Source organism: Schistocerca cancellata, chromosome 9 (assembly GCF_023864275.1).
Source record: "Schistocerca cancellata isolate TAMUIC-IGC-003103 chromosome 9, iqSchCanc2.1, whole genome shotgun sequence".
Classification (NCBI taxonomy): Eukaryota; Metazoa; Arthropoda; class Insecta; order Orthoptera; family Acrididae; genus Schistocerca; species Schistocerca cancellata.
Window position 1 is genome coordinate 337,324,812 of NC_064634.1, and position 1,153,433 is coordinate 338,478,244.

At 43.2% G+C, this 1,153,433-nt stretch overlaps 2 protein-coding genes, 1 long non-coding RNA gene, 1 other non-coding gene and 1 pseudogene across 4 annotated transcripts; 2 read left to right on the forward strand and 3 right to left on the reverse strand.

Moving 5' to 3' along the window:
• Positions 1–58,793: 58,793 nt before the first annotated feature.
• On the forward strand, positions 58,794–145,106 carry LOC126100911 (protein HGH1 homolog). The gene is made up of 7 exons (XM_049911577.1): positions 58,794–58,967; positions 59,059–59,243; positions 73,392–73,660; positions 79,261–79,382; positions 94,486–94,676; positions 106,425–106,558; positions 144,809–145,106. The coding sequence occupies exons 1-7, from the start codon at positions 58,871–58,873 to the stop codon at positions 144,909–144,911; spliced, it is 1,101 nt and encodes a 366-aa protein (XP_049767534.1). The 5' UTR covers positions 58,794–58,870; the 3' UTR covers positions 144,912–145,106.
• Positions 145,107–185,547: 40,441 nt separating this feature from the next.
• On the reverse strand, positions 185,548–270,005 carry LOC126101400 (uncharacterized; the record flags this gene model as incomplete). The annotated part of the gene is made up of 11 exons (XM_049912064.1): positions 185,548–186,691; positions 191,131–191,376; positions 201,589–201,971; positions 207,067–207,223; positions 220,696–221,152; positions 226,735–227,162; positions 229,914–230,021; positions 230,109–230,341; positions 243,790–244,013; positions 260,825–261,117; positions 269,814–270,005. Coding segments are annotated over 11 exons (3,057 nt in total), but the record flags the coding sequence as incomplete, so codon positions are not given.
• A 7-nt stretch (positions 270,006–270,012) lies between these two features.
• Positions 270,013–946,429, reverse strand: LOC126101030 (uncharacterized). The gene is made up of 7 exons (XR_007522246.1): positions 946,010–946,429; positions 752,575–752,622; positions 584,600–584,653; positions 479,793–479,837; positions 442,401–442,434; positions 288,961–289,040; positions 270,013–270,122 (listed from the first exon to the last, which is right to left on the reverse strand). It is a non-coding gene; the product is annotated as an uncharacterized LOC126101030 (long non-coding RNA).
• Trnaa-ugc (transfer RNA alanine (anticodon UGC)) lies at positions 333,600–333,674 on the forward strand. Its single transcript has one exon. It is a non-coding gene; the product is annotated as a tRNA-Ala (tRNA).
• On the reverse strand, positions 335,124–335,241 carry LOC126102289 (5S ribosomal RNA; annotated as a pseudogene).
• Positions 946,430–1,153,433: the final 207,004 nt, after the last annotated feature.

Here is a 1,153,433-nt window from a genome sequence, read left to right on the forward strand (position 1 = left end):
GTGGACAGAGTTCACATGGTCAAGAAGTAACTCATCGTTCCTGTGAGGCCATACCACATACGCGATTCCACATACCTCCAAAGGACTTTTGGTTTTTAGACCTGCCGAGTCCAAAGCCTTGTCCACGCAATCTTCAGCAAACAAATTAGCTACCAGAGGGAAAAGAGGACTTCTCATAAAAATTCCATCAAACTGCTCATAAAATTCATCAATAAACTGAAAATAAGATGACAGGAGTACACGCTCAAATAAGGCTGTGATATTTTTGTCGAAATGTTAGCCAATAAGAGAAAAAGAATTTTTTAAAGTTGGCGCCTTGGTATATAATGACACCACGTCAAAACTCACCAGCACATCTGTACTATTTAGCCTGAGGCTGCTAAGTCTCTGAAAAGAAAAAATCCATAGAATTATGAATGTGGTGACTACTTTTTCATACCAATGGTTTCAGTAATGTTTGGGAGAAAGAAACGTTAGTGAACCAATAATGCTCGTTATTGGCCTCATTGACAATTCCTCTAGACACTCATCCTTTCCCATTTTATGAACTTTAGGAAGCTCATGAAATCTCGTGGTACCGCGCCTCGCACTTTTAAACCTCTTACAACTTCCTTCGGTGACGATAAAGCGTTCAGTTAGGCAGTAGTCCCTATTGTCACCACGATGGTAGGATCTTTGTTAATCTACCAGTATGCACCAGAGCTTAGTGAACCATATGTGTTTTCTTATGGACTTTCTCAGGCAATAGAATAGTAGTGCTACCTTTATCAGCACGCGATGTCAGTTCCCCCACGCAAATTTGGTACTGCGAAACTGCCTTCCTTAGAAATACTACTTCTTTGTGGACGATGTTTCGTTATTGCTCGTCACTTTTTACGTCTGATTTCTTCATCTGAATCCTGTAATAGTGGCTAGACAGCTTCCTCAATGGCACAAATGAAAGATGATATAGGCAAGGTCTTTGAAGTGGGGGCAAAATTTAACTCTTTACTTACGACAGAAAATGTAGCTTCATCCAGATCCTTACCCGTCAAATTTATAACAAGACATCGAACAATGGAGTCCACCGGAGGAAGTCTAACAGGCTGTACTTGGCAACCTGTCTTGTTGTAGCCACTCATTTCATGCCATCAATCCACTTCCATGAGCCAAGAGGTAAACCAGCTGCTATCTTCCAAAGCAAACGATACAAGTGTTCAGAAACACTTCCGAGGAGTAAAACGAATCCTTCCTTTAACAATAGCAGAGCCAGCCCTATGTAGCGATGTCGACAAAGTGATCCAACCTTGCGAATTTTGGAACAATTCCGTGAACCTGGTAGTTCAATAAGAAACTCGAGGAGCTCAATAGTCTTGCTCTCTGGTGTCGTAATTGATCCAAACTGTGGTCTCATGAAACCATCTCCTCCCCTAAGAGGTACTTGATGAATTATTCATTACATCATGAGAAACTGAAAATCCAGAAACGGAGAATTATTGGAACTCATGGCACTTCATAAGCCACATATGTTATCGACAAGTTAGCTTCTAATTATGGGCATAGCTTCATAAGACTACCATTCTATCATTGCCATTTTAATGCCTTTGAACGTATTTGGCTGCAAGTGAAAGGGTACATTGCTTGTGAAAATAAAAAGCTCACAGTGAGTGAAGTGGAGACATTGATTATTCAGTCCCTGGAAAAGTCACCGAAATGGACTGGAGGGCAGTTGTGATACTTTTGAAGTGCGTAATTAACGAAGCATGGAATAATAAAGGTCTTCTCGAATGTTACCGCTATTATTATTGCATCCACTGGACTTTGAAATTAGTGGTAGCTATCATCTTTCAGACAAAACAGCTGCAAGCACGTAGCAGTCTGTGGAGTTATGTACACAAAAAGTTCCCTTACTTTTAAATAGTACAAGGTGCTCCATTTATCTGATGACCGCCTGCACAGAGTATTGCAGGCCAGCCACAGAAGCCATAACTGCCGGTGGAATGGGCCCCGTGGGACCGCACTATTCCCCTCTTTTCCTTTGTGGGTTTTAGCCTGGAAGCTTTACAGACATACGTGCCTTGTCAGCCATCTCATTCCTGCAATGAAACAGGGGCATCATGAGTGTAACACCGAAGTTTCCGAACGCAACAGTGGCAAGAGCTAATTATTCAATTCCACAATGAGTTTTTGTTTACGATTTGCATGTGCCCACAGATCCTTCACGTACTGTCTGGAGATTGTTTGAACAGAAGTTTCCAGTTGTTCAGGTTCCAAGTCATGATGCAGTTCAAAAATTAGTTAATAAATTTCTTGAAACAGGAAGTGTTCACGACGAGAAGTGTAAATGATGCTGTACAGTGTTCACAGAAGCTCATCTCGATGACATTGCATACCGTCTGGAAAATTCTCCTGAAAGATCTCTTAGACGTCTTTCACAGCAAACACAAATAACATACACCTCTGTACAAAGAGGTGCTAAGCTTTCTGGGCTAAGTAAGTCCCTATAAAGAATCATTAGTATAAGAACTCGACCTGGTGATCCTGTGCACAGCGTTAAGTTTTGCCAACAGGTTTTGAAACATGTCCATGGCTGTGAAATGGATCCTTACCTCATTTTGTTTTCGGATGAGGCTTGGTTCCATTTACACAAGTATGTTAATTCCCAGAACTGTAGACACTGGAGCGCAGATAGACCTGTTGTGCTCCATGAGAAACCCCTTCATGATCAAAAGATAGGGATGTGGTATGCAGTTAGTGGTGACAGAACAAAAGGCTCAATATTTTTGATCTCACAGTTACAAGTGAAAGACATGTGCAAAACATTTTGTGATCGTGTTTTAATTAACTGAGTGAAAGAGAAGGAAGCTTTGCATTTCTTCCAACAGGATTTGGCAAGGGCTCATACAGCCAATGTTTCTTTGCACGCAGTTCATGATGTGTTTGATGAAGAGTGATTAGTAACAACATAGGCCCCCTAAAAGTCCTGATTTAGCTCCGTGTGATTTTTATTTGTGGGGTACACTGTAGGACAAAGTGTACACAACAAAAGGGCGGTGTGGCCCCACTCTGCATTGTTGCCAAATTTATTCAAGATGGTGGCAGTAGATATGGCAATGTTGCAACTACATTATGGCAGGAAGTTCAAATTTTGGTGGAAAAAGGTCACTTGGGCTATCTCCACTAACCTAAGAAAATGGCGAGAGAAATGGTCACTTGGGCTATCTTCACTAACATAAGTCATCCGACCGCCACCTCTTCCTAGCAATTGGCGGGGAAAGGACTCAGCCTGTGCTGGGTTGTTGGATAGGATGGATGTAAGTCTTTATTTCGCATGCAGTGCTTATTTAAACAATTTCAGGCAGTAGCTCCACCTAGTGTGTCCACCATGAGATCCCGAGTCCAACTGACCTAGTACACAGTACTGCCACCAGAGGGCACTATCTTCCCATGACGGTCTGTAGGGAGAAAATAGTGGGAAAAGGACTCAGCCTGTTCTGGGCTGCTGCATAGGAGGGACTGTACTTTATTTATTTTGGAACACTTTATTTAGGGATGGATTTGAAATAATATATGAGGGTTGGAACTCAAAGAGTGGCAACTATTTATTTACAGCTCGTACAAAATGGATACATGTTTCAAAATTTTACTGATCTTCAAAGTAGTCACCAGCATTGTGTATAGCCCATTGCCAGCGATGTGGTATCTCTAAGCTGATTGTAGGTTGTGTTCCAAAACTGAACAGCATAGAGACAGAAGTGATGACACCTTCTGCAGGACCTGACCATCAATTTGCAGGACAATGCTCAAGCACGTATAGTGCAAGCTGTTACTGATTTGTTTGACTGATGAGGCTGCTAAGTGCTATACCACCTACTGCAATCCCCTGACTTAAGCCCTCGTGAGTTCAAATCGATTTCCAAACTGAAGGAAACTCAGAACTGCTAGAAATTTGTTGGGTAATAGACCGTACCACTCGAACTGTCAACACAACTGGCACTGCTAAGAGTATCCTATGACTTCCAAATAGCCGGCAGTGGGTTGTACACAATGCTGGTGACTACTTGCAGGATCAGTATGACTTTGAAACACGTATCTCTTTTGTACAGGTTGTAAATAAATAGTTGCCACTATTAAAGTTCCTACGCATGTATTTATTAAACTGTTACAAAGCACTCACTCTGGCATGCTTGGGGTCACAATACACAGCCTACAGACCTGTAAACTACTCGTAAATCATCGAAATACTGCAGTACACTGATGTACAGACATGCAAACATCTCGTAAATTACCTAAATAATTCATTGCACACCCTACAGACCTCCAAACTACCCGTAAATCATTGAAACAATGCAGTACACTGATGTACAGACACGCAAACTACTCGTAAACTATCAAAAAATAATGCCTGTAAAATGATCTGCAAACACGCTCAGAACGCTTCACCAGCCGAAAATAATGCAGTGTACAAACACTCACTGCACATAAAAAACGCTTTCAAACTACTGTCAGCCACAGCGTATCAGCGACTACAGTGCGTGCACGCACCAACGCCACTGTGATCCACCGCCAGACAGACGAATGTAGGAGCGTGAGCCTTCGGACTCAGGCCGCTGTCACCTACAGCCAGCAGGTGAAAGTTGCGTCTATTTTTGGGTATACAGTTAGAAGTCTGCAAGTGTTATACCGACGCCACATGTCGATGTAAATAAGAGGCAAGTCCCCCTCTGGACGCGTATGTGTTTACCATTGCTAGTGTGATACCTCTCTACCTGTGGTCCACTGAAGACTTAACTGCCAAGCGACTCACCCTCACAGATGCAGCTAAAAGGTTCTCAATGTTATACTGACGTCACAGGTCTATGTAAATAAGATCCAAGTCACCCCTCTGAAAGCGCTATAGAAATCTGTTGCAGTGCTTCCCAGAACAGCATAGGGTGCATTCTGCCCAGAGATCCTAATTGGGACATGTGAGATACCTCTGGCCGCACACATTTTTACTGTGGCTGATGCATAGCTTCGAAATGTTCGCATAATGACTCACCATCGCAGGCGCAACTAAAAGGCTCTTAATGTTGTACTGATGTCTAATGTCTATGTAAATAGCAGCTAAGTCTATCTCTCTGAAATCGTAAAGTGACATAGAAATAGTTAACGGTCGCTTTTGTAGGAGCTTTCGTGATGTCTCAGCTTGTCTGCATGGAAATTCTTGTCCTAAAAGAGCCTATTTACGAAAATAGCCCAGATTAACGCCGACTGCATTCCTCCTGATGGTCCTGACGTGGCACTCTGTCCATCATGTGCTACCAAACATCTCCAAAACACAAACGTTCTCACCACTATGCAGAAGCTCCTATGTCCCAGCACAAAAGATGTCTTGCGAACGAATGGAGCATTCTGATCGGCTCTTACTGAATTTACCCGCCCAATTACTGATGCTGCCAGTGTAGAAGCTCTGCCCATCTTTTTCTTTCTACAGACGAGACTTTCAATGGCAAAACTGTTTTGTACAGATCGCCATATTGCACTGACAGTTAAACCCTGGAAAAGTGGCCTACAGATCGTCAAATATGGAAAGACTCTTGCTCAATTATACTCCTCTGCCACTGAGGACAGAATCTTGAATATTGCAGCTTAAAACTGATCCCCAACCCGGCAACATATCACCGCATACCGTTTCGATGTAGTAAACATACAATTCGTATTCTGCGGCATACAAAATCGCCCCTTTTGCATCATGCATATAGATATCGACCACCAGACACTCGTACATGTACCGCGAAGACGGACATCATAAGCACATGCACCATTGGTATACTCCTCGCAGCACTAGCTATTTCGCGTGAGATCAGGTGGTCATCCACTGCAGCCAACGGTCACAAGTCATCTGCCCCAATGCATGACCAGAGCACCCTCAGCGGACCAGTCTCCCAACTGTTGTACATAGTCGGGATTGGTTCCCCTTGGTACAAAGGCGTTACTGTTTCTGGCCCCGACCTGCTTGCTTGCTTTCTTTCTACACCCATCTCCTGACTCTGGGATTACAAGAACATATGTAATTTCACATGGTTTGCAGTACATTATACCATTTACGCAATACTTCTCGATGTCAAGCACAGTAATATCGCTTGTATAGCAGTATCGCTCACACAGTATAATTCCAAAGATATAATCTCGACATTATTTCTCTAGAAACTCTAAATTTTATCTAGGTAAACTATATTGAGTAACTAGAAACGTATTCCATCTGCAAAGACATTTACGTCAAAACTCGAAAAAAATAGAGGAATAGATAATACCGATGTTGGTGATGTAACAGATTCCAAATCAGTCCTATAATTACAAAGTCAACTAAGATGTTCCTCATGTCTAGACGATGATGACGTTATTTGGTTTGTGGGGAGCTCAACTGTGCAGTTATCAGCACCCGTACAAATTCCGAACCTTTGATCAGTCCAATCTCGCCACTTTCATGAAACATGATGAACTGATGAGGTCAATACAAACACCCAGTCATCTCGAGGCAGGCGAAAATCCCTGACACCCCCAGGAATCGAACCTGGGACCCCATGCTCGGGAAGCGAGAACGTGACCGTGAGACAACGAGCTGCATTCTCATATTTAGAGAACCAGCAACTGTGTCCTCCACCCATCTGTCGCCTGCTAGATTCACACACCACAATCGATGTCCACTCAACTAAATAAAGGCGCGAAATGTGTAGAAGCACTCAACTGGACAATTTACATGGGGGGGGGGGGGGGGGGGAATAATGGTCCAGCACAAACACACATCTATATCCAATGCTCTCAAATTTCCACGCCATAACGAAAGCTATCCAACACATACTAAGTATTAGTTCGCTATTCGGCCGTCAGCTAAATTCCTGCATCCCAACAGGCCTCTCCATTCGGACAGCTCCTACTGTTAGCCAGAAACAAGACTCACTCCCGCCATAGGCCACCGGCGCAGACAGAATCATCCTAGAAAACTGGCCACATATTTACCACTGTACTTACAATTAAATATTACGATCGTGGTCTCTAGACGACATTCGACAATGAGTCAAGTATCAGAAATACACCCTGTTGACGGCTGTGGCCCTGGAAATGTTAATATCTGTACCATTCTTATGCCTTGAAATACTTTCCGCTTTGCTATCACAGTATTCGACATCAAATCCATACCCTCCATACGACTGGACATAATTGTCCCCTTTGAACACGTTCAAGGTGAACTTATCACACATCCCCTACTACTTGGTATAATACTCCGCCAATAACTGATTGCTAGCGATACGAAATAATACTGACCGAATATCAACGATGGGTGGACATGTCTCAAAAGTTTTTCTTGCGAGTGGTAGCACTGTGTCTTAGAAAGAGAGGCATAATCATCTTACAAACCGTCAGATGTTATAAAACGCAACCATATTACTATCACAAGCTCTCTTGGTTCTACAAGTGCACACAAGTATCCATGTTAAAAGCTATATCGGCTTTGTAAATCAAGGTATGGCATTACGTCCGAATGAAGTGTTTTTTTTCCAGAAAAGTACCGCAACACTGAATATAGACCGTGATTGCCGGAGTGTACATTATCAGACCAACAGTGTGGTTACACGTCGCCGACAGTACAACCTCTTAATAAAAGTACCGAATTTTAAAGTGATTCGGCTAAGGAACATGATATGAAACCGGTATTTGCAACTGCCTCACGCCACCGCTAGCCATTATTTGTAACACATTCTGTCTCGATGCCACGTCAGAGGTTCGGTGATATATCGACTGGGTTATAGGTGACTGATGATTCAATAGGATCAGAAACAGTAGGTAAGGATCTTTTAGTTCTTCCTAATGATAAAGGTGGTGTCACTGTTCTTTTCTCTTGTGAAGTTTATTTGGCGAAAATGGCCTGTTTATTGGATGATTCTACTTGCCATAAACTTCGGAGCGATCCTACAGACTGGATAAAGTGGAAGATCATTTCACTTATCAAGAAGAGCTCCCTACTAAAACACACATCAAAAAACTTCATCCAGGGGCGGCAGTACCATCCAGGTTGTATGGTTTAACGAAGCTGCATAAACCTGGAGCTCCTCTTCGTCCTATCAGTGGCAATTTGGGCGCTCCTACTTATAATTCAGCTAAATATCTTGCTTCTGTCCTCAGCCCTCACTGGGGAATGTAAACATCGTTTATCCAACTCGACTGATTTTATTCAACAGTTTAATTTTTTAAGCCATGAAATATCTGACCTTTTAGTTAGCTTTAATGTGGTTTCTATTTTCACCCAGGTACCTTTGGAAGGTCCTTGTTGTTAACTGGCCAACTTCCAGATGATGAAACTACTGAGTTGTGTCGGCATGTGTTAACATCGACATATTTTTTATTCAATGATGTATTTTTTTGAAAGAACTAACTATGGCTATGAGAAGTCCTCTTTTCCCTATTGTCGCCAATCTTTTTATGGAATATTTTGAAGATATCGCACTCAGGACTTCTTCTCTTCAATTTACATGTTTTTGGAGATTCATAGATGATATTTTCATTGTTTGGTCACATGGAATGGAAGCTCTTGATCGGTTTTTAGATCATTTTAACTGTCTTCATCCACACATCAAATTTTCGATGGAAATTGAAAAAGATGGCAATTATCCTTTTTGGATGTTCTAGTACACAAAAAAGGAAATGGTACTTCGGGACATGGTGTATCCCATAAACCCACACATACAGACCACTATCTTCATTCCATGAGTTGTCGTCCACCACATCAGCACATGGGAGTTCTACATAAATTGGTCAAGAGAGCTTATGCCATTTCTGATTATGAAAATTTGACACAGGAACTGGATCATCTTAAGGCTGTCTTCAAGCTCAATGGATATACCAATCATCAGATGATTCATACTTTTCAGTTTGGACCATCAAGTAAACCAACGCCAGACATTGGTAAATCAGTTGCTTTTCTACCCTTTCCTGGAAGAATTTCTTCAAAAATTTCTGGAATACTCAGGGAATTTGATATTAAAAGTGTTCTTTTGCCTTTGGCCAATCCTAGAATCCTGTTTGGATCAGGTAGAGATGATTTGGGATTGAGAAAGCCTGGAGTTTACAAAATTCCCTGTCATTGTGGAAAGACCTATATTGAACAGACTATTCGCTCTGTTCATGATCGATGTGTGGAACATCAGCATCACACACGTTTGCTCCAGCTCAAAAAATCTGCTGTTGCCGACCATTGTCTCAATGAAGGGCAGAAAATGTCGTTCAAAGAGACACAAATTATTGCTTTGGCTTCTCATTACTGAGATTGTGTGCTCAAGGAACCCATCGAAATACGATTTTCTGATGATGTTATTAATAGAGATAAAGGCTTTCCTTTAAACAAGATATGTAACCCTGTTTTATCTGTTATAAAACAACAATGGTCTGGTTTTCGACCCACTATATCTTAATTTGCGATTTATCACTTTCGCCAGTTTCTACTGCTGGCGGCACTGCAATTCTTCGCTTCACAGGGGGCAGCTCTTCCGCTTCTCATGGAGGCATAGTGGCCTGTACCTGGGGTATAAAGGAGCCGCACTTTCTGACGTTCATTCACTTCCTGCATGAGTGTGTACTCAGTGATGGTACTGAAGATGGGGGCCAGATGGATCGCCGAAATATCGTGTAGTTAAGACGATCATACCCAGCAGCATACCCATGAAGAGCATAAACAGATATATGTTATTATTCTCCTAACTGCAAAAAAAAATATTGTGTGCAGATGATGATCAATTGTGTGCAAACACAAAACCTGTGACAGTCTAAAAGTGCTTTGGAACAGTGCAACCAATGGAATAGTGAAGTGTTTCATTGAAAACCATCTAAATGTAAATGTTTCAAAGACTGCAACAGTGGAATTTAACACAAGGAAACAAATAGAATTTGGGATGAAGTTATCCATAGGAAATCACATAGTAAAAAAGGAAAAATGGATAAAATTCTTGGGAACTTCAATGCAGGATACCTCAGTTGGGTCATCCATGTATATTCCTTACCCTGTAAGATATCAAAGAATGTATTTGTCATAAACTTGATTAGGAAATATTATAAGGATATATGTGTACTAAAAACTGAGTATCACACATTATTCTCACCAAATTTAAACTACGATGTAGAAATATGGGGTGCAACAGCATCAGCCAACCTGAGCACATTATTAACATTATAGAGAAGTTATCAGAATTATTTGTGGCGCCAAACCTAGAGAATCATATTGGAACCTGTCCCAAAATTAGATGTGTTTGCCATTATAGATATTGAAAGTTATATTGCTCATGAAAACAACAAATCCAACTTTCAACTGTGACCTGCACCAGCATGATACAAGACCAAATATCAGACAACATGTAAATGGCCACAGAACAATTTTATATGAAAAAAATGCACTTCACACTGGGCTGCAGGTAGCCAGTACCCTACCAAAAAGTTTCACAGCCCTTCATATTCACAAATTAAAAGACCAGCAAATACGATTTCTAATTGAAAACCCTTTTTATTACCTAGATGATTACTTCATCTTTATGAAAAGTTCTTTGTAAGAGTGCCAAGTGCAAAGTTTTAAGTAACTCACAACTGATATAATGTTGGTAACAACAATGTTATTTGATTATTGTTGTTGTTGTTGTGGTCTTCAGTCCTGAGACTGGTTTGATGCAGCTCTCCATGCTACTCTATCCTGTGCAAGCTTCTTCATCTCCCAGTATCTACTGCAACCTACATCCTTCTGAATCTGCTTAGTGTATTCATCTCTTGGTCTCCCTCTACGATTTTTACCCTCCACACTGCCCTCCAATGCTAAATTTGTGATCCCTTGATGCCTCAAAACATGTCCTACCAACCGATCCCTTCTTCTAGTCAAGTTGTGCCACAAACTTCTCTTCTCCCCAATCCTATTCAATACCTCCTCATTAGTTACGTGATCTACCCACCTTATCTTCAGCATTCTTCTGTAGCACCACATTTCGAAAGCTTCTATTCTCTTCTTGTCCAAACTAGTTATCGTCCATGTTTCACTTCCATACATGGCTACACTCCATACAAATACTTTCAGAAACGACTTCCTGACACTTAAATCTATACTCGATGTTAACAAATTCCTCTTCTTGAGAAACGCTTTCCTTGCCATTGCCAGTCTACATTTTATATCCTCTCTACTTCGACCATCATCGGTTATTTTACTCCCTAAATAGCAAAACTCCTTTACTACTTTAAGTGTCTCATTTCCTAATCTAATTCCCTAAGCATCACCCGACTTAATTTGACTACATTCCATTATCCTCGTTTTGCTTTTGTTGATGTTCATCTTATACCCTCCTTTCAAGACACTGTTCATTCCGTTCAACTGCTCTTCCAAGTCCTTTGCTGTCTCTGACAGAATTACAATGTCATCGGCGAACCTCAAAGTTTTTACTTCTTCTCCATGAATTTTAATACCTACTCCGAATTTGTCTTTTGTTTCCTTTACTGCTTGCTCAATATACAGATTGAATAACATCGGGGAGAGGCTACAACCCTGTCTTACTCCTTTCCCAACCACTGCTTCCCTTTCATGCCCCTTGACTCTTATAACTGCCATCTGGTTTCTGTACAAACTGTAAATAGCCTTTCGCTCCCTGTATTTTACCCCTGCCACCTTCAGAATTTGAAAGAGAGTATTCCAGTTAACATTGTCAAAAGCTTTCTCTAAGTCTACAAATGCTAGAAACGTAGGTTTGCCTTTCCTTAATCTTTCTTCTAAGATAAGTCGTAAGGTCAGTATTGCCTCACGTGTTCCAACATTTCTACGGAATCCAAACTGATCTTCCCCGAGGTCGGCTTCTACCAGTTTTTCCATTCGTCTGTAAAGAATTCGCGTTAGTATTTTGCAGCTGTGACTTATTAAACTGATAGTTCGGTAATTTTCACATCTGTCAACACCTGCTTTCTTTGGGATTGGAATTATTATATTCTTCTTGAAGTCTGAGGGTATTTCGCCTGTCTCATACATCGTGCTCACCAGATGGTAGAGTTTTGTCATGACTGGCTCTCCCGAGGCCATCAGTAGTTCAAATGGAATGTTGTCTACTCCCGGGGCCTTGTTTCGACTCAGGTCTTTCAGTGCTCTGTCAAACTCTTCACGCAGTATCTTATCTCCCATTTCGTCTTCATCTACATCCTCTTCCATTTCCATAATATTGTCCTCAAGTACATCGCCCTTGTATAAACCCTCTATATACTCCTTCCACCTTTCTGCCTTCCCTTCTTTGCTTAGAACTGGGTTGCCATCTGAGCTCTTGATATTCATACAAGTGGTTCTCTTCTCTCCAAAGGTCTCTTTAATTTTCCTGTAGGCAGTATCTATCTTACCCCTAGTGAGACAAGCCTCTACATCCTTACATTTGTCCTCTAGCCATCCCTGCTTAGCCATTTTGCACTTCCTGTCGATATCATTTTTGAGACGTCTGTATTCCTTTTTGCCTGCTTCATTTACTGCATTTTTGTATTTTCTCCTTTCATCAATTAAATTCAATATTTCTTCTGTTACCCAAGGATTTCTATTAGCCCTCATCTTTTTACCTACTTGATCCTCTGCTGCCTTCACTACTTCATCCCTCAGAGCTACCCATTCTTCTTCTACTGTATTTCTTTCCCCCATTCCTGTCAATTGTTCCCTTATGCTCTCCCTGAAACTCTCTACAACCTCTGGTTCTTTCAGTTTATCCAGGTCCCATCTCCTTAAATTCCCACCTTTTTGCAGTTTCTTCAGTTTCAATCTACAGTTCATAACCAATAGATTGTGGTCAGAATCCACATCTGCCCCAGGAAATGTCTTACAATTTAAAACCTGGTTCCTAAATCTCTGTCTTACCATTATATAATCTATCTGATACCTACTAGTATCTCCAGGATTCTTTCAGGTATACAACCTTCTTTTATGATTCTTGAACCAAGTGTTGGCTATGATTAAGTTATGCTCTGTGCAAAATTCTACAAGGCGGCTTCCTCTTTCATTCCTTCCCCCCAATCCATATTCACCTACTATGTTTCCTTCTCTCCCTTTTCCTACTGACGAATTCCAGTCACCCATGACTATTTGATTATTACCATATGTAAAATGCATCAAAATGTACAATTTATTAATACAAACATATCTTTAGTTTGTAACTTATAAATTGACATATTCGGAAGAATAATCTGTATGATGTCCTGAAACTGTGTTATTTCTAAGGATTGTATTTGATTATTCGATGTTGAATAAATTTTATTGTTATTACATTTTGCTTTTAGCGCTGGTTTCTGTCTTGAGATTTTTTTGTAAAGGTCAGCTTTAATCACCATCAAGCGAATGTGATGAATAGTCTTGCCACAGGTCGATGACCACCATTTTCTTGGATACACTGCACTTTACGAGGTTGCAGTTAGGTAAATAGTGCAGTAATTACGGTCAGTTGTACAAAACTGGTTAGCAGCCAGTAAGCGCTATTCTCGAAATAGCGTGAGAAACGCGTTGTACGAACCCAGAATAACGCCTAACTGAACAATAAACTCGAGATAACTTAACCGACGATTTCAGTCTGGTTAGCAAGCTTAACAGGGAAATAATTTTTCAAGATGGCAGGAATAGTGACAGATGAAAAGAGCGATGACGATATTTTGGCTGAACTGCTCATGAGACTGAGGAAGAAGAAGAAACTGAGACGACACTGATTCCGAATTCATATCCAAATTTCGCTTATCAAAGGAAGCCGTGGTTCATCTTTTCAGTCTTGTACATGATAAACTGGAGCATCTGGTGGACATGTGAGTCTATTTCTCTGTTTTCTTAAATAATATTGTTTATTTGTAGTAATGTGCATTTGAGTTCAGTACTTCATGATTCCGTCGTGTTACTTGTGTAAATCTGGCAAATTAAAATGACGATTCATGCAAAAATAGTCTTGTTTATCTGGTGTGTGTTACAACTGCTGTGGTAGTGCAAGGGACTGTTCCTTTTTATTTAGCAGATAGCACCATAATAGACTTAACCAAATCGAAAAACCACATTGGTTATGTGTACTATTTGTTTTAATGCCTGTTTCTGTTTTAGACAAATCATCGATTTTTCATTCAGCCACATTACGTCAATGGCAGAAAATATTGTTCCACTCTGTTTTCTATAGGGAATTCCCCTTTTTGTAAACACCACAGCAGTGTCAGAAAAACTTTCCTCCTTTTAGTGGAAATATTGGGATATCAGGCCCATCAATACTTCAGATCAACAACACTGTTTCCTACCTATCAAATTTTCACTGAAGTCTGTGAGCCATTTGTGCTTACTCAAACTGAGTTTAACAAAGTAAGATTAAGAGGAAAGATAGCTTTATAAAGAAAATAGTGATGCTTCCCCAGCTATAGAACGTAGCTTTGCGTTTCTCTGTTATTAGTATTATCCACATAAGCCCACCTATATTTATTTACTCATTTATTTTTTATCCTTGAATAATAGCTATATATATGTATCATAAGAGCAGAGCAGGAATCTAGTTATTCAGCTTGCATAGATGTAGCATGTAGAAGGAGTGCGTGGAATGCAATTTTTTTAACTTTCCTTAAATGTGAGGTTATTGTCAATGTTCTCCTTTATGTCAAATTGCAGTTAGTTGAAGGTAACTGTAATTGAAATGTCTTATATTGTGACTGTGTGAAGTACCATTTTTCTGAAATTGATGGCTTGTTGTGGTGGTTTAACATAACAAAATGTTTGATAGTACAATAATGTCTCCAGTTCACTCAGCCACATCTGTAGCAGAAAATACTGTTCACTCCCATTGAGACAACTTTCCATCTTTCAGTGAATACTTCAGAGCAACAAACTTGTACACCACCTAGCATTATTCCTATAAACATACACATTATTTTTGCTGACTCAAGCTAAGTTTAACACAGTAAAATTAGCAGGAAAGTAAATTTTTTAAGAAAGCTATAGCAAGTAGCTGTGATACGTATTTCTCATTTATTAGCGTTATCGGCATAAATACATCCATATTTATCATAAAGTAATTGCTGTCTTTGTGTTACAAGAAAATAGATACTTGTCATTCACCTAATAGGAATTTTTAGATATTGAATCTACATAATCATTACCGTTCCGGCATAACATCAAGCACCTTCACGTCGGCCTGGTGCCATACAGCAGAGAAGGCTTTGAGATGGTGTCAGCCAATAAAACACTAACTAGGATGACACCACGACAGGAGCGGCATCTAAACAAAGAGAATATAAACGCCGCTCCAGCTAGCCTCGGCCACACTAGAAGAGCCACACTAGAAGATAAGCTGTGGTATTAACTCTATAGCAGTGACTTATGAAGATGTGTTATTTGCTTGCATGAAAATTATGTATGTCGAAGGACATTGATTATTTGCATATAGCCCTTTGCTAGCGAACCATCTTTATAGAAACGTAGAGTTAAGAATTGTCAATTTAACTTATTCTAACAAACTCCATTAATAAGAATTGCTTGAATTGTTGTCTAACTATACAAGAATACAAATTCAAACAACACCCTGTCAAAGGGCGCATTAACATTGGAAGCAAACACAAAAGGAAGTGAGGAAGACAAGGTCCTCCACTATAGCGACTATAATCATTTGTTTCAACAGACATTAGTTCATATTTGAGAGTTACAAATCACTTTTACGTAACTTTTAGTACATTATGTCGTTCCATCTGTGAATCAGTAGGTTGCCCACCTGATTTAGCTATAGAGATATTATACAGCCCCTTGAATGGGCCTGACATAGTTTATTGCTTAACTTGGTGATGCCATTCAACAATTAGAGAGGTGGTTGTTGTCAGCTGTCTGTTACCCTGTTAAGCATTTCTCATTAACACATATTCACACTAATAATTCAATAACTTACTTTACAACTCATTGTACAGTTTTGACTTTACATATGTGTGAATTCATAAATCATAAACGTTTGTTTTATTTACATAGGTATTGTCTCTGCTCACTTTGGAGCGGTAATGACGTATTCTTTTGAGTTCACCATTCTCAACACACTTATTTTCTGAAGATATTTGATGTTACATAGTCATTTCACACTAACAAAAAGATGAGTTTATATAAGCAATGAAGATTGGAGTTTAGATTCTTCGCTGTTCTGTATCACAATATATGATATTCCTAGGTGTAGAACCAGTGTCGATATAGAGACGATGTGTAATAGATGACAACAGATGATTATGAGTGGTATCAGCGAAGGGACTTGGAACCAAGCAAGGAGTCGTCTGTCTGGACTGGCATATGGCGTTGTAGGATGACCAGGATGTCATTTAGGTAGGCCTCAGGTGTTCAACAGGTTCAGGAATCATGCAACAAGGATCAGTAATGCCTCAGCACAATGCCCAATGGTTGTGCTGATAGCAAAACATTATACATAAAAATACAAAATAGTCGTTCTTGACATCAAGTACAAGAATATAAAGTTAAATATTTTTGTTTATCTTCGAGATCTGTTGAGTTTTCTGCCAAGAGACATGACATTTCTTAAAGCTTTTTGATCTTATCTTGTCTACTACTTTTGGTCGCCGTGCAAATACGCAAGTTCTGCAGTACAACACAGCACATTCTTTATCATCTCAGTTCACTGTAAATGTTTAACTATGTATTAATGTCCACATTAACCCATCTCCTTACGTTCATTGGCACTTTATGCCACTTGTAATTCTGTGATGTCGCTATTTGCGCTGCAGTAAGCTCGACAATCAAGTCTGTGATATGTAGTTAGGATTGTCACAGTGCATACCATGGGGATCTAGCAGTCAGTTGAGTGCAGCCTGTTAGTGTTTAAAGTTTTTCCATGTGAGAAGTGCAAAGATGATGCCGCTATGAAGAGTCTATACCACCCAGCACCTCAAGCCATAAGCCATAGATAATCAACTGCTCATAGGAAATAGTTCATGTAAGCAAAAGGTTTGTCCTTTGAGTGTCGGCGACATATTTCGTTTGCAGGGGTCAACTTATACCAAAATCAAGACAATATGCATGTTTAAATCTTTGCTCTCACAGAGGCATCACAGCAGACACACCTTAGATCCCATGTAGTATTTTCAATTTAGGCCAGTTATAATTTTTTTACATGACACAGTAACAGTTCAAATTTGTCCCTGTGAATCTTGGCAAGAAATAGGTTTATTTATCCTGTACATTCTAATAAGAAAAATTAACATGTTTCTTCTGCGTATTTGTGTCTAGACTTGTCCTTTGCAAAAGGGTTTAATTTGTATCTCATTCCATCATGTAACGTGAGTAAATAGCAGATAGGCCAGTCTGGTTTTCCAAGTTCTCAATACAATACCAGCACTACACCTATGTCAAATTAGACATAATACATACCCTGCATCACGCAGAAAATATCTGCATGTTGCAAAGCAAGAAAAAACCGAAAACGTACTAAAATCACTTGTTAGCTAAATCAGAACAATGAAAAGCTCAAAAATGGAGCATCTCTGGACAGTGTACATGCAATCAACTTCACTAAAACGTTCGTCCACTAGGCTCTACTAGTTTTTTACTCTATATAAAGTTATCAGAATAATGCTTTACATATGCTTTGAAATTTTAATGTGTGTGAAATCTTATGGTACTTAACTGCCAAGGTCACCAGTCCCCAAGCTTACACACTACTTAACCTAAATTATCCTAAAGACAAACACACACACCCGTGCCCGAGGGAGGACTCGAACTTCCGCTGGAATCAGCCGCACAGTCCATGACTGCAGCGCCTTAGACTTTGAAACTTCCTTGCGTAAACTGCCATAAGAACAAAATAAGTACATTTAGTGTACTGATCAATGTAAAACATTTACACAAAGAAAATTTCTTAGGTCCTTGCCATAACAGCTCATGACTTGTGCAGTCATGAACATACAGCAGTTTAGGCAGCATTACGCTGCATAGCAAAACTTATAAACTAGTATGTACAACCAAATTCATATTACTCTTCAACAGGGGTGGTTCCTGAGCTAGTGCTGCTTTGCCATGGCACCACTTGTTTAAAAAGAAAAGAAAGAGAACTCCATGTGAACTGCGCATAAAACATTGGTTTGGAGTATGTACTTTCTGATTTGAAGAAGCACGTTTCGCCACGCACTCTTGTAGTAGTTTTCTGAAGCTTGGAGCCAACTGCATATTGGCACCGTCTAACCCTCATAAGGGCTGTGTGAAAGGCTCTGCCGTTGGTTTCTACGCACATCTTATGACAGAGGTAGAGTTACAGCTAGTCTGGCTCAAAGGTTCACGTTCTTTGCGCCAGAAAGCGGTAAAGTGCAGGACCTGTAGAAGCAAGATCTACCATCTAGCGATCATATTAGAATACATCGGGGCACAGATTTCTTGTAATCCAGTTTTACAATCTTAATGCAAGTTAATACTAATGCATTCCTAAACGCTAATTAATGCTTAATTAAATCGAATACAAAACTAATGCACTTAAATGCCGCTATAAATAGCTATATGTAACCTCAATATATTTATTCCCTTAGATTTTGAAACTAAGAGCCATTATTTCAGTATTGATATATTTTACAACAGCAGGCCTACTGTTATAGAAAAAAAAACTTAACGTATTCACCACTGGTTGAGCATCTGTTCTCCAAACAAAGGTGTAGTATTTCTGTTTATACTTGTTACGTTTGTGTATTACAGTTCTGTGCTAACACATTGTAGTTATTTCAAGGTCAGGTAACTGACCGTATATAGCTGTCTGCAGAATGTTATCTGTAAGGGAAAATAGCAAACAAGAACAAAGTAAATGAGTTATTAAAAACGCCATTCAGCGATAGGAGTCAGATAATAAACACTAGGTAGGCCACTCCTGAAATTGAATCTGTAACAACAGACAAAAAATCATTGCCTAAAGTTCAGTCCAGAAATTTACTAAAAGAAGAAATGGATTTGTGGCTGTGTAGAAAGCAATGCTGTTTTTTGTTTTCCCTGAATAACTAATATTGGGCTTATATGGTCTAAAATAAAAGTTCATGAAATGTCAAAGCGACACATGAATAATGTGCTTAGTCTTTCATTTCTAGATAAAACCAACATTCAGCCAAAGTTAGCTGGGCAATACAGACAAACAATTGACGGCCACAACAAACGCATAGAAAAGAATAGATATATATTGAATTTAATTATAAACTGTATTCGGTTCTGTGGTGCTTAGGAACTGGCTCTCAGTGGCCATGATAAATCTGATGCCTCTCAAAATAAGGTTGTTTTCTGTGGAACTGGATAAATATCTGCAAGTTCATCTCAGTCAAGCAGAGGTGTTCAAAGGCATTTCTAAGACTGTTCAGAAAAAAGTACTGCAATGCACATTGGAAGTGTATCATGATAATATTCGTAAATAAATAAAATGTGACGGTTATGTTGCAATAATTGCTGATGAAAGAACAGATGTGTCTTGCGAATTTCAACTCGTTATTGTTTTGCATTATGTTGTTCAGGGAAAACCTGGTGAAAGATTTTGGGAACTTTGTTAATCCAGAGAGTCAGGATGCTCATTATATAACTGAGAGTATTCTGAAAGAAATTGAACTATTAATTGACGATGATCAAGCATAACTAATAATTGAGAGTTACGATGGTGCAAACATTATGAGTGGCAAGTCGAACGGGGTTCAGAAATTAAAGACAAATATCCAAATGCAAAGTACGTCCATTGTTATGCATGTCAGTTTTAACCTTGTGTCTATGGCATACCTTTCAGGTAATTCTTCTTTCTTTTCTAACTCGCCACAGAGATCAAAAGTGTTTCATAGCATTATTTCAAAAAGCTTGCCCCGTTTGTGTGACGAGATAGAATTCGCGAGTAGTAAAAGATGAACTTCATGGCACATTCGACGACAAGACTGTTAAAGTTCTGAAACTGCTAATCACGTCGCCTATCTCGACATCAGAAGCTGAGCGGTGCATTTCAATGCTCAAGAGAATTAACCCTTTAACGGGCGCATTTTTTGTGGCGACTCAGCGAAGCTAATTTTTTTTGCACCGAATTAGAATTGTGATCAATTTATTGTACTTTATTATTTGATAATTTTATTTTTGTGATTTAGGTCTAAAAATTATGGTGGTAAATATATCACCACAGCACTTTTTTAAAACTTAAATTTTCGGTGGTAAACTGATTTCCCACTTGCGAGCTTTACACTTAGGTGGGAAGAAGATATCCCATTTCCATTTTATAAGTTGTAACATGTTGGCATTACATGCAAAAAATTTTTAAGAAGACGATGATTTCTTTTTATTTTACTTCATTTCAAAAACATTTACATCACAAATTTACAAGCAATAATTCTTTTTCAACAAAATGTTCAAACGATTGATTTACAAGTAATAATTCTTTTTTATAAAATGTTCAAATGATTGATACATTTTCGTTTTATTTTACATGAAACTGACAGAAGCATGGTTCGGTACACAGGGGTACGTTGCAGGAGCAGCATACATATTTTGTTCTCATGCCACGAGCTTTAGTTGAACACTTTCGGCACCGTCTGTAGGTTATTTCTAAAACAGGCATATGATCGCCTACTTTTTCCAGTCGAACATGACCAGGTACGGTGTTCTTCTTGGTTGGAATGGTTATTGGGCGTCCTTTTTTTTTGCAGGATGTAAAGCCATCTATCAATTGTTTTGCGAGTCGTAATCGAAAGTTCAATTGATCATCATATCCCTCTAGTCCTTTATTAGTTTTGTACATTATAAAGGCATTTACAACTGCCATGTCTAATAGGAAATAGAGAATCCGATGCCACCACTTATGAGAACGTCGACCTATTGCGTAACGTTCTCTAAGCTGATCAAAGTGATCTACACCTCTCATTATGGTATTGTATGTTGGCACAGCTGTGGGACACGTAACCATGCTGGTTGTGCCACCCCTATTCTTTCTTGAGACAAGTGTGGTATCTCTAGGATTGTCTGAAGTTGTCAAAACAGCGACAGTTTTGTTGTCCATCCATTTTATAACTGCAGTGCCACGTTTAAATTGAAACTGAAATTCTCCTCTTTTCAAGGTACATTTATCTTTCATCATTGAAGGAAGCCATTTCCAGTTTACTCTGACAGTCCCTATAGAGTATATTCCACTGTTCAAAATCATTTGCATTAGATTCACTTTGGTGACGAAGTTGTCAAACGCTACTAAACTGTTACTATATTTCAGGTCTTGGGTGAGGCTAATGACTACATGCTCTCCCAGATAATTTTCTGTACATCCGTCATTTGATTTTCCTGTGTAAATATCAAATTTGATGACATAGCCAGTCTTTGAATCTGCTAAATACTATACCTTGTATCCTCGTTTTACTGGCTTGAGAGGCATATACTGCTTGTGCGAAGACCGTCCCTTGAAAGGTATCGTGCTTTCATCCACAGCCAATACCTTACTAGCAGTGTATGGCTTACGAATTTTGTTGTTCAGAAAGGTTATAAGAGGTCTGACCTTGTGAAGTTTATCGTGGTTTGGATGCCTTCTTGAAGGATTCAGCCTGTTGTCATTTATGTGAATAGTTTCACATATCTTTTTGAAACGTATGCATGTCATATGTTTCGATGTGTAAGGCAGACCTAAGGCAGGTTCTGAACTCCAGTAGTGCACTAAACTTGGCAACACAACCACACCCATCAAGATATTCATTCCAATCCAGGCCTGTAACTCCTCTAGAGATAAATTTGACCAGTTATTTGTTGACTCACAGTCTGACCAGATTGCCGTTTTTGTTTCTGTTGCTCTGAATACAGATTTGTCTGCTGAACCACATACTCCAGCATCTCATTGGTAAATAAAGAAAGGAAGTAGTCTCTCTCTGAGCTGTGTTTTGTCAATGGGTGGTTGACAACTGGTTCTCCTTTTGTATCAACGCGAAGAAAGTCGAAAACAGCAGTGTCATCAGACCATCCCTCTTCTACCAATGGCTCTTCTGCACTTATGGTACTGTCACTAGAAATATCGACGTCCGTGGAGCAAGAATTGTTTGCACTGTTATTGATATTAGGTTGTGGAACCCAACACAGATCAATGTCTGAAACAAGTTCATCTTCTGATGCTTCATCACTTTCTATTTCAGAATCATCAGGATCGCTAGGGAGTGAAAATAGCAACTCCAATGTTTCTTCTGGCGTGTATTTCTTAGTATAGGCGTGCTTCTTTGACATTTTTGCTACAAAAAGCAAAGAAAGATTGTGAGGCGAACAATAAGTGATAATATGTTATTCCAATTATATTTGCCACCAATATTAAAATTTACTTACCACAATGTGAAAACAAGTGACACAGACATACTTCAGAAGCGAAGCAAACTCTTCCGAATACAGTAGTGATCCCGCTATACACACAAACTTATTGTTGTAGCAGTTTTCATACACCTGGTACAGTGTACTACCACAAGATGTCAGACAAATACAATGGTGGTAGGACGTATTCCCAGAAGCATTGGGGTACCTCGACGTTTGTGGCAAGTATGCTTCCCAAGGACCACAAAAGTCATTGTGGTATATATATTCCCCGAGCCCCTTTCAGAAACGACTTTTGGTGGTAAGCATACTTCCCAAGAACCCTGGAACAACATTATTTGGTGGGATATATACTTCCCACAGCCCTAAAAGCTATGTATAGCAACAAAAAGAAACCAGAGCTAGTGCAGTCGACTACCACTAGGGGCCAGGAGCGTACGGAAGCGGGAACACGTATTTCGACGAATGCAGTAAAGGAATACCATTAGTGGGAAGTATATCTCCCACAACCCACGAAAGGGTTAAAACGTTCCTACGAAACGCCATGAAAAAAGAGTAAGTGTTTAGGGATGCTATACTGTGAAGAGTCCTTCGTGTGTAAAATTGAACATTTGAATCTGAAATGACTGATTTATTGCCAACAAGAAGGAGAGACGAATCGATTTACAATATTGTTCCTACTAATTATTTTGAACCTATCTTCCTAAAGTCATGGAGTTGCTGCTTTTGGTGAGTACAATGCTTTTAGTTTTAAATGTTGGTAATTTGATTAAATTTGCTTCGCAAAATCCAGATTACAAGTTCGAATAATTTATAAATGCTCTATTATTTCTCGTACTGGCACGCATGTTGTTGTGGACACTTTCCTGGTAGTCGGTCACGAACGTCCTGGAGTGGGAGGAAAAGCCACACCTAACTCTCACATGGCTTGCAGCCAACGTCCGTATTCTGTGCTCCTGGGAAGGCAGAACTGATGTAATAATGTACATAAGGATCGATGATTCCAGCTGGTGTTATGAGAGTCATATTGGAACCCTGTGACAGAGCGAGATTGCTCTCTGCACTCATTTCAAAATAAGAAAAGGAAACAACCAGCAAGCACAACTCAAAGCAAGGCGGAGCACATAAACCATTCGATAACGGCTAGAGCGCAGTTGTTAGCTGAGGTTGGTGGTGTGGTTGCTTGGTAGTTCAGGCCCGATCTTCACCTATATCTTAAACAACTGTACATCAAAACATCCCCTGCTTACGACTGCCACTTTAAAGTAACCGAACATACCCTGTGAGGTGCAAAGAATTACGCTGTTGATATGTGTGCGCGTATGTGCATTTGTGTCTGAGAGTCAGTGTTACGTTTTATATCTCATGCAGACATGCAAAAAAGATAGCTAAAGCCAACTTCTGTCTCTCTCTCTCTTATACATACTTGATATCATGTTCTATAGCAATATATCGATCTCCTACGTGCATAAGAAGGGCGCTGTTGTAATAAGTGTTTATTTTTGTTTCTCTATACGTTTTGTTTGATATAATATCTTGTGAAATATATGAATTATGGACAAAATTCCGTAATACATTCTATGCTACCAAACTAAGTTTTTCTTGGCACCACCAATGGAATGACTCAGCGGCTGCCACTGCTCTTCAACTAAAGTCATAGTAGCCATTAAAGATAGTGTAGCTCATACCTTTTAATTTTTCATGGAGCACAGTGCTCACCTATTACTGAGGTAAATTGATTGTCTTGGTCAAACTGCTCACAGTGGTTACACATTCGTATCACGCATACAATATGAGATTCCTTGGAACTGGTGTTGTGTGGTAGGATACTGGGCCATAATTTAGTTAACAAATTTAATAAAAAATAAACCACTTTATTGACACGTCGAAAAGATCCAAACAATCTCAGCAACAACGACGTTGTCCAGAAAGTAATGCACCGCATTTTTTTTCTTCAACAACTCTTTCTTGAATATAATGAGAATTACACACCGAAAGAATGGTGTTTTATCTACACACCCTATTTTTCCACGTAATCTTCATCATGAAAAGTAAATCTCCATCCCGTTCTATGGCCTTTCTCTGGTGTGAAACAAAGGCGTATATGCCCTGTCGGTACCAATCCTTGTCCTGGTGGCGGAGCCAGTGCCTCACTGTGTGAATCATCTCCTCATCGTCCTCAAAATGTCTTCCACAAATGGTGTCCTTTAATGGCCCAAACATGTGGAAGTCCGACGGGGCTGAGTCAGGGCTGTTGAATGGATGTGGTAACACTGTCGAGCCCTGCTTTGCAATGTGTTCAGCTATTCTCAGACTTGTGTGCCGCTGAGCGTTATCATGTTGCAGCAAAACATCTGGGTTGCTGTGGCGCCGAAGTCGCCAGAAGCCTTTCTTGAGTTTTGTCAGTGTGTTGACATATGTTTCTGAATTAATAGTACCGCATCTTGGCATCACATCAATGAGAATCACACCTTCATAGTCCCAGAACACAGTGATCATGACCTTACCGGCGGAAGAAGTTGCTTTGAACTTTTTTCTTCTGTGTTGGGTGTGAATGGCGCCATTTCATCGTCTGTCACTTTGTTTCGGGCTCAAAATGGTGAATTGGTGAATCCAGGTTTCATCACCTATCACAATCCGGGACAAGAAGGCCTCCTCCCCTCAGCTTCAAAACGTTGCAACAAATCAAGACAAATGCTTTCTTTGTGTGGTATATGATCCACCGTTAGACACCGCGGGACCCATCTTGCACACACTATTGAATATCCAAGAATGCAGATAATTGCATCCGCACTTTCTTTGCTGATTGACAGATGCAGCACCAACTTCCGAGACGTAATGCGTCTGTCCTCGCGAATGACAACATCAGCTCGCTGCAACATGTCAGGTGCGACAGCCGTGGATGATCTCCCCGACTGCTGCAAAGCGTGGAACTCCGCCGAATAGCCTTCTGATGACCTCACCCTCCGTACCCGGCGACTAACTGTACTTCTGTCGACAGCAGATGCTCCATAGACTTTACACAAGCGTTTCTGAATATTCCCCACAGTTTCATTCTCTGCAGTGAGAAATGCAATGACACCACGTTACTTGTAACGTACATCACCTACAGACGCCACTTTGAAAGTGTCCCGCAGCTACGTTATGTGTCGGAAGTGACGGAAACTTGGCGTGCTGATTCAGGAGGCTCCAAATAATACATACGTAACGTTTTGCATTCGCAGCATTGTATTTGGCTGAGAAAAAATTGCGGTGCATTACTTTCTGGCCAATCCTCGTGCCACCAGAATTTAATTTACTAGTGATTTTTCTTTTTGGAGCAAGACAACTCGTGGAACAATTTACAAAACCTCTAAAATAACATTTTTATAAAAATTTTAAGAAAAGAATCTTAGGACAAATTTTCTGAAATGTTGACGTTAAAAACAAGTTTTAACATAGGTGTTCAACAAGATCAACAATGTGGCATTTAACGACATCTACATCTACATCTACATGGATACTCTGCAAATCACAATTAAGTGTCTATGAGATGATTCAGCGAACCACCTTCACAGTTCTCTATTATTCCAATCTCGTATAGCGCGCAGAAAGAACGAACACCTATATCTTCCCTTACGAGCTCTTATTTCCCTTATTTCATCATGGTGATAGTTTCTCCCTATGTAGGTCGGCGCCTTTGTTTTAATGGTGTCCATCCCAAATCTTGTATCATTTCAGTGACACTCTCTCCCATAATTGGCGATAATACAAGACGTGCTGACCTTTGACCTTTTTCGATGTACTCCGTCAGTCCTGGCTGGTAAGGACCCCACACTGCGCAGCAGTGTTCAAAACGTGGACGGACAAGTGTAGTGTGTAAAGTGTCGTTAGTAGATCTGTTACATTTTCTATGTGTCCTGCCAATAAAACGCAGTCTTTGGTTAGCCTTCCCCACGTTTTCTAAGTGTTCCTTCCAATTTTATCTGTTCGTAATTCCATATTTAATATTTAGGAACCTACAGAAATTATTAACAGGCAATTAACATCTGGCATCGACTGTCAACTAAAACAGATTGCTTGTTGTTGTTGTTGTTGTGGTCTTCAGTCCTGAGACTGGTTTGATGCAGCTCTCCATGCTACTCTATCCTGTGCAAGCTTCTTCATCTCCCAGTATCTACTGCAACCAACATCCTTCTGAATCTGCTTAGTGTATTCATCTCTTGGTCTCCCTCTATGATTTTTACCCTCCACACTGCCCTCCAATGCTAAATTTGTAATCCCTTGATGCCTCAAAACATGTCCTACCAACTGATCCCTTCTTCTGGTCAAGTTGTGCCACAAACGTCTCTTCTCCCCAATCCTATTCAATACCTCCTCATTAGTTACGTGATCTACCCACCTTATCTTCAGCATTCTTCTGTAGCACCACATTTCGAAAGCTTCTATTCTCTTCTTGTCCAAACTAGTTATCGTCCATGTTTCACTTTCATACATGGCTACACTCCATACAAATACTTTCAGAAACGACTTCCTGACACTTAAATCTATACTCGATGTTAACAAATTCCTCTTCTTGAGAAACGCTTTCCTTGCCATTGCCAGTCTACATTTTATATCCTCTCTACTTCGACCATCATCGGTTATTTTACTCCCAAAATAGCAAAACCCCTTTACTACTTTAAGTGTCTCATTTCCTAATCTAATTCCCTCAGCATCACCCGACTTAATTTGACTACATTCCATTATCCTCGTTTTGCTTTTGTTGATGTTCATCTTATATCCTCCTTTCATAATAGAAAAAAACATGCACATCCAAGTAAATTGGCTGACTATAAGTTTGCACAAAATGCAGTCGATGGTTCAGGCAGACAAGGTGCCTGTGTAGGGCCAAAACAACTTCTTTCTTTTGTTTATGAACGGTACTCAACCTGGTAGGCCAGCTGAGTTCTTAGGCTCTCGCTTTAGTACGGTTAACAGACAGATCAACCACTGTTGGACTATCCATTACTCTTACTCAAGACTCTGTCCGCCCCTGCTAGCTGAGTCGTCAGCGCTATGGAATGTCATACCTAATGGCCCGGGTTCGATTCCCGGCTGGGAGATTTTCTCTGCTCAGGGACTGGGTGTTGTGTTGTACTTACCATCATCATTTCATCCCCATCGACACGCAAGTCACCGAAGTGGCGTCAACTCGAAAGACTTGCACCAGTCGAACGGGCTACCCGCAGGAGGCGCTAGCCACACTGCATTTCCATTACTCAAGACACTTTTAGCGTTACACATAATATAAACCATATCTGTATTTAAGCTATACTGTAACATATAAAGTTTAGAAAAATTACAACACCAAAAGATACTGGAGGAATATTGGGAAAAAGCGAGCCATGCCCTGAAATCACGTTATACATTGCTTCATTTAAGTAATGTGAGCCAAAGCCAGGCAAGAGGCTTCCACACTGTCACTTTAACAGTAAGAATATACAGTGAATGAGATCACTTCAGAGATTTACAAAAACTGCTTAATAGATGACGCTCAATAACCAAGATTGCAAGTAAGAGAATATCTTCTTCACACGTCAACTTTAACGGTTGAGACTGTAACTGAATCCTCATCATAATTTCCAGGAAGTAGAACATAAGTCAACAACTGACTGATCAGTGTCTGCAAATGGTTGAGCATATCCATCAATCGCCCACTGTTCAATCCTCTGGAACTGGCCCACAGGAAACCAATCTGGCACCACAGTTGACACAGGCTTCTTCAGAATGATCAAAATCCAAGTACACGTGGGCGTCCAAGCAACACATCTACACTACTGGGGATTAAAATTGCTACACCACGAAGACGACGTGCTACAGACGCGAAATTTAACAGACAGGAAGAAGATGCTGTGATATGCAAATGATTACCTTTTCAGAGCATTCATACAAGGTTGGCGCCGGTTGCGACACCTACAACGTGCTGACATGAGGAAAGTTTCCAACCGATTTCTCGTACACAAACAGCAGTTGACCGGCGTTGCCTGGTGAAACGTTTTGTGATGCCTCGTGTAAGGAGGAGAAATGCGTACCATCACGTTTCCGACTTTGATAAAGGCCGGATTGTAGCCCCTCGCGATTGCGGTTTATCGTATCGCGACATTGCTGCTCGCGGTGGTCGAGATCCAATGACTGTTAGCAGAATATGAAATCGGTGGGTCCTGGAGGGTAATACGGAACGCCGTGCTGGATACCAACGGCCTCGTATCACTAGCAGTCGAGATGACAGGCATCTTATCCGCATGGCTGTAACGGATCGTGCAGCCACGTCTCGATCCCTGAGTCAGCACATGGGGACGTTTGCAAGACAACAACCATCTGCACGAACAGTTCGACGACTTTTGCAGCAGCATGGACGATCAGCTCCGAGACCATGGCTGCGGTTACCCTTGACGCTGCATCTCAGACAGGAGCGCCTGCGATGGTGTACTCAACGTCGAACCTAGGTGCACGAATTGCAAAACGTCATTTTTTCCGATGAATCCAGGTTCTGTTTACAGCATCATGATGGTCGCAGCCATGTTTGGTGACATCGCGGTGAACGCACATTGGAAGCGTGTATTCGTCATCGCCATACTGACGTATCACCCGACGTGATGGTATTGGTTACACGTCTCGGTCATCTCTTGTTCGCACTGACGGCACTTTGAACAATGGACGTTACAGTTCAGATGTGTTACCACCCGTGGCTCTACCCTTCATTCGATCCCTGCGAAACCCTTCAGAAGGATAATGCACGACCGCATGTTACAGGTCCTGTACGGGCCTTTCTGTATACAGAAAATGTTCGACTGCTGCCCTGGCCAGCACATTCTCCAAATCTCTCACCAATTGAAAACGTCTGGTCAGTGGTGGCCGAGCAACTGGCTCTTCACAATACGCCAGTCACTACTCTTGATGAACTGTGGTATCGTGTTGGAGCTGCATGGGCAGCTGTACCTGTGCACGCCATCCAAGCTCTGTTTGACTCAATGCCCAGGTGTAATAGGGCCTTTATTACGGCCAGAGGTGGTTGTTTTGGGTACTGATTTCTCAGGATCTATGCACCCAAATTGCGTGAAAATGTAATCAGATGTCAGTTATAGTATAATATATTTGTCCAATGAATACCCGTTTATCATTTGCATTTCTTCTTGGTGTAGCAATTTTAATGGTCAGTAGTGTATTTCGATGTAGATACTAATGGTAGAATATCTGATGGTACAGTTTTTAATAAACGTAAACTATCCGAATGTTTGGAGATTAGTACTTTGAATTTACCATTTTCTCGAACTTTAATGGATAGAACTGTTCAGACATCTTACTTTATTGTTGCTGATGACACATTTTCTTGTTTGTGCAACCAGGTGTTAGCTGCCTGAATAACCATAATTGCATGTTCGAAGTACTCAACCAACAGTACGAAATATGAACTCCAGTGTACCAGAAACGAACAAACATTTATTAATGAATAAACACAGAAAAACGTACTTGGTTGGATCTGAGACTAGATAGCACACACAGAAAGAAACAGACACTCAGCGCCTCTGGCTGGAGCGCGAACTATTTGACAGCTCACGTAAACACAGCGGCCAACGATAACTTATCATCTTGTCCGCTACATGAGCCCCCTCGCGAGAAGCGAAGCGTCATCAAAAAATCTTCGTGCGAAGTGCACTCGACATCTGAAGTGTAGTCTGCGTTCAAGAAGCGAATCTGCTTTGGGTGGATGCGATTGTGCTTGAGGGTGGCCGCGCAGGATTAGCCGAGCGGTCTAGGGCGCTGCAGTCATGTACTGTACGGCTGGTCCCGGCGGAGGTTCGAGTCCTCCCTCGGGCATGGGTGTGTGTGTTTGTCCTTAGGATACTTTAGGTTAAGTAGTGTGTAAGCTTAGGGACTGATGACATTAGCAGTTAAGTCCCATAAGATTTCACACACATTTGAACATTTTTTTTGCTTGAGGGTGGGGCTGAGCCAGTACTGTGGTAACTATGTTGGTTGCACTTCTGGAAACATGAGCTGATTTGACCCTGTCAGTCGAGAATGTGATAGTTTTGCCGTTCATTAGAATGTCCAGAGTTCGTGCTGGTCTTTTGGCAATACAGTGCAGGCTTCTGTGAGGATGATTTGACACTGTCTGGCATAACGTGACATATGTGCATATTTGTAAATCGCAATGAACATAGGTTGGTATAGTAAAATGCCTAGATGTTTAACGAGGGCGAATGCGAGCAATATGTTCCTTCGGGCAACCAATGAAGTCTGTCTGGTCCTGGTCAGGAAGCTGCACAGAGAGCCCTAGTCCTTCGCTGTACATGAGCTCTGCTGACGAAGAATACAAGTCCGAAACTTTCCAGCAGATTAAAACTGTGTGCCGGACAGAGACTCGAACTCAGGACCTTTGCCTTTTCACGGACCAGCTCTCGGCCGACTGAGCTGCCCGAGCACGACTCACGACCCGTCCCCACAGCTTCAATTCTGCGAGTACCTCGTCTCCTACCATCCAGACTTCACCGAAGCTCTTCTGTGGACCTTGCAGAACTAGCACTCCTGGAAGAAAGGACACTGCAGAGACATGATTTCCCCACAGCCTGGGGGATGTTTCCAGAATGAGATTTTCACTCTGCAGCAGAGTGTGCGCTGATATGAAACTTCCTGCCAGATTAAAACTGTATGACGGACCGAGAGTCGAACTCGGGACCTTTGCCTTTTTGTGGGCAAGTGCTGTACCGACTGAGTTATCCAAGCACGACGCACGACCCGTTCCCACAACTTCAGTTCTGCCAGTACCCTGTCTCCTACCATCCAGACTCCACCGAAGCTCTTCTGTGGACCTTGCAGAACTAGCACTCCTGGAAGAAAGAATACTGCAGAGACATGACTTAGCCACCGTCTGCGGGATGTTGCCAGAATAAGATTTTCACTCTGCAGTGTAGTGTGCGCTGTTGTGAAGTTTGGAAGTTAAGAGATGAGGTACTCCCAGAAATGAAGCCGTGGGGACGGGTTGTGAGTTGTGCTTAGATAGCTCGGTCGGTAGAGCACTTGTCCTCGAAAGGCAGAGGTCCTGAGTTCGAGTCTCGGTCCAATACACAGTTTTAATCTGTTAGGAAGTTTCATATCAGTTTACACTCCGCCGTAGTGTGAAAATCTCATTCTGGAATCCAAGTCAGGTTTATAGGTGTTGCAAAGAGCAAGCAGGACCATGGATAAAACTTTTGTCAAACTAGTGTCATGTCACATCATCGCAGCCTTCAAGGAATAGTGCCAACATTCAATCGCGCCATTGTTCACTGGATAGCTTGTTGTCTTATGATGAATAGTGACACAGAAGCTGCTAAGCTGAATAAATAGCTCTTATTCGAAGTGTCACCCTCGGTCTGTGGTGATGTGCACCGGACAACCGAAATGTTTACTCCAATTCGACACAAAGGCGTAGCTAGAGTTTCTGCCGAAACTTTGTTGACTGCTATTTCCTCTGGCCACCGAGTGCGACGATCGATTGCAGCTAACAAATAGTGCTGACTAATTGACGGAGCTAGCGGACCTACACATGCATAAATCGTGTCTATGCGTCTGGAAAATCTCACAGTGGTGCATGCACATGGTGCGATATCTTGCTGTGATGACAAAGAATGCACTCGCGAGTCCACTCGTGGTAATCCTTTTGCATGACAGGCTGTACAAAACGTTTTGAAACCAGGCACGCCGATGTAACACCAGGGTGTTACAGGTTGTGCAGCCCGTCAAAAGAACATCTGCAGAATGTGGGTGTCAAGAAAGTTTGGGCCCTTTCTCTAGAAATATCGCAATATAACGTCAACGAGTTGTAACTATAGTGTTGTTGATGCATCTTTCAGTACATTCTGTAGTTCCTGGTCGGATTCTTGTGCCTCTACAAGTTGTGAAAAATCAATAGCATCTGTTACACTGCGATCTGGAGACAGAGAATCTGCTACCACCTTAACAATGCCTGAAATATGACGGATGTCAGTGCTGAATTGGACAATGGACTCTAAACGATTTTACTGATGTGGTGAACCTTTGTTGTTGTTCTGTCTAAAAGCGCAATCAGCTTGTGATCGGTGAAACTTGTGAATTCTCTGGCTTCCAAATAGGACCAAAAGTACCTGGTAGATTCATAAACAGCAAACAGTTCACAATCGTAAGCACACCATTTTTGCTGCGAAGGTGAAAGCTTGTGCGAAAAGAAGGCGAGTGGTCACCCAGCACCATCGAGTAGCTGTTGCCATGCTTCACTGATAGCAATCTGACTAGCATCTACCACCAAAGCAACGGGTGTGTCCAACGCAAAGTGCGCCAGGAGCGCGACATTTGCTGTCCTTCGCTTCACTGCTTCAAAGGAATGGCTCATCGTGCCTATTTGTTGGACTGGAGAATTTCCATTAGTTTTCGGTCCAGAAAGTGTTGCAGTCAGTGGTTCTTGCAACTCGATCGAGTGGGGCAGATGATGCCAGAAAAAATCAAACATTCCCGGGAAACGACGCAGTTCCCTGGCGGCTTTGGGTCTCGAAAGCTTCATTATGACTTTTACTTTCTTAGGATACGGTAGTGACCCTGCTGATGAAATCAGATGTTGCAAGAAGATAATCTGTGGTTAGCCAAGCATATACCCAGCAGTGTTCAATATCGCATGGTGTTTCTCGAAATGTTGATGAGGTTGTCACCTAGGCAGGCATTGTCATTCGACAATCCTTGCAGCAGTGAGTCAATAAACCTTTGTCAAGACTGTGCAGCGAACTAGCCAAATGGCATGATAATGGCTGTTTTCAGGAGGTCCTCACTTGCCACAGCAATTTGTGTAAAGGCCTTTGCGCAGTGTGGCACACTACACACAGTCAAACCATACAGAGCATAGTTATAATCTCTTAACATGGGTACTGGTTATCTATCTTGCATGGTCCTTGCATTAAGTACATGATAATCACCACACAGACTGCAAGTGCCACATTTCTTGCGTGTTAGGTGTAGAGGCGATGACAACGGACTGCTAGAAGAGTGAATAATACATTCTTTCGGCATAGAATTGAATTCCGCCTTTGCTGTCAGGAGCGAATCGCCTATATCTACATAAACCTAGTGGACCATTGGTTTGTTTTAATGTAATGGACGGTATTGTGACATACCTGTCTCGAAGTCCCTGGAGGTAGCACTATAGGTGGAAACTGCTCAAGTAGCTCGGCCATTCTAATAAGTGGCATGCTGACTTTAGTTTTGTAGACTCAGCTGTCATTAAATACCATGCCTTGGACATAAAATTTATCAGGAAGTATTCGCCGTTGAATCTTAAGAGGCATCTCTCCTGCCACCACTATTAGCACATTCGTAGGTGTCGATCACTTAGCTCCAAGACATACAAATGGGTCTGAACTGTAGAGCGTCTAGACTAGCTAGACGCTGTGTATAGCTGCAGTATGCCGGAATCTAACAATTGCAGGCCCTGTGACGCTGTTGACGAATCCCACATTCATCACAATGCGCCAGGAAGTTTGCCCCAGTTACGGGTTCTGTACCGTCAACGATGGTGAAATTACAGGGATGGCACAGCGTAAGCCCAACTCAATTAACTGTGTGGCATAATTCGCTGCGAATGAATTGTTTGCTGTGGAGAGGCAGAGCAAAGTCGGTGGCTGGCAGGTGTAAAGTAAGGTACAAGTCTGAACCAGTGTACACGAGACATTTTTGTCCCTTCTTCCGAGCGCTGATGAAGAGACGCTGAGACTGCAATTGGCAATTGGATGCGCCTCTGTCTGACTGCTGTTGGCATTTGGGTAAGCACTAGGTGATGTGTACTTGTGCGGCTGATCTCCAAACTTTCTGTGATATCAGCAAACATAAGGGGGCTGCTCTGCGCCCCTCAGAGGCAAGGAGTTCGGGAGGAACGACTACGCATCTTTTACAATAGCATCTCCTGTTGTTACTAGAGTTGCGACAGGACAACGGCCCACTCATCTGTTTAGCCAGGGCGTCGATCTGATCAGCAGGGCAATTGTAAGCTGTGTGTGTCACCGCTAATGGTGAAGCACTGTTGCATGGCACTCTCACTGCATTCATAGATGCCAGCCTCACTGTGTCTTGCATAGTTCTATTGCCCAGGTCCATGACGGTGTCTAAAGGCACTTATATCGGAGACGATATTATAGCTTTCACTTGGGCTGTAAGACGGCTACTCCACTGCATACGTAGTAAGATATCAGGTACAGTGCCACTGCCGACTTTATAAGTGCCTGAGAAATTGTGACGGTATTGTGTCACCGATATCTTCTTGGACATTATCTGGGTCTTGAGTTTATCTTAGGAGGTGCAGTTATTCCATTTTTTACTTTAGCCATGTAATGATGATCGAGCAGACTAATGACTAAGGCAACTTTGGTTGAATACATAATTATTCTGCGAGATTGGAAACTTGTTTCTACCTGTGCAAACCAGAATACAAAATTATGAGAATAGTGTGGAGGCAATCACACAGCGAGTCACTATACTGGGGGTACTTCAGTGGCTTCTGTGTTTTACATTCGTAAAAATTCTTTATTCACTCTTCCTGCTTCTTCTGGTTACATAGACTGAAAACATAAGGTGAGGTCATGCAGATGTTCAATGTGGGTGCAACTAGATGTTAGCAGCCTGAACAACTATAAACTCACATTCGAAATACTCAGCCAATTGTACGGAATATAAACGCCAATGTAACATGAACAAATAAACGTTTACTAACAAATAAACACGGAAAAAGCTAGTCGATTGGACCTGAGACTATTGTTCGCGGCATGTAGGATGGTGGCCCTATTTTCAGCTATTCTGCGCATCCCTCACCACTAACTGCTAGCAGCCATCAAGATTTATTCCCTTTCTGAGCGGATGGCCTCGAGTTACAAATTAGACTGCAAGAATCCTTCTCCCACATTCTGCACTGTTGCCATATTTCGCGACGATAAAGTTTCATTCACAGAGCGAACGAATTATTCATTCAGATGTCGATGTTGCTTTCTTGCAACAGAGTAGCTGTGAATGTGTATCTGTAAACGTTTCAGTGTGATTTCCAATTTAATATGTCAGGTGATGGCAATAATCGCGAAGTCCCTCACAGGCAACTTTATTACGTGCCTATGGAGTATCGTCTTAGTTAAGCGACTGGATTCGTGATTTCCTGTCAGGAAGGTCACAATAAGCAGTAATCGACGGAAAATCATCGACTAAAACAGAAGTCATATCTGGCATTTGAAAGGAAGTGTTATAGATGCTCCTCTGTTTCTGATCTAAAAGCGATTTAGGAGACAATCTGAGCAGCCCCCTTAGACTGTTTGCAGATGATTCTGTGCTTTACCCTCTTATACAGTCAGCAGATGATTAAAACAAATTACAAAAGGACTTAGACAAGATATCTATATCTAAAGGAATCCGCTAAATTTCGGTTTACAGGACAAAATGCACAAATCTAAAGGCTGTAAATTCAACTAAATTCTTAGAGATTACAATTACGAATAACTTAAGTTGCAATGATCACATGGATAACATTGTGTGGAAAGCAAATCAGAGATTGCGATTTATTGATAGAACACTTAGATAATGCAACAGCTGTACTAAAGAAACTACTTGTACCACGTTTTTCTGCCACCTTCTGGAGTATTGCTGTCCAGTGTGGGATCAACAGCAGATAGGATTGCCCCAAAATGGACAGCTCGTTTTGTATTATAGCGAATTAGGGTAGAGCGTGCCACCGATCCGATACGCAAACTGGAGTGGCAGTCGTTGAAACAAAGACGTTTTTCGTTTTGGCAGGATCTTCTCATGAAAATTCAGTCGCCAACTTTCTCCTCAGAGTGTGAAAATACTTTTTTGGCGCCCACCTACATAGGGAGGAATTATCGTCTCAAGAAAATAAGAGAAATTAGAGCTCACACGAGAAGATTAAAGTGTTAGTATTTCCCGCGCGCTACTAGAGAGTGGAACAGTAGAGAAATAGCTTGAAAGAGGTTCGATGAACACTCTGACAGGTACTTACTTGTGAACTGCAGAGTAATCATGTCAATGCGGATGTAGATGTAGATGCTTCACAAGCAGTCGAAGACGTTTGTGTCCCGCCTTTATAACTTTTTCAAATGTGAATCTGAAAGTGATACTTCTATTTTTGACATTTTGAAAACTCAAGAACGAACTGCAGAAGCACGTGTCATTAAGATGAATCTAGAGAGAATAGTGAAGAAAAGTGTCGGAACTGTAGAAACCGCAGGAAAATTTGTTTTCGTGTCGCCTGGAAACCATCGAAATCGCAAGAAACGTGTAACACAAATAGATGGCTTTGACAAAGTGTTCCGTGTTTGAAATGTATATAAGAAGGGAATACCTAACATCACAAAAACTTGTTACAATTATGCCTAAGTAAGTTGGCTTCAAAAGTGGCACTTCGTCAATGCAAAGAATTTTAAAAGACACTGGTTTCAAATATGTTAAGAAGAGAGATTTTAATTGAAAGAAGTGACATAGAAGCAGCACTAGCCACGATAGAAGAGGAGGCGGTAGTTCTACTGTGTATTATCTTGATGAAACATGGGTGAATCAGTATCATTCCATGAACACCTGCTGGCAATTGAGTGATGGTACTGGCGGTTTTAAAGTTCCCATAGGAAAAGGTTCTCAGACACTTATTCTGGCTCTTCTTCTGATTTGGTTCCTGAAAGTAAACTCGCATTTAGGTGCAAGAAAAACAGAAGTGGCTGCCATTCGAAAATGAACGCTGTCACTTTCAAGAAGTGGTTCACTGAACAATTTTTACCATGAACCCTCTGCCAGGCACTTAAATATGATTTGCAGAGTATCCATGTAGATGTAGACCTTGCTTCGAAGTCGGTCATTGTAATTACCATGCCAGTTATCGTTCAGCTGGTGCAGAGAAATGACCAAGTACGAGCACAAGGAAAGGGGATATAGTGGTCTGGCTGAAAAATAAAAATATGCTGGACAATATGAGCCAGACTTGTGCTGAACTCCTACAGCTCATTAATTTATAAAAGTCACGAGACGGAATGTACAAACTTGACTTCCTTGTGTATGTCACACAGTTTTGCATTTATCCACATTTATTGTCAGTACAATCCGAGAGAATTCATTTTCTCACAGGTTACGTGCTACGTGAAAAAAAAAAATCAAGATAACAGAAACTGAAACCCTTGCACATGAAGCAATAGACAGCATCTCCTTTCAGAGGACCACACAGTGTGTAGCATGCTGGAAAGTTTCAGAAATAAGGCGTTGACAGGGAGGTGAAGATGGATAAAAGCCTTGAGCCTATCGTACTAAATTTACAATCAGATTGTTCGGTCTCGGATAGCAGATGCTATAATGATGTAGACATTGAAACAAAGTGAAGTAAAGATTTTCTTTGATTTTAAAGACCCATGGTTTAAAAACGTTTTTGTTAAAATATCAACTGCATACATTGTATACGAGAATTTCATAGTTTTTATTCAATGGGAATATGTAGCCTATGAAGTATTCAAGACTATAGGGTTCAACACATTGCCCAAGGAGTAGCTAAGCTTTTCCCAGTGTGTTGTATGCTTTAATTAGTCGCGAAAATGCGGCCGGATAAATTCGTCAAAGACTCCAATATACACTCCTGGAAGTGGAAAAAAGAACACATTGACACCGGTGTGTCAGACCCACCATACTTGCTCCGGACACTGCGAGAGGGCTGTACAAGCAATGATCACACGCACGGCACAGCGGACACACCAGGAACCGCGGTGTTGGCCGTCGAATGGCGCTAGCTGCGCAGCATTTGTGCGCCGCCGCCGTCAGTGTCAGCCAGTTTGCCGTGGCATACGGAGCTCCATCGCAGTCTTTAACACTGGTAGCATGCCGCGACAGCGTGGACGTGAACCGTATGTGCAGTTGATGGACTTTGAGCGAGGGCGTATAGTGGGCATGCGGGAGGCCGGGTGGACGTACCGCCGAATTGCTCAACACGTGGGGCGTGAGGTCTCCACAGTACATCGATGTTGTCGCCAGTGGTCGGCGGAAGGTGCACGTGCCCGTCGACATGGGACCGGACCGCAGCGACGCACGGATGCACGCCAAGACCGTAGGATCCTACGCAGTGCCGTAGGGGACCGCACCGCCACTTCCCAGCAAATTAGGGACACTGTTGCTCCTGGGGTATCGGCGAGGACCATTCGCAACCGTCTCCATGAAGCTGGGCTACGGTCCCGCACACCGTTAGGCCGTCTTCCGCTCACGCCCCAACATCGTGCAGCCCGCCTCCAGTGGTGTCGCGACAGGCGTGAATGGAGGGACGAATGGAGACGTGTCGTCTTCAGCGATGAGAGTCGCTTCTGCCTTGGTGCCAATGATGGTCGTATGCGTGTTTGGCGCCGTGCAGGTGAACGCCACAATCAGGACTGCATACGACCGAGGCACACAGGGCCAACACTCGGCATCATGGTGTGGGGAGCGATCTCCTACACTGGCCGTACACCACTGGTGATCGTCGAGGGGACACTGAATAGTGCACGGTACATCCAAACCGTCATCGAACCCATCGTTCTACCATTCCTAGACCGGCAAGGGAACTTGCTGTTCCAACAGGACAATGCACGTCCGCATGTATCCCGTGCCACCCAACGTGCTCTAGAAGGTGTAAGTCAACTACCCTGGCCAGCAAGATCTCCGGATCTGTCCCCCATTGAGCATGTTTGGGACTGGATGAAGCGTCGTCTCACGTGGTCTGCACGTCCAGCACGAACGCTGGTCCAACTGAGGCGCCAGGTGGAAATGGCATGGCAAGCCGTTCCACAGGACTACATCCAGCATCTCTACGATCGTCTCCATGGGAGAATAGCAGCCTGCATTGCTGCGAATGGTGAATATACACTGTACTAGTGCCGACATTGTGCATGCTCTGTTGCCTGTGTCTATGTGCCTGTGGTTCTGTCAGTGTGATCATGTGATGTATCTGACCCCAGGAATGTGTCAATAAAGTTTCCCCTTCCTGGGACAATTAATTCACGGTGTTCTTATTTCAATTTCCAGGAGTGTATGATAACATACCGGCAATTTTTACGATAGTATTTTGCACTAGTCTTTCCTACCAGTAATTCTTTTTTACGCATAGTGATTCACATCGAGTTGCAGTGAAACACGCAGACATGCGCATTATACATATTTAAAAAGTTATATGGAATAGAAGCAGTTGTCAAACAAATATATTGATTTCGGTTTGAGTTTCAAGTTTATTTTGTTGTGTATTACATTTGTATTATAATATAGTCCAAATCGAAATAAATGGCAATTACTGCAACCATTTTCGATGATTTTGTCATTAGACAATAGGTGCATTGAAAAAAATTGTACTTGTCGTCTTCACAAAGTTGCATTAGCTGTTCTCGCCTACCGACCAAGCCCCTACCACGTCGTAGCGGAGAAGCGAGGCAAGTGTCCTCCAATTGAAGCAGCTGATCGCCGCCATTTGCAGGGATGAATCCTTGTACTGGGGTTGTGATTTGAAGTATATTAGACGCAACAAGAGCAAATTGAAGCACAAATTGAACACATGTTTGTTTAAAAAAATACTGAGTATTCGAATCTATTTTAAAAGTATACTTAAATGAATCAGGTTTCCTAATTTCCGAAATACATCTGCATAGGGACGCGAAATTTAAGAATGTAAGGCTCTTTCCAGACAAGGTGGAGCGAGTTTACATCGAGTTATTTGTATTAGATAATTACATGAAACTTTTAAAGTAGCAGACAGTACGATTATATTTGCCCCTAACTCCTTTGCCATTGCAATATTAGTGGAAAGTCCATCACAAGTAACAGCTAACACACTGACATTTACATCATACAACGTTGTAATCGCCATCTCCAATAACATGTCACTGTGAGTAGCGTTAATAAGCGAGATTACTTTATCGTTTACTAAGTTTTTAGCTTTTAGTCCTTCTAAAATATTTGCTAATTTGCAAATCTACTGCGTCTGTCTTTTGCACATTTTGTTCACTGTATTTAACTTAGTCTTATATTGCCCAATTTTTCCTTTCTTCAATTTTTTCGAACTTTTCCTTCAGATTACTTGAACTTGATGGAAATGAATAATTGTGGTCTCCAGTGTAACCAGAAACGTGCACATCCACACACACGTTTTCTGCTGTCTCAATATTTCTTGGCTTTGGCTTTGGAGGTTTCCTTGCCTTGGTAATCTGGAAAAGGAACGTTCAAAATTATACACACTGACAGTATTTCCACACTATTTAACCTAGGCCCATATTGCACGATTTTCAGGACACTATACCTTTTTCAAATGAGTTGCAAATCAAAATACTGTCGGTATAGCATCGTCCTTCAGTCGACGTCTATTTACATAATTTTCCATGTAACAATTCTCTTCAAAATGAAGAGAGCACAGCAAATGATTTGCTGTCGGTTGGAAGTTCTCTCTCTGAGTAGCAGCTATCCAATTCCGATTTATAAAATCATTTGTAAGGGGAAACCTAAACAAAAGAAACTGCTCATGTGGTATTATTTCTCCATGAAAATACTAGGCTATATAAAAGTAATAGAAAGTAACAAACCAGAAATGACTGACCTGTGAAATGTAATATTGTTTCCGTCTTCATCTTTGCTTCCGTTCTTACTGTTACATAAAAGCAGCACACGGACAAACCATGTTTACGCACTGTTTCCCTGCAAATGGCGGCTTGTACCACATTCAATGTGAGGACGCGACACTAGCGCCAATGCACGGTCTAGTTTTTATTTAGTAAGTCTATGCTACCGACACAGGAAACGTTAGCGACAGCCCCGGACATTTGCACAAGCCCCGCCCATTTACCCCTCTCCACACCTTCGCCCCCCCCCCCCCCCCCCCGCCACACCAACCAAGAGCGCATCAACATGATCTTTGGTAGTCCTCGTCGCTGTCGTGATTTTGTTCGTCGCTTTTTGTTTTACCGCGGTTGTTCATACTAGCAGTGTTGTGCTGTTAGTACTTCTTAGCAGTTTGTATAATACTGTCAAAATGAAAAATAGATATGCACTCTCAATAAAGTTATCATACACAACGTACCTAATCTTGTCTGTTGTGGCCAACTGCTGTCAAAACTGATATCTAACAGACATTAAAGTATGATAAGATGTGTTGGAATGACACTGACGAAATTTAACAATAGGCAGCTCTAAAGCTCTCAAACACTGAAGAAGAACTCAAAGTAATCTTGTGTCTGCTATAAGCAGGCAGTCATAAGAGTTCACAAGTAAAAATTCACCCATTACACAGTCAAATATTAATGAAGAATGTCACTGTATAAATATCTGCCTGCTTTCATTACGCATTTCTACATTATCCCACTCTATATTCTTTAGTCTTAATGAGTTAATCAGAAACAAACCAAGACATCGACTTTGCCTTGTTTATGCACAACATTAACTTTAGACAATCGAGATAATGGACAGCATCCTTGGCGATACTACCAATTAATATTTCCCAACAGAATTTCTTACACTACGCGACGTGACGGAAATTTGCGCTCACAGCAGTTAACAAATATCAGATTTTTTGATATAGTGCAGACGAAAGCTCATGAAATAAATAAGACAGGGTAGATACCAATTATTTTCTTTCTTATTGATGATTTTTCAACTCGCATATTAATGAACATATTTCTATTTCTTTTCACAATGGTATCGGAAAAACTGTATTTCGTACTAACTACTGATTTTCTCCCTTGTTATGACTGGCATATCTGTGATACGAACAACTTTGATGTTGGAACATGCGACAGACCATGGGCGGAGCTTAGGATATGGATTGGTGTGGAGGGGTGTGATTGGGCGGGACGTGTGCACCGTCCGGGGCTGTCGCTAACGTTACGTTACCGACACTACACAGACAATTGCTGTGGAGCAGTGGACACAACCTCAAGATTTCTTTCATGTAGACTGCTGTGTCCTCCGAACAAGACAAAATCTGGGCAAAAGCACCACAGGCGCAAAGATGCACAGGCACAAAGATGCTAGTTGGTGCCAGTGACACAGAGACTCGCCACTTGCGCGGGTTCCACGAGCGCCACGGGCGGCGCTGAGGATGAAAATACCGACTTCGCCTCGGCCAATTGCCAGCCAAGTACAATCCGTCGATGACCGGGTGACAACAGACAGAAGCCTGTTCGGAAGAGAGAAGAGCAGCGCTCTCCCACTTCATTATAGATCATCGTCCAGGGCTGATTTAGACAGGGAACGTCGTTTAGTGAAGTCTTAAAAGTGAACAGACATTTGTTGTAAACTACATTTGCTATGTACTGTGCTATGCACTTAGTCATTGAGGGCCTTTCTTGTGTTATATTACATGCAGTATTGCAGACTTCGCTATTAGACAAGTCACAAAGATAAGTAAACCTTTTTAACTCATTTGAGTGGCTTTGTTGCTAATTTTTTTGGAGTCTTGTAGAACTTTCGTTCTCCTATCCTGTTGCCTGGCCCTGGGGCATAGTTGTGTAAAAGCGGCAGGGAGAAATTGTCTTAGCGGTGCACTGCACCAGAAGCCATTTCACGAACTCACAAACTCAGCCTACTGTTACAACAGTGGCAACTCAGCCTCCGCAGCAGTAGCAATGAGGCTTTTACAGAACAGGCGACGAGGGTTTACAAAATAGACGACAGATCGAAATCCGTTTTAAAATGTATTATTCCCTCAAAGATTTGAATGTATAATGCGATGTACTGAGGCCAAATGAAATTGATTGTTGTCCGCATGTTACGGTACATCACATAAATGGACATTTGGAGAAAGGTAAAAGAAGTTTTTGTTATGCGACATGTGAACCATAAATTATGTAAAGACTAAGTATGTCTGCGAGATGTGTAACAAATAGTAAAGAATGTAAATTATTATCATCAAATATCGATGTAATTAACAATGAACCGCTTTTTGTATCATCTCTGTGTAACATAGGTCATGAAGATCAGAGACATTGCTTTGATTGAACTCTCCCTCCTGTTTTTGTTTCATCTAGAGGTAGGCCACCATTGCAGTGCTGTCTGATAATTAATGTAAGTTTTTTCTGTATTTTAGCAAAATATAAGAGAAATTGATATTAGAAAGTGTGTATTATTGACTTAGTTGTCACCTCTCATGGTCACAACCATTAATTTATCATTAACCAAGTTTTTCCAGAAGTTCGAATTGCCAGGAGCTCTTCTTCCCTAGCAGCATTTGGTCGGCCATTATGCTGATGTGTCATGTTATTAAATGTAAATGCGAGAGACTTCTCAGTTTTGATCTTTCATTAATTTCAAAGTTAAAAAGAGTAGTGATAGATTTCATTTACTAAAATTCACAGCACTGAATGAGTTCAGTATGTTCCATTTTGGCCGCTTAACGGCAGATGAGATTCTCTCCAACTTTGCCTTGCAAATAATGAACAAGAAATATTGAAAATCATTCCATTCAATAAGTTCCGCAATATCTCAGTCAATCTTTATGAAATTTGGTACATAAATAACCAGTAGCCCTGAGACCCATATTAATAATTACAGTTTGTGTAAGAATACATATATTTTATTTTCTAAATGGCAGCGCTCACGCAAACCATCTATTAGAAGGCGGTGAGTCGTGCATTGTGTTTAAGAAATATTATATCGTACGTACTTCGGGGCAGCCGATGTCCGTGCGAGTGTTATCGTGGTGTATGTTAATTAATAGTCTCATGCTAGCCCACAATATTTAAAGACACCCCAACCAAAATCATAAAATATAATTATAAAAATAAAAATATATAATTACCCCATGATAAGTGGCCACATATATATATTTTTACCGTAATACGCAGCAACACAGTTCGGCAACATGGACTGTCTATGTTCGCCTACTGTCTATGTGACGTGGGCTATAGTTAGCGCTAGTGAAGAGCTTGACAAGACTGCCTATCACTGCTAAGAAATTATCGTCCTATGGGCCGGTTATAGAGTCTCAGTTTAGCAGCCGATTATGCTCTATTCATAGTTCTACCTATAGAGGACATCATTGCCAACACCGAAGCAGCCATTCGGACCCTTCCTTGTGAAAGGGCAGAGGAAATACACACGGAAACAGCCAGGATACTGCGCCGAGCAAAACCACCAGCTTGCAACCTGAACAAAGAAGAGGTACAAGCCATTAAGAATCTCAACGCCGACAAGAGTATATTGGTATTGCCTGCCGACAAGGGGAATGCGACCGTCGTAATGAAGACCGAAGATTATGAGCAAAAGATCCGAGACCTATTAGATCCGACGACCTACCGAAAACTAAGCGCAGATCCGACGCAGCGTATCACTCGGAATCCGAATCGATTAATCAAGGCGTCTTCTCTGCCGGCGAACATACAGAGAATCCTGCGCAACACGGAAGCCCTACCACCTCGGCTGTATGGATTACCCAAGATCCATAAGAACAACGTTCCACTGAGACCGATCGTTAGCGCTCCTGGCTCACCAACGTATAAACTGGCAAAACACTTGGCCTCTCTGCTCCAGCCACACGCGGGGAAGACCGACACATACATTAAGGACTCAGGACATTTCATTGAGAAGGTGAAGAAACTGAAACTTGCACCAAACGACATCCTGGTCAGCTTTGATGTTGTTTCGTTATTTAAGAAAGTGCCACTCAGTGACGCTCTGGAGCACATCGGTTCCATGTTCCCGCAAGACATCAAAAAGCTCTTCCATGCATGTCTCACCACGAGCTATTCCATGTGGAATGGCGATTTCTACGAACAGCTGGAAGGCGTCGCCATGGGTAGTCCTCTCAGTCCAGTGGTGGCCAACTTCTTCATGGAACAATTCGAAGCACAGGCACTGGACTCGGCGACTTGCAAACCTAAGGTGTGGAACAGGTACGTCGATGATACTTTCGTGGTGTGGAGCCATGGTGAAGAACAGCTCGGTGACTTCCTAAGACACTTGAACAGCCTCCATGCCAACATAACATTTACCATGGAAGTAGAAAAGGACAAAAAACTGTCATTTCTAGATGTGCTGGTCACAAGGGAAGGCGAAAACCTGGGACGCAGCGTGTATCGAAAACCGACACACACGGACCGATACCTGCACAAACTGTCAAACCACCACCCGAGCCAGAAAAGAGGCATGATTAGTACGCTCGTAACGCAAGCAGGACGAATATGTGAGCCGCAACACCTCAAACGAGAAATGCAACACCTGGAAACTGTTCTGAGGAGCAATGGGTACTCCACAAATTACATTAGAAGTGTAACAGAGCCAAACACTCGGCGAAGTAAGGAACCAGAAAAAGAAATGTCGGGTACGGCCTTTCTGCCATACATGCCCAGAGTGACGGACAGAATCGGCCGTATATTGCGCAAACATGACGTAAAGACGATTTTCAAACCGACAAGGAAGATCAAAGAGTGTCTTAGATCGGCGAAGGAGAAAAGAGACCCACTTGCAATGTCGGGAATATACCGTATACCATGCACATACGGAAAAGTTTATGTCGGAATGACTGGACGATCAATTAACACCAGGATCAAAGAGCATAAGCGACATTGCAGGTTGGGGCAGGTGGAGAAATCGGCCGTGGCAGAGCACGCACTGAATGAGACCGACCACGTAATAAAATTCGCCGACACGGAAGTTCTGGCTGTAGAGAAGCACTATCACACGCGCTTGTTCAGAGAAGCTGTAGAAATACAAAAACACGTGAACATTTTCAACAAGAAAGAGGAAAGCCTTAAGGTAAACGGATCCTGGCTTCCCGTACTGCAGCGAACGACCGTCGCAGGTAGCAAGAGGAGAACCGCACCGGAAATGGCCGCGGTGAAGCCCTCGGACGTTGGCGCGCCAGGTACATATAATCTGCGGCCGCGAGCTCGGCTCCAGTTCACCACCGGCAATGGAGGGTGAAGCTTTGACAATGCCAGCCACTCGTGCTGGCGAAACGTCACAAAAATCATTAGATGAACGTCAGCCGAAGAACCCGAGACAGAAGCCAATAGGCAGTTTGTTCACTCAGTGACATCAATAGCCGAAAGCATTGTTCACTCTTATCTCCCATTGGGACAACAACTTCCCATCTTTTAGTGATCGCTTAAGAGCAAAGAATATATATATATATATATACCACCTAGAATTATTCCTAGATCATATAAATTATTTGTGGTTGTTCAAGCTAATTTTAACAAAGTAAAGTTAACAGGAAAGTCAATCTTTTTAAGAAAGTTATAGGATATGACTGTTGTGTTTCTTGGTTATTAGTATTATCCACAAACCACATCCACATTTCTCATAAAATATGTTACCTCTGTGTCATAAGAAAATAGGTACTTGTCATTCAGCTAACAAGGAATCTTTAGATATTCAATTCATTAAATTTCTCTTGAATTGCCAACAAACTGTCTCATGCCATTCTTTTTCTTTCTTTCAGAAAGTTACACCAATGAAGCAGCTACTACTGGCACTCAAATATTTTGCCCTGGTGACTATTTCTGTCCATTGGAGACTTCATTGGTATTGGCAATGGGACAACCAGCAGAATTATTGAAAGGATTTGTATGGAACTGGCCAACATGTACAAGATAATTTTGTTAATTATTTTAGTTCTCTGATGTAATTAAGTGAAAATGCAATAAACACATATATATGCAATAATATACTTTTATTTTCAAATCATTTCTTTAGTTTGTATTTTCTTATCCCAATTTTGAACTTTATGCTCTTTTTTTAATCAGTACAGTTCTTCTTCCCTTCTCTGCTTCGTGTCACACTACTTTTGAAGCAGCACCATTTGCAGCACTGTTTATTCTTCCACATTTGAGAACATGTATTTTTATTCTGGGAATAAAACTGACAGGTGTAAGCTGAGATGACCATAGGAAAGGAAGAATGCAATGAAGGTGTCATGCCTTCAGTTACTTCCCCTTCCCTCAAAGATTACATACAGCTGCTTAAGATGATTGCAGAAGCCAAATTTACATATGAAATTGTCTTCCTCAAAAATTTATAGTGAGATACGATAACAGCCTCCAGACTGGATATGTACTGTAGGTACGTGTCTACCCCAGGATTATAAGAAAGATGTCGTTGTTTATTGCAAATTTTGGCATCTTATTCTTAATATATATGTCCGATATAATTATTAACAATCACATCATAGGAACAAGATTTATACATGCTTAATAACTGCAAAAGTGAATGCACAATGTCCAGCAATTCAGCAAAAGTATTTTCTTTAGAAACCCTTTTCTGCTGTCATGAATTAATCATTCTAAGACATAAATACAACAACAAGGTGGCTGGTAACACCTCTCAGGAATGTCAGTCAAATCAATCTCAACTAACTCTGTTTTTTCACACTTGGAGACTCGGAAAAGACCAACTGTTTCACAAAACAGACCACATTTCACAGTTGCTTTTATAGTATGTCCCTACTTGGACTGTGGCGTCCTTATCTTGACAACTTTATCAAGTTGTAAATTTCGTTGGATGCAACTTGGAACTTACATTCCATGTATGGTGTGCCACCGATCTGTAGCCTCTGTTGCCTTTACTAGGCTAATAGTTACTTTTTTTCTTGAAGGGGGGGGGGGGGGAGGGGACGTATGCCTGTTGTAGTTGCTCTATCGATCTGTGTGAAGTTGTTAATGAATGGAAACTGTTGCATATTTTTCCCATACTTTATTCGGAAATGTAGAGAGATCTCTTATTGGTCAAACAACAAACTTTTAAATCGTTATATTGTTATAGATGCAAGTACCCTACAAACTTAGTTCAACGTTTGAACTAATATTTCCACTGAATGAGGCCACAGAAGTTTTAGTGTTTCTTACAACACCCTTGAACTCGTCTACAGTATCTACCAGCCTCAAAATATCTTCACGCGAACAATTTTGCGATCTGGAACGCTTATCGCTCATGCTAGACATGCTATTTCTGTGGACAATGCCTAAAGTAAATATGAAATGACGTCCGTGCAAATACTCTTAAGTAGTTGCCAACTTAATTGGATGGGAACGCTATTGGGGGAACAACTAACTGGGGAATAAAATGATGTCTTACAACACATGCTCCAATACCCCATGGTTTGCCTTTTACTTGGTTAGCTATCCCTAGATTTAACCTGAGATTGTACAACTGGCCCTATGTAACATTCATGGAAGGTTTCACTGCACACAAAGAATAAACCAAAAACCCAGTTCCTTTGGCGGCTGGAAAGCAAACTGACAACTCACATAAACACAGCAGCCAATGGTAACTGAGGCTCTTGTTCACCACATGCTATAAAAAATATATTATGAAGCCTTGCCCTCTAGGGGAAGAAACGTGTCTGAAAACTTTTTTGGACTAATATGTGCACGTTTTGCAGTATTATGAACGAAAATTCTTCTGAACCCAAAAAAATCGAGGTAAATTGCCAAGCGTTTTGCGCTCTCCACAGTCTTTTAGTAACAGAGCTGTGTAGAAGTTCCATTTATGCCTCACCTGCCATATTTGATTATCTAGATTTACAAACTCAAGGGGAAAGGTGAAAAGATACATAAACAGAAACAAATATACCACTGGAACTCATAAACATACAAAATTGGCCAGTAGGCCCCTTGGCCATGCGAAATGAAATTACAGATTACTTTGTTCCACCAGATGGGGAAGTAGAATGGCAATACAGATCCCTTTAAATTTCAGGCGATTTCTTATGTTCGTATAAACATAAATACACTCCTGGAAATGGAAAAAAGAACACATTGACACCGGTGTGTCAGACCCACCATACTTGCTCCGGACACTGCGAGAGGGCTGTACAAGCAATGATCACACGCACGGCACAGCAGACACACCAGGAACTGCGGTGTTGGCCGTCGAATGGCGCTAGCTGCGCAGCATTTGTGCACCGCCGCCGTCAGTGTCAGCCAGTTTGCCGTGGCATACGGAGCTCCATCACAGTCTTTAACACTGGTAGCATGCCGCGACAGCGTGGACGTGAACCGTATGTGCAGTTGACGGACTTTGAGCGAGGGTGTATAGTGGGCATGCGGGAGGCCGGGTGGACGTACCGCCGAATTGCTCAACACGTGGGGCGTGAGGTCTCCACAGTACATCGATGTTGTCGCCAGTGGTCGGCGGAAGGTGCACGTGCCCGTCGACCTGGGATCGGACCGCAGCGACGCACGGATGCACGCCAAGACTGTAGGATCCTACGCAGTGCCGTAGGGGACCGCACCGCCGCTTCCCAGCAAATTAGGGACACTGTTGCTCCTGGGGTATCGGCGAGGACCATTCGCAACCGTCTCCATGAAGCTGGGCTACGGTCCCGCACACCGTTAGGCCGTCTTCCGCTCACGCCCCAACATCGTGCAGCCCGCCTCCAGTGGTGTCGCGACAGGCGTGAATGGAGGGACGAATGGAGACGTGTCGTCTTCAGCGATGAGAGTCGCTTCTGCCTTGGTGCCAATGATGGTCGTATGCGTGTTTGGCGCCGTGCAGGTGAGCGCCACAATCAGGACTGCATACGACCGAGGCACACAGGGCCAACACCCGGCATCATGGTGTGGGGAGCGATCTCCTACACTGGCCGTACACCACTGGTGATCGTCGAGGGGACACTGAATAGTGCACGGTACATCCAAACCGTCATCGAACCCATCGTTCTACCATTCCTAGACCGGCAAGGGAACTTGCTGTTCCAACAGGACAATGCACGTCCGCATGTATCCCGTGCCACCCAACGTGCTCTAGAAGGTGTAAGTCAACTACCCTGGCCAGCAAGATCTCCGGATCTGTCCCCCATTGAGCATGTTTGGGACTGGATGAAGCGTCGTCTCACGCGGTCTGCACGTCCAGCACGAACGCTGGTCCAACTGAGGCGCCAGGTGGAAATGGCATGGCAAGCCGTTCCACAGGACTACATCCAGCATCTCTACGATCGTCTCCATGGGAGAATAGCAGCCTGCATTGCTGCGAAAGGTGGATATACACTGTACTAGTGCCGACATTGTGCATGCTCTGTTGCCTGTGTCTATGTGCCTGTGGTTCTGTCAGTGTGATCATGTGATGTATCTGACCCCAGGAATGTGTCAATAAAGTTTCCCCTTCCTGGGACAATGAATTCACGGTGTTCTTATTTCAATTTCCAGGAGTGTATGTTTGTAAGAAAGTAACAAATGCTATTTGGAGAATATTAAATTTGTTTCACTTACCAAATTATCGTCTGCTTTCTCTGCTGTGTAGAAGCGAAACATGAATTTCATAGGTTGGAACAAGTTCCATTTTCCTTTGTACGAGGGTTGTACCAAAAATAAGGTTCCCAATGAGCTACAGCATCGACGGAATGTGCTAGGCTAAATCCGACAATAGTGCCATATGTAGTGGTTCCCCCATTCTCGAGCCTGCCCGTCTGCAGTTCACTATGTCGCTCAGTGTTGGCTTGGCAGCCGTCAGGGAGGGAAGTCTTGATCGCCTTTCCTGCAAAGTGCGAGGTCGAGCAGTACTCCGGTTTCTCCATGCAAGGAAGTTACTACCCATGGAGATTCATCAGAAACTGACTGAGGTTTATGGTGAAGAGTGCACGTCCATTCAGCATATACGGATTTGTAGTAGAGATAGGAAGATACTGGAACAGGAGGGGAAAATTGCCGCCCTTCAGGCTGAGTTAGACAAGGCCAGGGGAGATCTTGACAGGTTAAGGAGGGAGAAAGGTAAAGAGAGGTGGGAAGTGGCAACAGGCAACAGGAGGAACAGGCCTAGAACTTTGTCTGACAGCTTTATGGTGAATGTGGAAAATAGATTTGACCTGTTGCTTCAGTTAGAAGCTGGTGAGCCTCAAGCAGTTGCAGGTGTAGACAGGGCACAACAAACTTTCAGCAGCAAATTGAAAAGTAAGAATGTAGGGAAATCAGTAAAGAGAAAGAAAGTGTTGTTGTTAGGTAGTTCCCATGGAAGAGGTGTTGGCCAACTTTTGCAGGATGAACTAGGATCAGAATACCAGGTCACTAATTTTTTTAAACCTAGTGCTGATCTGGAGCAGGTGACAGAGGATTTGGGATCACTTTGCAAAGATTTCACTAAAGAAGACACCGTGGTTATAGTGGGTGGGGCAGGTAACAGTATTGACAGAGATCCTGGGTACAGTATAGAGTGTGACCTGGCGAAGATTGCATCAGCATCGAAGCATACTAGTGTTAAGTTTGTATCTGTTCTTGGGCGCCATGACCGACCTCATTTGAACTCTTCTGTCAAGAGAGTTAATTTGGAGCTGGAACGGCTGCTCATGTCGGGTGCGGGGTCACACATTGGTGTGGTTCATGTTGATTCTCTCAGTAGGTGGGATTATACTAGGCATGGCCTTCACCTCAACAGGAAGGGAAGGGTAAATTGGCTGGGGAAATAGCAGGAAAGTTAAAGGGGGGAGGCACTGTCATGAGTGGTAAAATGCCAGTGGTTATAGGATTCAGAAAAGACCCTTTTTTAGGGTAGGGAGGACAGAAAGAAAGCAAATTTTAAGAGAGGTTAGAACTGAGACAAACCTTCAGTTTGAGAAAGAAATCAAAAAACAAAATTCCAGCTTATTACATCAGCATAAACAGCCATTGGCTAAGAATTTTCAACTGTCAGCAGATATTTTAACTCCACCCAATTTTAACTCAGTCAATGTGAAATGTCAGCTATCTTTATTGCATCAAAATATTCGAGGACTGAGAAATAAAATTAATGAATTAACTATCTGCATAGATGAATTAGAGTCTTCAAACCCAGCTGACATAATCTGCCTCTCTGAACATCATGTGACCACTGGTATAGAACTTTTAAGTGTTACAGGGTTTAGGTTAGCATCTCACTTTTGTAGATCAGAAATGGAGAAAGGAGGAGTTGCCACATTCATCAGGATCTGTCATAAATTTAAGAACATAGACATTCATAAATTTTGCCTAGAACAGCATATGGAAGCATGTGCAACAGAATTAGATTTTCACAAAAAATCTTTCATAATATTAAGTGTATATCGAGCACCTGGAGGTAACTTTAATCTGTTTGTAAACCACCTTGAAGCTGTACTGGCCCATTTAACAACCAAAAACAAAGAAATAGTGGTTGCTGGTGATTTCAATGTAGATTTCCTTAAAGACTCCCCCAATAAGAACTTATTTGAGTTAGTAACACTATCATTCAACTTAATTCCCACAGTAAAGTTCCCCACTAGGATAGCCACTTGCTCACAAACAGCCATTGATAATATCTTTATAGAAAAGTCAAATGAACAAAATTATATTACAAAACCAATAGTCAATGGCCTCTCAGACCATGACATGCAGTTCCTTCTGTTAAATGTTAATGCTGAACAGGATATAAAATCTGTTAAATCTGAGCTCAAGAGGGTAATCAATAAGCCAAAAATTGATTATTTTATGACACTCCTCAGAGACATTCACTCGACTGATGTTTACAGTGCTCATGGCATGAATGAAAAATATAACATTTTTGCTAATAAAGTGCTTACCTTATTCGAACACTGCTTTCCCCCAAAACTTACCAAGGTTAGAGCAAAGTCTACAAAGAAGCCATGGATTACTCGAGGAATAGGGGTATCTTGTAAAACAAAAAGAAAACTGTATCTGTCAATCCGAAACATTTCCAATGTTGATGCTATAGCACATTATAAGAAATACTGCAAAATATTAAAGACTGTAATACGGATGTCAAAGCAAATATATTACAAGGAAAAGATAGTCATATCAGATAACAAAATAAAGACAATATAGGATATAGTGAAGGAGGAGACCGGTAGAACCAGACATGAAGAGGAACAAATAGCATTAAGAGTAAATGATACATTGGTGACAGATGTGTATAGTGTTGCAGAACTTTTTAACAAACATTTTATAACTGTTACTGAAAAGATGGGGTTGTCAGGTACAGTAGATGCTGCTATGGATTATAGCAAATTCAAACAAACGCAGTCGGCAGGAAAGGTTATGGCGACTGTGTTTTGGGATCAGAAGGGGGTACTCCTTATCTATTTCATGCAAGCTAGGACGACAATAAACTCAGACAGATACTGTGAAACATTGACCGAACTCCAGCGAGCAATCCAGAATCGCCAGAGAGGACGATTGACAGAGGGAGTAGTGCTTCTTCACGACAACGCTCGACCCCACGTCGCTGGTCAACCACAAGAGCTTTTGAAGAAATTTGGGTGGACTGTTATGCCCCATCCCCCGTACAGTTCGGACTTAGCCCCCAGCGATCATCACCTCTTACCCAAGCCAAAGGAACACTTAGGTGGCAAACGCTTCAAGAGCGACGATGAAGTCAATCACAGGCCACATGCTTTCTCAATGGGTTGGCGGGAGACTTCTTCGACTTAGGAATACAAAAGCTAGAGCACCGTCTTCAAAAGCATGTCAAAAAATGGAGACTATGTTAAAAAGCAGACAAAAGTGTAAGCTCCTCAATTATATATAAATTTAAAAAATATGGGAACCTTACTTTTGGTACAACCCCTGTACAAGTTATCTACACTTTGACTGCTCTTTCATTTCTTAGCCTTATTGACTTTTTGACTATACCGAGTCTGCAAACTGCGATTTTTTAAAAATATTTCAACCTGTGTGATTTCAAACTCTGCTGTATTCTCCAAAGCATCCTGTTTTTAAGCCTGTTTTTGAAATCCGCAACGTATGAGAGCTCTCGCCTTTATGAATTTACACAGTGTTTTTTTTTTTTCACTGGTCCACCTGAATTTCAATACTGAAATTTCGTATTGTACACACAAAACGTCTACAATTTTACAAAAACTTGCAGGAATTGGCAAATTTGGCAAGTAATTGTAGCAAATTTCAATGAACCATTTACAGTAACTTGGGGAAGCTACCTCTGCAATTTGATGAAACTTGCGGGGACTTGCAGAAGTCAGTTTTTTAATTATTTATTTATTTTGTCATTAGAGAATGTTCTCTATTTAGCCATCAAATACAGAATTTTTGTAGGAGAATATAACAATATCGATACAGCATAAACTGTAAAGGATCATATCAGTAATATAAACCAAAGTTCACTTCAACCTACCCCATAGATTTATTCCAATCTTCTTAACGAAATTACCAGTTACTTTATACAGATGAGGGTCTTTAGAAGATAGCAGCTTAGTAGCTGCTGGGTGGAAGCAGATAACCTGATGACTATATCGATTTAATAAAATCCTTTCATTCATTGTCATATTTGGCACAAGAAAACAAGATGTGATTGTCTTAGAGTTGCACTCACATGCAGGAGAACTGTAAAAGATAATTCAGTGTGAATGAAGTGGGAAGAAATCATGGTTGGAACGAAGATGAATTAAGGTTGATGTAATCAAATGGTTCAATTAAGCCCTCTTGATCTGCAGTAGGAAGATTACTTGAGCTTAAGCACTGCACAATAACAACTTTTCTGTTGTTTTAATTCATTCCACTTCTCTTGCCATTGGAGTAGAACAAAATATTTGATGTTATGCATGCAATTCATATATGTTGTTTTGTAGTCAAGAATATTGCTTGTTGACATCGCTTACTTAGCTAAGATGTCCAGTTCCTCATTGAAGTTTATACCCACTGAAGATAAATAATTTGGCCATTTTATGACAGCAATTAATTTCCTTAATAACATCCAGAATATATCGGTTAGTTGAATTATTCCAACTCCTATTCTTGATGTTTTTGAGGACGCTCTGGAAATCTGATACAATTAAAATCCTACAGAGTGAAGTTGAAAATACAGTATAAATTTAAGGGCCTCTAAAACAGACACTGCGTCCACTTTGAATATAGAAACTGTCTTTGGAAATGTGTATAACTTCCAGACTAGAAGTCAGTGACAAACATGAGCGTATCTAGTGTATTTCTCTTGAGAACTTTTTGATCAATCAGTAGAAAAGTAGGTGAAATCTGGTCACTTTTGTGTAACATAGATGTAGAAGTTGAATTTATGAAATGTATTGCCCCAAGTGATCTGTAAAAAGTAATATATCGGTACTTGAAAGCTGAGTACATATAGATTGTACAGCAACATAAGTAATAGACTGGAACACTTAATGTCTCAAGTTAGAGGATACTCTGTGCTGAATGTAGAACACAGGGATTTTTAATTCTTCTGTTAGAAGCTGTCCTAGTAAGTTAAATGCTGTCTTTATTTTTATAGGCAGAGCTGTCCTTAACTGTCATGTCTTGAATATAAAATTTTATCAGGAAGTATTTGTCACTGAATGTTAAGAGGATCTCCACCGCCTCCACTAATAGTTCATTTGTAGGTGTAGATCGCTTCGCTCCAAGGCAGGTTCAAATAGCCCTGGACTGTAGAGTGTTTAATTTAGCAAGGGGTACCTGTGCAGCAGAGTGATATAATAGGAGGCAGTTCCACATCCAAAGAACTTGCAGAAGTAGCTCCTCTAAGCGATTTGTGCAAATTTACTTTCTAAAGCTGGGTTTTCAAGGGCATGAATTTCCTACACATGCATACCCCAACACCACTCGCGCAAGTCAGACTTACACCTAGAATCACCTAACTTGCACACTGTCATGCAAACTTATGGATAAGTTACAAAAGCCGAAAGTCATTCTTTCTTGCACGATGTTGCTTCCCTCACCATCGCCTACAAGCTTCATCAGCGCTTGTTTGGTGATTTGATCTTATTCTAGTCTGGTTCATTGGACATCACAGATCTAGAATCATGTGAAAAGTTAGTGGCATGCCAGAATAATAAGTTTAGTCTTCAACTACATAAATAAAGACTTTCTAAAGTGGCAATTCGTTCTTGAAGTGTGACAGGAACAACTTTTTAGCATTCAGTAACTCTTTATAATCACTTATTTGTAATCGATAAACACAACATCATTCAAAGTGACTAAATGAAATAAAATGTACTGTAACTGAGAGTGAGACCTCGCTGAGGTTCTTATTACTGCAGGACAGTCAGTACTGTCGTTTTGGATGCATGTGTAAGAAATTTATGCCTGTGGAAATCCAGCTTAAAGCCGAGTTCACACACACACAACAAAAGTGTCGTCACAGCTTGTTGCAATGCAGTTTCATGTGTAAGCTGCCAGTTTTTAGTGGCTTAACTTATGAGATGCAACTTCTGTCATGCCACAAAAAGTTCAATTTAGCTGTACTGCGTTGCGTCAGTTTCCTTCGATGACTAATCCCTGCTGGCAGTATTTTGAAACATGAGCATTCTGTCGCAGCTGTCGGAGTATTTGCTGCCCTACTCCATTTGGTTTCAGTGTGTTGTCATTTTACTACTAAAAAATATGAAACAGTGGTCAGCAGGTACACTTTTGCAATTTCTGGAACTACAAGAATGGTAACCTATGTTTGATTTTCTGCAGCAGTGTGTGTGTGTGAGTGGGGCGGTGGAGAGGGGCGGGGGATGCAATATTTGTAAACCAGTGACTTATCCCACTGTCTTAAAAGATTTGTGGATGAATAAATAAGTACACGTAATATACATTGATCTGCAAGAACGTTATTAACACCTACCCAATAGCTGGTATGTCCACCTTTGGCACAGATAATAGTGAGGACGTGTCATGGCATAAAAGCAATGAGGCCTTAGTAGGTCGCTGGAGCGAGTTGGCACCTCATCTGTGCACGCAAGTCTCGTAATCCCCATAAATTTCGCGAAGAGGACGATGAGCTCTGACACCATGTCCAGTCACATCCCAGATATGTAATTGCATTCAGGTCTGGCGAGTTGGGGGCCAGCACATCAACTGAAACTCACCACAGTGTTCCTTGTACCACAATATCACACTTCTGGCCTGGTGATATGGAACATTATCTTGCTGAAAAATGCCACTGCTGTTGCGCAACAAGATTGTCATGAAAGGGTGTACATGGTCTACAACCTGTGCACGATACTCCTTGGCCATCATGGTGCCTTGCACAATCTCCGCTGGATCCATGGATACCCACGTGAATGTTCCTTGAGCATAATGGAGCCCCCGCCAGCTTGTTTCGTCCTGAAGTACAGGTGGCATGGAACTGTTCGCCTGGAAGACGACAGATTACTGCCCCCCCACTGGCATGATGAAAAAGGTATTGGGATTCATCAGACCATGCAACAGTCTGCTACTGTGCCAATGTCTAGTGTTGATGGTCATGTGCCCATTTCTGTCGTAGTTGCTGATGTTATGGCGTTAATATTGGCACAAGCATTGGTCGTCGGCTGTGGAGGCCCTTCGTTAGGAGTATTTGGTGCACTGTGTGGTTAGTCACACTTGAACTCTACCCAGAATTAAACGCTGATGTTAGTTTCACCACAGTTCGCCACCTGTCCTGTGTTACCAGTATGCCCAGCCTATGAGGTCTGACATCTGCATTCAGGGGTGGCCGCTCAACCCCACGACATCCGGATGCGGTTTCACCTAGGTTTCAGCACATGTTGAAGATACTCGCCACAGTACTCCTCGAAGACCCGACAACTGGTGCGTTTCCGAAATTCTCGCGCCGATCCTCCAGCGTATCAGAATCTGCTCACGGTCAAACTCAGATGGTCTATCACCTTCCCCATTCAACACACAGACAGCATACTCACTGATACTACATGCACCACACCTGTGTCTGACTAGCAGTCATTCCTCACCAGGTGATGGTGTTATCGCCTGGACAAGTTTATATCGACAGTAGATCAGTGGTCATAATGTTCTGGCTGCTTAGTGTATGCAACCAGAAAAGCGAGTCGTCTAAACTTCGTCGTATGTAAGACCAAGCATTTTATAAATTGTGGATTATATACAGAAAATAGCTCCCAAGTGTGATGTGGCGGCTGCTAAACTAAAAATTAGTTATTCAAAATTGGAGGAGTGGTGTGTCTGCAGATGATATTTACATGGGAGCTGTTGATTTGTTCGCCATTGCAGACAATATTTTCATTTCCGAATTTCTTTTATAAATGTGTTTGAGGCCTCTGATTTACCCCTGTGCGAAATCTACTTTCGGATCCAACATTTGGATTTCGTCTTCCTTGTATTTAACTCTTGTCACAGTTCTAACGACATAACCTGCACTATAACGTTCCTACCCGGTCATAGGATTTTAACTGACGCCGTATTGAAAGCTGTGCAACTACGTAGAATTTGTGGCGTCCTTTGTTAATCGTAGCTCACGATGCCACTACAGAAAGCAAGAAGCTATGGCGTCACATTAGTTTTTTGTGTGAACCTGGCTGGACACTCGCCTTTTATCATGGGAATCGAAAGAGATAGCGCTGTGGTTAGCACACTGGATTCGTATTCGTGAAGACGGTTCAAACCCGCGTCCGGGATTTAGGTTTCCCGTGAGTCTCTAAATTACTTCAAACAAATGCCGGGGTGGTTCCTTTGGAGGACACGGCCGGTTTCCCTCCCCATCCTTCCCTAACCCGATGGGACCGATGATCTCGCTGTTTGGTCCTTTCCCCCAAATCAAACACCCAATCTTTAATATGGGCCTTGCACTACAAGTGTTCTGTGGAATATCTGCAGTCATGTGTGAATATCTTTGCGCGAATACATTGTGTGGGTAGAAAAAAATGTGTGTTTTGTAAACATAACCAATAGAAAATTGTTCAGTATGGGCAGTAATGTAAAGGAGCTAAATGAGGTAGCAATATTTTTACGGAGTGACTCGCGCATAGATGTGAAGAAAATTTCGCTGCAATATGTATTAGGTGAGATTTGTTCTGTACGAAGCCAAAATTCTTGAAATTAATGGACATGTACAACGGTGTTAACTTGTCTTTTTTTTTTTTTTAACTTTAGGTCTTACCGGCACTGATGAAGGCCGAAAAGCTCTGATTGCGGTGCCAGAAATAATTGGCTCTTTGCTCAAGTTGACCGCAAGTGATAACACAAGCGTTGCGAAAGACGCATGTTTAGCGTTAATTAATCTGTCAGCAGACGAGTCATGTTCAAAAACCTTGTTGAATTTTAAGTGCCCTGACAAGGTAGTCATTTTATTTGTTATGTGCTGTGCCTATTTTTGTTTCAATTTCAAGAATGTGATTACTCATACACTGTTTACAAAGCGGAATTTCGACGTTAGAGGTAGATGTTTCAGTGATCAATGCATGAGGCTAAATCTGGACGGAGAAAAGCTGTAACATACTCTGTCGTGAAAACAACGATTAAGAACAGTTGCATGTAAAGCCTCTACGCAGTTCTTGCGAGAAAGAGCAGCTGTAAAATAAATTGTTTGGCTGTTACGATCGTTCTTGCTTCCGCTTCAGAACTTTTGGATGTCATGTTCAACATATAATTATCACTGTATTTTAGTATGTATTGTAAGTTAGCAGGCGAATGAAGCTTCTACAACCATCTTGACCAAGATTTAAAATTATTTTAGCTGGTGGCCTCATGTCTTCTATGTTAAGTGCTTACTTCCATCACGTTGTTTTTGTCACCAGTGTTCTCTTCACCACCTCACATTTAACAGATGATGAGACTGTTAACGTCTACCCCAGATTTAAATTGCTCTCAACTTATTACTACTTTGCATTCCAGACACATTCTTTTGGTATTTTCTTATACAGGGCAGTTATATTTAAACTTTTGCTACCAGTACTTGAACCATTGTATGTGGAAAACAAGTTAATGTATGGGTACCCGACTTTATAGGAATGATTTGCATTGTTAGTAGTGTTAGTGTCAAGATTTGCTGTTAGATGCTGGTACGGTGTGGCAACATAGGGCTGAAACACAAGTGTCAGATGCATTACACTTGCAGACTGTCTGCACTGTTCTGCACAATGCGAGCATTGCTTTACAGTATTCATAAAGCTGTTTTATCGAAAGAGCAATAGTAGGCCTACTGCTGCTCTTTGGAAGTATCATCATATTGGAGGAATACAGAGATGTCCTCTTTCAACAGGTTCAACAACATGATTTAGACGTTTGAATTAACTGGTAATTTGGGAATTGCTCCTGGTGGCAGATGGTCATTTGCACCGCAGATTGTTGAAGTTAGTGTTGCCATGGCTGAGAATGCTGGATGCAATCTGTAAGCAGTGCACGAGCTGTGTTGTGACAGCTGAACATTCCATGGTATACCATTCGAAAAGTAAATCAAATAGTTGTGAATTGGTATACGTATGAACTTCGTATTACTAACCAACTTTTGATGCATCATGCGGATATTTGAGTAGACTTTGCTCTTATGTTTCTTGCAAAAGTTGAAGTTGATGACATGTGGTCTTGGAATTTTGTGGAGTGATGAAGTACACTTTACACTGACTGGGGGACAGTGAACTCCCACAGCTGTTGCATTTGGGGATCATCGCCATTAATAATGTTCATGCAATTCCTCTTCCTGGTGAACGCGTCCCTGTGTGGTGTGGCTTCACAGCACAGTTCATGGTTGGTCCGTTTTCTTTGAGGAACTCAGTTGCCAAGGAAATGCAACATGAACGGCACGTTACTGTGATCTGCTTTGCCAACATGTGATCCCTGGTACTTTGGACTCAACAGGCAACATCCCACCAGATGTTTTGGGTCATAACAGTGCAACCCTAGTGTGGTTCCAGGCTGTTATGACTGAAAATGGTCATCACAATTAGCAACATGGAATGTTAACATGGTATGCAGTTAACAAATGCTAACCTCTCATGAGTAAATTAAAATGTGTTTCTTTCAATGGTTTATTCATTATTTCTCTTCCAGATGTCATTACAAGTGTTTCCACAAAGTTTCATTATTCTACATTCATGTGTTTTTTCATGGGTTCCTGTCGGGAAGCAAAAGTTTAATTATAACCACCCCGTGTGTTAGTGAGACATGAACATGTTGTACAGTGCAACAGAGAAGGGGATAGGTTACTCTTGTTTGCAAAAACATTAAGAAAATAGATGCACAGGATTGTATTTCATTCATCATGTTCTGTTGATTCAATCAATAAGGTGAACCTTCAGGGATGCAGAACGAGTCAGGATATACATTAACAGGCAAATCGTAGAAACTTAATCTTTATACTTATTGTCAAGAAAATATCACTGTGCAACTTAATGATGTTCATGCTTAAGAAATACCAATGCATTGAATATGAGGAGTCAAATATTTTACCCATTATATCGTCAAAATGTTGGTCATAATCAACTTTTCTAAACCAATTATTTGGTCATTTTTACTGTGACATTGGCTGAGAGAGTCCGTGAGGACAGTAGATTTCACTGTTAAGTTTATTTCAGACAATGTTCACAAATAAGTTCAGTGGCTGTACTGGTTTTCCTCTGTCTAGACGTTATCAACAGCCTATAAACATTGCTTAGCCAATCGCTGTGCCAAAACCACAGAAGGAGCTTCATCTAGTACAATCCTCAAGAAAATCATGACTCCTACCATGTTTTGATGCAGCCATCAACCAAGAGATATTTGTAGGCTATTGGCAATGCATAGACAGATGAAACTAGCACAACCTCTAAACAATTTTGTGAGCATTGACTGACACAACATCTACAGTAGGTTCAGTGATAGGAACCCTGTCACCACTCAGTGAACTATCACAACACTTAATATAGACCCATTCAAATTGTCTAGAAGCCAATGTGTAAGTAAAGGAATACCCCTAGGAAACTGAGTGAAGTGGCACATTGGTTAGAACACTGGACTCGCTTTGGGATGATGGCGGTTCAAACGAATGCCTGGCGATCCTGAATTAGGTTTTCCGTGACTTCCCTAAATTTTTTTCAGGCAAGTGCCAGGATGGTTCCTTTGAAAGGGCATGACTGACTTCCTTCCCCATCCTTCCATAATTTGATGGGACCAATGACTTCACTGTTTGGTCCTGTCCCCCAAATCAATCAACCAACTCATAGGAATTTGTTTTTGTTGTGGTGGAGAAACAAATTGGACACTCTCTCCTGCATCCGCTCCAATATGAATCAAATCCCACAGTGTAACTACATTTACAGATTGTCCTGCTTTGAATACTGTATATTTTAACTCTCTGTTCAAAACTTCCTCTTCCTGTTCCTCTGGCTTGAGCTGGTTGTTTGAGAACTTGCACACAGTGGAAATATTTTAGACCTTCTAGCTACAAACAGACCTTACCTTATCAACAATGTCACTGTAGATATGAGTGATCATGATGTCATCATAGTGACGATGATCACTAAAGCTAATAAAGCCAGCAAGAAGGAAGAAGACATTCACACAGGAGGACTGTACAGACATATAATTGTTACTGTTACACAGACAGAGAACATAGTAATAGCCATCCCAGGTGTAGAGCAACTTAAATAGTTGGAAACAGATGTTATCAGGATTGGATAGAATCCCAATTCAGTTTTACAGAAAGTACTCTGCGGCATTCACTTCTTCCTTGTATTGCATTTATCATGAATCTCTCCCCCAGCGCAAAGTGCCAAATACAGGAGATGACTCCTGTATGTAAAAAGGGTAAAAGAATGGGCCCGCGAAATTACAGACTCAAATCCTTAACATCAGTATGCTACAGGATTTTTGAATGTATTCTAAGTTCGAATATAATACATTTTCTTGAGGCAGAAAAGCTTCTGTCAATAATCAGCACAAATTTAGAAAGCAATGCTTGTGCAATATTCAGCTTGCCATTTTCTCACATGATATCCTGCAAACCATGCTTTCGGAAAGCATATGACACAACATCCCTCTGCAAACTGTTAACGAAGGAAGGGTATTGAATATATACCCAGATATGTGAGTGATTTGAAGACTTCTTAAGTTACAGAACCCAGTATGTTGTTCTTGACAGCGAGTGTTAGTCAGAGAGAAAGGTATCGTAAGGAGTTCCCCAGGGTAGTGTAATAGGACTGTTCTTGTTCTCTCTATATATAAATGATCTCACAGATAGGACAAGCAGCAATCTGTAAATGTTTACTGATGACACTGTAGTATATGGAAAAGTATCATTATTGAATGACTAAAGGAAGATACAGGATGACTCTCACAGAATTTCTATTTTGTATGATGAATGTCTGCTTGATCTACATGTGGAAGAATGTAAGTTAATGCAGTTGAGTAGGAAAACCAGTCCTGTAATGTTCAACACAGGTTTGTAGGAGAAAGAAACCCATAATGTTCGCATGCAGCATTAGTTGTGTTGTGTTTAACCCAGTCACGTCAATTAAGTATCCAGGCATAATTTTGCAAAGTGATATGAAGTGGAATTAACATGCAAGGATGGTAGTAGGGAGGGTGAGTGGTTGACAGGTTTATTGGGAGAGGTTTGAGAAGGTATAGCTCATCGAGAAGGTGTAGTTCATCTACAAATGCATGTCAACCCATTCTTGAGTACTGCTTGAATGTTTGTTGTCCCCATCAGATCATATTAAAGTAAGACATTGAAGCAATTCAGAGACGCGCCGTTAGATTTGTTAGCAGTAGGTTAGATTTACATGTGGGTGTTAATGAAGTTGCTTTGTGAAGTTGAATAAGAATCACTGGAGGGACGACAAGAGTAATTTTGCAAAAAATATTGAGAAAATGTAGAGAAAGTGCATTTGTAGGCAACTGCAGAGTGATTCTACAGTCGCTGATGTACATTTCATTAAAAGATCGCGAAGACAAGACAAGAGAATTTAGGGCTCGTATGGAAGCATATAGGCAGCCATTTTTCCCTTACGCCATTTGCGAGTGGGACAGGAAAGGAAGTGACTAGTGGTGGTACAGAATACCCTCCACCATACACCACACTGTGGAGTATGTATGTAGGTTGTATACCAGTTCATGTCATTACAGCTCTACCTCTACTGAACTGAAATTAATTGTGCCAAAGGGCACTACCTGACTCTCATCAACCTCTTACACATACAATACATTACAGCACACAAAGCATTGCATCTTGTCCAGTTCCTTATTGTTTGGTAAAGGTGCCACTGCACTCAAGGTATTGGCTTGAAAATCTGCTCCTGTGTTTTCCCAGACTAGTTTTGTTCTACTTTATGCTACTATGTCCTATGAGATGGTTCTAAGGGACTGGACATGCAATTTGAGTGGCCTACGCTGGCCTATCATTGTGTCTGCGAGCAATTCCATATTTTCAGCAGTAGTAATTAAATGGAATGATTTCAGTCAAGCTTTGCTGTATCGCATTTCAGATCAGTTTCAGCAGTATACATCATAGCTGCTGCTATCTCAAGGAAGTAATTCCTCACAAGCATGGAAATCTTTCACTTCTGTGTTTAAGTTCACTGATGCCAAACTGAGTGTGTGCCCATTACCTCCATGTGCTTCACCACAGTCTACAATGACATGTGTCTGAATTTCATACTCAAAAGTACATCTTGACTTGCCACAGATACCCGTAACCCCCTGTTCAACAGAAACATGCCTATTCCTCCTCTTACAGAGCCAATCATTCAATAATCTGCCATTGATTCCTCAAAGGTTTCCTGTGCTTACAGTCAAGGATAATACAGCATAGTTGTTGCAATTTTTCTGTTGTTGTTTAACAGCTGTGTATGAAATCCACATTTTGTCCACCTACCTTCCTCACACACAAAAATCTGAGTCTCTCATTTTATCTGATCACTGTCTCTATTTGTGCCTAGACCTTTGCAGTTGTGACAGCTTCATGCAATGATTTCAGAAACTTTGGTCATACCTTAAAGGAAACTTTAGCAGGCAAAGCTCTATTGAAATGTGTTGGCCACTCTTTGTTCTGCTTCATGTTGAAGGGCTTGTTAACTGTATCATTGTCTGTAAGTTCATAAGTATTGATAGTAGTTTTAGTAATTACGTCCACAGAATTTTCTATGGACTCCTTGTCTCTGAGGTATACTATTCAACTTTTCTCAATAGTACCGTGGGTGTATTTTATCTCCGATAGCATTCCAGTAATCGTTCTTGCATATCCTGGAAGGAATGATCTTCTCATAACTTTTCACAGCACATAAGATTTGGCTTTGCATCCTGTATTAAGCCCAATGCAATAATTGCTCATCATTCCATCCTCCTGATTTTGTGTGTGTATGTAGGCTGTCTACAAATGCCAAAACATCATCATGGGATGATGTTTCGGCATTCCTTATCTAAAAAAGAAGTCACTAATGGGGCATTGGTACCATGTAGGATGGGTAAGGAAATACTAGGCAAACATCATTCCCAGCTCTCTTCCCACAGCCTCTCTAACTCCTGATGCAAGTCAATATTATCTGCTTGCAGTTGAGCTACCTTATCAAGCTAGTGCTGGATTTCCTCCTGGGTAATCACCTTCTCCCCCATAATGTGTGTCCATGCTTTGCTTACCTCTATCAGCCCACACAGTATTCCCAATTGAGAGTTACTTGCACCCTTGATGAGCACTGCCATTGAACTTGGGATAATAACACCCAGAATGAACACTATTTTCGTTATAGGATTGGTGATATTCTGTCGGATATCTTGTAATAAAAGAAATCATTTTGGATAGATTTTAATGATTCTTGGTGTCTTTTAAATTAGTCAAACTTTACATTAGTGATAGCTGTCTGAATTTTAATTTTAATAAGCTGATTAGATTTTTGGATCTTAAGTTCCATGATAAATTGATATGACTACCACATATCATGGAGTTACATCAGAAAGAAGTGTGTAAGCAAATGAGTTTAGGGAACTAATAAGTTTTACAAGACCTTTATTCAGATCTGATTTGAATATATTTGCACACTGTATGGATTTGGAAGGCAGACATATTGAACTACTCTATGCTGTTCACCATGATCAGGCTGATAAGTGGTGTCTGTCAAACCATCCTGAGACCCATTGTATCCACTGAGACAGGTGACATGCCACTCTCAATGAGATGTCCTTTTCTCATGATGAAATAATGAAGTATGCACTGAGGATCTTATCACTGTTACAGCCATTGACATACAAGAAAATTACTGAATGCTTTGGAAGCAGCTATTTAAAATCAGACAGGTGTCAAGACTGTGCAATATCGAAGCACAATAATGTCTAATGAGATTAGCAGTGACAGAATTTAGTATTGCCAATCAGGGCTTTATTAAGTCACTGTTATCGTTAAATAAAAGGCTCAAATTGATTTTTATAAATGACAAAACACAATAAAAATTATATTTTCAATTACATTTTCACTTTTTAAAAATTGTATTTCAATTGTCCATAGTGTATTTACAGTTTGGAATGGTGATATACCCAAACAGGTATCCATTCTAGAACCCACTGTCATTTTTCCGACTGACAGAGCGTAGCAGCAGGGGCATTGTTGCCATAATGCAGCCAGTCACATTTGATAAGGTTCTGAACAAACCTAAAAAATAAGCATATGAAAGAACTATGGTTGGCTGGCCCCTCACTAATGAAATGCCAATCACAAAGTTAATCTAACTGAAGTTTAATAATTGCAGTGTACATGGCACACAGCTTTACACTATCTAAAGCGGCCCATAAATGATCGAACCTGCGTGGCAAGTATCACATGAATGATGAGAAATGGGACAGGGATTCATGAGATTTTACCCCCGTCATGCATGCTACGGTTGTACATTGACCGACATGCTTGATGGCTGCGATTGGCTGTTTGCCCTCTAGCTAACTAATTGACAATGACTGCATGTGTTTATTGATGTTAATGTCAGTGTTTCTTCTTTTTGAAAATGCGTAGTGAATAGTGCAGTTTCTGAAATGTGATTTGTGACTGAGAAGGAATATACAGGGTTATTACAAATGATTGAAGCGATTTCACAGCTCTACAATAACTTTATTATTTGAGATATTTTCACATTGCTTTGCACACACATATAAAAACTCAAAAAGTTTTTTTAGGCATTCACAAATGTTTGATATGTGCCCCTTTAGTGATTCGGCAGACATCAAGCCGATAATCAAGTTCCTCCCACACTCGGCGCAGCATGTCCCCATCAATGAGTTCGAAAGCATCGTTGATGCGAGCTCGCAGTTCTGGCACGTTTCTTGGTAGAGGAGGTTTAAACACTGAATCTTTCACATAACCCCACAGAAAGAAATCGCATGGGGTTAAGTCGGGAGAGCGTGGAGGCCATGACATGATTTGCTGATCATGATCTCCACCACGACCGATCCATCGGTTTTCCAATCTCCTGTTTAAGAAATGCCTAACATCATGATGGAAGTGCGGTGGAGCACCATCCTGTTGAAAGATGAAGTCGGCGCTGTCGGTCTCCAGTTCTGGCATGAGCCAATTTTCCGCGGGCTACGCGTGAAACTTGCCCGCATGCATTCAACCGTTTCTTCGTTCACTGCAGGCTGACCCGTTGATTTCCCCTTACAGAGGCATCCAGAAGCTTTAAACTGAGCATACCATCGCCGAATGGAGTTAGCAGTTGGTGGATCTTTGTTGAACTTCATCCTGAAGTGTCGTTGCACTGTTATGACTGACTGATGTGAGTGCATTTCAAGCACGACATACGCTTTCTCGTCTCCTGTCACCATTTTGTCTCTCAGCGCTCTCGAGCGCTCTGACGGCAGAAACCTGAAGTGCGGCTTCAGCTGAACAAAACTTTATGAGTTTTTCTACGTATCTGTAGTGTGTCGTGACCATATGTCAATGAATGGAGCTACAGTGAATTTATGAAATCGCTTCAATCATTTGTAATAGCCCTGTACCTTACAATTTATTTCTCTGTACAGAGAATTTTTGGAGCCGTGGAAAATACACAGCAATGAATACATGCACAAAAGTAAAAGATCTCCTGCTGTCAGAAAAATGACAGAAACAGAAGTGTTACAGAGTAGAGCGTAAAAAAGAAAATCAATATTTTGCATGTGTGTCCTAAATGTGAAAGTAGGAAAATATGGAAGAGCAGAGTGCCAGGTTCTTCCATAGATAAATTTTATGCACCAGTTCTGTAGTATTACTATGAACTTAAATTTTTGGAAGACAGATTGGAGGAGGAAGCAGGAATAAGTACCAGAGAGAGGGGTGGGGGGGGGGGGGGGGAGGAGAGAGGGAGAGAGGGAGAGAGAGAGAGAGAGAGAGAGAGAGAGAGAGAGAGAGAGAGAGGGAGGGAGGGGAAGGTTGTACATCATATGTTTATTTAGTGCTTCATGTATTGTTACATAAGTGTGATTTGCAAATGATATAAGGCTTACATTACATTTACTGAAATCATTTTTCTTTCCAAGCATCTGCTACTCCTGTATTGTAGTATTCACAGAAATTGTCTCTATTTCCTTTGCTTGTAATATTGCATTTCCTGTTGCACTTCTGTGAAGCTCTACTAGTTCACTGTGCTCATTCAACTAGTTTCCTGGTTTTATAGTATCTGTACTGGAATCTTCAAAATCTACCTCTCCAAGCCGAGTACCATTATCCTGTCATATAATAAGTTGCTGTATATGAATGGCAACAAGCCAGTACAACAGTTTTTGTTTCCTCTGGCGACAGAGTAATAGGTGATCTGAAAATTTTTAATCTTTACTTTAGAATGCCAAACACATTTTCCACACTGCAACTTGCACTGGACAAACAATACTCGTACACTTGATTTTCATCATTTAGTATGTTTTGGTTATATGGTTTCAGGAGATGGGGTTGTAGCTAAAAAGCTTCATATCCCACAAAAACAAACTGAAATTTTTTTGTTTGTGTTGGGCAGTTTTATTGGCATATGTAACTCGTTTAGCATCCAAAAAGGGGTACTTTTCAATACTGTCCTATCAGTGATTCTTCCATTTGTCCCAACATCCCCCATAACCAGCCTGTAGTTTGCATTGGCTGCAACCGTGAGCACGCTGCTGTAAGTCCTCTGACCCAGAATGTTTAGCTTTCTTTATAGTTACATGCTTTCCATCAACACCACCAATACATTTATTAAAATTCATCTGACTTCAAAATCTCTGGCAATTTTTTCCAACAGTCTTGTGTATTGGTCAGCTAAAAAAATAATGATGTGTTCATAATGACTTATATACAAGAATGCAATCTGATTATTTTTATGTTAGGAATCAATTTCACCTCAGCCCACCTCTTCAGACAACAACAAATTCATGGCTGTTACAAACAAAAAGGAAAAAAGAAGACATCTAACATGTGTTGCAGAAGTTAGCTCATAAACACCTGCAAAATGAAGAAACAGAAAGTGAAACTGTCACAAAATCCAGACTTTGAAACTGCAATACCTGATTTGCATAACTGTCCCACTTAATGTCCTAGGTGCAGTACAGAACTGAAATTTTAGGTCCTCAGTCAGCACTCGGAGTAATACTTAAATTTTGAGTTGCTGGAATGGACTTTTGCATAACTGTGCCCTTCTTCTCAATACCCGGGTGAAGTAATTCCAGCAAGTCATTAAAGTCTGACTGTCCATTTGTAGCAAGTTCCTACAATCATCATGTTCTGTGGGTAACATTTCAGGCAGCAGATTTCCATGGGTATACTTCTTTCACAATTTCAGCCATTCCTTGGTCCATTGACATCTCCTTTTTTTTTCCACATACAGTGTTAAAGCCAGTGCAGTATAACCTTTATCTGTATCAGTAAGAATTTTCTACATACAAAAGCATTTGTCATCAGTAAACTTGCATTTAAAGTGAAGCCTTTTGTTAACTTTCAATTGTTTGCTCTATTGTGGGTCTGTCTGTATATACATGAGAGAAACAAGAGTTATGGCCATACAGCCAATACCAGCTATTTAGCTCTCCATGCCTGGGAAACTGTTTGTGGGTTAGGCTCAACTGTTTGCTTTAACATCTACGCACATGCTTGTCAAGCACTTGCTCCATGAACAACAAATTTGTCAAGCATGTCTGATCATTTATGGGCCGCTTTAAGAGCAGTTGAGTGGATGACGAGCTGCTCTAGTCAGAAATTTCTCATTTGGTCAGGCTATTAGGTCCTCCAGTCAATACAAGAACTGTACCCAACACAGAAAATAATGTAGACACCATGGCACTATTCTGAACATAAAAAATCAAGGAAAGGTCTTCCTGTTGGGTAGAGGCATATAGAAATCAGCCACTATGATATTGTGGACACAGCAATGAAACACAACTGAATAGATTGGTCTGTGCAGGGCACTTCCCTGTATGCTGTCATTTCATTGATGATCAGGAAACTTGTGAGCCTGTAAGGAGGGGAGGGGGAGGGGAATTTTGCAAATAACAGACAAACAGGGACCACCAGCAACCACTCACAATGTTTAGGATCAAAGTCTTCATGTATTTTTCACAAATGTTTAATATGCTCTCCATCAGAATCACGGCAGACATTCTGACAAAACACAACAATTGTGAGACCTGCTCCTCACAATAGTCCGCATGACCCACAGTTACTGTCTAAGATTAGACCACTCACCAATTTGTAATAGTTGTGATTGCATCCTCCACGACAATACTCATCCACATGTTGCTGTCAACTGATCACTCTACTGCAAAAGTGTGAATGGAATATCATCACCCACACACCCTGTTGTCTGACCTTCGCATATAGTGACTACTACTTGTTCCCTAAGTTGAAAAAAAATTTGACCAGAAGGCTATTCAGCTCCAATAATGAGGTGATAGATGATGATCAGCACTTTCTTGAGGACATGGTGATGGTGAGGAGTTGGTACGGCATGGGCATACAAAAACTGTCACTGTGTCTACAAAAACACATCAAGTGAAATGGCGATTACGTAGAAAAATAGATATTCAACCTTCGAAATAATGCAAATATCATAGTAAAAAGTTCATTTTTGTATTTCTTAAAAGATAGGGTACCTTACTTTTAGGATAACAGTCATAACTGACATGCTATGGTGTGATGGTAGTCTGGAAGTTTATTACTGTTTGCTTAGACTTTAGTCACATATCAGTGTGTTACAGTTAATTTTCATTTTGTGGCAGATCGCTAATATGGGGTGTTTCAAAAAAGCTTACCTAATGTCACAAGACTATTTCTTTTACATGAATCAAGATAGGAACTTGGTGTGAATTTTAACCTATGCATAATTTTTGGTTTCATAAGAACCATCTGATTTCAGAAGGGTATTTCCTTTACATGCATGCATATCCAACAATTTGGTACCTTTCCCATTTATGTTTAGAGTGAAAGTCTTCATGTATTTTTCACAAATGTTTAATATGCTCTCCATCAGAATCATGGCAGACACTCAGAGAAGAGCCAAACTTGTTCCATACTCTTGTGAACAGGTCTGAGATTACTGCATTTGCTGCTGTTGCTGTGTGACATCAGAGTTCACCCAAAGTTGTTTGAAGGGATATAGGACATCTCGGCTGTCATTCAACCCCCCACTCCCATAAAAAAAGAAAAAAATAGAGGGGGGGGGGTAAGGGAGGGGAGGAGGAGGAGAAGAAGAAGGGAGATGTGAGATTAGAGTACCTTGGTGGCCCCTTACAGCTGATCCATCATGGAGGCAACTGATTATCAAGAAGTGCTGTTACTTACAGGTACCAATGCAGTGGTGTTCTACCCTGTTGAAAAATGAAATTTTTGGCATTTTATTGTAACTGTGGTAAAACACAGATCGCCAACAAATCCAGGTATGTATTTTCTGTAATGGAGTGTGCTAGCTGTATCATGGTGATTCCTAATGGCAACCATGTGAACAGACGATCTACAACTGTCATCAAGGTAAACTTTTGGTTTTGATGCACAAGTTAAAATTTATTCCAAGTTTCTGTCTTCAGTCATATGGAAGATAATGTTTTGTGAAATGTAGGAATCGTTTTGAAACACCCTGTATAATACAGTGTATAGGATTAGGCAGTATGAAATAATTGGCACTTGTTTATTATGTCAGGATTTAGTCCACTTACAATAAGGTACATACACTATGTGATCAAAAGTATCCGGACACCTGGCTGAAAATGACTTAAAAGTTCATGGCGCCTGCCATCGGTAATGCTGGAATTCAGTATTGTGTTGGTCCACCCTTAGTCTTGATGACAGCTTCCACTCTCACAGGCAGACATTCAGTCAGATGCTGGAAGGTTTCTTGGGGAATGGTAGCCCATTCTTCATGGGGTGCTGCACTAAGAAGAGGTATTGATGTCAGTTGGTGAGGCGTGACATGAAGTCGGCATTCCAAAGCATTCCAAAGATGTTCTGTAGGATTCAGGTCAGGATTCTGTGCAGGCTAGTCCATTACAGGGATGTTATTGTTGTGTAACCACTCCGCCACAGGCTGTGCATTGTGAACAGGTGTTCGATCTTGTTGAAAGATACAATCGCCATCCCCGAATTGCTCTTCAACAATGGGAAGCAAGAAGGTGCTTAAAACATCAATGTAGGCCTGTGCTGTGATAGTACCATGCAAAATAACAAGGCGTGCAAGCACCCTCCACGAAAAACATGACCACCCCATAATACTACCGCCTCCGAATTTTACTGTTGGCACTACGCACGCTGGCAGTTGCCGTTCACTTGGCATTTGCCCTACCCACACCCTGCCATCGGATCTCCACATTGTGCACCGTGATTCATCACTCAATACAATGTTTTTTAACTTTTCAGTCGTCCAATGTTTACTCTCCTTACACCAAGCAAGGTGTTGTTTGGCATTTACTGGCGTGATGTGTGGCTTATGAGCAGCCGCTCAATGATGAGTTTTCTCACCTCCAACCTAACTGTCAAAGTACTTGCAGTGGATCCTGATGCAGTTTGGAATTCCTATGTGATGTTCTGGATAGATGTCTGCCTATTACACATTATGACCCTCTTCAACTGTTGGCTGTCTCTTTCAGTCAACAGACGAAGTCGGCCTGTATGCTTTTGTGCTGTACGCATCTGTTTGCATTTCCACTTCACTATCACATTGAAAACAGTGGACCTAGGGATCTTTAGGAGTGTGGAAATCTTGCATACAGATATATGACACAATTGACACTCAATCACCTGACCACGTTCGAAGTCTGTGATTTCCGTGGAGCACCTCTTCTGCTCTCTCACAATGTCTAATGACTGCTGAGGTCACTGATATGGAGTACCTGGCAGTAGGTGGCAGTGCAATGCACCTAATGTGAAAAATGTATGATTTTGGGAGTGTCCGGATACTTTTGATCACATAGTGTACAATAAATTATAGTACTTTGTGATGTTTGTGTGTTTAGGAGTCACATGTTGGAAACTACCAGTGAAGTGCGTTTTTGTTTGTATGGTATGGCTTTTGCTGACTAAGATCAATTTTTCCTTCAAGGAAGGCCCGAGTGACATCATAGTAGCTGTATTGTCACAAATACTTGACGCAGAATCGGCAGTTGCAGATCCATCATGCATTATCCTTTCAAATTTGACACGATATCGGGCAAATGTCGAACAAGTTGTACAGCTTATGGAGACATCTGGAGTGCCTGTTGATCGTATTGTTACTGTCTTTACAAACCAGACATACAACAAAAAAGGTGCAAATCTACATTACTTGGGACCAGTCTTCTCAAATCTGAGCCAGTCACCTACTGTTCGCAGGTAAGTGATTGTTTCCAGTGACTTGTCAAATATAGTTACTGATGATTATTCTGTATCTTTCATGCCCATTCGGTATAATGAATTGAAAATCAGAATTCCAGGACCAGCTGTTTACAGAGACCCAACACTGCGATAAACAAGGTGCTGCAATGTGAACTTTAAAACTCAGTTTATCATAAGCCTACTCAAACTAATTTGTATTTGCAAGTTTCAAGTTATCATCACCCACTGCTAACTGTGAGTGTGATTGAAACACTTGTACATAGAAACTCACACTGTCTCAAATCTAGATGGTTTGTCGAAAGAGCTCGCCCACACAAAGGCATTGTTTAGAAAAAATTGGATATTCCATGTGGCAGATTAGCAGGGCATTGTTAAAAACCAAGAATCAGGAAGAAAATAAAGAGAAGTACACACACAAGCAAAGTCTTTATCTTTTCTTCCTTTCGTGAGAAACATTTCATTTAAAATAGCAAGAATCCTCCATAAATTTCAGGTGAAACTGATTTTCTGTCCATCTCTAAGGTTTGCAAACCTTTTTGCGGTCAGTGAAGGGCAACATGTTATTGTGGAAGGCTGGAATTCACAAAATATCTTGCCAATGTGGTATGGCTTATATAGGACAGACTATATGAACTGTGAAAGAATGCTGCACTGAACATCAGTGTTGCTCTCACTTTTTGCAACCAAGCAAGTCCATTATTGCTGAACGCTGTATTTTCACTGGACATTCAGTGTAGTATGATAAAACTTTGATTCTGGTCTCAGCAACTCCATTATTAAAGAATCCCTAGAAATACACTGGCAGAAAAGCTGATGCAGCGTGATAGCAGGTACTAGTTGAACAGTATGAGGAACCCCATCATCTCCATGATTTGTTCTGATTGAAGACGATAGAGTACACCAGTGGTTACAGTGCGTAATAATGCAGAGGACATCTGAGTTCTGCAGTAGCAAGTGCGCTGCTGCCAGGAAGTTGTCTGTCAGTTTGATTTTGATGCATGTGCGGAGAGCAAGTCTTCATCAGTCGGTGACATCAGTCGGTGCCCAGGTGAAATATTGTGCAATTTATTAAATGATGCCTGGCTGCAAGCCCAAAGTTCGTTTGAATGAGGTACTGTAATGGCAAATTTTGATGTGTGGGCTGTTCGCAAGATTATGAGAGTGTGTTATTTCTTACATGGGTCCAGAGCCTTCTCAAACTTATTACAAGAAGCCTCTTAAACTGCCAGTAGGTTGAAAGAAAGTACTTTATTACAATTGGCTTCTTTTGCTCACATAATCATGTTCAAGTGTCTTTGTACTTGTGTTAGTGCATATGGCGTTGGCAGAAAAGTACATGGCATGAATGAAGTAGCAGTTTATTGTGGTGTGTATTCTTGTATGAGGGCATGCTGAAAAGTAATGTCTTCAAATTTTTTATTCCATTCTCAAGATAAAATAATAATGTCGTGGGACGAGGGCCTCCCGTCCGTTAGACCGCTCACCTGGTGCAAGTCTTTCAATTTGACAACACTTCGGCGACTTGCACGTCGATGAGGACAAAATGATGATGAGAAGGACAACACAAGGGAATCGAACCCGGGCCCTTAGGATTGACAGTCTGTCGTGCTGACCACTCAGCTACCGGGGGCGAACCGTTCTCAAGATTGGGTGAGGTAATACATGCCATGCACATTACTTGATCGACTTTCCTAATTCATTAATGCATGTTGCAACCCTCTGCTGCTAGAGGGTTCCAGATTGGGCTTGTAACATGGTGATGTGTTATGTAACTGTTGAGGAGTACAGCGAGACTCTCAGAAAACTGAAATGATGCATTCAAAGAGTTTGTTCTCACATGGACACTTTTTCTGCGTGACAATACAAGACCATGCATGAGTGCTGCAACATTTGCAACAATGTGACACATTGGGTTCACTGTCATTGAATATTCTCTGTACATTCATGTCTTGGCCCCATCTGATTTTCATCTGATTCCTGAGCTTAAAGAACACCTTTGTGGACCCCACGTTGTTGGTGAAGAAGTGATGTAAGCAGAGGTGAGGTTGTGGCTGTTTTAACAAAATCAGATTTTCTCCAGTGATGGTATCAACAAACTGGTCTCTTGTTGAGAGAAATGTGTTCGTTGCCAGAGTGACTATGTTGAGAAATAATTATGTAGACATGAAGTATAACCTAGTGAGGCGGTGCAGTGGTTAGTGCACTGGACTCGCATTTGAGAGGACGGCAGTTCAAATCCTTGTCTGGTCATCCTGATTTAGGTTTTCTGTGATTTCCCTAAATCCCTTTGGGAAAATGCCAGGACAGTTCCTTTGAAAGGGCATGGCCGACTTCCTTCCCTGTCCTTCCGTAGTTCTATGGGCCTGATGACCCTGCAGTTTGGTCCCTACCCCCAAACCAACCAACCAACCAACCATAAAGAATAAAGAGATAGTGTATTAATAATGTGTGTTTTATTTTAAAAAGCCTTAGGAGCTTTCACATAAAAGATTTGGAGGCATTACATTTCAGCATGCCCTTATATGTGTCTTCCTGACTCTGTATGTGTTCTGTCGATACCACATGCACTACTGCACTTTCATGCAAACTTGAAAACAATTTTTTGAGCCAAAACTGGCTGACTGTGATAAGGACTAAAATATTTTATTTCGAGCAACAGGCAGCCTATTTGGAAACGTGACTTCTTATTATAAATTTTGAAGAAAGTAATGCAAATTTCTGCTTCCCAGAACATTTACCTTAATTATTTTCAAACTGAATTCTTTCTATTTGTATTTTCCTGTTCTGCCTTTCGAACTCTTTAATGAGGATTTCACAGTCTTGCCTTGACATCAAGATTGCAACAACTGGATCAGGGCACAATAAAAAATTCTAAAACTCCCTACCACAGAGAAATTGTTTCACTTGTGCTGCATAGTATTGAAAAAGGTGAGAAGGCGAACATAATAGTTTTGATTGCTTTAACTTTGATAAGGCCTGGATAAATGTCAGCCCTACCATTTTTTGTAACTGCTTCATAATATGCATGTTTTTAATGCAAAGAGAAAACATGAAACGGCCATCAGAGTAGTGAGAATTAATGAATTCCGGCCCGCCAGACTCTGGGTGGAACATGACCTTTGAGGATTTTGTTCGTGTTGATTGTAACATGGTGCCCATGGCGTTCTAACTGATGCTAAGCTGTCGGCCTGTCAGGCTGAGGATGAGAAAGATAGTGAACAACTGCCAACTCCAGTCAACTTGTGCAAGACAAAGTCATCCATGTATACCCTACATTCTTACACCTCTCAGTATGGAAACAGGTGATAAGTTTTTTCTCAGCTCAAATCAGCATTGAAAATTCTCTGGACAGTGCTAGGTGGAAGTAACTCTTTCAAAAGAAAATCACTGACAATTTTTCAAAAGAATAAGAAACATTTTCTTTGATACATTTTTCACATACTATATGTATGTACGTATGTGTGTATGTATGTAATAGAGGGAAACATTCCACGTGGGAAAAATATATATAGAAAACAAAGATTCTGTAACTTACCAAACGAGAAAGTGCTGGTACACAGACACAATAAAAAACACACAAACATGTATGTATGTATGTACCGTATGAATATAAGTCTGTGTTATTTGGCACATTATTAAAATAAATGTGAATGTACATATTATGTACTACAGTTTATTTTCAATTGAACTCTTGTGTATTTGAATTTTTTCCTCCATCTCTCAGTTAGTTGAACCCTGTTATTCTGAACTTTCACTAATTTGAACTTTTCCCCTGGTCCCTTGAGTTTCTAATTATTGAGAGTTGACTAAGTATCAGAAATTAAAAGATTTGTCAGCTGATAAGGGCTGTACAGTAATTTCAGTGTACCTTGCTGTAGAAGGGTGTATAGAAGGATTTGGCAGGTAAGATGACAGTTAATTGGCATTGTCTGCTACAAGAAACAGTTCTTGGAAATTAGAATGTAATGAGGATTTCTGTTTGTTCTCTTAACAATCTTTGGTTGCAGACGAAGCCACCATTCACACAGTTGTAGCACATCATTTTGTAGTGTTGTAGATCAGAGATATTTGATTACTTCAGTCTTTTACCAACATTCTGCTAAGGTATATAAAGAATATTAACTTTCCAGAGGTTTGTGCAGATTGAAGCAATATCTGTGATTGAAAAAACAACACTTACATATGCGCTGACAGAAAAAGAAATCGCAACACTAAAAATAATTAATGTAGAGTAAATAAATTTTGAGAATATGTTTCTGTAGGTAACATATTTAAGAGAGTAACATTGCAAGATCAGAGGCTAATGTAAGTGCGAGCTAAGGCTTTGAAAATGAGAAATACTGGTACATTAATAACTGGCTTAACTGCCAGACTGTTAAATGCAAGTATGCAAACCTACATGCGTTGTGTTGTACTGGTGCCAGATGTCAGTTTGTGGGTTGGAGTTCCATGTCTGTTGTACTTGGCCAGTCAATACAGGGACAATTAATACTGTTTGTGGATGATGATGCAGTTGCCATCCGATGATGTCCCATATATGCTTGATTGGAGAAACATCTGGTAAGTTGACACACTGTAGAGTATGTTGGGTAGGAATGGCAGTATGTGGGCAAATGTTTTCCTGTTGGGAAACACCCCAAGCAATGCTGTTCATGAATGGAAGCACAACTGGCTGAATCACGACATTGAGATGCAGTTTTGCAGTCAGGGTGCATAGGATAGCCACGAGAGTGTGCCTGCTTCATAATGAAACCTCACCCCATACCATAACTCCAGCTGTAGGACCAGTGTGTCTAGGATGCACATAGATTGGTTGCAGGCTCAGGCCTCCTCCCAGCCAACACATGGTCATCATTGGCACCAAGGCAGAACCAGTTTTCATCATAAAAAACAACAGATATTCATCCTACCCTCCAGTGAACTCTCACCTGACACTACTGAAATTGCGAATGACAGTGTTTTGGTTGGAGCTGTCCTTGAAGTAACTGATTTGTAACAGTTTGTCACCGTGGTGCCAACTGCTACTGAAATTGCTGCTGCAGATGCAGTACGATGCACCAGAGCCATACACTTAACATGATGGTCATTCGTCTCTGTAGTACCATATGACCATCCGGAGCATGGTCTTCTTGTGACTGTACATTCTCGTGACCACTGCTGCCAGAAAACATGTACAGTCGTTTCATACCTGCCAAGTCTTTCTGCACTATTGCAGAAGGAATGTACAGCTTCTTGTAGCCCTGTTACATGACGGTGTTCAAACTCGATGAGGTCTTGATAATGGCATCTTTGCTGCATTCTTGACTAACATCAACTCATCATGTTTAATCTCAAAAGTAACTGACACTCATGACCATTACGGCGTGTATTTAAAGCAAACCTGATCTGCACCCTCATAGTGGCACTACTAGCAACTGATGCAAAATTTGAATAGAAGCATCTTTCAGGTGTAGAAACATGCCACCAACTTTAATTTATGTCGCACAAATCCATCTTGGTGTTGCGATTTTTTTCCCCATCAGGGTATATTTGTCTTCATGCATGAATCAAAGTTGACTGATGTAGTCTGAAGGATTGGGATTGTAAATTATTTTCAGGTACCTACTTGATCGTGAGCGTTGTGTTATACAACGTTTCCTGCCATTCACTGAGTATGAAGCTTCAGTCGTTCGAAGAGGTGGCATAGTTGGTGCTCTTCGAAACTGTTGTTTTGATGTGGGTATGTAATAAATTTTTAATATGCTATTGGTGGTGCAGGTGCAGTTATTAGTATGACTTGTGAAAATTCGTTTATATTTTTTCATTGATATTTACGTTATTATCTACATAATAGTTGACTGAGTTTTCCAGTTTTTATTCACGATTGTCTTATGGCAAAATATCATGGGTAATCTTGTAACTGAGGAAGAAAGTGTTTTTTGCACAGGAGCAAGGATAATGTGTGGTGCTCACTCCAAAACCTCTTGTAGGCAGCTCATTAAACAGTTGGGCATGCCGACAACCACTTCTCAGAACATTTAGTCCCTTATGCAGTTTTTCAGCAGTCAATAACAGTTTGAAACAACAGCAACATTCATAATACTAGAAGAAGGGATGACTCACATTGGCCTTTACTCAGACTAAGTATGGTACAGAAGGAAGTGAAAATTCAACTGTGAAAACTGTTGACCACATACCTAATTATGTAAATAATTTTATAAATAATAAAATTAACTTCAAACACAAACTGAAATCATAACTGTTTTTCACTTCCTTCTACTTCATAGACAATTTCTGAATTAATTTTTCACTGAGAAAGTGAGCAACTAGCGTGAAACAAACTTCCTGGCCTATTAAAACTGTGTGCTGGACTGAGATTCAAACTTATCTTTCGTGGGCAAATCCTCTACTGACTGAGTTTCCCAAGCATGACTCACCACCTGTCCTCACAGCTCTACTTCCGCTAGCATCTTGTCTGCTACCTTGAAAACTTCACTGAAGTTCTCCTACAAAACTTGCAGGATGAGGGACTGGCAGAAGTAAAGCTGTCACGATGGATCATGAGTCATGAGGCAAAGGTTCTGAGTTCTAGTCTTGGTCCAGCACACAGTTTCAATCTGCGAGGAAGTTTCATATCAGTGCACACTCCACTGCAGTGTAAAAATTTCATTCTAGTGTAAAACTGACTCATTCCACATCATAATGATAGGTCACAATTATGATCCATGGAATATGAAGATAACTAAACTGAACTGAACAGTTATGTTCTGTTACATTTCTCATGGCAACTTATTTGATGCTGGTTCTCAATGCAAGGAGAAAAATCACTATTTCAGGAGTCCAATGTGAAAATAAAAATACTGCAGGAATACAGGAGACCACTCACTGAGTTGCATGAAAGATGGCAGCAAGAAATCCAGCATGCTGTGATGTAGTTCCTATCCATGGGATGGTAACAATTACTGAAATTTTTTTGCAAATTGAAATAGTTTACAGTGAAGGTATTATGAACAGGGCAAGTGTGGTTAAATGTTGTAGGGAATTTAGTAGAGGCAGAACAAATGTTTGTGATGAACAGAGGAGAAGAAGTCCTCCCATTTTGTCTGATTGGTGGAAAATAAAAAAGAGGAAATTGTTTGTGAAGACCTGCAATTGATGGTGGATGAAACTGCGATTTTCCACAACTCTCCGGAACCCTCGTTAAAGAGAGACACATAGGAATACTGGCATATCAGAAACTGTGTGCACAGAGGATCCAAAACAGCTGACAGGACCACAAGAAAAATTGGATCACTAGTGCCGATGAGTTTCTTGAATAATTTGCATTGGAAGGTGAAGATTTTCTGAGGTCTGTTTTGGCTGGAGCTGAAACATGGGTGGCTCACAAAAAGACAGTTGTCACAGTGATGTCACACCAATTATCCATCAGCCAAAACATTCAAAACCACAATTTCGGGCAAAAAATCATGTCCTCAGTGTTTTGGCATCATTTTGGTCAAATTTCTCCCTCAGGGCAAGACCGTCAATGGACAATGATATTGTGAGACCCTAAAAAACTCAAAATGAACATTCAAAACAAAAGGAGACAAATGCCAATGAGAGGAGTGTGTGTGTTACACAACAGTGCCCGTTCTCATACAGCCTTAGCCACCAAGGTGCTCTTGGACCGATTTGATTGGGATGTTTTGAATCCCCTCCCCCATATTCTCCTGACTTGGCTTCAACAGATTATCATCTCTTCAAAACACACATGAATGGAATTAAATTTTAGCTGATGAGCAGGTGCAGAAAGAGGTTCTGAAGTGGAGGAAGGAGCTGACGGGAAAGTTCTTCAAGGAGGGCATAAAGAAGCTTGTGCCATGGCCCACCACATGCATTAAATGGGTTGGTGATTATGTGAAAAAGTAGCCAACAAGTGTATCAACAGTATCCTGTGATTTTCAAATACACTTTTTCTAAGAAACATTTAATAATGCGGTACACTTACTTTCTGAACATGCCCCGTAAGAGGTTGAAAACAGTCAGCGTGAGACGTATAATTCCAGAGTGGTCCACACAGTATGTAAAGTTGGAAATTAGTCACTTTTAATGTAACTTTTGGAATATTAATGCTTTATGGCCAATTTAGGGTACATAATTCTCTTTTTCATGCAAGCAAAGGAATATTACATACTGCAACTGATTACAGTTCTTTCTACCCAGCTTAGTGCAGTAGAACTACTTGTGACAAAATAATTATCAGTTGTTTGGTGTGGAAAAAGGACAATCAACATAACAGTCCCAAGATTTACCACTGCGTCGGGTGGCAGCATAATTTCACCGAGGTAGCACACTATCAGGTTGAACAAAAAGCACCACAACTAAACAAACTTGCATGGTGAAAGTATGTTAACACTAATTAACACTGTCTGTTGCTGCATTTGATTGTTATTGTAGCATTACACCACTGTCAAAGTTGAGCAGTCATCAAACTCGAAAGCAGATTCACAGTGTGAAGTAATTGCAAGATATTGTGATTGAGTTAATGACATGACAGGGCATGAGATCCATCTCGAATGCTGTACATTTTATGAGCTGTTATAATTGTGGTGCGGGGTGTTGTACTCGGTAGAGCAGTTGCCACGCTGCGATCTTTGAGACTCAGCCCTAGCTTGGGGGATATATGCCCCCCCCCCCCCCCCCCCCCGCCCCCCATGAACCATGACCTTGCTAATGGTGAGGTGCCTTGGGTGCCTCAACGATACAGATAGCCGTACCGTAGGTGCAACCACAACGGAGGGGTATCTGTTGAGAGGCCAGACAAACGTGTGGTTCCTGAAGAGGGGCAGCAGCCTTTTCAGTAGTTGCAGGGGCAACAGTCTGGATGATTGACTGATCTGGCCTTGTAACACTAACCAAAATGGCCTTGCTGTTGTGATATTGCAAACAGCTGAAAGCAAGGGGAAACTACAGCCGTAATTTTTCCCGAGGGCATGCAGCTTTACTGTATGATTAAATGATGATGGCATCCTCTTGGGTAAAATATTCCGGAGGTAAAATAGTCCCCCATTCGGATCTCCGGGCGGGGACTACTCAAGAGGGCGTTGTTATCAGGAGAAAGAAAATTGGCGTTCTACGGATCAGAGTGTGGAATGTCGATCCCTTAATCGGGCAGGTAGGTTGGAAAATTTAAAAAGGGAAATGGATAGGTTAAAGTTAGATATAGTGGGAATTAGTGAAGTTCGGTGGCAGGAGGAACAATACTTTTGGTCTGGTGAATACAGGGTTATTAGTACAAAATCAGATAGGAGTAATGCAGGAGTAGGTTTAATAACGAATAAAAAAAATAGGAGTACGGCTAAGCTACTACAAACAGCATTGTGAATGCATTATTGTGGCCAAGATAGACACGAAGCCCATGCCTACTACAGTAGTACAAGTTTATATGCCAACTAGCTCTGCAGATGACGAAGAAATTGATGAAATGTATGATGAATTAAAAGAAATTATTCAGGTAGTGAAGAAGACGAAAATTTAATGGTCATAGGTGACTGGAATTCAAGAGTAGGAAAAGGGAGAGAAGGAAACATAGTACGTGAATATGGATTGGGGCTAAGAAATGAAAGAGGAAGCCACCTGGTAGAATTTTGCGCAGAGCATAACATAATCATAGCTAACGCTTGGTTTAAGAATCATGAAAGAAGGTTGTATACATGGAAGAACCCTGGAGATACTAAAAGGTATCAGATAGATTATATAATGGTAAGACAGAGATTTAGAAACCAGGTTTTAAATTGTAAGACTTTTCCAGGGGCAGATGTAGACTCTGACCACAATCTATTGGTTATGAACAGTAGATTAAAACTGAAGAAACTGAAAAAAGGTGGGAATTTAAGGAGATGGGACCTGGATAAACTGACTAAACCAGAGGTTGTACAGAGTTTCAGGGAGAGCATAAGGGAACAATTGACAGGAATGGGGGAAAGAAATACAGTAGAAGAAAAGTGGGTAGCTCTGAGGGATGAAGTAGTGAAGGAAGCAGAGGATCAAGTAGGTAAAAAGACAAGGGCTGGTAGAAACCCTTGGGTAACAGAAGAAATATTGAATTTAATTGATGAAAGGAGAAAAAAAAAAAAAATATATATATATATATATATATATATATATATATATATATATATATATATAAAAAAAAACAAAGATGATGTGACTTACCAAATGAAAGTGCTGGCAGGTCGACAGACACACAAACGAACACAAACATACACACAAAATTCAAGCTTTCGCAACATATTTAAATATGTCTGCTTGTGTCTGTATATGTGTGGATGGATATGTGTGTGTGTGCGCGAGTGTATACCTGTCCTTTTTTCCCCATAAGGTAAGTCTTTCCGCTCCCGGGACTGGAATGACTCCTTACCCTCTCCCTTAAAACCCACATCCTTTCGTCTTTCCCTCTCCTTCCCTCTTTCCTGATGAGGCAACAGTTTGTTGCGAAAGCTTGAATTTTGTGTGTATGTTTGTGTTCGTTTGTGTGTCTGTCGACCTGCCAGCACTTTCATTTGGTAAGTCACATCATCTTTGTTTTTAGGTATATTTTTCCTTCAGGGAATGTTTCCTTCTATTATATATATATATATATATATATATATATATACACACACACTCCTGGAAATGGAAAAAAGAACACATTGACACCGGTGTGTCAGACCCACCATACTTGCTCCGGACACTGCGAGAGGGCTGTACAAGCAATGATCACACGCACGGCACAGCAGACACACCAGGAACCGCGGTGTTGGCCGTCGAATGGCGCTAGCTGCGCAGCATTTGTGCACCGCCGCCGTCAGTGTCAGCCAGTTTGCCGTGGCATACGGAGCTCCATCGCAGTCTTTAACACTGGTAGCATGCCGCGACAGCGTGGACGTGAACCGTATGTGCAGTTGACGGACTTTGAGCGAGGGCGTATAGTGGGCATGCGGGAGGCCGGGTGGACGTACCGCCGAATTGCTCAGCACGTGGGACGTGAGGTCTCCACAGTACATCGATGTTGTCGCCAGAGGTCGGCGGAAGGTGCACGTGCCCGTCGACCTGGGACCGGACCGCAGCGACGCACGGATGCACGCCAAGACCGTAGGATCCTACGCAGTGTCGTAGGGGACCGCACCGCCACTTCCCAGCAAATTAGGGACACTGTTGCTCCTGGGGTATCGGCGAGGACCATTCGCAACCGTCTCCATGAAGCTGGGCTACGGTCCCGCACACCGTTAGGCCGTCTTCCGCTCACGCTCCAACATCATGCAGCCCGCCTCCAGTGGTGTCGCGACAGGCGTGAATGGAGGGACGAATGGAGACGTGTCGTCTTCAGCGATGAGAGTCGCTTCTGCCTTGGTGCCAATGATGGTCGTATGCGTGTTTGGCGCCGTGCAGGTGAGCGCCACAATCAGGACTGCATACGACCGAGGCACACAGGGCCAACACCCGGCATCATGGTGTGGGGAGCGATCTCCTACACTGGCCGTACACCACTGGTGACCGTCGAGGGGACACTGAATAGTGCACGGTACATCCAAACCGTCATCGAACCCATCGTTCCACCATTTCTAGACCGGCAAGGGAACTTGCTGTTCCAACAGGACAATGCACGTCCGCATGTATCCCGTGCCACCCAACGTGCTCTAGAAGGTGTAAGTCAACTACCCTGGCCAGCAAGATCTCCGGATCTGTCCCCCATTGAGCATGTTTGGGACTGGATGAAGCGTCGTCTCACGCGGTCTGCACGTCCAGCACGAACGCTGGTCCAACTGAGGCGCCAGGTGGAAATGGCATGGCAAGCCGTTCCACAGGACTACATCCAGCATCTCTACGATCGTCTCCATGGGAGAATAGCAGCCTGCATTGCTGCGAAAGGTGGATATACACTGTACTAGTGCCGACATTGTGCATGCTCTGTTGCCTGTGTCTATGTGCCTGTGGTTCTGTCAGTGTGATCATGTGATGTATCTGACCCCAGGAATGTGTCAATAAAGTTTCCCCTTCCTGGGACAATGAATTCACGGTGTTCTTATTTCAATTTCCAGGAGTGTATATATATATATAAAACAGTAAGTGAAGCAGGGAAAAAAGGAATACAAACGTCTCAAAAATGAGATTGACAGGAAGTGCAAAATGGCTAAGCAGGGATGGCTAGAGGACAAATGTTAGGATGTAGAGGCTTATCTCACTAGGGGTAAGATAGATACTGGCTACAGGAAAATTAAAGAGGCATTTGGAGAAAAGAGAACCACTTGTATGAGCATCAAGAGCTTTGATGGAAACCCAGTTCTAAGCAAAGAAGGGAAAGCAGAAAGGTGGAAGGTGTATATAGAGGGTCTGTACAAGGGTGATGTACTTGAGGACAATATTATGGAAATGGAAGAGGATGTAGATGAAGATGAAATGGGAGATATGATACTGCGTGAAGAGTTTGACAGAGCACTGAAGGACCTGAGTCGAAACAAGGCCCCCAGAGTAGACGACAGTCCATTAGAACTACTGACATCCTTGGGAGAGCCAGTCCTGACAAAACTCTACCATCTGGTGAACAAGATGCATGAGACAGGCGAAATACCATCAGACTTCAAGAAGAATATAATAATTCCAATCCCGAAGAAAGCAGGTGTTGACAGATGTGAAAATTACCTAACTATCAGTTTAATAAGTCACAGCTGCAAAATACTAACGCAAATTCTTTACAGATGATTGGAAAAACTGATAGAAGCCAACCTCGGGAAAGATCAGTTTGGTTTCCATAGAAATGTTGGAACACATGAGGCAATACTGACCCTACGACTTATCTTAGAAGAAAGATTAAGGAAAGGCAAACCTATGTTTCTAGCATTTGTAGACTTAGAGAAAGTTTTTGACAATGTTGACTGGAATACTCTCTTTCAAATTTTGAAGGTGGCAGGTGTAAAATACAGGGGGCGAAAGGCTATTCACAGTTTGTACAGAAACCAGATGGCAATTACAAGAGTCGAGGGACATGTAAGGGAAGCAGTGGTTGGGAAGGGAGTGAGACAGGGTTTTAGCCTATCCCCGATGTTATTCAATCTGTATATTGAGCAAGCACTAAAGGAAACAAAAGAAAAGTTCGGAGTAGGTATTAAAATCCATGGAGAAGAAATAAAAACTTTGAGGTTCGCCAATGACATTGTAATTCTGTCAGAAACAGCAAAGGACTTGGAAGAGCAGTTGAACAGAATGGACAGTGTCTTGAAGGTAGAGTATAAGATGAACATCAACAAAAGCAAAATGAGGATAATGGAATGTAGTCGAATTAAGTCGGGTGATGCTGAGGGAATTAGATTAGGAAATGAGACACTTAAAGTAGTAAAGGAGTTTTGCTATTTGGGGAGCAAAATACCTGATGATGGTTGAAGTAGAGAGGATATAAAATGTAGACTGGCAATGGCAAGGAAAGCGTTTCTGAAGAAGAGAAATTTGTTAACATTGAGTATTGATTTAAGTGTTAGGAAGTCGTTCCTGAAAGTATTTGTATGGAGTGTAGCCATGTATGGAAGTGAAACGTGGACGATAAATAGTTTAGACAAGAAGAGAATAGAAGCTTTTAAAATGTGGTGCTACAGAAGAATGCTGAAGATTAGATGGGTAGATCACATAACTAATGAGGAGGTATTGAATACAATTGGGGAGAAGAGTAGTTTGTGGCACAATTTGACTAGAAGAAGGGATCGGTTGGTAGGACATGTTCTGAGGCATCAAGGGCTCACCAATTTAGTACTGGAGGGCAGCGTGTTGGGTAAAAATCGTAGAGGGAGACCAAGAGATGAATACACCAAGCAGATTCAGAAGGATGTAGGCTGCAGTAGGTACTGGGAGATGAAGAAGCTTGCACAGGATAGAGTAGCATGGAGAGCTGCATCAAACCAGTCTCAGGGCTTAAGACAACAACAACAACAACAACAACAACAACAACATGATTCTCCTTATCTTGAATATGATGCACTTGAAAGTGATTCCAAAGCTGCAAAAATAGGAAAAAATGAACATAGTATGATCATAGTGGATGATCAGCAAATGAAAGTGTGTGGTATAGCTGATGCCATAGGCATATCCAAGGAGAGAGGATGTTATGTTTTATATGAAGAATTAATTATGAGAAAGCTTTTTGCATGGTGGAAGAAAGTGTCCAACTGATTTTGGGTACCAATTTGCTGCTGTGACCAAGTCAGGATTCACTGTTTCCTAGACCAGGTGGATGAAAAATGTGAGAGAGGAGACCTTCATTGTGAAAGACCTCATCTTTTTTCATCAGACAAATGCACCAACCTACAAAGGCACTTTGGCAGTGGGAAAGTGGAGGGATTTGAAATACGCGTTGGTGGAATTTCCACTCTTTCCATCAGGTTTGGTACCATCTGTCTTCCACCTCTTTTTTATTCCAAATGTGTGGCTGAAAAATAATTTGAGTTGAATTAAGAGACTATGACAGACCCTCCAAACAACCATAAAGGGTTGGAATCTACTCACTGAAAGAAAATATTTAAATACTTGCATTGACATAAGAAAATCAAAACCTGTTGACTGTGCACATTTAAGGAATTTCACTTGCAATGAATAGGGGTTCGAAAGTGGGCTGCAGTTTAAAGTTTCGATAATTATTGGTCTAATTTAAGTGGTGAAAGAAAATGGAAGTAGTCAGTTTTTCTTGGAGATTGTCTGGAGGACAATAGCAAAATGGTCATGTAATTACTTTGGGAAGGAGATAGGTACACCACAAAAATGTTACATGGATTGGGTTGTATACAACTTTGTACACAACAATAAGGAGAGGGGAGCAACTGTCATCGTAGGAAGTCTCGACAGGAGCAGAAATGACTAATGAGCAAGATAACACACCAAACAGAAGGTTTACTTAACTTGTATGAGGGTAATCTCAAAAGTAAGGTGTCCTATTTTTTTTATAAGTACATGGACCTGTTTATTTCGGTAATGGTGTACATCAGTTCACAGCTGGAACATTTAGCTATTTTTCGACATAATCACCAATTCTGTCGATGCATTTTTGTAGACGCCGTGGCAGTTTTTGTATGCCCATGTCATACCAGCTCGCCGCCATGCTGTTCAGAAAGTTATGAACCTCTTCCTTCACCTCATCGTCGGAGCTGAATCGCTTTCTGGCCAAGTGTTCCTTTAACCTAGGGAACAGGTGACAGTCATTGGGCGGCAAGTCAGAGCTATAGTGTGGGTGGGTGATAATGTTCCACTGAAACTGTTGCAGGAGAGCAACGGTTTTCCAAGTGATGTGTGTGTGTGCATTGTCATGGAGAATGTGCACGCCCTTGCTCAACATTTCTCCAGCTCTGAATTGCCCATTTGAGTTTTTTCAGAGTCTCACAGTACGTGTCAGCGTTAATTGTGGTCCCAGTGCACATAAAGTCGACCAACAATACCCCTTTCCGATCCCAAAAAAATGGTTGTCATGACTTTACCAACAGACTGTGTTTGTTTGAATTTCCGCAGCTTTGGCGAAGAAGGATGCTGCCACTGGCGTGATTGTTGCTTTGTCTCAAGTGGAAAGTGGTATGCCCAGGTTTCGTCACCCGTGACAATTGAGTCCAGAAAGTTGTCCTGTTCGGATGCGAGGTGGTGAAGAAATGCGCAGGAAGCATCAACTCATTGCCGCATGTGGTCCTCAGTCAGCATGCGTGGCACTCATCTTGCGCACACCTTCCTGTAGTTCAATGTTTACGTTAAAATTCTGTGAGCGGTGCTTCGGGAAACCTGAGGAACCAACGTGCAAAGATCATCCAGGGTGATCCGCCGATCTTCATGCATGCTTTGCTCGACCTTCGACTCTGTCTCCTTAGAAAGTGACTGTCTCCTGCTCCTTTGTTCGTCGTGAATTTTGGTCCAACCAGCTGTACCCTCTCTGCACCACTTATGAACATATTTGACATCCATGCATGACTCACCATACACTTCCGTCAGTTGGTGATGGATTTAAATCATTGCAGTGCCCTTTGTATTTAAAAACCGAATAACTGCACGTAATTCACACTTGGTGGTAACATCCAACAGGAGCTCCATTCTCAACAGCTGCCAAGCCAAGACTGAGCACCTCAGTGTGGCGTGCACATGTTTACACACAGTGCATGAAGCACTCTTCATAACAGTGTGACAAAGTGCCACACAAACAGAGTTCTGTACTTATAAATAAATAGGAGACCTTAATTTTGCGATTACCCTCGTATTTCTTCACACTCAGGAAGACTCATTGTAAAAAATGCAGCAAGAAACAGAGTCCAGCTGTCAGAATGTCAACTAGGAAGAAACTTGCTGTATTGAAGCACAATTGATGATGTCAATGCCGTGACTAAGCGGTGTGCGCATTTTATCCCATGGTGAAGTGGTTCCGAGTGCAAGTGGGCATGTCGCTGCTGCCATCTGTCATGTATCGTGGCACCAGAGGGCCCTTGTGGTGCCAAATCACTGGAGTTTGGCTCAGTGGGCATGCATCATTGGGCACACCAGATCCCTCTCAACGGCTATCAGCATCAGATGGAAACTTGCTGTTCTGTTTATATGACACCTGTGAGGTGGTATCAATATGTGATACCACAGATTGGGTAGATGATAAAAAATTACATCAGTGGAACAGTTAGAATGCTTTGTATTATGGCTATGATCTCTATATATATCTTAAAAACCGTAATCCAAATGCAGAAGCTGGTTAACAGATAATAAAACACTATGATGCTGCAGCGAGAGTAAACCTCCTACATGTAGAATTAGACCGTCTGCTGTCACTAAAAGGGATCACAAACCTAAGTATTATATGAATTAACATTCCAGTATCGAGGAGAAGAATGACCTCATATATCAAAGGCTCATTCTAACAAAATTAGGCATCAAAACTAGGTTGCACAGAGAGAACAGCTGTCTGCTCTAAGGCTTGTTTCATATTGTCATGAAGAAATGCTCAGTACTGCGTAACATTCCTGTGGAGGTTCACAACCTGATTGACTAGATTATAGCCTAACAGAAAAGTTTGAAAAAACTTTCATCAGCAGCAGAATTCAGAAGATTCTTGTATTTGGGAAATGGAGGACAGGAAAACCTTTGGAAAGGGGACAGCTACAGTCCCATGTGAGAAGAGAGTTGATTCAACTTTAAATATTTTAGGAAGTAAAGAGATTCCACACATCAGTGATACTGGGTGAGGAGTATCTTATAAAGCACGTGTGAAGGATTTTTGAAATGGTTTTCAGTCTTATTCTGAGAATAAAAACTTTACTCACAAAATGAAGAATGGTAACCTTATGACTCAGACACTGTTTATCAGAGCTGAATCAGTCCATTGGTGTATCCACTTTTCACACAGTCAATAATAATTGCGGTGTGTTTTCTTGCACTGTTGCCACTGGAAGCAATCACCATGGATAACACTTAGGTTTCACAGAGAGCCACATTTTAAGTCATCAGCATTACAAACCTGTCAGTGAGACTGACATTTTTAGCTGTACAAAAATATGTAATGTGAAACTCTTACATCTTCAAGAACAGTTTGTGAAAGGCAAAAAATACACATGCTTCATACAAGAGAAGTCACATTTGTTTATGAGAATCATGTTATTAACAACTATCTTAACTTAAATAGTAAGAATTTGTGGTACTGTACTCATTGCATGAAACAAATCAGGAGAGGACTCCATTATCAATGCTGCTACCAGTTTTCTGCCGGTCAAGGGTAATTAGGCAGTTACTTTAGATCATTCATAACCAAGTCAGTAGGTGTGTAAATACTTAAGATGAGAGCAGAACTTTATGAAATGAATTCAGTGGATGAAGCACTGGCCAAGGTTGTACAGACACATTATATTTTAGTGTGAAAGTGAAACTGTTACATAATCAAACCCGCCCTCAATCTCCTTTTCCTCATTGCATACCTGGACTTCTAATAACAATTAAAAAAAACAAACTAATGTATGTAACCTGATCTAGGGAATAAAAGAAATGGCGTACATCAAATGTGATGTCCATAAAGTCTGATATTTTGTGCTCTTTTGATTGCAACCTAAATAAGTTATCTCTCAGAGACATTAAAGGACTTTTCAATCACCGTAAGTGAAAGAGGGGTTAGACTTTAAAACATTAACAAAGAGTGTATTAGAGACAAAACACCTACTCTGACTGGACAAAAACAAGGAAGGAAATCAACAACATCCTTTTCGAAGGAATCACCCTGGAATTTGCATCAGTGATTGAGCTAAACAGTGAAAACACAAATTTTAATGAGTGGATAGATATTTGTTTCCTGGTACCTCCCAAAAATCAGTTCTAGTTTATGACATGAACTTGCTGCTAAAATCAGCTGTACCAGTCACAGTTAAGCAACAGCCAAATAGAAACTTTTATTGTGCTTAATAGTTCTTACTTCTTACATATAAACATAAAAAAAAGTTTTGTGTCACCCTGGTTCCCAGAACTGCTGAAGATAGATGTTGACTGTGGATATTGTATCACAGACATAGTCCCTTTGACTATTCAGAGAGGTCACTAAACCCGCGCAAAAATGTAAACAACCATGCATGAGCAGTGCCTATTAGACGGAGACGGTCTGACAGCCGATCAGTTCCAGTCATTCCACCAGGAAGAGGAGGTACATGCCTCGTGTTGTCTGTAGTTCAACCATGCCTAGATGGAATGTACTGTGGTCCAATTGCATCTGCATTGTTACTTTGTGCCAGGAAGGGCTCTCAACAGGGGAAGTGTACAGGTGTCTCAGAGTGAACCAAAGCGATGTTGTTCGGATATGGAGAAGATACAGAGAGACAGGAACTGTTGATGACATGCCTTGCTCAGGCCGCCCAAGGGCTACCACTGCAGTAGATGACTGCTTCCTATGGATTATGGCTCGGAGTAACCCTAGCAGCAGCACCACCCCCTGTTGAATAATGCTTTTCGTGCAGCCACAGGACATCGTGTTAAGACTCAAACTGTGCGCAATAAGCTGCATGATGCGCAACTTCACTCCTGATGTCCATGGGCGAGGTCCATCTTTGCAACCACGATTCCATGCAGTGCAGAACAGATGAGCCCAACAACATGCCGAATGGACCTCTCAAGGTTGCCATCATGGTCTCTTCACTGATGAGTGTCACACATGCCTTCAACCAGACAATCGTTGGAGACATGTTTGGAGGCAACCTGGTCAGGCGGAATGCCTTAGACACACTGTCCAGCGAGTGCAACAAGGTGGAAGTTCCCTGTTGTTTTGGGGTGGCATTATGCGGGCCCGACGTATGCTGTTGGTGGTCATGGAAGGCACCATAACGGCTGTACGATATGTGAATGCCATCTTCTGACTGATAGTCCAACCATATTGGCAGCATATTGGTGAGGCATTTGTCTTCATGGATGACAGTTCGTGCCCCCATCATGCACATCATGTGAATGACTTCCTTCAGGATAATGACATCTCTCGAATAGAGCGGCCAGCAGGTTTTGCCCTGTTGAACATGCCTGGGATAGATTGAAAAGGGCTGTTTATGGACGACGTGACCCACCAACCGCTCTGAGGGATCTGCGCTGAATCACCGTTGAGGAATGTGGGGCAATCTGGACCAACAGTGCCTTGATTAACTTGTGAATAGTATGCCATGATGAAGACAGGCATGCATCAATGCAAGAGAAAGTGCGCTACTGTGTATTAGAGGTAGTGGTGTGTACATCAATCTGGACCACCATCTCTGAAGGTCTCGCTGTATGGTGGTACAACATGGTTTTCATGAGCAATAATAAGGGCAGAAATGATGTTTATGTTGATCTCTCTTCCAATTTTCTGTACATGTTCTGGAACTCTCAGAACCGAGGTGAGGAAAAACTTTTTTTGATGTTTATATTATATTTTTCCTCTGTATTCCTTGAACCACGCGTTGTTACGAAAACTGTCCTCCGGTGACTGTCTTAACCTTTTCATTTGTGTCCCCTTTTCCAACTTATTGTGTTACTTCTGATTTAGTGTTTATTCATCTGTGATTTATTGCTTCCCATGATTTCATATACCACTGTCATATTCAGTTGGACATTTTTGTATTCCATTTTGCAGTCTCTTATTAACATGCCATCTGTGTCAATTAGTGTGATTAACTTACTTGTCTTGGGGTGATGGTTAATTTGTGTTCTAAGTCATGCCTGCTTAAGTCATAGTTTGCCATTAAAGTGAATGTTTGGAAACTGTAACAACTTTTTTGTGTCATTTTCAGTTCAGTAATAACTAGCATTCTACTTGTAGTTTCTAGCTTAAGTTCCTATCTCTTTTTTTCTTTTGTTACTTTATTGTGTATGTGTAGGATAACTTACCAGACTGATATAAGAGAAGATCCTGAAAACTTCATGAGAAAGAATTATTTCCGAAGAAATTGAAGAATTTTCCTCATTGTTCTCCTTTTCTGGGTGTTCACGGAGTGTATAACAAGATATTTATTTACTTGTTATCTGCTTCAGTGCCTCTGATTTCACATTCTGGGCCTCTTTTCCTCATTTCTGCGTGTATTTATGTTTTTCATCTCTTCTATAATATTCATTTGCTTTGACATCACCTGCTATTCTTCATTTACTTCTGTCTTCATGGATTTTCATATAACCATATGTTTTTGTTTTAGAATTTTGCAGGATCTTGTTCATGGTTTTTCACTTCATTTTTCATTGAAACAATTCTTTTCCTTTCGCATAATATATTTTTCCAATGGCACCTGTCTTTTTTGGAAATTTTATTTCAACATACGTATTTATCAGATATTTTCAAGTGTTACTTGTACAGTTTAAAACAAAAAATCATTTTTTATTTGCTCTGACAGACAGTCATGAATGGCTGCTGAGTCCAACAGTGGATATCCTGCCACACCTACTCCTTCCTCTGGCAGGACCCGAGGAGTTTCCAGATGATGAGATGGAAAAACTTCCACCAGATCTGCAGTATCTGCCTGAATCTAAAGCACGGGAAGTTGATGCAGACATACGATGCATGCTGCTTGAGGCATTAACACAGGTTTGCACTATTTTTATTCAGGTATATACAGATTTCTGAGCAAGCACATTCAGCTTGTTTCCAGGCAGTGTGATTTTTCTAAAATGGTGCTGGTGAAACTTTGAAAGCTGTCATGTTTTCATCATTACAATTTTTTTTAATTTCTAATCCAGTGTTTTTAGACCACTGTTTTTTATTATTATTTTATTGTAAATTGTAGTAAAAGTCACAAATTTAACTTTTTCATGCATAATCCTTACAATGCAGTGCTGTTACAAATGTGTCTGAAAAGGCTGTGCTTAGAACTGTGGTTTGGTGTACTTAGTGCTCGATTCCTATTTGAGCTAGGAACATGGGATAAAAAGTTTTTGGTGTAACCTGGATCAGCTGCCATTTGTATAGCTGTTTGAACACCTGTCTTACTTTTTTAACGAGCACGCCACCGTCTGACTGTCTCATTGTTTATTTAATTATGACCCAGGTTTTGGCCTTTTATGCCAGTTTCAAGTGACTGAGTTTATGTCATTAATGTATTTTGCAGGACATCAATTTGTTAATAATATAAACTCAATAATTTGAAAATGGCATAAGGCTGAGACCGGGATCGAAATTAAAAAAAACAATAATACAATCACATGGCGGTGTGTTCACTTAAAAATTATTATATGACTGACTCCTCAGCAACATCAAAAACTGTTTATCTGTCTTACTGTTGCTAAGTTACAGTATATTAAGCAAGGTTTGAACAATGAACCAGAGCTGGTGCCCAGGCAAATTGTGCAAATCAATTAATTTCTTTCGCTAAAGATTTTAATTGGGCTGAAATTAAAGCTTGACTAATAGCTCCATTTGTATGTGCACTGTTCAGATTTCATGTGAAAAAAAATGCATAAAGACATGTTTTTCTGGGAGGTTTTTGAAGTATGCTATTTCTATACCTTAAATTTGTAAAAAACAGTTCAAACTTTACATGAAGGTAGATAAATGGGTAAAGTCAAAATAAAATACAGTGGTTTAAAGTTGAGCTAAATGTTGCGCATAAAATTTGTTCTTGCATGAACTGAATGCACGGAAATGGTTTAAAGTGAATCAAATAAATAAAAAATACATTCTTGCAATAAAATTGCTTTCAAAAATCTATCTCCATTCAGATTTTACATGCAAAAAACACTTTTCTTGTGAGTTTTTTTTTTATGCACACCACTTCTGTGTTGGAACTGGTTCAAAATTTGTAAGAAGTTAGAAAAATACATGTCGCTAATGGCTGTCCTGTGAAAGATTTGTATGTTACACAGCCTAGTGGACTAAAATTCACTATGCTGTGTATTAAAATTTATTTTCTGACAAAGCAAGCTAAGTTAATCAATTTTCATATGGAATTGAAAAGTTCATGCAGACATTGTTTCACAGTTCTGCTTACTTAAGCAAATAATATGCATACTTAATTCATACTGATTGTTGCAACATTTTGCGGTAGAGTAACATTTGGGAACCGGTTTGAAAAATGCTGCTATCGTAGCACAAAAGAAGGTGAATGTACCCTGAGCAGAGTTAGGATATAAAAGAAGGAAATTAGCTTTTTGACTTATCTGGCAGCTTCACAGACATTTAGATCAAAACATCTTGACATAGTTATACTTTTCTTCATGTTAACCATATTTCCCCAGCTCAGTGAACACTCTTAGCTGCAAGGTGCTGGCATACCTGCATCTTGCAATTTATAAGCTATAGTCCCTGATACTGTGCCAAAATTCAGAATGTTCACTAGCCACAGTATAAGAAGCTGAAGAGCATACATGTAATAGCTAAAAAAAGTTGTTCTGTTTTGATAAAATTTCTGGGGGTGGATTTGTTCAAGGTAGGAAGCTAAAACAGTTTTTTTGATTTCTAAGTGAGGGTGGTTGATTTTACACTGAGGAGACCATTTCTCCTCCAAACCCAACTCCTGTTGCATGTGTGCTGAGGGATGTAGGAATAAACAGACACAAAATTTATGTGCTGCTAGGGACTGGCAGGCATCTGCAATAGGAAGTATCCAGAGTATCTGAGAGTGACAACACTGTACTTTATCTCCTGAGCTGGTCATGAATTTGAAGTTTGTAAATGCCACGTAGTGATAATTATTGTATGAATAGCTGGCTATGATGACAAAGAATAAACAACTGCATTGTGTTGCAATATATTCCATGGACATTAGAGGTTCTATGTCTGAACTTTCAATTCTTTTGTCTTCTTCTGTTCTTGGACTCGAAGAGGAAAGAACAATTGTCTGAGGTTCATCTCTACTGTAACAGTCTATGCAAGTTGTAAACTCAGTGTATGTGGAGACTGTCTCCTCACATATTGTGCTGTCAGTATCCTCATTGGCCTTCTAACTTTCTGTTCTATTTACAGATGGCAAGTGAACCTTGTTTCTATATGGGCCATTGTTATGAAAAAAGCATTTTAAAATTCCCAGTATTTAATTGCCATTGCTGAACATCACAATTCACATAAATTCTCTCTCTGTTCTAATACTGAGTAACAATTCAATTTTTGAGTTGCCACATCTGTCGTATCAAGTTTTGACAGCACTTGCTGCTTGGAATGTGCTTGTGCTTCTTTTCTTTATCCAGCCTACATTTCGTTCAAGTTAAAGCAGACTTCATAAACACGGTTGTAATTTGACTCACCTGTGATTTACATATAGCCTTCGATAGCTTGTCGCTGAGTATCTATTGTCTGTAATCTAATTTTCTGCCAATTTTTGAAATTTTGTACACTACACAACATCAGTTAATGTGATACAGCTTTACATTTATTGTCAGTCATAATCACTCAATGATCAGCGTGTTTAAAATGTCCCATACTGAATATTAATCACAGGTAAGCACATCCACTGAATTTGTAACTATTTTGACAGTGGCAATATTTTATAGCGCTCATTCACAAGTGAGTGCTGACTTCACTGACACATTTAAGAAAGTAAATACACAATACCGACGAAGTGAATTACTTCTGCAGACTCGGAAAGCTTTTACGAAGACATTTGCACTGATGTATACTGTAGATGTTAACATACTGGTGACAAACTGTGGACTCTGACAAAGATAATTAAGCTTTGGTTATCGGAAGCTGACTGACTGCCTGAACAATGGACTCTCTCAATTACGTATAGACATGCGTAAGAATACTTATTAAACTTTGTTATTACATGTTAGTTTATTAGTTTATAATAAGATCTATGTTGAAAGTAGCGATGACATTGCAGAAAAACAAGTAATAATTTGATTTTGCAATATGATGGATTACTCCAAAAATAATAAAGTTAGCTGGATTATTTAGTTAACATTATGTACACCTCAACTGGGATTTACCAGTCTTTACGCAATATTCATAGATTCATAATTTTCTCAGTTTTCTTAATTTTTAAATTAAAATGTATTCTTTTAACTAAATGTGTTATGAAGTTCAAAAAACTTATGGCAACAAAATTATTACATCATTTCTCAGAATTACACAATCTTAATCATCAAAATAGCTCAATTACCTAATGGGAGTTTGCAATGATAATAACAAATACCTTTTCAGTAGTCAGAGTTTGGAAAACTTGAAATGCTTATTAAAAATATAACTCAAGGGCTTTTAACTGAGGCACATTATTTTACCAATTATGAGCTGTATGCTCACAGGAAATCTTAACTAGTCATGTGTTGTTAAGGAATCTGGTATGTGTAGTAATTCTTCAAAGTACTACCAATATCTTTGCAGTTAAATATCATGATGGTACTTGAACTGTAACATTTTATGAATAAGTCATTGAATAAGAAATTAATCATTTTGCAAGAATATAGCATATGTATTATGTACATAATGAAAAAAATTGTGTGTTTAAGGAGTAAAATTGTAGCAAGTGGAGCCAAACCCCACCTTACTACATTTCATGGTGACTAGGGCCCAGTTAAGTCCCATAAGATTTCACACACATTTTTTGACTAGGGTCCCTTCTGTAGCAAAGGTGAAGTATCTATTCACCCTCACTGGAGAGTTAGGTCCCCCAACTACTGCTGGAAAAGAATCTTGTCCAGCTGACACATTCGTTTGGGCCTAGTGAGCATACTAAAACTGTCTTACAGCCCTGCATCAGTCAGTTGTTGATGGAGGTACAGGCTACAGGCTGCAGAACAGTTTGCTCACCTTACCTTCTGGATACCCCCAATAGGAAACAATTCTCCTTCAGGAGAATAAGGATAAAAAGGAGAAAGAAGGCAAGAAAAAACGAAAGATGTTAGTGAACCCAGCAACCCCAACTGCACTAGACCTGTCCCTCCGGCTTTAACCATCGGTAGTTGAAATTACACATGTAGACATCCTATTTGACTGGTGAGCCATGCAGAGGTCTCCCTCCCACCACCACAGATAAACCTGTAGTTGTCAACAGTGGAACTATAATCTTATTTTTACCACCTAGCAGAACACGAATAACTACTGCTATCATTTTGTCCAGCAATATGTATTGCTCTTCAGAAAACTCGATTCTGCAGAACATGTGCCCCCTACCTTTTGCTTTAAAAATAGAGTTGGCCCTAAAAGTAACTGGTGGTATCTGTACACTGGTGCTTGCTGACATTTTTAGTGATCAACTACCACTATGATTATTTGTGTATTGAAAACTAAGGATGTTACTCTCTGTAGTATCTATCTCCCTCAAGATAGGGAACTGATGTCATGAAATAGCTAACCTGATTTTTTAGCAGCCTCTGCCTTTCCACTGGGGAGATTTCAAAGCCTGCAGCCCATTAAGTGACAGAACATCTGACTGAGGCAATCTAAATGATGTAATTACAGATCTTGATTTATGTTTATTGGACAGCAGCACTCCATCTCATTTTAGAGTGGCTCATGGAACATATTCATTAATTGCTCTCTCAATCTGTTGCTTCAGCCTTCTCCCCTCTATCCAGTGGATGGTCATGAGCTCCACAAGAAAGTATCATTTTCCATTTGTCACGTCCATTACACCCTCAAGGAAGCTGACTAGGATGCTTTCAACACTGCCTTACCATCCATAGCCACTCTGCAAGGGAATTTCAGTGACATATTACAGCAGGAGAATAACAGTCCCCCTTATGGGATTCTAGCTTGTGGATCAGTGGACCCATTGGCATTATGGCTACTGGACCTGGTACCCAAGTGTGGGATTTGACTTGTGACAGTCACTTTTTGGACAAGGTCTGGGCTGGGATCACTTCTTTACAGATGAGATGCTATGTATTTATGAGGGTTATTCATAAATTAACCTCCAATTGGATATTTAAAAAAGGAAAAGGTAGATAACTTTTTTTGTATGCAATCTATTTTTACATGATGACATTACTTCTCCATGTAGTTGATACCGAAATTCAAACACTTATTGTACCAAAACATTACTTCATCAAGGAATGGTGCCACATGGCACCTCAGCCAGTTAATGACAGCATCCTAGAGCTCATCGTTGGTTATGAAATGCTGAGTAGACAGGAAAGCCTTCATCTTGTGGAAGAGATGAAAGTCACTTGGTGCCAAGTTTTTACTGTTTGCAGTATAGTGTTGTGTATCGTCGTGAAGAAGAATGACTCCTTTGATAATCATTCCATGCCATTTGTTTTGGACTGACCTTTGGAAGTCCATAAAAGCCTCACACTAAAACAGTGATCTCACACTATTTTCATGCGTTACTCTTCTGAAATCTGAGATGAAAATTTCTTTGCCATCCCAGAAAACTGTAACCATCATTTTGCAATTTGGCAGTGTCTGCTCGAATTTTTGGGTTCATTGGGAGACTGAGTGTGCCTCCACTGTTCGGACTGTTCCTTAGTTTGAGTTCACATACTATTCCCATGTCATGCCCCAGTCACAATTCTGTCCACAAATTCCTCCCCTTCCTCATGGCAGTTTTGTGAACATCGGTTGTAGATTGTGGTACCCACTGTGGACAAAACTTATGGTAACCTAACCTCTGTGTGATGATGTGAAAGAGGGTTGTCCTTGAAATTTGAGGCACGTGTTCAGAAAATTCTCACATGGACATTTATGTCATGTTACACAAGTTCATCAGTCATATCTGAAATGTCTTTTTAAACCGCTTTCATCGTGCATATCTATGTGACCAGTCTTGATTTTTGTCATCAGCCACTCACAGTCTCATCTCCATACACATGGCACAATCAGTGATGAACCTTGTCAGCATTGAACCTTTTCTGCTTGCATACCTTGCGATTGGCGGGAGACACAATAAAACTGTCCATTTCAATCAATTATACCTCTCATGTTAATAAGCAAAACAGAGAGCTGACTGATGCAACATTAGCTTCAGTGTCTCCTTTCTCAACCACACAAGAGGAATGAAGCCAAGAGCATTTGTTCACTTTTAATAGGCAGTCAAATGTTAATTTATGAGTAGCTTCATACTGCTGAACTATGCAATACATGTCAGAACACCTGAATCATATCCTTTTTCTCCACAGGCGTATTCACGTCCCACAAAGGCAACCCAGGTCTGGTGTTCCAGTTGGAATTTGTGGAGAGTCTCTTCACCCTTGAGTTCACCTTCATCCTTTGAACCCTCTTGTCAACTTATCTTCACAATTACAAGGACACTGTGCAGACCAGTCTTACCTCCTCCATGTCATGGAGACGAGAAGAAAAAAGAAGTAATATAGTCCAGATCTCTTCATTTGTTCCTAAACAAGCTTATTGATGTTTTTCTAAATGTCTCTGAAAAAATATTATTAGTGCAGCTGATGGCCACCCACATATGTCTTTGACAAATATAATGAAAGTTACTAATAACTTCTCATTACCATTCTTTATATTTCAGGTGAAACTGCTTAAGATTGGATTGGCTGTATAGCTGGCCTTGAACAGCTGGCTGGCCTTGAACAAGACTTTTTTAATATCTTTAGGTTTTTGTACTTGTCTGGGACTGATGATATCACTGTTTAGTCCCTTTCAGTACCACTTCTTAGTCAATCAACCTTTGTGTCTGTGGATTTAGTGCTACTGAAAACATTTTCTATTCATGTGAATACAATATGATTTCTTTCCCTCTTTTATTCACCAGACATTATTATGTCAACAATACTGCCATATAGGAAAGCGCTGGTATGTTGATAGACACAATAAAATAAAAAACACACAAACACACACACACAAATATTCAAGCTTTATCAACCCATGGTTGATTCATCAGGAAAGATGGAAAGACAAAAGGATGTGGGTATTAAGGGAGAGGGTAAGGAGTCACTTCAATCCCGGGAGCGGAAAGACTTACCTTAGGGGGATAAAAGGACAGGTGTACACTTGCGAGCGCGCTCCCACACACACACACACACACACACACACACACACACACACACACACACACACACACATATACAGACACAGGCAGACATATGTAAATGCAAAGAGGTTGGGCAGAGATGTCAGTTTAGGCAGAAGTACAGAGGCAAAGATGTTGTTGAATGACAGGTGAGGTACGAGGGGCGGCAACTTGAAATTAGTGGAGGTTGAGGCCTGGTGGGTAACAGGAAGAGAGAATATATTGAAGGGCACGTTCCCATCTCCGGAGTTCTGATAGGTTGGTGTCAGTGGGAAGTATCCAGATAACCCGGACGGTGAAACACTGTGCCAAGGTGTGCTGGCCGTGCACCAAGGCATGTTTAGCCACAGGGTGATCCTCATTACCAACAAACACTGTCTGCCTGTGTCCGTTCATGCAAGTGGACAGTTTGTTGCTGGTCATTCCCACATAGAAGGCTTCACAGTGTAGGCATGTCAGTTAGTAAATCACGTGGGTGCTTTCACACGTGGCTCTGCCTTTGATCGTGTACACCTTCCAGGTTACAGGACTTGAGTAGGTGGCGGTGGGAGGGTGCATGGGACAGGTTTTACACTGGGGGCAGTTACGAGGGTAGGAGCCATATGTCTGCCTGTGTCTGTATATGTGCGGATGGATGTGTATGTGTGCGAATGTATACCTGTCCTTTTTTCCCCCTAAGGTAAGTCTTTCCGCTCCCGGGATTGGAGTGACTCCTTACCCTCTCCCTTAAAACCCACATCCTTTCGTCTTTCCCTCTCCTTCCCGCTTTCCTGATGAAGCAACCATGAGTTGCGAAAGCTTGAATATTTGTGTGTGTGTCTACATCTACATCTACATGATTACTCTGCAATTCACATTTAAGTGCTTGGCAGAGGGTTCATCGAACCACAATCATACTATCTCTCTACCATTCCACTCCCGAACAGCACGCGGGAAAAACAAACACCTAAACCTTTCTGTTCGAGCTCTGATTTCTCTTATTTTATTTTTATGATCATTCCTACCTATGTAGGTTGGGCTCAACAAAATATTTTCGCATTCGGAAGAGAAAGTTGGTGACTGAAATTTCGTAAATAGATCTCGCCGCGACGAAAAAGTCTTTGCTTTAATGACTTCCATCCCAACTCGCATATCATATCTGCCACACTCTCCTATTTATCGAGTAATCAAATTCCAATGGATTTCTTTTGGAACTCATGTGGATCACCTCACACTTTTCGTTATTTAGCATCAACTGCCACCTGCCACACCATACAGCAATCTTTTCTAAATCACTTTGCAACTGATACTGGTCTTCGGATGACCTTACTAGATGGTAAATTACAGCATCATCTGCGAACAACCTAAGAGAACTGCTCAGATTGTCACCCAGGTCATTTATATATATCAAGAACGGCAGAGGTCCCAGGACGCTTCCCTGGGGAACACCTGATATCACTTCAATTTTACTCAATGATTTGCCGTCTATTACTATGAACTGTAACCTTCCTGAGAGGAAATCACGAATCCAGTCGCACAGCTGAGACGATACCCCATAGACCCGCAGCTTGATTAGAAGTCACTTGTGAGGAACGGTGTCAAAAGCTTTCCGGAAATCTAGAAATACGGAATCAACTTGAGATCCCCTGTCGATAGCGGCCATTACTTCGTGCGAATAAAGAGCTAGCTGTGTTGCACAAGAACAATGTTTTCTGAAACCATGCTGATTACGTATCAATAGATCGTTCCCTTCGAGGTGATTCATAATGTTTGAATACAATATATGCTCAAAAACCCTACTGCAAACCGACGTCAATGATATAGGTCTGTAGTTTGATGGATTGCTCTTACTACCCTTCTTAAACACTGGTGCGACCTGCGCAATTTTCCAATCTGTAGGTACAGATCTATCGGTGAGTGAGCGGTTGTATATAATTGCTCAGTAGGGAGCTATTGTATCAGCGTAATCTGAAAGGAACCTAATCGGTGTAGAATCTGGACCTGAAGACTTGCCCGTATCAAGCGATTTGAGTTGCTTCGCAACCCCTAAGGTATCTACTTCTAGGAAACTTATGCTAGCAGTTGTTCGTGTTTCAAATTCTAGAATATTCCATTCGTCTTCCCTGGTGAAGGAATTTCGGAAAACTGCGTTCAATAACTCCACTTTAGTGGCATAGTCGTTGGTAACAGTACCATCGGCACTGTGCAGCGAAGGTATTGACTGCGTCTTGCCGCTTGTGTACTTTACATACGACCAGAATTTCTTCAGATTTTCTACCAAATTTCGAGACAATGTTTTTATTTTATCCATGTTTTTATCCATGTTTTTATTTTATACAATTTTATCCAATCTTCGGGATTTCGCGTTCTTCTGAATTTCGCATGCTTTTTCCATTGCCTCTGCAACAGCGTTTGGACCTGTTTTGTGTACCATGGGGGATCAGTTCCATCTCTTACCAATTTATGAGGTATGAATCTCTCAATTGCTGTTGCTACTATATCTTTGAATTTGAGCCACATCTCGTCTACATTTGCATAGTTAGTTTGGAAGGAATGGAGATTGTCTGTAGGAAGGCTTCTAGTGACACTTTATCCACTTTTATAAATAAAATTATTTTGCGTTTGTTTTTGGTGGATTTGGAAGAAACGGTATTGAGCCTAGCTACAATGACCTTGTGATCACTAATCCCTGTATCAGTCATGATGCTCTCTATTAGCTCTGGATTGTTTGTGGCTAAGAGGTCAAGTGTGTTTTCGCAACAATTTACAATTTGCGTGGGTTCGTGGACTAACCGATCAAAATAATTTTTGGAGAAAGCATTTAGGACAATCTCGGAAGATGTTGTCTGCCTCCCACCGGTTTTGAACAAGTATTTTTGCCAACATATCGAGGGAAGGTTGAAGTCCCCACCAACTAAAACCGTATGAGTGGGGTATTTATTTGTTACAAGACTCAAATTTGTGTGTTTTTTATTTTATTGTGTCTATCAACATATCAGCACTTTCTCGTTTGGTAAGTTAAAGCATCTTTGTTTTTTTATATATATTTTTCCCACGTGGAATGTTTCCCTCTATTATATTCATACTGCCATATGGTGTTGATATTTTGTATCCAAGTGTTTAGAAGTTGTGATTCTGAGACTGCTGCAACTTATCATAAAAAATCATTCAGTTTTCCGTAAGTACTACCTGATTTTCTTCTTGTGGAAAAGGTATTATTAGATGGCTTCCTGCTGTTGCACTGTAGGAATGTCTTTTGCTAGACTGTGTGACAGATACATTATATAATTCTAGACTTGCTGTGTGAGCTGGATATGTTAATATGCTGTAGTTCCCCACACTATGATGGCATACTCCTGGAATGTTCAGAGCAGTGATTTGTACAAGGTGACACCGAGGTTTGAAGGTAATGTTGATGACTGGTTAAGTGTGGGGTATAGGTGTATGTGGTGACCCAGCATGTTCGCCCACAGTTCCTGGACACTCTGATACCATGTTAACCGAGGTTGTGAATGGACTGTAAGTTAGTCAGACTGCTGTGCCAGCCGATAATGGTAACTTTTAGGTCCAAGAGGTTATACAATCTTTTGGTGAGTAGCTGGGTGGTCATTCTCTGTCCAAGACCATGATGTCATAGGTATACACTGTGGCCACATACATTCTGTGACTGGAACATTAATGGTGAAAAGAGTGCAGGGTATTGGTCTCAGCACTGACCCCCACGACATATCATTATTCATGTAGCCAACAAAGTTCATCTCCAACAACTGTATATGAAAGAGTAAGTACGCAAACATTATTTGAGCACAAAATTATGTTTTTCATACATGTCTAACCACTTCGTATTTGAATTACCATGTTCATAACATCTGCACAAATGTTAGGAAACCAATTTACCACAGTATACAGATTCGTATTATAACAGCAACTAATAGAATGAACTGGAGAGAGAAACCCACAAATCATAACATACCAGGAGGTAATGCCCCTATGTTTCAGTGGCCAGTTCTACACTATTTATTAGTGTTTCTAAAGTGACACTGTATGTCAATATGCGCTATTTGATTTTTGTGTTGATTACAGAAATTATAAATTTGTCTTGATGGTAGTGAGTGATGTAGTGCAGTGGTAAGATGCTGAACTCTCATTCAGGATGATGGTGGTTTAAATCTTGGTCCAGCTCTCCAGATTTGGATTCTTGTGGTTTCCTAAATGACTTAAGGCAAGTGCTGACACGATAATGACCTGATCGTTGACAGGACATTAAACTCATCTTCTTGCTTCCTTTTCCTTTTGAAGGGCAAACATGCACTCATATATACACAGCAAAATGGTTTCTTGCATATTGACAATATTATCAATGGTTTATATTCAGCATTTTGCTTATGAAATGTATCACTTGCTTAATGTGATTCTCTGAATTTATAGATTTTTAAAAAATTTCTTCACAGCTTTGTGCAACGAGAGCTGCACGTGAAATTATGCGTAACAGTGGTGTCTACCTGATACTCAGAGAATATCACAAGTGGGAAACTGACCGAAAAGCACTTCTAGTATGTGAAGACATTGTTAACATCCTCATCAGGTAAGTCTTATTAGTAGTTAGTATAGTCTTATATTGTGAAATATGTAATGAATGGCATGGTGAACAGTTCTTAGATGTGTGCTGTTTAAGACTTTTCTGACGTAATAACTGCTTCATTGGTTCATGGGCGTTGTGTCAGATGATGATGTGGAAGCTGCACAATATTTCAACAAGACAGCTGCTTGTCTTCTTCAGGTGCTTACTGGTGTGTTGCTGCAATGGCTCACCAATGTATAAGCTGACTCACTAGAAAAGCGCAGGAGCCAAGATTTGGTGCCATAACGTCATCGCAGACGAGTCATAGAGCCTGGTGACATCCAGTGCCCCCTGCCAGACAAATGGGCCATGGCTTCTCATTCGCTATGTGGCAAAAGCACGGCTACAAATAGCAGCGCAGTGCACTTGCAGCTTCCACAACATTATCCGACGCGATACCAGTGAAGCAGTTAATATGTTGGGAAAGCCTTAAACAGCACATCTGGTACCTCTACGGGGAGAAGATGGTCAACAGGGTACGTGAGTTCGATAAACTCCACAAGAAGAGAAACAACTGTTGTGCTCCCTCATATTTTTACTGGAATGTCAGGATCAGCAAACTATACCGATATTCACCAAGTTCACTCATTAGATAGACTCTGCAGCCACCAAGAGGATTAAAAAATGATCCAGCATGGCATTGGTGAGAGAAAGAATCCTTTTACCAGATGAGAATTAGACAGAGTTTCCAGGAGCTTGCTTTCACTACATCTGAATATCTTGTTGCATCTGTCAATGGATTCCTGGGAGTGGGTGAACAGTGCTGTTTGGTCGCTTTTGGACTGGATGCAGCAGCAGGCCATGGTGTGTCAAACTCTGAAGTTCAATCGCCTTACACGCCAGTCATTGGAAGAACGTAAACAATGTAGATGTACTGTGTTTAATTTCACAGATAGAAAACTGAGTGATGCTGCAATATTGGTGATAGAAAACTGAGTGATGCTGCAATATTGGTGTCGCCCACTCCAAAGACCTTGCCTATCAAGGATTTCATCGGTGTTGTTGATCAAGATGTCTTGAAACTTCAGAGTGAGACTGCTGAAGAAGTAATGGGAGAGGCTTGCAGAGCCATAACCAAGGCACCTACACCGAAGCAGAACATCAGCACCGAAGAAAGAAACACTTTCCGGTCTTTAAGAGAAGACACACAAATAGTGATTTTATCTGCTGACAAGAGAAACACTGCTGTTCTTTTGTCTGCAACACCTTATTTCGGCAAGATGACAGATTTACTACAGGACTTAGTGTATTGCTGTCTCCAGAAGGATCCAACTGATGCAGTACAACGGAAGACATTCACACTCCTCAAATCCGGCTCGTTTCCTGAACATCTTAAAAAGAGCTCAAGAGTACAAGTGTCAGTTCCATCACGACTTTATGGGCTGCATAAGATCTGTAAGGATGTGTTTCGCTTCGCCCCATTGAGAGGAATATAGGAGCCCCTACATATTACCTGGCAAAACATCTGGGCTGATCTTCTAAGCCCTCTGGTAGGAAAATGTGAACATCACATTCAAAACTCAGAAAATTTTATACAATGACTGAAGACTTTGTGTCTTGAATCAGTTGATGTATTAGTGAGTTTTGATGTGGCCTCTTTGTTCACTTAAGTACCTGTGGTGGATTCATTACAGCTTATAGGAACTAAGTTGGAGGAACACATCTTACATCTGTTCAAGCATGTGCTTACCTCGACTTACTTTTTATTTAATGAACAATATTTTGAGCAGACTGACGGAGTTACTATGGGTAGCCTTTTTCTCCCATAGTTGCTAACTTTCTTATGGAAGACTTCAAGGTAAAAGCACTTCAGTCAGCGGTGTTGAAACCTAAATGTTTCTGGAAATATGTGGACAACACTTTTGTAGTTTGGACACAGAGCAGCAATGCTCCTTGCATTTCTGGAACACCTTAACTTCCTCCATCCCTGCTTCACCATGGAGGTGGAGAAAAGAAGACCTCCCATTTCTTGATGTCTTGGTCCGCAGACAAGAAGATGGTTGCTTGGATCACAGTGTGTTTCGCAAACCAATTCACAATGACCTATTTCTACGACCTACAAGCTGCCATCACCCATTTCAGTGCAGTGACATGTTAAGGACTCTCATTCATAGGGCTAGAATCATCTCAGATGCAGGGAGCTTATCAGCATAGCTTAGCCATCTTCACTTTTTATTTGTACAAAATCGGTACTCTGATAAACAGATCCGTAATGCATTTAAACCTGCACTAAAGCTCAGGAAAAGCCAGAAGAAACAGAGAACTCGATGAGGATACTTTCTTTTACCATATGTTGGTGGCATGTCCATTAAGATGAACAGGCTGTTCAAAAAACATAGAATAAAATGTGTCTTCTGCCCTCCAGCACAAGTGCAAACTATGCTCAGTTCAGTTAAAGATGACCAGGCTAAGGAGACCGGGATATATAAAATCCTGTGCCAGTGTGGGGAAATCATACATTGGTCAGATGTGTCACACTATTAAGGATAGATGTGCCGAACATAGATGTCACACCAGACTTGGTCAGCCAGAAAGGTCTGCTGTGGCGGAACACTGTCTTGACAGTGGACACAACATGAACTACAGAGAGACAGAAATCCTTTCATGCTTCCACGTACTGGAACTCCATCATTAAAGAAGCAGTCGAAATTCATGTAAGTCCCAGGATTTCAATTCAGCAAGGCATGGGAACCAACACTGGCAGTACTAAGGCATTGTCGGCCACAGATGAATGAATTTGAGCCAACACACATGGAGAATCAAAGTCCACAAACTAAAACTGGGCCCATTCTGCCCGTGTGCATGCTGGGCCGCTATTTGCTGCTGTGCTTTTTCTATGCCATGAATGAGAAGCCAGTGGCTCATTTGGCAGCGAGCACTGGATGTTGCGGTGCTCGGTGATTCATCTATGATGATGTTATACCCTCAACCCTTGGTGCCTGTGCTTTTCTAGCGAGTCAGCATGTATATTGGTGAGCCATTGCAGCAAAACGTCAATAAGAACCTGAAGATGACGAGCAGCTGTCTCGTCAAAATATTGTGCAGCTTCCACATTATCCAACATGAAACAATGAAGCAGTTCTTAGACTTGTATAATTTATGTGTTGGCTCATAGTTAATCACTAAGAAAACCCCTTTTGAATCCCAGAATGCTGTGGTCATAACCAGTCTGGTAGATGAAACTTTAGTTGCCTTTTATGGTGTAGAGTCTATAGTTTACACCCATTGCTTTGATTGCTTCTTCATTGCTGTGTTGCAGTGGTGCTCTTCAGCCTGTACATCAGTGACATGCCAGACATTGTTACCAAAGAGTTTTGATACGCTGATGACTTTGCCATAACCATACAAATCAGCACACTTCAGGGAGGAGAAAATACGTTGACTATAGACTTATAAACTCGCAACACATATTACAAAGCTTGGAGACTCAGACCAAATGCAGCCAGAATACAAGTTTGCACATTCCACCTAAGCAACAGAATTGTAAACAGACAGCACAATGTGTCTTTTGTCAATAGGGGATTAGACACGATTTACAGCCTAAATACCTTGGTGCCACACTAGATTGGTCTTTAATGTGCAAAAGACACCTGTAAAACACTAGCCAAAAGTTGAAGACCCGGAATAACATAACAAAGAAACTGGCTGGCACAGCCTGCGGTCTTCTCCCATTCCTCCACCAGACAGTATTTGATGACATGTATGAAAGTCACCATTTTACGATCTTCCTGTCCCTCCCTCAGCATCACACCTAAGGATACCTGCCCAGATGGGCTCTCAGGAGTGGACTGGGATGCTTTCACCTCTGCTGTCATTCTTGGCTTACTGCCACAAGGAGATATCAATGAGGTGGTCCAGAATACAACTATGGCCATTTCTTTGGCAGCTGATTTGGCGACCCTTTTTCCCCTGGACTGCCCCGATGGAAGACAGTACCTTGGTGGTCACCAGAAATCAAAGAAGCCATTAGAGTTCATAAGTGAGCTTTCCGATGCAATAAGACACACCCATTGATGGAACACTTCATTACCGTTAATCAGCTGTATGCCTAGTTATGTCATGTAATAAAATAACAGAAGCAAGAATGCTGGGAACAATATGTTTCAACCATTGAACCATGTACCTCTCATTTGCAGATTTGGACAAAGATCAGATGTCTCTATGGATATCAAACATCTGCAGGTGAACCTGGTATTACTTCAAATGGCTGCCTATACTGACCAAGACACCATTGCCAAACATTCTGTTCTACATTATATTCTGTGTTTTAGAATTATCAACCTGCCTTTTGTGTTCTAAAATGGTGGGTGGAGCAAGAGAAATTACTGTTCCTACACACAACTTGAAGACATATAATGCTTCATTCAGCAAATGGGAATTTGTCAGTGTCCTGGCCCACTGCCCTGATAGAGCCCCAGGGCCAGATTGCGTCCAAAACCAAATGCTCAAGCATCTGTCGGTGGACTGACAGTGTCATAGCCTTGCCATCTTTAAATGCATCTGTAGCAAGGATGAGTTCATATCACAATGGCTAGAAAGCATCATCATCCCAGTACTGGAACTGGGTAATCACCCTCTAGAGAAACAATCATCACCCAATTAGTCTCACCAATGATTTCTGTAAGCTGCTCGAATGCCTAGTTAGCCATCGGTTGTGTCGGCTCCTTGAGTCTCAGGGTCTTCTGACTCTGTCCAGGGTGGTTTTCGTCAAGGCTGTTCCGCTACTGGTAGTCTGTTTTTCCTTTAGTCTGCCATCCAAATAGCTTTCTCTTGACATTGACACCTTATAGCTCCCTTCTTCAACCTGGAAAAGACTTATGACACCACGTGGTGACACCACATCCTTGCTACCTTACACGAGCGAGGTCCCTGGGGTCTGCTCCTGATTTTCATCCAGAACTTCTTGTCTCATTGTATTTTCCAGGTTCAAGTTGGTGCCTCCCACAGTTCTTCCCATATCCAAGATAATGAGGTCCCACACGACTCTGTACTATGTGTCCCTCCCTTTCTAGTAACCATCAATGGTCTAGCAAGAGCCCTGGGGTCCTCAGTTTTATTTTTTATTTATTTATTTATTGTTCCGTGGGACCAAATTAAGGAGAAGTCTCCATGGTCATGGAACGAGTCAATACATGAAATTATAACACGATATTAGAAACAGATAAAATGAAATATAAAAGAAACATATTCAGGTGGCAAGTCGTAAGTTTAAATGAAGACAATCAACAATGTAACACTGGAATTTGCTTAATTTTTTAGCTCTTCCAGGAGCTCCTCGACAGAATAGAAGGAGTGAGCCATGAGGAAACTCCTCAGTTTAGACTTAAAAGAGTTTGGGCTACTGCTAAGATTTTTGAGTTCTTGTGGTAGCTTATTGAAAATGGATGCAGCAGAATACTGCACTCCTTTCTGTACAAGAGTCAAGGAAGTGCATTCTACATGCAGATTTGATTTCTGCCTAGTATTAACTGAGTGAAAGCTGCTAACTCTTGGGAATAGGCTAATATTGCTAACAACAAACGACATTAAAGAAAATATATACTGTGAGGGCAATGTCAGAATTCCCAGATTTTTGAATAGGGGTCGACAAGAGGTTCTCGAACTTACACCATATATAGCTCGAACAGCCCGTTTTTGAGCCAAAAATACCCTTTTTGAATCAGAAGAATTACCCCAAAAAATAATACCATACGACATAAGCGTATGAAAATATGTGAAGTAGACTACTTTTCATGTTGAAGTGTCACTTATTTCAGATACTGTTCTAATGGTAAATAAAGCAGCATTTAGCTTCTGAACAAGATCCTGGACATGGGCTTTCCACAACAGCTTACTATCTATCCGAACACCTAGGAATTTGAACTGTTCCGTCTCGCTTATAATATGCCCATTCTGTCTGATCAGAATATTGGTTCTTGTTTAATTGTGAGTTAGAAACTGTAAAAACTGAGTCTTACTGTGATTTAGCATCAAATTATTTTCCACAAGCCACGAACTTATTTCATTAACTACATTATTTGTTACTGTTTCAATATTACACACAAGATCCTTCACTATCAAGCTGGTGTCATCAGCAAACAGAAATATTCTTGAATCACCTGTAATACTAGAAGGCATATCATTTATATAAATAAGAAACAGCAGTGGCCCCAGCACCGACCCTTGGGGAACGCCCCACTTAACAGTGCCCCATTGGGACTGAACATCACTACCACTCCCAATATTGCGGAGAATTACCCTCTGCTTTCTGTTCTTAAAGAAAGAGGCGAACCAATTGTAAGCTACTCCCCTTACTCCATAATGGTCCAACTTCTGCAGTAATATTTTGTGATCAACACAGTCAAAAGCCTTCGTTAAATCAAAGAAAACACCTAGCGTTCGCAACCTTTTATTTAATCCGTCCAAAACCTCACAGAGAAAAGAGAATATAGCATTTTCAGTTGTTAAACCATTTCTAAAACCAAACTGAACATTTGACAGCAAATTATGTGAATTTAAATGCTCCAGTAACTTTGTATATACAACCTTCTCGATAACTTTAGCAAACACCGATGGCATAGAAATAGGTCTAAAATTGTCAACATTATCAATGTCTCCCTTTTTATAAAGTGGCTTCACTACCGAGTATTTTAATCGGTCAGGAAACCGACCACTCCTAAAGGAAAAATTACAGATATGGCTAAGTACTGGGCTAACATACATAGAACAATACTTCAGTATTCTGCTAGATACCCCGTCATATCCATGAGAGTTCTTGGTCTTTAGTGATTTAATTATTAACTCAATCTACCTCCTGTCAGTATCATGGAGGAGCATTTCAGGTAACAGTCTCGGAACACTTTTTTCTAAGAGCGCTATATGATTCCCTGTTGAGACTAGGTTTCTATTTAGTTCACCTGCTATATTCAGAAAGTGATTATTAAATACTGTACATATATGCGACTTATCAGTAACACGGACATTCCCACTACGCACTGATTCTATATCCTCGACCTGTTTCTGCAGACCAGCAACTTCCTTTACGACTGACCATATGGTTTTAATTTTATCCTGAGACTTAGCTATTCTATCTGCATACCACATACTTTTTGCCTTCCTAATAACATTTTTAAGCACCTTACAATACTGTTTGTAATGGGCTGCTGCATTTAGATTTTGACTGTTTCTAACGTTTTGATATAATTGCCACTTTGTTCTACAAGATATTCTTATCCTTCTAGTCAGCAACACAGGCTGCCTGTTTGTGCTAGTGCCCTGTTTTAAATGTTCTAACAGAAAGCAACTTTCAAAGAGCATGAGAAAAGTCTTGAGAAAAGCATTATATTTATCGTCTACTGTATCAGCGCTATAAACATCTTGCCACTCTTGTTCCTTTATAAGGTTTACAAAGGTCTCTACAGCAACCGGATCAGCTTTCCTGAACAGCTGATGACTATATTTAACACATGTTGCAGCATAAAAATCTTTTAAAGTTAAAATTTGCGCATCATGATGTGAAAGGCCATTCACCTTTTTGCTAACAGAATGCCCTTCTAGTAATGAGGAATGAACAAAAATGTTGTCTATGGTTGTTCTACTGTTCCCTTGCACTCTCGTTGGAAAGAATACGGTTTGCATAAGATTATATGAATTAAAGAGGTCTACCAGCATCCTCTTCCTTGCACAATCATTTATACAATTAATATTGAAGTCACCACATATAACTAACTTTTTGTATTTCATATAAAGTGAACCAAGAACCTCCTCTAGCTTTAGCAAAAATGCTGTGAAATCGGAGTCTGGGGATCTATAAATAACAACAGTTACAAGTTTAGCTCTGTTAAATTTAACCACACCTGCACAACATTCAAACACCTTTTCAGTGCAGTACTTTGAAACATCAATTGACTCAAATGCGATGCCGTTTTTCACATACATGGCTACTCTCCCACACCGCAAAGAGCTCCTCGAAAAGCAGCCAGCCAACCTGTATCCTGGTAAAGGAAGCCTCTGAATTATCTCCTTCCTCAGTATCACCCTCCTTACATGCTGATGACTTTTGCCTCTACTATTGCTCCTCTAGCGTGGGTGTCAAGTGAATCTCAACTGGAAGGCGCCATACAAAAGGCGCAGGCATGGACCCTCATCCATGGCTTTCGATTTTCAGCTGCCAAGACTTGCATCATACACTTCTGTCGACATTGTACTGTTTATCGAAACTAGACATGACTGTCTTAATGGGATTTCCGCGATCGTTCATTAAATAAAAATATGGCTTTTCAGTCTTCGATTGCTATTTTTTATTTTCAATGACCGATTTTAGGCTAGCTGCCCATCTTCAGATCATATATTGCCGTTACAGAGTACTGACAAGTTACTCTGTAACTGCAATATATGATCTGAAGATGGGCAGCTAGCTTGAAACAGATCATTGAAAATAAAAAATAGTGATCAAAGTCTGAAATACCATATTTTAATTGTTGTACTGTTGATCCACAGCCTTGATAACCAACTACTCCATGTGGTGGCGACTTATCACTTTTTAGGACTGGTCTTCAATGCTCGGTTCATGTGGATTCCCCATCTCCACCAGCTTTAGCGAAAGTGCTGGCTGCACCTTAATATACTTATGTGAGTAACACCAGCTGGGGTGCAGATCGCACTACCCTTCTGCAGCGTTACCAAGCCCCAATGCCATCCTGTCGTGATTATGGGAGTCTGGCATATGGTGTGGCATCGCCCTCAGCACTGCTGATACCAGATGCAATACACTGCTGTGGGGTTCAACTTGTGTCAGGAGCCTTTTGAACTAGGCCTGTGACACCTTACTCGTGGTGGCTGGGTCAGGCACCAACAATAAATTGTCAGTTATGCTACACATGTTTGTTGCTCCCCTAAGCACCCAAACTACTGTCTCCTCTTTCCAAACACAGAAATTCATCTCTCACAACAACAGCCCACATTGGGAATTACAATTTCAATCAGTCTCCGATCCCTCTGAACTCCAGTTGTTTCTTATACCTCCTTTCCTCTGGGCCCACCTCTATGGTGGATTTGTTGGCCATAGTTTCATCTTGACCTGTCACAAGATCCAAAAGACTCACTTCATCCTGAGGCCCTCAGCCACCGATTTTTCTCCATCGTTCACCCGTCGCAGGGTTCGGAAGTAGTCTCTACTGATGGCTCGATAGTTGCTGGTCCTGTAGGCATTGCTCACATTCATGTGAGACATGTTGAACTGCTCTCCTTGCTGGATGGCTGTAGACAGTAGTATTTTCACTGCAAAGTTCATAGCCAACTCTCATGCTCTTGAGCATATCCACTCCTGCACCAGTGAGTCCTTTCTGCAGCAACTCCTTGAGTAATATGCAAGCTCTCGACCAGTGTTACCCTTGCCACCCCTCGGTCATGGCTATCAAGCTTCTCTTTATGCCCTTGAATAATGTGGACACCTTCGCCTGGATCCCAGGCCATGGGATCCCTGGAAACAAACTTTCTGATAGTCTGGTCAAACTGGCTACTGGTAAACTGACTCTCTAGATAGGTATTCTGGAAATGGTATTATGCTGTCAAGTTTTAGGGACTTCATCAAACAAACTATAAAAGTGCCTGCTTCTTCAGGTAGAAGGGTTGAAGGGGAAGGAACAGGGGTGATGAAAATTGGCTGGAGAGGTTTAGGAAAAGGGATAGATTTCGGAAAAGTCACCTAGAACTGCGGGTCAGGGGAGACTTACTGGACGGGATGAAAAGGAAAGACTGATTGTTGGGGACCACATCGGACGAGATTTGAAAACCGGAGAGCTTAAAGGTAGAAGACAGGGTAATATGCAAGACAGAGATTACTGCTAAAACATTGTGCACAAGTTAATAAGAATGAAAAGCTAAGTGCATTGTACGTAACAGAGCTGGAAGGGGTCGACAGAAAATAGACAGGTAAGAAAACGAAAGGTGCAGAAAACTAAAACAGAGTGAAGAAAGGAGCATTACTGTGAAGAGATGCTGAAACAGAAGAAATTAACATAAATGAAGGCCATGTGGGTGGTAAGAACCAAGGACATGGTGTAGTGCTAGTTCCCACCTGTGGAGTTCTGACAAACTGGTGTCTCAGGGAAGAATCCAGATGGCACTGTGTGGTGAAATAGGCACTGAGGTCGTGATTGTCATGTTGTAGAGCATGCTGTGCAAATGGATGTTGTGTGTTGCTAGTATACACCCTCTTCCTCTGCCCATTCATACTAACTGGTAATTTGGTTGTAATCATGTGGATGTAAAAGGCCAGACAGTGTTTACATAACATCTGGTATAGGATATGTTGTTTCGAGGTGGCCCTCCCTTTATTAGTATATTTTTTGCCAGTTACAGGGCTGCCATAGGTGGTGGTAGAAGGGTGTATAGGACAAGTTTTGCAGTGGGAATGATCACAGGGGTAGGAGCCATAGGGTAGGGAGATGGCTGCAGGAGCAGCATAGGGTCTGACAAGAATATTGTGGAGATTGGGATGGCAATGAAAAGTGTGGGCAAAATCTCAGACAGAATGGGTTTCTTGTCGTGGTATGATTTTAGGCAGACATGGCCTTGTAAAAGCAGCTGATTAATACATTCTAGACCAGCATAATACTGAGTGACCAGTGGTGTGCTCCGAGGTTGTTTCTTGGAGGGATCAGCAGTTCCAGGATTGGATGTAATGGCCTGGAAAATATGCTTTTTATCTAGACTATATAGGTATTTAGGGTCCCAGGTATAGGAAAGAGCCATTCTGGTTCCCAAAGCTGTACCTCTGATCTGTTCACATGTCTGCACCCCCCCCCCCCTCCTGCCCCCCTTCCCCAAAGGTGAAGCAGTTGTTAGTAACAGGAAAGATGTCATAGGTTTGGAATCAGGTGGGTGCTGACTGAGGCAATGTTCAAATGTTCAGCAGCGGACTGATCATGTACTTGGGGGTGTTGGTATAGAGGGATGTGGCATCAGTGGTGACAAGCAAGGTGTGTGGCAGGAGTGGGATGGGCACGGATTTGAGATGATCTAGGAAATGGTCGACATTTTTGTTATAAGAGGGAAGTCTTTGCACTATGGGTTGAAGGTGCTGGTCAACTAAGGCAGATATATGTTCGGTGGGTGCTTTGAAGCCAGCAACTATAGGCTGCCCAGGATGATTTTATTTGTGGATTTTAGGAAGAAGGTAAAAGGTGGGGGTGCATGGTTTGGGTGGGGTGAGAAGTTCTATGAATTGAGGTGTCAGTCCTTGTGAGGGGCCCCAAAGTTTTTAAAGTGGGACTGCAGGTTAGTTTGAATCACAGGGATGGAATCTTGATGCTAGATCCTATATGCAGAGATGTCAGACAGCTGGTGTAGACCTTCGCGAACATACTCCTTTCAGTCAAGTACCACAGTGGTAGATCTTTTGTCTGGTGGGAGAATAATGATTTAATCATCAGCTTTTAGGGAATGTAGAGGCTGGAATTCTGCAGAGGACGGATTAGGGTTGTGAAGCAATGCTGGATGTGAGGAATTCATGGAAGGCTTGTGAGGGATGATTTTGAGATAGCGATTATGGATCAAGTTGGGATCGTGGCCAGAACTGTTCAAGGCAGAATTCAATGTTGGGTTTGCTGTTGGAAAGGTTTTGGGATTGGGTTGCAGAGTGATATTTCCAGTTGACATTATGTGTGAAGGAAAGTACAGCTCTCAGCAAACCAGCATGATCAAAATGCAGGTTTAGAGCTGAAAGTGAGATACTTGGATAATACGGATAATTAAGGAGGGGAGATTGTTATAGGCAAAAAGTTGAGGGGAACTGTACTGTTGTGACTGGTTTTTGTGATTATGAGTTATCATTGGTCTGGGAGGCAGTGGTGAAGGCTGCAGGACGTTAAGGAGGTTGGCCAAGCCCAGTTTGTGGGAGAGGAATGGTGGTTGATGGTGTGGCTATTTAGGGAGCTGCTGAGGGACAGGAAGGGAAACAGCACTGTTCAGGTAGTTTAGGAGAAGGTGGGATAGCTTTTTGAGGTGAAGTCTGGCATGTTGTTGCAGTTTGAAAGTTGGCTTGGTGGATGATGCAATCCAAAGAAATATGAGGGGCGGAGAACTGCAGGATTTTGTAGGAGGAGAGGAGTCTGATGGAGTGGAAATTGGCCGATAAGGCATATAGGTCACAGATTAGCCCTTTTAGGGGGAAGAGATTGCTGTATTTGAAACTGCAAAAGAGCCTGATGCAGAATAGGATTACATCCAGGGCCTTTTAGAGTATCTCCAAGGGACAAGCAGGTTTCAAGAAACAGAACGTGAGACCTAGGATTGATAGTGCAAAAGCATGTTTTCGAAAGGAACGGATGTAATATGTGATGTGATTCATCATGGCAAGAGAGGATAGTTTGGAGTCTTAGAAATTGTGGTAGTGGCAAAAAATATAAGCAGATAGAAAAATGGAAGAAAAGCAAGGGAAAATTTCAGAACAATGTGCACGTAAAGCATGAGAACATGCAATGGTTATCAAGAGACAATGAGTGGGTGAGAATTTCTCCCCAGAAAAGTGGTCTATGTGATGCAAAAAATTATTGCAAAACAAAAAAAACAAAAAAAATGGTTGGGAAAGTCATGAAAACAGACAAAATTTTAAAAACTGGGTGAACAGAAAAGAAAGTCAGAAGAGAACATGTAAGCTACTTAGCTTGGCAATTAAAGTAATGTGAGAGATGGCAGTAAAAGTTGATCAGAAAGATTTGGTAAAACACAAACGCACAAAAACGTGAAATAATTATGTATACACAACATAAGTGGAGAGTGGGAAAGAAAATAGCTGTCAAATTTGCAAATAAATCTGTGAAAGATGATTGGGAGAAGGCCTGGCAGTGTAGTGAACTGTAAATTGTTATAGGTAAATTCATAAGTAACAGTGGAATTATTATGTGCAAATTTGTAAATAAAATTGGCCCCCATGTACATACACGGAAATCAGTACCAGAAAAGGTGTAGGGGCAAAGTGTTGATTAATCTTGGTGATACAGATAAATAAATGAACAGATTAGACATAAGGTAGAAAACAGATGACAGTCTGAACAAGACAGATGACAACAAAGACTGGCAAGAGTGTTACATAACAAGGAGCGATGACCACATGGGCTAATATAACAACAAAAACAATCAATTTTTGATAATACAGGGTGATTCAAAAAGAATACCACAACTTTAGGAATTTAAAACTCTGCAACGACAAAAGGCAGAGCTAAGCACTATCTGTCGGCGAATTAAGGGAGCTATAAACTTTCATTTAGTTGTACATTTGTTTGCTTGAGGCGCTGTTGACTAGGCGTCAGCGTCAGTTGATGCTAAGATGGTGACCGCTCAACAGAAAGCTTTTTGTGTTATTGAGTACGGCATAAGTGAATCGATGACAGTTGTTCAGCGTGCATTTCGAACGAAGTATGGTGTTAAACCTCCTCATAGGTGGTGTATTAAACGTTGGTATAAACAGTTTACAGAGAATGGGTGTTTGTGCAAAGGGAAAAGTACTGGACGGCCGAGAACGAGTGATGAAAATGTAGCACGCATCCAGCAAGCATTTGTTCGCAGCCCAGGAAAATCGACTCGCAGAGCTAGCAGAGAGCTGCATATTCCACAATCAACTGTGTGGAGAGTCCTATGAAAAAGGTTAGTTATGAAACCTTATCGTCTGAAATTGGTTCAAGCACTGTCTGCAGCTGATAAGATTAAAAGAATCGATTTCTGTGATTTTATCCTTGCTCAAATGGAAACAGATGAATCTTTCGTTTCAAAGATTGTGTTTAGTGATGAAGCAACTTTCCACACTAACGGGAAAGTCAACCGTCACAATGTCTGTATATGGGGCACTGAGAATCCGCGGGAAACAACTCAGTATGAACGTGACTCGCCTAAGGTGAACGTTTTCTGTGCCATTTCAGCCAATAAAGTTTTTGGTCCCTTTTTCTTCGAAGGTGCTACTGTGACTGGACTACAGTATCTGGAGATGTTAGAGAATTGGCTGTTCCCTCAGCTCGAACAAGAAGCACAACAATTCATATTTCAGCAGGATGGAGCGCCACCACGTTGGCACTTATCTATCCGTAACTACCTGAACGCCAACTACCCGAGGCGATGGATCGGCCGCCAGGCAGCCCGTGACAGAACACTTCATCACTGGCCTCCAAGAAGCCCTGATCTTACCCCCTGCGATTTTTTCTTATGGGGGTATGTTAAGGATATGGTGTTTCGGCCACCTCTCCCAGTCACCATTGATGATTTGAAACGAGAAATAACAGCAGCTATCCAAACTGTTACGCCTGATATGCTACAGAGAGTGTGGAACGAGTTGGAGTATCGGGTTGATATTGCTCGAGTGTCTGGAGGGGGCCATATTGAACATCTCTGAACTTGTTTTTGAGTGAAAAAAAACCTTTTTAAATACTCTTTGTAATGATGTATAACAGGAGGTTATATTATGTTTCTTTCATTAAATACACATTTTTAAAGTTGTGGTATTCTTTTTGAATCACCCTGTATAATGTAACTGGATACGCGAAAAATCTTCTCATCAAGTGGCAGCAGAACACACACATAGGAGGAGGCTATAATTAGGCTAGCTTTCGGAGTCAGTGGCTCCTTCTTCAGGCAGAAGTGTTGAAGGAGAAGGAAGAGGGCTGAAGGAAAAGGACTGGAGAGGTCTAGGAAAATGGGTAGATTTCGGAAAAGTCACCCAGAACTGTGGGTCACAGGATTTATTGAATTGGATGAGAAGGGAACTGCACTGGATGAGATTTGAAAACCGGAGAGCTTAAAGATGGAAGACAGGATAATATACAAGACAGATTACTGCTAAAACATTGTGTATGAGTTAATGAGAGTAAAAAGCTAAATGCATTGTACGTAACAGAGGTTAGAGGGGAACAGCGAAAAATAGACAGTACGAAAATGAAAGATGTAGAAAACTAAAAGGAGTGAAGGAAGGAGTGGTTAATGTGAAGGGATGCTGAGAAAGAAGAAATTAATGTAAATTAAGGCCAGATGGCTTTGTTGACTTTTGTTAGACCTTGGGGTTTTCTTCCCCTGAGTTTTGTATGGTAGGCCATCTCTGGTGTACAGTCATGTAGACCTATTTGTTCAAGGAAAAAGGGACTGATGCCCTAGTAGTTTGGTCCCTTTTATCATCCATTCAACCAACAATGTGGGGTGCTGAAGTATCTGCTCTACACACTTCAGCTTTGGCATTAGTATACCCAGTAGCTGATTACTGTGCTCCAGTATGGCAACACAGTGCTCATACAAGGAAACTGGACATCCATCTGAATGAATCAGTTGGAATTGTTACAGGTATACTAAAATCCACAATGATCCCTTGGTTGCACACTGTCGGTAACATTCCACCAACTGAATTTTGATACCAAGAAGCAACCAACTGAGAACTGAAGGAGCTGAGTCATCCTCACTACCCAAAAGACCTATCAGTTCCTACAGTTCCTTAATGGGCCTCCTTCAGACCATGTAGTAACACACATTTCAGTGGGGCATAATGGAAGAAACGAGATGACGTTTGACATTAATGATGAGTGATGCAAGAGATGGAAAGGTGCAACAATAAAAACTCAAGGTGTTAAAGATCCTTCTGCCAGCCTGCCAGAATTTGATCTGAAGAGAAGTGAGTGTACAAGGAGGAGGAGGAGGATATTAGTGTTTAACGTCCCGTCGACAACGAGGTCATTAGAGACGGAGCGCAAGCTCGGATGAGGGAAGGATGGGGAAGGAAATCGGCTGTGCCCTTTCAAAGGAACCATCCCGGCATTTGCCTGAAGCGATTTAGGGAAATCATGGAAAACCTAAATCAGGATGGCCGGAGACAGGATTGAACCGCCATCCTCCCGAATGCGAGTCCAGTGTGCTAACCACTGCGCCACCTCGTTCGGTGAGTGTACAAGGCTGAACAGGATAAGAACTGGTCATGCCAGGTGCAATGCTACGATGAACAAATGGGGACTCCAGAACTCCCCAGCCTGTAGTTGTGCAGCCCAAGAACAAACCGTTAAGCATATTACCTTTGTGTCTATATCTTTAAATGTAGAATTGCAAATTATATGTTTCTTAACATTTGCTGTTGTCATTGTAGAATAAATAAATAATGCACTCGTGTCTCATTCACAATAAAAATCAACATACAGTATCAATTTCATTCCCTAAATATGTCTGGGAAATTCATTTTCATATTTACATTGCAGTCAACTTTCAACAAATGCAGGACTTTCTCATAGTTGATTCCTTGCATAAAATAACTGGTATGTTTGATGGGGCAATGGTGTCAGCTATTTTACACATGTTAAGTGATGATAAACCAAGATAATGTATTTTCATCTGTGGAAGGAGTTTTTGGGGTGTTGTGCAGATGGATCATCTTCAAGGGAAGTATGACTTTGTTACATTTTAGTTGTCAACTTCTTAATTATTGAAAATGAAGGAGCAGACTCTTTATAAACCTTTGCCTATATTGGGTAATTTTTCAGTGGCAGTAGACTGTCCAAAATGAAGAATTAAATAATGACATTGTTTTCAAGTTTATGAATCTGTGTCCAGTGCAAACAACTGCATTAAAAAGCTCTGTAAACAAAACTAATCCATAAGTAAGGTTGGGACCTGACAGACATTATTGCATAAAAGTATCAACTTGACCAAAATGAAATTTTGTTCAGATGAGGGTGGTCAGAAAAATTCTTGGCTATAGTAACTTTACACACAAGTAAGAATGTGCACAAGTTTGAACAGTTTTAATGAGAACACAAATCTGCAGTTCGATGTAAGTTCCAGAGTACAATCAATCCAGCACACACAATACAATGCACTATTTTTTTCCTGAGAGCTGAGTCAAGTAACTATGATGATTGTACAATAGTGAATGATAGAGGAAGTTCTTTGTTCTGGGTTTGCATGTCAGTGAGCCATGGTGGCACTGATCGTAAACAGTGCAGATGACGGAGAGTCAGTGTGAACCAGACATCCATCCCCCACACTATGTGCTGTTTCAAGGTATGTAGGAAGCCGATGTCCACGGCCTCAGGCATTGGAGCTCTCCAGGTGTGACACGGACAAAAGCTCTCTGTTGGCAGTACCTGGAAAGTAGTGCTGGAGTGGCCTGACGATGATGACTCTGCCAGGGGCAGGCACTGGGAGTAAATGGTAACACCGTGCCAGAGAACAGGCCAGAGAGGGAGGATGTGTCTTGAGAGGTGAAGAAGGGGATGGAACACCAAGATACAACAGGTGGAGGGGTTTGGGGATTGGTTTCCCTACCTGCAGTTGAAGTTGGTTGCAATGGTGAGCCACTAGCCTGTTACCTGTCTGCGTAGTGAAGACACACCAACCCAGCTGCCTATGGACAACTGCTGGAATCCAGGGTTCCTGATGACCAAAAGCGGGAGCCCAGACACGTCCCAGGCACATAGCACATGGCAACAGTGGTGCAAGAGCCTGGTTAAGGTTCAGCAACAGGAGCAGCAGCAAGGTGTGTGGCTGAAGCCCAAGAAGCAATTTCACTGGGCTCTTCTCGTCAATAGAAATGTACCTGTAAGAACTAAGAAAATGTGTGAATGCTTCTTTTACCAGAATACCTCCGATCTACTTCTTCATTTGTGTTTTAAAGATCTGCATAAGACGTTCTTCCTCTCTGTTGGACTATGGATGAAATGGGAGTGCCATGACATGGTGAATGTCGTGCTGTTCACAAAATTATTGAAAGTTCGGAGGTGAAATGTGTGCCATTATCCATCACCAGAGTACAAGGATGACCTTCAAAGGAAAGGATCCAGGAGAGGACACGAAAAGTAGAGGCAATTGACATTGTTTGGGGTATGGAAGTACACATCAGCAACAGACAACTAAAATGAGTCCAAGAAGGGGCCCGCGAAATCCAGAAGGATGTGTCCCTGAGGTTTTGTTGGTGCCAGCTATGGCAAATAACATTGCTGCAGAGTGGCTTGGTGACCTGTACACTTGGGTTCAGTTTCCTGGTGGTCACATGACCATAGACATAATGAAGAGCTAGTATCTTTGTCTGTGACACCCCCTGTGGGTGTGATGCAACGGCTGAAGCATGTGACACCAGAGGAATACAGGATTGACCACCCATGGCATAGCATGCTCTGTCATCAACAATATCATGCCTTCAGTGAGAATCAATCTGTGGTGCAGCATAAAATAATTATGGATAGGGTCCAAAGCTCAGGCTGCTAGTTGTTCTGTCCATCCCTACCAGATATTCTGAGGCACCTGGCATAGAACATGATCCCCACTGATGACATCAGATACATATGAGCTCATAATAGGGAAGCTATCCACTGACTGCTGAGCTTCTTCATTGAGAATAAACAGTTTCCTCCTGCTCGAAGCAGGTCTCGGAACCCACAGACCGATGCGAGGGGGCATCCATGTTGGATGCTGAGCTGTTGGATGGAAGTGAATCTCATAATTGTAATGGCTGAGGGACAGAGCCTACTGTTACAGTCTGTGGGCCATCTCATGTGGTAGATGTGCAGAGGGGCTAAAGAGGGAGGCAGGTGGCTTGTGGTCTGTGATGAAGTGAAACTTCACAATGTATTAGAAAAAATTATGGACCATGTAAATGATGGCAAGGGCCTCATTCTAAATTGTGAATAATTCTTCTGCACCACATTTAGCATCTAGGAGTTGAATGCTATTGACTACTCTGTACTCCCAGAATTTCAAGGAACTAGAACAGTTCCGAGCTCAAAATGTGATGCTTCAGAGCCAAGACAACTTGCTTACCTGGCTGAAATGTGGGTAGGCAAGAGGATGAACAAAGAATATCTTTAAACATTATGAATGCTGCGTCACATGCAGTTGTTCAGACAAACAAAATACACTTTTTCAGTACTGTATTTTATGGACAATAAGGCACATCTTAATTTTTAAACTTTGTTTTTTTAAACTACCATTTTTTTTCCATTTTTGTTATTAGATTACAAAGCTAGATTTAAAAAAAAAATCTTAGTTTATAAAACTGAACTGGCCTGTAAAAACTTGAAAGTCGTCATATGAACAGTGTTCTGGGCTTGTGATGGTGGAACGGGAAGGACACCTTAACAAGCTTATGAATCCCCGTATTGTCAGATAGAGATAGGTTTCCTGCAGCATTGAATATATGGCCATTTTTAAGACTGGCAGGAGTTTAAAATTGAACACTGGACATTTTTATATTAATTTTGAGTATAAGGTGCACCTGAATTTTAGAGGCAAGTTTTTGAAGAAAAAAATGAATCTTATAGTCCATAAAATATGGCACTGATTTAGAGGATACACAATGGTAGTACCTCATGGAATGAATTTATGATAATAAGCACTTTGCCCAGAAAAGCTATGAGTCATTTCGGGTTTTTGGACTGTCTAAGAGCATCAGTGGCAGCGATGTGACTGTGTGTCTACTGAATCCCCTGACGGAAAATGACATGTCCAAGATACTCAACAGAGAGATGAAAGAATTGTGATTTATTCAGACTCAGTTAATACCCCTACCCTGAGTGTCTGAAAAAGAAACTGAAGGTTGCGAAGATGTCATCCGTGGAGGGACCACTGACCACAGTATCGTTCAGACATCTGATACAACAAGTAATACATTTGCGAGCTGCTCCAAGAAATGGTGAAAAGTGTAGGAGCCCTCCCTGTGCCAAAACCCAGCTGTTTGTATTTGTATAGTCCATAGGGTGTGATGACCCTAGGGACTTCTGAGATGTGTCACCAAGTGGAAGCTGCAGATATGTCTCTGGATGATCCACTTTTGATAAATACTTATCCCCCACCCCACCAGCTTCACCACCAATTCGTCTTGATGTGGGATGGGGTAAATATTGATCACTGCCTGTGCATTTTCACTATAAAATCGTTGTATTGCATTTACAGAGCTTACTGGATGGTCTCTTGATGATCCCTAGCAGCATAGCTAATTGGCTCGACGAGTCAGTCACATCAAAACCATGAGCCTGCCAATAGTTCTTACTTGACTTGTTTCTGAAGTGCTAGCAGCATAGGCCATGCCTGAAGAAACAAGGCTGCTAAGTGGTTTTAAAGGTGATATAAGTAGTAAAATCCGTAGTTGTGCTGAGCCCAGGCAAAAAATATCTGGAAATCTGTTGCAATGTTCATAAAGTTCTTGGTACAGCATTTGCTTGGAAACCTGATGGACCAGTTCAGAGACTGTAAATCCAAAGGCTGTGAAAGCATCCAAGTCACCCAAATGTTTCTTGTAGCAGGTTAATGGACAGACCAAATTCTTGTACATCATGTCCACCTTAAATTGGTCCACTATGGAGATTTGTTGCCTGTTGTAACTTGCAAGACAGTGTGTAGTGGGTGACAATAATGGTACACCAAGCTGCAGATATGTATGAGAATTAATGAGAGAAGCCACAGTGCCAATGTCACTCGCAACTGAAGTGACTTCCTGTTGATACACATATTAATAAATAACTTGTTGAATGCTGCTAGATGGATATCAGACCCTGGACTGAGGACATTGACATTCTCAGGTTGGAAACCCAAGCTGCAGCACAAGCGGACGGAGCATTGTGGGGATTAGCCCACCATGAATGTGTTTGTGTGGATTGTAGCTTAAGTGAGTACTGCACTGCCACAGTTTCTTTGTGGACCAATTGTTGGGATCAATCTAATGACAGCATCCCTGGCCATTATATTAGCATAAGACTTTATACTGAGTGGTAACAAATTGGCACTTCTGACTGACACCCTGTAATTCTGCTGCACAAGCATGCTGCACAGTCACAAGCATGGCCGCGAGTGTAGAAGTGTGTAACTCTAGTACTAGAAAAAGTTACAGTTATGTGCTAAAAAAGGGAGTGTGCGAGAATTGTAACGTCGAAATAACAAATTTAAGAGAACGAGTTTCAGGTCTACAATTCTTAGTCAACACTTTAAGAAGCGAAATCACCACACTCAAGAATGAAAATCGGGAACTACGGTCGAAGAACAAATCAAGCGAAGTGGTACCTGACGAAAGGCACAAATCGTCCGAGTGGACAGAAGTGAGACACAAAGTTAGGACTTTAGCTGGAAAAACAAAAACGAACTTTGCAACAGCGGTTACATTTACAGATAAAAACAAATACGATGTTCTGCAGTCCAGTGATGGTGTTAAAGACAGTGTAAATGATCCAGACCATTCAAAAGACAAAGTACTGAAAACGAATAATCACTCTGGGAAAAATGTTGATAAACGGGGAACAACAGGCAAAAAGAACAGTGTGCTTTTTCTAACAGACAGCCATGGCAGGAATTTATCAAGTATGTTTTGAAAAATAAATCGAGACTTAGCAGTGACCAGTGTTGTTAAACCTGGAGCGGGAACTAAACATGTTTTAGACCCTTGCATTCAAACAAAATCCACACAAGAAAATGACTTTGTCGTATGCATAACGGGATCAAGTGATGTTGTGAAAAATGAAGCAGATGTCTGCGTAAAAGTGCTTAAGAGCTTTCTAGAAAAAATAAATCAAGGAATACAGTTGTTCCTACAGTGCCTCATATGCACGATCTAATCTATAGTTCGTGCGTTAATAAAGAAATTCGAAGAACGAATATTAAAATAAAGAAACTGTGCTCTGAATACGCAAATTGTGCTGTGGTTGATATAAGTAAACTGCAGCATAACCTTCACACCACCTAAACTATGAAGGGAAAAAGTTTGTGTGCGAACGTGTCAATGAAATAATTAAAGAAAGACTCACACGGAATAAAACAATCTACGAAAGTAGCGGTTTGAGTAACACCTGGAATGTACATCATTTTTTAGTATAAAAGTCTGTGAATTGGCAGGTAATAAACCTCCTGTACTTGAACTAGGTGCTAAAAGCGACATTCGAATGAGAGAGTGTTCACAGACAATAAACAATAAAGATAAATCTGTTACTGTGATGCAAACGAACATTCGCTGCATTAGGAACAAAGTATTACAATTAGAACATTTTTGCAGTATTGAAAATGTTGATGTTGTTTGTATCTCAGAACATTGGCTGACAGAAGATCAAGTACAATATTTTGTTTCTCAAGGGTATGCTGTTGGAGACATTATGTGTAGAAGTGCAAGAAAGAATGGAGGTGTCCTAATATTTGTTAAAGATAATATAATGTTTACTAAAATAGATTTTAGCTCTTACTGTGCAGAACTAGATGGAGAATTTAGCTGTATAAGACTAAACGTAGAGAATACTATAATTGTTAGCTTATATAGATCACCAGGAGGAGATCTAAATACATTTTTCGAAAGATTTGAGCTGCTTATGAGGAAAATACTAAAATCTAACATAAAACTAATTATCTGTGGCGATTTCAACATTGAAATGGCCAACAATGATGAACATGTTACTAGAACGTTTTTTAATATCTTAAGATCACTAAATTTACAATGTACAAATTACACACCAACACGGATAAGGTGTGCTTAGATAATATTATAGTAAATTTTTCTAGAGATATGTATGACGTCAGACTTGCCAGTGGAGCCCTAGCTGATCATGAACCATTGATTTTAACATTCTCCTGTGATCAGTTGCCTAAATCAGACAAATCAGTCAGAATCAAGCCTAATGCCACATGGGTAAGAGGGCAGAAAGATGAATATATTAATTTATTTATTGACAGAATATCAGATGTTAACTGGGACTTTGTATACAACACACAACCTGGGAAGGGTGCTGGTGAATGGTGTTTAACAACTTCCTGGAAATACTCATAGAGTTATGGTACTCTTGCTCACCATTAATCAAAAGTAGCCCTAAGCATAAACAGAAAAACAAACAGCTAAAATGGTATACAGATGAGCTAGCTCTCACTAGGGAGGAGATGCTCAGACTGTACAGAATATATAAAAATTCTTGTAAACAAGGACTTGAGCTTGATAATACTTCTTATAGAGCTTATCTAAAATGTAAAAAAATCTACAAAGACAAACTGTCCTTGGCCAAAAAACAAGCATGTGAACATTACATTGAAAGTGCTCCCAACAAATGTAAAGCAGCATGGGATATCATAAACCAATATAATTCGAAAACCCATACACAAGATGCAATGCTGGTCCCAGAAGAAGTAAATAATTACTTCCTAACCTCAGTGAGCGAGCTGAAAAACAAAATCAAGCAAAATGGCACTTGTGCACTAGATCATCTTGGTGCTGTGCCCCATAGGATGTATACTTTCCACTGGAATGTTGTCACCCCAGAGGATATTGTAAAAGCTGTGGCAAGGTTCACCAACTCCAAAAGTATGGACTGTTATGGGTTTTCTAACTATGTAATGAAAAAAATAATACACCTTATCTGCCAACCTCTTTCTTTCATTTTTAATATGTGTTTAGAATCTGGAGTTTTCCCAGATGCACTCAAAACTGTCTTTAAAAAGGGAGATAAGCATCTGCCCCAAAACTATCGACCAGTTTCTATTGTCCCAATTTTCCCTAAAGTTTTTGAATATGTAATGTACAGTCAACTAAATAACTATTTTGACAAGCATGATCTCCTCTCCAACAGACAGTTTGCATACCAACATGGTAAAAATACCACTACTGCTGTCACTGAAGTTGTTAACCAGGTGTTAACTGCATTCGAAAATAAGGATCTAGTATCAGTCGTACTCTGTGATCTTAGCAAAGCCTTTGACTGCATACCATCGAACACCCTACTTGCAAAACTGGAATTTTATGGCATACACAAACCATCTTTGGATGTAATCGAATCATACTTAAGTAACAGGAGACAGTTTGTATCAATTAAAAATAGATGCTCCTCACTGAAGGAAGTTCAGACTGGAGTGCCTAAGGGCTCGGTCCTAGGTCCTTTTCTGTTCATCATTGCAATTAATGACTTACCTTACAATGTAGGAGCAAATTCAATTGTGTATTATGCAGATGATACAACATTGCTCAATACACACCATGACACAACAGAACTGCATCAGGCAACACAGGAAAAACTAGAACTAGTAATGGATTGGTTTTCTTCTAATGAACTCCTGTGTAATCCTGATAAAACACAAGAACTAATTCTGGGTTTAACTACAGCTGTTGAAAGCAAATCAATAAAATTGTTAGGATTCCACATTGATTCAAAATTAAACTGGGAGGAACACATTAGCCATATCTGCAAGAGAATAGCAAGAGTGTGTTATCTCATCTGGAGACTGACAGATGTAGTCATTGATGAGTATCTAAAGGTGGTATATTTTGGCCTCTTTCAGTCACACATTTCCTACGGCATATTGTTATGGGGACATTCTTGCTTTGTCAGTGAAATCCTGAAAATTAAAAAAAAAAGTAATCAGAATAATGAGCAAAGCTAAGCCCAAGGAACACTGCCGCCCCCTCTTTATCAAGCACATGATATTAACTGTTGTGAATCTGTACATCTACACAGCACTGCTTTATGTCAAAAGCAACTTAAATGAGTTCGAGACTAGAGAGAACATACACCCCAACAACACCAGAGGCAAACTGGACTTTGACATACCAAGACACAGACTCACAAAGACTGCAAACTCACACAAAATAATGAGTTTAAAACTCTTCAATAAACTTCCAGCATCTGCTCGGTCACTGACCAGTAATATTTTCAAATGTAAGGTTTATGACTCAAACACCCATTTTATAAGATAACAGAATATTTTGAAATAATCATTGACATTAGTATATAAGAATATTTCTAAAAGAAAAGGAATTAAATTGTAAAAACTTTACTGTAAAGTTATTGCTAATTGTATATTTAATGTTCAGACCTATTCCACTGTAAGTGGTCAATGGTGAATAAACTACTGAATACACTTTGTCTGCTGAGGTTACTTCCTACCTTGGTAGAACATAGTATATGAAAATCACAACTTGTGGCATAACCTGTATCACTTGTACATTAAATTCTATACCAGCATTTTGGAGTAGTTGTACATGCTCTAGTGGGACTACACCTGAGTTGAGGCTCTCATCACTGTTCATTAGAGACTACTGTGTAATGAAGGTAGGCTTTGCAGAGAATAATATCGGTTGGCTGTGTGGTGCCCTGTATGTGACCTATGTAATACATAAAGCAGTTATGGTCTCTAACAAAATTTAAAATTTGCATAAGAATAAAGTAAAATAAAATTAAATAATTACTTATTGCTCCTGCATATGTCTTTTAGAGGCACGGGATTGTGCTGTATGCACTTCATTATTGACACTTCCAAATAATGCGATAGGCATAAGTATGTACCATTTTTCTCTCTTTTAATTTTTAAAAATATGTTTTAAACTTTGTGTCCCTAATTGTAATATTCTTATCTGACTTCTACTAATTTATGTTGTTGAAGAAGGCACTAACTGCCTGAAACTGGTCTAGAAATTAAATTTCTTTTATGTAGCTGGTTGCTTATTATTTCATTATATAATAAAGTAAAATAAAATTCAAGTAAAATTACAGACTTTGCTGTACTGACTTACTGCCATATTTAGTAGTTAACATTAGAATATATAAAAATGTCAGGTTCACTCCTTGTGAGCTAATTAATTTGTTAATCTTTAAAAGCATAACTAAAATCAGTTTCATAAAATTTTTCATAGAAGTTACTATAGGTAGGAGGAACACGATGTATGCTGTGATTTTGAATTGATTTGAATATTGTTCTTTTATACATATCGTCGCTAGGCAATGAAAACCTTGTAACTCAAATTGGTCAAATTTTACAGGAGAAACAAAAAATTAATTATAGAAATCACATGGGGACCTGATTAGTCAAATGTAGTGGTGTCTGTTACACAATATGGATCGGGTCATGGGTACATAAGACTTTATTATGCACTTCAAATTGTCTGCCGGTTTTCGGAGTTATGAGGTTATCACAGTTATTTTTTTTTTGTAGTGATGGAGATAAGAGGCATGTAATGAGTGTACGGTTAAGAATTGAAATGAATTAATGTTTAATTTGTTTAAAAAATACTTACTTAAACTTTGCATTATTTGTGTATTATGAAACATCTATAATGATACATTGTTACAGATATAAAGTAGAATGAATAATTTCACATTGATCAAAATATTGGAATCTGGATGTTAATAAATTACAGTGTTTAAAAAACATGGAAACAATGTTGTTAGCTTTAATTAAAATTTTATTATGTAAACATTTGTACAGTTTATTAACATTTATTATTATTACCATTACTGCTACTATCACAATCACAGTCAAAGGTGGCTGTAAATAACGTGTGGCCCAAATAATTGACAACATAAGGTCTAGGACTTTGTCTTGCGGTAGTACGAACTTCTACACATCCAGCAGGAGTATAAATGTGTCTGGTTTTAACTTCCTTTCTATAGTTGCTTGCTTTGAATCACACTCCATTTGAGTGTGACCTTTCTCCAGAAATTTTTGCACTATTGTAATGCCTTTCTGATTGGCGAGATGAGCCAGTGCATTACTCATGACCGAGTTTCGATACTAGTACGTGCATCCATCACTATAGAAAATAGTTTCTGAATCATTTTGGACGTACGTTTCTATAAAATGCACGAGTGTACTGGCAAATTCCGAAGCTGTTAGTCCACCTTCACTCTCGTGCCAAAGGCAACAATAACCATCATTACTTTTTAAATCGTAGATGGTAAAGTTGTGGATCTTTAGTTTGCTTTTATAGTACAGTGCAGATGCTTTTAGTCTGGGTGAAAGCAGAAGTGCTTGAAGGTCCATAGTAAACACTCTAGCTGGTCCTAATTTATCACTATTTTTCGCTTCCTTTGCCTCAGTTTTTCGGGCCATATGCAATGAGTATTCATTGTCTGAGATATTGACTGTCTGGTGAGAACAACAAAGATCGCGCTGGTCCTTTTTAGGTGAAAATAAGTTAAGATTATTTTCATCGAATACCTCGCAGAACTGTTTGTAAGCAGATAGGATTTGTCCTCTTTTCTTGCAAAATTCTATATGTTTCCTATGTGGTTCTGATTTACTCTGCCAGTTAGGCTCCAAGTAGGGTTTTGTGGAAGAATGACGGCAGTAATGCGATTCCAGTTTCGGCAACTCTGCAATAAAATCTGATGCTGATTGTCGTCCACCTGAAATTTTCGTTGGTCTCTCCTGTATATAAGGCCCTTCTGCAAGTGTTCTTCCTGATGCACTATATGCCCATGTTCTGACACTCCATCCGCCTAAGCACAAAGCATTCAGAAACATAGTCTTGCAGACAGTTTTTCTCTGTGCTATTACAAAATTGTAATATAGTGTGTTAGAACGGTGAGATTTATTAGATTCTGAATTATTTCTGCGTCTTTTAACTAGAACGTAGTAGACATGGCTTCTAACAAAAAAATTTTCTTTCACCCCAAGACATATCCTGCCAGAAATGATTAAATATTAGCTGTCTCTGCTCTTCTGTAATATCCTTGCAATTCCTGTTCCAATTTAAGGAAGAATGTTTACAAGTACATCGTGGTTTTATTTCCCTCCTACTTCTGCTCATTGTTGGCCTCTTTTTGCCAAACTCATCTTTTTGCATTCCTAAATAATCCTGTCCCCTCATACATTTTTCTTTCTGCAAACTTTGAAGTGATTGATTGCTTTTCCTTTTACGGCACCGCTTAGTAGATTTTACTCCCACATCACCTTCGTCATCGTCGTATTCTGTGCTGTTGTTACTGCTATGGTCAATTTTGTTTTTATCTGGATCATACACATCACTACTGCCACTGGAGATATTATCCTCGCTGCTTTGTTCGAAAAGACTTTCAAACTCAGAAGTAGAATTTGCCTCTGTATTGGCTTCTTTTTCTGCATTATCCGTAGTGTAAACAATAATGTCGTCAATAATATTTAAATAATTTAATCACCTCAACTTTCAAACAAGGATCTTACTCGAAGTTACAACAATATAAACTACGGTTTACCTTCATTTTGTGGGTGTACTCTTTGTTTTGGTGCAGGACAAGGAGGAACCTAACTAGAATCTTTTTCCGGTGATTTTATACGATATGACCCGTTGTCGGCTTGTTTCACAAGGTAAAGAGTGATTTTAGTGTTTTTACCCATAGCTGAAAACAAAGTTGTTACTGTAGAATGTATAGGATACTGTTAAGTTCTAAAATTAAAACCTGGTATGTACCGAGTGCAGTCTGCCTTACGCACGATGAAAAACTCGTAAATCAACATTGTACTTAATGAGGCTATTATTAATTCTGTATATTAAAATACAATACATAAATACCTAGAAATACTAACACGTACCTGTAGCAATAAAGCAGTGTCGGATCTGTCAGTCCAAAAGGTTACTATCACATCAAAAAACGTTTTAATCTCGGAGCATGTGTTCGCCCTGCACACTAACAATGGCGATTACCGGAGATGCGAGGTTTACAGCACAAACTACATATCGCTGGAGATGTGAGTTTTTCATTATTGCCGTTAGATGGCGACACTGTACAACTCGAAGAAGGAAAATTTCAACAGGCTATGTGGCATAATTGTCTACATTTGGTAATGGAGTTACGTGGATTTCATTGTCAGATGGAGTTACGAGGTTTTCATTGCCTAGCAACGATATGTTAATAATAGTGATGAGGTATGTGGCTTCTATTACATATTGAAGTTCATAGATCATGCCAAATATCACCAAGCTAGATCATTATTCATTGGTATGATTTGCCCCCCCCCCCCCCCCTCCCCCCATGAACCATGGACCTTGCCGTTGGTGGGGAAGCTTGCATGCCTCAGCGATACAGGTAGCCGTACCGTAAGTGCAACCACAACGGAAGGGTATCTGTTGAGAGGCCAGACAAATGTGTGGTTCCTGAAGAGGGGCAGCAGCCTTTTCAGTAGTTGCAGGGGCAACAGTCTGGATGATTGACTGGTCTGGCCATGTAACACTAACCAAAACGGCCTTGCTGTGCTGGTACTGAGAATGATTGAAAGCAAGGGGAAACTACAGCCGTAATTTTTCCCAAGGGCATGCAGCTCTACTGTATGGTTAATGATGATAGCGTCCTCACGGGTAAAATATTTCGGAGGTAAAATAGTCCCCCATTCGGATCTTCGGGCGGGGACTACTCAAGAGGACGTTGTTATCAGGCGAAAGAAAACTGGCGTTCTACGGATCGGAGCGTGGAATGTCAGATCCCTTAATCGGGCAGGTAGGTTAGAAAATTTAAAAAGGGAAATGGATAGGTTAAAGTTAGATATAGTGGGAATTAGTGAAGTTCGGTGGCAGGAGGAACAAGACTTTTGGTCAGGTGAATACAGGGTTATAAATACAAAGTCAAATAGGGGTAAGGTTTAATAATGAATAAAGAAGTAGGAGTGAGGGTAAGCTACAACAAACAGCATAGTGAACGCATTATTGTGGCCAAGATAAGACACGAAGCCCACGGCTACTACAGTAGTACAAGTTTATATGCCAACTAGCTCTGCAGATGACGAAGAAATTGAAGAAATGTATGATGAAATAAAAGAAATTATTCAGATAGTGAAGGGAGACGAAAATTTAATAGTCATGGGTGATTGGAATTCGGTAGTAGGAAAAGGGAGAGAAGGAAACGTAGTAGGTGAATATGGATTGGGGCTAAGAAATGAAAGACGAAGCCGCCTAGTAGAATTTTGCACAGAGCACAACTTACAAGGGAACATCCCCATCGCACCCCCCTCAGATTTAGTTATAAGTTGGCACAATGGATAGGCCTTGAAAAACTGAACACAGATCAATTGAGAAAACAGGAAGAAGTTGTGTGGAACTATGAAAAAATAAGCAAGATATACAAACTGGGTCGTCCGTGCGTAAGATAGGCAATATTAAGGGCAATGTGAGGCGAGGAGCACCGTGGTTAGCATGAACAGCTGCGGAACGAGAGGTCCTTGGTTCAAATCTGCCCTCCACTGAAAATTTTGCTTTCTTTATTTTCGCAAAGTTATGATCTGTCCGTTCGTTCATTGACGTCTCTGTTCACTGTAATAAATTTAGTGTCTGTGTTTTGCGACCGCACCGCAAAACCGTGTGATTAGTTGACGAAAGGACGTGCCTCTCCAATGGGAACCAAAAACATTTGATCGCAAGGTCATAGGTCAACCGATTCCTCCACAGGAAAACACGTCTGATATTTTGTATACGACACGACAGCATGTGCGTCACATGACAGGAATATGTTGTCGACCTACCTAACTAGTACACTTGGCGAATGGGTGAAAAGTTTCTTCTACCTTGCCCGATTTAGGTTTTCTTGTGGATGTAATAATCACTCCAAAAAAAGTGATGAAAACATAAGAGTTTTTCACATCAACTGAAAATAAAAAGTTAAAATTTTCGGTCGAGGGAAGATTTGAACCAAGGACCTCTTGTTTCGCAGCTGTTCACGCTAACCACAGGACCACGGAGCTCCTCGCCTCACATTGCCCTAAATATTGCCTATCTTACGCATGGACGACCCAGTTTGTATATTTTGCTTATTTTTTCATAGTTCCACACAACTTCTTCCTGTTTTCTCGATCGATCTGTGTTAAGTTTTTCAAGGCCTATCCATTGTGCCAACTTATAACTAAATCTGAGGGGGGTGCGATGGGGATGTTCCCTTGTTAGTCACAGCTAACACTTGGTTCAAGAATCATAAAAGAAGGTTGTATACATGGAAGAAGCCTGGAGATACTGACAGGTTTCAGATAGATTATATAATGGTAAGACAGAGATTTAGGAACCAGGTTTTAAATTGTAAGACATTTCCAGGGGCAGATGTGGACTCTGACCACAATCTGTTGGTTATGAACTGTAGATTAAAACTGAAGAAACTGCAAAAAGGTGGGAATTTAAGGAGATGGGACCTGGATAAACTGGCCACACCAGAGGTTGTACAGAGTTTCAGGGAGAGCATAAGGGAACAATTGACAGGAATGGGGGAAAGAAATACAGTAGACGAAGAATGGGTAGCTTTGAGGGATGAAGTAGAGAAGGCAGCAGAGGATCAAGTAGGTAAAAAGACGAGGGCTAGTAGAAATCCTTGGGTAACAGAAGAAATATTGAATTTAATGGATGAAAGGAGAAAATATAAAAATGCAGTAAATGAAGCAGGCAAAAAGGAATACAAAACGTCTCAAAAATGCAATTGACAGGAAGTGTAAAATGGCTAAGCAAGGATGGCTAGAGGACAAATGTAAGGATGTAGAGGCTTATCTCGCTAGGGGTAAGATAGATACTGCCTACAGGAAAATTAAAGAGACCTTTGGAGAAAAGAGAACCACTTGTATGAATATCAAGAGGTCATATGGAAACCCAGATCTAAGCAAAGAAGGGAAAGCAGAAAGGTGGAAGGAGTATATAGTGGGTCTATACAAGGGCGATGTATTTGAGGACAATATTATGGAAATGGAAGAGGATGTAGATGAAGATGAAATGGGAGATGTGATACTGCGTGAAGAGTTTGACAGAGCACTGAAAGACCTGAGTCGAAACGAGGCCCCAGGAGTAGATAACATTCCATTAGAACTACTGACAGCCTTGGGAGAGCCAGTCCTGACAAAACTCTACAATCTGGTGAGCAAGATGTATGAGACAGGCGAAATTCCCTCAGACTTCAAGAAGAATATAATAATTCCACTCCCAAAGAAAGCAGGTGTTGACAGATGTGAAAATTACCTAACTATCAGTTTAATAAGTCACAGCTGCAAAATACTAACGCAAATTCTTTACAGACGAATGGAAAAACTAGTAGAAGCCGACCTCGGGGAAGATCAGTTTGGAGTCCGTAGAAATGTTGGAACACGTGAGGCAATACTGACCCTACGACTTATCTTGGAAGCTAGATTAAGGAACAGCAAACCTACATTTCTAGTATTTGTAGACTTAGAGAAAGCTTTTGACAATGTTGAGTGGAATACTGTCCTTAAGATTCTGAAGGTGGCAGAGGTAAAATACAGGGAACAAAAGGCTATTTACAATTTGTACAGAAACCAAATGGCAGTTATAAGAGTTGAGGGGCATGAAAGGGAAGCAGTGGTTGGGAAGGGAGTGAGACAGGGTTGTAGGCTCTCCCCGATGTTATTCAATCTGTATATTGAGCAACCAGTAAAGGAAACAAAAGAAAAATTCGGAGTAGGTATCAAAATCCATGGAGAAGAAATAAAAACCTTGAGGTTCGCCGATGACATTGTAATTCTGTCAGAGACAGCAAAGGACTTGGAAGATCAGTTGAACGGAATGGATAGCGTCTTGAAAGGAGGATATAAGATGAACATCAACAAAAGCAAAACGAGGATAATGGAATGTAGTCGAATTAAGTTGGGAGATGCTGAGGGTATTAGATTAGGAAATGAGACACTTAAAGTAATAAAGGAGTTTTGCTATTTGGGAAGCAAAAAAACTGATGATGGTTGAAGTAGAGAGGATATAAAATGTAGACTGGCAATGGCAAGGAAAGCGTTTCTGAAGAAGAGAAATTTGTTAACATCGAGTATAGATTTAAGTGTCAGGAAGTCATTTTTGAAAGTATTTGTATGGAGTGTAGCCATGTATGGAAGTGAAACATGGACAATAAATAGTTTGGACAAGAAGAGAATAGAAGCTTTCGAAATGTGGTGCTACAGAAGAATGCTGAAGATTAGATGGGTAGATCACATAACTAATGAGGAGGTATTGAATAGGATTGTGGAGAAGAGAAGTTTGTGGCACAACTTGACTAGAAGAAGGGGTTGATTGGTAGGACATGTTCTGGGGCATCAAGGGATCACCAATTTAGCATTGGAGGTCAGCGTGGAGGGTAAAAATCGTAGAGGGAGACCAAGAGATGAATGCACCAAGCAGATTCAGAAGGATGCAGGTTGCAGTAGGTACTGGAAGATGAAGAAGCTTGCACAGGATAGAGTAGCATGGAGAGCTGCATCAAACCAGTCTCAAGGTTGAAGACCACAACAACACAAATGATTTGCCAGTGTGTAACATATGTGGAAAGTATTGATCTCTGTTCCCCTCCATGCAGATTTTTAATTATAAGTTCAATAAAAATAAGATACTGAATTGCTGTTATTAATGTACAGGCATCTAAACCAATACTGCTTGCAAAAAATTACTTAGGTTGAATATTATAACCATCATACTCATACAGTATTATGCCAATGGCTGCTACATATTGGCAAGATCTGCTACATTTCACAAAAAGAAAACTGTAGTCATTCACGCAATACACATGCACCCACAGTGAGAGATGTTGTGGTGTAATTACATTACAGGCCCGTGATTATTGAGGGTGATGAGTGAGGACATCTTCTCAAAGTGAACGATACTTATTTGTTTCTCTCATTTCTCAGTTTTGTGACCACAGTAGGTCAACACGGCAGTTACATATTTACAGCTTCACCAAGATGGTAGAGCCTGCCACACTGCTGTCAAAATCATCACTCTTACATGAAAGATTGCAGACTGTTTCATTTCACCTCTTGGTGACCAAAACTGGCCAGTTTGACCCTGCAGCTTATCAACATTTTTTTAAATCAAAAGTTTATTTTTCATTTTTGGAAAAGCATGGTTTAGCACACAGCTGTGTTACAATTAATTAAACAACTAGTTTTGGTTAGAAATGGATTCCTAGATATAATGTGACATCATTACTCAGATGCATGACAGATCACAACTGCTAACCAGCATTGTACCAAAAACCAACAGGTGAAATCCACCTATAACACCGGTGTGCATGTGGCACACAGTAGGTAATTCTACACATTCTAGGTTACAAAATATGCACATTAATATTGATGTTATGAATACAACAAAAAATATGTGTTTTGCTTGCAGCTATTGTCTTTTGATCTTTTGCATCAGTCCTTATTCATTATACTTCAGGCATCTGAAACTATGTATGTTTTTATATTTCACCCTTCCTGTATTTTGAGAAGTCAGTTTTACTAATTCTTGTGATTTTGTTTGATTTCTGAACTGAATTTGATTATGATACTGGGTGTTTTAAAGAATGGTTTATACAAAATAACTTTAGGTAACTTTCAGAAAGGGTCCTTTGATAAGATGGAAAAGCCTGTACATTTTCCCTTTTTATCTTGGCCAACTGCTTTGCCCCTGATTAATTCAGTGAAAATGGGACATTTATGTGTAACTTCCCTTTTGTTTATTCTCTTTCAGTTTCATTTTTGTAAATATTTCAGTCATCCTTATGCAATAAATTTCGGCGAATTTGCTTATATTTGTAGGAACACAATGTTTGTGTAATGCTGGTGTTCATGGTAGGTGTTTGCTGCCTTGGGGACATCTAGTGTGTGTGATTTTAACTATGATGTAAGGCATATTTTTATGTCTAATATTTTGTGTCCTGCTGTGGCAGGCATCCTAAGGGACTGTACGAACAAACAGTTAGGTAGGTTCTCTAACATTTACTTGACCAAAAAGTGAATACTTGAGGCACTTTGCTGGCCGCGGTGGTCTAGCGGTTCTGGCGCTTCAGTCCGGAACTGCGGGACTGCTACGGTCGCAGGTTCGAATCCTGCCTCGGGCATGGGTGTGTGTGATGTCCTTAGGTTAGTTAGGTTTAAGTAGTTCTAAGTTCTAGGGGACTTATGACCTAAGATGTTGAGTCCCATAGTGCTCAGAGCCATTTGAACCATTTTTTGAGGCACTTTGCTGCTACAGATAGTTCAGAGAGCTGAAATTTTGTTTATAGCCTTTCAATTCTTGTGTTCGCAATGGAACACTCAAAGTTTGCTGTGCGAGAGCAAAGTGGGTGCTGGAGCTTATTCACCACTTGATTTAGAACTGTTGATTTTACTTAATTCTAAAGCCAACACCTTGTCCAATTTAAGTCCTAATTATTTTCTTTTAAAGGCAATCTCTTCTTTATGAATTGTCCCAGTGGATAATGCAATCTGCTGATTCATATGCATTTGCCAGACAAAAGTTGCTCACAGGTTCTTTGAGTTGGGTGTTAATATTGGTTTAGTTGGTTTTGGTAGCATATTGAAGGAATAAATGTTGTTGAACCTAATCCACTGTTCCTGCAGCCTCTGCAGGTGTCTCCTGCAGCAGGAGACAAATCATTAGACAGAAAATATGCCGTAGACCACAACTAAAGTCCCAAAAACCAGTGACACCAAAGAAATAACAATGATGTCCATAATGAAGTAAAGCATATCAAGGAAAATGTTTAGCTGTTATGCATGAACTTTCTAACCTCACTGTTATGTTATTGTAATTTGTCATCCAGTGCGAGCTTTAGTTTTGTTTGACTTGTTACACATAAAAAACAACTTCTTTAATGTCCATGGTATTTGCAAAATCTTTCATGCTATAATATTTCCAGTCATTTTAGTGTGAGTGTAATAAGGAGACTCTTCTACTGAAATTACTGTTTCATATCACCTAAACTTTCTTTTGGTTACTTTATTAAAATATGACAAAATTTCAGAATACAAAACATTTGTCTGTTACTAAACATCATTTACACATTTTTACCATGAAGGAAAATGTGCAGCAGTGCATCTTAAAACAGAACTACACCCTTATTCATGTATTCTGTTGTACATGCTGTGAGATCCACTTCTGTCAAACTCTTCTGATGCAGTAAAAGTTGGTGGACTCAGACAGATTCTCCTTAATTACTCATTACAGTAATTATTAGTAACTCTAATGCAACAACTTATGGACAATTATCTTCACTGTTTATTCAACAACTCACACTCATTGCTTGTTACAAGCAAGCTTTTAACATGAACATACAAAAGAGCCTTAATGCAGTTGACATTCTCGTCCTTCAGACATATGTCTCATCAGTATTTCTTGGAGCAATGTACGGTGTAGACGTCGGTTTGCTTCAATTGTGGGTGACGTCAGGTGCAGCTCGACTAAACTCAGTGCTGCACAAAAGCCCAAAAGGAATATCTCAAACAGGCAAACAACAATGACATCAACAGCACAAGAAAAAATAATCTAAAGAAACTATGATCCCAACTAGGCATAACTTTAATCCTCAAGCTCCTCTTCTCACTAACTCAAAACTTGTCACACTTTTTCATTTATATGTTGCTACAGTACGTGATTTTCCCACCAGACCACTACCTCCATCAGAATTATTACTTATAAAATCATCGTAAATCTTGTACCCTCACAAATGTGTTGTTATCCTATGTGTAAAGAACAAAGAATTCTTTAACTGTAGCGCTTTTTATAAAAATATCAAAATGCCACTATTAATAATATTGAAGTTCATATGTTATTTAAGATGTACAGTTAGTTTTTAAGATATAAAGCTTAATCTAGTATTAAGTTGTGTGCTTCATATGAGATGACTGAAACTGTTGCATTAAGTCCTGAATCATTGTGTTAAAAGAGGACAGAGGGATTTGATTTACTTCCAATGTATAATGTATCCTTCAAGCCTCCATGATCTAGTGCTTAGTGTTGCCACCTAGTAAGGCCTAGGTTCTGTGTTCTATTCAAGATGACCACCATTGATAAGTGAAGAATAAGAGTGTATCTTGAAACATATAAAACAACAGAATAAATCTAGTGTTGAGTTGAGTTTTCATGGTTTGTTTTCTGTGCACTTTATGCCAGTGCAGAATATGACAGATAATTGCATTTTGTCATCATATCACAAGCGAACATAAGATAAATGTGATTTCTCGTGATGAATAACTGCATAATTTGTATCCTGAGCACAGTTATGTATCTCTGATGGCACTGAGTCGATACAAAGAGCCTTAATGCTGTTGGGGCACAGGTAGAGGTAGCTTGTGTAAGTATAAATTAAATGCAGTGAAATTACGGAAATGAAAAGTTGAAATGGACTTACCATTTATTTATAATGAAAAATTCGTGACCCCCTGCAACATCAATACACAGCTGTGCACATCTAAGCATATTCAGATACACTTGATGTCAAGTTTGGGTATTGTTGGCTGTAACTTCACGTTTGATGTTGTCTTTCATTTTCTGGATTGTGTGTGGATTTGTTTCATAGACCTTGCTCTTCAAGTGTCCCCACAGGAAGAAATCACATTGTTAGATCTGGTGAATGTGGTGGCCATAAATGTTTGCTGACAGTTCATTCCCCAGTGAAGACATTGTGGACTTGTTCCCACAGGAAGAAATCACATTGTTAGATCTGGTGAATGTGGTGGCCATAAATGTTTGCTGACAGTTTGTTCCCCAGTGAAGACATTGTGGACTTGTTCCATGGTTACATTAGATGCAGGCGTGTTGCTGGAAGAAGCAGTATTGTCTTTCATATTCAATAAGCTGAGCACAAAAGTATCGAAAATTTCCATGCATGCAATTGTGTTGAGGATAGACTCAGAAAATATCGGTCCAAATGATGCACATTTCTGTTACATCATACCAAACTTTGATTTTTTGAACATAGAGTGATTGCTGACACACAGTGGTAGGATTCTCCATTGCCTAGTACCTCGGGTTCTGTGAATTAGAGACTGGAAAGATGAAACCATTCTTTGTCACTCATGATGTAATGGAAAAGTCTAACAGACATCATTGATGATATTAAAACATGATACACAGTAATCTACATGTTTCTGACTGTCCTCCTGCAACTGCTAAAGAACTGTCACACGATATGGCTTCAAATTAAGACTTTTCCATATCTGTTGGAAACTACTCCTAATTACATGCACCTGTTGGGACAGTTTATGTGTAGACTTCTTTGGGCTCTAAGTAATCCTTCTGTGAATGTCTGCAATATTTTCTGTGAAGGAATTCTTTGTCATTTTACATTTTGCACAGATCCATAGGTGCTCCAATTTTTATACAGGCTCTGTATTGCTTGCTTTGCTGGTAGTCCCCCTATCTGGGTATTTGACCTCGAAAATTTTGTCAGTTTCCTTAATTGAATTTGTTTTCCCATTTGGTTCCACAGTTTCAATTCTCTATTCTATTGAGAGTGTCACTTTGCAGACCACAAAGAGAAATGTCTAACTTCATTGATGAAATAAACTGAAATGCTGACTGAAGAATGTTAATAATCAATTATTACATTAAACTCTCCACTGTTGTAACTATTTACTCTATTTCAGAAATCAAAATATTGCATTCACATTCAAAGGGGAGGTGGGCTACTTTTAATTGCACTGCCCTGTAGTGTAGAATGCTTGATTAACTTTATAACTATAATTCTCTTCAAAGTCAAGTATATCAATGTGCATATTTTATGTTCTTAGATGTTGATTAACATGAATAACATTTATGTTGTGAATTCTTCATTCTAGGACTGAAGATGAAATTGGAGAAGACAACTTGAAAAATGTTGAGGTTCCACCAGACCTGAGTGAAAAGTTTCAGAAGATGGATGAAGATTTTATTAAAGATTGATTTCATTTGATGAAATGTGTTGGACTTTGCTTCAGTCCTCTGAGGTGATTGGGTTGCATGTGCACTGAAGTGCACTCTGCAGTGAGATGTGCTGTAACAACACCACTAATCATTCATAATGAAAGAACAGTTTTAAACAAATTTTATTTTGTATTGAGTTGTGAAATTGTGATACAATAAAATTTATTTACATGTTTTAATAAAGTCTTTATTTTTTGAAACTTATTGTACTCTTTTTGTCACCATTTCTGCTATTTATTGAAATATCAGGGATTTGATAGAGGGCGTTATAGACATTGCTGGAGGTATAGTGCTTGCAATGTGTTGATTTTATAGGCTTCATTTGTTGATAACCATAAAAAAGTGATTTTCTGTATATTTATCTGAGCTTATGATTTATGTTTCATACAGATTAATGAAGAGACTCCCACGATGAAAAACAAGCAGCAAAGAGCTTAGCAGTGTGCTTTCTGAGAAGATGGATGTCACCTTATTTTGTTAACGTCTATTGCACACAGTCATACTCATCTTATGTTAGGCTTTTAATAGTGTTAGGTGTTGGAAATGGGCTATGAATAAGAGATGATTTTAGAGAGAGAGAGAGAGAGAGAGAGAGAGAGAGAGAGAGAGAGGGGGGGGGGGGGGGTGCACAGGTATTGTGATATGAATATCCTTTCACAAAGATCATCATTTGTGGAAGATTAGAATTTTTGGTACCTCTGCTTATCATCAGCAATAAAAAGGACATGAAAAATTAGTGTGAATTTTTCAGCAAAAACACTTTTTTTTAAACAACAGGTCTGTGATAGTGCCAACTATTTATATATTTTTCGTCATGAAATCAGATACGTCATCTTAATCTTTGGATTGATTTCTCACTGCTCTAGAATTTTCAAATGTGGATATTTACCAAAATTTCATGTAATTCTGTCAAAATAACTATCACCTGAAACATATCAAGGTGGAATAGTTCCACTGGCTTTAAATATGTGTCACGCACAAAGCCACAGTCAGTCTGTGGTGAGTACTGAGTCAGTACAGTTAGTACAATCACAGTCAATCAGTTTCTTCACTCAGTCAGGACATGAATGTTCAATACATGAACTTTTATGTCAGTCAGTTGACAGCTAACAGTCAATGAGTACAATTACCATGTCACAATGAGTACAGTCAGTATACACAGACAAGCATTAACTACGAACAGCCCCCTGTTAAATTTTGTTAGGGTCCTCAGAGTGTATATTGGTAGATATCCTGTATTGTGAGATTTGTACACTTCAGTACAATTAACTAAGCATTTACCTGATCAAAGCATTCAAGAACAATAAAATGGAATGAAGTGAAAATTAAACTCAACTGTATCATCATGTACAATACTTTAATAAACAATATTGTGAGAAGAATACAGGGTGTTACAAAAAGGTATGGCCAAACTTTCAGGAAACATTCCTCACACACAAATAAAGAAAAGACGTTACGTGGACATGTGTCCAGAAACGCTTAATTTCCATGTTAGAGCTCATTTTAGTTTCTTCCACCTACACTCAATGGAGCACGTTATCATGATTTCATACGGGTTACTCTACTTGTGCTGCTAGAACATGTGCCTTTACAAGTACGACACAACATGTGGTTCATGCACGATGGAGCTCCTGCACATTTCAGTCGAAGTGTTAGTACGCTTCTCAACAACAGATTCGGTGACCGATGGATTGGTAGAGGCGGACCAATTCCATGGCCTCCACGCTCTCCTGACCTCAGCCCTCTTGACTTTCATTTACGGGGGCATTTGAAAGCGCTTGTCTACGCAACCCCGGTACCAAATGTAGAGACTCTTCGTGCTCATATTGTGGATGGCTGTGATACAATAGGCCTTTCTCCAGGGCTGCATCAGCGCATCAGGGATTCCATGCGATGCATGTATCCTCGGTAACTGAGCACATTTTGAACATTTCCTGTAACAAAGTGTTTGAAGTCATGCTGGTACGTTCTGTTGCTGTGTGTTTCCATTCCATGATTAATGTGGTTTGAAGAGATGTAATAAAATGAGATCTAACATGGAAAGTAAGCATTTCCGGACACATGTCCACATAACATATTTTCTTTCTTTGTGTGTGAGGAATGTTTCCTGAAAGTTTGGCCGTACCTTTTTGTAACACCCTGTATATTGCTACTTGCTGCTAAGATGACACAGTGAATGTTCGACACACACACACACACACACACACACACACACACACACACAGACACACACACACGCACGCACGCACGATCGCTTTCTCCAGCCATTCTGGCTGGAGCGGCTTTTGTGAATATGTGTGTGCTTTCCATTCTGAAGAAGGCTTTGTGTGAAAGTTCAAATGTGTAACAGCCTTTTTGTTGTGCATGTATGCAACTCAACATATCATCATTATGAGTAGCAGTCTAGCCTTTTAATAATACTGTTCATATTCCAACCTGGACTTTCCATTTTTTGTATTTTAATAAACACATGGTAATCGTGAAGAAAATATATGGGGCACCAAAACAGGTTAGTAATTTCCCATATTATTGAATTTATAATTTTGTAGCATGGATTTTCACATTCAGTCTTTCACAAACTCAAACTTACAATTTGTCAATTTACATCACTGTGGCTTAGACAGAGCTAAACTGTCAGTTTCCATATTGGCTATGGAATATCTGTCATTACAACTGTTGAATTTTACAAATCAGAAATCTGATGAAATGCAAGTACTCGACTACAGCAAGCATGCTCTGAAGCATTCTCTCTCTCTCTCTCTCTCTCTCTCTCTCCCCCTCCCCCTCCCCCCCCCCCCTCCCCTATATAGAGGATATAGGGGTGATGTCAGTATGGGCCTAAATTTATTTGTGGTCCACTTTTTCATCTTTTGGTTGCATTTTTTGCTTTGCTTAGCATCTAAAATATTGACTGTTTACTTTAGGTAATAAAATTTGATTTAGTATAGATAGAAATATTATCATTTTGTCTTGATGCCAAGACCTGCAAAATTTGGTCTTGACCTTATTAAGTCCATGAACCAAATAAAAATGTGGTTCAACGACTTTCCTAAATAAAATTGTTATATAAGTTTTGTTTTGAATAAAATATTTATTAACTTCAAGTCTTGTAAATAAACTGAATATAAGAGTGTAGCCAGTTGCAGCAAGACTTTCTACTGTTAATGCTACTACTCAAATTTTGTAGTCTTAGAGATCTGTTGTAAATGAATGAAAATTGCATGTCAAATATGTGAGATAGTAGTTTATAAACATCTGATTTTGCTTCTCAAAGAAGAAGCACCCCAGATTTTTGTTTGCCTGAAGAGACAAAGTAGAGGCATAGGTCCATGGAAGGAATTGGTACTCTATCTCAACAGAACTAAGAACAGAACTAAGAATATTACTTTTTGTTTCACAGTGAAAAAGTTTACAGAATATGAGCATAAAGTAAATTGGAGGCTGAGTCTGTGTGCACTCATTGTGGTATTGCCTGTATCAGTCCTGATGAATTCTCCTGTAGTATTCACTTTTTTTTTTACCCTTTTTCCAAGTACTGACTCATTATAGAATGTGTGTTATACTTACAGAAATTAGTTATTTGTGGTTGATGCAATCTAGATTCAAAGACTGAAGCATGGAGTTCCTGTAATGTTATGCTTTGGGTTCGGTTTATTATGTATAGTAAAATTACTCTTTATTACAAGGCTGCCAAGAACAGTGCTTGAGAGGACTACTGCTATTTGGAATAGTGCTATCTGCTGCTAATGGGAACAGTGAGCCAGTGCTTTCTCTCAGCAGCCTAAACTGTGGAGACTGAGAAAATAATTTTGCAGAACATTACCTTGTAGCAGCAGCCTCTTATATAAAGTGCGATTTCTGGCAAACCAAAGTGAAGCACCCAAAAGGGGAGGAGGAAACAAAACGTGACAGGTGGGGGAGGTTAGATGATTTTGGTGCAGTAATTACAAAATTGAATCAAATTTATAAAGAACTTAGCAGTATGAGCCAAATTTATGGCAAGTTGAAAAAGAGAGAGGGCGATATATATGTGCATATGACAAACCCCTTTCCTCAAAAATATCTTTCCTTCATACCTCCTCTGTGTTACCACAGATAATGTGTCACTGACCTCATTGTACTAAGCCAGGAGTACACATGAGGTACCTATTTGCTTTCGCCACCTTGAGTGGAATGCACAAGTTCTAACAAATGTTCACCAAACTGCAGTCTTCTATAGTTGTCATCCCCAGTGCAGAAAACAGCACATAGATCACGAATCCATTATCTTGAGCCTGTAATAAACTCTTAGTGGGGAACAAATATTTTATAAATGATTAAATTTCCAATTAGTTTGTTTATACAGGATGCCACTTGCCTTTTATTAGCAGAACCTGAGAAACTACACAATTACATTCCACTTTGGAGTGACAAATAATTTCCATTCTTCAACAAAATAATAAACTGCGTATTTCCATAATTAATATCATAATATTCTCAGCTACATGTCCAAATAACCATAAGTTGCTCACAAAGTGTTAACCTAATGCCGACCGCACTAGACAATGTGTCTATCCAGACAATGTATCTGCCCTCTGAGACTGTCAGTCCAGCTCTCACTTTTACAAACTAGACATCACAAATCAAGTCTTAACTGATACCACGGCAGACAACACGTCTATCCTCCGAGACTGCTGAACCAGCTCTGGTCTTACCGCCGAACTACTTTGCCCACCACCTAAGTTAGGTGCGATCTGAAATGCTTCATCTGCCTTTTTGTTTAGCAGTTGTTTATTATGCTGCTGGTTATTAATAGTTGTGAAGTAATGGGATGATAGCACACTGTTGAGAGATGCTTTAATATGAAATGGAAGTAAATAGGTTGTTTAGATTTTGTAATATTAATAACAGAAGATTATCATTTTGGTGTGCAACTTTTGAAAGCAGCAGCCAATCACAGAAAAGGACCACAATTTACGTGGTCTTTCTCACAGTACTCATACCGAATAAACTGCCTTATGCTACATTGTGTCAGCTTCCCACTGCTGCCTCCTCAACTGCTCTCAGATTAGCTTCTTGAACCTGAATATGATGGCTGCAAAGCCAGAAATATTACAACTTATCAGTACGACATTGCACTGTCTCGCCTCGAAGCAAGCTCTGGTTTGGTGGGAAAGGGCTTCATAAAGCTGTTGCATCTTTTTCTGGTCTGATGGTCCAAATTGTTGTAACTGGTACTTGATAACTTGAATACTGGCACTGGGATGGAGTTGATATCTGAGCTAAGCCCACATGTATTCTGTTCCAGGCTAATATGGGGAACATGCTGGCCACTGGAGTACCTCAACATCACGCAAACAGATCACAGAGACATATGCCGTTTGCGGATGAACATTGCCTGTTAGAAAATGGCACCATAATACTATCACATCTGAGAGGTAACATGTGAAGATGCAGGATATATGAGATGTACCATTCTACTATAAGTGTTCCCTCAATCACTACCAAAACATGAGAAGAATGGACCCCCCCCCCCCCCCCCCATGATCACTGCCATACTTGCTATACTGTTGGTCATCTGAGGTAGTGCAGAACAGTGATTTGTTGCTAAACATAATGCAATGCCATTCATCAGCGTCCATGTTTCTGAGTCATGGCACCATGGGATGGTAATTCTCATGTCTGGCTGCTGCTATTCTCCGACCAATGGTGCGGAATGTCACAGCACATTGCAAGGAGTCCACTACTTATTTTTGATGGCAGGTGCAGATGTGAAGGTCTTACAATGTGCTTGGTGCACAACATGGTATTCCTCCTTTGGGGTCATCAGACATGGTTGACAGGTAGCTTGATGACGAGTATGCTCCTGCTCTCAAGTTCTCACTGATGGCATGTACGTGTACAAAGTTATACTGACATTCAAACATGTCTTATGGATGCTTCATTTATTTGCCAGGTAGTGTGCTTTCAGTTGACAGTTACCCAATAGAACAATTTATGGTGTAGTTAGAACGTTATTGATGAGGAGAATACTGGCTGCTACCACTGTTTGTTAAGTGAGAATACGAAGTGCACTATATTTGTACTTTATAATTGGCTGTACAGTCATCAGGTTATGAACAGTAATGACTGAAACAATATACCCATTGCCTAAATCAGAAAGAAGGGAAATTAATGCAAGAACTTTTATTGTGTGGAAGGCTGGAGGGTGGTGGGGGGGGGGGGGGGGGGGGGAGGGGGAGGATCAGTGGTTAGTAAAATTAAATATACTGTGCAGCGTCATATTTATGTGCTTATGCATTACTTAATGCTTCCTCTGTGTGATGATTGATTGTTTTTATTTGTTCTACATTTGTGTTTTGTCATGAATTTCCAAATATTATTGAACAGGCAAAAGCTCAATGAAGTACTTTCTAATAGGCACTTGTCAATCTATGTCTCACAAGTTATAAAAATTACATGCACATTGAAACCCATAATAATAAATCAAGCGATTTTGGACAAGGCTCCAGTGTGTCATTAAGATTGATCACCTTGTACATTGACAAAATGTTTCGAGTTTGGAAAGCAGAGGCACCTGCTGTCAGCTAAGTCAGCAGAAGACAGTGAATACCCTCTTATTCACAGGTGTACAAGCAGTTTTAGCAATCTTAGAAGATGACCTCCGAAAGTCAGTTTATTTGCCAACCGAAATTTCTGAAAGATAATTGCAAGATCTCACCATCAAAAAACTGAGATTATGGCATTTCAGTTGAAAGATTCCTTTTAACCAAAAATCAGCGCCTTTAGTGTAATATTATAACAAGTCATACACTTGAAATAATTTGAGTACACAGTTTATCCACGACAAGCTCAGGCTGATGGGGGTAGCTGTTGGCAGCAGCAGGAGGTGTCTCTTGCCTCTGCATTAGGGCTGAGCAGTGAGGGGTTGGCAGTGCCAGCTGCTTCCCACAATGCCGGCACCATTAATCTTAGAAAATGTACAGTTGTATACTGATCATCCAGAACATTATGTCCACTAGTCTAATAGCCGAGATGTCTACCTTTGGCCCAGATAACAGTGGTGATGCACCATGGATTGAAAGCAATGTGGCCTTGGTAGATCACTGGATGGAGTTGGCAGCACATCTGCACACACAAGTCACCTAATTCCCGTAAAATCTAGGGAGGGGCAGTAAGCTCTGGTGCCATGTTCAATCACATCCCAGATGTGTTCAGTCGTGTTCAGATCTGGCGAGCTACGGTGGCCACCACATCTATTAGAGCTTGGTGCTGTGTTCCTGGAAACACTCCCTTACACTCCTGGTCTTGTGACGTGGCACACTATCCCGGTGAAATATGCCACTGCCTTCAGGAAACCTGATCGTCATGAAGGGGAGTACATGTCCTGCGACCAGAGTATGATACTTCTTGGCCATCATGGTGCCTTGCACGGGCTACACTGGGCCCCTGAATGTGGAGGTGAATGTTCCCCAGAGGATAATGGAGCCACCTGCAGCTTGTCTCCATCTGGCATTACAGGTTTCAAGGAGCTGTTCTCTTGGAAGACGATAGATTCACACCCTCCCACCGGCATGATAAAAAAGGTGTTGGGATTCATCAGAACATGGAACTCTCTGCCTCTGTGCTAACATCTAGTGCCAATGGTCATTTGCCCATTTCAGTCATAGGTGCTGATGTGGTGTTAACATTGGCATGAACATGGGTTGTTGGCTGCAGAGGCCAATCATTAAGAGTGTTTGGTGCAGTGTGTGTTCAGACACACTTGTACTCTGCCCAGCATTAAAGTCTGATGTTAGTTTCACTACAGTTCGCCACCTGTCCTGTTTTACCACCCCATCCAGCCTACGATGTCTGACATCTGTAATGAGGAATGGCCATTAACCCCACAAAGTGTGGACATGGTTTTGCCTTTGTTTCACCAAGTATTGAAGACACTCACCACAATGTACTCGCAATAGTAGTTGCTTAGTCGTGTCGACTGAAAAATTACCTGTGCATGCCTAGCCGTAAGATTCTACAGAACAACAGCAGGCTCAGCTAGTATAGAAGTTAGACATGGGATGTAACGTGCAGAGATGAATCTCAGATCAAAGTAGCAGAAATTGGAACTCTAATTGCAGATAAGGGTGATTGTAGAATACATTATGTATGTAATGAGAATACCGTAAAAGAATTAAATAGCTATTCTGTAAGTGCTAAAATTAATGAACATAGAAGTTTGAAACATGGTGAGAATGAACAATAATCATGTCAAAATCAGCTCTATGTTGCACCTTTACAGGAAGGCACAGAGTGAGATACCCCAGAAAGTGGTGGACTGTTAAACTGGAATTGGCCAGATGAACTAGTCTGTGAAGAAGAAGAAGAAGAAGAAGAAGAAGAAGAAGAGGATCAGGGTCTATAGTTAAAAAAAATCCTTTGTTTGAAAAATTCGATAATTACAGCAACTGATTAGTGTGGGAGGAGGACCTGTTGGCTTTTTCAAGGTACTTTTCTCCTAACATAGTCAGTTACATGTTCTGTAGATCACTTGTACAGTTCTTTTAGCAAAGTGATGTGAAACAAATCAATTTACAGGATATGTGTACGTGATTGGTGTTAACATCAATGATTACTTTATTACGATAGTCCGACTCATTTAACCACACATAAAAATAAGATATTTTTTCCTCTGACTACCAGTTTTTAAGTACAAATTTGTTAGTGGGATTGCTGCATATTGAACTCTTTCCTGACCCACCAACTTCTTTAGTAATGGTAATAAAGGTCATTTTCCCTCTAATGTTGTAGGTACGGACTGTTCTTTTCAAATTGTGATGGATTATTTGTGAAGAATTTCATTAGCGAATATATGTGTTTTGACGGTGCAAGTAGAATACCTAGCTCCTTGAAGAGGTACCTACATGACATCTGTGAGTGAACACCACATATTATTCTCACTTTTGTGGCCTATATCAATCCTTTCATGCTAAGTAAGTGATGAGGTATCCCAGAAAATTATCCCATTAGACATTATTGTGTAGAAATATGCAAAATGTTTCAGGAGGTTGATTCATTTGTTTCTGAGATTAGCAATGATGCAAAGGGTGAATACTACTGCTGAACTTAAGTAGTATGAGGAGCTCAGTAATATGCTTCTTCCAGTTCAGGTTTTCATCAATATGTTAGGGCCTACAGCTAAAAATTTAGAGCATTCTACCCCATTTAGTGACTACTGTTCTTGTGCTACATCAAGCATTTGTGTAAGTATTTGTTGTATGGAATTGAATATAGTGTTTTTTTTTCTAAATTTAGGGAGAGTTCATTTTCTGTGAACCATCTTATAATTCTTTGGAAAATATCATTTACCGTCTTTCTGTTGCTGTCTCTCTAGAGGGGTTTATTGAAACTCTAGTGTTATCTGCAAAAAGTTCAAACTATGCTTGTCGAATGCTGTGTGACAGGTCATTAACATATACGAGGAGTGTGAGAAAATGACATTTTTTATCTGCTAAAGTTTTTATTTTTTTCAAACAACAATACTCTCCCTTTCAAAATTGCTTCTTTCGACAGCTATATACCAGTGGAGTTGATGTTCCAAATCTCAGTAGCAGCACTGAAAGGTTTCACCTGGTAGGGCCATTAACATGTCAGCCACATTCTTTTGAGTGTTCTCCAGAATCCCAAAATGAAATTGTTTTAATACATTTTTGAATTTCGAGAAAAGAAAAAATTCACAAGGACTCAGATCAGGCAAATAGGGGGTTTTAGAACAACAGGAATGCCATTTGGGATCAAACATACCGTTATAGAAGTGGCCGTGTGACAAGAGGCATTGTCAGGATGCAGTCTCCACTTGTTTGCAATGTCCAGTCTCATTACACCCACCCATTTCCTGAGCCTTTAAAGGACATCTTTGTAAAACATTTGTAGACAGTTTGTCCTGGAAGAACAAATTATTTATGCATAATGCCCCTACTGCAAATGAGGATCGTTTTGATATTGGATTTGGTCTCTGAGTGAGGTTCATTTTCAGTGTGTTCTCTGCCTTCCAGAAATGATTTATGCCAGCAAAAGACTTATTCTCTTGATAATGAATGTTGCCCATAGATTTGTTTGAACTTTTCAAATGTCATACTCGCTGATTCTTCAAGTTTAACACAAAACTTGATGCATAACATTGCTCTAAATTCAGCTGTTCCATTTTTGTAACACAAAACAAAAACACAATGTCACTGATGACACACTCAAAAATTATGTGATGGTTGTACAGAGCTTAACCTTGGACTGAGCCTTTGAAGGGAATGAGTACACTGATCTACACAAGTAGAACGACCCAGCATTGCCAGATCACTCACAGTGTTGTTGGTCTCATCATTTTTCTTACACACCTCATATAAGGAATAGGAGTGAACCCAAAATTGAACCCTGTGGGGTCATCCTTTCGGTTCTTTTTTTTTCCAGTCATTAAAATTTTCTACCCTTTCGACATTGTTTGAGTTATTCAGCGCATTCCGTTTGTTAAGAATGATTCGAAACAAACTATATACAAGCCATCAGTTCTACAAAACTTGAGTTTTTGTAATAGAAACGTGATGTATGCAATCAAATGCCTTGGAAAGTTCACAAAAAACAGCGACTGGAGATATTTTGTTATTTAAGGATTGTACTATTTCCTTAGTGAATTTATAAATAGCATTCTCGGTCAAACAACCCTTCTAGAATTCAACTGTGGTAAGGTAAATAAATTGTTTCCATTTCAGTGTATGACTACTCTTGAGTACATTACTTTTTTGAATGTTTAGGGAAAAGATGTCAGTAAGGAAATTGAACAATAATTATTTAAGCCTGTCTCTCCTCCTTTCTTATGAAGAGGTTTAATTATTCCATATTTTAACCTGTCATGAAAAATTCCATATGCCACTGATGCTTTGCAAATATCTCTAAAGACGTTACTTATTAAGTTGGAACAACTTTTTCGAATTCTATTCGAAATTCCATCAACATAACCTGAGCTTATATATTTTTTTAGAATTTTTGTAATTCTATTAATTGCAATGAAGGATGTTGATGCTACTTCTAGTTACTTAAAGTTATGTGGAATGACATTTTTAATACAGTGTCTTGCTTCTGAAACTGAAATTTTTAATCCTATTTCTGCTGCTACAATTAGAAAGTGATTGTTAAAAGTACTTGCAACTTGCAAATTATCAGTCACAACATTGTCATTTAGTTTAATTGTTGTTGTATCTTGTACACTGACTGGCTGTCCTGTCTCCCATTCGACATTATTCCATATAGTTGAAATTTTATCATCAGCATTATTTATTTTTATCAGGACATGCATGTCTCAACATTTTAATGATTTTCCTTAAAATACTACAGTATTTTTTGTAGAATGCAAGTAATGATGGATCTTGACTTATTCAGGGCTTTATATAAATTCCCCTCCTCCTCTTACGTAAGATTTTAATTCCTGTAGTAATTCACGATTTTTTTTTAGTGGGTCTTGTGGATAACTTTTTAGAAAGCAACTTTCAAATGTTGACACAAATTTACTAAAAAGACGGAAGTATCTGCCTCCATTTGAACAGCAAAATGGCCAATAGAGAACTACATGTATATCTAGATGGGAAATTACTAAATCACAACAAACACCCAAAGTACCTTGGGGTTACCCTAGATAGGACACTAACATTCAAAGAACACCTGACGAAAACTGCAGTGAAACTTAAAACACGCAACAACATATTGCAAAAGCTCTGTGGCACCACTTGGGGCTCCACAGCATCTACCTTAAGAACATCCGCACTTGGCTTGGTGTATCCAGTGGCAGAATACTGTGTCCCAGTGTGGCTCAACAGCAAACACACACACATGGTAGATAGCCAACTTAATGCAACAATGCGCATTATATCAGGCCAACTCCTACAGTGTGGCTGCCAGTTCTCAGTAACATAGCCCCTCCTAATCTGCGCCGAGAACACGCTCTGGTTAGAGAATTTCAAAAAATGATGACCAACCCTCAATTACAAATCCATGAAGATACTCACGACATCCGAGGAAACCGACTCCGGTCTAGGCATCCTCCACTAAAGACCGCACAGGCTCTGCACCAAACCAACTTTAAAATAAATGACTGATGTAAAGAGGAATGGGAGAGCAGAACAGCAGTAAACTGCCACAGTGTGCCATGCATCTTTAGTAAACCGAAAGGATTTGATTGCCCTCGCAAAGTTCGGTCAACTCTTAATCGCATCAGAACCAACTGTGGGAGATGCGCCGACTCCTTACACAGATGGGGTAAACTTCCTTCGGCCGCTTGTGACTGTGGCACTGAGAGACAGATGGTCAAACACATTGTGTAGGAATGCCCACTAAGGGCATATGAGGGCGACCCACAGGATTTCCTAATGGCGACCCAAGAGGCAATCAACTATATATTATCTAAGCTGGACGTCTGCTTGTGATTGCTCTTCTGTGAGTGTAAATTTGTAATTGGTGGTGTCCTTATATACAAACTGTTATTTATTGTTCCGTTTATACATATGTGATTTTTTTTAAATCGTGTTGTTTCTGTAAGTTTTACTGTGATGTTATGAGCCATACGCTAAATAAAATAAATAAATACTACAGAATAAATTCACTGTGATATTGAGATCTCTTTCTATACTGTATATACCTCATCCCATACCACCTTTGTAACATACTCGTATAACATTGTATTCTGTTCTCATTAATAAGCCTCACTGCTTTGTATGAACCTGCCACAGGGTTGTAGTTGTTGTGCATCATGACCAGAGAGACCATTAGAAATTGGGTACACATTAGTTGTGTCAGTCTGAGCACTCTCTACAAAGTGTTATTAATCAGTAGTATACTATCTTACTGCAAAGGAATTGGAAAATCTATTACTGACATTAGACCTAAAACACCAAACTGATGATTCTAGTTAATTTTTCCTGTATGTATCTTTTAAGAAAACTACATTGAAAACTCCATAAAGTAGTAATTTTTTTTTTGTCTGGCAAGTAGCTCAATAATGTATTTAGATTTCTCATAAACAGCTGAACATTTCTTAGTGGGGATTAGTAAACTGTTACAATTATCAGAGAAATATTATGTAGCAACTACCGACAAGCACATGCTTCTAGGTTGTGACCAATGCAAAAACAATTGGTTTAATTATTTTTGACTTTGTGTCCAACTTTTATGTACATTACAAATTCTCCTTTTTCTATGTTAACTCTGTACAAAAATGAAGCAAGACTATAATCCCTGATAAAACTTCTCTATCCTTGTGGCTACGTTGCGTTCAGTGAGGTACAGAACATCTAAAACTTCAGAACTTTCCACATCATCTAGACAGACAAGAAGCTCATCTGTCTTGTTTTTCAACCCTCTAATGTTCTTAGAAAACAAATTAATTTTATTTTTGTGCAGACTGGTGCAAATACACTATGAGACACTCCTGGAATCACATTGACTGGACTATAATTATCTTCAGCAATGAATTCAGCTTCATGTCTTTTTATAGCAGGAGTCCTTTGGTTGTCATCTACCGCAGCCCAGCAGTACATTGGCGATATTCTATGCTCCATTTTGTTGCCCTTCATGGCAAGCCATCCAGGGTTTACGTTTCAGCAAGATATTGCAAACCCACACATGGCTAGAGTTTCTACTTCATGTCTTCATGCTTGCTGAACCCTGCCTTGGCCAGCAAGGTCACCGGCTCTCTCCCCAACTGGAGCATCATTGGCAGGGCCCTCCAACCAGGTCAGAATTATGATGTGATGTGTCGATTGGACAGAATTTGGCACAGTATCCCTCAGGAGGATGTCCAACAACTCTATGAATCAATACCAAGCCGAATAACTATTTACATGAAGACCAGAAGTAAACCAACACATTATTGACTCGCTCAGTTTGTGAAGCTATTCCTCTTGAATAAATCATCCAATTTTTATGTAATTGTAATCATTTGTTTATCTGTACATATGAATCACATCTAGCAAGTTTCATCCCATTCATATAATTTATTTGTTGTGCCCCAATTTTTTTCTTGGAGTGTGTTAGTGTCCTGTTCTGCTCTAATTTCTTCCAGTATTGTGTGTTTGTAACCAGCTTCTAACCTAAAAAATGTGCCCCACTGATTCCATTAATCACAGAGATTTTACCTTTTGTGCTTGTAGTCCCCATTACGCTTTCTGCAAGATGCTCAACTAATCTTTCCTCTCCCCTCCTATTCAGCCTATGATCTGTCTCTCCTCAGTTTGCCATTGGAATTTGTTGAGCATCTGCATGATGCTCACGTACAAGCTAAACAGTCTTATGATGAAACATGTGCGTTTTCATTGGAGTCTCTCCCTCTCCCTCACTTGCCCCCCCCTCTCCCTCACTCGCCCCCCATCTCTCCCCCCTTCCCCCACCCCTTCTCTCCTCCCTCTCCCATTCTCTCTCTGCCTCTCTTTCTTGCCCCCTTCTCTCTCTCTCTCTCTCTCTCTCTCTCTCTCTCTCTCTACCCCCTGTCCATCCCCTGCCTGAACGCTTGCTTCCCTCTCTCTACCACCCCTCTGCCCTCCTCTCTCTCTCCCTCCCTCCCCCCTGTCCCCTCTCCCGGCCCCCTCTTTCTCTCTTCTCCCCTACCCCTGCCCCCTCTCTCTTTTCTCTTCTCTCCCCTTCCCCCTCCCCCTCTCTCCCCCCTCCTCCCTGACACCCCACCTTCTCTCTCTCTCTCTCTCTCTCTCCCCTCTCCCCCACCCTCTCTCTCTCTCTCCCCCCCTCCTTCCCTCCCTCTTCCTGCCCCCCCTCTCCCTCACTTGCCCCCCCTCTCCCTCACTCGCCCCCCATCTCTCCCCCCTTCCCCCACCCCTTCTCTCCTCCCTCTCCCATTCTCTCTCTGCCTCTCTTTCTTGCCCCCTTCTCTCTCTCTCTCTCTCTCTCTCTCTCTCAAATCGGTGTGATTTATTTTGTGAATGAATTACATTTACAGAAGTTTCTTCCAATTAATCTCAGCCTGGCTTCTGCTTTTATTGTAATTCATTTTATGTGGTCAGTCCACTTCTGTATTGTAACTCCAAGGTATCTTATGGCAGATACTGTTTCTGTTGATTTGGCGCAAGAAGATTAATTATAGGGTTGTGGATTTCTTCATCTATATAGAGTGAATCACCTAAAACTTGCACTGCAAATAGTGCAGAAATGGAAAGTGCTATTGACATGTGTTTTTCACAGAATGGATTGGTAGTCCAAGGCTCATATTGTTAAGCAAACAACAAGTTGTAATAATACTTAGAAAGTGTATTTTTTGTGCAAATATACATTTTCTAAATGGAACAATGCCCATTGACATAAAGAAACTAAAAGTAGGGAAAATTAGAATTTCAGTATTGTTTGTTGTAGGATTCTAGTGCACTTCGTTTGTGAGATATCATACATTGATAAGTTGTTACACAAACACTTATAGAATACCAGTGGTAGCACACTCTAGAGAACAATGCAACTGCATTCACTAGGTACATGAATTTTGACATAACAAGAAAACTGCCAATCACAGGTTGTGTTCAAAATGACCACCGGCGTTGGCAATACAAGCTTCTGGCCTGATGTGGAACAGCTGCTGTGCACATGCTAGCATTTCAGCTGAGTTGTCTGAGCAGGCTGCAGTAATATGTTGTTGCATATCGTTGGGTGTAGTTGGTATGTCCTTGTAGATAACGTTTTTCAGTCTTCAGGCATCAAACACAGGGAATGGGCCTAGCAGGGTACAGGTCCTCTATGTCCAATCCTATGGCATGGAAACAATTAATGAAGACATGTAGTACTTCGTGCACTATGGGTTGGACTGCCATCATGTGCTACCACCGACTCATTCCAGTCTGTAGAGGAATATCATCTAGCATCTGTGGAAGACAGTCTGTTAGGAGGCTGCAATACTTGTGCACGTTCAGTGTTCTATGTATGAAAAAGGGACCTATGAGTTGATGATTCGCTATCCAATACCAAACGTTTACATCCCATGGACTCTGACATTCCACATGATGAAGGCAATGGATTTGTCAATGGAATATCCTATCGCATTGCCCATGTACAGAAGTTAACATGATTCTCATTTCCTTGCAACTCTTGATAGAGAGAGATGGGACAGGGATGGAACCTATATCGATGGAGAATATATAGGACACTTGCCTGACTTACACCACTTTCTTGCGTAACTGCGTGAGAGCTAACATGTGAATCAACTGCGACGACAGCAAGAACATTAATTATTTTCCTCGTCTGTCATCGCTTTGTTTTCTTCTGTTACATTGTCTATGTGTTGCACCACCACTTTCACGTGAGATGGTTGATGTTTATAGGAATATCTTGCCAGATACATTGTACAAGAAGAATGAACTGCATTTTTCCGACACTCTCCATACACCATAAGCATGTCGGCTTTTCCTGCATTGGTAAATCCCATCGTCCACTAACGACCTTTTAATTGAACTATCACCCACTAACTGATTAACAAGTCGCAGTGCACACAAAGAACACACAAGCACACTGTAAGCAAACACAACATCATACCTAGCACTATGCAGGTTGAATGGTACTAACACATGTTGGTGTGGAAACTTTTCAAAATACGATATCTCATAAATGACTTATACAAGAATCGTGTAATAGAAACCACTGACATTCTCATTTACCCAACTAGGACTGTCACAAATTAACTGACTAGCAAATGACAATGCAATTACAGAATACACATACACAGTGTAAGTAAACATAACAACATCGTACCTAGCGCCTATTCAGGCTGAACGGCACAAACAACTGTCGCTATGCAAACTTTGCACAATATGATATCTCGTAAACGACTTGCACTACAATCCTGCAACAAACACCATTGGCATTCTAATTTACCCTACTTTCAGTCTGTTCCATTAAAAAAGTGTATGCTTGCACAAAAAATCACTTCCTAAGTATTTTAAAATCTGCTGATTGGCTAACAATACAGTCCCCCGGCCATCAATGCATTCTGTGAAAACTGCGCGTCAAATAGCACTTTTTATTTCCGCAATATTTGCAGGGCAAGTTTTAGGTTATTCACCCTGTATAATAATACAAAGTTCCGTTCTCTACAGTTCACAGCAATGCAGAAAGCAATAAAACCCGTGTGGCATGCAGTACCCACATTATTTGACGTACCAAATAAGCCAGTCCAACTCTGTGTGAAGATGGAAAGTGCCACAAAGGTGCAAAAGTCTGACAAAAACAATAAATCGTTCATGCGGCCCAGTAGCGGCCAGTTCTCCAACTCTCCCTATATCAGTGCCGGAAACATCAGAATCTTCAACACAAATTTACTTTTGACATTAAGTGGTTAAATTAAGTGAAATTATTAGTGTCTCTCAAAAGTCAGCCCAGATATGTCTTCCAATTTGTAACATGCTGAGCCATAACGGCGTATTGTGCGCAGGTATAAGTCGCGCCTGCTCAGCGAGTGCGGACAGAATTCGTGCCACAGGCCAGCTGGTGGTTGAGTGCCTGGGAGACATTGGTCAGCACCTCGCTTCCAATAGGGGCAGCGTGGCTCAACGTGGGTTTCCTGTGGGTCGGTCGTGATGTCAGCTCCCGGTAGCTCTTAAAGCTTTAAAATTGCATTGTACTCATTTGAGCAAGTGCAGCGCAAATCTTACTGAGCACAGGAAAGCATGAGGCATCAAATGAAAGAGAATTTGATTAGGAATCCCGTGATATTAAGATGATATCTGAAAATGATATACACACATCAAAAAAGTTTTGCATCAGCTCAGTTCCGAGAGTTCCAGAACCTGTACAGAAAATTGGAATAGAGATCAACATAAACATCATTTCCATCCTTTTTATTGCTCATGAAAACCACACATTGCATGTTGTACCACCATACAGTGAGACCTTCAGTGGTGGTGGTCCAGATTGCTGTACACACCGGTACCTCTAATAGCCAGTAGCATGCCCTCTTGCATTGATGCATGCCTGTATTCATCGTGGCATACTATCAACAAGTTCATCAAGGTACTGTTGATCCAGATTGTCCCACTCCTCAACAGTGATTCAGCGTAGATCCCTCAGAGTGGTTGGTGGGTGACGTTGTCCATAATCAGCCCTTTTCAATCTATCCCAGGCATGTTCGATAGGGTTCATGTCTGGAGAACTTGCTGGCCACTCTAGTTGACAATGTTGTTATCCTGAAGAAAGTCATTCACAAGACGTGCACAATGGGGGCGCAAATTGTCGTCCATGAAGATGAATGCCTCGCCAATTTGCTGCCGACTGGTTGCACTGTCAGTCGGAGGATGGCATTCCTTCCATGAACACCAACGGCTTACGTCGGCCCTGCATAATGCCTCCACAAAACAGCAGGGAACCTCCATCTTGCTGCACTCCACTGGACAGTGTTTCTAAGGCGTTCAGCCTGACCAGGTTGACTCCAAACACATCTCTGATGATTGTCTGGTTGAAGGCATACGTGACACTCAGTGGTGAAGAGAACGTGGTGCCACTCCTGAGCAGTCCATTCGGCATGTTGTTGGGCCCATCAGTACCCCACTGCATGGTGTCGTGGTTGCAAAGATGGACCTCACCATGGACGTCGGAATTGAAGTTGCTTGCACATCATGCAGCCTGTTGTGCACAGTTGAGTCGCAACATGACGTCCTGTGGCTGCACGAAAAGCATTATTCAAAATGGGTTCCTCCGAGCTATAATCCATAGGTAGCGGTCATCCACTCCAGTAATAGCCCTTAGGCAGCCCGAGTGAGGCATGTCATTGACAGCTCCTGTCTCTCTGTATCTCCTCCATGTCTGAACAACATAACTTTGGACACTTCCCTTGTTGAGAGTCCTTCCTGGCACAAAGTAACAATGCGGATGCAATCAAACTGCAGTATTGACCGTCTAGGTGTGGTTTAACTACAGACAACACAAACCGTGTACCTCCTTCCTCATGGAATGACCGGAACTGATCAGTTGTCAGACCCCCTCTGTCTAATAGGCGCTGTTCATGTATGGTTGTTAACATCTTTGGGCGGGTTTAGTGTCATCTCTGAACAGTCAACGGGACTGTGCCTGTGATACAATATCCACAGTCAACGTCTATCTTTTTTGATGGCTGTATAAGAGAAGATAAAGAGACAGATACACTGACGAAAAAACAAATTGAAGCACCAGAAAGTAATTAAAGTATATTAATAAAATTGTGGCAATTCGTTCGTCTAGGTAACTTATTTATGTGATTAAATCAGAGGTTAATGTAAGTGAGAGATAAGCTATTGTAAATGTGAATTCTGAAACATTGATAACCGGTGTAACTGTCCGATTGTTGAATGCAAACGAGCATGCGTTGTGTTGTACAAGTGCCGGATGTCAGTTTGTGGGATGGAGTGCCTGTTGCACTTGGTAGATCTATACAGGGACAGTTAATTCTGTTTGTGGATGACACCGGAGTTGTCATCCGATGATGTCCTATATGTGCTCGATTCGAGACAGATCTGGTGATGGAACAGGCAAGGCAATATGTCGATACTCCGTACAGCATGCTGGGTTACAACAATGGTATGTGGGCGAGCGTTGTAATGTTGGAAGACACCCCTAGAATGCTGTTCATGAATGGCAGCGCAACAGGTCGAATAACGATATTGATGTATAATTTTGCAGTCAGAGTGTGTGAGAGAACCGCTGAGGATAGCTCCTGCTGCCATGTGAAAATGCACACCAGATCATAACACTCCTAGTGTGTCTAGCATGCAGACAGGTTAGCTGCAGGCCTGAAACTGATCTCCTTCTAACCAACACACATCCATCACTGGCACCAAGGCAGAACCAGCTTTCATCAGAAAACACAACAGACCTCCAGCCAGTCCTCCAGTGAGCTCTCGCGTGACACCACTAAAGTCGCAAATGGCGGCGCTTTGGAGTCAGTGTGACTCACCGTATGGAATGCCCCCTACAAGAAGTCTGGATCGGAGCTGTCCTTGAAGTAACCAATTTGTAACAGTTCATTGTGTCGCTGTGGTACCAACTGCTGCTCTAATAGCTGCTGCAGAAGCAGTACACACTGGACTCACATTCAGGAAGATGAGAGTTCAAACCCACCTATGGCCATCCTGATTTAGGTTTTCTGCGATTTCCCTAAATCGCTTCAGGTAAATGTGGGGATGGTTCCTTTGAAAGGGCGCGGCTGACTTTCTTCCCCATTCTTCTGTAATCTGATGGGACCGATGAAGTCGTCGTTTGGTCCGTACCCCGAAATCAACCAACCAACCAACCAAACAGAAGCAGTTCGACGGGACAGAGCCATACGCCGAATGTGATGGTCTTCGCTCTCGGTTGAGTGTGATCAGCAATCATGTCCAGTGGCTACATTCCTGCCAAATCATTCTGCAGTATTGCAAAAGAAACATCCAGCTTCTCGTAGCCCCATTACTTGACCTCGTTCAAACTCGTTATGTCGTTCTTGGTTGCTGTGTGGTCCTTTAGTGCATACGGGAGCGAGGCACACATGCCATTCATGAACAGAGAACTGAGATATTAATTTATTGTACATCTAATATGAAATACTAAAACGAATACATCACTTTGTTACTGTAGTGACAGCGACAGCTGCTAACCGTAGATATGATTGTAGAAATATACACAGACACAAAAGATTTATAAATTGGTCACTCTTCAATACATTGTCTATTCAGATGATGTCAAGACGTCAAGACATGGCCACTATGAAAGTCTGTAAATGTTATTCAGCTGACAAGAACTCAAAATGGGTTGAGTGGATGAGTGGTCGAACTTAGGTACACTCGCCGCTGGAGCTCTGGAGAGGTTATTCTTGTATCTCATTGGCAATAGCGTAATCGTTTGTGGCAGCGCCCTCGTGCAGCGGTGGCGACTGTATGAAATGGGGTGGAGCGACTGGCGGCGCGCAATTTGAAAATGTGGCAGACCGAATAGTGGCAGACACCGAAAAACTCAGTGAGGTGTTGATTTTGGCGTCTTTATAGTCCTAAAGGCATTATTCACTAACGCCTACTCACCATGTCCAATTCCAAAGATAATTGACGCACACAACCGTTACAGCATGTATTTAAAGCAAACCTGATTGCATCCTCATAGTGGCGCCACTAGCGCTACTCTTTGTGAACGGCGCGAAATTTAAACAGGCTTTATCTCTCAGCTGCAGGAACATGGCAACCGACTTTCGTTTGTGTCGCAAAATTCCTTCTTGGTGCTGAGATGTTTTTTCTGTCTGTGTAGATTTTAATGTAACTAACGCACGGAATAATTTACAACTTTTAAGATATTCATCCCACCAAAGAGATCGAGCACTCAATTTGTAGGTCTTGATAACATGCATCGTTGGAGCTACTTACATGATCATTAAATTTAATAATTAAGCTGTGAAGGACATTTTAATTGGAAAATTTAATAAAACCAGTGTATCTTATGAATGAAGATAGATATTCTGTCAGCATGGAAGCACATGTTGGTAGCAAGTACTGTTCACCACACAGACCATTTAGATGTTAAGATTCATTATTTTTATTATCCTTTTCGTTGTTTTATATTAAATTTACATAGTTTGCCTATGATTTAAATTTTAGCAAAGGTACATGAACTGAGATGACAGCAGTGGAAAGAGGAGACAAAGTACCACGAAATCGATGTATCATTCATATTTGTACTATGAGTAGTAAAAGTACTACGAGAAAAAACAGTTCACATTATTGCAACCACAAGTTGTAAATATTCAAGCTTTGATTTGATGGCAAATTATGGAACTAAGGAATTTTTATTATATATGTTTAAGATGTGAAATTTTAGCACGCAGATAATGGCACAAACAGCACTTTGATCAAATTTATGTATAAAAAGTTGTACAAAAGGCTGGTGATCACATGAAGCCCTTATGTGACGTCAACTGGCGCGATTTTCGCGGGTGGGGCTGCCGACGGTAGGAGGCCAACCGTTTGCTGGAGGGGGTGTTTAGGTTGCTCAGGGTCTTTTGGCAGCAGTGGGGCAGATGGTCAGTCTTCAGTTGGTGATTCGGTACGATCAGAGTTCGAGTGAGTCGCATGAGTGGTGGTCCAGCTGCAATCATTAGGTGTTTGACATATTTCACGTTCTGTGGGACATTGGAATATTCTGACTCTGTACGGATTCTGATTATTCTGCACAATGTGTCACAGGCAGAGTCGTGGGAACTTCAACTAAATTTCTTAACTGATCACTGTTTAGGACACTGAATCGTTGTGTTGATTGGTCAGTTTATTGGTGTTGGTATTTCCGTGAATTTATAGCTGTGAAAATCTCCAGTTTTCCAGATAATTTATTAAATTTATGGTGTTATGTTATCCACTACTGAGGGCTCGAGCCATTCTGTTAATTCAACGTAATAACTTTTTCTGATCACCAGTCAACACTTCGGTGAATGATTAATTGGACAATAAAGTACACTCTCAAACTTAAATCATCTGTAATTGGTTACGTAATTTATGGCAGCACCTACTTTCAGCCTAGCAGATACTGGAGTTGTAACTAGTTGTCAGTAATTATTTAACAGATTTATTTAAGTTTAAAGCATAGCAATTTAGGGACAAGAAGTCTGCCGCTAGACTACACACACACACACACACACACACACACACACACACTCACACACACACAGAGAGAGAGAGAGAGAGAGAGAGAGAGAGAGACACGTTTCACTGTTATAAATGTAATGTTAATAGAAAATTGCGCCACAATTTCAAACGATTAAGGTTATTCACTAAGTTTTTTTTGTGTATTTGACCTTTGTCCATCTCTCTTCAGTCTGAAATTTAAGTGTTCTCCTTTAGCCTTTCACTTTTCTAAAAAAAACACCGCATATTTCTGTATTCTGCAGTGTGTTTTTACTTCATATGGACCTAGCATTCACGGTCATATGTAGCTCTAATGAAAGCCGTCTTCTTACACAAGTTATTTAATGTCCCCTAAACTAAACTCCGTCCGAACAGGTCTTGGAAGGCTCAACGGTACCGACCGGCCGCCGTGTCATCCTCACCCTACAGGCGTCACCGGATGCGGACATGGAGGGGTATGTGGTCAGCACACCGCTCTTCCGGCCGTAGGTCAGTTTACGAGACCTACTTGTGCTTTTTTTCTCAATTTCTGTTAGTTATTCATCGCTGTGCAGGCTTGTCCACAATCAAGAGCAAGCTTGCATCTTCGTTTGCAAGGCAGAGTGAAATTGCTTAGTACCGGCAATTAGTGAACCGGAGTAGCCAGATGAGGTACGAGGCACAAGTTGAACGTGCACTGAAACACGTATGTGTTCAGTGTATTCAGTACAGCGATGGTGAGGCATGACAGAATCTCTGACCAGAGAGTTATTTATCGTTGCTAGTCTGCGCTTGACCGCGCGAGAGTTCTGTTAGAGAGCAGTAGTTGTAGCGAGTGGACGGTTGTACTGAGCGGGCGTCGCCATGGGTTGGCGGCGTGCTCTCCCTCCATCTCTGGTCACGATTCAGGACGAGGTATATTGTTAAATAAGATAATGAAGCAGCGTTGCTCTCAGCTAATAACGTATGGTTATTGTAATTAATTTGTTCAAGAAATGCTCCAATAATAATTTCGTTTTCAAAGCAATCGTTTTTAAGAAAAGAATCATTACAATTGAAACAATATTTCCTATGCTTTTCCTCCCTGAATCAATTTTATCAGATTAAATATTGCACAGGGCCTAAGGTCAGCGCAGCTGGCCTTATAAAATCTATCAGGTTCACTGTAACGTTATTTTTGTGGGGACTTAACATTTTTACACATTTTTATTATCATTGAGTTTTATTACTGTGGGAAGCTAACATTTGGCACTATTTGCAATTTAATTCCATTCTTTTCATTTTCATATTTTTACGGGGAGGTTACTCTTGGTTCCATTTATATTTAATTATTTTCTTTCATTTTTGTGGGGAGGTTACAGCACTAGACGGGAATTGTTGAACCACACGGCTGTAAAGAACTCGGCTCTGCTGCTAAATAAACCAAGACCAACGATATCCACTGAACCAACACCAATGGTGTCGCTCTCCATGTTTATGTCGTTCAAATGGTTCAAATGACACTGAGTACTATGGGACTTAACTGCTGAGGTCATCAGTCCCCTAGAACTACTTAAACCTAGCTAACCTAAGGAAATCACACACATCCATGCCCGAGGCAGGATTCGAACCTGCGACCGCAGCGGTCGCGCTGTTCCAGACTGTATTGCCTAGAACCGCTCGGCCACTCCGGCCGGCGTTTATGTCGTCCCTTCACGAAGTTTCAGTCAGCGTTCTCGATGAATTATTGCGGCTTTGAACTTTAGGAACTGTTCTGAGACATCAAGTAGGTGACCTATCCAGAGTTACTCACAAATATTTTGGAGTGACGGTGCACTTAAATTTATTAATGCTGAATACTATCTACCAGTAGTTTATCGTACAACACTGGAGCGACGAAGGTCAGCTAGCAACTGAAAAAAATGTGCACTTATTGCCGTTTTCAAGAAGGTTTCTCAGACAGACACGCAGAAGCGCCAATGCCGCTGATGCCAATTTGTTGTAGAATTATAAACCAATTTTTATGTTCACTTATTATGATGGTTTTGGAGAAAGAAAACTCTTCTATTAAAAAATCAGTATTGATTCTGCAAACATAGTTCTTGCGAAACGCAGCTCACTCTGTTCGTTTGTAAGATCCAGACTGCCGTAGATGAAGGTGCTCAGGTTCATACTGTGTTCCTTGACTTCTGAAAGCCAGTCTGTACAACTCCATACTTTCGTTTACTGAACAATTTACGAGCTTGAGGAGTGTCGAACCTGATATGTGATTCGATATTTCGTTGCTGATAGAACTCAACATGTCGTTCTTAACGGAACCAAATCGACAGTTATAATTTCTGTAATACCCCAAGGGAGCGTTACAGTGTCGCTACTACACTGAGGGAAAAAGATCGCAACACCGAGAAGGAATTGTGCAATATAAACGAAAGTTGGTACGCTTGTTTCTACATCCGAAAGATGATGTCTATTCCAATTTGGTTGTCAGCCGCATAAGAGTGGCGCAGGTAGCACCATTATGGTGATGCAAATCAGGTTTGCTTTAAATACACGCTGTAATGGGCTTGAGCGTTAGTTACCTTCGAGATTGGACGTTGTTAGTTGATGTCAGTCAAGATTGCCTTTAGAGAGACAAAGACGCAATGATCAACACCTGACTGAGTTTGAGCAAGGACGTGTAACAGGGCTACGAGACGCTGGATATTCCTTCTGCGATATTGAATTTAGACTTGGTAGGGATGTAGCTACTGTACAAGACTGCTTGCAGCTGTGGTCACGGAAATGTATGGTCACAAAATGACCGGGCTCAAGACCGCCACGTGGTACTGCCGAGAGGGAAGACCACTGTGTTCGACGTATGACTCTGGCACATCATACTGCATCGGGAACAGCATTCTGAGCAACATTTGGCATCACAGTGACACAACAAACTGTTATAAATCAATTACTTCAAGAACAGCTCCGAGCCTGGCGCCCTATAGCGTGCGTTCCACTGGCCCCAAATCAACACCATTTGCTACTTCAGTTGTGTCGAGTGGGAGCTGATTGGAGGGCAGGGTGAGGTCTGTTGTGTTTTCTGGCGAAATTTTGCTTTGTGTCAGTGTCAGTGATGCACGTGTGTCGGTTAGAAAGAGGCCAATTGATTTCCTGTGCTCAATCTGCGTGCTAGATACACTGGATGTACAACTAGATTTATGGTCAGGGGTGCGGTTTCGTATGTCAGCAGGAGAAATCTCGTGGTTATCCCATGCACCCCGACTACAAATTTGTACTTGAGTCTGCTGATTCGCTCTGTTGTGCTACCATCCATGAAGAGGGTGTGTTTTCCAACAGGAAACGCTGGCTTGCATATCACTGTTGTCAGCCAACATACTCTACAGTGTGTCGAACTGTTGCCATGCCCTGCTCAATCACCACATCTGTCTCCAATCGAGCACATGAGATACCATCGCAGCACAACTCCAGCGTCAGCCAAAACCAGCATTAATTGTCGCTGTATTTATCGATCAAATGGGTCTGAGCACTATGAGACTTATGATCTGAGGTCATCAGTTACGCCATCGCTAAGGTAGCCCCTGCGGGCCGGCAACACATCTAACACGACATAGGATCGAGATTGCCTATGCCCAAAGGCGTAAGAAATGGTAAACATAGGCTGTTTTGGAAACAGATATTCCGCGTACCACTTCCTGCAGAGGGAGTTCGAGATGTCCCGCAGGAAGTATTACTACACCAACATCTGACTGGCTGACCAATACTATTTAAAGGCTAGGACCAGCACTGGATGTCAGTTCACGCCGAATACCGACCTCAAGGACGTCTCCACGGAAGACTACGTCTTCGCCATCAGAATAGGACCTGGAACTAAGTGTATGTGCGTTACAACCGACTCTTGTGGGAAACTTAGAAGTTATCGTTTGGTGGCCTCTAGTAGGAAATTATTGCTGGCCCGTGTGGCCGAGCAGTTCTAGGCGCTTCAGTCTGGAACCGCGCTACCGCTACGGTCACAGGGTCGAATCCTGCCTCGGGCATGGATGTGTGTGATGTCCTTAGGTTAGTTAGGTTTAATTAGTTCTAAGTTCTAGGAGACTGATGTCCTCGGAAGCTAAGTCCCATAGTGCTCAGAGCCATTTGAACCATTTTTTTAGGAAATTATTATTGGCTTTGTGATTGTGACTTTTCGTTGTTATTCAGTCATTTTCATGTAGACTCACGTAAATAAAAGTTGTGTTGTAAAAAAAAAAAAAAATTCGGATTGTCAGTTACAACATCACCAATCGCCTAGAACTTAGAACTACTTAAACCTAACTAACCTAAGGACATCACACACATCTATGCCCGAGGCAGGATTCGAACCTGCGATCGTAGCAGTCGCGTGGTTCCAGACGGAAGCGCCGAGAACTGCTGGGCCACCGCGGCTGGCCATTGATCGATCAAGCGCAATACAGAATCCCACAAACTGACATCCAGCAACTGTACATCGCAATACATGCATGTTTGAACGCTTGTATTCAACATTCCGCCTGTTACACTGATTATTAATGTACAAGCATTTCACTTTTACAATGGCTTATCTCGCGCTTACATTAACCTGTGATCTTGGAATGTTGATCGTTTAAATGTGCTATGTATTCCCAAAATTCATTGCTCTACATTAATTATTTTTTGTATTGTGATCTTTTTCGTCAGTGTAGTGGGAAAAATAGATGCTAGACTAAGATTCATGGGGATAATCATAGGAAATTAATTCATCCACTTTCACTGACTGTTAATCATTAGTGAGGGACCATTGAGGTAGAATCAACGGGACAAAGAAGGTCCAGAGAAGGGCGGCGTTTCGCCACGGGATCGTTTACTCGGCGCGAGAACATTTGGAAAATGCTCACAGGTCTCCGGTGGCAGGCGCTAGAAGAGTGCCACTGTCCATCATGTAGAAGTTTACTTTTGAAATTTAGAGATCGTATGTTCCAAGAAGAGCTGGGCAATGTTATTATGAGAACATGCTGAAAAGTAATGCCTCAGAGTTTTTACGAGAAAACTTTTAAAGATTTTTAAATAAAACATCACTTATTGACATTCTACATCTTTATTCTTCATGACTTGCATATTTATTTCTCAAGAAAGGCACCCTGGTAACGGATACACGTCTCCCAACGAGACACCAGTTTGTTGATATTGTCACTGTACAATGTTTGACTTTGTTGACGGAGCCACAACCTCACCTCTGCATGAAGCGCTGCATTACTGTCAAAGTGAAGTCCAGAAGGTGGTGTTTTAAGTTTCGGAAACAAATCAAAATCGAATAGCGCGAATTTGGGATGGTGTGGAGGATCATCGATGACAGCGAACCAAAGGCGTTGTATTATTGCAGATGCCGAAGCGCTCATGTGTGTTCTGGCGTTTTCATGCTGAAAGAGAGGGTGCTCCATGTGTGAATGAACTCGTCGAATTTGAAACTTGATTACAACACGTTGTCTCTCTCACACCGACGTAGTCACATTACACACCGCCATGTTAAATGCTGCAATTTGTAGCCCTCTAGCGGCAGATGGCTGCAAATACGTAGACGTAAAGGATACAGATGTAAATGTGAATGAAGTTTGTTTTATTGAAAAAGCTTTAAGAGTTTTCTACGTAAAAAATTCGGAGACATTACTTTTCAGCATGCCTTCGTACCTCCTGTCACATATATTGAAAGATTGAGAGCTTATATGTCATATAGACCTTTATCAACAGTCATTCTTCCCAAGTGCCATTCGTGTATGAATTGAGTAGGAAATGGAGGAAAGAAGATCCGTATCCTCTGTCCTTTCCCTGGGCTCCCACTTAGCCCCCTTCCATCCTCTTTTCTCCTCGCCTCCCTTCTCCCCCCCCCCCCCCCCCCCGAGTCCTTTTGTATTCCTCTCCTCTGCCTTTCCCCACTCCCTGTCGTGTCTGCCCAGCACCCCCCCCCCCTCCCTCCTCTTATGGGTCCTCGTCCTCCATCGGCTCCTTTACCCCCTCCCTCCTTCGTTTTTCCTCCCCTTCCCTCTTTTCTTTCCCATCATCTGTCCAGTTCCCCCCCCCCTCCCCCCCTGTCTACCCATTGTTGTGGTAGGTCATATTTGTGCCAACTTTTTAGTGCAGTGTTCAAGTGAATGTTCAGTGTTGTTCGTCTTTCCAAAGTTGCGAACAGAAATCATGCTGTCGCTGAGTGTGAATTTTATATCTCTTGCGAAAAGAAACCAGACTGTCGCCGTGTTTTTTTAACTGTCTGTCTATTATTTTACCTGTCTGCTTCATATGTATTTTATTAGCATCATCAACCCTTTGTTCTATGTTTTATGTTCCACGATTTTCAGCCATGTTACCATTTAAGTCTCCGATTTTATCACCTGTTTTTACTAGTTATTATCTTCATCTTTTTAAAACAAATTCTGTAGGTTGAAGAGCGGCATACTAAGCTGCTGCCAGCCCGTCCCCTTCGGGGGGTGGGAATCGAAACTCAATAATAATAAAAAAAAAAATACCATCTGCTTCACAATGCAAAGTGGTTTGTGGTGCACAGACGTAGTTGTAATGTAGATCTGCGGACAGTAGTTTGCAAATTCTGTTTTCAGATCGTATACTGCAATTTATATCCTTAGCGAGTTTGAACTCTATCCCTTTGCAAAACTAATATGCACTGGCTCTCGTGCTGTAATTTCTTATGCCTTCGAGAGAGGAATTTATGACAGATTACCTGTGTGCATTGGGTAAGTGGTTCAGGAACTGTAAGAACCAACAAGCCCCACTGTAGGTACTCGTTTACATCTACATCTACATCTGTACCCTGCTTGCCACCTTGCGGTGCGTGGCGGAGGATACTTGTGTACTATTGTCACTACTCCCCTTCCCTCTTTCCGTGGCGAACAGTGTGGAACAACGATTGCCGGTAAGCCTCATTGTGGGCTCGAATGTGTCTATTTTTAACGGCATGATCTTATTGCGAGATATACATAGTAGGAAGAAACGTGTTTGATGACTCGTCTGGGAACGTCGATCTCGGAACTTAAACAACACATTGAGGTGACAAAGTCATGGTATAGCGATATTCACATGTACAGATGGCGATAGTATCGCGTACACAAGATATAAAAGGGTAGTTTATTAGTGGAGCTGTCGTTTGTACTCAGGTGATTCATGAGAAAAGGTTTCCGACGTGATTATGGCGGCACAATGGCAATTAACAGACTTTGAACACGTTATGGTAGTTGGAACTGAACGCATGGGACATTCCATTTCGGAAATAGTTAGGGCATTCAGTATTCCGAGACCCACAGTATCAAGAGAGGCCAAGAATACCAAATACCTTTCACCATGGAGAACCCAGTGGCCGATGGTCTTCACTTAATGACTGAGAGTAGCGGCATTTGCATAGAGTTGTCAGTGCTACGAGACAAGCAACATTGCGTGAAATAACGGCAGAAATCAATGTGGGATGTACGACGAATGTATCCGTTAGGACGATGCGGCGCAATTTGGCGTTAATGGGCTATGGCAGCAAACGATCAATGCGAGTGCTTTTGCTAACAGCACAATATCGCCCGCTCCCCATTCCAAAATCCCAAAGAGAAAGTGTGGGATACGTTGGGAGGACGTATTGCAGCACATCCGTATGAACCAGTTTTCATCCAGCAGTTGTCATCCTGGCTAGTTGTGGAAAGAAATGGAACGCTATAACACGACAATTCCTTGCATCCTCGCAGCCAGCATGCGAGCACATTGCAGAGCATGCATTGCTGTCCATTGTGATTATACACCCTATTAACAACCGTGTTCCACCTTTTGTAAAGTCCAAGGGGCCACCATGAACTGCGGTGACTATAATGCAATTATTACCTTTGAATAATAGTGTCATTTCTGTTTGTCTCATTGCGTATTTCTTTCAGTTAACTTCTGTATTATACTGTAGAAGTTTTTTTCAATTTAGAGAGATCCGCTTCAGTTGTACTAATTATTTATTCAAACCATGAACAGTTTCGGACGTTTAAAAGCCCATCTTCAGTTGTATGAAACTGTAACATGCAAAGGAGAGGAGGGAAGAAATATAATGCAACATATGTGTAAAAACCAAAACAGCAGACTGCCCAAACAGGGTGGTTTACTTATTGAATTTATTAACACATAACATGCGCCCGGGTCGTCAGTGCAAGAGCTGCAAATCGCTGCATGTTGGCAGGACTAGAAGAAAGGGGAGGGTCCAGTAATCAAACTGACCTGGGCGGGTGGGACGAAGTGAACAAAAGCCGAGAACAGACACAGTACTCACACCCCCCCCCTCGAGTACACATCTTGCAATATGCCGATGACACCGCATTCCTCGCCCTCGCTCCTACCCTCCAACGTTCCCAACGCCTTCTTCAGAATCACCTTGACCTTTTTGCCGCTTGGTGTAACCAGTGGCTGCTGAAAATCAATCCTTCCAAGACCCAGGCAATCATTGTAGGTCGTACCACTCGCTCCTTCCGGCTCCTGGATTTCTCCCTTACCGTCCGTGCCCGTCATGTCTGCCTCACCCCCATGCTCACCTACCTTGGCCTCACCATTCACCGTCATCTCACCTGGATCCCTCATCTCCGCTCCATCCAATCCAAAGCCCACAACCGCCTCCGACTCCTCAAACTCCTCTCTGGCTGGACATGGGGGTTGCACCTCTCTACCATTCTCCACACCTACAAATCCTTAATCCATCCCATCCTCTGTTATGCCAGTCCCGCCTGGATATCTGCCCCCTCCCCCCCAAATTCTATAAGTCCCTCCAGATCCTCGAGCGTCATGCACTCCGCCTCGCCTTCTGTATACGCCTCCCCCACGCGGATCCTCTATGACCTCATTCCTTTCCCCCATCTGCTCCTATTCCTCGAACATATCCGCATACTCTACACCTCCCGCTGCCTTGATCCCCCTCACCCTCTGATTGCTCCTCTCCTCTCCCATCCCCCCCCCCCCTGCCACGTCTTCACTGTTGTGTCCCCCCTACCCTCCATCTCTACATCTCTACATGCTTCATCTCCTTTCCCAAGGTGGCTTCCATCAACTCCCCCTCCTGGATGATGCCCTCTCTCCCTCCATTTATCCCTCCTATCAAATCTGATCCTCACACCCCCTCCTTTCCTCTGTCCTTTTCCCGGGCTCCCTCCCCCCCTTCCATCCTCTTTTTTTCCCTACCTCAGCTCTCTCTGCCCCCTTCTCTCCCCTGAGTCCTTTTGCATTTCCCTCCTCTGCCTTTTCCCATTCCCTCTCGTGTCTGCCCTGCCCCTCTCCCCCCTTATGAGTCCTCTCGTTCCTCTCCTCCCTCCTTGTTTTCCCCCTCCTCTAGGTCCCCCCCCCCCCCCCCAATCTGCCCTTGACTAGGGAATGTCATCTTTGTGCCGACATTTCATGCAGTGTTAGTGTTTTACAGTGAGTGTTCCGTGTTGTGTGTCTTTTGGGAAGTGTTGTGAACGGCCATCATACTGTCGCTGGGTGTGCTCTTTATCTTTTGCGAACAGAAACCAGACTGTCGCCATGTTTTTTTTTTTAAATTGTGTGTCTACTATGTTACTTGTCTGATTCCTGTGTATTTTATTAACATTGCCAACCCCTTGCTTTCTGTTTTAACTTTCCACAATTTTCCGCCATTTTTCACTTTAAGTCACCGTTTTATCGCCTGTTTTTCTTGTTTCTTTTCTTCTTTCGTTTTCAACAAAAGTCTGTAGGATGTAGGGCAGCGTACTAAGCTGCTGCCAGCCCGCCCCCTTCGGGGGGGGGGGGGGGAATTGAAATTCAATAAAGGAAAAAAAAGAACAGTACTCAGGTAGTCCGCCACCGGGCAGCCGCACGGCAGGAACGCCAACCACTGCTGTGTGGAGGGCCACGCCAGAGGTCTGGAAGCGCGGTGCGGCGCGGGTGCCAACGGTGTGCAAGCAACTACATTTAGGACACACGCACCTCTCTCATATATTTAACAATTAAATATTACGAGTTTAGATTAACAAATTCGGAGGTAGGAAATCACGGGAACAACTGAAATAGCGCATCGCTTCATTGCAATTTGCATTTATTGTAACACTTGATAACAGACCGAGAAAATTTCGCGTGCTACACTTGACAGATAATAGCACTAGAATAATAATAAACACCTGATTCAGTTTTCTGCACTTTAGTTAAAGCTCATCAGGGGAACACACTTTAAGTTCTCCCATAAATATAAATATGCTCGTAGGCGCGTTATAGAACTGGTTATGGAACAGTCACTTGTAACATCAAGGCAGGCACACTCCATGTAAAGAGAAAATAATTAGCAAGTTTACACATTGACTAGAACATTAAAATGAATAACAGGAAAGTGCACCGTCCACAACACCTTACGGCGGCAATTAACCTTCAATAATTTCCTTTCTTTACAATATGACATTAAGTACAGCTCAATAGTAATAAAAAAATTTAGATTCCACACACACACACACACACACACACACACACACACACACACACACACACACACACACACACATATATATATATATATATATATATATATATATATATATATATATATATATATATATATATATATATCAGCACAATTAAAAACTGGTGTGAAAACAATAAATTGGAAATTGACAAATCTATACTCAAAGGAGCCGCACTCCATGTAAACACCCCAAAAACGGCAACTTAATGGCTACCTACAGTAACAAATTAAGAATACCATGCTTATATGGTTCAAATGGTTCTGAGCACTGTGGGACTTATCAGCTGAGGTCATCAGTCCCCTAGAACTTAGAACTACTTAAACCTAACTAACCTAAGGACATCACACACATCCATGCCCGAGGCAGGTTTCGAACCTGCGACCGTAGCGGTCGCGCGGTTCCAGACTGAAGCGCCTAGAACAGCTCGGCCACTCTGGCCGGCTACCATGCTTATAGATTAAAGGAATAAATATAGATTAAAGGAATAAATAACACATACACGGCTTCTGACGGCCTACAAAGTGTGTTGGGCTATTGAGCACTGATTAATTTAAAATAGCCACAACATACGCTAACCAGGTTAGCGGCGTATTTAAAAACAAGCGTCGAGCAAGGACCCTGGTCAGAAGGCAATCAAAACCAGCAGGATTCCCTTAGACGACGACCACTCACACAGAAGATGCCACGATATTATAGGAGGAGAAGGCGTACGTGCCTTACAGTTTATAAAGCAGTAGACAATATTGCTGTTAATACTGAGAACTATGTAGGTACACAAGTCGTCCTGCATGGTCCATCAGTGTTCTGCGGTGCAATTCTGAACTTTACTATTGGCAACAGTGATACCTTGCAGCATGGTAACGGCTGGGTAACACATACGCTCATACCCCACAATCAACTAGAGCAACATAAATAATTGACACAATTCAGATAATATTTTAAAACTACATATTTAAATACCTTTGTTTACCACAAGTCTTAATTAGATAACAGGTTAGGCTCTGTTATTGATGCCACGCAAATGAGGTAGCAAGTTAAGGTCTACGATTCTACCTTGCCATTTAACACGCGTTGTGACGAGGAAAGGAAGAATCCAGCTAATTAACTGAAAGTCACTACTTGGATTCGGTATTTGACGATGCGCTCAAAATCAACAGACAAAGGTGGCTTTACACTCGCAAACAGCACACGCAGAACACGAGCATAAGGTGAACATTAAATAAACTGCTCCTTGTTCAGTCATTTACACACCTACGAAACAAATAATCTTCGCAGAATTACTGTAGACGCCGGAATCCCCAGTTGCTTGCAAACAACGCAAAATAATGGTCAAAACGTTTTACTTTAAAATGGCCCTGAGCACTATGGGACTTAACAGCTGTGGTCATCAGTCCCCTAGAACTTAGAACTACTTAAACCTAACTAACCTAAGGACATCACACACATCCATGCCCGAGGCAGGATCGAACCTGCGACCGTAGCGGTCGCGCGTTTCCGGACTGCGCGCCTAGAACCGCGAGACCACCGCGGCCGGCTTTACTTTAAGTCCGATGGCATCCGCAGGATAGGAGTTTCAATGGACAACCAGGCCTCATCCTCTTTGATCCATCTGCGACCAAGACAGTAACATTGGCTTCTATCACGGTGTTAACGATGCATCACACCTGACACGAGTCACGCCAAACATCAACAAAACGGCGTGGCCTCCACACGTGTGCAATTGGAGTCGCTCCCCCAGACCGACGCTCTCTCGCAAACAAGGCAGTTAGCCGGCCGCAGCAACGCCACAGCGCCCTCTGGCTAGGGTAAGGAACCAGCAGAGCTCGAAGCGGGAATTTCAAAAGGAACGCGCTACAGACAAGGAGGAAACGCAAACCAACCGTGACATTTCGTCACAGTTCAACACTGACGTTGTCAGCGAAGGCACAGAGAATCTGGACTGACCGGTCCTAGCATTTATAATACTTCATTTAAGAACACAATAGAATATGAACGAGCTGTGGTACGCCGATATGCTGAATGATTGTCAAGCATGTGACAATATGCGGCGTCTTTAGGCTACAAGGGACAAAAAGAGCGGCAACAGTGGCAAAAATTAATGGTAACACAGACCACGTTAAGCAAATCGTCACATTATGGGCTCGAGCGATGAAAGACATATTAAAACAGTCACAAATCTAAAATGTGGGTGCAGTAATGCAAGCATCGAAATAACAAACAAAAATGATCAGGCTGAGAGCCATACATTATACAAAGTAATAACGGTATGGAAGGATGACTAAGAGGGCCGAGCGGTTCTAGGCGCTTCAGTCTGGAACCGCGCGACCGCTACGGTCGCAGGTTCAAATCCTGCCTCGGGCATGGATGTGTGTGATGTACTTAGGTTAGGTGGGTTTAGGTAGTTCTAAGGGACTGATGACCTCAGATGTTAATTAGTACAACTGAAGCGGGTTATTCTTCTTCTTTTGTCTTTCTTAGTTAAAGTTCAAGGTTCACTTCCATATATTAGAACAGTCTAAGATGTGTGAGACTGGTTCTGATCTCTCTTCCTACCACAGTTGAGCAATGACACTCTGTGAGTGTTTTAGGAATTTCGTGCTGAACCTATGGCCTGCAAGGCAGGAAGACACCATCTCACGCGTGCAGGGTTCAGAAGAGTGCAGCAGTACAGACAGTGATGTAATCAGACAATGATCTCAATGTCGGTTCCACTACAATCCCAGTAAAGGGAACGTTAACGCTAACAGTAATTAGTGTACGGGTTCTGGCGTAACTATATGTTAACATCTTAGATTTTCGTTATTGAGGTTTATTTTTACTCTAAGTATGACTTCATGACATAGCAATGTTAGCAAATGTGCGTACAGGATGGTAAAATATTGATATTGGGCGTTCAAAACTGTGAAGCGAAATTACTAACTATTATAAGGTTCTTAAATCATAAGATGGTTGATTACCATGTCTGGTCATCGATAAAAATACAAACAAATTAAATACATTTGGGGCCAGAGATATGAAAATACCCAAAATTGAATGAGGGTCGGTAAAGAGCAATCAAAAAGAAGTACATCTGCTTCCATTAAACCCGACAATCGTGAATATGTAACTACAGGTCATGGCTGCATGTACAAAACTTAGCAGAGACAAAGACGTCCGCATTTCTGAGTGTCAACTGAATATCACTTGCTGGCGTAGCGTGAGCGCGCGTTTTTACCTTCGGCGGCGGCGGCAGTGGCGGCTGTCGGCGCGAGCTGTGAACCTCATACATTTCCTACGTCTTCGGTGAAGCAAAGACTCTTAGTTGTTCCCTAGCTAAGCTAATTGGCACAGTACACGCTATATTGCTGGAATAGTGCGTACGTCGTTGTCCTCAAATCGCTCGCAAACGTTAACTGTCAGTGTTCAGTGCGATTCTCTGTACTAGGAGACTTTGCAGTTTAACTCCTTACGAGTTAAGACGTACCTGTGCCTGTCCGGGGGACACCCCCTTGAAGAAGCACTGTCTGTGCGGGTGGGGAGACTTGTGTCTTTGCGTGAAGCTGATAGCTATGACGGCTGTCGGAACCTACAGTTGGTAAGGTCTTGGCTGATGGACCAGACGAAGTGTGTACCACAATGACCTGTCATTCCACATCCGGGAGACCTCACTGAGTAATTAGACTTGCACCTTGGTTTTCCGTGGTGTGGACCAATTAGATCCCCAACACTCGTGGGGCCAAAATGGACCAGCAATACTGAAGGGTAAGTTGAGTCCTCAGACACCCAAACATCAGGGCTGGAACCAGTGGAAAACATCCCCTCTGCTGAATAGGTGGACAAATCTGTTCAAGAAGTGGGAATGGTTGCTAAGAAATTGGACCAGATTAAGATCAAAGACTTGTCTGGGGCTCAGAGGAGAAAACTTCTTAGAGAACAAAAGCTAGGGGAAGGAAAAGAGTGGCTTCCTAAATAAAAGTGGAGGGAACTAAAAGGAATTGAGCTCCAGACTTCCAAGAAAAGACTGTCCCAGGGTGAAGGGGGTGTAAAAACCTCTTCATCGTCAAGGTCAGGCAGTAAGAGAACAAGGGAAGAATCTAAGACTCCTACTTCTCAGAATAAGCGTATCCAGAAAAAGCCCAGGCAATAAATAGAGAAACAGACCAAAAGTACTGCAGTCTCTGTTTTTAGGATGGCGGTTATCCAGCAAGGCTATCACATGTCAAGATCACATTGCAGCAGGAGGAGCTCGTACAAATGGCTCTCTTTGAGAACAATGGTATGGGGGGGGGGGGGGGGGGGGGGGACGCTGGTCCAAAACCCAAATTCAGGAGAGTCTATCTGGATCACGGTGCTCTTATCTTTGTCTGCGAGGGGGTGGTTACAGTGGACTCGCTCAAGGAAAGGGTGCTCCTAGTATCACCGTGGTAGGACGCAAAGCTGCTGGTGAAGACAGCAGCTGAGCTCTTCAAGAGCGCAAAGATATTATGAGTGCCAAAACTCCTTAAGGACACCTCTCCAGAGACTCTGATAGAGAAAATAGGGTCTCCAAACCCGAAAGTCTCGTCAGAGGATTAAAAGTAATCAACCTGAAGGTTGCACCAAACGGCGAAAGCCTTATGGTGGGAGTCGGAGAGAAGTCCCTGAAGGCAATGCAGGAACAGGACCTGGGTTCTTACAGTTTGCAGTCAGGGTAATCAAAGACATCAGAAGCGACAATTGTGGCAAGGTGGAGACTGAATGTGCTCCACAAAAACTTGCAACACAGTGCAGGGGCCACTGCTGCCCTGAGTCGTCTTCTCGGAAGACAAGAAGTGGATGTGGCCCTGATTCAGGAACCCTGTCTATATAAAGGGGGTGTTTCAGGCCTCTGCAGCACTAGAGGGAAGCCAAAAATATAAGAAACTTCAGAACGTGCATTTATTTAAAACATGGAATCCCCTTCATGCCCATGGAGGACTTTTGCTCTAGGGACTTAGTGACCATTAGGATGTAGCATCATGAGGAAGGTTTCACAAGGGACTTTCTAATGGCCTTGGCATACCTTCCTTAAGAGGACTGTGCTCCTCCTTCTCAGGAGGTGAGGAGACTGACAGAAGCCTGTGCACAACAGGGCAACCAACTATTGGTTGGATTTGATGCTGATGTCCACACCTTAGTGAGGGGCAGCAGTGACACCAACAGTAGAGGTGAGAACCTTCTAGAATTTCTTCTAGTTAATAACTTAGAAATCCTCAATTGGGGCAAGGAACCTACATTTAGGAATATAAGAAGGGAAGGGGTAATTGACATAACCTTTGATTCCACTTTGATGGGTACTTACGTCAAACAATGGCATGTGGCTTTAGAGCCATCCTCATCAGACCACGTGTACATTAAGTTCGAGGTTCAAATGGGCATTTAGACAGACCATGTCCTATAGGAAGCCCAGGAAAACGGACTGGGAGGTGTATAGGAGGGACCTTGACTCAAGCCTGTCAAGGATGAGCAGAATATCAGGAGGCCCTTGTCAAATACAATCTTGCAATTAAGCAAGCAAAGCTGGCGTCTTGGAAGGTATTCTGTGAGGAGGTAGAGGGTACGGCTGTTCAGGACACACTTCACAAAATCCTCGCCAGGATACCAATCCAGGAGGAACTTTAAGGAAAGAGGATGGGATTATACAAGAACAGCACCTGAAATGCTGGAACTACTCCTCAAGACTCATTTTCCTCAATGTACTCTGACAGGCAACACAGACACGATGAGAACCCCATGAGATGTCGGTTTTCAGGTATTTGAAGGGAGAAGTGGGAATCTGCCAGAGAATGTGTTGACCATAGTAAAATACAATGGGTGGTGGGAACATTCCAACCGTTGAAGTCACCTGGCCCAGATGGAATTTTTCCAGCGCTCTTGCAACAAGCAGGAATGAACAAGATTCCTATGCAGGTTATTTAGGGTTAGCCTATCAGCAGAATCATTACTAATGTCTGGAGGGCAGTGAAGGTTGTTTTCGTTCCTAAGCCAGGGAGAATTGATCATACCAAGGCCAAGAATATGAGACCAATCAGTGTGGCCATCTTTCTTCTTAAAACATGAGAAAAACTGGTCAACGTCCATGTTTGAGAAAGGAGGTTAACTAGGGTCACTCTACACATAAACCAACATGCATACCAACCAGGAAAATCGTGTGAAACTGAACTCCACCATCTTGTTGAGATGGTGAAGAAAGCACTACACTTTCAGAAAATAGCCCTCTGCATCTTCTTGGACATTGAAGGGGCTTTTAGCAACATGATCTTCGAATCCATGGTTAAGATAGCAGAGGTGCATGGCTTGGAGACCACCATTTGCAGGTGGATTAGAGCCATGCTTAGTGGTAGAAAGGTAGAAGCCACCATGATGCAAGAAAAAATGGTAATCAACACCACTAGAGGCTGTCCACAAGGAGGGGTCCTGTCCCCTCTACATACTGGCTCCCATCACCTTTCTTGTCACAGCCTATCTGATCCGGATTGGTGTGACAGTGCCATGGCTGTCCTACAGTCCTGACCTGACCCAGACTTTTTTGTTTTGTTTTCGCTGGAAAGGGCTCCAAAGGAAAGCATCCTGAGTCGCTGGACAACATGACGGCTTCCCTGAAGAGCATCTCAATTCAGTGGAAATTGCACTGATAAAAATGTTTTGATTTGGTAGAGTCATAATTCAAAGAATTTTAAGTTGTTTAGCTTATCTGATCAATAAATTAAAAAGAAAAATAATACAATGCATTACTTTGCGGCAAATCCTCTTGGCGTTATACAGGCTGACATGGTCTCTGAACCATGGTGCAACCTGACATTTTCAACATACGTAAATTATTCATAGAGCTTCAAGAACTGAGAAGTGGAAGAAAAAATTGAAGTACAAATTAAAAATTCAACTCTTTGTATTTTTAGTCTGACACTTGGTCACCAAACTCCACCAAATTGCTCAATTTATTTCAATAATTCTTCACAGCCCGTGTTTCTCACAAGGAAAAGAAAACACTTTTTTACTAAGTAATTTGGATCTTGCAGCAGCTTTGTATTAATGAAACATTATCTGCCCACTTTGTTAGGAACAATATTGGTCAGCTCATGCTCATTACTGTATCAATGTGGCATAAACAGATGAGCAACATTTTCCACCGCCTACCTCACAGCACATATTACACTGGTACAGGTGAAACTTATAAACAACCTATAGTTATTTCCCTTACTCAGAAGGAGTGATGTCCAAACCCCTGTCAAACCATTCTGTTTTACACTCTTGACAGTTTCTCCCTGTCATTTCAGATAACAGTGGGAGCAGTCCTCCTCTCATCTTTCTCCAAATGAATTAGCAGTCCATTTGAAATGACTTTGCTCTCAATGAGACTTCTATTCCATGAAGTTGGTTAAAATTGTCTTCAGGTGACATCAGATTATGGTAGAAATTTGAGTATGTGGACATTTGAATTGAGCTTCATATACATTTTAAAGGATTATTAAAAAAAAGAACAGATGATACTAAATTAGTGTATTTACAGCTTTCAGCTTACTTGTTACAATAATTCTGTCTTTTTTTATATCACAGAAATAACAAATGTCGGGAAAATAATGAAAGCAATTTGTATTCACACATTTGTCTGTATATTTATGTACACAAGTTTTTTATATAAATAAAAGGTTAAGAATATTGCACATTTTTTCATATCAGTTATATTGCACATTTTCCCCCCTTATTGGTTATCATCACACTTTATGACACTGATCACATCTGAACTTGCCATGTTATTGAATTCTTGGTTGCTTTCTGAGTTATATCGTTTACAGGACATTGTGACTCATACATAGAAACTATGAGGTAACACATCATGACAAGCTTTTCATACAACATTTAGGGTAGGTCCTCCGTGAACATGTCTTGGTTATCCTGTCTGTAATACAGGATAACTCCTGTCCAGAAGAAAGTACTTGCAAGACGTTGGCAGCAACTTTTCCACAGTTCATTCATTAACACAATATTCAATGAATCTGAATGTATTAGACAGCTTTTAATTAGATTTTAAGCAGTAATATTAACACATCACACACTATAACAATAGCAAGTTGAGGTCAAAACTTAGCAGTCCTCACCCATGAAAAACTAAAGTTACTTCTTTTGCTCACTGAGTAAACTATGAAGGTACCAGACATGCAATCTCATCACTATTTAACTTTCACTTTTCACAGCTTTGTATTTTAGTTTTATTTTAGCTCACATTATTTTATAACATTAATGTATACTTTGTTATTGTTGTTGGAGGAGGAGGAGGAGGATAAGGAGGAGGAGGATATTTAGTATAGCTGCTTCCCAAACAAAGGCAATCAAAACTGTTTGTACGCATGAGCAGAAAGATGTGCAGCTGTTCTTAATGACACTCCTATGGTAGATATCCAAGTGAGTTCTCTAAGTTGCTTGCCATATAATTTGATGCAGTCTTGGGTCCTCTTGCTGTCAAATAATAGTCTGGTGGCTCGAGTGTGTTGTAAAATACTTCATCATTAGGAGCTGAAAGAGCTTGTTTCGAGAAAAGTGCTGCAATTTCAGCGGATTTCTTCACTGAGAGTGCTTCAGATCCCGCTGAGTTTCCAGGCCTCGGTGGTGCCCTAGCTTTGTGTGAGCGTCGCTGTGAATCACTGCTCGAACTGGCTCGGCAGGATGCAGGGCCAACATACAGCAGGCGGCCTCGTGGGTCACGAGCAGACACAACTAGTACCTGGACAGAATTGGAAACAAAAATGCTGTATTACATCTTCTCAATGCTCAGATTGTTGCAGTACTCATTGGGTAAATAACAGTGGATGGTAGCCCAATACAGAAACACTTATAATGAACTGAAGTAAAGAAACTGATACTGTTTACACTGATGAGCCAAACATTATGACCACTGCCTATCATGATACGGAGTGCTGTCCGATGAGACTGCAGGCACTTGTCATGGCAAGAAAAGTGTGTAAGCAGAGAAAGTATGGATGTGTAATCATTCTAGCAAGTGTATGGGTGACAAATGGGGAAATTCACTGACATTAATGACTTTGATGAGGGCAGATCATTGGGAACAGCGAAGATGTTCAGCTATTTGCTTGCTGCTGTCATAAGCGTCTACAGAACTATTTAATGATGGTGAAGTCATGAGCTGGTGACAAAGAGTTGGGTGTCCATGCATCATCACAGAATGTGGAGGTTGGAGGATTGCTCATTCTATGAAGCAGGATAGGCAGCAATCTGTTGATCTTAGGACAGATCACAATGCTAATGGAGGCACAAATGTTTTGGAGCACATCATTCAGCTCTGCAGCAGATGCCTCCCTATGTTTCTGCGTAGATCCAAGACATTGTCAGTTAAGATTGCAGTAGGTATGGAACTAGTGGAAATATGTCGTCTGGCCAGATGACTGACATTTCTTCTTACAACATATCGATGGTTGTATCTGGATACACTGTCATCCAGATGAATGGCTGCTCAAAACATGTACAATGCCATGGATGCAGGCTGGTGGAAGAAGTATTGTCCTGTAGGGGACATTCATCTGAGCTTCCATGAGATCTGTGGTAGTAACTGAAGGCACCATGTCAACCATAAACTAAGGTAATATTGTTATGGACCACGTGCATCCCTTCATTCTTGATGTCTTCTTGGACAGAGACTGCTCCTTCCAGCAGGATGACTGTCGATGTCACAACACCAGATTCATTCTACAGTGCTTTAAAGAGAATGGCAGGGAATTCACACTGATGTCTTGGTCACCAGATTCATCTGATTGGAAGCTGACGAAGCACATCTGGGATGCTAGCAAGTATCAGTTCCATTCTCATAAACCATTGGCCTATAATTTATGGAACTGTATGATCTGTGCATAGGCATCTAGAACCACATACCTCTGGAATCCTACCAAGAACTTATCTGTTTCATGCCATGCAGAATCCCTGCTGCACTGCATTTCAGAGTTGGAGCGAATGCTGTCGAGCATGTGATCATAATATTTTTGCTCATCAGTGTTTAAAATAATAGATGTATACCATCATAATAAAAAGTGCTATGTAGTATCTGGTTATCCATACAGGGTGAACCACCTAAGTTTTTCATCTAACATATTTTGGCCTGTTGAAGATAGCTGTAATTGCTTTTCACTTAGGTGAATAGTTATCAGGGGCTCATGAAACAAACACAATACATTTTTGCAACTTCATTAATCACTGAGATACAGATATCATCTTTGGTTCTACTTTAAATATGGGGAGCTTTGTACTGTTGATCAGTCACTTGAACAGAATGCCACATGGAAGCTTAAGCCACCCTCCATGACATATCGCATTGGCAGGTCACACTTTAACATTGGATTAAAAAAATGTTTAAATATTGTTTGTATCAAAAGAATGTTATATCAGTGATCTACATAGAAAGTAGTTCACTGATCACATTAGAAACAACGCTGGTTTATGTCTAGAGTGGCATGCACATCATATAAACTTGCCTCCAGCATCACTAGTTTCTGTGCAATGGAGTAAACTTGAAGGTAGTATGGCAGTCAAACAGTGGCAGTAGCACCATAATAATCTCCACACTGTCTTTTCACTCCATAATTTGTCAAACCTACAAAAGTATTTCATCCCTGAATTTGTTTTCTACATATCTGCTATCATGGGTCAAAAAAATACCATAGTCCCATAAAAAAGAATTCAATAACTGTATGCCATTGATTATCAAAGCTGTAACAAATGTTTGTCTGCGTTTCATGAGTCTTCAATCAATATACATCTAGGTGAAAAGAAGTTATAAATAACTGTAATCCGTCAAAAGTTCTTTGGGCTGAAAAGTTAAGCATCTGAACCTATTTTGAACAATGGAAAGTCCGGGATGGAAACAAAGTGATACCATATCCAATTGTGCCAATTGTTAGACAGTTGAGTAGTGTTTAACAGTTGAAAGCAATTTAGATGTGTCCATCATCAAGCTCTTTCTGATGTTTATTTCTATCAACTGTAGAGTTAAAGTGGAAAACTTCAAAGTTTGTTAAGGTCAGATATGTTCATCAGATGACTGCTATTTGTTTATTCTTCCTCTTGTTTGGTCAAAGTTTTTGACCATTTGCACTGATTTAGTTACACTGTACATTCTCTGGACATGTAACAACGATTGTACTGAAGAAAATACATTTCCTGTTCACAGAAAAGAATGCCTACTGCATCTGCCAGTAAATTCACCCCCCTCAGATTTAGTTATAAGTTGGCACAGTGGATAGGCCTTGAAAAACTGAACACAGATTATTTGAGAAAACAGGAAGAAGTTATGTGGAACTATGAAAAAACTAAGCAAAATATACAAACTGAGTAGTCCATACGCAAGATAGGCAACATCAAGGGTAATCTGAGCTCAGGAGTGCCGCGGTCCTGTAGTTAGCGTAGGCAGGTGTGGAACAAGAAGTCCTTGGTTCAAGTCTTCACTTGAGTGAAAAGTTTAATTTTTTATTTTCAGTTTATGTGACAAACTCTTATGTTTTCATCACTTTTCTGGGAGTGATTATCACATCCACAAGAAAACCTAAATCGGACAAGGTAGAAGAATCTTTTTACCCATTCGCCAAGTGTACAAGTTAGGTGGGTCAACAACATATTCCTGTCATGTGACGCACATGCCGTCACCGGTGTTTTCCTGTGGAGGAATCGGTTGACCAATGACCTTGCGATCAAATGTTTTCAGTTCCCATTGGAGAAGCACATCCTTTCGTCTACTAATCACACGGTTTTGCGGTACAGTCGCAAAACACAGACACTAAACTTATTACAATGAACAGAGACGTCAATGAACGAACGGACAGATCATAACTTTGGGAAAATAAATAAAGTAAACTTTTCACTCAAGGGAAGACTTGAACCAAGGACATCTCTTTCCACAGCTGCTCACGCTAACCATGGAACCACGGCGCTACTGAGCTCACACAATCCTTGCTGTTGCATATGTTGCCCATGGACTACGCAGTTTGTATATTTTGCTTATTTTTTTCATAGTTCCACACATCTTCTTCCTGTTTTCTTGATTGATCTGTGTTCAGTTTTTCAAGGCCTATCCACTGTTCCAAATCCATGAAATCTGAGGGGGTGCGATGGGGAGGTTCCCTTGTCAGCAAGATGGAGTCCTGGTTGAAAAAGGACTTTTATTCAGAAAAATTCATATTAAATCACTGTTGTGATTTAGGTTTTCTATTAATTTTCAAAATTACTTCAGTTTAATATCAGAACAGTTCCATCAGTGAGGACTAACTGATTGCTTTCCCTACAATTGTCTAATTTATAATGGTACTGATGCTATTAGAATGTTTGCCATGCTTCTCTCCTCTCTTTCTTCCATTGATGGTTAAATGTTGGTAATTATAGTGTCATAAATGATACCAGAATATACATTTTTGAATGTTTACCAGGTTCTTTATATTTTTAAGACATCAACACCAACTATCAAACTTAACATAGCTGTCTTCAATGTTATATCACGTTTAGATCAGTTGGTGAGCATCATAGCTGACAAGACCAGCTTAAATTTTTCTGCTATTGACATGACAATACTGATTTTATCACTTAAAAATATTCATAAGTGTGCCATTAGAACAGAAACATATGCACTGAACAATGCTATTTGTCACACAGTTAATAGTAATCTTCAATTCTTGAATAAGAGTATTCTAAAAATTTGTAGAATTGGCTAATAAAGTGTGCTTTCATTTATTTATTTTAACTCATAGAGATCCCCATTTTCTTGTTTTGTTTGATAGGTAGCTTGTTGAAGGACTTTGCATCAGAATACTCAACCTCACTTAAACTCTATATGAAGCCACAAAATCCATATGTAAATTATGTTTCCAGGTTTTGTTTGTCTAAATCTTAATTTAACTAAAGCTGACTTTTATTATTAGAAACAAATATAATTAAGGATCAATTGCTATGAGTCTACTACCAATCTTGGCAAGATCTGAAAAAGTGAACTTGAACAAGTCTAAGTAGCCATTTATTTGGCCTCTGCTTCCCTTCCTTCTGTCCTGATAAATATGTAACATGACCCATATTTCACACAGCCATTTCCCAAGACAGTATGGAATTGGTCCTAATGCTATGAGTCTACTGCCATACTTTTTAAAATACTGTCGGCAACAGCCGGCTTACCTTACGATCTTCACAGACACTGTTTCTGTCTGACTTGGCGACTGTGAAGAGCTCATAGTCAAGTGCGAGATCTGAAGTGCTGCTGAAGTCACGGAAATCACTGGGCAGGTGGTACTGTGGACGGACTGCCACATCACTGTACACATCCATTCTCTTGCGTGCTGCTGTCTGTTGCTGCAGAGCAGCACGGGTTCTGCGCTCGTTGCGTTTCCAAGCAGTGTCGGGAGATTCCATTTGTTTTGAAACCTGCACATAGGCAATAAACCATAAGGATCATATTTATATTGTTCAGGAACAATTAACATTACACAGCTGTGTCCCTAGGTGTTCAGGTGAGTTATTCAGCTGAAGAATCTTGAGGTAATGCAATCATATAAAAATCAGATTCAACTGGAAAGTGAAAGAAAGTTGTAGAAATAATTCAAAAGCCAAGATTGCTTAAATACTGTTTACTGGATCATCGGTTTCAGCACACTAAGGCACCATCATCGGATCTGTGAAGATGTAACATGACAGGTTTGAGGGAGGGCTTACATGACTTATGCTATACATGGTGGTCCGTTGATAGTGACTGGGCCAAATATATCACGAAATAAGCGTCAAACAAAGAAACTACAAAGAACGAAACTCATCTAGCTTGAAGGGGGAAACCAGATGGTGCTACGGTTGGCCCATTAGATGGTGCTGCCATAGGTCAAAGGGATATCAACTGCGTTTTTTAAAAATAGGAATCTCCATTTTTTATTACATATTCGTGTAGTACGTAAAGAAATATGAATGTTTTAGTTGGACCGCTTTTTTCGCTTTGTGATAGATGGTGCTGTAATAGTCACAAACATATGGCTCACAATTTTTGACGAACCGTTGGTAACAGACAGGTTTTTAAAATTAAAATACAGATTGTAGCTACGTTTGAACATTTTATTTCGGTTGTTCCAATGTGATACATGTACCTTTGTGAACTTATCATTTCTGAGAACACATGCTGTTACAGTATGATTACCTGTAAATACCACATTAATGCAATAAATGCTCAAAATTGTGTCTTTCAACCTCAATGCATTTGGCAATAAGTGTAACGACATTCCTCTCAACAGCGAGTAGCTCACCTTCCTTAATGTTAGCACATGCATTGACAATGCGCTGATGCATGTTGACAGGCATTGGAAACTGTGACCTTTTAATCTGTAGACTTGTACATAACCATTGAACCATCTCGTTTTAATCTGGAGACAAAGTTAAAAAAGAAAAGGAGTGTGACAATGCCACAACTAAATCAGTGCTCTACTCCTTGCAAAGTGAAACGGGCTAACTTTGGCTACCTGTGTTGATTTCAGCCAATAGGCTGCCAAATCTAATTTTTTGGTGCTGCCATCTGTTGCATTCATGGTTTATCTTTTGCAAAACTCATAATGTAATGGATAGAAGTCTGTGACATCCTTACAGTATCACTTGATTTTGCACGCAAAAGTGATCTTTGATCTCCAGTCAGTGTTGTATAACACAGTGCTGAAGTGTGAAATCAAACTTCTGCATGACTGAAACTTGATTTCGTAAATCATTATCTCTTTTAACGGATTTTCTCTGTATATATGTATTAATATATACACATAAGAAGTATACTTAAACAACAATTAGCATTTGGTTGAGTTAGTTTTAAGATCGCCAGTGTGAATTTTCAGGGTAACTTCTGCTATGCCAAAAGTATATAAGAAAAGTAGGAGGGTGTGCCTATTGTAATTACTACCAAGTTGATTTACAAAATGCATTAGAAGAGACTCGGAAAGAAAAAATATCATTATGCCAGGCCTCTGAAATATGCGCCGTACCTTGAGCAACACTACAGGACAAAGTGAAAGAAATTTATACAGGAAAAATGGGGCATTCTTGTGTCCTTTCTGTGGAGGTCTGTTCATTTTCACATTATTCTGCTTATTTAGAAATTTATATTCTGAAATGCCTAAATTTCTTCACATCTCTCTTCAAGAATGTAAAAGATAGTGGACATATTTTGAAATATCGTATTGATGGGTATATACATTCATATTCTTAAGTTGTAATGTTAACAGTGTGAACTGAAAGTCCTACTATAAAAAGAATACTTAAGCTGTAATCTACAATATTGTTCCAACTTACTTTTCAATACACTTAGTAGTAAAATTATTTGTATATTAATTCCCTAATACAGCATTAAGTCCAAGACAATTACGGGAAGTTACCGTGACCTTATAGCATTTGTTTTAAGTGGCCGATGCTAACGCAGGCGGGGTGTAGCTGCGTATTTCCATAATATTTCATTGCTAGCTGGGATTACTCGGGAAGGTACCCCATTTCCTTTGGCAACTTCGGCCACAACTAATAATTTTATGCATCCTGACCGTTACCTTTCCACGTGACTGTGCGTAATATACCATGGGGAATGGTCTATAATTTAATAACAATGTTTAGTTTTTATATTCACATTAAAAATCATAGAAAACCTTAAGAAGTATCCCATTTTATGGTATATCACAAGATGGGTGACAGAAGTGATATTAAATAAATAAAAACTGTAACCCCATTTGCCTCCTCTTCATACTCTGCTAGGTATCTGCTACAGTACAAATATGCCGGACTGTAATTGAGAAAAGGAATAATCTGGCTTTAGTAGTGGGTATAACACAATGGACCACCAGCAAATTGTAATAGAAATTGTAGAATGGAGTAATTCTATAATGTGAATCGCAACTTGGTTCAGGAATCACAGATGTTGTTTCAGCTGTAACAAAATCTGTGCTAATTGCCATGAGAAACAAGGCACTGATTTAATCTATGTTACTGTACTAAAGAGTGTACATGCCACTGCTACAGTTTCTGTTAGACCTCAACAAGATATTGGAAAAAATTGGGAAACTCAGAATTGGGAGAGGAGGTCGGTAAGGAAATTTCATAACACCCAAATTATTCTCAGCAACCTTATAGAAAATGGAGAAGGAATGCTTGTTAATGGAACATATTTGAATGGCTTTTGTATGCAGATAAGAGTGTACTGTTTGCCTTTAATGAAGATAAACTTTAACAACAAAGCCTGGAAGCCTGAAAACAGACCTAAAAATCAGTTATAATAGGACTTAAATAACGTATGCTGAAGAGTAAACATATAATCTCTATCTGATGCAAGACCGTATGCTACAACTTCACTGTATCCACATTGCGACTGTTATCAGTGACCATAAGGATATCGTAGCAACAATGAATACCAAATTTAAAAAAATAGGCTTAGCAAGTAGAAGGATTTGAATACTCAGCAAACTAGATACAGAGGCACTAGTATTGTATCTCACTAAGAAATTCAAAACATTTAGTTCCAGAGAGGACCATGCAGAAGAACTGTGGCACCATGGATCCCTCAAACAAGAATTTATGCCCAGTAGCTGAAAGAAATCACAGGTTACACCTGTCTATAAGAAGGATAGTAGAAGTGATCTGCAAAACTACTGACCAGTATCCTTAACATGGATTTGTTGTGGAATCTTAGAATGTCCTCTGATCTCAAATGTAACTAGATATCTTAAATGGAATGAACTTCTCCATGACAATCAGCACAGATTCTGAAACCCAGCTCACACTTTTCTCTCATGACATTCTGAAAGTCAGTCAGGTAGATGCAGTTTTTCTTATATTTCTAAAAAAGCATTTGACTCAGTGCCAAATCTACATTTGTTACCTAAAGTATGATTGTATGGGATAACATGTGAAATATGTGACATAACTGAGAATTTCTTGGTACAAATGATGTAGCATTTTATCTCAGATGAAGAGTGTGATGTAATAGACTGAGGTGAACTACTGAAGAATGGAATACACACCTTTAGTAAAGATGCCAATACACCATGTACTACATATACAAATGTTCACTATTACAGAATCTGTTTTAGACTAACGCTGATTGCTATTCAAAAAATGGTTCAAATTGCTCTAAGCACTATGGGACTTAATATCTGAGGCCATCAGTCCCCTAGACTTAGAAGTACATAATCCTAACTAAACTAAGGACACCACACACATGCATGCCCAAGGCAGGATTCGAACCTTCGACTGTAACAGCAGTGCGGTTCTGAACTGAAGCGCCTAGAACCGCTCGGCCACAGCAGCCAGCTGATTGCTATTCATTACATTATTTGCTTGTATGATAAACATCACTATTTCTTAATAATGTGAAAGATATTTTGTTTGCCATACAAATAGTGTTATATTACTAGCATTTTTGTGATTGCAAGGAGAAGAAGAAACACAAAATGACAATACACATTTTAAAGTTCAGATACAAATATTAATAATATGTTTGATATAGTAATTATATGATTAGTTACAATCTGACAATTACAATTGTTAAAAAACACATACATTGTAAATTGAAGCCAAAATTCTATATATCACTTGCGCTGGTAGATAGACACAATAAAAAATACACAAACACACACACAAATATCAAGCTTTCGCAACCAAAGGTTGCTTCATCAGGAAAGAGGGAAGGAGAGGGAAAGACAAAAGGATGTGGGTTTTAAGGGAGAGAGTAAGGAGTCATTCCAATCCCGGGAGCGGAAAGACTTACCTTAGGGGGAAAAAGGGACAGGTATACACTCGCACACACACACATATCCATCCGCACATATACAGACATGTCTGCTTGTGTCTGTATATGTGCGGATGGATATGCGTGTGTGTGCCAGTGTATACCTGTCCCTAAGGTAAGTCTTTCTGCTCCCGGGATTGGAATGACTCCTTACTCTCTCCCTTAAAACCCACATCCTTTCGTCTTTCCCTCTCCTTCCCTCTTTCCTGATGAAGCAACCTTTGGTTGCAAAAACTTGATATTTGTGTGTGTGTTTGTGTATTTTTTATTGTGTCTATCTACCAGTGCTTTCCCTTTTGGTATATATTACTACAAGCAGATACAATTAATTATAATCTTCCAGAAATAGTCATGCGAGTTACGTAATTCAAAAGGTGCTGTTTCATAATTTTGTAGGAGCTTATGGGATTCAGTCGCAAATTTTTATTAATTGATTACAGTATAGGATGTCACAAGTCATTGACAGATGTAGACGTAGCTTCAGTGGTGTCCCTGGAAAGTGTGCTGGGACCCTTGCTGTTCATGTTGTATATTAATGATCTTGTAGAAAATATAATTATAGCCTTAGACTTTTCTCAGATGATGCAGTTATCAATAATGAAGTATTCTCTAAAAAAGCTGCACAAATGTTCAGTCTGACATTCATAAGATCAGAAAGCGGTGTGAAGTTGGAAACTTTTTTTAAGTGTTCAGAAATTCAAAATTACGAACTTTACAAAATGATGAAATGTAGTACCTTATGTCTGCAATGTCAATCTAATGGATGATACCGAATGTATACAGAGGACAGCATGAATGACCACATCTTTGGTTGGTCCATGGGAGATGCTACAGAAACTGAACTGGCGGGCTCTTGAAGATAGACACAAACCATGACAGAAAGCCTGTTTACAAAGTTGTAATTATGAATCTAGGGATATACTACAACCTGAGTAGGGATCATGAGGACAAGATTAGACTAGTAACAATGCACATAGAGGTGTTTAAACACTCATTCTTCCCATGCTCCATACTTGAATGGAACTGAAAGAAATCCAAGTAACTTGTACAATGGGACATACCATCTGTCATGCAGTTCACATTGGTTTGCAGCGTACAGGCATAAATGTAGATGTCAATGGTGGGAAAGAAGACATCTGGCACAATGAAGAAAGTATATAAGTGAAACAGAGACGAATGGGAAATTGTTTTAGTGAAATTGGCTGATGCCACAACCTCTGTGCTTTCCATGCTGTGTAGCCGCGCGGTCAGGGGTGCGTTTTCACGGCGTCCGCAGCTTCTCCTGTCGGAGGTTCGAGTCCTCCCTCAGGCAAGGGTGTGTGTGTGTGTTGTCCTTAGCATAAATTAGTTAAAGTTAGATTAAGTATGGTGTAAGCCTGGGGACTGATGACCTCAGCAGTTTGGTCCCATAGTCCTTACCACAAAGCTCCAATTTACTCTGTGCCTGTTGCATTCCTATACAGCTATTTGAGAACCACAAAATGCAGTACATACCGGTAGTTTCTTTTATGGACTTTCTTTTTATTTAAGATGTGAAAGAGGAAGGCCTATGGTATTGAACATAATTGTGACTGGTGATGAGACAGGAGTTTCAAGTGCTAATGTGGAGACAAAACAGCAATAATAGTGTAGATTTGTAGCAATTCATTCAACAAAAATAGCATGCCAAACTCTGCCAGCATGAAAGAGATAGTCATTACAATGGCAACACCATGAAATAGTAAAATTGTTAAAGTTGCATGAAATGTAGCCTATAATACGTTTGGATGTGAAAATAATCAGAAGCTTCAGTAAAACCATTCTCTGTAGGTAGGAGTAACATTATCTACACTCTGTATGTAAGGAAAGATAGTACAACAGTTTTCTCATTCAAATATATTATTCAAATGTTGGTTGTTTATGGGAAGGTCATGTTATGTCTCATGCAAGGAGAAACATCTACAAGCAAATTTTGAATTGAACAGCAACAGGATCGTGACCTATCACCTGAGTGCAATTTATTGTTCCATATTACTGCTACTTGCTTTGGTCAAGACCATGGAATGTATGTGTTCACGAGGGCCAATGCCATGCTGGATTTCAGTGGCTCCATGTGACTAGCACCTGAAGAGACACATGCATTGTTCAATCATCCATGCAGGATCATCAGCTGCATCACATATCTTGAGTTAGGAAATGGGCTTGTTGTTGGCAGCAAGACAAGTATTCATACAAATCATGCAATGATGTTTGGAGGATTATGAAATGTCAGGAAGGCAGTGACTATTCTTTTGGGTGGAAGAATAGACAGACACATCAACAGTGATGTGTCCAGTGATGACTCTGGACAAAGGAATGACACCATACATCATTTTAGACATTTCCCAGTTCTATGTACAGCTTCGCAAATGTATATATGCCTGTGTGGAATCTCTGAAGAGAAAACTGTTGCCAGACTGCAGAAATCATTGTTGTATAGGCCCAACAGCTGGTTTTATGGTATTGGTAACAATGGCCTCTCATTCGTTTATTCAGTTATTTGTCCATCCATCCATCCATCTATCATATTCCAGAGATCTTGCACAATTCACCACCAATCCCGGGTGTACAGGGACTAATTTATTAATAGTTTGAATATTTTTATTAACAGTTAGTACTTTGGTACTTCCTCCCACATCCTAAATGCCAGTTTCAGCCATTGTTTAAGCCTGAAAGCAGTTTGATCTAGTTTGGAATTCTGAGAGGCAAAGATATCCCTTGTAGCAGATGTAGTAGGCAATAAGATGAGTTGTGGGGAGGGTTTTTTAATGCTATTTACATTTGTGCCATCTAAATCTAATTGAGACAATTAGTAAGAAGCCGTAACTTTTAAAAAAGCTCCCACATTTGCATTTCACCATCTTGCCACTACTCATATGCTGTTAGTAGCCCAACATTTACTTGCTCATAGTGGTATTTTTCAAAGACTACAACTTTGTACAACTGGAAATGCAGAATCCCACACACATCACTACCTGTCACACAGTTCCACAACAAACACTGATACTTGCCATTTAACTAACAGAACCCTTCAATCCCTGAATATAGACAGTCAAATAATTTGCAGAAAGAGTAGGCAATGAGGCATGTTTCCAAATTTTCCCCTCTCTTTCACATAACCAGTAATTTGACTATCAGGAGTTTCCTTTCTGATTTGTTACAGTTGGTTGGCTGTGCCCAAGAGTGTCCACAGAAATTTTTCCAGAAGGAACAAAGGGGTGGGGGTGAGGAGATGGTGGTGGAAAAGATGCAAGACTGTAAAACTGCCACTTTTTAATATAAATGAGGTAGTCAGTTTCGAAACATGTCATGCCATAAGAACTAAATTTTATACACGGCAAATAAAAACTTACGACAGTCATTCAATATATGAATTAAAATTTTCTACTCATCAAGATAATGAGAGACCACATGTTACCACTGCTATCCTGATCTAACTTGATGCAGGGAGTGTTATCCTGCCCAGCGTCTGCATCAGATTTCTCACTGACTGAAAACATCTAAGCATCGGTTGTCGAGTGGCTCACACAACTCACCAACCACTACGATAGATGAACTCTTCCACAGATCAACAGCAGCATGGAATGACATGCTTGTACCTGTCATACAAGTTCTGTGTGACTCGATACCCAGGAAGGCTAGAGCCACTGTTGCTCTCTTAGGTAGAAGCTCAGTGTACTCAGGAAAATTGAATTGACTGGAAAAGTGAGGGAAGTCTTGGGGAATTTTAAAAGATACAGAAATTCTGAGAGATTCTATGGGTAGTTTAACCATTCATCAACACAAAGAAATGTTTTGACTCATTTTGCTACAAATCATCATAAGACTAGAAACAATTGGTAGTGGGATCACATTTAGAAATGTTAAAAAATGCACTGAACTGTTGCAATGTTTGTTACTCGAGCAGAGCTACTGCTGGTGCGCTCTCCAACCTCAGGAATCTTCATGACTGAGATTTGTTCTTGGGCTCCAGGTCCATCTCCCATTGCACAATTGTGAATCCAATGGAGTGTTACGTGTGCACAAGAATTTATCACGTACCTGTAAATTCATCATTCATACAAAACGAGAGGTGTTTTTAATTGGAAAAAATATGAATATGAATCCATATTTGAAGATCCATGTTTTGCAGATCAGCATTGAATATTCAGGTTTAGGTTCCTTTTTGCTCATTTCAATGCAAAGTAGGTCCTCATGGCTTTTTCACATTGTCACGCTTTAAATTAACAGTGACCTTAGTGTGAAGAACCATCCAGCTTTGAACACATTCTACCCGTTGTTGCTATCAAAGTTTATTCACACTGCAATCCAGTGACATGTAATTGTGATGGATGACTATAATAAAGGAATTTCCAAAGGCAATAAAACCATATAACTATTAAAATTTGTTGATACAACTCTAAATCCCAATTGCAGTTCAACTAATCACTAATGGGAGATGTGTCAGCTCAAAGAAATTTCAGCTACAGCCATGAAAACAAATAAAATAAAACTTTCTCTCACATACAACAGAACTGCTGATAGAACTTCAGAATTTCAACATCGAAAAACTTGGAAATCCCATGGCAATCATTGGAAGAAACGAAGTCACCACCATGCTACTAAATTTTGCTATCCTCCATACACACAGTAAGGAAAATTTTGTTACTTTTTTATCCTCTCTGATGTTTTAGTTTTAATGAACAGCAGCATACAAAGATGTAGTTTTAAAATTATTCTAATTAAACATTACTCCAGGTTTTTTTCCTAATGAAGGCTACTTTGCAAGTAGCTTGTACCTTTACCCAATTTTTGGTGGTATATTTATCTGTATTTGTCTTTACTTGTCACATACATCTACATACATATTTCAGAAAACACTGAAACTCATGGTGGAGAGTAATTACCACAGTACCACAGGTTTGCTTGCTCGTCAAATGGCATAGGGAGCAAAGGGAAAATGGATTCTTAAAGGTCTCTGGATGTGTGCTGAAATTAGTATAATTAAACCTTAAGGTTATCACAGAATTGACAAAATGTAGGGGGATGAAGAATCTCTCTAGACTCTTAACACTAGTTGCTGAAATTTTGTGTGTAGGTTTTTTGTAGGATAATTTATGTCTGTATTCAAGAATCTGCCAATTCAGGTGTTTTCAGAAGTTCTGTCATACTTTCATGTGAGTCAAACAACTTCATCATTATTCATACCACCCTTCTTTGTATACGTGAAATATCTTCTATTAGTCCTATCTGGTATGGGTCCCACCCATTTGAGCAATACTCTGAGATGAGATGCACAAGTGATTAGTTGGCAGTCACCTTTGTAGACTGATTGCATTTTCCCAGTTTTCTACCAATGAACTGAAGACAGCTACAACTTAGCCAGTGTGATCATTCCATTTCTTATCCTTACAAATGGGTTGACAGAATCTAATTGCGTATCGCTGATGATGTATTGATACGATACTACATTTCTTTGTTTTGTTAGCTGCATAATTTTACATTTCTGTACATTTAAAACAAGTTGTCAATTTTGGCACCACATTCAAATCTTATTAAGATCTGAATGACTATTTCTACAGCTTATTTCAGACAGTACTTCTTGACAGGTAACTGCATCATCTGCAAAAAATCTGAGACTGCTGTCAATATTGAATGCCAAGTTGTTAATCTACAACGTGAATAACAAGGGTTCAGACAAACTTGCATGTGGTATGCCTGAAGTTACTTCTACATCTGTTGGTGCTTCCTCATCCAAGATACCATGCTGCCTGCCAAGAACACCAACAAGCTGATCACATACAGTGTCATACTTTTGTGGGGTTTTCATAGTGGAGGTTACTAACCTGTCTATAGGGCATTGATGGCCTGGGGACGCCACATGTGCAGCAACGACCAGCGCCGCAGCTCTCTGAGTCACATGATGTTGTTCCAGAGGTGATGGGGGCGTGCTTGTGACCTCTCGCCAATGGCACTTTGCCACCGCCACCACCTCCAAGAGAGCAGTAGCACTTGTCTGCAGATGTGCAGGTGCAGGACTCGCTGTCATAGCTGCACTCACTGCATGAGAAGTAGCCACTGGACGAGCGGTTGTTGGCCATGTTACCAGCAGCAGTTGCAGGCGCAGGGCTGCGAATGGCACGAGTAGGTAGCCTCACGTCCGTGCCACACATGAAGTCGCTATCCTCGGACGTGCTCACCGTTGGACGCCTCTTCAAAGGAGGTGCACCTGTGCCAGCATAAATCAATAAATGAAATGGAGGGGTCTAAATTCTTAACTGTATGTTAAATACTAAAATACACAGTAGTATGTTTCAGAATGATATGTGTTTCATATTTTTCATCTATAGTCAACATTAGCTGCAGCAGAACGCAGATTCACTCAGAAGTCGGAAACAAGATGGCTCTAATACGGACAGCAAAAGGGGTGTCACTGCCATGGAATCTCAGATAGAATTATAATCAAGTGGATATGCAATATTTTCCAGACAATACCCTTCTTTATTCAGATGTGGCCTCAGTGTAATGGCGATTTGTATATTGCAAACTGAATCAATAATTCTGTGAATTTATTTAACATACAGACCAATCACACTGTTCAAGCTCTGATGAAGTGCAGTTACTTTTTATTTGCTGCAATTACATCTTCTAGTCTGTATTTAAGACATTTTCTTGGAATGAAGGAACGAACCAACTAAATAACACTTTTGGGTTTGAAAGAATAACCTTACTCAAGAATTATAATTTCTGAAGTGGAAATATAATATATAAACTCCAAACTGTTTTTCCTATGATATTGTACTTTATCCAGTCCATCCAATTGTATCTCTGAAACCCACTACCAAACAGTTTTAAATCAACCTTTTGTTTTAAACCAGTCTTACTGAATCATTGTACACCACCATACATCATACTCCGTATTCCACACAAATAACAAGAAAAATCCTACTTGCACATTTTCCCAACACCAATTCTTTTGTGGAATAAGTTTATGAAGTTAAGAACCCTGGACAGAACTCAAGATTTCATGATACACTGGATTGGACTATGGCACATACTAAAATGTTGCAACACATGATTTAGAAGCAACTGCAGCTTCACCTTCAGGCACCTTAGCAATGTGATCGATGTGATGTACTTCCGTAAGAATCATAGCCATACATAAACTGTGAGATTAAGAGAAATAAATTTTCAGTCAGGTGGTTGTGATCAGCTTCTGTATGGTCGCAGGTGTCTGCAGTAGAGGCAAGATTCGAAAACTGCCATTTTTGAAACTACTGATTTGGTGAGTTTGAGGATGTATCGTGACTAAGGACTCATTTTGACAGGAAGTTAACAAAACTTATTTTATGAGGTGGTATCAAGAAGTTACCAAATATATGGATTAAAATAATTACATCCTGTGATAAAATGTTCTTAGGCGATCTTGTTGTGACAAGATGACGCGACCGTATGGCTGATAACCTAAAAGAAATTTACCACCGGAATATTTCGAGAAAAACTGAAATCATGTAAATTAATTCTTACTGCGACTTTTTTCATCACCATTACCTTCAAAATCATAGCCAGTTATTCATGTTGCACATCACATGGGCCCTGGAGCATATTTTCTGGAGCTATATGTTTTTCTTTTTTTTTGGCCGGGAAGGGGGGGGGGGGATTAACTGTTGGGAGTTCTGAGTGGAAAATAATGATATTGTTTGGGATTATGTGTACCTGATAAATAATATTCTTAAAGCACTGGAAATAATAGATCACTGACATGATTTGTTCGAAGAATATAATCATCGTTAAACTATAGTTTACATGTTACAAATTGGCACTGGGATTTTATTTACATGTTGTATTCTACATTGGTCTGCTGTATCTTACTATGAAGTTGAACATCAGTAATGTTGACAAAGATCATTGCGTTTACATTTTCAACAAAGCTCTGTCAAAACTCTTTTGGTGATATACTGTCACCTAACGACACAGGCTGTTAAGTGTAAAAGTGCGACAACCAGAATACTCTTGATGTCTGGAAAATATTTATTTGAAATAATCTGTAACTAGTATGGTAGGGCCATGCAGACTGCAGAGAATTTTGGTCTTGTCTAGTATGAATATCTGTGGCACTGTAGTGCTGCAGATCTCAGAACCTTTCACATTATGTGCTCTGAGCAGTTGAACAGAGTGGTTGAGTCTACAGCAGGTAATTATGTGATCATTAACCAATTTTTCTTCCAGCTGGGGGTCACACTGACACCATCATACCCTGTATGAGATTTTTCTTTTGACGTATTTTCCTCTAGTGGAAACAGAATGGTGTTACTTTCCCATAATGAAATGAAAGAAAGTGAAGTTAAGCTCTGTGGATGGGTGCAGACAATCCTTGATGAGGTAGAGAGTGAGTTCAGCTGTAACAAACGATTCAGAACTTAATACAGATTACACAAGAAAACATAACAGTGAAAATGGTTCAAATGGCTCTGAACACTGTGGGACTTAACATCTGAGGTCATCAGTCACGTAGAACTTAGAACTACTTAAACCTAACTAACCTAAGGACATCACACACATCCATGCCCGAGGCAGGATTCGAACCTGCGACCGAAGCAGTCGCGTGGTTCCACACTGAAGGGCGTAGAACGGCTCGGCCACCCCGGCTGGCTTATGTTCCATTGGATGAATAATTTAATGTGCAGCTAGGATACATTAGCTACCCATCCACTTGCCTTTCTTATTAATTGTCATCAACAATTAACTTTATTTTTTCATAGAATGTTGATGTCAATAATTTTTAATTCGTTAATACAATAAATAATCGGTTTACGTTTCACTTGCATTTTCTCTGAAGGAGCACGTAGTTCCCTTCTGTTCACTGATTTATTCTATTGATTGAAAGGATATATATATATATATATATATATATATATATATATATATATATATATATATATATATATATATATATATAAAACGTTTGCAGTTAATTATAATTAACATTTTTAATCATTTTGACCTAAATTATTGATAACGATTGAGATTAAATTGATTATAAGAGTTTATTTTGCCTTCATTACCCTAATTGTGAAATGTGACTTCATGATACCAGTAGTGCAACAAAAACTTAACCATACTACACTGGTGGGCAAAACTTGATGAAAGTATTTTTTGCATGATGTGGCACTGGAAAGTGATATATCTCGATGAAAGTTAGACCATACATAGAAAGAACTGGTACAGTATAGCACAGACGGCAAATAAAAACTATGCAAGGAGATGAAATGACACTTTTATTGAAAATCCTTGAAGTCACTGCAATTTATGGAGGCGTTCTGGTCATTAAAAAAGGCGGGATGCTGTTCTTAATAGTGTGTGTGATTACTGCAGACAGCAGAGCATGCTCTGCTACTCCCCTGCTGTCCCAAAGGTTTGTAATGAGCTCTCGTGGCAAGGCATTCCATTCCTCTACCAATGTGTTTGACAACTGCTGGATGGTCATTCGTGACACGAACATGGGGTATGTATCCTCGATTTATCCCACTCATGAAACTTCCTGGCAGATTAAAACTGTGTGCCACACCAGGACTCAAAACTGTGGTTCTTTACCTCTTTCAGGCAAGAGGTCTAGCTACTGAGCACCTCAAGCAGTACTCATGACCTGTCCTCACAGTTCTACTTCCCTCATTACTTCGTTTCCTACCTTCCAGACTTCACAGAAGTCCTCTTGCATAACTTTCCGGACTAGCACTTTTGGATGAAAGGATAATGCTGAAATATCACTTAGCCAGGGGATGGTTTCCTCCTTGGCGTCCCACACATGCTCAATGGGATTTATGTAGTGTGGGCATTAGCAGGCCAGTCCACTCGCCAAATATCTTCTCATTCCAAGAGCTCTTCCACCTGTGATGCTGTCGTGCATTGTCATTCATAAAAATGAAGTCAGAGCCCATTGCACATTGGAAAAGAGTACAGTGTCATAAGAATTGACTGAGGTACTCTATCCTCTGTAAGCCTCTTCATCTCCTAATAACTACTGCAACCTAAATCCACTTGAACCTGCTTACTGTGTTATTTGTTGGTCTCCCTCTACAATTTTTACTCCCCCCTTTTCTTCCACTTTCTCTTTCTCTCTCTCTCTCCCTTCTAATACTAAATTGATGATTCCTTGATATCTCAGAACGAGTCCTTTTAGTCAGGCAGTCAAGTTATGCCACAAATTTCTTTTCTCCCCAGTCCTATTCAGCACTTTCTCATTAGTTACACGATCGACTCATCTAATCCTCTGCATTATCCTTTAGCACAACATTTCAAAAGCTTCTGTTCTCTTCTTCTCTGAACTGCTTATTGTATGCACTGCTGTACATGGTTACACTTCGTACAAATACTTTTGAAAAGGCCTCCTAACACTTAAATTTATTTTTGATTTTAGCAAATTTCTTACCATTGGTAGTGTACATTTTATACTCTCTTTAGCTCAGTCATTGTTAGTTATTTTGCTACTCAAATTGCAAAACTCATCTGCTTATTTTAGTGTCTCATTTTCTAATGTAATTTTCTCAGCATCAATTGATTTAATTCAAATACATTCAATTACCCTTCTTTCACTTCTCTTCTAATCTCTTTTCAAGACACTATCCTTTCCATTCAGCTGCTCTTCCAAGTTAATTTCTATCTCTGAAGGAATTACAGTATCGTCACCAAACCTGAAAGTTTTTATTTTTTCCCTTTGGACTTTAATTTCTTCTCCAAATTTTTCTTCTGTTCTCTTTATTGCCTTTCAATGTACAGCTTGAATAACACTGGGGACAGGTTACAACCCTGCCACACTCCGTTCTCATCCAGTGCTTCCCTTCCATGCTCTTCAACTCTTATAACTGCCGTCTGGGTTTTATACAAGTTATGAAGAAGCTTTTTCTCCCTTTATTTTTCCTCTGATACCTCTCTCTAAGTCTATAAATGCTGTAAACATGTGGTTTCCCTTCTTTAACCTATCTTCTGATCCATAGGGTCAGTATTACCTCGTGTGTTCCTACATTTTCCGGGACCAAAATTAATACTTGCTGAAATTGGCTTCTACCACATTTTTCATTCTTTTGTAAATAATTCGTACCAGTTTTTTTGCAACTAACACTTCCTAATCTTAAAACTCAATGATGTTTACTTCTGTCAGCCCCTGCGTTGTTTAGAATGTATAATATATGGAATTTATAACAAACTGGAAACACTAGGTAATTAGCTGGTAATGATACAACAATCTCTACCATGTATTTGACAGAAAATTGCAGAGAATCCAGGAAGATGTAGCTATACACAGGCAACATGGCATGGGTTCTTACCTGCCCGTCTTCGGCTACTGAGCCGCCTCGGCAAACGATTTGTTCCCGTACGCAGCTTGTGGCTGCGAGACGAGAACGTTGACGACGTGCTGGAAGAACACTTGCCGGTAACCAATGTCGGCTTCTTGCACTTCTTGGACGCTCGAGCTGGCCTCGGCTGGAAGAAGACAAAGTAGTAAGTGCATTTGACTATCATCAAATCAGTACCATTAGTGGAATATCAGTACAATGCGATTATAAATATCGAACAATTTCAGCAGGCTATGTTTGATAACAGAGGTCATATAAAATGAGTAAGAAAAAAGTTATTGGAAAAACTTTCAGGAAGCATTCCTTACACATAGGAAAAGAAAGTACACTATATACCTTGTCAGTCCAAAAAGCTTGGAGACTGGATTAATTAAAAAATAGAGAAAAGTTAAGATGGTGATGTAATGCTTTAGCTGTTTTACAGCGTGTTCCACCACTTGACTACAGTGCACTGAACATTTATACAACAATGTGAAATTGTCAGAAAACTCCTTCTTTTGGATGTTGTTCGACTTGCTTGTCACACTGGCTTGAATTTCGGGTGGATTGCCAAAGCATTGATCTTTGTGTGAATTTATACTTTTTATCATTTTGTGGTAGGTTCATATTGATAACACCTAGCCTGGTCATGCGTGACGATGTTTCCTGTAACAGAACTGTCCGTGTGTCTATCAAGCTACGGCAGGGGTCGATGCATCACTGCTTTTGTTCGTAGATCAAGATTTGCGGAATAAACTTTGCACGCCCATTTCCCTTGTTCAGACATCCTGGAAAACGTCTTTAATAATTTATTTAGAGACATTACTTCATTGCGGTATCTGAAAGAACAACGTATATACACTATGGTCGAAGTTCTACTATTAAAGACTCATTGCTCACAACTAATTGGTCAAATGCACAAATGGTATAACTGGAATAGGATTTATTATGAACAGAAAGGCAGCCTAGAGCGTGAGTTACTGTGAACAGTTCAGTGATAGAATTCTTCTCATGAAAACAGACAGCAAACCAACGCCGACAACAATGGTTCAGGTATACATGCCGGCAGCGCAAGCAGGAAATGAAGAGGTAGAGGAAGTATATGAGGCTACTGAAGGGGCGATTCAGTACGTAAAGGGGGTTGAAAATCTTAGTCATGGGTGATTGGAATGCGGTTGTAGGCAAAAGAATACAAGGAAGGGTTAGGAGAGAATATGAGTCTCTTATTAGGAATGAGAAAGAAGAAAGAATAATTGAGTTCAGCAACAAATTCCAACTAGTTATAGCGAATATTCTGTTCAAGAATCACATGAGAAGGAGATACACTTGGAAAAGGCCAGGTGATATGGAAGGTTTCAGTTAGATAACATCATGATCATGCAGAAATTCCGAAATCAGATACTGGATTGTAAGGCATACCGAGGAACAGATACAGACTCATACCATAATTAGTGGTAATGAAGAGTTGGCTGAAGTCCAAGACACTAGTCTGGAAGAATCCATGCACAAAGAAGTGTGATACGTAAGTAAAGTACTAAGGAACTAAGAAATACACTTAAAGCGCTCTGAGGCTACAGATACTGCAATGATGAATAGCTCAGCAGACAGTTCAGCTGAAGAAGAATGGACATCTCTAAAAAGTGCAATCACAGAAGCTTGAAAGAAAAACACAGATACAAAGAACGTAACTGTTTGAAGACCAAGAACCAAATGCTCGGATTAAGAAGGGCATAAGTCCAGGTGCAGTCTTCGAGTCTACTGTTCAATTTATACACCGAGGAAACAATGGCGGAAATAAAATAAAGGTTCAAGAGTAAAAAAAAAATGGCTCTAAGCACTATGGGACTTAACATCTGAGCCGGCCTGTGTGGCCGAGCGGTTCTAGGCGCTTCAGTCTTGAACCACACGACCGCTGCGGTCGCAGATTCGAATCCTGCCTCGGGCATGGGTGTGTGTGTGATGTCCTTAGGTTAGTTAGGTTTAAGTAGTTCTAAGTTCTAGGGGACTGATGACCATAGATGTTAAGTCCCATAGTGCTCAGAGCCATTTGAACCATTTTTGAACTATTTGAACTTAACATCTGAGGTCATCAGTCCCCTAGACTTAGAACTACTTAAACCTAAGTAACCTAAGGGCATCACACACATCCATGCCCGAGGCAGGATTCAAGATTGGCATTAAAATTCAGGATGAAAGGGTATCATTGATAAGATTCACGAATGAGATTGCTATCCTCAGCGAAAGTGAAGAAGAATTACAGGATCTGTTGAATGGAATGGACAATCTAGTGAGAACAGACTATGGATTGAGAGTAAATGGAAGAAAGACGAAAGTAATCAGAAGTAGCAGATACGAGAACAGCGAGAAACTTAACAGCAGGAGTGGTGATCACAAAGTATATGAAGTTAAGGAATTCTGCTAACTAGGGAGCAAAATAACCGATGATGGACGGAGCAAGAAGGTCATAAAAACAGACTAACATTAACAAAATGGCATTTCGGGCCAAGAGAACTCTGCAAGTTTAGGCCATAATTTCTAAAAGAAATTTCTGAGAATATACGTTTGGAGCACAGAATTGTATGGTAGTGAAACATGGACTGTGGAGAAACAGGAAAAGAGGAGAATGGAAGCATTCGAGATATGATGCTATAGAGGATTGTGGAAAATTTGATGGACTGATAGAATATGCAATGAGAGGGTCTCCACAGAATCGGCGAAGAAGGGAATGTAAAGAAAACACTGAGAAGAAGGGACAGAATGGTAGGACATGCGTTACGACATCACGGAATAGCGCCCATGGTACTTAAGGGAGTCGTAGAGGGTAAAAATTGTAGAGGGAGACAGAGATTGGGATACATCCAGTAGGTAACTGAGGACGTAGCTCGCAAGAGCTACTCGGAGATGAGGAGATTGGTACAGGAGAGGAATTCGTGGCAGGGCGCATCAAACCAGACAGAAGACTGACGAATAAAAAAACCCTGCATTGCACCTTGTACATCGAGAGACGATACGCGCAGCGTGACAGTTGTTACATTTACGTTGTGTGTAATCAATACTTATCTCCAATAAAATTTAAACAACGGAAGAGCAAATGGTCAACTGTCGAGCCCCTCTGGTAGTCTGGAATTAGTTTGATACTGCATTGCTGTATCCACAAATAAGGCACTAACTGCATTGATGTAGATTATTGAGGCACTACTGTTCCCCATGCCCAGCCACTATGTATTTAGTGGGCGTGAGTCATATACCTTTTTATAGATACACATGTGTTAAACTGACTATTTACACTCTTTAAATACATTTTTCTGGTTGTGGTAATTTTTTTAACACCAGAATTCGAACCACCTATGTCCTTGTTGTTTTCCACTGTACTAGCGTAGGTCAGAGACCTTTGCTAGAAGGGGGTTCCCTTAAGTGATGTGAGAAATCTGTTTTGTCCACTCTTCCATCAAGCATGGACCCAAAACGCAGGAGCACTGTAGTAACCATTGACGTGAAATGTTCTTTGTATTAGAACATTTCATACGTTTTATTGTTATTATTACTATTAAAATTCTAGGCGTCTGTGGCACATTAAATTTGGGAGTGACAGTAAATTAAATACTACAAGGTGTACAACTTTGCTTCCGCCGACTTTTCCCCAACATTTGAGGCTTTAATGAAACAAATTGGTTACGCATGTATCATTCAAAGTATTTTCCATCGCTGGCCACATATTTCGGGCAGTGTTCGTACCCCGCGTCGAAAAAATTGTTCAACTTTTGAAGCGATCCACGAATCGATCCAATTTGTGACTTCTTCATGAGATCGGAAGTGTTAGTCAGCCAGGCCACGCGCCGTTGATCTATACAGGCGATAGAGGGAGCAATGTCTGGAGAATACGGCGGGTGGGGTATGACTTCCCATTTTAACGTTTCCAAGTACGTTTTTACCTCTTTTGCAACGTGGGGTCGAGCGTTGTTCTGCAAAATCACTTTATCGTGCCTCTCGCTGTATTGCGGCCGTTTGCCTTTTAATGCTTTGCTCAGACGCATTAGTTGCGTTCGATAACGAGCACCTGTGATTGTTTCACTTGGTTTTGAACACCTCATAGTTCACGACGCCGAGCTGGTCCCGCCAAATGCAGAGCATGGTCTTGGAGCCGTGAATATTCGGTTTGGCAGTCGATGTGGAAGCGTGGCCGGGATATCCCCATGATTTTTTGCGTTTAGTGATATCGTAATGAACCCATTTTTCGGCCCGGTCACAATGCGATGCAGAAATCCCTTCAGTTTTTGCCTCTGAAGCAACTATTCACAAACACATAAACGCTGTTCAACGCCGGCCGCGGTGGTCTATCTAGCGCTTCTAGGCGCTCAGTCCAGAACCGGGCGACTGCTACGGTCGCAGGTTCGAATCCTGCCTCGGGCATGGATGTGTGTGATGTCCTTAGGTTAGTTAGGTTTAAGTAGTTCTAAGTTCTAGGGGACTGATGACCACAGATGTTAAGTCCCATAGTGCTCAGAGCCATCAGCTGTTCAACGTGTCTTGGTTTCAGCTCACACAGCACCCAAGTTCCTTCTTTCTGAATCATGACCATAGGCTTGAGACGTTTTGAAATGGCTTGCTGTGTCACTCTCACTATTCGTGCCAATTCTTCTTGAGTTTGACACGAGTCTTCACTCAGCAATGTCTCCAACTCTGCATCTTCGAGAACATTCACTCTTCCACCACTACATCTGTCTACGACGTTAAAATCACCGCTCTTGAAGCGTTGAAACCACTCACGACACGTTCTTTCACTAACACCGTCCTTACCATATTTACTAGAGCATTCGATGAGACTCAGCTGCTGTTTTCTTCATATTGAAACAAAACAGTAGCACCTCCCGCAAATGATGAGAATGTCTCGTAAACTGACATTTTCAATCAAGAACAATTTTATGATGCAGACACAATCGACTAATGTTTGAATGAGGTTATGTTGACCTAGGTCCAAGCTAACTGCCTGACGTCTGCGACGTGTTTCTTTCGACCGCTGCCTACCGTTGTCGCCAGCTATCGGTAAACGGCGGAAGCAAAGTTGTACACTTTATATTAGCGAGGGCGGAGGCGGGGATGGAGGGGGAGTGATACAGTGAAGTACTGTGACTACCACAGCCAAACCCTGGATCCATGCCTGTATTACGTAGTACTTTTAAGTTCTAGGGGACTGATGACCATAGATGTTAAGTCCCATAGTGCTCAGAGCCATTTGAACGTAGTACTTTTGCATGACAATATCACGATTTGTGGCACCAGATGCCCGGGCATTAGTCTTTTTGGCTCATTTATACACAGTCCAGTGACGTTAATGTGACCATCGCCTATCTTTGACGTCAACGTACAATAACCACTCACAGCCGGCACCACTAGCAGTGGAATCTATATAAAACGTGTCGAGGGGACACACAAACAGTCAGTCGTTTTGCCGTAATGAGCAAACAGAGCGATTTACATAACGTCCAAAAGGGCACAATGATTGGCTTTCGGGGTAAGGGTGGAAGCCTTTCCGATCGGCTAAGTTCTTAACCCTTTGGCTGCTGCAGCCATGCATCCATCTAGCAGGGTCGAGCGCGCCGTTGAGGCCGCCTAATCCTGGTACCTGCGCTAATGGCTTTCCCCAGGTTAGGAGCACACAGGTGCCACTAAGGCGGTGCGCGTGAACACGTTCAGAGTACCAGGTAGAAGGACTGGTGGCGCGCGTAAATACGTTCAGAGCACAAAGGAACAGGTACAAAGGCGCGCGTTAACACGTCCAGAGCAGTTAAAGGTTCAAATGGTTCAAATGGCTCTGAGCACTATGGGACTTAAGCTCTGAGATCATCAGTCTCCTAGAACTTACAACTACTTAAACCTAACTAACCTAAGGACATCAAACACATCCATGCCCGAGGCAGGATTCGAACCTGCGACCGTAGCGGTCGCGCGGTTCCAGACTGAAGCGCCTAGAACCGCTCGGTCACAGCGGCCGGCAGCAGTTAAAGGGTTAAACTGTTCGCCTTCATGGCAAAATGGCGCTATCCAAAACTGCTGCCGAGGCAACTGTGGCGCACCACGGGCCATAGATGACAGAGGTGAATGACGGCTGCAGAGGTATGTACGGGGGAATAGACATGCAACTGTTGAGCAACTGACAGCCCAAATGAACCAGGGGGCTATCGACAGTGTCTTCTCAATGACCGTTCAGCAAATGCTGCTGCATATAGGTCTCCACAGCATGCGCCTGGTTCTGCACCCACGCCGACCGCTGTTCGTTGGTCACGAAGGCCGGAAATCGCAGGACAATATTGCAACTAGACAGCCACTGAGTGGCGAAAGTAACCTTTTTAGGTTTATCGCTTTTTAAACTCCATTGGAGCAAACATCCTGCAACAATAGTTGGAAGATCGAGGCTGGAGGATTGAGCGTTATTGTCTAGGGAATGGTTTCTTTGTGGCGTTCCCTAGGTGATCTCGTCACTCTGGATGGCACAGTGAGTCAACACAAGTATTCGTCTATCCTTGGGGACCATGTTCATCTCTGTATGCAGTTTGTCTTCCCTCGGTACGATGGCACCTACCAGCAGGACAATGCAACACGTCAAGCAACTCGCAGTGCACGTGCGTGGTTTGCAGAGCACCAGGATGAGTTTATCGTACTACTCTAGTCACCGATCTCCCCGGATTAAAACCCAATCGAGAATCTGTGTGACCACCTCATCGGGCTATACACATCATCAGATCCTCAACTGAGAAACCTAGTGCAGCTGGCCACAGGACTGGTATCAGCATGCCTTCATATCCCTGTCGGTACTTTCCAGGACTTCACTCACACTCTTCCTGCACGCGGATTATGCATGATTTTGACATCAATGTGAATGGACAGTGTATCAGTAGACGGCTAACCCGGTTCGCGGCACCCATTCCAGTTGTAGGTTGCCTGTCAGACGGATTCCTGGGAAACAAAAATTTGATTTTCAACTTTTCACATAATTACAGACTGAATTTAAAACTTTTACTGTTGTCGCCACAATCTACTCATTAAGAGGTACAAGTGGTGGACAAAAATAGAGATTTACCTAAAACGCGATACCACGCCATGCCAAATAAGGTGTAGATAAGCCAATGCAATTCAAACCAGCTGCGAATCGTCTCGGAATGGATAAAAACAGATCCTTCACGTTTATCAAGGATATCATTTTTATCTTTGACAAGGTGGTAATCGATAGTCAACCTTATCTTTGCTATGGATTATCACTGCTCATCACGTGTCACCTGAACCACGCCTCCCTTTCTCACAATATAAGTCGCTCTCAGACACCCGACCAGTCAGTCGGCAAGACTCAGCGGAGCAGCGCCTGTGAGGAAGTCCTGCGCATTTCTGGACGAAACGTAAGGAGCAGAAAAGTTCTTGGACCACGACCTCACATCCCGGAAAGTATATCAACAGCCGATATCGTATACCATTCTTCGAGCAAAATAGTGCAACACACATCAAGGCGATGGAAGTGGTGAGCGATCGCGCACCCTTCTCTCCAAAGCAGAACACAGAGGTTCACTAATGTTAAAATCTGGTATCTGGTGACTCTGATGGCAGTGGGAATGCGACTATTCGTCCTCGGACTCACCAAACCAGTCCTAGACGCTAGAGCTGCGTGAACAGCAGCCCTATAGTCTTGGAACACACTATTATACCATGCGACGGAGACATAAGTACGTATATTGTGTTGTTGCATAACTTCGTAGCATGTTTCCATAAAACAAAAGACACGTAACAGAGACATCGATCATCAATAATATATTCTCCTTCACTATTTACAACAATGGCCATCGCTAGGGCAACTTTTCCATTCCACGACAGTTCAAATCAAGTGGTTTTGCGGCGAAGAACTAGTGAAGCCATGAAACTTCCTGGCAGATTAAAACTGTGTGCCGGACCGAGACTCGAACTCGGGAACTTTGCCTTTCGCAGACAAGTGCTCTACCAACTGGGACACCCAAGCACGTCTCACGCCCCGTCCTCCCAGCTTTACTTCTGCCATTACCTCGTCTCCTACCTTCCAAACTTTACAGAAGCTCTCCTGCGAACCTTGAGAACTAGCACTCCTGAAAGAAAGGATATTGCGGAGACATGGCTTTAGCCACAGCCTGAGGGATGCTTCCAGAATGAGATTTTCACTCTGCAGCGGAGTGTGAGCTGATATGAAACTTCCTGGCAGATTAAAACTGTGTGCCGGACCGAGACTCGAACTCGGGACCTTTCCCTTTCGCGGGCAAGTGCTCTACCAACTGAGCTAACCAAGCACAACTCACACGCCGTCCTCACAGCTTTACTTCTGCCAGGACCTCGTCTCCTACCTTCTAGTTCTGCAAGGTTCGCAGGAGAGCTTCTGTAAAGTTTGGAAGGTAGGAGACGAGATACTGGCAGAAGTAAAGCTGTGAGGACGGGGCGTGAGTCGTGCTTGGGTAGCTCAGTTGGTAGAGCACTTGCGCGCGAAAGGCAAAGGTCCCGAGTTCGAGTCTCGGTTCGCCACACAGTTTTAATCTGCCAGGAAGTTTCATATCAGCGCACACTCCGCTGCAGAGTGAAAATCTCATTCTAGTGAAGCCATGTTCGGAGCTCATTCTCAGCGGGAAAGGAAGTTTCGTGAAGGTTGTTCGGTAGAAAGCGGAAAACGTGAAAAGATCCGTGGAATAAGGTGGATGCAGAAGGACTTCCCAATCCAACTCCTGAATAGAGAATTACGGATTATATCAGTCTAGCAGAATGCGGGCGGGCGTTATCGTGGAGTAACATTACTTCACGCAGTCCTCCTGGTCGTTATTCTTGGACTGCGTCAGCAAGACGTCTCAGTTGTTGAGAATAAATATCAGCAGTGATGGTTACACCTCCGGGGTGCATGACATTATCTTTTGTGGAAGAGCGCAGGTCTTTGAGTGAGGAGTTCCTTTTCCTCATGTTAGCAGAAAGACACCATTTCTCGTCACCAGTAACGATACATGACAGTAGCATATTGATGACGAACAAGCACAAATGCACATAAGCCCACTCTTTGATTTATGTGATTTTCACTTAGAGCATGCGATACCCATACATTCGATTTTTTGATCTTACTGACTACAGCATGTAACAGTGGAATGATCACAGTTCATCACATTTGCCACTTCTCGAGTAGAGTGACGTGGATCATTGTGGATTAATGCGTTTAAACGATCTTCATCAAACCCCGACGATCTTCCTGAGCGTGAAGAGTCACTAATGTCGAGGCGATTTTTCTTGAAACGAAATAAACATTTCCTTGCCGTGCTCTGAGCAATGAAATTATCTCCGGGCACGGCGCAAATGTTTCAAATGTTTTTGGCTGCTTCCGCTGCCATCACTCTCTAATGAACTCAAACAGCAGGCTATATCGGAAATGCTCCCATTTATCCACTTGGTCCACAGCTCCAGTCACTATCTCCAAATGACGAAATGACAATATGTTAACTCAAATAGAAACAGAGAACTACAAATAAAAAAAACAATCAACAAAAACAACCCAAAGTGACCGGAATACCGACATGCAAAACAAGAACGCTACGAAGTTACGCACAAACCTAGTATAAGTCTCTAGACAGCGTGGCTAACTGAGAGCATATACGAAGTTTGTACCCATCCAGTATTTGAGAATAAGAGCACTTAGTGACTTACACGGTTTACACATAATTTTAAAACTTTATGAATTTTTTTCTCGCCGACATCTTCCACGAAATAATGAGAAGAAAAAATGTGTATCGCTTACTACATTTTCGCTGTCCCTGCAGTAAAAGTTCCGCATCAGGGATGACGTTTTAATTTATTACTGCTTTACCGTCAATTATTGTTACAAATTTTTCAGACGTTACATTACGTAATTTGTGTGGTGCACTTTCCGTGTTACCGAACAGAATGACACGACGTTATCGTCTGTTGACAGAAGAAGAGCTGCTGAGACTTCTAAATTAAAGGAGTTATTCATAGCTACCCCAGCTGATTAAGGTCGGACAGACAGTTATGCAGATGAGCCTGTAGGTGGATCCGTCACCACAAATATTCAAAATATTAGTGAACCAGCAAGCGCCGAACCAATAATTGCCGATCCAGATTTTAAGGTTACCATCACTTCTTCCTCCGATTCCCAAGAAGAGCCTGACCATCTGCTAAAATACACAAAAGAGATAATTTTAGAGGGAAAGACTCTGATTTAGACCTCAGAGTGTATAATTTAGATAAGTCATTCCGGTTACAAAACCGTCAATTTAGATGCTTTATCTACTGTGTATGACTGCTTTTAAGTTCTGTTTAGCCAAAAAAATTGTAAACTACATAGCTGAGCAATATAATTTATATTACGAGCCCGCGACGATGCCAGTGAAAAATCAAGACTAAGATGTTGGAAAGACACAAACATTGATGAAATTTAGCGCTTCCTTGCCCTAAGTTTTGTGATAGCTCAAGTGAGCAAAACTGAAATAAACAGTTATTGGATCAAACGATCCGTTACTGTCTACTACAATATTTTCGTACATCATGGCAAGAGATATGTACCTTCTGTTACTAAGTATGTTACACTTTGCTGATAACAATGAGAACCTTGGAGATGACAAAATGTGTAAAATTAGGCGAACTGTGGATCATCTAAGAAAAGTATTTCCAGATGCTTTCCATCCTTTTAAAAAATTGTGCAGTGGCCATAGTTTAGTTCTCTACAAACGACGTGTCTTCTGCGAACAGTACATTCCATTTAAACGCCAGAATTTGGGCATAATTTTTTTTGTTGCATGCTTTATGTAACACTCAGGCGGGAAGAAACATTTCAGTATCTGATTTTCAGCAGAAAATCATCAAGGAGATCACAGAAATTCGCCACAGATCGCACACAGAAGGCTGTCGTGGAATGAGATCGGTTGATGGTGATGATCCCTTAAGCCTAACCGAGTGTCACTATCTCACTAATGCCAGGAATATCAAAGAAAAAGACAGCACAGTGAAAGCGTATTGTGTGTGCAAAACATGACACACGAAGTGACAGTATATAGATTTGTATAAAATGTAATGGACCTTGAATTTTTGTTTCGAAGGACACCATACTTTGAAATTTTACTAAATTCATAACTTTTAAATGTTTTCCTCCTAATAAAATAGATTTTTTAAAAAGAAAGTATTTCTCTATAAACATTAAAAGCTAAACAGTTTAATATGACAAGACTGCATTTTGTATTTGAATTTTTTCTGAAAAATGATGATAGACTGCTACAATTGTACGAGGGTTATTCGGAAAGTAAGGAACGATCGGTCGCGAAATGGAAAATACAGTGAAAATCTGACGAAGCTTTGTACAGATGCGTTGGGCACTGTGTCTAGTACGCCCGTCAATAGCATCATGTTGCTCTTTTCAGTTCTGAGCTCACGGTGAGACCGTAAAGATGGCTAGAAATTTGCGTATGAGGGCCTGGCGAAAGATTTCGCCTGAAGCTATGCAATCCATGCCTAACTGTCATGCTGTTCGTTCTACATGACAATTCTCGGCCGCACTCTGCAGGGGCAATGAAGATGCTCCTGCAGCGTTTTCGATGGGAAGTGTTTGATCACCCACAATACGGCCCATAATTGGCTATCCCTGAGATTCATTTCTGCTCACATGAACTACTGGCTATGAAGACGATATTTTGACACAGTCAACGAGCTGCAATCCAGAGTAGAAAATTGTCGAAAAGCACTGGCGGCTGTCTTCTATAACGAGGGAATTGAAAAGTTGGTACAACGCTACGACAGATGTCTGAGTGGCGACTGTGTAGAGAAGTAGCTGGAAGGTGTGGCTAACCGTTGCAAATGAAACAGTTTTGATTCTCACTGTGGTTTCCATTTCGCGACCTACCGTTCCTTAATTTCCAAATAGTTCTCGTGTATATAAGCACCACTTGAAACTGGTGCGCTCATGGAAGGCAGTCGCTCAGACTATGCACTGCTCAGCCAGAACATTCACCAACCTACTGTCGATATAAGCCCTACCAGGCGACAGCAGCGTCAGCTGCCGAGGAATGGCTGTTAGCCAGTCACACGCACAGTGCTTCTAGTAACAGTAATCGTGTTGTTCGTGAGTAGATTGAGGAAGGCGCTCGATCTATCTGAGTTTGACCGACGGCAGATTATGATGGCTCAGAGCCTCGGCACGAGCATTTCGGAAACTGCACCACTTGTCGGACGTTCGAGGAATTCTGTGGGGAGTGCCTTCAAAACATGGCGAAACCAAGGTGAAACCACGTCCAAACGTCGTGGGGTTGGGCGGCCATCCCTCATTATAGATACCGGACGTTGCAGGCTGGGCAGACTGGTAAAACAAAACAGATGGTTAATTGTGATGGAACTAACATCAGATTTTAATGCTGGGTAGAGTGTCTGAACACACAGTGCACAGAACACTCCAACAGATGGACCTCCGCAGCTGACGACCCACACATGTGCCAATATTACCATCACGACATCGGCGACTACGACTGAAATGGGCAAGTGACCATCAGCACTGGACATTGGCGCAGTGGCAGAGCGTTGCATTGTCTGGTGAATCCCGATACTTTCTTCATGGTGCCGATTGGAGGGCGCGAATCCGCTGTCTTCCAGGGGAACAGCTCCTGTACTGTGGGACGGAGACAAGCTGGTGGCAGCTCCATTATGCACTGGAGAACTTTCACGTTAGCATCCAACGATCTAGTGGAACTCGTGCAAGACACTATGACGAGCCACGAGTATTGTACACTGGTTGCACATCATGTACACCCCTTCATGACGATCAAGATAATGTGCCATGCCACAAGGCCAGGTGTCTGACGGAATGGTTCGAGGAACACAGTTGGGATTTCCAAATGCAGTGGTGACCCGCCAACTCGACAGATCTGAACCCCATCGAATACATCTGGGATGTGATTGAACGTGATGTCAGAGCTCATCGCTCCCCTCCCCAAAATTGCAGGAGTTAGGTGACTTGTGTGTGAGCGGATGTGATACCTACTCCATCTAGAGACCTAGCAAGACCTCACTGCTTCCATGCCACGACGCGTTGCTGCTGCTACCCGTGCCAAAGGTGGACATACCGGCTATTATGTGGTCATAATGTTCTGGCTGATTTATTAAATACGTAGAGGAAAGGTTAAGAAAATTTCCTAGCAGATTAAAACTCGAACTCGGGACTTTTGTCTTTCGCGGGAAAGTGCTCTACCATCTGAGCTACCCAAGCACGACTCGCGCCCAGTCCTCACAGCTTTACTTCTGGAAACATCCCCCAGGTTGTGGCAAAGCCATGCTTCCGCAATATCCTTTCTTCCAGGAGTGCTAGTTCTGCAAGTTTCGCAGGAGAGCTTCTGTGAAGTTTGGAAGGTAGGAGACGAGGTACTGGCGAAAGTAAAGCTGTGAGGACGGGGCATGAGTCGTGCTTGGGTAGCTCAGATGGTAGAGCACTTGCCCGCGAAAGGCAAAGGTCCCGAGTTCGAATCTCGGTCCGGCACACAGTTTTAATCTGCCAGGAAGTTTCATATGAGCGCAAACTCAGCTGCAGAGCGAAAATTTCATTCAGGGTTAATAATAATTTGTGAAAAAAAGACTTACTTGGAAGAGTACAGAGGTGAACTCGAAGCTGCCCGGCCTGGGCTTCAGCTTGGAGACGGAGCGGCGAAAGGCGCGCTTGAGGCCGCCCCCAGCGCCCCCGGGGGCGTACAGGCCCTTGCGGTGTTTCTGCTGCTTCTTGCGCTGGCGCCGCATGATGCTCTTGCTGCGCTGGTACAGCTCGTCGCGCGTCAGCGTGAACGCCAGCTTGAGGAGGAACTCTTTGTAGATGGGCTTGAGGTCGTTGAAGGACATGCCCTCGGCGTCGATGATGGCGTCCAGGATGTCGTCGGTGGAGTGCAGCCCCTCGTGCACGCGGAACTCGGTGAACAGCTCGTTGAAGCCGAGCGGGCTGCTGCCGCCGTCGCTGCTGTGCAGGGTGCCACCCCCGCCGCCCCCGACGCCTCTGGCAGCGCAGTCGCCCACGCCGACGCCGCCCGCCCCACCGCGTCCACTGTACCTGCACGAGTGTTGAGTAATCCTTATTCTAAAAGGGTCAATCAAAAGGTAATGCCTGCTAGTTTGTCCCCCTTCAATGCAGTTTGTTAAGCGCAAAATTTCAGTTTGGCGCAATTCCGCAAAGCTTTGTCTCCAATCCAATACAGTAGTAGTTTGTGCGTCAACAGATGCCAGTACCAAAGTCGCTTGCAAAATGACATAAAGCTATGTTGTACTAGACAGCGCCATTCACGTCAACGAAAGACTGAAACCTGAGCCAAAACATTACGAATACCTGCTTAATAGCTTGTTTGTCCGTCTTCGGAACGAAATGGGTTCTGCGTATAAGGGATTCGAGAGTTTGCTGGTAGGTTTGCGGAGGTATCTGGCATTAGATGTCTACGCACGGGTCATGTAATTCGCGTAAATAATGGGCCGCTGATTTGTGTACAGGTGATGGCACCCGATAAAGACCCAGATGGGTTCCATAGGATTTACATCAGGCGAATTTGGTCGTCGAGACCTCAACCTGAGTCCACTATAATGCTCCTCAAATCACTGTTCAAAAATGGATCTAAGCACTATGGGACTTAATATCTAAGGTCATCAGCCCCTAGACTTAGAACTACTTAAACCTAACTAACCTAAGGACATCACACACATCCATGCCCGAGTCAGGATTCGAACCTGCGACCGTAGCAGCAGCGCAGTTCCGGACTGAAGCGCCTAGAACCGCTCGGTCACAGCGGCCGGCTCAAATCACTGTATAACGGTTCTGATTCCGAGACACGCACAGTTAACTGCTGAAACATGACATCGTCTTCGGGAAAGACATCAAGTTTGAAGAAATGCTGGTCGTTCCGAGCTGTCAACGTGTCTTCGATTACAACCACTAGTCTCACGCAACCGCAGGGTTATGTCTCCCGCACCATCATATTGTTCCCACCAGCCTGCGTGCGTGGTACGCTGCACGTTCCGAACCGCCATTCATCTCGATGACGGCGTTTGTGGAGACGACGCACAAGCAACCACAAGTTTTTCGGAGCACACGTTCATCGTACATTGTTCCGCAGCAGACCATCCCTCCGTGTATACATGTTCACCCAAAGACATAGTCAATTACGATTGCAGTGGGCACGGAACCATCGTGATTCGACCGTTGATCAGTGTAAACGTGTCGGCTCTTGTGGCGAATCAAATTTTTGGTACACTAGGTCAATACCGTTGGCTGACGAAACATGGAGCGGCAGGCCAGTGACTTCAGTAATTCCACATAACATTCCGCGAATCGATGACATCATTTGTGATCACCACCGGATGGCTGCAATTGATTTGAGTTCCACTGCCTCCCTACACCCAAAAGCAGTGTCATGACTATCATTCAACGGTAATTTTTGAGAACATTTCTTGTGGACAACAGTGGTCTGGCTAAAAGAGCTTTAAAATGGGACCCTAACAGTCTCGACAGCAAAAACATTTGTTTAGGTAAGTTTTTACCATCCTGAGACCTCCTCATTCCATGATGGGAGGTGGTGGCGGTGAATAGGGCGGATGTTGTAAGCAGTTATTTAATAACTGGGATACTCAAACGTTTGTGCAACTTGAATACCAGGAATGTTACGCGTCAGAATAAAGGGACAAGAAAAACAATTGTGTCCCAACTCTTCCAGCCCTTCCGTTTGGAGGGAGAGGAGTTTCTAGAAAAAAGTTGTCACCAGGGACGAAACACGGGTTCATTTTTTTGAGTCAATAACGAAGAGAGTGGCATCACAGAAATTCATCAAAGAAGAAAAAATTCAAAAGTATGCTATCGGCTACACGATTCTGAGATAAATAGGGAGTTGTTATTATTTTTTTCTGGAGCAAGGATGCATAATAAATTCTTTCCAATAAGTCAGAACCAGCTAACACCTTAAATCACGTCTTAGGTAGGATGAAAGCGCAAGACCACAGATCAGTCGACACACTACTGAAGAGATTGTGAAAACTGGATGGGAAATCTTTCCTCATCCCCCATACGGTCCTGATCTGGCACTGTCAGAACTTCTATCTGTTCTGGCATTTAGGAGAAGCTCATTGTGAGATTACCTTTGAAGATGAGAAGGCCATAAAACGTTCGTCCGTCACTCGCTTTGGAAGCAGGCCTGTGCGTTTTCCCACACTGGAATATATGCTTTTGTTAAAAGATGGACCAAAACTGAGGAAATGGAAGGGGATTATACTGAAACGTCAGAAATTAATCGTCAATTTTGTCATTTTCAATCTACGTAGCTGCGTTTGAAATTGTTGACAAATAAAAAAAAGGAGGCCTCACTTTTTGACGGACTGTCTTAACAAGTAGGCAGCTGAGAATAATGTCTGTGGGTGGTGAGGAGGGGAGTGGGGGAAAACAGCCTTTCCCCCCTCGCTCCCTTCTGCTCCGCACTTCCTTGTCAGTCCTGCTGTGTTTCATTATTCGCCTTTTACGGTCCCACTGTTCCTTTTGCCTGTTTATTTAAAGCAACAGAGCCAACGAGGAAAATTTTAGTGAAAAGTGAATATAAAACATGCAGACATCACATCCACATTAAAAACAATAAAGGGAAGGAAAGATCCTGCCATTTGTGTTGTTCTAATTCAATAAAACGAAAAGTATATCGTGACGAAAAAACGCGTTTGAGTAGTGGCACGCACAGTGGAAGTATTAATACCATATTTCTGAACTTGCTTGCACAATACCATACACACTCAATTAGAGAATTTGACTGATATTGTTTTGAAAGTATCAATGCACTGTAGGAGTTACACGATTTAATATGTTCATGTCACCCCAAACTCTTCAAGTCTCGCAAAGCTACTATGTTGCGGTAAGTATCGACAGATTCAAGTTAGATATAGTGGGAATTAGTGAAGTATGCTGACACGAAGAACAGGACTTTTGGTCAGCTCAGTACATGGTCGTCATACAAAAGCAAATAGAGACAATGCAGTAGTTGGTCTAATTTATATAAATAAACATGTAAATGTTCGTTTGTTCAAAGTCATAAATCTACGAAAGTTTTCCACCGATTGCTTTGAAATTTTACCACAACATTGAATTCGAATATGCGTGTTTTTATATATGTACTGGAGCCCCATAAGGTAGATAAATGGATATATTCTATACTTAATAAATGTAAATTGGCAATATTCTTTTTATGAGTATATCAAACAGATTTTATTACCAGTTTTTTCTCATATTTTTGAAAACACAGAAAGGTGTATTTTTTATTTGGTAGCATACTGTTTGTTAAACAGCGTGTCATTGTAATCTTCACTTTGAACAAATAGCTTCTAGAACATTTTGGGAAAACAGTAGTGGGTTATATAGAACTGAATGCGTGTGAAATCAGTCTGGAATAAAACGATCTGCGATCCGTATCTGTCTTTGTATGAACCTGTACTGCACGCATAGCATGTCTTTTGTTCCAAGAAGTGTTGTGCAACAAGCTCTCTTCTCTATAACAAATTGTATACTGTGTTTTTGTCAACCAAACTTCTTGTAAACAACCGTGTGATGAGAAATCGTCGAAATAAATATGCCAAATTTGAACTTCTACTGAAATGCTCCAGTCTCGTACAAGTAAGAACCCGGATGATGCTCATTATAATGATGACTTATCTGAAATCATCCCCTAGACGCTGAAGCCAAATGGAGATAAGTATTGATATACATCTTCTCTTAGTGCATCGAATAGTAAGTGCAATATTAGTGATACTTCACGGTAAATGATGACAGCCAAAACAGTTGCAGCATAAAGATTTATTAAAATTATTGACCACGGTTTCGGTATATATAAAGATACCTTCATCAGAAGTAAAATACCTAAAATTCCATCCTGCAATGGAGATTAATAAAAAAATTGCCTTTGGCACAATTGTTTTATTAATCTCCATTGCAGGATGTAATTTTAGATATTTTACTTCTGATGAAGGTATATTTATATATACCGAAACCGTGGTCAAGAATTTTAATAAATCTTCATCCTGCAACTGTTTTGGCTGTCATCATTTACCGTGAAGAATTTCAACAGTTGCTGTTTCAGCCATGTTTAAAATCTTGAAATTGGTGATACTCACTAGAAGTGCATGTATGAAATATTCGTAGTTTATCCAAGAGCGGATTGTTGTTTAGGAACTGGCACCATAGTGAATACTGGTCCGTCTCAATTACTTTGCAAGCGAACACATCGAAGAAAAATGCACGGAAAGCATATTTCGAATCGGGTACCTTGAAAAAAACCATTATCTGATGTTCGTGATAGCATAGAAACCTCTACCAATGATATAATTTTAAAAGTTTCTCACTCTCCTTCGAAACAGGCGCCGGATGGCCCAACGGTACTGAAGGATCGCAGTATCATCCTCAGCTGGTGGGCATCACTGGACGCAGATATGGAGAGGCATGTGGTCAGTACACCGTTCCATTTGTCGTTGTCAATTTTCGTGGCTGGAGCCGCTACTTCTCAGTCAAGTATCATTTTAACTGGCCTCAAACGGGCTGGGTGCACCCCACTTGCCAACAGCGCTCGGCAGACTCGGAATGTTACGCATCCAAGTGCTAGCCAAGCCTGATAACGCTTAACTCCGGGGATCTGACGAGAACCGGTGTTAACCACTGCGGCAAGGTCGTTTATCTAATGGTTTGGGACACCATCTGTTTCATTTCCTGTTCCTACAGTATATTTGAAGGAGAGGAGATGGTTCTTAAAATACGTCGCTCATTATGGGCAAATGAAGGAGAATAATGCACTCTTGGTGGAATTGTTTACTTGCTTCAACAAGGACGGATCCAATTATGATTGATAACTTAGAAGAGCAGCTGAACGGAATGAATAGTGTCTTGAAAGGAGGATATAAGATGAACATCAACAAAAGCAAAACGAGGATAATGGAATGCAGTCGAATTAAGTCGGGTGACGCTGAGGGAATTAGATTAGAAAACGAGGCACTTAAAGTAGTAAAGGAGTTTTGCTATTTGGGGAGCAAAATAACTGATGATGGTCGAAGTAGAGAGGATATAAAATGTAGAATGGCTATGGCAAGGAAAGCGTTTCTGAAGAAGAGAAATTTGTTAACATCGAGTATAGATTTAAGTGTCAGGAAGTCGTTTCTGAAAGTATTTGTATGGAGCGTAGCCATGTATGGAAGTGAAACATGGACGATAACTAGTCTGGACAAGAAGAGAATAAAAGCTTTCGAAATATGGTGCTATAGAAGAATGCTGAAGATTAGATGGGTAGATCATATAACTAATGAGGAGGTATTGAATAGGATTGTGGAGAAGAGAAGTTTGTGGCACAACTTGACTAGAAGAAGGGATCGGCTGGTAGTACATGTTCTGAGGCATCAAGGGATCACCAGTTTAGTATTGGAGGGAAGCGTAGAGGGTAAAAATCGTAGAGGGAGACCAAGAGATGAATACACTATACAGATTCAGAAGGATGTAGGTTGCAGTAGGTACTGGGAGATGAAGAAGCTTGCACAGGATAGAGTAGCGTGGAGAGCTGCATCAAACCAGTCTCAGGACTGAAGACCACAACAACAACAACTAATATCTTGTTCGCTTCTCGTCGTGGTACAGACCTGGACAAGGGTCCTCCGGCATTGAGGAAGCTGCTGCTGCGTGGAATGGCGACCTTGGTGAGGATGTCGCCGCCAGGGGCGGGCCTGTGCTGACGCCGGACGTCGTGGTAGTCTGGTCCCGGGCCCGCACTCCTCCTGGGGTCGCTGCTGGCTGCAGGCTGTTGCTGCTGCGGTGACTGGTGCCTCTGTTGCTGATGCTCTTGCTGCTGCAGCTGGTGCTGTGGTAACTGGTGCCTCTGGTTCTGCTGATGCGCCTGTGGTAACTGTGGCTTCTGCTGGTGCTTTTGTTGCTGCTCATCCTGTTGCTGCTGCTGATGCGGTGGTGTTGGTGCTGGTAACTTACGAGTTTGCTCCTGTTGCGTCTTCGACTGTGACTGTTGTTTCTTTCCGGACTTCTGCGGCGGTGGTATCTCCTCTGAGGACAGGACCTGAAACACATTTATTAAACCTAAAGTGTCCCGTTTCTTCAAATGTACAGGGTGTAGGGAGAAACAACCCCTTATAGGCTGCCTCGAACCTGAAATGGATACGCATAGCCTACCTATTCTGTGCCGTGAAAAAGCCCCGCACGAAGACGACCCTTTGTAAAGTTTAGGTGATACAAAAACAATCAACATGCATCTATCGTCTAAAGTCCGTTTTAAGCGACCATCTTCCTTGTCTCAGTCGACTGTTCATGGCGCCCCTGGCGCCTTATTCCTTCTAAAATATGGCCCTTACAAAGCTTTTTCGTGCTCAGTTCACACCAATCTTGAATATGGTACATTTGTATCCTCAAACACCCATTATCATCGTAGTGTGCTGGATTCGTGATCACCTTCCGCACTGTATAGTTCAAGCATGTCGCTTCTAACCATTTTCGAATGAAAACAGAATTTGAGTCGGAAATTATAATAACTTCGTCATTAGTTTGGTGCAAAAACTTGAGGAGTTTATCAACACCGGCCGTTACGGGTATCTTTTTAAGCGCTTCTTCGATAGTTTCCGGTTTAATTCCGTCCTCATGCAATAAAAAATAGATTTTTTGCATGTAAGCTGTCCAACCAACCTGTTACGAGTGGCCGTTTTTGGTTCCACATCAGCAACAGAACTACATGTGCTGTCTGCTTTGCAGTTTGGCACCTGAACGGTAGAAAATTATGAAGAACTATTAGTTTTGCGAAAGATTGGAATATAGTAACAGAATACTTCGATTGTGGAGTTTATTAATGACTAAAGCAAAATTAACAGTGAATGCTCTTGACGAAGGTCATATGGTAAATTGTACACACACATGAGAACTGAAAGAAGGGGAGACGTGTGTTCCAAATATTTAAAAATACATGCATCAATGTTTGTGACTATTACAGCGCCATCTATCACAAAGCGAAAAAAGTGATCCAACTAAAAGATTCACATTTCTTTACATACTACACGAATATGTAATAATAAATGGGGGTTCCTATTTAAAAAAAGCGCAGTTGATATCCGTTTGACCTATAGCAGCGCCATCTAGCGGGCGAACCATAGCGCCGTGTGGTTTCCCTCTTCAAGGTAGAAGAGTTTCGTTCTTTGTAATTTTTTCGTTTCACTCTTATTTCGTGAGATATTTGGCCCGGTCACTATCAATGGACCACCCTGTATATAAGTGTAATGCAGCTATCATTTAGACTGAGAAAGAGTACAAAAGATCTCCATGAGGCCCTACCTCCATGTCGTGCTGCACGAGAAACAGTGTCTGCCGCCTTACTGCACAGCATGAGAGCTGGGCGGTGCAGGACGATAATTCCGGCTAAGGGGACTGAGTGGAGCCGGACAATCCAAGCCAAGGCACGCTCCCAGCTCCGTCTCCTCAAGCTCCTTTATGGCCGCACATGGGGTCTGGACACCTCCACCATCCTCCACACCTATAAATCCCTCATCCGCCCTATACTCTGCTACGCCCATCCTGCCTGGATCTCCGCCCCTCCTACCTTTTACAAATGCCTTCAAATCCTTGAACCCCATGCTCTCCGCCTCGCCTATCGTATCCGTCTCCCCTCCCCCACGCGGCTCCTGTACGATCTTATTCCGTTCCCCCACCTCCTCCTCTTCCTCGAACGGATACGGATCCTATACACCTCCCGTACACTATACACCTCCCTCACGCGCTTGTCTCTCCCATCCTCTCCCACCCTCGTCCGCTGCCGCGCCTATATTTCCAAGTCCCACCTGATCTCCATCTCTCCACCCTCCTTACCCTCTCCCAAGGTGACTTCCACCAGCTCCCCCTCCCTGATGATGCCCTCCTCCCCTCCATTTACCCCTCCTATCAACTTTGATCCTCCCCTTGCACTTCCTGTGTCCTTTCCTTAGGGCCCCTTCTCTCTCCTTGCCTCCATCCTCCCTTCCTCCCCCTCCCCCAGGCTTCCCCAACCCCCTCCTACCTTCATTCCTCCCCTCATCTCCACTGCCATTGGCATCTCTGCTCTTCCCTCCCCATCCTCCACCACCTTCCTCCCCGACCGAGCGAGGTGGCGCAGTGGTTAGCACACTGGACTCGCATTCGGGAGGACGACGGTTCAATCCCGTCTCCGGCCATCCTGATTTAGGTTTTCCGTGATTTCCCTAATTCGCTTCAGGCAAGTGCCGGGATGGTTCCTTTGAAAGGGCACGGCCGATTTCCTTCCCCATCCTTCCCTCAACCGAGCTTGCGCTCCGTCTCTAATGACCTCGTTGTCGACGGGACGTTAAACACTAATCTCCTCCTCCTCCTCCCTCCTCCCCTCTTGGCAGGTCCCCGGACTCCCACACACTAAGTGGACATTCGCGCGCCAGGGATCTTCGCCATCAGTTTAGTGTCTGTGGCATCGTGATTGTGATTTAGTGTTTTTCACCGCCACGCTCCTCGTTCACTTGTACCGTCTGATTCGTCAATGTTTGTGTGCAGTGCCGACAGTTTTTCGTGTGTTTTCGTCGAGTGTGAACGGCTTCATGTTTTTATTTATGGTATCTCCTGTTTTTTAACCACCGATTTGTTACTTTTCTCTCTCCTTTTTCTCTATTACTGTAATTCTTGTGGCTGAAGAGCGGAGTAGATGTATCCGCTGCCAGCCCGCCTTTGTATAAGGTGAACACATGACAATAAAGAAAAAAAAAAAAACTGAGTGGAGCACTATGGGCCCCAGTAGCATGGGAAGAAATACACAGCGACGGTGTACCTTGATGGCGTCTTCGCCGTCCTCGCTGGCGGAAGAGACGGAGGACCTCTTCTTGCGGGGCGGGCGGACGGGCGCCGGCAGCGGCGGCGCGGTGGTGCCCTGTGCGGGCGGCGGCGGCTCGCGGCCGGCGGCGGGGTCCGCGGGCTCCGAGGCGGCGGAGAGCGCGGAGGGCGCGGCCTCGCTGCTGCCGGCGACGCTGGAGGCGGCGGGCGCGTAGCTGACGCCGTCGAGCCGGCTGGTGGGCTGCCGCTCGCGGCCCGCGCCCTCGCGCTGCAGGTGCGCCACCAGCGCCTGGTACAGCGCCGCCGCCACCACCACCGCGTCCTCGGCGCGCTCGCACACGAAGCCGTGGCAGTCCAGCTGCCGCCGGCCGCCGCGCATCACCACCGCCAGCACGGGCGAGTGGCCCAGCCGCTCTGCGTACGCCCCTGCGGCAGACGCCACGCTGCTGCACTCGAGTACCAGGAAAGCTACCCACCAATACCACCACACTGCGATCCCGGTCATCCAACCCCCAAAACTATTTCAGGAGAAGTGTTTATTTAAAAATTTATATACACTACTGCCCATTAAAATTACTTCACCAAGAAGAAATGCAGATGATAAACGGGTATTCATTGGACAAATATATTATACTAGAACTGACATGTCATTACATTTTCACGCAATTTGGGTGCATAGATCCTGAGAAATCAGTAACAAGAACAACCACCTCTGGCAGTAATAACGGCCTTGACACGCCTGGGCATTGAGTCAAACAGAGCTTGGATGGCGTGTACAGGTACAGCTGCCCATGCAGCTTCAACGCGATACCACAGTTCATCAAGAGTACTGACTGCCGTATTGTGACGAGCCAGTTGCTCGGCCACCATTGACCAGACGTTTTCAGTTGGTGAGAGATCTGGAGAATGTGCTGGCCAGGGCAGCAGTCGAACATTTTCTCTATCCAGAAAGGCCCGTACAGGACCTGCAACATGCGGTCGTGCATTATCCTGCTGAAATGTAGGGTTTCGCAGGGATTGAATGAAGGGTACAGCCACGGGTCGTAACACACCTGAAATGTAACGTCCACTGTACAAAGTGCCGTCAGTGCGAACAAGAGGTGACCGAGACGTGTAACCAATGGCACCCCATACCATCACGCATGGTGACATGCCAGTATGGCAATGACGAATACACGCTTTCAATGTGCGTTCACCGCGATGTCACCAAACGCGAATGCGACCAACGTGATGCTGTAAGCAGAACCTGGATTCATCCGAAAACTTTACGGTTTGCCATTCGTGCACCCAGGTTCGTCGTTGAGTACACCATCGCAGGCGCTCCTGTCTGTGATGCAGCGTCAAGGGTAACCGCAGCCCTGGTCTCCGAGCTGATAGTCCATGCTGCTGCAAACGTCGTCGAACTGTTCGTGCAGATGGTTGTTGTCTTGCAAACGTCCCCATCTGTTGACATTCCAACCCTTGAACAGCGCGGTTGTGTGTTTTTTATATGAGATGGCGTACCTCCGCACACTGCATAGAAGCGACTGCTACAGAGGCATTTCTGAAATGTTAGAACCGTCAGCTGCTATTTCCCTAAAGCCTGACAGTTCATATCATCTGATCTTAATCTGTGTGACTTCTGGCTGGGGTGTTATTCGAAAGATGTTGTGTTCAGTGCTCCAATTCGAACGTAGTTGAACTGAAAGCATGCAATCCGCAAAACATCCTGAACGTGACTCCTGAGACGCTCCAATCTGTTGTGGAACATGCTGTTTCTCGATTTCAGCTTGTGTCAGAAAAGGGTGGACAGTATATTGAACATATCTCACACCAGCCTTACGACAATTAGAAAGTGGTGTCATTTTGTTTTCAAGAGGTTTTTGGCCCCAGGACAATTAAATATGATGTAACTTTGCTTTTTATGCCGTTTTTTGGCCTCAGGACACTCAAAAACCGACTTTTCCCGTCCGACAAGGTTGACTACCGAACTTGCGCAGTCGTGTATATTGAGCAGTACTGATGGTGCTACGTGTAACTCAAACCATAGCCGTTGTATAGCGATTCATCTATCACATGTAGCCCACTCCATACACGTTAAGATCATCATTTATTGGTAAATTTCGTTAATTATTTTGTTCCGTGACGTTTTCCATTGCGACAATAATACGCTGTTCAAATTTGAGGTCATTCCGAACAGTCGTTCTCTATCTACAGCATTTTGAAACTGGAATTTTAACTGTGGACACCCTGTATGTATACTGCCTGACAAAAACGTGAACCATCTAAGGGGGGGGGGGGGAGGAGGAGAAGGAAGTGCAGTGGAGCTTCACGGGTTGACAGGCGTGAGATGTTATTTCAAATATCGAGTCAAATTTACAAAGAACTTCGCACTATGAACACACTTGTCAATGTGATGTTGCATTCCCTCTGGCCTGGATGGGTGAACTGATTCGATAGCGAAGGGTGTCACAGCCTTTGCATTCACCTCTGAGGCAAGCTGGCCCACGGCTGTTGTAAGTGGTCCTTGATATCCTGAATACTGGTACTGGGATTGAGTTACCCCACTGGTTCCAGTCAAGTTTTATCGGGATGGCCGAAGGAGTACCTCAGCATCACACAGACAATTAATAGAGATACACGCCATGTGTGGACGAGCATTGTCCTCTTGAAAATGGTGCCACCAGACTGTCTATATTACGCTTATCTGTGCTATTCTGCAGTAGTGCTGCATTTTATGCGATACTTATCGGATAGGACTGAAGGAGAACAGCGAAAAAAGTCAAAGAAGTGACTGCTCATTTTCTACACACAACAAAAATAGTTTTGCATAACCTCGGTTAAGAGAGATCCGGAACCTGTAAAGAAAATTTGAATAGAGGTCAACATAAGCATCATTTCCGCCCTTTTTATTGCTCATGAAAACCACACATTGCGTGTTGTACCACCATACAGCGAGACCTTCAGAGGTGGTGGTCCAGATTGCTATACACACCGGGACCTCTAATACCCAATAGCACATTCTCTTGCATTGATACATGCCTGTATTCGTCGTGGTATACGTCCACAAGTTCATCAAGGCACTGTTGGTCCAGATTGTCCTCAACGGCGATTCGGCGTAGATCCCTCAGTGTGGTTCGTGGGTCCATGAACAACCCTTTTCAATCTATTCCAGGCATGTGCGATAGGGTATATGTCTGGAGAACATGCTGGCCACTCTAGTCGGGCGACGTCGTTATACTGAAGGAAGTCATTCACAAGATGTCCAAGATGGGGGCGCGAATTTTCGTCCATGGAGACGAATGCCTCGCCAATATGCTGCCGATATGCTTGCACTATCGGTCGGAGGATGGCATTTGCGTATGTACAGCCGTTACGACGCTTTCCATGACCACCAGCGGTGTACGTTGGCCGCACATAATGCCACTCCCAAACATTAGGGAACCTCTATTTGCTGCACTCGCTGGACAGTGTGTCTAAGACGTTCAGCCTGACCAGGTTGCCTCGAAACAAGTCTCCGACGATCGTCTGGTTGAAGGCATATGCGACACTCATCGGTGAAAAGAACGTGATGCCAAGCCTGAGCGATCCATTAGGCATGTTGCTGGGACCATCTTTACCGCGCTGCATGGTGTCCTAGTTGGAAAGCTGGTACTCGCCATGGACGTCGGGAGTGAAGTTCTGCATCATGCAACCTATTGCGCACAGTTTGAGTCGTACCACGACTTCCTGTGGTTGCACGAAAAAGCATTATTCAACATGGTGGCGTTGCTGTCAGGGTTCCTCCGAGCTATAATCCGTAGGAAGCGGTCATCCACTGCAGTAGTAGCCCTTGGGCGGCCTGAGTAAGGCATGTCATCGACAGATCCTGTCTCTCTGTATCTCCTCCATGTCCGAACAACATCGCTTTGGTTCACTCCGAGACGCCTGGAGACTTCCCTTGTTTAGAGTCCTTCCTGGCACAAAGTAACAATGCGGGTGCGATCGAACCGCGGTATTGATCGTCTAGGCATGGTCGAACTACAGACGACACGAGCCGTGTACCTCCTTCCTGGTGGAATGACTGGAACAGATCCGTTGTCGGACTCCCTCCGTCTAACAGGCGCTGCTCATGCACGGTTGTTTACATCTTTGGGCTGGTTTAGCGACATCTCTGAACAATCCAAGGGGCTGTGTCTGTGATACAACATCAACAGTCAACGTCTGTTTTCAGGAGTTCTGGGAAGCGGGGTGATGGAAAGCTTTTTTTGATGTGTGTACGATGGCGAGAGAGTGTCACGGGTACGACAAATGTCTCTTCTGAATGCGAAAATATTTTTTCCTCCATCTTACATAGGGGGAAATGACCATCGTAAAAGATAAAGACTAATCGGAGCTCACGCGGTAAGATTTATGTGTTCGTTTTTTCCTTGTGCGTATGGAGAGTGCGGCGATAGAGAAACAGTTTGCAAGTGGTTCGATGAACTCTCTGCTAAGTGTGAATTGCAGACTAGTGATGTAGATGTAAGAGGTCTACCTTACGTAACGTGAGAGGCAATGTCTGGACTATCACATTAACGCACTGTCGATCGCTTGGTTGAAGCACGACAAGCAGTGAGTACAGGCACCATGACAAATTTTCTTTCCGGGACTCATAGTTTTCACACAGCTTTATTCAACTGTGAAATTTGGAAATTTATATATGTCAAAGTATAAACGCTTTCACTATTAGCCGACATGTGGGTCCAGGGAGAATTCAGTAAGTGTTAACATCTAAAAAGTTTTATATCGTTTATTTTTCTCTCTCAGTTGCACACTTTTTTACGATGTAACTAGTTTCGATCACACTTGACCATCATTAGATTATGTCGTTGCGTAAGCAACGCGTCGTGTCCACACAGGAATTTCGCATCGGGATAGTCTCATTCTTGTGTGTTCTGATACTACAGTTAATAGAGTATGCTAATGGTTCGTTCGTGCATAGACAGGACGAGCTGAAGCACATAGAAGATATTTTCGGATGTCAATGTAAGTTCATAAACATATATACCATTGGCGGTAAATGATTAGAGTTGCAATTCTCTGTGACAGGTGGAACGGCCACCAGACTGTATTAGTGCTAGCCGTGTTTAGTGTTCTTACCAGGCCTGGTAGGGTAAACGAAATCTATTCCAAAAATCTCAGAACTTTCTCCACAAAACGTGTCTACGCTTACCTTTTACGTATTGTGCATGTCTCCTTCGAAATACTCTCCTCCACAATGGATACACCACTCCCAACGCCGCTTCCACTTCCGGAAGCAGTCTTGGTACGCCTCTTGCTGGATCGCGCGAAGTGCTGCCTTCGAATTTTCTTTTATCTCGTCTGTCGTTGCAAATCTTCGTCCTTTGAACGGGGTTTCAAACCTTGGTCTCCAGGGGACGGGTATGGAGAGTCGGCGGATGAGACAGTCCTGTGATTTCTTTTTTTGTGCAACAGTCACGCCCTAACAGGGATGAATGTGCGGCTGCGTTATCATGATGCAAGAGCCATGAACAGTTTCGCCACGTTTCAGACCATTTCCTTCTCACATTTTTACGCAGGGCCGGCCGGAGTGGAAGAGCGGTTCTAGGCGCTTCAGTCTGGTACCGCGCGACCACTGCAGTCGCAGGTTCGAATCCTGCTTCGGGTATGGATGTGTGTGATGTCCTTAGGTTAGTTAGGTTTAAGTAGTTCTAACTTCTAGCGGACTGATGTTAAGTCCCCTGTGGCACTAATTCACGATGAACCAATTCTTTAAATTCAAAGAAAACTATCAGCATGGCTTTGACATTTGACCTGGCCTGACGAGCCATTGTAAAGATTTACCCTTGGATCAACATCATAACCGTAGACCACCGTCTGGTCACCAGTTATGATTCTCTTAAGGGATATCTCGTTCTCATTTACGCGATCCAAAAACTCTTGACATATTGGGAGGTGAAGATTTTTCATAAACTGCGTGACGAACTTGGCGACAGTCTGATGCATTCCAAGATGTTGTGTCATGATGTCATGACGTGATCCAACTGAGATGTTACATTCTTTTGCAATCTCTTGGACTGTCAGCCTTCGATTGGCACTGACAATTTTTGACTTTCCTGTCATGAGCGTCATCGGTAGACGTCAAAGGGCGTCCGGAACGAGGTCATCATTAACTTCCGTCCGGCCATTTTTAAACCGTGTGAACCATTCGTAACACTGAGCACGGCTTAATCACTCATCACCGTAGGCTTCCTTCATCATCTGACGTGGCTCTGTAAAAGTTTTCTTGAGCTTCACGCAAAATTTAATGCAGCGCGTTGCTCCTCTAACTATGCCCTCTTGAAATTCCACAATGTTCTACTCAATACAGCACTGAACAGTAACTGACACACATACAACAATGAAACTTACACATTGAACGTAAGCGTGTGCAGGGATGCCAACCGTATTTCGCTCCAACACACCATTGGCGCGAAATTACGAATGTTCCGGAATTTTTTGAACAGAACTCGTATGAGAGGAGTGAACGGCGTCAGATGTTGAGTGATTACCACGAATGATACGGAGAAGCCGCGTGCTCGTGTGCTACAGCGTTACCGCCGTGCTAAAGAGTTTGAAAAGGGCCTCATTGTGAGTCTCAATTAGGGCGAATGGTCGAATCGTACAATATCGAACTTTTTGGGGCATTAGGATGAGAGCGAGTGACCGATGTTCGACTGCACTGGAACTTGAGGGAAGATTCTGGTTGACCATACAGCACTGAACAGAAGGGAGTATCGCCGTACTGTGCACCGAGCACATCATAACGTCTTCACGTCTGCCCCTGCCATCCGAGAACGTGTAATACACCCCTTAAAAGGTTTTGCATTATTCGATACCACTGGAGACTAGCAGCAGGCAGACTATTTTGCGTCTGCGATTCGTGGATTTGGCTACTGCTCATAAAATCCTGTATTCGTCATGATGCATTCTGTTTACTCAAGATTATTTCTTGCGAAGAGGCCAACCATTTACGCTTCGAGTGGGCTCCTGCAATGATTTTCGAAGAAAGCACTTAGTACAATTTCGGACGATGTTTTATGCCTACCGTCGAGTTTAAACATGCGCAGTGCGGGGCAGAATTCACGAAAGTGTTATAAGTGTGAATAACTTTTTAATTTATTTTCTTCTCCTTTCCTGTGTTTCATATTCTGACAGAGGAAGGCTTCGCAGTTATAGCACCTTCGTGACTTTTTACCTACGCTATTTCTTCGCCAACACATCGAGAGCATATTGAAGTTACCACCAACTATAGTTGTTTGTGTAGTGTACCTTTTCTAAATGAGACTTTTACGTAATCTGGCGTATCAGAAATTAAAAATTAATGGTAGTTCTGAATAGCAGTATTCTACACGAGTACTATTTTGTAATCTTTCTGTTGATCTACTTATGTTAATTCCGAATATAGTTGCTCGGGTTATAATCATTCTTTCTCAAATGAGAGGGTCTTAAGTCTTGATATTGCTAAAACTCTGTGAAGAGGACTGTTGTTAGTGCAACGTTGCGCCGGTTGGCGACACTGCTTTTTACCGTGAGGATCTCTGGCTCTGTGCAGTGGCACCACATGCCGTTATTCCTGTGAAGAATACCCTGAGCGGCAGTCTGTTGTGACCGACGACCAGGAAGATACCGGCAGTACTCGTAAACTGTCGGCTGCGGTTAGATGAAGGAACTACGGGAAGTGTGCCCAGTACTGGTCTGACTCTTGGCCACGATTTCTGCAGCTCGTAGTTGGGTTGCATTTGTACCGGAATCCGGATTTTCACCTAGCAGTGTATGAACTGCGATTATCTACGATCTTGGAATATTACACTACAGCTGAACTTCCAGGTTGGGAAAATCTTTTGTGAATGAATACACGGCATTTGTAGGAATGTAAAATACTTCTTCTGTTACCTAAAATTGCTTGTTTAATCTAGGATGAGTTGAAGTGTATTCCCTCTCCGAGATTGTGGATTTCATGCTGACTGTTTTGACATATCGTTTCCGATCTCGTGTGGTTCATCTTAAATAAGGAAAATTTTTCAGAGCTCGCAGACGGCGCTTTCGATTTGGTAGTGGCTGACGTAACTAGCTAGCCGCTGGAGCTTGTATTTACGAAGTTGTTACCACTGAGGGTCTCTGGTGTTGGCGCTGTGCGCCCTAATTGCAAGAATTAGTATCCTGACATAAGTTTTAGCCTGGTGCTTGTTGTAATAAACTGATTTAATATTATGGGCCACAGTGTTCGCCACGGGTATGATGTGGTTATTAGCTCGGTCTTAAACAGGGCGTTTCAAAAATGACCGGTATATTTGAAACGGCAATAAAAACTAAACGAGCAGCGATAGAAATACACCGTTTGTTGCAATATGCTTGGGAAACAGTACATTTTCAGGCGGACAAACTTTCGAAATTACAGTAGTTACAATTTTCAACAACAGATGGCGCTGCAAGTGATGTGAAAGATATAGAAGACAACGCAGTCTGTGGGTGCACCATTCTGTACGTCGTCTTTCTGCTGTAAGCGTGTGCTGTTCACAACGTGCAAGTGTGCTGTAGACAACATGGTTTATCCCTTAGAACAGAGGATTTTTCTGGTGTTGGAATTCCACCGCCTAGAACACAGTGTTGTTGCAACAAGATGAAGTTTTCAACGGAGGTTTAATGTAACCAAAGGACCGAAAAGCGATACAATAAAGGATCTGTTTGAAAAATTTCAACGGACTGGGAACGTGACAGATGAACGTGCTGGAAAGGTAGGGCGACCGCGTACGGCAACCACAGAGGGCAACGCACAGCTAGTGCAGCAGGTGATCCGACAGCGGCCTCGGGTTTCCGTTCGCCGTATTACAGCTGCGGGCCAAATGACGCCAACGTCCACGTATCGTCTCATGCGCCAGAGTTTACACCTCTATCCATACAAAATTCAAACGCGGCAACCCCTCAGCGCCGCTACCATTGCTGCACGAGAGACATTCGCTAACGATATAGTGCACAGGATTGATGACGGCGATATGCATGTGGGCAGCATTTGGTTTACTGACGAAGCTTATTTTTACCTGGATGGCTTCGTCAATAAACAGAACTGGCGCATATGGGGAATCGAAAAGCCCCATGTTGCAGTCCCATCGTCCCTGCATCCTCAAAAAGTACTGGTCTGGGCCGCCATTTCTTCCAAAGGAATCATTGGCCCATTTTTCAGACCCGAAACGATTACTGCATCACGCTATCTGGACATTCTTCGTGAATTTGTGGCGGTACAAACTGCCTTAGACGACACTGCGAACACCTCGTGGTTTATGCAAGATGGTGCCCGGCCACATCGCACGGCCGACGTCTTTAATTTCCTGAATGAATATTTCGATGGTCGTGTGATTGCTTTGGGCTATCCGAAACATACAGGAGGCGGCGTGGATTGGCCTCCCTATTCGCCAGACATGAACCCCTGTGACTTCTTTCTGTGGGGACACTTGAAAGACCAGGTGTACCGCCAGAATCCAGAAACAATTGAACAGCCGAAGCAGTACATCTCATCTGCATGTGAAGCCATTCCGCCAGACACGTTGTCAAAGGTTTCGGGTAATTTCATTCAGAGACTACGCCATATTATTGCTACGCATGGTGGATAAGTGGAAAATATCGTACTATAGAGTTTCCCAGACCGCAGCACCATCTGTTGTTGAAAATTGTAACTACTGTAATTTCGAAAGTTTGTCTGCCTGAAAATGTACTGTTGTCCCAAGCATATTGCAACAAACGGTGTATTTCTATCGCTGCTCGTTTAGTTTTTATTGCCGTTTCAAATATACCGGTCATTTTTGAAACACCCTGTAAGTTATTTCATATCTAAGGAATTGTCTTGGGGTTTCAGAATGTAAGAGGGCAGCTGATGATATTAATCTAACGAGGTGGATTTTTAAATATTTTATTGATATGCAAGTTAAATGGTGAGCCTCGATATGAGTGAGTTTCGTTCTAAAACATATTCCCATGTATATGATAATTAATTTACTGAGTGTGGTTTTTAGATTTCTTAATGTATTTTGAAGAGTTTAATTCGAATTGGGACTGGGTTATAATACTGATATCTGAGGTGGAGCTGGAAAGAAACGAACAGCCACAGGGGCAAGTTAGTTGGATAAAAATTGTAACCTTCTGTTTTGGCCGTTGCTAATATTGTTTATATCTCAGGTGACCACAATCATTTTCTTATGTAATTGTAACTGTAATCAATTATTCAAAATGACAGTCACGATCGCATTATTTATTTTGCCGCCACCTGGTTTCAACCCGCGATGGGGTCATCTTCAGGGCAATTTGCACCATTTGGTCCCTAGCTGGAGTCGTCATCCTGCCTGTGCACTGTTGGTAACTACCAACCGTGCATAGGCGATTGTGACTGTCATTTTGAATAATTGATTATAAGTAAACTAATCGCTGCTATCTCCACACAACTATGTTGTCTAAAAAAATTGTAACTGTGTTGCTAGTATGGAACTTAAGTATTGACAACATCTGGGCCTATCCTGTGGACGTGCTCTCCGTGTAAGTAACTACCAGTGCTACTCATTGTTTTGTTGTTTGCCTATCTTTCGGCTTCGCCTTTGATGCAGCCAATCCACACCGAAGCTATACTTAACAGGTTATCATCAGCTCAGCCCCAGCATTCGGGCTGGTGCCCATAATATCCGGGTCTGCCTCCAGAGAGCCTCCCAGTAACCAGCCGAGAGTGCAGAAGATTGTAGCAGTGGTCGATCCAGACATACACCTCTTGCTGCATCCGCCGCAACTACGAAACCAGTAGGAAAATTGTAACATTCCCTGGTGCAGAGTCACCTAGAGCCAGTTCCGTTTTCGACAGCCAGCGACTGATGTGCCATCACCATTTGGATACCACGTCGGTTCGGCCGCTGCCTTCTCCAACCGGATGGCTGCGCTCCTGCGACCTGTGATCTGAGCCTTGGTGTTCTGTGACGTGGGCAAGTCCTGCTGCTCGTGAGACAGAACTCTGAATACGAACTTTTGACTGGTCAAGAGAACGTAGTTTACGCTCTCAAGAATCTATTTTCGTTTTGTTGAAAAACAATTGGTTCGTGACGAACTTCTCCATCACATTACTAAGAAGAATCTCTGGACAACGTTTATTTTCTTCTGTTGTACTGCATCGGAAAAGCAGACTATTTGCATTTGAACTTTACTTATTCAAATAAACACAGTTTAATTACACCTAATTTTGATCTTGGGGAAGTATTCCGACTAAGGAATAACTCAGTTACATTTATGTAAAATGTTTTACTCTATTCATGGCGTATAAGCTTTGCTTCTTAAAAGATTTTATTAACGAACTATATGTGTTTAATTATTAATTGTTTGAATTGTCATTCTGCACTTTAATAACCCAGATCTCGCTTCATTACACGCTATGATAGTCCGCGCAGGTTATGGTGGCCGGTATGCAGTGATGAATTTTCTCCCAAATTGCTGGACGAGTTTATTCGTATATTTGGAAAGGGAGGCCTACATTGCTTGCCCTCTTTTAGCCAGTTGGCGATGCGCTCTCCTTACAGAACTGAGACACACGGTCTGCAGTTTTACCTCAAATGACCTCAAACGATTTCATGGAGCCTATTCGGTAAAAAAATGTTCATTTTTGCGTTACTTATAGCTTTATACGTCAGCTTCATGATGAAGTGACCATCATTTTATTAATAGTCATACTTAATGCGGCATTCGCATTTCAGTAAGGCACTGAGCAAAATTCTAAAAAGTATGCAGTGAAAATTAGAGGTCGTTATGATTTTGTGTTTTGTGCATATTCCATCATATTTTGGTACGTATGAAATGTCTTTAGACTTGCGTGGAGGTCTGTATCTTCACGAATCTCGGGAAAACTGATTTTATGCAGCATACTCATTTGTGAGTCGCGTATCAGCGATAAAGCTAGAACAAAATATCCATAACATTTCTCATATCTCGCCAGCGATTCGAGATGCCGAAACGATATTTTGGCAAATGATGAAATGGCTCAAATGGCTCTGAGCACTATGGGACTTAACTTCTGAGGTCATCAGTCCCCTAGGACTTAGAACTACTTAAAGCTAACTAACCTAAGGACATCACACACATCCATGCCCGAGGCAGGATTCGAACCTGCGACCGTAGCGGTTGTGCGGTTCCAGACTGAAGCGCCTAGATCCGCTCGGCCACAGCGGCAGGTGGCAAATGATAGCACACCATTCGGCTGATATGCAAAACTTCATTGTCTATCGTGTTATTCTGCTACTTCGATACTTTTTCGTTGAAACAATGTAATTTTCAAGGGCCATCGATATCTGGAACAATGTAAGTGAAGACATTACACGTTCCGAGGGTGTGCGTTTTCATAAGTTATTTACCTTACTTGTCCTCAGTTCCTCACTTGATAAGCCATTGTTTCAGGATTCTGTTGCACAACATCTAAGTGAGGTGAAATTGTGTAAACTCCGCTGTGTTTTGGCAAAAGAAGCAAATTTTAACACAGCAACAAGAGAAATGTAGGTTTTTATTCAAAATTCGCAACTTCTCTGAAAATTATAAATGGTTAACAAGTCAGACGAAAACAAACCGCTACTTTTGTTGAATTTTATTGGAATTCTTTCAGATACTAACCAAAGCATATGTGTCGATAGATCTTTTTGGATGGTCACCATACAACCGCACGTGTTGAGGGACTTCCTCTTGATATTCGCAAAAAATATGAGCGTAGTCTTCAGTTTAGAATGGCAATTCGACTCCAGCACTCGCCATTTTCCCCACAGTGCATTGACGGTCCGCCTGCAACCACCACCACTACACCCCCCCCCCCCTCCTCACTTTCCCAACCGACAGCGCATCTAGTGGTCACGTTATCTTGCGTGCACTTTAAAGCCGGATGATGTTCTTTCTGAGGAAAGCGGTCATGGAATAGATATGTATCAATACAGATGCGTCTGTCCCCGGTAGCTGAGTGGTCAGCGCGACAGAATGTCAATCCTAAGGGCCCGGGTTCGATTCCCGGCTGGGTTGGAGATTTTCTCCGCTCAAGGACTGGGTGTTGTGTTGTCCTAATCATCATCATCATTTCATCCCCATCGACTCGCGATCGCCGAAGTGGCGTCAAATCGAAACACTTGCACCCGGCGAACGGTGCACCCGACGGGAGGCCCTAGTCACACGACATTTACATTTTAATACAGCTGTGGTGGTTACGTATAAACAGCAATTAGCTGCGGACGACAAAATGATCAAGCCTATTTCCCACATTACTGATAGGTAGGTACATCTACATCTACATCTATACTCCGCAAGCCACCTGACGGTGTGTGGCGGAGGGTACCTTGAGTACCTCTATCGGTTGTCCCTTCTATTCCAGTCTCGAATTGTTCGTGGAAAGAAGGATTGTCGGTATGCCTCTGTGTGGGCTCTAATCTCTCTAATTTTATCCTCATAGTCTCTTCGCGAAATAACTGTAGGAGGGAGCAATAAACTGATTGACTCCTCGTTGAAGGTATGTTCTCGAAACTTCAACAAAACCCGTACCGAGCTACTGAGCGTCTCTCCTGCAGAGTCTTCCACTGGAGTTTATGTATCATCTCCGTAACGCTTTCGCGATTACTAAACGATCCTGTAACGAAGCGCGCTGCTCTCCGTTGGATCTTCTCTATCTCTTCTATCAACCCTATCTGGTACGGATCCCACACTGCTGAGCAGTATTCAAGCAGTGGGCGAACAACCTGGACTGCAGCCAATGGTAAATGACTAGCAGCGGAAGCCTTTCGACGTGTACCGACTTCTACCGAGGCCGGTGTAAGGCGCCGATCGGCCAACTTACAGTTGGCGCACCGCAGTTTCGGGAGGTGTATTGTAGTACTCACCGGCGGAGGCAGGCAGCGGCCGGAAGAGCGCGTCCTTGTCGACGGCGTCCGGGTCGGCGATGAGCGGCAGGAAGGCGAACTGGGCGTCGGCGCCGCGGCGCCTGCGCACGAACTTGACGGCGGCCCAGACGGCGATGCTGGGGAAGGCGGTCAGCCAGTGGCGGCCGCGCGCCTCCACACGCAGGCCGCCGGCGCAGATTTCCAGCCAGCCGGCGCCGCCCGCCCTGCGGCAAGCACACGCGTTGCAGACGTCACGCGTCACCCAAGTCACGCATCACCTTTCACACCATCGCGGCGCCGCACTGTACTGGACACTGCGACCGTCAACGTTGCTGCTTTTAAGAGGAAGCTAACAAGGGAAATTCTCCACGTCCAACAACTAAAGCCGAAGAAAAGTGATAGAATGCAATTTTCACAAGCTGCGACATCGTCGCGAAAAAAAAAAACACAGTGACCCGTATATGTAATAAGTTTCCCTTAATTTACGTCTATGGTCACAATCTCTTCTGTTTAACAGATTACCGGTTTCGGTCTTTAATGACCATCATCAGATCTGCAGCAAAAATGGGAAAAATATAAATACACTCGCAAACTGTATACAACTTAAGAACAATACATAGAGCATATTGAAAAGTAGTACTGACAGCCAGCTCCCCCTCCCTGATGATTTCCTCCTCCCCTCCATCTACCCCTCCTATCAGCTTTGATCCGCCCCCCCCCCACTTCCTGTGTCTTTTCTTTTAGGCACCCTCCCTTCTCTCTCCTTTTCCCCCCATCCCCCTTCCTCCACCACTCTTCTCCTGGGCTTTCCCTCCCCCTTCCTCCCTCCCCCCTATCTCCCCTGCCCGTGGCATCTCTGCTCTCCCCTCTCCCACCCCCCCTCCTCCTCTCTTGGCAGGTCCCCGGACTCGTACACGCATAGTGAACATTCGCGCGCCGGAGATCAACTCGTGTTTCTGTGTGTGTCATCGTTTTGTGTTTAAGTGATTCAGTGTTATTCGTTTTGTGAACCTACGTTCGCGTGTGACCATTTTCGTCTATGTATGTGTCCAAGTGTCTGAACAAATTTTATCTTGGACTCTCCGCCCGTGAACGGCTCCATGTATTTTAAAAAGTGTTTGTCTCCGTTTATATGTCCACCATGTTTTTCTCTAATTGTCTTCATTTGTCTCTTTTGTGTTTCTCTATGGCCAAAGAGCGGCGTAGTATGCTGCTGCTGGCCTGCCTGTAAACAGTTTTAAAAATAACAATAAAGAAAAAAAAAAACAGCAGTGAAGACGGTCAGCTCCTGACGATGGCCGCGCGCGATTAACCGAGCGGTCTGAGGCGCTGCAGTCATGGACTGTGCGGCTGATCCCGCCGGAGGTTCGAATCCTCCCTCGGGCATCGGTGTGTGTGTTTGTCCTTAGGATAATTTAGGTTAAGTAGTGTGTAAGCTTAGTGACTGATGACCTTAGCAGTTAAGTCCCATAAGATTTCACACCCATTTGAACATTTTTTTCCTGACGATGACGATGGAGGTAATCGTCGAAAGCTCGAGATTTTATCCAGAACTGACGCGGCAAGAATACCGAGAATGTTTTATATACACTTGGGGGATGGTTGCATATGCAAAGGAAAGAACGCTGGTCGTCCACGCACGTCTAATGAGAATGTCGGGTGTATGCGAGATGCGTTCACACGGAGCCCTTGGAAGTCCACAAGACGGGCAGCTCAGGGACATCAACTTTGAACAACAGTGTGGCGTGCTATGAAACGACGCTTGCATATGAACTTTACAATTGCAGTTACTGCAACAATTGTGCCCCCGACCAGAACAGAAGGTAGTAATTTTGCCACAGTCAATAAAATTCTTCTGGGTTTGAGGCCGCATTGTCGTCTGTAAAATTCCGACGTTTCGGCGACTGTTGCAAGGCGCCTTCCTCAGAGTGTATTGCTAACTGCTGTTAGCCTTGCAACAGTCGCAGAAACGCCGCAGTTTTACGGATGACAATGCGGCCTCAAACCCAGAAGAATTTTATTGACTAGTAATTTTGTATTTGAGTTCTCCAGGATATGACAGAGCGACTCATCTTTTCGCACGAATCGACGTTTCAATTATCGGGTGAAGTAAACTACCATACTGTAAGAATTTAGGGGTAACAAAATCCTGGCGTCGAACATGAAATAGACTCACCGAAACTGAATGTGTTTTGTGTCGTTTCTGTTCACAAGGTTTATGGACCTTTCTTTTTTGCGGAGAAAACTGTGGCAGTCGTGTTACACCTGGACATGCAGCAAAACTGGTTGTTTCTTCAACTTCGAAGATTCCGATGATTTAATTTTTATGCATGACAGGACCCCGCTTCACTGTCAGCTTGAGGTGTGGCGTTATATTAACAACACCATCCCACAACGTCGGACTGGAATAGGTGGACAACAAGATATTGTTCGTTGTTTTTAATCTTTCAGGTCCCCAGACCCGACACCTTTCGATATTTGTCCCACATATGGTAGCTACACTTCATGATCGGAGGAATAGAACTGTTGAAACGGTTGATTAAAAAAACAGAGACTTACGAATGTTGAATCAAACGGACTACTCGCTTCATCTCGAGGAACACATGGGGCTCTTATTGAATGTGTGGCATAGTGTCTGTGCTAACCTAAACTTCTGAACCTTCCTGTACACAGTGAAATACGCAATGTGCATCTGTCTTTCACAGTTTATCTGTAACAAGCAACTGAAATCTATTCTTTCTTTTTGAATTTCCCTTTACTACCTAAACCGACGTATAAAAAATTGTGTCACATCGGGAATCGAACCCGGATTTTTCACTCATCGCGAGATGTCGCCTTAGCACGTAGGCTATCCCAGCACGTTCCCCAGACTGACCCAAACTTCCACATGTCACACACCCAGATATTTCTTCTAACAGATTATTAACTGAGTTAAGTTGAATTTCAGGAATAAATTCCAAAATTTGAAACTGTAGTTCATCATCGAATACAAACATATATAAGGTGAAGACGGGCCTGTGACGAAAATGACAACTGTAGTCCAGGACTTCCCGTCGTCTTGGTTCTAAAACCTGTACTGGACACGAGATGTGCGATTGTGTGTAAATGAGTTAATAAACTATATGAAGAAATAGATAGGTGTGTGACATATGGAAATTTTGGTCTGTTCGGGGAGCGTGATCGGATCACGTAAATGGTAAGGCGGCCGCTTGCTATGATCGGATTCGAGTCCTGGTCTGGCACAGATTTTCATATGTCGCTTTAGGTAGCAAATCAATACCTATTACAGTTACGTTGAATTTCTGGACTAAATTTAAATATTTGAAACTGTAGTTCGTCATCAAACAAAAAAACAAATAAAAATTATTTTAAAATTTGGAGATGTTATATTGGAAATAAAACAATCACGGTTTTCAATGTAACCATGGAAAGCGACTGCTGTATCAATCAGCCAACGATGGGTTGGAATGAATAATACAGAGATGAGTCCTTTCTTCCACCCATCGCGGCCATCTTTCTGCTAAGCTCTACACTTGGGTACAATTGTTGTTTCAAAGATAACGAATGTAAAGAACACAGCACAAGGTACTTAGCAAATAATGCCTTGTGACAGACATAATCACCAGCAGATTAGCAACAACCATAAAAAAGGCATAAATTGGTCAAAGAATAAACTTCTGTGTGAAATAATATACACTATCTGGTCAAAAGTATCCAGATACTCCTATGTAAAGCGGGTTTCACCACGGATGTCACGAGAGATGGTCCCGAAAATGTAAAAGGACGCGGAGACCGTTGTGAACACAGAAACAGTGACAGCAGAATGGGTCGGTCAAGAAGCTTAGTATATGTCTATCCTCCTACAGGCCACGTTCAAATGCTTCGATGCCCTTGCTTTTCAGGTTTTCTATAGTTCACTACCACGCCGTGCTGTGCTCCAAATGTACATACACGAAAAAAAAGTTTTGTATCACCTCGGTTCCCAGAACTCCTAAAGATACACGTTGACTGTGGATATTGTAACATAGACGCAGTAAACAACCATGCATGAGCAGAGCCTGTTAGACGGATGGGGTCCGACAGTCGATCAGTTCCAGCCATTCCACCAGGAAGGAGGTATACGGCTCGTGTTGTCTGTAGTTCAACCATGTCCAAGGTCAATACCGCGGTTCGATCGCGTCCGCATTGTTACTTTGTGCCAGGAAGAGCTCTCAACAAGGGAACTGTCCAGGCGTCTCCGAGTGAACTAAAGCGATGTTGTTAGGACGCGCAGGGGATACAGAGGAAATGTCATGATATGCCTCGCTCAGGCTGCCCAAGGGCTACTACTGCAGTGGATGATCGCTACCTACGGATTATGGCTCGGAGGAACCCTGACAGCAACGCCACCATGTTGAATAATGCTTTCCGTGCAGCCACAGGAAGCGTGATACTACTTTAACTGTGCGCAGTAGGCTGAATGATGCGCAGATTCACTCCCGACGTCCAAGGCGAGGTTCATCTTTGCAACTACGATACCATGCAGCGTGGTACAGATGGGAAAGAACATGCCAAATGGACCGCTCAGGATTGGCATCACATTCTCTTCACCGATGAGTGTCGCATATGCCTTCAACCAGACAATCGTCGCAGACGTGTTTGGAGGCAACCCGGTGAGACTGAACGCCTTAGACACATTGTCCAGCGAGTGCAGTAAGGTGGAGTTTCCCTGCTGTTTTGGGGTGGCATTATGTGGGACCGACGTACGCCGCTGATGGTCATGGAAGGTGCCGTAGCGGTTGTACGATACGTGAATGCCATCCTCCGACCGATAGAGCAACCATATCGGCAGCATATAGGCGAGGCATTCGTCTTCATGGACGACAATTCGCGCCCCCATCGTGCACATCTTGTGAATGACTTCCTTCAGGATAACGACATCGCTCGACTATAGTGGCCAGCATGTTCTCCAGACATGAACCCTGTCGAACATGCCTGGGATAGATTGAAAAAGGGCTGTTTATGCACGACATGACCCATCAGCCACTCTGAGGGATCTACTCGAAATCGCCGTTAAGAAGTGGGACAATCTGGACCAACACTGCCTTGATGAACTTGTGACTAGTATGCCACGACGAATGCAGGCATGTATCAATGCAAGAGAACGTGCTACTGGGTATTAGACGTACCGGCGTGTACTGCAATCTGGACCACCACCTCTGTAAATCCCGCTGCATGGTGGTACAACATGCAATGTGTGGTTTTGATGCAGTAAAAAGGGCGGAAATGATGTTTATGTTGATCTCTATTCCAATTTTCTGTACAGGTTCCGGAACTCTCGGAACCTAGGTGCTGCAATTTTTTTTTTATATATGTAAATTCTTCGAAATTTCTTCCTGAGATTCATTTCAATGCTTGGTACTATAAAAGTCAAATTAAAACGAGACAGCTGGAAAAAAGATGGTAACTGATCATTTTTTTAAAATGTATTGGTCGTAACTGTTAATACATTTATTCTAATGTGGGACAAAACGGTCAATTCCTTCGTGGAAAAATGTTTCATGATTGTACCCAGGCGTGTACCTCTTCGTCCGAAGCAAATCGATCGCCACGAATGCCTTTCTTCAAGGCTCCCAAAATGTGGAAATCGCATGGGAAGAGATCGGGACTGTATGGAGTATGTGTAAGGGCCTCCCAGCGGAATATCTGCAGGGCGGTCGAAACAATCTTGGCGACATGTGGCCCTGCCCATGTCCTTCATACAGACCCGATCTCTCACCTTGCGATTTCCATACATTTGGAGCTCTGAAAAAAAGTTCGTGGTCTCTGATTCGCTTTGGAAGAAGAGTTGCACTCCTGAATACAATAATAGTACCGCAGGCAACCAGAACCATTTTCCCATGAAGGCACTGACCGTCTTTTCTCAGTGGGATAAAGGTATTAACAGTTATATTACTTTTGAAATAAGAAACAGTTTACTCTTTTTTCCATCTCTCTCATTTTCATTTCACTGCCCCTTATAGTAAACTATTTTTCTTCCAAGCTATCATAATTCTATCGTTTCGTCTATTTTGTTGTTCCCAAACTTGATGTTATCTTCATCGCTAATATCATTTCACTATAAGTATGTCTTGTAATTCTTCCTCGCTTTCACTAAGGATAGCAAAGTAATTGGCGAATCTTTCCATTGATGTCCTTTCATCTTGAATTTTAAGCCGATTTCCATCACTGCTTATTCGATGTAAAGCATGATCGGCAGGGGAGAAAGACTGCATCCCTGCCCTGCGCCCTGGTCCTTCAAAGAGACGAGTATACTGTTTTAAGGAGGAGAGTAATATTATGACTGGTGGGGTTATTCGTTTAACTGTTATTTATAAAAATGAAATGAATAAAAAGCTGCGTGTTCTGGCACAGACAGGGCAATCGAGGCCGACCGACCGCCGTGTCATCCTCTGCCAATAGCGTCATTCGGATGATTCAGTATGGAGGGGCATGGGGTCAACATACCGTTCACCTGGTTGTTCTCGGATTTCTAGACCTTGGAGTCCCTGCTTCTCATTCAAGCAGTTCGTCAACTGATACCACGCGTGCAGCCCATGCCAGACCTCCCAACAAGGAAAAATCGCCGGCAGTGTCGGCAACCCAACCCACATAGCAGCGAGACACGCTAACCACCGACAAGGGGACGGTACGGACCCTCACCGATCTGATTTATATTGCCGGGGTGTGTAGGGCACGAGTAGGACGTCAACATATATAAACAAGAAGACGCAACTCTGTTTTCGAGAAATTCGAGTTACTGAGCGAGGTGGCGCAGTGGTTAGCAAACTGGACTCGAATACGGGAGGAAGATGGTTCAAACCCGCGTCCAGAATCCGAATTTAGGTTTTCACTGATTTACCTAAATCGCTTGAGGCAAACGTTGGGATGGTTCCTTTGAAAGGGGTAGGCCGACTTCCTTTCCCAGCTTTCTCTAATCCGATGGGACCAAAGACTTCACTGTTTGGTCTCCACACCCCCCCCCCCCCCCCCAAATCAGACAACCAATTTCGAGGTTGACCATTTTTGGCACGCTTATATACTTTACAGCTCCTCTAGTATTCAGGAATGCTCAGCCAAGCGAGTAAGCGCTTAGTTTCATAAGCACGAGGACTCTAGATCGAATCTCACTTTTGATACCAGTTTTTTATCCCCACGTAATTATAACAACAGATTTGTTGCACATGTTGCCTTCTTTATTTTTCAGCCTCTTTTTTCAGCACTTGCAGATAAAAAGTACAAGTTATAAAGGTTAAATGCCACCTTTTGCAACTGTAATAAAGTGTTATTAAGACCAAGTAAGTTTTGCTTTATTATGAAGCATCTTCAGTGGTCATTGTACCAATTTTTTTCTCTCTTACAATTTTCTTTGTTAGTATCATGAATAGCTAGCATGCTTTACTTACTAGTATAAACTGTTAATTTTTATCGTTACTCACTGTTTTTTGTTGTTTGCATCCTTCTTCCTATTCTTCTACATGAATTTTAGCACACAGAGCTTTCACGTTTCCGTGTTTAGAAGAATCACTGTCATCTCGCCATTTCGTGTGCTTTGTTTTGATATTGCGAGATGCGTTCGTCTTTTGTTTGTTTTGGTAGTGGTGGGGGCATCTGCTGTTGCACTCTGTGTGTGTGTGTGTGTGTGTGTGTGTGTGTGGGTGGGTGTGTGTTTATGTACGTGTGCGTATCTACGTTTGTAAAGGGAGCTCACATGTCGTGACTACTGCGTGTATAAATTATTGCTTTACTGTGGTACAGTAGTGGCCGATCTAGTGGCGGATATTGCCCAGTTTGTGATATTATTTTGTGGGGAAGTTCTCTTGCAAGTTTAGGAGATATTTCTTGATACTGAATTTGAGTATTTGCATGTCCTTTTCTATTGTGGCATGATGGTGGTTTTCATGCCGGAGGTATTTTGTAAATATTGAATGACTGGTATCATCTTTCCATGCTCTTTTGTGTTCCTTAGACATTATTTTATTATGACTGTACAGATATTCAGTATTCAATGGTTCATTTGTTAGTTTTCTAATCTGTATTGTGAAAGGAAACGGGAAAAAACTTCATTAACCCTGGATTACTAAAAGCTCGTAAAATTTACGATTGCAATTGGTACCAAATCGCGGTTCCCGGTAATGTGGTACTGTGAGTATAAGGTGTAAAACAGGACATAATCTACACATTTTGTATGTGACATGCCTTACAACTGTAATTAACTAATGCGCACCCCTCCCTTTAGTGTTCTAGGGTTAAAAAATGGTTCAAATGGCTCTGAGCACTCTATGGTCATCAGTCCCCTAGAACTTAGAACTACTTAAACCTAACTAACCTAAAGACAGCACACAACACCCAGCCATCACGAGGCAGAGAAAATCCCTGACCCCGCCGGGAATCGAACCCGGGAACCCGGGCGTGGGAAGCGAGAACGCTACCGCACGACCACGAGAGGCGGGCGTTCTAGGGTTAAAGAGATATACGAGTATAAACAGATAAAGGATACACTGGTTCTTTCAAATCAAAACGGCGTTTCTGCATCTCCTAGTGATTTTTTTGTGAACTCACTGTAATACGCCGGCACCGGTGATTTAAAATAGTACATATGTATTAAATCGTATCGTAACAATAATTTGCAGCTACGCCAGAAAGGCAGAATTGTACGTGACTCCGACGAGGCAGGAATGTATTATCATCACTCATCACTAAATGCTTTATTAATTAATACCGAAAAACTGCAGTGCAACTGTTTGAACGTTGCGACTGATAGCAATTGAAAGCACGACGTCATAGTCACGGAGACTATCGATTTGCGCGACATGTATCGAGCAGAACTAGAGAGCAAAGTGACACCGCTACGGGGACAGATGATATCAATAGTTTCTATTACATGTTATGGTTTTATTGTTTTGATTATAAGAAATTATGTTTCAAAAACTTGAATTTCAGAATAGTATTCTGTAAAAAGTGATTTGTCATTCTAAGCTTTCAAAAGTCGAAATTGTGATGATGGCGAGAGACGGAGGGTACGATTTGTGGTTGTTGAAGAGGTATGTTCTGACGCCTAAAATTTTAGAAATTAAGCACTGAGTATAGTAATTTTATTTATATTATTGTATTTACATTTCAATATAATCTGAATAATTGGCAGCATCGGTCGTAAAGATTGAAATCATGTACTGTACAGATTGACTTCGTTCATTGTTGACCACAGTTAGTGCAGACTATTGACACTTGTGACAAATACACTGCACAACACACCGAGCGAGGTGGCGCAGTGGTTAGACACTGTAATCGCATTCGGGAGGACGACGGTTCAATCCCGCGTCCGGCCATCCTGATTTAGGTTTTCCGTGATTTCCCTAAATCACTCCAGGCCAATGCCGGGATGGTTCCTCTGAAAGGGCACGGCCGACTTCCTTCCCCATCCTTCCCTAATCCGATGAGACCGATGACCACGCTGTCTGGTCTTCTTCCCCAAACCAACCAACCAACCACTGCACAACAAAATTAAAGAATCACTTCTCCGAAACACCGTTGTTGTCTCCCATTGGCTCAAAAGTAGCTACAACATTCATCTGTAATGGTGAAAAATCGCGGCGGCCTGCGAAACCCTTCCTCGGGATTGACGACGCTTCAAACAAGATGTCGACACACGCGAAAAAGGCCAGTATTCAGAAGTTCATGTGTCGTGTAAACTGGTTTAATGATGTCCCATTGACCCCAAATTTCGCCACAATTCTGTCCATCTCCGCCGTGGACGTACCACACGAAGTAAAGGTCGTCACATCACTCTCTTACCACATTTCATCCCCTAGTTTGACGGCTCTGCGATGGAGATAAGAACCGCAATGCCTAGCGTTGAAAACACGCAGCTTTGGCCGATGAAAACATTCAGTCAGACCGCCTATCAGAATCGACACGAAAAGGCTTCAGGAGGGGGGGGGGGATGATATAAAGAACGTCAATGAAACTACCGCTGTCCTTGGGACGCTGATTGCCATACACATTTCGCGGTCAGAAACGGTATTTTTAGGGTGAATGATTCAAATGGCTCTGAGCACTATGGGAATCAACATCTGAGGTCATCAGTCCCCTAGAACGTAGAACTACTTAACCCTAACTAACATAAGGACATCACACACATCCATGCCCGAGGCAGGATTCCAGCCTGCGACCGTAGCAGCAGCGCGGTTCCGGACTGAAGCGCCTAGAACCGCTCGGCCACAGCGGCCGGCCTTTTGAGGGTATGTACAACAAGAAGACGTTCTTGACAGTTTTGATACTAAATGATGACTAACTGAAACCCTCAGCTGCCGACAGGTGTTGTTGATATACCTCGGGAAGCGTGCAAGGGGTAAGTCCCTGCAGTCGCGTTATTCATCTGTGTCCTCGGTGGCTCAGATAGATAGAGCGTCTGCCATGTAAGTAGGAGATCCCGGGTTCGAGTCCCGGTCGGGGCACCCATTTTCAGCTGTCCACATCGAGGTATATCAACAACACCTGTCGGCAGCTGAGGGTTTCAGTTTTTTTTTTTTTTTTTTGTTGTCATCAGTCTACTGACTGATTTGATGCGGCCCGCCACGAATTCCTTTCCTGTGCTAACCTCTTCATCTCAGAGTAGCACTTGCAACCTGCGTCCTCAATTATTTGCTTGACGTATTCCAATACAGTTTTTGCTCTCTACAGCTCCCTCTAGCACCATGGAAGTCATTCCCTCATGTCTTAGCAGATGTCCTATCACCCTGTCCCTCCTCCTTATCAGTGTTTTCCTCTCCGATTCTGTGTAGAACCTCCTCATTCCGTACCTTATCAGTCCACCCAATTTTCAACATTCGTCTATAGCACCACATCTCAAATGCTTCGATTCTCTTCTGTTCCGGTTTTCCCACAGTCCATGTTTCACTATCAAACAATGCTATACTCCAGACGTACATCCTCAGAAATTTCTTCCTCAAATTAAGGCCGGTATTTGATATTAATAGACTTCTCTTGGCCAGAAATGCCTTTTTTGCCATAGCGAGTCTGCTTTTGATCTCCTTGCTCCGTCCGTCATTGGTTATTTTACTGCCTAGGTAGCAGAATTCCTTAACTTCATTGACTTCGTGACCGTCAATCCTGATGTTAAGTTTCTTGCTGTTCTCATTTCTACTACTTCTCATTACCTTCGTCTTTTCCGATTTACTCTCAAACCATACTGTGTACTCATTAGACTGTTCATTCCGTTCAGCAGATCATTTAATTCTTCTTCACTTTCACTCAGGATAGCAATGTCATTAGCGAATCGTATCATTGATATCCTTTCACCATGTATTTTAATTCTACTCCTGAACCTTTCTTTTATTTCCATCATTGCTTCGTCGATGTACAGATTGAAGAGTAGGGGCGAAAGGCTACAGCCTTGTCTTCCACACTTCTTAATACGAGCACTTCGTTCTTGATCGTCCCTCTTGGTTGTTGTACATATTGTATATGACCCGTCTCTCCCTATAGCTTACCCCTACTTTTTTCAGAATCTCCAACAGCTTGCACCATTTTATATTGTCGATCGCTTTTTCCAGGTCGACAAATCCTATGAAAGTGTCTTGATTTTTCTTTAGCCTTGCTTCCATTATTAGCCGTAACGTCAGAATTGCCTCTCTCGTCCCTTTACTTTTCATAAAGCCAAACTGATCGTCACCTAGCGCATTCTCAATTTTCTTTTCCATTCTTCTGTAAATTATTCTTGTAAGCAGCTTCGATGCATGAGCTGTTAAGCTGATTGTGCGATAATTCTCGCACTTGTCAGCTCTTGCCGTCTTCGGAATTGTGTGGATGATGGTTTTTCGAAAGTCAGATGGTATATCGCCAGACTCATATATTCTACACACCAACGTGAATAGTCTTTTGTTGCCACTTCCCCCAATGATTTTAGAAATTCTGGTGGAATGTTATCTATCCCTTCTGCCTTATTTGACCGTAAGTCCTCCAAAGCTCTTTTAAATTCCGATTCTAATACTGGATCCCCTATCTCTTCTAAATCGACTCCTGTTTCTTCTTCTATCACATCAGACAAATCTTAACCCTCATAGAGGCTTTCAATGTATTCTTTTCACCTATCTGCTCTCTCCTCTGCATTTAACAGTGGAATTCCCGTTGCACTCTTAATGTTACCACCGTTGCTTTTAATGTCACCAAAGGTTGTTTTGGCTTTCCTGTATGCTGAATCTGTCCTTCCGATAATCATATCTTTTTCGATGTCTTCACATTTTTCCTGCAGCCATGTCGTCTTAGCTTCCCTGCACTTCCCATTTATTTCATTCCTCAGCGACTTGTATTTCTGCATTCCTGATTTTCCCGGAACATGTTTGTACTTCCTCCTTTCATCAATCAACTGAAGTATTTCTTCTGTTACCCATGGTTTCTTCGCCGCTACCTTCTTTGTACCTATGTTTTCCTTCCCAACTTCTGTGATGGTCCTTTTTAGAGATGTCCATTCCTCTTCAACTGTACTGCCTACCGCGCTATTCCTTATTGCTGTATCTATAGCGTTAGAGAACTTCAAACGTATCTCGTCATTCCTTAGTACTTCCGTATCCCACTTCTTTGCGTATTGATTCTTCCTGACTAATGTCTTGAACTTCAGCCTATTCTTCATCACTACTATATTGTGATCTGAGTCTATATCTGCTCCTGGGTACGCCTTACAATCCAGTATCTGATTTCGGAATCTCTGTCTGACCATGATGTAATCTAATTGAAATCTTCCCTTATCTCGCGGCCTTCTCCAAGTATACCTCCTCCTCTTGTGATTCTTGAACAGGGTATTCGCTATTACTAGCTGAAACTTGTTACAGAACTCAATTAGTCTTTCTCCTCTTTCATTTCTTGTCCCAAGCCCATATTCTCCTGTAACCTTTTCTTCTACTCCTTCCCCTACAACTGCATTCCAGTCGCCCATGACTATTAGATTTTCGTCCCCCTTTACATACTGCATTACCCTTTCAATATCCTCATACACTTTCTCTATCTGTTCATCTTCAGCTTGCGACGTCGGCATGTATACCTGAACTATCGTTGTCGGTGTTGGTCTGCTGTCGATTCTGATTAGAACAACCCGGTCACTGAACTGTTCACAGTAACACACCCTCTGCCCTACCTTCCTATTCATAACGAATCCTACACCTGTTACACTATTTTCTGCTGCTGTTGATATTACCCGATACTCATCTGACCAGAAATCCTTGTCTTCCTTCCGCTTCATTTCACTGACCCCTAGTATATCTAGATTGAGCCTTTGCATTTCCCTTTTCAGATTTTCTAGTTTCCCTACCACGTTTAAGTTTCTGACATTCCACGCCCTGACTCGTAGAACGTTACCTTTCGTAGATTATTCAATCTTTTTCTCATGGTAACCTCCCCCTTGGCAGTCCCCTCCCGGAGATCCGAATGGGGGACTATTCCGGAATCTTTTGCCAATAGAGAGATCATCATGACACTTCTTCAATTACAGGCCACATGTCCTGTGGATACACGTTACGTGTCTTTAATGCAGTGGTTTCCATTGCCTTCTGCATCCTCATGTCGTTGATCATTGCTGATTCTTCCGCCTTTAGGGGCAATTTCCCACCCCTAGGACAAGAGAGTGCCCTGAACCTCTATCCGCTCCTCCGCCCTCTTTGACAAGGCCGTTGGCAGAATGAGGCTGACTTCTTATGCCGTAAGTCTTCGGCCGCCAATGCTGATTATTTATCAAAATTTACGCAGTGGCGGAGATCGAACCAGGGACCGAAGACGTTTTGATTATGAATCAAAGACGCTACCCCTAGACCACGGGTTTCAGTTAGTCATCATTGTTTCCAGGGTAAAGCCGCACGGTCAACAACAGTAATCTGTTCTTTCGAGAACAGTTACTGTCTTCATATATATAGTTTTGATACTGCTGGCATCTCAGTAGTAAGAAGGTACATTGCGTGCAATCGGGATGTTTTTAAAAGTAAAATCTATTTTTTTTCAAAGATTTAACTAGTTTTTGATTTGTTTAATCTAAAGTACCCGTTTACTATTCATCTCCCTGACCCTTCAACCCTTTTCTAAGCACATCGTGGAACGTAATCTCACTCCTTAGGAGTCCAATGCGTTCGCAATTTTTGCTCTAATGTACAGGATGCAACCACTAGGGACCGTTTAAAACTATTAGATGAAATCTGAATGTGATTCGTAGCGGCAGAGGGTTTTTATGCCTTTTCAGTACTCTCGTTTCACTCCCTGGCGCGATCACAGATGGGTGCGACATTGCGACAAGGATAATAAAACGGCAAAGGATAGCTATAATGCCTCGCAGTTCGGCAATAATCTCCGTGAGACGCCACCTTCCTCCCCAATTATCTGAGAATTTTAAAAATGTGCCTTTTTGAAGAAAATTTTCCAAATAGTGATGGCGCTTGATACCCCAGCGAGTGCCGTTGCTTTTCTGCAGGCGCCTAGAACTATTGCGAAGGTTTTCTCTCTAGAGGTACATTTCTAAAGATCTCAATAAATATGGGGGTGCCACCGAGGTTATTGCCGAAATGGGGATCTTAGAGGAATCCTTTGGCGTTTTATTCACGCAAGTGCAATGTCGCAGCCCTCTGTGATCACGCTACAGGAGGGTGTGAAACACAAGCACTGAAAAAGGATAAGAATCCTGTGCTACATCAAATTTCCTCGAATGATTTTGAACGGTCCCTAGTAGTTCCACCTGTACACCGGAGCAAAAACTGCGGACGCACTGCACTCCAAAGGGATGAGATCTCGTTCGATATGGTTGCTAGCCCACGATGTCCTTAGAGAAGGGTTGAAGGGTCAGGGAGATACCAGCAGTATCAAAGATTGCCACGAACTCCTCCCTGTTGCTTGGCTCATTGCAAACTGTCATTCCCGCCTGGAAATATGTGGGAATCAACGTCCCAAGGAAAGGTGTTTGTTTTTCATTGACACCATCTGCGTCACTCACTAAGGCCTTTTCGTGTCGATTCTGACCAGCGGTGTGTCTCAAATGTTTTCATCGCATACTCATAAGGAAGCTGTGTGATTTCAACGCTGGCCATCTCATCTATCGCAGGGCTGTCAAACGAAGCATGAAATATGGGTAGGAGGGTCTGTGGCGCCCTTCCTATCGTGTGACACCTGCAAGGATGCGTTGGTCAGAATTTTAGTGAAATCTGGTGTCAATGGGGCATCACTAAACACTTTCCAGATCACGTGAACATCTGAACTCTGACCCTATGTTTCGCATGTGTCGACACGTTGCTGTTTGGAGCGTTGTTAAGCCAGGAGTGACGTCGAAGGTGGCCACGCTTTTACATCGTTACAAAGAAAGGTTGTAGCGACTTTTGAGCCAAATTTCAATCTTATGTGTCGGAACGGGAGACGATTGTGGGATTTAGAAAAACTGATCCTTCAATTTCGTTGCGTAGTGTACGCTAAATAACCTGTCAAGTACTGCACTAATCAGGATGATACTCATCGCAGAAACACGGAAAACAATAATTATTGCGATATTCAGCACAAGTAATGAACGCCGAATTTCTCCTTGTGCATGGTTTTTCTGTGTGTCTATTTCGAAACAAACTGGGTTTACATTCATGAACGGTGTTTAGGGATCGACTAACAAGGGAATCTTGTTCACAGAAAAGAATGCCTGCTGCATCTGCCAGTAAATTCACTCACAAGGGAACCTCCCCATCGCACCCCCCTCAGATTTAGTTATAAGTTGGCACAGTAGATAGGCCTTGAAAAACTGAACACAGATCAATCAAGAAAACAGGAAGAAGTTGTGTGGGACTATGAAAAAATAAGCAAAATATACAAACTTAGTAGTCCATGCGCAAGATAGGCAACATCAAGGATAATCTGAGCTCAGGAGCGCTGTGGTCCCGTGGTTAGCGTGAGCAGCTGCGGAATGAGAGGTCCTTGGTTCAAGTCTTCCCTCGAGTGAAAAGTTTAGTTTTTTATTTTCAGACAATTATCAAAGTTCAGGCACTCACGCATAATCAACTTCGCTCTCCAAAATTCCAGGACATGTTCAGATTTGCTTGGACGTATGCAGGATTTGAGACACGGAAAAATTTGAAAACGTCAAAAACATATGTTTTGACAGAGCACAGGGAAAACTGTGCGACTGTGAAAGTGTTGCATTCATTTGTTGCAGTTTACGTGACAAACTCTTATGTTTTTATCACTTTTTGGGACTGATTATCACATCCACAAGAAAACCTAAATCGGGCAAGGTAGAAGAATCTTTTTACCCATTCGCCAAGTGTACGAGTTAGGTGGGTCGACAATATATTCCTGCCATGTAACGCACATGCCGTCAGTCGTGCCGTATAGAATATATCAGACGTGTTTTCCTGTGGAGGAATCGGTTGATCTACGACGTTGCGATCAAATGTTTTCGGTTCCCATTGGAGAGGCACGTCCTTTCGTCTAGTAATCGCGCGGTTTTGCGATGCGGTCGCAAAACACAGACACTAAACTTATTACAGTGAACAGAGACGTCAATGAACGAACGGACAGATCATTACTTTGCGAAAATAAAGAAAGTAAAATTTTCACTCCAGGAAAGACTTGAACTAAGGACCTCTCGTTTCACAGCTGCTCACGCTAACCACGGGACCACGGCGCGCCTGAGTGCTGATTATCCTTGATGTTGCTTATCTTGCAGATGGACTATTCAGTTTGTATATTTTGCTTATTTTTTTCATAGTTCCACACAACTTCTTCCTCTTTTCTCGATTGATCTGTGTTCAGTTTTTCAAGGCCTATCCACTGTGCCAACTTATAACTAAATCTGCGGGGGGGGGGGGGGGGGGCGATGGGGAGGTTCCCTTGTTAGTCGATCCCTGAAGACCCCGTCAATATTAATCAAATAGGCGAAGGAAGCTTGTAATATGAGCAACTAGGTGGACACTTATTCATTATGGCTAGCATAGAAAGAAAGTACAGATTGCAGAAGGTCGGGTGACTGCGTGTAGCAGCAGTAGAGAGAAGTGTAGCGACTGACCCGTCGCGGTGGTGCCTGCCCAGGTAGAGGTCTGCCAGCGGCTGCTGCAGGCCGTTCAGCGTGGTGACCTTGTCCCGCAGCGGCACGGCGCCCAGGTACTCCACGGGGAAGCGGCCCGACCCCGCCCCCGCAGGAGGCGGAGGACCCGCCGTGGACGCCGCAGCAGCCGCCGCCGCCGCCCCCGAGGCCTCGGCCATGTCGGCGAACATCTTCTCGATGCGCGCCTGCACGCTGTTGCTGATGCGCGGACGTCGGCTGCCGCCTTCCTCACGTCGTTGCCGTCGCCGCTCCTCCTGTGTCACAGCCAGAGGGGAATCACTCCGTGTTACAGTACGGCTGGCCGGCCGAAGTGGCCGTGCGGTTAAAGGCGCTGGAACCGCAAGACCGCTACGGTCGCAGGTTCGAATCCTGCCTCGGGCATGGATGTTTGTGATGTCCTTAGGTTAGTTAGGTTTAACTAGTTCTAAGTTCTAGGGGTCTAATGACCTCAGCAGTTGAGTCCCATAGTGCTCAGAGCCATTTGAGCCACAGTACGGCTGGATCATCACAGCCAGCTGCAGAAGTGTAGCCTATGGATATGCTGCTTTTAATTGAAACAGAAATAGACTGAAGGGAGAGGGTGAACTGCAAGTGTATTACGTTAAAAAGAGTGAAATGGCTGAAAAATTATCACACGTCATATACCGGGTGATCAAAAAGTCAGTATAAATTTGAAAACTTAATAAACCACGGAATAGTGTAGGTAGAGAGGTAAAAATTGACACACATGCTTCGAATGACACGGGGTTTTATTAGAACAAAAAAAAAAACAAAGTTCACAAAATGTCCGACAGATGGCGCTGGACAGCAAAACTGCTACCGTGACGGGTGAGAGGTACGCCGATATGTTACAGAATCGCATCATCCCCAGCCTGGCTGATAAACACCTGCTGGAACGTATGATGTGTATGCAGGATGGCGCTCCACCCCATATTGCTAGACGCGTGAAATATCTCTTGCGCGCGTCGTTTGGTGATGATCGTGTGCTCAGCCGCGATTTTCGTCATGCTTGGCCTCCCAGGTCTCCAGACCTCAGTCCGTGCGATTATTGGCTTTGGGGTCACCTGAAGTCACAAGTGTATCGTTATCGACCGACATCTCTAGGGATGCTGAAAGACAATATTCGACGCCAATGCCTCACCATAACTCCGGATATGCTTTACAGTGCTGTTCACAACAACTACAGCTATTGTTGAGGAATTTTGGTGGACATATTGAGCATTTCCTGTAAAGAACATCATCTTTGCTTTGTCTTACTTTGTTATGATAGTTATTGCTATTCTGATCAGATGAAGCGCCATCTGTAGGATATTTTTTGAACTTTTGTGTTTCTTTGGTTCTAATAAAACCGCATGTCATTCCAAGCATGTGTGTCAACTTGTACCTCTATATCTACATTACTCCGTGATTTATTCAGTTTTCAAATTTATACTGACTTTTTGATCACCCAGTACTTATCACCAATGTACAATGATGAGCCAAAATCACTATGACCATCTGCTTGATTTGGTGATGGTTCAAAATGGGACGCGATACATATAAATATAACTTTTTACAGTTATTCATCTGAATTTAAAGTTTTTTACTAATTTCTCCTATCCATAGTCATGCCGATTATCGTAAAGAAAATCAATTGTTTTTCATACATAACAAAATCTAGTGGCCAGCACTGCACTGGGCTGTGCCAGAAAAATTTCTTATACGGGCAGATATACAGGGTGTTACAAAAAGGTACGGCCAAACTTTCAGGAATCATTCCTCACACACAAATAAAGAAAAGATGTTTTCAGTTTATTCAGAATGATTTTTTAGGGCCATGACGCAGCACTCTTGACGTCCAGATTTACCAGTTTAGATTCACACTCAGTTAATTATTGGAAGGTTACATTACGAGATTACTATTGAAGGGTTATATATGTCACATTTTTATTGAGAGGTTAGTCACCTTTTTATTGCGAGGTTGCGGTTTTTATCTGTTGGGAGGTTACACCAGCGTAGCACGATTCTGTCCGTGTCATCCTGCTGGGAGATGCTGTCGCTGTCGGGGAAAATATGAAGCATGAAGGAACGCAAGTGGTCCGCAATAACGCCCAGGTAGTCCTGTTGTGGTGTCTTCGAGCACTGTCAGAGGCCCCCTGGAAGCCTAAGTGCACGTTACCCACAGTAACCCCCATAGGCCACCTTCCGTGGCTCTGTGTATATCTAAAGCAGTATGTCTCCTGGATGAAGGCGTATCCAGTTACGACTACCAACCTGCTATAACAAGAAACGTGGTTCATCCTACCGGGCGACACGTTTCCAGTGGTGCACAGTCCAGTAGCGATGATCCCGTGCAGGCAGACCCAAACTTCTGTATGTCACCATATTTTCTACATCTTATTCTCGCACGGATACTATGAATCTAGTAAAGGGAGAGCCGTATGATTATAAGTCGCGGCCTTGTTTTTAGGCATGAAATACCATGTTGCAGGGCCTGTGTTGTGACGATGTACTCTGCAGCGTCCTTAAGGGGAACATGCTCAGACAGTCGAAACGGTAAGGACGACCGCTCGCATAAAGCGGGAAAACCGGGTTCGAGTTTCGGTTGAGTATAAACTTCCATTTTCACCAGTAAATTGTGCAAGTTGAACATGATTCTTACGTTTCATACAGCTGACGATCGCAGCAGTGCATGTGTGAAGTACACTGCAGAGTACACAGAGACAACACAGGCAATGCAATATGGTAACTGACGATTTTCATGGGTCAGCATGCGAACATGCACGCACCGTTTGCAGCAGAACCTCATATTCATCAATGTGCATCTATGTGCGCTAAGCAGTCTGCACCGAAAAACTTTTGTCAGCACTAGTACTGTACTCTGCCGACAGATCTACTACCGATCGTCCGCTTGCTTAGCTGGGTGGTAACGTGCTCGCCTCCTAAGCAAGTGGGCCCGGGTTCGATTCCCGGTCGGGTTGGGGATTTTTTCCACTCGGGGACTGGGTGTTGTTCTCATCATCATTTCATCCTCATCACCGGCGCGCAAGTTGCCCGATGTGGCGTCTTCTGAAATAAGACTTGCATGTGGCGGCCAAACTTCCTCGGATGGGGCCTCCTCGCCAACGAAGCAATTCTACATTTCAAAATTGCCATTAGCTTGAAATTGGCCAATAACAGTGAATAAATAATAATCAGCCTCTGTGATGACAGTGGACCCAATCATAAGGGGTAACTTTAATGAGTCAAATGATCTACTGAGTGCAACAGTTTATACACATGTCAGGATGAAAAGAATTTATACTTTATGGTTAGTGGTTTCACCAAAAACTCACCACTTTTATTCTGAATTCCCATGTGTCACAATGGTCACTTGTTGGTAAACTTTTATTACTGGTTTCTAACTGAAAAGGATCAGAAAATCTGTACAACCCTTCCCACGTGAAATATATTTTTTAAGACCGATTAACCGCTTTATGGGATGCATGCCACGAAGCTGTGTATACGTCCTTTATTATCACTACTAGTTTCGGTTAATAACCATCATCACAATATATGTATACAGCAGGGAAGTTTGAAACAACCTGAATTGCAAAGATGATGATCAAGTATAGTCTACATTACGTGGTATAACCTAATACTTATAAAAGTGTATATATTGTATTTACGTAACATAACATGTTATATCAGTATGTCATTATTCCATATTTCAGTTTTGTGTGCCTGCTTTACCTAGCAATTGTATTCCAGACTTGATATGATCAGTCACCAGCATATGTGCGTATACACAGGGTGTTTCAAAACTACTTTTATAAACTTGGTGTGCCGGTTCCTTACGTCAAAACAAGAAAATAACATCTGGTAAACATGGGCTCTAAAATACATAGCTGAAGGGTTGTGAGCACTTGTTCATCTTCAATACTGTGAAACACGTCTACTCTATAGAAAGCTACTTTCGGAGGAAATAGGATGGACCAAAACAAGAAAAAAATGACGAGTAAACATCGTCTGTAAAATGCATACCTTAAGAGCTGTGAGAACTTACTCATATTTGACACTGTGAAACACATCTCTTCTACTGAAAAAGTGCTCATAGCTATTAGGATATGCGTTTTAGAGACCTATATACTGAATATGTTTTCGTGTCTTGGTCCATACAACGTCCTCCCAAAATGTGGAAAATAAAGAGCTTGCAGCAGCAGAGATTTGTTTCACAGTATCAAAGATGAAGACGGACTCATAGTTATTAATGTATGCATTTTAAATCACATGCTTACTGGACTTTTTTCCTTGTTTTGGTATAAGCAACACGACCCCAAAGTTTGAAACAGTATTTTTGAAACATCCTGTATAATAATACAATTTTGTTATCAACATATAATGTTACTACTCACGCCTTATTTACGAGGGCAAGTCAAAAAGTAAAGGGACGTTTGAAAAAAAAAGAATAGTTATGCTAACGATAGGAAACTGAAACATGCATTATTTTCTACATAACTCCCTGCACTTCAATGCACTTCGTACAACGTTTCACAAGTTTTTTGACTCCACCGGAAAAAGGTTTTTTGGTTGCATATGTAACCAATTTTGCACCGCATCAATGACTTCTGTATCGGTTGCAAATCTTCTTCCCCTAAGCCCTTCCTTCAATGGTCCAGACATATGGAAATCGCTTGGAGCCAGGTCTGGACTGTAAGGCGGGTTTTCCAGCAGTTTGAATCCCAACTCCTTTATTGTTTCGACCTGCCGTTTGGCAGAACGTAGCCTCAGAATGACACCTTTCCACAGTTTTCCGCAACGTTTGGATCTGATTGAAGGCTTCAGTTTAGTTCACAACACATAAAAATAATTCTCACTGTTCGAAGTTTCACCTATTGGGGTGAAACGAACGGCTACCACACCTTTCATGTCCCAGAATAGTGTTAGTATAATCTTACCAGCTGATGGTTGACGTTTAAATTTCGTAACTTCTGGTGATGATGGGTGTTTCCAGACCATCCGGTTCGACATGACACGCCCCAATTTCGTCTACAGTAACGATTTGCTGTAAAAATCGGTCTCCATCGCGACGATAATGAGCCAGACGTTTACGAGAGATGTCCATCCTTTGAACCTGCGCTGACAATTTTTTCGGTACACACCTTGCCCACACTTCCCAAAAATGTGGCCTTTCGTGTAAGATGGAATACGCTGAACCATAACTGATATGTAAAGTATTAGCGATTTCGTCCACTGTGATTCGTCTGTTTTCCATCACCGTATCCTCAACGACATCCAAGTTCAATTATTGAAGTCGATGACCTGCTCGATTTTTCCTAGTCGCATAGAAAAATTCTTCCCTGTTTGAAGTTCTCTGTCCATGTAGATGTTGCTTAGCATTAGACAGGTGTCACCATACTGCTTTTGCATTTGACGAACAATTTCCGCAGGTTTAACAGCATACACAAACGAAAAGCGAATCACTGCCCTCATTTTCTCCTTGGTGCAGCTCGACAATGGAGCTGCCATGTTTCACGGTCTGCTACAATAGGACTTCTTCTCCTTCTTTTGCTTGTGCCTTTGTCCCGCTATTTCGCAGGTTCGGTATGGTTAGGGTCGGATTTGGCAAGATTAAAATAAGGGGTGGCTGGATGCCCTTCCTGTTGCCACCCCACTACCTCCGAGAATGGAATTAGTGTAACCCAGCTGTCAGCGTCTAGTGTCATCCATGGAATAGTGCGAACGCGTTCAGATGTCTGTAGGCAGTGGAACTGAGGCGGGATATGGGGACCAGACCGGTATTCAACTAGGGGGATGTGGAAAACTGCCTAAAAATCACATATAGGCTGGCTGGCTGGCTGGCTGGCACACCGGCCTTCGTCAGTAATCCGCTGGGCAGATTCGATCCTGGGCCCGCGCGCCTACCCGAGCCCAGGAAGCAGCACATTAGCGGGCCCAGAAAGCAGGTAATGCGCTCTTTCTTTTTTTTTTTCTTTACGCTCTCGGATAACCTGGCGGGTGGTCTGCTACAATACGAGTAAAGCGAGAACAAGAGTGACACATTGATTGTATAGAACTGTTGCACACGACAATACTTCAGTGCTGGATACTAGCAGTGATACCAAGCCCTATGGCAAGAAATTTCAAATGTCCCTTTACGTTTTGGCTTCCCTTTGTATTTTCACTATCTGCACTTACAACGTCTGATCAAAAGTATCCGCACAACCCTAAATAATGCGCAAATTGTCACTAGATGTAGATGTCATGGAAGGTGGACCCGCCTTTATAATAGATTCTGGGGGGGGGGGGGGGTTGTTGTCAGTAGAAAAGCAGTAACAGCAGAATGGATCGGCAAAAAGAACTCAGCGACTTCGAAGGTGGACTAGACATTGGGGTCACCAGAGTAACAGATCCATCAGGGACATTTCAATCCTTCTAAAGCTGCCCATATCGACTGTTGGTGAAGTGATTGTGATGTGGAGCAGCCACATCCAAAACAAAAACTGTTGAGCATTGTGGAGGGTGGGTGAAAAAAACAGCTAGAAATCAGTGGAAGAAATAACTCTTTAGTTCCAAATGCTAATAGCAGTCCACAGTCCAGCCAACACAGTGACTGCTGCGAGGTGAGTAAAAAAGAGTGGTGTAGAATGGTCGAGCAGCTCCTCGAAAGCCTCACATGTCTGTAGCCAGAGCTAAGCAACGCTTGAGGTGATGTACGAGGTGCATTCAAGTTCTAAGGCCTCCGATTTTTTTTCTAATTAACTACTCACCCGAAATCGATGAAACTGGCGTTACTTCTCGACGTAATCGCCCTGCAGACGTACACATTTTTCACAACGCTGACGCCATGATTCCATGGCAGCGGCGAAGGCTTCTTTAGGAGTCTGTTTTGACCACTGGAAAATCGCTGAGGCAATAGCTGCACGGCTGGTGAATGTGCGGCCACGGAGAGTGTCTTTCATTGTTGGAAAAAGCCAAAAGTCACTAGGAGCCAGGTCAGGAGAGTAGGGAGCATGAGGAATCACTTCAAAGTTGTTATCACGAAGAAACTGTTGCGTAACGTTAGCTCGATGTGCGGGTGCGTTGTCTTGGTGAAACAGCACACGCACAGCCCTTCCCGGACGTTTTTGTTGCAGTGCAGGAAGGAATTTGTTCTTCAAAACATTTTCGTAGGATGCACCTGTTACCGTAGTGCCCTTTGGAACGCAATGGGTAAGGCTGTCCCAGCACTGGCGGTTACCCGAAACTTTTTTGGTGGCGGTGAATCTGTGTGCTTCCATTGAGCTGACTGGCGCTTTGTTTCTGGATTGAAAAATGCCATCCACGTCTCATCCATTGTCATAACCGACGAAAAGGAAGTCCCATTCATGCTGTCGTTGGGCGTCAACATTGCTTGGCAACATGCCACACGGGCAGCCATGCGGTCATCTGTCAGCATTCGTGGCACCCACCTGGATGACACTTTTCGCATTTTCAGGTCGTCATGCGGGATTGTGTGCACAGAACCCACAGAAATGCAAACTCTGGAGGCGATCTGTTCAACAGCCATTCGCCGATCCCCCAAAACAATTCTCTCCACTTTCTCGATCATGTCGTCAGACCGGCTTGTGCGAGCCCGAGGTTGTTTCGGTTTGTTGTCACATGATGTTCTGCCTTCATTAAACTGTCGCACCCACGAACGCACTTTCGACACATCCATAACTCCATCACCACATGTCTCCTTCAACTGTCGATGAATTTAAATTGTTTTCACACCACGCAAATTCAGAAAACGAATGATTGCACGCTGTTCAAGTAAGGAAAACGTCGCCATTTTAAGTATTTAAAACAGTTCTCATTCTCGCCGCTGGCGATAAAATTCCTTCTGCCGTACGGTGTTGCCATCTCTGTGAAGTATTGACAATGAACGCGGCCTCATTTTAAAACAATGCGCATGTTTCTATCTTTTTCTAGTCTGAAGAAAAAAAATTGGAGGCCTTAGAACTTGAATGCACCTCGTAAAGAGCTATTGGACAGCAGATGAGTGGAAGCGAGTGGTTTGCAGTCCTTCGGCAATCCGGTGGAAGTCTTTGGGTTTCTCGGGATGCCTCGGGAATGTTGCCTGACATCATCCAATGAGGAAGCATGGAGTTACAGGTGTTACGGTATGGCGGTATTTATTGTCGCTAGCGTGTGGTTCCCTTACTGTGTCTCAAGAAAACGTTAGATGCGGACGGATATGAACATAGTTTTAGAGGATTATGTACAGGAGAGGAAACATTGGGAGACAATCCAGAATGAGATTTTCACTCTGCAGTGGAGTGTGCGCTGATATGAAACTCCCTGGCAGATTAAAACTGTGTGCCCGACCGAGACTCGAACTCGGGACCTTTGCCTTTTGCGGGCAAGTGCTCTACCACCTGAGCTACCATGGCACGACTCACGCCCGGTCCTCACAGCTTTACTTCTGCCAGTATCTCGTCTCCTACCTTCCAAACTTTACAGAAGCTCTCTCAGATGGTAGAGCACTTGCCCGCGAAAGGCAAAGGTCCCGAGTTCGAGTCTTGGTCGGGCACACAGTTGTAATCTGCCAGGAAGTTTCATTGGGATACAATGATTGTATCGGCGTGACAATGAACGCTGTCATGAAGGAATGTCTGTGGGTTAATGGTTTGTGGATAATAACATTCCTAAAATAGACCTACCTGTCCAGAGTCCCGACCTGAACACAGTCCAAATGCTTTGGGATGCGTTAGAACGCCTGCTTCGGTCCAGATCATAAAGTCCAAAATCACTACCTTCTCTGGTTTTCTTGGCTCTTTAGGAAAAATGGGTTGCTGGGCTCCAGATCCCTCATTGAACGTGTCCCCAGCATGTTATAAAGGCGAAGAGTAGACACACCCAACATGCGTAGAGATACATTTGATCAGATACTTTGTAAAAAGACCCGTCTCGTGTGTTTCGAAAACTTATTCCCTGAGTTTTGGGTAAAATGGGAGTATCATGTACCAACCTGTTGGCAGCAGCTGTAGGAGGTGGTGGTTCGGCAGACTGACGAGGACATCTGGGAGCGCGTCTCGTCGAACATCTGGTCGATGCGCTGCTTGTAGATGGAGTAGACGCTGGTGGAGGCGGCGCTGTCGCGGTCCCTGTCGGGCGCCTCCTCCTGCAGCCGGAAGCAGTAGGTGGGCTCCTGGTCCGCGCAGCCGCCCACGCCGACGGCGGGCGCCGCCTTGCTGGTCGCCGCCATGGCCGCTGCCTTGGGCGGCGGCACCAGCAGCGGCTCGTCGCCGCACTTCACCATCCTGCGGCGGTCAGGCCTCTGGGAAACCGACAACCAAAGGCTGCACACATCAGCGATCTTTCATAATTGTGGCCTCAGCCGGGAAAAGGTGGTCACCTGCACGCCGAAGTTAAAGTGGGCCAAGCTGGGAGCAACAGCTGGGGAGTTGCTCTTGTGGTACAAGAGCGTTGTTAGCAAGCTACTAAGGAAATCTTGAACATGGCAGCAAACAAAGATCATAAATTTAAGTGAAGTCGCAGTTGACAAACAGAAACTGAACAAAAACAAAATGAGCGTAAGTAGAGTGGTGCGAGAAGCATTCAACGAATTACACTGAGGAGCCAAAGAAACTGATACACCTGTCTAATACCGTGTAGAGCCCTCGCGCCCACACAGAAATGCCGCAACACTACATGGCATGATCTAGACTAATGTCTGAAGTAGTGCTGGAGGGAAATGACAGTATGAATCCTGCAGGGCTGCCCATAAATCCGTAAGTGTACGAGAGGGTGGAAATCTCTTCTGAACAGCACGTTGCAAGGCATCCCAGATATGCTCAATAATGTTCATGTCTGGGGCGTTTGGTGACCAGCGGAAGTATTTAAACTTAGAACAGTGTTCCCGGAGCCACCCTGTAGCAATTCTGGACATGTGGCGTGTCGCAACGTGTTACCTGTCAGAGTCGTAGCTGGACGTATCAGTGTTCAAAATGCTTCAAATGACTCTAAGCACTATGGGACTTAACATCTGAAGTCATAAACCTAACTAACCTAAGGACATCACACACATCCATGCCCGAGGCAGGATACGAACCTACGACCGTAGCAGCAGCACAGTTCCGGACTGAAGCACCTAGAACCGCTCGGTCACAGCGGCCGGCCATATCAGGGGCCCCATATCACTCCAACTGTACATGCCCCGCACCATTACGAAGCCTCCATCAGCTGAAACAGCCCCCTAGCCGAGCGATCTAGGCGCTCTAATCATGGACGGTGCGGCTGGTCTTGGCGGAGGTTCGAGTCCTCCCTCGGGCATGGATGTGTGTGTTTGTCCTTAGGATAATTTAGGTTAAGTAGTGTGACTGATGACCTTAGCAGTTAAGTCCCATAAGATTTCACACACATTTGTACATTTTTTTGATACAGCCCCTACTGACATATAGGGTCCATGGATTCGTGATGTTGTCTCCATATCCGTACACGTCCATGCGCTCGATACAGTTTGAAACTAGACACATCCGACCAGGCGACATGTTTACACTCATCAACAACCCAATGTCGGTGTTTAAGGGCCCAAGCGAGGCGTAAAGCTTTGTGTCGTGCAGTCATCAGGAGAACACGAGTGGGCCTTCGGCTCCGAAAGCACATATTGATGATGTTTCGTTGAATGTTTCGCACCCTGACAGTTGTTGATGGCCCAGCATTGAAACCTGAAGCAATTTGCGGAAGGGTTGCACTTCTGTCACGTTGAACGATTCTCTTCAGTTGTCGTTGGTCCCGTTCTTGCAGGATCTTTTTCCGGCCGCAGTGATGTCGAACATTTGTTTTACAGTTTTCCTGATATTCATGGTACACTCCTGGAATGCTCGTACGGAAAGATCCCACTTCATCGCTACCTCGAAGATACTGTGTCGCGTCGCTCGTGCGCCGGCTATAACACCACGTTCGAACTCACTTAAATCTTGACGGTAACCTGGCATTGTAGCAGCAGTAACACATCTAACAATTGCGCCAGACACTTGTGTTATATAGGCGTTGCCGACCGCAGCGCCATATTCTGTCCGTTTACATACCTCTGTATTCGAACACGCATGCCTAAACCCGTTTCTTTGGCGCATCAGTGTTGAAAGCTTAACATCGGTTTGCAGCTGAATTTCACAACATACTGTGACGTCTAAAACAACTAATTTCCTAGAGACCGAAAGGCTTATGTCCACCTGTCAGCATGGTTTTAGAAAGTGTCACTCATACGAAATTCAGCTTGCCCTTTTCTCACGTTATATACTACGAACTATAATAAAGGACAACACGCAGATTCTATATTTATAGATTTCCGGAAAGCATTTGACACTGTGCCACAGTGCAGACAATTAACTAAGATATTAAGTATGGAATAGGTTCCCAGATGTGAGTGGCTAAAAGACTTCTTAAGTAATAGAACCCAGTATGATGTTCTCGACGGCGGGTCTTCATCAAAGGCAAGGGTATCATCAGGAGAGTCCCACGGAAGCGTGATAGGACTACTGTTATTTTCTATATACACATATAACCTGCCGGATAGCGTGGGCAGCGATCTGTGGTTGTTTGCTGATGATACTGTGATTACGGAATGGTGTCGACGTTGAGTGATTGTTGGAGGATACAAGGTGATTTAGACAAAATTTCTAGTTGGTGTGATGAATGGCAGCTAGCTCTAAATGTAGAAAAATGTGAGTTAATGCGGATTAATAGGAAAACGAACCAGTAATGTTCGATACGGCATCAATAGTCTCCTAATTTACACAATCACGTCGTTTTAATTTCTGGTCGTAACGATGCAATGCGATATGAAATGGAACGAGAATGTGACGATTGTGGTAGGGAAGGCGAATGGTCGATATCGGTTTACAGGGAGAATTTTAGGAAACTGTGATTCATCTGTAAAGGAAACTGCATATAGAACGCTAGTGCGACCTATTCTTGAGTACTGCTCGAGTGTTTGGGATCCGCTCAAGGTCGGATTAATGATAGACAACGAAGTGTATCAGAGTCGGGCTGCTATCGGGCTGCTAGATTTGTTACCGATGGCTTCGAATAATACTCGAGTATTATGCAGATGCCCGCCCGGTTAGCCGAGCGGTCTAACGCACGGTTTTCCGGAGCGGGAAGGAGCACCTGGTCCACCGCACGAATACACCCGGCGGACTTGTGTCGAGGTCCGGTGAGCCGGCCAGTCTGTGGATGGTTTTTAGGCGGTTTTCCAGCTGCCTCGGAGAATGCAGGCTGGTTCCCCTTATTCTGCCTCAGAGCAATATTGCCGTCATTGCGGGGCTTGTGTGCCTCAATGATACAAATAGCTATTCCGTACACCGTTTTGGCGTGTAAGAAACATCAGCGCGGTAACTAAAGTGGCAGCTGGAACTAATAACCAAAAACAATATATGTGCACTCCACCAGTCAGTTACGACATAGCAAAGTAGTGCACGTACCGCCTTAGTGTGTCAACGTTGATGCACAACAAATCGCAATGGTGTAACATCTCTAAACTATGTGGTTTTTTATTTCATTTACACGTCAAATTCCGTAGGACCAAATTGAGGAGCAAATATCCAAGGTCATGGAATGTGTCAGTACATGAAATTACAACATAAAAGTAATAACAGATAAAAATAAAACGCTTATGAACCCGAAAAAAGTCAATCCCTAAGTTTATGTACACCCAATCAACAATACAACAGGAATCAGCTTAATTTTTCAAGGAACTCCAAGACAGACTAGATGGAGTGAACCATGAAGAAACTCTTCAGTTGCGATTTGAAAGCGCGTGGATTACTGCTAAAATTTTTGAATTCAAGTGGTAGCTTATTGAAAATGGATGCAACAATATACTGCACATCTTTCTGCACAAAAGTTAAGGAAGTCCGATCCAAATGCAGCTTGGATTTCTGCCGAGTATTAACTGAGTGTAATCTGCTTATTCTTGGGAATAAGCTAATATTGTTAACAAGAAACGACAGCAACGAATTATATATATATATATATATATATATATATACTCCTGGAAATGGAAAAAAGAACACATTGACACCGGTGTGTCAGACCCACCATACTTGCTCCGGACACTGCGAGAGGGCTGTACAAGCAATGATCACACGCACGGCACAGCGGACACACCAGGAACCGCGGTGTTGGCCGTCAAATGGCGCTAGCTGCGCAGCATTTGTGCACCGCCACCGTCAGTGTCAGCCAGTTTGCCGTGGCATACGGAGCTCCATCGCAGTCTTTAACACTGGTAGCATGCCGCGACAGCGTGGACGTGAACCGTATGTGCAGTTGACGGACTTTGAGCGAGGGCGTATAGTGGACATGCGGGAGGCCGGGTGGACGTACCGCCGAATTGCTCAACACGTGGGGCGTGAGGTCTCCACAGTACATCGATGTTGTCGCCAGTGGTCGGCGGAAGGTGCACGTGCCCGTCGACCTGGGACCGGACCGCAGCGACGCACGGATGCACGCCAAGACCGTAGGATCCTACGCAGTGCCGTAGGGGACCGCAGCGCCACTTCCCAGCAAATTAGGGACACTGTTGCTCCTGGGGTATCGGCGAGGACCATTCGCAACCGTCTCCATGAAGCTGGGCTACGGTCCCGCACACCGTTAGGCCGTCTTCCGCTCACGCCCCGACATCGTGCAGCCCGCCTCCAGTGGTGTCGCGACAGGCGTGAATGGAGGGACGAATGGAGACGTGTCGTCTTCAGCGATGAGAGTCGCTTCTGCCTTGGTGCCAATGATGGTCGTATGCGTGTTTGGCGCCGTGCAGGTGAGCGCCACTATCAGGACTGCATACGACCGAGGCACACAGGGCCAACACCCGGCATCATGGTGTGGGGAGCGATCTCCTACAGTGGCCGTACACCACTGGTGATCGTCGAGGGGACACTGAATAGTGCACGGTACATCCAAACCGTCATCGAACCCACCGTTCTACCATTCCTAGACCGGCAAGGGAACTTGCTGTTCCAACAGGACAATGCACGTCCGCATGTATCCCGTGCCACCCAACGTGCTCTAGAAGGTGTAAGTCAACTACCCTGGCCAGCAAGATCTCCGTATCTGTCCCCCATTGAGCATGTTTGGGACTAGATGAAGCGTCGTCTCACGCGGTCTGCACGTCCAGCATGAACGCTGGTCCAACTGAGGCGCCAGGTAGAAATGGCATGGCAAGCCGTTCCACAGGACTACATCCAGCATCTCTACGATCGTCTCCATGGGAGAATACCAGCCTGCAATGCTGCGAAAGGTGGATATACACTGTACTAGTGCCGACATTGTGCATGCTCTGTTGCCTGTGTCTATGTGCCTGTGGTTCTGTCAGTGTGATCATGTGATGTATCTGAGCCCAGGAATGTGTCAATAAAGTTTCCCCTTCCTGGGACAATGAATTCACGGTGTTCTTATTTCAATTTCCAGGGACTATATATATATATATATACTCCTGGAAATTATATATATATATATATATATATATATATATATATATATATATACACACACTCCTGGAAATTGAAATAAGAACACCGTGAATTCATTGTCCCAGGAAGGGGAAACTTTATTGACACATTCCTGGGGTCAGATACATCACATGATCACACTGACAGAACCACAGGCAACAGAGCATGCACAATGTCGGCACTAGTACAGTGTATATCCACCTTTCGCAGCAATGCAGGCTGGTATTCTCCCATGGAGATGATCGTAGAGATGCTGGATGTAGTCCTGTGGAACGGCTTGCCATGCCATTTCCACCTGGCGCCTCAGTTGGACCAGCGTTCGTGCTGGACGTGCAGACTGCGTGAGACGACGCTTCATCCAGTCCCAAACATGCTCAATGGGGGACAGATCCTTCTAGAGCACGTTGGGTGGCACGGGATACATGCGGACGTGCATTGTCCTGTTGGAACAGCAAGTTCCCTTGCCGGTCTAGGAATGGTAGAACGATGGGTTCGGTGACGGTTTGGATGTACCGTGCACTATTCAGTGTCCCCTCGACGATCACCAGTGGTGTACGGCCAGTGTAGGAGATCGCTCCCCACACCATGACGCCGGGTGTTGGCCCTGTGTGCCTCGGTCGTATGCAGTCCTGATTGTGGCGCTCACCTGCACGGCGCCAAGCACGCATACGACCATCATTGGCACCAAGGCAGAAGCGACTCTCATCGCTGAAGACGACACGTCTCCATTCGTCCCTCCATTCACGCCTGTCGCGACACCACTAGAGGCGGGCTGCACGATGTTGGGGCGTGAGCGGAAGACGGCCTAACGGTGTGCGGGACCGTAGCCCAGCTTCATGGAGACGGTTGCGAATGGTCCTCGCCGATACCCCAGGAGCAACAGTGTCCCTAATTTGCTGGGAAGTGGCGCTGCGGTCCCCTACGGCACTGCGTAGGATCCTACGGTCTTGGCGTGCATCCGTGCGTCGCTGCGGTCCGGTCCCAGGTCGACAGGCACGTGCACCTTCCGCCGACCACTGGCGACAACATCGATGTACTGTGGAGACCTCAAGCCCCACGTGTTGAGCAATTCGGCGGTACGTCCACCCGGCCTCCCGCATGCCCACTATACGCCCTCGCTCAAAGTCCGTCAACTGCACATACGGTTCACGTCCACGCTGTCGCGGCATGCAACCAGTGTTAAAGACTGCGATGGAGCTCCGTATGCCACGGCAAACTGGCTGACACTGACGGCGGTGGTGCACAAATGCTGCGCAGCTAGCGCCATTCGACGGCCAACACCGCGGTTCCTGGTGTGTCCGCTGTGCCGTGCGTGTGATCATTGCTTGTACAGCCCTCTCGCAGTGTCCGGAGCAAGTATGGTGGGTCTGACACACCGGTGTCAATGTGTTCTTTTTTCCATTTCCAGGAGTATATATATATATATATATATATATATATATATATATATATATATATATATATATATATATATATGCCAATGTCAAAATACCCAGACTCGTGAACAGGGGTCGACAAGAGGTTCGTGAACATACACCACTTATTGCCCGAATCGCCCGTTTCTGAGCCAAAAATATGTTTTTAGAATGGGAAGAGTTACCCCAAAATACAGGGTGTTACAAAAAGGTACGGCCAAACTTTCAGGAAACATTCCTTACACACAAATAAAGAAAAGATGTTATGTGGACATGTGTCCGGAAACGCTTAATTTCCATGTTAGAGCTCATTTTAGTTTCGTCAGTATGTACTGTACCTCCTCGATTCCATGACCTCCACGCTCTCCTGACCTCAACCCTCTTGACTTTCATTTATGGGGGCATTTGAAAGCTCTTGTCTACGCAACCCCGGTACCAAATGTAGAGACTCTTCGTGCTCGTATTGTGGACGGCTGTGATACAATACGCCATTCTCCACGGCTGCATCAGCCCATCAGGGATTCCATGCGACGGAGGGTGGATGCATGTATCCTCGCTAACGGAGGACATTTTGAACATTTCGTGTAACAAAGTGTTTGAAGTCACGCTGGTACGTTGTGTTGCTGTGTGTTTCCATTCCATGATTAATGTGATTTGAAGAGAAGTAATAAAATGAGCTCTAACATGGAAAGTAAGCGTTTCCGGACACATGTCCACATAACATATTTTCCTTCTTTGTGTGTGAGGAATGTTTCCTGAAAGTTTGGCCGTACCTTTTTGTAACACCCTGTATAATACCATACGACATAAACGAATGAAAATAAGCACAGTACACTAATTTTCATGTCGAACGATCACTCACTTCAGATACCTTTCGAATAGTAAAAATGGCAGCATTAAGGCTTTGAACAAGATGCCGAACGTGGGCTTTCCATGACAGTTTACTATCTATCTGAACACCTAGAAATTTGAACTGTTCAGTTTCACTAATCATATGTCCATTCTGCGTCGTTAAAACGTCAGATTTTGTTGAATTGTGTGTTAGAAACTGTAGGAACTGAGTCTTACTGTGATTTAGCGTTAGTGTATTTTCTACAAGCCATGAACTTATGTCTTGAACTGCACTGTTTGAAACCGAGGCAATGTTGCACACAACATCCTTTACTTCCAAGCTAGTCACCAACAAACAGAAATATTTAGGAGTTACCCATAATACTAGAGGGCATATCACACATATAAATTGGGAAGAGGAGTGGCCCCAACACTGATCCTTGTGCACCCCCCATTTGACGTACCTCACTCAGACCCCACATCACAGCCATTCTCAGCACTCTGAATAATGACCTTTTGCTGTCTGTCGTTAAAGTAAGAGGTGGACCAGTTCTGGGCTACTCACCGTATTCCGTAATGGTCAAACTTCTGGAGCACAATCAAACACCTTAGTTAAATAAAAAAAATATGCCTAGCGTTCGAAACCTTTTGTTTAACCCATCCAGTACCTCACAGAGAAAAGAGAATATAGCATTTTCAGTTGTTAATCGACTTCTAAAGCCGAACTGTACATTTGATAGCAAATCGTGTGATACTAAATGATCAGTTATCCTTACATACACAGCCTTTTTAATATCTTTAGCAAACACTGACGGCATGGAAATAGGTCTAAAAATGTCTACATTATCCCTTTCTCCCTTTTTATAAAGTGGTTTTACTAATGAGTACTTTAATCGTTCAGGAAACCGACCATTCCTAAAGGAAAGATTACAAATATGGCTAAATACAGGGCTAACATGTGCAGCACAGTACTTTAATATTCTGATAGGCACTCCATCATAGCCATGAGAGTCCTTAGTCTTCAGTGATTTAATTATTGACTCAATCTCCCACTTGTCACAGAGGAGTATTTCAGACATCAACCTCGGAAAGGTATTTTCCAAGAGAATTATATGATACCCTCTAGAAGCTAAATTTACATTTAATTCACCAGCAATGCTCAGAAAGTGATTGTTAAATACTGTACATGTATCTGATTTATCGGTAACAGAAATATTTTACTGTGAATTGACTTTATATCGTCGACCTTGTGCTGCTGAGCAGACACTTCCTTCACAACTGACCATATGGTTATGGTTTTCATTTTATCCTGTGAATTAGCTATTCTATTTGCATACCATATATTCTTTGCCTTCCTAATAATGTTTTTAAGCACCTTACAATACTGTTTGTAATGGGCTACTGCAGCTTGATTGTGACTATTCCTAACATTTTGATATAATTTCCGCTTTGTTCTACATGATATCCTTATCCCACTAGTCTGCCACACGGGCTGCCTATTACGTTAGTACACCGTTTAGAACGTTATAATGGAAATCAACTCTCAAAGAGCATGAGAAATGTGTTAAGGAAAGCATTATATTTATCATCTATGTTATCGGCACGGTAAACATCCTGCTAATCTTGTTCTTTGCAAAGGTTTAAAAACTCTCTATTGCTGTTGGATTAACTTTTCTACATAGTTTGTAATTACATGTGACATTTATTTGAGAACAAAAGCCTGTCAGTGTCAAAATTTGTGTATTATGGTCTGAAAGGCCTTTCACGCTTTTACTAACTGAATGCCCAACTAGTAATGATGAATGAATAAAAACCCCATCTTCTGGTGGAGAATGGAACTACGGCTGTTCAATGATCAATAAAAACAATACCAATCGCCATTATATAGGTTTATTTCTAAGCAGCCAGTTTCGACGTTACACTACGTCATTTTCAGGCCAAAACTGCTCCAATCCAGTAAAATTGTGTTACAAATATAGCAGTGCCTTTAACTGGTCTCGTAATAGCTAATACGGGCATACGTGCTCGTTGGACAACGGTCAGCAACCAACGAGCACGTATGCCCGTAATTTTATGTATTTTTATTGTATTTCACCATATATAAATATATATAAGGTAATTCTATGTATTTTTATAATACATACATTTTCATAATAATAAAAATACATAAAATTACAATGATCTATTTAATTATTACAATTCGTCCAGTAATTATGTTAAAACAAATGAAGAATCAACTTGTAGATGGTGCAGATTAAAAAACTAAGAAGACTTGTTTTTATAAAAGCTAAAACCAATTCTAAAATTACAAAATAACTTATACATTGTGAATATATATATACAGGTTGGTCCATTGATAGTGACCGGGCCACATATCTCACGAAATAAGCATCAAACGAAAAAACTACAAAGAACGAAACTCGTCTAGCTTGAAAGGGGAAACCAGATGGCGCTAAGGTTGGCCCGTTAGATGGCGCTGCCATAGGTCAAAAGGATATCAACTGCGTTTTTTAAAAATAGTAACCCTCATTTATTATTACATACTCGTGTAGTACGTAAAGAAATATGAATGTTTTAGTTGGACCACTTTTTTCGCTTTGTGATACATGGCGCTGTAATAGTCACAAACGTATAAGTACGTGGTATCACGTAATATTCCGCCAGTGCAGACGGTATTTGCTTCGTGATACATTACCCGTGTGAAAATCGCCCGTTTACCAATTGCGGAAAAGGTCGATATCGTGTTGATGTATGGCTATTGTAATCAAAATGCCCAATGGGCGTGTCCTATCCATGCTGCTCGGTATCCTGGATGACATTATCCAAGTGTCCGGACCGTTCGCCGGACAGTTACGTTATTTAAGGAAACAGGAAGTGTTCAGCCACATGTGAAACGTCAACCACGACCTGCAACAAATAATGATGCCCAAGTAGGTGTTTTAGCTGCTGTCGCGGCTAATCCGCACATCAGTAGCAGACAAATTGCGTGAGAATCAGGAATCTCAAAAACGTCTGTGTTGAGAATGCTACATCAACATCGATTGCACCTGTACCATATTTCTATGTACCAGGAATTGCATGGCGGCGACTGTGAACGTCGTGTACAATTCTGCCACTGGGATCCAGCATGGCGTTCCGTATTACCCTCCTGAACCCACCGATTCCATATTCTGCTAACAGTCATTGGATCCCGACCAACGCGAGCAGCAATGTCGCGATACGATAAACCGCAATCGCGATAGGCTACAATCCGACCTTTATCAAAGTCGGAAATGTGATGGTGCGCATTTATCCTCCTTACACGAGCCATCACAACAACGTTTCACCAGGCAACGCCGGTCAACTGCTGTTTGTGTATGAGAAATGGATTGGAAACTTTCCTCATGTCAGCACCTTGTAGGTGTCCCCACAGGCGCCAACCTTGTGAGAATGCTCTGAAAAGCTAATCATTTGCATATCACGGCATCTTCTTCCTGTGGGTTAAATTTCGCGTCTGTAGTACGTCATCTTCGTGGTGTAGCAATTTTAATGGCCAGTAGTACATATATTGCACGTTGAGTGCATATTCATCTCGTGCAAATTGGGTTACATTATGGAAGTAACTTAAGAGGTTGTCAAGTTAACGGTGTTACGATCTCAAGGAAATTGCAATGTACAAAATGGTTCATAAAATCTTATCTCTGTTCTTATATATATAGAAACTAACGTAATTCGGTTTGGTGGTAACAGAAATGCATATTTTGCACATCACGGCATCTTCTTCCTGTGGGTTAAATTTCGCGTCTGTAGTACGTCATCTTCGTGGTGTAGCAATTTTAATGGCCAGTAGTACATATATTGCACGTTGAGTGCATATTCATCTCGTGCAAATTGGGTTACATTATGGAAGTAACTTAAGAGGTTGTCAAGTTAACGGTGTTACGATCTCAGGGAAATTGCAATGTACAAAATGGTTCATAAAATCTTATCTCTGTTCTTATATATATAGAAACTAACGTAATTCGGTTTGGTGGTAACAGAAATGCAGAAGCAATCACTAGCATTGGCTACTGGGAAATCGGCTTGGTTCACGAGCTATGAATTTTGTCCTCACATTATGATCTGTCGGCTAGCACTGCATAATGACTTGCATATAATGGCACGTAAATTTACGTCGTCATCTCCGGCGGTACACCGAAAGGTTACCGCCCTTCGATAGTGCACCTTCGCGCTAATCGAAGTGTTAGGGGTTACAGGTGCCAGCCAGCCAGCCAGCCAGCCAGCCAGCCAGCCAGCCAGCCAGCCAGCAGCAGCAGCAGTTCGCGGTACCGGCTTGCAGCAGTGGTCAGCCAGCCAGCCAGCCAGCCAGCCAGCCAGCCAGCCAGCCAGCCAGCCAGCCAGCCTGCCAGCCCTCCGGTGGCAGCCGCAGTCCAACCAGCAGCAGTCCAGCCAACCAGCAGCAGCAGCAGCAGCAGCAGCCGCCGCCGCCGCCCCGGCCCCGTCCGCGGCAGCAGCGTCCCTGCCTGTCGCCGTCGCCGTCGCCGTCGCCGTCGCCGTCGCCGTCGCCGTCGCCGCCGCCCCGCCGTCGACGTCCGTCCGCCGTCCGTCCGTCGTCCGTCCGCCGTCCGTCGTCTCCCGGTGTGTGTCCTGTCCTTTTAGTGTTGTGTTTTTTCTTTCTTCTTCTTGCCATCATGTCCGCCCCCACCACCACCGTCACTACTACCACCACCGCCATCGTGTATACGTCCCCATCCGCCGCCTCCACCACAATCACTTGGTGTGCCCAGTCCCACCCCCCTCCTTCCATCCCTCCCCTCCTCTCTATCCCTTCGCCCTCGCTCTTTGTCGCCCCCTCTCCCGCTTCCTCCTCTCGTTCTGATCCCTTCCCCCCACTCCCCCAGCCTGTCACTGCGGCTCCGGCTAGGGTGGTGGCCCGTCGGGCCACTGCCCACGCCCAGCTCTCCCCGTCGCCGTCGCCATCGCCATCGCCACCGCCGTCATCATCATCATCGTCGCCATCGCCATCACTGCCACATTCGCCTGCACCGTCACAGTCACTTCCTCCGGCGCCGACTGCTGCGTCCGTGCCGGGACCTGTCCCTTCCCACCACCTCCCCATCGTTCCCGTCCCTCCTGTCACCACCCGCCCATCTGCCGCTGTCAAACGCCCTAGTGGCGCCTCCACTTCCTCTACTCCTAAAAAGGCTCCACCCCGCCCCCCATCCCCACCCCAAAATGCCATGGACGTCTCCCCACCAGGCCCCGCTCCCTCTTCCTCCTCCTCCTCCCCCCCCGGTCTCTACAAATATCTCCTGTCCCGTCCCGATCCTTCTTTCCTCGAGGCCCGGAATCTCTCCCTCCTCCTCCGCCAACATTTCCCAGGCGCCCCCATCTCTCTCCTTACTCCCAGACGGGATTCTGTTCTTATCTCCTCCCCCAGCCCGACCCTCCATACTGACATCCTCTCCCGCCTCCCCATCACCCGTTTTGGTCCTCACGCCTCCCTCACCCCTGCTCCCTCCCCATCTCCTACCCGCCAACCCCAACCCCCGCGTCGCCCGCCGACCCTCACCGCCGTGATCACTCGGCTTAGCCCGTCGATCACGGAGGAGGAGGTGCTGGCGGAGCTGAAGGCCCATCCCACCCTGGAGGTGCGGGCAGTCCGCCGCATCTTCAACGCGACCGGCCCCACCCGCCTTATGCGGGTTTTCTCAGAGGACGCCCCCTCCATTGACCGTCTCCTGAAGGAGGGTGCCCTCCTCTTCAATCAGCGGTACAAAGTCGACCCCTCCCGTTCCCCCCCTCAATCCCTGCGCTGCCAGAGATGTCTGCGCTACAATGCACACACAACAGCCGAGTGCCGCGAGGCCCCCACATGCCCGCATTGTCGCCAAGCGCACTTCCTCCGGCAGTGCCCCAACCTCCAATCCCCTCCCTCCTGTAATACCTGCAGCCTCCCCCACCCTACCTACTCCCAAAAGTGTAAAGCCCGGCCCCCTCCCACCACCCCTGAACTCACCGTCCCTGTCCGTCCCCTGGACGCCCCCACCCCTCCTGGCAATTCCCTTCGTCCCCCCCCCACTGCTGAGGACATCATCAGGTTCCTCACCATTGTCCTCCAAAACGTCCATCCCTTTCAGCGCCCCCACACCCTCCAACAGATCTCCCTCGCCGCCCGTTCCATATTCCACCTTAAAATGTACGCCACCTATTCCAATAACCAGGCCCATTTCACCTTCTCCCGCCTTGACACCCTCGTCTAAATCCTTATCATGGCGCGACAGCATCGTATCCTTTTCAACAATATCCGCTCCCTTCCCGCCAACAAGAACCTCTTCCTGCACACCCTTGCTACCCACCGTGTGGATGCCTTCCTTCTCAATGAAACCTTCCTCCAACCCCACCACTCCATCCACACCTCCCCCTATCTCCTCCACCGCTCCGATAATCCCCTCCCAGTTGCGCGTGGCGGAGTTGCCATTGGCCACCACCGCCAGATCCCCGTTCGGCTCCAACCTCTCCTTCCCGACCCCACCGAACACCTGATCCTTAGTCTCTTCTTCCCCGGCCTTACCGTTACCTGTGCCACCATCTATGTCCGCCCCAACGCCCCTCTTCCTTTCGACTTCCTCTCCCACATCGACCGTACCTTCTCCTCCTATGTGATCGCCGCCGACCTCAACATCCATAGTCGCTCCGCTGCCCAGCTACGGCGGTGGCATCGGTTCCTCTCCTCCCTTCAAGGCGACCTCATCCCCATCCCCCAGCACACCCGTCCCGAATCCAACTCTACTCCCGATGTTATTCTCTCCTCCCCCAACCTCCTTGGTCGCATTACGGTGGATGTCCTGGAGCCTATTGGTAGCGACCATCTCCCTGTCCTCCTCACCGTTTCAGACGGCCGTCACCCCCGCCCCGACCCTCGTCATGACCCTCCCCCTAAGTACATCCATGACTATTCCCGTGCCGACTGGAATGCCTACCGGGATACCCTCTCCGCTCAGGTCGATAGCCACCCTCTCGCCTACCGCCGTCCCGATGATGTCACCCATGCCGCCTCCTTTCTCCAGCAGACCTTGTCTGAGGCCGTGGAGGCCCACGTCCCTACTGTTGCAATCCACCCTCACCGTCCTACCTTACCACCACAGGCCGTCCTCCTCCTCCGTGAATCCCGTCGTCTCTACCGTGCCTTCCTCCGCACGCGTGACCCGGACACCCTACGACGCCACCGGCAACTACAGCGACACATTCGAAATTTGCTCGCGGCTAAGAAACGCCGGGACTGGCGACAGACATGCACCCGTTTAAATGCTACCCTCCCTGTAAACTCGTCCCAGTTCTGGACCGCCTTCCGTCGCCTTACCGGAACCAAACCCTCCCCCTACTATCCTCTTCTCCACGATGATCACCCCTTCCCTGACGCCCTTAGTAAGGCCAATCACTTTGCCTCCTACCTGTCCGATGTGTTTTCCATCCCTGATGATCCCCAGTTCGATTACTCCCTCTTCCCAGATATCCGCGATCGAACTGACACCTCTGTCCCTCCCCTCGCTCCTGGTTTCCAGTACTTGGACAACATTCCACACACGGAATTTAACGCCCCCATCACTACACAGGATCTCATTACTACACTCCGCACCAAACGCAACACCGCTCCTGGTCACGATCGTGTCACCTACCGTCACCTTCGTGAAGCTCCTGTCTCTTTTCTCTCCACCCTGGCCAGGCTCTACAATGTAGTCCTGTCCACTGGTTACTACCCCGACCTGTGGAAAACCTCCCGTATCCTCATGTTCCTCAAACCTGGCAAACCGCCGTCCGCCGTTTCCTCCTACCGTCCCATCAGCCTTACCTCGGTCTTCAGCAAGGTCCTGGAATCTATCCTCACCCGCCGCATCCACCAGCATCTCCGCCAGCACCGCCTCCTCCCCGTTACCCAGTGTGGCTTTCGGCCGTCCTTCTCTTCCGACGATCTTCTCCTTCACCTCACTCATCTCCTTTCCGAACAGCTCAATTCCCGTCGCTCCGCAATCTTCCTCTCTCTTGACCTCGAACGCGCATATGACCGCGTATGGCATTCCGGTCTCCTCTTCAAGCTCCAAACCTTCGCCCTTCCCATTAACTACGTTCGTCTGATCGGTTCCTTTCTCTCCCGCCGTCCTTCCCATGTCACCATCCATAACGCTGATTCCTACACCTTTTTCCCCTCCGCCGGTGTGCCCCAAGGCTCCGTCCTCTCCCCCCTTCTGTACTTGTTGTACACGGCGGACATGCCGCCGCCGTCACCCCCCGTCCACCTTCTCCAGTTTGCCGATGACACCGCCTTCCTTGCCCTTGCCCCCACCCTGCGACGCTCCCAACACCTTCTCCAATCCCATCTTGACCGGTTCACCGCTTGGTGCAACCAGTGGTTGCTCAAGGTCAATCCTTCCAAAACCCAGGCGATCATTGTAGGCAAAACCACTCCCTCCTTCCGCCTCCTTGATTTCTATCTCACCGTTTATGGCCGTCCCATCGCTCTCACCCCCACCCTTAAGTACCTTGGCGTCACCCTCGACCGTCGCCTCTCCTGGACTCCCCATCTCCAGACAATCCAAGCCAAGGCACGTTCCCGACTCCGTCTCCTCAAGCTCCTTTCCGGCCGAACGTGGGGTCTGGACCCCTCCACCATCCTCCACACCTATAAGTCCCTCATCCGCCCTATCCTCTGTTACGCCCATCCCGCCTGGATCTCCGCCCCCCCTTCCTTTTATAAATCCCTCCAAATCCTTGAACGCCATGCTCTCCGCCTTGCCTATCGCATCCGTCTCCCTTCCCCCACGCGGATCCTGTATGACCTTATCCCCTTCCCCCACCTCCTCCTCTTCCTCGAAAGGCTACGAATCCTATACACCTCCCGTAAACTCGATCCTCCTCACCCGCTCGTCTCCCCGATCCTCTCCCACCCCCGCCCGCTGCCGCGCCTGTACTCCCATGTCCCGCCTGGTCTCCATCTCTCCACCCTCCATACCCTCTCCCAAGGTGGCTTCCGCCAGCTCCCCCTCCCTGATGATGTCCTCCTCCCCTGCATCTACCCCTCCTATCAACTTTGATCCTTCCCCCCCCTCCTGTGTCCTTTCCTTTCGGCACCCTCCCTCCCCCCCTTTCCCTTCCCTTCTCTTTCCTTTCCCCCTCCCTCCTGCCCTCTCCTCCGGGCTTCCCCTCCCCCTTCCTCCCTCCCCCTCTCTCCTTTGCCCATGGCATCTCTGCTCTCCCCTCTCCCATCTCCCCTTCCTCCTCCTCCACCCCCCTCTTGGCAGGTCCCCGGACTCGTACACGCTCAGTGAACATTCGCGCGCCGGAGACCATCGCCACCAGTGTTTAGTGTGTGTGCATCGTTTTGTGTTTCGTGCAGTCCCGACTCAACTGTTCACGTGTGGCGTCGCCGTTCTCCGTGTTTTGTGCGCCATGTTTCCCAGTGTTAGTGTTTTTTCGTCCAACGTGAACGGCTTCTTGTCTCTTGTTTTTTTGTATCTCCATGTTTTTGCCCGCCGTCTTTTTTGTATATCACATCTCTATCATGTTTATTGTCCAACTAAAGGCTGAAGAGCAGCGAACTATGCTGCTGCCAGCCCACCTGTATAGGTGTTTAAATTACAATAAAGGAAAAAAAAAAAAAAAAATACGTCGTACATGCTGAATACAACTGTGATACGGTTTTCATCTATATTTAAACGCCTGATTGTCAATATATTACCGGCGGGGTGGCCGAGCGGTTCTAGGCGCTACAGTCTGGAACCGCGCGACCGCTAATGTCGCAGGTTCGAATCCTGCCTCGGGCATCGATGTGTTTGATGTCCTTAGGTTAGTTAGGTTCTAAGTTCTAGGGGACTGATCACCTCAGAAGTTAATTCCAATAGTGCTCAGAGCCATTTGAACCATTTGTCATTATATTCTTCTATTCATGTAGCATTGAATATAACTACACAGCAGATAAAATCGGTCTGCAATAAACAGATTAAAAATTCACGACTGGTGCTGCCCTTCCTCCTATCGTGAAACGAAGATTCCATATCTCGTACACCTTCCAAGTTATTATTTTTTGAAATGACAGCTGGACTTCATGGACACGCTATACTTTTGTTAATAAGCTTGGACGTGGTGCCGAGTCAATTTTTTCCCGAAGTCGAGAAGTATTTTGGTCCATGGCTTTGAGGATATCCTGTAAGAAGAGGGCAAGGAAAGTGTGAAATGACCGATAGCTTCGGAATCCACGGTAGCTGGTGCGAAGGAGACAATTCTGTTCGAGATACATTACATCTGTGCTAGCGATTCAAGTGAAACTTTTTTATATGGAGGTTTCATAGTCAGAACTCTTTACCTTCCAGGGACGAAAAGGTACGTTATAACTTTGAATAAATTTTAATACTTTTAGTTTGACCACATTTTCAATAAATACCAAGGAATTGAAAATCCATGAAACACGTACACTACGGAAGCTCTCCGAAGCAGGAGAGAAACGGTTGAAATGTTTGCACCTCGTCGCTGAAGTGTAACCATAGACCTTAAATATTTAGTCTAGCAACAGAATACAGGCATTTCAATGGACAAACTGCTGGGTATGATAAGTCAAAATAAAGCAATGAGTCTCCGAGTGTGTAGTAGGCATTATACACTCTAAGAGGGGGAGAAAAAGAGACACATCACAGAGAAGCAAATGGCCTCAATTTAAGAAAAACTGCGTGATTTATTCAGGAGAAAGAGTTTCACAAATTAAGCAAGCTAATAATACGTTGGTCCATCTCTGGCCTTTATGCAAGCAGTTATTCGGCTTGGCACTGATTGAAAGAGTTGTTGGATGTCCTATTGAGGAATATAGTGCCAAATTTTGTCCAAATGGCGAGATAGATCGTCAAAATTGAGAGCTGCTTGGAGAACCCTGCCCATAACACTTCAAACGTTACTTCATATCATAGCAGGGCCTCTTTGGTTGTCGACCGCGGAACCTCACAGCACCGCGGTACGACGACAGCATTGGACGCCCAGATCCATTTCAACAAGATAATGCCCACCCGCACACGGGGAGAGTTTCTACTGATTGCTTTCGTACTTGACGAAGCCTACCTTGGCCAACAAGGTCGCCGGATCTTTCCCCAGTTGAGAATGTTTGGAGCGTAACGGACAGGGCTTTCCAACCAGCTCGGAATTTTGACTATCTAACGCGCCAATTGGACAGAACCTGGCACGGCATACCGAAGATTTGACATCTGTCGCAAGAGTCTTTCATGAGGTATTTTTTCAAGAAGGCCACTTGAAAAGAAGATGGTCTGTGTAACAATGTGGTTTCTTATCTGTAAATGTGTTATTGTGTAGCTGTTCATGATCGAGTGATCATACTGAAGTGGTGTGTGTGTTCTCAGAGAGGCATCAAAAGATTTGACTGCATAATTCCTGTGGCCCTTACCTGTAATGTGTGACGTCCTCTTCGTCGCGTTGGCGCGGTGTCTCGGCGCCAATGTCCGCCTCAGCATCCCGGTCCGTCACCTGCACACACGTAACGCAAACATTTACTTCAAACTTTCCGCGAAGACTTTCTCAGGTGAATGACGTAGCTGTAAGCGGAAACAAACCCGCATATTTGCTTCTGCAGCACTCGGTCTCACTGTGTAAGAATTGTTTGCGCGAAGTAAGAGTGGATATGGGGCTACCGGTTACAAAGCTAGAGAAGCGCTTTTTAGGAAGTCTTGCATTTCTCACCTACCAACATGGGCACCTAAGAGGTGCAAGATTCTAAAATTTCCACTTTTATATAAACGATTTGGCGAGTTTGAGAACATGTTGCACATCAAATCTGTATCTGACAGCAAGTGCAGAAAACACGTTGCATTTCGGATGTTTGATAATTTAGTCAATATTTTATTCATATAAAGTACTCATGATCATCATCCTCCTCTTCCTCCTCATCCTCCTTTCTTCTCCTCTACATCATGGAACCTGTTCTGGCTTCAGTTCTAAAAAGGTCCATCGTTTTTCTTGGTCAACTTGCGTCACTTACCCCTATGAGTATATATAGCAAATCTTTTTTGAAATATCTTCAGTTTACTTTTTCCTTCCATTTCCACTTGGTTGCGTAGATTTCCTCCGTTATTGCAAATATTTTAAGCTTATTTTTAATATCTTCTAGTATACATCCTCTAACTGGTTTGGGACATATCAATTCTGACGTCACAGTTCTATTGATCTACGCCTCAGATCAGTTGCGTTTCTTCAGTTGTCCCTGTCTTTAATGTTCTTTTTATAGTTCCTCCGACACCGTGAAATTTTGCTGCTTTATTCTTTACGTCTTTATCATAATTAATCGCTGCCCAGGTAGTTAAAATGACTTACTTGCCCGATTGATTTGTTTTCTATCACTACTTTTGATCTCAACTGTTATTTCTCCCGGAATATTATTAACCTCGTCTTTTCTACAGATATTTTGAAATTACTGTTCTAACCAACTTGGTTTCATGTAACGTGACATACTGTGATTCCTGGAAGGTAAACATGTTTTGACAACATATATAAAATACATCTCTTTCTGTTATTATGTACACGTATTCCACTTCTTCGATTTAACGATCTGAAATTATGGGCCCATATGATTAAATCCAGCGTATCCAACAAGTTGGGAAATAGAGCTAGAAAATGTTCACAAAATAAATTTTTATTCATAAACCAGTAACGTCCGGTTTTCACCGAAAATTAAAAACGCAGAAACAGAAAAAAATTCAGAACAGCTTGGTTACTAAATAACATAAAAAGCTTTGCTGGTTGAGACAGATGGAGAAACCATAGGCACTGGCGGAGCAAGTGCTGCATAAGACCGACCACATAATAAAATTAGCCGACCTGCAAGTTGTCTCTGTGGAGAAGAGCTACCACGCCCGCTTGATTAGAGAAGCTACTGAAAATCGTTAACATGAAAACAGTTTTAACAAGAAATACGAAGGTCACGAGATAAGCGTATCTGTGATTCCTGTGCTGCAACGAATGATTCTTGCAACTCACAATGTTAAGCTACAGCGGTAAAGCGGCAATTTACAGAGAAAGCCCAGTATTGGTGAGCGACGGGATGCCAGTCAGTGCCCCCATTGTCACCCGTGGATGCTACACCACGTACCAATATGGGTGTTTCAGCATAGGTCGATACCTCGTACCTCAGAATCGCTTGTGCTATTGATCTATAATGTAATCATTTCATGTACTCCATATGCACTGTTGCAACGACAGTGCCTTGGAAACCTCTAAAAGGCTATACTAATTTTTTCCGGTAGTGTATATTTTCCCATACCTAAAAATGAAAAACTCAGTTATACTTTACCTGAAATTGTGTTAACATTACCTCACTGTTTTAAAAAACAAATAACCTTCACTGTTTGAGTTCGCAACAACTGCGCTGATAAGTACATATTACAGCTAACAACAACCATCCAACAATAACGAATTATCATCTACATCTACATCTGCATGGATACTCTGAAAATTACATTTAAGTGCCTGGCAGAGGGTTCATCGAACCACCTACACAATTCTCTATTATTCCAATCTCGTACAGCGCGCGGAAAGAATGAACACCTATATCTTTCCGTACGAGCTCTGATTTCCCTCATTTTATCGTGGTGATCATTTCTCCATATGTAGGTCGGTGTCAACAAATATTTTCGCATTCGGAGGAGAAAGTTGGTGATTGGAATTTCGTGAGAAGATTCCGTTCCAACGAAAAACGCCTTTCTTTTAATGATTTCCAGCCCAAATCCTATATCATTTCTGTGACACTCTCTCCCATATTTCGTGATAATACAAAACGCGCCGCCTTGCTTTGAACTTTTTCTATGTACTCCGTCAGTCCTATCTGGTAAGGATCCTACACCGCGCAGCAGCATTCTAAAAGAGGACGGACAAGCGTAGTGTAGGCAGTCTCCTTTGTAGGTCTGTTACATTTTCTGCCAATAAAACTGAGTCTTTGGTTGGCCTTCCTCACAACATTTTCTATGTGTTCTTTCCAATTTAAGTTGTTCGTAATTGTAATACCTAGGTATTTAGTTGAATTAACGGCTTTTAGATTAGACTGATTTATCGTGTAACCCAAGTTTAACGAGTTCCTTTTAGCACTCATGTGGATGACCTCACTTTTCGTTATTTAGGGTCAATTGTCACTTTTCGCACCATTCAGATATTTTTTCTAAATCGTTTTGCAGTTTGTTTTGTTCTTAAAACTGAGAAATTTAGAAACAAGTTATAATGTTTTCTCAGATCATTATAGAAAACTTCGAACACTGCCTTACTTCTTTGTTCTTGCAGCTTATTCTCGTTTCCCTGGCCTCACTGTTCTGGGCAGTCGCATGAACTACGTAATACTATTTCATCCTTTGCATCCATATCATTGCACAACGAGAGCTCAGAGCTCATATTGATTTCTCCCCCGGAACTACAGTGTGGTAGTGGTAGAGACTGGTCGACAGTTTTTTAATTTAAATTTAATCGTATGGCTAGGGTCCCCCGTCGGGCAGACAGTTCGCCGGGTGCCTGTCTTTCAATGTGACGCCACTGCGGCGGCCTGCAGTCGATGAGGATGATAGGATGATGATGAGGACAGCACAACACCCAGTCCCTGTGCGGAGAAAATTCCCCGACCCAGCCGGGAATCGAACCCGGGCCCAGAGGATTGACAATCCGTAACGCTGACCATTCAGCTACCGGGGGCGGACACTGGTCGACAGTGCATAAAAGAGAGCTAAACGAGTCTAAGCTTCCGGCTTAACTATCTTTCACAAAATTCATAACACAAAGCTGTAGTTGGGTCTTTTTTTGTACTACCGGTTTCGGTTACAAACCATCTTCTGGTGCCTGTATCATCGTAACTGGAGTGTGAGTCACAAAAGTAATTACAATAAAAAAATAAAATGTAAATGACAAAGGTAATACACTATAGTATTTACAAAAGTCTAACAAAAACACCTTGCATATTATGAAAAACCAAACACAGGAATGCAGCTATTGACAGATTCATTGGCAAAAATATGTCTGTCAGGTGAAAACCGAAAAACAGAATTAGAGGGAATCAGAAATCGACAAGAAGACTTACATACACATAGGTGATGTAAAAACAGCTCAACTGCATGGTAGTGTGAGCAATGCACACGGAATACGAAGAACAAAGATCACCTAGTGGAATACAGAGTTCGAAACTAACAAGACATTTAAACCAGGCTACACTACAAAACAATTCCACCACAGCGATTCTGACTTGTTCATCGCTCTGTTTGACCAGTTTTGTACTGTGCTCAGGTTGAAATGTTAGCTTCGATCTCTGTATTCCATTAGTTGTTCTTTGTACTCCCTGTGCTTTGCTCACACTACTATGTAGTTGACCTGTTTATACATCACCTATGCCGTGTTTAACAATTCATGTTACACATTTTTGAGGTTGTAGAGGAGACTTAGTAGATCGAGTTTTACGTAGGAAGCCGTGTTCGGAAACTTTATCCAAAGACGCTACAGAAACGTTATAGGAGCCGGCGTCTGGAAGTGTGCGTATATATGATTATTCCATGATGATGAACGAACATTCAAGGATGGTGGAGAAGGATAAATGTATCACTCTGACGTAAGGGTGCCTGTAACGGAATCGAAAGAGTCGAAAGTTATAGGCGAAAACCGATTTGATACCTTTGACAGTGGAATACGTGTACTGGTACTGCTGTTGTTACAGGGACCCTTACCTCAAATTGATACATTTATCCTTCTCCATCATCGTAGATAATTTGTACATCTTCACGAAATTACTCTGTATATACACGCATCAAAAAAAGTTTTGCATCACCCCGGTTCCCGGAACTCCTGAAGATAGACGTTGACTGTGGATATTGTATCACAGACACAGTCCCTTTGACTGTTCAGAGATGTTACTAAACATGCATGAAGATGTAAACAACCATGCGTGAGCAGCTCCTATTAGACGGAGGGGGTCAGACTGCCGATCAAAATGGTTCAAATGGCTCTGAGGACTAAGCGACTTAACTTCTGATGTCATCAGTCGCCTATAACTTAGAACTAATTACACCTAACTAACCTAAGGACATCACACACATCCATACCCGAGACAGGATTCGAACCTGCGACCGGAGAGGTCGCTCGGCTCCAGACTGTAGCGCCTAGAACCGCACGGCCACTCCGGCCGGCAGACTGCCGATCAGTTCCAGTCATTCCACCAGGAAGGAGGTACACGGCTTGTGTTGTCTGTAGTTCAACCCAGCCTAGAAGGTCAATACCGCAGTTCAATAGCGTCCGCATTTTTAGTTTGAGCCAGAAAGAGCTCTCAATAAGGGGAGTGTCCAGGCGTCTCTGAGTGAACCAAAGCGATGTTGTTCGGACATGGAGGAGATACAGAGAGACATGAACTGTCGATGACGTGCCTTGCTCAGGCCGCCCAAGGGCTATTACTGGATGACCGCTACCTACGGATTATGGCTCAGAGGAACGCTTACAGGAACGCCAAAAGACGTCGTGTTACGACTCAAACTGTACGCAGTAGGCTGCTTGATGCACAACTTCACTCCCGACGTCCATGGCGAGGTCCATCTTTGCAACCACGACACCATGCAGCGCGGTACAGATGGGCCCAACAACATGCCGAATGGAGCGCTCAGGATTGGCTCTGAGCGCTATGGGACTTAACATCTGAGGTCATCAGTCCCCTAGAACTTAGAACTACTTAAACCTAACTAACCTAAGGACATCACACACATCCATGCCTGAGGCAGGATTCGAACCAGCGACCGTAGCTGTCGCGCGGTTCCACACTGTAGCGCGTAGAACCGCTCGGCCACTGCGTCCGGCTCAGGATTGGCATCACGTTCTCTTCACCAATGAGTGTCGCATATGCCTTCAACCAGGCAATCGTCGGAGAGGTTTTTGGAGGCAACCCGGTCAGGCTGAACCCCGTAGACACACTGTCCAGAGAGTGCATAAAGGTGGAGGTTTCCTGCTGTTTTGCGGTGGCATAATGTGGGGCCTACGTACGCCGCTGGTGGTCATGGAAGGCGCCGTAACGGCTGTACGATACGTGAATGCCATCCTCCGACCGATAGTACAACCATATCGGCAGCATATTGGCGAGGCATTCGTCTTCATGGACGACGATTCGGGCCCCCATCGTACACATCTTGTGAATGACTTCCTTCAGGCTAACGATATCGCTCGACTGGAGTGGTCGGCATGTTCTCCAGACATGAACCCTATCGACAAGCCTGGGGTGGATTGAAAAGGGCTATTTATGGAGGACGTTACCCATCAACCACTCTGAGTAATCTAAACTGAATCGCCGTTGAGGAGTGGGACAATCTGGAACAACAGTGCCTTTTGAACTCGTGGATAGTATGCCACGACGAATACAGGCATGCATCAATGTAAGAGGACGTGCTACTGGGTACTAGAGGTACCGGAGTGTACAGCAATCTCTGGAAGTCTCACTGTATGGTGGTACAACATGCAAAGTGTGGTTTTCATGAGCATTAAAAAGGGCGGAAATTATGTTTATGTTGATCTCTATTCCAATTTTCTGTGCAGGTTCCGGTACTCTCGGAATTGACGTGATGCAAAACTTTTATTTGATGTGTGTACATGCATTTACAGGCACCCGCGCCTATAACCTTGAGTCTGTAACGTTGCTGGTTGACGTTCCGAGACATACGTTTCTATGTAAAACTTCATTTACCAAGTCCCCTCCACAACCACAAGAGGTGTGCAGCATGAAGTTCAAACAGCCAGTACATGTATGCAGTCCTTCTTGTCGGCTTCTAATACCCTGTAGTGTTATTTTTCAAATTGGAAAACTTAGTTTTATCAATGAACGTGTCAATAGCTTCACTACTCTGCTTGCATTTCCGTAATATGTAAGTTGTTTTTGTTCGACCTTTGTAAGTAATACAGTGTACCGTTCTTGCCACTAACATTTTTTTTGTCGTTGGAGTTACATTTGTAACTCATGCTCCAATTGCGATGATACACGTAACTGATGATGGTTTTTTAACCGAAACTGGCAATAGAATAAAAGAATCAATTACAATTTCGTGTTATGAATTTTGTGTAGCTTATTTACGCTGTTGACAACTGTCTGAAGAAAATGTCTGATAGTCTTTTACAGTCGTAGTGTGCCAGCTGCAGAGAACTTGGGATACGACATTTTGTACTGAATTTCCCTCTGAACGCCTTGTCACGCAGCTGAAATACTTACGGGACAGATGGGCAATCAGTTTCTAAGAACCGCTTAAGTTCTGTGTATAGAAAATTGTCAAATGTGTGTGAGTTCCTAAGGGACCAAACTGCTGAGGTAATCGGTCTCTAGACTTACACACTACTTAAATTAACTTATGCTAACAACAACACACACAGGACTCGAACCTCCAGGTGGAGGGGCCGCGCAATCCGTGACATGGCGCCTCGAACCGTGCGGCCACACCGCCCTGTGAATGTTGTTGTTGTGGTCTTCAGTCCTGAGACTGGTTTGATGCAGCTGTCCATGCTACTCTACCCTGTGCAAGCTTCTTCATCTCCCAGTACTTACTGCAACCTACATCCTTCTGAATCTGCTTAGTGTATTCATCTCTTGGTCTCCCTCTACGATTTTTACCCACCACGCTGCCCTCCAATGCTAAATTTGTGATCCCCTGATGCCTCAGAACATGTCCTAAATCATGAAATTCTGCTAGACAAGCTCAAGTATTGTGGCATGAGTGGGACAGTGCACAAATGGTTTAATTCGTACCTAACTGGAAGAGTGCAGAAAGTTGAAATAAGTAGTTCTCGTAACATGCAAAGATCAGCACATTCCTCAAACTGGGGAACTATCAAGAATGGGGTTCCACAAGGGTCAGTCTTGGGTCCTTTGTTGTTCTTATTATATATTAATGACTTGCCATTCTATATTCATGAAGAGGCAAAGTTAGTTCTCTTTGCTGATGATAGAAGTATAGTAATCACACCTGAGAAATAAGAATTATCTGATGAAATTGTCAATACTGTCTTTCAGAAAATTACTAAGTGGTTCCTTGTAAACGGACTCTCACTGAATTTTGATAAGACACAGTACATACAGTTCCGTACAGTGAATGGTATGATGCCATTAATAAATATAGACCTTAATCAGAAGCATATTGCTAAGGTAGAACATTCCAAATTTTTAGGTATGTCCATTGATGAGAGATTAAATTGGAAGAAACACATTGATGATCTGCTGAAACGTTTGAGTTCAGCTACTTATGCAATAAGGGTCATTGCAAATTTTGGTCATAAACATCATAGTAAATTAGCTTACTACGCCTATTTTTACTCATTGCTTTCATATGGCATCATATTTTGGGGTAATTCATCACTGAGGAATACAGTATTTATTGCACAAAAGCGTGTAATCAGAATAATAGCTGGAGTCCACCCAAGATCATCCTGCAGACATTTATTTAAGGATCTAGGGATATTCACAGTAGCTTCTCAGTATATATACTCTCTTATGAAATTTGTTATCAACAACCAAACCCAATTCAAAAGTAATAGCAGTGTGCATAACTACAATACTAGGAGAAAGGACGATCTTCACTATTCAAGATTAAATCTAACTTTGGCACAGAAAGGGGTGAATTATACTGGCACTAAAGTCTTTGGTCACTTACCAAATAGTATCAAAAGTCTGACAGATAACCAACAAGTATTTAAGAAGAAATTAAAAGAATTTCTGAATGACAACTCCTTCTACTCCATAGAGGAATTTTTAGATATAAATTAAGAAAAAAATAAATAAAAATAAATAAATAAATAAATAAATAAAAATAAAAAAACACACAAAAAATAAAGTTGTTATATTAACTTAAGTATGTTGTTAAATTAACATAATTATGTCAAGTATTGGAAAATTCGACTCGTTCCACATCATTACGAAATATCGTATGCATGATCCATGGAACTAGTATTAATCTAATCTAATCTAATATAATCTAATCTAATCTACCAACCGGTCCCTTCTTCTTGTCAAGTTGTGCCACAAACTCCTCTTCTCCCCAATTCTATTCAATACCTCCTCATTAGTTATGTGATCTACCCATGTAATCTTCAGCATTCTTCTGTAGCACCACATTTTGAAAGCTTCTCTTCTCTTCTTGTCCAAACTATTTATCGTCCATGTTTCACTTCCATACATGGCTACACTCCATACAAATACTTTCAGTAACGACTTCCTGACACTTAAATCCATACTCGATGTTAACAAATTTCTCGTCTTCAGAAACGCTTTCCTTGCCATTGCCAGTCTATATTTTATATCTTCTCTACTTCGACCATCATCAGTTATTTTGCTCCCCAAATAGCAAAACTCCTTTACTACTTTAACTGTCTCATTTCCTAATCTAATTCCCTCAGCTTCACTCGACTTAATTCGACTACATTCCATTATACTCGTTTTGCTGTTGTTGATGTTCATCTTATATCCAATTTTCAAGACACTGTCCATTCCGATCAACTGCTCTTCCAAATCCCTTGCTGTCTGACAGAATTACAATGTCATCGGCAAACTTCAAAGTTTTTATTTCTTCTCCGTGGATGTTAATACCTACTCCGAATTTTTCTTTTGTTTCCTTTACTGCTTGCTCAATATACAGATTGAATAACATCGGGGAGAGGATATAGGACTGCCGAAATGACGTCGGAGCGTTGGACGGCGGCTGGGCCATGTATCATGCCGGTGGCGATTACGACTGCTCGGCACCTCGGAAGGTGCTGATGGAGAGGGGGTGCCGAGGGGGTGGGGAGGCGCGGGGAGGGTCGTCGAACCTAAGGCGGTTAGCGGTGTCGCCAACCTGGGACATCTGCTGCCGAGGCCGCTCGCTGCGACTGGCTGCCACGCAAGTAACGCATCTGCTCGCAGACTGGAAACATCAATCTGCCCCGTCGAGAATATAAAGTTACCGCCACCTTCTTCGGTATTATGTAAATCCAAAAATTCTGTCACGCCGCTTGAAAATTTATGGCCTTATCGACTGGTAGAGAGTCCGGACTAGTTGTACATATAACACTGCTCCCAGTTTTTTGATGTCTATTTATTTTGCACGTGTAGTTCCGTAGGACCAAACTGAGGAGATAATCTCCATGGACAGGGTACATGTCAGTACATGAAATTACAACAGAAAAGTAATAACAGATAAAATAAAATGTTTATGAATAATAAAAAGAGTTAAGCTGTAAGTTTATGTAAACGCAATCAACAACATAACGCAGGAATCAGCTTAATTTTTCAAGAACTCCTTTGACAAAATAAAAGAAGTGAGCCATAAGCAAACTCTTCAGTTTGGATTTGGAAGCGCATGGATTACTGTTAAGATTTTTGGATTCTTGTGGTAGCTTGTTGAAAATGGATGCAGCAGAATATTGCACGCCTTTCTGCGCAAGTCAAGGATGCGCGATGCAAATGCAGATTCGATTTCTGCCTAGTAGTAACTGAGTGAAGGATGCTAATTCTTGGGAATAAGCTGATATTGTTGACAAGAAACGACAAATCGAATGTCAGAACATTCAGAATAATGAGCAAGGGACGATAAGAGGTTCGGAATTTCATCTACACGAACTCTGTTGGAATTAATATATAGATTGACGGAAAGAATATAGCAACAGCAAGAAGGAGTTGTGCGACATAAACGACAGTTGGTAGGCTTGTTTCTACACCTGAAACATGATGTCTGTTCGCATTTCGCACCAGTCTCATGAGAGTTGCGCTATTCGTAGGTTTGCTTTAAATACAGTCTGTAACAGTTGTAAGGTTCAGTTACCTTTAGAGATCGGACGTGGTGAGTGGATCTTAGTCAAGAACGGCTTTAAGGTGACAAAAACGTCATTATCAACACCTCGCTGAGTTTTAGTTTTAGTTATGTTATGTTCCGTAGATAATTTTCCCGATTATTTTATCGATATGATGTGGAACAGGTTAGATAACAAAATATATATACCCACATGAATAGTGCTAATATTACTATTACTGAAATTTTTAGTTCTACACATGCAACTACATTTAGAGGTACAATCTCTTTTTTTACCATTTCTGTAACAGGAACTCGTCCATGGAGTAGAAGGAGTTGTCCAAAAGAAATGACTTTAAGCTAGATTTAAAACTTGATGTACTATCTGCCAGACACTTTATGTTGTTGGGCAAATGATCAAAGCTTTTTGTTGCTGAATAATGTACTCGTTTTTGAGCAACCGACAGCTTCAATAACGGATAGGAAAGGTCATTTTTCCCTCTAGTGTTGTACGTATGAACATCACCGTTCTTCGCGAACTGAGATGGATTATTTGTAACGAATTTCATTAGCAAATATATGTACTCTGATGGTGCAGTTAAAATACCTAATAGCAAAATACCTAATAGCAAAGATAAGATCCAGTTATTAGCCAACAGTGGGGTATACAAAATCACCTGTTCTGATTGTGACGAATTTTACATTGGTCAGTCAGGCAGAGACATATCAATTAGGCTGGCTGAACATGAACGCAGCTGGAGGTTGCAGAATTCAGACTCTACATTTGCTGAGCATGTACTGAGTGAGGGTCACAACTACCAGCCAGTGTCCCATGTACTTCACTTAGCAAACAAAGGCCATAAACTCAACCTGCTGGAAGCCCTGGAAATTAACAAACATCTTGCTCACAGTCCAGATCTCATCCTAAATGACCAGACACAACTCAACACTTCCCCTCTCCTAAACTTCATATAATCATCTTTCTTGTTCATTACTTTCCACACTCTCTCTTCCTACATATTCCCATTTTCCTGTAGTCATTAAGTTGTTTTATTTGTTGCAGTTGCCTTTGTATTCCACATATGCTGTAGTTTCAATAGTTAAGGGTTTGCTTTTAACTTGTACTTGTATTACTGTCCATGTTTAACTCCCCTTGTAGTTGTCTCATCAAATACTGTTCATATTTTACTTTGCTCATTTATTTAATGTAAACTGGTATACAGCCACTGCTTTGATTATAATGTTAATGTTAAAATGCTGTACCACCACACTCTCAAACTGTAGGTTCCCTCAAACACCTCAATTTTCCTGCATTTATTAATTTCTGTTTATTGTATTGATATGGCTTAAGTTCCTCGTGTATTCTGTATTTACATTGACAACTGTCTCTTCTTTTTTAATTGGTTGTGTATTACTCTCCATGTTTCATACCTCTTGATGCAGCCTTGCCTAGTACTAATTTTATCTTATTTCAATAGTTTTGTTTATCAATAGAAACTGTTATGTAGGCATGCTATTCTTATTTTGTGCTAAAGGTTTTCCTGTCAACTCCATTGTTATTTATGTACTGTTCAGTTTTTACTGTTTCATTGCAAAGATGTTACTCACTGTATGTTTCTACTTCACTCTAGACGTGTTACTTCTCTTCCAATGTTGTCTGCTAACATTTAACTTCTTTGGTGATAATACTCAGTAAATGCCTGAAGATGGCCTTGTAAGCCGAAAACCGGTTAGCAATAAAAATAATATTGTAGAACAAAAGCAAACTGGTGCTTTTCATTTATTATACCTAACTCCTTGAAAAGATGCCTACATGACGTCCTTGGGTGAACACCACTAATTATTCTCACTGCTCTCTTTTGTGCAATCAATACTTTATGTGTAAGTGGTGAGTTACGCCAGAAAACTATTCAATAAGACATTATTGAGTGTAAATATGCAAAGTACGTTACGAGGCTGAACTGTTTATTACCAAGACTAGCGATTATACGAAGAGCGAAAGAAGCTGAACTTAATTGTTTGAGAAGCTCAGTAATATGCTTGTTCCAGTTCAAGTTGTCATCTATGTGAACACCCAAAAATTTGGAAAAATCTACCATATTAACTGAGAGCTGTTCATACGCTACATCAGTTGTCGGTATGACTCTATTCGGTGTACAGAACTGGATGTAGTGAGTTTTTTGAAAATTAAGGGTGAGTCCATTTTCTGAGAACCACTTAATAATTCTTTGAAAGACATCTTTAACAATGTCTTCAGGTGCTTTTACTGGAATGGGATTTATTATAACAGTCGTGTCATCTGCATAAAGTACTAGTTCCGCTTGCTGAACGTTAAGTGGGAGGTCATTCACATCAATAAGGAACAGCAGAGGACCTAAAATTGAACCCTGTGGGACTCCCTTTGTGATAACTTCCCATTCACTACAGTTTACCACCCTCCCTGAGTTTCAACGTCGTGTACTAGCGCTACGAGACGCTGCATGTTCCTTCTGCGATGTAGCAGAAAGACTTGGCAGGAACGTAGCAGCTGTACATGATTGCTGGTAGCGGTGGTCACGAGAGTGTATGGTCGCTAGAAGGTCGGGCTCCGGACGGCCAAGTGGTACTACCGAGAAGAAAGACCATTGCACCATCGCGTTCGGCTGATCGGTCTAGCACATTGTGCTGCATCAGCAGCAGAAATTGAACCAGCAGTTGTCACCACAACGACACAACGAACTGTTACAAATCTGTTACTTCAAGGAAAGCTCCGCGACAGACTCCCTGCAGAGCGCATTCCACTGACCTCAAACCACTGCCGTTTGCGACTTCAGTGGTGACTAGCGAGAGCTAATCGGAGGATAGGACAGAGGTCTATTGTGTTTTCGATAAAAGCTGGTTCTGCATCGTTGTTAATGATGACTTTGTGTTGGGTGGAAGAAGACCAGTTGAGCGTCTGACACCTGCACATGTCGTCTGCGAATTTACTTTTACGTATAAAGATTTTTTTCTCAAGTATAGGGCTCTGTTTTCTATTCCTTTCCGATCCATAGGAGAACCTTATTTCTTATCTTTTGAACGGCCTGCTATTCACGTGTCAAACGCCTCGATTCTCTTCTTTTCTGGTTTTCCCACAATTCGTGATTCTCTTTTGTGCTCTTGTCGCTCCGTCCGTCTGGAGTATTTTTCCTCCAAGATTGCAAATTCCTTCACATACTACGTATCTGTAGACTTAGAGAAAGCTTTCGACAATGTTGACTGGAATACTCTCTTTCAAATTCTAAAGGTGTCAGGGGTAAAATACAGTGAGCGAAAGGCTATTTACAATTTGTACAGAAACCAGATGGCAGTTATAAGAGTCGAGGGGCATGAAAGGGAAGCAGTGGTTGGGAATGGAGTGAGACAAGTTTGTAGCCTCTCCCCGATGTTATTCAATCTGTATATTGAGCAAGCAGTAAAGGAAACAAAAGAAAAATTCGGAGTAGGTATTAAAATCCACGTAGAAGAAATAAAAACTTTGAGGTTTGCCGATGACATTGTAATTCTGTCAGAGACAGCAAAGGACTTGGAAGAGCAGTTGAACGGAATGGACAGTGTCTTGAAAGGAGGGTATAAGATGAACATCAACAAAAGCAAAACGAGGATAATGGAATGTAGTCTAATTTAGTCGGGTGATGCTGAGGGAATTAGATTAGGAAATGAGACACTTAAATTAGTAAAGGAGTTTTGCTATTTGGGGAGCAAAATAACTGATGATGGTCGAAGTAGTATCATATGTAGACTGGCAATGGCAAGGAAAGCGTTTCTGAAAAAGAGAAATTTGTTACCATTGAGTATAGATTTAAGTGTCAGGAAGTCGTTTCTGTAAGTATTTGTATGGAGTGTAGCCGTGTATGGAAGTGAAACATGGACGGTAAATAGTTTGGACAAGAAGAGAAGAGAAGCTTTCGAAATGTGGTGCTACAGAAGAATGCTGAAGATTAGATGGTTAGATCACATAACTAATGAGGATGCGTTGAATAGAATTGGGGAGAAGAGGAGATTGTGGCACGACTTGACAAGAAGAAGGTATCCGTTGGTAGGACATGTTCTGAGGCACAAGGGATCACAAATTTAGCATTGGAGGGCAGCGTGGAGGGTAAAAATCATAGAGGGAGAGCAAGAGATGAATAAACTAAGCAGATTCAGAAGGATGTAGGTTGCATTAAGTACTGGGACATGAAGATGCTTGCGCAGGATAGAGTAGCATGGAGAGCTGCATCGAACCAGCCTCCGGACTGAAGACCACAACAACAACACCACGTATCTTTCTAGCAGAGGTAAAGTGTGTATTCCGATAGTATCCGTATTCCACGGACCCACCACTACCTTAGCAGGCAGAACTGACTGAGGGCACCGCAAAGTTCACACTGACAGTATCTCCCACGGCTACAATTTCCACAGAGTATGCTTCGTCTCTTGCAGACAAACCACTGCGTTGTCGCGTCCTTGCAGACGACACTCGCGTGTGGACATAATGTTGAACGGGCATCGACCTCCCACAGCGACACGGAGCGCGTGAGGCAGTCGCTCAAGGCAAACAGCAGCTGCCGGCCGGTGTCCAGCGAACGTCTTCTCGACCACACACACACACACACACACACACACGCACGCACACAAATAGATGGCGTAGAGCCGAGGCAAGGTGTGATGATGTGTGTGTGTGTGTGTGTGTGTGTGTGTGTGTGTGAGAGAGAGAGAGAGAGAGAGAGAGAGAGAGGAGAGAGGAGAGAGACAGAATTGAGGCAGGGACACCGGAAAGAAAGAATACGAATACGAAACACGTGCCTGCGGAGTTCACCGAATGATTGCAACTAATGGTGATTATCTGCTGTAGATTGCTCCCCGTCTAGCTGGAACGAACATGTTGAGCATGTCAATTAGGTTTAAAAAACGACTATGACACGAAGTAGTTTCAGAACGTGGACTGTTACTTTCAGGAGAGAGAGAGAGAGAGAGAGAGAGAGAGAGTAATGATACAGAGCTATTGAAGGCCGCATCCCTTATCTTTTTCGCCACGCGATACCATAGTAGCCGTGTGGTTCTAGGCGCTACAGTCTGGAACCGAGCGACCGCTACGAATCCTGCCTGGGGCATGGATGTGTGTGATGTCCTTAGGTTAGTTAGGTTTAAGTAGTTCTAAGTTCTAGGGGACTGATGACCTCAGAAGTTAAGTCGCATAGTGCTCAGAGCCATTTGAACTATTCTTGATACACAGTAAGTTGAGATAAATATTACTATATTTAATGTGATCTGTTAACGTTCATATGCGATGCTACAAATAGATGTTTGTTTGAACGTTCCATATTCCACGTGGGGAATTGGCGGAGGCAGAAGGACGAGTCTTCGTGGCCAACGTCAGAAAATGTCGCCGGATTCCGGTTGATCCTGAGTCGACGGTTCTCCACGGGAGATAAATCGAAGCAACCAACAGGCCTCTGCAACGACAGTCAAAATAGTTGAATAAATAAAATGAATGTCGAGGAAGTTATATCTTGTAACAAGCTATGAACTAGCCACGTTTCCTCTCACATAGTTTTGATTAAATTAAAGCTTAGCGACGCGGCGGTAGTTCGTATACAGCTCTGAATCTTGATGGAGTTTAATGTTCTGAAGAGCATATATAGGTATTAGCGTTGTGATTTATGTTGAATTTCGTCGAATGGATATTTTGCAATTCCTATAGTAAGAAGACCTCTCTACCGCGTTGTATTACTGGCCTTAAAGTAAAGTGAAATTACGACGCCAAAGTAAAAGTCTACTGATATCTCTGACCTGTGAAGGTTACTATTAAGGGTGTGAAACTCGGAATATTTTGGAGTTTTTTGAAGGATAGCTTTCAGACATTACAGAGAAGTCAGAAGTTCCGCAGTTAACTATACAGAAGAGATTATTGTGAGAATATAAGTCAAAATTGAATTTGAGTTAAAATGCTGTTTACTAAATCACGACTCAGAGATTATTGCCTGCTATGATACTGCCGTTAGCTCTGATCGTTGGGTTGTCATAACAACAAATCAAAGATCATTCTGTTCTTACTCTTAAAAAAAATCTACATTTCAATTTATGAGCTGCTAATACGAGAATAAAACGGTGACAACTTCAAGCCCTCCACGATTCGCACGATTAACATCACAAAATTATAACTTCGGACAACTGCGACGCTACGCGTCTGGTTTGCGAGGAAATTAATATAGCAGCAGACGTGTGCGAAATACAGTACTGTGCAGCGTACACACTGATTTTAATGTCCAAAAACAAAACATTCACGCGAGTGTACACCTCGCATAAGCAAGTCAATAAATATACACACAAAATACACAATAAACACATGCATAATTAATCTATAATTAAAGATTACGCTCATGAAATTATTCCCTACTATGAAAACAATTTGAATTAATAATTTTTTTACACATTTCCCAAACGGCTTCAGCTCCAGATTCTTAAATTAGTGTAGTAGTTTATTAGATAACCTAACCGATGTGAGTTTGAAACAGTACAGAGTTTTGGTATAAAAACATAAGTCTTTTTGTGTCGTTAAAATATTTTTCATTATTGCTATGGAAATCAGAATTTAAACCAGACATTTTTTTCTTAATGTAGACACACTGTAGAGACACTGAAGTATGGATATACATAGTAAGGTCATAATGCTAAGCCTATTAAACAAATATCTACAACTAGTTCTCACTGCGACTTTGCAGATCACTCTGACACATTTTTTTCAGCTGTAAGTAAGCATTTACAATAGTAATTGGTTGGTTGGTTTTGGGGTTTGGTGGGGGCTAAACATCGAGGTCATCAGTCCCCAGTTCCAAACAGACATACTTGTAAAAGGCCTATACAGTAAAAGCGTAACTTCTGCACCCAGAGGGCGGGAACACCAAGGGGTACAGAGCTAAAATGAACACCGCAGTAACACAAAATAGAGGACACTTAAAAGGAGCAGAGTAAATAGTTGGCTAGAGTAAAACAGATTACAGTGGTTGATGGATTAGGTAAAAGGTCAACCACTCAACGACAAACGAAGAACCTCCAGCTGGAAAGCGTTGATAGAGGTACTAACACAACTTGTTTCCATAAAAAACAGTATTTTGGTATCCACGTCACAATTAAAGGTCGCTGGAGTGGGTGTAGCCTGAGAAATCATGTACGAGGGCCCACAGTAGAGCGAGTGATAAAACCCAGCTGCACGGATAAAACGTAAAACTGAGTCAGCTATAGAGGCATCGTCACCGAGAATTAAAGGAAGTTGCAGCTGGTAAATTAAAGGACTGCCGCAAGGGGGCTAAAAGGGGGCACTCCATCAGAAGATGGACCACTGTCAGCCCTGCATCACAGCGACACTTGGGCGGGTTCTCACGACGAATACAATAGTAGTTTTCCCACAAGGTTGTCCCATATGTCAGATGAGAATGAATATAATGGACAGAAAGCAAAATTTTGTCATCTACTGTTTCTTGTAACTTTCCGTTCATAAAGGTTCCCTTAGAAAGTAACATGCAAGGCCGAAGCTATAAAAATACAATCTGTGTACTGCATATTACCATACCATTGGTAAGCCTATATGTATTATAGATGTCACTCAATTCTCAACGGCAGTATCAAATTTTGGAACTAAGAAAAGTACAAGAGTGTTGCACTGCTGTCATGGACAACATTTTCGTCAAGTTACTGCGCGGAAGCAGAGGCAATTTTTCAGAGGACAGTTATTGCACGTGTTTTTCACTTTGGGAAATTGTTTTTGGTCCAGTTCTCCTGCCTAGCGATGTTCGTAGGCGTCTAGTTGCTTAGCTGCGACATTACCTTCGCTTCGCACTCCGTAATGCAGCACATTTTAAGGTGCATGAAGAACTTTTCCGGGCCAATTTTATGTTGCCCATCCTGTATAAAATATTCGAGACAGAGTGTGGAGACAGCGTCGCGTAACACGCATCACTCCTCCGACAGCCCACCGGCATCGAAGCGGGCGGCTTTTAGACTGTGATCCCAGCCGCCTCTATCAACCATACTCCTTCTCATCGTTATAACTGATCCTTACATTTCCATTTGGGACGTCTTGGTTGTCAGATACCTTTTTATTGAAGGGATACCTTTTCCTGAGTGAAGCCCAGCAGAAAGTATCTAGTAAAATAAAACTTACAGCATCTTTAAATTTGTGTAATGAATGCCCGTGTGTCCTGAGAGATGCGTTCACACGGGATGACATCGTTAACTTATTGACTTTACAACGTACTAAATTCCAGAATTGCCAGTTCAAGTCGAAAGGTAGTCAATGTACACACATTTTTCGAAATTCAGCGTAACTCTAGTTTTTACTGAATTTTCTGCATAGAGAACACTAAACCTATTGAAAGCATTTTTTTATATCAGATTACTTATTTTTACCAAATTTGAACGTTCTCTCTATAATTATTGCCGAGGAACGTATATACACGTCAAAAAATTGTAATAGAGATCGACATAAACATCATTTCCGTCCTTTTTATTGCTCATGAAAACCACACATTACATGTTGTACCACCATACAGCGAGACCTTCAGAGGCGGTGGTTCAGATTGTTGTACACACCGGTACCTATAATACCCAGTAGCACGTCCTCTTGCATTGATGCATGCCTGTATTCGTCGTGACGTACGATCCACAAGTTCGTCAATGCACTGTTGGTCCAGATTGTCCGACTCCTCAACGGAGATTCGGCGTAGATCCCTCAGACTGGTTGGTGCGTCACGTCGCCCATAAACAGCTCTTTACAGAGTATCCCAGGCATGTTCGATAGGGTTCATGTCTGGAGAACATGCTGGCTATTCTAGTCGAGCGGTATCGTTATCCTGAAGGAAGTCATTCACAGGATGTGCACGATGGGGACGCGAATTGTCGTCCATGAAGACGAATGCCTCGCCAACATGCTGTCGATATAGTTGCACTATAGGTCGGAGGATGGCATTCACGTATCGTACAGCCGTTACAGCGCCTTCCATGACCACCAGCGGCGTATTTCGGCCCCACATAATGCCACCGCAAAACAGCAGCGAACCTCCATCTCGCTGCACTCGCTTGACAGTTATCTAAGGCGTTCAGCCTGACCGGGTTGCCTCCAAACAAGTCTGGTTGAAGGTATATGCGACACTCATCGGCGAAGAGAACGTAATGCCAATCGCGGTCCATTCGGTATGTTGTTGGGCCCATCTGTATCACGCTGTATGGTGTCGTGGTTGCAAAGATTGACCACGCCATGGACGTCGGGAGTGAAGTTGTGCATCATGCAGCCTATTTCGCATAGTTTGAGTCGTACAACGACGTCTTCTGGCTGCACAAAAAACATTATTCAACATGGTGGCGTTGCTGTCAGGGTTCCTCCGAGCCGTAACCCGTAGGTAGCGGTCATCCACTGCAGTAGTAAACCTTGGGCGGCCTGAGCGAGGCATGTCATCGACAGTTCCTGTCTCTTTGTATCTCCACCCTGTCCGAAAAACATCGCTTTGGCTCATTCCGAGACATCTCTGAACAGTCAACTGGACTGTGTCTGTGATACAATATCCAAAGTGGACGTCTGTCTTCAGGAGTTCTGGGAAACAGGGTGATGCAAAACTTTTTTTGATGTGTGTACATAATGTATAGATATTATAAATCATAGTGGCCTGGCGTGTTTTTCTGGCTGCATCTAAAGGCTAATCTCAGTAACTGCTGTAGGGATTTTGATGTGCTTATCACTAATAGACAGGATAATTCACGAGGATGCTTTGTGTAGAGATATTTCGTGGAAATTGATTGGTGTTCGTGGATTAAGTGGCGCCAACTGAGAGTTTTTCCAGACATGCGCCGTTGAACCATTTAAGTACTGGTAGAGCTTGGAGTTAATATTGTTACTTTACGTTGTTCTTTAAATTTTAGTGATAACACGAAGCAGTGCACCACTAATAAAATTTCCCCGATATACGAGATAAGTCGCCCGGCCGTGCAGAAATCCTTGCTTCACCTTCTCGATATTTTATCAAACGTTATTTATCTTCGCCTACCACAACTTGCTTACAAATGCTATAATAAGAACGACTTGTTATTAATATTAAACCATTGCACAAGAATCGTGACGTGATGCAGGCATGGACTGTAATTGGGAACACCTGCTTTCGTAATCAAATCCCTTTGGCAGTGCTGACAGAATACAGAAAGGCGAAGAGATATTAGAAGGTAAGGTGAGAAGAACCATGTTTGTTTTCCCTCATTGTTAGCTTAAATAAGAAATTACTATAACTGTTCACATTTATTACTTTCCAAGACGCGTTTCGGAGGCTTTGTGTCAGTTAATAACGCGTAGATGTATTCTATTACGACTTCTGGCTACACTGGGGCACTAAAAAAAAAAAAAAAAAAAAAAAAACTGAATAGAAAGCTCAAAGTTAATTGATTGAGCGAGGCGGCGCAGTGGTTAGCACACTGAACTCGTATTCGGGAGGACGACTGTTCAAACCCGCGTCCGGCCATTCTGATTTAGCTTTTCCATGATTTCCCTACATCGCTTCAGGCAAATGTCGGGATGGTTCCTTTGAAAGTGCACGGCCGAATTCCTTCCCTTTCCTTCCCTAATCGATGGGACCAATGACCTCGATGTTTGGTCCCCTCCCCCAAATCAAGGAACCAACCAATCAATGTTATCTTACTGTTTCAATTGCATAGGTGAAGAGTAATACAAAAGACAATACCGTTTTGTAGGTAACACTAAAGCCTCAACCCGAGATTCTTTAAAAATCCAACTACCATGTATAAAACAACTTCAAGCATGTGATTACTTTATAAGTGAGGTACTCTGTTAAATATTTAGCTGTAAGCATGTAAGGGAGAAAAAGTTTTGGAAGAATCTGAAATGCTATTCTATCAAGTTTCAGTGTTGCAACCGGATTACGTCGACTCCTTGCTACGATATTTCAGCTGACAACCATTTAGCCATCGTCAGGTGAGAGTTTTACCCTTTATACTAAGTAAACTTTATACCCAGTACGGGGTGAGAGTTACCGAACCATATGAATAAAAAAACGTAAATTATTTACAAATTACGGCGTGCACACACATTATTCAACATGTAAACTTCACTACAAATATTCAGATTTAGGTTATAACATGTTCGATATGGCTGTCATCATTGGCGATGATAAGGCGCAGACGAATAGCGGATTTCTGCATGACCTGCTGAAGTGTCGGAACATCGATGCTGTCGACGACCTCCTGAACGGCTGTTTTCAGCTCAGCAATGATTTTGGGGTTATTGCTGTACACCTTGTCTTTAATACAACCGCCGGCCGGTGTGGCCGTGCGGTTCTAGGCACTTCAGTCTGGAACCGCGTGACCGCTACGGTCGCAGGTTTGAATCCTGCCTCGGGCATGGATGTGTGTGATGTCCTTAGGTTAGTTAGGTTTAAGTAGTTCTACGTTCTAGGGGACTGATGACCTTAGAAGTTAAATCCCATAGTGTTCAGAGCCATTTGAACCATTTAATATAACCCCACAAAACGGAGTCGCATATGCTCAGATCCGGAGAACATGGTGGCCAATTAAGTTCTATGTCAGTGGCCCCTTGGTATTGGAGCCAGAATGAGGTCTGCAAAGTGCCCCTCCAGGATATCGAATAGTCTCCTGGTTCGATGGGGTCGAACTCCGTCTTTCTTGAACCATATCTTGTCGAAATCAGTTTCGCTTTGGTAACGGGGATGAAATCACCTTCCAAAACCTTCGCGTACCGTTCGGTAGTCACCGTACCATCAAGAAGTATCGCAACGATTATTTCGTAACAGGACACTGCACACCACGCGGTCACCCGTTGAGGGTGAAGAGACTTCTTGATTGCGAAATTCGGATTCTCAGTCCCCCAAGTGCGCCAATTTTGCTTATTGTCGAACCCATCCAGATGAAAGTGGGCTCCATCGCTACATGCAAATGTTAATTCCAATCATGCTACGTGGCCAATCGTGCAGTTTAAACGTCCTAACGCAAACCGTTTGCGCCGTGGCGCCATTTAGTTGACTGTTCTGTCTGGCACCACTGGTTCAGGTGTAGTATCGACTATCCCTCTCGCGCCCCCATTGCTAATATCTATGAGGAAGAGTTGGTATCGGTTGTGTCGTTAGAAGGTCTTTGCTTGGCGATATACATACAGGGGTTCGCTGGCCCGAGGGGGAGGCATGAAGTTTGCGGTTTGGCGGTAGCGTCGCGACAAGAAGTACTCACTAGGTCCGAGAGGCCGAAGCCACGATCTCCGCAAGGAGGCCTACGCAGAGCGAACACACCGGAGTACATCACCGTGGTTAGCCTCGACTACAAGCAGCAGGCCGACATCCCGTCGGTTGGTTGGCAACATTAGCGTCGGACGACCGTTCGTGGCCAGGTTGCCCTCTTCTACCTGGCTTTCATCGGCACCACTCAGTAATCGCCTCGAAGCACCGTGTATCCATGTTTTTTTTTTTTTTTTCCTTTATTGGGTTTCGATTCCCCCTAAAGGGGGCGGGCTGGCAGCAGCTTATTACGCCGCTCTTCAGCCTACAGAAGTTGTTTTAAAAAGATGAAGATAATAAAAAATAATAACAGTTGGCGATAAAATCGGTGACCTAAAGGTAAAAATGGCAGAAAATTCTGGAGCATAAAAATAAAACACAGGGTCGATGAAGCTAATAGAACACACAGGAAGCAGAAAAACAACAGACAGACAGTTAAAAAAAAAAACACGGCGACAGTCTGGGTTCTGTTCGCAAGAGATATAAAAAGCACACCCAGCGACAGCATGATTTCCGTTCGCAACACTGTGGAAGGACGCACAACACTGAACACTCACTTAAACACTGCGCTAAAAGTTGGCACAAATACAACATACCACACCCGACAGCAGGCGGGGGAAACTGGTCAGATGACGGGAAAAAGGGGGGGGGGAGGAGAGGAAAAGTGAAGGGGGAGGGGGGAAAGGAGCCAATGGGAGAGGAGGACCCATAAGAGGGGTGGGGGGTGCTGAGCAGACGGGCCAGGGAGTGGGGAAGGCAGAGGAGGGGAGTACAAAAGGACTCGGGAGGGGGGGAGAAAGGAGATGAGAGGCGGGGAGAAATCACAGGATGGAAGGGGGGGAGGAAGAGGGAGCCCAGGGAAAGGACGGAGGAAAGGAGTATCCATGGAACTGATTGCTGATAAAGGGAAGTAACGTTCTGTAATCCTCGTGGTGATTTGTTTCATTGTCTACCTGCTCTCCTTATTATTTTCTGGTTTGTACTCGACCCTAATAGTTTTATTCGGTCGGCTCTTTATCGTAAACATAGGCAGCAGTACTGTACCAAGACACTAGTTCAGGGCCGGCCAGAAATTCTGCACGCGTGCGGTGCTCCTGCACATGTGCAACTTCCGGGTCACAGTGTGCACGCCGCAGCCGTCAGCGTTCATGTAGTGCTTGTTTCTACGCACAGATGTCGCTTTATCCACTTGCTGGGATACTCTGTACCGGCGCATTCTAGTGCTCTTTCCACAGCTTGGAAGCCAACCACGGGAAGGTATTTCGCGTATTAAACATTTAAAATACTGTCACAGTCTACTCATTGAGACGTCTACTTTTATGTTAACAGTTTAACCCAGTAATATAAGTAATACAGTTAACAACCGTGGGTTTTTATTAAGGCAGCTCGACTGACGGCACGTAAATACGCGTAATGTTTTTGATCTAGTATTTAAGAAAGAGAGCACTTAGCGACTTCCAACGAACCTTATTCATGATTTCAAATAACATTAAACTAATGCAAGGTTTCCTATAACTAATACTCGGTGCCCTCAGTTACACCCACATAATTCTGTCTCACTGACCTCTGAACAGAATGATAACCGCAGACCTCTCGATGATCACATGTTATTTCGATACCATTATTGCTATATCTTTCATCAGTTCCGTCTGAAATCTGCATAATAATCGACAATTAGATGAATGTTATGTTTTATCGACTTCAGCTAAGCGTAGCCCTTCACACATTAAAAAAAAACCCTAAATGTAAATATATATTGGAACAATCGGTTTAATGACCAACTTTCCTGATAATAATATAACATCGAGCAGAATGAGGCAATAATGCATAGTTACTAAATAATAATTTTTAATTATGAAAGGAATAAATCCAAACACGTTCATCACTGGTCATGAGAAATGATAGTCGAGTTGATGTGTCTCATCCATTTTCTTAAGGACATTCAATTTTGCTGGCCGTTCTTCACTGTTGAGTACACTACACTCGTCTTTGTGATATGTATTGTAGGGTCTTTCAATTGAAAACTTACGCTGGCCGCCTATTATTCGACGGCACAGCAAACACTGACTTTTCGCCAACGGCTACAAAAAAGAATTGCAATTCCCAGTCATTTTTAAACGACTGAGAACATAGATATCCCGTGCTTTGCTTTTTCACAGAACCTGCCATTTCTCAGTACTTCTCTGTTAAGGTTACGGTTACCAGGGGTAAACGAGACTGGGTATGTTGCCCTCTTGCTTGTACCACATAAACAGGGAAGTGGAGCCGCCGCCGTTCATTTAGGACACATGTCTAATAACAGATGTCGCTGTCGCTCGCTGTCGCACACGTGCGCACATGTGTAGCACTTTCGCACGTCTGCACACTGTGCAGCATTTTGCCGGCCCTGTACTAGTTGTTTGAAAATTTGTCTCGCTATTATATTGCCTTTCCTTTCTGATTTGTACCCGTTCATTAATGTTCTAATTAATCAGCTCTCGGTTGTAAATAGAGCCGGAACTATTGTAGTAAGGCACAGGTCGACGTTAAATAAAAGAGGGACCTTGAGGTTAGCCGGCCGAAGTGGCAGAGCGGTTTTAGACGCTACAGTCGCAGGTTAAAATCCTGCCTCGGGAATGGATGTTTGTAATGTCATTAGGTTAGTTAGGTTTAAGTAGTTCTAAGTTAAAAAAAATGATTCAAATGGTTCTGAGCACTATGGGACTTAACATCTATGGTCATCAGTCCCCTAGAACTTAGAACTACTTAAACCTAACTAACCTAAGGACAGCACACAACACCCAGTCATCACGAGTAGTTCTAAGTTCTAGGGGACCGATGACCTCAGAAGTTAAGTCCCATAGTGCTCAGAACCATTTGAACCTTGAGGTTAGATTTAGCTGTTAACCGGTTTAATTCTTTGATGGTAATTGCATTTCTCGGTCATCAGTTATAATCTGAACAACCTGTTGTACTAAGCTGTTCGTTTCTGTGTTTGAAAGATCGGGTCATTATTGGTGTATTTTATCTGGATCTTGTGGTTCCGCCGAGTGAGTTCTCTCGTAATAAGGTCCACAAATAATGTTTTAAGACGTTCCTTCAGAGCGGTCTTAATAACTGACAATCAGTTTAACTTTGAAAATAAATTTGTCAGAAGGGATGGGTTGGGATCCAGTCGCGCCTTGGTTGCCGATTGAAATTAAGAGGTTGGTTGCTTCGAAATAAGCCTCATCATTGTCATATTGCTTGCAAATCTGTTTAACCTTTAAGCACAGTTGCGCATCTTAACCCTGAACCTTTCAACAAACAAAGTAAACTTCGTTCCCAAACAAAGTAAAAGTTAAGTCATCTGTTTTGAGTAACTGAATTACTTTTGTCATCACTGGTGCTTACATAGTTTTCATGTGTTACAGAAGAACATTTAATAAGACAAACCATAGTCCAGCGCAGTTGTAACCATCACTGTTTCACCCGATACCCGCCGGCCGCTGTGGCCGAGCGGTTCTAGGCGCTTCAGTCCGGAACCACGCGGCTGCTACAGTCGCAGGTTCGAATCCTACCTCGGGCATGGATGTGTGTGATGTCTTTAGGTTAGCTAGGTTTAGGTAGTTCTAAGTCTAGGGGACTGATAACCTCAGATGTTAAGTCCTATACTGCTTAGAGCCATTTGAACCATCACCCGATAAAGAGCGGGCTGCAGGTCTGCTCGTGTTGTAATTATTGTCATATTGGTTGCTGTTTCGCAATACAGCACTTCAGATCTATTTTGCAGAGATTAAAAGCTTATTCATCTTACGGTTTAAGGTAAAAAGAATTTTGCAAATTTGTTTATTTTGTTAAAGGAAAATTTTATGCTTAAATGCTTTGATTATCTGTAAAACAAAGTTTATATATTGTCAAATAAACAGGTTGTGTGAAAAGAAAGTTATATTGGTGGGTCCTCCCTTACACATTTTCCTTAATTCCAGTAAGTACCACGTATCACCGTTCACAAGTTATGAAGATTTTATTTCACATAGTGTAATAATTGTCACTCTGTATCTTTTGTGAATAGGTTATGATAGTATTTTAAGTTCGGTCAATAACTGTAAGAAATACTGGAAATCAAATTTTTGTTGTCCCTGAAAGCTGTCAGAGAGGCAATCTGTAGCTGCGATAGTGTCAGCCACCTAGCTACATAGATACTCTGTTGGCTCAAATCACCTAACCTCCGTTTTTAAAATCTGTCTGCAATGGAAGAGGCAATAGATACTTATGAATAGCCCTCGGATTTGCGATCACGAACTTCACTTCACAACATTTCTTCCATCATGAATGGTTCAAATGGCTCTGAGCACTATAGGACTTAAGATCTATGGTCATCAGTCCCCTAGAACTTAGAACTACTTAAACCTAACTAACCTAAGGACATCACACAACACCCAGTCATCACGAGGCATCTGAGGTCATTAGTCCCCTACAACTTAGAACTACTTAAACCTAACGAACCCAAGGACATCACACACATGCGTGCCCGAGGCAGGATTCGAACCTGCGACCGTAGCAGTCGCGCGGTTCCTGACTGAAGCGCCTAAAACGGCCACCGCGGCCGGCTTCCATCAAGAGTATTCGAACAGACTACCTCTAACCATTGAGCAAAGGTGCAGTATTCGGCCAAAGAAGTGTGTTGCCACAATGTGCGCAGCAACATGCAGATTGCAGAGTTGGGAGACGACATTATCTACGTTTCTAAATGTCTCCAAGAAGTGTTGCTCTTCAGAAGCTTCATTTCCGACTATTGCCTCTGGACAGAGCCATTGGACGGCGGTCCTAAATAGCAGCACGTACGCAGGCCATTTGGCAGCATTAGGCGCCAGAAGATATGCGGGGAGAGACACACGGGGAAAAGCAAAAGGAACGAAGGATACGGTGTCTACATGCGCAGAGCGCGGCGTCTAGTACGTCATCTTCTCTGTCTGGACATGTACCTACGGACACGGAAAATCTATCAATACGTCTTGGTATCGAGTACCTAGATACTGATCCTTTTCTCTCGATAACTTTCAGTCGCTACATTTACTCGTATCAGTACTTTATAGTAGGTGCCTTAACGAATGAACCTACATTTATATCACGTAAAGAAATTTTTCATAGCGTAACTCAGTTCTGACGCTTTCACCGACTGAACTCGTGAGAACCGACAGGTCAATAACTGAACGAACGCCATGCAGGAGAGCGACTGTACGACATCATTTGCGTCGCTTAGCCTATCTAGGGAAGGTTTCATTCGCATTTCGTTCGCTTCGAATTTTCTTGTATTCACGGTCCAACTTACTTGTTTCTTTTTTCTTTTTTTTTTAGTTTAAAGCAGTGTGACATCAGTGCCCTCTGATTCCGAGAATCGGAGCATTTATTTTCAAAAGCAGGCAGAAAGTTGTCAGACTAACAGATTATCAGCGAAAATGATTGTATAAAACATTCTTTTAGAGTGACTATACGGAGGGAGAATGGAAAGTTCAGGTAAGATTAAATTCATTTACTTCTGAGTTCTATTCACCTGTTTTTCTGATAATCTCTTCTGTAATTTCATGTTTTACGTCCCCAAATTTTTAAAAATTGTTGTCTGGAATGACAATTAAACCATTACCTGATTGAATGCCTGTATTATTCTATTTAATACTTATTAAAAACGTTTGTGTTTCTCTATTATAGACAGATTTTATAAATATGAAGAGATTGGAGTTGTTACAGAATGTATATTACTAAACGGCTAATCCTAGGCCGACGACAGTTACAACCTGCCTGTGTAACGGCTTCGAGGGACAGCAACAATTTAATTTTTGATGCTCGATGCAGTTAAAAAGTTTAAAATATTCTCGTAACCACCAATTAAGAGCTAGAATTTTATGTTGAAGATTTAGTACACAAAGTGGAGTATTACAGTTATAAACAGTGTGTATATCTTGAGGCAGCAGAACTTACGGCGCTCTAATTACCCAGTATTTGAGAATGACAGTATTTAGCGACTTCAAGCAAACTTCAGACGTTGTTTTAGACCTTTACGACGAAGGTTTTAATTGTTGATAGCGTCCGCAAAGTGCAGCTCACGCAGTAAAACTGCAGCATCAGGCTTGACGTTCTAACTTATTATTCCTTTGGTGCTAATTCTATTCGCAATACATTTTATATACAGTACTCACATAAGCCACTGAATGTACCTGCAAAATTGTATCACTCATAACTCGCGAGATATGAAGTTTTTGAGTTCGATTCATTAAATAATCTGGTGTAATCTAATCCCAGGTTTCCCGAACTGTGTTCTACGGGAAGTGAATAAGAGAATAACGAAAAACTACTAATTACACGACATTTCTTACGACATTTTGATGATACTAATAACTTCTTAAATTTTTTATAATGATTTCTGTGTTATTAGTTTTAGTTATGATTTAAAATTGAAGTAATCATTGAATAAAACCAGTTTTCCCAGTTTTCAGATTTTTATTAACTTTTAAAGTAACATGGTGTTCCATAAAAGTACAAAGATCCTCAAAGTGTTTCGCCGGAAGAAAAGTAGGGGAACAATTGCTCTAATCCCTTTATCAAAGATAAGTATTGATACATCGATATATCAACATTTTTCTTTCTTTTTCATGAGTAGATGCTCTTCTTACAATGCTACCCATGAGTAAATTTTGATATTTTTCGTTCGATGCCGCCTCCTACGGGTAAGCCGTACATCGGAGTCGCCTTTGTCGCCGCTCTAATGACAAAGCAGGGCACCGATGGCGTAATAACACAAATAGGAATGTAGAAAGTCGAACCTGACGTAGTTGTGGAACTATAAACAGAAAGAGTCGTATGAATTTGTTGGCTCGGAGACACCGAGCAGTAGATGGAACAAATTTTCTTCCTTCGCGAAGTATGAGGATTGTATTGCACGCGCAAACAAAGTTGACACTCGGCGCGGTGACTGATGGGAGCGACCGTAAAGGCTTTTCCCGTTTACAGTCGCTCCCATCAGCCACTGCGCCGAGTGTCAACTTTGTTTGCGCGAACACTATCGTATCCTGTTTGAGTGTTGCCGAGAGAGATGATCGCATTTGGATTTTTTGTGCTGTTTTTGCTCTGACGATAGCCGGATAGGGATAGGATAAAACCTGACAACAGCACGCAGCTTACTCCTTTCGAACAGCAACAACGGTTAGGATTATATCCAGCATAGTCACTAAAAATCTGCTGGTCAGGAAATATATGCCACCGCTTTCCCTCTTTCCAACCACGTGCTGGTGGTGAAGATTTCTTCCGCTATCAGGATTGTAAAAGAGTGCCTCTGACTCGATCGTCACCCCACTGGCATGCGTCAGCAGTGTCGCTAACAGGTATATTAAGTTTTCCGACTTCAGTAGGTTAGTTCCCAGTGTAGTTTTCGTCATGGTCCATCACGACATTTTGTTTGTTTGCTCACCTTTCGTTCCCTACTCGTGGGCACTGGGCTGGCTGTTCCAGAACTTTGTCCTTTTCAGTCCAATATTCCAATAAGAAGAGAATGGGCCAGACGGATTCCCAATTGGGGATGTTTTGGAGGAGATTTTCAATACGCCTGGTAACAGAGGGAGACGTTTCGATGACCTTGCTCGGAATCAGAGGGATACGGCTAGAGGCTGTTTGGACTATTTTGTTTGTGATACATTGTTAATAACTGTTTTGGTCAAATATTAAAAATTTGTGTACGCGTATGTAAGTAACTGTGTTGACGTGTGTGCGTCGAGTGAGATAGAACTGACCTTAATGCTTCTTCCTTTTGGAAACCTCAGTCTTGTGACTGATATGATGCGGCGCGCCACGAATTGTCTCCCTGTGCTACATCTCCATTGCAGAAAAGCTCTCGCACCCAACGTTTTTGTTGGATATATTCCAATGAATGCCCTCACTCACAGCTTCTATCATTCCTCTTACTTTGTCCTCCTGTTCCTTACGCGAAATGTACATGGGTGGCAGTGGAATTGTTCTGCGCTCAGCTGCAGATTTCGGTTCGCTAAACTTCCTCAGTAGTATTTCGCGGAAAGGACGTCTACCCTCCCGTTTGAGTTCACGAAGCATCTCCGTAATACTCTTATGTTGATCGAATCTACCGGCAACAAATCTGGCACGGCGCCTCTGTAGTGCTTCGATTACCTTCTTTAATCCGACCATCTGGGGATCCTGAACACTTGAGCAGTACTCAAGAATGGGTCGCGCTAGTGTTCCGTACGCGGTCCCCTTTATAGATGAGCTTAACGCACGTCTAGGCAACGTGTCCGTTCTTCTTGTCAGTGTTTCCCACATCTATTTCTCGCCGATTCTGCGGAGAATGACCATATTTCTTATCTTGTCTGTCCACCCAATTGTCAACTTCTTTCTATAGTGCCACATCTCAAACGCTTAGTCTTCTTTTCCAATTTTTCCAGTCCACGGTTCACTTCGACGCAATGCTGTGCTCCAAATGGAAATTCTCAGAAATTTCTTCCTCTGATTAAGGCCTTTGTTTGATACTAGTAGACTTATTTTGGCCTTTTGTCCTTTTTGCCTGTGCTGGTCTGCTTTTTACATCCTCCTTGCTTTGTCCGCCTTTTGCCATTTTGCTTCCATTGCAGCAGTATTCCCTCATTTCTTCTACTTCACGATCTCAGATTTTGATGGTAATTTTATCGGTGATCTCCATATTTATTCGTTTTACTCGATTGACCATTCCATTCAACAGATCTTGCAGTTCTTCCTAACTTTCTCTGAGGATAGCATCAGCGAATCTAGATATTCTTTCATCCGGAACCTTTCTATTATGAAGCTGGTATCTCCACAGATACCATTGGTGATCTTGCAGCTCTCGAAGAATGAAATTATAATGAAATCCAGACCTTTAGCTGCTTACAGGCGTTGATAAATATCGACGGGGAAAGTTGAGAATGGGGGGCGCGGGCTATACAACACTACAAATGTGGTACGTGGACAGAAAGTTGGAAAGTGTGGGTCTCACGGGGAGCGTCGCAGTATCATCTGTGTCCTCTGTGGTTCAGTCGGTATCGCGTATTTTTTTAATGAATTAAATTGAATACTACTTCATACAACGATAACTGTGCCGTTATTCCTATTGAATGATATGGTATTCTTTTCTGTTTGATAAATGCCACGCTAATTTTTCTCACGGCGCTATCGCCAGAAATATTATACGTACCCCAACGTGAAGCCATCCGTCTTACTCATGATGGATTAAAAATCTTTTTTTAATATTACGCGGTAATCCATTTAAACAATGCTTAATTATTTTTTTCTGTGAGGATGGATTCCCCAGGATAGCTGCCTATATGCAATGGCAGCGTAAGCATTTATAGGTATTACTATTAATAAAAGAACTGTACCTCTTGCCTAATATGAATTGGAAAATATTACAAGACGCCGTTTTCAGTTTACTGAGATTATTCTTTTTAATTCTTTTAGTATTAAATGACTGTTAAAAGAACATATATAATTTTTGTCATCAATGGCGTCGCTACAATAACGAGCCTACACAAAATGGACAAGGCAACATTTAATTACGAATTATATGCGGGATAGGTATACGCTATTGACAAAGACACATATTACAATTATTATATTCAACAAAATTCTGTTACTACTACAGATAATTGTACCAGTGAACAACTAGCAAATTGGAAATTTGTAGTAAGGTCTACTGGGACCAAACTGCTGAGGTCATCTGTCCCTAAGCCTACACACTACTTAATTTACGCTATAGACCCATGCCCGAGGGAGGACTCGAACCTGCTACGTGGGGCGCCTCACGGACCATGACAAGACGCCCTAGACCGCGCCGCTACCCCACGTGGCGAACAATTAGCGTCCGTCAGCTAGAACATCAGAATCGATAAGATAATGAAACAGAAAAATACTCATTCTTCTTTTACAAAGGGACAAAGATAATAATTATTGCGATTCTAAGAGCGCAGATAGAGCTTCTCCATTTTTTAGGGGAGGCTATGCTATATCGGTTAGAGCGTCTGCCATGTAAGCAGGAGGTCCCGGGTTCGAGTCCCGGTCGGGGCACACATTTTTCAACTGTCCCCGTTGATATTTATCAACGCCTGTAAGGAGCTAACGGTCTGGATTTCAATATAATTTCAGTTCTTTCTTTTATTGCCGTCACTGCTTTTTCGATGCTTAGATTGAACAGTAGAGGGCGAGAGACTAAATTTTTGTCTTACAATCTTTCTATTCCGAGCAGGTTACTGCTACTGTAACATTTTACACGACTAGTGTTTGAGATGCAACCCGCAGGTTGATGTTGGAAGAAAGGTGGGCCAACGGTGATAGAGTTGGAATCTCAACCAACCACATCAGTTCAAGGCCCCCGCGCACGGCTGAAAGAACACGCGCTCGGAGAACGTTGCTCCTGCGACGCAATCAGAGCTCTGCCGGGTTCGGCGCACCGCCGAACGATGCCACCGATTGGTGCGACAGCCAGTAGCCCCGAGATAGAAGAAGGGAGAAAAAGAGAAAAAGGTAGAGAGGCCAGTGGATGAGGAGGTGGTGGTGGGGGGGGGGGGGAAATCACAAAATACCGTCCGGCAGAATTGCAGCTAATGAAATACGCCGGCCGCTACTACGTTTTATGAATCATAAATATTTTTCGGGGCGGAAGAACAGGTTGAAGAGTGTCGTACGGCGGGAAGGGGGTGTCGGCTGAGCGAGATTCCAGCCGGGCTAACGGGCTGCTTGTTTAATGGCGGCCTGCCGGAACGCATTCTGCGCCACGCATCTGCGACGCGATACGCTTTTAGGGAGGTACCCCGCCGTGTGCGAAGTCCCGCTTCGGCGTCGTTTCGAACCGCTCTTCATAAACATCTTAAGGCGCCGCTGGTATCTGAGCGCCGCAATCGGCCACATTTGCGCCACGTTCGCTGCCTTCCTTTTTCTGCCGATATCCCATCACTATAGACTTTTAATGGTGACTAAATCACCCACAAATTGCTTAATATCATGTACATGATACTTCAGGGCGTGTTTTGAATAACGTGAAACCTGGAACGGCTGGGAACATGAGGCGGGATAATTATTCCTTAACGCGGACCGGGGTCGAATCTATGCGTCAGTTTACCCTTTCTCAGATTCTTTGGGGCTTGTAATGATCATGATTCCCGGTATGACTCTGCAATGCAGTATTTATATATCTTATGGGACAACTGCTAAGGTCATCAGTCCATAAGATTACACACTACTTAACCTAAATTATCCTAAGGACAAACACACACAACCATGCCCGAGGGAGGACTCGAACCTCCGCCGGGACCAGCCGCACAGTACGTGACTGCAGCGCCCAAGACCGCTCGGCTACTCCCGCGCGGCGAATATATAAAATTTGTCCTGCTCGCACATTTATAAAATGATGACCGGATTCGATTACTCAAGCACTCATCTTCAGACTGAAGAAATATTGTTCGTAAGATATTCTTACAATAAGTACTGTATTAAAAGGATAAAAATTCGTAGACAACACACACAAAGATTTCGTAACTTATCACACACGGTACAAAAAAAAAAAAAAAAAAAATATGCTGCGCCGTTAAGATTACTGTGTCTGCGACGATGCTACTATTTAAGATTGAGACAAACGCACATCTGCTAGAGAGCACAGCGCTCTGCACTGTTACATGATTAAATTTGTCACACAAAATCGAAATTAAACAAAATACACAAAAAACCTGTTGAAACTTTAACTCAGGGTAGTATAGGAATTCCACAACTGATAACCATAAAGTACGAAGGAATTTACCAAATAAGATGCAAGGTACAAGATTACGGAAATGAAACATTGCACTGTCGATGTGTATCCTGCAGGTAGCAGAGGTGCTTTCTTCAGGTGCGATATACACTCCTGGAAATTGAAATAAGAACACCGTGAATTCATTGTCCCAGGAAGGGGAAACTTTATTGACACATTCCTGGGGTCAGATACATCACATGATCACACTGACAGAACCACACGCACATAGACACAGGCAACAGAGCATGCACAATGTCGGCACTAGTACAGTGTATATCCACCTTTCGCAGCAATGCAGGCTGCTATTCTCCCATGGAGACGATCGTAGAGATGCTGGATGTAGTCCTGTGGAACGGCTTGCCATGCCATTTCCACCTGGCGCCTCAGTTGGACCAGCGTTCGTGCTGGACGTGCAGACCGCGTGAGACGACGCTTCATCCAGTCCCAAACATGCTCAATGGGGGACAGATCCGGAGATCTTGCTGGCCAGGGTAGTTGACTTACACCTTCTAGAGCACGTTGGGTGGCACGGGATACATGCGGACGTGCATTGTCCTGTTGGAACAGCAAGTTCCCTTGCCGGTCTAGGAATGGTAGAACAATGGGTTCGATGACGGTTTGGATGTACTGTGCACTATTCAGTGTCCCCTCGACGATCACCAGTGGTGTACGGCCAGTGTAGGAGATCGCTCCCCACACCATAATGCCGGGTGTTGGCCCTGTGTGCCACGGTTGTATGCAGTCCTGATTGTGGCGCTCACCTGCACGGCGCCAAACACGCATACGGCCATCATTGGCACCAAGGCAGAAGCGACTCTCATCGCTGAAGACGACACGTCTCCATTCGTCCCTCCATTCACGCCTGTCACGACACCACTGGAGGCGGGCTGCACGATGTTGGGGCGTGAGCGGAAGACGGCCTAACGGTGTGCGGGACCGTAGCCCAGCTTCATGGAGACGGTTGCGAATGGTCCTCGCCGATACCCCAGGAGCAACAGCGTCCCTAATTTGCTGGGAAGTGGCGGTGCGGTCCCCTACGGCACTGCGTAGGATCCTACGGTCTTGGCGTGCATCCGTGCGTCGCTGCGGTCCGGTCTCAGGTCGACGGGCACGTGCACCTTCCGCCGACCACTGGCGACAACATCGATGTACTGTGGAGACCTCACGCCCCACGTGTTGAGCAATTCGGCAGTACGTCCACCCGGCCTCCCGCATGCCCACTATACGCCCTCGCTCAAAGTCCGTCAACTGCACATACGGTTCACGTCAACGCTGTCGCGGCATGCTACCAGTGTTAAAGACTGCGATGGAGCTCCGTATGCCACGGCAAACTGGCTGACACTGACGGCGGCGGTGCAAAAATGCTGCGCAGCTAGCGCCATTCGACGGCCAACACCGCGGTTCCTGGTGTGTCCGCTGTGCCGTGCGTGTGATCATTGCTTGTACAGCCCTCTCGCAGTGTCCGGAGCAAGTATGGTGGATCTGACACACCGGTGTCAATGTGTTCTTTTTTCCATTTCCAGGAGTGTAGTTCCTTGTCTTCGGTCGCTGAAGTGATGTGTACGAGTGCAGATGTGCCATACGGAAGCAGTCCCGCTTTCCCCTTTGTTTCACAGAAGGCAGTTAGTGTCATAGTCACTCCTTTTTCTGTATGTTAATGCTTCACATTTTAAGAGATGACGTTAAATTTTCAGATCCGGAAAACAGCTCCTCAGAATTGTTAAAATACTCATTCTGATTACAATCGCGCTGTTCATTTAAAGTCTATTCTGGAGAGCACTGCTTCTCCCTAAGGATTTTAGTTTCCTCTAACACATCGAGCAATGTTTCCTTAGTTGCTCTCTTTTCTTTTTTAGTTATCAGTGTTCTGACTGGTTTGATGCTACTCGCCACGAATTCCTCTCCTGCACTAACCTGTTTATCTCAGATTCGCACTTGCATCCTACGACCTCAGTTATTTTCTGGATGTATTCCAGTCTCTGTGTTCTCCTTCAGTTGTTACCCTCTACAGCTCTCTCTAGTACCATACAAGGTACCCCTGGTGTTTCAGACATGTCCTACACCCTGTCCCTTCTTGTCAGTGTTCCCTTATGTTCCCTCCTCATTTCTTATCAGTCCTTGCAATTTTCAGCATTATTCTGTGTCACCACATCTCAAACGCTTCGATTCTCTTCTGTTCCGGGTTTCGCACTGTCCATGAATCACTACCATAGTGTGCAGTGCTAAAAACGTACATTCTCAGCAATTTCTTCCTTCGGTTAAGGCCTATGTTTGATACCAGTAGATTTCTTTTGCCCAGGAATGCCTTATTTGCCTGTGCTAGGCTACTTTTTATGTCCTCCTTGTTTCGTCACACCATATGTTGTTTTGTTTCCAAGTTAGCACAGTTCCCTAACTTCGTCTACTTCATGATCGCCAGTTTTGAGGTTAAATTTCTCGCTGTTCTCAGTTCTGCTACTTTTTACTACCTTTGTCGTTTTCTGTTTTACTAGTATTCTGTGCGCATTGCACCGTTCATCCCCCTGAATTTTAATCCCGTTCTTGCATATTTCTTATATTTCCAATTACTGTTTCTTCGATGCGTAGACTGAGCACTATAGGGCCAAAAGCTGCATCCCTTGCTTCATCGTTCTTGGTCTTCCAATCTTCCCTTTTGGTTCTTGCACGTATTGTATGTTAACCGTCTTCACCAGTAGCCTACTCTTAGTTATCCCAGAATTTCAGAAATCTTGCACCATTTTACATTATCAAAAGCTTCCTCTAAATCGACAACTCATATGAACGTGTCTTGCCTTTTCTTCACTCTTGCTTCCATTATCAAACGAAACGTCAGAACTGCTTCTCTGGTGCCTCCATTTTTCCTAAAACCAAACTTATCGTCATCTAACAGATTCTCAATTTTGTGTTCAATATATATATAAAACGTGGTTCAAGTGAACGTCCGTTCGACCTATGTAGTACAGATCACAATCACTGCAGTTCATCTTATACGCATTTGAGTTCAGAATTCGTCACGTTTAGGTCCATTGCTATGACGAATATGTAATTTCAAAGTGCTGTTTTTCTGATAACCTACTGTAATGTTCCTTTTTGGGGTTCCGTGTCTCTGTCTGTAAAAATGAAAACCTTATAGGGTTTCTTTGTTGTCCATCCGTCTGTGCGCTCTGTGCGCCTATCCGATTGCTAAGAACCATTTTTCTCAGGAATTGGTAGACATATCAAATACAAACTTATGTAACATGTTAAGATCTATGTTCCCTTTATTGTGTAAAACGTTTAAGCTTGTAAGTCAACATAGTCAAAAGATACGGCCATTTACGTCGCATATTGTGATACTCGAAAAATCATTGATCAAAACCTATACTCTACTTCCCATCGGCTTAGAATCATTAAATTTGCAAAGACGCACTGTTTGACACTAAAAATAAAAGAAAAAATCCGAAAATGGTTAATTTGTAGTTACATCAGAAGAAAAGAATTTTTTTTTATCTTTTTCATCCATCCATCTGTCTGTCTGTCTGTCTGTCTGTCAGTCCGTCTGTTCATATCACTTTCTCTCTGGAACCAGTCTAGCGTATGGAGTTCAACTTTGTGTCACATACAGGGTGACAGTTATTGAACTCTATGAAAAAAACGTAAAATATTTACCGACTACGGCGTGCACACACTTTATTCAAAATGTAAACGTCACTACAGATATTCAGATTCAGGTTATGACATGATTGATTTACCTGCCATCATTGGTGATGATGTGGCTCAGACAAATAGCGAAATTCTGCATGACCCGCTGAAGTGTCAGAATATTGATGCTGTCGAGGACCTCTTGAATGGCTGTTTTCAGATCAGTAATGGTTTTGGGATTATTGCCGTACACCTTCTCTTTAATATAGCCCCACAAAAGGAGTCGTATGTGTTCAGAACCGGAGAATATGGCGGCCAAACGAGGCTCCTCCACGACATCAAATACTCTCCTGCTTCTATAGGGTCGAGCACCGTCTTGCACGAACCACATCTTGTCGAAATCAGGGTCACTTTGGATAATGAGGATGAAATCATCTTCCAGAACCTGCAAGTACCATTCTGTAGTCACCGTGCCATCAAAGAATATCCCGCCGATTATTTCGTGACTGGACACTGCACACTACACAGCCACCTGTTGAGGGTGGAGAGACTACTCGATCGCAAAATTCGGATTCTCAGTCCCGAAATGCACCAAATTTACTTATTGACGAACCCATCCAAATAAATGTGGGCTTCGTCGCTAAACCAAAACATATTCACATCAAAATCCTGTTAGTCAATTCTGTGGACAATAGTGTTGGCGAAGCACAATCACTGTTCCATGGCCGTGGAGCTAAATCGCTGATGAGTTTGAATTTTGTATGGGAAGAGATGCAGCTCTTCAACAACAATTTGTCGCAGTCTTTCCTAGTTGAGTCCCACCTGTTGTGCACCACATCTGATCGATTTCCTGGGGTTCGTTTGAAACACAGCGCAAGTCTTCTCGATGTTTTCAGGTGTTTCACCCTTGTTGGACGACCGACAATGCCAACACTGCCTTCACGAACACTACCCGTTCTCTTAAACTTGCGAATCAAATTCGTGACTGTTAGCACACTTGGATCGGTTGTTTTCATCTTGAACTCGGTCACAAACTTCCTTTGAGCCGCAGTTGGACCGTTATTGCTCCCATAGTAGGCCTTCACAAGCGCTGTACGCTCGGGCACGATGTACCGTGACATTTTCACGTGCGTATGGCCGACAAAAACAAGACGCGTGCGCATGCCCCACGGCGAGCCGTGCAGTCTGAACGTCCTAACGCAAACCGTTCAGAAGTTACGACGATTTTATTCCATATAGGTCAATAATTGTCACCATGGACTATGGTCTATGGTCCCTAGGCGGGGTAAAAATATTTAAGTTTCTAAGTCAATGCAATTAAAAAGATTCGGGCATTTATGTCATATATTTTGATACTAGCAAACTCAGTCATCAGAACCTATAGGGTACTGCCCGTTGATGTAGAAACATGAAATTTGGCAAGAAGCAAGGTTTCACTGTACAAGTAAAGTAAAAAAAAATATGAAAATTGTTAAATTACAATTATACCACATAGAAAATATATTTTTATCATTAGTACATTGCATTCGTCATCCATCAAAAGCATAACAGGTGAACATTACTGCATGCAACCTCAAAATGGACTCATGTTTTACTAACTAAACACAAAATATTTTGTTAAATCTGCTATATCGACATACGTAAACTGAAGTTCCCTGATCGCTTCTTTTTGTATCTGTGGGCTAGTCTGTGGAAGTACTGTAGAGATTTTGATATTTTGATGTGGTATTGGAATTTCTGGGACCATGGGACTTGCCAGTATCTATATCAAAAACAGTTTTAAAATACTGCTCATTTTTTTCTTGATATATCGGCTTTATAGGTCTCAGCAATATATTTAGTTTTTGTTTTCTGTTCACTGTTCGTGATTAGTTTACCTTATTGTGTATTCGTTTCTTAATTTTCCAGTAAGTGTTGGTAAGATCAGTAGTTCTATAATCGCTGGCTATAGTAGTTTATTGCAGGATATCGAGTTCTGTATTTAGTTCACTTTGTTGTGATATTAGGCATACTAGATAATCAGTCATTGAATTGAAGATTGGTGTTTTATATAGTTGAACACGATATGCATGGGCATTTGTTGTCACGATGGTGCAGGCTGATTTTCGGGAAATTCGGAAAACATGTTTCAAAATGGCTCTGAGCACTATGGGACTTAACTGCTGTGGTCATCAGTTCCCTAGAACTTAGAACTACTTAAACCTAACTATCCTAAGGACATCACACACATCCATGCCCGAGGCAGGATTCGAACCTGCGACCGTAGCGGTCACGCGGTTCCAGACTGTAGCGCCTAGAACCGCTCGGCCACTGGGGCCGGCGGAAAACATGTTTAGCAATAATACCTTAAAGGGGAGAACTGTTTCATCGATGCACCATTTGTAATAAACGGTTTTCTGCTTAAAGATCGTATTTCTCAAAAAACCTATTCTCCATATTTCTATTAATGCGTCAGGTAAACTGTTACTCATTGCGAGACCCTCATTCTTGTGGTAGAGTTCTCATTACAGGTGAAATAATCGGAAAGCTCAAATATTTTTCTAGTATTCACCTTTTGTGTGTTAACAAATTTCTTTTTGTGATTTGAATGCTTTTTTTTTTCACTGGCACTTTAGTGTTTAAATTAGCGGAGTCAAGAGATTCTAACTCTGCATCACCTGTAATTTTTACGTTTTCGATTGTTTTAGCAAACTTAAAGCTGTTTTTTACGCTGATAGATTCCAAATGGGTATAACTTTTTAGCCTGTTAATCAAAAGCTTGTTAAGTTTATAAAATGGTCAAGTCATGTTATTCATTAAATGGCGAATTGATTTATCTTGAAATAGGTATTTCACTTGAGATCTCAGTTTTGGAATTTGTGGATTCATTACTTCAGGAGACAATTTTCAGTTTATGAATGTATAAACGTTTGTACCATCAATATTTCTGTTTGGAGAATTGTTGACTCTTTGGTCCCGTCTTTTTTACGTGCTATACCATTTTCAGTGAAAATTTTTTGTATGTGTTTTCAAATTCAATGTCATACACAATAACAGCAATGTTGCCCTTGTCAGGTTTAGTAAAGACACTATTCTCTCTTTCGAGTCCTTGATTTACAGTAGCTGAAATAAGCATTTCATTGTTTCTCAAAAGGTTCGATCTTGTTGTACTGTAACAAAATTTTAATAGTATGTTCTGTCAGTTTCTTTTCTTTTCATGCAGTAAAAACTGTTAGTATATGGAACATTTTACAAACAGAATCTTCTCTCTCTATTTTTAAATCTGAAAATAATTGCAAACTTAGGATTGCCTAGGACAACAGGAAATACTGTGGGTTTAGCAATCACTGTACGGGGGTCTCCCATTTATGCTGAACACTCCAAATAACTTGTTGTCTAGAAATAAAATAAAATACATATTGAGCATGATTGCCTTCCTTGTAGCTTTCTTCATTACAAAGATATGAGCAGTAGTACGTCTTTTTATCACGCAAACATGACGTTATTAAAAATATAACGCACTATTGATTATGACTCTGCTGCATTTGCACACAGTACAGGTACTGAGGGTGACGTAATTCGTCCACTTGCTGGAGATGATAGTAACAAAAGACACTCTGGTTACGCACACAAACATCTTCAGTTGAAGTTTATTAGAGTACAATTTACACCAATCAAAAACAAACCTTTACTTCACAAAACATATCGTTTTAAAGTGTCTACTATATATAGCTGTATTGCAAATAAGAAAACGTTATTGCAGATACTGTTCTGTCAACTACAATTCTCCATAGATGAGTGACATTTCTACCTTTTCTCTCTTTGTGTACATTACACTAATGCAAGCCTTCAACTGAAGGCGGTTGACTGAATGACCGATGAGCGTTTTATCTGTATTTTCGTTTGTTTACTGTCAACTCCACCAAGTGAAAGAATTTCGTTACTCCACGTATCTGTGCTAGTACAAGAGAGTCTAAATCTATTTTGGTTTACGTTTCCAATAACGTCATGTTTCAATGAATGATGCACTATGATCAGGTCTTGCGGAGGGGTAAAGGATTACCACATAAGAAATATAGGGTGCTATTTATAAAGGATGTACTACTGTTAATATCATTATAATGAACAAAGTTACAGGAAATGCAATCTTTTGATTAACGTCTTCCTGACAGATAACTAAGATTCGATTGATACCTTTTTCTATTTTAGTTATGGACAAAAAGTTAGTTGGGGTGGTCAAGATAAATCTGACAGCATACACTGGTATTTTTTGTGATCTTTCAAGGGCGTTTGATTGTGAAGATCATGTTACACCCTTAGGAAAAAAGTTTTGTGGAATTGGTGGTTTTCTGCACAGATTGTTTGAATCATAATAAGCAGAATGCAAAACCTTCTGCTGAGTAATTCAGCGTTGGAAAGCTGGATACTTTTAGTGACTGGGGAGAAATCACAGAGGGAGCCCCATAGGATTCAATTTTGGGTCCACTCCTTTTCCTTGTATATTTGGATGACCTTCCACTTAAAATTCGACAAGCACAACTGCTACTTTTTGTGGACGATACTAACGTTATAATAAATTCAATTAGAAAGAAAGCAACAGAAGGGATGGTAACCGACATTTTCCAAAGAATTATGAAGTGGTTGTCAGGTAAAGGACTCACCCTAAATTTTGAAAAAAAAATAGGCATTCACGCTCTATTCAGTTCTGTACAACAAATAGAGTCATACCAAAAATTGATGCAATACATGAGCAGGAATCAGTAAACAGGGTAAACGTTCGAAATTTTTAGAAGTACGTATTGATGAAAACTTGAACTGAAAGAAGCACATTACTGAGCTCTATCTATAATTGCTAATGTTGAAATTCGACGTAAACAGCCCATTAAAATTTTGGAAGTAAAGCGATGTCCATACCTACAACACTAGCGGCAAAAATAAACTTATTGAAACTGTCAGTGGCACAGAAAATAGTTCAACGTGCAGCAACAAAAATTTTTCCTCATTTGCCCAGTACCATAAAATTCCTGCCAGATAGTAATTTCATTGAAGAATCCATGTTTAAAAACTCGTTGCCACAAAAAAATTGTTTTAAGTGTAACTGTATGAGTATGATTAAAAAAATGTGTTTATTAATGTGAATACAAATTATGTATACATTTCCTATAAACTGACTCGTTCCATATCATTTCTACAAAAGAATCGTTTGAATGATGTATGAAACATCTGGCTAATACTGACTAACTTAGGTGTGCTAGCCTGTCTGGCTGTGTGCCGTTTTCTTGCCGCCACAGCACTTTCGACTCTGTCCTGTAGTCACCACTGATGAAAACCTTCACAGAACAACGCCAAAACAGCGTCCTCCATTTTGTCTCTGTCGCTTCCGCTTACTGTCCTTATCGACCAACAGAAAATGATGGTCCAACATCTTAGAAACAGGAGACAGTGGCGAATTCCCAAGACTCCTCTGTTTCTCCTCACCAGTGCAACATAAACATGACAGTGGTGTTCTTTGGCAACACCTAGCCCAATTCGCACGTCGATCCTCCGCACTTGCTCCTGCATCTCTTAAACTCCGTGCACAAACTCTCTGGTGGCCTTGTCAGACTACCTTCAGATTTACAAAAAAAAATGGTTCAAATGGCTCTGAGCACTATGGGACTTAACTTCTGAGGTCATCAGTCCCCTATAACTTAGAACTACTTAAACCTAACTAACCTAAGGACATCACACACATCCATGCCCGAGGCAGGATTCGATCCTGCGACCGTAGCGGTCGCGCGGTTCCCGACTGTAGTGCCTAGAACCGCTCGGCCACACCGGCCGGCTCAGATTTACATGACAGAGAGATTTTAATAGACGCTGAAGAACAACAACAGTTTATATTGTTAGTTCGTCTGTACTTCATGTGTAGACACAAAAGCAGCAGTCGAAAACAATAAGATATATATACATATATGGATATGGTGTCTGTTCTTCCGGACATGTCCGAAAGAACAGACATCATATCCACATAAGTATATAGTTCTGGCAATACTGGCTATGACCTTCTTCTTCTGTGCGGATGCACACATAGTACCCGAACTCTTACGGGACTTGGTAAGAATGTCTTCCACGAGTAATGAGTGTGTTGGGCAGCGACATTACGATTGTAGTGTGTGGACATATAAGGTGAGAATGTGGGTCTCGCAGGAGGCGTGCGCGAGATAGTCCCTGCAGTCGCACTATCGTTTGTGCCGTTGGTGGCTTAGACGAATAGAGCGTCAGCGATGTAAGCAAGAGATCCCGGGATCGAGTCCCGGTCGGGGCGCACATTTTCACCTGTCCTCGTTCGTATATATCAACGCCCGTCAGCAGCTGAAGGTATTAATATATAATCCTAATTTCATTCTAGACGGCTGCAGGTCATTAATGGTGTCTGTTCCTTCGGACTTGAATACCAGCCATGACCTTGTTCTTCTGTGCGGATGCACACATGTTACCCGAACTCTTAGGGGACTTGGTAAGAGCGTCTTCCAAGAGTTATGAGTGTGTTGGGATGGGACGCTACGAATGTAGTGTGTGGACATGCAAGGTGAGAATGTGGGTCCCGCAGGAGGCGTGCGCTACATAGTCCCTGCAGTCGCACTATATCCTCTGTGCCCTCGGTGGCTCAGATGGGTAGAGCGTCTGCCATGCAAGCAGGAGAGCCCGGGTTCGAGTCCCGGTCGGGGCACACAATTTCACCTGTCCACGTTGATATATATCAACGCCTGTCAGCAGCTGAAGGTATTAATATATAATTCTAATAAAATATATTTCCTGCACCAAGGTCGAAAAAGAAGTCCACTCCAGCAGTTGCCATCATCTGCAGTTCTGTAGAGTGCAATACAGCAAAACATAGTCATACAGTAGCGAATTCTGCAACCCTGTTGGTGTGGCTGCACAGCATAACGTATGTTTCTTGTTTCTCCGACTTGCCGTACCAACCTAACATTACTGGTATATGGATAGACATATATTGTTTAATGATTTTCTATCTTTATTTCCTGTTGTTGGATGTGCTTCATTTAATCAAAGGAGGATATAAGTTCAGCTTATTGATTTAAAAAAATGCGGCTTCCATAATTATTTTCATACACTCCCTGACAAAAAAAATGAAATACCCAGAAGACGAAGAGAAAACGAAATGAATCTTCACAGATTGAGAGCGTATGTGATGTTATTTCAATGAGTTTAAAATCGAGTCTAATTTACAAAGACCCAGGAAGGATGAGTGTGGTGTTGTACATTCTCTGCATTGAACTAATGCGTCTCCTGAGGCAATCTTGCCCACAAATAATATAAGTGGTCATTGATATCCCAAATACTGGCACTGGGACGGAATTCGTCCAACAAGTGATCAGGGCCAAATCTGCGGATCTTGATGCCCTCGGGGGAACCTCAACATCACGCAGACAGTTCATAGAGACACGTGACACATGTGGACGAGCGTTATCTTGTTGAAAAATACTGCCACAGTCACTACTATCCGTGACTTGAAGTCAACCAATGGCTCCCGACAAGCCAGGAGTAACGTGCATCTCCAATACATCAGAAGAATGGGATCTCCTCTACATCATTACCATACTCGACGACGATGGCCATCCAGGGTAGTGCAGAAACGCGACTCATCAATGAACAGAACGGGACATTATTAATCAACAGTCCATGCTTCCAAGTTGCTGTACCACTCCAAACGAAGCGATTGGTTTGTGGTGTTAAACCACGCATACTCTAGTCCTGCCGCTGCTAATGTCCAACCAATAGCGCAGGATGACATCGAAGTTGCCAGTGTTCACTGCTTATTCTCGAATTGCAAGCACAGATGGGAAGATGTGTACTTCGTGCAAATATGGCGATCCTCCCCTGTCGTGGTCAGAGGTAGTCGACCAGACTTGACGATGAGTATGCCTGCTCTCACGCTAACTCCTAAATTCCGTCCGAATGGGCCTTGGAAGGGCCAATGGTACCGACCGGCCGCCGAGTCATCCTAAGCCCAGAGGCCTCACTGGATGCAGATATGGAGGGGCATGTGGTCAGCTCACCGCTCTCCCGGCAGTATGTCAGTTTCCGAGACCGGAGCCGCTACTTCTCAATCAAGTAGCTCCTTAGTTTGCCTCACAAGGGCTGAGTGCACCCCACTTGCCAACAGCGCTCGGCAGACCCGATGGTCACCCATCCAAGTGCTAGCCCAGCCCGGCAGCGCTTAACTTCGGTGATCTGAGGGGAACCGGTGTTACCACTGCGGCCAGGCCATTGGCCTGCTCGCAAGTTCAAAAATGGTTCAAATGGCTCTGAGCACTATGGGACTTAACTTCTAAGGTCAACAGTCCGCTAGAACTTAGAACTACTTAAACCTAACTAACCTAAGGACATCACACACATCCATGCCCGAGGCAGGATTCGAACCCGCGACCGTAGCGGTCGGTCGGTTCCAGGCTGTAGCGCCTAGACCCGCTTTTTCACCCCGGCCGGCTGCTCTCAGGTCCCCATGCAAAATCTGGACATCGCACGTTCTGAACAACAGTTCATTTGAAGTCCCACAATGAAGCTCCTTTGAAACTCTGTCGCGTGGTGATATCGCTGCCTCACATCTACATGCGCTTCATAGTAATCACTCAACATCTGTCACTGTTCATGGCCCTTCTATGCCCTACCAGGCCTGGTGATTTAATTTGCATGTACTTGTGAAATTCGGTTATGTTTTAGGTATTAAAATAATTGACATTGTGAAATCAGTTGGGTAGACAACTATTAGTTATATAAGGTACGATAATATTAATTACCTTTTAGTCGAACTACGTGCTTGAGGCAAATTACAAATCCACTTACTCAGTTATTTAAAAAATGATAATTTTAAAATCTTGCCTCCTGTTGGATATATAGCAGCTCACGACCACGCTATTGTTAAAATATTTCCTTGGCGAAGGTATTGTGCTGGAGCTCCACCGTATCTACCTTCCAGCGCAGTGCAGCGCAAGAACATTTCTGTGATAAATGACTCATCCACTGTCACTGAATTGATCGGTTTCAATGAAACCTGGCGCTGTATATGGACAAAGTTCTAGTTCGAAAAACAGACGCGCCCTAAGAAGCCGCGACGAATAGGTTTTGAGTAACACGAGCGGTCAGCTCTGTGTTAACTGCAGTAAGTCGTAATTCTTCCCTCTCCGCTAATGCATTCTGCATTGGTAAACAACACGCCTACAGACTCTCCACACTGAAAGACAAACGAGCGCGCGTCTTCCCATGATCAAAATCCCTGGATGATTAGATCTTTTCACGTTTTAATTTAGATTGGGGCTATTAACAGATGCAAATGAGAAATGGAGGAAGAGGAGACACTAAAACAAACAAACGCTGAGTGGAGGCAAACTGTCGTCCTTAGCGTCTGCTAGACTGTTCTGAATATAACGGTGACTGCGCTAGCTTAAATTTCAAATTACGTTCTCGAAATGCGACCGTTTCTTCGCTTCTGGCAATGTAAATTGCCTGCCTGAAGAGTTCATCAGCGCGCGATTAGTATGCTAATGGTTTTCACTGTTTCGCATGTAAATCGTTTCTGTTAACAGCAGTTTTAAAAGTCGTTCTTCGTCATTTGTGCCAATAAAATTTGGTTTGCCAAGCCTGAATTTTTATGTACTCGTCGCCGAGCTGTTGCAAAGGTTGTCGTATAAGTGGCAGAAATCGCAACTGAAATTTGGGAAACATGACCATACGGACACGACATTTGTTTTCTTTACATGACACACAGATGGTGGAAGAAATTAGATGCGTTCCTGTTGGAAATTAAGAATCGGCCTCTATTTATTAGTTCTTTTATTGGTACTCTGATACAAGTACTTTTACAGGTTTACAGTTTTCCAGAAGTATGAAAGGATAATATTTTCTTCATTGAGAACTTTTGTTTGACGTTACACGAGAATCAATTCAGCTATGGAATCTCGCATTTATGTCTGTTATTTCTAGTGTCTTCCTTGAGGTCACTGCTGCCATTACAAACATATACGACCAAGCAACACTGTAATGCACAATTTAAGACTTTTTGTAAAAAAAGAACAGTCTGATATCGTTCCCAATAAAATCTTCAATTTTGCATAAGGTATACATTAGTGTACAAAGAAAGACTTTTCTCATTTGCCAGATGCATAAATCAATTACCAGCTTGAAAGACTACCCAATTTGAGACATTCCGAGCTTTGTGGAAGTTGTATGCTAAGTAGAACATAAGCGAACATAAGCGACTATGTACATAGTTCGTAACATAACGTAATGGGACAAATGAACAATTCTATATGATCAAGCATTAAATTTGAAGATAGACGTCCACAACAAAACATCGAAAATAATATAAACGTAAAACTACGTCTCGTTGACAGTACAAATGCCACGATTCCGAACTTTACTCTTCAATTATTTTTGGCACACATTGTTTCTAAGTTCTATTTGGCCCAATTTTGTTTTGTACCATAAAGAAATTGGGGGAAAGTTTGAGTTCCCCAGAATGTTCAGGTCCGCAATATCACATTATGAGTACATCTGTCATTTTTTATGGCAGTTAGTTCAGTTAATAGCAGGAAATCAGCAGTTTCGTTTTGTTTTGTGTCACGCCAGTCCACTGTCGATGTTTGGTTCCTCCATGACACATTACTTGAATCTGTTTTAAACAGTCATCGTAATGCAAGGCAAATGTAGATATAGTCCTATACAAAGACAAATCTTTTTGAAATCACATTTGAGTGTGTTTATTTTCCATAGAAGAGAACCTAGAACTATACAGGGGAAAGTGAGAAGTGTGAAAGATGGCGTTACATGTTTTTTTCAGACGGTTTCAGTTTCTAGTGGGTGGTACCAGGTATAGCTCCGGGTATTTCTTCGAAGTGGCGTAACATACCCTACATTACATGAATCATATTTCATGCATACCACGGAAAGGGGTCTTTAAGATGTAGACGGAAGTAGAAACGCGCATGCTATTTAAGTATGATATACCAGTTTAACTTAAATTGAAGTTATTAAAATATTAAAGGGCTAACATAAGTTAATTAACTAATAAGTTAATTAATATCTTAGTTTTAAAAATTCCTGAGAATTTACTTTTCAGTGGAGTAGAAGGAAATGACAACAGGAAGGTTTTCCTAACTTCGTAGGCTTCCACGGTCAGAAACAATTTGAACAAAATCCTTTTGGGTGTAAAGCCGCGTTATTATGAAACACACAAACAACAACGAAAAAGTCGTTTCGACTCTCTTTGCGGCATTTCTTTCAGGGCTGGTAAACTGCCCTGCCCTGAAGAGGACCACCGCGAAGACGGTCCAAACATCGATTTTGTTGTCTGTTTCGTAACGACGCTGCCCAACATCCCAAAAAAAAATCATAAATTAACACTACATAATTTCCAACACATTAGGTATGAAGTGGCAGGTTGTTCAATACATATGTAGTGATATAACTTTCTCCAAAATGTCAAATCGTTCATATTTTCTGGAGACTGTTTCTGGTTTTAGTACTGTTTCTGATTTTAATATTGTTTGTGATTGTAGTATTTTATCTTACGAAAGAAAAATGTTGGTAACTATAAAGGATAGTAAGTGTATGTGATGGGACACCAAACATCTCGCGGAGGCCTTTGCAGCACGCCATAATGACAATACCAGATTTAATTCTTGTGGCTCTATTTCTGGAAATGTTGTCTCTTTGAGTTCCCCCAAATAATAAAACCATGTTGCAGACTGGTATTATAGGGTTCTTCGACTTATGAGAATAATATTTCATTAATTAGCATTTAAGGTGAGATATCTTGTCTATGTAACGGAAGCGTTTCTATGAAACTACTGAACCTTTGTCACCTCCAGAAATAAATTATACTCCAGAACTTTTAACCGCTCTCGTCTCCAGCAGTGTTCCATCGCTCGTGGTAACTTGTCAACCAGTACGAAGAAACGGTTCGAGCGCTTACAGGCAGGTACAGCGTATGTGCCTGCCGACCTGAACATACGTAACAGCAGTAGCGACATGTGTGCAAGGGGAGCCGCAATGCAAAGCTTTCCTAGTAATCCTTTTACTACCAAGAATCGTTCGCAGCCTCTGTCGTTCGTCACAGCAGACAAGGCGGCCAATAACAGCATCAAAGGAAGCGCTCCTGCAGACGTGATTCAGAGGACTTTGCGTCCGACACACCAACAAATCGTAAACGAACGTGACTCAGAAACAGAAGAGCGGCTATTTTGCCTTAAAGAGAATCCCTGGAGGGTGAAGGAGGTGGAGAGGGAGGAGGAGGAGAAGTAGGGAGGAAGATAGAAGGATGTGATGCCTGTTGTAGTTGCCGCTGGACATCAAACTACTGGGACGCAAGTTCCTACTGGAAGAGATAAAATTCTCAGCAGCTTTAGGACTAGAGAATATGAAGAAGAGAAGAAGAAGAAGAAGAAAGAAAAATTTAGTGCATTTCAAGACCATCTGTTATGCAATCAACAGTTTTTTCTGTAAACCCCAAATTGTTTCAGCTCTTTTGTGACATCGTTAGTGGGTACCGTTAGCAGTTCAATAAAATACAGACATGTATTAAGTAATAATTATTCTAACGACATCAAGTCTAAAAACGGATTTTGTCTTACCTTTTTTTTTTTCTAAGTTGCTGGATTATGTGGACCCTATATATATTACTGTATACTGGTAGCTTGTCATCTGCAGGTAACTGATGTTACTGTGAATTTGGTTGATGAGTTAGCAAATCGCTATTTATAAGCGTAATTTTGTTGCATGAAAATACTTCATGATTATATTTGCTGCGATTACTTGCAGCTCTCTTCGGCAGTCCTTATCAGTCGTTGAAATGCACAAACAAACGTAATACCTTGGTTTTGCAGAACTTCACTTTACAAAACACAGTGTTCGCGTTGCTGCTGTGTCTCCAGTACTAGTGGGCCTATATGTATGGTCTCTTTACCCAGTCCCTATATTGTTCTCATATCATTGTTTACTTTATATCTCCTAGCGCTCCCTTGTACTGGCTGGTAGCTATTCACAGAGACACAATGTATGTCAGCGAAATTTGGTAGATGTTCTAATGGGTTAGTGCGGAACCGATTTACGCTGGAAAAAAATAGTTACAATATTGGCTACCAGGTGTAAATCTGCCGTTGTGATCGCAAGGAAGTCGACAGCAAAGTTTCCATATGTAACGGAATAGGAAAGGGACGTGGGCAGGAAAGGTCAAACTGGTCAGAAAGGCCTTTTGTTGATTTTATTTTATTAGCTGGCTGCTGTGGCCGAGCGGTTCTAGGCGCTTCAGTTTGACCGCTGTGGTCGCAGGCTCGAATCCTGCCTCGGGCATGGATGTGTGTGATGTCCTTAGGTAGGTTAGGTTTAAGTAGTTCTAAGTTCTAGGGGACTGACGACCACAGATGTCAAGTCCCATAGTGCTCAGAGCCATTTGAACCATGTGTCTAAGGCGTTCAGCGTGACGGAGTTGCCTCTAAACACGTCTCCGACGATTGTCTGATTGAAGGCATATGCGACACTCATCGCAAACTGAGCAACGTGTATATAGTACTGGCCTTCAGATCAGGTAGAGACTAAATGCGTTCTTTTAGATATCCTCAGAGCCAAAAGCCGCCATGGATTCAGGTCAGGTGATCTTGCAGGCCAAGCATATGGAAAACCTCTGGAGATAACAAGTCAGTGGAATGTTGCATTAAGCAGTCATCAGGTGCTGCCTCTTGTTACAAGAAAACCATGGTTCCCACATGGTTGTGCTCTTCCAAAGCAGGCTCACAAGCTGTACAAGGAGGTCTCTATAACCGGCAGGCGTTACGGTACACCTGACAGGCCCTCTGGGTGTATTCACTTCAAAGAATAGAACGAGAACAAAGATGCTAGTGGATGCACAACACACAGTCATGTGCAGCGAATGCAAAGGCTCTTGTGTATAGCACGCGATTTAACCGTGCCCCAATTTCACCAGTTCTGTGTATTCACTGTACCCTGCAGCATAAAATATGCCTCGTCACTCCATACAACATTGCCCGGCCACATGTCATCAACTTTGATCCGTACCAGAAACAAAAAGATAATTCAGAACGTTGCTGCGGATCATGATGTTTCAGTTGCTGCACTATGTGGATCTTGTACGGTTACCATTGTAAAATAGACTGCAAGGCTTTCCGCACTGTTGACCATGGGATGGACAATTCTCGTGGTACTGCACGGGCGTTAGCGCGGCCCGGGACACGAGCTGCGTGGTGAGTTACAGCAACAGCAACCTCGTCAATAACTTCCACCGGAATAGGTCGCCTTTCCCTTCTAGGTGCCATAGCAGGCTCACACACGTTTTCGAATTTCATTGTCATCTTGTTTAAATCATTTAATGACATCAGGCCTCTTCTCAGACCTTTCAGCCGCCGATACTCTGTCAGTACAGCAATACAATTGCTGCCTTTCGCATGAAACAGTTTCACTAACAGCACACAATGTCTCTTGTCAATAACCCTACTGTTCACTCACGTTACAGCTTGGCAAATTACAGCGTGGATGTCATACCGTCATACAGCGCCAGATTTTCACCTGGTGCCGAAAATTGGAACTAATGTTTTTTCCAGCGCAAATCGGTTTCACATTAGCGCATTAGCATATGTACCAAATTTCACCGCCATACGATGATTACAGCACACAGTGGACATCTGTGAGTAGTTGCTCTTTAATCATAGCCTCTTGGTGTGTGTGAGTTTGTTTATTTATCTGCTTGTGTCGTCTTTTCTAGACAGCTACTTTTATGTGTTAGAATGGGTGCTGTTGCTTCTGTTTTCCTTCAGCTAATGCATCCTGTATGAGGAAGTTTTCTTCTGTTATAAGTTTATGTTTGGGGTTGTGATTACATTTTAACATTTGTTTATTTTAGTTTGTGGTGGTTACATGCTATTAAATGAGTAGCAAATATCCTATGAAGCTGTTACTTTTTATAGTTCTGAGGCGTTCTAGTACATTATTTTGAAGTTCCTGCATGTCTGCCAAGCAAACACAGAGTAACATCATTTAAAAAGCAGATGACAAACTACCAACACACAGTAATATAAAGTGGGTCCTGCACAACAACAGAGAAAAACTGCTTTTAGGCTTAATTTCGCTATAACATTACTTAAAATATGTTTATATTTTACAGAACTGAATAAAAATGGTTCAAATGGCTCTGAGCACTATGGGACTTAACATCTATGGTCATCAGTCCCCTAGAACTTAGAACTACTTAAACCTAACTAACCTAAGGACATCACACAACACCCAGTCATCACGAGGCAGAGAAAATCCCTGACCCCGCCGGGAATCGAACCCGGGAACCCGAGAACTGAATACAAGTATCCACTGACGATGGCGCAGAGATACTGAAACATGTTTGGTTTTATACAGGGTGTTTTAGAAGTGATGGTCAATATTCACGGATAAGACAGGAACGATCATTGGAAACAAAAGCTATGGACCTTGCCGTTGGTGGGGAGGCTTGCGTGCCTCAGCGATACAGATGGCCGTACCGTAGGTGCAACCACAACGGAGGGGTATCTGTTGAGAGGCCAGACAAACGTGTGGTTCCTGAAGAGGGGCAGCAGCCTTTTCAGTAGTTGCAGGGGCAACAGTCTGGATGATTGACTGATCTGGCCTTGCAACACTAACCAAAACGGCCTTGCTGTGCTGGTACTGCGAACGGCTGAAAGCAAGGGGAAACCACAGCCGTAATTTTTCCCGAGGGCATGCAGCGTTACTGTATGGTTAATTGATGATGGCGTCCTCTTGGGTAAAATATTCCGGAGGTAAAATAGTCCCCCATTCGGATCTCCGGGCGGGGACTACTCAAGAGGACGTCGTTATCAGGAGAAAGAAAACTGGCGTTCTACGGATCGGAGCGTGGAATGTCAGATCCCTTAATCGGGCAGGTAGGTTAGAAAATTTAAAAAGGGAAATGGATAGGTTGAAGTTAGATATAGTGGAAATTAGTGAAGTTCGGTGGCAGGAGGAATACAGGGTTATAAATACAAAATCAAATAGGGGTAATGCAGGAGTAGGTTTAATAATGAATAAAAAAATAGGAGTGCGGGTAAGCTACTACCAACAGCATAGTGAACGCATTATTGTGGCCAAGATAGACACGAATCCCATGCCTACTACAGTAGTACAAGTTTCTATGCCAACTAGCTCTGCAGATGATGAAGAAATTGATGAAATGTATGATGAGATAAAAGAAATTATTCCGGTAGTGAAGGGAGACGAAAATTTAATAGTTATGGGTGACTGGAATTCAAGAGTAGGAAAAGGGAGAGAAGGAAACATAGTGGGTGAATATGGATTGGGGGAGAGAAATGAAAGAGGAAGCCACGTGGTAGAATTTTGCACAGAGCATAACTTAATCATAGCTAACACTTGGTTCAAGAATCATAAAAGAAGGTTGTATACATGGAAGAATCCTGGAGATACTAGAAGGTATCAGATTGATTATATAATGGTAAGACAGAGATTTAGGAACCAGGTTTTAAATTGTAAGACATTTCCAGCGGCAGATGTGGACACTGACCACAATCTATTGGTTATGAACTGTAGATTAAAACTGAAGAAACTGCAAAAAGGTGGTAATTTAAAGAGACGGGACCTGGATAAACTGACTAAACCAGAGGTTGTACAGAGTTTCAGGGAGAGCATAAGGGAACAATTGACAGGAATGGGGGAAATAAATACAGTAGAAGAAAAATGGGTACCTCTAATGGATTAAGTAGTGAAGGCAGCAGAGGATCAAGTAGGTAAAAAGACGAGGGCTAGTAGAAGTATTGAATTTAATTGGTGAAAGGAGAAAATATAAAAACACAGTAAATGAAGCAGGCAAAAGGGAATACAAACGTCTCAAAAATGAGGTCGACAGGAAGTGCAAAATGGCTAAGCAGGGATGGCTATAGGACAAATGTAAGGATGTAGAGGCTTATCTCAGTAGGGGTAAGATAGATACTGCCTACAGGAAAATTAAAGAGACCTTTGGAGAAAAGAGAGCCACTTGTATGAATATCAAGAGCTCAGATGGAAACCAAGTTCTAAGCAAAGAAGGGAAAGCAGAAAGGTGGAAGGAGTATATAGAGGGTCTATACAAGGGCGATGTACTTGAGGACAATATTATGGAAATGGAAGAGGATGTAGATGAAGATGAAATGGGAGATACGATACTGCGTTAAGAGTTTGACAGAGCACTGCAAGACCTTAGTCGAAACAAGGCCCCGGGAGTAGACAACATTCCATTGGAACTACTGACGGCCTTGGGAGAGCCAGTCCTGACAAAACTCTACCATCTGGTGAGCAAGATTTATGAGACAGGCGAAATACCCTAAGACTTCAAGAAGAATATAATAATTCCAACCCCAAAGAAAGCAGGTGTTGACAGATGTGAAAATTACCGAACTATCAGTTTAATAAGTCACAAATGCAAAATACTAACGCGAATTCTTTACAGACGAATGGGAAAACTGGTAGAAGCCGACCTTGGCGAAGATCAGTTTGGATTCCGCAGAAATGTTGGAATACGTGAGGCAATACTGACCCTACGACTTATCTTAGAAGAAAGATTAAGGAAAGGCAAACCTACATTTGTAGCATTTGTAGACTTAGAGAAAGCTTTTGACAATGTTGACTGGAATACTCTCTTTCAAATTCTAAAGGTGGCAGGGGTAAAATACAGGGAGCGAAAGGCTATTTACAATTTGTACAGAAACCAGATGGCAGTTATAAGAGTCAAGGGGCATGAAAGGGAAGCAGCGGTTGGGAAGGGAGTGAGACAGGGTTGTAGCCTTTCCCAGGTGTTATTCAATCTGTATATTGAGCAAGCAGTGAAGAAAACAAAAGAAAAATTCGGAGTAGATATTAAAGTCCATGGAGAAGAAATAAAAACGTTGAGGTTCGCCGATGACACTGTAATTCTGTCAGAGACAGCAAAGGACTTGGAAGAGCAGTTGAACGGAATGGACAGTGTCTTGAAAGGAAGATATAAGATGAACATCAACAAAAGCAAAACGAGGATAATGAAATGTAGTCGAATTAAGTCGGGTGATGCTGAGGGAATTAGATTAGGAAATGAGACACTTAAAGTAGTAAAGGAGTTTTGCTATTTGGGGAGCAAAATAACTGATGATGGTCGAAGCAGAGAGGATATAAAATGTAGACTGACAATGCCAAGGAAAGCGTTTCTGAAGAAGAGAAATTTGTTAACATCAAGTATAGATTTAAATGTCAGGAAGTCGTTTCTGAAAGTATTTGTATGGAGTGTAGCCATGTATGGAAGTGAAACGTGGACGATAAATAGTTTGGACAAGAAGAGAATAGAAGCTTTCGAAATGTGATGCTACAGAAGAATGCTGAAGATTAGATGGGTAGATCACATAACTAATGAGGAGGTATTGAATAGAATTGGGGAGAATAGGAGTTTGTGGCACAACTTGACAAGAAGGGACCGGTTGGTAGGACATGTTCTGAGGTATCAAGGGATCACAATTTTAGCATTGGAGGGCAGCGTGGAGGGTAAAAATCGTAGAGGGAGACCAAGAGATGAATACACTAAGCAGATTCAGAAGGATGTAGGTTGCAGTAAGTACTGGGAGATGAAGAATCTTGCACAGGATAGAGTAGCATGGAGAGCTGCATCAAACCAGTCTCAGGACTGAAGACAACAACAACACAAGAGCTATGATCAATTCTTGATCTTCGGTACTGTGTAACAAATCTCTTCTACTGCAAGCTCTTTGCTTTCCTTATTTTGGGAAGTAGTACTATAGACCAAACAAGAAAAATGTCCAGTAAACATGTTCTCGAAAATACATAGCTTAAAAGTTGTTTTTCAAATTAGCGAAGATGAACAAGTGCTCATAGCTCTTAGGGTATGCATTTTAGAGCACATGTTTACTGCGTATGTTTTTCTTGGTTTAGTCAATGCTACCAGTTCCCAAAATACGGAAAGCAAAGAGCTTGCAGTAGAAGAGATTCGTTTCACAGTATAAAAGATCAAGAGTTACTTTTTATGGCGGTGGTGCCGCGACAAACACTTCGCTGTAGAAACGGCTTACGAAGTCACCGCCACACTTTTAACAGCGGGCCGACCGGTCCGCTGGAACAGTGAACAGAAAGATGAAAACCCAAACACTCTGATTAAATAACAGTCGGTACTTATCTTTATTAACGAAGATACAGAAACACAGTAGTGAACTCCGTGTCTACAGAAATCTGTCTAGATCGAGTCGGAGCGGCTAGGTCAGCGTCGGCTGACGACAAACATCAACTCTGCTGCGATGAACACACAACGGACTAGTAAGTACACAAAACGGTGGCGAGCATACCACTGAGCGGCGAATACAGAACTGTCCTAGCGCTCGCGACTCCAGCGCTTAAGAAGCCAGAAGCCAGCGGTGGCGCGCGCAGACTTGCGGCGATTTCCTGTATCGCTGGCGTTGCTTATGCGGACGGCGTCCGGACTTTGATGCTGCCAACCTTTTGGCAGCGGGCTCGGCTGGCACCACTGGCTAGGATATAACATTACTCATAGCTATAAATGTATGCGTTTTAGAGTCCATGTTTACTAGACTTTTTTGTTTCCAATGGTCATTCCTGTCATATCCCTGAAATTGACCATCACGTCTGAAACGCCCTGTGTGAAGACGGTTGTTCGCTCAACGGGCAGACATGAAACGCAGGAACTTTGCATGCAAAGAAGGCTATTGTAAGTGTTCAAAACTACATGATGAATGAGGAACGCATTTACAACATCATATCGAGGTTTGGGTCACTAGAGAGGGATAATCTACACTCCTGGAAATTGAAATAAGAACACCGTGAGTTCATTGTCCCAGGAAGGGGAAACTTTATTGACACATTCCTGGGGTCAGATACATCACATGATCACACTGACAGAACCACAGGCACATAGACACAGGCAACAGAGCGTGCACAATGTCGGCACTAGTACAGTGTATATCCACCTTTCGCAGCAATGCAGGCTGCTATTCTCCCATGGAGACGATCGTAGAGATGCTGGATGTAGTCCTGTGGAACGGCTTGCCATGCCATTTCCACCTGGCGCCTCAGTTGGACCAGCGTTCGTGCTGGACGTGCAGACCGCGTGAGACGACGCTTCATCCAGTCCCAAACATGCTCAATGGGGGACATATCCGGAGATCTTGCTGGCCAAGGTAGTTGACTTACACCTTCTAGGGCACGTTGGGTGGCACGGGATACATGCGGACGTGCATTGTCCTGTTGGAACAGCAATTTCCCTTGCCGGTCTAGGAATGGTAGAACGATGGGTTCGATGACGGTTTGGATGTACCGTGCACTATTCAGTGTCCCCTCGACGATCACCAGTGGTGTACGGCCAGTGTAGGAGATCGCTCCCCACACCATGATGCCGGGTGTTGGCCCTGTGTGCCTCGGTCGTATGCAGTCCTGATTGTGGCGCTCACCTGCACGGCGCCAAACACGCATACGACCATCATTGGCACCAAGGCAGAAGCGACTCTCATCGCTGAAGACGACACGTCTCCATTCGTCCCTCCATTCACGCCTGTCGCGACACCACTTGAGGCGGGCTGCACGATGTTGGGGCGTGAGCGGAAGACGGCTTAACGGTGTGCGGGACCGTAGCCCAGCTTCATGGAGACGGTTGCGAATGGTCCTCGCCGATACCCCAGGAGCAACAGTGTCCCTAATTTGCTGGGAAGTGGCGGTGCGGTCCCCTACGGCACTGCGTAGGATCCTACGGTCTTGGCGTGCATCCGTGCGTCGCTGCGGTCCGGTCCCAGGTCGACGGGCACGTGCACCTTCCGCCGACCACTGGCGACAACATCGATGTACTGTGGAGACCTCACGCCCCACGTGTTGAGCAATTCGACGGTACGTCCACCCGGCTTCCCGCATGACCACTATACGCCCTCGCTCAAAGTCCGTCAACTGCACATACGGTTCACGTCCACGCTGTCGCGGCATGTTACCAGTGTTAAAGACTGCGATGGAGCTCCGTATGCCACGGCAAACTGGCTGACACTGACGGCGGCGGTGCACAAATGCTGCGCAGCTAGCGCCATTCGACGGCCAACACCGCGGTTCCTGGTGTGTCCGCTGTGCCGTGCGTGTGATCATTGCTTGTACAGCCCTCTCGCAGTGTCCGGAGCAAGTATGGTGGGTCTGACACACCGGTGTCAATGAGTTCTTTTTTCCATTTCCAGGAGTGTATTCCCTTTATGCAAAACGACACGGGTGTATTCACTGTGAGGGAAGAGCGTAAGAGTCATAAGCCAGAGAAGGTATCAGGTACGGATGCTCATTGCCACCACTAAGTTTGCATCTATGTACTGAAGTGACACTGAGAGAAATGAACGGCCATCTTAATATTGGAGGTGTCTGTCACATATATAAAACCAGTATGATACAGTTCGCTGATGACATAGAAGTGGTCGCTTATCAAAAGTTTCTGGACTCGTATTAATGGACATTAACATGCGGTGTGTCCACCCTTCACCTTGTTCATATCTTTCTGCGTTTAGAGCTTTCTTTAGTGCAATAAGTGGAACTACACCGTAACCACGAAAAGCACCAGCTCTCCTGTACTTCACTGTTGGCACGGCACAAGATGGCAGGTAACGTTCTCCAGGTATTCGTCAGACCCAAAATCTTCCATCGGGTTGACACAGGGTATAGCGTAATTCATGACTCCAAATGACTCGTTTCTAGTCATCCATTTGTAGAACTCCGTGCATGTGAAAAGTTACCCGGACCCATAAAACTATTTAAAGGGGAGACACGCCTTTAAAGTCTAAGCTACGATTTAATGATCACAACTTTAACTGATAAAACGAATGTTTTATGGCCCCAGATATGAAGATTTGTACAGAGAAAATACTTACTGTGAATGGAAGACGTTGAACAGAAACAATCTTTCGATTAATACAATTATTTGTTCTGTGGAAACATAATTATTAAAAACAGATCATGGATGAATGTGAAATAATTCACAAACTCTTTAAGTAGCTCTAATTAGTGTATTTGTTGATTTGGCGCATTACTTGAAACCACAAAAAATATGCCTATCTCGCGCTAATGGTGGTTTGAAAATTATCCTCGAATCTTCTTAACCCCATCGAAACACAGTGACAGAGCCCCTGAAGTTTTTGAGAAACTTGTACATTCGCTACAGCAATCCTGGATCTGAGACAGGAGATCATACAGATTACCGAAAGTGTGGACCAAGAAACGTCCTATCACGCCATTGCTGCTAATTATGTTCACCGTAATTGTCCTCCGACAGTCATGCAGGATGGCGTCATTGTGCGAATGGCCCTACGGCAGAGGACGAGTCGCACTGCCGTTGTTACAGCTGTGGGCGCCGCTCCTTTGCCAAGATGCGTGCCTCTGTCCGTTTCCAATGTACGCACCTGATACGCACATGTTGCACACACCTTTGCGTTCAGCTTAGCTCAATCTTACGCCCTGCTATTTCTTCCCGTCGTACAGGATATGCCCACCTAGAGTGGAAAACGCTTACACAGCTGCCCGATAACGAGGTGCTTTCAAGCACACAAAACAAAAAATCCTGATAAAACGCCAACCACATTACAGTTACGCTTCAGCTCCGTCACCATGACATCACTGAAAAATTTATCAGTGGCGCGTTTTTGCGCCCAGCATCTAGCCTCACATCAGAAGTCCTTTGAAAGCTGCTTTTGAGGCTAGGAGGCCATTATTTTATACAGGCTGCACTTCTTTAGAAGTGTAAGATGGTTATCTTGAAAGGGCTCTCTCCAAAACATGAAAAAGTACCGCACTCCTGCTACTAGAGTTGCCTCCCGGCCTCAGTTCGGCTGCTGGACAGGACTCAGTTGTAAAACACACAGTAATCTCCTCTCCTCTTCCATAGCTGGCCCCGGAATCCCGACTTCTGTAAAGACAAGACCCGAGATTCCAGTCTGGGCAACGGCCCACTTTTTTCCGCTGCATTCTCTGCCATGTCTGTCCCAAATGAAATGACTGTGTGGCATTGATGGTCGGGAGGCCCCATCCGGGGAAGTTCGGCCGCCGGGTTGCAAGTCTTATTTCAGGTGACGCAACATTGGACGGCTGGTGCGCCGGTGACGATGAAACGATGACGAGGGCAGCACAACACCCAGTCCACGATCGGAGAAAATCTCCAAACCGGCCTGGAATCGAAGCCGGGCCTGCTGCATGGGAGGGAAACGTGTTACCACTCGGATAAGCAAGAGACTGCCTATCCCATCTCCAATGTGTTGCTCCTCTCCATGCAAACAGAAACTATCCAGAAAACAAAGAAGTCCAACACCATGTTACATACAAATAAATGAAGCTACAGAGAGCTCAATATGTACAGTCATTGCGATCTGATGAACTTTAATAAAAGGATTACCATTGAAATCGGCGCCATTATTCCCCTTTGATTACTGAATCATCTTCATATTAAATGAAAAAGCGATGTGAAATTGTTTGCCCCACCTCAAGCGTCACTTAAAATCTACTACTGAACTGCTTGGCATTTGAGGAGCTTCTCGACCATTCATTCTTTTTAGCTCCCTACGCTCAGTCATTGTGCTGGCTGGACTGCTGGTGATACTTTGGAACTCTCAGGTAATTCCTTCGACTAATTAATGCTATTTTCCACAATCAATCTTTTCAATGCTCATCAGTCTCTGTCTGTCAATAGATGAGATCTGTCTGGTGGTTTAGCTGTAGCTGTTACTTCACGTTTCTGTTTCACAATCACATTCCTGACTTCGGCAGGCTTAGAAGGTGACTTCGGCAGCCTTAGAAGGCCCGTGTCTGTGTGCGAACCATTCAACGAAACATCATCGATATTGCTTTTCGGGCCCGAAGATCCACTCTTGTACCCTTGATCATTACACGACACAAGGCTTTACGCTTCGCCTGGGCCCATCAACACCGATATTGGACTGTTGATGACTGGAAACATGTTTGCCAGGTAGAACGAGTCTCATTTCAAATTGTATCGAGCGGATGGACGTGTACGGATATGGAGACAACCTCACGAATCCATGGACCCTGCATGTTAGCACGGGACTGTTAAGGTGGTGGAGGCTCTGTAATGGTGTGGGGTGTGTGCAGTTGGTGTGATATGGGACCACTGATATTTCCGATAGACTTGGGCAATTCCAGCAGGACAATGCAACACCCAACACGTCCAGAACTGCTATAGAGGGTCTCTAGGAACACTCTTCTGAGTTTAAACACTTCAGCTGGCCACAAAACACCCCAGACATGAACATTGTTGAGCATATTTGGGATGCCGTGCAACGTGCAGTCCAGAAGAGATCGTCAGTCACTCGTACTCATACGGATTTACGGACAGTCTTGCAGGGTTCATGGTATCAGTTCCCTCCAGCACTACTTCAGATATTAGTTGAGTCTACGCCACGTCGTGTTGCGACACTTCTGGGTGCTCGGGGGGGCCTACACGATATTAGGCAGTTGTACCAGTTTCTTTGGCTCTTCAGTATAGATCTATAAAAGACAGTCTCCCAGCACCACACTGTGGTCTTTCTCTATGTTTTCATCTGTAATTATATTGGGGCGTTCTTTGCGTAGAGAATAATGGATACCTTTAACTACAGTTTTCCAGTTCTGAACTGTTAGTTAAAGGAGGAATATGCAGGCTCCTTATAAACTAATAACTCCTTGCGATGGGTGCAGAACTACAGGAATTTTGGAAATTTTAAGCCATTTTACCACCTTTACATTACCAGCTGTTTTAGGCACGTGGTCGTTATTAACACAAAGTGGAGTACTCGTGACTCCTATAATATATACTAACGAAACTAGCACGTATTTCTACACAGTAAGCGACGCAGCGGAATTTGTGTAACTCTACTTTATAAATACTATACGGGCGTCATTATTAGTTGTGTTGCATATATCAGAAAGTCTTGTGATGCCATTCTTCAGAATCAGTTGATAGTAAATAATATAATGAAGACATACAGGGTGTTTCAAAAATGACCGGTATATTTGAAACGGCAATAAAAACTAAACAAGCAGCGATAGAAATACACCGTTTGTTGCAATATGCTTGGGACAACAGTAAATTTTCAGGCAGACAAACTTTCGAAATTACAGTAGTTACAATTTTCAACAACAGATGGCGCTGCGGTCTGGGAAACTCTATAGTACGATATTTTCCACATATCCACCATGCGTAGCAATAATATGGCGTAGTCTCTGAATGAAATTACCGGAAACCTTTGACAACGTGTCTGGCGGAATGGCTTCACATGCAGATGAGGTGTACTGCTTCAGCTGTTCAATTGTTTCTGAATTCTGGCGGTACACCTGGTCTTTCAAGTGTCCCCACAGAAAGAAGTCACAGGGGTTCATGTCTGGCGAATAGGGAGGCCAATCCATGCCACCTCCTGTATGTTTCGGATAGCCCAAAGCAATCACACGATCATCGCAATATTCATTCCGGAAAATAAAGACGTCGGCCGTGCGATGTGGCCGGGCACCATCTTGCATAAACCACGAGGTGTTCGCAGTGTCGTCTAAGGCAGTTTGTACCGCCACAAATTCACGAAGAATGTCCAGATAGCGTGATGCAGTAATCGTTTCGGATCTGAAAAATGGGCCAATGATTCCTTTGGAAGAAATGGCGGCCTAGACCAGTACTTTTTGAGGATGCAGGGACGATGGGACTGCAACATGGGGCTTTTCGGTTCCCCATATGCGCCAGTTCTGTTTATTGACGAAGCCGTCCAGGTAAAAATAAGCTTCATCAGTAAACCAAATGCTGCCCACATGCATATCGCCGTCATCAATCCTGTGCACTATATCGTTAGCGAATGTCTCTCGTGCAGCAATGGTAGCGGCGCTGAGGGGTTGCCGCGTTTGAATTTTGTATGGATAGAGGTGTAAACTCTGGCGCATGAGACGATACGTGGACGTTGGCGTCATTTGGACCGCAGCTGCAACACGGCGAACGGAAACCCGAGGCCGCTGTTGGATCACCTGCTGCACTAGCTGCGCGTTGCCCTCTGTGGTTGCCGTACGCGGTCGCCCTACCTTTCCAGCACGTTCATCTGTCACGTTCCCAGTCCGTTGAAATTTTTCAAACAGATCCTTTATTGTATCGCTTTTCGGTCCTTTGGTTACATTAAACTTCCGTTGAAAACTTCGTCTTGTTGCAACAACACTGTGTTCTAGGCGGTGGAATTCCAACACCAGAAAAATCCTCTGTTCTGAGGAATAAACCATGTTGTCTACAGCACACTTGCACGTTGTGAACAGCACACGCTTACAGCAGAAAGGCGACGTACAGAATGGCGCACCCACAGACTGCGTTGTCTTCTATATCTTTCACATCACTTGCAGCGCCATCTGTTGTTGAAAATTGTAACTACTGTAATTTCGAAAGTTTGTCCGCATGAAAATGTACTGTTGTCCAAGCATATTGCAACAAACGGTGTATTTCTATCGCTGCTCATTTAGTTTTTATTGCCGTTTCAAATATACCGGTCATTTTTGAAACACCCTGTATTAATTCCAAAGTTTTTAAAGGCAGTTAAATGATTTTACCCTAAAAACATTATAAATGTTCAAAAGCCTTGGATGACTTTCTGTTTGTGATAAACGTCCAAAACAAAGAATTTTGTGCCGGCACAGTATTCCAGTATATCCATCTGAACGAATCACTCGCAACATGACTATTAAAAGGCATGTGAACAGAACTTCTTCAGAAAGCGACTCTTGAATTACATTACTGTGCAACATTTATCAATGAGACGAAAACAAAATCAAATTGATTTCAATGTCATCTCTAGCCCGTTAAATTCTGTCTTTACGCTAATGCCAACATTTGCCTGTGCTAAAGAACAATGCGAATAAAATTACGAGCTCATGATGAAAAGTAATGCCTCCGAATTTTTTGTGTGTAAGATTTTCTAACCAAAACAAACGTTATTGGTATTTTACGTCTTTATTCTTCATGTCTACAAATTTGCAGCCCTCTGCCGCTAGAGGATTCGAATTCTAGTGCGTAACACAGCGATGTGTAACGCAACTATGTCGGTGCGTGAGAAACAGCGCGCAGTAAACGAGATTCGAAGTGTTCATCCACACATGGAACACCTTCAGCATGACAATGTCAGACCACACAAGAGCGCTGCACATCTGCTACAATCCGACGCGTTGGATTCACTGTCACCGATCATCCACCATACAGTCCCGACTTGGCCCCATACGAATTTCAGTTGTTTCCAAAACAGAACACCTTCGAGGACTGCACTTTGATAGTGGTGAAGCGGTGCAGGAAGAGCTGAGGTTCTGGCTCCGTCAATGATTCCAAACATTGTACAGTGACGGTATCAAAAAATTAGTCTGTAGCTGAGAGAAACGTGTGACTACGTTAAGAAATAAATATGTGCACATGAAGAATAAAGATGTAGAGCGTTAATAACGTTCGTTTTATTTAAAAATTCGGAGTAATGCCTATGTAGAAAACGGCTAAGGATGCTCAAAATAACCTTGTTTGGTTAAGCTTGTGATCAAAAAATTTATGACTATATTGAAACGAAAAAAATTTCAAATGACGTTATGATATTGCGTTAATGGCTTATAGTGAGAAATATATGGAAAATATACTTTCTAAATTATCAACAATAACGAAAAAGTATGAACTCAGAATTAATAGTAGAAAGCAAATAAAAAATGAGAACACCTGACATCAAAAGTTAAACAAAGAAGTTGATAAAATTTAGTTACAGAAGTCAAAAGATGCAGCGCATAAATAAAAATGCAACGGCTAAAGATATTTACAAAGAAAGAGAATGCTATCGAGGACAGCTTGAAAAGAAACCAATTAAGATGTTTTGTAAGTGATGTACGAACAAAGAATTCTCTTTGTATCTATTCATAGAGGAAAACTATACATTCTGGACATGAACTGGCACAATGCGTTTTCAGCAGTCATATCAGCGTTTTCAGCAGAATAACAAGGGAAGGCCAAGAGGGAAAATAGTGGATCTATTAGAGGTAACTGTGTTAAAATTATCAAGAAAGGAGGAGAAAAATACAATATGCAGAAGGTTAGTTGCAGCAAAAAGGCATAGTCTTTAGATGATGATGATGATAATGAAGAAGAAGCTTAACTTTCACTTCTTGGACGATGAGCTCGTTTACAAACAATGTCTATATTCATGCAGCAGAATTGACTGTCACACAAAATATTCGTTTGATAATTTGTCTTAATCAAAGGTCGACACATAGTGGTCTTTGATAGCACAACTGCAATTTAAACTTCCTTTCGTGCACAAACCAATATCAGCTGAACATCTCCACGGAATCTGAACAGACATTTCAGCCTAATCAAAGGTACTCCTTAAATAGTAGCCAGCTGGACTGTAGATGCCGTGCATGGCGTATGATGTCGATGCAAACGAAAATGGATAATAATAACTTAATTATTTAAATTTAAGCCAGTTGCGTTACTTCTTTCTTCCATTGATCTTACTCCAGATATGTTCAAATTGTCAGAAATTAATAAAACACGGCGCTTATACTAACAGGCAAAATTTCTGAGATAAAAACCGACGATAAAAATTAAGAGCACAATTTGTTGAATGTAGGAAGTGAAATTGTTATTTCAGTTAGAAATTGAAGAGAACAGCCAAGCAGTGGGAAAGATGACTGTAGGAGGCCATATAAAAACCACATCTATGTTGGACAACTTCTCAGAAATGGTCAATGAAACGAAAAGACTATCAAGCGCATTACAAACATGAGTTCTGTTTTTCCCGACGTTTTCAAACGCGATTCATATGACTATATCGACCGATTTTATCAAACGGAAAACGCATCGCACACGTACGATTACGTAAAATGCCTTCCTCTTCTCTTTATTCTTTGCTTCGAAAGACGAAATCAAGATGTTCTTGGAGGAAAATTCAGGAACCTCATGAAGGTAATCAAAATAATCTTCGGAGCGATTACGCTAAGATTATATTGTCTTGTGAATAGTTGTGCGTAATCCTTGAAGGCAAGTTTAAATGTCTTGCAATAAAGTATTAACTATGGAAGAAAGAAACTGATATTGTGCAAAATAAAACAGAGTAGTAGAGTATCTTTAGTACCATCTAATGAAAGGTCACTTTACAGTCATTCAATAGATTTATTTCTTTGTTTCGACACTTAATTGGGTCCTTTAAATAAAGAGGAAAACGGCAGGTCGTACATTTTTTTTAACTGAAAGAGTGTCATATTAAAAGAACTTACGGTAGTTCTGAATTCTCGTTCTCGTTGTTAATAAATTAGTAACTTAAGTGTTTAAGAGCAATGGAACCCACAGCATTTTTACATTTAAATGGTGGCGTCCGGTTAAAGAAGATCTGTACTGACAACATACAAAACTCCCGAGTTGTGTTGTCTGTAGGATGACAGCTCTTATCAAACGAAACACGTTTCAGTGCTGTGTCGTCCTTCTCTATATCGTACAAGACCCGAAACGGAGTGCTGAGCTAGTATTCATTCCCAGCTCCGCTTCAATTAGGAAATTCCGAACCGCATTCCTTTCTTACTTCTTTTCTGGTGCCAAGGCACAATTCTGTATGCGCTTGGCGAGGCGATGTGTCGTGCTTATCTCTAACTGTCAAGGTCTGGCAGCCTCTAATCCCCCGCTTTCCTCCCCGTCAATTTCTTCGTGCTACTGAAGTAGAACATACATATACCCGTGCTTGTAAAGCTTCTGTTTAAAACAACACGTTTAATAGGGTGAGGTTCTTGGCGGACTTCGGAGAGAGACAGCTTGTAACCCTGACGTAGTGGGACTGGGGGTCTAGATGTAGCCAAGATCAAAGAAACGCTATGACACTCATAGTCCGTTTAGTAACTTCCTCTCAAACAGTTGATATTACGGCATATATGGTAGGTGAGGTGTTATCCTGATACGACGAAAATGGGAAAATTTGTATCTGGTTTTGACTTTTGGCGTCATCATATTTGAAAGGATGCTAAAACTGTTTGCACTCCTCCAGCCAGTGTCGCATTCTCTGTGCTTCATGAGACTGTTATATGGCTGCTTCGACCGATGCTACGTTTGAGAATACAGTTACAGAGGTTGGACAAAATATGGAAATGCAGCGAGAAACGTAATGCAGATGTTGCAAGCCTGCAGGTTGCGCTGTTTTATTTGCCCGCTAACGGAACCTGTCAATTTCCTCAATACGTTGCAAGTGTCAACCCTGGTCAGAACAGTGCTCGATGTACTTGTGATTACATTATTTCGGGGCTAAGTGAATTTGGACTTGGGCAAAGTCTGAGAGCTCATATGGTGCATGCTTCCTTAACCAAGAGAACGGAGGTGTTTGGCGTTCCAAGAGACATCGTACCGAACATTTATTCGGCATGCAGGGCATAAGTCACAGCGCGGACGAAGATGTGTGTTGAGTGATAGTGGCAGACTGTCACTGAAGAGGTCTCTGACAAGGAAAAAGAGAACGGCAGATACAAAAGTCACTGCAGAAATGAATGTCGCTCTCGCGATCCCTGTCAGTACAAAAACAACACGAAGGGACCTCCATACGTACAGAATTTCTGGGAAACTGGAATTAAGAAACCACTCATCAGTGATGCAAAATCCCGTAACTGGAAAACGTAATGCCGAAGCCATAAAGCCCTGGACTATGGAGCAATGGAAGACAGTCATTTGGGCTGATGAGTCTTATTTCACACTCTTCCAACTTCTGGTCAAGTTTACGTCCCAATAGTGAAACATGATGGTGTTCGATGATGAATTGGGCAGCCATATCGTAGTATCCTATGGGATCCATGAGTACTCTGCAAGGTCAGATTAGTACCAAGCATTATGTGACCATTTTGGCTGATCAGGTTAATCTCATGACACAATGTTTGCTCCCACATGGTGACGTGTTCCAAGACAACAGCGCTCATGATTGCACAGATAGCAACGACCAGGACTGGGGATGGGAGCACGTGAATGAATTGTCGGATCTCTCATGATCGTTATAGTCACCAGTTCTCAATATTATTGAGACTTTGTGGTCTACGTTGGAGAGAAGGGTGTGTGGTCGCTATCAACCATAATCACCGTTATTTAATCTTGCCACTATTTTCCAGGTAGAATGGTGTAAGATTCCATTGAAAACCAGACAGGACTTATATTTATCTTCTCACTATTTCGAATGGCAAAGGTTTTCCTACGCCGTATTCTAATGATGTGTCTGTTTTTAGTGTCTCCATATACTTGAGCTCCCATCTCCTCCCCCGTATGTCACCGTCAGCTTTTGCTGTCCAAATAGCATAACTTGTCTACTATTTCCAGCGTCTGATTTCGTAATTTGAATATCTCAGTATCTGATTTAATTCGAGTTCGACTTTTCTGCTATTGAAGCTTGTAATTTCCTGGCAGATTAAAACCGTGTACTGGACAGGGAGTCGAACCTGGGACCTTGGCCTTTCGGGGAAAAATGGTCTACCGATTGAGCTATTCACTTTACAACCTCTTTTCAAGACACTATAAATTCCCTTCAACTGATCATCTTTCACCGTCTCTGACACAATTATAATGTCAGCTTTTTTTTCTCAGCTCTGCAACTTATTTCACTTTACGAATGTCTCCTTCCAAACTTTCGTTTAGCAGATACAGAGTAAAAAGCAGAAAACTTTGTTTACTAAATATGAATGTTATTCTTCATTTCTTTCCCGTAACAGATGGAAAAAAGCGTATCATGGCAATTTAATACAAAACGCACTACATAGGTCCTGAACACGTGAACCGTCTGCTTAAAAAGACGTGGTACCTATTTATGGGAAATGAAAAGTAACCAGTTAACAGTAGTCTAAGGATGCTAGCTGCATTACTATTTCCCACAGATCTTCATTAAACATTTTTGTTATCAAACCTAATGTGGTAAGGTTTGACTTGATAAGTGGTTGGTTCGAATCTGGTAGGGGAAGAAACGTTTTTCATGGAGAGAGGAGGAGAAGAGGTGAAAGTAAAAACTCTGGTGGGCTTAACTTGAATCAATATTCAGGATTAAATTTCAAGCGTTTCTGCAGTTTCTATCACGTGAGGATGGGGGACACTGTTGAAGGTGATTTGGCCATTGAATGGGACGGCAAACTTGTAGCTATTCATGAGGAGTTTGCTGTTTGCTTCAGCGATCTTCAGCCTTTCAGTTCTATTCCTCCCATACTCATTCACGAGTGCGCAAGCACTCATCAGAGCATCTAACTATTACAGGTATTCACCTGACACTTTACAATAGGTCCGAGGCGGATGGAACGGATAATTGTCTTCAGTAAAAGCATGCTCATGATAATAACACTTATATTTCGCGCTGTTTGCAGAGTTAAGGCGTGACTTTGGCAGTGACTGATAGCGGCAGCGTGTCACCGAAAATCAGACTGCCAATTTGTCTGATGAACAAACAGTGGCTCATGCAAAGCGTATTGTGCTTATTAAATCCGGGTACTCCCCTTGATGTATTATACATCGTCCTCTCATGTTAATGTGACCACCGCCGACATTTGATGTCGACGTGCAATAGTGACTAAGACGGCATGTGGCAGCACTAGGAATCGAGGGTAGACAGGGTGGTCCATTGATCGTGACCGGGCCAAATCTCACGAAATAAGCGTCAATCGAAAAAACTACAAAGAACGAAACTTGTCTAGCTTGAAGGGGGAAACCAGATGGCGCTATGGTTGGTCCGTTAGATGGCGCTGCCATAGGTCAAACGGGTATCAACTGCGTTTTTTTAAATAGGAACCCCCATTTTTATTACATATTCGTGTAGTACGTAAAGAATTATGAATCTTTTAGATGGACCACTTTTTTCGCTTTGTGATAGATGACGCTGTAATAGTCACAAATATATGGCTCACAATTTTAGACGCACAGTTGGTAACAGGTAGGTTTTTTAAATTAAAATACAGAACGTAGGTACGTTTGAACATTTTATTTCGGTTGTTCCAATGTGATACATATACCTTTATGAACTCATCGTTTCTAAGAACGCATGCTATTACAGCGTGATTACCTGTAAATAGCACATTAATGCAATAAACGCTCAAAATGATGTCCGTGAACCTCAATGCATTTGGCAATACGTGTAACGACATTCCTCTCAACAGCGAGTAGTTCGCCTTCCGTAATGTTCGCACATGCATTGACAATGCACTAATTCATGTTGTCAGGCGTTGTCGGTGGATCACGATAGCAAATATCCTTCCATTGAAAGAAATCGGGGGACGCCAGATCCGGTGAACGTGCGGGCCATGGTATGGTGCTTCGACGACCAATTCACCTGTCATGAAATATGCTATTCAGTACCACTTCAACCGCACGCGAGCTGTGCCGGACATCCATCACGTTGGAAGTACATCGCCATTCTGTCATGCAGTGAAACATCTTGTAGTATCATCGGTACAACATTACGTAGGAAATCAGCATACATTGAACCTTTTAGATTGCCATCGATAAAATGGGGGCAAATTATCCTTCCTCCCATAATGCCGCACCATACATTAACCCACCAAGGTCGCTGGTGTTCCACTTGTCGCAGCCATCGTGGATTTTCCGTTGCCCAATAGTGCATATTATGCCGATTTACGTTACCGCTGTTGGTGAATGACGCTTCGTCGCTAAATAGAACGCGTGCAAAAAATCTGTCATCGTCCCGTAATTTCTCTTGTGCCCAGTGGAAGAACTGTACACGACGTTCAAAGTCGTCGCCACGCAATTCCTGGTGGACAGAAATATGGTACGGGTGCAATCGATGTTGATGTAGCATTCTCAACACCGACGTTTTTGAGATTCCCGATTCTCGCGCAGTTTGTCTGCTGCTGATGTGCGGATTAGCCGCGAAAGCAGCTAAAACACCTACTGGGGCATCATCATTTGTTGCAGGTCGTGGTTGACGTTTCACATGTGGCTAAACACTTCCTGTTTCCTCAAATAACGTAACTATCTGGGGAACGGTCCGGACACTTGGATGATGTCCAGGCCACCGAGTAGTAAACATAGCAAACGCCCGTTGGGCATTTTGATCACAATAGCCATACATCAACACGATATCGACCATTTCCGCAATTGGTAAACGGTCCATTTTAACACGGGTAATGTATCATGAAGCAAATAGTCCGCATTGGCAGAATGTTACGTGATACCACGTACTTATACCTTTGTGACTATTACAGTGCCATCTGTCAAAAAGAAAAAAGTGGTCCAACTAAAACATTCATATTTCTTTACGTACTACACGAATATGTAATTAAAAATGGGGGTTCCTATTTTAAAAAAACGCAGTTGATATCCGTTTGACCTATCGCAACGTCATCTAGCGGGCCAACCATAGCCCCATCTGGTTTCCCCCTTCAAGCTAGACAAGTTTCGTTCTTTGTAGTTTTTTCGTTTGACGCTTATTTCGTGAGATATTTGGCCCGGTCACTATCAATGGACCACCCTGTTTAAAGCTTGTCGGGAGGACGCGGAAACAGTGCAGGTGTTGAAATACGGAGACGGAGTGTCTTGCGTATCTGACGTCCCAAGGGGTATGATCTTGGCTTTCGGGCCAAGGGTCGAAGCAATTTCGAAACCGTTAAGTTTGTAAATTGTTGCGTGCAACCGTGGTTAAAATATGCCATGCATGACAAAATGCCACTATCCAAAACTGGCGCCGCGCCAACTGTGGAGGAGCGCCCCGGGCCATAGATAACAGGGGTGAACAACGGCTGCGGAGATATGTATGGGCGAAAATACGTGCAACGAACTGTTGAGTAACTGCCGGCCGGGGTGGTCGAGTGGTTCTAGGCGCTATAGTCTGGAACCGCGCAACCGCTACGGTCGCAGGTTCGAATCCTGCCTCGGGCATGGATGTGTGTGATGTCGTTATGTTAGTTAGGTTAACTAGTTCTAAGTTCTAGGGGACTGATGAGCTCAGAAGTTAAGTCTCATAGTGCTCAGAGCCATTTGAACCATTTGTTGAGTAACTAACGACCCAGATGAACCAAGAGGCTACCAACAGTGTCTTTTCAATGACCGTTCAGTGAAAGTTGGTGCATATGGGACCCCATAACAGGAGAATAGTTCATGCTCCGATGCTGACTACTGTTCATCGGCGACGGAGAGTGGAACTTGGACGCCAGTGCTGAAACTGAACATCCACTGGGTAGAGATGGGTGGACTTTCAGATGAATGCGGTTTTGTGTTCCATTGGACAGCTGGCCGTTCGCGTGTGCGGCGTGAAACGTCAGAAACCAAACACCCTATGACAATGGTGTAATGTTGATTCATTAAGTTGTTCTGAAAGCGGTGCTGATATTCAAGACAATAAAAGCGGGTTAAAATATATATATAAAGAGAATTTAAATTAAAAGAAATAAATCAGTTTATATTTGGACATGTATTTTAACATTGATAATTGTTCCGTTAAAATTTCAGCATATTAAACTTGATTCGTATCTAAACTGGTGCCTTATTTAGGATTGTGAAAATGTGAGCTTGTAATCTTGCGGAACACATCAAATATGGAGCCGAGATTGGGAGACTACATACAACATTGCATTCATAAAATAACATACGAAGAACGTTGAAACATATGCAAGAGGAAATAACCACAACAAACCGATTCAATTTTCACCCAGTTACGTTCGTAGTGCAATCCTGTCCGTCATGAAATTACCACACACTGGTATACTAAATTCATACTAACTCTCTGTGAAATCTTCCCGAAAAGAATAGCTGAGGGCTAGTTTGATGATTACACCACATGCTTCACGTGGTCAACTTGGTTTACACAAAGAGTGTAACTCCACAATAATTTTGATAATTAAAATAAATTACATCCAAACGCAATTTACAAAAGAAAAACCTCGAACTGGTTACTATCGTCTTACTATTAACCTGATGGGTCAAACAATTGTATAAGCACATGGTACTGGTCTCACAAAGTACACCCCACGTGGATTGAACATAAACAAAAGTTGCTATACTGAAAAATATTGTCAAGACAAGACGTTATAGTCTCACCCACATTCGCATTTAAGATTGATGATCTTAGTTAGAGTTACTGATCATCAACATGTGGTTCCACTTTAATCACAAAGTAGTGACAAAGCAACTACGGAAGATATTCTGAACTTCAAAGTCGAATTACACTGCTTTGCAATTTCAGATAACATAAGATATTTTAGATCTAAACCTGAAATAAAGGTGATTAAATTTTCAGTGAGGCTGAACTTAAGAAATCTATTGTCCTACAGACTTAGCAGAGACGCGCTTTGCAGGAGATCTTACCACTTCAGATGCTCGCCGCGGACCGACTGCCGTGGGCCCCTACTGAGGGTGCTTCACAGATACAAACGGAAGTGACCATAGAGGCAGCTTCCTATACCAACATGACAAGGGACGGACAGGACCATACTAAGAATAGAAACCTCTTTGCTTATTGAAAGCGTAGCTACCTGTTCCGACGTTGGTCCTACTGTTCTCTAGCAGACAGGCTAGTCTGCTACCATCGAGCATGCAACTAGAAATAGATTTGCTCATTCATCCTTTCACACAGAAGGGAAGGGGGATGACAGTATCTTATCATATACAGTATATAAAAGAAAGCGGATGTAGGTTCCGTATGAGACTGTGTGACACGAAAATATTGTCAAGACGAGACGTTATAATCTCACACCCATTCGCATTTAAGATTGATGATCTTAGTTAGAGTTACGGATCATCAACACGTGGTTCCACTTTACTCACAATTTTGATAATTAAAATAAATTACAATTAAAGTGTAGTAGTGTGACAGATCGTTCTTGATTTTGTGTAAAAGTAACACGTTCCACTGCTCAGTCTCCTCCCAGATAGTCAGAAACACCACAGTAAATTTAGAAGTGCAATGTGTGCCGTAAATGACAAGAGATTTAAGAAATTAACATGAAAGGAATCCAACAGAGACCTTTCAATGGTCCAGGCCGGAGGAGGGAGAACTAAGTTCTGGTGAGTAATTTCGTGGTATTCCCTGGTTGATTTAATCGTTGTGGAAGGCACAGTGGATCGACGAAAGTATGTAGCTATCGTCGGGGATATTCAGGCTTTCGACAGGTGCTCAGCTTAATGTGATTGGAAAGTGTAGTAACACTGTCATTTTGCGTACGCTCACGCAAAGGCCGTTGCTTTCCCTACAAAAATATTCCGTATGCATATTAGTCTACGCTGTCCAGGAATCGTGTCAGTTGAACTGGATCGATATAATGTGAGCCTTAGAATGTACAAAATCAGACACTGGTAGAGATTCACAATCAAAGCTACGAGGCTTACAGCGACACGTCAGTGATAGAAACAGTAAACCGTAGTCTCGTAATCACATATAATGGCAGAAATTTGTTTGCGCTCCCATGGTAGCGACTGAAATCTCGCTTTTTCGTGTCTACATATTTGCATCCCTCTGCTGCTACGCAGAACCGAATTGATCGTGTAACATGGCGGTGAGTAACGTTAACTATTTCGGTGAGTGAGGAAATGCGTGATGCAATCGGGTTTCGAATTCGAAAAGTTCGCCCAGACATGGAGCACCTTCTCTTTTAGCACGAAAATGCTAGGTCACACATAAGAGCTGCGACGTTTATGTTGTTGCCTTGGGTTCACTGTTATCGATTGTACGCCATTAAGTCCCAACTTGGCCCCGTCCACTTTCCATCTGATATTTAAAGAACACCTTCGAAGACTTCACTTTGATAGTGATGAGCGCCGGAACCAAAGATGAGGTTGTGGGTTCAGTGACGGTATCAACAAGCTGGTCTCTCGTTTGGAGAAATGTATTCGTCGCCATGGTGAATGAAGAATAAAGATGTAGAATGAAACTTCCTTGCAGATTAAAAGTGTGTGCCGGACCGAGACTCGAACTCGGGACCTTTGCCTTTCGCGGGCAAGTGCTCTACCAACTTTTTTTGGGTTAAATCTCATTTTGTTCACTTTTGTTCGTTGCATCTGCTCGGGGCGGACGTCGTAAGACTTCCGTTTAAGTTCATTGTTGATCGATTAACTCAGTTTTTTTACTACAGAGGGCTGCTAACCCTCTGACCGAACACGCTGAGCTACCGTGCCGGCACCAACTGAGCTACCCAAGCACGACTCACGCCCCTTCCTCACAGCTTTACTTCTGCCATTATCTCGTCTCCTACCTTCCAAACTTTACAGAATTCTGGAAACATCTCCCAGGCTGTGGCTAAGCCTTGTCTCCGCAATGTCCTTTCTTTCAGGAGTGCTAGTTCTGCAGGTTCGCGGGAGAACTTCTGTAAAGTTTGGAAGGTAGGAGACGAGATACTGGCAGAAGTAAAGCTGTGAGGACGGGGCGTGAGTCGTGCTTGGGTAGCTCAGTTGGTAGAGCACTTGCCCACGAAAGGCAAAGGTCCTGAGTTCGAGTCTCGGTCCGGCACACCGTTTTAATCTGCCAGGAAGCTTCATATCAGCGCACACTCCGCTGCAGAGCGAAAATCTCATTCAAGATGTAGAATGTTGATAACATTTGTTTTACACTGAAGCGCCAAAGAAACTAGTATAGGCATGCGTATTCAAATACAGAGATATGTAAACAGGCAGAGTATGGCGCTGCGGTCAGCAACGTCTGTATGAGATAACAAGTATCTGGCGCAGTTGTTAGATCCGTTACTGCTGTTACAAGGGCAGGTTATCAAGATTTCAGTGAGTTTGTACGTGGTGTTACAGGCAGTATACGAGCGATGGGACACAGCATCTGCGAGCTAGCGATGAAGTGGGGATTTTCCCATATGATCATTTCACAAGTGTACCGTATCAGGAATCCGGTGAAACATCAAATCTGCGCCATCGCTGCAGCCGGAAGAAGATCTTGCAAAAACGGGATCAACGACGACTCTAGAGAATCGTTCAACGTGACAAAAGCGCAACTCTTCCGCAAATTGCTGCAGATTTCAATGCTGTCCCCGTGCAATTGTGGAGTGTGAGATTTCGTGTAACCCTGCCTCGTGATCTGCTGCTGTAATTGATCGACCACCTCGACTCATTCGGGAATAAGTGTCTGTCGTTAAGAGCGCTCCCTATGCGAGTCAAACAATACTGTGAGTGATATTATGCTCCAGGGCTTCAGTCATCAAACTTCGTCTTCTTGCAGTTTCATGATTATTCTTACGCGTGTGAACTGATCCAGATGTTGTCTCTGGTCCTTGTTGTAACGAAGAAAGACACTGCAGTGTCCCGTAATTGCTCGTTGATCGGCGCACACACACTGTCTTTTCCCGTTTCTTCAACTGTCTCGTGTTGCGGGTCCAGCCCCACAATCAGCTTGACCTCACGTCATGTGACATCCAAGCTTATACCCACGACTGGAGGACCTCTGGCAATATGTGACCGTACTTCCATTCATTTCCAAAGAGTAGTTACTATGTTATCTTATCCACCTCGTCCTTAAATTTTGTATATCAGTATGTTAGTGCGCCTTCATTAGTGTATTTATCTAATTTAATTCTTACCCGTGTGAACTGATCCAGATGTTGTCTCTGGTCCTTGTTGTAACGAAGAAAGACACTGCAGTGTCCCGCAATTGCTCGTTGATCGGCGCACACACACTGTCTTTTCCCGTTTCTTCAACTGTCTCGTGTTGCGGGTCCAGCCCCACAATCAGCTTGACCTCACGTCATGTGACATCCAAGCTTATACCCACGACTGGAGGACCTCTGGCAATATGTGACCGTACTTCCATTCATTTCCAAAGAGTAGTTACTATGTTATCTTATCCACCTCGTCCTTAAATTTTGTATATCAGTATGTTAGTGCGCCTTCATTAGTGTATTTATCTAATTTAATTCTTACCCGTGTGAACTGATCCAGATGTTGTCTCTGGTCCTTGTTGTAACGAAGAAAGACACTGCAGTGTCCCGCAATTGCTCGTTGATCGGCGCACACACACTGTCTTTTCCCGTTTCTTCAACTGTCTCGTGTTGCGGGTCCAGCCCCACAATCAGCTTGACCTCACGTCATGTGACATCCAAGCTTATAACCACGACTGGAGGACCTCTGGCAATATGTGACCGTACTTCCATTCATTTCCAAAGAGTAGTTACTATGTTATCTTATCCACCTCGTCCTTAAATTTTGTATATCAGTATGTTAGTGCGCCTTCATTAGTGTATTTATCTAATTTAATTCTTACCCGTGTGAACTGATCCAGATGTTGTCTCTGGTCCTTGTTGTAACGAAGAAAGACACTGCAGTGTCCCGTAATTGCTCGTTGATCGGCGCACACACACTGTCTTTTCCCGTTTCTTCAACTGTCTCGTGTTGCGGGTCCAGCCCCACAATCAGCTTGACCTCACGTCATGTGACATCCAAGCTTATACCCACGACTGGAGGACCTCTGGCAATATGTGACCGTACTTCCATTCATTTCCAAAGAGTAGTTACTATGTTATCTTATCCACCTCGTCCTTAAATTTTGCATATCAGTGTGTTAGTGCGCCTTCATTAGTGTATTTATCTAATTTAATTCGTGGATAATGTTATCAGTCCCATTTTTAAGGACATTGTCAACGTAGATGTTAAAAAAGAGTGGGTATGTCGCTCCTTGATTGCCTTGTTCCTCATTTGTCGTCTTCTCTCCTCTTTGATTACTTTTTTTGTTTTGCGTCATAAGCTTTTGATTGCCGGTGTCATACTTGATAGCCAGTGGACAATGCATGCCAGTGTAGCAGACGGGAGAGGTTGAAAGGCTGATCCCTGGAGCCTCAAAACTAGAACGTTTCGGCTGAGGGACACAACCCCAACAAAGAAAAGAACAGGCAGCTTTGTACGACTCAAGTTGGCAGCCTCGCCAGCTGGCTACCCCATCTGTGGAGTTGTATTCCGTACAGAAGGAAAAATTCTTTACATACATTCACGAAGTAAGGCCTTGAAACAAGTAAAACATGAAACACAATTCCTGGGAAGTATGTTTAAACTTACATTGTATTTATATTGCATAATATGGATGCGTGACTTTTTATATAGGGCTAGTATTAAATCAGTATGAGACGTAAATACTCCGAACAGCCATGTAGTAACGTTATCATAACCAGTAAGATTATCATACGGTTATGATAGTGTCTTGACTTTGACTGGAATTCATTCAAATTATGAAGGTGGGAGGGGTCAAATACAGGGGGGAAAGGCTATTTACAATTTGTACAGAAACCAGATGGTAGTTATAAGAGTCGAGGGGGATGAAAGGGAAGCAGTGGTTGGGAAGGGAGTGAGACAGGGTTGTAGCCTATCTCCGATATTATTCAATCTGTATATTGAGCAAAAAGTAAAGGAAACAAAAGAAAAATTCGGATTAGAAATTAAAATCCATGGAGAAGAAATAAAAACTTCGAGGTTTACCGATGACTTTGTAATTCTGTCAGAGACAGCAAAGGATCTGGAAGTGCAGTTAAACGGAATGGACAGTGTCTTGAAAGGAGGACATAAGATGAACATCAACAAAAGCAAAACGAGGATAATGGAATGTAGTCGAATTAAATCGGGTAACGCTGAGGGAATTAGATTAGGAAATGAGACAAAGGAGTAAAGGAGTTTTGCTATTTGGGGAGCAAAATAAATGATTATGGTCGAAGAAGAGAGGGTATAAAATGTAGACTGGCAATGGCAAGGAAAGCGTTTCTGAAGAAGACAAATTTGTTAACATCGAGTATAAATTTAAGCGTCAGGAAGTCGTTTCTGAAAGTATTTGTATGGAGTGTAGCCATGTATGGAAGTGAAATGTGGACGATAAATACTTTAGACAAAAAGAGAATAGAAGCTTTCGAAATGTGGTGCTACCAGAAGAATGCTGAAGATTAGGTGGGTAGATCACATAACTAATGAGGAGGTATTGAATAGAATTGGGGAGGACCTTGTGGCACAACTTGACTAGAAGAAGAGATCGGTTGGTAGGACATGTTTTGAGGCAAGGGATCACAAATTTCGTATTGCAGGGCAGCGTGGAGGGTAAGAATCGTAGGAGACCAAGAGATGAATACACTAAGCAGATTCAGATGGATGTAGGTTGCAGTAGGTACTGGGAGATGAAGAAGCTTGCACAGGATAGAGTAGCAGGGAGAGCTGCATCAGACCAGTTTCTGGACTGAAGACCAGCACAACAACAACATGATAGTATCTATGGAGGTGAATGCCATTTTTTTGTTTGGGAAGCTACATATACCATTTTTGGCGTACAACAGCTAGCTGAAGCCGACGTTGCATGAAGTATTGGAGCAAAGATTTAACTTAAAAGCGCCCGATTTCAAGGCAAGCTACGGGGTATGAAATGTCATTGTGCTCAAGAAAATAAAAATGTTTATTGCAGTCGGCGCCTCTTCTGTTCGTTGAAATAACGACCTATTACGCTGACGTATATTTTATTGTCAAGCGTTCATGTTTAAAGCTCTCTTCGAGCTACTATTTTCTAAGAGAAAATAGCGTTACTGCGGTATCAAAGCAAGAACGCACTCCGTTTGCTTACTGCCCGGTGTTTGCTGGCGGAACGCTGCACATACCATAACTTTGAGGATGAGTCGCAGAGCTTATTAGCGACGTACCAGCTCTCAGCAATGTTTCGTTGCATTCCGGCTGCGTTCCTAGAGGAGAAGGCACCGTAGGATTGCACCTCTCCTGTGTACCGTTATGGAAAAGAAATCGGAATCTCGGGAACGCGAGCACTGGGAATGTTGTGACACGCTGTTACGATGCATACTGTAATCTCGCTCTGCATAAATACAGTCGACTACTCTTATTTGTTCAAACACAGAGAAGTTGGAAGCTAGCGCTCTAGAATACCACGCGCATTCTGCACGAAGCAAACTATGCAGTCCTTACTGCGCGCTAATGTCAGGCTGTTAATTAGAGTTTAACGGGGATAGAGTTTTAATTTGTTTTTCATTATCTCATTACCTACAGTATCCACACGGTAGGTTGTTTAAGGTCACTTTGTTCTTTCCAGACACAATCCAGCGTATGAAATAAGTGATAATAGGTATAACAACAGAAGTGACAAAGAAGCATAACGTAGCTTCTACGGGACCAAACTGCTCTCATCGGTCCCTAGACTTACACACAAGTTAATCTGACTTGAACTAACTTCACTAAGAAAGTGCAGAACTATGAACCTATATCTCTAACGCCGATCAGTTGTAGAATTTTGGAACGAATATAATGACTTTTCTGGAGACTAGAAAGCTACTCTGTAGGAATCAGCATGGGTTTCGAAAAAAAAAACCATCATGTGAAAACCAGCTCGCGCTGTTCGTCACGAGACTCAGAGGGCTATAGACACGGGTTCCCAGGTAGATGTTGTGTTTCTTGACTTCCGCAAGCCGTTTGATACAGTTCCCGACAGTCGTTTAATGAATGGGCTGTCAGACGAATTGTATGGTTGGACTGAAGAGTTCCTAGATAACAGGACGCAGCATGTCATTCTCAATGGAGAGAAGTCTTCCGAAGTAAGAGTGATTTTAGGTGTGCCACGGGGGAGTGCCGTAGGACCGTTGCTATTCACAATATATGTAAATGACCTTGTGGATAATATCGGAAGTTCAGTGGGGCTTTTTGCGGATGATGCTGCAGTATATCGAGAGGTTGTAACAATGGAAAATTGTACTGAAATGCAGGAGGATCTGCAACGAATTGACGCATGGTGCAGGGAATGACAATTGAATCTCAATGTAGACAAGTGTAATGTGCTGCGAATACATATAAAGAAAGATCCATTATCGTTTAGCTACAATATAGCAGGTCAGTAACTGGAAGCAGTTAATTCCATAAATTATCTGGGAGTAGGCATTAGGAGTGATTTAAAATGGAATGATCATATAAAGTTGATCGTCGGTAAAGCAGATGCCAGACTGAGATTCATTGTAAGAATCCTAAGGCAATGCAATCAGAAAACAAAGGAAGTAGGTTACAGTACACTTGTTCGCCCACTGCTTGAACACTGCTCAGCGGTGTGGGATCCGTACCAGATAAGGTTGATAGAAGAGGTAAAGAAGATCGAACGGAAAGCAGCGCGCTTCGTTACAGGATCATTTAGTAATCGCGAAAGCGTTACGGAGATGATAGATAAACTCCAGTGGAAGACTCTGCAAGAGAGACGCTCAGTAGCTCGGTACGGGCTTTTGTTGAAGTTTCGAGAACATACCTTCACCGAGGAGTCATGCAGTACAGGGCTATTACAAATGATTGAAGCGATTTCATAAATTCACTGTAGCTCCATTCATTGACATATGGTCACGACACACTACAGATACGTGGAAAAACTCATAGTTTTGTTCGGCTGAACCCGCACTTCAGGTTTCTGCCGCCAGAGCGCTCGAGAGCGCAGTGAGACAAAATGGCGACAGGAGCCGAGAAAGCGTATGTCGTGCTTGAAATGCACTCACATTAGTCAGTCATAACAGTGCAACGACACTTCAGGACGAAGTTCAACAAAGATCCACCAACTGCTAACTCCATTCGGCGATGGTATGCGCAGTTTAAAGCTTCTGGATGCCTCTGTAAGGGGAAATCAACGGGTCGGCCTGCAGTGAGCGAAGAAACGGTTGAACGAGTGCGAGCAAGTTTCACTCGTAGCCCGCGGAAGTCGACGAATAAAGCAAGCAGGGAGCTAAACGTACCACAGCAAACGGTTTGGAAAATCTTACGGAAAAGGCTAATGCAGAAGCCTTAACGTTTACAATTGCTACAAGCCCTGACACCCGATGACAAAGTCAAACGCTTTGAATTTTCGGCGCCGTTGCAACAGCTCACGGAAGAGGATGCGTTCAGTGCGAAACTTGTTTTCAGGGATGAAGCAATATTTTTTCTTAATGGTGAAGTGAACAGACACAATGTGCGAATCTGGGCGGTAGAGAATCCTCACGCATTCGTGCAGCAAATTCGCAATTCACCAAAAGTTAACGTGTTTTGTGCAATCTCACGGTTTAAAGTTTACGGCCCCTTTTTCTTCTGCGAAAAAAACGTTACAGGACACGTGTATCTGGACATGCTGGAAAATTGGCTCATGCCACAACTGGAGACCGACAGCACCGACTTCATCTTTCAACAGGATGGTGCTCCACCGCACTTCCATCATGATGTTCGGCATTTCTTAAACAGGAGATTGGAAAACCGATGGATCGGTCGTGGTGGAGATCATGATTAGCAATTCATGTCATGGCCTCCACGCTCTCCCGACTTAACCCCATGCGATTTCTTTCTGTGGGGTTATGTGGAAGGTTCAGTGTTTAAACCTCCTCTACCAAGAAACGTGCCAGAACTGCGAGCTCGCATCAACGATGCTTTCGAACTCATTGATGGGGACATGCTGCGCCGAGTGTGGGAGGAACTTGATTATCGGCTTGGTGTCTGCCGAATCACTAAAGGGGCACATATCGAACATTTGTGAATGCATAAAAAAACTTTTTGAGTTTTTGTATGTGTGTGCAAAGCATTGTGAAAATATCTCCAATAATAAAGTTATTGTAGAGCTGTGAAATCGCTTCAATCATTTGTAATAACCCTGTATATTGCTCCCTCCTACGTATATCTCGCGAAGAGACCATGAGGATATAATCAGAGAGATTAACGCCCACACAGAGGTGTACTGACAATCTTTCTTTCCACGAACAATACGAGACTGGGATGGAAGGGAGAACCGATAGAGGTACTCAAGGTACCCCCTGCCACCGTCTGGTGGCTTGCGGAGTATGGATGTAGATGTAGACAACGCACACACCCATGCCCGAGGGAGGACTCGAACATCCGACGGTTGTGCAGCGCGAAGCGTGACAAGGCGACCCTGACTGCGCGGCTACCCCGCGCGGCTACTCCGCGCGGCAGCAAGTGGGAATAGCATGCGCATATTATACCTTTGTTAGGAGTTCAACAGCGTGGGAATTTTACAATGTATAGGTTTTCCATAAGACTGTAAGGATATGTTTCCAAATGATGCCCCTCGGACATTACAAAAGCTGTGAATAGTTTCTTAATAGGGTGTGTTTTCACTGCAGACCCAAACACACGCTCTGCAGCGTGTTCTCGCGCTGGCCTCACAGTTGGTAAGACGTTCTTGTGGCAGGGCGTTCCATTCTTTCACCGGTGCGGTTGACTACTGCTGAACAGTGATTAGTGCATGTGGGCTTGCTGCATTACGTCTCCCCAAAGCACGCCAAACATGCTCTACGGGACTGGAGGTGGCGAAAGGGACAAACCAATCCATTTGGCGAATGAATATCCTCTCATTCCAAGAGCTTCTCCACCAACGCTGTTCGATGCGGTAGAGCACATGCATAAAAATCAAATCAGGGTCGAAAGCGTACCCCAAAAAAGACGCACATGGGGCAGCAAGACTGTGGCCTAATAACGTTGCCAGGTTCAAAGATTTGGAGGTCGGTACTCCCACGCAGCATTATGCCTCCCTGCACCATAACTCCAGGACCACCAAGACGATGTCCGCCCCCGGTAGCTGAGTGGTCAGCGCGACAGAATGTCAATCCTAAGGGCCCGGGTTAGATTCCATCGGCAGGGTCGGAGATTTTCTCCACTCAGGGACTGGGTGTTGTGTTGTCCTAATCATTATCATTTCATCCCCATCGACACGCAAGTCGCCGAAGAGGCGTCAAATCGAAAGACTTGCACCCGGCGAACGGCCTACCCGACGGGAGGCCCTAGTCACAAGACATTTATTTACCAAGACGATAGCGTTAGACAATGTTCCTGGGTACATTACGTGCCCTCACATGGCGAGACACCGAGCGAAGTGGCGCAGTTGTTAAGCACACTGGACTCGCATTCGGGAGGACCTGATTTAGGTTTTCCATGATTTCCCTAAACCGCTTCAGGCAAATGCTGGGATGGTTTCTTTGACAGGGCACGGCCGATTTCCTTCCCCAATCTTCCCTCATCCGATGAGATCGATGGCCTCGCTATTTGGTCTCTTCCCCCCAAATCAAACAACCAACCAACATGGCGAGAGTGGGGACACGGCCTGGGGGGCATAATATTGCATGGGTGTACGTCTACCGTATTTTCCTTCGTCTTCGGCGTTGTCGTTGCCGTGAGGCACCGTTATACCAAGAGGAAAGGCGCGTCGATCTTAGAGCATGAGGTATGATAACCTTAAGCCATTGACAACACACAACGGTCACGGTAGCACCTGATTCCAGAATAGCTGCAGTAATTAGGATCTACGAACTACCCTCTCTTGACCAGGTCCCCAAAACTTAACTCGTAACGAGATCCCTTCGAAGCAAATTGTCATAACGGTCGTCTATAAATCCTTCGTACAACCATAAGAAATGTTACAGTTTATGGAATAATAACAGATACGACCAAACTGTCTTGTTTCTTCTGTTTTATTTAACATAACTTTGTTCACAGTATTATTTCGCATTCACCACTCATTCACCGAAACCCTTTGATGCACAGTTTTGGTTGCTTAACACCAACAGTCAATGATAATGATACAGTTTTTCTCCTTTTCATAAATTGAAGCCCGCTCTCCGCGATATAATTAAAAAAACCGGTCTCTATACCGCGTCCCTCGTGAGATGCGTATAGATTTATCCCGGAATTGACCGCCCTGTAATTGTACTCAATTTAATGACCACACTTCGCTATCCGCGATTTCGTGTAACTAAACGTCCATTTGTTAGTCTGATTGTATACCGTAGTTATTTAAACTCGCCCCTATATTTTTTCACTAGGCACAATTAGCACTTCTTTACTTGTTGATTTCTAAGAGTAAACGGAAAAAAAGACGCCGTATCATCGGCTTCGTCGATATAAAGCAAAACGCCTTAATATGCCCAATTTTACCTCTTCTTATAGGATCGGCTACCTTACTCATTAATTTACTACACATTATTTCCAAAACACTAAACAGGTATCGCCGTTATATTTTACTTGTATTCAAAAGCATGTTATTATTAATATGACCGACCAAATCGTAACAAATCGCGTGGCGTGCGTTTTTAACGATAGCTTTACACTCTTCCAGTCTTTATTCGGGCAATATTATATATAAATATACAGACAGGACCGAAATATCTATCTCTCTACCGTAACCAATAGAGGCAAATACGCTATTCAAGTTCCGTTACATCTATCTTGACTCGTAATGTTACATACTGACTTCAAAATCTTTGAACACGGTTAATTGTACTCCTTCACCAAGAGCGTTTCTTCAGGAGCGAATTTGGCCCTGACTTAATTTTTATCGCATCGAACTGCGCAAGTGGAGGAGATCGTGGAACGAGAGGATATTCGGCGAAAGGACTGGCCTGCCAGTGTCCCCGACTTACATCCCATCGAACACATTTTTGATGCTTCGGGTAGACACATTGTAACACGTCCACGCGCAGCAACGACTGTCCAGCATTTGTCAACCGCGCTGGTGGAGGAATGTAACGCTCTACCACAAGACTTTCTTACCAACCTTGAGGCCGGCATGGGAGGGCGCTGCAGAGCACGCAGTTCCCTCTGAGGCAATCATACACCTTATTAAAAAACATGTCCCGCCTTTCATAATGCCCAGGGGACCGTCACAAATAGCATCAGTGTAATTGTGGTCTTCGAACAAAACAGTCATTTGTGATCATCTCATCGCATAGTTTGTAAGTTGGCTGCTTCTGTGTTGGCAGCACTGTACAGCGCTCTGTATTAAATCTCTGACTGCACTTTGTAAGAGGCTCTGTGGCTAGTCGGACTCGTTGTTGGAAGTTAATCGCCAGTAGTGTTGGGCAGTTGAAAGTTAGTCGCCAGCAGCGATGAGAGTACTGATGGGCAGTTGGAGGGGAACAGCCAGCAGAGATGGATGTTAAATGTGAGAAGTTAGCATTCATGGAGGGTACAGGTCTGAAGTTCAAAAATGGTTCAAATGGCTCTGAGCACTATGGGACTTAACATCTATGGTCATCAGTCCCCTAGAACTTAGAACTACTTAAACCTAACTAACCTAAGGACAGCACACAACACCCAGCCATCGCGAGGCAGAGAAAATCCCCGACCCCGCCGGGAATCGAACCCGGGAACCCGGGCGTCGGAAGCGAGAACGCTACCGCACGACCACGAGATGCGGACAGGTCTGAAGTGTTAGCGTAGGCTAACGACCTAGAAGTATCCGACTTGGAGACTGAACGTTATTCATGATTATATATCTTTGTACAGGATGTCAATGACGATTTATATTTGTGTTTGTAATGGATGTCACATTATTAAGGTAAAAAAATACATTATTTGGTTTGCAACAAAATCTTTCCTTTGCTAACCACATGCCTATTAGTAGTTAGTGGCTTTAGTAGTTAGAATCTTTTATTTAGCTGGCAGTATTGACGCTCGCTGTATTGCAGCAGTTCGTGTAATGAAGATTTTTGTGAGGTAAGTGCTTAATGAAATGTATAGGTTATTGTTTTCTTTTTAGTCAGGGTCATTCTTTTGAATTAATTATTTGAAGTCAGGTTGTAATGTTTTGAGCAGTCAGATTGCATTGCGTTAGAATATTGTGGGTCAATGCTGACATGATAAGAATAAGTAAAGAGAAAGTAGGTTCACTTGCATTCAATTTCACTCAGATGACACATTATGCAGAATTCACTTGCGTCCTTGAATTATGCACACCAGTGCGTATGTACTAAACTTGAAACTGGGTAATAGACGTCGAATGCCGTTAGGTTTGAATTAAGATCGTATCACCCTGCCCCTCCATATAGTCAAAATTTTTCCACGTATTACCTTCCCTTCCGACAATGTGGAGAACAATTTGATTTATTATCTTCTTGTCGGTCCACTTAACTTTCAGGAAACTTCCGTAGCACAACATCTCAAAACGCTTCCACTGTCTTCTTTCCGTTTTCCCACAGTCCTCTATTCGCTTGAGACAAATTCTGGTCTACGTTTGGTACGACTTCTTTAACCAGGAATGCTCTGTTTGCGTGTGCTCTTCTGCTTCGTATATATGCATCGCTTCGTACAACCTGCTTAATTTTGCTTCCAAGATAGCAGGATTACTTCAGTTTTGGCGTAAAATTTATCGCTAATCTTATTTCTGCCATTCCAAGTTACTTTATACGTACTTCTTGTTGACTGTGTTAGTTATGGGCAGGGATAGTTCAAATGGCTCTAAGAAATATGAAAATCTGACGTCATCTGTCCCCTAGACTTAGAACTACTTAAACCTAGCTGGCCGAACTGGCCGTGCGGTTCTAGGCGCTGCAGTCTGGATCCGCGAGACCGCTACGGTTGAGTCCCGTAGTGCTCAGAGCCATTTTTTTTAACTTAAACCTAACTAACCTAAGGACACCACACACATCCATGCCCGAGGCAGGATTCGAACCTGCGACCTTAGCAGCAGCGCGGTTCCAGACTGAAGCGCCCAGAACCGCTCGGTCACAGCGGCTGGCTGGGCAGGGATGGATTTAGACGAATGGACGATGTTCATCAACTTGCACAGGAATGTGACTATGATGAGGAAGCTGAACATATATTTCTTAAGTCACTTCAGATTCTTGAAGGTTCCCCAACATGCAAGAGGTGTAAAGGTGTAAATTTGACAGAGGATAAGTCCATCGCTCCGCAAAGCACTCTGAATTGCATGGCGGAGGGTGATTCCTACGTGTAGTGGCGACTTCCTTTGCTGCCCTGTCAAGGGCAAAGAACAGTTCGTTGGTGCGGGGTGCCGAAAACCGGCCCCGTGACCGCCCGCGGGGGGTCCTGGTTAAGGTCAGTAGCGACTGGCCGGACCATGGAGCCGGTTTGTGAATAAAGCCGGCCACAGAGCTATTGGGGCGTACAGCCGCCCCGTGGACCGCTGCCACTGCGCTTTTCTTATTTCTCTCGCCTGCGTGCCCTGGTATCAATTACTGGGGTCTGGTTCAAACCAGGCGTGCGCATGTGAACGATTTCCCGGGCCACTGCAGGTCCTGTAACTGCGTGTGCAATATTTCGTCCTCGATATTTCCGACATGCTGCTAGCTGGAACATCGATCAACAAAATCAGAAAAAAAATTAAACAGCCAGTCTTTTATTTTGGCTATTGGCTACCGGTTTTGGTAGCCTTCAGGTCATCCTATGCAGTTTAAAATAATAATGTGGGAAACATTTACAAAATATTGTGCCTCTGAGATAGCGAACATATGGTACGGAAGCCAGTTTTTTTCGATATTGCAGTGTGAAATACTAAAAGTTAAAATCAATGCTTAGTTTTTGTTAGACGCAAAATGCGGACAGCAGTGATTAGAATGTCGACATGTACAGAGATTCTTCTTAAAAAAAGTCACACTATAAAAATAACTAAACAATAAAAATAACGTAAATTATGAAAACTTCAAATAAAAAATATAGAAGAATGTAGTAAACCATTACGATCAAAACAGCAAATAGGGGTAGCTATGCTTACATTTTACATTCACCGTTTGTATAGGCTTTATGCCACTATAAATCATCGAAACGGCGAAACGGTTAATCAAGTGTGGTCGTAGTAGCAGCCTTTTCTTCTCTCTCTCTCTCTCTCTCTCTCTCTTTTGAGTCGTGAGTCTGGTGTGATGCAGCTCACCATGAACTCCTCTCCCGTGCCAACCTTTCACCACAGTGTATCATTTGCAGCCTACGTCCTCAGTTGTTTGCAGGATTTATACCTATCTCTGTCTTCTTCTGCAGCTTTAACGCCTTACAGTTCCCTGTAATACCATGGAAGTTATTCCCTGATGTCTTAACGTATGTCCTGTCACCCCGTCCCTTCTTCTTGTCAGTCTTTTCCATATATTCCTTTCCTCGTCGATTCTATTCATACTTTCTCATTACGTATCTTATCAATCACCTAATTTTCGTCCGCAGCTCGTGGTCGTGCGGTAGCGTTCTCGCTTCCCGCGCCCGGGTTCCCGGGTTCGATTCCCGGCGGGGTCAGGAATTTTCTCTGCCTCGTGATGAGTGGGTGTTGTGTGATGCCCTTAGGTTAGTTAGGTTTAAGGAGTTCTAAGTTCTAGGGGACTGATGACCATAGCTGTTAAGTCCCATAGTGCTGAGAGCCATTTGAACCATTTTTTTGAACCTAATTTTCAACATTCTTTTGTAGCGCCACAACCCAAATGCTTAGACTTTCTTTTTTTCCGGTTTTGCTACCATGAAATTCTGTGCTAGAAACGTACACTCTCAGAAATTTCTTCCTCAAATTAAGATCTGTGTTTGATGCTAGTAGACTTCTCTTGGCAAGGTATGCCCTTTTTGCCAGTGATAGTCTGATTTTTATGTCTTCCTTGCTCCGAGCGTGTGTTATTTTGCTACCTAGGTAGCAGAATTCCTTAACTTCATCTACTTCGTGATCTACAGTTATAATGTTAACTTTCTCACTGTCCTATTCACGTTATACATTCAAAACTCGAAATTATTTTTGCTGAAAAGACATCCAGTATCTACGGCACTAACGGCATAGTGTGGTCAAGTATTACTCTGCAGCTGTTAGTTGACGATCTTTGGCAGCTCCTCCACTGTCACGTTTACCCCAGCAATGTCCGAGTGTAGCTGTACCCACGGTGGCGCCACATGGAGTTTCTCCCACTCCGTGTCCCAGCTCATCAATTCGTCACGGCCGTTATGACCGCTGTTCGTGTGTACCGTGCAGTTTTGAGTATTGCAGCGATGGAGTTTGCTATTAGGAAAAGACGACAACAGTAGTTAAAACATCCGTGTCGTGCTATGAGTATAATTTTGTCAGTGTCTGCTCTCAGGTGACTGTGTAGTCCATTGTGAGATTGGCACATTCGTCCTCATCATCTCCAGTGATTACGAGTTGTTGGGAGGAAATCTTGCTTTCGGTTGCGGCATTCTGCGTCTGCCGCTCACGGAGCCGACGTGTTTAGTTATTGCTTCTCTCCAGACCAATGATACCGTTCTAGGCTGTTCCAGATGTTTCGTTTGGCGCCACAGCTCTCCCGATTTGATCATGTGACGTCTCTGAAACATTTCCTTTATTTCCAGTAAGGTTGAAGCGGCGCTGTTGGTACGCACCATTTAAGCCATTAGGGCTGATAATATAAGAGACTGTTATATTGATGATCGGAGTTTGTGATAAGCCAAGGAGAAGCTACGCGAAATAATTCTCTCACACTGTGGGCATTTGGATCTGAAATCGCATTTTAAATGTATTCTTCAAGTTTTATTTACTAATGTTCAGTCATTGCTAAGGAAAATAACACGCCAGTGAGCATAATTTTATTGATAAATGATGATTATTTTCCACATTTTCTTTGCATTTTCTTTGTGACGGGTGGCGGTATACCATGGTCTGCCACGTGTGCTTATGTACACTCCGTGCACTGTACAGAGGTTCAGAATGCAATGTTAGTTCCACAATCATTACAGTTTGGCTACTCAATCCAGTATTGTGTGGTGAATTGAGCTTGAGTTTTAAGTGCTTGAATTTCAGTTTGATTCAAAATCATGGTAGTATTCACATAAAACAGAATTTTGTAATGATTGTGTCAATTAAATTCGGTAGACCAATACAGTAAAAACAGCACTCGCATTTGACGCAGTTTTAACAATTTCAATTAACTGTATTCAACATAAATCACGAGAGAGATGGTATAGTAAATTCATGTTTAACTTTCGCTGAGGTGATTACTACGCTTAAATTTCATTCAGTTACTTGTTAATGTAATCAAGAGCACTTTTCCATTGAATGAAACCTTCTTTAATCATTCAAGCAGCACGATAGAATTTTGAGTGCAGTTACGTTATTAAGAGATCCGATAGTCAGAACTGTACTGTATAGCAAGGTCCCTGCTTTGATCCTGATGAAGCAAACCTTCATTCATTCCCAGTCAAAGTAAATTCCCATAACTGATTGTATTTGATTCAGGAGATAATTAAGAAAATTAAGGTCAGAATGACAAAGAATCAAAACAGTTTATGGACAAAAGTAGATCTGTACCACCTCACTACAGTGATTGTGTCGGCTAACGACAGTGTCAGGGAGCGTTAGGCGTTGTGCATTTTTTGAATTAATCTGAGTGATGAAAGTTAATATTATTAATTTAAGTAGTCGGTCCATGATTGAAATACATACTCTGTTATCACTAGCCTTAGGAAGCAATGAGAAGAAGATTCAAGTGATAACCGTAAGAACTATTAACAAATGAGACAGACAAGTGCCCGTAGTAGATATGAATCAAACCCAAACTCGAGAATAACAGAAGGTAAAATCGAACAAGCAAGTAGAGGTGAGTTTCAAAGTGTGTTAAATTGTTCAATAAAAGAAATTCTGTAACATATTCGAGCAATTTAAGCAGCCAACATTTTTTAAAAATGTCTTGGGCAATGTGTGAATCATGATGCTCGAGTTATTGTTGTGCTGTTGTCGCCTGCCCCTTCTGGCGTTGTTTGTGAAGTTCAGTAGCTGTTTTCGTGTAAGTACCTTAAACGTTTTTGCTAGCGCAGTATTCCTTAGTTTTCCTGCTGAACTCTATATTGCGTTCCTCGAACCATTTCCTGCTCTCATTGTGATTAACTTTTGTAATGGGTGTTAGGAAGGGTCTGGTTTCAATAGCTAAATGATAGTCACCCCAGTTAGTTATTAAGTCTTGCCTACTAAGAAGTTGTGCGAGGTCTTTCTTTGTTTGCTTGATCCACAGAGATTCAGTGGCTTTACCCTTTGTGGCTGCGCTGAGGCCCATTCTGTAAATGAGGCCATAGAAAACTAGTCGTTTTCTCCTGATGTCATCTGTGAGGTCTTTTTGGCGTTGGTAGAGTTCTCGACTAGGTTTATAGGGGCGTCTTCCATCTGGTAGGAGCTTTGTTCCCACTATCTCGAGTTTTGAGTATTATTACTTTTTCGCTCTTTATCCAGTAAAACTGCTGCATCAGATATGAGGTTTTCAATTCATTACTTCTTTGCTACTAACTCTGTTTGCAACAAATTTTGCAAGCAGTATCCACATATACCACTTAACGTACCTGAAAAAGTATGTCAGTGTAAGACACATAGTTCAGGAGATACGTGACAAACTAGAAGTTACTTAACCTTTAACAGGAGTCGTCAAAAGCACCACCATAATTGGAGCAGATAGGTCCCAGTGACAAGTGAGAAAAGTATTTTTTTCTATTCTACACTATTTTTGCGAATGGTTTGGAGATACTACAATTTGTTTTTTTACAATTCCTACAAGATTGTGAAGTTTTCCTTTCTGGTTTGATGCGCAAATGTAACGGCTCTTCCTGCACTGCAGGGTGACTGCACTTCTAAAAGAAGTTCCTGCAACCCTGACAATTTCGTAATACTGTTGCGAGCGAGAGTTCTTCATGCTTTGTTTCCTTCTATCATTGATCACATAAATCCATTATTGGCATAGTAACGTTTCTCACTATTTAATTCGCCACCCGAGTCATCCAATTCGATTCGTTCTGTTTCTATATCAGAAATACCCACACCTAACCTGGAAGTCGTTGCAAAATTACTATTGTCTGTGTCCTGATCACTGTATGACTCGTGTTCTCTTTCATTTGCAGATTCACCTTCATGATCATCAATATCACTTGCTAATTTCTTTAGTGTTAGAAAATCAGGGAAAGGAGGGTCATCCACAGACAGTTTTTCGTTGTTTTCCAGACTGTCGACTGTAATCTAAATTATTTGAAATAAGGCACCAGAATACACAATTGTTATTAAAAATTAAATAATCATAAATAAATTATAAGAATAGATAATGTTGTTAATAAACTGTACTCATTTACAACAAGAAAACAGAAAGCTTATCTAGTAGGAGCAGCCGGTCCTGAGGTACCTTTCTGCAAACTGACAGTGATGTAACAATCTTCAACAATGAACAGCGCACTGGTCTTAACGGTCGACTAAACGATGAACTGACACATGGCATTAGTAATACTGGTAAAAATACAAGATTTATTGTCTGAGCATTCGATCCTGTTGAACTGGTAAAAATATATGATTTGCAATCTGAGTGTTGGATCCTCTCGACCCGGTAAAAATATATCATTTATAACCTGAGCGCTGGGTCCTCTTGACCCAGTAAAAATGTGATTTATAATCTGAGCGTTGGATCCTCCAGACCTGGACTGATCCAGTTAAGGGTTAAAATGGAGCCCAAGTTAACGACTCTGTACTCATCCAGTTTTTAATAATGAGAGAGGTTAGCGACTTACAATAACCTTATAATTTCACACCTTTCCACACAAACATTTAACGTCAAGTGCTTAACGCATTAATTCATTTGCAATCAGGCATTTCAAACTGCTTTTATACACGGTAGTTCAGTTGCTTAAATAATCGGGTGCGGGCTGTTGTCTGGTGCATCAGAAAAACTCAGCTTTACGTTGAAAAGAACCTGAATAGCGTAACGACTGGTAGTTTGGATGCAACTTCCAGATCATTTGTATTTCGGCTTCCTTGTCCTAGTCCTTCGAGTGCACAGCAGCAACTGAAGAACAAAAAGTCAAACTCTTAACTACCTGGTGCTTCTTTTCTGTCACTTACCTCCATTAGTCACTGCTCTCCCATAGCATTTAGTCCTGTGAAAGATGGCGCCTTCTGCAGTTAGCTATCGCAGCTGTCCTGATGTCGACGCCATCGACTACTGCCCTGCTCTCAGATACGAACTACGACGTTGTTCACTGTGGACGGATGATACAAATCAGTTGTAAGATCTTTGTATCGCTTTTGCATTACTGTCGTAACTACGTGTTCGTCCGCAGCTCGTGGTCGTGCGGTAGCGTTCTCGCTTCCCACGCCCGGGTTCCCGGGTTCGATTCCCGGCGGGTTCAAGGATTTTCTCTGCCTCGTGATGACTGGGTGTTGTGTGATGTCCTTAGGTCAGTTAGGTTTAAGTAGTTCTAAGTTCTAGGGGACTGATGACCATAGATGTTAAGTCCCATAGTGCTCAGAGCCATTTGAAATTGTAAGTAGGCTGTTTAGGTTTTTATATAGGTAACGCCACGTAGCGCTCTGTATGTAAATCACTGGCTGTGCTGTGTGCAGTCTGTGGCTAGTTTGCATTGTTGTCTGCCATTGTAGTGTTGGGCAGTTGGATGTTAACAGCGCTTAGCGCTGTGCAGTTGGAGGTGAGCCGCCAGCAGTGGTGGATGTGGGGAGAGAGATGGCGGGGTTTGGACATTTGTAAGACTGGATGTCATGAACTGATATATATAATATGACTTTTGAACAATATTAAGGTAAATACATTGTTTGTTCTCTATCAAAATCTTTCTTTTGCTAACTGTGCCTATCAGTAGTTAGTGCCTTCGGTAGTTTGAATCTTTTATTTAGCTGGCAGTAGTGACGCTCGCTGTATTGCTGTAGCTTGAGTAACGAAGATTTTTGTGCGGTAAGTGATTTGTGAAAGGTATAGGTTAATGTTAGTCAGGGCCATTCTTTTGTAGGGATCTTTGAAAGTCAGATTGCGTTGCGCTAAAAATATTGTGTGTCACTTTAAGCACAGTAATGTAAAATTGTTCTAAGGGGACGTTTCAAGCTACGTGCTCAGTGCTTCACGATATCGTATGTTGTTGCTGTTCCTGTGATATTTCCATAATTCATCTAGGCGCTACAGTCTGGAACCGCGCGACCGCTATGGTCGCAGGTCCGAATCCTGCCTTGGGCAGGATGTCCTTAGGTTAGTTAGGTTTAAGTAGTTCTAAGTTCTAGGGGACTGATGACCTCAGAAGTTAAGTCCCATAGTGCTCAGAGCCATTTGAACCTAATTCATCAAAATATTCTGTGTAGACGTTGCACCGTTGAGGTATTCAGTCAGTCATTTTTCCTTTATGCGATTTTGTCATATGATGACATGGTTGGAGACCGTGGCTTTTATTTTAAGACAAATGTTGATGGTGTAATATCTCTTTATATTCGATGAATTATTCTGATACAATTCTACCCTTGGATGACGTGTACAAATTTTCTATCTTCATACTCGCAGAATCCATGCGCAAAATAGTTTCATACAATAGCTATGCCATGAGCGCATAAGTATTCTTTGTAGTACTCTCTCTGGGGGTTGTTAGAAAAAAAAGAAAGGGAGCTTCCGAGATTGTCTTCGTGCCGATTAGCATGACCTTGGTTTGGAAGAACTGTAATCTGATTATTGAGATTTATCACAGAAGATAACTGATACGAACTGTACGATTAAAAAGGAAATATATATATATTGCTCCTTCAAATAAAAGGTGTGTATGTGACATTTGGGAATTAATGATATTTATCGATATATTGCGTAGTTGTTAATCAGAAGGGACTTCCGAAAGACTGGATACGAACCTGCATTTAATAATTCAAGAGCTCCATTACTTCTTCGGAAGGTTAAACTTCATCAAAGCCAAATATCCGCTTGATCTGAGGTTTCCCGACTGATTATACAACGCTCCCAAAATTACGAGGCATTTTATTTGTACAGATTAGCAAACTGCCGCAAAGCACGAGCCTGCAGAGAAGAAGAATCATCGCCTGATTTCATTCTAACAAGTAAAATTTCAGAATCATTTTTGAGTGACTGAGCTCTGACTGTGTTTCCTATCATGAATGATTGATTGCTCGAACGAATTGAGAGCTACAGAATTACGTAGATAGGAGGAAAAATTACAATGGTGTTGATACAGCAACCAGCCACAAATTTATTTTAAGTTCCTTTATTCAAAGGGTACCGTTGCCGGTTTCGAATCATTACGATTCATCCCCAGACAGCTTTCAGGCTTTCATTGCAACATGTCCTGCATTTTTTACTGATTATTTATCCTAAAATATAAATAATACGTAATTATAAGCACGTCACAAAGATGGTTGAGTTACAGATTTGCATTGGGATGCGACTCACGTGAAATGTCGGTTTGGAGTACTTGTTTTCATAGGTTTCGTCCAGCAGACAACGTTTGTAGTTTTCGCCGCATTCACATCATTGCACACATAAACTTGCGTAATTAAGCGCTTCAGATTTATCACTGAATGCATTTCCACCGCTATGAAAACAAGTCCTCCAAACCGATATTTCACATGAGTCACAACCCAATGCAAACCTGTAACTCAAGCATCTTTGTGACGTGCTGATAATTATGTATTATTTGCATTTTAGGATAACTAATCAGTAAAAAACTCAGCACATGTTGTAATGGAACCATGAAAGTCGTCTGACGGCGAATGGCAATGATTCGAAAGCGGTAACGGTACCCTTTGAATAAAGGAACTTAAAATAAATTTGTGGCTGGTTGCTGTCTCAACACCTACAATATTTTTCCTTTAATTGAACATCGGTGTGTTGCAAGGAACAGAGTGTGTGACGGCTTTTCGTTCTGGGAGCAACGATCTCTCTCCTTGAGATGCGGCGCGGCGCGCCTGTGAGCTGTTGGTTCTGTTCGCAGACCTCCTGCTCACGAAGCATCGTGCGGTCTCGGAAAGGCTTTGTGTGCTTCCGCGTGGCTCACTTTGCCATGCGGAGCGGACAGAACCGATTGTGTCCACTTACGGCGTTATGGTCTCCGACTAGAAGCGCTGACTTCTCGGAAGATGCTCTCAGCCGGACTCGACTGCCGCCATAGGAGTTACCTTTCAACAGGTTGGCGACTTCGATGCTAGAATTTTGCTTTGACGCCAGATCTCATCGGCGAACACTGTTTATATATATATATATAGAGTGATAAAAAAATGTATTCCATATTTTGAGAGGTTCTAGTGTGGACCAAATCCAAAGAAGTTTTCGATCACCCACGATAAAAATTAACTAACTTTATTGGAATGAACAAACACATCGTACAAACTCAGTAGATCAACAAAATAAATATTTTCTCACGCTATCATTAACTATGATACAACATGGTTTAGATTTTAGGCTCTTCAGAACAGCTGCATATAATATTTTGTAGTGTTAATGAAGATTCTGCAGTCCAACACGACTGTAAATTATTCCATACATCAACATTAGATAACTTCTGTTTTGTAACCTCTCTGCCAAGTTCATCCCTTAAGAGTTCAATGGAATTTAAGTCAGGTGACTGACTTGACCAAATCATGTTCTTCAGTTCCCCAATTTCTCTTCTCTATTGACATACCCTCTGCACAGTTTTGGGATCATAGCCCTGCTGCAGAACAAACCCATGGCCAACAAATATCTTGTCAGATGGAACTACACTATTGGTCGGTATTTTGTGACATCCTTCCTTCTTTTATGTCCCATTAATTCTCACTAGATCACCGGCTTTATTATCCGCGACACGTCCTCACACCATGACAGACCCTCCACCATGCTTTACCGCTGCCATCACACACGACTCTTCATACGTTCTCCACGAAGTAGATGATCACTTCCAGATACTTCAAAGTTAGATTGTTTTGCGAATAACTACTCGGGTCATTGCTCAATTTCCAATTTTTATGTTGCTGTACCCTTTGCAATCTTTTCATCTTATTTTGTTTGCATAATAAAGGCTTTTTGGCCGCTGTGCACCCCTTTAAACCTTGTTCACGGAGACTGTTGATACAGAGGTTGGATCTGCTTGAATACTGCTTCTTTACTTTTTGGAGAATTTCAGTTTCAGTGCGAGTTCTCTGATTCTGTACACGTATGCTTTGATCTTCCTTGCAAGATGTTAATAGGGGACTTCCTAATCTTGAAACACTTGCACTGGCACCAGTTTACTGGAATCGCTGCATTGTACGAGTGTACACCAGTGTAAACGGGGCTATGCCAACTTTTGTAGGAATAACCTACAATTACAGCACGTTTTTCAGTTCCAATCCCATTAGGAGGTAATATAGTATAAACCTGATCAGATATATAAAAACACTGATAAATGCATACAAGGCACTGTGAACTAATGCGAACTGATTGCTTCACAGATAACTGAAGGACTGGGGTTATTCGAATGGAAACGTCTCAGGTAAAGGCACATCATTGTTGATATATATCCTGAACAGCGCCCCTCTATGCGAACAGCCAGTGACATGTACAACAGAGGCGTTTAGTTTTTACATGTTTATCAAAATGCAGATATGACAGAATATTCAAAACGAAATCCGTGTTTCAACCATAAATGCATAATTGGGATTTGTGACTGGTGATCCAAAACTTTCGACGACTAGTGTATGTTAAGCGCGATGAGCGCTTTATCATCTTCGCCGCTATGAAACACATATCTCCTACTGCAGACTCTTCGCTGTTGCGAACGACCTACAGAATACAGTAGATAAATGAGTGAAGAATGTGAAAACACATTATTTCGAGATCGTGAAACTGCAGAGCTTCTAATGTAACGTGCTTGCTACTCCATACGACCTGCACTTGCTCAGGAATATTACGACGACCTGCTGAGAGGTCCCATTCTTCCAGTGTTTTGGTGAGGCACAACGGTGTTACTCCCTTAGCGTTCCTCAACTAAGTATTATAGGCCCTGTGTTGTTCCTGACGCATATAAACGATTTAGGAGACAATCTGAGCTCCCCTCTTAGACTGTTCGCAGATGATGCTATTATTTACTGTCTGGTAAAGTAATGAGATGATCAACACGAACTGCGAAATGATTTAGGCAAGATATTTTTATGGTGCAAAAAGTGGCAATTGACTCAAACGAATGAAAAATGTGAAGTCATCCACATGAGCACTAAAAAGAAACCACAAAATTTCAGTTACACAGTAAATCAACTAGATCTACTATCTCAACAAAATAATTAGGAATTACAGTTACGAACAACATCTTAATTTGGAACGATCACATAGGTAATGTGGACAAAGCAAACCAAAAACTGCGATTTATTGACAACACTTAGGGAATGTAATACGTCTACTAAAAGAGACTGCTTGAGTACCATTGTCCGACCTCTTGTGGAGTATTGCTGTGAGGTGTGGGATCCGCATAAGTAGGACTGAGGACATCGAAAAAGTACAAAGAAGGGAAGATCGTTTTGTATTATCGCAAAACAAGGAAGAGAGTACCATAGATATGATACACAAACTGGGGTGGCACTCTTTGAAACAAATGCGTCTTTGCTGCGGCAGGAACTTCTCATGAAATTTCAATCACCAACTTTTTCCTCAGAGTATGGAAATATTTTGTTGGCGCCCACCTACAGAAATGATCGTCAAGATAAATAAGATAAATCAGAGCTCCCACGGAAAGATTTAAGTGTTCGTTCTTCCTGTTCGAGAGAGGAACGGAAGAGAATTAGCTTAAACGTGCTTAGATGAGCCCGGAACTTAATGGTGAATTGCAGAGTAATGACGCAGATGTAGGTGTAGATGTAGATGTCAGGGTGTGGGGAGCCATCGGGTATACGTTCAGGTCACGGCTGGTTGTGTTTCAGGGAACCGTGATTGTACTTTACGGACATCCAGCATCCTAATGCGCCTATAGCTTGGTGCGATTTTCCAACAGGACAATGCTCGTCCACACACGCCACAAACCTGTCTGAACGGTCTGTGTGACGTTAATGTGCTCTTGTGGCTAGTGGGATCCCCATTTCTGTCCCCAACAGAACCTGTGTGGAACCACCGTGGACGTCTTCTTTTACCCGGTGCCAGTGTGCAGTGTATCAGTCACAAGTTACAGCAGTTGTGGGCGATCTGTCCTCAGGAGAGGATGCAACGGTTTTGTGACACCCTTCTCAACGGAATCAGTGCAAGCACCCAGATCCGAGCTGGCGCAACGTCATACTGCTAAATTCCTTATAAATTTGACTATTTTGTAATCGATGGACGTCACATATTCTCTTAGCCCGTGAAGTTTTATATCTTTACGTCCTCACCTTATGGGCGCTTAACTTTTTCTGTCAAGCAGTATAGTTCTGTATCCACAACCAGATTTTATCTTCAGATATTTATGTTTAAGAGCTCTGCTGACGGTATACATAACTTGAAGATGATCTGAAGATTGTAACCAGTTGCGAAAGCATAATAATTATGAATATCTGCTTGTGGTTGAAAGTAGAGCATCGCCTTTACAAAATATAGGGAGATAACTAGCTTGTCTTCAAACGATTGTAGCCTGTCTAAACTGGCGAGAAGAAAACAAGGCCAATGGCCATCGCACACATCCTGGGGTCAAGTAGATGTAGCTCGACGAGCGTATGGATCTGCGTCAGTTGTGAAGGAGACCCGGTATACGCAAGTACATAGTGTTCACATACTTCTAATGCCTGCTAATCAGGTGCTACGTCCGTGCTGACGTCTACTACCAGCGATTCGCATCACGAACCTTTCAGTTTCGGAGCGTAACGAGTATTTGACCACATTTTTGAGTGGTTACGTGACTTCAATGCGTGTAGGACACAACATGGCGTACAAAATCGACAAAAGTAAAGGTAATTACATTGGAGGCTCCCTATGGCTATACGATTCCGGTGACGTTGTCTATAGGAGGATTGCGATGCCAGAATAACAAAGAGAAATGCAGGGAGCGCCGCAGGTGCAGGAATTGTCAGTTGACGCTGGACGTAAATATAACGTGTTGCGCGTGGAGAGGCGAAGAGATCCACTGCTGTTCAATTGCGCTATTGGCGACAAATCACTGGATACTGTGTTTACTACAAAATACCTGGTAGTAACCGTGAAATGGCCACTTAGAAAAATAGTAGGAAAGTTAGATGGCAAGCTGAGATTCATTGGCGGGGTATTAAAGAAATATTATTCATCCACGAAAGAAATGGATCGACAAGTTCTTGAATGTTTTTCATTAGCGTGGGACTCTTTCCAACTAGAATTAACAGAACAGATAGAGGAGAACTAACGAAGAGCGGCGCGTTTCATTGCGGCATCGTTAACTCCGCTCCAGGGCGTTACCGATGTGCTCAACAAACTCCAGTGGCAAACGCTACAATGAAACGTCCCCTTAGAAAAATTGAGAATGACATTGCTGGAAAATCTCATACGTTTGATTTTCAAACAGCTAAGCAAAACTGAACGTACTCAGACATTTCTCTCTTTACTTATTCTGATCATCACTAAACTGACACACAATATTTTACCGCAACGCAATCTGACTTAAAATATTCCCTACAAAAGAATGGCCCTGACTAACAATAACCTATACCTTTCATGAATCACTTACCTCACAAAAATCTTCGTTACTCGAACTATTGCAATACAGCGAGCGGCAATACTGCCTGCTAAATAAAAGATTCTAGCTACTGAAGGCACTATAGGCATAGTTAGCAAATGACAGATTTTGACAGAGAACAAACAATGTATTTACCTTAATAACGTTCAAAACTCATAATATTAAAGAAATTTCCATTTTCTGACGGACAGCCGCCCAGATCTTCCGTTCTCAAAACTCTGGCATCTCTTTCCTCACATCCACCACTGCTGGCGGCTCACTTCTAACTGCTCAAATGGTTCAAATGGCTCTGAGCACTATGGGACTTAACTTCTGAGGTCATCAGTCCCCTAGAACTTAGAACTACTTAAACCTAACTAACCTAAGGACATCACACACATCCATGCCCGAAACAGGATTCGAACCTGCGACCGTAGCGGTCGCGCGGTTCCAGACAGTAGCGCCTAGAACCGCTCGACCACCCCGGCCGCCTCTAACTGCCCAACGCTACGAGCTGTTCACATCCAACTTCCCAACACTACACTAGCGAATATTCCAACAATGAGTCCAACCAGCCACAGACTGCATACAGCGCAGTCACCGATTTTCATACAAAGCACTACTTGGCGTCGCCAACATAAAAACCTAAACAGCCCACTTACAATAAGAGCCGTGAGGTTTATTGTTGATATTCTGAGAGTGAAGAGTCGGACAGTATATTACTTCCTCCCACAAACGTCTCGCAAAATGATGACGATGGAAAAAATTATAGACATTAGGTGTCATACGGAGCTTTAGGGACAATCGCGCTTCTCTCGGCAAGTAGGAATAGTCAGTGGTACTAGACGTACACACCATAAAGGAGTTGTGGACTACATATGTAGATGTTGGGGAGCGCAGTAAGCCACTGACCGACAAGCCCGCACCTGCAGCCAGTGTCCACGGGAAACGTCTTGGTGGTGACGCAGTTTCCTCCAGATCACATTGCGCTGCAGCATCGATTTAACTCAGCTTCAATATCCGGACATCACCACGTTGAACTGCTGTGCGAGAAAGCCAGACAGCGTAGTTGGCGACACCTGCCAGCTATGGTGCCCGCCACGCTCTTTCCAGATCACCGGGTTTTAGCCCAGTTAGACACAAATTGTCTCCAGCGTTGGATCAGTACAGTGAGCACTGCGCCGTAACGTATTTCGTATAAGACAGAGGAACGTTCAAAAAATGGTTCAAATGGCTCTGAGCACTATGGGACTCAACTGCTGAGGTCATTAGTCACCTAGAACTTAGAACTAGTTAAACCTATCTAACCTAAGGACATCACAAACATCCATGCCCGAGGCAGGATTCGAACCTGCGACCGTAGCGGTCTTGCGGTTCCAGACTGCAGCGCCTTTAACCGCACGGCCACTTCGGCCGGCTCAGAGGAACGTAGTTGGTCAGACCTTCCCACTGTCTGGAATTCCCTCTAGCTCACTAGGTTTACCCAAATTTCACCGTTTTTGGGCCATCGTTGACGTGAGAACCGTCTGAGACAGCGCGCTGTCTTACCTGGTAAGTGCGGTCCGTGACCAGTCGCAATCCCACCGCCGGCTCCTGGAGGTGCCTGTGTCCGAACGTGCGGCACGCAACTGAGCTTCGCCGCCTCTGCCGACAGCCGGCAGCCGGCAGCCAGTGAATTACCGTCTCCTCCTCGCCGACGAACGTGACGGCCGTGGGGACGCGGCGCCAACGCCCGGGTCACTCGCTCCGCCGCCAGCGGCGACCTCTTGCTGTCCTTCATTAGGGAGCACCGCGCAGGAGTAACGGAGTCGCAGTTTGTTTCACTCCAGTGGGGCCAGGCCGTCCGGTAATTCGGTAGACGGCGGGTGCCTGCACTGCTGGATGGACACCCCAGAGGCGCTCCTTCTGGCTGGCACAATTAATTCCGTGGATTTTCTTGGCCGTCTGGATGCTTGAATTAGAATTCCTCTAGCTAACGGCCGAGGAGCACTCATTTTCTTGATGTGTCTGTCGGTTGTAATGGAGCTTCCGGGATTGGTGCCTAGATGGAGTTGCTTGCTTAAATAAAGCCCTATGCCACAGCGTAAAGAAAATATCCGAGATTAGAGGCTTCTGTTGAGCACAGCCTACCCACCTCATCGAGCGTGCATTATTCTTATTTCCTCTGCTGAGTAAGGCTAAGGCAATGTGGGATAACGTTACTGAGTGACAGAGTTAAGCTATACGTGGGGGGATAAGCTTCGTATTAATATTTCTGAAAATCTGTTTTCGCAGATTAACGCAGCGCCACGGAGTTATTCGATTGGTTGGGGATGGAAGTACCTGGCTATAGCAGTCTGCGTGGTGGTAACACCTTAACATCTACGGGGAAGGAGTGTACGATGCCAACATCACACACGAATATCTGATTCTATACTATGTGAGCGTCATCTTTATATTAGTATGAGACTGACGTAATGATTTTGATTGCGCCAGACTATGTTTCTAGATTAAAACTGTCATTAACTGCACCCAGATAATTTAAAAGTTAGCTAGGGAGTACGAGGCACAGTTGTCGAACAAGTAGTTCCGTAACAAAGCATGTTTGAAAAAAACTCCCTAGTTTTAATGTGTCCTGGAATCTGTACAAAGTGACATGCACTATTCCAGTTTGTCGTTTTTGATTCATCAACTCTCCAACTTCGGCTCCCCTGCAGCTGGCAGGTCTGCTTGACCTTGAGACGGGACCAGTGCTGGTTTTTTCCTCTGTTCTCTCTGTTCAGTCCAGGCTTGCGTGCAGTGCAGTGCCGAGCAACTCAGCAACAATGGATACTCCGCAACAGAAAGCGCAGTGTGTTATTTGGCTTGTGAAAACTGAGTCAGTTATAAGAGTGCAATGTAATTTTAGACGTCAGTATGGTGGTGAACCACCTACAGCAAACACTGTCCGTCATTGGCTGGATAGGCAGGCCTTCCCAATACCTTGGCCACCACAAAGCCCGGACTTAACCCCACTGGACTTTTACATTTGGAGGCACAAAAATGTTGTGTACAGTGAAAATATCAGAGACAGCAACCATTTACGGGAATGATTCGTCGCGGTGGTTGGGACAGTTACACCTGAAATGTTGCTGAATACGGGGCGAGAAGTGGCATATCGTCTCGACGTGTGCAGGGCAACAAATTGATCCCATGTTGACGTCTACTAACATTAAACAAAACTTGATGGAATTCTCTTTCACGATAAGCACTCATTGATGAAATTTTTCATTAATTTCCTCATTTAATTTATACTTAAAACTAGGGAGTTCTTTTTCAAACATCCTGTACATGTACCAGTTTGTTCCAGGATCTACGAGCAGTGCATGATACTTACAGACGAGATAAAGTAATGTATTAACGACACGGTGAAAACGAATGAAAGTGGAGGGGGGGGGGGGGGAATTTTCAACAGGTCTACAACTTGCTCAGAGATATCGAGTGGGGTCTTGCATTGATTAGCATGCCGGACTTCCATTCGGAAGGACTATGGTACAAATCCGCGTGCGGCCATCCTGATTTGGGTTTTCCGTGATTTCCCTAAATATCTTAAGGAAAATGCCGGGATGGGTCCTCCGAAAGGGCATGGACGCTTTCCTTTTGCTTACTTCCCTAAACCGAGCATGTGCTCCGTCTCTAATAGCCTCGTTGCCTATGGGACGTTGGACACTAATCTTCTCCTCCTCGTCCTCCACCCCCCCCCCCCCACCCCCCCTCCTTCTCGTGCACAGAAAACTGCAGCGCCAAATGGGCCTGGCACCGCAAATCGAGGCAGTTGAAGTAACGGGAAAACACAGTATGAGTCAATCAGCGAGCAGTTACAGTGTACTGCGGTGAAGTTCTTCATTACAACATGACCCGGGGACAACATTCGGATGGTTTCACGTGAGGAAGTATCATCATGAAACTGGAAGAACGACGAAGTGTGACGAGTGTAGCTCAGGACTCTAATATTGCTCACAGAATTGTTTTCAAGTTCATGGAGACCGGTTTGAACCACAGGCACTGCTGGCCGAAGGGGGAGGAGGTGGCCCACGCTTACTCGTGCGACAGGCAAGAAGGCTGGTGCAAGTGAAACTACGTGTAACATGACTGCAAGGCATGCAACCTCACACTCCACAGTGCCACTGACTGAATGCATTTTAAGTATCAGGTATATTAACATTATACACCACTGGCCATTAAAATTGCTACACCACGAATGACGTGCTACAGCCGCCAAATTTAACCGACAGGAAGAAGATTCTGTGATATGCAAATGATTAGATTTTCAGAACATTCACACAAGGCTGGCGTTGGTAGCAACACCTACAACGTGCTGACATGAGGAAAGTTTCCAACCGATTTCTCATACGAAAACAGCAGTTGACAGGTGTTGCCTGGTGAAACGTTGTTGTGATGCCTCGTGTAAGGAGGAGAAATGCGTACCATCACGTTTCCGACTTTGATAAAGGTCGGATTGTAGCCTATCGCGATTGCGGTATATCGTATCGCGACATTGCTGCTCGCGTTGGTCGAGATCCAATGACTGTAAGCAGAATATGGAATCGGTGGGTTCAGGAGGGTAACGCGGAACGCCGTGCTGGATCCCAACGGCCTCGTATCACTAGCAGTCGAGATGACAGGCATCTTAACCGCATGCCTGTAACGGATCGTGCAGCCACGTCTCGATCCCTGAGTCAACAGATGGGGACGCTTGCAAGGCAACAACCATCTGCACGAACAGTTCGCAGCAGCATGGACTATCAGGTCGGAGACCAGGGCTACGGTTACCCTTGACGCTACATCACAGACAGGAGCGCCTGCGATGTTGTACTCAACGACGAACCTGGGTGGACGAATGGCAAAACGTCATTTTTTCGGATGAATCCAGGTTCTGTTTACAGCATCATGATGGTCGCATCCGTGTTTGGCGACATCGCAGTCAACGCACATTGGAAGCGTGTATTCGTCATCGCCATACTGGAGTATCACCCGGCGTGATGGTATGGGGTGCCATTGGTTACACGACTCGGTCACCTTTTGTTCGCATTGACGGCACTTTGAACAGTGGACGCCACATTTCAGATGTGTTACGACCCGTGGTATCCTTCATTCGATCCCTGCGAAACCCTACATTTCAGCAGGATAATGCACGACCGCATGTTGCAAGTCCTATACGGGCCTTTCTGGATACAGAAAATGTTCGACTGCTGCCCTGGCCAGCACATTCTCCAGATCTCTCTCCAATGGAAAACATCTGGTCAATGGTGGCCTAGCAACTGGTTCGTCACAATACGCCAGTCACTACTCTTGATGAACTGTGGTATCGTGTTGAAGCAGCATGGGCAACTGTGCCTGTACACGCCATCCAACCCCTGTTTGACTCAATGCCCAGGCGTATCAAGGCCGTTATTACGGCCAGAGGTGGTTGTCCAGGGTATTGATTTCTCAGGATCTATGCACCCAAATTGCATGAAAATGTAATCACATGTCAGTTGTAGTATAATATATTTGTCCAATGAATACCCGTTTATCATCTGCATTTCTTCTTGGTGTAGTAATTTTAATTGCCAGTAGTGTAAATACAGAACTTTTTCCTCTGCACGTCCACTTGAAAGCAGAGTAGAGACAAGAGTTGAAACAAGAGGAAGTCGTACACGAATTTTTTGAAAACAAATTATTCGTGAATTCTGCAGAAATTTTATTATATGCGCTAGTGATGTATTCTTTGCAGAATAAATACGCCTTTCACTTTAAGTTACATTATAACGATTCGTCACTTTAGTTAATGCAAAGGACATTCCAGATGCAGAGACGCTATATCTGTGTGTGACATAAATAAGCGAAAGCTTTCAACGTCCTTTGGATTTGTTTGAAAAGACGTGACAGTCCAAGGTCCGACGAGCAATGTGTGTAAAAACGAGAATCGATTTTGAACATTTTGAAAAACGACATGACGGTTCCTATGAGTTGACAATTTCAAATTCGTAGTACATTATTGAAGAATAAACTTTCCATAATAATTAAAAGATCAGGCATTTCCAGTCTTATATTTACATGTTAATTTTTTTCCTTGATTTTGCATGAGTAGCCAGCTCCAAAGTTTGATCAAGTATTTTTACGCACTAAGTACACAGCACAGTCATCAAGAAAATTTTTAACGTAATCAGGAACGGAGCAGCTGGCACAGGGTACAAGGAAATGAAGGGCGGTGGTGAACCAGCCTAAAGAGTGGCAACTTTAAAGAAACTATATAATAAGTTATCAGTATACTGTGAAAGTGTAATAATCTTTTAATGGTTGTGTATTATTTTCTATCAATCAGTTGCTTTGACATTAAACGATACACATTCCAAACAGAACATCAGACTACGTTTTTTCTTAAACTATCTACTGGTATTCTGCGTTCAAAGAACATTCCACGTATTTATTATTAGCTTAAATCTTACAGTAATTGCTTTTCAGTTGAGATAAATTATTACAAGTAAGAAATAGAGATAAATTATTGCAAGTTAGAAATAACTGTCCGGGAACCAGGTGCACAGGTTTTCCTTCCGACTCGAGACAGTGACGAGCTTTTTATGACAAACGACTGGCGAGGGGTTTTTAATTGCCTTTAACGACAGTTTCAGAGCTTGACATTAATTTCGAAAGAAACTTATGAGATGGCTCTACCAGAGAATCGCAACAGAAACAAGCAAGCCATTGAATTTCTGCTCAAAGTGACAGTCCACATATCACGTCATTTTAGCTAACACAACTTATAAGCACTCACGACTTCATCTCATTAGCCTTTATGTATTTCAGAGTCAAAGCTTTATCGTCATTTTACATACATTTTTTACTCATTTTTTGTAGGCCTTATGCTTATTTTTCACCGACGTAAATAAACGAGCAGTGCTTCTGTTGCTGGTCACGGAAGTTGAACGTTTTCTGGCGAGAAAAGCTTCTGGAGGCACTTAACACGTTTCCACAACAAAAAGGTGTGTCAAAAGGAAGAAAAAATACAATTATGTTTAATAAGAGTCAGTATTACGACACGAGCTTTTGGTTTTCGATAAACGTGCTTTCCAATATTTATTGAAGTAATAGAGTCCCCATCTCGTAATTTTTCCAGTCACGCGATGGCTTATTTATCCCTCAAAATGGCTACAAAAGATATGTTATTACTCTGGATTCAAATGAAATCGTTGTTTCCATAGACTTGGTGTCTTAAAAATCCCATCCTGGGTCCTCGCGTGTTACCTCTCACCCGTTGGTATCGTGGTGACATTGTTTGACAGGGCAGCGCTCTTATACACAGACACATGGCTCACTGAACTATATGAGTTACATCGAGCTACCTCCGCGGCCGACAAGATCCCCAGATGTGTCTCTGGTAGAACATGTGTGGAGCCACCTCAGACGTCAACTCCAAGACCAGTTGCAACAGGTTTGGTCCAGCTTGCCTCATGGTGGGATACAACGGCTTTATGGCATCCTTCCCAAACGTAATAGTGAATGCATCAAGGCCAGAGATTGTTCAACGTTATACTGATAAGTAGGCTCATACTGCCAAGTTCTTCATAAATCTGACTCGGTATTATAAACATTGAAATGACATCACATATCAACTCGTGAAGTTTCATTTCCTCTTCCTCTTCTGGGTGATTAACTTTTTTGTCAGGGAGTGTATCCTTAACATTCCACTCGTACGATTTGCGTCAATTCTTTTATGGGACTGCGTTTACAAAACTGTACCATGTTAATCGAGCTCACAGTTTTCAGGCTAGCTTGAAGTGTTGCAAATTCAACGACCAAAACGTTCTGTCGGCTGGGTAAAACAATATCCTGCACATGAGGATGCCAGAGGATTCTGTGAAAGGCAAGGAATTAGGCGTTTGTTTTTTCACAGTTGTTCGTATTGTCACTCAGCTAACCATGGATCTTGATATGGTGGTCTGGCTTGAATGGTCAATGATACAGACAACTCCATTTCAGGTGCAACAGTGTCGAAGCGGTATCTGCAGAGGGGCTAGGCTACCACATGAATGGCCAAAATGGTATTGACATGTTGGTGTTGTGGGATGACTGAAAGATAAGGGAAAGTAAGCCGTTACATTTCCTGAAGACATGCTGCATACTGTATGGTTTAATGAAAATGGCGTTAAAAATTCCGGAGGGAAAATACTCCCCCATTCCGCTCTCCTGTCCGTGAGTGATCGGATGGATTTTGTCACCAATCTGGGCGCCGTGGAGAACTGCATCGAACCTGTCTTCAGACTTGAGTTGAAAACCCCAGTTTAAGATTTGCTGCAGTTACGCTAAAACACACGAGGCAAATGCTTGGGTTGACCTTCCAACAAGCTCACGGTCCATCCCCTTGGTTGTCGAATTATCAGTACTCTGTCTCTAGCGACTGCATTCCTTAGAGGACGTTCAATTATAATGTTTCCTTCATCTTCAGCAATGGCAGTCGATGACACCAACGGTAATAACGATGGAATAGATGATACTGTGATTTCTGACACCACCATTGTCATTGAACCTGGTTAAGTGAACAGCACACAAAACGGACTGAAAGAAGACTTTTGGAAGACGAAAGTAATGAGGAGTAACGGTAGCAACAATGAGATGAACGAGAAACTTAATAGCGAAATTGGTGATCATGCAGTAGAAGAAATTTAGATCGGCTACATTGAGGATATAGCAAGCAGACTAACACGGGCAAAGAGGGCATTCCTGACCGACAGAACTCTACTGCTATCAAACATGATAAAAGTCAGGGGACGGCGATATGCACATATACAGATGACGGTTGTATCGCTTACACAAGGTAAAAGGGGCAGTGCGTTGGCGGAGCTGTCATGTGAAAAGGTTTCCGGCGTGATTATGGCCGCTCGATGGCAATTAACGGACTTTGAACCCGGAATAGTAGTTGAAGCTAGACGAATGGGATATTCCACTTCGGAAATCATTAGGGAATTCAGTATTCCGAGGTACCCAGTATCGAGAGTTTTGGTATCACCTCTCACGACAGTCAACGCTGAGGCCGACAGCCTTCAATTAACGACCGCGAGCCGCGGCGTTTGCCTAGAGTTACCAGCGCAGAACAGCTACGGTAATAACCGTAGAAATCAATATCAGCAGTATGACGAAGGTACCCGCTAGCTGTGTGCGGCGAAATTTGGCGTTAATGGGGCTATGGCAACAGACGACCGACGCGAGTACCTTTGCTAACAGCACGACATCGCCTGCTGCGCCTCTCCTGGGCTCGTGACCAGATCGGCTGGACCCTAGACGACTGGAAAACTGGCCTGGAACAGATGTGTCCCGATTTCCATTGGTAAGAGGTGGCAGTAGGGTTCGAGTGTGGCGCAGACCCCACGAAGCAATGGACCCACTGTGCAAGCTGGTGGTGGCCCCATAATAGTGTGGCTGTGTTTGTCTGGTATGATCGGTCATTAGGGGGAAATGAACCGATAATGGACTGTAAATAGTTATATTCGGCGTTTGAAGCCATTCATGGCCTTCATGTTCCCAAACAACGACAGACTTTTATGGATGACAATGGGCCATGTCAGCGGGCCACTGTGTTTCGCGACTGGTATGAAGAACATTCTGGACAGTACGAGCGAATTATTTAACGAGTCAGATCGCTTGATATGGCTCCTATCGAACATTTATGGGACATAATCGAAAGATCAGTCGGCGCAAAAATCCTGCACTATTTTTTGCCAGGTTACTTCCAAAGACGCGTTGACTCTATACGACGTCGAGGTGCCGCACGCCGGACGAAAGGAGGTTCATCGCGATGTTAGGAGGTGACCCATGACCCGTCATCTCAGTGTAGGTCATAGTTTGCAGAGGAAATTTCCGAGCCGGCCGGGGTGGCCGAGCGGTTCTCGGCGCTACAGTCTGGAACCGCGCGACCGCTACGGTCGCAGGTTCGAATCCTGCCTCGCGCATGGATGTGTGTGATGTCCTTAGGTTAGTTAGGTTTAAGTAGTTCTAAGTTCTAGGGGACTGATGACCTCAGAATTTAAGTCCCATAGTGCTCAGAGCCATTTGAAATTTCCGAGAATTTGCTTTTTTGGCACGGCATTGTATTTTAGGGTATCATGAACTATGGGTGCTATTAGAAAGATATTGTAAATTAAGTGGGCATATAACGTAAGAAATGAGGAGGGTCTCCGTAGAATCGACGAAAAAAGGAAATGGTTCAAATGGCTCTGAGCACTATGGAACTTAACATCTATGGTCATCAGTCCCCTAGAACTTAGAACTACTTAAACCTAACTAACCTAAGGACAACACACAACACCCAGTCATCACGAGGCAGAGAAAATCCCTGACCCCGCCGGGAATCGAACCCGGGAACTCGGGCGCGAGAAGCGAGAACACTACCGCACGACCACGAGCTGCGGACAGAAAAAAAGGAACTTGTGGAAAATATTGACAGGTGGTAAGTTTCTGTGGGACGAAACTGCTGAGGTCTTCGGTCCCTAGGCTTACCCACTACTCAAAAAATGGCTCTGAGCACTATGGGACTTAACTTCTGAGGTCATCAGTCCCCTAGAACTTAGAACTACTTAAACATCCATGCCCGAGGCAGGCGGTCGCGCGGTTCCAGACTGAAGCGCCTAGAACCGCTCGGCCACCCCGGCCGGCTTACCCACTACTGAAACTAAAACTAACGCTAAGGGCAACACACACACACCCATGCCCGAGGGAGGACTCGAACCTCCGACGGGGGGATCCGCACGAACGGTGGCAAGGCGCCTCAGATCGCGCGGCTATCCCGCGCGGCAATATTCACAGGAAGAATGGAGAGGATTATATGGCCTGTGTTAAGACATCAAAGAATAACTAAATATAGAGGGTAAGAATTGTACAGGAGAACAGAGACTGGAATATATCCAACAAATAGTTGAGGCGAAGGGTGCAAGTGCACCCTGGGATGAACAGGTTGGTATAAGAGAGGAATTCCTGGGGGACGTCATCGAACCAGCTAGAAGACTGATAACTCCAAAAAGAAAATGTTACATAGCGGTAAGTAATTAGACTTGCAGCCGGCCGCTTTGGCCAACCGGTTCTAGGCGCTTCAGTCCCGAACCGCGCTGTTGCTACGGTCGCAGGTTCGAATCCCGCCTCGGGCATGGATATGTGTGATGTCCTTAGGTTAGTTAGGTTTAAGTAGTTCTAAGTCTAGGGGACTGGTGACCTCAGATGTTAAGTCCCACAGTTCTTAGAGCCATTTGAACCAATTAGATTTGCATTCAGAAGGATGGCTGTTTATTTTGGTGCTCCAGATTTCCGATGGTTTGCCTAAATCACTCACGACATTTAAACAGGCGGATTTTTGAAAATTATTAGTCAAGTTTCCCTCCTCGTCCTTTTCTAATCAGGGCTTGGGCTACGACGCTAATAATTTCATCATCTACATCTACATCCATACTCCGCAAGCCACCTGACGGTGTGTGGCGGAGGGTACTTTGAGTAACTCTATCGGTTCTCCCTTCTGTTCCAGTCTCAAATCCTAATCTTCAACCACCGCGATTGTATTCTCCATCACCTGAACTTCTTCCTCACGTTGGTCAGAGCGTTCACTATTGTGACCTTCAGCAGTTCTCCCGCTGCTTCCTAGCGAGGCATTAAAGCGGCAGCAGCGGTCAACGCACGCGGAGCGTTTAGGCGCAATTGAGAGGCACGCAGTTTCGAGCTGCGGCCGATGTTTTTCGCGTCACCGGGTGACGTCAGCGATCCCGGAAACTAGCCCCTTCTAATAAGGGAGCGATTTGCGGTTTCTGCGGCCGTCCCCACACGTGTTTGCTTGGACGCGTTCTCCGCTTCGTTATTAATCGACGGCCGTTCCAGAAATCTGCCCTGCGGCGTCCACTCGTCCACATTAATCCACGCAGCATAAATATCGTTTGACGCCCTACTGGTTACGTTCGCGTGTACGGGCGCGTGCGGCCCTGTGTTCGGTCAACGACTTGGCAGTCGCGGCGTTGCGGGAGAGTTCGTCGCTCCGAACACGTTCAAAGCAGTTCTGAGCTGTTCGCATAAGTGATTTTAGCCCCTTTTTACTTTATTTTGCAGGTGTTCGTGTGAGCAGTAACGAAGACAGGCCATTATTAGTAAAATATTGCTTGCTAAATTTTTTTTGCAGACAGAAGCTCCTAAACTCGCCGATACCGTACAACAGTCTCGGTATACAGGAGGCGCTCTTTGCTTTTTACATATACCGGCACTCTCGATACAATGTCAAACTTTTGAAACTATAAATCTTCTAAATTAGAGTCATGGTGCTAATTTTAGATTCTCGATTCAGATGCTGTGCGAAGTGTTGTCCTCTTTATTTTGCCGTTAATCTTGTGACTGTCTTCATGCGACTCTCCAGCAATTTGTCTTCCGTGCCAATCTCTTGTGTCCTGTAAACTGCATGGCCCTCATGTGGTACTGTACATTACAGTACTTGCTGATGAAAATGACTGCAGGTCCCAGAACCAAAATTATAAGAACACACTTTTTACCTATGGAGGTGATTACAATTTATTTTATTCTCTGTCGGGCGCAACCACAAGATTTTTGCTTGTGACCAGACCTTCAGGTACTACAATGGAAAACAGTAAAGCTATATTACAAATCCACAAGTAAAGAATAACATTTCTTCTACTTAACAAGTTACAGTTTAAAACAAATATAAAACAAAGTAAGGTCCATACTCGTTGATCAGTGTATATGCATATACACAAGACGCGTTGTCATACTATGTACACTACTGGGCATTAAAACTGCTACACCAAGAAGAAATGCAGATGATAAACGGGTATTCATTGGATAAATATATTATGCTAGAACTGACATGTGATTACAATTTCACGCAGTTTGGGTGCATACATCCTGAGAAATCAGTACCCAGAGAACAACCATCTCTGGCCGTAATAACGGCCATGATACGCCTGGGCATTGAGTCAAACAGAGTCCGTATCCAGAAAGGCCCGTACAGGACCTGCAACACGCGATCGTGAATTATCCTGCTGAAATGTAGGGTCTTGCAGGGACCGAATGAAGGGTAGAGCCACGGGTCGTAACACATCTGGAATGTAGTGTCCATTGTTCAAAGTGCCGTCAATACGAACAAGAGGTGGCTGAGACGTGTAACCAATGGCACCCCATACCATCACGCCGGGTGATACGCCAGTATGGCCATGACGAATACACGCTTCCAATGTGCGTTCACCGCGATGTCGCTAAACACGGATGCGACCATCATGATGCTGTAAACAGAACCTGGATTCATCCGAAAAAATGACGTTTTGCAATTCACGCACCCAGGTTCGTCGTTGAGTATACCATCGCAGGCACTCCTGTCTGTGATGGAGCATCAAGGGTAACCGCAGCCAAGGTCTCCGAGCTAATAGTCCATGCTGCTGCAAATGTCGTCGAACTGTTCGTGCAGATGGTTGTTGTCTTGCAAAACGTCCCCATCTGTTGACTCAGGGATCGAGACTAGTGATGGGCAAAACTGTTCTTTTCAGAGATTGGATCAGAACTGTTCACTCCCTGAAATGAATTAGCTCTTTTTCATGACTCACCACTCATTTACAATAGAAAATAAATGGAAGGCACATTGCCCTTTAAACTTGGTTTATTCCAGTACTATACCTATACAGCTCAGTAGCTCGGTACGGGCTTTTATTGAAGTTTCGAGAACATACCTTCACCGAAGAGTCAAGCAGTATATTGCTCCCTCCTACGTATATCTTGCGAAGAGACCATGAGGATAAAATCAGAGAGATTAGAGCCCACACAGAGGCATACCGACAATCCTTCTTTCCACGAACAATACGAGACTGGAATAGAAGGGAGAACCGATAGAGGTACTGAAGGTACCCTCCGCCACACACCGTCAGGTGGCTTGCGGAGTGTGGACGTAGATGTAGATGTAGATGTAGATTTTGATCTTATTAGATCCTATTTTGAAGTAACACAGATAATGAGTAAGAATTTTGTATTGTTTATTGAAATTTCCACGATATGACAAAGTTTTTGATTATTGATTTATTTTGCACTATCGTGGTTTTTTGGGTGATCGGAAAATGTTGTAACTTGAGATTTACATTAACAATATATTTGGCTATAATGTATTAAAATTTCATTAACCTCATACAATTACATCGCAAGCCATATATTTTTAAAGTGAATGTTTCCTTCCGAAGACGCCTAAAATCGCAAAATCCGTACCAGAATAAGAAAAAAAAAATATAAATTTGACTGTAAAACGAAAATGCTGCATATAGCCTTACGCAGAATAAAACAAGGAAAATATTGTTGTATCACATTTTGCGATACGTTTATCGGTTCGCTCGTAATTAAAGCGTAAATTCGAGTGTCCATAATAAAAATCCTATAGTAAGAGTAGTCATCAGGAACCTAATCTAATCAGTTTAAACAAATAAAAATAAAATAAAAACAATTGATGTATACATAACATAATAATATAATATACATAGCGGTATTACTACGAAGAACAATATCCAGTAGGGACGAACTCCGATGCAGAGGCGCTGAGTCGAGCAGGTCGAGCCGCGAGCTGTATTACTGCGTGAGCTGAGACCGCAGAGACCAGAGTGACACCTGAGTCGCTTTCCTCAACGCTCTGGCTAGAGTCGAGACGGTGGGGTGAGCGTTGAGCGGGCGAGTTCCGAGGGTGGGGGAAGCGGTGAACTCACCCGCTCCGAGACAAATCGTCCATTCCCTTGCGAGCAGGTTGTTGCAAGTAGTTCCTATGTTATCCGCTAGGTGGCTCTCTGTCCTGTTGCTCGCATCAACTGCCCAGAGGGCAGGACGTGCGACTGAAACGATCGCCGACAGAGTGCGATGCGAAGTTAAGCTGCGTCAGACGGCAGAGGAAGCACAGGGACGGCACGGCATATGTGAAACACAAATTCCAATGGGGCACTCACTGCACGATGCAGGCAGCCGAGGCAGAAGCAGGGCAGAGGCCGGCGCTGGCTGTGTTGTGTGGCGTGAACTGTGCTCTGACCAGCAGAGGTGCCGCTGATATGCTGTGTCTCTCTCTCTATCTCTCTCTCTCTCTCTCTCTCTCTCTCTCTCTCTCTCTCTCTCTCTCTGCCGTGGGAAAGGTTTGGAGCTACCGTTCTTTTTTCCTTAATCACTGATTGTTCACTCCTTTGAAAGATTCAACACTAAGAGCGGATCCCCCATCTCTAATCAAGACGTGGCTGCACGATCCATTACAGCCATGCGGATAAGATGCTGTCATCTCGACTGCTAGTGATACGAGGCCGTTGGGATGAAGCACGGCGTTCCGTACTACCATCCTGAACCCACCGATTCCATATTCTGCTAACAGTCATTGGCTCTCGACGAACGCGAGTAGAAATGTCGCGATACGATAAACCACAATCGCGACAGGCTACAATCCGACCTTTATCAAAGTCGGGAACGTAGTGGTACGCATTACTCCTCCTTACACGAGGCATCACAACTACGTTTCGCCAGGCAACGCCGGTCGACTGCTGATTGTGTATGAGAAATCGGTTGGAAAGTTTTCTCATGTCAGCACGATGTAGGTGTTGCCACCGGCGCTAACCTTGTGTGAATGCTCTGAAAAGCTAATCATTTGCATATTACAGCATCTTCTTCCTGTCGGTTAAATTTCGCGTCTGTAGCACGTCATCTTCGTGGTGTAATAATTTTAATGGCCAGTAGTGTAGAAGACCAGGCGTTACACTTGTGTAGGTATGCTTGAACATAAATCGCAGACGCTAACCAACCCCGCTGGTTGCGCTGTTGTATTTGGCCATAAACGGCGCCGGTGCTACGTCCTCAGTACTTTACAAGTGTCAGTCGTTGTCAGAAGTGTGGTCACTGTAGTCGTGAGTGCAAGACGTCGGATCTAAGTGAATTGTTGGTGTAAGTCTACAGGCTTTCGTGGCCGTTGTCACTGAAGTTAAAATCTTCTGGGTTATTAGCACGAGTCATATTTCTACTGAAATGATCGACGTTTCGACCCCTCTGCTGGGATCTTCCTCAGGACCTTCTGCTGTCCACTACTGCTAGAACACTCACCAGAATTTAACTTCAGTGAATTTTTGGTGCGCGCTTATGTAACCAAGGGAGCCGAAGTGATTGGTGTTTCAAGAGGCACAGTATCGAAGATTTATAACGCATGCAGGGAAAGCAGAAGAACGGCACCCGCTAACTCAAGACGCGAATAAAGAGCCTGTGATGAAAAATAATGGGACGACAGTTGCAAAAGTCACTTCTTGAACTGAATGTCACATAATTCCCGGACTCTGTCAGCAGCGAAACAACACTAAGGATGCTCCAGAAACAGGCAACTGCAGGGAGACCTAGAATTCCAAAACCACATATACGTATGCAAATGGCCTTAACGCGAAAATATGGTTCCTAAGCCTGGACTATGGAGCAACGGAAGAAAGTAGTTTGCTCGATTGTTTCAGAATGTTTTCAACTTCTGGCCGAGCTTACGTCCCGAGAGTGAAACGTGGCAGGGGTTAGGTGGTGGTTTGGGCAGCCATACCGGCCGCTGTGGCCGAGCGGTTCTAGGCGCTTCAGTCCGGAACCACGCTGCTGCTACGGTCGTAGGTTCGAAAACTGCCTCGGGCATGGATGTGTGTGCTGTCCTTAGGTTAGTTAGGTTTAAGTAGTTCAACGTCTAGGGGACTGACGACCTCAGATGTTAAGTCCCGTATGCTCAGAGCCATTTGAACTTTTTTTTGGACAGCCATATCATGCTACTCCATGGACACCATGGTTACTCTGCAAGATTGCAAAACTGCCAAGGATTGTTCTAACATTTTGGCTGATAAGGTCCATCCAGTGGTACAGTATTTGTTCCCTGTGGTGTCACCGCCAGACACCACACTTGCTAGGTGGTAGCTTTAAATCGGCCGCGGTCCATTAGTACATGTCGGACCCGCGTGTCGCCACTGTCAGTAATTGCAGACCGGCCACCACACGGCAGGTCTAGAGAGACGTACTAGCACTCGCCCCAGTTGTACGACGACTTTGCTAGCGACTACACTGACGAAGCCTTTCTCTCATTTGCCGAGAGATAGTTAGAATAGCCTTCAGCTAAGTCCATGGCTACGACCTAGCAAGGCGCCATTAGCCTTACAGTGCTTGTATTTAAAGAGTCTCATTTGTATCGTCAAGAGCGATGTACCACAATGATGGATTAAAGATAAGTATTATAGAAGCTACGTAGTTTTCTTTCTAGCATTCATGACGTGTCCTGTTCCAGACCTCACGCCCGTCTGCGTTAGATTATAGAGAGCATTTCGGCCTCCTCTATCTACAAGGTGTTGGCACATTTGCCAACACATCATTCCCCAAAGTTGATACTGTGTTCCAAGGTGACAAAGCCCCTGTTCATCACTGACTTTGTGAGCACGAGGGTGAATCGTCACAAATCCCCTGGTGACCAGAGTCACTAGCCCTCAGTATTACTGAGCTCTGGTGGTCTACTTTGGAGAGAATGGGGCGTGGTTGCCAACCACCGGCATCGTAGTCGCATCAGCTTGCATCTATTTTGCAAGAAAACTGATATGTTACCCTCGAGAACCATACATGTATTGTATTTATCAGACACGACTGGAAGCTAGTTTTGAATGCCAACGATTTTCCTTCATCTTATTAGGCACAGAAATATGTTCTGTTTGCTGTGTTTTCATGTTTTTGTCCACCTGGTTCCTACCGCCACCTGCGCGCGTCCTTTACAAGTAGTTTCGCACATGGGAATAGTTTCCTTTAGAATTATAATTCTGCATATCGTTGTCATTATTGCTAAGTGGAAGATAAACAAGCATTAGAAAATTGTGTATTACTCAAGATACACGTTTAAAGTACAAAGTAGGGATCTTAAAAAGACTTAAGTAATAACAAACAAAAGCCTCGCGGTATTAGCTGAGCGGTCTAGGGTGCTGCAGTCATGGACTGTGCGGCTGGTCCCGGCGGAGGTTCGAGTCCTCCCTCGGGCATGGGTGTGTGTGTTTGTCCTTAGGATAATTTAGGTTAAGTAGTGTATAAGATTAGGGACTGGTGACCTTAGCAGTTAAGTCCCATAAGATTTCACACACATTTGAACATACAAATTTTTTTTGAGGGTCGCTATGCGTAACTTTCATGTTAAGACAGGGTACGAAACATAAAAGAAGGACAAGCAAGATTTAAACATTTAAATAAGTAGAATCAGTGAAATATGCTTATGTAAGGAGGTATATCGTAGAACGTTATGTCCACCATTGGTGTTACTCTTCTGCCCATGGCAATATGTTTACGTCGCTGGTCATTTGCGTGGCGGCGTCGGTTTTATTTGGATTAGACAGCAATTAAATCTCTGCCTACTTTGAGAGTGGTGCAGCACACTCTAGGGAGCGTTGTCGGTGGACGGGGGCTCCTGGAGAAGCAGCTAGGCCGCGACTTAGTGAGCAGGTAGTTCCCAGGAATGCTGGGCACAAAGTTCACAGATTTTTGTAACAGCGGAAATTTCACTGGACGTAGTTTCCATATAACCAAGAGTAACAGGCAACTTTCCCAGTTATTTATTTTATAGATTCCAGTCTCTGTCTTCCGCTACAGTTTTTCTCGCTATGGTTCCCACGGGTACCATGATACTTATTCCTTGATTTCTAAACACATGTCCTGTCACCCTGTCGTTTCTTCAAGAAGTGCTTACCACATACTACTTTGACCGCTATCTTCGACGTGGAATCTCATTTGTGTCTTATTAGTCCACTTAATTTTCGATATCATTCTGTAACATCAAATCTCAAACGTTTCGATGACTTTTTTGGTTTCCGAATAGTCCATGATTCTAAACAATACAGTACTCCAGATGTACCCATACAGAAATTTGTTTCTCAAATTAAGGGACATTTTCGATACTTACAGATATCTTTTGGCAAGTAATATGTTCTTTGCCTATGCCTGTGCTGCTTTTTGGGTCTTTGCTACTGTGTCCATTATACTTTATTTTTCTTCATAGAAAGTACGTTTTACTCACTTCCTCTACTACATGGACCTCAATTTTAGTGTTATCTTTTTCGATAAACTAATCATGTGCTATGAGTTTACGACTGTGGCAGTACTGTAACATAACTGGTAAATATCGCTTCTCGATTCTCTATCAGCTCAGTCATAAAAACGAGCAGTAGAAACTGTTGTTGTTTCGTTGAACGGTTCTCACGAAATGAAGCGGATTCCGGATCAACCCACGTTTAATGTCGAGCTGCTTTCTTCGGCATAGGTGGTAGTTTTGGGAGGTTTCCAGACTCCTAACCACAGGGTTTCCTACATCCCCAAGTGCCCACCTAAGACAAGTATTTATTTAGCATGTATTTCAACAAGAATCCCGTCTTTTCGTTTCCCTGAAACGTGAGAAAACTCGTTCCATCTCAACAGAATTTCCATCTAATCCTCTGTGTTACCGCTCCTTTAGACACCGTGTGTGCTGCTGCGTCCACCAGTAGTAAAAGGCCGTGCAGGCTCGGTACAAACCTAATAAATAGTTTACTCGTATTTGTACATTATATTAGGGGATTTTCAATGTTTCCTCTCAGTTTAAAGCTTCAAAGAACATTCACGTTCTCACCATTGGCTAAAAGCATGTTGTTGCCCCTCCAGTTTTGACAGAGAATGCCGAACGTAGAATTCTTATCATTTGCTTCCTGGCTTTCGTCCCGTGCTGACTGTGTGCTTCGAAGAGGTAAGTCTTGCTTTTGTTGATGGCATGAGGTGCTAGTGTCATATTTTGGAATCCGTATTCTCAGCAGCTCACATGTAACTGGTTCTTTGTGCGTATTCGATGTGGAGCTCAATGTGTTATTTCTCTTGTTAATTTGAAAATGCGAGCTGATGAGGAACTCTCGTTTTATTTTTCTTCCTAAAGATCTCAAACAAAGTCCCACATAATAAGCTTCAGTTTTCCGTGATAGCTTTTTTAAAAGTGTAATATTGCTGTAAGATCTGACGTTGGATTTATAAACGTTGCTTCCTACAACATTTCCCGTGATTAGACGACCCTTATTTAACAAACATAATCAGGAATACTCTAAGTTACTGCATAAAAATAGTGGTATTTCCGTTGTTCATGGTTGCCACTTTATGAGTAGAATGCTATATAACATGCAAGAAACTGTGGCGAAGAGTGGGTGGCAATCGCACGTTTTTATTCAAACAGTTACTAATACCGATTAGTTACAGTATTTGTAAGGCGTCCGTTTCATGGCGAGCGACTTTAATACACAGCGCACACGCAGCGTGCGTAATTCACACGGTGACTCACAATCATTGACTAGGCGTTCCTGTCTGCCGGTGTGGTACATCATTTCCAAAAACAAGGAAGGCCAGACATCTCTTGTAGCAACGTCAGTACTTGACTGGGGCCGACCAGCCACAACGCTAGGTGGGCATAGCTTGCTTTGTTCCCTCAGGCAGTTTGAAGCACGAAGGTTCTCTCATTTCGTGTCACAAGCTCAACAGCACGCCGGAGCAGAGGTATTCAGACACTTCTATTATGCACTTGATAAGAATGGATTCGACAAGTATCTTTGAACACAACAGTGAGGTTACAGGAAGCTGCGAGGATTAAGGTCGTATTTACATAATTGGAGACCACGAGAGAGCAATTTCGTTGCCTTTTGCATATGGTCTTGCCTTACATAATCTTTTTTCTCGTTTTCACTTCCTTCAGAGCACATGGTGATCGGTATTTCTTTCTGAGTGAACCATTTTTAAATTCAAGTAACTTACCGGTTCTCTCACTCGCAAATAAATTTCTAAAAAGTTTGTTAAGTTATTTTTATTCCGTTTTGTGCCATGACGTTTGGAAGGGATATTACATGTACTGACTCGGTGTTCGTTGCTAGTCACAGCGGTTAACTTGCATATCGGATCTGCTCATGTATTGTGTTGAATTTTTCTTACATTTGAGGTTCGCAAATCCATCATCGTGCGCCTATCCTTTGTTCACAGATTCTACCATTTGTATCTTGTTTCCATGTTTATTTAGCCTTTGTTTCATACAAAACGTTCTCCATTCACTTGCCCTGCATTTTGCTCAGAGGTTGCGCTACGTATGCTTGCACTGAAAAGTGCTGGTTCCATGCACCTTTCATGGAAGTATTATTTGGAATGATTAATGTGGTTTCACCTAGTCCAGCAGATGACTTTTCTGCTATAACCGTGCCTGAGAGAAGGATTGTATACGGAATCATCTTTACTGATTTTATTTCATGTTACTCTTTACTCGCAACCTAATCGCGGTTAGCTCTGTGATGTATGAATGTGTAGTTAATTGGGACTGCATGTCGGATTGTAGAATCAGTACAGCTTGTTGTAGAACTTGGGAACGTCCGTAGTATTTGATATTTTGGCTCAGGGTGTGACCTCTCTTTTTTGAGAATACGTCTTGTGATTGGTCAGTCAGAGCAAGGCGCTGACTGTACCCTTTTCCACTTTTTTAGCATCCATCTAATAGGGCAAAGCGTTTGTCGCAGAGGGTTATTTCTTGTGACGATTGGGTAGCGGTCACGTCCCACTTTGGAGGGTTGCACCGGAGCACAGTGTCTGATATGTTTTAGAAGAGAGCTGGTAAACGTAAGTCGGGGTCCGACGCTGTGGTGAGTAACACATGCTGCTTCCCAGTGCGCTTAGGATAAAATATTTCGGTTGGGATTCCCTTTAGCCGTTTTCGGTCCGTAAAGTAGGTAATCCATGTAGCAACTAGCTTCAATTATCAAGGGAATTACGTAGCTAAATTTTTCATCGGTTTTCAATTTAGATTTGGAAGGGCGACTTGGTTTTTCGTGTCACCCCCGTTTCATGTTTCGTGATTGTGCTCTACACATTTTCTTGGGCAGTAAGGATGGTAACAAGCCAGGTTTGACGGCAATCGCATGCGTTTGGTACGAATTATTGGTGAATTTATCTGCGAGTGTTTTCCTCCATTACTGTAGCGAGTATATGAATTTTTAATGTATTAACAAGAGCAACTGTGTGCTATCTCTGTGATGGTGCAATCATTTGCTGACAGAATGTTGTCAACAGAATTTATTAACAAATCAATCCACGTAATGAACCGTAATGTTAAGATTAACAATGCTTGTTAAATGACTTCCAGGAGAGAATACTTGGGTTTAATAAACGTCCTTTTCTTGAAGTATGATATTCTAGTCTTTTCGCCTACAGGCATGCCACCTCTACTTTCCACCAGTGATTGCTTGAGAGACATTGTTTTCAATCATCAATGAAATTCATCCCCTGCTTAGTCGTACTGAAGTGATATAGTTACATTCCGTTGCACATTTTCAGATAAACCATAGGGTCAAATATAGTTCTTGCTATGTTCAGACGACATTGCACGCACGTGGAGAACACGGCAAGTGCCATCACCTAACGTCATAGGAACTACGGTCAGTATAAGAGGGGTCAAAATAAGCGAACATGTTTCTCTGCTTGTCCGTAGATATTCGATCGTTTCTGAAAAAAAAACGAGGTATTTTTGAGGTACTTTATGCATTTTTACCTTGCGTCACTGTCAGACGATGTGGTGGCTCAGTGGTTACCAATGCCCTTCGTAAGTTTCGCCATTCGCCATGTGTTGAGAACTGGTTTTTGTTTTTATATTATTTTTATTGTTTTCATTTATCTATCCACGCCCGTACAAGGTTTCTTCTCAAATTAGGGGATACAATGGCGTTATATTAATTGTTAAATTAAACTGGATTTCACAATAAGAGCCACACATTTATAACAAATGTATGTATGGTTTGTTGAGGGGTTACAATCTTTTTAAATTATCATACTCTGATATTTCAGTCTCATATCAATTCTTGTCTTAATTATTGCATTTTATTCATATGTTTATTCTTCAGTAAGACAGTGCATTGCCTTGCGTAATTCCGATTGTACAAACATTAGAAATACATGTATTCGGAACGCAACGAGCATCGCGCGAAGGCAAGTTTGCCATAGTGACAGTTCGTCGTATGTATCTCACTCGGGAAGGAAACGTCGTTAACTTCGGTAAAGATTTCGCGTGTTGATAATTAGTTCGTGGTAAACCACGCCTAACGGATCACTTTTCCAAAAAGTGGCGCTTGCAGTTGATTATGAATCAAGATACTCTACAGGGTTTTCACCGAAAACAATATCAGATAATAGTCTCGTTGTTTTGTTTTTAATTCATTCATCTAACATACAGTTCATGTGATGATCTTCTACAGAGATGGACAGATAAATGAGAAATAAAAATAATAATCGGGTATCGAACACAGGTCCCAGCATTAAGAAGCCGCGACGCTAACCACTGTGCCACCATTTACTCTGAGGGTATGGAACGGTAAAAGGAACATACAGTATCTGGGAAAGACGTCGAAAACTTTGGCAGACGTGTTCGCTTATTTTGACTCCTCTTACTGAGCGGAGTTTGTGAGAAATCGGATTATGGCACTGGCTGTGTTCTCCTCGTCAGTGGGATTTACGAATAGAGAGCCATTGCCTGCTCTTGATAGGAAGCACAATAGTTCCACCAAGTCTATTTGATGTGGTGAAAGGTGTATACCACATTTTGAATACACTTTAAATTGAGGGTTAATGTTAATTTCGATCAAACATTTAACAAAAACGCGAAGAGCATATTTCGGTAGTGCTTGCAATTATTTTCTTAAGAAATGCTAGCAGTCCACGCAAGTCGTCACGGATACAGTCCCTTTGAGCTACACTGCGGCAGAGACAGCGTCATTGTAAATTATTGCTTCCACCAAATCAGCTCCTTATTTCCATGTTATGAGGTTGTGTAGGTTGATAATGAAAGCAAGACTAAAGAAAAATCAAGACACTTACATAGATTTGTCGACCTGGAGAAAGCGTTCGACAATCTAAAATGATGCATGATGTTCGAAATTCTGAGAAAAATAGGGGTAAGCTGTAGGGAGAGACGGGTAATATACAATATGTAATAATAGCGGGCGACCATGATCGAAGTGCTCGGATCAAAAAGGGTGTAAGACAGGGGTGTAGTCCATCCCCCTACTGTTCAATCTGTACATCGAAGAAGCAATGAAGCAAACAAAAGAACGGTTGAGGAGCGGAATTAAAATTCAAGGTGAAACGATATCAAAGATACGATTCGCTGACGACGTTGCTACCCCGAGTGAAAGTGAAGAAGAATTACATTATATACTGAATGGAATGAACAATTTAATGAGTACAGAATATAGACTGAGAGTAAATCGAAGAAAGACGAAAGTAATGAGAAGCAGAAGAAATGAGAACAGTAAGAAAATTAATATCAGGATTGATGCTCACGAAGTAGATGAAGTTAAGGAATTCTGCTAACTAGGCAGCAAAATAACCAATGACGGATGGAGAAATGAGGACATCAGAAGCAGAATAGCACTGGTGAAAAGGTCATTCCTGGCCAGGAGAAGTTTACTAGTATGAAACATAGGCCTTAATTTGAGGAAGAAAATTCTGAGAATGTGCGTCTGGAGCACAGCATTGTATGGTAGTAAAACATGGACTGAGGGAAAACCGGAACAGAAGAGAATCGAAGCATTTGAGGTGTGGTGCTACAGGCGAATGTTGAAAACTAGGTGGACTAATAAGGTAAGGTATGAGGAGGTTCTGCGCAGAATCTGAGAGGAAAGGAAAGGAATACTTGGAAAACATTACCAAGGATAAGGGATAGGACGATAGGAGCTGTTATGACACCAGGGAATGACTTCCACGGTAATAGAGGGAGCTATAAAGGGCGAACACTGTAGAGGGAGACAGAGATTGGAATACATCCAGCAAATAATAGAGGACGTAAGATGAAGATATTGGCACACGAGAGGAATTCGTGGGGGTCGCATAAAACCAGTCAGAAAATTGATGACTCCCCCCCCCTCCAAAAAAAAAAAACTTGTCAGTTTACAAAAACATGTATCCTGCACAAATCGATCCTATAAGGCACGATTTATCACACTTCGATTAAGTATCGAATGATGTTTGCAGTTACCTTGGAGTAGTTCTCCCTTTCGTTGCGCTTTGCGCAAGCTTGGCCTTCTCCGACGTCAATCGTCGAAATAAGAAAACGGTATTAATGAGTCATAATCAGTGACACGGTGTATATTGCTGGGTACAGACCCGGTTCATTCTCTTGTACGAACACTAAGGAATAGTTTCGAACGAGTGGCAGGAAACAGTGTTTGTAAACAGTTTACGTTTCTACAGGAAAAAGAGAACTAGCACTGTAGAATTCACCATCGTTTATAGATCGTGAGTGGTTGCTGCACCTGGAGCATAGCACGTTACACGAAGTTCTAGACTTGTGCTTAATATATGGCTCAACAGTGGAACGAATAAACAGAGAAAAGTTTCGTAGAAAGTGTCATCCAGGTTAGACAATTTTTATTGTGAGATTGTTTAGCTGCCTAACTGGAAAAGCTTTCCTTTCTCGCTCACAATGGTATCGTACCTCTTAGGATTGTCAGCGTTTAGTCTTACATTTGTTTGTCCAGTACAGGCGTCTGTCTAGTGATGACGAGAGAAAAAGAGAGAAAGAGAGAGAGAGAGAGAGAGAGAGAGAGAGAGAGAGAGAGAGAGAGAGAGAGAGAGCGTAACACGATATCGGCACATAGACTTCTTCTCTCGAATAGCTGCAAAGCGACTGCCAAGCTTAACATAAATAAATAAAGAATTTCATTATTTCCTGAAATTTATCTGTAACTTCAATTCTACCGGAACCTAATCCTTAGATATCCTGAGAGTACCCCGGGTGGATGCATATCGGCGCATCCAAAGTTCCAAGAATGTTCCTAGGAATGTGTGCTACATAAATTACTCGAATAACGTTACAATGGTTATGAAGTGTCTGTCGACTCCCGAACTGCAATACTTCGAAATATCCTTACAGTTTTTCTGATGAAATACGTCAGCGGGCTAACGATAGAGAAAACGATTCCGTTATTCGTGAGACAGTAGTCGGCATTCGTGCCACTTGGAAGTTGCTGTGGTCACCAGTAATTGAGACGTTTCGCCTTCTGCCGACAGAATACCGTTGGATGTGAAACTTTGTTTGACCTTTTTGGGCCATAAAAGTGGACGCGCTGAGCGAAGTCGAAGACCGGACGGCAGAGAGGAGGCTAACCCTCGTAAAAGATTCGTGACGTCACAGCTGGACGCCGAGTGGTGCCCGCTACGGATTCCTGGTCCTTTCGTCGTATACTGTCTTACTTATTTACATCGCCGTAATTGGCATACCGACATCTGGTTTAACGAGACTTTAGAGTTCCGCTGAAACGACCGTTAGTATGGCCTTACGCAGCGCCTTGAAATCCTCGGAACTTGTGCCGATACGATCGTGTTAGCCAATGAGAGCACCGTTGGACGGACGAATCAACAGCCCCATCACGATGACTAGTATGGTATAGCGAGTATAATTTTCTGAAGCGCTGTTCGATTTATGCTGTCATAGTAAAGTTGGGTGCCTCATTAAATGAGAAGAGTGCGAGTATCGGCTTTACTGGATGGACTAGCAATCTTTGAAGTTGTCTGCCTGACAACCACAGAGTGAAACTGTAGACAGATATTGCTGAAGTTCGCACAACAAGCGTGCAAATCTTGTTCACGGCGTTACGAAATTAAGACCTGCAATGTGCGTATTTTTCTTCACGATTGTGGCACAGAGCGAAACGTGAATGTATCTCGTCAACTTTTCTTTTTTGAAGGTGAAATGTGAGCTGATAATTCACATGAAATAATCGGCGCTGCCTACAGGGGATCTCAAATTGATTTCGTATTTTTAGATTTTCAGGAGGCTTTTGACGCCGTTTCTCATAAGCGACTTTTAATCAAATTGCTTGCCTATTGAGTATCGTCTCAATTGTGAGACTAGATTCGTAATTTCCTTTCAGGAAGATCGCAGTTCATTGATGGAAAGTCGTCAAGTAAGACGGAAGTATTATAAGCCCCTGCTGTTCCTGATTTGTAATACAGGATGCAGGTGACAATCTAAGCAGACCTCTTAGATTGTTTGTAGATCATTCTGTATATAATCAAAACCAATTGTAAAATGATTTAGACGCGACATCTGTATGACGAGGAAAGTGGAAATGGACTTCAAATAATGACAAGTGTGAAGTTATCCGCTGAGTACTAAAAGGAATCCGCTAAATTTCGGTTACTTGATAAATCTCACATGTCTAAAAGCTGTATATTCAACTACATACTTAAGGATTATAATGACGAATAACTTAAATGGAAACAATACATAGATAATGTTCTGGGGAAGGCAAAATAAAGATGTAACACGTCTATAAAGAGACTGCCTACACTACGCTTGTCCGTCCTCTTCAGGAGTATACTGCTGCGCGGTGCTGCATCCGCATCAGATGGGATTGATGGAGGACATTGAAAAAATTCAAAGAATGGGAGTTAGTTTTGTATTATCGCGATAAGGGAAGAGAGCGCCATGAATATAATACGCGGATTGGGGTGGCAATCATTACAACAAAGGCGGTTTTCGTTGCGGTAGGATCTCCTCATGTAATTTCGATCACCAACTTTCTATTGCGATCGAGAAAATATTTGGTTGGTGTTCACCACCATAGGGAGAAGTAATCATTATAATACAATGACTGAAATCAGAGCTCGCACGGAAAGGTTTAAGTGTTCGTTTTTCCCGCGCACTGCTCGAGAGTGGAACAATGGAGAAATAGACTGAAGGTGGTTCGATGAACCCTCTGCCAGGCATTTAATTGTGAATTTCAGAGTAGTCACTTAGATGTAGATGTAGATTCATTTTTAAGCAAGTAAGTAGAAACTACAGAACTTAACTTTTCCAGATTGGTTGAAAACCCGGGTGCCTATACCAACATCATGTACTACGCCTTTACTGAACATGGTCTCTCCATTGATTGTTTAAAATGCGCTCGGAAAAGAAGTGCCTACAAATAAGTACATTACTAACGAGAAAGCCGTAAATATTTTCTGCATATTTGATGAATGATCCTCGTGTGGCGTTAATTAGTGCAACGCAGTTTATTGGACCAATCGTTTTGCACTAACCCATATGGTCTCATAGGTATGTGAGCAATACACTGAAACCTATTTTCAGATAAGTGACATCTAAGAAACGCCTGCGGTTATGTCATCCACGACGACGCAAGATCACACATCGCCAGTGTCTATATGATAGTACCTTGTGGTGTTTTGGTGACTAGCTATTTTTGTTCTTCTTTTCTTCACTGCAGGAATGGGCTTACACCCGGTTTCTCGTTCGCTACACATATCTCTTTCTTTTTTGTTTGTAATTTGTTTCTTGTGCAACTGCCGTCAGTAGCAGAATGGTTGGTGCTTTTGATGCGGAAAGACTCAGGTTCGATTCCTGGTACCACGTCATACGTTTCTTAGAAAGATCTGGAAGGAGATCCACACAGCTGCGTGAGGTCAAGTGAGGAACTGCGTGAATGACGAAGCAGCGGTATTATAAGGACTCATGTACTGGTAATAACGACTGGAGGGACTGGTGGCAACTGGTCACATGATCTCGGTAATAGATCACACTCCTCGTTCTGCGGTGTACTGTTTCCTTACGCTGTCTTGTAGATAGCAACCGGCAAGTAGGAAACGGGCCTAGGGCTGAATCAGATTTAGCTCCTGACGACGATGGTGGAAAAGTCGTCGAAAGCTCGCGATTTTATCCGAATTTGACGCGGCAAGTAAACCGAGAACTCTTTGTGTAAGGCCTAAGGTCTCATTATGGGGGGTATTTACTTATACTGATCTGTCTTCCCCATTCTGATGACATGTTTCCATTTTATGCAGTCCTGCTCTATTTACTTCGTTTATTCATACTCACTGCCTGACAAAGTGAAGCATCCAGAAGCGGACAAGGAAAGGAAACAAAACTTCACAGGTTGAGAGGATATGTGACAAAATCGAGTAAAATTTACAAATAATTAGGCAGTTCGAGCCCACTTATTTATCAGTATGACGCTGCACAGTCCCTCGCCTGGATGCAAACACTGATGGGAACGGTGTCGTAAAGCCATTGCATCCTCTCCAGAGGCAAGCTGAATCACAACTGTTCTATTTGGCCCTCGATATCCCGGGTACTGACAGTGGGACGAAGCTGACGTCCTAGCTGGTGCCACCCAACTTCTATTAGGGATGGACCTGGGGATCTTGCTGGCCACGAGAGTACTCTCCAACACCACGCACACAGTTGGTAGAGACACATGCCATATGTGTACGAGCATTGTCCCATTGAAAAATGATAACGATACTGTCGCGTGAGAGGTAACACATGAGGACGCAGGATGTCCTTGAACGTAATCCAAAATATCGCGAGGATGGTACTTTTCTCGACTTCTAAGTCATGAACGTATGGATGTACCTACACGAAGCGTAGAAACAGTAAACAATGACTGACCTGGAATTAAATCAACATTCGTTAAACGAAATCGAATAGACCACCACGAAATACAGTATGACCGTGTAAACCATCAATTACACTCCTGGATATTGAAATAAGAACACCGTGAATTCATTGTCCCAGGAAGGGGAAACTTTGACACATTCCTGGGGTCAGACACATCACATGATCACACTGACAGAACCACAGGCACATAGACACAGGCAACAGAGCATGCACAATGTCGGCACTAGTACAGTGTATATCCACCTTTCGCAGCAATGCAGGCTGCTATTCTCCCATGGAGACGATCGTAGAGATGCTGGATGTAGTCCTGTGGAACGGCTTGCCATGCCATTTCCACCTGGCGCCTCAGTTGGACCAGCGTTCGTGCTGGACGTGCAGACCGCGTGAGACGACGCTTCATCCAGTCCCAAACATGCTCAATGGGGGACAGATGCGGAGATCTTGCTGGCCAGGGTAGTTGACTTACACCTTCTAGAGCACGTTGGGTGGCACGGGATACATGCGGACGTGCATTGTCCTGTTGGAACAGCAAGTTCCCTTGCCGGTCTAGGAATGGTAGAACGATGGGTTCGATGACGGTTTGGATGTACCGTGCACTATTCAGTGTCCCCTCGACGATCACCAGTGGTGTACGGCCAGTGTAGGAGATCGCTCCCCACACCATGATGCCGGGTGTTGGCCCTGTGTGCCTCGGTCGTATGCAGTCCTGATTGTGGCGCTCACCTGCACGGCGCCAAACACGCATACGACCATCATTGGCACCAAGGCAGAAGCGACTCTCATCGCTGAAGACGACACGTCTCCATTCGTCCCTCCATTCACGCCTGTCGCGACACCACTGGAGGCGGGCTGCACGATGTTGGGGCGTGAGCGGAAGACGGCCTAACGGTGTGCGGGACCGTAGCCCAGCTTCATGGAGACGGTTACGAATGGTCCTCGCCGATACCCCAGGAGCAACAGTGTCCCTAATTTGCTGGGAAGTGGCGGTGCGGTCCCCTACGGCACTGCGTAGGATCCTACGGCCTTGGCGTGCATCCGTGCGTCGCTGCGGTCCGGTCCCAGGTCGACGGGCACATGCACCTTCCGCCGACCACTGGCGACAACATCGATGTACTGTGGAGACCCCACGCCCCACGTGTTGAGCAATTCGGCGGTACGTCCACCCGGCCTCCCGCATGCCCACTATACGCCCTCGCTCAAAGTCCGTCAACTGCACATACGGTTCACGTCCACGCTGTCGCGGCATGCTACCAGTGTTAAAGACTGCGATGGAGCTCCGTATGCCACGGCAAACTGGCTGACACTGACGGCGGCGGTGCACAAATGCTGCGCAGCTAGCGCCATTCGACGGCCAACACCGCGGTTCCTGGTGTGTCCGCTGTGCCGTGCGTGTGATCATTGCTTGTACAGCCCTCTCGCAGTGTCCGGAGCAAGTATTGTGGGTCTGACACACCGGTGTCAATGTGTTCTTTTTTCCATTTCCAGGAGTGTATATTAGAAGCATCAACGTTAATATTATCCGTTTCAACATCTATAACGTTTTAAGTAGATGGTAGGACGATCCATGTACACACGATGAACACGTCGTTGAGGCATCTTGGCGGAGTTGTCTCATTCACTACCAGAGGTGATCTAAAGTCAACACCGACGGCTCTCCATAACGCCAGGAGTAACGCCGCTGGCATGTTTCACCAGGTCGCCACCTTTCTCGCCGACAGTGGTCATCCGGTGAAAAAGTGACGGCATTCATCAGCAGTTCATGCTTGCTGGTTACGGAGTCACTCCAGACGCTGCCGTTTGTGTTGCGGTATTAACGGTAACCTATGCCCAGGACTGTAATTCCATAGTTCGGATGCTGCCAGTCTCCGATCAGTTATACTGGATGACGTAATGTCGAGGAGAATTCATTACTTGTTCTCGGATGATAGACACAGATATGAAGGAATGTTTTTTTGTGCGCAATCCGGCTATGCTTCCTTTTGGTGGTCAGGCGTCGCCGACCGGAATCTTGCCGAGTTTGCTTTCCCTCTTGTTTCCAGGTAGTCCAACAACGGGGCCACTGTCATTTCAGTGTGTCCCAAAAATCTAGATGTTGCACGATTCGAGCAGCCAGTCAAGTGGAGACCCGCAATGAGGCCCCGTTCCAAGCACTGTCAAGTGCAGATAACCTGTGCTGATAACGTGTCTGATACGACTACGCGGCATGTTCTAGTCCATCAGTGGTCCCTCATCTTCTGAGACTGGTCATACCTCCTACCAGCCCTTGAAAGAATATTAAACAAGAGCAACACTAGTGAATCCTGGAGGCTTCTACTTGTCAGAGAGAACTGCAGCTTATTTGCATATCTGCCGATCGTGATTTACGAAGTTAATGGACATCCGACCATTTCTTCTATGTGCTTCACTTCCTTTTGTAAGGCAGAGCATTTCTTGTAGCATCTATGACGAAACTTTAGACGCAAGTCTGAATGTCACAAAATTTGATCAGCGGTCCAAGTGGAGATTCACAATCAGGCCTTTTCTAACCTCTGTCATGTACTGGTAACGCTCACACGAGTATATGGCATCTCCACGTCCTTGACAGTGATCAGTCAACATCTGATGCTGCTCACGCCCCTTATGTGGCCTGCTAACACTAAACACGAACAACACTATTCGCTCTAGTGTCCTTTGTACTTGCCGCACTGAATTGCCACTCCAATCATCTACATGCCCGCCGATGGTGTATGCGCATACGTAGTTTCATTGGCACCCGATCACGTCTTTTTGGTACTTCACTCTTTTTGTCAGCCAGTGTGGATTTAATTCTTCTCTTACAATATTGATTTGTATTTGATCTCTGAAGGTACAGCCTTTTAATTTTAACTTCGTGTCCTGCCTTGTCTTGTCTCCAAATGTTTTGTGTACCGCGCAGTACATCATACGAAACTTCCTTAATTTATTAGTGACGTCTTTTTCAAGTTCATCGATTATATCGTAGTCTAAGAGCTGAAACTGTGACACCTGTTCTCTTGATTGTTTACACAGTAATATTGTAGAGCGTGTGTGAAGTTTTACTTTGTAGGATATTAATTTCGCCTTTTTACTGGAATTTTTTAGGTCTTACGGATTTCGTTTACATAACTTATTGGAAACTGTTGTGTTCTGAGTAATTATCTGGCCATCTGCAAAGAGTATTTACATGTGTTCTGGTATTAACCTGACTCATTATTCAACTTTCCTTTCCCTCTCTCTAATAATATTGTCTAAAATTACAACCTTGTCACACTCAACTGATCTTCATTGCCCTGTCATCTGTTCTCTGTATTCATGATAATTACTGTTATTATTGCATTAAATGTCTCAGATACCGCTGTTTTTCTATGGTTCAAACATATTTTACTATAGTAGTACTTCGTTCACGTGCCTATCTGAAGAGCAAAATGAGTTCAGCAGGCGGTGTAGCATGCGCATGCCCAGAGATTGTCCACTTTGGCGACTGCAGTTCCGCATGCTGGTCATGCACCTTGGTCCCGTTCGGCACCCGCCGTACGGGGTCGGAGAGGTCATCGCCAGTGGAAGGCTCCTCTTTTGGAAGGAGGTCTGGATTTTCTTCTTCTGGCTTCCATGTCTCCAGCCGGTAGTTCTGATGTGTAGCGAGTAGTACAAAGTTCCATGCAAGGAGCTTTGACTGGACTGCAACAAGTTTCGATAAGCGTATTTGTGAATTCATGTAGGTCATTAGTAAGCTGGTAATTGTTTAATGGCGCAATGCCAAGGGGGCGCAACTACTGTGAACACAAACATGCCCTCTCTCTCTCTCTCTCTCTCTCTCTGTCACACACACACACACACACACACACACACACACACTGGCACGCGTGCGCATTTGACACCAGTGCTGGATTGTGAACTGTCTGGCTATTGGATATCTAGGAGAACGAACACACACGTTTACATCCTGCTTCTCTCAACATTTCTGCTTCCAACACCTGTGATGATTAAACTTCACTGAGTTGACGAAAGCCGTGGGATACCGCCTAATATCGGACCTCGTATTGTCCAGCGCAAGAGCTCAACAAGTTGTTGGAAGTCTCCTGCAGATATATTGAACCATGCTGCCTTTACAGCTGTCCATAATTGCGAACGTGTTTCTGGTGCAGGACTTTATGCAAGAACCGATCTCTTGGTTATGTCCCATAAATGTTCAGTGGGATTCATGTCAGGGAGTGCCCAAATTATTCGTCCCAATTGTCCAGAAACTCAGTGACATGGCGTATGGTCATCCATAAAAATTCCATCGTTGTTTGGGAACATGAAGTCCATGAACGGCTCCAAATATCTCCAAGTATCTAAACATAACCAGTCAATGATCTGTTCAGTTGGAAGAGAGGACACAGTCAATTCTATATAAACATAGCCCACACAACCATGTAGCCACCACTAGTTTGCACAGTGTCTTGTTGACAACCTGGATCCATGGCTTCGTGGTGCGTGCGCTACACTCTAGCCCTACCGTCAACTCTTACCGACTGAAATCGTGACTCATCTGATCACGTCAGGGTGCAGCTGGTATGGTAACGAGCCCAGGGGAGGCACCGAAGCGATGTCACGTTTTCAGCAAAGGCACAAGCGTCGGTCGTCTGCTGCCATAGCCCATTAACGCTAAATTCGCCGCTCTCTACTGACGGATACGTTCGTCGTACGTCCCACATCGATTTCTGCGGTTGCATCACGATTGCTACTTGTCTGTTAGAACTGACAATTCTACGCAAACGCCGCTGCTCTTTGTCGATAAGTGAAGCCGTCGGCCACTGCGTTGTCTGTGGTGAGCGGTAATGCCTGAAATCTGGTATCCTCTGCACAGTCTTGACACTGTGCATCTCGGAATAGTGAATTCCCTAACGATCTCCGAAATGGAAAGATACGTGGGTGTAGCTCCAACTACCATTTCGGGTTCAAGGTTTGTTACAAGATGCATTCAAGTTCTAAGGCCTCCGATTTTTTTCTCCGGACTGGAAAGAGATAGAAACATGCGCACTGTTTTAAAATGAGGCCGTGTTCATTGTCTATATGTCCCAGAGATGCCAGCACCGTACGGCAGATGGAATTTTACCGCCAGCGGCGAGAATGAGAACTGTTTTAAATACTTAAAATGGCGACGTTTTCCTTACTTGAACAGCGTGCAATCATTCGTTTTCTGAATTTGCGTGGTGTGAAACCAATTGAAATTCATCGACAGTGGAAGGAGACATGTGGTGATGGAGTTATGGATCTGTCTAAAGTGCGTTCGTGGGTGCGACAGTTTAATGAAGGCAGAACATCGTGTGACAACAAACCAAAACAACCTCGGGCTCGCACAAGCCGGTCTGACGACATGATCGAGAAAGTGGAGAGAATTGTTTTGGGGGATCACCGAATGACTGTTGAACAGGTCGCGTCCAGAGTTGGCATTTCTGTGGGTTCTGTGCACACAATCCTGCATGACGACCTGAAAATGCGAAAAGTGTCATCCAGGTGGGTGCCACGAATGCTGACGGACGACTACATGGCTGCCTGTGTGGCATGTTGCCAAGCAATGTTGACGCGCAACGACGGTTGTGACAATGGATGAGACGTGGATGCCATTTTTCAATCCAGAAACAAAGCACCAGTCAGCTCAATGGAAGCACACAGATTCACCGCCACCAAAAAAATTTCGGGTAACCGCCAGTGCTGAAAAAATGATGGTGTCCATGTTCTGGGACAGCGAGGGCGTAGTCCTTACCCATTGCGTTCCAAAGGGCACTACGGTAACAGGTGCATCCTACGAAAATGTTTTGAAGAACAAATTCCTTCCTGCACTGCAACAAAAGCGTCCGGGAAGGGCTGCGCGTGTGCCGTTTCACCAAGTCAACACACCCGCACATCGAGATAACGTTACGCAACAGTTTCTTCGTGATAACAACTTTGAAGTGATTCCTCATGCTCCCTACTCACCTGACCTGGCTCCTAGTGATTTTTGGCTTTTTCCAACAATGAAAGACACTCTCCGCGGCCGCACATTCACCAGCCGTGCTGCTATTGCCTCAGCGATTTTCCAGTGGTCAAAACGGACTCCTAAAGAAGCCTTCGCCGCTGCCATGGAATCATGGCGTCAGCGTTGTGAAAAATGTGTACGTCTGCAGGGCGATTACGTCGAGAAGTAACGCCAGTTTCATCGATTTCGGGTGAGTAGTTAATTAGAAAAAAAATCGGAGGCCTTAGAACTTGAATGCACCTCGTAATTCCCGTCGTGTGACCATAACCAGAAACGTTTCCACGTGAATCACTTGAGTGCACATGACAGCCCCGCCAAAGCACGCTCATTTTATACCTTGTGTATTTGATGCTGTCGCCATGTGTACACGTGCATATCGCTATCCGTGGACTTCGTCACCTCAGTGTATAGGAAGTGGCTAGTTAATATCTGTAGGCGACAAACTAAAATTTGTCTGCCGTTCAGTTTAATCTACGAAATTCGGCAATAAATATTGGCACTTTATTACAGGGAGTGGGCACATGAGTACCTAGCCCAACGTAAGACTGTGCGAGAGTGAGGTTATTCTCGACAGTCAACGGCAGTCTATGGTTCAAATGATCGTGAAGGTGAATTTGCAAATGAAAGTGTACACACGTCATACAGCGATCAGAACACAGACAATAGTAATGTTGCTCAAAAATGGTTCAAATTGCTCTGGGCACTATGGAACTTAACATCTGAGGCCATCAGTCCCCAAGACTTAGAACCACTTTAACCTAACTAACCTAAGGACATCACACACCTCCATGCCCGAGGCAGGATTCGAACCTGCGACTGTAGCAGCAGTGCGGTTCCGGACTGAAGCGCCTGCAACTGCTCGGCCACAGCGGCCGGCCCAGGAAGGTTCTACTAATGAGATATACCATACGAATAAACAGAGTTTCGTGCCACGGTACGCTATTTCTAGTAAGTCTGAGGATTGAGGCTTCCGCACCAAATTGTGCAAAGACCAACGCTGCGGCGTTCCAACTGACCAGAATTTCTCTCCGTAACTTTCGCTAAACGAATGAAATAATACGCACAATCCACTCAAATTACCTCTGGTTTACACACTATCCTCCAGTTTGCTCGTCTGGTTGTTGTTTTGTCCGCATTCCCACTCTGCCTCCAGGTCCCATAGCTTTACTATCAAAATATGGAAATATTATGATGTAAGCTACACGCCGTAAAGTACATTAAAACAACGGAGACCACTCTGTGTCACTTTCAAAGCGGCATACACCGACAAAAACACGGTGGTGCTCGCATTTAATGTTCCACTTGAGTAATCATTTTTTTAAAATTGCTGTTATAATAAATTACTACTCTTTGATTAATTTAAAATAGATCATGAAAGCTAAGCATGAATCCATTCAATTTCGAAGGATTTTTATTGACCTTACCACTGATGATGACATATCCACGACTTTATAAGGTCGTATGGTACACGCAAATTAATCGTATTCTAGGAAATAGGTATTGCCCAGTTTCTTTAGTGGTACACAATGTCTGATATCGCTATTTTCTGCACACACACACACACACACACACACACACACACACACAAACGCGCGCGTGCGAACTCACACACACGCGCACACACACTTCAAGCCATCATCCCGAACGCTCATCCCATTTGGTTCAAATGGCTCTAAGCACTATGGGGCTTAACATCTGAGGTCATCAGTCCCCTAGACCTAACTAACCTAAGGACATCACACACATCCATGCCCGAGGCAGGATTCGAAACTGCGACCGTAGTAGCAGCGCGGTTCCGGACTGAAGCGCCTAGAACCGCTCGGCCTATTCCATTTGGGACAAATTGTAAAATAAGTATGAAAAACTTCTCCTAAAACTGTTTTTTATGCTTCAATAAAACGAAGTACACGGTCCAGTCATATTACTGTGACCATCGCCTATGTTCGACGTCGACGTGCAATAACGACTCACAGACGAATGGTGGCAGCACTAGCAATGGAGGGTATATGAAGCGCGTCGGGGTGGGCGCGCAAAACAGCACAGTTGTTGTAATGCGGAAAGGAAGCTATTTATCTGACGTCCAACTGGCATGATCATTGAGTTTCGGGCCAAGTGTGGAAGCATTTCAGCATTTGTTCGCGTGCCTCAATAGCTAAAGTATACAGTGCATGTCAAAATGGCACTATCCAAAACTGGCGCCGAGGCAACTGACGCCGTAGATGACACTGGTGAACTACGGCTGTGGATATGTAATAGACGTGCAACTGTTGATCACCTGACTGCTCAGATGAACCATGAGGCTACCATCAGTTTTTCCTGAACGACCGTTCAGCGAACGTTGCAGCATTTGTGCCTCCGCAGCACGCACCTCATTCATGCGTCCGTGCCGACGGACAACTGCCGGTCTTCGGTGTTGAAGGCTGGACTTTGCACGTCGGTACCACAACTGGACGTCACATAGCGATGACAGATGTCCTTTTCAGATGAATCCCGTTTTATGTTCCACAAGACAGATGGCCGTTGAAATAATCGGAAGGATTAGTGCCGGAGGAGCGAGCGTTATTTTCTGGAGAATGTTCTCGTGACATTCCGTGGAGGATCTCGTCATCATGGAAGGCACAATGCATCAACACAAGTATGCATATATCCTTGGAGATCATGCTGCCCCAAAATGCAGTTTGTTTCTCGTTGGCGCGATGGCTTCTACCATCAGGATAATGCAAGGTGTCACACACCTCGCACTGTCCATACGTGGTTCAAAGAACACCAGGATGAGTTAACTGCACTCCGCTGGCCACCGATCCCTCCAGATGTAAACTCATTCGGGAATCTGTGGGACCTCCTCGCTCTTCCTGTACGCACCACGGATCCTCAACCGAGAAACCTAGTGCAGCTCCCCGCAGCACTGTAGTCGGCAAGGTCCTCATCCACGTCGGTGCCTCCCAGAACCTCACCGACTCTCTTCGTGCGCATCTCGTAGCGGTCCGCGCTGCAAAAGGTGGTTGGTCAGGCTTCTGACAGGTGGTCACTTTAATGTGATTGGATAGTGTATAATCTTATTTTTAGTCCAGAAAAAGAACGCCCAGCTTTTTCGACCGTTTGATAGTACGTCATAATTGCTGTACAGGCATCAGAATAGCTCGATACCGGTAAGCATAGTTTAATAATAAACAGCTCACCGGAGGCTCGTACACCAGAAGTGTCATTATTTACAGTTCAGATGAAGTTCTTACGAATATCAGCAACAGTTGAGAAATCTCTCTAGGGAATGTCATCGTGAACTTTTACATTTTTCAAAAAATGTTCAAATGAGTGTGAATTCCTAAGTGAGCAAACTGCCGAGGTCATCGGTCCCTAGACTTACACACTACTTACACTAACACACTTACACACTACTTAAACTAACCCATGCCCAAGGGAGGACTCGAGCCTCCGGCGGGAGGGGCCGCGCAATTCGTGACATGGCGTCTCAAACTGCGCGACCACTCCGCGCGGATTTTACATTTTTAATGTCTGCGTTGCTGGCGGTAGATACGAACGAAGTTGGTGTTGCTCTGTGTATGTCTATAACTTTCTTCATTCCTTGAAACAGTGCGTCTAGTTGTGAATGAAATAGTGGCACTGCAAGTCTGCGCAGTCTCTAGTCCACGGGAAGCCGGTCGAAGTCTTTATCAGGAATCTCTACTAGGTGCACTACCTTTCACAGATGTTGCAATCTTCATCATTTGATGTTATCCATTTTAAATATCGCCGTTCTTAAGAGGCCTTATGCAGTATTTATGATCTTAGACCGCAAGATGCTGTACACATTTTTAAAAAGACTGGAATTACTAAAACGGTAACATAGCTGTAAGATTCAGATTTACGACTCATTATATTACATATCTTCAACTTGAAAATTATGTTTCTCAGAGGGTTAACGAACATCACGAATCGCTCTTAAAGTGCATACGTTACCTGTAAAGTGCAGGAATCAGTTATTCTGCAGATTATCTAGATAATATAAAAATTAATTAGGGTGATTTGTGTAGAAAGTTGTTACCTAGATAATCTGCACATTAACACTAGGCATTCGTTAAAGCGAAAATAAGATCGTTGGGGGAACAACAGCAAAGTTACTGTAAGCTTAAATACAACATAATTTATTTAAGTTTCGATATTTACCACCGGAATCAAGTTAAGACAATCAAATAGTCAACAAATTAGTTGACAGTCAATCATCAATCAATTAAAACCTATAATACAAAGAATCAAACAGTTAAAAAATGGAAATGAATTTGAAAAATATGATAAAATTATGTTTACTTATTAGTTCATTCTAAAGATTGGCGACACTCCGAATTACATAGGAATCAGGTTTTGCCACATGTACATCTATTTGTCATACATCTGAATTTGCAGTCGCACTTTCTGAAACCTGGCCACTACCTAGAAATTGTTTTATTGCTGATTGATGTAAAGATAGTTCTACAGAAGTGACTTCTTTTATTGTAAAAAGATCTCTCTTTGCAAACACTGAATTAAGCTTTTGCATAAAACTGCGTTTAGCATCGAGTTTATAAAAGCCATCCTCTGTTTCACTAAGAACCATATACAATCGAGCGGGCATCAGGTTTTAATCTGTCTACTTCTGGTAATTTAATTCTCACAGTGACACCTCCATCGACATTTGGGGCTTCACATTAGAAACTGCTAACAGAAACAGTTTTGCTTGCTTTTCTAAACCTTTCTTGGCTTTTTAACGCTGTATTTTCTAATCCATATTCTTTTTACACATGTTGCACAATAAATTATCACCATACTCTTCCTCTTTAGGGTAGTTTCACGAAAAAATTACGTGAACAAACATATCACACGATTTACGCTAGTGAGCACCTGATACAGCTTTTGAGCCAACAATATAGTCTCTTTTGAATACATTACGGAAAGGCAGTGATCAATGTCTTACAAACATTTACTATTAAAAACAGTCTTGATCACGATTTATTTATCAAGGTGACCGGTTTCGACCACTACTGCGGTCATCTTCAGACCATTGAGTAGGAACCTCTTTCAGTATGGAGAATCACTACTAGTGATTATTTATCAAGGTGACCGGTTTCGACCACTACTGTGGTCATCTTCAGACCATTGAGTAGGAACCTCTTTCAGTTTGGAGAATCACTACTAGTGATTCTCCAACAGAAAGAGGTTTCTACTCAATGGTCTGAAGATGACCACAGTAGTGGTCGAAACAGGTCACCTTGATAAATAAATAGTGATCAAGACTGTTTTTGATAGTAAATATAGCCTCTGTCTTGCATATTCCTCTCTTCAGGCTCTTTACAGAAATGTGATGGCGATTCTGCTGAAGCTGAGAGTAACTGAATGATGACTTCTTCAACATGCAGCGGAGATTCCTTGGTGGTGCAGCATAGCTGAGTATTCTTCATAACTGTCCATAAAGCAATTTAAGATTACTATCAATAAATTCTTGTATTACTGTAGGTCATTCTGTAGAAGCAGGGGCTAACGGAATGTTCTATTCAATAAGATTTGACTGTGATCCCATAATCACAGTCTATTATGAATCAAAAATTTTCAAGGTCTTCTTCAGTATTTATCGAACGTGATGCACATTTTGGTACAACAGAAGAAGACAATCCCATTTTTCCGGGACAACCGAACATGAAGAATATTAGGCACGATTCTTCATGAACTGTACAAATCGTATGCCCTTACTCCACTTCTGAATTTAGTTATCAATCATTAAAATAGTGAGTACGTTTTCAGTGTCTTGATTCGCTCGTTCTACACTTCCTTGATTTTGACTGTGTCTAGGACTGCCATTAACAATTTTGATTTGTGCCCATACATTCCATGATTTTGTTGCAAAATTCGCGTCCGTTATCAGAGTGCAAAATACTTTGAGCGCCAAAATTGAAAAAAAAAGGTCAAGGTGGTTATAGGCTACTTCATCCGCCCGTTTTGATGTGAGCGGTTTCAGAACATCAAATTTTGTTAAATGGTCTTGTATACGAGAAGACACTTTCCACCCGCTTGAGACTGATATCCGATGAGTTCCAGCTGGCGTCTGTTTCTGAAATGCAACGAAACCAAACTAAAAATGGAGGGAGAGCGGAAGGAGTAGGGAAAGGAAATGAGAGAAACAAACTTTCGAACTTTAACGATAAGGAAGCCGTTAATGTTCACATTACCCAGCTAATATGCGGAAAACTCTTGATGCTGCACGTTAACGGAGTATGTCAATTAACCAGTACATTACCTAGATAACGCTCTCATTAACGACTTTCGAGCTTTAGCGGTAACGCGTATTTGGCGTCATAAGTCTCAACGGGTTGGTTTTAGTGGTTTCAGAGTTACCTTCGAAGCACTGTGGACAAAAGATTTATCACCACTGGAATTATTCCTCTTCATAATAAGAATCAGGTTTGACTTAACATCACAGTTTTTCTTTCTTCATTTGCCTAGCCATACTCTTCGTAGCTGCTTTATAACTATTGAAGATATAATACCTTCAATAACTATAGTTTTATCATTCATTTAAAATGTGTAGTGTGCAGTAAACTCTGTAGCCTCACTATACAACGTACCGTAGTATCTGCTCATGGCGTCCACGAGTCCTAGTCTCATCAACCACAATTTTGTGATTTTCTCGCTTCAAAGCGAGTCCCATTTTCTACCTTGGACAATTGCCTTTCTATTACTAGATTCGTTTATTAGTCGTCCTCTTCGTAGTTTGAATATTCGATTTGTCAAAGTAAGTTACAGGATTATGAAAGCTCGCCAACAATGAGAAATGAATGTATTACTCTGCAGTACAGGTTATCAACAGGCTCGCACAAGAGCTGATCGTGATCAACGTCAAAAGACACATTTTAAAGAGCAAGTTTAACTCTTAACTACACCAGTTCTCTGCAGAAGTAAGTAACTTCAGTTTAGCTGTAATTGTGATCACTAAAACTCACTGAAGTTGGTGACTTTTTTTTCTTCTAAGGAGGAATCAGTAACTAGCCAAAGTGATGTGTGTGAAGAAATCGAGTTAAGGAAATCTCTAACATTTCATGGATTTTCATAGATTCTGGTGTTACTAGAACCGTAATAAGCACAGTTTTAAGATTTTCCTGCCCAACCTTATTTTATAAGTGCAGAAAACGCAGAACGACATGTGCTTCACATGGTGAGGTCAGCTGCTTTCAGATTTGTTCAGAAAACTGATGTTTACCCCCAGAATAGATCCTGAAGTTGACAACAACTAAGCGCTGAAATGTAGCGCCACAGAGTAGGGAAATGTTAAAATACTTGTAGAAGCGAGCTCAACCATAAATGCCATGCAGATATCTAATTAGCGTCGACTGCAGAAAAAAAAAACGGTTTTACATCCGAGGTCGCATATTTCTTTCTCGGCATTTCCTTTAGCAGACGCTATCTACAGCGGAATCTGGCCTATGTCGTCACGTTGTTAACATCGTGAAAATAATATTACCGTTTCCAGTTCAACATATTTAAAGTGCTTTGACATTTATGAACACCTTCTACGAAACTGTTGACTAGCTTACAGTGTGTTGTTGCAATTATTTTAGTCGTAAGACAGGATTTCTACACACACAGTCCGACATTAACTGTTCGTCGTGGCGTCCCCGAGCGCAAAAACTATACCGAGTAATCGACTTAAAGGGACGGCCTCTGGTTGTCTTCTACTTCCTCTCGCGTCACACCAGACAGACGAATAATTTACTTCTCCTACAGTAGCGACTTAATTCGCTGCTAACAGAGCAGCATCACCACCACACACTTAGCGAGAAAAATTAGAAGCGATGAATAAGTTTGTCAGTTTTTGCCATCCTCATGGATCTTGGGTGCAAGCACACAGTAATGTGGATGAACGGTGATGCATTTAAACAGCAAATAATTACAAAATCTGGATTGCCAAGGCTAGTATTATTGCTGCATGTGACACTATTTTGTATGATGTGCAAATGTAAGGACAAAAAGTTATTTCGATACCTCGAAACCGAATACAACATTCCAATGTACACAAGAGTGGTATTCATGTTTTGCATTACAAGAAAAGTGATTAAAAAGGTTTTCTTTCTGCTCCGCGACTATTCTCTTTGTTATTACGTGTAGTGACTTAGTACATATCAATTGTGCAATTGTGCAATTATGCAACGCGAAAACGAATGAAACAACGTGCAGTATTGGGTTTAGGCTCAGTACGTCTATGACTTTGAAGTTAGGGGTACATATACACTACTGGCCATTAAAATTGCTACACCACGAAGCCGACGTGCTACAGACGCGAAATTTAACCAACAGGAAGAAGATGCTGTGATATGCAAATGATTAGCTTTTCAGAGCATTCACACAAGGTTGGCGCCTGTGGCGACACTTACAACGTGCTGACATCAGGAAAGTTTCCAACCGATTTCTCATACACAAACAGCAGTTGACTGGCGTTGCCTGGTGAAACGTTGTTGCAATGCCTCGTGTAATGAGGAGAAATGCGCACCATCACGTTTCCGACTTTGATAAAGGTCGGATTGTAGCCTGTTGCGATTGCGGTTTATCGTATCGCGACATTGCTGCTCGCGTTGGTCGAGATCCAATGACTGTTAGCAGAATATGGAATCGGTGGGTTCAGGAGGGAACGTCGTGCTGGATCCCAACGGCCTCGTATCACTAGCAGTCGAGATGACAGGCATCTTATCCGCATGGCTGAGTCAAGAGATGGGGATGTTTGCAAGACAACAAACATCTGCACGAACAATTCGACGACGTTTGCAGCAGCATGGACAATCAGCTGCGGTTACCCTTGACCCTGCATCACAGGAGCGCCTGCGATGGTGTAGTCAACGACGAACTTGTGTGCACGAATAGCAAAACGTAATTTTTTCGGATGAATCCAGGTTCTATTTACAGCATCATGATGGTCGCATTCGTGTTTGGCGATATCGCAGTGAACGCACATTGGAAGCGTGTATTCGTCATCGCCATACTGACGTATCACCCGGCGTGATGGTATGGGGTGCCATTGGTTACACGTCTCTGTCACCTCTTGTTAGGATTGACGGCACTTTGAACAGTGGACGTTACATTTCAGATGTGTTACGACCCGTGGCTCTACCCTTCATTCGATCCCTGCGAAACCCTACGTTTCAGCAGGATAATGGACGACCGCGTATTGCAGGTCCTACACTGGCCTTTATGGATACAGAAAGTGTTCGACTGCTGCCCTGGCCAGCACATTCTCCAGATCTGGTCAATGGTGGCCGAGTAATTGGCTCGCCATAATACGCGTGTCACTACTCTTGATGAACTGTGGTATCGCGTTGAAGCTGCATCGGCAGCTGTACCTGTACACGCCATCCAAGCTCTGTATGACTGAATGCCCAGGCGTATCAAGGCCTTTATTATGGCCAGAGGTGGTTTTTCTGGGTACTGATTTCTCAGGATCTACGCACCCAAATTGTGTGAAAATGTAATCACATGTCAGTTCTAGTATAATATATCTGTCCAATGGATACCCGTTTATCATCTGCATTTCCTCTTGGTGCAGCTATTTTAATGGCCAGTAGTGTAGAAAGTTCAGCGGGTGTCATCTCAACGCGGAATTCCAGAGCAGATAACAGTTTGCTCTCCGATGTTGGATACGTATAGTGGATTGCCGATAATGTAAACACACATCATGTTGCCGGAACGGAGTTGTTTGGTTTCTGTATTTACGTACACTGAAGCGCCAAAGAAACTTGCACACCTGCCGAATATCATGTAGGGCCCCCGCGTGCACTCAAAAGGGCTGCAACACGGCGTGCCATGGACTACACTAATGTCTGAAGTAGTGCTGGAGAGAACTGACACCATGGATAGTACGAGGGGGTGGAGATCTCTTCTGAACAGTTCGTTACAAGGCATCCCAGATATGCTCAATAATGTCCATATTTGGGCAGTCTGGCTTCCAGCAGAAGCGTTTAAGCTCAGAAGAGTGCTCCTGGAGCCACTCTGTAGCAATTGAGGAAGTGTGGGGTGTCTCATCGTCGTGCTGGAATTGCCGAAGTCCATTGGAATGCACAATGGACATGAATGGATGCAGGTGACCAGACAGGTTGCTTACGTACGTGTCACCTGTCAAAATCGTATCTAGACGTATCAGGGGGCACATATCACTCCAACTGCAGACGCCCCACACCATTACAGACCCTCGACCAGCTTGGACAGTCCCCTGTTGACATGCAGGATCCACGGTGCAGTTTTAAACGAGACTCGTCCGACCAGGCAACATATGTATTTCCAGCTATCAATAGTCCAGAGTCGGTGTTGACGGGCCCAGGCGAGACGTAAAGCTTTGTGTTGTGCAGTCATCAAGGGTACACGAGTAGACCTTCGGCTCTGAAAGTCCATTTCGATATGTTACGTTGAATGTTCCGCACGCGGGCACTTGTTGGTGGACCAGCATTGAAATCTGCAGCTATTTACGGAAGCGTTGCACTTCTGTCAGGCTGAACGGTTTTTTCCGTAGTCGTTTGTCCTGTTCTTGCAGCTTTCTCCGGCTCAGCGATATCAGAGATTTGATGTTTTACCGGATTGCTGATATTCACGGCGCACTCGCGAAATGGTCGTCCGGGAAAATCCTACTTATCGCTGCCTCGGAGTGCTGTGTCCCATGGCTCGTGCCATGACACCATATTCACTTAAATCTTGATAACCTGCGATTGTAGCTGCAGTAACCGAACTAACAACTGCGCCAGGCACTTGTTATTCTATACTATAGGTGTTCTCGTCTGCAGTGCCGTCTTCCACCTGTTTACATATCTCTGTATACGAATACGCATGTCTGTACCAGTTTCTTTCACGGTTCATTGTATGTACTCTGCAAGCCAATTACTTAGTGTGTTGGAGAGCAAATTCTGTATCAATATTGATTTCCCCCTTTTTATTATACACTGCTCTGCAAAATGACGAGATAGGGAAAGTAACGTAACATATTAACTACTCAGTGGAAGCAAATAAAAGTGTGGGAGCATGCTGCCAGAGGTCTCCCAGTCGTGCACAGAAAGCTTGACGCCACATGAATCAGGTTAACGCGACTTTAGCGTGAAATGGGGCAAGCCACGAGTCAGTTGGAGGAAGGAGAAAAGACAGAGCGTGTCAATCGGCGAAGAGTTATGGAGCGCTGTGGTTGTATTCTTCCTTACAGTATGGCCTGGAGACACATCTGGATGACTTCACACGGGGAAGAATCAAGGGGAAAGTGAAAGATGGACGAAGAGTGATGAGGTAGCCCCGGCGTTTGGTATTGCTCACAGCACTGTTTCACGTTTATGGGAAACTTTCTGCACCACAGGCACAGCTTCCACAAGGAAATGTGGTGGTGGTCCATGGTCAGCTACAGCAGCAGGCTACCGCTACATTGAGCATCTGGCATGAAGGGAGCCGTGTCAAATAGCGGGTGCACGACAGCGAGGCATAGCTTGCTATCTGATGTTCAACAGCGGCGCGGCGACTGTATGGGTGGTGTGACCTTTCATCCCGAGGGCCAACACGCAGCCATTCCACTGACACCCGCTCATCGGCGGCGGCATTTGCGATGGCTTCGGAGGGACTGGATAAACTAGGAGTGGGGTCGCGTGCTCTTCTCGGATGCGATCAGATTAAATCTTAGTAGCGGTTATCGATTTACCCTGACATGTCGAGGGGTGGAAACACTAATGGACCCAGGAAGTTGATCGAAAATGATAATTTGGTTGGTGCAGGTATTATCGTATGGAGAAGCATAATTCTGCATGAGCGATCCACGGTGTTCTTAGCATTCTCCTGTACAGCCACATTTCAAAAGCCTCCAGCCGCTAATCCAACGATCTGTCAGAGTTGCCATAGAAGAGGGTGGAAAATACGTAGCAGCGTAGAAGTCTGATCTTCGTCGTCATTGCTCAGCCACGATTCTTGAAAAGGTTACTTATTGAAGACAGCCCTGGCTTTTCCAGTTTGATTTCTCATCTCATCAGAAAGATCCCATTGGTCATTTATTGTAGTGCCAAGGTACGTGTATTTATGTACTTGATCTATGTGATTTTGGCCTATCTTAATGTCACATGCAGGGACTCTGTTTTTACTGATTTTAATTGTTTTCGGTTTTTGAGGGTTGACCATATTCAGAGCTTCTTTGTGAAAGTCTATCGACAAGTCTATCAGAAAATATTACTGTGTCGTCATCATATCGGATGTTGTTGATATATTTTCCGTTTAAGAGCACTCCTATCTCCACTTCATCAGGAGCTTCCTTAAAGATGTGTTCTGAACAGATGTTGAAAATCAGTGGGGATAATATACAACCGTGCCTTACACCTCGTAGAATGTCTATGTCTTCTGTATTTTCTCTGTCCAGCCTCACAGAAGCCGACTGGTTCCAATATAGGTTCACAATTATACGTAGGTCTTTATCATCCAAACCATTGCTTCTTAAAATGTCAACCATCTTCCGGTGTTTTACTCTATCGAAAGCCTTCTGAAAATCAATAAAGCATGCATAAATGACAGAATTCATGTCTTTGCACGTTTGAAATAGTACCTGGATACTAAATAATGCTTCGCGCGTGCCAAAAGCAGTTCTGAAACCAAACTGCGAAGAAGAAATTTGTTCTTCACAGATCTTGTAAATTCTTTGGTGACTGACCCTCAGGAAGATCTTTAGCAGGTGACAGATGAGGCTGATGGACCTGTATTCACCACAAGTCTTAGCTCCGGGCTTTTTGGGCAGTGTAATAGATTAGGATTTAAGCCTCTCCCGTAGAATGTTACCAGCAACGCAGACGTCATTTAATATTGCAGTCGACCATTTTAAATTATACTCACAGAGCAGCTTGAGATTTTCGGCATTCACATTGTCGGGACCAGGTGATTTACTATCTTTCATTCCAATTACTGCAGCTTGTACTTCTTGCAGCAGAATTCTAGGTCCTGTTTCGTAATATATTTGAGGACGTTCTGGTCGGTTGTCATAAAAGAGTTGTTCTATGTATGTTTTTCATGTTTCTTTAATCTCATCTTGTCCAACTGTTATTTTTCCTTCATTGTTCGCCAACCTGTTTCCTGTCCTTTTTCTGAATTTTCCTGTCGCTTCCCTGACCTTTTTTTGTGAATATTGAAACTATCATGCTTCAATTGTAATTTCTCTATTTCATGGCATTGTTCCTGTATTTCTCTTGTCTTAGCTTCTCGTATCTATTTCCTGATCTCCTAGTTGATATTCTTGTGTTCATCAGGATTACTTTTCACTTTCCTCCTTCTGTCCATCATTTTAAGTATCTCTTCAGTCACCAATGACTTCTTTTTGGTGACACTGGATTTCTGATTTTCTTCTTCAACTGATTCGACTATAGAGTTTACCTTCCTAATTTTCTCTTCGGTGCACAAGTTACCTCACAGAGTATTTAGTTCATTATTAAGATGAACTCCCTCATTTTTTCTTATGGAAGATTCCTTCAATTTGCGGGTATCATACATTTTGACTTTTTTTCTTTTGAACTCTCTTCATTCTGATTTTAAAGACGCCAACTAGGGGAACGTGGTCTGAGTTAATGTCGGCACCTGGATAGGTTGTTCATTGAGAGACAGCTGTTTCTACCATATATCTTTGATTTATCAAGACATAATCAGATTCCGGGTAATATTTTCGTCTGAATCTCTTTGGGACTTCGAGGTGTAGAGTCTTCTGGGTGGTAGTGTGAAGAATGTGTTAGTTACTACGAATCTCCACTCTCCTGCAAATGCACTGAGTGGTTCGCCTCTCTCATTCCTTTCACCAAGTGCAAAGTGACCTATAATGTCGCCTTCGGATCCCCTTCCTAGTTTGGCATTCAAATCTCCCATAATTATTGTAAGATCTTTCTTCGGTAGTTGTTGCAAAATACCTGAAATTTTGGAATAAAATTCTGCAACTTCTTCATCACTATGGTCTGTTGTTGGAGCGTAGGCCTGAATAGTGTTCAGTTGTGCGGGTAGAGCACTTATTAGGAGTAACATCACTCTCTCTGAAACAGGAACACAATTAGTGACACATTCTGCGATTGCTTTCGATACTATAAATCCTACTCAAGACTTATACTGTGCATTAGATGTTCCTGATTAGTAAATTCTGTGCTTATTGATGTTACAAGAACCTGAACCTGGCCATCGCATTTCACTAATGCCCGTGATCTTAGTGCTCATTCTTTCCATTTCTTGGATTGCATTGTTGATTTTTCCAGTTCCAGTCTGAGCTATCGTCTTCACATTGCATGTGCTTATCTATGTACTATCTTTTAATGATAATCTGTTCTTTGTGATAGCGTTGCTCAAAACTGCTCCCCCCCCCCCCCAACTCCCCCGAGATCCGACTGGGGGAGACTTGAAACCCCGGAAATTTTGGTTATGAACACAGCCGTAACTAGAGAAATCCACAGGATCTTTACTGTGGTGGTTTCTCGTTGCCTTCCACATTCTGATGCCGTTGACCAACCTGGTTCTTCCGCGCCTTCAGGGACGCGTTCTCATCCCAAGGGCAACTCACCCGCTCGTTCGCCCTCCAAGGAGACCCTTGGCACTTGGTAGATGGGAACCACTTATACCGGTGGTCACTCGGTTTTGGACGCAGTTTAACGTCATGCCCTGGACACCGTAGACTCGTGCCAAATAAAAATTAAGCCCTTGTTCGCGCTACACCTTCGATGAACTCTGCCTTATTTCTTGAAGGCTTAGGGCATAAATCGATTACATTATTTTCCAGGAATAGCCTCTTCATTTGTAGCAAATTCAGCAAAACAGTCAAGAAACTAATCAAGTTAATGAGCCTGGAAATAAAATTATTACAATTTAAATAGCCATGACTGTCGTAAATAGAGTGATGTTAGATCCCGTCTCAGTAATCACGCTCTTCATGAAAAATTAAGTACATAGCAGCAGGGCTTCTGCAATGTTGCTTGACATGTTGTGGCTACAGAACTCATTCTGTCGAAAAATTTGATAGTTTTCATACAAACAAACTATCGTATATAGGATATTGTAGGATTTGTCCATTTCATGAATTTTTTGGCCTGTGTACCGGTTTTGTCTCGTAAAACGCGTGAAATATACCAAACTCTCAGTACCATAGTTAAGAACAAACCACGATCTACTTGAAGAGTTGGAAATTTAAGCAACCAGTAAATTTGTAAAGCGGAAAGACTCAATACTACAGTCACGACGCTATCAGTAAATCTGTAGATGCACTGCTGCTTAATAAATGTTTTCCACTGTTTCTGATCTCGTCAACAACAGATTTTCCACTGTTTTTTACCTCGTAAACAACATGTTGTTTAATGCATATAGCACCGCTGTGCACTAGACTCAAGATGGCGACCAAAATAAATCACGTCTCGACATCACTATTGCTGCTGATAATATTTACGCAGAAGCCGTTAGAAAGTAACAAATATCACCACCATCTATACATCAGTAGTGGTAAAAAAAACCTTTGTTTTGATCATCGTCTTGATTTTAGTGCACATTGGCTTTGTATATAATAAACAACGTGTTGTTAGTGTACTTTGCTAAACTGTAAACATCTGACAACAAAAATTCGAAGGTCCATATTGATGGCCACTATTGACCAGAATTGATAATTATTTACATTTAACAACAGACTAGTAAATGAACTAGACGTTCCCTCAAATATATTATACTTGTTTCTCCGCAAGCAGCCTGCAAAGCACGCTGATACTAAACGATACTACAGAAAATTCTAAGCGTTTTTGTATTGTTACAATTACGTGGTGACGATGAAGTTGGAGGAATGAAAACAATTGTGACTGGCTGCGGTCTCTACAAAATCTGTTACAAATTAAAGTTGGTTACTTACTTAGATCGGATCACTGGATCTCCCAATACTCCACCTGAAACATACATACAATTAATGAAATTTGGGACTGAGAAATTATCATTTTTTCGAATGGCTTTGAACTGTGCCCTCTACTCCTTCGTTAGAAAACTACTTATCTAGTGAGCACTACTATACTTTTCTGGGTGAACATAGAACAAACTGCATGTTAACTTGTCAATACCTAATTGATCTTTTGACATTATCATTCTCTACTTTTGAGGACCCCGTAGGCCGGTAGAAGACCTTGGTTGGAACAGAGGGATTGCAACTATTTTTAATTTAATTCTGCAATATGCTGCCATTGTCACATATCAAAAGTTAAAAGTGTACTTGTGTGTGTGTGTGTGTGTGTGTGTGTGTGTGAGCAAGCGCTCGCCTCCCTTTTATCGAGTATGACAGTGGTAATAATACGTATAAAGACAGGTCAGTTGCATAAGCTGCAAGTATAAAATACAAATGACTTAATGGGGCGAGTAAAATTTATTATGTTACGTATTTGCGAAATCCACAAGTCAAGATGCAATTTATGGCTTTGAGACACTACCGTTATGCGTAAGTGTATTTCATGACAAGCGGCGGCTGAAGATTATTGCAAAATCTGTAGTCAGTCTCTGCTAGACAACCCATCTACGCTCTCGACCGTTCATTTATGTATAACGAAAAAATCTTCAACAAAAAGTCTCAGACAGGAGAAATGCTTTTCTGTCTTCTCTTGAAGCTTAGGGAAACTTCTCTCACTCGAAAGGTGGGTTTATGTTCCACCACCCACTTTGTTTATTCAGTATTGCCAATCGAGTTATTCTGTCACTTTGGTTGCAGCCACCTTCAACGTCTACCATGTACAACAATGTTTCCTCCAGCAGTATGTCCCAAAAAATCTCCATTTCACCAAAACCTTTTTCCGAGATCAAGAGACTTTGACATGTGTGCAGGTCTTAGAGACGTACACGTCTACGGACGACAACGTCAGTCCTCGCTTTCAAAAACAAGATCAAGAATATCGGTGTTTTATCAACCGGGCGGTTGATTTGGCGAGATGCATCGTCGCCAAAGTTCCGTGTGTCCTCCTTTTAAGAGAAAAGTTCAACGTTATATCAGCAGTGATGTTGCTGGAGGCCTATTACTGTCTCGGGTGGGGGTAGGGTTTAACAATGGCCTCAATGTACGTGTTACTTTACCAGCAGAAAGTTAGGGGAACCACAAGATAGAAACCGCGGAGGACAGTACGAACTCTAAAACAATTCCGCACTTTTTTTTTTTTTGCAAAGCCAACATACTCAATGAACACTTTTTATCGCATTTTATGACTGTTGAGCAATGACGAGAGCGGTTTTCGGTGTTATGGGTCAATCTATTCTTAGAATACGCAAATACAATAATTATAGCAGTCATTTTGCAGCGCAGATACACGAAAAGCGTGGCAGTGGCATAAATTACGAGGGCAGAAATTTCTGAACATTTGTTGTAGTTCATTCCAAGGATCTCACCGATGCAACTGATTACTACTATTAACGTCAGAGAATGGTTCCTGGACCTTCTGATAAATTTCACATTCAGTTTTCTCTTCTGTTCTTTCCTAAGCATAGCAAACAGTTGTTGCCAGGTGTTAGATGAAACCGATATGGCATGCGACGGACTTTACAATTTATTCCAAAGATATGCGATGAGGTCACAGCTTTTGAACAAAATAGTTCAGAAAAATCAAAGTTTTCTTCTACCAGAGGAATAAAACCTATTGGATAGGGACCACGTTACTATTAAACGGATTTTGTCAAAAACCAACGTTATTGTGACACCGAAGTTGTTGTTCCGAGATCAGATATGGCAAGAAAGCCTCAGACCAGCAGACCGCATCCATAAAATTTAACAGTTCACACAAATGATAGGGTAAATTTTCATCTGTTTTGCCAAGCATCCAACAACTCCACCATACGCTCATTTGAGTGTCACATCAGGTATCGTGACTACATAAAACCTTCCTCAACTGCTCCAAAGATTAACAATTTCGATGTTTGTACGACTGCAAGCTAGTAACTTATGTGTTGTGTTTATCATCTTCACGGATTTTTATAGAAATGACGTGGAACAAGTCAGTTTACACGTTCCGCAAACATGGTTTCTCTGTTTCTACAAGTTGGCCATTTACAAGTAACTAAATAGTAAGCTGGCTTAAATTAAATAAAAATAGCTATAGCTATTTAAGTTCGTCTTTTCAAAAACATCTGACAACTGAAGTTACATTGGTCAGAAAAATACATCATATTTACTAATTGATTCACGAACGAGATTTATAATGGTTTAAATGGCTCTGAGCACTATGGGACTTAACTTCTGAGGTCATCAGTCCCCTAGAACGTAGAACTACTTAAACCTAACTAACCTAAGGACATCACACACATCCATGCCCGAGGCAGGATTCGAACCTGCGACCGTAGCAGTCGCGCGGTTCCAGACTGTAGCGCCTAGAACCGCTCGGCCACCCCGGCCGGCTGAGATTTATACAGCAAGTATTATCTAACCTCACTAAACCAGCATAAATGCAAATCATCAAATTACATATAGTTCTGTTAGCAAGTCTTAGAAAGACTACAAAAGTGAAATATCTAATTAGTCTTTGTATCAATCAGTTTACGTACATTCTGGGGTTACTCAACAATTAGAAATTATCAGCCAACTTATCTATACTAACGTGCTGGAAAAACGAAAATCGTTATTATTTAACATCGTTACCTTGCTTGCATATAGACTTCTACTTCCATGTTCTCGTAATTCCTACATTAATCTAACACTTGGCGGCTTCACAGAGCACACCACAAAACTGCCTATACCATCCTCTTTCATTCATAGACAGCTACTTACTACTGTGCGCCAAGCGCTCTTTACTCCAGCCCTCTCACCAAAAGCAGTATCTTCGGCTCTGCGGTCATGCACAGTCAGCGATCCGCATTATAAAGCCTATCAGAGACCTACATTGTTTATAGTACACTAGTTTCAATTTAGTTTACGTTAATATTATTATCATATTCGGGTGCCACATACAAGTGTGCCCCGGTAGACTCCTTTCAACACTAGATTCGTATTTTGAACACTGGAGTTTAAATCCTTGCCCGGCCGACCAAATTTATGTTTTCCGCAGTTTTCCTAAACCGGTTGAAGCACGTACTGGGACGGTTGCTTTAAGAATAACTCTGCCTATTTCCTTCCCCAGCGCGAACTGGTGCTCCGTATCTTACGGTCTCACAGGTGACGAGTCATTGCATCTTAATCTTCCTTCACCCACCTGCGATTCGTTGGCATTTCTCCGCCCTGTACGGAGTTGAAAGCTGTCAAGGATTCACTATTATAATAATGACGTTAACACGCAAGAATTTTACGGAATAGCAGGCACTAAACATGCCAATTTATCTAGCAATCAGATTAGTACCACCAGATGCAGCAGTCTCAAACGCATGACCTAAAGTCGCACAGAAAAGTTTCTTCATCGTGCTGTGCGGGGCCTTTTGGTCACTGGAAAATTACCCTTAGTTCTAGTGACATTACACGCTCACGCCGAGGTTGCATCGTTTGCAGCGATAATTATCTTCGCCACCTTCTCCACTTAGAAGGCAGTGACGAATTAAAAACCAGGACTGTATGTGGAACACGATGTGTAATCACTTTAATGCTGCTGAATATAGTCAAGGGTGTGCTATTACACGCTCCTGATACGGCCATGAACTTTCGAAAATGCAGCAATAAACAGCGAGCTGCGTATGGTAAATAAGCTATGCAGAGGCGAAGGGAATAGAGCGTTCTACGTATTTATTGTTAACAAGTAATCCAAGATGAAAGGAGATGTTGGTAACATAAATGTATTGTCAATTACAGAAAACGCATACATTTCAATACATCACTTCCGCCGAATGCAAATACTTTACGAAACCAAGTTAGCTTGTTATCGGATGACCCAGAAACTGGAATCGTTGTTAAAGCTCTTATTTTTAGGCGTAATAGATAGAATCATTTTTTGGCGTTAAAATGGTAGTAAATAGGAATTTCTGCTTTTTGAGTAAGTAATGTGCTGTTCACTTCTTTTCAGAAGGAATGAAAAGAATGATTTGAAAAGAGTTTGAAAAAACGCAGTACTATGTAGAATTCTGTTACTCGTTACGAACCGTGGATACAGTCTGAAAGCCTGTGACGTAATATTTTTAACAGCGCAGTGGCTTTCGTTAGCATATTAATCCTTGCGATCAGAGCTAAAAAGAATTTTGCTGAGTAATCAACACGTTCAGTACACAGTGTTTGTCCGAATAAGTGTGACATGTGCAACAGTAGTACGGAGCAAAGACAAAACAGTCTCAAGCGATCTTAGCGTCGGTCATCAATAGACCGTTAGTTGTGTTGGAAAAGAGAATGCTTGTTTTACAATAGAGTTGCGCTCTACGAAAACTACGGTTCGATCGATTTGGTACAGTACATAAATAACGTAGTAAATGGTAGAATTATCGGTTGTGCTGGTAGCGAAAGAAACATAAATGAATGTGTGAGAGAGAAACTGGGAACCGACGACTTAGCCTTGCTTTTTTTTATTTGTTTGTTTTGGACACATTTAGAACCGCACATCGGTCAGCGTTGGTCCATTGTGCATTATATATTTTTACAAAATATAAATTGCATTGTATAAGTTATAGAAAGTAGTTGTTCTTGTAACTTCCGCGGTTTTATGTAACCAAAGTAATTACTTTTGATGCAAGCACAGTTTACGTGCACAAATATAAAAAGATCTCTACTATTGTCGTTTTTTTGTACACAGTAGAACATTCTTCATCATGAACAAAAGCAAGAGTTTCCTGTTATTATTGATGAGTGTAAAATTTGCTTATGAATAATGGAATATATAAACTCGACGAAGTCTTGAAGCGATGTTTAATATGTTTTTGTTTGCGTTTTTTTTAAAATTTTTCCTTTCTTGGATTTATTTATTTTTGTTAAAGTACTTCCAGTCTCGTAATGATGTCTTCCTTTCTTAACCTATTCTTTGCCTCTCTACAATACACCCCTCCCCTCCCCCTAACGTAATTTAGATATTATAATCTATTTGTACCCCTATAATTTTTTCCTTCTACCGCTTATTCCTCGTTGTTTTAGCTCGTATCCCATATCTAATTCCTGTTTCCAGGAGCAGTTCCCCGCAGACGTCATTCTGCCATATTCTTCATGAAACTTTTTTTCCGTTTCTCACTTATCAGTGCCCAAACATTAGTTGGACCACATTTCGAAAGCTATCAGAGTATTTTTCTTCAGTTTCTCAATGATCCGTATTTTACTATGCCGAAGGCGCATAGCTTCAGAAAATTCTTTCACGATTTCGTTTCTCACCTGAGTGGAGTTCTTTGGCTCGCTTTCTAGCATACTTCATTACTAGTGTGTTGTTTACTTTTACTGTAAACTCTTACACGTAGTTATATTACGTATTCCTTTACTACGGCTACATTTATTTCGTTTAGAAGGATTTGTTAACATTGCTATGTCTTTCGTTTAATCGCATCATGAAGACTTCTGTTCATTTATACAAAAAAATTAAACAATTCTATCTTGTCTGAATTTTTATCTTTTATCATTCCACTGGGCACAATAAGTTTTGGGGATCATGCTGCTGTTTTTAAGCACGTCATGCATAATCGAATATTAAAGAATATACAGTTGAGGCTGAGTTACTAATTTGTTTCATAAATCAACAATATGGCTAGGGCACCGCATAATAGATTTGGTAGTAGAGTTTATTTGCCTGACGCATGCGGTCCTGTGAAGAGGGATATGCACGCTTTGTCCGTACTTTTTGAGTTGTGAGCTTTCATAGTACAGTTCAAGGTCTGCATGCCTCCCACGCCGCAAATGCAACCAGCTAAACAGCATCTAAGTACGTACGTATCCGATACTATGCCTTGGTTCTCAACATAGAACAATGCATAATAATAACGAAACCGGAAGGAAGATTAAAGGCGGGGAAGGTAACTGGCTATTATTATTATTATTATTATTATTATCTTAAGTGAAGCGTACAGCAGATATGATCGGATGTCGGATTTCAACTCGCACGCTTGCAAACCATCGGCAAGTACGTAAACGATTTGAGTGATAATTTCTCGCGACTGAGAGAATGGTCACTAGTGTGCATTAGTGTTGTTCATGTTTACTGTTGTTACCAAGCCTGGTAGAGTACGTAAGAGGCGAGAACAGCGTAAGACGTTGAGTGATCTCTATGAAGAACACAGACAAGCTGCGTAATCACGTGAAAGCGTTATCAGCACCTGGTAGAGCTTGGAAGGGGCCTCATTGCGGGTCTCCATTTGATCGGCAGTGTTCATATTTGTGGGCTTTTGTACGTGACAGTGGCGCAGTGATGGACTATAGGGGTCGTGAGGCAGGCACACTCGTTGTCCAGGTTCAGGTCTATCACGTATTACCACCAGAAGGGACGATCGCGGTATTATGCACCCAGCACATGCTAATCGGTTTGCATCTAAGCCTGCCGTCCGAGCACATTCTGTGTCATCCCCCATCATTGGTCGGAGACTGGCAGTAGCCCAACTACAGAATTACCGTCCATTTCATAAGCTGCCGTTAACACTACAGAACAAGCGTGTCTTCAGATTGGCACCGTGACTGGGAAGCATGTACGGAGCCGTGCGCGGCTCGTGTTCATGCCGTTTCTTGCTTGACAGCTTCTCTTTACGGAAATGTCGCCTCGTTTCTTATTCGATTTACTGTCGCCTCGTTTCTTATTCGATTTACTGGCGTCACTAAGTTGCTGGCTTGCTTGCCCGTGAGTGGCAGCAGCAGAGCGTATGGTAAGAGTACTGTCGTATTATCTTTGAAGAGACCGCTAGTATTTCCGGATCGTCGTGTGTCGAGGGATCAGTGGGGACGCAGTACCAGTGAAGTCCGGACAGCCAGTACTCGCCGACCGCTTGCGACACACATACACTGTCCGACGGAAGGAGACTGGAGTGGGAACGACCGTTGTTGGTCGTTCGGTCGGTCGTCTCATTGGGCGACGTGTATTTGGTCTCTTGACTGTTTCTGGGCCTCATCAGTTAGTCACCTTGCCGGACGTGGGTCGGTTCCTTCCTTGTGCAGAGATGTCGGGCGGACAATGGACAAGATTTAGTTACATCTGCATGGTTGGGTCCGAGCCACTGTGCCCGAGTCACCGTGTCCTGGAGTTCCGATCGGACATGGAGTTGAGTCGGGATAGAGTTGCGGACAGCAAAGACTCGCCCGACTGTTGCTGACACACACGACTTGAATGCGGACGACCGTGGTTGGTCGTTCGGTCGGTCGCCTCGTCGGACGACGTATATTTGGTCGCCGATTGCTTCGGGTTCTCTGTGTGTGTCGACTTGTCATTCGTCCTGGTTGTTCCACAGTGGTTGCTTTTACGATTGTTAAAGTTCTTGTGGAAGTGTTTTCGTGGAACTGTGTCTAGCTTGTGTAATTTCGACTGAGCAGTTATGTTAATGCTGTCTGCGTACTGGAGTAGGCAGTCGGTCGGTTGGGACAGTGCAGCGAGGAAGTCTCCGCGGCGAGGGCATTAGTGTAGTTTCCCGCATTGTGTTTTTGCTCTCCGTGTTGATGCTATCCGTATCGCGTGTAGTTTGACAGCATTTGGTGATGTTCATATTTTTGAGTGGTTATCGTGCCTTGGCTGCTTTTGGAAGCCAATTTTGAAGACGTAGTGCTGCTGGTATCTTCGTCCTCGGCTGATATTTTCCGCTGTCGTGCCGTTGGTCGGTGCAGTGCAGTTGATTAGGTTGTTGGTCGGTCCTTCAGCTGTCCCTGGGTCGGTTTGCCATCTGATTACTTAATCGTATTCTTGGCTGCCTGTCTCACCTAACTTTACGTTACCTCCTATGGCCGACCCTTGGAACACTTCTGAGCACCATTGTTCTGTTGTTTTTAGATTGTGATTTTTTACTCAAGTACGGTGCGAGGGCTTCAGCCGCCTATTAATTTAGTTTGTTTTACTTTTAAAATAAGGCCTTCAGCCGTCTTAAGTTAAAACTTTGAATATTCTTGTTTGAACTAAATTTTTTAAAATAAAAAAGGGGAATTTTGCTCTATTGCAAATCCTTGCTATCCAGGACTTAACCCCTGAGTTGTTCTATGTTCAGTATGTGGCCTTAAGTTGAGCTGGTAATCAAATATTTCAGTCAGGCCTTCAGCCGCGTGTATTTCTTAAAGCAATTGTAATAACTTGTGTTCGGGCTTTCAGACATGTTGTTTTGATTCCTTTTAAGGGCATTTGTCATTAAGTGTTTTTAGGAAAATAAAGTTTGTGTCTTTTGTACAACTGACAGTAACTGATTTTGGTCCCTTTCCACAACCATAACCTGATCCGCTCTGTCCTGTGAACCCAGGTGTCATGTACTGCTGGTGAATGGCGTCGCATTGTGTTCAGAGATGACTCGCCGTTCTGCAGTATCCAGGATGACCATCGTCAGCGAGTATGGCGGCAACCTAGGGAGAAGCCCCTTTCCTCCATTATTTCGGAGAGAAACAGCAATGCTACTCTGGCGTCACAGCGTGGGGAGCCGTCGGGTATGACTTTAGCTCAGTTCCGGTAGTGACTGACGGAACTTGCGCAGCACAACAGTACATCACGTACATCGTGCGTCATTTTGTGTTACTTCTCATGCTGCAGCACGGTATTGCCATTTTTCAACAGGACAACGCTCGTCCACACATGGTACATTTCTGTATGCACTGTCTGCTTGATGTTGAGGAACTCTTGTTACTAGTAAGATGGTCAGATTTGTCCGTGATAGAACTTGTCTGGGACCACCACAGACCTCAACATTCTCCCACTGCCAGTATACAGTATATCATGGACCAGGTACAACATTTGTGGGCCGTCTCTCCTCAGGAAAGGAACCAACGTCTTCACGACACCCTTTCCAACCGAAATGGTGCTTGCGTCACGGTCAGAAGGAGAGCAATGTCATACCGTTAAGTACGCCGATACTACAAAGTTCTTTGCCATTCTGACTTGATTTTCTAAGCACTGAAATAACATACTCTCTCAAGAAGTTTACTTTCATTTCCTTCTCCCCTTTTTTCGTGCTTCACTTTTTCTGTCAGGCACTATATTTCGGCTTTAAATAACTTAGAGAAAACACTAACAACCCACATCCGGAAGGTAGGACGGGAATTTTAGGACCGCAGCTCCCGAACGCGCGTTCAGCGTCTTTAACCACTGCAGCAACTTGCTTGATGTCGTCAGTGGAGCGAAATGCGACGCTACGTGCTACTTCTTAGATGAGCGATCTTCTGTGTTATTGCCACAGCGGCGACTGTTCACACGAGATGCATGCAGCCTCTGAATATCCGTGTGATGTCATTCAGTTCTTTGGGTTTAACGACTTCCGACGAGCATAAGAAGGCCAAGGCTGAGACGAATCATTACAACGGTATTAGCAGATTTCTTTAGTGTCGCGCTAGCGAGACTCATTATAATGATGAAGAGACAATGAGCTTTGTTAGGAGAAACAACGTCGCCGTTATCCAGTAGTTTATTAAACGAATAACTGATGGATAAAACCTGCTGTAACTGTAAAACGTACATGCACATTTGTGAGCGGAATTTAACGAGGGAGAATTGATGCCATCAGTTCTCCTTGTATTCTGTGCTGCCTGTAATCGTATCGTTATATCTATGCGAATTGCACATAGGATGAAGATGAATGTTCCGTGGATGGTGATTTCTGACTGCATGACTGTAGCTGCGAGTGTAGTATCACATATAACGCCATCTTTATTCGGCTGACTTATTTTCAGGATTCAGTACCTCATTTAGTAAAAACAGAATCTTTTAGGATCACTTTGTTGTCCATCCGTCTGTGTGTCTGTCTGTCTGTCCGTCCGTCCGACTGTTCAAAAACCTTTTTCTTAGGAACGGGTTGACATATCGAGGCTAAATTTGTGCTACATATTAAGAGCTACGGTCCGTAGGCGATGGAAGACAATGTAGCTTCTAAGTCAATTCAGTGGAAAGATGCGGCCATTTATGTTACATATTTTGATGCTCACAAACTCACTCATTAAAACCTATAGGCAACTTCCCCTTGAAGTAGAATCATGAAATATGGGAATAAGGAAGGTTTTACAGTACAAGTGAAGGAAAAGAATCAGAAAATTGTGAATGTTGTTATACCAGACGAAAAAATATTTCTTCCGTCATTTGTTATCCAACTTCAAGCTTGAAATTAAAAGATTCTCGAACATCTTCGAAGCCGTGGAACCGATATTTTGCCAGTATCAATGTCGATAACAGGCAGAAGTCGTGGACACCTTCGACTTCCGTAATGGATGAACTGTCGGCACACATAATTAACTTTGTACGGAACACACGGTGCTCTAGTTCCCCTCGCACCTGGCAATTTTTTTAAACAGTGAACGTCGTCGCAGAACTCTCATTTGCTTGGTCATTCAATGATCCTATAATACGTAGTAATACAGTTAATTTTGTTGAATAATTACATACTGTTATTTGTATTGGTTGGGTGATTGATATCGTGACTCGTTGATATTGTAGTCATAGGACACTACGTTCCTGCAATGACTGAAGCGCAGAATTTCATTTTCCTGCACATTTGGAGCAAATTGTCGGTCTGATGCACCATTCTGAAACATTACCAAAATGTGATGGATTAATTTATGCAGGTTTTCCCATTAGTACATCACTATGGATAACTGCATTATCTGGAAAAAGTTTGAGGTTACAGTTAAAATTGTCTGCTAGGTCATTAACACTTCCCTGAGACAAGAGTAAAATTATTTTTACATACGTCGAGGAATCTCCTTCTAAAACAAACGCTGGAGCGCAACTGAGTCAAATGCTCTTCGGAAGTCAAGAAATACTGCATTACCCTGATTGTCTTGATCCATGACTTTCAGCTTGTCATGTAATACAACACCTGGATACCATGTTCAAGCCCTGTTTATTTACGTCAGTCTTACACTCAGGCATGAATGTTAGGAATAACTGTAGCGAATGTTAGAAATAACTCTACCCAGCTTTGCTGTCTAGTCGAGATCCCAGTAGAGGTTATAGTACTCATACTTATCGAAAAATAAATTGTGGATTATGTATTGCATCATGTGAATGATTGCGATGGACATTTGTGAGGTCCTGAATGAGCATGGGAGGAAAGGAAGAGAGTTCACTGGAACACTGCTTGGGGGACATAGGCTTCTCATCTCGAATAAAACCAACAATGGTGCCCAGTTAAATGTCCTCAGCCTCTGAACGGATCACCGTAGAGTGTCACATGCCCTCGACTTCATGAGGGACTGCGGATAGGTTTACAATTATCATAGGACAGCATTACAGGACCTCCTCTCACCATGCTGGTCAGATTATGGCGATCATGAATGGATGACCAGGATTCGCAACAGTTTCATCCCGGGTGACCATTGGTGCGCTAATGAGCGTCAGCATTCCGACCTGCTGCACTTAGACAAAAATAAAGAAAAAAAACGCCAAAAAGAAATGTCAGGAGCATTGTAGAAATCATTCTGTTGTATTTTACGTTAGAATTAACAGCATATTTAGTGAACTGAACAACGGTCGAAGACGTCACTACACGTATAGGACCATATTCAATCAATCATCTTACATCAGGAGAATGATATGCCAGAGTGAACCAACAACAAATTACTTGTTTGGAGATATTCAGCAATGAAGTTAGAAAAAAACCAGTGTGAATATTGGGGATACTAAATGGCATTCAACAGACTCCTGACGTAAGTTCAATGTTATTTACTTGATTTTAAAGCAAATCACACACTTTACAGTTCCGAGAAAATATGAAACTTGAGCACCAGCTCCATCTCATCACAGATGTTATACCCAAACAACAGCCATGTATTCTTCCATCATTGGAACCTCCTACATTCTATCACTTGATACATAATTTTAAAATTCATAATTCATGGCGAGGGCTTTCTTCCTTGCATTTTTTTGGGGTGGGGGTTGGTATACCTGATACAGAGCAATGATGTTAAATTCAGCTGGTGGATCCCTTGCTTGCTTAGTCAAACCCACATCATAGTATTTCACTTCATCATTGTGTGTTGTTCATCGAAGCTGTTCGTCCATAAATTTTTTTCTTGTTTCTTAAAGATTATGTTACATTGAAGAGCTTAAGAAATTATGTCCTTCATTTGCACTACAACGAAGTTTTGGTTTTTAATTTGAATATTTTGATTATTTATAATTTTCGTATGGATGGCATGCGTTAGTTACATTTCAGCTTGTCGTCAAAATAGTTGAAGTTACTGCAAGTGGGAAGATAACTGAGACCTGGTTTACAAAATCTTTAGCATATGAGACCTACCAAAGTGAACCAGCTGCATTCCTGACGTTCTTGATGTTCTCGATATTCGACGGCTGTGATAATCAGGAACTTACCGCTATGGACTGATGCGTACATTTTACTACTAAGTTCTCACTTCACGTGCTATATAGCACCACAGCTCACCCTCATAAAGTTAGTTTTTCTCTCGCGTGTGCCCTTAACTTCATACAACTGCACACAACTAGACAACGTGTTACGCATATTTGACCCAAGTTTATGTAATTTTAAGTATAAAACGTACGTCCGCTACCTGATTCGTCAGAGGATGTCATTTATTCATTACTAGAACCACACTCGGTATCAGCATCATTGCCATTTGGTTCATATGATCTTATGTCTGCAACTTGGTTTGCCAAATTGTCACTGCATTTAGTTCACTTTATAACCAGAAATAACTGTAGATTTGGCATACACCAGGACAAATACGAAAAATTTCGCACACTGTCCAACATTCAGTTTAGAACGTGAAAGTTTGCGATACTGAATACTAATTGCCTTGGCAAACTCAAAACATCAAAACTTGTAGCTGGTTCATTTAGGCGTAAGAGCTTCTAATGCTCCACGATCCGCCTTACAGCGTATGTGGGTAAGATTTTCTCTGATTTTACCGTCGTGAGAACTTCGTGAAATGTGTTGGATGGAAGCGATACGTTTCGAAATTTTAACTGTGAACATCTCTGTCATGGCAACTCCTCTCTTGTAATCTGTGCTACCGGCGTTGGGTAGGTATGTCCGTGACTCTCCCGTGCTTGCTAAAACTCGTGGCGAAAACACAGCTCTTATTTGGATCTCCTTTTTTAATCTTAGCTGGTGAGGCTCCCACACCGATAAGCAGTTGTCAATAATCGAACAAGTGGTTTGTGAGCTACTTTTTTCTTGGGCGAATTACTTTTCTGTAGAGATTTTCACTCATCCCCCAGGCTGTGGATAAGCCATGTCTCCGCAATATTCTTTCTTTCAGGAGTGCTAGTTCTGCGAGGTTCGCAGGAGAGCTTCTGTAAAGTTTGGAAGGTAGGAGACGAGATACTGGCAGAAGTAGAGCTGTGAGTACCGGGCGTGAGTCGTGCTTCGGTAGCTCAGATGGTAGAGCACTTGCCCGCGAAAGGCAAAGGCCCCGAGTTCGAGTCTCGGTCGGGCACACAGTTTTAATCTTCCAGGAAGTTTCAGTGTCTGCAGTGTTACACTATGAAATAATGTTTGCCTAGTTCATGTCTACTGTAACTGAATTTACAGAGTAGTACAATTCTTTTAGATAATTAAATAATTTCTCTGCAAGAAGCTGAAAACTGTTTCTTTGCAAGTTTCACTCTAAAGTTTAGTATTTCCACATTTCAGTTCCTTCGCTTGCGAGTAGTTGAAGTTTTACTACAAATGCGCTATTACGTGCTGACTATCTATCGCGAACAGCTTTGTTAGTTTGGGGTATCTCTGAAGTATGCTATAAATATACCTCTGGTTTCCGGGAGATGAGGGCCAATCAGATCGCTACCTGCCGCGCTAGAAACGGTGGGGCTTGTATTTGAAGAGGTAGTCTTGCTTTCTATCCTGCAGAGAAAGGACGTGTTGGCGGTAGCATGTAGCAGGTTACTACTTGCTGGTCGGTCATGTGATGTGACGCGATGTTGCCAAGCTGCGTGCAGGGGGATGCATACTTGCTGGACTACTTTGTTAGCGTTTCACGTCGAATTTGTGGTTTATGCTTAATTTCTTGCTTCGAACCGCGACGACGCTGTAACTTACATGTACTGGACACGCATCCTACGTGGACCTCGAGGCGAGTTCTTTTCAAGGTTTGGTACAGAATTTGCTTGCCATCAATTCGTCTTGACCATAGTGCAGTCAATTTGTCTTCAGCATCAATGAATCATTGTAAATGACTGAGAAATTATGCTGGTGTGCGAAAAATAAGCGCAAAAGTAACACTCGTATGATGTGTCACTCCCAAGGAACATACCTCGATGGAACTTCTACCGCATGATACAGAGGGTAACTGGAAGAAGTACGCAATAAAGCGAACAGAAATGGTACTTTTGTTCAAACACAATAATTTGAAGTCACCGCTAAAAATGATGGTCCCCTGAACATTAAAAAAAGGTGGAACATGATTATTAATAGAGTGTGTGATCACCACGAACGACAATGCGTGCTCTACAACGTGCTCCAATGCTAGCCAGAAAGTTGGTAAGGACTTATTATGGTAGGACGTTCCACTCCTTCACCAGAATCGCGGTGGCCGAGCGGTTCTAGGTGCTTCACTCCGGAACCGCGCGACTGCTACGGTCGCAGGTTCGAATCCTGCCTCGGGCATGGGTGTGTGTGATGTCCTTAGATTAGTTAGGTTTAAGTAGTTCTAAGTTCTAGGGGACTGATGACCTTCGATGTTAAGTTCCATAGTACTCAGACCCATTTGAACCAACTGAACCAGAACGGTTGACCACTGCTGGACGGTCAGTGGTGCATGCGCTGCAGTATTCCTCCCCAACACACCTCACAAGTGCTCCATTAGATTTAAGTCGGGAGGGGGGGGGGGGGGGGGACCAGCAGGCCAGCCCATTCGGCAAACATCTTCTCGTTCGAAGATTCCTTCACATGCGCTGTTCGATACTCTCATATAGGTATTGTCATCTGCAAAAAGAAACTCTGGGCCAAATGTACCCCTGAAAAGACTCACGTGGAAATGAAGAGTCACGTGGGAATGAAGTACAGAGTCACAATAACCTTGACCAATGAGTGTACGAATTTAAAGTTTTGGTGGTATGCTCATGAAACATTATGCCTCCTCATTCCACAAGAACTGGAGCACCAAAACGATCATGTTCAGCATGGCGAGAGGGGGAAAAACGTAATACACTCAGGTACATTGTCGAACATTGTTGTAGTGATGGACATATGTTATGGCGTGAGGAGGCATAATGTTGATGCTGTTGTACACGGAGAAGTCACAACGTTAGAAAATTGTAGCGAAGTGCAGAATATCTGGAGACGATGGACGAATGGTGCAGAGAGCGGCAATTGATCTCATCGTAAACAAATGTAGGGTATTGCGAATACATAAAGAAAAAGGTCCTTTACCTCGTATTACATGAGTGCTGAATAGTCGCTGTAAGCAGTCACGTCCACAAAATGTCTGGGAGTACGCATACAGAGCGATTTGTAGCGGAACGACCACATAAAATTAATCGTGGGGAAAGCTGATGCCAGACTGTGATTCATTGGAAAAATGCTGTGGAAATGAAGTCCATTAACGAAGAGAGTACCTTACGGAACACTCGTTCAGCCAGTGCTGTAATATTGCTCGTCAGTGAGAGATCCATACCAGACAGGATTTATCCAAAGAAGAGCAGCATGTTTGTTCATGGGTTCATTTAGTAAGCGCGGAAGCGTCAGGGAGATGATCAGCCAGCTCCAGTCGCAGATGCTTCATCACAGTATGGTCTGTCAGTGTCGATAGCGTACGTTCCTAGAAGGTTCAGTCAACATATTGCTTCCTCCTACGTACATCCCTCGAAACGTCCATGAAGGTAAAGTTTAAGAGATTCGAGCTTGCACGGGATTAACAGTAATTGTCTTCCCCTCGAAAATGAGCGACTGGAGCAGGAAAAGGGGAAGTCCCAATTAGTACACAAAGTACCTTCCGCTGTACTGCGTAAGTAGGCTTGCGGAATATAGGTGTTGTTGTGGATGTCTATGGCCATCGGATTTTGACTCCCTTGCAAACGCCAGGCGGTGTGCTTGTGTCATACATTAAACACACCGTGCCTATCCTTTTGCATTTACCCTAAAATTTGCTAGCACTGCGACTTTCCTGTATGGGACAGCATCACCCGCGGTGATCATCAAGTAGATTTAGATGATTGTAATATTTCTGGCTCTGGGAGCCACAATGTTAACTCAAAACCTCTCTTCGTAATTGAGTAAAAAAGGTGGAGTGAGGCACAGATCTATTTTCTTTTACTTATATTTCTTTAATTTACGTATGATTCTGATTATATCGACGATCGTAATAGCGATCCTATCAATAGTAAGCTGTCATGGGACAACGATGTGCACATATACAGATGGCGGTAGTACCGCGTACGCAAGGCATAGCAGGGCAGTGCATTGGCGGAGCTGTCTTTTGTACTCAGGTGAGCCACGTGAAAAGATTTCCGTGATTATGGTCGCACGATGGGAATTAACAGACACTGAACGCGAAATGGTAGTTGGAACTAGACATGTAGGATATTCGTTGTTAGGGAATTCAACATTCCGAGGTCCACAGTGTCAAGCGTGAGTCGAGAACACTAAAATTCAGTCAGATATTACTTCTCACCACTGACAACGACCGAGAGCAACGACGTCTACATAGTTGTCAGTGATAACAGACAAACAACACTACGTGAAATAACCACAGAAATCAGTGTAAGACGTACGACGAACGTATCCGTTAGGACAGTGTGGCGAAATCTGGCGTTAACAGCCTTCGGCAGCAGACGACCGAATCGAGTCCCTTTGGTAACAGCATGATATCGCTAGCAGCGCCTCTCATGGACAATAGATGACTGGAAAACCGTGGCCTGTTCAGATGAGTCCCAATTTCAGTAGATGAGAGCTGATGGTAAGGTTCGAGTGTAGCACAGACTCCTCTAAGCCAAAGATCCAAGCCGGTGTTGGCTCTATCATGGTGTGGAATGTTTTTACATGGAATGGTCTGGCTCCTCTAATCCAGCTGTACCATCATTGAGTGGAAATGGTTATGTTCGGCTACTTGGAGACCATGTGGAGCCTTTCATGAACTTCATGTTCCAAAACAACGATGGAATTTTTATGGACGAGAATGCACAGGGCCACAGTTGTTCACAGTTTGTCTGAACATCCTGGACAGTTCGAGCGAATGATTTAGCCACCTAGAACGCCCGACATGATCCCCGTTTATGGGAAGTTATCGAGAGGTCAGTTCGTGCACGAAATGCTGCGTCGATAACACTTTCGCAATTGTAGACGGCTGTAGAGGCATCATGGCTCTGTACTTCTACTGAGGACTTCCAATAACTTGTTGGGTCCATTGCTGCAGTAGTCGGGGCAAAAGGAGGTCCGACAAGATATCAGGAGGTATCCCTTGACTTTTATCACCTCAGCGTGTAACAATTTTTCTTTAGCTGGCTTAGTATCACGAAATGCAGACTAAGCACTCCGCCCACCTTTGGCTCACTGACCGGTCGTGTTTGTGAGAGTGGAATGGGCGCGCCGAGTGGAGCAGCTGGACGGTACGGTTTTAGGCGGGAAGCAGCACGATTATCTTCTTCGCTGTGCGTTGTCTATGTAATTATGTTGTTGAATAGCGTCTCGGCGATCAGTGCAGGCTGAAGTAGGAAGTTTATTTTTATACGTGATTGTACATTCATGTGAAGTATTTTAAGGACTAGGCTTATCACTGTTACATACCAGTTAGTGTTACGTTGATATCGTAAGTGAAAGCGTATTGTCAGCTATGTCTGCGGCGTCACTCATCAATTAAAAACTTACGGCAACCCTTTCTGAAATCGTACTACTTATTTAGTGGCATAGTGGGTCTTAACGCACTCATTACAAGTTTCTTACAGCCTCACATCAAGAAGCATGAATTTACAACCTGAGTACTGCTTCCGTTCAGAGAAATCTGTAGAAGAAACGATATGGGTGGACAATTATAAAGTGCGTAGTCTGCCTTGGTGCCACGGAGCACAACTAGGACCCTCTGCGTTGATAGTATAAATGTGGTTAGGCGTGTGTAATCTGTAGGAATACAGAGGAGGTAATTCACAGGACGCTAATTTGAATTGGACACAGATTGAAGACACATTCTGTAGGGAAAGTTAATTAATTTCAGAGTTAAAAATCCTAAGTCAAGATCGCAAAAATTACTTTATTGATAACTAGTTTAAGCTCATTGCCGAGCCATCTTCAGAGCAATAAAAATTATAACTTAATTCAGTGTCAATTAGCAGCCAGACATTACATAGTCATAATTTGTTGAGCTGAATCGCTCTTGTTGTTAAATAGAAGGTCTTCATGGTTACATAATTTACAAAAAAATGGCTCTGAGCACTATAGGACTTAACATCTGTGGTCATCAGTCCCCTAGAACTTAGAAATACTTAAACCTAACTAAGGACATCACACACATCCATGCCCGAGGCAGGATTCGAACCTGCGACCGCAGCGGTCACGCGGTTCCAGACTGAAGCGCCTAGAACCGCACGGCCACAACGGCCGGCACATAATTTACAATTTTAGCCATGTATCATGGAGTTGTAAATTATGTAACCCCGACTTTAGCATGTACATACCAACAATAGGGTTCATATCAACGAATTATGAAAATATGTAGTACATGGTGGCTGATAGATACGGAATTAAGCAATAACTTTTATTGATCTGAAGATGGCCATTCAATGGGCTGAAACTAGTTATCAGTAAAGGAATTTTTGCGACCTTGAGTTAGGATTTTTATCCACGCACTTTAACATAATTGATCGCCTGCCTCCCCGTGTGACAATATCAGATAATAACGTATTTTCAGAACATCCGGTCGCATTGTTTCATCGCCGTGTTCTCCACCACGTCATTAGCATATATCGTGAACAGGTGGTCCACATTTCTCCCGTGGCGTACTCACAAAATAACCTCCATACATGGTTTTTTGAGTTCTACCTGCTCTCAAGTTCTGAATCCAGTCCTAAAATTGATCCGATCTTACATGCGTTCCTATTCTGTTCGCTGCGGCTTTGCTTAGGCATTAGCCACCTCCGATACCTCGAACGTCTGTAGAAAATTAAGCAGGTCAGTATCACTTCCAAATCGCGATAATACCATAAAACACTGGACAATTGTGATGCAGCTATGGCCTTAATTAAATGCCAAACTGCTTTCTCAAATGAATATATTGTACCTTACGGGCTATACAATTTTCAGATTTATTTGTACAGTCCGTAACAACAGCATCATTTGAAAAATATATAATGGCTGTAAACAAAATTATCAAAGGTTAAAGTTATCATTCGGCGGCCGTGGTATGTTAGTCCGCCTCCGTATCAGAGTAATAATCGTGTCTGAATGTTGTGAGGAGGAGCTACGAATTTTTTCGTCGCGGGAAGACAAGATCATGGTGAATATGACATGCAGTGTTTCTCAAGAATACAGTGAACGTAACAACGACTAGTTTTAGTGCCCGTTAGCACAGCATCCACGTGCCAAGTGAATCGTAGTGATTTATTTTCATTTTGTGACTTGTAATTGTTCGTTAGAGCGGTCTCATTCAGAGTCTCTCAGAGGAGGACACATTTTCTTCTGCGCTGGTAACGAGGCTCATTAACCTCGCAGAGGGGTTACTGAGACGCTGAACATCATTAGGTGCTCACCACCTTTGCTGGCCGTGAACTTTACTGCATTCAAACACACACATACACACACACACACACACACACACACACACACACACATTTAAGTAAGCAACCAGAGAAGTGACATCTTGGGTTGTCGGGTGTTCTGACGGATATCAGCGTCGTACTTGCACGGTATTTCGGTCACGTAGCTCGTTGCCTTCATCAGGTGCGACCTGTCTCAGGTCGCACCTGATGAAGGCAACGAGCTACGTGACCGAAATACCGTGCAAGTACGACGCTGATATCCGTCAGAACACCCGACAACCCAAGATGTTATTAGATCGCCGGGAAATTTTGAAGAGTTAGAACCAGAGAAGTATATGTGTCGTTTGCAAGTACACTACTGGCCATTAAAATTGCTACACTACGGAACGCCGTGCTGGATCCCAATGGCCTTGTATCACTAGCAGTCGAGATGACATGCGTCTTATCCGCATGGCTGTAACGGATCGTGCAGCCACGTCTCGATCCCTGAGTCAACAGAAGGGAATGTTTGTAAAACAACAACCTTCTGCACGAACAGTTCGACGACGTTTGCAGCAGCATGGACTATCAGCTCGGAGACCATGGCTGCGGTTACCCTTGACGCTGCATCACAGACTGGAGCGCCTGCGATGGGTACTCAACGACAGACCTGGGTGGACGAATGGCAAAACGTCATTTTTTTTGGATGAATCAAGGTTCTGTTTACTGCATCATGATGGTCGCATCCGTGTTTGGCGACATCGCGGTGAACGCACATTGGAAGCGTGTATTCGTCATCGCCGTACTGGTGTATCACCCGGCGTGATGGTATGGGGTGCCATTGGTTACACGTCTCGGTCACCTCTTGTTCGCATTGAGGGCACTTTGAACAGTGGACGTTACATTTCAGATGTGTTACGACCCGTGGATCTACCCTTCATTCGATCCCTGCGAAATCCTACATTTCAGCAGGATAATGCACGACCGCATGTTGCAGGACCAGTACGGGCCTTTCTGGATACAGAAAATGTTCGACTGCTGCCCTGGCCAGCACATTCTCCAGATCTCTCACCAACTGAAAACGTCTGATCAATGGTGGCCGAGCAACTGGCCCGTCACAATACGCCAGTCACTACTCTTGATGAACTGTGGTATCGTGTTGAAGCTGCATGGGCAGCTGTACCTGTATACGCCGTCCAAGCTCTGTTTGACTCAATGCCCAGGCGCATCAAGGCCGTTATTACGGCCAGAGGTGGTTGTCCTGGGTACTGATTTGTCAGGATCTATGCTCCAAATTGCGTGAAAATGAAATCATACGTCAGTTTTAGCACAATATACGTGTCCAATGAATACCCGTTTATCATCTGTATTTCTTGTTGGTGTAGCAATTTTAATGGCCAGTAGTGTATTTTTGACACCATTCACGGACTCATTCCATATGATATAAATGTCTTTCTTCCTAGAGTCACTTCTATCTATGGTTGCTCAGAAAGTGATAATCCTCGTCGTTACCGTGGATGAGACATTTATGAGAACTTTTGACAAATCGAGTAAGTTTCGACCGGATTCGGCGTCATATGTTTCTTGTCAATCATATGTTTGTAGCCTGGCGCCTGAAGTGGTCAGTGTGACATTTGGTGTAGAATAAAGATTTCTTGATACTGAAACTTTTTCATTCGATGAACTGCACAGAAACGCAGTTCAGTGCGCAACTTAGCTAACTTTACGCGAAATATACACCGACATTCAAAACAGTTTGTACGATCGAGTTTAAACAATGGAGTCGTTGGACTCTCTAGTCGACCAGCTGAGGAGTCTACTGAAAAACTTTATAATGTAATTTTGTATATTAGAATGAAGTGGGCGAGACAGCCGATACAATACGCGTCTCACCTGCACCAGTGGGAAAACTGGACATGGAAAAGCTGAATGTGCGTTGGGTGCCGCGGCTTTCGACGAAGAATATGTTGCAGGAAATAATGAACTATTTATTCTTTTTCTTATAATATTCATTCAGCTGTATTTAATGTTTATTAACAGCTATTGATTTCGAAGTGTTCAACATTTCATCATCAGCCATATTTCACTGACATACTGTGGAGCCCAAAATATATTATTTCTTAATCATGCGTCGTTATCAAGTATGACTCAACCATAACTAGTAGATCGACTAAAATGTCAGTTAGTTTTAATTACAAATCGTGGGGCAAAAAGCAATGGAAACTTTGAAATATATCCGACTAGCGACGAATCCTGTCTTCGCACGGACAGCAATATCTATAGCTGAACGACTTGTTGATAGTCTACAGTGCTATGCACAAACCATCCACGTGGATCAGCCTATCTATTAGAGCAAATCGTGTCAAAATTCCTCTGGTAGTTCCTGAGACTAGCTTTCATATACAGACAGAGAATCGCGGATGGGTACTTAAATCGATAATATGTATAGGTACGAAAAAATAATTCTAACATCTTGGTACAGCTAAAACAGCTCATAAATTTCATTTCCAGGTGCTCCACGTTTTTAAGAGAACTATAGCACTTTAATATAATTCTTTCATCGGTGCTGATTACTTGCTACTAAGTAGCGGAAAAGAAACATCTTGATGTAGGATTTAGCACTGTAGTCCTTGAGGTACGATCTGCGCTCTAAAGAAATGTTGAGCCCCTTTGCTGCTTAGTACATTCTTCACTACAGTTACAAGTGGAAGGTGCTTAAACAGCAAAATGAAACTGAAGGAAGAAAAGCAGGTTTCACATTGTCATAACAGATGACGAGATAAACCATTTCCATTAGCTTTGCGGCTTTCCTCGTTCGCTTGGTGGAGTATAACTTCAGCGTCGGGGATGTTCTTGAACAGAACTAAGAGATAATATTAATATCCTCTTTTAATCTGAACGCGGATGTTTGCTCTACATGTCTGGAGGTCACTGGCAGAATTACGCCCTGAGTTCAAATGGCTCTAAGCACTATGGGTTCAAATGGTTCAAATGGCTCTGAGCACTATGGGACTTAACTGCTGTGGTCATCAGTCCCCTAGAACTTAAACTACTTAAACCTAACTAACCTAAGGACATCACACACATCCATGCCCGAGGTAGGATTCGAACCTGCGACCATAGCAGTCGCGCGGTTCCAGACTGAGAGCCTAGAACCGCGAGACCACCGCGGCCGGCTAAGCACTATCGGACTTCTGAGGTCATCAGTCCCCTAGACTTAGAACTACTTAAACCTAACTAAGGACATCACACACATCCATGCCCAAGGCAGGATTCGAACCTGCGACCGTAGCAGTCGCGCGGTTCCGGACTGAAGCGCCTAGAACCACTCGGCCACAGCGACAGACCATGTACGAAATTATGCTGTCTTATCAGAGATGGCTGTCCTTTGTCTTCGAAACTGTACATCAGATTGGTTCCTAAGGTCGAGGGCTAAGTGTGCGGGTGTCCCGTGTTGAGACTACGGAAGATGAGAATTATCTACGTCAATATTCCGCAGGCTACATCATCGTGTAGTAGGAAGCGTTCTTTTGGTAAAATTAAGCGCCCCCTCCCCTCCCCCCACCATGTTCCATTCGCGAATGGCGCATCACTTGTATGATTGTCGGTAAAATCTGCACATTAGCTCCAATTTATCAAATTTTCTCGTCGTCATTTCGCGAGACAATCGTGGTAGGAGGTTGACAGGCTCTTCCCAGGACGTCGTCAAGCACTCTCTAGGAATTTCAATAGTAAACCTTTCCGTGATGCACGACGCCTCTCTTGTAGCGCCTGACACTGGATGCTCTCGCACTAGCTAAATGATCCGGTGATCTTGTCTATGTATTCAAGTAATCCAACTGGCAAGGGTCTTTCATTCCGGAACAGTACTCAAGAATCGGTCGAAGAAGTGTTTTGTAAGCGACATCTTTCATGGATGAATTACATTTCCTTCCTATCAGTCCCAGTTTGGCATCTATTTTTCTTTCGATTTGTTTGAAGTGGTCATTCTACTTGAGGGTGCTCCGTATGGCTACACATAGATGTGTTCCTGTTTATGATTTGTCACCAACAGTGCGATCATACAGTAATGGCACATCTTCTCAGCACACACGTTTTAAGAAGTATGACATGTTGAAGTAACGTTTTGTATACTGTTCAGTTTATCGGGAAGCCTGTATGGATAGGATGCATATCGGTTTTCGTTATCCCGTACATCGATACTACTTCTCTTCAATCCACCCTGTTTTTTAAACATGGCCTCATCCGTAAACAACGCAACAGTACAAAAAATGTGGTTTTTCGCATATTTCTGTAGGAGTCAATTTCGAAAATTCAGTTTAACATGCGAAGGTGGCTGGCTGAAATGACTGTACCTTTTGTTCCTTAAAATGGGTTTGTGTAAGATTCTCGACTTTGACTCGTGTTGAGACCTCGTGCAATGTGCCGACTAGTGATGGCCAGCTGCCACCCAATCGTGTAACATTCTCTTCCAAATCAATTGTTCTGGTATACCTCACACGGCCATAGCTTCCATTCTAAAACGGATCAGGTTTCTCAAAGACACATATGTACATAGGTAAAAGTACCGCGGGAACAGCTCGACGTAGCCTTACGGTGCGGTACTTTTCGATTGCATTCAATGAATCCATACAAAACTGTACATCAGGAAACCCTTTTATACTGTTGTGTATTACTGTTAATGTACAACACGACTGAAAAAACAAACCGTGACAGAACCGAGCGGTACTGAACGCATGCTTTAGGGCGAAGATTGAAACGGGCGTCTTCAAAACAGAAAATGCGATGAGTAAATGGAAGATGTTTGTTTCCAAACAAGACAAACAAAGTACTCAATCGTCATTTTCACTGTTGTAGATATTTTCACTGAAATACAGTGAAAGCCATGCATTAAACACTTTTCAAATAATTTATTTTTATGTAGTTATACGTAGCTGCTCTGGACTTGTTCTCGTCTGCTAAAGCATGCAATAATTTTTGGTTGGTTGGTTGGTTTGGGGAAGGAGACCAGACAGCGTGGTCATCGGTCTCATCGGATTAGGGAAGGATTGGGAAGGAAGGCGGCCGTGCCCTTTCAGAGGAACCATCCCGGCATTTGCCTCGAGTGATTTAGGGAAATCACGGAAAACCTCAATCAGGATGGCCGGACGCGGGATTGAACCGTCGTCCTGCCGAATGCGAGTCCAGTGTCTAATAATTTTTCGCTCCCTAGTGAAACTACGTCTATATGGTTGACTTTGGAGAAACAGCTGAGTGACCAATCAGGTCTCAGTGCGCGAGAGTTCGCTGGAAGGCATTCTGTATCTTATGTTCTCTGCTTCTGCATGTTGTTCTGCGCTGGCCTGGTCCCGGAATCATTGGGGCTACTCACATCGCGAGGACACTGCCTGTAATTTCAAGATGGCTTGCAGAGTACCCAGCATTTCCCAGGTAAGTATTTATTCTATTTTAGTTCATCTCTTCCGTCCACCTCTATCTGTCCGTCTCCTCTATCCCGCTCGCTGTCCATCTTTCTCTCCACCGTCTCTCTGTTGGCGTCTTCCATCCCTTTCCCTCACCTAATCACTATCCATCTCCTCCTGACCCTCTCTCGACCCATCTGCTCCTCCCCTTAAATCCATATGATTTTTACCCAATGCCTCAGCCTCCCTATGTCCTCCTCCCCGCTCTGTCTGTCCATCTCCTCCTTTCTCTGTCCATTTCCTCTTCCCTGTCTCTCTGTCCATCTTCCTCTCTCTCAGTCCATTCCTCCTCCTGCCACACCTTTTCGTAATCACCCCCTCTAGCTCCTTCTCCCTCTCTCTGTCCATCTTCTCCTCTGTCCATCTCCTCTTCCCCCACTCTTATTCCATCTCCTCCTCCCTATCCATCTTCTCTTCCCTTTCTCTGCTTCCTCTTTCCCATCTCTCTGTCCGTCTGCTCTTCTTCCCTTTGTCTATCCACTTATTTGCCTCCCCCCTCCCCATCTCTTTCTCTTCCCGTTATCTTTCCACGTTATCATCCCCACCACAATATTTTACTAAATATTCTAACTGATTATAAGTTTCGTGTCTTTGGTACTATTTTTAGGCCCCTGTACAGATAGCTAGATAAGTCACCTAAATGTCCATTGTATCATAGGTTCACTAATTTCAAATGGCTTCCGTAGGTTTTTAAAACTTATCTGTACACGTGGACCCTCCACACCTCTAATGACCTACGAGATTGTTGGTTCTTATCCCCACAGTATTTCTTTCCAGATTCCAAGTAATATGTGTACCAAGTCTGGCTGAAATCGATCCAGGGGGTTAGGAGTAGTTTCCTTATCCGCGGCTTTGCCTCCATATTCACATGTCACACATCTGTATGTATATTTCACCTGTAGCGAATTGCGCCGTGCAGTTTCATTTTTACGCAGATCAGTGTTCATGACGTCATATCTCCTAAACTCTGTGTCGCATGATGATACATATTTGTTGGTACATTCAGCGGCATATGTGGGTACGGTCTGAGAAAAGTGTTGCGAAGTGTAGCAAAGGAGCAAAAATCTAAACGTCATGCATGATGCCGAAGTTTTTCACGCATCTCATTATTATGACGTCGTATCTCCTGAACCGTGTGTCGTACAGAGGTATAATTTTACACATATATTCCGTATGTATGAATACTTTCTGCAAAGTGTGTCGCGAATACAGTTAGTGGTAGAGAAGTAATACATTCAAACCTCATGGCTGATGCGTCAGATTTACTGCATGAACAGCGAAAATGTAGTACTCGGGAAACTGTTCTCCTTTCATCATTTTGTGGGGATGTCAGCGAGAGAAAGTTTCGTAAGGGTTTGAAATTGCGTAAAGTTTGTTGTAAGCAATCAAGTGCTCTCATTCTCAAATTATGAATAAATGAAGTCCGAAAATTCGCGCGTAGTGGGCTATACTACTTTTCCGCCTCCACCCGTTTGATAGGCAGGTGCTTCTTTATCCCCACAGAGATCTTTTCCAGGTAGTAAATGCTTATGTGTACCGAATCTGGTTGAAATCGGTCTACTGGTTTAGGAGTAGATGTAGAAAATACGTACATACATCCATATACATGTTGAATCACGTAAAACTTGCATCCCAAACAGTGCGGAAATGGAAAATGCTACTGATGTGCGGTTTTCACAGAATAAATTGGTAGTCAGGGACTCGTAATGTTAGCCAATAAATAGGTTGCACCAATACTTAGAAAGTGTACTTTTAGTGCAAACATACACATTTTTAAATGGAACGATGCGTACTGACATCAAAAAATTAAAAGTAAGGTAAATTAGGATGTCAGTGGTGTTTGTCGCAGAATTCTAGTGCGAGTCGTTCACGAGGTATCGTATTTTGAAAAGATCCCACTCCGACACTTGTACAGTACCTGTGGTAGCACACATTGAAGAAGCTATGTGGGTTCTGAGCAATAACAAGATAATTGACCAACACAGGTTGTGCACAAAATGACGATCGGCAGCGAAAATACATGCTTCCAGTCTGGTATGGAACAACTACTGCACATGTGTTAGCATTTCAGCGGAGATTTCAAAATGTTCAAATGTGTGTGAAATCTTATGGGACTTAACTGCTGAGGTCATCAGTCCCTAAGCGTACACGCTATATAACCTAAATTATCCTAAGGACAAACACACACACCCATGCCCGAGGGAGGACTCGAACCTCCGCCGGGAGCAGCCGCACAGTCCGTGACTGCAGCGCCTTAGACCGCTCGGCTAATTCCGCGCGGCCCAGCGGAGATATCAGAGCATTCTGTGGTAATACGTCGTTAAACATCATCTTTCAGCTTTCCCCACAGAAAAAGTTCTACAAGCATCAAATCCGGGGAATGGGTCGGCCAAAGTACAGTTCCTCTGCGCCCAGTACATCCATTTGGAAACAATTCGTGAAGACATGCTGCAGTACTTCGCGCATTAGGGGCTGTACAGTCATCATGTTGGTACCACAGGTCCCTCCTAGTCTGCAAAGAAGAGTCTTCTAGCATTCGTGGAAGATCGTCTTTTTAGGAGGCTACCAGATTTCCGTCTATGATACACGGGCTATGAGCTCATGTTACATTATCCTACACCACGCGCTTTCTGTCCATGAACGCTGGCGTTCCACCTGACGAAGTCAACGGGGATGGTCGACAGATTTATAGTGCATGTTTGGGCGTTTTACCTGGCCATGACTGATGAATGTGGCTTCATCACCAAACAAGGTATGAGACATCTGAAGTATTCTGTCTTAATGCTCATGTACAGAAGTTAATACGATTCTCATAATAGTTTCCATGCAGCTCATGATGGAGAGAGATGTGAAAGGGATAGAACCTGTGCGGATGGATAATGCGTATGACACTTGTCCTACGTACTTCTTCGTGCGATTGCGCTGGACCTAACCTGAGGATGAACTGCAACAGCAGCAAGAACATTAATTTCCCCCTTTTCTGCCGTCCCTTGCTTCCTTCTGTTACGTTGTCTATGTATCGCACTACCACTTTCATGTAACTTGTTGAAGAGCTTGATAAAGAAATGCCGAGATGGTTGCCGTCTATCGGGACGTCTTGCCACATACACTGTATAGGAACGAATTGCATTCTTCCTGTACTCTCCACACGCCATGAGCGTGTCGGCTTTTTCTGCGTTGGAAAATGGTCCACACGCGAGCTACTGCTTGGACAGCCACGCACTAACCGACTAGCAACTCACAGTGCACTAAAACGACAGGCAAGCACTCTGTAAGCTAATATAACAGCATCGTACCTAGCAACTATGCAGATTGATTGGCTCAACCTAGTGTAGATGCGGAATCTTTTCAAAATACGATATTTCTAAACGGTTCGCACTAGAAGCCTGCAACAAACAACACCACTGTTATTTTTGTTTACCCTACGTTTAGTTTGTTAACGCCAATAGACATTCTTCCACTTAAAAAAGCGTATCCTTGCACAAAAATAAGTTTTACAAGCATTATTACAATCTGTTTATTGGCTAACAATATGAGCCCCTGACTACCAACCCATTCTGTGAAAACCACACATTAATGACACTTTCCATTTCCGCAATATTTGCGGTGCAAGTTTTAAGTGATTCAACCTCAAAAATGGTTCAAATGGCTCTGAGCACTATGGGACTTAACATCGTAGGTCATCAGTCCCCCAGGACTTAGAACTACTTAAACATAACTAACCTAAGGACATCACACACATCCATGCCCGAGGCAGGATTCGAACCTGCGACCGTAGTGGTCGCATGGTTCCACACTGAAGCGCCTAGAACTGATCGGCCGGCATTCAACCTGTATATATACATGTATGTGTACGACTGTTTTTATAATATGTATGGCTTTGTAAGATGTCCCGTTTCGATGATCATTTCAACGGTGCAATACATTGGAATTAATGGCGAAACCGCTGATAGCATGGGCAGCTTGGCGTAACTCGTATTTCGTTCCCAAGTTTTCGAGTACATAGATATAGCTTAAGGTTAAGATCCGTTGTTTAAAGAGAGAAGCCTTGTTCCCTCTTCATGGGTCAATATCAGTATTTCATGCGTCCATCAATGAGTGTAGCCGTGGCAGAGGCACAAGTTCAACTCCCGCTTATTCCATATTGTTAGCGAACTGTTGATAGTACGGAATTTCCTTCTTCTACTTATTTTCATGTTCGGTGGAAATGAACTCTACGCTGTCCGTTGAACCGTTGAAGAACAACTGTAATCTTGATATTGCAATTTGTTATTAGAGCACTGAATAACAACAATTCCAAAATTCACTTGATTTACTTGCCTCCCACGGTCATTTATGAAATTTACACTGGCGCGACAAAAGCCACGGAATATCTATTAATATCGTGTTGGACCTCCGTTAGCTCGGCTTAATGCAGCAACTGGACGTGACATGGACTCAACACGTCGTTGGAAGCCCCAGCAGAAATACTGAGCCATGCTGTCTCTCTAGCCGTCCATAATTGCACAATCAGCCTAACAGTTCATGCATCCAGGTTGCTCACAAGAATAATATACAGAAGAATGGAAAAGAAAATTCAGAATGTGTTAGATGATGATCAATTTGGCCTCTCTCGAGAGGCAGTTCTGACGTTGCGGTTGATAATGGAAGCAAGACTAAAGAAAAATCAAGAAACGTTAAAAGGATTTGTCGGCCTGGAAGCAGCCTTCGACATTGTAAAATGGTGCAAGGTATTCGAAATTCTGATAAACATTGGGGTAAGCTATAGGCAGCGACGGATAACATACAATATGTACAAGAGCAAAGAGGGAATAATAAGAATGCACGACCAAAAAAGAAATACTGGGATTAAAAAAGGGTGTAATACAGGGATTCAGTCTCTCGCCCCTACTGTTCAATTTGTACATCGAAGAAGCCATGATAGAAATAAAAGAAAGGTTCAGAAGCGGAATTAAAATTCAAGGTGAAAGGATATGAATGATACGATTCGCTGACGACATTGCTATCCTGAGTGAAAGTGAAGAAGAATTACATGATATACTGAATGGAATGAACAGCGTAATGAGTTCAGAACATGGAGTGAGAGTCAACCGAAGAAAGACGAAAATAATGAGAAACAGAAGAAATGAGGACAGTGAGAAACTTAATATCAGGATTGATGGTCACGAAATAGTAAGCAATTCTGCTAACTAGGCGGCAAAATAACCAATGACGGATGGAACAAGGAGGACTTCAAAAGGAGACTAGCACTCGCGAAAAGGTCATTCCTGGTCAAGAGAAGTTTACTAGTGTGACACATAGGCCTTAATCTGAGGAAGAAATTTCTGAGAATATACGTCTGGAGCACAGCATTGTATGGTAGTAAAACATAGACTGAGGGAAAACCGGAACAGAAGAGAATCGAAGCATTTGAGGTGTCGTGCCACAGGCGAATATAGAGAATTATGTGGACTGATAAGGTAAGGAATGAGGAAGTTCCGCGCAGAATCTGGGAGGAAAGGAATACTCGGAGAACACTGAGAAGAAGAAGAAGGGACAGGATGATAGGACAATTGTTAAGATATCAGGGAATAACTTCCATAGTACTAGAGGGAGTTGCAGAAGGCAAAAACTGCAGAGGAAGACGAAGACAGAGATAGGAGACATCCAGCAAATAACTGAGGAAGTAGGCTGCAAGTGCTACTCTGGGATAAAGAGGTTGGCACAGGAGAGGAATTCGTGGCAGACCACATCAAACCAGTCAGAAGACTGATATGAAAAACAAAACAAAAAAATAAAATAAAAAAAAAGAGAAGTAAGAGTGTTGTGAACCAACTGACATCTCGATTATGTCCCATAAAATGTTTGATTGGATTGATGTCGGGCGTTCTTCGTGGGTAAGTGATTCGCTCTAATTGTCCAGAATCTTCTTCAAACTAATCGCAAACAATTGTGGCTCAGTGACATGACATCGTTGTTTGGGAATATGAAAGCCATGAATGATTGCAAATGGTCTCCAAGTAGCCGAACATAAGCAAGCAACGATCGGTTCAGTTGGACCGGATGGCCCAGTCCATTCAACGTAAACATAGCCAAAACCATTATGTAGCCACCACTAGCTTGCATGGTGTCTTGTTGACATCACGAATCCATGGCTTCATAGGATCTACGCCGCACACCAACCCTACCATCAACTCCCGCCAACTGAAATCGGGACTCATCTGACTAGGCCACTGTTTTCCAGTCGTGCTCACGAGCCGGGGAGGGGTGCTGCACGTGATGTCGTGCTGTTAGCAAAGGTATTCGCGTCGGTCGTCTGCTACCATAGCCCATTAATGCCAAATTTCGTCGCACTGCTCTAACGGATATGTTCATCCACTTTGCCCTCTGTGGTTATTTCATTTAGTTTCGCTTGTCTATTAGCACTGACAACTCTACGCAATCGCCACTGCTCTCTATCGTTAAGTGAAAATCGTAGATCACTGCATTGCCCGTGGTGAGAGATAATGTCTGATCTTTGGTATTCTCGGCACATTGACACGGTGAATCTCGGAACATTGAATTTCCTAACTATTTCAGAAATGGAATGCCCACGCATGTAGGTGCAACTACCATTCTGCGTTCATCGTCTGTTAATTCCCGTTGTGCGGCAATAATCACGTCGCAAACTTTTGTACATGAAGCATCTGAGTACAAATGACGACTCCGCCAAGTAACTGCCTTTTATACCTTGTGTACTCTATTTCTACCGCAATTTGTATATGTACAGATCGCTAACTTTTGTGACCTCAGTGTGTACTGCCTTTACAGGTTATTCCCACGCACTCCTATATACTTGATTACATCTGCAGTTGATGTGAGCACAAACTAGTAACTGGATTTTGCATTCGGTAGAGTCGTTATTCAGACAAGCTGCCTTCAGTAGCAACATTTCTCATTTTCTTACGTATATCTTACATCCAGTAGAAGGCAAGTTAGTGTTGTCGAAATTTCGAGACTTTATGCAAATCCTGAATATGTATGAAGTGATTATTGTATTTCAGGTTTATTTGTGAGCGGTTGTTAGGGTTTATAAGGTGCTGTCTTACATCTTGATAGCAGATCCTGTAAGGAAGGACGAAAAAGACACTTATACACTGAAGGCCAATGAAACAGGTATAAGCAAGCATGTATGCGTGAGATACGTAAACAGTCAGAATAGGGCGCTGCGGTCGGCACGGCCTATACGAAGTGCATTCAAGTTCTAAGGCCTCCGATTTTTTTTTCTAATTAACTACTCACCCGAAATCGATGAAACTGGCGTTACTTCTCGACGTAATCGCCCTGAAGACGTACACATTTTTCACAACGCTGACGCCATGATTCCATGGCAGCGGCGAAGGCTTCTTTAGGAGTCTGTTTTGACCACTGGAAAATCGCTGAGGCAATAGCAGCACAGCTGGTGAATGTGCGGCCACGGAGAGTGTCTTTCATTGTTGGAAAAAGCCAAAAGTCACTAGGAGCCAGGTCAGGTGAGTAGGGAGCATGAGGAATCACTTCAAAGTTATCATCACGAAAAAACTGTTGCGTAACGTTAGCTCGATGTGCGGGTGCGTTGTCTTGGTGAAGCAGCACACGCGCAGCCCTTCCCGGACGTTTTTGTTGCAGTGCAGGAAGGAATTTGTTCTTCAAAACATTTTCGTAGGATGCACCTGTTACCGTAGTGCCCTTTGGAACGCAATGGATAAGGATTACGCCCTCGCTGTCCCAGAACATGGACACCATCATTTTTTCAGCACTGGCGGTTACCCGAAATTTTTTGGTGGCGGTGAATCTGTGTGCTTCCATTGAGCTGACTGGCGCTTTGTTTCTGGATTGAAAAATGGCATCCACATCTCATCCATTGTCACAACCGACGAAAAGAAAGTCCCATTCATGCTGTCGTTGCGCGTCAACATTGCTTGGCAACATGCCACACGGGCAGCCATGTGGTCGTCCGTCAGCATTCGTGGCACCCACCTGGATGACACTTTTCACATTTTCAGGTCGTCAAGCAGGATTGTGTACACAGAACCCACAGAAATGCCAACTCTCGAGGCGATCTGTTCAACAGTCATTCGGCGATCCCCCAAAACAATTCTCTCCAGTTTCTCGATCATGTCGTCAGACCGGCTTGTGTGAGCCCGAGGTTGTTTCGGTTTGTTGTCACACGATGTTCTGCCTTCATTAAACTGTCGCACCCACGAACGCACTTTCGACACATCCATAACTCCATCACCACATGTCTCCTTCAACTGTCGATGAATTTCAATTGGTTTCACACCACGCAAATTCAGAAAACGAATGATTGCACGCTGTTCAAGTAAGGAAAACGTCGCCATTTTAAGTATTTAAAACAGTTCTCATTCTCGCCGCTGGCGGTAAAATTCCATCTGCCGTACGGTGCTGCCATCTCTGGGACGTATTGACAATGAACGCGGCCACATTTGAAAACAATGTGCATGTTTATATTTCTCTTTCCAGTCCAGAGAAAAAAAATCGGAGGCCTTAGAACTTGAATGCACCTCGTATAAGACAAAAGTCTGGAGCAGTTGTTAGATCAGTCACTGCTGCTACAATGGCAAGTTATCAAGATTTAAGTGAGTTTGAACGTGGCGTTATAGTCGGCGCACGAGTGATGGGACACTGCATCTCCGACGTGGGGATGAAACGGGGACTTTTCCGTACGACCATTTCACGAGTGTACCGTGAATATGAGGAACCTGGTGTAACATGAAATAACCGACATCGCTGCGGCCGGAAAAGATCCAGCAAGAACGAGACCAACAACAAATGTCTAACTTTGGTTTCCATTTCGCGACCGGTCGGACGTTACTTTTCGAATAGCCTTCATAATTTGCTTTGCGTTTTAGATGTCACAATGTAGCGTTCTGGACTGTTTTTCTGATAGTGTTTCTCAGTTTTCTTGAAGTTTGTCAGAACTTGACGTTTCTATTTGCACCCACTTTCGTTTGACCAGAAAACTTACTTCACTCATGGTCCACTCCACTGACGTATACGACGGCGTTTGTGGAAACGACCAGCGACATAGTGTGACAAAAATATAATTGTCCCAAAAATCCGACATGTTTCCACTGATCGACGTCGAATCCCGATGATCCTGTGCCCACTGCAATCGTAACTGACGACGTGGTTGGGTCAGGATGTCAGTACGTAGGGGTGGTCAGCTGCGGAGCTCTATGTTCAACAATGTACGATGAACGGTGGACTCCGAAACACTTGTGCGTGCACCAGCATTGTGCTCTTTCGGCAGATAAGCTACACATTACCATCTATCCAACTTTACAGAGCAGACAAGCCTCCGAACACCATGTTCTGTGAAGAATCGTGGACAGCCAACCATTTAGTGCCTACTGGCAGTTTCACTGTCCTTCTATATTTTTCCGTAAATGCTCACGTAGCAGGCGAATGTTCGACCAGCTTCGCCGTTTTCGAGATGATCGTTCAGGGGCTCTGCGTTATCTGCCCTTTATCAAAATCTCTTATCTCAACAGATTTCCCGATTTGCAGCTCATAACTTCGTTAGGGTGATCCCCCGTATGAGCGTGCTCCGCTTACTTCCTTTGACTGCCACATCACGAGCCCGCAACTTCATCAGGCGTCATCCAGCGTTGCGTTGGGCAGTGGTCATAATGTTTTGGCTGATCAGTGTAAATTCTTGATGAATAAACGAAACTAGAGCAGAAACGAGATTTAAAAATCTTATTGACTTCATTCAGCGCCTCGCGATACCAGGAAGTAAATTAAATGGTTCAAATTGCTCTGAGCACTATGGGACTTAACATATATGGTCATCAGTCCCCTAGAACTTAGAACTAGTGAAACCTAACTAACCTAAGGACATCACACAACACCCAGTCATCACGAGGCAGAGAAAATCCCTGACCCACCGGGAATCGAACCCGGGAACCCGGGCGTGGGAAGCGAGAACGCTACCGCACGACCACGAGCTGCGGACGGAAGTAAATTAAGAACAGGACGAATCTCAACACAAATTATGTATTTGCATAATACACTGAACACATAGAGTAATAAGATTTTGCAATGTAAACTCATTGTCAACATATATGCAGCAGTGGAGTGGACTCTGAAATAAGTTTTAATGTCGAACGAAAGCACACTACTGGCCATTAAAATTGCTAAACCACGAAGATGACGTGCTACAGACGCGAAATTTAACCGACAGGAAGAGGATGCTGTGATATGCAAATGATTAGCTTTTCAGAGCATACACAAAAGGTTGGCGCCGGTTGCGACACCTACAACGTGCTGACATGAGGAAAGCTTCCAACCGATTTCTCATACACAAACAGCAGTTGACCGGCGTTGCCTTGTGAAAAGTTGTTGTGATGCCTCGTTTAAGGAGGAGAAATGCGTACCATCACGTTTCCGATTTTGATAAAGGTCGGATTGTAGCCTGTCGCGACTGCGGTTTATCGTATCGCGACATTGCTGCTTTCGTTGGTCGAGATCCAATGACTGTTAGCAGAATATGGAATCTGTGGGCTCAGGAGGGTAATACGGAACGCCGTGCTGGATCCCAACGGCCTCGTATCACTAGCAGTCGAGATGACAGGCTTCTTATCCGCATGGCTGTAACGGATTGTGCAGCCACGTCTCGATCCCTGAGTCAACAGATGGGGACATTTGCAAGACAACATCCATCTGCACGAACAGTTCGACAACGTTTGCAGCAGCATGGACAATCAGCTCGGAGACCATGGCTGCTGTTACCCTTGACGTTGCATAACAGACAGGAGCGCATGCGGCCGTGTACTCGACGACGAACCTGGGTGCACGAATGGCAAAACGTCATTTTTTCGGACGAATCCAGGTTCTGTTTACAGCATCATGATGGTCGCATCCGTGTTTGGCGACATCGCGGTTAACGCACATCTCCATACTGCCGCATCTCCCGGCGTGATGGTAGGGGTGCCATTGGTTACACGTCTCGGTCACCTCTTGTTCGCATTGACGGCACTTTGAACTGTGGACGTGGACGTGGTTCTACACTTGATTCGATCCCTGCGAAACCCTACATTGCATCAGGATAATGCACGACCGCGTGTTGCATGTCAAAAAAAAAAAAAAAAATGGTTCAATTGGCTCTGTGCACTATGGGACTCAACATCTGAGGTCATAAGTCCCCTAGAACTTAGAACTATTTAAACCTAACTAACCTAAGGACATCACACACACCCATGCCCGAGGCAGGATTCGAACCTGCGACCGTAGCAGTCCCGCGGTTCCGGACTGCAGCGCCAGAACCGCTAGACCACCGCGGCCGGCTGTTGCATGTCCTGTACGGGCCTTTCTGGATACAGAAAACGTTCGTCTGCTGCCCTGGCTAGCACATTGTCTAGATCTCTCACCAATTGAAAACGTCTGGTCAATGGTGGCCGAGCAACTGGCTCGTCACAATACGCCAGTCACTACTCTTGATGAACTGTGGTATCGTGTTGAAGCTGTATGGGCAGCTGTACCTGTACACGCCATCCAAGCTATGTTTGACCCAATGCCCAGGCGTATCAAGGCCGTTATTACGGCCAGAGGTGGTTGTTCTGGGTACTGATTTCTCAAGATCTATGCACCCAAATTGTGTGAAAATGTAATCACATGTGAGTTCTGGTATAATATATTTGTCCAATGAATACCCGTTTATCATCTGCATTTATTCTTGGTGTAGCAATTTTAATGGCGAGTAGTGTAGTTGCCAATAAAAAGAGAGCATCATACGTCAAGATCTGACGAACTTCAACAATACAAAAACCGAAAAATACACTTAGTAATACCATATTGCTAACACAGACGTAAGCCACAGATTTATTACACTATACAAAAAATTGTTCCAGCATTAATGCTGTAGGGTCATTCGAAAATTGCATAACAGCTGAAACGAGTCGTCGTATGGAAGTAGAGAGCTAATGAGATCAGTGCCAAGCAGAAACTGGAAAAATATATGCTAGATCTATTTTAAATTTGATTCCATAACAGAACGAAGAAAAATGAGGAAGGCAAACATCGGGTGATAGTGGAAAAGAAAGATATCTTTCACATATATCTTTTACAGGGAAATAGACAGGTTAGAAATATCGTAGAAAAAGTGCGAATGAATGTACCAACCATGTGACGAAATTCAGCGCCAGAGAAACTGGCCACAGCAGGAATCTGAAACAAAAAGAAATATGTTTGTCACTCTTTCTGCGTGGAAAGGTTTATTTCAACTTAGGTTAATAAGTATGAGGAGAGATGTGTCTGCGAGGACGTCGTAATTTCTAGGAAGAGCGGTGTCGCTGCTGAGGTCATCAGCGGCGCAGCGTACCGAAATGATTTGCTTCGCCGCGCCGTTTCTCCCGGCAGGTAGAAGCGTATAGGACGCGACACGCCACGTTATGCTAATCTGCGCGCCTGTCGGCCTTATTCGCCCTGTCGAGAAGTATCTCTCCTTCTTGTCACTTTCTGTCATCAGAATGACAGATTAGTAGCGAAGAGTCGCTGATGACACAACGAGAAACGGCGTTTTCCCTTTTGGTTTTTTGATGCGGACTTTTTCTTCCTCTTTACTCTTTCAAGTATTTTTGACGTCACGATAATAATCGATAATGAAACTGATTCCTACAGATATTATTTATCTTCAGATAGCAAAAACATTGTTGTTGAAAAAAAAAAGTTCTTTCGAGTCATTTCAGTTCTCACGCTGTTAATTCTTTCGCTATCATTGTCAGCTTTTCTGTTGACTGAGAGAGCGTCTTTTCCATACATAACATCTTAGCAGTATCCTCTTACACATAAAAATGAAAGCTTCGACGACACTGAAATCTCCTTGGAACTTGAAATTTTGTGGTGAGGTCTTATGGGATCAAACTGCTGAGGTCATCGGTCCCTAAGCTTACACACTATTTAATGGGACTTAAACTAACTTACGCTAAGGACGACACACACACACACACACCCATGCTCGAGAGAGGGAGGAGTCGAACCTCCGACAGGGAGGAGCCCCGCGGACCGCGACAAGACGTCTCAGACCGGGCGGCATCCCAGCGCGGCGCAATCTCCTTGGCCGGCACCTGGCGGTAAATTTACTGGATTTACACCTGTTGGAGCACTTTGGATACTGATGCTGCTGCAGTGTAAGTGTTTAAGCAGACCAAACAGAGAAAGTCATTAGTCTGCTTTCGAGTCGCCCTTCCCCTGTCCCCCCCCCACCCCCCTGCCCATCACCCACCCCCCCAAGACAGAGGCAGTGTACCCCAATGTGTCTGCATTTAGAGCAAATTCTGTGTGCAAGTGTGAGAGACTGTTCTACATTTTTATGTAGCCTGTATCTGACGTGGAATGTGGGGACCAGCCCAGTATTCATCGAGGGCGATGTGGGAAACCCCCTAAAAACCACATCTCGGCTGGCTGGCGCGCCGACCCCTCGTCGTTAATCCGCAGGGCGTATTCGATCAGAAGACATCATACCCCCGCGTCCCGGAAGCGCCGGAAGCAGTCACTTCAACACGTTCATCTATCTGGGCGGGTACAGGCGGTAAAGAAGGCACAATGAATAGTTAAGTAACTCTAGAAATGTAATTACGAAGAAATGATTGCCTGCGGTGGTGGCCGAGAGGTTCTAGGCGCTTCAGTCCGGAACCGCGTGACTGCTACGGTCGCAGGTTCGAATCCTGCCTTGGGCATGGATGTGTGTGATGTTCTTAGGTTAGTTAGGTTTAATTAGTTCTAAGTCTAGGAGTCTGATGACCTCAGATGTTAAGTCCCATAGTGATCAGAGGCATTTGAACCATTTTTGAACCTCAGATGTTAAGCCCCATAGTGCTTTGAGCAATTTGAATAAGCGTGGAGGATACCACAAATTGCACCTACGGCTAAGGATATATTAACCACATCCTCTTTTCTGCAGTAAAATTCTCAACGTAAATGAGTATGTACTCCTAAGTGTTCGAAAAGTGACTACCATCTTACATGAGCACAATGTTTATTTTTCGTGGCGTGAAAGTTTAGAAAGTTTCAAAATGGTTCAAATGGCTCTAAGCACTGTGGGACTCAACATCTGTGGTCATCAGTCCCCTAGAACTTAGAACTACTTAAGCATAACTAAACTAAGGACATCACACACATCCATGCCCGAGGGAGGATTCGAACCTGCGACCGTACGGTCACGCGGTGCCAGACTGACGCGCCTAGAACCGCACGGCCACACTGGCCGACGAGTTTAGAGAGAAGCACACACTGATCACCCAGATCATTATGACATTAAGACCAGCTACCTAACAGCCGTTATGTCCATCTTTGGCACAGATAACAGCAGCGACGCATCGTGGCAAGGCAGCGATGAGGACTTGGTAGGTCGCAGGAGTGAGTTGGCGCCACACCTGCACAGGCAAATCACGTAATTGGCATAACTTCCGGTGAGGGAGGCGATGAGCTGTAACGCCACGTTCAATCACATCACAGATGTGTTCAGACCTGACGAATTGGGAGGGGGGGGGGGGGGCGGGCAGTACATCAATTGTAACTTGCCACTGTGTTCCTCGAACACTTCTGGCCATGTGACATGGTGCATTATCGTGCTGAAAAATGCCACTGCCGTCGGGAAACATGTTCGTCATGAAGTGATGTACGTGGTCTGCAACCTGTGTACGATATTTCTTGGCCGTTATGGTGCGTTTCAAGACTGGACTCATGGATGCCCACGTGAATGTCCCACAGAGGATAATGGAGCTACCACCAGCTTGTATCCGTCTCGCAGTACAGGTGTCACGGAGCTGTTATCCTGGAAGACGAGGGATTCGCGCCCTCCCATCGGTATGATGAAGAAGGTATCGGGATTCATCGGACCATGCAGCGTTCTGCCACTGCGCAAAAGTCCAGTGCCGATGGTCACATGCCCATTTAAGTCACAATTGCCGTTGTCGCGGTGTTAACATTTGCACATGCATGGATCGTCAGCTGCGGAGGCCCATCATTAGGGGTGTTCGACAAACTGTGTGTTCAGACAGCCCAGCATTAAAGTCTGATGTCAGTTCCGCAACAGTTTGCCGTCTGTCCTGTTTTACCTGTCTGCCCAGCCTACGACGTCCGACATCCGTAATGAGGGCTGGCTGCCCATCCCTATGGCGGCTGGACGTCGTTTCGCCTTGGTTTCGCCACATGTCAAAGACACTCACCATAGCACTCCTTGAACAGCCAACAAGTAGTGCAGTTCCCGAAACGCTCCTGCCGAGCCTCCGCGCCATCACACTTTGTCTTCGGTCAAACTCGCGCGTCTTGTCCATTCCACACACGGACAGCATGCTCACTGATAACGAACCATGGGTTTGTCTGACTAGCAGTCTTTCCTAGCCAGGTGACTCTGCTACCGCCTGACCGGGATTATACAGATAGTAGGCCGGTGGTGATAATGTACACTCCTGGAAATTGAAATAAGAACACCGTGAATTCATTGTCCCAGGAAGGGGAAACTTTATTGACACATTCCTGGGGTCAGATACATCACATGATCACACTGACAGAACCACAGGCACATAGACACAGGCAACAGAGCATGCACAATGTCGGCACTAGTACAGTGTATATCCACCTTTCGCAGCAATGCAGGCTGCTATTCTCCCATGGAGACGATCGTAGAGATGCTGGGTATAGTCCTGTGGAACGGCTTGCCATGCCATTTCCACCTGGCGCCTCAGTTGGACCAGCGTTCGTGCTGGACGTGCAGACCGCGTGAGACGACGCTTCATCCAGTCCCAAACATGCTCAATGGGGGACAGATCCGGAGATCTTGCTGGCCAGGGTAGTTGACTTACACCTTCTAGAGCACGTTAGGTGGCACGGGATACACGCGGACGTGCATTGTCCTGTTGGAACAGCAAGTTCCCTTGCCGGTCTAGGAATGGTAGAACGATGGGTTCGATGACGGTTTGGATGTACCGTGCACTATTCAGTGTCCCATCGACGATCACCAGTGGTGTACGGCCAGTGTAGGAGATCACTCCCCACACCATGATGCCGGGTGTTGGCCCTGTGTGCCTCGGTCGTATGCAGTCTTGATTGTGGCGCTCACCTGCACGGCGCCAAACACGCATACGACCATCATTGGCACCAAGGCAGAAGCGACTCTCCTCGCTGAAGACGACACGTCTCCATTCGTCCCTCCATTCACGCCTGTCGCGACACCACTGGAGGCGGGCTGCACGATGTTGGGGCGTGAGCGGAAGACGGCCTAACGGTGTGCGGGACCGTAGCCCAGCTTCATGGAGACGGTTGCGAATGGTCCTCGCCGATACCCCAGGAGCAACAGTGTCCCTAATTTGCTGGGAAGTGGCGGTGCGGTCCCCTACGGCACTGCGTAGGATCCTACGGTCTTGGCGTGCATCCGTGCGTCACTGCGGTCCGGTCCCAGGTCGACGGGCACGTGCACCTTCCGCCGACCACTGGCGACAACATCGATGTACTGTGGAGACCTCACGCCCCACGTGTTGAGCAATTCGGCGGTACGTCCACCCGGCCTCCCGCATGCCCACTATACGCCCTCGCTTAAAGTCCGTCAACTGCACATACGGTTCACGTCCACGCTGTCGCGGCATGCTACCAGTGTTAAAGACTGCGATGGAGCTCCGTATGCCACGGCAAACTGGCTGACACTGACGGCGGCGGTGCACAAATGCTGCGCAGCTAGCGCCATTCGACGGCCAACACCGCGGTTCCTGGTGTGTCCGCTGTGCCGTGCGTGTGATCATTGCTTGTACAGCCCTCTCGCAGTGTCCGGAGCAAGTATGGTGGGTCTGACACACCGGTGTCAATGTGTTCTTTTTTCCATTTCCAGGAGTGTATTTAAGTAGCATCCGGCGGGACATACAAGGTGTTCGGAAATTCCCGTTCAAACTTGTAGGTCTTGTAGAGGGTTGTGAGTACATAATATTTTGAATAGGAACCCATGACCGGAAACGTGCCGTTTCCGTTATACGACGGTTCCAGTTCATATGTTTAAGACACCCGCTTCTGCTTCAGGAATTGACATAGGCGTGACGCATTACAGTTACTAGGTTACAGTTCGAAAGGAAACATAACGAAACCCATTTATCACCGAAGCACATTTGTTTATACTAACATTAAAACATTACTTGCTAACGTTATTGCAAAATAAAAAACCCAACATACTGATGCATTACAACGGCAGCTCGATCTGGCGACCACAAACATTGTTACAGTCACTGGACCTATGAAGCATGGCCTGGTGTACACACTCCATCCCAGCCGTGTCTCTCCAGTTTCTATTGCAGCGGCCAGAACTCGTGTCAGCAGATCTTTCTCTGTTTCTACAGGAGTCTCCTACATTAAACTTTAGATATGACCCCACACGGTCCATTGGAGTTAATTCTGGCAGCTGCGGCGGCCACCCGGTTGGACCTCATCGGCCTGTACATCTTTCACCATATAGACTGTCGAGTTATCTCCTAACACCACGTGAGATGTGAGGTGGTGCATCATCTCACAGCAAGGCAGGCGTTAAGTGACATCATGTGTACGACTGACGTAGTACCCACCATCCTGTCTACCCTATTGCATACCAGGACAAGCAACTCTGAGACTTTTCTCTTTCCTTCGACAGTCAAGGACACGTTGCACACTTGAATTGACACCGTCGAAAATATTATGTACTCACTCCCCTCTGTTTGTTCTTGGAGTTTGTAACGGGAACACCCTGTCTCACGGAAAACGTTCTGTGGTATAAGTTTTGTAATAACGAAAAATGTAATATTCCTAAAACATAGCAATGTGTGTGTGTGTGTGTGTGTGTGTGTGTGTGTGTGTGTGTGTGTGTGTGTGTCTGAGTGTGTGAGTGAGATGATGCAGCATTATTTGTCATCAGTCTTTTGTTTGGCTCAATATAGACCACTACGAACGCCTCTCCAGTGCTAACATATTCATGTCAGAGTAGCTCCGCTTAATGTCCAATCTCTGATCTTCCTCTACAGATTTCGTCCTCTAAGACTCCTTCTGGCACCATGAAAATTATATCTTGACGCCTCAATACCTGCCTACCACCTTGTTCATTCTTCTGAAGACCTACTCACTTATTAGCAATATTCGCCGTCTTTCTGTAACATTACATGTGAAAAGTTCCTATTTTCTTACTTTCTGTGTCTACCAAAGTTATCCACTTCATAAAATGCTGTAGTCCAGTTGTTTCTGAGAAATTTCTTCCTCATATTATATCTGACACGACTAGATTTCATATAGAGAGGAATGCGGTCTTTGTCCATGTTAGCCTGCGTCTTATATGCTTCTTGTTTCGCTCCTTGTTTGGTTTCAAGATAGCCGAATTTCACTTTGCCCCTACGTGATCCATCAGTTCGATGTTAATTTCGTTGGCACTCTGTTGCTGTTGCCCCTCAATTTTTGTCTGTCTTTGGTTTGCCCGTAACTCGTTTTGTGTGCTAAATAGACATATCATTTAGTCCAACACTTCTTGTAATTCTTTCTCACGACCTCACAGGATGGTAATGTCATCAGTGAATCTGTCGGCTAATATCCTTTCATCCAGAATTTGAATCTCACAACTGATTCTTTTGATTCATTTCCTTCATTGCTTCTTCGATATACGAATACATGTTAAGGATTAAGGAGAAAGACTGCCTTGCGGCCTTTCTAATTAGAGGATTTTTCTTCTTGTCCTTCGTTCTTATTGTTTCCTCTTGGATTTTTTATAGTTGTACATTATCCATCCTTGTCTATGTTTATATTTTTTTAAGGGTTTAAATCTAGCAATACTTTATGTCGTCGAATACTTTTCACAGGCCAATAATTTTTGTAGGTCTTGCTTTCATCATCCATCGTAATTTAAGACTTGCCTTCGAATGACTTTACTTTCCTAAAAGTGAATTGACCGTCTTCTAAAAGTTACTGAATTTTGTTTTGTATTCCTTTATATATTATTCTGGTCAGCAACATGAATGCATGAGCTATAGAATGTGCGAAAATTCTTGTATTTATCTGCCCCTACTCTCTTCGGGAATGTGTTGTTGACATATTTTCAAAGCTAGAGTCTCACGGAATCTACATACTAACAAGAATAATCGTTTAGTTGTCACTGCTACCACTCATTTTATTTAGAACACCAGCCATCGCTGTTTAACAACTGTTTGGTGTGATGTCGACCGTTGAGGGATCACTCATTTTCGTATATAGCTGCATCTTGGAAACGACTTAATTCTGATCAGGCATGAAGTGATTACTTGGAAGTAACTGATATAAAAACTGACGAACAGCAGTATCAAATAATATGTCATTCGTAACGAAAGATTTTTAATCATTTATTTAACACGTGGGCGTATAACACCTCCACAGAATAGCATGGCGTAGTTCTTTTTTAAGGTTTTAAAAATGCAATTATGATTTTTTGGGGCAAATATTGTAATTATTTTATGGAGAAATGCCCCTGAAGATGCACCTTTAAGGTGTGAAGCTGGTCGTGGGTCTTTGAATGAACTACAATAAACAACTAATGCGATCATAAAGACTTTAATTCATTTTTTTTCTAATTTGTCAATAACACCTTGTGTAACATTTTGGTTGCAGTTCTATAAATGCTAAGCAATATGTCATACGCATAGAAATGCTTAAGAAGTAATAGAAAATTATTTACTAGTAACATCGTCCCTAATATTGTGCTTTGGGACTGTCTTCAGACTGACCAAAGGCGCTGATGATAATTAATGAAATAAATATTATAGTAATAACGCTAAAACATTCACAAAGTAACGTTACCTGTTTTTCAGCAGTGCGTCATCAGTCTTCTGACTGATTTGAGATGGCCCGCTATAATATAATAAAATAATAGAATAAATGATAATAAAATGTTGAAATGCGTGGCTTTTTAAAATGTATTGAATTAATGAGATTAATTTTTCGGCATGAATGACAAGCACAATAAGCTGAGCTATGCCTGGAAATAAGTTCGTATTAGTTGATATTATTTTGCAGGGGGGAAGTAGTTTCTTTCTCCTTTTTTATACTGCTACGTTTGGTCGCCGTGTTCACCTTAGAAATCTTGACCGTGTTCCCATTGAGCTTTTCCAAAATACACAGGTGGGCTTCAGTTCTTGTAATTCTCGTACTATTTGAATTAACAACTCACACGACCTTTCTGTTAATAAAACAGTACTGTATTTTTCTAAACGGTGCACATATGAAATGCATACTCCTCACTTATTCATAGCGACCCCAAAATAGCGGTCTCACTGATTCACTAGCTGAGCGCGAAACCTTCCTTCCTCCCACTGGTACAAGAAAAACTCCTCTGTTTTTTTAACAACTGAAACTCAAAAATACCTGACGGTAGGGATATGCTCTAATCTGGGCTACCGCTTTATCTTTTCTCTTTGCTTTTAAAGAAGACGAAAACATAAAAGAAATGCAAAAGGTTTATCACACCGCCACGAATTCCTCTCCTTTGCAACCACTTCATCTCAGGTTAGCACTTGCACCCTACGTCCTCAATTATTTGCTGAATATACTCTAATCTCTGACTTCTCTACAGCTATTACCCTCTACAGCTAGCTCTAGTATCCATGTGCTTTTTTGATGAAAACAGTCCCAAAGCACAATGTCAGGGACAATGCTACAAGTAAATAATTTTCTCGTACTTCTTAACCATTTCTATGCGTATGGCATACTGCTTAGCTAAAAAGAATTGTTCTATCTACTCCATTAAATTGACAGTATTTTCAACAAAGAAAGCTTAAGATTGAGTGTAAGCGGGGAAAGATATTTTAGAAACGAATCAGGATCTTCATTCCGTGATGTCTTAACGTATGTCATATCATCCTGTCCGTTATTCTTGTCAGTGTTTTCCGTACATTTCTTTCCTCGCCGAATCTGCGGAGAACCTCCTCATTGCATACCTTATCTGTCCACCTAATCTTCCACATTCTTTAAATCACAATCTCAGACGCTTCGATTCTCTTCTGTTCCGGTTTTCCCACAGTCCATGTTTCACCACCATACAATGCTGTGGTCGAAACGTACATTCCAATAAATTTCTTGTTGAAGTTCAGGCATACACGCATGTCTGATATTAACAGAGTTCTCTTGGCCAGGAGGGCCCCCGTTGTCTGTGCTAGTCTGCTTTTTATGTCGCCCTCCTTCGCTCGTTGGGGCTATTTTGCTTCGAATGTAGAAGAATTTCTTAACTTCGTCTGTTTCCTGACCACCAATTTTGATATTAAGTTTCTCGCTATTCTGATTTCAGCTACTTCTCATTACTTTAGTTTTTTTCTTCAGTTTATTCTCAATCCATACCCTACACAATGGTCGTTCCATTCAACTGATACTGTAATTCTTCTTCACTTTTACTGACGATAGCAATGTCATCAGCAAATCTTATCATTGATATCGTTTCACCCTGAACTTTAATCCCGCTCTTGAATCTTTCTTTTAGTTCCGTCTTTGCTTTTTCGATATACAGGTTGAACAATAGGGGCGAAAGACTGTATCGCTGTCTTACACCCTTTTTAATCCGAGCATTTTATTCTTGGTCTTCGAATCGTATTGTTCCCCCTCGATTCTTGTACGTATAGTATTTCGCCTGTATTCTTTAGCTTCTGTTATCAAGCACAACGTGGGGACTACCTCTCTGCTACCTTTACTTTTCCTGAAGCCGAATTAGGGGGCATAATATTATAGTGTCAAACTTTTTCACATAAATAAACTACAGTTCAGTATGTGTAAAGTACTCAGGAAAAAACAGTGTTAGCTTTTTTAAAGTGCATCTTTTCACTTAATAGGCTGCGGTCCATCATATTTTCTTGATAACTCTAAGCCTGCCGGAGTGTCAGAGCGATTCTAGGCGCTTCAGTCTGGAACCGCGCGACCGCTACGGTCGCAGGTTCGAATCCTGCCTCGGGCATGGATGTGTGTGATGTCCTTAGGTTAGTTTGGTTTAAGTAGTGCTAAGTTCTAGGGGACTGATGACCTGAGCTGTTAAGTCCCATAGTGCTCAGAGCCATTTGAACCATTTTGCTAACTCTAAGCTGTCGACAATGGCCTCTCTAGCTGTCTTCGAAATGAAAAATTTATAGGGTCCGTATTCACTAACATTAACAATTACCACCAAATTTTAACAAACACTATGTCTATACCATTTGAGGTTAGAGTGTGGCAATATAATACTTGTAGTATGTTCAATATATGATGCATTTCATTTTGCGTAATTTGGATCTCCATCTCTACCTACAATAAATGTTCGCGGTAAATGGTAGCAGCCAAACAGTTGCAGGAAAAAGATTTATTAAAATCCTTGACCAAGGTTTCGGTATATCTAAATATACCTTCATCAGAAGTAAAATACACTAAAATCACATCCTGCAGTGGAGATACATAAAACAATTGTGCCAAAGGCGTCGTATCTTCACTGCAGGATGTGATTTTAGTGTATTTTACTTCTGATGAATGTATATTTAGATATACCGAACCCTTGGTCAAGGATTTTAATAAATCTTTGTCCTGCAAGTGTTTGGCTGCTATCATTTACCGTGAAGAATCTCAACAGTTGCTGTTTCAGCCATGTTTAAAATCTTGACACAATAAATGTATCACTGTCTCATTAACATCCTCGACAAACACCCGTTTCTTTATTCATTTACAAAATTTCGACGTCACTGCCACGTTGACAGTGGGGCATTCAAAGACAAGATCATAAATACGATAAGCCAAAACAGCGTATACAGTGTGGTATGACACTGTTTTCATTCAAAAACAAGATCATAAATGCGATAAGCCAAAGCAGTGTATACAGGTTCAAATGTCTCTGAGCGATATGGGACTTAACTTCTGTGGTCATCAGTCCCCTAGAACTTAGAACTACTTAAACCTAACTAACCTAAGGACATCACACACATCCATGCCCGAGGCAGGATTCGAACCTGCGACCGTAGCAGTCCCGCTGTTCCGGACTGCGCACCTAGAACCACTAGACCACCGCGGCCGGCAGTGTATACAGGGCGTCCCTTCTAAGAGTTGCCAGGCGCCTGTTCTCTGGTGTTTCTGGAGATACCTGCAGTTTCATTTTTGCAGTGTGGAGGTGGAGTCACTCCAGACAGATACCGCTAATCACGTCTTTTACGCAACGCTCAGTGTCGACAAAAAGTGTTGGTTTGTTACCCGTTACAAACGAAATCATTTTTAAAGCAGAGTTTTATGTGCCGAGTCCATGCATAGGTTCCATACTGGTGTATTGCGATATTCGCTTCATTAACAGGGACAGTAAAACATGAAGAATAAGAATAACTAGAACTTCAGTAATGAGAGTACCGCCATGCAGCAGTGCTGCTCGGACGCTGCCGGAGTACTGGTTATTCTTCGCGTTGTACTGTTCCTGTTAATACACATCGATGAAACATATACCACCGTATTGGGACCGCTATATGGGATGAATACATAAACTTGTAAAGCTGTACCTTAAAGACAATTAAAGTGAATTCGCTCTGTTCAGAATAGGTCCAGCATATGTAAACAAATGTGCTATTGTGTACCGTGTTTGTATGATGCACCAATCATCTGTGAGCAATATTTATATCGACATGGTCTTTTTCACAAGGAGCTTTACGTTTTTAAATAGTTTAGCGATGACAAACCTTTAGTAATGTGCTGATTTTTATCCACTTGACGTCTTGTGCGTGAGGTTCAGCACAAAATGAACTTTTTTTTTACAAGATTTAAAGATCTGAAAATGACAGCAAAATCTGTTGAAACAGGTTGTGTTAAATAAAGTAATATTTTATGCTATCTTGACTGTTGAACGGGTTTTTACACGTAAACTTCCGGTTTAAGGGCTTTTTGTTTGTAACGGGAAACAAAACGATGTTTTCTGTCTACATTGTGCGCCACATGAAAGACATAAAGAACAGTATTTGTTTGGCAAAAAGGAAATTGCAAATATCTGTTGAAACAGCAAAAATGCAACTGACGACTCCTAGAAACAACAGTATGGCTGAGAAATTCTTCTAACAGTTCAAATAGAGATATTTAGTGCTAGCACACACTGTAGTTGAAACCACACCAGATAACGTGATCAGGTTATTATTGTTGTGGCCTTGAGTCCGAAGACTAATTTGTGCAGCTATCCATGCTACTCTATCCTGTGCAAGCCTCATCATCTCCGAATAACACTGGAACCTACATAGTTGTAAACGTACTTACTGTATTCATCTCTGGTGTCCCCCCACAGTTTTTACCCCCAGACGTCCCTCCAATACGAAACAGGTGATTCTTTGACGTCTCAGAAAGTGTCCTAACAACCAATCCCTTCTTATAATGCAGTTTTGCCACCGAGTTCTTTTCTCCCCAGCTATATTCAGTATCTCCTCATTAGTTACATGATGTAACCATCTAGTCTTCACTGTTCTTCTGTAGCACCACATTTCAAAAGCTTCCGTTCTTTCCATTTATCTCCCACGGTTCACTTTCGTGTATGGCTATACTCCATACAAATCCCTCCAGAAAAGACTTCCTAGCACTTAAATCTACACTACTGACCATTAAAATTGCTATACCAAGAAGAAATGCCAGATGATAAACGGGTATTCATTGGACAAATATATTATACTAGAACTGACATGTGGTCACATTTTCACGCCATTTGGGTACATAGATTCTGAGAAATCAGTAGCCAGAACAACCACCTCTGGCCGTAATAACGGCCTTGATTCGCCTGGGCATTGAGTCAAACAGAGCTTGGATGGCGTGTACAGGTACAGTTGCCCATGCAGCTTCAACTCGATACCACAGTTCATCAAGAGTAGTGACTGACATATTGTGACAAGCCAGTTGCTCGGCCACCATTGAGCAGACGTTTTCAATCGGTGAGAGATCTGGAGAATGTGCTTGCCAGGGCAGCAGTCGAATATTTTCTGTATTCAGAAAGGCCCGTACAGGACCTGCAAAATGCGGTCGTGCGTTATCCTGCTGAAATGTAGGGTTTTGCAGGGATCGAATGAAGGGTAGAGCCACGGGTCGTAACACATCTGAAATGTAACGTCCACTGTTCAAAGTGCTGTCAATGCGAACAAGAGGTGACCGAGATGTGCAACCAATGCCACCCCATACAATCACGCCGGGTGATACGCCAATATGGCGATGACGAATACACGCTTCCAATGTGCGTTCAACGCGATGTTGCTAACACGGATGCGACCATCAGGATGCTGTAAAGAGAACCTGGATTCATCCGAGGAAATGACGTTTTGCCATTCGTTCACCCAGGTTCGTCGTTGAGTACACCATCGCAGGCGCTCCTGTCTGCGATGCAGCGTCAAGGGTAACCGCAGCCGTGGTCTCCGAGGTGATAGTCCATGCTGCTGCAAACGTCGTCGAACTGTTCGTGCAGATGGTTGTTGTCTTGCAAACGTCCCCATCTGTTGACTCAGGGATCGAGATGTGGCTGCTCGATTCGTTACAGCCATGCGGATAAGATGCCTGTCATCTCGCCTGCTAGTGATACGAGGCCGTGGGGATCCAGCACGGCGTTCCGTACTACCCTCCTGAACCTACCGATTCCATATTCCGCTAACAATCGTACAACGCGAGCAGCAATGTCGCGATATGATAAACCGCAATCGCGATAGGCTACAATCCGACCTTTATCGAAGTCGGAAACGTGATGGTACGCATTTCTCCCCCTTACACGAGGCATCAAAACAACGTTTCACCAGGCAACACCGGTCAACTGCTGTTTGTGTATGAGAAATCGGTTGGAAACTTTCTTCATGCCAGCACGTTGTAGCTGTCACCACCGGTGCCAACCTTGTGTGAATGCTCTGAAAAGCTAATCATTTGCATATCACAGCATCTTCTTCCTGTCGATTAAATTTAGCGTCTGTAGCACGTCATCTTCGTGGTGTAGCAATTTTAATGGCCAGTAGTGTATATTCGATGTTAAACAAATTTCTCTTCTTCAGAAACTCTTTTGTTAGCACTGCCAGTCAACATTTTATATCCTCTCTACTTCAGCCATAAACGGTCATTTTACTGTCAAAAAAATAGCAGAAATTAACAACTACATTTAGTATCTCGTTTCCAAATCTAATTTCCTCAGAATCACCTTAATTTAATTTGACTAAATTCCATTACTCTTGTTCTGCTTTTGTTGTTGTTCATCTAGTATCGTGCTTTCGAGACGCTGACCATCCATTCAACAGCTCTTCCAGGTCTTTTGCTGTCTCTGACAGAATAGTTGTCAGTAAATTGAGAACAGAACTTTCTGCTGGAGACCCCTTCGAATGACGAAGAAGATGAAATTAATCAAAATGTATCGTAGAGAAGGTGGATCAGGAGAAAGCTGTCTTCTGATGGAGTCGGAACAGAAACCTACAATGATCAGCCAGTGGATTTCGACAGCGGCGGGGCGGCTATGCGTCACGAGCAGCTTTGGCTGCCACTGCCAGCGCCAGCGGCCTCCAACGGCGGTCCTACTCCGCCTCCGGACACCGGCGTCGCCGTCGCCGTACGACCGGCGCATAAATCTGCTCCCGCGAAAGCTGACTGGATGGCCGCCGTCTGTGGCAGCGGTGACCGCTGCTGCGGTGAATTTCACGACCGTCTCCAAGGGCAGCACCTCTGACCCCGCGACCTGGACACGTGTACGTGGTCAGCAAAGGCTCCAGACGCCATCTACGTCATCAAGGCAGGGTGCCCCTTACCTAACTCTTCACTCTTCAGCTTAGTGCTGAGGCGTGACATCAGGAGCAGTACAACGATGAAATATCACAAGACGATGGCAACTTGCCTTTAATTATGGATAATTGCTACGTAATACCGAGGTCTGAAACTGAAAATCCGGTTTTTTCTTTTGATGAGAATCAGAATCATCGTCGTAATCACCACCATCAACCAGTGTTATACACTACTGGCCATTAAAATTGCTATACCACGAAGATGACGTGCTACAGACGCGAAATTTAACAGACAGGAAAAAGATCCTGTGATATGCAAATGATTAGCTTTTCAGAGCATTTACACAAGGCTGGCACCGGTGGCGACAGCTACAACGTGCTAACATGAGGAAAGTTTTCAACCGATTTCTCATACACAAACAGCAGTTGACCGGCGTTGCCTGGTGAAACGTTGTTGTGATGCCTTGTGTAAGGAGGAGAAATGCGTACCATCACGTTTCCGATTTTGATAAAGGTCGGATTGTAGCCTATTGCGATTGCGGTTTATCGTATCGAGACATTGCTGCTCGCGTTGGTCGAGTTCCAATGTCTGATAGCAGGATATGGAATCAGTAGGTTCAGGAGGGTAATACGGAACGCCATGCTGGATCCCAATGGCCTTGTATCACTAGCAGTCGAGATGACAGGCATCTTATCCGCATGGCTATAACGGAACGTGTAGCTACGCCTCGATCCCTGAGTCAACAGATTGGGACGTTTGCAAGACAAGAACCATCTGCACGAACAGTTCGACATTTGCAGCAGCATGGACTATCACCTCGGAGACCCTTGACACCGCACCACAGACAGGAGCGCCTACGGTGGTGTACTCAACGACGAACCTGGGTGAACGAATGGCAAAACGTCATTTTTTCGGATGAATCCTGGTTCTGTTTACAGCACATGATGGCCGCATCCGTGTTTGGCGACATCACGTTGAACGCACATTGGAACCGTGTATTCGTCATCGCCATACTGGCGTATCACCCGGCGTGATGATATGGGGTGCCATTGGTTACACGTCTCGGTCACCTCTTGTTCGCATTGACAGCACTTTGAACAGTGGACGTTACATTTCAGATGTGTTACGACCCGTGGCTCTATCCTTCATTCTATCCCTGTGAAACCCTACATTTCAGCAGGATAAGGCACGACCCCATGTTGCAGGTCCTGTACGGGCCTTTCTGGATACAGAAAATGTTCGACTGCTGCCCTGGCCAGCACATTCTCCAGATCTCTCACCAATTAAAAACGTCTGCTCAATGGTGGTCGAGCAACTGGCTCGTCACAATACGCCAGTCACTACTATTGATGAACTGTGGTATCGTGTTGGAGCTGCATGGTCTGCTGTACGTGTACACGCCATCCAACCTCCTCATTCCTTTCCTTATCAGTCCACCTAATTTTCAACATTCGTCTATAGCACCACATCTCAAATGGTTCGATTCTCTTCTGTTCCGGTTTTCCCACAGTCCATGTTTCACTACCATACGATGCTGTACTCCAGACGTACATCCTCAGAAATTTCTTCCTCAAATTAAGGCCGGTATTTGATATTAGTAGACTACTCTTGGCCAGAAATGCCTTTTTTGCCATAGCGAGTCTGCTTTTGATGTCCTCCTTGCTGCGTCCGTAATTGGTTATTTTACTGCCTAGGCAGCAGAATTCCTTAACTTCATTGACTTCGTGACCATCAATCCTGATGTTAAGTTTCTCGCTGTTCTCGTTACTACTACTTCTCATTACCTTCGTCTTTTCCGATTTACTCTCAAACCATACTGTGTACTCATTAGACTGTTCATTTCGTTCAGCAGATCATTTAATTCTTCTTCACTTTCACTCAGGATAGCAACGTCATCAGCGAATCTTATCATTGATATCCTTTCACCTTGTATTTTAATTTCACTCCTGAACCTTTTTTTTATTTCCATCATTGCTTCCTTGATGTACAGATTGAAGAGTAGGGGCGAAAGGCTACAGCCTTGTCTTACACCCTTCTTAATACGAGCACTTCGTTCTCGATCGTCCACTCTTATTATTCCCTCTTGGTTGTTGTACATATTGTATATGACCCGTCTCTCCCTATAGCTTACCCCTACTTTTTTCAGAATCTCGAACAGCTTGCACCATTTTATATTGTCGAACGCTTTTTCCAGGTCGACAAATCCTATGAAAGTGTCTTGATTTTTCTTTAGCCTTGCTTCCATTATTAGCCGTAACGTCAGAATTGCCTCTCTCGTCCCTTTACTTTTCCTAAAGCCAAACTGATCGTCACCTAGAGCATTCTCAATTTTATTTTCCATTCTTCTGTGTATTATTCTTGTAAGCAGCTTCGATGCATGAGCTGTTAAGCTGATTGTGCGATAATTCTCGCACTTTTCAGCCCTTGCCGTCTTCGGAATTGCGTGGATGATGCTTTTGCGAAAGTCAGATGGTATATCGCCAGACTCATATATTCTACACACCAACGTAATAGTCGTTTTGATGCCACTTCCCCCAATGATTTTAGAAATTCTGATGGAATGTTATCTATCCCTTCTGCTTTATTTGAGCGTAAATCCTCCAGAGCTCTTTTAAATTCCGATTCTAATACTGGATCCCCTATCTCTTCCAAATCGACTCCTATTTCTCCTTCTATCACATCAGACAAATCTTCACCCTCATAGAGGCTTTCAATGTATTCTTTCCACCTATATGCTCTCTCCTCTGCATTTAACAGTGGAATTCCCGTTGCCCTCTTAATGTTACCACCGTTGCTTTTAATGTCACCAAAGGTTGTTTTGACTTTCCTGTATGCTGAGTCTGTCCTTCCGACAATCATATGTTTTTCGATGTCTTCACATTTTTCCTGCAGCCATTTCGTCTTAGCTCCCCTGCACATCCTATTTATTTCATTCCTCAGCGACTTGTATTTCTGTATTCATGATTTTCCCGGAACATGTTTGTACTTCCTCCTTTCATCGATCAACTCAAGTATTTCTTCTGTTACCCATAATTTCTTCGCAGCTACCTTCTTTGTACCTGTGTTTTCCTTACCAACTTTTGTGATGGCCCTTTTTAGAGATGTCCATTCCTGTTCAACTGTACTGCCTACTGCGCTATTCCTTATTGCTGTATCTATAGCGTATCTCGTCATTGCTTAGTACTTCCGTATCCCACTTCTTTGCGTATTGATTCTTCCAGACTAATGTCTTGAACTTCAGCCTACTCTTTATCACTACTATATTGTGATCTGAGTCTATATCTGCTCCTGGGTACGCCTTACAATCCAGTATGTGATTTCGGAATCTCTGTCTGACCATGATGTAATCTAATTGAAATCTTCCCGTATCTCCCGGCCTTTTCCAAGTATACCTCCTCCTCTTGTGATTCTTGAACAGAGTATTCGCTATTACTAGCTGAAACTTGTTACAGAACTCAATTAGTCTTTCTCCTCTTTCATTTATTGTCCCAAGCCCATATTCTCCTGTAACCTTTTCTTCTACTCCTTCCCCTACGACTGCATTCCAGTCGCCCATGACTATTAGATTTTCGTCCCCCTTTACATACTGCATTACCCTTTCAATATCCTCATACACTTTCTCTATCTGTTCATCTTCAGCTTGCGACGTCGGCATGTATACCTGAACTATCGTTGTCGGTGTTGGTCTGCTGTCGATTCTGATTAGAACATCCCGGTCACTGAACTGTTCACAGTAACACATCCTCTGCCCTACCTTCCTATTCATAACGAATCCTACACCCGTTATACCATTTTCTGCTGCTGTTGATATTACCCGATACTCATCTGACTAGAAATCCTTGTCTTCCTTCCACTTCACTTCACTGACCCCTACTATATCTAGATTGAGGCTTTGCATTTCCCTTTTCAGATTTTCTAGTTTCCCTACCACGTTCAAGCTTCTGACATTCCACGCCCCGACTCGTAGAACGTTATCTTTTTCTCATGGTAACCTCCCCCTTGGCAGTCCCCTCCCGGAGATCCGAATGGGGGACTATTCCGGAATCTTTTGCCAATGGAGAGATCATCATGACACTTCTTCAATTACAGGCCACATGTCCTGTGGATACACGTTACGTGTCTTTAATGCAGTTGTTTCCATTGCCTTCTGCATCCTCATGTTGATCATTGCTGATTCTTCCGCCTTTAGGGGCAATTTCCCACCCCTAGGACAAGAGAGTGCCCTGAACCTCTGTCCGCTCCTCCGCCAAGGCCGTTGGCAGAATGAGGCTGACTTCTTATGCCGGAAGTCTTCGGCCGCCAATGCTGATTATTTATCAAAATTTAGGCAGTGGCGGGGATCGAACCCGCGACCGAAGATGTTTTGATTATGAATCAAAGACGCTACCCCCCCTTTTTTTTGTAACCTCATTTTGTTAGTTATAGTTCGTTGCAATTGTTCGTGGCGGACGTCCCCAGACGCCCTTTGAAGTTTGTTATTGATCCATTCACTCAGTTTTTTTTTTATTACAGAGGAACCCTAGACCACGGGTACTCATGATCTATGCACTTAAATTGCGTAAAAATGTAATCACATGTCAGTTCTAGTATGATATATTTGTCCGATGAATACCCATTTATCATCTGCATTTCTTCTTGGTGTAGCAATTTTAATGGCCAGTAGTGTAATAACAAAGGGAACTGTCGCGGAGCAGAAAGGAAACCTTTTTAATCACTTTTCTTATACTGCAAAACATCAATACCACTCTTGTGTACATTGGAATGTTGTATTCGGTTTCGAGGTATCGAAATAACTTTTTGTCCTTACATTTGCACATCATACAAAATCGTGTCACGTGCAGCAATAATACTGGCCTTGGTAATCCAGATTTTGTAATTAACTGCTGATTAAATCATCCACATTACTGTGTGTTTGCACCGAAGATCCATGAGGATGGCAAAAACTGACAATTTTAATCATCACTTCTAACTTTTCTCGTTGGGTGTGTGGTGGTGAAGCTGCTGTATTTGCAGCGAATTAAGTCGCTACTGTAGGAGAAGTAAATTATTCGTCTGTCTGGTGTGACGCGAGAGGAAGTAGAAGACAACCAGAAGCCGTCCACTTAAGTCGCTTATTCGGTATGGTTTTTTCGCACGGGGACGCCACGATGAACACTTAATGTCGGACTGTGTGTGTAGAAATCCTGTCTTACGACTAAAATAATTGCAACAACACACTGTAAGCTAGTCAACAGTTTCGTAAAACGTGTTCATAAAAGTCACAGCACTTTAAATATGTTGAACTAGAAACAGTAATATTATTTTCACGATGTTAACAACGTGACGACATAGGCCAGATTCCGCTGTAGATAGCGTCTGCTAAAGGAAATGCCGAGAAAGAAATATGCAACCTCGGATGTAAAACCGTTTATTTTTTTTAATTTTTTTTTTGTACAGTCGACGCTAATTAGATTTATTCTTGGTGTAGCAATTTTAATGGCCAGTAGTGTACTTTGTCTGGTACGTTCTGCATTCAAGTTTTCGTTTAATCCTCAACTACATCATTTGATCAAAAGTATCCGGACAACTATTAGTGGATATTAATGTGGGGTGTGGGATGTATCTACCTTCACATTAACTCTGTAGAGAACCCTTCCATTGCGGTGTCTGAATGTCCGTGAAGGAATGGCCGCCCATTCTTCCTCAAGAGCCGAAACTGGAGGTCGTAGTGATGTTGAACGCTGGGCTGTGGAACGAAGTCGACGTTCCATTAGATTGAGCTAGGGACTCTGGACAAGGCAGTCCATTTCAGGAACGTTATTGTCCACAAACCATTACCTTACAAATGCTATAATCGTCGTCTCCCAATTGTTTTTCTACTGCACCCAGCACTCAATGCTATAAAACATGTTCATATCCTTTCGCACTTAGCCTTTCCTTAAGAACAATAACGGAACCACACACCCTGATCCTGAAAAACACCCCTTACCGTAACACCCTTCCCCGAGTACTTTACTTTTGGCACTACACGTGACGGCAGGTAAGGTTTTCCAGGCATTCACCAAACGCAAACCCCGGACTGGCACGGAGTATAGCATGATTCATCACTTAAAATGATTAGTTTCTAGTCATCAACTGTGCAGTGGCGTCGCCCTTTACAGCACCTCAAGCAACACGTAGTACTGACTGTAGAGATATGGGAGATATGTGGCTTAAGAAGAGCTGCTCGACCATTGTACCCCGTTACCTATAGCTTCCTGCACTTTGGAAGACACAAGTGATTCCTTTTTCTGATTTCATGCGTCTTCTTTTTTACAATCACGCGCCGAAACGCTGGATGGCCCCTGTCCGTCAACGCACGAGGCCTAACTGCTCTTGGTTTAGCTCTGGTTGTTCCTTTCCTTTTCAACTTCGTAGTCAAATCACCTACGACTTTGGCAGCTTTAGGATGGTTGAAAGGTCACTGACGGATTTGTTACTCACGTGACATCCAGTGACTAGTCCATGCTTGCAGTCACTGACTCTCCTGGCCGACCCATTCTACTGTTGCCGCTTCCTGCTGACAGAGCAGTACTCCCGCCTTCTGTTATACTGGGGTGTCCACTTCTCCTGGCACTAGCCATTAATTCCTCATTACGTAGGGATGGCTGGATAATTTTTTGTCAGATAGTATATTTCGATCCGTTTTCCTCCCTCTTTTTTCCTGTTTTTGCTTGCTCTCCAGCCGTGTTTTTACGGTTCTGATTTATTATATTCTTGTTACATGCACTTCCCATCTTTTCCTGCACACCAATACTTCTTCGTTTAAACTTCTTTTCTTTTCTTTTTTGCCTTTTTACCACAATGACACAGGGTCGGTATGGTTAATCGCAATTGGCAAGGTTAGTTTAAGGGGTGGTCAGATGCCCTTTCTACCGCCACCCCGTACCCCTCGGGACGGAATTAGTGTACCACAACTGTCTGTGTCTAGTGTAATCCATGGAATAGTGCGAATGTGTTCAGATGTGTGCGAGCCATGGAACTGAGGCGGAACGTGGGTACCAGCCCGGTATTCACCTAGTGGGATGTGGAAAACCGCCTAAAAACCACATCCAGGCTGGCTGGCACACCGGCGTCCATCAAGCCGCCGGGCGACTTCGGTGCGGGGCCGGCGCGCTTACCCGAGTCCAGGAAGCAGCGCATTAGCGCTCTCGGCTAACGTGGGGGTCACTTCTTTGTTTAAAATAAAGATGTCTAATTCTTTCTTTATAACTCAATTTCTCTTCCTATTAAGTAATGTGTACCCAGATACTGCGCTCTGGTACTTCGCGTTTGTATTTTCTTCCTTTTGATGCGTCGTTTAATAAGCGTTCAACATTCATACACATACCACAAAGTTTCTATTTTTAAAATGTCGTTTGATTGCGCCACGCTAATACTGGAATTACTGTAAATACGTATTCATATCGTCATTTGATATGAACGCGTAAGTAATCCAAGACAAAGAATTTGTTCCTTGCTCTATTGCTTCCAAATTAATGAGCCGCTAGTTCACGCTCTCCCAATATTTCAGTCATATCAATTTACCACTTTCACGGATAAGTACAGCACAATTTATAGATGATCTTCTGTTATTACCGCTGTAAGCAAAACTGCTTGTTCCTCTGACAATAGCCTTATTACTAGAGAAGTGCTGGCCGAAGTGGCCGAGCGGCTCTAGGCGCTTCAGTGTGGAACCGCGCGACCGCTGTGGTCGCAGGTTCGAATCCTGCCTTGGGCATGGATGTGTGTGATGTCCTTAGGTTAGTTAGGTTTAAGTAGTTCTAAGTTCTAGGGGACTGATGACCTCAGCTGTTAAGTCCCATAGTGCTCAGAGCCATTTGTACCATTTGAACTAGAGAAGTGAAATTTTTTGTAAGTACATCGACGGAAAAAATCGCAACACCAAAAAATAATTGAAATTTCTGGAATATATTTGTCTAGGTATCATAGTTAAGCGATTAAAACTGCAGTATCACAGGTTAAGGTAAACGCGAGATAAGCCATTCCGAATGTGAAATGCTGGTGCATTAATAATCATGTAACTGCAAGAATGTTGAATGCAAGCATGCAAACGTGCATGCGTTCTGTCGTATAGGTGCCGGATGTAAGTTTGTGGGACAGAGTTCAATGCCCGTTGCACGCTTGGTCAGTCAATACAGGGACAGTTAATGTTCTTTGTGGATGTCTTCAGTTGGAGAATGATCTAGTGATCGAGCAAACCAAGTCATATCGAGGCTTTGTAGAGCACGTAGGGTTACAAGAGTGGTACGTGGGCCAGCGTTATCCTGTTGGAAACCAACCCTTGGAATGCTATTCACGAAAGCCGGCACAACAGGTCGAATCACCAAAGTGACGTACAAATTCACAGTCAGGGTGCGTGGGATAACCACAAGATTGCTCCTGCTGTCGCACGAAATCTGACGTGTAGGTCCAGAGTGTCGAGTACGCAGACAGGTTGATCGCACGCCCACAACTGGACTACTGCTAACCAACAAACGGCTATCACTGGCACCGAAACAGAAACAGCTTTCATCGTAAAACACCACAGCCCTACACCCTGCCCTGAACTGAACTATCGCTTGACACAACTGAAGTCACAAACGGTTGTGGTTTGGGGTCGCTGGAATGAGCCCTATAGAGCTTCTGTCTCTGACCAAAGTTCTTGAAGTAAGCTATTTGTAACAGTCACTGTGGTGCCAACTGCTGCTCAAATTCCTGCTGCAGATGCAGTACGACGTTCCAGAGCCATGCGACGCACACAATGGTGTTTCCTCTCGGTAATGCCACCTGGACGTCCGATGACCGGTCACCTTGCGACTTCACATGCCCGTGACCACATCTGGCAGCAGTCATGTTCAGTTGCTATATTCCTGCCAAGTATCTCTGCAGTACTTCAGAAGGTACATGCGGCTTCTCGTACTCCATTACACGACCTCATTCAAACTCAGTGAGGTGTTGATAATGGCTTATTTGTCGCGTTAAAAGCATTCTTGACTGATGTCAACTCATCACATCTAATCTCCAAAATAACTAAAGCTCATGACCGTTATATCGTGTATTTAAAGCACATCATATTGCATTTATAGAAACACAGGTACCAACGTACGTTTATATCGCACAAATCCTTCTTTGTGTGGGGATTTTTTTTCTGTATGCGTATTTTGGTAAAAAAATGTAGCCACTTGTTGATATCGCCTCGTGTTGATATCGTCACACATAAAGAAAGTAGGTGATAGAGGGCATCCTTATCAATGTTTCCAAATTGCCTTTTTACAACAAATGATGATCTTTGTTATCGTGGGATGTTAATGTTGACCGTAATGTGATCAATGTTTTTTTAACTTTCTGACAAATTGAAATTGTGTGTCGGACGGGGACACGAACTCGCAACATTACCCAATCACTTGGAAGGAGAGACAGCATAGGTCGTATTTTTTTTTGTTTTATTAACCGCAAAATCGATTTTCGGTCACTAAGTGACCATCCTCAGTGCTGTAATATACAATTTAAATTGGTAGGCACTGGTGTCAACAAGCTTAGAGCGATCACATAAGCTCTAAGCTTATTGACACCAGTGCCTACCAATTTAAATTGTATATTACAGCACTGAAGATGGTCACTTAGTGACCGAAAGTCGATTTTGCGGTTAATAAAACAAAAAAATACGACCTATGCTGTCTCTCCTTCCAAGTACACTCCTGGAAATGGAAAAAAGAACACATTGACACCGGTGTGTCAGACCCACCATACTTGCTCCGGACACTGCGAGAGGGCTGTACAAGCAATGATCACACGCACGGCACAGCGGACACACCAGGAACCGCGGTGTTGGCCGTCGAATGGCGCTAGCTGCGCAGCATTTGTGCACCGCCGCCGTCAGTGTCAGCCAGTTTGCCGTGGCATACGGAGCTCCATCGCAGTCTTTAACACTGGTAGCATGCCGCGACAGCGTGGACGTGAACCGTATGTGCAGTTGACGGACTTTGAGCGAGGGCGTATAGTGGGCATGCGGGAGGCCGGGTGGACGTACCGCCGAATTGCTCAACACGTGGGGCGTGAGGTCTCCACAGTACATCGATGTTGTCGCCAGTGGTCGGCGGAAGGTGCACGCGCCCGTCGACCTGGGACCGGACCGCAGCGACGCACGGATGCACGCCAAGACCGTAGGATCCTACGCAGTGCCGTAGGGGACCGCACCACCACTTCCCAGCAAATTAGGGACACTGTTGCTCCTGGGGTATCGGCGAGGACCATTCGCAACCGTCTCCATGAAGCTGGGCTACGGTCCCGCACACCGTTAGGCCGTCTTCCGCTCACGCCCCAACATCGTGCAGCCCGCCTCCAGTGGTGTCGCGACAGGCGTGAATGGAGGGACGAATGGAGACGTGTCGTCTTCAGCGATGAGAGTCGCTTCTGCCTTGGTGCCAATGATGGTCGTATGCGTGTTTGGCGCCGTGCAGGTGAGCGCCACAATCAGGACTGCATACGACCGAGGCACACAGGGCCAACACCCGGCATCATGGTGTGGGGAGCGATCTCCTACACTGGCCGCACACCACTGGTGATCGTCGAGGGGACACTGAATAGTGCACGGTACATCCAAACCGTCATCGAACCCATCGTTCTACCATTCCTAGACCGGCAAGGGAACTTGCTGTTCCAACAGGACAATGCACGTCCGCATGTATCCCGTGCCACCCAACGTGCTCTAGAAGGTGTAAGTCAACTACCCTGGCCAGTAAGATCTCCGGATCTGTCCCCCATTGAGCATGTTTGGGACTGGATGAAGCGTCGTCTCACGCAGTCTGCACGTCCAGCACGAACGCTGGTCCAACTGAGGCGCCAGGTGGAAATGGCATGGCAAGCCGTTCCACAGGACTACATCCAGCATCTCTACGATCGTCTCCATGGGAGAATAGCAGCCTGCATTGCTGCGAAAGGTGGATATACACTGCACTAATGCCGACATTGTGCATGCTCTGTTGCCTGTGTCTATGTGCCTGTGGTTCTGCCAGTGTGATCATGTAATGTATCTGACCCCAGGAATGTGTCAATAAAGTTTCCCCTTCCTGGGACAATGAATTCACGGTGTTCTTATTTCAATTTCCAGGAGTGTATATCCATTATCTGGTCGTGGTGCACAGGACACTCCATGGAGTCGCCAATCAAATACCCAATCAATCAAGGTTCCTAGTTCGTGTACAGCTCAGACAAATAGTTACAATCTGCCGAGAAGTTACAAAACAGCACGAATTCCACTGCAGAGTCAACAATTGGTCCTGAATTGTCATTGAATTTTGTCAAGAGGTCTTTGTGGAATAAGTGGAATACAACACGCAGGAACTCATGTGAAAAGATGTGAGGCTTGGAAACGAGAACCCAGTACACCAGTGCCTGCGTGACTGAAGCATGGAATTCATCCCCTACGACAGTGTGATTCCACTTTGTCTTCACCATTACGGTCGATTAAGGGCGCAAGGGGATTTCACAATTCTGCTAAATAAGAGTCGGTCACAAAGCCAGTTAAATACATATAGTTGCAGAAAGACCCTCAGTCATGTTAAAGAAGAAGCTGGCAGATCCAATAGAATAAAAGGCACCGAAATATATGGGAAAGTGGGTACCACACAGTTATTACTGGGTCGGTAGATAACACTAGGTCAGTCGGAAAAACCGTACACGTAAGTAGTCAAAGGACACACAATGAAGAAATAAAACACGTAACTGATGGCGAGCGAGAGATATATTAATGGCAGCACTTGGCATTAAAAAGTGACAGATTACATCTGTGGCGGCATGGGGACGTCGGCCGTCGTAAGGCGATTGTAATTGTCATCATAATTGTGGATGGGATGATTGTCGCCGTTAGCGAACAAGAAAATCACGGACCGTTTCTCCAACTAACTGGCAGTTTACGAATGCAGTAATGCCTCCAAGTTTTTCATGTGAAAACTCTTAAACCTTTTTTAAATAAAACAGATACGTCTGTGCGTGAGACACGGCGTGATGTAATCAAGTTCCGATCTCGAAGAGTTCGTACGCACATAGAGCACCGTCTCCTTCAGCTCTACAATGAGGAGACAAAAGACGAGGGATAGCGATATGAACTTATGCAGATGGCGCTGGTATCGCGTACACAAGGTGAAAGAAGGTAGTGCATCGGCGGAACAGTCATGGGAAAATGTTTCCAAAGTGGTTGTGGCCCCACAACGGGAATTAACGGACTTCCAATGCGAAATGATATTTGAAGCTAGACGTATGGGACATTCCGTTTCGTAAATCGTTAGAGAGTTCAATATTCCGAGATCCACAGTGTCAAGAGCGTGCCGAGAATACCAAATTTCAGACACGAACAGCGCCGAGATTGACGCCCTTCACTTAACGACCGAGGGCAGCGGCATTTGCACACAGTTGGCAGTGCTAACAGACAAGCAACACTACGTAAAATAACTGGCGCGTACACAAAGTATGCAGACGACCGACGCGAATGCCTTTGCTAACAGCACGACGTCACCTACAGCGCCTCTCCTGGGCTCGTGATCATATCGGTTGGACCCCAGACGACTGGAAAACCATGGCCTGGTCAGATGAGTACCGATTTCAGTTGGTAAGATCTCGTGTTAGGGTTCGAGTGTGTCGTAAAACTCACAAAGCCATGGATTCAAGTCGTCATCAAGGCACTGTGCAAGCTGGTGGTGGCCGCATAATTGTATGGGCTGTGTTTACGTGGAATGGTGCAGCCATTCATGAACTTCATGTTCCCAAACAATGGAATTTTTGTGTATGACAATGCGCCATGTCACCGGGCCACAGTTGTTCGCGATTTGTTTGAAGAACATTCTCGTCACTTCGAGCGAACGATTTGGCCACCCAGATCGTCCGACATGAGCCCCATCGAACATTTATCAGATCAATTCGGGCACAAAACCCTTCACCGGTGACACTTCCTCAGTTACGGAGGGAGAGCTCTTGCTGTGGGGGCAATTTAGCGCCTCGGGTTTCGAAGAGGACGGCCGACTGCAAAGAGAGGTTTGTCATAGCCATTACATACTGTCCACATTAGCACAGTTTCTGGAAAGCTTGCTCACTTCGGTTGCCAAGCATTCACTTCTCCGAAAGGCTAGAACTTCTGCAGTGCCTCTAGGTTTATTTATGAGCGAAGGACCGTTCAAACTTAGCGCTTTGGGCTCCATTGTAAAACACCATCTTCCCGAAAGTTATTAATTTGCACCCAGCAAAAATTATGTACAGTAACTCTATACCGGGTATGTTTCGTTCACCCTCGCAACACACATAAAAAAACTAATCAAATTATAGGCAAAATTAATTGATATTATTGGTTGTCTCAATGGCTTATTGATTTATAATTACCGCAATTCAGCTGTGACGATAATATGTGCCACGCTTGGAGAACGTAGCGTCACACTTGAACGTTATATGTTGTATGTTGTTATTGCTGAAAACTAGTCTTTAGCAAGTTTCCATCCTATGTGCTTTGTCTAACTTTATTAGCGATGTAATGTTTCAGTAAATAACAAGAAAGAAACAATCTCATGGTGGTCTACAAAAATTTATTCAATCAGGAATCGGCTTTCTGCTTCTTATTCCATCTTCACGTGACAACTGACTGTCGCTACCGAGGATTCAATAACCTTAGGACAGATAGTTCCTTTAGGTTACACAAGAGCTAAGAGCTTTGAATATTTTACACCGAAATAAAAATAGTTAAGAATAATCAAACTTGAATTGGCTTATCCTCTAAGCGCAGTTTATTTTCAAAACTTGAGCAATCTAGAGAAAGGTTTAAATTTGTTAAGGGTAGTAGCGTAACTACTTGTTATCATTGGAATAAAACACAAAACAAGAAGTGAAAACATTCAGTTATTTAGGTAATAGAAGATCGGCAAATTATAGAACATACCAGAAGCAGAATAACGAAGGAAAAATTTTTTCTTCTGTGAAGGAGGTTTGAAGTGTTGACAGAGAATAAATGTATGAATGGAAATGTGGATGTGGTGCACAATCCTGTGTTGCAGAGAATCGTGGACCTATACAACGACTAGACGCATAAAAATATGTAGTGCTCTCTTTCATCATAACTGATGCGAAACACATCATTAAGATGCTAAAGCAGCAAATTTCACTTTTATTTACTTGATGAGTCATCTGTGTGCTCCGTTATTATTTATCTGCACTTTGTTATACCTATATGTTTTTTTATCATGAGATGGTTCTTATGATTTGTGAAATACCATTCTGACTATTTGGATGATTTGAGAATGGGCCCCAACCCGAAACTAGCCATCAAGTAAATAAGTGTGAAATTTGTAACTTTGGCTGTTTTCCTGTTGTACTGATTAACACACGTTGCTCCCCTGTTATTACTCCAGCATGCTGGAAGTTCGCGCGTCATCGATTGTTGGAAACTGCATTAATTATTTTAATTTTGTTTTGATATGGATTCTGGTTCCAATTTGCAGCAGTTTAGCACGTGTACTCACAGTCAGATAGGATGTTGACTATAGCCGACATAATCGGCATAAGAGATTAAGCAACTGTACTGAAATATGGGATTATTTGCATTTATTGATCACTCTCAGTTACAGACTTTTAATTAGATTACATGTTTCGATCATTCTGTATTATCTTCAGATCTAAGTAGTTGGGTCAGCAATCCACCTCGTCTATTCAGAAGCACGTTTCAGAGTACACAGTACAGTACTCTGATATCTGATGCTGAATAGACAAGGTGGGCTGCTGACGCAACTACTTAGATCTGAACGTGATTCAGAGTGATCGAAACATGTAATCTAATTAAAAATCTGCAACTGCGACTGATCAATAAATGAAAACTATCTTAAATTAGAAAATGTGTTGTTGCGCACATCTTGTTGGCATTCGCCCGTTGCCATTTTCCGTGCATTCATGACGCTTCACTCACAAAAATTCAGATATCTTTTGAGAGGGGTAGTGTTGTATGCATATCTGCCAGCGAGGAACAGGAGAAGACGTTTGATCTACCACCGATTGAGGGTATCGATATGACTATGTAACCTCCCCCTCCCTTATCGACCTTAATGACAGTGAAAAATTAAACTGCGTGTACCTAATGGAAATTTGGGAAAAGCAATCGTCACCGAAGTTAATTTGTCGGTAAAGAGGGAGGAAAGGGTTACATCTAAATGAAAGGAAAAATACAAATGAAACTGGTGGAAATTAATTTTGAAAAGGGGTAAAGTTAATAAAGAAAGTAAATGTGCGGCCGTTACGTTAACAATTAACTAGCGGTAATGAGATATTTGAGATTTGGGGGAAATTACGGTCGCCAGTCCTAAGGACAATTACTATAGTAACTGAAAAAGAAAGGTTATTACACATATAATTAGCAGTAGAAGCGTGGCAACTGAAGGTTGACACGTGTAGTGTGAAAACTGAAAGTTTGTCAGAAGTAATAAATTTCGCTACACTCTGACTTAATTTAGCAAAAGAATTAATAAAACCGGAAAATCGAAAGTTTATTTAGTGACTGAAGTTAATAGATAGCTTTCTTTCTGAAGCACATCGAAATTCAGTAAAACACGGTTAGTCTTGGACTACCTCAACAATCATTTCAAAAGCTACTTGAATCTACGCAATTTAGAAATTGTTGGCCGTCGCTGTTGCAGAAGCTGGATGTTGACGCGCCTTCTTCTCGACACGGTCACCAGGCGAAACGGGCTCTTGATGTGCGCCAGCTAATGCTTCCCGTCCGCGACACCGTGTCAGAAACTATCATAGCAAGTCGAGCGCAATTACATGCTGCCCAATCCCGAAAGCGCGGCAACTCGCGGGAGCGTCACACAACACACCTGCTCCACTGCACCACCCCAGCCAGACCCTCCCTCTGCCCGCGCTCCACGCGACAGAGTTCACACTACCAAAGATCCTAAACACTTTGGTTCTCCACACGACCTATCGATGTATTCGTTCGATAGCATAGTTTTCCCTAGGCCAGACCCAGCGTATAAATACAAATAATATTCACAAAACAAACCAATTATACGTCTACATAAATGCATATATATACTAATAGTAAAACAATTACAGTATACAAAGACACAGAAATGTTATATCTTCAGGTAACAAAATAAGGAAAAATCTATAGTACAATAGATGGAAATAGGAGGATATACATTTCCGGCGTTACAACTAGCATAGGGCACGTTGCTGGAGATAGAGCTCGACGGTGCCAAAGGAAAGCCAGCGAATGATAACGACGCATGCGTTTATAGTGATCCTGTTTCTGCTTGATGGGATATCTTGGACGAACAGTACACCGACATCGCGATTGTGAAACCTGCCGCTAATGGATTATTCTTGTTGAGGCTAGCCAAAGGTCAACTGCTGCGTGTAGTGGGGGAAGTCCCCAGATTGATTGCTGTGAACAGTTAGTTGCCTGCCTGCTCTATTTCCCTAAATATATGCGTCGAATGTTTTGTAAAGAAATACTGTGTTGCGGAACAATCGTGCTACGCGCTTCTACGAATAATAAATCGAAACGTCTTGTCAGAGCTCTGAAATAATAGCTGTACCTGGTCTCTTATTTTACGCTTTATCTCTTTCGTCAGCTATTTAGCTGGAAATATCTAATTTATTTTCTTGAACAGTCAGACACTTTAATATTTTGCTGAATACTCCAGTCATAAGCTAGGTAATCTTACACTGAATTACTGTTTTTTTTTTCTTGTTTCGCTTGTGGAAAGGAGTAAAATGAGTAGGAGCTCTTCACATATTACACTTTATTCTGCTGTTTTGCTCATAAAATATGAAATAAATCGTCAGCGTATAATGAACTGTCTTGTGGTCTTCTCTGTACTTCTCATCATACCTTTTAACGCAATTATCGTGCTAAAGAATCTCTTTCTAGTATTTCAGTTCTCTTATTATCTGACTATTATGTTCCAAACGATCAAGGCCAGTATTTGGGAACTGAAAGTGCGTTGTTCAGGAAGGAGGGAAGATTAATAACATCCCATCGACGACGAAGGTCATTAGAGCCAAGGCATAAACTCTGTTGAGAGAGGGAGAAAGAAGATAATTGGCATTTTCCTTTTCGCAGAACTCATCTTTGACATTTGCCTTACACGAGTTAGAAAAATCACAGAAAACTTACGTCGTTGTGGGCAGACGAGGATTTGAACCCCGTCCTCAGAACATGAATCTATCGCCCTACCACTGTGGCACTTACATCAGTTTTCAACCATACTAATGCGTGTTGCCGCCTTCTCTTTGCCGTAGCCGATTGCTCACCTTGAATTATGTCACGTCTCGCTATTTCTTGTATGTTGGAATGCAACAAAGAATTTCTTGATTCCTCCATGGCCACCCACCCGTATATCATTCACAGTACAGTCAAAATTAATACCACAGCTGTACAATTGTTTATTTTCCCCACAATCTCTCCATTTCTCAGAGCAGCTATCGATTTTTGAATAGTTTTCGCCTACTCAGCATAATAACAATTTGTTTACGGTCAGGCTTCCAAAAGGCGTCACTCGGACTGTGGCACCAACTTCGCTGCACTATTTCCTTACGTCGGTCACACGTTCTAAAATGGAGTGGAACAAATAATCTTCTACTTCTCCGGTATTTAGAATGCAACACGGCAACTCTACAAATTATCACATGGAACTTTGTAATGAGGGGGGCCACAGCTGTTGAATTTCATAATGAACGGAAGAAAAATGAACCTGCAATAGTCACTGAGTAACCTTCGAGTGACGTTCCAGATTTCTACCCAGGTTCAAGATTATTTACACAATGGACGCGACACAGCAAGCCGGTTAGCCTGGATTAAACTTTGAATTAGGAACTTATAACTTACCCATTTTAAGCTTTGCTTCTATGTGATTTTTAATAAACATGTGTTCAACTGTCCTCTAAAACTGAACTGTTTAAGTTCTGAAAAGTTGTTCAGTTAAAAAATGAAGTATCTTATTAATACTGGAATAACATACTTATTTGGTGTGCAATACAGCTCACTGCCATCACAACAAACTGAAAGCAGGTACTATCCACTGCTCTAAACTTTTATAAGACATAAAATAAGCTTAGTTCTGAAAAACCTATTTAGTTTTTGGGAAGAAATCTAGATTACTTTTCACTCTTAATTTTAGTTGCACTATTTGTTTTTGAGCCGTTGAACACAGAGTATTTTAATCTTAATGTAATTTCATATCTACTTTAAACTTATTCCATTATTCCAGTAATTAAAGTTTAGTTTATATAGTGTCAATTCTCCAACTTACTGCACAGACCTTGGTAGCATATTCGGAAGCTGTCTTATTTAATCCTCTCAGTTAATGATTTTTTGTGAGTTTGCTAAATCACTTCATGTCAATACAAGGCTATTTACTGTTAAAATGGAGATCCCATTCCTTTCCCTATTTCTTTTTTGTCAACAATTTTGTGGCTGGTTCGATGTAGCCTATTACGAATTCCTCTAGCGTCAGCCTCTTAATTTCACAGTAGCGCTTGCATCTCAAGTCCTTAATTATTTGGTGGATAAATTCCAATCTCTTGTCTTCCAATACAGTTTTTACTCTTAACAGCTCCATCAAATACTTTGGATTATTCCATGATGCCTTAACGCATGCTCTATCACCTATCCGTTCCGTTCTTCTTTTGTGTTTTCCACATTTTCCTCTCCTCGATGATTCTGCGGAAACCCCCTCATTTCTTATCAATTCACATTTTCAACGTCATTTTGTCTTACGATATCAAGGAGGCTTCGATTCTTTTCTTCTCCGGTTGTCCCAATCCATGATTCGCTACCACATAACGCTGTGCTCAAATCGTACATTTCCAGAAATTTCGTCCTAAAATTAAGACCAATCTTTGATACTAGTATGCTTCTATTTGTGAGTAATGCCCTCTTTTCCAGTATTTCTCATATCCTCCTTGCAGCGTCCGTCAGGCGCAATTTTTATTCTGAGACAGCAAAATTCTTTCACTTCTGGGTCCCCGCTTCCACTACTCCTTCCCACTTTCGTCTTACTTCGGTTTACTCTCAATCCATAGTTTGCACTCATGGACAGTTCATTCCACTCAACGGGTGCTGCAGTTGTTTCTCACTTTCACCGACATGAGCAGTTTCAACAATGTATATTGTTATTGATATCCTTTCACCCTCAAGTTTAATCCCACTGCTGAATCTATTATTTCCGCCATTGCGACTACGATATATAGGTTGAATAGTAGGAGCAAAAAACTAAATCCGTGGCTTACATCCTGTTCAGATCGAGCATTTCTTTCTTGGTATACCATTTCTATTTTACCTCTCTCGGTTCTCGTACATATTGCATATTATCATTCTTTCCTTACTGCTAACACCTATTTTCCCGAGAACTTCGAATACCTTGCAGCATTTTACTTTGTCTGTAGCTTTCCTGGGTAGTCAAACACCAAGAAAGTTAACGTGTTTTATTCTTATGCTTTCATTATGAAGCCCAACTTCAGAACTACCTCACTGACGCCTTTATCTCTCCGAAAGCTGAAGTGATTATCTTACAGGTCCTCAATTTTCTTCTTCTTTCTTCTGTATATTATTCTTGTCAGCAAGACTGCTTGTCAGCAATTTAGATGCGTTGGTTTAAAGCTGATTGTGTGATAGTTCTCGTACTTACCTGGGCTTGCTATCTTCGGAATTGTGAAGATGATACATTTCCGAAAGTTTGACGATATATCTCCAGACTTACAGATACTACACACTAAACTGAACAGTCATTACTTGCCACTTCCTCCAGTGGTTTTAGAAATTGCAAACAAATGATATCTATGCCTACTGTCTTATTTTCTCACAAGCCTTCCAGACCTCTCGCAAATTGTAATAGTGTAAGGTGGTCATGTCATTTTGGGTTTTCTATGTTATTGATGAGCACGTCAGAGAGAGGGAGCAAGTTACGTTACCATTAAGTAATTTTTGGTGTTTTCGAGGCACAGTCATTGCCTCTGCAGTCTGATAAATCCTTAGTTGAAGCGCGATAAGTGATGGACGTATTCTGTAGTCCTGTGTTGACCTGTAATTGTGTATAGAAGTAGCGTCTTTGATTAGTTATCAGAACGCTCCTTGGTCCCGCGTTTGAAACACGCCACAGATTAAATTTTGATTAACGATCGGCATTGGCGGCCGAATTCCGGCATGAGAAGTCACCTTCATTCTGCCAATGGCCTTATCAAAGAGGGCGGAGGAGCCGACTGATGTTCAGGGCACTCTCTTGTCATTGGTGTGGAAAACTGCCCCTAAAGGAGGAACAGTCAGCAGTAATCATTGGCATGAGAATGCAGAAGGTAATGGAAACCACTACATTAAAAACACACAACGTGTATCCACAGGACATGTGGTCCGTAACTGGAAGTGTCATGATGATTTCTCCATTGGCAACAAATTCAGTAATAGTCCCCCATTCGGATACGTGGGAGGAGCTGTCAAATCCTGCGACAGTAACACTTTCACAGTTATGGGCGGCTGTAGAGGCAGCATGGTTCAATATTTCTGCATGGACTTCCAACGAAATGTTGTGTCCATGCCATGTAGAGCTGTTGCGTTACGTCAGGCAAAAGGATGCCCGACAGTATATGAGGAGGTATCCCGTTGAGGTTTGTCACGTCCTTGTATACGCGTATATAATAGGGACTTCAGTTATCCATAATTTGTTCTCTACTGTTTACAACTTTTCAACTCCGCGAATGTAGAAATCACGTTGTTTTGAGGCGAAGAACTCTTCGATCCATGTCCGGAGCGTATTTTCATCCGGAAAGTAAGTTCCTTGAAGGTTGTTCGATAGACAGTGGAAAAGATGGAAATCTGAGGTTGCAAGATCAGGTCAATAAAGTGGGTGCGGAATGAATTCACAACCCGTCGCATGTATTTGTTTGTTGTCAGTCTAGCGGAAGACGGGTAGGCTTTATCATGGGCTAGTATCACTGCAATGCAGTCTTCCTGTCCGTTGGTCACGGAGACGTCTCAGATGCTGACAGTAAATGCCAACAGTGATTGTTACAAGTCGGGGAAGCAATTCGTAGCACACCACACCGTCGTTGTTCCACCAGATGCATAAGATTAACTTTTGTGGATGCGTGCTGGTCTTTTAAGGGGAGTAGCTCCTTTGTTTCTTTTCATTACGTCAGCGCACAGACAGCATTTCTATGCACATAGGGCTGTCTGCTGATTTTTGTGATTTTTGGCTTAGAGCATGCGGTACCCTTATAGGCGAATTTGATACTTCTCTATTGCATTCAAATGTCACACGGTGATGGAATGATCACAGTTCATCACATCTGCCATTTCCTGAGTTGGCTTTGATCATTGTGGGTTAATGCTTTTAAACGATCTTCATCAAATGCCGAAGATCTTCCAGAAACGGGGAGAGTCACTAATGTCAAAACAATCCACCCTATAACGAGAAAATCATTTTGTTGCAATGCTCTTTCTAGTGACACTAAGCAGATATTTCTAGCTGCCTTCGCTGCTGTCACACCGCTGTTGAACTTAAATATGTCGGAAATATTCCGCTTTCTCCAATTGGCACTCTATTTTCTACCGTCCACAGCTCCACTCGCTATCTCCAAATGACAAAATGACAATACGTAAACTCAAATAACAGTGAACCACAAACAAAAAATGAAAAACGGTAAATAAACCCATAGCAACCGGAATATCAGCATGAAAAACAAAAACGCTACGAACTTATGCACCTATCTAATTTCTACAGGTTCAGTGAGCATGAGGTGCATCGTTATCAGATGCCACTTTTTTCCTCTACGTGTTGGTAAGTTGACCCAACGACATCGTTTATGACGCATGGGATCTTCGATATCAAACTGCGCATCAGTGGAGACGCGTCGCCTGGTCGACTTAATCACTTTACTTATTACACCAGGTCGATGTTTCATCCGGATAGCTGTCATCTAGGCCATCGTCTGCTCGAAACATGCACCGCGCTATGGACGCAGGAGGGTGGGCAATATTACACTATGGAAGACGTGAAGCTGATCTTCCACGGAATGTGCGGTAGTAATCGAAGGTACTATGGAAGCTATGGACTATATGAACATCAATACAGACTACCAGCATCCCTTCATGCTTGACGTCTTTGCCAAAGGAGATGGCAAGGTACCTGTGTCACAAGGCCAGAGGCACGCTACGCTGATTTACAGGCACTGGTTGAGAACTCATGCCAATGTCTCGGCCACCACGCTATAGGGCGCCAGGTTCACAAACCACCGGCCCCTCGACACGGGAATTGTGTGGTCTGCTCGTAGACATCTGATGTTACATACCCGTACAATCCTACAACCTGACCACGATATTACTGCTTGGCTCCCATTGCCTTTGCTGGAAACATGTGATTACGTTCAATAAAGAAGTGCAGTGGTGACTAAGAAAAACGCATAGCACTGTGATCGCCTTCGGGGTAGTTGTGTATGTATTGTCAAGTTGTTCATCGTATCCCCGTGGAATATCACGCTAAAAAATCACAAGTCGACCGAAGAGCTACATGCAATAATATTGTGGTCGACTAATACAAAGGACATGTCAATTCGACTCCACGCAGAAGCGCTAATGTATTGCGTTCCAAAGGTGTACCAAGGTGACCAAAGTGGTCATAATGTTTTCGTTCATCGGTGTATGTTACTTGAGTCATTTCCTGATACATGCTTGACAAATTTGACGCGGACCTCTAAAAGCACTGCAGCTGATGCGTAGCGTTACGAAGCAAAGAGCACGGCTGTGCACGCACTTAATAGGCTGACACAACAGTAGTTCGTGGCTGAATTTACACTTCCATCTCCGCGTAATGATCCTGACGGGACTTTCAATACTGTCCGTTCGCCACGTTAATCTCTGCCAATGGCTTCATTATAATGCGATAATATTCCTTTGTCAAATTTCAGGAGAGCTTTCAGTCGGCGCACATAAACACCACAGAATGGTTTGACATTGCCTTTTATTTTAGTTTACTGACAGAATATGTTACAATTCCTGCTCCACGCCAGCCGCTGTGGCCGAGTGGTTCTAGGCGCTTCGGTCCGGAACCGAGCTGCTACGGTCGCAGTTTCGAAACCTGCCTCGGGCATGGATGTGTGTGATGTCCTTGGGTTAGTTAGGTTTAAGTAGTTCTAAGTTTGGGGTATTGATGACCTCAGATGTTAAGTCCCATAGTGCTTAGAGCAATTTGAACCATTTGAACCTGCTCCACGTCATTACGGGATTTGGTACCGCACAGAAATCATACAATGTAGTTGCTTCTCTGTTACCTCTTTGGTGGTCTGCCTCCACATTTATTGCCGTCTGGATCGGAGTGATTTTCTCCGCTCGGGCACTGCGGGGATTGTGAAGAATCAATTGAATGTGTATTCACATAAGAATTATGTACAACGTATGAATAATCGAAAGTAATATTGTCATAAACTGGAAGACCTGCAGCCGTCCTTACGATGTTATTTATTATATAGCTACCAGTTTCTGAGATTCAGTAAACCATCTCCAAGCCTTAACTGAGGCTCCCATCAGTGGCCATTGCCTATGAATTGGTTTCCGACTGTAACAACGACTGGAGTTAACCCGCACAGTGTCACTAAAGGCTTGAAGATGGTGTACTGAATCACCGAAAGTGGTTCCTACATAATAAATAACACCGAAAGGACGGCTGCAGGAGTTCCATTTTCTTACAAAAGTGAACGGTCGAAGTCCCTCAACCGTTCAGTCACAAGGATGGACATAAAAAAGTAAGATTTGCATTGGAACTCACTTGTTAGCTGCTTTATGATGTGCATTTGTTGAAGCGTGCTACAAGGTAGTGGTGGATACGCAATAATTCAAACGACCTGTTTTTCATTTTAAATTTTATCGTGTCACCTTCATAAATTACACTTAGGTAGGACTTTTACGCGAGAACCTGTTTAGGATAGTGGGTTTACCACAATTGATGCAGTGTAAAATACGTTGTTCCCTCATTTCTTGAAATTCAAGTTTACGTGTGTGTATTGTGTTGATTACTTGTTTGACCTTGAGTAAAATCTACCTGCATTACTCGCATGACGCTTTGCGGCGGGTAGTAAAATTTAGAGTAGCTACTCCTGAATTGTCGTGTAGTAACAGTGGTCTGTTCTCCCCGACACTAAGTTCGAGCGTAGGTGAATCTGCGGGACCCCACTTCGTCGTAGAGATCAAGATATTAATCAAGGCGGTTTCCAGCATTCTCCGGCCGTTAAAATCGTGCCCTGCTCACGATCGCTCATGCAAATAATACGTAAGGCTATCACACTACCACTGAGAGACTTCAGACAACAGACAAATTATAAAAAAGGGTTTTACTTTGCCTAATGGACAACTTACAATCAAGTTTATATAATCCGACGACTAAAGGGAAGGCAGCATTGCTGTGTTCTCAGGGATAATCAGTAAGAAATGTTTAAAAAAGAGGTACAAAGAGGACGTACGAAGTAGCAAGTATTGGGAGAAGTATTCTACGCTCAGTAAACTTTTGAAGTTTACAATTATCACATCGCGAATATAGAATAAGACATCAAAATCCACATAAAAAATAATCTCGACTAATGCCTCAAAATAATGCAAGAGGACGCACAGAATGTCATAGAAAAATACACGAAAACAAGAAATAATCAAATACAAATCAAAATCATCTCATTGCTAAATTTGTGTTAATTATAGCATAGTCAAGGACTGACGGTGTGCATTATACAAACAGTCAATAGTTAGAAACACTGTAAAAACGTTACGAGATACAATGGGGCAAAATACAAGTAGCTAGATTTAGCTGTCGTAAGCCGGATACACAGGTAATGCAGAAACAACACACTTTGTGTATATTAAACACGCAGGGCCATATTTTGTATCCCGTCTGGAAGGCGGCGCGTGGATCTGCTGCTGAAAACTGAAGGGTAGGTCGAATGTAGGATGCTAGGAGGAGCAGGTGAGGTACAACACTTGGTACTGCAATTAAAAGTGGTTTTACTTAACTTTGACTGAGATGAGCACGTAGGTGCGAAACCGTACGGGTATTAACGCTGACTGCTAGTAGTAGGAGGACAAACTATCATTGAAGTAACTGAAGTGACAAATTCTGTAATGGCCCGCTATGAATAAGAAACAATGTTGCTCGGTCGTCTCCTCGGAATCAACTGGGCAGAATCTGGAGCGGCGCTCGTAGAGCTGCACAGCGCCGGCTAGAGGACGCTGTCGTCGGTGTCTGTGTCGTAGTGATGATGTTTGGTTTGTGTGGCGCTCAACAGCGTGGTTATCAGCGCCCGTACAATTACCCAATCTTTGCTCAGTCCAATTGCGCCACTTTCCTGGATGATGATGAAATGATGAGGACAACACAAACACCCAGTCATCTCGAGGCAGGTGAAAATCCCTGACCCCGCCGGGAATCGAACCCGGGACCCCGTGCTCGGGAAGCGAGAACGCTACCGCGAGACCACGAGCGGCGGACTCTGTGTCGTAGTGCCAACCTAGCAGAGCGCAACTACGTTGTGGCATTGTAGCCATCGATACCACACCATAAACTGCCAGAAGGTTTATAACTTTTTGTGTGTAAATATCTCAAGCCGTTAAATGGTTCATAAATGTTGAGGAATATATAAATATTTCAAAAGTATTTAAATTGCACATATATTGTGTTAGATGACACATATTTGCTGCTTTAGACTTTCTGTGCTGCATCAGTATGAAACAGAAAGTGCACCAAAGATTTTAAATTTGTTCTTTAAAGTTATAACGTCTCTTGTGTTGCCGTTGGCAATGCCCTGTCAATAACAACATTATTTTTGCGACGAATTCTAATTGAACAGGGATACTCCATTAAACTTGGTGAACTGTTGTGCACTTGGGATTTAAGATACCTCTGATTCATCCAAGAATTCTCAAAGACTAATTATTATTCATACTTAGCAGCAGAGGATTAATTATTTTTACGGTGGGTGTATAGCGATTACATTCCCGATGTGTAGTCGGAGACGTCAGTAGAGAGACTACTGGAAATCTTTGGAGATCCTCAAGGAATTTCAGCAACCTGCGCTTCTCAGTACAACAAAAAACCAGTCCAAAGTTAAAAAAAAATTAATGTAATCTGTATGCGATGTAGCTATTCGTTGCACATTTTTGACATGGTTTTTGACATCTTTATTAACACCATTTTTGACCATGCTACGATGATTTTTAAAATGGGTCTCGGAACTAGTCATCGAGGGAATAAAAAAAAGTAAAATTTGCAACTTTGTACTGGTTTTTCGTTGCACTGATTAACAGAAGTTGCTGACCCGCAGCTACCACAGTATACCGGAAGCTCGTAATGTGTGCTTCTGTTGGACCAGTTTCCTTCATCCTGCAACATTTACCGTGTTCTTCACACAAGGTCGTTATAAATGTGAACTCATTCGTGAATTTTGGAAGGGTTAAATGTAGTTACAAATTATTTTGCCCTCACTGATATTTCATGCATTATTAGACGTCATTTGGACGCTCGAATTGTTCGCGTGTTTTGGTGTCTTTTGGACTGCAAATGAAAACGACGCCCCTCTAAGAGAAAGAGTTCTACAGCGTCTCTAAGTCACCTGGAGGGTTCAAGAAAGCACCTTCTTTTCTGGTGAGGGTCTCAGACTCTCTAACGGATGATGCCACTGTAAAGTTTTCGGCAGTGCCTCTGCTCGTCATCTAAAGACGGTGGAGTTGACTTGCTGGGCCCGCCTCTCGTGGTCGTGCGGTAGCGTTCTCGCTTCCGACGCCCGGGTTCCCGGGTTCGATTCCCGGCGGGGTCAGGGATTTTCTCTGCCTCGTGATGGCTGGGTGTTGTGTGCTGTCCTTAGGTTAGTTAGGTTTAAGTAGTTCTAAGTTCTAGGGGACTGATGACCGTAGCAGTTAAGTCCCATAGTGCTCAGAGCCATTTTTGACTTGCTGGAAAACCCCGGCAGAGTGAGTGACAGTAGGCACCACACAGCGGTTTTTAATACTTGCTTTCCGGCAACTCTCATGGCATGGGGAAAACCCTTAAACAGTACAATTGACGTAGTTGTCACCATTCCCAGTACTGCTTGTGCCGTAGGTGTTATAACAGCCAGAGACACCTTGCCGTAAGAATGTCATGTAGAATTGCAGTATCTCACCGATATTTGTTGTTCTTGGTTTCTCCAATCCGAAGACTGGTTTGCGCAGATCTCCACACCAGCCTGTTCTGCACAGTTATCTTTAACTTCGCATAACTGCAGCAACGCACATTCACATGAAAAGATTCGCCGTAAAATAGGATGAACAGAAGCAATAGAGAGAACAGAAAGGAAAATTCCAGAAAAGTTCTATGCCCTTGTGTCTGAAGACAAACGGGAATATCATGCACATGTTTGTTTATCTAGGCTTGTAGTGAATAAATATAATAGGGATTATGTATTTCAAAGTTGACGGCACTGTCAGGTGACCCTTTGCTCAGTGAAAAGCATCGGATGTGGTGCTGAATTTGCTTACTCGAACTTTGTAAATACCAATCTAAATTGTGTCTTTTTTTAGTCTAAGTGCATGGATAAGGTAATTTGAAATTCCATTTCATTAACTAATACACTACTGGCCATTAAAATCGCTACACCACGAAGATGACGTGCTACAGATGCCCAATTTAACCGACAGGAAGAAGATTCTGTGATATACAAATGATTAGCTTTTCAGAGCATTCACACAAGGTTGGCGCCGGTGGCGACACCTACAACGTGCTGACATGAGGAAAGTTTCCTACCGATTTCTCATACACAAACAAAGGTTGACCGGCGTTGCTTGGTGAAACGTTGTTGTGATGCCTCGTGTAAGGAGGAGAAATACGTACCATCACGTTTCCGACTTTGATAAAGGTCGGATTGTAGCCTATCGCGATTGCGGTTTATCGTATCGCGACATTGCTGCTCGCGTTGGTCGAGATCCAATGACTGTTAGCAGAATATGGAATCGGTGGGTTCAGGAGAGTAATACGGAACGCTGTGCTGGATCTCAACGGCCTCGTATTACTAGCAGTCGAGATGACAGGCATCTTATCCGCATGGCTGCAACGGATGGTGCAGCCACGTCTCGATCCCTGAGTTAACAGATGGGGACGTTTGCAAGACAACAACCATCTGCATGAACAGTTCGACGACGTTTGCAGCAGCATGGACTATCAGCTCGGAGACCATGGCTGTGGTTACCCTTGACGCTGCATCACAAACAGTAGCGCCGGCTATGGTGTACTCAACGACGAACCTGGGTGCACGAATAGCAAAACGTCATTTTTCCGTTGAATCCAGGTTCTGTTTACAGCATCCTGATGGTCGCATCCGTGTGTGGTGACATCGCAGTGAACGCACATTGGATGCGTGTATTCGTCATCGCCATACTGGCGTATCACCCGGTATGGGGTGCCATTGGTTACACGTCTCTGTCACCTCTTGTTCACACTGACGGTACTTTGAACAGTGGACGTTACATTTCAGATGTGTTACGACCCGTGGCTGTACCCTTCATTAGATCCCTGCGAAACCCTATATTTCAGCAGGATAATGCACGTCCGCATGTTGCAGGTCCTGTATGGACGTTTCTGGATACAGAAAATGTTCGACTGCTGCCCTGGCCAGCACATTCTCCAGATCTCTCACCAATTGAAAACGTTTGGCCAATGGTGGCCGTGCAACTGGCTCGTCACCATACACCAGTCACAGCTCTTGATGAACTGTGGCATCGTGTTGAAGCTGCATGGGCAGCTGTACCCGTACACGGCATCCAAGCTCTGTTCGACTCAATGCCCAGGCATATCAAGGCCGTTATTACGGCCAGAGGTGGTTGTTCTGGGTACTGATTTCTCAGAATCTATGCACCCAAATTGCGTGAAAATGTAATCACATGTCAGTTCTAGTATAATATATTTGTCCAATGAATACCCGTTTATCATCTTCATTTCTTCTTGGTGTAGCAATTTTCAATGGTCAGTTGTGTAGTTCAGTTTTAAAGTATACCTTATTTTGACTTGCATTTCGGCTGATTGAAAACGCAGGATAGGTTTTCGGAATTTGTGGGTTGACCAGACTTAGAATCTGACGGAAATGAAGATACACCTGACACTTTTCCCAACCCAGGAGATTATGCTAAGTGTTGTGTATGATTTCATACAGAAGTGTAAGGAGAGGTAGGATAGAGGGTGGTGCAGCAGCTGTCGTCGTAGGGAAGCTGGACAGGAGCAGATATGTTTAATGAACAAGTTAACATAAAAAACAGAAGACTTACTGAACTTGTATTTCTCATTATAGATAATGCAGCAAGAAACAGAATCCATCTATCCCAATGTCTATGGATCTCCGTGAACTAAGCATGAACGATGGTGTTGTAGCGAAGAGGCTCCAAGTGCAAGTAGAAAGTCCATCTGTCGCCGGGTGTCGTATATCGCAGCAGCAGGGGGCGCTAATGGGACAGAGTTGCAGGAGGTGTGGCTCAGCGGGCATGCACCACTGGGTCTACCATATCCCACGTGACCGCTGTCAGCATGACTCGAAGACTTGCGATTCCTGCGGTTCCGGTAGCAACTGTCTGACGCCCGTGGGGCGGCATCAATATGTGGTGCCACACTATGACTAAAGCATATGCAAAAAGCAAGCAGTCATTTAGATTGTATACTTGTAAAATTAGTTATTTACAAGGCAAAGGTTATGTAGATCTATTTTTTGAAAAGACAAGGCAGATTAAACTGTTTTATTTTTAAAAATGAGGAGTTACTTTCCAGTCAAGGAGATGATGTTCGAAAGCTCTTCATTACTCCTGGGAGTATGAGTTGTGGATCTAAATACATCATTTTTCAATATGATGTCAGTGACTTAATCTCCAGACCAATGTTGCGATATAATCTTTATTCGGAAAACAGAATAAAAAATGCAATATTTTTAGTTGTTACAATATAATCTTTATTTCGAAAACAGAATAAAAAATTCATGCAATATTTTTATTTTTTGTACGGAATAAAACTATTTTGAACCTGATAAATTCTCTTTTCTATTCTGCTAGATCCAAAACAGATTTTGACCTGTCGCTGTTCACCCCAAATACCAATTTAAAAAAAACAGTAAGATCAAAACATTGCTTTTTCTAATCACACCTCTCTGTGGGTTGAATAGAAACAAAGTTTTTAATTTTTTATATTAAAAAACGTGATCTAGGACCCAAATTTAATTATAAGTTTAAAGTTGGGCACAAGACTAGTAAGTCTATATAATTTAGATTTCATATTTCTTTTTAAAACTATCCATTTCTTCTTTTAAACGTGAAAACTGTATCTATTTTACGATACTTTAGACAAGTCTTGGTCTTAATCCACAATTCTTATCCGCCCCTCCACCTATCTCCCCACATCTTCCATCATTACAAAGTTGTCATTTCTTTGATACCTTAGAAAGTGTTTCATCATCCAATCCTTTCCTTCAGTCAAGTTGTATCTTAACTCTCTTCTGTTCAATTAATTTCAGAATCTCTTGTTTAACTATTTGTTCTGTCCATCTAATCTTCACAATTCATCTGTAAGGAGAAAATTTCAAGCTGTTCCGTTCTTGGCCGTACTGTTTTTTGTCCACATTTCACTTCTGTACAAGGCCTCGGTCCACACAAGTACCTTCAAAAACTTAAATTTATTTTCGATGTTAACAACTTTCTGTTTTTCTCGTACGCTTTTCTTTCTTTTGCTACTCCGCATTTCACATATATCTTCTACACTTCTTCCATCGCCAGTTACTTTGCTGCCCACATAGCAAAGCTAAACTACTTCTACTGTCTGATTTCATAATGAAATTTTCTCAGACTCATTTGCTGTTCAGTTACATCAGGTATCCTTGATTTACTCTTTTGATGTTCATTTTACAACCTCTGTTTCAAGACAGTAAGAATTCCTTTGACTCATTTTCCAAGTCCTTTGCGTCGTCTGACAGAACCACATCACAGACAAACCTTAATTATTTCTTCCACTTGAACTTTAATTCCCTTTCCACATTTCACTTTCCTTTAGTGCTTACTCAACGTTGGCGCTGAGTAACATCGAAGAAATGCTAGATTTCTGTCTCCTTGACTTTTCAACTACTGCTTCCCTTTCACGTTCTTCGATTCAGTCTAGCTTCTGTAAAAGTTGTAAATAATCTTTCGTTTTCTTTGTTTTCTCCCTGCTACCTTCAGAATTTTAAGTGTATTCCTGTTAACATTGACAGAAGCTTTCACTACATCCAAAAAACGCTGTGAAGGTTCTCCTTTCACCAGTTTATTTTGTACGTAGATTCGATGTGTATGCCTGTGAAAAAGCGATTTAGAAGGAGAACTTCTATAGGAATTTGATAAAAGCGTACAACGCTATTTCACACACATTTTACACTACTGGCCATTAAAATTGCTACACCACGAAGATGGTGTAGCAAATTTAACCGACAGGAAGAAGATGCTGTGATATGCAAATGATTAGCTTTTCAGAGCATTCACACAAGGTTGGCGCCAGTGGCGACGCCTTCGACGTGCTGACATGAAGAAAGTTTCCAACCGATTTCTCATACACGAACAGCAGTTGACCGGCGTTGCCTGGTGAAACGTTGTTCTGATGCCTCGTGTAAGGAGGAGAAATGCATACCATCACGTTTTCGACTTTGATAAAGGTCGGATTTTAGCCTATCGCGATTGCGCGACATTGCTGCTCGCGTTGGTCGAGATCCAATGACTGTTAGCAGAATATGGAATCGGTGGGTTCAGGAGGGTAATAAGGAACGCCACGCTGGATCCCAATGGCCTTTTATCACTAGCAGTCGAGATCAGGCATCTTACCCGCATGGCTGTAACGGAACGTGCAGCTACGCCTCGATCCCTGAGTCAACAGATGGGGACGTTTGCAAGACAACAACCATCTGCACGAACAGTTCGACGACGTTTGCAGCAGCATGGACTATCAGCTCGGAGACCATGGCTGCGGTTACCCTTGACGCTGCATCACAGACAGGAGCGCCTGCGATGGTGTACTCAACGACGAACCTGGGTGCACGAATGGCAAAACGTCGTTTCTTCGGATGAATCCAGGTTCTGTTTACAGCACCATTATGGTCGCATCCGTGTTTGGCGACATCGCGGTGTACGCACAGTGGAATCGTGTATTCGTCATCGCCATACTGGCGTATCACCCGGTGTGATGGTATGGGGTGCCATTGGTTACACGTCTCTGTCTTCTCTTGTTCGCATTGACGACACTTTGAACAGTGGACGTGACATTTCAGATGTGTTACGACCCGTGGCTCCACCCTTCATTCGATCCCTGCGAAACCCTACATTTCAGCAGGATAATGCACGACCACATGTTGCAGGTCCTGTACGGGCCTTTCTGGATACAGAAAATGTTCAACTGCTGTCCTGGCCAGCACATTCTCCAGATCTCTCACCAATTGAGTTTTGGTCAATGATGGCCCAGCAACTGTCTCGTCACAATACGCCAGTCACTACTCTTGATGAACTGTGGAATCGTGTTGAAGCTGCATGGGCAACTGTACCCGTACATGCCATCCAAGCTGTGTTTGACTCAATGCTCAGGCGTATGAAGGCCGTTATTACGGCCAGAGGTGGTTGTTCTGGGTACTGATTTCTCAGGATCTCTGCACCCCAAATTGGATGAAAATGTAATTACATGTCAGTTCTAGTATAATATATTTGTCCAGCGAATACCCGTTTATCATCTGCATTTCTTCTTGGTGTAGCAATTTTATTGGCCAGTAGTGTATAAGACGTGAAATACAGAAATTCTGAATTACGTTTTTCCGTGTTTTAGTAATAAAAGGGATACGTGTTATGCCACAAATTTGTTTTCTACGAGAAATATTAAATGGTGACGACCAACTGTAGTAATTTGTGTGGTTAGTTTTTGCTTTATTTTTAAGTTTTATCACGAAATCGAGCGCACCTTTGCATTATTGTAGTTTTTTTTTTTTTTTTTTTTTTTTGTTATCTGTTACACACCGTAACCTACAAAACAGGAGAGGGCTGGCGTCTCGTGACAGGGCAGAAGACACGTTGCGGGACTCTGGTATCCCGTCAGCAACGGGTCGTCCTCTCTTAAGAGCGCATATTAGTCTCGCCTGTGACAGTTATACTCTTGTTACGAGCACCAAGCTGCACGGCTTCCTTTCGCCCTTTATGGCGGGAAACTGTTGCGTCTGACAGTTCTCGTAGATAAACATAATGTTACTGCTGCACCCTGCCGCGTTCGTATGTAACTAAAACATATTTGTACGAAATATCTAAAGGGGAAAGGTTATTACTAAAACTGTCTAGAAGCTCTTGGCTGATCTATTTAAAATTTTTACAGGATCCCTTAATGATCGTGGTAACCTGATTGTAATTCATGTTGCGAGAATATATTACAGCAGCAATACCTGTGCCGTGAGATGTCACTAGATCGCGGGTCGATCAAAAGACTGAAGAGAACCCTAGCTTCCCGAACTGTGACGTAAACTGTTCGAATAGTTCAAGCTGTGCTGAAAGACAGCCCTACTTGAAACAGTGGAAACTGAGCTGAAAAAGTAGGAAACGAATTCGCAAAAAAAGTAATGAAATGTAGGTTAATTCTTACAGAGAAGAGAACAGCAACCAGCCACTATTAATACTGCTATTTATTTGGGTAAATAGCGCCGTTACCGGTTTCGAACTGGCAAGTTCATCATCAGACGGCTATTCACGTGGTTTCCAAGATACTCTTTACATTATCGTCCGTTTTTGATTTTTATTATTCCATTGTGGCGAAGTATTTTTGGTGTGTTGTTGCCGTCGAAAATTCCGCGCGATTTTGCAGGATTGTATTTTTCGCATATTCCTAAATATATATTAGGAATAAGCGAAAAATACAATCCTGCAACTTCGCAACAAAATATATATTAGGAATATGCGAAAAATACAATCCTGCAACTTCGCAACAAAATCGCGCAGAATTTTCGACGGCAACAACACACCAAATACTTCGCCACCGTGGAATAATAAAAATCAAAAACGGACGATAATGTAAAGCGTATCTTGAAAATCATGTGAACAGCCGTCTGATGATGAACTTTCCAGTTCGAAACCGGTAACGGCGCTATTTACCTAAATAAATAGCAGTATTAATAGTGGTTGATTGCTGTTCTCTTCTCTGTAAGAAAATAACCTACATTAATTGTACGCAGCCACTGTCTCACCATGTCAGTTTTAGACAAAATAGCATAAGTAGTGAAATACTTATCTAAAATGTAACAACAGACGGCGCAACTAATCACGTTTTCATACAGGTGAAGATGTATTAATTCGTCGCATTCCGTTGACAGTGATTCAAATAAGCCCTTCGTTTTAAAGCGACTGTACATTCCCGTACGGCTTACGTTCGCTAAGAGTATCAACAAGGCACAGGCCAATCACTGTGTGTGCCAGCTATTAAACATCTCTGACAACGCCGGGCGCTGCAGCTGGTATAAAAAGTATTTGTGATAATATAAGCTAGCAATCACAAAATGTCCTCTGTTTTATTGCGACGCGTGTAGAGCTTTTCATATTTCAATCCATGTCGATTATAAATTAAGTGAGCTACATAGCACTGTTAATGCGCAACTGATAACGATCAGACTGAGTTTGATCCGTCAGTGCAAATAACTTTATCGAATTATTTGGCATATTCTGCTTTGTACGCAGAAAGGAATACGTATTTTATAATGTCAGCAATGATTACGTTTCTGTAGTGCTGTTAGTGATCCTATAAGATTTTGTTACTGTTATTCGCGTTTTATTTAGCGCTTGTAATTCCTCCAGTGCAATACAAAACGCGGTTTCTTCACGTTACGTTTTGCAGCACAATGTTTAATGCTGTCCACTAGCTAGCATGATATCATGTAAATGATTTCCTCCCTTATCGAATTGCATACCACGAGATCGGCTGGATCAAAGTGTTACTTTCCGCCACAAATTTTGATTTTAAGCAAGTCGTCATTCTACTTTCTGCTACTCTTAATCCCTTCGTCCCTGTTTATCCTTCAGTCACGATCTGTGCTTTGTATGCTGTCCAACCCCAACAGGTATATATTCTCGTTCATTCGGCCAGAAGCGCTATGTCGTCTCCGCAGTTGAGTGCTGGTTTCTATTCCCTTTGCCATTTTTTTCTCATTCCGACGTTTTGTTTCACTTAATTGCTTCTTCGAAGAGCAAGCTCCACAATTGACTGCCATCCTACCACTTCTTAACATGTACTTCTCGATCTTGACCTTGCACAATTATTACCCCCACTTTCGTGGATTTTGTAGAATATTCGTCAGCTTATGAACTACAGCCCACCTTATTCTACCTTACGTACCAGAAGTCTTTCACTAGATCCACTAATGTTAGGAAAGTCTTGTGGTGGTACAGACCCTTTTTCTGTATCGTTTATCGCTGCTACGACGTAATTTTAAGTATTATATAACAGATGAAATGGTCTATATGTACGATGTAAATTCTTTTATGTTTCAAGAGTGACACAGCGGCTAAGCGGCAGCCGGAGAGCTCTTCAACCTTGTGCGAAATGTTGGCGTCGCCGGACGTACACTTCAAAGAGCCGACGGCTGCGCGCGAGAAGAAGATACCGGAAGTTTCCTGTAGGCGCTATGGCCTGTGTTAATGAAACAATGTAAAACTGTTTCAAAATGAAAATGAAATAATGCTCAGTTTTGTAATAGCCACGCTTGCTGACACATGTATGTTAAGTTACTCAAGTGGCGGTAGTTTGTGCGTAGTGTTCTGAAGGGAACAAAAGACAGTTTGTGTCGTCGGAAAAGAAGACAAAAGTGTGTATGCAACTAGTTATTGTATAAAATAGTGGACTAAAAAATATTTGCCTATGATATGTTTAAGAGACTACGCTAGAAAATAATTTTTTGAATGAAAATTTAAATTCTATTTCGAAGCCAGTTGAGAGTGATAGTTAATCTCAGCTAGGTCATGAAGACTTGTTGCAAACGGTCAACTCTGAAATATATAGAAAATATTGGTGACAGATAGTCTATCTATGGAAAGTGATCAGTCTGCACATTGAGAAGCGAATAAAGTGATTACGAATTACCGTCAGATACAATTAGTGTCAGTGTTCTCATGACGTAGATGATACTGCACGAGGTCGCTCAGTCTTTGGCTGGGGTTCGATCCTTACTGCCGTCCCATGCCCAGCTTTTGTATCGGTCTCTTGCCCGGTTTTAGGAAACTAAACAAAGAACATGTTTGGCGACACCGTCTCTTCCAGATTGCTTGAATTTGCTCGCGCAACCGTCTGATTGTGTAATTTCAATGTTAATAAGTCGGAAACGAAACATTGTATCGAGTTTTTTTCTAAACAATTATTTCCCAGCACAACTTTCCGTGCAACACATTTGCAAGCTTTTCAGTCTTATTATCTCAGTGGCGTTCATTGTGATAGGATATGGCTTTTTTTTATATATGTTGCACGTGTTGCTCGAGGCGCAATGCTCGACTTGCTTCTCCGGCAGTTTTTCCCTTCTTGAAGCACGAGATTGGTGGTGGAGGTGATTGTATTCAAACAAATTTTGTTGATTTGTTGCAGTTCACTATCTGATCAAAAGTATCGGAACACCACTATGTAATGGGGAACGGGCTACTACATGTTTCGAGAGACGGACCAATCAGTGTAAAAGAAGGCAGTAGAATTGTCAATAGCAGTAGAATGAGTCGGTCAGGAGTAACGGATCCTTCAGGAGCATGATTCTTCTGAAGCTGCCGAACTCGACTGTTGGTGGTGTGATTGTGAAGAGGATACACAAAGAAACACAGTCCTTACGTACTGACGAACGGGCACCATCGAGTGTAGCGAAGAGTGATTGTAAAAATCACGTGAAATCAGCGGAACGAATCGGCAGTCAAGCTGGCAGAAACGTTAAAAAGAATGGGCTCGGTGGTCGAGAAGCTTCTCATAAGACACACATTATTGAAGTCTATGCTAAGCGACGCTTGAGATGGTGTAAAGAGCGGTGCTACAGGACGGTGAATGAGTGGAAACGATGGATCACGCTGTACCCTGTTCCAATCCGGTGGAATGTTTTGGGTTTGATATCAAAAGTATGATAACCGCCTTTCGTCGCGCGGACGTGCAGAAAGAGTGTTAATGAGGTTCTGAAAGATAGGACACGGATGTTGAGCAATGGCGACTCCAGTGCCGTAGCCGACTGCACTAGATGTTATCGATCGGTTGAGGCACTATGACGCGAGAATCTCGATCGAGCTGATCCCACAGATTCTTGATTGCGTTTAAATCCTGGGTCTTTTGTGGCCAGGGGAGTACGGTAAACTTACCCTGGTGCTCTTCGAACCCAACACGTACACTGCGGGCTGTGCGAAACGATGCATTGTCCTGCTGGTAGATGGCATCGTACAAGTAAAAGCCAACTGTATGTAAGATAAATGCTTACTTTGGTTGATCCACTGTGCAAGGAAAACTTTCGTCAGATCGTAACGCTGCCTCCTCCGGCCTGGATCCTTACGACGATTGTTGCTGGGCCATAGAAGCCAACGGCCATATCTCCGATAGAGCACAAAACGTGCCTCCTCTGAAAAGGCGTCCGCCCCCGGTATCTGTGTGGTCAGCGCGACAGAATGTCAATCCTAAGGGCCCGTGTTCGATTCTCGGCTTGGTCGGAGAATTTCTCCGCTCAGGGACTGGGTGTTGTGTTGTCCTACTCATCATCATTTCATCGCCATCGACGCGCAAGTCACCGAAGTAGCGTGTCGTGAGACCGAAAGACTTGCACACGGCGAACGGTCTACCCAATGACAGGCTCTAACCACAAGACATTTTTATCTGAAACGGTCACCTGTCGCCTCTCAGTGGACGTCCAGCTACGGTACTGGCGTGCTAATTCTAGCCTTCGTGGCCGATGAATAGCATTCAGCACGAGTGCCTGAACCAGGTATCTGCTGCGGAGGGCCACAGTCGGCCGCGCTGCCCGGCGGTTCTAGGCACTTCAGTCGGGAACCACGTGAATGCTACGGTTGCAGGTTCGAATCCTGCCTCGGGCATGGATGTGTGTGATGTCCTTAGGTTAGTTAGGTTTAAGTAGTTCCAAGTTCTAGGGGACTGATGACCTCAGATGTTAAGTCCCATAGTGCTCAGAGCCATTTGAACCATTCTTTTGGAGGGCCATAGGTAGCAACATGCCCCGAAAGGTCACTAAGACCACACTATTGGTAGTCCTTTGGTTCATTTGGGTGGTCAGGTGCTCAAAAATTGTTTGTGTGCTCGCAATCGTCGTTCACCGTGAAACATCCCCTTTGAAAAATTTATGAATTACTGTGCTGATAAACCTCTTACGTTACTTGAATTTCAAACAGCTGAGCAGAACTGAACGTACTCGATCATTTCGCTCTTTACTTATTCTGATCAACACTAAACTGACAAATATTTTTAGCGCAACGCAATCTGACTTTCAATAATCCCTACAAAAGAATGGCCCTGGCCAATAATAACCTATACCTTTCATGAATCACTTACCTCACAAAAATCTTCGATACTCGAACTACTCCAATACAGCTAAATAAAAGATTCTAACTACTGAAGGCACTAACTACTGATAGGCATAGTCAGCAAATGAAAAATTTTGATAGAGAACAAACAATGTATTTACCTTAATAATGTTCAAAAGTCATTATATATATATATATATATATATATATATATATATACTCTCTCTGATGGACACACGTCCAGATCATCCGCTCTCAAAACTCCGCCATCTCTCTCCCCACATCCACCACTGCTGGCGGCTCACCTCCAACTGCGCAACGCTATGCGCTGTTCACATCCAACTGCCCAACACTACAATAGCGAATATTCCAACAATGTTAACCAGCCACAAGCTGCACACAGCACAGTCAGTGATTTTCATACAGAGCGCTACGTGGCGTTACCAACATAAAAACCTAAACAGCCTACTTACAACCGCTGTCGTCAATGACCCGTGGTGCACCAGTTGCCTCGGCACCGGTTTTGGATAGCGCCATTTTGAGATGCATAATGTATTTTAAGCACGGCGAAGAAGGAACAGTTTACAGACTTAGCCGTTTCGGAAACTCTTTCACCCAAAGCTAGAAAGCCAATGGTTATGACACATAGTTGTGCGATTCTTATTGAATATCTGTGACAGAGGTCAGTTTGAGACGATTACGCATAACTTTCCAGTCCGTGGACACCCTTTTTCGTAATTTTGGAAGTATCAAACGGATCTTGAGCACATCACAGATAAATCGCTCCGCTCCCACACAACGACAATGACTGCACTATTTCTCGCGTACTCCGCCACTCTTTATGTATCCTTACTGCTAGTGCAGCCACCTGCCGTCTGTGAGTGTTGATTTCATGTAGACGTCGAACATAGGCGATGCTCACATTAACGTGACTGAACGATGTATTTCTCTGATTTACAATTTCTTGGACCTTATGCTAAAGTGTTGTGCTAGGCATTGATGTAAATAGACTTATAGTAATATTACATTCTGTGTATGTTATGGTAACTAAACAATTGATTACTATCGAATTGAAAATATTTAAATGTGTAAAACTGTGTGCCGGACCGATACTCGAACTCGGGACCTTTGCCTTTCTCGGGCAAGTGCTCTACCATCTTTTTTTAAAAATCTCATTTTGTCCGCTCTCGTTCGTTGCATCTGCTTGGGGCGGACGTCGTAAGACACCCGTTTAAGTTCGTTGATAATCGATTAACTTAGTTTTTTTTTAATACAGAGTGCACCTAATCCTCTTTTTTTTTTTTTTTTTTTTTTGTTATATCTCATTTTGTTCGCTTTTGTTCGTTGCATCTGCTCGGGGCGGACGTCGTAAGACATCCGTTTAAGTTCATTGTTGATCGATTAACTCAGTTTTTTTTATTTTATTATTATTTTTATTATTTTTTTATTGTTTTTATTATTAATCCTCTGACCGAACACGCTGAGCTACAGTGCCGGCGACCATCTCAGCTACCCAAGCTCGACTCACGACCCGTTCTCACAGTTCCAATTCTGCCAGTACCTCGTCTTCTACCTTCCAAATTTCGCAGAAGCTGTTGGAAGAGCTCTTGCCCGCTAAAGGCACAGGTCCCGAGTTCGAGTCTCTGTCAAAAAAAAAAAAAAAAAAAAAAAGGTTCAAATGGCTCTGATCACTATGGGACTTAACATCTATGGTCATTAGTCCCCTAGAACTTAGAACTACTTAAACCTAACTAACCTAAGGACAGCACAAAACACGCAGTCATCACGAGGCAGAGAAAATCCCTGACCCCGCCGGGAATCGAACCCGGGAACGGGAAGCGAGAACGCTACCGCACGACCACGAGCTGCGGACTCGAGTCTCTGTCCGGCAATACTCCGCTGCAGAGTGAAAATCTCATTCTGGAAACATTCCCCAGGCTGTGGCTAAGCCATGTCTCCGCAATATCCTTTTTCCAGGCGTACTAGTTGTGCAAGGTTCGCAGAAGGTAGGAGACGAGGTACTGGCAGAATTGGCACTGTGATTGGGTTGCGTTGTTTGGCGGAAGAGACCAGACTGCAAGGTCATCGATCTCATTGGATTAGTGAAGCATGGGGAAGGAAGTCGGCCGTGCCCTTTCAAATGAACCATCAGAGCATTTGCCTGGAGCGATTTAGGGAAATCATGGAAAACCTAAATCAGGATGGCCGGACGCGGGATTGAACCGTCGTCCTCCCGAATGCGAGTCCAGTGTACTATCCACTGCGCCACCTCGGTCGGTTGGTGCTGTGAGGTCGGGTCGCGAGTCGTGCTTGGGTAGCTCAGATGGTAGAGCAAAAAATGGTTCAAATGGCTCTGAGCACTATGGGACCTAACTTCTAAGGTCATTAGTCCCCTAGAACTACTTAAACCTAACTAACCTAAGGACATCACACACATCCATGCCCGAGGCAGGATTCGAACCTGCGACCGTAGCGATCGCGCGGTTCCAGACTGTAGCGCCTAGAACCGTTCGACCACCCCGGCCCGCAATGGTAGAGCATTTGCCCGCGAAAGGCAAAGGTCCCGAGGTTGAGTCTCGGTCCGGCACACAGTTCTAATCTGCCAAGAAGTTTTATATCAGCGCACACTCCGCTGCAGAGTGAAAATATCATTCTGGAGACTATAATTTGTGTTATTTAAAATTCACGCATTTGTACCACCTTAACTGGTGATGAGAGCAAGTTATATTTGGGAGAAGAGAGGGATGGATCGAACACTGGACCCATGCCTGCGCTCTGCGAACCTACAACCCTTTGCTGAAACCGTTAATAGCAAAGTGATTTACCTATTTGTCCTGTGACGGGTTATATCGCTGGTGCTTGGGTTGTAAGCCTCCGGAAAAGGATTGCAAAATCACTGGCTGATCGCAGTGCTGTTACAAAGTAGGAGTCACTTGTGTCGAATAAGCCAGGCAGCTTGGTGTTAAGTACAAATTAAAAAGCCGGCGTGGTTGGAGTACAAGGTAAATGGGGAGAAACTGCCACGTTTGCTTTTTACCTAAATAGGCAACAAGCATCACGACGGAACTCGGAGCTTTCACTGACTGTGCATCTCGGTCACATCGAGCGCACGCAAGACTTCCAGCAGTTCCTCCATTCTGGCGGGACGACGACGTTTTGCGCGCTATCTTGTCAGGTCGGGCGGAGAAAGTTCGGGTCGTGGAGCCGCCAGAGCGACGCACTCCAAACAATCAGATAGGCGGCAGACTGGAACCCAGCCGCGCTACTGGAAGGCGTGCGAGTTAGGCGAGATGACCGCGAAATATAAGCCAGTAGCCAGCGAAAGTGGTGGACGGCAGGTTTCTCGGAGCGGCTCGCTTCACGGTCACTGCCGCTGGCCGACAGATGCCGTCAGAAACTCGAACCGCCGTTAATGAGGCCCAAAAGGCGCCTTCAGTGGCACGAGTGACAACAAACCATCGCTGTCAGCCTTTTAGTCGTGGATAATATATGGCAATATTAAACACCTTCGGCAGCTGGAATGTTGGACACACGACAACATCCGTTGCTTTTTATTTCCATGTAATACTGTTCTTCGAAGTCTCGAACCGAGATACGAGCATATAATGATAGCTGATGGCACTAACATAAATTTTATATAGTCCATCCAGTACGGAATTTAGACGAATGCTCCCTTTTTCAAACGTGTCGCTTCTTCAGTTTTCTCCTGCCCGTCATATGAACTATAGTCGCACTCCCACAGATATACACTGACGGAAATAAATCACGACATCGAAGAATAATTAATGTAGAGTAATGAAATTTAAGCAGTACATTTGTCTAGATAACATTGCAAAATCAGAGGTTAATATACGCACGAGATAAGCGACTGAAGACGTGAAATATTGGTACATTGATAACTGGTGTAACTGCCAGAATGCTTTATGTTGTACAGACGCTGTATGTCAGTTTGTAGCATGGGGTTACATGCGTGATGAATTTGGTCAGTCAATACCGGCGCCATTAATGCTGATTGTGCATGACGCTGCAGTTGTCGTCCGATGATGCCTCCGATGATGTCCCATACGTGCTCTATTGGAGACAGATCTGGTGATTGAACAGGCCAAGGCAACATGTGGGCACTCTGTGGAGCGTGATGGTCTACAACGACGGTAAGTTCCTATTGGAAAACACCAACTGGAAATCTGGTCATGAATTGCAACACAACAGGTTGAATCACCGGATTGTAAAAATTTGCAGTCAGAGTGCACATGATAACCAAGAGAGTGCTCCTGCTTGTCATCCAGATACTCTAAAAAGCAAAATGTCGAAATGAGATTATTTCGTTTATTGGTTTAAAAATGGCAATGAAGCAGAGAGAAATACATTGGCGATCGACGGGAGGCTCAAAGAGAGGAGGAAGATATGATTAGAAAAATGCAAAGAAAGCTTCTGATAAGAAGCTTTTCATTGCCTTGATCGCATGTATGTACAGTACATTAGATTACTAGTTTCGACATGACTAAGCTGCCATCTTCAGATCCACAGAGTACAGGTTATGACATCATGGAATGCCATAAACCGCACGTTTGTTTTTGTACCATCATAACGGACTCATAAGTAAAAAGCCAGAAAAAAATTACAAAATATATCTGTGTCGTTATGGTAAGACAGCGTCATAGAAGACACAGCTATATTTTTTATTGTTCTACTCTCTTTTCATTATGAGTCCGTAACGATGCTTTATTGCACAGCATGGTTTCATGACATGTACTCTGTGGATCTGAAGATGGTAACTTTTTCCTGTCGAATTAATTGATCCTGTTGAATTAATTGATCACTCTCTAGCCGACAATGTCAGGTATTTATAAAAAAAGGTCGATAACGGATGCTGTTGTTGTGATGTATGACTCGAAGGCAGACGGGCCGAATCACAATACGTAGGCCTATCAAGTATCGATGCTGTTTACATTTCTTACAGTTTAACTGAACACCATGTATGTGTCCACACAGATACTGTGTTTGGACAAACTTCCTCTGCTAGAAAATTAGCGAAACTGTTAGTAATTATAAAGGTATTGTTTAAAAAAAGTTTCTTTTCCTACACAATCACATAATATGTCAACAAGCAATGACCGGTTTCGGCCGTCATCTGACCTCTTCGGTTCATAAGACTGAAACAATATTTCAATCCATTATACTGAGAGAACCACATTATCAATTTAAGCCAATGATTTCTTATCGAAATTGTGTAAGATTGTGACCCAAAATAAACGGTTTAAAAATGCGTTTCAAAAACCACCGACGACTCCAAAACGATCGACATGTCGTTCTTTTCTACCAAGTAAGTAACGGATTTTCATAATCAGCTGACGGCGGTACTATATTATTTTCGACTATTTATGTTTTGCGTCCGCCAGGTGGAACGTTAATCTCGGCGTTTATAACATTACGCGTATTTAGGCGAGCTGATCGGCCACCCCGTATTCGTGCGAGATAAGATGATTTTGTTGTACAGCTGAGGGTTGGTGAACAGCCCCACGGCCGTCAATTCGTTCCGGCCGGTCAAGCTGAAAGGTGGCGTCTTACAGCTCTAATGGTTCAAATGGCTCTGAGCACTATTGGACTTATCATCTGAGGTCATCATCAGTCCCCTAGAACTTAGAACTACTTAAACCTAATTAACCTAAGGACATCACACACATCCATGCCCGAGGCAGCATTCGAACCTGCGCCGCGCGGTTCCAGACTGTAGCGCCTAGAACCGCTCGGCCACTCCGGCCGGCCTTACAGCTCTCTCAGAATATATGATAATCTACAATCAAATATTAATGCAAATCTGAGTACATCAGTGATTTCAGAAAAACGAGACACATCCAATGACAAAAATATTTCAATATTATTAAAACTACAGAAGTTAATATTTCACAAGAGTAAATATTTTTACGATTAACGTCTTAATAACAAAGCCTTATGCGATTTCAACATACGATACCTCAGATGATGACATTGCACTACAGCTATGATCTCTGAAAGCTATGTATCTGTATCTATTTTATTTCTGGATTTATTTCGTCTTTTAGATCTTTTTATTATGTAAATGTTTGTCAGAACTATTCTCCACATTTACACAACAAATGAACACAGCATCAATACCTACATTTTCTCATACTTGGTATTTATTTAATGAACAGTTTATTATTTCAATAACTTTATTTAAATGTCGACAGCAAGTGCTGTTAAAAACTGTGGTCATTTAAAAGTGGTCCATCGCATTTGTTAGTGGACACCACAATTGAAAAGAGAACCAAAAGACATTTGTGTCAAGAAGGCATAAATAATTTTTTAAAAATAATTAATGACATACTTTTGTCATTTATCATGGGCACACTTGTGCAAGAATGCTGGCTTATTTATTTATGAACCAACTACAACTTATATTTATTGCAAGTGAGCTGGGTGTAACTAAATGTTTATAACAGTTCTTTATTTAAATATTGTAATACGTTGGTTTAGTCAGGGAAGTGGTCAAGTTGAATCAAATCATGTCCGTAGGGCTTAAGAATGATGTAATTTTGGTGGGAATGGACTTCAGCCAGTGGAAAAGCAAACAGTAGTAGAACACTAGAGGATTCAAGTGTAGAATGGGACTTTTCAACTGAAGAGCTCAAGGGAGTAATTCTGGGACTTTGAGTCGAATACTGAAAGAAGGTAGATCTGCCTACCGTAATGTGCCTGATTCAGTTGTATAGGTGACTGATTCTGGATGATAAATCGCCTCTACAATTCTTTAATTTTTGAAGGAACTCTACTCGAGATCTGAATGTTCCCCAGAGTAGGACTCCAATTTTTCCGCTTGTGGTACGGAATTTAGGAGTATGAGATACTATTTCTTGTATCACGTGTGTTAATTTGTAAATCTGAATTGTTTTGAGCTGGTGAATATTTCGTGTACAGTGATTATGAAATGAACTTAGTTTTTGTGTATCTTCGATGACTGTTTAGTGTGGGAATTTTGCTACCATTCTGATATCACTCTTAACGTAACACTACTGCATCTGATAAGCGTACTTTCTATCTGTATTTTAAATGAATACCATAGGACCACATCTCATTTATTTGAGGTGTTCTTTCTTGTATAAACATCATTCAACGTAATTCTATGTCATTTACATCAATTACAGACCTTAGAATATAACCCTTATTACTAAAATATTCAATTAACTTTGATGTGGTTTTTCTGTATATTTTATTAACTCGCAATTCTGGCTAATGCATAGTCTATTTGACGCCAGGATCACAGCTACAGGGTATTATTTGCAGTGAAATAGCTGCAGGGCATGAGAGCAGATGTGCACAACTCGATCGTATGACTGCAACGAGTTATTCTCTTTGAACAGAGCAGTACATAGCGCAAGTACCTAAAGTACGAGCAAGGTAAAGACCCAACTGGTTTGCTCATACAGACTGATGTTTGGGATGATTGCTTAAAAATGTTATTAGGAAGGCAAAAAGTATGTGGTATGCAAACAGAATAGCTAATTCACAGGATAAAATTAAAACCATATGGCCAATTGTGAAGGAAGTGTCTGGTCAGCAGCACAAGGTCGACGATATGAAGTCAGTTTGCAGTAAAAATATTTCTGTTACTGATAAATCAGATACATCTATAGTATTTAACAATCATTTTCTGAGCATTGCAGGTGAATTAAATAAAAATTTAGTTTCTACAGGAAATCATACCACTTTCTTGGCAAATGCCTTTCTGAGATTGATGTCTGAAATACTCCTATGATACAGAGAAGAGGGAGATTGAGTCAATAATTAAATCACTGAAGACTAAGGACTCTCATGGTTATGATGGAGTGTCTAGCAGAATATTAAAATACTGCTCTGCACATGTTAGCCCTGTATTTAGCCATATTTGTGATGTTTCCTTTAGGAATAGTCAGTTTCCTGAGCGATTAAAGTACTCAGTAGTAAAGCCGCTTTATAAAAAGGGAGAAAGGGATAATTTAGATAATTTTAGACCTATTTCTATGCCATCAGTGTTTGCAAAAGTTATTGAAAAGGCTGTGTGTGTAAGGATAATTGATCATTTTATATCATACGATTTGCTATGAAACGTACAGTTCGGCTTTAGAAGTCGTTTAACAACTGAAAATGCTATATTCTCTTTTTTCTGTGAGGTACTGGATGGGCTAAACAAAAAGTTTCGAACGCTTGGCGTATTTTTTTATTTAACTAAGGCACCTGATTGTGTTGATCACAAAATATTGCTCCAGAAGTTGGACAATTACGGAATACGGGGGGGGGGGGGGGGGGGGGGGAATGATATGTCCTCTAGTATTACGGGTAACTCTAAAATATTTCTGTTTGCTGATGACACTACTTTGGTAGTAAACGATGTTAAGTGCAACATTGGCTCGGTTCAAATGGCTCTGAGCACTATGGGACTTAACAGCTGTGGTCATCAGTCCCCTACACCTTAGAACTACTTAAACCTAAGGACATCACACACATCCATGCCCGAGGCAGGATTCGAACCTGCGACCGTAGCAGTCGCGCGGTTCCGGACTGCGCTCCTAGAACCGCGAGACCACCGCGGCCGGCCGGCTCGGTTTCAAGTAGTGCAGTACATGACCTCAGTTCATGGCTTGTAGAAAATAAACTAACGTCAAATCACAGTAAGACTCAATTTTTACAGTTTCTAACACACAATTCAACAACACCTAACGTTTTAATTTCACAGAATGAGCATATGATTAGTGAAACTGAACAGTTCAAATTTCTACGTGTTCAGATAGATAGTAAGCTGTCGTGGAAAGCCCACATTCAGGATCTTGTTCAAAGACTTAATACTGCCATTTTTAATATTCGAACGGTATCTGGAGTGAGTGATACTTCGACACGAAAATTAATCTACTTTGCTTATTTTCATTCGCTTATGTCGTATGGTATTATATTTTGGGGTAACTCTTCCTATTTTAAAAGGATATTTTTGGCTCAGAAACGGGCGGTTCGGGCAATAAGTGGTTGAGTTCACGAACCTCTTGTCGACCTCTGTTCACTAGTCTGGGTATTTTGACATTGGCCTCTCAATATGTATATACCTTATTGTCGTTTCTTGTCACCAATATTATTATAAATTCCCAAGAATAAGCAGCTTTCACTCGGTTAATACTCGGCAGAAATCAAACCTGCATTAGGATCGGACTCCCTCAACTCTAGTGCAAAAATGTGTACAGTAAACTGCTGCATCCATTTTCAAAAATCTTAGCAGCAATCCACGCGCTTTCAAATCGAAACTGAAGAGTTTTCTGATGGGTCACTCCTATTCTCTCTGCGGAGTTCCTTGAAAAATTGAGCTAATTCATACTGTATTGCTGATAGCGTTTACTTAATTTTATGGACTGACTTTTTTCAGGTTCATGAGCATTTATTTTTATCTGTTATTACTTTTATGTTGTAATTTCATGTACTGGCACGTTCCATGACCTTGGAGATTTGCTCCTCAATTTGGTCCTACGGAACTTGACGTGTAAATAAATAAAAATAAATAAAAAAAATGGTTCAAATGGCTCTGAGCACTATGGGACTCAACTGCTGTGGTCATAAGTCCCCTAGAACTTAGAACTACTTAAACCTAACTAACCTAAGGACAGCACACAACACCCAGCCATCACGAGGCAGAGAAAATCCCTGACCCCGCCGGGAATCGAACCCGGGAACCCGGGCGTGGGAAGCGAGAACGCTACCGCACGACCACGAGATGCGGGCAATAAATAAATGAACCACTATTCAGCAGTAACTGTTAGGTACTGTCACACGCTCCTCTTGGTTCTACTAGAGACGAATGTGCTATGTACCGGAATATTTGACTCCGTTTCTTCTGTCATTATCATCATCGTGATCAAAAACAACAATACAAACACGATACACAGGCTCATTTCAGCGACCTGCGCAACACAAGCACACTAACCGAAGGCCTCGTGGCATCAGTCAAATTTTGGAAATTTGTTGTAAGTACTATGGGACCAAGCTGCTGAGGTCATCGGTCCCTAAACTTACACACTACTTAATCTAACTTACGTCAAGGAGGACGCTCACATCCATGACGGAGGGAGGACTCGAACCTCCGAATGGGGGAGCCGCGCGAACCGTGACAAGACGCCTCGGACCACTCGGCTACCCCGCGAGGCTGGCATCAGTCATAAACATTTATCAGCAGGTGGTGTGCATGCGGCGCCCACGGCGTCGTCGGTCGCACCTCCTTTGAAATGGTTGCTAGTGTGTTCAGTTTAACAGCATTTACTGCTTTGTCATTTACGAGGGGCGTAAGAGTTTTTGTAACCTTCTCTTTGTTTTACGCGTCGTCGTGACTGTGAGATTAAAGTTGGCATAGTGCCTACGTCTCTGGGATCTTATACCCTATTAAATAAGATAACTGGGCGTTTTTAGAAGTCTAGGGGTCGTTAGGCCTTTGTAGTCGGCGAATGAATGCGTTATCTGACCTTCTTGACAGTCTGTGGAAGCGGCTGGCGTTCTTTTTGAGCCAGTTGACGATCTCCAATTATTCTGTCGTGTCGTTAAGATAGCAATGGGAAGTTGTGAGGTACATGATAAATCCTCATAAGGGCGCCTTTGGGTTTGCACGCTGTAAGATGTGTTTTTCGCGCATTGCCCCAAACTACAGGAGCATGATCTATCACTGGGCATGTAGAAAGCTTGTAGATTGTCAAAGCATGGCTGATCCATAATTCAAATTTTTCGTTGATTATGGAATATAATACCCTAACTGCTGTGAAATTGGAATCAATGATCACAGCTACGAGGGTAATCCCAAAAGTAAGATATCCTATTTTTTTTTATAAGTACATAGATTTGTTTATTTTTATTATTGTTTACATCAGTTAACAGCTTGAACATTTAGCTTTTTTTCAACATAATCACCATTTCTGTTGCCGGGCGGGGTGGCCGAGCGGTTCTAGGCGCTACAGTCTGGAACCGCGCGACCGCTACGGTCGCAGGTTCGAATCCTGCCTCGGGCATGGATGTGTGTGATGTCCTTAGGTTAGTTACGTTTAACTAGTTCTAAGTTGTAGGGGACTGATGACCACAGAAGTTAAGTCCCATAGTGCTCAGAGCCATTTTTGAACCATTACTGTTGATGCATTTTGTAGGCGCTGTGGCAGTTTTTGTATGCCCATGTCGTACCAGCTCGCCGCCATGCTGTTCAGAAAGTTATGAACCTCTTCTTTCACCTCGTCGTCGGAGATGAATCGCTGGGACCACAATTAACGCTGACAGATACTGTGAGACTGAAAAAACTCGAACGGGCAATTGAGAACCGGAGAAGAGGAATGTTGAGCACCCATACATCGCTCGGCAAACCGTTGCTCTCCTGCAACAGTTTCAGTGGAACATAATCACCCACCCAACCTGTTCCCTAGGTTAAAACAACATTTGGCCCGAAAGCGATTCAGCTCCGACGACGAGGTGAAAGAAGAGGTTCATAACTTTCTGAACAGCATGGCGGCGAGCTGGTATGACATGGGCATACAAAAACTGCCACAGCGTCTACAAAAATGCATCGACAGAAATGGTGATTATGTCGAAAAATAGCTATATGTTCAAGCTGTAAACTGATGTAAACCATTGTAGAAATAAACAGTTCTATGTACTTATAAAAAAATAGGAGACCTTACGGCAAGAAAAAAGGAGTAAAAGTGAGATAGTGTTAATACTTTCATCCTTCTTTACCTCCTCTGCATTGCTGCAGATGACGTGTCACGGAGCACATTTGTACTGTGCATGCAGTACACGTGAGGTGCCTAGTTGTTTCCACTGCCCTGTGTGGAATACATAAGTTCTTGTACACTTCACTAACCTGCTGTCTTCATGATTATGATGTCCCCAGCGCAGAAAACAGCACGCAGGTCGTGGATTCTTTTTCTTGAGGCTGAAATTAACTTCGCAAGGAACTGCTGCCACGAATAAACTATAACTCATTTGGGATGCCACTCGCGTTTTTATTGATGTAGACACGAGGAACTATTCTTGATCACAACGTATTGAACATATCTTTCCCCAGTCATTATACCTGGCTAAATAACGTGAAATACATCCTGCCACAGACTGGAACGGTCAGAACTGGAGAGCCGGTCTGCCCGAGACACTCCGCGCGCCAAGCCAGCAAGGCGTGACCCGAACGCCACCGAAGCGCATCGGCAGTAATATCGTCAGTCTTTTGTTTTAATAATACTTTGATTTTAATAATTTTGAAATGACTGATTGATAGCTGGCTATTGAGAGATGTTTATTTTAAAAAAATGAAGTAATTTGAATGACAAGTTTAATTAAGAATAGCAACTAAAGTTTAACGTTTTGGCGCCCTACCGCCGAACACAGCAGCCAATCACAGAGCAGCAGCATGATTCAGGCGGTCTTTCTCACGGGAATGATACCGAATCTAACATCTGTCACCGGTACCTCATCCCACACTGCGTCATCCCTATGCTTCTTATGCTTCTTGTATCTCCACTGCCCTGGGAATAGCTCCCTGGAGCCTAATATGATGGCTGAATAAGCCAGAAATATTACAACCTTACTTTTGGGATTGCCCTCGTAAGTATTTGATGTATGTGGCTCATCGTATCAGTTCAGGAAAAGTTCTACTTCCAGAAAATACTCTCACTGTTCCCTGGAAATGATCATCGCTTGATTTTTAGTTGAATTATGTCCCACGCGCCATTTCGCTGCCCTGGCCTCAAGGACTCCTTGGAGGGGATGGTGTTGCGCCTGTGGCCGTCTACTTAGTGTTAGAAGAGCCGAATTGTCTTCACAGGTAGCTGTTGTGATGCTCGGTGTTGCCGGCAGATCTGAAGTACAAAGAGAGTGGGATATTAGACCTAGTACGACCCCAGCGGTATGCCATCTCTGATGTCGTGGACAGTTGACGTGGCTCCACCAATTGGGACGACGAAGGTATGTCCTTGTAAATACGTAGCAATTGTACGTAATGTGTTGAGAAGCCAGGCACAAAGAGCTTGCAGACTAGGCCTTTGCGCGCCCATCATTCGTCACAACGCAGTCAGTGTTTTCAGAGACCGCAAGGTAGTGTAACAGGTCGCCGTGGTGTCGTCGTAATGATAGACAACGCAGTCAGTGTTTTCAGAGACCGCAAGGTAGTGTAACAGGTCGCCGTGGTGTCGTCGTAATGATAGACAACGCAGTCAGTGTTTTCAGAGACCGCAAGGTAGTGTAACAGGTCGCCGTGGTGTCGTCGTAATGATAGACAACGCAGTCAGTGTTTTCAGAGACCGCAAGGTAGTGTAACAGGTCGCCGTGGTGTCGTCGTAATGATAGACAACGCAGTCAGTGTTTTCAGAGACCGCAAGGTAGTGTAACAGGTCGCCGCGGTGTCGTCGTAATGATAGACAACGCAGTCAGTGTTTTCAGAGACCGTAAGGTAGTGTAACAGGTCGCCGTGGTGTCGTCGTAATGATAGACAACGCAGTCAGTGTTTTCAGAGACCGCAAGGTAGTGTAACAGGTCGCCGCGGTGTCGTCGTAATGATAGACAACGCAGTCAGTGTTTTCAGAGACCGCAAGGTAGTGTAACAGGTCGCCGTGGTGTCGTCGTAATGATAGACAACGCAGTCAGTGTTTTCAGAGACCGCAAGGTAGTGTAACAGGTCGCCGTGGTGTCGTCGTAATGATAGACAACGCAGTCAGTGTTTTCAGAGACCGCAAGGTAGTGTAACAGGTCGCCGTGGTGTCGTCGTAATGATAGACAACGCAGTCAGTGTTTTCAGAGACCGCAAGGTAGTGTAACAGGTCGCCGTGGTGTCGTCGTAATGATAGACAACGCAGTCAGTGTTTTCAGAGACCGCAAGGTAGTGTAACAGGTCGCCGTGGTGTCGTCGTAATGATAGACAACGCAGTCAGTGTTTTCAGAGACCGCAAGGTAGTGTAACAGGTCGCCGTGGTGTCGTCGTAATGATAGACAACGCAGTCAGTGTTTTCAGAGACCGCAAGGTAGTGTAACAGGTCGCCGTGGTGTCGTCGTAATGATAGACAACGCAGTCAGTGTTTTCAGAGACCGCAAGGTAGTGTAACAGGTCGCCGTGGTGTCGTCGTAATGATAGACAACGCAGTCAGTGTTTTCAGAGACTGCAATGTACTGTAACAGGTCGTCGTGGTGATCCGCGGAAGTTCAGCCGAGTTCGCCGACTGGCGACACGCGTTCCATACAGACTGGACGGGACACGCGCCGCAGCAGAGCCAGCTGTGGGGTTTATGGCTGGCGTGGGACGCCAGCGTGACGGGCGACGCACGCTCTTCAGGGCTGTGAGTGCGACCCCGCCAGCCGTGACGTAGCGGCGCGCGAGCCGACCAGAACGACGTCGGCTCGCCAAAACGCTTAACCACACACACACACACACACACACACATACATACAGAAGCACGCACACACACCGCTGGCTCGTGCACTCTTGTTGGCTCAAGTGGTCGGCTATTCGCTACACTGCGCCCGCGTGGTCGCGCAGTTGAGACGAGCTCGCTCGGAGCCCGTTACTCTGCCATATCCTGGAAGGGCGGCGACTGGCCGTCAGCTCGACGACTCACTGTTTCGCTTCGGCAGTCAGCTGCCTTTACCGTTCTCCAGCCCTGCTGAATATTTGCCGTGTTATATTAAGGGAGACTGATGTGCCACTCCCGCTTATTTTATGCCAGTTTCCATAATTTAGCAATAACTCTGGAGAACGTAGAGGGAAATCACGTGGAAGTCGAGTACGCTATTACCACAGCAGTGCTGCGCGGAATTACCACGCGTAAAACAGCGGCGTCCTAATCGGATGCCGTCATTTGAACATAGCTAGAAAACTGCATGTTGCTTAGCAGGACGATGCTATAAAACTGGTAGACTTCAGCTAAGACGGCTGACTACAATTGTATCTGCACCTACAGCTTGACAGTTCTCCATTTGCTACCCGCGCCTTGCCACGGTTCGCTCGGCTTCCGCTGTCGGAGATTCGACTCCTTCCTCGGGCATGAGTGTGTGTGTTGCCTTAGCGTAAGTTAGTTTAAGTTAGATTAAGTAGTGTGTAAGCATAGGAATCGGTGACCTCAGCATCGGTGACCATAGGAACTTCCCACAAATTTCCAATTTTTCCAGTTTTCTCCATTTGCTCATTTCCTTTACGATTCCTCCTCTCTTGACTGTTTCCTACACACCATTGTATGAAATGACTGGTTTGTCGTTGTTATTTCGGTATATCTTTCGTTGGAACCGATTGCATGTTTAACGCCAAATATTAACACATTAGCTGATTTGTAAAACGGTCAAAAGTTTTGAAGCAAAATTATAGGCCAATATCCCTAACCGGTTTTCTGCAGAATCCGTGAACATACTCTCAATTCTAATATAATAAATTTTCTTGAGATCGAGAAGCTTATGTCTACGAATCAGCATGGTTTTAGAAGACAACGCACGTGCGAAACTCAGCTTGCCTTTTTCTCACATGATATACTGCTAACTATGGATGAAAGGCAACAGGCAGACTCCATGTTTGTAGATTTCCGCAAAGCGTTTGACACGGTGACCCACTGCAGTCCGTTAAAGAAGCTACGAGCCTGGAGAACAGATTCACAGATATGTGAGTGGTACGATGACTTCTTAAGTTATAGATCCCAGTATGTTGTCCTCGACGGCAGTGTTGGAAATACCGTGTGGCTAAGGCCTCCCGTCGGGTAGACAGTTCGCCTGGTGCAAGTCTTTCGAGTTGACGCCACTTCGGCGACTTGCGTGTCGATGGGGATGAAATGATGACGATAAGGACAACACAATACTCAGTCCCTGCTCGGAGAAAATCTCCGACAAAGCCGGGAATCGAACCCAGGCCGTTAGGTATGACATTCCGTCTCGCTGACCACTCACCTACCAGGGGCGGACGATGGCAGTGTTCATCAGAGATAAGGGTTTCGTCTGGAGTACCCCAGTGAAGTGTGATAGGTCTGCTACTGTTCTCTATATACATAAATGATTTGGCGCACAGGGTGGGCCGCAGTGTGCTGATGTTTGCTGATGATGTTGTAGTGTAAGGTAAGGCGTCGAAATTGAGTGACTGTAGAAAAATGGAAGTTAATGCGGATGAGTGGGACAAACAAACCTGTAATGTTCGGATACAGCGTTAGAAGTGTCCTTCTCTATACAGTACCGTCGTTTGAATATCTGGTCGTAACGTTGCAAAGCTATATGAAATGGAACGAACATGTGAGGATTGTGGCAGCAAAGGCGACTGGTCGAATTCGATTTATTGGAAGAATTCTAGGAAAGTGTGGGTCATCTATAAAGGACGGTAGAGCGATCTAGGCTTGAGTACTGTTCGATTGGTTCGGATCCTTACAAGGTCGGATTACAGGAAGACACCGAAGCAATCCAGAGGCGGCCTGCTGGATTTCTTACTGGTAGTTTCGAACAACACGCAAGTGTTAGTGAGATGCTTCGGGAACTCAAATGTGAATCCCTGGAGTGAAGGCGACGTTCTTCGATGAACACCAACGAGATAATTTAGGGAACCGGCATTTGAAGCTGACTGCAGAACGATTCTATTGCCTCCAATATACATTGCGCGTAAGGACCCCGAAGATATGATACTAGAAAATAGGGCTCATACGGAGGCATATAGATAGTCGTTTATCCCTCACTCTGAGAGTGGAACAGGAAATGAAATGACTAGAAGTGGTAGGGAGTACCCTCAGCCACGCGCCGAAAGGTGCATTTCGGAGTATCTAGTCGATTTTCTTGCCATTGACAGCCTACATTTTATATCCTCTCTACTTTAGCCTTCATTAGTTGTTTTGCTGCCCAAATAGCAGAACTCATTTACCACTTTAAGTGCCTCGTTTCCTAATCTAATTCCCTCAGCATCACCCGGTTTTATTCGACAAAATCCCATTATCCCATTATCCCTGTTTTGCCTTTGGTGATGCTCAACTTATATCCTCCTTTCAAGACCCTGTCCACGCCGTTCAACTGACAAAATTACAATGTCGTCGGCAAACCTCAAATTAATCATTTGTTGTCCTTGAACTTCAATCTCTTTCCTTTACTGCTTGCTCAGTGTACGGACTGAATAACAATGGGGATGTGATACAACCCTGTCTCACTCCCTTCTGAACCACTGCTTCCCTTGAATGCCCCTTGAGTCTTATTACTGCCGTATGATTTCTGTACAAGTTGTAAATAGCCTTTTGCTTTATCTATTGTATCCCTGATACCTTCAGAATTTCAAAGAGAGTATTCCAGTCAGCACTGTCAAAAACTTTCTCCAAGTCCGCAAACACTATGAATGTAGGTTTGTTTTTCCTTAATTTAAGATACATCTTTGGGTCAGTATGGCGTCGCGTGTCCCTACATTCCTCTGAAATCCAAACTGATCTTCCCCGTGGTCGGATTCTATCAGTTTTTCCATTATTCTGTTAAGAATTAGTGTTAGTATTTTGCAATCGTAATTTATTAAACTGGTAGTTCGTTAATATCACACCTGTCAGGAACTGTTCTCTTTGGAATTGGAGTTATTACATTCTTCTTGAAGTCTGATGGTATCTCGCCTGTCTCGTACATATTGCACACCAGATCGAAGAGATTTGTCATGGCTGGCTCTCCCAGTGCTATCAGTAGTTCCAACAGAATATCGTCCATTCTCGGGGCCTTGTTTTGACTTAGATCTTTCAGTGCTCTGTAAAAGTCTTCTCCCGGTATCGCATCTCAGCATATTTTATTGTTGACGCTTGGCCATCAAATAAAGTATTGACTATTGGTTTCACTTATAAATAATTGGATAGTTAAATCTGAAATGAATGATCATTGCACTAGGGAACTTTAATGTATGAAAAATTTTAAGCTGAGTATCAAGCTATTCTCAAACAGGAAATCGACATTAAAATGTCCATGGACAATGACTCTCCTTTCATTACTGCATAACCTTAGTAAGACTAGATGTTTGAAGAAGCTCAAGGCATTTCCTGTTGGTGATGTATCAGCTGTCAGCTGTCGGTACTACTAGCTTGTGTGATTCCTAATTAACTTTTGTGGCACAGCACTGAAACGTCTGTTCGGCAACATGTAGGGGCGTTGTGGTCGAAAGCTGTCATATACTAGAGTTACCGACGTCTTAAGCCCTCCGTAAAGGTTCTCATTACCTGTGAAAGATCTGTACGCGGTAGCGCACATTATTATAGTTTCCTGGCTAACCATCGTACGCTACTCGTTGATGACGCTGCAAGGATTGTAGAAATGAAAGAGGAATTAACTTCCGGTATGCTGGTGTGGGAGAAACGCTCTTCCTTTTTCGCTGACGAAAGCGAGGAGCCGCTGTTTATCATCGGATTACTCCGGGTATGACGATCTTAAATTGTGGTTGTAAAAACTGATACTGGGCGGTGGGCAGAGTGAACGGTGGAGCTACGCTGCGGTTTTGATGGGCACGCTTTATACGGCCGGCGTCTTACGGCCGAGAGAGCCCGTAAAAGCTGCGTGTGTAGCTTGATCACAGGCCAGCGGCCACAGCCAGTAGGTACAAGGCGGGCCAGTGTGGGGGTGGTGGCAGGGGGGCGGCGGTAGCTTCCTGCAGCCAAGCAGCTGTCTGGTGTATCTGCCATGTGCAAGGCCCGAGTGTTTCTTAGCTCGTTGTGGGGAGGTATTTTCAATAGGGATTCATTCCCGGAAGTGCTACATCGTAAAATAAAGTATTCCACTTTCCTGCGTCTGCTGGATGAAAGTGCGACAAAAAAGTTTCTGCGACGCTGGCAATCACGACATTTGTAATTAAGTAACTAATATACGAGGGTTGTTTTTTAAGTAAGAGCTGTTCGCGCGCATAGTCCCGTAGTTCGCGCGGACGCCGCAATAAGCCACCGCGCCACTTGCCGGCATCCCTCCCGTTGACACTGATGCAAGTTGCAGCTCTGTAGCTGACGTGTACGCATCGCTGTGCTGCTTTATAATGTTTACGATTATTGAATCGCCCGCCGCGTGTGAGATACGGTCAGTGATACGTTTTTTGACCGCGAGAAGCCTATCAGCTGCAGAAATTCATCGTCGGTTAACAGAAGTTTATGGCTTGAATGCAATGAGTGAAGGTAAAGTGCGTCAATGGGTTAGAGAGTTTAAAAACGGCCGTCAAAACGTCCATGACGAAGAACGCTCAGGCCGGCCCTCTGTGATCACTGATGATTTGGTGGCTGCAGTCGAAACAAAGATTCGTGAGGACAGAAGATTCACAATTTCCACTCTTTCTTTGGAATTTCCACAAGTTTCAAGATCGGTTTTGTACAAAATTGTGTCTGAAAACCTAAACTTTAAGAAACTGTGTTCTCGGTGGATACCCAGACTTCTCACAGAGGACCACAAAGGGAAGAGATTTGCCACTTCATTGGACTTTTTGATTCGTTACGAGGAAGAAGAGGATGACATGTCAAATTGTCACTGGAGATGAAACATGGGTATCCCATATCACTCCCGAGAGCAAGCGACAATCGATGGAATGGCGACATACAACCTCACCCGTCAAGGTCAAAGCCAAACAGACGCTGTCAAAGCGCAAGATTATGGCAACTGTGTTCTGGGACCGGCGCGGTGTTTTGCTAGTGGACTTTATGCCACGAGGAACGACAATCAACTCAGATGCCTACTGTGGAACTCTAAAGAAGCTCCGCAGAGCAATTCAAAACAAAAGGCGCGGCATGCTGACAAAAGGAGCTTTGCTCCTGCACGATAACGCTAGGCGTCACTCCTCTCAAAAGACTCGGGATTTGATTGATTCTTTTGGCTGGGAAGTATTGGACCATGCACCATACAGCCCCGACCTTGCTCCTAGCGATTTTCACCTTTTACGGTACCTGAAACACCATCTTGGCGGGCAGCGCTTCAATGACGACGATGACGTGAAAGCGGCCGTGAACTCTTGGCTGTCGGAGCAGGCGGTCGAATTCTTTGAAGAGGGAATTAAAAACTTAGTTGTACGGTATGACAAGTGCTTAAATAAACAAGGCAACTATGTAGAAAAATAGGTAAAATTGTGTAGAATCAGAAAATAAAAGTTTTTTTTACAAAAGTATTTCTATCTTTTGTTAAAAATAAAAACGGCCCTTACTTAAAAAACAACCCTCGTAGTTAACAGCACGATCAGGGCGAATAGGGACCTTGCCGGGTAGTCGCTCTTATTAGCACGCCGCACCCGGGGACCGCGGCGGGCACCTGATAGAATCTGCCCGATGGATTAACGACGAGGCCGATGTACCGGATGTGGCTTTTAGGCGGTTTCTCTCGTCCGACTAGACTACCTATCGGGTAACCACGCCCCGTGTCAGTGACACGATTTGCAAACATTTCGAACACGTTTTCATCTTTCAGATGGAATAACGCAAGGCACAAGCAGATTGCACAAATACCGTCCCGGAGAAGATGGGCAGGGACTTGTAGTGTGGAGAGGGGTGGGCGAAGAAGATCCGAACATTCTCTGCCAGTAATACTGCCAAATCCAGATTAACGCGCTGACCCCGTGAAGATAGTGCGGCAGCGTTCTCGCTTCCCACGCCCGGGTTCCAGGATTCGATTCCCGGCGGGGTCAGGGATTTTCTCTGCCTCGTGATGACTGGGTGTTGTGTGATGTCCTTAGGTTAGTTAGGTTTAAGTAGTTCTAAGTTCTAGGGGACTGATGACCATAGATGTTAAGTCCCATAGTGCTCAGAGCCATTTGAACCGTGAAGACACGGAATAAGATTTTTTGAAACTGTTTATGGAAATGGTTCAAAAATGGTTCAAATGGCTCTACGCACTATGGGACTTAACATCTGAGGACATCAGTCCCCTAGACGTAGAACTAAAACCTAACTAACCGAAGGACATCACACACATCCATGCACGAGGGAGGATTAGAACCTGCGCGACGGTAGCAGCAGCGCGGTTCCGGACTGAAGCGCCTACAACCGCTCGTCCACAGAGGCCGGCTATGGAAATGTCAGAGGTTTCAAAACATTATTAAAAATATAAAAAAACGGACTAGACTGCATAAAATAATTTAAAGAAAAAGAGACCGGCTTAGATCAATGTTTGATCATCTGCAGACTGTTGTTCTGTAAATGCGAAAGTTATTACAGAACAGAAACACTACAGTAGAAATGAGCTAGCTACAAAATAAGTCGAAGAAGAGGTGTCCTTGGTGACTGCTGGAGATGGTGTCAAGGTGGACCAACTGCTCTTGTATGGTAGGAAGAGAAACTGCTGCATGTTTTGCAGCTGCCATAATATAAATCCGTCGTCTCTAGCATTACGTCAGTGATAGCCAATGGTCTTGAAATACGGATAAATTAAATGATATGATCGTATGGCATTCACGGCAGGGAATCCGCATCTGGGTAAGTTCGGCTGCCGATTTGCAAGTATTTATGCCATACTGGGCGACTTGCGCGTCCATGATGATGAGGACAATGGAATACCCAGTCCCTAGGTGGGAAATCTCTGGTCCAGACGGGAATCAACCCCGCTGCATGGCAAACCACTTAAAAAAAAGGTTGATACCGAACAGTGAGTTCTACCTCTTGTAACGTATTGCTGAAAAACTTGTATTTCAAACTGTGGTGTCACCGCCAGACACCACACTTGCTAGGTGGTAGCTTTAAATCGGCCGCGGTCCAATAGTACATGTCGGACCCGCGTGTCGCCACTGTCAGTAATTGCAGACCGAGCGCCACCACACGGCAGGTCTTGAGAGACGTACTAGCACTCGCCCAAGTTGTACGACGACTTTGCTAGCGACTACACTGACGAAGCCTTTCTCTCATTTGCCGAGAGACAGTTAGAATAGCCTTCAGCTAAGTCCATGGCTACGAACTAGCAAGGCGCCATTAACCATATCTGAGAGTCTCACTTGTATCGTCAAGAGCGATGTACCACAATGATGGAATAAAGTTAAGTATTGGAGGAGCTACGTACTTTTCTTTATAGCATTCATTACGTATCCTGTTCCAGACGTCACGCCAGCCGGCGTGTGTAACGCGTGCATTTCGGCTACTTCCGAGTGGCGTGGCTGTCTTGCTATGCCACAACACAAACACTTTTTCAAAAGAAAGCTACGAATAGCTCAGAGAACTATGGAAAGGCCACTCCAATGTCTTACTAAGAAAGATCGGAAAAGAACTGAAGACATTAGAGCAATAACAGGACTTCAGGATGTTGTGTAAAGCGTAAAGGGACTAAAATGGAAATAGGCAGGACTTACCAAACGAAGAAATGACGGAAGATGGACAAAGGCACTTCTAGAGTGGTCCCGGAGAAAAACGAAGACCACGAGCCAGACTATCCGAGCGTTGGGATTAAGAACTGAAGAAAGTCGCAGGCTCCGAAAGGCAGAGGACAGCAAGAATCAGAGAGGTGTGGAAATAGTAACTGAAATTGTATCTGTTAGCTCAAGATTAAAGAGACTACACCTCGTAAAGGCTGGATTAGCTTAACAATAAATAAATAATGAAGTAACATTACTGACAAACTCGATATAGAAAATGACAACACGTAGTGGAGGAAAGTGCCGACGGTCTTGCCGCATTGGTAACACCGGTTTCCGCCAGATCACTGAAGTTAAGAACTGTCAGGTTACTGCCGAGGTTACTGTCAACGGCAGTTTGGCATGCGACGTCTCATGGCTAGCAGCTTTTGAAATTGCACTTAAAGTGTACATCTCACATGAGTCTATGTACTGCTTGACAGTGGGTGCATTTTTGACCAGTTTCTAAGGACAACACCTACTTTTCAGCATGAGCTTCGTTCTTGCTGTTCCATGATATATACTACTATTTATGACTTTTGTATTGCCTTTTATTTCCACAGTTGTCTGAAGATGATAAATCGAAAGGCGTCACAATAAATAATTTTGTCTGCGACCAAGATGTTACCAAGAACTTATTACATGCCCATTCTGGATGGTCGCAAACTTTAATAGCGCTGGTAATTCATCGTGCTGAAATCCGTGATAAACAGTATCTATTAATCTGTGTGGTAAAGTGCAGAGACCTTTGAGTTTGCCACCAACAATTCCTGCTCACACATTAATAATGCAATGATCCTGATGTCTCACTTCCGTGAGTGCTCGAGGACTTGCTTTTCCCACATGTGCGTATTGTAATAATTTACTATGCTGTCTCATGTGAGTGCTGCCTACACCACCGAATATTACACGTTACTCGTCACAAGTGCTAGGAAATTTGTGGTAAGTTCCTAAGGGACCAAACTGCTGAGGTCATCGGTCTCTAGGCTTACACACTACTTAATCTAACTTAAACTAACTTACGCTAAGGACATCACACATGCCCACGCCCATTTAAGGACTCGAACCTTCGGCCGGGGGGAGCTGCGCGAACCGTGGCAAAGCGCCTCAAACCGCGCTGTTAAACAGCGAGGCACGTCACAGGTAAAACACCCTTATATCAACATGTATTGGTGTCCGAATTATAGAAGTTATTCTTCTAAACAATGTGACTTGCTGTAGGAATATGAGATACTTTTTGAAGGGTTCCGCACCTCAACTGCTTTTTTAAAAACGGGACGCTTGTTGGATCGTATTGTTGTCCGTTTGTATGTAAGTATGTCCTTATATGTGTTAAGAACCCTTTTTTCTGAGGAACGGCTGGACAAAGCAAGTTGAAACGTATGTCACATACTAATACCTATGGTTCCTTGGCGGTGTAAAAAATTAAAGCTCGTAAGTCAATGCAATAAAAAGATTCAGGCATTTACGTCCATTATTTTGATACTCGCAAACTCACTCATCAAAATGTATAGGGTACTTGCCATGAAATTTGGCAAGAAGAAAGGTTTCACAGTGAAAGTAAGGGAAAAAATCCGAAAATTGCTAAGTTGTAATTATATCACATAAAGAAACCTGTCTGCCTTTATATCTTACATTGCATTCATCATTCGTCAACAGCATAACAGAAAAAATCTTACTGCATGCGAACACAAAATGCAAGCTGTTGTCACGGTTTAGTAAGTAAATAAAAATGTTTCATTAAATCTCTTTTGTCAATATACATAAACTGAACGCTTCTTTTTGCATGTCCGGGCTATGCTGAGGAATTACTGTAGAGATTTTAATACGGTCTCGGAATTCCCGGGACCGATATCTTGTGTAAGGGGTCAAACGCCCCTTACGTATTTAGAACAATATTCGTATCTTTGCCGCATGCCGGTCGCAGCAGGTTCTATCGATAGTCGAGCGCCGAATGCGCTAGAAAGTAGACATTGCTGAGACTACGAGCAACAAATATGCTAGCAGCTAATCGAGCAGGGAGGATTTCGGCAGGACGACAGACCGCGTTTACAATTGTTTAACGGCTGTGTGTGCCAACCAACGCCGTGCGTCCGACCTCCAGAAAATATGGAAATGGCATTTTTTTGATGTGTTTTAGTGCTCATTTGTGCACCGTCATTACGCTACCACCGCGCCGGGCACCCACGATTTAGATTGCACGGAGGATTGCGCATTCAATGCTGCATGGCGATATTAACAGGCGACCTATGATGAGTTATGCGTTATTATCTTGTCAGACGAAGGGAGTAACTGCCTCATTCATGCTTTTTAGACAATAGATATAGGTAGTAGGAGTAATCCACTAACTTACAGGCCCATATCGTAAATGTCGACATGCAGCAGCGTTTTGAAACATATATTGTGTTCGAACATTATGAATTACCTCGAAGAAATCGGTCTATTGACACACAGTCAACATGGGTTTAGAAAACACCGTCCTTGTGAAACACAACTAGCTCTTTATTCACATGAAGTGTTGAGTGCTATTGACATTGGATTTCAGATCGATTCCGTATTTCTGGATATCTGGAAGGCTTTTGACACTACCACAAAGCGGCTCGTAGTGAAATTGCGTGCTTATGGAATATTGTCTGTTATGTGATGGATTTTTAATTTCTTGTCAGAGGTGTTACAGTTCGTAGTAATTGACGGAAAGTCACCGAGTAAAACAGAAGTGGTTTCTGGCGTTCCCCAAGGTAGTGTTACAGGCCCTTTGCTGTTCCTTATCTATATAAACGATTTGGGAGACAATCTGAGCAGGCATCTTCGGTTGTTTGCAGATGACACAGTCGTTTATGGACTAATAAAGTCATCAGAAGATCAAAACAAACTGCAAAACAATTTAGAAAAGATATCTGAATGGTGCGAAAAGTGGCAGTTGACCCTAAATAACGAAAAGTGTGAGGTCATGCACTTCGGTTACACGATAAATCAGTCTAATCTAAAAGCTGTAAATTCAACTGAATACCTAGGTATTAGAGTTACGAACACCTTAAATTGGAAGGAACACATACAAAATTTTGTGGGGAGGCTAACCGGACTTGTTTTATTGGCAGGACACTTAGAAAATGTAACAGACCTACTAAGGAGACTGCCTACACTACGCTTGTCCGTCCTTTCTTAGAATACTGCTGTGCGGTGTGGGATCCTTACCAGGTAGAACTGACTGAGTACATCGAAAAAGTTCAAAGAAAGGCAGCACGTTTTGTATTATCGCGAAATATGGGGGAGAGTGTCACAGAAATAATACAGGATTTCGGCTGGACATCATTGAAAGAAAGGTGTTTATTGTTGCGACGGAATCTTCTCACGAAATTCCAATCACCAACTTTCTCCTTCGAATGCGAAAATATTTTGTTGACTCCAACCTACATAGGGAGGAACGATCACCACGATAAAATAAGGGAAATCAGAGCTCGTACGGAAAGATATAGGTGCTCATTCTTTCCGCGCTCTATACGAGATTGGAATAATAGAGAAATGTGAAAGTGGTTCGATGAACCCTCTGCCAGGCACTTAAATGTGCTTTGCAAAGTATCCATGTAGATGTAGAGTATTGACAACGAAGTATGTACCGATTATTGCTAACTGACATCCTAATTAGCTTTGTTGGATTTGTTACGAAACAACTACCGTGTAAATATTAACCGATCCGCCTTTATCAGTTGTACACGGTCAAATTATTCTAAACTGTTTGGCTGTAACCAACTAGTCAAAAAATGTTCAAATATGTGTGAAATCTTATGGGACTTAACTGCTAAGGTCATCAGTCCCTAAGCTTACACACTACCTAAATTACCCTAAGGACAAACACACACACACCCATGCCCGAGGGAGGACTCGAACCTCCGCCGGGACCAGCCGCACAGTCCATGACTGCAGCGCCCGCGACCGTTCGGCTAATCCCGCGCTCAACTAGTCAATAACGGTGGGTTAAAAAGGGAGTGTGTCACTTGCCAGTATCGATATCGATGAGAGATAAAAATTGTCTAAATTCTAGATTCCGTAGGTGGATGAACTGTGTGTATACATAATCCCATTTTTACGGAACACTCAGCTGCCTTTCTAACTTTTAAATACGCTATTTGTTCCTTACATGAATATAATGACCCTGCCGGTGCAGCTCACCACCACCTTGAATCTAAGTTGGACATCACGTGACGGAGTCGTTAATTCATCGGGAATGAACTCTAGATCGTTAGCAGAGAGCGACCCCAGCCAGGCACCGTTAGCTGCCCGTCAGGACGTAGATCACGCGCGCTGTTATCTCCTGCACGGAGGTACTAGCGGCCCGCCGACCGCTAGCTGCACAGCGACCCCTGCTGGCTATCATCTGCTCTATGATGGCCTCTCCCTCTCCCTCTCTCTCTTCTCTTCTCTTTCTCTCTGGACCCCTTGTGGTGAACAGAAGGAATGAACTGCACGACGGGCTTCGACCTAAGACTCCGTTTTGGGTTAAGTCGTATGACCTGCACGCTGCAAGGCTGCACAAAACGGCGCTTCGTTACCTGGCAGGGGCACTTCAGAGGGACTGTCGTCACGTTGAGGCTATCTCGCCAGCTGTGCTGGATGCAGGTGGACTGCAAGCACACCTTCATGGGGGTTACTGGCAAGGGCCGCTGGAGAGCAGGCCGTCCCGACGTCACAGCAAAAGCTCTGTCTCAGTTCAATGTCAGCGTAAAACTGCTGCGAGCCTGGCGTCGGCACAGTGACGAAGGCGGAAACAACGTTCCGGTACAACACACAGCGGTTGGACAAAAATGTGGAGACACAGCGAGAAACGCATCAGTGTGCTCAGTACGTTGCGAGTTTCAGATGTGATAGGACAGTGCTCCCTGTAGTTATGTCGGAGCTAAGCGGATTGTTCCGCGGGCAGATTGTCGGCACACTTACGGTGGGTGCTTTTATAAGCAAGGGAGCAGAAGTATTTGTTGTTTTAAGAGAGACACCGTATCGTAGATTTATACCGCATGTAAGGAAAGGCGGGAAAACGTCGTCCGCTATGTCAAAAATGGTTCAAAGGCTCTAAGCGCTACGGGACTTAACATCTGAGGTCATCAGTCCCCTAGACTTAGAACTACTTAAACCTAAATAACCTAAGGGCGTCACACACATCGATGTCCGAGGCAGGATTCGAACCTGTGACCGTAGCAGGAGCGCGGTGCCAGACTGAAGCGGCCAGCTTCCTAAACTCTGTGTCGCATAATGATACATATTTGTTGATGCATTCAGGGGCATATGTGGATACGGTCTGAGAAATATGGTGCGAACATAGTAGCAAAGAAGCACAAATCTAAACCCTATGCATGATGCCGAAATTTTTCACGCATCTCATGGTGACACGCGAACGGTACACAAACTTAGCCGTTTTGGAAATTCTTCTACCCTTGGCCTTGCCTATTGGAAGTCAGATAACTAGCGACGTTTCCACACTACGAAAACTGCTGCACTGTTTTCCGCGTCCTCACGAAACATCTTGTATACACTCCTGGAAATGGAAAAAAGAACACATTGACACCGGTGTGTCAGACCCACCATACTTGCTCCGGACACTGCGAGAGGGCTGTACAAGCAATGATCACACGCACGGCACAGGGGACACACCAGGAACCGCGGTGTTGGCCGTCGAATGGCGCTAGCTGCGCAGCATTTGTGCACCGCCGCCGTCAGTGTCAGCCAGTTTGCCGTGGCATACGGAGCTCCATCGCAGTCTTTAACACTGGTAGCATGCCGCGACAGCGTGGACGTGAACCGTATGTGCAGTTGACGGACTTTGAGCGAGGGCGTATAGTGGGCATGCGGGAGGCCGGGTGGACGTACCGCCGAATTGTTCAACACGTGGGGCGTGAGGTCTCCACAGTACATCGATGTTGTCGCCAGTGGTCGGCGGAAGGTGCACGTGCCCGTCGACCTGGGACCGGACCGCAGCGACGCACGGATGCACACCAAGACCGTAGGATCCTACGCAGTGCCGTAGGGGACCGCACCGCCACTTCCCAGCAATTAGGGACACTGTTGCTCCTGGGGTATCGGCGAGGACCATTCGCAACCGTCTCCATGAAGCTGGGCTACGGTCCCGCACACCGTTAGGCCGTCTTCCGCTCACGCCCCAACATCGTGCAGCCCGCCTCCAGTGGTGTCGCGACAGGCGTGAATGGAGGGACGAATGGAGACGTGTCGTCTTCAGCGATGAGAGTCGCTTCTGCCTTGGTGCCAATGATGGTCGTATGCGTGTTTGGCGCCGTGCAGGTGAGCGCCACAATCAGGACTGCATACGACCGAGGCACACAGGGCCAACACCCGGCATCATGGTGTGGGGAGCGATCTCCTACACTGGCCGTACACCACTGGTGATCGTCGAGGGGACACTGAATAGTGCACGGTACATCCAAACCGTCATCGAACCCATCGTTCTACCATTCCTAGACCGGCAAGGGAACTTGCTGTTCCAACAGGACAATGCACGTCCGCATGTATCCCGTGCCACCCAACGTGCTCTAGAAGGTGTAAGTCAACTACCCTGGCCAGCAAGATCTCCGGATCTGTCCCCCATTGAGCATGTTTGGGACTGGATGAAGCGTCGTCTCACGCGGTCTGCACGTCCAGCACGAACGCAGGTCCAACTGAGGCGCCTGGTGGAAATGGCATGGCAAGCCGTTCCACAGGACTACATCCAGCATCTCTACGATCGTCTCCATGGGAGAATAGCAGCCTGCATTGCTGCGAAAGGTGGATATACACTGTACTAGTGCCGACATTGTGCATGCTCTGTTGCCTGTGTCTATGTGCCTGTGGTTCTGTCAGTGTGATCATGTGATGTATCTGACCCCAGGAATGTGTCAATAAAGTTTCCCCTTCCTGGGACAATGAATTCACGGTGTTCTTATTTCAATTTCCAGGAGTGTATTTTCCACTGCTAGTGCTACGGCCTACCGTCTGAGAGTGGTTACGGCTCATTGACGTCGAACATAGGCGATGGTCACTTGACCATGTATTTTGTGATGAGCCGATGGGTTGTTGGTGACATAACCCATTTTTGCATACAACCGATTAATATCCGCTCATTTTTATGAAATACTTACGATGTACACGAGGTAGTCGTCAGTAAAGCTACGCCGAGTCCATGTCCCTCGACTGTCTGATTGGTGGGCGGTTATAAAGTACTTTCTGGAGAGCTGCACTATGCCGGTGAAATTAATATCAAGTGTGTGACAAAGTCTGATTTTTGAACAGTTACATCGACTCGAGACTTTAAACAATTTCCATAAACTTGGTTCAACGGTGTCGCTGTTAACATTCCCTGCCATAAAAACCGCATGGCAGTATTAACGCGTTTCGGAGATTTATGAGCGTTGTTATTTTGAGGCGATCAAAAGTTTTATGAGCTCTTACTATCTCTCTTTCTTCAACTGACTTGTTGTCGGGATTTTGATAGAATTTATGCTGTTCCGAGTAAAAACTGGTATATTCTGCAGTAGAACTTACGAACCATTGGACCATCGATTGTGTTTACCATTACAGCCCTACGTCATTATCCGCATCGTGTTTAATAAATTACTGTGCAAGAGTAGATATTGTGGAAAGGATTTTTTTTGTCTTTTCTTTCTGTACCCATGTTCAAAGTTACTGATGGTACGCCGCACGCCTATGGAGGAGATGAAAATGAACTGAGAGAATAAGCATTGATAATAATTGCAGCTGCATCTCCACAACCTTCCTGATAGCACTTCCGTGCTGCTGAATATAAGTGATACGTTTTGATAATGTGGGTTATTCTATAGATGGCTTCATTTTGTAATACGCGTAACAGCTCATGACGAGCTTCTCATAAAAACTAGTTGCGGGGAGGTAATTAAAATATATTAGAGCTAGTATGCACTTAACGAAGGCTTTGCGCAAGGCAACGAACAGGACGTAAGCTTACAACCCGCAGTCTACATTTGGGTCGCATTAAGAAAACGAGCGATCTAGGTTTCACACAGCTGGTGATCAGTGAATTCCTGCTGCTTCTTACGCAGGAATAGTTCAGTTCGTGATTCATCGTACGGAAACAGAGCACTTGTTCTACAATTCTCTCTTGGGTACATATACTTACGCGTAAGGTGAAGCGTTATCGTTTTATTGAGGATGTGTTGTCACGTGGACTTGATGCAAGTATACACATCCGGGATACTGCCGCATGATTTAAACTCATAGCGCCAAATCGCGATGAAGTGGTGATTTTAATTAACACCACAAAAATATTCCCTACCACCCGGGAAGTGAGCGCATAATTTAATTTTCGCAATGAATATATTTGAATAAGTAATCACTATGTATATATTTCGGAGAATGATTAAGAACGTGCAAGCTACTTGTGCGAGCAACTGACGCCTTCTAGAGTTCGGACGCATTGAATTTTGAGTGCTTGTGTCCCCTGAAACTGACGTTAATTGTTTAGCGAGTGTTTTTACGACTTTATTTTTGCTGTCACCTTTTTGGCGACAGGTTTTAATAAACCGAATTGACGCAGCTGTTTCTTGAACATTCCTGTCCGAAATTAAGCCCGTGCGTCATCGTTCATGGTTTCTAAGCAATTATCTTCCCAGCGTTGAATGAACCAGAGGTGCTATAAATAAAATTTCAAATACGCGGAACTGCGAAAAATCGATGTAGACATCAAACGCTACTTACACAGAGGCTTGGCATTAATTTTTATTGCTAGTACAGTAACATAATTCTGCAACAGATGTTGCGAAAAGGAAGAGCTGTGGGACCATTTGTCGTAATTTACTCAAGACGTTGTAGGATGTTAAAGAGAATAACAATCTTGCTGCATATCACCAGTGTCTGAGCACTTTTGACTTCTTTAGTGAATATGTAAGGCATACGTCTGGACTGGCTCCTAACATACCTACTCTAAAACGTAGTATAGCATCAGCAGATTCTCTGGAGTTCACGTAATGAAATATAATCCACTAGTGTAACCGAATACATGAAAATGAAACGGTGCAGTTTTATGAGAGGTTGATATGAAAGAAACATACTTCGACGCTTCTGAACAAAATGATGCCAAACAGCTCACCGTTATTTACATGTCAGAGTGTAAATGAAGCCAACTACTCCTACGTAACGCGGAACTGGCCACTGAATGTCACGACAGTCAGATCCGCCAAGAGGCGGGGACTGCTGTGTTAAAGGCGGAGAAGCGCTAACAGCAGGGTGGATCGATCAGACACCTCAGTGACTTCGAATACTTTAGAATACTGCTGCGCGGTGGAGGGTCCTTACCAGATAGGACTAACGGAGCTCATCGAAAAAGTTGAAAGAAAAGCAGCACATTTTGTATTATCGCCAAATGTGGGAGAGTGTGCCACAGAAATGATACAGGATTCGGGCTGGACATCATTACAAGAAAGGCGTTTTTCGTTGCGACGGAACCTTCTCACGAAATTCTAATCACCAACTTTCTCCTCTGAATGCGAAAATATTTTGTTGACAGCGACCTACATAGGGAGCAGGGCTCACTACGATAAAATAAGGGAAAGCAGAGCTCGTGCGGAAAGATATAGGTGTTCATTCTTTACGAGATTGGAATAATAGAGAAATGTGAAGGTCGTTCGATGATCACTCTGCCAGGCACTTAAATGTGATTTTCAGAGTATCCATGTAGATGTAGATGTAGCTTGGATATCACATGAGTAACAAACCCGTCATGGACACTTCAACCCTTCTTAACTGACGGTCAGGGACTGTCGTAAATTGCCGAGGGTGGTTGTAAAAACATCGCTTGAGATAAACGGAAGGAATTACTCTTCAGTTGGGAAGTACTAACAGCAATCCAGCTAATACAATGACTGCGCGTTTGGGGTTAAAAGGCGAGGTAAATAGCAAAGAACCTTGTCATTACCCACACATTTCTGTAGTCAGTGTAAGTGACTCTTGAGGCGTTGTAAAGGGCGACGGCACTGAACCGTGGATGATTGTAAAAGGAGTTATTTGTAGTGATGAATCACGCTATACCTTGTGGCAGTCCGAAGGAAGTTTTTGGGTTTGGCAGGTGCCTGGAGAACGCTACCTCCCTTCATATCTAGTGTCAAGAGTGGTGTACGGAAGAGGTGATGTTATGGTAGGATGGTATGTTTCGTGCTTGAGGTCTTGTCCCCTAACTGCGCTTAAGAAAACGCTAGCCGGCCGCTGTGGCCGAGCGGTTTTAGGCGCTTCAGTCCGGAACCGCGCTGCTGCTACGGTCGCAGGTTCGAATCCTACCTCGGGCATGGATGTGGGAGATGTCCTTAGGTTAGTTAGGTTTAAGTTGTTCTAAGTATAGGGGACTGATGACCTCAGATGTTAAGTCCCATAGTGCTTAGAGCCATTTGAACCATTTGAAAACGTTATGTGCTGAAGAATGTGAACCCAAATTACAGCATTGTGTTCCGCGTACAGTAAAGGGACAGTTCAGAGTCGGTGTCTGATTATATGAGCATGACTTTGCCATAAAGCAGCATCTGTGGACCAATGGATTGCGGACGCTAACATTCCTGAAATGGACTGGCCTGCCCAGAGTCCCAACCTGAACCAAATGGAACACCTTTGGGACGAATTAGCGCGTCGACTTCGCTCCAGACCCAGCGTCTCACTCCACTTCCATCTCTAGCTTTGGCTCTTGAGGAAGAACTGGCTGCCGTTCCTCCACATTCAGACACCTCACTGAAAGTGTCCCCATCAGAATTCAAGCGCCGTTAAGGCGGAGGGTGAACACATCCCATATTAATGCCCCCCAGTAAGTCATCTGGGAATAGCTGCCTTGGCAGTGGCAGAAAATGACAGAAATTTTAATAATGGACAAAGAATGAGTGAAACAGACGTAGGTAGGTATCAAAAACTTAGTACACACCAACACACACAAAATTCTGATACAAAGTAATTCTAACGAAGCACATCAAACTACGTTCTGCATCTTGAAAAGTAGGAAGTGGAGATGAAACACTTTAGCTATTTCGGATTTTTCCAGGAAATTCCATATAGAAGGCAGAAAACGATTTACAGAGTTGCGACGTAAGAACCCATTTGTGCGAGCCTTTGAGAGCAAAGACAGCAATGAAACCGTTGAGATGGTGCTACAATTAAAATGTATTGCAGTGCCATTACGCCCGTGGAAGATGTCTTATCCTCAGGTGCTACCAAATTTGGCAGTGAATTAATACGGAGTCGCTCCAGTAATGGACAAGCTGTCGGGTTAATCACTGTGCCAAAGGACGGCGTTGAAAGTTACGGTAATTGGGCAATTATTTCTGGCGGTAGGCAGGTGCAAAGCTTGGACTGAAGCCAGTGAGCTACAGTGATTGGGGAAGATGTGTGCTTGCATATTTATCTTCAAGATCGGATATGCAGTGCGCTAGAACATTTAATTTTATGATATTCATTAGTCCTTCTTATCCATTTGCACGTACATTCTGTTATGGTAGCAGGACTCCAGGGATTGCCACCCTCGGGTTCGTTTAGTTCTTTCTTAACAGGAATATAGACAGCCCTCCGCTAACAGGCATAACACTTGTCCACCTGGTTCAGCCGTTCCGATACTTTTGCGCTTGGCGGTCGTAAATAACTGACATCACAAATTGGTTCAAATGGCTCTGAGCACTATGCGACTTAACTTCTGAGGTCATTATTCGCCTAGAACTTAGAACTAATTAAACCTAACTAACCTAAGGACATCACACACAGCCATACCCGAGGCAGGATTCGAACCTGCGACCGTAGCGGTCGCTCGGCTCCAGACTGTAGCGCCTAGAACCGCACGGCCACTCAAGCCGGTAACCGACATCTACTGAGACCTTTATGGAGCCGCCTACACACCTACCAGGACGTACTATGAAATTACACTCGTTAAAATGTCTGGTATCACTGTTGTGAAGTGTACTTTATGTTTTCCTTTATCGGAAACTTCTTTCTAGATCCAGAATGAATCTTTCACTCTGCAGTGGAGTGTGCGCTGATACGAAACTTCCTGGCAGATTTGGAAGATAGGAGACGAGGTATTGGCAGAATTGAAGCTGTGAGGAAGGGTCGTGAGTCGTGATTGGGTAGCTACGTTGGTAGAGCACTGCCCGCGAAAGGTAAAGGTCCCGAGTTCGAGTCTCGGTCCGGCATACAGTTTTAATCTGCCAGGAAGTTTCATATCAGCGCACACTCCGCTGCAGAGTGAAAGTTTCATTCTGGAAACATCCCCCAGCCTGTGGCTAAGCCATGTCTCTGCAATATCCTTTCTTCCAGGAGTGCTAGTCTTGCTGGGTTCGCAGAAGAGATTCTGAGAAGTCTGGAAGGTAGGAGACGAGGTACTGGGAGAACTGAAGCTGTGATGAGGGTCCCGAGTCGTGTTTGGGTAGCTCAGTCGGTTGTGCTCTTGGTTCAGATGGATAGAGCGTCTGCCATGTAAACAGGGGATCCCAGGTTCGAGTCCCAGCCGGGGCACACATTTTCAACTGTCCCCATTGATGTATATCAACGCCTGTCGGCAGCGTAGGGTCTTGATTTAATTATCATTTTAACGCCGGCACGGTAGCTCAGCGTGTTCGGTCACAGGGTTAGCTGCCCTCTGTAATAATAGTAATAAAAAAAAACTGAGTTAATCGATCAATGACGAATTTAAAAACGGGTGTCTTACGCCCGCCCCGAGCAGATGCAACGAACGAAAGCGAACAAAATGACATTAAAAAGAAAGAAAAAAGTCGGTAGAGCACTTTCCCGCGAAAGGCAGAGATCCTGAGTTCGAGTCGCGGTCTGGCACACAGTTTTAATCTGCCAGGAAGTTTCTTTCTACATCTTGTTTTGACACTAGGATATCGCTACATAAGAACAACTGTAAAAGTAAAGCATTTTCAGTGCGTTTCGATGTAGCATGCTGTGTAATCAAATGGCTCTGAGCACTATGGGACTTAACATCTGAGGTCATCAGTCCCTCAGAACTTAGAACTATTTAAACCTAACTAACCTAAGGACATCACACACACCCATGCCGGAGGCAGGATTCGAACCTGCGACCGTAGCAGTCACGCGGTTCCGGACTGAAGTGCCTAGAACCGCATGGCCACACCGGCCGGCGCTGTGTAATAAATCGTGTACGTGACAAAGTGTTCTTAGATCACTGTTCAGTCTGGCAACGTGCCACAAAGGTTAGAGTTTAGATAGTGACTGCGTTTCCATTTTACGGCATGAAGGGTTGTCAGCACAGGAAATTGCGTGCGGAATGAAGTTCTGCCTCTTAGCGATCTCCTATGTCCAAAACCACCACCTCTTACAACTGCGCTATCCGATCAAAAGTATCCGAACACCTATTAGTGACCATTAATGTGGGGTGAGCGTGTCCAGCCTTCACCTTTACAACGGCCTCAACTCTGCTCAGGATATTTTCAGTGAGGTGTCTACCTGTCTGTGGAGGAACGGCAGCCCATTCTTCCTCAAGAGCTGATACCCGAGACGGTAGAATATCGAGCGAAGTCGACATTCTAACTCATACTGAAGGTGTTCCATTGGGCTGAGTCCAGGACTCTGAGCAGGCCAGTACTCTTCATAAATGCTATTATCCACAAACCAATGCCTTGCAGATGCTGGTTAAGCTGCATTGTCGTGTTTATGCAATCAATCATGGTGTCTGAACTGTTCCTCTACTTACTGTAAAATGTTCTCATATCTTTGCACATTTAGCATTTTCTTAAGCGCAGTAAGTGGGCCACGTCATTAACCACGAAAGAGATCCTTCTACTATAACACCATCTCCTCCATACTTTAAGAACTATGGCAAGTAACCTTCTCCAAGAGTTCGCCAAACCCAAACCCTCCCTTCGAATTTGCACAGGGTACATCGTGATCCATCGTTTCCACTCGTTCACCTCCTCAATCGTCGCTTAGCATTGATCACAGAAATGTGTGGCTTATAAGGGTTGCTCGACCATTATACCCATTCTTTTTATTCCGTATGTACTCATCGTCCTAGGTGGACTAATAGTGGCACTGTTGTCTTCACGAATGATTCCTTCCGCTGGTCTCGTGCGAATTTTTACAGCCACCTCATCAATGCGAGACGGTACCTGTCCTTAAGTACATGATATTAGTTCAGCTATGGTTGTTCATTTGCATTTCCACTTCACAAGCACATTGAAACGTCCCCTTTGAACAATTTCTACACGACTGTGCTTAAACTGACACACAATATTTTTAGCGCAACGCAATCTGACTATCAAAAATCCCTACAAAAGAATGGCCCAGACAAACATTAAACTATACGTTTCACAAATCACTTACCTCACAAAAATCTTCATTACTCGAACTACTGCAATACAGCGAGCGCCACTACTGCCAGCTAAATAAAAGATTCAAACTACTGAAGGCACTAACTACTGATAGGCATAGTTAGCAAATGAAAGATTTTAATAGAGAACAAACAATGTATTTACCTTAATAGTGTTGAAAAAGCATAATATACATAGCAATTCATAATATCCATTCTGTACTCAAAAGTCCGCCATCTCATTTCCCACATCCACCACTGCTGGCGGCTCACCTCCAACTGCGCAACGCTACGCGCTGTTCACATCCAGCTGATTTTCATATAGAGCGCTACGTAACGTTGCCAATAAGAAAACATAAACAGCCTACTTACATAAAGAAAACATAAACAGCCTACTTACAACATCACCAATACTCGACCTGGGCAGCTCTCAAAGTTTGAGAAGACTGATTTGTTACTCAGATCACATCCAATGACTAATCCGTCAGAAGTCACGAAGATCTCGTGACGAGCCCATTGTGCAGTTAGTGCTTCCCTACCGACAACACAGTAGTCTCCGCCTTCTTTTACACTGGCGGGTACGTCTCTCTTGACATCTAGTAGGGTGACCGGATATTTTCGATCAGATTAACTTCAGATTATGTATGACGGCTACCCAGAGGAGGATGCAACAGAACTGGGCGATTTCTTGTTGAAGAAACTGGGAGAGCTGCGTCAACATAGACAGTACGCGGCCAACTGTGCAGAGTAAGTGTGAACTCATGCCATCCGTTACGAACAACGGCACAGAAAACCAGTACAGTGGTGCGCGAAGAACGTTCGGAACGGAACACCTGAAATAGAAATTGGATCAGTGGCGCTAGGTTCTTTTCCTCGATGAATCCAGGAACTGTCGGACGCTTCTTGATCGTCGTAGAAGTACACTACTGCCCTTTAAAATTGCTACACCACGAAGATGACGTGCTACAGACGCCAAATTTAACCGACAGGAAGAAGATGCTGTGATATGCAAATGATTAGCTTTTCAGAGCATTCACACAAGGTTGGCGCCGGTGGCGACACTTACAACGTGCTGACATGAGGAAAGTTTCCCACCGCTTTCTCATACACAGCAGTTGACCGGCGTTGCCTGGTGGAACGTTGTTGTGATGCCTCGTGTAAGGAGGAGAAATGCGTCCCATCACGTTTCCGACTTTGATAAAGGTCGGATTGTAGCCTATCACGATTGTGGTTTATCGTATCGCGACATTGCTGCTCGCGTTGGTCGAGATCCAATCACTGTTAGCAGAATATGGAATCGGTGGGTTCAGGAGGGTAATACGGAACGCAGTGCTGGATACCAACGGCCACGTATCACTAGCAGTCGAGACGTCAGGCAACTTATCCGCATGGCTGTAACGGATCGTGCAGCCACGTCTCGATCCCTGAGTCAACAGATGGGGACATTTGCAAGACAACAACCATCTGCACGAACAGTTCGACGAGGTTTGCATCAGCATGGACTATCAGCTCGGAGACCAGGGCTGCGGTTACCCTTGACGCTGCATCACTGACAGGAGCGCCTGCGATGGTGTACTCAACGACGAACCTGGGTGCACGCATGGCAAAACGTCAGTTTTTCGGATAAATCCAGGTTCTGTTTACAGCATCTTGATGGTCGCACCCGTGTTTTGTGAATTCGCGGTGAACGCACATTGAAAGCGTGTATTCGTCATCGCCATACTGGCGTATCACCCGACGTGATGGTATGGGGTGCCATTGGTTACACATCTTGGTCACCTCTTGTTCGCATTGACGGCACTTTGAACAGTGGACGTTACATTTCAGATGTGTTACGACCCGTGGTTCTACCCTTCATTCGATCCCTGCGAAACCCTAAATTTCAGTAGGATAATGCACGACCGCATGTTGCAGGTTCTGTACGGGGCTTTCTGGATGCAGAAAATGTTCGACTGCTGCCCTGGCCAGCACATTCTCCAGATCTATCACCAACTGAAAACGTCTGGTCAATGGTGGCCGAGCAACTGGCTCGTCACAATACGCCAGTCACTACTCGTGTTGAAGCTGTATGGGCAGCTGTACCTGTACACGCCATCCAAGCTCCGTTTGACTCAATGCCCAGGCGTATCAAGGCCGTTACTACGGCCAGAGGTGGTTGTACTGATTTCTCAGGATATATGCACCCAGATTGCGTGAAAATGTAATCACATGTCAGCTCTAGTATATTTGTCCAATGAATACCCGTTTATCATCTGCATTTCTTCTTGGTGTAGCAGTTTTAATGGCCAGTAGTGTAGAACTTGGATCAGTGGCGTTGGGTTCTTTTCGCTGATGAATGCAGGAACTGTCGGACGCTTCTTGATGGTCGTAGAAGGATTTGGAGGCGGTCAAGTAACAAAGCACGCGTCAGGCACCAAGACCACTTCGTTCAGCAGGGAGATGGTTGGTCATGTTTTGGGCCTCTATGACGTACGCTCTTAATAGCTACCGAGGGATATTTGAGAGTTGTGTTTTGTCGGGACAGGATCCTTGAACTTATTTTGCAATCCTATACTCAACATTTTTGTGATGAGCCTGCCTTTCAAGAGGCACTACGTGAACACCTTCCCTAAGGGGCGGAAATCAACCGAATGGAGTGGTGTGCTGTATTTGCTTAGATGAATCTGGTGATGCGTAGCACTGGAGAACAGCTATCCAAGAATGAATCAGTTTTGAGAAGCAACGTTTCGTCCATATTCTGCACAAGGAGGATAACAGGATGATACAATACGCGCAGTGGAGCAACACGGAAGTGAGTGTTATACCGTAGCAGATTTCGATTCTGCATATGCAGAATAATGTGTACATTCGTGCAGACTTATTGTTTTCTTTTCACAGCTGACAGTAATTTTGTGTTTTAGTTTCGTAAGGCTTATTCTTTGATCCCTGGTCCCCTTGAGTCTAAGCCCAACAGATTCACAAACGTGTAGTTGGTACAGAATGAATCTTCCGATTCACCAGTCTGTGGCTAAACCATGTCTCTGCAATATCCTTCCTTCTAAGAGTGCTAGTCCTGCAAGTTATGCAGGTAAATTACTGTGAAATTTGGAAGATAGAAGAGGCACTGGCGAAAGAAAGGCTCTGGAGGCAGGTCACGAGTAGTATTTGGATAGCTCACTAGGATTGTAATGACAAAGATTTTTGTCAATAAAAGTTATGAAAAAAGTTGATAACAGCATTGCTTGTGAAATGCAAGGTTCCGTTTCAAGGCTCGCTCCAGAATAAAATTTCAGTTTACCAGATATAAGGCACTTGCTGAAGTATCCATCACTATTTCAGCGTAAATTTATGTAATTTTTGCATTATTTCTTATAACGACTCTAATCCTTGTTGACAATGACATTAATTCGCTGGCGTGGGTCTGTCTCTCAGTGTTTGTTTTACGTTCACTCTTGTGTGGACCTACTGGCGGAAATACGTAATTTTGACTGCTCTCGTGATTGTACATATTTTTCTGTATCATTCGTTGGATCACTGATTTAGGATCTGTGCCTTTTAATCACGGCAAGACGAAGAATAATTATTGATAAATAAGGTACATTTAAAACTAGTCAATCATTTATAGCGTATTCCGGTTTCCGTTTAATTGCTTTATAATAGGTATTTCATTGTGGCGTTTAATATTATTGACTACCCGTGCTGTTGCGGGGGGTATGAGTTGTATAGTTATCATCGCATGCCAGCAGAAATATGTAAGACCGCTCACGCAATCTGTTCAGTTAAATTAAACGCAAACATAAACTAATAAAATAGTTATATAAAAAATGACGCCACATCACTTCATTGAAAAAATTCATTTACCCGTCGAAAATTTAATCAATGTTATCGGGAAACTTCTAGCTGAGAGCGAAGGAACTTCGTACGTCTACAGCTGAAGAAAAGCTTAAAGTCTGTGACAGCGTGCCTATTATGAATCCTGAATCCTTGTTTCGATCTTTTTATATAATTGACAACATTTTTGTAATTGAACTGTAATAGATAATATAATGTCCTTGGTTAATATTAACAACTAATAAGACATATTAAGAATTGAAATCACTGTTTATTGGACAATTTCAGCCTAACAATACTAGACTTCGACCTCACATTTGTAATTGTCTTTATAATACTGGTTTCATTCTGGAATGTTTCTCGTGAAATGTACTGAATTTCAAATCAAATACTGCTTCTGGCAACCAGCATTCCTCGTCAAGCGCGCGAAATTGCTGATCTGAAACACATGAACCACGAAGTTACTGACGCGTTTCGTTCATAACTTCAGATTACCTTCCGTTCCCGTAAAAAATTAATATGTTTTCTTCTTACCTCCCGCCGACATTTATCTCAATTTTAATAACCACGATGTTCAATATTACTCGTTTCACTGAAGATTCTGTGTATCTCGCATCGCGCCACGCTTCCGTACTTGACCTCCGATTTTAGCGTCTGACTTAATACTGGCGATGTAAAAGATTCACGCTCTCGGAACGACAACGACCAGCGACAGCACATCTCCTAAAGAAGGTGGCACACCGATCGATATCGCACCGTTATACAGAAAGTTACTCACGAGCAATCCCTATTGAATTTATTCGTGGCATGGCATTCGGACTTTATACTGAAGATAGTGCTGTGGGTGTACAGGTCGGGGTGGCCGAGCGGTTCTAGGCGCTCCAGTCTGGAACCGCGCGACCGCTACGGTTGCAGGTTCGAATCCTGCCTCGGGCATGGATGTGTGTGATGTCCTTAGGTTAGTTAGGTTTAAGTAGTTCTAAGTTCTAGGGGACTGATGACCTCAGTAGTTAAGTCCCATAGCGCTCAGAGCCATTTGAACCATTTTGTGTGGGTGTATAAAGCTATAGCCGTAATCGTTTCGGAATAACCATAGGTACAGAACAAGTCAAAGCAGAACATGTGTGGATAAAAGTCCCCCGTCAAGATTGCAAATTTTCTTTACTGATTACCAGTATCGGTTAATTACCGAGCCATCTTCAGATCAATCTAAGACGTTGTTCAGCGTGTCACACTCATTACACATCGCCGTATTTTCTAGAGCTAAGTCTCCCAGGTTAAATAAAAAATACTGAAGCGAAAATCTTAGTTGGTTATGTAAATTGACAAATTGACAAGGTTGTCAATTTACATAACCAATTAAGATTTTCACTTCACGAGTTTTTTATTTAATGTGGGAGACGTAGCTCTAAAAAGTACGACGATGTGTAATGAGCGTCACAGACTGAACTACATTTTAGATTGATCCGAAGATGGTTCGGTAATCAGCTGAATCCGGTAATCAGTATAGAAAATTTGCTATCTTGACGTAAGATTTCTTATACACACGTGTTTGAAATCAACAGATGGCAAATCTCCCCCATTGACAGTGTCAAAGAATAAGTCGAAGTAGGGTTTAGGGAGGAGAGCGTTTTTCTCCACTTGCAGAGTCATGAACTAAATGTAGTTTTTCTCCATTCCAATTGATTTCTAGAACCTCTTGACACCAGCACCTGGGGTGCTAGAGGTCAGCCATGTGGTTAAGTGCCGGCCGCGGTGGCCGTGCGGTTCTAGGCTCTGCAGTCCGGAACCGCGGGACTGCTACGGTCGCAGGTTCGAATCCAGCCTCGGGCATGTATGTGTGTGATGTCCTTAGGTTAGTTAGGTTTAAGTAGTTCTAAGTTCTAGGGGACTGATGACCTAAGATGTTGAATCCCATAGCGCTCAGAGCCATTTGAACCATTTTTTATGGTTAAGAACAGATCAAAGTGCAGGCAGCAGTGAGTTTTTCTCAACAAGTGAAGTCGCGGCTTCAGTATCGGTTTTCTCCGTTTCGATTGCTTTTTGGAGAACTCGTCTTCCCCTCCGACTACTCTTAACGTCGGTACGTAGGAAGTCATAGGTCAGCGAGGTGGGCGGATGCCACCGTGTGTGTGTGTGTATGCGTGTGTGTATTTGTGTGATGGAGTGGAACCTGCCCCGCGGGCCGCAGGTCAGCGCTGCCGTGATACGACGTGGCCCCAGCGCGTCCACCGGCCCACCCGCCCGCCGCCCACGCAGACGGCTCTCCTCGTGCCCGCGCGTGGGCGTCGGCACGCTGACCTTGACTGGCCGTGAAGCGCGGATGAAAGCGCTGCCCGCGCCGCCAGACGGAACGAGACTAATTATAAGGGCGCAGTCGCGATTTCGCCGGCTGCCTCGCTTGCCTCGCTGGCCTACAATTAAGTGAAACCGCGCGTTACGTCCACCTGGCGCCGGGCACCGGCCGGACGCACTTTCGTTATTCACAGGCCTTTGAACTCTCGCGGATATCGCGTGTTGCGTAGTCGTGGCGTTCGTCCTCGTGAGGATGGAGCGTACTTTTCAAATAACGATCAAAAAAGAAAGGGCAGATATACACTACTGGCCATTAAAATTGCTACACCACGAAGATCTCGCGCTACAGACGCGAAATTCAACCGACAGGAAGAAGATGTGATATGCAAATGATTAGCTTTTCAGAGCATTCACACAAGGTTGGCGCCGGTGGCGACACCTACAACGTGCTGACCGGAGGAAAGTTTTCAACCGATTTCTCATACACAAACAGCAGTTGACGGCGTTGACTGGTGAAACGTTGTTGTGATGCCTCGTGTAAGGAAGAGAAATGCGTACCATCACGTTTCCGACTTTGATAAAGATCGGATTGCAGCCTATCGAGATTGCGGTTTATCGTATCGCGACATTACTGCTCGCGGTGGTCGAGATCCAATGAGTGTCAGCAGAATATGGAATCTGTGGGTTCAGGAGGGTAATACGGAACGCCGTGCTGGATCCCAACGGCCTCGTATCACTAGCCGTCGAGATGACAGGCATCTTATCCGCATGGCTGTAACGGATCGTGCAGCCACGTCTCGATCCATGAGTAAACAGATGGGGACGTTTGCAAGACAACAACCATTTGCACGAACAGTTCGACGACGTTTGCAGCAGCATGGACTATCAGCTCGGAGACCAGGGCTACGGTTACCCTTGACGCTGCATCACAGACGGGAGCGCCTGCGATGGTGCAATCAACGACGAACCTGGGTGCACGAATGGCTAAACGTCATTTTTTTCGGATGAATCCAGGTTCTGTTTACAGCATCATTATGGTCGCATCCGTGTTTGGCGACATCGTGGTGAACGCACATTGGAAGCGTGTATTCGTCATCGCCATACTGGCGTATCACCCGACGTGATGGTACGAACGTCTCGGTCACCTCTTGTTCGCATTGACGGCACTTTGAACAGTGGACATTATATTTCAGATGTGTTACGACCCGTGGCTCTACCCTTCATTCGATCCCTGCGAAACCCTAAATTTCAGCAGGATAATGCACGACCGCATGTTGCAGGTCCTGTACGGGCCTTTCTGCATACAGAAAATGTTCGACTGCTGCCCTGGCCAGCACATTCTCCAGATCTCTCACCAACTGAAAACGTCTGGTCAATGGTGGCCGAGCAACTGGCTCGTCACAATACGCCAGTAACTACTCTTGATGAACTGTGGTATCGTGTTGAAGCTGCATGGGCAGCTGTACATGTACACGCCATCCAAGCTCCGTTTGACTCAATACCCAGGCGTATCAAGGCCGTTATTACGGCCAGAGGTGGTTATACTGATTTCTCAGGATATATGCACCCAGATTGCGTGAAAATGTAATCACATGGCAGTTCTAGTATAATATATGTGTCCAATGAATACCCGTTTATCATCTGCATTTCTTCTTGGTGTAACAATTTTAATGGCCAATGGTGTATGCAAGACCTGTCGCGCAATCAGCTTCACAGCTCATGCATTCAACTTGAAGAGGAAATTAAGGATTTGTTACATTATTGATTTGGGCTTAAGAAAGCCAAAGGCACCTAATTCTGCACTGAGTTTTCTCACGATAATTTGAATATCCTGACGTGGAATAAGCGTTTGACAACTCAAAGTGGGAATACAACAATCAAAAGAACAATAGGAATGGCACACTTTGATAAAAAAGGAAAAAAAGGAGGACAACAGCTACACGTCCTGTCAACAGCGAGGTCATTATATCGACACTATAATCCGCAAGCCACCTAGTGGTGTGTGGTTGAGGGTACTTCTGGTACCAGTAACTGATCCCCCCAACCCTGCCCCATTCGCGAATAGCGATCGGGGATTGTTGGTGGCTCTAATCTCTCGAATTGTCTGAAGAGGCGCCAGACGATGGTCGGTTACCAGCCTGACTTGTCACCTGCTATATGTACCGACAATCAGGAATGACTGTCTGTTCATAGCAGAATAGCAGAACCACTTTGCTTGTCATCCGTGGTACCCTTACAGCACAGCGACACGTGGACTACATTCTACGCGGCGTTTTGTTGCCCTTCACGGCAAGCCATCCTGGGGTTACATTTCAGCAAAATAATGACCGCCCGCACACTGCGAGAGTTTCTACTGCTTGTCTTTGTACTTGACGAACCCTAGGTTGGCCATAAAGGTTACCGATCTCTCCCCAGTTGCGAACGCTTGGAGCATTATGGTCAGGACCCCCAACCAGCTCGGATTTTGACAGTGTAACGCACCAGCTGGACAGAATTTGGCACAGTATCCCACATCAAGACATTCAACAACTTATAAATCAGTGCCAAGTCTTATAACTGAAGGTCCAGTGGTGGATGAATGCGTTATTGACTTGCTCAATTTGTGTATCTCTTTCTCGTGAATAAATCATCCACTTTTTCTACATTTGTAGTTATTTGTTTGTCTGTACATGTACGTCACATCTACTTTTCTTGTCTCAGAATGTATTTGAACTTCTCCAAGAGAATACTGTGAATTCACAATCGAATGTTTTTGATAAGAGACGGAAAATACGGCTGGGAAGTCGATTTGGTCTGTGGGATAGATTGTGACCGGTGCTGTCTCATTATGCAAGACATTTTTCTTGTTGATTACCTTGAAGAGAGCTTAATGGGTACAATGACGACAATAAGAACTAGTGCACTTATTTACGTTATTATTACTTTCAGGATACTATGCAATTTTTATAATCCGGTAAATACAGTCATTATACGAAATTTGTTTCGAAAGATCGACTGAATATACGTTGTTAACAAGTAATCTATTTTCTCCTACTCATTCATAATAACTGAACTCTAACAGATGGAAGAATCAAATAACGGATGCGACTCTTGGACTGGAGAGTGAAATATTTTTGCAATCCAAGGTAATTTTCTTGCCAAAAAGCATATTTTTGAGATAGGCAAATCAAGGGATCTGAACAGCACGCTGATGGAACGTACACTCGGTTCACAAGATTTGCCATCCTCCAACTTCTACCTACACCCACAGGTAAAGTAACGTGTAAGTGGAAAACAGTTCTTATTATGATGGGACTACATCGGAAAACTAACGCAGTTTTGATCTAAAAACAGGATTTCACAGTCAGAGCAAGAAATTTTTGTCTTTGACTATGAGGCAACATGTCCATTCCGTTTGAGTGACCCATGGCTTGACGTCATGCAGTTTGGTCAGGTCGCACCTTCTGTTAATTCAAGTAGCTTAAAAAAGTCACTTTAAAAAGTCATTAAAATATTCAAATCAATAACAACAGCAAGTGTGACAGTCACTCATTACACGAAAGCACGACAAACACAAAATCGTATGTTAAAAACAAACAGTTGGAAAAATCGAATGATGCGAATTATTATTTTTGTTTTGTTATTGAGGAAAACCGTAAATGCAGTTGCCTGGAAAGTCCATTTTTGGGTCCACCACCTGAATGCAAATATGAGCAGTTTTCCTATTCTAGCCAGTTGTTCACCTTTCCCCTACAAAGTGAATGTAATGTCGCAACAAGCGTAATTGTTCATATGTAGTCTTTGTTGTGTTCATGCCGACAGACACCCCCCCCCCCCCCCCCCTCAACTAAGTACCGCTAAGAAGGCCACCGAACACAGCCTATCCATCATCAACAGCAGTGCCACGTAACGTCACTGCATGAAATACGGCAGAGACGTTACGGGCTTGACTCAGGACATTGATGTTGATTCTAGTGATCAGTGACTGAATGCCATCAGTTCGGCTTCCTTTGCCAACGGAATACTAGTGATGAAAATTTCGTCCAGCACAAGGATTTCTATGTGGTTGCCTCTGATCGAGCGCCACATAGCTAGTAAGGTCGCTGTATTGCTACAGTGATTCGGTCGACACCGAGATAACAAAAGTCATGGGATAGTGAAATGCACATGTGCAGATGCTGTATTATCGCACACACAAAATATAAAAGGGCAGTGAATTGGCGGAGCTGTCATTTGTACTCAGGCAATTCGTGTCAAAAGGTTTCCGCCGTGATTACGGCTGAACGACAGGAGTAAACAGACTTGGAATGGTAGTTGGAGCTAGAAGCGTGGGACATTCTCTTTCCGGAACCCTTAGGAAATTCAATATTCTGAATCTACTGTGTAAAGAGTATGCCGAGAATACAAACTGAAGGCATTATTCCTCACCACGGACGACGCAGTTACCGACGGCCGTCACTTAACGACCGAGAGCAGCGGTGTTTTGCGTATGGTTGTCAATGTCAACAGACAAGCAGCATTGCGTGAAATAACCGGAAAAATCAATGTGGGAAGTACTACGACGTATCCGTTTGGACAGTGCGGTGAAATTTGGCGTTAATGGGCTACGGCAGCCGACGACCGACGCGAGTGCCTTTGCTAACAGCACGACATCACCTGCAGTGTCTCTCCTGGCATCGTGACCAATTCGCTTGGCCTGTTCAGACGAGTTCCGAATTCAATTGATAAGTGGCGACGGTGGAGTTCGAGTGTGACACAGACCCCATGAAGTTATGGATGCAAGTTGTCAAAAGGCACTGTCGAAGCTGGTGGAGACTCCATAAGGGCATGGGCTGTGTTTACATCGAAAGGGTGGATGCCCTGGTCCAACTGAACCGATAATTGGCTGGAAATGGTTATGTTCGGCTACTTGGAGACCATTTGCAGCCATTCACGGACTTCATGTTCCAAAACAACGATGGAATTTTTGTGGATGACAATGCGTGGTGTCACTGAGCCACAATTCTTCGCTATTGGGTTGATAAACATTCTGGTCATTTCGAGAGAATGATTTGGCTACCCAGATCGCCCGACATGAATCCCATGAAACATTTATGGGACGTATTCGCGAGATCAGTCGTGCACAAAATCTTGCACCCGTAATATTTTCGCAATTATTGACTGCTATAGCGGCAGCATGGTTCAATATTTCTGCTGGGGACTTCCGACTTGTTGAGTCCGTGTTACGTCCAGTTGTAGCACTACGCAAAAGGAAGTGCGAGACGATGTTAGGAGGTACCCCATGACTTTAGTCACTTCAGTGTCTGTTGCTAACAGGCTGGCCTGCTTCATGGTAGCCGACCGCTGTGGCTGAGCGGTTATAGGCTTTTCAGTCTGGAACCGCGCTGCTGCTACGGTCGCAGGTTCGAATCCTGCCTCCGGCATGGATGTGTGTGATGTCGTTAGGTTTAAGTAGTTCTAAGTCTAGGTGACTGCTGACCTCAGATGTTAAGTCCCATAGTGCTCAGAGCTATTTGAACCATTTGGTTCATGGTGCACAGTACCGGTTGCAGGTTGCCCACCTAAGGGCCCCAGAAGCAATAAAATTTGATTTCATGTAGGTAAAGATCGAACGAATTTAAAAATTTTAACTTCTGTCATAATCTGTTCCTTAAGAGTGCTAATCTTATGTCAAAGGCTTTAAAGAATAAGACACTGTCAGAAACAGTGCATGCGTCTCGAAACAGGGTAACCCGTTGAGCACAAATTACCCAGACAACATTCATACAGTATTTGAGAATAAGAGCACTTAATGACTGCCAACGAACTTGACACATAATTTCAAGCTTTTTCTCGCTGACTCCTCCTACAATATGACGAAAAGAAAAAGTTTATGTCTTACATCGTGCAGTAATACTGCAGCATCAGGCATGACGTTTTAATTTATTGCTTCTTTATTACTATCTTTATTAGAACATTTCTTGCAGACAGTATCCGCGTGTACCACTGAATGTATCTGAAAAATCAAATCATTGTACGATACGTAGTTCATTAATTACGACACAGATGTGTGAAAAATAGCTTTTGCTTCAAATGGAACGCAAATTACCTCGGCTATACTCGTCCAGTATCTGATAATGAGCGCCCTTAGCGACTACCAATAAATTTTAAGCAAAATTTTGAAACTATTCCACACTTTTCTTTGCTGGTAAGCTTAACATAAAATATTTAACACCTTACTCATTAGTAAAGTCTGAAACTGCTTTGCACGCGGGAGTTCGATTATTTAAACAATCCGTAGTGGGGAATTTATGTTGTGGATTGGCAAGACAGCCAATCCACTATGAGGAAGCCGAAAGGCACGCGTTTAAGCTCACGCAGGCTGGCGTGAGGTCTGGAACAGGACACGGATTTTAGACTTCAGAAAAAAAGGAGGTAACTGGTAGAATACTTAACTTTAATCCATAATAGGTGAACATCGCTCTTGACGGTACATGTTTTACAGCATCAATAGTAACTGGTAATGGCGCCTTGCTAGGTCGTAGCAAATGACGTAGCTGAAGGCTATGCTAACTATCGTCTCGGCAAATGAGAGCGTAATTTGTCAGTGATCCATCGCTAGCAAAGTCGGCTGTACAACTGGGGAGAGTGCTAGGAAGTCTCTCTAGACCTGCCGTGTGGCGGCGCGCGGTCTGCAATCACTGATAGTGGCAACACGCGGGTCCGACGTATACTAACGGACCGCGGCCGCTAGTTGTACTGTGAAGTCATGATGTATAAAATATTTGTTGCTTTCCTGAGGAACAAACAGTTCGAAATACATGGTGTTTCAAAAAGAATATATGTCTCTCGAACGCATATATTTATTATATCATACAGCTACGAAATTTAGGATATATATTTGTTGTATGTTGTATGTTAACCGGGGACCTAGAAACGACGGAGAGGCTCCGTCCCCGCTGCAGCCGCAGTGCTTCACAACCCCACGACGACTACCGCAGTCCACTTCACCCCTCCGCCGCCCCACACCGAACCCAGGGTTACTGTGCGGTTCGGCCCCTGGTGGACCCCCCCCCCCCCCCCACGTAGCGCCTCACAACAGACGAGTGTAACCCCTATGTTTACGTGGTAGAGTAATCGTGGTGGACGCGTACGTGGAGAACTTGTTAGCGCAGCAATGGCCGACATAGTGTAGCTGAGGCGGAATAAGGGGAACCAGCCTGCATTCGCTGAGGCATTTGGAAAACCGCCTAAAAACCATCCACAGACTGGCCGGCTCACCGGACCTCGGGCGGATTCATGCCGGGAACCAGGCGCTCCTTCCCGCTCCGGAAAGCCGTGCGTTAGACCGCTCGGCTAACCGGACGGGCAGGATATATATTTACGAATTTCTCAAATTTAGATTACGGATGTTCAAAATGTGTTCCACCAGCGACACGACCGATACCATTTCGATACTCGAATTCCTCCCCTACTCGGATAAGCATGTGCATTATCGCTGATGTTATGTTAGTAAGTATCTCGTTCTTCAACTCTTCTAGGTTCTGTTGTAGTGTTGGTGGATAAACGGCGCCCTTAATGAAACTCCACAGGAAGAAGTGACAGACAGACAGTGTAAGCCAGTTGAGAAGTACTAAGTCGCCGGCAGTTTGACGACCAATCCAGTGGCTCGCGAGAGTTTCATTCAGATATTCACGCACTTGATGATCCCCGTGAGGTAGTGCCCCGTCCTGTTGAAAAAATGAAGTTGTCCTCCTTCAGGCTCGGAAACAACCGGTTTTGTAACATAACAAGATACTGCTGACCGTTAACCGTATCTCCATCAAAGACGAATGGTCTGTAAACAGGTGAGCGGGATATCGCACTAATCACCTTGACTTCAGGTGAATCTCGTACATGTTCAATGAGTGCATACGTGTTTCTGTTAAGTCCAAAATTCCAACATTGTGTTTGTTTACTCTCCCACTAAAGTGGAAAATTGCTTAATCACTGAAACGACGCATTGTGCAACAGCGTTATTATTGTCAACAGCACGTTGAAGTTCCGAGCGGTTCTAGGCGCTACAGTCTGGAACCGCGCGACCGCGACGGTCGCAGGTTCGAATCCTGCCTCGGGCATGGATGTGTGTGATGTCTTTAGGTTAGTTCTAAGTTCTAGGAGACTGATAACCTCCGAAGTTAAGTCCCATAGTACTCAGAGCCATTTGAACCAACCACGTTGAAGCTCGTCAGGAAATGCCACACGTTTACCTTTCTCGTCATGATGTAGAGCCTGTAATAGCTCAACTTATACGGCTTTATAACGAAACGACGTCTCAAAACATGCCAAATTGTTGTTGTAGGCCGTTATATCTCCCGATTGGCATAGCGAGTAGGTCTACAATTGAAAGCGGTATGAATTCGTGCGGCATTTTCGTTGGAAACAGGAAGGCGGCCAGGATTCTTTCCTGTACATACAGTCCTGGAATGTTCCATCCATTCGGAGAATCAGTTTGGTACTTCAACCTGAAACATCTTTGCACTGTTATCACAGCTTCTATTCTGTTCTTGTATTAACTGTTTATTGCTCAAGGCTATAGTCTAGACAAGCACCAACACGAAAACACAAAATGATTTCTGTTGCGAAGTAGCCATTTTGCAACGTGTGGCCGGCCGAAGTGGCCGTGCGGTTCTAGGCGCTGCAGTCTGGAACCGCGAGACCGCTACGGTCGCAGGGTCGAATCCTGCCTCGGGCATGGATGTGTGTGATGTCCTTAGTTTAGTTAGGTTTAAGTAGTTCTAAGGGGACTAATGGCCTCAGCAGTTGAGTCCCATAGTGCTCAGAGCCATTTGAACCATTTTTTGCAACGTGTGACGGTAACCAAGCAACCAGAAGGGAACCGACATCTGGTAGCAATGAATATAAACTAGACAATGTACTTGTTCCTCCAACAAGCGAGATATATATTCTTTTTGAAGCACCCTGCGTAAACCAGTTTGTTGTGACGTTCGCATCGCATTATACTTGAAGTTAACGGAACGTATCGCACTTACCAATACAGCTCTATGATGAAACACCCTTCTCAGCTTGCAGCAAAGTTTATTTCCCTGCAAACAAAAAAAAAGTATCCGTCAGTTACGATTAATTTAATAAAATGGTAACATTAAGTGCTGGAATGACATCAATGAGGGGCAAAACGACGACACCGATTTCATATTGTGGATTTAGACAGGGGAAACTAATAAAGAAAAGGAGTCCACGAACACATGACATGCGACACGCCATCAACAGTACCAGCTGACAAAGTAAGAGATAGAAAAGCGCGTGACGTACGTGAAGAGCGAAGCGTTACAAATGGCTCTGAGCACTATGGGACTTAACTTCTGAGGCCATCACTCCCCTGAAGCGTTACAGATGACACGTTTGGAGGTTGTCATATGAACTCGGCGGTGTATATTCCTCGCATAACGTCTCAAAAGTGACATTTTGCTAATTACAATGTCTATCTTCGTCATATAATAGCCGTACTCCGTCATTCCATCGTTACGAACGTAACATTAATTGTACAGTTGGCATTCACCTATTAACACAAAAAAACCAAATAATATCAACAACATACAAGAAGGTCTGATGATGCGAGCTGTGTTGATATGTCCTAAACAGAGGAACCGGAAGCATTACAGATATAACAATATCTTCACTTTGCTTCGAATGACCAAAATTCGAAATTTACCCTAGGTTTTTTAGCAGTCCTTATTTACCACATTTCCTACATCGTTTATTTTGTTTAGTAAATCACAACTTAACATTTTATTTTTATATACTTTTTTGTTGATCTTTCTATTTTTTGATGATAATGTTTTGTGAGGAAACAAATTTTATGTTTGAAAAATCAAGTGCGTTCACTCTTGAAACTTGTGTTACGTGCAAGACCGTGAAAGAACCTAAGTGGCCAAATTTCCGTAATATGAAAGTAAACGTGTAACAAAATAGTCTTGCTAATGGACATCTAAAAAGAATTTTATTTCATAATCAATAATAATTTGTGCCGAGCTCGAACTCTAATACAGAGTCCCGTTCTTTGAATACAGTGCTCTTACTGACAGTTATGGAAGCACGACCCATCTCCACAGCTGCAAGAGCATTGCCTGTCAAGTGTTCCAGTCGGGCTTAGAATTTATTTTATCAAGTAGTTTCCACAAGTTTATAATGTGATCATGAGTTAACTTGGAGATCATGGTTTTCACAGAAATGATGACACTTCATCACTACCCTATGCATGTCAAAATACAGAAGTTCTGGAAATGAAATCGGAGAAGAGAAACTAAAGTAGAACCCTAATATCTGAAGCCGAAATGGAACATTTATGTTATGCCGGTACAGGTAGTTCAGATGTAGACACCTTTGGAAAAAGATGTAGTAAAAACAAGACTAAATATGTCATTATTTTTTATAGTGAAGAAGTAGTTTTATAATAGCAGAGACATATTTTATTTCGCCTCGTACACGCTCGTGTGAATGGCTACATCACTGCGACTGACGTGCACTGTTTCGGCACGCGAATAACATGCTGTTATCATTTTGTGTCGGTATGTTAGCCCGCCTGATGAAGGAAGCTTTGTTCTGTTGCCGAGACATCGTAAATATCTGTCAAGAAATTTCAGCCGTTCCTTCGAGTACATTTTAGTTATGGTATACACTAGAAAACAGGAAAATGATTACTTGTAGATGCGCGCACAGCCTTTTCGGTTCTATTTATACTGATCTGTACTGTGTAATGTTATTGTTGTGGTCTGCAGTCCGAAGACTGCTCACATGCTGCTTCTTGCATACGTCTGTCCTGTGAAAGCCTCTTCATCCTTGCATAGCTAGCACAAGCTACATCCATTTGAACGTGCTTGATCGCCCTACAGTTCCCCTCATCCCCTCCCCCGCATTTCCCTCCGTTACCAAACTGACGATACCGTGATACCACAATATTGGTCCAATTAAACGATCTTCTTTTAGTTAAGTTGTATCACTTATTTCTTTTTCTTACCAGTCGAAACAGTACTACCTCGTCATTAGTTATCCGATCTATCCATCAGACATTCAGCATTTTTCTACACTACCATATCTCTACAGCTTCTGTACTCTTTTTGTGTGAACTGTTTATTGTCCACATTTCACTTCTGTTCGAGGCTACAGTCTAGGCGAATACCTCCACTAAAGACTTCCTAACATTAAAAAATTAGTTTCGATATTAACATATTTATCGTTCTCAGAAACGCTTTTCTTATTACTGACAGTATGCATTTTATACCTTCTCTATACCGGCCATCGTCAGTAATTTTGCTGCTTTTAATAACAATACTCATCTACTACTTTTAGTGACTCAGTGACTTCCCTCACATCGCCTGACGTTGTTCGATTATATTCCGTTACCGTTGTTTACCTTTGTTGATGTTCATCTTAAACTGAACTTCAAGACACTATCCATTCCATTCAACTGATTATCCAAGTTCTTTGTCGTCTCTAACAGAATTACAATATCATTGGAAAACCTCAGTTTTATTTTCTATCCCAGAACTTAAATTACCTTTCTACACTCATGCTCATAAATAGAGGATAATGCTTATACATGGTGAAACAACGCTCTGGTGGGCGGTTTGCGGGTTTAAATCACCTCGGGGTATGACCATGCGGTGCATTTGACCTGCCGTCGTCGCACGGTGGCGCTGGCAGCAGTCCACATACGCAGAGGTGTGTTGGTACATGTCAGAGGACGGTGCAGCGAGTAAGTGTGCAGACGTTTTCAGACATGCTAATGGTGACTGTGTTTTGAAAATGGCTCAAAGTACACATATTGATGACGTTATGAGGAGTAGAATACTAGGGCGACTGGAGGCTGGTCAAACCCAGCAGGTCCTTCGTGTGCCACAAAGTGTGATCTCAAAATTATGGCAGCGATTCCAGCAGAGAGGAAACGTGTCCAGGTGCTACAGTGCGGGACGTCCACAGTGTACAACACCACGAGAAGACCGACATCTCGCCATCAGTGCCCGCAGACGGCCACGGAGTACTGCAGGTAGCCTTGCTCTGGACCTTACTGCAGCCACTGGAACAGTTGTCTCCAGACACACAGTCTACAGACGACTGAACAGACATGGTTTATTCGCCCGGAGACCTGAAAGCTGCCTTCCACTGACCCCTGGTCACAGGAGAACCCATAAAGCCTGGTGTCAAGAACACAATACATGGTCATTGGAACAGTGGTCCCATGTTCACAGACAAGTCCAGTTATAGCCTGAACAGCGATTCTCGTCGGGTTTTCATCTGGTGTGAACCAGGAACCAGATACCAACCCCCTAATGTCCTTGAAAGATACCTGTATGGAGGTCGTGGTTTGATGGTGTGGGGCGGGATTATGATTGGTGCACGCACACCCCTGAATGTCTTGACAGAGGAACTGTAACAGGTCAGGTGTATCGGGACTTCATTTTGCACCAGTATGTCCTTTTCAGGGGTGCAGTGGGTCCCACCCTCCTCATGATGGATGATAACACACGGCCCCACCGATCTGCCATCGTGGATGAGTACCTTGAAACAGAAGATAGGCGAATGGAGTGGCCTGACTGTTCTCCAGACCTAAACCCCATCGAGCAAGTCTGGGATTCTCTCGGTCGACGTATCGCTGCACGTTTTCAATCCCCTAGGACACTTCAGAAGCTTCGACAGGCACTGGTGCAGGAATGGGAGGCTATACCCCAGCAGCTGCTCGAACACCTGATCTAGAGGATACCAATCCGTTGTGCGGCCTATGTACGTGTGCATGGTGACCATATCCCACACTGATATCAGGGTACATGTGCAGGAAACAGTGGCATTTTGTAGCACATGTGTTTCGGGACGGTTTTCTCAACTTATCACCAATACCGTGTACTTACAGATCTGTTTCGTGTGTGTTCCCTATGTGCCTATGTTATTAGCGCCAGTTTTGTGTTAGTGCCACGTTGTGTGGCACCACATTCTGCAATTATACTTAATTTATAAGCATGAGAGTATATTTACCAATGGTTTCCGTTGCTCGCTCAACACACAGGTTAAAAAATACCGGGAATAGGCTACAAGACACGTATCATTCCTACCTACGTGTTTACTTTCATATACTTTTACTATTATTACAAGTGTAGTCCGTTTTCCGTATACGTTGTAGATAACATTTCGCTCCTTGTGTTTTATTCTTCCTATCTTCAGAATATCGAAATGTGTTGTTCTTTCAGCGTTATTATAAGCTTCTCGCAAGTCTACAGATGCTATAAACATAAGTTTACCTATCCACAATCTGTCTCTTAAGATAAATCATGGGGTCAGTATTACCTCGCAAGTCCCTGTATTTCTCTGAAAGCCAAATTGATCTTCCTCAAATTCGCCTTCGAGCAGTTTTACCATCCTCCTGTGAAAAAAAAGTTGTTAGTATTTTCCAGCCATGATTTATTAAGCTGACGGTACTGCAGTATTAACACCTGTATGGAACTGCCTTTTTCAGAATTATAACTATTACATTTTTCTAGAAGTTAGGAGCATTCCGTCTGTCCACATCTTGCGCAACAGGTGGAATATTAAGATAAGGGTTCAATGATTATGAAGGAACGTCGCTCTCTCCAAGCGCCTTTTTTGGTCTATAGGTTTCTCAGAGCAAATTCTTCTTGCAGTATCATCTCTCCCGTTTCATCCTCAACTTCCTCTTCCGTTTATATGATATTCAGGATTGCTATGTGGCGCTTCTATTAAGTCTTTCCACATTTCAACCTTTCCTTCTTAACCTGATACTGGCTTGCTATCTGAGCTCTTGAAATTCTTACGGGTTTTACTTTTTCTCCAAAGGTTTCCCAGCCATTCATATTACTATGTCTCTCCTCTACCCATTAATGCGTTTTCCACTTACAGTATACATTAGCAAATCCAATACCAATGGACGCTGCGTATGTTTTCTACTGCACAAATACTCCCGGTTACTAGTGATCGCCTTCAAATTAGGCCACATTTGAGTATAGACACATCTGTATTCGTTCCCTTCAGTGACAAAATCATCGTTGCGTATAGTTTTCTGTGAATGCGCTAAGTGCCCCGTTCCTCTCGTTTGTACCTCTTCCAGCTTCGAAAACTGAATTTTCGAAAACATAAAACGTCGTACGGTTCCATAGCAGATGATTAAGGTGTATGCTCAAGAACTGGGATTTTTTTCTGGTTGAAAATTGCTAGTTTCATCAAACTTCGTGCACGACTGAGATGTTCTAAGCGATACCTTTCGATGGGGGTACAAGGGCGCGTCTGTAATAGAGTACTAATTCCCTAACTCCGAATTCAACAAACGTGCTGAAACTTCTTACACCGGCAGGATCCGGAAAGTAGTCACGGACTAATATGCACCAGTTACCTATGGTTGTTAATTAATATACTTTCTCTCCGTTCAACACATTACTTTTCTCCCTTGGCGTGTTGGTTTTTTGTGTAACTAATTTCGGTGTTCTTACGCACATCAAACATCTTTATATAATTGCTAAGGTGTGATTTTTAAAATTTTATCGACGTGGTAGACAGAAGACATATTTTCAGTGTTCGTCCGAATCTGGTATTCCACATATCATAATATTCTAGCGAAGTGCAGAAAGTGAGTACCTATTAGACCATTATCTGCAGCCCCTTACAACTTTTTCAGTCTTCGATATAATGTGATAGAGGGAATCATCATACTGGACATTTGAAAATATATCTTTCCTGTAGCTTACAATTTTTTTGTTCGTCTGGATTGCATATATTTCTAAAGTTATTTCCGGTCTCAGTTCCAGTGAACCTTCTGCATATCGAGTATGTCAGCTACAAGAGTCACCCGTGCAATTATATAAGCAATATGCATGGTACGCCGTAGAACAGTATGTTGTTGTGCGACGCAGCACGCATATTGCTTGTAGAATTTTAAGCGTTACTCTTCTGGGCTGTACACTCAAACCTGAAGATAGTTCTATAGAACAATTTCTTAAGTAGTGAAATTCTGTGTTATATAGATCGTCAAATAAATTTGTTGTACAACCATTGTCTGCGGATCTTCCCCAAAAAAGACAACATATCAAATGTTTTTGGGGTACATCTCGTTCTTGAGGAAGACATCATTGTAAGCATACCAAACGAGTATGTGTAAATCGGGATATACTGAACCGTTCCCTCCCAATTACGTAGGAAAATAAAAGAAAGAAACAGGAGAGGAGGCAGCTATAAGTGATCCGTCATCACCTCTCGGGAGGTGGGCCCGTCAGCAAGTAAGAGGCAGGTAGGTAAGCAGACGGGTGATAGCATCAGAACCAAGGCGGAGGTAGTGCCGAGCGCCGGCATTCCCCTAGGCCGCGTCCCAAACTACACGAACTGCTTACCGCTGCTTCCAATTAAAGACCCACTGCTGCATCCCCGAATAATCGGCCTCAGGTGTACGCTCGACAGCGCCTCTTGTAAACACGACGATACAGGATGTTTTCTTAGATTTACGGATACGGAAGTTTCCCCGGCAGAAGCAGCTTCTGGGTACCGTAAGAAACGTCACAAATTATATAAGATTTTAATCCAGTCCGATAATAAGGGACTGCCTAAAATAATACAGTATTTACAAGATAAAAACGTCCACCTTCTTAAGTAAGACATAAATTTCCTGTTTCGTGCTCTCTCGAACCCCTGATTACGGACGTTGTCAACTGGCACATATGAAGTTACCGTTTTCTGTGAATGAAGGTCAGTGTAATATGGATGTGTCCACCTTTCACCTTTATGACGGCTCGAACTCTGCTGCAGGTGTTTTCAATAAGGTGTAGGAAAGCCTGTAGAACAATGGCAGCTGATTTTTCCTCAAGGCCTGAAACCAGATACGGCACTCACGGTGAACGCTGGGCCAGGAGAGAAGGCGACATTCGAAGGTGTTCCGTTGGGTTCAGGTCGGGACTCTTAGCTGGGCAGACCATTTGAGGAGTTTTATTGTCGACACAGATACTGCTTTATGACACGTTGCATTGTCATGCTGATACAGTCATCAGCTTCTAATTGTTCCTCCACTGTGCGCACACTCTTTTTCTTTTTTTCGAATCATCAGTCTTCTGACTGGTTTGGTGCGGCGCGCCATGAGTTCCTCTCCTCTGCCAACCTCTTTATCCCAAAGTAGCACTTGCAACCTACGTTCTCAGTTATGTGCAGGGTGTATTCCTGTCTCCGTTGAGCCGTGGTAAAAATTGCTGTTTTGAACAGCGCGCCGCAGCGGGTAGTGTGAAGCAGTCGCCCTCCGTTTCTGGCGGTGGCGCCGCTGTGGCAATCGCAGCTTTGGTGTCTCCCTCTGGTGGGAAAGGGGAAAGGTTTGCCTGTTCACGTGCATTCAAGGGGCGCTATGAGCACGGCGAGTCAGTCTGAGTCTGGTCAGTTGGTCAGCCGGGTCAGTGTGGGGCAGTCAGTGTCTGTCTGTCTGTCTGTCTGTCGTCCGTAGTGCTAGTATGTGTTAGGCATCGGCTGGCCGGTGCGAGCTGCGACGCCGTGAGACGGGAGTTCGGCGCGACTTCCTGCGTCCGTTGAAGCGGCTGGCAGCGGACGGTTCGGGAGGGCGTTGAGGGTGCTGCGCCAGGTCATCGCCAGACATCGCAGTTTATTACAAGTTAAGTGATTCGTGATATGTTGTTTCGTTTACTTGTTAAATTCTACTTATTTTCTTGGTCAGTCCCCCGTCCGCATTTATTTGGCAGCTAGTGTCTGTCTGTCTGTCTGTCGGTGTGCCGTACGTTAATAGCTGCCTCTGTCATGTTAGTCGGATTTGGTGTTGACGAATTTATTCCTTGAAGTGTAACGGCCGAATTCCTTAAATATGTTTTTATCTTGCTATCATCTTGAGAGGTGTTATATGTGTAATGTAGAGCATGTTTGTATATTTTATGTAAGACTGCATTTCATGGGTTTTTATTTAAATGGTCATTTTAGTATATTAAGTTGCCACTCTTCCACCATAAGAGTTTTTTTTTTAAAAACAAGTTGCACTTTCGGCAGCAAGTAATTTTTTTTTAAATGTGAGTGTGTTGTACCATTTCCATCCCTCTTACGGGTGCATAGTTTATGTGTTCGTGTGAGTTTTTACAATTTTTAGTTTAAAGTAATCTGGTGTGTTGCAGATTTGCACCAGTGTAGTCTTTCAGAGGTTGTTGTGAGCGGTCGTGACTACGGTCGTGTTAAAAGGGAGCTGCAAGCTTCTCAGCCCGAAAGCTCTTACTGTAAATAAAAAAAAAAAATTGTTATTTCTGCCTCTGAATAAATTGTAACTTGATATTTACAGGTGCTTTCTGATTATAATTTTTAAATCTGTTCTTTTTTTTTAAAAAAAAGGGTTTTAGGAATAAAATTTCCATTTGTTGAAAGAAATTTGTTTCCATCAGTTACCCACTGGCAACTACTTCCACGCTCACATAGTGTGATTAAATGTGTTAATGTTCTTGATGAATCGCTAGTAAATAAGTAAATTCTTGAAAGAAAAAGTTTTGAAAGTAAACTCTACAGTTTTTGTTCCCTGCAGCTCCCTCTAGTACCATGGAGATCATTCCCTGGTGTCCTGACAGATGTCGTATCATCCTTCCCTTTCACCCTCGTCAGTGTTTTCCATATTTTCCTTTTCTCACTCATTCTGCGCAGAACCCTTCCCATTCCTTACCTTACCAGTTCACCTAATTTGTCGCCATCCGTCTGTAGAACCACATCTCAGATGCTTCGATTCTCCTCTGTTCCGGTTTCCCCACAGTACATGTTTCAGTACCATACAATACTGTGCTCCAAACGTACATTCTCGGAAATTTATTTCGTAAATTAAGGCCTATATATGTTAATAGTAGATTTCTTTGGAATGATCTTTTTGCCAGTGTTAGTATGCGTTTGGTTTTCTCCTTGCTCCGATCGTCAAGGGTTATTTTGCTGTCTGGAGTCATAACTTTATTTACCAGGTGATCAAAAAGTCAGTATAAATTTGAAAACTGAATAAATCACGGAATAATGTAGATAGAGAGGAGCAAATTGACACACAAGCTTGGAATGACAGGGGTTTTATTAGAACCAAAAAAATACAAAAGTTCAAAAAATGTCCGACAGATGACGCTTCATCTGATCAGAATAGCAATAATTAGCATAACAAAGTAAGACAAAGCAAAGATGATGTTCTTTACAGGAAACGCTCAATATGTCCACCATCATTCCTCAACAATAGCTGTGGTCGAGGAATAATGTTGTAGCCGGCCGCGGTGGTCTAGCGGTTCTAGGCGCTCAGTCCGGAACCGCGCGACTGCTACGGTCGCAGTTTCGAATCCTTCCTCGGGCATGGATGTGTGTGATGTCCTTAGGTTATTTAGGTTTAAGTAGTTCTAAGTTCTAGGGGACTGATGACCACAGATGTTAAGTCCCATAGTGCTCAGAGCCATTTGAACCATTTGAATAATGTTGTAAACAGCACTGTAAAGCATGTCCGGAATTATGGTGAGGCATTGGCGTCGGATGTTGTCTTTCAGCATCCCTAGAGATGTCGGTCGATCACGATACACTTGCGACTTCAGGTAAACCCAAAGCCAATAATCGCACCGACTGAGGTCTGAGGACATGGGAGGCCAAGCATGAAGAAAGTGTCGGGTGACAACACGATCATCACCAAACGACGCGCGGAAGAGATCTTTCACGCGCCACCTGTCGGACATTTTGTGAACTTTGTTTTTTTCGGTTCTAATAAAACCCCATGTCATTCCAAGCATGTGTGTCAATTTTTACATCTCTATCTACATTATTCCGTGGTTTATTAAGTTTTCAAATTTATACTGACTTTTTGATCACCCTGTAATTCGTGATCACCAGTCCTGATGTTAAGTTTCTCGCTGTTCTCATTTCTGCAGCCATTCATGGACCCATCTTCCAAAACAACGATGGAAGTTTTATGAATGACAATCTGCCGTGTCTCTGGGCCACAACTGTTCGTGATTCGTTTGAGGAACATTCTGAACAATTCGAGAGAATGATCTGGCACCCAGATCGTCCGACGTGAATGCTATCGAACATTTATGGTACATGATCGAGAAGTCTATTCGCGCACAAAATCCTGCACTGGCAACCCTTTCGCTATTCTCGACAGATATAAGACAGATTGGCTCAATGTTTCTGCAGGGGACTTCCAACGACTTGTTCAGTCCACGCCACGTCCAGTTCCTGCACTCCGCCGGGTAAAAGGAGGTCCGACCGATATTAAGAGGTATCCCATCACTTTTGTCACATCACTGTACTTCTCTGACGTGCTCAGAAAAGACAAATCTTCTAATCTCTAAGGCTGTGGCCATATCTCCCTTTTCCACAGTAGTACAGAAGAAGTGTTGTAAGCAGCCTCTATGGTAGTAAGTGTGCCTGTGTACTGTTGATCTAAGCAGTTTTGATGAAAATTTCGCAGCAGCCTCCAGATACTTTGCTGTACGCCAACATTTTGTAAAAGGATAACCATTTATCATACACAGAGCTCATGATATACAGACTTGAAGCTAATTTAGTTCAAGCGAGACAAACTGAAGCTAGTTATTACGTTATGTATTTTGACTTTTCGTAAATTATAGCCGGTAAGATATTTATTACTGGTCACACTTATGCGTTCAGAAGTGCCAGTTACGAGAACGCGCTACAAAGATTTACAGGCGGTTTTTGCCTCCACTAATCCTTAGTACAGTTATGAAGACATACTTCGAGAACAGCTGCGCGCCCGCATCACTGGACTGGCGATCTGGTTCGTGTTATGGGTTTTCGCATGACGCATGAATCTTCTGCGTGCACAGACACTGAGTACGTCGTGTATCTCTAAACCGTAATTCCACAGTAAATCATGTAATTTATAGATATACGCACAGGCCTCCCGTCGCGTTTATCTGTTCCAGAACGGAATTACTACTTTGAATCAGGTGAACAGACATGACTATATTCCTTCAGTCAACACGTTATTTCAGATACTAACAGTTTTTAGGGACTTCAGTTATTTCAAGATACACTTCTTTGCACTGAAGAATGATAAGTAACCAATAATTTGCTGGAAAAGAGAAAGACTTAAATAGAAAAAAAGAACTACGCAGAATGCAGTACACACAAGATGCTAGCAAGCAGTGTTCATTATATCTGCAAAACGGATCAGTTTCAGGCTTTATTTCTTTGGGAAGAGGAAACCATTGTGCCGTATGTTTATCATTTGTAACTTTATTTTCGGCAAAGACTTTATAAAGTATGGCCTAACTGTGACAGTTGGAAGCAGAGGAACATAACTGGTTCTAACGGCACTGTTAAGATCTTGGAAAGATTTTTAGTGGAACAGACACGCTTATTAAGTGTTAAGCTTACACTGAACAAAAGCGAACATTGATGGCGCCCATCCTCACTGAGCGTCGATCGCTGGGAAGGCTTTGGACGACACATTTCCAGGTCGCTGGATTGGCAGAGGAGGGCGTATTTCCTGGTCCCCAAGATCTCCAGAAGTAAACCCGTTACATTTTTACCTTTGGTGCTTCGTGAAAGATGCTTTCCACCAGACCTCGGTGAGGGACCTGCAGGATCTGTGAGCTCGCATGAGGGCAGCAATTACACACGTTAATAAGAACGTTCTGTGGTGGATGTAGGAGGAACTGGAATATCGTTTAGGTGTGCTATGTGCTAGTCAGGGGAATAATGAAGCAAACAAGAAGCAGACAGCAGAAGCGAGAAAACTAAGCAGGAAGCTCCATCAAGACAGTTGGGATAACTTTGTTGCCAGGAGGAAAACAATGTCCATGGGAGACAAACACTTGCGTGTAAAATTGTAAGACACCTGAATAACAGCGAAAAGGATGTGGCAGATATTAATGTAATAAAGAACAAAGACTGGCTGCATTATTACAGGGAAATGTGGACTGATGAAATGAACACAGAAACTGAAGATCTTGAAGCAAATCCAGATCATCTTGAATTCCAATAATTAGAACATGCTCTCAGATATACAAAGAAACGAAAGGCAGTAGGAAGTGATGGTAATAACAAGGAACTAATAAAATATTCTTCAGTAGCATTTAGAAAAAGGTTCCTCAGATTTCTGAATCTTTACTGGATAACGAAAGAAATACCAACAGAATGGAAGATCTCACTTATAAAACCAATGTCCATGGGAGACAAACACTTGCGTATAAATTGTAAGACACCTGAATAACAGCGAAAAGGATGTGGCAGATATTAATGTAATAAAGAACAAAGACTGGCTGCATTATAACAAGGAATTAGAACATGCTCTCAGATATACAAAGAAACGAAAGGCAGTAGGAAGTGATGGCATGAACAGGGAACTAATAAAATATTCTTCAGAAGCATTTAGAAAAAGGTTCCTCAGATTTCTGAATCTTTGCTGCATAACGAAGGAAATACCAACAGAATGGAAGATCTCACTTATGAAACCAATGTTTAAAAAAGGAGACAGATCAAAACCCGAAAATTATAGAGGCATATCACTATTAAACAATGTGTATAAGATCTATGCTAGAATAATAACCTAAAGACTAACACCCATAATGGAGCGCCTGCTGTCAGAACAACAATATGGATTCAGAAAGGGGAGAAGCTGTACAGACAACATATTTATGCTACAGCAAGTTATAGAGAAACATAAGGAATTCAATAAAGAAACAAACATCCTTTTCGTCAATTATGTAAAGACTTTTGGTAAAGTAAATCGACAGCTATTGTGAGTAATATTAATAAGAAGAGGTATACCAGTACACATTGTACAGGAAGTTCAAAAGATCTATGTTAATACAATAATCCAAATAATTGGGGATACTGAAGAAACAAGAAAGACTATTAATTTAGGAGTTCGACAAGGTCGCAGGTTCTCTCCACTGCTTTTTAATATATACATTAACGAAATTATACGGCAATGGAGAATGAAACTGAAGAACTACGTATAAATATAACTTCAGCCAAAAAGATTACATTATGACTTTGTTATTCGCAGACAATACAAAAAACAAAAGCCATGGCTTTCTGTTGAAAAAATCCAGTAAGAACAAAAAGAATTATAGACAACAAGAAAATAGAGCAAGTAGATAGATTCAAATTTCTCGGAACCATGATATCGTACAGTGGAGACCTAGGTCAAAAATACAAAATGGAGAAATTTAAATACTTAAATGGCACTATCAGAAGAGCCCATCAACTAAGAATAGAAACATATCTAAAATATTATAAAGTTATGTCACTACCAACATTGCTACATGGAAGTGAATCTTGGGTAATGAAAAAGAAAGATAAAGTAAGATTACAAGCCAATGAAATGAAATTCCTCAAGTACATAGCAGGATACACCAAGCTAGACTACAAAAGAAATACAGATATTAAGAAGGAATTAAATATTTTCGACACAAACAGTAAGGTTGACGAATACCGACAAAAACGGATATCCCATCTGTTACGAATTGACAAATCAAGATTACCGCTACATTTTTGGCGAAATACTCCGCTAGGTAAAAGATGCATTGGAAGACCCGCAAAACGATGGAAGGGCCAGGTGTAGCTGCAACAGGCTGATGGAAAGCCCAATTCATGAGGGAAAAAGCACCTTCCCACATATCCCCACTTCTGAAATATACGTGATCAAAGTAGTGAAGATAATTTCGGAATTTCCTACATACAGTATTCTTCATTATCGTCAAGCAGGCAACCACAGTAGACATAGCAACATGCTCATCGGCAGTTGTCATCATGGAAAACCATAGTATGTATTTACGAGGCTAGAAAACCATGACTAAATAGTCAGATATTTACATTCACACATTCAAGTCTTTATCCAAGACTTTCTCTAGACTAGTCAATGCAGTACGCTGCTGTGTTCTGTCGTACTCATCCACGTTTACTTACTTTACCCTCAGTTAGGATTTCGTCTCGGTCTTATCTACGTTGAGTCCAGCAAAAGAACTTCCTATTTCCATCACTATCAGTTCCATTTTTTGCTTTACCGACTCCCCTGATTATTCCAAACACATAGCTGAGCACTGCTGAGGAACCTGTTTATGATTGGTATCTGCACTGTAAGTCCATGTCTTACTGTTAAGCGTCGATGTTGGTAAATATACATATACTGTAGGCATTCCGTTTCAGACACATGGGAAGATAAATTTAGAAAACTTTCCCAAACGCACACATGTCATTTGTGCTTTTCTGTTTACTTCTTTTCCTGTTCGTCCAGTCGTTAACTTCAATTGGGCTGAGTACTAAAACTGGTTCTATGACTTCATTTTTCTTATGTAATGTTTTCCTTATGCGTTTCTTGCATATGGGGTTACTAACGTTAACTGAATTCTCCGGGGGGTGTGACAGAACGTGACAATAATATGCGCTCTTTCTAGTAACAGTGTTGTCGATTACAACAACAAACATTATTGTCCTGACTATATCTGCTACAAACTATCTTTATCTCTCTTTTGTACAAGTTCAGCTAGTGTGGATACTCGACATCTTTCTTAAATAGTTTAGTTTATCAGGATTCTTCCTACACTTTATGCTGTGAAATGGGGCAAATGATTTATTCTATTACTAACGTCTGTAATGTTTTTGTTAGGTGATGATGATGATGAAGTGCCATACTCCCTAACAGAGCGTAGGGGGACGATGCGGGAGAGCCGTACTAGGCAAGGTCCTAGTGGAGGTGGTTTGCCATTGCCTTCCTCCGACCGTAATGGGGATGAAAGATGATGATGAAGACGACACAACAACACCCAGTCATCTCGAGGCAGGTGAAAATCCCTGACCCCGCCGGGCCGGGAATCGAACCCGAGACCCCGTGCTCGGGAAGCGAGGACGCTACCGCGAGACCACGAGCTGCGGACCAGGTACAAATATTATATTGTTAGGTACAAATATTAAAACAGACATCTTAGAGCAAGTCTTAAAGTAGGAATGAAACTAAATTATGGAAAGGATAAGATAACTGTATACAAAAGAAAATGTTTTAATTATCGTCTACAATTATAATTTATTTAATCAAAAACTTTCGGCCTCTTAGGTTATACTCGGGTGATAACTGAATGTTTCACAGTAAAATTCTGTTTGACTTGCGGAGATGTTGGTAGTAATGATACAACATATTTACAAAGAAAAGTACTTCATTGCAGAACTACAACAGCTGAACCTCATTTTACAACAAGCAATGATGCAGGTAAGGCGTTATCTAATAGCAAAGACAAAATGAAATTTAGTCACCTGGTAGTGTGTATTAGATGATTTGTGAGAACTGTGGAACTCTGTATGTTGTTCAGTCAGGAAGACCTGTGGTAATTAGTTTGTCAGAACATGAGAGAAGCTTTAACCTTTGAGGGACATGTTTTATCCAGACAAATAACAATGACAATGTACATAGCGATGGTTTAAATTCCATCAAAAGTAACAGAAAGATGACATTGATGGACATAATTGACATTAACAAGCATTAATACAGAATTTCAACTTGGTTTTAAAAGTCCAAATACAGTTTTTTATTTCACCTCTTTTAAAAATAATTGCCGGTTATTAAACTGGTTGGTTTCAATAGTAAAATTCTTTTTAAATTAAAATTAAGAAAGTAAGTATTTTAGTTATAACTTTGAAAAATAAAAATGTTTGTAAACACTCTGTGTCTGTATCTGTAGTGTCTCTCACACATAATTTTATTTACGATTAACGACAAGCAGTTGTCACATGACGACGGCTAAGAAAAGGTGAAAACAGTTTTATGAATAAATAAACATTAGTTGCAGAACACCACTAAAGACATTCATTTTTGTTACTATCATCTTAGTCTTACTGTTACTGATTTCCAGTTCTACTTTATTGCAAGCTCCAAAATATTAGGGAACCGTAGAGACGTCAGTAATTAAGTCATTTGCTTGCCCTTTTTCATGGTATAAAATGGGAAAAGGTGTAAATGGACTGAAGTATATAACAAAGATTAGTTAAGACACATCATGTAAAAGAGGGAGAAAGATAGTCCGATGGCACATATAGTCAGAACTATATTTTTTGTATTCGAATCGACAGAAATATTACTAGAGGAAAAAAAAGAAATCATAGTAGTTTTCGTGTATGGTTGATAGAAAGTATCAAAAATCAAAAGCAGGTGATTGACTACGATTCTATTGCAATAAATCCAAGAAACATGTTGAATTGTCAAAAATTCCAAGTATCATAATTTACATTTTCCACAGTTTTCCTAACAACATTACCCATATCTGAGGTAAGTGACGTAATCTAGCGCCACAGTGTAATGGTTTTCCCCAATCATTACAGGGATGGGTACTTCCTCAAAGTCATGGCAGACTTTCTAGTCCATCGTTGACCAGCCCAGTCTCTGTCTGTAATTATATCGATGTCTAGGGACACTAAGCACCTTTCTTTTGCATTACATACTGTCATTACTAATATTTTTCAATCACCGTTACATTTTGGCAGCATTTCAGAGAATGTTGACCTGGTGTTATCCCCAATTAAAACTCAAAGCACAAAATGTTGCACAAATGGTTTCCAAAGTTTTATTAATTTTCATGCCTAGTATTAATGTACTCGTACAATGACTTCCTGACTCAAAGAGGATGTATTTTACTGTAAAGCTGCAATCACTACTATTCCATTTATTTTATGATTTGGACACGCAGCTATCTGACAGCCTCAGCTTCGAGATCTTAATAACGCCTTCAGTGGATACGGGGAGTCTCTTGTTAAAACACTTTGAAAAGACATCACACAGCGCCTTGTAACACAATTAGGAAAATAGCCGACCACTTTGTGGCCCATAATAACTATAAGTGGCGCGTCTTGACGACGCACACAAAATCTATCTCCTTCCGTAATGGCTCTTTTAGATGGGCTTCTCGCTGCCACAGGGTTTTATAAATCAAACATTTTCAGCTGCTTTTTTTCCGATAACCCCATTAGTATGCCTGCTGCAACATTCTTAAATGTTGCATGTGTCATCAAAAAGCAGTATTCGTGGGAGCACTACACATATTGACTTGTTTTCTGGGGACAGCAGGATGGTAAATTATAAATAAAAATCTCACAGAAGGTACGATTTCTGAAAACAGAGGCGTTGTTTTTACAGAGATGTTGAACAAAGTTCGTTTTTAAAGGACTGTTGTCCGCGAACTTAAATTCCACAGTCCTACGAAGGTATAAACTTTATTTATATGTATTTGCAGTTCCTGGAGAAAACTTTAAGCTAATGAATAAGAAGCATATAAGATATTTATTTATAAATTTTTTGTAAAGAAAACCAAATAATAATTACTGATAGTTAAAAAATGCAGGCATTGTGTCTTAGCTTTCTACTGTGACGACCATAGGGCACCGCTGAAAAGACTACAGTATTCTGAATTACGGAAAGCTCTACACCTCGTTTCGCTCTTATTTATGTGCTAAAGCTAGCCGGAATATGTTTTTTACCCTTTTACTTAAAAGGAATGAACGACACCTACTTGGCTCACGGGTACTGGAGGTGTTCCTTGTGAATCTATTATTTCTTCACTTCATTTCCTATTGCGCATGAATAACAAAAGACTGTGTACCAGTTAACCCCAAGGTCGTTTTACGTGCTCACAATACAAGCATAGTAGCTGCAGATTCAGGTCGAGGAGTGAATAAAAAGACTAATAATGTATTGCATGAATAGGTTCTTATAGTAAAATTCCAACGAAAGTAAATAGATTCAATTATTATTGCTTTTCCGTCTTAAAGTTATTGGAATTATAATTGCTCTAAGCTTCAGATGGAACGAAAAATAACTGATTATAACAGATGCTGCGAAAGCACCAGGAAAACAAACATATAAAGAGACTCAATTTTATATATGTAGTCTTATTGGATAGGGGAGGGGGAGGTATTCTAAGTTTTTACAATATTGGTATGATTAATAAAGTGGAGAAAATATTATTTTTAGGACTGGTGGAAAATGAAACATTCTCATTGAAGATCCATATTCATGATCTCCAAGAGAAATTTACTAACACAGTATTATCCACCATCATGAGTTTTGCAACTCTTAAGTTGATTAACTTTGCATTCACCAATTTTCTGATAACGTTTCTGATAGTTTTTGTGGTAACTCAGAGGAAAGTAAATTTTTAGTCCCAAGTCTTACTCTCAGAGCCACATCTATTGTTAAGTACCTCATATAGGTCACTATTTAATGGTGTTCGAACTCTACAGCATATCTACTGTCTAGAGAAATTTATTATGGATGGATATTTTCATGTGAGGGCGGTGGATATTAAACAGACCAAAGACGTCCAGGTCATGAGGGATGGTATACCTGGAAAAATTTTCTCCGTCGTTCAGAAAACTATCTATTACTCTACAGTACACATTTTCAACAGGCTTGCTTGAGAATTTATTGTAACTAATGCGAAATCGAAATAGTAAAGCTGAAAAGAATCCCTTTGATCTCTTCAGTAATACGTGCAATGGTTCAGAAATTAATGACACTCAGGAAATGCTGTTTTGGAACAGCGGATTTCAATTGTAGCCAGTCCAGTCCCTGCCACCCTGATTCCGGTTTCTGACAGTGTCGAGATTACTGCACGACGTCACATATACGTGCCTATGACGTTCAACTCCCACATTCCGTGTGTATATTTAGTAACTTATAATTAAGCTCTCATGCCGAAACGTTACTCCTATTATTAATCATTCAATTTATATCATAGTCATTCATTATATGTAGTAACGTCTTCAGTGACAATGTAACTATGTTCCATTAACTGAATAATGCAATAAGAAAGAAATTAAAATTAGTAAACTGAAAATGGCAATCAAATTAAAAAACACTCTTGTCTTCGCTTCACTTGACGAATTCTAACAGCACATCTGGTTCCGAAACCGTTGTCTTTTTGCTCTACAAAAGAAGTAACTCTAACAGAAAATGTACAGAGTGATAATATCAATCACGAGAGCAGCGTTTCGAAAGAGTTCGTTCACATCCCAACACTGTCAGCCACGTCCAATCTTTGCCGCTTCACTAATGAAAAGCGGTGCTTCCCTAATTAACGTGAAGCACTGAGTAAATAAGTACTTACAGTGGATCATGGGCGGGCCGAGTGGGACTTAATAACACGGGGGGAGTTAGTGGAACGGGATAGTCATGCGCGGTTAAAGGTATCGACTGGTCAGATAACTCAATTAGTGGGCCACTGTAACAGTCTTCCGGATCACTGCCTAATAAGACACACGTAACTGTTAACGGAATTCTTTAGCTGCCCTGAAAACAGCTGCAGGTGCATCATTGAACAATTCCAGTGAGAATTACGTTTTCATAGGTTGGTTACAAACTCGAAGGAAAAACGTGTCGTTCGTTCAAGACTAAGACAAACCCGGACGGTAACCACGGTTTTTTTAAATGTCAATGCGTGGAATGGACTAGTACTTTACTAAAAAATAATGTTCATCCTTCGATTACATAGTGGAAACGAAATATTTTTAGGCCTGGTGGTATAGCATCAACGTGTTCGATCAGTGATCTGACCACGCTGTGTAATACAAAAACTAAATGAAGTTCTCGACGATGAAATCTGAAAGATATCATTGACATTCTCGATTGAAAGTAATCGATCGTCACGCTTCCGGTGCAACGCTGACATCCAAATTTTATCCAGTTTAACACCTTCGTCTTTCCTGTTAAAATTATTACGGTGTTTATCAATCTCGATAGCCTCTCTATACATGCGCGCATAATAATGCGAGGTTGTAGATATTTTATTTCATGAGTACCTTCCTGGTAAACAACATGTTCTGCTACGGCCGACTTATCCGTGTGACCCAGGCGGCAATTTATCTTATCAACAAGGCGAGTGTTCACGCTTCTCTTTGTGGTACCGATATACACCTGTCCATAACTACAAGGAATTTTATATATCCCCGGTGTAGCCAAAGGGTGTCGTGCATCCTTACCCGATCTGAAATGTTCTTTTATTTTCTTGGTGGGTCTGAAAACAGTTTCCACCTCATACTTGGTTAACACTTTCTCGATGCGATCTTACTAATAAACGGAAGAAAAACCTTGCCGTTGGGCTACAGTTGTTCGTCGTTGCTCCTGATTCTCTGCCTAGAGCGAAGTGCTCGATCTATATCCTTGCTAGAATAGCCATTCCTCACGAAAGCTGACCGTAAATGTTCAATCACATCTTTTAAAGAAACAGGTTCACAAATTTTGTGCGCCCCGTCTACCAATGTTTTTATTACACCCCTTTTTTGTCCAAGGTGATGGCTTGAATCCTTATGCAGATAACGATCAGTATGTGTGGCCTTTCTATACACCTTATAGCCCAACGTTCCGTCCCGTCGTTTAATCACAGACGCATCCAAGAAATTCAATTGCCCATTACTCTCCGTCTCCACAGTAAATTGGATTTTCGAATTAATGCTGTTTAGATGTGTCAGGAAGACATCGAACTCCTCTGCTCCGCGTGTCCCTTTAACGGGGGTCCGCAGCTCGTGGTTTTGCGGTCGCGTTCTTGCTTCCCGAGCACGGAGTCCCGGGTTCCATTCCCGACGGGGTCAGGGATTTTCATCTGTCTCGAGCAGACTGGGTGTTTATGTATTCATCATCATTCATGGACGTGGCGATATTGGGCTGAACAAAGGTTGGGAATTTGTACGGGCGCTGATAACCGCGAAGTTGAGCGCCCCACAAACCAAACATCATCATCATTTAATGAACGTGTCATCGACATAGCGATACCATCTGGCTGGTCTGTTACTGGCAGTCTGCAACGCCCATTGTTCAAAGTCTCCATAAAAAAGTTAGCCACAGCAGGACTAAGAGGACTGCCCATAGCCACCCCGTCAATCTGTTCATAAAAGTCACTATTGTACTGAAATTAAGTTGTGGTGAGGCAGTGTCGGAACAATGTCACAATATCGGTAGGAAAAATATCCCCTATGCATTAGATAGATTTTGTCGTAACAAGTGTTTTGTAAGCTTCTTCCTTTGTTGATGGACATTTCCTGAGGATTCTTCCAATGAATCTCAGTCTGGCAGATGCCTTGCTAGCGATTAATTTTATGTGGTCATTCCATTTCAAATAGCTAAGTACACATATTCCTAGGTATTTTATGGAACCAACTTCTTCCAGTGATTCCTCTGCAATCGTGTAATCACACAATGACGGGTCTTTCTGCCTATGCATTCACAATACGTTACATTTTTTGTGTTGAGGGTCAACTGCCACTCCCAGCACCAAGCGTCGTTCCTCTACAGGTCTTCCTGCATTTCGCTACAATTTTCCAGCATTGCGACCTCTCTGTATGCAACACCCTCATCCATGAGAAGCCTCATACATCCGACATTATCTACCACTTTATCTCTACAGGATTGGTTGAAATTCATGTATATGACAAGAACGATCATTCGAAGCCTCTAACGTACCTTATATCGTCCTAACCAGCGCCCATAAATACTTCTGTTTTTAAAATATTTTCTTCTTTCTGCTTAATGCCAGACGCGGATTCTTCAGCTCTTGAGGTTATGGGAAAAACGTTTTCAGACTTAGTCATTAAGGAGACATTGTGGGAAACGTACGAGGGGTAGTTATAAGACTTCGGTTATGATCTCGTAAAAATAAAATTACTTACTTAAGTTTTTCATTATCATGCGATAATCCAATTTCTTTCCAACGATCCGAGCCATGTTGTTCTGGCTCCTCAAGCAGCGTGCTACAATTCTGGAGACAAAGAAACAAAATGTAATTATATAACTCGATTTTTTCCTGACGATATTTAAAACGTTATGACTGCTCTTCGTATAAAATATCTTAGGTTCCGTAGCATCTGACAGCTTTTTGACTCTCGACGTTCTGGAAGTATCACGTTACCACCAGGAGCTGTTTAGCAAAAAATTCAAAAGATGAATAAGAAAACATCATCAATAAATTACAGCATTATCACGGCTGTAGCGTTATTGTGGGCGAATAATTACATAACAGCACAGTAAATTTACCACTATATTAAGATACACTGAAGAGCCAAAGAAACTGGTACAGCTGTCTTACATCGTGTAGGGCCCTCACGAGCGCGTAGAAATGTCGCAACACGGCGTGGCATGGAGTCGACTAATGTCTGAAGTAGTGCTGGAATGATTTGACTCCAAGAGTCCTGCAGGGCTGTCCATAAATCCGTAAGATTACGAGGGGGTGGAGACCTCTTCTGAACAGCACGTTGCAAGGCATCCCAGATATGCTCAATAATGTTCATGTCTGGCAAATCTGGTGACCAGCGGAAGTGTTTAAACTCAGAAGAGTGTTCCTGGAGCCACTCTGTAGCTATTCTGGACGTGTAGGGTATCGCATTGTCTGCTGGAATTGCCCTAGTCCGACGGAATGCACAATGCACAGGTGACCAGACAGGGTGCTGACGTACGTGTCTCCTGTCAGGGTCGTGTCTAGACGTATCAATCCCACTGCACACGCCCCACACCATTAAAGAGCCTCCACCAGCTTGAACAGCCTCCTGCTGACATGCAGAGCCCATGGATTCAAGAGGTTATCTCCACACCCGTACATGTCCATTTGCTCGAGCCAATTTCAAACGAGATTCGTCCGTCCAGACAATATGTTTCCAGTCATCATCAGTCCAATGTCGGTGTTGACGTGCCCAGGCGAGGCGTAAAGCTATGTGTCATGCAGTCATCCGGAGTACACGAGTGGACCTTCGACACCGAAAGCTCACGTCGATGATGTTTCGTTGAATGGTTCAAACTGATACTTGTTAACGGCCCAGCATTGAAATCTGCAGCAATTTGCGGAAGAGTTGCAGCTGTTACTTTGAACGATTCTCATCAGTCGTCATTCGTCCCGTTCTTGCAGCATCTTTTTTCGGCCGCAGCGATGTCGGAGATTTGATGTTTTACCGGATTCGTAATCTTCACAGTACACACGTAAAATGGTCGTACGGGAAAATACCCTCTTCATCGCTACCATCGCTCGAGCGCTAACTATAACACCACGTTCAGAAATCTTGATAACCTGCCACTGTAGCAGCAATAACCGATCTAGCAACTACGCCGGACGCTTCTTGTCTTATATAGGCGTTGCCGACCGCAGCAGATAAAAAGGATATACCGTGCCCGTGTTATGCCTAATTACAATGCAAAGTTCCTTCAGACACGCATTTATACCAGAAGGAACTTTGCATCGTAATTCCGAATGACACATACACTGCAATGTCGTATTAATTCGTCATGGTTCGGTCAGTTTGTACTAAAAAGAGGGTGGTTATAGTGAAACTTTTGCCAGTTGAGCCAGTGTAGACCGGAAAATCTTTATCTTACGGACACTCAACTTAACAGCAATGATATTGAGTCTTTGAGCTACACAATTTGAGTTTTTAGTACTGCTCGTGTCATGATTCGCAGTAAGCGCCGGTAGTGGTACGGCGACTAACGAGGAACTCTGACACCAAAGACATACAGCGTGAACGGCATATCTTACTTTCATCCGCTTCGCCAACATGTGATCCCTCTAATACGTGAGGGAAGAGATTTCGACGAGTTATCCGAAGGGTAGGATTTATCTGCGGGACACTAACACACGTTGGAGACTGAAGAAGAGCATAGCGAGGGAGAGAGCCAACATCCCATGTGAGATGATGTCGGGTAGCAGTAGCTCAGTCCAGGCTCTCGAGGTTGCATATGATCGTCACATCGAGCAACATTTGTAACCTGCAGCGGAATAGGATACGCAATTAACGAATTTAGCTGAGTGGTCAGCGCGACAGAATGTCAATCCTACGGGCCCGGGTTCGATTCCCGGCTGTGTCGCAGATTTTCTCCGCTTAGGGACTGGGTGCTGTGTTGTCCTAATAATAATCATTTCATCCCCATCGACGCGCAAGTCACCGATGTGGCGTCAAAGCGAAAGACTTGCACCAGGCGCACGGTCTACCCGACGGGAGGCCCTAGTAACACGACATATATATATATATATATTATTTATCTTCCCCGAATTCATTGTCCCAGGAAGGGGAAACTTATTTGACACATTCCTGGGGTCAGATACATCACATGATCACACCGACAGAACCACAGGCACATAGACACAGGCAACAGAGCATGCACAATGTCGGCACTAGTACAGTGTATATCCACCTTTCGCAGCAATGCAGGCTGCTATTCTCCCATGGAGACGATCGTAGAGATGCTGGATGTAGTCCTGTGGAACGGCTTGCCATGCCATTTCCACCTGCCGCCTCAGTTGGACCAGCGTTCGTGCTGGACGTGCAGACCGCGTGAGACGACGCTTCATCCAGTCCCAAACATGCTCAATGGGGGACAGATCCGGAGATCTTGCTGGCCAGGGTAGTTGACTTACACCTTCTAGAGCACGTTGGGTGGCACGGGATACATGCGGACGTGCATTGTCCTGTTGGAACAGCAAGTTCCCTTGCCGGTCTAGGAATGGTAGAACGATGGGTTCGATGACGGTTTGGATGTACCGTGCACTATTCAGTGTCCCTTCGACGATCACCAGTGGTGTACGGCCAGTGTAGGAGATCGCTCCCCACACCATGATGCCGGGTGTTGGCCCTGTGTGCCTCGGTCGTATGCAGTCCTGATTGTGGCGCTCACCTGCACGGCGCCAAACACGCATACGACCATCATTGGCACCAAGGCAGAAGCGACTCTCATCGCTGAAGACGACACGTCTCCATTCGTCCCTCCATTCACGCCTGTCGCGACACCATTGGAGGCGGGCTGCACGATGTTGGGGCGTGAGCGGAAGACGGCCTAACGGTGTGCGGGACCGTAGCCCAGCTTCATGGAGACGGTTGCGAATGGTCCTCGCCGATACCCCAGGAGCAACAGTGTCCCTAATTTGCTGGGAAGTGGCGGTGCGGTCCCCTACGGCACTGCGTAGGATCCTACGGTCTTGGCGTGCATCCGTGCGTCGCTGCGGTCCGGTCCCAGGTCGACGGGCACGTGCACCTTCCGCCGACCACTGGCGACAACATCGATGTACTGTGGAGACCTCACGCCCCACGTGTTGAGCAATTCGGCGGTACGTCCACCCGGCCTCCCGCATGCCCACTATACGCCCTCGCTCAAAGTCCGTCAACTGCACATACGGTTCACGTCCACGCTGTCGCGGCATGCTACCAGTGTTAAAGACTGCGATGGAGCTCCGTATGCCACGGCAAACTGGCTGACACTGACGGCGGCGGTGCACAAATGCTGCGCAGCTAGCGCCATTCGACGGCCAACACCGCGGTTCCTGATGTGTCTGCTGTGCCGTGCGTGTGATCATTGCTTGTACAGCCCTCTCGCAGTGTCCGGAGCAAGTATGGTGGGTCTGACACACCGGTGTCAATGTGTTCTTTTTTCCATTTCCAGGAGTGTATTAGTGAAAACCGTGTTCAAAATGGTTCAAATGGCTCTGAGCACTATGGGATTTAACATCGGACGTCATCAGTCCCCTAGAACTTAGAACTACTTAAACCTAACTCCTAAGGACACCACGGACACCCATGCCCGAGGCAAGATTCGAACCTGCGACCGTAGCGGACGCGCGGCTCCAAACTGTAGCGCCCAGAACCGCTCCGCCACACCGGCCGGCAAAACCCTGTCGAAATACGACCAGTGATCCCTGAATAACCGCGAACATATAGGGAGAAACCACGGTGGAAGAAATGTTCAAATGTGTGTGAAATCTTATGGGACTTAACTGCTAAGGTCATCAGTCTCTAAGCTTACACACTACTAACCTAAATTATTCTAGGACAAACACACACACCCATGCCCGAAGGAGGACTCGAACCTCCGCCGGGACCAGCCACACAGTCCATGACTGCAGCGTCTTAGACCGCTCGGCTAATCCCGCGCGGTGGAACAGTTTAGTTCACATTTGTATAGCTGGCGTAGAGATCAGAGGGCCACCACTAACAAGAGGAGTGAAACTGTCAGACGACGTTTCAGAATCATGAGAACTCATCATAATGAGATAATATCCAGTAAATCTGGAACCACAGTGCTGATTGTATGAGTAGAAATTAAGCTATTTTATGGAGTTCCTAGGGGCTCAAAAGTTTTTGGAATGATCACACTAGCTCATGAAGTGTTGGGGCTAATGTAGGTTTCAGGAGAAAGATAGCGTTCTTTCGCGAGTTCTGATTTTCAAATCCGACCTTAGCGATTTCATATGGCTGGGTGTAACTCGTATTCAGCCGTAGAGCTAATAGCAAGCTTGAGCAGGCTTTGATCAAATAAACAGACTTTTCTAGTATTGTACAAGCCAACAAGCTGTATTGCTTCTGCGGAACATTGGGTTATTTTATTGGCTGTAGAAGTTTATCCCGAGGTTTCTCTGAGTCCGAAGACTTGCAAGTAATACATTTGCACGTAAAGTTGAAATTGTTAGAGGTGTATAATTATCACACAGTCTGTGGAACCCGAAGCTGAGCTAAGTGGAGAATTTTTGACTCAAAACAGTGGAGTGGGCGTTGTGACGCAACAATCTTCTCACGAGAGCCAAAGAGAGGCTGTTAGTGGTTGTCGCGTTCCTTTATCTAGCGTGGCGTAATAACACCACGTACCGTAATTGCGTACGTCAATTTTCTTTTGGTCTGCGTAGATAACGGCAGCGCACGATCTTAAGAGAGGGAAAATTACGGTGTTTAGGATCAACACAAATGGAAATCCTAGTAGCAGATCTACGAAATTCAGAGACGTGCAAACAGATTTGTGACTAGATAATTCAGTTACCTCGACAGTTTTATTGCGATCTTTTCCATTTTTTCGAAGATGAATTTTATTTGTGGGTCCATAGATGTTTAAGTATTTTTCAGGAAATAGCACTTCCAAGAACACACCTCATTGTTTTTATCTTGTTTATTTATAATTCATTCTGTTTTTTTTTGCGACTAATTTCGGGATCGCAGCCTCATTTTAGTCTTCCACCAGAGATGATACCAGCCTCCGGCTTCACAGCCTCAATGTGTATGGGCATCTGATAACAGGTCTGCGACCACGAAACTATCAATAAAGAACAGAAATGAAATACAAATAGATGAAATGTCATGTGGTTAGGGCTCCTGTCGAGTTGTCCGCTCGTCTGGTGCAAGTATTTTGACTTGCGGGTCGATGGGGATAAAATGATGATTAGGACAACACAACACCCAGTCACTGAGCGGAGAACATCTCCGACCCAGCCGGGAATCGAACCCTGGCTCCTTGGCATGGCAGTCCGTCTCGCTGACCACTAAGCTATCGGGGCGGACACACAAATAAATGTAAACAATAAACTGTATTCGTGAAAGTGCTATTTCCAGAATAATAGCGTGACAGTGTTACTCTGATGGAGTAGTTTCTATTATGAACCATCTCTGCTCACAGGTTTCTGCTGATGACTGCAGCCACTGAATGGAGAGACGCTTATTCTATAAACAGGGAATGGTAAAGGCTATAGTATTTCCAGATGCTATGTACGGATGTGAGACCTGAACAATGTCAAAAACCTAACATCGTAGAATAGTCTCCCTTGAATTGTGGTGTTGGAGGAAACTCGTTAGAATTCTATGGACTGCAGAGAGAACGTATTGATCGTTTTTAAATCAAATAAATCCAGATTGCTCCTTGGAAAGTCAGATACTGAAACAGAAACTGACCAACGTTGGGCACATCATGAGACCTTAACGCTGGGGAAAATCGAAGGAACAAGGAGGATAGTGGGGCAAAGTGTGAGATGTATTGATGGCATCACGCAACCTGGAAGGACTTCGGGAGATAGTGCAGGACATAAAAATCGATGTGTTTTAGTTCATGGCGTGACGGACAGTCGAAACCGACTAAACTACTGATGGATACTCAAGCCCGGTTTGAGGTCGCGTGGGGCCTGTAGAAATGGTGACACATCTCACGCAACAAGGAATTGTTAATTTGGTACAGGAGGGAAATATGTGGAGGGGGGGCGGAAGGGGGGGGGAGAGTAAAGATTGTAGAGGGAGCCTAAGGGATGGACACAGGAATCAGGCTCAAATGGATGTTGGTTGCAGCAGTTATTCACAGATGACACTTTCACAGGATATTTTAGTTTGGAGAGTTGCATCGAACCAGTCTCTGTACTGAGGACCACAACAAGAAGACACAACATTGTTGTTTTTCCATATCTGAAGGTAACTGTTTATAAAATTTCATGTCACTAATACAGGCACTAACGAATTCAATGCATTGTGATTTTTGAACCGTTATCTCAACAACATGATGAACATGAGTCAGGACCATGATGTTAGTGAAATATCACTCTTGGTTTACATCCCTTTCCGTAAGAAAACTGTTAACCCGCTGAGGTGGCTGTGTAGTAAAGTGTCCAGTGTGTCAGGTTGTGGAGGCAAGTACTGTCTCGATTTTGGCTGAAGTTGTTCGGAGTCGGTTTTGATAGTTATTTAAATGCGGTTTTCAGGCTGTTTACCACACTCGTACAGGATCTGGTGGGCTGGGCAAGCTTTTCTATCTTAGTTACACTCCACACGAATAAGAATAACACCAAGAACACACAGTAACACACTTATACGTAGATTAATTGGAATAATTGTGCATCCAACTGCAGATTTAGTAATCCTGTTTGGACATAACTCGCACAGAGCGCCATTTATGTATTAAAAAAAGGAAGAATGGTCACATTGCATTGATATTTCAAGTATTCAGCACTCTATCTACGACGTAAGTCATTTCCGTCTGAACTCTGATGAGAAACACAATTTTTGCTCACATTACTCGTAGCTGGACAAGCACTGTCGAAAGTTTATTCACATTGACTTTTAAGAATAATAAGTCTGTCTATCGTGACACAATATTCTTTTTTCTGTTGCTAGCGACTATTGGCGTATATAGGCTGAAAACTATCAAGTGACCAAGGAATTCTTACTCTTCTTATGGGAAGCATAAGGTAATATAACCGCTGTTCCAGATTTTTCACCATCGCTTGAATTATCAGTAATAGGAGTAATAGGAGTTGCCTGCCGTTACAAGCGCTGACTTGCACAGACTGTCCGGAAATTGGGGTGCTCGTAGCATATGCTACATCGAAGTCTACATGAATATTCTGCAATTTATAGTCACATGTTCGTTAGATTGTTTGTAGAACCACTTTCAGATTACTTCTCGACTGATCCACTCTCTAAGCATGTGAGAAAAATGAAGATAAAAATCTTTCCGTGCGAGCTCTGATTCTACTATTTTATCACGAAGGTCATTTCTTCCTATGTCGATAAGAGTCAAGAAAACATTTTTGTTTTCGGAGGAGAAATTCCGTAACTGAAATTTCATGAAAAGATCTGCTGGCGTGTTTAGAGATGTAGTACTACCGCTGCCTATAAGATCATGGCAAGAGAGATTAACGCATTCAGTCATTTTGCGCTACTTCTGCAAGTGAACCGGAAAAGGAAATAATAACTAACGGTACAACGTGCCTGACCTACCGTGGGTGTAGGTCATAGCCTCTGTGCTGTACAGTGTGGTACAATAACATTACTGTACAAGCGTCGTTGGCGATAGGGGGAAACTCTTAAAGAAATGGCGGAGAGACTCGGAGAGAGAGCCATCGCGCCGAATGGAGAGGCATGTTTACTCTGCCGGTGCGGATTCCGCACCGCTGACCCATTTAGGCTCGCTATCTGCAGCTTGCTCGCGGATAGCCGATGCCGAGAGTCGATAGCTATCTGCACACGCCGGCTGCTGGAAGCGTTCCGCCTCCAGCGGGCAGCCCGCGTGGCTCCAGCTCGACCCAGTGGCCGCCAACTCGCTAGTGGGAATAGCAGTAACGAGAGATCCAGGCAATTACTGTGGACGACTGCAGCTTCAAGTCTTGTTAGGGCCCACCCATGCTCTAACTGGGCTTTAAAACGTTACTGTAATAAGGAGATTTTCTCACACGATATCCTGCTAGACATGGATGATGGCCACAGGTAGGAACCATCTAGAATGAAAAATGCCCCAATCATAGCACATAAAAGGTGCGTCTGTCCTGGGCAGAGATAGGGACGTAAAAGGAGGGAAATAGGTTTCCGACTTACTTGGGAGATTCAAAGACATTTAAATCGCAACACCGTGACATTTTATCGCTTTTTTTACTTTTAATATTAGTACTGAAGTCAAGCAATACAATGCATGGTGTCAAATAAAGTAACATGATACATGACGTCACCCTCCTCCCAAGGAACAAATCCACCCCAGAAATTCCCCCCCCCCCCCCTCAGAAGAACATACATGCATACTCTCTTTCAAGCTCTAAAGGTGGCAGTGGTAAAATACTGGCAGCGAAAGGCTATTTACAATTTGTACAGAAACCAGATGGCAGTTATAAGAGTCGAGGGGCATGAAAGGGAAGCAGTGGTTTGGAAGGGAGTGAGTCAGGGTTGTAGCCTCTCCCCGATTTTATTCAATCTGTATATTAAGCAAGCAGTAAAGGAAACAAAAGAAAAATTCGGAGTAGGCATAAAATCCATGGAGAAGAAATAAAAACTTTGAGGTTCACCGACGACATTGTAATTTTGTCAGAGACAGCAAAGGACTTGGAAGAGCAGTTGAACGGAATGGACAGTGTCTTGAAAGGAGGACATAAGATGAACATCAACAAAAGCAAAACGAGGATAATGGAATGAAGTAAAATTAAGTCGGGTGACGCTGAGGGAATTAGATTAGGAAATGAGACACTTAAAGTAGTAAAGGAGATTTGCTATTTGGGGAGCAAAATAACTGATGATGGTCTAAGTAGAGAGGATATAAAATGTAGACTGGCAATGGCAAGGAAAGCGTTTCTGAAGAATTTGTTAACATCGAGTATAGATTTAAGTGTCAGGAAGTCGTTTCTGAAAGTATTTGTATGGAGTGTAGCCATGTATGGAAGTGAAACATGGACGATAAATAGTTTGGACAAGAAGAGAATAGAAGCTTTCGAAATGTGGTGCTACAGAATAATGCTGAACATTAGATGGGTAGATCACAAAACTAATGAGGAGGTATTGAATAGAATTGGGGAGAAGAGGATTTTGTGGCACAACTTGACTAGAAGAAGGGATCGGTTGGTAGAACATGTTCTGATGCATCAAGGGATCACCAATTTAGTATTGGAGGGGAGCGTAGAGAGTAAAAATCGTAGAGGGAGACCAAGAGATGAATACACTAAGCAGATACAGATGGATGTAGGTTGCAGTAGGTACTGGGAGAGGAAGAAGCTTGCACGGGATAGAGTAGAATGGAGAGCTGCTTCAAACCAGTCTCAGAACTGAAGACCACAACAACAACAACATGCATGCTCTTCAGCAATATGATATTATTTATTGTTTACTATGGCTAGCGAAACTTCTGGAGTTCGGACACAGGATTAGGTACTTTAGCCTGTAAATTGCAAGATGTAGGTGTGCTAATACCTGACAGCTAAGACAGCTCTCTGCGCTGGCGGAGTAAGGTTAACTCGTAAAAACAGCGCATATAAGTCAAGATGTTTAGATTTAAGTGTGGTGTCACCGCCAGACACCACACTTGCTAGGTGGTAGCTTTAAATCGGCCGCGGTCCATTAGTACATGTCGGACCCGCGTGTCGCCACTGTCAGTAATTGCAGACCTAGCGCCACCACACGGCAGGTCTAGAGAGGCGGACTTGCACTCGCCCCAGTTGTACGACGACTTTGCTAGCGACTACACTGACGAAGCCTTTCTCTCATTTGCCGAGAGACAGAATAGCCTTCAGCTAAGTCCATGGCTACGACCTAGCAAGGCGCCATTAACCATATTTAAAGTGTCTCATTTGTATCGTCAAGAGCGATGTACCACAAGGATGAAGTAAAGTTAAGTATTAACGCAGCTACGTACTTTTCTTTATAGCATTCATCACGTATCCTGTTTCAGACCTCACGCCAGCCGGCGTGAATGACGCGTGCCCTTTCGGTTACCTCGCCTTGTGTCTAGACTGTCTTGTCTAGACACAACATTAAGTACCTTTGAAGCTGCCAGATAAGTCGAAAAGATTTTCCGTTCTTTTACATCCAGAACTCTCCCAAGGACATATTCGCCTTTTATATGCCATAACAGGAGCATTTTTCATTCTGGTTCTCAACTATACCATAATTTTGACCTTAGACCGCCATAGTTTGGCAAGTGATGTAGATTTTTGTTGACCCCGTACAGGTTTTTTATTGTCTTCCGAATCATATTGCTTATATCATGGCAACGGATAAACCTTTCACAAAACAATAGGAGGACAATTAATTGTATATACAAAGTTGCAAAAGTTTGAAATACAGAAGCGCCGCGCATGAAAACGCTCAAAAAAAATCATTTGCTTTGCACGTAAAATCCGAATTAAGGTAAATTTTCAAAGCGACGTTTCAATTTTATCGTAAAAAAGCATTTTTTATTTATTTGAATCATTTTTCGCGCATTCGGTTCAAGTAAGAATGAGTTTTGTGTACAACAGTGCTATGGTAAGCCGGCCGAGGTGGCCGAGCAGTTATAGGCACTTCAGTCCGGACAGCATGGCTGCTACGGTCGCAGGTTCGAATCCTGCCTCTGGCATGGATGTGTGTGATGTCCTTAGGTTAGTTAGGTTTAAGTATTTCTAAGTTCTAGGGGACTGATGATCTCCGACGTTGTCTCATAGTGCTCAGAGCCATTTGAACCATTTTGCTATGGTAAACCATCGTGTCTCGACAGTGGATAAAGATTTTTAGATTAAAAAAATTCACCTTGTGGAAGTCCATCGTTCCCGTGGACATGGGACCACTGCTGATGATGTAATCTACATCACTGTCAACACAGGTGACAACACGTTGTAGAGCATACACTGCTGATGTATGCAGACCATGACAATTAATATTACACGGCTTCACCCGTTGTAGACCATACACTGCTGATGTTTGCAGACCATGACAATTAATATTACACGGCTTCTACGATTCATGGGTCAAGGAATGAAAGTACTCTTTTGGTTTATAGTGGACTTGATGATGGACTTGAATCCCATAGTGCTCAGAGCCACTTGAACCACTTGAACCTCCCTAAACAAAAATTCTGTTTTGCGCACGGCCTTCTCAAACACATTCTTGTTACAGCGCTTCCGCGCTATGTTGTTTCCTAGGTATCCGGAAAGTGTTTGACACGCAGACTCTCAATGGAACTCTCAATGAAGCTACGAGCATACAGCGAGAGAACATTTTGTAAAGGTTTGAAATTATGTGTGAAATTTGTTGAAAGTCAATAAGTGACGTCATTGTCGAATACTGGATGTCTAGAATATGGGTATTCACTCGTCGTGGATTATTCTGCCTTTTCACCCATATCCATTTGAAAGGTAGGTAGTTCTTACTCCACAGCGGTTCTTTCCAGACAGTAAGTGATATGTGTACCAAGTTTGGTTGAAATCGATCCAGTGTTTTAGGGTATGTGGAACATACCTTTATACATCTATACATAGGTCTATATATGTATGCATGTAGATTCATTTTCACACATTTATATGTGTTGATAAGATCTAATATTGCATAACACATTTGTATCATACTCATAAGAAAGTCAGAGGAAGTATTAAAAATGCTAAGATGAAAAAGAAGAAAGCGTATAGCAGGACACGAACTACTACCATCTATTCCTTAAACCACCTCCTTAACCTTTACACCTCCGCTACACCAAAGACATTCAGTAAATTAATGAGTTGTTGTTTTTAGTATCCCCTGAAGGTTTTTACCGCCAGTGTATCATTGTCATTTAATTATAAGAAACTGTACCAAGGGTGACGCGTTCGTGATAAATCTTCAATTTCCCATTCGCTAGTAACGGCATACTGCAAGTCATAAAACAAAAACAGCGAATTACGACGAAATCAATGTGGCATCTGTCGCGCCTAGTGAACGTCACTTTGACATCACTACCAAGTAAGACGCGCTTGCTCTCATGATCAGCAGAATGATAGAGCCAAACTGGCTACGTATTCCCTATACAGAGCTATAGAAGCGATCGACAGCGTGCGACTCTTTATAGCAACAAAACACAATGCGCAAATAGCTGCAGTAGTGTCACACGTGGAGCTGCCTGCCACCCGCTACAACGGGCTTTCGGACTTACCCAAATTTTGTCACTGTGGCAGGTACGATAGCGTAAAACTGTTCTACCGATGTGTAAGACTGCAGTGTTTTGTGGCGGTAACAATAAATAAAATGTTCTCGGGTTTACAGCTGCGTCAAGTGGTTAAACCGCCACAAACTGTCGACCAAGCGTCCCGTGGCCATTGTCAAGTATAATGACTGCTAACGGGGCCTTGCAGCGTAACATAGTCGTTTCCTTTGAACCCTGACTTTTTTGGGGGGGGGGGGTGTACTCTGCCTCTAGCAACACTTGTTGTATTTAACTGCAACTCCTGTTACTGGCTTCTGTTTTGCTGTTAATATAGAAAGAGAACTATGGTACTCATAATGTGATGGTTTCTTCCCATAAGCTACACATTAAATTTGAAAATTAGTTTTGTCCATCGGAATTACAGTATGTGACGCTGATATGTATTTAAATGGCGCCATTCAACTTTGTCGTGTTTTATATATATCTGTGTGTGTGTGTGTGTGTGTGTGTGTGTGTGTGTGTGTGTGTTGACACCCTTCATAAATTTCTCAACCAAAAGTACCGTATTTAACATAGTATAGTGCCAGATTCAGTATACCATTCAAAGAATATAAAGAAGTCGAAACGCATCAAAATACCATGAACTAGCTTTGTATTTGCCTTTGTCAACTTTGCCAGGTTTTGGCAGTTTATGATGGTCTGAATTAGAGGCACTTACAATGAACAAGGTGTAATATGCTACCCAGAACACTCCAAAATTTTCCAGCCTAAAATTTTTACACTGAAGAATATAACAACCCAATCCAAAAAATTTAATCTAGTGTAATGCCAGATGTAACATATACAAAATGTTATGGCCTGTAGAGATATAATACGCGACCCAGAACCCTTGCTTAACTTATATTTGAGTTTACAGCCCAACCAAAATTCAAAAATGTTTAATTTAGAAAGGGACAGCGATTTGTATACCCTTAAAGAATAACACATTAACCGAAAATCCTCCAAAATTTCGCCAGATATTTGTTGTCACTCTTGTTTGTGGCCAGTACATTAAATGACATTCAAATGATTAAGTTGCCACGCACGTTTTAGTTGTGCAGGAAACCTGGCCGTCTTGTCGTCTGCATACACTGTGACCTTGTGCCTAGTACTCGAATTTTTCGTACTGTTACATCTGTGTCTTGACGCCAAGCTTATTCGCTGCCTTCTTGAATTCTCGCAACAACGCTGATCCAGGTAGTTGATGTGCTACGATGCTGAACTCGGGGGCTAGGTGGACGGCCGTCGAAGAATTTTTTGCAGTCCACTGATGTTTGTGGCGGCAGCGTTGCCCCACACGACTGCTCCGTGCTCTGGTAAAGGACGGATCCCCTCCTGGCATAGGACTGATGAATGATTCCAAAGAGTGTGCCTTCTCTCTAGTGTGCTCTACATCCTGCTACCAGATTAGTCGACGGTCCAGCAGCACGGCCAGGTGTCCGCCAAAGCTTCTCCACGGATCCACGTATGTGGATCTGTGGCAGGTTGCGTGGCAACGGTCTTCTACGCATCGCCGGTACCCGCGTTTCGATGGCGTTGCCAGGCGCCAGTTTGCTGCTCAGCCAGCGAGGTCGTGGCAGGCTTTTTGAGATGTTGTTGCAGGTATCCGGCGTTTCGACTGCGGTAATACAACGGAGTGTCGCCCACATATAGTGCTAGGTGGACGCAGGCTGTTCTTGGCAGGTCGAATGTATGCAGAGTGTAGAGTTTCGGTGTGAGGATCAACCCCTGTGGCACTCTGGCAGTGATCCTCCATATAGATGTGTTTTCCTGGCCGCGGTTATATAAGGTTCTCTCCTTGGGTCTAGTGCAGCAGGGGATACAACCCGTCGGCTTTGAACAATGACGTCATTCCTTAGTCATAGATCGTAATGTCTTCACTTCGAGGCATAGATAATAAAGCAGTTCTGTGTTCTAATAAGCACTATCATTAAAATAATTGAATGTAAATCTAAAAGCGATCGCTTGATATTGGGTGCATCGTTTTACTGATTGCTTAATGAAGTAGGATCAGTTTATTCTATCTCGTGATCAGTTTATTCTATCTCGTGAGATTTTTTTTTTAAAAGCCAAAAAACTCTTATTACGTACTGAAGGGAGCTAGAACACTAAGAAGAATCGCTTCTCGGCTTTTGACAAGATATTGCTTAATAAAGTAGGATCAGTTTATTCTATCTCGTGAGATTTTTTTTTTAAAAAGCCAAAAAACACTTATTAGGTACTGAAGGGAGCTGCTTAATAAAGTAGGATCAGTTTATTCTATCTCGTGAGATTTTTTTTAAAAAAAGTCATAAAATCGTTTCTTTACTGATTGCTTAGTGAAGTAGGATCAGTTTATTCTATCTCGTGAGATTTTTTTTTTTTTAAAAAGCCAAAAAACTCTTATTACGTACTGAAGGGAGCTAGAACACTAAGAAGAATCGCTTCTCGGCTTTTGACAAGATATTGCTTAATAAAGTAGGATCAGTTTATTCTATCTCGTGAGATTTTTTTAAAAAAAGAAGCCAAAAAACACTTATTAGGTACTGAAGGGAGCTGCTTAATAAAGTAGGATCAGTTTATTCTATCTCGTGAGATTTTTTTTTAACTCAAAAAACACTTATTACGTACTGAAGGGAGCTAGAACATTAAGAACAATCGCTTCTCGGCTTTTGACAAGATATTGCTTAATAAAGTAGGATCAGTGTATTCTATCTCGTGAGATTTTTTTTTTTTTTTAAAGTCAAAAAATACTTATGCTTTCGACAAGATCAATGTTTATCTCTCTCGCATTCCTTTGTTTCTCAACATTCTCCTCAGCTCTTTCATCTCTGTAATACATGCTCTCTGGCGACTTGTGACGTCATTGTTCAAAGCCGACGGGTTGTATCCCCTGCTGCACTAGTCCCCTCTCCTTGATGTATGGTGTCCCGGAAGACAGTCCCTGCTGACGGGTCGCCGGTACGCATTTATAAATTCCAGCTGCTGGCTGAGACGTCACTGCTACTCTCGATATCGCCATATAAGGGAATGCGTTGTCTCAGTGTTCGACGGACCTGTTTCAACGCGATTGTTGGGTGCCAAGCCGCGCTGTGCTGCACATTGCCGTCTTTAGTGAGTGTTGTCAGTGGTTTTTGTTTCAATGGCTTCTTTAACTGTCCCAGAAGTTATTAATTAAATTATTAGTGGTTGCAGAGGTTCAGTTGTTAGAATGTAGCCCCAAAAACACACAGAAGATTTTAGACGAAGGCAAATGGTTAAGTTCAAAGTTTCCAGAATGGGATTTTCACTCTGCATCGGAGTGTGCGCTGATATGAAACTTCCTGGCAGATTAAAACTGTGTGCCGGACCGAGACTCGAACTCGGGACCTTTGCCTTCGAGTCTCGGTCCGGCACACAGTTTTAATCTGCCAGGAAGTTCCATATCAGCGCACACTCCGCTGCAGAGTGAAAATCTCATTCTGGAAACATCCCCCAGGCTGTGGGTAAGCCATGTTTCCGCAATATCCTTTCTTTCAGGAGTGCTAGTTCTGCAAGGTTCGCAGGAGAGCTTCTGCAAAGTTTGGAAGGTAGGAGACGAGATACTGGCAGAAGTAAAGCTGTGAGGACCGGCCGTGAGTCGTGCTTGGGTAGCTCAGTTGGTAGAGCAATTGCCCGCCTAAGGCAAAAGTCCCGAGTTCGAGTCTCGATCCGGCACACAGTTTTAATCTGCCAAGAAGTTTCTCGTTCAAAGTTACTTTTGTAAATTCAACTTTCGACTTCAAAGCAATGTCAGATTCTCTTGACAACAGCACTTGTAGATCCTCTGAAGTCGTCTTTTATTGGGCAGCACTGTTAATAATACGATCAATTCGTCTCTTGTATTTACTTTTTCTCTGTAGACTTCGCCTTTCACCCTGCCCCATAGGCAAAACTCCTGGTATTGTCTGGGGTCATTGGTGGTAAGAAACTTTATATTTACATCTACATCGATACTCCGTAATCCATCCGACGGCGAGTGGCGGAGGGTACCTCGTATCACAGCTAATCATTTTCTTTCCTGCCCCACTCGCAATAGAACGAGGGAAACAAGACTGTCTGTATGCCTCCATATGAGCCCTAATTTCTCGTATCTTATCTTCGTGGTCCTTACGAGCAATGTATGGTAGAAGCAACAGAATCATTGTGTAGTCAGCTTCAAATGCCGGTTCACTAACCTATCAGTAACAAATCTAGCAGCCCGCCTCTGAATTCCTTCAGAAGGTCGCACTGGCGTCATATACACGGTCGCCTTTACACATGAACCAATCTATTCTCCCGGAAAACCAAATCTGACCATTCGCTTTCCCTACCACACTTCGTACCTTGTCGTTCTATTTCTTTTTCGCTTTACAACGTTGCGCCCCGATATTTAAACGACTAAATTGTGTCAAACACGACACCATTAATGCTATATCCGAACATTACGAGTTTGTTTTCCCTACTCACCAGCATTACTATTTTTGCCAATCCATCTTCCAGGGAATGTTAGGTTTCGATGGCGTGCCACTTGATGACTACAATGTGAAGTAGTCTTGTCATACTGGAAGAACATACCCATATATGTAGATAAAGGAACTTCTATAATGCTAGACTGTAGTTTTCATGAAAGCCTAGATGTTGAGCCCTATAAGATGAAGCAGATTATCGTCGGACCACACATGTGTGAGTTACGAATCAAAGTGACTTCATCAGCAAACAACATTCATTGGATTACTCGGCAATTTGCAGCTAGCTGACGATAAAATTCCAAACGTCCACCTTTGTTTCTTTCTCGAAGGTATTGAATCTGTTGTAAATGAGAAGGATAGACGACGTGCATTGTAATGCCCACCACGTTCTTGTATGCGTAACGGGTAACACATGTAGAAATACCGCGTGGGCTTGTTTAAGGGCTACTTTCTATCAACTGAATAATGCCTTCCACTTCATTAACACTCGATTCATTTGCACGTTCACATGAAATATGACTACTGGGCAATGCGCACTTAAGTGAAAACGCGAGTAAATTCTCTTGGGTCTGGTGCTCCGCGAATTACTTACGACTTCAACTTCAAAACAAAATCGTATCAAAATTTTAAAGGCTTTGATACGCTCGCCTCATTATCAGCTAAAACAGACGTCATGTTCCCATTTAAGTTTGCCTCTGTCCTCTGGAGTTGCGAAGGTGAATAAATGCATCATCAAGACAACTGTGTGTTATGACTAGTCTTGTAATGCGTTCATCGTAGTTTCATGCCCATTGCATTTGGACGTGTTATTACTCACTTTTGGTATTAAATTCAGCGGTGATCTCTTACAATACTGGTTTTCCTGGGAGGCACCAATAGTAAGTTTTGATAATCAGCACATTGTCTTGTGAGTTGGTAACAAAGGTACCGTCAAGCGCGAGGCAAACTACACTCCTGGAAATGGAAAAAAGAACACATTGACACCGGTGTGTCAGACCCACCATACTTGCCCCGGACACTGCGAGAGGGCTGTACAAGCAATGATCACACGCACGGCACAGCGGACACACCAGGAACCGCGGTGTTGGCCGTCGAATGGCGCTAGCTGCGCAGCATTTGTGCACCGCCGCCGTCAGTGTCAGCCAGTTTGCCGTGGCATACGGAGCTCCATCGCAGTCTTTAACACTGGTAGCATGCCGCGACAGCGTGGACGTGAACCGTATGTGCAGTTGACGGACTTTGAGCGAGGGCGTATAGTGGGCATGCGGGAGGCCGGGTGGACGTACCGCCGAATTGCTCAACACGTGGGGCGTGAGGTCTCCACAGTACATCGATGTTGTCGCCAGTGGTCGGCGGAAGGTGCACGTGCCCGTCGACCTGCGACCGGACCGCAGCGACGCACGGATGCACGCCAAGACCGTAGGATCCTACGCAGTGCCGTAGGGGACCGCACCGCCACTTCCCAGCAAATTAGGGACACTGTTGCTCCTGGGGTATCGGCGAGGACCATTCGCAACCGTCTCCATGAAGCTGGGCTACGGTCCCGCACACCGTTAGGCCGTCTTCCGCTCACGCCCCAACATCGTGCAGCCCGCCTCCAGTGGTGTCGCGACAGGCGTGAATGGAGGGACGAATGGAGACGTGTCGTCTTCAGCGATGAGAGTCGCTTCTGCCTTGGTGCCAATGATGGTCGTATGCGTGTTTGGCGCCGTGCAGGTGAGCGCCACAATCAGGACTGCATACGACCGAGGCACACAGGGCCAACACCCGGCATCATGGTGTGGGGAGCGATCTCCTACACTGGCCGTACACCACTGGTGATCGTCGAGGGGAACTGAATAGTGCACGGTACATCCAAACCGTCATCGAACCCATCGTTCTACCATTCCTAGACCGGCAAGGGAACTTGCCGTTCCAACAGGACAATGCACGTCCGCATGTATCCCGTGCCACCCAACGTGCTCTAGAAGGTGTAAGTCAACTACCCTGGCCAGCAAGATCTCCGGATCTGTCCCCCATTGAGCATGTTTGGGACTGGATGAAGCGTCGTCTCACGCGGTCTGCACGTCCAGCACGAACGCTGGTCCAACTGAGGCGCCAGGTGGAAATGGCATGGCAAGCCGTTCCACAGGACTACATCCAGCATCTCTACGATCGTCTCCATGGGAGAATAGCAGCCTGCATTGCTGCGAAAGGTGGATATACACTGTACTAGTGCCGACATTGTGCATGCTCTGTTGCCTGTGTCTATGTGCCTGTTATTCTGTCAGTGTGATCATGTGATGTATCTGACCCCAGGAATGTGTCAATAAAGTTTCCCCTTCCTGGGACAATGAATTCACGGTGTTCTTATTTCAATTTCCAGGAGTGTATTTTGGTGGCAGTCGGTAAGTTTTATTCCACCTAACACAGACGACTTCTGACAGACGCTACAGAAAAAAATTTAAGTGTGGTTTCCTTGTAACGGTGACAGTTGTGTGACTAATTTTAGTGCACGTTTACTGAATAACTGCAGACCTGCTGGATTCACAGTACGCTAGTAACTTGGCAGTATTTTAGCAAACGGTTCGTCGTCTAGTTTCACGAGAGTACATTGATTGATATTTAGACAAAAGGAGTGGCCAGTCCCGATGTAATTGATACACGTGATCAGTGCTGAAGATCGCGTACCGTAAAATTCGAATTCCCAGTGAGACAGTTCTCGAACCGGCTGCTGACAAGATTGCTATAAATATTTCAGGTTGAGAGCCTCCTCTGAATTCGTAATGGTTACGAAGAACCCAATCTGCATTTAAAGTGGACATCTAGCTGTCTACGCTGATCCAGATACGGAATACCAATAGCGTACGGTCGCCGAGCGCTGTCAAACGATCAATGTCGACGTTTTACCTTCCTTGAGGCGGAGAACGAACACATCGAACGCCTTGTGTATGTGTGTGGCATATGGCGTTCTAAAGCAGGAAAAAGAGTATTAGCCAGTGCTTGATTTGTGACGGTACGCACCGGCAGCCGTACTGGTACCTTTGACGAAGAAAAAATTAGAATCGCGGATTTTGAGATGTGGCAGGGTAGAACTTTTGCTGCGGCTGAAGCTATGTAGAACTATGCCTACTTGGTGCGAGACTAAACTGTATTTTATCAAGACTTCTTTTTGTATGCAGTGAGCTCAAGCTGCAGTCTCTGTGTCGGGCTACGATAAATATACACCAGCGGAATACCGGAGTCCTCCGGCTCTTGGTGGTAGAATAACGTTTGTCTCATAGGTGGCTACAAGCAGATGCGGTGCGGCACCATTTGGTATGTGTGTCTAACGGTTCTCCATACAAATAGTACGTATTTTTTCACAACTTTCCAATCGTTGACTTTTGCGTAAGTAAGCAGGTTATAGTCAGGTTTCTGTATTTATTTCTCGAAACTTCTCTACTGGCTGAAACTATTCGCCGTGTTCGAAGTCGGATCTTTAGCATTTGCAAACAGCTTACCTTGTTACAAAATGATATAATCCAACACGCTTCTCGGTTCTATTTAAACCTTCAATTAGATTATTCCTGTTCCATAATATAATAGCATTTTCAACTCCATGGGGTCAGATGAAACATGTCACTGTATTTGCATATACATATATATCGTAAGCCACTGAACAGTATATGGCGGAGGTTAAATGATGTACCTTTTCCACCTCTCCACTCTCCCACACACTTCCCGTAGCATACGTGAATGGTACGTAGGAGACAGAAATCGGTGCCGGTGTTTAAATGCCCAGATGTTTTAGAGTTTGGTCTAGTGGATTAATTCACAAGGTAAAAGTCGGAAGAGATAACTTGTTTTTGACTTCTATCGGAGGGAGACTTCTTCGAATATTTTAAGTACGATGCACCATGCCTGTTATTAATACTGTCTCATTCATATTTTGCGATTTTTTTGGGTAATAAATACTACTTCTAGCTAAAGACTGGAACTATATATTCTACGAATGCTGCTGCTAAGTTATTTTTACGCTCTTGCTCTTCATTAGTTTCAATCGTAAATGATTATAGAATGGTGCAAGCAAAATAAGACATTACTAGACTATACGTCATAACAGGACGTCAATCATGCGTAATTTTGCTTGCAACTTTGAAGAATTCCTTCACCTCCTTCGTGCCCTCAGCTTTTTTGTTAAGTTTATCGCTAGCCGCGTTTCTGCTAACCATCACATTTCTGCTAGTCATCGCTTTCGTATTTCTTTCATTTACTCTCTCTCCATAGTGTGTGCTCATGACGTTGCTCGTTCTATTCAGTAGTTCTGTAATTCCTTGTCACTTTCACTGAGGATAAAAATATCTTCAAATGGTTCAAATGGCTCTGAGCACTATGGGACTTAACTTCTGAGGTCACCAGTCCCCTAGAACTTCAGCAAGTCTTATCATTCGTATTCTTTCACCAATAATCTTATCTCCAATCCTGTACGTTTGTTTTATTTCCGCCAATGCTTCTCCGCTTGACAGTACCGGCCTGTAAATCCCAGATCTATCTTTCAGCCAGTAATCATAACGCGATATATACGTTAAGAATATTAAAATTTTGTGTCTGCGTTCTCCCAATTTTGGTTCAAAAGGCTCTACGCACTATGGGACTTAACATCTGAGGTCATCAGTCCCCTAGACGTAGAACTACTTAAACCTAACTAACCTAAGGACATCACACACGTCCATGCCCGAGGCAGGATTCGTATCTGCGACCGCAGCAGCAGCAGCGCGGTTCCGGACTGAAGCGCCTCGCTCGACTTGTTAGTACCGTCCGATTCAATTTATATTCTGCGTGTATTTAAGAATATAAATACTAGTTAAATGCAAATGCGGAGTCTATTTATACTGGAAAAAATTAGTACCAGTTCATGGCAACTGTGGTGTCACCGCCAGACACCACACTTGCTAGGTGATAGCCTTTAAATCGGCCGCGGTCCGTTAGTATACGTCGGACCCGCGTGTCGTCACTATCAGTGATTGCAGACCGAGCGCCGCCACACGGCAGGTCTATTCTAGAGAGACCCCCTTGCTCTCGCCTCATTTGTACAGCGGGCTTTGCTAGCGATTGTTCACTGTCTACATACGCTCTGATTTGCAGAGACGACAGTTTAGCATAGCCTTCAGTTACGTCATTTGCTACGACCTAGCAAGGCGCCATATTCAGTTACTATAATTGCTTCAAGAATGTATTCTGAACAGATAATATTGTGAATCATATACCGTCAAGAGCGACGTTCATCATTAATGGATTAAAGTTAAGTATCAAACTAATTACGTCCGCTTTCTGAATTCTCATTCCTTGTCATGTTCCAGACCTCACGTCAGTATAGTTCTTCCCTCTTCACGCCAGCCTGCGAGAACTAAAACGCGAGCATTTCGGCCTCCACTCGTAACACTGTGTTGGCTCTTCTGCTAACACAAAAGCAACAGGTGCAAATCTTGCTCTGTACAGTATCTAGTCGACTTCTTCCGTGCTCGTATTGAACGAATTACGTAGGGGGCGATTAATAACAAAATCAGCATTATGTCTTTCTCACTTGTTTGTCTTTTTCCGTCCACGTCCCGTTTGTAATCCATTATCTATGGAAATTTCCTATACGTCTTTCTTGCATTCACAGCACCACGTTTGCAACTGGTGGTCAAAATTGGAGCTACTTTTTTCCAGCGCAGATCGGTTCTGCATTAACGCATTAGAATATCTGCCAAGTTTCGCTTCCACACGATAATCACAGCCCATATTTAGTCTCTGTACGTAGCTGCACTTTAGTTATAACCACCTGGTATTTATTTCTTCTTCCTGAACTTTAATTCGCTTTCCAAATGCCGGGATGGTTCCTTCGATAGGGCACTTCCGCTTTCTTTCTTCATTCTTTTCTAATCCGAGCTTGTGCTCCGTCTCTAATGACCTCGTTGTCGATGGGGCGTTAAACACTAATCTTCTTCACCTCTAACAAAAATTCTTTCTAGATCTTGAGATCACAAGAAATGAACCAATACACATATTCAACATCTACCGAAAACAAACGACCACAGTCTTTACAATACACAATATGTCACCCAGAAGCACACCAAGAAGCATACTGTCGAATCTGTATAGGGACGCTAATGAAGTATCCTTTGACTAAAGAAAACATAATATCTGAATTAAAGACACTAAGAAGAACATAAAAAAGCAATGTCTACAATCTCATCACAGTCGAAAAAATTTATACCAGAAAACGACACACAAATGGAAATAAAATAAAAGACAACATTACCCTAACAAGGACAAATTATAGCAATCTTACACAACTTACTGTCATACCTTACGGGGGGAAAATTTTAGACAAAATTAGACTTGCACCTCAGAAAAGCAAGCTTAAGATAGCTTCAGAACTCAATGCGATCACAAATTTGTCGTGACATAGAACAATGCTAATCAGCATTGGCAGCCGAAGACTTCCGACATAATTAGTCATCCTCATTCTGCAAACGTCCTTTTCAAAGAGGGCGGAGGAACGGACAGAGGTTCAGGGCACTCTCTTGTCTTTGGGGTCCGCAGCTCGTGGTCGTGCGGTAGCGTTCTCGCTTCCCGCGCCCGAGTTCCCTGGTTCGATTTCCGGCGGGGTCAGGGATTTTCTCTGCCTCGTGATGACTGGGTGTTGTGTGATGTCCTTAGGTTAGTTAGGTTTAAGTAGTTCTAGGGGACTGATGACCATAGATGTTAAGTCCCATAGTGCTCTGAGCCATTTGAACCATTTTTTTGAATCTTGTCTTTGGGAAGGCAAACTGCCCCTAAAGGCGAGGGAATCAGCAAGAATCAACGACATGAGGATTTAGGCGGCAATGGAAACCACTGCAAGGTCTATCCATAGGACATGTGGCCTGTAATTGAAAAAAGTTTCATGATGATATCTCCACTGGAAAAGATTCCGGAATAGTCCCCCACTCGGATCTGCGGGAGGGGACTGACAAGGGGGAGGTGATCATGAGAAAAATATTGAATAAACAACGAAAGGGTAACGTTCTACTCGTAGGGACGTGAAATGTCAGAAGCTTGAATGTGGTAAGGAATCTAGAAAATCTGAAAAGGGAAATGCAAAGGCTCAATCTAGATAAAGTAGGGGTCAGTAAAGTGAAATGAAAAGAAGACAAGGATTTCTGGTCAGAGGAATACAGGGTAATATCACAAGCAGCAGAAAATGGTATAACGGAAGTAGGCTTCGTTATGAATAGGAAGGTAGGGCAGAGAGTGTGTTAGTGTGAATAATTCTGTAATGGGGTTGTTATTATCAGAATCGACATCAAACCAACGCCGACAAAGATAGTTCAGGTATACATACCGACGTCACAAACTGAAGATGAAGAGATAGAGAAAGTATATGACGATATCGAAAGTGTAATACGGTACATAAAAGAAGATGAAAATATAAGTCATGGGGGACTGGAATGCAATTGTACGTGAAGGAGTAGAAGAGAAGGTTACAGGAATATATACGCTAGGGACAAGGAATGAGAGAGGGGAAATTCTAATTGAGTTCTGCAATAAATGACAACCAGTAATAGCGAATACTCTTTTCAAGAATCACAAGAGGAGGAGGTATAGGGGAAGATTTGATGATACGGGAAGATTTCAGTTAGATTACATCATGGTCAGTCAGAGATTCAGAAATCAGATGCTAGATTGTAAGGTGTACCCAGGAGCAGATATAGACTCAGATCACAATGTAACAGGGATGAAGAGTAGGCCGAAGTTAAAGAGATTAGTCAATAAGAATCAATATGCAAAGAAGTGGGATACGGAAGTACTAAGCAGTGACGAGATACGCTTGAAGTTCTCTAAGGCTGCAGATACAGCAGTAAGATGATGATTAGTGTTTTAGGGCGCACAACTACGAGGTTATCAGCGCCCGCTACAGCAATAAGGAATGGCTCAGTAGGCAGTATAGCTGAAGAGGAATGGACGTCTCTAAAAAGAACAATAACAGAAGGTGGAAAGAAAAACGTAGGAACAAAGAAGGAAACTGTGAAGAAACACTGGGTAACAGAAGAAATCCTTCAGTTGATCGATGAAAAAAGAAGTACAAAAATGTTCAGGGAAATTCAGGAACACTGAAATACAGTCGCTGAGTAATGAAATAAACAAGAAGTGCAGGGAAGGTGAGACGAAATGGCTACATGCATACCATCTGACTTTCAGAAAAATATCATCCACACTATATCGAATATTGCAAGAGCTGACAAGTGCGAGAAATATTGCTCAGTCAGCTTAATAGCTCATGCATCCAAGTTGCTGACAAGAATAATGTACAGAAGAATGGAAAGGAAAATTGAGGATGTGTTAGATGACGATTAGTTTGGCTTTAGAAAAGGTAAAGACACTCGAGAGGCAATTCTGACATTGCGGTTGATAATGGAAGCAAGACTGAAGGAAAATCAAGACACGTTCATAGGATTTGTCGACTAAGAAAAAGCGTTCGAAAACGTGAAATGGTGCAACATGTTTGAAATTCTGAGAAAAATAGGGGGAAGCTATAGGAAGAGACGGGCAATATACAATATGTACAAGAAACCAGAGGGAATAATAGGAGCGGACGACCAAGAACGAAATGCTCGGATTACAAAGGGTGTAAGACAGGGATGTAATTTTTCGCTCCTACTGTTCGATCTGTACAACGAAGATGCAGTAACAAAAATAAAAGAAAGGTTCTGTGAATTAAAATTCAAGATGAAAGGGTATCAATGAAACGATTCGCTGATGACAGGCTATCCTGAGTGGAAGTGAAGAAGAATTACACGATCTGCTGAATGGTACGAACAGTCTAATGAGTACAGAATATGGATTGAAAGTAAATCGAGAAACTTAGCATTACAATTGAAGATCACGAAGTATACGAAATTAAGGAATTCTAGGCAGCAAAATCACCAGCGACGGACGGAGCAAGGAGAATATCAAAAGCAGACTAGCACTGGCAAAAAGGGCATTCCTGCCAAGAGAAGTCTACTAGTATCAAACGCAGACCTTAATCTGATGAAGAAATTTCTGAGAATGTATGTCTGCAGCACAGTATTGTATGGTAGTGAAACATGAACTGTGGGAAAACCGGAACAGAAGAGAATCGAAGCATCTGAGATGCGGTGCTACAGAGGAACGTCGAAAATTAGGTGGAATGATAAGGTAAGAAATGAGAAAGTTTTCTGCAGAATGGGAGAGGAGAGGAATATGTGGAAAACACTGACAAGGAGAACGGGCAGGGTAATAGGATATCTGTAAAGACACCAGAGAATAAGTTACGTGGTTCTAGAGGGACTTGTAAAGGGCGAAAACTGTAGAGGATGATAGAGGTTGAATACATCCAGCAATTAATTGAGGATGTAGGTTGCAAGTGCTACTCTGAGATGAAGAGGTTAGCACAGGACAAGAGTTCGTGGCGGGTCACATCAAACCCGTCAAAAGACTGGTGAGAAGACACATGACACAAAAAAAAATTCTGTAAGTTTGCACGTTCAGTTAAAAAGTGACAGCAGTGAAAAAAATTACGTAGGATAAACTAACCGACATTTCAAAACAAGATTTAAAGAAAATCTGAACCTAACTGGTACGAACCCATCTTCGTTTAATAAACACTCAAAAGAATAAAAGGGCACAGGCAGTGATATGATCGGTGCTACATATTGACGAAAAGGCTGCTTACTAAATCTTTAGAAGAAATAGAAATTTTCGCATATACATCGAAACGTCCTGACATTATTTTAAACGACAGGGAGATCGAAAAAAAAAATTCGTTGAAAATTTCGTTTTATTTCCTTAATAACAGCGAAAAACTCCTGGATGGCAACTATTTCTTTTTCTTATTAACAGAGATAATACAAATTAGAAATAACTTTATATCTATTCAGTGATATTTATCAAAAGTAATCTTTCCGTAAAAAATTCGTTGTACTGTTTACATATATCTTTTATGTAATGTAATTATTACGTGAATTGGCATTACATGTAATTACAAGCCACACTGCAATAAACTGGGATTTTTATCTCCTATGCATAAAACACTGGTATGTGCACTGTAACTAACGTATTATAAGAAATATGTGTCTTTTGCCGTAATGTACATACCCCTCATGATAGTTCGGTGAAATAAAATATTATCAACAACTGTTGTCAAATAAGTAATTGTTAGTATGACATATGAATGATACGAAAGGAGTCTATCATACAGGTTCAGTCCGGCTAAAGTAGGTAGCATACTTTGGTTTCTTGGTAGAATACTAGTGGGAAATTCTATCAGTCTACAAACGAGATTGCTTACAAATCACTCGTCCGATCCATTCTAGAATACTGCTAAAGAGTTTGGGAGCAGTACCACATAGGGTAACAAGGGATACCGAACACATACAGAGAAAACCTGCACGAATGGTCACAGTTTTGTTAAAGTCATGTAAAAGTGTCGCAGGGATGACGGAAGATCTGAACTGGCTGACTCTTGAAGATAGATGGGAACCATCCCGAGAAAGTCTACAAACAGAATTTCAAGTTCTTAAATGATGACTCCAGGAATATATTAGAATCCACAGCATGTCGCTCCCATAGGGAAAGTGAGTACAAGATTAGATTAACTGCAGAACGCACAGAGACATTTAAACAATCGTTTTTCCCGCGATTCGTACGTGAATGGAACTGGAAAGAGCCCTAATGACTGGTATACGCTCTCTGTCCGTACTGGAACACACTCTCTGCCATAGTGGTCCGCACAGTATAGATGTAGATGTAGATATATAGTTTCTTCATTCTGCTGCAAATAATTACTCTGTGCAGGGCAGTTCATAGTACGGGTACCACCAATCTGATACAATTGCTCCGTTGTTTCTGTACACGACTTAACTGGCGTCAAGGAGATCATGTTAGATGTCTCACGATACCCACATTCTCAGTAGGCACATTTGTGAGGTGGCGCGCGGCTCGAGGGGGACCTGTCCGAGTCCTATAATTTGACGATGCCACTATGGCTCCAATATATCGTTTTTATAAAACAAGTATGCCTCATCATATTTAAAGCGCAGAAATGCACATGTAGTCTCTGTATGTCCATATTTTCAGAGATGGTTGCGGGACTCGGCAGTTCTATATAGGATATCAAATTGAACAACTTTCATTCTTCATTTGTGTGGCCATAGTGTTCGCAGTTGCTCTATAATTATTGAGGGTATTTTTGTTCTGCCGTTGCAACTATAGTGAAAAAAGTCACGCATTTTTTTAGTTGCTACGACAGATCAAAAATACCCTCAAGAAACACCTTCTAACCGTCTAGTTTCCAAACTGGCAGCCAAATAAAATATGTTTGGAAATTGACAACTGAAAGGTGTTTAATTCACATGCATGTCTTTAATCATTTTCATCATGTTCTATTTTATTTTTTAAGCTGTAGATAATCTGCTAGTTGTATTTGTGTTTTTCGTATATTTTGCTGCAGACGTGGAGATGGTCATTATAGGCCGAAACCGTTAGTCTGTGGACATAAAAATTTGTGACCATAGACGTGAAGTGAAGGAAATTTATTCTCTTTTCCGGTCGCTGTTCAATTCGCGACCATGTCGCAGCTTGTGTAACGTTCATTTAATATTCAAATGCATAACCATTCTTCACATGGATGTGTTTGATTTATATAAATATCATTGTAATGTCAATACTTTACGTAATTTCAATAGTGAACCATAGACTGCATGTCCATTCCCTGATCACAGATTTCGTGGGATATCAATAAATTTTTCTAGTAATTATTTATGTGAAGATGATCCAACTGAAGTGGCATTGCACAACGCCCAACAAGCAAATTCACGTATTCAAATTTTTGCGTAACACTTTTGTGTGCGATCACTTGCATGTGGTGGGTATTAATAAGCTCCGCTCAGATACTGGTTTATTCAAGTCAGGCAGACTTCAGCTGCCCTCACGAAGAGCACCTTCCAAATGGATACGAGGATGTCGAATTTGGCCCATAGAGTTGCCAGGATTGGGAAATGGGTAAGGCACAGAAATTAGTCGCCGTCAGAGAGGTTCGGGGGCAAAATAGATTTTTGTTTTTCCCTGAACTGATATTAACCACCGGTACCACCGAAATTTCACGGGGAACGGATTTCTGAAAGAGGAATGTGTGTATATGTGTGTGTGTGTGTGAGTGTGTGTGTGTGTGTGTGTGTAAGAGAGAGAGAGAGAGAGAGAGAGATGGGGGGGGGGGGGTGTAGAGGGCGTGTATGTAGATGTGTGTGTGGGACGATGAGGGAAAACGTCGAATATAAGGGAAGATGCCACAAAATGCAGCTTTCTCTGTTGACTGCTATCCTAAAGAGGCACCCATGTAGCAATGTAGACGGGACGTCGCCGCCGGGAGACTGATTAGCGTCGCATTCCTGCCAGTGCTGAGCGGACCAGCAAGTTCCTGGCGTGGAACTTTCAGCAGCTGTCGCGACGGCGTAATGACCGAGTGGCAGGCCGGCTGTAGAGAGGACGTGGCTAACGGTAGCGGGCCATTACTGTGCGGCAAACACGCGCATGCGCCGCGGGATATCCGCACGTGGAATGGCCCACCGCTCTCGTCTGGAATTACAGACGTCGAGATACACTACGTGATCAAAGCAACCCGACACTATTTCTGAAACTGCAGTCGAGCAGTGTCTCTGGGTCAGATTACAACAATTCAACTAATGGAGGCAGAAGAAAGTTTCCTGAAAGCCGGGAAGATCGTTGGTTCCATGGGGTTTCACTTTAGGTCCACTGCTGTTCCTGGCAACAACTCAGCTTTTTTAAACAGACTGCCATCTTCCGGAGTAAAAAATCTTCCACTGTTCTTCAGAGCGGCTTGATAGTTTACTTGTTCGAACAACCAGAAGGAGCCTCTTGTAGATATCTAAGGGACTTAGAGGTGTCACTTGTGCATACATTGCGGTTAAGTCATTGGAATCTTACTAAAAACTACAGAAAGATTTGAACATGATCTGCGACTGTTACAAAATCTGACTGCTTAGTATACACAAATATGACGTAATGTTCGTAAAGTCGGCCGGTGTGGCCGTGCAGTTTGAAAGGTGGCTACACTGAGCCACAGCGCCAGAAATCGCGCAAGAGAGTATTGTTCCGCCGCCTCCACTGGCAGTGATTATTGAGACGCAGCGACAGGCAGTTCTTGCCGAGAAGTTGTGGTGGACACTGCTTGTAGCTGAAGTCAGAGTGAGATGCGGTAGTGGAGAGTGTTGTTCCATGTTTTATGCAGTGGTTTGATGGGAGAGATGATGATGTTCTAATGGAGATATTGTAATGGTCAGAGTGCATTTCGTCAATATATATGGAGGTATTTTCTTTTATTCTTTTATTCTTTCAGTGACCTGAATAATGTGTCATTACAGGTTCAGTCAACAAAGCATCTGGCGTGTGTTCTTGTATTAGAGTGTAATTTTGGTTTTCTTGCACAATTATAGTATTTGTAATTTTCTTTTATCATGTCAGTATAATTGGTATTTAAAAATTCTTGTCTTGTTGAAGAAGAACCGTGCCAGATGTGCGTTGAGTCACACTACCACACACAGAACAGCTACACTTGTGCTTTGTTGGCTTCGTAGATTTTATAGTTGCTGGGAGCTTAATTAATTAATTGTATTAACTGAAATTTTCATTTCATTCTTTGTGGTTGTTACATGCAGTCAGATTGCGTACAAAAACTAGTCAGGGCCAGCCGTTTACGAAACAGCGTAATCGGACATACAGCTACAAAAAAAAAAAAATATTTTCATTAATATTTAATTAAGCACCCATGCACGTGGCGACCGCTGCTTCGGATCGTCCCTTGGAATCTTCTGATTGTAAAAATAGTAGACAGTAGTATTGTTGTAGTAATCTGTAGTTTAGTATTTGTAGTCTATGTTGTATGTGTAGATTTGGTAATTGTCATTCTTCTAATGGTATTTTTTTCTCAGAATTTGATTTGTTGTCTTGTATACGCGTTTGACAATTTAGTGCAATTATTTCAATTGTTCGATTAATCGTGTTTGAGGGAAACATTTCATGTAAATGGTATTGTTGGAGATAAAGAGTCATTGTGTGTAATTTTCGTACAGTGACGAATTTTTTATGTTTTGTAAATGATTATGCGGTCAATGAAACAGGCGAAAATGATGAATAGTCAGAATAACGAAATTGTTGACATGGTGAACTCGCCAACACAGGACAACAGTATGATGAATAATGGTGTTGAAAACAATTTAATAAGCAGGGAAAATAGTCCGGAAACAGTTCAAAATTTTTCACAATCGAAAATTTCTCAGATTGCGTGGTTAACGACAGAAGAAATGGAGCAGTTGATGGATGCTATACTAAATTTGGGATCTGAATTAAAAACATATAGGGGAACAATGGAGCAATTACGATCTGAAATTAAAACAGAAATGAAAGCAATGACAACACAGTTATGCTCACAAATAGGATCAATTAAAACCGAGATGAAAGCAGTGGGGTCACAGTTACGATCTGAATTAGAAACTGATATGGGAACAATGCAAATACAGTTAGGCTCACGAACAGGGACATGTTTCAGATACATGAAAGACGAATCAAATAAAGAAATTAGAGAAGATGTACAACCGATTTTGAAGGCTCACAATAATAGATTAATTTCAACAGAAATCAGACAAGAGGAACAGGGCAGGGAACAGGAAGAAAAAGATCGTGTGATAGTACAGAAATTTTCAGAGTTAAATTTACAACGTGCAAAAGATAAGGAAGAAATATTTGAGAGAATCGGGGAATCCGTACCAAATGACAGATTAGATAACCTAACACAACAGTTAACTACTAAATGTGACAATACTGAAACCCGAGTCGCGACACTTACAGAAGACGTAAATAAACAGAGAGAACAAATAGGTGATTCATCGGAAACAGTTGAGGAGATCTCAGATAAATTGACAAGTGTTAGTTTAGCAGAAGGGTTTGAAGAAAGTAATTTATTTCATTTACGGGATGCAACAAGAGAGCGCCAGGCGCGCGAACTTGACAATAATCGACATTCGGACTGGGACAGACGCGGTAGGTCTTTGTCGTCACGAGGCGAAAACTTTGACTATAAACACTTTTTAACTGTTAGGAAATTTAAGATCTTTCGTAATTCTAACAATGACATACATCCATGTTCATGGTTAGATCAATTTACGTACGCACTTCCGCCAAATTTGCCACCAAGTCACAAACTAAAATTTATGTGCAGCTATTAAAGTCCTCAGGGGATTCACTACACTAAGTGAATATGTGCCGTAGCGTGCACAGGGCCTCGAGCTGTAGTGGTGCTATTTCTCTTTTAGTTTTCTGCACCGCTGCCTACTCTTTTACTATTCTTTGCATCTATCGAAACAACTCTTCTACTATCAATCTATCTAGAGAGTAGATAAACAATAACCGGATATGACTGTTTTACCCAAAAGTGACTTTGGAAATTACCGTTTGGACTTACTGTATCTTCAGCAGCATTCATTCGTAGTTTAAATGAAATTTTACCTGTTTATCTTCGTGACAATATTACTTCTTATGTCGACGACATTCTTATTGCTAAACATTCTTGGAGTGAGCACAACAAAATTTTGGATTCATTGTTACGTATTTTTGCAAGATTTGGCATTACAGTGAACTTAGAAAAACCTGAATTTGGTCGTTCTCAGGTGAGATTTCTCGGTCACATTATTTCTACAGAAGGTATTCTTCCTGATCCAGAAAAATTAGACGCTATTCGTAATTATGCTGTTCCTACCACAAAACGTGATGTTCGTAGTTTCCTTGGTGTCTGTAATTTTCTTAGACGCTTTGTTAGATTGGACAATTTGGCCACACCTCGTTCGATCTATCTGGAAAGTTCTTTTTAAACGAAAATCGGTCGACAACTCTGTTTGGTTAGTTTGTATTCCTGATGAGTGGGTTAATAAGCTGATTTGGTATACGCATTTCAGTTATGCGCACTTTGGTCCCAGAAAATGCTTTCATAAATTACGAGAAAATTGCTACTTCAATAATATGGAAAAACGTATTCGATTTGTTCTTGCCAAATGCAAATTATGTCAAAAGGCTAAGCCGCCGACAGTTTCTCACAGAGCACCGTTGTTTCCTATCATTCCAGCAAAATTAAAGGACATGGCTGCAGTCGATTTGTTCGGTCCAGTGGTTCGTTCTACTAATGGTTTTGCGTACATTTTCGTAGCAGTGGAGTTGACAATGTGTGTTTTACACCGTTACGCAAAGCAACAGCTCGTTCAGTATCTAATGCTTTCATCAAACATTTTCTTAAAGAAGTGGGTCATGTTGATAAGGTTATATCAGATAATGGATCACAGTTTCGTTCTAAAATTTGGCTTCGTACTCTATGGCGTCGTAAAATTAAACCAATTTTCATTTCACTTTTTCACCCTCAATCTAACGCTTCAGAGAGATGGATGAAGGAAATCAATAAATTGTGTCGTCTTTATTGTCATCAGAATCACAGAACATGGGATCAGTATCTTCATATTTTTCAAAACATTCTGAATGAACTCCCTAATGATTCAACTTCTTTACCGCCTATACTGATATTAAAAAACAAAGCACCAACAAATCGCATTTCTGAAATCGTTCCTTTTCCGCCTTCACGGAAACTGCGGCATTCTGAAGTTGTCAACCTGGCTCTACGAAACATTGCATCTGCGGCTGCTAGAAGAGAGAAATCAGCTAAGCGTCCTGGTCGTTTAAAAATCTTGTCAGTTGGTCAGAAAGTGTTAATTAAGTCTCATCGTTTGTCTCACAAAGGAAAAGGCTTGTGTCGGAAATTTTTTCTGCTTTCTAACGGTCCATATAGAATTCGCAAAATTATTCATGATAACACTGTCGAAGTAGAAACTCTTAAATCACGACGCTCTAAAGGAATACATCATATATCTAACGTTAAAATTTTTGTGGAATGATATACTTTTGAAAAATTTTTGTAGAATGACATACTTTTGAGAAACTAACAGTTGTATGTAAACACACGGAGAGTACAAGGATACCGCGCTGTGTTTTGGCGGCGGCATATACTCAAAGCAACAGTCAAGTCTGCGCGCCGCACAAGGCAGTCGTTCACCGCAAACAATCACTTCCTACGTCACGCGCATACAGCTGATCGAGCGCTCAGTGCGAATGCACTGACAGCCGTAAATAAATACACAGTCTAATTTCTACGACTAAATTCAGTATAAAGCTATAGTGACTTGATGAATTCTGTTATTAACATTCAGTATTTTTCAGGATACGGTTCTATAAAATATTTAAGAACTTCAGGTAAATTCTGTGCGTGTCCGACGTTAAGACGACTTGCTATCGAGAAAATTTCAGGAAAAATGTCATTTCGAAGAAGAAAGTAATAAACTAAAAAGGTAATTATTAATTGAGTTTATTTTTCAGGTAACATATTTCCACTTAGGTACGTACTTTAGACGTAATTTGCTGCTCGCGATTACGTGATTCATACTTTGTGCTAATTACATGTTCAATGAAATTACTTGTGAAGTGACGTGCTTGCGTACGTTAACTGATTTTGACAATGATTATTAATGAACTGGATTGTTACTTGTGTATATTATGCATCGCTTGGCTGCACTGCTTTTTCACTGATGTCGTATTTTTAATTATGTGCCTGCTGTGCTTATTTATTTAAATTATAATTGTCACCTGATTAATTGTGCTGATGTGGTTAGGTATGTAAGTTATACTTTGTGATTTATCTGCTTGCGCCTTCATGTTTATTTATTAAGATTACATATGAACATTTATTTGCTTACGGTGATACGATGCTGATGACCTGTTTATTACGTAAGATATGTTTGCTGCTATGCGTATGCATTGCATATTTATACATTTCTGTTTGTTGCCACAACTACTCTTTAATTTGGTATATAGAAATGCTGTTGTACTGTGTATGAACATAGAGTTTAGGTTACACTATGGTATTAGTTACAGATTGTTCGCTTGGCAGAGCCTCGTTGTAAGATTTGTGCTGCATCCACTTGTTGACATTCTGTTCTCTACTGGTATATTTACTCGCTATTGCTTGTTTTGCTTACGCTCAGTGCTTTATATTTTTAAGATAAGAAAATGAACTGCTATAATTCGACGAATGACATTAGTACAAGAAACTTCATAGAAGTCACATGAGCTGGAGGTTTTATGAAAACTGTATAAATGTATGCCAATAGGAAGGAAGCTAACGACATGACATACCAACACAGTTATTACACTGCATTTTTCGTGAGCAATTGAAATAGGAAGTGACACTTGACACAAGAAATACTGCACATGTTTGCTTCTATTTGCCATAATTCTTGAAGTGGTGTACACACTGTGAAATATTAGGATCATTCACACTCCGTAATCGTACTTAATTACTGAGAGTTATTCGAACTAAGTCTGTTAGAGGTCATGTATGCATTCTTTGTTTATAATTCATAATGAGTAGAAGATTTTGGTCAGATGGATTACACAGAGGTTGTGTGTTGACAGTGTGTCTTCGGATTGTATGGGATGAGGAGGTTTGCATTAGGATTTTATCTGTACTCGATCGAGGAGACTGACTAGAGGAAAGAATTGTTATGGAAGTGAAATGATACTGGCAATAAGGTTTATATGTATCGACGTATTGAAGAGGTATTATGGAGGTATTGAGATTATATGAAGTTGATTGGAGTTATGGTGTATAAGAGGTAAAATAAGTGAGGTGCATATTTTTCTTTTTTGTTGTTGGTCTATATGGAACAAGGAGGATGAAGATAGCAGACTAGAAATGGAAGGAAGATTGTCTACACACACTTTGTTAAATCACTAAGCAGTATGTACTTTTTTTTTGGAGAGAGGAAGTTGCATATCTTGGCACACTGACAGTTGTTCAGCAACCGTACATTTTGATCTGGCTTGGCAAACATTGGTCTTGACATGATGACTATGACGTTGACTTAACTATTATTGACTGTTATACATTGCTGTCACTACTACTTGACACACATGATGAACATGAAATTTTGACAGAAGTGGATTCACACAGTTAACACTATTCAATTACACAGTAGTACTTAATGTGGATGAAAGATGAGTGAGTGTGTTTTGTGTGTTTTCCTTTCCTAATCCTACCCACCTATCTCCTAAATATTATTTTATTTGTTTGTAGTGGCTTGCACTGACACCCATAAATATTATAGGTTTACTGATGTTTGTGTATTTGTAATAGTAATATGACAATTATCTGATATCATTTGTGTGTTTGTTATGATTTGTATGTTTAGTGTAAGAGCATTGTAAAAGCATTTGTATGTGCATTCAAACTATTGTTCATGCTTGAACTGTCTGATTAGTGATAGTAAATATTATGGACTGTTACTTGTACTTTTTCTACATGATTGGTGCCACTAGGACATGTTTAATTTCTGCTGATGAACTGTGTGATCAGTGATAGTGAATATTATGGACTGCTGTCTGCACCTACTCAACATTGCTGGGTGCCACTGATGGACTGCTTCTACTGAAATGATGTCACCTGTTGGAGTCTGCACCTGTTCCACAATGCTGGGTGCCACTGATGGACTGCTTCTACTGAAATGATGTCACCTGTTGGAGTCTGCACCTACTCCACAATGCTGGGTGCCACAGATGGAGCTACTTCTATGGAAATGATGTCATTTGTCGGTGTCTGCACCTACTCAACAATGCTGGGTGCCATTGATGAACTGCTTCTACTGAGAAATGTGACTTGTTGCTGTGTGTACCTCTTCAACATTGCTGGGTACCACAAATGGAACTGCTTCTACTGAAATGATGTTACTTCTTGCTGTCTGTACCTCTTCAACATTGCTGGGTGCCACTGATGGACTGCTTCTACTGAAATGATGTCACCTGTTGGAGTCTGCACCTGTTCCACAATGCTGGGTGCCACTGATGGACTGCTTCTACTGAAATGATGTCACTTGTTGGAGTCTGCACCTGTTCCACAATGCTGGGTGCCACTGATGGACTGCTTCTACTGAAATGTCACCTGTTGGAGTCTGCACCTGTTCCACAATGCTGGGTGCCACTGATGGACTGCTTCTACTGAAATGATGTCACCTGTTGAAGTCTGCACCTGTTCCACAATGCTGGGTGCCACTGATGGACTGCTTCTACTGAAATGATGTCACCTGATGGTGTCTGCACCTACTCAACATTGCTGGGTGCTACTGCTGGAACTGTCAAACACTTGTTATGAAAACATTTTATGTGAATATTTGTATAAACTGATTTTTTGTGTATTACTGTTTGTGAAAAGTTATAAGACTCTTACCTGCTCATATTCGTCATTGCTGACGCTATCGATTGAATTGTTTAACCACATGATATTTGTGTAAACTATTATGTAAAGTCATATGTATGAAAGAATTTGTATTCCTTACTGTATTTTATATATTAGGCTATTGTAAGGTCAGTGCAAAGCCAAAATTTTATCTAGTTATATGATACTTACGTATTAATATTATCTTTTATTTTTGTCTGTATTTTTTTTGACGAATTTGGTGGTATTTTCACCACCAAGGCTGGCAAAAATACCATCAAATTCTAGCCCGTGGAGGAAGGGCATATGAAAGGTGGCTACACTGAGCCACAGCGCCAGAAATCGCGCCAGAGAGTATTGTTCCGCCGCCTCCACTGGCAGTGATTATTGAGACGCAGCGACAGGCAGTTCTTGCCGAGAAGTTGTGGTGGACACTGCTTGTAGCTGAAGTCAGAGTGAGATGCGGTAGTGGAGAGTGTTGTTCCATGTTTTATGCAGTGGTTTGATGGGAGAGATGATGATGTTCTAATGGAGATATTGTAATGGTCAGAGTGCATTTCGTCAATATATATGGAGGTATTTTCTTTTATTCTTTTATTCTTTCAGTGACCTGAATAATGTGTCATTACAGGTTCAGTCAACAAAGCATCTGGCGTGTGTTCTTGTATTAGAGTGTAATTTTGGTTTTCTTGCACAATTATAGTATTTGTAATTTTCTTTTATCATGTCAGTATAATTGGTATTTAAAAATTCTTGTCTTGTTGAAGAAGAACCGTGCCAGATGTGCGTTGAGTCACACTACCACACACAGAACAGCTACACTTGTGCTTTGTTGGCTTCGTAGATTTTATAGTTGCTGGGAGCTTAATTAATTAATTGTATTAACTGAAATTTTCATTTCATTCTTTGTGGTTGTTACATGCAGTCAGATTGCGTACAAAAACTAGTCAGGGCCAGCCGTTTACGAAACAGCGTAATCGGACATACAGCTACAAAAAAAAAAATATTTTCATTAATATTTAATTAAGCACCCATGCAAGTTCTAGGCGCTACAGTCTGGAACCGCGCGACCGCTACGGTCGCAGGTTCGAATCCTGCCTCGGGCATGGATGTGTGTGATGTCTTAGGTTAGTTAGGTTTAAGTAGTTCTAAGTTCTAGGGGACTGATGACCTCAGAAGTTAAGTCCCATAGTGCTCAGAGCCATTTGAACCATTTTGAGCCAATGTTCGTAAACAAAAGACCCATCTCTCTTGAGTGAACGAAGTGACAGCAAAGGAAACAATTCAGTATTTGTCGTGATCTACAGGCGTTCAATAAGTAATGCCACACACTTTTCCTCGACCAGTTTTGCTTGAAAAATGCGGAATTCGTTGTGGGACATCGCGGAATTTTTGCTTCAGCCCGATAGGTCGCGGTACTATACGTAAAATTCAAAACAGCGTTTGTAACAGAGATGCATTCCAAGCAGAAAACTATGGTTGCGTTTCTTTTGGCAAAAAACCAGAGCATCGCAGATATTCTTAGCTGATAAGTAGCGCAAACCAGTCCGATCTCCCGCGTGCTGGCCGGCCACAAACGGCTGTGACTTTTGCAAAGCTGAAACGTGTGGACACTCTCATTCGAGGTGATCGACGGATCACAATGAAACACCTCAGAGCACAACGGAATGTGTCTGTTGATAGTGCTAACACACTCGTCCACCAGTTGGGGGACTCAAGGAAGTGTTCGCGCTGGGTTCCTTGTCACCTAACAAGATCACAAAGAGCAACGAAGGACCATTCGTGCGGAGTTTCTTGCACGTTACGAGACTGCTGAGACAATTTTTTGTCGAACATCGTCGCTGGCAATGAAACTGGGATCATCATTTCGAACCGGAAACAATTCGGCAATCCATGAAGTAGCGTCACGCCGCCTCTCCTCCGAAGAAAAAGTTCTAACCCAAAGCATCAGCCGATAAAGTCATGGTGACGGACCTCTGGGACTCTAAGTGGGTTATTCTGTTTGATTTCCTCCCTCATGCTGAAACGATCAACTCTACAATACGTTACGCCACAAAAATGCAAATGAACTTCTCCTTGTCCATTATAACGTAAGGCCTCACAAAAGTCTGCTCACAGAACTTCATCGCACCTTCCGACTTCCATGTGTTTGGCTCAGTGAAGGATGCACTCCGTCGGAAACAGTAGGTGGATGGCTATTGATGCAGCAAGACGTTGGTTCCGACGTCGACCAGTAAAGTGGTACCAGACCCTCCCAGTAAGATGGCGTAAGACTGTAGCACTGAAACGATATCATGTTCAGGAACATGCTGTTTAGCCGAGGGATGAGGGATAATACGGTATATTAGAATCCTAAATGGAACCTAACTGCTTGCAGAAGAAAAGTCATGTGTTGCACTACTAACTGGACGCCCCTCGTACTACTGCTAGGCAGATTATTCGAACTGAACTGTATCCCTACAGAGAGAAAGCGTTCAACATACTTTATGAAATTTGAGCCGCCTTCGCAGCTTAGTACTCAGCGTAGATGGCTGCCAGGTGGAGGGTCTGAGTTCAATTCCCGGTTTTGTCAGGGATGTTTACTTGGTGGGAGAACTGGTACGAGGTGCACTCAGTCTCGTGATGCTGTTGAGGAGCTATCTGAAAGAATGCAGAAAGGAAGATTGGAGTTTAGCGTGCCGTCGACGTTTCGGTCATTAGAGCCCCAGCTTTTGCCTAGAGCGATTTGGGAAGTCACAAAGAACCTAAATCTGGATGATCCAACGGCGATTTGAGCAGTCGTCTTCGCGAATTTCTTGAATGAGATGTAGCGGCTCCAAGGTCTGGACAGCCGACAACGGCCGCACCTCCATACCGGTCCTCATTACGCCACTGGCGAAGGATTACACGGCGGTCGGTCGGTCCTGACTAGCCCATCAGAGACCAGAATGGAGGAGCTCAGAGCTCCGATTAATTCAGAGGCAGTAGATAAGTGATTTGCTACAAACCTGTTACACCAGGAACTGTTGCGTACGAGGTATGACACACCAGGGACTAGACACTATAACAATTTATTTACTTATGAAATATGTTCAAGTAGTGTTAGTCGCCTTCTAAATACTCGTAGAACCAACGAGAGCATGGACGTCCGCATTCGAGCCTTCCACAGCTCAAAACATTTTTGCGTATCATTTTCGGCGAGGCGGCCCGTAACCTCTTGTGGTGGAGCAGAAGAACAGGTCTTTAATAAACTGCCTAACCATTGCCACTGAGTTGATCAAGGAAGTTGAAAATCGTCTCAATGTAAGTTCACAGTTCAAGGTCGAGAAAGTCAGACTCTAATACAATGTGAGCAACGGCTCCACAGTAATCCGGGCTGTATCGTTTCTTTTGTGAGGAGGTAGTATGCTTGATTCGTACTAAAAGTTTGACTTTCGAAATCGACAATAGCGTTCTCTACGATGCAGACCGTCTTTCTGTTTACATCTCCAAATGGAGTTAGCTTATCATTCTGAAACTCTTTCGTGCTGACTAAACAAATCCAACAGAAATAGCTCAACCTTTCTTTAAATCTACACGTATTCCGTTAATCCAGATAGGCAAAGCTTCCAAACCATAAGCAGTAAACAAGATTCATTTTTGAAACTTCCTGGCAGATTAAAACTGTGTGCCCGACCGAGACTCGAACTCGGGACCTTTGCCTTTCGCGGGCAAGTGCTCTACCATCTGAGCTACCGAAGCACGACTCACGATCGCTACTCACAGCTATACTTCTGCCAGTACCTCGTCTCCTACCTTCCAAACTTTACAGAAGCTCTCCTGCGAACCTAGCAGAACTAGCACTCCTGAAAGAAAGGATATTGCGGAGACATGGCTTAGCCACAGCCTGGGGGATGTTTCCAGAATGAGATTTTCACTCTGCAGCGTAGTGTGCGCAGGTTCGCAGGAGAGCTTCTGTAAAGTTTGGAAGGTAGGAGACGAGGTACTGGCAGAAGTAAAGCTGTGAGTACCGGTCGTGAGTCGTGCTTCGGTAGCTCAGATAGTAGAGCACTTGCCCGCGAAAGGCAAAGGTCCCGAGTTCGAGTCTCGGTCGGGCACACAGTTTTAATCTTCCAGGAAGTTTCATATCAGCGCACACTCCGCTGCAGAGTGAAAATCTCATTCTGGAAACATCCCCCAGGCTGTGGCTAAGCCATGTCTCCGCAATATCCTTTCTTTCAGGAGTGCTAGTTCTGCAAGGTTCGCAGGAGAGCTTCTGTAAAGTTTGGAAGGTAGGAGACGAGGTACTGGCAAAAGTAAAGCTGTGAGTACCGGTCGTGAGTCGTGCTTCGGTAGCTCAGATGGTAGAGCACTTGCCCGCGAAAGGCAAAGGTCCCGAGTTCGAGTCTCGGTCGGGCACACAGTTTTAATCTGCCAGGAAGTTTCTTATCAGCGCAAACTCCGCTGCAGAGTGAAAATCTCATTCAAGATTCATTTTTGTACGACAGTTCTGAAAGCCACTAGATGGTAATTTGTACTGTCAGTTATAGTACAGGAATTGGCTTTGACCCTCATGTTACGTTCTTGTAAATGCGCCTTAAAATGGGTACTATGCCCGAGACATGTCGTACTTGACGGAACACTAAAGGGAAGTTAAACAGTCGAGGTGTCACAACTTGTTTTATGTTAGAGTTAATTACCTGCGATTGAGGTGTCTTTCATATGGTCGTACAAGACATTCTAAAGCACTGTACATGGTTTGGAGCTTTAGCCAACCTCAACTAACTGAAGACGTATAGATTCAAAGAAAAGTTGAACTATTCCTTCTGGGTTTCTTAGCCAACGCGAAAGAGTCACAGAAAGATCAAATAACTCCATTTAGAGATGCAATAAGAAGGCCGTTCTACATCGAAGTGAACACGTTATTCCCGAAAGTCCAACTTCTAATACATGACAAGCATACCATCTCATCACGAAACGAGAAAAAACATAGCATTCATTTGAAGCTAAGTGCACAGGAAAAACGTGAAGATTAAGCCGGTTACTGTACTTACAACTATTGTCAAGTAGACATCAGTCATGCGATGATATTTTATGCTGTCATACATTGTCCTGCAGTATACTACGTCATCAACATGCACCTGTTCCAGCAAATGAGATTTAAAAATGGGGTGGTAAACTGAGATCAGTAACTATCGAAAACACGAAACACCTCTTGAACAGAAACGCTCAAGTAACCCTTTTTAAAAAGAATGAGATTATGGTGACATGGTTGGAGACCGTAGCTGTTATTTGAAGACAAATATTGAGAAATGTGACTGGTTGCTGTCTCAACACCATCAACATTCATGAAGCAAAAGGAAGTAACTTTTCACTCCAGAAGAATGAATAGCTCTGAGCACTATGGGACTCGACATCTATGGTCCCCTAGAACTTAGAACTACTTTAACCTAACTAACCTAAGGACATCACACAACACCCAGTCATCACGAGGCAGAGAAAATCCCTGACCCCGCCGGGAATCGAACCCGGGAACCCGGGACTCCAGAAGAGATCATGAGAAATTACTGTGGGGCTTCCGACTTAAGAGGACCACAACTGTGGGAAAGTGTGGGTCATTGGTATTGTTATCCCAGGTAATAGCAGGACTGACGAGAAACGACATGAAAAAACTGCAACATAGGAGGACTGGAGAGTCGAACTACAGCGACTGGAGCGTAAACCATTGAAAGTGGTCTCAGTGGTTCTCGGCACAGTGAGAGCAGTGCCAAAAGACCTTAGAGGGCACTTGAAAACCTTTGACGCTGATAAAAATATCCAACTTTCAACTACAAAAATTATTTTATTGCGAACCGCCCGAATTATTATCCGCTAAAACATGGAGCAGTCTTTGACGCCTTACCAGTGTCCGACTATCGATTAAATACGATATCCGGCATAGCGAACTCATTTGCTCTGTTTACTGTTATAATACTGTAACAACAATACGAACGACTGACATTACCACATCAGCTCGTCTGGAACTCAAAGGCTGTTCCTGCTTGCAGGAGAGGTGTCTAGAATTCCCGCATGACGGTGAAAACTAGCTCTACCTGTTCCTGCAGTGCACGGGATAGATGTAATTAACTGAAGGGAATCAAGAGCTCAGAATCGCTTTTACTTTCTACCTCCTTTTCAAGACTGCTGTTCCACAATCTGCCAGGCATCTTTACTTTCTTCACTAGTACGTGAAGCTTAAAGTTTACTCTAGTGATAGTCTGTATCTTCCAATCTGAAACTGTGTGCAAGAATAGAAAGAGCAGTGAGTGGCCACCTTAAACACGGTCCTCGCAATTGTCGCAGGGTCTACTAATTCTTTCGGACCGCCATCTGCAGTTCGTGCTTCTTTTGCCAACACTGCCTTGTCGCTCGCAGTTGCAATGGACAGTGAGACTGTCTTACATTCCTTCTGCCAGTTGTGAAAGTTCTGTGCCGTATGCATTATTCATCTGCCACTAGTGAAAATATCGAAGCAGAATCAAGGCGACTTTCCAACATTCCGATCGACACCAAACCCGCCTGTCTGGTGTATCATAACGCTTTATCTTTTTTTAAGGATTTAGTTCTCCTCAGCCAAAAAGCCATTGTCGACAGAAAAGATAAAGAGTCTGTGCTGATAATCACATCACGTTCCAAAGTTATTTAAGAAAAACAACTTTTTTTTGCTGAAACTATGTGGCTCCAGAGACCTTTTAAAGTCTCAAACATCGATGATGAATATATGCAGACTGAAGCTACGGACGGATATTTGTACCAAGGCCGGGATTCGAATCCAGGTCTCCTGTTTGTTAGGCAGATGCGCTAACCACCCTGACACCCTGACAGGCCTCGTTAGCAGGACATCCAGGTTCGAATACTGGCCTTCGTACAAATATCCATTCATGGCTTTATTCCGCATATATACACCAAATTTAAAAAAATATATGCAAACTGAGTCAGTTTTCGTACTCACACGCAAACTTAGAAAATTCTACATGACATTCACCTGATGAGACCAGTAAACCAAAAATAATCTATAATGACACTTGTGAATGAGTTGTCCTCAGACCAGCAGACGTTACAGTGTTGAGTCGATCCGTGACGCTTTTCGTATAGCTCAATAGGAGGAACACGTTCCGGAAAAGACGAGGGTCCAAGTTCAAGTCTTGGTGGGGCACACAGATTTAACTTATCACAAATAATCAGAAAAGTTTTTTTCGACACAAAAATGCTAGAGGTCAAGAGGTGCTCCATATTTGGTATTATATAAGGGCCTAAGGGCTAAAAATATACCATTTCTACTCAGCGCATATTTTGTTACAAAACGGTTCTGAGGATGATGGTGGTATACACCAGATAAATGATCATAGGGATTATTTTCGCAAATATGAGCTTTTGAGCGATGACAGCAGTATGTTATTTCTAGACGACTAATGTTCAACAAAAACGATGCTAGTAGCGAGTATATAAAAAAAGAGGAGACCGTTAATATTATCAACACGTGTCATATAGGTCAATGGCAATCGAGGTTGATAGAAGACAGTAGGGCAGAATGTTGTTCCATGGTACATTTTTCAGGATTTTGCTTCTAGATAGAGAGAAGTTTAATATGTTTTCTTATTCCATTTTTAAAAGATGGTTTTAACTGTTTATGTGCTGCAGTATTTTTTCTGAAATTACTCCGGAAACACGTTCCGAGGTACAACATGATCATGTACTTAGGAACAACTGTTATTTTGAAATCTAAAAGCGTTCAGTCGAGAAAATCTTGTGAGTACTGTATTTATACGTCTATCTGTTACATTATTGCCCTATTACACGGCAATAATGAGTAAGCGAAATAAAATTAATGAGAAATGTTATCAGAAACTAGTTACAAGTCAAATACATTTTGAAACAGAAGCTGCTGGAGACTAATAAATACTGCCATTTTCAAAACAGGTGAAATTGTTAAGATATCAATGAAACTCAGTTAATTTGCAAATATCACATGTTCCACGGTAACAGTCCTTTTGTTTCGAGGTACAGGATGAGGCACTGTTAACAAAGCATGGATTAACTGACCACTGATTACACAAACTGTACTGAAAATATATAGCGGTTTTTCATCACAAAATTCTATACTTGAATAATTAACAATATACTGCAAATAGGTTTAATGCTTTACACAATACTTAAATGTGTGAACGCGAAATATTTACAAATGCTGAGCAAACCACAGCCTCATGTCTAAAAACAACGACAACAACATTAGACAACGGCGGAAATTGTTTATGGCGGTCTCCAGCGTCCATTCCTTCGCGTGATTCTTAGATCTAATCAAAAAACATCGTGTGTTGCTAGGCACACTATCTTCTTGGTAGACATTGTCCACAAGCGTTGCCCACCACACAGCAACGTCGCTGGATAGCTAAAAGTAAAGAACGAGAATGATTCACTTGATGCACAGTATTTAAATGTGGATAAACGCAGGAAGAAAGTACAGAAACGGAAGAAAAACCTGGCCATATGAAATCACACTGTCCTTCGTAGCTTCTGCAACCTCTCCCAAGATAACTCTATGATGTAATGTGAATCTTAAGAAACCACACAAACAATATTCTCCAGGGGGAATCCTCGTAAAGCCACCGCAAAGGAACATGCTGAAGAAAATGAGCATTGCCAATATCGAAAAAGTTCGCATAATCGCAACGAAACAGTAACTGTTACAGCTCAGGGACATGAACTTCCGTTCATAGTCGCGAGTCATAGGTGACAGAGTTTAGCGAACTAGTTTTACAGGAAGACCGTGGAACACTTCCACTCTTTCCATCGTACATCTCGTACAGAATTTATAAAAATAAGAGACGGTAGGGTGCATACACAGGGACACGCGCACTCACTACTTCCATACTCAGTACGGGAATGAAACGGGGAATGGCTGAAGCTCGTACATAGCGCCCTCTGCAATATCATGTAGTGGCTGAGCATATCTAAGTAAGATAGAGGGTCTGCAGCTGTTTCCTTTTCACAATTTTAGTATCTATAGCTAGCTGTCTAGTAGATCATTTATAACGAAACTGCAAATTACATACTCTATTTGTAATATGACTTTGTACGATCTTATTTGCTATCGAGAAATGGATACTCAGCTTGATTCGACGTACCAAATTGACCTCAATTCGAATAATTATTTGTATGTTTTCTTTTCCTCATGTCGTTGGTATCGGAAACGGATCGAGAAAAATCTGGAGATGGCCTAATTGGATCGAAACCACTAATAACATTTACATTACACTTGAAATAGACTGTTTCGTTCATTTAAGTAATAGTTTCAGTGTATTCATTCTGGATGACGAACTGCGACTGTGATTTAAACTGGCATTTATTTGGTAAATAAAATGCAACCAGTCGCTTTTTTACGATTTGCTCAACTATGAACATGTTTTTTAGCCACTGAAGGCTGATCTTCAGATGGAGGAGTTACAGAAACATTATCTTGTGGACCAAGTGTAGCTAGATGCAGAGCTGGTGTTGCTGGCGGAAATTACGGAAATTTAGTAATCGGTGACGAAACGTCTACGAATCCGAAAATTTTTTTATGTTTTAGGTAGTTACAGTGCACTGTCTTGTGGTATTCACATCAGATTGGTTCTTATAACGTGCATTATTACGCTATGTACACAAATAAACACGGTATGTAGCTACGGTATGTCTTTGGCAAGAGATTCATCTCTTGCCAAAGGCTATTATGTAGTAAAAGTGCAGTATCTGTCATATCCGTATTCTTTGTGAAACATCGAATGTTTACAACCTGTGAGCCAGTGTAAAACGAAGTGTAGCTACATGCCGTGTCTATTTGTGTACATAGCGTATTAATGCACGTTATAAGAAGCAATCTGATGTGAATACCACAACGCAGTGCACTGTTAACTACCTAAAACATGAAAAACTTTCGGATTCGTAAACGTTTCGTCACCGATTACTAAATTTCCGTCATTTCCTCCAGCAACACCAACACTGCATCTAGCTACAGTTGGTCCACAAGATAATGTTTCTGTAACACCTCCATCTGGAGATGAGCCTGGAGTGGCTCGGAAACATGTTCATAGTTGAGTTAATAGTAAAAAAGCGACTGGTTGCATATTTATCACCAAATAAACGCCAGTTAAAATATAGTTGTTACTTTTGTAGCATTAATTTGATGTCATTTGAAGTTTCGTTTCGAACAGAGAACATCTTGTGTAGGGTGTGTGACGTTTTGGGTAACGTCTTCTAAGCTAGTTTGAAGTCAAGGAATGGTAGCGTGTTGAGTATTTGACTTTCTAGGCGGCAGCGTTGCTCTGGAGAAATCTCGCGAGTATGCGTGGAACCCGAGGCGGTGATCCGTTGGCCGAGTTCTGCCCCCTACTCATAAATACCAGCTCCGCTCTTCTGACGGGTCTGCGAGCCGCTTCCAGCTATGCGCGGCTCAGGTTATCGGCAGGGCCGTCGCAACGCTAACATTAGGAGCCAGGCTAATAGCAGGTTAACGCTCTTCTCCTCCTGGAGAGTTCGTTCCAGCGACATGTTTAGACGCTGCGTGTAATCGACGCTGAAAGTTTCAGCGCGATAGTGTCAGTGCGTCCATGTTTCCCCATTAGTCCACACGCAATGGTAAAGGAAGTGCTGTCGTTGCGTTTCGTCACGTTGCTAATTTAACCAGGCGCATGACTGCTGAATTGCTCAATAGAGACATAAAGCTACTCCGCGCAGCGCTGTAACAAGTACATGTACACGGTGTTCCACAATCCATGTTACACACTTCTAGAGGTTGTAGAGGGGACTCAGTATCCCAAATTTTACTTAGGAACCCATGTGCGGAAGCGTCTTCCTGCGACGCTACAGCGCGTCAAAGTTATAGGCGTCGCTGCCTCACAGAGTGATTGTGTGATTATGTTACAGAGTTTCAAGGATGAGGGTAAAGGTTGAATGTATCAATTTGAGGTAAGGGTCCATGGACCGGTAACGAACGAGGCGAAAGTTGTAAGCGGAAACGTTCTTATGCCTCTGATAGCAATATGGGAACTGTTGTTGCCGGATTAATCGCCGCTTACACAGTATGTTCAATGTGAGCACCAGGGACGTCGACGAAATGATGCGAGTCGCCAGATTAGAACCTGGTGGCCAGGGATGGAACAATATTTTTTTTTCCAGCGTAAATTGGTTCCGCTTTATCGCATTGGCATATCTGCTCCATCCCATGTGCGTCTAGTGTTACCATCCCATATGAAAGAGCGCGAATGTTGTTCTAAATAATGTTTGCGAATCGGGTAACTGAGGTGAGACTTGGGTAACAGCCGGTATTCGCCTAGCCGGATGTGAAGACACTGCCTAAAAGCCACATGCAGACTGGCCGGAGCACCTGCCCACGTCGTTAATCCGCCTGGCGGATTCGATCCGGAGCCTATGCTCCTCCCTGAATCCCGGAAGCTGCGTGCTAATGCGCACGGCTATCCAAGTGGACGTAGAAAACATCTAACTGATGAAAATAGAAACGAGAAACGTCACAATTAGGAAACACTCTCTACAGTGCTATAATATTTTCATAAATATTCTTCCCGGATGTCATACCAAATATTAACCGTGAATTGAAGAAGAGAGTGCATCTCAAGCAAAGGGTATGTAAGTAAAACGGTGAATGTGCTGACACTAGAGAGAAAAAAATAGGTTACTGCATTTTAAATTTCGTTCTTCTGATGGACATTACAAACAAGATGGGCATATGAAGTACGATTTAAAGAAAGCATAGGCAAGGAGAGGTAAGTTATTAGAAATGTAATGAAACAGCCACGAATGGGTAACTTGCTGTTTGAAGTGGTAGTAGTAAGGAGGGATGAACAACAAGTGAAGATTTACAATATGAGTACGTAACATAAGGTTCTTGTGATTGCTGAATATTATCGATTCACAGAAATGAAAAGACGAGCACAAAGCAGAAAGAGATGGAGGACGATGTCAGTGTTATTATAATATATAACACTATGGAAGGGCAGAATATCCTGACCGTCAGAGACTAGTGCCACATCGCACTTCTTTAAATATAACAGACATAATGCAGCCTTCACTATCGGACATTTTGCCTCTACTTCCACGAACAATTTCACCGAAAAAAATCAATGAATCTTAGTGCCTATATGTTTGCAACAGGTAGCTGCATCTAAATATATACCGACTGTGTAGTGCATGGCAGAGGGTGCTTAAAACTGCACCACTTATTAGATCACTAGCGTAAAAGTAATGCTTCAGTGTCTCTGTGTGAGCAGTAATCAGTCTAATCTATTCGAGAAACATCATTATATCTGAGCTCAAAATATGTTCTAAGATTCTGTAACAGATGGATGTTAGTAAAACGGGGCAGTAGTTTTCCCTTCCTGTTGAAGGGTGTGACCTGTGCTTCGAATCACTAGGCATTTTTAAGGATTGATCTACGATTTATTATAAGTAAAACGGTCCATAGCTCGTGCTCTTACGGTAGAGTTCATGGTTCGATTACCGGCGGGGTCGATGATTTTCCCTGCCTTGAGATGACTGAGTGTTGTTGTGTCGTCTTCATTATCATCATTCAACCCTGATTACGTTAGGAAGATGGCAATGGCAAACCACTTCCGCTAGGACCTTGCCTAGTAGTCGGTGCGGGTCTCCCGCATCGACCCGTATGCTCCTCGGAGTATGGGACTTCATCATCATAGGTAAAATGAGAGTAGACTCCGCTGCACAGTGTGTACAAAATCTCACAGGGATTCCATTGAGCCCTGGCACTTTGTTCAGTTTCAGCAATTTCAGTTGTTTCTCAACACTACTGGCACTGATTTCTACACCACTCATCTTTCCTCTGGTGAGAGATTTAAATTGTGTTCCACTCCGATAGTTTCCTTATTTTAGAAAAAAATGAAAACGACGTGCAACAGTTCTGCTAGTCAAATCCAGTTCCTATGTCATGCGTGAGTATCTGAACATCATTTGTGAGAGATCTTTGGATAAAATTCAATAATTTAGAAAGCTATGTAAATGCAATAAGAAATAGGAAATATCTCAATATCTTGTCAGAAAAAGTAGTTGTAAATATTACATACACAGTGAAATATTCGACATTTCGTATAGTTCTGAATAAAATGCCAGCACCAATTTCACTTTCGTTTTTACTTCAAAAAATGACGTCTTGTTTCGGTTAAACAGTGGTGTACCTCACATGTCGTGAGACAACACCACTCGGTGGCCGAAACAGGTCTGGTTTGTAAAATAAAAAGGAAAGTGTAGCTAGCGCTGGTATTTTGTTGAAAATCAATACTACGGTTGTGGAGGATGTGGAACTTGCATCTACGAGGGGCGTTTGAAAAGTTAGTGCAAAGTCCGAGAGATGGCACCACCGGCTCGTATCGAGGTCATGTTTAGTTAGTAGCGTATTTGGAAAGGACACACACCAAATTTCAGCCATATTGGTCTATTTCTTTGTGTTTGACAAAGTGAGTGATTGTCAAAAAATGGACGAAAAAGAAATTTCGTGCGGTGATTAAACATTACTTTATGAAAGGAAAAACGCCTTAGGAGACTAAAGAGAAGCTTGATAAACATTACGGTGACTCTACACCTTCGATTAGAACAGTTTATAATTGGTTTCAAAATTTTCGGAGTGGCCATATGGGCACAAGTGATGCTGAACGTTCTGGACGCCCTGTGGAGGTTACGACTCCAGAAATCATTGATAAAATCCATGATATGGTAATGGATGACAGAGGGGTTACGGTGCGTGAAATTGATAGTGCCGTGGGCATCTCGAATGAACGGGTACATAGTATTTTGCATAAACATTTGGACATGAGAAAGCTATCCGCAAGATAGGTTCCGCGATTGCTCACGCTTGATCAAAAACGGAGTCGTGTGAAGTGTTGCAACGACGGTTTGCAGCTGTTCAGGAAGAATACGCAGTACTTTAAACGTCTTTTCGTCACTATGGATGAAACATGGATACATTACTATACTCCTGAGACCAAACAGCAGTCTAAACAATGGGGTACCAAGGAAAATCTGCACCAAAAAGGGCGAAGACCATTCCTTCAGCCGGAAAGGTTATGGCGATTGTCTTTTGGGATTCGCAAGGGATAATCCTCATCACTGTCTGGAAAAGGGTAAAACTATACCAGGTGAATATTATTTATCGTTATTGGATCGTCTGAAAACCGAGCTGCAAGAAAAACGCCGGCGATTGGACCGCAAAATAGTCCTTTTCCATCACGACAATGCACCAGCACACACCTCAGCAGTTGTGGTCACAAAATTAATGGAAATACGATTCCAACCAGTTTCACAACCACCCTATTCTCCAGACTTGGCTCCCTCGGACTACTATTTGTTCCCCAATTTGAAGAAATGGCTGGCGGGACAAAGAGGAGGAGGTGATTGCAGTAAATAATAACTGTTTCGCGGAGTTGAACAACTTCTATTATTCGGAAGGGATCAACAAATCAGAACAGCGTTGGACGAGGTGTATAAGTCTAAAAGGAGACTATGTCGAAAAATAAAAAAAAGCTTCACCCCAAACTGGTAAGTAGTTCTTATTTTTACACGAACTTTTCAAACGCCCCTCGTACATGCTCCATCAGCAGGCTAAGAAATTTTGTGTTATATCACTAGTCAAATAGTTTGTCTCTATATCTTCATATGCTTAAGTAACGTATGTCCAATTCTCATAGAAACGCTGTAAAAATTTGTCAAACGGGAATGGTTTTCGTCTACGACACGTTTCATGATTTGTCATTAATGCGATCTGTTAACTATCAAATTTACTCTTTTTTTCGAATGAAACTCATTAACTGTTTCCAGAAAGCCATTATGTTTTTCGTTCAGTCAAGAAATTATTTTTGGTCTTCTGTTTGTGTTGGCTGTCTGCCACGAACTGGAGCTTCTGTAATCTTGTAGTAGACAGTGACAAGGATCTGGCTTGAAATGCAGAAGAAAATTTGTCATCTTTAAAAAATAATTGTTCTAGAGTCACGATTTGCAAGATTTTTCCAACGTTTTATCGATACAAAAATAGTCGTGCATGTATAACAAGAGGACACGGTGTCCCCCTTGGATGCGATGTTACTGCATAATGATTAATGTGGTTTCTAGCGAGGAGTTTTTCTTCAAATTAAATTGAACTACAGAGAGCGTCGCCTTCCGCGCGGCAGCCATCCTGTTTTTAGCACGAGTGAAACTCAACGTATCAAGAATAAATCTTGGTTAACTGCAACGCGTGAAAACTCCGTACTGAATGCAATTTGAACGTCTTAGCCACGGGCGAAGATATTCTGGCCGTGTTACGGTCCGTCTCGTGACCCCCCTCTTTTTTTCTTGCAACCGTCTCTGATATATTACTAATGACGTTCACTGCTTCGCAGATGGCGGAGAAAGTGCATAATCAGTGTTGGCAGTAGTCCCAGTCAAAATGTCCGTGGCGGAAGGTATCAGTCTGTCGTTGAGTAATTTCGTAAGGACTATTTTCATGGGCCGCATACGTTTTTATTATCGTCCATTAAACGGATACGTTCTTATTGAAAAAGGAGGAACTGAGAAATGTTGGTTGGCCGAAGAAGTGCGCACTCATTGAAACGAAATACATTTATTGGTGACGTGAAAGTTCATGGACATTAAGATTAAAAAGACGATTTCAGTAGTGTGCTACTTGCTATGAGAATTTATAAGGAGATATTCTGTTGTCTTCAGAGAGTTTGTGAAGATGCGTACTGGAATCCGACTGGAGTGTGATGCATACCTGATACGACATAACGCAATACGAACGAAAGTAAAAAGCAATATTACTTTCTTCCTGTGGCAGTCGTTGAGAGAACGTAAGTCAAGAAGCGGATTTATAGTAAAAAAAGTGTTTTCTCATATCTGCGATGCCGACATTAGTTAAAGAATCTTCATTCGATTTTATATCGCTTGCCGGTGTGGCCGAGCGATTCTAGGCGCTTCAGTCTGGAACCGCGCGACCGCTAGAATCCTGCCTCGGACATGGATGTCCTTAGGTTAGTCAGGTTTAGGTAGTTCTAAGTTGTAGGGGAGTGATGGCCTCGGATGTTAAGTCCCATAGTGCTCAGAGCCATTTGAACAATTTTGATTATATATCTTTTGAAAGAATGAAAGCAGCAGCCAGCTCATAAGGGAAAAAAAATAAATAAAAAAACCGGAGGAACGCATTCGTAAAGTGCAAACAAAGAAGCTTGTAGATTATTGAATTTAGTTTGGCTGGTTTAATATGTTTTCTCTCTTTCTCCAAACAGTTAAAATGTATTGCATGGGTAGCAATTTTGTCTATTTTAGAATGCGAGTGGTAAACCCATTCAGTTAACACGGCACTCCTACCGATGAACAGTAGCGTTAAAAACACTGGTAATGTGAGGTATCGTTCCAGTCATTTGTAGACGCACCTGGCACTGTAGTAAGGGGCATTGTCTAGCTGAAAGTGACGGTTCTTACCAGGGAAGGTCCATCATTACCGACTATGATTTTTGTTGAATTCCTAAACAAATCAGCCAAGAGTGTATCCAACAGGGAGTGATAGGTATAAAGAGTGCTACAAATACATTTCCCAGACTATAACCTTGCCCCTTCTGTTACCCTTTCAGAAATGATTTTAGCGCGATTGTTCTCCAAAGTTTGTCGTCAGACACGGTGAAATCCATCAACCCCGTGACGTGGAAAACATGACTCTTCAAAGACTACGCGTCAGCAGTCGGCAACAACCCAGTTTCCATGCCTTCAAACAACTTCGATATTCTTTTTCTGTAAATCATCCGCCGATAGCGTGGTTACAGATGCAGTCTACTTGCTTCGGAGAATGAAATGGAATTCAGTTAAGAGACTATATGATAGAACGTGGGTGCTTGACCTCTTGTCTTTTAAGGTGTTGGGTTGTTCCGATGTATAACAACGTCGTCGCTTTGAACATCTTCTCCAAAGTGAACCTGCTCGTAGCGGCTCTTTGACGATAAGCCTGGGCGTCAAACGTACGGGATGGAAATATGAGTAGCATAATTCAGGGTCTAGAGTAGCCTACCTTTTGTGCTTTTTGTTCCTCACTGGATACAGACGATGTTACCGTATCCGCTATTATTTTCTATTGGTTTTATTTGTGTCGTAGATGAAACAAAGCGGTCGTTTACGTGGTGGTCGTGATGGGAAGTTCCTATGGGACCAAACCTCTGAGGTCATCGGTCCCGGCATACTCACTACTTAATCTAACTTAAACTAACTTACGCTAAGGACAGCACACACACCCATGCCCGAGGTGGGACTCGAACCTCCGACGAGGGAAGCAGCGCGAACCGTGGCAAGTCACATCAGGCTTTACGTCTGTAAGAAGTTCGCGATGTGTCGCAATTTTTAAATAAAGATAACAGTAACGGAAAGAAATACACACGATACTGACTGTGGAGATGTGAGTTGGACACAATTTGATGTTTTAACTATTTAAAAAAATAAAAAATTTGGCGCGAACGCGACTCGAACAGCGGTGAATCTACGTATCAGTTCCCCACGTCACTGCCTCGTCTCACGGAGCGAATGGGGCAGCTCCGGCGCGTCGCGAGACTTCATGCTACCTCCTCTTGGGCAAATTGCACGCTGTTACAATGTTGCCACAGCCTCGTTTTTTAAACCTCATTTCTATTAAACCTATTGGGGGGACTAGGTGTCGCTAGATACACATTTGTCTTGAACTAGGATGAATAATCACATGCCGACCGCCAAGTGTGGCATTTGTCTTCACCCTTTGTATAATTATGTTTGATTAGGAAATCAGGTGCTATGTACAGGGTGTTTCAAAAATGACCGGTATATTTGAAACGGCAATAAAAACTAAACGAGCAGCGATAGAAATACACCGTTTGTTGCAATATGCTTGGGACAACAGTACATTTTCAGGCAGACAAACTTTCGAAATTACAGTAGTTACAATTTTCAACAACAGATGGCGCTGCGGTCTGGGAACTCTATAGTACGATATTTTCCACATATCCCCCATGCGTAGCAATAATATGGCGTAGTCTCTGAATGAACTTACCCGAAACCTTTGACAACGTGTCTGGCGGAATGGCTTCACGTGCAGATGAGATGTACTGCTTCAGCTGTTCAATTGTTTCTGGATTCTGGCGGTACACCTGGTCTTTCAAGTGTCCCCACAGAAAGAAGTCACAGGGGTTCATGTCTGGCGAATAGGTAGGCCAATCCACGCCGCCTCCTGTATGTTTCGGATAGCCCAAAGCAATCACACGATCATCGAAATATTCATTCAGGAAATTAAAGACGTCGGCCGTGCGATGTGGCCGGGCACCATCTTGCATAAACCACGAGGTGTTCGCAGTGTCGTCTAAGGCAGTTTGTACCGCCACAAATTCACGAAGAATCTCCAGATAGCGTGATGCAGTAATCGTTTCGGATCTGAAAAATGGGCCAATGATTCCTTTGGAAGAAATGGCGGCCCAGACCAGTACTTTTTGAGGATGCAGGGACGATGGGACTGCAACATGGGGCTTTTCGGTTTCCCATATGCGCCAGTTCTGTTTATTGACGAAGCCGTCCAGGTAAAAATAAGCTTCGTCAGTAAACCAAATGCTGCCCACATGCATATCGCCGTCATCAATCCTGTGCACTATATCGTTAGCGAATGTCTCTCGTGCAGCAATGGTAGCGGCGCTGAGGGATTGCCGCGTTTGAATTTTGTATGGATAGAGGTGTAAACTCTGGCGCATGAGACGATACGTGGACGTTGGCGTCATTTGGACCGCAGCTGCAACACGGCGAACGGAAACCCGAGGCCGCTGTTGGATCACCTGCTGCACTAGCCGCGCGTTGCCCTCTGTGGTTGCTGTACGCGGTCGCCCTACCTTTCCAGCACGTTCATCCGTCACGTTCCCAGTCCGTTGAAATTTTTCAAACAGATCCTTTATTGTATCGCTTTTCGGTCCTTTGGTTACATTAAACCTCCGTTGAAAACTTCGTCTTGTTGCAACAACACTGTGTTCTAGGTGGTGGAATTCCAACACCAGAAAAATCCTCTGTTCTAAGGAATAAACCATGTTGTCTACAGCACACTTGCACGTTGTGAACAGCACACGCTTACAGCAGAAAGACGACGTACAGAATGGCGCACCCACAGACTGCGTTGTCTTCTATATCTTTCACATCACTTGCAGCGCCATCTGCTGTTGAAAATTGTAACTACTGTAATTTCGAAAGTTTGTCCGCCTGAAAATGTACTGTTGTCCCAAGCATATTGCAACAAACGGTGTATTTCTATCGCTGCTCGTTTAGTTTTTATTGCCGTTTCAAATATACCGGTCATTTTTGAAACACCCCGTATCAAATTGTACCAAGGTAGGGCTGCCTTTTCTAACATACTCTTAATAAATGTTTTATATTATTGTGTTGCTACATTTCTGTTTTAGTGCGAAATTCTGCTATCGTGGATGGTTGGGCTGAATTAATAGTAGTATTCAGTCACTACATTCACAACATTAACATAAATACAAATTTCACTGTTAGACTACCTCTTCTGAATTGATTTACCTGGAGCATAGAAAGAGGTGAAACGTGGGTGATAAACAAGAAGAGAATGTAGTGCTACAGATGAATGTTGAAGGTTAGGACGGTAGATTCGGTAACTAATGAGGAGGTACTGAGTCGAATTGCGGAGAGAAGGCATAAAGATATCATTAGTTTAGTAATGAAAGGAAGTCTGTGCGTGAGCAGGGAGGGGGGAAAGGGGAGAGGGGATTAAAACTGTAGAGACACAGAAAGGCTTGAGTAAAGCCGACAGGTCCAAATAGATCTAGTTTGTACGAGATATGCAGAGATGGACAGGCTGGCACGAAGTGACTAGCGTGGAGAACTACACCACATTAAAGACTAAACAACAATAATTTTTAGTTAGACCTATAAGATAGTCACGTTTGTCTTATCGAGAACTGTGCTGAAAATATATGTGACATACCTATTCGAGGATTTGATTCTGTGTGAAACTCATTTTACTGAGGTACAGGGTTAGCCCGAACCCTACCGACTGTGTGTTAAAGGATGTTTGCCGAGCCTTTTGGTATAAGGGACTCGCGGTGGTTGTCAGTTGTACGTTAACAGTGAAACACAGAGCTATGGGCAGGTTTCCTAATGAAGAGTTGGCCAATGTGCTCCTCGTGCAAAAGTCACGCAACGAGCTATACTGGTCTGTTTTCAAAGTGCAGGCAACCACAATAGGTACTTTTGCACTATCTGAGCGTTGTTAAATTAAACTGTTCCACGTTTTGGTGGTTACATATAACATGTTTTTTCCCGATTGTCAAAGTATTTTCGCAGAAGCAGAGGCAACTGAAGTAACATAACGAATAAGTCATAATTATTATTTTGTAATGTGCCACTGGAGGCAACTGATCCTTGTACCAAAAAATTCAGAAAATAGCGCTTAACAGATTTCGAAATTTTGTCCGTGGTATCCGAGTTCATCTTGCGTTTTTAGCACCCTCCAACCGAAACAGAATATAAGAGCTGAATTTCCAAGATTTCAGGTTTCCTGAAAACAATTAAGTCCAGCGTGTTTTGTGGGAGAAAGCTTGTTTGCGTCGCCATTATCCGCAACAATTACAGAAATATTCGTTTCATGAAAGTTCGGTAGAACCTGTGCTCCAGGTATAGCGTTTTGATTAAAGAGTAAACCGTCCTTGGTCTCGCTACTGCCTAAATTTTGATCAATAATCAGCATTGGTGGGGATAACCAATGAAAGAATAATGTTCTACGAGGCGGGGCGTGGAATGTTAGACGCTTGAGTGTGATAGGGCAGCTAGAAAATCTGAAACGGAAAATGCAAGGGCTCAATCTAGATACAGTAGTAGTCAGTAAAGTGAAATGGAAAGAAAAAGGATTTCTGATGGTGTGAGGATAGGGTAATATCAGCAGCAGCAGAAAATGGAATAACGGGAGTATGATTTGTTATGAATAGAAAGATATGGCAGAGAAAGTGTTACTGCGAACAGTTCAACGATGGGGTTGGTCTTATGAGAATCGACAGCAAACCAATATGTCAACGATAGTTAAGGTATACATGCCGACAAGATGAAGATGAAGAGACAGGAAAAATAGGTGAGGATATTGAAAGGGTAATACAATACGTAAAGGGAGTTGAAAATCTAATAGTCAGGGGACTGGAATGCAGCTGTAGTGGAAGGAGAAGAGGGCTACAGGAGAATATGGGATTGCGACAAGGAATGAGAGAGGAGAAAGACTAATTGAGTTATGAAATAAATTTCAGCTAGTAATAACAAATACTCAGTTCACGAACCACAAGAAGAGGAGATATCAGAAATGATTGCCGGAAGGACTGACTCTGCGCATAGGAAAGTCAAAAGAACCAACGGTGAAATTAAAAGCAAGGTGGTAACATTATAACAGTAAGAGTGCAACTGTAATTCCACTGTTAAATGCAGAGGAGAGGTGGAAAGAGTACACTGAAGGTCTCTATGAGGGGGGAGGGGGGGGGGAGATTTGTCTGATGCGATAGAAGTAACACGAGTCGATTTAGAAGACATAGGGGATCCAGTATTAAAATCAGAATTGGATGACTTAAGATCAAATAAGGCAGAAGGGAGAGATAACATTCCATCAGAATTTCTCAAATCATTGGAGATAGTGGCAAACGACTATCCACAAAACGACTATTCACGTTGGTGTGTAGAATGTATGAGTCTGGCGACACACCATCTACCATTAAAAAAAAATTTCACCCACACAATTCCGAAGACTGCAAGAGCTGGCAAGTGCAAAAATGATCCACAGTCAGCTTAATAAGTAATGCATCCAAGTTGCAGAAAAGAATATACAGAAGAATGTAAAAGAAAATTGAGCACATGTTAAATGACGATCAGTTTGGCTTAGGGGAAGGTAAAGGCACCAGAGGGGCAATACCGAAGTTGCGATTGATAATGGATGCAAGACAAGAAAAATCAAGACACGTGGGGTTGTCGTCTTGGAAGAAGCGTCCGACAATGTAAAATGGTGAAATACGTACGAAATAAAAGAAAGGTCCTTGAGTGGGATTAAAACTCAAGGTGAAAGAATGATACGATTCGCTGATGACACTGCTATCATGAGTGAAAATGAGGAAGAATCACGTGATTTGCTGAATGGAATGAACATTCTAATGAGTACAGAATATGGATTCAGAGTAAATCGAAGAAAAACGAAAGTAATGAGAAATAGCAGAAACGTGAAAAGCGAGAAATTAGACAACAGAATTGATGGTCCCGAAGTAGATGAAGTTAAGGAATTCTACTACGTAGGCAGTAAAATAAAACTGACAGAGCAAAAAGGACATCAAAAGCAGACTAGCACTGCCAAAAAGGGCATTCCAAGGGAAGAGAAGTCTACCAGTATCAAACACAAGTCTTAATTTGAGGAAGAAATTTCGGAGAGTGTAAGTTTGGAGCACAGCATCGTATGATAGTGAAACATGGACTGTGGGAAAACTGGAACAGAAGAGAATCGAAGCACTTGAGATGGGATTTTACAGACGAATGTTGAAAATTAGGTGGACTCATAACGTAAGGAATGAGGAGGTTCTGCGCATAATCGGACAGGAAAGGAATATGTGGAAAACGCTAACAAGGAGAAGGGACAGGATAATAGGACGTTATCAGGGAATGACTTCCATGGTACTAGAGGGTGCTGTGGCGGACAAAACTGTAGAGGAAGACAGAGATAGGTATACATCAAGCAAAGAATTGAGGACGTAGGTTGCAAGTGCTCCTCTGACATGAAGAGTGTGGCATAGGAGAGGAGTTCGTGGCAGGCCGCATCAAACCAGTCAGGAGACAATTGAAGGGGAAAAAAAGGATTTGAAGCGCCTTTTTTCTTGTTTCAGTCTGTGTTTCACGCGCGTTGCACCCGTTATATTAAAGTGTTTTCAGTGAATTTAACTAGGACAAATATAGTTTTGTTTTTACATGCGACACACATTATAAAACAATTCACTTCATAATTTTCTACGTTGCTAATGTATTAATTATAATTATTCGATTTGCCGCCCGAGATCTGCGACTGCTCTCATCTGGTCATAGATTAGAGGTCGCACTATAACTTCACTTATAAATCATAGACCTATTTTTACGTCACATTATTTTTGTTTTCATATTTTGTAAGCTAAAAAATGTGGTGCACTATTACTGGGCTGGAAGTAATTGCGGATGTCTCTTACGAGACATTTGTGTGATTACTTGGTAATTGTAGTTTCCCTTGATGTGTCTTGTTTACGTAAGTGATGATGATGGTACCCTAACAAATGGTTCAAATGGCTCTGAGCACTATGGGACTTAACATCTATGGTCATCAGTCTCCTAGAACTTAGAACTACTTAAACCTAACTAACCTAAGGACAGCACACAACACCCAGCCATCACGAGGCAGAGAAAATCCCTGACCCCGCCGGGAATCGAACCCGGGAACCCGGGCGTGGGAAGCGAGAACGCTACCGCACGACCACGAGATGCGGGCGGTACCCTAACAAAGTAAATATTGTCAAATGAACATCTGTTCATTTCTGTTCCCCCCCCCCCCCTCTCTCTCTCTCTCTCTCTCTCTCTCTGTGTGTGTGTGTGTGTGTGTGTGTGTGTGTGTGTGTGTGCGTGCGTGTGTGGGTGTGTGGGTGGGTGGGTGGCGGGGGGAGGGGGAGGGGAGGGGGCGTTTCAAATGGCTCTGGGCGCTATGGGACTTAACATCTGAGGTCGTCAGTTCCCTAGAACTTAGACCTACGTAAACCTAACTAACCTAAGGACATCACACACATCCATGCCCGATGCAGGATTCGAGCCTGCGACTGTAGCGGTCGCGCGGTTCCAGACTGAGGCGCCTATAACCGCTCGGCCACAGCGGCCGGCTGGTGCGCATGTGCGAGCATAATTTTAATTTACTTCACAGATGTTAACATTGTGGTAACACACGTGCATATACATGACTGTTTTATAATCCGTAAATACCACATATGATTAAAAAAACTGTATTATTCCATATTTAATCCACTGAAGATTCCATGACGTAAAAGGCTTAACGCACCGCGAACATTAATAAAGAGATATTTGAGAAAGGAAAAGGCTTTTCAGTTTATAGAATGAATAATACTAGATATGGTTTGGAATATAACATTTCAGACTACAATGTTCTCGAAAACTTTATTACATTGACAATTTTAGTTAGCTGAAGCTTTCGCATTACCAAAGAAATTTTAATCAGCTCCAAGTGTAGTTTGCTGTTAATATTAAATTAACAGTTACAAAATTTGTTACTTTTGTGGTCTGTCTGCACAAAATTCGTTGAATAAAAGAGGAACTTGAGTTTGTTACGCAACTCATAGATTACAATATAGTAATAGTTATTCAGTTGTTCATTACCTAGTAGTGTCCATTATTTACTCTATAGCCTTGAATCAATTCAGGATTTCTCATTGGCACAACCTAAATGTAATCATACGTGTGGCCGTGTCTGAGGCTGCTTCTAGTCGTTTACGAATGTTTACTCTTGCTGTGAGTTTGAATGGTTTCACTTAGGGTGTGGCAACCGAGTAACACAAGTCTCTGGCGGTCATGGCAGTTATTTGGATGTTTCCAGTCAGCTCTTCCGGTTATACATGAACCACGACTAAGGTTGCAAATTTTGTAGAAACAAATAACGTATTTTATATGGAAGAAAGGTGAATAAAAATTGTGTGAACAAAAATTAAGTATGTTCAAAATTTATGTATTTATTACGCTTAAATATAAATTTTTCATACTTCTCGCATTAATGCGGGTTTTTAGTTGGTTTTAAAAGGTTAATAACAGGTGCTACATCATAAATTTGTATTGAAATAAATGACCAACTATTCTTTTATTTGATGTATTGGATCCCTGTCTCTCGTTCCGCTGGTTTGTAGACATCACTGGTAATTTCTATTTCAGTACGTGTTGAAGTCACTTGAACAAAAAGATTATAGGACACAACTTATTTTAATTGTTTGGTGACTTAATCAGTTGCTTTTTGAGCATACAGTGTCACGCGTGGAGTATATTTTTTTCCAGAAACATTTGTCAGCATTCGTTAATTTATTTCAATTTATTTAATTCATATAGTTTCAGAATATGAATCAATCTTCCAGAAACGGTACACTGCACTGAATTTGTTGAAGATCACTTTTTATCATGGTATATGATTTCTTCCATTCCCACGCCACTGACCGTTTCGGCTCTTTCATGCAGGAACGAAGTTCACTATTAAGTAGTTGCGTATTCATAAACACGGACGAATAACTGAATTAAAAGCTACTTTTTGGCACTCAATAAAAAGCGTATATCGGAACGGCAATAAGAGACAGGCGAGAGCTGATTGCCGTCAACAATAATAATCGCAAAACAGTCGAATGTTTCAGCTCAGATTTGAATGCGCCGTACTGCGTCGATTGTTTTCATTCGGTCGTTCATACAGACCGGTTTCGCTCAAAAGAATGAATGAATAATTCGATCGATACTTAAAACTACAACCGAATGAATCGATTGTTTTCATCCGGTTGTTCCCATCCTTACAGACAGGAATTTCCTCGCAGAGGCTAGTATCCTGACAGCTGCTCCACGCGGTTCGGCCAGAAACGCTACGTTTGAGTCACAGTTGTCGGGAGATGAAATCCGTCTTCCGGAAACCCTTTTTCGCTGTCGTGTTTACATGTTAATACCTGGAGCTATTTTGTTAGACCAGTCAAATATCGGTTTTCCTATCGTTAGTTATTTTACACAAATGGCCTTTGGAAATCAGCTGTTCCGGTTTCTCTTCAATGGCTGTTTCTTTTCAGTTAAACATCGGAGGTAGCAACTTGATACTAATCGATACTGGAGTGTATACATGACCAACCGGAAGCGCCACAGCGAAATCGGTTTACCAAATCCGGTTTCGGGAGCCCCATGTAAACGTAGTGACAGTAACAGAGTGCTTTTCTCAACGAAATCGGCGTCCGCTCGTTCGGATTCGCGAACCGTGGCGGCTGAATGCGGCGCTAGCGGCGGGAATCGAGGCCATTCGCGGCGGGGGAGCGGCCCAGATCCGAAGCCGGACCCCGCGGCCAAAGGCAGAGGCGGGCAGGCAGCGCGCGCCTTCCGGGAAGACACGCCGCGCCGCGCCGGCGAGCCTGCGACGGCTGCGCCGCCCGTCCGTGCTGGAATGCACGTGGACAGCGGCCGCTCCAAGTCAGTCCACCACTCAGCTCCCGGCAGGTGCAAAATTCCCGCGCACTTTACACGAGTAGCGTCAGTGGCGTGAATAAGACTTTTTTTTTGTAGACAAATACATGTACTCAGTTTAACTGAATATGTCGAAGAAAGAACAAAATTTAGAATCACTTATTTTATCGGGAAACTAGCTCTAGGCCTAAAATGTTAAAATTTGGTTCGATCACATAAGATTGGCGATAAGATCACACATCACACGACGCGTTTCGAGAACAGGCGAATAAAAGGCAGTACATCGCGCTCTGGATAAATATATGCCAACTGAATGGTTTGAGGACGGAAAAGACGCACAGTGGTTTAATAACAAAACTCGAAAACACTGAGTAAGCAGAGACTGTTGCACACTAGGTTCAAAAAAGAATGCACAAATGACAACAGGAAAAAGATAGTAGAGATTCGTGTGTCCGCAAATTGTTCGATGCACTGATGCAACTGCCACCATCGTACCGTACATCTTGCCGACTATCCGAAAAAATTCCGGTCCTACGTAAAATCACTAAGGGCATCGAAGGTTTCTACCCAGTCACTCGTGCACCAGTCTTGGGTGTAACAATACAAAACAGCAATAGAAAAGCCGAAGTTTTAAATTTCGCATTTAAGAAATTATTCACGAAGGACGATCGTAGAAATACGACGTCGTTTGACCCCCGTACAGACTCCGGTATGGAGCATATAGTAAAAGGCAATCTCGGCGCAGTGAAGTTCAAATCCATCAAATGGCTCTGAGCACTATGTGACTTAACATCTGAGGTCATCAGTCCCCTAGAACTTAGAACTACTTAAACCTAACTAACCTAAGGACATCACACACATCCATGCCCGAGGCAGGATTCGAACCTGCGACCGTAGCAGCAGCGCGGTTCCGGACTGAAGCGCATAGAACCGCTCGGCCACAGCGGCCGGCTATTTCATGCTCGACGGGCTGCTCATAAACCACACATCACGCCGGTAAATGCCAAACGACGCCTCGCTTGGTGTAAGGAGGGTAAACACTTGACGACTGAACAGTGGAAAAACGTTGTGAGGAATGACGAGTTACGGTACACAACGTGGCGATGCGATGGCAGGGTGTGGGTGTGGCGAATGCACGATGAACCTCATCTGCCAGCGTGTGTAGTCCCAACAGTAAAATTAGGAGGAGATGGTGTTATGGTGTGGTCGTGTTTTCCATCGAGCAGGCTTGCACCCCTTGTTGTTTTGCGTGGCACTATCACACCACAGGCCTACATTGATGTTTTAAGCACCCTCTTCCTTCCCACTGTTGAAGAGCAACGCAGGGATGACGACTGCATCCTTCAACACGACCGAGCACCTGTACATAATTCACAGCCTGTGGCGGAGTGGTTACGCGACGACAACATCCCTGTGATGGACTGGCCTACACAGAGCCCTGATCTGAATCCTATAGAAGACCTCTGTGATGTATTACAACGCCGACTTCGTGCCAGGCCTCACTGAACAACATCGATACCTCTCCTCAGTGCAGCACTGCATGAAGAATCGGCTGCCATTTTCCAAGAAACCTTCCAGCACCTGATTGAACGTATGCCTGCAAGAGTGGAAGGTGTCATCAAGGCTAAGGGTGAGCCACCACCATATCGAATTCCAGCATTACCGATGGAGATCGCCATGAGTAAGTAATTTTCAGCTAGGTGTCCGGATTCTTTTGGTCACATAGTGTAGAATTTAAAAAATCCGGATAAGCGCCAGTAGGACTCGCACACTGAGGGTTGCTTATGAATTAATTGTGAATACAGGCAGAGCATTGATTCCACAAATTGAGAATTTCAATGATTTTTGCCTATTATCTATATCTATAATATGGTTCAATTGGCTCTGAGCACTATAGGACTTAACTTCTGAGGTCATCAGTCCCCTAGAACGTAGAATTACTTAAACCTAACTAACCTAAGGACATCACACACATCCATGCCCGAGGCAGGATTCGAACCTGCGATCGTAGCGGTCGTGAAGTTCCAGACCGTAGCGCCTAGAACCGCTCGGCCATCCCGGCTGGCCGATATCTATACTAGCAAGATATCAAAATATGTAACACAAATGTCCGTAAATTTTGATTGTATTCACGTAGAAACTTACATATTGTACACCGCAGATGGACCATGGACATTAATACGCGATATGAATTTCAACTTGATACGCCTGTCCGTTCTTGAGGAAAATGTGTCTTAACAGACGGACAAGCATACAGTCGGATAATATGGGGAAAATATTTTTTTCCTGTGATGTATTAGCAGATTAACAGTTTTCGGATTTCTCCCTTTACTTGTACTGCGGACTCTTACTTCCAGCCAAATTAAATGATTCTAGACCAAACACAAAAGTCCTATAGGTTCTGATGAGTTTGAAAAGTGATTTTGAAAATGTCTGTGTTTACACGGTGTCTGCATCTTCACAATACAATGTCGTTAAACACGCATGCACGTCTGCAGGAACAGACACTGTCATTGACTGTTACAACTGTGATAAACATTACGAAATAGATTCACATTCTGCAACTGTTTGCGACACATGAAAATTCGTGCTGGAGCGGGGCTCGAATCCGATTTCCCACTTATCGCAAGCGATCGCCTTCACCACTTCGGCTATCCGAGAACCCCTCCAGGACCTATTTAAAATTTGCATATGTCACGTGGTCACAAACATGCATGTCTGATGGACAGTGTGTTGTGAAGGTAGAAACACTGTAGGGGAACTCGGGGTGGAACGGGATACTTAATGTTTCACAATTTGTATAAAATAAGGGAACACAAGAAACACTTCTTAAATTTATATAAAAAAAACACCTTGTAGTGTAACCTAACGTACCTTATTTTAAAATCACTTAAAACCATACATTTTGCATTTTTTACAATTTTTCAAAGAAAGTCTTGCATATTTCCCATTCCGCCCCACCGACGTGGCAGAATGGGATAAGGTTATTCTTTGTTAAATTACTGCATAAATGTTGAATTTGAATTACGAATATCATATTAAACTATGACAAAATGTTGTATAAAAGGCAATTCAGACTAAGGAATGTGTAATTTAAACAATTAAAAAGTCACTCTTGAAAATAAGAAAATATTTTAATGTGATTCCAAAAAATGTACAATTCTTAATAACCACCAAACTAATAACTATTAGTCCTTTCCACAACAATCACAAATCAGTATTTGCTGTTCATATTCACTGTCTGTGCCAGCACATGGATTGTGTGCCCATTTGAAACACCTCTGGCATGCGACCCAGCCCTCATTAGAAAAGGAGTAGAAGTCCCCACAGAGGTCTTTGATGTCCTCTGTTTTGGTTTTTTTGGGTGTGCAATTTGATATTTTTGCCTTAAGTTGCACTGCACCTGACGTCTCTGTCCTGACATTGTTTATATTTGTGCACCCTCCTCGTTTCTGTAGGCGTACTTTACGTGCGACAGCATTCTACAGTTCCTTCTTATAAGGAGAATCTGTTAATACGACGGCTTTTCCTTTTCGTCTTGTAGTCCGCCGAGTATTTTGATAGATTAGTGGGACTGGAATGACAGCCTCGGGCGATATCTGGAAAGCTGAGTTGTTCGTCTAACATGGCTGGTTGGGAGAGTCTGGCATCCGTGAACATCCAGGCTGGGTTTGCTTTCAAAATATCATCAAAATATGACGGGGCAGAACGGGACACTATCCCATTCTGCCCCGCCCCGTTCCGCCCCAAGAGCACTTTTGAGGTTAACAGCTTTTACGGACTGTAACGACTGACGTATTTAAACGCATTAAATAACTAAAGTATAACAAATGCCATGCACTTTAAGGGAATGTGTAAGTTTAGGGTATACAATTAACAATTAACAGCTTACCTGGCGTTGAAATTCACCAAACGTTAGAACAACGCAAGCGGTAACGTGACGGAGAACAATTCACTTAGATCTCGCACTTCAAACTAAATCAGAATGGCTGCCCTCACTTCCCTTCCATTCGGAGAAATAGTTACATGCCCATAAAACAGGTTGCAGCACTGTCCAGTCTAGAAAAGAGCAATTTCCAATCGTGCCCCTCTATCCCGTTCTGCCCCGAGTTCCCATATAAACACAAAAATTACAATATTCAGTGGTGTATCCGTGCGTCGACGGGCTAAAATGATGGTGTAATATTTGTCTCCCTTTGCGGGAATCATGAACTGTGCAGGCATAACGGTTGTGACTACATGACGTATGTAAGTTTGGATCGGTCCTGGAGGCGTACCCTGGTAGCCGAAGCGGTTAAGGGAACCGTTCACGATAAGTGGGAAATTCTGATTCGACTCCCAATGCGGCACGAATTTTTGTGTTGCAAACAGTTATCAATGCATTGTCGTAGACTGGGAAACTGTTTCGTACAGTTTATGAATGTCAAAATATTTGACATAAATGGCCATATCTTTTGATTGCATTGAATGAGAAGCTTAATTTTTTTAAAAATCGCTAGCGGATCACAGACCTTAGTGTGCGACATAAATTTCAACTTGTTACGTCTACCCGTTACTAAGAAAAAGTGTTTTTAATAGTCGGACGGACAAACAGACAGAAGACAAAATGATCCATAACGGACCTGTTTTCGCCGATAGGGAACCCTAAAAAGTATGCTCCATGGAAATTAGTAAAAACTGTAAGTAGGCTGTTTAGGTTTTTATATTGGTAACGCCACGTAGTGCTCTGTATGAAAATCACCGACTGTGCTGTGTGCAGTCTGAGACTGGTCGGCATTGTTGCAATATTCGCTATTGTAGTGTTGGGCAGTTGGATGTGAACAGCGCATAGCGTTGCGCAGTTGGAGGTGAGCCGCCAGCAGTGGTGGATGTGGGGAGAGAGATGGCGGAGTTTTGAGAGCGGATGATCTGGACGTGTGTCCATCAGAGAGAGTAAATTGTAAGACTGGATGTCATGAACTCATATATATATTATGACTTTTGAACACTATTAAGGTAAATACATTGTTTGTTCTCTATCAAAATCTTTCATTTGCTAACTATGCCTATCAGTAGTTAGTGCATTCAGTAGTTTGAATCTTTTATTCAGCTAGCAGTTTTGGCGCTCGCTGTATTGCAGTAGTTTGGGTAACGAAGATTTTTGTGAGGTAAGTGATTTGTGAAACGTATAGGTTAATTTAGTCAGGGCCATTCTCTTGATTATTGAAAGTCAGATTGCGTTGCGCCAACAAATATTGTGTGTCAGTTTAAGCACAGTCATGTATAATTTTTCTAAGGGGGCGTTTCAAAACGTAAATGTCTTCTGGCATTATTGGCTGGTATATCGTATGGGGTGGGTTTAGTTCCTGTCAGATAGGGTGTTCTTCTGCGCACACTGGCCCCTTGACTTTCGGGTATCTGAAAGCTGTGTCGTGCGTGTTTTTGAGGAGGGTAGGTGAGTGTAATGGATGCGTGTATAGTGTAGAGTTATGTTTGTATTCTGTTATGATGGTAGAATGGAGAGGGTGAAACTCGGTGTCACGTAACATACTCCTCTCTGATAGTACCAAGGGGGCCTCAAAACTTAACGTCCCCATCCGAAGGATGGATCATAATCATCGATGTCACATGCCCTCGCTTCAGGAGACATTCTGGAGACTCTTGGCATTTAATCCAAAACACTCGTACAAAGACTGGTGATCAGGAAGTTTACGCCACCACCTGTCTTTGCTGGCCAAAGACTGTGAGTGACAATTTCATCCTCTGCCGGGATTCAAGCTGCCTTACTTCCGAATCCAGCGCCACTGCTCAGGCGAGCTTTAGCAATCACGGCTACGGAGGTACGTCACGGAAATTAGTACGTACTTCAGATGGTAGAGCACTTGCCCGCGAAAGGCAAAGGTCCCGAGTTCGAGTCTCGGTCGGGCACACAGTTTTAATCTGCCAGGAAGTTTCATATCAGCGCACACTCCGCTGCAGAGTGAAAATCTCATTCTGGAGTGCGTACATACATTGTATACAGTGTTTCCCAAAAGAACACCGACAACTGGTGGTATGTTTGCGAGAAGGAAAACTAGGAGGCAGCCATACCCGGGAACGCAAGGCTTGGGCACTGGACAATATCTAAGTCTAATATGGGTGTGGTTCCACATTAAATCAGTAAACTCAGCATGAATAGGACATCGCGCAGTCTACATTACAAACGGGCTTCGAACTGTGTACCTAATACCCGTCAATGCAGAGCCTACATCGGCGGAGCTGACCCTCATGCACATGTGCCGACACATGATGTTGTCTTTGAAGTATTTCGATCGCTCCGTGGACTTGGGCAGTAAGGTCCTCCACTGGCGTTACATGTGTACCATACACCATACTCTTGATACTACCCCTTAGAAAATAGTCGAGAGATGTCAGATCTGGCGGCCGTGCTGGCCCTGGAAGTAGTCCACCTCCACTAATCCATCGACTGGAATATTCGACGCTGAGGTAATGCCCCACATCGACATCAAAGTGTGATGGAGCTCCGTCGTGCTACAGCCACATGTCCATCCGAAACTTTAGTGGCAATACGTCCAATAGGATAGGCAAAAAATCTCTAATAAATTTGAGGTAGATCGGTCTTGTGTGGCAGTAGATATGTCCCAATGATATGGTCACAAATTATCCCGAACCCGTGTTGGGGACTTTAAATCATCTGCACACGCGAATTTCCGTCCGTCCAAGCATGCATGTTGTGCAAGTCTCTAGTAAACGTGCATTCACCTGTGAATATTACCAAGCTCGGGAGCTGTCGCTGGAGTATGCGTTGTTGTCAATACAACTGCGCAAAGTGTACCCGTGGTAGGTAGTCCTTCTCCCGTAATGCCTGGACTCCTGCAGATGGAGGCGGTGTTCACGGACAACACGCCACACGGCATTTTTAGCTGTGGCCAGTGCCTGTGTCATCTGCCGAGTGCTGGTGGCTGGGACCTCTTCGAACATTGTCACGACGTCCTCCTCAATTGCAGTGTCTGAGCCGATTGTGAATGATCCGCATCACGTTTCGGCACCTGTCAGAGGACAGACAGTAGACGGGGGATAGAATTCGCAACTACCAAGCACAAAGTGCTGCAACTTTACGGTACAATGGACATACATCAGGCAGAAAATACCTAAGTGCAAATTTCCGGCTTCTCTGAGACGTCTCTCGGTGGCGGCGAACGTGGAATGATGTGGGTTACGTCCGTCTGGAAAACGTTCCGCATACAATCTTGCAGCAGCTCTATCATTCCAATTCGCTTTGACATATACAAGCACCTTGGTGGTGATTTCCACGGCTGTGTTCTGGTTGATGTCGCACTGCTATCAATAACGTTACTGCACTGGCAGACCACAAAACGTCCACAGTAGGGCGCGCACAAGAGCTGTGTAATGGAATGTAGCGCATCCGCAATAATGTTATATGGCTCAGGTCGTCTATTCATAGTACACAGATGGCTAAAGGGTTCCATACCTGTCGTATTCAGAAACCAAAACGAATACCAAAACGAATCGGAACGTATCGTCACAACCGTTCGTTCTCAGACTTTGACGCTCTCCAGTGCCCGAACCGTGCGTTCCGAATAAGGGTTACTTCTTAAAAACCGAGCAGGTTTCGTTCAAATGATTCAAATGGCTCTGAGCACTATGGGACAACTTCTGAGGTCATCAGTCTCCTAGAACTTGGAAGTATTTAAACCTAACTAACCTAAGGACATCACACACATCCATGCCCGAGGCAGGATTCGAACCTGCGACCGTTACAGCTGCGCGGTTCCCGACTGTATAGCCAAGAACCGTTCGGCCACTCCAGCCGGCCCGATCAGGTTTATTTTCTGCACAAAATACCAAGTGTTGTCGGTGTTCTCTTTTTGAAGACTCTGTATATGAATAATTTGCCAATAAATATAGTCAACTGCGTCCGTGTCTTTTTTTTTCCTTAGGGGAGGGGGGAGGAGATGGGGGGGGGGGATGACGACGATTGTCTATGACTTTTGTGTAATCACCATTTTTTTAACTTACTGGTTCAATCGTTTATGATCCCCTTAGTGGACCACGATAAAAAAAACAGTTGTGAGTATGATTTACACGATCGTATCAGAGTGATCAGTCCTGCTCCGTTATAGCACCACTTTATTCCATTATTTATAGGGGATTTATTAATAGTGCTAGACGAATCTGAACTTAGTGTTGGTATGTGCCTAGTGGGGAAGACAAAATCCTGAAGCTAGTACTCCAATGTTTCCGCGAGAAAGAGGTTTTGAAGCACCGAAAACCGCAGAGTCCCCAGTAAGGGGGACAGCGACCTCCTGTTTCGAAAACGAGGTTCTGTGGCTCAGCTATCAGCTGCGGTTGTGGCGGCAGCAAGCACCCACCGCCAGCTGCGCAACGCTAACGTTTCAGCAACAGACACAGCTACAGGTATCCGGCAATAGGGAGCGCTACCGAAACAATAGCTCAGTACTGTGAATGGGCGCAGTACCGGTTATTCTGTGTTACGTGACGTGATCAACCACGCCCATCATGGAAATTCGCTCGAGAACAATGTAACATAGTTCCAAGTATCGTAATAAGAAGAAGGAAAGTTTGACCATCGGTAAAAAACGGAAATCCAGCATGTTATCCAAGCTGTTATTTCGGAGGCCGACACGCCCACACTTGAAAGTAACACTATTGTGAACGTCGTCAAGTGATTAAGAAATTCCTATTCCGCAGATGAAATGTTTCTTTCTACTATCTCCTACAGCAATTTAGTTCTCAGAATGGACTAAAGAAAGGGAAGGTACTAAAAAAAAAAACAGATCGAGGAAAGAGAAGATAAATGGAAGATCATTATCAGACAAAGACTGCTATGAGAATTCAAATATAAGGATTTACTATGGCACAACCACTGACGTCCACCAGGAACATTCAGTATCTTTAATTATGTTTGAGCTCCGTAATAGGGACTAGACTAGGCCTAAACGTGACTGATAAATGATTTCGGATATGGATGAGTAAAGATCTTAGCAGTTACTGCGTCGGAGCCAAAGTATGAGAGCAAAGTACTTCCTGAGACAAAACGTGTCATAGGATGTGCTGCTCTTTTTTGCACTCGCTCTTTACCTTCCGGATGCCTAGGTGCAGGAGAAAGGCTTCAGCGGCAGCGGCAGTATGACGTCACTACGGGAGATAGACCGTTAACAAAGAAGGGCAGTACACACAGCGAGAGGTTTTGTCCCACAAAGTACTGGGTGATCAAAAAGCCAGTATAAATTTGAAATCTGAATAAATCACGGAATAATGTAGATAGTGAGGTACAAATTGACTCACATGCTTGGAATGACATGGGGTTTTATTACAATCGAAAAAATACAAAAGTTCAAAAAATGTCCGACAGATCAGAATAGCAATAATTAGCATAAAAAAGTAAGACAAAGGAAAGATGATGTTCTTTACAGGAAATGCTCAATATGTCCACCATAATTCCTCAACAATAGCTGTAGTCGAGGAATAATGTTGTGAACAGCACTGTAAAGCATGTCCGGAGTTACGGTGAGGCATTGGCGTCGGATGTTGTCTTTCAGCATCCCTAGAGATGTCGGTCGATCGCGATACACTTGCGACTTCAGGTAACCCCAAAACCAATAATCGCACGGACTGAGGTCTGGGGACCTGGGAGGCCAAGCATGACGAAAGTGGCGACTGAGCACACGATCATCACCAAACGACGCACGCAAGATATCTTTCACGCGTCTAGCAGTATGGGGTGGTTCTAATAAAACCCCATGTCATTCCAAGCATGTGTGTCACTATCTACATTATTACGTGGTTTATTAAGTTTTCAAATTTATACTGACTTTTTGATCACCCGGTATATTTATATCATTACACAATCTTCATCTTCACTGTAGCAATTAGTGCTATACAATGTATGTCCGAAGTTTCACCCCAATGGAGCCTAAAACGTGATTCATATGAAAAGGCCGCTTGTCGAGACCCAGCGGACGTGCAGTTGTGGCACTGGCTTCCAAATTCCAGCCGTCGTCGCTAATAGACAGCATCCAGCACGGGTACATAAACCAGCCGCCTGCTGCGGAGGCCCGTATACAAAATCAGCTGAAGAGAGACTGTTGGTAGCCCTTTGGTTCATCCGTGCGATCAGTTTCTCAATAGTTGTACGTCTATTCGCCTGTAAACATGTCCGCAGCCTCCGTTCACCCCGGCATTTGTAGTCCGTCGTGCACCACGGTTGGTTCGGCGCCGGTTTTGGATAGCGCCATTTTATCATGTACGGTATACTTCATCGAAGGCGGCACATGAACAGTTTAGAAACAGCAGTTTCGAAAACGAGGTTCTGCGTTTTCTGCGTCTCCCGGAGACACTTTATATATCCTCCACTGCTAGTGCTGCCACCTGCTTTCTGTGAGTGGTTATTGCACCTTGACGTCGAACATAGGCGATGGTCACATTGACGCTCACCATTTTGATGCACAAACGTGCAACAGTGGTAAAGGAGAAAAGAGAATACTCTGAGAGCTGCTAAACGTTCTGGAGCAAACCAGGATTTCCTCTCTCTACTACTTTCCAAGACATGAACACCCTCCATAGGAGATTTTTCGATCAGGCAGCCTGCAGCGGGATCCCTGCCGGTAACCCCTGATCTCGCGCAGAGAATGCAACGCTGCAGCAAATTTATTCTGCAGCAAGCGGGCTATTACAACTGGTGCCCACAGATTCGTGGTGTGCCTCCGATAGTTGTGAAGGATACTGAATATATGGCTCCAGGATTGATGCGTGACGCACACACAGTAGCTGCAATTCAATTCGTATGCAACAAGTTGGCGGCAACGAAGCACCGGCTGTGGACGTTGACTGGTTGGCAACGTTATGCCTAAAGATGGAAGCTTGTGGCGATCAAGACGGCCAGGCGTGTACTAAGTTACATTAATGCCTCGGAGGTGATGCACGCAGGTGCTCTGCGGGCACCTTCTGGGACAATTTAGCAGCAGGTTCCCGCTAGGCCTCCGCGCCAGGAGGGTTAATTTTGCGCGGAAGATTGCAGCTGCTCGGCGCGACCAGACTGGCGTGATTTTTCGATCATGCGGCCTGCAGCGGGATCCCTGGCGGCGACCCCTGACCTCGCGCAGAGAATGCACCGCTGCAGGCGATCGCCGATACGCCGCCAACAGGTTTCCCAGGAAGACGCGATGGAATGAAGAGCCGCTTCATCTCTTTCGATACGCCTGCTACAACGAATCTTCGCATGAAATACAGGAGTTTCTGTACGACGATGCGTGAAGTTTTGCACTGACGGCTAGACGCTGCTTCCAGTTCATGGCAGCATCATGATTATAATATAATCATCGTTAACCATCTACTACTTTCACGATGTTTATATACTCAGGCTGCAAGACAGTGAACGTCCCTAAGATGGAGAAGGGGAAGGGGGTTTCGATTGAAAGTGATTACTTCTTTACGGTGGATAGTGTTAAAGAGCTTGAATTTATTTAAGAGAGGAATCACAGAAAAGAGCTATTATAATAAATGTAAGTCTGCAGGCTGTCGTGGCCATTGTCACTGAAGTTAAAATCTTCTCGGCTATAAGGCCGCGTCATATTTCCTCTAAAAAGATCGACGGTTCGACCCCTCCTCTGCTGCGATCTTCCTCAGGATCTTCAGTGTCCACTACTGCTAGAACACTGTCAGATGGTTCAAATGGCTCTAAGCCCTATGGGACTTAACATAGCCGGCCGCGGTGGCCGTGCGGGTCTAGGTGCTGCAGTCCGGAACCGCGGGACTGCTACGATCGCACGTTCGAATCCTGCCTCGGGCATGGATGTGTGTGATGTCCTTAGGTTAGTTAGCTTTAAGTAGTTCTAAGTTCTAGGGGACTGCCATTTGAACCATTTGAACTTAACATATGAGGTCATCAGTCCCCTACACTTAGAACTACTTAAACCTAACTAACTTAAGGACACAAGCTGCGACATCGTCGCCAAAAAACACAGTGACGCGTATATGTAATGAGTATCCTTTAATTTACGTCTATGTTCAGAATCTTTTTTGTTTAACAGATCACAGATTTCGGTCTTTAATGAGCATCATTTCATAAAAACAAAGTCCTAATGTAATGCAGCCATAGTGCCATCGTCAAATGCTAAATGCGGAATCGGCACCAGCGTCGTCAAATACAAATAAATCACATCACATGCACGAGTCATGTCGTATGTGTACATCGTATCAAAGCAACATTTTTCCATATAAATTTGACGTACTTTAATATTCGGGAACTAAAGAGAACTTTTTCGTTTTAGGCTTCACGGTCGGATTTCCCAACACAACACGTTCGCTCTGTTAACCATCCTTTACCCATCGATTGGCGAAAATATTGGCAAGAGGCACCAGAAAAATACATGTGGGGAGAGAGGAATGAATCAAATAAATACGAGAAGCTCACAAACCGAAGAAAGTGCATCAGTATTGTAACACAGAGGCAGTTACAAGTGGTTGAAACTGCTCATTCCAGTTCACGAAATCGAAATGCAGCAGGTAAAGAGTATTAGTTATCAGAAGAGTATTCATACTACCTCGCCGTGGTGGCACTGAATAAACTTATAGTCGGAGTAGATCACGAATCACCTTAAAACGTGAACAAAGAGTTGGTATTCTGACTGCGAAATCTGCACGTAAAAGACACACGAAAACGATACTAATTTACCCAACCTGAGTACTAACTTCATTCCCAATCAAATGAAAGCCACTGCAATGCCTGTGGCTTGCTGTGGTCTCATGGTAACCGGTGGTTGCTGGTCGAGTTTCATTTTCATGGTAGACAAATAGAACAAGTGAGTTACGCCGAGCGTGGGGCAATTCTACGCCACATGAAAGTTACTCGTTCCATAACGGCCGTTTTTCAGAATGAAGATCAAATGTAATTAAAATGAGACACATGCTTTCCCACTGAGAAAAGGAGCAGTGAGGAAATTCAGGAGTAGCCTTTACTGTAAACAAAAATATTAAAAATACAGGGCGTATCAAAAAGAATCATCCGATCTGGCACATCTATATTTCTGAAGCTAACAAACATATACAAGTAATTTTGTTTTTTGATGAACATGAAACCCAATTTTTTATTCGTACATTTCCGTAGGTGTTCAGTATATCCCACTTGAGATGCACGGCACATGTCAATGTGGTATTCAGATTGTTTCCACACTGCAGCGAGCATATTTTCAGTTTCCACAGCTGCGATGTCTCAATTCATTCATTGTTGTTGGTAACCAAGACGCATAAATAGTCTTTCATAAGGCCGGCCGCGGTGGTCTAGCGGTTCTAGGCGCTCAGTCCAGAACCGCGCGACTGCTACGGTCGCAGGTTCGAATCCTACCTCGGCCATGGATGTGTGTGATGTCCTTAGGTTAGTTAGGTTTAAGTAGTTCTAAGTTCTAGGGGACTGATGACCACAGATGTTAAGTCCCTTAGTGCTCAGAGCCATTTGAACCAGTCTTTTATAAAACTTCACAAGAAATATTCACATAGTCAGTTCCTGTGACCTCTGAGGCCAGCAATGTAAGGCTGTATCATTTGGTCCAGTGCGAGCGAACCATCGTTCAGTAATCATTTGATTTAAAAATTCCCGCGCTTCCCGATGCCGTGTGGCGGTGCCCCATCCTGTTAGTAAATGAAGTCGTTCGAATCAGTTGAGCTGTCGAGTTGCACGGCGAACGGATTTCTGCAGACTCCTTGTAAAACTTTGGGGGATGCGTCCGACATCTGTGTGAGACAGTCGGGGGCGGCCCGGCGATTTGCCTTTACACAAACAACCTGTTTCTCGGAATTGTTCATGCCACCGTCTACTGCCCTAGGCTGAAGGAGGGTCCACATCGTACCTAATGCGAAAGTCACGCTGAACGGTTATTACTGCAAACAATCCTGTTGGCAGAACATCGGCAACTGAGCATTATAGAGATTGAAAATACCGTTTCAGTTGTAAAATACTTTATTTTCACAGGACCGGTTTCGGACTGTTATAAGCCCATCCTTAGGTGTCGTAGCTGTGCCGTGGTCCCCGAGCGCCGCGTGTACCAGGAGAAGAGGCGTGCTGCCTATGAGCGCAGAACTGACCCGCATTGCACAAAACGTAGAACACAAAAAGCTTTCTGTTGTCCCGACACCATTTTCTCGTAGAACTGAAGTGGGCCCACACGCCACCTAGCGGGAACCATGTAAAACTCGAGAGTTTGCTCTTCTCTACAGTGCGTTGTTCACGCACATATCTCAAATAACATAATAGTTATGATTTTTTAAAATCGGATGGTTCTTTTTGGCATACCCTGTGTATTGAAAATATTGAAGGAATATCAGAACGGCAAGAGGTGTGTTAAAAACAAACAGTATTTGATGATGGTGTTGCAGAAACCGTGATTTAGACATGAGGCAAACTAATAAAAATTGAGTTCCAAATTATTTAGAGTATATCTGCGGAGGAAGATTATGCCACAAAACTTGGAGCCATGGACTGGTTGCTCCAATTCACGGAAAATGAGGCACACAGGACACACAGAACTATAAATCTGTAAGACTTCTCTCCACGCTGTACGATATATTCGCTGAAATTATCATCAATATATATATATAAAAAAAAGTTCAAACTGGCTTTAGAAGTGGGTACTGCACAAGAGATTGTTGATGCATGTCATGTAGGAAAATAAAGAGCGTAGAAGTGGGTATGAATTACAACTTCGTCTGGAATTCATTTGTGAAAGATTTTGACTTGATTTCGACCAAATCTGTAACGACAGTCCTCGATAAACAAGGAACTGGTTGAATATATGTCAGTGCATTGAAGATTATACACTATCTGATCAAAAATAGCTGGACAGCTATTAGAGGACATTAGTATCTCGTGCGTCCACACATTACCTTTATGACATCTTGAACTCTGTTGGGGACATTTTCAGTACGGTGTCTGAATGTCTCGGGAGGAATGGCAGCCAATTCTTCCTCAAGAACTGAAACGAGAGAAAACAGTGATGTTGAACGCCGGGGTCTGGAGCAAAGTCGAGTTCTAACTCATCCCAAAAATGTTTCATTGGGTCGGAACATTGGGCATGCCGTTCATTTGAAGACTGTTATTGTTCACGAATCATTGCCTCCAGTGTGCTGCTATGTGATAGGATGCATTGTTATGCTGGTACAATAATCAAATTCGAACGTTCCTCTACTGTCCGCCGGACACAATTCTGTAAAATAGTTCATGTCCTTCCACATTTAGTGCTTCCTTAAGCAAAATAAGGGGACTACAACCATACCATGAAAAACACTCCCGTACCATAGCACCATCTCCTCCTTGGCCCTCCACTTGACGACAGGTAACATTCTGCATGCGTTTGCAAAACGCAAAAGCCTTCCAATGGATTACCACATCGTAATTAACCATTAGATGAAATGTGGCTTAGCTTTGACTGTAAAGTCAACTAGGGACTTATGAACAGTTGCTCGTCTATTGTACCCCATTCTGTTTGACTCCCTATGCACCGTAATTGTGCGACCTAGACTGACGGTAGCACTTTAGAACTCAGGTGTGATACTTCCACTGACGTCATGCGATTTTTTACAACCACGCTCCGCAATTCTCGACAGTCAGTATCCGTCAGTACATGTGGTCTTCCTGTTGGTTTAGCTATGATTCTAGCTTCTCGTTTCCACTCCACAATCACATCGCCAACCGTCGACTTGGGAGGCTTTAGGAGTGTTGAGATGTCCCTGATGGTTTCGTTGGTCAGGTGACATCAAATGACTAGGTCACTTTCGAAGTGAAATCGATTCTTAGTTCTGTTACAAACTAGCTCCAGTACGATATTTCACGCCTTTTGAAGTTCATCTGCACCAGAAACGTATAATAGAATGCCATAAACTAAACGAGCATGGTTCAAGTATAATCAGTTCACACACATTTTCCCAATTTTATTCTGGAAAACGTCCTTTTAGTAATTCTTGGGGAAATCGCGCGATATTATCCAAAAGCAAGATAGATTAGCATTTTACGCCCGATCGATACCTAGGTCGTGTGAGTCGGAGCATTAAGTCAACAACAATGATGCAGCAGCAAGCTGTTCACTCTGAGAAATGCATATTGCTGTCCACCTACAATGACTTTACTCAGGGTGGACGAAGGAAAATCTGAAGGCCGCTCATCACGGATGCGAGTTCAGAGTCGTAACCACTGTGGTACTACGTTCGGTGACAATTCGACTTAAGGACTCTCCTCAGTCACGTATTTTATTCGACATCAGCTCCTGCGCCTTCTTACGGCCTCTCTTGTGAGACACAGCTGAGAGCAGGAGTGTAAAGAAGCCCCTTTTGTTGTTCGCCGTCTTTCACCTGCGCCGGAGTGGGCGAGATTTATGGCTGGGCCTGTCGATTACTTTTTTGCCTCGTGTCGGATTAACGGTCTGGCCGCTGCGGCTTCCCCCTGGCTCGCAGCGGGAAGCTCCTCTTGTTTAATGAGGATCCTGGCTCTCCGGTGGACAAAAGGTCGGGTGAATCAAAAGGAGCGCCGCTCGTTACGTCATCGTTGCGCTGCTGCTCCCACACCTTTCAATCATTTGTCATTCTGCAGTTCTGATATTGACTTGGCAAAAATCGGCTTTCATTGAAGTGATTGGTAAGGGCGAGGTATCTATACAAGATCACAGTAGTTATGAAAGGCATGATGTTATAAAATATTAAGAAATGCAGCAAATGACACAGGCGAAATGGAATACAGAAATCTAAACTAAAAGGACATTGATGAAAAGTGCAAAGTGACTAGGCAGGAATGACCAGAGGACAAATACAGGACTGTAGAAGCATGCAACACTAGGGGAAACAGATGCCATCAACAGGAACACTGGACATTTCGAGATAAGAGCAGCAGCTGTATGTATATCAAGAGCTCAGATGGGAAGCAACTACGGTGCATAGAAGGCAAAACTAAAAGACGGAACTTCGCTGTCAGGCCCTGAAGACCACGCAATATCGCCCTTCACTCTCTGCCATGTGGCATCATTCCGACGCCTTATCGAGAGGCGTGAGGTCAGCACACCGCCTTCAGAAGAAATGAACAGTGTGTCCCGGAAGGAATGGCCAAGATTCGAGGATATGACAGCTACGATCATTCGAAGGCTAAAGGTCTAGTAAACATGGGGTCTAAAATACGTACCTTAAGGGCTATGTTGACGTAGATGAGATGGTAGATATGATGCCATGAAAATTGGACAAAGCTCTGGAAGATCTAAATCGAAACAAGGCCCCGGGAGCAGAACTGCTGATAGCCTCGGGAGAGCCAGCCATAACAAAACTCTTGCATCTGGTGTGCAAGATGTATGAAACAGGGGAAATACCTCCAGACTTCAAGAAGAATGTAGTAACTCTAATTCCAAAGAAATCAGTTGCTGACAGGTGTGAATATTACCGAATAATCAGTTTAATCAGTCATGTTTGAAAAATGGTTCAAATAGCTCTAAGCACTATGGGACTTAACATCTGAGGTCATCAGTCCCCTAGACTTAGAACTACGTAAACTTAACTAAACTAAGGACATCACACACATCCCTGCCCGAGGCAGGATTCGAACCTGCGACCGTAGCAGCCGCGTAGTTCCGGACTGAAGCGTCTAGAACCGCTCGACCACAGCTCACACGAGTTCTTTACCGGAGAATGGGAAAATTGATAGAATCAGACCTAGGTGAAGATCTGTTTGGATTCCAGAGTAATGTAGGAACACGCGAGGCAGTACGGACTTATCTTAGAAGATAGTTAATTTGTTAACACTGAATATAGATTTAAGTGTTGGGAAGTCTCTTCTGGAGGTATGTGTCTGGAGTGTAGCCATGTATGGAAGAGAAGCATGAATGATAAACACTTTATATAGGAAGCGAATACAAGTTTTCGAAACGTGGTGCTACAGAAGAATGCTGAAGATTAGATAGGTCGATCGTGTAACTAATGAGGACATACTGAATAGAATTGGGGAGACAAGGAATTTGTGGTGCAACTTGATCGGTTGATAGGACACATTCTCAGACATCAAGGAGTGTATTAGAGGGAAGTGTGGATGGTAAAAATCGTAAAGGCAGACCAAGAGATGAATACGGTAAGCAGATTCAAAAAATGTAGGCCGCAGAAGTTATTTGGCAATGAAGAGGCTTGCACAAGATAGAGTAGCATGGAGAGCTGAATCAAACCAGTCTTCGGACTGTAGACTACAACATGTTTACTGGACATTGTTGCTTCAAATGATGGTTCCTCTCACACCCCCGAAAATTGACGGTTTTTCCTGGGACAACCTGTATTTTGTGGTATACAACGGAACTTGTTGGTAACAATATAAAAAAGGAAAATGAAGTAATTGAAGATGAGATGGGAGAAGAATTTGGCAGAGCTCTCAAAGAACTAAATGGAAACGAGGGCCCTGCAACAGACCACATTCCCTGAAAATTATTGTTGTTCATGTGAGAACCAGCCATGACAAAACAGTTCCACCTTCAGAGCTCAAGAAGTAATAATTCCAGTTCCAAAGAAGGCAGGTGATTACAGGAGTGAATATTGCCAAACTATCAATTTAATCTTAGTGTTATCGTTATTTAGCATGCAGTGCACAAATGTGAGGAATGCTATCCACAACCATGCGTTCTAGGGTCCAACTCCTGTCGCCTGCCTATTCGCGTTCGGCCTTCATAAGCACGCACTTAATTAAGCTTGCAAAATACCGACACAAATTATTTACGGATTAATGGAAAAATTGTAGAAATTGCTCGGGGAAGATCGGGTTAGGTACCGGAGAAACGCACAGAGACGCGAAGCAACACTGACAAAACGACTTATCGTAGAAAAAAGATTAGAGAAAGGCAAATCTACGTTTACAGAATATGTAGATTTGAGAAACTTTTGCCAATATTCACATGAATGAAATTTCTTAAATTCTGAAGGTAGCAGGTATAAAATACAGCGAGCGAAAGGTTACTTAAAACTGACACTGAGACAAGACTGTAAGAATGAGGGCATGGATGGGGAGCAGTGGCATTGTAGCGTGTCTCCTATGTTATTCAGTCTGTACATTGGGCTAGTTGAATAAAATTGAAAGCGGAACATAATTTGACGGATAAGAAATAAAAGTTTGAAGTTTGCCAATGACATTGTAATTCTGTTAGTAAAGGATTTGGAAGTGCAACTGAACGGAATGGACAGTGTCCTAAAAATGGGTTTAAAGGCGAATGTCAACAAAAGTAATCGAATCAAATCAGCTAGTGCTAACGGAATTAGATTAGGAAATGAGACACTAGAAGTAGGAGATTTGCTATTTAGACAGCAAAATAAATAATGATGGCCGACATAGATAGATCATAAAATGCAGACTGCCAAAAGTAAAATAAATAAATAAATAAATAAATAAATCTGGCAAACAGAAATTTGTTAACGTGTAATACACATTTAAGTCTTTGGGAGTCTTTTCTGAAGCTATTTGTCCGTATTGCAGCCATTTCTAGACGTGGAACGTAGGGAGACCAAGAAATGAATACAGTTAGTAAGTTAAAAAGAACGTAGGTCGCAGTGTTTATTCGGAGATAGAAAAAGCTTACACAAGATAGAGAAGCTTTCAGAGATGCATCAAAACCTTGTCCGTCCTGAAGACAACAACGACAACAATAAAACGTGTATATGTTTTACGAAATAAAATTAGAGACACGTTCCGTGGGCATAGCGGTCATTAAATACAATTTGCTATATCGGCTAGGAAAATTCAATAAGGAAATCCGTTGTAGTCTTGTCGAAGGAAACATCCTGAGTGGAGCACTGACAGTGAGGTTTTCTCCAAGTGTTTGGGAATAGACAAATGCATCCTCCTCATGAGCTGAAGATGGCTGGTGACGGAGGCAACTGGAGTTCTAGGTGACTATGACGGAAAATAGACTAACAAAAATATTTTAAGTATCACTGAAGGCTTTGGGATGACGGAAATATTTTTTCCGAAACGGTTACCACTTGACTTGAACATGTGGCTTTGTTTCTAATTTCGGTGGACAGTTTGATAACATACAGGATCACAGAGATGGATTCAGAGGATTGTGGCGGTATTATTGGCACGGCGCATAGTTCCGCTTTCGGCTGCCGTGACTGCAGAGGTCGTGGTGAATACGTCATAGGGGGATGGCCGTTGATCCTGACTCTCTCTTCAGACGGTTATCTCGTCGTACGGGTCCATCGCTTCCATGATTTGAGAAAATTGTTTTTATTTTAGCTTTGTGGCCGGATAACCTTCCCTACACGTTTCATAGATAAATTCAACGCATTTTTTTTCTTATCGGAATGATGTGGAACGAGTCAGTTTCCAAGATGTGTATACCCTGTTAGTTTCATGGGAAGACTACATGCTGGCTATTTACAACTTCATAAATGGCACACTGACCTAAATTTAACGTTAATGAAGATATTTTTTCTTTTAATACGTTCCACTTAAAATTACTTTTTACAGGCTACCTGCTTTTTAACAAAAATTCCTTTATTGAGTAGAAAGAGCTGTCCTGACGAAGTAATTTTAGGGTGGGTTTAAAACCTAGTATTTATCAGAAATTTTATTTTCCGCAAATGATCAAAAACTTTTGTTGATGGATATTGAATTTTTCTGAGAGACTGACAGCTTTAATAATGATTGCCCTGTGTATATTCGTGTTTTAACTGTTTGTGTGTTGTATTTTCCTAGGCGGAGTTTAGAAATCAGCCAAGCATTTACCAGAAACCACAGTCGGCTAGGCCCATGTACCTGACGAAAGGTCGTTAAGCCACCCTGCGTATCCACCACTGTCTTACATCCCGGTCCCGCAAGCTAGTGCGCTTCGCTTTATGCAGGTGTGGCCGTTGACCCTCTGCAGGAAATAAATTAGTGGTCCAGAGCGTTGATCGGCAGTTCACATCTCGTCAGTGGAAGCTGTGCACGTATATTCTCGAATGAAACTGTCCCTCGCTGTTGCACTTTGATTGCGTGTGCTGTTGTTAAAGTCGAGTTTGTGCATTTTCATCGGTACTGATTCGAGCTCACGTTAACTGCAGTTGTAAAGTTCGTTCTCTCCAGCGTTTGGGGCATCGGTGTGACGTCGATCTTCGTCTTCGCACACTATTTAGTTAGCGGTACTAGTTGTGCCATTTTAAAACACCAAAGATAGGATCCTGATGATTCGATTCTGACAATAAAGACTAAGTGAATTAAGTTTCTGTGGATGGCATATTATTTGTACATAACTATACAACAACATTTACACTTAAATAGTAGGACAATAACCCGTGAATGCTGGAATGGTTCACTTGAAAGGCCACGGTCGGTATTCTTCTCCATTCTGAGCTTGTGCACCACCTCAAATGATGCTCCGTCTTTAATCATGCTCCGTCTCCAGTGATGTTCCGTCTCCAGTGACCTTATTGTGGACGGGAAGCTAAATACTAACCTTCCGTTCCTTTTTTATTCCATTGGTGAATGACGTGCAAGAAGAACCGTTGTCGGTTCACCTCCATCAGTACGCCAGATATCAGTAAATTTATGGTTATGATGAGGTGAATGTGTGAAAAAATAATGTGTTTCTTGACTGGTTGTGGTACGTACGCAGTTGGAACTTTAGCACTAACCCTCTCACAATTGAAACTGTTGATTGACGCTCTTCCGCTGGCTGCATAAACCCATCATTAATCTCGCAGTTCTTCTCTGAATCGTCTCTATGTTTCCCTTCAGTACAATATTTCTTATTGGCAGACTCGAGAATGGGTCGGATGACCATTCTGAATGCTGAATAGCCATCTGACTTCCACACATTAAATTCTGTACACATTTGGCAGAGGCAATCTCTTTAATTTAGTTTTTGGCTTGGTGTGACAAAACTTTATCAGGTCTTTTTCTCACTTATGCGCCTAACAATAAACCTGTTGAGGGTGACGCCTTCGTTGATAACAATATGTAGAATTTTGTTCCTTAAAATTAGTGGAATCATTATCGTAGTCTGATATATTTCTGTCACTAAGGAAACGTGAGCTACTTCATGTCCTCGGAAGGTACTTGTAAGTTCACGACTGATGTTATTCATATCGCTACTAATTTTCTGTTTTTAGTTTTAGTTTTCTGCTATTTCTTTTTGTTGCATTCAGAAACGCAATTCTTCACAAATACGCCTCAGAACCCTCTAGTAACAGCGATAGCTGTTACAAAGCAGCCCCTACAGTTGCAAATTTGCCTTGTTTCCATGATAAATCGAATCCCAAATTAGTTCTACATACCTCAAAAAGGTACCATTACTACGATAATGCTGGAATCTGAATGCTCGGGAAATTTAATCATAGGATCTATACGGTAACCATTACTGAAGCAAACAAGAACGTAGGCCATTTCAATAAAATCTGGGCGCGTGCCGTCATATGCGATAAAACTATTAACGCCTCGGCTGCTATTGCAAAAACCTTAACAAGAGTGACTGGAATTGTTACAGAAGACCGATACCGACGAAGGTGGTGTAGTTGTTAATGAACAGGGCACTCATTAGACGCTTTAGGGTCTCGGAAACCTTCTCTCGTCCTACTTTACGTTTTCGGCAAATTATTTCACGTAAATGCTGGAATGTTTCCTTCATCGAGACCGTAGATTGTTCTCTCACTCCTGTGCAGTCGAGGCACCGCTCCCCTCCGACATTAGCGGCGTCGAGTCATCAAAGGCTAGCATTCCTTCCTTCTTGCTTTTCAAAAATGGTTCAAATGGCTCTGAGCACTATGGGACTTAACAGCTATGGTAATCAGTCCCCTAGAACTTAGAACTACTTAAACCTAACTAACCTAAGGACATCACACAGCACCCAGTCATCACGAGGCAGAGAAAATCCCTGACCCCGCCGGAAATCGAATCCGGGAACCCGGGCGCGGGAAGCGAGAACGCTACCGCACGACCACGAGCTGCGGACTCTTGCGTTTCAAACGGATGTAGATTTTATGCCCTGTAAAATAAACTGGCTCCTCAAAATCGTACACAGAATTTACAAAATTATCAGTGCTAAGCGAAATAGCAAAAAAAGCGTCGTATATTTTCGTACAAGTTGCAGATGTTTCCCATGACGAAGGAAAAGGTGAGGGCCGTTACAAAAGCCCTAGTCGCTGCCCTGACGAACTACTTTAAAAAAACGGGTAGGGCTATTTCAGCGGCTTTCGTAATCACACAGCTCGCAATAAAACAGCTTTTATAGCTCTAAACTGCACGCCATGTGCGCCTACGTGATGACCAAAGGGATGCCGGCCACACAGTTAGATCACAGGCACTCGAAAGCACGGGCCTGGCGGTCGTTAAATATATCGCAACACTCCAAAGAGCTTACGTTGTTGCAGTTAAAACTTCTTTTATAAGGACAATATGTGAAAAGCAGTTCCTGGAAAACGACCAATAGAGTAAGCTTTTACGGTCTCTACTGGATGTTACCAAAGAAGATAAAATCTGCTAGATTAAGGCGCACCATATTCCTAATTTTCTCTTTAAAGTTCGTTTCGAGCCCTCTGAGTTTTCTGGTGTTCTCGGGTGTCTGCAGCCAAGAAGACGAAATCTGAAGAAGAATAAGACGAGGCCTAATCAGCCAGGAGCTCGATGAAGTGTAACCATCACTGCTGACATTTATTGTCAACATTGAGAAGTCTTACGGACGCACTCCAAGAACAACAACCACGAAGACTACATGAAGTGATCCGCTCCACAATAACGCTCACTGGAGTGGCAAAAAACACTACAGAGGGACTGGATTGGAGAGTCATTCCGCACCCACCTCATCTTGCGCGCTGATTTTCACCTTACCCGATCTCTATCAAACTTTCAAGAAACTTCCTTTCCGGATGAAAATGCGTTCCAAACATGTCTCGGCGAGCTCTTCGCCTCAAAACCATACGATTTCTTCAGTCGCGGAATCGAAAAGTTACCCCATCGTTGGCAGATTGTTGTAAACAGTGAAGGAGGGCATATTATGTACGACTACCTTTGCTAAGTGTATGTGTTGTGTTTATGAAACTTATGGAAAAACGCTTCGAACTTATGCACCAACCTACACTACTGGCCATTAAATTGTTACACCAAGAAGAAATGCAGATGATAAACGGGTATTCATTGGACAAATGTATTATACTAGAACTGACATGTATTTACGTTTTCACCCAATTTGGGTGCATAGATCCCAAAGAAAGCAGGTGTTGACAGATGTGAAAATTACCGAACAATCAGTTTAATAAGCCACAGCTGCAAAATACCAACACGAATTCTTTACAGACGAACGGAAAAACTAGTAGAAGCCGACCTCGGGGAAGATCAGTTTCGATTCCGTAGAAATACTGGAACACGTGAGGCAATACTGACCTTACGACTTATCTTAGAAGAAAGATTAAGGAAAAGCAAACCTACGTTTCTAGCATTTGTAGACTTAGAGAAAGCTTTTGACAATGTTGACTGGAATACTCTCTTACAAATTCTAAAGGTGGCAGGGGTAAAATACAGGGAGCGAAAGGCTATTTACAATTTGTACAGAAACCAGATGGCAGTTATAAGAGTCGAGGGACATGAAAGGGAAGCAGTGGTTGGGAAGGGAGTAAGACAGGGTTGTAGCCTCTCCCCGATGTTATTCAATCTGTATATTGAGCTAGCAGTAAAGGAAACAAAAGAAAAATTCGGAGTAGGCTTTAAAATCCATGGAGAAGAAATAAAAACTTTGATGTTTGCCGATGACATTGTAGTTCTGTCAGAGACAGCAAAGGACTTGGAAGAGCAGTTGAACGGAATGGACAGTGTCTTGAAGGGAGGATATAAGATGAACATCAACAAAAGCAAAACGAGGATAATGGAATGTAGTCGAATTAAGTCGGGTCATGTTGAGGGTATTAGGTTAGGAAATGAGACACTTAAAGTAGTAAAGGAGTTTTGCTATTTGGGGAGCAAAATAACTGATGATGGTCGAAGTAGAGAGGATATAAAATGTAGACTGGCAATGGCAAGGAAAGCGTTTCTGAAGAAGAGAAATTTGTTAACATCGAGTATAGATTTAAGTGTCAGGAAGTCATTTCTGAAAGTATTTGTATGGAGTGTAGCCATGTATGGAAGTGAAACATGGACGGTAAATAGTTTGGACAAGAAGAGAATAGAAGCTTTCGAAATGTGGTGCTACAGAAGAATGCTGAAGATTAGATGGGTAGATCACATTACTAATGAGGCGGTATTGAATAGAATTGGGGAGAAGAGAAGTTTGTGGCACAACTTGACCAGAAGAAGGGATCGGTTGGTAGGACATGTTCTGAGGCATCAAGGGATCACAAATTTAGTATTGGAGGGCAGCGTGGAGGGTAAAAATCGTAGGGGGAGACCAAGAGATGAATACACTAAGCAGATTCAGAAGGATGTAGGTTGCAGTAGGTACTGGGAGATGAAGAAGCTTGCACAGGATAGGGTAGCATGGAGAGCTGCATCAAACCAGTCTCAGGACTGAAGACCACGACAACAACAACAGGTCCTGAGAAATCAGTACCCAGAACAACCACCCCTGGCCGTAATAACGGCCTTGATACGCCTGGGCATTGAATCAAACAGAGCTTGGATGGCGTGTACAGGTACAGCTGCCCATGCAACTTCAACACGATACCACAGTTCATCAAGAGTAGCGACTGGCGTATTGTGACGAGCCAGTTGCTCGGCCACCATTGACCAGACGTTTTCAATTGGTGAGAGATCTGGAGAATGTGCTGGCTAGGACAGCAGTAGAACACTTTCTGTATCCAGAAAGGCCCGTACAGGACCAGTAACATGCTGTCGTGCATTATCCTGCTGAAATGTAGGGTTTCGCAGGGATCGCATGAAGGGTAGAGCCACGGGTCGTAACACATCTGAAATGTAACGTCCACTGTTCAAAGTGCCGTCAGTGCGAACAAGAGGTGACCGAGACGTGTACCCAATGGCTTTCCTTACCATCACGCCGGGTGATACGCTACTATGGCGATGACGAATACACGCTTCCAATGTGCGTTCACCGCGATGTCGCCAAACACGGATGCGACCATCATATGCTGTAAACACAACCTGGATTCATCCGAAAAAATGACGTTTTGCCATTCGTTCACACAGGTTCGTCGTTGAGTACACCATCGCAGGCGCTCTTGTCTGTGATGCGGCGTCAAGGGTAACCGCAGCCATGGTCTCCGAGCTGATAGTCCATGCTGCTGCAAACGTCGTCGAACTGTTCGTGCAGATGGTTGTTGACTTGCAAACGTCCCCGTCTGTTGACTCAGGGATCGAGACGTGGCTGCACGATCCGTTACAGCCATGCGGATAAGATGCCTGTCATCTCGACGGCTAGTGATACGAGGCCGTTGGGATCCAGCACGGCGTTCCGTACTACCCTCCTGAACCCACCGATTCCATATTCTGCTGACACTCATTGGATCTCGACCAACGCGAGCACCAATGTCGCGATACGATGAACCGCAATCGCGATAGGCTACAATCCGACCTTTATCAAAGTCGGAAACGTGATGGTACGCGTTTCTCCTCCTTACACGAGGCATCACAACAATGTTTCACCAGACAACGCCGGTCAACTGCTGTTTGTGTATGAGAAATCGGTTGGAAACTTTCCTCATGTCAGCACGTTGTAGGTGTCGCCACCGGCGCCAACCTTGTGTGAATGCTCTGAAAAGCTAATCATTTGGATTACAGAGCATCTCCTTCCTGTCGGTTAAATTTCGCGTGTATAGCACGTCATCTTCGTGGTGTAGCAATTTTAATGGCCAGTAATGTAATATTTTCATCGCGAGATGTACATTGGAGAAAGAAATATATTAGTCGATTTTTCCAGACTCTTAAGCTCTCGGAATTTTTAACAGTAAACTGTGCCGTGATGCAGAAGCCTCTGTTGTGGCGTCTGCCACTGGATTTGTCTGAGCATCTCCGAGACGCTATCACGCGTAATGAACGAACCTGTGACGCGGCGCGTTTCTCGTCTTTGGGTCTTCTCTATTTCATCTATCGGATGCAAGATTTATGGCAGATAAACCCTTCCATTTCACTATCCATTCCTTATTGGCCAAAGTGCAAAACCAACTCTTGAGATACGACTGGTGGTTGAATTTTATCGATTGTTGTCCTCATAAACGAAAGCGGCCTTCGCCAATAGGTCCACCTGTTTATCGTGATCTCGGAAGGTTGTAGTCCACCCCCCCCCCCCACTTCTCACCCTCCCCCGTCTCCACTTTTGTTACAAATCGCCCTCTTGTAGTTTCCAGACTCTACATGTTTCCAGTCGGAGGTTGATGAGTAGTTTCTGGACGCCCGAACATCGCCCATTTTCTAGAGCCTCTTCTATCGCTATTGCAGTTTCAGAATGGCACACCAAAAGACGTAGCCGATTCCTCAGGTCTTTGTTATCTTACTTCCTGGTTTGTCATCTCTGTCCGCACGCTGTTTATGGGTCGCCACAACACAAACAAAACAATCGAAGAAAAACAATTGCAGGCGGCAGGTAGTGAGGCTCCGACGTGAGGCGCCCCGTTAGGTTTGCGTGCATACAATGGGCGGGAGGAGAGGAGGCATACCAGAGGCGGCGAGTCGTCACACTGCCAAGTAGAGGCGTACAGCCAGCAGCGAGGAATCCACACGCCACCTGTTGCTTCGCCTTTACACAGTGTCGGCACTCCACAGGGGAACGGCGGGCGCTGAGTGAAGGCAAATATTGGCGCTGTGTAATGAGTGGAAATACAGCGGGCGCCAGCAACGGCAACTTCTGAACCAGTGTCCACAGCTACTTCTCAGCTTGTTTGACAACCGGGTATCTATTCAGGATTCAAAAGGAGGCGGAAGAGATTCCCATTCCCGCTTGAATAAAGCAGCAAGCATGTGCCCAGATAATTATTTTAAGCACCATGTTTTAGGAGAGACATCTGTCGGGTAGAGAGCGCATATTAATAAAGAACGCCGATGTGTATTGAGGAAGGTGCAAAGCTAATTATTTTTCAAGACTGAACCCTTATCCAAAATTTGTGTGTTCGGCACTGTGAAACGTCAAAGTTAAACAGCGGTTTGAACTCACCAAAAGCGTGTAAAACATTCCAAAAGCGGTTCAAAATTCTGCCTTGCAAATCGACATCTTAGGGTGAAGGAAGAAAAATTTGGAAATTTGTGGTAAGGTCTTATTGGACCAAACTGCTGAAGTCATCGGTCCCTAAGCTTACGCAGTACTTAACCTAACTTAACTTACGCTAAGGACAACACACACACCCAGGCCCAAGGGTGGACTCGAACCTCCGACGGGGGACCGTGGCAAGACGCCTCAGACCTCGAGGCTACCCCTCGCGGCTAAACGGAGAAGAGCCTCCCTTGACGTGAACTGGGAGTAGTGTTACAGCAAGGTATGTGAAGAAGAATTTGCTGACAGACTCATTTGGGATGTGATATTAAAGCTAATGCAATGCAGTGCTGAGGAGGAGGAGGGGGGGGGGGGACAGGGCAAGACAAGCTTGGTTTTGTGTATGTTGGCAGTGGCTGTAGATATGGAAAAAGACTGGCGGAAAGTGATTAAGGGGGGTAGGACGTTAAACGGGCCGTCTTGGAGCAGGAGAGACGCCACAGTGCTTTTTAATTCCCACTGTCTATACTTTTACGAATAAATTCATAAAACTTTGTCAGTATGACCAGCAAAGATTCAGAATTCACTCTCATAGCAGTGGAAGTTCAAAAATATAACAGAATTAATTTTGTTTTACTTGTGAAAGTTCATAATTTTTTCACTTACTATTGGCTGCGTTTGTTGCTGTAGGTACACGTTTCTTCATAAGTAAGAGAGATTCTTCGACGAATTTTGCACAGCATACAAACCATACTTACAGGTGTATGAAAATCTAGAAATTATTTAATTTATGAAAAAATGAAGGTGCTGTTACATTTTAAACTTCATGTTTAGAAAAAACTCAAATTTTATAGTTAATTACCTCAATTTTTACCACAGTTTTCAATAGATTTGGAAAATTCTGGAGTTTCATACACCTGTAAGTATGGTTTGTATGCTGTACAAAATTCATCGAAGGATCTCCCTTATGAAGAAAAGTGTACCTATAGCAACAAATGTAGCCAATGGTAAATGAAAAAAGGTCAAATTTCAAATGTAAAAAAAGTCTTGTATTTTTGAACTTCCACTTCTATGAGTGTAAATCCTGAATCCTTTATGGTCATTTTGACAAAGTTTTATGAATTGATTCGTAAAAGTACAGACAGTGGAAATTAAAATGTCCTCTGGTGCCTCTCCTGCTCCAAGTCGTCCCGTCTGACGTCCTACCCCCTTAAGCTTGTCTTTGTCCTGATTCCTGTTCTGAGGAAATTTTGAGGGAATTATGTAAAATTGCTAAAATTAAATTAAATTAGTTTCAGAACCTGATGGAGTCTCTATTGACCTTTTTATCTCGTACGCACGTGGGGTCGGCATATTAATTTTCAGATCTGGCAATGTTAGTGGAATAGGGTAGCCAGATGCCCTTCCTGTTCACATCACCCCACCCCTCACACATTGTCAAACCCCGTCCCCCACATCCCCCAAGCTATCCTCCTCCCAATCTTCCTAGGTCTTTGTAGCAAGTTATGATACAGATGACGCCAAAAATGTAATTACGTAGCCATTGGAGATGGGCTATTACGACGACGACATGTATAGTCAACAAAACTAAACTATTTACAAGGTAAACAGCTAAGTTCCACATTGGACATGATCAGCGCATATAGGCATATCAGAATTTATGGCCACAGTTTCGTTCCTTTAATTCCCATGTTGCATTACAGCAGTAACAATTACACAACATAAAAATCGAGAAAGAAATCACTGTCGGAAGAACTGACTCAGCATATAGAAAAATCGAAACTTCCTCCGGTGATGTTTCCAGAATGAAAATTTCACTCTGCAGAAAAGTGTGCGCTGATATAAAACTTCCTGGCAGATTAAAACTGTGTGACAGACCGAAATTAGAACTCGGGACCTTTGCCTTAAGGTCCCACGTTCGAGTTTCGGTCCGGCACACAGTTTTAATCTGCCAGGAAGTTCCTCCGGAGAAACTAAAAGCAAGAACGGTAAGATCGCAATGGGGATTGCACTGTTAAATGCAGTGGAGAGAGCGGAGAGGTGAAGAACACGTTGAAGACTTGTCTGATAGAATAAGAGGCAGAATTTAAGAGAGCTTTGGCGTACTTAAGATCAAACAAGGCAGAAGGTATAGATAACAGTCCATCAGAATTTCTAAAATGACTGTGGGAAGTGGCAAAAATAAATAAATAAATGAATTCTACAATACTAGAGGGAGCTGTAGAGGGTTATAACTGTAGAGGAAGACAGAGCTTGGAACACATCCGGCAGATAGTTGAGGACGGAGGTTACAATTGTTCCTCTGGTATGGAGAGGTTGGCACAGGAGAGGATTTCGTGGCGGCCTGCACCAAACGTCAAGATTGATGACCCAAAAAAAGAAAACTGGATCGATGTCCGCCACGGGGTGATTGCCGACTTTGCAAACAGTGACAGGACGTACCGGTGCTAGGAACGTGGACAGAGGTTTGGAGCAGCGAACAACTGGACTCGGGGTCTGTTTAGAAAGCGTCTCGGCTGTAAAGCAGTGCACGGTGGACGGGCGGACAGCGAGTAGGCGGGTGAGCACTTGGGGAGTCTGGCGACCGCTGCGCAGACACTCACTGCTGGCGCTCTGTGGCCGAGACCGAGTGGCCACCTTTGCCGACACACACTCATATACACCCCCCCCCCCCCACACACACACACGCCTCGTCCACACCGATAGCAGCATTTATCATCACAGCTCCAGCTCCAGACAAAATGGCTCTGAGCGCTATGGGACTTAACTTCTGAGGTCACCAATCCCCTAAGAACTATGGGGGTCACTCCAAAAGAAATTTGTAAAAAATGCAGTTTTCATTCTGCATGTGCGACAGTTTTACAGTGCGCAGATACATCCTTCCCGCTTGCTTTCAAACTTAGTTCAACCTGTTCCCGTGAGTGGCGCCGTCACAGCATGTCTTCAAGATGGCTGCTTCACTTGACGTTCTTCAGAAGCAACGTGCTGTCATAGAATTCCTGTGCTGTGAAAACGAGACAGTGGGAAACGTCCACAAGAGGTTGAAAAAGGTGTATGGAGATGCTGCTGTCGATCGCAGTACAGTTAGTCAGTGGGCAAGCAGGTTACGTGATGAAAGCGGGCACGGCAATATTGAGGACTGTCCTCGCAGCGGCAGGCCTCGTACTGCACACACTCCAGACAATTTGCAGAGAGTTAACGAATTGGTAACTGCTGACAGACGTATCACAGTGAACGAATTGTCGCGCTACGTTGGGATAGGGGAAGGAAGTGTTTGCAGAATACTGAAAGTGTTGGCGTTAAAAAAGGTTTGTACCAGGTGGATTCCCAGGATGTTGACAGTGGCTCACAAAGAAACAAGAAAAACGGTATGCAGCGAACTTTTGGAACAGTACGAGAATGGTGGAAATGAATTTCTTGGAAGAATTGTGACAGGTGATGAAACATGGCTCCATCATTTTTCACCAGAGACGAAGAGGCAATCAATGGAGTGACATCATGCAAATTCACTCAAGAAAAAAAAAAATTCAAAACCACACCTTCTGCTGGAAAAGTTATAGGTATGATGTTTTTCCATTCCGAAGGACTCTTGCTTATGGACATCATGCCAAGAGGAACCACCATAAATTCTGATGCATATGTAACGACACTGAAGAATCTTCAAGATCGACTGAGTCGTGTTCGACCACATCGACAAAAGCTGGATGTTTTGCTGTTGCACGACAATGCACGGCCACATGTCAGTCAAAAGACCATGGAAGCTATCACAAAACTCGAATGGACAACACTGAAACACCCGCCTTACTCCTTTCCTCTCCTATTCTACGCAGAACCTCCTCATCCCTAACCCTACCAGTCCATATAATTTTCTACATTTGTCAGTATTACCACATATCAAATGCTTCCATTCTCTTCTGTTTGGGTTTTCCCACAGCCGTGTTTCACTACCATACAATGCTGTGCTCCAAACGTACATTCTCAGAAATTTCTTCCTCAGATTAAGGCCTTTGTTTGATACTAGTAGACTTCTCTTGGCCAGGAATGCCCTTTCTGCCAGTGCTACTCTGCTTTTGATGTCCTTCTTGCTCCGTCCGTCATTGGTTATTTTGTTGTCTAGGTAGTAGAATTCCTTACCTTAATCTACTTCATTGCCAAGTTTCTCCTTGTCCTCTTTTCTGCTACATCTCATTACTTTCATCTTTCTTCAAATTACTTTCTATTCATATTCTGTACTCATTGAATTGTTCATTCTGTTCAATATATCCTGTAATTCTTATCCACTTTTACTGAGGACAGCAATGCCACCAGCTAATCGTATCATTGGTATCCCTTAACGCTGAATTTTAATTCCACTCCTGAATCTTTAGTTTATATCCGTCATTGCTTCTTCGACGCACAGATTTAACAGTAGGACGAGAGACTACATCCCTCCCTCACACCATTTTTCATCTGACCGTTATTCTTATTGTTCCCTTTTATACATATTGCACAAAACCCGTCGCTCCCTAAAGCTTACCACTATTTCCCTCACAATTTCTAACAACTTACACCATTTCACATAGTCCAAAGCTTTTTCCAGGTCCACAAATTCTGTGAACGATTCTCGATATTTCTTTAACCTTGTTTCCATTATCGACCGCAACATCAGAACTCCCTCTCTGGTGTCTTTACATTTCCTAAAGCCAAACTGATCGTCATATCTAACACATCCTGAATTTTCTTTTCCATTCTTCTGTATTGTATTCTTGTGGACAACTTGCATGCATCGACTGTTAAGCAGGTATTCACGTGAAAGGACGTGATTTTAAAACCGTTAAGCACGGGGCACTGCCCTGGTACAAACGGCTGGCTGCTCTAATGTCAAACACTGAGGTATTCTCCAGTTAACGGAGAAATGACAGCTCGATATTTTCTCTGTTCAAGATGAACAACTTATGCACCCTTCGCTACCCATTTCAGTCAGGCTACATTTTTCTCAACAAGTTTATTTATAAACGTAATCAAAGAAACCAGTAAACATGTTTGATTGAGTCTAAATATCACTCTTTACTGACATTTAGGAACCACAGTGAGCCCTGGTTTTAACACTACACCCACCGTCAGTATGACCCACGAGTTTGTGATGCTTCTGGCAGTGTAATGTTGGTGCACAAACCATTAAATCGCAGCGTCTTATGTGCTAGAAACGATGTAGAAAAAAAAATTAATTTTCTTGGTTGCCTGCACATCTACAAAAATTAATGGAAGAGGAAGAAAGGACGGTTCATTCTTTGTCATGGCTCACCTGAGCAATCCTCACATTTTTTTTCTTTTTTTTGCGATTCCGCCAGACACGGACGTTAGTTTCACCTATTTTTTCCATGTGTTTCAACTGTCGCCCAATATTTCCCTTTCTCTTTCCCTGAGCTTCCTTCTGATCTTCGATCCACACCTGGCCTCTTTATTTTCTTTTCTGGTATATTTCATGCCCATCAGGTTTCTCCCTTAGAGCATAATTCTTCAAGGCGTCATCATAAACTGAAGTGCCAAAGAAACTGGTACAGGCATGCGTATTCAAATGCAGAGATATGTAAACGCCGGAGTAGCCGTGCGGTTCTAGGCACTACAGTCTGGAACCGAGCGACCGCTACGGTCGCAGGTTCGAATCCTGCCTCGGGCATGGATGTGTGTGATGTCCTTAGGTTAGTTAGGTTTAATTAGTTCTAGACGACTGATGACCTCAGAATTTAAGTCGCATAGTGTTCAGAGCCATTTGAACCATTTAGATATGTAAACAGGCAGAATACGGCGCTGCGGTCGGCAACGTCTATATAAGACAACAAGTGTCTGGCGCAGTTGTTAGATCGGTTACTGCTGCCACAATGACAGTTTATCCAGATCTGAGTAAGTTTGAACGTGGTGTTACAGTCGGCGCTCGAGTGATGGGACACAGCATCTCCGAGGTAGCGATGAAGTGCGGATTTTTCCGTACGACCATCTCACAGGTGTACCGTGAATATCAGGAATCCAGTAAACATCAAATCTCCGACATCGCTGCTGCCGGACAAAGATCCTACAAGAACGGAACCAACGAAGACTGAAGAGAATCGTTCAACGGGACAGAAGTGTCAACCTTCCCCAATTTGCTTCAGATTTCAATACTGGGCCATCAACAAGTGTCAGCGTGCGAACCATTCAACGAAACATCATCTATATGGACTTTCGGAGCCGAAGGTACACTCGTGTACCGTTGCTGACTGCACGGACACAAAGCTGTACACCTCGCCTTGGCCCGTCAACACTGACGTTGGACTGTTGTTGACTGCAAACATGTTGTCTTGTCGGACGAGTCTCGTTTCAAATTGTATCGTGCGGATGGGCGGTTTACGGGTATGGGGACAAACTCATGAACCCATGGTCCCTGCATGTCAGCAGGGGACTGTTCAAGCTGGAGGAGGCTCTGTAATGGTGTAGAGCGTGTGTAGTTGGAGTGATGTGGGACCCCTGGTACGTGTAGGTACGAGTCTGATGGGTGACACGCACTTAAGCATCCTGTCTGATCATCTGCTCTAGGAGCAATCTTCTCAGTTTAAACACTTGCGCTGGCCACCAAACTCCCCAGACGTGAACATTATTGAGGGTATCTGGGACGCCTTGCAACGTGTTGTTAAAAAGAGATCTTCACCCGCTCGTACTCTAACCAATTTATGGACATCCCTGGAGGGTTCATGGTGTCAGTTCCCTCCAGCATTATTTCAGACATTACTCGAGTCCATGCCACGTCGTGTTGCAGCACTTCTACGTGCTCGCGGGGGCCTTACACGATATTAGGCAGCTGTGCCAGTTGTTTGGCTTTTCAGTGAATAAAGTTCAATTTGCAGTTCATTTTCCATCTCTATGAATTGGCGGTTGTTTATTTGTATTGTTTTTGTTTTTAATGTATATTCTACGGTTTGAAGGAAGAATGCTCTGTAATATGTAACGTATGTGTGTGTGTGACCGTGTGCGAGCACGTTTTGTAGTTCACTTTCAGTGGCCCCGTAATTGGCATTTAAACACACGTCCAGAACCATCACGTGTTAAATATTTGCTGTGTCTAATGATTCAGCTACCATGGTTCCTTAATTATCAGAACTGAAATAGATCTCAGACCAAATGGTTCAAATGGCTCTGAGCACTATGGGACGACTTCTGAGGTCATCAATCCCCTAGAACTTAGAACTACTTAGACCTAACTAACCTAAGGACGTCACACACACCCATGCCCGAGGCAGGATTCGAATCTGCGACCGTAGCGGTCGCGCAGTTCCAGACTGTAGCGTCTAGAACCGCTCGTCCAGCCCGACTCGCATCTCAGACGAACCCTGACTCGTGGAAGTTTATAGCCTGGCCATGCAGGCAGATCCTATGTTTCAGTGGCTAACACATCGAGCTAGTCGTGTTCATGTGGTTAAGTCAAAAATGGATCAATAATTGGAAAATTTTATATTCGGTGACTTTTTCTGTTTTTATATCGAATAAAAAAGTATACCGAAAAAGGCTCTGTCGATATACTGTACCTCAGGCGGATCGAGGAAGAACAGGTTTTAACATTCTATTCTTTAGAAGCGGAAAAAAGTAGGATAGAAAAAGGTGGAGAAAGAAACCAGCTAGGGATTTAAACCTCGCGCAGAACGCGAGCCTAATGCCTCAAGCTCCGTCCCATCACATTCGTTACATCGTTCCAGAGTGTATCCTCGATATTTTAGCCATCCATTTTGTTTGACAGGGTTTTCAGGAATAGATTCGAGAGCTCACACGTTTACTTGGAATACAGTGGGGAGCGGGTGGAGCAGTAGTTGAAGATCTCTCATTCTATACTATATGAATAATGTTCAAGTTCCCGTCTCACCATGCTAATTTAGAGTTTCCATAATTTCTTAATTTATTTAAATCATTCCAGACGACTGCTGGGATGTTTCAGTGATTTGATACCTTTATAAAATCTACGATAAAGTCAAAGTATGCATTTACATTGCGGCGGAACTTGAAAATTTTTCGGCCACTTAATATTAATGGTTGGTGTCTTGTAGCATTTGAAGGCTTCCCACAGTTTCCACACAGTTTCCACCTTCTAACATCTCCCACCTACCACACACACACACACACACACACACACACACACACACACACACATATATATATATATATATATATATATATATATATATATATATATATATATATATATATAAAATTGAACGATTAGAGATATGATACTCATATTGACAGGACATGTACATTTTTATGTTCTGCAGAAATGATTAGCATTTGAACCCTGTCGGCCTGTTGGTTCAAGTTCAACATCGATATCGCGGCGCAACGCCACCTACCGTTAAAATGTGCCTGAGGCTCTCCTTGACGCTATGGACCAGTGTGACTTGAGCAGACGTGCAGGATGCCTCGCAAACATATGCGCAACCCGTGCCGTCAAATTAGTAAATTTGAAAAAGGGCGCCTTATTGGCATGAAATAATGTGATGCATCCATCCAGGAAACTGCTGCTCTTGTCGGACGAAGCGTTTCGGCAGTGCAATGGTGTGTGCAGAATGGTTCACGGAAGGCCACAGAACACGACGTGATGAGTCACGTTTCACCACCCTGACCACACTACGACAAGATCGACAAGTCATCCCAATGGCATTGCAGGACAGATCTGCGTCCTTATCGGCTCTGACGCAACCGCGGAGTAGTGTAACACATCGTACAATATCAGGAGTGCCAGTCTGTCGCCTTGTATTACGGCATGTGTTACGTCTGCGTTGTCCAGTTCTCGCCTATCTCTGGTGAATGTGCAGAACCATGCTAGACGGCAATGGTGTGTGGAACGTTGTTATTGGGGGAGGAATGGCATCAGATAGTATTTTCGGACGAATCCAGGTTCTGTCTGTTAGAAAATGTTGGCCCCATTTTGGTTGCGTCACAGCGACTGCGTTCGCACAAGACATACGGCGCCAACTCAAGGCGTTATTGTGTGGAATGCTATTGGGTACAACCACAAATGACAGTTTGTGCGTGTCCAGAGAACAGTGACCAGTGTGACCTACATAATGACATCCCGTGACTTGTAGGCATACTTCATCTGCGCTACGCTCCTGATGTCATTTTTCAGCAAGACAATGCACGACACATGTTGCTGCATGAACACGTGTCATCTTGGTATCACGGGATGTCAGCCTTCCGCCCTTGCCCGCCAATTCACCATACTTGTCGCTAATCGAAAATGTGAGAGGTATCAGGTTCGCTGCTGTGGCCTGTGACCAAATGCCAACCACCACAGATGAACTTTGCAACCATGTGAATGCAGCATGGATGGCTACACCACAGGACGCCATTCGCACAAGCGTCGTTTCAATCACGCATGGAACAATTTATCAGGGCCCATGAAATGATCGTACGATATTTTTGGCCGCGATGTCCCATTCGGGTTCGATCGCCAAGGGCAAGTCTTATTTCAGTCGGCGCCACATTGGGCGACTTGCGGCCAATGATGAGGGTTGGACCCATTGGGGACCCTGTGACTACTAGGCAACAGGACCCATGCAGAACAAGCTAATGTTCTGTGAACATGAACGCCTGTCTCTAGCCGTTCAAGATATTCTGTCTTTTCTGAACCTGAGTGTAGTTTCATTTTACACACTCAAACACCACTGTTAGTCTCTCTGGAGAATTAGAACTGACACGTAATTCGTCTAAATGGACACAAGTGAACGAGATTTTCATTTCAGTGTTCAGTGGCGACTAAGAGGTCCCTTGCCCATATCGGTCTTTCATTGTACTGTACCTAATATTTTAAATAGCTGCCTTCGTGAAATGGTTTACGAGCCACAAGAACTCTTCTCTATAAAACTGCATCTTGGTTACATGTTGTTGGTGACTGTTGCTGACTGTGAGGCTGGTCCCGGCGGAGGTTCGAGTCCTCCCTCGGGCATGGGTGTGTGTGTTTGTCCTTAGGATAATTTAGGTTAAGTAGTGCGTAAGCTTAGGAACTGATGACCTTAGCAGTTAAGTCCCATAATATTTCACACACATTTGAACATTTTTTTGACTGTTGCTGTTGTTGCCTGTAGAGATGCTGATAATGATACTGTGGCACAGAACGACAAAAGTCTAGACGGTGAATGCAACCCTGATAATGAAAAGTTGGTTTTTCACAAGATAACATCGAGTGGTGCGGCCTGTGAGAGCTAAAAGCAACGATATTTCAGCAGCGAGGCCTGTTGTCTTACTTACGGCTTCCACATATGGTAGCACAGATATCTCGCTCAGTGCTACACAACTTTCGTGGCAGTGTAAACAATCTGGGATCATTTTCCTTGCTTCAGTGCGATAAAATAACTCTTGACAATTTGCGCGGATGAGAATATATGTTTCAAAAATGTTCATCCATGGGGACAGCAGCAAACGATCGACAGAAAATTTAGCTGACATTCTATGAGAGCAATTCCAGCCTGTAGTATGCTTTCTGTCCTAATGATATGAAATGAAGGAAGATCAGCCTTACGCTGTTATACTGTGGACCGTCAGCACGACAACAGTTGTCTTTTGTGCGGTGATTATAACTAGTACCGAAATAAGTTTTCCCCATCTCAGCGTCGGTTTTTTAAAGTTATTTTACATCCATCTTTAGGTAATGAAACTAGTGTACCTACGACTGATCTTTATCGTCATCGTCTTTAAGTCTTCGCTGACGTAATGTAGGAAATAATGTTAACAGAAAGAGAATAACTGAACAATGGAAGAATTTCGTCATTACCATGACTGAGGAACTATTAAGGCACCTTGGAAAAGTAAAAGTAAAACTAAACTCCTCCCAAACAGGTCATGAAGGCCCAACGGTATCGACCGGCCGCCGTGTCATCCTCAGACCATAGGCGTCACTGGATGCGGTTATGAAGGGGCATGTGGTCAGCACACCGCTCTCCCGGCCCTATGTCAGTTTCCGAGACCGGACTTGGGAAAGTAAACAAAACTGGAATCTCGATAACTGAACGACTGTTTGAACAGCACCACTTCTGCTCCAAATTTTTTCGTCCTATTCCTCAATTCTTACAGTTTGCGTATAAAAAACTTCAAACCTGTTCGTGCACCACCGACATTACATCATAGTTAACTATGCAACCACGTCGATATTTCGAATGTTCATTACAGCAATTTAATGAAGTGGTTTACGAATAAATCGTGGTCTAATGGTCCTACATTATCGCCACAAAATTCAGTATACTTTTTGTCACCTTCGGAAGAGTCTGTCTAATTTGTAAACTACAAGGATTGTACAGCAAAATGTGTCTCAAAACTTGTCATACGGTTATTCCTAGTTTATTAGCTCTGGACTTCGCATTTCCTCGTCTGACACATGCAGTCGATCCGTGCTTCGTTTCTTTACAGGGAGATACAGTTCGTTGAAACTGCTGATACCGACGACTTATCCTTTTCCTAGTTCTTGGCTCGAAGCTGAATCGGAAAAAAATGCTCTCTGCTCTGAAACCGCGGACGGACATCTCACGAACTCAAGAACGCACCCTTATGCAGGGTGGTAGGAAATTCACGTTACAGACTTCTAGGGCTTGTAGAGGGGAGTGAGTACATCATACTTTGAATAGGAACCGATGTCCGGAAACGTCATCCAACGAGACTACAGAGCGTCAAAGTTATAGGCGCGGGAGTCTGTAAATGTACAGGGTGTTTCAAAAATGACCGGTATATTTGAAACGGCAATAAAACCTAAACGAGCAGCGATAGAAATACACCGTTTGTTGCAATATGCTTGGGACAACAGTACATTTTCAGGCGGACAAACTTTCGAAATTACAGTAGTTACAATTTTCAACAACAGATGGCGCTGCAAGTGATGTGAACGATATAGAAGACAACGCAGTCTGTGGGTGCGCCATTCTGTACGTCGTCTTTCTGCTGTAAGCGTGTGCTGTTCACAACGTGCAAGTGTGCTGTAGACAACATGGTTTATTCCTTAGAACAGAGGATTTTTCTGGTGTTGGAATTCCACCGCCTAGAACACAGTGTTGTTGCAACAAGACGAAGTTTTCAGCGGAGGTTTAATGTAACCAAAGGACCGAAAAGCGATACAATAAAGGATCTGTTTGAAAAATTTCAACGGACTGGGAACATGACAGGTGAACGTGCTGGAAAGGTAGGGCGACCGCATACGGCAACCACAGAGGGCAATGCGCAGCTAGTGCAGCAGGTGATCCAACAGCGGCCTCGGGTTTCCGTTCGCCGTGTTGCAGCTGCGGTCCAAATGACGCCAACGTCCACGTATCGTCTCATGCGCCAGAGTTTACACCTCTATCCATACAAAATTCAAACGCGGCAACCCCTCAGCGCCGCTACCATTGCTGCACGAGAGACATTCGCTAACGATATAGTGCACAGGATTGATGACGGCGATATGCATGTGGGCAGCATTTGGTTTACTGACGAAGCTTATTTTTACCTGGACGGCTTCGTCAATAAACAGAACTGGCGCATATGGGGAACCGAAAAGCCCCATGTTGCAGTCCCATCGTCCCTGCATCCTCAAAAAGTACTGGTCTGGGCCGCCATTTCTTCCAAAGGAATCATTGGCCCATTTTTCAGATCCGAAACGATTACTGCATCACGCTATCTGGACATTCTTCGTGAATTTGTGGCGGTACAAACTGCCTTAGACGACACTGCGAACACCTCGTGGTTTATGCAAGATGGTGCCCGGCCACATCGCACGGCCGACGTCTTTAATTTCCTGAATGAATATTTCGATGATCGTGTGATTGCTTTGGGCTATCCGAAACATACAGGAGGCGGCGTGGATTGGCCTCCCTATTCGCCAGACATGAACCCCTGTGACTTCTTTCTTTGGGGACACTTGAAAGACCAGGTGTACCGCCAGAACCCAGAAACAATTGAACAGCTGAAGCAGTACATCTCATCTGCATGTGAAGCCATTCCGCCAGACACGTTGTCAAAGGTTTCGGGTAATTTCATTCAGAGACTACGCCATATTATTGCTACGCATGGTGGATATGTGGAAAATATCGTACTATAGAGTTTCCCAGACCGCAGCGCCATCTGTTGTTGAAAATTGTAACTACTGTAATTTCGAAAGTTTGTCTGCCTGAAAATGTACTGTTGTCCCAAGCATATTGCAACAAACGGTGTATTTCTATCGCTGCTCGTTTAGTTTTTATTGCCGTTTCAAATATACCGGTTATTTTTGAAACACACTGTACGTACACACGGGGTGATCCCGTGCTGATCTTACAGACCTTCTAGGATGATGGAGAAATATAAATGTATTAATTTGAAGTAAAAATCCCTGTACCGGGAACGAACGAGTTGAAAGTCATAAACGATAACCGTTCTGGTACCTCTGACAGTTGAATACATGTACCGCCTGTTGTGTTGCGAAGAGTGTAGGGTTGATAACTTTCAGCGGTGGTAGTAGTATGGACAAAAACAAAAATTTCCAATAAAAGTGGGCTCTAAAGTGCGTACTTTAACAGCTATGAACACTTGCTCAATAGAGGAGATGTGTTTCACGTTAGTCAGGATGAACTAATGGTCATAGCTCCTCAGGTATGCACTTTAGATCCCACGTTTATTGGACATTTTTTCTTGTTTTTGTCCACACTACCACCTCTGAAAGTTACCAACCCTACACTCTTCGCTACACAACTGTCAGAGGTATCAGAACAGTTTCGTTTATGACTTTCGACTCGTTCGTTTCCGGTACAGGGATCCTTACTTTAAATTAATACATTTATCGTTCTCCATCATCACGGAATCACCCCGTGTGTACGTACATTCACAGACGGCCGCGTTTAAACTTTGACGCTCTGTAGTCTCGTTGGATGACGTTTCCGGACATGGGTTCCTATTCAAAATACGATGTACTCACTCCCCTCTACAAGCCCTAGAAGTCTGTTACGGGAATTTCTGACCACCCTGTATAACACAATCACCTCACTCATAAGTGACGCGAACTGGATGTAAGTTATTCTGAATTATTCATATCCAGTTAATATCTCATGAAATAAGTTCTTAATAGTTCCGTATGTCTGGAAAATTGTAGGAGACAGGTTAATTCAGGACGGGTACTTTGGATAAGTAATGGTAACTCTGTTGTTACTGGAAAGCGGCCGTGAACGTGCTCAAAGCGGTGTGTCGGCAGAAGCAGGACGTGGGGCCGGAGATACGCAGTGCAGAGTCGAGTCCTGTCCGGTGCAGGCGTCGAGCGATTTAAGAGGCGAGAGGGACGGCGGCGATACCCATCGCTCTGCACGCTTTCTAGCCAACCGCCAGCCGCCAGACGCCCGCACTTTCCTGGGTGCCCTTCGTCCTTGGTCTTGACTCCTCTCGCCCAATCTGCTACAGCCCACATCCTCCCGCTCTAGTTCGGCAGAAAAATTAGTGTGCAACATCTGCACTGTCGAAAAGCAGTAAGCATTCATGAACAAATCTTCATCCCTGCTGTAACACACCGGTGTGCAAATCTCAACGACGAAAGTAACTTACGCATGATGTGTCACGGCCAAGTAACGAGCTCGATGAAACTTTGATCACACATAGACAGAACTGCGACGGTATAGTAAAGAATCCGTGTACCGCAAGTCTAGAGGAACGGAAGGTTCGAAATGATCGGAAAAGAGCACAGGTAGTTCCACTTTTCAAGAGCAGATGCGCAAAACTATAGGCCTATATCTCTGACATCGGTCTGTTGTAGAATTTTAGAACATGTTTTTTGCTCGCGTATCATGTCATTTCTGGAAACCCAGAATCTACTCTGTAGGAATCAACATGGATTCCGGAAACAGCGATCGTGTGAGATCCAACTCGCTTTATTTGTTCATGAGACCCAGGTAGATGCCATTTTCCTTGACTTCCGGAAGGCGTTCGATACAGTTCCGCACTGTCGCCTGATAAACAAAGTGAGAGCCTACGGAATATCAGACCAGCTGTGTGGCTGGATTGAAGAGCTTTTAGCAAACAGATCACAGCATGTTGTTCTCAATGGAGAGGCGTCTTCAGACGTTAAAGTAACCTCTGGCGTGCCACAGGGGAGTGTTATGGGACCATTGCTTTTCACAATATATATAAATGACCTAGTAGATAGTGTCGGAAGTTCCATGCGGCATTTCGCGGATGATGCTGTAGTGTACAGAGAAGTTGCAGCATTAGAAAATTGCAGCGAAATGCAGGAAGATCAGCAGTGGATAGGCACTTGGTGCAGGGAGTGGCAACTGACCCTTAACATAGACAAATGTAATGTATTGCGAATACATAGAAAGAAAGATCATCTATTGCATGATTATATGATAGCCGAACAAACACTGGTAGCAGTTACTTCTGTAAAATATCTGGGAGTGTGCGTGCAGAACGATTTGAAGTGAAATGATCACATAAAATTAATTGTTGGTAAGGCGAGTGCCAGGTTCAGATTCATTGGGAGAGTCCTTAGAAGGTGTGGTCCATCAACAAAGGAGGTGGCTTACAAAACACTCGTTCGACCTATACTTGAGTATTTCTCATCAGTGTGGGATCCGTACCAGGTCGGGTTGACGGAGGAGATAGAGAAGATCCAAAGAAGAGCGGCGCGTTTCGTCACAGGGTTATTTGGTAAGCGTGATATCGTTACGGAGATGTTTAGCAAACTCAAGTGGCAGACTCTGCAAGAGAGGCGCTCTGCATCGCGGTGTACTTGCTGTCCAGGTTTCGAGAGGGTGCGTTTCTGGATGAGGTATCGAATATATTGCTTCCTCCAACTTATACCTCCCGAGGAGAACACGAATGTAAAATTAGAGATTCGAGCGCGCACGGAGGCTTTCCGGCAGTCGTTCTTCCTCCAAACCATACGCGACTGGAACAGGAAAGGGAGGTAATGGCAGTGGCACGTAAAGTGCCCTCCGCCACACACCGTTGCGTGGCTTGCGGAGTATAAATGTAGATGTAGATGTAACAGACAGAGCAGACGATTTTATTTACAGACAATTACAGTGAAGTCACCGCAGTTCATGATGATCTTCTGGACATTACAAAAGTAATGAGAAATAGCAGAAATGAGAACAACGAGAAACTTAACGGCTCTGAGCACTATGGGACTTAACTTCTGAGGTCATCAGTCCCCTAGGACCTAGAACTACTTAAACCTAACTAACCTAAGGACATCACACACATCCATGCCCGAGGCAGGATTCGAACCTGCGACTGTAGCGGCCGCGCGGTTCGAGACTGTAGCGAGAAACTTAGCATCAGGATTGGTGACCACGAGGTAGATGAAGTTAAGAAATTCTGCTACCTAGGAAGCAAAATGTGATGGACGGAGCAAGGAGGGCATAAAAAGCGGCCTAGCACTGTCAAAAAGGGCATTCCTGGCTAAGAGAAGTATACTAGTATCAACGATGGCCTGAATCTGAGGAAGAAATTTCTGAGAGTGTACGTTTGGAGCACAGTATTGTATCGTAGTGAAACATGGACGGTGGGAAAACCCGAACAGAAGAGATCGAAGCATTTGAGATGTGGTGCTACAGATGAATGCTGAAAATTATATGAAGTGGTAGGGTTAGGAATGAGGAGGTTCTGCGCAGAATAGGAGAGGAATGGAATGCGTGTAAAACACTGACAATGAGAAGGGACAGGATGACAGGACATCTGTTAAGATGTCAGGGAATGACTTCCCTGGTACTAGAGGGAGCTGCAGACGGTAAAAACTGTAGAGAAAGAGTGAGTCTACAATATATGAAAGCCTTAATTTCCAACCGACAAAAGACTTGAAACGTGCAACGGGACGAGAGGTATAACTTTACAAAATGTAGGATGGATGTCTGGAGCTGCCTGCCGGGGTGGCCGAGCGGTTCTGGGCGCTACAGTCTGGAACCGCGCGCAGGTTCGAATCCTGCCTCGGGAATGGACGTGTGTGATGTCCTTAGGTTAGTTAGGTTTAAGTAGTTCTAAGTTCTAGGGGACTGATGACCTCAGCAGTTAAGTCCCATAGTGCTCAGAGCCATTTGAACCATTCTTTTTCGTAATCAAATTATTGTAAGAGTTTGTGAGGCTTACACTTTCGGTAACATACGATCACTCACTGTCTGCCTTTAGTGTTTAACCATGTGTATGCTTATATTATGACTGTGATCACCATTGTTTTCGCAATTTTCGACTCATTGTAGATTTATCCTAAATTGTTATTCATTTTACGCACTCCATAGACAATCTTCCTTAGTCATAGTGACATCATTCCCAAGGTCGCAAATTCGCTCTTTTGTTAACGTTTACAGAAATGTTTTATTTAGCGTATGAGGTAGGTTTGTAGCTGTATGAGTATACGAGATGAGGTGGATAGAGAGATTTCATAGCGCAAATTATTTACTAATCGCGCTGATTCATTTCAGGGCTGCAATCATCGAGATAGATCGTTAATACACATTAGTTGTGAACAAACCCAAAAACTGCCTTTCCTGGTAGGTAGCATGCAGCATGTAACCTTGGATGGAAAATCATCAACGCATGTAGTACAGGCGTGCCCAGGAAACTATACTGGACCGTTGCTTTTCGTGTTCTCTTCTACTAACAGGGCAGATAACAAAATTGTAACCTCAGATTTTTCCAGATGATGCAGTTCTATATGAGGAAATACTATCATATCAAAGACCAACACGTATCCTGCTTGATTTCATTCGTCACATATTGCTGTATTGCTTTATTTTCTTCAATATTGTAATATTTTTTCCTGCATCGATCAACTGAAATATTTCTTTTGACATATAAAGGTTTTTGGCAGTTACCATAAAACAGTTACTTGTTCTGCATCACTTTGATAGATATTATGCTACTAATCTATGGAAAGTAAACTACCTAACTAGCTGATTATTTTTTTCGGAATATTCTGGTAATTCTACTGATTTTCCAAAACTTCGTGGTCTTAAAAGACTATTCAACTCTCATTCTCTCTCTCTCTCTCTCTCTCTCTCTCTCTCTCTCTCTCTCTCCCTTTCACCCTCTCTCCCTCTCCAGCCCCTCCCCTCGCGCCTTTGTCCTCACTTCACGTCTTCCTCGCATACTCCTCATTTATTTTTCTCCGTCTCCTTACCAACTTACTCACCATTCCGAAACTTTCAAAAAGATTTCCAGCGCCATCACTTGTCCATTTTTCTTAGACCTTAAATAAATACATAACATAAGCAGACGACTTAAAACATATACGAGGAACCGCAGAGTAAAAGAAAATTTTTATATGCAAGGGAAAACTAACGGCTAAGTTTATAACAAACCTCACACAAAACATACAGTGACATGTTTAGCAAAAGAGATGGAAGTAAGCATTAGTGGTGCTACGTTGTATTGCGTTCCACATAAAGAAATACATAGTTCCCCAAAGAAGCGTGGGATTAGGCGGAACAACAGTGCCAAAAGAAGAAATATTTGGAAAATTGCAAGGACAAGGCGTTTCCTGATGTGATCGAAAATCGGACGTGAAAAACTGTTCGTAAGATTAACATTTTTGTAACGAACTGTTTTCCGATGCAGAAAGCAAGCCAGATTATAAACATCTTCCATGAAGGACCCCTGATGTACGTTTTATTTTAGTAAAAGAAAATGCGTTTGGTGAAAAAATAAGCATCTTCTTGTAGTTGCAGAGACGATTTCAAAATACCTTCAGTAAGCATTATTGCTGTATTTAAATTTGAAAGAAACTGATCCAATAATGAAAAAAAATATCATTCAGTGGAGTCAGGGCACGGAACGGAGAGAGAGAAAGAGTGAGACAGGGTTGGGGGGGGGGGGCTGACGGTCACGAGTAATGGCTACGGCGAAGGAACAGTAGAAAGGAGGGCGGGGGGGGGGGGGGGGTGACACTTCGTGGTATGTCGGTGTGTTCGGCCTCCGATCTAACTTATAGCTACAAGACACTAGAATCTCTTAGTCGTCTTTAGGTTAATGCACTGCTGGTATCTGGTACAAACCCGTCCTAAGAACCAGTATTTACAGAGTCCGAGCCGGAATACAAAGCGGTCGCTCGCTAGGTATGGGCGTGGTTAAGGTCAGGATTCAATAAACCTCCACAATGGGTAGATACGAAAATAGGTTAAGTGCGAAATTATGTTACGAAGGCCAAGATAACTTGAACCGAACAGTTTACGTGCTCTGTATTGTAACTGTATCGAGTTGTTCACGGACAACATTGCTAAGTCTTTTTTTCGGAGCGAATTGGGAATAAAGCGAGTACCATTATTTAACAAGGCGTTCGCAAGCGGTATCTACACAGACTCGCCAACAACTTACAAGAAGACCGCACAGCTATCGCATTTTTATAATTTTTTGTATTTATTGTACGTCGAGTTGAGAACTCAAATATCAACAACCACAAATAGTTCGATTCAAATCTCAAAAACTCTCGAGAAAAGGGACTTTGAAGTTTTCCGAGCGTCTTAATATTCTAAAATATGATCTAACGAACAAATTTATTTATTTCCGTCTCTGACCACAAAATTATTAGGTCCTTAGACTACCAGTTTCAGTTCACAATGGACAGCTGTTCTGTTTTAAAATATGTCATAAGCCACTATTGCTTCTTTATATTAAGACATGTTTTAAAACAGCCTCTATGGCTTCTTTGTATTAGGACATGTTTTAAAACAGATCTGAAGATTGTCGTTGCTGAAACCGGTAGTCTAAGGACGTAAAATATTGTGACCATAGATGGAAATAACGAAATTTATTCTACACTTTCTGGATCACTGTTCTAATCGCAACCATGTCGCAGCTTGTGAATATGACCTTTTTCCGACAGGCAGTGTGGCTCTGTGATATAATGCTCACCAGACGTGTAGGAGGTCTGGGATAGATTTCCAGATGATGCAGATTTTTAAACAAAGGTACATGATCAACGAGTATTTTCGTGAATTGTAGAATACTTAGAGCGGAAAAAAGAAATCAATAGCGCTCAACAATGCTCACTTCTGGATGTCTGTTTCGAGTCTCGTGTCTGTCATTAATTTTTCTTTGTTTCTTTTTCAGTTCGAATACATACGTCATTTAACTATAAAATTCACCAAATACATGCTAATTAACACGATTTCATTGCAATTTTTATGAATATTGCCTGTCTTCTTATTTCTAATAATACATCACACACAAAAATCCAGTTTTCGTTGGAATATAAATTCTTAAATAGAGATTGTTTAAATTAACTAAATATTACAAATAATTTGTTTTATATTAATCATTTTACGCTTATGCTTATGGAACATGTACCTTCGTTTAAAAACTTACCACGGCTGGGGAACGAAATCAGGCCATCCAAATGGCAGGCGAACATTCTACCAGGGAGTCAAACAAGCCCGCAGACCATCGAAAAACCGACCTTGCTTTAGGGCATTAAAGACGCTCGGGAAACTTCAAAGTCGATTTTCTCGAGAATTTTTGAGAGCTACAACGAACTGCTTCGGCAGATTCATATTTGAGTTCTGTACTTCAAGTACCATTAACATAAATAAGTACAAATATCTGATTGTCCAGCGATGTTCTTCTGAGTCTCAAAAAATGGTGAGATGGGGGTCCAGTGGAACGATCAGTAGCAATGTATTGCTCAGTGAGCACAGATTTGCTGGGGAGTGCAAGACACGCACATCGTTTAAGTTTGACCCATCTTTCGTTACAATGCAAAGTAATTTGCTCCACATATGCGTCACTATACTGGTAGGAGTTTACGCTGACGCCCTTATTGCGGTAAAAGAACGTCTCGCTTTTAACGTCTTGGGATCTTATTTTATTCAGTCTTTGATTCTCTCTTTCAATGACAGCGGAAAATCTCATCCGAAAGGTGATCGCCTCCTTCTTCTGGGGTCAGTGTGGTGTCATTTTCATTGACTTTTTGGAACCTGGCTCCACAATTAACCGGGACCGTTACTGTCTGTCATTGGGCAAGCTGTGACGTGCCATCAAGATCCACAGAATACAAAAAAAATGGCTCTGAACACTATGGGACTTAACATCTGAGGTCATCAGTCTCCTAGAGCTTAGAACTACTTAAACCTAACTAACCTAAGGACATCACAAACACCCATGCCCGAGGCAGGATTCGAACCTGCGACCGCAGCGGTCGCGCGGTTCCAGACTGTAGCGCCTAGAACGGCTTGGCCACTCCGGCCGGCAAACCACAGACTACAGCTTTAGGGTCAGCTCAACAGACTACACCATGACAATATATACCCCTTATGAGGCAGGAGAAAATCAGGAAAATGGGTTGGAAAATTGTTCCTCATTCTCCCTACAGCACGGACTTGGCTCCGTCTGTTATCTCTTTGGTTGTCTGAAGGCCCACCTGCACGGTAAAACATTTGATGGTGTAAAAGTGAATCCCCAGAATTCTACCAAAGTGCATTTACGTCATGGAAAGTACGTTGGGCCAGATGCGTCACGGCTGATGGAGCCTACATTGAGTAGGTTCAACGAATAGCTAAATGTTCCAAGTATGTTCACAAAAAATTTCATCCTCCTCCTGCAAAAATAAAAAAAATTAGAGACGACTGTGCAAAACTTTTTGAACGCCCTTTGTATATCGCACACGGCAAAACGGCACTATCCAAAACCGGCGCCGAGGCAGCTGTGGCACACCACAGACCAAAGCTGGCAGGGGACAACGATGGCTGCGGAAATGTCCACGGATGAACAGACGTGCAAGTGTTGAGCGACTGACCACCCAGATGAATCAAAGGGGTACCGACAATGTCTGCTCAACGACCGTTCAGCGAACGTTACTGCGTATGGGTCTCTGCAGCCGGAGCCTGATTCATTCACCTATGCTGACTTTGTTCATTGGCAATGAAGGCTGGAGTTTGCACGCCAATAACACAACAGGACGTCCACTGAGCGGTGACAGGTGGCCTTTTCAGAAATGTTTTACGCTCCGTCCGACAGATGGCAGTTGCCTTGTGCGGCGTGTAACGTCTGAAAGCAATCAAGGAGGGAGCGGTATGGACTGGGAAACGTGTTCGTGGCATTCCCTGGGTGATCTCGTCGTTCTGGAAGGATCTGTGGATCAACAGAAGAATGCATCTAGCCTTGGGGACCATTTCTATCCCTACATACATTCTCTTTTCCTTCGGTACGATGAAACATACCTCCAGGACAACGCATCGTGTCACACAGCACACAGGTGCGTGCGTGGTTAGAAGAGCAACAGGATGAGTTAACTGTACTGGCCACCAAACTCCCCCGACTTAAACCCAATGAAGAATCTATGGGACATTAATCGAGCTGTTCGCGCCTGGAGCCTCAGCTGAGAAACCTGGCGCAGCTGACCGCGGCGCTGGAGTCGGTTTGGCTCCACATCCCTGTCGATAGCTTCCAGAATCTCACTGAGTCACTTCCTGCACGTCTGGCAAGCGTCCTTACTGAAAAGGTTGTTATTCTGGCTTTTAACAGGTGGTCATATTAATGTAGTAGAGCAGATGATTGCTTAAAGTACACTACGTGGCTAAAAATCTATGGCAACGCGCTGGACGTGATGTCATTGGCTGCTGAAGCCTATGCGGTCATGTGTCCCTCGATGCAATTCTGGTAGAAAAGGTGGCGATGTAAAATCCATTTGTCAAACATTTATGGTGTCCTGTACGGTTGCTTATGTGTATGGCAACAATATCTCACGAATATTAACTATCCACCCTGTGAGGTAACAGGCGAATCGTGGCGTCCTGAAGATATTCGGAGTTGGCGTGGGCGAGCTGGGGCCTCTCGGCGGGTCGCGGCCCGGCAACAAACACATGATGCCGAACGTTAGCTGGGCTCCAGAAATTGCCTAACTGGGAATTCCATGGTGACGTTGTGTCGATGAAAGAGACTTGTATGCCGAGAGTGCCAAAGATGGCGGACTTTGTGAAACCATCATGGCAAACAATCCACTGTTTGTATAGAAATTAATAGTAGCCAGATGAATCATGATACCTCAAAAAGAAACATGTTCGTTACTATTATTTGCACGACGATTCTGATGGTATAATCAAATTTTCAATATCTTTATTAGTTTAAAGTTTAGCCCATTTCGTCGATCGACGTGTCTTTAGAAAGCTATTAGTGTAAACCTAAATTGGTATAAATTACAGGCAAATAACTTGAATAGAACATGAGTTATTGGAGGTCAAAGTGGCCGATTACTATCGATCGCGTCAGGCCATAAGTACTCCACAGTGACACGAAAACATGGTAGCAGCATGCTTATAAATATATTTATTCGTCTATGTCTTTGTTTATATCCGGTATATACTATTCAAGAAGAAATTAGTTAAATATTTGCTGTGTTTTAGAAAGCACAGAGACATTAGGCTACTGGCCTACCTTTTGTTCTGTTCCTTTGATATACGTTTATTTAAATTGTTTATGTATCTAATAATGTGAGTTACAGCGTGTTTATGATCCAGACGTAAGAATATTTATTTAATTTCAAGTTATTTAAATGTAAAGTATTTCGAATGTGTTTCAGTATGTTTGTGTGGGTGCGTTGGCTTGAAGACATGGCGCGAGCGCTCTAGCCAGTCACAGCACTCGTGAATGGGGAGACTGGATGGAAGTGGGAGGAGAGTTCTGAGCAGGACGGCGCATGACACAGACGGTACGGGATAGGACACGGAAAGTGCTGGACATGAAGGCGCGACGTACAGTAATGGGAAAGACTTGGACAGTGGAGCAGTTTGTGCGTGTCGCGGCAGATAGAAGTACTTCGGAGTGCCGACCTGTGCAATTGTCAGATTTCTGTGGCTTCTACAGTGAAGTAATGTGCATTTAGAAGTGAATATCTCGCGAGCTATGTTGTTGTTCATAACTAATTACGTGCAGTAGGAATCTATTGTTTCCCTGTTATTCGACTTATATTTGATTTAATTGCTGGACCATCGACACCAATAAGTGTTCTGCAGAAATATACCACATTCTCAAAAGTACTTCTACTATCGTACTCATCATTTAAAGTCATTAAAATAGTACCTGCAAATTTTATTTAATTCTTTTATAAATTTTTATTTAATTCATTTATAAATTTCTAAATTAATTCGCAATTGGCTAGTGATAAGATCCTTCGCGCATTCGATTCATGTGTGTATTCATATTGTATATTGTAGACTCAGCAGTATTTGGCTTGTAATGCGGTGGCTACGTATCCCAGCCCCTAGACAACTAAACCATCCAAAACTTTTAATATTTCAACTCTGAGTCGGAGGGTAAGTAGTTGAGGGCCACCGCACTTCATCATTTCAGTTAATCTTTCTAATGAAAGCCCGCAACCCTTTACCTTACGCACCTCGGAAACTTGAATTTCTGTGTTTTCTGTGATATGCTGTGGCATGAGCCTTGCGTCGATAATCATCCTACGGTCGAAGTCGATTAACTCCCGAAGTGCAGCGTTGTTCGCTACACTCGTGTCCCTAGTAGACTGCTCGGATAACGTGTATACATTCGGTCCGTAAGCCACTTCTAGTCGCAATAACCGCCGTCATACGTTGTACGTCTTCAAAAGGAACAACCCTTCACATGACTTCCGGAGACAGTTTATATTATTATAGTAACATTGTAGAAAAAAGAAAGTAAGATGGAGTTAACATCTCGTGCATGTCAAGTTCAGAGCACAAACCCGGACTTGGCAAGGACGAAGGTGGCAGGTGGGCAGTTGTCTTTTAGGAGCAAGCATCCCAGCATCTCTTGAAATGACCTATTGCATCCAGGGAAAGTTAAATTTGTATGTCCGAATGGGAATTTAAGCTCCATTCTCCACGCATGGGTGCCACCCACCCACCCCCAAAAGAAAATCACATATGTTTATATATGGGGAACATGTGAACCAAGCAGTGTCACCATTATAACAAATGAGGTGACCAGGTAATCATAGTTTTATCTGTGTGAGCAGTTGGCTGACTTGCTGGTGCACTGACAGATAAAGTTTTGCAGTCAGCATCACTTTGTGTACCGTTCCACTTCTCAAAGAAAAATGGCCCAGTTACACACCATACTGACACTTTTTTGCTATGAAAAGGATATTTACTATATGCTACTCTCTTAACGACGCCACTTTGAGTTTATTGTATTGCGGTATGTTTTAAAATGATCCTAAGACGTCATGATGGACCGAAATCGATATTCTAAAAACCGTGTTTGTGTTCACAGACTACCGACCACATAGAAGCTGTAGATGTAGCTTCCGCAGGCTCCCTTGTGTAAAACACTCCTTGGGGCCTTCTTGTTGTGAATATCAGAAAGCAGAAATTTCAAGCCGAGATAATAGCATTATCTCGGGAGTGCTGTCAAAAGGGATAGAAGGGGCTCATTAACATCGTACATTCATCAGCTCAACCCAATCACTGTTTTATAGCAAGCTCTTGTATTTTAGTGTCGAAGTGAGTAGCTTTGAAGACCCTTTGTTGTGCAGAAAAATTGTGCATCACGAACGTTCAGAATGACAAGTGCCTCCAATGTAGAAGAAATTTTAGCAAATTACAAGATGGATTGGAATTTTCTCGTATACAGAAAATTATGCCTTCAGGAGAGGTGTGTTACGATTCCCTTAAGCATTTAATCATTTTAGCATCTGAGACAAGTTTAAACTGTCTATAGGGTCGGAGATCGAGCTTAAACCACTGTAGATTGCGAGAAAGAGAATTATGAAGGGATGGCGAGGACATACTAATAAACGGTAGCTATTACATTACAGAATTTGTTCAAAAGTTTATTGCTCCGTACTTTGCGCTGAGAGATAATAGTGTTTGGAAAGAAAGCATGGAAGGAAACATAAGAAAGCAAAACAGAGAATTAATACTTTCAGGTATCTATCAATCAAGAAGCGTGAACCACGAAAAATTCTTTGCTGTTGGTGTCAACAACGAATAACGGTTTTATACCGCTGCTTCCTTATTCTTGTTCACAACCCGCAGATGTTCTCACAGTTAAATTAGTTTCAGTGCCGCTCTAGAAACTTAGTCGCTATGTGATGTTAGAAAAACAGAAGATTAAGGGTTAATATCCCGTCGAAGAAGTGTTCATCGAAGACAGACAGCGATGATAAGTACTAAGAGAAGCAGTAGATATTTCAGATAATGGCTGCACACTGTATTATTTAATGAAAAGGAAGCGACATAATAATTACGACGCAACCTTTAGAGGAGTGAAATTTCTAACAAAAGAGATTGCGTCCAGTACGGCGTTTCTGTACTAGATTAGCTACCTGGACTGTGATTAAATTGTGGTTTGTTTCGGCTCCTCTGTGGAATAACTGCTCATTACGCACTCCTCAACTTGTATGACGCTTCCTTATGCGTAATGAAGGACGTTGTAGCTGCGTTACCACGGAGAATGACTAATACGGGAACACGAATACAGGTCGACTTCACAGGTCACTCACCCTGCCGTCATTCTTATTTACCGTTGGCACTCAGACAAGAGGACCTCGAAACTGTAGTTAATGTGAACGAAGTACTGCAGGTTTATGCCCCTCATACTTCTAATTTAGTTGAATGAATTTTTAAGGTGGGTTGCTTAATCAAGGATGGAGGAGAACTTTTGCGAAGTTTGAGAAGTAAGAGGAAGGTAGTAGCGGAAGCGAAGGTGTGAGTGTGGATCGTGAGTCGTGCTCACCCAACAAGCAAATGTCAAGGTTTCAGGTTTGAGTCCCGATACGGATCAAAAATGGCTCTGATCACTATGGGACTTAACATCTGAGGTCATCAGTCCCCTACAACTTAGAACGACTTCAACCTAACTAACCTAAGGACATCACACACATCCATGCCCGAGGCAGGATTCGAACCTGCGACCGTAGCGGCCGCGCGGTTCCAGACTGAAGCGCCTAGAACCGTTCGCCCACACCGGCAGGCTCCCGATACGGCACACAGTTTTAATTTGCTTGAAAGTTGTATAGAAACAGCGCACACTTCGCCACATAGCGAAAAATTCATTCTGGAAGTTGTCCGCGAATATGGAATAGCTCTTCTTTCAGATATGAAATAGCTCTTTTGTAAGAATGAATTTATTCACAGAAGCCTTTTTACATGGATTAAACGAAATCTTTTTATGACGGAACGAATTTGTGGTTCGCTCTGAAGGCGTAATGTGTTTAGAGTGAACAGATTTGCACCGCTCAAGTGCGAAATATATTGTCTTGCACCAACTAAAACGTACTAAACGACTAATTGCATAGCCTTGGTTATAAGTCAGATCTCGACAATATGAGTTAACATTGCACGCATCTCACGCAGATAAAATACGTATGAATATCTAAGTGTCATTTTTTTCGTTCTCATAACTTTCGCTTTCCGTTTGATCCCTTGTGGAGAGTGTTATTATGAACAGCGTACAGTACGGTCTGTCCAGTCATTTCAGGTGATACTGGTCATTCAGTAGTGCAGGAACGTATCTTTTGTCACGGCTGAAAATATCCAAGACTGATTTGAGCAGGTTAAGAATTATAACGAATAAGAAGTCTTTCCTGGCTTCCGCAATAGTCGAATTAGAATATTACTGAAGCTTGGTGGCCAGTGTTGAAAAAAAGAATCAAGACCTTGACATCAGTATCTTCCAGGTATTTGACCAGTTTCTCGACGTAGAAGGGAGTAAAAAGTAAATTCGTTTGACACAATTGGCTGGCAGTCTCTTAAGGGTGTTCAATTGAACGTCACTTCGGCACCCTTAATCCTAGCAGCGAAACGGTTCTTACAGTTTAATGTGAATTCCGAACCACGTGTCGTTCCTGGCATAGCTTCACGTCATTGCGTGCCGAAGCATAGCGTGCACGAACGACTGAAAAATTCCGATGTCTGACCGGCACTCGATCCCGCGACCATACGGTCGTATTTTACCACCAGAGCATCGAACTCTACGAGTGAGGGAGTATAATGGCATGAACCAACGTTGCTTAGATGGGTAGGCAGATAGTGGGTGCTTTGCGTGCCAAAGCTGCCAGCGACCGTCCTGGGTAATTGATCGTAGCGTTTTTCCCAATCTGAGTAGCAGCCATTTAGTTCGGTTTGAAGAAATTCATCTGTCAGTCAACAGCTGTAAAAATTCACCTTTGTTTTCAACCGGTTTCCGTTAAATAACTATCTTCGCAGGAGGGAATGCTGTATATTTTGTTCGAGAATCAAGCCTAGCCGAGTTATCGGTTTTCTGCTCATCATCTTCAGCCGAATTGAAGGCTTTTTGTAGGGAATGGTCTTTTAGAACTGCTGGATCAAAAATGGTTCAAATGGCTCTGAGCACTATGGGACTTAACATCTGAGGTCATCAGTCCCCTAAAGCTTAGAACTACTTAAACCTACCTAACCTAAGGACATCACACAACACCCAGCCATCACGAGGCAGAGAAAATCCCTGACCCCGCCGGGAATCGAACCCGGGACCCCGGGCGTGGGAAGCGAGAACGCTACCGCACGACCACGAGCTGCGGACAACTGCTGGATCGCGGTCTCCTATGCTGAAGGAGTACATAGCGCGCCAATCGTGTTTTCCCGTAAGAATGTCACAGAATGTGGTGGTTGTGAATAGGTCCGCAGACCTGGTGTTGCTGATCCGTTCTGTTCCCTATCTGTGCCGCACTCTGATGCGAGATTTATTGCAAAAATTTGTGCTAATACCGCCTCCAATGCGGAGAATAGTTTAAAACCACTGTCCTGGTTGAAACCATAATTGATTGCACTTCCTCCGCCTCATTGAAGACAGAACCGAACGGCGCAACACGTTACCTTTGTCTGTTTAGAATCTAACATGTTTCTTTTGTCAGCGCTGTGCTTTGCCATGCGGACGTATTTGTTTCGCCGAGGCAAACAGTTCTAATGTGCTCTACTGCGAGACTGGAAATGGAAAGATTGGGAAGTTGTATGGGCGCTGATGACCACGATATTGAGCGCCCCACAAACCAACATCATAATAATCTCTGCCGTCTAAGACAGGCGCAGGCGGTGGACAGTATCAACATGCAGCGTCGACCCCTATCGCCGTCACAGACCAGTATACTCTCTTATGGAGGTACACCATTGCTCGTCCGATTATCCATTGAAAGAGGCGACTTCAGTACATTAGAAATTAAAAGTCACATACCACTGGAAACTAACATTTCCCTTGAAGATGACGAGTAGGAAACTCGTTGAAACACTGTTTTATGATGACGCGTTCACTCAACTTTTCCTTCTTCGCTTTTTTTTTTCTTTTCCGGGTGATCTGATACGGACTGCAACGAATTCCTGTCTTGTACCCACCTCTTCGTATCAGGGTAGACCTTACACTTACGCCCTCCATTACTGGTTGGATGTCTTGTGGTGTCTGTCTTGCACTAAAGCTTTTGCCCTCCACGGATTCCTCTAGTACTATGTAAGGTATGCCAAGATGTCTTGATATGTGTCGCATCGTATTATCCTATCAGTCCATTTAGTTTTCAGTATGCTTCAGTAATACGCCACGTAAAAGTCTTCTGTTTCCTAGTTTCTCATTGACTACGACTCATTTTCGTACACTGCTATGTTACTTAGGTAAATATTTTAGCGAGGAATGCCATCTTTGCCTGTAATAGAAGAAATAGTGTAAGGTAAGCTTTTTCATAAAAACAATAGACTCCAAAAAGACAACGTTCTTTATGTTCATTTAATTCCATAACATTTTGAATTTTTATCCTTCACACTATCATATGTTGTCAGTCAAGGTGCAACCCAATAACTTTTTCTTATTGCCTGGGCCTAGTTCGTATAGTCTTACGTCTATCTTAGTCAAGTTCAAGCGACACAAACACCTTCCGTCGACGTACCGCTCCATTAGCGGGAAACATGGTTTTCCTGTGCAGTCTAGCTTCAATGTGGCCATGTATTACGTGGTTTACTCATTCGCTGTCAAGGTTCACTCCATGTACACTCCTGGAAATTGAAATAAGAACACCGTGAATTCATTGTCCCAGGAAGGGGAAACTTTATTGACACATTCCTGGGGTCAGATACATCACATGATCACACTGACAGAACCACAGGCACATAACAACAGGCAACAGAGCATGCACAATGTCGGCACTAGTACAGTGTATATCCACCTTTCGCAGCAATGCAGGCTGCTATTCTCCCATGGAGACGATCGTAGAGATGCTGGATGTAGTCCTGTGGAACGGCTTGCCATGCCATTTCCACCTGGCGCCTCAGTTGGACCAGCGTTCGTGCTGGACGTGCAGACCGCGTGAGACGACGCTTCATCCAGTCCCAAACATGCTCAATGGGGGACAGATCCGGAGATCTTGCTGGCCAGGGTAGTTGACTTACACCTTCTAGAGCACGTTGGTTGGCACGGGATACATGCGGACGTGCATTGTCCTGTTGGAACAGCAAGTTCCCTTGCCGGTCTAGGAATGGTAGAACGATGGGTTCGATGACGGTTTGGATGTACCGTGCACTATTCAGTGTCCCCTCGACGATCACCAGTGGTGTACGGCCAGTGTAGGAGATCGCTCCCCACACCATGATGCCGGGTGTTGGCCCTGTGTGCCTCGGTCGTATGCAGTCCTGATTGTGGCGCTCACCTGCACGGCGGCAAACACGCATACGACCATCATTGGCACCAAGGCAGAAGCGACTCTCATCGCTGAAGACGACACGTCTCCATTCGTCCCTCCATTCACGCCTGTCGCGACACCACTGGAGGCGGGCTGCACGATGTTGGGGCGTGAGCGGAAGACGGCCTAACGGTGTGCGGGACCGTAGCCCAGCTTCATGGAGACGGTTGCGAATGGTCCTCGCCGATACCCCAGGAGCAACAGTGTCCCTAATTTGCTGGGAAGTGGCGGTGCGGTCCCCTACGGCACTGCGTAGGATCCTACGGTCTTGGCGTGCATCCGTGCGTCGCTGTGGTCCGGTCCCAGGTCGACGGGCACGTGCACCTTCCGCCGACCACTGGCGACAACATCGATGTACTGTGGAGACCTCACGCCCCACGTGTTGAGCAATTCGGCGGTACGTCCACCCGGCCTCCCGCATGCCCACTATACGCCCTCGCTCAAAGTCCGTCAACTGCACATACGGTTCACGTCCACGCTGTCGCGGCATGCTACCAGTGTTAAAGACTGCGATGGAGCTCCGTATGCCACGGCAAACTGGCTGACACTGACGGCGGCGGTGCACAAATGCTGCGCAGCTAGCGCCATTCGACGGCCAACACCGCGGTTCCTGGTGTGTCCGCTGTGCCGTGCGTGTGATCATTGCTTGTACAGCCCTCTCGCAGTGTCCGGAGCAAGTATGGTGGGTCTGACACACCGGTGTCAATGTGTTCTTTTTTCCATTTCCAGGAGTGTACATATGGCTCCAGGCTGCGCTTCATGTGGTGGCTGTGTCTCGCCCCCCCTCCCCCCCCCCCCCGCATTTTATTTTTGCCTTCCAAGGTTTTTATTTTTACGTTTGTGCACTTGATTTGCCTCGTATCTTGTTCGGCGATTCTTCTTGTAGATAGTTTATCATCGTCCTCATTACTCTCCCTACCCGCCAGTGTTATGCATTACTTTGACAGCGTTTCATGAGTGCTATTTCGTTTTCTTTGTTTTAATTTTTTTAATTTAGCGCAGCTTAGAACCATGATCCTTAACTGCTAATTTTCTGTAATTGCACCCTTACTTTCCCTTTTCTTTCAGAGAAGTCTGAGGAAGCCTTAACAAGCCGAAAAGCCTTATTTCTAACAAAAATAACTTTGCAACCTGAGCCATGCTCACTCCGAACTATGCGTTTCCTTGAACTTGGCTGTCTATCTGTGTTTGGTTTCCCGCCATTGTTGCGGTTATGCCGTGGTTCTTCCTCCTTCTACGTGTGGCAACAGTGATGTGTATCGACATTTGCACTGTGTACCATGTTGGTCTTGTGCATATAGTTTCCGGCTAGGGGGTGTGCGGGCAGTCGGTCGGTTGGTACGAACCAGGGAAGACATCTCCGTGCGGTGCAGTCGGGTGGGTCCGCTGGCGGTCCCTGCGCGGTGTCGGAGCGTGTGTGGAGCTGTCCGATCGCTGCTAGCTTCGTGGATCACCGACGCAGGACGTTAAAGTTGAGTGGTGTCTTAAGTACCCAAGCCACGTCCGTTCATGTTGTGTCGTTCGTTTCGGTGGTTCGCTGTTCGGGACCTTTTCCTGTGGGCAACACCGAGTGTTTGTAGCGGTGAAATCGAGTCGCCATGCAGTGGAATTAACTGTATTGGTTCACTACAGATCAAGTGCACCAGCGGGATTTTCTGCCTTGAGGCCACTAGTGTTCCAGCTACCTGCCCTGGCCACTAACGTAATTTCAGACAGCGTCCTTTCCTCACCTGCTGTCGCTCAAGTGTAGTTGGGCCCACCACCTGCCTCATCTAAGTAAACGTTAAAGTTTCGAGGGAAGGCCCACCGCCCCCCTGGCGGCGTCTGAGTGCCGTTGTCTACACTCCCCATTTCATGGGTGTTTAATGGTCTGTTGGTAATCTATTATACCTAATGCTTTAAAAGAAAAAAATATTGTGTTTTAAGTAAATCAGTTATGGGCCTTTAGCCGCTTAAAACCTTATTCTTACATTTAGTTATCGCTGTTGCATTGCTTTTTTTTTTTTATGAAGCGTGCGTTCCCTCATTGAAAACTTGAAGGTAAGGTGTTTTTGAATTTTTGGAAAATCAATTGTGGGCCTTCAGCCACTTAAACCCTTATCCTCAGAATTTCCCCTTAAGCAAAAATATTGCGGCCTTCTGCCTTAAAAGATTATGTAATATATTTTAAAATTTTGATATTTAATTGTGGCCTTCAGCCGTTTGTACTGCACCTTGTATATGTTTGTTCTATCCACTTTTCCTTTGAGGCTTTCCGCCAAGCTGTGATATATATATATATATATATATATATATATATATATATATATATATATATATTAATTATTTTATTTGCAATTTTAACTGCATGCCTTCAGTCAATTGAAATTAATCTTGAAACTTCCTGGCAGATTAAAACTGTGTGCCCGACCGAGACTCGAACTCGGAAGTTTCATATCAGCGCACACTCCGCTGCAGAGTGAAAATCTCATTCTGGAAACATCCCCCAGGCTGTGGCTAAGCCATGTCTCTGCAATATCCCTTCTTTCAGGAGTGCTAGTTCTGCAAGGTTCGCAGGAGAGCTTCTGTAAAGTTCGGAAGGTAGGAGACGAGGTACTGGCAGAAGTAAAGCTGTGAGTACCGGGCGTGAGTCGTGCTTCGGTAGCTCAGTTGGTAGAGCACTTGCCCGCGAAAGGCAAAGGTCCCGAGTTCGAGTCTCCGTCGGGCACACAGTTTTAATCTGCCAGGAAGTTTCATATCAGCGCACACTCCGCTGCAGAGTGAAAATCTCATTCTGGAAATTAATCTTGTTACTTTTTAAGATTTCTTGTCTGGAGGTCTTCAGCCATGAAAGAATTGGATTTTGAAACTCGTGGTTGTGAAGGTTCGGCTATGTACCGTTTTGGTTTAAAGGTGTTATTAAATTACAATTTTGAAGTGAAACTGACAGACACCTCATTCGGGCCTTTCCAAATCCTAATCACCTGTTCTGCCCAGCGGGTTTAGCGGGCGTTTCACAATCGATACTGTCTCTCTTTATATAATTATGAAACCGGTTGCTGGGTCAATCAGCCTACAATGGAATGGAATAAGTTTTGGAAATCTATCCGTTTCGCTTTTTGTTCGCAAGTATCTGGAATTCTTCCAGATTCTAATACAGGAATCCTTGTGTCTCGACAGAGTACCTCAGAAAATTCGGTGAGCCAGTAAATTCATTAAGATAAGTAAGTAGGAATGCACGTATATAGACGCAGTCAGTCGAACATCTTCTACGGCGTACGACTGCTGAAACAAGACAGACCGACAAGATGTACAGGTGTTTCAGAAATGACCGGTATATTTGAAACGGCAATAAAAACTAAACGAGCAGCGATAGAAATACATCGTTTGTTGCAATATGCTTGGGACAACAGTACATTTTCAGGCGGACAAACTTTCGAAATTACAGTAGTTACAATTTTCAACAACAGATGGCGCTGCAAGTGATGTGAAAGATATAGAAGGCAACGCAGTCTGTGGGTGCGCCATTCTGTACGTCGTCTTTCTGCTGTAAGCGTGTGCTGTTCACAACGTGCACGTGTGCTGTAGACAACATGGTTTATTCCTTAGAACAGAGGATTTTTCTGGTGTTGGAATTCCACCGCCTAGAACACAGTGTTGTTGCAACAAGACGAAGTTTTCAACGGAGGTTTAATGTAACCAAAGGACCGAAAAGCGATACAATAAAGGATCTGTTTGAAAAATTTCAACGGACTGGGAACGTGACGGATGAACGTGCTGGAAAGGTAGGGCGACCGCGTACGGCAACCACAGAGGGCAACACGCAGCTAGTGCAGCAGGTGATCCAACAGCGGCCTCGGGTTTCCGTTCGCCGTGTTGCAGCTGCGGTCCAAATGACGCCAACGTCCACGCGCCAGAGTTTACACCTCTATCCATACAAAATTCAAACGCAGCAACCCCTCAGCGCCGCTACCATTGCTGCACGAGAGACATTCGCTAACGATATAGTGCACAGGATTGATGACGGCGATATGCATGTGGGCAGCATTTGGTTTACTGACGAAGCTTATTTTTACCTGGACGGCTTCGTTAATAAACAGAACTGGCGCATATGGGGAACCGAAAAGTCCCCTGTTGCAGTCCCATCGTCCTTGCATCCTCAAAAAGTACTGGTCTGGGCCAACATTTCTTCCAGAGGAATCATTGGGCCATTTTTCAGATCCGAAACGATTACTGCATCACGCTATCTGGACATTCTTCGTGAATTTGTGGCGGTACAAACTGCCTTAGACGACACTGCGAACACCTCGTGGTTTATGCAGGATGGTGCCCGGCCACATCGCACGGCCGACGTCTTTAATTTCCTGAATGAATATTTCGATGATCGTGTGATTGCTTTGGGCTATCCGAAACATACAGGAGGCGGCGGGGATTGGCCTCCCTATTCGCCAGACATGAACCCCTGTGACTTCTTTCTGTGGGGACACTTGAAAGACCAGGTGTACCGCCAGAATCCAGAAACAATTGAACAGCTGAAGCAGTACATCTCATCTGCATGTGAAGCCATTCCGCCAGACACGTTGTCAAAGGTTTCGGGTAATTTCATTCAGAGACTACGCCATATTATTGCTACGCATGGTGGATATGTGGAAAATATCGTACTATAGAGTTTCCCAGACCGCAGCGCCATCTGTTGTTGAAAATTGTAACTACTGTAATTTCGAAAGTTTGTCTGCCTGAAAATGTACTGTTGTCCCAAGCATATTGCAACAAACGGTGTATTTCTATCGCTGCTCGTTTAGTTTTTATTGCCGTTTCAAATATACCGGTCATTTTTGAAACAACCTGTATGTGTGAGAAAGAGAGTGTGTGTGAGTCCCCGCTGACGTGCCTGTGTTGCCGGCAGTCGGGCAGTCGGTGCGGCGGTGAGCGAACGGACTGGCAGGTGTCGCGGCAATTACGGCGCATGACGCGCGCGTCCGTCTCTGCCACACACCGCTGCGGGCCAACCGTTACCACTTACACCCGGCACAGCCGCACTACCTGCTTCTGGTTGCTGAACGTCGCTCCGTCTTCCTCTGGCTGCACGTGCGTCCGCCGTGGCCGTACGCACAGTCTGTGGGGTTTCCTCGCCACGCTGGAGAATATGCATCGTCCTGAACCTGCTCGGGAAAAATATCCGCAAAAAATAGCCAGTCGGCGCCATCAATGCTCCGCGCAAGTTTTGGCTTCCAGTGGATGTACCATTGCCTTACATTACCGATTAGACGAATATGGCTGTCTACACATTACCTAAGATTCACGTGTATGAAAAGCTGCGAGCCTAAACTACAGAGGAGTTGCGATGTTATGTATAACTGACTGCTGAATAATTGTCAGAAACTGTATTGCAACTACAAATTACGAGTCCCAGTTTATATTTATTTCCACTAGCATTTCGGAGGGTTAAACCTCTGTTATCCGTTGTACAAATGTGAGTTAATAATGATGTATGTGAGCCGTGGCGTTCAGTGCGAGACGATTCTTCCCTTCAGCAAGAAGACCACTGCGAGAATTTTGAAAGGTTGAGCAGAGAAATGAGCCGCGAGAGTTTGGGGTTGCAGAGGAGGAGGAGGAGGAGGAAGTTAGTGTTTAACGTCACGTCGACAACGAGGTCATTAGAGACGGAGCACAAGCTCGAATTAGGGAAGAATGGGGAAGGAAACCGGCAGTGCCCTTATAGAGGAACCATCCTGGCATTTGCCCGAAGTGATCTAGGGAAACCACGGACATCTGGCTGAAAATGACTTAGAAGTACTTGGCGCCCTCCATCGGTAATGCTGGAATTCAGTGTGGTGTTGGCCCACTCTTAGCCTTGATGACAGCTTCCACTCTCGCAGGCATACGTTGAATCAGGTGCTGGAAGGTTTCTTGGGGAATGGCAGCCAATTCTTCACGAAGTGCTGCACTGAGGAGAGGTTCGATGTCGGTCGGTGAGGCCTGGCACGAAGTCGGCATTCTAAAACATCCCAAAGGTCTTCTGTAGGATTCAGGTCGGGTCTCTGTGCAGGTCAGCCCATTACAGAGATGTTGTTGTCGTGTAATCACTCCGCCACAGGCCGTGCATTATGAACAGTTGCTCGATCTTGTTGAAAGATGTAGTCGCCAGCCCCGAATTGCTCTTCAACAGCGGGAAGCAACAAGGTGCTTAAAACATCAATGTAGGCCTGTGCTATGATATTGCCCCGCTAAGCAATAAGAGGTGCAAGCCCCCTCCATGAAGAACACGACCACACCATAACACCCCCGCCTCCCAATTTTACTCTTGGCACTCCACATGCTGGCAGATGACGTTCACCGGGCATTCGCCATACCCACACCCTGCCTCGGATAGTCACATTGTGTACCGTGATTCGTCACTCCACACAACTTTTTTGCACTGTTCAGTCGTTCAATGTTTACGCTCCCTACACCAAGCGAGGCGTCCTTTAGCATTTACCAGCGTCATGTGTGTCTTATGAGCAGCCGCTCCACCATGAAATCCAAGTTTTCTCACACCCCACCTAACTATCATAGTCCTTGTAGTGGATCCTCATGCAATTTGGGATTCCTGTGTGATGGTCTGGAAAAATGTCTGCCTATTACACATTAGGACACAATTCAACCGTCGGTGGTCTCTGTCAGTCAATAGTCAACAGTCAACAGACGAGGTCTACCTCTACGCTTTTGTGCTGTACGTGTCCCTTCACGTTTCCGCTTCACTATTCTAGTACCTCCCGCCGCAGAAGTCAAACACGCGCCAGAAAAAATGGACGTGGTCAGCCCATAGAGGGCTCCGCGTCCGCGGCGGCTATTCCGCGCAGCGGCTCTCGCGCAGCGAGGGCGCCACCGCTACGCCGCGTGCAGACCGCGGCCAATAGCAGCTTCCTCCGGTTTCGTATATAGGGACCCGCTCTGCCCTAGTCCTGTCCCAGATGATCCCCACTTTGATTATTCCCTCTTCCCTGACGTCATGGACTGTACTAATACCTCTGTTCCTCCCCTTACTCCTAGCTTCCTGTACTTGGGCCACACACCACCATCTGAACTCAACACTCCCATCACTACACAGGACATCAGCCCCACACTCCGCACTAAACGCAACACCGCTCCCGGCCACGACTGCATTACCTACCGCCACCTCAAACACTGCCCTCCCTCCTTCCTTTCAGTCCTTGCCACCCTCTACAATGTCATCCTTGCCACTGGCTTCTATCCCGACCTGTGGAAAACCTCCCATATCCTGATGTTCTCCAAACCCGACAAGCCTCCATCTGATGCCTCTTCCTATCTTCCTATCTGTCTCACATCGGTGTTCAGCATGCTCTCGGAATCCATCCTTTCCCGGCACATCCATCACCACCTCCGCCAAAACCACCTCCTCCCCAATACCAAATGTGGCTTTCGACCTTCCTTCACTGCCGATGACCAACTCCTCCGCCTCATTCATCTCCTCTCCCTCCAGAACTCCCGTCGCTCCGCCATTTTTGTCTCCCACGACCTCGAAAAGGCGTACGACCGTGTCTGGCATCCCGGTCTCCTGTTTATATTCCAAACCTTCACCCTTCCTATCAACTACGTCTGATGGCCTCCTTCCTCTCCCGCCGCCCCTCCTATGGTACCATCCACAATGCCAATTCCCACACCTTCTACCCCTCTGCAGGTGTGCCCCAGGGCTCTGTCCTCTCCCCTCTCCTCTACCTCGTGTAAACGGCAGATATGCCCCAAACCCCCCCTCCAGTACACCTCTTGCAATATGCTGATATCGCATTCCTTGCCCTCGCTCCTACCCTCCAACGGTCCCAACACCTTCTCCATAATCACCTTGACCTTTTAGTTGCATGGTGTAACCAGTGGCTCCTGAAAGTCAATCCTTCCAAGACCCAGGCAATCATCGTAGGTCATACCACTCGTTCCTTCCGGCTCCTGGATTTCTCCCTTAATGTCTGTGCCAGTCCTGACCACCTCACCCCCACCCTCACCTATCTTGGCCTCACCATTGAACGTCACCTCATCTGGATCCCTCATCTCCGCTCCATCCAATCCAAAGCCCACAACTGCCTCCGACTCCTCAAACTCCTCTCTGGCCGGACATAGGGTTTGCACTCCTCTACCATCCTCCACACCTACAAATCCTTAATCCGTCCCATCCTCTGTTATGCCAGTCCCACCTGGATATCTGCCCCCCCTCCAAATTCTATAAGTCCCTCCAGATCTTTGAGCATCATGCACTCCGCCTCGCCTTCTGTATACGCCTCCCGTCCCCCACGCGGATCCTCTCTGACCTCATTCCTTTCCCCCATCTGCTCCTATTCCTCGAACATATCCGCATCCTTTACACCTCCCGCCGCCTTGATCCCCCTCACCCCCTGGTTGCTCCTCTCCTCTCCCATCCCCGCCCCCTGCCACGTCTTCACTGTTGTGTCCCCCCTACCCTCCATCTCTACACCCTTCATCTCCTTTCCCAAGGTGGCTTCCATCAACTCCCCCTCCCGGATGATTCCGTCTCTCCCTCCATTTATCCCTCCTATCAACTCTGATCCTCACTCCCCCTCCTTTCCTCTGTCCTTTTCCCAGGCTCCCTCTCCCCCCCTTCCATCCTCTTTTTTCCCCACGTCCCCTCTCTCTATCCCATTCTCTCTCCCGAGTCCTTTTCCATTTCCCTCCTCTGCCTCTTCTCATTGCCTCTCGCGCCTCCCCTTCCCCTCCCCCCTTATGAGTCCTCTCCCTCGTTGGTCCCCCCCTTTTTTCCTCTCCTCCCCCCCCCCTTGTTTTTCCGCCTTCTCCAGGTCCCCCCCCCCCCATCTGCCTTTGGCTCGGGAGTGTCATATTTGTGCCGCCATTTTCGTGCAGTGTTTTATAGTGAGTGTTTTTACAGTGAGTGTTCCGTGTTGTGTCTTTTGGGAAGTGTAGTGAACAGCCATCATACTGTCGCTGGGTGTGCTTTTTTATCTCTTGCGAACAGAAACCAGACTGTCGCCATGTTTTTTAATTGTGTGTCTACTATGTTAGTTGTCTGATTCCTGTGTATTTTATCAACATTGCCAACCCCTTTTGCTTTCTGTTTTAACTTTCCGCATTTTTCCTCCATTTTAAACTTTAAGTCACCGTTTTATCGCCTGTTTTTCTTGTTTCTTTCTTCTTCCTTTTTTTTAAAAAAAAGTCTGTAGGCTGTGGAGCAGCGTACTAAGCTGCTGCCAGCCCGCCCCCTTCGGGGGGAACTGAAAATCAATAAAGGAAAAAAAACCTAGTCCAGTCAGTCTGGTACTCGCTCTGGATTTCGACTTTATCTCGGCGGTACTGCGTTCTGGTCGTTGCTCGTTGTTGACATTTGCCTGGCTCTGGTTACGAGTGGATTTACTGTTGGTGTTTGGTGTTGTGCTTTCTACAAGCCTCCGTTGTTTATCTCTTCCTTGTTGTGTCAGTCTTTGTCGGTTGTCGTTGTTCTGTCGTCCGACTCGTCCTTGTGTTTACCCGGTGGTGCGTGCTCCACCGCCGGCGGCTTCCCCGCCTGGCGGCTCCGATCCGCAGCCCAAGGCGTTCCCCCGGTTGGTTTTGGTTACTACAACTATCACATCGTAAACAGTGGACCTACAGATGTTTAGGAGTGTGGAAATCTCACGTACAGACGTATGACACAAGTGACACCCAATCACCTAATCACGTTCGAAGTCCGTGAGTCCATGATATCTAATGACTACTGAGGTCGCTGATATGGAGTACCTGGTAGTAGGTAGCAACACAATGCACCTAATATGAAAAACGTATATTTTTGGGGGTGTCCCCAAACACACGACATAGTGTAATTCCCCTGGCCCATCTGCTATCCATTCGCCTGGCTACCGCCCTTCTCTATCTTAGTTTTATCCGTCTTCAACTACAGTCTGTTCCCTTATCGATTCGCTTGTCTTCCTCTCCTGCCCAGTAATTGCCATCGTGCATCTCTTTAGAGCAGAATGGAAAATCTAGTTTGCAAAGTTTTCAGAATGATGCCAAAACTGGCAATTTGCACTGGTTTTAAAGTTTCCCTTTTACATACACAGGAACAGTATTTTTTAAAACACTATTTACTTTACTGATAAGTTTTATGGCCATATTTACTTTCCTGATTTCTTTTCCTGCCCATTGGTCCTGCTCTCTCTTCTGTCAACTTACTAGCGTTCTAAATTATATACACTGACGCAAAAAAATCAAAGCACCAAGAAAGAGTTGTGCGACAAAGACGAAAGTTGGTAACCGTGTTTCTACATCTGAAAGATGTCTATTTAATAGGACAGGACTAGCGCTAGAAGCGCCACTAAGAGGATGCAAATCAGGTTTGCTTTAAATTCGACTTGTAGCGATCGTGAGCGTTAGTTACCTTTGGTCGTGGTGAGTGGATGTTAGTCAAGAATGCCTTCAAGGTGACAAAAACGCCATTATCATCATCTTACTGAGTTTGAACGGGGTCATATAATAGAACTACGAGACGCTGGATGTTCCTTCTGCGATATAGCAGAAAGACTCGGCAGGAATGTAGCCACTGTATATAATTCAAATGGTTCAAATGGCTCTGAGCACTATGGGATTTAACATCTATGGTCATCAGTCCCCTAGAACTTAGAACGACTTAAACCTAACTAACCTAAGGACAGCACACAACACCCAGCCATCACGAGGCAGAGAAAATCCCTGACCCCGCCGGGAATCGAACCCGGGAACCCGGGCGTGGGAAGCGAGAACGCTACCGCACGACCACGAGATGCGGGCACTGTATATAATTGGTAGGAGCGGTGGTCACGAGAATGTTTGGTCGCAAGAAGACCGTGCTCCAGACAGCCTCGTGGCTCTACCGAGAGGGAAGACCATCATGTACAGTGTATGACTGTGGTGCATCGTACTGCATCTGCAGCAGCAGTTTGAGCAGCAGTTGGCTCCACAGTGACACAACGAACTGTTACAAATCGTTTACTTCAAGGAGAGCTCTCCAATCGAGCCAGACGCACTGTAGCACGCATTCCACTGTCCCCAAACTGTCGCCATTTGCAGCTTCAGTGGTGTCAAGCGAGAGCTCACTGGAGGACAGGGTGGAGCTCTGCTGTCTTTTCTGATAAGAGCTTGTTCTGTCTCGGTACCAGTAATGGTCGTGTGTTGGTCAGAAGGAGGCCAATCAGTCTATCTGCGGGCTAGATACGATGGAGCTACAACTGAAGTTACGGTCTGGAGTGCGATTTAATGTTGCCCCATGCATGCTGATTCCAAATTTGTACCCTAATCTGGTGTTTTGACCTGTTGTCCTGCCGTTCATGAACAGAATTCCATGAGGTGTTTTCCAACAGGACACCGCTCACTCATTTACCGCTGTTGTAATCCTACATGCTCCACAGAGCGTCGACATGTTGCCTTTGCCAGCTTGATCACTAAATCTGTCTCCAATCGAGCACATATGGGACATTACCGGAAGACAATACAGCGTCATCCACAAATAGCATTAAGCGTACCTGTACTGACTGACCAAGTGCAACAGGAATTGAACTCCATCCCCCGAAATGACATCCGGTTCCTGTACAAGACAATCAATGCATCTTTGATTGTTTGAATTAAACATTATGCCGGTAACACTGGTTATTAATGTACCAGAATTTCACAATTGGTTCAAATGGCCCTGAGCACTATGGGACTTAACATCTTAACCGCTAGACCACCGCGGCCGGCTTTCACAATTGCAGTGGCTTGTCATCTCGCAATGACAATCACTTAAATATGTTACCAAGACATATGTGATTGTAAATTTTTTTGGGGTTGCGATTTATTTTCCGTCAGTCTAGTTTGTTTTACTTCTTACGTTATATATCGTTTCATTCTAATGTTTACTTTTCCACGCTCTGGAAACCTGCTCCCCACTTATTTATAGAGCTTTCCAATAAATGTTATTCTTTAGTTTACCATTTGTTCTGATATCTTTATTACACTAGGACTGATCATCACTCCTTTTACTATTTTTTACATGTATTCTGGATTATTATTTTTCCTATGAGTGATATTCCAGTTATAACTTTTATATCCGTCTTGTTGTAGCTTAAGCTACAAATATGCTTACAAATATACATCCCAGACTTTCTACCTTAAAACAGAGACATCGATAAGTACTTTAGCAGTTTCAGAAGCCAATTACAAGAGATATAGGAAATATCCAGCGAATAAAGCATCTCTCAAAGTATTTAACTGACGTTACTCGTGCTGAATACAGGAACCATTTGTGACGCGACAGATGTCAATACATGGATGCAGTTACTGCTGACACCAGCTGCCCGAGAAGGCGGGACAGCGCCTGCTTTGAAAATCTTTTGACGGGGTTCTCTATCTGCAAGCATCAACTAATTCGATGCATCATTACGGACGAAGCGAATGATATGTCTACGTGTCCTGACATGCCTGACCATTAGTGGATTTATGCCGCGGCGCGCATTACCAATCAAAACTTTGAAAGATGACCTGCCACTAGTATATTTTTATAGATACTTGTAATGTGGATGCACTCTGTTCACTTCTAATAACTGTTACTTTTTTTTTCAAATCCTTGACCTTACAAACTTTCATTTCACCTATTTTAACTCCGTTTCTGTTTTTATAATGTCTTTACAGCTGAAATTGTCAAACTAGTTTTTCCAGTTGGCTTACACAATTCCTCATCATTGTAGCAATAGAGGCGATCAGAAAAAGATAAATAACGTTTTTCAGTAAAATCAGACATTCCATGTTTTGGCGGCATTTGGGCGCTTTAGTACAGAAGCAGTAGTTGACACAAACATGTATCGTGACATCAGCCGCTTCAGCTTCCTTAAACCAGATGCCACAGACACTGGCCGGCCGGAGTGGCCGTGCGGTTCTGGGCGCTACAGTCTGGAGCCGAGCGACCGCTACGGTCGCAGGTTCGAATCCTGCTTAGGGCATGGATGTGTGTGATGTCCTTAGGTTAGTTAGGTTTAATTAGTTCTAAGTTCTAGGCGACTGATGACCTCAGAAGTTAAGTCGCATAGTGCTCAGAGCCATTTGAACCATTTTGAACCACAGACACTACCAGTAATTTGTGTTCCGCGACTACGCTTATAATACACTCTGCTTGAGTTGGCGAATATCTTGGCCAAACACTTTCTGGAACTTAATTCCGCCGATCTGCCATATGACTTCGCATCATTTAAAACGATAGGTAAGAAAGGAAGAGCTTAAGTTTGAGGTAACATCTGGGACAATGCAGAAAGGGAACAGGCTCGTTCGGAGATGAATAGAGCATTTGGTGACGAAGCGATTCCAGTTTTCGCTTGAAACTGCTTAAGGAAGTCACGGAAAATCGTAAGTGAGGATAGCTAACTGTGATTTGTATTCCTTTGCTCCGCAATACTGAGCAAGTATCTTAAACGTATTTGATCAGTTGAGGACTAGGGAAAGGACATTTGCTTTTTGAAAGATTGAAAGCATAATACAGACAGTGGGTTTGAACACAGCAGTGCTTTGCTGAGCATGCTCGTTTTGGAGGTGGTATAACATTGCCTTCCTCCTACCTTCGAACTGATTCATCCACGGTCAAGAGGGACCGTTGGCTCCGAACGACGTTGTTACTAAGCGTTTTGCACATACGCAATTCGTTGATAGCGGTTACACAATCGACAAGTTACAGATAAAGATAATTTGGTTTGATGAGGGAAAATTTGGGATTTGTCGCCCGAGACGTCAACATACACTACGCCACGCAAAATACCAAAAAAAAAAAAAGTTTTAAACCATCTATCTACAGTGACCGTTTTTTCAGTTTCAGGAACATCCTTGTTTCATAATTTTCAGGTTTTCACTTTGCCTCTTAGCACCAATAAGCACCTTTCGTAGTTAAGTTTCATTACCTAAAGAATTTATAACCTCTTTCAAGACGAACTTAACAGCTGCCAACAAGCTGACTGTCATCGTGGCTGTTAAAAACCCATTTGGCTTTTTCCGTCTCTTCTTATTACTTAACGCACGTTGTGATGACATTTAGCAGCCGACTTCACCTTTCTGTAGCAGCGAATAACACCTCTGGTATTAGACAGAAATGTCGACGGGTATGAGCCACCTTTAGCCACACGTTCCCATCCTGTCTCAGAATTACATAACAGAAACACGAAGAGGCTTCGTGATTTTGGCAGGTTTGGCACGCTTTTGACCCCTTGCACAAAACAGGTTCCCCGCGAGACGGGTACAACTATATTTTTCTCTGATGCTGACTTTTACTTTCAGGAGATGGCGAGTAATAGGCACGTATTCGCTCCTTAACTTTCTGATGACGCGCATCCCTCTCACTTTCCAATGATTGCCTTTACGTTGGCCGTTTGCAACCTGCAGTGTTTGCAAATGAAAGTTTTTACAATTTCTAAGTAAGACAGACGGTTTATGCTCCATGTAAACGTGAGGCTACGTTGATAACTGTGGGGCAGCGTCCAGCGACTGATTCTGACTGAAATTCGACTTAAGGACACAGATGGAACGTTAATGTGCTGATATTTTTTGTTTCATTTACTTTTTTAGAGGATTAAAATTTCCGGGACGAAGTCCCCAGTGCGTCTTTCTTTCCCTATTTGTAGGTTTTAATTGATTCTGCGTCTACATGATATAAGAAGTTTCAGAAGTGAATGGAACCAACATTAAGAGTTGATAGTACGGAATAGACAATGGCTGATTACAATCAGACGTTGTTCATTTGAGGTTGTTTTCCGTTTGAAATGGTTTTGTTGTCGTTAGGAAGTTAAAGTTAAATTCTTTCGGTGTAATGTTTCTTGTTGCTCATTGAGATTTAGATTTATATTGTACAGGCTTGATCCACTATATTTGAGATTGTGAAAATATGGCTTGATACGAAATAGGACAGCAGTCACTCTTGTAGGCACATAAGCCTTTCTCTTTGATTTAGTGTCATTCAATAAATCTTTTGTCCCTGATGTCAGTGGGTATCGTTCAGAACTGCACGCACGTTTGCTGGACCGTTTCCTATCCAGATGGTTCAAAATGGTTCAAATGGCTCTGAGCACTATGTGACTTGACATCTGTGGTCATCAGTCCCCTAGAACTTAGAACTACTTAAACCTAACTAACCTAAAGACATCACACACATCCATGCCCGAGGCAGGATTCGAACCTGCGACCGTAGCAGTCGCGCGGTTCTGGACTGAGCGCCTAGAACCGCTAGACCACCGCGGCCGGCCCTATCCAGATGTCGCGAACAGTAAGAAAGTCTTTCTCTGTTCAGCGCTCAAGTAAGAGATCACTGCATAATGTGAGGGCAATTTATTTTTTCAAGGTCCGATCAATCACGAAATGGAAATCACAGTGAAAATCAAAATCGTTTTATTTGCAACATTTAAGGACACCTTCCAGCTACATCTCTACATAGTCGCTGCTACGACTTACAAGGAAACGTCACCAACTTGACCTCATATTTTACGGAGAAAAAACAGAAAAAAAACACACTTGCAAGCTGTCAGTTCCAGCAGTCGTTTCCGCTATAGCATTTGCACCATGTTTCTGATATCACTCAGTTACGTTATCCAAGAGGTACAGCAAACTTTGCGAACACCGACTGTTTGTCACTCGCTCCGCCTAATCGCCTAATGCTCGAGAGCGAGGTACTGTATAGTGGAGTGAGTAAGACGTTCGTGAGATACTGTTTTGACAATGGTAACATATTTTGTTCACTGTGTTTACGTGCGCAGTTTCTATTCTACGGCTTGTTCCTGAGATCTCTTTCCTTCGAACATTTTCATGTTGCGATTCACAAATGCAGTGTGACTGAATGAAACGAATGAGTGTGTCATTAAAGGGCTGGTTATTGACATCGCTGTTTTGCGTTATTTTCTTTGGGTTTTGAAGCTGAGACTGTTAAAATGAAGTACATTTGTAGCAGATATGACTGAGAAGATTACATTGTAAATTGGAAATCACTAACTTCATATCATAATAATTCTTGAGTTATTTGTTTTATTAATTTTTTGAGGCTTATTATAGACGAGAGTAATCTTAAAACTGCATTGAACGTATCTGTGCATGTGGTTGATATATTATGTATTCATATTAAAAATGTTCGCATAGAAGAACATGCGTTCTCGAACAAGATTTGAAAACACGCTTTCAGTAGCTCGCGAGTAGGAGGGTTCTGGTTGTCGCTCCACTGTACAGTACTAGGCGCTCGGGCGTTAGGCGACCCTAATGGGGCGGACCGAGTGATAAACAAACGGTGCGCGCGAAATTTTGGAAGATACACATTCTGAAGATCATAAGTGCTTACTGTCAAACGTATGACCCAAAATTTCGCGCGGTATCGATTGCGGGGGATAGTATCTTGCAAGTGTGCTTTTTCTCCTTAAAATATGAGACAAAGTTGGTAATCTTTCTTCGCAGTTTTTCAGTTCTTTGGTCATATAAGGCAACCGCATGTGCTTTCCGCCAATTCTCTATCCTGGTCTTCAGCTTGTTGTTTGTGCCAAATGCTGTCCTGTTACTCATCATTTCATGTATGCAAAGAGAAAATGAGAAAGAGTGAAGTCTGGCCTGTATGGTAGGTGACCATGCACTTCCCATCGAAAATACTGCAGGAGCTTCTTTGTTGCAGCTGCATTGTATGGCCGGGCTTTGTGACGAAGAACGACAACCCCTAATGACAACATTGCTCTTCGCTTGTCCTGAATTACTCTTCGTAGACGATTTCCTCCAGTCGCTGAACGAGATCATTCGTTGACACTCGCCTCCTTCCCTGGCCGCCGCGCCATGAACGTCTGTACATCACGCTTCAATGTTCCTGCAGCACTGTCGCACTTCGCTGTTGTGCATGACAGTTACGTTATGTGGGCTGCATGAAGTCAGGCGGAACCCCTCAGCATAAGACGAGAGCACGCACTTCGCCCTTGGTGGGAGACTACCGTTTTAGGCATCTTCACTTGCTCATTCTGCGTTCAGAAGTCGACAGTGCGATGTGACAAGAGACACTGAAAAAGTCATCTGTGCAAAAAAAAAGGAAAGTTCTTGTGTAACAGCATCCGGTATTAACTCATTAACTTGAGCTTTTACACTGATATAGTCATTACGTTATCAGAAATCAGCAGTATAATAAAAGCATGGACTACAATTTACAGCCACGCGGGGTAGCCGCGCGGTCTGAGGCGCCTTGTCACGGTCCTTGCGGCTCCCCCCGTCGGACGTTCGAGTTATCCCTCGGGCATGGGTGTGTGTGCTGTCCATAGTGTAAGTCAGTTTTAGATTAAGTAGTGTGTAGGCTTAGGGACCGATGACCTCTGCAGTTTGGTCCCATAAGACCTTACCACAAATTTCCAAATATAATGTACAATCATTTGTGTCGGTTACAATATTTAATGTCATACGAGTAGAAATGACGCCTTTTCGTAAAAGTCCCAAGCTTGATGCTCTGCATGAGGGTAGCCACATCCCTGCCAGACAATGACCGAAAGCATGAAGAGAGTCTGGTTCAACATCTCACGAATGACGAAGTTATTAGCTCCTACTGGGCAAGGAAATCAGCTGTGCCTTTACTAGGCTGGAGGACGATGGTTCAAACCCACGTCCAGCAATCCGCGATTACTCTATATCGCTCCAGGCAAATGCCGGAGTGGTTTCTTTCAAAGGGCACAGCCGATTTCCATCCCCATCCTTGACACAATTCGGGCTTGTGCTCCGTTTCTAATGACCTCGCTGTCGACGGGACATTAGATCCAGTCTTCCTTCCTTCCTTCTTTAGAACAGTCATGTACATAATGGGAAACCTAAATCTAAATGTCTGGACGGTGACGTGAAGCGCCGTCCTTTTGAATATGAATCCAATTTCTTACCACCATACCATATCGCTTGGTAATGACCCTCTAAGCAAGCCTCCAAGAGCCCTACGGTGGCTGCCGGTCGGGGATGGCCACACCCATCGGTTGTTATTGGCAAACACGGTCTGCCACCGTTGATTATGCCTGAACCCAAAAGGACGCAGGGTTTGCGGAATCTGGGAGAGGTACCAGCAAATTAAACGTATCGACTTGAGGCTTGATGATGATGATTCTGAAATGTTCTCCTGTTTTCAGGCAGTTGTCATCCAGAAAGTATGTTATTTCGACAAGCTGAATTGCTTCCATCTTCAAGCGGTCATGATAACTGGTTATCTCCTGTTGGGCACCCAGTTTTAACCGACTTCAGGCTATATTCTGTCGATTTTCCAACAGTACCTTATTTGTCGTTGGATTTGGAAGTTCTAGGTCTTTTATTCACTTGAAGTATCATGTTATAGATTAGCAGAGGCTGAATGTATAAAAAGCCTAAGTCTTTAGAGAGTAGCTTCGGAATTTCCATTCCAAGAGGGGTGCTATTGGCTTTACCCCAGTATTGAAATACATGTTCAAAGTGCACAGCGAAACTGAATAGTTATGCAAGTGTCTCGTTTAAATGCTGATATCCAAAGATATGTAGGTTAACATGGATGAGTTGGAAAAACAAAACCGTGATGTTCCGACGCAGCATTAGTAGTGTCCTGCTCGACACAGTCATGTCGTTTAAATATCAGGGCGTAGTGTTGCAGAACGCTAGTGCGACCTGTTCTTGAGTACTGCTCAAGTGTTCGGGATCAACAGCAGGTCTTATTGAAGATAGACGTCGATGCAACTCAGAGGCAGGCTGCTCGATTTGTTACCAGTAGGTCCGAACAACGCGTAGATGTTATGGAGATGCTTCGGGAACTCAATTGGGAACCCTTGGAGGAAAGGCGACGTTCTTTTCGAAGAACACTGCAGAGAAAATTTAGGGAACCGGCATTTAAAGCTAACTGCTCAACGATCCTACGGTAGCCAACACACATTGCCGGTAAGGACGACGAAGATAAGGTACGAGAAATTAGGACTCGATCTGTCTGGGAGAGGATCAGGAAAGGAAACGACTAACAGTAGTACAAAAAAATGGTTCAAATGGCTCTGAGCACTGTGCGACTCAACGTCTGAGGTCATCAGTCCCCTAGAACTTAGAACTACTTAACCTAACTAACATAAGGACATAACACACAATCATGCCCGAGGCAGTATTCGAACCTGCGACCGTAGCGGTCGCGCGGTTCCACGTTGAAGCGCCTAGAACCGCTCGGCCACCCCGGCCGGCATTATTGGTATAGATTACCCACCGCCTAACACTGTATGGTGGCTGGCAGAGTTATGTACGTAGATGTGGATGTAGCAAGTGACAAGGTTTTATCCGGCACGTGGTTTTAGCTTCTTTGGAAATTTCAATTAACTTCTTTTTCGCAAATTACACATTAGCCATTGCCACATAACACATGTTGTATCCCCCATCTTGGTTCCATGTGGAACCATTGTGCACAAGACTGTGTATTTTTATAAGGGAGGATAGCAATACAGCAATCAGTCGCAGTTCCGTTTGTTTTTATTATTCTTGCATATCTAGAGTTCTGCTAAAAACAGCGATCTCTAGTGCACTGATGAAACTGGATATGCAAGAATAGTAAAAGCCCATGGCATTACGACTGATTTATGTATTCCTGTCCTTCCTAACTCTTATTGTGTTTGCCCGCTTCTAGTGGTCGTGCGGTAGCGTTCTCGCTTCCCACGCCCGGGTTCCCGGGTTCGATTCCCGGCGGGGTCAGGGATTTTCTCTGCCTCGTGATGGCTGGGTGTTGTGTGCTGTCCTTAGGTTAGTTAGGTTTAAGTAGTTCTAAGTTCTAGGGGACTGATCACCATAGATGTTAAGTCCCATAGTGCTGCCGGCCGGAGTGGCCGAGCGGTTAAAGGCGCTACAGTCTGGAACCGCACGACCGCTACGGTCGCAGGTTCGAATCCTGCCTCGGGCATGGATGTGTGTGATGTCCTTAGGTTAGTTAGGTTTAAGTAGTTCTAAGTTCTAGGGGACTTATGACCACAGCAGTTGAGTCCCATAGTGCTCAGAGCCATTTGAACCAGCCAGCCCATAGTGCTCAGAGCCATTTGAACCATTTGAATCTTATTGTGTTTTGAGTATGGGGCTTAAGGATAAACAACAAGTACTGCGAGAGGCCGATACCACATACATACAACCACTTGCCTGGCGCCTCTCAGTTCATCACAGCAGCTCACAAATTTGGACCAATTTCTGCTTCCACATCATGTCTATTTGCGCGTCGTGCTCGTTCGTCGATAATGTGGGTAGGGCCGAAAGGGAGCGCTGCCAGCTGTAGAACACATTGTTTCCGTAATTTTTTCCGTTTTCCGTCGTTCCTTAGCTGCTTCAAAATCATGAATGTACATTTTTTCTGTCTCGTACTGGTGGACATTGAAATTCTTCTGCCGAAAGAGACAAAACCCGACACACCGCCAACACACAGGCAGCTCTTAACCAGCACCTATGCAGTTCAGTTCAGCGCCTGCAGACAGCTCAGTACAGTAATTACAGAGAACTATTAGCATTAACAAAGTATCTGTACATTAAGTTCAGCCAAGAGATGGGAAAGTTATCTAGATATTATTGTATCCGGTTTAGGATAACTGGCACACATAAACTCTACCAAAGTCAAACCACCCTTTTGCGACGTACTCTTAATAAATACAATCCAAAAGAAATTAACGTACCAAGAAGGAATTATCCGTATGGGATGGAAATCGACAGATCTGATGTGCATATACAGCCAACAAAAGATTATAGTTTCAGAAAAATTGATGATTTATTCAAGAGAAAGTGCTTCACAAATTGAGCATGTCGATAACACATTGGTCCACCTCTTGCCTTTGTGCAAGTAGTCATTCGGCCTGATAGTGTCGTTGGTTGTCTTCCTAAGAGATATCGTGCCAAATACTGTCCAATTGGCGCGTTAGATCGTCAAAATACCAAGCTAGTTGGAGGGCCCTGTCCGTAATATTCTAAACATTCCCAGTTAGGAGAGATCCGGCGACCTTGCTCTCGCTGTGTGCGGGAGGGCATTATCGTACTGAAATGTAAGCCCAGGATGACTTTCCACTAAGGCCAAAAAACGGGGCATTGTATATAGTCGACATGCCGCTGTGGTGTAGTGGTGCAACAGAGGAGTCCTGCTATGAAAAGAAATGCCATCGTAGAGTACCACCCCTGGTTGTTGGGCCGTATGGCAGGCAACATCCAGGGTGTTATGCCGTCACTATCTGAGGTATGTTCAGACACGCCGTCGTTGCTCATCGGGGCTCAGTTCTACTCCAGTCAATAAGTCTGTAGGTTTAAGGGTTCAAGACATTCCTGGAGACGCGCCGGACAGTGGTGGTGGTGGTGGTGGTGGTGGCCCGCTATTCGGCCCTGCAACTAGGATTGAAGGTTTGGGGTGCCATTCATTTTCATGGCAGGTTGCCATTAGTTGTCATCTTGCATCATGCTTACAGCACAGCTTTACGTCGACGATATTCCAAGCCCAGTTGCGTCGTTCACTGACAAGCAATTCTCGGTTTACATTTCAGCAAGATAATGCTCGTCCGCACACGGCGAGAGTTTCTACTACTTATCTTCGTGCTTGACCTTGGCCAGCAAGGTCGCCGGGTATCTCCCCAACTGAGGACCTCCGAAGCATTATGGGCAGGGACCTCCAACCATCTCGGGATTTTGATGATCTAATGCATCTATTGAACAGAATTTGGCACTACATCCCTATGGAGCACATCCGTACATCCAACAACCCTCACAATCGCTGCCAAGCCAAATATTAGCCTATATAAGGGCTGTCGATGGACAAATCATCGCGTCATTGGTTTGCTCAACCAATTTCTCTTGAATAAATCATCAAATTTTTCCAAGATTATAGTAATTTATTTGGCTGTACACGTACACCACATCTACCAATTTCCATCTCAGTCGGATAATTGCTTCGTCGAGGGACCATTTGTTTATCTTAACATGTACTATTGGTTATTTATAGTTGCCTCATTTCTGTTATAGTGCCACCCAATCAAGCGCTTAATTAGTAAGCGCTTAATCAGCCACGTTTATGGAACTGCAGCAGGGAAACAATTTTCTTCTACTGTGGATATTTGGGCTGAATTAATTGTAGAATTCAGTAACTACATTCATAACATTGTATATGTTGTATAACAGTACAACTCAAACACGACATATTTCATGAACTGTAAGGTTTGCATTCCATAGAGGTTTTTCCAAGTATATTAGCTGATTGAATAATTCACGGGTGTATTGCCGGTTCATAGTGCCCTTCGGACATAATATTTCGGTGATCACGCTTGTCGCCATTATCAGGAGCACTGAAGAATATTTGGAACGCTTGGGAACCTGCATTGTATCTAATTAAGGAAAATACGCTCAGCTGGCGGCCACGGCGAACGGATCGCCACAGCGAGGTACCGCGCCGGGTGTCGCCTGCCACTTTTGCTTGCGCGAACCGCTTAGGGTTGGGTTGGGTTAGGTTAGGTTAGGTTAAGCTGATTCGTGCCCTCACCTGCAGAATGGGTGTGGAGCGGCCGGCATGGGGAGGAACGTAAGTCGTCTGTGTTCCCGGAGGTAGTCAGTTCTTCAGCGCACCTGGTGACCTTCTAATCGCTGAGGTATTATGCCTGTGGGACACTATGAAGCGGCAGCTTAATGATGGGCTGCTCGATCAACGAAAGTGAATTTGATTACGATCTACGACTGCTCTTTCTGTGCTAGATGAATAAATCATGTCTATATTCATCTTGAATACAGTCAACTTCGCTTTTATTATTTCATCAGAAACCGGAGCTACAGTCATATGCGAATTTCGGATGCTAAAGTTAGGCTGAAAGAAAAAGTTCAAAATGAGTCTGAGCACTATGGGACTTAACATCTGAGGTCATCAGTCCCCTAGAACTTAGAACTACTTAAACCTAACTAACCTAAGAACATCACACACATCCATGCCCGAGGCAGGATTCGAACCTGCGACCGTAGCGGTTGCACGGTTCCAGAGAAAGAAAAAGTGTACGAAACACAAGAAAAGGTACGGGCTGACACTGGGGTGACAGTATTCATAGGATGCCTCCTAATATCGTGTCAGAGCTCCCTTTTGCTCTGTGTAGTGCAGCAGCTCGACGTGACAAGGACTCAACAAGTCATTGGGAGTCCCAGGCAGAAATACTGAACCATTCTGTCTCTTCAGCCGTCCATAAGTGCGAAAGTGTTGCAGGCGCAGAATTTGTGCACCAACTGGTCTCTCGATTATTTCCCATAAATGTTCGATGACATTCATTTCGGGTGATCTGGATGGCCAGATCATTCTCTCGAATCGTGCAGAATTTTCCCAAACGGATCGTGAACAATTGTGGCACGGTGACATGGTGTATTGTCATTCATAAAAATTCTATCGTTGTTTATGAGCGTGAAGTCCATGAATGGCTGCAAATGGCCTTAGGTTCCTGAACCTAACGATTTCCAGTCAATGATCGGTTCAGTTGTACCAGAGGAGCCAATCCATTCCACGTACACACAGTCCACGCCATTATGGAGCCACCACTTGCTTCCCCAGTTCCTTGTTGACAACTTGGGCTCGTGTCTTCATGTAGTCTGCGACGCATCGAAACCTAGCATGAACACTTTCCAACTGAAATCTGGACGCATCTGAGCAGGCCACGGTTTTCCAGTCGTCGACAGTCCAACCAATATGGTCACGAGCCCAGGACAGGCGCTGCTGGCGGCGTCATGCTGTCAGCAAAGACACTCGCGTCGGTCGACTGCTGTCATAGCCCATTGACGCCAAATTTCTCGGCTGTCCAAAGGGATACGTTCGTCGTTCGTCCCACACTGATTTCTGTGGTTATTTCACGCAGTGTTGCTTGTCTCTTAACACTGACAACTATACATAAACGTCACTGCTCTTGGTCGTTAAGTGAAGGCCGTCAGCCACTTGTGCTGTACGTAGTGACAGGTAATGCCTGAAATTTGGTGTCCTGGCGCACTCTTGACACCGACAGAATCACGTCAGAAATCTTTTGACATGAATCATCCTAGTAAAAATGACAGCTCCGCCGATACACTGCCCTTTTATACTTCGTGTACGTGATACTATTGTGTACGTGATACTACCGCTATCGGTATATGTGCATCGCCATTCCATGGCTTTTACACCACAATGTCTTGTTATAAAAATCATGAAAAGTCAGTAACTAATAATAAAATGCTTACCTTCAGCAGACTTGACCAGCATAAGCTTCAGTCAACAGGATCCAGGTTCTGCAAAAGAAATGCAGATATGTTAGGTGTGTCCTAAAAGTGCTTTTACTTGCTATGACTTACAGAAGGTCGCTATTTTGTTTAGTTACAAACACACTGTTTCCCGAAAATGTGAAATGGTAGGCTTGTAACACTGGAGAAATTTCCCGTACAAGTACTGAACTTTGGTGGAAGAAAGTATCTTCACATAAGTGTTGTGGGCAACGCAGGGCATCAGCCACTAGAGCCATCATTCCTTTCTGTGCTAAAGCTGCTGTTGGCTGTGTAGGAAATGATTATTGTATGCGAGAACCGAGAAAAATGTACGGCGACGAGCGGGTCATTTTTAATCTACTGTAGAAGAGGTTTGTAAAGTGATGACAAGAATAATTTGATGTGGTACTCGAGCTTAATAATGTAAAACAAATAAGCCCAAGTATACGAAGCGATAGGCACCTTTTCTTTTTTATTAGTGGGGCCTGCAGCAAGTGAATCGTGTGAATTACACGGTAAGTTTAAACCTAAAATATTGAAATACGCGATTACAGCCCAGGTGGACAGGTTTTTCCGACACCTGGCCCTGCCAAACTCGTCAGGCCGCGGAGTGTCTTCGCAGAAGTAATCTGACGGAACCGGTCCCTCCCGTTACATTAGCACAGCATTCTCACAACTGTTCGGCTCTAGACCATTGATGAGCGCGGGACAGGAGTCTGGATCGCGCAGAGAATTCTGTCAAATTATCACATAAATTACGGCATTCAGTTTTGAATAAGAAACGTCAGAGATGGGTTGTTAAGAATAAAATAAAAAATTCTGAGAGACGCTCGTAATTAATGTCCCATTCTTCCTTCCTCAGACAAATCTCTCGCCCATCCCCTCATCCCCCAATTAGCCTCTACACCATCTAGAAAATACTGAACACTAAAATGAAGATTGGATGTCTTCCTTCACTTAAATGGGTACCTGTGACGACTAAAAGAAAGCAATCCGACTCTCTTTTTGAGGAAACGTGCCTTTCTTACAAACTGAGGCATTAAGAATAGAATGGCTGGCTCATAAAAGACGAGAAATACACTAAAAGACGTAGCGACCAAGGCAAACGTAGCTTGGCAAAATGTAATCGATAAAAGTAGTAATGGCAGCAAAGATATAAAAGCAAACAAGTGAAATATTCCAGAAAAATCGGAAAAAACAAGTGATTTCAGAGAAAATGAAGGTTAGCGTATCTACATGAAGATGATGATTTTTCTATAAACGCTTAAGGGATGCGCACCAGAAATTAATAATTCGCTTGTCCAAATGTGTAGTGAGAACTACGTGTGTTTTTAATATAACACAATATCAATTTCTTTTCTCAGTTCTACAATTTTCTAGTGAGAATATGTGCCGTTGTAAAGTGTGTGAAATTATTCTGCTGAAACTGAAATTACGAACGTAGATACGTTTAAGTGGAAGAACATCCACGTCTCTGTATTTCTCTGTATAATTCAATTATGGATTTTTGATTCTGTCCTTTGGACAAAACTTTCTGCACCAGACTTTTAAAATAACTGCTGACAGCTTTGCACAGTTAGAACTTTTCAGACTAAGTTTTAATTCCATCAAAGCTGAGGATTTTATTTATTTATTTATTTATTAAAGCTGTTGAGGTTAGGACCATCAAGCCCTTTCTTACACCGGAGCAGTGTTTCACACATACAGTACCTTATTTATAACATAGTTACGCAGGAAATAACAATCTTAATATGACAAATAGTATTAAAATGATTTGAGTGCCTGAAGTGGCAGTACTTGTGGCAGTTGCTGCCACTAATAGTGACAACAGTAAGAACAGTAATGACAAAACAAGAATAAATGTAACGGCAGACCTAAAAAGAATTTATAGTTGTACAAAAAAAATGTTTTCTGGCATAGAGAGTTCTGGGGAAAGGAAATTTAAGGAGACCGCATCAGCTAAGAATATTGGGAAATAAGGAAGATGTGGTTGCGAAGATGGATGTACAAGGTAACGAGTGTGTCCATTGAAAATGGTAATCTTACAGTTGTTTTAGTAGATATATCATTAAAACGTTTATGTTTATTACGATTATATTATTTCATAGAAGTTATTAATATTTTCACGTAGATATGCATTGGTATGTTAAATGTATTGTGGATAATTTCCAATTAAACCTTATATGCTCTGTAATACATCATTAGGCAATGGATCTATCGAAGATACGTATTGCATTGCGTGCGACACGTATAAACTTCAGGAAGAGGTGGAGAAGAAGGAGAAAGAGGAGTAATATTATTAGTGTTTAACATTCTGTCGACAGCGAAGTCTTAGAGACGGAGCACAAGCTCGGATTATGGAAGGATGAAGCGGCCGTGACCTATCCAAAGAACCATCACGACATTTACCTTACGTGATTTAAGTAAATCACGGAGAACTAAAAACTGGATGGCCGGACGCTGGTGTGAACCTTCGTCCTTCCGAATGCGAGTGCACTAACTACCCTGCTCGGTATAAACTTCAGAAGATGGCGTTTCTTTCTTCCTTTTTTTCAGTTTTATCGATATTACTTTCGTAATAAAAATGCAATGTAAAGTATCTACCTCCAAAACAAAATTGGAACAGAAGAATGCAAAATTCTGACGTTCACATATCGTGTAAACTTCTATTGTGTCCCCCTATGTTTTTCTTTCGACTACTTTTATCGCCTATCGTCATGCTCGTGGATCTAAAAGTTACACGAATCTCTTACGGCAACGGTTCACTGAGATATGGCAGGCAGAATACTTCGAGCAGCGAAAGTGGCAATAGATTTGGTGCCTACAACGCCCGACTGACGGGACTAGTCGAGATCGCTAGCTGTCGAATGCTAACTGGAAGCACATTCGGCAGGACCAATCTACTTTCTCCAGATGCCCTTCTAGGAGGATGGGCAGGTAACCATACAGCTGCACTGTTTCTTTTCGATAGGCTATAGTATGTAACGTTGCCTTCCCTTGCGTGCGGTTCCAGTTGTGAACGAGTGAACACGTGCTTTATATGACACTCAGCCGTACTGTATTACTGTTGCTTGTCTGCTACAATTCACTGTTTTTTTTTGTATTACAGCGGAATCCGACTTCTCTCCAGTACGCATCGCCATGTATTGGGAACTGGTCCCGTGACTTTCGGCATTGGTCACCACACAAATCCGGATGGAAGAAAACCAGAAATTCTTATATGTGGAGAAAGCGAGAGTTTGGCGGAGGGGTCAAGCTGCTGTAGAGAGCGAGCTTAGCACGCCACAGGCCAGCGTCAGCTCTGACAAAATGGTCCAGACGTATCTAGGTTCTTCAAATGTGAAGCTCCGCTCCTCAGCGTCCTGGCGGCAATACAATTATTTCTGACTCTTAACGTGACTTTCACCTATGTGTGAAAAATTCGAAGATCTGTGGTTCGTACTTCACCCTAAAATTTATGATTCAATGTGACGAAGACAATAATTATGTCTCGAAAGGCTCTGCAGTATTCAGACATTCTATGAAGGGTCTGAGAAAAGCGCACCCTGCATCCATACAGATTAAGAGAATTATGATTTATGATGAAAAACGACGCCGTCTGGGACAATTGGCATATTTTATTAAGTTACCTGATATCTACCTTTATTCCAGCTCATCAGCAGATCCATGCATCGGTGCAGGTCTTGAGCAGGGCGAAAATTAAGTGAGTTTACATTCAGTAATTCAAATAAAGAAATTATTTAAATCTAGTCACTGTTTATCAAACAAAAATTCGGAAATACCAGTTGACACTCGATCTCATTACTATTGTTGCAGTACTATTTTTCCTGGTTAATTTTATATTAATACTTCCTATAAAACACGAAAATTTAGATGAAATATTGAAGAATTATTATTTCTTGTCATTCATACACTACTTTCCTTTACTCTCTTGAGGAACTTTAAACACGAACACTACTTTATTAATAATTCCTCACTACCATATTTTCCTCTGTTATAATGCATTAATATTTTCTCTCTCGTCACATTAGTTACATGTTTTATATTTACTAATAATCCGCTAACGCAGGATCTCGAAATTCTAATTGCCTCCACTAATTTCAGTGACCCACTGACTGCTTGAACTCTACAATGGCCACCGAATATCTGTCCAGCAAAGAACTAACCAGTATACGGTACGATAACAATGGACATGCTGAAATATGATGCTAACTTCCACGTTAAGAGAGCCACACACGGACGACGGATCGCAACAATTTCACTCGGTATTACGAACTCCAATGTCTTGAGAAGTTCTGCTATGGCTAAAGGACTACTATTGATTTCTATATCTCCACGAATACTTCAATAAAAAAAAAAGGAGTTGTAATTCATTAAACTTGTTTTGAAACGCTTTTGTTTGGAACTGTAGGTTACTTTACAGAATGTATTATAATTTTAACTGGCGGTTTATTTCAGTGTGCTTATACTGTTAGTTTTCCTCTTTTAATATGCAGTTCTTTTTTCATTCATTTGTCTTACACACTGTTTTTGCAATTTCGATGTGCCTTTAGAAATATTGCCAGTAACAGCACAGGTGCTTACCGTAACTCTCGTTATAAATTTGAGGGAGATCATGTGAAATGACCAGAGACTTCAGTGCTGGTTCGAATAACCCTATGCCAGGCACTTGAATGAGATTTGCAGAGTATCCATGTAGATGTTGATGTAGAATAGGTTTGCCCTTACGTTAAAAACTTTGCCCATACACGTGGAACCAATGAAGCGCTGGTCGTCCGTTTGGATCCCTATGATTAGTCGCTAATGTCGCAAAATAACTTGGCACCTACGCCGAAATGCATCCTCGTTCTCAGCGGTGGGCGAGTCCACTCTTCTGGAGGCTGAGCTGTGCGTTTCGTCCTTTGGAAGCAGCTGTCTCAATTACTGCGCTGATTTTATTATTCAATACTCCAGTGATGCTGCGGGAATTAGATTAGGAAATGAGACGCTTAAAGTAGTAAATGAGTTTTGCTATTTGGGGAGCAACTCATGACGGTCGAAGTAGAGAGGACATAAAATGTAGACTGGCAATGGCAGAGAAATCGTTTCTGAAGAAGAGAAATTTGTTAACATCGAGTATAGATTTAAGTTTCAGGAAGCCTTTTCTGAAAGTATTTGTATGGAGTGTAGCCATGTATGGAAGTGAAACGTGGACGATAAATAGTTTAGACAAGAAGAGAATAGAAGCTTTCGAAATGTGGTGCTACAGAAGAATGCTGAAGATTAGATGGGTAGAAGTTATTGAATAGAATTGGGGAGAAGAGGAGTTTGTGGCACAACTTGACTAGAAGAAGGGATCGGTTGGTAGGACATGTTCTGAGGCATCAAGGGATCACCAATTTAGTACTGGAGGGCAGTGTGGAGGGTAAAAATCGTAGAGGGAGACCAAGAGATGAATACATTAAGCAGATTCAGAAGGTTGTAGGCTGCAGTACGTACTGGGAGATGAAGAAGCTTGCACAGGATAGAGTAGCATGGAGAGCTGCATCAAACCAGTCTCTGGACTGAAGACCACAACAACAACTCCAGTCAGAACAGACTTATTAAATTACTGATCATACTGGACGTAATCTGTTAGTATTGTCGTTTGTACACTCGCTAGCTTAGCCTGAAGTTCTCCTAGACAGAAGCCATCAGCTGTTGAACTGCATCTCCGCTACCGCATTGTGGTCTCTCGTAACAGAACCCCCACCACTATTATTATTTCTTCCCTACACAGCCATATGGGCAGGTGTGTGCCAAGCTATTTTGTGCACACTTAGTTTGTATATAGAGGACCACACGAAGAAACAAAGACAACAGCGAATAGCACACGACATACCTGGGCGAGTACCCATCCAACTGATTATATTACTACACTGAAAAAAAACCACCAGTTAAAAATATAATATATTCTGTGAAGTAACCTACAGTTCCCAAATTAAGCAACACTGGGCGTAGCCGGTATTTGGCTACGCCCAGCGTTGCTTAACTTGGGAACTGTAGATTACTTCACAGAATGTATTATATTTTTAACTGGTGGTTTTTTTCAGTGTACTAATATAATCAGTTTTCCTTTGTTAATCTTCAACTCCTTTTTCATAAGTCTTATTTTCCACTTTTACGCCAGCAATTGCATTAACTGCTTCGGCTATGCGAGCATATCCAACCCAAATTCCCAACGTGTCGCACACTACTTCCTTAGGGTCCCTGACCATTTTCCTCATTATTGGCAGCCTCTCACATGATTCCCGGGAGAGATAGGACCTAGGACGCATCGACAATGAAGATATCATGATGTGCCATGAAGGCTTTGATATTACTATTATACAGGGTGAGTCACCTAACGTTACCGCTCGATATATTTAGTAAACCACATCAAATACTGACGAATCGATTCCACAGACCGAACATGAGGAGAGGGGCTAGTGTAATTGGTTAATACAAACCATAAAAAATGCACGGAAGTAGGTTTTTTAACTCAAACCTACGTTTCTTTAAATGGAACCCTGTTAGTTTTGTTAGCACATCTGAACATATAAACAAATACGTAATCAGTGCCGTTTGTTGCATTGTAAAATGTTAATTACATCCGGAGATATTGTAACCTAAAGTTGACGCTTGAAACATCCGACGTTCAGTTGCGTGTTGTAACAAACACGGGCCACGGTCGGCGAGCAGCATCTGCAGGGACATCTTTACGGTGACGACCGTGTTTACGAGTGTGGCTGTAGTGAACTGTTGTGGTTTGGTCTAGCTGTCGCAGTGTCCGCATGTAGCGCTTGCTGCTATTGTTATTCTGCAATCGTCTCCGCACGCAGACCGACTGTAGTACACCGTGTTACCTGACATCTGTGACAGTGTAGCGTTGTAGGAACTGTGACCATGGTGTATTCGAACTCTGAAAAGGCAGAGATGATACTCATCTATGGCGAGTGTCGACGAAATGCAGCTGAAGCCTTCAGGGTGTATGCAGAACGGTACCCGGACAGAGAGCATCCAACGTGCCGCACATTGCAAAACATGTACCGCCAAATGTATGCAACAGGTATGGTCGTTGCACGCAAACGGGTCCGTAACAGGCCCGTCACAGGAGAAGCGGGTGTAGTTGGTGTGTTAGCTGCTGTTGCCATGAACCCACACATGAGTACACGTGATATTGCGATAGTCGGTGGACTGAGTCAAAGTAGTGTCATGCGCATACTGCATCGTCACCGCTTTTACCCGTCTCATGTGTCGCTACATCTTTTACATGGTGATGACTTTAATCATCGAGTGCAATTCTGTCAATGTTCATTAACAGAGAATGTGTTGCAGTTCTACCTGTTTACCGATGAAGCGGGTTTCACAAACCACGGGGCAGTGAATCTACGGAACATGCATTACTGGTCAGTGGACAATCTTCGCTGGCTCAGACAGGTAGAGCGACAGCGATCGTGGACTGTAAATGTATGGTGCGGAATCATTGGCGACCACCTCATTGGTCCTCACTTCATTGCAGGGGCCCAAACAGCTACAACATACATCGCGTTTCTACAGAATGATCTGCCAACGTTGCTCGAAAATGTCGCACTGGAAACGCGTCGACGTATGTGGTATCGGCATGATGGTGCACCTGCACATTCCGCAATTAACACTAGGCTGACCCTTGACAGGATGTTCGACGGGCGTTTCATAGGACGTGGAGGACGCATAAATTGGCCAGCCCGTTCTCCTGGTCTTACACCTCTGGACTTCTTTCTGTGGGGTACGTTAAAGGAGAATGTGTACCGTGATGTACCTACAATCCCAGAGGATATGAAACAACGTATTGTGGCGGCCTGCGGAGACATTACACCAGATGTACTGCGGCGTGTACGACATTCATTACGCCAGAGATTGCAATTGTGTGCAGCAAATGATGGCCACCACATTGAACATCTATTGGCCTGACATGTCGGGACACACTCTATTCCACTCCGTAATTGAAAACGGAAACCACGTGTACCTCACCCCTCATGGTAATGTACATGTGCGTCAGTGAAAAAGACCAATAAAAAGGTGTTAGCATGTGGACGTAATGTGCTGTTCCAGTCTCTTCTGTACCTAAGGTCCATCACCGTTCCCTTTGGATCCCTACGTAATTCGGTGCTCTCCGATACACACGATCGAACAACGGAGGAGTGGTACTCAAGCGTCAACTTTAGGTTACAATATCTCCGGATGTAATTAACATTTTACAATGCAACAAACGGAACTGATTACGTATTTGTTTATATGTTCAGATGTGCTAACAAAACTAACGGGGTTCCATTTTTAAAGAAACGTAGGTTTGTGTTAAAAAAAAACTTCCGCGCATTTTTTGTGGTTTATATTAACCAATTACACTAGCCCCTCTCCTCACGTTCGGTCTGTGGAATCGATTCGTTATTATTTGATGTGGTTTTCGAAATATATCCATCGGTAATGTTAGGTGACTCACCCTGTATATGTGTGGCATCTGGTTCATCGGATACTTCAAAAAGGTCAGATGCCACGTACGAGATGCGACAATAAAGTAATGAGACTGATTTTATTTGCAATATGTGGCAACCCTGTAGGCTGGCGTAGGCACAATATCTTTGACCTTGGTCTATAAGCTGCTTATAGTCCAAGCAGCACATCGCTGCAACTGGTCAGTCGTTAGTTGTGCTGTAATAAGTTAACACATGTTGTGTCTCTCGTCACGGAAGTGGAACTGCATAATATTGCGCAACGATATGCCATTTCTTTTTTGCGTTATATTGGGTGAAAACGCGGCGACAACTTACGGTAAGCTTCAGAAGGCTTTTGGAGGAGGAGGTTATGTCAAGAGCTCAAGTTTTTTATTGACATAAAATGTTTAGTGAAGGCAGAACGAATGTTGGAGATGAAGACCGCAGTGGACGACCATCAACCTCACGGACGGATGTCATCTTGGCCAGGGTGCGTGGACAAACAGTTAACCAATACTACTACAAATAAATTTTAGAAAGGCTTCGTAAAAGAGTTCTTCGTGTCCGTGTCAACATTGCTGATAATTGGGATCTGCATCACGATAATGCGCCATCCCATGCTGCTCTCTCAGTACAGCAATTTTTAATCTCAAAACAAATTTCAGTACTACCATAGTCACCTTATTCACCAGGTACCGCTCAGTGTGACTCTTTTCTATTTTCAGGAGTCAGAACGGCGGTGAAGGGACACCATTTTCAAACAACACATGATGTCCAAAAAGCTGTGACGAGGGTCTTGCAGGATATTACAGAAGATGAGTTCCAGAAATGTTACCATCAACGGCAGAAGCGCTGGAAAAAGTGTGTGCAATCAGAAGGGAACTACTTCGAAGGAGACAACACTAAACTTGACTAAAATGGTAAGCAACATTTTTTTTTCACATCAGTCTCATTACTTTATTGTTGCACCTCGAATATCATAGTATAAAACAGAACACATATAATGGTAACTTTAAGCTTCATTGAACATTTCTGTTTTCCGAAGGACAAGAGACTAAATCGTCTATGGACTTGGTACGGAAACACAGCTCTCTTCTGATTTAATTTAAGAGAGCGATACTGAGCACAGTTCAAAATAACACACTAGTTTCGAACCCATCTCCTTGTTGCTGTCAGTAATGAGCTGTATGTCGGTCGCCGCTCTCTCGGCGGATGCTCAGACTACTGAAAAAGTGGAGAATTACTCAGTTGGGAAACCGTTTGAAGAAAGTCACTTGCATGTGCAGCGAGGTAATGCAACTGCAGGTTGTTACACCTTTGGCACCGCCACCCTACTGGTTACCGCGCAAACAGAGTGAAAACCGCCATTTAGAGCTGCCTCGCACCCATCTCGAGGCGAAAGGGAGAAAGCAATCGGCCTTACGCGATATTTGTCCGAGGGCCGGCGGCAAATTTGCCGTCTCTGAGGCCAATCACTGCGGCGGCCGTCTCCGGCGGACCGCAGGCACGGCTAAAGGCCGGAACCGATCGCTGTTAGTCTCGTCAACGGCCGGTTAACCGCTCCGCTCTCCAGTAGCCGGCTTTCTGTCACGCCGCTGGAGCCGCCGGCGCGGCTTGGAATGCAGCAGACTTCAGACCAAGCAAGGCAGGCGAGGTACACAACGTCCTTGCAGAAATCCTACCAGGTGGACCGGTATGAAATAAGCGTTTTTTTGTGAATTTTGAATTGAAAAGTAAAAACATTTTGTTGAAAGTACTGAACATTGCTTTCTATACATTTTGACCACCTTTCTGGCAATTTGTGGACACCGCGCCAATATAAATGTTCGTATTTTGAAGCAAACCAACCAGACACGCAATTTTCGACTTCTTCGTAGGAATCGAAGTGTTCCTCAACCAATGCGTGTCCCATTGATGAAAACAAATGGTGGTCGGAAGGAGCCAAGTCTGGTGAATACGGCGGGTGGGGTAGCAGCTCCCAGCCAAGTGTTTTGATTGTATCCTGAACCAGTTTTGCTTTGTGTGCGGGTGCATTGTCGTGTAAAAAAACTACTTTGCCATGTCTTCTGGCCCATTCCGGTCTTTTTTCGATTAATGCATAGTTCATATTGATCATTTGTTATCTGTAGCGATTAGTATTCGCAGTTTCACCGGGTTTTAGAAGGTGATGAGACACCACACCTTTCTGATCTCACGAAACACAGAGCATTGTCTTTTTGCCGAATCGATCTGATTTTGCAGTCGATGTTGATGGTTGTCCCGGATTAACCCATGATTTTCCCCATTTAGGATTCTTAAAATAAATCCATTTTTCATCGCAAGTTACAATTCGATGCTAAACTGATTTTCTTTCATGTCTTTGAAGCAAAATTTGACAAATGGTTTTTCGGTTTTCCATCTGTCTTTTATTCAATTCATGTGGCACCCATTTTACACACTTTTGGATCTTTCCCATAGGTTTCAAACGGTCAGAATTGTTTGTTGTGCAACATTTAGCATTCCTGCCATTTGCTTCTGACTCAAAGTATCATCTTCATCCAATATTGCTTGCAATTCGGCGTCTTCGAACTTTTTTGGTGGTCTTCCACGTTCTTCATTTCTTACATCAAAATCATTTTCTCTGAACTGTTGAAACTATCTTTTGCATGTTGCTTCTGATAGAGCATGATCACCATATGCCTCGACAAGCATTCGTTGTGACTCTGCAGTACTTTTTTTCAAATGAAAACAAAAAACTTAATGCTTTCCGCAAATCATCACTTTCTGGTACAAAATTCGACATTGTTAACACGATGAAAACATATGATGTTTGTTCCATGACCTGATGTATACTAAATATCTTAGACAGATGTCATACCAACCAAACAAAAATAAATTAAGGCTCGTTCACAACAAATGTTCCCTAACGACTCATTTGTATCTTAAAGATCATTTCATACCGGTACACCTGGTAAACCACTGTGCAGAGCGGCAACCAAGCTTTTATTCGTGTTAATACGTAAAATCTATCAGAGCCCAGACATACACAAGCCCGAGGGCAGCAGAATCATCTAAATGCAATCAGCTTAACACCCTGTGCGTGTAGTTGCGGTCAAGAGTCGAACACAGGCGACCAAAAAAGCTGCCATTTGAAGGCTCTTCAAACCAGAATCGGTATGCCAATCAGGCAAAATCGTCGTGAACACTGAAGGAATCATTCGACCGACGTAGCAGGCTGAAGATAACCGTTTGATAAAACGCTGTGTCCTGCTATATGAAGAAATCTGTAATTGCCTCCTGCACATCCTCGTCCGATAGGATCATTCAAGGCCTTTCTTTAAGGGACCGAAGGCGTGATAATCGCATGGGGAGAGTCTTAACTGTAGGGCTGTTGATCGAGTGTCCCCACTTGAGTTGGTGTAACTTCTGCATTGCGACGTTGGCGATATGGGGGTGTATGTAATCATGAGGCAACAGCACCCCTTGCGCAGTTTTCCCGGACAGTTTGCCTTAAGTGCACTTTCTTCATTCTCCACTGGATAGCTACCGGTGTTTTTCTTTTGGAAGCCTAGAAAAGAATAACAGCAGGTTGGTCCTGTTTGGACACATTCGGTAATAACGTCGCCATAGTTCACATTTCCGCATTTACCACACGCGCGTCGGGAAGATACGAATGCCACACTAATCTCTTGGCTACATGTCGGTACTTGCGTGCCCGCATCGGAGTCGCGCTGCGTTGCACGCTGCAACAACGCCCTCACACGGAAACTTTTTAATCGCCCATGACGTATCCAAGTATGGAAAAGGAAACTGAAAAGACGTACATACGAGGCTGTCTGACATTGTTCTTTACAATGGACACAAGGATTTACCGAATTAGAAGAAACGTTGGTCAACGTAAAATGGTGCAATCTGAAATTCTAAGAGAAATAGGTATAAGCTGTAAGGTAAGACTGTGAATATACAATAAGTTGGTTCTTCTCTATCACATTTAATATTTTATACAGTACTGGCCATTAATATTGCTACACCAAGAAGAAATGCAGATGATAAACGGATATTCATTGGACAAATATATTATACTAAAACTGACATGTGATTATATTTTTACGCAGTTTGGATCCATAGATCCTGAGAAATCAGAACCCAGAACAACCACCTCTGGCCGTAATAACGGCCTTGATACGCCTGGGCATTGAGTCAAACAGAGCTTGGATGGCGTGTACAGGTACAGCTGCCCATGCAGCTTGAACACGATACCACAGTTCATCAAGAGTAGTGACTGGCGTATTGTGACGAGCCAGTTGCTCGGCCACCACTGACCAGACGTATTCAGTTGGTGAGAGATCTGGAGAATGTGCTGGCCAGGGCAGCAGTCCAACATTTTTTGTATCCAGAAAGGCCCTTACAGGACCTGCAACACGGTCGTGCATTATCCTGCTGAAATGTAGGGTTTCGCAGGTATCGAATGAAGGGTAGAGTCACGGGTCGTAACACATCTGAAATGTAACTCCCACTGTTCAAAGTGCTGTCAATGCGAAGAAGAGGTGACCGAGACGTGTAACCAATGGCACCCCATACCATCACGCCGGGTGATACGCCAGTATGGCGATGTCGAATACACGCTTCCAATGTGCGTTCACCGCGATGTCGCCAAACACGGATCCGACCATCATGATGCTGTAAACACAACCTGGATTCATCCGAAAAAATGACGTTTTGCCATTCGTGCACCCAGGTTCTTCGTTGAGTACACCATCGCAGGCGCTCCTGTCTGTGATGCAGCGTCAAGGGTAACCGCAGCCACGGTCTCCGAGCTGATAGTCCATGCTGGTGCAAACGTCGTCGAACTGTTCGTGCAGATGGTTGTTGTATTGCAAACGTCCCCATCTGCTGACTCAGGGCTCGAGACGTGGCTGTACGATCAGTTACAGCCATGCATATAGGATGCCTGTCTTCTCGACTGCTAGTGATACGTGGCCGTTGGGATCCAGCACGACGTACCGTATTACCCTCCTGAACCCACCGATTCCATATTCTGCTAACAGTCATTGGATCTCGACCAACGCGAGCAGCAATGTCGCGATACGATAAACTGCAGTCGCGGTAGGCTACAATCCGACCTTTATCAAAGTCGGAAGCGTGATGGTACGCATTTCTGCTCCTTACACGAGGCATCACAACAACGTTTCATCAGGCAACGCCGGTCAACTGCTGTTTGTGTATGAGAAATCGGTTGTAAACTTTCGTTATGTCAGCACGTTGTAGCTGTCGCCACCGGCGCCAACCTTATGTGAATGCTCTGAAAAGCTAATCATTTGCATATCACAGTATGTTCTTCCTGTCTGTTAAATTTCGCGTCTTTAGCACTTCATCTTCGTGGTGTAGCAATTGTAATGGCCAGTAGTGTATGTTCCTACCAACCCGATTTGATTAAACTGTGTAAAAGAGAAATATTAAAAAACGGTTTGTCATTCCGAAATCGCATTTGAGTACTGTTCGTTTGTCAGAAGAGCGTGTTATATGGAACACATGTAGAAATTTGATAGTGGCTTGTCTCTACAGTAGTTTTTGTCTCGCTTTGGTACTTCACAACACTGTCTGTGTAATTTGCAATCGATGGATTCAGGAGGACCCTAACGTTATGGAGGATATCAACAGTCCCGTGTGGCTAGCGCAAGAGAGGACAGACGTGTCTTTCACTCCACCTTGCAGGATCATACAGACTTGTACGTTGCGTAAGGACTTTTTGGGACCAAGACACGTATCATCCACACAGACAGGGCGACAAGGTCTCCATCACCACGGACTGTCAGCATGGTGACCGTTATTCAGGTTTTCCTGGACGTGGCAGCAGATTTAGTTGGATCGAATGAGGTGCATCCAACGACAACACTGGACACAAGAATGGGGGTGCTACATCGTCTTGTTTGTATGTACAGCATCACTATGGATGCTACCCTGTAACGAAACTCCGAGGAGATCGAACTTCGCCGAATTACATTCGCCAGCGCCATCCAGATCCAGCACATCGCGTGATGCAATGCGGTGCCTCTGGATACACAACACGATAACCTCTGGCTTGCATAGCTGGCGGTATGGAAAGTATCTATTACATATTGTAAGTGTTGAGACTGGTTAATGTGGCCTCTGTGAAACTTTTCAGCAAGATTACGTAAGGTCACATGTTCCCTCAACTGTCCTGACCGACCTCGGTAGAGAGGGTGTCCTACCGTTTCCTTTGGCAGCACGTTCTCCAGACCTGTTGCACAGTGAAAATGCCCGACCATGGGCTGCTGAGAGGCGGGTACGCCTCCACTCGCTAGCCACAACTTGCTGGTGCAGTCTGGCGTAGATCTGAAGCAGAACGGAATGAAGTGGCCGTTTCTGTCATCCATTTTCAGTTGGACTCGATGCGTTGTCTAGCGAGAGCTGCAACGTCTCTGTGTACTACATTTTGCTGCTTCTCTATTCCTAAACAAACTTAATAATGCGTACTTGCTACTTTACACTATAAAGATCAATAAGTAAAAATTGGGTATTTAGTGTCCTTTTTAATGTTTAATTTTAATACTCACCAGTGTATTTACAAGGTTTACAGTATAATACCTCAGTTTTCAGCGTCATTTTGTGAGGTGTTAAAGAGTTGCAATGCAGTCCATACATAAACGATTTTGCTATAGTAATGGAGGAAAGGCAGTTCTGAATTCGCTGATTTATCTCGAACGTTGCAATTAGGTGACAGTTTTACAGTTTTGTGATAGGTCAGCGAGCTAATGGTTAGTTGGAGGAAGTGGCGTATGGAAACAGGGACTTTGCGAGATATGTTGAAGTGGAAATAAACCTAGGTGTTCCCTGGGAAACTGGAGCATAATTCACATCAACGAAAAATTAGGCGGAGGCTTTATGCTCTTCGGGGTTTGCTGAGGAAATAGCAGACATGCAGTTGGAGTTTAAGCGTAGCCTCTTATTTTTGTTTGTTTCCAGTCCGATGGTCTGAATGTGGTATATACATAGTATTCCGAAATTATTCGTTCAGATTAATACGGGACGTAGAGAACATCAAAACACATACATTTCGTCGAGGAATATGTGATCTCTGAAGTCAGCTTGTAATATTAAGGAACATTTTGTTGAAGGTGCAGACGTAGGCTATTGTTTTAGTGTTGTTGACCGGGAGTATGTAGCCTGCTGACATTCAAAACTATGCTGTGTGCGGATGGTTAGTTCCACTAGGTGGATGTACCTCTGAATGTTAGAAGATCTACTTCTAGCACATGGGGCGCCATCCCATTTCAGCATTGATGTAAGGAGCCATGTGTGAGCCGCCTCTGGGATCGATGGATCGGCCGAGATGGCCCTTTGGCATGGTCACCCAGGTCAACTGACCTCACGTGTCTAGATTTCTTTCCCCCGGTGGCACACGAAGCAGCTGGTGTGCTAAACCGTTATTAAAACAGAACAAGACCATGACACTAGTATTTCTACTATTGTGAACATGCCAACAACAACGTCCGACGGTGTACTGCGTGTATACAGGCCAATGGTTGCGCATTCCAGCAGTTTCTCTGAATGCCATTGCTGTAATTGGCACGCTAAACCACCTTCAGAGTAAGCCGCCCTAGCATCAGTAACTCCTGTTACAGACCATATGTACCGTATCTAAATATATTTGTTTTAGTGTTTCAAAAATGGTCCAAATGGCTCTGAGCACTATGGGACTCAACTGCTGCCGTCATCAGTCCCCTAGAACTTAGAACTACCTAACCTTAGAACTACCTAACTACCTAACCTAAGGACATCACACACATCCATGCCCGAGGCAGGATTCGAACCTGCGACCGTAGCGGTCGCGCGGTTCCAGACTGTAGCGCCTAGAACCGCTCGGCCACTCCGGCCGGCTGTTTTAATGTTCTCAAACTCTTGTGTTAATTTGAACGAATAGTTTGGGAACACTCTACATGGAGTACAAACGGATTTTAACAGGGTATTAATCAGCTTTGTCAATTGTAACTTTTCAGCCATGTCTCACCGACCAATATGAGACTGGCGATTGACACCAAACATTCAACAGGTATAGTAGGGAATTGATCCGGATATGCCATTGACAGTCTCTTTGTCGCCAATAGCACAATTACATAGCGTAGCAGGTCTAGCACGCCGAAAAAGCTCTCTGGCACTTGGAGCGTAACTTGGACTTGTTTTGCTGCATCACGCTGTTACCAAGAGGATTATCGGATTGCTTCAGTCTTTCTATCAGCAAATAACAGCACAATAAAAATGATAATAATAATTATGTGCGTACGTGTAACTTCGGCGTCTAGCGGTCAATAGTTGTTACCAAGAAATCTAGCTGGAATGAACATATAAATAAGGGAATAATATTAAATAAAATAAATAAACGCCTCATGCAGACACTTCTGTTTTCCAGATATTATTTTATATTCAGAGCTGAGACATCAGACCAGGTCGCATCCTTAGGAAGTTACCGTCTCTCTTGGCACATGGCAGTTATGAAAAGGGGAAACTACTTTCCTTCTACAGACGGGCGACATATAATCAAGTTGCAACTTGACATTTCTGAATGGCTGTACTCACTCAAAAGAGCTTGTTCTGTCAGTACAAAATCGGAAAGGAACGTAACAGTTAACAGTAGGCCGTCAACTCGCCTGACAGCTGAATTCGGCTGCACTTCTGACAGGCACCGTTTCTACAGCACGCGAAGCCAGCTAACAGGGGCGTATGAAGATTAAGCTTGTCTTTCGGCCTGCTTTCGGCTGACAAAATTGCCTGAGTGGACTGGACAGCTCATTTTTCCTGAGCGTAAATAGACTGTCAAGGCAGATGTCTGTAGGGATTCCGGCGCCTCTTTTTAATTTATCTAAGGTCCTCACAGCTAATCGTACTTCGCTTCTTGCACGATGGGGAAGTGTAGCTCGTTTTCGGCCATCTAAGAAACTCTTGCGGCCTCCAGAACATGGCAGTGGATCTTAATAACTCGCTAATTAACCAGGAAGCGAAAGATATTGTGTTTGTACAGGGTTCGGTAGAGCGAATAGCAGGATACGAAAACTATAATTTTCTTGTTAGAGAAGTTTTATTTGCTCAGACAGAAGCAGTAGTCCATAGATGTAATTATTGCGATCTGGGCAAATAAAATTTCTCTAACAAGAAGATTATAAACTTCTTCACAATAAGAGCATTTGAGTCAATTTGTACTGCGTCGCTGGTGCACCTGCAATGAGAAGGACAACCATACACGACGAATATATGGCCTTGTGGAGTTCAGAGCATCGAGCATTCGTCGTCGAGATGTATTCCATATTCCATCACAGTTAAGCGACTCTTTCGAGGCCGTTTCGAGTTGAAACCAAACGATAAAGTACGGGCCCATCGGACGATTGCAGGTGGGTGCAAAAATTTGGGGCTACTGAGTCTTGTGCAAAGAAGGAATCTCTAGGCCGACGAAGGACACAGGGGAACGTGTCGAAGAGATGCGTCAAGTGCTCATTCGCTTTGTCCTCGCCGTTCTGGTGCCTGACATTTCTTGGCGCAAACTATGCCAGATCGTACCCTGCGACTCAGCATCCTTGATAAACTGCACTTGCATCCATACAAATTGCATGTCGTACACAAGACAAAGTTGTCTGACAAACCTTCGCCTTGCGCTTGTATGAAGTTTCAGCAGCTGACCTGCAGATGCGAAACAACATAGTAACGTCGGATGAAGTCCGTATTCGTCTAGACGGAGGTGTAAACAAACAGAATTACAGGTACTGGATGTCGTATAACAGCTTCATCTGTAACAGCAATGGGAGTAACAAGTATCTTCGTATGCGGTTCTAGGCGCTTCAGTCTGGAACCACGCGCGACCGATACGGTCGCAGGTTCGAATCCTGCCTCGGGCTTGGATGTGTGTGATGTCCTTAGGTTAGTTAGGTTTAAGTAGTTTTAAGTTCTAGGGGACTGATGACCTCAGATGTTAAGTCCCATAGTGCTCAGAGCCATTTGGACCATTCAGAGCCCCGGAGTCATCATCATCAGGCCGACGTGCAATTGGCGCTTCACCACCACACGGATCATTAATGGGCAGCTCACACAAAGGGGACTCAGCTGACGGAACCCTCGCGCCGACTATAATTGACCTCAGTACAAGACCGTTTGCAGTGCTGTCGGGCACATTCAGCCTGGGATTTTAATGACTGGAGTATAATGGTCTCCAGTGATGAATCACACTTCGAGCTGTGCCTCGATGGCCACCGAAGACGTATCTGGAGACGCCCTGGAAGCGGTGGAGTACCAACCTGACTGTCCCCCGCCATATGGCCTGACATCCAGAGCGATGGTCTGGGATGCCTTTGCATTTCATTGCAGGAATCCTTGTCATCCGCGGTGCCCTCACAGTACAGCGGTACGTCGACGATGTCCTACGTCCAATTTTTTTGCCCTTCATGGCGAGCTGTCCTGGGCACACATTTCAACAAGACAATGCCCGGCCCGCACAAGGCGAGAGTTTCTACTATTTGTGTTCGTACTTGCCAAATCTTACTACCTTGGCCAGGAAGGTAGTCGGATCTCTCCTTGATTGAGAGCGTTTGGAACATAATGGGTAGGACCCTCAAACCTGCTCGGGATTTTGACAATCCAGAGCGCCGATTGTACAGACCTTGGCACGGTATGTCTTAGGAGGACGTTCAACAACTCTACCAATAAATGCCAAGCTGAAGGACTTCTCGGATAAGTGCCAGAGGTGGATCAACGTGCTGTTGGTTCAAATGGCTCTGAGCACTGTGAGACTTAACTTCTGAGGTCATCAGTCCTCTAGAACTTAGAACTACTTAAACCTAATTAACCTAAGGACATCACACACATCCGTGCCCGAGGCAGGATTCGAACCTGCGACCGTAGTGGCCGCGCGGTTCCAGACTGAAGCGCCTAGAACCGCTCGGCCACCCCGGCTGGCCGAAATTGTAATCACTTGTTTGTCTGTACATGTATATAACATCTATCGATATCTTCCTCAATCGGGTAATTCCTCCGTAACGCATTTTTTTTTAATATATGTACCTTGGACTGTCCTGGGCAACAGGGAATGCGGAGGGAATGCCCAATTGGGAATATATGTGAGGGGTTTCCAGTTTCAGTATTTGCTCTACAAACGAGAGAAACCTCGCGAAAACCTTACCCAGAACCCGGGAATGTGAACTATTCTTAATTTAAGTCTGGGACAATAGGTAGCAGACAAAGATTGAAAAAAAGGAAGGAAAGCATTTTTTGTGTATATACAAAGTCGACGACTTGCTCGACACGTCCATTGTATTTATGTCGCTGGCGATCTCAGGCTATGCGGTCGACGAGCTGTCTGTGATCTGTGGAAGTGACCCCTATAGGCGTTGATCACCGCCAAAGGTGATAGCCACGAGAGCAGCATTTGTGGTGGCGTCTAGAATTCCCCCCTGTTTGCGCTCTCGGTGGTGCGAGCTTAATGCCATTGTCAGGCAGAGAGGACTGCGTTACACTCTGTAGCACATTCTCAGAAGGCCGTAGCAGTCTGATTTTTCAATTTAAAATGTTTGGTTTTGCGAACGCCCTGTGTAGCGAACGAAGGAAAAATGAGTGTCGAAAAAATTGTATACAATTCGTAAATTTCCTTTTCATTTCCACCATTATCCTGTTTGCTTTACTCTACGTATGCAATACCTTCATAATGTAGGCTCTACGTCTTGCTGTATGATTTATATTTATCTTAAAATTCCTCTCTTTTCATCATTTCGTACTGTATTTAGCTTGTTTTCATTTAGTTCTGGCTACAGACAGAGTCTGTAATGCACTTTGTTGCTTAGCGCTACACTTCCACTTCGATAGAGCTTAGGATGCAACTTAAAACAGAGCTATTACATCTTACCACTTAGATTTCACAGTCTTGTGTGCTTTGAGTCTCGCTTCGCTAGCCACGCCACACACATTTCGCATTTATTGCTGTTTATATACCTGTAGACCGAGTCCAGCTTAGTTATAATTTTTCATGATCTCCAAACAAACAAAATTTTGATTAGCAAAATTCGGAGAGTTATATTACGATGGACGATGCTATAGGTTCATTACCGTTTGGGATGTTTTAAGTGGTCCTAATGAAGTAAGCTTCCTCGCACGTGTAACATTAAGAGATGATGTGTGATACTCTGTCCAAGTATTTATGCTGACAACAGGCATAAAAGAAAAACATCTAATGACGTTAAAAATCAAAGCCTTGAAGCAGCGTTGATTGTTGCCCTTACTACTTATCTTCGCTATGCTATATTTAAAGCTTTATATACAATTAGCTATGAAAGGGCTGTTCTTGACATCTCTGTAAACATACCACTAGTTTATGGCTAACGGCCGACGAGAATGGTGGCGTACTTGCTACAACTCAGCATATATGATCATAAATGGCCTCGTCTGTTTTGACAGTAAGATGAATGGGAGGCACACTACCAATTAGCAGATGTTAATGTCTTGAAAGAGTAATGCAAAAAGGGAAGTGGAAGGGGCTTGTGCTCGTGGACCATAATGCGAGGCAGTGTGATGAAAAACGAGGCAAAAAATTGGCGCATACAGATAAGAGAACACGTTATAGAACAATCACTGGATAAATTTTATAAGGGAATTAACGTTCAGGAAGAAAACTTTGAGTTCTGTGGTGCCATTGTAATTCCGTCAGAGACGGCAAAGGAGTTCGAAGAGCAGTTGAACGGAATGGACAATGTCTTGAAAGAAGGATATAAGGTGAACATTAATAAAATTAAAACTAGGGCAATGATATGTAGTAGAATCAGATCAGGCTTTGATGAGGGAAGTAGATTAGGAAATTTGACAATATAGTCGATGAGTTTTGCTATTTGGGCAGCAAAATAACTGACGAAGGCCGAAATGAAAGAGGACGTAAAAAGCAGACTGCGAATATCACGAAAAGCATTTCTGAAAAAGAGGAATTTGTTAACATCTAATCTAAATTTAAGGGTTAGGAAGTTTTCCCTGAAGAATTTTATCTGGAGTATAACGTTGTGCGGAAGTGAGAAGTGAACGAAAGCTGTTCAGCCAGGGAGAGACTTGCAACATTTTAAATGCGTTGCTACAGAAGAATGGTGAATGTTGGATGGATAGTTCGAAAAAATAATGAGCAGTTAATGAATCAAATTGGGGAAAAAGATATTTATGGAAGACTTGACTAAAAGGAGTCAGTTGGTAGGACACATCCTGAGGCATCAAGGAATCACCAGTTTGCTACTGGAGGGAAGTATGGGGGATAGAATTTGTAGAGTGAGACCAAGGTATGAATACAATAGATTCACGTGGATGTAGGCTGCAATAGTTGTTCATAAATAAAGAGACTTGCGTGGGACAGATTAGCATGAAGAGTTGCATCAAATCAGTCTTCGGACTGAGGACTGTTAGAAGCGTATTCTTGCAGCAGGAATTCGTGCAAAGAAAATTTTCTTTCTTAAATATGAGTCACCCCAGATGTAACTGCACAGCACGTTATTGAATGGAAATAATCGTAATTTTCTAACTACCTAGAGCATCACACATCTTCTACAGTATGCCCCTACCCTCTGCTGCTCACTGCAGGTCCAAGAGAACTTCTTGGTTTCTCTTTCAGATCTCTATCCTGCCCCTTCTACTAGAAAGGATTTTCCACAGACTTCTCTTTTTCGCGCTTTATCCCGACACTTAATTTCTTACGTTTCGGTTGCTTCATATTTTTCCGTGTTGTTCTTCGGATTCCTGACTGTCCGGTCATCAGTTTCGTCCATATATATACTAACAGGAAATTCTTGTTTATTTTCACATCAATATCTGATGCCACATATTTTCGCCTGTGAGAATCTGCTTTTGATATCTACCCTGACTCAGCCTTCTTACGCTTATTTCATAGATAGGTTTACTCTTCTTTCACGACTGTTGCGTTGCCTACTTTGATGCTGAAAAACATCAGTGCCATGTGCTATGACATGCCTCCCAATTCATGCACTCCGCCCAAGCATGACCTCTGCGACTTGGCTGTTTGGGAAATGTAAAGTACCGTATCGAATCGATTAGGTAATCGTCAAAGGTCTCTGTGGTGCTTGGGGTGTAATGTCTTGTCAGCTCAGGTACTTTGACTGGCACAGGTCATGGACAGGCGAGGCAGCCAAATTTAATTTTAGCGAAGGGAGAACTTACACACTGGCATTCGGTTCATGCTCTGCTGAACTTCAGATTTATGTAGGAAGACTGTGGTGTTTCGGTGCTTTAGCACGCTGTTTGGTACAACTGGGTAAGACTGCTTCTTGCTGTAGGTGGTAGCCGCTCCATTCACTCGCGATCTGTTCACGGGTCCCGTGTTTAAAACAAACAGGACGATTCCGTAATAACGGAAAAATTGGAAATTAGTGGTAAGGTCTTATGGGACCAAACTGCTGAGGTCATCGGTCCCTAAGCTTACACACTACTTAATCTTAGAATAACTTACGCGAAGGACGACACACACACCCACGCTCGAGGGAGGACTCGAACCCCCGACGGGGAACCCGCGCGGACCGTGACAAGATGCCTGAGACCCTAGGCTACCCCGCGCGGCGTGATGATGAAGAAGAGTAAATATGAGGTAAGGGAACCTGGTCCGGAAAATTAAAAGTCTTTGTGATAACTATTACAGCGGAGATCTCCTACTGCAAGCTCTTTGCTTTCCATATTTTGGGAAGACGTGGTGTGGAGTAAAATGAGAAGAAAAAGGCCAGTAAACATGGGCTTTAAAATGCGTACCTGCTGTTCAGCAGAAGAGGTGAACGCTGAAGTGGCAGAGGTCATGGGGTACCTCCTAATATCGTGACAGACCTCTTTTTTCCGGCGTAGTGCAGCATCTCGATGTGGCATGAACTCAACAAATCGTTGGAAGTGTCCTGTAGAAATATTCAGCCGTGCTGCCTCTATAGCGGTCGATAATTGCGAAAATGTTGCTGCTGCAGGATTTTGTGCACGAACTCATCTCTAGATTATGTCTCATGAATGTTCTGTGGGATACATTTCGGGCAATCTGGGTGGCCACATAATTCGCTCGAAATGTCCAGAATGTTCTGCAAACCAATCGCCAACAAATGTTGCCCGGTGACATGGGGCATTTTCATCCATAAAAATTCCATCGTTGCTTGGAAACATGAAGACCAAGAATGGCTGCAAATGATCTCCAAGTAGACGAACCGTTTACAACCAATGATCGGTTCAATTAGACCATGTAAACACAGCCCAGACCATTACGAAGCCACAACCAGCTTTCACAGTGCATCGCTTCATGGGGTCTGCGCCACACTCGAACCGTAACATCGGCTCTTACCAACTGAAATCGGAACTCATCTGACCAGGCTGCGGTTTTCCAGTCGTCTAGAGTCCAACCAGTATGGTCACGAGTTCCCAAGCGGCACTGCAGGCGATGTCGTGTTGTTGCATCGGTCGTCTGCTGCTGAAACCCATTAACGCCAAATTTCGCCGAGCTGTCCTAACTGGTACGTCCCTCGTACGTCCCACATTGATTTATGCGGTTGTTTCAGGCAGTGTTGCTTGTCGGTTAGCACTGGCAGATCTGCAAACGACGCTGCTCTCTGTCGTTAAGTAAAGATCATAGGCCACTACGTTGTCCGTAGTGAGAGGTATGCCTGAAATGAAATGTGATATTCTGGGCACACTCTTGACACTGTGGATCTCGGAATACTGAATTCCCTAATGATTTCCAAACTGGAATGTCCCATGCGTCTAGCTCCAACTACCATTCCACGTCCAGAGACTTAATTTACGTCGGATGGCCATAATCACGTTAAAAAACCTTATCGTATGAATCACGTGAACCCATGTATAATGGACGCTTTTTATTATTTTATTCCTTACTACCACCTCCGTGGGCTGCCTACCCTACAATCTCAGCATGTAGCGGTATATGTATTCTACTCTCAGGGGGATCAGAACGATTTTCGACTCGATCGTTTCCGAATCAGGATCCCTTGTCTCAAACTGATACAGCTACCCTTCCTCATTATCCCTTAAAATTTTGTAACATCGTCTCGGAATCATCGTGTGTATTTCAGATTACGTTCACTGAAACTATTTTCTCGAAATGTGTGTTTGACGATTTGCTGCGGGGACTTCTTTGTGAGGTATCATAATCTAGGTGCACACGTGGGTAGAGATATCCAGTTACCCGCGAATAGAACTGCCTTGTGATTTCTCTCTCTCTCTCCCTCTCTCTCGTAAACGCACTGAAAATTTTGTGCCCTACTTCGTGGGCACTAAGGTGGCTAATAATAATACAGTTAATTAGAACCCTCTGAGTAAGTAACATTTTATTAATTATAACAACATTTATCTTTGCTCGATAGGCTCCGCTGTAGCTATGAAACTGCATACGTAGACTTGCGGTTCAGAACATACTAAATGGGTCTTACGTTAAATCAGTAAGTGGCTCGAAACAGCATATCCAGACACTCCGGGATGATGAAGGCATTGAAACAGAGAATGACACGCGTAAAGCTGAAATACTAAACACCTTTTTCCAAAGCTGTTTCACAGAGGAGGACCGCACTGCAGTTCCTTCTCTAAATCCTCGCACAAACGAAAAAATGGCTGACATCGAAATAAGTGTCCGAGGAATAGAAAAGCAACTGGAATCACTCAACAGAGGAAAGACCACTGGACCTGACGGGATACCAATTCGATTTTACACAGAGTACGCGAAAGAACTTGCCCCCCTTCTAACAGCCGTGTACCGCAAGTCTCTAGAGGAACGGAAGGTTCCAAATGATTGGAAAAGAGCACAGGTAGTCCCAGTCTTCAAGAAGGGTCGTCGAGCAGATGCTCAAAACTATAGACCTATATCTCTGACGTCGATCTGTTGTAGAATTTTAGAACATGTTTTTTGCTCGAGTATCATGTCGTTTTTGAAACCCAGAATCTACTATGTAGGAATCAACATGGATTCCGGGAACAGCGATCGTGTGAGACCCAACTCGCTTTATTTGTTCATAAGACCCAGAAAATATTAGATACAGGCTCCCAGGTAGATGCTATTTTTCTTGACTTCCGGAAGGCGTTCGATACAGTTCCGCACTGTCGCCTGATAAACAAAGTAAGAGCCATCGGAATATCAGACCAGCTGTGTGGCTGGATTGAAGAGTTTTTAGCAAACAGAACACAGCATGTTGTTATCAATGGAGAGACGTCTACAGCCGTTAAAGTAACCTCTGGCGTGCCACAGGGGAGTGTTATGGGACCATTGCTTTTCACAATATATATAAATGACCTAGTAGATAGTGTCGGAAGTTCCATGCGGCTTTTCGGGGATGATGCTGTAGTATACAGAGAAGTTGCAGCAGTAGAAAATTGTAACGAAATGCAGGAAGATCTGCAGCGGATAGGCACTTGGTGCAGGGAGTGGCAACTGACCCTTAACATAGACAAATGTAATGTATTGCGAATACATAGAAAGAAGGATCCTTTATTGTATGATTATATGATAGCGGAACAAACACTGGTAGCAGTTACATCTGTAAAATATCAGGGAGTATGCGTGCGGAACGATTTGAAGTGGAATGATCATATAAAATTCATTGTTGGTAAGGCGGGTACCAGGTTGAGATTCATTGGGAGAGTCCTTAGAAAATGTAGTCCATCAACAAAGGAGGTGGCTTACAAAACACTCGTTCGACCTATACTTGAGTATTGCTCATCAGTGTGGGATCCGTACCAGATCGGGTTGACAGAGGAGATAGAGAAGATCCAAAGAAGAGCGGCGCGTTTCGTCACAGGGTTATTTGGTAACCGTGATAGCGTTACGGAGATGTTTAACAAACTTATGTGGCAGACTGCAAGAGAGGCGCTCTGCATCGCGGTGTAGCTTGCTCGCCAGGTTTCGAGAGGGTGCGTTTCTGGATGAGGTATCGAATATATTGCTTCCCCCTACTTATACCTCCCGAGGAGATCACGAATGTAAAATTAGAGGGATTAGAGCGCGCACGGAGGCTTTCAGACAGTTGTTCTCCCCGCGAACCATACGCGACTGGAACAGGAAAGGGAGGTAATGACAGTGGCACGTCAAGTGCCTTCCGCCACACACCGTTGGGTGGCTTGCGGAGTATAAATGTAGATGTAGATGTAGATGTACTAAGCGGCGAATGGATAGAAGTTCAGAATGGCCGTAGTGTGGACTTCACTAGAGTCACTAGAAAACACAGATTCGTAGACACTTATTGACACAGTTCTGATAGCGTAGTCGCAGTTCACAGGAGACACAAGTTTCTTCACTCCCCGACGACTGACACGGGCTGTGTCAACGGCAGTAGGCACCAAAACGACGTTATTCCGACAGGATCCGACCTCGAACGGAACTGCTCTCCTGGCAACGCTATTTGATGGCAGAGGGGCGGCGATGGCGCCTCGGAGTTACAGGAGGCACGGCTACTTCCTAGTATCCCATTGGAGACTCGTGACACCACTTTGCTGTGCATTACTGTGTATCTGCTGCGGCCGATATATTTTGCACCGCTCTTGATGCTCCAAAACACCGCAGAAATCATTTTGAGGCTTTCATTATAGATTTATAGATATTATCGCAGGATTCAGTCATTTGTGAACCAATCGGTGATCTATACTATCGATGTGCGACCACTAGCTATGTACTATTTATTGCCAAACAGCATTCTCTGATTTTCGTACGCTTACTTATTGACGTAGAGAATTTTGCTTTATCCTCCTAAACAGCCATGTGACTTTGCTCATTCATACTGAGACAAGGCATGTCTAACATTCTGCGTGGTGTCTGTTGTTCTATATCGTGTCTCCCTACCACTTTCACGCAACGACGCTCTGAGCGTGTTTTTTAGGGAATTGACTAGTTTGAACCTGGGATCTGTTGCTGGTAAGGAGACGCCAGACCACACATGACATGTAGAATTCAGAAGAGTTCAGTGAGACTAGCGATGATATAACCAAGTACTTAATGATTTCAGCGTCAGCTCCACTGCACTTCCTGGAAAAGAATCTTAATACTAACTAAATTTAGTGGAAGGGGTTCAACGTTTTCTAATTTTTAGTTACCTGGTAAAATAACGTCGAAAAAGCAGTTAAATTTACCATTGGAAATTTTATTCTACTCACAAAACATTGTTTATAAATTGCACTAATGATAAAAGGAAATGTTTTAATACAGGATGGTAAAAACCAACTGCGTTCAACAAAAATGTGAACGAATATTCCCTGAATGGGTTTCCAAGTTCTACAATGGATCGAAGGATGACCTATGCCATATCACATCTATAATCTAGGTTTAAATTAAGTTTCACAAAAGAGAAAACTATCAAAATGGTCTACAGTGACCCTCAATTATCTTTAATTACTTATATAACTTGTCGTAAATTACAGTGGCTGATGTGGCTTCTCAATAACTATATAACAGAAAAATCATCGCGTTTCAGATTTTTACGTCAAGTAGCAAATGTGAACACCATGAGTTTTAATTGACAATCGACACTAGTATTACGCAAAAAGGGGGTGTAACAGATGAGACTTCTGCAGTTCTGAGTGAAGCTTTATGCGCTGTTATGCGGCATCGCGTGCGTTCATTACCTTGTCGGTGTTCGTCAGGGGGCGGCGGGCAGCACAGCTCCGCTCACCTCGCCATCTCGGAAGCAACTCTCTCCTAACTTCTCCTTACTACAATTTACCGAAGTTGGTTTAAAAAAAACTATCTGACTGTGTTTTCATCTGACCAATCAGAGTCTCAATGTTAACCTTAAGTTCCGCCTACAAAAATTCTGTCTATCCAATGAGAAACGTTATACTTTTCGTGGTGGGGCAATATTTTTAAAGTTTGCAACGTAACAGAGACGCGAAAAAGTCTCACGCTAAAACTTGCAGCTGGTGTGGTTCTTTTAGTGTTATCGTAAGATCTATACTGTTCTTCTGGAGGGCTCTATCTTTTAACATGGGCTGGGGGTGGTCCTGACGTAACAGAGACGCGAAAAAGTCTCACGCTAAAACTTGCGGCTGGGGTGTGGTCCTAGCGGTTAGCTGGCGACGTGGGTGTCCGTCCCTTATCGTAGGGCCTTCCAGCTTAACACGGTTCTGCTCTCGGCTTCTGTTCTCGTTTCTCCCCTCGGAACTGCGTCTGTCTCACGGTGGGGAGGTATGACATGTTACTCTGTGTTATTCCATTTGCTCACTTGTTACTCGTATTACTTTGGTTAATTTAATGTCACGATTTATTCGGAGCTATGTAACATACTACTGGATTTGCTTATCATGTCAGGGTTTTCATGGAAGGTGTTGGATTTGCCTGACACCTTACACATGGATGTTTGTGATGTCCTTAGGTTAGTTAGGTTTAAGTAGTTCTGAGTTGTAGGGCACTTATGACCTCGGTAGTTAAGTCCCATAGTGCTGAGAGCCATTTGAACTGAGACAAGGTGGCCTCATGACACGTAACTCCACTTCTTGTGAAGTTTGGTTTGAAACCAAAGCATCTATTCGCTTGAAATACGCATGCCTGCTAACTTTCGTGATACTTTTCAAAAGTGAGGTAAGGGCGCCGTGATGCAGAAGCTGAGAAGCAGCTTGAAGAAGCACTTTAATAATTTTCAAGTCCACCGCAACTCAGTGTTTAGTATTTTTGAAGCGATATCTAAAAGCAATGGCGAGCACATTTGCGCCTCACGAATCGGGCCTGTAAAGCAAGATTCGTTACATGATTGGTCTCTGTTTGAGCAGCAAGTATACGCAACATTCGAACTGTTCTGGTTAGAAATGTCTTGCAGAAAAGAATCCTACTTAGTTTGCGAAGGCTTTATCCTGTCTTTACCGAAGTTTTACTAGTCAGATTGCGTATCCAGGATTTCATTTGAAAATTGCTGTAAAATCAGTGTGAAACGTGTCCAAAATTCATTTGTACTTGTACTAAAAGTTCACAAGCCGGATAGGCTTTCAATGTTAAGTGAGTATCTTCTTTCTACCACCCTTGATCATATCATACTAGCCACTTTTTTTCAGTGGAGTATCCTCGAGGAGGTACAGTTACATTTTCGTTTAGAGACTAGACATCCGACTTGGAACGCTACATTGCACTGGTATTTACGTCCACCGACGGGTGACATATTACGGATTAACTGCTTCGTCTAAGAACAGAACTGCGTACAAAAAAGTGGGCTTGAAGAGATGATGTGCGCTGCAGAAATGCAGCTCTTGAGCTACCGTCAAGTGCGCTGCCGTTCGACGTGCAGATACGTGAGAGGCATGTCGGTAACTCCCCGCAGATGTATCTCGTTCCACGTCGTAGAAAACAGTGGAGCGTGTTGCACGCACGCTGAAATGTAGAGCCATCTTCCACATCATGATTTACGTGATTGGTACTCTTGTGTGGTCATAGTGCATAAATGGCTTACTCGCTCACTGATGAGTGGTGAAACCTTTTTTGTTAGTTTGAATTTCTGCGTATTCTTACAAAGTTACTGACTTTTATTTTTAGACCACTCTGTATACAATGGTTTTAAAAAAAGTCACTTGCATATCTGGACGAACAGACATTGTTGACGAAAGACGGCCGACCGAAATTACTTAGAAGTAACTTCAACAATTGCCAGTAATTTGGCTGCAGCTGTGTTAGGTATCGATGTACTACCTACTGGGGACATACGAAATTTTGTGCCGGACCGCGACTCGAACCCGGATTTGTCGCTTATTGCGAGCGGTTGTCTTAACAATTTTTTTTGTCTTTATCTCATTTTGCTTGTTATTAGTCATTCCATTTGTTCAGGGTGGACGTCGCATGCTACCCATTCAAGTTCATCGTTGATTCATTTAATCAGTTTTTCGTTACAGAGGGCGACCAATCCTCTGACCGAACACACTGAGTTACCGTTACAGGTACCATTAGGCTATTCGTACACGCCTCCGGACGGACCCAAACTTCCATATGTCACATTTGACTCTGTGTACATCCTTTCATTGGTCACCGATAGTTAGCAGATCGATCGTAACATAGCTGAAGCCAAGGTATTCGCATTCAGCGAACCTATTTCGAATTTACAAAAAAGGTAAAATGTTCTTGCTCATGTATTTGTAGAGATTTGAATGTATCTGTTAACGGACACCTATTTCCAACATCTCAGGAACGAAATGCTTTTGTTTCGCTACCACCGTACATAGTCGCAGACCAAGTGATAAGGTACGGAATTGGTCAATGCGATATAAATTGTTGGGAACGAGGGGGTGGGGGAGGGATGGCGGGGAGGGGGAGGTAGATGGACATGTCAGTGCACTAACAATTTGAAGAAAAGAAGAACATACTATGGATATTCACTACTAGGGCGAGTACGTAGCCCCATTTTTCGTTAAGCCTCTAAGATATTTTTCTGCTCCCCCATTTCTCCTTTTGACTGAAAATGCCAGGTGGCTCCGGGTTCTAAAAACCCAGCTTGAAAGGGGACTCACTGTGGGTGGTCTCTATTTGGCCCGCTGGTCAAATCATGTGTTACCCAGATTCGTGTGGGATTCGGAGGTGACAGTAGTCTGCTGTTGGGATGCATGGGAACGTGAGGGCAGACACACTAATAGTCAAGGTTGCGGTCGACCACGCCTCACAACTACAAAAAATTGGAAATTTGTGGTAAGGACTATGGGACCAAACTGCTGAGGTCATCGGTCCCTAGGCTTACGCACTACTCGATCTAATTTAAACTAACTTACGCTAAGGAGAACACACACACACCCATGCCCGAGGGAGGACTCGAGCCTCCGACGGGGGTAAGCCGTGCGAACCGTGACAAGACGCCTGAGACCGCATGGCTACCCAGTGCGGCACATCTACGAAGGAGGATCGCCGTATTATGCACCAAGCGCATTGCATCCCGTACAGGTCTGCACTTGCCATTCCAGAACAAATTAATGAATTCCCTGCAACATTCCGTGTCGCGATGCATCATTTGTCCGATACCAGCAGCACCCGGACGACGGAATTACCGTCCCATGTGTAGGATCGCGTTAACACGACACAAACAGCTGCCTTGAACGGGACGTATGGACTGCTGATGACTTGCGTCGCATTGTGTTGAGTGACGAATCGCGGTTATGTATTACAATGGATCACAAAAAAAAAAATTGAAGCACCCTGAAAGGAACGAGGAAACGAAATCAAACTTCACACGTTGATGGTGTATGAGATGTAATTTCAGTGATTACAACATCGAGTCAAATTTACAATGAATTTGGCAATATGAGCTCACTTAGGTGAGTATACACCCTCTCTGTCCTGAATGCATGCCCTGATACAGAGGGGTACCGTAAAGCTGATATATTCTCTCCTGAGTCAAAAGGGTCCACCACTGTTGCAACTGGTCCTTGATATCCTGGATACTGACAGTGAGACGGAGATGACTTCCAAGCTGGTCCCACACATGTCCTGTCGGCGACAGATCAGGAGATCTTGCATCCCACGGGAGTATCTCAACATCACGCAGACGGTTCACAGAGACACTTTCCCATGTGTAGACAAGGCTCCGGGAGCAACACTGCTGTGCACCTCCAAAACACTGAAGAATGAGAACTGTTCCCAGGGTGCGGTTAAGTGTGCTGAGTGTAGCCCATGAGTTTGGTACTGCCCACCATTATTTCATGGGCATGGGGAGCGTTCCTAAGCAAAAACACTGCTCCCCAGATGAGAGGGTGTGATCCACCTCGGTCAACTATAGTAGCAGATCACCGCTACATTGCGAGACAGGGAAGATGGGACCCAAGGCAAACAGCAGGAGCAACTGCAACCGCATTTAACTGGACTGCAAGAGACGAAACCTCGCTTAGTACAGCAGCACGGTGACAGCAAAGCAGTGGCCTCTGTGCCCGACGAGCAATACTCTGCATTCCGCTGATACCCGCACATCGGCGTTACGGCGTGCTGTGGTGCCGAGAGCAAAGGAACTGGACCAATGATAAGTGGGTTGGCGTGCTGTTCTCTGATGAGAGCAGATTCAGTCTGAGTAGTGATTCTGGGTCTTTACATGGCGAGAGGAGGGAACAACTAGCGAGCCCGGGACAGCTCTGGTGATCCAGCTGTTATGGTCTGGGGAGACATAATGTCGCAAGGACGTATTGGCCTCTAGATCTTTGACTACTATACATTCACCGGTCAATGTTATTGTAACACTATACTCCTTTCCCACGTACGTCTTTTCTACACGCATTCGGCCCTGATTTCATTTTTATAGATCACAATGCGCGACCCCATCAATCAGTGCGAATGCAGGAGCTTTTGGAAGGAGAGGAAACTCGGTGAATGGCCTGCCCATTTCCCCATCTCATGTAGCAGGTGTGGGATGCGTTAGGGAGGAGTACGCAGCATGTCCGCATGCACCAACCACCATCTAACCGTTGTTAACCGTGCTTGTGGAGGAATGAAACGCCCTACCAAGAGAACTCCATGCGAACCTTGCGCCCAGCGTAGGAGCAGTCTTTGCTGTCCGTGCTGACCACATAACCTATTAAGATCCATGTCTCGCCTCTTGCAATATCAAGGGGGCCATCATAAACTATGGTGACTTCAGTGTCTCTCAATAAGTGTCGTTTCTGTTCGTTTCATTGTGTATTTTTTTTCAGTAATATTCTGTACTATACAGTAGCAGGTCTCTCTATGAATGGTTCAATTTTTGTCGAACTGCGATACTTCAGGAGAAAGTTACTTTCATGCTTACGTTTTGCACACCAGTGTATTTCAGGTATCATTACCGGTATCATTACAGGTATCATTACCAGTTTCGAGCAATCGTCAGATGATTTCAATGCGTTACATAGTAACTTATTCCACAAGAAAACTATTCGTCTTCTGTTTGCACAGACACATTCTGCTTTTTGTTATCCATAAAACACTATGTTATGCTTTCGGATCCTTTGACAATGGCATAACCCCTAACTCTTAAGGTGTAATTGAGTCAATGAAGTACTGTGGTCAGGACAAATAGCGTTATTATAGTGCAACTAAATGACCATGACATTTTGTAGAGCATTTATGCCTCGTATACAGGGTGAACGTTATAAAAAACAAACTGCAGCGTCGGATTTCTGACTGGAAATGGAAGAGTAAAGGTCCTATGGCAGTTCTTCTGACAATGTGCCATGTGTTTCTTGTGTGTTACAGACTGTGTGGTTGACTCAGCTCAATGTAAGCAGCAGTAATCATGTCGGGGGCACACCGAGATAGTTTTTGTGTATGGCCGAGCAGATAGAAAGGCAGCACAGCTATACGAAAACAAGTACTCTCACAGACACTGAGAACATCTCACATTCGGCCGGGCTGGCCGAGCGGTTCTAGGCGCTACAGTCTGGAACGGTCGCAGGTTCGAATCCTGCTTCGGGCATGGATGTGTGTGCCGTCCTTAGGTTCGTTAGGTTTAAGTAGTTCTAAGTTCTAGGGGACTGATGACCTCAGAAGTTAAGTCCCATAGTGCTCAGAGCCATTTGAACCATTTGAGAACATCACACAACAAGTCCCTTTTGGGGCGTTTGTGTGAGCATGGGTCATTTCAGACAGAGGAACGTGCAGGGAGGCGTAGGACTTTGCGTAAACCAGATTTGGAACGTGCACCAGGGTTAGTCTCTTTATTGTGTAGAAAGCTGTCCTCCAGATCTGGTGTGCCCACAGTCCGCCGCCACCTTGCACTTTCCTCCGCGTGAAAAGACCCATAATCACGCTAACGCCCAAGAAGGGCTTGAAATGTTGTGTGATGTTCTTAGTGTCAGGCAAAGGCCTTGCCGCAGTGGTAACACCGGTTTCCCTCAGATCACCGAAGTTAAGCGCTGTGGGGCTGGTGTAGCACTTGGATGGGTGACCATCCGGTCTGCCGAGCGCTGTTGGCGAGCGGGGTGCACTCAGCCCTTCTGAGGCAAACTGAGGAGCTACATGACTGAGAAGTAGCGGCTGCGTTCTCTGAAACTGACATATGGCGGGAGAGCGGTGTGCTGACCACATGCCCCTCCATATCCGCATCCGGTGACGCCTGTGGGCTGAGGATGACACGGCGACTGGTCGGTACCTTCATGGCCTGTTCGGACGGAGTTTCGTCTTTGTTTTAGTTCTAGAGTACTCGTTTTGATATGGCAGTGCTGCCTCTCGACCATTCGGACACCTCGCCGGCCACTGTGGCCGAGCGTTTCTAGGCGCTGCAGTCTGGAACAGCGCTGCTGCTACGGTCGCAGGTTAGAATCCTGTCTCAGACATGGATGTGTGTGATGTTCTTAGATTAGTTAGTTTTAAGTAATTCTAAGTCTAGGGGACTGATGACCCCAGATGTTAAGTCCCATAGTACTTGGAGCCATTTGAGCCATTTGAACACATGTTCTCGGCACATTTTTCCTCCTTTTCCAGTCAGTGATCTGTCCCTGCAGTTTGTCGGTTTTATTAATGTGCATCCTACATATTAATTTGTCAACTTCCCAGAAGAAAACAAATAATCAGAAAAGTGCGATTACTTGATGTATGCTAGCAGCATCTTTCCTACAGTCGGTCAATGACGCTTGAACTGTCACCTCTCACTCTGACATTCTGCTACCGCTCGCCGCTTAGCAGCGGCTTACCGAAGCTTGAAATTGCCTCCTGAAAGAGGTCGGCTGTACGCAACTGACGTTGCACCACTAAACCGCAACGGCATTCACTGCAAGATGCGCTGGCAGTTCTCGTGATCTCTTGTAAGCACCAGTTTCCCTCTCTCTCGTTTTTTTTGTTCAGGCTGCCCTTCTTAGCCCGAAGATTAATACCTCTTGCTGCGATGAGCTAACAGATTTGTTGCGAAACGAAAGTGGCGGCGGTAGCTGCAGCGTATCAAATCTTTACGACGGCTGCCTCTCACTGCGTCGTCTCTTGGAAAGGAGGAAGCGCGCGCAGTAGTTTGGCTGAGTGTCCGCGGAGGCTGACCTAGAGCGGCCTCGTTGCGTAATGGGAGGTGGTGGGTCAGGCCAGAGCCGCTGGACCGGAGAAAGGAAGCCACTAGGCACCAAAGGCCGTCGCAGGTGCCGCACTTTCGCCGCCGACAAGGTAACTCTACTGGCCTTTCACAAGTTTTGCGCACTCTAAAAACAGAACCGAAACATTCTAACTTCATCCGTTATGGAAGTTGTAGGGCAACTGTAGTGATACAAATGCTGCGCAGTATCATATAGAGCTTTTTCGCCTGTACGATGGACGGTACTGTACGCCAACCAGCATGGATTCCAAAAACATCGATCACGTGAAACCCAACTCGCACTTTTCCCTCCCGACATACTGGAAGCTGCGGTTCAAGGCAGTTGAGTGGATGTGGTATTTATGGATTTCCAGAAAACATCTGACTCTGTATCAAATCTATGCTTATTATTAAAGGTGCGATCGTATGGGGCATTAAGCGAAATTTGGGCCTGGCTTGAGGATTTTTTCGTAGGAAGGACGCAGCCAGTTAATTTGGATGGAGAGTCAACAACAGATACAGATGAATTTTTTGTAGCTTCTCAGTTATCACAAGGTTGCGTGCATCCCATTACAACCCTCCCGCTAGGGGAAAAAATCCTAGCAGTATCAGGAATCGAACCCGTTGGCCGCATAACAGCCACGCTTATCACTGAGCTACGCTTGAGAAGAATTAAAACATTTTATTACCCTTCCATTTGATTGCGTTTATATCGTTCGCGGAATTGCACCATGTGAAGCTGTTTAATGCAACATCACTAACATTCAGTGAAGGATGTATTCTAGCCAATATACCCGAGAAGGTTATGTTTGTTGTATCAGTTATGAAATTTTAGTTAAATTGTTGGATGCATAAGAAAGTAATTTTTTATAGAGAAGTGCTAAAAATCGTATATCTTCAGTTTTCTACCACTTCAACACGTAGAGTACATTTACAAAAGATTATTTTCGTGTTTCAGTGTTTGGAAATAGCTTTAAAATGTTTGCTTATAAAAAACAGCAGCCCGATTACCTGAATAATAATCCAACAGTCTATTAATGTTGCAAAATATTAATTTGAAGTATGACCGCTAGTGCAGAAACCAGCGATTTGCCGATTTTGTTGAGCGCATCGCAGACTGTGTGGGAGACGGAAGAAAATCAATTACTGAACTTTTCAGTTTCTAGAAGTGAATGTATAGTAATGCATTTTACTTTCTTCACTATATTCTTCCGCAAATGAGGCAAAGTTGATGATATTCGCGAAATTCATGACATCAGTCAAACTGCGTCCAGCATCGGGGGAAGCTGTGGTGGTGACGGGACGGCACGCGGACCGAACATTGTGAATTATGTCCCTTTCCAAGGGTTCATAGTCAACAGGAACTCATTGCACCATACACCGTGACTGTACATCAACTGAACGAAAATGCAGATAACTCGACAAGTCATTTATATTAGGATATTTCCATTAACTAGTCTTCGAGAGTTTTCAGCCGATGGCGTAATGGGATTGTGGTTAACTAGAAGATAGGATTTAGTATGGAAGCATTTCGTGACGTCAATACTAGAAGTAGAAACAATTTCCGTGAACACTATGCATTCCTGTCTTGGGTGCAGGATGAAGTTTCATATGCTGGAGTAAAACAGGTTGCTGGTGGACATGAAGAAGGAAATAAATAATTGGCTCTGAGCACAATGGAACTTAACATCTGAGGTCATCAGTCTCCTAGAACTTAGAACTACTTAAACCTAACTAACCTAAGGACATCACACACATCCATGCCCGAGGCAGGATTCGAACCTGCAACTGTAGCGGTCGCGTGGCTGCAGACTGAAGTGCCTAGAACCACTCGGCCAACACGGCCGGCGAAATAAATAATTCCCAAACATTCAAACACAAAAAGAAAGAGTAACTTCTCATTATCAATTCCAACAATTTATCGCAATAACTGCTTTCAGGAATTAAATTTCACGGGTTTCTAATAATATAGTTAGATAACTCTGGCTTTGTCAGTACATAAACTATGGACATTAGTCTACGTCAGGGCTTCCCAACCTTTTCAGCTGGTGGACCCCATCTTCAGTTGAAAAACCTCGTCGGACCCCTAGTGAGTCAAGAGCACAGTAACTTTAAATTTCAGAGCGAAACCCATGGGAAATGAAAGCACTTAATGCAAGGGCCATGTTCCTAATGACCACCCCCTCCCCCTCCTGAAGTATCAATAGTCTTTGGTTTAGAGGTGAATGAAAAAAACTTGAAATTAACGATCCAATTTGAATTCCTACTGTATCCAGACACTTACTAGTGGATTTCCTCCCTTTGTTGAACACACTATAGCCTGATTAAAATTACTTGGTAATTGACATTTCACACGTTGGAGCAACCTTCCTCCAAGAGCAATCAACGTCACGTCGAAATTGTTCGCGCCAGCCGGTGTGGCCGAGCGGTTCTAGGCGCTTCAGTCTGGAACCGCGTGACCGCTACGGTTGCTGGTTCGAATCCTCCCTAGGGCATGTATGTGTGTGATGTCCTTAGGTTAGTTGGGTTTAAGTAGTTCTAAGTTCTAGGGGACTGATGACCTCAGATGTTAAGTCCCATAGTGCTCAGAGCCATTTGAACCATTTTTCTTTTTGAAACTGTTCACTGTTGACAAGCTGCCGCTTGTGGTCTGTTCACTTCCACTGTCTGGCTACTGTTGTGTAAGGAGCATGCATATTTCGTAACAGTCGTGCACGGATCCGTTTTGGTCGAGTCGATTTAGAATCCCGTCTCCATGCCGCAAGTTGGGAAGATTTCGTTTCGTTCATTGATGATGATTATAACGTCACACGCTGCTGCTCCTTGTGTGTAAAAGAAAAATTTGAAGAGCTCAGATATTACATTTCTAAAATGACCCCCCTGAATTCTGTTGGGATCGAAGGACGGGAGATTAAGTGTGAAGATGGCCACAAAGTGTTGAGCACCACTTAGTGCGTGTGTGATCCGCGTGCGGCAACACGTAATACGGGTTCAGCAGGTGGTTTGCCACAGTAGTGTCAGGACGGTCGACAGGTGCCTGTAGTCGCTTCCGATAGGAACAGCCACACTGGGGGAGACCGTAAAAACTGGCTCGATTATATCATTTTATGAGAAAAATGATCTCAAAAAAGTGATTGTGGCCTCGATGCCGGATCGTCACACACTTCCATTCTTCCACTACCATTGGTTACTCTCGGGGTAAAATACTAGTCGCCCTTCCCTCTTAAAAGAGTACAATGGACACTTTGGAACCCGTTGTGCCTATGCAGGAAATATACGTTTATATATCCTTACAGAGACTAATGTCCGACCCGCCAGGTTAGCCGAGAGCGCTAATGCGCTACTTCCTGGACTCGGGTAGGCGCGCTTGCCCCGGATCGAATCCGCCCGACGGCTTAACGACGGAGACCGGTGTGCTGGGCAGCCTGGATGTGCTTTTTAGGCGGTTTTCCACATCCCACTGGGTGAATACCGGGCTGGTCCCCACTTCCCGCCTCAGTTACATGGCTCGCAGATAACTGAACACATTCGCACTATTCCATGGATTACACTAGACAGACAGTTGGGGTACCCTAATTCCGCCCTGGGGGGTACGGGGTGGCGGCATAAAAGGGCGTCCGGCCACCCCTTCCATTAAACTTGTCAAATACGATTAACCATGCCGACCCTGCGTCATTGCAGGAAAAAGGCTCAAGCGAAAGAAAGAAAGACGTAGACCAGGGCTTCCCAACGTGTGGTCCGCGGACCCCTAAGGGGTCCGCCGGCTCTTTCTCGGGGGTCCTCCGCCACCTTTCACCAAATCGTGTAAAATAATGAGTAAAATTATTGAATAAAAATGTGGAAATCAAATTCAGAACTATTTTTTTTGTGTGAAAAACATGTGTACTTTTACTTCAGGTCGTATTCCCAAGCAGCCTTTGCGGTTCCTAAGTGAGAACGCATACACAGTTTAGTGCCGGAGAATGCGGCTTCTCTGATCGACTGTTTCGCAACAATACAGAACTGGAAAACGGCTTTATAAAAGGAGATTTCCAGAATCGACTCTGAAGTGTTTACCTGACCAACCAAAAGTGGAACTGGGACATCGGCTTACGAAATTCGGTTTTGGAAACGCATGTAAACTGGGTGAATGTGTTCCCACACATTGCACAACAGATGTCACAACTGTCCTATAAAGGGAATTCCTTGGCCTCTTTTCTTTCGTGATGTGTTTGTATCCCGAATCAGCCGGCCGAAGTGGCCGTGCGGTTAAAGGCGCTGCAGTCTGGAACCGCAAGACCGCTACGGTCGCAGGTTCGAATCCTGCCTCGGGCGTGGATGTTTGTGATGTCCTTAGGTTAGTTAGGTTTAACTAGTTCTAAGTTCTAGGGGACTAATGACCTCAGCAGTTGAGTCCCATAGTGCTCAGAGCCATCCCGAATCATGGGTCTGCCTCTTTTCTTCCCAGGCCGCGCGAAATGGCGGCGCAGTCTAAGGCGCCATGTCGTGGATTGCGCGGCCGCTCCCGCCGGAGGTTCGAGTCCTCCCTCGGGCATGTGTGTGTGTGTGTGTGTGTGTGTGTGTGTGTGTGTGTGTGTGTTGTCCTTAGCGGAAGTTAAACTTAGGTTAATAGTGTGTAAGACTAGGGACTGATGACCTCAGCAGTTAAGTCCCATAGACTTTACATACATTTTAACATTTTTCTTCGGATTTCACGAGAAATCACACACACAGACACACACACACACACACACACCCAGTGGGATGTGGAAAACCGCCTAAAAAGCACATCCAGGCTGCCCAGCACACCGGTCTCCGTCGTTAAGCCGTCGGGCGGATTCGATCCGGGGCCAGCGCGGCTACCCGAGTCCAGGAAGTAGCGCATTTGCGCTCTCGGCTAACCTGGCGGGTCGGACATTAGTCTCTGTAAGGATAGATAAACGTATATTTCCTGCATAGGCACAACGGGTTCCAAAGTGTCCATTGTACTCTTTTAAGAGGGAAGGGCGACTAGTATTTTACCCCGAGAGTAACCAGTGGTAGTGGAAGAATGGAAGTGTGTGACGATCCGGCATCGAGGCCACAATCACTTTTTTGAGATCATTTTTCTCATAAAATGATACAATCGAGGCAGTTTTTACGGTCTCCCCCTGTGTGGCTGTTCCTATCGGAAGCGACTACAGGCACCTGTCGACCGTCCTGACACTACTGTGGCAAACCACCTGCTGAACCCGTATTACGTGTTGCCGCACGCGGATCACACACGCACTAAGTGGCGCTCAACACTTTGTGGCCATCTTCACACTTAATCTCCCGTCCTTCAATCCCAACAGAATTCAGGGGGGTCATTTTAGAAATGTAATATCTGAGCTCTTCAAATTTTTCTTTTACACACAAGGAGCAGCAGCGTGTGACGCTATAATCATCATCAATGAACGAAACGAAATCTTCCCAACTTGCGGCATGGAGACGGGATTCTAAATCGACTCGACCAAAACGGATCCGTATTCTGACTCAAACTGAACCTAACTCGGCTACTGAACTGTGGCAAGATAAGTGTCTGATCGTAAATTATAGGAAATCTTCAGTTACTTTTGAATAACAATCTGAACCGCAGTTATTCAACAAATTTATAAGTTTACTGCATTTTATGCTTCAACCATAACCATCTCCGATTATCCACTCACTCCTCGAAATTTATCACCATGGTTTTTCTAACCATGTATGAAGAAGATTTTCGACAAAATCGAGTGAAACAAACAAGCAACGCCGTCTCTAGAGCCTTGAAAAGACACGTTACACTCTCAGGTCTGTGTGAGTAGAATGAATGGCTTGACTCTTTTTTTACCAGAAATAAAATCTTTGTCAGAATTATTTTCTTAATACAGATACAGTCTTGTACATGTTACATTAACATAAGTACAATTTTTTCAGTTATTTAACACTATATTTAATCGATGTTGCTTCACTGCGAAACTACAGGTAAACCAGTAATTGTTAGCTTTTTGTGGCACTCTGCACTTCTGTTCTCGTTACTACTCGTGCAGAATCCAACGTCTATTTATCTCGTGGAATGTATGCTTAGTATCAGCTGATGCCTAGTGCTTTATTCACGCTTGTTGGAATCCACTGATGCTCTCACAATCCGTGCAACGAGAGCTACTCTAGAAATTTATTCTATCGTCTCAATTTCGCTGAAGATTATGCTGCCATGGTCTACGACCACATTAAGAAAATGCTGCTTTTTGCGGTAGCACCATTTCATTTTCATTGTTACTGTCGAAAGTTATTTATTTCTAATCACTTGATAATTCATGCAGTATGAAATATTGCATAGCATTTGTCAGGTCGAAGCACACAGGTTCCGTGCTTCCGTGGCTGAGAAAGGAAAATGTGGAGACCCTACTTGCCAGTGATCACAGATTGAAACCAAAGGTATTTAAAGCATACAATCTGTAAAACAGTTCTCTCTCTCTCTTTCTCAAATCGACTAATTAAGTCAAAAGAAAAAGATCCTGCTAAAATCTTTAGCTGTTCAAGTCTTTAGAAGTATTAGAAAGTCTATGAGTATTATCGATCACTCAAATGTGCAAAATAGTATTTACTATTCAATTTTAGAAAAATTCTCTGATTATGACTTGAAACTAATTCTTGGGAAAATGCTTTCTACATGCTCAGTCAGTTAATGTGACCACTGCCTACGTTCGACGTCAAGTTACAATAGCCACTCACAGAAGGCACTGAAGGATGTATGACGCGTGTCGTGAGGACGGGTAAATAGTGCAGTGATTACCATAATGCGAAACGGAGCGATTTCTTTGACGTCCAAAGGGGTATGATCAGTGACTTTCGGGCCAAGGGTGGAAGCATTTCCGAAACGACTAAATTTCGAACCTGACTGCGTGCTGCCGTGGTTAAAGTACACCGTGCCTGGAAAAAAAGGTGCGATCCGAAACCGGTGCACCGCGGGCTGTAGATGACAGGGGTGAACGAAGGCTGTGGAGATATGTTTGGGCGAATAATAGTGCAGCTTTTAAGCAACTGGCCGCCCAGATTCACAAACGGACTACCAGCAGTGTCCCCTCAACGACTGTTCAGTGAACGTTGCTGCGTACGGGCCTCCACAACAGGTAGCTGGTTCATGCACCCATGCTAATTGCTGTTCACCGGCGACGAAGGCTGAGATTTGCACGCCAGTACCGTAAATGAACATCCACTAAGTGGCCGCAGGTGGCCTTTTCAGATTAATCACGTTTTATTCTCCTTCGGACAGTTTACCATCGGCGTGTATGGCGTTAAACGTGTGACGGCAAACATCCTGCAAAAATCGTTCGAAGGATCGAGGCCGGATGAGGGAGCATTGTGGTCTAGGGAAAGTTTTCGTGGCCAAGTAGATCAACATAACTGTGTCTATCCTTGGGGACCATATCCGCCCATATATGCAGTTTGTTTTTCCTCGGCACGATGGCCTCCACCAGCCTCTACCAGCTGTTTCTTATTTATATAAATGATATACCTTCTAGTGATTCAAAAATATTTCTGCTTGCTGATGACACCAGCTTGGTAGTGAAGGATCTTGTGTGTAATATTGAAACATTATCAAATAATGTAGTTCATGAAATAAGTTCGTGGCTTGTGGAAAATAATTTGATGCTAAATCACAGTAAGACTCAGTTTTTACAGTTTCTAACTCACAATTCAACAAGAACCGATATTTTGATCAGACAGAATGGGCATATTATAAGCGAGACGGAACAGTTCAAGTTCCTAGGCGTTCGGGTAGATAGTAAGCTGTTGTGGAAAGCCCATGTTCAGGATCTTGTTCAGAAACTAAATGCTGCTTTATTTACCATTAGAACAGTATCTGAAATAAGTGGCAGTTCAACACGAAAAGTAGTTTACTTCGCATATTTTCATACGCTTATGGTATATGGTATTATTTTTTGGGGTAATTCTTCGGATTCAAAAAGGGTATTTTTGGCTCAAAAACGGACTGTTTGAGCTATGTGTGGTGTAAGTTCGAGAACCTCTTGTCGACCCCTATTCAATAGTCTGGGAATTCTGACATTTCCCTCACAGTATATATTTTCTTTAATGTCGTTTGTTGTTAGCAATATTAGCTTATTCCCAAGAGTTAGCAGCTTTCACTCAGTTAATATTAGGCAGAAATCAAATCTGCATGCGGAAAGCACTTCTTTGACCCTTGTGCAGAAAGGAGTGCAGTATTCTGCTGCATCCATTTTCAATAAGCTACCACAAGAACTCAAAAATCTTAGCAGTAGCCCAAACACTTTTAAGTCTAAACTGAAGAGTTTCCTCATGGCTCACTCCTTCTATTCTCTCGCGGAGCTCCTGGAAGAGCTGAAAAATTAAGCAAATTCCAGTGTTACATTGTTGATTTTCTTTATTTAAACTTACGAATTGTCGCCTGAATATGTTACTTATATTTCATTTTATCTGTTTCTACTATCGTGTTATAAATTCATGTATTGACACGTTCCATGACCATGGAGACTTCTCCTTAATTTGGTCCCACGGAACAATAAATAAATAGCAGGAGAATGAAGCATCTCAGACTCGCAGTGTACGTACCTGGCAGAGCACCAGATCACCAAACTCGCTGCATGTAAACCCAATCGAGAATCTGAGAGATCACCTCGATCGAGCTGTTCGCACCGTGGATCCTCAACCGAGATAGCTAGTGCAGCTGACCACTGGACTGGAGTCTGCAAGGCTCCACATTCCTGTCAGTGCCTTCCAGAACCTCACTGACTCACTTCCTGCTCGTGTCACAGCGGGCATCGCTTGGTAAGGTGGTCACATTAATGTGACTAGACAGTCTAGAGAGATGCTAAAAAATAAATTGAACTGATAAGAAATGGGAAGGTTCTCCGCAGAACCGGTGAGGAAAGGAATATGCGGAAAATCAGATTGCAAGAAGTGACAGAGTGATAGGATGTGTGTTCATACATCAGGGAATATGTTTGATGGCACTACAGGGAGTCGTAGAGGGTAAAGACCGTACAGGAAGACAGAGGCTGGAATACATCCAACGAATAAGTGCTGCTCTGAGATGAGGAGGTTAGCACAGGAAACGAATTTGAGGCAGGCCTATGAAACCAGTTAGAAGACTAATGAAAAAAGAATCGTGATACACCAGTAAAGGGAAAGGTTAGGATAGTAATATCGGATCATTAATGGTGTGAACCGTGGTGTAAGGTGGGTGCGGATAGCTCATGTGTAAGATACCCTCTCACCGTAGTCAAAGGTCCTTCCGCCACACTGTTTTAACGAGTAGAAGGTGCCTTTTGGAACGGTCTTCCTTATAGCTATCTGCGCTGAACGGAAGACTTTCGCCTGTACGGTAATCGCCCCAAGACAATCCCGTAACAGCGGCAGCTGGCGCGTCGCAAGAAGCGTTGCGCCAATGCGCGTAATGGAAGCCAGTTGCTGTTTCGGTCTCTCAGACCACACCGTCAGGAGAGAGACGGCTCATTTGATGCGCTAGTCACGTCTCCGCTCGGCGGTACGGCGGCCTTTCTGGGGCGGATTTACGACTAGTGTCTGATGGCAAACGAACGGCTGCAAAACTTACTGGGCAGGTAAGGACTAGTCGCGCAAGAAAAACAGTAAAAGATGTGGCAAAGTCGACACGTCTGCAAGTTTGCTCTGCAGTTCAGAAACAACACAGAAGTTCGCTTCTGGCTCCATGTCTTATTTGCGCCATTTCTGTCGAGTGAATGTCGAACACGTACAGACAACGCAAACACTGTTTATGTGTATGACTACACGTTACCGATTAAGAAAAAGTCTTACACATTAACCCTTACCTCTACTCGCAATACTTTTGCACAATATAGGATGATTATTATTAAACATTCGCTACTGGAACCAGTGTAGACGGAAAACTGTTTACCATATGGATATCCTACTTTAAGTGATTGATGTTTCGATTGTGCGCTGCAGCTTTGTGCTCTTTGTGATGTTAGTGTCATGACTTTGTCATGTTAGTGTCGCTGCTCCGACGATGTAGGTTTGCAGCACAAGCATCAGTGTGAATTACAATTGCAGGCCGTCAATATGGATCCGCCCGCCCCCGTAGCTGAGTGGTCAGCGCGACAGAATGTCAATCCTAAGGGCTCGGGTTCGATTCCCGGCTGGGTCGGAGATTTTCTCCGCTCAGGGACTGGGTGTTGTGTTGTCGTAATCACCATCATTTCATCGCCATCGACCCACAAGTCGCCGAAGTGGTGACAAATCGAGAGACTTGCACCCGGCGAATGGTCTACCCGACGGAAGGCCCTAGTCAATTTAGTCCGCCCCGGTAGCTGAGCTGTTAGCGCGACGGAATGTCAATCCTAGGGGCCCGGGTTCGATTCCCGGCTGGGTCGGAGATTTTCTCCCCTCAGGGACTGGGTGTTGTGTTGTCCTAATCATTATCATTTCATCCCCATCGACGCGCAAGTCGCCGAAGTGCGTCAACTCGAAAGACTTGCACCAGGCGAACGGTCTACCCGACGGGAGGCCCTAGTCACACATTTTTAATTTAATATGGGTCTGGAGACATTGTTAAAGAAGTTACTGTTGCCATAGCTGCAAATGATGGGCGCGAAGTGTCATCTACAAGCAGTGCACGAGCTGTGTCACGATAGCTGAACATTCCATGGTCCACCATTCGAAAAACAGGAGAGCAATCTCTAGTGCGGCTTCAGGCTGTCGTGGATGCAGATGGTCGTCACAATGAACACGTTTATAACCTGGAATGTAAACATGGTACACAGTTAACAAATGGTACCGTCTCATGTGCTCGTTTCAATGGATTATTCGTTATTCCTCTTCCGCATGTCTCATTGTCCTACGATCATTCGTTTTTCATGGGAGACCTATCAAATAGCAAAAGTTTATTTATAAGCACATTGTACAGGGTGATTCAAAAAGAATACGACAACTTTAGGAATTTAAAACTCTGCAACGACAAAAGGCAGAGCTAAGCACTATCTGTCGGCGAATTAAGGGAGCTATAAAGTTTCATTTAGTTGTACATTTGTTCGCTTGAGGCGCTGTTGACTAGGCGTCAGCGTCAGTTGATGCTAAGATGGCGACCGCTCAACAGAAAGCTTTTTGTGTTATTGAGTACGGCAGAAGTGAATCGACGACAGTTGTTCAGCGTGCATTTCGAACGAAGTATGGTGTTAAACCTCCTGATAGGTGGTGTATTAAACGTTTTCTGTGCCATTTCAGCCAATAAAGTTTTTGGTCCCTTTTTCTTCGAAGGTGCTACTGTAACTGGACTACAGTATCTGGAGATGTTAGAGAATTGGCTGTTCCCTCAGCTCGAACAAGAAGCACAACAATTCATACATCAGCAGGATGGAGCGCCACCACATTGGCACTTATCTGTCTGTAACTACCTGAACGTCAACTACCCGAGGCGATAGATCGGCCGCCAGGCAGCCCGTGACAGAGCACTTCATCACTCCAAGAAGCCCTGATCTTACCCCCAGCGATTTTTTTCTTATGGGGGTATGTTAAGGATATGGTGTTTCGGCCACCTCTCCAGCCACCATTGATGATTTGAAACGAGAAATAACAGCAGCTATCCAAACTGTTACGCCTGATATGCTACAGAGAGTGTGGAACGAGTTGGAGTATCGGGTTGATATTGCTCGAGTGTCTGGAGGGGGCCATAGTGAACATCTCTGAACTTGTTTTTGAGTGAAAAAAAAACCTTTTTAAATACTCTTTGTAATGATGTATAACAGAAGGTTATATTATGTTTCTTTCATTAAATACACATTTTTAAAGTTGTGGTATTCTTTTTGAATCACCCTGTACCTAAAATTTAACAACGGATGACAACATACTTACAGTTTCAAAAAATACTAAAATTTATTTATACTGCAGACATACTTGGCCAAAAGAAATGTTTTCTGTTTAGATTTAAAACATGATTTGCTGTCTTGACTCATACTGACGCATTTATCTTTGGATGTGATAGATTTCCGCTGAATTAAATCTCATTTGTATGAAGTTCACCAACACACATACACTATCTGAACAAAAGTATCCGGACATCTGGCTGAAAATGACTCACAAGTCCGTGGCACCCTCGATCGGTAATGCTGGAATTCAATATGGTGGTGACAGCTTCCATTATCGCAGGCATACGTTCAATCAGGTGCTGAAACGTTTCTTTGGGAATGGCAGCCAATTCTTCACGGAGTGCTGCTCTGAGGAGAGGCATCGATGTCGGTCGGTGAGGCCTGCCACGAAGTCGGCGTCCCAAAACATCCTAAAGGTGCTCTATCTGATTCATCTCAGTAATCTGTGCAGGCCAGTCCATTACAGGCCGTGCGTTGTTGACAGGTGCTCGATCGTGCTGAAAGATGCAGTCGCCATCTCCGAATTGCTCTTCAACAGTGGGAAGCAGGAAGGTGCTTAAAACATCAATGTAGGCCTGTGCTGTGATCACGACACCCAACCTGCCATCGGATCGCCACGTTGTGTACCGTGAGTCGTCACTCCACACAACGTTTTTCCACTGTTCAATCGTCCAATGTTTACTCTCCTTACGTCAAGCGAGGTGTCGTTTGGCATTTACCGTTGTGATGTGTGGCTTTTGAGCAGCCGCTCGATCATGAAATCCAAATTTTCTCACCTCCCGCCTAACTATCATAGTACTTACAGTGGATCCTGATGTAGTTTGGAATTCCCTTCACGTTTCCACTTCACTATCACATCGAACAGTGGACCTAGGCATGTTTAGGAGTGTGTAAATCTGGCGTACAGACGTATGACACGAGTGAGTGACTCACAATCACGTTCGAAGTCCGTGAGTTCCGTGGAGCGGCCCATTCTGCTCTCTCACGATGTCAAATGACGACTGAGGTCGCTGATATGGAGGACTTCGCAGTAGGTGGCAGCACAATGCACCTAATATGAAAAACGTATGTTTTGAGGGGCGTCCGGATACTTTTGATCACATAGCGTACTTGATTAGTTTAACACTGGAAGCAGTGCAGCTGAACGGTTGAGATCACTGCGACCACTGAAAGAAAAAAATCTATAATATCGTATGAATGAAACTGGCACTAAAAAACTATTCTTTCACAAGGAAAATAAGAAGTCCTGCTGAAAAGTAATGCCTCCATAGCTTATATTGCGTTCTCAATATCGACTGAGATAACACATGTCACGCATATGACTTGGTCCTCTTTCCCGATTCGCTGACACTGATAGCAAGCCTCCACCGCCAGAGGTCTCCGAATTGTAGCGTGGAACATGGCGGCGTGTAACGTAACTATATCGATGCATGAGAAACAGCGTGCTGTAATGGAGTTTTTAACAGCAGGAAACATGCCTCCATCTGAAATCCATAGAAGACTGAAAGCTGTGTATGACTGTATTGACATCAGTAATGTGCGACGGTAGGTTGTTTTTATTGCTGGTAGCCACTGTAGCGGTAGAGAGAGATTGCAATACATCGAGCAGATGATGGAGGACGCTGGTTGCAAGTGCTTCTGTGAGTTGAGGAGGTCGGGAGGGGAGAGAGAGGGATTCGTAATCGGCCGCATAAAACCATTCAGAAGACTGATGACTACAACGTTTATGACAGAGCTTGGAAAGGAAGATCGCGATGGCAACCGACGAGACTCCTAGGAATCGGTTTGATAAAGTCAGCAGACTTGGTCTGATCCGAGTTTCGTCTGTTTCCAAAGCTTGAAGAACGCCTTCGAAGACTTCACTTCGATAGTGATGAAGTGCTGCTGTCGACAAAGTCAAACATTCTACAGTGACGCTGTCAACAATCTGGTTTCTCGGTGAGAGAAATGTGCTGGTCGTCATGCTGACTATGTCGAGAAATAAATATGTAGGCATGAAGAATAAAGAAGGCATTATTTTTCAGCACGCCCTCTTACACCATTCCGCTGAGAGGCAACCCCGAATGTACAGGAACTAGATATCGGTTTGGTTCCTCAACCACCTCCAGATTTAACTTGAAGGCTATAGCCGCAATATCCTAATACATCATTACGGTTTCGTACCTCGTCACGAAACCAAACCCTTATAGGACCACTCTGATGTCCTTCTGTCCCTCTGTCTGTCTTAAGAAAAGGTAGAAGTATCAAGTAGAAATTTATGACACATACTCTTTAATTCCTTAGCGAAATAAAAAAACTGAAGCTTCTTAGTCAATACAATCAGAACATATGGCAATTTGTGTCATATTTGATACTTGATACATGTTTGATACTCGCTAGCTCACTCATCAAAACGAACTTCCTGTTGATCTAAAATCATGAAATTTAGCAAAAAGCAAGGTATCACAGTAGAACTAAAAGAAGAAATTAAAAGAAGTTAATTTATAATTATATCACACGAAAAAAGTATTTCTCTTGTCATTTGTTATCAGATTTCAAACTTAAAATTAAAAAAAAAATTGTCCAACGTCTTGGAATTCCCGGAATCGTTATCTTACAGTATCAAAGTCGTTAGAAGACTAAAACTGGAGATTGTAGATCTCGGGATGGATGAACGGTTTGTACGGAATCCAGACCGCGGGTCCTACTCGGATCTGGTCAATACGTATTTTTTTCTGTTGGCTGTCGAACAATTCCAGAATACAGCTTGGAGTGGACATCAATCCCTTCTTTTTGGGCGTATTTCAGCAATTTAGGTCATTGGTGTGCGTTGAAGCCCTTAGTTTCCTTGAGCGTTGTTCATAAACGCTTGATTCGTTTGGATCTCTCCAGCAATCTTACTGCTGTCTATTTTTGCTAGGTCTTAAGCACTGTCACACCTCACTCGGTTGTACCATTACAGGAATGTATTTTCTTTTGTTTACACTTGAAGTACACACACACACACAAAAAATTGCATCACCTCGATTCCCAGAGTTCCGGAACCTGTACAGAAAATTGGAACAGAGATCAACATAAAAATCATTTCCGCCCTTTTTATTGCTCATGAAAACCACACATTGCATGTTGTACCATACAGCGACACCTTCAGAGGTGGTGTTCCGGATTTCTGTACACACCGGTACCTCTAATACCCAGCAACACGTCCTCTTGCATCGATGCATGCCTGTATTCGTCGTGGCATACTATCCACAAGTTCATCAAGGCACTATTTGTCCAGATTATCCCACTCCTTAACGGCGATTTGGAGTAGATACCTCAGAGTGGTTGGTGAGTCACGTCGTCCATAAACAGCCCTTTTCATCTCAGGGATGTTCGATACGATTCTTATCTGGAGAATATTCTGGTCACTCTAGTGGAGCGATGTCGTTATCCTGAAGGAAGTTATTCACAAGATGTTCACGATGGGGGCGCGAATTGTCGTCCATCAAGACGAATGCCTCGCCAATATTCTGCCGATGTGGCTGCACTATCGGTCGGAGGATGGCATTCACGTATCGTACAGGCGATACGGCGCCTTCCATGACCACCAGTGGCGTACGTCGGCTCCACATAGTGCCACACCAAAACAGTAGGGAACCTCCACCTTGCTGCCCTCGCTGGACAGTGTGTCTAAGGGGTTCAGCCTGAAAGGGTTGCCCCCAAACACGTGTCCCACGATATTCTGGTTCAAGACATATGCGACACCATCGGTGAAGAGAACGTAATGCCAGTCCTGAGCGGTCCATTCGGCATGTTGTTGGGCTTATCTGTACCACGCTGAATGGTGCCGTGGTTGCAAAGATGGACTTTGCCATGGACGTCGGAAGTAAACTTGTGCATCATGCATCCTACTGTGCAATGTTTGAGTTGTAACTAGACGTCCTGTGGCTGCACGAAAAGCATTATTCAACATGGTGGCGTTGCTCTCAGGATTTCTCCGAGCCATAATCCGTAGGTGGCGGCCATCCACTGCAGTAGTAGCCCTTGGGAGGCCAGAGCGAGGCATGTCATCAACAGTTCCTGTCTTTCTGTATCTCCTCCATGTCCGAACAACATCGCCTTTATTCACTCTGAGACGCCTGGACACTTCCCTTGTTGAGAGCCCTTCCTGGCACAAAGGAACAATGTGGAAGCGATCGAACTGCGGTATTGACCATCTAGGCATGGTTCAACTACATACAACACAGGCTGTGTACCTCCTTCCCGGTGGAAGGACTGGAACTTATCGGCTGTCGGACCCCCTCCGTATAATGCATGGTTGTTTACATCTTTGAGCGGGTTTAGTGACATCTCTGAGCACTCAAAGGGACTGTGTCTTTGGTACAATTTGCACAGTCAACGTCTATCTTCAGGAGTTCTGGGGACTGGGGGAAACAAAACTTTTTTTGATGTGTGTAGTTTACAGAGGAACATTCAGAAAGCTTTGCCAACAGTGCGTGCACTGTGCTGCGTCAGAAGCCAAGTGAGAGACAGCCAGCGTCTGGCCCACTAATAGACGGTACGACAGTCAGCGAAGGAAGTGCTGAACCGCAGCGCTGGAAGCGTGCCAAATATTTGCCTATACGCCCACACACAAGTACGCGGAGGCCGCGTAACCCAAGGGCCAGCGCCGCACACATTTCCTCAGTTAATAGGCTGCTGACACTGCCGCTGGCTGCGTGTGCGAGACGTTAACTGCTGTTCGGCAGCTGATTCGCTGCCAGCGCAGGCAAATTATTTTGCGCTAGCAGCAGACAGCCACTTGATTACAACTTTGGCACACAAGATCGGAAATACCTGTTGTTGAGCTCGAGTAGCATACAATTAAGTACAGTTTAGGTTTCTCGTCTCGCTGTAACGTAACTTATTAATTACCAGTAACACTCTTCAGTGATTCTTTAATGAACTCAACTCCAATGTTAATGAGGTTATATCTTCCGAACTACGTATCTTACAATGGTATACACTGTTCCGTCACATGCCAAAAGCCTGAATAACCGCATTCTGCAGCGTGACACGAGCAGGAATAGGTTCCACAACGAAACATTGTCTCAAAATTTGGTAGAGAATCCGAAGAAAATCTGGTCGTATGTAAAGTACACAAGCGGCAAGACGCAGTCAATACCTTCGCTGCGCAGTGCCGATGGTACTGTTACCGACGACTGTGCCACTAAAGCGGAGTCATTGAACGCAGTTTTCCGAAATTCCTTCACGAGGGAAGACGAATGGAATATTCCAGAATTTGAAACACGAACAGCTGCTAGCATGAGTTTCTTAGAAGTAGATGCCTTAGGGGTTGCGAAACAACTCAAATCGCTTGATACGGGCAAGTCTTCAGGTCCAGATTGTATACCGATTAGGTTCCTTTCAGATTACGCTGATAAAATAGCTCACTACTTAGCGATCATATACCACCGCTCGCTCACCGATAGATCTGTACCTACAGATTGGAAAATTGCGCAGGTCGCACCAGTGTTTAAGAAGGGTAGTAGGAGTAATCCATCGAACTGCAGACCTATATCATTGACGTCGGTTTGCAGTACGGTTTTGGAGCATATACTGTATTCAAACATTAGGAATCACCTCGAAGGGAACGATCTATTGATACGTAATCAGCATGGTTTCAGAAAACATCGTTCTTGTGCAACGCAGCTAGCTCTTTATTCGAACGAAGTAATGGCCGCCATCGACAGGGGATCTCAAGTTGATTTCGTATTTCTAGATTGGTTTTGACACCGTTCCTCACAAGCTACTTCTAATCAAGCTGCGGGCCTATGGGGTATCGTCTCAGTTGTGGGACTGGATTCGTGATTTCCTGTCAGGAAGGTCGCAGTTCGTAGTAATAGACGGCAAATCATCGAGTAAAACTGAAAGTGATATCAGGTGTTCCCCAGGGAAGCGTCCTGGGACCTCTGCTGTTCCTGATCTATATAAATGACCTGGGTGACAATGAGCAGTTCTCTTAGGTTGTTCGCAGATGATGCTGTAATTTACCGTCTAGTAACGTCATCGGAAGACCAATATCATCAGTTACAAAGCGATTTAGAAAAGACTGTTGTATGGTGTGGCAGGTGGCAGTTGACGCTAAATAACGAAAAGTGTGAGGTGATCCACATGAGTTCCAAAAGAAATCCGTTGGAATTCGATTACTCGATAAATAGTACAATTCTCAAGGCTGTCAATTCAACTAAGTACCTGGGTGTTAAAATTACGAACAACTTCAGTTGGAAAGACCACATAGATAATATTGTGGGGAAGGCGAGCCAAAGGTTGCGTTTCATTGGCAGGACACTTAGAAGATGCAACAAGTCCACTAAAGAGACAGCTTACACTACACTGGTTCGTCTTCTGTTCGAATATTGCTGCGCGGTGTGGGATCCTTGCCGGGTGGGATTGGCGGAGAACATCGAGAGGGTGCAAAGAAGGGCAGCTCGTTTTGTATTATCGCGTAATAGGGGAGAGAGTGTGGCAGATATGATCCACGAGTTGGGATGGAAGTCATTAAAGCAAAGACGTATTTCGTTTCGTCGCGGCGAGATCTATTTACGAAATTTCGGTCACCAACTTTCTCTTCCGAATGCGAAAATATTTTGTTGAGCCCAACCTACGTAGGTAGGAATGATCATAAAAAAAAAGAGAAATCAGAGCTCGAACAGAAAGGTTTAGGTGTTCGTTTTACCCGCACGCTGTTCAGGAGTGGACTGGTAGAGAGACAGTATGATTGTGGTTCGATGAACCCTCTGCGAAGCACTTAAATGTGAATTGCAGAGTAATCATGTAGATGTAGAAGGGAGTCAGTGGTGTTCTGGAAGGTACCGACCTGGATGTGCAGCCTTGGCGACTCCTCTTCCGTGACCAGATACGCTAAGTTTCTCGAGTGAGGATCATTGGCGCGATCGTAATGGTCTCACAAATTCTAATCCGGGGAGTTAGGTGGTTAGGGCAGCACGATAAACTCATCTTGGTGCTCTTCCAACCACGCTCGTGCACTGTGAGCTGTGTACTGATAATAAATACGATCGTACCGAGGAGGAACAAACTGCTTATAGGGATGGACGTGGCCCCCAAGGACAGATGCACACGTGTTGATCCACTGTGACCAGAATTGTGACATCACCTATGGAATGCCACGAAAACATTCCTAAGACCATAACGCTCCCTCTTGATTTCAAGCTGTTTGCTTTTAGACGCGTCACGACGTACACGCCGATGACCTTCTGTCCGTTGGAACATAAAACGTGATTCATCTGTGAAGGCGACCTGTGGACGTCCAGATGCGGCACTGGAGTGCAAATCCCAGCCTTTGTCGTCCTTGAACAGCAGTCAAAATGAGTGCATGAAGCAGGTGTCTCCCGCTTAGGCCCATACGCAACAGCATTCGCTGAACTGTTGTTGAGAACATATTCTTCGTAGCTCCTTGGTTCATCTGGGCAGTTAGTAGATCTACACTTGCATGCCTATTCGCATCTCCGCAGCAGTCGTTCATTACTATGGCCCGTGGTGCAGCACAGTTGCTTTGGCACCGATTTTGCGCAGCGCCCATTTTGCCACGCACGATATATTTTAACCACTGTGGCACGAGAACAGTTTACAAACTTAGCCGTTTTGGAAATGCTTGCCCTTTTGGACATCAGATAAATCACCCCGATTCCGGCCGTCCGGTTCTAGGCGCTACAGTCTGGAACCGAGTGACCGCTACGGTCTCAGGTTCGAATCCTGCCTCGGGCGTGGATGTGTGTGATGTCCTTAGGTTAGTTAGGTTTAATTAGTTCTAAGTTCTAGGGGACTAATGACCTCAGAAGTTGAGTCGCATAGTGCTCAGAGCCATTTGAACCATTTTTGAACTCCGTTTCCGCATTACAACGACTACACTGTTTTCCGCATCCTCCGATCGCTGGGCCCATTAACGTGACTTGATCGTGTAATTTTGCAGTTCCGTTAAATGGTACATGCGGATACCGTCTGTAAAATGTACTGCGCTGAGAGTTAGTGGTAAAGAAGGAATAAACTGGAACTTCATGGGTGATGCTTAAGTTTCACTCCATGGACAACGAAAATATGGTAAGCAATAAACTTTTTTCGGTTCACTATTTTGGGAGGGGGTAAGTTTCGTCGAGAAAAAGTTTCTAAAAGAATTGAAATTACGTGTAGTAAACTTTGTTGGTAGTCGCTAAGTGCTCTCATCCTCAAGTACTGGATGAATATAGTTTGAGTTATCTACGCAGTTTGAGCTTTCATTTTTGATATACGTATGGCGTTAAATCTAAAATTACCTCTCTTAATGTAGATATTATGATAGCATTTTAAATATTTAAATTCGGTCAGTAATTATATGAAGTACTGAAAATCACGTTTTAGTTGTCCCTGGAAGGCCTTAGGCAGACAAACGGCAAGTGGTGTTAGTTGAACGTAGGCACTTAGAAACAGAGTATAACATTCCAATTAGCCATCGTATTTTTAAATTTTTTACGGCTGAAGTTTGTAATAGTGGACTGCAGCACATTCGACCTTTACTCTCGATCAATGAAAGTGGAAAAAGAAAAAAAAGCCTAATTATCGTCCAGAATCAGATATTCAGCGTGTAAGTCGACGTTCCCTGTTAGTAACGATCAACATTTGTCTGTAACGACATACGAGAGAGCTGTGAAAGAGAGGGTGGTGGGGCGAGGGAGACCACAACGTAGCAAAAATTGAAAATGAACACTCCCAAAATGGTTGCTGTAAGTTAATATATTTTTAATACTTTACACGACAGGCCTGTTTCGGCTTATTGCAATTAGCAAGTGACGTCTAGTTGGAAGTGACAGCTATAATGGATCTATAGTAATTGTTTTCTGTTAAGTCTTGGTAAGTATAATATCTTTTATAATTACGAAACGTAAAAATACGTTTTTGACAGACATTTTTCCAGTTTAGTATTTTGTCAAAATATCTGTCGAAAACGTTACATTTCGTAACCATAAAAATATTATACATACGAATACTTGACAGAAAAAAATTACTGTAGTTGCAGTGTAGTCGTCACTTCCAACTAAGCCGCGTGGTCTACGGCACCTTGCCACGGTTCGCACGGCTACCCCCGTCGGAGGTTCGAGTCTCGGGCATGGGTATGTGTGTTGTCCTTAGTGTAAGGACTTCAGCAGTTTTGTCCCAAAGGAACATATCACAAATTAAAAAAAATAATAATAACTTTGAAGATCGGATCTCTCACAAAACTCCCGCTTCACATTAAGGAGACAAACTGACAACAGGGCTCCGTCGTCAGTCCTTGTGGTAATTACGACATCACACACACCATTTCGTCGACTACAGTGTTGTCTGCGAGGAGGTGGTACATTCGGAGTAAGGTGGTCCACGGGGCGCGCCGCACTCTTTACTTTGAAGAGGACGCCCTTCACCACGTAGAAGAGAACCAGACGACGAGAACTCTAAACTGTGCCAGCGCCAAGGGCTTCTGTAGAGCACACATACGGGATCTCTTTGTCTGCGCTGTGTGTGTACCGTGAAGAGCGAGATTTCAAAGTGATCCGATCTTCAAACTTATTTTACATCCAAATGGTATATTTCCGGACATGGGTTCCATACAGAAACTGTAAGACCACACTACAACTCCTAGAAGCCTGAGGCAGGAATTGTGAAACACCCTGGGTAAAGCCGTTATCAGTCTTCAAAAGAAAGGTATAACATTTATCTCTTCTTTTATATATAAAATGATTCCCATTTTTAGCAGTGAGCCGGTGCAGCCGTTTACGTTTTGAAATCGGCGAGGGTAGGAGTGAGGAGCGAGCGGTCGGACGGTGGGCAGTGAGTGCGTTTGTGGCAGCCGGCGCGTAAAGAGTGTAACGAGTTGGCGGCCGTTGTGGTCTGCACGTGGAAGCTTGCTGGCTCTCCGGACCGAGATACGGCTGTGTGGCGCTAGTTGGGCGCCTTATGCTAGAGGACGGGCAGTTCTGCGCGACTCGGAGGGGATTGCCAACTCAACCAGAAGTGGTCTTCTGCTGTTTCTCAGCCGTGGACGTTAAGCTGTAAGACAGTATGTTGACTGTTTCCGGCACAACAACTCGCTTGTATTGTATTGTTGCTCGCGGCCGTCTTTGGCAGTTCTGACTGTTTGAAAGCAAATAGCAATTAAGCTCACTAGTTACTTGTTTCGTTTCAGTCTTGTCGCTTTGGTGATCTGATACTGGCTCAATCTCTGGCTGTTTACAAAAGTGACTTAGCGTTAAGTTTGAGTTCCAAGATGTTATCGGTTATCAAACGGTTGTCTGTACCCTGTCTTACTTAAGGGGAGTATTTTTTTATTATGCGCTAGCCTATTTTTAGCTGAGCTATGATCAGAAATTTGTTTTAATCACTGAGTCGTACGAGATTTAAATACAGTCATTTGTGCATATTTATTGTTTTTCTCATACAAGTTATCATTTACTTATAAGCATTCCGGTTCAAAATACTTTTCTCCTTTTGCAGGCTGCTATATTGCTTGCAAATTTTTGTAGGCTATCGCTTGTGTATATGCAGGTTACGGTTTCACTTGCTTATGCGTTCATCTGTGCGGCGAATCATCCTCATTATCATCTGCATAGAAACTAACTGGTGATGTGTTTATGTTATAGAGTTCAACTGTAATTTGGTTGGTGGCTGTTCTGGCTCGGCGAGTGTGTCGGGGGTCCCAGTTGGGCTGTCGTTGTCCTACGCTGATAGGTGCCCTGCGTGGTTGTGATCCGGTGTTTGTACCAGACGGTGCGGCCCTCATCAACGCGCGTTGGCTGTTGAATCAACGCTTGTGGACGCACTGTTAAGCACAGCCTTATTAAATCATGTTATCCGCTGGTATTGCTTATTTATTATAATGTTACGGTTTTTCTTGAGTGTTGTAACTGTGAGAAGTTCCATGCCCTCTTTCGCATGTCGCCTCTCATTTTCATCAATTTTATTAATGTTTTATGTCATTGCACGGTGGAAACAGGTCAAATAAGATTATTGTAATGAGAGTATTTGTACTGAGAGCTCAAAATACTTTCCACTTGATTCCTATGCATGTTGGGTTACTTCCCTGAGTGGCCTATGAGAGGCGTTCACCAGAGGACGCGGCACACTGCGTCCCAGTTGGGGACTGCACTTCTGCGAATACGGAGAGGGTCGTACAGCGCCTGGCGGAACGACCGACGTCAGTCGAGTTTTGCCTATTGTATGTAGAGCGAAACAACTTGTGGGACATCTGAGTGTCACTGTAGTTTATGTGTTTACCATTCCGGCGCGTCCGGAACGAAGACTGCTGGCACTGACTGACTGCATTGTCCTCACGATTCTGAGAGTACTTGTGGACCGTGACCTGCTGGGTGCGACTGCCTGGCGCCGGATGGCCGGTGGTCTAGGCAGGTTGTTTTCGTAGCCGGTGAAATGGCAAGTTCAGTGCCCTCAGCTGAACAGCAGAGGCATGATTGGTCAACTTCAACTGAGGCTAGTTGACATCATTAAGCCCTAATCTAGATTGGAGGGGACGGTCGCTATTGACGTGAATGAACTTCTAAGACAGCGTTGGGGAATTTGGGGATCAGCACTGAATGCTGATTCGCGGTTTTCGAGGATAGTAAGGAGTTGAGCAATGTTGGCTTCGCTCTTGCGTTGCGCCAGCGCAGAGTTATTCGGGATCTGATCTTCGTCGGAGTCAGACGGTCTTGCGACTTAGCCGCACTTTTTCGGCGGAACTTAGAATTTTCGGGCAGCCTTCGAGGCCAGGGGTTGAAACAGAGTTGCTTCACATCAGCAGTCGGCGCCTACATCATCAGAACGCTGCCTACCGACGACGTGCTGCAGAATTCAGGTCTGGTACAGTATTTTGCGGTTTCGGCATTGTATGACCTATCATTTTGATACTGAATCCCTCAGCAGCACGCGCGCTCGCTTTGCTACAACTCCACCTTGCGTGTTTCTCCATTTAATCCCATGTGAGCTTCCACTACTAATAGCGATACTGCAATATAGCCGGGAAAGTAATATTTGATTCATTAACACCTCCAGTCATTATCGTCAACCTATTGCATCACAGAGAGTAGGAGCCCCTTGTTCTCGAGCCAACTCTTATTCTCACAATAGTTCAATATACCCTATCCTTTAAGCTACTGTTTGTGTCGATAATCATGTGCCTTTATGTTCTGATGTATAGTAAATCTCACTGTAATATTTAATCCGCATATCATTTCGTAGATATGTGCAGAATCCCATTTCCTGTTGTTTATTATGATAAAGTTCTCTTATTTTTCTCTGAGTAGATTACGATTTTTATCAAATTATTATGAGTGGGCACTTCTTATTTTACCAACTGGCAGGGCCCACCATCATTTCCTTTCGTTACCGTTGTGTGCATAATTAATTAGGTGCTAGGGGAGGCGGGAGTCGAGCGCATGTCTCATTCTCATGCAAAATTCGTCAGAATTAAGGAGGTATAAACTCTTCTCCATCCCGGCACCTCGCAACTACTGTAATTTTGTTGCTTTGATTTTCGGTGAGTGCCCGATTTTATGTTTTCACTTCGATCTACGGCCTTGTTCCGCACGTAAAGGTGGCTCCGATCAGTCCTTGTATGGATTTATGTTACTGTTTTAATTTAAACTGTTGCCTGGTTGTCTTTTTTTCTCCTTTAATACTTGCCAGTGTTAAAACAAGGATTGTACTACACTTGACTGTTCAGTTCAGTTATATCAGTTTACAATAATTATGTTAAAAATGTCATGGTAAATGATGTTCAGTTACACCATCTTGACCATTCCTTCCATAGTTCCTGCTTCTCAGGCATAACCATTGCTGGTGCCTGGTGAGTGTTACTATTGAAGGTTGTGTGTCTTGATTTACATGCCTTTCTTAGAAAGCGGTATCATAGCGGTATCGAACTTTACGGAACAATTGTGCTACTCTTCAAATAAAGTCTAAGGCAGAAAACGATAATTATCAGCGGCTTTAATGAGAATGACTTGCACGAAAGGTACGGATGGAAAAGAGAGTGAAACTTTATGCACTGGCATATGTATCTGTGGAGTAGCGGAGATGGGAAAGGGAGTCAAAATTTGTGCATTGAGATATGGAGTGGCGGAGGTGAAGACGATGTAAGAGTAATTTAGGAGACTGTTTACAAGAGGAAAGGAGTGGAACGTTTTATGAATGGATCCCAACCGAAGATTTACGAGAGGAAAGGCGAGTAGCAGAGACGAGTCTTGAAGTGTAAAGCATGATAAGAATGTTTCCGTTCGAAGGCTATACAGTCCAGAGTACATATGCCAATCACGCGAAAACAAAATCTTCGTGAACACTGAGGCAATTATCCCACCTATACACCTGATTGAAGACGTTTGGTAAAACAACGTGTCCTGTTGCGTGAAGAAGTCCATAATTGTCTGCTGCACGTCCTCGTCCCACAGGAATCGTAGATCATTCAAGGCCTTTTCTGAAGGATCGAAGGCGTAATAATCGCATGGGAAGAGATCGGGCCTACAGGGGCGGAGGAGGGGGAGCCGGCCGTTGTGGGCAAGCGGTTCTAGGCGCTTCAGTCCGGAACCGCTCTGTTGCTACGGTCGCAGGTTCAAATCCTGCCTCGGGCATGGATGTGTGTGATGTCCTTAGGTTAGTTAGGTTTAAGTAGTTCTACGTCCAGGGGACTGATGACCTCACATGTTAAGTCCCATTGTGCTTAGAGCCATTTGAACCATTTGAGGGGGGAGGGGGGGGAGGGGAGTTGCTCGAGTGTCACCCACTTGAGTTTTAAGCTCTGCGTTATAACATTTGCGACTTGGCAGAAAATCCTAAGAAATTTTGGTCTTATGTCAAAGCGGTAGGTGGTTCAAAACAAAATGTCCCGCACTTTGTGACCAAAATTGTACTGAAACAGAGGGTGACAGACTAAAGGCCGAAATACTAAATGTCTTTTTCCAAAGCTGTTTCACAGAGGAAGACTGCACTGTAGTTCCCTCTCTAGATTGTCGCACAGATGACAAAATGGTAGATATCGAAACAGACGACAGAGGAACAGAAAAACAATTAAAATAGCTCAAAAGAGGAAAGGTCGTTGGACCTGATGGGATACAATTTTAAATAGAGTACGCGAAGGAACTTGCCCCCCTACTTGCAGCAGTGTACCGTAGGTCTCTAGAAGAGCGTAGCGTTCCACAGGGTTTGGAAAAGGGCACAGGTCATCCCCGTTTTCAAGAAGGGACGTCGAACAGATGTGCAGATCTTTAGACCTATATCTCTAACGTCGATCAGTTGTAGAATTTTGGAACACATATTATGTTCGAGTATAATGACTTTTCTGGAGACTAGAAATCTACTCGTCCGCAGCTCGTGGTCGTGCGGTAGCGTTCTCGCTTCCCACGCCGGGGTTCCCGGGTTCGATTCCCGGCGGGGTCAGGGATTTTCTCTGCCTTGTGATGACTGGATGTTGTGTGATGTCCTTAGGTTAGATAGGTTTAAGTAGTTCTAAGTTCTAGGGGACTGATGGCCATAGCTGTTAAGTCCCATAGTGCTCAGAGCCATTTGAACTAGAAATCTACTCTGTAGGAACCAGCACAGATTTCGAAAAAGACGATCGTGTGAAACCCAGCTCGCGCTATTCGTCCACGAGACTCAGAGGGCCATAGACACGGATTCCCGGGTAGATGCCGTGTTTCTTCCGCAAGGCGTTCGGTACAGTTCTCCACAGTCGTTTAATGAACGAAGTAAGAGCATATGGGCTATCAGACCAATTGCGTGATTGGATTGAAGAGTTCCTAGATAACAGAATGCAGCATGTCATTCTCAATGGAGAGAAGTCTTCCGTAGTAACCGTGATTTCAGGTGTGTCGCAGGGAAGTATCGTAGGATCTTTGCTATTCCCGATATACATAAATGACCTTGTGGATAACGTCGGAAGTTCACTGAGGCTATTTGCGGATGATTCTGTAGTATATCGAGAGGTTGTAACAATGGAAAATTGTACTGAAATGGAGGAGGGTCTGCAACGAATTGACGCATGGGGCAGGGAATGGAAATTGAATCTCAATGTAGACAAGTGTAATGTGCTCCGAATACATAGAAAGAAAGATCCTTTATCATTTAGCTACAATATAGCAGGTCAGCAACTGGAAGCAGTTAATTCCATAAATTATCTGGGAGTGGGCATTAGGAGTGATTTAAAATGGAATGGTCATATAAAATTGATCGTCGGTAAAGCAGATGCCAGACAGATTCATTGGAAGAATCCTAAGGAAATGCAATCCGAAAACAAAGGAAGTAGGTTACAGTACGCTTGTTCGCCCACTGCTTGAATACTGCTCAGCAGTGTGGGATCCGTACCAGATAGAGTTGATAGAAGAGATAGAGAAGATCCAACGGAGAGCAGCGCGCTTCGTTACAGGATCATTTAGTAATCGCGAAAGCGTTACGGAGATGATAGATAAACTCCAGTGGAAGACTCTGCAGGAGAGACGCTCAGTAGCTCGGTACGGGCTTTTGTTGAAGTTTCGAGAACATACCTACACCGAGGAGTCAAGCAGTATATTGCTCCCTCCTACGTACATCTCGCGAAGAGACCATGAGGATAAAACACAGAGGCATACCGACAATCTTTCTTTCCACGAACAATAAGAGACTGGAATAAAAGGGAGAACCGATAGAGGTACTCAAAGTACCCTCCGCCACACACCGTCAGGTGGCTTGCGGAGTATGGATGTAGATGGAGATGCGATATTGTTACATGCGTTACCATGAAGGAACAACTGTGGCCCCTTGTCACAGTTGGTTTTCCACAGACATGCTGCCCCAAACACTTTCTTCATTCGCCGATGGACTCAGCATCGGACTCGCGCTATGATGCATATACGCTGCAGCAACGCCCTCTAACGGAAGCGTTTTGATCTCCCCTTATAGAAGGGGTAGAAAAGGAAGCTATCATCACGAATACCAGTGGAAGGAACTTTGAGCCATTATGACTGGAAGAGGACGTGGAGGATGGCCAAATGTGCGTTTGGAAGGAAGTTTGTGTGGCAGAGTAATAGGATTGGTGACATACCGGGTGATCAAAAACTCAGTATAAATTTGAAAACTTAATAAACCACGGAATAATGTAGATAGAGAGGTAATAATTGACACACATGTTTGGAATGACATGGGGTTTTATTAGAACAAAAAAAAAGTTCACAAAATGTCTGACAGATGGCGCTGGACAGCAAGATGTCAGTGACTGTTCATGACACCCGTGTATAAAAGGAGCTGTAATAAGAGAGAGAATCAGATGCGCCAGCAGTCGCAGCATGTTGATGTTACCTGAAAAGCCACTTTTAGTGAAGCTGTGTTATCAGAATGGGGAATGTGCTAGTTCAGCGTTACGATCCTATCGCCATAGGAAGAGAATTCGAACGGGTAAAGGTCCGTTGACAAATGCAGCTGCAGCGAGAATGATTTCGAAGTTCGAAGGCACGGGTTGTTTAGACGATAGACCCCGCAGTGGCCGACCGAGCACAAGGCGTAATGCTACTGATACAGTTCAGGAAGAAATGGAGGCTGTAACGGGTTCGTCTATGCACGGGGAAGTCAGCGTTCGTGCAGTCACACGTCGCACCGGCATTCCGTACACTACTGTTTGGTTGGCACTTAGGCGTACCCTCCGATGCTATCCGTACAAAATCCATCGGCATCATGAACTGTTACCTGGCGATTTAGTGGAGGGAATTTGCGGTGTGGGCGTTTCAAAAGATGGTGGAAGATGACGATTGGTTGAGTAACGTGTTGTGGACCGACGAAGCTCATTTCACGATCCGAGGGTCTGTCAACGCCCACAACTGCAGAATTTGGGCTACCGAAAATCGTAGAACTGTCGTGGAAACTTCACTGCAAGTCACGGTATGGGTTGGATTTACCACATCTACCATTATCGGGCCTTTTTTCTTCGAAGAAATGCGTGATTCTGGTTTTGTAACTGCTACCGTGACGGGTGAGAGGTACGCCGATATGTTACAGAGTCGCATCATCCCCAGCCTGGCTGATAAACACCTGCAGGATGGCGCTCCACCCCGCGTGAAAGATCTCGTGCGCGCGTCGTGTGGTGGTGATCGTGTGCTCAGCCGCCACTTTCGTCATGCTTGGCCTCCCGGGTCCCCAGACCTCAGTCCGTGCGATTATTGGCTTTGGGGTTACCTGAAGTCGCAAGTGTATCGCGATCGACCGACATCTCTAGGGGTGCTGAAAGACAACATCCGACGCCAGTGCATCACCATAACTCCGGACATGCTTTACAGTGCTGTTCACAACATTATTCCTCGACTACAGCTATTGTTGAGGAATGATGGTGGACATATTGAGCGTTTCCTGTAAAGAATATCATCTTTGCTTTGTCTTACTTTGTTATGCTAATTATTGCTACTCTGAACAGATGAAGCGCCATCTGTCGGACATTTTTTGAACTTTTGTACTTCTTTGGTTCTAATAAAACCCCATGTCATTCCAAGCATGTGTGTCAATTTGTACCTCTCTATCTACATTATTCCGTGATTTATTCAGTTTTCAAATTTATACTGACTTTTTGATCACCCGGTATATTGGAAATAATGTTGGTATCGAGTCTGCGGGATGTAAAAGAGGTAAGGGGAAGACCTCACTCACCCATAGGCTTAGACACGAGTGTGTACTAGCACGTGGCGAGCCAGGGAAAGTCCTCGCACTTGAGGACGGGACGCCGATCATGTGTCAGTTGCACGCCGAACGATCTGGTGCGTGGCGCGGTGCCGGACTGTGCTGGGAAAGTGGGGCGTGCAGTGGCGAGGGCAGCCCAGCTGGCGTCGCCCATCAGATGCGCGAAGCGCCGCTGGCGCTCACTGGCGCTGCGATCGCCACATGCTGCACTTGTCTTCACTCGCCGACCCACATCTGCCGCCCTTGGCGTCAGGCATCGCCGGCGAGGTAATTTCGGCTTTCTAGGTGCTATTGGTACCTGATGTACTCCATTGCAACGCAAACAGAAGATTTGCTCGCGCATGTTACTCAGATAAACGGCCAGTACAAACTCAGTAGACGTATTTTTGTTCGCTTGTGCCATGTCACGTCAGATCTGCCACTCTATCCTCAATTTCATGTTTTCTAATTTGCAGTAAGTCATTAGACTGCCTTTCATCGACTGTGCTGATCTAGGGTGGTCCAGAGTGACTAGCAGCTTTATTATAAAGGGTAAACCAAGTATCAAAATAAGACCTGTCGCCGAGGGCTTCAGGTTTACAACTATTTAAAATAGAAAAGGCAGCAATGCACATAATAATACATTAACAGATCCTTACTTGTTTACTTATGCTCTCATTTTACTATCGTATCTTCTACAAAAAAAAAGTGCTAATCTCAGCTTGTCGTTTCTACATGACACCTACATGACTACTCCGCGATTCACATTTAAGTGCTTGGCAGAGGGTTCATCGAACCACAATCCTACTATCTCTCTACCATTCCACTCCCGAACAGCGCGCGGGAGAAACGAACACCTAAACCTTTCTGTTCGAGCTCTGATTTCTCTTATTTTATTTTGATGATCATTCCTACCTATGTAGGTTGGGCTCAACAAAATATTTTCGCATTCGGAAGAGAAAGTTGGCCACTGAAATTTCGTAAATAGATCTCGCCGCGACGAAAAACGTCTTTGCTTTAATGACTTCCATCCCAACTCGCGTATCATATCTGCCACACTCTCTGCCCTATTACGTGATAATACAAAACGAGCTGCCTTTTTTTGCACCCTTTCGATGTCCTCCGTCAATCCCACCTGGTAAGGATCCCACACCGCGCAGCAATATTCTAACAGAGGACGAACCAGTGTAGTGTAAGCTGTCTCTTTAGTGGACTTGTTGCATCTTCTAAGTGTCCTGCCAATGAAACGAAACCTTTGGCTCGCCTTCCCCACAGTATTATCTGTGTGGTCTTTCCAACTGAAGTCGTTCGTAATTTTAACACCCAGGTACTTATTTGAATTGACAGCCTTGAGAATTGTACTGTTTATCCAGTAATCGAATTCCAACGGATTTCTTTTGGAACTCATGTGTATCACCTCACACTTTTCGTTATTTAGCGTCAACTTCCACCTGCCACACCATACAGCAATCTTTTCTAAATCGATTTGCAACTGATACTGGTCTTCGGATGACCTTACTAGACGGCAAATTACAGCATCATCTGCGAACAACCTAAGAGAACTGCTCATTGTCACCCAGGTCATTTATATAGGTCAGGAACAGCAGAGGTCCCAGGACGCTTCCCTGGGGGAACACCTGATATCACTTTCAGTTTTACTCGATGATTTGCCGTCTATTACTACGAACTGTGACCTTCCTGACAGGAAATCACGAACCCAGTTGCACAACTGAGAAGGTACCCCATAGGCCCGCAGCTTGATTAGAAGTCACTTGTGAGGGACGGTGTCAAAAGCTTTCCGGAAATCCAGAAATACGGAATCAACCTGTCGATAGCGGCCATCACTTCGTGCGAATAAAGAGCTAGCTGCGTTGCACAAGAACGATGTTTTCTGAAACCATGCTGATTACGTATCAATAGATCGTTCCCTTAGAGGTGATTCATAATGTTTGAATACAGTATATGCTCCATTTAACGCCCTGTTGGCCTAGGCTGAACGTAATCTAACTTCGACGCAAATGCAGTATGAACTCGGCTGTGAGATAAATGACAGTACAATCCCTCCGTTGCCTCGAGTGGTCGAGTGTGCAGTGACAGCGAGTGATCGATCATCAGGGACGGGAGTGCCCCAGGGCAGTGTGAGAGGACCGCTATTATTTTACATACAGATATACATAAATGATCTGGCTGACGGTTGTTTCCTGATCACGGTGTGGTGTACGGTACGGTTTCCAAGTTGAGTGACTGTAGGATGATATGAACTGAAAAAATTTCTAGTTGGTGTGATGAATGGCAACTAGCTCTAAATGAGAAAAAAAAGGTAACTTAATTCGGATGAGTAGGAAACAAAATACGAACTTATAATGTTCCGATATAGTATTAGTGGTGTCCTGATTGACACAGTCACGTTGTTTAAACGTCTGGGCGTAACGCTGCAAAGCAATATCAAATGGAGCGAGCATGTAAGGATCGTAGTAGGGAAGGCGAGTGGTTGATTTCGAGTTATTGGGAGAGCTTTAAGAAAGTGTGATTCATCTGTAAAGGAGGCCACATGTAGGACAGTAGTGTGAGCTATTCTTGAGTACTGCTCAAGTGTTTGGAATCCGTATTAGGTCAGATGAAAGGAAGACATCGAAGCAGTTCAGACGTGGTAAGTTCAAACAACACGCAAGCGATTAGGAGATGCTTCGGGCACTGAAATAGGAAAACCTGGAGAGAATGCAACGTTCTTTCCGAGGAGAACTACTGAAAAATTTTTGAAAACCAGCATCTGAAGCTGACTGCAGAAGGATTCTACTGCCGCCAACACACATTTTGTGTAAGCACCGCGAATATAAGATACGAGAAATTAGGGTTCATACGGAGGCATCGAATAGTCGTTTTTGCCTCGCTCTTTTTCCTAATGGAGTAGGAAAGGAAATGAGTAACACAAGGGAAAAACAGCCGAAGCTGCAACGACTACTTTCGGGTCGGGACACATTTTCAAATCATCCGTATATTCAAAATGGTATTTCCCAAAATATAAGAACAACGTCAACATAACAAACATGTACATACAACAAAGTGCAAATTAACAGTTCAAATGGTTCAAATGGCTCTGAGCACTATGGGACTTAACATCTGTGGATCTGTGGTCATCAGTCCCCTAGAACTTAGAACTACTTAAACCTAACTAACCTAGGGACATCACACACATCCATGCCGGAGGCAGGATTCGAACCTGCGACCGTAGCGGTCACGCGGTTCCAGACTGAAGCGCCTAGAACCGCACGGCCACACCGGCCGGCCAATTAACAGTTACATAGCGTATATCTGTATGCTCTGTAACTATTCATTTGCACTTTGCTATGTTGTTGTTGTTGTCTTCAGTCCTGAGTCTGGTTTGATGCAGCTCTCCATGCTACTCTATCCTGTGCAAGCTTCTCCATATCCCAGCACTTACTGCAACCTACATCCTTCTGAATCTGCTTAGTGTATTCATCTCTTGGTCTCCCTCTACGATTTTTACCCTCCACGCTGCTCTCCAGTGCTAAATTTGTGATCCCTTGATGTCTCAGAACATGTCCTACCAACCGGTCCCTTCTTCTTGTCAAGTTATGCCACAAAGTCCTCTTCTGCCCAATTCTATTCAATACCTCCTCATTAGTTATGTGATCTACAATCTAATCTTCAGCATCCTTCAGTAGCACCACATTTCGAAAGCTTCTATTCTCTTCTTGTCCAAACTATTTATCGTCCATGTTTCACTTCCATACATGGCTACACTCCATGCAAATACTTTCAGAAACGACTTCCTGACACTTAAATCTATACTCGATGTTAACAAATTTCTCTTCTTCAGAAACGCTTTCCTTGCCATTGCCAGTCTACATTTTATATCCTCTCTACTTCGACCATCAGCAGTTATTTTGCTCCCCAAATAGCAAAACTCCTTGACTACTTTCTCATTTACTAATCGAATTCCCTCAGCATCACCCGACTTAATTCGACTACATTCCGTTATCCTCGTTTGGCTTTTGTTGATCTTCATTTTATATCCTCCTTTCAAGACACTGTCCATTCCGTTCAAATGCTCTTCCAAGTCCTTTGCTGTCTCTGACAGAATTACAATGTCATCGGCGAACCTCAAAGCTTTTATTTCTGCTCCATGGATTTTAATACCTACTCCGAATTTTTCTTTTGTTTCCTTTACTGCTTGCTCAATATACAGATTGAATAACATCGGGGAGAGGCTACAACCCTGTCTCACTCCCTTCCTAACCACTGTTTCCCTTTCATGCCCCTCGACTCTTATAACTGCCATCTGGTTTCAGTACAAATTGTAAATAGCCTTTCGCTCCCTGTATTTTACCCCTGCCACTTTTAGAATTTAAAAGAGAGTATTCCAGTCGACATAGTCAAAAGCTTCCTCTCAGTCTAAATTGTTAGAATAGGTTCGCCTTTCCTTAATCTATTTTCTAAGATAAGTCGCAGGTTCAGTATTACATCACGTGTTCCGACATTTCTGCGGAATCCAAACTGATCTGCTCCGAAGTCGGCTTCTAACAGTTTTCCATTCGTCTGTAAAGAATTCGCCTTAGTATTTTGCAGCTGTGACTTATTAAACTGATAGTTCGGTAATTTTCACATCTGTCAACACGTGCTTTATTTGGGACTGGAATTATTATAGTCTTCTTGAAGTCTGAGGGTATTTCGCCTGTCTCATACATCTTGCTCACCAGATGGTAGAGTTTTGTCAGGACTGGCTCTCCCAAGGCCGTCAGTAGTTCCAGTGGAATGTTGTCTACTCCGGGGGCCTTGTTTCGACTAGCGGCCATTTGAACCATTTTTTTTAGCGCCTAGAACCGCTCGGCCTCTCCGGCCGGCTTTTTAATCCTGTATCGTGAGTCACTATGAGGCTTGCGACCCTTATGTAGAAATTTTGAGAGTGTGGTGACGCAGAGAGTTAATCCGGGTCTGCCAATAAAAGCTTGCGAAGAAATCTGTAGAACAGCACGTCACGTAATTTCTCTAGCGCTGCGCTTCGACTAGAGTTCGTGGAATCCAGCCGCTGCAGGGCGTACGACTTCGCGTGACGCTATGAAATCCTCGTCGTACGGACGGAAGGGACATTTCTATTGATTGTAATGTTCACGTCCATATTGACCGTTAAATCAGAGTACGCCCGAAATGGTGCGCGGTATTTAATTTCTGCATAACTGCTGTAGTCAATCATATCTTCAGTCAATGTCCTTCCAATTCATTATATGAGTATGTCGGAATTTTTATGTGTAATGTTACCTTGTCTTTATACGTACCGGAAAATAACCAAGCTTGCTAATATATGATGAGATTCCGCTGCACTTGTAGCCGGCGACTGTCAGAATGAGAACATGTGACTTCAGTCCGGAACCACGCTGCTGCTACGGTCGCAGGTCCGAATCCTGCCTCGGGCATGGATGTGTGGGATGTCCTTACGTTAGGTAGGTTTAAGTAGTTCTAAGTCTAGGAGACTTATGATCTCAGATGTTGAGTCCCATAGTCCTTAGAGCCATTTGAACCACTTGAACATATGACGCGTCTTTATCCACTTGCGGCAAAGAGAGCCGCAGGTAACCCTCAATATCATAAGCGAAACGCATTAATTCGTGGCAATCAACATCGACATGTACATAATTAAGTCGTATGTCTTTGGTACTAAACGAAAGATTTAAATATTAGAGATCCACATATTACTATTTTTGAAACATGTTCAACAACGATTTTCCGCAATCATTTGTCATATTCATTCTTCGCTCTAAAACACTCAAAAACAATGAGTTTGTAGCATCTACATGAAAATTAACTGTGTTCTAATTTCACTTGTTAGTAGTTTGTCATAACATGGTGAACACCTTGTGTTAGCGTATTTTCCCACAAACAATACTGTCCTTATTAGATCTTCACCGTTCTTAACGACCATCAGTAAATCAAAATCTGGATCTTTATCTGTGCTCTAAACGGGTTCCAATGCCTTCTAGTGGACATTATAAACCGGCTTCTGTGGGCAGCACTCTAGCGTCTTTGTTACGGCCCATTTTAGGAGGGAATGATTACCATATTGTGATCATTTGTAGTGATGTTATCTACTAAAATTCATGACGGTCGTACTACCGTATACCAGTTTGCCAAACTAGTTAACATCTATATTATTTCGCAACCGTTCCCAATTTCACGCATAGTAATCTTATCTGTCTTATTTAATACCTATAAATCCAGTTCTATGAGGTCCACATTCGCATCGTTAGAATGCCGGTGTGGCCGAGCAGTTCTAGGTGCCTCAGTGTGGAACCTCGCGACCGCTACGTCGCAGGTTCGAATCCTGCCTCGGGAATGGATGTGTGTGGTGTCCTTAGGTTAGTTAGGTTTAAGTAGTTCTAAGTTCTAGGGGACTGATGACCTCAGATGTTAAGTCCCATAAGGCTCAGAGCCATTTGAATAACTTTTATTCGCATCTTTTCGTGGTTTTGATGTCGCACCAGTTCACATACTTAACGTTACTATTTAAAAGGGAGATATGCAGGGTGGTCAGAAACAGTCTGAAAAGCTTGTAAGGGTGTTGCAGGGTAGGTTGTGCTGAGAAATAAGAAAAACTTGGTTATCGCGTCGTTCCCGAGTAACTTTGCATTGACGTTAGGCAATCAGGCCATTATGCACGCAAATTCTATCGACCGAGCAGGAGTTCTCCGTTTGGTTTCCTAAAAACGAACGAGAGAGCGATACAAAAGTTGATCACGGGACGGTAGTAGGCATCGAACACGAGTTAAGGGCTGAGCAGTTTCACGTACTTTCACTTTTTTAAGAAAATCTGAAACTAATTGTTTCCGGCGGGCCACTTGAATTTGCAAGCGAAACAGCGTGATCGGCTAACTTCAGTGTTAATTAAGTCGGTAATGCCGCCACATATATAATTTTTTCTCAACAGTTGTTTTTCAGCGCAACATAATTTGCAACACCCTTGCAAACTTTCAGACTGTGTCTGATTACCACTCTGAACAACATATATGTGAGGGGCATTCAATAAAAATGCCACAGATTTTTTTCTCGGTGAACTTCATTTATAAAGATGCAGAATTTGTTGTGGGGCTTCGTGGGATATTAGCGCTTTAACCCACACAGTTTCATCAGGTTCCGATAATTGGCGGCGCTATATGTTGTCTTCTAAATGACGTATGTAACGGAACTGTGTTCCAAGAAGATAGCTGTAACTGAATTTCTACCGGCGGAAAACCAGAGCATCCCATTATATTCATGGGCACTCGCAGAGTGTCTACGGACACCAGGCAGTGAACAAAAGCGCGGTGAGTCGTTAGGCGAGGCGTCGCAAACCTGTCCAATCACCCGCGTGCCGAACAGCCGGACACAGCTGCGACTCCTGCAACTGTTGAAACGTCCGGAAACTCTCATCTGAGGTGATAGAAGGATCACAACCAACCACCTCGCCGCTCAACTGTACGTCTCTGTTGGTAGGGCTCACAACTCGTCCGCCATTTGGGGTACTCAGAGGTGTGTGCCTGATGGGTACCTCGCCATCTAATTTTTGTGGAATTGCTTGCATGTTATGAGGCTGACAGTGAAATGTTTTCTTTTGGCAAACACGGTCACAGGCGATGAAATATGGATTCATCAGATCGAACCGGAAATAAAACGGCTATCCATCTAGTTGACCACACCTTAGCGTGTTCGTCGCCACACAAAAAAAAACAAAAAAAAAAAAAAAACAAACAAAAAAAAAAAACGAAGTCCTTCTCCTTGACAACGCAACGCCCCAAACAAGTCTGCGCACACGAGAGGAGCTCATGAAACTTCATTCACCCTAAAGCACGGATCTCGCACCTTCCATCTGTTTAGCCCAAGCGAGGATGCAGTCAACGGGAAGCAGTGCGTGAATGAAGGGGAGGTTATTGATACGTCAAGACGTTGGCTCCGACTAGTAGAGTACTGTGTTACTGTGAACAGTTCAGTGACGGGGTTGTTCTTATCAGAATCGACAGCAGACCAATACCGACAACTGTAGTTCAGGTATACATGCCGACGTCGCAAGCTGAAGATGAACAGATAGAGAAAGTGTATGAGGGGGACGAAAATCTAATAGTCATGGGCGACTGGAATGCAGTTGTAGGAGAAGGAATAGAAGAAAAGGTTACAGGAGAATATGGGCTTGGGACAAGGAATGAAAGAGGAGAAAGACTAATTGAGTTCAGTAACACGTTTCAGCTAGTAATAGCGAATACCCTGTTCAAGAATCACAAGAGGAGGAGGTATACTTGGAAAAGGCCGGGAGATACGGGAAGATTTCAATTAAATTACATCATGGTCAGACGGAGATTCCGAAATCAGATACTGGATTGCAAGGCGTACCCAGGAGCAGATGTAGGCTCAGATCACAATATAGTAGTGATGAACAGTAGGCTGAAGTTCAAGACATTAGTCAGGAAGAATCAATACGCAAAGAAGTGGGATACGGAAGTACTAAGGAATGACGAGATACGTTTCAAGTTCTCTAACGTTATAGATACAGCAATAAGGAATAGCGCATTAGGCAGTACAGTTGAAGAGGAATGGACATCTCTAAAAAGGGCCATCACGAAAGTTGGGAAGGAAAACATAGGTACAAAGAAGGTAGCTGCGAAGAAACCATGCGTAACAGAAGAAATACTTCAGTTGATTGATGAAAGGAGGAAGTACAAACATGTTCCGGGAAAATCAGGAATACAGAAATACAAGTCGCTGAGAAATGAAATAAGTAGGAAGTGCAGGGAAGCTAAGACGAAATGGCTGCAGGAAAAATGTGAAGACATCGAAAAAGATATGATTGTCGGAAGGACAGACTCAGCATACAGGAAAGTCAAAACAACCTTTGGTGACATTAAAAGCAACGGCGGTAACATTACGAGTGCAACGAGAATTCCACTGTTAAATGCAGAGGAGAGAGCAGATAGGTGGAAAGAATACATTGAAAGCCTCTATGAGGGTGGAGATTTGTCTGATGTGATAGAAGAAGAAACAGCAGTCGATTTAGAAGAGATAGGGGATCCAGCATTAGAATCGGAATTTAAAAGAGCTTTGGAGAACTTACGGTCAAATAAGGCTGAAGGGATAGATAACATTCCATCAGAATTTCTAAAATCATTGGGGGAAGTGGCAACCAAACGACTATTCACGTTGGTGTGTAGAACGTATGAGTCTGGCGATATACCATTTGACTTTCGGAAAAGCATCATCCACACAATTCCGAAGACGGCAAGAGCTGACAAGTGCGAGAATTATCGCACAATCAGCTTAACAGCTCATGCATCGAAGCTGCTTACAAGAATAATATACAGAAGAATGGAAAAGAAAATTGAGAATGCGCTAGGTGACGATCAGTTTGGCTTTAGGAAAAGTAAAGGGACGAGAGAGGCAATTCTGACGTTACGGCTAATAATGGAAGTAAGGCTAAAGAAAAATCAAGACACTTTCATAGGATTTGTCGACTTGGAAAAAGCGTTTGACAATATAAAATGGTGCAAGCTGTTCGAGATTCTGAAAAAAGGGGTAAGCTATAGGGAGAGACGGGTCATATACAATATGTACAACAACCAAGAGGGAATAATAAGAGTGGACGATCAAGAACGAAGTGCTCGTATTAAGAAGGGTGTAAGACAAGGCTGCAGCCTTTCGCCCCTACTCTTCAATCTGTACATCGAGGAAGCAATGATCGAAATAAAAGAAAGGTTCAGGAGTGGAATAAAAATACAAGGTGAAAGGATATCAATGATACGATTCGCTGATGACATTGCTATCCTGAGTGAAAGTGAAGAAGAATTAAATGATCTGCTGAACGGAATGAACAGTCTAATGAGTACACAGTATGGTTTGAGAGTAAATCGGAGAAAGACGAAGGTAATGAGGAGTAGTAGAAATGAGAACAGCGAGAAACTTAACATCAGGATTGATGGTCACGAAGTCAATGAAGTTAAGGAATTCTGCTACCTAGGCAGTAAAATAACCAATGACGGACGGAGCAAGGAGGACATCAAAAGCAGACTCGCTATGGCAAAAAAGGCATTTCTGGCCAAGAGAAGTCTACTAATATCAAATGCCGGCCTTAATTTGAGGAAGAAATTTCTGAGGATGTACGTCTGGAGTGAATCATGGACTGTGGGAAAACCGGAACAGAAAGAATCGAAGCATTTGAGATGTGGTGCTATAGACGAATGTTGAAAATTAGGTGGACTGATAAGGTAAGGAATGAGGAGGTTCTACGCAGAATCGGAGAGGAAAGGAATATGTGGAAAACACTGATAAGGAGAAGGGACAGGATGATAGGACATATGCTAAGACATGAGGGAATGACTTCCATGGTACTAGAGGGAGCTGTAGAGGGCAAAAACTGTAGAGGAAGACAGAGATTGGAATACGTCAAGCAAATAATTGAGGACGTAGGTTGCAAGTGCTACTCTGAGATGAAGAGGTTAGCACAGGAAAGGAAGTAGAGTAGTACCATGCGGTCGTACAAAGAAACTGAACTCCGTCCGAACAGGCCTTGGAAGGCCCCAGACAATTGACCGGCCGCCGAGTCATTCTCAGACCACAGGCGTCACTGGATGCAGGTATGGAGGGCCGTGTAGTCAGCACACCGCTCTCCCGGCCTTATGCCAATTTACGAGACCGAAGCCGCTACTTCTCAATCAAGTAGCTCCTCAGTTTGCCTCACAAGGGCTGAGTGCACCCCGCGTGTCAACAGCAGTAGGCAGACCGGTGTGACCACTGGGGCAAGGCCGTTGGCCATGCGGTCATACAGGACCTCCCAATAAGGAGGTGTATGACCGTGGCACTGAACGGAGATTAAACTGAAAAATCGTATTTTGTAGCGAAAAGAGTGGGGAATAGTGTGATATGTATGAATACTGAATAAAACCAACCTGATTTCAGGAACGCATGTGTTACATTACTTAATGAACATCAGAGAACAGATTAACGCTTACATGCAACAAAACGCAATACATAGTTTCTGACTCGGAAAGTGAAATTTAGTTTTCTGAAGTTCATTCAGTGAAGTCTATCATTATAAATTCTTGATTGGTTGATGACAGGCTTTCCTGTAAGTTTCACGTACAAGACATTGTGCAGAAATTGAGAATAATCTCCACCGTGCCACTGAAACATTTCGCGTACTTTCACTCTGTTATCTCGTGTTGTGTTACATTTTGGGGCAGCGCTGTTCAGACAAATAGAATACTTAGCCCAGAAATGGGCCGTCAGCAGTCTATAGCGTCACTTCACGAAACTTCACGTAGGCTGTTTTTCAGGTAGCTCGGAATTTGCAATCCATGCACATGCATTCCATTATAGGGTTTATTGTTGTATAGCCGCGCGGAGTGTCCGCGCGGTTTGAGGCGTCATGTTACGGACGGTGCGGCCCCTCCCGTTTGACGTCCGAGTCCTCCCTCGGGCGTGGGTGTGTCTGTGTGTGTTGTTCTTAGTATAAGTTAGTTTATGTAGTGTGTAAGTCTAAGTTCAAATGGCTCTGAGCACTATCGGACTTAACATCTGAGGTCATCACTCCCATAGAACTTAGAACTACATAAACCTAACTAACCTAAGGACATCACACACACACCCATGCCCGAGACAGGATTCGAACCTGCGACCGTAGCGGTCGCGCGGTTCCAGACTGAAGCGCCTAGTATCGCTCGGCCACACCGGCCGGCTTAAGTCTAGGGACCGATGACCTAAGCAGTTTGGTCCCTTAGGAATTCACACACATTTGAACATTTTTTATTGTTGTCTCATTCAGAAGAAACGGCGTTGAACTCAAGTCTGGAAACGACGTGCAGTTGGTTATCACTTTCGTAGGCGTTTTACCAGAGTGTATGCGCTTTTTAGCAGGTTATATTTTCAAATTTTCAATAGATTTCCAGAAGAACACAAATAAATAAATAAAAATAGTATGGTGAAAAGAGTAAACGTAAAAATTCAGTAAATGAAGTAGGCAAAAAGGAATACAAAAGTCTCAAAATGAGATCTGTAAGAAGTGCAAAATGGCTAAGCAGGAATGGGTAGAGGACAAATGTAAGCTGTAGAGGCATATATCACTAGGGGTAAGACAGACACTGCGTACACGAAAATTAAGACTTTTGGAGAAAAGAGAACCACTTGTAGTAGTATCAATAGCTCAGATGGAAAACCAGATCCAAGCAAGGAAAAGCAGAAAGGTGGAAAGAGTATATAGAGGATCTATACAAGGGCGATGTGCTTGAGGACAATATTATGGAAATGTAAAAGGACGTAGATGAAGATGAAATGGGAGATATGATACTGCGTGAAGAAGTTGACAGAGCACTGAAAGACCTAAGTCAAAACAAGGCCCCGGGAGTAGACAACATTCCATTAAAACTACTAATAGCCTTGGTAGTGCCAGCCCTGACAAAACTACCATCTGGGGAGCAAGACATATGAGACGGGCGAAATACCCTCCGACTTCAAGAAGAATATAATAATTCCAACCCCAGAGAAAGCAGGTGTTGACAGGTGTGAAAAATACCGAACTATCAGTTTAATAAGTCACGGCTGCAAAATACTAACTCAAATTCTTTACGGACGAATGGAAATACTTGTAGAAGCCGACCTTGGGGAAGACCAGTTTGGATTCCATTGAATTCTCAAAACACGTGAGGCAATACTGACCCTTTGAGTTAGCTTAGAAGATAGATTAAGGAAAGGCAAACCTACGTTTCTAGCACTTGTAGACCTAGAGAAAGTTTTTGACAATGTTGACTGGAATACTCTCTTTCAAATTCTGAAGGTGGTGGGGCTAAAATACAGGGAGCAAAGGCTATTTACAATTTGTGCAGAAACCAGACAGCAGTTATAGGAGTCGAGGGGCATGAAAGGGAAGCAGTGGTTGGGAAGGGAGTGAGACAGGGTTGTAGCCTATCCCCGATGTTTTTCAATATGTATATTGAGCAAGCAGTAAAGGAAACAAAAGAAAAATATGGGGTAGGAATTAAAATCCATTGAGAAGAAATAAAAACTTTGAGGTTTTCTGATGACACTGTAATTCTGTTAGAGACAGAAAATGACCTGGAAGAGCAGTTAAACGGAATGGACAATGTCTTGAAAGGAGGATACAAGATGAACATCAACAAAAGCAAAACGAGAATAATGGAATGTAGTCGAATTAAATCAGGTGATGCTGAGGGAATTAGATTAGGAAATGAGACTCTTAAAGTAGTGAATGAGTTTTGCTGTTTGGAGAGAGCAAAATAAATGATAATGGTCGAAGCAGGGAGGATATAAAATGTAGAATGGCTGTGCCAAGGAAAGCGTTTTGAAGAAGAGAAATTTGTTAAGTTCGAATGTAGATTTAAGTGTCAGGAAATCTTTTCGCCGGCCGAAGTGGCCGTGCGATTAAAGGCGCTGCAGCCTGGAACCGCAAGACCGCCACGGTCGCAGGTTCTAATCCTGCCTCGGGCATGGATGTTTGTGATGTCACTAGGTTAGTTAGGTTTAACTAGTTCTAAGTTCTAGGGGACTAATGACCTCAGCAGTTGAGTCCCATAGTGCTCAGAACCATTTGAACCATTTGAAATCTTTTCTGAATGTATTTGTGTGGAGTGTAGCCGTGTATGGAAGTGAAACACGGAGGATAAATAGATTAGACAAGAAGAGAATAGAAGCTTTCGAAATGTGGTGCTACAGAAGAATGCTGAAGATCAGATGGTTATTATCACGTAACGAATGAGGAAGTACTGAATAGACTTGGGTATAAGAGAAATTTGTGGCGCAACTTGATTCGAAGAAGGGATCTATTGATAGGACATGTTTTGAGGCATCAAGGGATCACCAGTTTAGTATTGGAGGGCAGAGTGGAGGGTAAAAATCGTAGAGGCAGACCAAGAGATGAATATACTGGGCAGACTCAGGAGAATTTAGGTTGCAGTAGTTACTTGGAGATGAAGAAGCTTGTACAGGATAGAGTAGCATGGAGAGCTGCATCAAACCAGTCTCTGGACTGAAGACAACAACATTTGTAAACTATGTTTCGTATTTTCTTAGTTCCTCGTTGCGAAAGTAAGGAACGATCGGTCACGAAATGAAAGATACAGTGAAAATCCGATGAAGCTTGGCACGGATGTGTTGGGCGGTGTATCTAGTATACTTTTCGCGGTGCTGAGGGCACAGTGAACGCGCAAAGATGTCTAGAACATCGTGTCTCCCACTAAGTATGGTTGCCTTCCGCGAGGTTTCACCTGATTTTATGCAACCGCCCATATCATACATTTCCTTCTTCATGACATTTGGCCACACATTGCAGGGGCAATGACGACTCTCCTGCGAGATTTCACCTGGTCTTATGCAACCCCACGTAATATACCTGTCATGTATTTCCTTCGTCATGACGGTTCGCCCCACGTTGCAGGGCAATGAGGAGGCTCCTGCGAGATTTCACCTGGTTTTATGCAACCGAACATAATGTACCTGTCATGCACTTGCTTCTTCATGCTAGGTGGCCGCACGTTGCAGGAGAAATGAGGACAAATTTTCAATGTGAATTGCTTGATCACCCATCATGTATGGCTCCCTCTGGCTTTCATCTCTGCTCAGATGAACATTTTGGCACAGACAGCGTGCTGCAGTCCAGCGAACAAAAGCATAGGAGGCCAACTTCTGTGAAAGGTGGTACAACGCTACGACAGATGTTAAAGTCGGAGCGGCGACTGTGTAGACTACGTAGCGTTGAAAATATAACAGTTTTGATTATCACTGTCGTTTCCATTTCGCGAACGATCGTTCCTTTCTGTCCAAATAGCCGTCGTACATTTTCTAATTAGCATTCTGTAAACTGCGTACTGACTCGCTGCATGACCAGTTGGCTCTGGTTCGCTTGGTCTCGTCGAACTGGATAAATAAATGACAAAAGACTGTTTTGGCATACCTTCTTGGACTAAAATTAGCAAGTGGGATAATATTGCCACTGCCTAGGAGTGTTCCTGAAATTAATTTTTCACTCTGAAACAAAGAATGAAACTTTCACATAACTCTTACGTATCTATCTATGTTGCTAAAAGGAAAACACTGTTCATGGTTCATGGAGCACAGTCCTAGTTACAGGTTGCCTATCTAATTAAAATACTGCTGCGAGGTGTGGGATCCTTACAAGATAGGATTGAGGGAGTGCATCGAAAAAGTTAAGTCCGCAGCTCGTGGTCGTGCTGTAGCGTTATCGCTTCCCGCGCCCGGGTTCCCGGGTTCGATTCCCGGCGGGGTCAGGGATTTTCTCTGCCTCGTGATGACTGGGTGTTGTGTGATGTCCTTAGGTTAGTTAGGTTTAAGTAGTTCTAAGTTCAAGGGGACTGATGACCATAGATGTTAAGTCCCATAGTGCTCAGAGCCATTTGAACCATTCGAAAAAGTTAAAAGAAAGGCAGCACGTTTTGTACTATCGCGAAATAGGGCAGGATTTGGGGTGGACATAATTAAAACAAATGTGTTCTTCATTGCGGAGCAATCTTCTCGCGAAGTTCCAATCACCAACTTTCTCCTCCGAATGCGAATATATTTTATTGACGCCGACCTACATGGTGAGAAACGATCACCATGATAAAATGTGGGAAATCAGAGCTCGTACGGAAAGATGTAGATGTTCGTTCTTTCCGCGCGCTATACGAGACTGGAATAATAGAGAATTGTGAAGGCGGTTCGATTAACCCTCTGCCAGACACTTAAATGTGATTTGCAGAGCATCCGTATAGATGCAGATATAGAACGGGTTACACGGGGAACAAAAATTTGGATTTCAGTGTTTCATATAATTATTGACAGAATTTAAAACGCTTTCATAATCTACTCGTTAAGAGCTATAAGTCTGTCCTACAGTTTTAACGCAGTAAGACCAGTATTACTGGTAGAAATGGTGTATATGAGTTGAACAGTGTAACTCATGGCTCGCAAATACCCAGACTGTATTCATCCAGCATTTGAAAATTTGAGCATTTACTGATTTGCAACAAATTTTACGCATAATTTCAAACCTTTACGAAACTTGAAACTTCCTAACAGATTAAAACTGTGTGCCGGACCGAGACTCGAACTCGGGAACTTAGCCTTTCGTGGGCAAGTGCTCTACCAACTGAGCTACCCAACCACGACTCACGCCCCCTCCTCAAAGAGTTACTTCTTCCAGTATCTCGTCTCCTACCTTTCAAACTTTACAGAAGCTCTCCTGCGAACCTTGCAGAACTAGCAGGATATTGCAGAGACATGACGTAGCCACAGCCTGGGGAATGTTTCCAGAAACTTTTTCTCGCAGCATCCCACCTATAATGATGAAATCAAGAAAAGTTTAGCGCTTACTACATTATCGCTGTTCGTGCAGTAAAACTGCCGCACTACGCGTGACGTATATATTTATTTCTTCATTACTACTAACTCTGTTCGCAACACAGTTCGCAGATAGTATTTACACATACCGCTAAATCTACCTACGAGACTATATCATTGTACGACATGTGACGTCGTAAACATTGAGATGCGCGAAAAACTAGCTGTTCCAAACGGAGCATAAATTACCTACTTTATAAGGGAAATATTATTTAAGAAGTTAAATGATTTTTAAGATTATTGTGGAATATATTATCGGATAAAGGAAGGGTTTCGGTATCCGAACACTCACCGTAGGTAGAGAATAAAAAATTGAAAAATAAGATATGAGTACATAGACATGAAAATTAAAACTGTTCTTACGTTCCTTCTTGAAATGCTTTCTTATACCTCTTCTGTCCTGCGGTGACACTTTGGTCCATTATTGCTGGTGTTCTTGCAGGTCCTCACGATCGTCCAAACGTTTATTATGGTGTAGTTTCGTGGAATAATAAATAAATATTCAAACAACTTTTTAACATTGTACCGAATATATTTTCACACACAACTTTACGTAATACATTCACACGGCTAATAATACTCGGCGTGCGTACATTTTTAAACTAGTTTTAATATGTGTCTGGTCTCTATAAGATCTCAACACAGACAGACAGCTACTAATTAAATAGTGCGGGCTGGATTGCTCATTAATAATCATCTCTGGTCTCGCTATCTTTTATCGTCGTAGCAGATATTATCGCTATCTAACGAGGGCATTTAACGACTTACAACAGCTTCAAACCATAATTTCAGACCTTTCCTTACTTCTATGCTTAACATCAAATAGTTGTCCGCCACCGGTAGCTGAGTGGTCAGCGCGACAGAATGTCAAAATCAAATGGCTCTGAGCACTATGGGACTCAACAGCTTAGGTCATAAGTCCTCTAGAACTTAGAACTACTTAAACCTAGCTAACCTAAGGACATCACACACATCCATGCCCGAGGCAGGATTCGAACCTGCGACCGTAGCAGTCCCGCGGCTCCGGACTGCAGCGCCAGAACCGCTAGACCACCGCGGCCGGCGACAGAATGTCAATCTTAAGGGCCCGGGTTTGATTCACGGCTGGGTCGGAGATTTTCTCAGCTCAGGGGCTGGGTGTTGTGTTGTCCTAATCATCATCGTTTCATCCCCATCGACACGCAAGTCGCCGAAGTGGCGTCAAATCGAAAGACTTGCACCCGGCGAACGGTCTGCACGACGGGAGGCCCTAGTCACACGGCATTTATTTATTTATCAAACAGTTAACACATTAACTCATTTGTAAAATAGAAGTTTGAAGCTGTTTTGCACATGCGAATTAGGTTCCTTAAAGAAGTCCGCGTTACCAACAGAGAGTAGATATAAAGTATTGGCCGACTAGAGCAGTGAGATGAGCGATCTTAGCTCGTTTAGCAAGAGCATTGCCTGCGAAAGGTAAGTGAGCGAGTTTCAGTCCCAGTACGGCATACAGCCTATAAGAAATTACTGTTAGAGCGTCCAGCCCGCAGTGGATTGAAAGAATCCTTCGGTAAACTAAACAGTTTCTCTAAAAAAAAAACAAAAAAAAAAACAGCAACTTCGCTGTTGAAGCAGAGACTCGTAAACGACACGGCGCTCGGCTGGTTTCGAGGACAGCAGACTTGTATTACAATCGAATGGAACAAACTGCGTGTCTGTAGCAAAAAATGTTTCAAATGGCTCTGCGTACTATGCGACTTAACTTCTGAGGTCTTCAGTCCCCTAGAACTTAGAGCTATTTAAACGTAACTAACCTAAGGACAGCACACACATCCATGCCCGAGGCAGGATTCGAACCTGCGACCTCGCGCGGTTCCAGACTGTAGCACCTAGAACCACTCGGCAACTCCGACCAGTCATGTCTCTAGCAGATGCTAAAGTGGTACATGCCGAAGCTGCAGAACTTTCAGGACGATGTTTTGGGCCCCAACGTGTTCGCTTACTATCGTTTTCACCTTTCCTGAAGTATGCGCGATTTTCAGAAGCATTGCACTTCGAGACTTACAGGCGACGTACATGCAACAAAACATACTTGCTTGTTACAGCCATCACTTAAATTTCGTCTGATCACAAAAAGCTCAGTGACTAAGGCGACTAACACGAGTGAAAGTACAGAAGTTGTATAGTACAATAACGTACCTTCAGACACTCAATTTCTTGGCAAGTGGATGCCACATGCAGCTAGGAGTTAGGAAACTCAGTGGAAGTGATTTACAGAATAGGGCTGCGAGTGAAATCAGCTTGCAGGCTACACAAAACAGACTGTCGCTTCGCAAGATTAATACGAGAGAGGACGGCTCTAGGTACTTTCAGTGCTGATGTCCCGTATCTTCAGAACTCCTGGGGGACTTAGAGAATACTACAAGCATTGGGACAATGGATGGGAGCGCTATTTGCGCGTGACAGGTTGAGAATTTGTGTCGGACGAAAAACATGTCCCGATGGCCAAGACAATTCAGGCATCCTTTCTAGAGAAGCGGAGCATCTGCGTTCGGATTCCGGTCTGGCACAAATTTTCACCCTTTACTATTCACGTATTTCAATGACTGTAGGCCATGAGGTCCTGATTTCTCTTAAAAATATGTTCTATACGCCGCCGGCCGTAATGGCCGAGCGGTTCTAAGCGCTGCAGTCTGGAACCGCGCGACCGCTACGGTCGCAGGTTCAAATCCTGCATCGGGCATGGATGTGTGTGATGTCCTTAGGTTAGTTAGGTTTAAGTAGTTCTAAGTTCTAGGGGACTGATGACCTCAGAAGTTAAGTCCCATAGTGCTCGGAGCCATTTTTTTGTTCTATACGCCCGCTGTACAACCAGTGGTATCATCTGTTCTGTCGGACATATTTCCAACAGAGAAGACACCATATATATAAATAATAGAAGACGCCTAATGTCCCCGGGAAGAATCAGCAAACATTTAGTCTGTAACAAAAGTTGTTCTCCACGACGTAATCTAGAACCCCTAGACATTTCTCGCAGAGACTTTCAAGCCCGCTGTATAATTCTAAGCAACTTCGAGAAAAAATGTATAAATAAAAGTAAATTCGTATGCCATTGTGTCCCATTAACACTCACTACCATACACACACAAGTCGTAAATGTTTTGTCAGTTAATGCTTTTCAGCGTTCAGTGCCTAAACGCTAGGGTGTCTTTACGTAGTCTCGACGAAAAGCACAGAGAAACGTGGAGAAACGGAGTACTCAAACGGAAGAAAAACGAGAAAGACAATATTGTTCAGGACATCAAAGAAATACAACAAATCAATTTGACGCAAAGCGTGAAAAAATTGACAGATAGATGTATCTTTTCATTTAATGACAGATACTGTCCAAACCAATAAAACTGTTTCTTATCTGTACACAAAAAGGTTGTGTGATTTGTTGAATGGCTTTCGCTTCCCTCTTTCCGTACTTCGAAAACAGTGAACGGGTGTTCGAAAAAAATTATCGAGGAATGGGTCAACATCAAATAGTAAATTACTGTACAAATACCATTACCGGAAAATCAGACCTAATTGGTACACTCTTTGAAACGTTATTTGTTGCATCCAGTAATTATGTTGAATGTGCGTGAGATACTCCACAGGAAGCCTTGTATTTATAATTCGGATTCATGAAGAACAAACATGGCTTACCAGTGCATAATCTCACGTGCTTCGCGCCACCGTTCGCTTTTAGTTAGTACTTGTTTTTAGAATGAATTTTCACTCTGCAGCGGAGTGTGTGCTAATTTGAACATTCCTGGCAGATTAAAACCATGTGCTCGACCTGGACTCCAACCTGGCTCGGTAGGAACTTTCAGTACTCGTCCTGACTAATTTTACACAGCTAATAATCTATTAATTATATCTACAGTAAGAGATGACAGTTGAAATATGTTCCCCAAAGGCCAGTCTGCAATCAGATATTTATTTGTGAGGAATGAAAAAAGGCGAAGAACTAGTTTTTCATGTTAGCTGAGATTAGGTCTTGTTCATATAAAGATACCCGGTAAGCACCTGTAACAGAAATCCAGGAAATAAGACCGCTGGAGTTTGAGCGCTGTAAGGACGAGTGTAACATCTCTGCGAACACATTAAAACTGTCGCGAAGTTTTATATTCTTTTAACTTCCTTCTACAAATATTGCGACACTAACGCACACTTTCGGAGATTAAAATTGAGTCATCGGTCTAAGTGACAGCAATCGGTAATATCTGTCCCGCAAACTAGAATTCACTGGACAGGTCATTAAGAAAGGCAATAATTTAGTAGAGGCATTGCACGCTTCAGTGTGAAATTAAGGCTAGCGGTCTTCTTCACCGGTGCATGTCCCGTAAATTTGACCGGTTTTCCGCGCTATGTCTCTCGTCCACCGAGTCGTTGCCCCGCCAAACTCCCGCGAGATCGACAAACTGCAAGGTCGCAGTAATGAGGCCGTGCGCGACGCTGCAACTTTAATGCACCAATGAGCTTACAAGCCGTGGAGGTGGAAGTTTTGCATTTGGCTTTTCAACCGCTAATGTGTGCAAGAAGTACTATGATCTTTCTTCCTGATTCTCTCTCTCTCTCTCTCTCTCTCAATTTTTTCACTCAATTCATTTCATCTCTGACTCGCTATCTTGTTTACATCTTGCGCCACTATTTTCTTTGGACACGTACTACACAGTGATATGTACAACATAAACCAATTTTTCTCTGTCACAATGCAATGAAGCATTTCACTGGCGGTTTTTACTACAGTAACATAACGGGCTGAGAAAGTGTAGTCGATGTATTAACCTATTCACCAACGTTTCGGTCTCAGCTGTGGGAGACATATTCAGGGATTGGGAACGAACGTTGTGAGTAGTATTATAGATACGTCACGTCCTCACAGACTGTAAATTTCAAGTGAAATCTCATGTGTCACTTTAAATATTCTCTACAGATCACTTCATGGCCAAGCGAATTATTCCTAGATTCCTTATTATCTGGAGCACTTATGTGTGGCTTCTCCTGATACGGGTCTTCAGTAGGTTTGCTTCACCTATTCGCTCTAATCCCTCCATTTAGATCCATAAAAGTTTCCGTCTGATTGCGTTGCTGCAGCGTATATGAAACGTACCATGACTCCGATGCGGGTATATATGCACCGACATGTAGGCGAGGCATTAGTGTGGAATTCGTATCTTTTTGGCGTGCATGCGGTAAATGCGGAAACTTAAACTATGGCGACGTTATTACCAAATGCGTCCAAATAGGACAGAAGTGCTGTTATTGTTTTCTTGGCTGCCGAAAGACAAACGCCAGTAGACAGCCATCGGAGAATGATGAATATGTCTGGGGCAGCATGTCCGTCGAAACCACGAGGGTGGCCAGTGCTGCTGCTGCTTCATAATAAAGCATTTCCCCATATCGCTAAATTCGTAACGCAGATTCTATGCCAACTCAAGTGCAAAATATTCGATCACCCCAACAGCTTTTGAGCACTGGAGATACCGGCCACGAGCTTTCACAGTGAGTTTGCTAGCATCAGAATTTCTCATACATGGTGTCCGTTCCAATAGCAGAGCTCAGAGACCGCCTACATCCAGCGGACGAACTACGAGGGTAATCCCAAAAGTAAGGTCTCCTATTATTTCATAACTACAGAACTCTGGTTGTGTGGGGTTGGTCACACTGTTATGAAGAGTGCTTCACGCGCTGTGTGTAAACATGCGCAGGCCGCGCTGAGGCGCTCAGTCTTGGCTTGGCAGCCGTTGAGAATGGAGCTCCCGTTGGATGTTACCGCCAAGTGCGAATTGCGCGCAGTTATTCGGTTTTTGAACGCAAAGGGCACTGCGCCGATTGAGATACATCGCCAATTGACGGAAGTGTATGGTGAGTCGTGCATGGATGTTAAAAGTGTTCGCAAGTGGTGTAGAGAGTTTGCAACTGGTAAGACCGAAGTTCAAACGAACAACGGAGCGGGAGACAGTCAATTTCTGAGGAGACAGTGTTGAAGGTTGAGCAAAGCATACGTGAAGATCAGCGGATCACCCTGGATGATCTCTACACGTTGGCTCCTGAGGTTTCCCGAAGCACCGCTCACAGAATTTTGACGGAAACATTGAACTACCGGAAGGTGTGCGCAAGATAGGTGCCAAGCATGCTGACTGAGGATCAGATGCGTGCATTTTTTCAACGCCTTGCAGCCGAACAGGACAACTTTCTGGACTCAGTTCTCGCGGGTGGCGGAACCTGGGCATACCACTTTACACCTGTGACCAAGCAACAATCACGCCAGTGGCGGCATCCTTCTTCGCCAAAGCCGCGGAAATTCAAACACAGTCTGCCGGTAAAGTAACGACAACCGGTTTTTTGGGATCTGAAAGGGGTGTTGTTGGTCGATTTTATGCCCACTGGGACCACAATTAACGCTGGCAGGTACTGAGAGACTCTGAAAAAACTCAAACGGGCAATTCAGAACTGGGGAAGAGAAATGTCGAGCAAGGACGTATACATTCTCATGACAATGCTCGCCCACACATCGCTCGGGAAACCTTGGCTCCCCTGCAACAGTTTCAGTGGAACATAATCACCCACCCACCCTACAGTCCTGGCTTGGCGCCCAGTGACTATCACCTGTTCCCTAGGTTAAGAAAACATTTGACCGGAAAGCGATTCAGCTCCGACGACGAGGTGAAATAAGAGGTTCATAACTTTCTGAACAGCATGGCGGCGAGCTAGTATGACATGGGCATACAAAAACTGCCACAGCGTCTCCAAAAATGCATCGACAGAAATGGTGATTATGTCGAAAAATAGCTAAATGTTCACGCTGTAAACTGATGTAAGCCATTGTCGAAATAAACAGGTCTACGTAGCTACTTATAAAAACAGAGACCTTACTTTTGGGATTACACTCGTACAAAGCAGTTGATGGGATGGCCAGCCACGCTCAGCCATCACGTCACTTGCTACCATCTCCTCTTCTCGGTCAAACGTGAGCTAGTACGTCGACAACTGTCACACACAGCATAACAAACTTCACACTTTCGGCCGCTCCCAAAGTACATAAGGTGTCTTCTTGGGGGCTGTTGTACATATAGGTCTGTTCAAAAAATTCCAGAACAGACGTAATTTCGTGCCAGTGGTGTGCAAATTGCGGTTGGCATCCCTGCACACGTCATTGTTTAACTGCCGGAGGAGGAGGAGGAGGAAGAAATCAGTGTGACAACGAAGTCATTACAGAGAGAGCACAAGTTCGGATTAGGAAAGTATGGGGAAGGAAATCGGCCTTGCCCTTTCAAAGGAACCATCCCTGCGTTTACCTGTAGCGATTTAGGGAAATCATAGAAAATCTAAATCTGGATGGCCGGAGGCATGTTTGAACCGTCGTCCTGCCGAAGGCGGAACCAGGTGCTAAGCACTGCTCCACCTCGCTCGGTGTAATTTGCGGAAGTTTCATTGTTGTACGCCTATTAGTTACTGTTCAGTGCTGCATTGAGTAAACGTGGTGTCTCACAGTTTGCGAATTTCGAGATGGCAAGAGTTAGAGGAGCAGCGTGTCTACATTAAATCTTGCGTGGAACTCAAGAAAATCTATGCAGAGACACGCCAAATGAAGCAAGAATCCTACGGTGGTGAGTGCGAAAGCGATACTCAATGTTACGAATGGTTCGCACGGTTAAAAATGGCTGGAAGGAAGTTAAAGGTGATCCTCGTTCAGGACACCCTTCGACGTTTCCCGACGATACTCATGTCAGGAACGTCAACGAAATTTTGTGTGTCAATTGAAGACTGGCTGTCCGAGAGGTTGCAGAATAATATAACAACTCAACTGGATCACGTCATGAAATCCTGACATAGAATCTTGGAATGCATAGTGTTGCCGCCAAGTTCGTCCCATGGCCCATGAGTTCAAATGGTTCAAATGGCTCTGAGCACTATGGGACTTAACATCTGAGGTCATCAGTCCCCTAGAACTTACAACTACTTAAACCTAACTAACCTAAGGACAACACAAATATCCATGCCCGAGGCAGGCCCATGAGTCTCCGCCTCGCAACCTGTGAAGAGCTTTTGGATGCTGCAAATGAGAACGAGATGTTCCTTAAGAGAATCATGGCGTGGGTCTACATTTATGATTTTGAGACGAAGGTTCAGTCTTCACAATGGCTCGGGAAAGGTTCTCCAAGACGAAAGAAAGCCCGTCAGGTCAGGTCAAATGTCAAAGCCATGCTGGCAGTTTCCTTTAACTTTGAAGGATTAGTTCATCATGAATTCGTGCCACAGGCACAAACTGGTAATCGATGGTACTATCGGGACGTTCTGCAACGCCTGCCAGAAAATGTGAAAAGGAAACGGCCGGAAATGTGCCGAGACAATTCATGTCTCTTGCATCACAATAACGCACCTGCACATTCATCCCTCTTGGTGTGTGACTATTGCACAAAAAACGAAGTTATTGTACTGGCTCATTCTCTGTATTCTCCAGACCTGGCCCCTGCAGACTTTGTGATATTTCCAAATTTGAAATCTCGTTGAAAGGACAAAGATTTGCAACGACAGACAAAAGAAAATTCGCTGAGGGCGCTGCAAGAGGCGTATCAAGACTGCTTCCAGAAGTGGAGACGGCAATTCAGGACGAAAGTATTTCGAAGGAGATGATGTAGAATGTTTAAAAGATAAGCGTAGAAAATTTTTGTGGACAAAGTTCGAAAATTTTTGAACAGACCTCGTGCAATTAAATTCGTCAAGTAACTTACGTGTGGCAACGATCGGTTGCATAAAATATCAGAGTTATTATTCTTACTTATTCACTAACTCTCGGAATGCAGTCTCGCCCAGAGAATAGCAAATGGTCGACGAGAGCGTGACAAGCAGTCGACTACTTACTGAACAACGGGAAACAAGTAAGAGTCGTGGACGTTGGTGTGGGCACGGCGAGGACTGAGCAAGACGTGCATCACGCCCAAAGCCGGAGGCGTGAGCTGTCCTCCAGCTCGTGCAGGGCTCGCCGCCTCCCGTTACGCTTTGTTCCGCGGGGCTATTGTTACGGACTGGGCGGCGACCTCGCGCGCCGACGACTAACTACAGTGTTTAGGCCGGCGACCATTGCGCTCTCTGTTGCCTTATTTCTTCGCACGTCGCTTCTCTGGCTGACTTAACGGTGTCTACCGGGCCACGGGCGCCATTTTTCTACAATGTGCGACAGCGCACACTGGCCATACACGCGATCTCCGATCATATTCCACAACGACTGTTATCATTAGAGGGCAGACTTGGGCTATGTTTGTAGGTCTATTAGCATCATAAATCACAGTACATTTCTCTTTGGATATTTTTATAATACTAGTAGTCACGAAGTTTTGTCACAAAACCTCCTAAAAACAGTCTCCAGGTAGCTTTTCTTTATTTCCACATGATCGGTTTCGGGCCAGCTGCGCATCTTCAGATCTATTACAAAGAAACTTAAGAACCAGTTGGTTCAAATCACAAACGAATTCAGATTTATGTTCAGAAAGCTTCAAAATCCTGCAAAAGTTACGAGCATTGCCCAGAAAATAATGCACCGCATTTTTTTTCTTCAACTGTTATTTAATGAGAATTACACACACGAAAGAATGCTGTTTCACCTACACATCCTATTTTTCCACGTAATCTCCATCCCGTTCTATGGCCTTTCTACAGCGCGAAACAAGGGCGTGTATGCCCTGTCGGTATCAATTCTTGTCCTGGTGGCGGAGCCAGTGCTTCGCTGTGTGAAACGCCTTCTCATTGTCCTCGAAATATCTTTCACGAATGGCTTCGTTTAATGGCCCAAACAATTGTAATTCCGAGGGGGCGACCTCACCCTCCGCGCCCAGCGACTAACTATACTTCTAAAAGTCAAAAATCCGCCTCAGCTGGGAAATGTTACTGGTCTTTACCCAGGTTTCAGCTAGAGTAATCTAGCCTTCTTCAGAAGCATAAAATAAATTAATACATGCCAGAATAAGGTATGCTTCTGAAGAAGGCTAGATTACTCTAGCTGAAACCTGGGTAAAGACCAGTAACATTTCCCAGCTGAGGCGGATTTTTGGCATATTACACTAAGCAGATTCAGAAGGATGTAGGTTGCAGTAGGTACTGGGAGATGAGGAAGCTTGCAAAGGATAGAGTAGCATGGAGAGCTGCATCAAACCAGTCTCAGGACTGAAGACCACAACAACAACAATTTACATATTTGCTGACAGGGCTGTAACATGTTAAAATTTCTTAAACTGTACTTCCGTTGACAACAGTTGCTCCACAGACTTTGCAGAAGCGTTCGTGAATATTCCCCACCGTTTCTTTCTCTGCAGTGAGAAATTCAATTGCTTGTCACGTACATCACCTACAGACGCCAGTTTGAAACTGTCCTGCAGCTGAGCTATCTGTCGGAAGTGACGGAAACTTGGCGCGCTCACTCAGGAGACTTTAAATAATACAAACGTAACGTTTCGCATTCGTAGCGTTGTTTTCGGCTCAGAAAAAAAAATGTGGTGCATTACTTTCTGGGCAACCCTCGTAGTTACAAATACAACTCCTGAGCAACGTAACATTTGTTACAATCACAGAGTAACCTGTAGTGTGTGGAACCGAAAGTTCACTGTCAATCAGGCATATCCTAGCTCGGTATGGCTTTATAGGTATTTTACTTTATTTCTTGAAAGAAACTTTGTTCCTGCAACACTTATAGCGCTGATAGCCACCGTCTATACGTAGAGAGTGGACTGATGTAATTCATAAAAAAATGCTCCTAAGTACTTGTAAAACAGAAATATGGAATTTAATAACATTAAAATATTTTAAAAGAACTTTATAAAACATTTACCAAAAATTTCAATTTTTTATAGGGATCCTACGTGGTGGAATGTTTGTAGCGCTCTAAATCACCCATCGTGGAGTGATAGAACACATAAAAGATGTTACTAAGTGTAACATACGACGCATGGATGAGGAGACTATTATTAAAATCTTTAAAAGAACTTAAAAGAGCACTCCAAAAACATCTTCTCCTCGTTCCATTTGCTGTCATAGAGCCAGTGGCACCCAGAAGAGCGCTCTGTAGACGGAAATCATTTACATAAACAGGACTGTAAATGTTCGTTTGTTTAAAATCGTGTGTCTCCGAAACTTCTTGACCGATTGCTTTGAAATTCTGACAAGATTTAATTGTAATACGGGCGTGATTTAGGTACCTAATTACCTAATTTTTTAATATATGATTTGTAACATATGTATATTCAAAGAAAGCACTCTCTTGCCCTTCGTTTGGGAAACTGTCGCTAAAGGTGGAAGAAACAGCAATGATCAAAGGAATGATAGTTCATAAGGCATTACAGACACATAATGTGTATCCATAGGACATGTGGCCTATAAATGAGAAAAGTGTCATGATGATCTCTCCATCGGCAAAAGATTCGTGACTAGTCCCTCATTCGGATCTCCGGGACAGGACTGCCAAGCAGGAGCTGACCACAAGAAAAAGACTAATAACAAACGAAAAGGTAACATTCTACGATCTGGGCCGTGGAATGCCACAAGTGTCATTGTGATAGGGAAGCTAGAAAATCTGAAGGGGGAAATGTTAAGACGCAGTCTAAATATAGTGGGGGTCAGCGAAGGAAAGCGAAAAGAAGAAGAGGATTTCTATTTAGACAAGTGGAGTAATATCAACAGCAGCAGAACATGGTATACCGGGTGCAGAATTCATTACCAATAGGAAGGTAAAGTAGAGAGTGAGCTACTGTGAACATTTCTGTGACAAGATTGTTCTCATCAGAATCGGCAGCAAGCCAACACCGATAACAATATTTCAGGTACATATGCTGACGCCGCAAGCAGAAGATGAAGAGATAGAGATGTATATGAGGATACTGAACGGGTAACTTAGTAGGTAGATGCAGATGAAAATCTAATAGTCATGGGGGACTGGCACGCGGTTGTAGAAGAAGGAGTAGAAGACCGGTTATGGAAGACAGAGGAGATAAACTAATTGAGTTCTGCAATAAATATCAGTTAGTAATAGCGGATACTTTGTTCAAGAATCACAAGAGGAAGAGGTATACTTAGAAAAGGCCAGGAGATACGGGAAGATACCAGTTATATTACATCATGCTCAGGTAGATTCCGAAATCAGGAATTGTAAGGCTTACTGGGGAGCAGATATAGACTCCGATCACAATTTAGTATTGATGACGAGTAGACTGAAGTTTAAGAGGCTAGTTAGAAAGAATCAGTGCACAAGGAAGTTGGACACTGAAGTACTAATGAATGAAGAAAAACGCGTAAAGTTTTCTGGGGCTACAGATATTGCGGTAAGGAATAGGCAGTTCAGCTGAAGAAGAATGGACATCTCTAAATAGGGCAATCAAAGGAGATAGAAAGAAAATAGCAGATACAAATACGGTAACCGCGAAGAAACCATGGATAACAGAAGAAATACTTGAGTTGACAGGCGGAGGAAGGAAGTACATAAATGTTCAGGGAATTTCAGGGATACAGAAATGCAGGAAGAAATAAATAGGAAGTGTAGGGTAAAATAGCTCCATAAAATCCAGGAAGAAATGATTGCGGAAGGTCTGACTCGGCGTATAGAAAACTCAATACAACCTTCGGTGAAATTAAAAGCAAGGGTGGTAACATTAAGACTGCAATGAGAATTCCACTGTTAAATGCAGAGGAGAAAGTGGATAGGAAGAAGGAGTACATTTAAGGGCTCTACGAAGAGAAGGATTTGTCTGATGACGTGACAGAAGAAGCAGCAGGAGCCGACAGAAAGAGATAAGGGATCCAGTATTAGGATCAGAGTTTAAAAGAGCTTTGGATGACTTGCGATCAAATAAGACAGAAGAGATGGATAACATTCCATCGGAATTTCTAGAATCATTGAGGGGAGGCTCAAGGCCAGAGAGAGGGGGGAAGAGGGGATGGACAGAGGGTGGGAGGAAATGGAGATGGGAAGGAGAAGATGGACAGAGAAATGAGAGAGGAGGGAGATGGACATTTTCCATTTCAGCAGACTGAGCCACAGCAAAAGGGTGACAGGGTACAGCTAGTATATTGCTTGTCAACATACATCTTTTTTGTAAATACTTAGTATATCTCTTTGATTTTGTGCAATTATTTATAGATTGGACCAACAGCTACGGGAGGGTGATGTTTGTGAATAATTTTATTTATTCTTTTCTCATTGTTTGGTTTCAGATTCTGACCGAGAAAGGACGGGAGATGGGGCATGGAAAAGTTCAGCACCGTTCAACGAATGTCAATGGAAACTAATGACACATAAAACAAAGTCATACTTCCTCTTCTCCACTTACCGATTTTGTGTATCACTTTACGTGACAGCTGCACAAACAGGTGGCATGGTCGTGATGTTTGAACTGGCCAGCGTAAATCGTATTCGACTGATTCAATTATTTTGTAGACTTTCGGGGTCTAATGTTCATGTCCAATTTGAGCACAAGTGATAGCGGCAGGTACCGGGTGTTTACAGATAAAGTGCAGCTACTCATCTAGGTCCAGTGTGAACTGTAATTACTGTATGGCAACAAATCTTAGTAGATATGTCACTGGGTTAATGCGGAAAAAAATTAGTTCCAATTTGGGCGCGACAAAATTTGCCGCTGGGGATGCAGGAAAAACATATGGGAATGTTTCCTTACGTAATGGATTAGGAACAGGGTGTCGGCAGAGTCAAACCAGTGAAAAAGGCATAATTTATTATTAACTGTTGTGGCTTGTCAAATGACAGCGTGGATGTCAAACTGCCATACAAACAGTATCAGCGCCAGATTCACACCTAATGGTCAAAATTGGATTTTTTTTAAAAGCGTTAGCATATCTACCATATTTCGCTATCATACGATAATTACAGCCCACAATGGACCTCCGTGAGTAGCTGCACGTTAATTATAACCACCCGTTATGAGACTGGTTCAGTAGCAGTGGAAGGCAGAGATACAGGGATTGGACAAAAATAGAAAGCACGGCGAGAAATGCATGCTTGAAAATACACTCATCAAAAAATGTTTTGCGTCGCCTCGGTTCAGAGAGTTCCGGAAATTGTACAGAAAATTGTAATAGAGATCCACATGAACATCATTTCCGCCTTTCTATTGCTCATAAAAACCACACATTGCATTTTGTACCACCATACAGCGAGACGTTCAGAGGTGGTGATCCATATTGCTATATCCAACAGCACGTCCTCTTGCACTGATGCATGCTTGTATCCGTCGTGGTATACTATTCAGAAGTCCAGTTGGTCTACATTGTCCCACTCCTCAACGGCGATTCGGCGTAGATCCCTCAGAGTGAATGGCGAGTCTCTTCGTCCGTAAACAGCCCTTTTCAGTCTATCACAGACATGTTTGATAGGGTTCATGTCTGACGAACATGCTGGCCACTCTAGTCAGGCGATGTCGTTATATTGAAAGAAGTCATTCACAAGATGTGCACGATGGCGGCGCTATTTGTCGTCCACGAAAACGAGTGCCTCGCGAATAAGCTGCCGATATGGTTGCACAATCGGTCGGAGGATGGCATTTATGTATGGTACAGCCGTTATGGCGTCTTCCATGACCACCAGCGGCGTACGTCGGCTCCACATAATGCCATTCCAAAACAGCAGGGGACCTCCACTTTGCTGCACACGCTGGACAGTGTGTCTAAATCGTTCAGCCTAACCGGGTTGCCTCCAAACACGTCTCCGACGATTGTCTGGTTGAATGCATATGCGACACTCATCGGTGAAGAGAACATGATGCCAATCCTGAGCGGTCCATTCGGCATGTTGTTGGGCCCATATATACCGCGCTGCATGGTGTCGTGGTACAAATATGGACTTCGCCATGGGCGTCGGGAGTGAAGTTGCACGTTATTCAGCGTATTGCGCACAGTTTGAGTCGTAATACGACGTCCTGTGGCTGCACGAAATGCATCTTTCAACATGGTGGCGTTGCTGTCAGGGTTCCTCCGAGCCGTAGGTAACGGTCATCCACTGCAGTAGTAGCCCTTGTGCTGCGTGAGCGAGGCATGTCATCGGCAGATCTTGCCTCTCTGTATCTCCTCCATTTCCGAACAACATCGCTTTGGTTCACTCCGAGACGCGTGGACACTTCCCTTGCTGAGAGCCCTTCCTGGCACAAAGTAACAGAGCGGACGCGATCGAACCATGGTATCGACCGTCTAAGCATGGTTGAACTACAGACATGAGCCATGTACCTCCTTCCTGGTGGAATGACTGGAACTTATCGGCTATCGGACTCCTCCTTCTAATAGGCGCTGCTCGTGCATGGTTGTTTTCATCTCTGTGCGAGTTTAGTGACATCTCTGAACAGCAAAAGCGTCTGTGTGTGATACAATATCCACAGTCGACGTCTATCTTCAGGAGTTCTGGGAACCGAGGTGATGCAAAGCTTCACCACGAACCTCCTCCTTGCAATGTCTTTAATACGTCAGTCATGTCAGAGTAGTGTGATCTGTGTCGGAGATAAGTGAATTCCAACGAGGGAAAATTGTTCGTTCTCGTTCGGTGGGTGATTCCGTAACGATGGCAGGCGAAATTTTAATATTTTAAGAGGAACAGTATCGAACTTTCATGCCGCATACAGGTAAAGCGGGAAAAACATAAGCCGTCAAGTCACGAGAGATCGTGACAGTCGTCCACTGAAGAGGACTGAGACGAAAAATTAGGCGACGACGGTTGGAAAAGTCACTGCAAGACGGACTGTCGCACAGGTAAACCCTTCCAGCACCTACACAACACTTTGGGCAGGGGGGGGGGGGGGGGGGGGAGCAGCTGGAAATGCTCCACAAGCAGGGATTTTCAGGACGTTGAAACTCCAAAACTACTCTTCAGTGATGCTAATGCCTGTAACAGGAAGACGTGGTACCGAAGCCAGAATACTTGGAGCAGTGGAAGAACGTCATTTGGTCGGATCAGTCTAGTTTCACACCGTTTTCAACTTCTGACCTAGTTAATGTACCAAGACGGAAACATGGCCCACTCTGCAAAGTCGAATTACTGACGAGGATCATGTGGCCAGTTTGGCTGATGAGATCCATCACACAGTACCACGTTTGTTCCACAATGGTGATGGTCTGTTCGACGGCAGACCCCCTTGTTCACACAGCTCGCATCCTCAAGGACGCCGGCCGCGGTGGTCTCGCGGTTCTAGGCGCTCAGTCCGGAACCGCGCGACTGCTACGGTCGCAGGTTCGAATCCTGCCTCGGGCATGGATGTGTGTGATGTCCTTAGGTTAGTTAGGTTTAAGTAGTTCTAAGTTCTAGGGGACTGTTGACCGCAGCTGTTAAGTCCCATAGTGCTCAGAGCCACATTCCTCAAGGACTGGAATACTGAGAACGAGGACGAATTGTCGCATCTCCCCTGGCTACCAGAGACAACAGTCTAAACATTTTTGACCCTTTGTCATCTACTTTGGAAAGAAGGGTGCGTGATCGCTGTCCACTCTATCACCGTTACTGAACTTGACACCATTTTTTGCAGAGAACCACATAGGAGCTGTATTTATCCAGACGACCGGATACGGTTTTCTACACCGCATTAGGCATGGTAGAGTTTTGTGTTTTTGGTATTTCGATGTTTTTGTCCAGCGCCTGTAGAAGTGCCTCGTATAGAATTGCTGCAATATAAGATAAGTTTCTGTATTCTTTCCGTTACTACCAAAAGATCCTCACCTTTGATCGAGAACAGTAGTAACATCCCTGTAGAACACATCTTCATGCACGAGGAGCATAGATATTAATGATATCTGAATTCTTCGTCCGTCCAGGTACGCCATTTTAGTGAGAAAGTTTGCCGCAAGGCAGGAAGCATTGCCTGTGTGAACGGGGATTCGAGGCTGTCACTACCTTTCCGCATTTTAATTAAACTGTGGGAGAAACTCTCCCTAGCTTCTCATTATACCGAAACTGCTACGCAGGTTCGCGTTGTTTCCACTTGGTTCGCACCTTTCGCTTTCTTCTGAGTATCACAGTGGAACTCAACGCAATTGTCTGCGGCGCAGCTGAGCAGTTAAATCTCTCGATTTCATTTCCGGGCAACTGCACGCTTCATTATAGCTACAGCCGAAATGAACGAAACTACGTGCCTGTAGTACAAATGATGCTATGAAATTGGCTCACCAACAACTGAGACTGTCAGAATTAATCTGTATATGACTGGCAATTATCTGACAGCGAGTTTCATGGATATTTCGCTTCTTTGTCAGAGTGAAATCTTCTCTTCCTGTAAGAGACGTGAAAATGAGACATTCTCAAAGCTCTTTTGTATCCAAATAAATAGTATAAGCATGAACGCTTCAGATCATGCCTAAGATAGGTAAACAAATAAACCGATAGACATACTATTCGTTCCACACATCCTTTGCGAAGGATATGCAGGGTGGGTAAAGAGTCAGGAATGAGGTGTTAAGTCACAAAGATAATCCACAAATGGGGAGTTCCAACGGCAAACGCCTTTGACAAAATGCAGACTATTCTTGTTCCCCGGCACCTGGGAACGAGCATGTCGGAAATGGGAAGTTACTGCTGTGAACATGAATGGAAAGAAAGCTGAAACCACGATTAGGTCAGAAGGTGTTGGACGTCAACGCCACATAGGATCTGTATTTATCCAGACGACCGGATACGGTTTTCTACACCGCATTAGGCATGGTAGAGTTTTGTGTTTTTGGTATTTCGATGTTTTTGTCCAGCGCCTGTAGAAGTGCCTCGTATAGAATTGCTGCAATAAAAGATAAGTGACTCGTATAGAATTGCTACAATAAAAGATAAGTTTCTGTATTCTTTCCGTTACTACCAAAAGATCCTCACCTTTGATCGAGAACAGCAGTAAGGTGTTGGACGTCAACGCCACATCAGAGAACACGGAGATCGGACTCTTCCCCTCTGTAAATCATTATAGGTGGCAAGCTGTGGCAGAGCCGACAAAGGGGTACAAGAGTTTCGCAGCGCTCCGTTCAGCGCACATTCTACAAGGGACATTCAATAAGTAACGCAATCCTATTTTTCTCGGGCAGGTTCGATTGAAAAGATGCGCAATTTTTTGTGAGAGTCCGTCAAATATTCCCGCCCCAGACCCTATAGATTCATGAAGTTCCTGCAGGTGGCAGCGCTATACGTCGCCTTCAAAATGGCGTCTGCGTTACAGGGAGAGAGCTGTCAGTTTCTTTTGGCGTAGAGAATCACAGATATTCATTGGCGCTTGTAGAACATCTACAGAGACCAGGCGCTGAATAAAAGTACAGTGAGTCGTTGGCCGAGGTGCCAGGAAACCTGTCCTGTCTACCGACTGGCGGCCAGCCGCACACAGCTGTAGCTCTTCCAATGATGGAATATGCAGACACTCTCATTCGAGATGATCGATGCATCACAATCAAACATCTCACTGGTGAGGCGAAATAAAAATTGCTATGGGTTATATGCATCCATTAAAAATTGATTGTGAGAGTTCTAAGGATGAGATTAAAAAACTGGCACACAGTTATCAAATCACTAAGAACAACTTATCACATTGTGAGAGTGATAAGTAAAGTAATCTTTGAGAAGACGTTCATGTGGTAGCATGTATTCTAAAAGTATCCAGTAACGTCAAAATAAAAGTATTTGACAAAAAAACCGAAAAAAATTGCATACCATAGCGAACACAGTAATGACAACATGTGCAAAATTTTTTTCAGTTACCTCTCAAACAGCAAACTTTACTTCACATTACAACTACCCGTGCATTTCCAGATAAATCCTCTATTGAATGTGGAATCACACTCCGCAAACGCGCACTTGACCGTGGGCTCATCAGCTGTTTGCACCAGGAATGTCCAGCTGACGTTTCTGCTTGAGTCTGTATGTACTAGTTAGAAGCTGCTACGCCCGATGTACCAGCGTGCACGCAGCTTCTGCCTAAACCACAGTACTATTCCATCGATTATCTACTTTTCCCTCATTCCCAAAGATGATGCTTAAATCCTGATTTGTAAGATTGCCAGCCTATGGCTATTGCTTGAACGACGTATCAAATAGAACTTGCAGGCACTGCATTAAAACAAGTCTAAAAAACTTAAATAAATCCTGTTTTCGTTCACTTGTACGTTACCCACTCTGTCGAATTTCATTTCATAATTGTGTTTTGTATACTCCCAATCCTTCACATTTGTTCATCCTGTTACCGCTGTCATTTCTCAAGCTGCACCTTACAAAATTATTCGTCTAGAACACTACTTTAAACACGTAGTTCTTAAAAATGTTTGCTACCTTTTGCGAGAATGTTGCACACTATTCTTCAGCTTCATATTATTCTCAGGCAGCAGTTTGTTAATGATATCTAATTTGTAACCATTGTTAACTGCAATCTTTCTAATAATGTTTAATCGTGTGCGTTTATCCTGCTTGCTCATTAGCGCATTGACCGGTCTGTGCACTAAGTCACGAAAAGCATCCTCTTTACAAGCGGGTGGTTCGCAGGGCACATTAGTAACTAAAGCATCAGTCGTCGTCTGCTTTCAAGGAACACCAAAACTTTGCTTATTATCCTGTCTTATAATGCTCACGTTCTTGTCCAAATCATCACCGACCCTTCTGTTTGACGCTTAATTGCGCGAATAACGCAGTGTGCAGCAAAAGATTCTTTCGATCTTCTTTGTATGTAGTCTGCCTGACAATGTGAAACGTCACTTGACCAAGCTGGCCACTTGTATAGATGAATTAGCAAAATGGCTGTCAAAGCTCACATCGCCTATACACAATCTTGTTTGTTGGTGAGCGTTGTCTTCGGTAGGCAAGGGTTAATATTATTCTCTTTTTCGGAGGAATATCTGGTTTACCAATGCCTTTCCGTGATTTGCTTTAGTAAGGGAAGTTATAGGTTGCTTAAATTCCTCGCTTTTTCCTTTCCTGAATGATGAGTGCAAAGTTTTCGGAGAATCACACTATAGGATAAATAAACCCTGTTTATGATTCGGTGGGAACTGGCAGCTTTAGTGGTTGCAAGGAGTATTTATCTCTTATGTTTTCTCTGGGAAAAGTCAAGCAAAAAAAATGGTTCAAATGGATCTAAGCACTATGGGACTTAACATCAGTGGTCATCAGTCCCCTAGAACTTAGAACTACTTAAACCTAACTAACCTAAGGACATCACACACATCCATGCCCGAGGCAGGATTCGAACCTGCGACCGTAGCAGTCACGCGGTTCCGGACTGAGCGCCTAGAACCACTAGACCACCGCGGCCGGCGAAGGTCAAGCGAAGAAGTAAAACGTGTTTACCACATTAAACGCGACTTTTGTCATTCCGTGGGTTTGGAGGTGTATGTCCTCCCGGAGGATTTCGAAATGTAATTTCCTGCTCTGAGGTCGCGACCCGTTACAAGACATTCATGTCCCCCAAACACCTCTCATTACATTTCTGTTGAGACCACCAGAGGCGTAATTTGGTGGGCATGGCTCCAAATGGAAAATTAAGAACCGGCGTTTCTCGCTGCGGGTAGTTATTGAATGTGTTCCTTAATTAGATTCTACGAAACTTGCTCACGACACAAGATCGTTCATCAGTCTTTATGGCGAGAGTTTCAGTCCAACTTAATTACGAACACTATTCGAGAGTATCTCAGTAAAATGTTTTCACCTAACAATACCTTTTATGTGAACTGCCTCAGTGAACCACCATTTTACAGCTTCCGTAGTGCGCTTGTACGAGGTCTGTCAAAAAAATAACAAAACGTTTTTATAGGGTTATAAGGAGTCCTAGTAACGTGAGGCTTGTAGTGCTGTATGTATTGAAACGCTTGAAGTAAACACTGCTTCACGTTTCTCATATCGTGTTTGGTTTTTCAGTTACTGCTACTTGAGTGAAAAGTGATACAATGTTCTTGTCGATTTTTGCCTTGCCTGTATTACCGCAGCAACGATGTAATGTGGGATTTTACTTAAAACGACGAAAATGTTTAAGCTTTTGAAGCAAGGTTACAGAGATGATGCTCTACTGGTTGACTGATAGGGGTGGTTATGTCTGGTGGTAGAGGAGTGGATACGAACAATATATATTGCAGGAACGAGAATACTTTTAACCAAATTTAATTGACATATCACTTATTATATCGCAAAACATTGTAGTTAATGCTTATGTGGTATCCCTGTGCGGTGATCTGAAAATAATAACAAAGCAAAAAATCGCAAATCATACTAGTGTTATATGAAAAGGTCGTGTGAGAAATAAAAATTGCTGACAAAACCACCACCACTGCTACACCCTCCTGCAGGATGCCAAACTTCCCAACTAACATCGTGGTAATTCGTCCACGATTCCCGAATTTTACTCCCTTGTCGGAGACGATGATATTTCAGCTCATCTGGCACGATTGAGATGAGGATAACGTGACAAAAGCATAGACATCTGATACAGCCGGTGAAAACAGCCAGGTACGGAAGTAAGTGCGAGTGGGAGACAAGGCTGATTAATGCGAGACGTGGAAGTTTCTGCTTTACCAGACCGTGTTCTCAAGGACGCTTGATGACCGATGACACGTCGTTGGAAGACCGCTGCATCTTCTTACACCTCGGAATCAGTGGATCAACACGAAGTGAGAGTACTCCGTACAAACGGTTGCCCACCGTCTTGCCGGCCGGAGTGGCCGTGCGGTTCTAGGTTCTACAGTCTGGAGCCGAGCGACCGCTACGATCGCACGTTCGAATCCTGCCTCGGGCATGGATGTGTGTGATGTCCTTAGGTTAGTTAGGTTTAAGTCGTCCTAAGTTCTAGGCGACTGATGACCTCAGAAGTTAAGTCGCATAGTGATCAGAGCCATGTGAACCATTTTGAACCCACCGTCTTAATATAACGTCATGATCTGCCTCAACGGGAGCGATGAGATTGGAACAAAAGAAACTGTCTAGCAAAAAAATTGAAACACCCAGAACACCAGGTCAGATATCAAGGTAGCTTAGTACACGGCTGTAACAGATAGAACGACCACCACAGTGCATTAGTGTTGTTTGTGTTTAGTGTTTTTAAAAGGACTGGTCGGGTGTATAAGGAGTGTGAATAGCATCAGATATTAAGTGATCACTGTGAAAGAGACAGAAATGCCACGCACTACTGTGAGACAGCGTTATCAGAACCTGTCCGACTATGAAAGTGGCCTCATTTTGGGTCGCCATTTGGTCGGCTGGTCGAATCGTGCAATGTCCAGATTTTTGGGGCATTTGGATACGACAGTGGCTCCGTGATGGTCTGTTTGGAAACGTGAGGGCAGACATACTGGTCGGCAAGGTTCCAGTTGACCACTTCTGACCACTACAAGGGCGAACCACTCTGTTGTGCACCAAGCACATCGTAGCCCCCTTCGCATCCGCGCCTTCCATCTGAGAACAAGTAATGGACTCCCCGTAACACTGTGTCATGCCGCACGATTGGTGGGACGAGCAGCAGCCAGGCTAGGGAATTACCATGTGAAGGCTGACGTAGTAAGGGTTTTGTTTTATACAGAAAATTGTAATTTTTTTTTTAATATTTTGGATGTCATGTGGAAAAGTAAAGCTTCAGAAGCAACTGAGTACTAGTGAGCAACATCTCTGCCAAAGAGGTTGTGTTGCGAGAGAGTGTTAGTAGAACCTTCTGAGTGGAGAGAGAGAGAGAGAGAGAGAGAGAGAGAGAGAGAGAGAGAGAGAGAGAAGGTGTCGAAATGTATATTGTGATGGAGTAAGCTGTGTTTAGACCGTGCTGTGTGCCGACAATAATTTTATTGTATTACTTTTCGTTTATGGAGAGATATTTTGTAAATTCATTCAGAAGACTTCAGAGGGTACTGTAATAGCACATTTGCCGAGACGTCCAAGAGTAGTAATTAATTTGGTCAGGGATTTAAAATTGGAGGTTTCTATAATAACGTGACAATGTGTGATTTTTTGACTTTTCTTCAAAGATGGATAGCATACCTATTTATAAGAAAGTGAAGAGAACTTGTTCACGTTTTTGCACTATCAACGTACAGTGCATTTTTAATATTTGAAGTGTTAAAATATTTTGTCTTACTGATGTAAAGTTTTGTTAATATAGATACTTTATTGTTTTTCCATCAATCAGCATCCATCTCTTTGTTTCAAGTTTCACACACACAATTTTGTTTTGCTGAGTTTCTCAGTAACAGAACTTTGATTGACAATGATCACTGCAGTAATGAGATTTATTCGCACAGAAGTTTATTGGCTGTCTCTACAGTTTAAAGCACGCATTGTACATCGCGTTGCTACGAGTTTGAATTTTTATTTTTTAACTAGCATAACAGCAGCAGACACAGTAATTTGGAGATAGCAGGAGCACAGCATTTATCCATTACGCAAACAGGTAGGCTATTTGTAATTTACGTATGATAGAATTAACATTTGAACGATGACGTACTTTTCAGAGGACATTTTTGGTAGTTATTTATATATCATATTTTTCTCGCAGTCCTATTGTTTATCTGATGGTTCAAAGGGCTCTGAGCAATATGACACTTGACTGCTGAGATCATCAGTTGCCTAAAACTTAGAACTCCTTATACCTAACCAAGGACATCACATACACATCCATGCCCGAGGGAGGCTTCGAACCTGCGACCGTAGCGGAAGAGTGGTTGCACTCTGTAGCGCCTAGAACCGCTCGGTCACACCGGCCGGCGAACAGGAAAGTTCCCTTAAATTTAACAGGACAGGTTAACGAGCTTAACTGCTTCACCATCCACGAGTTCAAATTCACATTATCACATAGACAAAATACCAGTAAATATAAATTACCATGCAACAAAGACAAATTAGCCACTTTCAACGTCAACTCCACAAAACACTATACTGTTTTCCTAGTGATGCCGTACCCAACAAACAAGGACTGTTGATGAACGATGTCACATTACGTTCAGCGATGAGTCGTCGTTCTGTACTAGCTGTTTTGGAGGCGTACAGCAGTGACACATGGTGTAGGGAGCCATCGGGTACGACTTCAAGTCACAGCTGAAGTGAGTGTGGAAAATCTGAAGTGATGGAAATCCTGCGTCTTCATATGTGTTATGGCGTAAAGTCAAGCGCTGGCATGCCACTCGGAAACCACAGAGAACAGATGGCTGTGAGAAGACGTCAGCCAATCGCACGCTGACCGACCCCTCTCCAGGACGACAACGCAACAGCAGCGGCCCCTATGTGAAGAGGAGAAAAGCGCCGTGACCGACTGGTGACGCCCCAGTTGAATAGCCACTTCAAGACTAGCGACTTGGATAGAAGCGTCAACACAAGTTATTTCGCTTGTACACTCTATGTAACACAGGCTTGGGATTTGTTATACTGAAGAGATTGCTTATTTTGTATCGCCATTTGCATGCCATACATCTGTGTAATTGTCAATGTTAAGTAGTGTCACTTTTTTGCAATAAAACTCATTAACATGATTTGTTTGAATTGTTTATCTAACGAACCGAGTACGTAGGATTCCTAGACTCCACATAATTGACGACGAGCATAGAGACATAATAATTTGTTCTCAGTCACACATCAGCATTGTGGTGCCGTTCCTTCAGGAAGGCAGTTTCTCAGTTCTCGTCCACACATAGCACGTGGCTCTACGAAGTGTCATGTTGAGGTACGGCACTCCCATGCCCAACAAGTTCATCAAACCTGTCCCTGTTAGAACATATGCGGGAGCAACTCGGAAGTCGACACTGCCTCTGTGCCAGTATCAAGCATATTAGGTATTAGTTATAAAAGTTGCGGACAAGCTAGCCTCTGCAGAAGGTATAATGGCTTCATGAAACCCTTTCTAAACGTATTAGCGCATTCGTCTAGGTCAGAGATGATGCAACATCATACTGACAATTTTTAACTCGATTTTGTAATCACTGAAACAGCACTAGATATCCCCTCAAACCGTGAAGTTTCATTTTGTTTCTTCTTCCCCTTCTGGGTGCTTGAATTTTTTTTTTTTTTTGTCGGCCAGTGTATGTAACAGGTTAGTCCAACATCTTGCAACTAACATAGATTTGTTACTTGCAAGACATAGATTTGTTACTTGAATATGTCAGAATTCAGTCTTACTTTATAAAATATTGTTCAAAACATTATTGACACTTTAGTAGACGCACTACTTTAGATTTTACAAATGAAGTACGATTTAGGATAGCCTTTGCAGGCTCAAGAAAAATGGGTCTGGTGTATCTTAGCACTCCGTCTCGTCGTTGAGTCCGGAAAACAAAGAACGAGTGATGAAAGGAAGGGCTAGACCAAAAGATAAAATAAGAGAAGTGATGCACAGAAGTACTTTTTGCTGTCGCGCGCAAAGCTGATTACGAAGCGCACCCGTAGCACCGAATATTGCGATGAGATATGGGTGGCGTTAATGAAGAATAAATTGAAGGTGCCTGCGCGGAACATGTTGGTTTTCACCTGAAGCGGGTCGGTAACTGCCTCGGACACCCGGGTGATTGATGGCTGGCTGCGTCTTGTGGAAGAGATTACCTCTACGAGGTGCGCCTTCCGACAGGAGATTTTGGAGGGCCAGCCAGGGCTACCTACCTATCAGCATACTTGTGGCTAATGGAGGCCCGTCCAGTGTGCCGGGTGAGGTTCAGAGGTGGCGCCAGCTACATCTGAATCTGCATAAATACTGCACAAGTCACTGCGCAGTATGTGGCAGAGGATGCCTTATACCGTCACTGGCGCTTCATCTTTCTGTCTCTTTGGAATGTCTCGTGTGGAAAGCAGCGCACTCTGTTCGTCTGCGAGACTCACAGGGCAGTAAATAACGGCGCCCGGGTTGACGTTGTTTGTCTTGTTTCCAGGAGATGTCTACATACGAGTACATACTCCGTAAGCCACCGTATGAAGCGTGGCGGAGGGTACCCTCTATCACTACTAGTGATTTTCTTTCCAGTTCCACTCTCAGAAAGCAAAAAAGCGTCTTCAAGCCACAAGTACCCCATCGGGACCATCCGACCGCCGTGTCATCCTCAACTGGGAATGCGGATAGGAGGGGTGTGTGGTCAGCACACCACTCTCCCGGTCGTTATGATGGTTTTCTTTGACCAGAGCCGCTACTATTCAGTCGAGAAGCTCCTCCATTGGCATCACGCGGCTGAGTGCACCCCGAAAAATGGCAACAGCACATGGTCACTCATCCAACTGTCGGCCACGCCCAACAGCGCTTACTTCGGTGATCTGGCGGGAACCAGTATATCTACTGCGGCACGGCCGTTGCCACTCTCAAATAGAACGAGGGAGAAATGACCTGTATGCCTCCGCATAAGCCCTCATTTCTCTTATCTTCGTGAGTTGTACGTTGGCGGCAGCAGAATCGTTCTGCAGTCATCTTCAAATTTCGGTTCTCTAAATTTTCTCAATAGCGTTTCGCGAAAAGAAATCCGTCTACTGCCGAGAATTCTTCCGGGTTGTATGGCCGAGGTCCATGGAACTCTTCTATCCCTGAGGTTTCATCCAAAGCTACGTTGGACATCTTCGGAATTGCTCCTGGTTGTGCTGAGTCTTGCCGACTGACAATTCGGACGTCGAAGAACGGCCTTAATACCGTGGAAAGTGGGCGTGGTCTGGATTTCACGTGATAGCAGGGATAAACATTGTCAAGGATAAAATAAAAATAACTACCTATCATAGTACGTCAAAAGTAAAAACTTCTCATTGATACTGTAGCGCCACTGTCCATGTATCGCTGAGTTTCATAGCTTCTTTTTTTCTGTTAAAATTATCCCCATGTTTAAGGCCAGGGATAGAAGAGTTCCATGGACCACGGCCATAAAACCCGGAAGAATTCTCGGCAGCTGAAACATCCGGTCGTGAAAGCCTTCATTGTATGAAAGCCATCTACTTTCCTAAGATTCCCATTTGAGTTCACGAAGCATCTCCGTAATACTCGCTTGTGGAATTAACCAACCGATAACAAAACAAGCAGCCCGTCTTCCTTTAATCCGACCTAGTGCGGAACACGAACACTCGAGGAGTACTGAAAAACGAGTCGCACTGGTATTTTATAAGCTATCTCCTTTACAGATGAACCAGATTTTCCTCAAATTCTCCCAATAAGCTGTAATCGACTTTCCTACTACCATTGTTACGTGCCCGTTCCATTCCATATTGCTTTGCAACGTTACACCTAGATACTTAATCGGTGAGACTGTTTGGCCGGCCGGAGTGGCCGTGCGGTTCTAGGCGCTACAGTCTGAAGACGAGCGGCCGCTACGGTCGCAGGTTCGAATCCTGCCTCGGGCATGGCTGTGTGTGATGTCCTTAGGTTAGTTAGGTTTAATTAGTTCTAAGTTCTAGGCGACTGATGACCTCAGAAGTTAAGTCGCATAGTGCTCAGAGCCATTTTGATGAGACTGTTTGAAGCAGTACAGTGCTAATGGTGTATTCGACAATTATGGGATTGTTTTACCCACTGATATGAGTGAACTTACGATTTTCTAAATTTAGAACAAGCTGCCATTCTACACACCAACCAGAAATTTTGTCCAAGTGACCTTGTATAAACAATTTTGGAAGATGACTGCCAACAGCCGTTAAGTAATGTATGAAATGCATATTTGAGCCATCAGATGTTTTTATTTTAAACCCAAATTCTACCGGTTTCGGTAGACTAACGCAATATGGCGGCTTAAATCATTTTAGCTCTTCATCCGTGAAGATGGACCATGACCAAAACCGGTAGAATTTAGCTTTAAAGTAAAACCAATGATCCAAGTATGCATTTTATACATGATCTTACATACTCGTCACTGAACGACTACATCTTTCCATACAGCACAGAATCATCAGCAAACAGCCACAGATTACTGCACACCCTGTACGTCAGATCATTTATGGATATAGAGAATAATAGCACTCGTATCAAAAAATGCTTCAAATGGCTCTAAGCACTATGGGAATTAACATCTGACTTCATCAGTCCCCTAGACTTAGAACTACGTAAACGTAACCAACCTAAGGACATCACACACATCCATGCCCGAGGCAGGATTCGAACCTGCGACCGTAGCAGCCGCGTCGTTCCGGACTGAATCGCCTAGAACCGCTCGACCACAGCGGCCGGCCACTCGTATCACACTTCCCACAAGCACTCCTGACGATACTTTGGTCTCTGCTGAACACTTGTCTTCAAGGGCAACGTACTGCCTTCTGTTACTTATGCATTCGAGCCACTCACATGTCAGAAAACCTATTCCACATGCTCGTACTTTCATTAAATCTCCAGCGGCGCACCGTGTCAAATGCTTTCCGAAAATCTACGCATATGGAATTTTCCTGTTGCCCTTCATGCATAGTTCGTAGGATATCATGTGATAAAAAAGGGGGAACTGTGTTTTGCACGAGGCATACTTCCAAAATTCACGCTGATTTGTGGATAGAAGCTTTTCCGCATTAAGGAACTCTATAATATTCTAAATGAGAGTATGTCCAAGAGTTCTGGAGCAAACTGACGTTAATGATCTTTGTCTGTAATTTTACAGTTCCATTCTTTTACCCTACTTATATACAGGAGTCATCCGCGCTTTTCTCCAGTCACTTGGGACTTTGCGCTGGGCGAGGGATTCACGATAAATACGACCAGTTCCGTACAGCACTCTGTGCGGTGTCGTCGAGTATCGAGAGAGGAGCAAGTAGCACCGACCACCGCAGAGACACTGCACGGCAAAGCGATATCACGAGGCGCCAACGCAATGCTGGGAAGAAGCCATGTCTCCAGCAGTTCTCCGATCTCCACAGACGCGCCTCTGCCCTGCAATAACGTCGCCAGAGATCAGGAGGGCAGTTCTCTTCGAGATCGGACCCTGTCCACTTTCAGCAACTTCTTCACGGAGTAACATCGTTTTGCTGCCTGGTCGCCGTGACACAATCCCGTGTCATTCAGTGGGCAATGAAGAGACTTCCCGCGAACTGTGCCTACACACCAACACTGTCAGAACTGTGTCTACGAAATTCTGCTTTCTAGTGACTGTAGTAAAGCCACAGTAGGGCCATTCTAGACTTGTGTCAATCCGCCACTCAGTGGTAACCGTGGCTCATTTAGTGTGTTCTAAACCACAAGTCCATGTGTGCAGTTTCATAGCTACCTCCGAGCCTTGCGGGCAAAGATCAATTTTGTTGTATTAATAAAGTTTTCATTATCCAAAGTGTTCGAATTAACTCAATTATTACTAGCCACCTCAATGTACAAGAAGTCGGGCACAACACACCCTGTAAAACCAAACTGGTATTCCATCAAGACCTGTCGAATTTTGTTTACAACTCCTTCCGTTCCGTACTGCAACACAATCAAAAATATATTAGCTCACGGAATTTGACCAGCATACCCCAAGGGAGCACTGAAGGATCATTTATTTCCATGATATTAGTAAATGAGCTAGTAGATACAGTTCCATGAGGCTTTTCGCGGATGACGCTATTGTGTATAGAGAAGACGTAATGCTACAAAATACAGGAAGACGTGCAGAAGATCGACACTTCGTACAAAGAGTGCAGTTGACATTGAGCATAAAGAAATGTAACGTGCATTGTTGAAATATGTCGAAAATCCCGTAACTGTATGACTGTACGACTGAGGAACAGTCACTGGAAGTGCTCCCATCCATTAAATATCTGGGAGCACGCGAACGAAGCGATTTAAAGTGGAACGACAGGGAAGACACAAGCTAGACTGACATTCTCTGGAAATGTAGTCCGCCGACGAAGGAAGTATTTTACAGAACACTCGCCCGGCCGATATTTGAGTATTACTTGTCAGCGTGGGGCCCTTACAAGTAGAATTGGTAGAGGAAACAGAGGAGATCCAAAGAAGAGCAACGCGTTCCGTCACGCGTTCATTTACTTTCATTTTACTCATTTATTTATTTAATCTGATTAGGGCCATCTGACCCTCTCTTACATCAAACCTGAGTTTTACACATACTTTACCTTTTTTTACATGACAGTTATCTAAACATATCAATTTTAATATGACAGTATAAATATCATACGAATGTCTGTAGTGAAATATGAGTAAATAATACTGATTACGAACGGGCAGAGTTAATACTAGCAGTACTTGTACTAATGTTGCAGCTGTCGCCTATAGTAATAATACTAAGAATAATAACAATGGCAATAATTACAATAATGATTGTGGCAGATACAAAAAGAATTTATAGGTATACAAAATATAAGTTTTCTGATACAGGAAGTTCTGGAGAAAGGAAATTTAAGGAGACTGCGCCAGCTAAGAATACTGGGAAATGAGGAAGACCTAACTGGAAAGAAGGACATACAAGGATAACGAGTGCGTACAAGGAAAATGGTGATCATTATTGTTATTTTAGCAGATACGTCATTTAGTAAGCTCAAACGTGTCTCGGGGACGGTGAAACTATCTCTTTAATGTTTTTGCTAACCACTGGGCTACAGAATTTTCCCTGACAAAGACAACTCATACTTAACCTATTCATTTATTACCCACAATACACAAGCCCAACGCAATCTGACTGCCATACATTGACAACATGACTTCCAGCAATTAACACAAAAGAATGGCCCTGAATTTCAAGAAATCCTAACAATAATACAAATCCAAAAAACATGAAATTAAAGAAATATGAAACTACCTCTATTAATTGCCTAAACTCATTTCAATCACGAATCTCAACAGTGCAAACTTCATTCCTTTTCATAAGTCACGTACTTCACAGAAAATCTTCATAACACGAACTACAGCAAGCAGTAACTACAGCCAGCTAAATGAAAAGATTCTACTACTATAGACTCTAACTTACAGACGAATGGAAAAACTGGTAGAAGCCGACCTCGGAGAAGATCAGTTTGGATTCCGTAGAAATATTGGAACACGTGAGAGAATACTGACCTTACGACTTACCTTAGAAGAAAGATTAAGGAATGGCAAACCTACGTTTCTAGTATTTGAAGACTTATAGAAAGTTTTTGACAATGTTGACTGGAATAATCTCTTTCAAATTCTGAAGGTGGCAGGGGTAAAATACAGGGAGCGAAAGGCTATTTACAATTTATACAGAAACCAGATGGCAGTTATAAGAGTCGAGGGGCATGGAAGGGAAGCAGTGGTTGGGAAGGGAGTGAGACAGGGTTGTAGCCTCTCCCCAATGTTATTCAATCTGTATATAGAGCAAGCAGTAAAGGAAACAAAAGAAAAGTTCGGAGTAGGTATTAAAATCCATGGAGAAGAAATAAAAACTTTGAGGTTCGCCGATGACATTGTAATTCTGTCAGAGACAGCAAAGGACTTGGAAGAGCAGTTGAACGGAATGGACAGTGTCTTGAAAGGAGGATATACGATGAACATCAACAAAAGCAAAACGAGGATAATGGAATGTAGTCGAATTATGTCTGGTGATGCTGAGGGAATTAGATTAGGAAATGAGACACTTAAAGTAGTAAAGGAGTTTTGTTATTTGGGGAGCAAAATAACTGATGATGGTCGAAGTAGAGAGGATATAAAATGTAGACTGGCAATGGCAAGGAAAGCGTTTCTGAAGAAGTTCATCGAGTATAGATTTAAGTGTCAGGAAGTCGTTTCTGAAAGTATTTGTATGGAGTGTAGCCATGTATGGAAGTGAAACATGGACAATAAATAGTTTGGACAGGAAGAGAATAGAAGCTTTCGAAACGTGGTGCTACAGAAGAATGCTGAAGATTAGATGGGTAGATCACATAACTAATGAGGAGGTATTGAATAGAATTGGGGAGAAGAGGAGTTTGTGGCCCAACTTGACTAGAAGAAGGGACCGGTTGGTAGGACATGTTCTGAGGCATCAGGGGATCACCAGTTCAGTATTGGAGGGCAGCGTGGACGGTAAAAATCGATGAGGGGGACCAAGAGATGAATACACTAAGCAGATTCAAAAGGATGTAGGTTGCAGTAGGTACTGGGAGATGAAGAAACTTGCACAGGATAGGGTAGCATGGAGAGCTGCATCAAACCAGTCTCAGGACTGAAGACCACAACAACAATTTCTAGGAGGCATATGGTTACCGAAAGAATGATTTTGTTGAAGAGTAAACAATGTATATAGAAAAATATAGTTTATTCATGTGACATCCAGTTCCGAAAATTATATAGTTGTGAATAATTCCACTGCCCAAACATTACCAACTAAACACCCATCATCATACATTTCCTTGCGTATTTTCTTATAAACACATCACTTCATCTCACTTTGCAATGCATGTCCTTCTAACACAGAGTCTCCACTAAGAATATCTTATCCACACACTTCCCTATCCACTCGCTACCTGCTAGTGGTCCTTCCAACGACAGAATCTCTTGCCGATGGCGCAGAGCGCTGTCAGCGCTATTAACAGTCTATAGGCCTGCCAACATACGAACAGGCTACTGACAATGGTGAATTTTCTCCAGTTGTTGACGATGCAAGATAAGCATTGTGCTTACTTATAATGTCCGAGAGCGTGCGTTCCGAGAAGAATAACCAAAGTGTGGCTTTCTCTGAGAAATATCTCGCGAAAAGTCGCAAGATGAAATAAAGAGAAGAATTGTAAATAAGCAAAATATGAACCACTGTTTTTCAAAAATAATTGCAACCAATCACCTTTTTTGACGGTTCAGTTGTTATCACACCACGACCGGTTTCAATTCATCGAGCGACTCACCATCAGTTGGTACACACTTTTAGTGATTGGGACCGTTTAGCTGTAGCAAGATAGAAAAAAACCAAATAAGCAAGCTATGAATGTGGCGAGATATCTGGAATTACTTACATCAAAGAGGTTTAAATAAGCGATACAAGGAGGAACAGATTGGTTGGTCAGGAGATTAATAACAGAGCTATGCCCCCAAGTCAGACAGAGCAAAGGTGAGAATGAAAGAGTTGGAAAGTGGTAACTAATTACTATTAAGAGAAGTGAGACATAAGATGGCCACATGTCTGCAACACTATTAAAAATCTGTGGACACAGTCTTTCGAATGAGGCCATGAATAATACAGATGGAGTAAAACAGGAGGAGCTAGCATGCGTAAACATACGTAAGGCAATTTAAGTAAAAGTAACAAAAAACCACATATCAGGCAAAGAAACGTAAAGCGAACGCCTTCACTTAGTAGGATGTTGCACTGTAGATAAAAAATGTATACAGTAGAAATAAGAAGGATAAGAGATGGAAAGGAAGTCTTCAGAAAAGTATGGCTACTGTCAAGAAAAATGACAGAAACCGAGTAAATAGATTTACAAGTTGCTTTATTTGGAACTCATCTATAAATGGCTCAGGAACTTGGACACTAAGGAAGAACGTGAAGAGATGTCTGAAAGCATAGAACCTGATTGTGGAGATGAATGAAAAAAATTTTTTTAATTGATGGACAGGGTAAGAGACGATGATTTGTTTGAAAGGCTGAATGAAACGAGAACTCTGTCAAAGTATTATTGAAAGAGGACAGAAAACTGAATTGAACCAATTCAAAGGAAAAAATATGTACAAAAAGTCAGCGAAGGAAAAATAAGTATAAGAAACTATGAAATGCTGACATATCTGAGGAAAAGAATATCGTAACTCAAAGAAACAGCAGTAATAGAAAGTTATGGAGGATAAAGTTTAAGTGAAATCTGTACTTGAGAGATTTATTTGTTATGAAGATAGCCGCGCCGGATTTGTCGAGCGGTCTCAGGCGCTGCAGTCATGGACTGTGCGGCTGGTCCCAACGGAGATTCGAGTCCTCCCTCGTGCATGGGTGTGTGTGTTTGTCCTTAGGATAATTTAGGTTAAGTAGTGTGTAAGCTTAGGGACTGATGACCTTAGCACTTAAGTCCCATAAGATTTCACACACACATTTTTTTGTTAAAGATAAATTTTAGCTCAGAGATCAGATAAGCTCGAGAAATAACAGCGACCGAAACAGTGACAAGCACTGACGCCTAGTGCCATAGAATGCAGAGGAAAACTAGAAGAAGGCAAGTTTTAGCTCTCTACGTGATTTACACGAATGAATATTAAAACGAATAACTGTCACCTGTTACTTAGTCCTATCTGAATATGAGCGTGAAAACTCTCTCTAACTAGTTTATGGACATGAACAAATATTACGTAAGCTGCAGCATGCAGTTATCAGTGTTTACAGGGTGTTAGGGGTTAAGTGTAGATATTTCTGTTGACGACTAAAGACAGTGTACTGAACAACTTTACATCAGTATTTACTTCAACTGAAGATTAATAACTATAGCTATTACGAGCAGTATATTTTATGTTTTTTGGATGGTTAGTGCTTCCCAGCACATGTGGTAACAGCAAGCCATTAATGCTTATTTTCCTCTGGGCAGCAGGTCAAGTGTTGAACTGTAGACATGTGGACGCAAAACTCTTATTCTGTACTGAGAAGTATAGTCCACTTACTCATGCAGTTACGACTTTGCAGAAATTATTAGGTAGTAAATTATGTGACGTGTTTGCGGGAAGACCGTTAGATAGAGAGAAAAAACAACAAACACACTGAAGAGGGTACACATTAAGAAACCAATGATCACAATATCAGCATTTATATCCCTAAGACCCTGTGTATTCTTTTAATACAATTACATATTCTACAATATCCATAACGTTATACGTAAAAGTATTCCCAAATATTTTGCAGCCTCGTTATATTCTACTACTCCGATATGCCTGAAATATTTTGTGTTGCTTGAGGAAATCCGAGCCGAACTGAGAACCTGGTGGAGTGTAGTAAATTGCGGAATTCATCGGAAGACGTTGTTTCTGACCGTCCTTAATACTGCTTGAGATATGATATTAGATTATGAAAGTATGAGATACGATGTTAAATTACGAAACTATCATTTGGTACACTGGTAATAGCGACAAGTGGAAGCTGAAATGATGAAGCGTGTACAGCGTTGCAAAAACTCCAAGCAGTCCAGATACTGCATGGAAGAACGCGCACACGTCAGCACCAGCCGCGCTTCGCTTATTTTGCTTGTCCGTCCGCAGTTACGTCTTCTCACAATTTTGCTCCCCTCTGGGCCTGGATGCGAGATAGGACTGCGTCGACAGGTAATAATTCAGAAGCGATCCCTCTGCAGAACTCGGCAACTGTATCTTCTGCCGACGCGTCTGCAATGCAAATGTGCATTAACTACGGACTGTAGTCGCTTCCTCATTGCTTCCGCGATTGTCTGCAAGAAGTTAACTTTCTACATTTCTTGCGCTACGTTTACGCCCAACGCGGGTGACGGTCTACCCGTCAGGCAGTCACAGCTGCTGTGAACGACGTTTTCCCGTCTTATGCACGGGATGTAACGGACAATTTTGTTTAGATGTGCCGAAGAAGCAGCAAACAGTCTGTTGCAAAAGTAATTTACGTCAACGCGTAGGAATGACGTGAAGGGAATGAGCTGGGTGCCACAACCTGACGAAATCGATCACACACTTGTCTATGACCCATGGTGACAACGCAGAAATAATACACCATTGTTCTGACCTAGATTCTTAGGGTACTTGTATAACGAAAGAACCGCCTCAGTTGCGAGAATTTTCTGGTCTTTACCCAGGTTTCGGCTGGAATAATCTAGCCTTCTTCAGAAGCATAAAATTACTATAACATGCCAAGTAAGGCACAGTCAACATTAAAAATTAAAACCTATAGTACCGTGGTACCATGTCGAATTAAAACTACTTAAATGAAGTCCAGCCCGGCGTCTCTTCCTCCCGCGGTCGGCCGGCAGCGCCACCTACTTTGGCAGTGACCGTTGCACGCGGAATTGCACTGAATTCAACAACACGGCCTGTCCTTGAAGAACTTCCACAAGGATCGGTCATCTCTCCACTGCTGTTTAATTTATATATTAACGACCTCCTGACGGTGCCACATGTTACTGCCAGTTTCTATGCCGACGACACAGCGCTCCTGACTGCAGGCACCAGAATGGACCACCTCGTCACACGGATGCAGCGCCAACTAGATTTAGTGGACCACTGGACTCACATGAACAAAATAACGGTCAATGCAGAGAAAACCAAAGTTATTGTCTTCACACGTCGGAGACCCATCGTCAATGAACGCCTACGGATATCAGACCAGCCACTCCCCTGGGCAACAACTGTAAAATACCTGGGAGTGCATCTGGACGCCAAACTGTTGTATAGTCATCACATTATGGAGAAGAAGACGTCTGGCCTCAAAATTGTGGGAGCTCTCCTCCCATTTCTGAAGAGCTCATACCTCAGCCAACGCACGAAACTCCAGTTGTACCATGCCACAGTCGAACCATCTATTTTGTATGGATCGACCTCTTGGGGTACTACGTGTGCCACTAACTACAAGAAGTTACAAGTTGTACAAAGCAGATGCCTACGATGGATCACTGGAGCCCAATGGTGGATCCGAAATCATGACATTCATCGAGCCTTAAGCGAATCTTACCTCTCAGACAAGGTCAAGGAGAAGGCACGAACCTGATTTCGGAAGTTGGACATGATACGTGACAGTACACCACAACTCACCACAGTAGGTGCGGTAGAACCCTTACGCAACCACAAATATAAAGTACCGAAGGCGATAGTATTTGAGCCTCCGTAAATGATATCCCTACGTAATTCTCCATAATTTAAGAACATATCGTCCTTTAGCACTTCTCCACACATGTTTTCAAACACACACCAAAAGCAGCGAGTTAAAGGACCCTTCTGTGTGCCCAAACTAAAGCTGAAAGAAGAATAAATAAATAAAGAGAAAATTTTTCCCCCTTCCATTCCCTACAGAAGTAAAAATCAACGAAGTTGATCAGACTTCAGCACCACCACAAAAAAAAAAAAAAAAAAAAAAAAAAAAAAAAAAAAAAAGAAAAAGGAATTGCACTGAGCACATAGCAACTCTTGCGCGTGCGCATACTGAGAGTCACGGCTGCATATCATTGGCTTTCTGGATGTCACGTGTTGGAGTCTGATAACCGCAATTGTAAGCAAACTAAGCATTATGAAGATGAAGTCCCTATGTGTACTAGCTATACGCAAATTGTATTAAATATTAGGAAATTTACTTGGTTGTGTGTATAACGTTTAAGAATTACCTTTACGACTTTATGCACATATGGTCATCGTGTAAAGTATCCCCACCGATTTTACTAATAGCGAGCGCCTTACTTGTCCCACTTATTTAAAACCTTAATCATTATCTATAATTTAATTAGAGTGTAAATGGGTGTACAACGTCCTTGTCATCACACTTAACTATTATTTACCGACATAAGTCAAGCATATTAACTAAAGTGTGGCGGAGGGTAAAACGTCTCCGTCGTCACGTTTACGTGCTGTTGACCGACATAGGTAAAGTATACTATAATAGTCTACGATGTCCATTAGACGGGAAATATATTCTATAGGTAACATTGTGAGTAATGCGACACACGCGTAACGTTATCGTTATCATTAAAAGGGGAAATAATTAGAGCAGCTAAGTTCTACTTTACTTTGTTGCATAATTGTTAAATTCATCTATGCTGTTTACTGACATAGGTCACGCATATTAATTAAAGTGTGGCGCAGGGTACAACATCTCCGTCATCACCCTTATGTGCTACTGACCAACATAGGTCAAGTGTACTAACATATAATCTATAATGTACCTTTGACGGGAATAATCTTCCACAGTAACATTGTAAGTAACGCGATATGCGTGTAATGTTATCGGTATCATTGAAGGGGGAAGTATTTAAAGCAGCTAAGTTTTACTTTACTGTGGTGCATAATTGTTAAATTCAACTGTAATGGCGTCGAAACTCTCGTAAAAGAGTAGTGAGCCGAACTTAAATCTATAGGGTAGCGCGAGGCTTGATGTCTGAACATGGTATGCGGCGGCCAAGAGAGAAATACGGTGGTCGATGTACTATAGGTACGGTACTATAGGTTTTAATTTTTAATGTTGACTGTGCCTTACTCTGACATGTTATAGTAATTTTATGCTTCTGAAGAAGGCTAGACTATTCCAGCCGAAACCTGGGTAAAGACCAGAAAATTCTCGCAACTGAGGCGGTTCTTTCAATATCACGGTTGCTGGCGGGGCTGCAGTATGCTAAAATTTCTTAGGTTTGGTACTTCTCAGTACTGTCTCGGTAATTTGCAATCTATGTATTCAGGAGGGCCATAACGTTATGCAGCCCCGAGTGACTAGCGCAAGAGAGGACAGACGTATCTTTCACTCCACTAAATTCCAATTCTTAGGGTACTTGTTTGGTTGGCCACTTGTCCTAGAAGCTCTTATACGAGCGGCATTCAATAAGTAACCCAACACTGTTTATACTGAAAGCAGGTTGGTTTCACTCAAGATTGCAATACAACATATAATTCCCCGCTCCTTTGGCTACAAATCTCCGTTCAATGCGACGGCATTATGCCACTTTACTGGGAAGCCTTGTATGACTTCACTACCACTCTATCAGTCGGTGTCGGAGCCAACTTCTTGCTGCAGTATCCTCCCCATCATCCACGTGCTGCTTCCCGCGGATGAATCCTACATTGGAACAGACCGATGTAAGTCGGAAAGTGCGACATCCTGGCTGCAAGGTGGATGATGACAGATGTCTCGCCCAACGACTCACCGTGCTCTTCTTCACTGCCAGGTCTTCATAGACAGTACGCAAACACCTTCAAATACCTGCCCTGGTTTTTCGCCAAAAGAAACTCAATGGCAGCCCTCTGCTTCGAACGCACCACAGTTACAGACGCCATTTTGAACGCAATGTATAACACCACCTCCTATCGGAACTTCTTGACACTATAGGGGCCGCATCTAGAACATTCTTCAATGTCCCACAGCAAACTCCACGTTTCTGCGAACGAAACTGACCGAGAGAAAAAATGTATTGCATTACTTACTGAACACCCTCGTACAAGGGCTGTAAATAAAATAGTGACTACATTGACAGAATGAACAAAAATGTGCACCTGCGTTACATACATTTAGAAATTCTTCCAATCCATCTGTGGCATGAATCAGCAAACCAGTGTTTAATAGTATTACTTCAAAATAGTCTTGCTTGCAATTTTAGTTTTTTTTATTTATCAACTACGCGTTTCACCTTATAGTCTGATGTTAATTTGGTATTTCTTCGGACGATCCATTAGATAGTGTAGCTAAAGAGCATCGTCGAGTACATCAGGCCAACATCGCCTTCGTTAACCTCAGTGAATACTTTCTAGATGGACGTTCACGTGAACGCGTTGTGCAGGTCTTGGAGTCACTCACATCCATAGAGAAAGTATTTACTGAGGTTAACGAAGACGATGTTGGCCTGAATGTACTCGTTATGCCGTTTAGCTACACTGTCGAATGGATCGTCCGAAGAAATACCAAATTAAGGTCAGCCTGAAAATGCGTAAATAAGGTGGAATGTATAGTTGATAAATAAAAAAACTAAAATTGCAACCCAGACTGTTTTCAACTAATAATATTACAAGCATTTAGTATAGTCAACTGCGAAGTCTATTACCTTCCGCAAAATGTTGCGAAACTGCTGGAAATCTGTTGCAAGGCGTTCTCTGTTGAGAGCTATGGAGTATCCTACCGCGAGGAACATCAGGAAGTCTGCGATCTCGGATGTATTCCTTTGACTTCGGAAGGACTCATGTTTGGCCAGTTAGCTTTATGAAATTACAGTGAAATAAATACCCTTAGCTGCATACAGGTGTTGATGTGCGTCAACGGGGACAGTTGAAAAATTTTGGTCTGATGTCAAAGCGGTAGGTGGATCAAAACAAAATGTCCAGACACTCTGTGACCAAAATGGTACTGAAATAGAGGATGACAGACTAAAGGCCGAAATACTAAATGTCTTTTTCCAAAGCTGTTTCACAGAGGAAGACTGCACTGTAGTGTCGCACAGATGACAAAATGGTAAATAGACGACAGAGGGATAGAGAAACAATTAAAATCGCTCAAAAGAGGAAAGACCGCTGGACCTGATGGGATACCAGTTCGATTTTACACAGAGTACGCGAAGGAACTTGCCCCCCTTCTTGCAGCGGTGTACCGTAGGTCTCTAGAAGAGCGTAGCTTTCCAAAGGATTGGAAAAGGGCACAGGTCATCCCCGTTTTCAAGAAGGGACGTCGAACAGATGTGCAGAACTATAGACCTATATCTCTAACGTCGATCAGTTGTAGAATTTTGGAACACGTATTACGTTCGAGTATAATGACTTTTCTGGAGACTAGAAATCGACTCTGTAGGAATCAGCATGGGTTTCGAAAAAGACGATCGTGGGAAACCCAGCTCGAACTATTCGTCCACGAGACTCAGAGGGCCATAGACACGGGTTCCCAGGTAGATGCCGTGTTTCTTAACTTCCGCAAGGCGTTCGATACAATTCCCCACAATCGTTTAATGAACAAAGTAAGAGCATATGGACTATCACACCAATTATGTGATTGGATTGAAGAGTTCCTAGATAACAGAACGCAGCCTGACATTCTCAATGGAGAGAAGTCTTCCGAAGTAAGAGTGATTTCAGGTGTGCCGCAGGGGAGTGTCGTAGGACCGTTGCTATTCAAAATATATATAAATGACCTTGTGGATAACATCGGAAGTTCACTGAGGCTTTTTGCGGATGATGCTGTGGTACATCGAGAGGTTGTAACAATGGAAAATTGTACTGACATGCAGGAGGATCTGCAGCGAATTGACGCATGGTGCAGGGAATGGCAATTGAATCTCAATGTAGACAAGTGTAATGTGCTGCGAATACATATAAAGAAAGATCCCTTATCATTTAGCTACAATATAGGAGGTCAGCAACTGGAAGCAGTTAATTCCATAAATTATCTAGGAGTAGGCATTAGGAGTGATTTAAAATGGAATGATCATATAAAGTTGATCGTCGGTAAAGCAGATGCCAGACTGAGATTCATTGGAAAAATCCTAAGGAAATGCAATCCGAAAACAAAGGAAATAGGTTACAGTACACTTGTTCGCCCACTGCTTGAATACTCCTCAGCAGTGTGGGATCCGTACGAGATAGGGTTGATAGAAGAGATAGAGAAGATCCAACGGAAGCAGCGCGCTTCGTTACACGATCATTTAGTAATCGCGAAAGCGTTACGGAGAAGATAGATAAACTCCAGTGGAAGACTCTGCAGGAGAGACGCTCAGTAACTCGGTACGGGCTTTTGTTGAAGTTTCGAGAACATACCTTCACCGAAGAGTCAAGTAGTATATTGCTCCCTCCTACGTATATCTCCTCATATCCATGAGGATAAAATCAGAGAAATTAGAGTCCACACAGAGGCATAACGACAATCCTTCTTTCCACGAACAATACGAGACTGGAATAGAAGGGAGAACCGATATACTCAAGGTACCCTCCGCCACACACCGTCAGGTGGCTTGCGGAGTATGGATGTAGATGTAGATGCCTCGACCGGGACTCGAACCCAGGATCTGCTGCTTACATGGCAGACGCTCTATCCATCTGAGCCACCGAGGACACATAGGCTAGTGTAACTGCAGGGACTTTTCTCTGGCACGCAGTGAGACCCACATTCGCAACGTATTGTCTCGCACTATATTCATAGTGCCCCTGCCAATCATACCCATTACTTGCGACTTTACCGCCGATTCCCGCAAGAGTTCGGGCACAGTTTATGCATCCGCAATCCGCACAGAAGAAGATGGTCAAATGGCAGGTGAGCCGGTGACATGTCCGAAAGAACAGATACCATCTTCATTCATATATATATATATATATATATATATATATATATATATATATATATATATATATATATTATGTTCCATGAATCAATTGCTCGTTAAATCTTAATGATATGGAACGAGTCATTTCACATTTACATCGCAAATTATTTTTGCATTTGCGGATGTGAGTTAGTAATTCCTATCCGTCACCTCTTCTAAGGAATAGAAGAAGTTATCAAGGAGAAACTTCTTCAGTTTGTTTTAAAATTTTACTTTGGTGTCTGTCAAACATTTTATATCACTTGGTAAGTCATCAAAACTTGTAGCTGCCGCGTTGTGTACCCCTTTTCCTGCTAAAGACAACTTTAATGTGGAGTAATGAGTCTAATTTTTGCTTCTGGTTTTGTAATTATGTAACTCATTGTTCCTTTTGAACTACGTTGGATTATTTACAACAAACTTCATGAGGGAAAAATATACTGTGAAGCAGTTGTCAGAATGCCTAATTCCTTAATCAGATGTTTACGAGATGGCTCTGAGCACTATGGGACTCAACTGCTGTGGTCATCAGTCCCCTAGAACTTAGAACTAATTAAATCTAACTAACCTAAGGACATCACACACATCCATGCGCGAGGCAGGATTCGAACCTGCGACCGTAGCAGCAGCGCTGCTCCGGACTGGAGCGCCTAGAACCGCACGACCACCGCGGCCGTTTACGAGATGATCGTGGGTGAACACCACACATTACTCTTACTACACATTTTCAAGCAGGAAGCTCTTTCTTTCTTGAAGATGAGTTACCACATGACATGATTCCATATGACATTAGTGAAATGAAAATATGGAAAATACGCCAATTTACTGATTTGTCCCTCCCCAAGATTTGCAATGATTCGAAGTGAAAATGTGGCTGAATTAAGTTAGTTTAGGAGTTCCAAAATGTGTTTTTTCTAGTTCAAATTTTCATCAATACGGACACCTCAGAATTTTGAAGTTTCCACCCTATGTACTATTTCTTCATCATGTATTACACTTACCATTGGTGTAGTACCCATAGATCTGCAAAGCTGAATCTATTGTGTATTTTTAAAACTGAAGGTGAGACCATTCGCAGAAAATCAGCCACTGATACTATTAAGATCATTGTTTACTATTTCCTCTGAGGCTACGTGTATGCTTGGATTATTGCCATACTAGCATCATCTACAAAAAAGCATAAATTCTGCGTGTTGTATACTAAACGGTAGATCAAATTCAAAATGTTTCAAATGGCTCTGAGCACTATGGGACTTAACTTTTGAGGTCATCAGTTCCCTAGAACTTAGAACTACTTAAACCTAACTAACCTAAGGACATCACACACATCCATGCCCGAGGCAGGATTCGAACCTGCGACCGTAGCGGTTGCGCGGTTCCAGACTGTAGCGCCTAGAACCGCTCGGCCACTCCGGTCGGTAACGGTAGATCGTTTGCATATATGATGAGCAGAGGTGGACCTAAGAACCCATACGTGACTTCTCCCTAGTCAGAATAACTTCCCCGGACTACTTTGCTTGAATCACTATGCACAACTTTCTGTATTCTTTCGGTTTGATATGACATTATCCATTGGTTGGTTATGCCAAGGATCACTTAAAACTTTAGTTCATCTAGGAGAGTATTATGATTCATACAGTAAAACGCCTTAGACAGATCGCACAAAATACCAGCAGGCGCTCTTTTGTTATTTAATGCTTTTAAAATTTGATGAATGAACGTGTAAATGGCATGCTCAGTGATGCAACGCTTTAGAAATGCAAACTACGAGATGCTCGGAATATTATTGTTACTCAGGTGAGGAACTATTCTAGAATACATCACCTTCTGAAATTTTTGAAAAATGATGTCAGCTGTGGGACAGGTGAGTAGTTTTTGACATTTATCTTATCACCTTTCGTAGTGAGGGGTTCGACAACGGCATATGTCAGTCTCTCTGGAAAAATTTCTAGTGATGCATTACATATTTCAAACAAGACAAAGCTTATTACATTGGAAGAAATCTTTAGCACTCTTTTGGAAACGCCATCAATACCAGATGAACTTTTATTTTTGAGAGAATATATAATTTTCTTAATTTCAGAAGGAGAAGTTGGTAACGCAGTCATATTACTGAATTTTATGTTGCTTTTTCAACATACTGCTGTGATTTTTCCCTTGAAGTTTTTGTCATTGTACTTCCTACTATGTTTAAGAAGTGATTATTAACTATTTTTACTTCCTGTGACTCGTCCTTTATAGCCCTTCCATTCAGGTAAATAGTATTCTTATAATGTTCTGCCTCTTGTTAAACTACATTTCGTATAATCATAAGTCTGTTGTCGGAATTACTGATTTGTGACAGTATGTATATGTTCCTTGATGCTTTTAACAACTTTTCTTAGTAATTTTGAGTGGTGCGTACGTAAGGTGTTCCGAGACCTCCTAATTCCACCGTCGTAATAAGAGTTTGATATTGTTAGCCACCAGACAATGTGAGTTGTCATGCAACAAGATAGGGCGATCGTCTCGCAGTAAACGCGGACGTTTGCGCTGCGTAGCCGTAAGCAGATGTCGCTCCAGATATCGGCAATGATAGTCACTGTTGACGTTTTGTCCTTCAGGCGCAGCACGCGTGCGAATAACAGCGTCGTAGTCGTATGCCACAATCAGCGTAAGCTTCACCCGACTGGGTTCCTGCAGAAATTTCTGAGGACTTGGCGAACCCCAACGGACGCCGTTCATTCGGATAAAGCTTAAAGTCAGTCCTGTGGCTCGTGCCCGCTTCTCATCAATGGTGACAAAACGCTGCAGAAATGCGTATCCTTATTTGCGGTATCTGTCCAGGTGTATGCCACCCAGTGCGCACCGTGCCAGTTCCTTACTTCGACGAGTCGATGTGGAGCCCAGTGGGACGCAGTTTTCCTCTTGTTAAGACGTTACGTCAGCATGTGCTACACCGTCTGATTACTGAGACCAGCCTCTACAGATAATTCTCGGATTGTCAACGGAAACGAATGTCAATCCGATCTTGAGGAAACGGACGACCGATCTGTGTGGTGCGAATCTGTAGTCTCATTCGGACTCGCACGAATCGCCTTGACCGATCGCGCACCCTCCTATACGGTAATGTATTCTCGCCGTAGGTTTCACGTAATTCTCAATAACATTCTGGTGCGATTTCTGCCACGGGAAACCTTGAAACATGAACGTTCATCACCTTTTGAAAACATGTTTTAGAACGGTGTAATCGACAGTCTTTGTTCCAACGTCAGACTGAAACAATACTCCCAATTGGATGTCTTTCAAATGCACACTAAATGCCGACAACATCGCCAAATGACCCCTCACATATCCTATCTGCGCATGCCGTGTCTCTCGCGTGTATTTGGATTACATCGCCACTACTTTATTCGCAGCCCTCATAGAACTACTTGCTTCTTGGCTTAAGCGTATTGAAGTTTAAGAATATTACACAAAATGCATGCCGCTGTTATTGACACACTTTCGTGATGACTGATGTTGCTGTAAATATTGTATACACAATACGTTTTTACATTTAGAATTTTTAGAACTACTGAGCGCTTGGACTAAATATCGCTGTTCGTGAGCAAAAAACACATGTTTATTTTAGTAGAATGGTGTAAGATAATTTACTAAAACTAGCGACCTTCGACAGCTATAACCTTTCCCCACTTTCCGCAATTAAAAAGATCAGGCTCTTTCATAATTTAATATCGTATCTCAAGCAGTATTAAGGACAGTCAGAATCAACACCTCTCAATGCATTCCACGGTTTACTGCACAACGCCACGTACATCAAAGAAGGCTACACTATGTTAACGAGTTCTAATGTAAATGGGTGTAGTATGTTGATGTCGTAGACAACAGAAACTGAGCAGATGTCCGAATAAGGCAAGCATTGGAAAAGACACCGAACGTGTTCCATTAAAAGCAAACATTCTGGCGTTTGCCTTAAACTAGGTGAGGACCTCTTTGTAGATCTCACTGAACACCATACGACATCATTCATCAGGAGTCCCGGACACAGCACCACATCAAACGCAGCCGTTTATGTTGTGATGTTAACAGCAACCTACGCACTGGGCGGTAATTCCCTAGTCCGACAACTGCTAGTCTCCGAACATTGTCGTGGGATCACACAGAATATTGAAACGAGTCCATTACTTGTCTTCCCCTGATCTGCCAGTGAGGATAGCTTGTGCATGCTGTTTTCTGATTTGGATCGTACTTAACAAATAAAGTACAAAGGTAGGAAGTGAGGTACTAGCGGAAGTAATTCTGTCTACATCTACATCTACATGACTACTCTGCAATTCACATTTAAGTGCTTGGCAGAGGGTTCATCGAACCACAATCCTACTATCTCTCTACCATTCCACTCCCGAACAGCGCGCGGGAGAAACGAACACCTAAACCTTTCTGTTCGAGCTCTGATTTCTCTTATTTTATTTTGATGATCATTCCTACCTATGTAGGTTGGGCTCAACAGAATATTTTCGCATTCGGAAGAGAAAGTTGGTGACTGAAATTTCGTAAATAGATCTCGCCGCGACGAAAAACGTCTTTGCTTTAATGACTTCCATCCCAACTCGCGTATCATATCTGCCGCACTCTCTCCCCTATTACGTGATAATACAAAACGAGCTGCCCTTTTTTGCACCCTTTCGATGTCCTCCGTCAATCCCACCTGGTAAGGATCCCACACCGCGCAGCAATATTCTAACAGAAGACGAACGAGTGTAGTGTAAGCTGTCTCTTTAGTGGACTTGTTGCATCTTCTAAGTGTCCTGCCAATGAAACGTAACCTTTCGCTCGCCTTCCCCATAATATTATCTATGTGGTCTTTCCAACTGAAGTTGTTCGTAATTTTAACACCCAGGTACTTAGTTGAATTTACAGCCTTGAGAATTTTACTATTTATCGAGTAATCGAATTCCACCGGATTTCTTTTGGAACTCATGTGGATCACCTCACACTTTTCGCTATTTAGCGTCAACTGCCACCTGCCACACCATACAGCAGTCTTTTCTAAATCGCTTTGCAACTGATACTGGTCTTCGGTTGACCTTACTAGACTGTAAATTACGAGGTGCATTCAAGTTCTAAGGCCTCCGATTTTCTTTTTCCGGACTGGAAAGAGATAGAAACATGCCCATTGTTTTAAAATGAGGCCGCGTTCATTGTCAATACGTCCCAGAGACGGCAGCACCGTATGGCAGATGGAATTTTACCGCCAGCGGCGAGAATAAGAACTGTTTTAAATACTAAAAATGGCGACGTTTTCCTTACTTGAACAGCGTGAAATCATTCGTTTTCTGAATTTGCGTGGTGTGAAACCAATTGAAATTCATCGACAGTTGAAGGAGACATGTGGTGGTGGAGTTATGGATGTGTCTAAAGTGCGTTCGTGGGTGCGACAGTTTAATGAAGGCAGAACATCGTGTGACAACAAACCGAAACAACCTCGGGCTCGCACAAGCCGGTCTGACGACATGATCGAGAAAGTGGAGAGAATTGTTTTGGGGGATCGCCGAATGACTGTTGAAGAGATCGCCTCCAGAGTTGGCATTTCTGTGGGTTCTGTGCACACAATCCTGCATGACGACCTGAAAATGCGAAAAGTGTCATCCAGGTGGGTGCCACGAATGCTGACGGACGACCACATGGCTGCCCATGTGGCATGTTGCCAAGCAATGTTGACGTGGAACGACAGCATGAATGGGACTTTCTTTTCGTCGGTTGTGACAATGGATGAGACGTGGATGCCATTTTTCAATCCAGAAACAAAGCGCCAGTCAGCTCAATGGAAGCACACAGATTCACCGCCACCAAAAAAAATTCGGGTAACCGCCAGTGCTGAAAAAATGATGGTGTCCATGTTCTGGGACAGCGAGGGCGTAATCCTTACCCATTGCGTTCCAAACGGCACTACGGTAACAGGTGCATCCTACGAAAATGTTTTGAAGAACAAATTCCTTCCTGCACTGCAACAAAAACGTCCGGGAAGGGCTGCGCGTGTGCTGTTTCACCAAGACAACGCACCCGCACATCGAGCTAACGTTACGCAACAGATTCTTCGTGATAAAAATTTTGAAGTGATCCCTCATGCTCCCTAGTCACCTGACCTGGCTCCTAGTGACTTTTGGCTTTTTCCTACAATGAAAGACACTCTCCGTGGCCGCACATTCACCAGCCGTGCTGCTATTGCCTCAGCGATTTTCCAGTGGTCAAAACAGACTACTAAAGAAGCCTTCGCCGCTGCCATGGAATCATGGCGTCAGCGTTGTGATAAATGTGTACGTCTGCAGGGCGATTACGTCGAGAAGTAACGCCAGTTTCATCGATTTCGGGTGAGTAGTTAATTAGAAAAAAAATCGGAGGCCTTAGAACTTGAATGCACCTTGTACAGCATCATCTGCGAACAACCTAAGAGAACTGCTCAGATTGTCACGCAGGTCATTTTTATAGATCAGGAACAGCTGAGGTCCCAGGACGCTTCCCTGGGGAACACCTGATATCACCCGTTTTACTCGATGATTTGCCGTCTATTACTACGAACTGCGACCATCCTGACAGGAAATCACGAATCCAGTCGCACAACTGAGACGATACCCCATAGGCCCGCAGCTTGATTAGAAGTCGCTTGTGAGGAACGGTGTCAAAAGCTTTCCGGAAATCCAGAAATATGGAATCAACCTGAGATCCCCTGTGAGACTGTGTCGTGACTTGTGCTTGAGTAGCTCAGTCGGCTTCTCACCTCCGCGTCACACCTGACATGGTTGAACCTCCGACCCTCCTGTGACCGGGTGACTATGACTTTCCTCCCGCAAAATGTCATGTGCTTACAGGGTTCAAGGGAATGTCCATCGACTATACTTTCGGCGAAGGGGAGAAGGTGGATCTTGAATACTGGTGGTACCTGCAAAACGCTCACACCGCCATTGAACGCACAGCCACCTAACGTACGCTCTCTGCAAATAATTTATGAAGTGTTTTCGTAACCATCGCCTCTAATTAGGGAGTTCCAGACTCAGTGTGACGTTCCGTGCAGCATCACATCGAAGACAGAATGACCTGAATTGTACGCAGTGGAGAAGGAAAGAGACTGGCTGATCCATGGAAAGCTGCAGTCATTGAGGCATTAACAATGTAGCATGAGTCTGTTGGAGGTAGAAAACCCCAGAGGCAGCGGACAAGTAAACTCCAGTTGCAGCAATTCTTGAAGAAAGAGTCTTGTAGCTGAAGTAGCTCACGTAATATACAGAGTTAATTTAGTTTATCCTTTGAATCACATTTGTTTGTAACATTCCGTTTCACTGAATATTCATTTGTAACTTTTACTAATTATAATACTGTAATAAAATAAAAAATAAAAAAAATTATAGACACGTGGAGAATTGTAGACACTTGGAGAATTTTTAGCAATCATTAGGGGCAGTACCTGAAGAGGGATAGCTCATTTTTTGTAGTAGGGTAAAAATGGCGGTGCCAAGTACGAGTAGATTTGATTTTCGTTTCTTTTTTGCAGATTAAACTTAGGTAAGGAAATATGTCCACAAAAAAGCGGTAAAAAATGTAAGCGTAAGAGGAAAAGCCAGTGAGCACTTGTCCGTATAAAGCAAAGGTCCCGAGTTCGAATCTCAGTCCGGCACAAACAGTTTTAATTTGACACGAATTTGGGCTGAATAATTCAAACTATGTTGAGAGGAGAGAAAATTTTTAGTGACTGGGCACAAATCAAAAAGGCAACCCCATAGGGTTCAATTTTTGGATCTACTTCTATTCGTTATATTCGTGAAGGGCCTTCCTCTTAATATTAATCAAAACAGAACTGTTACTCCTTGCAGATGATGCAATAAATCCCGTTAGAAGGAAAGAAAGACAAGAGATTGTTAATCCTAGACTATTAAAAATGGGCGGGGGGGATGTTACATTGCTACATTTACTTTCGTCCATGCAAGATGACCTTTCTGAAAGGCAGTTCACGTCTTTTAAGGATCTTGAAAGCTGGCACCATGAGTGGATCACTTCAAAAAACATTGCTACTAAACCATTGTAAAGTTTACTACTCCATATTTTATTCAAAGGAAGTCTTAACTTATGGGAGGTTTCCTTCACTTCGTTCGCAGCATGTGGTTTGACAATGTCACGAATCAGAATGACGTTGTCATGTCTCTGAGCATATTGATGGCGTTTGTCTTTAAGTGCGCGATTAAAATTGAGTAACCACGCTTCGTAGCATTCAGCATTCACCGTTTGCCCAGCTGCAACAGATCATAGTACATCACGCTGCTCAGGACGTAGTTTGTCACACACTGCAAAACCGTTGTCTTTCGATTGTTGAAACCAGTCTCCGCACGCTGTTTCTGACATAGAACGTTCTCCATACGCTTCCACTACCATACGATGGCCTTCCGCAGTTGAGTTCTAGAGACAAAAACACAGGTGTAGCATTTCTCGAAAATGCTGTTTTGTGGGAACAAAACCGACATGTCCAAGGCACTAAACAAGTACAGTGGTTTCACTCCACTCGAACGTCAAGAAAGAGCTGAAAGCCTAATGTTTGTACTGTTAACTGAGTCACGTATCACTGTCCTCTATGCTATACTCGTACAACTGCTGCCCTATCTTTGTGAACAGCGAGAATTAACATAAGCTCACAAAACAACAATTTATTTACGTATTGACGTTTCACGGTGCTTATTGATACTTTATACATGTGTTGAAGACAAAACATTTTTCGCTTTTGCTAGCTGCAGTAGTAGTCGAAAAGAAATTCTCGACTAAACTATCGCTATCAGTTGTTATCGGCTTTTAGGAACCCTCTGTTCCTTTTGCTACACTTATTTTTCCAGTATTTCACTTTACTTTTGAGATACTTCGCACTTGCCTTCATATCAGCACAGCTGAATTTGTATGAAGGCAGGTTATGTTAAATTTTACACAAGTGAAGCACATTTGATTTACGCACTCTGAACTCTGTCAGGTTAATTAGCAATCCATCACAATGCAAACCTCTCTGTTAACGTACGTGTAGGATATGATTTTTGATGCCATGGTATTCAGTGCGCCAGATTTACGGCCAGCAATATACGAGTCGCTGCAAAGATTGGTTTGACCTTCAATAACACAAATATGTTTAATGAGAAATTTTGAAATTTTATTTCATGTCAGTGACATACATCGTCGTTAAATACAACAAGAAACCAGTTTCAGTACGGAAGGCCCATGTAAAAGGAACGACGGTCAGCAAATTACCTTGCGACGCCGTTGGCCATTTCCAACGCCGCTTAGCAAGTAGAAGTAATTACGGTTTCACACGTAAGGTGTTTTAACCGCAACAGTCCACTGTTCTGATTATCGGTTACAGACTTAATGGACCAATTTAGAAGCAATGCCATCTTGGACATGGAGATAATTACAGAGGACTCGCCTTTTATGCGAATATCTCCATTATCAGAAATACGATAAAGACTGTTTAACATGTCTGCTGTCTTCCTCAGAAGACCTACAGTTAGTTTGTTACAGCCCCCCCCCCCCCCTTGCGTAGACATATAGAATATATTAGGAGGTTGATTCGTTTGTTTCCAAAACTAGCAATTATACGAAGAATAAAAGTAACTGAACTAAATTATTGGAGCAGCTCAACAATATGTGCCTTTCAGTGTGCCAAATATGTTTTTGGTAAGACTACTTTCTGTGTGTCTTCTCAAAATTTACGGAAAATCCATATTCAGGGAACTACCTAATTAACCCTAGATTACTAAACCCTCGTAAAATTTACTACGGCGGCAGGGTATAAAACAGAACATTTTGTACTTAATTTGGTATATAATATACCACTGGAAATCCAGTAATTCTAATTAACTAACGCATAACCTGTATGTTACGAATTCCTTTGAATAAAATGTAGAGTAGTAAACGATTCTCGCTGCTAGTTACTTTATTTATCCCATACGCGTTTCGCCTTCTCCTGTTCTAATGCATCATCAGTGGGATCTATAACGATACAGTTTTGTTAGTTATAGATTATCAAACAGTTCACTTCGCGATTTTTTGTAATAAAAGTAATTACTTACGATTTGCTGATCTTCGTTTCCTCACATCTGGTCTGGAGGTCGCATTGCCACTTTGATGACTGCCATATAATCACATCTTTGAGTTCTCACCTTCCACACACTGTTCACCATGTTTCTCACTGTTTTTTGTGGTAGACTATTGCTCTTCTGTCACTCGATACAGCTATTTCGTCGTACACTGCTTTTCACAGCGTAAATATTGCGAGTCCATTACGCGTTTCATCTTCTTTGGAATGTTCATCTATTTGTTGCCAACCTAACGAAGTATATGTTCGGTACTAACTTCTACTTATGATGTTTATTACCATGTTTTTTTTTTGGGGGGGGGGGGGGGCGCCGGCGTTTGCGGGTGTACTAGCTGTTAGCGAGTGGCTGAAAACTTTGGTGACAGCTGTTTTGACTTTTCGTTTCCATATTTTGTGGAGGGGTTCATGTATGAGTGAGTGTAAAGATGTTAGGCTCTATTATTATTACATTGGACACGGAAATAAACATCATGAATAGAAGTTAGTATCGAACATTTACTTCGTTAGGTTGGCAACAAATAGGTAAACATACCAAAGAAGATGAAACACGTAATGGAGTCGCAATATTTACGCTGTGAAAAGCAGTGTACGACGAAATAGTTGTATCTAGTGACAAAAGCACAATAGTCCTCGACAAAAAACAGTGAGAAACATGGTCAACAGTGTATGGAAGGCGAGAACACAAAGATGTGATTATACGGCAGTGATAAAAGTGGCATTGCGACCTCCAGACCAGATGTGAGGAAACGCAGATCAGCAAATCGCAAGCAATTACTTTTTTTACAAAAAATCGCGAAGGGAACTGTTTGATAATCTATCACTAACAAAAGTGTATCGTTACTGATCCCACTGATGATGCCTTAGAACAGGAGAAGGCGAAACGCGTATGGGATAAATAAATTAACTAGCAGCAGGAAAAGGCAGTTTTATTTACAAAACAAATATTTATATGCTTGCTGCGGAGGATGGCCACACAAACAAACTTGTTAACGATTCTCCCCTCCAATATTCTGGGATTAACAGTCTCTTCTATTTATTTCACTCTAAAGAGATTTATTGCGTCGTATGCAGAAAGTACAAATTCTTTTGGATGAATATTAAGTGGAAAGTCATTCACAGATACTAACGAATGAGAGCAAACGCAAAAGAGAACCCTGTGGGACTCCCTTGTTGATTTGTCCTCAGTCACTAACATTTTATCTCCCTTCAGTACTGTCTGAATTATTCAGCCGTACTTTTTGTATTCTGAAACTCCGCGACAGATTAAAACTAGAGCTCGCCTTGCGTTTCGCGGGCACGTGTTCCACACACTGAGCTACCTAACGATGACTCACAACCCGCTCTCGCAGTATTATTTGCACCAGTTCCTCATCTCCCACCTTTGTATTCTGTTTGTTAAGTATGATTCAAACCAATACAAAGTATGTACAAGCCATCCCAGGTCATAACATTGACAGGCCACGGGACGTCCCGTCGATGTCACTGTCAACAGAGATTGAGCAGAAGTTCGGCAATGCGAGGATGGCGAAAGATACCGGATGTATTCCGTTCAAAGCAACTATCCCGGCATTTGTCTTAAGCAAGGTAAGGAACTCATTGTGAATCTCCACTTAGCTGGGTGGTCGAATAGTGCATTACCCAGATTTGTGGCACATTCGGATGTTACAGTGGCTCGGCATTGGACTGAATGGGAACGTGAAGGCAGGCTTGCTCATCCTCAAGGTTCCAGTGGACACCACCTGTAGCACCACAAGAAAGGATCGTCGTATTGTGCACCAACCAGATCGTAGTCCCTTCACATCTGCGCCTGCCGTCAGAGGAGAAGTAGCCGGCCGGAGTGGCCGAGTGGTTCTAGGCGCTACAGTCTGGAACCGCGCGACCGCTACGGTCGCAGGTTAGAATCCTGCCTCGGGCTTGGATGTGTGTGCTGTCCTTAGGTTAGTTAGGTTTAAGTAATTCTAAGTTCTAGGGGACTGATGACCTCAGAAGTTAAGTCCCATAGTGCTCAGAGCCAGCCAGAGGAGAAGTAACGGACTCCCTTCGACATTCTGTGACTTCCCAAAACAGTGGCTGCAGCCTAGCAGCAACCTGTCTAGGGAGTTATCGACCCACGCGTAGGCTACTCTTACACCACAATATAAATTGCTGCATTTGGTGCGGCGCTGCGATCGGGAAGCGTAGACTGCTCACGAATGGTATCGCATTGTGTTCAACGATCAAACGCATTTCTGCGCTATCCGGGATGATTATTCCAGTCGACCTAGGGGACGGTCCCATTCTTCCAATATTTTGGAGAGGCACAGTGGTTATGACGTCAGATCACAGCTGTTGCGATTGAGGGGGCCGTAAAGGTAGAGCCGGCCGAAGTGGCCGTGTGGTTAAAGGCGCTGCAGTCTGGAACCGCAAGACCGCTACGGTCGCAGGTTCGAATCCTGCCTCGGGCATGGACGTTTGTGATGTCCTTAGGTTAGTTAGGTTTAATTAGTTCTAAGTTCTAGGGGACTAATGACCTCAGAAGTTGAGTCCCATAGTGCTCAGAGCCATTTGAACCATTTTTTTCGTAAATGTAGAACGGTACGTCACCGACATCGTGCAGTCTCATCTGTTACCTCCCATGCAACAGTATTGTGCTGCCATTTTCCAACGGGAAAATGGTCATCTATACCTCGCAACTCTCTTGACACTGAGGTGACAAAAGTGTTGACACCTCATATCGTGCCGGACTTCCTCCTGCTCGGCGTAGTGCTGATTCTGTCTCTTTAGCCATCCATAATTGTGTAGGTGTTTCCGGTGCAGAATTTTGTACACAAACTAAATCTCACGATTTCGTCCCATAAAAGTTCGATGAGGTTTATGTGGGGCGATCTGGGTGATCAAATCATTCCTCGAATTATCAAGAGTGTTCTTCGAACGAATTGCGGACAATTGTGGCCCGCTAACATGGAGCAATGTCTTCCATAAAAATTCCATCGTTGTTTGGGAACATGAAGCCCGTGAATGGCTGCAAATGATCTCCAAGTAGCCGAAAATAACGAGGAACCAGTCCATTCCACGTAAACACAGCCCACACCATCTTGGAGGCATCACCAGCTTGGACAGTGCCTAGTTGATAACTTGAGTTCATGTTTCGTGGGGTCTGTGCCACAGTCGAACCCTGTCATTGCCTCTTACCAACTGAAATTGGAACTCATCTGATCAGGACATGATTTTACAGTGTTCTAGGGTCCATCCGATTAGGTCACGAGCCCAGCAGAGGCACTGCAGGCGATACCGTGCTCTTAGCAAAGGTATTCGGGACCATCGTCTGCTGCCATAGCCCATCAGTGCTAATTTTCGAAGACCTGTCCTAACGGATACGTTCTTAGTATAGCCCACATTGATTTCTGCTGTTATTTCACGCACTGTTGCTTGTCTATTAGCACTGACAACTCTACGTAAACTCCGCTGCTCTTAGTCGTTAAGTAAATGTCATCGAGCATTGCGTTTCCGTGGTGAGCGGTTATGCCTGAAATTTGGCATTCTTGGCACACTCTTGACACTGTGAATCTCATGATATTGAATTCTCTAACGATGTCCAAATTTGAATATTTCATGCGTCTAGCTTCTACTGCTGTGTTCAAAATTTGTCAGTCACGTCGTAAATCTTTTGACATGAATCACCCGAGTACTAGAGACAGCTCCGCCTATGCACTTCACTTTTGTATTGAAGAGCCGTAGAAACTGGTACACCTGCCAAACAACCTTTATGGACCCTGTGACCACGCAGAAGTGCCGCATGGACTCGACAAATGTCTGAAGTAGCGCTGGAGGGAACTGACACCATGAATCCTGCAGGGCTGTTCCTGTAAGAATATGAGGAGATGGAGATCTCTTGTGAGCAGCATGTTGCAAGCCATCCAATATATGCTCAATAATGTTCATGTCTGTGGAGTTTGGTGGCCAGCGGAAGTGTCTAAACTCCGAAGAGTTTAGACACTGTAGCAATTCTGGACGTGTGAGGTGTCGCATTGTCCTGCTCGAATTGCCCAATTCCATCGAAATGTGCATCGGACATGAATGGATACTGGTGATCAGACAGGATGCTTACGTACGCGTCACCAGTCAGCAGAGTGGTAACCAGACGTATCAGGGGCCCCATATCACTCCAATTGCACCCCCCACCCCACCCCCCACACACCATTACAGAGCCTCCACCAGCTTGAAAAGTGCCCTGCTGACATGTGACATGCCGGGTCCATGGATTCATGGGGTTGTCTCCATACCCGTACACGTCCATCCGTTCGATACAATTTGAAACGAGACTCGTCCGACCAGGCAACATGTTTCCAGTCATCAACAGTCCAAAGTCGGTGTTGATGGTCCCAGGTGAGGCGTAAGGCTTTAAGTCGTGCAGTCATCAACGGTACACGATTGCGCCTTTACTCGAGTGAGCCCTCGGCTCCGGAACCCATATCGATGATGTTTCGTTGAACGGTTCGCACGCTAAGGGTAGTTGATGGCCCAGCATTGAAATCTACAGCAATTTGCTGAAGGATTACACTTTTGTCACGTTGAACGGTTCTGTCCAGTCGTTGATCCCGTTCTTGCAGGATCTTTTTCCGGCCGCACCGATGTCAGAGATTTGATGTTTTACTGCGTTCCTAATATTCACGGTACACTTGTGATATTGTCGTACGGGGAAATCCACACTTCATCGCTACCTCAGAAATGTTGTGTCCCATCACTCGTACACCGACTATGAACTACGTTCAAACTCACTTAAATCTTGATAATGTACCATTGTAGCAGCAGTAACCGATCTAACAACTGCGCCAGACACTTTTTATCTTATATAGGGTCACCGACCGCAGCGCTGACTACTGCCTGTTTATATATCTCTGCTGAATACACGTGCCTATACCAGTTTCCTCAGCGCTTGTGGCTTGTGTAGGTATGCGATACTGCACCATCTACACTCCTGGAAATGGAAAAAAGAACACATTGACACCGGTGTGTCAGACCCACCATATTTGCTCCGGACACTGCGAGAGGGCTGTACAAGCAATGATCACACGCACGGCACAGCGGACACACCAGGAACCGCGGAGTTGGCCGTCGAATGGCGCTAGCTGCGCAGCATTTGTGCACCGCCGCCGTCAGTGTCAGCCAGTTTGCCGTGGCATACGGAGCTCCATCGCAGTCTTTAACACTGGTAGCATGCCGCGACAGCGTGGACGTGAACCGTATGTGCAGTTGACGGACTTTGAGCGAGGGCGTATAGTGGGCATGCGGGAGGCCGGGTGGACGTACCGCCGAATTGCTCAACACGTGGGGCGTGAGGTCTCCATAGTACATCGATGTTGTCGCCAGTGGTCGGCGGAAGGTGCACGTGCCCGTCGACTTGGGACCGGACCGCAGCGACGCACGGATGCACGCCAAGACCGTAGGATCGTACGCAGTGCCGTAGGGGACCGCACCGCCACTTCCCAGCAAATTAGGGACACTGTTGCTCCTGGGGTATCGGCGAGGACCATTCGCAACCGTCTCCAAGAAGCTGGGCTACGGTCCCGCACACCGTTAGGCCGTCTTCCGCTCACGCCCCAACATCGTGCAGCCCGCCTCCAGTAGTGTCGCGACAGGCGTGAATGGAGGGACGAATGGAGACGTGTCGTCTTCAGCGATGAGAGTCGCTTCTGCCTTGGTGCCAATGATGGTCGTATGCGTGTTTGGCGCCGTGCAGGTGAGCGCCACAATCAGGACTGCATACGACCGAGGCACACACGGCCAACACCCGGCATCATGGTGTGGGGAGCGATCTCCTACACTGGCCGCACACCACTGGTGATCGTCGAGGGGACACTGACTAGTGCACGGTACATCCAAACCGTCATCGAACCCATCGTTCTACCATTCCTAGACCGGCAAGGGAACTTGCTGTTCCAACAGGACAATGCACGTCCGCATGTATCCCGTGCCACCCAACGTGCTCTAGAAGGTGTAAGTCAACTACCCTGGCCAGCAAGATCTCCGGATCTGTCCCCCATTGAGCATGTTTGGGACTGGATGAAGCGTCGTCTCACGCGGTCTGCACGTCCAGCACGAACGCTGGTCCAACTGAGGCGCCAGGTGGAAATGGCATGGCAAGCCGTTCCACAGGACTACATCCAGCATCTCTACAGTCGTCTCCATGGGAGAATAGCAGCCTGCATTGCTGCGAAAGGTGGATATACACTGTACTAGTGCCGACATTGTGCATGCTCTGTTGCCTGTGTCTATGTGCCTGTGGTTCTGTCAGTGTGATCATGTGATGTATCTGACCCCAGGAATGTGTCAATAAAGTTTCCCCTTCCTGGGACAATGAATTCACGGTGTTCTTATTTCAATTTCCAGGAGTGTATATACCTGCATATCGATATCCCATGATTTTTGTCACCTCATTGTATGATACTCTTGTGGTCAGCAACATACCCAGTTCATCCCCGATAGAACAAGTGTGGAAACAGCTCGGACGTGAACTCCGTTCCAGCGTCAGTATCCAGTTGCAGGTCAGATTGCCCTCCCCAAAGGAATCAGTGGATACCTCCAAGTCAGACGGAGTGCAAGGTCACACCGGTAAGTGGGTTCTTACAGCTAGGTTTGTAATGATTGAAGTAATATCACGTACCCTCTCAACCCGTGAACTTCTATTTCGTTTCCTCCTCGCCTTTAGGGTGATTCAGTCTTCTTTTATTTTTTTAGTATTTTTTTATCAGCCAGTTTGTGTCATTCTGCGAGCTTATAATTTTGACCTAAAAGTTTGGGACTCGCAGTGAGTCACATCAGAGGTGTGTCCTTGTGGCAGACAGGTGAAGTGGCGGCGAATGGCGGACGGCGGGTGTCGTGTCGGCAGTGGGGCGGCGGCGACGTCTGCTGGCGGAGTTATAGGACAGCAGCACGAGTCTCCGAGTCTCCTCTCCTCCCCCGGCTGTCCTCTCCTCCCGCAAGGTCGCTGACCCCACAGCCGGCAGCCGTATCGCACACCTCGCAGGACGTTTACCGCAGAAATGGCACCGTGCGCGCTGCCGTGTTTCGCGAGTTTACGAGTAACGGTCAAAGTCTGAACATCACCTCGCGATAGTAAAGTTACGTAATTATGTTTCATCTGTTTGCAAGTACACAGCATCGTAGTAGGCCGCTAGAGGAACAAGTCTAAATGGCACAGGCCACAGATAAAAGAGGAGTATTCTGTCGTATTTCTATTTTAAGCATCTGTAGGGGAACAACCCTTGTAACGGTCCGATTATATTCGCCGTAGTCTACAAGCGCTTTTTCTATCCCGCGGTAAAGTGTTAGCTAAAGATTTGACGAGTGAGGGAATTACTGCAGCAAGTGGGGCATAATCGTGTTACCAATATTGCTGCTGAAAATCTATTGTCTCAGAGTTTACGAATCGCCACGCAAGATTCCAAACCGGCGGACAGAGTACCTGTGCGGAGGTCGTGTGAGCGATTAACACAGAGTGACAATGGACCCGACGTCACGGAATTTTCAGATGCTGTCACCGAGCTAAAAGAAGACTTGAATTAATTTTCGTTAACAACTGTGTTGGTATTGTATTCGCTCCGGTCTGACACAATTTTTTGTGTGCAGTAGGACGATGAATCTAATCTTGACTGAATTTCATTTAAAGAGATATTAGGAGGCACTGTCAATGCAATTAAGGTTTTAGTATATAGTGTGAACGAGAACTCCAAGGAAAAACTTTCAGAGATGATACTATGGACGAAAACAAGAATAAAATGAATATTAAAAATGGGCCTAAACTGTATACCCGAAGGTCTATGAGGACTTCTTAGATACTATGAAACGCATATCATTTACTGCTCGCACTTTGTTTACCATACATTGACAAGAGGTAGTATGGACCGAAACGAGAAAAAACTGGTAAACCTGCGCTCCTTAGCTATGAAAACTTGGTCAGTAGAACAAAAGTGTTTCACAATGGAGAAGATGAAGAATTACTCATGGTATGTATTTTAGAGCCTATATTAACTGGATATATTTTTCTTGTTTTCATCCCTACTACCACCTCGCAAAATATGGATAGCAAAGAGCTTTCAGTAGAAGAGCTGTATCTCACCATACTCAAGTTGAACAAATGGTCATAGCTCTTAACGTATGCATTCTAGAACGCATGTTTGCTTGAAATTTTTTTCTTGTTCCGTACTACCACGTCTCACAGTTTGTCTTCCGAGCACAGGGTCCCGGGTTCGATTCCCGGTGGGGTCAGGGATTTTTACCTGCCTCGAGATGACTGGGTGTTTGTGTTGTCCTCATCATTTCATCATTATTCACTAAAGTGGCGAGTTTGGACTGAGCCAAGGTTGGGAATTTTTACGGACGCTGATAACCGCGCAGTTGAGCGCCCCGCAAACCAAACATCATCATCATCATCATCATCATCATCATCATAGTTTGTCGCTGGAGTTCTGGTTCATCCCATATATGTGACTCCATATTTCCTGGCCTTATCCCGTAGCTGGAGATCTCTCCTGTCCCCGCCCCCCCCCCCCCCCGCCTCACCCGCCCCCTCCAACATCGTGACGGAATTTGTGTACCCGTTTGTCCGCGTCTGGTATTATCCGATGTGGAAATGGTCGTTTCTAAAGTACGTGCTAATCGCTAAACTGGGGCCGGATACTACCTCGATGTTCACCTAGTGAGTTGTGGGACACTACCTAAAGAGCACATCCACGCTGGCCGACACATCGGACCTCGGATAGATTCGATCCGGTGCAGACCTACTCCCCGAATCCCAGAGGCAGCGTGCTAACGCGCTTGGCTGGCTACCCGAGCGGATTACTGCTTTTGATTCAGCAATCCATGGTTTTTACTATGGGAGATGCAAGTGACAGTGTGATGTTTATTTTACCAGTTTACAGTGCAGTAAAACTTTTCTTTCCATTCAATGAATACTATGTGATGTAGGGAGATCTGCGTATTCTTTGAATTAATACTAGATTCGATTTGGGTTATTATACGTCCGAAGCGGTGGAACTTTTATCATCGTAAGAAGTAGGTCAGAATATGCAGTCAGACAGCAAGTTTAGGGTCCCAGTGGGACATTATGTACTGGACATGCTCCCCAATCGTGGATTTTTATGTTAGACCATATTATGGGTGGTTGAGGTTAATGCGCAAATTTACCGCTCGGGAACTGAAAGTCGGAAGTATTCAAATAAAAGCCAATAGCAGAAATGGCACGAGATGCATGAATCACTTCTGTTTCGATAAAATCTTCTTGGGTTGACAGCCGAGTAAATGCGTAGGCTCCGGCAACGTTTCAGGAAGTTTCTTACTTTCCATCTTCAGGCGAAGTCACAGTTCTGTGTTTTTAGAAGTGCACTATGCACCATCGTATGACACAGTGGCTAGATGGCGCTTCAAGTGTGACCAGACAAATCACGAAGATCGAAGTGGCAGACCAGTACTCTGTGAAGATCCGGGAATAGCGAAACAGGAGGCGACTCTGGCGCTGTAAGATGGGCGTTAACACAATCGAGGCGGTAGTGGAAAAGATTATTCAAGGATTAATGTTTAACATCGTGCACGTTTTGTAGATGACGGAGGTCACCGCCTGATCGGTCCCGCTGCTGGCCACATCCACTTGTGAAGCTTGACGAAACAGAGCAGCAGCTGAATTGTGTCAGGCCGATCCAGATGACGTCTTTAGCCTCAAAAGTCATGGGCGACCCCGAGACAAAGGAAGAAATCAAGCACTGGAAACATGAGATTTCAAGCTCGCCGAAAATGGTGAATAACCAAGCACTACCGGGCAAGGTGACGCAGAACGCTTTTTCAACTGTCTTCGTGTGGTGGTATGACATCACGCTCGTAAGGCGAAAACCGTCACAGGAGCACACTGCTGAACCTGACAAGTCCTTGTGAGGAGCTGTCCAAGGGGATGTGTGTGCTCCATGACAAGAGTCTAGGTCATCCTACACGTGTCACTGTCACATATGCTGCTTTTTTGGGCCATCAATCTTTACATCAGCCCCCCTCCCCCTCCTGTCTCTATACACATGGCCCACGGCCCATGGCCCTTCGTTTTTCCTCCAGCGAAGAAAGCACTGCGCGGCAGGCATTTATGGAATGATGAGGAGATGGTTCTCGAGGTGGAACGTTGCCCTAACAGTACAACTAAAAATATCTGCAACGAAGGTTTCCGCCAAATCATCCATCGTTAGGAAAAATTTGTCTCATTGTAGGGCGAATATGTGGAGGAGGGGTAACATCAGAGTCAAGTGTCATGGTGAGAGCTTGAATTTTTGAGCTGATAGCAGACCACACGATATTTGCTGAAGCTCGCATAGATCTCTTCGTATGGAAGTCACCTACGACCTTGCAATAATGAGCCATTCTAATCGACGCCGATTACCCTCCCAAATTGGAGGTTCGCACACGAAAATCTGGGATTAGGCCTAATCGAACGAGAAGCAAACTTTTAAACACATATCAAAAGTCGAATATTTGAGGCAAAATAGCTGAGTGAGAAAAAAAGAATTTGTGATAGTCAGTAGCAACGCCGGCTATAATGGCCAAGTAGTGCAGATATGCATTTCGTATCATGGAATCCACAGATTCCAAACGATGATGAAACCTTAAAAAAGAAAGGTAAAATTGATAAAGTCACACTTAGAGCGAGGTAATCACAGGATAATAATTTAACATTGTGATATGACTGCCATGTTCAGCTATGTGATATGGTTTCTTTTTTTCTGATTACTTTATTGAGTATACTGGCATGTTCGCATTGAAGGAAAGATTTACATTTTTCTCGCTGCAAAGGAGTGCTTGCGATTTAGAAATGTTGTTTGCGGCAGAGATCAGTCGGTGATTGTCTTTAGGAGGGGCGAGCATCCCTGGGGGTTCGCGGAACTGGAGCCACGGCCCAATCTATGCTTTTGTTGGCTATAATCGCCGCCTCTTCTCGCTGAGGGCAGAGACTGCCATGCCGCTGCTGCCATTCCCAGAGAATAATCGAGCATGAAGTTTCTTCCTTCGTTATGGACATGAAAGGTCAAGAACGTCCGGGCGGTGCCTGACCAGCGTGAGAAATTTGGTTACATTCGCTTCAAATAATAGGTGTATCCAATCGAATGAATCGTCCCTGCCACCATGCTCGGTGTGAAGAGACTGGCCAATGGATGGTGAGTTCCTGCTGTATTCCCCTGTTCTTTCGTGAAATAAGTAGTAGTGTGATTTTTCACATTGGCAAAAGCATTGAACTGTCACTTCCATGTGAAGTCTGATTTGAAAGTAGGAAGCTGAGGGCGGAGAATGTGGCTTCCGGGCAATTTGTCTCCCGGATGCTTGCTGGTGCTGACTTGGGCACTGCAGCTGATACTAGCAGAAATGGAGGTGCCGCAACTGCAGTAGCGCAATCCGTATTCTGAGCAGCTTGCAGCCTACCTACTCTGTTACGCAACTTGTCTGCTTCATTATAATTATTGGCTTCTCTTGCATCGTTAAGTCTGAATTCATGAGCAACCCAGATGAGGAAATGTTACTCCGTTTTCTCCGCACAGTCTTCCAATATAATTTGGTACCCACCCCCAAAGTGTTCACATCATTAAGTGTAATTTCTATTGGGAATTTAGAGAACGTTGCTCACTGTCAGTTTTATATGAAGTGTGTGCATCACAAAAAGCAAATAAAATTTATTAGACTTCACTTGAATTTCAGCATCCTTTAATTACGTGGCAACTTTTCCATAGTTGTCATCAAGGCAATATGCAAGCTGATTGTGGCTATCTGGAACCCATTTGCGCCATTCAAGGACTTCGTGTTACCAAACAAAGATGGAACTTTTATGGATGACAATGCGTTATATCACGACGCCACAATTGTTCGCTATTGGTCTAAGGAAGAGACTGGGCAATTCGAGTGAATGATTTGGCCACCCAGATCGCCCGATATGCGTCCCAGCGAACATTTATGGAACATAATCAAGAAGTCAGTTTGTGCAGAAAATGCTGCGCCGGCAACACGGACGGCTACAGACGCGGCTGTGCTCAGTGTTTTTGTAGAGGAGTCCCAACGACTTGTGACTCCATCCCGCGTCGAGTTGCTGCCTACACCGGGCAGGATGTTAGGAGGTATCCCATGACATTTGTCACATTGTATAATGTCACCGAGAAAAGTTTAAAATTAACACCGAAAAACATATATCATTGCCAGGCGGAAAGAATTTCTGTTTTATGGCGATAAAAAATTTTTTTTTCTTTTTCATTAGGTAAGCTTTTGGTTTGAAAGGCGTTTTTGCCCAGAAACATTTCGTATCCATTCAGCTCACCGCCTTTGGCCTCCTGCGCTTTTTCCTGTTCCACAGAATGACAAGAGCTCTAAAAAGGATAAAATTATAGTTTTCACTTCAGCTATTTATTACATATCTATTGCGCATGATAATGGTGCATGTGGGCGAAATTTGCTAGTCGTGCATATACACTGAATAAATCTTTGTAAATACAGTAATAGACAGCCGACATAGAATCGAAGATTTTAACCTGTAATAAATTCGCAGTTTTCTTAGCCTATGTCAAGATAATGACCTAAAGTGAGAGTTTTTTCACGACACTCGAGAGGTCACGTGAGACTCGTTAGTGTGTGTGGAATCTTATGGGACTTAACTGCTAAGGTCATCAGTCCCTAAGCTTACACACTACTTAACCTAAATTATCCTAAGGACAAACACACACACCCGTGCCCGAGGGAGGACTCGAACCTCCGCCGGGACCAGCCGCACAGTCCATGACTGCAGCGCCTGAGACCGCTCGGCTAATCCCGCGCGGCAGATTCGCTAGTTTCTAGGCGTCGTAGCTTTAAGGCTTGTGTCCGTCCACCGTGAACAACATGTCGAGCGCTTACCGCCGTGCGACCCTTAAAGTTTCCTTCCCAGCTGAACATGAGCGACCTCGTGCACATGAAGTTGAAACGTTCCTACGTGAAGAAGTTCGTTTAGATCCTAACCACGTTGTCGGAATCCATTTTTCGATCACGAGTAGTGTCGTTCATATTAAAATGACAAACACCGAGGTGTGTGAAGATGTTATTCGCCGCAATGCCAATGGACTTAAGTTCAAATACTCTGATGGTCACGTCGGAGCTGTAACACTTGAACTCGCAGAGTACGGTCAACGCACGGTTAGGGTGTTTGAACTACCTTTTGAAGTGCCGAAGGACGAAGTTGTCTCTGCGTTACAACCATACGGTAACGTCATCGGTTACGTAGAGGAAAAATGGCAAACCTTCACGACCTATCATGTCCTTAATGGTGTGCGTCAGGTCAAAATCGAACTGAAAAAAACATAAACCATCATACCTGGCAATTGGCGGGGTGCGAGCCATTGTCATGTACGACGGCCAACCCCGAACATGTGCGGGTTGTGGACAAGAAGGCCACGTCAGATCCGCCTGCATGCGACGCCGCCTGATCCAGACGCCGGTCGGCGAGGAAGCGTCCCCAGCGGTGATCACTCAGATCCCTGTCACATATGCCAAGCTTGCCCAGGAAGGTAGCACCTCTACACAGGGTCTTCCGGCTCCGTTGACGTCGTCTGCTCGGGTAGATGCAACCGCTACTGAGATTCCTTCTGAGGTGCCACAGACGCCAGATCCTGACCTGCCGCATCATCGCGGCACTGTGACTGAAAATGCTACTGAGATGGACGTTGATCTGGGAGTGGTACCTACTTCTGCTTTCCTTCAGACTGGTCGGAAGTCAGACGAAAGCCACCCGCTATCAGACTCTGAACGGCCTGTTCGAAAACAAGGGTCGACACGAAAGAGAAAGAAACGTAGCCGTACACCCCCTGATGAATCCATTCTACAGATGGATACCAGGGATGCAGAACCGAAGATAGACGACAAACCGCTCTACGATGACCAAAAGTCTGATGCGAACGACCCGCCACAGGCGACCACTGGCAACGAACACCCCTCCTCACTGGCGCCGTCGCTCCCACAGGTCGACGTTGAAGAGAGCCTATCCGATGAGACGAAAACTACGTCTCCTCTCCGCGTAGATGATGTGCACAGCCGATGCCCTACCGCAGTATCAGTCTCCTGGGCAGACAACGTGGAGATCGACGGGACTGGGGTGGACGGTGCTGATGATGGGGCGCCCCCATCGGTTGCGCCCGCGCCCGCAAACTCTCCACAATAGCAGCCGGCAAGATCAACGACCTCTCGCTCCTGAAGAAGAAGCCCCACCTGTGCCTGTGGGATTCCAACACCAGCATTATCGTGTCGCAACGATTAACATCGTGACCATTCGTGCGCCTCACAAGCTAGCGCTGCTCCGCGATATGATTTATGATGCGGACATAGATATTGCGCTTTTTCAGGAAGTGCATGTCGCCGATTTTTCACCACTACATGGCTTCACGGCGCATCTTTCTCCCGCTTCGTACACCGGTAGTGGTGTTGCCATCATCTTACGAGAAGGTCTTCCCGCCGAAGATGTCCTATACCTCCCTTACTCTCTTTGGTGTACGCATCGTCAACATTTATGCGCCGTCGGGCTCCAGCTACCGTCGTGAATGCAATGCCTTCTTCGCGAATGAAGTTACACCACTTTTTATGGGACCACACGATGACTGGGTCATGACGGGCGACTTCAACTGCACCCAGCGACCTCAGGATCAATTGCCGCGTCACTAACCATGCGCAGCTCTGGAAACAGTCGTCACGCGGCTACAATTTGTCGACACGTGGAGACATGTTCACGGTGATCTTTTGGGCTTTACCTACTACACTGCGCACTCCTCTAGCCGACTGGATCGCATCTACATCTCTCGATCACTAATTCAACACACTCGACAGGCTGAAATCTGGCCTGTTGCTTTCTCAGATCATGAGGCTTACTGCTGTGACGTTGCTCTCACAAGACAGGCAGTATGGCACGGACGTGGTTTATGAAAACTGAACACGGCACTTCTTAATTCACCTGACTGTCGACTTCTAATAGAAGACACTTGGATCACATGTAATAGACGCCGTCCCACGTATCCGTTTACCATATCCTGGTGGATCCAGTGTGCAAAACCTGCTCTTCGAAAAACTTTGATCCGGTATGGCAAAGATGTTGTCGCCTGGAGGAAGAGCACTATGGACTTTTACTACAGGATCCTACGAGAATGCTCCACGATGCCAGCCTCCCCTGAGCGCCATACAAAGATGAACCATGCTAAGGCCCAAATCTCCAATCTCATGCGAAGGCATTTAGAAGGAGCGATAGTACGATCTCATACTGCTGATCGCATGCCTCATGAACATCCATCGATGTACCATATAATCCAAGAACGCCAACATCGACGCCGAAAATTGATTCCCGTCGTAACAGACGACCAAGTAGGGCGTCGTTACGTAACCCAACCTGCAATAGGGAATGTGCTTCACGCCCACTACCAGCTGCTCCACGCCGCAATTCCACATTCCCCAGCGTTGATCGAGGAAGTCTCACAGCTCAACTTCGGTGGTATCCCAGGAGATGCGGCGATTGACTTGATGTCAGAGGTTACTGATGAGGAAGTCCGCGATGCGATCCGGGCAGGAACCATCAATCGCTCGCCAGGACCCGACGGTCCTCCCCTCGAATTTTATCGCACCTTCCGTGATTTGTTAGAGTCCACCTTCACCTCCATCTGTCTCCGGAAGTACCTGTGCCGGACGCTTTCATGGAAGGAATTATTATTCCTGCACCTAAACCGCATGCTGGCAACAATATCAGTGATTATCGGCCCCTCACCCTCCCTAACAGTGATATGAAAATCTTCAATCGCATTTTGGCGGCACCACTTAAAAACGTTGCCCGATATGTTGTGTCGTCAGACCAAGCATCTTTGGGAGGGGATAATAATATCCGCACGGCTTTATGCCGCTACAGGGATATGATCGCCGTTACCCAGGCACAACGCCTCTCCTATCAAGCTTTTGATAGGGTTGACCATTCCTTCCTTACGGCCGTTCTCCACCATATGGGTTTTCCAGTCGCCGTTATCACGGTAGTGATGCGCCTTCTGCGGGGTGCCTCTTCCAGGATTATGTACAATGGCAGACTCACTCCTCCGATAAAAATAGGTCGATCCGTACGTCAAGGTTGCCATCAGCGATTTTGTACGCCTTTTCCTTGGAATCCTTGCTATGTGGACTCAGTCATCGTTTGGTAGGGTTGTCCATAGATAGATACCGATTCTGTTGTACGGCCTATGCTGACGATGTAGTCATCTGTTTACGTAATGCCGACGAGGTTCGAGCTGTTTTGACGTGGGTAGCGACTTATGGTGAAGCGTCGGGTAGGTCTTTAAACGTACGTAAGTCACAAGTTATGTTTATTGGCAAGGGACTTCCCGTGGAGTGCGTTACACCTCTCACCACCGTTGATACCATTCGCTGTTTGGGAATAGATTTTTCATCTGATCTCCGGCGTTCAGCCACCATCAACTGCCGACGCCTCCTTCTAATGATCAGAGCAGGTCTTATGGACCATCGCCTTCGATCCCTAGATATTCTCCAACGAGCTCGATATGTCAATATATATATCGTATTCCGAGTTCCCCATGTAGCACAAGTTCTACCTTTCCCGCTTATTGTGGCACGTCGCATGTTTGCAGCGATGGCATCTTTCGTCAGCTCTGGGCTGTTGTTCAAAGTTAACTATGCAACCCTTACTCTTCCCCGTGAACGAGGTGGGATAGGTCTGTTTCACGTGCCGGATAGAGCTCGCGCCCTATTTGTCAGCTCCCAGATGACGGTATGGACACGTTGCCCAACGAGCCTCGCTGGTCTCCTCTTGTCGGCATATTCGCCGGTCTCACTGTCAGCCCCAGTGATGATCTCGGATGTTCCGGCTCAGTTCCATTATATACGAGACTTCTTTCTTGAACTCAGTTATCTACGCCTCACCTTACCGAGACAGCTTTTACTCAAGACAAAGGTAGTATACAATGTCCTCCAATTAGGTCGTCCTCCTAACCCGATTGAACAAAAGTTCCCCCAGGTTAACTGGCGTCACGTATGCCTCGCGGTTTTCGCCTGTTACCTTGACACGGAAGTTTAATCTGTCTGGTACCTAACTGTCAATGGTAAGCAAATCAACCAATTCCGCCTTCATTGTATCCACCTCGCCCAATCATCTCTCTGTTCCACGTGTGGAGCGCCAGACAATGACGAACATCGGTTTGTTTGCGGACCGGCGGCGGAAGTTTGGCACTTGATACGTCGTATTGTCGCTTTTCTAACGCGGGACCTTCCGGATCGGATTACTCCCCTTTCATTATTATTTCCGGAACTTGAATATTTTCCTCGGACAAAGACCAATGCTGTGAATTGGATTCGCGGACGTGCCATTCACTACCTATTTGGACAAACTGTAAACTCTGTACTCGATTTTTGGACATACCTCAATGACCGTCATTATGTCGTCGTCCATCATCCAAAATACAGACAATTTTTCTCGAACTTCCTTGGGAGTGCTTTCCACGACCCGCCTCGCAGCTGGAATGTGTTAAGCCAAGAGAGAAGAAGGTTTCCTGTTTGAACCAATGAACATTTCTGAACAATTGAACGGAACACATCAATTTCGAGAAGACATGACTCAACATATTACCAGCGGGGCGCAGAAGGCCTCTGATCAATTACACAACAAAACTAAACAAAAAAAAAAAAAAAGATGGATAGAGCGTAAAAAAAAAACAAAAAAAAAAACTGGGGACGATTTTAAAAATTATCAGTGGGTGAAAGACTAATACCTATGTATTAGATCCGACAAACAATATCTTGACGGTGCAGTTCTGTAAATCTGTGAAATGCACAATGTTACACTTAAACAATTACAGCTACTCTTGGGTCTCTCCTCACACTAATATATGTGGGACTGGCAGGGGCGAAAGCAGGTTAGTAAATTAAAGCGTGTTTTACTGTCGATTTCTCTTTAGCAACGTTAAAAAGTGTTAAGCTTGATGCACTTTATAGTTTCCGTTGTTGTTGTGTCTACATTCTCCTTTACGGTGCATGAGTGCTGAAGAAAAGCTGAAACATTTGCTAACTTGTCAGCACTTCAGTTAATAAGTAGAATTTAGATGAGTGAGTGCAGTTTGCTCTGACACTTATTGGCTGCGCTGTTTGATTCTGTACATTCGACAACCACTAGGTGGCCCTGACAGGGTCGGTTTCACTTTTCTAGGACAGCCGCAGTAGACCGGCTAGATGACAGCGGCGTTAACGAGTCCCGTCACGCTCTGTTAAGCTCCTAGCCAGCAATCCACTGCAGATTTTCTGACCTCTCCCTAATGGACGCGGAGTACAACCAAAAGTCTGTGTACAACACAAATCTTAAACCTTGTCATTCTAATTTCGGAGGATGAAAATAATTTGAAGTCATCTTTCCATCATTGCAATCATGATGGAATCTCAGGGAATGATTCGATGGATAAATTAATTACCACAGCATCCTAGAGAAACTACGAATGCCAGCCGTTGAGGCCGAGCGGTTCTAGGCGCTTCAGTCTGGAACCGCGCTGCTGCTACGGTCGCAGGTTCGAATCCTGCCTTGGGCATGGATGTGTGTGATGTCCTTATGTTAGTTAAGTTCAAGTAGTTCTAAGGGACTGATGACCTCAGATGTTAAGTCACATAGTGCTTAGAGTCATTTGACCCATTTTTGAAACTACAAAACGATTGTATGTGAACATTTCGCCCTCGTTATTGGAATGGAATTAACTGAAAGGAATATTCTTGTATGAATGGCTTAAGCAGCTTAGTTGTATTGTGTTAGTTGTAACTGATTAACAAGAATTTAAAAGAACAGAAAATTATTTACGTAAGGAGGCTTCATGCTTTTCTGTTTAGTGTGGCTACCTTGATTTGAGTTTGCAATGGACGGGTGTCAGGATAGTTCCGATTTACTATCGTTACACTGTCCGCCTCCCTAGCGCTCCCGGTCTGGTAAAAATTTGCCGGCACGATAGCTCAGCGTGTTCGGTCAGAGAGCTGGTTGGCCTCTGTAATAAAGAAAACTGAGTGAAAGGATCAACAAACGAACTTGAACGGATGTCATGTGACGTCCACAACGACCAAACACAACGATAAAAAAAAGCGCAGCGGTAGCGTTGCAGCCTACTACGCAAGGGGGTTGGGGGGCTCGGGTTCGATTCCCGGCAAGGGACTGGGTGTTGTGTGTCCATCATTATTTTCATCATCATTGACACACAAGTCACCGAAGTGGAGTCAACCAAAAAGACTTGTAATACGGCGGCCGAGTCCCGAAGGGAATATCCCATCCAATAAATGCCATACGATCGTTTTCATTATTACGCTCTCCTGTCCATTAATGTGACCATCTATCAAACGCCTGAACACGTGACTACCTTTTGCAGTGCGGCCCGCTGCGGGAAGTGCACGAAGAGAGTCATTGAACTTCTCGAAAGTACCAACAGCGATGTGGAGCCCGCCAACTCTAGCGTCATCTATGCTAGATTTCTCGGTTTAGGATCCATGGCACAAACAATCCGATCGAGGAGGTCCTGCAGATACGCCATTGCATTTAAATCCGGGGTGTTTTGTAGCCAGGGGAATACACGATAAACTCTTCGAACAACACACTTACACTACGAGCTGTGAGACGCATTTCATTGTCCTGCTGGTAGATGCCATCACGCCAACAAAACCAAACTGCATGTAGGGGAGGACAGGGCTAGATGCATATTTATGTTGTGCCTTACAGAATGACGTAAATATTCCCCAGACCGTAACCCAACCTCCTCTGGACTGAACCCTTCCGACTCTTGTTGTAGGGCATTTGCTTTCAAACGTTTCATGCCGTACAGTCCAACAGCCACCAGTCCGACGGAGCATAAAACGTGAATCAGCTGAAAAGGCTACCTATCGCTGCTGAGTGGATGTTCCGTTGCAGTTCTGCCGTGCAAATTCTAGCCTTTCTCGTCCATGAACAGCAGTCATCATGGGAGCCTCAACCAGACGCTTGTTGCGGAGGCCCATACGCAGCAACATTCGCCGAACGGTCGTTGGTAGCACTTTGGTTCATCTGGGCGGTCAGTTGCTCAAAAGTTGCTGGTCTGTTCACCCGTACTCATCCCTTTCATCTTTGTTCCGTGTCTGACTACAGCTGCTTCTACGCCGGTTTTGGATAGCACCATTTTGCCATGCACGGTATACTTTAACCATGGCGGTACGCGAGCAGTTTACGAACTTATCCGTTTGGGAAATGCCCCCACCCTTGGCCTAAAAGCCAGTGATCATGCCCTTTAGGACGTCAGACGAATCACTACGTTTCCGCTTTACGTCAACGAATGCACAATGTCCTGCGTCCCGCTGACACGCTTTATATACTCTACAGTGCTAGTGCTAACAACTGCCGTCTGTGATTGGTTATTTCACATTGACATCAAACATAGACAGCGGTCACATGACTGTCACTAGATCGAGTATTTGGCCATCTCACGACCACGCTATTTCAATTACACTTTTCCTTTTATTTGCGTATTCGCTTCCCGTAGTGTTCGTTCCTCACTTTCAGCCCACGTTTTGTCCCTTTTTTTCTTCTTCAGAAAGTAACGAAAGAGCAAACGTCTTAACCTGATAGGACTCATATGGGAAATGTGGTCATAGAAAACAATCCACCTCCTACGAATGTCGTCCGTGCTCTTTTCTACATGTACATAGAATTCTTGTTCTTGGCGTCACCTGAATTCACCATTTTCGGTGACGGAGATTTTCGAAACATCTCTTTATCTCATTGCTAATTTCTCGATCAGGCAGTTTTTTGTCTGTAGTAAGGTATTCTGAAGCATTTAGAACATGTGCTTGTATTATTGTGCAGTAATGTCACATGTTGGCGTTGACTGGAACCAACTTCTCGTTGCTGACACTTTGCTTAGTTGCCAGGCTGATTCCATTTAGCAGTTATGTTATCTAATGGCTTCTTTTTCAAATGTGTTTGTTTCTCTATTCTCATATATATTGGAACCGTCCGTTTGATTTCCCCTTCACCCAACTCATGTACTCTGAGTGGAGAACTGATATTTGTAATTAATTCACTTTCCTCGACGGGGATCCAGTGTCCTGCCTTTGCTGTCCGTTTCTTCAGTTCATCGATTTGTTCAGCAGTGAATCAGCGAATCAGGAAAATAAATGCGTGGTCATATCCAAAGGCCAGGCAATCAACTGTCGAATGCTACATCTACGTATATATTCCACAAGCTACCTTACCGGTGGATGGCGGAGTGTAACACTACTACTGTCCACTAGTAGTCATTTCTTTTCCCGTTCTACTCGTGAATATAGCGAGGGAAAAATGGCTATCTAGAAGCTTCTGCACGAGCCATAACGTTTCCCATCTTATCTTTGTGGTCCTGACGCAAAACGTTGGCGGCAGTAGGATCCTTCTGCAGTTGACCTTTAATTTAGGATTTCTAAATATTCCCAGTAGCGTTTCTCGGAAAGAACGTCGCCCTCCCTCCAGGGTTTTCCCACCTGAGCTCACGAAGTATCTCCATTATGCTTTCGTGCTCATCGAACCTACCGGTAACAAATCCAGCAGCCTACCTTTGAACTGTTTCGACGTTTTCCTTTAATCCGACATGGTGGGCATCCAATACTCAAGAACGTGTCGCACTAACATTCTATACACCGTCTTCTTTGTGGGTGAGCTACACCCTCCCAAAATTGTCCCAATAAAGCGAAGTCGAACATTTGCCTTCATTACTACCAAATTGGCGTGCTCATTCCATTTCATATCGCTTTGCAACCTTGCGTCTAGATATTTAAGTGAGGTGATTGTGTCAAGCAGCACCCAACTAATGCTGTACTCGAATGTTACAGGGTTTTTGTGGTGTCACCGCCAGACACCACACTTGCTAGGTGGTAGCCTTTAAATCGGCCGCGGTCCGTTAGTATACGTCGGACCCGCGTGTCGCCATTATCAGTGATTGCAGACCGAGCGCCGCGACACGGCAGGTCTAGGGAGACTTCCTAGCACTCGCCCCAGTTTTACAACCGACTTTGCTAGCGATGGTTCACTGACAAAATACGCTCTCATTTGCCGAGACGCTAGTTAGCACAGCCTTCAGCTACGTCATTTGCTACGACCTAGCAAGGCGCCGTTACCAGTTACTATTGATACTGAATCATGTACAGTCAAGAGCAGGGCCGGCCAAACGCTGCACAGTGTGCAGACGTGCGGAAGTGCTGCACATGTGCGCACGTGTGCGACAGCGAGCGACAGCGACATCTGTTATTAGACATGTGTCCTAAATGAATGGCGGCGACTCCACTTCCCTGTTTATGTGGTACACGCAAGAGCTTGTTTGTGAAAGATTTTTCTCGGTGATGAAAATGAATAAATCAAGGTTTCCATCCAGAATAAGTGATGAAAATCTTCGCATCTGCTTGCGTTTGTCAATGAACCGTGCTTTTGCGCCAGATTCTAACTATATCATTTCTCATGACGAGTGATAAATGTGTTTGGATTTATTCCTTTCATAATTAAAAATTATTGTTTACTAATTGTGCATTATTGCCTCATTCTGCTCCATGTTTCATTATTATCAGTAAAATTGGTCATTAAACCGATTGTTCCAATGTATACTTACATTTAGGAGTTTTTATTAGTCTGAGAAGGGCTACGCTTAGCTGAAGTCGATAAAACATAATTCATCTAATTGTCGGTTACTATGGAGATTTCAGACGGAACTGATGAAAGATATAGCAATAAAGGTATTGAAATAACAGGTGATCATCGAGAGGTCTGCGGTTATCATTCTGTTCAGAGGTCAGTGAGACAGAAATTGTGGGTGTAACTGAGGGCACCGAGAATTAGTTATAGGAAACCTTGCATTAGTTTAATGTTATTTGAAATCATGAATAAGGTTAGTTGGAAGTCGCTAAGTGCTCTCTTCCTTAAATACTAGATCAAAAACATTACGCGTATTTACGTGCCGTCAGTCAAGCTGCCTTAATAAAAACCCACGAGTGTTAACTGTATTGCTTGTCTTACTGGGTTAAGCTGTTAACATAAAAGTAGACGTCTCAATGAGCAGACTGTGACAGTAATGTTTAATACGCGAAATACCTTCCTATGGTTGGCTTGCAAGCTGTGGAAAGAGTACTAGAATGCGCCGGTACAGAGAATCCCAGCAAGTGGATAAAGCGGCATCTATGCGTAGAAACATGCACTACATGAACGCTGACGGCTGCGGCGTGCACGCTGTGACCCGGAAGTTGCACATGTGCAGGAGCACCGCACGCGTGCAGAATTTCTGGCCGGCCCTGGTCAAGAGCGACGCTCATCATTAATGGATTAAAGTTAAGTATTCCACCAGCTACGTCTGTTTTTCTAAATTCTAATTTCCTTGTCCTGTTCCAGACCTCACGCCAGCCTGCGTGAGCTAAAACGCGTGCTTTTCGGCTTCCTCTAAAATCACGGTGTTGGCTCTCCTGCCAACCCACAACAGTTTTTCCTACTCATCTGCATTAACTTACAAATATTATACATTTAGAGCAAGCTGCTACTCCCACACCAACTGAAATTCTGTCTATTTTATCTTGCATGGTCATATAGTCACTCATCGATGATACCTTTCCGTCCACGACAGCGTCACTAGCAGACAGCTGTAAACTGATGCTCCACCTGTCTCTCACATCATACACCCACAGAGAATAAGAGTGGCTCTATTACAGTTCCCTGGGGCACTCATGACGAAACTCCTGTCTCTGATGAACACTCGTTGTCGGGAGCGACGTACTGGGTTCCATTACTTAAAAAAGTCTTTGAGCCACTCACATTGGGCCGTAAACCGTATGCTCTGAACTTAGTTTGTCTATTGCGTGACCTGACTCCATTTTCAATACTTCTGTCATTCATTCCTTTTCTCCACTCGCGGATCATTTTCTCATGTGCAGAGTTGAAAAGTAGAGGTGAAAGTCCATCTCATCACCTAACTACCGATCTGATTTCAGAAGGTTCTCAAATCTCTCTCAAACTCCACTTTGGAGTTGCTGTCAATATTATCATTATTATTATTAATATTATTATTACTGTCATTACTATTATTATTATTACTCTGGAACCATTATTGTTTTTTGCTGCATGGTCATTAGGCCGTGGTTCAAGTCGCGTTTCTACATCTAACGGTTCGTTACTATTTGATAATCAACAATAACATATTCACATTTTTGAAGAAAAGCGGGATACGTCATAGCGTTCCCTGTAACTTTCCATGACATGTTAGGCATACTACTCAAGCTACTGATAAAATAATACTTTGTTGTATCGACATTTATAGTACAAATGTCATTAGATACAACATGCATGGTTAAAAAGTACATACTGTAAAATGGAGTAACACCAGGAATAAAAAACATGTCTTACATTGTCCATCGTTTTGCCGATGTAAGATAGGGAGTTGAACACAAGGTGTGTGTTGCTTGTACGCTTTGTACTTCTGAAAGTTCTCGATCAAGATTAAAAATAAAGGAAACATTTCCTGTAACCTATAGTTAGTGACTCAGAGGTCCAACCAAAAAAAAATTAAGGAAATGTAAATAAAATGAAGTTTCCTTGACTCTGCCATATCAATGGAGTAGTCTTCCAGCCGGAAAAGGAGATAAATATGTTCTTTAATAGTTTTTTCTGTTTTGTCTGTAGAAGTTTCCATCAGGCTTTTGTTTCAGTCACGTGTATTTGGCGTTTCTGACATAGTATTTGTAACCAGGAATTATTAAGTAATGGAGGAATTAGTAGCACTTTCAGGTGTATAGATATTATCATATATACCGTACTTTCAGTAATGCAAGAAAGTTTTCATTCAATTTCTGTCTATATCCTGAGCGTTACTTGAGCTAAACTGACGGTAATTGCTTTGTTTAATCGCCACTTTCCAGCTTACGAGTTCACTATCAACAGTCATACATTAGCACTTCCCGTGTCACCTATGTTGTTGAAAATCTGCTCAATATGGTAATAAGGCTTTTCTTCTTGACAAACCAGATTGGGTATCACTTACTGGAAAGGAGAATTGGCACATTGGAGATAATTTTATTTATCTGCAAGAAATTAGACCATCAGGGCACTGTGGTAATTCTACAGAGCACCCAAACTTCTCCACCCCACACAATGCATTATGGAATCTATCAATTGTTGGAATGGTCTTAGTGTGGAGTGAAAGTGACTGCCAGCCTGATTTTGGTGTATTATCTTCAGCATCAACAGCAGAATGATTCACGAGAGAGTAGATGGGAGGTTTGGTCCATTCATTTTAGTATACGTTTGATCTGAATTTACTGTGGTTTTCTAATAGGTATTTCTCCAGCTTCTGAGTGTAGAAATTTCACCTACGGACTGCCGAGGTTTCATTAAGGTTTCTTCGTCAGTTTCTCTAAATTCTGTTTTGAAGCGAAAATGTTCAAGTACGTGATCTTTCAATATTCTCCATATGGTAATACGAAATGAAAGTGGCAATTCGGTGTGATTTATTTATTACTTTTGTTGATATATATTTGTTTAATCTGCGGTGTATGATCGGTTTGGACTTCCGTTCTTTGTTTTACCGATTTGAAATACCGTACATAGGCTAATATGGTGACAGGTAGGAACATGTAAAGCACCGAGGAATATTGTCGCCGGCCGCGGTGGCCGTGCGGTTCTGGCGCTGCAGTCCGGTACCGCGGGGCTGCTACGGTCGCAGGTTCGAATCCTGCCTCGGGCATGGGTGTGTGTGATGTCCTTAGGTTAGTTAGGTTCTAAGTTCTAGGGGACTTATGACCTAATCTGTTGAGTCCCATAGTGCTCAGAGCCATTTGAACCATTTTTTAAATATTGTCGTTCTGGTGGTCCAGGTGTTATGGCGTGAGGAGCCATAATCTAGCATGAGTGTACTGACGTCGAAATCTTTGAACACGGCACGCTCACCGGTCAACGTTATTGTGACACTGATTGTGCTCCTCCCCCATGTGCGTCTTCTCAGGGGTGCATTCGGGCTTCACTTCACTTTGATGCCGCGCGAGGTAGCCGCGCAGTCTCAGGCGCCTTGTCACGGTCCGCGCGGCTCCCCCCGTCGGAGGTTCGAGTCCTCCCACGGGTACGGGTGTGTGTGTTGTCCTTAGCGTAAGTTAGTTTAAGTTAGATTAAGTAGTGCGTAAGCTTACGGACTGATGACCTCAGCAGTTTGGTCCCATAAGACCTTACCACAAGTTCCCAATTTTTCATTTTGATGGATGACAATGCTCGACCGCATCGAATAGCACAGGAGGAGGAGCTCTTGGAATGAGAGGATATTCGGCGAATGGACTGGCCTATCAATTCCACCGACCTAAATCCTACCCAACAAGCAGCACGTCCGCATGCACCAACAGCGATTGTCAACCGCGCTGCCGGAGAAATGGAACGCTCTACCAAAGAACTTCTTTCCAAACCTATGGGCAGAATGGGAGTACGTTTCAGAGCACGCACTGCAGTCCGTGGTCATCACGCACCCTATTAAGAACAATGCCCCGCGTTTTGTAATATCCAGTGATATCATTATAAATGGCGGTGTCCTCATTGTAATTACTGTCTTTGAATAAAACTGTCGTATCTTTGGTCTCATTACGTATTTGTTTCATTTATCCTCTGCACAATACCGTAGCAGTTCTTTCGATGTATGGTCTAGGTTTCATCCAGCTGTGTTACATGGTAGTGACGTCATACGAAAGTTACTCTCGCCCGAGAATTTTGCGCACTAGTGTTGTGAGTAGCCTGTTTGTATGTTGACAGCGCTATAGACTGTGTTAATATCGCTGACAGCACTCGGCGTCCTCGGCAAGAGGACGGACTAGCAGTTAGCCAATGGATAGGGGTGTGTATGGACATGATTTTCTTAATGGAGACTCTGTGTTGGTAAGACACGCAATGTAAAGTGAGATGAAATGATGTGTTTAGAAGAAAATATGCAAGGAACTGTATGATGATGAATGTCGTTCATAATGTTTGGGTAGTGAAATTATTGACAACTATATAATTTTTAGGACTGGATGTCACATGAAAAAGGTAAAATTTTCTAAATACATTGTTTGTTCTTCAACAAAATCTTTCTTTTGCTAACCATACGCCTCCTAGTAGTTAGATTCTACAGTAGTTAGAATAATTTTATTTAGCTGGCCGTTTTTGCTACTTGATATCATTACTGTAGTTCGTGTTATGAAGATTTTCTGTGAGGTAAGTGACTTATGAAAAAGAATGGGGTTTACACTATAGGGATTCGTGACTGAAATGACTTTAAACAATAAACAGAGTTGGAGATAGTTTCAATTTCTTTAATATCACATTTTTTGGATTTATATTATTTTTGAGATTCCTTGCAATTTAGGGCCATTCTTTTGTGTTAATTATTGGAAGTCATGTTGTCAATGTATAGTAGTCAAATTGCGTTGGGCTTGTATATTGCGGATAACAAACGAATAGGTTAAGTTTGAGTTGTCTTTGTCAGGGAAAATTCTGTAGGTCAGTGTTCAATAAAAAAAAAAATAATTAAAGAGTTAGTTTCAGTGTTCACAAATAAGAACAGTGCATTAAAAGTATGCCAGCAAAACGATTCTAGAAATGAACAATTAATACGTAGCTATTCATATTATCTTGTACGGACTACGTACAGTAGAGAGAGAGAGAGAGAGAGAGAGAAGGAGGGGGGGCGGAATATGGAGGCGGTAGAACCTCTCACACCTGTGTCGGCGGTGGAACCGAATTCCTTCGGGCCACACTCAATAGTAATCTTTCAACAAGACGGTGGGCTAACGAAATAACGGTGCAGAAGTGTAATGAGCCGACAAATGGACACTGTGCGGCCAGTTGGCAACTTGTAAAAAGAAAAGCTTGCGGAGCTCTCTAAGTGGCTGACAAAACGGCATTAATCAAGCGTAGCAGAGGGAACAGTAACGATTAATGAGCCAGGAACGGGATTTCGCACGAGCATCGTTATTTAAGCTACCTGGGCTAGCTGGGGGAATGTAAAAAATGTTGTTCGACGACTGTTCTGCGTGTTGCTGCTATGGAAGGCGAGAAAACAGCGCCACCTCAAGCGAAATCCTTGTAAAGAATGGCGTCAAGCAAGCCACTTGCATGTGTAAGGATGTACTCATGCCACATAATTTGTGGATTCCCAGTTCTAGTCACACTAATGCTCAAATGGAAAATGGTAGGATGAGGTGTGGGATAGTTACCGTGGTTTGCGCTCCTTATAGTAGAATCATGAGTCTGGGTAAACTTATGGTTTGGTGTGAAATGGAAAAGCAAGTAAAATCGATTTCTTTCTTCCAGTCTTTACTGAAATAATATCATGTAATAAGAAAAATGGTCCGTTTTCGAACTCTTCGTCTACTAGTCAATCTATACAATTATATATCCATTATGTCGACGTGGTCTTCCCATTTTTAATTTACGTCCAACTGTTCATATCTCCGTTTTAACGAGGTTAATGTATTATTTTATCTATACAGGCTTTTGATTCCCCTTACAATTTCAGTCTCCACTACAGGAGTTCTTATTGGAAGAAATACTTTACATTCAACATACATAGTTTGGCTGCATTAGTATCCATCTTGATATGTCAGCTCTCAGTCTCGAATGGCATCGCAGGATGTAAAGCAACTGGTTTTTCATCCATTATGGCAATGTTACAATACACGAGAAAATTTAAATCAGCTGTTGCAAAGCTGAGTGGTTTGACCGTAAAACAGTTGCCCAAAACTACCCCAGGCCATAGTTTGATACATGTACCAGACATCTGTGTTTGAGATTACCAGTAGACAGTACTGAAATAGGCCGAATGTCGCCAAGGCTTATTTGCTAGGCGAAATGTGAAGGTATTTATAAGGCTGATGGGAGATTGGAGAGAAGACAGTCTACACAGTTGTGCCAAGGTGGTATTCTACATTATTGCTAAATTTCAACTCCTACCATCGCATTTTCGTGTAATTTTTTCCATTGATTTACGGAAGCATGCATATCATTTTGTTTACAGTTTTCATTTCCATTAAGGCAAGGTGGGCTGTTTGAATACGGAAAATTATAGAGCCCGTCTTTTTCAGTCAAATGTCAGTAAAGTGTAATTGGGGCTGAGAAGTTCCCAACTGGAAATATTGGGAATAATTATCTAGTCCAGCATTTGCCTTACAACCAAGAGGAACCTACCGAGAACCTCGATCAGAGTTAAGGATTTGAAGCCATTTGTAATATATTCATGTACTATACGTCCAAGACAAAATTATTAATGCCACGTATGTGTGTGTGTGTGTGTGTGTGTGTGTGTGTGTGTGTGAGAGAGAGAGAGAGAGAGAGAGAGAGAGTGTGTGTGTGTGTGTGTCTGAATGTGTAAGTCTGTTGGTGTGTCTGTAACAGGGCTGAATCGGTAATTTTCTAGACGTGAAGTCCAGTGAGGGATTCATTTTTAATTTGATTAGTTTAATTAATTAATTTCTTTATTTTTGTATCTATCGTTCGCTACCTGTAAGGACAGGACTGGCTCTTCTACGACTTCGTCCTTAAGATGCTCAATCCCAGCGAAAAAATGTTACGAGACATAGTTGTGTACTATAATTCATGTGAAGTGTTTACGTGAGAAATCACTGGGAGGAACCAATAGACTTAGTCTCATGAAAGTGAAAACAGCTTTCTTCAGTTCTCAGAAGTATAAAAATGCAACACTGACTTCATCACTGGTCTTCATTGTAATCTAGGCTATTTATTTACTTCAGGTAAAAACAGAATATGCTCTAGTTATTAAATACCAGACTATTAAAATGACTGCATTTCTATATTAGAAACATCTAGCTTTCAATAATATTTTTTCCTCTAACAGATATCTAATTGCTAGTTAGTTGAAATGAGGATATTGCTTACGTGTGTCAAGTGCCAAGCGTTTAATGGACTGATCATCAAAGCAAATGAGGTGATCAAAGAGGTGTGGATTTGAAGTGGTCTCTACAGTGAAATCAACGACAGAAGGATTGATTAGTACCTTACGTAACACATGCATATCTTCCCAAAAGCACAGTCTCAGCAGTGTTTGTTGTTGTTGTGGTCATCAGTCCTGAGACTGGTTTGATGCAGCTCTCCATGCTACTCTATCCTGTGCAAGCTTCTTCATCTCCCAGTACCTACTGCAACCTACATCCTTCTGAATCTGCTTAGTGTATTCATCTCTTGGTCTCCCCCTATGATTTTTACCCTCCACGCTGCCCTCCAATACTAAATTGGTGATCCCTTGATGCCTCAGAACATGTCCTACCAACCGATCTCTTCTTCTGGTCAAGTTGTGCCACAAACTTCTCTTCTCCCCAATCCTATTCAATACTTCCTCATTAGTTATGTGATCCACCCATCTAATCTTCAGCATTCTTCTGTAGCACCACATTTCAAAAGCTTCTACTCTCTTCTTGTCCAAACTATTTACCGTCCATGTTTCCATACATGGCTACACTCCATACAAATACTTTCAGAAATGACTTCCTGACACTTAAATCTATACTCGATGTTAACAAATTTCTCTTCTTCAGAAACGCTTTCCTTGCCATTGCCAGTCTACATTTTATATCCTCTCCACTTCGTCCATCATCAGTTATTTTGCTCCCCAAATAGCAAAACTCCTTTACTACTTTAAGTGTCTCATTTCCTAATCTAATATCCTCAGCATCACCCGACTTAATTCGACTACATTCCATTATCCTCGTTTTGCTTTTGTTGATGTTCATCTTATATCCTCCCTTCAAGACACCATCCATTCCGTTCAACTGCTCTTCCAAGTCCTTTGCTGTCTCTGGCAGAATTACAATGTCATCGGCGAACCTCAAAGTTTTATTTCTTCTCCATGGATTTTAATACCTACTCCAAATTTTTCTTTTGTTTCCTTTACTGCTTGCTCAATATAGAGATTGAATAACATCGGGGAGAGGCTACAACCCTGTCTTACTCCCTTCCCAACCACTGCTTCCCTTTCATGTCCCTCAATTCTTATAACTGCCATCTGGTTTCTGTACAAATTGTAAATAGTCTTTCGCTCCCTGTATTTTACCCCTGCCACCTTTAGAATTTGAAAGAGAGTATTCCAGTCAACATTATCAAAAGCTTTCTCTAAGTCTACAAATGCTAGAAACGTAGATTTGCCTTTCCTTAATCTTTCTTCTAAGATGAGTCGTAAGGTCAGTATTGCCTCACGTGTTCCAGTATTTCTACGGAATCCAAACTGATCTTCCCCGAGGTCGGCTTCTACTAGTTTTTCCATTCGTCTGTAAAGAATTCGTGTTAGTATTTTGCAGCTGTGGCTTATTAAACTGATTGTTCGGTAATTTTCACATCTGTCAACACCTGCTTTCTTTGGGATTGGAATTATTATATTCTTCTTGAAGTCTGAGGGTATTTCGCCTGTTTCATACATCTTGCTCACCAGGTGGTAGAGTTTTGTCAGGACTGGCTCTCCCAAGGCCGTCAGTAGTTCCAATGGAATGTTGTCTACTCCGGGGGCCTTGTTTCGACTCAGGTCTTTCAGTGCTCTGTCAAACTCTTCACGCAGTATCGTATCTCCCATTTCATCTTCATCTACACCCTCTTCCATTTCCATGATATTGTCCTCAAGTGCATACTCCTTCCACCTTTCTGCTTTCCCTTCTTTGCTTAGAACTGGGTTTCCATCTGAGCTCTTGATGTTCATACATGTGGTTCTCTTATCTTCAAAGGTGCAAAATGTTTATAAATAATGAAAATAGTCGGTGATAACGTTTCAGTTAAATCAGTTCTTGTATTTTATCCCGAACACCTTTCATGCTGACAGTTAATTTAACATTTGTTTTCTGGGAAGTTATCCCCGTTAACCAAGTACGTTTTATTGAATGAAGATATGAAACGAGAGATATTTGTCGTTTATTAGCATGAGAAACTATGTCTGACTTGTTCGCTGACTATAAATTTTTCGAATTTACACGGAATGAGACACTTATTTTTCTAACTGCGTGTTCACTATTCTCAGCTGCCCACAGTTATTACAAATTATAGGACCATTGCAAAAGGTAATATTTTTAGATGCATTGAACATAAAGTGTCTTAGTATTCTCTCAAAGAGATGCCCAGCTTGTGAATCCCTTGTAAAATTCGACAGAACTGAAGTAGGCACATTAAGCCATCTCAATCAGATGCGTGATGTTCTAGATATTTCTGATTACGTGCCTTCTGATTTCCAGTGAATTCACTGGAAGGGGAAGTATGTGAAATTGGTTCTTAATGTGATTCTCCAGGAAGAAACCACACATTGCAGTAAGTGGAAAGTCTTGTGGAGAAGTTGTTCTCTTTGGACGACATGGGACAATTCGACTGTCGTCCTCAGGTTTTCTATGCTAACGAGGTTTGGCTATGAATTGCTGGGAATTAATGCTGTTCCTCCTCTTACGCCATGAACTATGGCATTAAGAATTGTTTCAACATGTCGAAGAAGACGCATCATGCAGTATGTCAGCAGAGGAAAATTTAAGAAACGTCTTACAAATAACACGGAGGCGCTGTCCCACAGGTCATATACATTTGAAAAATTGAGGTGCTAGTAAGATCGTTTATTTACACAACCAATTTCGGTCGGCTGACCATTATCAGGTTCATAAAAGTATTCACAGCTTCATGTTAGGGGAAATACACTCGAAAAAAATCGCAACACTAGGGAGTTGTGCTACATAAACTATTGTTGGTAGGAGTGGTTCTATTCTGAAAGATAATATCGATTCAGATTTCTCGCCAGTAGCATAAGAGGGGCGCTGGTAGCACGACTATGAGGAGGCAAATCAAATTTTCTTTAAATATGCGATGAAATGGTCGTGAGCGTTAGTTACTTTGAGACTGCAGGTGGTGAGTTGATGTTAGTCAAAAATACATGTAAGGTGACAAAGAAGCCATTATCAGCACCTCTGATGTTGAACGAGGTCGTGTAACAGGGCTACGAGAGACTGGATGTTTCTTCTGCGACAGTGCAGTCTGGTGATTCGACCAGTTACGCTGCGATTCATGAACAGCATTCCAGGGGGGTTTTCCAACAGGATAGCGCTCGCCCCCATACCACTTTTGCAACCGGACATGCTCTACGGAGTTTCGACATGTTGCCTTGGCCTACTCTATCACCAGATCTGTCTCGAATCGAGCACATTGGCGATCATCGAACAACTCCAGTGTCATACACAAATAGCATTAATCGTCCCTGTATTGGCTGACAAAGTGCAACAGGCATGGAACTCCATTCCACAAACTAACGTCCGACACCTATACAACACAATGTATGCACGTTTACATACCCGCATTCAACATTCCGGCGGTTACACCGGTTATTAAACTACCAGCATTTCACATTTCCAATGGTTTTTCTCGTGCTTACATTAACCTGCGATCTTGCAATCTTAATCACTTTAATATTTTACCTAGACAAATGTATTCCCGAAATTTCATTTCTCTACATTAATCACTTTTTGGTGTTGCCATTTTCTCTGTTAATGTTCAAAGTTGTTATTGTCAAATTATAAATCCGTAAATTAGACACTTATCATATCGTAATATAAATTAAAACGTGAATCTATAAAAATTGTGATAGGTATTCACATTATAAATGCAATCAGCATCAACGGTGTGAGCAGATTCATAGTCTATGTCCACGCCTTATTTTTTGTTCGTGTGTCTAGGTGCGGGGAACAAACTCTGCACGCACTTCTTTTGATTTAGAGATGTCCCAATGAGAATGAAATTTTCACTCTGCAGCGGAGTGTGCGCTGATATGAAACCTCCTGGCAGATTAAAACTGTGTGCCGGACCGAGACTCGAACTCGGGACCTTTGCCTTTAGCAGGCAAGTGCTCTACCAACTGGGCTACTCAAGCACGACTCACGCCCCGTCCTCACAGCCGGAGGCTGTGGCTAAGCCATGTCTCCGCAATATCTTTTCTTTCAGGAGTGCTAGTTCTGCAAGGTTCGCAGGAGAGCTTCTGTAAAGTTTGGAACGTAGGAGACGAGGTACTGGCAGAAGTACAGCTGTGACGACGGGGTGTGAGTCGTGCTTGGGTAGCTCATTTGGTAGAGCACTTGCCCGCGAAAGGCAAAGGTCCCAAGTTCAAGTCTCGGTACGGCACACAGCTTTAATCTGCCAGGAAGTTTCATGTCCCAATGAGATTTGTGACAAAACAATGTCGACACACTACGGCCGCAAGTTCACTACATAACACTATCTTCTGACTGCCGTGCACATCTGTTGTTTACAGTTTTTAGTTAAAGCTACAAGCATAGTTACTGTACTGATGTCGCCTATACGCCAGGAATAAAATCAGACTCAGAAATTAATGGGCGTACGACATATACGGATAATTCAGTTTATTTAAAGGATACCACAAACAACACACAGATTGCCTCTTTAGTTCAGATGTAAGTGATGTTTACAAGATGAGTTGGGTTCAAAGGAGGGCAGTGGAAGGACTAAAAATATATTACAACAAAATCACTAAAAATGCCAAAATAAAAATCAGACAAAACGATGCATCAAAACATTGCGTTTTATAAGAGGATTACGAAACTGAAACTGGACTTTTTCTAGGATATCACGAGAGTTATCGTTGCCCCTTCGAGGTCATTTGACCTTGTGTTTTGATTGAAATACATCAATTCCTTCAACAGGTTTTCCCACAAAAGTGCTAAAACTAAGATGAGCCGCGTCCACATGTCAGGCTGTGCAAGGACAATAAATATGTTAATAGAAGCTCTCCACCAAAAAATCTATTATATCACTGGGAATAATAGTTGCTCCAGATCTCCAATACAAGTTAGTGAAGCTGTGGAAAATTTACAAAAATGGAAACAAATTATGAAAACTTTAACTACATGAAGAAAAGTGATAAAGTAAAGTTAAGTAAATGATATACAAGAATAGTTTCATGTGTAGTGGCCGAAAGTGTCTATTATGTTGCATCAGAATCTACTTTTACTGCATGGTTATTTAGGTTATGGTCCAGGAAAGAATCTTCAAATAAAACAATCGACTAGCGAACAGAGCGAGTAGCACAATAAATCTCGGATTTGTCTAAAAAGCTGCGAGTTCAGAAGGAATTGCATCATGCTCTTCTTATCTGGAATGCTTATTATGCATGTTCCAGTTCCGTACAAGGCTACAATCCAAACTTAATTTAATCCTATGGCTAGCCCCCGCCCCCCCCCCCCCCCCCCCCCCCGCCGGCCGCGGTGACCGAGCGGTTGTTCTAGGCACTTCAGTCCGGGACCGCGCGACTGCTACGGTCGCAGGTTCGAATCCTGCCTCAGGTGTGTGATGTCCTTAGGTTAGTTAGGTTTAAGTAGTTCTACGTTCTAGGGGACTGATGACCTCAGATGTTAAGTCCCATAGTGCTCAGAGCCATTTGAACCTTTTGAACCCCCTCCCCGTCGCGCAGACCGTTCGCAGGGTGCTGGTCTTTCAATTTGACGCCACTTCGGCGACCTGCTGGATGATGACGAGGAGAGCACAAAACCCAGTCACTGGGTGGAGAAAATTCCCCGACCCAGCCGGGAATCGAACTCAGTCCCAGAGGATTGACAGTCCGTCACTCTGACCATTCAGGTACCGGGGGTGGACACAACAAACTAATACTTTCAGAAAAGAGTTTGTAACACACGATTTTTTTTCTTTGAGAAATGAATTTCTTCCTACCGCCATGCAGCAGCAAGTCTCATAAAATGACAGAATTATTCAAATATTTGAAGTTTTGGATACGCTGAATTGACTGCTGATGATGTCGGGTATTTCAGGTGCGTAAAGAAGGAAAGTTTAACACTAAATCACGAGAAATGGATGATGGTGTTAAAGGAGTCAGACGACTGATGGCTTAAATATAAAGATGAATGCCTGCAAACCGTCACGCATGGACCGCATACATGGCTCACTGGTGACTAACGGTAAGCTCTGGCTTCAGTGGCTGGCCCAGTGTGCGCTCAGCGGCATGAGCCGTCAATCACCGTTCATACCAGGAAGACACGAGCTGCCAGCCCCCTCCTGCTGGCGGTCCGGGTTTTGTTACTTCAGCAATTCCGTCACCATATAACCCAAAGCCGATTCTTAGACGCAAAGTCGAAATACAGTGAAAATAGCTTAACACGAAAACGTTTTACACGAAAAACCGGTTGACACGAAAGAGTACTGTGATCCCCGTAAAATTTTATCCAAAGTCATACTTTTTTTCTTTCATCGCGAAACATATATCGACGAATAGGAAAAAATTTCACTTTTCGGGAAAAGAAACATACCTGCTTTCTTCTGGCCACCCACATTTATTGGCTTAGAAATTTAAAAATAAATAAATAAATTCTTCAAATTTGATTTGAGTTAGTTAAGGTTTCAAGGAAAGAAACTGCTTAGTATCAAAATATTTTTGATGTGAAGCTAAATTTGTTTTCCAGACTATAGACTGGTGGCAATCTAGTTCCAATGGCAGACGCTGCAACGAAGTCCGCGTGCACAGCGCAGTAGTTTACTGTTGAAATTCCGAAAGCGTTCGTCCCTAGAAGAGTCAAGTTATTGCGAACTATATTCCTCCCTCTTGCGTATGTCTCGCTAAAAACAATGGAGGTAAAAGCAGTAGTCAGAGATTCGAGCTTACACGAGTACAGGTGTAGATAGATGTACATTGATTCAGCCTGTATTAGTTTACTGATGAATGTAAATCTCAGTGCTATAGCTTCCATTACACATCATCAGGCTATTATGAAACTCAAAATAGAAAAATGGATTCACAAGGATATTACATATTATAAAAACGATACAGGTCTGTCGCAGAGGGAGTTTTCCGGTGTTTGAACTGGGAAAACGAAAGAATGAACACATGTTAACGGAACAAATCTGAAACATCTACTTATGTCTGATGCTGTACTGTTTTCCTCTGGTGCTGAATATCTTCAAGGTCAAAAGTAAGAACTTGATGGAGCAAGTTTGAAAGTAGGCCTCACAATCAGTTAGAATAAAGGTAAAACACTGTGCACCCAACATGATGAAAAAGAAATAGAATACTTCAACAACCAAGTCATAGTACCAGTTACTTCGTTTTTATATGTAGGGTAGTTGGAGACAGTTACTGGAAGTATAACAATAAAAAAAAACAGAAGTAGTTATTTCAAAACTATGCTTCTGATGCGCCTTTAAAAGAAAATTTACAGTCTGCGTGTATTATCAGTTTTGATTTACGACATAATAGCAGATTTAAAGCAAACACTGAGAGCTGATCAATGAGCAACGTTGTAATTACGGAGAGAGACACAAGAAAATAGCCGGCCGCTGTGGCCGAGCGGTTCTGGGCGCTACAGTCTGGCACCGCGCGACCGCTACGGTCGCGGGTTCGAATCCTGCCTCGGGCATGGATGTGTGTGATGTGCTTAGGTTGGTTAGATTTAAGTAGTTCTAAGTTATAGGGGACTGATGACCTCAGAAGTTAAGTCCCATAGTGCTCAGAGCCATTTGAACCATTTTTGAAGATAAAACTGTATTCGGATCGTTACTGTTCAAACAATATTAACAACGCAAACCTTCTTTTCTATTTATGAGTACAGGAAAATAATACAATAGTGCACGATCAGGACTTCATATATACTTCTCTGGCATCTAAGTTTCCATTCTGCAGCTGAAGATATGCGAGATCAGATTGATAGTTGTGTCCACTATGTCACTCTTTGTGCTAATCTATCAACGGCTGTGGAAAGCAATGTACAAAGCACATCTGCGGATACAAATGGAGTCAAAACAGAGCCTACTAACCGGGGTAGGGAATTGGGGCGGACGACTGTTCAGACCCGCGTCGGAGCATCCTGATTTTGGTTTTTCGCGATTTGACTAAATCGTTTAAGGCAAATCCCAGGATGTTTCCTTCGAAAAGGCACGGCCGCTTTCCTTCTCCATCCTTCCCTAATGCGAACTTGTGCTCCGTCTCTAATGACCTCGTTGTCGATGGGACGTTAAAAAGTCATCGCGTCCTCCTCAAATCAGCGCCTGATTAAGCCACTTGCAGCTCGTCTAGCTGTCACGTGAGTTGCGAAGAATGGCTCCTATGTACAAATACAGGGGGCCATCACAGTTTCATTCGCCATTTTATATTGCTACCTTAAACGCGGAGTGAAAATCGTTCAGATGGGAGGCTTTGATAATGCGACGTTAAATGCCTCTCCGAGTGGCAACTGAGGTCATCGCACCCGATTTGCGAGAGTAAACGTAACCTGCCGGTTTTAGGGCCTAGTATTATGCCCAGCGAGATTCCGCCTCTAATTGGTACAAAGATGCCTGCTTGTAATGCTTATGCAAATTTGCGCCCGTAAAACGTTGAGGCAGGCGTTTCTCAGGCATCGGACCGTTATCGACCGAGCTTTTAATGCTCCGGTGTGTGGTTAGGCAGGATAGACACCATCTGCTGAATTACACAAACGCTGTCAGCTTCACGTGCACTACACTAAGATGACAAAAGTCATTGCATAGCGATACGCACATGTACAGATGGCGGTAGTATCGCTTACACAAGGTACAATAGGGCAGTGCATTGGCGGAGCTGTCATTTGATTCACGTGAGCAGGTTTCTGACTTGGTTATAGCCGGACGACGGGATATAACAGACTTTGATCGCGGAATCGTAATTGAAGCTGGACGCATGGGACATTAAACAATCCGAAATCGATACGGAATTCAATATTTCGAGATACACAGTGTCAAGAGTGTGCCCAAAATACCTAATTTCAGGCATTACCTCTAACCGCGAACAACGAATGTCTCTTAACGACCGAGAGCAGCGGCGTTTGTGCAGAACTGTCGGTGCTAACAGACAAGCAACACCGCGTGCAATTACCGCAGAGATTAATGTGGGACTTATGAATAACGTAACCGTTAGGTCAGGGCTGCGAAATTTGGCGTGGTGGGTTATGGCAGCAGACGACCGACGCAACCTTTGAAACATTCCCTTAGAAAAATTACTGAATTGCTGTGCTGATAAACCTCTTACGTTATTTGATTTTCAAACAGCTGAGCAGAACTGAACGTAATCAGACATTTCGCTCTTTACTTATTCTGATCAACACTAAACTGACACACAATATTTTTAGCGCAACGCAATCTGACTTTCAAAAATCCCTACAAAAGAATGGCCCTGACTAACAATAACCTATGCCTTTCATGAACCACTTGCCTCACAAAAACCTTCGTTACTCAAACTACTTCAATACGGCGATCGCCAATACTGCCAGCTAAATAAAAGATTCTAACTACTGAAGGCACTAACTACTGATAGGCATAGTTAGCAAATGAAAGATTTCGATAGACAACAAACAATGTATTACCTTAATAATATTCAAAAATCATATATATATGTCAGTTCATGATATCCAGTATTACAAATTTACTCTTTCTGATGGACACACGTCCAGATCGGCCGCTCTCAAAATTCTGCCCTCTCTCTCCCCACATCCACCACTGCTGGCGTCTCACCTCCAACCGCCACGTTACGCGCTGTTCGCATCCAACTGCCCAACACTACAGTAGCAAATATTCCAACAATGCAAACCAGGTACAGACTTCACACAGCACAGTCAGTGATTTTCATATAGAGCCTTTCCTGGGCTCGTGACCATGTCGGTTGGACACTTGACGATTGGAAAAACGTGGCCTGGTCAGATGAGTAGCGATTTCAGTTGGTAAGTGCTGATGGCATGGTTCGAGTGTGGCGCAGATGCCACGAAGCCATGGACTCAAGTTGTCAACAAGGTACTGTGGAACATAGTGAACGTTGTGAGCTGTGTTTGCATGCAATGATGTGGGTCCTCTGGTCTAACTGAAACCGATCGTTGACTGCAAATGGCTGTGTTCGGCTGTATGGAAAACGTTCGCAGCCATTCATGGACTTGATGTTCCCTTAAAACGTTGCGCCATGTTACGCGGCCACAGTTGTTCGCGATTGGTTTGAAGAACATCTTGGACAATTCGAACAATTATGGATGTTTATAAGGCATCATGGCTCAACATATCTGCAGGGACTTCCAAGGAGGCCGGCCGGAGTGGCCGAGCGGTTCTAGGCACTACAATCTGGAACCGCGAGACCGCTACGGTCGCAGGTTCGAATCCTGCCTCGGGCATGGATGTGTGTGATGTCCTTACGTTAGTTAGGTTTAGGGGACTGATGACCTCAGAAGTTAAGTCCCTTAGTGCTCAGAGCCATTTGAACAATTTTTGAACTTCCAAGGAGTCGTTGAATCAATGACGCATCGAGTTGCTGCACTGCGCCAAGCAAAAGGACGTCCGACACGATATAAGGAGTGGTTCTAAAATGGCTCTCAGCGGACAGCCCATCAAAAACTGCACACAGATCCAGTATGAAAACAGGGTCAAAAATTGTTCAAATGGCTCTGAGCACTATGGGACTTAACAGCTATGGTCATCAGTCCCCTAGAAATTTCACACAACACCCAGTCATCACGAGGCAGAGAAAATCCCTGACCCCACCGGGAATCGAACTCGGGAACCCGGGCGCGGGAAGTGAGAACGCTACCGCACGACCACGAGCTGCGGACAGGAAAACAGGAAGAAGGTGTACGGGACTGTGGAGAAAAAAAAAAAAAAACAGAAAAATAGAAACGGCGAACGGTCTAAGAACAAGGAGTGAGATATAGAGCAGTTGGAGAAAGAAATGGCGTCGTGAATAACTGGTTACGGCGTTGCACTGCTATACCTGCGATCCGTGTTCAAACCTCTTTCGTTCCAATTTTTTTCTTCCGCTATTCGCTTTATGCTTCGTGCTGTAACGTCTGTTTACTACATCGAGCTGTAACGTAGGGTCCTATAATGACAACTGATTCTGCACAACTACTCTATTAGCAGCCGAAAAGAATGGGAACCGCAAACGTTTGATGAAAAGATGACAAGTCAACACAGTCTTCCACCGGAAAGCACCTCTGGTGTATCATACACGGCATTAGTGACAATACGTGTGTCATATGATAGGAATCTCTTATCGACGCACCTAATTTGTACGACTGGTAAGTGAGTGAGATATGCCTCCTTGACAGATATAGGTGACCGTATGGATGTGAATGTGAATCTCAAGGAAATGATGAAAGCATAGTCTTTGTCACAGAAGCTGCAACAAACGAAAAGAACAGTTTCATAATTGCACAGTTTCTCTGTGCTCTATCAAAAAATATGTTTTTATCGATTTTGAAGTTGCGTTTCGTTTTGGAAGTCTTGACTCTTGAAATCATTTATTGAAACATAGTTCACACCCTTTTATTTGCTGATTTCATTTCTCTGCGACATCTATGTGGTATCTCTCCTGCTCTCACAATTCATCACATTTACTTGCGACGGTAACGTGTTCTTATCATATTAGTCATATTCTATAAGTAATGTATAGTATGACAACTGTCAAGACTACAGGAAGAGAACAAACATATCAATGACTGGACGGACAGTTCAAAATGTCGTGGAAAATATACGGCACGAGGGAGTAATGAACGCGGTGCGTCCCCTCGTCAGTGCAACACCATGGCCACTTACCCACAACCCCGTTGCGCTTTCAGCCAGCTTTTTGTTGCACTTCCTGTCCTTCGACCGTTCACTGTTCCTATTTTGCTTTCTTTTCACAGTTGAGTACATCTTGCTGTTCTCATGCTTGATCTTTGTTCAGTTTTTGACGGGATATCCACTGGGATTGCATAGCTTCAGGCGAAATCTTTCGCCAGGCCCTCATACGCTAATTAAGTTCTCACTGTCAGCTCAGAATTGAAAAGAGCGACATGATGCGATCGACGGGCGTACTAGACACAGTGCCCAACGCATCTATGCAAACCTTTTCACTGTATTTTCCATTTCGCGACCGATCGTACCTTTCTGAATAACACTCGTATAATTGCAGTCGAGCTACATGGGGATTTCAGAAAGTAAGTTACACATGTGGTCCCCCGCTAAGACCATTGCGCAACAAGAGTAGCGCATTGTCGGAAGAAAGAACATGCTACGGGGTTTCCAGCAGATGCAGTTATGCTGCAGGTGCAACGCAGTGTGCGACTGAGATGGCGCAGACAATGGACACGTACTACAAAGCTGAAGTCTGATGGTCAGTACATTTATTGTGTGCAAAACGTCTAAATTGCACACAGATCAACTCTGAAATTCTGGGCGTATGTGCACGTAATGCGATGTCACAGCTGGCCAGAGCTGAATGGTGCCAACAACTTGACTAATGCCACACAGACGTGGGACGCTGATCTAGGTCTTGCGGCATGTGATTTCGGAAAGTTTAAAGAACAGAAAGAGATTTTCTAAGGATAAGGACGTTCACACGGTGGTTCTTGACTCCGTTTCCATGAAGCAGATTTCTGTCGTCGAGGAAATGGACGATGGGTAAAGCTTTCCAATCGTTGTGTGCAGAGACTTGGTGACTATGTTAAAAAAGCAGTGCCATGTATCTGAGACACTTTGAAATATAGTGCAGCTTCGAATGAAAGTCACTTGGCCCACCATAACAATGTGTAGCTTATTTTATGAAGTCTCGTCGTATTACAATAAGTGCACTGCATGAAACACACAGCAGGACTGAAGGACGATTTGACCTGTATGACAACGAGCGACACAACGACTGCGTGTATGAAACAGGAGAGTTATTCAACTTCTTGTCATAACGCCAGCGGGTTCGGCTTCTTGACGGAGCTGGACCGATACTATTATTTATTAATAAAACGAGGGCGAGATGTAGAATTTCCTTCGCTCTGTGGGATTCCAGCCATTAATGACCACGGTTATTCGACTGAAAGAAATTTCCAACCACAAAGACCTGAGGCTTTCCTAGAACTGTCGACTACATTTCAAAACCTCGCCACGCTGCACGACACAGTAAGCTTAATTTCTCTTGACAGCGCAAGAGTCATTGGGGAACCCGGCTGCCTAGTGAGTGGCTTTAATTACAGCTGGTGATGCGGCTGTTTCCTCAGAATGCTTTTAAGGGCGACGGAGATCCGACTGCCTGACGTTAAGCCGCAAGTGAAAGTTAGGCGGATTATCTTCTACGTCTTAGGAACCAAGCGCAGCTTTCAAAGGGCAATCTTTTGTCATTAAAAGTTAGAGTATAATTCTCAAAAGAGTAGCTTACAGTCTTTAATGTTATTTGTAAAGATGTTGTAGTGACTGATATGCCACATCACTTCTTTCACGAATTTGGTCGGAAGTGTATGCTGTGATATGCTTTGTGCATATTACCTGTCAAATCGTGATATTTGTGCGAACTTCTCTAAGCCAAAATACATATCAACTAACATTCTATGGGCACATACACAGAATGCATAACAACAGACTTATAAAGAGGACTTTCGATGTAGTAGGCCGGCCGCGGTGGCCAAGCGGTTCTAGGCGCTTCAGTCCGGAACCGCGCGGCTGCTACGGTCGCAGGTTCGAATCCTGCCTCGGGCATGGATGTGTGTGATGTCCTTAGGTTTGTTAGGTTTAAGTAGTTCTAAGTTCTAGGGGACTGATGACCTCAGATGTTAAGTCCCATACTGCTCAGAGCCATTTGAACCATTTTGAAATAGAAGTTAAAAAGAAAACACTGAAAACACGGACAGAACAATGATAAGAGGTATACATTTATAGAAAGAAGAGGTTTTGGAGAAAAAGAAAGAAGAAGAAAACATAATTAAACCATTTAACATTTAAGATCAAACACTGTCTTACGGGTAAATAATCGCACAGGCCTTTTGAATTCATGATTTGTCGCTGTTTGTCTGTTTTGTCTTTTACTCATTTGAACCAGTCATGGAACAACTGTGTTGCAGAACAGGCCATCTGGTGATGAAAATAACTGTGGTAAGCAGTTGAGGCAGTGTCTATAAGTAACGCAGGTGTTACTTAAAAAAAAAGTGAATACTTATAGTGAACGATAATCTATGTAGCTCTGGACATCAGATGGCAAATATAAATAAATATTAATGAATTAAAGAGGGTCTGCCTTATTGTAAGAACATAAGTTTTGTTTTGTTTAACGCTCAAACATGTTTCACCACAGTTGTTTCATCTTCAGTGTTTTTTATTGGCTCTGAAATACGTACAGAGAAATTTTATGTTGATTAGGAATATGTTTGCATCAGACTTTTTTCTGTTTGTATTACATTTGTATTTTACATTTTTTATATAATGTGTGCCCTGTGGCTGCTAACAGAATTACGTCATCTACAACAACAGAATGTTAGAGCAACGTGTATATTGAATTTCTGTTGGAATATAACCTATAAACTGTGTACTCTGTAAAACAGTAACAGATTTTTAACATTTGCCATTGCTATAATTGACCTATACTGACTTGCACGTGATTATTATTTGCTTGCTAAACGTGTTATCTTATGTTTGCAAATAGCCTACGGGCGTTGGTAAAATCTCTTAAGGTTTTAAAATTGAATTAAAATAGTTTGGACCGCAGTAAAACATTTATTGGCTGCAGTTGATCATGATGTAATATGATCTGAAGATGGTCACAATTTGACCGAAACCTGTTACCACTGCTAATAAATATTTTATTGCGGTCAAGATTGTTTTAATTCAATTTTAAAATATTTTATCGGAACATCTGTTTTTTTTTTGTTGTTGTCAAAAGTCCGTGAATGCCACGTGTCCCCGTTGTTTTTGGCATCCTCTTACCGCTTAATTTCTGTTCCCTTCTGCATGATCATCACTGTTGTGTCATGCTTAGTAGTGTTGTGTGTATTTTGTGTCAGTTGTGTTTTCATTTTATGGCTCAGTATGTCTACTGTATTTGGTTTATAACCATTTTCTGTGGCAATCTGATAATGTTGAATCCTTGTCTGCAATTACCTTTATCCATTCGAATTCTGTTCAGCCTGTGTCGAAATTATCTAAGTCCGGCTTGTTCATGTTCTGTGGGTGATTAGATCTGTTGTGTGTTAGTGTACTGGTTGTTGGTTTCCTGTTAGTTGAGAACTGACGCTGGTAGTTTTTGTTTTCTATTGTGATATCTAGCAAATTAATTTTCTTGTCTGTTTCAGATGTGAAGTGTCCCTGAGCGCCGCGTGTACCAAGGCGTGGTGAGCTGCCTATGAGCACATAGGCAGCACACCGCACATGGTACACTCGGCTCTCGGGGACCACAGTACAGCTACGTCACCTGAAGATGGGCTTATAACAGTGCGAAACCGGTCGTGTAAAAATTTACAACTGAAGCGGTATTGTCGACCTCTGCTATAATGCTCAGTTGCAGATGTTCTTCCAAAAGGACAGCACAGCCACGACACCTGAAGATGGGCTAATAACAGTCCGAAACCGGTCGTGTGAAAATAAAGAAATTTACAACTGAAGCGGTATTTTCGACGCTCAGTTGCGGATGTTCTTCCAAGAGGATTGTTTGTTATTATGAGAAATGACAAGTTGCACCATGCTTCGGAGTACACAACAAACACTAGGTCCCCCTATAACTGGTAAGGTAACTCAGATCAAATTTGGACGATTGGAAGAAGGAAAAGACGTAACATTTGTAATACAACCACGCCCAATAAACGATTTTGGCGATTTTATCGACCAGGGTAAAGAAAGATTTAACTTTAAAAGATATCTGTACACGGAGGCATGCACCACATAAACACACACACACATCACACATACACACATCACACATACACACACACACACACACACACACACACACACACACACACAGAGAGAGAGAGAGAGAGAGAGAGAAAAGAAGGAGAAGAGAGAGATTATTTCTGTTACAACACTGTCTTTCTTTCCAGTGTGGCACAATAAAGTGTTTGTGGAAACAAAGGCAAAAGATAATCTACGAGAGCGTGGTGAAAAATAATGCCTCGGAATTTTTATGTCAAAACACTTAAAGTGTTTTAAATAAAAGTTATTAATAGTCTGCACCTTTATTCTTCATGTCTACATATTTGCGGTCCTCTCTCTCGCTAGACATCTCCAGATTGTAACATGTAATATAACTACAGTATGTCAGCGCTTGAGAAACAGAGTGCTGTAATAGACATTCGAATTCGGATAGTTCGTCCCCAGATTGAGCACTCTCTCCTTCAGCATGGCAATGCGAGACCAGTCACGAACGCTGTGACTTCTGCAACAATCCGACGCCTTGGGTTCACTGTCAGCGATCATCCTTCTTATACAGTCCCGTGTTGACCCCATTCGATTTTTATCTGTTTACAAACTTAAAGAACGTCTTCGAAGATTTCACTTTGATTGTGATGAAAGGATGCAAGTAGAGGTGAAGCTGTGACTCCGTCAACAAAGTAAAACATTTTACCCTGACGGAGTAGTTTCTCGCTGTGAGAAACGCTTTCGTCGCCGTGATGACTATGTTGAGAAATAAACATGTAGACATGAAGAATAAAATGGTTCAAATCGCTCTGAGCACTATGGGACTTAACTACTCAGGTCATCAGTCCCCTAGAACTTAGAACTACTTAAACCTAACTAATCTAAGGACATCACACACATCGATGCCCGAGGCAGGATTCGAACCTTCGACCGTAGCGGTCACGCGGTTCCAAACTGAAGCGCTTAGAACCGCACGGCCACACCGGCCGGCCGACATGAAGAATAAAGATATAGAATGTTAATAAGGTTGTTTTATTTTTTTAAAAAGCTATAAGAGTTTTCACATAAAAAAATTCGGAGACATTACTTTTCAGTTCGCTTCCGTAGTAATTAACAGCTAATCAATACGACATCAGACAGAAATCCCCGGCAGAGTACGTGACGCTCCTGAAGGTAAATATGAGTCTATGGGACTTATTGGCTTATTGCTCAGTATCCCGATTTTTCAATTGTAGAAAAGCGCGAATAGTGATGCGGAGATTAACATAAATAATACTTTAGAAACAAAAAATGACATGTCTTTATCTCTATAGTCGTTTTTGTTAAGTATGACCACACTATTCCCTTCATCGGCTTATAATGCTATAGCATCATTTAATAGCAGTTTATGGTTTACGTTATTCAGAATTTTCTGTTCCGTCTTGGGCTAGTATTTGTACGTATTCTGTTTGCTTAATTCCTTGTCTATAATGTTTGTTATATTAACTGTAATTTCATATTATTTTCTGTGTGAGAGCTTAGCTACACCTATTGCAACTTTAGCAGTGGGTATCAGATGCTTTACAGAATTTTTCTGAAGTGTTGGGGCTATGTTGTATTTCAGACCTTTTTTTAAGGAGATTTGTTTCGTTATTCGTAATTCTGTATTTGTGAAATTTTCTAAACATGGGTAAAACTGAAAATCAGATTCATATTCGTGTGTGGGTTGTCGTGTGTGATGCTGTATGTTATCACACTGCTGATACGATTCAAAACGCACTACAGATTTTGCACAGAATACGAAAAGGTTTTACAATGAACATTCTTGAGGAATTAGAAATTTATATCTACACGAGAAAATAACCACAAAAAATATCAAATGTACATACGGAATTCAGACACAAGTACTACCTTAAAAACTTTAGTGAACTTTTAGAACACGAAAATGGATAAATCGGAAGTAACATATTCAACAACCAAAGATAAGCGTAACAAATTTTAGTTAATAAAATAATATCACTGTTCATCTGCACGACTTTGTAAACAAATAGCGTCATGAGAGTGGAACTGTCAAGCTGCTGTCACATTGTAACTAACATTCAATTTCAACATCTTGACACATTTACGAGCTTAATAAAGCAGTAACAGTTACAAAACAGTCCATTAACGACGCAATATGGACGTCTCATCAATCTAGACGTGAGTACAAGACAGCTACTTCAATACGAATGAAATTCTCACCAAAATTGTAATAGCAGGTACTTGAAAATGGCGATTAAGCCGAAACAGTCTTCGGTCTGTCGTAAATAAAGATTAATTATTGTAAGCAGCTATCTGGTGTATGTACTCAAACAATCATGTCGTTATCAGACTTTAGAAATAATTCACATTTCAATTTCAAGGATTAGCCCTAACACACGGGAATAAAATCGGTTCAGTTAAGAGCATCATGTTTCACAATGGCAGCATCGTGCTGTACACTTTCCGTTTGTCCTTGGAATAACGGTGCCGTCGCTTCTGAGAAAGGTGTCTACAGCATGTTAAATTACTTCGGAACCAAACGAAATCTTCACTTTAAAAAAAAGTGTAACGAAGGCATAAATTATCCACACAGCATTCCATTCGTTTCCGTGACTGGCTTCTTTTAAGCCGGGGATAATGGAAGACCGCCTGCTCCCGTATCCAAGGTCGCATGTGCACTCTTGTGCGGTGACGGTCGAGCCAGTGGTGAAAAAGTCAAAGTCAGTTCCTATTCAGGTTGTGAGCGCCGTAGGCAATGGAGGAATCCTGCAGTGCTGTCCTAGACACTATTTGATCAAAGTTATCCGAACACCAATCAGTGGACATTAATATGGGGTGTGTCCGCTTTTCGCTCTTTCGACGGCCCTAGTGACACTTTCAGTTATATGCCTGAATTTCTATGAATGAATGGCGACCCATTACTCCTCAAGAGACGGAACCAGAAAAGCTGGGGTCTGCATTGAAATCGACATTCTAACTCATCCCAAAGGTGTTCCGTTGGAGTCAGGGTTGGGCTTCTGGGCAAACCAGACTATATCAGGAATATTGCCTTACAGATTTTGTTTTATGAAAAGTTGGGTTCATTGTCATGCTGACACAATCAGTCATCGTCTAGTTTCCAAAATTTCCCTCTACTGCACGCAGTACACAGTGCTTTAACTGTTTTGATATTCTTCTACATTTAGGGACTTTTTAAGCACAAGAAGGAGACCATACACTACACATGAAAAACAGCTACCCCCCGCCCCCCCCTATTGTAACATCACCTCCTTCGTACTTCACTCTTTACACTACACGTGATGGGACGTAACACTTTCCAGGCTTTTTTTTTTTTTTTTTTTTTTTTTTTTTTTTTTTTTTTTTTTTTTCAAACCCCAATCCTTCCACCGAATTGCCACATCGTACAGCTCTTTAAGTCACTTCAACCGTCACTGGATACAGAAGAAATGTGCGGCTTATGAGGAGCTGCTGTATCCCATTCGTTTTAGTTCCCTACCCACAGTCCTTGTGCTAGCAGTCCGCAGCAACTCAAGAGTGATTTCTTCAGCTGATTTTGTGTTGGCAGAAGAGCCAACACCGTGTTACTAGAGGAGGCCGAATTGCACGCGTTTTACCTCACGCGGGCTGGCGTGAGGAGGGAAGGACCATACTGACGTGAGGTCTGGAACATGACAAGGAATTAGAACTCAGAAAGCGGACGTAATTAGTTTGTTACTTAACTTTAATCCATTAATGATGAACGTCGCTCTTGACGGTACATGATTCACAATATTATCTGTTTAGAATACATTCTTGAAGAACATAGCGCCTTGCTAGGTCGTAGCAAATGACGTAGCTGAAAGCTATGCTATGCTAAACTGTCGTCTCTGCAAATGAGAGCGTATGTAGACAGTGAACCATCGCTAGCAAAGTCGGCTGTACAACTGAGGCGAGTGCTAGTGAGTCTATCTAGACTAGACCTGCCGTGTGGCGGCGCTCGGTCTGCAATCACTGATACTGGCGACACGCGGGTCCGACGTATACTAACGGACCGCGGCCGATTTAAAGGCTACCACCTAGCAAGTGTGGTGTCCGTCGGTGACACTACAGATTTCATCCGATTTTTACAATGACCGTCCGCAATGCTCGACGGTCGCTGTTGGTCAGTGTATGAGGTCTGCCTGGTCTTTGTTTAGTTGTACTTGTTCCTTCTCGTTTTTCACTTCACAGTTACTTTAACAGTCGACTTGGGCAGCTTTATAAGTGTTATCCCTGATGAATTGGTTACTCACATGACATTCAATGACTATTCCGCGTTAGGAGTCAATGAACTCTCCTGATCGACTCACTCTGCTGTTATTACTTTTCTACAGACACACAATTCGCCCGCCTACTCTTATACTGCCTGGTTCGTTTCTCATGACATCTGGTGGTCAATTCCTCATTACATAGGGGTGTCAGTATACTTTTGATCAGATAGTGAATATTACACTGAAGAGCCAAAGAAACTGGTACACCTTCCGAATATCATGTAGGGCCACGTGAGCACGCAGAAGTGCCGCAACACGACGTGGCATGGACTTGACTAATGTCTGAAGTAGTGCTGAAGGGAATGGACACCATGAGTCCTGCACGGTTGTTCATAAATCCGTAACACTACGAGAGGTGGAGATCTCTTATGAACAGCACGTTACAAGGCATCCCAGATATGCTCAATAATGTTCATGTCTGGGAGGTTTGGCAGCCAGCGGAAGTGTTTAAACTCAGAATAGTGTTCCTGGGGCCACTCTGTAGCAATCCTGGACGTGTGGAGTGTCGCATTGCCCTGATGGAATTGCCCAGGTTCGTCGGAATGCACAATGGACATGAATGGATGCAGATGATCAGACAGGATGCTTACGTACGTATCATCTGTCAGAGTCGTATAATTATATCCGAAGGAATGAGCACCAGCGACGATATCACTCCTTGGAACACGAAGGAGAGCTTGGGACTTTAGATGGAACAATGGCGCAAAGTCTGGTGATTAGCAGCAATGGGCAATATTGGCGATGACATTCTTTCATATATTCTTTCATATCTCTCCAAATCTCAAATTAATTAGTGGCAGGTGGAGCGCTACCACACCATCGTGGGTTAGCAGACTAGGTTACGCAGGCTGTTCCATTCAGGTTAGGCTAGTTCCAAATTTTGGAGGTGGAAGAATGTATCTTCTTCGTTCTTTAATCTAAAGAAGGAAGGGAACAGAGTACCGATCCTAAACATCTGAGCACACGTCGATAACGTTTCAATCCTTCTACATCTGGAAACATCACAGTAAAGAAAATATTATTCTGCAGTGTACAGAAAACACAGTCTCGATACAGAGAGAGAGAGAGAGAGAGAGAGAGAGAGAGAGAGAGATTAGCTCAGCACTTCGATATGTCCTACATCTATCTACCTGTGTAATTAGTCACAGTCTACGGCTTTGAAATGATGATTAGGCGCGGTGTAAATCTGTCTGCACAATGAACAAGAAAAATCTAAGAATACTACGTAAAGTTTTGTGGAAATTGTCACCGAAGCAAAATGGGTAAATGAAATGTGTCCTATCTTCCGGAGGAGACATCGGGGACTAGTTAGGTTCCGGTCAAGTTATTGTTGCTCTAATACGTTTAGAGAAGCCATATAAATTCAAAAATATGGGAATTATAACAGGACAGCGGAAGGACTCAGAAAAACAAATAATACTGATTACTAAATCAAACTAACACCAAACCTCACTTTCGATCTTCTTGGCGGCATTATACAGGGTGCGTCACCTAACATTACCGCTGGATATATTTCGTAAACCACATCAAATACTGACGAATCGATTCCACAAACCGAACGTGAGGAGAGGTGCTAGTGTAATTGGTTAATACAAACCATAAAAAAAATGAAAGGAAGTATGTTTTTTAACACAAACCTACGTTTTTTAAATGGAACCCCGTTAGTTTTGTTAGCACATCTGAACATATAAACAAATACATAATCAGTGCCGTTTGTTGCATTGTAAAATGTTAATTACATCCGGAGATATTGTAACCTAAAGTTGACGCTTGAGTACCACTCCTCCGCTGTTCGATCGTGTGTATCGGAGAGCACCGAATTACGTAGGGATCCAAAGGGAACGGTGATGGACCTTAGGTACAGAAGAGACTGGAACAGCACATTACGCCCACATGCTAACACTTTTTTTATTGGTCTTTTTCACTGACGCACATGTACATTACCATGGGGGGTGAGGTACACGTACACACGTGGTTACCGTTTTCAATTACGGAGTGGAATAGAGTGTGCCCCGACATGTCAGGCCAATAGATGTTCAATGTGTTGGCCATCATTTGCTGCACACAACTGCAATCTCTGGCGTAATGAATGTCGTACACGCCGCAGTACATCTGGTGTAATGTCGCCGCAGGCTGCCACAATACGTTGTTTCATATCCTCTGGGGTTATAGGCACATCACGGTACACATTCTCCTTTAACGTACCCCACAGAAAGAAGTCCAGAGGTGTAAGATCAGGAGAACGGGCTGGCCAATTTATGCGTCCTTCACGTCCTATGAAACGCCCGTCGAACATCCTGTCAAGGGTCAGCCTAGTGTTAATTGCGGAATGTGCAGGTGCACCATCATGCTGATACGACATACGTCGACGCGTTTCCAGTGGGACATTTTAGAGTAACGTTGGCAGATAATTCTGTAGAAACGCGATGTATGTTGCAGCTGTTTGGGCCCCTGCAATGAAGTGAGGACCAATGAGGTGATCGCCAATGATTCCGCACCATACATTTACAGTCCACTGTCGCTGTCGCTCTACCTGTCTGAGCCAGCGAGGATTGTCCACGGACCAGTAATGCATGTTCGTAGATTCACTGTCCCGTGGTTTGTGAAACCCGCTTCATCGGTAAACAGGTAGAACTGCAACGCATTCTCTGTTAATGCCCATTGACAGAATTGCACTCGATGATTGAAATCATCACCATGTAATTGCTGATGTAGCGACACATGAAACGGGTGAAAGCGGTGACGATGCAGTATGCGCATGACACTACTTTGACTCAGTCCACCGGCTCCCGCAATGTCCCGTGTACTCATGTGTGGGCTCATGGCAACAGCAGCTAACACACCAACTGCACCCGCTTCTCCTGTGACGGGCCTGTTACGGGCCCGTTTGCGTGCTACGACCATACCTGTTGCATACAGTTTTGCAATGTGCGGCACGTTGGATGCTCTCTGTCCGGGTACCGTTCTGCATACACCCTGCAGGCTTCAGGTGCATTTCGTCGACACTCGCCATAGATGAGTATCATCTCCGCCTTTTCAGAGTTCGAATACACCATGGTCACAGTTCCTACAACACTACACTATCACAGACGTCTGGTAACACGGTGTCACAGTTGGTCTGCGTGCGGAGACGAATGCAGAATAACAATAGCAGCAAGCGATACATGCGGACACTGCGACAGCTAGATCAAACCACAACAGTGCACTACAGCCACACTCGTAAACACGGTCGGCATCGTAAACATGTCCCTGCAGATGCTGCTCGCCGACCGTGGCCCGTGTTTGTTACAACACGCAACTGAACGTTGGAGGTTTCAAGCGTCAACTTTAGGTTACAATATCTCCGGATGTAATTAACATTTTACAATGCAACAAACGGCACTGATTACGTATTTGTTTATATGTTCAGATGTGCTAACAAAACTAACGTGGTTCCATTTAAAAAACGTAGGTTTGTGTTAAAAAACATACTTCCGTGCATTTTTTAATGGTTTGTATTAAACAGTTACACTAGCCCCTCTCCTCACGTTCGGTCTGTGGAATCGGTTCGTCAGTATTTGATGTGGTTTACGAAATATATCCAGCGGTAACGTTAGGGGACTCACCTCGTATACAGTGAGTGATTTACAAATTATATTAGAAGCTTTTACGGGTTGTATAAGATTTTTGTGGATAATGTCTGAATAGGGAACGCATGTCGGGAAACGTGTCGTTTGGATATAAAATAAGTCTCAAGATCGCATCGTTTTCATGTCTCCCACTTCCTGACATGCATACAAAGTGCGAAGAGAGTAATGCCGTCAGTCGCTGTTGTAATTGTCACGTCGAATACCATTTTCTTCCGATCACAACGACTGCGAGAAACTGGTACCTACGCAGGACTTGCTACGTCACGTGGGAAAGAACCCGAGGACGAGTAGTCGAACCATTGCCCATGCCACGGGCTCCTGTGGAGCACGCAGTTCTCTACTGTGCGCGTATCGTGAGGAAGGAGATTTGAAGGTGATCCGACCTTCAAACTTATTTTACATCCAAACGGGGCGTTTTCAGACATATCTTCAAAACTTTATCTACTATGTCCCCTACCACGATCCGCAGAGTCCTGTAATAGAAATTGTGAAACATGCCGTATGCGACATAACTCATCTTAAAAATAAGGTTGATAACATTTGGTAACAGTGCAGTTCACCCCTTTCCTGCCTCATTAACGAATGGTGTTTGGGAAAATGGACAGACTGTAAGCTCAATTTTAAGCTTATTTGATTTTGGTGTTGCCGGCCGCGGTGGTCTAGCGGTTCTGGCGCTGCAGTCCGGAACCGCGGGACTGCTACGGTCGCAGGTTCGAATCCTGCCTCGGGCATGGGTGTGTGTGATGTCCTTAGGTTAGTTAGGTTTAAGTAGTTCTAAGTTCTAGGGGACTTATGACCTAAGATGTTGAGTCCCATAGTGCTCAGAGCCATTTGAACCATTTTGATTTTGGTGTTTTGGTCATTTCATGAAATATATGGTGAGATATATGTTGTACGAACTGATGTATTACCTTACTCTTCCTGGAAAGTATGAAGACATATTTCTAACAGCAAAATTTTTTGTGATAGAAAATGGAAGTAACACTGGACTTTAATGATAATCTCTAGATTGCTCTCCAGTTTACTAGAGGAACATGTGACTATGCGAAAAGTTCCTTTTTCTTCTTTTTTTATCTTCATTATCTTCCCTATTACTACAACCTATTAAGCATCTCAGACTGACGAGCAATACTCGAGAATCGGTCGAATGAGTGTTTACCATGCGTCTTCTTTCGCGGATAAATTAAATTTCCTAGTACTTCACCAACTATCTTAGCCTAGTTTATGCTTGTTCTGCTACTAGTTTTAGGTAGCCCTTCCAGTTTTGGTGCTGCAGATTGCAACTGCACTAATAGTTTAATCAAACAGTAATAAGTCCTTCCACCGACTCATGTGCAATGAGTTACATTCATTTGCCGTGAGTGTTTACTGCCCATACCTCCACTCACCTTCTGTCCTCAGCACATCTTCAGGCTTTTACCTCGTTTCCTTGCGTTGCGACTTTCCTACACACAACAGTATCATCAGCGAACAGCCTCACTATCTTACATTACCTACCGCATATAAAAGTTGTAGTGCTGTAGTACCCAAAATAACTGAGATATGGTCGACGTATGCGTCAGATAAGTTGATAAAGTTTTTTTGTCTGTGTTCTGGGTTGTCGTGAGTGAAGCATAATGACAACGGTTCAAGGAAAGGCACCATATGTGGAATGGTTTATTCAGACCAATTCGAACACGCAGGTTCAAAGGAACTTCCAAACAGTTTATAGAAATGAACCACCCTCGTGGACGCCGATTTGGCGGCTGTACAGGCATTTTATGCGAACAGAAAACGCTGATGTGAAGCAACATACTGGACGACCTAGAGCAAGTGAAGCCGACACAGAAATGATACGGTTGGGTCTTCAACGTTCACCGCAGAATTCTGTTCCGAGGGCATCACAGAAGCTGTGAATTATTAGGGCGACCGTACACCAGGTCCTTCGGAAACGTTTACAGATGTATTCATACCGACTGTAACTGTTGCGCGCATTGAAACCACACGGTAAGCCGAAACGTGTGCAGTTCGCTGTGGACGTACTTCACCATTTAGAGGAGGATGGAACTCTTGGAAACAACGTACTATTTTCTGTCGAAGCAAGAATCCACGTGGAAAGCTAAACAAATACAGTGTTGGCATCTGGGGCACAACGATTCCGCATACTGTGACGGAAGACGTACGTGACAGTCCAAAAGTGAATGTGTGATGTTGTTTTTATGGTTGATCGCATAGTGGAACCACCTTTTTTTCTGAGAAATAAACAGTTAACTCTATGAGTTACCTTGATATGCTTGAACTGTTACCACAACTCTTTGACTACCAAGACATAGTTGTTTACCAACAAGATTGGGCTCAGACTGCTAGATGTTCTAGACCAAGTGTTTGCAAGTCGCTGGATGGGCCGGGATAGTCCAACTCCATGGCCTCATAGGTCGCCTCACATTACACCGATGTGTTCTTTCTACGGGAATATGACAAGAATAGAGACTACCAAACGCCTGCCAATCATATCAGTGATGTAAAGAACCGAATCGTTGCTGCGGTAGCCACAGCTGATGCGGATATGTTGTACTGAGTATAGGTGGAGTTCGAATACAGGGTAGATGGTGTGCATACGACCAGAGGTGCACGTACTGAAGCTGACTGAATGGCACAAAAACTTTGTGAGATGGTGTGTCACAAAGCCAAAAGTAGTGTTAATATCTTAATTAGTTCTGATACCGTAACACATTAAAGTTGTTGCGTACCTTTTGAGATACATTAACTGCCTGTATAACACTCCCCTTTCGGAACTCCCGAAGTTGCTTTTACTTCTGACGATTTCATCCTATTAAGAATGGTGATTTGTGGACTGTATCTGTCTGGAAGTCCACTTACAAAGTTGGCACGATATTCTGTAAGTTCAAATTTTATTCACTAAGCAACAGTGTGGAACTGTACTGAATGGTTTCCAGAAATCAAGGACCAGAGCATCAATCTAGGTGCCGTCGTCTATGGCCCACTTGGTCTCGCAGGCAAACAGGGTAGGGACTTTGGGCAGAGTGGGAGAACGTCATGACGCGATGTCATTGCCTAGATGTGAATAAACAGTAAGGTATTTCTGTCTGCTCCTAGCAATGTTCTAAGCGGAATCATTTTACATAGTGGTTAACGACCGAGAATCTACACATATATCTCCGTAGACTCCATCGACGGCTACCACGATCAAGCACGGAATGTAGGCAGAAAATGATGGCTTAGGCCACGACCTAAATACCGAAACACCTAAGTCAGCAGGAAAACATGTGTTTATATGTTTATTCAGTACACAGGAATACGAATCATAGGCTGAATGAAGAAGTGAAATAACCAGTCAAAATTAATGAACCAGTAATAAAGTTGCTATGCACTGGAATTGTAGACTGAAAGAAATAGCTTACAAGTAATTGGCCCGCTCGACTATCCGTTAGTTCTGAAGGCTGTCAGATAGATATCGCCGTAATAAATGAACGTCCTGAAAGGCTTACTGTTTTAAATGGGATTTAACAGCTTCTGCCAAATTTCAGAAAGCGATCACTGATGCACGTACTCAAATTCCAGTTGAGTTAACTGACACAGTTTCCATGTTAAATCTGCAAATGTGGCACACACACAAAAATGAAGCAGCATTTCACATCACTGAATAATGTTGTTGCTTCCACAGTACAAGCTATCCATTAAGGAATCGCTTCAGGTAATGCCGGTATGGTCCCTTTTAAAGGGCACAGCCGACTTCCTTCCCCATCCTTCCCTCATCTGATGGGATCGATGACCTCGCTGTTTAATCCTCTCCCACGAACCAGCCAACCAGCCAACCAACACACACACACACACACACACACACACACACACACACACACACACACACACACACGAAGAAGAACATTGCAGTTAATTTAGAAGAGGACCAATTTGGCTAATGAGAAGAACAACTATCCGAAGGCTTCGTAGTGGGGCTACAACAGAAGAGAGCTTCAGAACCAATACACAACTTTATAAATTTCTTGCAGGAATCAGGAAAGTATTTTACACTATCGACTGGAACAAACTAAAGGAAATTCTGAAAAATAGTTAGACTATAGAAACAGAAAAATAATTATCGAAATATACAAGAAATAAATATGAATAATGAATGTAATCAGTATCGAAGATGTTACTAGAATTCTTAAAGATGTTAGATGAAAATGTAAATTTTTCTCTTCCCTATACATGTGTGAAAAAATATTCAGTGTTGTAGAAAATGGCATATTGTTAAAAGATGAGTCTGTATTTCTGTCACTAATTCAAGTAATCTTCAGCATGGTGTGGAACACATAATATGTATGCTGTAACGAAACCGCCACACTGTGGAATCTGCAACGCGCTTCCGCACACTGTCATGTGTGAGTACCGTTGTAGCAGCCTCATTCCTTCGACCACGGTAAACTTACGACTGAATACGCTTGAAAATACAATATTTAGAGACCGAGTGTACTAAAAAAAAAAGAGTAAATAAAGTAGTTATTGCAAGAAAAATTTCTCCATTTATACATATTGCTGAATTAAAGTTACCAGCTGTTTCTTTCTGTCTACATGTGAAGGCTAATCTCAAGGACTTCGATGTAGTTTTCACTAATAAACAGACTGATTCACGAGGAAGGTTTGTATGTACAATTTATTACCGTTAAGTCAGACAAATCGTCATGCTGTAGATAGTACTGCCCGTGCGAAGCTGGGGTAGGTCGTTAGTAGTCAACAAATTTACACGCCGGAAATCGATTTTAGTATCCTCATCGACACTTGAGACGAAAAAATGCGCTTCGTGAAAACATGTAAATAATATGTCAATAGACTGAATGTGGTACCAGGTATTAAAAGGCATTTATTAACTGCAAAATGCAAAGTTTTACTGGAGGAACTGTTTAACTTGTTAAACTATGCTGCCTTATTATGCTAAGGTCTTGTTGATTCTTTGAAAATGCAGGGGATCCATTTGTAGAGGGTATGTTCTGGACAGTCTTGGCTTCTCTGTACGACTCATCCCCGCCGATACTGTTGTCATTAGCGAGGAAGAGATGCATAATATTATTAAACAGAACCAACGGAGCAATATTTCAGATTATTTATATGTGTATTTTCAAACGTTAATAAACACGCTGACTAACCGGTCGTTGTATGACTATTAATTTTGCTGGTTTTCTATCAGATGATGATGATGATGATAATGTTTGGTTTGTGGGGCGCTCAACTGCACGGTCATCAGCGCCCATACAAAGTCCTAATTTGGTCACAGTCCAATTTTTTACACAGTTCAATCGATCCACTGTCACGAATGATGAGGATGAGGACGAAATGTTGAGGACAACACAAACACTCAGTCTCCGGGCAGAGAAAATACCCAACCCAGCCGGGAACCGAAACTGGGAGCCTGTGAAGTTTTCTATCAGAAACGAAAACAAAAAAATGAACTGTGTTTCTAGTACAATACCGAAAAAAATTAATTTCCATATATTCACGAAAACACCTTTGAAATTATGAAACAGTCGTACAAATTAACATACATTTTGCAGAAATGTATAAGTACAGTCTCTGTGGCAACCCTCTTAATAGTTGTATAGTTGGCTATTGTTCTCGGCTACAGTCGTTTTCACTTCGTAGCTGAAAGGTGTCAAAATCGCTGCCATGTGTCAATGAGTTTCTTTTTCTTAAGTTGCCGGCCGATGTTGCCGAGTGGTTCTAGGCGCTTCAGTCCGGAACCTCGCTGCTGCTACGGTCGCAGGTTCGAATCCTACCTGGGACATGGATGTGTGTGATGTCGTTAGGTTAGTTAGGTTTAAGTAGTTCTAAGTTCTAGGGGCTGATGAACTCAGATGTTAAGTCCCATAGTGCTCAGAGCCATTTGAACCATTTTTTTTCTTAAGTTATCTGGACTGTAGGAGTGTCTTAGTGTTCAATAATAAATGTATTAAAACTTCACGCATGATACGATATTTTCTCACACATCTCAGTAATTATGACGTCAGAGCCCGCATCTCGTGGTCGTGCGGTAGCGTTCTCGCTTCCCACGCCCGGGTTCCCGGGTTCGATTCCCGGCGGGGTCAGGGATTTTCTCTGCCTCGTGATGGCTGGGTGTTGTGTGATGTCCTTAGGTTAGTTAGGTTTAAGTGGTTCTAAGTTCTAGGGGACTGATGACCATAGATGTTAAGTCCCATAGTGCTCAGAGCCATTTGAACCATTGGAATTATGACGTCATATCTGTAGAAGTATATGTCGGTCAGTGATATACTTGTAAAGGCATATGTGGGTACCGTCTGCAAAATACGTTGCGAATGTAGTTAGTAGCAGAGAAGTAATAAATTTAAAGGTAATGGATGATGTGGTAGTTTTTCCCACATGTCATTGTTGATGACATATCTCCTCAGTATAACAGATAGGTGGTTCTCACCCCGACAGCGATTGTTGTCTGACAGTAAGTGATACATGTACCAAGTTTGGTTGAAATCAGACTAGTGGTTTTGCAGGGGATGTGGAACGAACACATACACACACACATATATATATACATTTCTATAGTATGTATGGATTCACGGGCGAATTAACGACCGTTATGGACGTAAAATAAATCGCAAGATAATTTGAAACTGGAAAATTGCAGAGCTAAGGAAGCAACAGTTATGTATCAGCTAGAGCGACGAACTGCCGTCTTACCTGCGAGTTGACATCCGGATTGTCGTCCGATGTTACAGCCGTAAAACAGAGTCACAGGAAACAACACACAGATATCGCGCAGCTGAATGATGCAGTTTCGGACGTTCTCGACACGTAGAGGCACATGTAACTGGTCGCCGTACAACGCGGACTGTCACCGACTGCCGATCAGACGTCAGTCGGGAAGTTCCACACTTGCTGAAAGACCTACACGACTGTATCAACACTATTCGTACAGGTCACCTAGTTAAAATCGACGGTCGTCGCCGATGGCAATCGTGTTGGCACCATTTACGAGAAGTTGTTGTGGTATCAGTGGTTGTCGGCTGTGGAGGCGCTGTCAGCGTGTGTTGAGCGCCTCGGCGTGTTGGATGTTGGCGGCGTGCTACTTTATGCTGGCGAGAACGGGACCAGCTCGTCCGGCGGCGTCGCGTGGACTGGCTGGACACGCCACAGCAGCAGACGAGCAGCCAGCCGCGGGCGTCCTCCCACCACTCCCCTCTACCACCCCCCCCCTCCCACCGGCGCACTGTCAGTTATCACTCTTTGCCGGCTTTTCTCTCGCCCCTAGCGATACTGATGGCTGTGCAGCCGAACTGGATTACTTCCGCGGCTCCCACCGCGTCGCGAATTTGAACTGCACGGTGAAGGAAGGCAGGGAAATTTGGCGCGCATAAAATCCTTTTACACGAGCGACTTCCTTGTCTCAGTCGACTACTCGCGGTAGGTAAATCTACTGCAGCGCCTCCGAAGTAATATTTCCCTTCCCTGGTCTGACACGAGCGATCGTTTCCGTTCATGCGGCAGCGCCAAAATTGCGTGTGTTGTGAGAGCTGTGCCATCTGGCATCTGAACGGCGACAGTGAGATTACAAGGAACCATACGTTTTATGAAAAAATCGAAGTCCAGCAGTGGGATGATGGAGTAAGAATCTATATTACCAAATGGCTAACTCGGTTCATGGCACCCAATGCCAGTTGCAGGTTGCCTATCTAAAGGCTTACAGGGGCAACAAATGTTTTAATTTCAAAAAATGGTTCAAATGGCTCTGAGCACTATGGGACTTAACATCTGAGGCCATCGGTCCCCTAGAACTTGTAACTACTTAAACCTAAACTGAAGTTAAATTCTTCTGGGTTATTAGGCCGCGTCATGTTTCTTCTAAAATGATCGACGTTTCGACCCCTCTGTGGCGATCTTCCTCAGGATCTTCTGGTGTCCACTACTACTAGAAGACTGTTCTAGCAGTAGTGGACACCAGAAGAACCTGAGGAAGATACCAGCAGAGGGGTCGAAACGTCGATCATTTTAGAAGAAACATGACGCGGTCTAATAACTCAGAAGATTTCAACTCCAGTGACAACGGCCTCGAAAGCCTGCAGACTTACATACTTAAACCTAACTAACCTAAGGACATCACACACATCCATGCCCGAGGCAGGATTCGAACCTGCGACCGTAGCAGTCGCCTGGTTCCGGACTGAAGTGCATAGTACCGCTCGGCCACCGCGGCCGGCTCTTTTGATTTCAATATTTCATAAAGTTAGTGACCGAATTTAAAAATCTGAAATATACATTAAGATGTATAACCTTATGTTAAAAGTTTAACACAGTGAGACAAGTACAGGGTGACAATTATTGAACAATATCAAATAAAACCGTCATAACTTCTGAAAGGTTTGCGTTAGGATGTTCAAACTGCACGGTTGGCCACGGCACATGATTGCAATTAGTATGGTTTGGCTTAGCGACAAAGTCCATCCAAATATAGGATGGGTTCGTCAATAAGCAGAATTGGCGCATTTGGGGGATTGAGAATCCGGATTTGGCGATCATCCTGAATGGGTGACTATGTGATGTGTAATGTCCAGTCACGGAATAATCGGTACGGTATCCCTTCATGGCACGGTGTCTACCGAACGTTACGTGATAGCTTTCGAAGACGATTTCATCCCCATTATTTACACTGACCCTGATTTCGACAAGATAGGGTGCGTGCAAAACGGAGCTTGAACTCAACCAAGCAGGTGAGTGTTTAATGTCCTGGAGCAGCAGTCTGGGGACCGCATTCTGGCTCTGGGATACCCATAGGCCACTGGCATGGACCTCGATTGGCCGACATATTATCCGGATCCGAACATATGCGACTGCTCTTTGTGGTGCTATGTTAAGGGCAAGATGTACACCAATAACCCCAAAACCATTGGTGAGCTGAAAACAGCCATTCAGGAAGTCATCGATTGCATCGATTTTCTGACACTTTAAGTGGTCCAGAATGAGATTTTCACTCCGCAGCGGAGTGTGCGCTGATATGAAACTTCCTGGCAGATTAAAACTGTGTGCCCGACCGAGACTCGAACTCGGGACCTTTGCCTTTCGCGGGCAGAAGTAAAGCTGTGAGTACCGGGCGTGAGTCGTGCTTCGGTAGCTCAGTTGGTAGAGCACTTGCCCGCGAAAGGCAAAGGTCCCGAGTTCGAGTCTCGGTCGGGCACACAGTTTTAATCTGCCAGGAAGTTTCACTTTAAGTGGTCATGTAAAATTTCGCTATTCGCCTGCGATACATCAATGGCAGTGATGGCAGGCATATCGAACATATTGTAACCTAAATCCGAATATGTGTAGTGTTGTTTACATGCCAAATAAAGTGTATGCACGCCGCAGTTTGTAACTAATGCACATTTTTTCATATAATTTAATAATTGTCACTCTTTATTAGGGCTACAGATTGTACCTATATTTTGAGGCAGCTCGACATTACATGTTAATGAAGGAAGCCTACAAGCAAGCAGAAATGGATGTGAAATAAAAATTTTCTTAGTGAAAAGTATTATAATTGTATCAAATATAGCACTTTATTGACGAAGAGGAATCATAAACCGTTTATTTGCGCAGAGTTGTATTGGACTGAAGTGTGGACAAGTGAAGGCTCGAAGGAGAAAAGCAACGTACATTTAACTGGGTAGCATAGCAGGTTGTTGAAAATTATGTGGACTTAGTAGATTTGAACTGAAGAATTAGAGCGAAAGGTTGTAAACGGCGTATGCTATATTATACAAAGCCCTCAGTTACACTACTGGCCATTAAAAGTGCTACACCAAGAAGAAATGCAGATGATAAACGGGTATTCATTAGACAAATATGCTGAACTAGAACTGACATGTGATTACATTTTCACGCAATTTGGGTGCATAGACCCTGAGAAATCAGTACCCAGAACAACCACCTCTGCCCGTAATAACGGCCTTGATACGCCTGGGCATTGAGTCTAACAGAGCTTGGATGGCGTGTACAGGTACAGCTGCCCATGCAGCTTCAACACGATACCACAGTTTATCAAGAGTAGTGACTGGCGTATTGTGACGAGCCAGTTGCTCGGCCACCATTGATTGACCAGACGTTTTCAATTCGTGAGAGATCTGGAGAATGTGATGGCTAGGGCAGCAGTCGAACATTTTCTGTATCCAGAAAGGCCCGTACAGGACATGCAACATGAGGTGGTGCATTATCCCGCTGAAATGTAGGGTTTCGCACGGATTGAATGAATGGTAGAGCCACGGGTCGTAACACATCTGAAACGTAACTTCCGCTGTTCAAAGTGCCGTCAATGCGAACAAGAGGTGACCGAGACGTGTAATCAATGGCACCCCATACCATCACGCCGGGTGACACGCCAGTATGGTGATGACGAATACACGCTTCCAATGTGCGTTCACCGCGATGTCGCCAAACACCGATGCGACCATCATGATGCTGTAAACAGAACCTGGATTCATCTGAAAAATTGACGTTTCGCCATTCGTGCACCCAGGTTTGTCGTTGAGTACATCATCGCAGGCGCTCCTGTCTGTGATACAGCGTCAAGGGTAACCATAGCCATGGTCTCCGAGGTGATAGTCCATGGTGCTGCAAACGTCGTCGAACTGTTCGTGCAGGTGGTTCGAGACGTGGCTGCACGATCCGTTACAGCCATGAGGATAAGATGCCTGTCATCTCGACTGCTAATGATACGAGGCCGTTGGGATCCAGCACGGCGTTCCGTATTACCTTCCTGAACCCACCGATTCCACATTCTTCTAACAGTCATTGGATCTCGACCAACGAGAGCAGCAATGTCGCGATACGATAAACCGCAATCGCGATAGGCTACAATCCGATCAAATTCGGAAACGTGATGGTACGCATTTCTCCTCCTTACAAGATATATCACAACAATGTTTCACTAGGGAACGCCGGTCAACTGCTGTTTGTGTATGAGAAATGGGTTGGAAACTTTCCTCATGTCAGCACGTTGTAGGTGTCACCACCGGCGCCAACCTTGTGTGAATGCTCTGAAAAGCTAATCATTTGCATATCGCAGAATGTTCTTCCTGTCGGTTAGATTTCGCGTCTGTAGCACGTCATCTTCGTGGCGTAGCAATTTTAATGGCCAGTAGTGTATTAAGCTATGCGGTATGATGGTTGTTTATGCCCCTTTATTCAACGGGAAACGCAATCTGACCACGGCTGATTGACGAAATAGTAGTCACTAACACACACACATACACACACAGAGTTAATAACAGCGTAATGGTAAGGAAAATGCGTATCTGTGCTTTCTATCAAATAGTAAGTAATCGCTTATAAGAAATCCTGCCCATAAGCTACATAACGTGTACACTTCTAGCTTATAGCTAAAAACGGCGCATGGAGTCTGTTCCCTCGTAGATGCAGTCACTGAATTTCAATTCGAAAGAATCGTTGTTGCTTAATTAAACGAAATAGATAGGACACAATTCACACATGTTATAAAATGTGTGTATGTGCGCTGATCAGAGAGAACATTATGATCACCTACCTAGTAGCAGGTATGCTCATATCTGACACGGATAACAACGGCGACGCGTCTTGGCATGGAAGCAATGAGGCCTTGGTAGGTCGCTGGAGGGAGCTGACACCACATCTGCAAACACAAGTCACTAATTCCCGTAAAATAAGGAGAAAAGGGCGATGAGCTCTGACACCACGTTCAACCATATACCAGATGTATTCGATCTTTTCAGATCTGGCGAGATGGGGGCCAGCAGATCAACTGGAACCTACCACTGTGCATCTCGAACCACTGGATGACACTCCTGGCCTTGTGACATGGAGCATTATCTTGTTCAACAATGCCACTGCCGTTGGGGAACATGGTTGTCATGAAAGAGTGTACGTGGTCGGCGACCGATGCACGATATTTCTTGGCCATCATGGTGCCTTGCAGGAGCTCCACTTGACTTATGGATCCCCACGTGAAAGTTCCCCAGAGCATAATGGAGCCGCCGCCAGCTCTCTCTAGCCCGCAGTTATAGATATCAAGGAGCTGTTTCCCTGAAAGATGACGGATTCACGTTCTCCTGTCGGCGTGCTGAGGAATTGTGGGGATTCATCAGCCCATGCAATGCTCTGATCATAGTATGAAAGCTTTCATGACCGGATGACATACCTTCTGGTAAACCTTCCGGGATGTAAGGTCGTGGTTCATGAAACACTTCAGCTCCCAACGTTTCGTCCAGAGCTGCGCTGGACATCTTCAGACGACAGAGGGATAGAGAAACAATTAAAATCGCTCAAAAGAGGAAAGGCCTCTGGACCTGATGGGATACCAGTTCGACTTTACACAGAGTACGCGAAGGAACTTGCCCCCCTTCTTGCAGCGGTGTACCGTAGGTCTCTAGAAGAGCGTAGCGTTCCAAAGGATTGGAAAAGGGCACAGGTCATCCCCGTTTTTAAGAAGGGACGTCGAACAGATGTGCAGAATTATAGACCTATATCTCTAACGTCGATCAGTTGCAGAATTTTGGAACACGTATTGTGTTCGAGTATAATGACTTTTCTGGAGACTAGAAATCTACTCTGTAGGAATCAGCATGGGTTTCGAAAAAGACGGTCATGTGAAACCCAGCTCGCGCTATTCATCCACGAGACTCAGAAGGCCATAGACACGGGTTCACAGGTAGATGCCGTGTTTCTTGACTTCCGCAAGGCGTTCGATACAGTTCCCCACAGTCGTTTAATGAACAAAGTAAGAGCATATGGACTATCAGACCAATTGTGCGACTGGATTGAGGAGTTCCTAGATAACAGGACGCAGCATGTCATTCTCAATGGAGAGAAGTCTTCCGAAGTAAGAGTGATTTCAGGTGTGCCGCAGGGGAGTGTCATAGGACCGTTGCTATTCACAATATACATAAATGACCTGGTGGATGACATCGGAAGTTCACTGAGGCCTTTTGCAGATGATGCTGTGGTGTATCGAGAGGTTGTAACAATGGAAAATTGTACTCAAATGCAGGAGGATCTGCAGCGAATTGACGCATGGTGCAGGGAATGGCAATTGAATCTCAATATAGACAAGTGTAATGTGCTGCGAATACACAGAAAGATAGATCCTTTATCATTTAGCTACAATATAGCAGGTCAGCAACTGGAAGCGGTTAATACCATAAATTATCTGGAAGTACGCATTAGGAGTGATTTAAAATGGAATGATCATATAATGTTGATCGTCGGTAAAGCAGATGCCAGACAGAGATTCATTGGAAGAATCCTAAGGAAATGCAATCCGAAAACAAACGAAGTAGGTTACAGTACGCTTGTTCGCCCACTGCTTGAATACTGCTGAGCAGTGTGGGATCCGTACCAGATAGGGTTGATAGAAGATATAGAGAAGATCCAACGGAGAGCAGCGCGCTTCGTTACAGGATCATTTAGTAATTGCGAAAGCGTTACGGAGATGATAGATAAACTCCAGTGGAAGACTCTGCAGGAGAGAGGCTCAGTAGCTCGGTACGGGCTTTTGTGAAAGTTTCGAGAACATACCTTCACCGAAGAGTCAAGCAGTATATTGCTCCCTCCTACGTATATCTCGCGAAGAGACCATTAGGATAAAATCAGAGAGATTAGAGCCCACACAGAGGCATACCGACAATCCTTCTTTCCATGAGCAATACGAGACTGGAATAGAAGGGAGAACCGATAGAGGTACTCAAAGTACCCTGCGCCACACACCGTCAGGTGGCTTGCGGAGTATGGATGTAGATGTAGATGTAGATGTAGGGGTGTTTCTCCTCCGGTGAGTCTTGCCGAGTCGGCCGAGTCGGCCGAGTCGGCAATACTCACCGGAGGAGAAACATCCCTCTGAAGATGTCCAGTGCAGCTCTGGACGAAACGTTAGGAGCTGAAGAGTTTCATGGACCACGACCTTACATCCCGGAAGGTTTACCAGAAGACATGCAACGCTCTGCCACTGCACCAACGTCAACTACCGATGGTCTCATGCCCATCTGAGTCTTAGTTGCCGACTTCGTGGTGTTAAAATTGGCTCATGCGTGGGCTGTCGACTGCGGAGGCCAATTTTTAGGAGTGATCGGTGCTGTGTGTGTCCAACATTAAAGTGTGACGTTAGTTCAGCCACAGTTCACCGCCTGTCCTGTTCTACCAGTCTGCGCAGCCTACGACGTCTGGCATCTGTAACGAGAAGGGGTCGTCCAACCTCACGACGTTGGGACGTGGCTTCACGCTGGTTTCGTCACGTGTTGAAGACACACCACAGCACTCCTCGAACACCCGAAATGTCGTGTGGGGTCCAAAATGCTCGTGCCGACCCTCCGGTCCATTCTACAGAAAGACAGCACGGTCATCGATGCTACATGCGCTGTGCGTGTACCTGACTAACAGTCATTCCTCGCCAGGTGACGCTGCTATCACCGGGGCGTGTTTATATCGATGGTGGCTTGTCGGTCATAGTGTTCTGGCTGGTCAATGTATGTATGTATGTATGTTTCACATCTCCGCCTAAAACAGTTCAACCAAATTTGGTGCTCATATCACATGGTACCTGGAAAGAACCGCTGTGGGGGGTGACAACAAGAAAAAAAGTGCAGCCCGCGACGCGCGAATACCGATATTTTATTCAGCCTCTGTTTTAGAACGAAAGCACTTGGTGACATTGAAGAAAATTCACACACACAGTTTTCTAACCTTTATGAAACATTTCCTTCCTAACACCCCCCACAAAATGATGAAAGGAAAAAGCTTATTGCTTACTATATTTTCGCCGTTCATGCAGTAAAACTTACGCATCAGGCAAGGCGTATTAATTTGTTACTTCTTTACTACTGTCTCTTTTTACAATACGTTTCTGGAGATAGGATCCACATATCGGGCTGAATGTATATGAAATATTATCTCATTTTATGACACACAGTTTAGGAGGTGTGACGTCGTAAACATTGAGATACGTGAAAAACTACCTTTTGCTTAAAGCACAGCTTGAACCGCCCAGATTATATTCATCCGGTGTTTGATAATGAGGAACAATTAGCAACTTACAACAAAATTTAAACATTTTTTCAATCATTTCTAAGGTTTTTCTTCCTTACATGGTTCACGTGAAATGTTTAACATAATATTAACGCGTTTGTAGTCAGAAGTTTGGGCCGTTTTATACATAGGAGTTAGAATTCATTACAGAATCTGGTATTGACTGGTGATAACAGAGTTCAATAATGACACAATTAATAGTGGATATTCCTGACAATGGTCGTATGGTAAATTCTCCACACTCCTAAAACTGAAAGTGTAGGAAAAGTGTCGCCCTAATATTTCAAAACATCTAAATTTATTTTCTCGAGAAAATATATACACTCCTGGAAATGGAAAAAAGAACACATTGACACCGGTGTGTCAGACCCACCATACTAGCTACGGACACTGCGAGAGGGCTGTACAAGCAATGATCACACGCACGGCACAGCGGACACACCAGGAACCGCGGTGTTGGCCGTCGAATGGCGCTAGCTGCGCAGCATTTGTGCACCGCCGCCGTCAGTGTCAGCCAGTTTGCCGTGGCATACGGAGCTCCATCGCAGTCTTTAACACTGGTAGCATGCCGCGACAGCGTGGACGTTAACCGTATGTGCAGTTGACGGACTTTGAGCGAGGGCGTATAGTGGGCATGCGGGAGGCCGGGTGGACGTACCGCCGAATTGCTCAACACGTGGGGCGTGAGGTCTCCACAGTACATCGATGTTGTCGCCAGTGGTCGGCGGAAGGTGCACGTGCCCGTCGACCTGGGACCGGACCGCAGCGACGCACGGATGCACGCCAAGACCGTAGGATCCTACGCAGTGCCGTAGGGGACCGCACCGCCACTTCCCAGCAAATTAGGGACACTGTTGCTCCTGGGGTATCGGCGAGGACCATTCGCAACCGTCTCCATGAAGCTGGGCTACGGTCCCGCACACCGTTAGGCCGTCTTCCGCTCACGCCCCAACATCGTGCAGCCCGCCTCCAGTGGTGTCGCGACAGGCGTGAATGGAGGGACGAATGGAGACGTGTCGTCTTCAGCGATGAGAGTCGCTTCTGCCTTGGTGCCAATGATGGTCGTATGCGTGTTTGGCGCCGTGCAGGTGAGCGCCACAATCAGGACTGCATACGACCGAGGCACACAGGGCCAACACCCGGCATCATGGTGTGGGGAGCGATCTCCTACACTGGCCGTACACCACTGGTGATCGTCGAGGGGACACTGAATAGTGCACGGTACATCCAAACCGTCATCGATCCCATCGTTCTACCATTCCTAGACCGGCAAGGGAACTTGCTGTTCCAACAGGACAATGCACGTCCGCATGTATCCCGTGCCACCCAACGTGCTCTAGAAGGTGTAAGTCAACTACCCTGGCCAGCAAGATCTCTGGATCTGTCCCCCATTGAGCATGTTTGGGACTGGATGAAGCGTCGTCTCACGCGGCCTGCACGTCCAGCACGAACGCTGGTCCAACTGAGGCGCCAGGTGGAAATGGCATGGCAAGCCGTTCCACAGGACTACATCCAGCATCTCTACGATCGTCTCCATGGGAGAATAGCAGCCTGCATTGCTGTGAAAGGTGGATATACACTGTACTAGTGCCGACATTGTGCATGCTCTGTTGCCTGTGTCTATGTGCCTGTGGTTCTGTCAGTGTGATCATGTGATGTATCTGACCCCAGGAATGTGTCAATAAAGTTTCCCCTTCCTGGGACAATGAATTCACCGTGTTCTTATTTCAATTTCCAGGAGTGTAGGTTATACTTTACGATTAAAGGACACCACTCACCGAAAAGCAGAAGCGCTGAGACGTCGATAGGCGCACACAAAAGACGGAAAGCTTGCTAGCTTTCGGAGTTATCCTTCGGCGAGCTAGAGTGCATGAACATTCACACACACACACACACACACACACACACACACACACACACACATGCCTATGACCCTACATGGTGCCGGCACCTTGTAGGACAATAGGGGTGTGCTAGCGTATGTTTTGAATGTGTGTGTGTGTGTGTGTGTGTGTGTATACTCTAGCTCGTCAAAAGATATCTGCGAAAGCTAGCAAGTTTTCTTCTTTTGTGTGTGCCTATCGACGAATCAATGCTTCTACTTTTCGGTGAGTGGACTCTAGTAATCCTATTTACATTCTACTAAACTTTTCTAATAAATTATATGAGTTACAATCGAAACATCAGATATTCTTTTCTAATGGTCAGTTAGTCTTTTAATATTTATAGGTATGGTTGGAAATCGTAGAATCTCTGCATTATTTTTTGTTGTTGTTGCTGTTGTGGTCTTCAGTCCATAGACTGGTTTGATGCAGCTCTCCAAACTGCTCTATCCTGTGCAAGCCTCTTCATTTCCGAGTAAGTGCAGCAACCTACATTCTTCTGAATACGCTTAGTGTATTCATCTCTAGGTCTCCCTCTACGATTTTTGTCCTCCACGCTGCCCTCCAATACTAACTTGGTGATTCCTTGATGCCTCAGAACGTATCCTACCAACTGATCACTTCTTCTAGTGAAGTTGTTCCACAATTCCTCTTCTCCCCAATTCTATTCAGTACCTCCTCATTCTTTACATGACCCACAAATCTAATCTTCACCATTCTTCTGTAGCACCAAAGTTCAAAAGATTCTATTCTCTTCTTCTGTACGCTGTTTATCGACCATGTTTCACATCCGTACGTGGCAACACTCCATATACTTTCAGAAAAGACTTCCTGACACTTTAATCCATACTCGATGTTAACAAATTTCTCTTCTTCAGAAACGCTTTCCTTGCCATGGCCAGTCTACAGTTTATATCCTTTCTACTTCGTGCGTCCTCAGTTATTTTGCTGCCCAAATAGCAGAACTCATCTACTGCTTTAAGCCTCTCATTTCCTAATCTAATTCGCTCAGCATCACCTTATTTAATTCGACTGTATTTCATTACCCTAGTCTTGCTTCTGCTGATGTTTATCTTACAGCCTCCTTTCAAGGCACTGTCCATTCCGTTTAACTGTTCTTCCAAGTCCTTTGCTGTCTCTAACAGATTTACATTGTCATCGGCAAACCTCAAGGTCAATAACGACCTTCCCCTGGATTTTAATTCCTACTCCAATTTTTTTTAGTTTCCTTTACTGATTTATCAATGGACACATTGAATAACATCTTGGATAGGCTATAACCCTGTCTCACGCCCTTCTCAACCATTGCTTCCCTTTCGTGCCCCTCGATTGTTATAACCGCCTTCTTGTTTCTCAACAGATTGTAAATAGCCTTTCGCTCCCTGTATTTTACCTCTGCCACCTTCAGAATTTGAAGGAGAGTATTCCAGTCAACTTTGCCAAAAACTCTCTCTAAATCTACAAATGCTATAAACGTAGGTTTGCCTTTCCTTAATCTAGCATCTAAGATAAGACGTAGGGTCAGTATTGCCTAGTGTGTTCCTACATTTCTACGGAATCCATAGCAATCGTCACTGAGGTTGGCTTCTATCAGCTTTTCCATTCGTCTGTAGAGAATTCGTGTTAGTATTTTACAACCGTGACTTATTAAACTGATAGTTCGGTAATTTTCACACCTGTCAGCACCTACGCGTATTTCGCCTGTCTCATATATTTTGCCCATTAGGTGGAAGAGTTTTGTCATGGCTGGCTCTCCCAAGACTATTAGTAGTTCTAACGGAATGTTGTCTACTCCTGGGGCCTTGTTTCGATTTAGGTCTTTTAGTGCTCTGTCAAATTCTTTACGCAGTATCATATCTCCTGTTTCATCTTCATCTATGTACTCTTCCATTTCCATAATATTGCTCTCAAGTATATCGCCCTCAATGCTACCAATTCTTCTTCTACTGTATTCCTTTCCCCTGTCAATTGTTCCCTAAAGCCTCCCCTGATGCACTCTACAACCTCTAGTTCTTTCAGTTTAGCCAGGTCGCAACTCTTTAAATGTCTACCTTTCTGTAGTTTCTTCAGTTTTAATCTGCAGTTCATAACCAATAAATTGTGGCCAGAGTCCACATCTGCCCCTACAAATGTCTTACAATTGAAAACGTTGTTCCTAAATCTCTGTCTCACCATTATATAATCAATCTGAAACCTTCCGGAGTCTCCAGGTATCTTCCACGTATACAATCTTCTTTCACGATTCTTAAACCAAGTGTTAGCGATGATTAAATTATGCTCAGTGCAAAGTTTTACCAGGCGGCTTCCTCTTTCATTCCTTACCGCCAGTCCTTACCAACCTACTACTTTTCCTTCTCTTCCATTTCCTACTATACCCCATGACTATTAAATTTTCGTCTCCATTAAGTATTTGAACAATTTCTTTTATCTCGTCATATATTTTTTCAATCTCGTCATCGTCTGCGGAGCTAGTTGATATACAAACTTGTAGTTCTGTGGCAGGCGTCGGCTTTGTGTTTGTATTAGCTACAATAATGCGTTTACTATGCTGTTCGTAGCAGCGTATCCTCGTTCCTAATTTTTTAAATTCATTATTAAACCTACTCCTGAATTACCCCCCTTTGATTTTGTATTTATAATCCTGTATTCACCTGACCAGAAGTCTTGTTCCTTCTGCCACCGAACTTCACTAATTCCCACTACCTATAAATTTCATTATTTAAATTTTCTAATCTACCTGCCCCATTAAGGGATCTGATATTCCACCCTCCAATCCGTAGAATGCCAGGTTTGTTTCTCCTGTTAAAGACGTTCTCCGAGTAGACCCCGCCCGGAGAACCGAATGGGGGACAAGTTTACATCCGGAATACTTTGCCCAAGAGGACGCCATCATCATTTAGCCATAAAGCAAAGCTGCATGCCCTCGGGAAAATTTACGGCTGTAGTTTCCCGTTGCTTTCACCGTTCGCAGTACCAGCACAGCAATGCTGTTTTGATTGATGTTACAAGGCCAGTTCAGTCAATCATCTAGACTATTGCCCCTACAATTACTGAAAATGCTGCTGCCCCTCTTCAGGATCCAAACGTTTCTCTTGCCTCTCAGCAGATACCCCTCCGTTCTGGTTGCAGTGGAGTTCGCGATGCCGACGAACGAGGACGGTGCGCGCGCGGTCGGGGCAGCCGCCTCGGACCAACACCGACTCAAAGGAAGGCCTCGGCGCTTGTTCGTGACGTCACGTCACTTAGGATCGGCGAACGCCAGGTCTGTTGCAGGCATACTCATAATGGTGATGTCTCCCTCTCAGACAATGTGAAATTATTGGCGGTAGTTCAACACACATTGTTCTGAGCGATTTCTGCAATCAATTAATTGTGCAATTCATTACACTTCTTAACAAATAATATACTTCTGAACTTAAATTTCCACCTGTTTTAAGGATTGACATACAAAAACAACTTCATGGTCCAGCAGCAACAGAATTCGTGCTTCTTTACCTTATTTGTAAATCTGAGGAAGGTACGTTTGTACTGGGTTGCTTTTACAAGAAACTGTGAACATATTGGTGCTCTTCTTTAGGTATCTTGGTTGACTATGGGGTGAGGAGCACTGAATGTTAATGAAATATCTTGCGATTGTACACGTTGGGGGAGGGGTGGGAGACAGAAGAAGAGGCAAAAGAGAGATACTTGTTTTATCAAATATAATTTTTTTATCTTATAAAGTTTCTCCTTTCAGTTGCAAGAGGGGAATATTTATCTTTTCTAATGTGCATGTTTAAAAAAGTTTAAGCACAACAGTATTTTCGATGTATGAAGCTATTTTGTTTCCTGTTTAGAATTCCTTTCGTTGAAAACGACTGTAATCTAATGACTGGCAACAGTTGGACATTTACACATGTAAATTAGTTCACATTTCCAGTGACGATGTCAAACGAAAATAAATAAATAAATAAAAGAAACGAGTTAATTGTAAGGGGGTTAGGGTAAGTTTCGATAGCAAAATGGATCAAGTAAATATAGTTACTTGAATGTTAAATTTACGAAGCTTGCAATGAGGCAAAGCATCTTCTCATATTGATCTACGTTTGTTTCGACAGGATTCAGTAATACAGAACTATGAACTTCATTTGTAGCTTTACGATAGTAAGAAAATCTTTCATCTAAATAAAACTGCAGAATCCAAAACAATACCAAACATTTTGTCCAAAAATAAGAGATTTATAGTGATAAGCACGCCCAGGCGTTTCTGCCTGCAACAGACCTGGCGTTCGTCGTGCCTAGCTGACGTGACGTCACCAACAAGCGCCGAGGCCTTCCTTTGAGTCGGTGTTGCTCGGACGCGCCGGAGTCGGTCGCCGGTCGGTCGGTTGGGCCTGGCCCGCCGGACGCCCCAGCGGCCGCTCCACACAGGACGGATCCCAGGTTGACGACCCAGGCTACGGCACCGGTTCGTGACAGGATAGAACGACGATCGACAGGCGCTCTTCGACCGCAGAAGATTACACACCACACGACGAAACCGTATTCGGACATAGGCCATACGTTACATCACGACGGACGCAGCAATGAAGACGACCGCCAGGACTACGCCAGAAGACTCGACATATGTCGAGAGGAGGACAAAGAAACGCTGAAGGACATACAACGCCTTATCCGCTATTCGCGGGAAACGCAAGAGCAGGATAACGACACCTGTCTGACATCTCCATCTTTAGACTCAGATGTCGAATCACAGCACTCCCACCAAACGGTCGAAGACGCGGACATGGCAGCGGCCTTTCCAGCTGAAAACGACAACGACTCCCAACACGCAGAGGGGGACTTTACGCTCGTACACAACAAACGGCGCAGAAGCAACGCATTAGCCAAGGACTTAGCCAACCCGGCTAAGAGACGAACAGAGACCATCCCCACGACGAAGCGATTCGCCCCACTGACACCTCAAGCTGCGCCTCCATCACCCACCAACAAGCCACAGGCACAAACTTCTAATGCCGCAGAAGCCGTGGACAGAGACAAGAATGTGCTTCGCAAAGTGCCCCCAGTCACTATTTATTACACAAAGGATTACGTTCACCTCAATGAATCGCTCAACGGACTTCTAGAGGGCAACCTTAAAGCTATATACCAAAAGGACCGCATCAAATACTACTTTGAGTTCTTCGAAGACCAAAGACGTGCAATAAAATTCTTCACGAACCACAGCGTCTCCTATTTTACGCATCAAGCACCAGACGACAGGGAACTGAAAGTAGTTGTCAAACGCCTTCCGGCGGAAGTTACCGAAGAACAACTTTACCATGCCCTCAAGGAAAAAGGCTTCAAAGTGCTACAAGTCTACCAATTTAAGGAACGCGACGAGAAGACGAAACAGCTAGTACCGCAACCTGTGTACCCAGTCACCCTCCCATCCGGAAAAGACAGTGACAAGATATATGATGTCAAATACCTGCTCTACACACGAGTGATAATAGAAATCTACAATAGTAAAGAAGGACCAGTCCAGTGCCGACATTGCCAACGTTTCGAGCATACAGCGAACTACTGCAGCATGCCAGCCCGCTGCGTCCGCTGCGGTGGGTCCCATAAATCATCGAATTGTACCCATCCTAGGACGGCGCCCCCAAAGTGCGCCAATTGTGAACAAGAACATCCAGCGACCTTCCGCAGCTGCCCCAAATTTCAAGAACTCCTACGGAAATATACTAGAAGGACACCGAAGAAGTCGACCCCACAACGGCCTATAATTGTGAAGAACTCGGCCATGGCAGCGATTCCGGCCACCCAACAACAAGCGGCACCTCTCCCTGTGGAAACAATCGCCTCTCGACCACAACCGGCATCCAGAGTGACTCTACGACAGACAAGACAACAGCGCTCTTACTCCGAAGCATTACATACACATCCACCGACGCCAACACCAGCGGAGACATCATCTGCCTGGTCGACCACCTTTACACCAGCGATAATAGATATTCTTCAACTGCTCACCGCCCTCCAGCAGAAGCTGACGTCTATCCTCTCGCTTGTAGAAAGCGTACTGACAGCTTTTCAAACACCCTAAATGGATAGACGGCATCACACGAGGAATCTTAACTTCTGCATTTGGAATGCCAACGGCCTGAAACTGAAGAAAATAGAATTCACGGACTTCTTACATCGCCACAGGATAGACGTAGCATTTGTCTCCGAAACACATCTCCGCGAGTCAACCGACCTCCGCTTGAGGAACATGCACATCTACCGGACGGACAGACGGGACCAACGGGGTGGAGGGACCGCAGTTCTGATCAAAAAAATGCATTCGTCACCACCAAGAACGTTTACCCCAACTCCAGACTTTAGAGGCCACGGCAGTAACAATCCACACGACGCTCGGAAACATTACCTGTATTGCGGCTTACCTTAGCCCAAAGAAGCCTCTCCACCCAGCAAATCTTTACGCCGTTACAGAGGGTTACGGCAAGATCCTCCTTGGAGGGGATCTTAATAGTAAACATGTTGCCTGGAATTCCCGTAAGACTAACCCAAAAGGACATATGTTTTTCGCACTGGCTGAGAATTTACATGTTTCAGTCCATGACCCACGGGAACCGACGAGGATACCTTACGTCCATGCACAATAACCTGATGTTCTAGACATCGCCATAATCATCAACCCGAATCTCCATCTGCGGACGCTGGATGATCTTTCGTCGGACCACGGACCTGTGTTAGGACTCATAGAGAGGGTTACTTTGCAATTCCCACTGCCGACGACAAGAACTTACGACTGGCAGCAGTTCCAAACGCACCTCGACAACAATGTGCGACCAACCCAGGTTGTTACTACCAGAGAAGCGATTGATGTGGCAGTCGCAGAACTCACGAAGAAGATTAACAGTGCGAAACAACGAGCACTCACGGAGCGCCTGCAACCAGGTGTCAATTATGACGAGTTTCCACCACCACTGCAGGAAATTAAGACAAGGCGCAATAGATTTCGGAAACGATGGGTCCGTTACCGCCATCCGGATGATAGACGGGAGACTCACAGACTTACCCGAGAACTCCGGCGGAAGGTTCAGGACAGGAAGCAACACACGTGGGAACTCCGAATGGACAACTTTCTATTACGCACCAAAGATGAATGGTGAATAGTTAAAAGTCTCAGACAGCAACAGCCCCTCAAAAGGGCAATTCGAGGACCCCATGGCCTCTTGTACGACTCACTGGCGCAGGCGGAGTTGTATGCGGATACATACCAACAACAGATGACTACGCCCCCACGGAGGATAGAGATGATGCACTCCACCGTGCAGAGGAGGACACAGCGGCGGAATGGGAAGCTATTCGGGACGCCCCGACTATGCCCCGGCTGACAACGCAGGAGGAAATTCGGAGGATTATCAAGTATAGCAAACACACCTCACCTGGAACAGATAGAATCAGCAATACGGAATTGAAACACCTACCGAGAAAGCCTATTGTGCTTCTCACCCGGATAGTGAACAGATGCCTCAGGACTGGATACTTCCCAGAGGCATGGAAGATTGCCAGAATAATCCCAATACCAACACCGGGCAAGGATCTCTCACACCCTGACAGCTACAGAACCATAAGTTTACTGCCGACGCTGGGAAAGGTACTGGAACGTGTCCTACTGAAACGCATGCTGGACATCCTTGTGGCACACAACATCATCCGACCGGAGCAGTTTGGCTTCCAGGCGAAGCTATCGGCTGAGTTACAACTACTGCGCATCACGGAATCTATCCAAGACAATTTCAACAAGAAAAAACATACCGTTGGAGTCTTTCTCGATATAGAGAAGGCTTACGATAAAGTATGGCGACGCAACTTGAGCGTCAAGCTCCGACGTACCACTCCCCTACCAGACTGCTATTTAAAACTTCTCGACAATTTTCTTCAGGATCGCAGATTATATGTTCGCATTGATGACAAGAATTCAACAACACCACCTGTCCTTGAAGGACTTCTACAAGGATCGGTCATACCTCCACTGCTGTTTAATTTATACATTAACGACCTCCCTATGGTGCCACATGTTACTGCCAGTTTCTATGCCGACGACACAGCGCTCCTGACTGCAGGCACCAGAATGGACCACCTCGTCACACGGATGCAGCGCCAACTAGACTTAGTGGACCACCGGACCCACAGGAACAAAATAACGGTCAATGCAGAGGAAACCAAAGTTATTGTCTTCACACGTCGGAGACCTATCGTCAATGAACGCCTACGGATATCAGACCAGCCACTCCCCTGGGCAAGAACTGTAAAATACCTTGGAGTGCATCTGGACGCCAAAATGCTGTATAGTCATCACATTATGGAGACGAAGACGTCTGGTCTCAAAATGCTGGGAGCTCTCCTCCCATTTTTGAAGAGCTCGTACCTCAGCCAACGCACGAAACTCCAGTTGTACCATGCCACAGTCGAACCATCTATTTTGTATGGATCGACCTCTTGGGGTACTACGTGTGCCACTAACTACAAGAAGTTACAGGTTATACAAAGCAGATGCCTACGATGGATCACTGGAGCCCAATGGTGGATCCGGAATCATGATATTCATCGAGCTTTAAGCGAATCTTACCTCTCAGACAAGGTCAAGGAGAAGGCACGAACCTTATTTCGGAAGTTGGACATGATACGTGACAGTACACCACAACTCACCACAGTAGGTACGGTAGAACCCTTACGCAACCACAAATATAAAGTACCGAAGGCGATAGTATTTGAGCCTCCGTAAATGATATCCCTACGTAATTCTCCATAATTTAAGGACATAAAGTCCTTTAGCACTTCTACACACATGTTTTCAAACACGCACCAAAAGCAGCGAGTTAAAGGACCTTTCTGTGTGCCCAAACTAAAGCTGAAAGAAGAATAAATAAATAAAGAGAAATTTTTTACCCTTTCCATTCCCTACAGAAGTAAAAATCAACGAAGTTGATCAGACTTCAGCACCACCACCACAAAAAAAAGTTCTGGTTGCACCTACGTTACGGCTATCTGCATCACTGAGGCACGCGAGTCTCACCACCAGCGGCAAGGTCCACGGTTCATGAAGGGGTGTTATTTTTTTATGATATACCAAAAGTACTTACACTCCTTGGAACTTCGAACATTTTAAAGTAAAACAGATACAAGTGCAAAAACATTTTATTTACTGCGCCTTATTTTGAAGATTTTTTTGGTGCGACACACCTGATATGCACCATGTTCATTATTAAACAAGGATACGTAAGTAATTAATGCAAAATTATATAACACGCTGAAAAACAATAGGTAAATAGCAAATAAAATAAAAATATCAAAACGAATTCATTTAGCCTCATCCCAACATATACGAAAGATTATTCCTAGTCCCTTTCTACACAGCCCTGACAGTTAGCGTCGGTAGAAACGGAATCATTTCCTTCTCTGATTTCTCTTACAGAAGGTCCTGCTTATGCTTTCTCCACTTTCTCTTCTCACAACCATGGCAACATCTGTCTGGGAATTTTATAGAACTCCTGGTATATTGGAGGGATTTAGTTCCTTATCTTCTGAAGATTATTCCACTTCTCAAAATTTATTTCAAATTCATCTTGATGCAAAGGTATCGATGGGCGACTAATATTGTGCCTTCTAAAATCTACGTTCATAAACGCAAGGTCACTGTTTACTGATTACTCGAACTTCACTGTTAGGGGATTTCTTCGCTGATTCGATTCCATCTAACATTCCTCCATTATTCATTGTTTCCTACAGAGACTTTGGCACATGTATCCCTTGATCCGTCAACCATGGCTGTAACTGAAGCAAGTTTCCTGTTTTCATTTCCGGTACTGAAAACTTTCTGGTGACCTTCGTTCAAGAAAGTCGTAATGTGATATGTTAAGATTTTAATTTTGCCTTCGTCATTCAGTATTTCAAAACACGAGAAATTTGAACCTGCATTAAATATTATTAAATATTAAATATTACTACAGATACTCTTAAAAGCATATATTGTACATTACACTATAACTGTGCTTTCAAACACAATGTACCTGAAGCTTGATTAAAGATAGCAGCAGTTCTCCTTCTGCCCGTCGTTGCACATGTGCTAGCTGTATTCTAAATGTAGTCCAAGCGCTGATTTACATCTTAAAATTTACTATCACAGAATGCAGCACTTTGAAGGAAATCTTTACTTACTTTTACCAAATGCGCAGTCAGACCATTTTCTTCAAAATGGTTCAAATGGCTCTGAGCTCTATGGGACTTAACATCTGAGTTTATCAGTTCCCTAGACTTAGAACTACTTAAACCTAACTAACGTAAGGACATCACACACATCCATGCCCGAGGCAGGATTCGAACCTGCGACCGTAGAAGCAGCGCGGTTCCGGAATGAAGACCAGTTTCTTGTGAAACTTTATTTGTACGCTTGTCCTCTCAGCTGTTGTATTTGCTTTTATGCTTTGTAAGCGTGGTTTGATTGTTTGAGTATGTGTTCACACTTATGCTGCTTATGTAGAAAAAGTAATTCAGTTCAATATCAGAGAAGGTTGTCTGCCAGTGTATGCTATTATCAATTAGATATCTATCAATAGTAAAGCGTAAATTGTGGCAGCCAGTCAAGGAATATTTTAGGGAATTGGTTTAAAAAATTTATTTCAAAGGCCCAGACGAATCTCTGCAAGTTTTCTCCCAGAGCAACTCTGGCTGTGCCCACATGATACAAGTTGCCTGCACTTCAGAACCGACGCAGTTCTGTCTAGTTAAAGCTGCTGACATGAGACGTCTTGTGTTCTCTGTTGAAACTGCTAGCGAATTCACGCCATCGGTTTTAGCCAATAGCATGAGTGGGATAGAGGTCATATGTGTGGACGTCGGATGGTTCTGCATTGCAGTACACAGTTGCCTCGTTCGTTGTGGTCCTGACCTCAAGCAAAAATGGTTCAAATGGCTCTGAGCACTATGGGACTTAACTGCTGAGGTCATCAGTCCCCTAGAACTTAGAACTACTTAAACCTAACCTAAGGACATCACACACATCCATGCCCTAGGCAGGATTCTAACCTGCGACCGTAGTGGTCACGCGGTTCCAGACTGTAGCGCATAGGACCGTTCGGCCACTCCGGCCGGCGACAGACATCATTCTTAGGAGGCAGAACCTGTAGCTCAGCGTTCCATGACCGGCCACCAACATCAATTAACATGAACGGTCTCCCCTTGCACTGCTCATTTCAATTAGTTGTTCGACCTCCTAGACCGGCCAAGTCTGGTAACTTACGACCCTTTGCGCGCCCTTTATGTTCCGTACACTGAAATATATTATCTGTATTTTACCTAATTTTCTGTTCTGACATTTAACGGCAACCCTAGATGCCGACTTAACAAGTTCTGACCGCTCTACCTCCTGTAAATTGACTTCGTAAGCAGAATTCAACAATCTTTTCCCCACTTCCCTGCTCATGTAGAGCAGGCAGAATAGCGCTTTCTATTTATTTGATAAGTCCGTAGTCTTTCGTTTATCACGGTTTTAAGTTTCTTTCATTTTATCTTGCTAAAATTAGTAATGTAGAATCAAAACACAATAATGTAAGCTATTGATATAAAGTATTAAGTCCAGTGTTGAATAATTTCAATCAAACCATGAGACATGCAATGTTTGCGTAAGAACGTTACACAAATAACAAGTTTGACTGTCCCTGCATTTTGAATACCTCCAATACGAGCAGAATAATCTCTGTACAAAACGTCTCCGTCTTTTTCAGCCCTTCATAGGATCAAAAAATATCTTATTTCAAACCATCTGGTTCATTGTCATCCATTTGTACGTGTTCTCTTAACAGGACCCGGTTCCTTGTTCGTATTTTTTTTTTTGTTTACCGATCTTTGCATTTTCTTTAATATTCCGTTTCTCTTCTTCGATTTTCAACACCTCCTTGTACTGCATAACCGGCAGGATTGTGAAGTGTTGCTTTTCTCTTTTTGCATTTCTACATCTGGTATTATAAATGATACGGCATAATTATAATAAAAAATAAACATATAATACTGTGCTTGTGCAGTGAACAAGGAGATTAGCACAGTTTTATTGGTGACTTTTATGGTGTTACCTATATGACGGAGACCTTGTGTGTGCTAATATTATTCCACTTTCAATGGGGACTCCATTTTAGGATCACATTTAATAAGTAGTCAGCGTTTTTTGGACCCTGACTCCATTGAAACACATCTTTGGTGTTTCATTGGAGCATGGGTTTTGACGCTTTCGACCGACGTTCGCCTTACAGTATATCATTCCGAGTTCGACCTTCCGCTGATCAGCCTTTTCAGACGTTACGTAATTAATCGGTTTACAACTTCATCATTAGACATCGTACACCCTTTCTAGCCTTATGAAGCGAAAAGTCATAATGATATGAAACCAGTTGTGGTGCCTAATAAAGAAACCTCTATACATCCAATGCGGCCTTGAAGAATCCTTATTCATTTTCAAAATAATTTTAAAGGATTTTTAACATTATTTTGGAGAGTTTTTGGAAATTTATTGACAGTAACAACGTAATTACTATTTCTTTGCTTGTTAACTTTCAGATTATAAATTTTTGCACGTTATAACTTTTCATATACAACATACAATTTATTTTATCTAACAACCGCGAACGCATTTCTACACCTCCATTTTGAAAGGGAACATCTAGTTATGGTCAATAGTAAAAAATGCTTTTCCGTACTGTGTGACGGGTGGTTGAGTCACTTTTATAGCCGTTCAGTTTTATTTTAAGAGTACATATGTCATTATGCTATTGTACCATCTCGTTTTGCTATAATGTTTTTATTTCCTTTAATGATTAATCGACAGACTAGAAACAGAAGAAATCTTACACGAATTGATCATTTTAATCAAGTGTGTATGTTGCTTTACTCAAAATGCATCTTCAGAAAACGAAGAAATATAATAAGGTTGATTGGCTGAATTATATTTTGTAACTCGTCGTAAATAATGGTTAATACCTCGGAAAACTTTGTTTCGTCTCGAAGTGATGGCATTCTTTCATAGGGTCGTCATATGACTGGCTTTGTGCTTGTACGATCAATCACAGTCGATTAAAAAAAAACCGCACTTGGGATGAATATCATACTATCTCTTCCCTGTGCGACAGGGGTGAAAAGGAAGACCTAAACCACATTTTCTTTGGCTGCATACACTGCAACAACTTGTCAGAAACATTACTAATGAAATATTAATCCTCTGAAACGTCAGTCACCAACCACACCCCTATACTGTTAACATCAAAAGACATTTTAAAATGTAGAATGTTATATATCTTGATGTGAAAGTAACTACATAAGAGATGCTCATGAAAGATGAAGGCAATAATGTTAATACTGGAGACAGACCACAATCTTATTTGCCAGCTCTAAAGACAAACGAATGAAGTGGCTCTGTGATTAGCACACAGGACTTGCATTTCGGAATAGTCACATTTTCCGTGGTTTCCCTGAATCAGTTGAGAATTTCCAGATTAGTCCTTTGAAAAGGATTCGATTCATCTCTTTCTTCAACCTCATGCTATTCGAACTAATGCGTCATGACCTCATCGATGGGTCAACCAATTCTTCACGTTGCTTCTCATGTAAAGGATAGATGAGACGACCACCAGTATTAAATATTGTTATGGCATCCAGAAAAATCAGTAGTTTTCGAGCAATTTCTGAATACAAGACTCAGAAAGAACTATAAATTCTTTCCTAGCTAATGTTTCCAATTTTTGGGTTTATGTCATGAAAGACGTTGGCGCATACGAACACAAGTGACCATTTAACAAAGGATACATCGCCTGTATAGAGTGAGATGGTCAGGCAAAGATAACGTCTGTTACGTAGAAGGACGCAGGGAGAGAACTAAGACACTCCCAGTTTACGACTTATCGTTAGGAACGTCTTGGCCTGAAACACGAACAACCAGTAGCATTTCACGGCATTCGGGTCGGGTCACATGACGTCGCTACATACTTAGGAGGCTCCATATTGGATTTCATCGTATTCTGTTGTTTATTGTAAATTGTGTGTTATGACAGTACGCCGTTTCAAGACAATGGTGCATCGAAGATTTTTCACAAACATCACACTTGGTACGATTTGTTACAATTATGTGCCAGTTAACGACACATCAGCGGTAAAAATCCTTGAGGACCTAAGATGAACAGTACTAAGGCTAAGCTTTGAAGTATGTGAATCGCGTGGTCTCGTTCTTAGATACATTTGGTTATGGTGATGGAGGAAGTAGGACCGCATCCTGTTACGTGCAAAATTTGTTATTCCATTTTCGAGTTTGTGATAGATTCTGGTTCTTTGTTGCTTATGTAACAGAAATATATTTACATGTAGGAGAATGCTCTCTCAGGAATGACTTTCTTCGATTTTGTGACTTTCTAAGGTTCTAATGACTTAAAATATGAGTGTGAATCTGGGTCATATCGGTTTATTCCCCCGAACCACCTTCCATTTCTTAACGAAGTGACTTACTTCGAACTTTCAGACGCTCTTCTTTGCTAGGTAGCCGGCTGCTGGAAACTCTCTTGACTTCTTCTCCGTTGAATAACGCTAGGTACAGGAATTTTTAGACTCATTCTACTTATGAAATAAGTAGACATACAAACTTTACTTTTCGTCAATTAACAATGTATTTGCCGTCCATACATAATAAATCTTTCACTTTACACATAAATATGTAACGTCCTGTAAGTCTCTCGTACTGGCGAAGTCAGAAACAAATTGAGTTACAGTTAAAAGAAAGTTGGCTTAAATACCATAACTTTTCTTAACATGAATCAGAAAATAAGTCTTGCCTATAGCAAGCTTACGTCAAGAGTTTTCAAGAGTTCTTTCTCATTGTCCTTGTTTTAATAACAATAGTCAGTGACACAATAAGCACAGAGTTTCATAAACTCCATAGTTCTTCCTTACACACTCCCTAGATGTTTATCTATGGATTGCCCGACAGGTAGTTGTCGGTGCCGTTCAACCGCAGCGTCTACTTTCTTCCAGCGACTGATTTTAAACCTGCACACACAAACATGTGAGGCGCAGTAGGTAGGATTCTACCATCCCACACTCATATTCAAAATATCGTGTGTTCGAGACGGTAGAAGGCTGAGTGGTTCTATAATTTATACAGAAATTCTCGAATCAACGACCAGCAACGATATTTGTTTTCTAGCTTGTTACGAATACTTTTCTATTGATTCTGAAAAATTCGTAATTTCACGATGATGTGAATAGGTATTGACCTGAGAGGACACCTTAAACTGCTGCTAGTTAAACAAGCAGCAAGCAGCAATCACGCTAAATTTCGTCCTCTTTATGAAATGGCAACTACGTAAGGTGCACGTTTCTGGAGGAGTTGTCGTTTTCTACTCTAGCTGCTACAGAGATCTGTGTACTAGGTCTAGTAGCTGAAGTCGCACAATGTAAACTCAAAGTCGAGCGAGCGTTCGAGTCCTGTCATTTCCATTGTAAGCTAAAAGTTGTCAGAATAATGGAAAAACGAGACTAGTTTAATTCACTTTCTGTAGTAGCAAAACTATCCAAAAACCTTTCTGCGAAGGAGCTTGTGGCAATCTGTTCAACTCGAAGCACTTTTTGCTCTATAGTTTGCCCCCGATACGGCAGATGCTAATTAGCAGAGCCGGATGCCACCTGACGGAAACCACTACCCGCTCAGGTGGTCACAATACATCGCCACCTGCGCTTATGATGTGCAGCTAGTGTTACTACACTCGCTTTGACAAGCGTGAAATTATTCCTTAACTAGCTCAGCGACCGCTGCTTCGCTTGCTTTTTTGTGTTATTTAATCGACTTTTTATGTTGTTACGCTCATCGCTCATGTGCAAATCAACACATTGTGCAACTTGGTTCTAGCTTCAAAATTGCTTTAATAGCGACGTATTTTCAAGAAACATTTCATCGCCTATTTTACCCCATTAAAGACAGAATTTCGAAAAATCCCTTCTCAAACAAAGCCTACAATATATTCGTAAGATCTACACCCTTTTCAAATTATAAATTTCTAATTGCTTTATCAGCGACATCTTTTCAAAAAACCTTTCATCCCCTGTTTCATCCCCTTGTGGCTGAAATTTCGGAAAATACCTACAGGATAAGATCAACATCCTCTTCAAATTTCAAGCTTCTGTCCTTAGCGGTTTGGACCAGGCGATTATGAAGCACTTAGGACAGTTTCTCTGCACATGTCCTTCTATTTAATCGTTTAGAGATATAGTGTGAGTTTCCGCCCGAAATATTTTTGATAAAGTGGGTGAACATGTGGGATCTTGCCCACTCGTTGCTTGTAGGGTGCAAAAGGATGTTGCGCTCTCGGAATACTATACAAAAATTCAAACAAATAACATTAGGAGTTTTTATTTTTTGAAAGCAAATTGACAATACTTAACTTTCATTACAGCAAATGTCGCTAGCGAAAGGCGACATGAAAACAGTAAATTTCTTGCTATACACGAAGTCGAAGTAAGCACTTGGTAAGGATCACGACAATGTGAGAGCGTAACACTAATCTCGTTGCAGACTGGGCCGATCTGAGCGGTCGGGTCTAGCAGGAGCGGCGTTTATATTCACTAGGTCTCGCTCTTGGCGCGGTGCGGTCCAATTTCGCGCACCAATGGCCGGCGTTTCCTCACCGCCTAATCTGCTCTTGCGTTTTGCATCTTCGTTTCCGGCGCTTCTGGTTACGCCACAACAGAACACAGTGCACTAACAACACATATGTGACCATTGTTCTTGCAGAATACATGAGGAATATTTAAGCATGTACTCTAACATCACAGTTAAGATTTACTGGAAAAAGAAGAGGAATAGGTAGGTCCATTAGTTCTTTGTCTGCCGGTTCTGTGTGATGCTGCAATATGGAGAATGCTCTAGTACTTAATTACGCCATCGTCTGCGATTCTCGCTATTACTTCGTTTCCGTTTTCCAATATAGGTTTTCTACCGGTTTTCGCTACTGTTATTAAGTACGACCGGGTATATCTTGTCTGGCATCAGCAAACAAATATGAAGAACGTTTCTGGAATGTGGAACGGAATAGTTCTACAACAAATTAAAATACATTGATAACAACTCACAAACTTCTTCCTGTTATCAATTTCTTTTCACAAACATTACCTCTCGACCTGCCAGTGTTAAACTCTGAAGATCGTTTCGAAAACACGAGGCTCTGCAAACTGCGTCTTTGTGGGGACTTCTGCTGTGTTGAACTTGCAAGGCTGGTGCCACGTAATACACTACTCGCCATTAAAATTGCTACACCAAGAAGAAATGCAGATGATAAACGCTTATTCATTGGGCAAATATATTATACTAGAACTGACATGTGATTACATTTTCACGTAATTTGGGTGCATAGATCCTGAGAAATCAGTACCCAGAATAACCACCTCTGACCGTAATAACGGCCTTGAGACGCATGGGCATTGAGTCAATCAGAGCTTGGATGACGTGTATAGGTACAGATGCCCATGCAGCTTCAACACGATACCACAGTTCATCAAGAGTAGTGACTGGCGTATTGTGACGAGCCAGTTGCTCGGCCACCATTGACCAGACGTTTTTAATTGGTGAGAGATCTTGAATGTACTGGCCAGGGCAGCAGTTGAACATTTTCTGTATGCAGAAAGAGGCCCGTACAGGACATGCAATATGCGGTGGTGCATTATCCTGCTGAAATGTAGGGTTTCGCAGGGATCGAATGAAGGGTAGAGCCACGGGTCGTAACACATCTGAAATGTTACGTCCACTGTTCAGTGCCGTCAATGAGAACAAGAGGTGAGCGAGACGTGTAACCAGTGGCACCCCATACCATCACGCCGGGTGATACGCCAGTATAGCGATGACGAATACGCGCTTCCAATGTGCTTTCAAAGCGATGTCGCCAAACACGGACGCGACCATCATGATGCTGTAAACAGAACCTGGATTCATCCGAAAAAATGACGTTTTGCCATCGTGCACCTAGGTTCGTCGTTGAGTACACCATCGCAGGCGCTCTTGTCTGTGATGCAGCGTCAAGGGTAACCGCAGCCATGGTCTCCGAGCTGACAGTCCATGCTGCTGCAAACGTCGTCGAACTGTTCATGCAGATGATTGTTGTCTTGCAAACGTCCCATCTGTTGACTCAGGGATCAAGACGTGGCTGCACGATCCGTTACAGCCATGCGGATAAGATGCCTGTCATCTCGACTGCTAGTGACACGAGGCCGTTGGGATTCAGCACGGCGTTCCGTATTACGCTCCTGAACCTACCGATTTCATATTCTGCTAACAATGGTTCAAATGGCTCTGAGCACTATACGACTTAAGTTCTGAGGTCATCAGTCGCCTAGAAATGGTTCAAATGGCTCTGAGCAGTATGGGACTAAACATCTTAGGTCATAAGTCCCCTAGAACTTAGAACTACTTAAACCTAACTAACCTAAGGACACGACACACACCCATGCCCGAGGCAGGATTCGAACCTGCGACCGCAGCAGTCCCGCTGTTCCGGACTGCAGCGCCAGAACCGCTAGACAACTGCGGCCGAGTCGCCTAGAACTTAGAACTAATTAAACCTAACTAACCTAAGGACATCACACACATCCATGCCCAAGCCAGGATTCGAACCTGCGTCAGTAGCGGTCGCTTGGTTCCAGACTGTAGCGCCTAGAACCGTACGGCCACTCCGGCCGGCTGCTAACAATCATTGGATCTCGACTAACGCTAACAGCAATGTCGCGATACGATAAACCGCAATCGCGATAGGCTGCAATCCGATCTTCATAAAAGTCGGAAACGTGATGGTACGCATTTCTCCTCATTACACGAGGCATCACTACAACGTTTCACCAGGCAACGCCGATCAACTGCAGGTTATGTACGAGAAATGGGTTGGAAACTTTCCTTATGTCAGCACGTTGCAGGTGTCGTCACCGGCGCCAACCTTGTGTGAATGCTCTGAAAAACTAATCACTAGCATATCACAGCATCTTCTTCCTGTCGGTTAAATTTCGTGTCTGTAGCACGTCATCTTCGTGGTGTAGCATCTTTAATGTGCAGTAGTGTATATGTTAGTAAGTGTAGGGTAAGTAGTCGACTGTAAAGGCAGTATTAAAACAGTGCTGTCAAATACCTGACAGAGGAGGAGGAGATTAGAGTATAACGACCCGTCGACATCGAGGTCATTAGAGACAGAGCACAAGGTCGGGTTAGGGGTGGACAAGGAAAGCGGCCATACCATTTCGAAGGAAACATCGCCGCATTTGCCTTACGCTGTTTAGAGAAATCATGGGAAACCTAAACCAGGATGGTCGGACGCGGGATTGAACTTTCTCCCGGATGAAAATCCAGTGTGCTAAAATGCCTGACAACAAGACGTTGTCTGTAAGTCAATATGCCAGTGCGTATATCGTTATACAGGTTGTTACAAAAAGGTACGGCAAAACTTTCAGGAAACATTCCTCACACACAAATAAAGAAAAGATGTTATGTGGACGAGTCCGGAAACGCTTAATTTCCATGTTGGAGCTCATTTTAGTTTCTTCCACCTACGCTCAATGGAGCACGTTATCATGATTTCATACGGGATATTCTACCTGTGCTGCTAGAACATGTTCCTTTACAAGTACGACACAACATGTGGTTCATGCACGATGGAGCTCCTGCACATTTCAGTCGAAGTGTTCGTACGCTTCTCAACAACCGATTCGGTGATCGATGGATTGATAGAGGCGGACCAATTCCATGGCCTCCACGCTCTCCTGACCTCAACCCTCTTGACTTTCATTTATGGGGGCATTTGAAAGCTCTTGTCTACGCAACCCCGGTACCAAATGTACAGACTCTTCGTGCTCGTATTGTGGACGGCTGTGATACAATACGCCATTCTCCAGGGACGCATCAGCGCATCAGGGATTCCATGCGACGGAGGGTGGATGCATGTATCCTCGCTAACGGAGGATATTTTGAACATTTCCTGTAACATAGTGTTTTAAGTCACGCTGGTACGTTCTGTTGCTGTGTGTTTCCATTCCATGATTAATGTGATTTGAAGAGAAGTAATAAAATGAGCTCTAACATGGAAAGTAAGCGTTTCCGGATACATGTCCACATAACATATTTTCTTTCTTTGTGTGTGAGGAATGTTTCCTGAAAGTTTGTCCGTACCTTTTTGTAACACCCTGTATAACTGACCCACCAGGTTGGCCGAGAGCAGTCCGGCTTTCGCCGCCGTGCAGTGCGGATGTGTTGTTGTTTCCGCCCGCGGAGCGCGTTTACTCGCTGTTGTTTACATTTCAGCGGCCGTCACTTACGCGTCGCTTACGTGCACTAGAACCATGGCCAACCGTTTTCGAAAATCAACATTACGATTCAACTTCTGCAACGAATACGCAAGACCCAAGGCCTTGGAAGAGGAACGCTTCCTACGCGACGTTGCGAAGATCCCAGCTTCCGACATCTTGGGCATCCATTTGTCCATATTAAGCAGTACTGTGTACGTCAAAGTCGTCAGTGACGCGGTATGTGAAAGAATACTTCGTGACACTAACCATGGATTACGCTTTTGCCACGCCGACCGCAATGTCGGATCGGTCACTGTCGACCATGCCGGCTTAGGAATGCGCACCATACGAGTTTTCGAACTCCCGTTCGAGCTTCCGGCGGAAGACGTTATCGCGGCTTTCCGCCCCTATGGCACTGTACATGGTCACACTGCCGAACGCTGGGCGCAATTCCTAACGTACCCCGTTCTTAACGGTGTACGGCAGATCACCATAGACCACCATCGCCACGTGCCATCTTATCCGCAAATTAGCGGGTGCCGCGCGGTTGTCATATACGACGGCCAACCCAAGACCTGTTCCGGGTGCGGTAAAGAAGGCCACCTCAGATCTGAGTGTCTTCAGCGACGAATCACCCAACTGCCAGCCGCTACCGTGGCACCTCCGGCTCCGACGACGGTTTTAACGTCACCTACGCATCGGCGCTCTCTTCTCCTCCCACCGGCCGCCGCCCGTCGGATCATGTACCGGTGACGCTTCCAGCTGCTACGCATACCGCCGGGGCCGACACGTCGCGCTCAAAGCCTGACGCTACTCCGACGCCACTACCAACAGCGACAACTTCCGACACCCACCCGCCCGAACATATGGACGCCCCTTCATTTGACGTTCCCGCGACGACCTTCCTCTCAGAGCGACGCGACTCCCTTCCGTCTTCCGACACGGAGGGACGAACCCGCAAACAACGTTCACCTAAGAGGCGCAAGAGGAGGCGCCGTACGGTCTCGGAACGAGACGGATCACCGCCCCCTCATGTTCCAGAGGCCGTTCGACCCGACGAGGCCTCGGAGAACCTACACGACGATACGAATGACGACAACATGACGCCAACTGTGGCTGTGTCGATGTCTACTCTACTGGCTCGCCCAGATGCTCCTGAACCCATGGACTCCACCGTTGCGACTGCCGCAGAGACGTCCTCCGCCCCTACGACCGAAGTGGAACGTACGACCATCACAACGACAGCGCCTTCAATGATGTGAGGACGTCGATGAGGACCCTGACCACACGCTGGGGACAGTTACCCCAGACGGAAGCATCGTTACGCCGCTGATAACGCCATCAGGTGGCGTACGGCAAGACTCGCCGTTGCCTCGCCCCTCTTCATCCTCCGCCGGTGGATTTCACGCCATCAGGTGGCGTACGGCACGACTCGCCGTTGCCTCGCCCCTCTTCATCCTCCGCCGATGGATTTCCCCTCCACGGCGGGGTACGGCTCCAAACCTACCGAATAGCGACGATCAACACTAACACAATTAGCTCACCCGTGAAACTTCAACTGCTGCGAGAGATGATATGGGCGTCGGACGTCGATATCGCACTACTACAGGAAGTACACTTGGCCACACTTCCAGACGTCGCGGGATATAACACTTATCCTTCTCCTGGTGACCACCTGGGACGCGGCGTAGCCATCTACGCAAGAGAAGGCATTCCAGTGGCCGATATCACATACCTGCCATCTGCCAGAGGCATCGCCGTCACCGTCATGGGGACGCGTATCGTCAACATTTACGCTCCGTCAGGCTCCACCCGCAGACGCGACAGGCACTCTTCTATTCAGAAGAAATCGCTCCTTTGTTTCTTGGACGCTGCGACCATTAGTTGCTTTGGGGTGATTTTAATTGTGTCTTGCACCCTAAAGATCAAGTGCCCCACTACAACACCTGTCAAGAACTGCGTCTTGTCGTCCGAGATCTGTTGCTCCGCGACACTTGGGAAGTTCGGCACGGCGACGCGCCTGGACATACTTACCAGACGAGTCACTCCGCGAGCCGCCCTGATAGAATTTACGTCTCTCGGGAACTCACACCTGCAGTCCAAGGTGCAGAACTTTGGCCCCTGGCCTTCTCGGACCACTGTGCCTACATCTGCAACATTCTCTTCCCCAAGCAAGTCGTCTGGTGTAGTCGTGCACCGTGGAAGCTAAACACCTCCCATCTTCATGATCCCGAATGTCTTCAACGTGTTACCGAGACATGGACCATGTGTGAACGTCGCTTACCTAAATACTGGTGGCTGGAATGTGCCAAACCTGCCATTCGACGTACTTTGATTCAGTATGGAAAGGAAGTTGCTACGTGGCGCCGGCACACTACCAACTATTTCTACGCCGTTCTCCGCGACCTGGACGCCCAACCGCCCACCCCCGACACCCAGAGGGAACGCGGCAGGATTAAGGCGCAAATTGTAACTTTGACACGCCGTAGACTGCAGGGGGCTATGGTGCGAACCCGATGTCAAGATTCGGCGGAACAAGAACATCCGACCATGCATCATATCGCCTCCGATAGGAAACATCGACGACAACAACTCATCACCGAGATCACCACCTGTCGCGGCCAGCACGTCACTTGCCAGGCCGAAATCGCCAATGCCTTTGTCGACCACTACCGCACAATGTACCGGGAGGAGACTACCAACAACCACGCTGAAGAGCCTGTGTTACCACACGTAGCTCGCACCCTCACCAGCGACGAAGCGGACGAGCTGATGGAACCAATTACACGTGACGAAATCCACGATGCAATCAAAAAAGGTGCTCTGAATAAGTCACCTGGTGTCGACGGGTTGCCGATAGAATTTTATCGCGCTTTCTTCATACTAATGGCGTCACGGTGGACAACGATGTTTCATGAACTGATGACGATGGGGAACGCCGTACCGCCGTCCTTCGTCACGGGAAGTATTATACCCATCCACAAACCGATACCTGGTGTGACGACAGCACATTACCGCCCCCTGACGCTGCTTAACGCCTACAGACAACTCTGGGCGGCTCAGTTAATATACAAACGGCCACAGAAGAATGTCGCGATTTAATTGCACTGGCAGCGGTTAGCAGACTCCGCGCTGCTGTGGTTGCCATTGATTTTGACAGCGCATTCGACAAAGTGCGGCATCTTTTTCTGTTCTCAGTGACGAACCGCATGGGTTTTGCACCAGCCTTTATCGACGTCATCCGGCGCCTGTACGGCACCGCCGAATCGCTGATTCAGGTTAATGGCCGTGTGGCGGGACCAGTGGCGATCCTGCGTTCCGTACGGCAAGGCTGCCCACTACTCTATGCCATAAGCCTGGAGCCACTCATCGGGAGTCTGACGAGCCACCTTTCTGGTCTCACTTCGCGAAGCACAGTTTTCGGTGTCGTGCGTATGCGGACGACCTCCTCCTCTTGATCCGCTCACGGAGTGAAACACACACGGTACTTGATTTGATATCAACGTACGGCACTGCAGCGGGCAGTAACATGAATGTGACTAAATCCGCGGCGATGCCCATTGGACGCGGCCTCTCATACGACGACGTAGCACCTCTCCTGTGAGTACAAAAACTACGATACCTTGGTATCATTTTCACCTCCACCGTGCGCCGCTCCGCTGCCATCAATTTTCGGCGTGCACTCCAAACTATCCGCACGACGGAGCGACAAAATCTTCTCCATCGACTCGATCCTTTACAACGTGTCCAGTACCTCAATCAACATGTGGCGTCCAGAATGATCCACACTGCACAGGTCCTCCCGCTGCCATCAACTATTGGACGCAGCCTCCAGGCTGCCTTCGGATACTTCCTTACGGCCGGAACGCTCTTTAAGGTCCGCTACGACACGCTCACCCTTCCCCCGCGAGCGGGAGGCCTCGGCCTTGTCAATGTGCGACTCCGAGCGACGTCCTTGTACATGTCCACCATGCACAAGCAGTGGCACGGGGGCACCTCCCTTACGCGCAGCTTGCTGGAAATTCTTGTGCCCGCGACCATAACACCACCAGTACCAGTCGGACACATCAAGCACCATCTGACGCACATTTCTGATTTCATCGTCGACTTCAGTTATGCTCACACACACTTACCGACCACGCGTTCTCCTCGACCTAAAGATTTTTATACCCCACTCTTTCGTTCCATATCCAGCAACAATATCGAACTGAGACATCCGTCCACACGGTGACCCTCGGTTTGGCGTCATATCCACCAGCCTTTTCTTCCCTCCAACGTCCGGGCAACATTGTACCAAGTCGCTAATGAAAAATTCGCCACAAATCATCGTCTTCACGCCATCGGCCTAAAGGACTCTCCTCTTTGTTCCATTTGCCACCTCGTGGATGACGATGTTTATCAACTGACTTGTGCTGCCACCAGTGACGTCTGGAATCTTGCCCGACAGTTCGTTGCCTGTTACCTTCGCGTTCCGCCGGACTCGATTGACCCATGGACTTTTATCCATCCTGAGAATACTTATTTCCCCGCCACCAAAAATCATGCGATTGTATGGGTCAAGTGATGAACGATCACCTACATGTATAATGATGGCGAGAAATCACGCCTTGATTTCTGGCAGTACTTACAAACGGCCCACAGTGAAGTCGAACACCGACCGCGCTACCGCGCCTTCTTCGCCAATTACCTACAGGCGATCTTTACGTCACCCCCGCTCAGTTGGATGGTGCCCCACGCCGACAGCACTCCCGCCCCCCTACTGACATCTGAGACTCCCCGCGCTACTTTCTACATTGTAACCCACAGTGGAGTAGGCGCATGGACACGCGCCTCCTTTCTTTTATGCACTACACCAGAAAACACTGGTTTTTCCCTCACTCCACTGTATATTGCTTCACACCTCTTAGCTTACATCAGTATGATTATTCTTTTTTTTCCTACACCTTGTTCATAAAAAAAATTGCTGGCCTTGTACGAGTATAATGTCTTGTGTTATTTTCGCCGGAAGGATGGCATTTCTGTTGTATTTAACTTTGTACCAATAAAGATCTTTTCTTCATTTACCCTGTTCCTGGTGAAACAAAAAAAAAACATAATAAAAGTAATAAAATAAAATAAAAATAAATCAAAAAGCCACTTTGAGGGAGTGATTCAGGGACGGGAGGGGGGAGACATCGCGGCCAGGCCTCGGGTTCCGACCCCTGCCCGCCTTGTCTCCACCTACTCATAACTGAACACTCATAAAAAAAAGAGCGCTAATGCGGTGCTTCCTGGACTCAGGTAGGCGCGCCGGCCGCAGATCGAATCCGCCCATCGTTTTACCGACGAGGGCCGGTGTGCTGGCCGGCCTGGATGTGCTTTTTAGGCGGTTTTCCACATCCCCTAGGTGAATACCAGGCTGGTCCCCACGTCCCGCCTCAATTACACGACTCACAGACATTTGGCACGCATCCACACTTTTCCATGATTTACACTAGAGTCAGACAGATGGGGTACTCCGATTCCGTCCTGGAGGGTACGGGGTGGCGGCAGGAAGGGCATCCGGTCACCCCTTCAAATTAACCTTGCCAAATACGATTTAACCACGCCAGTCCCGCGCACAGCGCGGGACAAAGACGCAAACGATAGATAGTGGTAGATACATCGTTATATAACTGATGTTCCACTACTCCAATGCACACCTTACATCAGTCTCACTGAAGTTTGTTACAGTAAGTTTTAAACAATGATATTTTACACTCAGTGAATATCCTCTTTACAGCTATTATAATTTGTTTATTGTAAACAATAATCTGTTTTAAATGCGAGGCAGACACTGATGACTATAATGATGATATTGTCACAATGATGTAACACTTCTGTAGCAGCGGAATGGCAGTTTCTCCAGCCACAAGGTGGTGTCTTGTCTGTCTTCATGACGTCAGCATGTCGTGGCGGTGAATGCGTCAGCTGTGCTTACAGCAGGCCCAGTAGGAATGACATCATCGGTGATGGGTTGTCCATGTTGCGCAGAAGGTGGGTGTCCACCCTGGTAATAATGACCCTGTCGGTGCCAGTTGATCAGTCACTGGGTTACTCCATCCACAACAACAGAGCACCTCTGTGGACAACCAATAGCCTATGTCATGAGAGAGATATATCAATTTTCTTCGAGTCGTATGCCAAAACACGAAGTCCTTACAAATAAAGAGTAGAGCGACATGTAAATAATGCATGAAAGTTCCTCGAAAAAAGTCACTTTCCAAGTGTGAGGCTGACACTTTGAAACGTCCCCTTATAACAATTATACACGACTGTGCTTAAACTGACACACAATATTTTTTAGGGCAACGCAATCTGACTATCAAAAATCCCTACAAAAGAATGGCCCTGACTAACATTAACCTATACGTTTCACAAATCACTTACCTCACAAAAATCTTCGTTACTCGAACTACTGCAATATAGCGAGCGCCACTACTGCCAGCTAAATAAAAGATTCAAACTACGGAAGGCACTAACTACTGATAGGCATAGTTAGCAAATGAAAGATTTTAATAGAGAACAAACAATGTATTTACCTTAATAATCATAATTGACATCCAGTCTTACAAATATCAAAACTCCGCCATTTCTCTCCCCACATCCACCACTGCTGGCGGCTCACCTCCAACTGCGCAACGCTACGCGCTGTTCACATCCAGCTGCCGCTGCCCAACACTACAATGGCAGACAACAATGCAAACTAGCCACAGACTGCACACAGCACAGCCAGTGATTTTCATACAGAGCGCTACGTAACGTTGCCAATAAGGAAACATAAACAGCCTACTTACTTAGCCCCTATGCTCCCCACAAAAATTTTTACAAATTGTTTTGGGCACTGGGCAATACATATTTGTTAAAATTTTTCATAATTACAATAACAAAGATATCAAATGCACACACTTATTGATAAAATGTTAATCAAAAGCTAAAATTTTCTCACAGTCCATAAAGATAGTCCTAATCATTAATCATAATAGTAATTACAGTTTTTGTTTTTCACAAAGTCTCATTAGTAAAAGAAATTGCACACAGAAGTAGTGGATTTCCATGCAGTCTTGAAGAAGTAGTGTTGTCCTTCCAACGGAAAGACAGTGCTGACTCTTGACATGCTGACAGGTAATGGGCCACAACAGAGTAAACCCACAGCAGAGTCATTCGACGTTTTGGAGAAGATTGGTAGGTAGGTCGTCACAGAGCAGACCCACTGTAGTCCTGGTAGAGAATATGGTATTGGTGGGCCACCAGAGGCGCAGACCCACTGCAGTCCTTGTAGAAATAATGGTATTGGTGGGCCATCAAAGATGGAGACCCACTGTAGTCCTTGTAGAGATGGCCAGCAGCCATCTGTTTTGACTGTGCAGGTGCACAATCAAGATTAAAGAGTCTTGCAGATAATATAGCAAGTCCATAACCACCACTTGTGCACTCACAAATTTTTTGGAATTGTCCTTAGAACCAGCAATGCTGTTATCCAGTCCCTTGCTGAATTATCAACACACGTGCAAACACTAACAGTCCCTACTTCTCACATATTGTCCATATACTATGACTAACGGAAACATGTGCAGTGAAATGTAACTTACAAGTTACTAATATAATGAACTGGTGTCAATTACCATTTTATAACATAAGAATACAATTAAAAAGGTACAAAATACATCATTAAAGAACATAACAATACAGATAACATTTGTAGTACAAGCTTCACAAAAGAATCGAAATAACATATACATCAGTGTTACAGGAATTATGACATGAGTACAAAAATAAAAGATCAGAATCACTTTCAAAACATCAATTTCACACATGAGCATTAAAACAGAACAGAATACATAATGTCTAAACATCTTTACAAAGAAAATACCATATTATTAATGCAAAGTATATTTGAGGATAACAGTATTCCTCATCATAGTGAATGTAGCTGAGTATTAGAAAAATTCTACAACATAAGTCTTATCAGATAAACATATAAAGACAGGAAGAACATAAATACACATGGGTACCCAAACACATAGTGGGATAACACAAAAGGAAAGGACTGGGTTCATTTTCAGTGTAACATTTGGTACTGCAGTCCAACCCAAAACTTCATTCCATAGATCGTTCGTCTTATTTCAACCTTTGCTTCCACAAAAAATCCTATCCAAGCATGCTGTCTGTATTTATTTCACATATTTCTTACCTCATTATTTATTTCCAAGAAAATCCTACCTATACCTGTACTTTGTTCGTATAACTTCTCAGTGCATTTCTTCAAATTCATTGCAACTCATTCTCTTATAGGCTACCCCCTCTTAAGCTAACTTAAATCTACTGAGCTCAGATGCTAAACTAAGGGACGAGGCAATACAGCAGCACAAACAATTAACACAAACATCAATGACAAAAAAATTCAAATTGGCAAAGTAAGCAACAATATTACAACTAATATAAGGCAATGAGCAACAAACAAGAAAAATAAATTAGTAGTAAAACAGGCTTAGCAGAGTAACACAAAGTCAAATTCAGTAACACTATGCCTGGCAAACAGCAGCAGCAAACATGACAAATCTCAAGCAGAAAAAATATTACAGTAAAGACAACAATGCAGACAAGGGAAATGTATATTCACATCTTATTGTCTATGTAATTAATGTGGTGCACCACAACTATTTTTACAAAAGAAATTACCAAGTACTTGAAAAGAAAATGATATATGCAGTTACTGTTATTAGTCCCTTCTTATTGTTCTTTCCATTCCAAGAGCTCCTTTTTCGAAGAATGTGGGTCATAAAATAATTATTTAATAGATCTGTTGACAGAAAGTGTTCACATTAGCAAATGCATTTAATTTTATTTTATGAAACCAATGCTGCAAGACAGCTGGAAACCAGATATCAAATGAAATAAGTAACTATGAAAAGCAAAGCATAAGAACAGCATTCAGTAGTCATGAGGCATTTCATAAGTTAGTACAAAAATCTCTCAACTAGAGAGACAGTAGTCATAATCAGGTGTATAGACATAAAAATATTTCTCGTCATTTCATTAGGCATTTCAGTAAATATCATAAATTAAGAGCTCCACAGTGTAATCATATGTTTTCAAGTTCGACCATGTCGTTTTTGCGATGCTTTTTCTAACGGAATGTCAATGGCGAGGTTACTGGCCTCCCTTTTTTTTCTGCCTGTGCCTCTGAAACGCTTTTTTTTTTTTTTTCGGGCGTCTGTCGCACAGCTGGGTGCCCACGATGCATTACGTGCAGGTGGTCACTTAACTTTCTTACGGAAATATTTACTACAGCAGTTTCCGCTACAGTGACAGTCTCATATGAAAATATTTCAAAGGTCAAGAATTTGCGTTACAAATCTGTAGAAACAAAATCCTATTGACATAACAGTGTCTAAAAAATTTTCATCGACATTGTGATACATTCACGCATTTACATACATTTCATAACTCTTAAAGTACGATTCTTGGTTTCCAACAACCTTATTCACAAACCAGAGTCCCTAACCACTACTCATTATTCCTTACCTTATTACAAATATACATATTCATATTCATCAACACGTCTTCAATATTTCATCATAATAACTACATAGCATAATCAGATTCCTCATATAGCATCAGCTTATTGATCATAAACATACCTCAACAGCATAATACACATCGTCGTCGTAAAAATAACATCATAACACCTCAGTCAAATCTCAAAAACGTCTTAGCTTTCTGCAATAATTTCAAAACCTAAAGAAAATTCTCTTCTCATTTCAGTAGTGTCATCTACCTCAAACGTACTTTAAAAATCATGATCTCATACCAAATACATCATTCAAAGCCCTCATAGTATCACAATGTTTCCGAAAAAATATGAATAGTTCACAAAGTACAGACAAAATACAATTTCGTAAGTGTGAAGTTATCCAACGGTGTAATTGCGTAAACATGTATCACTGACATAATAAAAAAGTTTGTCTCTCTCAGTTAAATGATCAGATAGCTGTGTAATTTGTGTTAGAGAAACATGGTACCGATGTGTAAAGTTGTATAAGCAAATACCATATTAGCTAGGGCTCCTTGTGCGTGCCAGACACGTGGTACACAAAGTAAGTGTGTACCCCCCGAGGATTAATGTAATTATACCCTCAGGTGTTACAGATTACAGCAATGGAATGAAATGTATTACGGAAAACTTTCTTTGTAATTCAAAAATCTTTAAAAATAAATGTTTAAGTACAAAATTAATCACTGAAATGCGTGTGCTGTAGCGCTAAATGTGCATCTTGTTGTAAGATAATCTCTGTGGAAGTGTCGTAGTTATTGTCCTCCGAAAGCTAAGTTTTGCAGAAGTCAATGTACTTACCTCATGATAAACAAAAGTGAAATGCATTGCATATAGATATCTTACTTATTACGCTTATTGCTGTGATGAAGAAAGTACTGTGCTATAACGTATTGTTGTGCTACGGAAAAGGCTGTCTCCTTGTAGCTATACCACAAAAGTTACTACTAAAACATGTTTTACTTTCCAGAATAATTCAGAAAAACTGTGCAGATATGAAACAGAAACACCGCAAAAGCAACATTGTAAATTGTCACTCATTAGTAACGTCGTGATATAATCGTGTAGCTGTCACATAAACTATCCACTGTCTCATCTGGTATCTCACAGAAAGTACTTTAAATCCAGAATGTATTTTCAAGTAAACCAAAATGTTGCATTAAAATCTCATTAGCAGTACTGGTAAATGTTCTAAGTATGTGAGCCTTATAGTCGTTACGTAATCGTGCAACTAACAAGCAAGAATGTACAAATAACAACATTGTGTCGTCTGTTCGCTATAACAATGCATTCGTAGTTTCTGTTTAAATAAGTTCTCTTGGTTCGTGAGTGGCTATTGAACTTCAAAACATTGTTGCATGGTAACAGTTTCTAAGTGTGACAAAGCATACTAGAAATGTGAAGTGAAACGTTTTATGGCAAAGACAAAGTTAAAAAGCAGATTATCTTTCAATAAACGGTTTTACATGTGAAATGTGGTGTAAACTTTTACTCTTCCCAGTACGCAGAGTTTCAACTTCAACGCAATTATCATGTGGTATACGTCGGACTCTGTAAGGTCCATTGTAAACTAGAAAGAATTTGTGACTCAAGTGTTTCTTATGTGACAATGAATGAGCTTTAATGAGAACTTTCTGACCAATATATAATTTCTTTGCATTTGCTTTACCGTGTAGTTTTCTCCTTTTGTTTGCTGGAGATTTTATATTTTTAAGAGCCAAATCAATTATGTCTTTGTGTCGAAGTTTACGTGTATTCGGGAAAGGTACAAGCTCTCTGATTCTGTTCGGTGGTTCTTCATTCTTCAGTACAAGAGTAGGTGGTAAAGCAGTGGAGTCATGAGGCATTTAACTCAGCACGTTTTGAAATAAGTGTAAATATCTGTCCCAATGCTGATGCTTTCTGTGACAATAAAGTCTGCAAAGCTTATTGATTTCTTTCATAATCCGTTCGGAGGGGTTACAATGTGGTGAGTACAATGAAATAAAAACAGGATTGATTTTATGATTCCGAAGCATGCGTGACCAAACAGCAGATCTGAATTGCGGTCCGTTATCTGAAATGACTTTAGCAACGTGGCCAACTTCACGTAAGAAATTTTTAACAAAGGCGTTGGATACAGACCGTCCAGTGGCTTTACGTAACGGAGTGAAAGAAACAAATTTTGAAGTAAGTTCAACAGCGACTAGAACGTACGAAAATACATTAGATGTTCTGACAAGGGGTCCCAAGAGATCAACAGCAGCAAATTCTTTAGAAGGAATAATAGGAAACAACGAAGCACGATGTGAGATAGTAGATGGTTTCGCCTTTTGACAAAGTTTACAAATAGACAAGACTCTTCGAATTCGCTTTTCCATATTGTTAAAATAACAAGTCGTTCGAAGAATATGATAACATTTTCGTGGACCAAAATGTGCGTAGCTGAGATGAATGTACCAAATGAGCTTATTAACAAAATCGTCTGGAATGCAAAGTACCCATAGCTTGTCATCAACAGTGCAGCGTTTGAAGAGTATATTGTTTCTAACCAGGTAATAATGCCGAATCTGAGTGTGTGTCTTTTCATGCCATTTACTTTTGATGTCTTTCCAAATCGGATCTTTAACTTGTTCATGAGCAATGTCCTTTAAAGATGTGGTGATAAAGTTTCTGAATGTAAAGAATACTGAAATTTTTCTCGAGGTTGCCTTCTGTGTTAGTTTTCTCAAGCCCAGCCGGCGCGTGACAGCGCGTCCGCAACAATGTTCTCCTTGCCGGGAATGTAGACTATTGTGAAGCGGAATTCTTGCAGAAACAATGCCCAACGTTTTAACCTGTCATGATTTAATTTTGAAGACATAAGAAATTGTAATGCACGATGATCACTGTATACTTTTACGTTCTTACCAGAAAGAAAGAAACGGAATTTGTTAAATGCCCAAACGATAGCTAAAGCTTCTAATTCAGTAACGGAATAATTTTTTTCAGATTTTGTTAGCACTTGGCTAGCAAAAGCAATGGTTTTCTGAACAGTAGTGTCATTTTCTGTGGCTTCTTGAAATAAATGGGCACCAAGACCGACTTAAGAAGAATCCGTGCTAAGGCAGAAATCTTGTGACAGATCTGGATGAGCTAGTATTGGCGCATGGAGTAACGCTTCTTTCAAAGAATTGAATTCCAACTGTGCTTGTTCGTCCCAGTTCCAAATAGTATTTTTTCCAGTGAGAGAACAAAGTTTTGGTGTAACAAGAATTTGCATATTCAGAAAACGACGGTAAAAATTAACGAGACCTAGAAAACTGCGGACTTGTTTTTTTTTGTGGATGGAACTGGAATGGCTCTGATTGCTTCTAACTTTTCAGGATCCGGCTGAATGCCTTCAGAAGAAATAATATGTCCCAAAAACCTCACCTTTGACCTACCGAATTCAGACTTTTCCAAGTTAACTGTAATTCCAGATTCTGCAAAAATACGTAACAAACTGTTGAGGATGCAATTATGCTGTTCCCATGAAGCTTCTGCTATTAGAATATCGTCCACATATAAGGTGATGTGACGTTTTAAGAACTCAGGTAATATGGAATTTAGCCCGCGAATGAATGCTGCTGAAGAAATGTTCAAACCAAAAGGAAGTTTCCGAAACTGATAACAAACGCCGAAACAAAGGAAAGCTGTGTATTTTCTACATTCTGGATGAAGTTCGATCTGATAAAAGCTGGATCTGAGATCAATGGAAGACAACACTTTTACACCATTAAAATTTTGAAGAAGTTCTTCCATCGTCTGCGGCCTGCCTGTTTCAGGAATGATGATAGTATTGATTTGTCTCGAATCTAAAACAAGCCTGATCGATCCATTTTTCTTCTCAACAACATGTAATGGGTTGTTGTATGAGCTTACTGCAGGCTCAATAATGCCCTCATTAAGCATAGATTGTATTTCTGTTCTAACACGGTCCCTATAACGCGCCGGAATTACGTATGGTCTAACACAAAATTTAGTATGCTCACGAACACGAAATTGGTATTGAAATCCCTTGATTGTTCCTGTTTTGTGAGTAAAAACTGTGGAATGTGCTTGTAAAATCTCAAAAAGGTCCTGCCTATCAGTGTCATTACAATTCTCAATTGTTTGAATTTTATTCTGAATTAACTCATTAATTTCAAATATGCCGTCGATGTCTTCCCTGTCAGTACTTGCAGAGTGATTGTTAGTGTCTAGTTCCGTAGAAAATTCCGAACTGTTGTCTAACAGAAGGTAAAGCTGATTAATTTCCTCGTCATGGTTTGAGAGCCAATCTTCAAATTTCAAAGCTATTGACTTAACTTCTTTCTCTAAACTTGTTTCAGCATCGTGAAAGCTTGAGATTGCTTTGTATTCATTCAAAAAGTCTACTCCCAGTATAATTTCCGTCGACAATAATGGAACAATAAGGAAGTTCATAGAGAAGCTGTGGCTTTGACAAAAGAATTCTAAGTTGGTTTGTTGGCGTACATCTACACTTTTTCCAAAGGTTGCACCTTGTAATTTAATCTTACGTAACGGAAGTGTGGGGCAATCGTTCGATTTGTTGCACTTGCTAAAAGCTGTTTCACTAATTACTGAAATGGGACTGCCAGAGTCAAGTACTGCCGTAAATTTTACGGCATTTACTGTAATGTGAATCACAGGATATGCAATGTTGTTATGTTTTACATCGTGTTCCAGGAGTAAGATGTCCCTAATGTCTTCCATTTTTACGTAATTACTAGCTACGGCAGCTGCGTCGTCAGTTTCATAAGTACGTTTTGTGGCTGCCAGCGGTGTGAGTCATTGCCTATTGTCTCTTTGTTGGCGCGTGTCGTTATTGGGATTTGGAGACCTAACTTCTACAAATTCACCGTGACGAGAATCTGTCGTTACGATCATATCATCTGTCGTCATGTCGGTAGATTCCATAGTTTCTTTCTTGTTGGTCACGTGGTGGAGAATTTCTCCCTGAGTCGTAACTGTGTGCTGGACCATTGCGTCTAACGTTATTCTGTCTCCCGTGATAATAATAGCTCTGGTTGCCAAATTGTCTGTTTCTCTTATTGTCTCTGTGACAGTCATTACTGCAGAGAGGTGATCTTTCCCTGTAATTATTACTACTCTGCCAACGGTTGTCATACGGGTGGTGTCTGTTTTGGTCACGACTTACGTTGTAAGAATAGCCTTGTCGTGTATTATTTCTGTCATTGCGGAATTGTGACAGATGTGACCTGTAATTATTGTACTCCTGTTTTCGCGTTCCGCAATTGTCAGTGTCAATTTCCAGTTCTTGTAACAGTCCCTGAAAAGCTTCAATGTCGTCTTTGCAACGTCCTGCTAAAATAAATTGTCGTAAATGTTCAGGCAGTTTGATTAAGCAAATGCGGATGAGTTCTGAGGGGCTGTATGGGTTTGAAAGATACTGATTCTTACGCAACATGTCTTCAAAATATTTCATAAGACTGGAAAATTCAGATTGTTCGAAACGTTTCATCATTATGATGCTATGTTTTACTCGGTCTTGTGTAGCTTGAGACCAATATGCTGAGAGGAACACATGGTAAAATTCTCCTTCACTGTGACAATCGTGAATGACCGATCGCATTCTTACAGCTGGTTCATTCTCCAAGTAGCCACACATAAATTCTAACCTGTGCTCCAATGATCAGTTGGGAGGAAAACAATGAAATAATTGATGGAGCCACGCTTGAGGATGAATATCGTTGGCAGAATTCTTAAATGTTTTGAATTTACGTGTAGTAATGAACAGCTTATAATCAAAATCATCATGTCGGCGAGTCGCATGTCGGTCATTGTTACGTCATTTCGGCGGTTCCATCTCAAAATTCGGTGTACCTTGCCAATTTCTTTCATAATTTCCGAAGTGCCCTGTGTTATTATTTTGTGGCTGTTCCGTATTTCTATGTCCCTCTTCCCGAATTGGAGCGCGAGTGTCCTCTGAAATATGTAATTCTTGTATCACCTGTGTCAACTGATCTTGTACTTCCCGGATTTCTCTTTTGTACTGTGTATTGATTTGATTTTGATTTTGTTTGAATTTTCTTACTTGTTCATACTCTTCTGTGTCAGTGAAGGCTACGGGTCTTGTGTCATTCAGATCATCATCTACCTTTGTAGATAAGTTAGTGACCTGATCCGAAAGTTCGGCTACTTTCTCCGATAGTGAACACATTTCCTCAGTGTGTTTTTCTGAACCAAGTTTCCGAGTGTCCATTTGTGTTGAAATCGAATCTACTGTGTCCTTTAAGTTTTCCTGAGTTTTTGCAAGTTGCGTAACCGAATTGGTAGATGCAACTGAGTCAATTTTAGCCCACAAGGTCTCATGATTTTCATGAACAATGGTTTGCAGTTCTTTTATGGCTGCTTCGTGATTCTGTAATGCATTTTCATGCCGCGAAAAAATAGGTTGAAAATGCTCACAAATTTGTGTTTTTACGTCATTACAGACTTTTTGACATTTCGATTCAATGTTATGTAACTCAGTAGTTAAATCTTCACGTGTTTGTTCAAGCGTGGTGTGAAGATTTTGTTCCATTGCGTCTAACTGTTGCTGTGTTTGTCTCTGATTTTGTTCCATTGTGTCTAACTTTTGAAGCTTTTGCTGTGTTTGTCTCTGATTTTGTTCCATTGTGTCTAACTTTTGAAGATTTTGTCCCATTTGTTTCTGATTTTGTTCAAGCGTTGTGTCTAACTTTTGTAGCCTTTGTCCCGTTTGTTGCATTAACTGTAATAACAGTGCACTGGTGTCTGAAACATGTTCCTCAGTGCTTTTCGGCAGTGAATTTGCACCGGCAACATTCACATTTTGACAAGCGGAAAATGTGTCTTGACTCATTTCAGAAAACGGTGAGAACCCAAAACCTGAGTCTACAGTATTTGCAATATTGTGTTCTGTCATTCCCGATTCCTGAGGCGAGCTGTTGCCGACCGATCGATCGATAATGCTTCCCTGTTCACTACCTGTTTCACTGTCTACTCCATTATTTGACGCCCGCTCCATTTCCCTATGCACAGTTACCAAATTACTACTTAGAATATTAGTTAATTCATTACATGGGGGCGTTAACACACTGCTTTCGTCTTCACTGTCATTTCTCAGTTTACTTTGGAGCCTAGTGTTACGTTTTTCACACGCCATTATTGTCACAATATTTCACACGACAACACAGAAAAGCACAATTTGAAGAGCAAAAATAAGAGAACACATTAACATAGCACTGATATCTAGTTAATTGCAAGCGTAGCTGCAAAATACTTGGTGCAAATCTAAATGCAAGCCACAACTGTGTACAACAATGAAAAACTACAACTACAAAGGAAATTCTCTCTATAATTACGCGCTAGTACTAAACAAAAGCTACACTAATTACACAAACTACAAGAAAAAATCAGAAGATTCCAGGTTCGAATCCTGTCAGGGTCGCCATATGAAACGTCCCCTTATAACAATTATACACGACTGTGCTTAAACTGACACACAATATTTTTTAGCACAACGCAATCTGACTATCAAAAATCCCTACAAAAGAATGGCCCTGACTAACATTAACCTATACGTTTCACAAATCACTTACCTCACAAAAATCTTCGTTACTCGAACTACTGCAATATAGCGAGCGCCAGTACTGCCAGCTAAATAAAAGATTCAAACTACGGAAGGCACTAACTACTGATAGGCATAGTTAGCAAATGAAAGATTTTAATAGAGAAAATGGCTCTGAGCACTATGGGACTCAACATCTTAGGTCATAAGTCCCCTAGAACTTAGAACTACTTAAACCTAACTAACCTAAGGACATCACACACACCCATGCCCGAGGCAGGATTCGAACCTGCGACCGTAGCAGTCCCACGGTTCCAGACTGCAGCGCCAGAACCGCACGGCCACCATGGCCGGCTTTTAATAGAGAACAAACAATGTATTTACCTTAATAATCATAATTGACATCCAGTCTTACAAATATCAAAACTCCGCCATTTCTCTCCCCACATCCACCACTGCTGGCGGCTCACCTCCAACTGCGCAACGCTACACGCTGTTCACATCCAGCTGCCGCTGCCCAACACTACAATGGCAGACAACAATGCAAACTAGCCACAGACTGCACACAGCACAGCCAGTGATTTTCATACAGAGCGCTACGTAACGTTGCCAATAAGAAAACATAAACAGCCTACTTACAACTTTAAATTGGAAACAAATATTCTATTTCGTAAGTGATTTGTTAGTTCCACACTTTTCGCCATGATCATGTATTAGAACAGTATAAGCAAGAACCTCCGTGTTTTGTTGCTGTCGTAATTGGACGTCATGACATTTTGATCTTCCCGTACCGTGATGTCTTTCATGGCACATAATGCTTGAACAAAACCAACAAGTCAATAGAAAAGCCAGTGCTCAATCAAGATTTATAATAAACTGATAAAACTGTTTTGGATTAAAATATTTAATAATATAGTTCTGTATTCATTACGACACACCCCAGACAAAAATTTGAAATTTTAATTGACCCTTTTCTTCATGTATGGCCATTTTTCTACGATCCATCTCTCCCAGTACACTGGTCCATCTCAGTCGTACACCTAGGGGTGAGATGGATCACTCGTGTATATTTTCATTTGATCATATCTCTTGCATTTCAAGCGGCAGTGCCTTAATAATACATTGCCATTACCTTTATAAGACACTCTATATGAACATGCTGCCGGAAGTAAAACAAAAAAAGTTGATAAATCCACAACTTTTATACTGAAGGAAAAGCAGTAGTCCAGCTTTCCTTGACTTACTCTACAGGTTTCTTTTGTCAGTAACAAATTGTGTACACCTTTAAACTAGAAATAGCCTGAAGAAGAGTTCAGTACTGCTGGGAATCGAACTCCACACATATTTTCGTTGACTACATACGATGAGACGATAATTAGTTAATTCTTTTTCAACAGTAGCTGGGTGAGCCGTGTTGACCCTGGCTTATGCGTTGCTTTAAAACTTGGCTGTTACTCTGCGTTTGGTTTCCCGTGGTTATTGCGGTTATGCTATGGTTCTTCCTCTTTCTGTGTGTGGCAGCAGCAGTGTCTATCGATATTTGCACCGTATACCATCTTTGGACTGGTGCTTATAGTTCCGGCTTGGCGGTGTGCAGCCAGTCGGCCGGTTGGACCGCTCCAACTGATCAGCAAGCAAGTCTCCGCACGGCGCTGTCGGCTTGGCTCGCTGGCGGTTTCTACGCAGTGTCGGAGCGTGTGATGGCTGTTCCGATTGCTACGAGATTCGACTCACCGACCCAGGACATGTAAGTTGAGTGGTGATTTTATTAGCAAAGCCACGTCTGTTCACGTTGTCCCCTTGGTTGGTAGTTCACTGTTGACGGTATTCATGGGAGCAACAGCGAGTGTTCTAGTTGGTGAAGATTTAGCCACCGTGTGGTGGAATTAACTATATTTGTCAGTTTGAAATTCAAGTGCACCAGCAGAATTTTCTGCCTTGTGGTCGTTAGTGTTCTGGTTACCTGCCCTGGTCGCTGACGTAAATTCAGGCACTGTCCTTTCCTCACCCGTGGTCGATGTCCACCATGGTGTGTAGTTTTTGACAGCTTAGCGTATTTTTGGTTGTCGGCGGCTATGTCTGTAACGTTTTGGCTTTGGAATTCTCGTATACTGGGCAGTGGTTAGCAAGTCGTCTTGTCGGTGGTGGGTCCCTGACTGTCTCTTGGTTGTGTTGCCGGTGTATCAAGTATAGTTGGGCCGACTTCTTGTCTTATCTAAGCGAACGTTAAGATTCCAACGACAGACCAAGCCCCTTGGAAACTTCTGAGCGCCATTGCCTATACTGCCTTCTTATTAGCGTTTAATTGTGTATTTTTAATGGCTCATAGTCGATGGTTGGAATTTGTGTGCTTGTAATTGTGTTTTTAAAAATAAAGGCCTTCAGCCGTTTTAAAAGTAAGTTTTCCTACATTGGGCAAGTCTTACGTTGTCTGTCTGTTGAAAATTTATTGTATTGTTATTAAAAGTATCGGCCTTCAGCTGCTTTAAGTTTTAAAGATCCTACTTATCAAGTATTACATTCTTTCAAGATAAAGCTGTGGGCCTTCTGCCTGTAGAAAATTTATTGTAGTTGTTATTCTTAAAATGCTGGCATTCAGCCGCTTTAAAATTTTGGGTTCTTAATTATCAGGTCTTACATCACTTGGCCTTAAATAGTATTTACGATTAAAGCCTAGAGCCTTCTGTCTCAAAAATAATAATAATAATAATAATAATAATAATAATAATATAATAATAATAGTAATAATAATAACCCCCGTGGAGGCCTGGGAAAAGAATAGGCCTCCGGTATGTTCTGCCAGTCGTAAAAGGCGACGAAAAGAACAAACCACTAATAGGGCTAACACCCCTTGATTAGTTGGTTCAGGGCAGAACTAATGAAGCCTCGGACAAGCGCTGTCATGGTCGGGGACGACGCTTGAACCCTATGCCCGTCCACAATGGTAACGACACTGCTAGCCACGCGGAAAATGATTTAAATCCAAATAGAGGTGTTTTGCAGGACATGCTTCCTGCAACCACCCTAGAAGGAAAACAAAGACAGAGGATGAGATGGTCTGATGAAGTTAACCGACACCTCATGTTCTGTTATTACCAAGCAACAAACTTAGGAACCAATACAACTGGGTACAGATCACAAGTATACACAACATTTATTACCAGATACCCAGAATTAAAATTTTTAACAGAACAACGACTAGCTGATCAGATCAGACACAGCAAACCCAGCTAAATATCGCCCCATACCATGCCTACCAACAATATACAAAATATTAACTTCAGTCATTACAAAGAAATTAATGACACATACAACACAAAACAAAATTATAAATGAAGAACAAAAAGGCTGTTGCAAAGGAGCACGAGATTGTAAAGAGCAACTGATAATAGATGCAGAAGTGAGATATCATGCTAAAACTAAACAAAGGTCGCTACATTACGCATACATTGATTACCAAAAAGTTTTTGGTAGTGTACCCCATTCATGGTTACTACAAATATTGGAAATATACAAAGTAGATCCTAAATCGATACAGTTCCTAAACATAGTAATGAAAAATTGGAAAACCACACTTAATATCCAAACAAATTCAAATAATATCACATCACAGCCAATACAGATTAAGCGTGGAATATACCAAGGAGACTCATTAAGTCCTTTCTGGTTCTGCCTTGCTCTGAACCCACTATCCAACATGCTAAACAATTCAAATTATGGATACAATATTACTGGAACATACCAATACAAAATCACACATTTGCTGCACATGGATAATCTAAAACTACTGGCAGCAACAAATCAACAACTCAACCAATTACTAAAGATAACAGAAATATTCAGAAATGATATAAATATGGCTTTTGGAACAGACAAATGTAAGAAAAATAGCATAGTCAAGGGAAAACACATTAAACAGGAAGATTACAATTGGATAACCACAGCGACAGCATAGAAGCGATGGAAAAAACAGATGCCTATAAATATCAAGGATACAGACAAAAAATAGGAATAGATAATACAAATATTAAAGAAGAACTAAAAGAAAAATATAGACAAAGACTAACAATAATACTGAAAACAGAATTGACAGCAAGAAACAAGACAAAAGCTATAAATACCTATGCTATACCAATATTGACCCACTCATTTGGAGTAGTGAAATGGAGTAACACAGACCTAGAAGCACTCAATACACTTACACGATCACAATGCCACAAATATAGAATACATCACATACATTCAGCAACAGAAAGATTCACATTAAGCAGAAAGGAAGGAGGAAGGGGATTTATCGACATAAAAAACCTACATTATGGACAGGTAGACAATTTAAGAAAATTCTTTCTAGAACGAGCAGAAACTAGCAAAATACACAAAGCAATCACTCATATAAACACATCGGCTACACCACTGCAATTTCATAACCACTTCTATGACCCTTTAGATCACATAACATCAACAGATACGAAGAAAGTAAATTGGAAAAAGAAAACACTACATGGCAAGCACCCGTATCATCTAACACAGCCACACATCGATCATGACGCAACCAACACATGACTAACAAAAGGCAATATATACAGTGAGACGGAAGGATTCATGATCGCAATACAGGATCAAACAATAAACATAATTATTATTATTATTATTATTTATTTTTATTATTATTTCTTTTCTTTCTCAGACGTTATGTCTGAATGTATGTTATGTTATTATGTATGTTATTATTATTATTATTATTGTTATCCTTTTCTCAGACATTATGTCTGGTTAAAAGTGGAAAGTGACACGGACCTTGATCAAGCGTGACTTCCTTTTAACTGTACGGTATATGTTACATTGCACTTAGGAACTTTCGGGTAATTGAATGTGTATCAATAATTACAGATTTCTGTAGTTGTATATATATATATACATTTGGATGTAGCTGTATTGCGTTGATGTAATGGTGGATATTGCGTGGTATGACCCTTTAGTTGAAAATATAATTGGTATAATGTCAACTTTATCCTGATGCCACATGTCTTTGACTTGCTCAGCCAGTTGGATGTATTTTTCAATTTTTTCTCCTGTTTTCTTCTGTATATTTGTTGTATTGGGTATGGATATTTCGATTAGTTGTGTTAATTTCTTCTTTTTATTGGTGAGTATGATGTCAGGTTTGTTATGTGGTGTTGCTTTATCAGTTATAATGGTTCTGTTCCAGTATAATTTATATTCATCACTCTCCAGTACATTTTGTGGTGCATACTTGTATGTGGGAACGTGTTGTTTTAGTAGTTTATGTTGTATGGCAAGTTGTTGATGTATTATTTTTGCTACATTGTCATGTCTTCTGGGATATTCTGTATTTGCTAGTATTGTACATCCACTTGTGATGTGATCTACTGTTTCTATTTGTTGTTTGCAAAGTCTGCATTTATCTGTTGTGGTATTGGGATCTTTAATAATATGCTTGTTGTAATATCTGGTGTTTATTGTTTGATCCTGTATATTATTATTATTATTATTATTATTATTATTATTTCTTTCTATTCTCAGACGTTATGTCTGCTCAAAAATGGACAGTGACGCGGACCTTGATCAAGCGTCACTTCCTTTTAACTGTACGGTATATGTTATATTGCATTTAGGAACTTTCGGGTCATTGAACATGTATCAATAATTACAGATTTTTGTAGTTGTATATATATGTTTGGATGTAGCTGTATTGCATTGATGTACTGGTGGATATTGTGAGGTATGACTCCTGTAGTTGATATTATAATTGGTATAATGTCAACTTTATCCTGATGCCACATGTTCTTGACTTCCTCAGCCAGTTGGATGTATTTTTCAATTTTTTCTCCTGTTTTCTTCTGTATATTTGTTGTGTTGGGTATGGATATTTCAATTAGTTGTGTTAATTTCGTCTTTTTATTGGTGAGTATGATGTCAGGTTTGTTATGTGGTGTTGTTTTATCTGTTATAATCGTTCTGTTCCAGTATAATTTGTTTTCATCATTCTCCAGTACATTTTGTGGTGTGTACTTGTATGTGGGAACGTGTTGTTTTATTAGTTTATGTTTTATGGCAAGTTGTTGATGTATTATTTTTGCTACATTGTCATGTCTTTTGGGGTATTCTGTATTTGCTAGTATTGTACATCCGCTTGTGATGTGATCTACTGTTTCTATTTGTTGTTTGCAAAGTCTGCATTTATCTGTTGTGGTATTGGGATCTTTAATAATATGCTTGCTGTAATATCTGGTATTTATTGTTTGATCCTGTATTGCAATCATGAATCCTTCCGTCTCACTGTATATATTGCCTTTTCTTAGCCATGTGTTGGATGCGTCTTGATCTATGTGTGGCTGTGTTAGATGATACGGGTGCTTGCCATGTAGTGTTTTCTTTTTCCAATTTACTTTCTTTGTATCTGTTGATGTTATGTGATCTAAAGGGTTGTAGAAGTGGTTATGAAATTGCAATGGTGTAGCTGATGTATTTATATGAGTGATTGCTTTGTGAATTTTACCAGTTTCTGCTCATTCTAGAAAGAATTTTCTTAAATTGTCTACCTGTCCATAATGTAGGTTTTTTATATCTATAAATCCCTTTCCACCTTCCTTTCTGCTTAATGTGAATCTTTCTGTTGCTGAATGTATGTGATGTATTCTATATTTGTGGCATTGTGATCGTGTAAGTGTATTGAGTGCTTCTAGGTCTGTGTCACTCCATTTCACTACTCCAAATGAGCAGGTCAATACTGGTATAGCATAAGTATTTATAGCTTTTGTCTTGTTTCTTGCTGTCAGTTCTGTTTTCAGTATTTTTGTTAGTCTTTGTCTATATTTTTCTTTTTAGTATTATTATTATTATTATTATTATTATTATTATTATTATTATTATTATGGCAGCTGTGTTTAATTCATGGGTCTTCAGCAGTTTTAGAATTAAAGACGTTCTCTGCCGATAGTCAAACTTAGAGGTCGCGCTGTTATGTTTGGACAACTAAATAAAGTGTTATGTTTGAAGTGTAACTTACAGCCGCTCATTCTGGCCCCCTTCCACAATTCCTACTACTTGTCCTGCCCTGTGGGTTTAGCAGCGTGTCTCACTGGGAGTAACATCTTTGAACTTGAAGTGATATGACGAAATGTTCTGTGTCTCACTGGGAGTCTAAAAGGTCCATGTTGTTACTTTTGACAAAGAAAGAAGAGAAGTAACTAATCAAAAGTTTTCACCAGCAGTTAGGCGTGCTCACTCTAGGGCTCGAATAGACATAAGGAAAATTTTGGAGCCGGCTCAGGATTTGAACCCAGACCTTCAGGAGTTTGGAATCTTGAACAAACAACGAAATGGAGTCGCACCATCAGGAAGGAATCAATTCCCACAAAAGAGATGATAGACTTCGAATCCCAGTTCATAACCAATATATTCCAGCCGAAAGCTCAAATAGAAGCTGGAATAAATGCCCTACGACTTTACAAGCATTTGGTCACTAAAATAATATTACCCGTGTAACAAAGGTTAGTGTGAAGTTTCTACATGCCGCTACTTGTATCCCTGCAGTGGCCCAGCCCAATCTCCAATCTGAATCCCGAACCAAGGTGCAATCTAACATTCATTTAGTGTAGGTGAACAGGATTTGTTTGTGCTAATTAAAAATTGTCGCCTGAAGTGGGAACTGAACCCAGATCCTATTCTTATCAGCCTAGTATCAATGAACCATCCCACCGAACACCACATGTGAGTCAAGCATGATTTTCTCATAACTCATGTGGCCACACTGGATGACAGTTCTGATTCCCTGACTCACTGTTCAGTACATTAATTTCATAGTTCCTTCGAATCCTTGTTAACCACCTGTCTTCGTACATTCAACTTGATTTTCTAATCACTGAAATGAAATCACCTAGCAGCCATCTGCACAAACTCCTTGCACTATAAGATGCGGAAGTTTGCATCGAAAGCGATACATTCCATTTGAGCTACTCTGCAGCACAAGCTGTTAGTGCCAAACGTCACGCAAATCAACAGAAAAGACGAGTTACTGAACCGACTTCTTCAGTAATTTTTTTTAAATTACCAAAAAAATAGGCTGGTGAATAAATTCATAGAGATTTTGGATGGTGTGTTGCTACGCAGGTTCCTATACGTGTATTTATGGATCGTATTTTTCGGTTTTCTTTATAGTGTTGTACTTTTCCTGTAATGACATCTTGAACGTTGAATATTTGAAGGTTGTGAGTGGTTTATAAGGAGTGTCCAGACTCGCTGCTGTGTGATAATTCCTTCCACTTTCACTACAGATCTGTTTCGGCAAAAACTGACATTATCAAGTGATCTGTGGTACAATGTGAGTGACATTATTTCCATTATACATATTTATGTTAAGGTAGAATATTGAATATGGATTGATACTTAAGTGTATATTCTCTAACTGGATTGACATACAAACATCATTAGCACTTGTATTTTGACTGTCGCTCTGTTTTTGTTGATTGAAGGTAGTAATTAATTAATTATGACAGTAATCTGACCGTTTTGGAGTTATATCATGTTTACAAAGTACACTGTTATATATATAATATTTGTTTGCACAAGTATCTGTTGTTGCTGTATGTTTGTAGTAGTCTATGTTTATAGCAATGGTATGTGCTGTTAATTTATAGGCGTTTTTTTACTATTTGACATGTACGCTTTTTTTAACTTTTATTGTCAATATGTTTTCGTAGCTTATGATATTCTCGTACGAATTTTATTTCAAGAGCATTCGAATGAGCAACGATGTAAAAGTTTTCATCAGTCATCTTTGGCTGTGCACTGTGCTTTTAAATTATCCGTTTTGTCGAGTATTTCAGTAAATTTTTAGAAATGGTATTAATGTTTAAGATCCATATGTTTACTTAATATGTGTTGTGGTTAGTTTCTTATGTATATATAAATTTCAGGAATGTTCATGGTAAGACCTTTCGGAGTTTTATGAAGCTCCTACAATGTGTGATCAATTGCATCTATTGTGTGTTAACGGTCTTTTAAGCGGAGAAAAAAATTGATTGGTTATTTATCGTTATTTCGAATGTTTTCTTTAACCCAAGTGAGGAAGTTTCTTCTTGTCTGACCAATGTAGAAATTATCACAGCAGCTATGTGTGATTTATTATATACCAGGGGTAGCACAGCTTGGTGGTTTTGTGCTACCTTGTCGTAATATCAGTTTGAGGTTGCTAATTGTCTGGAAAGCAAACCGTATGTTCGTAGGTCTGAATAATACGTCAATTTTGTCCTAGACTGGATCTACAGTATATAGGTAGTCAGTGCATTCTTTTTTTGTTATTGTTTCTTTGATTAGTCTTATTTGGCTGTGTTCTGAGTTGGGCCTGGATCTCATGTGTTTACTATATAATTTATGACGATGTTAGGGTCGAAAGTGTTTTTATGGACTATTTGTTGGATTGTGTCTATATCCTTTCGAATTGTGTTTGCTTATAGTGGTAGATTTTTCAGTCTGTGAAGCATGAAGCGAAAATATGCGATATTTTCTGGCACTGGTTGAAAGGACTTTGCATTGATGATGGCGTCCGTTAAGGTAAGCTTGCTATAAATGTCACATTTGTGGTAATCATATTTTGTATTGATCGTAAGATTCAAATAATTTATAGCATTTTTTGTGTATATTTCCGTTGGGAATTTGATTTTTGTAAGTAGATTGTTTAACGCATGATGAATGTCTTGAATATATGCGTGAATCCTGTTAACTAGCATAATGATATCGTCCATGAATCTGTAGTAATACACAACGATCTTTTTATTTAGGCCAATCAGGAATGACGAACTTTTGATCTAGATTGTTGAGGAAAATATCCACAATTGTACTCGCAGTACCCTTATCCAGGTCCACGCCATCAACCTACGTATAGATTTCATTACTAAATTCGAAGTAATTTTTAGATAATTAATGCAGTTAACGATTGGGCGTATAGGAACTGAAGGCTTTTGTGTCTTAGGTTGCGCATGCAAGGGTTCATAACCATGCAAGATATTTTCTCAGTCAATTAAAACTGCAGTAGAGGATTTGACGACCTTTTTTGTCTTTGCTACAAATCTATTAGTTTGGTATAGGTAAGTACGGTGATATTGTTCATTTAAAAGGAAGACATAACTTTATCTGTGTAATCAGTGTGGTAAGCAACGACGAAACTGTTTCCTTTGTCAGCTTTACACAGCTAAAGCATAATTTGTCGAAATTTGGGATTTATGCTTTTTAGAGTTCTATATTCTGAAACTGACTGATATTTACATTTTTGGTTGTGTAATGCCTTCTAAGTTACATCTGTTAAGTTAACTGTGAGCTTATTTTTGCCTCTGAGAGGTCGGATGTGTCCAGAGCATCTTTCGTGGTAGAAAATAACTGACTGACGCCCAAATAGTGTAAATTTGAACCTAGGTTGTTTCAGCCTTTTGTTACGCAACTCAGTTCCATAATGTCCTTAGGGTTCTTTATTTCTGGGTAAGAGTCAAACTTACATAGATACTCTTTTACTTAACGTTTCTCGTGTTGTTGGATAACCAGATAACCATGAGCTTATTGAACTTCTTGTTATGAAAATAGCTAACTTGCAGACTTGTGAAATGTATGGAACTACCACTTAATTTAATAATGTGATCGAAAATAAGTGGTTCTAAATTTTTGCTTAGACAGAAATGGACTACATACAGTTGTTTATTGACAGTTTTTTTTCGGCCCAGTTACTTACGAAAAATTATCGACAACAGACGTTAAGTGAAGTACACGTCAAATGAAAAACCCTTACCCAATGCAACTATAAATTAACAGCAACTACGATGGCTATAAACATAGATACTACAAACATACAGCAACAACAAATACACGTGCAAACAAATAACTTGTATAATGTATACACAGTGAAAATGTCATCTGTATAATAGTGCACTTTGATAACATTTGACATAATAGCTCCAAAACGGTAAAATTACTGTCATAACAAATTACTACCTTAATTCTACAAATACAGAACGACAGTTGAAATACAGTTGTCGATTGTGTTACATGTGTGTCAGTCCATCTAGACGATATATACAGCTGCAATTAATGCTCAGTATTCCACCATTACATAAATACGTACAATGGAAGTAATGCCACCCACATTGTACCGTAGGTCTCCCGATAATGGCAGTTTAATCGAAACAGATCTGTAATGAAAGAGGAAGGAAACAAAAGTTAATATCACACAGTAGTGAGTCAGGACAGTCCTTACGTCATTTGCTGACTTTTACTACTCTACAAGTCGTATGAAACGTAAACTGTTGTGAGTAGTATTGTTTATGGGTTAGAAAATGGAGAGCTTGTGACATTCTGTTATTTTTGGACTTAAGAGGGGGTTAAAAGCAGTTGGGAAAAACTGAAACATTTGTGCCGTCTATGGAGTGAGTACGTTCGAGAAAACACGCCAGAAAGTGGTTTTCTCGCTCCATGTAGGATCCTTATGACGTGATTTATTCGCTACATTTAGCGAATCTAACGGCTATAGCTCCGTCACGTAAGAGGTAAAACGCTTGCCCTACGTGAGACTGTAACCTAGAACCAGAGCAATTCCGCTTAACGGCGTCACGACATAATGACCGGCCTAGCGAGCAAGGGCGGCGTTCATCCTCCCTCATTGTCCTGGTGGTGGCTAAGACGGATAACCCGCAGTGGAAAATACCAAAGTGGTTGCAGTTTATTTATGATATGCCCTTCCTTGACTAAACACCTACGCTTGATAGATAGATGACACACCATTTGCGAAATAAATTCAGAATTAATTGATTGAAATACAAAGAAAATATCAAGTGGATTTAGCAAGATAATTCTGTGTCATTCCTGGAAGTTATCAGTGCGTTGCCAGACATATTCTACACTACTGGCCATTAAAATTGCTACACCAAGAAGAAATGCAGATGATAAACGGGTATTCATTGGAGAAATATATTATACTAGAACTGACATGTGATTACATTTTCACGCAGCTTGGGTGCACCGATCCTGAGAAATTAGTACCCAGAACAACCGCCTCTGGCCGTAATAACGGCCTTGATACGCCTGGGCATTGAGTCAAACAGAGCTTGGATGGCGTGTACAGGTACAGCTGCCCATGCAGCTTTAACACGATACCACAGTTCACCAAGAGTAGTGACTGGCGCATTCTGACGAGCCAGTTGTTCGGCCACCATTGACAAGACGTTTTCAGTTGGTGAAAGATCTGGAGAATGTGCTGGCCAGGGCAGCAGTTGAACATTTTCTGTATCCAGAAAGGCCCGTACAGGACCTGCAACATGCGGTCGTGCATTATCCTGCTGAAATGTAGGGTTTCGCAGGAATGGAATGAAGGGTGGAGCCACGGGTCGTAACACATCTGAAATGTAACGTCCACTGTTCAAAGTGCCGTCATTGCGAACAAGAGGTGACCGCGACGTGTAACCAATGGCACCCCATACCATCAAAAAATGGTTCAAATGGCTCTGAGCACTATAGGACTCAACATCTGAGGTCATCAGTCCCCTAGAACTTAGAACTACTTAAACCTAACTAACCTAAGGACATCACACACATCTATGCCCGAGGCAGGATTCGAACCTGCGGTCGTAGCAGTCGCGCGGTTCCAGACTGTAGCGCCTACAACCGCTTGGGCACCCTGGCCGGCTCCATACCATCACACCGGGTGATACGCCAGTATGGCGATGACGAATACACGCTTCCAATGTGCGTTCACCGCGATGTCGTCAAACACGGATGTGACCATCATGATGCTGTAAACACAACCTGGATCCATCTGAAAAAATGACGTTTTGCCATTCGCGCACCCAGGTTCGTCGTTGAGTACACCATCGCAGGAGCTCCTGTCTGTGATGCAGCGTCAAGGGTAACCACAGCCAAGGTCTCCGAGCTTATAGTCCATGCTGCTGCAAACGTCGTCTAACTGTTCGTGCAGATGGTTGTTGTCTTGCAAACGTCCCCATCACGGACCGAGACGTGGCTGCACGATCCCTTACAGCCATGCGGATAAGGCGCCTGTCATCTCGACTGCCAGTGATACGAGGCCGTTGGGATCCAGCACGGCGTTCCGTATTACCCTCCTTAACCCACCGATTCCATATTCTGCTAACTGTCATTGGATCTCGACCAACGCGAGCAGCAATGTCGCGATACGATAAACAGCAATCGCGACAGGCTACAATCCGATCTTTATAAAAGTCGGAAACTTGATGGTACGCATTTCTCCTCCTTACACGAGGCATCACAACAACGTTTCACCAGGCAACGCCGGTCAACTGCTGGTTATGTACGAGAAATGGGTTGGAAACTTTCCTCATGTCAGCACGTTGTTGGTGTCGCCACCGGTGCCAACCTTATGTGAACGCTCTGAAAAGCTAATCATTTGCAAATTACAGCATCTTCTTCCTGTCGGTTAAATTTCGCGTCTGTAGTACGTCATCTTCGTGGTGTAGCAATTTTAATGGCCAGTAGTGTACAAGTTGCCAAGGCCCAATTATCCTCGCAGAAGGAGGCTGACAGAGGCAAACGTCAGGCGGCCATAGGTCGGTGGAGTAATTATTGTTCTCATCAGAACAGGCAGCCAACAGCTCTTTTAAGGCAGTATTTTTGCAAGGTTTTGCTGTTACTAGCACGTTATAAAATGAAGTTCATTGTCTCTGTGATGCCAACAGATCGACCGACGATGCGCTGTTTAAAAAATTGCCGAAGAAGTGGGTTCTGTAACCCCGCTTTTCCTTTGCACTACACGACGTTTACGACGAACAGTCAGTGCAGCTGAGTAGCGCATGTGGAAGCAACATTTTCTGTGGAAACATCGCCATCATATAGAGTTTGCAGATCGGATAAATGGCCGTTATGTGATGTTAATTCGTGTTTACAAAATCAGGTCGAATGTATGCCCTGGGTGGCCGAGGAAGCTGGTTAATGGCGATTGCATCAGACAGGGAAATAAATGTATTGAACATGCTATAATCCACTTCACGGCGCCAGAGTGAATTCTCATCCACAATGGTGCACCAGTGTTACAACAAAATCGTGATACGTTCCCATGCGGAGTACGGTGGGATGGTGGTATGATGCTAGGCTTGTCTGCATAGGGTCCAGATTCGATTCCCACTTTATGGTTCCACTAAGTGATGAACGTTGGTTCCAGACTTCATCTTTAATGCAAGATGACGTCCTTTCGCTACCGACGGCAGGTTAGATTGGCACGCGGTAAAGGCGTAAGTCCCAAGTCCCTGTATATAAAAGCTCTCTCGCCGAACTTTGCTTCCACTAGTAATTTTACTTTCGATAATGAACAAAACGTCATATAAGGTCACAGGGCATTTATACCACCTTTTATTTGAGCTTGAAATGTTGAATATAATTTTCTGGCTGTAAGTCTAACTCGAATCTTCTTCTTTCGCGAGATTCGATCCCTTCGTGAAGATATAGGCTCCTCATTTCCTTGTCTGAGCGAGATTCCAAACTCCTTAAGGTTTCCACGTAAGGAGTGTGTCTGAGTTCGAATCCTGATCGGGCACAAACATTTTGAATCATATCTTTTTAAGCTCTAGCGTAAGAACACCGTACTGCAAGGGGGATATAATTTTGGTTTTTAACGTTTGTTCATTCGTTGTTAGTAACAACGACATGTAGCAGTTTCGACTCCTAGTGAGACACAGGTCTGTTCGTCACATCATTTAAAGTTCAAACACGCCACTACCATCTACTGGTGGAAAAGAATTCTGTAGTTAACGAGTCGTCTTGTGTAGGCAACAGCCACATGTACGGCGTTAGTTTTCCAGTCAGCGTGAACTGTTTGTCACGTTGTTTCTAGTTCAAACATGAGCAAATCTCGCTACTGTTGAAAGAAGCCTGTATTTAATGTCCATTCATGGCTAGGCATTAACGGCGGTATGTACTGGAGTCGAATCCAAGGAATCCAAAAATTATTCATTCGTATCGTCATTTAAGGTTCAAATATCTACATCTACATTGATACTCCGAAAGCCACCCTACGATGTGTGGCGGAGGGCACTTTACGTGCCACTGTCATTACCTCCCTTTTCTGTTCCAGTCGCCTATGGTTCGCGGGAAGAACGACTGCCGGAAAGCCTCCGTGCGCGCTCGAAACTCTCTAATTTTACATTCGTGATCTCCTCGGGAGGTATAAGTAGGGGGAAGCAATAAATTCGATACCTCATCCAGAAACGCACCCTCTCGAAACCTGGCGAGCAAGCTACACCGCGATGCAGAGCGCCTCTCTTGCAGAGTCTGCCACTGGAGTTTGCTAAACATCTCCGTAACGCTATCACGGTTACCAAATAACCCTGTGACGAAACGCGCCGCTCTTCTTTGGATCTTCCCTATCTCCTCCGTCAACCAGACCTGGTACGGATCCCACACTGATGAGCAATACTCAAGTATAGGTCGAACGAGTCTTTTGTAAGCCACCTCCTTTGTTGATGGACTACATTTTCTAAGGACTCTCCCAATGAATCTCAACCTGGTACCCGTCTTACCAACAATTAATTTTATATGATCATTCCACTTCAAATCGTTCCGCACGCATACTCCAGATATTTTACAGAAGTAACTGCTACCAGTGTTTGTTCCGCTATCATATAATCATACAATAAAGGATCCTTCTTTCTATGTATTCGCAATACATTACATTTGTCTATGTTAAGGGTCAGTTGCCACTCCCTGCACCAAGTGCCTATCCGCTGCAGATCTTCCTGCATTTCGCTACAATTTTCTAATGCTGCAAATTCTCTGTATACTACAGCATCATCCGCGAAAAGCCGCATGGAACTTCCGACACTATCTACTAGGTCATTTATATATATTGTGAAAAGCAAGGGTCCCATAACACTCCCCTGTGGCACGCCAGAGGCCACTTTAACGTCTGTAGACGTCTCTCCATTGATAACAACATGCTGTGTTCTGTTTGCTAAAAACTCTTCAATCCAGCCACACAGCTGGTCTGATATTCCGTAGGCTCTTACTTTGTTTATCAGGCGACAGTGCGGAACTGTATCGAACGCCTTCCGGAAGTCAAGGAAAATAGCATATACCTGGAAGCCTGTATCTAATATTTTCTGGGTCTCATGAACAAATAAAGCGAGTTGGGTCTCACACGATCGCTGTTTCCGGAATCCATGTTGATTCCTACAGAGTAGATTCTGGGTTTCCAAAAACGACATGATACGCGAGCAATAAACATGTTCTGCTCGACGACCCTTTTTGAAGACTGGGACTACCTGTGCTCTTTTCCAATCATTTGGAACCTTCCGTTCCTCTAGAGACTTGCGGTACACGGCTGTTAGAAGGGGGGCAAGTTCTTTCGCGTACTCTGTGTAGATTCGAATTGGTATCCCGTCAGGTCCAGTGGACTTTACTCTGTTGAGTGATTCCAGTTGCTTTTCCATTCCATGAACACATATTTTGATTTCAGCCATTTTTTCGTTTGTGCGAGGATTTAGAGAAGGAACTGCAGTGCGGTCTTCCTCTGCTTTGGAAAAAGGTGTTTAGTATTTCAGCTTTACGCGTGTCATCCTCTGTTTCAATGCCATCATCATCCCGGAGTGTCTGGATATGCTGTTTCGAGCCACTTACTGATTTACCGTAAGACCAGAACTTCCTAGGATTTTCTGTCAAGTCGGCACATAGAATTTTACTTTGGAATTCACTGAACGCTTCACGCATAGTTCTCCTTAAGCTAACTTTGACATCGTTTAGCTTCTGTTTGTCTGATAGGTTTTGGCTGCGTTTACACTTGGAATGAAGCTCTCTTTGCTTTCGCAGTAGTTTCCTAACTTTGTTGTTGAACCACGGTGGGTTTTTCCCGTCCCTCACAGTTTTACTCGGCACGTACCTGTCTAAAACGTATTTTACGTTTGCCTTGAACTTTTTCCATAAACACTCGACATTGTCAATGTCGGAACAGAAATTTTAGTTTTGATCTGTTAGGTAGTCAGAAATCTGCCTTGCTAAACAGATAAACCTTCCTCCCTTTCTGTACATTTCTGTTAACTTCCATATTCAGGGATGCTGCAACGGCCTTATGATCATTGATTCCCTGTTGTGCACTTACAGAGTCGAAAAGTTCGGGTCTGTTTGTTATCAGTAGGTCCAAGATGTTATCTCCACGAGTCGGTTCTCTGTTTAATTGCTCGAGGTAATTTTCGGATAGTGCACTCAGTATAATGTCACTCGATGCTCTGTCCCTACCACCCGTCCTAAACATCTGAGTGTCCCAGTCTATATCTGGTAAATTGAATTCTCCACGTAAGACTATAACATGCTAAGAAAATTTATGTGAAATGTATATCTCGATACTGCAGAGAAAAGTGCTGGGTTCGATTCCAGTTCCAGCACACACCTTTACACATCATTTCAAGTTGATACTTGTTGTGAATGAAAGCATGATCTACATCTCTCGTTATTGATACCAGGGAGATTAGTTGTCGGAAAGGAGTCCCGGTCCAGTACAAAAATTTTCGTCCTATTATATCCAGTTCAGATTTGCTAAGTGATACTATTTAAAAACTAGGTACAACACATGTTTTTCCGCCAAGTCACCAATGGCGATCCGTGCTGTGTTCGAGCCTAAGTCAAGCGCGATTACTTTTCTTAGGTTACATTGGTTACAGATGTTGCATTTGAACTGACATCCAGGACAAAACAGTTCGTCATGTTATTTAATGTACGTACCTTTGCACAACTAGCTGGTCATGAGTAACTTACATTTTTTATATATCTTTGTGTTAGGTAAGTCGGGTGGTAAGTGACTTTGGAACTGCCCATAGATCAACGCTTCACATGAAAACAGTGATATTACCAGTGATACGTTGTTGATAGTGAGGTTTCCGTAGAGTGCTAAAAGCAGTTTTTCTGTTGATTGGTTCATTAACAAGTCATACAAAACCACTGATCCACGCAAACGACTTTTGGTAGATGGTTACAAAACCTTTGAGCTTAAAAGCGTTATGGACTGTCTCATCTATAATAAGGTGTTCCCTGATATTTTCACCATCGTGTCAATACTTAGCATCTGCAGTTAATGGCACGCAGAACTGTGTTCTCCAGTGGTATTTGGGAAGAGGCTAATGATTCAGTCATATACTGGATCAGCACTGCTATATAATGTCTGTGTGACTGTGCGGTTAAGAATAGTGTTGTTAACACAGTTTTATCATGGAGAAATTGAGTATCTTATTGCTGGCAGACGCAGAAACTATTTGCGTCTGAGACTCACATAGCAGAACGGTAAAATCATGGTAATGACAAATGTGACTAAATTCGGTAGGCCGGAAATGTTTTGTCAGTCGGAAATAGTTTCACTCTCATAAGCTCCCGGTATTCTACTTAGTGCGTTGTCAACTTCGCATAATTTTTGTGAATTCTGTGTACCAACTTTGTTGGGGGTCAAAGGGTCTGGACACTATATCTGGCTTTGCCAGATTGTTATTTCTGTGATGGTGTACCGACCACTTTACAAGTGTTACCATACTCAGGCATGTTTCAGGCATGTGCGCAGATAGGAGTGCAGGACGTAAGGATGGATGGGATAAATCGGTCGAAATTATGTTGGTTGGATTGGGGAAGGAGACCAGACAGCGTGGTCATCGCTCTCATCGGATTAGGGAAGGATGGGGAAGGAAGTCGGCCGTGCCCTTTCAGAGGAACCATCCCGGCATTTGTCGAAATTATGTGGCTGGACTTAAGGGCGCAGTCTCTGAAGATAGGACGTCAAGTCCTGTACCAATGTTAAAAAGTGCTGCATCGCCAGAAATTGAGATGGAACATTGCTTAAGTAGTAAGACGTTCTTTGCAAGCAATACAGGGAAACAGTATAGAATATTGTTGGATAATTACTAGCTGAATGTGTATGGTGATAAGTTCTCCAGAACTAAGTTTTGAGCTTGTAAACGCAACAGTTAGCAGTATCAGCTGGGGCTTAAAAGCCATCCTGCTTGTGTCAGGAATAGAGATTTAAGTAACGGGCCAGGCACTCTGGTTGCCACCAATAACATCGCCAACGGGCTCATATCTGTAGACACAGGTGGCCGCAGGCGGCAGAAAGAAGAACGGCCAGTGCCGGGGGAGGGCAGCGTGGAGCAAAGGCGTGGATATTCAGCCTTACAGAGGGTGCTGTGGCAGACAACGTGACAACGAATGCCTCCAAAGGTAAGCTCTAAGATTCTTTATTAACTGTTGAGCACGCCAGCAATATTACAGGACAGAGTGGCATATACTGAGGAACACCCAGTAGATACTACTTAACAAGGTGAAACAGAAAGTGTAATTCACATGGCTACAGTGAAGGGAAATCTAGGCAGCACAGAAGTTCTAATGGATTTGGACGACGATTTAAGTGCGAAGTAGATACCCAAGCTTCCACTTCTTTTACGAGATGACCTACTTGAGATGCTCGGCCGACCTTCCTTGCTGGCTAGCCTGCTGCTGTAAACTCTCTTCTCCTCTGAAGTATGCTGCTAGGCACAGGAATGTCTTAAGACTCTTTCTGATTATAAAAATAAGTAGACCTACAAAGATTCATTTGCTTCAACTAACAACGTAAAATTGAACTTCAGACATTTTTCAAATCCTACTCTTCACATAAAAATATACTGTTTAGTAAGTCTCTCGTGTCTCCAAACGTCAGAAACAAACTAATTTACCGGGACATAAAGCAGAACGGTGGCTTAAACACCCTGTCCATTATAACTGCGTAGGCTTCCGCGACCAGAGTCAGTCGACATACAAGTTTTCTGGGTTTGGTACCGCGTCATAATGTAAAAACTACTGCTGCTATAGAAGTGCCAACGTTTCGGCCACGAAACCCAGAAGAAGCCGCTGCAATCGTGGCTTTTCTTTAGCAGCAGTAGTTTTTACATTATGACCCGGTACCAAACCCAGAAAACTTTTATGTCGACCCTGTCCATTCTCAACATGAATCAGGATACATGTCTTCCCTTCAACAAGGCTAAGACAGGAGTTTTTCTCAAGAGTACCTTATTAACTGTTCTCGTTATTATAACAATGGTCACTGACACAATTAGCACAGAGTAACATAGAAGCTCCATGGTTCTCCCGTACACTTTCACTAAAACTTGCATGGTTCGCCCGACAAGTACTTGTCGTTGCCATTCGACGGCCGCGTCTACATTCTTCTCGCGACTGAATTTCAAACCTGCATACACAAATATGTGGCACGCAGTAGGTAGGATTCTGTCATCTCACACTCACATCTAAAATATCGTGTGCTCGAGACGGTAGAAGGCTGAGTGATTCTAGAATTTGGATATGTACTCGACAGGCGGTTTGTGTGAAGATGAAATAGGTTTGGCATTCCCAAGTGTAGCATCCTTAGAACAAGTTCTCATCTGACCATTGGTGGGCTTTTTACTGGATGATATGAAATCCAGTTGATTTTGGCCCCACTGCACGGGACATTGTTCGTTCCACATGCTGGCATAACATACTTAATAAGTAGTACTGTTTCCATTTGAAAACTGCGTTGGTCTTTGTCACTGGGGTTCTTACATTGATGACAGACTACGTTTGGGGCCTCAAGGTGACATTTTTTGGTGTCTAAACGGGTAGCATGTTGTGCATAAACGACGTTGGATTACAATACAGCAGTTGGTTTCAGTTTTTATTGTTCAGGTGACAATGACAGCTGAGGCCCACGTTTGAACTAGAAAACAGGCTATAAGGATCAAATAAGGAATACAAACGAAGCGCTAAAGGAGTAGCACTTGGCGAGGGAAATAGAATTGCTGACAAGCTTAGCCAAGCAGTTCACGAGGTGTTCTAGCAAACTTGGTGGGAGTGGGAAGATTGGTAAGACAAGAGGACTGGGGCGGCAACATGCCTTCACAGAGGTCTTTCAAACCAGTATGACATCTTGGCAAATTTCGCACTGTGGCTACAGGGATGCAGTTGGGACTGCACATATTAAAGAACGAAGGGTGCAAGCAATTCTGAACTGCAAACGGTAGAACTCGAACAAAAACTACAAAGTGCAAGGGTGCCTCTAGATGGAAATTATGTTGTATATAAATTTTTATTTGATAGATATTCTGAATATGAATTGCCCTTAACGATGGGTAACGGTCATGCAATGCTTTTAGAATCCCAGGCCAAGTGGGGCAAAGTGCAGCATCTTTGCAAACTGTTGCTTGAGGACAGGATGATAAGAGAGCTTAATTACTTGCCTGTAGGAAGAGTAAACACGATAAATTCGATAGCTACGCCACGGTTTGGTATGGAAACCAAAAATAAAGACTTATTATGTTGAGGAGAGTCAGTGCCCATTCCAGATGACGTGAGTCTGATCATGTAAACTGTAGTTCGTAGTTTGAAAAGTGATTTATTGGGCAAAAGTTATTCACAGATTTCAGTGATACCGCCAAGCAAATTGGACATGGCAGTCTAGCCAGTCTCCACTGTCAAAATTTTTGGTGTTGGAGGGAACATGTCCAAAGATATCTGGCATGAAGTCACATTATCTCTCATGTGGCTATAGAGCACCAATTTTACGTCATTCAGAAACTCAGTGCTAACAAGAGTATAGGTATTGGTTTTTGAGTTTGTATTGTTGTGATGTAAATTTCTGGGTTGTATTATATAAAATGTACATACAGAAAAAGGCAGTAGTCATACTGTATTTGTAGCAAAAGGAGCCAGTTACGACAACCTCTGCAGCATAGGGTTGAATGCCATAACAAGTAAGAAGTGTGAAATGTAAGTTCAGATGATTTTTAAAGTACGAAGGCAAGCAAAATAGGATCATCAGTTAGCCTCTAGTAGGGGAACCAGGAGCAATTGAGAGGAAAGTAGATGAGGGGACGATGGCGGAGGTGGCATTATGTGTAAAAAGATTTCCTGGTCTATGGGAAACTTTATAATGAAGCAACAGTGTTCACTCGAGCTAGCTAGAATAATTCTTCCTTTCCTTGTCCTGTTCTCTTCCATGATCCATTTACCTTTTAGCGATCTGGATAAAGTGCAAGGGACTTCTTGGTGTGGGAGAAACTTTACAGAGAGGCAACTGTGTGAACTTGGGCTGAGTAAAACAATGCTTCCTTTCAGTGTTGACAACTCTTCCTACATATTGTTAGTAGTCTTTAAAACGTGTGTGCATAGGAATCCGACATTTTTTTATTAAGTCATTGGAAGGGAAGTGATTTAAATGGCAAGAGAATATGTGAAATAAGTCAATGTGTAGATACAGAATGCCATGAATATATCATGTGGAACATCAAATTCCAAAAGTAGATCACTGTGAAAGGGTTTTGAAATACAGGCAAAATGACAAGGTTGAAATGAAGTGAAAACGAGATGTAACACAGGTTAAGAAAAGATATTGGAAGCAACACTTCAAAATATTTATGTATGAATAGTGGTTTTGTGGTTTAAGTTAACACTTTCGCACCTGAGCCCAATGCTGACCCTTGTGCATTTTTCATGGTTTTTAGAATTCAATACCTTTTTAAGCTGTAATGATAGAGGTAAAAACTTTTTATGTTTTTGCAGACTGATGTGTCATTGAAATAGGTTGTGGGAGGCGAAAGAAAGAAACAAATTTTTGATACCAAGAAAGATTACTACATATATATTTTCAGATTTTGAAAAAAAAGGCAAACATTAATTGTAAGACACATAATTTGTTTTTGTGTGGTCTTCCCTGAAACATTCTGGTATACACAAAGCGACATTACACTCTTGACACCACTACATGTCTCCTTCCTGACTTGCCAGTATGTGCTTTGCTCCTTTCTGAACAAATTTTACAAACCCGTGTGGGGTTTGCTTTCTTCTCCATTACTGGGATCTTCTGTAGAAAATGCCTTCCCTTCAGCCTAGCTTTGTATTGGTTCATTTCACAGGCAGTAATTTTGGCTCATGCTTCAAAGTATATCTTTGCTGCTGGCAGTGCCACACGTAGATCGAGATACTTTAACTGAACAAAGGTTATGGTGTATCATACATCATGACTCAAGCATTTTTTTGAAATCCTTGGCTAGCAGAACAGAGCGGATGCGGTTAATTTGTGAGAAAGGGCCAAAATAAGATACTGTCAGTTGCACTCTATATATAAACTTTACTTCTTAAAGCACACAATCACACAAGTAAGAATCAAAACCCTCCAGGTTTTAACGAAAGACCTCCTTTGATTTAATTTAGATCGGCTGAAAGCCAAATCGAAAATCCAAGGCACAAGGCCTAAGCAAGGAATTGAGGTACAGTAGTTCTTCTGGAGGTTTTTATCTTCAGTAATAGGCTGAAAGCCTTACGTAAACTTTTCCTATAGGACTCAGCTGAAGGCCTCAAATTAATCAAGAACAGTGTTACGACTTAAGGCTGAGACACAATTTGTTCCTTTCCTGGCCAACACGTCTGAGATGTGCTTGTCTCTGAAGACCGATTAATTTACCGAGCTTGCTGCTCCAGGTCAAAGTTAGCTCCTTCCCGTCCAATTGGCCTGAGTAGACTGTGGAGAAAGTAGTTAAGTTTCATGAAAATGTACGTTTGCCAATTAATTTGAAAGATATAAACGAATAAAGGACACGAAATCACAACAAACTGGATCACACACTCGTCGTTCCACTTCTTGTACTTGAAGGCCGTTTTGCCTTGCAAACAGAATGCTTGCCGTTCTGGGACAAAATTAGCTTCTTTGCTGCCAAAATCCATAAGATCGGAGGGCTGCTTGTCTCGTGAGCTCTATACTTGCTGTCTGGACCAAAATTAGCTCCTTTATGGCCTTCGTGCCTATGTAGATCGTGGACAAAATGGTTAAGTTTCATCAAAATGTACGTTTATCAGTGAAGGTAAAGAATATGAACGATAAAAAGGACACAGTATCACAGCAGACAGAAACATATACTCATAGGTCTACTAATGGTGCTCGAATGTGAAGGCCATATGGTCCAGAGAGTAGAATGCTGGCCACCTCGGGTCAAAATTGTCTCCGTCTCGGCCAACGTGATTGAATAGTGCTTGGCTCTGAAGACCATTTTGTCGAGAGTGGCGAATAGTTGTTACTGTGGGCCAAAATGTGCACGCTCACAGCCAAGCGGCCTCTGTAAACTGTGAATAAAAGGGTTATGATTTATCAAAATTACTCATTTTGATAGAGGCAAAAACATAGGTGAGTGTATGAACTCAATATCACAGCAGTTTTGATTAAATACTAACCGCTCTACTTCTCGTGCTCGACCTTGAATAGATTCTCCAGTGAGCGGAAAGCGGGCTGCGGGCGGCTCTGGTGCCAAAATAAGCTTCATTTCTCCTAACATGTCTGAGTGGACTGTGACCAAACGTGTTAACTTTCATCAAAATATACCGTTGTTGTTGAAGATAATAGACTGGTCTAAGAAAACAAAATTTACAAAAGTGATTCGCTAATTGTGCAATAAATTTACTTTTGTTTGCACTGAGAGCTCTGGAAGCATTAAGTGTAGAAACCATAGGGTGTAACGTTATTATGAGCCAAACACAGATGTCATATCTACAGCAAGTAGTCGCTTCTTAAGTTAAGCGCTGGACAGCAGTGGAGCAACTGCGTAATGTTTTGAAGAGTAAGTGGTTAGCAGTTTATCCATTGCTGTAACCTTTTTCTTTTTTATGCAACGGCCTTGCCGCAGTGGGTACACTGGTTCCCGTCAGATCACCGAAGTTAAGTGCTGTCGGGCGTGTTCGGCACTTGGATGGGTGACCATCCGGGCCGCCATGCGCTGCTGTCATTTTTCGGAGTGCATTCAGCCTCCTGATGCCAATTGCGGAGCTCCTCGATCGAATAGTAGCGGCACCGGTCAAAGATAACCATCATAACGACCGGGAGAGCTGTGTGCTGACAACACGCCCCTCCTATCCGCATCCTCAGCTGAGTATAACGCAGCGGTCGGATGGTCCTGATGGGCCACTTGTGACCTGAAGACGAAAACGGAGTGTAACCTGTTTTTATTTTACGTTGGTTAGTCGTACAGTCACCACAGTATTCAGTTACACACCAACACACCAATGTTCATATTTTTAGCTGTATAGGTTATCACAGAGCATTTATTTCTTTTGTTCCGGGCGTAAGCGTTTCATCCTCATACTCTCTGCAATAACGATACTCGGCAGCACATTCAAAAAATGAAATTAATTTGTACAAATTTGTAATATATTCATTAGTTTGTGTTATGAAATAGTTGTGGCCATTAATGTGCTCTGGATACTTCTACAAAACCTTCATAATTGTATATTTGATTATATAATTTGTTTAATAACGCTCTTTTCCTATAAAGGTCATTCATATTTAAAACTGTCTTTTTACAGTTTTAAATTTTCCATTATATCAACAAAATGGTCAAATTCATGACTGCTTTTAATATTTATATTGCTTAGTGTCGATAACCAGTTTGTGTCACTAAAATCAAACCATTTGATTCGGTACTCCAAAGCTTTTTTTCAACAAATAATAAAAAAAATTCTATCAATTTTCTAGCCAGTTCACGTGAAGACAACAGTTTAATATTTTGCCTATTTTACATCCAAATAAGAAATTTTGATTTGTTAGTCGGTTTTTAAGACTATTCATGGTTTTATGCACATCCAGTGTGGTTATGCAGTCATTTTCTGGTCATTTTATAGTTTTATTAAATAAATTAAATATGGTTACAAAAATGCAAGCAAATTTCAATCAAGTCAGTGTCAGTGTTAAGCACTAATTCGGTTTGCACAATCATCGGTAAATTTTGATCTAAGCTTACAAAATAGCTTCTGATGGCTTTCCAGTTTAATAATATTGTATCTATGCACAGCAAAAGAGAGATGTATTTTGTTCTCACGTGGCGTTACACTTCATGAATATCTCCACCCACTTATTCTACTTATATTTCTCGCTTTTTACGCCCGAGTGGGAAAAACGAGCATAAATTTTCGAAATTACCGTCCCTCTGTCTTATAATAAAAAGGCATGTAGTTATGCATCTTGTGTATACGACAGTTTCCTTTAATCACATCTGGTACCAAATCTCTCATTTTTGTAAATGAGTAATGGTTAACACTAAAATTATTGTCTGCATTGTCAGCACAGTCTAGATACAGTACGTAAAGCGAATTTGTGTTTTTATCTGACTTCTGAATTCCTTGAGTAACACCATTAGCAAACTCATTACTAATTTCGTAAAAATTTGGTGACTTATAGTGATTGCCATTTTCGGCTATAAAATATTGTGTCACTAATGGAAACAGTTTCATGTTTTTCTTGTTCGATTCACAAGTTTGAGGCAGTAAAATAAGTTGTCTGGTTTAGATCATCTATTGCATTTAGAATAGCATATTAGCCCAACACTTGTGCAACTAGAGCTTCCATTTTGGTTCTAACAGGACGAATACTTAAAACTATTCTTGGATTAATTTTATTCATTTGTACAATAGTGTCCTCACAGTTGCAGGACAAATTATTTTACAGTGTGATATGATAAAGCTAGTTCAGCTGCGGTAACATTTGCTTCATCATTGCAAGATGAACTTGTGGAAACAGAAGCAGAGTCCGGAAATTTATCAAGCATTCCATATAATTTTTTTCAGTTCTGATTTAGATTTATGATTCATTATTTCGAGGTGTTGCTTAATCTCAAAATGACAAAAATAAGCTATTCACCTCAACCACCACCAACCACCAGTCCAGCCAACCATCAAAGCCATAACAAAACATACACACACACACGTATACACAACACACACATGCACGAACGACTTCTCCACTCACCGGTCCTATTTCTGCCGAAGCAACTGTGTGGACACACAATTAACGAGTAGCGCCCATACGTAACGAGCAGTACTTTGCAGACCGTCAGCTATTCCAGGCGGGAAGATCCATGTTTATCTTCAGTCTAGGAGACTCATGTGCGGTACTTACTAGTTTTAAAGAACAGGACATTGACAGGTTCTCACGGTTTCTCGTTTGAAACTTTGATATTGACAATATTGACATCAAACTATGTGAAATAAAGCTTTTCCGCTTACTTTTTTGTTCTGATAAAGTATAGAGGAGAACTGTTCAAAACAACGTACTTTACTTCATAATGAAGTACAGGTAGCGACCCTACTCACAACACCCCTTGGACAATTGTGCGTTCATCGGGGTAGTTTGCTGGCAGAAAAATGTTCCGAGAAAAGAAGGTGAAAGCGACGAGATAGGTTGGGCTAGAATAATATGCAAAAGACGCTGAGTGGGGAAGACACACACGAGCGTTCCAATATCATAAGCAAATTTACGTTGAAAGTGTTTTGTCTCGGTAACTATTCGCAATAGGGCAGAAGACCGCTTGAAGTTTATTTACTTCAAATGGGCGTTCCTGTAATATACTTGAATATTGACCATTTCTCCTAGGACATCCTGTATAAGAGACGCACACTGATTCTGGCAGACACTTGGCCTCCGATGAAGAAGGTACTATCTTCGAAAGTTCGAACTGTAACTCACAAGGAGACATCGCTACCTCGTCCTCATATTTTCGGGAGCACAAAGGACACTTGCAAGATATCAGCCCTAGCAATCAATACCACACGAAAATTTGGACAATAATGGTGACAGTACGCGGTTATGACCGTGATAATGTACAGCTTTCGAACTTCGCGCTCGTCGGTTGTCTGCCTCACGCCCGACCGCGAAGTACTCTACACCGGAGTGACAACCAGAGCCCTCCTATTCACTGATACACTGAACATATATGTGATGTATATGTCAAATATTTGTCCAATAAATATCAAACAATATGAATAAAACTAAGCAAATGAAGCATTATTATGAAATGGGGATAGTAATTTTCGATTTTTAATCATGTCATTACCTTCAACAGTAGCGCTATTTCTGCAAATGTACTTCAACAGTATCAGCTTTGGAATCCAAAGAAAATGACGCATAACAGCCATGTTAATAATTAAATAGCAGTAAACTACGTCTTTAACGATACACTCATTCATTTCATTAAGGTAGACGCATTTTCGAATCGCAAGCGTTCAAAGCAAATAGATCTCTGGCACCAGCTACAGGTTAGAAACCGCACATTTTGACACAATCAACAAAACGCCACCGATTATTTGTATCATCGACGTTATCACTCCGCTATACAGTGCTTAGGGCTCAGGCATTTGGTGGATGCAGTAGGTGGAGCAAACAGCTGGCGCGCGCGAAGTGTAAAGGCTGTTCATTCTGAAGACATAACTGTGTTCTTCCAGAATTATGGACCAAATTTTCGAGCGGGATCGACTGCTGGGTCTAATAACTTACATATTTTAAAATATGAGCTCGAATTGGTGCTGTTTCCTTGTCGGACCTCATGCGGCTTGAACCCCGGTAAAATTTTAAACGTAAACCAGAACGGCTTAGGAAAGCATCTGAAGCGCTGAATACTTTTTTAAATTATTATTTCGCCCCATGTGGACAGGGTGAGCTTTCAGCGGTACAGTCAAACTGCTCATTACCCAATGTAGTATTCACAAAGCCGAAAAATACAACAAATTAAAATGTGAAATATTTATAAGTGATTTTCAAACTTTTAAAGATAAATGTAAAGTTTTACATAAATTTAAGTTCTTATCTTACAAAAAGATCTTGATTTTCGTGTCTTAATTCTAAAACAGGAATACTGAAAAAAAACAATAAGAGGATATTTAAAATTTGATGCGATCCTAAAGAGGAATTCTGAAAAATATTCTAGGAACAATTACACCGAATAACACATCAGAGGCGAAATTGAGAAGCTGTAAACTTTCAAGAATAGAACAAATTCAAAGACGCAAGAACAGCCTTCCGAGAGCAGTGTCTAACGCAGAGATGTATTGTAGATGGCACTGATGCTGATCTAGCTAAAGTGTGGTCATCAGAAAGCCTTCAAGTGAAAAGAATGCGAGTAATGAGTAGCGGCTCACGGCACGTGCTCGGAATATCCGGCAGGGTGCCCCACGAGGCGGCTGCGTCATGGAGCCGTTATGTTGCACGCGTCTCCCAAGGTGGCCGCATTCTGCAAGTCAGCAGCCGTAACAGCTGTGCCTTATGGGCCACGCGCCGCTCCGCGCTACACAGCGAACGGTCCAACGGTACCTCTTCAGCGCCGGAGAAGCTAGGCAGCTCTGTACCCCCTCCTCACCCACTTACACGCACAAAACTGCCCTTCAACATTCATTTAAACTTCTACGTATAGCTTTTTGAGCCATATCATTATGACCACCTGCTTAACAGCGTGTTGGTTAGGGCTGCCACTCGTACTTCATAGTCCGTATGCGTCGCCACGCATAAAAACGGGATTTTCCGGTGCTCATATTTCGGGTTCTATGGCGACAAAAACGTAGAGTCCAATGTTTTAAATTGTTCTTTGGGTAAGGACCATTTGTATGTCCAACACGACCATTTGTATGTCCAACACAAGTATCGTCTTAGTGTTACTGTCCTACAGTACAGAGTCAAACCATAAACATTACGCACTTCCTCCTGCTTAGACAAATGGAACAAATAAGTCGGTTCTTTTTGCATTTGATGTGGTCTACGATGGGCTTGATGGGACTTACGGCGACACCACTAACTCATGGTTAGTTCCATGGAAACCCCTCCCGAAAAGCAGTTTTTTTACTATATTTTCGACAGTGATCCAACAACCAGTCGAGGACTGTAAGGTAGCTATGGAAAGCAAATGGCTGAATTTTTACGGTACATTCTGCAGATTATGATCTCCAACTGTCTTGAAACTTTTCTTAATATCTTTATTCCATTCCCAGATATAGAGGTCCAAAGTTGTGCTATTCGTACACGTAAGACTTGCATGTAAAAATTAAATTAATTGATTGACGACGGATATACCTGTGATAAACCTATGATATAATTAAACTGAAGGCTGTACCCGTGAATGAATGAATTAATGATACATTTGCGATAATTCGTGACTGGTTCTTGAGGAAATCCCCAAAACGCGTTTTTTACCATTTTCCGCCGCCAGCAGCGGACCAAAATCCAGTCGCGGATTCCAGGATGGATATGCATAGCAAATGGCTGCAATTTTTACGATATGTTCCTAAGATTTCGGTCTCTAATACCTGGGCAATTTTCTAGATATCTTTATCCGTTTTCGAGATACAGAGTTTCAAATTTACCCTTCTTGTGCATTCTCTGCCTCGTGATGACTGGGTGTTGTGTGACGTCCTTAGGTTAGTTAGGTTTAAGTAGTTCTAAGTTCTAGGGGACTGATGACCATAGATGTTAAGTCTCATAGTGCTCTGAGCCTTCTTGTGCACGTAAAATATGCCCTTACAATACAAACGTAAAATGCGGTGTGAGGCGAAAAGCCGGCCGCGGTGGCCATGCGGTTCTAGGCGCTCAGTCAGGAACCGCGCGACTGCTACGGTCGCAGGTTCGAATCCTGCCTCGGGCATGGATGTGTGTGATGTCCTTAGGTTAGTTAGGTTTAAGTAGTTCTAAGTTCTAGGGGACTGATGACCATAGATGTTAAGTCTCATAGTGCTCTGAGCCTTCTTGTGCACGTAAAATATGCCCTTAAAATACAAACGTAAAATGCGGTGTGAGGCGAAAACGTTATTTATAAAGTGACTTAACACGGAAAAATATGATGCTAAGTGTCTCCGTTACCAATTAGTTTTGCGTTATTTCAGTTTCATGTAAGTAAACTCCGAAAATTCTAATGACCTCTGAAGTTCTTTTAATTTGAGTGACATGCCCTGCTGTGGCAGGGAAAAGAAGCGAATCAGCAGGAAACGCTCTTATCACTTCACAAAAAAGGCGAATTCTGACAGGAAAGCGGGATACCAGCTACCTCATTCTACCTGCCTCAACGCCTCTAAAATTTTTCACAGAAATATTGACGTGCAGACACATTCCGAATTTTTTATGCTGAGAGAGAAGGAGACAGTGGCAGCGGAAAGGAGACAGAGAAGTAATAAATACTGAAAGATAACAAGCAATGGTTGTGGTTCAAATGGCTCTGAGCACTATGCGACTTAACTTCTGAGGTCATCAGTCGCCTAGAACTTAGAACTAATTAAACCGGACTAACCTAAGGACATCGCACACATCCATGCCCGAGGCCGGATTCGAACCTGCGACCGTAGCGGTCGCTCGGTTCCAGACTGTAGCGCCTAGAACCGCACGGCCACTCCGGCCAGCAATGGTTGTGGTATAGAAAGAGCGAAGGAGACAAAGGCAGTGTGAGAGAAAGAGGGGGTGGGGCGCGGGAGGGGGGGGGGACAGTGGCAGTCGAACATAGTAGACAGTAAGAGAACAGTGTTGGGAAAAGAGTGAAGGAGGCAGTGCCAGCGTGAGAGGAATAAAGAAAGAAAGTGGAAGCGAGGGGGAGGCAGTGATAATGAGAGAGGCTATGACAATGACAACGAGGAAAAGAAAGATAGTGAGAATGCGAAGACACAGTAGCAGTAAAAAGGAATGAATGAGATAGTAGTAGTAAGGGAGAACAAGAGGAAGACAGTGACAGTAATAGACGACAGTAGTAGTAGGATAGAACGAAGTCGACTGCAACTGTGAGAGATTAGATAGACAGTGATAGTTTGAGACCTACATCAGATAATGATAATAACTCGAACTGTATGAACGACTGGGAATGGGCAATTGGGAGGGGGGGGGAGGGTTATTGGCACGAGAGACTTATCCAACAGTGGGTGTGACCGAGTTACAACTCGGGGAGGTTGTGGGAGTGAAACGTGAGTTGCATGTTAAATAGACCGCGAATATGTTCGCATAGCAATAGCTTCGCGAAAATTTTTAAAGGTTCCGAGGAAGGTAGAACGAGGCAGCTGGTGCCCCAGTTTTCAGAGTCTTTTAGTGTGAGGAATATACTCGCCTTTTTTGCATTTCTATAGGAGCATTTTTCTACTGGTAACGTGTTGTACATTATTTTGGACAACTGTTCTCTATACTTCACGATAACAATAAACTACATGAAAGCAGAATGAAATTTTCATTCTGTAGCGGAGTCTGCGCTGATATGAAACCTCTTGGCAGATTCACACTGTGTACCAGACCGAGAATCGAACTCTGGAACTTCGTCTTTCGCGTGCAAGTGCTCTGATTATTTTTAATTCAAAGGAAAAGGACATGAGCGAGACTCGGTTCAGCAATCAACAGATTACGGAGGCTTTGTGTGTGTGTGTGTGTGTGTGTGTGTGTGTGTGTTTGAAGAAGGTAGGCAGATTAAACCAAACGTCTAACATCTTTATTTTTACAATGGTGCCCTTCTAGATCTAAAGAAAGAAAAAAATAAAGCATAAATAAAACATAAAGGTCTCTCTTCCGATGGGACAAACGTTTCGCACTACCATCGATCAACATGTCCATGGATCCTTCTAACCCACCCTTAGGGCCAGGCGCGTCTTCACGAAGAAAGGGTTCATACGGCTCTTGCCCTTGTTCCGACGTGTTCAATAAAATTAACATGCACATAATGTTAATTTCTAATACGTGGCACACCCCAGCTGTGGGAGCCGGCCGCTGTGGCGGAGCGGTTCTAGGCGCTTCAGTCCGGAACCGCGCTGCTGCTACGATCGCAGGTTCGAATCCTGCCTCGGGCATGGATGTGTGGGATGTCCTTAGGTTAGTTATGTTTAATTCGTTCTAAGTCTAGGGGACAGATGACCTCAGATGTTAAATCCCATAGTGCTTAAAGCCATGTGAACCAGCTGTGGGGAAGGTCCAGGAACATACTACCCAGATAATTAACAAAGTATTGGCGACAGCGCGGATGGCGTCGTAGACGAGTGAATCGTTCCAATAGGAAGGCCTAGAAATCGAGAAAGTGTTTGTCATCTTCACGGTAAAGACACAATATGGTCACACCCTTGATGCATATCACTGCATTCTTCTTACACTGAAGCCGCAAAGAAACAAGTATAGGCATGTATTCAAACACACAGATATGTAAACAGACAGAATACAGCGCTGCGGTCGGCAACGTCTGTATAAGACAAGTGTCTGTCGCAGTTATACCGCTTATTGCTGCTACAGTGGCATGTTATCAAGATTTAAGTGAGTTTGAAAGTCGTGTTATAGATGGCGCGCAGCAATGGGACACAGCGTTTCCGAGGTAGCGATGAAGTGGGATTTTCCCGTATGACTATTTCACAAGTGTGCCTTGAATATCAGGAATCCGGTAAAACATCAAATATCCGACATCGCTGCGGCCGGAAAAAGATCCTGCAAGAACAGGACCAACGACTGCGGAAGAGAATCGTTCAGCATGGCAGAAGTGCAACCCTTCCGCAAATTACTGCAGATTTCAGTGCTGGACCATCAACAAGTGTGAGCGTGCGAACAATTCAACGAAACGTCATCGATATGGATATTCCGAGCCGAAGCCCTACTTGTGTACCCTTGACGGCCGCATGACACAAAACTTTATGTCCCGGTGGGGTCGTCAACACCGACTATGGTCTGTTGATGACCGGAAACATGTTGCCTGGTCGGGCGAATCTCGTTTCAAATTGTATCGAGTGGATGGACGTGCACGGATGTGGAGCCAACCTCATGAGTCCATTGACCCTTCATGTCACTAGGGGGACTGTTAAAACTGGTTGAGGCTCTGTGATGGTGTGGGGCGTGTGCTGTTTGAACGATATGAGGCCCCTCATACGTCTCGATATGAATCTGACAGGTGAAAAGTACGTAAGCGTCCTGTCTGATCCACTGCATCCATTCACGTTCAGTGTGCATTCCGATAGGCTTGGGACAATACGACACCCCACACATCCGGAATTGTTAGAGAGTAGCCCCAGGAACACTCTTCTGAGTTTAAACACATCCGCTGGACACCAAAGTCTGCAGACATGAACATTCAAATGGCTCTGAGCACTATGGGACTCAACATCTTAGGTCATAAGTCCCCTAGAACTTAGAACTACTTAAACCTAACTAACCTAAGGATATCACACACACCCATGCCCGAGGCAGGATTCGAACCTGCGACCGTAGCAGTCAGACATGAACATTATTGAACATTATTGAGCATATATTTGATGCCTTGCAACGTGCTGTTCGGAAGAGATCTCCACCCCCTTGTACTCTTACGGATTTATGGACAGGCCTGCAGGATTCATGGTGTCAATTCCCTCAAGCACTTCTTCAGACATTAGTCGATTCCATGCCACGTCGTGTTGCGGCAGTTCTGCGTACTCGTAGGTGTACCAGCTTTGAGACGGGTGTTACGATTAATCAAGGAAAACCTCCAGTTGGGAAACGGGGCCAAAATTGGTTGGTTACTGTCGAGTCGCAATTTACAATTTCTTAATTGATTACTTCAACCATTAAAAGTCATCTCTTTACCACTTGACCAGGAACAGATCCAAAAAAGCTAGCAGGCATGAGTGTCTTTTCAAAACAGTTTACTTTGCAGTTAACGGCCAAACCATTTTACTTAAAACCGGCTTTGATAAAACATTTGATAACAAATCAAAATTTTTCAAGTAATGAAATTAAAAACTTTACCGTTAATAGCCAAGCCATTTTACTCAAAACAGACTTTGATAAAGCATTTAATAACAAAATTAAAACTTTCCAAGTAATGAAACAAAACACAAATTTGCATACAATTTCACTACCGAACATGTATGGAGCCACTTCTTTTAAATTTTGGCACAACAAGATATTAAATTACAAGGGCTCGCTAACAGGGAGGCAGAACTAGCATTTTCGAAGAATGCCAAGTAGATTAAAACAATCAAAGTAAAGATACAGTCATTCACCTTTTACAATAACTAACAATTTTAAAGCCACGTAATTTTAAAAAAACTCACCAATGAAAGGCAAACTTAACCTTTTTAAACAGTGGCCAAAAAGAATCAGTAAAATACAACCATTTAACATTTTACAATGACTAACAACTTTAATACCATATCCTGCCACCAAAATGTTCTGGGATAGAAATAATTAACCGACCAGATGTAAGGGCGGCCACAATTATCTGCCGAAGGATGCTCAGGCTAGAAGCGGACCAACAGACCCACAACGCCTCACATTCAGCAATCACATCGACCTCACGCGAGGCCAGGGGAGGAGGAGGAATCAAATCAGGAACCATAATCTCTGCCCAAAAATACACTTCCTACCGGGCAGTACTAATAAGAAGCTGAAAAGATCACTGTCTATAAATACACCGGCGACAGGGACAGGAAACCCGAACGCAGGAGGAGGAGGCCAAAAGGCAGAAAAGACGCTGGTTGCACAAACCAAAATTCCTCAATTAACATCTAAACCTTTAACCAACTTAACTTGCAGTTTATCAGAGACACAGCAGGTGAACTCCGATGCAAAGGTTCCTCACACCCGACCGTGTCCACGTCGCCAGCGTACCCAACTGGGCACAGTACGCAGCCACGCGCTCTGTCACCGGAGCCCCGTCTTCTCTGCACCAACGGCGGCGAAATACCACTCCTCAGGTTAGGCGAGTTACTAGTCCATCATTCCCTCCTTCAGACGGAAAATTTAAAGACATCCGTTGCCGCTCCCACCAAGTAGTGACTCGGAACCACAGCCGTGGCCCGCGGGCGTTCACAGCAAGAGCTTACAGCCTTGTCCCGTCAACTCGTCCCACACGTCTCGCACCGCCAGGATAGACCACGCGGCTTCTCGGAACAACAGCCAACTCTCCACCGCCACGCCACGCCACGCCGCGGTCTCATCGTACGACATTCTCTAATTCCCGATTTTAAAAAACCGAACGACCGACTCGTCACCGCAAGGCAACCAACCGGCCATACCCCCAAAGATCTTATTCCCTTACACAAGGCTAACAGGAAGCAACGACTCGAAGATCGATAAGACCAGACACGCCGCCAGAGGGGAATCTCAACAGAATCGTACTCAGGATAACGATAAATATGAAAGAATCAATTAACGATGGAATGGAGGGACGCAGAATCTTAACAGCGCGATGTATGTTGAGAGCCGACACACGGCTTGAAACAGGTAGTGAACAGAGAAGCATTATCGATCGATCGGTCGGCAACAGCTCGCCTCAGGAATCGGGAATGACAGAACACAATATTGCAAATACTGTACACTCAGGTTTTGGGTTCTCACCGTTTTTTCAAATGAGTCAAGACACATTTTCCGCTTGTCAAAATGTGAATGTTGCCGGTGCAAATTCACTGCCGAAAAGCACTGAGGAACATGTTTCAGACACCAATGCATTGTTATTACAATTAATACAACAAATGGGACAAACACAGCAAAAGCTTAAAAAGTTAGACACAATGGAACAAAATCAGAGACAAACACAGCAACAGTTAGAGGTGAGCCGCCAGCAGTGGTGGATGGGAGGAGAGAGATGGCGGAGTTTTGAAATTACATATATTATGACTTGTGATGATATTAAGGTAAATACATTGTTTGTTCTCTGTTAATATCTTTCATTTGCTAACTATCTCTATCAGTAGTTAGTGCCTTCCGTAGTTTGAATCTTTTATTTAGCTGGCAGTAGTGGCGCTCGCTGTATTGCAGTAGTTCGCGTAACGAAGATTTTTGTGAGGTAAGTGATTTCTGAAAGTTATAGTTTAATGTTACTCAGGGCCATTCTTTTGCAGGGATCTTTGATAGTCAGATTGCGTTGCGCTAAAAATATTGTGTGTCCGTTTAAGCACAGTTTTGTATAAATTGTTCAAAGGGGACGTTTCAGGCTCAAGCTTCTTTCGGTCTTCAGTGTAGTATGTGGGTAAAACGTCACATCTGGGGTAAGAAGGGATGTCGGAGTCACTGCTGTAGGAGTCGTTCGCTGAATGAGAGTCAACATCAGCCCCCTCAACTTCCACGCCTCCATGGCAGACCAACATTCCAGATGGAGCTCATCTGTATCAGATACAGGGCACAGGGGACGTAACGGAGAACCGGCCATATGGAATGGAGCCTCTGGCGATTCATATATTTGTCGTTGACCGCCAAATACCTGGCCGCTCCACCGTTGGAATCGAGAAGAGCGCCGTGCACTGAAGGCCAGTAACAGAGGGCAGACGGCTTTCAATCGCATTTCGGGGACGGCCTCTCATCATATGGCAATAAACATCACGGGACCTCTACAGCCGCTCGCTCAGCAGGTCAGTGCTGACATAACTGAGATCCACAAAAAGTTCCTTTAGGTAATATAATATCGGCGAGATACGCGCCACTGCAATAGGTGGTTCGTGAGAGATAGGGGCCAATTCTTCAAGCAGAGTTCCCGTGAAGATGCGTTGGCGGTTGTTCCACATTTTCATCATGGTGACGATATATAAAGCAGCTGCTCTAACCGGTACGTTGACCATTCCGAGGCATCCCTTTGTGGTACGGAGGGTCAGCGTGTCGTGTCGCAGTTTCATGATCATTCCCACTGTGGCAAAAATAACCAAAGACTGCCTGTAAATTGCGCGCTGTCGTCTTCGGCACCGTTAGGATCGTAGCCAGATGGAGTATCCTGGATGTTAGATAGATGTTGACGTAAGCCACCCGCTGGACCAAGTTCAAAGATCGCAGCAAGTTGGTGCAGACAACCGCACGTACGCCTTGTAGGAGACCCGACTCAGTCACCTCAGTACAACTCAAGACACATCCTCACAGCTTTACTTTTGCCATTGCCTCGTCTCATACCCTTCAAGCTTCACAGAAGCTATCCTGTGAAACTTGCAAGACTAGCTCTCCTGGAATAAAGGATATTGCTTAACCACAGCCCTTGGGATGTTTTCAGAACAAAAATTTCACTCTGCAGCGGAGTGTACGCTGATATGAAACTTCCTGGTAGATTCAATTTGTGGACAAAAGCTCGGGACCTTCTCCTTTCACGAGCAAGTGCTCTAGTTACTGAGCTACCCAAGCACGACCCACGAGCCGTGCTCTCAGCTTTACTTCCATCAATACCTCGTCTCCTTCCTTCCAAACTTCACAGACGTTCTCCTCCGAAACTTGCAAGATTAGCGCACTTGGAAGAAAGGGTATTACAAATATGTGGCTTAGCTACAGCCTGGGGGATGTTGCCAGAGTGTAATTTTCTCACTGCTACGTCAAACTAGGCAGACATTTTGCCGCAAAAGCCAGATTGCCTATCTCAAATAAGAATAAAGTTAACTGGGTATCTTCAGTCGTTTATTAAGAATCAATTTCAGTTAGTTTTATGATTGATGAACCTTAAAGAGGTTCAAAGCAAAAAGCAAAAAAATAAAACAAATTAATAAACAGCATTATAATTTGACAGTCATGATAGCAACTAAATGCTCTGTCTTCTTAATTACTCATTCTTCTTCCTAAGATATTGTTATTTGAAAATAAACTAAATGCCCTTTATTAAACAAAATGAACATTTATCAATTGTTCTTTAACGCAAAACGAATAGATATTCAATAACTTTGGTCGTTTTAATTAGGCTTATAAAGGAATAACTGTCGTTAAGTATTAGGAGGGGTATTCAATAATTAATGCAACGCATTTTTTTTCTGATAGCAAGTTGATGTTATTGAGGTTTCCAGCACAACATATTATTAGCATCCCTTTTGGCTAGAAAACCCTATTTTCAACATAATCTCCATTCAGTGCAATAGACTTGACGCTACTTTACTGGGAGCACCTGCGTGCACGAATGTTACTATTACTAGTCGACGTCGGAGCGAAAGTCTTGCTGCTTTAGTAACCTCTCCTTCATCCCCGTACTACTTCGGGCCTAGTGTATCCTTCATTGGCCCGAACAGACAGGCTGTAGGGTGGACGAGTAAGAACGGTGCAATGAAGTTTTGTGAGTTCCTCTCGGGTGCCAGGCTGGTGTGAGGCCTTGCGTCGCATCACCTCGAATGAGAGTGTTCGCGCATTCTGTCACTGCAGGAGTCAAAGCTGTGTGCGACCGGCCGGCACGCGGGAGATCAAACAGATTTGCGCGATCTTGTTACTGTGAGACAGACGCCTCGCCCAACGACTCAGCGTGCTTTTGTTCCCTGCCAGGTCTCCGCAGACATTCAGCAAGCGCCTATGAATATCTGCGATGCTCTGGTTTTCCGCCAAAAGAAAGTCAATGACAGCTCTCTTTCTGGAACAAACCTACTTTACAGTCACCAATTTGAGGGCTACGTTTAGGAGCTAAAGCGGGAATTTTCGAAGGTGACCCACAAAAAGTACTTAATTTTTTCAGGCGAAACTGGCCGAGAAAAAGACACGTTGCATTACTTATTGAGCATCCGTCGTAAAATTTGTCATTCAAACGCACTTTACCAAGAATGATTTTTTCTTGCAAATCTTTTCGTAGAATCATTGACAGAATGTTTTGGTATCACACAACAGCAACATTTTTGTGTTTGTGTCGGTGTACTCGATATCGACATTACGGCCTGAAATTTCAAAGTAATATTCCACCAATTTCAATGACTCCGAATAAAATTGTTCATTACGCTGTGGTTTGAAATAAGCATTCACATTCATGTGATAAAAGCTTTTTAACTGCAGATTCGACAGCTTTTGTTGTTGCCACTAATCAAAGGCTTTACCGTCATTCATGCCGCGGGGCGGGGTGTCCTGGCCTCCGCTGATCGGCACTTTCTATTTTGCACCTGTCCCTCTGTATGCAGCGTGGTTGTGACATTGTATTTTATGCTCGTACAGCGCGCGAAGAGAAACATAAGACACAGACATAATAATCCAAATACCTTTACGCTATATCACCTTATTCCTCCTTATACTTATTCCTTGCTCTTACCTCATTAGCGTGGGACGGCCTTAGTTGTGCGTCCTCTACTTCATTGCTAAAAAGCAAAAGAAAGACCAGCCATGCATATATTAACGCCGGACATGTCTGGGCAGAGCCGTACATATGGCAACCCTACCATAGCGTAATACTGCTGGCGTCGACTGCTGTTGCACGGTACACCGTCGACCTGGCCTAAAAGGTCGGACGCCACGTTAGCATTTATCCATCACTCCATCTCAACTCTCCTGTGTCCAACGTAATCGTAACTGTCGATGTTGTTGGGTCAACATGAGAACACATAGGGGTAGTCTGCTGCAGAGTTCCATGGTTAACACTGTATAATGAAGGATGACTTAATCCTGTAACAGCATTGCATGCTGTGGTCAGATCTGTTACAGATCACCGCGTTATCTGCGTTATAGAGCGTGTAGGTCTGTTACCTTCACGATTTGTAATGAGGTGTGAATATCGAACACCATGTCACCAACTTGTGGTTTCAGTATCGTTCCACCACTTTCCGTTGACGCTCACGATAGGTGCACGCGAATATCCGACCACTTTTGCGTTTCCGAGATGCTCTTTCAAAAATGGTTCAAATGGCTCTGAGCACTATGGGACTCAACATCTTAGGTCAGAAGTCCCCTACAACTTAGATCTACTTAAACCTAACTAACCTAAGGACATCACATACATCCATGCCCGAGGCAGGATTCGAACCTGCGACCGTAGCACGAGATGCTCTTTCCCCGGGGCCAGGCCACAGTGATGTTCCATTTATCAAAGCCGCTTGTACCGGTGGATTTCTCCGTTTACGGCCTCTATCATTGCTAGAATGATTCCGCACTCGTCTTCACTCGCCTTAAATGTTTCCCTTATTGCGTAACGTGCCCACGAGCCTACCAGGAGGCACTGAGTGCTGTGGAGGTCATAATGAAACCACAGTAGTCATAGCGTTTGCCTAGGCGCTGCTTTTTCCGGATAGATTGTCAGTGGTCCAGCATTTAACAACTGCCAGGTTATATTGAAGGAAAACACAACAGCATCATGCAATAGTTTCACCAATTTTACCCACTCCAGTCAACACCTCAACGTGAAACTGAGCCTCTATCGAAGAACGACCCTGCTGTCAATCTTTTGTGGACGCTCCTCGTGCGGGTTCGCCTGTTACAGCAATCTCACAGCACTGTAAACTCTTCAAAACCAATACCTACAATTAATCCTTGGAGCACCTAGATGGACAAGGATCAGGGATCTCCATCACGAACTGCACATGGAGACCGCTAGGGAAGTAACCGTACCATTCACTCAAAAACAGCTCGCTGCTATTGAAGCACTAAGGCCAACATCTTGCTTATGTGGGGTCTGTCGCCCTTGATTGGTGACATCACATGAGTCTCCCCTGCGCCATCGTCGAGGCACCCCGATGATGTAACAAAGTAATGTAAATTTATAAAAAAAAGGAGAAAAAGTAACGTTGGGTGATTGAAATGCAAAGTTAAGTGAAACAGTATGTAACATTAAATGAAATGTAATGAAGTAACCAACACCTTAGGATGATTAAAGGACCTATTGCCCAATGTCCTTCTCAAGCGGAAATAAAGAGAAATTTACCCCTCCACCCTTTACACCTAAGCAATCCAGCCACGATGCGGTAGTAATTCTGTGACAGCACAAAAAAGTTGTGCCCTGTCACTGGAAGTACAGTCTTTTTCAGCACGTTTGGAAGCTTAAAGAATAAAGGAAGATAATTAATATCGTTTAAGCATATATATTTGAAAACCATGGAATTTCTGTTACTGTAATCATTTCCGGCGATTAAAGTTGCAACACCATGAAGGTGAAGTGCATCAAACATTTAACTGGCACGGAGTGTACTATTTGTTTTGAATGCGAATTCTTAACATCCTTGTGGAACTACACAACAAAGGTAAGAGTAACATCAACTACACTCCATCTATCAGGAAAGATTACGCTGCTGCTTTCTCTTCCAGAAATCGTATTAAAATGTGGTTACTTGTCAGAAAATGGTGCTATGTCTCGTGTAAGGAGGAAAAACGTTTATCAGAAAGTTTCAGAAGTTGCAGGATCGTGGGCTATCGAAGCTAGTTTATCATTCTGAGATGTTACTGCTCGTTGTAGTTCAGCATACGACGACTGCCATGCGAATAAGACAACGGTCAGTTCAGGATGACACTGCTGACATTACACAGAAGGGCAGTGACCAAAGTGACTAGCGCCCGAGAGGACATTGTTTGCTGTGCCATACGGGATCAAACACCCACGTCACGTACCTTGGGCCTCTTTACACTAAAACAATTATGCACACAACGACGTGTTAGCCTAGTCCGACTTCTGCAAACAGCGTCACAATGGACGTATCTACGTGTGGAGAGGAACAAATGTTGCCAAATTGCATTTGTTATCGTCATACGGATTCAGCATCTAGCGTGAAGCTATGTGGTGCCATCAGGTAGACAATCTCTAGTTTGCACGGCTGGTAAATTTGAAAGGGAAATATTACATTTCTAGTGTATTAAGAGAGAAGTGTCTGTGCCCTGTCTTCGAAGTTTCCATGTCATCTTCCAACAAGGTAAAGCAAGAATCCACGTTGCCTGCGGTGTCCTGATGTTCCTCAATACAAATGGTGTTCGCCTGTTGCCCTAACCAGCACGATCTATCACTCACCTGGTCATGTCTTGCACAAATAATGCAACTGCACCATTCATCTGCCTCTGTGATGAACTCGGGCGTGGTGTTGAAGCAACATAGAATGACATACCCAGCTCTGTTCTAAATTTCACACTTTTATGTCCCCAAATCATCTACAAATTTACTTATGTATTCTTCCACCTATATTGTCCAGTTAATTAATATGACCACCACCAATACTCCAAGTTAAGGTGCAATAGCCAGTCAGAGACAGCAGGCGGCAGCACTAACAGTGCAGGGTATAAAAGTGTGTCGCAGGGACGTGGAAAATCGTGTAGCCGCTGTCGTAGTGTGGATTTCCAAAAGGGCATGATGTCTGGCATTCGGGCCAAGGGTGAAAGCATTTCCAAAACGGCTAAGTTTTTAAACTTTTCATGTGCCACCGTGGTTTAAATACATCGGCCATAGAAAAATGGCGCTGTCCAAAACAGGTGCCATGCGGGGTAGCCGCTCGGTCTGAGGCGTCTTGCCACGGCACGAGCGGCGGAGGTTCGAGTCCTCCCCTGGGCACGTGTGTGTGTGTGTGTGTGTGTGTGTGTGTGTGTGTGTTGTCCTTAGCGTAAGTTAGTGTTAATTAGATTGATTAGTGTGTAAGCCTAGGGGCCGATGAGCTCAGGAGTTTGGTCCCATAGAACTTACCACAACTTACCACAAATTTCCAAAATTTCCAAAACAAGCGCTGAGGCAGTTGTGATGCATCACAGGCCACAGATGACAGGTGTGAATGATGGGTGCGTGTATGAATGAGTATATGTGAAACTGTTGAACAACCGATAGTCAAGATGAACTAATGGGTTACCAACAATGTCTCCTCAACGACTGTTATGTGAACGTTGCTGTGTATGGGCCTGCAGCGTGGGCGCCTCGTTCTTGCACGCACAGAAACTACTATTCTTCGGCGAAGAAGGCTGGAATTTACACGCCCATACCGCAACTGGACGTCCTCTATCTGGTGACAGGTGACCTTTCCAGATGAATCATGTTTCGTGCTTCATCGGACTGATGGCTGTTAGTGTGTGAGGCCCTGCAACAATCGTCGGAAGGGTCCAGGCCAGAAGAGGAAGCGTTACAGTCTCCAGAGAATGTTTTCGTGACCTCGTCATTGTGGAAGGCACGGATCAAAACAAGTATGCACTATCCTTTCTCACCATCCAAGATGCTACTCCAGGCGGGTGTAAAATGCATTTTCGCAACAGAAAATATTGAGCGCTAAAATGATAATTTGGCCCTGTCTGACTACCCCATCAAGCAGATCTTATTATCTCTTAATGCTCTTTAACATATAAATTACAACCTCAACATAAATGAATGATTAAAGCAACTAATAATATTAAATGATAGACCTTGTTTCTCATTATACATTTATTGTAGGTTAAAAAACAACGCTTTATATTACAGTTGTCTATATTTCCTGATTAAAAATTGCTGATCAATTGCCCAACTCTGCCCCTTTTTATGGCCACGCGATCTAACATAATTAATGCAAAATGACTGACATCATCTACGTACCAAACACTAGAAGACACTACTTTCAAAGATGATCTACGGTGGTGTGGAACCTCAGTGGAAATAAATTAACGTGATCACAGCTGTTTAGCTTTATAGCCCTAATAAGCATAAGCAATTAGCAATATCATCGTATGTACTGCGTCCAGTGCATCGGAGTGATGGTTCTCTTACATGTTTGCGACGATCGAAGAACTCCAGCCACAAAATGAAACTCTTTCAAACACTAGGACGGCAGAAGACGGTCCTCTGACTGTGTACTACAGACGAGAAACCCGAACTCCCAGCCACAAGGATGGAGTTCAAATAACGTCTCAAAATAAGTATAGGCAGAAGAAATGCTCTCCATCACTGAACGCTGCATACTCAACGACGACTTCCAACCCAGAGGCGAAGTCCAGAATTGTAAAAGTTCGCAGCAGTACAGTGCCTAACCGTTCTAACTATAAACTCTCCTGAGAGCAAAGACAGCAAGTCCGTCTGTACCAACAAAGCTGATACTGAACGACCGTCAGACACGGGTGCTCAAAACGGAGAAAACTTCTTCTCTCCACCGCTGGCTCCCCCGCAAGGCGCCGCTCCCCACCCTCATAACTCAGAAAACAAATCATCTTCTCGAAACCACGGAATATTCTCCCTCCCTACAGATTCTCGCGAACGGCAAACAACCATATTTTAGTCTTTTGTCGTCCAGTGCGGGAAGTTTGCGAGGAAATACCCATACTCATACAATGGTATGCTTCTGAGTAAAATCCGCGGAAATAACCCAGCCTGCATGATTTCCGAGGTGATGCTTCTTCGTTCCTCTCAGCTGCGTTCAAGATTTTCATAGTTTCCGAAGTATAATCCTTCCAGCCAAGCTACAAAACCGGCCAACAGCCCAGGTGTCCTAACTGTCCGTCTTGGCACTTCCTGCGTGAAGCAGGACCAGCACAGCTGTGCGGGCTTGTTTCCACCCAGGGCTTGAGTTCCGCCTGCCGTTTCATCTCCACTGGCGTTCCAACCTCTACTAGTATAGGCAATCATTCATTACGCCGTTTTGATAATAATGACACTCAGTCACCTTACATGCAAAAGCGTTAAAAATTATTTGCAAGGCGTACGTGACAATGTCAGTCTTCTTTAAATATTCATATACACGATGTAAAACCTATCAAATGATACCTAATTGTGGTTGTAGATCACGGCAAAGTATGTACACTCCTGGAAATGGAAAAAAGAGCACATTGACACCGGTGTGTCAGACCCACCATACTTGCTCCGGACACTGCGAGAGGGCTGTACAAGCAATGATCACACGCACGGCACAGCGGACACACCAGGAACCGCGGTGTTGGCCGTCGAATGGCGCTAGCTGCCCAGCATTTGTGCACCGCCGCCGTCAGTGTCAGCCAGTTTGCCGTGGCATACGGAGCTCCATCGCAGTCTTTAACACTGGTAGCATGCCGCGACAGCGTGGACGTGAACCGTATGTGCAGTTGACGGACTTTGAGCGAGGGCGTATAGTGGGCATGCGGGAGGCCGGGTGGACGTACGGCCGAATTGCTCAACACGTGGGGCGTGAGGTCTCCACAGTACATCGATGTTGTCGCCAGTGGTCGGCGGAAGGTGCACGTGCCCGTCGACCTGGGACCGGACCGCAGCGACGCACGGATGCACGCCAAGACCGTAGGATCCTACGCAGTGCCGTAGGGGACCGCACCGCCACTTCCCAGCAAATTAGGGACACTGTTGCTCCTGGGGTATCGGCGAGGACGATTCGCAACCGTCTACATGAAGCTGGGCTACGGTCCCGCACACCGTTAGGCCGTCTTCCGCTCACGCCCCAACATCGTGCAGCCCGCCTCCAGTGGTGTCGCGACAGGCGTGAATGGAGGGACGAATGGAGACGTGTCGTCTTCAGCGATGAGAGTCGCTTCTGCCTTGGTGCCAATGATGGTCGTATGCGTGTTTGGCGCCGTGCAGGTGAGCGCCACAATCAGGACTGCATACGACCGAGGCACACAGGGCCAACACCCGGCATCATGGTGTGGGGAGCGATCTCTTACACTGGCCGTACACCACTGGTGATCGTCGAGGGGACACTGAATAGTGCACGGTACATCCAAACCGTCATCGAACCCATCGTTCTACCATTCGTAGACCGCCAAGGGAACTTGCTGTTCCAACAGGACAATGCACGTCCGCATGTATCCCGTGCCACCCAACGTGCTCTAGAAGGTGTAAGTCAACTACCCTGGCCAGCAAGATCTCCGGATCTGTCCCCCATTGAGCATGTTTGGGACTGGATGAAGCGTCGTCTCACGCGGTCTGCACGTCCAGCACGAACGCTGGTCCAACTGAGGCGCCAGGTGGAAATGGCATGGCAAGCCGTTCCACAGGACTACATCCAGCATCTCTACGATCGTCTCCATGGGAGAATAGCAGCCTGCATTGCTGCGAAAGGTGGATATACACTGTACTAGTGCCGACATTGTGCATGCTCTGTTGCCTGTGTCTATGTGCCTGTGGTTCTGTCAGTGTGATCATGTGATGTATCCGACCCCAGGAATGTGTCAATAAAGTTTCCCCTTCCTGGGACAATGAATTCACGGTGTTCTTATTTCAATTTCCAGGAGTGTAGATGTAAAGTGAGAAATTATAGCCACCTTACAACCATGTCCACCCCTATATAGAGTTTGTTGTTTCCTCAGCAAGATTACATTACCAAGAGGACAATGCAGTGTGTCACATAGCTCGTAGTGTATGTACGTGGTTCGAAGAGCAACAGAATGAGTTCACTGTACTCCTCTGGACACAAACTGGCCCAATGCAAACCCAATGACGAATCTATGGAACCACTTCGATCGAGCTTTTTGCACCATGGATCCTCAATCGAGAAACCTAGTACAACTGGCTTGCCATGGCACTGTAGCCGGCATCACTCGACATCGCAATTGGGACCTTCCAGAACCTCACTGACTCTCTTCCTCCACTACAAATGGTGGCTGTTTCGGCTTTTGAAAGGTCGTCACATTAATGTGAGTGGATCGTATGCAGGCAGTGTCAAGAAATCGACATACGATGTCTTCGATTCTGTCGCTCCAAACGTCTGGGAAGGATACTTCAGAAAAGAGTAATAGGTGGGGCGTGATTGTAGGAGGTGGCGATGGCGTAATGGAAATTGCAGTTGCCGACATTATAATACTTGCTAATAACTCAAGTGAGGACTCGTCTAATACGGACACAGTGGAACATGAGAGCTCACCCCGAACGCGCACAGCTGATAATGAGTCTTCACTTACCGACACGGCCGAGAATGACCGTGAAACTTACTAAAATAAACCACTAAACGGTTTCATGCACTATGCAAATGTTGTATATATTTAATGACATTGGTTTCCTGTTATCAATTAAGTTTATCTGTAATTTCATGTCATTTTTGATAACGGTTACGCACTTTGTAGCAATACGTGTCTTCACTGGTTTCGTTATTCACTGTCACCATGCTTCACATTTTCTGTCGCTGAAGCGCGAAACACATGTGTAGGCTGGTTGCTCTGCCACAGGGGGCCTCCGTTCTCTCCTCTACCGGCCATAGTCCCCGTATCTCTACGCTTGCGACCGACTGCCACGATATTTCCGAGTGATACTGTAAACATTGCGAATGTTTTAATTAGATTCATATTGCGTATGTGTGTGCCCGTGCGTGAATGAGGTAGAGAAAATTAAGATGTCTTAGGAAATGTAGTGGTTTCTATCGATGGGACTAACATGGGGAGATGTAGATAATACGTCTACATATATATTTATACTATTCATTATATTAATTTTAAAAGCTCTGTCGTAGTGGGGTCAGAAGATGTTTCCCTATTGCTTATCTTTATGATTCCCATGTCGGGATATTTGACTTCGTCGTTGTTTTGTTGCCAAAACTCTCAGAAAGTACTTGACCGATTTACTTCACTTTTTTACCCGATACTCTAATGAACATTTGGACGGACATTGTTGTGACTTGGCAAGACAGCCAAGCCACTATGCGAGGAAGCCGAAAGGCACGCGTTTAAGCTCACGCAGGCTGGCGTAAGGTCTGGACAGTTAAAGGGATTGAGACTAGCAAATAAAGTACGTAGCTGATTGAATACTTAACTTTAATTCATAATTGGTGAACATCGGTCTGACGGTAAATGCATCACAAGATAAATAGCAAATGATAATGGCGCCTTGCTAGGTCGTAGCAAATGACGTAGCTGAAGGCTATGCTAACTATCGTCTCGACAAATGAGAGCGTAATTTGTCAGTGAACCATCTCTAGCAAAGTCGGCTATACAACTGGGCCGTGTGGCGGCGCTCGGTCTGCAATCACTGACAGTGGCGACACGCGGGTCCGTCGTATACTAACGGACCGCGGCCGATTTAAAGGCTACCACCTAGCAAGTGTGGTGTCTGGCGGTGACACCACAGACATAGGCGATGTTTTGTTTTAATATACGTAGCACATAGACACATATGTAATACATAAAGGGGAAACCTTCTTAACAAAAGTTACGAAAAGTTCTTGACCAGTTTACTTCAAATTTTTACATGACACACTAATAAACATTCAGACAGACATCGGCTACAGTTTTCTTTAAACGACAAAGCACAGATTTTCTGTTAAAACGGACTTCGAGAAAGAAAATTCCGTGCTGCTTAAATGTGCTGTTTTCTTTTTCTTTCTTGCAGTTAGTTTCAGTTATAACAGCAAGGCAAAAACTAGACAAATTATTTATCACATTCATATTCTTTCTCGTTGTATATAATTTGAAACAAAAATTGTATGCACAAGGATATGCTGCTTTCTTTTATTCCCTGCCGTCGAGTTCACAGAAAGCAGGAAAAGCATATTTAAGTCTTATCATTAGAATACTACTGTGGGATCCGAATCGTCCGAAACTTCGTAATCCTACCCATTCACAGATTAAAACTATGCGAAATACTGTCGTTTAAGCTATTACCCTTACAGATCCAGCGGCTGCACAGGTCTCTCTTATAGCCCATATACCAAGGACCCCAACTGACTCACCGATTCATTTTAAGCGACGTTAACGGAGGATTTATTTTAAGCGACACATGGGAGAGGAGTAAGTGGCCAGAGGGGGACAGGGATTTTAACTGGACGTAGAGAGGAGGGAAGAACAAATGAACGGTAGAGGGGCAGGAGGCGATGCACAGAAAGAGGAGAGGTGGATGAGGAGTTGGGTACAGAGAGGGGAGGAAGGTGTTTAGGATGTCTATCAAACGCGAGTCTGTTTCAGGCAGGTCCTCAGTGTGCATCCACATAACAGTCTTTGATTAGTTTCTAGACTGCGTAAATTGTCCCATAGGAACAAAAGCAGTTTTCAAATTGCTACTGAAAAGGTTACTTTTCGACAACGCCTATGCTATATGTAAAATTCTTGCTGGAAACTAATAGCACATACCGTTTCCTTACAAACTTAAGTATACTTTTTAGTAACATGAACAGGGTCGTAGCCTTATTCTTTAGTTTTAACTTACACTGATGAGCTAAGGTGTTATTTGCGAATGGTCAACCACACAATCACGAGAACAGTCAAATTCTGAATTTAGCTCGACACATAGTAAACGACACTACTCGCGATGTAAAGGATCTATTTGTATTGACGAGTTAATGTGCAGTTGTTTTCTCCATTGACCTGACCCTTGGAATAATATTTCATCAAATCAATCAGTTCAGTGATATTAGATGAGCTATTTATACATTTTTAAGCGGAACCAACAGATCAGCGGATCTCTTGTATAACATCACAGAAAGTGCCTACAAAATTTTTTGTAACAGTGCAAGGAACAAATACAGGTGTGTGTCGAATCAAATGAGTCCTACTCTGAAAGCACCAGCAACAGCATAGAGTACTTTGTCAGATGACGCACACTAGCTTCTGCAACAGAGTGCAAGAATTTGTCTGCATCGTATTGCTCGTTCACCGACTTGTTCGTTCTTTATTATTTCTATATGAGTACCACAAATAATCACGAAAAATCCAGATACGGAGAACAGTAACGCATCAATACGAGAACGTCCTGAAAATAATACCTTCGAATTTTTTATGTGAAAATTCTTAAAGCTTTTTTAAACAAAACGTTATTAACATTCTACATCTTTATTCCTCATGTCAACATATTTGCAACCATCTCCCGCTAGAGGGTTTAGAATTGTAACGTGTAACATGGCGGTACGTAACGTAATTGTGTCGTTGCGTGAGAAACAGAGTACTGTACTCGAGTTTCAAAGAGGTCGTCAACACAGCCTCTTCTTTAACATGACTATGTCAAGGCCACACACGGGCGCTGCGACATGTGCTATAATCCGACTGCTTGAGTTCACCGTCATCGATCACCCTCAGTGCAGTCCCAACTTGGTCCCATCCGAGTTTCATCTGTTTCCAAAACTTAGAGTATTTTCTAGGACATTACTTTGATAGCGATGAAACTGTGCAAGTAGTGGTGATATTATGGCTCCATCAACAAAGCCGAACATTCTACAATGACGGTATTTACAAACCAGTCTCTCGTGAAATACGTTCGTCACCAGGGTGACTATGCTGAGATTTAAACATGTAGACGTCAAGATAAAGCTGTACAATGTTAATAACGTTTTCTTTATTTAAAACGCTTAGAGAGTTTTCACATAAAAGTCCTTAGGCATTACTTTCACAACAGACATAACACATCGAAAACAATTAGAAAAGAATTCAATACTGATTTTGCCAGTCTTACGTACAAAACTTTGTCACAGCATATTATAAAAATCACGATTGACTCAGAATGTGTTCAGATTCTGACAGATTAGATGTTCTTCAATTTTTGGCAGTCTCCAGTCACATCTTTCAACCACACTTAGGTATCTCTATTAAACAAGACTGGTTTTACTCCTGAAATCCCTTCTCAGTCGGTTAATTGACTTCCAAGTGAAAGTCGGCAAAGGACGACTTCGTTGGCTCCAAAAGATGAACTTGACGGTCTTATTCGTAGTTACCACAGTACAGAATGCTGGTGGTCGTTAAGAAGATGCAGAATCGAAAATGCAGATAAAATACCTTCTGCTATGTCCAAAATTTTCGCCGTTTAATATCCGTTGATCACTTGCACTGTACTTACGATTCTGAAGCCGTATTTATTACAGAAACTATATTTAATACGTAATCGATGTAATGTTGTCGTGGTCTTCAGTCCAGAGACTGGTTTGATGCAGCTCTCCATGCTACTCTATCCTGTGCAAGCTTCTTCATCTCCCAGTACCTATTGCAACCTACATCCTTCTGAATCTCTTTAGTGTATTCATCTCTTGGTCACCCTCTACGATTTTTACCCTCCACGCTGCCCTCCAATACTAAATTGGTGATCCCTTGATGCCTCAGAATATGTCTACCAACCGATCCCTTCTTCTAGTCAAGTTGTGCCACAAATTTCTCTTCTCCCCAACTCTAGTCAATACCTCCTCATTAGTTATGTGGTCTACCCATCTAATCTTCAGCATTCTTCTGTAGCACCACATTTCGAAAACTTCTAGTCTCTTCTTGTCCAAACTATTTATCGTCCACGTGTCTCTTCGATACATGGCTACACTCCACACAAATACTTTCAGAAACGACTTCCTAACACTTAAATCTATACTCGATGTTAGCCGGCCGGGGTGGCCGAGCGGTTCTAGGCGCTACAGTCTGGAACCGCACGACCGCTCCGGTCGCAGGTTCGAATCCTGCCTCGGGTATGGATGTTTGTGATGCCCTTAGGTTAGTTAGGTTACGTATTTCTAAGTTCTAGGAGACTAATGACCACAGAAGTGAAGTCCCATAGTGCTCAGAGCCATTTTATACTCGATGTTAACAAATTTCTCTTCTTCAGAAACGCTTTCCTTGCCATTGCCAGTCTACATTTTATATCCTCTCTACTTCGACCATCGACGTAACAGTGTATTTATTTCTGATTGTATATAATTGACTGCAATTATAATGAAAATATTGTAAATTGCTGGGTAATAGCCAAGGGAACTTTATTTAAATGTATCAATAGTAACGATGAAATGGCCGTAGCTGTGTCGTTGTTTATCTTTGCGTATCGAGACCCTCTGTCGCGTTGCGAGGTGAGAAGCGGCAGAGCAGCTTGAGTTATGAAGGAGTGCGGAAGTGTTTATTGGGCGCTGTCGCACAGGTGCGGTGTGCAGTTTTGCTCGCGATAGTGAAGACTCGCCGAATTCGTTAATCCACGAGTATTGAGTGCACGGTAGGAGTGGAAAGGCGGAGGAAGCTGCAGTTCCAACTATTGCCTGTCCCATAATTATCCGTAACTCTGGAAACGATTCTTGGTTCTCATCGAACAGCAGCAGGAACAACAACGGCAGCTCAGCATTGTCGTCGGCTACATTCTTCGTCGTCCGCACAGCTACAACATCGTAAGACTGTTAAGTGAAAAATTATAAACTTACGCAGGCATTACTCAGCAACGTTTCTATTTCACACAGTATGGCTAACCTGAATAACAATCTGCAGTAGTTAAAGAGCACCTGTGTTGTCATTGTCCTCAGACATTATTGCCAAGCAGGGCCCCTTTCCCTTTCCATGCAATCACCGAGTCTCGTAAGAATGCGAAAATTGATTAAATATTTACTACCAATTTTATGTGTTTGCTAATGACCTGTTTCAGTCTACATTTTCTACTTCAGAAACTGTTCATTCTCGTATTACAGACAGAGGCTACTTAAAGTAACGTAAAATTTCACTGGCAAAACTAGTAACTAAAGATACAGCGCAAATTAAGAGAGCGTATCTGAATTTTTTCTTTATTTAGCTAAGCGAGTGGCTTTTGCTGGCTTGGTATGTATTTCATTGTTGTTAATTTAAAAGTAAATTCAGTTTCTTATTTGTTTAAAGTAAACTCAATTCAATCTTCAGTAATCAAAAGTAAATTGCTTGCCTTTCTCAAACTTTTGCATTACGATATACTGAGGTTACTGAAAGTAATTTTTTTCACTTAACAGAGCTTAAGTTAAGCCAGTCACTCATTTGATCAGTAACTCCATTCAGTTTTACTGACAAAATTTAGTATTTCAGAATAAGTAGCTGCAAAGTCAGTGCTTTCTGATGCATTTATTTTCTCGTGAACTGTTTTGCTGTGGAAAAGCGTGACAACCTTCTGTTGCCACTCCAGTGATTATTTGCTTAAATTTCTTTGCCATTCCCTTTCTCAAGATTCTGGAGATTCATTGCCCTAGCGGGCTGGTGACTGTTTAATTATCCCCTTTTTAGCTAATCAGTGTTTTCTTTGTGTTATCAGTGATTTTTGTAGTATATGTTACGTGGTACCCTACTTCCCCCGGTGCTGTTCTTGAGCGATTGCACTATGCTCTACCCATTTCAAAATTATCATCAGTATTTAGCCTAAGTTTAGAACAGATTCTTCCTACAGAAGAGTCTGATGTGCACATTCCTTCAACTAACCGGTGTTATTTTCCTTCGGTAACGATAGCCTTACTCACTGTAAAATTTCATTAGGTACATGCGATCACGGTCAGTTATATCGCAATCCAGTAAGCCGACTGGGAAGGGGGAGGTTTCAAAGTGACATGATAAATCGTTGAAGGAGTCGATCAATAAATTTGTACTGTAGTCCTCTTATGAAATCTTTTTTTATTTGCCAAGATCGCCATGTTAGCACATTAATGGATTGCTATTTTCGACAAAATAAACTGCCGTCTTCAGATCTATAGAAGAAAATATGCCGAGACTGCATGTTGAAAGTAATATGAAAACACAATAGTGCATACATAAAAATTAAATGACCAAAAATTAGATGTCCATAAACCCATAAATCAGTCTACTTATGTTAAACCATTCCCCGGTTATATGGGTTAGTAATTTTCTGACATTAATTTTCGTTTATGCCATACTGTGTTTTTAAATTGCTTTAAGTTTCTAACATCGGTATATTTTATAGATCTGAAAGTGGCAGTTTGTATTGCCGAAACTAGTATCCGCTAATGTGTTAACATAGCGATCTTGGCAGATAAATAAAAGTTTTCATAAAAAGACTACAGTACTTATTAACAGGATACAGCTGCTGTGGTGTGTCACATCGATCACAGCGCTAAGGTGCCTCAAGATGAAGCTGTAGGTTTTCGAAATCGATTGCAAATAAATTGAGATGAAACACGTAGTTAGAGAACAGAGCCATTTTTTAAAACGTTATTAACATCTTCTGCTTTCTGTTACGAAACGAGACGCCAACGGTGCAGTTTCTTAGGTATAACTTTGTAGTCCATACAGTCAAAGGCTTTATCCGGAGCAAGAGAATAAAACAGGAACAGCTTTTCCAGGACTTAATTTGTAAGCTCCTGTACGGCTTTGCCTCTGAAGGATCCTTCACGAAAGACGAACGGAGCGGCATCTACTAAGTTCTGCTCAGAACTCTATATTGATAAACGCCTAGAAAGATGCATGGCTGCTGTTGTTTATTTTCAGTGTTTCATATAATAATTGACAGAATTACTACTCGTTAAACGGTATAAACTTATGTTAAAGCTGTGGTGTCACCGCCAGACACCACACTTGCTAGGTGGTAGCCTTTAAATCGGCCGCGGTCCGTTAGTATACGTCGGACCCACGTGTCGCCACTATCAGTGATTGCAGACCGAGCGCCGTCACACGGCAGGTCTAGAGAGACTTCCTAGCACTCGTCCCAGTTGTACAGCCGACTTTGCTAGAGATGGTTCACTGACAAATTACGCTCTCATTTGCCGAGACGATAGTTAGCATAGCCTTCAGCTACGTCATTTGCTACGACCTAGCAAGGCACCATTATTATTTGCTATTTATCTTGTGATGCATGTACCGTCAGACCGATGTTCACCAACTATGAATTAAAGTTAAGTATTCCAGTAGTTACTTACGTTCTTTGCTACTATAAATTCCCTTAACTGTTCCAGACCTCACGCCAGCCTGCGTGAGCTTAAACGCGTGCCTTTCGGCTTCCTCCTAGTGGCTTGGCTGTCCCGTCAAGTCACAACAAAAGCTTTAGCACAAAAGTACAATTATTAAAGTTAGAAACTGTGTTTACAGTGTGTCTTCAGGCTGCATAGCTCACGGTGCGCCAGTTGCTCAGCTTATATTCATCGACTATTTCAGAATGAGAGCACTTAGCAACAAACTTTACACATGATTCCAAAACTGTTGTCTCGCTGATATCCCTGATAAAATTTTATAGCTTACTACATTTTCGCTGTTCATACAGTAAAACTTCAGCATCAGGCACGACGCTTTAATTTACTATCTCTTTATTATTAATTCAATTCGCAACATATTTCTCAGACAGTATCGGCATATGCCACTGAATGTACTTGTCATTATACATCAACTCGAGACATACGACGTCCGCCGGCCAGTTTGGCCGAGCGGTTCTAGGCGCTTCAGTCTGGAACCACGCGTCCGCTACGGTCGCAGGTTCGAATCCTGCCTCGGGCATGGATGTGTGTGATGTCCTTAGGTCTTAGGTTAGTTAGGTTTAAGTAGTTCTAAGTTCTAGGGGACTGATGACCTCAGATGTTAAGTCCCATACTGCTCAGCGCCACTTGAACCATTTTTGAACCATACGACGTCCTACACACTGGAGGGGTGAAAAATTAGCTTTTCTTAAAACTGAGTTACTGAAGATAATTTATACATGGGAGTTCGATTGTTTAACAAATTATTGGTGTGTTTACTATTTCTGTCATAACCTAGTTATTCAGGAGTTTTTGGAAAGACTGACTGGAGTCAAATTGGTCTGCCCTCAGCTTATCTCTACTATTAGAGATGTCTCTGATTGCAGAGTACTGAAATCCGTCACGAAATAAGGTGTTCATCATAGGATGGTTATAGACACAAAGATAATCTTATCAAGCCAGCACAAGATTTTAATACTTCTTTGGAAACACCGTTACAGGCACCAGAACTAACAGTTGTAATGAACTAATGAATTTTGTTGTATCCTTAGGGATTGCATTCATGTAAATAATATCTGTAGGTTGTGATGGAGCTTGGTAATGTTTTTTCGTTAGTATCATTATGATTCTGACAGGAACGCCTTGACAGAATGCAACTCGGTAAGCAAAAGGAAAGGGAAAAGAATAAAATAAGAAAATAGTAATATATATTGATGAATAATTCATAGAAACAAAGATAAAGAGTAGACTGGAGGCGAAGCCATAAAGTTCTTGGGGGAAGAACAACTAAATTTCAAATAATTTTTTTCATAATTCGCGGTCAAAGTCATAATATATTTCTTTAAAGTCAGTGCCGCCATTAGACTGTTTTTTATTTGCAGTGTTACATTTACACGATCATGATTTTGGCTGCAAAGTGCCATTATGAAGTGTTTTAATTGTTATACAGTGCCTAAGATGGCATACTGTCATATTTAAATTACACTATTAGACACATTGTCTAAGGGTCGATATTTCAGATAAAGCCTACTGCTTTATTTTATCATTATCTTCAGTCAAAATGGTATATCCAGTGATAAAACAAAGCAGTAGGCTTTATCTGAAATGTCGACCCTTAGACAATGTGTCTAATAACGTAATTTAAATATGACGGAATGCCATCTTAGAGACTGTATAACAATTAAAACACTTGATAATGGCACTTTGATGCCGAAATCATGATCGTGTAAATATAACACCGCAAATGAAAAGCAGTAGGCAACGGCCTTGCCGCAGTGGATACACCGATTCCGCCGGCACGGTAGCTCAGCGTGTTCGGTCAGAGGGTCAACTGCCCTCTGTAATAAAAAAACTGAGTTAATCGATCAGCAACGAACTTAAACGGATGTCTTACGACGTCCGCCCCGAGCAGATGCAACGAACAAAAGCGAACAACATGAGATTTAAAAAAAAAAAAATTCCCGTGAGATCACCGAAGTTAAGCGCTGTCGGGCGTGGTCGGTACTTGGATGGGTGACCATGATTCCCGTGAGATCACCGAAGTTAAGCGCTGTCGGGCGTGGTCGGTACTTGGATGGGTGACCATCCAGGCCGCCATGCGCTGTTGCCATTTTTCGGGGTGCACACAGCCTCTTGATACCAATTGAGGAGCTACTCGACCGAATAGTAGCGGCTTCGGTCAAGAATACCATCATAACGACGGGGAGTGCGATGTGCTGACCTCACGCCCCTCCTATCCGCATCCTCCACTGAGGATGACACGGCAGTCAGATTGTCCCGGTAGGCCACTCGTGGCTTGAAGACGGAGTGCTTCTAATGGCAGTCTAATGGCCGTACTGACTTTATAGAAATTTCAAATACTTTTAGCTGCATTTCGTCTTGCCAAACAAAATTAATACGGATGGGAGTCGACATTCATTTTTGCCAAAGTGATTGGGCTAGAGTCGCGGGAAAAAATAAAACATATTTAGTTAGGTGCAGGTGGTGTTAAGCCGTAGACACGACTGAGTTTTAAGAAATGTCAGACGAATTCTGAGATTGAAAGTTGTAGTCATAGATATATTACAGCGCGTTGACTGGATTGTCAACATGAAGTTATTGCCATAAGATAGATCTCAGTGAGGTTCTCGTTCTGTATGATACAAATACGTAGCACGGAAAGCCGCATAATCTCATTTTCTTCATTCTCAGGAACTCAGTTTGCGAATGAAATATTCCCAAGCTAAATATTTACAACTTTTATACGAAACGTGATAGGATATTCTCCTTTAGTTGGGAGCACAGTTGGGCTATACAATTCAAGCACACAATTCCGGTGGCGGGACAGTCGATTTCTTATGCTCCATTTACGCCTGATGGCCGCGGGCTACGAAACAAGCAGGCTGAGATACGCGCCAGCTATTGAGCCATTAAGGTTTTATTAACGGCCGGGCACGCGATATCATCTGCATTGTGAGCCCTCATTGTGTCGGCGCGTGGCGCGCTGTGTCGACTGTACCTGGTCATTAGCCCCCTCACGATGGCTGCAGATTGATCCCCTCACGACGGTGCATCTGGAACAGTGCTCCTTAAAATCGATACCCGTCCAGACGCATGCTTACAAATCGGTTGTTACGAAAATAAGAGTTTTAGACGCTTATAGCACCACGGTTAGTACTTTTGGAAGCTAAATAGTTCGTTTCATCTCGTGTAGCATACCTCTGGTGTTTCATACAGGGGATTAGTATTGAGAAACAAGTTCTCGGAACGGAACAGAAAAAAAAATTACACCACTGAAACTTTTTTTATTTTTCAATGTAGTCCCCTTGTAGATTAATGCACTTGGTCCAACGATGTTCCAGTGCCTTGCTCCCATCTCGAAAATGAGTTTCCTCCAGGCCTGCAAAATAATTGTCAACTCCGGCTATCAATTCTTTGTTTGAAGTGAATCTTTGTCCACCAGAAAAATGTTCAGTTTTCCGAGGAGATTGATGTCTGACGGAGCCATATCAGGTGAATAAGGAGGGTGTGGCAACAATTCCTACCTCAGTTCGTGTAATTTTGCCATGGCGACGCCGTGCGTTTTTGATCCAGCGTCAAGAGTCGCGGCACCCATCTTGCAGATAATTTTTTCATTTCTAATTCTTGAGTTAAAATGTGATACACCCCTCCAGATGACATCTGACAAGCGTGTTCAATTTCACCCACTTTCAATCGGCGATCCTCCGTGACCATTTTGTGCACTTTTGCAATGACTTCTGGAGTAGTGACACATCTCGGCCGACCACTGCGCGGATCGTCATCTAAGCTCACCCGAGGCCCACTTGGCAACGGCTGAATATGAAGGAGCAGAGTCCCCAGCGTATTTTGGAAATCACGTGAATATCCTTTGTTTTCATACCTTTCTTTACAAAGTACTTAATCACGGCTCGAATCTCGATTTCTTCCATCTTCGCAAATCACTGAGCGGGAACAACAACAGAACTACGTCACCGCTGTAGCTCTCTTCCAAGAGCTCTGATGTGACACGAGTTTACAGGCAACATTCCAATGAATTATAAATTGTAGGCTTTCACGGCCGGTGTTATCTTCAATTGAAACTTCCGGGCTGAGAGGCCGTGGTCGATGAATAAAATTTCCACCTAACGTTTCGACTCCATCTGCAGCAGACATCTTCTGAGGTCGTCCAGCTACTGCCACTGAGGCTCCAGGTACTCGCGCATTTATAGAGCGCACCACCATTCGTCACGTGATGCCGACGGTATGCCCATCTTTGGAAGGCGTCATCATTCTGGATTAAGAGTAATCGATTGTCATTCTGCTGGATCAACGTCGACATCCATATTTTATCTAACTTTAAAACTTCCTCTTTTCTATTAAAATTGTTATGGTGTTTGTGAATCTCTATTGCTTCTCTATACACGCGCGTATGGTAATGGGATGTTCGTGCTAGAACGCTTGTCTCATTAAATTTAATTTCGTGGTTCCCATATCGAAAAACATGTTCAGCTACAGCCGATTTTTCGATGTCTCTTAAGCGGCAGTTTCTTTTATGTTCGGCTAAGCGGGTGTTCTTTTCGTTGTTCCAGTATATACTTGTCCACAACTGCATGGAATTTTGTATAACCCAGGTGTTGCTAGGGGGTATCGGGCGTCTTTTGCAGTTCTTAAATATTCCTTAATCTTCTTGGTTGTCTGAAGATTGTTTCGATCCCATACTTGGCCAGAACTTTCCCGATACGGTCCGTGACTTTATTAATGAACGGTAGGGAAACTTTTCCAGTAGGTGACCGTTGTTGCTCTGGACTTCTGGCATCTTTTCTTCTGTGAAGGAAGGCTCGGTCAATTTCCTTGCTGGTATATCCGTTTTTCATGACGGCTGACCAAAGTGATTTAGTTCATCTTGTAAGTAAGCAGGCTCGCATATTTTGTTGGCTCTGTCTACCAAGGTTTCCATGACACCTCTTTTTTGCCTAGGATTGATTCCTTGTGGAGGTATCGATCCGTGTGAGTGTTCTTTCTATGTACCTTGTGGCCCAGCGTCCCATCCACCCGTTTAATTACCGACACATCCAGGAAATTGAGTTGACCGTTGCTCTCTTTCTTCCTTGTAAACTGTATCTTCGGGTTAATACTGTTCAGATGCACCAAGAAGACATCCAGCTTTTCTTCACCATGAGTCCACGCTACAAAAAATGGCTCTCAGCAGTATGGGACTTAACATCTATGGTCATCAGTCCCCTAGAACTTAGAACTACTTAAACCTAACTAACCTAAGGACATCACACACATCCATGCCCGAGGCAGGATTCGGACCTGCGACCGTAGCAGTCGCGCGGTTCCGGACTGAGCGCCAGAACCGCTAGACCACCGCGGCCGGCTCCACACTACAGATGTGTCATCAACATAGTGGTACCATTTAGCTGGCTTTTTACTGGCTGTCTGCAGCGCTCGCTGTTCGAAGATCTCCATAAATAAATTGGCAACAGCTGGACTGAGAGAGCTTCCCACCGCCACCCCGTCGATGGGCCTCTCAGCCCGGAAGTTTCAACTGAAGAGGAGTCCACTGAATATCATGTGAAGAACTCGTTGCGCTAGCGTTGAACTCACGTGGTGATTCCAAGAACTATTCAAACCACCCTCGTATTTCGACGAACTTATAAAAAAACGGTGAGTATTTTGGTGTATCGTTCATATTTATAACTTTTCGTTTATCTAGATACTGAAGCAAAGACATTTTAATGGGACGATGTGTGTTTATTTGCAGCTTGCTTCGATACAACTTTTTGAAGTACTACCTGGTTATGTTGTGTGCGTGTGGAATGGAGTGTAACGCTTGCATCGTATGATGATGGTGATGATGATGAGAGAACGGATAGGGTGAAACCCTTACTTCTCCCGAATAGCACCAACAGGGCCGCCAAGCTTGAAGTCCCCATCTGACGGCCGGATCGCCATCAACAGTCACATGCCCTAACTTCATGAGACACTGCGGAGAGGTTTGGTATTCAAACCACGACATTGGCGCAAAATCTGCTGATACCTTACAAGCATAAATATATTTTTGTAGGGGAATTCCTTGTTGGGATTCTAAATATAACACCTAGTGGTTCCATTGTACTGCTTCGGTTATCCATCCATTTACTATTGTAATTAGAACCACTTATCGTACTGATTGTAATTGGCACATAGACTTTGAGTTGCAGTATTTATCGTTTCATTATTCTCCATTATGGTTGTTGATCATTCGCACTGTGCATACTTTCCTGTATTTTAAATATTGTACTGCTTTCAATTGTGACCGTTTTATTTCTTTTTGATATTTTCCTGTTCGTCCCTACATAACGATAAGCTTATATTTGGTATGTGGTTACAACAGGTTGTGGGACTGGAACGTAGCTCCTTACGCGTACGAATGCATGCTGTCCCAGCGATATTCTCTGATAAAATGTTTTCGGGTTTCAAGCCGCGTCAAGTGGATAACTGCCCACGACCTTTCGGCAGAGACCTCCTCTGTCATTGTCCAGTGGTCGACGTTCGTATATAGGTGTGACGTCGCCAGTGACGTCACTGGTGTCTAGTCCCGCACCATATACACTGAAGAGGCAAAGAAATTGGCACACGTGCCAAATATAGTGTAGGGCCCCCGCGAACAGACAAAAGTGACACAACACGACGTGGCATGAACTCGACTAACGTGTGAAGTAGTGCTGGAGGGATCTGTCACCATGAATCCTGCAGAGCTATCCATGAATCCGCAAGAGTACGTGGTTATAAACGTTGATGATGTGTCTCAGGAACTATTCCAGCTTTTCACGTCCTTGAAGCCACATGACGAAGGTACCGTTGACGTAGCGATAAAAGCTATTGCGATTTGCAGGATCCGTATTCAAGGCAATGTCCTCGAAATGCTCTACAAAGAGCATAAATAGTTCCCTACAATGTAATTAACGTAAATCTAGTAGAAAATTCGCTGACATTCTGTTTATGACTATAGAGGTACGACCTCGTAAAACTGCGCTGGCTAGTAACGCCATCTCATTGTGTTTTCGTGAAGCAATATGTAACTACTTCTCTGGCAGCCATCATATAGCTGCTTTCTTGTTCCTGTAGCATTGCGAATGACACACGTGGCTAGACTGTATGTTACCATGACGACCTACTTTAGATAAGATCAGTTATATACCAGTTACCAAATGCATTTTGCATGTCCTTCCTTTGTCACGATCAATATAGAATTTTTCCCTTTATACATGACAATAAAGGCGATTGAGCTGAACAGATTATGACGATGTGGTGGTTAGTATACACAGATTCAACATCATTCGAGGGTTGGATTCCCTCACTTCTTCATCGAAGGCTCGCTCTACCTGGGCTACTCGCAAGGTGTATCTTCGACGTGGAAGAGCACCAACGTTCCCTGCCGTGTTGTCTGCACGCCGTCACTACTGCTCGCCGTCCAGTCCTCCTCGCCGCCGCCGCAGCCGCCACTGCCGCCGCCGCCGCCGTCTTCGCCCCCCTTCTCGCGCGCCGTCACCATGTCCCAACCCACCACCACTATCATTTTCACCTCTCCCTCCGCTGCTCCAAAAACCATCACATGGAGCTCTTCCTCCACCCCCCTTCCCGTCCTTCCTTCTCTCCCTGTGCACCCCACTCCTAAGCCGTTTTCGGCTGTAACTCGCCCTCCCCTGTTGCCCCATCGACATCTACCGACTTTCCGCCGCTCCCTGCACCGCCTCCGACAGGCTCCAAGCCAGCACGGATTTCGGCTCGACGTTCCACAGTCTCTATGACACCCACGCCCCCTCCCTCTGCGTCATCCGCTGCTCAGGGTGGTACTGCCCCCCGCCATCTCCCCCTGCAACCGATCCCCCAGCACCCTCTCCACCCTGTCGTGACCACGAAACCTTTCAAGTGCCCAAATGTTGACCCTTCCCCTGACATCTCCTCAAAGAAAACACCCAATCCCCGTGACCCACCCAGCCACGTGGATGTGACCCCAACCCCCACCCCTGCCACACCTACCACCCACACCTTTTTCCTCTCCAATCCTGACCCTCAGTTCCTTGATGCCTACTCCCTCACCCTAGCCATCCGGAAATACTATCCAAATGCCCCCATCTCCCTTCTGATTCCTCGCAAGCACTCGGTCCTCATTAAATCCCCCAGTGCTTCCTTCCACACCTATCTCCTCTCCCGCATCTGACGTATCCAATTTGGCCAACATGCAACCCTCACCACCCACCACACCCCTGCCTCTCCCCGTCAGTCTCAACCTCCCTGACGTCTTACACTTATCTGCCACCGGCAATTACGACACATCCGCAACCTGCTTACTGCGAAGAAACGCCGTGCCTCGCGCCAGACATCTACACAACTCAACATCACGCTCCCCATAAACATCCAAGTATTGGTCTGCTTTCCACCGCCTTACTGGGAACCGCCACACCCCCCAGTACCCTCTCCTCCTTGATGACCGTCCCTTTCCTGACAACCTCAGTAAGGCCAACCACTTCGCCTCTCAGCTCTCCGATGTTTTTTCCATCCCACATGATCCCCACTTTGATTATTCCCTCTTCCCTGACGTCATGGACTGTACGAATACCTCTGTTCGTCCCCTTGCTCCTAGCTTCCAGTACTTGGGCCACACACCACCATCTGAACTTAACATTCCCATCACTCCACAGGTCATCAGCCTCACACTCCACACTAAACGCAACACTGCTCCTGGCCACGACTGCATTACCTACCGCCACCTCAACCACTGCCCTCCCTCCTTCCTTTCAGTCCTTGCCACCCACTACAATGTCATCCTTGCCACTGGCTTCTATCCCGACCTGTGGAAAACCTCTCGTATCCTGATGTTCTCCAAACCCAACAAGCCTCCATCTGATGCCTCTTCTGTCTCACATCGGTGTTCAGCAAGCTCTTGGAATCCATCCTTTCCCAGTGCATCCATCACCACCTGCACCAAACCACCTTGTCCTCAACACCCAATGTGGATTTTGACCTTCCTTCTCTGCCGATGACCAACTCCTCCGCCTCACTCATCTCCTCTCCTTCCAGCGTAACTCCTGTTGCTCCGCCATTTTTGTCTCCCTCGACCTCAAAAAGGCCTACGACTGTGTCTGGCATTCCAGTCTCCTGTTTAAACTCCAAACCTACGCCCTTCCAGTCAACTACATCCGTCTAATGACATCCTTTCTCTCCCACCGCCCCTCCTGTGTTACCATCCATAATGCCAATTCCCACACCTTCTACCCCTCTGCAGGTGTGCCCCAGGGCTCTGTCCTCTCCCCTCTCCTCTACCTCCTGTACATGACAGATATGCCCCAACCCCTCCCTCCAGTACACCTCTTGCAATATGCCGATTACACCGCATTCCTCGCCCTCGCTCCAACCCTCCAACGGTCCAGACAGCTTCTCCAGAATCACTTTCACCATTTTGCCGCTTGGTGTAACCAATGGCTCCTGAAAATCAATCCTTCCAAGACCCAGGCAATCATTGTAGGTCGTACCACTCACTCCTTCCAGCTCCTGGATTTCTCTGTCTGCGCCCATCCTGTCCGCCTCATCCCCACCCTCACCTACCTTGGCCTCACCATTGACCATCACCTCACATGGATCCCTCATCTCCGCTCCATCCAATCCAAAGCCCTCATACTCCTCTCTGGCTGGACATGGTGGTTGCACCTCTCTACCGTCCTCCATACCTACAAATCCTTAATCTGTCCCATCTTCTGTTATGCCAGTCCCGCCTGGATATCTGCCCCCCCCCCCCTAAATTCTATAAGTCCCTCCAGATCCTTGAGCATCATGCACTCTGCCTCACCTTCCGTATATGCCTCCCATCCCCCACGTTGATCCTCTATGACCTCATTCCTTTCCCCCATCTGCTCTTACTCCTTGAACGTATCTGCATGCTCTACACCTCCCCCCGCCTTGATCCCCTTCACCCCCTGGTTGCTCCTCTCCTCTCCCATCCCTGCCCCCTGCCATGTCTTCACTGTTGTGTCCCCCCTACCATCCATCTGTACACCCTTCATCTCCTTTCCAAAGGTGGTTTCCATCAACTCCCCCTCCAGGATGATGCCCTCTCTCTCTCCATTTATCCCTCCTATCAACTATGATCCCCTCCTTTCCTCTGTCCTTTTCCTCGGCTCCCTCTCCCCCCCCCTTCCATCCTCTTTTTTCCCTACCTACCTTCTCTCTGTCCCCCTTCTCTCCCCCGAGTCCTATTGCATTTCCCTCCTCTGCCTTTTGCTATTCCCTCTCGCGTTTGCCCTGCCCCTCTCCCCCCTTATGAGTCCTCTCTTCCTTTGGTTCCCCCCCTTTCGTTTTTTCCTCTCCTCCTTGTTTTCCCCCCACATCTGTCCAGGTCCCCCCCCCCCCCCCCATCTGCCCTTGGCTAGGGAGTGTCATCTTTGTGCCGACATTTTCGTGCAGTGTTTTACAGTGAGTGTTCAGTGTTGTGTGTCTTTTGGGATATGTTGCGAACGGACATCATACTGTCGCTGGGTGTGATTTTTTATCTCTTGCGAACAGAAACCAGACTGTCACCATGTTTTTTTAATTGTGTGTCTACTATGTTATCTGATTCCTGTGTATTTTATTAGAATTGCCAACCCCTTGGCTTTATGTTTTAACTTTCCACAATTTTCCGCCGTTTTACAACTGAAGTCGCCGTTTTATCGCCTGCTTTTATTGTTCCTTTCCTTCTTACGTTTTAAAAAGTCTGTAAGCTGTACAGCAGCGTACTAAGCTGCTGCCAGCGCGCCCCCCTTCGGGGCGAATCGAAATTCAATAAAGGAAAAAAAAAGAAACACAGATTCAAGTAATAAAATTTTTAATGGTAATTGTCACTTAATGGGAGTTGAAATATAAAGTGTGTTAAGCTATTGTTCATTACTGTTATGCAGTTTTCTGTATTTTAGATCTGATGATAGCTCGTCAATGTACTGAAACTAACTATTAAATAAAGGAGTTTTAGCGATATGGATCTAGGATTTTTTTTATCCGCATATATTTGCGTAACAGGTCGCATATCCTCCGATTTGACAATGTCATATAACAATGGGGTCTAAAATGGATATACGAGGGCGGTTCAGAAAGTAACCTCCGATCGGTCACAGTGCGGGTTGTGGGGGGAGTAGCGACGCCATCTGTGCGTTCACGCACTCAACAGGTCAGTCGGCATCAAACCGTGGTCGAGTGAACGTCGTACCTGCGCTAGTTTAGTTTTTGTGGCAGTTTGAAATGTGTGCTGCAATAGAAAACCCCGCCAAATGTGAAGTGCGTGCTGTCATAAGGTTTTTTACAGCCAAAGGATATTCTGCAGCAGCTATTCATCGTGAGCTTTGTGCCGTGTACGGACCAAAAGTTATGAGTGAAGGAGTTGTCCGTGAATGGGTACGTTTATTTAAAAGTGGACGAGAAAACGTTCATGATGAAGAGAGGAGTGGTAGACCATCATTGGTGACTGACGAACTCGTTCAGACAGTTGATGCAAAAGTTCGTGAAAATCGACGTTTCTCAATGTCGGAGTTGTCTACTGGTTTTCCACAGATTTCTAAGACTCTCTTGTACGAGATAGTGACAGCAAGATTGGGTTACCGTAAGTTCTGTGCACGATGGGTGCCCAAAATTCTTACCGACCACCACAAAACTCAAAGAATGGCCTCCGCATTAGACTTTCTGTCACGTTATGAGGACGAAGGAGAACCATTGTTAAACAGAATCGTGACCGGTGACGAAACCTGGATTAAGTACGTGAACCCTGAGACAAAAGAACAATCAAAGATGTGGGCACATTCAAATTCGCCTACCAAACCAAGAAAAGCCTCGCAAGATTTTTCTGCCGGAAAACTGATGGCAACGGTGTTTTGGGATGCCAAAGGGGTGTTGTTGGTTGAATTCATGGAACGTGCTACGACCATTAATCAAGACGTGTACTGTGAAACAATAAAAAAGTTACAACGGGCTATACAGAACAAACGCCGTGGTATGCTGACTTCCGGTATCGTTTTTTTGCACGATAACGCCCGTCCTCACTCTGCTCGCAGAACAACGGCCCTTCTTGAATCCTTCAAGTGGGACGTTATCAACCATCCACCTTACAGCCCAGACCTGGCGCCAAGTGATTATCACCTCTTCATGCATTTGAAGAAATGGCTCGGGTCACAGCGGTTTGATGACGACGAAGAGCTCAAAGATGCGGTCACAGGCTGGCTGCAGGCACAAGCGGGTGATTTTTATGCAGAAGGAATTTCAAAGCTTGTGAAGAGATACGATAAGTGCCTCAATCGCTATGGAGACTATGTAGAAAAATAGTGCAAAGGTGTAGTTGTAAGATGTATATATTAAAATATTTTTATTTAACTTGGTGTATTTTTTTAAATCAACCGGAGGTTACTTTATGAACGGCCCTCGTATTAAGGGCTATGAGCACTTGTTCATCGCCGGCCGCGGTGGCCGAGTGGTTCTAGGCGCTTCAGTCCGGAACCACGGAGCTGCTACTGTTGCAGGTTCGAATCCTGCCTCGGGCATGGATGTGTGTGATGTCCTTAGGTTAACTAGGTTTACGTATTTCTACGTTTAGGGATTGATGACCTCAGCTGTTAAGTCCCATAGTGCTCAGAGCCATTTGAACCATTTTTTGAAACACATCTCTCCTACTGAACAACTGCTCATATCTCTCAAGGTATGGATTTGAAGCCCACGTTTACTGTCAATTTTTTTCTTTGTTTGGATCATATTACCTCCTCCATAAACAAGGAAAGCGAGGTGTTTGCAGTGCAAGAGAATTGTCTCACGATTTCGAAAAAGAATAAGTGCTTATAGCTCTTAAGGTACTCATTTTGGAGCCCTCATATATTACACTTTTTCTTTCAAATGATCTTTCTTGTCATAACCCTGAATATTTACCATTCCTCCTGGGACATCCTGTGTTTGCAGCAAAGAGTAGACATATGTAGCGTGTGGAGCATATGCAACGTTGCTCTGTGTAAAGGCTGACTATATGATTATTGCGCAGTTGTTAATTCAACTGTGAGTAATGGATCACGCTTTCTTTTGAGTACATGGTCTAAGATCATTTCAGATGATTTATGCGGCAGTATTCCGTCAACCAAATTTTAATTGTGATTAGTGATCGGTGTGTATCTGTTTAACAAAATTGCTTTGGGTAAATTAGGCTTAGTGATAACTCTGACGTCCTCTTTTTGCAATGTTTCCATTCCGTTGCTCTGCTCAATGCAAATAAAAGGTCTCATTTATAATACTATGGTTATTATCACCATTATTCTTCGGGTTTGTTCTACCACCTTGAATTTTGATTATTCCTGTAACCACTTGCCTTGACTGAGCAAACCTTGGTCTGTTACTACATATTTGTTTTTATGTTCTACTCTGGTGGGCGATTTAAGGTCCTTTTTTTATGTAAGTTCAGAATTTACTGTAAACTAAGAATTCATACATATTGTAAAATATTAGAACAATGTTCACTTACAGATACCCAGCCCTGCCATTGCACTTTATAACGGGAAACTCTGGAATAAGACACCTTGCCTCGCATTGTCTTACTTCTGAAATTCCAGGAGCAATTTTCCAGTCCAAGTTAAGAAATGTATGATTTGCACTGAGTTCCTTGCACTTCCTATTTATTTCGTTCCTAATTTATTTATATTTCTGTATACTTGTCTTTCTTTGAACATTTTTGTACATCCTTCCTTCGTCGATCAACTTAAGTCACTCTCGTCTTACCCAAGGCTTCTTCGCAGTTACCTTCCTTGCACCTCTGTTTGTCCGTCCAACATTTCTCTTTTTAGAGATGTCCATACCTCTTCATCTGTTCTACCTACTGTGGTGGTCCTTTGGCAGTATACAGTGCTTCAGCGAAATGCAAACGCTTCTTATCATCCCTCAGTACTTCAGTATCCACTTCTTTCCACACCGGTTCTTTCAGACGATCCTGTTTAACTTCAATTCAGTCTTCCTTATTACAAAATTGTGATCTGAGTCTAAGCTATATCTGATCGTGACTGCGCCTTAAAAAATATCTGATTTCGGAATCTCTTTCTGACCGTGATGTAATCAGTCTGGAATCTTCCACTTTCTCTGGCTCTTAGAATATTCCCTCTTCTTATTCGCTATCACTAGCTGAAATTCAGTGCAACTCAGTTACTCTTTCTCCTCTCTCATTACTACCACCAAGCTCTTATTCTCCCGTAACTCTTTCTTATACTCCCTCCGCTACAACCGCATTCCAGCCACCCATTACCATTAGATTAATATCTCTCTTACACACAGAATTGTCCGTTCGGCAATCTCATGTACTTTCCTCTCTCTTCAGCTTTTGCTTGCGACATCGGCATGTACACTGATCAGTCAGAACATTATGACCACCTACCTAACAGCCGACATGTCCACCTTTGGCACGGATAACTGTGGCGATGGATCGTGGCATGCAAGCAATGCAGCGTTGGTAGCTCGCTGGAGGGAGTTGGCATCACATCTACACACACAAGGAACTTAATTCCCGTAAATTACTGGGAGGGGCCAATGAACTCTGACACCACATTCAATCAAATCCCAGATGACTTCCATCGGATTCAGATCTGGCTACTTGAGGGGCCAGCGTATCATTTGGAACTCGCCACTGTGTTCCTCTAACCACTTTATCATCTGGCCTTGTGATATGGCGTATTACCTTGGTGAAAAATGGCACTGCCGTTGGAAACATGATCGTCATAAAGGGGTTTATGTGGTTTGCAACCAGTCTAAGATACTCTTTGGCCGTCATGGTGTTTTGCATGAGCTCCGCTGGATCCATGGGTGCCCACGTGAAAGTTCCCCAGAACATAATAGAACCACCGCCAGCTTGTCTCCATCCCGCAGTAGAGGTGTCAAGGAGCTGTTCTCCTGGAAGATGACGGACTCGCGCCCTCCCGTCGGCATGGTGAAGAAGGTGTCGGGGATCACCACTCTCTCACTACACCAAAGCCAGTGCCGATTATCACGTGCCCATTTCAGTTGTTGTTGCCAACGTCTTGGTGTTAACAATGGTACCCGCATAGGTCATCGGCTGTGGAGCCCCATCGTTCGGAGTGTTCGATGTATTGTGTGTTCCGACACACTTGTACTCTGCCCAGCATTAAAGTTTGATGTTAGTTCCGCCACAGTTCTTGTTTTACACAGTCTTGTTTTACCAGTGTGCCCAGCCTAGATGTCCGACACCTGTAATGAAGGATGGGCGCCCAACTGCACACCATCTGGACATGGTTTCACCTTGGCTTCACCACGTGTTGAAGACATTCACTCCTCAAACGTCAGAGAAGTCGTGCAGTTTCCGAAATGCTAGTGCTGAGCTTACGGGATATCACAATCTGCCCTCGCTCAAACTCAGATATATCGTGTGGCTTCCCAATTCTAAATATAGACATGACAGTCACTGGCACTACATGCACCGTGCGTGTGTCTGGTTCGCAGTCATTCCTCGCCAGGCGACGCTGCTACCGTCTGGATTGGTTCATATCGATAGTAGGTCAGTGGTGTTAATGTTCTGGCTGATCAGTGCATATCTGAACTATTGTTGTCGACGTTAGTTTGCTATCGAATCTAAACTGTTCGCAGTAACCCACTCTCTTCCCTACCTTCCTATTCATAACGGGTCCTAATCCCGTTATACAATTTTCTACTACTGTTGATATTACCCTGTATTCCTATATTCATATCTTCTCTCCATTTCACTTTACTGGCTCCCACTGTATCTAGACTGAACCTGTGCATTTATCTATTCAAATTTTTTAGCTTCCCTACCACATTCAAACTTCTGACATGCCACGTTCCGACTCGTTTCATCCTTTTCTCATGGTCCCTTCCCACTGGCAGATCCCTCCTGGAGATCCGAATGGGGGCCTAATCCGGAATCTTTTGCTAGTGGAAAGGGTATCATGACACTCTTTCAATTACAGGTCATACGTCCCTGGGATGCACATTATATGTCTTTAATGCAGTGGTTTCCACTGCTTTCTACTACCTCATGCCGTTGGTCATTTCTGGATCTTCCGCCTTTTTGGGGCAGTTTTCTGCCCCGAGGGTAAGAGAGTGTCTTGAACCTCTGTCTGCTCCTCCACACTCGTAGACAAGGCCGTTAGTAGAGAGAGTCATATGCTGGAAGTATTCGGTCGTTATTTCCGATGATTTTTATTCAAAATGTAAGGAGTGGATAGGTTCTAAACCAGGACCCCATCGTTTTGATTATTAGTCAAAGACGCTACCCCTCGACCAAAGTTTCTTGCAGCTATGAAATATAACCGCTTATACAAGGAGATGACGCAGTAAAATTTATTTAGTCTCATATGTTACATAGAGAATATAAAGAGAATGACAGATGATCTGATGCGAAAATGAATAATAGAAAAAGGCAGACAGAATTCTACCGACGGAGAGGAAATCGACTGGACAGCATGCTTGCTGACCTTACTAAGACGGAGATCCGAGGAGCGAATACAAAAGCAGAGAACAGAGAAGTTTGCAGACAGATTGCTGAGGCGACCAAGGCCCAAGGAGAGCTGCAGTGCCAGGTATAAGACTGTTGATAAACTAGACTTGTCGATGTCAGTGACATGCTTTTAACCCTCGGGTAACGATATTTTATTGGAAACTGGTATCTACAAGTACCTGGTGTACGAGCAGTCGTGGCAGTAGCAGCTGTAAAACAGTTTGTTCATCTCAGCAATAACTCTCCTGGCAGTGGTAAAAAACTGGGACAGGGTCTCGAAAAGTTCAGCATTTCAATATCTCACAGACAATTAATCGTTTTCACACTCAATCCCGTCACCTGTTCTGCGGACACAGTGTCTTTATTTTCTTTTTTATTGTTCACTAAACTACTCATTTATAGTTGTTTATGGTCTTGAATCATGCGTAGCCAGAGCTCCTCATCCAGACCTTGAATGGTCAACCGACTGCAGAGTCATATTCTGCCCTATGGCATCATGCAGATGCAGTAAGGAAGGTCATATGCCGAGTGCACTGCTCTCCGTGCCATTTTTCCGGTTGTCTGGGGCCGCTACTCCTCATTCAAGTAGCTTTTCAGCTGGTATCAGGAGGCTGATTGAACTCCCACCATGGAGAACTTCTTTGCAGTACCGGGAATCGTACCCAGGTCCTCCGCATGGTGACTATCAATGCTGACCACTCAGCTACAGAGAGGGATACGTATAGCACACAGAGGTGCAAAATTTAAGGACGAAAGTAACTCGATGAATCTTTGACCATAGTTACAAAGAACTGATGCAGTAGAATACAGAAGATTACTGAAAGAAATGTGCAATGAGACGAACAGAAATGACACGTTTATTCAGAGACAATAATTACACCAAAGTCACCGAGATTCATGATGGCGGAACATAGTTCTCTATGGGGTGTGTGGTCATCATAGACGCCAGTGCATGCTCTGCAACTTTCTCCCATGCTATCCACAAGGTAGGTAAGGAGTTTATGTGGTCGGGCATTCCATTTTCTCACCAGCGCAGATGACAACAGTTTTATGGTTGTTGGAGCATGTGGACGTAATGGAATGCGTCTCCCCAAACCATCCTACACGTGCTCAATGGGATTTAAGTGAGGGAATTGGCAGGCTAGTCCATTTGCTGAATATCCTCTCGTTCCAAGAACTACTTCACCTGTGCTCTTAGATGTGGGCGCGCATTATTCAGAAAAGCGAAGTCAGGGCCGAATGCACCACTGAAAAGTGCATGTGGGGAGGGATAAGTGCCAGAATAACGCTGACCAGTGAGTGTACAGTGTTAAGCGATTTGGAGGTTAGGAAGCCCATGCAGCATTATACTTCCACACACCATAATTGAGCCATGTTGCAGCTCATGTTGGTGCCATTGGTAGGTTGGCATCGTGTAATAGGGGTAGTGGCTTCTCATTCTCTTCTTGTGTCTACTGGCGCCACTATGCTTGCTAGCGTTGTCTGTCTGCGAGTGTCAGCAGCAGTGGTTATCGATACCTAGTACCGTGGTACTATATTTGGAAGGATGTCAAGTGTTTCCCGGGTCGGAATGTGTTGAGGAGTTCAGTTGGGACGGAGCAGCAGTGAGGTCGGGCAGCGTGAGAACATGCTGTGACCACTGGCGGCACGCAGGCACTGCCGGATCGAGAGGCTGTAGTTGCGAGTGGCACAACCTCATTGTCCACAGGACCCAGGACGTTTGAGTTGAGTGAACATTAATCCAGTAATGAAACCTCCACTATTTTGATATCACGCCGTTTCTTCGCGCGTTGCTGCTCGCAGGGTTGCTGAGACGATGAGCAACAAGTGGAGTGTTTGGAGTTGGCGAAATTATTTAGCCATCCTCTACTTCATATTATTAATCATTGAATTCCTTGTGTTTATTGGTGAAGTTCAACCAGTGGTATTTTTCTGCCTAGTGGCCGCTAACGCCCCAGTTACCTGTCCTGGAGGTTAGCGTATTTTTGCGACACTGTACCTTTCCTCGCCTTGCCTCTGCTGTCCAGTAAGGCATGTAGTTAGACAGCTTCCTTGATTGTGGTTCGGATATGTTGTTTCTGTTGAACTGCTTTGGTTGTAGTTGTTCCTTCTGCTTCTGGATCTAAACGCCGGATTCTGAAGACCCAGTACTGTCTGCCGCTTTTGTCTTGCCTGGATTTTTTCCATCGTTGTATTGGTTACCAGACGTTAGGTAGGTTTTGCAAGAGTTTTGGTCTGCGTTTAAACTGTCTGCGTTTGAATTGCCATCTGGCTAAGTGAATACAGGTCTTGGCTGCCTGTCTCATCGGTTACGAAGTTTAGCGACTTTCCCAGGCCGATCCTTGGAGCACTGTCTGAGGCTCACTCCTCTCTTGGTTTGATCAGATTGTGATGATTGTTTTTTTTAATAATTTAATTTTGGCTTATTACTATTGAGGCCTTCAGCTGACAAGTAATTTGAGTTTCTGGCCTTCAGCCTTCAGCTGTGAATGTGATTTGTCTTAAGAGTTTTTAATTAGATATTGTCTCTTAATAGTGAAATTTTCATGACTTTCTTTTAAAAAAATATTTTAATTTTGAGTTATTACTATTGGGGCCTTCAGCCCACAAATAATTTGAATTTCTGGTCAATAAGGCCCTCAGCCATGAGTGCAACTTGCTTAAGAATTTTTTATTTAGACATTGTGTCTTAACAGTCAAATTTGATAAGTGTTCCTTATTGTCAACCTTATTTGCAATTGGTACGTGATTTAAAAATGGTTCAAATGGCTCTGAGCACTATGGGACTTAACATCTGAGGAAATCAGTCCCCTAGAGCTACTTAAAGCTAACCTACCTAAGGCTATCACACATATCCATGCCCGAGGCAGGATCTTCAGCGCCTAGAACCGCTCAGGCACCGGGGCCGGCGTTACATCCGAAAATGCTGGACGTATCCTCATATGATGAGAACTGGGCACAGGTAATGCACCCAAGTATGCTGTCGAACATAATCATTTTGGAGGTCCAGGTGTTATGTGTGGGGAGGCATAATGTTGCATATTTCTGAACACGGTGCACTGACCAGTCAAAATTATTGTGAGACCACCCCATCCCAATGTGCGTCTTCTGAGAGGTGCATCCGACACTGACTTCATTGTTGGAGGTGACAATATGCAACCGCATCGAACAGCTTAGGTGGAGGAATTCTTAGGACGAGGAGTATTCGGCAAATGTATTGGTCTGGCCATTCCCCAGTCTCAAATCCTATCGCGCACATGCGGGATCCGTTGGGGAACCGCACGTCCACATGCACCAGCAGCTGTCAACCGCGCTGGTGGAAGAATGGAACGCGCTGTCACAGGAACTCCTTATCAACCTTGTGACCGGCATGGAAACACGTTACAGTTCACGCATTGCCATCCCTGGTGATCACACACCCTATTAAGAACCATGGCCCGCCTTTCATAATGTCCAGGAGACCATCATTAATCGTGGTGATTTCAGTGTAGTTACTGAATTGAAAGCGTCATTTCTGTCCATCTCATGCGTATTTCTTACAGTTATCTTGTTTACTACACTGCAGCAGTTCTTTCATGTACGATCCAAATGTCATGGAGTTAAGTTACCTATCAGTGACACACCACGCGAAAGCTACTTTCGTCCTTCAGTTTTACACACGAGTGAGCTGAAGAAGTCGAACGTATCGTTAGAAAGTTTGCTTAGTCAAAGCTTCTCTTCTGAGAAAAAGTTGGTTTCCTCAAGAAAGTGGTTGTATATGTACCTCTTAAGAGGCGATGAGACAGCTAATTAGTAGCAGTTGAACTGGTTTGCACTGTGTGATTACTGATACGTGTAGCGGTTTGTTTCCCGCTTCTTAGTCGTCGCCCGTACAGAATGGATGCGTGTCGCTCTCGGCAGCACGACTTTCGCACCACGGAAGGAGGGAACAGGTTTTTGTAAAGGCAGACACACGCCAAGATTTACGTCGAGAGCCGCGCTGAGCCAGATCTAGCCTAATTAAAAATTGCAGAGATACTAAGTCTCGTGTGATTGAAACAGATCATGCCAGTCGCTGGAAATGACAGGTTTACTGTTGTAGCCCCAGCTCATCACTTAGCCTGTAGAAAATAGAGCTATTTGTCTATTACGTCTTAGCCTCAAGAAATACTTTGTATTAATAAGACCGCCAATCACAAATACACACAGCAGTTTCAGACGCTTTTCAAGTGATATTATTAAGAGGGGAGTCCTCTTTGAAAATTTCAAAACTTCGCTTTTTATTTTATTTATTTTTTGGTTTATTGCTTAAAATGTTCATTAGGGTACGTGTCCGATAGTAGTTCTGATCCGAAGTTTACCAGAGGGTTTGCTATAGAGTTACAAGGCGACTTGTGAAAACATGTCTCCGAAAACTATTCATAGCAGGAAAAAATAATCGACATGTAATTTCAGCGACGGCCTGACAGGCATTATGGAAATTATGAACGTACTCGAACTACAGATCGGACCAGCCTGTTCAACTTCTGTACACCACCATCAATAATATTTGTCAGCGGTAGGGCTCCGTTATCAGGATCGATGATTTGCGGATGTGAATTATCAGTGATGGGCAACTGTTATAATGGGTAAAATTCCTGAAGCGGACTTGACCTTATACCAAATAATTAGACATAAAAAGACAAAAAAATGGTTCAAATGGCTCTAAGCACTATGGGACTTAACATCTAAGGTAATCAGTCGCCTAGAACTTAAAACAAATGAAACATAACTAACCTAAGGACATCACACACATCCATGCCCGAGGCAGGATTCGAACCTGTGACCGTAGATAAAAAGATCATTTCGGACGTCATGATTCTTTACTTTTAGTGATGCTAAGGTGAAGTTTCTTCGCCTGTGTAAGGTAATTTATTACAGAAACTGATAGTAAAAAGAGTCATTCATTGTAACAGCTATCGATGTTTCTACCATGAATTTCTTTAATTTGACTGCAGCCATCAGCCTTGTGTTTCTGATATTGCAGACTAAAGGATGCTCGAACGCTATGTTTGGTGTACATATTCGTTCAGTAGTAAGTCGTCCGCAGCTCGTGGTCTTGCGGTAGCGTTCTCGCTTCCCGCGCACGGGGTCCCGGGTTCGATTCCCGGCGGGGCCAGGGATTTTCTCTGCCTCGTGATGACTGGGTGTTGTGTGTCTTTCATCATCATTTCATTCCCATTGACACGCAAGTCGCCGAAGTGGCGTCAACTCGAAAGACTTGCACCGGGCGAACGGTCTACCCGACGGGAGGCCCTAGCCACACGACATTTCCATTTCCAGTAGTAAGTTTAAATTGGTTTGGAAGTTACTGGTTTAAATAATGTACTACTTATATGTCATCGTAGTAATTAATGGCAGAAGATTCATGACCTTCACAACAAAGCGCTCGTGGCTGTAGATTCACGGACGTATGACGGAAGCAATCACTGTACATGTAGTGTTCCGTTACGTAGAGTGTCGAGTTGTGGTAATTTCAAAGTGCATTTTAGTTAGCAGATGACAACTACAGGTATACCAGCAAAAAAGTTCTGAAGTGAAATAGGTATCCACATATAATTCTGAAAACTAAATTTCTGGTATACATGCTGACCTCACAATAAAAAGAGCCGAGATAAAATGACAAAAATAAACGCGCTATCCAGTACGTACAGATGAAAATCTAATAATAACAGAGGTTTACAACGCTGAAGCTCAGGGAGAAATAGGGAAACACGGACTCGGCTATAGGAATGAGGAGAAAGATACCTCAACTTTAAATTTGTACAGTAAATACGAAAAAGAAACAAGAGGGGAGTAGTTCGTTACGTTCAGGAGACACAAGGAGATTCTAGCCAGATTAGAGGATTCTGACACAACGATTCCGGAGAAAGATAAAGATCGTAATTTATTAACGATGAAAAACCGGCAGAAGCTTAAGAAAACTGAATCAACGTTCAAGTAAGTGCGATGTGACTTAGTGGTATACTAACACTGTAGATACTGCGATAATGATTATCTTCATGGGCATAGACATCAGGCAGGTTACTGCAAAGAAACTGTGGATAACAGAAGAAATAAAATGAAAGATGAAAGAAGGAAATACAAGACGGTTCAGGGAAATGAGATGATTACAGAAATAAGTCACTTATAAATAAAATCAAACGGGAATGCAAGGAACATGAATCGAAAGTCCGGAGAAACCGAAAAGGAAATAGTCGTTGGAAGAACAGATTCACCTTAAAAGGAAGTAAATGTGTCAACATTAAGAATGTGAAGATGTTAACGGTATTAAATTAAGACGAGAGAGCAGATAAATGGTAACAATGTGGTCGTCCAAGAGAGGGAAGAACTGACTGCCAATGCGTTAGAAGACAAAATAAGTGTCGCTTTGGGAGACATATTGCTGTTATTGTGGTTATCAGTTCTAAGGCTAGTTCCACAAAACTCTACGCAGTAGTCTAACCCATACAAGTCACTTCGTCTTTGTGCAGCTACTGATACTAGAGATAGACTTTTGTCTCCCTCAACAAGTTTTACCCCACTGCCACTTGCCTCCATTACCAAATTAACTACTTTTTTGTTGCCTTATAGCGTGCTCCACCAATCGCTCTCTTACTTAAGCAGTGCCTAAATTTTTTCTCGATGCTCCTAATCACTACCTCATTATCCGAGCTATCCATCTAAAAGATTCGACTGCAGCACCACATTTCAAAAGCGTCTGTTCACTTGTTTCTACTTTGTTGTGATTGTTGTTGTCTCCAGTCCAGAGACTGGTTTGTTGCAACTCTCCATGCTACCCTATCCTGTGCAAGTTTCTTCATCTCCCGGCACCCATTGCAGCCTACATCCTTCTGAATCTGCTTGGTGCATTCATCTCTTGGTATTCCTCTACGATTTTTACCCTCCACGCTGCCCTCCAATATTAAATTCGTGATCCCTTGATGCCTAAGAATATGTCCTACCAACTGATCCCTTTTTCTGGTCGAGTTGTGCCACAAATGTCCCCAATTCTATTCAGCACCTCCTCTTTAGTTATGTAATGTATCCATATAATCTTCAGCATTTTTCTGTAGCTCCACATTTCGGAAGCTTCTATTCTCTTCTTGTATAAGTTATTTATCGTCCATGTTTCACTTCTGTACGTGGCAATACTCCATACAGACACTTTCAGAAAAGACTTCCTGACACTTAAATCTGTGCTCGATATTAACAAATTTCTCTTCTTCAGAAACACTTTCCTTGCCATTGCTAGTCTACATTTTATATCCTTTCTACTTCGACCATCATGAGTTATTTTGCTCCCAAAATAGGAAAACTCATCTACTAATTTAATTATTTCCTAACCTCATTCCTTCAGCATCATCCGATTTAATTCGGCTACATTCCATTATCCTCGTTTTGCTTTTGTTGATGTTCATTTTATATCCTCCTTTCAAGACACTGTCCATTCCGTTCAACTGCTCTTTCAGGTCCTTTGCCGTCTCTAACAAAATTACAATGTCATCTGCAAAGTTTTTACTTCTTCTCCATGGATTTTAATTCCTACTCCTAATTTTCCTTTTGTTTCCTTTACTGCTTGCTCAATACACAGACTGAATAACATCGGGGATAGACTACAACCCTGTCCCACTCCCTTCTCAACCATTGCTTGCCTTTCCTGCCCCTCGACTCTTATAACTGCCATTTGGTTTCGGTTGTTGTTGTTGTTGTGGTCTTCAGTCCTGAGACTGGTTTGATGCAGCTCTCCATGCTACTCTATCCTGTGCAAGCTTCTTCATCTCTCAGTACCTACTGCAACCTACATCCTTCTGAATCTGCTTAGTGTATTCATCTCTTGGTCTCCCTCTACGATTTTTACCCTCCACGCTGCCCTCCAATACTAAATTGGTGATCCCTTGATGCCTCAGAACATGTCCCAGTCAGCCGCTCGTGGTCTCGCGGTAGCGTTCTCGCTTCCCGAGCACGGGGTCCCGGGTTCGATTCCCGGCGGGGTCAGGGATTTTCACCTGCCTCGAGATGACTGGGTGTTTGTGTTGTCCTCATCATTTCATCATCATCCAGGAAAGTGGCGAAATTGGACTGAGCAAAGATTGGGTAATTGTACGGGCGCTGATAACCACGCAGTTGAGCGCCCCACAAACCAAACATCATCATCATCATCAGAACATGTCCCACCAACCGATCCCTTCTTCTGGTCAAGTTGTGCCACAAAATTCTCTTCTCCCCAATCCTATTCAATACTTCCTCATTAGTAATGTGATCTACCCATCTAATCTTCAGCATTCTTCTGTAGCACCACATTTCGAAAGCTTCTATTCTCTTCTTGTCCAAACTATTTATTGTCCATATTTCACTTCCATACATGGCTACACTCCATACAAATACTTTCAGAAATGACTTCCTGACACTTAAATCTATACTCGATATTAACAAATTTCTCTTCTTCAGAAACACTTCCCTTGCCATTGCCAGTCTACATTTTATATCCTCTCTACTTCGAGCATCATCAGTTATTTTGCTCCCCAAATTACAAAACTCCTTTACTACTTGGTTTCGGTACAAATTGTAAATAGCCTTTCGCTCCCTGTATTTGATCCCTGCCACCTTCAGAATTCGAAAGAGAGTATTATCCAAATTTCCCTCCTCAGAAAGCTAACTTCCAGTAAATACTTCGAGAAAAGATTTTCTAATCCTTAAATACACTCAGCTGATAAAAGTCACGGGATACCTCTAAATATCGTGTCGAGTTCCTTTTTCCCAGCGTAATGCACCAACTCCACTTGACAGGGTCTCAAAAAGTCGTTGGAAGTTCCTTGCACGAATATTGTGCAATGCTGTGTCTATAGCCACACTTAAATGCGAAAATGTTGCCGGTGCAAGACTTTGTGCACGAAATGACCTCCCAATTCTGTCCCATAAATGTTTGATGGGATTCATGTCGGGTGATCTGAGTAACCACATCCATTTGCTCGAATTGTCCAGAACGTTCATCAAACAGTCGCGAACAACTGTGGCCCAGTGACATGACCCCTCGTTGTTTGGGAACATGAAGTCCATGAATGGCTGCAAATGGTCTCCAGGTAGCCGAACATAACCATTTACAGTCAACTATCAGTTCAGTTGGACCAGAGGACCTAGTCCCTTCCATGTAAACGCAGCCCTCTCCACTATGGAGCCACCACTAGCTTACACAGCGCCTTGGTGACAGCTTGAGTCAATGGCTTCGTGGGATCTGTGGCACATCTTAACCCTGCCATCAGCTATCACCCAATGAAACTGGGTTTATCTGACCGGTACACGGTTTTCCAGTCTTCAAGGGTCCAATCGATATGGTTACAAGCCCAGGACAGGCGCTGCATGCGATGTGTTGTTAAGTAAGGTACTCGCGTCGGTCGTCTGCTGCCATAATCATTTAACGCCAAATTTCGCCACACTGTCATGACAGATATGATCTCCGTACGTCCCACATTGATTTCTGCTGTTACTTCACGCATTGTTGCTTGTCTGTTAGCACTGACAACTCTGCATGAACGCTGCTGCTCTCGGTCGCTAAGTGGAGGCCGTCGGCCACTGTGTTCTTCGTGACGAGAGATAATGCATGAAATATGTTATTCCGGAAGACTGAATTCCGTTACAATTTCCGAAATGGAATAACCAATACGTCTAGATCCAAGAAGCATTTTACGATCAAAGTTTCTTAATTCCGGTCGTGCGGCCATAATCACATCGGTACCATTTCACATGAATTAGCTGAGTACGAGTTCAAACGACGGCTCCGCCAATGCACTGCCCTTTTGTGTCTTGTGTACGCGATACTACCGCCATCGTATGTGTGGGTATCCCTATCCCATGACTTTTTTGTGATCTCAGTGTATATACTAGATATTAACGTATTTCTCTCTTTTCGTAAAGCTTCTCTAGCTATTGCAAGTCTGCATTTCACATGCTCTTTGCTTATGCCATCCTCAGTCATTTTGCACCTCAAATAGCAAAAATATTCTATTTCCGTGTCTCATTTCTTAATCCGTATCACCCGATCTAACTTAACTACATTCTATTACCCTTGTTCCACTTAAGTCTGATAATCTCTTTTCAGGGCAACATTCATTCCGTTTAGCTAAACTTCCATGTACTTTGCATCCTCTGGCAGAGTTAGAATGTCATCAGAAAACCTTAAAACTTGTATTTCATCTCCTTGATTTCCTTTACTAGTTTCCCCTCATAGAGATTGAATAACATGGAAGATAATCTACGATGTTCGTCCTATTACTGGAATAAACTCACGCTACAGTGTTCTTTTTTGGCACGCTATTGTAGAAGATGTCATATAAGCAGGTAAGTTCAAAGTCCGTGGATTTCAGACACTTATTTTCTACGAATGCTGTCATTCGATGTTTCCTTTGTGCACAAGTGAATCCAAAAATAAAATAAAATCTGCTTTTCACGCTGACTGTCGAAAACCTTCTGGGTGTGTCGTAACATGTATTTTCGAAAACTGCATTTTACACCACAGGGCCAGTTGTAATCCACGTCTTCGCAGTAGTGTTCTCACTGAAGCAGTAGTTCTCCCTTCTTTAAGTGTACAGCTACGTGAATAAAGATGTATTTTTGAGAAACCTGAACGTTTATGATTGCTGTGGATAACATAGGTTAGATTAGATTAGTTCTTGTTCCATAGATCATGAATACGACACTTCGTAATGATGTGGAACGTATCAGGTTAATAAAAGGTGTCTATACAAGATATTACGTGACAAAATATTACATGACATTCAATAATTTTTTGTGGAGTTTCGGAAATTACCCACTTACTATATCCAAAACTTCATCTAATGAATAGGAGTTGCCATTAAGAAATTCTTTTAATTTCCTTTTAAATGATATATGGCTATCTGTCAGACTTTTGATGCCATTAGGAAAGTGACCAAAGACTTGTGGCAGCATAATTTACCCCCTTCTCAGCCAAAGTTAGATTTAACCTTGAGTAGTGAAGATCATCCTTTCTCCTAGTGTCGTAGCCATGTACACTATTACTTTTGAATTCCTTCGGATTGTTAATAACAAATTTCATAAGTGAATATATATATATTGTGAGGCTACAGTGAAGATTTCTAGCTCTTTAAATGTCTGCAGCATGATCTTGGATGAGTTCCAGTAATTATTCTGATTACAAGCTTTTGTGCAATGAACATTCTTTTACTCAATGATGAGTTACCCTGGAACGATGCCATACGATAGCAGAGAATGAAAATAGGTGTGGTAAGCTAAATTACTCAGATGTATATCGCCAAAATTTGCAATGACTCTAATAGCATAAGTAGCTGAACTCAAACATTTCTGCAGATCCTCAGTGTGTTTTTTCCAGTTCAACCCCTCATCAATGCATACACCTAGAAATTTTGAATATTCTACCTTAGCTACCGATTTCTGATTAAAGTCTATATTTATTAATGGGGTCATTCCATTTACTGTGTGGAACTGTATATACAGTGTTTTGTCAAAGTTTAATGATAGCCCATTTGCAGAGAACCACTTAATGATTTTCTGAAAAACGTAGTTTACAATTTCACCAGTTAATTCTAGTCTGTCGGGTGTGATAGGTATACTTGTATCATCGGCATAAAGTACCAGCTTTGCATCTTCGTGAATTTAGAATGGCAAGTCATTAATATTTATTAAGAACAGCAGAGGACCCAAGACCGAACCTTGTGGCACCCCATTCTTGATTGTTCCCCAGTTTGAGAAATCACCAGTTTTTTGCATATTATGTGAACTGTTTATTTCGACATCTGCACTCTTCCAGTTAGGTATGATTTAAACCATTTCAGCACTGTCCCGTTCATACCACAGTACTTGAGCTTATCTAGAAGTATTCCATGATTTACACAATCAAAAGCCTTTGCTAGATCGTAAAAAATCCCAACGGGTGACTTCCGGTTACTCAGTTGTTGTTGTTGTTGTTGTTGTTGTCTTCAGTCCTGGAACTGGTTTGATGAAGCTCTCCATGCTACCCTATCCTGTGCAAGTTTCTTCATCTCCCAGTACCTACTGCAACCAACATCCTTCTGAATCTACTTAGTGTATTCATCTCTTGGTCTCCCTCTACGATTTTTACCCTCCTCGCTGCCCTCCAATGCTAAATTTGTGATCCCTTGATGCCTCAGAACATGTCCTACCAAACGGTCCCTTCTTCTCGTCAAGTTGTGCCACAAACTCCTCTTCTCCCCAATTCTATTCAATACCTCCTCATTAGTTATGTGATCTACCCATCTAATCTTCAGCATTCTTCTGTAGCACCACATTTCAAAAGCTTCTATTCTCCTCCTGTCCATACTATTTATCGTCCATGTTTCATTTCCATACATGTCTACACTCCATACAAATACTTTCAGAAACAACACTTAAATCTATTCTCGATGTTAACAAATTTCTCTTCTTCAGAAACGCTTTCTTTGCCTTTGCCAGTCTACATTTTAAATCTTCTCTACTTCGACCATCATCAGTTATTTTGCTCCCCAAATACCGAACTCCTTTACTACTTTAAGCGTCTCATTTCCTAATATAAGTCCCTCAGCATCACTCGACTTAATTCGACTATATTCCATTATCCTCGTTTTGCTTTTATTGATGTTCATCTTATATCCTTCTTTCAAGACACTGTCCATTCCGTTCAACTGCTCTTCCAAGTCCTTTGCTGTCTCTGACAGAATTACAATGTCATCGGCGAGCCTCAAAGTTTTTATTTCTTCTCCATGGATTTTAACAAATGGTTCAAATGGCTCTGAGCACTATGGGACTTAACATCTATGGTCATCAGTCCCCTAGAACTTAGAACTACTTAAACCTAACTAACCTAAGGACATCACGCACATCCATGCCCGAGGCAGGATTCGAACCTGCGACCGTAGCAGTCGCGCGACTCCGGACTGAGCGCCTAGAACCGCTAGACCACCGCGGCTGGCGGGATTTTAACACCTACTCCGAATTTTTCTTTTGTTTCCTTTACTGCTTGCTCAGTATACAGATTGAATAACATTAGGGAGAGGCTACAACCCTGTATCCCTTCCCAACCACTGCTTCCCTTTCATGCCCCTCGACTCTTATAACTGCCATCTGGTTTCTGTACAAATTGTAAATAGCCTTTCGCTCCCAGTATTTTACCCCTGCCACCTTTAGAATTTGGAAGAGAGTATTCTAGTCAACATTGTCAAAAGCTTTCTCTAAGTCTACAAATGCTAGAAACGTAGGTTTGCCTTTCCTTATTCTCATGTGTTCCAATATTTCTACGGAATCCAAACTGATCTTCCCCGAGGTCGGCTTCTACCAGTTTTTCCATTCGTCTGTAAAGAATTCGTGTTAGTATTTTGCAGCTGTGACTTATTAAACTGATAGTTCGGTAATTTTCACATCTGTCAACTCCTGCTTTCTTTGGGATTGGAATTATTATATCCTTCTTGAAGTCTGATGGTTTTCGCCTGTCTCATACATCTTGCTCACCAGATGGTCATATGGTAAAGTTTTGTCAGGACTGGCTCTCCCAATGCCGTCAGTAGTTCTAATGGAATGTTTCTACTCCCGGGGCCTTGTTTCGACTCAGGTCTTTCAATGCTCTGTCAAATTCTTCACGCAGTATCGTATCTCCCATTTCATCTTCATCTACATCCTCGTCTATTTCCATAATATTGTCCTCAAGTACATCGCCCTTGTATAGACCCTCTATATACTCCTTCCACCTTTCTGCTTTCCCTTCTTTGCTTAGAACTGGGTTTCCATCTGAGCTCTTGATATTCATACAAGTGGTTCTCTTTTCTCCAAAGGTCTCTTTAATTTTCCTGTAGGCAGTATCTATCTTACCCCTAGTGAGATAAGCCTCTACATCCTTACATTTGTCCTCTAGCCATGCCTGCTTAGCCATTTTGCACTTCCTGTCGATCTCATTTTTTAGACGTTTGTATTTCTTTTTGCCTGCTTCATTTACTGCATTTTTATATTTTCTCCTTTCATCAATTAAATTCAGCATTTCTTCTGTTACCCGAGGATTTCTACCAGCCCTTGTCTTTTTACCTACTTGATCCTCTGCTGCCTTCACTACTTCGTCCCTCAGAGCTACCCATTCTTCTTCTACTGTACTTCTTTCCCCCACTGCTGTCAATTGTTCTCTTATGATCTCCCTCAAGCTCTGTACGACCTCTGGTTTAGTCAGTTTATCCAGGTCCCATCTCCTTAAATTCCCACCTTTTTGCAGTTTCTTCAATTTTAATCTGCAGTTCATAACCAATAGATTGTGGTCAGAGTCCACATCTGCCCCTGGAAATGTCTTACAATTTAAAACCTGGTTCCTAAATCTCTGTCTTACCATTATATAATCTATCTGATACCTTTTAGTATCTCCAGGATTCTTCCACGTATACAACCTTCTTTTATTATTCCTGAACCAAGTGTTAGCTATGATTAAATTATCTTCTGTGCAAAATTCTACCATTTCTTAGCCCTAATCCATATTCACGTACTATGTTACCTTCTCTCCCTTTTCCTACTCTCGAATTCCAGTCACCCATGACTATTAAATTTTCGTGTCCCTTCACTATCTGAATAATTTCTTTTATCTCATCATACATTTCATCAATTTCTTCATCATATGCAGAGCTAGTTGGCATATAAACTTGTACTACTGTAGTAGGCGTGGGCATTGTGTCTATCTTGGCCACAGAGCATTTAATATTACATTAGTGAAAGTATATATAGCATTTTCCGTTGAAAAACCCTTCTGGAAACCAAACTGACATTTTGTTAAAACTGTGTTAACACACGATACTGCATGCCATGATTGGATAACCCATTTACTATTGGCTTTGTAAAATGACTTTTTTCCAAGATTTCTCTACAAAGATATTATCAACAGCAGTCTCAGAGCATTTACATAGCCTAGTTGCAAAGTGCAGAGTAGGAAATAAATTGAATGACATTTTTACTGATTGCAATAATTGTTCACTGACAGAACTTTTCAATAAATACACATTAAAACTCCAAAGAACCAGTATTTCCTTGTTTTTTACTGTGAGATGGGACAATGGATCTTCCAGATTTTATGAAGATGTTAAAGTTTCCTGAAGGTGCTCTGTATATACCTTCTATTATAAAGGACTTATTATGAAGTACTACTTCTGTTGCACAAGCTTGTAAGTGCTGCGCTGAGCAAAATTTATTAATATCAATATTCTTGAAATCAAAACAATTTCTCACAAATGTGCCAACTACCCCTTTCTCAGCGTTTTCTCTACAGAAGTAGGAAGCTAACTGGAATCCTGTCACATGATGTTCAGAGAGGCAGATTATATAAATGGGTTTGCTCAACTTTAAATCTTCTATACAAATAAGCAACTCATTAACATCCCCTTAGTCCTCAGATATACTGATGCAGATATACTGATGCAGCACAATGCACCTAATATGAAAAACATATGTTTTTGAGGGTGTCCGGATAGTTTTGATCACATAGTGTATAACCTGTAGTCACTTCCCACCTCTTTTCCCTTCTCTCCCCCCCCCCCCCCCCTTTGCTTTACCTAGTTCCTCATGAAGGGAAGCAATCTTCTCCTCCTGTTCAACTATCTTCTCATCTCTACAGCTAATCCTACACGACCAATGAACCTTTTTTATTTCCCCAATTCCCACACCACTACAGTCACCCACAGTAAAGAAACTGCATCAAACCTCACACCACACAGCGGAACTAACAATCCTACACTTCTCACTCATGGCAAACGCATTTTAATTTTAATCTAGACTGTTCAATTATTATATTAAATTTCTTAGTAAGTTTAGGCCTAAAGTTCGGATAGTTAGTCAAAACTTCCGGAGAAACAGGAACGATTAAACCTGTATTCTTTACGTGATGAAACAAATAATGAACGATGAACTGGGGCTACAATATATAAACTCTGCACTTATTTCGGAACTTTCTCTTTGGCTACTTACAAAAGAATCAAATGGATAGCTTGTAAGAACACAATAAAAACACAAACTGCACTTCACTGAAATAATGACGTAACTTACAGTATACAATAACGTAAATGAATCCTAGTCCAAAACTCGCGTCTATGGAATGTTTTCTTTTTCTGGAAAATGATCAAAAAATCTGAAACTTACAATAGGTATTAATGTAATTATTTATGATGTAATATTGCTTTAAGTAATTGTTATTACTCAATTAATTATCCTTACTAGAGTTCTGAATGTATACCACTCTTCAAGCAAAGATGGTACACTCCAAGTGTACGATATTTTGGCAAATGACAGCAAGCAAAGAGGAGAGTATTTTTTCATATTGTCATTATGCAACACTTCATTACCGACGTGTTATTACACTAATTAAAAACCTTTTTGTTGGAAGAACGTAATTTTTAAGGGCATTCGATAACTGGTGAAACGAGAAATGCTGTGGATTCTGGAACAGCATAAGTGAAGACGGTACACGTTTATTTCTGTACCAAGGATATGCTTCTTCAGAAGCTATTGACCTTACTTTTCCTCAGATCCTCACTTAATAAACTTAATAAACCATGGTTTCGGACTTACCTCTCAATTGCGTCTGTACAACATGCTAGTGGGGTGACATTGTGTGTACTCCATTGTGTTTCAGCAAAAGAAGCCATTTTTAACATGGTAACAAGAGAAATGCAGTTTCTACTCAAAATTCGCCACTCATGACTCTTCTTTGAAAGTTAAAAGCCGGTTTTTAAAAAGCCAGGCGAAAATAAATCGCTACTTTTGTTGTATTTTCAGGGGAATTTTTCTATACACTAAGACAGTAGATCTTTTTGAATGGTCACTGTGCAAGTGTAGGCATGGAGAAGCCCTATTTAATATTTACAAAGAATGTGATTTAGCCTTCAATTAAGAACAGCACTCAGCATTTCCCCTATGGCGCTTGGTTGCGAGCCGCAGCCACGTTATTCTGCAGCACTCAAGAGCTCCATTTTAATTTTTGCACCACCGAATGCATGAAAGATATCTATATATTAGTTTCAGTGGCATTGAGAAACTGCTGAAGTCATTAAAATTGAACAATACCAAAGAACAATACCAAAGAAACCCCTATCAGATTTCTGGTAGAACTTGTGAGTAAGATAGTTCCCCTTTTAAATACTGCATACCGTAGATCCTTTGGTCAAAAATATATGCCCAAAATTTGGGAAAAACAACATGTAGCACCCATCCACAAAATGGAAGCAGATGTGATCGACAAAACAACCATCGAATACCTTTGACGTCCATGTTCTCTACAGCATTAGAACATGCTGTGAGCTGAAACGTAATAAGGTATGTTGAACGGAAGGACCTCCTCCATGCCAACAAACTTGAAATCAGGAAACATGGGTCATGTGAGCATATAACGTCCTGAAAGCCATGGAAAAAATGCAGTCGAGTAGGTCGGTAGCATACAATCGCGTATGAACAATAGTATGACAATTTGGGGTAAATTTGCGCCCATAGACCCCAGGGGTCCAATCAGTACCAACTGACGGCCGTGTCATTCTCTGCCAATGGTGTCGTTGGATGCGATATGCAGGGACGTGATGTCAGCACACTGCTCTGCCAGTCATTGTCAACTGTCATGGCCAGGAGCCGCTACTACACGGTCAAGTAGCACTTCAAATGGGATCCTGAGGTTGAGTACATCCTGTTTCGGTCCTCCCATCAAGAAAAAATCCTTGGCATTCCAGGGTATCAAACCCAGGTAGCCCACATGACAGTCAGGCACGCTGACCAGTCAGCTAAGGAAGTGAAATGGTAATATGTGGGTACAGAATGACGTTTGTGCCTGAATTAAAAATTTCTTGTTAGGAAAGACGCAGCATATCTTCGATAGTTATCGACAGACGTGCAAGTAACTACATGTGTACCCTAGGTAAGTGTGATGGGAACCTTTCTCTTCATGTCATATACTAATGAGCAGGCAGACAATGTTAACAGTAACCTTAGACTTTTCACAGACGGTGCAGTTAACTATAACTACCTGTACACCTGTCGTTGCCTGGGTGTATGCTTATTCCAGTCTTGTATTAGTCCATCTCCTCCTTCCCCCTCTCTCTCTGGCCGCCTCCACTTTCTCACACCCCATCTCCTCAATGACCTCCCCTGTTCAGCTCCTCTACCCATTTCCTCTTTCCATCTCCTCCTGCAGCTCTCTCTGTCCATCTCCTCTCTCCTCTCTCTCTTACAATCTGCTCCTCATCCCTCTGTCCGTCTGCTCCTTCCTTCTCTGTCCATCTCCTATTTCTGCCTGTCCATGCCTGTCGCTTCCTCCCCTGTCTCTGTGCATCTCCTCCCCTTTAACTGACCATCTCCTCCTCTCCCTCTATCTGTCAATTTCCCTTCCCCTATCGCTATCCATCTGCTCCTCCTACCTGTGCCCTTACCCCTCGCTATAAGTCTCTCCCCATCACCCCTCCTCTTTCCACGTTATCATGCACACCACAGTAAAAGGCTGATGGTTCTTACCTGAACAGTATTTCTTTGCTGATAGTAACTAATATACACTCCTGGAAATTGAAATAAGAACGCCGTGAATTCATTGTCCCAGGAAGGGGAAACTTTATTGACACATTCCTGGGGTCAGATACATCACATGATCACACTGACAGAACCACAGGCACATAGACACAGGCAACAGAGCATGCACAATGTCGGCACTAGTACAGGGTATATCCACCTTTCGCAGCAATGCAGGCTGCTATTCTCCCATGGAGACGATCGTAGAGATGCTGGATGTAGTCCTGTGGAACGGCTTGCCATGCCATTTCCACCTGGCGCCTCAGTTGGACCAGCGTTCGTGCTGGACGTGCAGACCGCGTGAGACGATGCTTCATCCAGTCCCAAACATGCTCAATGGGGGACAGATCCGGAGATCTTGCTGGCCAGGGTAGTTGACTTACACCTTCTAGAGCACGTTGGGTGGCACGCGATACATGCAGACGTGCATTGTCCTGTTGGAACAGAAAGTTCCCTTGCCGGTCTAGGAATGGTAGAACGATGGGTTCGATGACGGTTTGGATGTACCGTGCACTATTCAGTGTCCCCTCGACGATCACCAGTGGTGTACGGCCAGTGTAGGAGATCGCTCCCCACACCATGATGCCGGGTGTTGGCCCTGTGTGCCTCGGTCGTATGCAGTCCTGATTGTGGCGCTCACCTGCACGGCGCCAAACACGCATACGACCATCATTGGCACCAAGGCAGAAGCGACTCTCATCGCTGAAGACGACACGTCTCCATTCGTCCCTCCATTCACGCCTGTCGCGACACCACTGGAGGCGGGCTGCACGATGTTGGGGCGTGAGCGGAAGACGGCCTAACAGTGTGCGGGACCGTAGCCCAGCTTCATGGAGACGGTTGCGAATGGTCCTCGCCGATACCCCAGGAGCAACAGTGTCCCTAATTTGCTGGGAAGTGGCGGTGCGGTCCCCTATGGCACTGCGTAGGATCCTACGGTCTTGGCGTGCATCCGGGCGTCGCTGCGGTCCGGTCCCAGGTCGACGGGCACGTGCAGCTTCCGCCGACCACTGGCGACAACATCGATGTACTGTGGAGACCTCACGCCCCACGTGTTGAGCAATTCGGCGGTACGTCCACCCGGCCTCCCGCATGCCCACTATACGCCCTCGCTCAAAGTCCGTCAACTGCACATACGGTTCACGTCCACGCTGTCGCGGCATGCTACCAGTGTTAAAGACTGCGATGGAGCTCCGTATGCCACGGCAAACTGGCTGACACTGACGGCGGCGGTGCACAAATGCTGCGCAGCTATCGCCATTCGACGGCCAACACCGCGGTTCCTGGTGTGTCCGTTGTGCCGTGCGTGTGATCATTGCTTGTACAGCCCTCTCGCAGTGTCCGGAGCAAGTATGGTGGGTCTGACACACCGGTGTCAATGTGTTCTTTTTTCCATTTCCAGGAGTGTATATACCAAATTTTATTAAATTGTTGGTGGGGTGAGGATGAGCTTTTTGTTTTGTTGGCATAAGAGCCAACACAGTGTTACGAGTGGAGGCCGAAATGCACGCGTTTTAGCTCACGCATGCTGGCGTGAGGAGGGAAGAACTATACTGACTTGAGGTCTGGAACATGACAAGGAATTAGAATTCAGAAAGCGGACGTAATTAGTTTGATACTTAACTTTAATCCATTAATGATGAACGTCGCTCTTGACGGTACATACTCACAATATTATCTGTTCAAAATACATTCTTGAAGATAGTCATTATAGTAACTGAATATGGCGCCTTGCTAGGTCGTAGCAAATGACGTAGCTGAAGGCTATGCTAAACTGTCGTCTCTGCAAATGAGAGCGTATGTAGACAGTGAACCATCGCTAGCAAAGTCGGCTGTTCAACTGGGGCGAGTGGTAGGGAGTCTCTCTAGACTAGACCTGCCGTGTGGCGGCGCTCGGTCTGCAATCACTGATAGTGGCGACACGCGGGTCCGACGTATACTAACGGACCGCGGCCTATTTAAAGGCTACCACCTAGCAAGTGTGGTGTCTGGCGGTGACACCACACTTTTTACCTGTGGATTTGCCGTATACGAACACTCCAAATACATTTCACATATATGTACAACATTTCACACGTCCTTTACACATATTTCAGCTTTATGTCTAGCGAATTTCGCCCTGCAGTTTCATTTCCACGACCTCAGTGATTATGACTTCGTACCTCTTGACCTATGCGCTGTACAATGACATAATTTTGTAGACACATCCAGTGTTATATGTTTCTACTATCTGCGAAATGTGTTGTGAATAAAGTTAATAACTAACAAGTAGTAAATTAAAAAGTCATACATGGTGCCACAGTTCTTCGCGCATCTTAGTATTTGACGTCATACTTCCTTAACAAAGTAACGTACAATGATGTAATTTTTCTCGTACATTCAGTGCTATATGTGAATACTATCTGAAAAATTTGTCACGAACACATTTAGTACTAAAGAAGTAATAAATCAAAACGTTTTGCTCCATGCGGCAGTTACAATGCATGAACAGCGAAAATTTAGAACGCTATAAACTCTTCTCCTTTCATCATTTTGCGGAGGTCGTCAACGAGAACAAGTTCCTTAAAAGGTTTAAATTACGTATAAAGTATTTAGCAAGTATCTAAGTGCTCCCATTCTGTAATACTGAACGAATAAAGTATGGGTTTTCGTGCATCGTGGACTACGTTGTAATGTCACCGCCACCCCAACTCCTTTGATAGATGGGAGGTACTTAACCCTACAGAAATTCTTTCCATACAGTAAGTGATACGTGTACCAAGTTTGGCTCACATTGCTCCTGTGTTTTCGGAGGAGATGTGAAACATACATACACCAACAGGAAAATGCTCTTATCAGAGCCCAAAAAGCAATGTGTTCCTGTTTATTTAAAAGAAAATGTGGTACCAGCGGCCTCATTCTATATTCCCAGCACCACTAAAAATTTTCCCAAACATTTTGGCATACAAACATATTCAAGCTTTTTTTAACACACAACTCCCATAAGCTCCCCAAACTGTAACTCTCTCACACCCCCTATTCCATCGCTGTAAGTCGCTCATAATCATTCTCTCCCTTTTACCTTTTATTACTCACTCATTCAGCCCAACTCATTGTCATTATCTCTTTGTGACTCTCTGTCATAATGTCCACTGTCACAGCCAGTCCCCATCATTCTGTCTGACTTCTTGTGTCTCTTCTCACTGTTACTGTCTCCCTCTTGCTCATTCTTACATCAGCTGTTTCATCCCTTCGTTCCTGCTGCTCTTCTCACTATCACTGCCTTTTTCTTCCCCTTTCGTGATTGTTGTAAGTAGTAGGGCAAAGATGGTGAACCCAAGATGATGGCCATAGATGTGGTAAATCACAATGACATCATGGTGGGAAATTCAAATTTTGGCAGGAATGTGGGTCAGCTGGGCTACCTACACTAACCCAACTCCAACCCATCCCCTTCACCGCCCCCCTCACCGCGCTCCCCACCTCCTGTCCCCTCCTCTCACCTCCACCAAATAAACATTGGCAGGAAAAGGACTAAGTCTGCGCTGGGCTGCTGGATAAGATGGACGTAAGTCTTTATTTTGTACACAATGTGGTATACTGTTTACTTAAACAATTTTATTCTTGCCATAGACCGTAGCTCCATCCAGTGCATTCACCTTGAGCTCCGGAGTCAAATTGACCTAGTTCACAACACCACCACCAGAGGGGCCTGTTGGCCCTAAACTCATCCTCCCCTCCCATCACATAATTGAAGATGGTGTTCCAAAAAAAAATTGGTGGGAGAAATTCGCTGTGTGAGCAACTAGCTCCTGTACTGGGAGGATGGATGTAATTGTTTACAGTGCACTATGTGTTCAATAGGAGACATGTCAGTGATGGAAAAGGAAGAGTTTAATGGGTATGTTACCTGTAATCATGCAGCCGAGGACTGTGTCCATAGCAACCTGCAAGTTGCTCAGAAAGCAATAATACTTGATGAATGTATGAAGAAGATGAATATGCTTCACCAAATAATGAAGATACAACAAGATGGGGCTAAGTTACACTTCGTAGCTTACGATGATAAATGCATTTGCTGAAACTGTAGGTCATTCGATAAAAGTGCAGCCAGTCTTTCAAAGTTCAGGAAGCAAGATATTCAATAAGTCCGGTGTGTGTGTGTGATCTCTGCCCCAGAGTCTCCATGCCAACTGCAAGAAGCCATATGCCAGGCTCACACCACTGGCACTTGGAATCCACGGGGTGTCTGTGCACTAAGTATTTTCTGTCGCACTGAGAATAAATCCAGCCTCCTAACTCACCTGAGGCACATGGATACCCCTTGTCATTGAACGCAGACTACCTCAGGAGCTTAGGCGTAGAATATTGTCACATACATATCGTGAAGATGTCACAGGAACTAAATGTACTACTTCACAAGGAGAGCCGGCCTCTGTGACCGAGCGGTTCTAGGTGCTTCAGTCCGGAACCGCACTGCTGCTATGGACGTAGGTTCGAATCCTGCCTTGGGCAAGGATGTGTGTGATGTCCTTAAGTTAGTTAGGTTTAAGTATTTATAAGTCTAGGGGACTGATGACCTCAGATATAATGCTTAGAGCAGTTGGAACTATCACAATGAGAGTGAGAGAGAGTGAGAGAGAGAGAGTGAGAGAGAGAGAGAGAGAGAGAGAGAGAGAGAGACTTTTGCATATTACACAAGAACATTTAAACAATTCCAGGTGTAATTACATGTTTTATTCTGAGAAATACCACCACCACCACACTTGAATACAATTCTAAAAAGATCACAGAACCATCCCTGAGATACTACGTCCACTTTTGTGAGAAATACCACATCCCTCCCTAGTCTTTGAGCATGAGTTGCTTCTGGATTTACAGAAACCGATTAAATATGTCTCTAAATTTCTGCACAGCAGTTTCCTTCAGTTTTGTGGTGTATACTGCCATATCTGGACACAGACTCTAAAAAGATAACATTACACTTGGGAAACCTCAAAGTAACACTTCACACACTTTTGTGTAAAATATATTCCGAAACTGATATCTGCTGCAATAATCGGTTTTACGCACCAAAACGACGATATTTGGAAGTCGGAGTAAATATCTCTGTAATTGTAAACAGGACACTCACCACTTTTCGAGTTTTAGCTGCTTATCTGAAGGCACTGACAGAAAGAGAAAAATTTCTGAAACCTTCTGCTGCTGTGATTTTTATCACTTTTCTGAAACTCTGAGTGGGCTTAGTTTGTATCTACTTAGTTTCTTCACTTCTCGAAGCACACTGGTGTCTAAGCATAGATGGGGAAACTCAGAACAATTACATATCGAAAAGGCCATGACATATTTCGAATTCCACAACAGGTCGTGAAAAACACACACACACACACACACACACACGCACACACACAGAATTCGAAGCACTGTCCCAAAAGAGAAAAAAATGGCTGAGTTTTCGGTGAATTTATGATGTCCTACAGCTGCTGTTCTGGAGATGCTTTAAAGCCACAATGGCAGTTGTTGGACAGCATCAGCCTGTCTAACCAGAGGACAATGGTCTGCTTGGACTTGTCTCTGAACACTCGAGCAAAGAAGACATTAGTAAGACGTAGTAATTTCTCAAGATAACTAGCCCCCTGCATTTTGCTAAACAGTCTGTAGAGGCTTCTTTGACCCGCACGAAGGATATCTGGTGGCCCTGACATCATGGGACTTCCTGTGAATGGAGCATTCTTATTGGCTCTCACTGAATTTACCCACTAAACTGCTGCTGCTGGAGTGAGAGCACTGTCCACCACTTTTTGCAGATGTACAAATTACGAGACTTTCAGTGGCAAAACTATTTTTTGCAGATCGAGAAACATACAGCAATCATATTGCACAGACAGTTAAACCCTGCAAAATTTGTGTACAGATTATGAAACAAGGAAACTACCGACACAAACACTTCACCAAGTACAGTGCTCTGTTACTGTCGAGGAAAGCTTGAATTTTTCGAAGTGTAACAGATCTCCAACCAGGCAGTTACACCACAGACAATCGTGCCATCACACCATGTTGATGTAGTAAAACCAAATTCGTCTTCTGCATCATACAAAATTATCGCTTCTGCGTCCTGCATATAGTTATCGACGATCAGACACTCAGACATTATTGCAAAGACGGATGCCAAGAAACGTAAGCATATGCACACTATACAAACGCAGCACTAGGTATTTCCTATATGATCGGTTGGTCATCGACCCTGAGCAGTGGTCATGAGGCAACTGCCCACCACACACACTGGCCTGATGCACCATCAGAGCGCCCTCCGCAGACCACAGTCAGTCTCTGAACTGGTGCACAGAGGCTGGGCTGGTTCCCTCGTCACAGAAGCTTTACCGTTTCTGGCTTCGATCTGTTTGCTTGCTGCCATGCTTACTATAGATATCTGCAGATTCTGGAATTACAGGAACATATGTATTTTCACATGGTTTGCCAGCATATCATACCATTTACATGGATGTACTCGATATCAGATACATAGTAATATGGTACCAATCACTTGCACAGTATAATTCCGAAGATAAAGAGTGGAATTTATATCTCTAGAAACCTGTAAGTTTAGCGAGGTCGTTATGTGGGATGTGCTGCAAACCACTGCGTAAGTAGAAACTTATCTCGTCGGTGAAGATTTTTATGTGCAAACTCGAAAACAGAGGTTTTTTTTCCTTTGTTGTATTTCGATTCTCCCCAGAGGGGGCGGGCTGGCAACAGCTTATTACGCTGCTCTGCAGCCTACAGAGTTTTTAAAACGTAAGAAAGAAAATAAGAAATAATAAAAACAGGCAATAAAACGGTGCCTGAAATTGTAAAATGGCGGAAAATTGTTGAAAGTTGAAACAAAAAGTAAAGGGTTGGCAAAGCTAATAAAATAAACAGGAAGCAGACAGGGAACATAGTAGACAGACAATTAAAAAACACGGCGACAGTCTCGTTTCTGTTCGCAAGAGATATAAGAATCACACCCAGCGACAGAATGATGGCCGTTCGCAACACTTCGGAGAAGACACACAACACTGAACACTCACTGTAAACACTGAACTAAAATGTCAGCACAAAGATAACACACCATAGCCGAGGGCAGAGGGGGGGGCGGACCTGGGCAGATGGGGGGAAAAACAAGGAGGGAGGAGAGGAAAAACGAAAGGGGGGGAACCAAAGGAGGGAGAGGACTCATAAGGGGGGAGGGGCAGGACAGACGCGAGAGGGAATGGGAAAAGGCAGAGGAGGGAAATGCAAAAGGACTCGGGGGAGAGAAGGGAGCAGAGAGAGGGTAGGTGGGGAAGAAAGAGGATGGAAGGGGGGAGAGGGAGCCCATGAAAAGGATGGAGGAAATGAGGGGGGTGAGGATCAGAGTTGATAGGAGGGATAAATGGAGGGAGAGAGGGCATCATCTGGAAGGGGGAGTTGATGGAAGCCACCTTGGGAAAGGAGTTGAAGGGTGTAGAGATGGAGGGTAGGGGGGACACAACAGTGAAGACGTAGCAGGGGTGGGGATGGGAGTGGAGAGGAGCAACCAGGGGGTGAGGGGGGATCAAGGCAGCATGAGGTGTAGAGAATGCAGATATGTTCGACGAACAGGAGCAGATGGGGGAAAGAAATGAGGTCATAGAGGATCAGTGTGGGGGACGGGAGGCATATACGGAAGGCGAGGCAGAGTGCGTGACACTCAAGGATCTGGAGGGACCTATAGAAATGGGGGGGGAGGGGGGCACATACCCAGCCGGGAATGGCATAACAGAGGATGGGATGGATTAAGGATTTGTAGGTGTTGAGGATGGTAGAGGGTGCAACCCCCATGTCTGGCCAGAGAGGAGTTTGGGGAGTCGGAGGCAGTTGTGGGCTTTGGACTGGATGGAGCGGAGATGAGGGATCCAGGTGAGATGACGGTCAATGGTGAGGCCAAGGTAGGTGAGGTTGGGGGTGAGGCGGACAGGATGGGCGCAGACGGTAAGGGAGTAATCCAGGAGCCAGAAGGAATGAGTGGTATGACCTACGATGATTGCCTGGGTCTTGGAAGGATTGATTTTCAGGAGCTACTGGTTACACCATGTGGCAAAAAGATCGAGGTGATTCTGGAGAAGGCGTTGGGACTGTTGGAGGGTAGGAGCTAGGGTGAGGAATGCGGTGTCATCGGCATATTGCAAGAGGTGTACTGGAGGGAGGGGTTGGGGCATTATGTCGTGTACAGGAGGTAGAGGAGAGGGGAGAGGACAGAGTCCTGGGGCACACCTGCAGAGGGGTAGAAGGTGTGGGAATTGGCATTATGGATGGTAACACAGGAGGGGAGGTGGGAGAGAAAGGAGGCCATTAGACGGATGTAGTTGACAGGAAGGGTGTAGGTTTGGAATTTAAACAGGACACAGTCGTAGGCCTTTTCGAGGTTGAGGGAGACAAAAATAGCGGAGCGACGGGAGCTAAGCTGGAGGGAGAAGAGATGAGTGAGGCAGAGGAGTTGGTCATCGGCAGAGAAGGAAGGTCAAAATCCACATTGGGTGTCGGAGAGGAGGTGGTGTTGGTGCAGGTGGTGATGGATGCACCAAAAAAAGGATGGATTTGAATAGCTTGCTGAACACCGATGTGAGACAGATAGGACGATAGGAAGAGGCATCAGATGGAGGCTTGTTGGGTTTGGAGAACATCAGGATACAGGAGGTTTTCCACAGTTCGGGAAAGAAGCCAGTGGCAAGGATGACCTTGTAGAGGGTGGCAAGGACTGAAAGGAAGGAGGGAGGGCAGTGTTTGAGGTGGCGGTAGGTAATGTAGTCGTGGCCGGGAGCAGTGTTGCATTTAGTGCGGAGTGTGAGCCTGATGTTCTGTGGAGTGATGTGAATGTTAAGTTCAGATGGTGGTGTGTGGCCCAAGTACTGGAAGCTAGGAGCAAGGGGAGGAACAGAGGTATCTGTACAGTCCATGACGCAGGGAAGAGGGAATAATCAAAGTGGTGATCTTGTGGGAGGAAATAAACATCGGAGAGGTGGGAGGCAAAGTGATTGGCCTTACTCAGGTTGTCAGGAAAGGGACGGTCATCAAGGAGGAGAGGGTACTGGGGGTGGGATGGTTCCCAGTTAAGCAGTGCAAAGTAGACCAATACTTGGAAGAGTTTATGGAGAGCATGGTGTTGAGTTGTGTTCATGTCTGGCCCCAGGCACGGCATTTCTTCACAGTAAGCGGGTTGCGGATGTGTCATCGTAATTGCCGGTGGTGGGTAAGTGTATCCCAGTCACGAGTGCGGAGAAAAGAGCGTTAGAGGCGGCGGGACTCCGGAAGGAGAACGGCTTGTGGAGGCAGGGACAGGCGGCGAGGGTGGATGGCTTTGGTGGGGATATGGGTGGCGACGGCGTCAGACAAGGTCTGGTGCAGGAAGGCAGCAGTGCGAGAGATGTCATCAGGGGATTGGAGGGTAAGGTCGTGGCCGTCAACCTGGGTGTGAATGGAGTCCTGGTAGGCATCCCAGTTGGCACGGGAGTACTTATGGACAAGTTAAGGAGGGATGTCAGGGCGAGGAGCTTTGTGGGGATGGCGACCACTAGAGATAGTGAGGAGCACAGTGGCACAGTCACTGCCTATGAGGTCAAGGACATCTGCAGTTATGCACCCAAGGAGGTTGGGAGAGGCAAGGACCACATTTGGAGTGTTGTTGGATTCGGATCAGGTGTGCTGAGGGAGGGGAAGCAGGTCTCCGTGGAGGGTGGTGATGAAGTGATGCCACCACTGGAGGTCAGCAGGATCACAGCTGTGGATATTGAGGTTGGCGGCATTCATGTAGGTGGAGAAGGTGCGGTCAATGTGGGCCAGGTATTCGTACAGGATGGTGCGAGGGCGGACATAATTGGTGGCACAGGTGACGGTAAGGGTGGGGAAGAAGAGGCTGAGGGTGAGATGTGCAGCAGGATTGTTAAGGAGAGGTTGGGGCCGGACAGGTAGGTGCTTGAGGTGGCCAATAGCAACTCTGCCACAAGCCAGAGGGTACGGGTTATCGGTGCAGTGTGGGGTGTAAGAAGCTGTGGAGATGGAGATACGGGGTTGAAGGAAGGTTTCATTTAGGACAAAGGCATCCACGGGGTGCTGATGGAGGGTGTGGAGGAAGAGGAGTTTGTGAGTGGGCAGGGAGTGAATATTGTGGTACAGGATACGGTAGGGTTGTTGTACCATGGGAGGGAAGAGTTAGACGAGGGTGATGAGAGGGGTGAAGGTGAAGTGGGCCTGGTTGTGGGAGTATGTGGGATAGGTGGTAAGATGGAAGATGGAATGGGCAGCGAGAGCGATTTAGGAAAGGGTGTGGGAGCTCTGGAAGGGGTGGATGTTTTGGAGCACAATGGTGATGAAACGGATGATGTCCTCTGCAGTAGGTGGAGGGCAGAGCGAGTTGTTGGGGTGGATGGCGTCATCAACAGGGACGGTGGTCTCAGGGGTGAATGGAGGAGGTTTCGCTTTACACTTCGAGGAGTAGGTAGGACGAAGGTAATTGGTAGTTCACCATCTAGATGCACACAACAAACATCACAATCGATATTCTCACAACCAAATAAAAATGGAAAATGTGTATAATGGCTATACAAGCAGTCAATCGATCAATTTACACGGGAGGGAATAATTGTATAGCGGAAAGCCTCGTCAATATTGAATATTCTCTAATTTCACGGAGAATACTCCCAAAACATGCGATGACGGTTCAAATGGCTCTGAGCACTATGGGACTCAACATCTTAGGTCATAAGTCCCCTAGAACGTAGAACTACTTAAACCTAACTAACCTAAGGACATCACACACACCCATGCCCGAGGCAGGATTCGAACCTGCGACCGTAGCAGTCCCGCGGTTCCGGACTGCAGCGCCAGAACCGCTAGACCACCGCGGCCGGCCATGCGATCACGAAGGCCGCCTAACACACTGAGTATTAGTTCGCTATTCAGTCAACTAGAGGGCGACACACTTAGGTCATTTGCTCGTTGTACCTCACGTCGTCCAGGTCAGCCAACTCAAGACGACAGTTGCAGCCTTAAGCCGGAAACGTCCTTTTTCTGGTCACAATGTACCTCCGCCATGTGCTCCCTGCACACCAGGTAGAATTTTTCCACACCAGGCAGAATTTTCCTAGGAAACCAGCCACATATTTATCACTATACCTACAATTAAATACTAAGTCTGCCACCTTTATCTGATGACATTCGACAATGAGCGAAGTAGTGCTGTGGTTCTGGTAATATAAATATCTATATCCTCCTGATGACTGTATATAATTTTCCGCGTAAAGTCTTTCATTCCCCTTATAACTATCGATGTGCTGAAATCGTAATTCTCCACGTCAAATCCATACCTTCCTTATGACAGGACATACTCATTTTCTTTGCACATGTCAGAAGACTGACCACTGAAACTTAACACCTCAACACTTACGTTATAAGCCTGCTGGTCACAGCAAATCTAACACACGCCCCTACTCAGTACAGTACTTCTCCAATAAATGAATGCTGCAATACTGAGCGAAAATCCGCCACAGGTTTACATGTCTCATTTGTTTTCCTTGCGAGTGGTACCAGTGCGTCTTAGGAAGAGAGAGACGTAATCGCATTACAAGTGACCAGCTATTAAAAACGACTATGTTGCTGTCAGCCTGCATAAAAAGCAGTCTTGTTTGTACAGGCACACACAAGTATCACAGTTGATATACATGTTAAAAACTACACTAGCTTTACAAATCGAGGTATGATATTACTTCCGAATGAATTAGTCTTCCACAGAAATACCATGACACTGAATATAGATGGTGTTCGGTGGTTTTTATAATAACAGACTGAAAGTGCAGGTGCATGTCGCTGGCGGTGTAAAAAATGTTCTGATGTGTGTGAATTCCTAAGGGATCAAACTGCAGAGTCATCAGGCCCTAGACTTAACACTACTTAAGCTACCTTATGTTAAGAACAATGCACACACCGATGCCCGAAGGAGGACTCGAGCCTCCGGAGAAAGGGGCTCCACAATCTGTGACATGGCGTCTCAAACTGTGTGGCCACTCTGCATGGCGCTGGCAGTGTGAGCATGTAATGAAATCGTCCTTCTCACCGAATTTTGAAAGCGATTTGGCTAAGGAACTTGGTAATCAGACGATATTTGCAATTCCCGCGTGCCGCCATTAGATATTTATCACACTAACAAGCATATTTGTAACATATTCTGTCTTGATGATATGTCGGAGGTTGTGCGATATATCCACTGGGTTATAGGAGAGGGAAGATGATGGTTGATAGAGAATGGTCATTTACATGCTACGTGATGAGTTACTTAAAAAATACAACGTTAGATTGAGGTTGTAAGAAATGTACAAAATTCTATGACCAATATACTACCTGTTCACATGTATAGCATTACACTTTCTGGAAATGCTGTCTGCAATTTGGAATAAAGTCTTTCCACTCAACCACATTCTTATGTTGGGTGCTATGGAGATGTCTTTTAGTGATTACAGCCACTAATGAATCTTATTTGTGACAGTCTCTCATATCTCGAAATGAGTCGCCTTTTATGAAGCTGTCTGCCAAGGACCCCATACAGTAAAACTCCAACATGGTTTTATTCAGTTCCTCTGCATCTTGTAACTGTTCCTGAAAGTCTGCCTTGCCCTCTCTGAAACTTTGTCCATGTGGCCCATCCAATTTAATTCGCTCCAACACAAGGTAGAAGTGGAAAAGACAGTATGGGAACTGGAAAGTAGGACAACGATTTTCCTACCGCACTGGGGTGCGTCTCCGAACTACATACAGGTACTGCAGTCCGAAGGAGATCTGCGTCCCTCAGCGTGTATTCATGTCTGTCACCTAAACATTCTCTCTATCCTACTTTGTACCATCGAACAGAGACAAACTTCTTCTTCTTCTGTAGTGGTCAATCCAAGGATTGGTTTGCAACAGCTACAATGGCAGCTTGTCTCCATTCTGTGCGTCTTTCAGCTTTTCTCTTCATTTCTTTATAGGTGTCACATCCCACATCTTTCACGATTTGATCCATGTACCTCAGTCGTGGTCTTCCTCTTGGTCTTTTTCCCTCGACATATCCCTCTATGATTGTGTTCAGGAGTCCTTTATGTCGTAATAGATGGCCTGTAAATTGCACTCTTCTTTTAACAATGAAACTCCAGAAGCTTCTCTTCTCACCTGCTCTTTCCAGAACCACTTCGTTGGTGACCTTGTCAATCCATTTTATTTTGAGCATGCGTCTATAGCACCACATTTCAAAAGAATTTAGCTTCTGCTGTTCCTCTGTCCCGAGAGTCCATGTTTCACACCCATAGCATGCCACACTCCACACATATGATTTCAAAAATCTTTTCCTGGTTTCAAGGCTGATGCTCTTAGACGTTAATATGTTTTTCTTCTTGTTAAAAGCAGCCTTTGCTTGAGCTATTCTACTTCTCACTTCTGCCTTGCTCCTTCCATCCCTGGTAATATTACTGCCCAGATAAGTAAATTTATCAACTTGTTCAAGCAGTTCATTGCCTACATGAACTTGGACTTTCACTTGATCTTCTTTGTCGCATGCCATTACTTTTGTTTTTGCTTTATTAATTCTCATATTATATTCTTCACCCATAACTTTATCCATTCTATTCAGTAGGACTACAAGATCTTCTTCACTTTCAGCCAGGACAGCTATATCATCGGCATATCTTATCATATCTATTCGTTGGCCATGAATTACTACACCTGTCTGTGAATTTTCCCTTACTTTTTTCAGCGCCTCTTCAATGTATACGTTAAAGATAACAGGGGATAATGCGCAACCTTGTCGGACACCTTTCCTTATCTGCACCTCTTCTTGTTTTGTCCGTCCACGGATAACTGCTGTCTCGTTTTTGTACAGGTTCCATATCATTTTTCTATCTTTATGGTCTAGTCCTACTTTTTTGAGTACCTCAAACATCTTATCCCACTTAACATTATCAAAGGCTTTCTCTACATCTACGAAAGCTATGTATGTTTTCAGGTTCTTATCTAGTCGTTTCTCTATTATTAGTTTTAGAGCAAATATTGCTTCTCTGGTTCCTCTATCTTTCCGGAATCCAAACTGGTCTTCGGAGAGTGTAGCTTCGACTTTTTGTTCTATGCGTTTTAGGATAATTGAGGTTAATATTTTAGAGGCGTGAGTAACTAGGCTGAGTGTCCTATAATTTTCACATCTTGTAGCATTTGCCTTCTTTGGAATGGGGATCATAACGTTTTTCTCAAAGTCTGTAGGAATTTTACCCTGCTCGTACATGTTGAAAACAAGATTATACAACTCCTGATTCAGTTTTGCTCCTCCAGATTTCAGAAGTTCGGCTGGGATATTGTCTATACCAGGCGATTTGTTGTTTTTCAATTTTTTCAGAGCTAGTTCAAACTCTACCTTTAATATAGGTTCACCTATGTTGTGTGCATCTACTTCTGTTTCTTCTTCCATGATGTTTTCAGACAGGTCTGGTCCGCTGTACAGTTTTCCTATATATTGTTTCCATCTTCTTGCAACTTCATCATCGTCATCCAACATATTGCCATTTTCATCCATCACAGCCCTACACTTGTTTCTTCTGTCTCCAAAGCAATGTCTCACACATTTATAGGCCTTGTCGATATTTCCCTTGCTCATGTTGTCCTCAACTGAAATACAGAGATCAACAAGGTATTTTTCTCTTGCTTGTTTTGCCTCTCTGTTGATTCTGTTTTTCAGACTCTTGTATTTCTCTTGGTCTTCCTTCTTCACAGAATTTTTTAATTTCCTTCTTTCTTTCATCATGTTTAGTAGGTCATTAGTGATCCATTCCTTCCTTTTCTCTGTCCTTTCTTTTCCTATTACTTTTTCTGCTGCTTCTAAAATACCAGTTTTTATTTTTTCCCAGCTGCTTTGGATGTCATTGCAGCCCTGTGTATTTGTTTTCTTGTCTGTTTCTAGTTGATAGTGCTTCAGTGTATTTTCGTTTTTCAGGTTTGTCAAATCCCATTTACATGTACTTCTTCTTTTAATGTTCTTGAACTTTAGTTCAGTCGTCATCATAACGAGTATGTGGTCACTTTCCACATCACAGCCTGGATATGATCTGCTGTCCTTAACTTGGTTTTTAAATCTTTGCTTCACTAATATGAAGTCAATTTGGTATCTGTTAATGTCACCAGGCATTTTCCAAGTATATCTTCTTCTTGGATGATGATTAAAGAAGGTATTTGTAATGCAAAGTTTATTTCTTTGGCAGAATTCTACAAGTTTATCCCCTCTTTCATTTCTTAATCCTAATCCAAAATTCCCTGCCACATCCTCTTCTTTACCTTCCCCAACAACGGCATTCATATCTCCCATGATGACAAGGTTTTCAGCTCCTTTAATTCTGCCAATTACTTCTTCAAGGTGGTCATACATCATGTCGATTTCATCATCTTCGTGCCTCGTAGTTGGCATGTATACTTGGATTATGATTGTGTCTCTTGGTTTAGTTTCCAATCGGACATAAATTATCCTCTCACTATGTTGAACAAATCCTTTTACTCTTAACCCCATCTCTTTATTGAGGATAATTCCCACTCCTGCAATCCCGGGACTGTCTTGTGCTGTTCCAGTGTGTATGATTCTGTAATCCCCTGACCAGAAGTCGCCAGCGTTTGGCCATCTCATTTCTGAGACTCCCAGTACATCAATATCCATTCGTTTCATTTCCATTTTCAAGTTTTCCAGTCTATCACATTTAAGAAGTGAGTTGACGTTCCATGTTGCTATCCTTCTTACATTATTGCTTTTGGGTTTTGGTATCTCTTTAGTTGTCCCCGCCCGGAGATCCGAATGGGGGACTATTTTACCTCCGGAGAATTTAACCAAAGAGCTTTCCATCATAAGCTGTTGATACTTGGGATACCCGCCCGGGTCTTTAATGGAGTGATTTCCCGTTGCCTTCTCCATTCTATGCCGTTGGCCACCTTGTGGCTCCTCCGCCTTTAGGAGCAGTTTCCCACCCCAAGGGCAAGAGAGTGCCCTTCCTTCTAGCCGCTCATCCGCCCTCCTAGAAGGCCGTTGGCACTTGATAGAAGGTAATCTCCTTATCTCGGGAGATATTCGGCTCAGTAGAAGTATAGGTTGGAAATGGAAGACCCCTAGCCCTCGAAACCTAATAGCGTCAGGGTCGGAAAAGAACAAGAGTTGGCCGAGGGTGGCCAAATAGGAAAGATAAAAGTGAGGAGCCTGGCATAAGTAAGTGGAAGCAATGCCAGGACTCAGCTCGGGACCCCGTGGTCGCCAGCCACGTACTCACTAGGTGTGAGTCCCTGGAGACAAACTACAAACTACAAATCTCAGCTAACGTCATCAGATAGAGAACTTGACAAAGTTTTATCACATCTCTCCCTTCTGATATACCAGCAAACAAATTCATCCGCGTGCTGGCATTGAGCATATGTGGCGATCATATTAAATGTACAGGTATTGATCAATTTAAGCAGGTGGCCAGTGATCGAAGGCACATGCACAGAGCAGTGTAAAGCTTCATCGCCTGTACTGTAGAAGGATCATGTTGCACAGACTATCAGGTGCAAGAGAGGGTCCCTATGTTGTTGTCTGGTACATTGTTTGGTCTGCTGCAAGCATCTAAGCAGTGTATGACTACCGTTTTGTACACCACCAAACATTTTTTTTTCCACCACGATATAGACATCTGTGTCAGGTTCTAAACTAACATTAACATGTTTTGATCCAGTGGCTCTCACAGAAAACTTAACATCACACATTTCAAATTAGGCTGCTGCTGCTCCCACACACAGGATGATTGAAAATAAGACAGAGGTGGTTTTCCTTATTGACAGATATGCACCAACACATGGATACTGGAACAGTTTTATGGTATTGTCAACCTTTCCAAACATCCATCCAAAGGTGATTGATGACTTTCACATGTAAGCTCATCTTTCACAGGGTAGTAGATGTCTCGGTCTTCCATTTCAATTGATTCCTCATATTGCAGTCATGTATGCAATCGCTGTTTCGGTGCTCGTCATCTCTGGAAGGTGTTGCTCCCATGCAGACTTTCTCACCATCTCAAAGAAGTGATGACAAGCAATCATTATGTGGTAGTCAACAGTGCACCAGTGGATGTATGAGACGGAAAAGACGCCATCGATGTGGGCCTATTGACTGTAATATGTATCACAGTTGATAGCGTAATCAATTTTCATTTGACATGTGAAATAACGTAACATGCTGCCACTAACTCTATAAACAGGACATCTGTCAAGCAGATGTGTACATGATGATTGTAGTACCTCACGAACAGCTGCCACTAATTTAGAATCACCATAGTTATGGAACTGGAGACTTGATTTTATGCTCCAAGATGCAGCATGGTGATGGAGAAGACTGCAGAATTCACTGTCTGTCTAGAAAAGGGTACCAAAACAGGGTGAACTTGTTTAATCATCATCACATATGAGATGGAAGTCCTTTTATGACGGTGGTATTGGGAAGCTTGTGTTAATGATCACATGTAGACAGTGATCTAAGTGACACACAGAATGTGCAGTTATTTACGAGTCGAACACAAGTTATACAACACAACCGATACACGGCGAGAGAGCAGCGGAAAAAAATGTTTAAACGTGTGATAAATGACATGCAGCAATATCTCCCTCTCTCCAGAACGCATCATCAGTCTACCATTAAATCATACCTCGTTACAACTCCATCTCAACTGTTCATTCCATCGACTTTCTGTCATCCTTCAAGGCTGAGGCAAATCAGTTTAGAGGTAGCTGGTCTTCTTTTTACCAGGGAAGCAACAAAGACACCTGTCAACTTGTTTGTATCACTATCACCTCAAAGACGTACAGTAGAATGTTGTTAAAATACCATACAGGTATGTGTTAGCTGACACTGCAAGCTGTTTGGTGGATAAACACATTGTAAATACTGTTTTTTAGGGTTTAAACACCTGATCAGTATCACACAGAGTCAAACATGCAATCCATTCAACAATTCTAGATTGCAGTAGCCGCACTGGTCATACAATGCTCGTTAGCTAAGGACACAACGTTCCACCATCTGCTAGCCTGCAACACGCATTGGATGCCTGTTTGTGCTACATCAGCCATTGCGCTCAGCTTTGTATTAATCCTCCCACAACAAAAGCACACTTCACGTCACATGGGAAATACTCCAGCCTTCCTCCTACCTGGTGCAGCCATCACATCATGCGAAGCTGGCAGCAGACCTGAAGTCATGTTGCCTTCCTCCCTGAGCCATCCATGACACACACACATACACACATACACACACTCACACACACACACACACATACATACAGAAAACAGAGAAAATGCACTGCATCTGTAGAATATGTGGTTGGATGCATTCAAGTACAGTGCTATACTATACTGTCTGACCATAAAAATTATACATTTGCGCTATGTGTTGACAATTGTACTACACTTACAAGCAATTTTAGATTACCTGGTGAGAAGTGATGTCATGGTGACATGGGTGGAAGTGATATGAAATCGGTAACATTATGAAGAAATTGACAGAAAAATTTGTATAAATTAAGGGAAAAAATATACCAAACACGGGGAAATTAAGGAAGTACTTGTGTGTCTTCTGCTTGATGCAGGACTATTCTTATACATGGGAACGAATATGTGGTAGTAAGAAGAATACGAGAAAAAGTGGACAGGGAAACAGCGATAAGATGGCTGGAACAGAATTTTTAACGTGGATAACCACCAAATGTAGAGTAACAGATTTATGTATAAGTTGGATCACAAACCCAGGTCCCTAAGGTTATCAGAAACGAACTTATAGATTTTTCTGAAGTGTCCAGAGCTAACCAGCTGAGGGCTGCAGTGTACAACTACAGAATTGATTGCATGTTTGGTCCTATGTGGGACTAATTAGGTGTTCTTAAACCCTAACAATCAGTACGTACAAAGTGCTTTTCTGTACTCTCCACCAACCTTAAGCTTGCGGTGTCAGTTAACACATAAATCAGAAATAGTTTCTGTATTGATTTTTTACCATTCCACTGCGTGTCTATTGAAGTAATAGTGATACATGCAAGTTGACTGCTGCCTTTGTAAAAAAGTAAAACCATCTGCCTCTACACTGTCTTGTATCTGCCCTAAAGGATGACACAAGTGGATGGAGTGATCAGTTGAGATGGGGTTGTAGCGAGGTATGATTTAAACGTCGACAGATGTTTCATTCTGGGGAGAAGGAGTTGTTCCTGCAGGTAATTTATCACACATTTAACCATTTTTTCCGTTGTTCTCTCGCCATGTATGAGTTGTGTGGTATAATCTGCGTTCGACTCGTAAACAGTTGCGTGTTCTGTGTGTCACTAGAGCACTATTAACTTGTGATCGTTAACAGCAAACCTCTCCATACCACAGTCATCAGAGGACTTCCATCTCATGTGTGATAACAATGAAACATGTCCACACTGTTTTGGAGCCCTCTTTTAGATGAATGACGATTTATGTGATGTACTCCATCCTTCTGCTGCATCTTGGCGCATAAAATCGAGTCTATGGTGATTATAAGTTAGTGGCATGTATTTGTGAGGTCCCGCAATCCCTGTGTATACATTTGATTGACTGATGTCCTGTTTACTGAGTTAGTGGCAGCATATAGCGTAATTTCACATGTCAAACACCGCTGCTATGCGTTTGTCTGTTTGCTTGTAAGAAGCATTCTCCAGTTGCTGTCCATCATTTTATAGGTGTGATGCGACCATAGTATAATTCATGAACGATGATTAGATGTGGACAGTGGGCGCCATACCCCACTGGAAAGATTTATTGTGCATGTATCACAACAACCCTATGGTTTTTTCTTTTTTTTGGCATAGAAGGAAGAAGTATTATCTTCTTGAAGTTTGCCACCTTAGTGAGTGGGATAGAAATGTTGCAGGGTGCATGTATGTCAAATCTTGAACATTTATGTCCTGCATTTGAGTGTATGTCTATGTTGTTGTTGTTGTGGTCTTCAGTCCTGAGACTGGTTTGATGCAGCTCTCCATGCTACTCTATCCTGTGCAAGCTTCTTCATCTCCCAGTATCTACTGCAACCTACATCCTTCTGAATCTGCTTAGTGTATTCATCTCTTGGTCTCCCTCTACGATTTTTACCCTCCACACTGCCCTCCAATGCTAAATTTGTGATCCCTTGATGCCTCAAAACATGTCCTACCAACCGATCCCTTCTTCTAGTCAAGTTGTGCCACAAACTTCTCTTCTCCCCAATCCTATTCAATACCTCCTCATTAGTTACGTGATCTACCCACCTTATCTTCAGCATTCTTCTGTAGCACCACATTTCGAAAGCTTCTATTCTCTTCTTGTCCAAACTAGTTATCGTCCATGTTTCACTTCCATACATGGCTACACTCCATACAAATACTTTCAGAAACGACTTCCTGACACCTAAATCAATATTCGATGTTAACAAATTCCTCTTCTTGAGAAACGCTTTCCTTGCCATTGCCAGTCTACATTTTATATCCTCTCTACTTCGACCATCATCGGTTATTTTACTCCCTAAATAGCAAAACTCCTTTACTACTTTAAGTGTCTCATTTCCTAATCTAATTCCCTCAGCATCACCCGACTTAATTTGACTACATTCCATTATCCTCGTTTTGCTTTTGTTGATGTTCATCTTATATCCTCCTTTCAAGACACTGTCCATTCCGTCCAACTGCTCTTCCAAGTCCTTTGCTGTCTCTGACAGAATTACAATGTCATCGGCGAACCTCAAAGTTTTTACTTCTTCTCCATGAATTTTAATACCTACTCCGAATTTTTCTTTTGTTTCCTTTACTGCTTGCTCAATATACAGATTGAATAACATCGGGGAGAGGCTACAACCCTGTCTTACTCCTTTCCCAACCACTGCTTCCCTTTCATGCCCCTCGACTCTTATAACTGCCATCTGGTTTCTGTACAAACTGTAAATAGCCTTTCGCTCCCTGTATTTTACCCCTGCCACCTTCAGAACTTGAAAGAGAGTATTCCAGTTAACATTGTCAAAAGCTTTCTCTAAGTCTACAAATGCTAGAAACGTAGGTTTGCCTTTTCTTAATCTTTCTTCTAATATAAGTCGTAAGGTCAGTATTGCCTCACGTGTTCCAACATTTCTACGGAATCCAAACTGATCTTCCCCGAGGTCGGCTTCTACCAGTTTTTCCATTCGTCTGTAAAGAATTCGCGTTAGTATTTTGCAGCTGTGACTTATTAAACTGATAGTTCGGTAATTTTCACATCTGTCAACACCTCCTTTCTTTGGGATTGGTATTATTATATTCTTCTTGAAGTCTGAGGGTATTTCGCCTGTCTCATACATCGTGCTCACCAGATGGTAGAGTTTTGTCATGACTGGCTCTCCCGAGGCCATCAGTAGTTCAAATGGAATGTTGTCTACTCCCGGGGCCTTGTTTCGACTCAGGTCTTTCAGTGCTCTGTCAAACTCTTCACGCAGTATCTTATCTCCCATTTCGTCTTCATCTACATCCTCTTCCATTTCCATAATATTGTCCTCAAGTACATCGCCCTTGTATAAACCCTCTATATACTCCTTCCACCTTTCTGCCTTCCCTTCTTTGCTTAGAACTGGGTTGCCATCTGAGCTCTTGATATTCATACAAGTGGTTCTCTTCTCTCCAAAGGTCTCTTTAATTTTCCTGTAAGCAGTATCTATCTTACCCCTAGTGAGACAAGCCTCTACATCCTTACATTTGTCCTCTAGCCATCCCTGCTTAGCCATTTTGCACTTCCTGTCGATATCATTTTTGAGACGTCTGTATTCCTTTTTGCCTGCTTCATTTACTGCATTTTTGTATTTTCTCCTTTCATCAATTAACTTCAATATTTCTTCTGTTACCCAAGGATTTCTATTAGCCCTCGTCTTTTTACCTACTTGATCCTCTGCTGCCTTCACTACTTCATCCCTCAGAGCTACCCATTCTTCTTCTACTGTATATCTTTCCCCCATTCCTGTCAATTGTTCCCTTATGCTCTCCCTGAAACTCTGTACAACCTCTGGTTCTTTCAGTTTATCCAGGTCCCATCTCCTTAAATTCCCACCTTTTTGCAGTTTCTTCAGTTTCAATCTGCAGTTCATAACCAATAGATTGTGGTCAGAATCCACATCTGCCCCAGGAAATGTCTTACAATTTAAAACCTGGTTCCTAAATCTCTGTCTTACCATTATATAATCTATCTGATACCTACTAGTATCTCCAGGATTCTTCCAGGTATACAACCTTCTTTTATGATTCTTGAACCAAGTGTTGGCTATGATTAAGTTATGCTCTGTGCAAAATGCTACAAGGCGGCTTCCTCTTTCATTCCTTCCCCCCAATCCATATTCACCTACTATGTTTCCTTCTCTCCCTTTTCCTACTGACGAATTCCAGTCACCCATGACTATTAAATTTTCGTCTCCTTTCACTACCTGAATAATTTCTTTTATCTCGTCATACATTTCATCTATTTCTTCATCATCTGCAGAGGTAGTTGGCATATAAACTTGTACTACTGTAGTAGGCATGGGCTTCGTATCTATCTTGGCCACAATAATGCGTTCACTATGCTGTTTGTAGTAGCTAACCCGCACTCCTATTTTTTTATTCATTATTAAACCTACTCCTGCATTACCCCTATTTGATTTTGTATTTGTAACCCTGTAATCACCTGACCAAAAGTCTTGTTCCTACTGCCACCGAACTTCACTAATTCCCACTATATCTAACTTTAACCTATCCATTTCCCTTTTTAAATTTTCTAACCTACCTGCCCGATTAAGGGATCTGACATTCCACGCTCCGATCCGTAGGACGCCAGTTTTCTTTCTCCTGATAACGACGTCCTCCTGAGTAGTCCCCGCCCGGAGATCCGAATGGGGGACTATTTTACCTCCGGAATATTTTACCCAAGAGGACGCCATCATCATTTAATCATACAGTAGAGCTGCATGTCCTCGGGAAAAATTACGGCTGTAGTTTCCCCTTGCTTTCAGCCGTTCGCAGTACCAGCACAGCAAGGCCGTTTTGGTTAATGTTAGAAGGCCAGATCAGTCAATCATCCAGACTGTTGTCCCTGCAACTACTGGAAAGGCTGCTGCCCCTCTTCAGGAACGACATGTTTGTCTGGCCTCTCAACAGATACCCCTCCGTTGTGGTTGCACCTACGGTACGGCCATCTGTATCGCTGAGGCACGCAAGCCTCCCCACCAGCGGCAAGGTCCATGGTTCATGGGGGGGGGGGGTGTATGTCTATATGTCAATATGTTCTCTCCAGATGAGTGCATGGCGAGGAAGTAAGCACCCCTTATCGGCGTATAGTAGATATGAAAGTGTTATGATAATATAACAGATGGTTAAGAAGAAACGTGTAGCTTTATGTATGTTGGAGTTACAAATGGATGGAGTTTGAAGCAGTTTACACAAATCAACTGCGCTATCGATTCTAAACTATTGTTCTACATTCCATGTCAGTACAAAGAAGGTATTGGCAAGAGAGAATTGTATGTCTATATGTTCTACAATTCTCTCTTGCCAATACCTTCTTTGTACTGACATGGAATGTAGAACAATAGTTTAGAATCGATAGCGCAGTTGATTTGTGTAAACTGCTTCAAACTCCATCCATTTGTAACTCCAACATACATAAAGCTACACGTTTCTTCTTAACCATCTGTTATATTATCATAACACTTTCATATCTACTATACGCCGATAAGGGGTGCTTACTTCTTCGCCATGCACTCATCTGGAGAGAACCTGATCTTTTGGATAGCTGCCATGAGTAAGACTGGTGCAGAACAAATCGCTTTGCTACTTCATGAGACGTGGAAAGTAGTGGTCTACTTCTGGTCAGCTGTAAATTCAATCAGTGACAGTGTTACAGAAAGTGATGGTCAAAGACATTGTGAGGAGATCTTTCAATCTCTAACTTAATCCTAAGAACGCGAGAATACTCTCATCCCCACAGGGAAAGATGGGCAGTCGTAATCGTCAATTACGAGCTATGATCGAAGTGCTAGAAATATGCAGATGGAACATTAACAATGAATAGAAATACTGCCCAGTAATCTATCTACATTTGCAGTCTAGTATACAGTACTCACAAAGTAGTGGAGGGGTGGTTTAGCGATGATACAAAAATTGGGAAGCATCCTGCCATGTCATTGGTCAACACTTAAATTACAAAACAAAATCTAGTAAAATAGCTAAAATTGTTCACATTGTCCCATCTTGATGGTGTCATTTACAAAAAATGGTTCAAATGGCTCTGAGCACTATGGGACTTAAACCTAACTAACCTAAGGACATCACACACATCCATGCCCGAGGCAGGATTCGAACCTGCGACCGTAGCGGTCGCGCGTTTCCAAACTGAAGCGCCTAGAACCGCTCGGCCACACCGGCCAGCTGTCATTTACATACCATCCATACACTGGTGTGCTGTCGATTAACACATGATGATTGTTTGCCATTACTTGTCTGAGATGGCGAGAAAGTCTTCATGGGAGCAACAAATTCATGGGATGGCCAGCACCAAAACAGTGATCCCGTACTTGACTGCAATATGAGAATCAATCTAAACCAAACACCGGGACATCTACTACCCTGTCACAGTGAAAGATGGCTTTAAATGAAAGATCATCAATCACCATTGGATAGCTGTTTGGAAATGCTCGACAATGCTGTAGGGCTCTTCCAATTGCCATATGTTGCGACGTCTTGCACAATTTTCCCAATAAGAAATACCGCCACTGTCTTTTATTTTCGATATTAAATTGTGTGTTGTGGGAGCAGAAGCAGCATAATTTACATCATAAGATGTCTGGTTTACTGTGAGAGCCACTGGATCAAAATGTGTTAAGGTCAGTTTATAACCTGTCACAGATGGGAGAAAAAAACAAAATGTGTGGCAGTGTAAAATGCTAAGTCATACACTGCTTGGATGGGTTACTGCAGCAAAACAATATATGAAATAGCAACAGCCTCTCTTGCAGCTTATAGTCTGTGCAACATGGCCTTCCTATAGTACACTGGTCTGTGCCTGTGACTTCGATCACTGACCACCTGCTTAAATTCATCAGTAACTGTATATTTAGGATCACCGCATGTGCTTGATGCAGGCGCTATTTATTTCCTGATATATGCAAAAATAGAGATGTTGTAAAACCTTATCAAGTCCTCTATCTGTTTATGCTAGCAGAGATTTATAGTTCACAGGTTTTCTCTGTAGGATGGTATAAGGTAACGAGGATTGAGAGAATGTTTGGGTGACGGACATGAATGCACCCTGAGAGACATAGATCTCATTCAGGCTGCAGTACCTGTATGTAGTTTGGAGATGCCCCACAATGCAGTAGCAAAATCCTTGTCCTACATAGGATCCAACGCAAGTTTGTGGTTGAATGGAAGGACTTGATTCCAAATTGCAGACAGCATTTCCCAGCTTGAAGGTGGTTCATTGAACCCTCTGTCAGGCACTTTATTGTGAATAGAAGAGTAATCACGTAGATGTAGATGTAGATGTAGAACGCTATGGATCTGAAAAGGTAGTGTATTGGTCATAGAATTTTGCACATTTCTTACATCCTCAATGTTGCATTGTATTTTTTTAAGTGATTTGTCACATAGCACCCCATCTACTGTATGTGACCATTCTCAATCAACATCAACGTCCCTACCCTATAACCCAGTAGATAAATCACACGAACTCTGTCTCATTGAGACAGAATGCGTTACAACTACTGTTTTTGTGGTGTGATAAATATAAAAGCGTCAGCATGAGGGAGTTCCATACATCTGTTCAATGCCACGTTCCTTAGTCAAATCACTTTAAAAATTCGGCGAGAAGGATGATTTTATTAAGAGCTTGCTCCGGCAGCAACGTGCACCCGCACTTTCGGTCTGTTAATACACACCCCAGCAATCACCATCTATATTCGATGTGGTGGTATTTCTGTAGAAGACCAATTCATTTAGAAGTACAAAACATTATAGTTTTTAACATGTACATCGTTAGTGAAACTTCTGTGCGCCTGTAGAAACAAGACTGCTTTTTATGCAGGCTGATGGCAACATGTTCAGTAGCAATTCACTTATAAAATGGTTACGTCTCTCTCTTTGTAAGGCACACTAGCATTACTCGCAAGAAAAACCAATGAGACACCTCCATCCATCTTGGGTATTCGGTCAGTATTTCTTGGTGTCATCAGAATTCAGTTAATTGTGATGTATTATACTTAGTAGGGGATGTGTGATAAATTCGCTGTGACCAGCAGGCTTATAATCTAAATGTTGAAGATTTAAGTTCAGTGGCCAGTGTTACAACATGTCCAAAGAAAATGAGTATGCCCTGTCATAAGGAAGGTATGGATTTGACGTGGAAAATTGCCATTTCAGGGTTTCGACAGTTGTAAGGGTTTTACATGGAAAATTATATGCAGTCATCACGAGGATCTAGATATTTATATTTTCGGAGCCACAGCTGTCGAAAGAGAATACTTCTGATACTTTGCTCATTGTCGAAGCCATCGTAATATTTAATTTTAAACACAGTAATAAATGTGTGGCTGGTTTCCTAGGACAGTGCTCCCTGGTGTGTGGGGAGCACATGGAAGACTTCGCCTTTGGCCAGAACAATTGATATTTTTGGCTTGTGGCTGGAGCCATTGTCTTGAGCCGCCTAAACTGGACAGGTTGGGGTACAACATGCAGATGATCTAACTGTATCGCCTTCTAGGTGGCTAAATAGCGAGCTACTATAGTACACTCTGTCATCAAAAGTATCCGAACACCCCCAAAACATACGTGTTTCATATTAGGTACATTGTGCTGCTACCTATTGCTAGGTACCCCATATCAGCGACCTCAACAGTCATTATACAGTGGTAGAGAGCAGAATGGGGCACTCCTTGGAACTCACAGACTTCGAACGTGGCCAGGTGATTGGGTGTCACTTGTGTCATATGCCTGCACGCGAAATTTCCGCACTCCTACACATCCCTAGGTCCACTGTTTCCGATGTGGTGGTGAAGTGGAAACGTGGAGGGACACGTACAGCACAAAAGCGTACAGACCGACCTCGTTGGTTGACTTACCGAGACCGCCAACAGCTGAAGAGGGTCATAATGTGTTATAGGCAGACATCTATCCAGGTCATCACACAGTAATTGCAGACTGCATCAGGATTCACTGCAAATACTATGACAGTTACGCAGGAGTTGAGAAAACTTGGATTTCATGGTCGCGCAGCTGCTCATAAGCCACGGATCACGCCTGTAAATGCCAAACGACGCCTCGCTTGGTGTAAGGAGCGTAAACATTGGAGGATAGGTGGAAAAGCGTTCTGTGGAGTGACAAATCACGGTACACAATGTGGCGATCCGATGGTAGGATGTGGGTATGGCGAATGCCCCGTGAACGTCGTGTGCCAGTGTGTGTAGTGCCAACAGAAAAATCGGAGGCGGTGGTGTTATAGTGTGGTCGTGTTATTCATGGAGGGGGCTTGCACCCCTTGTTGTTTTGCGTGGCCTACATTGATGTTTTAAGCACCTTCTTGCTTCTCACTGTTGAAGAGCAATTCGGGGACGGCGATTGCATCTTTCAACATGATCAAGCACGTGTTCATAATGCACGGCTTGCAGCGGAGTGGTTACACGGCAATAACATCCCTGTAACGGACTGGTCTGCACAGAGTCCTGACCTGAATCCCACAGAATCTGTTTTGGAACGCAGACAACGTGCCATGTCTCATCGACCGACATCAATACCACCTCACTGCAGCACTCGATGAAGAATGAGCTGTCTTTCCACAAGAAACCTTCCAGCACCTGATTGAACGTATGCCTGAGAGAGTGGAGGCTGTTATCAGAGCTAAGGGTGGGCAAGCAGCATATTGAATTCCATCATTACCGATGAAGGGCGCCACGAACTTGTAAGTCACTCTCAGTTAGTTGTCCGAACAATTTTGATCACATAGTGTATGTGTTGGACAGTCGTGATCACATTTGTTGGTGGTATTCACCATGAAAATTTGAGAAGATTCAGTACGGTTTGTCTTTGTGCTAGACAGTTATACCCTGCCATATAAATTGACCAGTTGACTGCTTGTACTGCAATTCTCCACGTTTCCCGTCCTTATTTGGTTGAGGGAACATCAATTTTTGTTTGTGTTGCTTTCATGTAGAGGGTGAAAAAAACAGGTCGTTTGGTGGTTTTCTAGACGTGAAAAATACCTTAGTTGACTTTGTAAAGTACAAGGACGATTTGGAATCTGTTATATAGTTGACATCAGCGTTCGTTAAAAATACGAATGAAACTACCAGTTTCCTCTAATTGCGAGTTATCACATAAAGAATTCTCGCAGACGAAATAAGTTTCTAGATACTCAGTGCTTTGCACCATGTCCCAAATAATGGCCTATCTAAAGTTTCGGGTTTCTGTAGGTCTAATTTCCACTCTTTACGTTCGGAGTTATACTGTGCAACTTATCGACGTCATATTGCGATGTGACTGAGGTCGGGAACTATCGCGTAAATGGTATATTATTCTGCAAACCATGTGAAAATACATATGTTCCTGTAATTCCAGAATCTGGAGGTGGTTATAGAAAGCATTGATAGGAAGCAAGCAGGTCAAGGCAGGATTCAGTAAAGCCTTTGTGCCAGGGGAACCAGCCCACACTTTGTACACCAGCTTGGAGAGAGCCCGCCTTCCGCACTTTAATCACGCATCAGACCAGCATGTGCGGTGGGCAGTTTCCTCGTGACTTCTGGCTGTGTTGGTTGACCGATCGACCTTGCAGGAAATATTTAGTGCTGCGATTGTATGCAGTCGATGTGCTTACCTTTCTTGGGATCTGTCTGTCTTTGCGGTATATGTATGAGTGTCTGGTGGTCGATAGCTACAAGCAGTTCGCATACCTGATGATTTTGGGTGGTGCGGGATACGAATTGTGTTTAACTGCATTGATATGGTGGAGTGGTACAACCGTTTCTGGTGTAACAGCCTGGTTGGGGATCGGTTTCACAGCGAAAAATTCAAGCTTACCTCGACAGTAACAGAGCAGTGTAATTGATGAAGTGGCGGTAGTTTCCGTATTTGAGAATATGTAGACCACCTTTGCAGGGTTTAACTGTCAGTGCAATACGAGTGCTGTATATTTTACGAGCCGTACAAAATAGTTTTGCTGGTGGAACTCTCGTCTGCGCGGCTCCTCCCGCCGAAGCTTCGAGTCGTCCCTCGGGCGTGTGTGTGTGTGTGTGTGTGTGTGTGTGTGTGTGTGTGTGTGTTGTTATAGCGTAAGTTAGTTTAAGTTAGTTTGAGAAGTGTGTAAGTATAGGGACCGATGACCTCAGTAGTTTGATCCCTTAGGAATACACACACACACACCGAGCGAGGTGGCGCAGTGTTAAGCACACTAGACTCGCATTCGGGAGGACGACGGTTCAATCCCGCGTCCGGCCATCCTCATTTAGGTTTACCGTGATTTCCCTAAATCACTCCAGCCAAATGCCGGGATGGTTACTTAGACTGGGCACCGCCGACTTTCTTCCCCATCCTTCCCTAATCCGATAAGACCGATGATCTCGCTGTCTGGTCTCCAATCCCAAAACAGGCCCCAATACACACGCACATAAGAACATTTTTTTGAAAGTCCCGTAATTTGTCCATCTGCAGAGAGTGATGTACAGTGCTCCCACACCTGGCAGCAACAGTTTAGTGGGTAAATTCAGTGAGAACCAATGCTAATGCTCCATTCACAGGAAGTCCCATGATGTCAGAGTCACCAAATATTCTTTGCGGGGGTCAAAGAAGCCTCTACAGACTGATTTGGAAGGTATCTTGAGAAATTACTATGTGTGAGAGTCACATAATGTCTTCTTTGCTCGAGTGTTCAGAGACAAGTCCAAGCAGACCATCGTCCTCTGATTTGCACAGGCTGATGCTACACCCGCCATTGTGGCTTTAAAGCATCTCCAGAACAGCAGCAGTAGTACATCCAAAATTCACAGAAAATTTCAGCCATTTTTTTCTCGTGTGGACAGTGCTTCGAATTCTGTTTGTGTTTCTGTTTTTTTTTTTCACGTTCTGTTGTGAAATTCGAAATATGTCATGGCCTTTTCGATATGTAATTGTTCTGAGTTTCCACGTCTGTACTTAGACACCAGTGTGCTTCGAGAAGTGAAGAAAATAAGAAGTAACTGCCGTAACGTCCCTGACTTCACCAGCAAATATTAACTAAGCCCACTCAGAGTTTCAAAAAAGTGATGAACACCACAACAGCTGTAGGAGTCAGAAATTTTTCTCTTTCTCGCAATGCCTTCAAACAAGCAGCTGAAACTCGAAAAATGGTGAGGATCCTGTTTACAGTTACAGAGATATTTATTTCGACTGCCAAATATCGTCGTTTTGGTACGTAAAACCGATTATTTTGGGATCTATTTTTCACAAAAAAGTGTAAAGGGTCAGCGGGTGGTTTCACAATTGTGATGTGATCTTTTTAGAGTCTGTGTTCAAGTGTGGCGGTATACATTGCAAAATTGAAGTAAACTGCTGTGCAGCGATTTTTTGGAAGTGTATTTAGAAACATATTCAATTGGATTTAATAACTCCTGAAGCAGCTGTGCTCAAAGACAAAAGAAGGATGTGGTATTTCCCACAAAAGTGGGCGAAGTGCCGTATGTGTGCTGTGACATTTTTAGAGTTAGTGTTCAAGTGTGGTGGTGGTGGTATTCCTCAGAATAAAACATATAATTACATCAGAAATTGTTTAAATTATTTTGTGTCATCTGCGAAGGTTTCTCTTTCTCACTATCTTGCTGCATTGGTACATTTAGTTCCTGTCACATCTTCAAGATATGTATGTGACAATATTCCACATATTGCTTAAACTCCTAAGGTAGTTAGTGTTCAACGACAAGGGGTTTGTCAGGGGCGAGTTGGGAGGCTGCAGGGCTTTGGGAAATAATTAACACTATGCCACCCTGCGGCTATCGTGTGCCAGCGCTGTGATCTCAGCACATGGCCTCTTGCATTGGGCATGGAAACTCTGGGGCAGGGATCGTGCACGCTGGCTTGGGTGAATGTCTTGCCTCTCTCACTTTGGAAGACTGACTGAACTTTTATCGAATGATGCATTTATCAGCACGAGCTGTGAAGTGTAATTTAGTCCCATCTTGCTGCATCTTCATTATTTGGTGAGTGTATCTTCTTCATAAATTCATCAAGTATCATTGCTTTCCAAGCATCTTGCAGGTATCTATGGACACAGTCCTCAGCTGCATGATTACAGGTAATAAACGCATTAAACTCCTCTTTCTCCAGCACTGACATCTCACCCATTGAACACATAGTGCAGAGTAAACAATTATGTCCATCTTCCCAGTACAGGAGCTAGTTGCAGACAGGGCAAATTTCTCTACCCATTTTTTCCCTGGACCACCGTCTTCTATTACGTCATAGAATGGGAAGGCAAGTGGATGACCAACAATTGGTAGTGATGTGAACTAGTCAGTTGGACTGCAGATCTGGAAGTGAACACACTGTCTATGACAGCTGAAATTGTTTAAATAAGCAATAAATCACAATGCATACAAAATAAAGGCCTGTCTACCCAGAAACGCAGCACAGACTGAGTCCTTTACCCACCAATTTCTATTTTGGGGAGGTGAAGGGAGCAGAGGGTCTAGGAGGGAGGATAGGGGAGAGGGGAGCGAGGGATTGGAGGGGAGGGAGCTAGCGTTAGGTTAGTGGAGATAGATTTTACTGACTGACTGACCATCACACTCCAGTCCTCTGAGGATCTTGGCCTCCTCAATCACAGATTTCCAACTGTCTCGGTTTTCAGAACACTTGCGCCACCTCCACCCTCCCACTGCTCTCAGGTCAGCTTCCACATCATCCAACCATCTCACACACGGTCGTCCTCTCCTTCTTCAACCACCAGGATGTCCCATCATCATCTTCTTCGGAAGCCTTTATTCTGTCACATGCTGCTCATGTCCTAAACATCTTAGCCTTCCCATTTTGAATGATGTTATCACATCAGGTTCTTTGCACAGTGCCCTTATTTCTTCATTAGTCCTAATTCTCCATGTCTCACCTTCTTTTACAGGACCAAAAATCTTCCCCACCACTTTCCTTTCCCATATATTTAGTTTCTTCTCCAAAGCATCCGTCAGGACATATGTCTCGCTGCTATAGGTAAGAACTGGTTTGATCACTGGTTTTTTGAGTGTCAGCTTTAGTTTCCTACTTAGGTTCTCACTTTTGAGCTCTATATTATCTGTCAGCAGCCTTAATTCGGTTTGTTATATCTGCCTCCACTTTGTTTTCTGATGTTATTACTGAGCCAAGATAAATAAAGCTATCTACTCTTTCAATGTTGTAACCCTTCTAACGTTAGATTATCTGTGTTTCTTCTATCTCTCTCAGTTACCATATACTTAAAATCTATCTCACTAATTTATAAACCAAGGTACTTGGCAGCGGCTTCCAACCCTTTGAAGGCTGATGTGAGCACCTCCGTACTTCTAGCACTTACTACTACATCTTCTGCATAGGCTAACGTTTGCAGAAGTCTATTGTAAATATTGCCTCCTGGGTTTGTGGTTATTGATCTTACTGCATTCTCTAACACCGGGTTGAATATTACTGGGGATAATGGATCTCCCTGTCTTAGTCCTTCTTCCGTTGGTAACGATCTCGACAGACATCCCTGAACTTTAACCTGGCTTTTGCTGTTTTCCAAGGTCAACTTAGTTAATTTTATTAATTTCTTAGGAAATTCGAATGTCTGCATTGTTTCCCGCAGTGCTGATCTTTTGCCAGCCGGTGTAGCCGAGCGGTTCTAGGCGCTTCAGTCTGGAACCGCGAGACCACTACGGTCGCAGGTTCGAATCCGGCCTCGGGCATGGATGTGTGTTATGTCCTTAGGTTAGTAAGGTTTAAGTAGTTCTAAGTTCTAGGGGACTGATGACCTCAGATGTTAAGTCCCATAGTACTCAGAGCCATTTTGCTGATCTTTTACTCTGTCATAGGCCTGTTTAAAGTCTATACAAAAATGTTTTAATCTTACATCATATTCGTAAGTCTTCTCCAGCATCACACGTACTGTAAAGATATGGTCAGCTGTAGACCTCCCAGCTCTAACACCTGCCTGGTACTCGCCTAGAATCTTTTCTGCTCTTCTACTTACTGTCCTTGTTATAGCCGTAGGAAGGATTTTGTAGACGACACTAAGCAGAGATATTCCTCGGTAGTTCTTGCACTGCATGTGTGATCCTTTCTTATGTATAGGGTATATGGTTGCTAACGTCCAGTCCTCTGGCATTCTCTTGTTTCCCAGGCCATTGTAATTATTTTATGTATCCTCCGTAATAATATTCCACCTCCGAGTTTTATCATCTCCGCCATTACCAGGTCATGTCCAGGAGGTTTGTTATTCCCAAGTTGCTTCATAATTACTCTTAGCTCTTCTATCGATGGCGGTTCTGTGTCCAGTGCATCATCATCTCCATCCACCTCTTCTTCTTCTTCATTTTCCTGGCATAGTTCACCATACATCCACATGCTTTGCACCATGCATCTATGACAATAAATTTGAAACATATGCTTCATATATCCTTATATAGCTCATGAAAATGCCTCTCCAATTTGTAAGTAGTACGCGCAATACACCAGAAATTGCTCCGTTATTCACTAAATGACAGCACGACACAGCAGTAAGTATGTAATAGCTACTGCACAGCTGTAGGGCTTCTACTGTATTATTATTATTATTATTATTAATGGCAGTGGTGGCAGCCCCCCACTACCACTACCGAGTAGCCACTCTGGTTTCGAAGAAGCACGCCAGCCCGGTATATGATCCACCCACCGGATTAACGACGAATGCCGGTGTGCCAGCAAGTTTGGATATGGTTTTTATGTGGTTTTTCACATCCGACTAGGTGACTACAGCACAGTATCCATGTCCTGCGTCAAGTACACGATTTGCAAACAGTTCGGAAACGGTCTGACTTTTTCACTGGAACATCAATAATACAAGATGGGTGCAAACAGATGGGTGGCGGGGATTAGTTTGTGGTCTAACAAAATACTTACAGAAACTAAATGTCACTCATATTTCACCATTTTAGATTGGAAAGCGTTCGAAGAAAATTCTTTTTCTGTACGAAGTTTAACTAGGCGCTAATGTTGATGGTATTGGTGTTTGTGGTGGTGGTGGTGAGGGAAAGGTGAGTACTACCTCATGTTTGACTGCACTCAGGCGTAATGGTCTCAGAAAGGTTAGGAACCACTGCCCTACAATCTACTCACTGGTCTTCTATTCTGTTTCATTCCCCTTCTCCAATCAGCAGTGTAATACTCAATCTGAAACTTAAAGCAACCTCTGGTGCTTTCAACATATGCAGGTCCCAGCTTTCTGCACTATCTTTGCTTTTAAACTTCATTTGACAATAAATTACAGTTGCTGTTCCACCTTCTGGTGGTTCCAGGCCTCTGACACATATTTTTTCAAAGGTCACAAGACACCCATGATGAGAGATTGTTAAAACTTTCCAAAAATTGATCAAACAAGGCAGACGATACAGATTGAAGGAGTACACTGGGGCACATTTGCATGTGGCACCCGAATATGATTTTTAAGCGATGTATATCTTTGACAGGCTTTATATCGCAGATCCAGACATAATGCTAGTGTTGGAGTAAGAGAGCGCTTCAAGGACAGTTGCAGGTAGCTGTCTGTGAGGGAAAGACGATGGAGTAGGCAGTTTTTGTGGTGTGCTGTGTGAAGCCGCCAAGAGTTAGATTAATGTAGGTATGTCAATATTGTTGAACATAGAAGCAGAAGTCTTCATGCAACCAAGGTAAAGATGTTAAATAATTATGATTTCTTTTTTTGCCAGCGCGTTAGCATAGATGAGTTGGTTGATAATTTGTAATTGTTGAGTAACCCCAGAATGTACGTAAACCGTTTCGATAAAAAGGCTGGTTAGATATTTCTCTTTGTAATGTTTCAAAGATTTGTTGAGAGAGCTATATTTAATTTGATGATTTGCATTTATATTGGATTAATGAAGTTAGATAATACTTGTTGTATAAATCTAATTGTTTGTGAATCAATTGTGAGTAATGTAACTTCAATTGTCGGATGTTTCTGAAAAGACAAACTTACCTTGCAATGTAAGTCTGCAAAAAAAAAAAAAATAAATAAATAAATAAATAAATAAAATGACTGTTAGTAATTCACCACAATCAGTACCGCCTCCCTGTCCAAGTAATATATTTTTCAAGGAAGTTGGATTTTCATAAATGTTTTCATTCATCAGCCAAAACTATTTCCTGTGCATTTCAAAGTATTATGGCCAGCATTGCCCACTGCTGACGCTGTAGCTAGCATATTCATATTATTATGAGAGACCAGATTATATCGCGTTCCACAGTTGTTGCTCTGTAATGGTTCAAATAGCTCTGAGCACTATGGGACTTAACTGCTGAGGTCATCAGTCCCCTAGAACTTAGAAATACTTAAATCTAACTAACTTAAGGACATCACACACATCCATGCCCGAGGCAGGATTCGAACCTGCGACCGTAGCGGTCGCGCGATTCAGGACTGTAACGCCTAGAACCACTCGGCCACCCCGGCCGGCTGTTGCTCTGTAGGTAAGACAATTTAATTTATTTGTTAAGTGCACAGGGACCAAAGTTATCAGTTTTGAATAGGGCCAAATGATTCAGTGCCTAAGGGGCTGAATGTATTTTGCAGTGACTGTATTTCTTTATTGGTATTGGGAGTTGCATTGCCAAATCAATTCGTGTAAAGTTTTGTCAACAATAGCACGGAGTAAGCACACAACTTGCACTTACAGCACGCAACATGACAATTCGAGTTCAGTACTCATTCCACAGGTCAGACATTCATTCAAAAATTTATTTAAGGAATGTTATTTATTTGCTATGTGCACAGTTCATTCAACGTAATCGTGAAGTTTATTATTTCATTTATTTAAAGAACGTTACAATATAAATTCCTTATCATGTTCTAAAATCATTGACGGAAGAGACACTCAAACGGTTATTCAAAGTAGTGTGCAGACTCTTTGGGACCTTTTGAATAATATCACCTACACAGTCTCGAAGACAGAAAAGAAATATTTATGAAAACTATCGCACAGTCACCTTTGTAACATTCTGTTCTTAATCACAGTAGGATCGTCACATTCGCCGCACGTCTTAAACACACACCCACACGTGGAACGAGTCACGAACCAGCGACCTCCGAGCCATCGGCATTAACCCCGGGCCACGGCGTCTAGCGTTCGCTACGCTACTCTCGGAGACAGGAACGATTAGTTCCGCAGATTACCATCGGCAATTCAGCTGTGATCGACTGCTGCACGTGCTCGCAGGTGGCTCGGCAAATCGGTACAGAGGCTTTGCGGCTGAAATGGAAGTCATCAATTTTGCTATCAAGCAGTTACTAGCGAAACAGGCGGATAGAAGACGAACCCATTTACTGTGAGGGCGCGCAATCGACTTGTCTCTGCACGCAGTTGTACCGACAGGCAGTAGGGGCGAACGTCGAGAAAGCACACGGTTCTGAGCGCGATCTCGCAGCTGCCTAGTTTGTCACGTAGGTAAGTATAGCACGCGGTGAATCGTGTAGCTGCGTATTCGACTTTGTGCGAGTGCTGCAAAAAGTTTGGACCGAGAGTGGGTTCTCTTTTCTGCGACGTTACCAACAGCGAAATTTGGTAATACCTACACGAAGAAATCAAGAATACAAACTTGTCCTTGTTTGGAAATAGATTTTTTTCGGTTTTCTCGCTCAATTTTTGGTTTTAGAAACTCCTGTAGCAATAGCCTCAAAGAAGGAAGAAATTCGACTTTTAAGACAACATACATTTTCTTCAAGCCATCTTATGGCGTATGGAGGAAGGAACGTGGCTCACTACTACATCACCTGTTTCCTGAATGTTACGCGGGAAGGACAACTGTTAATAGTCTCTGTGTGAACTCGAATCACTGATATTATGAGCGACTTTGTAACTTGGGACAGCAGGGCTGTTCCAAGCGTTAATATCGTCAGTCGGCTGGTGCATATCTGAAGATGGCCTGTTACTAGAGACCGAAACCTGTCATAATTTTAATAAATTGTGCTAGCGAGACTTTTTTTTCTAATTTCACTCAACTAACACATCGAAGCTAAATCTCAATAATGTTATCCAAAATTATGAATCTTTGATTTTATGTTTACGGTATTTTTATGAGACAAACGAAAGAAGCGACAATATGTTGGTTAACTCCTCTAGGAACGTACACTCTCGAAATTTTAGCAGTAAATCAAACTATGAGGTACAATGTTCAGAAAGCCTGTCTTGAAGCTTTTGTCACTGGATCATGCCCGCGACGCTTTCCACGCTTACGAAATGAACTTGAGACAAAACACTCTGCCCTTAATTAGTTCTTCTCTATTAATACCACCTGGTGCGACGCCCAGATTAACGAGCAATACTCAAGTACCGATCGAACTAGGGTTTGCTATGTTACCTCCTTTGTCGTTAAGTACATGATTATGCTTGCAATGAATCTCATTCTGGTGCCTACATCTACGTTATCTCGGTCGTCCCACTTTAAAACTTCGTACGCATACTCCCAGATATTCGATTGACGTGACCGCATCCATTGACTGTCAAACACTTTAGTAATTATACAATAATTTCTTTATGTTGAGGGCAGGGCCGGTTCGCCAAAATTTTTCCTCACAAGCGACTTAGCATTTGCCGCCTCGCACCCCTTCTCCCTCGTTAACTTTCAATAATCGGCAATTTTTTTTAATAATCAGCCTTGCGACTGCTTTGATGCATCCCGCCACGAGTTCCTTTCCTGTGTCAAACTTTTTATCACAGAGTAGCTACTTGCAACATACGTCCTCAATTATTTGGTGAAGGCACACTAATATCTGCCTTCCTCTACAGTTACTACCCTCTACCGCTCTCTTTAGTAACGTGGAAGTTATTCCCTGATATCTTAACAGATATTCTCTCATCCGGTTCCTTCTTATTGTCAGTGTTTTCCATATATTCCTTTCCTCTCCGATTCTGCGAAGAACGTCTTCATTGCTTACCTTATCAGTTCACTTAGCTTTCAACATTCTTCTGTAGCACCACATCTCAAATTTTCTGCATTCTCAGAAATTTCTTCCTCGTACTAAGGCCCGTGTTTCATAGTAGTAGATTTCTCTTGGTCAGGAACGCTCTTTTTTCTAGTGCTAGTATACTTTTTATGTTCTCCTTGATCCGTCCTTTATGGATTATTTTGCTGCCTAGGCAGCAGAATTCCTTAACTTCATCTACTACAAACGTGATGTTAAGTGTCTCGGTGTTCTCATTTCTGCTACTCCTCATTATTTTCGCATTTCTTCGACATATTTTCAATCCGCATTTTCTACTCATTATACTGTTCATTCCATGCAGAATATCTTCTAATTCTTCTTCACTTTCACTGACGCTAGCAATGTCATCTGTGAATCTTATCATTGATGTCCTTTCACCCTGAATTTTAATTCCAATCTTGAGCCTTTTTTTTATTTCCGTCATTGCTTCTTCCATGTATAAACTGGACAGCAGCAACGAAAGACCATTTCCACTCTTTTTAATCCGAGCACTTCGTTGTTCGCCTTCCACTCTTATAGCTCCCACTTGGTTTTTGTACGTATATATGTGACCCGCCTTTCCCTATACCTTACCCCTATTTTTCTCTGAATGCCGAACATTTTGCACTAGTTGGCATTGTTGAACGCTTTTTCTAGGTCGAAAAAGCCTACGAAAGTATCTTGATTTTTCTTCCCTCTTGCTTCCATTATCAATCCCAACGTTAACGTTTATTTAGGCGAAACTGATTGTCATCTAACACATACTCAATTTTCTTTTCCATTCTTCTGTACATTATTATTGTCAGCAACTTGGATGCATGAGTCGGTACGCTGATTGTGCGATAATTCTCACAGTTGTCAGCTCTTGCAGTCTTCGGAATTGTCTGGATGCTCTGTTTCTGAAAGCCAACTGGTACATCGTCAGGCTCATACATTTTATACACTAATGAGAATTGTCGTTTTGTTGCGATTACCCCCAATGCATTTCGAAATTCTGATGGAATGTTATCTATCCATTCTGCCTTATTCGATCTTTTCAAAGCTCTTTCAAACTTTGATTGTAATACTGGATCATCTATCTCTTCTATGTCGACTCGTGTTTTTTTTTTTTTTTTTTTCTATCACGTCATCAGACAAATCTTCCCCCTCATTGAGTCCTTAAGTGTACTCTTTCCATGTATTTATTTGCTCTTTCCTTTGCATTTAACAGCCGAATTACCATTGCACTCTTAATGTTACCGTCCTTGCTTTTTATTTTACAGAAAGTTATTTTGACTTTTCTATACGCTGAGTCAGTTATTCCCGAAGTCATTTCTTTTTCGATTTATTCACATTTTTCATGCAGCCATTTCGCCTTACCTTCCTTGCACTTATTTATTTCATTCCTAAGTGACTTTTATTTCAGTATTCCTGAATTTCTCTAAAGATTGTTGTATTTGCTTCTTTTTTCGATCAGCTGAAATATTGCTTCTGTTACCCATGGTTTCTTCGCAGTTACCGTCGTTGTATCTATATTTTTCTTTCCAGCTTTGTTATTGTCCTGTCGATTCCCCTTCAACTTAACTACCGACTGAGTAATTCCTCATCGCAGTTTCTCTAGTCTCAGAGAACTTCAAACGTGTCTCTTCATTACTTACTATTCCTATACCCTACTTCTTTGCGCACTGATTCCTCCTGACTTTGCTCTTAAACTTCAGCCTACTCTACGTCACTACTGAAATGTGACCTGAATCTATATCTGCTGCTGGTTACGCCTTATATTCCACCAGAAACTGATTTCCGAATCTCTGTCTGACTATGACATAATCGAACTGGCCTTTTCCAGGTTTACTTCCCTCTTTTGTGACTGTTGAACAAAATATTCAGTGTTCTTACTCGAAATATACAGCAGAACTCTCTCTTTCTCCTCTCTCATTTATAGTACCAAGCCCAAACATCACTTAATCTTTTCTTCTACTCCTTCCCCTGCTACCACATTCCAATCTCCCATGACCAATAAATTTTCATCTCTGCTTTATGTACTGAATTACCAGATCGATATCCTTATATAATTTGTCTCTCTCTTCATCTTCGGCTTGCGACCTCAGCATGTATACCTGAACTATGGTTGTCGGTATTTGTTTGCTGTCGATTGTGATGAGAACAACCCCATCAATGAACTGTTGAGTGATTCACTCTTTGCCCTGCCCTCCAGTTCATAACGTGTCCTGCTTCCTTTGTACCATTTTCTTCTGCTGTTGATACTACCTTATACTCATCGGACCAGATATTCATGTCTTCTTTCCATTTCACTTCACTGGTCCAGACTATGGATTGGGCCCTAGCATTTCCTTATCACACTCAAACTTCTGATATTCCACGCTCTGACTCGTAGAACTTTATCCCTTCGTTGGTTATTCAGTCTCTTTCTCTTGCTCACCTCCCAGTGGTCAGAATGGGGAACTAGCCAGAAATATTTTGCCAATAGAGAGATCACCATGACACCCGCCAGATTAGTCGAGAGCGCTAATGGGCTGCTTCCTGGACTCGAGTAGGCGCGCCGGCCCCAGACCGAATCATCCTGGAGGATTCACGACGAGGGCTGGTGTGCCGGCCTGCCTGTATATGGTGTTTAGGGTTTTCCACATCCCTCTGGGTGAATACCGGGCTGGTCCCCATGTCCCGCGTCAATTACACGACTCGCAAACATTCGAAACACGTTCGCACTGTTTTACAATTTACCCTAGACCCAGACAGCTGGGGTACTCTGATTCCATCCCGAGGGGTACGGGGTGGCGGCAGGAAGGGCATCCGGCCACCCCTTCAAATTAACCTTGCCAAATCCGATTGTATCACGCCGACCCTGCGAACTGCGGGACAAAGGCGTAAGCAAAAGAAGAGAGAGATCACCACGACACCTTTTCAATTACAGGCCACTTTTGCTGTGGACAAACGATATGCATCTTTAATGTAGTGATTTCCATTGGTTTCTGTATCTTCATGCCGTTGATAATTGGTGAGTCTATCGTCTTTATAGACAGTTTCCTACCATAATTGCAAGAAAGTACCCTGAACCACTCTCCGCTCCTCCGCCCTCTTTGACAAGGCCATTGGCTGAATGAGGATGACTTGTTATGCCGCAATTTTTCGGCGGTCATTGTTGGTTTTTATTCAAAATTTAAGTGGCGGGGTTCGAATGCAGGACCGAGCTCGGTTTGATTGCCGATCGAAGACGCTAACCCCAATCATTTCTTTTTTTTCCGTTTTGTTCGTTGCATTGTTCAGGACGGCCTTCCCATGACACACATTCAAGGTCAGCATCACTCACAGGAACTACTTCTGTTTTCCCCCGACTCTTTTTGTCATTATTTTTAACACTACCCACCTTTTTAATTGATAAAAACTTGATAAAAGGCTGGTCTGCTTCTACTTCGTGAAGACCTGGGGTGGGGAGAGTAGGATCGAAAAAAACACGAGGCTTTGCCACGATGCCTCCCTCTACACGTCCCTGAACAGCAGCCCCCTCCGAAATTTTTTTTTTGTGTTTGGGGTGGGGTGGGGAGGGGAGCGGGAGGTAGGTAAAGCAAATAAGCAAAAGATCTTTATTCGTACAATCATAAATACAACGTAAAGGCCATCATTCCAGCGGAACTAACATTAGACACTATACTCGAACACGGTATTCACTAACAAGATGCAAGAAAGAAAAGAAAAGTGAAAGTAAGCTAAGAGTTATGACGTCGTAGACAACGAGGGAAGAGACGGCGGAGATGTGGTAAAACTTGGAGGCGAGGCCTGATCACTGTGCCTCCGGCAGCAATGCCGGGCAGAAGCGCAGGAAAGGGCGGAAGCCAAGCAGGAGAGTACAGTGGAGTTGGTTATGGTGCATAGGATATATGGGCGCGTGTCCCTGCTCCTACCCCACTGTGAGGTACGATACAGAAACGTAGCGTGAGGAGTCTCTGACGTCAGCAGGGTGTGCGGGTGGCGGCGAGAATGCAGTCTGCGTGTGTCACTGTCCAGCTGAGCGAGGACTGCGAAAAATCGCGCGTAGGTAGTTGGTGAAGAATGAGCGGTAGTACGGTCGGTGCTCAGTTTCATTGAGGGCAGTTTGCAAGTGCTGCCACACCATGAGTGTACAGGCAAGAGAGATGGACATCTCTTGACCCATACAGTCGCATTATTCTAGGTGGCGGGAAAATGAGTATACTCAGAATGGATAAAAGTCCATGGGTTGAAACCCACAGTTATGGATAAACGGATGTAAGGCGAAAGGTGAGGACCCATGTACCATTACGTGTCACTTCCTGTTACTACCTTATTGACATAAATACCTCTGAAACATTTAGGCCTTTGGCAAACAAAATTTCAGTTAATTACAAAACAGATCGAGTAAGTTAACAGATCTCAGTAACAGAGCAATAAAACTAGGAAGGCCCTAATTAATTAGACTTTCAGTTATTGAAGGCCTGTCAGCTAAACAGACCTTCAATAATAACAGTTTCAGTTAAGTAAAATTACCAAATAGAAAACAGACAGGCCTTCTTTAATAACAGCTTCAGTTAGGTAAAATTACCAAATACCAAACAGGCACGCCGTCAATGATAACAGCTTCAATTAAGCAAAATTATCAAATGCTAATATGCAGGCCTTCTTTAATAACAGCTTCCATTAAGCCAAATTACCGAATAAAAAACAAGCAGACTTACCAGAATGAGATTTTCACTCTGCAGCGGAGGTGCGCTGATATGAAACTTCCTGGCAGATTAAAACTGTGTGCCGGACCGAGACTCGAACTCGGGACCTTTGCCTTTCGTGGGCAAGTGCTCTGCCAACTGAGCTACCGAAGCACGACTCACGCCCCGCCCTCACAGCTTTACTTCTGCCAGTATCTCGTCTCCTACCTTCCAAACTTTACAGAAGCTCTCCTGCGAACCTTGCAGAACTAGCACTCCGCTACAGAGTGAAAATCTCATTCTGGAAACATCACCAAGGCTGTGGCTAAGCCATGTCTCCGCAATATCCTTTCTTTCAGGAGTGCTAGTTCCGCAAGGTTCGCAGGAGAGCTTCTGTAATGTTTGGAAGGTAGGAGACGAGATACTGGCAGAAGTAAAGTGTGAGGACGGGGCGTGCGTCGTGCTTGGGTAGCTCAGTTGGCAGAGCACTTGCCCGCGAAAGGCAAAGGTCCCGAGTTCTAGTCTCGGTCCGGCACACAGTTTCAATCTGCCAGGAAGTTTCAAAGCAGACTTACTTTAATAGTGGGTTCAGTTAAGTAAAATTACCAAACAGAAAACAGCCAGGCCTACTCTGATAAGAACTTCAGTTAGGTAAAATTACCAAATTGAAAACTGACAGGCCTTAAATGATAACGACTTTAGTTAATCAAAATTACCAAAAGCAAAACAGACAGGCCTTCAATAATAACAGCTTCAGTTAAATAAAATCACTAAACAGAAAACAGGCAGACCTACTTAGTAACAGCTTCAGTTAAGTAAAATTACCAATTACAAAACAGCCACTTGTTCTTTAATAACAGCCTCAGTTAAGTAAAATTACCAACTAGAAAACAGACAGGTTTTCAATGATAACAGCTTCAGTTAAGCATGCCTTCTTTACTCTGAAGATTAATCATGTGATAATATATACGCACTTGAAAAAATAAACCAAAACTTCGCTTTTGTATTCATAGGTTAACACCTTAAAACAATCAAGGACAAGTGGCTTACAATTTTAATCAAATCATTCTCGTCGACGAGCCTCTGCTCACACAATCACCACAGGACAAACAACACATAACTACTAGTGCCCAACGCACCATTTTCACGATACACCATTACGCGCTATGCTTTCTGTATACCAAATCATCAGCCCAAACTAGTTATTTTTCGCGCAGCAGAACTTTAACAGCTTAGCACGACTTAAGAAGATACACTATGTGATCAAATGTATCCGGACACCTGGCTGAAAATAACTTAAAAGTTCGTGGCGCCCTCCATCGGTAATGCTGGAATTCAGTATGGTGTTGGCACACCCTTAGTCTTGACGACAGCTTACACTCTCGCAAGCATCAATCAGGTGCTAGAAGGTTTCTCGGGGAATGGAAGTCCATTCTTCATGGAGTGCTGCACTGAGGAGAGGTATCGACTTCGGTCGGTGAGGCGTAGCACGAAATCGACGTTCTAAAACATCCCAAAGGTGTTCTATAGGATTCAGGTCAGCACTCTGTGCAGGCCCGTCCGTTACAGGGATGTTACTGTCGTGTAACCATTCCGCCACAGGCCATGCGTTATGAACAGGTACTTGATTATGTTGAAAGATGCAATCGCCATCCCCGAATTGCTCTTCAACAGTGGGAAGCAAGAATGTGCTTAAAACATCAATGTAGGCCTGTACTGTGATACTGCCACGCGAAACAACAAGGGGTGCAGACACACGCTGGCAGATGACGTTCGCCATACTCACACCCTGCCATCTGATCGCCACATTGTGTACCGTGATTCTTGATTCCACACAACGTTTTTCCACTGTTCAGTCGTCCAGTGTTTACGCTCCTTACACCAAGCGAGTCGCCGTTTGGCATTTCGCGGTGTGATGTGTGGCTTATGAGCAGCCGCTCGACCATGAAATCAAAGTTTCTGACCTCCTGCCTAACTGTCATAGTACTTGCAGTGAATCCTGATGCAGTTCGCAATTCCTGTGTGATGGTCTGAACAGATGTGTGCCTATTACACATTACGACCCTCTTCAACTGTCGGCAGTCTCTGTCAGTCAACAGACGAGGTCGGCCTGTGCGGTTTTGTGCTGTACGTGTCCCTTCACGTTTCCACTTCACTATCACGTCGGAAACAGTGGACCTCGCGTACAGGCGTATCACCCAATGACACCCAATCACCTGTCCACGTTCGAGGTCCGTGAGTTCCGCGGAGCACCCCACTCTGCTCTCTCACGATGTCTAATTACTGCTGAAGACACTGGTATGGAGTACCTGGCAGTAGGTGGCAGCACAATGCAACTAATATGAAAAACGTTTGTTTTGCGGAGTTCAAATGGTTCAAATGGCTCTGAGCACTATGGGACTTAACTTCTGAGCTCATCAGTCCCCTATAACTTAGAACTACTTGAACCTTACTAACCTAAGGACATCACACACACCCATGCCCGAGGCAGGATTCGAACCTGCGACAGTAGCGAACGCGCGGTTCCAGACTGTAGCGCCTAGAACCGCTCGGCCACTCCGGCCGGCTATCACGTAGTGTACATTCTAAAGTAAGCCAGCGTAACAGCGCTAAATCTGCATAGACATCACTTAAAGTGACTAATCAGTTCGCTATCCTAAGGGAGCGTGGTGCACTCACATCTAACTAAGAATTAGGCGGCGAAAGAAAATCTCTTACACTCGTTCTCTTAATTTTAATTGAACACACCACTGGAAAATATCAAAAAGACACGCCAGTTGTTCTTTGCTCGCCCTGACTGTGGCACACACACTTCCTGGTATATTTCACGACGATACATACAGCGTGTAATTCTTTCACCGGTACTGCGGTTGGCGCAACCCTCCGTTTTTATCGCCATGGCGCCGAAAATTCAAGTCTGAACAAGAATGAGATTTTCACTCTGCAGTGGAGTATGGGCTGGTATGAAATTTCCTAGCAGATTAAAACTGCGTGCCGGACCAAGACTCGAACTCCGAACGTTTGCCTTTCGTGGCCAAGCGCCCTACCAACTGAGCTACTGAAGCACGACTCACGACTACTCCCCACAGGTTTACTTCCGCCAGTACTTGGAAGGTAGGAAACGAGATACTGGGGAAGGAAAAAAAATTGGAAGGTATGAGATGATGTACTGTCGGAAGTAAAGCTGTGAGGATCGGTCGTGAGTCGTGCTTGGATAGCGCAGATGGTAGAGCACTTGCCTGCAAAAAGAAAAGGTGCCGAGTTTGAGTCTCGGTTCGGCACACAGTTTTAATCTGCCAGGAAGTTTCAGATGTGAGTTCGGTGAGTTCCCGAGAAACTTAAATCCTGTCAACCCAGCTAGCGGAGTGACCCGTTTGGTAAGCATGCCCAGACGCGTCGCCGTGCCGAGTATCATGAAGCAACAGCTCATGGACGACAAGGCGCAGTTCTTGATAGGTGTTGTGGGGTATTTGATCCTTAGAGTACGGTACACACCCCTAGGCAAATAATGGCCACAGTGCCCAAGAAATAAAGAGCTGATTTCTTCTGAGCAGGATTGAGCTCTGTCGTGTCTGTGTGTGGAGCCTGACGGAGTGTAAATGTTGACAATGCGCGTCCACATGGTGGTGATCGCCATGTGTCTGGCGGGCAGAAGGTATGGGACATCAGCTATCTGGATGTTCTAATGTGCAGAGAAGAATACGCATTTCGCATATGGTCACCGGGATAGGGACAATTGTTGCTATGTTCAGAAATGTGGCCAAATGTACTTCCTGTAGTAGTTCGATGTGGACGTCGAATGCTACATCATCTCTCACAACAGGTAACCTTTCCTTCGAGAGTTAATGTTGTTAATGCTGATCGTTGCTGTTCGGTAAGTTTGGAGGCGAGCCCCACTGTGAAGGGGAACTCCATAAACTGAGGTGGGAGGTTAAGAGGGGGAGGCAGTGGCGAGTCTTGGCGTACACCACCTGACGGCGCTGGCGTCGTCACAACTAGATAATCATCTGGGGTATCCCCGTCCTGAGAGTGTGCTTGTCAACCCACGCCATCGATGACACTGCCGTTGTGGCGGTCATACGTTCCGCCTCGTCCGAAGGAGTGGAGCACGTCTCGACGGCCGTCAGAACGATGGAGACCATCAGTTGAGGTGCACTTGGGTGATGCCGCGACGTGATGTCCATCCCATCAGTCGGGAGTGGATCGGCACTCGTCGTTGTTGGTGATGGCCGTGTCACGTCGGGATGTGACGTGACGCGTCGACCCCTGCGTTATCCGTGGCAACTCGAAAGGACACTTGCGTGGTCCGATAGACGACGTCGGCGGGAGAAGGGTCAAATGGCTCTGAGCACTAGGGGACGTAACATCTGAGATCATCAGTCCCCTATAACTTACAACTACTTAAACCTAACAACAACCGAGTTAGAAAATTGCTGCGGAAGCAAAGGGAACTTCACAGCAAACATAAACGTAGCCAAAGCCTTGCAGACACACAAAAATTACGCGAAGCAAAATGTAGTGTAAGGAGGGCTATGCGACAGGCGCTCAAAGAATTCGAAAGTAATGTTCTATGTACTGACTTGGCAGAAAATCCTAAGCAATTTTGGTCTTATGTCAAAGCGGTAGGTGGATCAAAACAAAATGTCCAGACACTCTGTGACCAAAATGGTACTGAAACAGAGTATGACAGACTAAAGGCCGAAATACTAAATGTCTTTTTCCAATGCTGTTTCGCAGAGGAAGACTGCACTGTAGTTCCTTCTCTAGATTGTCGCACGGACGACAAAATGGTAGATATCGAAATAGACGACAGAGGGATAGAGAAACAATTAAAATTCCTCAAAAGAGGAAAGGCAGCTGGACCTGATGGGATACCAGTTCCATTTTACATAGAGTACGCAAAGGAACTTGCCCCCCTTCTTGCAGCGGTGTACCGCAGGTCTCTAAAAGAGCGTAGCGTTCCAAAGGATTGGAAAAGGGCACAGGTCATCCCCGTTTTCAAGAAGGGACGTCGAACAGATGTGAAGAACTATAGACCTATATCTCTAACGTCGACTAGTTTAGAATTTTGGAACACGTATTATGTTCGAGTATAATGACTTTTCTGGAGACTAGAAATCTACTCTGTAGGAATCAGCATGGGTTTCGAAAAAGACGATCGTGTGAAACCCAGCTCGCGCTATTCGTCCACGAGACTCAGAGGGCCATAGACACGGGTTCCCAGGTAGATGCCGTGTTACATGACTTCCGCAAGGCGTTACATACAGTTCCCCCACAGTCGTTTAATGAACAAAGTAAGAGCATATGGACTATCAGACCTATTGTGTGATTGGACTGAAGAGTTCCTAGATAACAGAACGCAGCATGTCATTCTCAATGGAGAGAAGTCTTCCGAAGTATGAGTGATTTCAGGTGTGCCGCAGGGGATTGTTGTAGGATCGTTGCTATTCACAATATACATAAATGACCTTGTGGATGACATCGGAAGTTCACTGAGGCTTTTTGCGGATGATGCTGTGGTATATAGAGATGTTCCAACAATGGAAAATTGTACTGAAATGCAGGAGGATCTGCAGCGAATTGACGCATGGTGCAGGGAATGGCAATTGAATCTCAATGCGGACACGTGTAATGTGCTACGAATACATAGAAAGATAGATCCCTTATCATTTAGCTACAAAATAGCAGGTCAGCAACTGGAAGCAGTTAATTCCATAAATTATCTGGCAGTAGGCATTAGGAGTGATTTAAAATGGAATGATCATATAAAGTTGATTGTCGGTAAAGCAGATGCCAGACTGAGATTCATTGGAAGAATCTTAAGGAAATGCAATCCGAAAACAAAGGAAGTAGGTTACAGTACACTTGTTCGCCCACAACTTGAACACTGCTCAGCAGTGTGGGATCCGTACCAGATTGATAGAAGAGATAGAGAAGATCCAACGGAGAGCTGCGCGCTTCGTTACAGGATCATTTAGTAATCGCGAAAGCGTTACGGAGATGATAGATAAACTCCAGTGGAAGACTCTGCAGGAGAGACGCTCAGCAGCTCGGTACAGGCTTTTGTTGAAGTTTCGAGAACATACTTTCACTGAGGAGTCAAGGAGTATATTGCTCCCTCTACGTATATCTCGCGAAGAGGCCATGAGGATAAAATCAGAGAGATTAGAGCCCACACAGAGGCATACCGACAATCATTCTTTCCACGAACAATACGAGACTGGAATAGAAGGGAGAACAGATAGAGGTATTCAAGGTACCCTCCGCCACACATCGTCAGGTGGCTTACGGAGTATGGATGTAAATGTAGATGTAGATGTAGATGTAGATGTAGATGTAGAACCTAACACATTCATGCCCGAGGCAGGATTCGAAACTGTGACCGTAGTAGCAGCGCGGTCCCGGACTGAAGTGCCTAGAACCGCCCGGCCACAACGGCCGGCTTCTTGAAGTAATATGTAACTTTGTAGGCAGGGAATCTCTACAAGGGCAAACATAAACTGGTCTCACTGGACTTCTGAAAAGTGCAAACAACATTTCAAGCCCATTTTGGACGTTTGTGCGATCATTGTTCCTTCCAGACAGACAAACGGGCAGGGATGTGGTGGACTGTGTGTACACCAGATTTGGAACTTGTACTATGGTTCATCTCAATATCCTGTAGCTCCTCCAAATATGGTCTACACACAGTCCGCCGCCTCTCTTCACGTTCATATGTCTGAAAGGACCCATGACTACACAAATGCCCAGAAACAGATTGAAATGTTGTGTGATGCAATTGGTGGCTATGAGGTTACTTGTTTTGATATAGTAGTGCTGCCTCACGATCGTTTTATCTGCTTGTCCTTATACAAATACTGTCAGGGCTTGTTCCCGACGTGAAAACCGGACCATTCTGCAGCTTACAATACGCTGTGTCAATCACACAACCTGCAACACATAAGGAACACACGGCATGGGGTCAGAGGAACTGTCATTCATGGGTGAAATCTACCGTGGTAACGATACATTTCCGGACACGTCTTCGCCGAACCTTTTTTCCTCCATTTTCACTCACGAATCTGTCCCGCAGTTTGTCGGTTTCATTAGCGTTCACTCTATAGAAACAAAAAATATTTTTAGTCATAAACAGAACCATATGTTTCAAATGTGTTATTAATTTAGAAACTTCATCTAGGTCATTATTACCGACCAAATACACTGAAGAGCCAGAGAAATTGGTACACCTGCCTAATATCGTGTAAGGCCCCTCGTAAACGCAAAAGTGCCGCAACTCGACGTGATCTGAAGTAGTTCTGGAGGGAACTGACACCATGAATCCTGCAGTGCTGTCCATGAATCCGTAAGGGTACGGGGGGGGGGGGGGGGGGGGGAGGGTGGAGATCTCTTCTGAACAGCACGTTGAAGGCATACCAGATATGCTCAATAATGTTCATGTCTGGAGTGTTTGGTAGCCAGAGGAAGTGTTCAAATTCAGAAGAGTGTTCCTGGAGCCAATCTGTAACAACTGTGGAGTGACGCATTGTCCTGCTGGAATTTCCAAAGTCCGTCAGAAACCACAATGAAAATGACTCGATGCAGGTGATCAGACAGGATGCTTACGTACGTATCAACTGTCAGTCTTATTTAGACGTATCAGGCGTCCAATATCACTCCAACTGCACACGCTCCACACCATTCCAAAGCCTCCACCAGCTTGAACAGTCCCCTGCTGACATGCAGGATCCATGTATTCATAAGGTTGCCGCCATACCCGTACACGTACGACCGCTTGATACAATTTTAAACGAGACTCGTCCAACCACGCAACATGTTTCCGGTCGTCAACAGTCCAATGTCGATGTTGACGGGCACAGGCAAGGCGTAAAGTTTTGTGTACCCATCAAGGGTACACAAGTGGGCCTTCGGCTCCGAAAGCCTATCGATGATGTTTCGTTGAATGGTTCGCACGCCGACACTTGTTGATGGTACAGCAATGAAACCTTCAGCAATTTGCGGAAGGGTTGGACTCCTGTTACGTTCAACGATTCCGTTCACCGAGAGTGCCATCTAGTAGCCGCAAATACAACCTGATTACTTAACATTCAAATAAAGACAGTCGAATATTATGATGAACACTATTCAGTAGATGTTGTAAAAGGCAATGTATTTTAACAGTGGCAGATAAAGTAACATTTTGTCTATATCAGAGTTCAGAAGTACAGTTTTAAGTATGAAAACGCCATTATAGAAAATGGAAAAAGGGCTGAATGACATAGCCTTTAGAAAACGATGTAACATGAAATATAGCCAATATAAACCATTTAAAAAACAAAATATTATGAGTTGACTTAGATGGAAAAAAACATTTCGGTAACTGCACGGGGAAACCCGGAATTGAATACCAGGTAACGGCTTTATACCGTTGAAGTTTTTATTACGTGACTGCAGCTGCTCATTGAGAATGAGGCTATCATTTCGAGAAAGATGTTTAAAAATTTCTAGTTCTTCAAGAATATCTAATCTACACCCTTTCTTCTCGGTGTGCAAAATATTGATATCGTGATTAGCTTTAGACGCGTGACCTGTCATCAGAAGATGGTTTGCCCTACGTAGTAAGGAGAGCAGGTGTCACAGAAAATCTTATAGACGCCAGAACTTTCTAAAGGGGAACGAGTCGATTTTAAATTATGAATGAATTTTTCTTTCAAATTATTGTTGCAACGTTAAAATTGTAGTTATTACGAAGAAGGTGTTGAATCTGATAGGAGATGAGCCTCAAGAAAGGAACAGGAAAATAGTTTTTTGGGTTAGATTCACTGATAGGGGTGCCGAGCATAGTAAATCTTTTAACAGTTTTCTTTTTAAGGATGTCATCCACTATGCCAGATTCATATTAGTTATTAACTACTGTCGTTTGTCTTATACGTGACATGTAACTACTGTTTCTTTCTTATAATGTTAGTCAGTACTTACACTTTCATATAAAAAAATTTTCCCATGCATTTGTACTTATGTTATAGGCCAATTTGAATATTTAATTTCTGATGAAGTCACTCATAGAAGTATTGAAACCTGGTCAAAAGACTTAAAATTTGTGACCGAGGGCTTATTTAGTTTAACTTCAATTTATAAACGGTCACTGAACCAAGCAGCAATGTTTAAAACTGAGACTTTTTCCTGCCCAAGCATCCAAGGCTGCCTCTAAATATAAAGATCTAAAGTACTGCAAAGTACAGGTATGGCCATTTAATAAGCAATGTGAAAAAAGGGGACTAGTCTCTAATTATGTGAAAGCCTATATTAATTTTGCTAATTTTAAGAAAGATCCCAAGTTCTTCAAACCCATCATTGAAAAATTTCTGATAATGTTAAAAAGGTATACGCTAAAATAGATGTTCTTAATGAATAGGCATATTATCTGTATTCAGAATTTACAAATATCTTTCGAATTAATTATAATTTTAACGTTGACGATTTCTGGATACAGATTAATGAACATTTAGAAATTTTTAAACAATGTATAATGCGTAAGCACGAAAAGAAACTTAGTAAACTTTTTTATCTGTTTCCCGCTGAAAAAAGCCCTCAAAGTACTTTCAATAAAAGAATTCTAAATAAACTAACATTACTTTTGCATAGAATGAAACTGTCTTGCTCGAAAAATTGCTGAAGTACAATGTCATGCCCAACTTGTCAGATAAATGTGTAAAAGAAAAAATGCTAGTCGACCTAAAATTGGTCTTGATTGTAAAAAAAATAGATGTCATCTCAAACTAGAATTGCTTATTATGAAGCTAACATTCTCAGTAAAAACACACTCTCTTTATAATGTTACGCATAAGGATAGAAAAATGGGTTGAATCCGTTAACAATAAAGTTAAAGAAGCTGATGCTCAAATAACTAAGTCTGACAAAGGTTGCTCCTTAGTTATTGCCTACAAGTGTGAATATATTTTCAAAACCTTAGACTTAGATTTTTTTAGCGAAAATAATATTTCGGAACTGCATGAGGATCCGACTCCAGAATTACAAAAAGAAGTCAGGTCAGCCATCAATAACGCAAAATTTCTAATCAAACCTTTTCAGAAGAAAATGCTTATCAGCATGAACCCTCAGCCCCAAAACTTCGATCTCAATTTAAAATTCGCAAACCTAACCATACGATACGGCCGATATCTAATAGTATGGATAGCGCGTACTATGATTTGGCCAAATTTCTGCATGAAACTCTGAAAAAATCATTCTTTTTGGAGAATAATTATTCCATCCCCAATAGTCACGCCTTAGTCCATAAAATAAAAGATTTAGAATGCAGTTCAAATACCAAGTTGTTTTCATTAGACATCAAAAATCTTTATTCTAACGTTCCTGTACAAGAAACGCTTACAATCGTAGAAAAAAATTTACGTCATTTCAAAAAAGATCTTTCATATGAACATACTGACTTCTTATATCTCATCACAGTCGTAGTCAAATACAACTATGTTGAATTTAATGAACAATTGTAGCCGGCCGTTGTGGCCGAGCGGTTCTAGGCGCTTCAATCTGGAACCGCGCGACCGCTACGGTCGCAGGTTCGAATCATGTCTCGGGCATCGATGTGTGCGATGTGCTTAGGTTAGTTAGGTTTAAGTAGTTCTAAGTACTAGGGGATTGATGACCTCAGATGTTGAGTCTCATAGTGCTCAGAGCCATTTTAATCATTTTTTAACAATTGTAACAGCAATCTGATGGTCACACTATGAGAAATCTCTTAGCCGGTATTCTTGCTGATATTTTCATCAACTCTCTAGAAGAAAAGTTTTTCAACTGTTTTTCAGCAACAGGCATTCTCTCCTATTTTAGATACGCTGATGATATGATTCTTGACTTGACGCTTACAGTAGAAGAAAATAAAATCTCATTCACTGATTTTCGTAAAGACACATTCACTGATCAGATCGTACCTGTGTCTTCCGTGCACCCAGAATCTCATAAAAAACGCTTTCTTTCACGCTGCTATCACCAAGCTACTTCTATTCCACTCCCGAAAGGAAAATTCAATGATGACACTAATTTACTCAAAACGACAGTAGTTGATAACTAAAATGAATCTGGCATAGTGGATGACATCCTTAAAAAGAAAACTGTTAAAAGATTTACTATGCTCGGCACCCCTATCAGTGAATCTAACCCAAAAAACTATTTTCCTGTTCCTTTCTTGAGGCTCATCTCCTATCAGATTCAACACCTTCTTCGTAATAACTACAATTTTAACGTTGCCTTTTCTACCAACAATAATTTGAAAGAAAAATTCATTCATAGTTTAAAATCGACTCGTTCCCCTTTAGAAAGTTCTGGCGTCTATAAGATTTTCTGTGACACCTGCTCTTCTTACTACGTAGGGCAAACCATCTTCTGATGACAGGTCACGCGTCTAAAGCTAATCACGATATCAATATTTTGCACACCGAGAAGAAAGGGTGTAGATTAGATATTCTTGAAGAACTAGAAATTTTTAAACATCTTTCTCGAAATGATAGCCTCATTCTCAATGAGCAGCTGCAGTCACGTAATAAAAACTTCAACGGTATAAAGCCGTTACCTGGTATTCAATTCCGGGTTTCCTCGTGCAGTTACCGAAATGTTTTTTTCCATCTAAGTCAACTCATAATTTTTTGATTATTAAATGGTTTATATTGGCTATATTTCATGTTACATCGTTTTCTAAAGGCTATGTCATTCAGCCCTTTTTGCATTTTCTATAATGGCCATAAAAATTTTAAAAAGAATACACGAAAGGCGAGCCAATTTGGGCTGCCAGTTGTGTACATAGTTCCGCATAGTCAGCGCGTACACGACTTTCCCACTACAGCGCGCCCCGCTAAGCAGAACAGCGCAGGCGCAGCGCTCGTCATTTCCGCACTACGAGATGGCGCTGTCTTAGAGATGGACCAAATTCTGCTTCCGCCGATCCGCGTATTAATATGTAACGCAGCCAATGAGATTGCTGCTAACGTAGAACCTTTTCTCCTCGCAGATCACACTTGCGCAGTGATACCTGAACGCTCGAGGTATTATAACGCGTGCACAGACCTCCGATGAGTCAGTCTGCATTAGCCTGCATCAGTCTGCATTAGTCTGTAGTCAAGTTTCAGTCTGCGCCTAATAAGATTATCACATTCCTGTACATAGCCATGAAGATAAATGTATAGGCACTTTGTCAAGTATAAGAGATATGTGAGAATAAGATTAACGTACCAAGACGAAAGGAACTTCAGATTGACATTTGTAAATAGCATCCAGAACCAAGTTATTTTATGCTTGTTATTATTGTAATAAATGTGTTTGAAAATTAATAAAGTTCTGTTCAACGTTTGTCACCGTCAATCTGCTACTCTAAGCGTGCAAGTGGCATTTCTATCGTCTGGCCTAACGGCAGAAGATAAACACGCCACGATAAGACCATGAGACATATTGCGGACACTCGCCTACATCGTTAGAGCGACAAGTCAGATAATCTGATGGTGTGTGTACCGAAGGTCTTACAGTACGCACACCACACTGCCCATACCTATAAAGCCACAGGTAGCAATAGACTGAGGCGCCCGCATTAGCAAGTGCAGGCAGGAGAACATTACACCAACAGTGCCATCTAGTAATAGTGAAGATAAGTAGGCTACTTAACATTTAAACTATAGACTTAAAATTTGTCACCGAGAGCTTATTTAGTTTAACTTTAGTAAAAGAAAGAAAGAAAGAAGGAAAGGAGCGGTCACGTGTATTTTGGTGATTCAAGGGAAAGGGTATGCAACGTGATTGTGGTCGGACAATGGGAATTAACAGTATTTGAACGCGGTGCGGTAGTCGGAGCAAGGCGCACGGGACTTTCCATTTCGGAAAAGATTAGAAAATTCAATATTCCAAGATCCACCGTGTCAAGTGTGTGCCGAGAATACCAGATATGCATTGCCTCTCACCACGGGGAACCCAGTGGCCGACGGCCTTCACTTAGCGACACAGGCAGCGGCATTTGCGTAGGGTTGCCAGTGTTAACAGATAAGCAACACTGCTTGAAATAACCGCAGAAATCTACGTGGGGCGTACGAAGAACGTATCCGTTAGAACAGCGCGCCGAAATTAGGCATTAATGGACTATGGACGCGAGTGCCGTTGCTAACAGCACGACATCGCCTGAAGCGCCTCTCCTGGGCTCGTGACCGTATCGGTAGGACCCTAGACTACTGGAAAATCGTGGACTGGTCAGATTCCCGACTTCAGTTGGTAAGAGCTGATGGTAGGGTTCGAATGTGACCCCACGAATCCATGGACCCACGTTGACAACAAGGCACTGTGTAAGCTGGTAGTGGCTCTACAATGGTGTGGGCCTGTGTTTATGTGGAATGTGCAGGGTCCTCTGGTCCAACTGAACCGATTATTGATTTGAAATGGTTATGTTCGTCTACTTGGACACCATTTGCAGTCATTCATAGACTTCATGTCTATCACAAAGATGGAAATTTGATGGGACCACCATTGTTGGCGACAGGTTTGAAGAACATTCTGGACAATTTTATGGAATGATTTGGCCACCCACAGCGCCCAACACGAATCCCATAGAACATTTATGAGACATAATCGTGATGTCAGTTCGTGCACAAAATCCAACACCCGCAAAACTTCAGTGACTGCGGACTTCTGTAGAGGCAGCATGGCTCGGTATTTCTGTAGGGCACTTCCATCGACTTGTTGAGTGCGTGCCATGAGTTGCTGGAGTACTCCAGGCAGGAGGAGGTCCTACAACATATTGTGAGGTACCCCATGACATTTGTTACCTCAGTGTAGTGTGTAGACACTGCCCAGATATCTGGAAACGATCCAGTTCAAGCTGCAACTGTTGTTTTACTATTAAGTCATCGACTGTAGAATAATTCGAAAATAAAAAATTTGCATTCATCTTCTATTAAAACCATAAACAGGGTCACGAACACTATTGTCAGCAGCCGTGAACAAACAAGCAGCTGGTTCCAAAACCTCGTGTTGCGTTTCGTAGCCGGCCGAGGTGACCGAGCGGTTTTAGGCGCTACAGTCTGGAACCGCGCGACCGCTACGGTCGCAGGTTCGAAACCTGCCTCGGGCATGGCTGTGTGTGATGTCCTTAGGTTAGTTACGTTTAAGTAGTTCTAAGTTCTAGGGGACTGATGACCTCAGAAGTTAAGTCCCACAGTGCTCAGAGAGATTTTGCGTTTCGTAATCAACATATATAATAGAAGTAATAAGTGTGCAGTGTGCATTCGCTAACACTCAGAAACGAGCCCCGTTACGATAAAGGGAGTTACATGGTGCATTAGCCCTCTGTCCCACATCTATCAAGAAGGTTCCTGTTTTTCCCTGAAGGGCATGCTTCTGAGGATATCAGTGCTTGGAAGTTTCGCTCTCTAGAAAATTATGGATCATTCCAGAACATCCGACAACATTCCAGAACATTCTAGAGTATTTCTATTGTATACGAGAGCATTCCACAACAGTCCAGAATGTTCCACAATAATCCGAAGTGTTCTGGAATGTTCGAGAATAGCCTGGAACTTTCAGGAAGATTCCAGAATGTTTGGAAACATCCTGGAACAGCCCAAATCATTGTGAAACATCCCAGAATACTAATGTTCTGGAACATTGTGGACCGTTCGAGGCCTTTTTGGTATGTTCTGGAATTCGCCACTATTGGGATTACCCTTTGATAGGGGCACACAAATAAAGACCGCCGTGGGTTCGAACGCCAGTTTCTTATCAGTGATGAAGGAACAAACCGTAAACATAGTGCAGTGAGTGAATAAAAAGAAGCAGTGAAGCGTAAGTAGTGAAAGTGGTACAGTTACTGAACGTAGATCGAAAGTAAAGTTTGAAAAGTGTGCAAAGTGTATTTGTTAGTAAAAAGTAGATTTGATTTATATTTCAGATAGTGCCCAAACGTAAAAGAGAAGGAGATCTTGCCAATTCTGAAGCAAAACAGCGAAAATAAAAAGGACAGTGAGAAAACGAAACAGACGAAGGGTGTGAAGAACGTTTAAGCTCCCAACGAACAACAATGAGCACCGTGAGAGGCAGAGAAACCGAAGAACAACGAAATGAACGGATTTAAGAATCAAGAATTGTGACACAATCTTACAGAAAAAAAACTGCAAACTCAAGCCAGCCATGAAAACATCATCCTACTAGACGCGCGGTAAAGGACAATTAAACAGTACAACTTAACAAATTTCTACCCGACGAAATAATGTAACAAATACACACATGTCGTAATCGGAAAAATGGTTAACCCATGCCAGTTTTGGAATGCGAAAGAATTCAATTGAGAAACATTAGGATTCTGTTGCATGAATGGACAACTTGGATTACCACTACTGGAAGCGCCTCCGCAGGAATTTTTACATTACATGACTTGGGAAAATCGAAAATCAAAACACTTTCTTCAAAATATAAAACGGGTACAACTCCTGCTTCCAAATGACTTCTTTCAGTGTCACTTCGATCAACACTAACAGAGATGAAATCGATTATGTTTCTTCTATTGAAGGCCAAATAACTCACAGCATGAGATCTTTACTACCACTAACTAACCATAAATTTCTGCAAGTACATTTCATCGGAAATGAAGAAACAGAAATTGATCAACGATGCATAAATATCAGTGGATTGAGAACGAGAAGTAGTCTAAGATATACAGAGGATCTCACACAAAAGCAGTCAAGAAATTCGTCTATTCAGACAGTACTAGACAGAATGATTTCTTATGATTATAAAGTTATAATTCGAGCCGACGAAAGACCACTTGCAGAACATGAATGTCGATTTAATGCACCTCAGTTAGACGATGTCGCCATCATAATTTTGGATAATGAAAACACAAGCCGCGCGTACAACGAAGAAGAGAAGGATTACAACACATTGCAGAAAAACACGGTTCATATGATGCCTTCCAATATCCAGCAATATTTCTGCATTGAGAGGACGGATATCATTTTAATATGAAACAAATCCAATCTGAAACGGGCGTAGAAACAAACAAAAAACTCACTTCCAAGGAGTTTTATGCTTACCGCTTAATCGTCACAGACAATGAAACGTACAATCACATTCTCAACGCTCAGCGTTTAGTCCAACAATACCTGTATACAAAAATAGAAGCGAAACGGATGCTTTACATAAGACTGTTTCAGAAGAAACTGCATACGGAAGAATACATCCACCTTAGGGACGCAAACGTAAATGACGGAAGCATTAAAGACATTGGAACATTGGTAATCTTAGCCTCATCATACAGAGCAAGTCCGAGACACATGCGCGAATACACTCAAGATGCCATGGCATAAATAAGAAAATATGGAAGACCTGATCTCTTCCTAACATACACCAGCGATTCGTCGTGGCCGGAAGTCAGAGAACGACTAAGATATAGAGAAGCCCCCGTGTATCGACACGACATAATACCCCAAGTTTCCCGAAAAAAACAAACGAGATTTATTGAAGTCATTATAAAGTACCACATCCCTGGGACCATTAGATGCTGAATGTACACAATCGAAAGGCCAACTGCCTCATTCACACAATCTCATATGGCTATACGACAAAATTCATCCCACGGATGTCGACGAAATCATTCAAGCTGAATTTCCCACTCCACAAGAATATTCGGAACTGTACGACATAGTACTGAAAAACATGATTCACGGACCATGCGTGCCATTAAATCCTAATTCGCCATGTATGAATGATGGAAGGTGTACAAAAAGGTGCTCAAAACCATACTTGGACGAAACACAAACCAGAGTTGATGGCTATCCCAAATACAAAAGGTGATCACCCCAAAACGGTGGCTTCTCAGCAGCTATACGAATACGAGGCAGCGATGAACTGGAAACAGAGAATCAATAAGCGTACAATACTGCAGATCAGTGGAATCCATCAACTATGTATGTGAACAAAGGCCGTAACATGACAGTATTTTAAATAGCCAAAGACAGCGAACAATAAAATAGAAACGACGAGATCATCATGTACCAAACGGGAAGATGCATCAACAGTAACCAAGCAGCGTGGAGGATTTTCGGTTTTCCCATACACGAACGCGAACCAACTATGCAACATCTAGCAGTACATTTAGAGAATGGGCAGAGAGTTTACTTGAGAAAGGACACAGCCAGAAAAATTGCAAGCGAGCGATCTGAGAACGCAACGTTAACATCTTTTTACCGTCTGAGCCAAACGGTTCCATTCACGAAAACATTACTGTTGACGTCCATTATGAGTGAAAAACAATAAAAAATCTTTCAACGACGAAAACAAGAAATTCAAGTAGAAGATAATCCAGGGATCATGAAAGCTGTCGCACTATGCCGAGTATACGATGTGCAGTCAAAACAACTCCGAATATTTTCATCTTTGTATGGTGCTACACGAAATACGGGGATGAACAAGTTTCACAGACCTCAAGACTGTTGATGGTTACTTATGTCAGACGTACAGTGAAGTATGCCAGCGCCTAGGACTACTAGAAAACGACAGATACTAGGAATTAACACTACAAGAAGCCACACTCACAGCCTCAGCTGAACAAATGTCAGACTTATTCACTATTATACTAAAAACATGTAACCCATAGATTCCAAAATAGCTATGGGACTCCTACAAAGAGAGTATGAATGATGACATACTGTGGAAAATCCGACAATGTCATCCTGAACTGACCATTAAATTCAACAACATCTTCATATGCCTAGAAGAGAAATGTTTAGCAATAAAACACCGGACCTTAGTACAACTTGGGATGCAAGCACCACGAAAAGATGCTACCAGTGCTCTAAATTACGAAATTACAAAGGAAAAAATCTGCATCAATAAACCTACTTCAGAGCAATGGTCACAACAAACCACTCCTCAGTGGCAATCAAATGGAAATTTATTACTGTTTCATGGGCCGGATCGACAACAGCACTGGCGGAATTATTTGCTTGGACGTACTAGGCGGCACCAGACCCGCCAAGTTAGCCGAGAGCGCTAACGCGCTGCTTCCTGGACTTGGGTAGGCGCGCCGGCCCCGGATCGAATCCGCCCGCCGGATTAATGACGTGGGCCGGTGTGTCGGTCAGCCTGGATGTGGTTTTTAGGCGATTGTGCACATCCCGCTAGGTGACTACTGAGCTGATCCCCACATCCCGCCTCAGCTACACGACCCGCAGACATTTGTAACACTTCCACACTACTTCATGGTTTACACTAGACGCAGATAGCTGGCGTACAGTAATTCCGTCCTGGGAGGTTTGGGGTGGCGGCGGGAAGGGCATCCGGCTACCCCTTTCAATTAACCTTACCAAATCCGTTGTAACCACGCCACCCTGCGAACATTGCGGGACAAAGGCGCAAGTGAAAGAAAAGAAAGACTAGGCAGCACCAGGAAAACGTTTCTAATACATGTATTGCTGGCGGAAATACGTGCTAAACAACACATCGCACTTGCACTGGTATCATCTGGCATTCCAGCCACCCTTATGAAAGGAGGACGAACTGCCCATCCCTCTCTACAACTACCGTCGAATACAGCCGAAGAACAATTCCTGGTAGATAAAATCTCAAGACCATATGGACGTGCCGAACTTCCAAAGCAAGCTAAAGTTACCTTATAGGATGAATGCACAGTGGCACATAAAAAGTCACTCGAAGCCATGGACAGAACATTATAAGACTTGCGAGGAAATTCTGAAGTGATGGGAGGAACCCCATTCATACTCTCAGGAGAATTTCGACAAACATTTCTAGTTACCGCCAAGTCAAAACCAATAAACGAGATCAGTGCATGCTTTAAAAATTCAGTCTCTGGCCACACACACACACAAATATTGCGTCTACCAAAAAATATCAGGGTTGAACTATCGAAAGACGAAACAACAGGACATTTTGCTCACAACATTTACAAATAGGAGAAGGCACATATCGTATTGACCAGGCGACCAGCCTCATTAAACTCTACAGTGATTTATACTACATAGCCAGTGTTGAAAACGAACTCATCGACCAAATTTATCCAAGCATTGTTTACAGCTGTACGAATCTGGACTGGATATTTGAAAGGGCAGTTTTGGCAACTAAAATAATATTGTCGACTATGTCAGCTTTAATATTCAAAAGAAAATTCCCAGTGAGAAGAGAATATACGAATCGATCGACACGATGGTAAAAGTAGAATAAAGTGTGAACTTCTCTACAGAATTTGTAAACTCTTTGCAAGTAGCAGGAATGTCACCACACTGCATTCGGCTTAAAACTATGTATTGGAACAAGAACGATCATAAGACTCTCATAGAAACCGAACTTATGACTGGAAAGTGCAAAGGACATACACTATTTGTCCCGAGAATACCACTGATCTCTACTGAACTGCCGTTCCAATTTAAAAGACTGCAATTTCCAATCCAATTAGCCTACAGTTTTGCAATTAACAGGGCGCAAGTTCAAACTTTAAAATACTGGGGCATCAATCGTTAAAGAGTGCTGCTTCTCTCACGGTCAGCTATACGTAGCTTGCTCTCGAGTAGGAAATTCGCAAAATTTCTTTATGTATTTGTATACCCCGGATAACAAAATGAAAAATGCGGTTTATTGTAAATAGCTAGAATATGTTTTCAATAAAAATTTTCACCTATTATACTTTAACAAGATTGTAAATAGTTAGATATGTTTTCAATAATGTCTTTCGCCTCTTATACTTCAACAAGTATTGTAAATAGTTGGAATACGTTTTCAATAAATTTTTCCTTTTATTCCAACTATCACACAATCTCATATCAACTCCCTGAGCGCAGCTGGGTACCCCAGCTAGTGTATTTATAAACGATATAAGCAAATATTGCGAGCTATCTACCGCCTATGTGCGTACTGACTGGATTCCAGTGTATTACAGTGCGATTATCGCTGTGATGCCGCCGTATGTGCACTGAAACGATTTCGAACGCCGCGACATCGCTGCGAGCACGCGAGGCTTTCACTCGCTCGTACTCATCGTGCCTATGTCGTCGATACGCCGGCTGCTCACAATGTTTGTGCGTTAGGCAAAGACAGAATAAAAGAGAGTACCCAACCCACGCCCATCGCACAGGCCACGAAATGTACAAAACTTATTGCACTACGTGAGAAAATTAGTTGTGCACTGAGAAAGCTCCTGAGGCTCTACCCAAGACAGCTACTGCAGTCATGTACATAGAAAACTGTTAATTAGTTAGGAATCAAGAAGACGACTCACCGAAAAGCAGAAGTGCTGCGTCGTGGATGGGTACACAGACAAAAAGTACAGAGCTTGGCTAGCTTTCGGAATGCACTTTCTTCTTCAAAATTGTACGAAAAATATGCACGCACACGCACACGCACACACACACACACACACACACACACACACACACACACACACACGCACACGCACACGCACGTACACGCACACACACACACACACACACGCACACACACACATACATACACTGTGCTCAGTCGACATGCACACTCCTGTCGGCCTACAGCTTGCTCAGTCGACTAAGCATAACGTAGGGAGACAGAGTGTGCATACGAGTGAATGTGTGTGTGTGTGTGTGTGTGTGTGTGTGTGTGTGTGTGTGTGTGTGTGCGCGCGTGCATGTCTTTCCTGAAACCTTGGAAAAGGAAATGCATTCCGAAAGCTAGACAAGCTCTTTTGTTTCTATGCCTATCGACGACGCAGCGATTCTACCTTTCGGCAACTCGTTTTCTTCATTCCTAAATATTTCCTAGTTCTCAACCAGAACATTCCATATATTATTAGAAAATTGTTCAACTACATGATACGCAACTTACCTGTGTCTTTTCTGTGCTAGACAAGCGACGCAGAGCTATGTATAGCACACTGGGCTCGCACTCTGGACGACGATGGTTCCAATTCTCGTCTTGTCATCCAAATTTAGGTTTCCGTAATTTTCCTGAATTGTTAAGCCAAATGCCGGAATAGCTTCATTGAAAGAGCACGCCTGCACAGATTCCCCATCCTTGAATCAACCCGAGCTTGTGCCCCGCCTCTAATGACAGCGTTTTCAGCGGGACGCTAAACAGAAGTCGTCTTTCTTTCGAACTATGAATCACGGGAAATGCTCTTACCGACTGAGCTACCCAGGCACGCCACCTACATAGCTTCAAATTTACCATTGCCTCTCCCGCATTTCCCAAACTTCGCATGTCTACTGCTTACCTTCCGAGGAACTGAAACTTTGCATAACGCTGTTGCTGGATGTTTTGTAAAGAGTGTAAATTAACATAAATTTAAGTACACTACTGGCCATTAAAATATATACACCACGAAGATGACGTGCTACAGACGCGAAATGTAACCGACAGGAAGAAGATGCTGTGATATGCAGATGATTTGCTTCTCGGATCATTCACACAAGGTTGGCGCCGGTGGTGACACCTACAACGTGCTGACATGAGGAACATTTCCGAACGATTTCTCATACACAAACAGCAGCTGACAAGCGTTGCCTGGTGAAACGTTGTTGTGATGCCTCGTGTAAGGAGGAGAAATGTTTACCATCACGTTTCCGACTTTGATAAAGGTCGGATTGAAGCCTATCGCGATTGCGGTTTATCGTATCGAGACATTGCTGCTCGCGTTGGTCGAGATCCATATGGAATGTTGGGTACAGGAGGGTAATATGCAACGCCATGCTGGATCTCAACGGCCTCGTACCAATAGCAGTCGAGATGACAGGCATCTTATTCGCATGGCTGTAATGGATCGTGCAGCCACGTCTCGATCCCTGAGTCACCAGATGGAGACGTTGCAAGACAACAACCATCTGCACGAACAGTTCGACGACGTTTGCAGGAGCATGGACTATCATCTCGGAGACCATGGCTGCGTTTACCCTTGACGCTGCATCACAGACAGGAACGCCTGCGATGGTGTACTCAACGAGGAACCTGGGTGCAAGAATAGCAAAACGTCATTTTGTCGGATGAATCCAGGTTCTGTTTACAGCATCATGATGGTAGCATCCGTGTTTGGTGACATCGCGCTGAATGCACATTGGAAGCGTCTATTCGACATCGCCATACTGACGTATCATCTAGCGTGATGGTATAGGGTGCCATTGGTTACACGTCTCGGCCACCTCTTGTTCGCATTGGCGGCACTTTGTACAATGAACTTTACATTTCAGATGTGTTACGACCCGTGGCTCTACCCCTCATTCGATCGCTGCGAAACCCTACATTTCAGTAGGTTAATGCACGACCGCATGTTGCAGGTCCTGTACGGGCCATTCTGGATAGAGCAAATGTTTGACTGCTGCCTTGGGCAGCACATTCTCCAGATCTCTCAACAACTGAAAACGTCTGGTGAATGGTGGCCGAGCAACTGGCTCATCACAATATGCCAGTCAGTACTCTTGATGAACCGTGGTATCGTGTTGAAGCTGCATGGACAGCTGTACCTGTACACGCCATCCAAGCTCTGATTGACTCAATGCCCAAGTGTATCAAGGCCGTTATTACGGCCAGAGGTGGTTGTTCCGGGTACTGATTTCTCAGGATGTATGCACCCAAATTACGTGAAAATGTCAGTTCTGGTATAATATATTTGTCCAATGAATACCCGTTTATCACCTGCGTTTCTTTTTGGTGTAACAATTTTAATGGCCAGTTGTGTATTACTTCAGGATGAGTTTTAACTCCGCAGCGGAGTGTGTGAGGATTTGAAATTTCCTATCAGATTGAACCTCGACTCACTATCTGTCCGCGAAAGGCAAAGCTCCCACCTTAGAGTCCCGGTGCAACACATAGTTTTTTGTCATGGTCACTTTCCCCTTGGGAAACCACTCCCTGAAATCAGTGAATAACTTACCTGTAACTTTTTGGTAATGGAAAGATCGCATCACTTTGTCAATTACAGGCTACATGTCCTGCGGACACACATTGTATGTCTTTAATTTAGTGGTTTACTATGCCTTCTGCATCAACATACAGTGGATCATTGCTGATTCTTCCACCTTTCAGGAGCTATTTCCCACTCAAAGGGCAAGAGGGTGTCCTGAATCTCTGTTTGCTCCCCCACCCTCTTTGCCTAGCCTGTCGACAGAGCGTCGATGTCTCCTCATTCCGCCGTTGCTGATCAATTTCAGTCAAAATGTAAGCAATAGCCGCAATCGAACATGGGTTTCAGGAAATTTTGATTACCAGATGTAGACGCTATCATCTTTTTTACCTTTTTTTCTATGTCTTTCTTCCCCGTGAATCTTCAGCTATCCAGTAAATGATACCTCTGATTCCATCGTCGAAAACTTTACTCAGTTTTTTTTTTTTTTTTTTTTTTTTTTTTTTTTTTTTTTTTTTTTTTTTTTTTTTTTTTTTAGAGAGTTTAGCCAGTCCTCTGACCGAACACACAGAGCTGCCGTTGTGTGAGTTGTATACACTACTGGCCATTAAAATTGCTACACCAAGATGAAATGAAGATGATAAACGGGTAATTCATTGGACAAATATATTATACTAGAACTGACATGTGATTACATTTTCACGCAATTTGGCTGCATAAAAATGGTTCAAATTGCTCTGAGCACTATGGGACTCAACATCTTAGGTCATAAGTCCCCTAGAACGTAGAACTACTTAAACCTAACTAACCTAAGGACATCACACACACACCCATGCCTGGGGCAGGATTCGAACCTGCGACCGTAGCAGTCCCCGCGGTTCCGGACTGCAGCGCCAGAACCGCGAGACCACCGCGGCCGGCTTGGCTGCATAGATCCTGAGAAATTAGTACACAGAACAACCACCGCTGGCCATAATAACGGCCTTGATACGCCTGGGCATTAGATGGCGTGTACAGGTACAGCTGCCCATGCAGCTTCAACATGATACCACAGTTCGTCAAGAGTAGGGACTGGCGTATTGTGACGAGCCAGTTGCTCGGCCACAATTGACCAGACGTTTTCAGTTGGTGGGAGATCTGGAGAACGTGCTGGCCAGGGCAGCAATCGAACATTTTCTGTATCCAGAAAAACCCGTACAGGACCTGCAACATGCGGTCGTGCATTATTCTTCTGAAATGTAGGGTTTCGCAGGGATCGAATGAGCGGTAGAGCCAAGGGGTCGTAACACATCTGAAATGTAACGTCCACTGTTCAAAGTGAGGTCAATGGGAAGAAGAGGTGACCGAGACGTGTAACCAACGGCACCCCATACCATCACGCCAGGTGATACGACAGTGTAGCGATGACGAGTACACGCTTCCAATGTGCGTTCACCGCGATGTCGCCAAACACAGATGCGAGCATCATGACGCTGTCAACAGAACCTGGATTTATCCGAAAAAATTTGGTATTGTCATTCGTGCCCCCAGGTTCGTCGTTGAGTACACCATAGCAGGCGCTCCTGTCTGTGATGCAGCGTCAAGGGTAACCGCAGCCATGGTCTGCAACCTGTAGTCCATGCTGCTGCAAACGTCGTCGAACTGTTCGTGCAGATGGTTCTTGTCTTGCAAACGTCCCCATCTGTTGACTCAAGGATCGAGACGTGGCTGCACGATCCGTTACAGCCATGCCGATAAGATGCCTGTCATCTCGACTGCTAGTGATACGAGGCCGTGGGGATCCAGCACGGCGTTCCGTTTTACTCTCCTGAACCCACTGATTCCATACTCTGCTAACAGTCATTGGATCTCGAGCAGTAATGTCGCGATATGATAAACCGCAATCGCGATAGGCTACAATCCGATCTTTATCAAAGTCGGAAACAGAAAAACGTTTCACCAGGTAACGCCGGTCAACTGCTGTTTGTGTATGAGAAATCGGTTGGAAACTTTCCTCATGTCAGCACGTTGGTGTCGCCAACGGCTCCAACTTTGTGTGAATGCTCTGAAAAGCTAATCATTTGCATATCACAGCATCTTCTTCCTGTCGGTTAAATTTCGCGTTTGTAGCACGTCATCTTCATGGTGTAGCCATTTTGATGGCCAGTAATGTATTATTCATTGTTGTAGATGTTGCGACTGCTCAAGAGGAAAATGAGAATCTGGTAGCGGTATGCTTCGAGAATGAAGACCAGGAGTCATCACTTCCATCTGGTATGAACACTTTACTTATTTATTTAATTTTTTCATAGTTATAATATATATATATCGCTATAGTCAAATTCAGTACCAATCTGTTGTTGTTGTTTCTCATAATCAATACGTTGTTGTAGGCGAATTTCGTGGAATGCATCGAAGGCTTCACAGCAACAACAAATCCGGCGAGGTTGAGATGCTTGAGTCGGAGCCTGTGAGGGTGGCTGCTGAAAGACAGTCCGACCTCTCTCCTCTGGAGCAGGAGATGGGGATATTTGGCTAGGTGGGAGAACTAAAAGAAAGATCGACTGAACTGCTCAATCCTGAGACCAGAATGTAGAAAGTGATTATATTGTGACCGTCAGCATTAAAGCATATAATTATTATTCTCGAATGGTGATTTACTTAATTGCCACTGTTTGTTTGGAGCATATATTTTTTAAAAAATCTTGAGCATTGTGCTTAATTTTTCCCGTGCATCTAGAGTGGTGGTTGTAGGCGCGGGTGTCAAACACACCCCCGAATGGCGTGCACCGCTGCGCAAAGCGCTGCTCGTTGTCACGTGAGAGGCCGCCTTGGCTACTGCAGTGCCTGCTCCTGGGCCAACACATACCATTTGGCTTGGCGTCCGTGGGTGGTTCAGTCAGGGCAACGATCTCCTCCTCCCCACCCCCACCCCCCCACCCCCAGGTGGCCATGGTGAGGACTCCAATATGCAGGAGCATCAAGCAGCCGCCGCCACAGCCTGGGTGCTCCCACAGGAGGTCTCACTGCCACTGCCTTCTACTCCCCACGCTCCGGCTGCTCGCCCTCACCAACAATGAAAGGTATGTGTGCTTCGGCGCATACCCCTTCCCCCGCAAGGCACCTCATCCCTAGTGCCCCCAACCACCAGCTGTACACAGTCGTCACCTAGACATAGTACACTACTGACCATTAAAATTGCTACACCACGAAGATGACGTGCTACAAACGCGAAATTTAACCGACAGGAAGAAGATGCTGTGGTATGCAAATGATTACCTTTTCAGAGCATTCACAAAAGGTTGGCACCGATGGCGACACCTAAACGTGCTGACATGAGGAAAGTTTCAAACCGATTTCTCATACACAAACAACAGTTGACCGGCGTTGCCTGGTGAAACGTTGTTGTGATGCCTCGTGTGAGGAGGGGAAATGCGTACCATCACGTTTCCGACTTTGATAAAGGTCGAATTGTAGCCTATCGCGATTGCGGTTTATCGTATCGCGACATTGCTGCTCGCGTTGGTCGAGATCCATGAATGTTAGCAGAATATAGAATCGGTGGGTTCAGGAGGGTAATACGGAACGCCGTGCTGGATCCCAACGGCCTCGTATCACTAGCAGTCGAGATGACAGGCATCTTATCCGCATGGCTGCAACGGATCGTGCAGCCACGTCTCGATCCCTGAGTCAACAGATGGGGACGTTTGCAAGACAACAACCATCTGCACGAACAGTTCGACGACGTTTGGAGCAGCATGGACTATCAGCTCGGAGACCGTGGCTGCGGTTACCCTTGACGCTGCATCACAGACAGGAGCGCCTTTGATGGTGCACTCAACGACGAACCTGGGTGCACGAATGGCAAATCGTCATTTTTTCGGATGAATCCAGGTTCTGTTGACAGCATCATGATGGTCGCATTCGTGTTTGGCGACATCGCGGGGAACGCACATTGGAAGCGCGTATTCGTTATCGCCGTACTGGCGTATCACCCGGCGTGATGGTATGGGGTGCCATTGGTTACACGTCTCAGTCACCTCTTGTTCGCATTGACGGCACTTTGAACAGTGGATGCTACATTTCAGATGTGTTACGACCCGTGGCTC

Excerpts from the sequence above, each read along its gene's own strand:
- LOC126100911 (XM_049911577.1), top strand. The coding sequence starts at position 58,871 with ATGGGCAGTAATGTAAAGGAGCTAAATGAGGTAGCAATATTTTTACGG. Across the intron at positions 94,677-106,424 it reads TGCTTGAGGCATTAACACAG|CTTTGTGCAACGAGAGCTGC; the intron begins GTTTGCACTATT and ends ATTTCTTCACAG. Across the intron at positions 106,559-144,808 it reads ATTGTTAACATCCTCATCAG|GACTGAAGATGAAATTGGAG; the intron begins GTAAGTCTTATT and ends TCTTCATTCTAG.